Source organism: Oryzias latipes, chromosome 2, assembly GCF_053564925.1.
Source record: "Oryzias latipes strain Hd-rR chromosome 2, Olatipes_Hd-rR_3.1".
NCBI classification, from domain to species: Eukaryota; Metazoa; Chordata; class Actinopteri; order Beloniformes; family Adrianichthyidae; genus Oryzias; species Oryzias latipes.
The window spans coordinates 24,521,396-25,393,546 of record NC_136238.1 but is presented as its reverse complement, the minus strand read 5'-3'; the positions used below and the strand labels follow the sequence as shown (position 1 = coordinate 25,393,546).

The 872,151-nt window shown below is 42.3% G+C and overlaps 15 protein-coding genes, 10 long non-coding RNA genes, 4 other non-coding genes and 1 pseudogene across 60 annotated transcripts in view; 17 read left to right on the top strand and 13 right to left on the bottom strand.

Moving 5' to 3' along the window:
- Positions 1–9,361: 9,361 nt before the first annotated feature.
- On the bottom strand, positions 9,362–10,209 carry LOC144988501 (uncharacterized). The gene is made up of 2 exons (XR_013652427.1): positions 9,942–10,209; positions 9,362–9,811 (listed from the first exon to the last, which is right to left on the bottom strand). It is a non-coding gene; the product is annotated as an uncharacterized LOC144988501 (long non-coding RNA).
- Positions 10,210–10,806: 597 nt separating this feature from the next.
- Positions 10,807–12,179, bottom strand: LOC144988475 (uncharacterized). Its single transcript, XR_013652410.1, has 3 exons — positions 11,345–12,179; positions 11,099–11,254; positions 10,807–11,012 (listed from the first exon to the last, which is right to left on the bottom strand). It is a non-coding gene; the product is annotated as an uncharacterized LOC144988475 (long non-coding RNA).
- A 4,875-nt stretch (positions 12,180–17,054) lies between these two features.
- LOC144988297 (uncharacterized) lies at positions 17,055–21,532 on the bottom strand. Its single transcript, XR_013652156.1, has 3 exons — positions 20,748–21,532; positions 18,535–18,723; positions 17,055–18,456 (listed from the first exon to the last, which is right to left on the bottom strand). It is a non-coding gene; the product is annotated as an uncharacterized LOC144988297 (long non-coding RNA).
- A 302-nt stretch (positions 21,533–21,834) lies between these two features.
- Positions 21,835–24,521, top strand: LOC111946467 (G2/M phase-specific E3 ubiquitin-protein ligase-like). The gene is made up of 7 exons (XM_078937768.1): positions 21,835–21,874; positions 22,029–22,334; positions 22,754–22,932; positions 23,247–23,419; positions 23,519–23,733; positions 23,846–24,095; positions 24,418–24,521. Exons 3-6 carry the CDS (start codon positions 22,789–22,791, stop codon positions 24,091–24,093), a joined length of 780 nt encoding a protein of 259 aa, XP_078793894.1. The 5' UTR covers positions 21,835–21,874; positions 22,029–22,334; positions 22,754–22,788; the 3' UTR covers positions 24,094–24,095; positions 24,418–24,521.
- Positions 24,522–28,923: 4,402 nt separating this feature from the next.
- LOC144990717 (small nucleolar RNA U3) lies at positions 28,924–29,129 on the top strand. The gene has a single exon (XR_013654675.1). It is a non-coding gene; the product is annotated as a small nucleolar RNA U3 (small nucleolar RNA).
- A 645-nt stretch (positions 29,130–29,774) lies between these two features.
- Positions 29,775–526,928, top strand: LOC144986673 (NLR family CARD domain-containing protein 3-like). Of its 7 annotated transcripts, XR_013650529.1 has the most exons (14): positions 30,116–31,133; positions 33,210–33,345; positions 34,262–34,402; positions 34,485–34,589; positions 34,808–34,918; positions 44,254–44,379; positions 51,177–51,255; positions 51,417–51,615; positions 51,755–53,546; positions 53,642–53,815; positions 81,114–81,290; positions 81,905–86,317; positions 86,447–86,543; positions 86,717–88,515. XR_013650529.1 is itself a non-coding variant. In XM_078934406.1 (13 exons), exons 5-13 carry the CDS (start codon positions 34,314–34,316, stop codon positions 526,455–526,457), a joined length of 3,228 nt encoding a protein of 1,075 aa, XP_078790532.1. In that variant the 5' UTR covers positions 29,775–31,133; positions 33,210–33,345; positions 33,650–33,816; positions 33,930–33,980; positions 34,262–34,313; the 3' UTR covers positions 526,458–526,928. The 7 variants fall into 7 exon arrangements, 6 of the variants coding, with proteins under 6 accessions (XP_078790532.1, XP_078790531.1, XP_078790534.1 ...); XM_078934406.1 differs by lacking the exons at positions 81,114–81,290; positions 81,905–86,317; positions 86,447–86,543; positions 86,717–88,515 and adding exons at positions 33,650–33,816; positions 33,930–33,980; positions 525,905–526,928 and having other exon boundaries at positions 29,775–31,133; XM_078934412.1 differs by lacking the exons at positions 81,905–86,317; positions 86,447–86,543; positions 86,717–88,515 and adding exons at positions 90,180–90,353; positions 90,670–91,990 and having other exon boundaries at positions 30,115–31,133.
- LOC144988447 (uncharacterized) lies at positions 53,827–58,236 on the top strand. Its single transcript, XR_013652376.1, has 2 exons — positions 53,827–57,792; positions 57,874–58,236. It is a non-coding gene; the product is annotated as an uncharacterized LOC144988447 (long non-coding RNA).
- Positions 120,849–142,363, bottom strand: LOC144988271 (uncharacterized). Of its 3 annotated transcripts, XR_013652132.1 has the most exons (4): positions 142,141–142,363; positions 140,513–142,052; positions 133,912–134,048; positions 120,849–124,205 (listed from the first exon to the last, which is right to left on the bottom strand). It is a non-coding gene; the product is annotated as an uncharacterized LOC144988271 (long non-coding RNA). The 3 variants fall into 3 exon arrangements; XR_013652129.1 differs by lacking the exon at positions 133,912–134,048 and having other exon boundaries at positions 142,141–142,361; XR_013652131.1 differs by lacking the exon at positions 120,849–124,205 and having other exon boundaries at positions 131,194–134,048; positions 142,141–142,361.
- Positions 152,833–175,791, bottom strand: LOC144987258 (uncharacterized). Its single transcript, XM_078936454.1, has 3 exons — positions 175,327–175,791; positions 174,510–174,932; positions 152,833–154,548 (listed from the first exon to the last, which is right to left on the bottom strand). Exons 1-3 carry the CDS (start codon positions 175,496–175,498, stop codon positions 153,251–153,253), a joined length of 1,893 nt encoding a protein of 630 aa, XP_078792580.1. The 5' UTR covers positions 175,499–175,791; the 3' UTR covers positions 152,833–153,250.
- Positions 182,811–857,532, bottom strand: LOC144986719 (NLR family CARD domain-containing protein 3-like). Of its 8 annotated transcripts, XM_078934618.1 has the most exons (13): positions 853,645–857,532; positions 852,818–853,340; positions 852,589–852,726; positions 852,395–852,506; positions 305,068–305,187; positions 304,577–304,632; positions 302,653–304,489; positions 299,324–299,500; positions 297,228–297,404; positions 195,328–195,504; positions 185,544–185,720; positions 184,291–184,464; positions 182,811–183,974 (listed from the first exon to the last, which is right to left on the bottom strand). In XM_078934618.1, the coding sequence occupies exons 3-13, from the start codon at positions 852,620–852,622 to the stop codon at positions 183,962–183,964; spliced, it is 3,054 nt and encodes a 1,017-aa protein (XP_078790744.1). In that variant the 5' UTR covers positions 852,623–852,726; positions 852,818–853,340; positions 853,645–857,532; the 3' UTR covers positions 182,811–183,961. The 8 variants fall into 8 exon arrangements, with proteins under 8 accessions (XP_078790744.1, XP_078790751.1, XP_078790746.1 ...); XM_078934625.1 differs by lacking the exons at positions 297,228–297,404; positions 299,324–299,500; positions 302,653–304,489; ... (4 more) ...; positions 852,818–853,340; positions 853,645–857,532 and adding exons at positions 229,171–229,347; positions 229,772–231,611; positions 231,702–231,757; ... (2 more) ...; positions 233,812–233,949; positions 234,976–235,116; XM_078934620.1 differs by lacking the exons at positions 297,228–297,404; positions 299,324–299,500; positions 302,653–304,489; ... (4 more) ...; positions 852,818–853,340; positions 853,645–857,532 and adding exons at positions 229,171–229,347; positions 229,772–231,611; positions 231,702–231,757; ... (2 more) ...; positions 233,812–233,949; positions 234,812–234,958.
- LOC144988388 (uncharacterized) lies at positions 206,984–211,644 on the bottom strand. 2 transcript variants are annotated; one of them, XR_013652300.1, is made up of 3 exons: positions 209,050–209,621; positions 207,952–208,907; positions 206,984–207,460 (listed from the first exon to the last, which is right to left on the bottom strand). It is a non-coding gene; the product is annotated as an uncharacterized LOC144988388 (long non-coding RNA). The 2 variants fall into 2 exon arrangements; XR_013652301.1 differs by lacking the exon at positions 206,984–207,460 and adding an exon at positions 209,629–211,644 and having other exon boundaries at positions 207,471–208,907; positions 209,050–209,107.
- Positions 281,140–292,474, top strand: LOC144988518 (uncharacterized). Its single transcript, XR_013652449.1, has 2 exons — positions 281,140–287,389; positions 288,239–292,474. It is a non-coding gene; the product is annotated as an uncharacterized LOC144988518 (long non-coding RNA).
- On the top strand, positions 330,894–349,959 carry LOC144987750 (uncharacterized). Its single transcript, XM_078937080.1, has 3 exons — positions 330,894–331,516; positions 332,895–333,395; positions 348,932–349,959. The coding sequence occupies exons 1-3, from the start codon at positions 331,369–331,371 to the stop codon at positions 349,756–349,758; spliced, it is 1,476 nt and encodes a 491-aa protein (XP_078793206.1). The 5' UTR covers positions 330,894–331,368; the 3' UTR covers positions 349,759–349,959.
- On the bottom strand, positions 364,505–402,794 carry LOC144987413 (uncharacterized). 3 transcript variants are annotated; one of them, XM_078936797.1, is made up of 2 exons: positions 402,357–402,794; positions 364,505–369,653 (listed from the first exon to the last, which is right to left on the bottom strand). In XM_078936797.1, the coding sequence occupies exons 1-2, from the start codon at positions 402,499–402,501 to the stop codon at positions 368,101–368,103; spliced, it is 1,698 nt and encodes a 565-aa protein (XP_078792923.1). In that variant the 5' UTR covers positions 402,502–402,794; the 3' UTR covers positions 364,505–368,100. The 3 variants fall into 3 exon arrangements, with proteins under 3 accessions (XP_078792923.1, XP_078792930.1, XP_078792927.1); XM_078936804.1 differs by lacking the exon at positions 402,357–402,794 and adding an exon at positions 370,394–370,560; XM_078936801.1 differs by lacking the exon at positions 402,357–402,794 and adding an exon at positions 369,831–369,948.
- Positions 403,737–457,650, top strand: LOC144987152 (uncharacterized). 2 transcript variants are annotated; one of them, XM_078936223.1, is made up of 3 exons: positions 403,737–406,316; positions 450,027–450,365; positions 455,556–457,650. In XM_078936223.1, the coding sequence occupies exons 1-3, from the start codon at positions 406,145–406,147 to the stop codon at positions 457,067–457,069; spliced, it is 2,025 nt and encodes a 674-aa protein (XP_078792349.1). In that variant the 5' UTR covers positions 403,737–406,144; the 3' UTR covers positions 457,070–457,650. The 2 variants fall into 2 exon arrangements, with proteins under 2 accessions (XP_078792349.1, XP_078792346.1); XM_078936220.1 differs by having other exon boundaries at positions 450,027–450,401.
- On the top strand, positions 434,185–443,243 carry LOC144987729 (uncharacterized). The gene is made up of 2 exons (XM_078936988.1): positions 434,185–435,538; positions 437,660–443,243. The coding sequence occupies exon 2, from the start codon at positions 437,715–437,717 to the stop codon at positions 438,630–438,632; it is 918 nt and encodes a 305-aa protein (XP_078793114.1). The 5' UTR covers positions 434,185–435,538; positions 437,660–437,714; the 3' UTR covers positions 438,633–443,243.
- Positions 481,469–483,200, top strand: LOC111948774 (uncharacterized). Its single transcript, XR_002874767.2, has 3 exons — positions 481,469–482,192; positions 482,275–482,382; positions 482,918–483,200. It is a non-coding gene; the product is annotated as an uncharacterized LOC111948774 (long non-coding RNA).
- Positions 508,691–510,628, top strand: LOC144990529 (protein NLRC3-like). Its single transcript, XM_078944051.1, has 2 exons — positions 508,691–508,745; positions 508,833–510,628. The coding sequence occupies exon 2, from the start codon at positions 508,853–508,855 to the stop codon at positions 510,626–510,628; it is 1,776 nt and encodes a 591-aa protein (XP_078800177.1). The 5' UTR covers positions 508,691–508,745; positions 508,833–508,852.
- On the top strand, positions 533,792–538,882 carry LOC144986918 (uncharacterized). The gene is made up of 11 exons (XM_078935671.1): positions 533,792–534,074; positions 534,327–534,731; positions 534,814–534,958; positions 535,961–536,262; positions 536,350–536,557; positions 536,635–536,751; positions 536,854–536,999; positions 537,270–537,470; positions 537,554–537,768; positions 537,843–538,067; positions 538,187–538,882. The coding sequence occupies exons 1-11, from the start codon at positions 534,061–534,063 to the stop codon at positions 538,594–538,596; spliced, it is 2,388 nt and encodes a 795-aa protein (XP_078791797.1). The 5' UTR covers positions 533,792–534,060; the 3' UTR covers positions 538,597–538,882.
- Positions 541,257–690,256, top strand: LOC144987779 (uncharacterized). Of its 6 annotated transcripts, XM_078937193.1 has the most exons (4): positions 667,008–667,372; positions 667,618–672,585; positions 679,635–680,102; positions 685,200–690,256. In XM_078937193.1, exons 2-4 carry the CDS (start codon positions 672,441–672,443, stop codon positions 685,895–685,897), a joined length of 1,311 nt encoding a protein of 436 aa, XP_078793319.1. In that variant the 5' UTR covers positions 667,008–667,372; positions 667,618–672,440; the 3' UTR covers positions 685,898–690,256. The 6 variants fall into 6 exon arrangements, 4 of the variants coding, with proteins under 4 accessions (XP_078793315.1, XP_078793323.1, XP_078793306.1 ...); XM_078937189.1 differs by lacking the exons at positions 667,008–667,372; positions 667,618–672,585 and adding an exon at positions 541,257–542,563; XM_078937197.1 differs by lacking the exons at positions 667,008–667,372; positions 667,618–672,585; positions 679,635–680,102; positions 685,200–690,256 and adding exons at positions 541,269–542,563; positions 551,850–552,188; positions 568,226–569,161.
- LOC144986915 (uncharacterized) lies at positions 586,646–639,194 on the bottom strand. Of its 3 annotated transcripts, none has more exons than XM_078935635.1 (3): positions 638,086–639,194; positions 601,585–602,241; positions 586,646–588,665 (listed from the first exon to the last, which is right to left on the bottom strand). In XM_078935635.1, exons 1-3 carry the CDS (start codon positions 638,255–638,257, stop codon positions 587,089–587,091), a joined length of 2,406 nt encoding a protein of 801 aa, XP_078791761.1. In that variant the 5' UTR covers positions 638,258–639,194; the 3' UTR covers positions 586,646–587,088. The 3 variants fall into 3 exon arrangements, with proteins under 3 accessions (XP_078791761.1, XP_078791766.1, XP_078791768.1); XM_078935640.1 differs by lacking the exon at positions 638,086–639,194 and adding an exon at positions 623,470–623,918; XM_078935642.1 differs by lacking the exons at positions 586,646–588,665; positions 601,585–602,241 and adding an exon at positions 634,766–637,191 and having other exon boundaries at positions 638,086–639,193.
- On the bottom strand, positions 640,918–641,122 carry LOC144990733 (small nucleolar RNA U3; annotated as a pseudogene).
- On the top strand, positions 641,643–641,848 carry LOC144990752 (small nucleolar RNA U3). Its single transcript, XR_013654707.1, has one exon. It is a non-coding gene; the product is annotated as a small nucleolar RNA U3 (small nucleolar RNA).
- LOC144988306 (uncharacterized) lies at positions 649,478–664,195 on the top strand. The gene is made up of 4 exons (XR_013652169.1): positions 649,478–652,860; positions 653,237–653,503; positions 658,425–663,525; positions 663,637–664,195. It is a non-coding gene; the product is annotated as an uncharacterized LOC144988306 (long non-coding RNA).
- trnar-ccg (transfer RNA arginine (anticodon CCG)) lies at positions 694,259–694,331 on the bottom strand. The gene has a single exon. It is a non-coding gene; the product is annotated as a tRNA-Arg (tRNA).
- LOC144988052 (uncharacterized) lies at positions 706,352–710,312 on the top strand. Of its 2 annotated transcripts, none has more exons than XR_013651798.1 (2): positions 706,352–706,874; positions 708,781–710,312. It is a non-coding gene; the product is annotated as an uncharacterized LOC144988052 (long non-coding RNA). The 2 variants fall into 2 exon arrangements; XR_013651797.1 differs by having other exon boundaries at positions 708,764–710,312.
- Positions 719,179–814,849, bottom strand: LOC144987033 (uncharacterized). 3 transcript variants are annotated; one of them, XM_078935887.1, is made up of 3 exons: positions 747,811–748,248; positions 739,487–740,077; positions 719,179–721,154 (listed from the first exon to the last, which is right to left on the bottom strand). In XM_078935887.1, exons 1-3 carry the CDS (start codon positions 747,953–747,955, stop codon positions 719,653–719,655), a joined length of 2,238 nt encoding a protein of 745 aa, XP_078792013.1. In that variant the 5' UTR covers positions 747,956–748,248; the 3' UTR covers positions 719,179–719,652. The 3 variants fall into 3 exon arrangements, 2 of the variants coding, with proteins under 2 accessions (XP_078792013.1, XP_078792014.1); XM_078935888.1 differs by lacking the exon at positions 747,811–748,248 and adding an exon at positions 814,354–814,849 and having other exon boundaries at positions 719,267–721,154; XR_013650889.1 differs by lacking the exons at positions 719,179–721,154; positions 739,487–740,077; positions 747,811–748,248 and adding exons at positions 800,734–801,892; positions 803,389–806,778; positions 814,354–814,493.
- trnar-ccg (transfer RNA arginine (anticodon CCG)) lies at positions 750,916–750,988 on the top strand. Its single transcript has one exon. It is a non-coding gene; the product is annotated as a tRNA-Arg (tRNA).
- On the top strand, positions 762,508–786,392 carry LOC144986916 (uncharacterized). Of its 2 annotated transcripts, XM_078935646.1 has the most exons (3): positions 762,508–763,246; positions 764,048–764,464; positions 782,627–786,392. In XM_078935646.1, exons 1-3 carry the CDS (start codon positions 763,075–763,077, stop codon positions 784,438–784,440), a joined length of 2,403 nt encoding a protein of 800 aa, XP_078791772.1. In that variant the 5' UTR covers positions 762,508–763,074; the 3' UTR covers positions 784,441–786,392. The 2 variants fall into 2 exon arrangements, with proteins under 2 accessions (XP_078791772.1, XP_078791777.1); XM_078935651.1 differs by lacking the exon at positions 764,048–764,464 and having other exon boundaries at positions 762,509–763,246.
- An 8,912-nt stretch (positions 857,533–866,444) lies between the features above and the next one.
- LOC144987945 (uncharacterized) overlaps positions 866,445–872,151 on the bottom strand; it is a 13,104-nt gene continuing 7,397 nt past the window's right edge. For both annotated transcript variants that reach the window (XR_013651632.1, XM_078937785.1), the window contains one exon: positions 866,445–867,557. The gene's annotated coding sequence lies outside the window, so the exon portion shown is untranslated. The remainder of the gene's footprint in view (positions 867,558–872,151) is intronic.

Genomic DNA, 872,151 nt, shown 5'->3' with positions numbered 1-872,151 from the left:
ACAGGAGAAAATCCATGGAATTAAATTATTTCAGAATTACTTTATGGATTCAGCTCGAAGCCTCCAAAGTGCTGGGGGGGGGGGGGGGGGGGGGGCAAGTCCCCCTCATTGGTGGACAATTATAAACAGTCCACCAGGGGGCAGCACTCCTTCATTCCAGCTGCAGGAAACCTTGATGTTCTGCAGAATCTGCAGCCGTTCAGACACGCCCTGTTACTGAGGAACACAGACATCCTTCAGGAATGTGGTTCTGCTGCAGAACATTCTTCCAGACTAAAGCAGAGAAAAAGTCCCACAGATCATCTGAAAGATCCACATTTTTTCTGCCAGAGCTGCTCTCAGGCTCAGACTCTTGTTCCAAACAGTCTGAATGTTAAAGTTTCTTTTAGCAGTAAAGAGATCAGAGGTCAGAGCAGAGCTTTCAGTCAACGCTGTGATCAGAAAAGACAGACAATTTCACAGAAAAACTAGGAATGTTCCATAAAATCTGAACAATTTTGATGTCTGCAGATCAATTCCTGTTTCCTGTGATGCAACAACCTGACAGTTGATCTGACAACAAAGGAATAGATGAGAAAGACGGAGTTGAAAGACGACAGGAACAGAAAACAGACTCAGGTGGTTAAAGGAAGATCAGCAGGTGGCGAAGTGAAACCCTTAAAGATCCTGATCCTTTGAGGAAAACAGAGATTTGGATGTTTGGAAAGATCAATGTGACTCTATTTCTGGACTTTTTCTAAATTTCCTGCATTGATCAAAGTGTCAAACTGCAGTGTTTTTCTGCTCCTCACATCTTTCTCACTGTTGGAATCTGTTTTTCCTAGAAGCTCTGACAGATCTGGAAGATCTACATTCTTTCAGTTTGATGTTTTCTTTGTGATCAAATCTCTGCCTCCAACGGCTTTTCTGACTTGTTCACATTCAGACTTCAATCTGCTCAGTTTTTAGATTTTGCAGAGGAGAGTGATCATCAAAATCCTAAAATCATCTAAATCCGAAACAGAATCATAATTCCACTTCATTAAAGAAAGAAAAGCTTCTCAGCTTCACTGTCAGCCATTTTCTTGAGTTGCATGTGAACAAACTCTCTGTTCCTCTGAGTCGACTGATGATCAGAAGGAGCTGTTTCCAGGAAATAGTCAGGCCCCTCCCTTCAGCTCCATCAGAGTTTCTGCTTCAGTGTCAGTAGATGACAGATGAGGGGAGTTCATGCACGTCTGGAAGCAGAAGGTCACATGACCTCACCTTTCTCAGTCACTGAGATCAACAACCTGTCAATCAGCTTGAAGCTCCGCCCCTCCTCTCAGCTGCTGTCAGATGGTGTCAGGTTTCTTCTTGAACCTGGGGCCTGTTTCAGAAAGGAAGTTAAGTGTAAACTCTGAGTGCGTTAACCCTGAAATCAGGGAAACCCTGGGTTTTCCGTTTCAGAATGGGAGGTTTGTTAAACCAGAGAAAGCAGAGTAAGTCAAACCTGTTTCTGAAAGAGAGGTAACTTCTACTCGGAGTCAGTGTCCATGGTTACTTATGCTGTGAACCTAACCTGGTCGGGAGCAGGTTTTATTCTCTAAACTCAAAGTTTCTGCCGGTCCCCTCCCCTTTTTAAAGACGAAGCACTATATTTCGCTTCAACCTTCATTGCCCACATTTCCGTCACGCGATCTAAGTGACAAGAATGGCTTGTCCTTTTTTGGAGGACCCAATAGACGAGGAGGCTGCATTAATTCATAGAGAATTACATTTACCTCGTGCGAGGATTTTGAGAAGACTCGATTTTTTGTCATTGCTCCATACGTTTTTGTTTGAGCTTTACCGTTTTTCGTTGCAGTCAATTACATATATACAAAATGAAAACAACATTAGATATGTATTGCTATGTAGATGTTTCATATGTCAAATATTGTCAACAAAGCCTACATCCATGACATGCTCAAATTTGACCTGATTGAATTATGTTTTTATACTTCATTTTTAGCTGCTGCCATGTTCTTTTAATTCCTGCAGGATTGCATCTACATGAAAATGAAATCAGGGACATTGAATTAGATTAATGTAACAATTACTTTTTGGAAACACAATTTTCTAGCACTGCTTACTTTCTTAATCCCATATAAACCTATACCACTTGATCAATACAAGGGTAGACAAAAGTTCACTTTTAAAAACACAATTGCATGTATTAATATTAAACTGACCAACGTTTGCAAGAGGGGAAGGTTAACAAAAAAGTCCTCTAAACATTACCGACGTTAAATGCATTTTCCCCCCCCAGATTGGTTCTGTACACTATGCAGCATTTCATGCATTTACACCAGGAATAACACTTCAAAAGTACACCTAAATATCACCATTTTTTATTTCACACCGTACGGTATTTAAAAAGTTATTACAGCCAATATTTTATAACAATGATTTAAATGCAAACTTAGGCATTAACTTGAGCAGCTATGTTTTCCCACGCTAACTGTCTCTGTTTTGCAGATGCAGCGGTGTTGCTTTTCTTCTGGAATATGTGCTCATATTCACTGTAACTCTGCAGCAGCACGTCAAGTTCAGCTGGCGAAAAATATGCAGACCTCTTTTTTTCTACTGTTGCCATGGTGACTCGTGATATCTGCGCTCCATTGATAATGGCTTCTTATAGTCGCGGTGCGCACGCTTAACTCCGAATCAGTCCACTTAGAGTTGATTGACCTAACTCCGATCAGCTTCTCTGAAAAAGAAAACTCAGAGTTGTTAATCTCTCAATTGACCAACTCAGAGTTCAAGTTTGAACCTCCTTTCTGAAACAGGCCCCAGGGGGGTATTCCAGGAAGCATGTTTAAACTAGCCTGACTTTAAGCCTGAACTCTGGCTGAAATCCGCCTGCACTCGCTTACTCTGGGTATGTCGGTTCCAGAAGACCGGATATGAGTTGGCGTAATTACGCTCGACTTGGTAACCCTGGGTTAATGCTCGTGCACAGCAGGTACATAAAGACATTCTCAATAGATCGCCGATTTCCGGAGTCACCATGGAAACGCGTGGAGAACCAAAGAGAGCGCAATACTTTAGTGAGACGGAGTCTGAGATTTTAATGACGGCGTATGAAGATTATACGTCCATCAAAAAAGTAACACGGCTGCATCATCAAAAGAAAGAGTTTCTGCTTGTAGTAGAAGAACAGACAAAGTAAACGCACAAGTTTCTGATCTTATTTCCATTTTCCTTGTGACGCATACATATATATGACTTGTCCAATTTTGCCACCTTAAATGAAATACTTCTATTGGTAACAAATAATTGAGTTAAATTTAATCAACCTAATTTCTTACGTCTATAAAACTCAATAATTGTTTATACAACTCAAATTTATGTATTTATCAAACTAAATGTCATATTACTCCAATTCAATTAATATTTTTTCCATCTTAATTAATTATATTTCTTGATCTCTCATATGTCTAAGTATGAGCCGGCAGATATGCTCATTTTTATAACAATAAAAAGGACGGGGAAAAAAAGGCACATTGCGCTCAAATTCATTAAAGAATTCTCCATCTTTGTCATGACGGTAGAGATTGGGAGGGGTGCTATATAAACTCATCATCCTCTCCTTCACTCTCACTCATGGTGCAGAGACATAAGCACAGTACGACAAAATAACTCAGCAAAACATGGCAAAACACAGTAAAACAGCTAAACAACTAAAAAATTTGGTCAAAAACCCACACTTAAACCCAAATCCGTCCAGACTGGCAAAGCATATGGTATCCCACAATCCCTTGCGGTGCCGATCTAACAGCAGCACCAAAGTTACACCTACTTAATTGAATTAATTTGAATGAAAGTAAAATAACTGTCTGATAACTACGTGTTATTTTTAAACTGATTTAACAAAAAAATAATTTATCTTAACTGAAGCAAATAACTAAGTTAGATCAAAGTAAAAAAGTTGAATTTTCCAACATCCGTATGTGGTATTATCACATACGGATGTGGTGTATCAAAGTATTATCTGAGCTTTTTCATCCACTAAATCATCTTCAAATGGACACGCCATGCTGCTTCACCTCTCTGTAAACAAACTAACCTTCAACTAAACCTGCTCCCAGAAAGCAGGTATTCCAGAAAGCAGGTTATGCTAGCTCTCACGGTAATTTTGAGGCTAAGGAAGTTGATAACCTCAGTTTTCGGTTCCAGAAATGGAGGTATGTTTCAGGGTAGGTCAAGTTGCCATGGCAACTTATGCTCTGAACATAACCTGGTCGGCAGCAGGTTTAGTTGAAGGTTAGTTTGTTTACAGAGAGGTGAAGCAGCATGGCGTGTCCATTTGAAGATGATTTAGTGGATGAAGAAGCTCAGATAATACTTTTTCTACCGTGAGAGGGTGATAAGACCACATGTGGATGCTGGAAATATATATATTTTTTACTTTGATCTAACTTAATTATTTGTTTCAGTTAAAATAAATAATTTTTTTGTAAGTCGGTTTAAAAATTACACGTAGTTTTCAGACAGTTGTTTTACTTTCATTCAAAGTAATTCAATTAAGTAGGTGTAACTTTGGTGCTGCTGTTAGAGCGGCATTGCAAAGGATTGTGGGATATCATTCCCTTTGCCTGTCTGGACGGATTTGGGTTTAGGTGTGGGTTTTTGACCAAATGTGTTTAGTTGTTTAGCTGTTTTACTGTGTTTTGCCATGCTTCACCGAGTTATTTTGCCGTACTGAGCTTACGTCTCTGCACCATGAGTGAGAGTGAAGGAGAGAATGATGAGTTTATATAGCACCCCTACGGCTTAGCATTGTAATGACAATCATGGAAAATTCTTTAACAGATTTTTGCACTCCGTGCACTATTCCTCCCGTCTTTTTTATTGTTATAAAAATGAGTATATCTGCCGGCTCAAACTGAGGCATTTGAGAGTTCAAGAAATGTAATTAATTAAGATTAAAAAAAAAAATTAATTGAATTGGAGTAATATGACATTTAGTTAGATAAATACGTAAATTTGAGTTGTATAAACATTTATTGAGTTTTATAGACGTAAGAAATTAGGTTGAATAAATTTAACTCAATTTTTTGTTACCAATAGAAGTAATTCATTTAAGTTGGCAAAATTGGATGAGTTATATATGTATGTGCGTCACAAGGAAAATGGAAATAAGATCAGAAACGCGTGCGTTTACTTTGTCTGCTCTTTTTATACACGCAGAAACTCTTTTTTTTGATCATGCAGCCGTGTTACTTTTTTGATGGTCGTGTAATCTTCATACGCCGTCATTAAAATCTCAGACTCCGCCTCACTGAAGTGTCGCGCTTTCTTTTTTTTCACCACGCGTTTCCATGGTGACTCCAGAAATCGGCGATCCATTGAGAATGTCTTTATGTACCTGCCGTGCACGCCCATTAACCCAGGGTTACCAAGTCGAGCGTAATTACGCCAACTCATATCCGGTCTTTTGGTACCGACATACCCCGGGTAAGCAAGTTCAGGCGGATTTCAGCCAGAGTTCAGGCTTAAAGTCAGGATAGTTTAAACATGCTTCCTGGAATACCCCCCTGGTTATGTTCAGAGCATGAGTTGCTATGGCAACTTGACCTACCCTGAAACATACCTCCATTTCTGGAACCGAAAACTGAGGTTATCAACTTCCTTAGCCTCAAACTTACCGTGGGAGCTAGCATAACCTGCTTCCTGGAATACCCCCCTGTTCTCTGTCTTTAGTTCAGGAAACAAACATCCTGCAGCTCCTGACAGTCATTTCACCTCCACCAAGAAGCCCCGCCCCCTTTTTCATGTCAGGACAAAACCTGATCAGAGCCTGATCCTCTGACTGTGGAGCAGTGGCTGTTAACTACGTAGACAACAGGTAGGTTAAGGGTTTGATTCCAGGAAGACTCACAGTCTGAATCTGACATTAAAATTCCACTACAGCTGCTCCACCTGCTGCCCCGCCCACCTGTGCTGCCCCGCCCACCTGTGCTGCCCCGCCTCCATCCAGGTGGACTCTTCCTGGTTGTGAGTCAGTGATCTGTGCTGCAGCTGCGTTGACACGGTGAGGGAGACTCTTCTTCCTCTTCATCTCTTTGCAGAAACTGAAGTGAGTTTGTTTCTGGAACTTTGTCTTCACTAACTTGACTGTTTGTTTCTGAATGTTTGGAGAAGATCTTTTTCTTTCTCTGCAAACTCTCATCCCTCTGCTGTTTCCAAAGCTTCATCATTGTTGGATCAGCAACATGGAGGACTCTTCTTCATCACGTCAACAACAATCAGTTGATGCTTGTTGGGTTTTTTCAGTTCTGACTCCAAACCTTCCTGTTCTCCTCCATCCAAGTCTGTGTTAGAACAGTGTTGGGAGGAACTCCTAACTAAAGTAATAGATTACAGTTCCAGATAACTGTGTGCTGGAACTCAGAAGAGTCATATTTCGTCATTACATGTTCAGGAACTCTCAGATTCCATCAGACAAACATCCTAGAATAGAAATGTTTGTAACAGAGAGACCATGAGGAGTTAATGGATGAAAACAAAGATTTTCTGCTTTTCTTCACCAACTATAAATTCTAGTTTTTCATCTCATCTTAAATGATTGTGTTCAATCTGTTGTTAGTCTGCATTGACCCTAAACCACAGTTCTTGTGTTTTGTCTGTTTTTTGCACAGAGTTGTCTTTCTAGTTTTTCTGGTCATTTAAATTTGATGACAAAGTATTGGAGCCTCCATCAAAATAAAAGATGAAAACATTAATGCAAGGCAAGTTTATTTGTATAGCACAATTCATACACAAAGTAATTCAAGGTGCTTCACAAAAAAGAAAAATGCATAAAAATCACAATACATCATAGAAATAATCAACGTAAAATTTGCTTTAAAAGAAAAGAAAATTTTTGAAAATTGATTTAAATGAAAAGAAGGAAAGAAAAGAAAAGTGCAGATAGGACCTTTCAGTCATATACACGGCTAAACAGAAATGTTTTAAGTCTAGATTTGAACATGAACACAGAAGAGGCCTGTCTTACGCCTTCAGGGAGGCTGTTCCAGATTTTAGCTGCAGAATATTGAAACGCTGATTCCCCTTGTTTAGTTCTGACTCTGGGAATCAACAGGAGGCCGGTCCCTGAGGTCCTCAGAGTACGAGATGGTTCATATGGCACTAACGTGTCAGTTAAATAGACATGAATAAAGGTGTATTATGAAAATAAAACTCATAGTATTGTGAGTAAAAGAGTTAACATCTTAAGATAATAAAGTTATAATTTCATAAGTTATGAGTCGAGATTGAAATTCTTCCATTTATAAATCAATAGTCTGCTCACTAAGAAAAGTCTAGGTATCAAAAAGGAACAAGTGGTGACAGACATAGAGAACAGTCTTTCATTCAGTATCACTTTCACTTATAACGAAATACTACATCTTTTTGTGAGTCCACATTGATTTATTATAAGTTTAGAAAGTTTAGAAAGAATTTTAGGACATTGGGCCTCTTCAGAAGAAAATTCTTGACGCACAGGAAGTGGATTTCTGGCAGCACCATTTGTGCTGTCTGCAGTGTATTGCAGAGGTCCAAAGGTGTTATACTAGGGTTACACAATCAAATCTATTTTTATAAAAGCATGGCTGTTTCATTGGTAAGTTATGACTTTTTCTCATAATTCTACGACTTTATTTTTGTAGAACTACCACTTTTTCTCGTAAATGTATAGTTTCATTTATAAGCCGGTCTCAGAACTCTTCAATAGAACCAGCTTTAATGAAACTTTTGTTTTCTGAGGATCAAAGTTATGTAGTTCTTTGTTTGCACTTTTTAAGGGAAAAGTCTGTTGGAAGAAGTGTTTTCAGCTCTGCTCTGTTAAAATTAAACAGTTTGACTTTTTTTTTGTCTGATAACACGACAATTGCCGCTTTACATTTGTCTGTGGCTCATCCGTGCTGCTCAGATCCTGATCCTCTGACTGTGAGTGGGTGTTGCTAGTCAACAGGCAGGTTGAGGCTTTGATTCCAGTAACGCTGGCTGTTTCTTATGAGGTTCCATTTGTGCCAAAAATATCAAAATGTGTTTTTGCGTCCACTGCTATGTCTTTGGTCCATTGTCTATGTCTACTGATCGTGTTTTTGTGTCCACTGTCTATGCTTTGGGCTCATTGTCTATGTCTACTGATCGTGTTTTTGCGTCCACTGTCTATGCTTTGGGCTCATTGTCTATGTCTATTGAACGAGTTCATTTTACATCGGTTCATGTCTATGTACTACTAAGCAATATCTTCTGCATGCCCATGATTCTTTGATTATTACTTTGTATTAACTTTGTGATGTATATGCTTGCTTTATCCTTAAACTTTATCTTTGTAATTGTCCTTATCCCATGTCGTTTCACGTGTCGTCAGGAAGATCCTTAGCAACCGTTGCTAGTGTCGTTTGCTATGTCGTTTCACGTGTCGTCAGGAAGATCCTTAGCAACCGTTGCTAGTGTCGTTTGCTACGTCGTCTCACCATGTCGTCAGGAAGATCCTTAGCAACCGTTGCTAGTGTCGTTTGCTACGTCGTCTCACCATGTCGTCAGGAAGATCATTAGCAACCGTTGCTAGTGTCGTTTGCTACGTCGTCTCACCATGTCGTCAGGAAGATCCTTAGCAACCGTTGCTAGTGTCGTTTGCTACGTCGTCTCACCATGTCGTCAGGAAGATCATTAGCAACCGTTGCTAGTGTCGTTTGCTACGTTCTCTCTCCATGTCGTGTCCTTAGATCTTGTTGTATTTCAAATTTTGCAAAGGTCGTCAGAGAAGTCTTTTGTACGGTCGATAAATTGTTTCCCGTATTATCACGGAACAAAACACTTAAAAAAAAAAAACCTTTATTGACAATCCTGCAAACGCGCACTGCCAGAAAGGGGGGGGGGTGCATGCGTACAACGGTTTCACGTAGTATGGCTTTAATTTAATCTTGTGATGAAACTATTATTTCAAATTATTTTGAAAAATGACTGATCTTTATAAAATATGTTGTTACATATCTGATGGATAAACGAGGATCAGACGGGCTAATAAGAGCCTTATACTGGTCCCGAGTGCGCCATCTCATGGTCACATAGATTAAAAAGAAAAGCTCAAAAACCAGTCAGTTTTCGACTGTTATATTCATAATTAGTGACTCGACCCACTAAAATTTGAGAAGGTAACTCATCGAAGATATTTTAAAGGCTTTGAACACTAAAAAGGAATAGATAAATGCAATTGTATTCATTAAACAACACTTTCATTAACAGCATACTCCTAAACCTGTATGACACACAAAAAAGCTCTCCTGGATCTTCATGGCACGCATTGCCATTTATTCTTCAAATGGAATTGAAGAATCTCTGTGGGCACAGATGGACCAAAAAATGATTGTTTCAGTTTCAGTTTATTTTTTTCAAACACAAATGAAAAAGTCAACACAGTTGTTTGAAAAAGACACATAACAATACAGTGTGCTTTAAAAGGAGTGGGTTAAAGAGAAAATTTATTGATGAAGTGTTGCAACATTCCAGGAAAGTATGATCCTGGCTGGAGTCATTCACACCTTAAAAATGTTTATATGTTAAACTCGATATAATTTAAAATCCCCTCCCATCTTTAACTGGATGTATCAAAATGTTCTCTGACAATTTGTAAAGTCTGAAGAAGAATGTCTACTCCAAAGCAAGTGCTGTCGCCTAGTGGAACAATTCTCCCTTGGAGGAACTGCAGAACAATGTCTTTTAAAAGCAGTGGTGCCTCTGGAACATTAACAGTCCCATCGGTGTCTGTAGGTGTTGGTCCTTCCCAGTCAACTCCATAATCTTCTATTGTTGCCTGTATAAGAGTAGCATGTGTTAATTAATAAAAACTTGTAAATAAAAAATCCAAGTATTGATTATCAAACTCAAATGAAATAATGTGCAATAACAGCAGCTGACTTAGTTACAGGTTACCAGTTACTTACAGGTTCAGAGATTGTAGTACTGTTTCGCAACTGGCCTTCAATCCACAGTTGTTGAGGTGATCTGCCTTGTTCAGTGGAAAGGGAGTGGCGATCCCAAGCTTGTTTAAAAAGCATCAAATGTCTGTTGATGCGTGGAAGCATCACATAATGCAGGCAGATCATGTCGAGCTCATTGTCGGGGTTTAAGGCATTCGTATGAACCAAGTGTTGGAGAGCATGATAGTAATTGACAGTAACAGCCCGCCAAACATCTCTCCATAACCTCTCAATCCGCTGATTGCGGACACTTCGGCCTGTAATGAAAGGTCTTCTCTCTGTGTAAAAAAAATACAAATTTCAGTCCAAAAATACAACAATTTTATGTCTAGGGAATTTCGCCTGGCTGTTTTTATAAATCAAAATGAGGGAAAAAGATTTTTTTCTTAAAGTCTATAGGTAAGTTTCTGTTATTTGCAAAGCTCTGTTCAGGGTGGGTTGCTATAAATGTTGAAATTATAGTTTTGTAAAATAAAGTCGGAACAGAAATCAATTTTTGGATTCCTTAAATGTCACTTTACATGTTCAACATCAGTGCTTCTCAATTATTTTTTGCCAGGCCCCCCCTAGGAAAAAGAAAATGTTTCGCGAGCCCCCCTGACCCCCCCCCCCCCCCCTAAACCCCACCCCCCCACTCGCACAGTGACAATATATTAGGTTAGTATCTATCAATCTAGTTACTTTTAAAAAACTGAAAAAAGAATTTTTTTTACTAAATCTGCATGTATACTGAATATCAAATGCATGCATCCATAAAAGTCTTATCAGTCACATCTGGGATCTTTGTGCAAGAAACAATTTTAACAAAAAATTAATAAAATACCTGGTCCACGTAGGGGATGCTCGAGCATAAAGCGAGCCACCTCAACATTTTCACCCCCTTTATCACTGCGGACACGTGTTGGAACTCCAAACTGCTGAATGGCCTCAAGAAAGGCTGAAAAAACAGTGGATGCTCTATTGTTGTCAGCAGCCTGGAGGTACATAATTTTTCTGCTGTAACCATCGATTCCCCCATGAATGACGATCCTCCATCTGCACAGCAAAAGTAGAAAATTACCGGTACTATTAAAGTACTGTTCCAAAATTGGACAAAAAAAAAATACGCAAAGAATGTGTACCGTATCAATTTATGATTCCCATCAATGTGCCAGAGAGCCATGGGTGCTGGTACTGAGTAGACTCTTCTTGGAATAATATTGATGCTTAGACCACGAAAAAAGGTTCCAACTGGATCCACAAGTCTTAGTGTTTCCATTATCCGAGATCTCTGGATTCTAAAAGGTCAAAAAACACAGAATCAATATCATTACTTGTACAGTTGGCATTTCAAATTCATAATTATTAATATTTTTGGTTACACATACCGTAATCCAATGCTGTTGAGATATCCAGAGACAGTTTTAATCCCAGAATTGGGAAATTGGCCAATGAAATGGCTGATTATTTCTCTAAGATCCGGATCTGGTAGGTCACTGTAAGACATCCTTACAGATAAACCATATTCAGACATTCTTCGGCGTATGGTCCTGTAACTGACACCAAAAAGCCGCGCAATTTCCCTCACTGTAAAATGAAAGTCAAGAAGGTACTGCAATTGTTCACTGGAAATTTCCCAAGAGGGGCGTCCTCTGTTTCCAGTCATCAGCAAAGAAGGCCTGAATCCCAAAGAAGGTTCATAATGAGCGTTTAGTAATTGCAGGACTTTTTGTAAATTTTCTATGATGTTGTCCACATCTTGTAAAAGTCCCCTGTCTGCACATATTAGAAGTATTCGATGGAATTCTTCATAGCGAGAATAAAGGAAATCCAAATCCATTACAGAGCCTTGGGATTCCAGTTGGTCACAAAGCTGCTGGGACTCTCTAAAGATGAATTCCAGTAGCTCACGGCAGAGTGGTTCTTCATCAAAACTGCATTGAAAAGACATAAAAGTTGTCATATTATTATATTATTTCATCGTGCCATTGTTTACAGTCTCTCCAACTAGCTTTCAGACACTCACAACCGCAACCTATCATTACCAGTGCAATAGAAATCTCAAGGACCTGGCTACAGACAACAACATGGCGCCTTAGGATGGATTAAACACTGGAGCTAAAGCTTCAGTGTAACAGATTTACAAATCTGTACATTTTAGTCTATGTTAGGGTTGGGCGACATGTGGCCATAAAATAAAAAGACACCGATTTTGTTTTTATTAATTCGAGTCCCCCCCCCCCCACACCCTACTTAAGGAAAGCACTAAGTACAAACGGCAGACAAGTTAAAGCAAATGTTGCTTTCATTTAATCAAACCCACGAAAAATGTAACACCCATTTCTGGTATGAATGATAAAGAAATGAACACGCTCTAGGAATCAAAGTTAAGTATAAGACTTTTCTTCTTCCTCCCTTTTTGGACTTGTGTCTAAATAATTTTTTCTTGTTTTTGTCTAATTTCGTTATTCTACACTTGTTTTCACTTGTCCAAAATAAAAAGGTTACTTCTTTACTTAAAGTCCCAGCTGTGTTTTAAGTCACACTTTGTAGTCTAGACTAAAGGAGACAAACATTCACCTTGACAGTAGCATCATTTTCTAAAGGATTAACAATACAGCTCATATCTGGGCTCTAAGGTTTTAAATTAATTAAGAAACCCCGTCTTCTCAGGCGTTGTAGAATGAGTGAGTGTGTGTCTGTGTGTGAGAGGACTGAGCGCGTGCCACGCGAGTGCGCGTGAGAGCCTTTAACTCTGATGGGCTTGCAAAATGGATGAGCAGACAGCCCTACTGAAAATGTTTGATGAAAGAATTTGATGCCAACTCCGAAGCTATAAAAGGAATAAGAAGTTAGGCCTGGGCGATAAATCGATTAAATTCGAATTTTTTGTTACGGGTGATTTCAAAAATAACTAAATGAAGTTTTTGTGTAATGGCGTGTTTTTGGCTCCCCAGAGCTTCCGTAGCATTACTTTCACGCGGCGGCACGCGACAATCGAAACACGAAGCAGCTAGCGACAGCATGGCTACCGGTGACTGTGGGAAGTTTGTTCCCTAAAAAAGGAATAAATTCATCTGTTGTTTGGAACTGGTCTGGGTTTACTGCCACAGACGTGGGGGGAAAGACCCCCCCCCCCCCCCCCCCCCCAGCACGCTGCCTAGTCGTTTGCATGTCGATTTTCTCGCGGTCACGGCTTCCATAATTCTTTCAAACATACTTTCATCCTGCAAGTTCTGCCCGCTCCCTTTCTTTTGCTTTTTAGGATGAGGCGCTTTGACTGGAGTGTGTGCAAGGTTCACTAACTTTTCTTTGGAACTTTCTCCATCCCCTGTAGTGACTTCAACAGCTTCCTCACTCATGATCTCGTGAATATTGGACTGTGAATAGTCGTGCTCGGCCATTTGCATTCGGTTACTTAGCTGACTTTAGATTTTCAAAAAGGAAGAAAAAATAAGTCTACGGTAGTCCGCTATTCCTATCACAAACTTTAAATAAAAAAAATGAAAAAGCTTGCAGTGTTCTTGGTTATAGAATGCATAAAAACACACAAACAAGGACAGAAAAAAACTATTACACCAGGCAGGGCCCGCAAAGTACGTTCGTTCATTCCGCCATCTTGCCTCCCTATACTCACTTCTAGTGCTACTGGTACTGCTAGTCACTCGTAAAATTTGTGGGGAAATTCCATCAGAGCTTGAACAAGACAAACAAAGACTGATATAGAAAATGAGACTTACCGGTCCATGAAGAAGAATATTTTTCACAAAACGCTGGCGTCTTTTTTTTTAGAATCTTTTCTCGGGTTAGGTGCAACCTAAGCAAGCTGTGAAGCAACGAAAGTTGCGGGAAGTAAAACAGACGAGTCTGAAGCCCTTAGTTTTCAGCGTTTGTTACCCACTATTGCCCCCTGGTGTTTGGGTGTAATATTGTGGTCTCAGGAAATAAGTCGTTCCATTATCACATCATATCTATAGCCTCAGTTCTTCATAACATACCTGTTAGGACTGTTGTGAAATATCTTGGTGTTCATATCACCAAAGACAGTAAAACAATGGAGGAAATGAACTTATGGAAAACTTTAGAAAAATGTAAAGTCAATTTAAACATGTGGTCACAGCGAGACATTTCTATTCTGGGCAGAGTGTTTTTAACTAAATTAGAATGTTTATCCAGATTCATTTATCCAGCATATTCACTCCCAATTCCTAAATCTGCAAGGAAAGCAATAAACCAGGCCAATTTCAACTTCATCTGGAAAAACAAAACCCATTACATAAAAAAAGGAACAATAATTCAGGATTACAGTGCAGGTGGACTTAAAGCCATAGACTTTGAACGTTTGGATGGTATGATTAAAATTAATTGACTTAGGTCTTTTGTGCAAAATGAAAGAAATATTTGGTTTCATATTCCCTCAAACATCTTTTCTCATCTAGGGGGCATTGAATTGCTTCTAAAATGTGACTTTGATTACAGAAAACGTCCTATTAAACTTTCTACTTATCATCAGCAGGTGTTACTGTACTGGAAACTCATATACAAACATAACTTTAGTCCACACAATACTCCCATATGGAACTGTCGGTACATTTTATGTAGAAACAAATCAATATTTTACAAAAATTGGATTGATAACAGCATTTGGTCATTACTACATATTATGAATGATAATGGAAACATTAATTCATTTGAAACTTTTTCCAGTAAGTTTAAATTGAATGATAGAAAACAATATAACAATGTGATCAAAGCAATCCCTCAGACTTCGATCCAAATGTCCTCCAGTTTGGTTCATAATGTTCAAATTCAGCTTCCATCCCTGTTGTTTGATGGTCGACCGGTTAATTCAAAACTTCCAAACTCATGTATACGATCTTTATTTGTAAGAGAACTGTTTCCAACATTTGACAAAAATCATTCTATGTCACAGCATTACACAAGAGAGGAAATAAGCAAGTTGAGGTCTCAGTTTATTAAATATCCAATTTTCCCAAAATACAAAGAAATCCATTTTAAAATAATGAATGCAGTCTATCCGTGCAAAGAACCATTACACACGCGTTATGGTTTTTTTGAAAATAACTGTTCTTTTTGTGATATAAATATTGAAACACTTGATCATTTGTTTTTTGAATGTATGTATGTTCACAGTTTTTGGGAGTCTTTCTTTTGTTGGTGCTCTTTAAAGTTTCCCTTTCCTATTTCTATTACAAAAGCACATTATATTATTTGGAGTAGTTTCTGGTGATAATCTATTTGATTTGACATTTAATACCTTATTAATGTCTGGGAAATTTTTCATTCACAAGTGCAGATTCTCAAAAACCAAACCATTATTCAATACATTTCTTAAAGAAATCAGTTTATATTTTAAATCTCTGACATTGATGAAAAACAAAAATGCAATAAAAATTTACATTTTCATTGAAGATCACATGCTGTATCACAATCCCTAGTATTGTAAACTACAATTCTATATATTTTGTTTTATTTATTTTTTCTTTTTCTCTCTCTTTTTTGTGTGTTGTTACTAGGTGTATGTTTAAAGTTCAATAAAAAAAATCATATCTATAGCCTGCTTAACAATGATTATAAAATACTTGCCTCAACCTCTGCTGAAAGAATCAAAAAGGTTTTGGATGACATTATAGATGAGACTCATTCTGGCTTCATTCAAAATAGACATATCAAATAATCAGATTAGTACTTGATTTAATTAATTATTCAGATTATTGCCCCGACGAACGTTTTATCCTTTTTCTCGATTTTTACATAGCTTTTGTCACAATTGAATACAACTTCATACTCCAGGTGATAGAAAAATTTGGTTTTGGTCCTTTTTTTAGAGCAGCTGTTAAAACCATTTATGCAGGAGGAAATTGTTCTATCAAACTTCATGCTGGGACTTCTCCTCGATTTTTACTAAATAGAGGAGTCAGGCAAGGATGTCCTATTTCCCCTTATTTATTCCTCCTCTGTACCCAGCTCCTCACTGACTCTATAAAGCTCACTCACTAAAAGGTATTTCAATAGCAGACCACACAGTCACTATCAGCCAACTAGCTGATGATACCACCCTGTTTCTAAAAGATCATTCTCAGGTACCTTATAGGTATTAATCTGATCAATAATTTTTCCACTGCATCTGGACTCTGTTGAAACATAAAAAAATGTGTATTATTTTTCTTAAACACTGTGACGTCCTCTCTATCTGTAATATTCCAGTGAAAGAGTCCATCACTTACCTAGGAATTACCTTCTCTAAAGACAAAAAAGCCAGATGGCAATTAAATTTTAACCCTATTATTAATAAAACACAGAAAAAGCTGAACCAGTGGCTCCAGAGAGATTTATCAGTAAGAGCCAGAGTTTTGCCAACTAAAGCTGAGGGAATCGCCCGCCTAACGTACGCAGCTTTATCCCTCAATGTTGACAAAAAAGTTCTGAAATCCATTGACAAAATGCCATTTAACTTTCTTTGGAGGAACAAAAACCATTATATTAAAAAAACTGTTGTAATGAACACTTACGATAAGGGTGGTCTATAACTTTATAGACTTTTGTACATTAAATAATACCTTTAAAAGAAATTGGCTAAGACATTTTATTAAGACTGCAACTTCAATCTTGAATTTCATACCTAATAACATTTTCTCCAAATTAGGAGGCATAAAATTTATTTGATTCTGTAACTATGATGTATAAAAGATCCCAATTAAGCTTTCTTGCTTCCATAAACAAATGTTACTTTCCTGGTGACTTGTTCACAAACACAATTTTTCTACACATATATACTACATATGGAACCATAAAGTCATTACTTATAGACATAAATATTTTTTTTATCCATCTTGGTTTAATCAAAACATCCTTTTGATCCATCAGCTGTTTAATTCAAACAGATCTTTAATGTCACATGAAGAATTCTGCTTCAAATACTCCATCAAAATACCAAAAAATGAGTTTAACTTTGTTTTGAAAGCAATTCCTAAATTTATTATTACGTTATTCAAATGCTCATTATTGCAGAGTCCAACTGTATTACCAATTGATCCAACTAAAATAGAAATAGGCCAAAATTTCTTTCTTTTTTAATGAAACACAAATCGCCGTATACGCTCACTCTTCCAGAAGGATGTTGTTTCCATTCCCTACGTAGTTTCTTATTGGAATAATTTAGTTTATCATTTAGAATGGAAAAAGATCTGGAATTTACCTGCAAAATACTTTTTAACCAATAAAGTGAAAGAAATCTAATTTAAACTAATCCATAGATTCTATCCATCCAAACTATAACTGCAAAGGTTCAAAGAAGATATTTATTTGCCTGCTCTTTTTGTCAAGAACACCGTGAAGATGCTGTACATTTATTCTGGTCGTGTCCCTTTTCCACCACTCTCTGGTCTAAAGTTTGTCATTTCATTTCCGCCCACATTGACCCAGACTTTCGTCTGTACTTAGAAAATGTCATGTTTGGCCACACCCACTGTCCATCTCATAAAAAAGAACAGTTGTACATCATTGACCTTTTATTGTTTTTATGCAAATGGAACATTCATAAATGAAAAGTAACGAATCATACCCCTCATTTCTCAATCTTTGTCCATGAGTTACAACAATACATTAACACAATAAGAAACTCAGACGATAAGAAAGCCTTTAAAAAATTTGATCTGTGTGTCAGTTTCAATATATCTGCGTAAAATGTAATAGTACCCCCCCCCCCTGCTTGTTCCTTCGTTGTTGCTGTTTAACATTGTTTTGTATTGAATTGTTAATTTCAATAAAGTTTGGGATAAAAACATATCGATAAACTTGAAAAAACTCCAATTCTGACCCAAAAACTTTTCAAAAGCACAAAAATGAGACAATTCACGTTGGCCACATGTGCAGCCAAGATGCACACATTGCTCAGAGCGTGAGGTTTCATGTGTCATTTTTGTAACTAATAAATAAATAGGAAGTATTAATTAATAACATAGATAGCTATTATGTTAAGAAAAAATATCTGATCACCACCACCCAAAATACATAAATAAATTCAATGAAATAAAAAGATAGGGAGAGGTAGGGTCTTCTGGTTGACAAATTTCGGTTTGACAAAGATATTTGGAACTGTTGTTTAATTGGTCAAACCAATGTCTCTGTCATGACGGAAGGGACGCGGCAGACCCAGACGCTGTAAACCCCGGAAGGAAACTCAGGCAAGTAGCGATTAACAAAGAGTCTTTAATATCCAGGCAGGAGATAACAGTTCTGGTGTTACTTAGTGCTGGCTTGGATCTCTGGCGAGGAGTCGGCGTGGCTCGTAGGAGCTTGAGGGCTGAGCTGAGAGCGTGGCGTGGCTGGAGCGGAGCGAGACGTGCGGTGCGGATCGCCGCGCACTGTCTGATGTCTTGGGAACCGAGGTGAGCGAGGAACGTGGCGTGACTTCGAGGCGAGGCTGGTGTGGAGCGAGCTGAAGATCTCCCAGGTGGACACTCGTGGATCTGGAAACCTGGAGGCGGGTAGAATAAGCAGGGTAAGTATAGGCCCGAACTTGAATCGGAGTATGTACTGAGGTTCAGACATGCACCGAGGTAGGCAACGGACTGGCGATGACTGCAGGTCTGGATCCCCTTAAGAAGGCGGTGAGGTGATGAGCAGAGTGTCCACAGCTGGTTCCAATCTTCAGGTGCACAGTGAGAGGGGAGGGGGAGGAGCACTGACAGAGGCCACCGTGACAGTCACTCACATTTGAAAGCTTCGTCCACATCTGACTGAGCTATAAATAAAAGAGCGGCAAACACGTTCATTCTCTTTCAGCCTGCTGCAAGACACATCGTTTCCGATTGTTTAACACGCATTTTTGAAAACGTTGGAGAAACGATTATTGGGATGGAAAACCACTACCACACCAATCCTTTGTAAGTTATTTTGATGTTATAGTGTACATGCATGTGTGTATTGTTGTTCAAATGTTAACTTTAGCTTAATATCAAGCTCACAGTACTTTTTAGGGTTTCAATCTAGGTCAGTGACTGTTATTACACATAATCATTTTTTTAAATAGATAGTTATATGCAGGTATTAAACAATGTTCTTTATTTCCATCACATGATGCTGCTTGCAAATGTATATGGGCGCACGGTAAGCACCGTCCTTGGAAGCACCCGCCAAATGCCAGCAGTGTACCTGTGGCGTGCATTTTTCCCCCCACAATTTTAATTATAGCTTCTGCAGTTTATTATGAGCATACAGTGTTGCGAGTTTGGACCAAATTGGCGGTTTCGGTTCGAAATTTGCGGATACAAATGACTTTAGTCGAATTGGAAATATTTGGGTGGGCTTTTGGGTTGTTGGGCGTTTTTTATTTTTACATTCAAATAGCGAACTGTTCGTTGCTAGTGGAGCAAGTTAAAGCCTAATCAATACGATCATTTTACGACAGCTAATTTTTATGAATAAAAACGTTGACTCTGTAACCCTTGTGCTATCCTAGGCACTTTAACATTGGGAGTTGGGTCATCTAGACCCACTAGACAGTGCTCTGAACCTTTTTCTTCAATGATTTGTGATCTTCACTGGTGTCCATGGATTACATGAAATCTTTCCACTAGGGCTGCACGATATGAGGAAAACTTGCAATATGCGATATTAGTGATCAATATTGCGATAACGATAAATTTGCGGTAAATAAACAAATACAAAAATAAACAAAAACATCATTCCCATTTCATTGCAACAGTTTAAAAATTATACTCCAAATGACCCTCATCGACTTAGGAGGAGAACATCTAACATAATAGGCCTCCATCTGATTGGTCAACAATGGGAAGTCCTCCATCTGATTGGTCAAAGTATAAAGGGATTTATTTGATTCGTTAAATGCTTCAAGCTGCTAGAAGATTGTTTTAACACATTTTGGGTTTGCGATTTATTGCGATATTCACCATCTTTTGCGATATGCATATTGCAGAGCTGGATATTGCGATAACGATAAATTTGCGGGATATTGTGCAGGCCTACTTTCCACCTTTATCCACCTTTGTCGTGGTAGGGAGAACACGTCAATGTAAAGGTTTTGGGGGGGGGGGGGGGGGGGGTCACAGGATAGCAGAAGGGTTGAAACCCCTCACAACAATCACTGCTTACTGATATTGTCTGGCTACATGGCAACTTGTGTTTGTCTTAAAAAGGGCGACTTAGTTAGGTTGGAGATGGTAGTTTTTCTGGTGGTGACATACACTCGCTCCAGTTCTCAGATATAACTAGTGTTTTAAATCCAAAGTATTTATATCATTTCAGACTGATGTATTATAGGTTCAAATCCCGTTTACTAAACTGTTCTTAGTTAGAGTCCAGCATTTCATAGTTCTGACAATGTTAAAATAGTTTAATTCACTGGCAACAGCAAATAATTGAATAAAGTGCCTGGATGATTTTCAAACTCATTGTCAGGTCCGATGACGTGAGAATGCTACTTGAGCAAATGAGGAGGAGCACAGCCCTCATTGCCCAGAGGCTGGAAAATGCAGGGTGTCCTGTGTCAGATGGTGCCAGCAATTCCTCTAGCCCGAGTGTTTCTGCTGAGTCAAGTGGATCTGTGGTAGCTGCAAGGTGCTCTCTCAGTGGTGACACTGTTTTTCATTGAGATATTTTTTCATGACTGAAAGTGTATTGTAAAAAGACTTAATGTGTTTACTTTTTCTTCCTCGATGACATCCAGATACACCATGTCTGCACCAGTACCACAACTGCATTGCACCCCAATGATGGCATCTCAGCTTTTACACACCCCAAGTATACCTTCTTCCTCCAGGGTTGATAATGTCCAAAGAGACCTGGCTCGCTTATTTCGACCCTACAATACTTTGAGTTGCAGTGGAAGAGGTCCTGCACAAAGAAGAAAAAAAGAAGTGCCATGGTCACACTTTTTTTTTGTCTGCCAGAACCTGAGACAGTGTCTGTCCCTACCAAGGAGGAGGCCCTTTTCTACGAGGAATGCGGAATTGGGAAGAAACTAGTCACATTTGCCAGAAATACAGGAGATCACAGTTTCTTGTCGGAACATCTTTACTCTGCATTTCCCCTTTTGACAGAGGCTGGGGGGTTTTCTCTGGCGAAAAGTGACAGGAGGAAGCAGTTAAGTCTGCTTCCTATTCCAGCAAGTGGATATTCATTAGAATACCTTCGATGTAGAGTGGAAATAAAAAGGGCTCCACTCTACATTATTCCCCTCCAAAGAGCATTGACATTACAGCCACCACACATCGAGGTAAAAGTGTAGCCCACAAATTTGCTTTCTCTTGTAATACACCAGTGTAATTCCGATAAAATATAATTTGTTTCATATGATTGCAGACCACTGCTGTGATGGAGAGGTGCCTATCATGCCAGGTGAATGTACCACTGTGTGGGCTCGCACAACACATAAAAACATGGTAAGTAAAAAAATCATTAAAAATATTTATCAATTATTATAAAGGAAATGCCAAACTGAAGTAACAGTGAAAATAATTAATTTTTTTATGCAACTTCAAAGTGCCCAAACACAGGAAAGAGCTGAAGAAGCACAGGTGTTGTCGGATGAAAGGTAGTAAATTAATATTGATTTTTGCACATGTTTTAAATTGATTTAGCAATGATGGAATATACATTTTTTTTATTTTTTTACAGAACAGACAATGAAGATGAAGATGCAGACCTTGCTGCTGCAATTTTCGAGTCACTCCAGGCAGATGTGGTAGTCCAAATTGAAGAGTAAGTTAACATTCAATGCTTCAAACAGCATATGTATTGGTCATGAAAAAGCTGGGTCCTTGAAAGTTTGTGGAAAATTAAATCTTCAGCAAAGTTTTGGAAAAGTCATGAAATTTTGCACTTTTTTTTGCAAGGCCGCCTATTGTTCTTGATATTGAGCAAGGTGAACAAGAGTAAGTGACACTTTAGTTTCATTTTATTTCCTACCTTCTGTCATTTAATTAACATTAAATATGCTAAAAGTGTAATATGAATTGCGAAGACATTGTCTTCTAAATTGCAAAGTGTGGGCTAACAAAAATTGTTTTGTTTTTTTTTACATAAAAGATTTGGCGTCTATTTTGAAGGACCTCCAAAGCCAGGTGGATGAGGGACCTGCCCCCCCTCATAACTGCATCCATGTGACAAGGGATTCTGTTTTGGAGAGCGCCTTCAGGGCACTCAGAAGACAGCGCTTTAATCCTCGCCATCGGATTGACATCGTTTTCATTGACGGCGCTGGACAATCTGAGGGTGCTGTTGATGACGGAGGGCCGACCAGGGAATTTTTCAGGCTGTTAGTTGTTGCCATTAAAGACAGCATTTTCTTTAGTGGGAGCGAAGACGGCAAGAACTTAACACTGGTATATCGGGGTATGTAAACTGTAATGCCATTTATAATACTAGTAGTCTTTCTAGTATCTTGATTCAAAGGCCATTTTGTAGTGCTGTCCAAATCTACAATTCCAAAATTGAACACAAACCTTCTAATTTTACAGAAATCTTTTTGAAAAACCAGTGTGCATTGATTATCTCTACATCGGCAAATATAGACCACAACTTTTGAGGAAAAAAATGTGTTCCAATGTAATGTTTTAATAAACCATCAACATTTTTCATCATCAGAACACTGCAGAGTCATAAAGAGTCTCTAAACGATCGTTAATAAGATTTTTGATTGCAACCAGTAGCTAGATGAAGTCATTTCTGCGGTTTGAATCAGTGAAAGCTCACCAAGAGGATGTTTTGAACATTTCAATTCATACCATTGATTTCACTTATTTGTCTTTCAGCTCTGGCTTCTGGGGAATATAGATTGGTGGGGAAAATGATTGCTCTTGCCCTCATTCATGGAGGCACAAAGCCATCATTTTTATCAGAAAGACTGTATACAGAAATATCTGGGCAAGACACATCAGATGTGACCTTGGAGGAAGTGGATGACTGGGACGTAAAAGGCAAACTTCAAAGGGTATTTTCTATAAAGTTTTACCATCTTCTGGCGGTTAGCAGTTTAATGTGTAAGCCAGCATATCCATGCACTTCCTGACTCACATCAGTGTAATGATTCCATTTTCAATCAATCAGATATACTGCCCACAAGAAGTTGAAGTTGTAATTGCCATATGCACATTAAAAAAGAAAAAACATCAGGAAACAAATTATTTTCTCAAATTTAGTACACAGGTCTGTGTTGCTTTGTATGCTAATGAAAGGGACAAAATAAGAATTTGCCCCTTACTTGTTGTAATAGATGGTCATGTAATGAATTATGCTTTTTTGTAGATAATGGACGCAACATCCTTGGAGGAGGCACAGGATGCTGTGGCAGAGGCCTGCGGGTTCCTGTCTTTGCTGGGTTGTGCATCATTTTTATCAACCTTTGAGCAAAGACTCACCCTTGTGAAAGAGGCAGCCAGGGCTTTTGTTGTGGGGCGCACACAAGGTGCCAGAACACAGTAAGTATTTAGGATTTCTTCGCAGCCAATTATTCCCGCTGTTTCTGTATTATAAAATGTATTGACCAAAATTTTAATTCAAGCATGAATATTTTACAGGCTTGTTGAAGGCTTGGAAACCCTGGGTGTTGCGGAAGCAGTGCGAAGTAATCCTGGGACTCTGAAAGCTTTGTTTGTTGGGGGCCAAAAACAGGTTCAGTTGGAAGAGCTCCTGGAGCTCTTCAATGTGTCTTTTTCTGCTCCAGGAAGCAACAGGAGGCAGTTGGAAAACACTGCTTTCATATTTTGGAAGGACTGGCTGCTGGAGGTGGACGGTAATGTGATTTATTTAAATTGTCAAAATCTTTTAAAATTGTCAGCCTTTTGATTAGAGTTTTTAATTGCCTGCAGTGCAAATACATATTACATTTGTGTTTTTCATTTCAGAGGGAAGCAGGCCAGTGACTCTAGGGCAGATTCTTGTGTTTGCTTCAGGGACAGAAACCATTCCACCACTGGGATTTCCCAGTCGCCCAAAACTTGTTTTTTTACATTGGGAAGGGGTTCCAAGAATTTTTCCTGAAGCAAACACATGTGATGTAACCTTACGGCTGCCATTGCACTCCAGCTACTCGGCTTTTGTGGAGCACATGGAGTCGGGGATAATCCAGTCCCCCACTTTCGGCTTTGCCTAGTTGTAGGTAGCGCAACGATGTTTCTTTATTCTTTTTATGAGTTTTTTTTATTTATTTAACCTTTATTTAACCAGGAAAGTCCCATTGAGATTAAAAACCTCTTTTCCTAGGGAGTCCTGGCAGTTATTCTTTTAGTTTATACAAACAATTTTGAAAATTAATTATCTTCTGAATTATGTGAATGTGTATAGCAGTTAAGATAATACTACAGTAAAAGAGGCATAACGATCAAATTGCATCTCACTATTACAAAATCAAATTAAATCTGAATTATAATGAGAGTACCGGGGGAGAAAAAACTAATCTTTCTCTCTCTCTTTTCAGCTTTCCAGAATTGCAAATCCTGAGGGAATATTTTCTTTCATGTTAAAGACAAGTTGCAAGTTTTGTCGAATTCTGTTAATAAATTTTTTTATTGTTTAATCAAATCAATAGCATTTGTCTCTTCATTTCCAATTTTCAAAGGCCTTAGCATTTAGTACAATTTATTGAATCAACTGAGTTGTTTGGGAACTGGAGTGCGGCCCCACGACCCGGTCCTGGACGAGCGGAGGAAGGTGTTTGGTATGAAACTTTGGTATAAGTTTAATGATTGCTTATCTGTCTTTAAAGCTTCTGACAAAATGTTATAGATGACTTACCTTCTCAAATTTTAGTGGTTCGAGTAACTAACATTAATGGAAATAATGCAAATCTTGGACTGGATTTTAATATTTTCTTTGTAATCTGTTATGCATTCATTTGACCACAAGATGGCGCTCTCAGGACCAGTGTAGTGCTCTTTTTAGCCCGTCTGATCCTCGTTTATCCACCCGATTTCTGACATGTTTGATAAATTTCTGTTATTTTTAAAGACTTAAATAATAGTTTCATCTCCATATTTAATTGAAGCCATACCTTGTGCATGAATTATCGCCCTAACCCATATATAGTGCGGTCGCCATTTTGTAGGGTTTTCCGAATCTACAGTTTAAAAATCTTGTGCACTAGAAATTTCCCAGAAGTCTCTACAAAAAACCAGTGTTGCTCGATGCTCACTGGATTGGCGAATATTGACCAGAATGCAACGTGTATGATGAGCCACAATGCATTGCGTTTGAATTATTCGAAAATGGCGGACGGTTGCGCAAGGAAAACAACCGAAACATTTAAGTATATTAAAAAGTATCAAGTATCTGTTGTAAAATATTTTTGTAAATATTTGATATAATGTGTGTAATATGTTATATTCCTCAATCGAGAAAACCTAAATTGTTTTGAAGCTCATCAATTTCGGTAATGCTAACGGTAACGCGAATTAGTGCCGAAGGCTAAAAAACAAATGTAAGATATTACATCAAAAAGCAGTGACTTCTAACCGTAGTCATAAGTTATTAACACATGTTTTAAATGTGTTCATATATGTAGGGACAGACGAGGATGAGGAAAATCTGATCCATCTGTGGATGAAGAAAGATAGCCTGTTTGTTTTCAGGCAACCTTCTGCCGGATGGGAGTAAGAGATCACACTTGATGTTGATCATAATCAGATTTGTCTAAATTAGTTAATAAACGGTTAGTCGTCATATTGGGGTAAAGGTTTTTGTTGAAAGAGCCAGAAGAGAGGAGGAAAAGAGCAAGAAGGGACGAAGAGCGACAGGAGAGTATGTTAAGCTCACTTCAGTTGAAAATATTGTTCAAAAAATGTAATGTTGCCGTTGTTTTTCCAATTTGTTTAATAAATGCATAAACAAAATGAATAATTTACATGTATTATTTAAATCTGAGCCATTTTTAACAATCTCAAAAGGATTTTCATATAAATATCAAATGTACACATTTAAAATTTTGTTTTATATGTTAACATTTATTTTTATACATGTTAATAATAACTGTGGTCCTCCAGAGTCATGTGTGTCACAGTTGGAGCTAAAAGGACGGCAGAGATTTGTTCTCGCAGACGGGCGCCACTTTGCTCGTCCTGCTGGTTCCTGGTGTCATCCTGCTGTGGCTAAACATCTGTGGCTCCAAGCAGTCCCCTTCGCTGATGCACAGATTGTGCAGAATTGGACTGCAGGAAATATTTTCATTGCAAACTTTGGTTTTACTTCCAGTGCCCCCAGAAATATTGCTCTCCTCCTCATCTTTATCATGCCAAATGCTCTCTCCACCACAGAGTGTGTCCTGGTTGTGACGGGCCTCAACCACATTCCTCATGGGTTCCCTGTAGGGTGTCAGCAGCGTGATGGGATGAGCAATGCAGAGATGCCCACCATCGCCCAAAAGGATCCTTCAGGTGGATAATGTTTTATATACATAAATTGGGCTTTTATGTATATACAGTGAATCATGGATTGATCTTTGATTCCCAACAAAAATATCTCTAAATTTGGCTTAGAGTCACATACAGCCTGCATTTGAATGGAATAAAAAAGCTTCCTGTTAAAATAACAAGCTGCATTTTCTTTGGGGCCTTTATTATTATGTGGCAGCCATCAATGCTCCCCACGACCTTTTGGAAGGTGGAAGACTCAGCAAGCTGCTAAAAACCTGAGGTGACTAATGGCAGTTCATTCCCACTGGGAAGCTGGATGACCCTGCTCATCAGCTGGAGGATAAGGTCTGTTGTCCTGTGGACAATGTCACTCACAGTGGACCGTGTCATGTCAAAGGCCCTGGCTACCACACCGTAAGATGTGCCACACGCCAGCCAGAAAAGAAACACCAACATCTCAGCCTCTTGTCCCCCCAGAGTGTGAGGAACCCGAAGCTGCTCCACTAGATGCTTGATGGTCCTGCGGGTCAACCGAAAATCCGGTCTTGTGTCGGACTGACCGTTAGCGTAAAGGGCCAGGACAGAAACCTTTATGTTTGCAAAGCAGTAGAGACGTGGAAGACCCTGGAAAATAGAAAAATAATTATTTCATTGAGGAAATTAAATCTCATTTTTTGAATGTTTCTATTTATTTTTGATGTCTTACATTTTAGTTTAGTATTTTTAAATGCTGAAAAATCTTGTGTTTTTATTATGAGTGAAGAATGAAAGTATTTAAAAAATGAAAGTAATTTTTGTTATAAACAAGTGATATGATTTGACTCTGAATAAAAAGTACTAAACTTTGAACTCACAAGTGTTTCATGTAGTTACACTATACAACTCATAATCCAGTGTTAAAAAAGAATGTTAAACTCTTACCCAGCAGATTGTGTAACCTTGAGCACAATTAGTGACAAATGCTTAAGTTTAAAAAAAAAGCTTTAAGTTTAACTCACAAGTTATTCTGTCTGGCCAGGGCATCCAGAGGAAATCTTCTGAGACGTCTGCTTCTCCTTGCCGCCCTGTGATGCTGCATATCTGCTCGTTTTCGGTTTGATCTCACGAAAAATGGTTGAATTATTGCCAACAGGAACATGGACAGATTCATATTCAAAGCTATATTTCAGTAAAGTAGAAGAGAAAACCAATGAAAAAAAATGCCTCCTTGCAAGGCCCCGTAAATCGTTCAGCGGCAAAAAAATAAATATTGCCATGGACTAATGACTTGAGGGTTTATTTCTGAACAAATACATTAAATCAACACCAATGTGTTTGTAATTTTATTATTAATAAATCAACCACGTTTTTCATGATCAGAACACAGCACATTCATAAATAGTCTTCGTAAAATGTTCATATTTATTATGTCATTCTCCGCGTTAAATAGAAGTAGTTTGCCTCCAGATCAGGTGGTGGCGGTAATGCGCCACTTTGTTTTCGTGTCAAGCGTTGTATGCATGCCCCCCCCCACCCACCCTTTCTGGCAATACGCGTTTGAGGGAATATCAAAATAAAGTTCATCTTAAAAACGTGTTGTCATGGTTAACCCTGACGTCTGCTTTGATAAACATTTCTTTTTCGTTCCGTGGTAGTACAGGAAAAAATTTACCGGCCGTACAAAGGACCTTTCTGACGACTTTGGCAAAATTTGAAAAACGAGAACATCTAACGACAAAACACGGGGAAACGTCGTAGCTAACGACAGTAGCAAACACCGTAGCTAACGACAGTAGCTATCGACAGTAGCTAACGACAGTAGCAAACACCGTAGCTAACGACAGTAGCTATCGACAGTAGCTAACGACAGTAGCTATCGATAGTAGCTAACGACAGTAGCTAACAACAGTAGCTATCGACAGTAGCTAACGACAGTAGCTATCGACAGTAGCAAACACCGTAGCTAACGACAGTAGCTATCGACAGTAGCTAACGACAGTAGCTATCGATAGTAGCTAACGACAGTAGCTATCGACAGTAGCTAACGACAGTAGCTATCGACAGTAGCTAACGACAGTAGCTATCGACAGTAGCTATCGACAGTAGCGGCGGTTGCTAAGTCCTGACGACAAAGTGAGACGACCAAAGACATAGACAGTGGACACAAAAACAGATTTTTGGCACAAATGGAACCTCATAACTTCATGGAGAGGAAAGATGAACATAGGATGAGGCTTAGTGAAGGTTCCTGATATGTCTGATAAGTTTCCAGAAGGACCGATTCCATCTGTGATCAGATAGATGAAGGCTTTAGGATGACTACTAATCTCTGAGACAGCTGAACCCAACAGAGAAGAAGATAGTTTGACACAACTGGACAAAGATGTTGGGGAATACTTGGTGTAGTTTAAGATATTTTAACATTTCACTTATAGGTTACTTTGATGATTGAAAAGAATTAAAATGCTTTTTTTTTTACTCAGAAACAAGCTGCAGTCTGATTGGAGGAGGTGTGAGTCTGTGATCTGCAGGAGGAGACCAGGAGCAGGAGTTCCTGTCTGCAGACAGAAGAGGACAAACAACATCCAGAACTCACTAAGACTCTACTTTCAGGGATCATTTCTTTAGTCTGGAACTAGAGGATTGTGTTTCTACAGAGGTTGGTCTGGCTGTCCATGATGATGAATGAAGATGTTTCCTTCAGAGCAGGAAGCTGGTGAGAAGATGAGAATCTTCTTCACTGATGAAGACTGTTCAGTGTTTCTGGATGTGACACTGAAGGAGGAAACATTGTCTGAGTGGACTGTTAGTTTGTATTAAGATTAAATATTTTTTGTTTCTTTCTATGAAAGCAGAAACTAATAAACAAGCAGAAATGTGTGCTGCAGATGCCATGTTTGCCACTAGAGGGCAGCACAGCAGCTTCAGTCTTTGTCATTGTTGCTGTGTGAAGGCCCGTACACACCGGGACGAATATTCGCCAGGCGTTTTTCGCCACGTTTTTTGTGTTTACACCCAGGCAATTTTCGTTGACGATGAGCCAGGCGAACGTGCAATTTCATTCCCTGACATTAGATGGCGCTTAATGTAAAACAGAAATACTCCTGTACAAAAGGTGGCGCCGCGCAACTTTACGCTTCTTATAGTCGCTTTTTACTCAGAAGAAGAGTGCAAGTATACACGCTTGTCAGAATAATACAAAGAAAACATGAATATTTCAAGTCATCTCAGTCAGACGTTCAGCAGCATCAGAGCCGTGCATGTACTCCTCCTCATGAGTCCTGAAGCTGCACCGTCAGCTGCAGAGCTTCAGAGCTGCTTCCTTCTCAGACTTTCCACTTTCTTTGGCTCTCTGGCTCTGATGCTGCTGCTGCTGCAGAAAAACCAGCAGCTGCAGAAAAACTCTGCAGAGACTCACAGAGAGAGGATGGAGGCAGCAGATGAAGCTGCTGCAGACTGACAGCTGATGGAACTGCAGCACTTTCTACATTCTAGTTCCAAATGTTCTACAGAATCAATCAGAGGTTGAAAGTCTTCCTCAGTACTCGAGTACTTTAGTTCAGCAGCTCCTCTTTTCCTCTAAGGTGAAGCTTCATGTGGACGACTTCTTCTTCTCTCCTCTTTTCTGGAGCTTGGGCTCCATGCAGTCTGATCAGCTCTGATTTGGGCTTCAGTTGATGTTTGTGATCAGGAACTCTGGATTCTTCTTAGAAGGAGACGTTCTGCCTCTTTAGCAGAGAGCAGAACGTTGATCTGATCTGTTGGAAGCCACTCCATCCTGAAGCTGCACTGCTGAGTTCTGTCCACCAGGGGGCAGCACTCCTTCCATGCAGCTGCAGGAAACCTTGATGTTCTGCAGAATCTGCAGCCGTTCAGACACGCCCTGTTACTGAGGAACACAGACGGCCTTCAGGAATGTGGTTCTGCTGCAGAACATTCTTCCAGACGGAAGCAGAGAAAAAGTCCCACAGATCATCTGGAAGATCCACATTCTTTCAGTTTCCCATCAGCTTTGGGATCAAATCTTCCTCCAACTGCTGTTCTGACTTGTTCCCACTCTGACTTCAATCTGCTCCTTTCTCAGCTTCTGCTTCACTTTTAGGATCTTGTGGATTTGAAACGTTGTGATTCTAACAGACACGGAAAGAAAAGCTTCTCAGCTTCACTGTCAGCCATTTTCCTGAGCTGCATGTGAACAAACTCTCTGTTCCTCTGAGTCTGACTGATGATCAGAAGGAGCTGTTTCCAGGAAATAGTCAGGCCCCTCCCTTCAGCTCAATCAGGAGTTTCTGCTTCAGTGTCAGTAGATGACAGATGAGGGGAGTTCATGCACGTCTGGAAGCAGAAGGTCACATGACCTCACCTTTTTCCAGCCTTTCTCAGTCACTGAGATCAACAATCTGTCAATCATCTTGAAGCTCCGCCCCTCCTCTCAGCTGCTGTCAGGTGGTGTCAGGTTTCTTCTTGAACCGGTTCTCTGTCTTTAGTTCAGGAAACAAACATCCTGCAGCTCCTGACAGTCATTTCACCTCAACATGAAGCCCCGCCCCCTTTTTCATGTCAGGGCAAAACATGATCAGATCCTGATCCTCTGACTGTGGAGCAGTGGCTGTTTACTGCATAGACAACAGACAGGTTGAGGGTTTGATTCCAGGAGGGCTGCTTCATCTGCTGCCCCGCCCACCTGTGCTGCCCCGCCTCCATCCAGGTGGACTCTTCCTGGTTGTGAGTCAGTGATCTGTGCTGCAGCTGCGTTGACACGGTCAGGGAGACTCTTCTTCCTCTTCATCTCTTTGCAGAAACTGAAGTGAGTTTGTTTCTGGAACTTTGTCTTCACTAACTTGACTGTTTGTTTCTTTTTTTTTTTTTTTGTCCTGTCCAACAGCTGGGCAGACAGATGAGAGCTGAGGGCCTCTTGTGTTGGACATATTTTACTTTAACAATAGGGGTTATTCATCTTCAGACAAACCAAAGGTATGTCTGAATAAACCCCTTTTGTAATTGAGGCCAAACTTTATTAATTTCAATCATGATTAAATCGATCACGTGGATTTGTGTTTCCAGTCGTGTCCCGACAAAATAAAGGCTAATGTTATTCCCACATGAGCTGTTCTCTCCGTCACGCAGCTGACCAGCTTTTCCAAACCCGTTGGTGATGGTGAATTTTTTCACGCTGCTTTTAACGATTGCTTTTAACTTGAAAGCTGCATCATATTGTAATGGCGATCACGTGCACGTTGGGTCTAATGGCAACAAAGGATTCTGGGATGTGGCCGGGCATGCGTGTTTCGTTTTGTTGAACCATGACTGAAGTGTCTAAGACCTGAAGTGAGGTCCATGCTGTTTGGCTGTTTAGTTTGTTGAAAAATAAATGACTCGTGCTGGGTTTTAAATAAAGAATTCAAACCATTCACCGAGTCTGAAAGTACGTACATGGCAGCCGCCAATTAAATCCATAAATTAGCCGCGTCACTGTAAAAGCTGCAGGGCTGTGGGGGCAGGAAAAAAATAGCGGCTTGAAGTCCGGAAATTACCATAATTAAGTTAGATCAAAGTAAAAATAATATATTTCCAACATCCATATGTGGTCTTATTACCCTCTCACTGTGGAAAAAGTATTATCTGAGCTTCTTCATCCACTAAATCATCTTCAAATGAACACTCCATGCTGCTTCACCTCTCTGTAAACAAACTAATCTTCAACTAAACCTGCTCCAGACCAGGTTATGTTCAGAGCATGAGTTGCCATGGCAACTTGACCTACCCTGAAACATTTCTGGAACTGAAAGCTGAGGTTATCAACTTCCTTAGCCTCAAACTTATCGTGGGAGCTAGCATAACCTGCTTTCTGGAATACCCCCCTGGCCCTGACGGAGCAGCTGAGAGGAAGAGGAGCAGCTGAGGGTTCTGCTCCTGTGAGCGTGTGCAGGGTGAAGCTCCCACACAGACTCTGCTGGGGGGCGGAGCTGCTGCTCAGGTGTCCTGTGGGCGTGTCAGCAGGTGCAGCAGCTAACCTTTGACCTCTGAGCGGCTCTGTTCTGCTATAAGAGAGATTAGATTAGATTCAGCTTTATTGTCGTTACACATAAACAGGTAGAAGGAATGCAGTTTGTGTTTAACCAAGTGCAACAAGCAGAAAAGTGCAGCAGAGAAACATGTCATGAATAGAAGTTCAATATGCTTATAAATATGAGTTAGATGTGAATACAAAATACAAGATAGTTCTACTATAAACAGTTCTGTTCAGACTTCCAGGTTGATTGATCAGAAATTTACAGGAATACTAGATATTTGCATTTAGTTATGAGTGCATTTACAGTGTAATCTATTACATACATGTGCAAAGGTGACAAAACTGTTCCTCAGTCTGCTGTGGGCGGGACCATCTGACGACCTGCTGTTGCCATGGAAACAGACTTTTGAGCAAGGACGCTGCAAATGCAGCTGGTTTCTTCCTGCAGGGTTTGTCTGTCAGACCTTCATCAGGCAGAAAAGTCCAGAACCAGATTCTAAATCCTGAAGGTCTTTTTCACAAACACAAACCCTGATAGAGACTCTTAAACATCAGACTTTCAGAGACGCTTCAGGAATCCTGTTGGAGGAGTTTGGGGTCAAAGAAAAGAAAATGAGAAGAAAAGAGAAATGATGGGAAAGGGAAACAATTGAAACGTCTTGTTTTTCTGATCCAGTTCCCTCAGACTTCCATCATCATGACACAGGAAGAGAAAAAACTCCAAATTCTTTTGATGTTTGACATAAGAAAACAATCAAATCATAAATCCAGTCAATGATTAAACATCAACCAATCATCTATCAACTTCAGAACAGATGAATCCACTTTATGAGCTCCTTCAGGATCAGACCGTGTCCTTCATGTCCAAAGTCCACAGGAATCTGGTCCCTTGCTGCATTCAGAACTGGTTTGAAACTGGAGCCGGTTGGACTTCAGGAAAACAAAGCGGTGCAGAAAATCCAGAGGAAGAAGTCAAAGAAAGAACATAAGCATTTGTGTCAGAGGGGTGAGTTGATGGAACAGCTGGGATGGAAAGAATGTGGATGTTTGCATTTCAAAGACTTTCAGAAGAAGTTGTTGAATGTTTGGACTCAGCTGGGAGCCTCTTTGTTGGAATCTAAAGGATCCTGGATGAGATCAGATCAGATTGATCCAACATTAGTTTGGAGTTCTGGATCATGAAATAATGAAATGATTTGGAGGAGTTGAAAGGAGGATGAATCATCTGAACTTCAGCTTTTTCAATCCCATTTGATCTGGTTGTGATTTTTCTGTCTTTGCTTCTTTCTTCACCTTTAAATCAAACAAAGAAACAAAGTGAAGATCTTCATCTCTGAATCATGAGATCATCTGCAAACAGACGGAGGCTTTTGGGATCTGCAAACACTGCCCTCTGCAGGGTGGAATAGGAAGTGCAGCTTGATGTCTGAATGGAGGAAATGTTTGATCTTCATCAAATGAAATGAGAGGCTCTCATGTGAGGAAGAACATCTGAACAACTTTGATCCTTTTCTGCTGCTTTTCTCTGATGTTGCTTAAATTCTGCTTCAATATGTTTGGATTTCAACTCACTTCATGGATTTTCTTCAGAGCGGCTCGACTGGATTCTGGACATCAAGAAAAACAGGTCAAAGGTCAAATGTCAGTGAGAAAACTCTGAGTTCATCCAGATGTTTAGTTTTAGTCCATAAAAACATCACAAAAGACTATTTGTTTCAGATCCACAGAGTCCTGCAGGGATCAGAGTCCTGATCCTGCTGTAAACAAAACTTCTCAGAACATTTAAATCATCATCGGACTGAAAGAAGAAAGATTTTTTTTTTGCCGCAGCAAACAAATGTTTAATAAAGTTGTTGAAGATTGAAAATTAAGCAACTTGATCCTGATGATGATGATGATGATGAGGAGGGTTTCCTCTGCAGGTGAAGGAGGAAGGTGTGTGTGAGCTGATGTGGATCCAGTGAATCCAGCAGCATGGATCAGTCTCCCACTGAACCACAGGAGGGAGCCCCTCCCTCTAAAAGCAGAGATGGTAACCATGACAACCAGAGCAAAGCTCAGAGGTGAGATGAACATCTCCAACTGTCCATGATCTTCTCCATGTCAGAGTTCAGGACTCACACCAGCAACCTTCATTCTTCACAGGAACAAACCTGGACCTGGATCTGGATCCAGCTGGGGGTCCGACAGGAGTGAGGAGTCAGATAATTATTTAACTAAATTCAAAAACAGTCATTCAAGAGTTAAACAGTAAGTGCATTTGTTAGATACTTGTTATGTTACGAACTGAAAGAACTAACTGAAGTGTCCCACAGTTGTCAGAAGGGGGCATTTTACCAGACTTTCTGACTGTAGATCAGTCTGTTCATGATTTGAATTCAATTGTTCAACATGGAGGATAATCTGATCAACCTCCAGAGCAACAGAAATGAGTTTGTAATAAAAAAAATGTTGTTTTTTTTCTTTAGGATCCAACAGAGACTTGGATCTGAATATGGGTCCAGCTGTAGGTCCTTCAGGAGTGACAAGTCAAAGTATTCAAATCCTGACTTCAAAGCCATCCATTCAGGAGTGGAACAGTGAGTGTTTGTCAGAGTTTGTGGAGGCTGGATTCTAGTTCAGATGATCAACAGTTTTCAGATGAAGGACTTGAGGTCTGGTTCAGTTCTGGATCTCTCTGATCAGACTCACTTGGAGCATCATGTGTGTGATGAGATCTTTTCAGTTGAGTCTTCTGAGAGTCTCTGAGAGACATCAGAGATGTTGGAGAAGAAAACATGTTGACTGCTGACTCTGACTGACAGCAGCTCCAGTCTAATGAGAAGAATCACTGCAGACTCCTAGGATTCAGATTTTCATGTGTAGGAGCTAAAGGCCTAGAAACTATTTAACTAAGTTCTAGCTCCTTTGATACACTGAGATGTGCGACGCCAGAGTTGATTGACGCGCCAAGCGGGCTGTCGTTTCCTTATACGAGGAAGAAAAATGAGTCTTTTACTCCGATCAACTTTGCATTACTTTGTTTCTTTTATTAATTTACACTACTGAACGGATTGGACTACTCTTTTGCTTCATTTCCCGCACAAGCGGTCAAAAACCATTTCTCCATCTGGCTCATGCACACCTGTCTGTGGTCAGATCATCAACCAATTTATAATTGACAGCAAAACATGAAAACAGCGACACCCACAGGACATTTTTCTCAATAGGGCTCCTACACACCGGCCCCTAAATTGTTATACAATTGAATAACAATTTACAAATACCTCTCAAAAGGAGCCAAACATAGTTTACACTTCTTGTAACAAACAAAGTTTTGATATGGGCCTGTCGATTACATTAGATTTAGTTTGTAGTTTCACAGATCGTACAAGTCCCCCTTTTGTCTGAATAAACTTCTAAGACTTTGCCAAGTAACCAGGAACCACGGGGAGCTGATGAGTCCATGATTACAACTATATCCCCGACTAACAAATTCCTCTTCCTTTGATTCCATTTCTGTCTCTCTTGGAGTAAAGGCAAATATTCCCGTATCCACCTTTTCCAGAAAAGATCAGCAAGATATTGTACTTGCTTCCAGCGTTTTCTAACATACTGGTCCTGCGGGTCAAATATTCCAGGGGGTAGAGCAGGTTTCCTCATGAGAAGAAGAAGATGGTTTGGTGTAAGAGGTTCCAAGTCATTTGGATCATCAGACATCTTCGTGAGTGGACGATCATTTAGAATTGCTTCTATTTCACAGAGTACTGTGGACAGTCCATCATCATCCAGTTGCTGCTGCTGTAGAACTGAACAAAGAACCTTACGAATTAGGCGGATTAAAGGCTCCCATACGCCTCCAAAATGTGAAGCTCCTGGTGGGTTAAAACTCCACTGTATTCCGGCTTGTGTCATAACTTTTGCAATTTTGTCTTGGTTTATTGCAGACAACGCTCTTTTTAGTTCTTTATTGGTATGAGGTTCCATTTGTGCCAAAAATATCAAAATGTGTTTTTGCGTCTACTGTTATGTCTTTGGTCCATTGTCTATGTCTACTGATCGTGTTTTTGCGTCCACTGTCTATGCTTTGGGCTCATTGTCTATGTCTATTGAACGAGTTCATTTTACATTGGTTCATGTCTATGTATTACTAAGCAATATCTTCTGCATGCCCATGATTCTTTGATTATTACTTTGTATTAACTTTGTGATGTATATGCTTGCTTTATCCTTAAACTTTATCTTTGTCATTGTCCTTATCCCATGTCGTTAACTACGGCGTCAGGAAGATCCTTAGCAACCGTTGCTAGTGTCGTTTGCTACGTCGTCTCACCATGTCGTCAGGAAGATCCTTAGCAACCGTTGCTAGTGTCGTTTGCTACGTCGTTTCACGTGTTGTCAGGAAGATCCTTAGCAACCGTTGCTAGTGTCGTTTGCAACGTTCTCTCACCATGTCGTGTCCTTAGATCTTGCTGTATTTCAAATTTTGCAAAGGTCGTCAGAGAAGTCTTTTGTACGGTCGATAAATTGTTTCCCGTATTATCACGGAACAAAACACTTTAAAAAAAAAACCTTTATTGACAATCCTGCAAACGCCAGAAAGGGGGGGGGGGTGCAGCGTACAAAGGTTTCACGTTCCCGTTTAAAGTTATTTAGAGTATGGCTTTAATTTAATCTTATGATGAAACTATTATTTCAAATTATTTTGAAAAATGACTGATCTTTATAAAATATGTTGTTACAAATCTGATGGATAAACGAGGATCAGACGGGCTCAAAAACCAGTCAGTTTTCGACTGTTATATTCATAATTAGTGACTCGACCCACTAAAATTTGAGAAGGTAACTCATCAAAGATATTTTAAAGGCCTCCTTGCAAGGCCCCCGTAAATCGTTCAGCGGCAAAAAAATAAATATTGCCATGGACTAATGACTTGAGGGTTTATTTCTGAACAAATACATTAAATCAACACCAATGTGTTTGTAATTTTATTATTAATAAATCAGCCACGTTTTCATGATCAGAACACAGCACATTCATAAATAGTCTTCGTAAAATGTTCATATTTATTATGTGTCATTCTCCGCGTTAAATAGAAGTAGTTCGCCTCCAGATCAGGTGGTGGCGGTAATGCGCCACTTTGTTTTCGTGTCAAGTGTTGTATGCATGCCCCCCCCCCCCCCACCCCCCCACCCTTTCTGGCAATACGCGTTTGAGGGAATATCAAAATAAAGTTCATCTTAAAAACGTGTTGTCATGGTTAACCCTGACGTCTGCTTTGATAAACATTTCTTTTTCGTTCCGTGGTAGTACAGGAAAAAATTTACCGGCCGTACAAAGGACTTTTCTGACGACTTTGGCAAAATTTGAAAAAACGAGAACATCTAACGACAAAACACGGGGAAACGTCGTAGCTAACGACAGTAGAAAACACCCTAGCTAACGACAGTAGCTAACGACAATAGCTATCGACAGTAGCTATCGACAGTAGCAACGGTTGCTAAGTCCTGACGACAAAGTGAGACGACCAAAGACATAGACAGTGGACACAAAAACAGATTTTTGGCACAAATGGAACCTCATATATTGGCACCGATGAAATTTGTGCCATTATCAGATCTTAGTTGCTTCACTTGTCCTCTTCTGCTAATGAAGCGACGCAAAGCATTAATGCATGAATCTGTATCCAGAGACGTTGCAACCTCCAAATGCACGGCTCGGCTAGCCATACAAGTGAAGATGACCCCATAGCGTTTACAGGTTCCTCTTCCTCTTTTCACTTCCACTGGACCAAAGTAATCAACACCTGTGTTGGTGAATGGAGGCAGATCAGGAAGGATTCGTTCTTTTGGAAGATCAGCCATTTTTTGTGTTACTGATCTCCCATGAAACCGTCGACAAAATAGACACTCTGAAATTACTCGCCTGACCGCAGAGTTGGCATTTGTAATCCAAAATCTTTGTCTTACTTTGGAGAGTGTATAAGCCCAACCGCCATGACCAAGACGTTGATGTATGTGTTTCAGAATGAGCATAGAGATATGCTGGTCCTTAGAAAGGATAAGAGGATGCTTGCTTTCTTCGGGCATTGCTCCTTTGCACAGTCTTCCACCTACTCTCAGAAGTCCATTATCCATGATGGGATCTAATTTGTAGATCGAACTTTGTTTACTCACACTTGAGTTTGACATCAATGCATGAATTTCTTTCATAAATCGCTGCTGCTGACAATAGCGTATGATGGCCAATTCAGCTTCCTTCACATAACTCAGTGTTAAGAAGTCAATCAACCTTGCCAAATGTTGCGTCTGTTGCAGGTGTGACATTTTTCTCCTTTGTCCTTGTGGTTTCATCCTGTACAGTTTTCAACTGCTTTCTCTGTCGACCCTTTTCCAAGAGTATGGATTTAAGTCTGAGGATCCAGGCAACCGCAGTCGTTAACTTGCTCCAGTCTGAGAAATATGCAATCAACTTCTCTGTAGGGTTAGAAGCATCACAGCCACTGATTGCATTTACAGTTTCTTCTTTTCTGACCTCTTTGTCATTAGGATCAACTGAAAACTCCGTGAATGATGTTGGCTCTTCACATTCATGTGTCCAAAGAAATTCAGGTCCTTTAAGCCATACACTGTCCTTTAGGAAGCTTGAAGCCTTCATTCCTCTTGAGGCTTTGTCAGCTGGATTATCTTTGGAGCAAACGTGTCTCCATTGTGAGGGTTCAGATGCTTCTCTTATAGCAGAGATTCTGTTTGCTACGAACGTGTGCAAAATGGCTACGTGAATGTGATCATTCTGGTTTACCAGTCTGATGTAGGTTACTGTCCCATATCCACATTCACTGGCATCTGAAAAATGGTGCAATTGTGCACATTTGATTTTTCCAAATCCCACTGGCTTGATGCACCTTCTCACTTCAAATGTGGACAGTAGAGCTAATTCTTCAAGCCATTTTTTCCACTGGGACCGAAGGTCTTGTGGTAAAGTATCATCCCATCCACATTTTCTTCTGCATAACTCCTGTTGAATCATCTTGGCACACAATGTGACTGGTGCAAGAAAACCTAAAGGGTCGTAGATCGAGCAGGTGACTGACAAAACACCACGTCTGGTGAGGGGCTTTTCTTTTATCTCCATTTTAAACATGAACACATCAGTCTCTGCACACCATTGCAGTCCCAAAGCCCTTTCTACTGGAAGTTTATTACGATCTAAATCCAGCTTCTTCAGGTCCTTGGCTCTTTGACTAGAAGTGATAGCTTCCAAAACGGCTCGACTGTTACTGATCCACTTCTCCAAAATGAACCCTCCTTTGGCGCACATAAAAATGAGATCTTTCATCATTTTTACTGCTGTCTCCTCCGTGGGCGAGCTCTTCAAGCAGTCATCAACATAGAAGTTTTTCTTGACTGTTTGACAAACCTCTGATTTGAATTCAGATTTGTTGTCATCTGCTGTTTTCTGGAGAGCGAAGCTTGCACAGCTTGGTGATGAAACGGCACCAAACAGATGCACAGTCATCCTATACTCCTCAGGCTCTTTAGCAAAATCTCCACCTGGCCACCAAAGAAATCGCAGAAAGTCTCTATGTTCTTCAATTACCTTCACTTGGTGGAACATTGCCTGGATATCACCCATGAAAGCCACAGGTTCCTGTCTGAATCTTGTAAGAACTCCCAGCAATGAACTTGGTAGATTGGGGCCTTGCATGAGCTCTCCATTTAATGACACTCCTTTGAAGGTGGCGCCACAATCGAAAACAACTCGCAGGGATTTTTTCCTTGGATGTTGAACACCATGATGAGGGATGTACCAGACCTTTCCTTCCCTCCCCTTTATCTGCTGTTTAGGGACCCTTTCGGCATAAGAATTCTTGAAAAGTTCATTCATGTATCTTGAATACTCCTCTTGCCAAGCTTTATCATGAATAAATCTCTTCTTTAAACTTTGAAGTCTTTGCTTAGCCACACTGTAGTTGTTTGGAAAATGAACCTCAGGATTTCTAAAGGGTAAGTTCATGCAGTACTGTCCGCCAATCAACGTTACTGAACTTTCCAATGTATTTAGAAACTTTACATCTTCTCTTGACATCTCTTTCTCTTTTGAAACCTTTTCATTAAACTCATAGCTGTACTGACTGGACAGCAATTCCTCAAGTTTATTCACAGAGATCCTGTTCACTGTAGCAGAGCGGGGGCACTCCTCCAAAACACCACTGTTTCCATTCAGTGGACCATTGACGACCCATCCCAATACTGTCTTAAAGGCATATGCTCCATTTCCATTGCTGTTAATAACTTCCCAAGGCTCCAGTAGCTGGGGGGCGTTGGTACCTATTAATAGGTCGACTTCTGCATTTATTTTTGGCATGTGAATTTTAGACAAGTGAGGATGTTTCTTCAGATGTTCAGATGTTGCCATGCTCTCAGTTGAAACTGGCATTTTCCTTTGTGTCAATACTTCTGGCAGAGGATAAAAATTATGGTCTTCTACACCAGACACTTCTAGACCAATCAAAGAGTAGGCTGGAACAACAGTCTCCTGTCCCATTGTACGCAAGAGAAATGAAGTTCTTCTACCAGTAACATTCAGCCTTTGCATAAGATGTTCTGAGCAAAAAGTAGCTGAACTCCCAGGGTCCAAAAATGCATGTGTTTTGATGACACAATTTCCCTTTTTTGCCTTGATCTTCACAGGAAGTATAGATAGGGCACAGTAATCCACTCCGGCCCCTGTATGTCCACATGTTGTCTGTAAGGTTGGTTTATTCTCTATGGACTCCTTTGACTGCTCTGCAGCTAGGGGCTGTCTTTTAATGTGGAGCACAGTAGGGTGCATTTGACTACAGGCCTCACATTTTAGCCGCTGCTCGCAGATGCGACTCACGTGACCAGTGCTTAAACATGCAAAACAGAATTGTCTTTCTTTTAGCCACTGAATCTTGTCTTTATGTTTCATTATTGTAAAGGCTTTGCAGTTTTCCAATAGATGGCCTTTTGCACAAAAAACACAGTTAGGAAACTCTTTGTTGTTGCTGGGTTTTTTAAATACACCTGATGTTACTGTAGTGGCCACAGTGTTTCCTTTGAATCCAAACTTAGGAAGTGACTTGGATCTTATAAAGGATTTTGTATGAGCAATGTTTGATAAAGGATCTTGTATGTTGCCAAATAGAGGATCAGAAAGAATTTTTACATGTCGTTCAATGAAAGCGACAAGATCAATGAAATGAGCTCTGTTGTTGGTTCTTTCCATAACTTCATGTGCTGTGACTCTCCAATGTTCTCTCATTTTGTATGGCAACTTTGAGATTATAGCTCTCATGTTTGCAGGCATGTCAAGTTCTTGCATGTGCTGCAGCTCCATCATAACATTACAACAGGAACGAAGGAATAAAGAATATGCTTTTAGAGCTTTAACATCTTCAGCTTTTATTGTTTGCCAAGCCAACGCCTTTTCATTGTAAGCTGTTGGTATTTTATAAGGATTTCCAAAGTGGTACTGAAGAAGATCCTTGGCCACTGCATAGCCATGTTCAGGAGTCATGTGTTGACAGCTACGCACCAGTTCTTGTGGTTGTCCCCTTGTAAACTGTTCCAAATAGTATAAGCAATCGGCTTTTCCTGTTTTTGCTTCCACTCCTTGCTCAAAAGCCTTGATAAAACTTCTATATTCCAGAGGATCCCCTTCGAAGATGGGAATAGTTCGTGGTGGTAGAGATGTTGAAAGCTGCTGTTGCACAAGTGCTGATGTTATTTCATTTTGCTTCTCCATTATGTTAATTATGCGTTCATTTGGTGAGTTCCCAGTCTGTTCTTGTTGGTTATTGCTGGAATAATGGTAGTTAGTTAATTGCCTTGTGTGATCACTTAAAACTAGAACTGATGAATGAGATTGAGTTTGTTGAACCGTTTTTTGCTTGTTGTGCTCCGGTTATAGACTTATGCTGTGTTGATACTTGACAGCTGACTCCATTTGTTTGGTTTCCTTTGGTACTGCATCCATAGGCAGAGTCGGTTGTTGTCCCTTTGAAGTATTTTGATAGGCTAATTTCCATGTTTCTGGTTTGTATTCCTCCGCTGAAGGATTTAATGGTGTTTTAGTCTCCATTTGATGCCTTTGCTTCTCAAAGTAAGAATTCATTCCATCGGCCTTATTTTCATACTCTTCATCTGCAGCTCGCAGTACAGCAAGCTTAGCTCTGTAAGCTGCTAGTTCAGCTTCCAAGTCCAGTTCTTGCTTTTTCCTCTTGATTTGCAGTTCTTGTTCCTCCAGAGCATGTCTTTGTTTTAGTGCAGCCATACGAGCAATCAATGCAGCTTTGTCTGCTTGAGCTTTAATTCTTGAAGAGGATGTTCCGCTTGATTTACTTCTCAGACTAGGCTTACTTTCAACATTAGAAATACTGTCATTTGGACCAATGTCATCTTCAGCATTCTCATTTTTAAACACATTTTCCTCATTCACAGAAATCCATGTTTTACCCTCAGAAATACATTCATTATTGAACAACATTTTGGCTTTAAACCAGGTTTCATGTTTTTCACATTCATCGGATGGCAATAAACCCAACAAAGATTCATGCATACATGTGGCATCATTACAAACCTCAACAAGTTTATCAAGAGCTATTTGAACCTTTGTTTTATCACCTTTAACCATTAAACTTTGCAGTGATTTCCTAATGTTGCTTGCTTTATTTAATTTCAGTTTTCTGTTATTTTGTAGCCTGTCCAGTTTATCAGCGAGAGCTTTTGCTGTCAGTCTAACCACTCGCTTTTCAGCATGTATTTCACTGCCAGTCAAACTATTAGTTCTGTTCGCGGTGCACGCTGCAGTTCCCACTGTTACGTCTGACGTTGCGTCACGCGTCTCCATGCCAACGCCCTCTTTTATTCAACAAGTTTTAAAGCGCTTATTGAGCAGTCTCGTCAATCAGTCAACCAATGCATTGGATTTTATGTTCAGTTATGTGTGCACACTTTTTAAATGGCCACTGAAGGTGTAGCGCTACTCATACCTCTGGGTTTTAAAAGTGTTGGGCGCCGAAGCGAAGGCAGAGCTGAACTTCACGGACTGCTTCAGTTGTCGGCTGTCTTCCTTGTCCAAATCCACGAATTATTCCAAATGTCCACTCCAATATCCCGATCGGATTCCAACAGAATCGTAGTCTGCGCTGGGTCTTGCTGATCTTCTCGCTGTCAGCACTGGGTCCAGCTGGTTCGATCACTCAAACAATCCAGCGATGCTCCGAACTGCCTTCCGAATCCCGAGATTTCCATCAATCCATCCAAAGAAAGGAGGGGTTTTTGACTACTAAGTGTAGGAGCTAAAGGCCTAGAAACTATTTAACTAAGTTTCTAGCTCCTTTGATACACTGAGATGTGCGACGCCAGAGTTGATTGACGCGCCAAGCGGGCTGTCGTTTCCTTATACGACGAAGAAAAATGAGTCTTTTACTCCGATCAACTTTGCATTACTTTGTTTCTTTTATTAATTTACACTACTGAACGGATTGGACTACTCTTTTGCTTCATTTCCCGCACAAGCGGTCAAAAACCATTTCTCCATCTGGCTCATGCACACCTGTGTGTGGTCAGATCATCAACCAATTTATAATTGACAGCAAAACATGAAAACAGCGACACCCACAGGACATTTTTCTCAATAGGGCTCCTACATCATGCTTTCCAAACATCACATTGTTCTAGTTTGACTTTCTGCTCTCAGAATTTCTACATTTCTACATGGAGAATTGGAATAAGCTTTTCTAGAAAAAAGTCTGGATTGACTGACAATGCTGAAACCTGGAAACTGTTGATCCAAACATGTCATGTTATTCCAGACTAAACAGCTCAGTCTGTGTTCATGTCAAAGTCCATCAGCTGTTCATGAAGAAGCAGATCCTCCAACACTCTGATGGTTTGGTGTTTGCAGAGGTCAACAGGTCACACAGAGAGTCCAGTCTGCAGCCTCCAGCTCCAGCTATGGATCCATGAAGAGTGACCGGTCCAAAGGTCAACCTCCAGACTTCAGAACTGAACCAGGACCTTCAGACTCACAGTAAGAAGCAGTTTCTGGTGAACAGTTTCTAGTGAACAGACATAATGAATCTTTTTCCACAGACAGTAGTTAGATGGGATTTGATTGTTGGAGAGAAACCAAAACCCAAACAGAAACTCCAAATTCTAAACAGTCTTTAAAAATGTCAGCCACGATTAGGGTTGTGCCGATGGACGATACCATCGTCCATCGTGATGGGTGACTGACATCCCGATGGAGAGACCACCATCGTGATGCCACGCCCCCGCCACGTTGCGAGTCGACACCATAAGCCGCGGTTACATGTGCAAAATATGTTGACGGGATCAATGGTCGGATTAGAATCCAACCGTGTAGATGGGCCCAGAAAAACATTTTCAGAATATAACAAACGTTCACTAAGGTCACACTTTCGGTCGGAATAAATCATTCGCACATGCGCAGTAGGGTTTGAAAAACCGGAAGTGGATATAACTTCCGCCGAGCGGCTTTTTTTTTTTAAACTTTATTGAATGTAACAATTCAATACAAAACAATGTTAAACAGCGCCGAGCGGCTATATTATATACATTGACATGTCAGCTCGGTAATATACGAGACGATCTTCTAAACGTGCTTTTAATAATGTTACGGTTATTATGAAACACCTGTTCGCTCATCATTTGAATTTTAATCCGTGTGGTCAGTGCTTTTTCTGAACGGAGCCGGAAAGAAGCCAGGATTAGCAGTATGCTAACACGGCTAACAACATTAGCTTTGGGTGGCGCTGCAATCTGCATCTTGGCTGCATGTAAACATGTGGTAATAACATCAGCCTTTATTTTGTCGGGACGCGACTGGAAACACAAATTCACGTGATTTTTTTGAACCGTTTCTAAGGACTGAGCGACATTTCTGCCTCACACCGCCGCTGTGAGTGCTGGGGATCCGAGCTGTGCTCAGACACACACTTTTAGACCCGGTTCTGAGTTCGGTTGCCCGTACCCCTAGAGCTGCGGGACGGATCACAGTCTTAAATCTCCCACACATACCGCTCATGTAACAAAGCACCCCCCCCCCCCCTTCCCCTCAAACACAAAGCTTGAAGTCCGCGGTCCGCCGGTCCACTTCACTAGGTAAGTGCGGGAGCGGACTACTTCTTTTCTATTTTGTTTGTTACTTTTTTTGTTAAAGTCACTTCCCTCAGTTTATACTGGATCATCGCGGATGAGTCATTAGTTGGGAAACAAAATAAATAAATTAATAAAGTAAAATAACAATTATATAAGAACGAAAAATTTAAAAATAGTCCCCCCCCCCACGTCCATCCCGATGGTTGACAGCAAACATCGTAAACGGCCAATTTAGGGGACATCGCCCAACCCTAGCCACGATGTCTTATTTGAAGTATTTCTGATTGACATATTGGCTCCACCCCCATTTCTTCTGCTCCAAAATTGTTTCAAAGACTAAAATCAGAGCAAGTCCAGGTGTCCTCTGGAGCTCAGGAATCCTCAGAGAAAGTTGGTGAAGTAAAGCGACGACTGAGAGTTCAGAATCCCAAACAGAGAGCAGAGCTTTGACCTGAATCTGAAGAAGATCAGAGAAGATCTGAGAGTCTCAGAGAGCAGAGATGTTGGAGAAACATTTTACAAAAATACATCTTTTCATATTTTCTAAAGTGAACAAATGTTTGGATCAGAAAAAAAAACAGTTTAGTCAAAGATTTAAGTGAAAGTCTATCATACAGTTAATCTAAGTTTTTCTTTGTTTCTCATTAACAAACTCAAACATGAAATTCTTCGTTTTCTTCTGGTATAGATGAGAATTTGAATTTGAAATGGTTTATTTCAAGCAATAAAGTAGAAATAATACACAAAAACAATACAACCATCAGTTATACATTCATACAGTAACTAATCAAACTTTGGATGATTAGACCTATTAATAAATATTGCTTGAAAGGGAGTGGAAGGAAGCGAACTTATATAATTCCACCAGTTATACTATAACCATTTTATTACATGATTTATCATTATCCGGTTCCTAGCTTTTATCAGACAGAATTAAGAATCATTAAGTATCAATAAAGCACATGACAAAGATGAATTACTTAATTATTATATAAAAATAACTTTTTAGAAATCAACATAGCAAATGCAGATCAGTTATATAAAATATATGCAGATTATGTTATTTATAAAAGTCATTGACAGGATTAAAAAACATACTATATCAGTGAAATACACAATACTGTTTTAGAAATTTTCATAGCAAAATTTGATCAAGTGTCAAAAGTTAAAAATATGTGCAAAATATGTGTAAATATAATAATATAATATGTTAAAATGTTACATTAGGAAAAATCATGAATCAACCTATCAATTTTTTGGAACAAGTGAAGTAATAAGTAATATCATTAAAAGTCAAACAATTTAAACATTTTCAATAATTGATTAATCATTTGTTTTACTATTTGTTTTTGTAATTTGTATTTGTTTGTATTTGTTTTTTAATTATTTTTTTATTATAAATTAATGCTGTAATGGAAAATAAACATGGTCCATAATCTGTCGATTGTCCAAGGTTGGAATTTCTTCTTCTTCTGATGAACAGCCGTTCTTCTGGGTTTAACAGTTTATAGGTCTCTTCATTGTTATGTCTGCAGACATTAGATTCAGGTCCATATCCTTCTTCAGCTGATATCAGCGGCGGTGAAAGTTGAGGTCAAGTTGTCTGCAGGTCAGAGCTATGTTGAGAATCAGGTTACGTTAGACTTAAAGAGAAAGCGATGAACCAAGGCGTCATATTTCTTGAAATGATTTGGTTCTTTGATTTATTACTCCATGTTGTTTCAGATGACCGTGATAAGACACTTCTCAAAGTCTTTCATGGTCTTCACAACCAGAACCTTGGCCCGGTCCGGTGGACCGAGTGGTTTGACATAAATCCTGCAGCCTTTAACCCAAGTGTTCTCAATCTGCTTCTACTTTCTGTGTAGCCTGACATGTTTGGCGATTTCAGCATTTGTTCTGGTCAGATGGTCATTCAGATAAGCAACCGATTCCTTCAGATTCTTCCTTTGATTGATCAGAGCTAGCTTGTGTTTTTGATTCACAAACCTGATGCATTTAGCTTAGCCCGGGGCTTGATTGGTAATCCAGTGAGAATGATATTATTCATTCTTACTTGTTGTTCCACATCGTCCAGTCTTTTCTCCAGAGTGTCGACCCGGTTATCTCGTTGCTCGTTTTTTTTTTTTGGTTTTTGTATTTTGCGTTGCTCGTTTTTAACGCGGAGCCTTATGAATTCTTCCAATAGCACTGTAAGTGGCGTTAGCTTAGCATTCACTTGTTCCATAAACTGATAAAGCGTTGCTTGAATATCATCAAGAGTCTTTTTAAGGTCTTTGTATTCCTGGCTTTTCTTAGGGGCCATGGTCAGCTCTCTTTTTGGGAGAAAATCAACTTTTTAAGTCGTTTGAAGATAGAAGATAGTTGTATAGCCGCAGAAAGCCACACACTGTGGTGTAACCCGGAACCTCATGTAATCATTATGATCATTGTATTGAATTTAAATAGCGTCTCGTCGCATTTCGGGCAGACACTCTGCAGAATTACAGGTTACTCCCCAAGGCCGGTCAGTCAATTAACTCACCTGCTTAACGTCCTATTTAAGTCAGGTGTACAATTGTTCATTCTCTATTACCTTCAGCGCTCATTCTTTGCCGGTCTCCGTGCCCGCGGGTCTCCTTCTTTTTCGGCGTCTTGCTGTAGTCCCCCCGTCCTTCGGATGGATGATCCTCTTTTTCTGATGTGGGGTTTTCGTTTCGCCGCGTCTGCTCTCCTTTTGCGGCGATCAGCGGGCGGCTGACGGCGCCCAGTGCATTGGTTTCGCCGCGGTCGCGTGCATCTGCAGGGGTGCGTTTTCCGCTGTGTTCGGGTTGTCCGTGGCGCCCGATCAGGAGCTGTCTGGGTCTTCTCGTCTGCCGTGGTCAGCCGAATTTCTACGGTGAGCGGTATGCGTTTTTTTTTCCCATGTTGTTTTTCTAAGGCTAAGTTCTTGCTTCCTGTTTACTTCGGTAATTGGTGACGTCACGCCCCTAAGGAACCTGGGAATTGTAGTTTTGGACTCACGGTCCACTTCATGGTGCACTTCTGATTCCTTTTCTGCTGTGTAGTTCTGCGTCGTCCGGTTATTTTTTCAGGGGTTGTGGGGTCTTTTCTGTGGTTGTGAAGGCTGGCGGTCCTCGTCTGGAAAGGTTTCCCATGATTGCTGAATTTGTTGTGGCTTTTAGCATTTTCTCTGTTGCTCTTTTGTTCTTTGGTAGCTGAATGTGAATCTTGACTATCTTTAATTTGATGCTGGCTTTATTATTATGGCAGTTCTTCTGTTTATTTTCTTCGATGTTGTAGCTGCTGGTTAGTCAGAATGTGAATTGGTCTCTTGGACCCGTCTCTGCTCTGTGGACATTTTCCCTATGATTAGTCTCTCTTATGCAGCGTCTATGGCTCATTTTCTTCACTCGGCGATCCGCGTTCGTTGCCCCCGCACGTTCTGCATCTGGCTCTGCTCCGCCTGTTTTTCCACGCGAACGCGATATAAGGCTGAGGATGACTGTTATCGCTGATGTTCTCACTGTTCTGCCTCTATGCCTCTCAGTGGCGTCTCTTGTCATTCAGTTGGCGCTTGTTTCAGCTGTCGTGGCAGTCTTAATAATATCAACTTTATCAGAAGCCCTGCAATGGATATTTATAGGCGATGGGTCCCCTTCATTTTGCGAGTTATTGATGATTTCTTGGTGGCCAAATTTCCTCTGCATCCCTGGTCTTTTGAATCTCTGTGGAAAAACTTTATTTTCGAATCTGGGTTTCCACGTTTTCTATAATGTATGGTCCTCCACCCATTCGGATTTATTTTTCTTCTATGGATCTGGATGGTTCATTGATGCTTGCCGCTCCCCATTATGTCATCTCTAGCTTTGTGCAGTGTATTGTTTATTCATTCTTTGGTTGAATATGATTTGTCAATGATTGGACCACCTGAAATTTGCAGTGGCTTTGGTCCCACGGTAATCTGTTCATCTTGTGTTCTTGTTCTGGGTAGCTCGATCCTGGGCCACATGTTCCAGTTCTGGATTTTCATGTTTTGCGTTTGATCTTTCCCTCTCTATGCTTGGAGTGGTTTTGTTATGGTAAAGACTGTTGTGTCTTCAGGCTCCCTCCACTTGTTCTTCTGAGGCTGCGCCTTCTGGTTTTGGGGGGAAAGATTTATGAAGAGTGGTTTGTGTTTGTCTGGCTGCCTGAATTCACAGCTCTAATGGTTTGTAAGGGATCATGTGGTTAGATGAGATTTGATTTATTGTTTTTTTTTTTTGTGTGCATAGTACAATTTATGAGAGAGAATTCAGCCATGGAGATTATATTGAGGCTGTTTCTATGTGAAATGATAATCTTATGTGTCATCGGTTGACTGGGTAGTGTTTAATAACACCATGAGCAATTTTAACCCTGACCGGAGAAATTATCCCTTACACTCTCTCAAGCTTAGTTCAAGAGTTAATTGTTGTGTCCATTAGTCTTCTATCTGCCCTGCTTAAGCAGATGACACTCGGCTAGAGGCATCTCCTTTAGATGCTTGTTATTCTTCGCCTCTAAATGCTAAGGTTCAGTCTAGCTAAAATACTTAAACCTACGATCCCTCGTGGATCTGAAGTTCTTCTTTTTGCAGTATCCAGACGCCCTTGGCTAATTAAAACTTCAATAGTCTGTGCTTTGTTGTCCTCGATGACCTTCTGAAGACGTCTGCTCGTCCTGCGGTCTTCCGTCAGACCTTTACACCCTGCACTCCCTGAGAATTGGTGCCGCAACGACTGCTGCTCTTCATGTGCCATCATCTCCGCTAAAAGCAATGGGAAGGTGGTCCTCCTCCGCTTTTCAGAGATATGTTAGATTAAATTCTGATGTAATATTAGCGGCTCAAAGAAAAATAAGTCTGGTTTGAATGATGAATATGTTAAGTCAGGTGGAAGCGGCAAATGATGAGTATCAACTGCATTGGTGTTAAAATTGAATCAGGTTGTGTAATCTTGTTGGCTCCCCTTCATTCTTCCCTCTCTCTTCAGATAGTATGTTCCCCTGGTGAACGGGAGCGGCCCAACGGTCAATGGTGCCGGGTAAATACATAGCAGGTCCACTAGATAGAATCTTCCCTTCATAGAGTGGTTCTCGAACGGGAGCGGCCCAACGGTAAATGATGCCGGGGTAAACACATAGCAGATACACTAGATAGAATCATCCCTTCATAGAGTGGTTCTCGAACGGGCCAACGGTCAATGGTGCCGGGTAAACACATAGCAGTCATACTGGAAAATGAAATGAAGTGAAGTGAAAATGGAATGCCGCCGAAAACACACCTCATCTTATTTACACACTGATTATACATTCACATTTTCTTCTTCTGGATGATCTTGGTGTTGGGGGTTTTGTTACCCGAAAGTCTAAGGAAAAAAGAATTATCTCAAGGATTTGAACGGAGCCTTATGCCAAAACGAAGTTGTGAATCAAATTGTGAAGGCCAACCTAAAGATGTTGTGAAAACCTAAAGATGTTGTGAAATAAATATTCTTCTGCAAGAGTTGTCTGACTGAAATTATCTTCTGGTGCAGAGAGGTGAGCTGTATGTAAACGTTCTTTCTCACAGACATTTCTATATCCATGTGTGCAGCAGGGAGTGTTGGAGCTTCTCCACAAACACAGAATAGATCTAGTAGATTCTACTGAGTGTCTGCAGGACACCAGTGGGTCCAGTAGGATCTGATTGTTGCTGATTCTCCACAGACTGGACCAGCAGAGCTCAGAGACTCCCAGTGGTCCGTCTGTCCAGCAGCATCAAACACAGCTGGACTCCATCTTTGTGGTCTGTACATGAACAACAACTACTTTCCCATCATTCTGTCCACAGTCGTCTCCATGCTGCACTTTGGACACCAGTGGACTGTCAGTGTGTCCAACATGGAGCTGATGTTTGGCTCCATGACTTCACTCTTATTGGCTCATCCATCTGGAATTCTGTTGCAGCTGCTGGAGGACAACATTGTCACTTTTGTCAAGAAGGAGCTGAAGAAGATCCAGAAGCTTCTGAGTCACAGGGAGGAAGAGGAGGAGCTGGAGGCTGAAGACGAAGAGCAGAGGAGCAGCAGAGAGTCACTGATGAAGATCACAGTGAACTTCCTGAGGAGAATGAAGCAGGAGGAGCTGGCTGATGGACTGCAGAGCAGTAAGAGGATTTCTCTGAAGGTTTCAGCTGCTGAGAAATGAAGATTTACTGATGTCTGAACACATGGAACCACAGGGATTCAAACCCTCATCATTCAGGGCTGCAGAGAGTTGATTTACTGTTTGCTGTCTTCATTCAGGTTTGACTGCTGCAGTTTGTCGACATGAAGTCCAATCTGGTCTGAAGAAGAAGTTCCAGTGTTTGTTTGAGGGGATGGCTAAAGCAGGAAACCCAACCCTTCTGAATGAGATCTACACAGAGCTCTTCATCACAGAGGGAGGAAGAGGAGAGCTGAATGAAGAACATGAGGTCAGACAGATTGAAGCAGCATCCAGGAAAACAGACAGAGCAGAAACAAGCATCAGACAAGAAGAACTCTTCCAACTCCCAGCTGGAAGACCAGAACCAATCAGAACCGTGATGACTAAGGGAGTGGCTGGCATCGGGAAAACAGTCTTAACACAGAAGTTCACTCTGGACTGGGCTGAAGGCAAAGCCCACCAGAACCTCCACTTCACATTTCCATTCACTTTCAGAGAGCTGAATGTGCTGAAAGAGGAGAAGTTCAGCTTGGTGGAACTTGTTCATCACTTCTTCCCTGAAACCAAACAAGCAGGAATCTGCAGCTTTGAAGACTTCCAGGTCCTCTTCATCTTTGATGGTCTGGATGAGTGTCGACTTCCTCTGGACTTCCACAAGACTCGGATCCTAAAGGACCCTAGAAAGTCCACCTCGGTGGCTGATCTGCTGACAAACCTCATCAGGGGGAACCTGCTTCCCTCTGCTCTCCTCTGGATAACCACACGACCTGCAGCAGCCAATCAGATCCCTGCTGAGTGTGTTGACATGGTGACAGAGGTCAGAGGGTTCAATGATCCACAGAAGGAGGAGTACTTCAGGAAGAGGTTCAGAGATGAAGAGCAGGCCAGCAGGATCATCTCCCACATCCAGAGATCCCGAAGCCTCCACATCATGTGCCACATCCCAGTCTTCTGCTGGATCACTGCTACAGTTCTGGAGGATCTGCTGAAGAGCCGAGAGGGAGGAGAGCTGCCCAAGAGCCTGACTGAGATGTACATCCACTTCCTGGTGGTTCAGGCCAAAGTCAAGAAGGTCAAGTATGATGGAGGAGCTGAGACAGATCCTCACTGGAGTCCAGAGAGCAGGAAGATGATGGAGTCTCTGGGAAAACTGGCTTTTGAGCAGCTGCAGAAAGGAAACCTGATCTTCTATGAATCCGACCTGACAGTGTGTGGCATCGATATCAGAGCAGCCTCAGTGTACTCAGGAGTGTTCACACAGGTCTTTAGAGAGGAGAGAAGCCTGTACCAGGACAAGGTCTTCTGCTTCATCCATCTGAGTGTTCAGGAGTTTCTGGCTGCTCTTCATGTACACCTGACCTTCAACACCTCTGGACTCAACCTCATGAAGAAAAAATCCTTAAAGATTCTCAAACTGAAACAGAGAAGTCCAGTCCAATTCTACCAGAATGCTGTGGAGAAGGCCTTACAGAGTCCAAACGGACACCTGGACTTGTTCCTCCGCTTCCTCCTGGGTCTTTCACTGCAGACCAATCAGAGTCTCCTACGAGGTCTGCTGACTCAGACAGGAAGTAGCTCACAGACCAATCAGGAAACAGTCCAGTTCATCAGGAAGAAGATCAGTGAGGATCTGCCTGCAGAGAAAAGCATCAACCTGTTCCACTGTCTGAATGAACTGAATGATGGTTCTCTAGTGGAGGAAATCCAACAGTTCCTGAGGTCAGGACGTCTCTCCACAGAGAAACTGTCTCCTGCTCAGTGGTCTGCTCTGGTCTTCTTCTTACTGTCATCAGAAGAAGATCTGGAAGAGTTTGACCTGAAGAAATACTCTCCTTCAGATGAGACTCTTCTGAGGCTGCTGCCAGTGGTCAAAGCCTCCAACAAAGCTCTGTAAGAACTCTCATGAAAATCACCTTCAGTGAACAAATGAATCTGATGGAAACATGAAAGTTTCAATAACTGATGTCTGTCTTTGTTTTCTTCAGACTGAGTGGCTGTAATCTGTCAGAGAGAAGCTGTGCAGCTCTGTCCTCAGTTCTCAGCTCTCAGTCCTCCAGACTCAGAGTTCTGGACCTGAGTAACAACAACCTGCAGGATTCAGGAGTGAAGCTGCTGTCTGCTGGACTGGAGAGTCCAGACTGTAAACTGGAGACTCTCAGGTCAGGTTTCATTCAAATGTTGATTCTCTACAACAAGTTCTGTCTGTTTTTCTTTGATTTATGAGAAAGTGTCAAATAGATGTCAGTGCAGAGGAAACAGCAGAGGACTGTTGTATAGAAGTAAAAAGAAAACAACATTCTGTTTTTCCTTATCTAATAAACAGGAGAACCTAAGTCCATCAGGTGTTCACATCTGGGAGAAGTTCATGTTCTGTGTTCTTTGAAAGAAAACATGAATCAATCCCAGAACTGCAGATTTCTGACCCACAGAGCAGCAGCTCCTTATGAAGAGATATGAGGAGATCAACCTGCAGCAGACTGACAGGTCTTTCCCACAGACCTGGTTGTGGTGATTATTCAGAACAGAGTTTGGATCAGAACCAGGTCTTTCATTTCATATAGTCTTTAGGTTAGCTTCTGGTTCTCAGTCCAGGTGCCTAAACAGACACTAAATCTATGCTTTTCTAGAGTGAAGAACCTCTGCAGGTAGTTTATGTTCAAGGCTGGGGGCGGAGCTACCTGGCATAAGGACTACGGTTAGATCAGCAAACCAAGAAACTGAAGAAGACCCTAAAAGATTTCTGGAATCAGAAATGGGACTTTGGGAGCAAAAGACTCAGTGGACGTCACTAAATGTTATTCTTTGCAGTTCCCACTGCGTATTCATTTACACAATGACACATGAAATAACTAGTAACTGACTTGGACCTGTTTATGTCAAACACATTTTGATGAAGAATGAAGAGAGAAAGGATGTGATGTTTAGCTCTGCTTCATTCTTTTATTGTGGTGAACATCTTTCAGTTTCTGCAGAGAAACTTTATGCTGAACTGGATGACCTCTCCCATCAAATGTGCCGTCAACTTTCTGATCTAGTTCAGCAGTCCTGGTCATGAAGGTCTTTCAAACACAGACTTTCCTTCAGGCAGAGCAGCAACACCAGAGAAATGAAATCCTGACAAAAATGTTCTTCATCCTTCAAAAGACAAACAAATTTCTTTGAATGAGTCTTTAGCAGCATTAAACATTCCTCCATTTCTTCAGATCATCCAGGAAAACATTCCAATCTTGTTTTAGCTACAGTCAGTGACTTGAACTGATGCTGAGACTTTGGACCTTTGCTCAAACTGTCTGCTTCCTGCTGAGTCAGCAACGTTTCAGTTTTCACTTTCAGTGAGTCTTTATGAAAGACCTCAGTTAAGATGGTAAGATGGCTGTGTTTCATAACATGCTCTGTCACAGGCCACTGTTCTCCGTGCCATTAGAGACACACGGTCTTCTTGTCCAAAGCCTGGTGAAGCCTTCCATCAGCCATTCCAAAACGTTGCTCTTCTGGTGGTTGAAAATGTTCTTCTTCTCTGGAAACTTGTTTCCACAGGGTTTCTAAATGTGCTAGCTGTGTCAACCACAGCTTCCACCTCACACCCTCTGATGGAAACAGGAATATTTTAAAGCTTGGGATCTTTAGTTCAACAAGTCTTTGTTGCACAACAGTGACCCCTACTGTACCTTTTTGGAAAGGTTTCCTCTCAAATGTTTTCTTCATGGCTTTTTTCAGAGTTGAATGCACTTTTTGCCAGTATTCTGCTGCCCCCATGCAATCCTTCTCAACTATGGCTCCTATTGTGACAAACTGTGCTGCTGTAGAGACACTTCCTCTGAGACAACCAGTCACTTTTGGAAGGAAAGCCGACATGAATGATGTTTGAATGACGTCCAGTCGGGCTCCAGCTTTTGTGGCTTTCTACCAAGTGAGCGCTGGTCCATTTAGGACTGCAGACAGAGCTCCCAGCCATTCATGGTGGATAGAGGTGGAACATCTAGATCATGTTCAAATTGTTCAATGAAGCTGAGAACATCAGATGAATCTCTGGAGGTTCCAATGTTGGGAAAGTCCATCCTGATAGGCACTTTAGGATCATATGGAGCTGCAGCAGGCTGACTAGAAAAAGAGGAGTGAAGCATGTCAGTTGGAGTTGTGGGACTGTCATCTGTGGAAACAGTTATGGTTCTCTGCACAATGGGAGTGCTGCTGGTTCTGAATGTTTCAAGATGTTTTTTCCATTTTCATCTCTGTGCAGCATACACTTAACCACATCCTATGGTGTCAATATAGAGCCTAAAAAATTGCGCAGCAAAAAAGTAAAACCGTGCATCAAAACCCCAAATCTGAAAATCACAATGCATAAATTGAGAACCAAAACCAATAATTTGCAACCAAAAGCTATAACCCAAAGCAGTCATATTTCTCAGTTCCCGATTTGTTTTCTTGCCATTCTGAAATCCTGTTTTTGAGTTGCAGTTTTATTTTGAATTCGTCTTTTTGAGTTGCGCTTTTATTTTTTGCGGTTTTGATTCTAAAACCTGTCCACGCGTAAAAACAGCGACATGTCAGTCAAGGGGAGGGGACGCGGGACATCCCCACATCCAGAAGCTCATTGGCTAACAAATAACACCGAGTCTTACCTCAACAAACCAGTTTAGAATGTGCCGGTAAGTGTCTCATGTTTTTCAAATCTATACTATATTAAACTATCAAACGTGTACTTTATGTAACCAGAGGACGCCAGCACAGTCAGATGAGGAGCTCCACCAGTAGCTGCCAGTGAAAAAAGATGTTATCCAGTAAGTCGTATGGAAAATGAAGGAATTAATATTTTTGGTAATTTCATTAGGGTTTTCAGTCTTACTTTTTATTACATTGAAGATTAGTCATGTGCTGAAGTGTGTGCTTTAACATCCTTTGAACTTTGAAGAAGCTTCCTGGAGTTGCATATGTGAGAAGGTTTTAGGGCTGCAGCTGTCAGGTCATCCCCCTTCAGGGGAAACAGAGCTTTTGATATTCAGAGGCCATTTGGTTGTAGGTCTGACATGGGCCATAAATTAACTATCTCTGGGACTGATTGTAGCTATGGGAACCACTTCAGGCGTCCGTTCACGTGTGGAGAACAAAACTGTAGGATCGACTTCCTGCGGTGACACTTCCTGCCACCTGTGGTGGACCCATAGGGATTCCGTACCGTGTCCATCTGTGAGGTTGCCCCCAGAGACCAGATGCTGTGATTCCAAGTATGGACTGAAGGAAGTAGGCGGGCTCCTCTGTCAGCCAATCTCTAGCGGCCAGAGGCGGAGATACAGCCCCCATCTTGCTTCCGGGGGAGGAGATTCTGACCACATGTTCAAAAGTCTGCACTCAAGGAAGTTTCTTGGTCTCCAGACAAGCTGCATGTAAATCCGGAATGTAATTTCTTACGTATTGCAGGCCTTGATTTTGGGCACCCAGATCAATCTGTTAGGGACAAATAAAACTTCTTAATTGTATTCCGTTCGCATTTTCTGGTCATTCTCCCGACTTAAGAACATGCATGGAAGAAATCTCAAAGCGACTGATTTCTGTATTCTTCAAAAACTACCACCATTGTTCTCCCGTGTTAGCATGCTAGCTAGCTCAATGCTAGCGGGGTTTCCCTCCCTCTTCATGACTTTAATGGTTTAAACAAAGTCGATTTTTTTACCACAGTGTCAGGATCGGCCATGTCAAACCTGGGAATAATTGCCCGTGAATTGTCACTAGGATTAATAAAATATTTTTTTCAAGAAGTACATTCATGTGTAAGGTTTCTCAATATTTCCTTTAGGGTTTATAGAGGGAATTGAACAGAGCAACATATTACTGTGCCATATTTTCAAAATGTATGCGTTTGCACTATGCAGACTGGCAGAATTCTGGTGAGTGAATCAGAGCAGAGTAAATTGTATCAGACCAGCAAAAACATGCTTTATTCCCCTTAAAATTATTCCAGTATTAAACATCAATAGAATTACAGTATTAGTTTCTCTTTGATTGGTGGTGGTTTTAAAATGGACTATTGCTGTATGTCTGTTGTTTTCTATAAGGGCCATTGTTATACATACCATAACAAAAAAGGCAGAAATACTGAGGCAGCTACAACGTGGATGTCTACAACTTCTTGAAGGTAGAGAAAACAATTTTAATCTTAATTTTTCTCTTCTTTTTTTGGTTAATTAACTTTGCTGTTTTTGTTTGTTCTATGCAGGCCTTAAAGACGTCCCCGTGTGATGCAAAGGCTGTCCAGCAGGCTCACAGACATCTCCTGTTAACTGAAAGAGAAGCATTTAAAATAGTTGTCCATTTTGACCATGATTGCATTGACAACATGCCCAGGCACACTGTCTGCTTCCCATTTCTCAGTGCCTGCACGAAAACAGTGACTTTTTCACCTCAAGTCTTTTGAGGAGTTTTAAAGACAGTTATTTTCATTTCTCTGAATTGTGGTTCAGAATTTCACAGAATCTAATACACTTGACTCTGTGTTTCAAAGATCTTTGCAAAACTATCAGTCTTTTGTACGAAACACATTTAATGGTCAAACATTAAAAAAATGAAGCTTTACAAAATACTAGTGGTGATTATTAGCCATTTATTTTCTTAAGGGGGCAGTATTTTGTAAGGCAGATGAGATCTGTTCACATTGTTAGTTTTTGTTACATCCTGCTGAGATGACATGCATAGATCAGTACATAAATGTTAATGTCTTGGCCATGGTTTTCCGATGTCCCACAAGTGTTGAACAGGTCTGAGAGGAGAGAGGACAAGCCACAGAGGGAACAACAATTCCAACAGTTTCCTGCTCTGCCTGGTTTAAGTTAGTCTGTTGTCCAATGTCCACAGCATCCTGCACACAAAGAAAAATGTATTTAAGACAGTTAAAATGAGAATATATTTATATATTTATACCTTAAATGATATTCAGTAGCTGCATGTTGTGAGAGTTAACTTCCTGTGTGAACCTGCAATCTTTAAGGTTGAGAATAAAATGGTTATGGAATCAGAATCAGAAGGACTTTATTGATCCCACACGTGGGAAATTTGTTCTGGTACCTCAAATAAATAATGTCTTTCTGAATCATAATTTTACTTTTATTTATTTTTTTAAATAGGGATGAACTTGATCCCAAACTAGGAAAAAGGTAGCACTTTCTTACCGCAATATGTTGCTCTGTCCAATTCCCTCTGTAAACCCTGCTAAAGATATATTGAGAAACCTTATAAATTATACATGAATGTACTTCTTGAAAAAAATATTTGATTAACCCTAGTGACAATTCACGGGCAATTATTCCCAGGTTTGACATGGCCGATCCTGACACTGTGGTAAAAAATTGACTTTGTTTAATCCATAAAAGTCATGAAAAGAGCTGGAAACCCCACTAGCATTGAGCTAGCTAGCATGCTAACACGGGAGAACAATGGTGATAGTTTGTCATGCAACATCTAACTTTCTAACATCTTTTTTCACTAGCAGCTACTGGTGGGGCTCCTCATCTTACTGTGCTGGCGTCCCCGGTTATATAAAGTACACATTTGATCATGTAATATAGTAAAAGATTTAAAAAGCATGATGACTCACCCTTTGAAACTGGTCTGTTGACGTAAGACTCTGTGTTATTCGGTAGCCAATGAGCTTCTGGATATCAGGGATGTCCCGCCTCCCCTCCCCTTCACTGACATGTTGCTGTTTTTACGTGTCGACAGGTTTTAGAATCAAGACCTCAAAAAATAAATGCGCAACTCAAAAAATAAATGCGCAACTCAAAAAGACAATTTAAAAAAAAACTGCAACTCAAAGACAGGATTTCAGAATGGCGAGAACACAAATCGGCAACTGAGAAATAGGATTGTGCTTTGGGTATATAGCTTCTGGTCTCAAATTATAGGTTTTAGTTCTCAATTTATGCATTTTGATTTTAAGATTTGGGGTTTTAATGCGCGGTTTTACTGTTTTGCTGCGCAATTCTTTAGGCGCTGTATTGACACCATATCAACAGGTGGGAACAACTATTCCAGACAAACACGTTCTTCTAATCTGACTCCCACTTGTTGAACAGCTGCTCTGTTAGAATGACAGATTCTCCAGAATCTGTTAGAATCTCATGTGGAATTCACCTTCTACCTTTAGGTCCAAGTTGATTGATTTCCAAAATAACTGTGAATGATTCTTTAGCAAATCCAGTTGTAGCTGAATTTACCCCTCCTGAAACGTCTTTTCTATCATCTAAACTTACTAAACACAGTATGGATCTCTCGTTTCAGGACTTTTCTTTACATTTTAATAATTTTTCTTTGCTAAACATCATTTTTATTTAAGTATTTATTTGTATTTATTAAGCACTGAATGATCATGGAGTTAACTTCTGTCATCAATGAGGTTCATCAGATCAGAGGCATTGGTTTTTACCAGCTCCAAAGGGGGGAGGGCTTTAAATTCAACAACCTGTTTAGACCACTGGGGGGGGGGGGGGGGGGGGGGGTTCCACAATATAATCCACCACAGCTTCACCTGATAAAGATATAGAAGTTCAGCCATCATTCTCTGCAAACACAACCTTTACAATCTTTCAACCAAAGGTTGTCCATGATTTTTTGATATTGTGTCTATCACAACTCTAGAGAGAATATCATCCTCATCCACAGAGTCTTTAAACATCCTATGCCACTATTCAAGTAGATAGAAACAGAATCAGCATCAGATGGATAAATTAGTGAAAGGAAGCGGGTAAAAAAAGATCTACATTGTGCCACCAGGGAGAGATTTTAGGGAACAGTCGCATGAGATTACTAGATTACTAAATAGTCAGATTTACTCTCCTAACAGAGTTAAAATTACAGAGTAAAATGTACTCAATCCAGTGCAAATATTTCACTCACATGGATTAAATATTACTCTGCAAGGAGATAAAAAAACTACTCAGTGATTTCACTCTAGTTGGAATATCATTTATTCACTCTGGAGCAATATTTTATTCCACATGTGTGTGTTTTTTACTCTAACAGATAACATTTAACTCATTATAGATCACTTTTTTAAATTAATATTGTGTCAAATTTTGCTCATAGTGGAAATTAATTCTATTCAGAACTATAGTCAGTTTTACTTCTTGTTGGAATTAAAATTAGAATGCACCTTTACTTAGTAGTCACTATGCAAAAGTATAAACATTATACATTTATAGTTTGGTAAAACAGCCACCTTTATTTTATTCCTTTTACAAGAAACAGTATGGTATGATATAATAATTTGCATCACCATCACTGTATGAAATCTGCAAATCAATTTTATTTGTGTAGCCCAAATTCACAAAACAGTCATCTTGATGGGCTTCGTTGACAGAACAGAAACAGAAAAGGTCTTCAACAGAAATCCCATGAGGTCCGTCATTGATACACAGAACTTGAAAAGCATTATTTATTTATTTATTTTTATTTATTTATTTTATTTCATTTTTCCGCAATGTGTCAAAGCAACAAATCCCCTCACAGTACAGAATGTGGAAAAAATGGACATCCCCGAAGCAGCTGCTTATTATTAGGGGTCCAGCATTTTATACAAGCATAAAAGTACAGAAGATGAGTGGCGGAAGGAAAAGGAAAAGAAAATAATTATATTAATAAAATACAATAATAGAATGGGAAAATGATGGCAATATAGTGGAACGTGTTGGACAATAGGGGCAATGAATTTGAACAACATAAATTCAGGCGTGTGGCCATATAAGTGTCAACAGAGAAATCACACACGTTAATAGGTGGTTCCGGTCGGAGCAGCATTTGTACAGTATGTTGAAAGTAATAGCAATTTCGTTTCCTTTTAAACATGTATATTGTATCAGACTGTTTAACGTCATTGTCTAAAATATTCCAAGTTTGTGGACCTCTAGTACAGACAGAGAATCTTGTACATTGAAATGCTCATTCAGACACAGTGTTGCCATTGCAAAGGTGACCAACAGTAACCGGTTATCTTTCATGACAACATCGTACAAGCTGGCATTTCCAAATGAACTTTCAAACAAACCACTAAGCCAGCACGATACACATTTCCATGGTGTTTGGCCCATCTAACATTTAATATCTTGGTGTTTATTGGTAACTGAAGAGTCTCTGCGATATTATCCTTAGTATGCAACAGTGACAGAAGTTGAGGGACAAATAAACATACTAATCCTTCTATGTCCAGGAATCTTGGGAAGTCCAAAAAGATACTAGATGATTTCACTAGATAATGGTTCATTTTTTGGTGGTAGTTGAAGGTCTGCCTCATCTTCCTCTTTCCAGTTCCTTCATCTGCTGTATGTTTCATCAGGGCTATGACCTCAGAACACAAGCTGTCAGTCATTTGGCTGTCTTCCTCTCTGAAACAGCTTCTATCAGCTGTTGGTCCCCCGTTAAAATAAATCCAAAAAGAACAATGAGTAAAGCTCAAGAACTGCCATAAGAAAAAGTGGACAATAAACAAATTTTAACTTGTACAAATGTGCATAACATGACATACAGAAAGTTTTTACAGAAAGCTTGCATATATAGAATGTTAATTAAACGGGTACGTTTTTTGACAAAACAAAAAAAAGTCAAAGGCTCCATCTCTGCCATAGTACCTACATAACCAACTCTGCTCTTAGGATCAGCAAGGTAAGGGAACAAAGCCATGATACCCTTAGCATGATCCTCTTTCACACGCCTTGATGGACTTGTCCTTAAGAGAGACAGTTAGTACAGTTGAAGATGACACATTTTGAAAATATTATGTAGTGAAGAGCATAACAACTTTCAGTATACCCATGTTCAGCTGTCACATGTGCAACCAATATCTGAACCATGTCACGCCGTCTACAGTCTGTTAGGCTTTGTGTCCGAGCATACTCATTGATGAGACTCTCTCTTCCTGGTTTGTTTTTTAGAATATCTTCAATCATCTATGACAGAAAAAACATACATAATCAATATCATGAAAATACATATTCAGACTTAACGTAATTTTTCTCAGTTTAGCTTCAATTTTAATGACAATTATAATCATCAGTACTTTAATTAAAGGGTCTATACCACGCAAAAAACAATATTATTGATCTTTTAAGTGTATCATAATGTTCATTCCTCACGAAAAGACCCCAAAGTGGTATTTGGATCCATTCCTGCATTGCTGAGTATTCCTCTAATAACCTGCACTTTGGGAACCAGCCCCTTCCAATCCAAAAAAAGGAGTAGATCCTCACATAGAGACAGATAAGTGAGAACAGCCCCTTCCAGGAAGAGTCTGTGCTGCCAGCAGCACCCCCAGACTAACACACCACACCCACTTTCTCCACTGAGCCAGCTGTGTTTGGCTAAAACGCTTTCCTTTCAAATGCACAATATGAACATACATCATTGCAAATGACAGGATGTTGTTTGTTTTGGTGGACGAGACACAAACACACTACTGAGGCCAGGGGCCTGTTTCAGAAAGGAGGTTAAGTGTAAACTCTGAGTGCATTAACCCTGAAATCAGGGAAACCCTGGGTTTTCCGTTTCAGAATGGGAGGTTTGTTAAACCAGAGTAAACAGAGTAAGTCAAACCTGTTTCTGAAAGAGAGGTAACTTATACTCGGAGTCAGTGTCCATGGTTACTTTAATTTACTTATGCTGTGAACCTAACCTGGTCGGGAGCAGGTTTTATTCTCTAAACTCAAGGTTTCTGCCGGTCCCCTCCCCTTTTTAAAGACGAAGCGGTATTTTTCGCTTTAACCTTCATTGCCCACATTTCCGTCACACAGAGACGGTCTAAGTGACAAGAATGGCTTGTCCTTTTTTGGAGGACCCAATAGACGAGGAGGCTGCATTAATTCGTAGAGAATTACATTTACCTCGTACGAGGATTTTGAGATGAATTAATTGATTAAGATCAACGTTAAATGCATTTTCCCCCAGATTGGTTCTGTACACTATGCAGCATTTCATGCAATAACACCAGGAATAACACTTCAAAAGTACACCTAAATATCGCCATTTTTTATTTCACACCTTACGCTATTTAAAAAGTTATTACAGCCAATATTTTTACGTTGGTAATGTTTAGAGGACTCTTTTGTTAACCTTCTCCTCTTGCAAACGTTGGTCAGTTTAATATTAATACATGCAATTGTGTTTTTAGAAGTGAACTTTTGTCTACTGTTGAACCTTTCGCTGCGCGAAGACTTCTCCTTTCTTTTCTCTCATCTTTCCGACCGTGGTCAGAAGCGCAGGGGAGATTTCCTTCAGGGCCGAAGGGAATTCTCCTTCGGGGTTCACTTCCCGTTGGAAACCCTCAACCTCCAGAGCGGATTAAGAATGACTCCAAAACAGTTATTCTGGGAATGACACCTTCTCTTTATTTAACTAAGTGCTCCGTCCTCCGAACACACAATATATACCACGCACACACCTCCGCTCCGTGCTCACCCCCCCCCCCCCCCCCCCATCTGCACCTGCACTCGCCCCTCCCCTTGTCTCTCGTGGCTCGCACCCCGCTCAGCACACACACACTGCAACACTACCCTTGTATTGATCAAGTGGTATAGGTTTATATGGGATTAAGAAAGTAAGCAGTACTAGCAAATTGTGTTTCCAAAAAGTAATTGTTACATTAATCTAATTCAATGTCCCTGATTTCATTTTCATGTAGATGCAATCCTGCAGGAATTAAAAGAACATGGCAGCAGCTAAAAATGAAGTATAAAAACATAATTCAATCAGGTCAAATGTGAGCATTTCATGGATGTAGGCTTTGTTGACAATATTTGACATATGAAACATCTACATAGCAATACATATCTATTGTTGTTTTCATTTTGTATATGTAATTGACTGCAACGAAAAACGGTAACGCTCAAGCAAAAACGTATGGGGAAATGTCAAAAAATCGAGTCTAGGTCTCAAAATCCTCGCACGAGGTAAATATAATTCTCTATGAATTAATGCAGCCTCCTCGTCTATTGGGTCCTCCAAAAAAGGACAAGCCATTCTTGTCACTTAGACCGTCTCTGTGTGACGGAAATGTGGGCAATGAAGGTTAAAGCGAAAAATACCGCTTCGTCTTTAAAAAGGGGAGGGGACCGGCAGAAACCTTGAGTTTGGAGAATAAAACCTGCTCCCGACCAGGTTAGGTTCACAGCATAAGTAACCATGGATACTGACTCCGAGTATAAGTTACCTCTCTTTCAGAAACAGGTTTGACTTACTCTGCTTTCTCTGGTTTAACAAACCTCCCATTCTGAAACGGAAAACCCAGGGTTTCCCTGATTTCAGGGTTAACGCACTCAGAGTTTACACTTAACCTCCTTTCTGAAACAGGCCCCAGTTCTAGGTTGACGTCATGAATGGGCGGCACCCACTAGGAGAGAAAGGCAGTGCCACAAAGATCCAGTCATCTTACTTCTGGGTAGAAAATATAACTGGGGAAAATAACAAAAATGTTATATTAAATATATATATATTGTGTGGTAAAGGTAATATGATCTAGTTTACTGTAATAGGCTTAAGAATAACATGGTATAGGCAGGTCCTTTAATGCCTCCCGAGGTTAGGTGAAGAAGCACCAGTAAGCACTAAAAGTTCCACTCCAACATCTTTTGATCTATTTTAAAAGCGTTCCCAGTGGTCTGTGAATTAACATTATGCATTTTCTTAAAAAAAAAAATCTGTGTTGTTTTCTAAGACAGTTTGTGCAGCATAGTTAATCATAAATGAACCTCTGAGTTGTAGGCGGGGCTATTGACACAGTAGTAACCCTCTGCTGATGTCCCATCATCCCTTTGTGTACCCCCTGTCCCGCTACATGAAGCTTTCCATCCGTCCAGTTTAGATCCAGATTCCAGCTCAGACCAGTATAATGAAGATGTTAATGGATCTGTTTGTCTGCGAGTGGACGCATCAGAATGGAGCAGAGCAGTGAGACTCTGGCCCACCTCATTTCATGTGGAGCGTCACAACAGAGAGTTTGTTTTGACTGTTCCTGATTCATCCAGATGTGAGTGAATACTCAGATATGCATTTTGAAACGTGTTCTTTCAAACATCATAAGAAAAATACTGCAACAAGTTAAAAACACCCAAACTTTGATTTTAATGGGGGACCCACTCCAATGAAAGTTATTTTTGAAAATTTAGCATTTTAGTATTGATGACATTGTAATAAGATTTAAGGCTAAAACTGAGTATGATGCTGAACTCTATGGCAGCTGTGAACACACCAAGATTATGTTTAGAATACAGCACAGAAATTAACATTGAATTAAAAAGCAATAAAATCTGTTTGTGGGCGGCTGTGGTGCAGCGGTAGGGCGGTCGACCCATGATTGTTATATTGCAGGTTCGATTCCCGCCTTGCACGCCCATGTGTCTAAGTGTCCTTGGGCAAGACCCTGAACTCCACCTTGCCTTTGGTGGAAGGTTGGCGCCAGTGTTTGGCAGTGGAGCAGCCGCCAGTGTGTGGATGTGTGTGTGACTGTAAAGCGCTTTGGGCCTTGTAGGTAGAAAAGCGCTTTATAAGGATATGCCATTTACCATTTACCAGTTATATTTCTGGCGTTCACCGTGTCTCACACGCACAGCTTGCATCTTTCTTGGAGTGAAAAACAAATTACAATAAAGAGACATTACAACACCAAAAGGTACCAAACACAGACTTTATTCAGATCTTTGCCCTGTTCCAAATAGATTAATAGATTTTAGAATAGTAATGGCAAATATACATGGAAGGACTGTAGGGGGTTGCAAGATAGGTGAATAAATAAGATGAATGAGGATATTAAACGGCGAGGGGAATGATCTGGGAGAGCACACACGCCACCAAAGAGGAGCCAAGATTTTGGCAACAATGACAATTTATTTTCAGCAACAAAAATATGGATGGCCACAGGGTTGCAGTTAAAAACACTAAAAAGAGGATATAGTAGTCACATGGTTGGTTTCTAGCTAGCGGTGGCTGCTACCATTGTTTACAATCATACAGGACCACATGTAACTGAGTTACATGTCTGAGTTACATGAGTTACATATTTGTCCAGATGATGAAGCTAAAGGTTGTTTTAGAGAAGCTGGCGCAGTGATACAAAATATTTAAGCTATGTGACCGGAACTTCTTTTTTCACCGTGCGGTTATCCTGTGGTATATCACTTTTTAACGTACACCCAGCAGCCAATCAGAATCTAGTATTCACCTGGACCGTGGTATAATTCTGTTTAAATAGGATCTGCCACTCGGTTATTAATATTCTATATTTACTATATACCTCTATTCTTCTTGATTCCCGATTCTGTCCTCCTCACTGAACTTGATTAAGGTCAAAATGCAGAATCACTGAAAACATCTGTTTAGCTTTGAATACTGTCTCCATTCTAGTTATTAGTCATGTTTATTTGATCATATGGAAATAAATATAGATTTGACATAAGATTTGTTATTTGTTTCTTGTAGTTCTTTTCACCAGCTTTGGAATGATGCCTCCCTTTCTGGAATCAGACAAGAATAAGAAAGTAGAAAGGAAAATTGTGACGAACCACAAAACATAAAGACAGGATCCCATCATAGGTTTGATCAATTCTGATAGAAAAACTGTCCCAAAGAGTATTTTTCACTAATACTCCCACACCCACAGAGGCTTTAACAACTTTTCTGTTCACCACTCGGTTGTGTCCAATCAGGTAAAGCCGTCCAGCTCCAGTATTAAATTAGATAATGAGTCTCAGGTTCTAACCATATGAGAATATGAGCTCTTAGTTCAGTTATTCAGCGTCCAGCCGTTCACATTCCTGTAAAACACATTCAGTCTTCAGGCTGAGATTGTCTCGTCACACTCCTGCCCCCCCACGCTGCTCTGGACTGTTTGGGAACGTTTCATCAATCTCTCATTTCCAGCCTCACAGTAGTCTTTAGTTATCGGGATCCAAAGGGAGAGCAAGTTTGTCTCTATGAGTCTCTCCGTGTGAGATTTTGCAGATGACCTTTGAACTTTGACTTCAGGTGAAGAATTTTTATTTTTAATTAAACCTTTATTTACCCAGGAATTGTCCCATTGAGATTAAGAATCTCCTTTTCAAGGGAGTCCTGGCTAGGGGGAAACAATAAATTACATTTACAAAAAATGGAACAGGGAGCCGTTTTATTCCTTTCAGGGATAAAACTAGATAATACTAGATGTTAATGAGAAGATGAAAATTGCCGAACCGACCACAAAATCACCTGAATTATGCACACTCGCCCAAAGCCACTTTTATCCGCAAATTTAGAACAAAAACTGCCCAATTTAGTGTAACACTGTGGATGTGTTGAGGTGCATACTCCCCGTAGTGTTGAGGGGTGTGCATTGCGCCGTCCCGTTTGGTGAAGCATCTTCGATCGATGTAGTCAGGGTGCTGCTGCTGTTTGAGTAAAGGAGTAGCCGATCACAAAAGTGTCTCCGCCTTGTCTAGTTTGATTGACAGACAGACCCATTCTCATGAAAAAGCTCTTCATGAAATAAATCAGTCATTGTGAAAAACAGCAACATGAAATAAAAACAAAGCTACTTTGGAAAATATTGATTTTGAAATCCAAGGTTCTGAAAAAAGACGTAGAATTATAATAATATTCCACATGATTAAAAAAGAATATTTTAAAATGCTGTTTTAAGATTCATTTAAAATAATAAACAGGTTTTTAAAGCAAAATTAAATATATTGAATAATATAATGGCTAATTTAAAATCAATGTGCAGGTTTTTGACAATTTCATGATCTTTTTATATATTTATGATAGTTTTATTAGTTGATTGTGTATTTGCATGAGGTCATATTTATTTATTAAATTTTTATTTATTTAATTATGAACAGTATAGGACTCCATATGAGACTGCATGATCTGAAAGGCCAAAACTGATAAATATTTGTTTTAACACGATGTGATCCAAAGTGTGAAAGAGCAGAGAAAGTATAAATAACTTACATTACTTCCGTCTTATTTATTTTGTAATCTGAAAGATGTTTTATTTGGAAAAATTGACAGATTCTGTTACATCTGTCATCACCAGGGGGGTATTCCAGAAAGCAGGTTATGCTAGCTCCCACGATAAGTTTGAGGCTAAGGAAGTTGATAACCTCAGCTTTCGGTTCCAGAAATAGAGGTATGTTTCAGGGTAGGTGAAGTTGCCATGGCAACTCATGCTCTCAACATAACCTGGTCGGGAGCAGGTTTAGTTGAAGGTTAGTTTGTTTACAGAGAGGTGAAGCAGCATGACGTGTCCATTTGATGATGATTTAGTGGATGAAGAAGCTCAAATAATACTTTTTCCACAGTGAGATGGTGATAACACCACATATGGATGTTGGAAAGATATTTTTGTTTTACTTTGATCTAACTTAATTATTTGTTTCAGTTAAGATAAATCATTTTTTTTTCTTTTAGCATTTTCTCTGTTGCTGTTTTGTTCTTTGGGAGCTGAATGTGAATCTTGACCATCTTTAATTCGATGCTGGCTTTATTATTATGGCAGTTCTTCTGTTTATTTTCTTCGTTGTTGTAGCTGCTGGTTAGTCAGAATTTGAATTAGTCTCTCTTGTACCCATCTCTCCTCTGTGGACAATTTCCCTATGATTGGTCTCTCTTATGCAGCGTCTATGGCTCATTTTATTCACTCGGCGATCCTCGTTCGTTGCCCGCACGATCTGCATCTGGTTCTGCTCTCCAGTGTCGGTTTTTGATATGGGCGATGTGGACGGTCGCCCAGGACGGCACTTCATAGGGGGCGGCATTTGCCCCTATAATGTGCTACTATACTCAAAGAAAAATTTGAAATTTGAAAAAATTCAACTTAAATTTGAAATTGCTTCAGCTGCCGACACTTAACGCTTTTAGTTTAACACATCAGATTCTTAAGAATGTCTTCATCTTGTTTCCTCTTCACACTTATGGTGCAAAAAAAAAAAAAAAAAAAAAGATGAAATAACTTTACTGAAACAACGTAAAACAGGCACATGAAAAGAAATTAGGCAGAACAAACACCCGTGCTCAACCCAATTTCGACAAAAGCAGGCAATGGGGATTCTTCCCTTTCGGCTTTTTTCCCATCGGGGGTCGCCACAGCGAACAAGTAAGGGGCATGCTGTTGAATGCTGTTTTCCTGTTTCTCTTTATGCTTTTTATCTATTTTTTTAACCATTGAACTTTTAAAATGTTCAACTCCTTCATCTAATGTAATGCCTGGTATGACTATTAGTCCTTCAAATCCTCCGACTTTTCAAAAGTGAAAACTTTAGTTCGTTTTTTCCACGTAAAAAACAAAACTGGGGCATGAAATTGTTTCAACTCGGCTTCTCCCATAAGACGATACACGAAGAGCGTCATTTATGGAAATAAGGAATCTATTTATTTATACCGGCGGCCGTATTTCATCACTGGAGCGTTAGCTCAGTGGCTTAGTTAGCGGGTTCACAATTCAGAGGTTCTGAGTTTGAACCTGGCTTTAGACTTCTGTTGCATGATCTTTGCCTTTCTTGATAAAATTGAGTTCGACTAACTCGATTATATTTCGTTACATGGAAGAATTTTCTTTGAGGTGGTGTTACTCATATTTATTGGATGGAAATCCTGCCCACAATTAAATTGAGTTCATCCAATGAGTTATTTTTTTGAGTCTGTGAGGCCAGACAGAATTTATTAACTCCCTAATACATGCACATGGAAACTTGTAAAAGGCATAAGAAGACAGGAATCACTGTATAAAATCTCTAATTCAATTAATTTTTTTTTTATTTAGCGCAATGAAAAACAATAAAAAGGGGATCATGAATACAAAGAACGCATTAGGAAAATACATAACTTTAACAAAACAGACCAAACTAAACTGTTATTCGTCTCACCCTCCATGGCGATGCTCTCCATGGTGTAGCAGCGGCTAAGCGTCCCACTTCTGACACAAATGTAACGATCTGGCCGGACCGTCACTTTAGTGGGGTAGCGAAAGCCAACTGCTCATGTAATGTAGAGCTGTCCGTGCCCCATACACCGCACGACCCCAGACAGTCTCAGGTTGCAAGAAACGTAGAGAGAGGCAATATTAACTTTTAAGCAAAAAGCCTGTTTATTCCAGCACATAAACAGCCCAAACAGCATGGAGGGTCACTTCAGCTTCCAGCCCTCTGACTCAAGGTTTCACCTAAGCTCCCCACTTCCCATGAGCCTTAGGGGCTAACCCCCAGGCTACAATACTATGGACCAGCCCAGGGGGGTATTCCAGGAAGCATGTTTAAAATAGCCTGACTTTAAGCCTGAACTCTGGCTGAAATACGCCTGAACTTGCTTACCCGGGGTATGTCGGTTCCAAAAGACCAGATATGAGTTGGCGTAATTACGCTCGACTTGGTAACCCTGGGTTAATGCTCGTGCACAGCAGGTACATAAAGACATTCTCAATAGATCGCCGATTTCTGGAGTCACCATGGAAACGTGTGGAGAAAAAAAGAAAGAAAGCGCGACACTTGAGAAGGAAGTGAGACGGAGTCTGAGATATTAATGACGGCGGTTAAAGATTATAAGTCCATCAAAAAAGTAACACGGATAAAAAATAATTTAAATAATTTAGTTAAATTTATTCAAACTCAATAATTGTTTATACAACTCAAATTTACGTATTTATCTAACTAAATGTCACATTACTCTATTAATCTTTTTTCCATCTTAATTACTTATATTTCTTGAACTTTCATATGTCTAAGTTTGAGCCGGCAGATATGCTAATTTTTATAACAATAAAAAGAACGGGGGGAAAAATGCACGGAGTGCAAAAATTCATTAAAGAATATTCCGCCATTGTCATAACAGAAAGGGGTGGTAGGGGTGCTATATAAACTCATCATCTTCTTCTTTACTCTCACTCATGGTGCAGAGACGTAAGCTTAGTAGGACTAAATAGCTCGGCAAAACACGGTGAAACACAGTAAAACAGCTATACAACTAAACACATTTTGTGAAAAACCCACACTTAAACCCAAATCCGTCCAGACAGGCAAAGGGAATGATATCCCAGAATCCCTTGCGGTGCCGATCTAACAGCAGCATGAAAATTACACCTACTTAATTGAATTAATTTGAACGAAAGGAAAATAATTGTCTGAAAACTACGTGTTATTTTTAAGGTGACCTAACAAAAAAATGATTTATCTTAACTGAAGCAAATAATTAAGTTAGATCAAAGTAAAAAGTTTATCTTTCCAACATCCATATGTGATCTTATCACCCTCTCATGGTGGAAAAAGTATTATCTGAGCTTCTTCATCCACTAAATCACTTCAAATGGACACGTCATGCTGCTTCACCTCTCTGTACACAAACTAAGCTTCAACTAAACCTGCTCCAGACCAGGTTATGTTGAGAGCATGAGTTGCTATGGCAACTTGACCTACCCTGAAACATACCTCCATTTCTGGAACCGAAAGCTGGGGTTATCAACTTCCTTGGCCTCAAACTTACCGTGAGTGCTAGCATAACCTGCTTTCTGGAATACCCCCCAGGAGGAAGGGAATGACAAGACTTAGGCCGGCTTTACACTGCAGGTCTTGATGCTCATATCCGATTTTCTGACTATATCCGATTTGTTTGACGACCCGCTTACATCATCTTTTAAAAGTGACCCATATCTGATTTTTGCATTTACACTATACAATGCTGAAACTATCAAACGTAGACATTCTGAGGACTACGTAGCAGTATTTCCGCATTCCGCGGACCTTTTTCGGACTTTTGTGATTGCGGTTGTCATGGAGACAAGGTGGCGACGGAAGGAGGCGTTGCCTTGGGCGCTCCTGAGGGGATGCATGGGGGAGTAAAAATGAGGGCTGGTCGGCCGTCTTATGTGCTCTCTCTGAGTTTTGAATGAGGAAGTGTTTGCAGACGTGCTGTCCGAACAGTTTGATCCAAGTGTTGAACATTTCCTGCGCGATGACTTCTCTTTTCCGACTGTGGTCAGAAACACACGGTAGATTTCCTCGGGGTTCTCTTTTCCATTCTGAACCCTCAGCCTACAGAGTGGGCTAAGAAAGACTCCAAAACTTTTGGGCGAGACACCTTATTTTTAATTTACCTTTCTCCGACAGTCCCCCGCTCCGCGCTCACACTCCCGCGCTCACAGGAGAGAGGGGGGTCTCTCCTTACACACACACACACACGAAAGCACGCGTGTGCGCGCTCACACACACACATGGTCCCCATCATACACGCCCCCCAAAGAAATAAACAGCTTCTAGCCTGCTGTTCCATAGCAACGGTGTCCCGCTTCATTAGTTACCGTTTGCGTCCGGACCGGGACCGGACCGGACATAACAGCGGTTTCCAACTACGGTCTGAAGCCTGAGGCTGAAAGGTAACACGCTGACAGCAAAACCAGCGCACAAAAAGCACCTTAATAAGTCATGTGATCTCAGTTGGTGGTCTCCTGAGTTGCCGTCACTGACGTCCGACTCGCCTTTACTGGGGAATATCCGATCTGTCTGCTTACATGGCACACGCAAATGCACGTATCCGATTTGTTTCCGATTTATTTCCACATATGAGAGAGGCCTGTATCCGATCTGAGAAAAACGGAATCCATGCACTTTTGTCCTGCTTACACATTCACCGATCATATCCGATCTGTGCCACGTGAGAGGAAAAAATCGGAATTGGGTCACTTGAACCAAGCAGTGTAAAGGCGGCCTTAAATACGTACAGACAACCGAGACACAGGTGAACACAATCAGGAAGGATGGGGAACCAAAGTAAAACTCACAACTAAAAAGAAACAGGAAACCCTACAAAATAAAACAGGAAGTTAAACTCAAAACATGCCAGAACAAAAAGGAAACAAACCACAAGGGCAAAGAAACAGAAACCGTAACAGGGGTGTTGGGCGCAGACCATTTTTCATGGATTGAGTTTTTTTGGAGGATTTCTACTGTTGAGGTTGCACAAATTTAGGGAAATGCCAAATATTTTTGGAGTAATCCCACTGATGAGTTCTATGATTTAGTCTTTAATGTTTTACAAGACCTAAACATGTTAATCACAATAACTTTTATTTTTTAGATCTAATCCCTCTGATATGTTTCACAAAGACACACACAGGACGTCACACTTGTAGAAATTATTGCTAAAAATGAAGCAGGAGTCCAGCTCTAAAAAAATGCTCTAAAAAATGATAAAAGAGCAAAAAAAAAAAAAAAAGGAAATATTTGATTTGTAATTTCTTATTAATATTTCCAGGCTTTCTTTGTTTTGTTCTGCAGCATGTCCATATTTGTATAATTTTTACAGAATATATTTCAATGGAGAGCAACATATTACAAGTTATTTAGGGTTTAAGTTAACTTGTGTTCCTGTTTTTATTCATATTTATGTTAAAAAAGTTCAGTTTAAAAGGTTTAAAAGTTTAGCTTTAGTGTGTTCAGTAAATGTTTATCTTCTTCGGCCCAAAACCTTAAGCGTGTTTTTAACTTAGGCCCCTGTGTGACTGAGTTTGACCCCCCTGGAATATGAGTCTAGAAAATTCATGCATTTTTTGTGTAAAATGGCTAAATAGAAGATAGGGAACACAACAGGATGTTGTCAAATTTTGTATGTGTGCGATGGGGGGGGGGGGGGGGGGGGGGGGGGGGCTGTGGGGTTACTCGCCCAGGGAGTAAGTTGGTGTAGAACCGCCACTGCTGCTCTGCCTGTTTTTCCCCACTCTGTGTACCCCAGTGGGTCGTGCCCTGGCTTCAGGGACTTGCATCGGCTGCATTAGTGAATGTGTCAGTCTCGTTGCGGCCTTGTTTTCTCGGCTGGACAGTTACTTTGTTATTCTCTCTCTGGTTTGGTTTGGAGGTTTGTGGGGGCTATGTGATGGATTCTTCCGGGGCATCGTTTTCAACTCCGCCACTGAGGGTGGCCCCTAGGAAGTGTTCAGGTTGACGTGACTTGATCTGGACCATTAGCGCCTCGCAGTTCATCTTTCTGGGCATCAGTGGCCTGGTTCCCCATGCGCCTTCAGGATTAGTATATATTTTCTTCAGCTCCCCATGCTGTCTCCACGATTTTCCTCCGAACGCGATATAAGGCTGAGGATGACTGTTATCACTGATGTTCTCACTGTTCTGCCTCTATGTCTCTCAGTGGCGTCTCTTGTCATTCAGTTGGCGCTTGTTTCAGCTGTCGTGGCAGTCCTAATAATATCAACTTTATTATCAGTAGCCCTGCACTGGATATTTATAGGCGATGGGTGCCCTTCCTTTTGCGAGTTATTGATGATTTCTCGGTGGCCAAATTTCCTCTGTATCCCTGGTCTTTTGAATCTCTGTGGCAAAAACTTTATTTTCGAAATCTGGGTTTCCACATTGTCTATAATGTATGGTCCTCCACCCGTCCGGATTTATTTTTCTTCTATGGATCTGGATGGTTCATTCATTATTGCCTCTCCCCGTTATGTCATCTCTAGCTTTTGTGCAGTGTATTATTTATTCATTCTTTGGTTGAATATGATTTGTCAATGATTGTGCCACCTGAAATTTGCAGTGGCTTTGGTCCTATGGTCATCCGTTCGTCTTGTGTTCTTGTTCTGGGTAGCTCGATCCTGGGCCACATGTTCCAGTTCTGGATTTTCATGTTTTGCGTCTGATCTTTCCCTCTCTAAGCTTGGAGTGGTTTTGTTATGGTAAAGACTGTTGTGTCTTCAGGCTCCCTCCACTTGTTCTTCTGAGGCTGCGCCTTCTGGTTTTTGGGGGAAAAACTTACGAAGAGTGGTTTGCGTATGTCTGGCTGCCTGAATTCACAGCTCTAATGGTTTGTAAGGGATCGTGTGGTTAGATTAGATTTGCTTTATTGTTTTTTTTTTTTTTGTGCATAGTACAATATATGAGAGAGAATTCAGCCATGGGGATTATATTGAGGCTGTTTCAATGTGAGATGATAATCTTATGTGTCATCGGTTGACTGGGTAGTGTTTAATAACGCCATGAGCAATTTTAACCCTGAACGGAGAAATTATCCCTTACACTCTCTCAAGCTTTTTTCAAGAGTTAAATCATGTGTCCATTAGCCAGTCTTCTATCTGCCCTGCTTAAGCAGATGACACTCGGCTAGAGGCATCTCCTTTAGAGGCTTGTTATTCTTCGCCTCTAAATGTTAAGGTTCAGTCTAGCTAAAATGCTTGAAAACCTACGATCCCTCGTGGATCTGAAGTTCTTCTTTTGCAGTATCCAGACGCCCTTGACTAATTAAAACTTCAATAGTCTGTGCTTTGTTGTCCTCGATGACCTTCTGAAGACGTCTGCTCGTCCTGAGGTCTTCCGTCAGACCTTTACACCCTGCACTCCCTGAGAATTGGCGCCGCAACGACTGCTGCTCTTCATGTGCCATCATCTCCGCTAAAAGCAATGGGAAGGTGGTCCTCCTCCGCTTTTCAGAGATATGTTAGATTAAATTCTGATGTAATATTAGCGGCTCAAAGAAAAATAAGTCTGGTTTGAATGATGAATATGTAATGTCAGGTGGAAGCTGCAAATGATGAGTATCAACTGCATTGGTGTTAAAATTGAATCAGGTTGTGTAATCTTGTTGGCTCCCCTTCATTCTTCCCTCTCTCTTCAGATAGTATGTTCCCCTGGTGAACGGGAGCGGCCCAACGGTCAATGGTGCCGGGTAAATACATAGCAGGTCCACTAGATAGAATCTTCCCTTCATAGAGTGGTTCTCGAACGGGAGCGGCCCAACAGTCAATGGTGCCGGGGTAAACACATAGCAGATACACTAGATAGAATCTTCCCTTCGTAGAGTGGTTCTCGAACGGGAGCGGCCCAACGGTAAATGATGCCGGGGTAAACACATAGCAGATACACTAGATAGAATCTTCCCTTCATAGAGTGGTTCTCGAACGGGAGCGGCCCAACGGTAAATGATGCCGGGGTAAACACATAGCAGATACACTAGATAGCATGTTCCCTTCGTAGAGTGGTTCTCGAACGGGAGCGGCCCAACGGTAAATGATGCCGGGGTAAACACATAGCAGATACACTAGATAGAATCATCCCTTCATAGAGTGGTTCTCGAACGGGCCAACGGTCAATGGTGCCGGGTAAACACATAGCAGTCATACTGGAAAATGAAATGAAGTGAAAATGGAATGCCGCCGAAAACACACCTCATCTTATTTACACACTGATTATACATTCACATTTTCTTCTTCTGGATGATCTTGGTGTTGGGGGTTTTGTTACCCGAAAGTCTAAGGAAAACAGAATTATCTCAAGGAATTGAACGGAGCCTTATGCCAAAACGAAGTTGTGAATCAAATTGTGAAGGCCAACCTAAAGATGTTGTAAAAACCTAAAGCTGTTGTGAAATAAATATTCTTCTGCAAGAGTTGTCTGACTGAAATATCTGTTACTGGAAGCTGAACAGCACATTATTAAACATGAACATGTTCAATCAGTGATTCAGAGACTCATTCAACTTTACTGGACAAAGATCAACAGGAAAAGGCTGACAGCTCCAACTAGGAACTCTGAAAATGGGAAGTTTCTAAAGATGTGTGAAGATATGGCAGCATCCAGGCTAAATCTAAACGTAAATTAGAAGAAGAAATGATCTCTGACATCACTGAACTCTCTAGTTTCACTTTCATTAGCAGGTTTTACTGACATGGACTCTGATCTACAAACATAATTTTTCTCCTCAGTGCTACTAGATTTGGAATAATGCAGATATTCTACACAAAAACCAGAGTAGTATTCTAGAAAAGGTGTTTCTCTAGTGACACAACTGATGGATCCACAAGGTAACCTGATGTCTTCCGTTGAGTTTCTGTCCACCTATAGTCTGCATGTCTCACCTGCAGAGTTTGCATTGGTTACTGGAGCATCCCAATGGTGTTAGACTTCTGTGGAGCAGTTCTCCTTCAAATCCTCCATGTTCTCCTCCAAAGGAACAGAATTGTGGTCGAAAAAGATGTTTTTCAGCTGCAGGAAGAACCAAACTATCCGTTCTCTGTTTCTGAATGAGACAGCAACAAAAGCCCACGTTATCTCTGACTGGAACAGGTTTGATGGAGAATTCAGTGGGAAAAGGTTTGGTCCCTGTCCCAAAACTATTTAATCACCAAGAAAATTAAAGACATTTCTTTCAGAATTCTTCATAAATTTTTTACACTGAAACACTTTTTTTCCAGATTTAAACAGATCTGGACATAAACTGCTCTTTTACTCCAACATTTTGGAAAGATTTGACTCATTTTACAACAACCATCTATGTGACCATGAATTATTCTATGAACATATTATTTATGTTCCCTGTGTTTTAAAATGTTGGAGTAAAAGAGCAAAACCAAAAAGATGAGGCACAGTTTTCTGTTCAAGAACGACAAAACGAACAGTTTATGTTTTGTGTAGAATATCTGCATTATTCCAAATCTAGTAGCTCTGAGGAGAAAAATGATGTTTGTAGATCAGAGTCCATGTCAGTAAAACCTGCTAACTTACGTTACTTAAGGGGTAAGTACCAAGTAATATTCAAGTGAACATACCCAGTATTTAATAATGAAAGTACCATGTAGTTAAGTGGAAATAGGGCTGACTTTCTTTTACAGTACAGTTACATGGTAAATACCATGAAACATGCAGCGAGTGCAGACTTAAAGGTCAAGGTACTTTATTTGTACTTACCTTGTTCTTACATGTGGTAAGTACCATAAAAGACACCTTTGCACAACATGTAAATACCCAGTAAGAATATTATGAATACCCAGTATGTACCACATAGGTATGAACCAAATAGTACCATATAAATTCATGGTAAGTACAGAGTAGACACAAAAATGTACCATGTAAGTACCCAGTAAAGTCCTATAGAAAGTACCATGTAAAAACACTTTAAGTACCCAGTAAATTCCATAAAAAAATACCATGTAAGTACCCTGAAAGTACCCAGTAGTTACACAATAAGTACCATGTAAATACCACTTAAGTACACTGTAAGTACTGTACTGTCAAAGAAAGCGTTACCCAATATTGTTCTAAATTTGCGGGTAGAAATGGCTTTAAGCAGGTATCCATAATTTTCTGGTTTTAAGGTCAGTTCAGGTTTTGTTCTCATGAACATATAGTAGTGGTGTAAGTTAGGATTGGTGGCTGTTGGAGTTCTGCTAATCTTCTATGAATTGGAGCTCCATGAACGCACCATGCCGCATGTGGGAGGAGCCACCATCTAATGTTTTTAGCCTGATAGCCACATATAACTGTGTCTGTGCTTATGTCATTTACAATGCATGGTAGACACGGAGAATGTTGAGAGAGCAGGTTTCTTTATTTTGAAGAGTACTACACGAGTCGATCTCCAGGAATCAGCCAATAAGAGTTTAGATCCCGCCTACTTTCACTGATTGACAGATAGAAAAATTCTGCTGGAAAAGCTCTTCATGAAATAAATAAATCATTATGAAAAACAGCAACATGAAATAAAAACAGAGATACTTTGGAAAATATTGATTTGGAAATCCGAGCTTCTGAAGAAAGACATAGAATTATAATAATATTCAACATGATTAAAATGAATATTTTAAAATGCTGTTTTAAAATAACAAACAGGTTTTTAAATCAAAATGAAATGTATTTGATAATATAATGGCTCATTTAAAGTCAGTGTGCAGGTTTTTCACTATTTCATGATCTTTGTATATATTTATGAGAGATTTAATGGTTGATCGTGTGATTGCAAAAGGTCATATGTATTGAATTATTTATGAACAGTTTGGGACTCCATATATTAGTGATTGAGTCTGTTTTATTTTGTTAAATTGTACAAGAAAAAAATAGGGGGGGGTGATGTAATTTAGTTTTTTCTTTTGTCTGATTCTATTTATTGGTTCATTTGTAAGGCCTTCTATTTAGCCAATTGTGATACGTTCCTGATCAATAGAGAGCGGGAACAGGTGAGGTAGAAAGGAGAGATGGACAGGAAGTTGCAGACAGGGCACATGGTGACTTTTCCCTCCAGAGAGACGGATTCCAGTGTGTTTGTAAGGACAGAAGGTCACATTTGGATCAGAAAATGAGCTGGGATTGGTGAGTGGAGGAACTGTTTTCTGGATGGGAAAGGACGGAGCGGGAGTCGGAGTGGAGGCTGTGGAGCTAAGGTGCATCACGCTGGTCACATGGAAGCAGAGTCGTCGTCTTTCTGTTCTCTCTGGATCTGACTGGATTATTGCAACAAACTCCACGTTTTCCAAGAGCAACAACAGGCCTGCAATGCTTTTTCTTGGCTTGAAGGTGCCGGGACTAAACTGGACTGTGTGTGTGAGCGCGTGCATGAGAAAAGCTCTGAAACGGTTTCAATGTTCTACGGTTTGGACTTCTGTGCTTTACTTTGTTACTTTGATGGAGACATTGATTTGTCATTTGGATGGAAACCAGTGTTTTCTTTAGTTTAGAGACTAAAAGGAGACATTTATGTTTTAGGAGAACTGCTGTCATTTATTTGATACATTTTCACTAAATTGGAGGGTTTCATTGTTTAGGTTGGGTAATTGTTCACACTTTTGTTACAAAAAAAAACATTTAAATGTATTTTTTAAAGTAATCATCCATGTTTTTATCTTCTGAGCTCATTGGATTAATAAATGATCATCACTAAATGCTCATATCAATTAGATTTTCACTTTGTGAAATCAATGACATCATATTCATCGCTTAAATAAAAAGTAGTGATCATGGTGTTAGAATTACTTCTAAAATCCAGGACACTAGATATTCCTGCACTAAAGCAGATTAAATTCTATTTATCATATTATAGGAGTTTATGTTCATAATGACAGACTCAGTTTTATTGTTTTATGGACTTTATTTTATTGACAGCAGGTCAGTTTGTGCTATTTGTGTAGTGATGAGAGGATCTTTAGTTTTTGCAGACAGACTTGGAATATGAATCAGCAACAGAATAAATGTGGAACATCTGCCAAGTGGATCACATCTCTGTCTCCTACTCCCTGTGTCCTGACCGACCCCTCCATCTTGTTTGATGTTAAACTCCTCCCCCAAATCAGTGACACAGTCCTCCATCCTCACAGTCCTCCCTAACAAGAAGTTAAGGAGTAGGGCGGTATTTGGACACAGCCTGTGTCTCTTTGTTTAGTTCTTGGAATCTGACATTTTTGAAATGGAAGCTTTAAATCTATTGGATTGTAAATATTTAGTCATGAATACTTTATGATGATCAATGACATTTCAATTCCTCGTCTGTTTTAACTTCATTTCAAGTCATTTCTAATCTATAGCATGTTCCTTCCTGATCATGTTTTTGGGTCCAAATCCAAAAGAAATGAGCAAACAGTGTAAATGTCATCTGTCAGTCTGTCATCAGGGCGGGTCCCACCTGACTGAATGGACCAAGTTCCTGGACCTCTAGCTGCATCACTGCTCCTGAACACACTTTTCTGTCTCATTGCAGGTTGTGGAGATGCAGTTTGTCAAAGATCAGCTGTGAAGTTCTGGTCTCAGCTCTGAAGAAAAACCTGTCTAATCTGACAGAACTGGACCTGAGCCTGAACCATACCCTGCAGGATTCAGGAGTTCTTCATCTGTGTGGTTTTCTGGAGAGTCCAGACTGCAGACTGCAGACTCTGAGGTCAGTAAAGAAGCTGAACTCCCTGAAAGATGAGAAGAACGTATCAGGTGAAGAAATTTCTGATGTTTCACTGGAAGATTTTCTGTCCACAGCCGTGTTTGAAACAAACTGATGATTGGTTCAGATTTTCTTCATCAATTGAATTGATTGTTCTGATGATTGATAGAAGCTGATCTGTTTCTATCAGGATCTTGTAAATCAGGATCTCCAACCTATTTTAGAACACAGATCCATTTCATGTCAGAAATGGATGTTGAACGTTCAAGTTGGCGTCCAAATTAGTTTCAGCTTCCAGTTTTCAGAAAACCATTCAAAGGATTCTACATCAAATCTATTTGAAGGAAATAGTTTGAAAAGATCTTTAAATATTGAATCTAGAACAGACACTTCCTTTGAATGTCATTAGTACAACAAAAACACACAAAGTGTTCTTTAGTCAGTGTTCACTTCATTCACTGAAAACCAGAAATGACTGCAGATTCATTTACAACTAGAAATGTTCAACTCCAAAGTTTTACATGAAAGAACAATTGTCTGTGAAGAGCATCCAGAATGGAAGTGAAAGAAAACTTTCATGGTCATCACTAGCTTTCTGCTTTTTTGCTGAACTGCAGGTACAAATCGATGGCTGCCCCCACATTCAAGCACTCATCCACTTCCTCAAACACACAAGCCTCCTGATCTGTTCAGAGGAGAGAGAAGCTCTCTTTTTCTGAACCACATGTCCAGAGAGGGACAACCATCTTTCATAAGGCACTGATGGTGCTGCTGTCTCCAGGTACTTGTGTGCAAGGCGGCCCGTTGATGTTTGACCCCCACTTAAGGGGCCAGTCCTCCAAGCTGATTGTGGGCTCTGCCTTGTAGAAATAAAAGGAAATAGTTCTATATTAATAGAAATCAGAACCCCATACGGGCCTCCATATGGAACCATCTGTCTGTGTTCAGAATCCACTGTTGTCTTCAGCATGGTAAGGGCTAGCTTCACAATAACTTGCAGCATCATCAGCTAGTTTGGATTGACGCAGTAAGAGTTCATGTTGGATTACTGTGTCAAATGTTCTCCACTTCATTTGATCTGTCAGAGAGAAATGTGGTTTTGATTCTCACCACTAAGGGGCGCTAGTCGTACAGCAGAGATGCAGATGATGTCATCACGCTGAGCACGTCCAGAAATAGGATTTTCCCTTTTTCCCTCTAGTTTGGTGTTCTGAGTGGTTCTGTGGACTTCTGAATGAACTATTTAGTTAAATAAATGTTCTAGAGCGGCTAAAGATGATCATCACCTCCGTCACATTTTCCTCTGAGTTCCAGGGAAGCTGCACAGCTCAACAGTTCAGCAAGGCAGCTGAAGCAATGTATCATGGGATCTGTAGTTACTAGTGTTACCAGCGCTCACTTTGTCACTTTGTTAATAACAATAATATAAAACGATCAGACATACCAAATCAGGCTGGAAGATACGACCAAAACATAAACCAGGAAGAACAAAAACAGCCTAAAAACATGATAATGGATTGGATTCTATTCACGATGTCAGTAGCCGCGGTTTCAAAATATCTTGATGGGATCAATGGTTGGGTTTAAATTCAACCGTGTACATGGGCCCAGAAAAACTTTTTTCGATTAGAACGTTCACATTGTCACACTTTTGGTCAGAATAAATCATTTGGGCATGCGCAGTAGTGTTGAAAATACCGGAAAAGGATACTTAGTTGCCATATACATTTATGCAGCAGCTCAGTAATCTACGAGACGATCTTCTAATCATGCTTTTATTAATGTTAAGAATATTATGAAGCACCTGTTCGCTCATCATTTTATTTTTAATCTGTGTGGTCAGTGCTTTTTTGCGGAAGAACGGAGCTGGAAGAAGCCAGGAGGCTAATACGCGCTAACAATATTAGCCTTGTTTAGAATCACAAATCCATGTGATTGTTTGAACAGTTTCTAAGGACTGAGGGACATTTCTGAATCCAAAGCCGCTGTGTGAGCCTGAAGTCTGAGCTCTGACACACGGTTCTCCTGAGTCCGGCAGCCGCATACCCAGAGCGGCGGGACGGATCGCAGTCTGAATTTTCCCACGCATTAACAACAAAACACACACGTAACAAAGCATCCTCCCTCCCCTCAAACACAAGTTAATTATCCGGCTGCTCTGCTCAGAGACACAGTTCGCTCCTTCCACCAGCACCCGGACCAGGACCACGCAGGGTCCAGACGTCACAAAGCACTCCTCCCTCGTGAGGGGTGTAAGACAGGGAAGAGGTGAAGACCCAGTGGGGCGAGAGCGGAGCAGCTCTTCGCACCGGGTGGGCCTCCGCAGAGCAGCTGGTCGGTTCTGTTTGAGCTCCAAAGCATCTCTGGAGCGAAACATCGTCTATCCATGACATTAAACCAGAGCAGCAGTGAAACACGATCGGAATGAACAACGATGGGATCAACAATCGGCATAACCACCTATCTCAATCGGAAAGAAATTTAGATCCAAACGAGTCTGATCAGGTCAGAATATTCTGAACGGCGTGTTTACAGGACGCATTTTCTTCAGATCAGGCGTTCTTTCAGATTACTGTTGTCCATGTAATCGCAGCTACTGACAGTAAAGATGCAGTGCTCTCATGGGGGGTGGGGGTCTGGGAGGAGAAAAAGGAACTTTGGGAGCAGCAGAACCAGCTGTAACCAGGGATGGGTACTAGAGGGCTGCATTGGGATTGGGTCCCGCGGGTCCCAACCCAAATCTCGCGGGATTGGGTGGTTTCAATTGTGCTACGGGCGGGAGCGGGCGGCGAAAAAAAAACCCGCGGGATCAGTGCTGCCATGAATATCTCATGAATATATAATAGTGGACTACGTTAGTGTTTTCTCCTGTCGGAATCTTATGTACTGAAGCTCCGTGAAGGCACCAGGTAGAGACGCCCAATGGCCTCTGTCATCTAACCTGTTGTTGTTGGTATGCAACGCCCCGCCCCGCCTCTTAGTGTGTTCTTTAAAGCCCGATACCGCGGTCCCGTGTAGCGAAGCTACCGGCTAGAGGTTCTGGTCTGATCGCTACATGGAGAGATGTGTGCATCAATGCATGATAGACACGAAGAATGTGGAGAGATCAGGTTTATAATTTTGAAGAGTTCTACTTGGTAATCATGTTTCCATGTTTGGGTTTATAAAATCATTCCAGCGAAAGTCTGCTTCAACTCCCGCAGTAAAAGCTGCGTCTGAATCTGACGCCGTGTGTTTCCATCTCTGTGAAATAGTTTGAAGCCAAAGCCCCTCCCCCGCCTCTATACCTGCTTTTCCTCTCTACCTGTTAAACTGTTCATATACTCTGCAGCTGACAGTTGTTTTTCCCCGCGCACCCAGGTTATTCTACACAGAGAGCACAAAATACGGTCATCATAGGTTAACATGATAGTCAGGGCGCTCTAGCGCAGCACACGGATGAAAGAGCTGTCAATCTATCTGGCAACACTGCGCGGATAAGGATGGAGCAGGTCACCTGGCAGGGACATGATGTCAATGGATGAAGCAGAAAAGAACCTCAAACGAGGTTCATCGTGAGACACGCATGGTTCTCAGATCTGCTAATCAGCAAAACTGGAAAAGGCTGAAGTTAAAAGTATTTTTCTGTCAGGAAAAAATTAATTCATAGATTTTCAGCTCCGTTGAACCATCAATGTTTTTTTAATCCATAAATCCAAATGACTTTGACCTGCATCTTTACCAGCTGGTTCAGCGCGCTTCAGGCCGTCTGTCTGCGCGCGGACACACGCACACTTTTAACCGAACAGGATTTGTAAAAATATATTAAATAATTAAGTTGCAAATTTCACAAAAGAGGAATGCATGAAAAGATGAGACTGGAGGAAGGACACGAATCTCTGTAATCTCATCAATACAAAATACGGGTTTTTTCCTGCGGGACGGGAGACGATACAAAATCAATGCATCTCTATTACTGTGCGGGAGAAATTCTCTGAGATTTGCGGGCGGGAGTGGACATACATAATGCGGGAGCGGGCGGGATTGGTCAGAAATTCAGCGGGCGCGGGCGGGATGAAGAAAATAGTCCCGCACAGGAAATACGTAGTCAGCGTGTAAACCTAGTTCCGGTTTGTGCTTCGCTGGCGGAGGAATGGCAGAGCCTCGAGTGTTTTCAAAGAGCCTGAGTTGTGTTGCGAAGTTATCAGCACCGATGTAGTGAAGAGTGTGAAGATGCATTCGTCCACTAAAGGAAACAAATTGGACAAGGGATATAAATTCGTCCACGAAGAGTTTATCCACCATTACCAAGGTAAGCTTCAGCTAGCTTTAGCCGTAGCCGCATCACCGGTAACTGTCTACGTCAACTGTAAATCCTGGTGTTATTAATTTGTAATATAAGATATAACACATCGCAGTGAATATGTTGTGTGTATGTTTAAGTGAAAAGGCATGAGATTAACATAACACCCAAAAATTTGGCGAAGCTGTAAATAAGAAATGTTAAGGTGCCCGAATGCGTCTTCATTCTTTTTGCTGCGGTTGCGGCACTTTCTTCACTTACTATTAGTATTATTTTTCTCAAACTAGGGTGACCAGATGTCCTCTTTTCCTGGACATGTCCTCTTTTTTGATACTTTTATAATAAAATAACATTGAACATAGATGAAATGTAATCATATTTGCTTTATGTATGCAGCTCTGAACACCAATTACTCTAAATGAAATATATCTCACAAACTCACTTCACTCCTCTTTTTTACAAACTCAAATCTGGTCACCCTACTGAAAGTAGTTTCGTGTTACATTGATGTAGCAACATAAGTATGTCTTAATTGTAACCTATTTAATTTATTGTGTCTAGTTATCACTGGATGCTGAAAGTGCCAACCTGAAAGCTTATTCCTGCAGTTGTGCGGCTGATAAAGGATTCTGCAATCACATAGTTGCCATCTTGTTCCAGACCGCACATTATTCACAGCTGGGTCAGCAGGCTGTTTCACCCCCCCTGGCCTGCACGAGTGGCTTGATTGCACAGACCAAGAACACAGGTGGGTTTGTGATCATATTGTCATTATGATTTAAGAACGGATGTGTATCCATAACAACTCTAAATTATTATAAAAACACCCCCAGTAGTGACTACAGACTGTAATTGCTTTCTGCCTTTTACTTATAAGGGAATCCATCCTGAACCGGTTAGTGAGCTGGTGGTGCAAAAGCCCAAAACAGTTGGCAGGGATGGTCAGAGGTCCACACTGTACAAGGCATATACAGGTGATTCATTTAACTTTTTGTTGCTTTGTGACAGCAAGTTAAGTTGTTTTTTCTAATCTTATGACTAACCAAATTATGGTTACAGCAGATATAATGAATTAAATTTAAATGTAGTTATGCACTTATGTCTAACTTTTTTGTGTGACCAATAATCTTGTGTTTCTCTTGTGTAGGACCACAGCCAGATCCATATATGATGGCATCTGGAAGCAGATTATGCCAGGTGCAGCCCCAACCTCTCATGGCTGTGTTGGATGGGTTTCTGAGATGGAATGAAAGAGAACTTGGATATATATTATTATGGCAAATGCATGAATGCATACCTTACACTTATGCATTACACTTATTACACTTATCTTGTCTTTAACAATCAGTTCAGCCTTCTGTCTTACTGTTGATCTGTAATGTTGTTTTTTATTGTAAATGTTTGATGTTATTTGTGTTGTGATTAATCAGTTGTTACGCATACCAAAAAATTAAATGAGGCACAATTTTGACCAAAATTGTTTTATTTGTTCATCTAATTTTTGTGTGAAGTCAAAGTCACATTTCAACAGAAAAATATTACGAATACAACAATTATATTTAATTAGATTTTAAGAATATGTGGGAACACTAAATTTTTCCATTCTATTTGCACATTATACATTATTTACATACCAAACATTAATTCACTCTTCAACACAAAAAAGTCCTTGATAATTTGCCCAAACACGGCAGTTAAGCCAGATCTGACTCACACTGCCCATCAGTGTGAGCGGCACGAGAGAGTCCCTGATGTGAAAGGACTTTATCCTACCGATCACTCTTTCCACCATAATTCTGAGGCGGGGCATGACTGCGTTTGTTCCGTTTCCTCCTTGCTGATGGAGCTGAACGCTTAAAAGGTGGAGTGATGAGCTTAGATCCAATGTCAGTAAGTAAGTCATGGATGTAATCCAAAGCCTCATCCAGAGCACCTGTGAAGATAAAGAAATTAAAAATCAGTATTAAAACATTTGCTACCTTTCACCACAACACAGTAATCATGATTTGAAAAGTATGTTAAGTATTTAATTACAAAAACGTTTCATTTATTTTTGTTAAGGAAAATACAAAATGACAAAATACTCTAAATTAATGAAATACATGTAATTAAAATAGGGAAAAGTATTTCCAAGGGAAAAGGCTCGGGACAACACCACTCTTTGGGCGACGAACAACGCAGCCGCAGCACAATCCGGAGCGAAAATACCGGCAGCAGAGGGTGCCACCTGTGTTTACATTAAACTATGCCCTTCCTCTCTTCGGATCGCCTATATCATTTGGGTTTGAGGTTTGGATCCACAGGAAAATAATGAAATGAAAAGTAGGGCTGTTTTTGGTTGGAAGACGAACAGCCTGGAACACAACAGAAACTGCAACTCTTCCACTCTGCCATTCTTCATATGTGCCGCTATGCTAACAGGAAGTTGTTTTACACGTCATTGACGTATTTCCGGTCAAAAAATGCGGAAGTGTGAAAAAGGTCTATTTTCTGGGTACCGCGCCCCGGTATTGAAGGAGCCCCGGGGCAACATTCTTCAAGATCGGAGTATCGTTGAGTTCTGACTTCAACGGCTCTGCTATCTGTTCTGGAGAATTTTTTTGTGTCCCACAAATTATAAACGTTATCTGCCATATTTAACTCACCAAGTCAGTCAATTGTCAGTTAATAATTGATGATATCAATTTCACTATTCTCGCTGAAGAGGAGAGGTCCGTCTGGCTATTTGTGTGAACGGGGGGGAGGGGGGGTTGTTGTTCAGACAGCACGCGGTGCGTAAAATTAATGAAATCTGTGCCAGAGCGCCCCGACTATCCTGTTGTGTCAACCTGCTGCTATGATGACCGTATTTAGCGCTCTCTGTGAAGAACACTGGAGGAGAGCTGGAAAAAACGACTCTCAGCTGCAGAGGATGTGAACAGGTGAACAGTAGAGAGGAAAAGCAGGTAAAGAGGCGGGGGAGGGGCTTTGGCTTCAAACTGTCAGAGAGATGGAAACACGGATGTCAGATTCAGTTGCAGCTTTCCCTGCAGGAGTTGAAGCAGAGACTTTCTCTGGGAAGATCTTATGAATTCAAACATTTAATAATTTATTTTATATTTCCATCATGACAGCAATATGTCAAAACATTGCTGTTTTTTTCTTCAAATAACTTATTTTTTCATGTATTTTACTTTTCTAGTTGGAAAAATAAAGTAAAATGTTTTGTTAAAAAAACATTGTTGCATAATGAGGAAATAAACACTTTGTGTTAGGACTGCACAATATTCCGCAAATGTATCATTATCTCAAAATCCAGCTCTGCAATACGCAGATCGCAAAAGACTGCGAAAATCGCAATAAATCGTAAACCTTAAATGTTCTAAAGAAGCATTTAACGAATAAAATAAATCCCTTTATGCATTTGACCAATCGGATGGAGGCCTATTGTGTTGGATGTTTGTCACCTATGTCAACGAGGGTCATTTGGAGTAAAATGTTTAAACTGTTGAAATTAAATGGGAATGATGTTTTTGGTTATATTGCTGTTCGTTTATAGACCACAAATTACCGCAAATCTGCAGACTCTGAGGTCAGACTCCATATTTCAGTTGTGTTCAGATCAATATGATGACAAAGTTGTGGTGACCCACAGTGAGCAGAAATGTCCAGATTCTGATCTGCAGCAGCATCTTCCTGCAGCTGCTTGTTCTCTTCAAAGATCTGCAGAAGAACTTCTTCTTTTCTTCCTGCAGCTGCTTGTTTCAAAGCTGTCTGCTGACATTTGTGCTCCACAAAGTTCTGCTTGCAGCCATCAGCTCTTCTTTGAGTCTTTGCTCCAACAGACTCCTTTAAAGCGCGTGCAGAAGAAGCAGCCGTGCACGCTCACATGCACTCTGAGTCCTGCTGCTGTGTTTCAGCAGATGCAGCTGAGAGTCCAGCGGCTGATGTTTGTGAGCAGACAGTGACAGAGTCATGCTGCAGCTGGATGCTGCTCTGACAGACACATCCTCCACAAACATCCTCACCTTTTCATCCACAAACATCATCACATCATCCATCAAAGCTCCCAGCAGCTTCTGACTCTTCATTCAGAGCTGAAGTCATGGATCAGGGACCAATGTCCAACATTTGCTGCTGACTCTTCCTCATCACTTCCTTCTTCTCTCTGCTTTGATCTGTTGGAGCTGAAAGTCTCTGCTTGAAGGGCTGCAGCAGAGAAGGACTGGAAGATCATCTCCTGAAAACTGGGAGGAAGACTTTCCAGCATCATGCTGCTGAAATTCTCCCATGATTCAGTGCTGTTTGGAGAAGAGCTGAGCAGAAAGAGGAAGTGGACTTTTTCTGCTGTTGCTGCAGAAACATCAGTTGGTTTGGATGCAGCCACAGGCTGATGTTTGACTTTCACACATCTGGACTTCTTTCCTGAAGCAGCTGCATGTTGTCCTGAATGTTCCTGAATGTTCTTCTTCTCTGCTTCTGCTGGACTCTTCTGATCTGCTGCTGTTGCTTCACATCTTTGGACTTTTTCTAAACTTTCTGATCTTCTTCAGCTCTGAACTCTTTAGAAGAAGTGAAGGATGAAAAACATGAACTTTGTCTTTAAACTCAACTCTTTGTTCTGGATTCAGGTTAATTAAGTGCAGTTTGTCAAAGACCAGCTGTGCTGCTCTGGTCTCAGCTCTGGAGAAAAACCCGTCCCACCTGACAAAACTGGACCTGAAGAACAACAACCTTCAGTTTTCAGATGTTCAGCAGCTCCAGGATCTGGTGGAGAGTCCAAACTCCAAACTGCAGACTCTGAGGTCAGTAGAGGGTTGGAGTCAGTCCAGCTGCTTCCAGATGTTTGGTCCTAAAGTTAGTCTGAGAGCAAAGATGCAGAGTTTCCTGTGAAGCTGCAGCTTCTCAGTGAAGCTCTGAGGAGAATGATGACAGGCTTCAGGACAACAGTCAGCCAATCAGAGCAGCAGAAGCTCCAACAGGTGAAGATGACAGGAAGCTGCTGCTCTGAACAGGACTGAAGCTCCTGCTGCTCTTTCTGCTGCTGTGCTGCATCACTGACTGACAGACCAGGATCAGGAGACACTCCTTCATCTCTGTCTCTCAACTTTCTCTCTGCAGATGGATGTGGGACTGATGTTCCTCCTGGAGGAGCAGAGAGGAGCAGCAGCAGCAGCTGGTCTGCAGAGATGTTGTGACTGGACGGTGTTCCTGGGAGGTGGAGAGCAGAGTGATGGAGGAATCAGAGGAAGTGGAGATGAGTGTCAGAGCTGCAGCAGGAACTGATCTGAGATCAGCTCCACTGTCTCTCTCAGCATCAAGTGGACAGTTATTGTGCTGCAGCTCCCCCGGTGGACTGATGGAGAACTGCATTTCCTCTTCTCATTCTAACTTGGAGTGTTGATCTGAAACATGGGTTGGATTCAGATGTTCAGCAGCTCCAGGATCTGGAGATAAACAGACCTGCAGACAAACAGATTCTTTCCTAGATCATCACTTTCTCCTTTGATCTACATTTGATGGACAGATGTGAGTTTGGGATGGACCAATCAAGGATTGAGGGAATCATTGATCAGACAGAACATTTCTGGATGACATAGATCTATGTGTGGGTCAGGGGTAAACACAGTCAGGCGTTGGATCCTGGTTCTGTCTCTGGAACAGGGACAGAACCAGAACTCTGGATCACAAGATTCTGGTTCCAGATGTTTCACACTTGATTTCTGTTCTCCAGAAACTCTCATTGACAAACAAACACAGAGTTTCATTCAGAAACCCCCAACATGGTCATGTGACCAGAATGTTCATAGTGGAGACACGGACAAACGCTGTGGTCACATGACTCACTGGTTTGGATTCAAGTCCTTTGAAGTCAGTTTTTGGAGCAGAAATCCCGTCTGATCTCAGTTAGTGAACAAAAGTCTCTCAGTTGAATCATTTTTCTATCATCTCTGTTCTGTTGATGATCAAATATTGACTCATGCAGTTTGAAAGACACAGAGTTTTGGTCTGATTGATGTTTTCCACAGTTTTCTGACTGAACTTCCTTTTTCTTTGGTGTTTTGTTGGTAAAACTCTGTTCTTTTTCATGCTGACAGCATTTTAAGCTGCAGTTTTAAAGAAGTTTCATCTAAATCCAGTAGAATCTCCTCATTTTCTAGAATGTCTAAACTAGTAGAAACTTTCTGAGCATAAAGCCTGTTTTCTCCAGAGGACATGAATGAACAGAGTGGATCTTAGTGAGGAATGACAGCCTCTGGATGCAGAGAATCACTTTAATGCAGCTGCTGCAACACCAACTGCATTGAAGCAGGAGGGAGAAGGGAGACACCTGCTGGCTGTTTGCAGAACTGCATCTTGGTGACAAAAGGCTTCAAACTGAAAGCTGTCTGTAAAATTCCTGCAGCCTGTTTGGATCTAATAAATGCTCTTTTGAATCAAATCTGTGTTTTCTATTGATTTCTGTCTTCATTCTATCTTTGACTCAAACAGACTTGAATCTTTAGCCTTCCCCCTCATCCTGTTCCAGCTGTTCTAATCTTCATGTGTTTGGTTCCTTCTCAGTAGAAATGGGTTGGAAAAGAGCTTTGGAATGTTCAGGTGGTGCTGATGTCTTTCTAGATGGGGGTGGGCAGAACAGATGAGAGCTCCTCCCTCCTGATTCAGAGGGGAACAGTGGGCAGCAGCTGAAAGGAGGGAGTGGAAATGGGAAAAGTTCTCCTTTCCAAGAACAGAGGGACACGACTCCATGAACAGCAGAAGCTGAAGAGTTGGAAAACATGCCCAAAGCTGCAGCACCACCTGCAGAAAGATGCTTCCTCTTCAGGCTCCGCCCCTCCACATCAAGAAAGATCAGAGTTTCTGCTGAGCTGCTATTGGAGCTTTTAGGGGCTCAGATCTTTAGGAACATTTGCTGTCAATGAAACCAGGAAGTAAAGTGTTTTGAAAGATCAGATTGATGACATCATCAGTTGTAGAAACACTGGAAAATGGAAATCCAGTATTTCTCCTCCAATATCTGCTGCTTCCATCACCTGAGAGACTTGTTCTTCCATCCAACATCAGCACCTCTGAAAGAACCACCTACATGTGTGAGCTGGAGGCGGACCCAAATCCCAATGTTTAAGTGCCTAGGATAGCACAAAGGTGCGTTCACAACCCTCCCTCCCTCCAAGACTCTTGATGGTGACGACGATGATGGCGACGGTGATAATGGTGATGATGATGATAATGATGATGATGATGATGATGATGATGATGATGATGGTGGTGATGATGACGATTGGGATGATGATGATGATGATTCTTCCAACATCCCGTCTGTGACGACCGACAAAGTTAAGTGTGACTATGACCACCAAGCAGTGACAGATAGTGAAGTTCTGTCTTCCTCACCACACCGTCTGAAGACAGCCGTCCCACTTTGACCCGGAGACAATGGCTGGAAGGTACCATTACCTGGGGGCGGTCCAAAAGCAGCGTTCTCTCCTTCTGCTGTTTTCCAGACAGTGTTCTCCATAGATTGTAAAATAGATTTATTTCTTTTAAGCTTTTTTTCCTGAAAGTTGAAAAGTTTGAACATTTTCTACCAGAATTGATCCAAATTGTTTTGATTTGGTTTTTTTTTCTTTTCTACATTTGAACAAACCCAAAGTGGGAGGAGTCATCTTTCTGCAGTTCCTCTGAATCATGGACAGAAGTTGTAGATGTTCCACTAGAACAGTGTTTTCTTCTTCTGTGGATGTTCTAGTGTTCTGAGCACATTGGTAAAGTCTGCTGCATTTTCTGTCAGCTTCCATCTTCAGCATTTGGATCCTCAAAGTTCAGGAAGAAACCGGAATCCAAACTGCTTCCAGTTTCCATGTTTGGGATCTTCTGGACCTGTTGAAGGACACAGATTCTTTCCACATCATGAAGCTGTTCTTCTGAACCCAAACGGCCCACAGTTCTATGCTGATGATGCTCTTCTTCACCAACAGCCTCTCAGATCACAGATGCTGCAGTTTGCTTGGTTTGCTGGAAAGCAGCAGCGCTGCCACGCCCACCTGAAAGAGCCTCAGAGCTTCTCCAGCTGATGTCTTCAACACTGGGACTCCATCCCTTCTTCCATTCATCTTTCTGTCCGTTTGCTTTGAGGCCCAGATCCTCACCTGCTGCTGGCTTTGGTTCAGCAGCTGCTGACTGGAACGCTGAATCTCAGAGCGTCCGGCGCTTTGATCTTCTGCACATTCAAGTGTGGAACAGATGCAGAGAAAAGCTCCAAAGTTCTCAGAGGAGCATTGATTCAGCAGATCTTTAGTTTCTGGAGACGACTTCAATGGAAGAATGAAAACCACATGGATTCAAGCTGAAACTCTGTCAGAGTCAATAAAGTTTTTTCAAAGATGAAGTTCTTGAAGGACAAAGCTCTCCTTCACTGTCAACACACACAGATGATCAGAACAGTCCCACATGTGTGTGCATGTTCTGGGAAGTTCTCCGGTTCCTCGGTTCCTCTGATCACGGGTCCAGCAGCGTGTTTCAGGAACACGGATGATCCAGAACATGGGATCAGACTGAAGTCAGCAGCTTTCAGCTCCTTTTGGGCTTCAAGCCCAGAGAGAAGACAGAAATGTGAGGAAGGCAGAGAACATGAAGGGTTCCTGACAGGAAAGAGAAGTTGGAGCCAGAAAGACTAGAACCGGATCAGGACCAACTCTGGACAGTCCTTTTAGTGGTGGAGCACAGACAGAAGCAGCATCATGTTTGTCACAGAGACGTGAGCTTTGAGGAGCCACTCTGCAGCTTGACCCTCTCAGATGTCAGCAGCTGTTTGTGTCCTCAGATCCAGTCAGACACCAACATGTTCCTCAGAGAACAGCATGTCAGCACACACTGCACACGCTTGGATCCATGCAGACGTGTTGGAAGCCAGAGCTTCAGGCCGGCCTTCAGTGGATCTGTCCGTTCATGCTGAATGGGAGCAGAAGAACGTCTGTTTCAGCTCTGCTGCTTCAGCTCCACTCAAACTGCTGGGAACTCCAAACTCTCTCAGAGGAGAAAAACAGCAGAAAGCTTTCTGCAGCTGCTCTCACAGTGGATCTTCCTCTGTCTTCTTCAGCAGCAGATGATGAAGAGTCACTTTCTTCAGGTTCCTCTCAGTCCTGACCTTCATTCCTGATGGACCAAAGCAGACTGACAGCAGCTCTTTAGCTCCACAAAGAAAACTCTGCAGTTTCCCAAAAACCTTCTGAAGCAGAAAAACCAGGAGACTTCCTGTCTGTCTGTCTGTCTGTCAGTGTTGGAGTCTTCCTCCATCTTCAAATGATGAAGGTTTCTGCTTTGGAACATTCCAGAAAGCCTTTTGAAAGCCTCCTGATGATGCTGGAGGACAGGGAGGAGCGCAGGAGGATGCAGGAGCTCCCAGAGGAGGAGAGGCAGGAGGAGCAGAGGGAGCGGCTGCTGGAGCAGAAGCAGCTGCAGACGCACTTTTGGCTCTGGGCTTCAAACTTTGATCAGGAGGAAGAGGAGGAGCTAAAGAGGAGCAGGAATGCTGGGAGTGGGACTGGAATTCAGACTGAATCCAACATTTAGGGACAAAAATGGCGTCTTCCAGAAATAAATCAGAATCAGAGTCTTTATTGTCATTGTAGATGGTGATACAATGAAATTGCAGCAGCCTTGAAGTGATGAAGTTAAATAAAATAAAATAGAATAACTTTATTTACATCTCTAACAAAAAATGAACAATATGTACAGAAACTGTTAAATATTAAATATGTATGGACAAAATAGAATGGAATGAGTCGAGTTGCTGTGAGCGCAGCATAGTAGATATTGTGTTATTGCACAGAAGTCAAGATATTGCACACATGTGTAGTCAGAGATTTAGCATTTGTAAAAAGTCAGAGTGGGTGTAGTTGGTGGAAGTGTGTGTATTCCGTATGGTGATTTCCTGTGGAAAAAAGCTGTTCCTTAGTCTGTTTGTCCTGGTTCTGATGGACCTGTACCTCCTTCCAGAGGGCAGCAGTTCAAACAGAGAGAAAGCAGGATGGGTGGAGTCAGTGATGATGTCAGTCACTCTGATGAGGCAGCATGACTGGTAGATGTCCTTCAGTGAGGGGAGGGGGCAGCCGATGATCCTCTTCTGTCTTTACCACTCTCTGGAGGCTCTGCTGTTCTGCTTCAGTGCAGTGGGAGAACCACACTGTGATGCAGGAGGACAGGATGCTCTCAATGGTTGAGCGGTAGAAGGTTACCAGCAGCTCCTGGTTCACATTGTTCTTCCTGAGTCTTCTCAGGAAGTGCAGGCGCTGCTGGGCCTTCCTGATGGTGTTGTTAGACCCTGTGAGGTCAGCAGAGATGGTGGTGCCCAGGAGGGGGAAGCTGTGGACCCTCTCCACACAGTTTCCATCGATGTAGAGTGGGGGTGGATCTGCTCTGTTCTTCCTGAAGTCCAGGATGATCTCCTTGGTCTTGGTGGTGTTCAGGATGAGGTTGTTAGCCTGACACCACCTGGACAGTTTCAGGACTTTGTCTCTGTGGGCCGTCTCATCGTCCCCAGAGATCAGCCCCACCACAGTAGTGTCGTCTGCAAACTTCATACGGTGTTGCTGGTGTGGGCTGGTCTGCAGTCTGCTGTGTACAGCATGTCCGTCACTGAGGAGTGACGTCACCGAACACCGTCACTGCCTGGACCTCTTTCTGGGTCCTAGTGCCCTAAAGGTTACAGCTCCTGGTTACACTAGAAAAAAGTCCATTCTAGAGGCCACTCTGACATCATCATCATCAAAGACAGCGTTACCTAGCAACCATACCTAGACCATAGCAGCTATAGAGGGAAACACAACAAACCATCAACGGCGGTTAAAGCAGTCAGACGTTTGTTCTGCAGCTCAGCAAAAATCTCTGCTTTAGGTTTTGGGGAGAAAAACAAAGGAAAACACACGGAGAAGGATTCTGCAAAGGAAATCCCAAGTTCTATTGGTAAGTCAGCGTCATGGAAACATGCTTTGTTGGTTCTGAAGTGGCATGAATGCAGACTTAGATTGGTTTGTTTCCTTGGATTCTTCAGATTAAAATAAGCTGTAAATGTTGTCAGCATAAAGCAAGTTTGGACTAAACTAAAGCAGAAAGTGGCTTTGAAGATGGTCAGGAGAAATGAGGGCTTTTTTCAGGAATTCTGGGAAGAGGAGGACTTCTCCAAACAACCAGAATCTAGGAGGAGGTTTTTTCAGCATTGAGATCAGGATTTAGCATGAGCTTCAATCCCATTTTTGTTCAATCCAAATGTTTACCGTCATATTCAGGAGTTCAACTCTGAAAGCCACCATGACATCACAGACATTAAAGACCCTGTTACCTAGCAACTAGGCCTGGGCGATAAATCAATCAAATAAATTAATTTGAATTTTTTGTTAGGGGCGATTTCAAAAATAACTAAATCGAGTTTTATGTGGCGCATTTTTGGCTCCCCAGAGCTTCCATAGCGTTAGTATCACACAGTGACACGCGACAATCAATGCACGACGCAGCTAGCGACAGCATGGCTACCGGTGACAGTGGGAATTTTGTTGTTTGGAACTGGTCTGGGTTTGCTGCCACAGACGTGGAGGAAGAGACCCCCCCCCCCACTCGCTGCCTAAAGCCAATCGAAGTCAAAGGCTCTCGCGCGCACTCGCGTGGCACGCGCTCAGTCCTCTTTAACACGCACGCGCCCTGACACTGAAACATATACTCATTCTACAACGCCTGTATAGTTAGTTCATTAGTTAGTTAGTTATTTGTTACTGTTATTTGTTAATAAAGAATACTGCGTTGTAATTATTACTTGTACCGATATATTCATTTCCGACGTGGCCGCCGTAGGATTTTGTTTTCGGAGGAGGCGGGGGGGGGGGGGGAGGGGTCTGACAGCAACTCCTACTGCTAATCATCTTCTCCGTGGAGAAGACGGGGTTTCTTAAAGAATTACAACCGTAGACCTCAGATATGAGCTGTATTGTTAATCCTTTAGAAAATGCTGCTACTGTCAAGGTGAATGTTTGTCTCCTTTTAGTCTAGACTACAAAGTGTGACTTAAAACACAGCTGGGACATTAAGTAAAGAAGTAACCTTTTTATTTTGGACAGTGAAAACAAGTGTACAATAATGAAATTAGACAAAACAAGACAAAAGTTATATAAAACAAGACACAATTGTTTAAACACAAGTCCAAAAAGGGAGTAAGAAGAAGAAAAATCTTATACTTAACTTTGATTCCAAGAGCGTGCTCATTTATTTATTATTCATTCCAGAAATGGGGGTTACATTTGTCTTGGGTTTGATTAAATAAAAGCAACATTTTTGCTTGAACTTGTCTGCCTTTTGTACTTATTGCTTTCCTTAAGTAGGGTGGGGGGAAAAAAATGGGGGAAAAAATCGGAAATCGAATTAAAAAAATAAAATTGGAGATTTTATTTTTAGGCCATATCGCCCAGCCCTACTAGCAACCATCACAACAAACTGTAGACTATTCAAACTGGACATTTTGGGGCAACAATTCTTTTCTAACTCAAGTTTTGATGAAAAATCCAAATGATGGAAACAGATTGTGTAAAGGAAATGAGGATATATTGGTGAGTCACAGTCCTGGAAACATGAGTTGTGCTCTGATGAAGACGCCTGATCCAAATGTGGATTTTTGAAATGTTCTTCATGAGATTCAAACTGATTGAAGCTTTGAATTAAAGGTGTCAACACATTTCTGCATTGGATTCATTCTGATTCAGTGTCTAAGGTTGGTTTTGTGGCAGAAACCAAGTTTTTGTTGAACAGTAGCGTTTGAAAAAGCAGAAAGTGGCTTTGAAGATGGTCAGGAGAACTTCTTTGAAGAGGAGGACTTCTCCAAACAACCACAACCTTAGAGGAAGGTTTCTGAGCATTCATAGAATGCTTTTACAATGACTCATCATTTTCCACAAGAAGCTAATGAGTTTTTCCAAATGCATGCTGGATATTCTTAGTTCTAGCTTGGAAAGCACTTTGTGGGATTTCCCTGGAAAACCTGCTTTATCAATCATTTTGGTCTCTTTTTCTTCTTCTAAGTTCCAGCTTGGTGAGTGTGCAGGTAGCCATGGCAACCACTGTCCAGGTCAAAGGGAGGACCACGGCCAACCAGTCTCCAGGCTTTTGGATTGATTTGGATTTGAGAAACATTTGTTTCCCACATTTTAATAGTAGAATTCAACACGGGACATATAGTGGATTGTAATAATAGGAACAAAAACAGCAACAACAAAATAATCCTCCTCCCCTTAAAACATGCATTTGACTCTGAACAAGTCTAAAACAAATCCAAGCAAAGACCAGCGCTGGGGCTCCTGCTAGTTTCTTTTAGAAGAGCCTGCCTATTCTATACTATAGTTTTCATTAAACATGTTTCCTTAAAACAAACACAGCTTGTCTGAATAAGATGAGTTGGCATTTTCATAAAAATTTGTAAATTAATAAAAAGGGTAAAAACAAATAAGCAAACAAAAATCCTATGTTGAACTGAACTGTTTCTTTAATGTAGTGAAACATTAATTTGTCGCTTTGTTTATTTCAGTCCAATTTTTTTTAATGGCAATTATTAATAGTAACTTTATCTCTGCTCTAAATAACATTTGGCATTTTTCATTAAATATAGAAATGAATTAAGAGAGTAAAAACAAACGAACAAACAAAAAACCATAGTAATTTTAAAAACAGTTTTTTATTGTAGTGAAATTTTAATTTGTCACTTTTAATTAGTTTAATACAATGTTTTTTACATATGGGATCTATTAGTCGTTACCTTAACTCAAGAATTACAATGCAACATTCTCTCCAGAAAATGGGGTTAGTGTTTAATTTAAAATTTTAGGCACCTCACCTCCCCCTAGCCGCTGTGCAGCTTAGTTTGCTTCTGCTTGCCGATTGGACCAACAAGAGCGCACAGTCTGCCCTCCTGCTGGAACCTTCCATACATGACTGACAGCCACAACAGATGAGACCTGTGGCTGGTAAGCTTTACTGTTCCTTCCAAACTCTATAAAACGCTAATATTTTGATATTTTGCTGAGGTTAACCTCATGTGTTTGTATTTCTAATGCCGTGGACTCATATGGTGTCAATATAGTGCCTAAAGAATTGGGCATCAAAACAGTAAAACAGCGCATCAAAACCTCAAATCTGAGAATCAAAATGCATAAATTGAGAACTAAAACTTGCAACCAAAAGCTATAACCCAAAGCACAATCATATTTCTGAGTGCTCGTTTCTTTTTTTTCGCCATTACGAAATCCTGTTTTTGAGTTGCAGTTTATTTTGAAATCGTATTTTTGAGTTGCGCTTTTATTTTTGCGGTTTTGATACTAAAACCTGTCGAAACGTAAAAACAGTGACATGTCAGTCAAGGCGAGGGGAGGCGGGATATCCCCACATCCAGAAGCTCATTGGCTATAGCAGAAACCCACACTGTGGGAAAGACTCCACACTTCTGACTGATGTTCATGTCTACTTTATTATTCACAGTAAAGATTGGGACAGAACACTGAGAACCAAAAAGAACAGAGGAACAGTTCTAATGTATGCTAGAAAACATGAATCACAAGAACACCAGACACAAACACCAGTCTGTTTCTTTATCTGAATTTTTTTCTTTACAAAATAGTCATTTGCTCACATCTCAACAATGTATGAACTGCAGTCAGTCTTAGTTTAAAACAATAAAATCAAATGTTCGCTGTGTGTTAGAAATGTATACATATTTGACGTGTTGTCATGGTAACACACAGACTTAAAGCAACTTACACATTGTCTCATTATAAACTACGACCACAATGATTAACTAAGCAACTTTAAACCAAATTATTATATCACAAGAAAACTACCAATAAAAATAAACAAATACTGAATATTGTTTTCTGATTGGGGTTTAGCAAAATGTCTTTAAAAATCAAATCAACAAACAATGCCAGTAGAAATGTTAACTTTAATATGTTGAAAGCCAACAACTCTTATGCTACGTACACACCAATGCATGGCACGTTTTTAGAATGCGCTTAATGGGCATTCTTGAACATATTATTCTTTGGCTGCTTGAAATAAATCATTTCAAATCAAATTGTTAAAAAATGCGATGATAGTGCGAGATACTTGGGCATATACCCGCAGTTGGAAGACGCTTGGTGAGAAACATCAAAACAAAAATCTTGTTCCAGACTTTTTCTTTTACAGCTCTATTTCGATTTATGACTTGGTGTCAATGTAGTCGTATGAAATTCCACTTTCAATAAAAAGTCTAAATAAAAGCCTGTAAAACCCCATGTTGCTACGCAGGTTTTTAAGTCAGTTTTCAGGCTCTACGTACAGATCAGACACACTGGCCAGTTGCCAAGGCCAGTGTATAGGGCGCACTTGATTATAGGGTGCAGTTTCCGTCATGGGTGCTTTTTCTGTTTTTAACACATACAAAAGGCGCAACGGATTTTAAGATGCTGATATGTTAACATATACTGGTAAACCATGCATGCTAGTGTGTGTTTAAAAAAAGCAGTGGGAACATAACTGAGTTGGTTGTGATTCATTTTTCAGTCATAAAACAGCATCCAAACCGACTTTTCATGTCCTGTTGTGTTTATTGCTCTTGTTGGTCCTTGTCCCCTTCTTTTTGACAGTGTGACTCACCGAGATGTCAAAAGTAAGTGGCAGCTCGTCTATGTTGGTGATGTGGCACGGCTGAATGAGTTTGTCGGCAATCTTTTTACTCCAGTATGAGTGGAAGATGGACAGCTTTTCCTTGTAATCTGCTGGAAGTTGAATGCCTTCAATTGAATCGTGACTGTAGAGATTTTCTCTGATCGTTAATCCATCGCTCGAGTTGGTTTACCAACTTGGGCCACTTCGCCATATTTTCTGCAGAAATTCTTGACTTGTCGGAGTTCATTTTCCAGCTTCCTCCACCTGCGAACCATTCAACTGATGTTGAATTCTCTCACAGCTGCTCGATTCACATGTTCCTCCGCATGGCTGACGGCTTGCAGTTTAAACTGCGCTTTATAAGCATGTATTTTTGCAGTTGCCATTTTTAGGGTTGAAAAAAATGATGTTCTGCTGAATGGACATACCTGCCCTTTTGGGGTGTGTCTTCTTTCACATCCACATTTCTCTCCCCCGTTTTCATGCTGTTTTCTTTTATGTCCTCTGACGAAGTCCCACAATAACACATTAGGTGCACCACCTCATTGGGCGTCCCCAACATCTTTGGGAAAATCTAAGACTTTTAAGTGCCCCTTGTGGTCGTGAAAATATGGTACATATAGTTATGATTCAAAACAATATTTCCCTATATACAGGTACATCTAAAAGAATGAATTTCATGAACGTTGGGTTGTTTTTTTCAAGATACAATAAAATGATCCAATTAAAGCAAATCTTCACTTTATCTGTTCACGTTCTGTATTAAATTTCAGCTTATTTTTGATTATAGAAAAGAGCTACTTTTTAAATCATATTTTCCACTTTTTATGTCAAGAACTCTGCAGAGTTTTCCTGACTTACCAAAGAAAAGATTAAACAAAACCCCTTGCACAGAATGAGTGCTTATGTGTTTTTGAATTATATATAGCGGGGAAAATAAGTATTGAACACGTCAACATTTCTCTCAAAAAACATTTCTAATCGAGCTATTGACACGAAATTTTCACCAGAGGTCGGCATCAACCCAAGTAATGCACACATAGAAAGAAATCCAAACATTTATGTCCATAAATGAAGTTATGTGTAATAAAGTGAAATGGCACAGGGAAGAAGTATTGAACACATGAAGAAAAGGAGGGGTAAAAAGGTCTGGCAAGCCAACAAAGCAGCTGGAGTTTGTCAGTATTCAGAACGTTAACCTGCCCCCTATTTGTAAGTAATATCAGCTGGTATAGTCCTGATTGATGCCTTTTAAAAAAGGTTTCTCACCAGCAAGGTGTTGGACAAGAAGCATTGCATGATGGGTAAAAGCAAAGAGCTGTCCAAAGACCTACGCAACCTTATTGTTGCAAAACACACTGAAGGCATTGGTTACAGGTGCATTTCTAAACTTCTGAAAGTTCCAGTGAGTACCATTGGGGCCATCATCCGGAAGTGGAAAGCACACGGCATTACCATAAACCTGCCAAACCCAGGTGCTCCTCGCAAGATTTCAGACAGAGGAGTCAGAACAATCATCAGAAGGGTTCTCCAACAGGCCAGGACCACTCGTGGAGAGCTTCAGAAAGACCTGGAATCAGCAGGTACCGTTGTTTCAAAGAAAACAATAAGCAATGCACTCAACTGCCATGGCCTCCATGCACGCACACCACGCAAGACTCCATTTTTGAAGAAGAAGCATATTTGGATAAACCCATGACATTCTGGGAGAAGATACTCTGGTCAGATGAGACCAAAATTGAACTCTTCGGATGTCATAAGACACAACATGTTTGGAGGAAGAATGGCACTGCACATCACCCCCAAAACACCATACCAACAGTCAAGTTTGGAGGTGGGAGCATCATGGCGTGGGGCTGTTTTTCAGCATGTGGTACTGGTAGACTTCATATCATTGAAGGAATAATGACTGGAGAAAAGTATCGAGACATTCTTGATCAGAATCTGCTGTCATCTGCCAGGCTGCTGAAGATGAAAAGAGGGTGGATCTTTCAGCAAGACAACGATCCCAAGCACACAGGCAAGGTAACACTCAACTGGTTGAAGAAAAAGAAAATCAAGCTGCTAGAATGGCCCAGTCAATCACCAGACTTGAATCCAATTGAAAATCTTTGGAAAGAACTGAAGATCCGGGTTCACAGAAGAGACCCCCGGAACCTTGAAGATTTGAAGGCAGTTTGTGTGGATGAATGGGCCAAATCACACCTGAGCAATGTATTCCACTGGTTTCTCCATACAGGAGGCGTCTCGAGGCTGTAATCACCAACAAAGGTTTTTGCACTAAGTATTAAATAAATTTCAGTAAGCGTGTTCAAACCTGTGCCATCTCACTTTATTACACATAACTTCATTTATGGACATAAATGTTTGGATTTCTTTCTATGTGCGCATTACTTGGGTTGATGCCAACATCTGGTGAAAATTTCGTGTCAATAGCTCGATTAGAAAACTGTTTTTTGAGAGAAATGTTGACGTGTTCAATACTTATTTTCCCCACTGTACATCACTGAAACTTTTGTCACATTCAGTTAAGATAAAGGCTTCTCTTCTGTATGGATTCTTTTGTGTGCTTTGAGACGAGATATTTGACTAAAACTTTTGTCACATTCTTTACAAGAAAAAGGCTTTTCTCCTGTGTGAGTTCTCATGTGTGTTTTGAGATGAGATATTTGATTAAAACTTTTTTTACATTCTTTACAAGAAAAAGGCTTTTCTCCTGTATGAGTTCTCATGTGTATTTGAGACTAGATACATGACTAAAACTTTTGTCACATTCTTTACAATCAAAAGGCTTTTCTCCTGTGTGACTTCTCATGTGTCTTTTGAGATAAGATAAGCAATTGAAACTTGTATCACATTTTTTACAAAAAAAAAGGTTTCTCTCCTGTATGAGTTCTCAGGTGTCTCTTTAGGGAAAATAAATGACGAAAACGTTTATCACATTCTCTACAAGAAAAAGGCTTCTCTCCTGTATGAATTCTCATGTGACTTTGGAGATCAGATATACGACTAAAACCTCTGTCACATTCCTTACAAGAAAAAGGCTTTTCTCCTGTATGAGTTCTCATATGTCTTTGGAGATCAGCTACACGAATGAAACCTCGGTTACATTCATTACAAGAAAAAGGCTTTTTTTCTGTGTGATTTCTCATGTGTATTTTAAGATTATATTTCTGACCAAAGCATTTGTCACATTCTTTACAAGAAAAAGGCTTGTCGTCTGAATGAGTTCTCATGTGTCTTTTGAGATTATATATTTGAGTAAAACTTGTATCACAGTCATTACAAGAAAAAGGCTTTTTTTCTGTGTGAGTTCTCATGTGTATTTTAAGATTATATTTTTGACCAAAGCTTTTGTCACATTCTTTACAAGAAAAAGGCATGTCGTCTGAATGAGTTCTCATGTGTCTTTTGAGATTATATATTCGAGTAAAACTTGTATCACATTCTTTACAAGAAAAAGGCTTCTCTCCTTTGTGGGTTTGCATATGTGATTTGAGAGAACTTATTTCACTAAAATTTGTATGACATTTTTTACAAGAAAAAGTCTTCCCCCTTTTATGGATTCTCGTATTAAGTCTAAACTGAGACAAGTTACCAAAACTTGGGATCCTCTGCTGTCTGTTGTGTGGGTCTATCTTTTCATCTGTAATTGAAGTGGCTTTTTCATCCTGACTGTCAGTTACGTTAAAGCTCTGCTGATTGTTTAGATCTGCTTCTCTGTTCTCACCTTCCTCATAAGTAGGAATCTCCATCAAGGTATCAGTCTCCTGCTTCAGATCAAGCTGATCTTCATCCTGACTGATGAAGAGATCATCTGGCTCCTCTTTAATCTTTGAGGGTTCTGGTCCCCCCACTTTCTTTTCAATTTGTAGATTTGTATAGCGTCTTTCATTCCGGTTAAGCACAAAAAGTACCTAACATAAAAGCAATAAAAATAGCCATAAAATATTATAAATACTAATTAAAAGCAGAGAACAAAAGACAATCACACAAGATTTGCACACTTCCCTCACCAGATTCCTCCCTCCACCCCCCAGTTCTCCCAATAGAACCCTGAAAACAAAATAGGAACTGTAGCTCAAAAAAATTCAGCTGGCTTGACACCGACGTGCAGAAACGGTTTTATGTAGAGGTGGTAGAAAAAATTCATTTCGGCAATATATCGTGATAATTCATTTGTTGATCTTGTATCAATTTAAAAAGCTGTCAGGACGATATGTATTTAATTATTTATGAGTGTCCTTCAGTGTCTGCGTCTAGTTTTCCACTTAAACCTCCAACCCCTGGTTGGCAGCAGAGCACACTGAGCCTCTTTGAGCAGCTCTACACACACACAAAACAACAAAATCTCAGTGAGAAGCAGCTTTTTTTGTTTTTACGAGACATGCACTACTTTGATTTTAGTTAGGATGGGTACCGAACTGAATCTCTTTGCCAGGATTAAGTCTTGAAGTATTGGAAAAGCTGCATTAAGCAATATTGGTATAACACTTTATTTCCTCAATCATACTCTTAAAACATTATTGGTTAAGGCATATTCGTTTTTTTATACTTAAAAATCTTTTTTTTGTGGAAATCAGAAAATGTTAAATTTTCCCTTTATATATTTTAAGTTACCAAAATAAAAAGCACAATTTGTTTGGGTAAAAACAACTTATACATGAAATACAGTTGCAGTGCTCAACATTGTGGGGCGGGATGTGGTGCAGCGGTAGGGCGGTCGACCCATGATCGTAACATTGCGGGTTCGATTCCCGCCTTGCACGCCCATGAGTCGAAGTGTCCTTGGGCAAGACACTAAACCCCACCTTGCCTCTGGTGGTAGGCGGGCGCCTGTGTTTGGCAGCGGAGCGACCACCAGTGTGTGAATGTTTGAGTGAATGTGTGTGTGACTGTAAAGCGCTTTGTCCTTGTAGGAAGAAAGGCGCTATATAAGTATACGCCATTTACCATTGTGATCATTCAACTAAAAGAGTTTTACAAATTTATTTCAATGAAAGACATAGTAATATTCAGGTACAGTTTTTTTTCTAAGTCATACTTTGTGTTCCAGTACAATATTGGGATATGTATTGTATTGCCAGACTCTTCCCCCTACACACCCTGAGTATAATGGGGCGGCCGTGGTATAGGGCGGTCAACCCATGATCGTAAGATTACAGGTTCGATTCCCACCTTGCAAGCCCATGTGTCCTTGGGCAAGACACCGAACCCCACCTTGCCTCTGGTTAAAGGCTCGCGCCAGTGTTCGGCAGCGGAGCCACCATCAGTGTGTGTGCATGGGTGAATGTGACTGTGGGCGCTGCAGAATTTCATTGATTTCGTCAAGGTATTCATTATTGACTTCTGCTGTCTCAACATCAAACGTGAATATTATTCTTAACCATGCTGGATATGAGTCTAATGCAGGAAAGTATCCGTCGAGAGACTTTGCAAGCTCATCTAAGTGCGTGACAATTGCTTGTTTCATTTCCCTGGGTACAGACATTTCACCAATTCCAGACACATCTTCGATCTTACTAACACAGTTGTCAAGAAGGGGAAAATTTGCCAAGTGATTGTTCTCCGTTTGTCGTTTCCATAATAGTAGCTTTTTTTTGAAAAGCCATCAGGTTTTCTTTTGCTTCCATAATGTTGACTCCACCTCCCTGCAACTGCTGATTAAGGTGATTGAGAGCTGCGAATATATCAGCCATGTACGCGAAATGAAAATGATTTTTGAAGCACTCTGCATGACAACGTTAATGCAATTCCACAAACAAGACAAAAACACAATTCAGCACCTGTCCCCGGTATAACCATTGCACATTAGAATGGTACAGAAGTACCTCAAATTCAGCGCCCATTTCTCTGCTCAACTCACTGAAGATGCGATGGCTCAGAGCACTATTTCACTCATAGTTCATATATTCCACTAAAGTTTTAAATACTTCTGCCAATTTTGGATTCAAAGCTTTTGTTACCAACGCATGCATGACTGTTCAGAATACAATGCATAACAGTATGTGGTGCAGCGGCTTTTACTAGCCTACCAAAACCAGACTTTCTTCCCAGCATGACTGGACCTTTATCCGTACAAACTGCAGAAAGATGGTGCTCCAAGGGTAAGGGGGTGGAGGGTCTAGCCTGCGATGCGCCTTGGGGGGGGGCTACTTGGCAGCGGCCCCCCTCCTATGGTTGCCGTATGGAGTGGGCCCCCCCTCTTTCGGTTTTATTTGCACCTTAGACATGTAGGGTCCTTGGTAGGGGGGTGCTTGGACATCACTGCCAGCAAGCAGCAGATGTCCTCCTAGCACCCTACCCGCCAATTTTAACAGCACCTTAGACATTTAGGGCCCCTTGGTGGGGAGGGTGAGGGGACATCACTGTGAGTAATCAGGAGATGTCCCCTTAGTGCCCTACTCGCCAATTTTAACTGCACCCCCCTTAGTACACACACCCCTTCCCCTTCAATATATACATTCCAACATAAACACACACACCCTCTCAAACACACATACACGCAGACACATTTTGCAAAGAAGGTGGGAACTGGGTCCATCTGTCCCCTACCCCTCCCCTGGTGGGGGGTGCGGGCCCCTTGGCAGCGGCGACCGTGTCCCCTGGGTGCCGGCTTCCTGGGCCCGGCGATGCTCTCTCCGCGCGGTGGGGGGGTTCACATTACACCTGAGCCGGGGGTGTTCGTGTCCCTGGGGGGTGGGTCCTGGTCCTTGCCCCTGAGCGCTGGGCCCCGCCAAACTTCCAACAGTGGCCGAACCTGGTCGGGCCATATTTACAACACCCCTTGTGGGCCCCCTTTTTTCCCCGGGGTTCCCCCCCTCCTGGGCAGGGGCGGCGGGCCCCTGCCTTGCTCCTCCCTGGACCAACCCTGGGCCGGGTGGGTGGCTGCCTGGAGTGCAGAACGGGTCTCCCCTGGGGGGTCCTGGATCGTACCTGGGGTCGGGGCGGGGGGATCCCCGGAACTCCTGGGTGGTGGTGGGGTGCTCGTCTGGGGCTGTGGGCGTCCTTCTCCGGTGGGGCCCTGCGTTGGGCTCTCCCGGCGCGGCGGGAGGGCTGCTTTTCTGGTTGGGCTGGGGCGGCGCTCTCTATCCCTCCGCGCCTCCCTGCTCTCTGGCTCTGGGGGCCTTGCGGCGGTCCTGCTGGCCCCGGCCTGGGTGGCAGTCTTGGTCGCCCGGGGGGCGGTTGTTCCCTACCTGTTCCCGTGTGGCGTTGGGGGGATTCCGGCTGCTGCTGCGGCGGGGGTCTTGGGGTGGGGATGGCTGGGCACTCTCCCTCCTTCTTTTCACGTTCCACCATCCATTTTAGAAGAATATAAACACTCACCTGAGCACAGGTGTTAGCTCACCTTTGCACTAACAGTTTGCATGATTGAATGACTGAAATATTTCACACTAGTTGGTTTTAAGGCATAAGTATGTGTGTGACACTATCTGTTTTGTGTGCATGTCGACATGTGGACATTTTTGCAGCCAACAGGTGTGTTGATAACATTTGAGTGTGTGTGTGGACAGGCCCCGCCCTTTTTGGTACTACCACTGAACCTTACCGTAATGATAAACAACCAGTAAACTTGTTGCTTTATGCTGCTTCATGGTCTTACCCCCCCTCCCCTCCTACTATCACCCTCCTACCCCCCCCTCTCTAACATCCCTTTCTTCTTCCCTTCTTTCCTTTTCCGTCCGGTCCAACACCCAAGATTTTCAAACATGGTTGAAATTAATAAAGTTTGGCCTCAATTACAAAAGGGGTTTATTCAGAAATACCTTTGGTTTGTCTGAAGATTAATTACCCCTATTGTTAAAGTAAAATATGTCCAACACAAAAGGCCCTCAGCTCTCATCTGCCTGCCCAGCTGTTGGACAGGACAAGTTAAAAAAAATAAATAAATAAAAAAACAAAAAAAGAAAGATGGTGCTCCCACAAAAGATTATTGTCTCTAAAGAAGTCTTCCAACTGCTTCTTCACATCGGCTGCCTTAGTTGTTGTTGTTGTAAGATGCTTACAAAATAAAAACTCTTCTTTTATCATGTCGTCTTTCACGTACCGCACAAAAACAGGAAGCTGGCTTAGATTAGCAATGTCTGTAGTCACGTGGAGTTGAAGGCTGAATTTTGCCGGTCTTGAAATCAGATCTGGATTACTTGAGCCAAGATGTCTTTACTCGTGTCCTCTATTCTGTCACTGATGGTGTCATTTCAAAGAGGAATTTGGGATCATTTACCTTCGGCCGCTGTTCCGAGGATCAGATTCACCATCTTTAACGCAACTGGTTTCACTACTGTTTCACCAATGGAGTGTGGCTTGCTCTGCTTTGCGATCAACTTCATATGATGCAGTGAGGATCGGTTTATTGATGGATACAAATACAAGAGTAGGCAGAGTGGCATTATCATGGAATCTGACTCTCTTCACCTTGAATTCAGCTTTCTTTGTATTCTTATATTCACCGTCTCCATGCAGCTTCTCGAAGTGTTCATTTAGTTTTGCCAGGGGGCGGGGCTAGAGTTGCTCAACTTGGCATTGCAAATCATGCAGATAAGACGCTGACTCCCATCCTGTTCTGTGATACATGAGAATCCAAGTTTTTGGACTAAAGATACACAGAATCAATTTTAGGTCAGTGAATCACAATATTCAAAATGAACCAATATCAACCATGGATCATATCAGTAGCCAAAAATTATGATATAAATCTAATTGTTGATAAATGAATCATTACACCCCTAATGCAGATAAATGCAGGGGAGAATAAATCTTTACTGTAAATAAAAATGCGGACAGGGCTTTGTGGGAAAAAATATTTGAATTAATTACTGTACTAAAGAACTTAAAAAAAAGCAGAAAATGCACATCCTTCATTCTTGTTTTCTTTTCTACTAAACGTAGCTTTTAATTATTCTTTTGTCTAAATAAAAAAAGTAACTTTAACAAAAATGTTTTATTTCTTTTGCCGTTTATAAATAGTTTATTTTTAGTTTAAATGTGTCACTTCACCTTAATGCTGTTTCTTTCATTTTGTTAATTATATTTAAATTTAACTTCAAGTTTCTCAAAAGTGATAAAGTCGCAAATAGAACTTTTCCTTCAAACAGAAATTGTCAAAACCAGCCGTTTCTTTTATAGAGATGAACCAAACACTGAAATCTCTGACTTTAAATCCTTTGTTCTCCAACAAAAACCTTGAAGGAGAAATAAACTGTTAATGAAGATTTTCAAACTGTTAGAACTGATGTTTGTGTTTGTTCTGCTTCATGTTAACAGCAGTGCAGTAAGAGACGCTGTCACATTAACCCGATGCATCATGGGAGTTGTAGTGAAGAGCAGTGGTGCTGATGCCGGACAGTCTCGTCTCCGAGCGTCATTACTTTGTTCACTTGTTACACGGTGACACCAGATCCCACAGGAAGCTAATAGAGCTGAACGGATGATAATTGATCCGAACAGATTAGTCGCCCTGTTTCTGCACAGACGTGTAGCAGCGCGGTAGAGATATGCAGAAGGGTGCAGGAAAAGTTGGCTTTTATTATTGTGCGAGTTACACCACAGTTGTTGAATGGATTGAAGAAGCTTGAGCTAACATGTCTGCTTGGAGCAGCGCAGCAACTAGACAGACTCTGACAATTGCAATTTTGTTGTGCTGTTGTACCGAGCGTGACTGTACAATGACAATAAAGCTTTATCAATGACAAAAGGGAACCTGACGTGTTTGTCAAAAATTTTGTCCGACTGTTGTTTTCAGATACAAATGCTGAGGACTTTGATGGATTTTAGCATGCTGTTTTATGTTAAAATAAATCACAACCATCTCAGATTTGCTCCTGAAGCCTTTTTAAACACACACCGAATGTCTGTGTGTGCTGAGACCGGAGTCTGCGCTTGCGCATGTTCAGTAAGGAGGGAGGGAGACAGTCAGCACACGTGAGTGTGTGAGCATTCAGTTTGTGTTACTCAGTTACGGAGAACAGTCATAATAAGGGTTTCCTCTTAAACAGGGGTGTCAAACTCATTTTGGTCCGGGGGCCACATTCTGATCTCAAGTGGGACGGACCAGTAACGTAAAGGCAAAATAACAGCTTTGTTTTAGTTTTTTTTACTCAGTTGGAAAAAAAAATGCCTCAACCAACATGATAGCCTGATCACTTGGGGCCAATGGATCATGAATAAAATTGAATTCAATTAAAAAAAAGTTGGTCTATTTAATTTTATACAGACTGAATATTTTACATCTGACACTGAAGCAATACAGAAACTTTTCCTTATGGTGAGTCTCTTAGTGCTGAATGTTATATTATTTGAGCATTGCAACCTGTTGATGTCATACCAAGCATGGGGGTTTTGCATTCAGCTTCGTGAAAGAAAAAAAAAAACTGTCCATTTTTCCTGGAAAGCTCTTCCCTCCACTTCACTTTTTGACAACATTTTGGTCATTAGGGTGTCAGTACTGATCATCCTTATAGCAAGATAACAGCGGTAAGGCTCATAGGGAACCAAAGTGCATCTTACCCAGACACAAAGCTGTTAGGTTTCACTTTTGGCACATGCAGAGATATGCTGATTCACCTGTATTGTGTTTCCTTTGCTCCCTCGAGTGGCGGAATTGCGCATTTCGGTTATTTCTTTTAAAAAAAATCATAACTCGCCACAGGAATGGACTAGAAATTTGCTTTCTTTTTTAAATACCCTTATGATTTTTACTCTTCGTGTGTGGGCCGGACTAAACCACCTGGAGGGCCGGATACGGCCCACGGGCCGTATGTTTGACACCCCTGCAGAGACTGGTTCTTTTATTAACCCACTCTGGAGGCTCTGAGGGTCCGAACGGGGCATTAACGTGCCAGCGCCTTAACACCTGGTGGGCCTTTTGCTAGTGTCAAAGACTGAAAAATGCCCCATAAATGAGACCGGGCCCTATAACTCGGTGTGCCCTATGGTCATGAAAATACGGTACTCAAGTTGAAACCAAAACCTTTTTTGATAAACACAGAGATGATATTATGCTGATTTTTTTTTTCTCGCAGCACACCTGACCATCTCTCACAGGACACTAGTGTGCTGAGGAACACTGATTGACAGAGGCTGTTTTATTTTTGGAGTAATCCCAGTGATGTGCAATATGATTAATTTTTTAATGTTTATAAGACTCAAACATGATATTAACAATAACAGGGTTTAAGAAAAATCTACTTCCTCTGATATGTTTCACAAAGACACACTCAGGACGTCACACACCAAGAAATTAACTTATTGTTAAAAATGATGCCAGGAGTCCAGCTCTAAAAAATGGACAAAAGAGCAAAGAAAATGGAATTATTTGATTTATTTCTAATTATAAATATTTTCAGGCTTTGTTGTTTCGTTCTGCAGCATGGTCATATTTGTATAATTTTGACAAAGCTTTTTTATGGAGACTAAAATATTATACATTAATTAAGGTTTAACTTGATTTATTCAGGATTAATATTCCTGTATATTTTTATTCATTTTAATATCGAAAATACAAGTTAAAGGCTTAAATGTTTAGCTTTAGTGTGTTCAGTAAATGTTTATCTTGTTCAGCCCAAAACCTAAAGAGTGTTTTTTATTTTAGCCCTTGGCTGTGCGACTGAGTTTAAATAGCAATCCAGATAGCAGCTCAGACGAAGAAAAACAAAGACGTTAATGGATCTATGTGTCTGCAGGTGGATGCAGCAGTGAACGTACCAACTATGTGTAGCTCAGCTGCAGCTCTGGTTTCCAGCTGCTATAATCCAGCAGAAGGTGACAAACCTATGTGGTGTAGCTGAAGCTGCGGGTTCCAGCTGCTATCCAGCAGTCTGCGCTGACGACAGAGCTCCTCCTCGTTCTGGACGATGGTTCCTTCAGCAGCAGAAAGTTGTTCTCTGACAGAACCTTCCTGAGGTTCTGAAGACATGGTTCCTGCTCCGATCTTCAGCTCCAACTCCCACAAACACCACCGTCCTCTTCACTGCAGCTCCGATCGATCACCTGCTAGTCTCACAATCACAGCAATCCACGTTGTCTTTCCGTTCAACACTTCTTCACTCATTTACGACACTTTGGAAAATGCTGAGAGTTCCCACACGAACCACGTATCGTCCTTTCTGTCCAAAAACCTCACAAACGTCCCAACAAAACACCACCATCCTCTCAAGACAAGCTAACGCTGCTAGCCTGCTAACAAGCAAACAGCCTCGTGCTGTTTACTTCCGGGTCACGTGCAGAAACTTTATTGAAAAAGAAATAACTGCGTGACTGGATCTCAGTATGGCTCAACATGCTTTCAGTATTTTCTAAAACAGTTTTAATTCAGTAAATAATACAGAAAAGAACATTAAAATAATAATAATAATATCACACCGTATCTCATTACAATGTTCAGATTTAACGACAAAACAACGAGTCCATCACCTACCTAGGAATGACCATTTCCAAAGATAAAAAAGCCAGATGCCAATTAAGCTTTGATCCAATTATTAATAAAACACAGACAAAGCTGAACCAGTGGCTCCAGAGAGATTTATCATTGAGAGGCAGAGTTTTACTATCTAAAGCTGAGGGAATCTCCTGCCTAAGGTACACAGCTTTATCCCTCAATGTTGACAACAAAGTTCTGAAAATCATTGACAAAATGCTATTTAATTTTATTTGGAGGGACACAAACCATTATATAAAAAAACAGTTGTAATCAACACTTACGATATGGGTGGTCTTAACTTTCTAGACTTCTGTACATTAAATAATACCTTAAAAATAAATCGGCTAAGACATTTTATTAAGAATGCAACTTAATTCTGAAATTTCACACCAAATTACATTTTTCTCCAAATTAGGAGGCAAGAACTTTCTTTTATTTTGTAACTATAATGTGCAAAAGATCCCAATAAAACTTTCCTACTTCCATAAACAAATGTTAATTTCCTGGTCACTCATTTACAAACACAATTACTCTCCACACAAATACTACATATGGAATAAGAAAGACATTACTTATACCGGTAGACATAAATCTTTATTTTATCCATCTTGGATTACTCAAAACATCCTCCTGGTTCATCAATTGTTTAGATCAAACAGATCTATGTCACATGAAGAATTCTGCTTCAAATATTGCATCAGAATAACTAAAAGCGAGTTTAACATTGTTTTGAAAGCAATTCCTAAGTGTATAACTATGGTATTCAAAAGCTCATCATTGCAGAGTCCAACTTTATTACCAATTGATCCAACTAAAATAGAAATAGGCCAAATTTGTTTTTCTTCTTCATGTAACACAAATCGCCGTATACGCTCACTCTTCCAGAAGGATGTTGTTTCCATTTCCTAGTAGTTCCTTATTGAAATCATTTAGTTTATCATTTAGAATGGAAATAGATCTGGAATCTACCAACAAAATAATTTTTAATTAATAAAGTGAAAGAAATCTCATTTAGACTAATCCATAAATTCTATCCAACCAAACTATATCTACAAAGGTTCAAGGAAGATATTGATGTTGCCTGCTCTTTTTGTCAAGAACACCCTGAAGATGCTGTACATTTATTTTGGTTGTGTCCCTTTTCCACTACTCTCTGGTCTAAAGTTTGTCATTTCATTTCTGCACACATAGACCCAGACTTCTGCTTGTACTTAGAAAATATTATGTTTGGCCTCACACACTGTCCATCTCATACAAAGAACAATTATTCATCATTAACCTTTTATTGTTTTTATGCAAATAGAACATTCATGGATCCAAAGTTAAAAATCATACTCCTCATTTTTCTATCTTTATCAAAGAGTTCAAACAATAAATTAAGACAATAAGAAACTCTGACAGTAAGAAAGAAATTAAAACATTTGACCTGTTTGTCAGTTTGAATGTCTTTGTGTAAAAATGTAATATAACGCCCTGGTTTGTTCTTTTCTTGTTGATGTTTTGAATTGTTTTGTATTGAATTGTTACATTCAATAAAGTTTGCATTAAAAATTGACTACAAAAACACTTCAGAGACTAACTAAACCTGATCACATTCGTTTATTGTATTTCTAAACTATAGTAATGAATAAAGAAATTTCTTAAGTAAACAAAGAAACAACAATTAAAAAAGAAAATTTCAAGCAAAAAGATCCTAAAAAACAGTTTCTAAAGAGAATAACTACGACTATAAATAAACATTTAACTGTATAGTTAATAACAAAGACAAGCAATAATATTGAAATTGTCATTACAGTGAAAAAAAGAATAGAAATTTTACTTAATTTAATTAAAATTAGATTAACAAATTTCTGAAGTATATAACTGAGATGTAACATAATAAAAGAAAAGGGAAAAAAAATTAAGCTCTTTGGAACGCAAACATTTTTCATCAACAATCTGCAAAGATTTTAAAGCTGTTTCTTGTTTCTGTGTCTTCTTCAAAGATTTTTTTCAATAAAAAAAACTGGGAAAGATTTAAATAAATTCACCGATTTTTTTTCGGGTTAAGAAAAAAAAACACTTAAGATTTCTTTTACAGTACAGACCAAAAGTTTGGACACACCTTCTCATTCAGAGTTTTCTTTATTTTCATGACTATGAAAATTGTAGATTCACACTGAAGGCATCAAAACTATGAATGAACACATGTGGAACTCTATACATAACAAAAAAGTGTGAAACAACTGAGAATATGTCATATTGTAGGTTCTTCATAGTAGCCACCTTTAGCTTTGATTACTGCTTTGCACACTTTTGGCATTCTCTGGATGAGCTTCGAAAATGTTGAGAAATGCAGAAATGTGTGCTGCAGATGCCATGTTTGCCACTAGAGGGCAGCACAGCAGCTTCAGTCTTTGTCATTGTTGCTGTGTGAGCCTGAAGGAGCTTCAAAGTGAGCTGCAGCTTGGTTCAGACAAACCTCCACATTCACACACAGATGTGATCCTGAAGAAGTCTGAACAGAACATTTCAGGAGAACTCTTCAGTCCAGAACATGAGCCTGCATTGTTCCTGAAACTGGGATCAGAGTTCTGCTCTCTGCTCCAACAGAACCACCTTCATGAGCTCCTGGTTTCTTCTGGATCCTCCAACATTCAGACGCTCTCTGACTGAGTTCATGTCTGCACAGAAACCTTCAGGATTCTCTTCTTCCACACGTCTTTCACTCTGAAACTCTCTTCTGAATGTGGATCATCTCAGTCAGACGTTCAGCAGCATCAGAGCCGTGCATGTGCTCCTCCTCATGAGTCCTGAAGCTGCACCGTCAGCTGCAGAGCTTCAGAGCTGCTTCCTTCTCAGACTTTCCACTTTCTTTGGCTCTCTGGCTCTGATGCTGCTGCTGCTGCAGAAAAACCAGCAGCTGCAGAAAAACTCTGCAGAGACTCACAGAGAGAGGATGGAGGCAGCAGATGAAGCTGCTGCAGACTGACAGCTGATGGAACTGAAGCACTTTCTACATTCTAGTTCCAAATGTTCTACAGAATCAATCAGAGGTTGAAAGTCTTCCTCAGTACTCGAGTACTTTAGTTCAGCAGCTCCTCTTTTCCTCTGAGGTGAAGCTTCATGTGGACGACTTCTTCTTCTCTCCTCTTTTCTGGAGCTTGGGCTCCATGCAGTCTGATCAGCTCTGATTTGGGCTTCAGTTGATGTTTGTGATCAGGAACTCTGGATTCTTCTTAGAAGGAGACGTTCTGCCTCTTTAGCAGAGAGCAGAACGTTGATCTGATCTGTTGGAAGCCACTCCATCCTGAAGCTGCACTGCTGAGTTCCTGTCCACCAGGGGGCAGTGTTACGGCTTTGCCTGCCTTATTATTCTGCTCATCTGTCAGGTTGGGACTTCCAACACAAAAACATTTGACCTTTTCACTTTATAAAAAAGTTTGTTAAACACTTTGGTGACTTTCAGATTTATAAAAACATTTTTTATCTTTTATTTCTGTAATTATTGGTCTAAACTTTTCTTCCTGAAGGCTGAACTGCAGCTTTCCTCAGGTCTTTCATTTTCTCCATTTTTCCCTCCTTTTCTTGGCTTCCAGCTCACCAGGCATGACCTAGACGGCGCCCTCATGTGGACGGATGAACACATGACAGAGGGGAATGACAGAGCTGCACAGCAGGGACGAGCAGAGACCTTTGGGTCACGTGGAGTAACAATAAAAACAGAAGAAACTCCAATAAAACCAGTAGAACCAGACTGGAAAAGCTCAAAAAGTTCAAAAAACCTCTTGAAAAATGCAAAACTATATGAACTCTGAACACTAATGACAAATAAATGGTAATTAAAAACCTTTATGGATCAGAACCAACAGAAATAACAGGTTGATGCTGGTCAGACGTGCACACACAGGACCCTAGGGGGGTTTGAACACCTGGGGCCTGTTTCAGAAAGGAGGTTCAACCAACTCTGAGGTTGAACTTGAACTCCGAGTTGGTCAATCGGGAGATTAACAACTCTGAGTTTTCTGTTTCAGAGAAGCTGATCCGAGTTAGATCAATCAACTCTGAGTGGACTGATTCTGAGGTAAGCGTGCGCACCGCGACTATAAGAAGCCATTATCAATGGAGCGCAGATATTACGAGTCACCATGGCAACAGTAGAAAAAAAGAGGTCTGCATATTTTTCGCCAGCTGAACTTGACGTGCTGCTGCAGAGTTACAGTGAATATGAGCATATATTCCAGAAGAAAAGCAACACCGCTGCATCTGCAAAACAGAGACAGTTAGCGTGGGAAAACATAGCTGCTCAAGTTAATGCGTAAGTTTGCATTTAAATCATTGTTATAAAATATTGGCTGTAATAATTTTTTAAATAGCGTACGGTGTGAAATAAAAAATGGGGATATTTAGGTGTACTTTTGAAGTGTTATTCCTGGTGTAAATGCATGAAATGCTGCATAGTGTACAGAACCAATCTGGGGGGAAAATGCATTTAACGTCGGTAATGTTTAGAGGACTTTGTTGTTAACCTTCCCCTCTTGCAAACGTTGGTCAGTTTAATTTTAATACATGCAATTGTGTTTTTAAAAGTGAACTTTTGTCTACTGTTGAACCTTTCGCTGCGCGAAGACTTCTCCTTTCTTTTCTCTCGTCTTTCCGACCGTGGTCAGAAGCGCAGCGGAGATTTCCTTCAGGGCCGAAGGGAATTCTCCTTCGGGGTTCACTTCCCGTTGGAAACCCTCAACCTCCAGAGCGGATGAAGAATGACTCCAAAACAGTTATTCTGGGAATGACACCTTCTCTTTATTTAACTAAGTGCTCCGTCCTCCGAACACACAATATATTCCACGCACACACCTCTGCTCCGTGCTCACCCCCCCCCCCCCCATCTGCACCTGCAATCGCCCCTCCCCTTCTCTCTCGTGGCTCGCACCCCGCTCAGCACACACACGCTGCAACACTACCCTTGTATTGATCAAGTGGTATAGGTTTATATGGGATTAAGAAAGTAAGCAGTGCTAGCAAATTGTGTTTCCAAAAAGTCATTTTTACATTAATATAATCCAATGTCCCTGATTTCATTTTCACGTAGATGCAATCCTGCAGGAATTAAAACAACATGGCAGCAGCTGAAAGTGAAAAAAAGAATCGAGTCTTCTCAAAATCCTCGTAAATGTAATTCTGTAGGAATTAATGCAGCCTCCTCGTCTATTGGGTCCTCCAAAAAAGGACAAGCCATTCTTGTCACTTAGACCGTCTCTGTGTGACGGACATTTGGGCAGTGAAGGTTAAAGCGAAAAATACCGCTTCGTCTTTAAAAAGGGGAGGGGACCGGCATAAACTTTGAGTTTGGAGAATAAAACCTGCTCCCGACCAGGTTAGGTTCACAGCATAAGTAACCATGGATACTGACTCCGAGTAAAAGTTACCTCTCTTTCAGAAACGGGTTTGACTTACTCTGCTTTCTCTGGTTTAACAAACCTCCCATTCTGAAACGGAAAACCCAGGGTTTCCCTGATTTCAGGGTTAGCGCACTCAGAGTTTACACTTAACCTCCTTTCTGAAACAGGCCCCAGGTGATCTGTGCAGCGTTGCTCTCCTTCCCCCCATGCTTCCCTTCTCTCTGGCTCTGGGGGCCTCACGGCGGTCCTGCTGGTCCTGGCCTGGGTGGCGGATTTGGTCGCCCGGGGGGCGGTTGTCCCCTGCCTGCTGCTGTGTCGTTGGGGGTCTTGGGGTGGGGATGGCTGGGCACTCTCCCTCCTTCTTTTCACGTTCCACCATCCATTTTAGAAGAACATAAACACTCACCTGAGCACAGGTGTTAGCTCACCTTTGCACTAATAGTTTGCATGATTGAATGAATGAAATATCTCACACTAGTTGGTTTAAAGGCATAAGTATGCGTGTGAACACTATCTGTTTTGTGTACAGGTTGACCTGTGGACATTTTTGCAGCTAGCAGGTGTGTTGATAACATTTGAGTGTGTTTGTGGACAGGCTCCGCCCTTTTTGTACTACATTTGAACCTTACCGTAATGATAAACAACCACTAAACTTGTTGCTTTATGCTGCTTGATTGTCTTATCCCCCTTCCCCTCCTATTATCACTCTCCTAACCCCCCCCCCCCCCCCCCCCAACGTCCCTCTCTCTTCTTCCCCTCTTCCCCTCTTTCCTTTTCCGTCCGGTCCAACACCAAAGATTTTTAAACATGGTTGAAATCAATAAAGTTTGGCCTCAATTACAAAAGGGGTTTATTCAGACATACCTTTGGTTTGTATGAAGTTTAATAACCCCTGTAGTTAAAGTAAAATATGTCCAACACAAGACACCCTCAGCTCTCATCTGTCTGCCCAGCTGTTGGACAGGACAAGTTTTAAAAAAGAATGCGCTTATTGTGCATTGGCTGCACCTATTTGGTGTCACCAAGATGAATTTCCATCCCTTAATGTTTACATACATTTAAGTATTGTTTGTAACTATGAAATGACCGAAAGGTTACTCTGGTAATCACTTTGTTACTAAAAACCTTTTTATGATTCTAAATGTATGGTATTTTCTTTACTATTTGTACTGTCATGACAGCGATGCTGCTGTCAGTTTACCTTGTTGTTGCATCTTCAAAAGTGCAGATTAAAATGTGACACTGAATTTGAAACAGCAATTTCTGCATCTATCATTAAAGTATTTATTAATAGTACAGTGGAAATTAGTAGATCTGGTTAGAATGTTGATTTACGGTATGCGCCCCTTAATTTTCTGGTTGTGCCCCTAAAATTTTCAGTTGGGGGCCACTGTGCTCCTAGTGAAAAAAGTTAGTCTGGAGCCCTGTCAACATTAAATATTTCTCCTCAGCAGATGGTGAACATTAGTCCAATAAAAACAGGAAAAACAGTTGTTCTGGAGGGTGATTCTGATTTTTAGATAAATGTGATATTTTTCACAGATATTTAAAAAGAAAAATGCTTCAGTCTCCATTTGGTCTAAAAGTTTTAACATTTATTCTCCTTAAGTCATTTTATGCTCACGTCTTTGAATAAATACGTGTTTCACAGTGAATGCAGTCCTTCATATTTAAAGTTCCATGCAGATTTGGAACCAAAAGTGTAGAACATCAATTAATTTACCCTTGAACTTTTTTGGAACAGAGTCCAGCTTTGGAACCAGCAGAGAACTAACAAACAGCAGAAACCCACACTGTGGGAAAGACTCCACACTTCTGACTGATGTTCACGTCCACTTTATTCTTCACAGTAAGGACTGGAACAGAACACTGAGAACCAAAAAGAACAGAGGAACAGTTCTAATGTCTACTAGAAAACATGAATCACAAGAACACCAGACACAAACACCAGTCTGGTTCTTTATCCAAATCTTTTTGAATAAATTTTTAGGAAAATTCTTTCCTCACTAAATGGTAGGGATGCGGTTCTACTAAGACTGTGGATCGTTCCTTAGGTGGCGATCCAATTGAATTCATGAATTAAGCTCAACGTTTCACAGACCGAAACACGATTCTTGCTTTTTAATAGAATATGTTTGTACAGTTACTATAGGTGTGTATTTTTACAGGATGTATGAAAAAGTTTAAACTATATGTATTAAATCAGCCTAATTTAGAACCAAAGATCAAAATAAACAAAATTGATACAAACACAAAGATTTATATAGAAAGAAAGAAATGGGGTTTGTTACTTCAAACAAGTTTCCATCAATATTATGGTTACGTTCAGCAGTAACATAAACAAAAAAACATAAACCTGATTGTTGTCGGGTTGCACGGTGGTGCAGTGGTTAGCGCTCTTGTCTCAAAGCAAGAAGGCACTCTGTTCAAGTCCTGGTTGGAGGATCTGAAAACAGTAGAGTTTGCATGTTTGTCCCTGTGCATGTGTGAGTTTCCTCTGGGGACTCCAGCTTCCATCCAAAACGTGCTTCATAGATCGATTGGTTGGTCTAAATGGTCCCTAGATGTGAATGTGAGAGTGCATGGGCCCTGTGACAGACTGGATGCAGGATGTCCCCTGCCTTCGTGACCCCAAAAGGGAACAAACAGCTTAGAAGAGGATTCACATGAAAATGTTCTCCACAGTTTTTCCATATTCAAAGTTCTGCAACACTTTATGTTTTAAATCATTGCATATTGAAGCCGCTTTTCTGAGCTGCAGAATTTGCTGATTCATGGTGATTCCATTAGTTAGTGGATTTAAAAGAAAATCTTTTTTCACTCGATGGTTACTAGCTCACATGCCTTGACAAATTAAAAACTGAAGTCCCTTCTTTTAGTCTAAAACAACAATGAAAATATGACAAAAAATCAAAGATGTTTACAAAACATTTCTCATAATAATGTACACACTTTGACAACATAAACATTGTCTTATCAGAAAATACAACAATGGTCAACTAAATAAGTTTTGTCTAAAATAATAAAAAAAAAAAACAATGGCAGGACAAAATGTAGTTAATGCCTCCTTTGAACTGAATTACTACATCAATGCTCTGTGTCATTGAGGCCACCAGATTGGGGGTAGTCACTGAAAAAGATTTAGGCAATTTTGGCAATATGGGATGGTGCAGAATACAACCAGTCCACCAGTCTGACTGAGATAATTTACCCCTCCAATACCAAAGCACTCGCTGGCAGGAAGGACACAACACACTTTGTAACCCTTGTGCTATCTTAGATGACCCCACCCTTGCATTGACGTGTTCTCCCTACCATAACAAAGGTGGAACATATTCATGTAATCCATAGACACCAGTGAAGATCACAAATCATTGAAGAAAAATTGTTCAGGGCACTGTCTAGTGGGTCTAGATGACCCAACTCCCAATGGTAAAGTGTCTAGGATAGCACAAGGGTTAAACATGATCACTAAATGTTTTTGACATAAACATTTGTTAGAATGTTCTTTTTTCCCATCGTTTTATTTAAACTTATACAATAAATTCACTAAATTAAACTAAGGCTTGAAATATTCCAACATTTTTCTTTTTTGTATATAAACAAAAAAAGTTCTTTCTTTTAAAAACAAAAATAAAAAAAATAAAAAACGACCAAATGGCTTTTTCACAATATTTTCCCATATACTGTACAAGTTTTCTGCTCTATGTTTTTCTGTTTTCGTAGTTGAAATCTTTCTGTAAATCCTTTATAAAAAAATGTTTTCGTTAAAAAAGAAAAGCTTCTCACCTGTGTGAGTTCTAATGTATTTTACTAGATTACATTTATGACTGAGCCATTAATCAGCCATAAAAACTATCTCTCACCTGAATGAGTTTTCATGTGTGTTTTTAGAATAGATATTCGACTAAAACTGGCATCACATTTATTGCAAGGGAAAGGCTTTTCTCCTGTGTGAGTTCTCATGTGTGATTTGAGATGAGATATTTGACTAAAACTTGAATCACATTCTTTACAAGTAAAAGGCTTTTCTCCTGTGTGAGTTCTCATGTGTGATTTGAGACTAGATCTGTGACTAAAACTTTTATCACATTCTTTACAAGTAAAAGGCTTTTCTCCTGTGTGAGTTCTCATGTGTGTTTTGAGACTAGATCTGTGAATAAAACTTGCATCACATTCTTTACAAGTAAAAGGCTTTTCTCCTGTGTGAGTTCTCATGTGTGTTTCTAGACTATATTTGTGACTAAAACTTGCATCACATTCTTTACATGAAAAAGGCTTTTCTCCTGTGTGAGTTCTCATGTGTGATTTGAGACTAGATAATTGACTAAAACTTTTTTTACATTCTTTACAAGAAAAAGGCTTCTCTCCTGTGTGAGTTCTCATGTGTGTTTTGAGATTAAATTTATAACTGAAACTTTTTTCACAGTTTTTACAAGAAAATGTCTTCCTTCCTGTTTGAGTTCTCATGTGAAATTTCAACTGAGGCCGCCCACTAAACTTTTTACCACATTTTTTAGATGCACAATATCTTTCATCAGACCCAGTTTGGACATGACTTCTGTCTCTCTTCTTCCTCTGATCTCTGTTCTGTGGGTCTGTCTCTTCATCTGTAGTTGATGTTGATTCTGTCTCTTCATCTGTAGTTGATGTTGATTCTACATGTTGGTTTCCTCCATCAGGACTATCAGTTACATTAAAGCTCTGTTGATTGTTTAGATCTGCTTCACTGTTCTCATCTTCCTCAAAAGTAGGAATCTCCATCAAGGTATCAGTCTCCTGCTTCAGATCAAGCTGATCTTCATCTTGACTGATGCAGAGTTCCCCTGATTCCTCTTTAATCTGTTGTGGTTCTGGTTCCTCTTTAATCTGTTGAAATTGTTGCTCCCCTTGTTCCTCTTCAGTTTGTGAAGGTTCTGGTTCCTCATGTTCCACTCTGAAGTTCCTCTGCTGATTGTTTAGATCTGCTTCACTGTTCTCATCTTCCTCATAAGTAGGAATCTCCATCAAGGTATCAGTCTCCTGCTTCAGATCAAGCTGATCTTCATCCTGACTGATGAAGACCTCCCCTGATTCCTCTTTAGTCTGTGGATGTTCCGGTTCTTCCTGTTCCACTTTAAAGTTCCTCTGCTGGTTGCATTGATCTTCCTCTTCAGTCATCCAATGCTGGGGGAGTGCTGCAGGAATACAAACATAAGAAAAAGCCCTTTTTATACTTTTAAATGAATTTGTGTATTGGCAAACACCAATAAAAGTCGAAAACTGCTCAGTCATATATTTCACACTAGTTCAGGGGTGGGCAAACTACGGCCCGTGGGCTTAATCCGGCTTGCCCCCATGTTTGGTCAGGCACACTGAACAATATCAGAGGCCCGTGTTTTTTTATCTGCCCACATGATCAAGAAGTGACATTTTATTTCCCCCTTCTGCAGTCTGTGCTCCAACCTGAAACCCTCTAAAATTCCTGTCAAACATAACAGAAGAGAGTCTTCTCTTTCTACGTCGCAGTTCGTCTTTACCGGTTTAGTTTATTTTTTAGAGCGATTATGCTGCATTTTTTAAACAGCACCCTGTTCTGTGTCCTGATTGGCTGGAGACCCTGTCAATCAATCTCCTCAGTCCGTGCCGTGTCTCCTGTACAGAAACGCGGAGCTCTTCAGATCAACAGAAATCTTTGATCCATCAGATCTTTGTTTTTATTCTAAGATCCTGGACTTAATTTCCATGAAAGTTTGAGATTTCAAACAAGAGAAAAGGATGAAAATGTTCATGTCTGTCTGAGAAAAGTATATTTAGTCAGTGAGGAGTTTTACTGCCATAAACTTCTGTAATCAGACTCCTTGGATTTCAGCGATCGTGGTTATTTTTTAGAAAGAAACTCCTGCAATAAAACAAGGGAACTCTGTACTGGTGAAAAGGTAACGCAGATATATGCGTAGCTGCAGCAGAACATGTAGAAATTTTCTTTTTCATAATTCCTAGAAGAGGAACAGATAAACAGGACACAGTGCAGCTGCACAAATCGTGAGAAGTGACGCAGCCCTGAAAGTCAAAGCGGAATTATGACGGGAGAGGATTGACTATCAGAAAACAAGTGGAGGGAGACCAAAGATCCAAACAGTCAGCGTCATAACAAAACCACTCATAGCATCGAGAATTAGAGACCAAAAAAAAAGACAAACATCCAGAACAACAGGAACACGGAGGTAAAGGACTGAGCTACCCAGAACAAGAAAACAAGATGGCCGTGGGGAAAAATGCACATAGCAAAATTCAGGTGGCCCAACAGAGACAAATTCTTAATTATACAACCAAAGATTGAATTAAGGACGTGCTGCACAAACACAAGGGATGACATAGTGGCATGCATCAATAAACCAGAGATCCATGGCAGAAATAATACTAAATGGTCGTAGGACCATATGTCTTACTTAAACAAAGCGGAATTCTAGATTCGAAAACAAGTCGCGACCAGAGAAATGCAAAAGACCGGTGATAATGGAGGAAAATAGAACACAGAGAAAACACCAAGAAGATGCAAAACAAAGGGGAGCCCATAGGATTACACCAAGTCCAGCACAGGACGTCTGAGAAATGTAGTCGAAAACATGACTGATATGACAGGCGAAAGCTAAACTGATACATAACACTTTGAGTGCCACCTAAAGCCAAAAGATGCCACTGGGAGGGATGGTGAGGCCAAACAGTGAGAACATCAGCAATATCAGCAGTATCGTTAAGATCTGACCTCAACGGTTCTGCTATCGGTACTGGAGAAGTCGCTTTTTTTGGGTCCCACAAGATATAAACGTTATCTGCCATAATTAACTCTACAAGTCAGTCAATTTTGCTTTAATTAATGATTATATTAGTTTCGCTATTCTCTCTGAAGAGGAGAGGTCTGTCTGACTATTTGTGTGCACGGGGGGCGGGGCTGTTGTTTAGACAGTATGCGGGGGGCGCGCACAGGAACGCTGCCAAAGTTTTAGGATGGCAGAAAGAGCTAAACGGTCCAAAATGCTGCGGCTCTCTGTGTTTTTGTAAAATAACCACCATGTTCTCAGAGGGTCGTCGTGCCTTTAACACCGTCAGGTAGTACCGAGCAGGCAGAAGGAAGAGAGCATCATAAGCACACTGAGTGAGCGTGTCTGCAGCTGTGAAAGCTGACAGAGTTGGTGGCGATCTCGCAGGGGACACGTGAGCGCCCAAAAAAATAAAAAAATCCTTTCATCCCCTTAGACTAAGATCACCCATTTTCGCTTAAAACGAATTAAATTTGCGTCAGGGCGCCCCCACTGTCAACTTGCTGCTACGATGACCGTATGATTCCAGACCACAACCAACAAACTAACAGCTGCTTCCTATTAAAACATAGTTGACATCCATAAAATTAATGTAATGATTTGGGTTAAATGGATTTCAAGAAAATAAATAAAAAGGAGTCTACATCAAAGTGAATTTGTTTCCATCATCCCACTCATCTTTGCTCTGGTGCTTGACAGACAGAAAAGTCTATTGAAGGTTGTGAAAAATGGACAAAAGATCAAAGGAAAGATCACTCTCATAAAGAATACAAATAATAAAATAAATATCCTGACAGCATTTTGAATCAATACAAGTATTGTCAAATGAACTATCATTATTTATCGGCAAAAACCTTTTTTCTAACACATCTAGTGTTGTGGCTCCCTGTGCTTTCATCTCAGTGGGAAACTGATCCAAATGGCTCTTAGAGAGGTTCAGGTTGCAGACCCCTGGTCTAGCACATCCATGTGCATTCCATGTTTTTATTGGAACATTCTCATGTATAAAGTCAAATGTTTTGTTAAAAAACAATGCTGTTACATAATGACAAAATAAAACACTTTGTGTTCATAATTTGCCATTTTTTATTTATTTGTTTATTTTTCGTCCTCAAAAAGTATCAATAAGACTACCGTTAAAATGCCGGATCGATAAGCAGTATCAATAAGAGTAGTAGTAACCTTAACAATACCCATCCCGAGTCACGAGTAAATCCTGGTGGTCTCTGATTCTGCTACACGGTTCCTAGAAGCTTTTCCCCGGCACACCATTACAGCTCCTGCAGTCATGAGAGCGTTAATTCAGTTTTTCTCCAGGGTAGGAATACCTGATGAAATTCTGACAGACCTGGGAACCAACTTCACTTCCTGGTTGATGAAACTTTTCCATCAGCAGCTTGGCATCAGTAGCCGCGGTTACATGGGCAGAATATCTTGATCGGATCAATGGTCGGGTTAAAATTCACCCGTGCACACGGGCACAGAAAACCTTTTTCCGATTAGAACAAACGTTCCCATGGCTCACACTTACAGTCGGAATGAATCATCTGGGCATGCGCAGTAGTGTAAAATTACCCGGATGCCAAACTAGGTCCCGTTGTAAACAAACCGCTGCCACAGACAGACAGCATGTGCTGCAGCTCCGTAATACGAGACAATCTTCCAAACGTGCTTTTATCAATGTCATGAATATTATGAAGTGTCTGTTCGCTCATCGTTATATTTAATCTATGTGATCAGTGCGTTTTTGTGAATGAAACAGAGCTGGAAGGCTAACACGCGCTAACAACATTAGCCTTTTGATTGACACAAAATCCAGGACCATGCGGGAAAAGCTGTAATCTGCATCTTGGCTGCACGCAAATGTCTGGGAATAACATCAGTCTTTATTTTGTCGGGACACAACTGGAAACACAAATCCTTGTGTTTGTTTCAACGGTTTCTTAGCACCAAGAGGCATTTGTGCTCTGAGCACACACCGCCCCAAAGCCAATGTGTGTGCTGGCGGTCCATGCTCTTCTCAGACGCGGTTCTCCTAAAGCCGGCAGCCGCTAACCCAGAGCGACGGGACGGATCCATGTCTCCCACATATTACATACAACAAAACGCACGCGTAAGAAAGCACCCTCCCCTCAAACACACATTAAAAAATCTGGCTGCTCTGCTCAGACTCTGAGACATGGTTCACTCGGTCCACAGGCACCCGAACCGGGACGCAGAGCTCGGGTGCTGGGTCACGAAGAGCTCCTCCCCCACATCTCCCTCTCCAGCGGGGCGAGAGCAGAGCGGCGCTTTTCACGGGGCCTCCGCAGAGCAGCTGGCCAGTCCCATATGAGCTCCAAAGCTTTCTCTCAGCGAAACACCGTCTATGCATGACGTAACCCAGAGCAGTAGTGACACACGGTCGGAATGAACCGTTTACATGCTCCACGATCGGATAAACAATCGGTATGACCCACCTATCTCCATAGGAAAGAAATTTAGATCTGAACGAGTCTGATCGGGGCAGAGTATTCCGAACGGTGTGTTTACATGACGCATTTTCCTTCCGATCAGGCGTTCATTCCGATTACTTTTGCCCATTTAAACGTGGCTAGTGTTCAGAGACTGAAGCATGTGAGATGTGGAAGACATGGCAGGAATAGATAGGAATATGTTACATGGAGTAATGGGTGGAATTAGTAGTATGGCCAGCAAGATATTTAATGATTGCATTGAAGATGAAACTGTATGCACTAAGCTTTAAGCTGAATGTCAAAGAATCAAAGGCAACTCCAAATACCTGAATCTCAGACTCAAATGCAGTATAATGTCAAACTACTTCATTTTGTTTTTCTTTACAACACTGTAAGAAGTAACTATTTCTAGTTAGCTGAATGATCTCAGTAATTTAATTTTATTTAATTTAATTAAGGATCTAAATAGTAAATGTAACTTTGCAACAGTAACAAAAAGCAGAACCTCAAGGCAGTCAGAGCAGAAAAGTAAATGAAACTTCTTAACTATTGATTAGGAACAAATGTGAAATAGCAGTGATTAGAAGCAGCATGAAAACTTCTTAACTAGTGTTACTACTACACTGTAGTGCTCTCTTCAAAACATCTGAAACAGACTAGAGCATATTTAAGTTCGATATGCTCTATGTTCAGTCAATGAAAAGTGTAGAAATAAGTGCTAGATGTCACCAGAATGCACCAAATTACACCATGTTAAAATTTTCCGGGGGGGGGGCATGCCCCCGGATCCCCCTAAAGTTGCAAGCACCTGCGGAGCGGCGGGTCCCGCTGTGCGCGGTGTCGGGCCAGTAACTTTCAGGCAGGGCCAGTTACTTTCAAAAACTACTGGCCCTGTGGGCCAGTGCAAATTTCTGGGCTATGTCAACCCCTGTATAAGTTATTATTACATTATGTTGTCAATTAAAGTTTTAAATTTGACAATGTAGTGTGGTACATTGCAAACAAAGGTCAGATATTATATTGCATTAAAGTCTAGTTTAAAAAATGACAATCTGGGCTTTAAAAAGAATAAATGTAAAAATCGAGAATCGAATCGAACAGTGACCTTAGAATCGAAAATGCAATCGAATTGAGGATTTGGAAAATCATGACACCCCAATAAATGACAATGCAAAATGTTGTTTTTTTTTGCATTAGAAAATGCACAGTTTTTATCTGAAAATCCTCATGCTATTCTCTCAGAGCTCTTCTCTACTCTGTAGCTAACACAGCTCCGCTGTTTGTGCTCACAGATCCAGTCTGTCGTCACATCTGTTTTCCCGGCTCCAGCCAGCAGACCTGGCCTGCTCCGGACTCCTGAACCTTATGATATTTTTTATTTTCATGGAGACAATAATTAATAATAAACAATAAATCAGGTCCACTGGTTTTATTGTTCCCTCTGGGGTTAAAGCGGGACAGCAAGCTTTCAAACTCAGCCAGAGAGAGATGGAAAAACACACGTCCTGGTGCGTTCACAGAGCTCCAGTACATAGAAGATTAGAGGCATTCCAAACAACGAGTTATATCACTAGAGGAGACATCAAGTGATGGGAGGAGAGCACCGCCATCTTGGTGAGGTCAAGTTACTGCTGCAGTGCATGCCTGTGAACAAATTTTTTGCATAATACCAGTTCATTGTGCGGGTTTCAACTGCCAAAATCAGAGAACTGAGTCCATGAAGGAGGAAGGTATATCCTTTCACAGGTAAGTACTATAATTTTTTTTCTTTTAATGCTGCAGGGGTTTCATTAATCATACACATGTTGACATTCATGATGCTGCAGGGATGTTATCAACATGCTGCATGATGTACGTATAATTTGCTGTCGACATAAATGTACATTTTATTTTGCTAAACTTGTATACAGCATACTAGGCTATTATAGTAATATAGATTTAAACATTCAGAGACTGAACTTTTCTTGCAGGTTTCCAATGGATTCAGACTTAAGGAAAAAGTGGATCTTACATGTCAAAGAGGTCTAAAACTCCTAAATGTTTACAATTTTTTTTAAATTCTTTGTAATATTTTTTTATTTGTTAGAAATCCTGCAACACTGCATTTTCATTGAAGTTTGAGCTTTTAAGGCTGACTGTTTCTCTTCTTTAACAACAACAAATGATGTCTCTATATATATATATTATATATATAAATAGAATATATTTACATATATGTATAAAAATATATGAATTTAAAATATATATATAGTATGTAAAAGCTACTTAGGCCGCCTTTACACTGCATAGTTCAAGTGACCCAATTCCGATTTTTTTCCTCTCTTGTGGCACAGATCGGATATGATCGGTGAACGTGTAAGCAGGACAAAGCGCATGGATTCCGATTTTCTCAGATCGGATACAGGCCTCTCTCATATGTGGAAATAAATCGGAAACAAATCGGATATGTGCATTTGCGTGTGCCATGTAAGCAGACAAATCGGATATTCCCCAGTAAATGCGAGTCGAACGTCAGTGACGTCTATTCAGGACACCACCAACTGAGATCACATGACTTATTAAGGTGCTTTTGTGTGAAAATCTCCCGTGCATTTCTGACCATGGTCGGAAAAGAGAAGTCATCGCGCAGGAAAGGTTCAACACTTGGATCAAACTGTTAGTACATCACGTCTGCAAACACTTTCTCATTCAAAACTCAGAGAGAGCCGAGCAACCCTCCTTCTTTTCCTCCCCCGTGCATCCCCTCAGGAGCGCCCAAGGCAACGCCTCCTTCCGTCGCCGCTTTGCCTCCATGACAACCGCAGTCACAAAAGTCTGAAGTAGGGCTGGGCGATATGGCCTAAAAATCTCCGATTTTATTTTTTTTAATTCGATTTCCGATTCCCCCCCCCCCCCCCCCCCCCCACCCTTCTTAAGGAAAGCAATAAGTACAAAGGGCAGACAAGTTCAAGCAAATGTTGCTTTTATTTAATCAAACCCAAGACAAATGTAACTCCCATTTCTGGGATGAATAATAAATAAATGAACACGCTCTTGGAATCAAAGTTAAGTATAAGATTTTTCTTCTTACTCCCTTTTTGGACTTGTGTTTAAATAATTGTGTCTTGTTTTATATAACTTTTGTCTTGTTTTTGTCTAATTTAGATTTATTCGATTAGATTAAGTCTAGAGTAGCACCGTTTTCTAAAGGATTATCAATACAGCTCATATCTGGGGTCTAAGTTTTTAATTAAATTAATAAACCCCGTCTTATCCACGGAGATGATGATGATCATGAAGCAGCAGGAGTCACGGTCACGGTCAGGATGACGGTAATAGAAGAAGGTTTCCCCCAGATTAAATGCTATGGACTCTTTATTAACCCATTCTGGAGAATCTAAGGATCAGAACAGGGAGGAGGAAGATGATCGCCTCGGGTCCCCCGCGCTTGAGCACGGTCGGAAAGGGGAGAAAGAAAAAAAAGTCATCGCGGGAAAGGTTCAACACCACGCTCTGCCAATTAGCTGGAATTTTTTTCAAAAACCGTCCAGTTGCGATAAGAGCCCCCGAGTTTGGCCTGAAAAGAGCGATCAGCCCAAATATTAATCCAATCGGGGATCTCCCTTCCCTTCCACTGACTGGTCTCAGCAGCATCGTCCACCATGGTTGATGTTTACGTTCTCGTTCCCGCCTACTTCAACGCAAAATGATGACATTTGTTGCGTGTCGATGACGTACTGTTCGGAATCAAGTCGCCTGGCCGGTCAGACGGCGGTCGCAATTGAAAAGAACGGCTACAATTCGGAATCAGGACGGCAAACCCACGGGGCCTGGGTCGCAATTGAAAAGATCGGATCTGTGTCGTTCAGACTGTCATGAAAAGATCGGAATTGGGCCGCTTAGGGGCAAAAAATTCGGAATTGGGTCGTTTCAGCCTGCAGTGTGAACGTAGCCTTTGACTCCGATGGGCTTTAGGCAGGGTGGGGGGTCTATTCCTCCACGTCTGTAACAGTAAACCCAGACCAGTTCTGAACAACAGATGATTTTATTCCTTTGTTGGGAACAAACTTCCCACTGTCACCGGTAGCCCTGCTGTCGCTAGCTGCTTTGTGTGCCGATTGTCGCGTGTCACCGTGTGACACTAACGCTACGGAAGCTCTGGGGAGCCAAAAATGCGCCAATAAAAACTCGATTTAGTTATTTTTGAAATCGCCCGTAACAAAAAATTCGAATTAATTCATTTGATCGATTTATCGACCAGGCCTAGTCTGAAGGATGTCCGCGGAATGCGGAAATGCTGCTACGTAGTCCTCAGAACGTCTACGTTTGATAGTTTCAGCATTGTATAGTGTAAATGCAAAAATCAGATACGGGTCACTTTTAAAAGATGATGTAAGCGAGTCGTCAAAAAAAAAAAAAATCGGATATAGTCAGAAAATCGGATATGAGCATCAAGACCTACAGTGTAAAGGCGGCCTTAGACACCTCTAAAAGCAATAGAAATCATTGTCATGTGGGTGTTGTCGACCTCGCCAACTGATATGACTCTTTGATTCCAACAGCCTCCCAGCCCAACGTAGTCCGCTACTATATTTTCATGAGAAAAAAATAAACGCAGAACCAACCTTAAAACCTTCAATAGCCCATTTTTATCCGCAAATTTAGAACCAAAAATCGACCAAATCTGGTAACACTGTGGATGTGTTGAGGTGCATGCTTTGCACCGTCACGTTCACTGATGCATCTTCCATCGATGTAGTCAGGGTGCTGCTGCTTATGTCTGAGTAAAGAAGTAGCCAATCACAAATGTGTCTCCGCCTTTTCTGGTTTGATTGTCAGACTCATTCTGCTGAAAAGGCTCATTATGAAATAAATAAGTCATTCTGAAAAACAGCAACATGAAATAAAAAAGATACTTAGGAAAATATTGATTTGGAGATCTGAGTTTCTGTAGATTTTTCACAATTTCATGATTTTTTGATATATTGATGAGAGATTTATTGTGATTGTGTATTTGCATGAGGTCATATTTATTTATTCAATTATGAACAGTTTGGGACTCCATACATGATTGGTCCAAAATGCTTAACAGCTCTAAAAGATACCGAAGCCAACAACATAATGCTCTGATATAATCTTTGTTGTCAATAACAACAACAAACCTAATTGCCAATTTGAGCCAGGAAACAGTCATTAGTCAGGCGGTCTGAGTCACGTTTTTAGGGCAACCAGTTGCCAATCATGATAAGCTAGTTCCCATCACTGAAAGCTGCTCAGAAGAAGCTGTCAATCAAACATTCGAGGTGGGGCCAGTGGGCACCACACCTTTTACCGGGGCATCTGATTGGTCAATTTATAACTTGAATAACTAGCACTAGAGAAAAAAAAACTTTATTATATTAAGAAAAATGTTTCACAGCAAGAATGGTAATTCTATTTAGAATGAGTCACAGCTGCATGTTTATTTATAGACAGCAGCTACTTCCTATTTGGAACCCGGGGGGTGAGGGGTGGGATGCTCTACTGTCCAGTGATGATATAGTCTATGCTTTTTAGCATAGACCCCTTTTAGACAGCTCCTCGTGGTTTGACTACTAACTAATAAACAGTGTTGGGTTAATGAATTACATAGTAACAGTACTTACTAACAGTAGTTACTTTGGTCAGTAATGGAGTATTTCAGATCACAGGCTCCGTAGATAAAAGGTCCAGAGTTTTTGAAGTGTGGTGTAAGCATTTGGAATAAGAGCTGTCACTATCAGTGAATCAAGGCATCATTAGGCTGAAAAACAAAGGAAAACCATGAGAGAGATAGCAAAAATATTAGGTGTGACCAAAATGACTGTTTGGAACATTCTTAAAAAGAAAGAACGCACAGGGGAGCTCAGCAACGCCAAACGACCCGGGAGACCACCGAAAACAACTGTGATGGATGAAGGAATAATTCTGTTCCTGGTGAAGAAAACTCCCTAAACAGAAGGTTTACCACAAGATGTAAAACCTTAGTGAGCCTCAAAAACAGGAAGGCCAGACTAGAGTTTGCCAACCAACATCTAAAACCGTCTTCACAGTTCTGAAACAACATTCTATGGACAGATGAGACCAAGATCAACCTGTACCAGAGTCATGGAAAGAGAAGAGAATGGAGAAGGAAAGGAACTGATCATGATCCAAAGCATACAATCTCATCAGTGAAGCATGGTGGTGGTAATGTCATGGCGTGGGCATGTATGGCTGCTAATGGAACTGGTTCTCTTGTATTTAATGATTATGTTGCTGCTGGCAAAAGCAGAAGGATGAGTTCTGAAGTGTTTCGGGCAATATTCTCTATGGAAGCATTTGTGTACAATAATTTAAAAAAAAAATCAAAACTGGAAATGCTTTTTGATTTTCAAAATGAAGCTGCATTTGTTGACTCAAAAGTAACAAGAAAAAGAAATCCACTAAACCACTTCTTGTTCTTCTACACCACTCATTTTGTCACTTAATTAAAATGATAATGAAAATGGTATTTGACATTTAATTTTCAAAAAGTTCTCTTGTAAATGTGTAGCAAAATTTAGTTAGAAATGTCTAACTTGAAAATTATAATAAATTAAGAGAATTGCTTTTTCATTTTCTACTAAAAAATTGCTTCTTCTGTGTCATAATTAAAACACAAATGCAAAGAGGGGATTGCATTTTCGTTTTCACATCCACCCTAAAAAGTTATTGCTAACTCCTAACGAGTATGTTCATAAAAGACAAGTTACTTCAGCACGTCCTGAATATTAATATTCCTGCTCAACCCTAAAGTACAACACCCAATACTGCAGACGCCCTCAGTCTGCCGGCCAGCTGGCCGGATGCCTTCATGACAAACAAAAGAGCTCCAAGGCCAGAGCTTCGGAGCTCGCCCACGGCCAGCTGGACAAACATAGCTCACACCGCGGCCAGCCGGAGCTAGTTTGCTTGGTTTCTGGAATGAAATAGAAATACTTAAATATATTTTCTCAACAACAGCAAGCCTCATCAATGAACCGATAACACCAGAGTGAAATCTCAATCATTTCATTCATTAGATGCTAAATGACTGAGGTAACCAAAAAAACAGCTGTGCAGTCAAAAACATGTGCAACACTCGTTTGCACTCACTCACGGGGTTAGATTAAAAATAGATTCATTAAATTACTTAATAACGGGTAGTGACTGATTATCGCACAAAGAATTTATCTCATGACAGATCTAATAACACTGTCACTGGGCTGCATTTACACTGCAGGTCTTGATGCCCATATCCGAATTTCTGACTATATCCGATTTCTTTGACGACCCACTTACATCATCTTTTAAAATTGACCCGTATCCGATTTTTGCATTTACACTATGCAATGCTGAAACTATCAAACGTAGACGTTCTGAGGACTACATAGCAGAATTTCCACCTTACGCGGACCTCTTTCGGACTTTTGTGACTGCGGTTGTCATGGAGGCAGCGCAGCAACAAAGGAGGCGTTGCCTTGGGCGCTCCAGAAGGGAGAGGAAAAAGTTTGATCAGTTTTGAAATAAGTGTTTGATCCAAGTGATGAACCTTTCCTGCGCGATGACTTCTCTTTTTCCGACCGTGGTCAGAAATGCACGGGAGATTTTCTCCAGGGCCGAAGGCGGATTCTCCTACGGGGTTCACTTTCCCGTTCAGAACCCTCAGCCTCCAGAGTGGGTTAAGAAAGACTCCAAAACTTTTGGGGGAGACACTTTGTTTTTAATTTACGGTTCTCCGACACTCCCCCGCTCCGCGCTCGCGCTCACACCTCCTCTCCTCTCCTCACACCTCCTCTCCTCACACCTCCTCTCCTCACACCTCCTCTCCTCACACCTCCTCTCCTCACACCTCCTCTGCACGCACGCACGCACACACGCAAAGAAATAAACGGCTTCTAGCCTGTTCCATAGCAACGGTGTCCCACTTGATTAGTTACCGTTTGCGTCCCGTCCGGGACCGGACCGGAAATAACATTATTGTCATCCATTACGTTGACAATTTCACCACATTTTACAATAGACCAAACCTTTTCAAAACAGACGGCTTACATCCAAACCATAAAGGCTCCCATCTTCTTGGGATGAACATAGATCTCACCCTCCTCTCCTCCACTGCACCTTCCAGCTGACGGTTCGATCAAAGCACACACATTCCCTCCATATCCTTTATTCCAGTACACATCACGAGCAGAGATCACAAACGTTCACATTTAAAGTCAACCATTCCTTCTGTCAGATGTCTCCGTCCTATTCACATAGCACCAAATACAGAATCAAAATGAACTGCAAAATCACTGGTTTCACCTGTCACACTGAACATGGCTGTTTTTAACATCAGATCTCTTTCTAACAAGTCTTTTATAATTAATTATCTGATTATTGACCGTGATTTGAACTGTTTATTTTTAACTGAAACCTGGCTTGGTACTGATGCTCCAGCTATTCTCACTGAGGCCTCTCCACCTAATTTTAATTTTTTATTTTCTGTAAGGGAAGGTAAAAGAGGTGGTGGAACAGCATCTATTGCTCAACAAGGTTTAAAAACTGAAAACATTATTTTAACTGATTATCCGTCATTTGAGCATCATTCCTTTCTGTTCAGCAATCCACCTATTTTAGCAGTGACTGTTTACAGACCACCAAGTCCTCCCTCTGGTTTTTTACAAGATTTTTCTGAACTTTTATCTGTCATTCTTCTGAGGCACAATAGGATTTTAATAACTGGAGATTTTAACATTCATATTGACAACACGAATGATCCTTTTGCCTCTGAATTTTTAAATCTTTTAAATAGTATGGATTTTACCCAGCATGTGGCACAGCCGACTCACAATAGAGGACACACCCTGGACTTGGTCATCACCTACGGCCTGTCTGCTGGTGTGTCCTCTGTTGTTGACTTGGCTGTGTCAGATCATTATTGTGTGTTTTTTAAGGTGACTGGTTTTATCCAGCAAGAGGCCTCGGTGAGAACTGTGACGAAGCGATATATAACTCCTGAAGTGGCAGAACATTTTATTGACATTTTAAAACAAACTCCTGCTCAGATTTTACCTTTGTCCTGCGATTCTCTGACTGATGATTTTAATGACAGACTTAAGTCTGCCATTGATTCAGCCGCTCCAATGAAAACAAAAATCTTGACACATAAACCGAAGATGCCTTGGAGAAACGGTGATATTTTAAATCTGAAGAGAATTTGTAGGAGAGCAGAGAGAAAATTTAGAAAAACTAATTTAACAGTCGATTATGACTTTTTTAAGGATCAGCTAAAAACCTACAACCACGCTGTTAAACAGGCAAGGACACTTTATTTTTCAAATCTCATCACAAACAATAAACACAACCCCCGGTTTCTTTTTAAGACTATTGATTTTTTACTAAACAAAGATTTTAATAAATCTATCATGCCTCACTCACAAACTGCATGTGAGGACTTTGCTGACCACTTCAGGAGTAAAGTCAATGCTATTAGATCAAACCTTCAACCGGTACATGACAGTAATCCTAGCAGGTCGGTGGCATTGTCTTTACCTGAGGAAACACTGGAGAGTTTTGTCCTGGTTGATGCAGAGATGCTTGGTCGAGTTTTTTCCCAAGCAAACACTACAACCTGCCTTTTAGACCCTATTCCCACTTCTCTTTTTAAAGCATTTTATAAATTCTTTGAGTCAGAGATTTTAAACATAGCTAACTGCTCTCTTCAGACGGGGGTCTTCCCCTCTGCCTGTAAGACGGCGGTGGTGAGGCCCCTTCTTTAATCATTGGTCCTGAAGACAAGAGAGAGATGATTTTACCCAAACTTAGGAATTTTAAGTCTTCTCAGTGTGTGAGAAACCTGGGCGTTCTTTTTGACTCTGAGCTGAATTTTACTCCTCACATCAGAAACATTGTGAAAATAGGATTTTATCATCTTAAGAACATTGCCAGAGTCCGCCCGTTCCTCTCTCTTGCCAGCACAGAGATGCTAATGCATGCTTTTATTTTTAGTCGTTTAGATTACTGTAATGCCCTGCTCTCTGGTTTACCCAAAAAGTCGATCTCAAATCTACAACTTCTACAGAACTCAGCGGCGCGAGTTCTGACGAGAACCAGAGGGCGGGAACATATTACACCGGTTTTAAAATCGCTGTATTGGCTCCCTGTGCGTTTCAGGATTGATTTTAAAGTTCTTTTAATGGTTTACAAATGTTTTTATGGTCTTGGGCCCTCTTATTTAAATGATATTATTTTAAAATACGAACCCTCGCGGACCCTGAGGTCCTCTGGCACTGGCCTCTTAGTTGTCCCTAAGGTAAGGACCAAGACACATGGTGAGGCTTCATTCTGCCATTATGGTCCTCGCCTGTGGAACAGCCTGCCGGAGAACCTCAGGGCTGCAGAGACTGTAGAGGTTTTTAAGAAGAGGCTCAAGACCCACCTTTTTAGTCTGGCTTTTATATGACTTTGATCATTCCTTATGTCTTTTATTATTCATCTATTTATTAATTGAGGTATTTATTTACATATTTATTTGTTTATTTATTTATCTATTTATTTATTTATTTTCTTGTAAGGACTATTATTATCTTTGTTTCTAATATGCAAATCTTTTTATTGTTATTTTACCAATGATACTTAGGTTATGTTTTAATCACTGACGTTTTTTATTTTTTAATTACTAACATTCTTATATCTTATTTTATTTTTTATCTTTTTCTATTTTTATTGTTGTTATTTTATGATCATTTTTATTTTTTATTCTGATGTTTTTTACTCCAGTGTTTCCTCTGGGGGATCCATCGTTCTTGGGCACCACCAGCTTGACCTGTAGGGCGTGCCGTTGCTGTGGTGCCCGTTCTGGTTGGGCGGGCTGGGGTCCCACTCTGTGGTCTAATAGCCATGGATGGGGCCCTGGGCTGCCCTGTGTTGGGCGGGCGCTGCGGTAATGGCCCCTGTGGTCGGGCTTGGCCTTGGAATGAATGGATCCCCATGATATCGTTTCCTCACAGCAGTACCAAGCCAGACCTTCTTCAACTGCAGTTATTTGTTTCTGTTCACTGTTCTACTGGGGTAACTGGGTGGGTGGGGATGGGGGCGGGGGGTGGTGAGGGAGGGGTACCTTCTTTGTGGGATTGTCCTTTGTTTTCTGTTTTGAACAACTTTCATTTTTTATGACTGTTTTATCTGTTTTTATGTTAAGCGCTTTGTGTTTTTAACCAAAATGAAAGGCGCTATATAAATAAATAAAGTTTGAGTTTGAGTTTGAACAGCGGTTTCTGACTACGGTCTGAAGCCTGAGGCTGAACGGTAACATGCTGACAGCAAAATAAGTGCACAAAATCACTTTAATAAGTCATGTGATTAGGGTGAACCGCGGTGTGATGAGGTCATCACCGCATCTTTTTTTTAAACTTTTTTTTTGAAAGTTTTGCATATGGTGCGTGATTGGAACTATAATAAACATGGTAAACACATTCATCTTTGCCGATAATTTACTTTCTCTGCTAGTCCTGTGTTCAGACTTCAACAGACTTCAAGGGTTTCTATGGGAAACCTTTTATCACTCTTCTCCTTCTCTCCTCATTGAACCCACCTGTGCGGCGGCGCTGCTGTCACTGTCTCTTAGCCCTTGTGCTATCTTAGATGACCCCACCCTTACATTGACGTGTTATTCCTACCATGACAAAGGTGGATAAAGGTGGAAAGATTTCATGTAATCCATGGACACCAGTGAAGATCACAATCATTGAAGAAAAAATGTTCAGCGCACTGTCTAGTGGGTCTAGATGACCCAACTCCCAATAAAGTGCCTAGGATAGCACAAGGGTTAGAAGTACGCGGCACGTGCGCACTCTACTTACACACGTGCGCTGTTTCAGAAACACACACACATCCTCATTCTACAAAAGAAGTTTCTGTCTTGCGAGGAAATACGACAAATTTACTGCGTTCTAATTATTAATTTCCATTATAAGCTGCGTGCGTTCTTGAGTGCGTGACACGGCCGCCAGCCGGAGGATTTTGTGTCGGGGGGGGGGGGGGGGGGGGGGTAATATTACTGTTCTCACTCTGTAACACGAAACATGGACTCGCGCTGTTAGATTTCCATGAATATCACAACATTATTTTGTTTGGGAACTATTTTGTGCAACGCACAGCTAGAGAGCAGAAGAATCAACACGCACCACAAACACACGTCACAGCTCAAATGGCTTCTCTCTTCCTTTGTTGAAGGTCACATACCTATGTGGTGTAGCTGCAGCTGTGGTTTCCAGATGACATCCAGCAGTCTGCGCTGACGACAGAGCTCCTGCTCGTACTGGACGATGGTTCCTTCACAGAGTCTGCAGATTTCTTCAGCAGCAGCAGCTAGTCGCTCGCTGATCAACTCTCTCAGAGACTGAAGGGAAGACATGGTTCCTGCTCCGATCTTCAGCTCCAACTCCCACAAACACCGCCGTCCTCTTCACTGCAGCTCCGATCGATCATCTGCTAGTCTCACAATCACAGCAATCCACGTTGTCTTTCCGTTCAACACTTCTTCACTCATTTACGACACTTTGGAAAATGCTGAGAGTTCCCACACGAACCACGTATCGTCCTTTCTGTCCATAAACCTCACAAACGTCCCAACTAAACACAGCTGACCTCTCAACACAAGCTAACGCTGCTAGCCTTCTAACAAGCTAACGCTGCTAGACCTCGTGCTGTTCTTCTTCTTTGTTTGGCTAACAGCGTCATGGTGCTTTAGCGCCACCAGCTGGTCTGGAGTGTTGTCTGTCGCTCACATAATGAAGTCGATGGCGGGGGAAAATTGCTTTTTTTTCAACTTTACTGGCAAATAAAACAGAAAGTGGCAGTTTTCATTAACACAATTATGCTGTGACTAATATTTTTCGATCAGAAAAGGAGCAACCTAAATGGAGAAGGGGGAACGGGACGTGACTTCCGGTTCCGGCTATTGATGTTAGTCGCCAGTTGGTCGTCTGCAGCCAAGGTCTTCTATTTAACCGAAAGAAAACGAAGAGTAATATATTTCCTGGACAACACAGGTCCTCACGAACTGATATATGAAATAATCTGTAAATTACGACATAAACTATTGGTAGGAAAAGTGACGTCAAATCCTTTCAGGGTTTTTGGAAAAAAACAGTTATAATATAAAAAAAAAATAATATATATAAATATATTCAACAAATTTCCCACGAATGGGATCAAATAAAGTAATTCTGATTATCCATCCAATTTACTTTGTTTATTTTTAGTGTCATCAAATTTTGAACAATTTTAAAATTAAAATCCACATTTGGATCAGGCGTCTTCATCAGAGCACAACTCATGTTTCCAGGACTGTGACTCACCAATAGATCCTCATTTCCTTTACACAATCTGTTTCCATCATTTGGATTTTTCATAAAAACTTGAGTTAGAAAAGAATTGTTGCCCCAAAATGTCCAGTTTGAATAGTCTACAGTTTGTTGTGTTTGGTTGCTAGGTAACAGGGTCTTTAATGTCTATGATGTCATGGTGGCTTTCAGAGTTGAACTCCTGAATATGACGGTAAACATTTGGATTGAACAAAAATGGGATTGAAGCTCATGCTAAATCCTGATCTCAATGCTGAAAAAACCTCCTCCTAGATTCTGGTTGTTTGGAGAAGTCCTCCTCTTCCAAGAATTCCTGAAAAAAGCCCTCATTTCTCCTGACCATCTTCAAAGCCACTTTCTGCTTTAGTTTAGTCCAAACTTGCTTTATGCTGACAACATTTACAGCTTGAATCCATCTGAAGAATCCAAGGAAACAAACCAATCTAAGTCTGCATTCATGCCACTTCAGAACCAACAAAGCATGTTTTCAGGACGCTGACTTACCAATAGAACTTGGGATTTCCTTTGCAGAATCCTTCTCCGTGTGTTTTCCTTTGTTTTTCTCCCCAAAACCTAAAGCAGAGATTTTTGCTGAGCTGCAGAACAAACGTCTGACTGCTTTAACCGCCGTTGATGGTTTGTTGTTTCCCTCTATAGCTGCTATGGTCTTGGTATGGTTGCTAGGTAACGCTGTCTTTGATGATGATGACGTCAGAGTGGCCTCTAGAATGGACTTTTGTCTTGTGGAACCAGGAGCTGTAACCTTTAGGGCACTAGGACCCAGAAAGAGGTCCAGGCAGTGACGGTGTTCAGTGACGGACTGCGCAGCCGCACTTCCTCCAAACGCCACTATTCATCAGCGCGTGGAGCGCCAGAGTCCAAACGGGCTTAAGGCGCTTTGATAAAGCGCTCTGGAATCCAGCTATGGTGTGCTAAACGTCAGGTCCAGAACGGAAGATGCCATCAATGAAGTCTGTCTGTCAGCAGCAATCCAACGCTGATGGGGTTTAGCTTGTGGAGGATTTGAATGTTCATTTGCTCTCAGGTTGGTTCTGTGCTGGAAGCCCCAACCCTCAGTTCAGTCAAGTTAGAGAGATGCTAACCAGCTGTTCCCTCTGTCACCATGGAAACACGGAACGCTTTAAAGTGGGACAGGATTTTCACGGAGCGGACTTCTAGACGTGGAGGATAAATACTCCAAGATGAATTCATCAGACATGAATCAAACAGTCTTTTCTACATAGAACAGAATGAAATCCACTGTGTTTTAGCAGCGTCTGTAGCATCACAGAGACGGTGTTCCACCAAAAACTGGGACCTGTCACATGTTGTTTCCTGGTGACAGAGCTGCAGCTTTAATGTCAATGATATAGAAGAAGAAGAATCCAAAACATTGGACTGTTTTCATGTGATCACATGGAAGCAGAATTAGGAAATCTCTAGGAAATCTGTCCTTGTTTTGTCAGCATGTTTGAATTGGAGTTTACAGTTAGACGACAATAAAGACGTGTTCAAACCAAGAAATTACTTTGATTCTGTTTTCTTTAAATAAATCAGAAAAAAGTAAAAAAAAAGTCAAACCTCTAAATATTTCTATGGCTGGTAAAAAATATTTTGTCAAAAATTAAATGTTTTCTCCTGTGTGGAGGTATTTCAGTTCAATAAAACAGACATAAATGAGTAACGTTCACTGCAAACTGTGCAGAAGGCATGTTCTTTCTAAAACTGGAATTAGCACCAACCTATTTTATCACCTGAAGCTGAGTCTCCATTTGATAATTCAATAAAAATAACATTTCATTTCCTCATTATAAAGCAACTTTATTGGAGTTTCATTTGTCATTGGTCTTTTTGAGACAAAATTCTGAAGAAATCAAAACAAAAGGCTTTTCCAACAGAATCAGAACGTTAGCACGTGACATAAGTTTGTTCACTTTGTGCTAAATGTTGATTTCTTTGACTGTTGTGTTAATAATATCAACAGTTCTCTGTCGCCCTCTGGTGGTTCATCAGAGAAGCCAAACTTCCAGAGAAAGTGAATCAATAAACATGAGCTAATTCTTGATGCAGGTTTGAAAACCCAGATGGAAAACAGCATCAATACAAATATTAGTCAATGTTTCCTTGAATGGAACAATTTCAGGATTTGTTGTCATAAAGTTGTGAAAAACTGTCTTGTAAAGTGTGTGGTGACGGTCCACTGTGGAAAATGACTGTTTGTGGAACATTGAGATGTGCTCAGTGATTTTGGTTTAGGACACTTTGGTTTCATTTCAAACGTTGGTTTCTCCTAAATCTACAAACTCTCTCCACAAACTGTCTCCTAACTCTCAGGGATTCCTGCTGCTGGCAAAACTCACGGCTCAAGGAACCACTTCATGAATCAGTCACGCTTTGGAATGAACTTTATTGAACAACATGTCATGGTCTGGAAGAAGCCCCAGTTCCAGCTGACAGAAGTCTGGTTCTGATCCATCAGATCTCACTAGCAACAGAACCAAACCTTCACGTGTTGCAGCAACAGTTTCCATGTTTGGGAGGATCTTCTGAAGAACAGCTCAGTTCCAGATCACATCATGATGTTTGATGTTTTCTTCATTCCAGGAAATCATCTGTGTCTCCTTTGATCTGTGCTGAGTCAGCACTTTGACTTCCTTTTGACTTTAGATCCATCATTTACAATCAAGGATTTATTGATAAATATTATTTATTGACAGAAAATAAAGAGTAAATGTATTTATCATCCAGCAGTGATGGTGGTGTTTGTAAGTCTTTTATTTTGAAATTCCTCAAGGATGATCATCATGGTGGGATTTCTAGATCTGCATGAACTCATCCTGAATCCAAAAGACACTGGAGCATCAAAGAATCCAACCCATCTCTGCCAACATGAGGCTCTTACTTTGAAAAGTCTCAGACTTCCTGCAGGGAAACAGGCTTTCTGCTGCTGCACTGACAGATGTGCACGAGCTTGAAAGAGCTTCCTGACTGAGGAGCTGCAGACTTTCTCCTGCAGAGCAGCAGCTGACTTCAGCATCGTCATGGGAACACAGTCTGCTGCTGCTTTATGGGATTACATGTCTGCCAAAAATTGAAAGGGCGTAAAGACAACTGAGCGGGCGTATTTAGGAACTGAGTGAGTGAACTTTACAACCGCGCAGGTGCAATTCTAACCAAGCGACCCCGTATTTTACAACTGAACGGCTGAAATCCTAACTGAGCAGTGATCCTGCTCGGTCAATTCTCCTTTGCGCCCTCAGTGTTAAGGGGGCGTTTTTGTCACTTGGGGGCGGTATTCACGGGTGTGTTTGTCACTTAGGGGCATGAACCTTTACTGGTTGATCTGATTGGCTGAAATTTGCATGTCAAGCAGGACTTTCATTTTTGGGCTTTAACAGAAAAGGAACGGCGGCTGCAACGTGGATTAAAAGCGTTAAAACGGTAACAAATGCAGTGAATTTCACAGGAGAAAAACTTACAGCACAAAAAAACCCGCCGCCCTTTCTTACCTTAGTTCTGGGTCGTTGGTTAATGTTTTAATCCACGTTACATCCGCGTTTTTTTTCTATGAATGCCTCTCACGGGGGGGGGGGGAGGGGGGGCAAGTTTGACACAAGGAGCCGACATTTCTAACTGTGATAGTCAAAGAGCCACACCACACACTGACCTGCCAGACAAACACACAATTAAAGCCATATTATTTTATAACCCCCTCCTCCCCTTACAATACAACAGCACTGGATTAAACGGCGCCGTTTCAATTTTGAGTGTTTTTTTCTTTATTTAACGTTAACACACATACCGCTGAAACGTGCACGCTGGTGCGTTTTAAAAAGGCAGCGAGTGCAAAAGTGAGTTGGTTGTGATTTATTTTTTCAGTCATCAATCTGCTTTAAAATCCATCAAAGTCCTCATCTTCTGCATCTGAAACAGCTGGGCTACATTTCTATCAGACACGCCGGCTTCCCTTTCCTCATCATCAGAGTCCGTCTCTTTGCCAAAGAACAGATAAAGCAGACAGCTCTGGCCAGTTACTCGCCGGCGAGTTACGCCACGCTTGTAACTCGCCAGCACTGCATCCCAGCAGAAGGAGCTGAGGACGGACAGCTTTTCACGGTCATCTGCTGATAGCAGCGCTGAGCCTCGAGTCGTTCTTCCAACACAGGCCTTTCCTTTTCCGCGGAAACTCAGCTGCTGCTGCGTCTTCTTGTCTTGTCTGAGTTTGTTTTCCAGCGTTCTCACTTGTGAACCACGGCATCATTTTAAATTCTCTTGCAGCAGAGGTTCGATAAGTGTTACGACCCGTGGTAGTTGTCTGCTTGTCTTGTGTGTGCGTGTGTGTATGCATATGTGTTCTCAGCTCCTGTAGAAGTCCAGCTCCTGCACAGCTGCGGCCTCCGCCCCTCTGCAGAGCTGATTGAGGCTGCTACCTATCGCCTGGCTTGGAGGGAAGCTTAAAAGCTCCGAGGATCCTCTGCTCCAGTGGCGGCTGCATTCCTGAGTGGGAATTCGTTCTTCAGCCTGCCCCTGCTGTCTACCTGGCCTTAGCTTGTGAAAACTTCTGGTTTCCCCCTTAGCTTTGATTCTGGTTTTGTCCTTTTGTTACATTTACTGACTTGTGGTCTTTTGTTTGCATTTTGAGTAATTTGGTGCCTTGCTTTAAAGCCTGAGAATTTAAGTTATCCCATTATTTATTGCACCTTTGGTGTTGAGTTGATTATTTTTCTTTTAGTCCCCTATGACTGTTATTTGTCACTGAATAAACGGCTGTGTGGCCAACTTCAACCCCGCCCGGTTATCATAATTTTCTTTATGTTACACATTTCTCCCTCCTCTCTGAAGAGGGACGTAACAATAAGTTAGAAAGATCTTCACAGATACGGACTTCCTGCTTCAATAACTCTTCTGATAAACTTTCAAATATGTCAGCAAGTATCTCAATCATTTTGTATTAACACAGAGAGTGAACTACAAAAGCATTTTTTAAAGAAAAAAGGTTGTTTTTATTGCCTTTTAATCGGAATTGTTCGCTTCAAGCTGTGAATGCAAACAGAGCAGGGAGCCGGCTGCCAAGGGACCGTCAACAAAGTGCAACCTCTGTGAACTGTGAAACACCCCTGTGTAAAAATAAAAAATCTCACCAAAATAAATTCATAAAATGATTAAAAAGCATATTCGTGTTAAATTAAATATTTTGTAGGAAAGTCCATCTTGATTGTATTTTGTTGCATATAATTTTTCAAATGTCAATAGATATGAATCATGACTAAAGTTATCAGTAGTTATGAAGATACTGAAGCTACTGTCACCAAACCTTCTGTACAGACTAACAATGACCTTATTCTCATACTAAAATAAAGAATGTCAATAGTTCACTTTGGTTTTTTTTAGGAATTTTTCATATTTACAAATTGATCCAATTTGGTCAAAAATCCTGAATAGGTCTGAAGATGCTAGAACCTTTTTGCATAATCTTTATTGCAGTAGGACAATAAGGTCATGATTAGTCAGTACAGGAAGTTTAGTGACAAAAGCTTTAGTATCTTCAGAGCTATTGAGCATTTATGTTATGATTTATATCTATATTAAATTTTAAAAACTATAAGCAATAAAGCAGAGGTTGACTTTCTAACAAAATTTAGTATAATAATAATAATAATATAGCATGACTATGCTGACGAGTCTTCATTACCAGATCATATAAATATAGACATGTATTCGCTTTTATAAGTTTACTGATTTTTACAGAATGGTGTTATACGCACTTTCTTCACGGTCCCTTGGCAGCCGGCTCGCTGCATGTCTGCATTCACAGCTTAAAACGAACAATTCTGATTAAAAGGCAATAAAAACAACCTTTTTTCTTTAAAAAATGCTTTTGAGAGTGGGCAGCCCTGTCTGCTTGCTATATTCATTGAGCCTTAAGCTGCAGCAATAAGACAGAATGAGAGCATTATAGGAATAAAAACCAAACACAGCCATCATAAAATTAGTCTTTATGCGGATGACATATTACTGTTTTTAAGGAATTTACATTCTGTAAATGAAACAGCAATGATCATAAAAGAATTCTCCTCCATATCAGACTATTCCATTAATTGGAATAAGTCTGTTTTATTACCACTCAACAGGAATATGGAACAAAGACTCACAATTCCAGTTAAAACAGGAAATATCAAATATCTGGGTATCTACTTTTCCCCCAAACTATCAGAACTGGTGCAGCTAAACCACACGCCATTACTGAAAAGCATACAGGACGATCTAACACGCTGGACCAACCTGCCTCTGTCACTTATGGGCAAGGTAGCCACGGTTAAAATGAAAATCTTACCCAAAGTTAATTATCTCTTCTCAATGATTCCCACACAACCGCCACTAAAATGGTTCAAAACATTAGACTCATCCATATCAAGCTTTTTATGGAACAACAAACCTGCAAGAATTAGTCTAAAAACTTTAAAATCTGCAAAAAGCTGTGGAGGATTAGAATTACCTAACTTCCACAAATACTTTCTTGCAAATAGATTGCAATACATCTTAAAATGGTTAAAAAATAATCCAGAAACCAACTCATGGTTAGACTTGGAACAGGCGTTATGTGGAAAGATCAACCTGTCACAGCTACCATGTATTAGCCAAACAGTTAAAAAACAGGATTGTTTCAAAAGCATTAATATAAATGCCACTTTAACAGCCTGGTGGGAATTTCTCAAAATATCAAAATCATCAATTCAACCGTGCAAAATGACACCCATCTGGAACAACCCAGACATCCTTATTAACAAAAAAATGATTCACTTCCCAGCTTGGCAAGCAGGGGGCATAAAACAACTGGAGCACGTAATTATTGATAGAAGATTCATAACTCCCCAGGAACTTCAAGACAAACATGGAATAAATAACTTCTTGGAATATCAGCAACTTAAATCAAGTATTACTAAAAAGTATAAATTTAAAGACGACGATTTAAAGCTACCAGATGTAGTTACCACTCTGATTAATTTTTCAATGAATAGAACTCTCTCCAAAATATACAAACTTTTATGTAATTTAGATAACTATATTGCCCTTCCAACAACAAAATGGGATGCAGATTTGAGCATCAGCACAGATGAAAGCTTCTGGTCAGAACTCTGTCTAAACACCTTTAAACTGACAAAAAGTCCAAATCTGCAGCTAATCCATCTCAAAACTCTTCACAGAATTTACTACACTGGACACAGGATGTTCAAGATGGGTCTCAGTAACTCAGACATTTGCGAGCACTGTGATAATAATCTACCCGACAGCTACATGCACGCACTGTGGTTCTGCACTCCTGTCCAGGCTCTCTGGCAGCAGGTATGTGCCGATCTATCAGTTTGGGTTAAGGTTTCAATCACTGCCTCACCGTCACTTTGTGTGCTTGGTGACATGAGTGCCATCGATATAGGAGAAGGATTAGCATCTATCATTTTCACAACTCTTTGTATTGCCAAAAAAACTATTTTAATAAATTGGAAAAACATGAAAAATATAAACATAAGTCAACACAGAAATCAGCTGTTTGATCATATCAGCTTGGAAAAAATGTCAGCCCAAAGCTCAAGTAACTTTGAAAGAATTCAGTCTCTCTGGTCTCCTGTGGTTGACTCCATGACTTAGGGGGTGGGGGGCTTGGTCGTCGCTGCTCCTTGCCCTTCTGCCGTGGCTTGGGGTGGGGGTCGGGGCCTCCGGTGCCTGGCGGGGGCGGTGGGGGCTCCGTTGGTCGGGTGGTCGGGTCCGGTGCCTGGGTGGGGCGGGCTGGGGCGCTGCGTGGTCCTCTGGGCTTGGGTGTGGGGGTGCATGGTGGGGGTGCGGGGTGGTGGTCTGGCTAGGCTTGGGGGGGTGGTCCCTTTGCCTGCGCTGGGGGGGGTTGGCGGGGGCCCTGCTCGGGGGGGGGGGGTCAGCGGCGCCGGATGGGCTGCCCATCTGCACCTGGGGCTGGGATCGGCCCTTCCCTGGCTCTGGGATGGGACGGGACAACCCTCTCGGGGCCCCCGGTTGCTCTGGGTGTCATCCGCTTCGGCTGCGGGGTCTGGGGTGGGGTGGGGTGCTTGTCGGCCCTGTCCTGTGGGGGGGCGTTCTGGGGGGGAGGGGGGGGCCCATTATTGGTACGGGTCAGGGGGCTAACGGGTCAGGGTCTCCGCTGAGGCAATCGGTGGTTGCCTCGGCCGGTTGGCCGCCTCGGTCCCGTCAAGGCCTGACCAGAGCTCCTCTAGGGCCGGCGTCTGGGGGTGGGGGCCTGGGCTTGCTCCGGGGGGGGGGGGGGGGGGGGGGACGCTTTCTGGCTCCTCTCTCTCTGTGTGGGGTGGGTGGTGCCGGGCCTGGGGTGTCGGCGCCTCGGGGGGTGGGGCCCCTGGGCTGGGTGGCCCTGGCCCCTTTGCTGGGGGGGGCTGGGGGACAGCTGTTTGACCACCGGGGGACAGTCTACCAGCTGTCCCCAACTTACCCCCTTCCTCATATAACCTCATATTAGGGTGAGGGGGTGGGGGGTCTAGCCTGCGATGCGCCTTGGGGGGGGGGCTACTTGGCAGTGGCCCCCCTCCTATGGTTGCCGTATGGAGTGGGCCCCCCCTCTTTCGGTTTTATTTGCACCTTAGACATGTAGGGTCCTTGGTAAGGGGGGTGCTTGGACATCACTGCAAGCAAGCAGCAGATGTCCTCCTGGCACCCTACCCGCCAATTTTAACCGCACCTTAGACATTTAGGGCCCCTTGGTGGGGAGGGTGAGGGGACATCACTGTGAGTAATCAGGAGACGTCCCCTTAGTGCCCTACTCGCCAATTTTAACTGCACCCCCCTTAATACACACACCCCTCCCCCTTCAATATATACATTCCAACATAAACACACACACATGCACACACACACCCTCTCAAACACACATACACGCACACACATTTTGCAAGGAAGGTGGGACCTGGGTCCATCTGTCCCCTACCCCTTCCCTGGTGGGGGGTGCGGGCCCCTTGGCGATGGCGGCCGTGTCCCTTGGGTGCCGGCTCCCTGGGCCCGGCGGTGCTCTCTCCGCACGGTGGGGGGGGTTCATATTACACCTGAGCCGGGGGTGTTCGTGTCCCTGGAGGGTGGGTCCTGGTCCTTGCCCCTGAGCGCTGGGCCCCGCCAAACTTCCAACATGGCCGAGCCTGGTCGGGCCATATTTACAACACCCCTTGTGGGCCACCCTTTTTTCCCCGGGGTTCCCCCCTCCTGGGCGGGGGCGGCGGGCCCCTGCCTTGCTCCTCCCTGGACCAACCGTGGGCCGGGTGGGTGGCTGCCTGGAGGGCGGAGCGGGTCTCCCTTGGGGGGTCCTGGCTCGTACCTGGGGTTGGGGCGGGGGGATGCCCGGAACTCCTGGGTGGTGGTGGGGTGCTCGTCTGGGGCTGTGGGCGTCCTTCTCCGGTGGGGCCCTGCGTTGGGCTCTTCCGGCGCGGCGGGGGGGCTGCTTTCCTGGCTGGGGCGGGACTCTCTTTCCCTCCGCGCCTCCCTGCTCTCTGGCTCTGGGGGCCTCGCGGCGGTCCTGCTGGCCCTGGCCTGGGTGGCGGTCTTGGTCGCCCGGGGGGCGGTTGTTCCCTGCCTGTTCCCGTGTGGCGTTGGGGGGATTCCGGCTGCCGCTGCGGCGGGGTCTGGGTGTGGGGGTGGCTGGGCGCTCCTCCTCCTTCTTTTCACATTCCACCATCCATTTTAGAAGAACATAAACACTCACCTGAGCACAGGTGTTAGCTCACCTTTGCACTTATAGTTTGCATGATTGAATGAATGAAAGATTTCACACTAGTTGGTTCGAAGGCATAGGTATGCGTTCGTGAACACTATCTGTTTTGTGTACATGTTGACATGTGAACATTTTTTGCTGCTAGCAGGTGTGTTGATAATATTTGAGTGTGTGTGAACAGGCCCCGCCCTTTTTGTACTACATTTGAACTGTACCGTAACGATAAACAACCAGTAAACCTGTCTGCTCTATGCTGCTTCATGGTCTTACCCCCCCCTTTCACTATCACACACCCCCCCCCCCCCCTGACATCCCTCCCTCTTCTTCCCTTCTTTCCTTTTCCGTCCGGTCCAACACCAAAGATTTTCAATCATGGTTGAAATTAATAAAGTTTGGCCTCAATTACAAAAGGGGTTTGTTCAGTCACACCTTTGGTTTGTCTGAAGATTAATAACCCCTCTTGTTAAAGTAAAATATGTCCAACACAAGAGGCCCTCAGCTCTCATCTGCCTGCCTAGCTGTTGGACAGGACAAGTTAAAATAAAAAAAAAATAAAAAGAAAATGCTTTTGTAGTTCACTCTCTGTGCTAATGCAAAATGATTGTGATACTTGCTGACACATTTGAACGTTCATCAGAAGAGTTATTGAAGCAGGAAGTCCGAATCTGTGAAGATCTAATTTAACCGAACTGCAGCTGCTCTATTCCCGTATTCCTCCGCGTAGCTGATAGCTTGCAGTTTAAACTATGCCTCATAATTTTGTTTCTTCGCACTTCCAGGGTTTCCCAAACTAAGTTGTTATGCATTGTGCTCAACTGTGCACCTTTGCACTATGGGGGGGGTCTTCTTTTATGTCCTCACCTCTCTCCGTACCGTTTTCATACTGTTCTCTCCTAGCTCCTCTTTACTGAAGTCACACAATAACACATTAGGGCCGCTCTGTACATTTTGGAGAAAATGTAAGACTTTTATGTTCACCTTATGGTTGTGAAAGTACCGAATATAGAAAATATGATAAAAGGCAGTGAGGCGCAAGAACTTCAAGAGTTGCCTGTTAGCCCCCCCCTGCTCTGAAAAATGAAAGTGCCTCACCAATAAGACATGCAAATTTCGGCCAATCATATCAACCAGTAAGGTTCCTGCCAACAAGTGACAAAAACGCCCCCTTAACACTGAGCATAAATCCAGGTGAGGGCGCAAAAAGGATCTGACCGAGCAAGATCAATGCTCAGTTAGGATTGCAGCCGTGCAATTTTAAAATACGGGGTCTCTGTCAGCTGTGTGCACCCCCCCCCCCCCCCGCGCGCTCCCGCGTCTCCTTACAAAAAAAGGTGTGTCGCCCTGTCACCTGGCTGTCACCTGTCAGCTGGTACCGTTCAACCAATGGGGTGACAACAAATACAACACATGACGAGAAAGATCACTAAATGTTTTTGACATAAACATTTGTTAGAATGTTCTTTTTTTCCTGGACAAAGAATATTGTTTTATTTAAACGTATACATTAAATTCACTAAATTAAACTTAGGCTCGAAATATTCCTACATTTTCCTTTTTTTGTGTAAAAAGGTTCTTTCTTTGAAAAACAAAACAAAAAAATGACTAAATGGCATTTAAACAATATTTTCCCATATACTGTACAAGTTTTCTGCTCTAAGTTTTTCTGTTTTCGAAGTTGAGATTTTTCTCTAAATCCTTTATAAACAAAATGTTTTCGTTTCAAAAGAAAAGCTTCTCACCTGTGTGTGTTCTAATGTATTTTACTAAATTACATTTATGACTGAGCCATTTATCAGCCATAAAAACTATCTCTCACCTGAATGAGTTTTCATGTGTGTTTTTAGAATAGATATTCGACTAAAACTGGCATCACATTTATTGCAAGGGGAAAGGCTTTTCTCCTGTGTGAGTTCTCATGTGTATTTTGAGACTAGATCTGTGACTAAAACTTGTATCACATTTATTGCAAGGGAAAGGCTTTTCTCCTGTGTGAGTTCTCATGTGTGATTTGAGATGAGATATTTGATAAAAACTTATTTTGCATTCTTTACAAGTAAAAGGCTTTTCTCCTGTGTGAGTTCTCATGTGTGTTTTGAGATTAGATATTTGACTAAAACCTTTATCACATTCTTTACAAGAAAAAGGCTTCTCTCCTGTGTGAGTTCTCATGTGTATTTTGAGACTAGATCTGTGACTAAAACTTGTATCACATTCTTTACAAGTAAAAGGCTTTTCTTCTGTATGAGTTCTCATGTGTGTTTTGAGATTAGATATTTGACTAAAAACTTTATCACATACTTTACAAGTAAAAGGCTTTTCTCCTGTGTGAGTTCTCATGTGTCTTTTGAGATGAGATTTTTGACTAAAACCTTTATCACATTCTTTACAAGAAAAAGGCTTCTCTCCTGTGTGACTTCTCATGTGTATTTTGAGACTAGATCTGTGACTAAAACTTGTATCACATTCTTTACAAGTAAAAGGCTTTTCTTCTGTGTGAGTTCTCATGTGTGTTTTGAGATTAGATATTTGACTAAAAACTTTATCACATACTTTACAAGTAAAAGGCTTTTCTCCTGTGTGAGTTCTCATGTGTCTTTTGAGATGAGATTTTTGACTAAAACATTTTTTACATTCTTTACAAGTAACAGGCTTTTCTCCTGTGTGAGTTTTCATGCGAAATGTCAACTGAGGCCGCCCACTAAACTTATTACCAGATTTTTTAGATGCACTATATCTTTCATCAGACCCATTTTGGACATAACTTCTGTCCCTCTTCTTCCTCTGATCTCTGTTCTGTGGGTCTGTCTCTTCATCTGTAGTTGATGTTGATTCTTTCTCTTCATCTGTAGGTGATGTTGATTCTTCATGTTGGTTTCCTCCATCATGACTATCAGTTACATTAAAGCTCTGCTGATTACTTAGATCTGCTTCACTGTTCTCATCTTCCTCATAAGTAGGAATCTCCATCAAGGTATCAGTCTCCTGCTTCAGATCAAGGTGATCTTCATCCTGATTGATGCAGAGTTCCCCTGGTTCCTCTTTAATCTGTGGAGGTTCTGGTTCCTCCTGTGCCTCTTTAATCAGTGAAGGATCTTGTTTCTTCTGTTCCACTCTAAAGTTCCTCTGCTGGTTGCAGAGATCTTCCTCTTCAGTCATCCAATGCTGGGGGAGACCTGCAGGAATACAAACACAAGAAAAAGCCCTTTTATACTTTTAAATTAGTTTGTGTATTGACAAACACCAATAAAAGTCAAAATCTGCTCAGTCAGGAACCTTGTAGTTGAAATTTTTAAATGTAAACTATGAAAAACTGTTCATTCCTGCGACGCTGGATGGGATGCCCATCCGCACCTGGGGCTGGGATCAGTCTTTCCCTGGCCCTGGGACAGGGCATGGCAATCCTCTTGGTGGTCACGGTCACTCTGGGTGACATCCACCAGGTCTGCGGGGTCTGGGGGGGGGGGGGGGGGGGGGGGCTTTGTTGGCCCTGTCCTGTGGGGGGCTGTCTGGAAGAGGGGGAGGGCCCACTATAGGTGCGGGACCTTGAAGGTTTGACGGGTCGGGGTCTCCACTGATGCAATCGGGGGCCCCCCCGGCTGGCTGCCTCGGTCCCGTCGAGGCCTGACCAGAGTTCTCCCAGGGGCGCGGACCTGGACTTGCTCCGGGGGGCGGCGCTTTCTGGCTTCTTTCTCTCTCTGTGTGGGGTGGGTGGTGGCGGCGCCTTTTGGGCTGAAGGGACCTGGGCCCCATACTGGGAGGGGGTGTATTAGGGTGATGGGGGTCAGCCTGCATTGCACCTTGGGGGAAGGAGCTACTTGGCAGTGGTCCCCCTCCAGTTGTTGCCGTATGTAATAGTCCCCCCCCCCCCTCTCGGTTTTATTTGCACCGAAGACATGTAAGGCCCTTAGTAAGGGGCATGCTTGGACATCACTGCCAGCAAGCAGCAGATGTCCTTTAGCGCCCTACCTGCCAATTCTAACTGCACTGTAGACATTTAGGGCCCCTTGGTGGGGAGGGTGATGGGACATCACTGAGTAATCAGGAGATGTCCCCTCAGTGCCCTACCCACCAATTTTAACTGCACCCCCAAATATACATTCCAACATAAACACACACACATGCACACACCCTCACAAACACAAACGCACACATTTGGTTTGGTTTGATTTGGTTTGAAATGGTTTCATAAGGAAGGTGGGACCTTGGACCATCTGTCCCCTACCCCATCCCTGGTAGGGGGTACTGGGCCCTTGGCGACAGCGGCCGTGTTCCCTGGGTGCTGGTTTCCTGGGCCCGGCGGTCTTCACTCTATGCAGGGAGAGGGATCCCTGAGCTTTCTGGCAAGGCCAAGAGCTGGGGATCACATCACAGCTAAGCCGGGGGGTGTCCGTGTCCCTGTGTTGTGGGGTCTGGTCCTTGCCCCCGGGCGTTGGGCCTCGCCAAATTTCCAAATGTGGATGACCCTGCTCTTGCCGTGTTTGCAAGACCCTTTGTGTGGACCCCCTCTTCTCCTGGATGTCTTCATCCTGGGCAGGAGTGGCTGGCGCCTTGCCTTGCTCCTTCATAGACCAACCGTGGGCCGGGTGGGTGGCTGCATGGCGCGCGGGCCGGGTCTCCCTTGGGGGGCTCTGGCTCGTACCTGGGGTTCAGGCGGTGGGGTGCCCAGAACTCCTGGGTGGTGATGAGGTGCTCATCTGGGGCTGTGGGCACTCTTCTGGGGCGGGGCCCTGCGTTGGGCCCTCGCTGCGTGGCGGGGGGCTGCTCTCCTGGTTGAGCTGGAGCTGCACTCTCTGTCCCCTGCCCCCATGCCTCCTTGCTCGTTGGCTCTGGTGGCCCCGTGGGCGGTCCTGTGGGTGCCTTTGGCTGCCGCAGCTGCTGTGGCAGGGGTCTTGGTGTAGGGAAGGCTCGGCGCTTCCCCTCCTACTTCTCACCTTCCCTCATGCATTTTTTAGAGGAACATAAACTCTCACTTGAGCACAGGTGTTAGTTCACCTTTGCACTAATATTTTGCGTGGTTTAATGAAATATTTCACACTAGTTCAGGGGTGGGCAAACTACGGCCCGCGGGCTGGATCCAGCCCGCCCCAATGTTTGGTCAGGCCCACTGAACAATATCAGAGACCCATGTTTTTTTTTTTTTTTAATCTGCCCACATGATCAAGAAGTGACATTTTCTTCCCCCTTCCACAGTCTGTGCTCCAACCTGAGTTCTTCTAAAATTCCTGTCAAATAGAACAGAAGACAGTCTTCCCTTTATACGTTGCAGTTCATCTTTACCGGTTCAGCTCATTTTCTTAGAGCGATTATGCTGCATTTTTTAAAACAGAACCCTGTTCTGTGTCCTGAGTGGCAGGAGACCCTGTCAATCAATGTCCTTAGTCCGTGCCGTGTCTCCTGTACGTGGAGCTCTTCATATCCACGTGATATTTCTGCCACCGCTTTCAAAAACGTTTTTTGCATTTGCAAAACACATTTTTTCGTGTGCGTTGTGTCAAATCTCGCTTTTGTCCTATCTTTGATTTTGCTGACTACTTTCAGCGAGACTTAGCGTGATATGACTGCCACTGGCATCGCCAAAAAGAAATTTGCATGCGTTGTGTGTCATCTCACTTTTTTCCTATCTTTGCTGAGTTAAGTTTCGGTTTGACGTGACCAAGCTGCCATCAAACAGCTGCTGATTGGTCCAGATTCTAACCAATCAAGTGTCTCTGTCTCATATTGACGGTACTCCGAGGCAGACATGGACTTTGTGTCGGTTCTGTTTGTTCGGCGTTCTGCCGTTTTCAACCATTCTGACTCGTTTCTCTCAGAGTAAAACCCAGAAGGAGCAGCAAAGCAGCTAAAATCAAACAGACTTTAGTATTTATTCATGTCAGTGTAGTGATGAACGTGTTTAAAATGTCTGCAGCAGAAAAAACATGTCTAAACTCCGACACTGTCCAGCTGGGGAGCAACACTTTTTAAGATTTGTATCTGAACTATTGTTTTATTTTAGTCAAAAAATGTTGAAATATTAAGAGGAAAATAGCATTTTTATGACTAATATATTTTAACTCTGGACAAAAGCTCACAAGTTCTAAAACATAAATGACAATAAAGGTCAAAAAATGCCTCTTCTGTGTTATTTACATTGAGTTTACTGTAGTGAGCCATCATTCTTCTGCTTATTATTGCTGTTCATCTGATCCCAAACACGTGTGCAGCATTAAATAATATGTGCTTTGAATCTTTTATTGTTTTGTTTTAACAAACAGACCTTAAAGAAAATCATACATTTAACTGATAATTTGCTCTGCAGGATTCACATATCCCACACAGGCCTGTTGATTTAATGTCAGCAGATAAACTTTACAGTTTCAGAAGATCCTCAGCCATAAATTCACAATATCTGACTAAATAAAAATGAGCGAATGCTAAAAAAACAAAGTATGAATTTTTCTTAAAATTATATTTAAAAAAATGAAAACGTATTCATCCAAAAATGAGGGTAAATAGAGCTGGTTCAGCCTCTGAGCCTCGGCAGCAGACACCATGTTAGATTCATATGGCAATGTGATTGGTTAGAATCTGGACCAATCAGCAGCTGTTTGATGGCAGCTTGGTCACGTCAAACCGAAACTTAACTCAGCAAAGATAGGAAAAAAGTGTGATGACACACAACGCATGCGAATTTCTTTTTGGCGATGTCAGTGGCAGTCATATTGTAACACTGACATGCTTTGCAGCTTTGCCCCATCCACAGGTATGACATGAAGGACTCGCGAGAGTTTGCGCGATTCTCGCACTATGCTTTATAAAGGGGCATGCGCAGTAAGTTTTGTTGACGGAAGTCGGACAAAGGGGCTGTCACTGCATGCATGAGACGCAGGCGGGTGATGAGAAGCGCTATGCGAGCGAGTAGCGTGCTAACTGGTGAGTGTTTTGTATATATCAGGGTGTCATTCTTATTAAACACTCTCGGTTGTGTGCCCAGGCGGATCAGCTGATGCTGGCGTTAGCTGAGTTCGTCTTGTTGAACGGGTTATGTGGTTTTGAAATGCTGACGTGTTGTTGTCACTGATGTTTGGGATTTGATACACTCTTTATTGGTTTGTATTCACTGAATTTATTGATTATGTTTGATTTGGAGTACTCTTTTTGAACTTTAGTTGTTTATTTGCTGGAATTTGTGTTTTACTTTAATGTCCTCTTCCATTACAAACAAGTTAGATATTGCTGGTTCTGTGCAGGCCAGGTTCCACCGAGGATGGAGGCTGTTCGGCCTTGAATTCAGGCCTTTCCAAGCTGGAAACATTGAACTGGGCGGTAGGAAGCATCTACACCTACACCCCCATATGTGGATATGATGGATTATGCGATGAACTTTGCTAACATTGAACTTCTTGGACTGGATTTATGAACATTATTGGAGGATGGACAGCAGATGCACTGCAGTGAACTGATTTATCTTTTTTTGCTTGTTTATTTTCTGTTGTAAATCAAATATGAATACATATATACACTTTGTGCATCTTAATGTTGCTTGTCATCATTAGCACTTCCTCTGAAACGAACTTTGGCCTTTATTACTAGTTTTAACTAGAGTCTGGTGGATTTTAGTTAACTGGCTACATAAATTGGCGAGCTAGTTAGGAGGAAGTGCATGGTGTTTAGTGTTGTAAATTTGTTTGTATTTTCTTCTCTCTCTCTTTCTGAGTATCAAGAATAACTGTGAATGTGTTTTTGGATCTTGGTATTAAGTTGCCAAATGCTATTTTAGTTGAAGGCATTATAAAACCTGCATATTATGAACTGATTGATTTTGTGCGACCCTATGGCTCTATTAACGGGATAGAGACCATTAGTGATGCAGATTCTGAGTTTAATGATGCGCTTGTTGTAGAATTTAACAATGGGAATGCTGTTAGTGCACTGCGTCCTATATTACCATATACATTTCTTTCAAACGAACATGAACTAACATTTTATATACCGTAGTTTCCGGACTATAAGCCGCTACTTTTTTCCAGCGCTTACAGCCGTGCGGCTTATTCAGAGACGCGGCTAATTTATGGATTTAATTGGCGGCCGCCATGTACGTATTTTCGGACACAGTGAATGGTTTGAATTCTCTATCTAACACCAAGCACAAGTCATTTATTTTTCAACACACCTCTAAGCAGCCAAACAGCATGGACTTGACTTCAGGTCTTAGACACTTCAGTCATGGTTCAACAAAACGAAACACGCATGCCCAGCCGCATCCCAGAATCCTTTGGTGCCATTAGACCCAACGTGCACGTGATCGCCATTACAATATGATGAAGCTTTCAAGTTAAAAGCAATCTTAAAAGGAGCGTGAAAAAATCCACCATCACCAACGGGTTTGGAAAAGCCGGTCAGCTGCGTGACAGAGTGAATTTACCTATGGGTCATAGTGACTCGGCTGGCTGCAAGTATGTGGGAATAACATCAGCCTTTATTTTGTCGGGACACGACTGGAAACACAAATTGACGTGGTCGTTTTAACGGTTTCTAAGAGAAGAAAGAAGAGGATAAACCTCATCTCCAATTGGTTCTGCCACCAGATTTGCGCCCTGTTGTTCTTGAAAGCCTCCATAATGATATGGGTCACATGGGGATTGAGCGGACATTGGACTTAGTACGGCAAAGGTTTTTCTGGCCCAAAATGGCAGCTGCAGTGGAGCATTATGTCAAGACTTGCAATTGCTGTGTAAGGCGTAAATCTTTACCTGAGAAAGCAGCACCCGTTGTTAACATTCACACTACCAGACCATTGGAACTCCTGTGCATGGACTTTCTATCTCTAGAGCCAGATAGCAGTAATACGAAGGACCTCTTAGTATTACTGACCATTTCACCAAATTTGCTGTCGCTATTCCAACTCCGAATCAGAAAGCCAGGACTGTCGCAAAGTGTTTGTGGAATGATTTCATAGTGCATTATGGCATCCCAGAACGTCTGCATTCTGACCAAGGCTCAGATTTCGAGTCTAGGTTAGTTGGAGAGATTTGTGACATGACTGGCATCAAGAAATCCAGAACAACTCCCTATCATCCCAGAGGGAATCCGGTAGAGCGGTTTAACCAGACGTTGTTAAACATGCTAGGCACGCTCGATAATGAACAATAGGTTAAGTGGAAGGAGCATGTCAAGCCTCTGGTTCATGCATATAATTGCACACGGAATGATGTAACTGGGTACACGCCATACAAACTCCTTTTTGGGCGGTTACCTCGCTTACCTGTAGACTTAGCATTTGGGTTACCGATAAAGGAACCTCCAACTGTAGCACATACAGACTATGTAAAGAACTTAAAAGCCAGACTTGAAGAGAGTTCTAAGCTTGCTTCAAAGAATGCATGGAGGTCTGCAGATAAGAATAAAAGTTCTTTTGACAAGTATGTGAAACCTGCTAGTCTGCAAGTGGGAGACCGTGTGTTAGTTCGTAATGTTAAAATCCGTGGGAAACATAAGCTTGCAGACAGATGGGAGCACCATGTGTATGTGGTTGTTAGTCGTGCCGGTGACCTACCAGTATATGTGGTACAACCTGAATCTGGAGGGGGACCAACTCGCACGCTTAACCGGGATTTGCTTCTCCCTTGTGGATTTTTACCTCCTTGTTATTCAGACAATGCCCCAAACTGTACTATCCTTGGGAGGCCGCATACTCGTAGCCAGAGTCGACTTCAGTCTTCCCCTGATTTAACGGAAGATCAGGAGCAAGAGGATGATGAAGTGATCATTCCCAGGGGACGGACTGTCCTTCCGATAAGATTCAGTATAAAACATGTGACTGATCATGACCAGCAAGCTGAGGTCTCTACTACTGGAGACGTCATTCCATCCACCACATCTGGCTGTGTTAGTCTTCCTCAGGAAACTCTGGTTGTGGGACCTGCTGTGTCTAGTAATCCTCCTTGTTCAGATGCAGCACAGATTCATAATGCGTCCGAGGACGGACATGGGGATGAAGAGGATTTGGATATGGTTCTAGGACCACAAGTCACTGCAGAGGACGATGAGCTGCCTGCCCCTGTTCACCCTCTAGATGTCGCGGGCCCTTCCAGTGATGACCGTGAGCAGTCAGCCCAGTCTGTGTCACATGTGCGTCCAGTTCCGAGCCCTGTTACTTGTTCAGATGATGCTGATGCACTTCTGAGAAGGTCGAGTCGCATGCGCAAGCCGCCTAGTCGTTTTTTAGTATTCTGCGTTGGGTAATCCCCTGGTGTCAGTTGTGCAGGGCTTGTTTCAGAGTCTTTCTGATGTTTACACAGACGCTCTTGCACTCAGCGATGACCCCATTATCGCTGACCCTTAGCTCAGGTGCGACTGGGACAGTCGTGGTCCAGCTGGGGGGGGTGTAACCCTGACATGCTTTGCAGCTTCGCCCCATCCACAGGTATGAAATGAAGGTCTCACGAGAGTTGGCTGGATCAGCTGATGCTGAAAACGCAAAAAACGTTTTTGAAAGCAAAAAAAAAAAGTCTTTGAAAGCAAAAAAAACAATTTTGAGCAAAAAAACTTAGAAAGTTTTGTGTTCAACTTAGAAAGTTTTGTGTGCAACGTGGTGGCAGAAATATCACTCCATACATATCTACAGAAATCTTTGATCCATCAGATCTTTGTTTTTATTCTAAGATCCTGGACTTAATTTCCATGAAAGTTTGAGATATCAAACAAGAGAAAAGGATGAAAATGTTCATGTCTGAGAAAAGTGTATGTAGGCAGTGAGGAGTTTTACTGCCATAAACTTCTGTAATCAGACTCCTTGGATTTCAGGAACTAGGGTTGGGCGATGTCCCTTAAATTGGCCGTTGACGATGTTTGCTGTCAACCATCGGCGGGATGGACGATGATATCGTCGTGGGGGGGGGGGGCTATTTCTTTAATTTTTCATTCTTATATAATTACTATTCGTTATTTTACTTTATTTTATTTCCCAACTAATAACTCATCCGCGATGATCCAGTATAAACTGAAGCAAGTGACTTTAACAAAAAAGTAACAAACAAAATAGAAAAGAAGTAGTCCGCTCCTGCACTTAATCAGTCAAGTGGACCGGCGGAGCGCGGATTTACAGCTTTGTGTTTGAGGGGAAGGGGGTGGGGGGTGCTTTGTTACATGAGCGGTATGTGTGGGAGATTTAGGACTGCGATCCGTCCTGCAGCTCTAGGGGAACAAGCTACGGAACTCGGGTCTAAAAGAGTGTGTATGAGCACAGCAGAGCTGGGATCGTGAGCAAACACAGCGGTTTGAGCTTTAAAGCAGAAATGTCGCTCAGTCCTTAGAAACCGTTCAATCACGTGGATTTGTGTTTCCAGTCGTGTCCCGACTAATTAAAGGCTTATGTTATTCCCACATGTTTACGTGCAGCCAGGATGAACATTGCAGCACCACCCAAAGCTAATGTTGGTAGCCCGTGTTAGCATACTGCTAATCCTGGCTTCATTTCCGGCTCCGTTCTTCAACAGACAAAGCTCTGACCACACGGATTAAAAATAAAATGATGAGCGAAGACAGGCACTTAATAATAATCGTAACATTATTAAAAGCACATTTAGAAGATCGTCCCGTATATTACCGAGCTGACATGTCAGTGTAAATAGCCGCTCGGCGGAACTGATATCCGCTTCTGGTTTTTCAAACCCTACTGCGCATGTGCGAATGATTTATTACGACCGAAAGTGAGACCCATGTGAATGTTTGTTATATTCCGAAAACGTTTTTCTGGGCCCATGTACACGGTTGGATTCTAATCCGACCATTGATCCAATCAAGATATTTTGCACATGTAACCGCGGCTTATGGTGTCTACTCGAAGCTTGGCTGGGGCGTGGCATCACGATGGTGTCTCTCCATCGGGATGTCAGTCACCCATCACGATGGAAGATGGTATCGTCCATCGGCACAACCCTACTAAGAACCGTGTAGCATAATCACAAACCACCATGATGTACTCGTGACCACTGCTGGTCTTAGGTAAAGGTCCAACAATGTCCATGGCTATTCTCCTGAATGGTGTGGAAATTATAGGAAGTGGGTGCAGTAATGCTCTGTTTGACTTATGTATAATGGCAGTTTTCTGGCAGGTAGCACATGTTGCACAGTACGTCTGAATATCAGTGTACATAGATGGCCAGAAAAAACATGAACTAACACGATATGTTTTGCAACGACCCAGGTGACCCGCCCATGGGAGTGCGTGTGCTAAGAGCATGATGCCTGAGGTGGTTAGAACAACTAACCATAGGTGTTCACCTTCACCTGCACACAGAACATCATCAACAACAATAAACTGCATATTTCCCAAACATTTGTCACTTTCCGTCGTCACTTTGGCAAATGAAAGTTTTAAAGTTTGGTCTTCATTTTGTAAAGCTAAAATGTCAGCTGGTATTTCAAATGTTTCTGCTGCGGTTGGGATCTCAGGATCCGGCAACTTAATTTTTTTTTTCAAACCGTCTCTGGACTTTTTTGCATTTCTTTGCTCCCATCAAAGAAACTGTCATCCATGTGTGGAAGACTTTGCTTCCCAGCTTTAGCCTGAGCCCTAGTAAGCACGGGTGCTGACACACTAACAGCTAGCTCAGCTTAGCTTTAGCTGTTTCAGTAGCCTCATTTAATAAGTCCCTCAACGTAAGTAAATCACACCCCAAAATCAAATCAACAAGGCAGGTTCTCTACCACTCCAGCAGTCAAAAGACATGATTGTACATTTATAATCACAGTTACATCCGCTTTTGTGTACGAATGTTTGTCGCCATGTATACACACAACGTTTATTTGCCTGCCATAATCAAGTCCACCAAAAAGTATTAAACTCTGTTTGACCATTCATTCATTTTCTTAGCCGTTTTTCCCTTTCGGGGTCACGGGGATGCCGGAGCCTGTCCCGGCCACTTGTGGGGGAAGGCAGGGGACAACCTGGACAGGTTGCCAGTCTGTCACAGGGTAGAATGTCCACAATCACACATCCATTCACTCTCACAGTCATACCTAGGGACAATTAAGAATTGCCAATTAACCTATGAAGCATGTTTTGGGAGGAAGCCGGAGACCCCGGAGAAAACCCACGCATGCACGGGGAGAACATGCAAACTCCACACAGAAAGGCCCCCCGTTGATGTTTTTCACGTCCCCCAGCCGGGACTTGAACCAGAGGCCTTCTTGCTGTGAGGCAAGAGCGCTAACCACTGCGCCACCGTGCAGCCCTGTTTGACCAAAGAAACAAAACTGCCAGTGTCCAGCATAGCAGTAACCTGCTGTCCATTCACAGTCACAAATTTAAGTGGCTGGAAAATGTCTTTGTCCGTGTGAACAGGCCTGCTCCTGCGACAGTCTCTGGCCTGGGTGCGTAGCAAGCACCTGTGAATTTAGTCTTGCGAATTGGGCATACGGAGGTTTTGTGACCAATCTGCTGGCAATAGTAACACACAAGGTCCTTACTAGGGGTATCACGATTTCGACTTTAAATCGAAAACGATCCAAATTAAGTCACAGTCTCGAACTCCGAATTAAAAAATGGAATCGTTGATGCTGCCACGCCCCCATGTTGCGTCCGGTTACTTGCCAAGCGGAAAAAAACATCTCTGCAGGCACCACAAAAACAGATTTATTTATTTATCTGTTAAACCAGTGCTTCTAAAATAGCGGGTCCCGCCCAGATACGATGCCGGGGGGGCGCGCCCAGCAGCAGCGGTCTCAGGCAAAGGTGCGAAAATTTAACGGGGGTCGGCGGTGACAGCAGCTCAGTGCTTGGTAAAAATCTGTGCCACTGTTTGTTTCTTCTTATCTCTTTTATCACAGAGTTTTTAACAGCCTGAAACAGTGAACTGCCGTCCCTGCAGGTGCGTGCTCCCGTCACACGCGGCTCCCATGTGTGAGAGAATGAAAGGGGAGGGGTGGTGGGATCCAGCGGAGAGTCGAAAGGTGCCTTTAGATTACTCAACTAATGCTAATAATGTCTTTCTATGAAAAATTGTAGACATTTTGGTGACGTGTCTTTATTTTCCATATTCTTTGTCTGCCTGTTGTTTAGTTGGTGTCCGTATTTGACATAAAGACAGCAGGTAACGCAGGAAAACATCTGCACTTTATGAGATCAGAAATAAACAATCATTTAGAATCAGCACAATGTTTTTTACCTGTTTCTTCAGACTAAAAACGTTAAATATATTGGTGCTGCTGTGTTAATGTTTCAGATCAATTTACGTTTAATATTATTTATTGATTGAATTATTTTTCTCTGCATCAAATGGTTCAGTTGGTCAAAATTTTTCTAGTTTAATTAATGACTGACAGATATATTTATTTTAAGCTTTTCTTTTATTTTAGACTATAACAAGGTTTCTGTGTGGCAAAAGAAATGTAATATTTGTTGAAAGTGGATTTATATTGCTTTTTTTCTTTTTTTATTGTTAAAAAATACAATTTTAGGTATACTTACACAATGTTTATAGATATTAACCTAATACATTGTCTTCGCGGCGAGTGTGTGTCTGTGTGTGTGTGTGAGGGGGGGGGGGGGGGGGGTGTGAAATATTTTCTTTTTCCTAGGGGGGGCCTTGCAAAAAATAATTGAGAAGCACTGTGTTAAAACAAAAACTACACAAACTACTCTTCCTTCTTTGTTTGAAATTAAACTTCTGAGCAACTCAACTCGTGCAAATGCGATTACGCCTGCGGTAGGAGTATTCATAGTGGTGGACATGCAACCTTATTCAGTGGTGGAAAACTCGGGTTTTAGGCATTTAATTAGCGTGCTACAGCCACACTACGAATACCCAAGTAGAAAGCATCTCACAGCTACGGTGATTCCCTCCATGCGCATGTAAAACAGATAGTTATTGAATTTTTCTTTCCATATTCCTCTTTAAGAAGAACTTAAAACTGCAAAACTGTTACAGTTGTCTTGTGTTGTTCTATTATAAAAAATGTTTTTGACAACTCAAAGAGAACCTCTAAATAACATATCCATCTTTAGGAAGAGGATGAAAGAATGAAAAAATACAGTCATCACTCTTAGGGAATAAAGTAGTTATCAGTGTGGTTTATGTTCATCTGTTCAGAAATAGTTTAAGACACTTAATTGTTCAGAGACTATGGACATTTCTGTTTTATTGTTTTTCTTTGTTTTGTTGTGAACTTGAATGTCATCTTTTGTGAAGAAGACTGCACTTACAAAAGAAAACTGGATGGCAGTTAATTTTAAGTTTTAATATGACTAAAGATATAAGTTATTGTTACTTTATGTTGTTAATAAACGTTTTAAATTTGACAATGTAGTGTGGTACATTGCAAACAAAGGTCAGATATTATATTGCATTAAAGTATAGTTTAAAAAATGACAATCTGGGCTTTAAAAAGAATAAATGTAAAAATCGAGACTCGAATCGAACCGTGACCTTAGAATCGAAAATGCAATCGAATCGAGGATTTGAAAAATCGTGACACCCCTATAAATGAAAATGCAAAATGTTGGTTTTTTTTTTGCATTGGAAAATGCACAGTTTTTATCTGAAAATCCTCATGCTATTCTCTCAGAGCTCATCTCTACTCTGTAGCTAACACAGCTCCGCTGTTTGTGCTCAGAGATCCAGTCTGTCGTCACATCTGTTTCCCTTACACGCCATCACTGTCGCGGCTCCCGGGAAGCGAGCTAACAGCCAGCAGAGCCAGCCTGCTCGGGACTCCTGAACCTTAAGATGTTTTTTATTTTGATGGAGACAATAATTATTTTGATACCATATACCATCACGATCGTCCATCGGCACAACCCTATGCTGGACCCCCATGGGGACACAGTTGGGGGTAGGACACATCCGTCTGTCAGATAACCCCCTGGATATTTTCGGCGGGAACCGGATGCTGTGATTTCAAATATGGACTGGGCAGACCTTCCGACCGGCCAATCTGAGCGGCCAGAGGCGGAGATACAGCAGCCATCTTGCTTCCGGAGGAGGAGATTCTGACCACCTGTTTAAAAGTCTGCACTCAAGGAACTTTCCTTTGTTCTCAACAGGCTGACATGTTAAGACGCTGGTAATTTGGCGCTGTGCAAGCTCTGAAACTTTGGGAATCCAGACGTCTGTTTTATTTTGTTTTACTCTGTTTTAGAAATATTGTTAGGGAAACAAATTTGTTAAACTTAATCCGGTTGAATCTAGTGGTTTCCTTCTTCTCGACTTTTTTGAACACGCAAGGAAAGTATTCTCAAAGCGACAGATTATTTCCTACAATAGTAACAGTACTTACTAACAGTAGTTACTTTGGTCAGTAATGGAGTATTTCAGATCACAGGGTCCATAGTAATACATTACTACTTATATATACGAAATAATTAATTCCAACAAAATAATAATCTGATATACAGTCAGGTCCATAAATATTGAGACAGGAACAATTCCAACATTTTTGGCTCTATAAATCACCACAATGGCTTTGAAATGAAACCAACAAGCCTTGCGTTAACTGCTGACTGTCAGTTTTAATTTGAGGGTATTTACATCCAGATCAGGTGAGCGGTGTACGAATTAAAACTGTTTGCATATTTGCCTCCCACTTGTTTAGGAACCAAAAGTAATGGGCCAATTGCCTTCTCAGTTTTTCCATGGTCAGGAGGGTTTTATTCCCTCATTAACACAAGTACAGTGAGCAGATAAAAGGTCCAGAGTTTTTGAAGTGTGGTGTAAGCATTTGGAATAAGAGCTGTCACCATCAGTGAACCAAGGCATCATTAGGCTGAAAAACAAATGAAAACCATCAGAGACATAGCAAAAATATTAGGTGTGACCAAAATGACTGTTTGGAACATTCTTAAAAAGAAGGAACGCACAGGGGAGCTCAGCAACGCCAAATGACCCGGGAGACCACCGAAAACAATTGTGATGGATGAAGGAAGAATTCTGTTCCTGGTGAAGAAAACTCCCTGAACAGAGGGTTTATCACTAGATGTAAAACTTTAGTGAGCCTCAAAAACAGGAAGGCCAGACTACAGTTTGCCAAACAACATCTTAAACAGTCTTCACAGTTCTGAAACAACATCCTATGGACATATGAGACCAAGATCAACTTGTATCAGAGTCATGTAAAGAGAATAGTATTAGAATGAAAGGAACTGCTCATCAGTGAAGCTTGGTGGTGGTAATGTCATGGCGTGGGCATGTATGGCTGCTAATGGAACTGGTTCTCTTTTACTGATGATGTTACTGCTGGCAAAAGCAGAAGGTTGAGTTCTGAAGTGTTTCGGGCAATGTTCTTTATGGAAGCATTTGTGTACCATAATTTAAAAAAATCAATACCGGAAATGCTTTTTTATTTTCGGAATTAAGCTGCATTTGTTGACTCAAAATTAACAAGAAAAAGAAATCCACTAAACCGCTTCTTCTTGTTCTTCTTCTACACCACTAATTTTGTCACTCAATTAAAATGATAATGAAAATGGTATTTGACATTATATTTTCAAACATGTCTCTTGTAAATGTGTAGCAAAATTCAGTTAGAAATGTCTAACTTGAAAATTATAATGAATTAAGAGAAATGCTTTTTCATTTTCTACTCAAAAATATTTGAGTAGATATTCATAATTAAAACACAAATGGAAAAAGTTTGTTTGCTTGGTTTCTGGAATGAAATAGAAATACTTAAATCTATTTTCTCAACTGCAAGAAACATCAATGAACCGATAACACCAGAGTGAAATCTCAATCATTTCATTCATTAGATGCTAAATGACTCACATGACCAAAAAAACAGCTGTGCAGTCATAAACATGTGCAACACTCGTGTGCACTCGCTCACATTTCATCCACAGATGAGCCCATATCGCTGCACCTTTCATCTCACCGGCAACAGAGATAAAACAAAAATAATAATCCTTGTTGGTGTACATGTAGAGGTTGGAAGTCTGATATGCTAATTTTTTTTTAAGTTGCTTTTTTTAGTTTTAACTCGAGCTCTTTCTGCACCAACATTTCACAGATTTCAATAAAGGTACCTCAAAAATCAGGCTTTTCACAGCGATTATTAGGTTAGATTATAAATAGATTCTAGGGCTGCAGCTATCGATTCTTTTTGTAATCGATTAATCTAGCACTTAATCGATCGATTAATCGAGTAATCGGATAAAACGACTTGTGTGTGTTTTTGAACGACCACAACAAATAATGCATAACAAAAATGATGTGGTTGTAAAATGAACAAGCATTTGATTTTAAAGATCCGCTCTGATGCAAATGTTAATTTGGTGTTTTTACGTTGGTCTTGAGAAGTGGCGGAGCTAGAACATTTTGTATGGGGGGGGACAGAAGACTATGAAAGGGTGGCACAACACAGGGCTCCAGACTGCGACCATTTGGTCGCATTTTGCGACCAAAATTTGAGAGTGTGCGACTGAATTTTACATCCAGTCGCACATGTGCGACCAGTAAATTTGCCTCCCCCACCCTCCGTATTTTTTAGACATTAAAAGTGGAAGGGGAACGTCAATGATCATTGAAATGAGCAATGAAATCATCAATGAGACGCGAGCGCACACGCACGCACGCAGACAGACACACACACTCGCGCGAATACTCATGAGACTGGAGCACACGCGAGCGCACACTCGCGTGTCATTGAGTGATGCCTGAGGCGGCCAATGCGTGTGAGAAGAATAGGGAAGGTCACTGCGAGTGGCTAAAATATGTGGAGGGGCGGGGCCCATAGATAATCGAGTGCGCGTAAACATCGGTGGGAAGGAAACGGAGACAAATATCATCACAAATATGTGCGTCTGAGCTATGAGCAAGCGAACTATTGATTCGTTCTTCCGACCTGCAGCTAGTGTACCAGTGCCAGAGTCTACAGCAGGGGTCTCAAACTCGCGAAGCAAACCACGGCTCTCATCATGCACGGCTGTTACGGCAGCACACCTCTCCCGCGGGAGATGGTCAGCTGAGGAACATAAATGTCATGCGTGACAGCTAACGGGGCTCTAACATTAAACACGTGTGAGCGACAACACGATTTAAAACAGGCGGGGAAAATGCAACGATAGACGTGTTTAAAATGAACCAGCGCCCGGGGGTGGGGGGTGGGGGGGGCATGAAGGCGAAGCTGCAGCGAGACTGAAGGAGAACAGGAATTAGGAGTTGTCCTTAACACTCAATTTAGTTTTAATACGCCTCTCCCCCTAAGTATGATCTGTGATTTGTGATATTATATCTTTTATAATTATTTTACTGTTTTGTAATGTATGTAGCCTTTTGTTAATCAGTTGGTATTTTAAATTATTTTAATTGATCAGTGAACTACAAAAAACCCATCAGGACACATGTCCCATAATGCATTGTTTTGTAGTCTGTAGGGCAGCTTTCAGTCAGTTCAGTACTAAATTTCCAGCTGCGTTCGCTCAGGTTGGGATCTTGCTTCCGCCCCTTTCTGGTGATATTTCTGATTTGATTGACAGGTGATGTTAGAGCAAAAACAAAAATATGTCTCACACCAGGTGATCTGTGCAGCGTTGCGTCCATCTGTGTGATCTCAAATTTTTGTGCATCTTGGCTGCACCTGTTTGGTGTCGCCAACATGAATTTCCATCCCCTAATATTTTCATACATTTAAGTATTCTTTGAAACTGTGAAATGACCGAAAGGTTACTACGGTAATCACTTGTTACTAAAAACCTTTTTTATTCTAAATTTATGGTATTTTGTTTACTTATTTGTACTGTCATGACAGCGATGGTGCCGTCAGTTTACCTTCTTGTTTCATCTTCAAAAGTGCAGAATAAAATGTGACACTGAATTAGAAATAGCACATTGTAATTTCTGCATCTATTATTAAAGTATTTATTCGTAATACAGTGAGAATTAGTAGATCTGGTTAGAATGCTGATTTACGGTATGCGCCCCTAAATTTTCTGGTTGTGCCCCTAAAATTTTCAGTTGGGGGCCACTGTGCTCCTAGTGAAAAAAGTTAGTCTGGAGCCCTGCAACACCAAAGTGGAAGGCCATTAAAAATAAAAGAATCAGAAAAACATATTTGATCATTATCATTGTTTATATTTCGTGTCAAAATAATGCTTTTGTTATTTTTGCAATGCTTAAAGAAGCCTTGCGGTCCGCCGAAAGGCGAGCTACCGCCTGTCCCAGCCCCTGCCTCTCGGCGCCCCTCGATGCTCTTAGCTGAGTGTCCCGCGGGGTCCGAAGCGTTTACTTTGAAAATTGTTCAAAGCAGGCCCGGACACCTGAATACCGCAGCTAGGGGCTCTCGCCGCCCGCCGAGGCGGCCCGCGCTGGTCGCCGCGGAAGGGGCGCGGTGCGGCTGACGCCGCCCCTCGCTCGCTGATGGCGGCACGCGCGGGTTCCGCGCCTAGAGGCATCGGGGTTCCAGCGCTCGCGCAGACGTCTTCTGTTCAGATGCTGAATCATGGAAGATGTGCTGTTGTGTATGCCAGCTCTATTTTGCAGTAGAGACACTGCACCTTGTTCTCTTCTTTATTAAGATCCCACACTTTAGACAATTCCTGCCGTTTATTTATAGATCTATTCTCCGCCATCGCGCCAACTAAATTCAAAAGGTCCGTGTGAATAAACGGTCCGTGTGACACAATCAAATTCCTGCGCCGCGCATATAATGCGCGTCATAGGAATTTAACGAGGCTTCGAGGCAGAGTTTTTGCCTCGAGGAATTTTTGTAATCGAGTAACTCGAATAACTCGAGGAATCGTTTCAGCCTAATAGATTCATTAAATTACTTAATAATAGTTAATGATTGATTAATCGCACAAAGAATTGATCTCATGACAGTTCTGATAAAACTGTCATAATTCCAAATTTTTTAATTTTAAAAGCTATATTATATAAATAATTGTCTTAACAGCCAGAAAAACAGAAATAAAAAGTATTTTGTTAAACAGTGAAGTGGAACTTTGTGGTTCTTGTTGGGTTTTGGTCTGGAAGAAACTGGATCAAATGGTTCTTTTAGTGTTAAAGGTTCCAGACTCTTGATCTCCACTGAAGCTCTGAGTATGAAATGTCATTCCACAGACAAACCATCAACAAAATGATCCTGATGCTGCTGAGGTTCTTATGGAAGTGAAGGAAATCTCAGCAGAGATGCAGTTTTTCTAAACTGAAATCACTGACATTAAACAGCCTGAACATTCATGGAGCTGAACTGGACACAGAAAAACCTCCCTGTTGTGTTTCCACCCACCAATGAGGAGCAGTTTGATGAAGATGAAGCTGCACTGGAGGAAGAATACGTCCAGAAAAAGATGGAGAACAATTCTGACACTAAGCAGTTTTTCACTGATGTGTTCAGGTTTGAATCTTTTCTGTCTGCAGATCCATGAGCAGGACCCTGTCTTTGGGTTTTAGCTTGAAATGTAGTTTTGGAAATAGAATCTGTCTGAATGTGTGGAATTGGAGACATGGGCTGCATTACACTGCAGGACTATATCCGATTTTTTTTGACGACCCGCTTACATCATCTTTTATTGTATTTATTTATTTATTTTTATACACTGTCTTTATCCCACGAAGGGAAATTCTTTCTCCGCATTTGACCCATCCCCTTGGGGAGCGGTGAACTGCAGCCGAAACCATGCTTGGGAGGCGGTAGCGTTAAGGGTCTTGCCTAAGGACCCTCACTGGGTGATGTTAATTGCTCGCCATTGATATGGTAATTGCCCCCAGTACCATTGCTCATTCCCCTCCAGAAATTAAACTCTGGTTTCCTGCATGGTTACCCGTATCCGATTTTTGCATTTACACTATACAATGCTGAAACTATCAAACATAGATGTTCTGAGGACTACGTAGCACAATTTCCGCCTTCCGCGGACCTCTTTCGGACTTTTGTGACTGCGGTTGTCATGTAGGCAACGCAGCGACGAAGGAGGCGTTGCCTTGAGCGCTCCAGAGGGGAAAGGAAAAAGTTTGATCAGTTTTTAAATAAGTGTTTGATCCAAGTGATGAACCTTTCCTGCGCGATGACTTCTCTTTTTCCGACCGTGGTCAGAAACGCACGGGAGATTTTCTCCAGGGCCAAAGGCGGATTCTCCTTCGGGGGTTCACTTTCCCGTTCGGAACCCTCAGCCTCCAGAGTTGGTTATGAAAGACTCCAAAACTTTTGGGGGAGACAGCTCATTTTTAATTTAAGGTTCCCCGACACTCCCCCGCTCCGCGCTCACACCTCCTCTGCACACACACACACACACACACCGTCCCCATCACATACACACTCCCACTCCGCAACACAAGGAAAGAAATAAACGGCTTCTAGCCTGTTCCAGAGCAACGGTGTCCCGCTTCATTAGTTACCGTTTGCGTCCCGACCGGGACGGGACCGGGAATAACAGCGGTTTCCGACTACGGTCTGAAGCCTGAGGCTGAAAGGTAACAGGCTGACAGCAAAATCAGCGCACAAAAGCACTTTAATGAGTCATGTAATCTCAGTTGGTGGTGTCCTGAGTTGACGTCACTGACGTACGACTCGCATTTAATGGGGAATATCCGATTTGTCTGCTTACGTGGCACACGCAAATGCACGTATCCGATTCATTTCCGATTTATTTCCACATATGAGTGAGGCCTGTATCCGATCTGAGAAAAACGGAATCCATGCGCTTTTTTCCTGCTTACACGCTCACCGGTCATATCCGATCTGTGCCACATGAGAGGAAAAAAATCGGAATTGGGTCATTTGAACCATCCACTGTAAATAGGGCCATGGAGACATCAAAGAGGTTTAGATGGATTTTGGGTTTGACAGAGAAATCTGGTGAAAAGAACTGAACTAAAAACTTAACAGACCGGATTCCCAAAGTTTCAAAACTAACAACAGACGACAAAACAGACTGTACTTTTTTTTTATCTTGCTAACAATTTTCTGTTTTTTTCTGTTAAGGTTTCCTGTTTGTCGTTAGCTGGAGGGACTAACTAAGATCATATGATTTGAAGAATGTTGTCGGCTGCACTGACCAACAGTGTCTTTTGTCTTTTCAACTGGAAGAGACAGAAGAGACTCTTCCAGGACACGCTGTTGATGGACTGAATGTTTGGAGAGCTTGAAGCTCAAGATAGAACCGTTGTTGAAGTGAACATACCGATAGTGTGGAGATGAAGATCAGAGTCACACTGACCTGCTGACATGTGAGAGCTGTCCACACTTTGGACATGTCGTCTGTCCCTCCTCTTCCTCTGATCTCTGTTCTGTGGGTCTGTCTCTTCATCTGTAGTTGATGTTGATTCTTCATGTTGGTTTCCTTCTTCATCCTGACTATCAGTTACATTAAAGCTCTGCTGATTGTTTAGATCTGCTTCACTGTTCTCATCTTCCTCATAAGTAGGAATCTCCATCAAGGTATCAGTCTCCTGCTTCAGATCAAGCAGATCTTCACCCTGACTGGTGCAGAGTTCCTCTGGTTCTTCTTTAATCTGAGGAGGTTCTGGTTCCTCCTGTTCCTCTTCAATCTGTGGAGGTTCTGGATCCTCCTGTTCCACTCTGAAGTTCCTCTGCTGGTTGCAAAGATCTTCATCTTCAGTCATCCAATGCTGGGGCAGAACTGCAGGAACACAAACACAACAAGGAGCCTTTTATATGTTTCCAGGACTTTATTTTTTTAAGCATCAATAAACTCTGTGATCATTGGAGAAAATGTCTGAAGTGTCTGGAGGACCAGAAGAGACTAATTGAAATAAATATATATGCAGAGGTGAGTAGTAACGTGTTACATTTACTTAAGTAACTTTTTGTTGAGATGTTCTTGTCAGAGTAAGACAAGGCAATTTTATTTGTATAGCAAAATTCGTACACGAAGTAAAACAGGAAAATGATTGGTTTATCGCCCTGGGAGTAAGTTAGTGCAGTAGAACCACCACTGAGTGACAGACGGGTCCCCAAAAAGAAAAACATGAAGCTCAAAGGGCTTCTCTGTTTCTTTGATGAAGGTGACATACCTATGTGGTGTAGCTGCAGCTGTGGTTTCCAGATGACATCCAGCAGTCTGCGCTGACGACAGAGCTCCTGCTCGTACTGGACGATGGTTCCTTCACAGAGTCTGCAGATTTCTTCAGCAGCAGCAGCTAGTCGCTCGCTGATCAACTCTCTCAGAGACTGAAGGGAAGACATGGTTGCTGCTCCGATCTTCAGCTCCAACTCCCACAAACACCGCCGTCCTCTTCACTGCAGCTCCAATCGATCATCTGCTAGTCTCACAATCACAGCAATCCACGTTGTCTTTCAGTTAAACACTTCTTCACTCATTTACGACACTTTGGAAAATGCTGAGAGTTCCCACACGAACCACGTATCGTCCTTTCTGTCCAAAAACCTCACAAACGTCCCAACAAAACACCACCGACCTCTCAACACAAGCTAACGCTGCTAGCCTGCTAACAAGCTAACGCTGCCAGCGCCTCGTGCTGTTCTTCTTCTTTTTTTGGCTAACAGCGTCATGGTGCTTTAGCGCCACCAGCTGGTCCGGAGTGTTGTCTGTCGCTCATGTTATGATGACGATGGCGGGGGGAAACAAATTTAGATTAATAAATAATAATAATGATAATAACAACAATATAATAAAACGTCAGAGCCAAAGAAAGTGGTCTGAGAAGAAGCAGCTCTGAAGCTCTGCAGCTGACGGTGCAGCTTCAGGACTCATGAGGAGGAGCACACTGCAGCGCCTCCTGCTGAAGCATCAGAGAGTCTGCAGACAGAAGATCCTTCCAACAGCAAAGAGGTCTGCAGGAGCTCTTTCCACCACCAGCAACAACCTGAACCAAGCAGGACCTTTGGAACATTCCAGAAAGCCTTTTGAAAGCCTCCTGATGATGCTGGAGGACAGGGAGGAGCGCAGGAGGATGCAGGAGCTCCCAGAGGAGGAGAGGCAGGAGGAGCAGAGGGAGCGGCTGCTGGAGCAGAAGCAGCTGCAGACGCACTTTTGGCTCTGGGCTTCAAACTTTGATCAGGAGGAAGAGGAGGAGCTAAAGAGGAGCAGGAATGCTGGGAGTGGGACTGGAATTCAGACTGAATCCAACATTTAGGGACAAAAATGGCGTCTTCCAGAAATAAATCAGAATTCTTTATTGTCATTGTAGATGGTGATACAATGAACTTGCAGCAGCCTTGAAGTGATGAAGTTAAATAAAAATAAAATAGAATAACTGTATTTACATCTCTAACAAAAAATGAACAATATGTACAGAAACTGTTGAATATTAAATATGTCTGGACAAAATAGAATGGAATGAGTGGAGTTGCTGTGAGCGCAGCATAGTAGATATTGTGTTATTGCACAGAAGTCAAGATATTGCACACATGTGTAGTCAGAGATTTAGCATTTGTAAAAAGTCAGAGTGGGTGTGGTTGGTGGAAGTGTGTGTATTCCGTATGGTGATTTCCTGTGGAAAAAAGCTGTTCCTTAGTCTGTTTGTCCTGGTTCTGATGGACCTGTACCTCCTTCCAGAGGGCAGCAGTTCAAACAGAGAGAAAGCAGGATGGGTGGAGTCAGTGATGATGTCAGTCACTCTGCTGAGGCAGCATGACTGGTAGATGTCCTTCAGTGAGGGGAGGGGGCAGCCGATGATCCTCTTCTGTCTTTACCACTCTCTGGAGGCTCTGCTGTTCTGCTTCAGTGCAGTGGGAGAACCACACTGTGATGCAGGAGGACAGGATGCTCTCAATGGTTGAGCGGTAGAAGGTTACCAGCAGCTCCTGGTTCACATTGTTCTTCCTGAGTCTTCTCAGGAAGTGCAGGTGCTGCTGAGCCTTCCTGATGGTGTTGTTAGACCCTGTGAGGTCAGCAGAGATGGTGGTGCCCAGGAGGGTGAAGCTGTGGACCCTCTCCACACAGTTTCCATCGATGTAGAGTGGGGGTGGATCTGCTCTGTTCTTCCTGAAGTCCAGGATGATGTCCTTGGTCTTGGTGGTGTTCAGGATGAGGTTGTTAGCCTGACACCACCTGGACAGTTTCAGGACTTTGTCTCTGTGGGCCGTCTCGTCGTCCCCAGAGATCAGCCCCACCACAGTAGTGTCGTCTGCAAACTTCACTATGGTGTTGCTGGTGTGGGCTGGTCTGCAGTCTGCTGTGTACAGCATGTCCGTCACTGAGGAGTGACGTCACTGAACACCGTCACTGCCTGGACCTCTTTCTGGGTCCTAGTGCCCTAAAGGTTACAGCTCCTGGTTACACAAGAAAAAAGTCCATTCTAGAGGCCACTCTGACGTCATCATCATCAGCGTCATCATCAGCGTTACCTAGCAACCATACCAAGACCATAGCAGCTATAGAGGGAAACACAACAAACCATCAACGGCGGTTAAAGCAGTCAGACGTTTGTTCTGCAGCTCAGCAAAAATCTCTGCTTTAGGTTTTGGGGAGAAAAACAAAGGAAAACACACGGAGAAGGATTCTGCAAAGGAAATCCCAAGTTCTATTGGTAAGTCAGCGTCCTGGAAACATGCTTTGTTGGTTCTGAAGTGGCATGAATGCAGACTTAGATTGGTTTGTTTCCTTGGATTCTTCAGATGGATTCAAGCTGTAAATGTTGTCAGCATAAAGCAAGTTTGGACTAAACTAAAGCAGAAAGTGGCTTTGAAGATGGTCAGGAGAAATGAGGGCTTTTTTCAGGAATTCTTGGAAGAGGAGGACTTCTCCAAACAACCAGAATCTAGGAGGAGGTTTTTTCAGCATTGAGATCAGGATTTAGCATGAGCTTCAATCCCATTTTTGTTCAATCCAAATGTTTACCGTCATATTCAGGAGTTCAACTCTGAAAGCCACCATGACATCATAGACATTAAAGACCCTGTTACCTAGCAACCAAACACAACAAACTGTAGACTATTCAAACTGGACATTTTGGGGCAACAATTCTTTTCTAACTCAAGTTTTTATGAAAAATCCAAATGATGGAAACAGATTGTGTAAAGGAAATGAGGATATATTGGTGAGTCACAGTCCTGGAAACATGAGTTGTGCTCTGATGAAGACGCCTGATCCAAATGTGGATTTTTGAAATGTTCTTCATGAGATTCAAACTGATTGAAGCTTTGAATTAAAGGTGTCAACACATTTCTGCATTGGATTCATTCTGTTTCAGTGTCTAAGGTTGGTTTTGTGGCAGAAACCAAGTTTTTGTTGAACAGTAGCGTTTGAAAAAGCAGAAAGTGGCTTTGAAGATGGTCAGGAGAACTTCTTTGAAGAGGAGGACTTCTCCAAACAACCACAACCTTAGAGGAAGTTTTCTGAGCATTCATAGAATGCTTTTACAATGACTCATCATTTTCCACAAGAAGCTATGGAGTTTTTCCAAATGCATGCTGGATATTCTTAGTTCTAGCTTGGAAAGCACTTTGTGGGATTTCCCTGGAAAGCCTGCTTTATCAATCATTTTGGTCTCTTTTTCTTCTTCTATCTTCTTCTATCCTTCAATCCATTTTCGTCCCCCATAATTCTGTCACCAGAACGTTTGAAGGGACGACGTAAAACCCCACCCTCTCCTGTGCAACATCATATCCTGTCCCTGCAGTCAGATGTTTGATGTGTTGAGGGTCCAGGCTGTGAAAATACCAACAGTCATGATGCTCGCCAGAAAAACCTGGGACCCTGTTCTCTAGAAACACACACCATTTCTGTAATTGTCACTAACAGGAGGAATGTAATCTGGCCAAAACGCAAACGAAGGACTTTAAAAGAGATAAACATCTCCTCTGCACTTTTCCAGAAACAGAAGGTAAATGAAAATATTATTGCTCCTAGACCTCTTAAGTTAGCACTTTTAAATGTCAGGTCTTTAGCAGGAAAAACATTTTTAATTAATTATTTTATCACTGAGAACAAAGTTGATTTTATGTTCTTAGTTGAAACCTGGTTAGATGAGAACAGCAGTGGAGCTGTTCTCACAGAGTCAGCACCTCCCAACTATGGTGTTATTAGTAAAGAAAGAACAAGCAGAAAGGGAGGGGGGGGGGGTTGCAGTTTTGTTTAATGAAATGTTTCAGTGTAAAAAGTTATCTTTTGGAAGCTTTTCATGTTTTGAATATGTAGCCAAACAGCTGAAGGCCTCACTCAAAACCATATTTATAAATATCTACCGCCCCCCCTACATACTGTGCAGAATTTAACACAGAGTTTAGTGAACTGCTGTCCATAGTTTGTCTTGATTTTGACTGTATAATCATGGCTGGAGATTTTAACATCCATTATGGAAATCCTGAGAACAAAGGGACTAAGGACTTGATAAACACTTTGGACAATTTCGGATTGACTCAACATGTAACAGAGCCCACACACAACAGGGGGAATATTCTTGATTTATTAATCTCCAAAGGTCTGAACATCACTAAGGTTACTGTATATGACTTAGGTCTGTCTGATCACAGCTGTGTTTCCTGTGAGAGCATTATTCCAGTATACACAAATGTTTTAAGGGAGGAGATCACAAAACGGTATATAACTGAAAACACTAGTGAGATGTTCAATCAGATGTTCTCCCTGACTCCTCCCCTCTCAGGGAATTCAGTCAACGAACTTGTTAACAGCTTTAATTCCAACATGTCAAATATCATGGATAATATTGCTCCTAGTAAGGTGAAGGTGATCTCTGGTAGGAAAAAATCTCCATGGAGAAATTCCATTATTGTAAACAATGGAAAAAGAGAATGTCAGAAATTTGAACGCAAATGGAGAAAATTTAAACTACAGGTAGATTATGAAATTTATAAAGAGAAACTTCACTTATATAATTTACAACTGTGCAATGCAAGAAAGTCCTATTTTTCGGAAATTATTAACAAAAACTCCCATAATGCTCGGGTCCTATTTAATATAGTCGACAGGTTGACAAAACCCCCTGTGTCAGTGGCACCAGAATTTTACTCCATCAAAGGCTGTAATGACTTTGCCAAATTCTTCAGGGACAAAATCAAAAACATTAGACAAACAATAGTTTCACCAACTACAAGTTCAAGATATGAACCCTATCCACTAGAAACCAGTATTAATCCAATGGCTCAGTTTCAACCCATAAACAGTAAAAAACTGCTGGAAATTCTATCGCAACTAAACTCCTCCTCTTGCTGTCTGGATATTCTACCCACAAGCTTTTTCAAAAAAGTCTCAAAGACATTGGAACCAGACCTGCTCCAGACTGTCAACTTGTCGTTAACATCTGGCGTTTTCCCAGATCCACTGAAAACAGCTGTAATTAAACCTCTTCTAAAAATGGAGAGTCTAGACAAAGCTCAAATGAACAACTATAGGCCGATATCAAACCTGCCATTTTTAAGCAAGATCATTGAAAAAGCTGTTTTCTATCAGCTAAATGAATTTCTAATAAAAAACAACTGCTATGATGTCTTCCAGTCCGGCTTCAGACAGAATCACAGCACTGAAACTGCCCTGATCAAAGTGATTAATGACATACGTTTGAATACAGACAGTGGGAATATGTCAGTGCTAGTTCTACTGGACCTCAGTGCTGCGTTTGATACAGTCGACCACGCAATACTACTCAGACGACTGGAAAGCTGGGTGGGTCTCACTGTAACACATTAGGCCCACTGCACCATAGGACGCACTGCATTATAGGACACGTCATACATTTTGGAGAAAATACAGTTGTGAAAATATGGTAATCAAAGAAACTCTCTACATTTTCACAAAAGGTAACCCACTTATTTTAAACTATGCATTTTAGTAAACACACACCCGACACACTACATACACTCATCTTTTATAATAATAAGGTGGTGACCATTGATCTTCTGTTCCCTACCCCATCTCCTCTGGGGGGGAGTAAGACCCTCAGTAGTGGTGATAGTTGTGTCTCTTAGGCCAGGATTCTAGACTCAATCTTTGCACCGTGTTAAACTGTTGAGTTCAATGTAATGTGGTTGAGAAAGTCAGTCCATCAAACTTTTGTGCTGGTGCACCCGCACAAAGGTTTGGTGCACCGACTTTCTCATCTACATTACATTGAACTCAACAGGTTTACATGGTCACTTTCTTTTTTAATAGTGTAACCAGCAGCTCTGCCTTTGACAGGTGCATGCCTGTTTGATTGGGGATTTGGTCCAGCTGTGTCTGTCCTTATATAAGGAACAGGGAGTGAGTGGATAGACAGTGGCTGCCTGCCTGCATGGTGGCATGTATGGCTGAAGCTCCTCTTGTTGGGAGGATGTAGATCACCTTTTACTCATATTCTGCTCTTTTAACTAGATGCTGTAAGTGGCTGGAGGTGTTGCAGATGTCATGAGCCACTGCGTGTTCTGTACCCACCCTCTTAATACATTTTAATGTGTTTTTAGACCGACGTTGTATTTATTGTAGGGATGGGAATAGAAGCCCCATGAAGCTTCCCTTGGGGTTCATGTAATTGTGCCGGAAAAATGAACCACCCATTCAGGGCTTTGCAACCACACAGAACAGCGGCATCTGGTGGCGGACTGGATATATATCATATGCTTCATCTAAGCTCCTTGTAACACTTCAATGTGGAAATGATGATGAAAAAACGTAAAACAAAACAATGTTGTTAATGATTAATAAAAAGAACAATCTAAAACAACACAACATGTGACGTTTTCTGTGAGAAGTGCTTGACAGCAAAACACACATCACATGAAGGAAAAAAAACACAAAGCAAAAAATAAATAAAACAAAATTGTAAGATGCTGGCCTTGAACCCAAGACCTCTGGATGTGACTCCCAGCAACCATTTCACTGAGCTATCTCTACTGATGTTATATTTTGTCCGTATTCTCAGATTTCATCTGAGAATACGGACAACTCCCAGACCAATGCTGTTCCTGTCTCCAACAGTCTAGAACAGTTTGTCCTGCAGGAAGTTCCTGATGTTTACTTCTCTGCTGGATTTCCATTTTCCAGTGTTTCCACAACTGATGATGTCATCAATCTGATCTTTCAAAACACTTTACTTCCTGGTTTGATTGACAGCAAATGTTCCTAAAGATCTGACCCCCTAAAAGCTCCAATAGCAGCTCAGCAGAAACTCTGATCTTTCTTGATGTGGAGGGGTGGAGCCTGAAGAGGAAGCATCTTTCTGCAGGTGGTGCTGCAGCTTTGGGCATGTTTTCCAACTCTTTAGCTTCTGCTGTTCATGGAGTCGTGTCCCTCTGTTCTTGGAAAGGAGAAACGTGCAGAGAACTTTTCCCATTTCCACTCCCTCCTTTCAGCTGCTGCCCACTGTTCCCCTCTGAATCAGGAGGGAGGAGCTCTCATCTGTTCTGCCCACCCCCATCTAGAAAGACATCAGCACCACCTGAACATTCCAAAGCTCTTTTCCAACCCATTTCTACTGAGAAGGAACCAAACACATGAAGATTAGAACAGCTGGAACAGGATGAGGGGGAAGGCTAAAGATTCAAGTCTGTTTGTGAGTCAAAGATGGAATGAAAGCAAACATCAATAGAAAACACAGAGTTGATTCAAAAGAGCATTTATTAGATCCAAACAGGCTGCAGGAATTTTACAGACAGCTTTCAGTTTGAAGCCTTTTGACACTAAGATGCAGTTCTGCAAACAGCCAGCAGGTGTCTCCCTTCTCCCTCCTGCTTCAATGCAGTTGGTGTTGTTGCAGCAGCTGCATCAAAGTGATTCTCTGCATCCAGAGGCTGTCATTCCTCACTAAGATCCACTCTGTTCATTCATGGCCTCTGGAGAAAACAGGCTTTATGCTCAGAACGTTTCTACTAGTTTAGACATTCTAGAAAATGAGGAGATTCTACTGGATTTAGATGAAACTTCTTTAAAACTGGAGCTAAAAATGCTGTCAGCATGAAAAAGAACAGAGTTTTACCCACAAAAACCAAAGAAAAAGGAAGTTCAGTCAGAAAACTGTGGAAAACATCAATCAAAGCAAAACTCTGAGTCTTTCAAACTGCATGAGTCAATATTTGATCATCAACAGAACAGAGATGATAGAAAAATGATTCAACTGAGAGACTTTTGTTCACTAACTGAGATCAGACGGGATTTATGCTCCAAAAACTGACTTCAAAGGACTTGAATCCAAACCAGTGAGTCATGTGACCACAGCGTTTGTCCGTGTCTCCACTATGAACATTCTGGTCACATGACCATGTTGGAGGTTTCTGAATGAAACTCTGTGTTTGTTTGTCAATGAGAGTTTCTGGAGAACAGAAATCAAGTGTGAAACATCTGGAACCAGAATTTTGTGATCCACAGTTCTGGTTCTGTCCCTGTTCCAGAGACAGAACCAGGATCCAACGCCTGACTGTGTTTTCCCCTCACCCACACATAGATCTCTGACATCCAGAAATGTTCTGTCTTATCAATGATTCCCTCAATCCTTGATTGGTCCATCCCAAACTCACATCTGTCCATCAAATGTAGATCAAAGGAGAAAGTGGTGATCTAGAAAAGAATCTGTTTGTCTGCAGGTCTGTTTTTCTCCAGATCCTGGAGCTGCTGAACATCTGAATCCAACCCATGTTTCAGATCAACAGTGATTGATCTGAAACATGATCCACCTCCCAGGAACATCGTCCAGTCACAACATCTCTGCCGACTAGCTGCTGCTGCTGCTCCTCTCTGCTCCTCCAGGAGGAACATCAGTCCCATAGCCTGCAGAGAGAAAGTGTAGAGACAGAGATGAAGGAGTGTGTCCTGATCCTGGTCTGTCAGTCAGTGATGCAGCACAGCAGCAGAAAGAGCAGCAGGAGCTTCAGTCCTGTTCAGAGCAGCAGCTTCCTGTCATCTTCACCTGTTGGAGCTTCTGCTGCTCTGATTGGCTGACTGTTGTCCTGCAGCCTGTCATCATTCTCCTCAGAGCTTCACTGAGAAGCTGCAGCTTCACAGGAAACTCTGCATCTTTGCTCTCAGACTAACTTTAGGACCAAACATCTGGAAGCAGCTGGACTGACTCCAACCCTCTACTGACCTCAGAGTCTGCAGTTTGGAGTTTGGACTCTCCACCAGATCCTGGAGCTGCTGAACATCTGAAGACTGAAGCTTGTTGTATCTCAGGTCCAGTTCTGTCAGGTGGGACGGGTTGGACTTCAGAGCTGAGACCAGAGCAGCACAGCTGGTCTTTGACAAACTGCAGTCCATCAACCTGAATTCAGAACAAAGAGTTGAGTTTAAAGACAAAGTTCATGTTTTTCATCCTTCACTTCTTCTAAAGAGTTCAGAGCTGAAGAAGATCAGAAAGTTTAGAAAAAGTCCAAAGATGTGAAGCAACAGCAGCAGATCAGAAGAGTCCAGCAGAAGCAGAGAAGAACATTCAGAAACATTCAGGACAACATGCAGCTGCTTCAGAAAAGAAGTCCAGATGTGTGAAAGTCAAACATCAGCCTGTGGCTGCATCCAAACCAACTGATGTTTCTGCAGCAACAGCAGAAAAAGTCCACTTCCTCTTTCTGCTCAGCTCTTCTCCAAACAGCACTGAATCATGGGAGAATTTCAGCAGCATGATGCTGGAAAGTCTTCATCCCAGTTTTCAGGAGATGATCTTCCAGTCCTTCTCTGCTGCAGCCCTTCAAGCAGAGACTTTCAGCTCCAACAGATCAAAGCAGAGAGAAGAAGGAAGTGATGAGGAAGAGTCAGCAGCAAATGTTGGACATTGATCCCTGATCCATGACTTCAGCTCTGAATGAAGAGTCAGAAGCTGCTGGGAGCTTTGATGGATGATGTGATGATGTTTGTGGATGAAAAGGTGAGGATGTTTGTGGAGGATGTGTCTGTCAGAGCAGCATCCAGCTGCAGCATGACTCTGTCACTGTCTGCTCACAAAAATCAGGAGCTGGACTCTCAGCTGCATCTGCTGAAACACAGCAGCAGGACTCAGAGTGCATGTGAGCGTGCACGGCTGCTTCTTCTGCAAGTAGTCTTTTGGAGCAAAGGCACAAAGAAGAGCTGATGGCTGCAAGCAGAACTTTGTGGAGCACAAATGTCAGCAGACATCTTTGAAACAAGCAGCTGCAGGAAGAAAATAAGAAGTTCTTCTGCAGATCTTTGAGGAGAACAAGCAGCTGCAGGAAGAAAAGAAGAAGTTCTTCTGCAGATCTTTGAGGAGAACAAGCAGCTGCAGGAAGATGCTGCTGCAGATCAGAATCTGGACATTTCTGCTCACTGTGGGTCAACACAACTTTGTCATCATATTGATGTGAACACAACTGAAACATGGAGTCTGACCTCAGAGTCCGCAGTTTGCAGTCTGGACTCTCCAGAAAACCACACAAATGAAGAACTCCTGAATCCTGCAGGTTCCAGTTCACGCCCAGGTCCAGTTCTGTCAGATTAGATGGGTTTTTCTTCAGAGCTGAGACCAGAACTTCACAGCTGATCTCTGACAAACAGCAGTCCTCCAATCTGCAATCAGACAGAAAAGTGTGTTCAGGAGCACTGATGCAGCTGGAGGTCCAGGAACTTGGTCCATTCAGTCAGGTGGGACCCGCCCTGATGACAGACTGACAGATGACATTTTCCCTGTTTGCTCATTTCTTTTGGATTTGGACCCAAAAACATGATCAGGAATAAAAATGCCATAGATTAGAAATGACTTGAAATGAAGTTAAAACAGACGTGGAATTGAAATGTCATTGATCATCAGGAACTATTCATGACTAAAAATTTTAATCCAATAGATTTGCTTTGATTTAAAACTTAAACCTAAAATTGTATTTCTTCATCTCGAATCCTGAATTGTAAAATGCATTTTCAAATGACCACATTGCAGAAAAACATCTGAAAAAGTCTTTAGTTCTCCTCTGAAAGCATTTCCTGTCATCTCTAAACTGTAGAGGGGCCTTGAAAACCATGAGGATCCACGGGGCCCAAAATGTCTGAATGTGGCCCTGAAGAGGAGCTGCTGATGGTTCTGCTGGTAATCTAAACCAGGGGTCACCAACATGGTGTCTGTGGGCACCAGGTTGCCTCCAAGGGCCACATAAGTGGCCTGCAGGCCTGTTCTAAACATAGTACAAGTGACCATTGAGCTGCTTCTGAAGTTTAATTTCATTGGGTTGCTATTCTGTTTGAATCAAATTTGCATTTATATAGATTTAAAATTGACAATATCTTAAAAATATGGTCATTATACAGTGTACATATTATTTGAGTATACAGTAATACAGTAATATTCACATCATTCACATAACCTGATTGAGATGCTGCCTTCATTTCTAAGGAAGGTGGTTAAATATGAAAAACATTCTGGTCTGTCTGCTTCCAACAGCTGCTTCCAGCTGTTCCTGAATCCTATCACAGAAGTTTGTGTCTGCATGGAGAAATGACATCAGGTGACTCAGAAACTGCTGGAAAATATCCTGAAACGCTGAAGAAGATAATAGTGGAGAATAATTATCATCTGGATGAATGAATGATGGATGAAACCTGCTGCTGCTGGACTGAGGCGCCGTGCTCAACGCTTAACTCACTGCAGCATCTGTGGTTCTTAACTGAAGGAGGAACCATGGACTCCTGGTTTCAGACACAGAGAGACTCTCGTACTACGGTTCAGTCAGTTGTTCTGAATAAATAAATAAAACTCTTTATGCTGATCAATCAACTGTTCTGTAGATTTTCATAAATGTTTCTCAAAGCATCAGAAATGTTTCAGAAGGTTTTTGATGAGGAAGGATCAATTATGGACATTCTTCAGCCGCGTGAACGTTCAAACATCACTAAAGCTGAGCCAGGCATCCCATAATGTCTGCATTACCACTGCATCATTCATCACAGCGTTCTGTGCTAAAGTGATGGCTTTGAGCACGTGATGACTCCCACTGTGGAACCATCAGCAACATTTTCTCTGGATCTACAGAGACTTTCCCTCTGAGCAGTTGCTGCTGAAAGACATTGTTTCTGCATCTGAGACAAAGTGGAAGAAAAGTGACGTCACAAACAGACTTGGACAAAAAAATAACAAAAAAAGATACCAAACGCTGTCAGTGAAACATGGCAGTCATGGAAAAGAGGAATTAAAACATGGAAGAAATGTGTTCAATCATACATGTAGCAGTTAGAATTTGATTAAAAAATCTGCAGGTTTGGTTCAAATATATGCATGTTGATTTTCTTTAACACGACTTCCTTGATAATCATGGTGCGGCATAGTGAAAATGGGACATTTTTCTATGAAATGTAGAGATGTGAGGATCATCTGAAAATGTAACCATTACTGAGATAATAAAGGACTGAATATTGATTTTTGTTTACCACCTTGATGTTATTGTTGATAATTATTGTGAGAAATGATCAAAGTGATGAATCTTGTCACTTTAATGAGTATAATCAATCATTATTAATAAATAACTATGTATGACTTAGTATCCATGAAGTACGTCTCAGTGTAGAAAAGGTTGGTGAACCCTGGTCTTAGGGTTAAAGGTAGGGATGGGTATCGTTAAGGTTTTAACGGTACTACTACTCCTATTGATACTGCTTATCGATCCTGTATTTTAATGATAATCATATCGAATTGTATTTTCTTTTTTTTAACTTGTCCTGTCCAACAGCTGGGCAGACAGATGAGAGCTGAGGGCCTCTTGTGTTGGACATATTTTACTTTAACAAGAGGGGTTATTAATCTTCAGACAAACCAAAGGTATGTCTGAATAAACCCCTTTTGTAATTGAGGCCAAACTTTATTAATTTCAATCATGTTTGAAAATCTTTGGTGTTGGACCGGACGGAAAAGGAAAGAGGGGAAGAAGAGAGAGGGATGTTAGAGAGGGGGGGGGGGGGGGTAGGAAAGTGATAATAGGAGGGGAGGGGGGATAAGACCATGAAGCAGCATAAAGCAACGAGTTTACTGGTTGTTAATCATTATGGTAAGGTTCAAATGTAGTACAAAAACGGCGGGGCTTGTCCACACACACACTCAAATGTTATAAACACACCTGCTAGCTGAAAAAATGTCCACCTGTCGACATGTACACAAAACAGATAGTGTTCACACGCATACTTATGCCTTAAAACCAACTAGTGTGAAATATTTCAGTCATTCAATCATGCAAACTGTTAGTGCAAAGGTGAGCTAACACCTGTGCTCAGGTGAGTGTTTATGTTCTTCTAAAATGGATGGTGGAACGTGAAAAGAAGGAGGGAGAGTGCCCAGCCATCCCCACCCCAAGACCCCCACCGCGGCGGCAGCGGCAGCCGGAACCCCCCCCAACGCCACACGGGAACCGGCAGGGAACAACCGCCGCCCGGGCGACCAAGCCCGCCACCCAGGCCAGGGCCAGCAGGACCGCCGCAAGGCCCCCAGAGCCAGAGAGCAGGGAGGCACGGAGGGAAAGAGAGCGCCGCCCCAGCCCAACCAGGAGGGCAGCCCCCCCGCCGCGCCGGGAGAGCCCAACGCAGGGCCCCACCGGATAAGGACGCCCACAGCCCCAGACGAGCACCCCACCACCACCCAGGAGTTCCGGGCATCTTCCCGCCCCAACCCCAGGTATGAGCCAGGACCCCCCAAGGGAGACCGGCTCTGCACTCCAGGCAGCCATCCGCCCGGCCCACGGTTGATCCATTCAGGGAAGAGCAAGGCAGGGGCCCGCCGCCCCTGCCCCGGTGGGGAGCACCCCGGGGAAAAAGGGGGGCCACAAGGGGTGTTGTAAATATGGCCCGACCAGGCTCGGCCACTGTTGGAAATTTGGCAGGGCCCAGCGCTCAGGAGCAAGGACCAGAACCCATCCCCCAGGGACACGAACACCCCCGGCTCAGATGTAATGTGAACCCCCCCACCGCGCGGAGAGAGCACCGCGGGGCCCAGGAAGCCGGCACCCCGGGGACACGGCCGCCGTCGCAAAGGGGCCCGTACCCCCCACCAGGGAAGAGGCAGGGGACAGATGGTCCTAGGTCCCACCTTCCTTGCAAAATGTGTGTGCGTGTATGTGTGTTTGAGAGGGTGTGTGTGTGCATGTGTGTGTGTTTATGTTGGGATGTATTTATTGAGGGGGGAGGGGTGTGTGTACTAAGGGGGGTGCAGTTAAAATTGGCGGGTAGGGCACTAAGGGGACATCTCCTGATTACTAACAGTGACGTCCCCTCACCCTCCCCACCAAGGGGCCCTGAATGTCTAAGGTGCGGTTAAAATTGGCGGGTAGGGTGCTAGGAGGACATCTGCTGCTTGCTGGCAGTGATGTCCAAGCACCCCCCCTACCAAGGGCCCTACATGTCTAAGGTGCAAATAAAACCGAAAGAGGGGGGGCCCACTCCATACGGCAACCATAGGAGGGGGGTCGCTGCCTTGTAACCCCCCCCCCCCAGACTCATCGCAGGCTAAGCCCCCCACCCCCTCACCCTAATATGAGGTTATATGAGGAAGGGGTAAGTTAGGGACAGCTGGTAGACTGTCCCCCGGTGGTCAAACAGCTGTCCCCCGCCCCCCCCCCCAGCAAGGGGGCCAGGTCCACCCAGCCCAGGGGCCCCACCCCCGGAGGCGCCGACACCCCAGGCCCAGCACCACCCGCCCCACACAGAGAGAGAGGAGCCAGAAAGCGCCGCCCCCCCCCCCCCGAAGCAAGCCCAGGCCCCCACCCCCAAACGCCGGCCCTAGAAGAGCTCTGGTCAGGCCTCGACGGGACCGAGGCAGCCAACCGGCCGGGGAAACCGCCGATGGCCTCAGCGGAGACCCCGACCCGTCAACCCCCCCCTGCCCCGTACCAATAGTGGCCCCCCCCCTCCCCCAGAATGCCCCCCCACAGGACAGGAATTGTATTTATTTATAATATAGCGCTTCTCATGCATTTGTGCAGCTCGAAGCGCTTTAACATTAAAAACAGAAAACACACAATATTACAGTAAAAACCCAACCCACCCTTCACCCTTCCCTCTGTTAACCCTTGTGCTATCTTATATGACCCCACCCTTACTTTGACGTGTTATTCCTACCATGACAAAGGTGGATAAAGGTGGAAAGATTTCATGTAATCCATGGACACCAGTGAAGATCACAAATCATTGAAGAAAAAAGGTTCAGGGCGCTGTCTAGTGGGTCTAGATGACCCAACTCCCAATGTTAAAGTGCCTAGGATAGCACAAGGGTTAAAACATATGACCCATGGCCCCCATGTACAATGAATAATGACTATGTAACTGTAAAAATAAATAAATAAACAAATAAAGAAATAAAAAACAAGTAAGGCTTGGCTCTGCTGTGAGGAAACAGTATTTGGGAATCTCTTCATAGCAGGAGCCAGCCTGGCCATGGGTGCATCACCACAGTGCCCCCCCCAGACCAGGACAACACTGGGGTCCACTTCACAGCTGTGAGGCTGCAAAGTTAAACTCCAGCTGCCCCAGCAAGGAAGACAACTGCAGCAACAACCACCGACCAAGCCGGCAAGCCCTGGAGGAAAAGATCCCCACAAGAAACACTGGGGCTAAAATCATGATAAGATACTAAAATTAAAGACATAATATGTATATAAAACATAAATTTAAGAAAAAGATGCATAAAAGGAAATAGAATACACAAAATAGCCTATACTAAAACTAATAGAATAAATTAGCATTTAAAATCAACTAAAAGCTAAATTAAAAAGGTGGGTCTTGAGCATCTTCTTAAAAACCTCTACAGTCTCTGCGGCCCTGAGGCTCTCCGGCAGGCTGTTCTACAGGCGAGGACCGTAATGGCAGAACGAAGCCTCACCATAAGTTTTGGTCCTCGCCTTAGAAACAACTAAGAGGCCAGCACCGGAGGACCTCAGGGTACACGAGGGCTCATACTTTAAAAGAATGTCATTTAAATAAGAAGGCCCAAGACCATAAAAACATTTAAAAACCACTAAAAGAATTTTAAATGTAATCCTGAAACGCACAGGGAGCCGATGCAAACATTTTATAATCGGTGTAATGTGTTCCCGCCCTCTGGTCCTGTCAGAACTCGTACCCCAGAGTTCTGCAATAGTTGTAGATTTAAAAAGAGACTTTTTGGGTAAACTAGAGAGCAGGGCATTACAGTAATCTAAACGACTGAAAATAAAAGCATCAGCACCTCTGTGCTGGCAAGAGAGAGGAACGGGCGGACTCTGGCAATGTTCTTAAGATGGTAAAATCCTGACATTTTTGATGTTTGGGATAAAATTTAGCTCAGAGTCAAAAAGTACGCCCAGGTTTCTAATACAGTTTTAAAAGAGTGTTAACAAGTTCAAGGTCATCAGGAGACATGGCAATGTAAAGCTGAGTATCATCAGGATAGCTGTGAAAGTCAACGCTGTGTCTCTGTTATCGATACGTTTTGAGAACGAAAAATAAATAAATAACAAATTAAGAACATGAAGTAGGGCTGCACGAGATGAGGAAAACTCGCAATACGTGATATTAGAGATTACTATTGCGATAATGATATAATTTGTGGTATATAAACGAACAGCAACATAACAAAAAACATAATTCCCATTTCATTGCAACAGTTTAATAAATATACTCCAAATGACCCTCGTCAACATAGGTGACAAACATCTAACATAATAGGTCTCCATCCGATTGGTCAACAACGTGAAGGCGTCCGTGCGAATGGTCAAACGCATAAACGGATATAATTGATTCGTTAAATGCTTTAAGCTGCCATAAGGTTGTTTTAAACACATTTAAGGTTTAAGATTTATTGCGATTTTCGCCGTCTTTTGCGATATGCGTATTGCAGAGCTGGATATTGCGATAACGATACATTTGCGGTGTATTGTGCAAGCCTAACATAAAGTGTTTTATTTTTGTCACTATGCAACAATGTTTTTTTAACAAAAAATTTTACTTTATACATTTTTCCAACTAGAAAAGTAAAATACATGAAAAAAAGAAGTTATTTATAGAAAAATAAACAGCAATGTTTTGACATATTTCTGTCATGATGTAAATATAAAACAAATCAAATAAATGTTTGAGTTCATAAGATCGTCCCAGAGAAAGTCTCTGCTTCAACTCCCGCAGTGAAAGCTGCGTCTAAATCTGACGCCCGTGTTTCCATCTCTGACAGTTTGAAGCCAAAGGCCCGCCTCTCTACACCTGCTTTTCCTCTCTACTTGTTCATACCCTCTGCAGCAGTGAGTCGTTTTTTTCTCGCGCCCCTCCAGCGTGTTCTACACAGAGAGCACAAAACACGGTCATCATAGCAGCAGGTTGACACCATAGTCGTGGCGCTCTAGTGCAGATTTCATTAATTTTACGTGCGCCGCGTACTGTCTGAACAACAGCCCCGCCCCCTTGCACACAAGTTGCCAGACAGACCTCTCCTCTTCAGCTAGAATAGCGAATTTAATATCATCATCAATTACCAGAAAATTGACTGACTTGTAGAGTTAAATATGGCAGATAATGTTTATATCCTGTGGGACACAAAAAAAATGCGACTTGTCCAGTACCGATAGCAGAACCGTTGAGGTCAGATCATAACGATACTGCAGTCTTAAAGAATGTTGCCCAGGGGCTCGTTCAATGTCGGGGCTCGGTTCCCCTCCCTAGTTTCAGCTGGTTCTGCTTCTCCGGAAGTTCCTTTTTCTCACCCCCCCCCCATGAGAGTGCTGCTTCTTTACTGTGAATGACATCATGAATAGAATCCAACCCCTTATCATGTTTTTAGGCTGTTTTTGTTCCTTCTGGTTTATGTTTTGGTCGTATCGTCCAGCCTGATCTGGTCTGTCAGATCATTTTATATTATTGTTATTAACGGCCTGGCAAAATGAGCGCTGGTAACACTAGGAACTACAGATCCCATGATGCAACGCTTCAGCTGCCTTGCTGAACTGTTGAGCTGTGCAACTTCCCTGGAACTCAGAGTAAAATGTGACGGAGGTGATGATCATCTGAAATATTGATTTCACTGAACAGTCCATTCAGAAGTCCACAGAACCACTCAGAACACCAAACTGGACGTAAAAAGGAAAATCCTGTTTCTGGATGTACTCAGCATGATGACGTCATCTGCTTCTCTGCTTTATGACTAGCGCCCCTTAGTGGTGAAAATCAGAACCACATTTACTATGACAGATCAAATGAACTGGAGAACATTTGACACAGTAATCCAACATGAACTCTTACTGTGTCAATCCAAACTAGCTGATGATCCTGCAAATTATTGTGAAGCTCTCCCTCACCATGCTGAAGGCAACAGTTTCATTTCTAGTGGTAAATGAATCTGCAGTCATTTCTGGTTTTCAGTGACTGAATGATGCTGTGACCAAAGAACTCTTTGTGTGTTTTTTGTACTAGTGACATTCAAAGGAAGTGTCTGTTCTAGATTCAATATTTAAAGATCTTTTCAAACTATTTTCTTCAAATAGATTTTCTGTAGAATCCTTTGAATGGTTTTCTGAAAACTGGAAGCTGAAACTAATTTGGACGCCAACTTGAACTTTCTGCAGGACGATCTGTGAACATTTTTCTGACATGAAATGGATCCGTGTTCTAGAATAGTTTGGAGATCCTGATTGAAACAGATCAGTTTTCTATCAATCATCAGAACAATCAATTCAATTGATGAAGATAATCTGAACCAATCATCATTTTACTGCGTATTTAATTTATTTTTTATGAGACACTGGTTTGTTTTGTAATGTAAAACGTACCGACATGTTTTGGTGGAATGTCTTTCACCTTCATCAGGGTCGTCATCAGGTGGTGGTGTGTGACGTCTTTAAAAAACAGCTGATTGTGACTGAGGCGGAGTCACCTGTCAAACTTTGACAAGTGACTCCACCCCTTGATGTCCGTTTTTTGCTGGAGGATGTTGCTCCAGGTGTGGGAGAGCAGGAAGGCCCCCTCATCCCTGTTCATGGAAGTATGGGCTCGCTTTCTTATCTCCACCGCCTCCATGATCCATCTGCGGTGTCTGTTGTCTTCAGTGCGGAGGACTTTGGCCTTTTCCCAGTCCATGATGTGGTTTTCCTGCTTGCAGTTCGTTGATCGTGCAGAACTGGTAATGGACGGGGAAGACAAAACGGAGGAGAAAAAACACATACAAAATGCACTAACCAGGTGTCAATATCCTCAATGGGCCATAAAAAAGGGACAAACACAGGTGGAGCAGAGGAAATACAAGGAAGCAGAGAAGAAAAATCTAACGAAGAAATCAGAAAACAAAGGCATGGTTACATTGCCGTACATCAGAGGAAAAACAGAATGCATCCAAAGGGCCATGAAAAAAATATCACATCAGCACCCCAGTGAAACCGTATAAAAAACTCAGGCAACTACTGGTTCACCCAAAAGACAAGATCGAACAAAATAAGAAATGCAACGTCATTTATGAAATCCCATGTCACACCTGCAATAAAACGTACACAGAAACAGTACGCACCTTCATCACAAGAAAAACAGAACATCAAAAAGAATGCGAAAAGGAAACAAACAAAATACTAACAAGAGCCAGACGACAACAGGCAGTTCAAGAAAATATGAAATCAGCCATAACGGACCACTGCAAGCAGGAAAACCACATCATGGACAGGGAAAAGGCCAAAGTCCTCCGCACTGAAGACAACAGACACCGCAGATGGATCATGGAGGCGGTGGAAATAAGAAAGTGAGCCCTTAATTCCATGAACAGGGATGAGGGGGCCTTCCTGCTCTCCCACACCTGGAGCAACATCCTCCAGCAAAAAACGGACATCAAGGGGTGGAGTCACTTGTCAAAGTTTGACAGGTGACTCTGCCTCAGTCACAATCAGCTGTTTTTTAAAGACGTCACACACCACCACCTGATGACGACCCTGATGAAGGTGGAAGACATTCCACCAAAACATGTTGGTACGTTTTACATTACAAAACAAACCAGTGTCTGATAAAAAATAAATTAAAAATGCAGTATAATTCTATAGACACAATGAACCTCTTTGAATCAATCATCAGTTTGTTCCAAACACGGCTGTAGACAGAAAATCTTTCAGTGAAACATCAGAAAGTTCTTCACCTGATCCTTTCTTCTCATCCTTCTGATCCTTTCTTCTCATCCTTCAGGGAGTTCAGCTTCTTTACTGACCTCAGAGTCTGCAGTCTGCAGTCTGGACTCTCCAGAAAACCACACAGATGAAGAACTCCTGAATCCTGCAGGTTCCAGTTCCAGCTCAGGTCCAGTTCTGTCAGATTAGACGGGTTTTTCTTCAGAGCTGAGACCAGAACTTCACAGCTGATCTCTGACAAACTGCAGTTCTCCAACCTGCAATCAGACAGAAAAGTGTGTTCAGGAGCAGTGATGCAGCTGGAGGTCCAGGAACTTGGTCCATTCAGTCAGGTGGGACCCGCCCTGATGACAGAATGATAGATGACATTTTCACTGTTTGCTCATTTCTTTTGGATTTGGACCCAAAAACATGATCATGAGATTTCTATTGCGCCTGCGCGAGGCTGCACATCCGTTACTCTGTGTGTGAATGTTTGTACGTTTTAGACTGTTCGGTCTAATGCAAGCCAGCATTAGTAGAATTGTTTATCTTAGGAATGAACTACTGATGCTCAGGAAACATAAAAACCTTGGTATCCGTCATGTTATTCCATCGGAGCTTAGGCGGAAATACCGAGGATGCCGAGCTGGTCGTAAACACAAGGCAAAGCTGAAGGCCAAAGCGGCTAACCGGCGGCGTTTCAAACCATTCATCCCCTCCGTCATTATGGGAAACGTTAACGCCCTGTCCAACAAGACAGACGAGCTGACTGGACTGATAAGGACACAACCAGCTACATGGAGAGCAGTCTCCTCATTTTCACCGAGACATGGCTATCCAGCTATGTGCCGGATTTTAACGCGGATCTGCCCGGCTTTACCACCGTAAGAGCAGGCCGCCACCCAGACTCCAGCGGGAAAAGCAGGGGGGGTGGCCTCTTCCTGTATGCTAAAAGATGATGGTGTCACCCGAATCATCTGACCGTCAAAAAGGTGATCTGCGACCGTAATCTGGAGCTGTTAGCGGTGGGCATCAGACCCTATTACATCCCACGTGAGTTTTCCCACGTCATCGCACTCTGTGTTTACATTCCTCCGAGAGCGGAAGCACAGGCTGGAGACAACATACAACACAACCACAGAACTGCAGTCCAAGCACCCAGGGGCGTTCATGATCATTTCTGGTGATTTTAACCACGTATCCCTGGAAACTACTCTGCCCACCTTTCACCAGTATGTCAATTGCCCCACTCGAAATAACAGAACTATTGACCTTCTGTATGCAAACACTCTGGACACATACTCAGCTGCCCCTCCCCCCCCCCCCCTTGAAAAATCGGACCACAACCTCATACACCTGCAGCCTAGCTACACCCCTCTTGTGAAGAGGCAGGCAGCTACCACCAGACAGGTCAGGAGATGGTCTGCTGGAGCTGAGGAGGCCCTCAGAGACTGCTTCGAGTGCACGGACTGGAGTGAACTGATTGGGTCTCATGGAGATGACATTGAAGGAGCTGTGGGCTGCATGACGGACTATATGAACTTCTGTGTGGACTTGGTGGTGCCTGTCAGAACTGTCAGGAGTTTCTCAAATAACAGACCCTGGGTTACCAGGGAAGGTAAGGCAGTACTGAACAGGAAGAAGAGGGCTTTCAGGAGCAAAGATCGGGAGGAGATGAGAAGGGTCCAACAGGAACTAAAAGTCTGCATGAGGGAGGCCAAGGAAGCACACGGGAGGAAACTAGAGCAGAAGTTGAAGGATAACAACCTGCATGAGGTCTAAGACACCAGGAAGACCAGGACTGGATGCAGCAAAAAAGGGGGCGGTGCGGCAAGTGGGAGTCAGGAGAGGGCAGATGAACTCAATATTTTCTATGACTGACGTTCTCGGATGACACAGCAATTGTGGCATGTTTCAAAGAGGGTGAGGAGGGGGAGTACAGATAGCTGGTGGAGGACTTTGTGCACTGGAGCCAACGAAACTGCCTCCACCTGAACACATCCAAGACAAGGGAGATGGTGCTGGCCTTCCGACGAACACCTGCTGAGGTTCAGCCCATCCTCATTGGTGGAGCAGAGGTGGAGGTAGTGGACAACTACAAATACCTTGGAGTCCTCCTGGACAAAAAGCTGAACTGTTCGGTAAACATTGACTCCATACACAGGAAGGGGCAGAGCAGGTTGTACTTTGTAAAAAGACTCGCCTCTTTTAATGTCTGCTCAGATCTCCTTTTGATATTTTATCAATCTATTGTTTTAAGTGCCCTGTCCTATGCAGTGGTGTGTTGGGGGGGTGCGCAAACAAAAAGGACATAAGTAAACTGAATCGTCTGACCAGGAGGGCAGGCTGTGTGGTGGGGCAGAGCCTGGAGACAGTGGAGGTGGTGGCAGAGCGGAGGATGCTGTCCAAACTCGACAGCATCATGAAGAACACTGGTCATCCCTTACATGGACTCTTCAGTGACCAGAGGAGCGTATTCAGCGACCGCCTTCGCTCTCTGCCATGCTCCACAGAAAGACTCAGGAAGTCCTTTGCACCGAGTGCAATTAGACTGTTCAATGATGCTGGGAGGGGAGGGGGCATGAGGAGGAGTCACTAAACGGGCATCTACTTTTTACCACTTTTATGGTTTTGCTTTTACTTCTTTTAATTTGTTTTTATTGCTCTTATATTTTTATTCCTTTTATTCTGTTTTTAGTGGGTGTGACTTTTTTATGATTTCATGACTATTTATTACTCAACTACTTTAAATTTCTATTGAATGTTTGTGTATTTGAGCAGCATCGGATGGATATGCAAGTTCCCTCGGGATTAATAAAGTACTCTATCTATCTATCTATCTATCTATCTATCTATCTATCTATCTATCTATCTATCTATCTATCTATCTATCTATCTATCTATCTATCTATCTATCTATCTATCTATCTATCTATCTATCTATCTATCTATCTATCTATCTATCTATCTATCTATCTATCTATCTATCTATCTATCTATCTATCTATCTATCTATCTATCTATCTATCTATCTATCTATCTATGAATGAAAATGCAATAGATTAGAAATGACTTGAAATGAAGTTAAAACAGATGAGGAATTGAAATGTCATTGATCATCAGGAATTATTCATGACTAAATATTTAAATCCAATAGATTTGCTTTGATTTAAAACTTTGATTTAAAAAATGTCAGATAAAATTGTATTTTCTTTATTTTCAATCCTAAATTGTAAAATGCATTTTCAAACGATTATTAATGACTACATATTTACAATCCAATAGATTAAAAGCTTTCATTTCAAAAATGTCAGATTTCAAAAAATTAATAAAGAGACAGGCTGTGTCCAAATTCCCGCCCTACTCCCTAACTCCTTGTTAGGAGGACTGTGAAGACGGAGGACTGTGTCACTGATTCGGGGGAGGAGTTTAACAGGAAACAAGATGGGGTGGTCGGTCAGGACACAGGGAGGAGGGGAAAGAGATGTGACTCCACTTGGCAGATGTTTCACATTTATTCTGTTGATGATTCATATTCCAAGTCAGTCTGCAAACAACTAAAGATCCTCTCATCACTACACAAATAGCACAAACTGACCTGCTGTCAATAAAATAAAGTCCATAAAAAAAGAAAACTGAATATGTCATTATGAACATAAACTCCTATAATATGCTAAATAGAATTCAATGTGCTTTAGTGCAGGAATATCTAGTGTCCTGGATTTTAGAAGTAATTCTAACACCAGGATCACTACTTTTTATTTCAACGGTGAATATGACGTCATCGATTTCACAAAGTGAAAATCTACTTGAAATGAGCGTTTAGTGATGATCATTTATTAATCCATTGAGTTCAGAAGATAAAAACCTGGATGGTTTGTCTTCTTTTATGGACCACACACACATGAGTCTGAAATAAAATGAATGATTATTATTATGAAAAAAATACATTTAAATACTTATTTGGGGCAAAAATGTGTATAATTCCTTAACCTAAAATATAGAACCCTCCAATTAAGTGAAAATGTATCAAATAAATGACAGCAGTGATCCTAAAACATAAATATCTCCTTTTTGTCTCTATCTAGACCAGGGGTCTCAACCTCAATTTACCTGGGGGCCACTGAAGGCAGGGTCTAGCTGAGGGAGGGCCGCAACTTCAACACACGCAACTTGTGAGTGTTTGAGAGCCAATACATTTGTATGGAACATACTATTAACTATACTCTATTATTATTTATAAACCAGTAATACATTTCTGTTTATTCAGTCTTCTATATCTACTGTTTTCTTATTTAAACATCCCTGTTAACACAGTTTGGTTGACACTGTTGAATTATAACTAATAAACACTAAAGAAGACTCCGATTCTACAGTTCTGTAAATCCATCAATGGTTCTTCTATTGTCTTTTTCTTACTGCTGGACACTTGGCAGCACTTCTTCCCAAACAGCTGAGACCCTCAGTGTGGATGAAGATGATTGACAGGAAATCTGTACTGGACTTGAACTTATTGAAATTGAAGGATGATGAGAGAGGATGTGCACCCAATTTTGGGTCTGTGTTGCAGCCCCTGATTTCTAGACTAAAGAAAACTCCCGTTTCCATCCAAATGAAAAATAAATGTCTCCATCAAAGTTTCCCACATATTACCACCTTTACTTTCTAACAAAGTAAAGCACAGAAGACCAACTGTAAAACATTGAAACCGTTTCAGAGCTTTTCTCATGCACGCACTCACACACACAGTCCAGTTTAGTCCCGGTACCTGCACCTTAAAGCCAAGAAAAAGCCTTGCAGGCCTGTTGTTGCTCTGTGAAAACATGGAATTTGTTGCAATAATCCAGTCAGATCCAGAGAGAACAGAAAGACGACGACTCCACTTCCACCATTTGACCAGCGTGATTTACGTTACTCCACAGCCTCCACTCCGACTCCCGCTCCGTCCTTTCCCATCCAGAAAACAGCTATTCACCCGCAGTTCCTCCACTCACCAATCCCAGCTCATTTTCTGATCCAAATGTGTCCTGGAAGACACTGGAAGCCGCCTCTCTGGAGGGAAAAGTCACCATGTGCTCTGTCTGCAACTTCCTGTCTTTAAATAAAAGTTATTAACAAATATTGAACATACAAAATACCACACATGAACACTCTGTGCAAAAGACAACATGTTCACATTTGCCAGGGAAATGAACAAAAATGACAAAAAGCCATAATAATATTGTAAAAAATAAATAAAAATATATTAATGAAGGCAAAAAATCTGTTAAAGTTTAAAAAGACCATGTTTTCTATGGAGGCCTGTACTGTTCATAATTAAATAAATAAATTTAATGAACTTACCCCCTTCCTCATATAACCTCATATTAGGGTGAGGGGGTGGGGGGTTTAGCCTGCGATGCGCCTTGGGGGGGGCTACTTGGCAGTGGCCCCCCTCCTATGGTTGCCGTATGGAGTGGGCCCCCCTTCTTTCGGTTTTATTTGCACCTTAGACATGTAGGGCCCTTGGTAGGGAGGGTAAGGGGACATCATTGTGAGTAATCAGGAGATGTCCCCTTAGTGCCCTACCTGCCAATTTTAACTGCTCTCATCTGCCTGCCCAGCTGTTGGACAGGACAAGTTAAAAAAAAAAATATGACCTCATGCAAATAATCAACCAATAAATCTCTCATAAATATATCAAAAGATCATGAAATTGTGAAAAACTGGCACACAGATTTTAAATTAGCCATTATATTTTTAAATATATTTCATTTTGCTTTAAAAACCTGCTTATTATTTTATAACAGCATTTTAAAATATTCCTTTTAACCATGTTCAATATTATTATAATTCTGTCTTTTTTTTTAAATTCAGATTTCTAAGTATTTTCCAAAGTAGCTTTGTTTTTATTTCACATTGCTGTTTTTCAGAATGACTTATTTATTTCATGATGAGCTCTTCCAGCAGAATGATTCTGTCTGTCAATCAGTGAAAGTGGGTGGGATCTAAATGCTCATTGGCTGTTTTCTGAAAATTGACTCATATTCCTGGATACCCGCTCTGTGGTGTTCCAGTTAGAAAGATGACATATCTCTGCGATATCTGCTGCTTTGCTGACATTAGAGGATCACATAGAGACAAACAATCTGTGTGCTGCAGAAGATGCAAACATGGACGACTCTGTTTTTCTAGTTTGAGGGTTCCTGTGAACGACAGAGGAGCTTTCTTTAAGCGCCGGTCATCCATGTCTTGAAGTTCCCGTTGAAATACACCCAATTCTCGTTCTTTGGGCAGGATTCCTAGATAGTGTCCCAGTTTTCCAGCCCAAAAGTCACCTGAAAACCGTCAGACCCAACAAAAAAACCGCCCGACCCTTCTATGACTGCGGACCATGGGGAGGTTATCTAACACAGCTCAGCTGTCTGTGCTTACAGATTCATACTTTCGTCACATCAAGGTCTCCTTTACACGCCATCACTGTGGCGGCTCCCGGGAGGCGAGCTTACGGCCAGACAGAGACCCGCTGCGGAAAGCAGAACCAGCTTGTTCGGGCCTCCTGAACCTTCATTTTTTTTTTTTTTTTCCATGGATTTGATTTGATTTGAAATGGTTTATTTCAAGCAATCAAATAGAAGTTATACACAAAAGCAATATAAACATCAGTTATACATTCATACGGTAACTAATCAAACTTAGGATGAAAGGGAGTGGAAGGAAGCGAACTTATATAATTCCACCCCGTTATACTATAACCATTATATTACATGATTTATCAATATCCGGTTCCTAGGTTTTATCAGACAGAATTAAGAATAAGGTATCAATAAGGCACATGCCAAAGATGAATTACTTAAGTACTATGTCAAAAATAACTATTCTAGAAATTAACATGGCAAATGCAGCATCTGAAATATATGCAAATTATGTTACTTTTAAAAGTCATTCATATGCTTTAAAACATAATACTATATCAGTAAAATAGACACAACACTGTTTCAGGAATTTTCAAAGCAAAATTTCATCAAGTATCAAAAGTTAAAACATGTGCAAAGTTATGCTACATTAGGAAAGATTTTTGAATCAATTTATCAATTTTAGGAGCTAGTGAAGTAATATCATCAAAAGTCAATCAATTTAACAATTTTCAAAAGTGATTAATCATTTGTTTTACTCTTTTTATATATTTTTTTATTTTATTTTTTTTTTTTTTTATATAATAAAGTAATGCTGTTGGGGAAAAATAAAAAGGGTCCATAACTGTCGATTGTCCAAGGTTGGTATTTCTTCTTTTACTGATAACAGCTGATCTCCTGGGTTCAAAACAGAGTTAATAGTTCTCTTCGATGTTATGTCTGCAGACATTAGATTCAGGTCCATATCCTTCTTCAGCTGAAATCAGCTGCGGTGAAAGTTGAGGTCAAGTTGTCTGCAGGTCAGAACTCTGCTGTTATTCAGGTGACGTCAGATGATGGAGAAAGTGATGATTCCTGGTGTCATATTTCTTGAAATTATTTGGCTCTTTGGTTTATTACTCCACGTTGTTTCAGACAACCGTAATCAAGCACTTCTCAAAGTCCTTCATGGTGTTCACCACCAGAACCTTGGATCGGTCCTCTGGACCGAGTGGTTTGACGTAAATCCTGCAGCCTTTGACCCAAGTGTTCTCAATCTGCTTACGTTTCCTGAGAAGCCGTGCATGTTTTGAGATTTCAGCATTTCTTCTGGTCAGATGGTCGTTCAGATAAACAGCAGACCCTCTGAGATTTTTGCGTTGATTCATCAGAGCTAGCTTGTGTTTGAGATTCACAAACCTAATGAGGATCGCTGGTTTATCCGTCTCCTTTCTCCTGGGGAGCAGGTGGCAGGTCTCGATGGTATTGAGATCCAGGGAAATCCCTTTAGATTTGAGAAATGAATGTATTTGCTGTTCCAGAGACTCTCCACCGAACTCCGTATTAGTAGCACTGCCAGCTACACTAGCGCTAGCATTAGTAGTGCTAGCTCGAGGCTTGATTGGTACTCCAGTGAGAATGACATTATTCATCCTTACTTGCTGTTCCACATCGTCCAGTCTTTTCTCCAGAATCTCGACCCGGTTTTCTCGCTGCTCGTTTTGAGCCCGAAATCTTCGGAACTCTTCCATCATCTCCCATAGTGGCGTTAGCTTAGCCGACACTTGATCCATAAAACTTTTCAGCGTTTCTTAAATAATGTCAAGAGACTTCTTGAGTTCTTCATATTCCTGGGGTTTCTTCGGGGGCATGGTCAGCTCTCTTTTTTGGAGAAAAATCAACTTTTTAAGTAATTTGAAGATAGTTGTAATCGCAGAGAGGCACGCCACGCGTCCTGCTGCTGTAACCCGGAACCGGAAAATGGAGACAATATTTATACATCAGGTTCTCTGGTTTTGTTTTTTACCTCTTGTGTCAACGCGGGACAGCAAGCTTCCAAACTCAGTCAAAGAAAGAGAAAGAAATTACCAGGATTACCATGTAGCAGGGTTGTCCCGCTGACTGACTGCCACTGTTACCTGTGCAAAATATTTTTATCGCATCAATGGTCAGATTAGAATGCAACGGTGTACATGGGCCCAGAAAAACTTCTTCCGATTACAATCATCATGAAGAGCTTCGAATGGCTAGTCATGCGGCACATCAAGTCTGCCCTGCCCCCCTCCCTGGACCCATTTCAGTTTTCCTATCGGTCCAACCGTTCAACAGAGGATGCCATCTCAACTGCTCTTAACTCTTCACTCACCCACCTGGAGAATAAGGACTCATATGTCAGGATGCTGTTCATATGTCAGCTCAGCATTCAACACCATCATCCCCCAGCAGCTCACTCACAAACGGGCTTAGCTGGGGCTCAACACACCTCTGTGCAACTGGCTGCTAGACTTCCTGACGGGGAGACCGCAAGCAGTGCGAGTCGGCAGCAACACATCCAGCACCATCATCTTGAACACGGGGGCTCCCCAGGGATGTGTGCTGTGCCCCCTCCTCTTTACCCTGTTGACCCATGACTGCGCTCCGACACACAGCTCCAACATTTACGTTACGTTTGCTGACGACACCACAGTGATGGGTCTCATCAGGAGCGGCGATGAGACAAACTACAGGAGCGAGGTGAGCCGGTTGGTGCAGAGACAATAATCTCCTCCTGAACGTGGAGAAGACGAAGGAGATGGTGGTGGATTTCAGGAGAGCGCACACTCAGCATGCTCCTCTGACCATCAACAACACTACGTGGAAAGAATGAGCAGCACTAAGTTCCTGGGTGTGCACATCACAGACAACCTCTCCTGGTCCGAGAACATCGCATCACTAGCTGGGAAATCACAGCAGCGTCTCTACTTCCTCCGTAAACTCAAGAAAGCAAAAGTCCCTCCCCCCATCATGCACACGTGTGGAGAGCATCCTCACCAGCTGAATCACGGTGTGGTATGGCGCCTGGAACGTGTCCTGCCGTAAGTCCCTCCAACGCATCGTGAGGGCAGCTGAGAGGATCATCGGTGCCCCCCTCCCCTCCATCCAGGACATCTACAAAACCCGCCTCACCCGGAAAGCCCTCTGCATTGCAGTTGACTATGAGGGGCCGTATAAGACATTATTTATTCTGAACCATTCACATTCATACATTCTTGCTCTCACAGTCATATATACTCTCTTTCGCATACATATATTCTCTTACGCATCCATATATTCTCTCTCTCACATTCATACATTCTTGCTCTCACAGTCATATATACTCTCTTTCGCATACATATATTCTCACTTGCACATCCATATATTCTCTCTCTCGCATGCATATATATTACTTTACACATACATACATTCTCACTCTCATTGTCACTCTTAAAAAAGAATGTATGTATGTGAAAGACAAGTATATATGTACGTGTGAGGAAGAGTTTATATGTGTGTGTGAGAGAGGAGTATGCATGAAACGGAAGTGACTTTGCATGAAAAGGAAGGCACTTTGAATGAAAAGGAAGGCACTTTGCATGAAACGGAAGGCAGATGATTTCTCGTGCTCTGATTGGACGAGAGGCCGCCACCTTCCATTTTGAACAGACGCTAACATGAACCAATAAGAAGGCCATCGGAACCTTAAGAAATATTTTATCTTCACCTCAAGTGGTCACAAATCTGTCTGCATCTCTAGAGACACAAAGGAATGTCTCAAATACCAATAATGGTAATAGAAGTGCCACCGAAACAGAAAATCCGTATCCACCTTATTCCTAGCCCCCATGAGCCTTTGCGTGAATTATTGGCGACACTTCCTGTAGACGCCGGAACACGCATTTACATTAAAACAAATTCCTCTTGTTTTCGATCCATAACTACATATAAATGTGGGAAAACCAGCTGTCATTTCTTAAAAAAGGCAACGGTGAGGTGGAGATGAAATATTTGTTAAGGTTCCGATGGCAGCAGGACCCCCGTGGCTACTTCTTGCCGGTTCGTTTTTTTTTTAAAATAAACTTTATTAACAATATCTTGCACATACAAAATACCAAACACAAAACTCCACTGTGTGCAATATACAATCTTCACGTTCGCCATGAGAATGAACAAAAAAAACATAATGATAACCATGTAAAACAGGTTATGCAAAAAGAAAACAAAAATAATAAGGCAAAGGAATCTGTTAAAGTTTCAGGAGAGACCATGTTTCAACTGTTCTGACAGCTTTTTTGTTAGTGGAAGATTTAATACTGTTCACATACAAAACCATTTCTTTCTGAAAAACATAAAACACATTTTTTTTGTTGGCATATTTACATTTGTGTATAAAGTATTTAGCCATAATTATAAGTAAATTAACTACATATATTTTTTCTGCATTAAGTCTTCCTTGTGTAAAATATCCAAAAATAATATGCTCGTAAAATAATCTATAATCTTCACATAGATGAGTTCTTATAAAATGTATCACATCTTTCCAAAATAGTTGAGTGAAATAGCAAAACCAAATAAGATGAGGCACAGTTTCTGGTGAGGAATGACAGAATGAACAGTTTATGTCCAGATCTTTTTTAAACTTAGTAAAGAAATGTTTCACTGGATAAAATTTGTGAAGAATTTTGAAAGAAATTTCTCTGATTTTATTGGTGATGAAATACTTTTGTGGCAGGGTCCAAACCTTTTCCCACTGAATTCTACATCCAAAGCTGTTCCAGTATGAGATAACATACGGTTTTGTGGCAATCTCATTTTGAAACAGAGAACGGATACTTTGATTATTCCTGCTATCTGAAAAACATACCTTTCCACACCACAAGTCTGTTAATTTGGGATTTCTTGCTGGTTCATGTTAGCGTCTGCACTGTAATCCCTAGCGAGTTGACTGAATTTAAAAATTATTGTGTAACAGATTACGCAACAGTTAAGTTATATTATTAAAACTTTTAAGTTAACATTTATTAAAATTCATATTGTCAGTTGGCTTACATTTGTATTATTTCATATAAAAAATATTAAGATTCCTCAATTTATAAAAGAGAGATTATTTACTTAAAGTTTTTAATATTTTCCAACTAAAAAACGCTTTAACTAACTATATTTTTATATTATTCAACTCATAAAATATGTAAAATTCACTCAAATGCTTTATAAATTCTTTAACTCATTAAATGTATAGCATTGAAAATATTTAAAATTCTTCAGCTTAAAATGTATTCTAAACAGAGATATTGATACTGCCCCACTACATTTTAAAGGCTAACATTGATAAAAACCAACAAAAGTGAAAGCCACACAATAGTGATTGCTTAATACACTTTTTTTAATTGCTCTTTAAAAAAAAAGCACAAATATCAAGAGGATGAAGAAACAATAAGTGCAATAAAACTGCATTATAAGAGTGCCACACAACATATTGACAAAAAGAGTTGGTTTTGTATTGTACGGCAGAAAAAGCAAATGATCACAACAAAACACATTAGTTACATAACACTTAAACCAACAAATAGTCCATTCTGGAAGACTCACACAACGAAACATTCTTCAGCGTCAATAAATGTCCTTTCAGTGGTTTGCTGTCCTCAAGGCTCAAGACAGCATTCTGAATAAATATGAAGGCAGGTTCAAATTTTTTGGGGTGCTGTAGGTCCAGAGCATAGATGTCCCCGAAGAGTAGAAGAGATTAGTCAGCCAGATGTGTGGGACCACTGACGGCAGCATCAGGAGCATCACCACGACAACTGAGAAGATATCCACAGAAGTGTCTGTGAGGTCTGGTATTCTGGAAAATACAAAACAAAAAACACAGATGAGTTCAGACCCTCAAAGATATTCATCACACTAATGTCCAAAACTGACATTCCTGCCATCTGTCAATGGGAATCTTTTCATGCTAGCATTGTTAGCTTTTAATCAACTGGCTATGATGTTTTAAGGACCAACTCCAATTAAAATTGTGTTTTTAAAAAGTTCTTTAGCATTTTTCTGAAGGAGGACATTTATAAAATAATTTAAGACTAAAGCTTCATTTTTCTTTATTCATATAATGATGGATCAGGAGCAGAAAAGGTAAACGAAAAGGTTCCCACTCCTTCCAATCAGGAGTCCCTGATGTTCGCCTTTCATCTTCCGTCTCATTTTTAAAACCATTTAAAAATATCACTCAGTTTACAAACTACAAACAATTGCCCTATTTATTATGTCACTCAATAAAATCTCAATCAATATTAAAGGATTAGTGAAAACCATTGACAGGGAGTCGTGTGCACTTACTGTACAGGTCTTGAAGAAGTTGGAGGCATCTTCATGCAGATAAACAGGAAGTGCAAGGAGGACAAGTGCCCGTCTCATGTTCACGTCACGCTGGTCCATAAAAAGAAATATCCATTACCATTGAAGCAAATGCAGAGCAAACACTTCCAATATTTACTTAAGGAACTTTAAGAAATGATAAAATGATACCTTTTCTAGATGTCTATTTCTAGTGAGAGGACAATACAGTGTTCATGGCATGATCCACCTCAGGTTAAAAACCCAAAGTCATTTTTTAAGGCAAGTTACACCTTGGCTTCTTACAGCTGTTTACAAATGATTTGTTATCCGTTTTTGAATTATGTACATTAGAAATTCACCTGGAGGTCATAAATCCTAACCAAGCTGGCCAGTTCCTGTCTGTTTTGGTGGACTTAGTCTCAGAAAAGGGCAGCTTTAAGTTACACAAACATGTAAAAACTGCACAATTTCCTCTGACTGCATCTACTCTACATAAATCCATTTCAGATCTTGACAGATGAGTTTTCATGGTTTCAAATGATGGAATGGTGCTAATGCAACATCATTTTATTATTGTAATATACTGTCATAAAGACATGACAATATTCCAAAGTGTCTCCACATACATGGCAGTGGAAACACTTTGGCTATGTAGTACTGCAGTATTATATGTAGTACTGCATAGTGCCAAAGTAACAGAACACAACTTGCACCTCCATTCCATTGTGCCACCTTCAGCCTGCAATCTAAATATGTTTAGTTAAATTGTAAATAATTTCAACTCTATTTAGACCTTTGGCTAGTTAAAATGTGCATAAATGTTTCCATGCTGCCGTATAAATCTAATAATGGTAATAGTTCAGGATGAATGCATTAAATAAGTATAAAACTCACCCACTGACACCTCTTTTCTGGTGAAATGGTGACTTTCTGGTGAACTTTCTGAAGTTCAGTATCTGAAAAAGTCCAAAAGAGATTTTTCAATGTTAAAAAATGTTTCAATTATATTCTGATCAAAAAACATTTATTGCACTACACAACCTATTGCATTTTTTGTTTTTTTTAAATAGCTCTAGACAAATAACTGAGACAATTTACCTCACTGGCCTTGGCGTCTACCTGGAGGTGAAACACTGAACACTCTGTAGTTCGGTACCTGAACACAACACGAGCACGTTGATTAATTTATTTTTACAAAAACCTTTTTTATAATGGAGATCAGTGATTTATAAAAGCTTAAAACTGCATTAAAAACCCAATGCTTCCATGTAGCAACCAGGCTTAAAACTGTTGGCGGTAGCTCCTCCCACACAACCGTTAGAGGCTTTGAGTGACATTTTTAGACAAATGTCCAGCAGCAAACTTTAGCCACAGACAGAGGCCTCCAACGCGAATTTCACACGCGGATCACGTTTAGTGTGATTGCAGCATAACAGATCATTTCTACCTCTGAAAAAAAAAAAATCATCACTGTCGTAACTTACGGGCAGAAATGCATTTTGGGTTTGGCTCGCCATACGTCTGTTATGACAAACTAATCATGTATACATTTCCACATTAATTTCTAAAACAATCATAACCCACATATGTTTAAAAAACAGTAAACCACATTTACGGTAGTATAACTAAGAGCATTTTTAAAGCATTCATTCAAAATAAACCATGAACAATACTTACCAAATTAAATCAGGGCTGAAGACAAGACGGCACCATCAGCGATGAGGCGGATGGAAAAAAAAACCCGAGGTTGGGGCGTCTTGAAGCGGGACGAAATCGCAACGCTTTGCAGAAAAATAAAATGCTTGACTTTCAATTTCAAACGTAGCATACTCGCATTCGGCAAATCCAACATGGCCACCTGAGCTAACGTAGAGAAAACGAAAGACCCTCCCACCAGTACGTGATGACGTCATGACGCTACTTCAGGGATCTTAAAATTTTTGAGTGCTAGATACAAATAAGCTTTAAAATATTTAGCTCTGTTAAGTTAAATTTGAAAAAATCTTGATAGAGCTTAATACTTTATAGTTGAATCAACTATAAAATGACATTTAAGTTGTGTAATCTTAATAGTTATGAGTCAGTACAAGTGATAGGGTTTGGAGTGTGTTCAAAATGGGAGGTGGCGGCCTCTCGTCCAATCAGAGCACGAGAAATCATCTGCCTTCCGTTTCATTCAAAGTGCCTTCCTTTTCATTCAAAGTGCCTTCCTTGTCATGCAAAGTCACTTCCGTTTCATGCATACTCCTCTCTCACACACACATATAAACTCTTCCTCACACGTACATATATACTTGTCTTTCACATACATACATTCTTTTTTAAGAGTGACAATGAGAGTGAGAATGTATGTATGTGTAAAGTAATATATATGCATGCGAGAGAGAGAATATATGGATGTGCAAGTGAGAATATATGTATGCGAAAGAGAGTATATATGACTGTGAGAGCAAGAATGTATGAATGTGAATGGTTCAGAATAAATAATGTCTTATACGGCCCCTCATAGTTGACCCCACCCATCCATCCCACAGCTCCTTCAGTCTGCTGCCACCTGGGAGAAGACTACGCAGTCTTCAGGCCAGGACCAGCAGACTCAGAGACAGTTTTCTCCTCCAGGCTGTCAGGAAGCTGAACTCTCTCCCAGCCCTGCCCCCCCTCCCCTCCTGCTGCCCCGTTGCCCTCCTGCTCTGCTGAACTCTGACACACACACGTCACCTACCTCATCAGCACTGACTGCACCTTCCACCAGTCATCCAGTGCCGTTAAAAATTTAAGTAACTGTACTTCAGTCACTTTATTCTCTAGTCACTTTATTCTCTCCTCATTTTTTACTTTTATTTTTTATACTATTTATATTTAAGCCTCTTCTATTTATAGTTTGTTTATTGTGCAATTTGAAGGTGTCTCCCCGTTTAACTGAAGATGAAGAGAAAACGCAATTTCAATTTCTATGTATGTGTCAACATTGTAGATCTTGACAAATAAAGTTACTTTGACTTGACGTTGACTTTGACTATGAATAAATATTCACATGGGTCACATTTTCAGTCAGAATAAATCATTTGCAAATGCGCAGTAGTGCTGAAAATACTGGAAGAGGAAATGAGTTCCGCTGAGTGGCGACATACATAGATATCTGGCAGCTCGGTAATCAAATCAAATCAAATCAAATTTTATTTATAAAGCACTTTTCATATAAAAATATAACACAAAGTGCTTTACATTAAAACACAACAAAATATAAAAACAAGCATTGACGAATTAAAAATAACTAAAATAAAAATAAATAAATAAATAGGGCCCCCTCCCCGTACCCAGCCCCCCACTCCTTTCACACCTCCCACCCCTTAAGTGATGGCACAGGACAATGAGAAATTGGCTGAGCACAAAAACAGGATGCAGGAAGCGCTAATAATTGGAACCTCCCCCTCCGTGAACAGCTGCATAGACAGCCAAATGCAGCATCACAGGCGGGGACCGCTCCACCACAGCTAAGCGGTGATGCAGGTCCCCATCTAGAGCCGCTGTGGCTGAACAGCAGCCGACCCAGAGGAAAAGGTTCCAGCTGAGGAAGCACCGGAAATAAAATTGAATAAAAATGAGAATAAACAAGTAAACATATTGATAAAAACAAGTAAACATTAAAATAAGGTTAATTAAAATACTGCGTTAAAAATCAGGTTCAAGTTCATAAAACGAGATAAAATGGATGAATAAATAAATAAAATAAAAATAAAAAGTACACATAAATAAATAACTGAATAAATAAAAGTAGTAAAAAATTAGCTAAAAGCCAGGTTAAAAAGATGGGTCTTGAGCCTTTTCTTAAAAGCATTAATTTTCTCTGCGGCTCTCAGGTCCTCTGGCAGACTGTTCCATAAACGGGGGCCATAGTGTTGAAAAGATGCCTCTCCATAGGTTTTAGTTTTTACAGTTGGAATGGTCAACAGACCAGTGCCAGAGGATCTCAGGGTCCGCGAGGGTTCATATCTTACTAAAAGATCTGATAAATAAGAAGGCGCAAGACCGTTAAGACATTTAAAAACTGTTAAAAGTATCTTAAAATCAATCCTGAAGCATATGAGGAGCCAATGCAGGGATTTTAAAATTGGGGTGATGTGAGCTCGCCACCTGGTCTTTGTAAGAACTCGTGCAGCAGAGTTCTGGAGTAGCTGAAGGTTCCTAATGTTTGTTTTTGGAAGACCGGCAAGCAGGGCGTTACAATAATCAACTTTACTCATGATAAAAGCATGCATTAGCATCTCCATCTTCGCAAGAGAGAGTAGTGGGCGGACTCTAGCCAAATTTCTAAGATGATAAAAACCAGTTTTAACCACCTGTTTTATATGGGGGATAAAAGTCAGCTTAGAGTCGAAGATAACGCCCAGGTTTCTGACTGTTTCTGAATGACTTAATGAAAGTTGCTGCAGCTTCAGAAACTGCTTCTCCCTCTTGGCTTCAGGACCGATAACTAAAATTTCCGTTTTGTCCTGGTTGAGCTGCAGAAAATTATTTGCCATCCATAATTTCACATCTAAAATACAGTTAAAAAGTGCTTCTATTGGTCTTGTGTCATCAGGAGACATGGCTATATACAGCTGGGTATCATCAGCATAGCTATGAAAGCTGATGTTGTGGCTCCTGATGACATTCCCCAGAGGAAGCATGTAAATGTTAAAAAGCAAGGGGCCAAGGATGGAACCTTGAGGCACACCACAATTAATTTCATGGACCCCAGAAAAGTGTGTGTCCATGCTTACCATAAAGTTTCTCTCCATGAGATACGATTCGAACCACATGAGAACAGTCCCTGAAAGGCCAAGACTTTTAAGTCTGTTTACAAGGATCAGGTGATCAACAGTATCAAAAGCTGCACTTAGATCTAACAGAACTAGTACTGAGATCTGACCTGAATCCAAGGCACACCTGAGATCATTAACAATTTTTAACAAGGCCGTCTCTGTGCTGTGGTTCGTCCTAAAACCAGACTGGTTTATCTCAAAAATGTTGTTTTGTAAGAGAAACTCATTCAGCTGAATAAAAACAAGTTTTTCTAAAACCTTACTTAAAAATGGCAAGTTGGACACAGGTCTGTAGTTATTAAAAACTGAAGGGTCTAAGTTAGTTTTTTTGAGTAACGGTTTCACCACTGCCGTTTTAAAGGCAGCAGGAAAAATACCCGTCTGTAGAGAGGAGTTCATGATATTTAAAATCTCACTCTCAAAAGACCCGTAAAATGATCTTCCTTCTACGGCAGAAATCCTCCGTAGAAGGAAGATCCTGTTCCCGCTGAGGAGGAAGCATCTTGCTGCTGGTTCGAGAGCGATTGTGGCCGTTGACAAACTTTACGTGGACGGCCGGCTGTTCCGGGACCCGGAGATCACCCCCTGGCTGTGCTGAAGGCTTTCAGATCCGCGCTGAGAACATCTGCGCTGCCCAGAAGAAACCCGCTAAACTAACTTCAATGAATGGAAAACCGGATCATCAATAATCCACACCTCGATCTCAGGAAAACAGTCTTTTTTTTTCTTCGTCACCTCAGTCCCACTCATGTGTCTATTGTTGTTTTGTTGCTGTTTTCGTTTTCCCTTCTATCTCTTTTTTTCTTTCCTTTACTCCCCCCCCCCTCTCCCCCTTCATCATATGTAAATCACCTGGAAGCAACTCATCCTCGGTAAGTATTTATTTATGCACGGAACGGGCGCGCGCGCACATAAGCGCACACAGGGGCGTGCACATGCGATCCCGCACACACACGCCGACATACTGCAATCACCTCACACAGGCTCTCATAGGACGCACGCGACACGCAGCTCACATAGCCAGAAAACGTTCACGCGCACAGCGCTTCTCAATGCGGGCACGCGCACACGGACTGGTACACAAGCACTACTTAGCTTTACACCTTTTCAGTCAGAGCAGTTATGAACAGTCTTAACATCGTTAGCTGGAATGTGCGTGGACTTGGCTCTGAGCCAAAGAGACTGAAAGTGTTAAATCACCTGGATAGTCTAAAAGCAGATATAGCTCTACTACAGGAGACCCATGTATCAAATTCTTTGAATCACCTTATGTGCTGCTTACAATTTCCAGTTATATACTCTGCCAGTTACAACTCCAAACAACAAGGAGTTGCTGTTTTAATTAATAAAAATCTTAATTTTACTCATAAGGATACAGTTACTGACCCAGAAGGCAGATTTGTAATCGTTAATATATCCATTCAGAATAAGGACTTTTGTATAGCGAGTGTTTACGGCCCTAATGTTGACGACTCTTCCTTCTTTCACAGATTCTTCACCTCACTCTCAGCTCACTCTGACTCCACAATCATTATAGGAGGAGACTTCAACCTTGTTTTGGACCCTGAACTTGACAGACTCAGCACAGCAGCAAATCAGCGTACATGGCGGTCTGCAAGTATTCTAAAGCAGTACATGAATGATCTGGGTCTCTGCGACGCGTGGCACTCATGTCACCCAAGCACTAAAGGGTTCACCTTTTTTTCTCCAGTTCACCACTCACACTCCCGTTTAGACTATTTATTAATCAGTAACTCTCTTTTAAAAAATATTCAAAGCTCCAATATCCATCCAATTATTATCAGTGATCATGCACCAGTCTCTGTAAATATTTCTAGGGAAATATCCACACCCTCTGGTACAACCTGGAGGTTTAATACGTCTCTGTTAAAGGACCAGGAATTTCTTGAATTCTTTAAAAAAGAGTGGGCAACCTTCTTAGACTTCAACAATACTCCAGACATCCCACCGTGCATTCTTTGGGAAACAGCAAAGGCAGTCATGAGAGGGAAAATCATTTCTTATTCAACGCACAAAAAACGCAAAGAGAAAGCAGATTTATTAGAATTAGAAAATAAAATCAAAACCCTGGAGACTGCTTCTGCTGCTTCTGCACAGGAACACATTCTGGGAGATCTGAAAATTTTAAAGCTGCAGTTAAATGACATCATTAATAAACGAACACAATTTCAAATACAAAGGCTACGACTTGAAAGATTTGAAAACTCTAATAAATCTGGCAAATTTCTGGCTAATCAGCTTAAAATTAATAGAGAAAAATCAACAATCACCTCTATTACGGACCAGACAGGAAATGTCACTCATGACCCGGTCAAGATTAATAACGCATTTGAAAACTTTTATAAAAACCTGTACACACCGCAGATCAATCCGTCAGAGCAAAGTATTGACTCATTTCTTAATAATGTAAACCAGGCTAAATGAGGATCAAATCACAAACTTAGATTCTCCGCTCTCGCTGTCTGAACTTCATGAAGCTCTGTTACTTATGCCCAATGGTAAAGCACCAGGGCCTGACGGCTTTCCTGCTGAGTTTTATAAAGAATTCTGGGAACAACTGGCACCAACATTTTATAAAACGGTCACATCTATTAATGAGAGCCAGTCAATGCCACCTAACATGAACTCAGCCAACATAATTCTTCTTCTAAAACCAGACAAAGATCCCACTAGTCCTTCAAGCTATCGCCCTATTTCTTTAATCAATGCAGATGTAAAAATTATCTGCAAAGCATTAGCACAGAGAATAGAAAAAGTCACTCCTCACATAATTCACTTCGACCAGACTGGATCAAAGGCAGACACTCGGATGATAATGTCCGTAGACTAGTTAATATAATAGACTTTGCCACCATTGAAAACCAGGAAATGACGGTACTATCGCTGGATGCTGAAAAAGCCTTTGACAGAGTAAATTGGAAGTTCCTTATTGCCGCCCTCCATAAGTTTGGTTTTGGAGAAGCATTCATCAATTGGATCAAAATATTATATCACAACCCCAATGCATCAGTTAGAACTAATAAACAGACTTCAAACAGGTTTTTTCTTGGAAGAGGAACCAGACAGGGCTGCCCACTCTCTCCTTCTCTTTTTGCTATATTCATTGAGCCTTTAGCTGCAGCAATAAGACAGAATGAGAGCATTATAGGAATAAAAACCAAACACAGCCATCATAAAATTAGTCTTTATGCGGATGACATATTACTGTTTTTAAGGAATTTACATTCTGTAAATGAAACAGCAATGATCATAAATGAATTCTCCTCCATATCAGACTATTCCATTAATTGGAATAAGTCTGTTTTATTACCACTCAACAGGAATATGGAACAAAGACTCACAATTCCAGTTAAAACATAATACAAATATCAAATATCTGGGTATCTACTTTTCCCCCAAACTATCAGAACTGGTGCAGCTAAACCACACCCCATTACTGAAAAGCATACAGGACGATCTAACACGCTGGACCAACCTGCCTCTGTCCCTTATGGGCAAGGTAGCAACGGTTAAAATGAAAATCTTACCCAAGGTTAATTATCTCTTCTCAATGATTCCCACACAACCGCCATTAAAATGGTTCAAAACATTAGACTCATCCATATCAAGCTTTCTATGGAACAACAAACCTGCAAGAATTAGTCTAAAAACTTTAAAATCTGCAAAAAGCTGTGGAGGATTAGAATTACCTAACTTCCACAAATACTTTCTTGCAAATAGATTACAATATATCTTAAAATGGTTAAAAAATAATCCAGAAACCAACTCATGGTTAGACTTGGAACAGGCGTTATGTGGGAAGATCAACCTGTCACAGCTACCATTTATTAGCCAAACAGTTAAAAAACAGGATTGTTTCAAACGCATTAATATAAATGCCACTTTAACAGCCTGGTGGGAATTTCTCAAAATATCAAAATCATCAATTCAACCGTGCAAAATGACACCCATCTGGAACAACCCGGGCATCCTTATTAACAAAAAAATGATTTACTTCCCAGCTTGGCAAGCAGGGGGCATAAAACAACTAGAGCACGTAATTATTGATAGAAGATTCATAACTCCCCAGGAACTTCAAGACAAATATGGAATAAATAACTTCTTGGAATATCAGCAACTTAAATCAAGTATTACTAAAAAGTATAAATTTAAAGACGACGATTTAAAGCTACCAGATGTAGTTACCACTCTGATTAATTTTTCAATGAATAGAACTCTCTCCAAAATATACAAACTTTTATGTAATTTAGATAACAATATTGCCCTTCCAACAAAAAATGGGATGCAGATTTGAGCATCAGCACAGATGAAAGCTTCTGGTCAGAACTCTGTCTAAACACCTTTAAACTGACAAAAAGTCCAAATCTGCAGCTAATCCATCTCAAAACTCTTCACAGAATTTACTACACTGGACAGAGGATGTTCAAGATGGGTCTCAGTAACTCAGACATTTGCGAGCACTGTGATAATAATCTACCCGACAGCTACATGCACGCACTGTGGTTCTGCAGTCCTGTCCAGGCTCTCTGGCAGCAGGTATGTGCCCATCTATCAGTCTGGCTTAAGGTTTCAATCACGGCCTCACCGTCACTTTGTGTGCTTGGTGACATGAGTGCCATCGATATGGAAGACGGATTAGCATCAATCATTTTCATAACTCTTTGTATTGCCAAAAAAACTATTTTAATAAATTGGAAAAACAAGAAAAATATAAACATAAGTCAACACAGAAATCTGCTGTTTGATCATATCATATCTGAATTCTTTCAAGTAACTTTGAAAGAATTCAGTTTCTCTGGTCTCCCGTGGTTGACTCCATGACTTAGGGGGTGGGGGGCTTGGTCGTCGCTGCTCCTTGCCCTTCTGCCGTGGTTTGGGGTGGGGGTCGGGGCTTCCGGTGCCTGGCGGGGGCGGTGGGGGGCTCCGTTGGTCGGGGGTCGGGTCCGGTGCCTGGGTGGGGCGGGCTGGGGCGCTGCGTGGTCCTCTGGGCTTGGGTGTGGGGGTGCGTGGTGGGGGGGTGGGGTGGTGGTCTGGCTTGGCTTGGGGGGGTGGTCCCTTTGCCTGTGCTGGGGGGGGGTTGGCGGGGGGCCCTGCTCGGGGGGGGGGCCCAGCGGCGCCGGGTGGGCTGCCCATCTGCACCTGGGGCTGGGATCGGCCCTTCCCTGGCTCTGGGACGGGACGGGACAACCCTCTCGGGGCCCCCGGTCGCTCTGGGAGTCACCCGCTTCGGCTGCGGGGTCTGGGGTGGGGTGGGGTGGGGGGCTTGTCGGCCCTGTCCTGTGGGGGGGGGGGGCGTTCTGGGGGGGGAGGGGGGCCCATTATTGGTACGGGTCGGGGGGGCTAGCGGGTCGGGGTCTCCGCTGAGGCAATCAGTGGTTGCCTTGGCCGGTTGGCCTCCTCGGTCCCGTCAAGGCCTGACCAGAGCTCCTCTAGGGCCGGCGTCTGGGGGTGGGGGCCTGGGCTTGCTCCGGGGGGGGCGACGCTTTCTGGCTCCTCTCTCTGCGTGTGGGGTGGGTGGTGCCGGGCCTGGGGTGTCGGCGCCTCCGGGGGTGGGGCCCCTGGGCTGGGTGGCCCTGGCCCCTTTGCTGGGGGGGGGCTGGGGGACGGCTGTTTGACCACCGGGGGATAGTCTACCAGCTGTCCCCAACTTACCCCCTTCCTCATATAACCTCATATTAGGGTGAGGGGTCTAGCCTGCGATGCGCCTTGGGGGGGGGGGGGGGGGGCTACTTGGCAGTGGCCCCCCTCCTATGGTTGCCATATGGAGTGGGCCCCCCCTCTTTCGGTTTTATTTGCACCTTAGACATGTAGGGTCCTTGGTAGGGGGGGTGCTTGGACATCACTGCAAGCAAGCAGCAGATGTCCTCCTGGCACCCTACCCGCCAATTTTAACCGCACCTTAGACATTTAGGGCCCCTTGGTGGGGAGGGTGAGGGGACATCACTGTGAGTAATCAGGAGATGTCCCCTTAATGCCCTACCCGCCAATTTTAACTGCACCCCCCTTAGTACACACACCCCTCCCCCCTCAATATATACATCCCAACATAAACACACACACATGCACACACACACCCTCTTAAACACACATACACGCACACACATTTTGCAAGGAAGGTGGGACCTAGGACCATCTGTCCCCTGCCTCTTCCCTGGTGGGGGTACGGGCCCCTTTGCAACGGCGGCCGTGTCCCCGGGGTGCCGGCTTCCTGGGCCCGGCGGTGCTCTCTCCGCGTGGTGGGGGGGTTCACATTACATCTGAGCCGGGGGTGTTGGTGTCCCTGGGGGGTGGGTTCTGGTCCTTGCTCCTGAGCGCTGGGCCCCGCCAAATTTCCAACTGTGGCCGAGCCTGGTCGGGCCATATTTACAACACCCCTTGTGGGCCCTCTTTTTTCCCCGGGGTTCCCCCCTCCTGGGCGGGGGCGGCGGGCCCCTGCCTTGCTCCTACCTGGACCAACCGTGGGCCGGGCGGATGGCTGCCTGGAGTGCGGAGCGGGTCTCCCTTGGGGGGTCCTGGCTCGTACCTGGGGTTGGGGCGGGGGGATGCCCGGAACTCCTGGGTGGTGGTGGGGTGCTCGTCTGGGGCTGTGGGCGTCCCTCTCCGGTGGGGCCCTGCGTTGGGTTCTCCCGGCGCGGCGGTGGGGCTGTTCTCCTGGTTGGGCTGGGGCGGCCCTCTCTTTCCCTCCGTGCCTCCCTGCTCTCTGGCTCTGGGGGCCTTGCGGCGGTCCTGCTGGCCCTGGCCTGGGTGGCGGGCTTGGTCGCCCGGGCGGCGGTTGTTTCCTGCCGGTTTCCGTGTGGCGTGGGGGGGATTCCGGCTGCCGCTGCTGCTGCGGTGGGGGTCTTGGGGTGGGGATGGCTGGGCGCTCTCCCTCCTTCTTTACACATTCCACCATCCATTTTAGAAGAACATGAGCACTCACCTGAGCACGGGTGTTGGCTCACCTTTGCACTGGCGGTTTGCGTGACTGAATGACTGAAATGTTTCACACTAGTTGGTTTTAAGGCATAAGTATGCGTGTGAGCACTATCTGTTTTGTGTACATGTCGACAGGTGGACATTTTTGCAGCTAGCAGGTGTGTTTATAACATTTGAGTGTGTGTGTGGACGGGCCCCATCCTTTTTGTACTGCATTTGAACCTTACCATAATGATTAACAACCAGTAAACTTGTTGCTGTATGCTGCTTCATGGTCTTATCCCCCTTCCCCTCCTATTATCACCCCCTACCCCCCTCTCTCTAGCGTCCCTCTCTCTTCTTCCCCTCTTTCCTTTTCCGTCCGGTCCAACACCAAAGATTTTCAGACATGATTGAAATTAATAAAGTTTGGCCTCAATTACAAAAGGGGTTTATTCAGACATACCTTTGGTTTGTCTGAAGATTAATAACCCCTCTTGTTAAAGCAAAATATGTCCAACACAAGAGGCCCTCAGCTCTCGTCTGTCTGCCCAGCTGTTGGACAGGACAAGTTAGAAAAAAAAAAAAAAAAAACAAAAAAAAAACAGTAATGGTCAGATACAGCCAGATCCACAACAGCGGACACACTGGTAGGTAAACCATGACTGATGACGAGGTCAAGAGAGTGCCCCCTGTTGTGAGTCGGCTGCATGACGTGTTGTTTAAAATCAAGAGAGGAGAGCAAGTCCAAGAACTGAGTGGTGCAATAATCCAACTTCCTGTCTATATGCAGGTTAAAATCACCTGTTATTAAAATCATGTTAAAGGAAGTGTGGACAGATGCTAAAAACTCAGAAAACTCCTCAATAAAACAGAGCTTGCTTTGGGTGGTCTGTAAACTGTGATGCATAAAACTGGAGGGCTGTTAAAAACAAAGGCATGATGTTCAAAGCTGGGGTACTCATCCAATGTAATCTGCTTTACTGCAAAGGAGTTGGACATAAAAGATGCAGTACCCCCACCCTTTTTGCCCTCCCTGGTTGAAAGGTTAAACATGCATGGAAAAGAACTGCAAAGCGACCAGATTCTTTTCCTACAATTTTAGTGACCCCGAACAAGTAGTCGAGGAACGGACCCGAACGCGGACCGAACGCGGATTGAACGGACCGGATTATTGTGGTGTATATTATGAGACTGTCGTCGTACAGTCGGGGACGTTTCTCCCACGTGGTCGAATTCTTCTGAGGCCTCAATAGAGTACGGTAAGCAGGAACCTGTTATGAATTCTGCATATTGAATAACTTAAATTAAGGAGAAGTCGAGTGAGTGGGCGGCTAGTCGTACCCCAGTAAGTAAGGTTTACCCATTTCCTTGGACATTTCCTTGGAGAGGAAGTCCAAAAAGAGGGAGGGTTATTACTGTTAGGCCTGGGACATTTAAATGTACGAAAACAGTAGAAATAGAGGTCATTAGGTTCACCTGTAGTCATTGAATATAGTATTCAAAATACAGAGGGTTTTGCGACTATTTTGGCCTGGACGCCTAAAGGCGGAAGAAAAAACAGTGTTAGTATAGGAACTAATTTTGCGCGATAGGATAATTTGAAATCACGAAGGAGGCGTCGACATCTACAAATTATTATTTAATATACGGGGAGAAACCAAAGAAGGATTCAAAATAAACATGAACGGTGAATTTGATAGAGGAAATAAGGAAAATGGTGCATTTTGTCCGGACAACAATGACAAAGAAAAAAACAAACGACTCGACTATGATGACAAAGACTTAACTGCTGATGATGGGCTTCGAAGTAAAACATGAACTCAAAAGGATCACGAATACAAAGAGTTCAATAGGAAAATACTAAAATCAACTAACAAACTGACTAAGCTATACTGGCATCCCTGCCCTTAGACCCCCCCTTTGTGGTAAGGAAAAACTCCTAAAAAACCGGATTCCGGAAAAAACGAAGAAACCTCAGGGGTGCCCACATGAAGGAGGGATCCTCCCCCAGGACTGACAGGCGATTTACCAGAACTCTTAGAGAAGAATTGACTTATCTAACGCTACAACTACATATACAAAGTCCAGCAGACGAGCTTCATCCAGTCGTGGTTGTGGGGACAGTCAAAGGCGCGAGTCGAGCCGGAGACAGGAACCACAGCCAGGTGTAGGAGCAGGAGCAAAGACGAGGTACACGGTCAGAAACAGGAGCACTGATGAGCCAACTGGAGTCTGGAAGCACTCCCACTCCCCAGGAGGGGAGAGACAAAGAGGGACAATACATGAATCGCATTGTACCAAACAGAGGCATGGAGAACTAAATGATAAATGATGATCAAAAATAGAGAAGAGAGGAAGGGTAGAAGTAGATGAGAAAAGAGGACAAAACCCCAGAGCACCATAGTTACCCCAGCTTCAACTTCTAGCAGCCTTTTAAAACAAATAGTTATTGTTATTAAGTTTAATTTAAAGACATTAACATTAAGTTAAATAATCTCTGAATACTAACTAGTCTGATAATAAGCCTGTCCAAAGAGGAATGTTTTCAGTCTAACTTTGAATGTAGAAACTGAGTCGGCCTCTCTTACATGAGCTGGGAGTTTATTCCATAAGACAGGGGCTTGGTGGCTAAACGCTCTACCTCCAACCGTTCTTTTACTAATTCTAGGAACACCAAGCAGTCCTGCATTTTGCAAGCGAAATGTTCTTATTGGATGGTAAGGGACTATGAGGTCCTTAATATAGGACGGGACCAGTCCATGTAAGGCCTTATAGGTTAACAGGAGGATCTTGAACTTGATTCTGGAATCAACTGGGAGCCAATGGAGTGAAACTAACACAGGAGTGATGTGATCTCTTCTGCTAGTTCCTGTTAACAATCTAGCTGCTGCGTTCTGAACAAGCTGGAGACTTCTTAAGGAACTCTTAGGACACGCTGCTAACAAAGAGTTACAGTAATCCAGCCTCGACGTAACAAATGCATGGATGAGTTTTTCAACATCACTCTTAGAAAGTATATTTCTGAACTTAGCAATATTCCGCAGGTGAAAAAAATGAAGTTCTACACGCCTGAGATATGTGAGCCTTAAATGATAAATCCTGGTCACAGGAATCCTTATCACGAGTGTACCATGGGTCGCAGTCCACCATCCTCGCTCCTTATTTTCATTCACAGATTCAGGCGAAGTCTCACTCTCTGGTTCATCCTGGCGCAAACCTCCAGTCAGCCACCACGCCACATCAAGAACCCTGCTCTTTACTTACCTACTGTAAATTAAACCTTCTAATACTTACCTTTCCTCTCCAAGCGTCCTTCTGGGTTCCAGCATCTGGGTCTGTCTGAAATCCCGCGAGATCATGTCAGTTATTGAGTGTTGTAGTGATGAATTTTTGAACTCATTTTGATCTCTCAAGACTTATTCTCCTGTGACATTCCTTTATGCTTTATGGTTGCAGCAGCAAACTTTCCCCTGCAAACTTCTGTGAAAGAAATAGGACGTTCTTTCTGCTAATATGGGAGTTTTGTTGAGGAGCAATAAATATGCCATGGACTACATCTGTACCATCTGGGTTGAAGGTCTTTCCCCTGGGAACCTGTCTAGATTCATGTTCTCATGTGGAGGTCGCCCTAATGCCGGTAATAGGGTTTTTTGGTTATCCAGGAATTATTTATTTTGGACCTAAAGGGGACTCTTTTCATCGGTGAACTTAGTGCACTTTCGTATCTGGTCCGACATCAGGGAGGAGCGAATCCATAGGCTGCCACTCCAACTATTGGCCGGTGAAAGCAGGCGGCTATCTGCTCACAAATCAGAGCGACCAGGAGCGGGGTTTGGCCGCCATGATGTGTCCAGGAGGAGGAGATTCGAACCGCTATTGATAAGACCATGCACTGGAAGAATCCTTTGTTCTCAGCGTGTTTGCGGACTAAATCGCATGTAACTCTTTGCCTTCTGCAGGCTTCGAAACTCTGAGAACCTAGATGATCTGTTTTGCTTTTTTCTAGAACTTTCTGTTAAGGAAATAAACATTTCTATTGTTATCCGTTCGAATTCTGGTTTTCTTCTCCCGACTCCGAACACGCATGGAAAAGAACTGCAAAGCGACCAGATTCTTTTCCTACACTGCAAGTGACTTTGTTCACCTAGATCCGCCCTCTTCTCAGTGACCGGTATGTTAAGCTGGCCTTCCTCCTGCACGTACAGTTAAGGCTCCTACAAACTATTTCCTTTTTCTTCAGGAACGTGTTTTGGCTGCACGCCCTTCTCATCTCCCCCAAATAAGGGATTAAAGTATCTCATTCACATAGAGCTGCGGGACGAATCACAGTCCAAAGTCTCCCACACATCTCCGCGTCATCCATACATTGTAAATGACCTAAGCACAGACATCGCTCCATGTAGCAACCAGGCAGAAAACATGAGCTGGTGGCTCCTCCCACACATGGCCTGATGCCTTTATGTAATTCCCATACATAGAAGCTTAACTCCAACAGCCTCCCATCCTAACTTAGACCACTACTATATGTTCATGAAAAAAAAAAACATCGAACCAAACCTAAAACTGCCAAATTATGCATACCCGCCAAGAGCCATTTTACTCACAAATTTAGAACCAAAACCATCCAGTTTCTGGCAGCACTGTGGATGTGTTGAGGTGCATACTCCCCCTAGTGTTGAGGGGTGTGCATTGCGCTGTCACGTTTGCTGAAGCATCTTGATCAATGTAGTTAGGGTGAATCACCTGGAAGCAGAATCAGGAAAAAAGTGTTTTTCTGTCAGTCTGCCCCCCCAGTAAATCTTTGTTTTCTCAGCAGGTCTTCAGTTTACAGTCAGATGACATTAAAGAGGTCTTCATGGCTGTTCATTTTCTTTTTACATTTCAGAAAAGACTTGTTCTGATCTTCAGCTGGTTCAGACTTCAGATGACTGACTGACAGCCCTCTCCTCGTGGGGGGGAGTGGGGGCTTTTAGCTGTGCTACAGAGGGCAAAACTACTACATTTTCATGACCATAGGGGACACTGGATTATAGGGCACAGTTTCAGTTATGGCTGATTTTTCTGTATTTGACACAAAAGAAGCACTGGGTGTCATGGTTACGGCTGGGCTGCAGCCTACCCCCCTCCTCCTCCTCTGCACTCACCTGGGGCCTCATTTATAAACGTTGCGTACGCACAAAAGAAGGCGTACGCCACTCTCTACGCAATAGTTGAGATTTATAAAAAGCAAACTTGACGGGAAAATGTGCGGTCCTTCACGCAAGCTCTGACCCAGGCGTACGCACAAAAACGGGTGAAATGAGAAACGGCGACACCGTCGGCAGATGGAAGAAACACATGAAAGTGAAAATGACAATACTGCCTCTCATAAATAACATGAAGACTTCACAAAGCAAGACTTACAATTAACAGCTACACAAACACCCGTTGGACCGATCAGCAGTGAAACAAACAAAAAAATCAAACCAAAATTACAACAGAAATTCAAATGAACACATATTTGCAAAAAGAAAAGTGAAATATTTTCTGCAATATTGGCATGTTGTGCAATTCATCCTCATAAATAATATATTTAACAGAACGAAATAATGTACAAAACTGACATTCCCGTCAATGTGTCCGTCTGGCGGAGCAGATATAGGTGCAATCAGACAGACAGATGGATAGATAGAGAGAGATGCATTAATTGTCCACTGGGGAAAGTTGTTTACATAGTAAAACATTTCTTCATAAGCTAAAGAATAATGGTATTCATGCATACGCCTTTAGTTTGTTTTATTTTTGATAAAACCATGTATGGCGTATGTCTCGACCATTCAGAAAGCAACAAGAAATTACATTTGCTGATCAATTTCCCATTTCCACGTCGATTATTCCCGACATCTGCAGCTTGTCAGATGTAATTAAATGGAGGGAAATAAAATGCCCCATCACAATGCGTAATGACGCACAATGGCTGATCTTGCGCTCTTAGAAGATGTGGCAAATGGAAGAATTCGGAGTGAACGCATCTTTAGACAGCAAAAAGACTTGCTGGCAAATGAGGACGAGTGGCTTATGAGCCGGTTCCGACTTCCTCTGCGGGCTTTTGGGGGTGTGTCACCCCGTGCATCTGGCGCGTCGGTGTCCCCCTGCGCCTCAGTCACCACTCCACTTAAAAGGGATTCCCCAATTATTGCCGCCAGTCTCTCATCAGGAGGGGTCAGCTCCGGTGTCCCCCCCCCCCCCACACACACCTATGGCAGACACGGGTGTGTGTGTGTGTGTGGGGGGGGGGTGGTCAGCGCTAGACGTTTTTATGCTTTGACTTTGATGTCCGACCTTTTCTTTTTTATTTCGGCCACGGTCCGAGGTTGTGAGGCTACAGCATTTACAGCGTCTGCCGCCGTCTGCCACTCACGTGCCTTTTTGGCATTATTAATGCCCACACTGTGCCCTCCAAACAACATTATTCTCCTCTTTTCCACCTCGCCAACGATAACTTCTACTTCACATTGAGAGAAGTTACGTTTTTTTGATTTTCTCTCCGTGTTTGGCATGGTTTCGCAATCAATGAATATTCATTTGTGGGCGTTTCACGGACTATTTATGGGCAACTATAGGCGTGTCATGAAGCCGCAAAAGCTGCGCAGCATTTAGAATTGGTTGTGATTTATTAAGAGAAAGATGCGTAGGATGTGCGTGCGCACGGTTTTATAACTCCGAATATTTCTGTGCGTACGCACGTCCTATGTTTCATCCGTACGCCACTTCTGACGCAAATCCTACGCAAAGTTTTATAAATGAGGCCCCTGGTCTCACAGCTGTTTTCAGTTTCCCATTAGTGTGGTTGGGTCTTTAGGTTTCTGTCTTTGTGGTTTTTTTTGTCGCAGTGTCCTGTTTCATCCAGACGTTATATGTCAGGATGAATAAACCCCTTTAGTAATTGAGGCCATACTTTATTAATTTCAATCATGTTTGAAAATCTTTGTTGTTGGACTGGACGGAAAAGGAAAGAAGGGAAGAAGAGAAAGGGATGTTAGAGAGAGGGGGGGGTGTAAGAGGGTGATAATAGGAGGGGGGGATAAGACATGAAGCAGCATAGAGCAGCAAGTTTACTGGTTGTTTATCATTATGGTAAGGTTCAAATGTAGTACAAAAAGGGAGGGGCCTGTCCACACACACACTCAAATGTTATCAACACACCTGCTGGCTGAAAAAATGTCCACATGTCAACATGTAGACAAAACAGATAGTGTTCACACACGCATACTTATGCCTTTAAACCAACTAGTGTGAGATATTTCAGTCATTCAATCATGCAAACTATTAGTGCAAAGGTGAGCTAACACCTGTGCTCAGGTGAGTGTTTATGTTTTTCTAAAATGGATGGTGGAACGTGAAAAGAAGGAAGGAGAGTGCCCAGCCATCCCCACACCAAGACCCCCGCCGCAGCAGCAGCGGCAGCCAGAACCCCCAACGCCACACGGCAGCAGGCAGGGAACAACCGCCGCCCCGGGCGACCAAATCCGCCACCCAGGCCAGGGCCAGCAGGACCGCCGCGAGGCCCCCAGAGCCAGAGAGCAGGGAGGCACAGGGGGAAAGAGAGCGCCGCCCCAGCCCAACCAGGAAAACAGCCCCTCCCCCCCCCCCCCGTGCCGGGAGAGCCCAACGCAGGGCCCCACTGGAGAAAGACGCCCACAGCCCCAGACAAGCAGCCCATCACCACCTAGGAGTTCCGGGCATCCCCCCGCCCCAACCCCAGGTACGAGCCAGGACCCCCCAAGGGAGACCCGCTCCGCACTCCAGGTAGCCACCCATACGGCCCACGGTTGGTCCAGGGAGGAGCAAGGCAGGGGCCAGCCGCCCCCGCCCAGGAGGGGAGCACCCCGGGGAAAAAAGGGGGCCCACCAGGGGTGTTGTAAACTTGGCCCGACCAAGCTCGGCCACAGTTGGAGATTTGCCGGGGCCCAGCACTCAGGGGCAAGGACCAGAACCCACCCCCCAAGGACACGGACACCCCCGGCTCAGGTGTAATGTGGACCCCCCCCCCCCGCGCGGAGAGAGCACCGCCGCGCCCAGGAAACCGGCACCCAGGGGACACGGCCGCCGTTGCCAAGGGCCCCATACCCCCCACCAAGGAAGGGGTAGGGGACAGATGGTCCTAGGTCCCACCTCCCTTGCTCCCATGTTGTGCTTCTGGGTTCTTTCTGATTACGAGCCATAACACTGGGTTTTAGAGCACGGGCACATTAACAAATAACGGTAAAACATGCATGCTAGTGTGAGTTTTAAGAAGGCAGCGCGAGCAAAACTGAGTCGGTTGTGAATTGTTTTTCATTTTTCAATCGGTATCCAGAAATCCATCAATGTCCTCATCTTCTCCATCTGAAACGAACAGCTGGGCTAAATTTCAATCAAACACGCCAGTTTCCCTTTCATCCTCGTCAGAGTCCATCTCTTTGCCGTGCAGCTCCTCATGAATGAAGCCGAAGAAAAGTGAAAGCAGACACGTGGTAACCTCGGCTAACCAAGCAACATTAGTCTGAACTAAACGCGCCATTGTGGAAACAGCTGGTGACAGAAAACTTAAAAAGAGAACGACAAGAACCAACTTCTTCCTGGGAACCATTTTAACTGTCCTTCACTATTTTTCACTTCTTTTTCTCTTCAAGCTGCTCATAATTGGTCATAATTGTGCTGAGCGGGGGAGGGGCAGTGAAAGCTGCAACAAAAGACTAGAAGAAATAACATCAACACAGAAACCTACAGAATTGAGAGACACTGGAAAAAGAAGCTAAATCCAGGACCACTTCACATTAACTGATAAGAAATGATCCAGAACCAACCTGGACCTGAGAGAATCTTCTCCTGAACAGAGCAGATCATTACTGACTGAAGAAACCAGATCAGCTTCTCAAAGATGAGACACTTAGTGTTTCTGAATGTCAACTTTTACTGTGACCATAAATCACACACAGTGGGCGTTACTCAACGCGTTTCCCATGTTAAGGAACGCCTCAGTCTGCAGACTGCAGCCAGGGGCTTCCTGTCTACGTTCATGACCACGCCAAAGATCTCCCCATCGCGTGGTGGCAGTTTTCTCTGTGACCGTAGCTTGAATGTTTCCTGACAGTGAAGCTGCTGTGAAAGTGAGTTTATTGTGGCGGAGGAGATCGACACTTCCACCAGACCATTTAACCCCACTGCCTGCTTTCATGCTTTCAGGTTTGATCAGGATGACTAGTCTATCATTAGTTTGAGTTCTTGTTTGTTTTCTGACTCTTTAAACTCAGAAATCTGTCAAATGTTTCAACAGCTGAACCTTCTGTTACCATGGAAACATCTTTGTTCTAAAGAAAATCTAAGCAGCTGTTTTTTCCACTGCAGACTCTTCAAAGAATCAAAGATGTTCAATTTATCGAAAAGCCGGAAAATCTTTGAATCCAAACATTTCAGCTTCAGTGTAGAACTACAAATGTAGAAATGAACCAACCAGCAGCTTCAATGTTCTGACCTCAGAGTCTGCAGTCTGCAGTTTGGACTCTCCAGTCCAGAACACAGAACCTCCATGGATGAATCCTCCAGGCTGTTGTCGCTCAGCTTCAGTTCTGTCAGGTGGGACGGGTTGGACTTCAGAGCTGAGGCCACAATTTCCCAGTGAGTCTCTGAGAGTTCACATCGGTCTGGAAGTCTGTGAAGAGAAAGAAAGACAGAAACAGGTGATCTATGAGGAATTCAGGCTGTGATGAAGTTCCAGTTGGACATTTCTCTCTTTATCAGAGCTTTATCTTAATCATGAAACAGTCCTCCTCATCAGTCTCTCTCAGACCTTCATCTTTCTTTCATCTGCAGCTGGAGGAGAGAAGGTGGAGCTCCATGAAGCTTCATGCTGCCCTTCTGCTTTGGGTTCTAACTTTTCAGAAGGTTCTGGATTGGATTTCATTTGGACAAATATGATCATTCTTTGCTCTTTAGCTAAAAGATAATATGAGTGTTAAAACAAACTGATTTTCTTCTTTCATGCTTTTATTTCTAATCATTTTCAATCCTTTCATTCTTTGTAAATCAATCTGAACACTGATCTGATTTATCATCACAATCACTTCTGGACTCACATGAACTTTCTGCAGTTCCTCACAGCTGGGATCAGTCTCCGTTTACCCTCAGCTGATGTCTTGTACTGGTCCAGGTCCAGCTCATCTAGAACCTCCTCTGACATCTGCAGAGTGTAGGCCAGAGCTGAGCAGTGGATCTCTGAGAGTTTCTTCTTTGATTTGTTCTCTGACTTCAGGAACTCTTGGATCTCCTCATGAACTGAGAGGTCCTTCATCTCCATCAGACAGTGATAGATGTTGATGTTTCTGTCAGGAGAGACTCCTTCACTGTTGATCTTCTTCAGGTTGTTGATGGCTCTCTGAATGCCACTTGGATTTTTCTTTCTCTGACCGAGCAGGCCTAAGAGTCTCTGGATGGTTCCTGGATTCTTCTCTGTCTGACCCAGCAGGCCTCCTAAGAGTCTCTGGTTGGACTCCACAGAGAGACCATGAAGGAAGCGAACCAGCAGGTCCAGGTGTCCAGTTTGACTCTGCAGGGATTTCTCCATGACTCTACTCAGAAACTCATCCAGGGATGGGTTCTCCATGTTGTTCTTCAGGAAGTCCTCAATGATCTTTACCTTCCTGTTGGAGTAACAGTGGAACATGTAGACAGCAGCCAGAAACTCCTGAACGCTCAGATGAACAAAGCTGTAGACTGGTTTCTGGAAGATCTCACACTCTCTTCTGAAGATCTCAGTACAAACTCCAGAGTACACTGAGGCCTCTGTGACATCCAGACCACACTGCTGCAGGTCTTCTTGGTAGAACATGATGTTTCCTTTCTCCAGATGTTCAAATGCCAGCCTCCCCAGCTTCAGAAGAACTTCCCTGTCAGTCTCTGTCAGCTCTTGTGGACTTGTCTGATGTTCCTGCTTGTACTTGTTCTTCTTCCTCTTTGTCTGGACCATCAGGAAGTGGGAGTACATGTCAGTCAGGGTGGTGGGCAGCTCTCCTCTCTGCTCTGTGGTCAGCAGGTTCTCCAGAACCACAGCAGTGATCCAGCAGAAGACTGGAACTTCACACATGATGTAGAGGGACATGGAGCCCTTGATGTGGGAGATGATTCTGCTGGACAGCTCTCCATCTGGGAACCTCCTCCTGAAGTACTCCTCCTTCTGAGCATCATTGAAGCCTCGGACTTCTGTCAGTCTGTCCACACATGAAGGAGGGATCTGATTGGCTGCTGCAGGTCTGGAAGTGATCCAGACCAGAGCTGAGGGCAGCAGACGTCCCTGGATGAGGTTAGTGAGCAGCACGTTGACTGAGGACTTGTGTGTGACATCAGACACCAGCGGACTCTTCTTGAAGTCCAGAGAAAGTCTGCTTTCATCCAGACCATCAAAGATGAACAGAAGTTTGCAGACAGACAGCTGTTCTGCTGGGATCTTCTGGAGTGTTGGATGGAACAGCTGGATCAGAGTGAGAAGACTGTGCTGCTCATCTCTGATCAAGTTCATCTCCCTGAAGGACAGAGGCACCACAGCACTGATGTCTTGGTTCTCCAAGCCCTCGGCCCAGTCCAGAGTGAACTTCTGCACTGAGAAGCTTTTTCCAGCTCCAGCAACTCCGCTGGTCAGAACCACTCTGATGGATCTTGGTTGGTCAGAGAAGACTTTGAAGATGTCTGGGTTCTTGATTGCAGTGTCATGGAGCTGGTTGGTCTTGGTGGTGGTCTCCAGCTGCATCACCTCATGTTGGGTGTGAGCCTCTGGTCTCAGTCCCTCTGTGATGTAGAGCTCAGTGTAGACCCTGTTGAGGAGCGTTTCTCTTCCTGCTTCTTCAGTTCCTTCAGCCACATGTTCACTTCTGCTCCTCAGACTGATCTGATGTTCTCCAAACATCTCTTGCAGACCAACATCTGCTGACAGAGCAGAGAAGAAAGCTCCTTCATGAGTGTTCCACATGTTTCCAGAAGAATCCATCAGCAGATGATCAGGCTCTGACTCACCAGCTCTGGGTCTTTCTGCAGACTGGGGTCCGCTCCTCTTCTTCTCTCTGTGGACACTAAGGAGAACAACAATCAAAGCAGTCAGTGGGAAGTTCCAGACTAACTCTGATCATGGAGCAGATCCTCTCTGATCTTTAGACTCAGAGATTGTGATCCAGACTGTGCTGAATGTGAGCAAATGCGTTTCCAGGTGGAAACCAGAGCAGATCTAGTCCATCTGAAGGTCTAAATCAGGGGTGTCAAACATACGGCCCGCGGGCCTTATCCGGCCCGCCAGGTGGTTTACTCCGGCCCACTCATGAAGAGTAAAAATCATAAGGATGATTAAAAAAGAAAACAAGTTTCTTCCTGTGGAGAGTTATGATTTTTTAAAGAAATAACCGTAATGCGCAATTCCGCCACTAGGGGGAGCAAAGGAAAGGAAAAACAGTTGAAACAGCATATCTCTGCACATGCCAAAAGCGAAACATAACAACTCTGCATCTGGGTAGGATGCACCTTGGTTCCCTATGAGCCTTACCGCTGTTATCTTGCTTTAAGGATGATCATTAGCGACACCCTAATGACCAAAATGTTGTCAAATGTGAAGTGGAGTGAAGAGCCTTCCAGGAAAAATGGACAGTTTTTTCTTTCTTTCGCAAAGCTTAATGCAAAACCCAAATGCTTTGTATGTCATCAACATCGCAGTGCTCAAAGAATATGACATTCAGCACCATTAAGAGACTTGCCATAAAGAAAAGTTTCTGGATTGCTTCAGTGTCAGATGTAAAATATTCAGTCTGTATTAATTTGAATAGACCAACTTTTCTTTAATTGAAATTACTTTTATTTGAGATCCATTGGCCCCAAGTGATTAGGCTACTATGTTGGTTGAGGCATTTTTTCCAACTGAGTAAAAAACTAAAACAAAGCTGTTATTTTGCTTTTATGTTACTGGTCCGGCCCACTTGAGATCAGACGGGCTGAATGTGGCCCCCGGACCAAAATGAGTTTGACACCCCTGGTCTAAATGATGCCTTAGCTGTGTTTGGAGCTCATGTCTGGACTGAGGTCAGAGAAAAGTTCAGCTGTTTGCTTCATCCTCACAGACTGAGCTTTGTGTCCTCAAGAGTTGTCCAACTCTTTTCTTTCCTCTCAGACCTAAAGCATCACAGCAGATGGTTGACCTTCCTGGATGGATCAGCTGATGTTCCTGATTGAAAACATTGTTGTTCCTGCTGAGAGCTGAACTCTGCTTTGTTCACTAGAAACTGCTTCTTACTGTGAGTCTGAAGGTCCTGGTTCAGATCTGAAGTCTGGAGGAAGACCATTGGACCGGTCACTCTTCATGGAGCCACAGCTGGAGGCTGCAGACTGGACTCTCTGTGTGACCTGTTGACCTCTGCAAACACCAAACCATCAGAGTGTTGGAGGATCTGCTTCTTCATGAACAGCTGATGGACTTTGACATGAACACAGACTGAGCTGTTTAGTCTGGAATAACATGACATGTTTGGATCAACAGTTTCCAGCTTTCAGCATTTTCTGTCAGTCAATCCAGACTTTTTTCTAGAAAAGCTGATTCCAATTCTCCATGTAGAAATGGAGAAATTCTGAGAGCAGAAAGTCAAACTAGAACAATGTGATGTTTGGAAAGCATGAAAAGCTGAATCCTAGGAGTCTGCAGTGATTCTTCTCATTAGACTGGAGCTGCTGTCAGTCAGAGTCAGCAGTCAACATGTTTTCTTCTCCAACATCTCTGATGTCTCTCAGAGACTCTCAGAAGACTCAACTGAAAAGATCTCATCACACACATGATGCTCCAGGTGAGTCTGATCAGAGAGATCCAGAACTGAACCAGACCTCAAGTCCTTCATCTGAAAACTGTTGATCATCTGAACTAGAATCCAGCCTCCAAAAACTCTGACAAACACTCACTGTTCCACTAATGGATGTACGTCTTTGAAGTCTGGATTATTATCCCTTGACTTGTCACTCCTGAAGGACACACAGCTGGATCCAGATCCAGATCCAGGTCCAGGTTGGTTCCTGTGAAGAATGAAGGTTGCTGGTGTGAGTCCTGAGCTCTGACATGGAGAAGATCATGGACAGTTGGAAATGTTCATCTCACCTCTGAGCTTTGCTCTGGTTGTCATGGTTACCATCTCTGCTTTTAGAGGGAGGGGCTTCCTCCTGTGGCTCCTCCCACTGATCCATGCTGCTGGATTCTCTGGATCCACATCAGCTCACACACACCTTCCACCTTCACCTGCAGAGGAAACCCTCCTCATCATCAGCTCTGATCCTCCTTCACCAACAGATCAGCTGATCCTCCACTGATTGGCTCTTCTCTTGTGTTTCCTCTCAGGTTCAGGTGAATGCAGTCAGACAGCAGTGGGAGGCAGAGGAAGCTGCCATCAGCTGCTGCACTTCTGCTCTCCCTCCACCAGGTAGAGACATGGAGCTGCAGCAGCAACATTTCCATTCAGTCACTTTGACAAAGAAACAACAAACTTCCTGTTTCTACACTTCAGGAAACATGAAGTATCAAGAAAAACAGATAGAAATCAAAGAAGGAGGAGAAAAGAAAGAAAGACATGAATTCTTCCTCTCAAAGCTCCAACAGAGACTTTCTCATGACCTTTGACCTCCACACAAGTTTGGATGGAGGAGAACAGGAAGGTTTGGAGTCAGAACTGAAACCTTTGACCTCAAGAGCTTCATGATGGTTTGTGTTTCTGACATAAACTCTTTCTTCTGTCTGGGTTCTGGAAAGTTCTAACAGGAAGCAGCAGTCAGCTGATCTGAACCCCTTTGATGAGTCAGCATTTTCACTTCTGTAAACATCAACACTTTATTCTGTGAAAATCTACAAAAAAACATTAATTTATTTCCATTTTCTTCATAAATCAGTGAAACAGAAACTGATTAGTACGTGAGAATTGATCCTCAGTTGTTGATCAGTAATGAGATCAAATCTTTAAACAGCAGAGAGATGAGAGTTTGCAGAGAAAAAAGAAGATCTTCTCTAAACATTGAGAGACAAACAGTCGAGTTAGAGAAGACAAAGTTCAACAAACAAAGATAAAAGTAGATTTTCCTGAAAGATCTGAAGAGTCGTCTCCTCTCACCGTGTGATGCAGCTGCAGCTAAGATCAGCTTGACGACAAACAACAACACTCAGCAGAATCAACACAACATGAGGAAGCGATGTGTTCTTAAGGCAAACCAGAAGAGGAAGAAGCAGAATCTCTGTTTCTTCAGATCAGCTGTTCAGAAAAAATGGAAAGAAAACCTCTTTTTCTTCTGGTCTCTTCAGAGTCTTTTCTTTCAGTCATTCTTCTGCTTTTGAACAATCAGCTTCAGCCTTTCTCCTGAATCCTTCAGCTGCAGATGCTGTTTTTCACAGGGTTCCTGTTGGAACCTGCAGCTCCTCCTGCTCTGGAACAGGCTCCTCCTCAGTGGGCGTGGCCTTCCTGTCAGCATTTATTCTGCTGGTTGAAATATAGAGGACACCGCTCAGAAGACAGCCCTGCTTCTCTCCTCTCTCCCCCTCAAAGCTCTCCGTTAGAGCGCCTTCAACCTTCACGCACAAACTGGATTGAACGTGCACGCATGTGAGCGTGTGCATGAAGGTCTGTCATTGCAGCCACAGATCATCTGCAGACAGAATCAAAGAGCTTCATCTGAGCAGAACATCCTTCACTTTTAAAGCTTCTTCTTTCAGTTTTCTCTAAGGTTAAAGGTTACTTCACATCCTGCCTCCCTCAAAGATTCTTTGGTGTTTCTTCCACCTCAGGGCGCCTCCTAGTGTTTGGCGGTGGAATAGCTCTGCTGTAGCTTTGTTTTTCCCAGATGTACAGAAAACACAGGAGACACTGATCCAGATGTTTGTTTGTCTTCTGCAGTTCTTCCAATGTGGTCTGAAGGAGAAATTCCAGTGCTTGTTTGAGGGGATGGCTAAAGCAGGAAACCCAACCCTTCTGAATGAGATTTACACAGAGCTCTTCATCACAGAGGGAGGAAGAGGAGAGCTGAAGAACATGAGGTCAGACAGATTGAAGCAGCATCCAGGAAAGCAGACAGAGCAGAAACACGCATCAGACAAGAAGAACTCTTCCAACTCCCAGCTGGAAGACCAGAACCAATCAGAACTGTACTATTATGTCTGGCACGGTGTAACCAAGGATTCAGGAGTCCGTCGTAGCTGTTCAACTGAAGCTTTATTAACACTCTCTTAGCTCATTACATGCAGCTCACTCTCAGTCCGTCCTTCTATATTGTCCCCCTGGATGTCCACCACCATCACATCAGTTCCTACACAAATGCCCTCATTACATCTCCTTCCTTTTAGCTTAGAATCTGTTTCTTTTTAATCTTTTAACTTTAAACCATTCTTGAGATGCATTACTTAAGTGTAAACAATTTTTTCAATAAACTACACAGTTCTTTAAACAATGCAATATTATTTCCATCCTTCAACATCTTCAACATCATTTCTCCTTTTTTTCTTTTCTTTTTTTTTCTTCTTTTTTTCTGTCTAGGGGTGACAACCTGAGTCCCCCAAAACTGTGCAGGGATTATTGTGCCCTGTGAACCACAGTTTCCTAAACTGAACAGTGACTATAAGTTTAGTCTCTGCAGGGGGCGAACAACCCTCCCCGACCTCGTAACTTTGGAGCTCTCTGGAATCACTCTGATCTGGGATCTGTTTCTCCTGAGGCGTCCAGATGGCATGTTTATGTTATAGGAACGCGGGGTGTTGGCTGGGCCGCTGACCGTGCCGGGACTATTGGTGTTCTTCACCCAGACCTGTTGTCCTGGTCTGAGCTCTTGTTTTGTTTGAACTTTGTGTCTTTGTTGAACCAGAAAGCTTGTTTCTGTTTGTGGTCCTGGTCTTTGCTCCGGAAAAGTAGAAGGTTTGGCCACTTTGGTTGAAGTCTCTCTTTACTAACAGGCAACAGTGTCCTGATGTTACGACCCATCAGCAGCTGTGCAGGTGAGGAGCCGTGCGCCACAGGTGTGGCTCTGTATGCCATTAGAGCTTTGTGTGGATCTTCCCCCTTCTTCAGGAGGACTTTGATGGTCCTCACAGCCCTTTCTGCCTCCCCGTTGCTTTGAGGGTAGTGGGGGCACATGGCTGAAATCATAGACTGTTGCAAATGCTGCAAACTCTGCTGCCGAAAACTGAGGGCCGTTATCTGTAATCAGGATTTCAGGAACCCCGTGCCGCGCAAAAATTGCCTTCAGTTTGTTAATCACTGGTAGTGCAGTAGTAGTGGTAAGGCTTGGCACTTCGATGTATCGGGAAAAATAATCCACTACTACCAGATACATGGCGCGATTCCACTGGAAAAGATCGGCTGCAACACGCCATGGTCTACTAGGAAGTGGCGTTGTCATGAGAGGTTCTGGAGCCACATGAACCTCCTGCGCGCACACTGTGCAGTATTGTTTTTGATTTGTTTGGTCAAACCGGGCCACCATATGGACTGTTGTGCTCTGGCAATGCATTTTGTCATGCCCTGGTGACCTTCATGCACTCTTTAAAGCATTTCCTCTTGAATATTGACTGGAATGACAAGTCTTTCATTTTTCATTAATAGTCCATCCGCAATAAGCAGGTTTTGGTTGTACTGCCAGTACACTGAAGCTCTTTTTGGCATGTAGAGTCCATTTCCTGTGCTCTTCTGATTTGTGTTAGTTTACTTTCAGATGCTGGAAACTGTTGCAAAATTTGGTTGGTAGAGACACACACATCTTCTTCCAACTGCTTATCCTGCATTGTGGGTGGAGCTTGGATGGGTGCCCTAGACAATGCGTCTGCCGTGATCAAATTTTTCCCTGGAACGTGTTCAATTTTGTATGCAAAACGGAGTAGTCGTAACCTGATCTTAGAATACGAGCTGGCAAGTCATCAAGAGCTCTGCTGCCTAGTAAGGAAATGAGAGGCTTATGATCAGTTTGGATCAAAAAGTCCATTCCTACCAGGTAAGACTGAAATCGCTCACATGCCCATGTCAGTGCGAGTGCCTCTTTTTCGATTTGGGCATATCTGCACTCTGCATTTGTCATGCTGCGTGAAATGAAGGCCACAGGACGCCATTCACCCGTTGGTTGTTTTTGGGATAAGACTCCCCCCAATCAAAATGAGGATGCATCTGCTGCAACTTTGGTCTCTCTGTTTAGACAGTACTGGGCGAGAACTGTGGGTGAACTCAGTTCCTGGCGTAGCTGGTCAAAAGCCTGCTGTTGTGCTGTTCCCCACTCCCAGCTGGAGTCTGCTCTAAAGAGCTCTCTTAATGGCTGTGTGAGTTCAGCGAAACGTGGGGAGAAATTTCCAGCATAGTTCACCATGCCCTCAAATCTTTTCACATCAGCAGCATCTTTGGGTGTCGGCATCTCCGTGATCGCTCGGATTTTCCCCAGCCGCCGAGGAAAGAAGAAGCGAGGATTCTGCTGACCAACGGCTGGGTCAGGCATTAGTGGCATGGTTCTTTATTTACCTGTCAAGTTAAGTTTTTCTTCTAGTATTTTTGAAGGTAAAGCCCTTATTGACTCTGGAGCTGAGCAGACTTTCATTGATGACTGTCTTGTTTCTGAGCTTAACCTCCCCACAGAACCTTTGGATATCCCTGTCAGGGCGGCCGGATTGGGTGGTCAGGTCCTCACTCACATAACCCACCGTACTAAGGCCGTTCGTCTCATCACGTCTGGTAATCATCACGAACTCATTCAGTTTTATATTACCAAAACCCCCCAGTCTCCCATCATTCTAGGGTTTCCCTGGCTTCGCGCTCATAACCCCCAGTTCGATTGGGTTAATCTCCACGTTACCAACTGGAGCACTACCTGCATGGCTAATTGTCTTCGTTCCGCCATACCCTCGGTTTCTCCTTGTTGTGATCCAGATCCTGAGGAGATCGATCTTTCTAAAGTACCTCCGTGCTATCACGATCATAGGACCGTTTTCAGTAAGACCAGGGCTGGTTCTCTTCCTCCCCACAGGCCGTACGATTGAACTAGTAAAAGGCGCTACGCTGCCTAAGAGGAGGCTATTTAACTTATCAGGTCCTGAAAAATTGTCCATGGAGAAATACATCCAGGGAGCCCTCTCGGCTGGTCATATTCGCCCCTCATCTTCTCCGGTCGGCGCCGGGTTCTTCTTGGTCCAGAAGAAGGACAAAACTTTGCGCCCGTGCATCGATTACCGCGACCTCAATCAAATTACCGTTAAGAATAAATATTCCCTTCCGCTCATTGATTCTGCTCTAAATTCTGTTCAAGAAGCTCAGGTTTTTTCCAAGTTGGACCTCCGTAACGCTTATTATTTGGTTCGCATGAGGGAGGGGGACGAGTGGAAAACCGCTTTTAACACCCCACTCGGTCATTTCGAGTATTTAGTGATGCCTTTCGGGCTCACCAACGCCCCTGCCATTTTCCAGAATCTTGTTAATGACGTTCTTCGTGATTTTTTGAACCGTTTCGTCTTTGTGTACCTTGACGACATCCTTATTTATTCACGCGATCTGGATGAACACACCCACCATGTCCGTCAGGTTCTCTCACGGCTTTTAGAGAACCGACTGTATGTTAAAACCGAGAAGTGCGAATTTCACGTACCCACCATTTCATTTCTAGGTTTCATCATAGATTCAGGAAACATTCGTCCCGATCCAGCCAAAATCACGGCCGTCACCAGTTGGGAACCTCCAACTTCCCGAAAACAGCTTCAAAGGTTCCTCGGCTTCGCGAATTTCTACCGTCGCTTCATACGTAGCTATAGCAGCATAGCCGCCCCATTGACTCAGCTCACCTCCGTTAATAAACCCTTCATCTGGACCCCCGAGGCTCAATCCGCTTTCACTGAGCTCAAGCGCCTCTTTACTTCCGCTCCCATCCTTATACAGCCTGACCCCCTCCGGCAGTTCGTCGTTGAGGTCGACTCGTCTGATTCAGGTGTGGGAGCGGTTCTCTCCCAACGAGAGGAAGCCTCGGGAAAGCTAAAACCCTGCGCTTTCTTTTCTAGGAAGCTCTCCACGGCGGAGAGAAATTATGACGTCGGTAACCGGGAACTCCTCGCCATTAAACTCGCCCTAGAGGAGTGGCGTCACTGGCTCGAGGGGGCTGAGCATCCGTTCATCGTTTTTACGGATCATAAAAACCTCGCCTACCTACGTATGGCCAAACGCCTAAACTCGCGTCAGGCCCGTTGGTGCCTCTTTTTTGATAGGTTCAGGTTCTCGATCACCTACAGACCGGGCAGCAGAAACATTAAGCCTGACGCCCTTTCCCGCATATACAGTTCTGAAAGCGATCGGGACAGCTCCTACATTATTCCCCCCACGTGTATCGTGGGAGATTTGACGTGGGACATCGAGAGCAGGGTCATCCAAGCCCAGGGAGAGGAACCTGACCATCCTCCGGCGCCGCCCGGCACCCTATACGTCCCCTCCTCTCTTCGCTCGGACGTCCTGGTCTGGGGTCATACTTCACGTATGGCTTGTCATGGTGGTATCCAAAGGACCCTTAAACTCCTGCAGCGCCGTTTTTTCTGGCCCTCCATGAATAGGGACGTTAGGGAATTCGTGGCGGCCTGCGACGTCTGCGCCCGTTCCAAGTCGTCCAACTCGCCACCTGCAGGTCTCCTTCATCCCTTGCCTGTTCCTCAACGCCCCTGGTCTCACCTAGCTATGGAATTCGTCACTGGGTTGCCGGCCTCTCAGGGACACACCATCATTCTCACCGTTATCGACCGTTTTTCCAAGGCCGCCCATTTCATTCCCCTTCCCAAGCTGCCCACTGCCACCGAAATGGCGGACATTCTGGTTAGAGAGGTTTTCAGACACCACGGCATTCCCAGTGACATCGTCTCTGATCACGGACCCCAGTTTATTTCCCAGGTCTGGCGGGCCTTCTGCTCTGCTCTGGGTGCCACGGTTAGCCTTACGTCCGGTCCCCATCCTCAATCTAACGGACAGGCGGAGCCAGCCAACCAAGAGCTCGAGGCCGCTCTTCGTTGTTTGGCCGCCCAGAACCCTTCCAACTGGTCATCCTTTCTCGTATGGATCGAATACGCTCACAACAGTCACCCGTCCTCTGCTACCGGTATGTCCCCGTTTGAAGCCTCCCTCGGATACTCCCCACCCTTATTTCCTTCTCGGGAGCTGGATTTGGCGGTTCCCTCTGTCCAGCATCACCTTCGGCACGTCCAGCGCGTTTGGACTCAGGATAAGGCTGCCCTCCTTCGCACCAAAGAGAGGAACCGCCTTATCGCAAATCGCCACAGGGTGGAGAGTCCCCCCTATCAACCGGGACAGCGGGTTTGGCTCTCCTCTCGGGACATTCCCCTCCATGCCACTTCCCGCAAGCTAGCGCCGCGCTACATTGGACCTTACCCCATCGAGAGGGTCATTAACCCCTCCTGTGTGCGGCTGCGGCTCCCTGCGGCACTTAAGGTACAACCCACTTTTCATGTCTCACAACTTAAGCCCGTCCGGGAGTGTCCATTGTGCCCGCCGGCCGCTTCCCCACCGCCCGCCCGGGTCATCGACGGCGCACCTGCTTACACCGGCAGGAAGGTGTTGGACGTCCGTCGTCGGGGGCACGGCTTCCAGTTTCTGGTGGACTGGGAGGGTTACGGTCCGGAGGAGCGCTCGTGGATCTCCCGCTCCCTCATTCTGGACCGGGCCCTCATTGATGATTTCTATCGGGCCCACCCGGATCGTCGTCCCGGACCGCCTGGAGGCGGTCGTTGAGGGGGGGGTACTGTCACGGTGCCTCCGGCTGCTACCCCTCCCCTCCCTGCTCCTACATTGGAACCAGCTGACCTGCATCATCTCATCACCTGGCAGACCTTCTTAAGGAGATCCATCCCAGCATACTACGCCAGTCCGTTATACTCACTCCAGTGCTTACGTCTGGCCTCAGGTCTAGTAACTTTGCTCTAGCAAATTCGAAGCCTTGTACTTACCCTTGTCTCATGCCTTCAGGTCTTCTCACCACTGGTCACGCTGGTTCCTCGTCTTGTTCCTGTTTCACCGTCCTCGGCTCCACCTCACGCTCCAAGCTGTGCTCGCCGTCCTCGGCGATCCACCTCATCACAGGCCTTCTATGCCGTCCTCGGCTCCACCTCTCACTCCAAGCTGTGCTCGCCATCCTCGGCGCTTCACCTCGTCACAGGCTGTCTACTCCGTCCTCGGCTCCACCACTCGCTCCAGACTGTGTACGCCGTCCTCGGCGCTCCTCTTCGTCCACGACTCTCATCCCTTCTCAGATTAAAACTTCTGACTCTGCCTCGTCTCCTGAGTTTCTTCCGGGTTCCAGCATCTGGGTCTCCATAGGGTTCGATCATGACACCTATACTGTTCATAACTAAATAAATATTTAATCAAAATAAATAAATATGACCTCATGCAAATACACAATCAACCAATAAATCTCTCAAATATATAAAAAGATCATGAAATGGTGAAAAAGCTCCACACAGATTTTAAATTAGCCATTATATAATTCAATACATTTCATTTTGCTTTAAAAACCTGTTCAATATTTTAAAACAGCATTTTAAAATATTCATTTTATTCATGTGGAATATTATCATAATTCTACGTCTTTTTTCAGAACCTTGGATTTCAAAATCAATATTTTCCTAAGTAGCTTTGTTTTTATTTCATGTTGCTGTTTTTCACAATGGCGTATTTATTTCATGAAGAGCTTTTTGAGGAGAATGTCTCTGTCTGTCAATCAAACCAGACAAGGCGGAGACACTTTTGTGATTGGCTACTCCTTTACTCAGACATGAGCAGCAGCACCCTGACTACATCGATCGAATATGCTTCAGCAAACGTGACGGCTCGATGCCCACTCCTCAACAGTAGGGGGAGTATGCACCTTAACACATCCACAGTGTTACCAGATATTGGGCAGTTTTGGTTCTAAATTTGCGGATAAAAGTGGCTTTGGGCGAGTGTGAATAATTCGGGTGATCTTGTGGTCGGTTCGGCAATTTTCCTCTTCTCATGAACATTTAGTAGTGGTCTAAATTAGGCTGGGTGGCTGTTGGAGTTCCACAAAACTTCTATGAACTGGAGTTCAATAAACACACCATGCCGCGTGTGGGAGGAGCTAGCAGCTAATGTTTTTAGCCTGATAGCCACTTGGAGCTGTGGCTGTGTTAATCTCATTTAAAATGCATGGATGCACATGGAGTGTTAAAAGATCAGGTTTATTTATTTTGAATAGTTCTACATGATAACAATGTTTCCATGTTTGAGTTCATGAGATCATCCCAGAGAGTCTTTGCTTCAGGTCCTGCAGTCAAACGTCTTAAATTCTCCGCTGCGTTTTACAACCAGAAAGAGAAACTTTTGCAGGAAAGGTTCAACATTTTCCCCGAGAGGGAAAAATAAAACCAGAGGACCTAATTTATAATCATTGTCTCAATGAAAACAGAAAACATATCACAAGGTTCAGGAGGCCCGAGCAGGCTTGTTCCGCTGCTGCCTGGTCTGACTCTCTGTCGGTCCACCAGCTCGCCTCCTCCTGCGAGCCGGCACAGTGTAAAGCACGATGACGTCAGACTGGATCTGTGAGCTCAGACAGCAGAGCTGTTAGCTGCATTGCAAAGGAGAGCTGAGTGAATGGCGTAAGAGTCAGGAGTGTTTCACGGGGGACTTTGAGAGGTGGACGACCGGAGCTCCTTTGGTCCACACAAAACCTCAAACTACAAAAACAGAGTCGTCCATGTTTGCATATTTTGCTGCAGACAGATAGTTTGTATCAAATGTCAGCAAAGCCGCACGGATATCGCTGAAATATGTCATCTCTCTGACTGGCACACCGCTGAGTGGGTATCGAGGAATATGAGTCGATTTCCATGGATCAGCAAATGAGCGTTTAGATCCCGCCCACTTTCACTGATTGACAGATGGAGTCATTCTCCTGAAAAAGCTCTTCATGAAATAAATATGCCTTGTGAAAACAGCAACATGAAATAAAAACAAAGCTACTTTGGAAAATATTGATTTTGAAATCCAAGGTTCTGAAAAAAGAAGTAGAATTATAATAATATTCCACATGATTAAAAATGAATATTTTAAAATGCTGTTTTAAAATAATGAACATGTTTTAAAGCAAAATGAAATATATTGCATAATATATTGGCTAATTTAAAATTTGTGTGCAGCTTTTTCACCATTTCATGATCTTTTTATATATTTATGAGAGATTTATTGGTTGATTGTGTATTTGCATGAGGTCATATTTATTTATTGAATTAAATATTTATTTATTTAATTATGAACAGTATAGGACTCCATAGGTATGACTCTGGGTCCTTCAAATCCTTCGACTTTTCAAAAGTGAAAACTTTCGTTCGTTTTTTCCACGTAAAAAACGAACTGTGGCATGAAATCGTTTCAACTCGGCTTCTCCCAATAAGACGATACACGATGAGCCTCATCTATGTAAATAATGAATCTATTTGTCTATACCGGCGGCTTTTGGTGTCACAAAAGTATTAGCTCAGTGGATTAGTTAGCGGGTTTGACACAGAAATTCTGAGTTCGAGGCTGGTTTTAGACTGCTGTTGTATGTTTTTTTTCCCTTGCCTTTCTTGATAAAATTGAGTTCGACTAACTCAATTATATTTCGTTACATGGAAGAATTTTCTTTGAGGTGGGTTTACTTATATTTATTGGATGGAAATCCTGCCCACGATCAAATTGAGTTCATCCAATGAGTTATTATTCCCTAATACATGCACATGGAAACTTGTAAAAACCATAAGAAGACACCAATCACTGTATAAATTCTCTAATTCAATTATATATATTTTTTTATTTAGCGCAAATTTGAACTACAGACGTCTCAATGGGCTGCATACCGGTAATTGTAAGGTAAACATACAATGAAAAAGGGATCATGAATACAAAGAATGCATTAGGATAATACAAATCTTTAACAAAACAGACTAAACTAAACTGATATTTCTGCCCTTAGATCCCCCCTTCACGGTAATGAAAAACTCCTTAAAAACCGGTAGGTGGCAATATTGCACATGGAAACTAGTAAAACCAAAGAAGAAGACGGGCTCAGCATGGGCGGGGTTAACATTCCACAGCGTGTTAACCTTCCTCAGCGTTTCAGCATTCCACTATGTTGTGCAATTCTGCAGGCTGCAGCCAGGGGTAGTTGGAAGTTTCTTGCAAGGAATGTGTCAGAAGTCAGAGCGCAGTTGTAGCGCACTTGTGATTTGCGCCAGCAGATTCGAGCACACGCAGAAGCACATTTGAGCAGTTGTAATCACAGATTTGAGGTTGTAACTCTAAATCAGGGGTGTCAAACATACGGCCCGCGGGCCATGTCCTGCCCGCCAGATGGTTCAATCCGGCCCAGTCATTAAGAGTAAAAATTATAAGAATGTTTAAAAAAAAAACAAGCACGTTTCTAGTCCATTCCTGTAGCGAGTTGTGATTTTTTAAAGAAATAACCGAAATGCGCAATTCCGCCACTAGGGGGAGCAAAAGCTAACCAAAACGGGTGAAAATGCATATCTTTGCACCTGCCAAAAGTGAAACCTAATGGCTCTGTGTCTGAATAAGATGTAGTTTGGTTCCCCGCAAGCCCCACTGCTGTTACATTGTTATAAGAATGATCAATAGTGACCCCCTAATGACCAAGATGTTGTCAAAAAGAAAAAAAGGGTTGAAGTGAAGTGCTGAGCTTTCTAGGAAAAATAGACAAAGTTTTATTTTTTTACGGAGTTGAATGCAAAACCTGTGTGCTTGTTATGTCATCAACAGGTGACAGTGCTCAAAGAAGGAGACAATGAGGAAAGTTTCACCATTTGCAGTTAAGAAAAGAGAGGATTTACCAACTTAAAGCTGGACTGAAAAAACAAAAAACCTCTGTATTTACTGCAGCGTGACGTCAGTGATGGAGCAGTGATGGACATCTGATTGCAGACAAGTTGGAGCAAACATCCAAACCATTTTCAGATGCTGAACATATTGAAAAATACTGAAGGCTGCAGAAGTCTTGTTCCCAGAAAGCAGTCTGTCAAGGATTATGATTACAGATACAACATCTCTGAGGAGACTTGGGCGCCATATTAAGGAATCCAGTCATTTATAGTATTTTCGGTTACTATTAATGAAAGCACAGATACAGATATTGCACAACTGTGCACATTTCTTAGAGGTGCTGAAGAGACCGTCACAGCTGAGTTTCTTGAGTTGATGGATACAACAACAGCTGATGACATAGTCAGTTCTGTTGTTACAGTGCTGGACTATGTTGGAGTGAACTGTTCACGTGACGTCAGTCTGGTCTCTGATGGTGCCCATCAAAGGTCAGGAAGTAGGCAGGTGTTACCACAAAATTCAGGCAGAAACCAGGAAAAGATTCTCAGACATTTCATGTGTTTTTGCACACTTGAATAACTGTAAATATGTTTCTGCACAGGATCTGAATCCTGATATTGATGGCTGGCTGAAGTTTGAGGAGAGAAAGGAGGTTAACTCCAAATTCTTGTTATGTTCATAAATGTTTGCAAGTTTAATTTAGTTTAATTATTGATTGATTTGCACATTTACATTTTAGGCAGGTGTTACTTTTTTTTTTCTGTAGCCCCTCTAGAGTTTATTATAAGGATTGATTCAGTTGCAGATGTAAAATATTCAGTCTGAATAAAATTTAATAAACCAATTGTTTTAAGTGAAATGCATTTTATTTTACATCCATTGGCCTCTGTGAATGAATGTGTAATAATAAGTGATTAGGCTACCATGTTGGCTGAGACATTTTTTCCAACTGAGTAAAAAACAAACAAAAAAAAAAACTGTTTTTGGCTTTTATGTTACTGGTCCGGCCCACTTGGGATCAGACGCCTTGAATGCGGCCCCCGAACCAAAATGAGTTTGACACCCCATCTCTAAATATACACATGCAAATGGAAATTTGTCAGTTCACAGCAGAATATTTTTACACACAAATGCAGATTGTTTGATGCACAAGTATTAACATTCTATTTTAAAAGATCTCAAATCAAATCTACAAGTGCGTTCTTTTTGGAGCAGTTTTACCTTCATATCTTCAGTCTTCATCTGAATCTGTGTTGAACCTCATGGAAACTAGCAGTTCAAATGAAAATATTGATGCTGTCACAGCTGTAGAAATATGCTCTCTAACTTAAGATTCCAACTTCAAGCCAGAATGTTCTGTTGACTTTGATTCTTCAGACCCTTGTTGTGTCTGTGAACTTCAGACACACTCAAATATCTTATTGCTCTGTAATTTCTCTTCCAAGAAATGTGACGTTAACTATCTGATCTAGTTCAGCAGCAGTCCTGGTCATGGGTTCTTTAGGGCCAAACTGGAAATCCCAGTTCTTTTTTAAAATCTGGACTCATTTCTCTTAAACACAGAGGTGAATCTTCTGTGGAAAAGGTTCTTAACAGGGTTCTGTCTAATTTAGCTTTGCTGTTGGAAAAATGTCAGTGTCTTTTTTTCATATTTTAATGAATCAGCAATTTTCTCGAATATTCATGTCATTTAAAAACGCATTTTACAATTCAAGATTTTCTGTCTGATTTCAGGTTGATGAACTGCAGTTTGTCAAAGATCAGTGGAAGTTCTGATCTCAGCTCTGAAGAAAAACTTGTCCAATCTGACATAACTGGACCTGAGTGACAACAATCTGCAAGATTCAGGAGTTGTTCATCTGTGGGGTTTTCTGGAGAGTCCAGACTGCAGACTGCAGACTCTGAGGTCAGACTCCATGTTTCAGTTGTGTTCAGATCAATATGATGACAAAGTTGTGTTGACCCACAGTGGAGCAGAAATGTCCAGATTCTGCTCTGCAGCAGCATCTTCCTGCAGCTGCTTGTTCTCCTCAAAGATCTGCAGAAGAACTTCTTCTTTTCTTCCTGCAGCTGCTTGTTTCAAAGCTGTCTGCTGACATTTGTGCTTCACAAAGTTCTGCTTGCAGCCATCAGCTCTTCTTTACGACGGAGTTTTAGGGCCACGGTGAGGAAAATAAATTCTGGCCAACGTGACGAGATTAAAGTCGTCATGTCGACTTTAATCTCGCCATGACGAGAAAAAACTCGACACAAAGTTTCGAGAAAAAACTCGTCTTGTCGAGATAAAAGTCGAAATAAAGTTTCGAGATTAAAGTAGCAATGTTGCTCGCGAGAGAAAAAAACTCGTAAATTTACGAGATTATTGTGGAAGTGAGCATGCAGAGCAGCAGGTGAACACCGTGCAGCAGCAGAGAAGACCGACTAAACTTTGTTGAACAGGTGAGCTGAATGTTTATTGATAATGTTCCAAATGTCTGGAGGCTCATTTGATTGATTTACGATTCATTAAAGTTATATTTATTGATGGTTGGTTTGCAGGATCCCTGCAGCCCGATGATGAAGCCATCGGTATCCCTGCAGCTGTTCACTTGAATCCTTTCTTCCTCCACCAAGGACCAGATCTCTATGTTTGTGTGACGCTTCCGTCTGAGGAGCAGCACTTTTTTGCCTATTTCAACGTTGTAATGCTAATATAACAGACTATTTTCATTCATCTTTGTTTTTGAATGATCAAACGGGTCGCTTCATCTGCAGCAGTGGGCGTATGTAACACTGTTTACTTCCGCATTGGTGATCGGATGACAGATTCATGACGTAATGTGACAGATGAACTTCAGGGTGTGTGAATGAAAAGGAGAATAAAGGCTGCAGCGATCCTCTACACCCAAACGTGTCTCTGAGCTCCTTATTTTACAAATGAAACTCCGCTTTACTGACACTGAACAATACACCGAACCCCGGAAAGGCGGCTCCACTGACAATAATCTGATTTTGAGCCGCCAAAAGGTTCAGAATCTCTTTGTTTTACACCTATAATCCGGAAATAAAGCTTCACAAAAGGCTCCACATATTTCATCTTCAAACTAGGCTCCGATAAACAGACAACTTCGGTGTTTTCTCCTTGTTAATCTATGACTTTTTTCCCGTAAATTTACGAGTTTTTATCTCCTAATAAAATTACTTTTTTTTGGTGGCCATAAAACTGTCGTAAACTCTTAAATAAGCCACTAGCTCACTAACATTAGCCATAACACTGAATACTCCTTAAAGACTCAGCTTCACTGCTCTCGCGCAACATTGCGACTTTAATCTCGAAATTTTATTTCGACTTTTATCTCGACACGACGAGTTTTTCCTCGAAACTTTGTGCCGAGTTTTTTCTCGTCATGACGAGATTAAAGTCGACATGACGACTTTAATCTTGTCACGTTGGCCAGAATTTTTTTTCCTCACCGTGGCCCTAAAACTCCGTCGTAGAAGAAGCAGCCGTGCACGCTCACATGCACTCTGACTCCTGCTGCTGTGTTTGAGCAGATGCAGCTGAGAGTCCAGCGGCTGATGTTTGTGAGCAGACAGTGACAGAGTCATGCTGCAGCTGGATGCTGCTCTGACAGACACATCCTCCACAAACATCCTCACCTTTTCATCCACAAACATCATCACATCATCCATCAAAGCTCCCAGCAGCTTCTGACTCTTCATTCAGAGCTGAAGTCATGGATCAGGGATCAATGTCCAACATTTGCTGCTGACTCTTCCTCATCACTTCCTTCTTCTCTCTGCTTTGATCTGTTGGAGCTGAAAGTCTCTGCTTGAAGGGCTGCAGCAGAGAAGGACTGGAAGATCATCTCCTGGAAACTGGAATGAAGACTTTCCAGCATCATGCTGCTGAAATTCTCCCATGATTCAGTGCTGTTTGGAGAAGAGCTGAGCAGAAAGAGGAAGTAGACTTTTCCTGCTGTTGCTGCAGAAACATCAGTTGGTTTGGATGCAGCCACAGGCTGATGTTTGACTTTCACACATCTGGACTTCTTTCCTGAAGCAGCTGCATGTTGTCCTGAATGTTCCTGAATGTTCTTCTTCTCTGCTTCTGCTGGACTCTTCTGATCTGCTGCTGTTGCTTCACATCTTTGGACTTTTTCTAAACTTTCTGATCTTCTTCAGCTCTGAACTCTTTAGAAGAAGTGAAGGATGAAAAACATGAACTTTGTCTTTAAACTCAACTCTTTTTTCTGGATTCAGGTTGAAGTTATGCAGTTTGTCAAAGACCAGCTGTGCTGCTCTGGTCTCAGCTCTGAAGTCCAACCCGTCCCACCTAACACAACTGGACCTGAGCTACAACAACCTTCAGTCTTCAGATGTTCAGCAGCTCCAGGTTCTGGTGGAGAGTCCAAACTCCAAACTGCAGACTCTGAGGTCAGTAGAGGGTTGGAGTCAGTCCAGCTGCTTCCAGATGTTTGGTCCTAAAGTTAGTCTGAGAGCAAAGATGCAGAGTTTCCTGTGAAGCTGCAGCTTCTCAGTGAAGCTCTGAGGAGACTGATGACAGGCTTCAGGACAACAGTCAGCCAATCAGAGCAGCAGAAGCTCCAACAGGTGAAGATTTGATTTTGATTTGATTTGAAATGGTTTATTTCAAGCAATCAAATAAAAATAATACACAAAAGCAATACAATCATCAGTTATACATTCATACAGTAACCAATCAAACTTAGGATAATTAGACATATAAATAAATATTGCTTGAAAGGGAGTGGAAGGAAGCGAACTTATATAATCCCACCCCGTTATACTATAACCATTTTATTACATGATTTATCAATATCCGGTTACTAGGTTTTATCAGACAGAATTAAGAATCATAAGGTATCAATAAAGATCATGACAAAGATGAATTACTTAATTATTATGCAAAAATAATTATTTCAGAAATAAACATGGCAAATGCAGATCAGTTATGTAAAATATATGCAGATTATGTAATTTATAAAAGACATTCATATGATTAAAATATAATACTATATCAGTAAAGTAGACACAACACTGTTTCAGGAATTTTCATAGCAAAATTTCATCAAGTATCAAAAGTCAAAAACGTGTGCAAAATTATGTTACATTAGGAAAGATTTTTGAATCATTTTATCAATTTTTGGAGCAAGTGAAGTAATATTCATTAAATGTCGATCAATTTAACCAAGTGATTAATCATTTGTTCTTATTTTTATATTTTGTATTTTTTTTATATAATAAAGTAATGCTGTAAGGGAAAAAATAAAAGGGTCCATGATCTGTCGATTGCCCAAGGCTGGCATTTCTTCTTCTGCTGAATAACAGCTGATCTTCTGGGTTCAAAACAGTTAATAGTTTTCTTCCATGTTATGTCTGCAGACATTAGATTCAGGTCCATATCCTTCTTCAGCTGATATCAGCGACGGTGAAAGTTGAGGTCAAGTTGTCTACAGGTCAAAGCTTTGCTGAGAATCAGGTTATGTCAGACTTTTGGAGAAAGCGATGAATCTAGGCGTCATATTTCTTGAAATTATTTGGCTCTTTGAATTATTACTGCATGTTGTTTCAGACGACTGTTGTCAAACACTTCTCAAAGTCCTTCATGGTGTTGTTGGGTTCAAACAACCTGCAACATCATAACAATTCAAAAAGGAAAGAAAGACCAACGGACAAAGGTACCTTTACGAGGAGAGCAGACAGAGATCTACCCAGTAAACAATCTCTCTCCACTCTGGCGCAAATTCTGCTGCCTCCTCTTTTAATAAGTTGATTTGGGTTGTCCCTAAGTTACACATGCGCTGAGCTCTAAGGAGGGGAAACAGATAAAAACACAGCTGCAGCGCTATCAGAAAGCATTTATTACAACATGTCCATCCTTCCACAGTCTTCTCAAATCATCTCTGGACCTGCAAAGCCGTTTCTCACAGATAAACTAACACAGAGCGTCCTTCGATTCATTTTAGACACAGCTAACACAGGTTCTCAGGAGAATGCTGAAAAGATACAAAGATAAACATTTTCTCCCAAGGGTGTCACCTCCACCTTCCTGTCAAACAGATTTGGACACAGACACTTCTGCAAACATGATTAAATCACCTATACATATATAGCAAGGTGATGCATAAAATAAGCAAATATGAGATAACCTATATACATTATTCCAACATAACTCCCCCCTGTTTATCCATATCTGCGCAAACCTAACATCACTATTAGTCAGCCACTTCACAAGATTTCTAACTGTAAGATCATGTTTACGAGCACAAACACATTTACACTTGGAGGGTGTGTGTTGGAGACACTTACACAGATGGGACGCAGCTGGGTCTCTTCAGGTCTAATAGCTGTGGAGATGAGACAACACAACACAAAGAACGCAGGCAAGGAATACAACAGCATCCACACAAGGTCAAGATGGCCATAAATATAGCTATGGACACCAAAAGGGGAAGCTACCAATGAGTGGTACTTCCCAAACACATCCAGCCAGGAGTCCCACATGGTGGTATCAACACCGGAATGGTCCTTCATCTCACCATTGAGAGTGCGAAGGCCCTCTTTGGCCTTGGTCAGACTGCTGTCTGCAGCTGTGTTGTTAGGAATGAACGTGCAACACTGTTCACTGAACATGGTGCACACGCCACCCTTTTCAGCCATCAGGATGTTGAGAGTGATCCTGTTCCTGAATGCCATTATAGATGTAACAGAAAGCTGTTCATGCACAGCTTCAAACCCTTCTCGTGTCCAGTCACCTAATTTTTTGGACGTTGTAGTGGATGTAGTTGATCCTGTCCACGCCTTTGTAAATCGTACACCACCAACAGAGTGAAGATCCCCCGCCGGCAGCCACCTGATTAATCAATGTACATTCATCTGGGACTCCACAAGGAACCCCTATGGCGTCTATGTAAGTAGGGTCAGTGTCTGTCAGCCACACTTCCCGCTTATGGCGAGGTCTCCATCTGTGAGGATAAATACCAGACATTTCAGCAACCAAAACGTAAACTGTTATAGGATACACAGAAAAAGGTAACAGAATTTAGTTTCAAGAGTTGCAAGTTAAAAAATAGTAGCAGTATTCTCTGGGTTTAGTGGATTTCCTTTAGCCATTAGTCGTCTTGGGCAAACATTAGTGGGTGGACTTACAGTCCTCCTCTCTGTCATGAGGCATCTGTCAGATCCCCCCCCCCCCCCCCCCCTCCAGCTCCTCTCCACTCTGCTCCTGATTTCCACCAGCTGTCGTCACTCAGCTCATCAACCTCCTCTGCTCTTAAGGAGAATCAACTCAATCATTCAACGCCAGTTCGTTACCCCTTATGGAGAATCATCCCACGAGTGACGCCAGTTGGATCATCCATCAAGCTCTCTGAGAAGTAGAAGATCTCTTGGCTTATGCTGACCGCGCTTAACACCTCCAGCCACGCCACAGCCAAGCGCTCCAGCCACGCCACAGCCAAGCGCTCCAGCCACGCCACAGCCAAGCGCTCCAGCCACGCCACAGCCAAGCGCTCCAGCCACGCCACAGCCAAGCGCTCCAGCCACGCCACAGCCAAACGCTCCAGCCACGCCACAGCCAAGCGCTCCAGCCACGCCACAGCCAAGCGCTCCAGCCACGCCACAGCCAAACGCTCCAGCCACGCCACAAGCCTCTCTCCTGTTCAGACCTCCGCCACCACAAAATTCAAAAGTTCCTGGAAAGAAATAAACCATTTCTTACCCGCCACTTACCTTTTGTATTTCTGGGTTCCAGCGCCTGGGTTCGCCACTCTCCGAGATTCATGACACTCTCAGTCGAAAGGGTTGTTCCATTTTCATACCCAGGGGGGCGCAAGTACTGCCAGGTATGCCACACTATAACAATGGTTATGATCACAACAACAATACATTTCACACAAATTTGAAAACCTTGGTTTACCATCTCGACCAACTGTTTTTTCTTATTTCGTTGTCTATATGGGTTGGTGGCTTTACAGGAGGCTTTACTGACTTTCGGGTCTACCCAGACTCTAAACGTCTGAGTCCACCCTATTATCAGACTTTAGCTCACCTTCCACCTTTGAGTTTCCAGTCGAGATTACCTTTTTACAATATAAACAATATGTCAGGTGAACACAGGTGGATCTTCCAGCGAATTTGACTGCAGTAGGAGTGGCCAGCAGTGCCTGGTATGGCCCCTCCCACTTGGGTGAATACCAGTGTTATTTCTTGATGCTTCTTATCAGAACCCAATCACCTGGTTCTAAAAGCTGGTTTTCCTGCTGAGGGGCAAAAGGTTTTTCATTAGTCAAGATGTCTCTTTGTTTTACTAAAATGGCCCTCATATAGTCAGCCAGGTTTGCTTCTTTATTAGTCTCCCATTGGTTTTTAAACTGTGGTAACCTGTAAGGTCTTCCAAAAAGGGTCTCGGCCTTATTGCACTGGTAATGTTAATTTTATGCACAGTTTCACTAAATCTAGACACTGAGTCCAGTGTCCACAATACATTCTTTCAGCCTATTGTTAATTGTACCAGTCATTATGTCTACTAATCCAGCACTTTGCAGGTGGTAGGCACAGTGATTCTTTAAGACAATGTCAAGTCAAGCCAAGTCAACTTTATTTATAAAGCGCTTTTATAACAGCAGGAGCTGACCAAAAGGCTTAAGAATGCAGAATAAAACAAAACAACAAACTAAAACAAATGGTATAAAATCAAGAAGTTAAATAAAAATAAATAAAACCAATAAAAACATCAACTCACACCGAGTTAAACGCCAGAGAGAAAAAGTGAGTTTTTAACTTGGATTTAAAATCATTCAACGAACGGGCCTTCCTAACCTGCATAGGGAGTGCATTCTACAAGCTGGGGCCAGCAACGGCAAATGCCTTATCCCCACTTAATTTCTGCCGTGTCCTTGGCACATCCAGAAGCAGCTGGTCAACTGATCAAAGAGAGCGGGAAGGGGAATGCAGACGTAGCAGCTCAGAGAGGTAGGGTGGAGCCAGACCAATGTCCATCTTCACTCCTAAGTTTGTCAGAGTAGATTTAACGGATTGAGTGAGAGAGCCCAGAGCTATTGGGTGTGACTCACTGTTGACACTGGGACCGAAGACAATCACCTCTGTGTTTTCGTCATTGAGGTGGAGAAAATTTAAGAGCCATCCAGATTTGTAATTTCTTCAAGCACTTAATTAAAGGGCTGATGGAGTGGGCATCCTGCTTTGTTATTGTATTAATGTGAAACATAGTTCCTATCCTTTTCATAATTCGATTAACAAAATGAGACCCATTGTCACTATAAATAATAATATATATATATATATTTTTTCCAGGTATACCATACTGAGGAATTATATCTTTGCATAATGCTTTGGCTACTGTTATTGCATCAGGATGTTTTGTTGGGAACAATTCAATCCATTTAGAGAATGCATTATCATGACCAGACAGAATTTTGCGTTTTAATTCTATCAAGTCCATGTGTATAACCTGAAACGGATATTGGGGAGTTGGAAACTTCCCTCGTGTTGGTCTAAGATTTCCCTGAGCATTGTGCTTACATGCTCCTATAAAATTTTTTTTGAATAAGAATTAAATCCAATATTTGTAAATCCAATATTTGTTTACCTGTCCCATCATTCCCCCCATTGACCCATTTAAAAAGAGTTTTTTTTTTATAAAGTAGGTTTGTTTTCTGGTCATACATATATACTATTTAGGAGTTTAGCATTATGTTTGTTCCAGAGCTCTTTTTCAGGTTCCAATCTCCGTTGTTGCATTTCTTTAAGTATTTCTTTGTCAACCTCCTCATTTTTCTTTGAAGAACCATCTACATAAAGTATTACACCTTTCGTCAGTGGTTGATCTATTAGGTCATTTCTGCTCTGTGCTGGTTTTTCTGCTAATTCTTGGCAATCATGCACACTTCCACCATAAGGAAGTGGCAACATTGTAGCAGGGTCCAACTGGGTGCACCATTCTATCGTGAGATGCGGTTGGAACAGTAATGCGGCCATGCAGGATAAGTGTCGCACAGGCGACAAAAAAAAAAGTTAAGTTCATCTGTAAAAGTAATGCTAAAACTGCATGTGAAACCTTAAGGGTCAGTGGGAGGAATAGTACTATTGTTGCACTTACTTCTACTGCCATTGATGCTGCAATTGGTGTCCTAACGCAATGCGGCAGTACACATGCCACACCATTTAATTTTGAAGAGAAATAAGCTACAGGTTTCATTTTGTCTCCATGTTGTTGGACTAAAACTGAGGTCAATAAATTACCTTTTTTTTGCCATGCTCGCTATCATTTCGCACTAACCTTGGGGTAGTCTGGTGTAAGTGCACCTTTGGCCGTCATATGTGAACGCAAACCAGTACTGGCTATCCATGTGGACAGGCACAGGAAAGAATGCATTACTGATGTCTACCACTGTGAAGACGGCTGCATCCGATCCTGACGAGTTCAGTAATGTATAGGGGTCAGGCACACAGGGTGCTCTTTGAATAACTGCATTGTTTACTGCTTGTAAGTCTCATACCATCCTCCAACCAGTGGAGGGCGCCTGTTTTTTCACTGGAAATATAGGAGTATTGCATGGTGAGTCATTGCACTTTATAATTACTCCTGCAGCTATTAAATCTGAAATTACTGGTTTAATACATTCTTGTGCATCTGGTCTTAAAGGGTATTGTCGAACACATGGTCTATATTCTGTTTTTGGTTTAATCTGAACTGGTAAAGCGCCTTTAATTAACCCTACTTCTGTGGGTCCTTTAGACCACAGAGTGTCAGGGAGATCCTTTAACAGATCTTCCTCCTCCTCAGTTAATGCTAATAATCATATGGCCCAATCCTTTAGTTCTTCTTCCAAATGCATACCCATTTTAACAGAAGTTGTCCAAAACAAAGCCACTCGAGTCAGTCCAGTTGAGGGACTTCCCTGGATGTGGGGTGATAGTGTTGGAATCCCGTCATCAGCACTTTCCCCCATCCTAACCATATCTCCCAGATCCTGCCACTGCTGATTGTGCCCATTCAGCATAAAGACGTGCCAAAGGTGATTTAAAATTCAACATGTTTCCCCCATTTTTGCAGCTACAGCTGCACTGCATACAATTATGTAAAAGTGATTTTAGTTGCACTAACTGTAACTGAGAAATACACACGATTTCACCATTTGAGCTTTCACTGAAACTCGCATGGCTGCAGGCTTTGCTCCTGGAATTTGTTCTTTGATAGCTGTCCTACATGCACCATCGTCATACAAAAAAAAATCATCACATTCCCATTTATCCTTAATTTAATTTCTGATTTCACATCTGCATAAGCCAATAAATCCTAGAACTTCATCAACACCTCATCATCTCCATCTGACTCATCATTCTGCTTTTCAGGGAGTCCTGTATTAAAAAAAGCAAAGCCCCCTGTCCCATGGCCTCGTCATGCTTGTTCCTTCTCTTCCACAGGTCCAACACCCTGAAAAGGGGTAACCATAAGCTCCTCTCTGACATCCTCACTACATCTCAAACCTCTTCTGTCATGTCCTCTCTGGAACCTCTCCTTCTTCGGCTGCCTCCACCATGATAAAACACTTCCACTCAAGTTTTCCATGTCCTGCACAAACTGATTCACTTCTGCTTTGTAAGAAATCACACCTTCTATAGCTTTCTTAACATCTTCCATTGTCCATGTCCTATACACTAAAATAGTCGGAGTTGATCATCTCCTGCCTGGGGGTTTGCAACCTAGATCATTGGAAATGATTCTGTCATTGCTGAAGTTTCTTCAGGTTCAGAGGGGAGAGGAGAAAGTCCCTTTCCCATCGTTTTTGACCACTGTAATTTCTGCCCTGTCTGTGATCTAGTCAACATTCCTTTTTGAGAGGATTCCCCATCATTAGGTGGGGGATCCTTTAATAACTGGGGGTAAAGAGAGCTGTTAACATCTGCTCCGTATGGAGCAGGCGCTCCTCCTTCCTGCAGGTTCTCGTCCTCCTTCCTGCAGGCTCGTGCACGCGCCCCCTCCCTCTGCTCTCTCCTGTTCTCTGAAGCCCCACTGCCCTTTTTTTCCTTCTTTCCGCCTCTCTCAACCAAAATTCCGTAGACTCAAATCCTGCTTTCTGCATTTTCTTCTGATCTTTTCATGTCTTTTCTTTAATTGCATCCTGTAATGCAATTATTTTCTGAATGTTTAACCTTCCATTAAATCCATAGTCTTTTACCCATTTATCCAAATGCTCGTTTTTTGCAGGATCCAGACTTTCCACATACTTCCAATCCTTGCTCTGCAAACTTTCTTTTGGACTTTCCTTACTCTGTGCCTTTCTCATTTTTAAAAAACAAAACAAAACAAAAAACACTTGTTTAGCAGTTCAAAAAACACAATCTGCAAATTCAGCGATTTGCTAAACACAACAACAACAAAACACAGCAACAAGAAACAAACAGCAAATACGGCGATTTGCACACAAAATCACATTAACATTCACACACTCTGTCATGACTGGCTAGGCAGACCCAGATGCTGGAACCCGGAATGATGACAGGAGGTGAGTTATGGCAAGAAGTGGGTTTATTGATTCAGCTGGTGATGTAATCTTGGTACGGCAGGGAGGCGACATGGCTGGAGGGAGTCCGGGGATCTGAACACCAGACGAGGACAGGAGGTACCGCTTGAGAAACCGGACCGTGGCGTGAGACGTGGCTTGATGTTCGACCAAAGGCTCCACTGAGAAGGTGAGTTTCAGGAGGGTTTCTGCTCGGCGAATCAGCTTTGCCGTCCACTCGTGGGAGTAGGTATTCCTGGAACAGGACAAGAGGTTCGTGAGACGAAGACGAGGGATTCTTAAAATGAGACGAACAGAAGCCAGACTAAGCACCATTAGAGGCAACGAACTCGCGTTGAATACTGGTCCTGGAGCTCCTTATGAAGATCTGGCAGGCTGATGAGTAGAGTGGCGGCAGCTGCGGTGAATTAGGCCAAGCAGAGGGGAGAGGGGGAGGAGTCTGACAGAGGCACCATGACAGTACCCCCCCCTCAACGACCGCCTCCAGGCGGTCCAGGACGGCGATCAGGATGGGCCCGGAAGAAATCCTCGATGAGGGACGGGTCCAGGATGAGAGAGCGGGAGATCCACGACCGTTCTTCAGGACCGTAGCCCTCCCAATCAACCAGGAACTGGTGTCCGCGACCCCGACGACGGATGTCCAGGATCCGGCTCACCGTATAGGCGGGGGCGCCGTCGATGACCCGGGCGGGTGGTGGGCAAGCGGACGGCGGGCACAGAGGACTGTCCTGAACGGGTTTGATCTGCGAGATATGAAAGGAGGGGTGTACCTTGAGAGCTCGAGGGAGGCGTAGACGGACACAGGTAGGATTGATGATCTTGTCAATGGTGTATGGTCCGATGAATCGAGGAGCCAACTTGCGGGAGTGAGCATGTATGGGAATGTTGCGAGCGGAAAGCCAAACCCTCTGACCAGGCTGGTACGTGGGTCCCACCACCCTGTGACGATTGGCGATGCGACAGTTGCTCTCCTTGGTGCGGAGGAGAGCCTCTGTGGTCTGGCGCCAGATGCGTTGGCAACGCTGGAGATGTTCCTGGACCGAAGGCACCGCCAAATCGAGTTCCTGGGACGAAAACAGAGGTGGTGAGTACCCGAGGGCGGCTTCGAAAGGTGACATCCCAGTGGCAGAGGACGTGTGAGTATTGTGGGCATACTCAATCCAAACGAGATACTGGGACCAGTCCTTGTCGTTCTGTGCCGCCAGGCAACGTAGTGCCGCCTCCAGTTCCTGGTTGGTCCTCTCTGCTTGACCATTGGACTGAGGGTGATAACCGGAGGTGAGGCTGACCGTGGCCCCTAAGGCAGAGCAGAATGCCTTCCAGACATGGGAAATAAACTGGGGGCCACGGTCAGATACTATGTCCATGGGGATGCCGTGATGCCGAAACACCTGATCGACCAGGACTTGGGCCGTTTCAGTGGCTGAAGGTAGCTGGGCTAAAGGGATAAAGTGAGCCATTTTGGTGAACCGATCTATGACCGTGAGGATGACGGAGTTACCCTGAGAGGGAGGCAGTCCGGTGATAAAGTCCAGAGCAATATGCGACCAGGGACGGCTGGGAGTGGGTAATGGGTGGAGCAGACCAGCAGGGGGAGTATTGGCGGATTTTGAGCGGGCGCAGGTGGAGCAGGCAGCCACGAATTCTCGTACGTCCTTCTCCATAGACGGCCAGAAGAACCGATGCTTGAGCAGGTTCAAAGTACGTTGGACCCCCCCGTGGCATGAGATTTTGGAGGTGTGGCCCCAGGACAAAACTTCGGATCTGAGGGAAGTGGGGACGAACAGAGTTCCATTAGGACAAGGGGCGTGACCAGGTTCCTCACCTTGAGCTTGGATGACACGAGTCTCTATATCCCAGGTAAGGGCTCCCACAATGCAGGTGGGAGAAATGATGGTGGCGGTGGTTGGTTCGGAGGAGCTGTACTTGCGCGACAGGGCATCAGGTTTGACGTTACGGCTTCCGGGTCTGTATGTAATAGTGAAACGGAAACGGTCAAAAAACAAGCACCACCTTGCCTGTCTGGAGTTGAGTCTTTTCGCTGTCCTCAAGTATGCCAGGTTCTTATGGTCTGTCCAAACCACAAAAGGATGTTCTGCCCCCTCCAGCCAGTGCCTCCATTCTTCTAGGGCCAGCTTGATGGCCAACAGCTCCCTGTTCCCCACATCGTAATTTTGTTCTGCAGGTGATAGCTTCTTAGAGAAAAAGGCACATGGTTTGAGCTTACCGGTTTGGGGCTCTTTCTGAGAAAGTACAGCCCCAACTCCCGAATCCGAGGCGTCCACTTCAACCACGAATTGACGAGAGGGTCTGGTTGAATCAGGATGGGAGCAGAGACGAATAGTTTTTTGAGTTGATCAAAGGCTTCTTGAGCTTCCTGAGTCCAAGTGAACTTCTGTGAAGTGGACGTGAGACGAGTGAGGGGTGCAGCGATACTACTGAAGTTCCTGATGAACCGCCTATAAAAATTAGCGAAACCAAGGAACTGCTGTAGTTTCTTACGACTATTGGGGGGTTCCCAATTGGCAACGGCATCAATCTTTGCGGGATCGGGTCGAATATGGCCTGGTTCAATAATATACCCCAAAAATTGGACATGGTCAACATGGAATTCGCATTTCTCTGACTTGACAAACAGTTGATTTTCGAGTAGACGAGTGAGAACTTGACGGACATGCTGTTCGTGTTGGATCTGGTTCTTGGAGTAGATGAGTATATCGTCCAGATACACAAAGACAAAACGATTAAGAAAGTCCCGTAGGACGTCATTTACGAGTCTCTGAAAAACGGCGGGGGCGTTGGTCAGCCCAAAGGGCATGACCAGGTATTCATAATGTCCGAGTGGGGTGGTAAAAGCCGTCTTCCACTCGTCCCCCTCCTTCATCCTGACCAGGTGATACGCGTTGCGTAGGTCCAGCTTCGTGAAGATTTGGGCCTCCTGCACAGAGTCAAAAATAGTGGATATGAGAGGAAGAGCGTACTTATCTTTCACCGTGATCTGATTGAGCTCTCTGTAATCAATGCAGGGGCGTAAGGTCTTGTCCTTTTTCTCCACGAAGAAGAATCCTGCTCCAACAGGTGATGATGAAGGTCGAATGTGACCCAGGGATAGGGCCTCCTGAATGTAGCTCTCCATTGCGAGTTTTTCCGGTCCAGATAGATTGAATAGCCTCCCCTTGGGGAGGGTGGAGCCAGGCTGTAAAATTATTTCACAATCATAGGGGCGGTGAGACGGTAGAGCGCAGGCCTTGGTTTTGCTGAAAACATCGTGAAGATCATGATAGCAGGCAGGGATTTTGTCCAGATTAACATCATTAGAGTGTTCAGGAGACAACTGAGGAATGGAGGGGATAGCAGAGGCAAGACAGTTTGCCAGACAGTAAGAGCTCCAATTGGTGATTTGACCCAGACTCCAATTGAATTGAGGATTGTGGAGTTTTAACCAGGAGAAACCCAGGATTATGGGAGTATGAGAAGATTGTGTGACGAAGAACTGGATGTTTTCTCTATGATTGCCGGAAGTGAGTATTTGAACGGGTTTGGTGCGATGGGTAATACGGGAAAGGTGTTGTCCACCTAAACCAGAAGCTTGTACGGGAGTGTCCAGGGGTTCTGTGGGGAGGTGTAATCTAGTGACGAGATCACGGTCTATGAGACTTTGCTCTGCCCCGGAGTCAATGAGGGCCTTGGTGATATGAATTTCGGACGTAGTAAAGAGTTTGACAGGGATGTAGAGAAAGTTAGCCGTAGAGTCAGCAGAGGAGTTTTCCCTCCGCGGCCTGTCGCCCGACGGGGGGATTTGGGAGCTTAACCGCAATCTACATTGTGACACTAAATGACCCTGAGCGCCGCAATAATAACATGAGCCCTCCTTGCGACGTCGCTGACGCTCCTCTGCCGACAATTTTGAGTGTCCCACCTGCATGGGCTCTTCCGATGTCTTGGGGTCAGGGAGTGAGCCTATTTTAGGTTGTATCCTGCCGGGGAAATTAAGAAAGGAGTTATTATTTAAGGTTTTGCAGTGGTTCACGTGGCGGTCATTCTGTCTTTCCCGGAGCCGAGTGTCTGACCTGAGCGCGGCAGATACCAAATCCTCAAATGTTTTAGCCTCCGGCTGGGTGCCTAAATGATCCTTAATTGGTTCGTTCAAGGACTGATAAAACACACCCTTAAGTGCTATGTCCGGCCAGCCGGCTTCTACAGCCAAAATGCGAAAATCGATAACATGGTCGCTAACTGACCGATCATGCTGCTTTAAATGTAAGAGGTGCCGGGTGGCTTCTTCTTGTCTGCGTGGCTGATCAAAAATAAGACGAAATTCCTTAATGAAAAGTTCGTATGGAAGATGAGAAATCGGGTTGGAGGCAATGAAGGCTTGGGCCCATTTGAGAGCTTTGTTGCGAGGTGAATTGATGATAAGGGTAATTTTACTGAGATCAGAATGATAATACCTGGGGGCTTGATGAAATATTAGCTGACACTGTAGAAGGAAACCGCCGCAGGCTTCTACGTCACCGAAGAATGGTTCCGGTTGGAGCCGGAAGTTTTCGGTAGTCTGGATAGCACCGGAAGCGGAAGCGGGGATGTTGCCGGAAACCGACGGGAGCGGTCCTGTAGCAGAGTTAGCATAATGCCCGGTTAGCTCAGTGAGGGTTTACGTGATACCTTGGAAACGGCAGATCAGGTCCTCTTGAACAGCAGTTATACGGGACATGGAGCTGTAGAGGAGTTCTAGAAATACTCCTTGCTGGGAGATCGTGTGACGCAGATCCTCCGGGTCAGCTGGGTCGGGGTTTTGGCGAGTTCGTTCTGTCATGACTGGCTAGGCAGACCCAGATGCTGGAACCCGGAATGATGACAGGAGGTGAGTTATGGCAAGAAGTGGGTTTATTGATTCAGCTGGTGATGTAATCTTGGTACGGCAGGGAGGCGACGTGGCTGGAGGGAGTCCGGGGATCTGAACACCAGACGAGGACAGGAGGTACCGCTTGAGGAACCGGACCGTGGCGTGAGACGTGGCTTGATGTTCGACTAAAGGCTCCACTGAGAAGGTGAGTTTCAGGAGGGTTTCTGCTCGGCGAATCAGCTTTGCCGTCCACTCGTGGGAGTAGGTATTCCTGGAACAGGACAAGAGGTTCGTGAGACGAAGACGAGGGATTCTTAACATGAGACGAACAGAAGCCAGACTAAGCACCATTAGAGGCAATGAACTCGCGTTGAATACTGGTCCTGGAGCTCCTTATGAAGATCTGGCAGGCTGATGAGTAGAGTGGCGGCAGCTGCGGTGAATTAGGCCAAGCAGAGGGGAGAGGGGGAGGAGTCTGACAGAGGCACCATGACACACTCTTTACTTTACTAATTTATAAATGCTGGCTTTTTAATTATCTTTCATTCCTACATCTGAAGGTTATGGTACTGGGATTTTGTATATCATATCTATTCATACATATATGTATTCTTTTCATTATTTTATTTAACACGGAATTTCACGGACTCCGCCGTCCGTACTTACGGAATTTCACAGGACTCCGTCGTCCTTTCCGTTGTCTTTCTCCTTCGGTATACCGTCAACCTTTTGGACTCCAGCCAACGGGATGGGCACCTGCTCACATGCGCTGAGCTCTAAGGAGGGGAAACAGATAAAAACACAGCTGCAGCGCTATCAGAAAGCATTTATTACAACATGTCCATCCTTCCACAGTCTTCTCAAATCATCTCTGGACCTGCAAAGCCGTTTCTCACAGATAAACTAACACAGAGCGTCCTTCGATTCATTTTAGACACAGCTAACAAAGGTTCTCAGGAGAATGCTGAAAAGATACAAAGATAAACATTTCTCCCAAGGGTGTCACCTCCACCTTCCTGTGAAACAGATTTGGACACACACAGACACTTCTGCAAACATGATTAAATCACCTATACATATATAGCAAGGTGATGCATAAAATAAGCAAATATGAGAAAACCTATATACATTATTCCAACAGGTGTTCACAACCAGAACCTTGAGTGGTGTGTATTTGCTGTGTGTGTGTCTACAGAGGAAGTAAAACACTGTTGTGACTTTGACTAAACAGCGGTTTTAGATTTATGAGGTTAAGATGTACTTTGATTTCATGATCGGACATCAAAGCAGAATCCAAGCAGCACCTTCATCCTGATGAAGCCCCACCCTCTGACCTTCATCAGTCATCTCTAGGCTCTGCCCCCAGTCTGCAGCAGCATCTGCTTCCTCAGAGAACAGCATGTCAGCACACACTGCACACGCTTGGATCCATGCAGACGTGTTGGAAGCCAGAGCTTCAGGCCGGCCTTCAGTGGATCTGTCCGTTCATGCTGAATGGGAGCAGAAGAACGTCTGTTTCAGCTCTGCTGCTTCAGCTCCACTCAAACTGCTGGGAACTCCAAACTCTCTCAGAGGAGAAAAACAGCAGAAAGCTTTCTGCAGCTGCTCTCACAGTGGATCTTCCTCTGTCTTCTTCAGCAGCAGATGATGAAGAGTCACTTTCTTCAGGTTCCTCTCAGTCCTGACCTTCATTCCTGATGGACCAAAGCAGACTGACAGCAGCTCTTTAGCTCCACAAAGAAAGCTCTGCAGTTTCCCAAAAACCTTCTGAAGCAGAAAAACCAGGAGACTTCCTGTCTGTCTGTCTGTCTGTCAGTGTTGGAGTCTTCCTCCATCTTCAAATGATGAAGGTTTCTGCTTTGGAACATTCCACAAAGCCTTTTGAAAGCCTCCTGATGATGCTGGAGGACAGGGAGGAGCGCAGGAGGATGCAGGAGCTCCCAGAGGAGGAGAGGCAGGAGGAGCAGAGGGAGCGGCTGCTGGAGCAGAAGCAGCTGCAGACGCACTTTTGGCTCTGGGCTTCAAACTTTGATCAGGAGGAAGAGGAGGAGCTAAAGAGGAGCAGGAATGCTGGGAGTGGGGCTGGAATTCAGACTGAATCCAACATTTAGGGACAAAAATGGCGTCTTCCAGAAATAAATCCATGTTTCAGAAACGGGAACATTCTTGAAAGTCTACCCGGCAACAACTGGGGTTTGGATGAGGAGAAGAAGAAATGTTCCCATTTAGAGAGAAACCAGTTTCTACTCCATCCAGACTCTCAGCTCCGTTTAGCTCCTGGATCCACTTTGAAAACGGTTTTTCACAATAAAAGTACACATTTTAGGATCAGAGGTAAAAACTAACAACTAACCTTAAATTTGTTCTTTTCTTATTGAAATAAAGCAGAAATCTGTTCTCTCAAACTCCTTCAATGTCCTTTTTTGATAATTTCTAAACATTATTCTGAGTGTTAGAACGTTGGAATCACTTAGAAACATCATTATGGACATTTTTTGATTCATTGACTCATTTTTGTCCAATAAAAATAGAACATTTGAAAAAAATCAAATGATTCCTCCTGTTTCTGACCGTTTTCATGGTCTGCAGGTCTGACACCAACAATCTCAAATGTTGGACTGAACCATTTAATTTTAATCCTGGAGAAAAGACCACTGAACATTTCTGAAACCAGATTCAAATCTATTTAGTCTTTGAGTTTCATGGATTTCACCTTCATCTGTTCTGGTTCCAGAATTATGACTTTTTTTTATCATCAGCTGAGTGAACAGATCAGGGCTGAGGCCCTCTAGTGGTGGACAGATGTTACTTTTCCAACAGGAGGTGGATGACTAGGAGGGGGCAGGACAGGCCTGGGGTCAGAGGGCGGGCCCATCCAGGAATCAGACTCCCCGGGGAAAGGCACTACCACGCGGTTTAATTTCATGAATGATTGCTAAAAATGGACTTTAGGACTTTGCTGAAACAGGAATGACATCAATCCAATGATTCCAGCAAAGCAGATTTAGCACTTAGGCTCTGCCTCTCCTCTCTGCTGTTTATGATTGTCCACTGCTGAGGGGGGGAGGGGGACTTGGGGCCCCCAGCACTTTGGAGGCTTCGAGCTGAATACATAAAATAATTCTGAAATAATTTAATGACCATTTTTAGTTAAGTCTGGAAATGAAATAAAAAAACACTGAAATGACATCAAATTGTCGAGTTAAAAGGGTTTTACCCCCCCTCCTCCTCCTCAAAAGCAAGTTCAAAGCCTCATTTTAAGGTCTTTTCATTGACATTTGTGTCATCTGTGGTGCAGTAAAAGATCCAAATCCAACTACAAATAGATTTCTTCCCATAATGCATCAGTATCTCTATTTCTATAGAAGTATATAGGTGTCTATTGGGAGACAGCCTCCTCTCCTCAGAGGCCTTAAAAGTTGAAGTCAAGTCAACAAACTGGATTAGTTGTGTTCACGTGACCTTTTGTTGGATGAAATGAAAAGATCTTGTTGAACCAAAGTTCTGGTGTTTGATTCTGATAGAGATTTGAAAGAACAAAAACTTTTTTTAGTTTTGTTCAAACTTCAATCATTTTTCTCAAACTTCGATTGTGTTCAGCAGGGGCTGTCAATCAAATGAAACAGCAAATATGATGAAAAGAACTCCCATATTTCTCTGACTAGACCTAAAGAAGACTATTTCAGAATGAAAAAGTCAAACAATTGAAGACCAACATTCCTCCATCCATCCATCCATTTTCTGAACCTCTAAGTCTAAACTGCCCCTGTTGGATGAAGACAACACACACGCACGTGCACACACACACACACACACACACACACCAGGGGGCATTCAGAGGAACCATCAACGTATGAAGCATGTTTTTGGCGTGTGGGAGGAAACACGGGGTGGAATGAACAGACTAACTCCACACAGAAAGGTCACAGCTGGGATATGAACCTTCTCACTCAGGGCGCTGACCACTGCTCCACCGTGCACGGAGTCTGACCTTCAAGAAGGCTTGGTGAGGCTTCTTCTTCTGGGCAAACAGTGAAGCTTTTCCCGCTTGGCGCCCTCTACTGGTTGCAGATTGGAAGCAGATTGAAGTTGTAATGTGAAACAGCTGAAGGTCAAATTTGCTGTGAAGAAGTTTGGTTTAGTCCAGACGTGTTCGACTTTAAACTGTCATTTCCACCAACAACACCATCAAGAGCTTGTTCAGCTGGACGACAACAACACATGACAACAACACACATGTCTACATGGAAGTGATAGTGTGGCGGCGCTGCTCAGATCAAGTCTGACCTTTGACCTCACAATGAAAGTGGCCTCTGGCCTCTGCCGCCACGGCGACTGAGTGGAGCGGCTCCACGGCTGCTGGTGGTGTTCCAGGTGATGGACGATGTTTTCCAGGTGTCTGCTCCTGCAGAGGTCTGGATGGATCTGAGCTGATCTGAATGTGCTGACAGGCCTCTGAGGAGAAGAGACTGACAGAGGAACCATGAGCTGAAGGAGGCTAAAGGCCCAGGATCCAGAAGCAGCTGCAGAGAGACCACCAGCATCAGGATCAGGATTCCAGAGGGGCGGGGCTCAAAGTGGGAAAAGACTTTTTGCTCCTTGAAAGCAGACGACCAGAGATGAAGTCACCTGGAGACAACAACTCCTTTCTGATTCCTGGAGCTGAAAGTCATCCAATTGTCATTTGGATGTCAGCAAACTCTAGTCAACATGAGTTTGTTCACTTGATCCCAGACTTGGAAGAATCAAACACTGGAGGCTCTTGATGTCGATGTGCACAATGTACTGCAGGCTGAATCAACAGGAATCCAGTTGAATCCAGATGTTGGAAACACAGACGTCCTACAGCAGGGCTGCTCCTTCCTGCTCCTGGAGATCTACCACCTGCCTGTTCTCCAGCTCTCCCTGCACTCCTTCCTGCTGATCACCTGGACCAGGTGTGTTCATCCAGTCACAATCTGGAGACATCTGATTGAGCCAATCAGCAGCTGGCAGGGCTTGGAGATCTGGAAAACAGGCAGGTTGGTAGATCTCTAGGACCAGGATTAAGCAGCCCTGTCTTCCAGCTTTCATTCCCAGAATGCAACAGTTTGACTGAGAATGAATGTTCTCCTGCTGTTGCTGTGAGGATTCTGCAGGTCCGTTCTTCAGTGGTTCTGGTGGTGTTCTGTCTGTCAGTCCCTCCAGGTTCCTGTCAATCATCCACATGTCTTGATTTCTGTTGTCTTCAGTCAGTACAAGTCTCTGTAAAGGTGGCTACTATGAAGAACCTACAATATGACTCAGTTGTTTCACACTTTTTTGTTGTGTATATAATTCCACATGTGTTCATTCATAGTTTTGATGCCTTCAGTGTGAATCTACAATTTCCATAGTCATGATAATAAAGAAAACTCCTTGGATGAGAAGGTGTGTCCAAACTTTTGGCTTGTACTGTAAATAAAAATGTTTAGGAGGGCACCCAGGAGAAAAGGGGGTCCACAAGAAGTGTTGTAAACATGGCCCGACCAGGCTCGGCCACAGCTGGAAATTAGGGAAAGGCCCAGCGCTCAGGGGCAAGGACCAAATGTGATGTGATTCCCGGCTCTTGGTCTTGCCAGATAGCTCAGGGATCCCCTTCCCTGCGTGGAGAGAGGGCTGCCCAGGAAGCCAGCACCCAGGGAACATTGCCGCCGTTGCCAAGGGCCCAGTACCCCCTACCAGAGACAGGGACAGATGGTCCTAGTGTTGGAGCGTATATTTTGAGGAGTAAAGGGTGTGTTTACTAAGGGTGTGCAGTTAAAATTGGCGGGTAGGGCACTGAGAGGACGGTGGCTCCTCCACCCAAGGTGCTTCGAAGGCTGACTTTGAGGAAGGGGGTAAGTCGGGGACAGCTGGTAGACTGTCCCTCGGTGGTCAAACAGCCGTAGCCCCCCCCCCCCCCCCCCCCCCCCCCCCCAGCACAGGCAAAAACACCACCCCCCAAGCCAAGCCAGAGCACCACTCAACCTCCCCCACCACAACCCCCCCACAACGGAGCGCGGAAGCCCGCGCAGCACCCCAGCCCGCCCCACCCAGGCACCGGACCCGACCACCCATCTAACAGAGTTCCCACCGCCCCCCACCGGGCACAGAGTTTTAGGAAATAAGTTACATATTTGTAAAAAATACATGTTTTGTCAGCAGTGAAACTCATTGTCTGGTATCATTACACATAGATTGAAACTTATTGTTCTTTTTCTTTTTTGTTTTTGATAATTGTGGCTCAGAGAAGATAAAAACCTAAAAAAGCTGTCCTAGAAAGTCAGGATAAGACAAGACTTTATTGATCCCCTGAGAGAAATTCAGTTGTTACAGCAGCTAAACAAGAAATATAGCAGTTAGAAAAACAAATGGTCAGTAAAAATTAAAATGGTAATAAAAAGTGGAAGTAAAAGTACACTTTAAAAATAAATAAGTAACTACAGCAGCAGTTTCAGCAGTCCTGAAACTGTCATTCTATAGTCTACCTGTTGTTGGGACAAAGGACCTCCTGTGGCAAATAATATATCAAAATAAGTTTTTTTATTTTTATTTTTTAGAAAAAGTCATTTTTACACATTCAATACTCACTTGTGCTTCCCTCTAGTGAAGTTTCTACATCAATATGGTATGGAGACCATCAGCCTGTGGCTCTGTGTACATGAAATGAAAGCTCAGGTTGCTATGGAGTTCATTAGAACATTGGGGTTTCAACCCAGAAGTTTTAAGCATTAAAAACTTATTTTAAAATATTTAATTTTTCTGAGATACAGAACTTTTCCCCTGTAAAATAAAGTCTTCTGCTGTGGTACAGAGGTTGAGAAGTTGACCTATTATCAGAAATGTTCAGAATTTAGAGTTTACACTAAATCCTTAAATTGTCAAGAAAAATTCTTACAAATTCTCGTGTGTCTTTTGAGATTAGATACATCTCGAAAACTTTTTTTACATTCTTTACAAGAAAAAGGCTTTTCTCCTGTGTGAGTTCTCATGTGTCTTTTGAGATTAGCTATTTGATTAAAACTTTCTTTACATTCTTTACAAGAAAAAGGCTTCTCTCCTGTGTGAGTTCTCATGTGTCTTTTGAAACGAGATCTGTGACTAAAACTTTTATCACATTTTTTACCAGAAAATCTCTTATCTTTTGCATGGATTCTTATGTAAATTCTGAACAGAGATATGTTACAAAAGCTCTTATCACATTCTTGACAGATATAACATTTTTCATCAGACCCAGTTTCCATGTAGTCAGACGGGTTACTAATTATTCTTATGTTTTTACCAGACTTGATAGAGGAAAGTCTATCTTCTTTAGGAGAATGTTTGTATTTCTTACCAAGATTTGTCTTCTTGGGATTTTTTCCAACACCAGAGTCACACTGACCTGCTGACATGTGAGAGCTGTCCACACTTTGGACATTACTTCTGTCTCTTCTCTTCCTCTGATCTCTGTTCTGTGGGTCTGTCTCTTCATCTGTAGTTGATGTCAATTCTGTCTTTTCATCTGTAGTTGATGTTGATTTTTCATGTTGGTTTCCTTCTTGATCCTGACTATCAGTTACATTAAAGCTCTGCTGATTAATTATGTCTGCTTCACTGTTCCCATCTTCCTCATAAGTAGGAATCTCCATCGAGGTATCAGTCTCCTGCTTCAGATCACGCTGATCTTTATCCTGACAGATGAAGAGTTCCCCTGGTTCTTCTTTCATCTGTAGAGGTTCTGGTTCCTGCATTTCCTCTTTAATGTGTGAAAGTTCTGGTTCCTCCTGTTCCACTCTGAAGTTCCTCTGTTGGATGCAGAGATCTTTATCTTTAGTCATCCAACACTGGGGGAGGTCTGCAAGGACACAAGAAGAGGCCCTTTTATATATTATGGTAACTTTACGTATTGTTAAGTACCAATATAATTTTAAATATGTCATTCAGAATATGCACAATTTCCTTTTCATTTTTAAAATAAGTTTCTTGTTTTCTTTAGCACAACAGTATAAAACTGCGCTGGAAAAAGCCCCCCTACACCTCCCCCCTATCAGGAGAGATTTTTCAGTCAATAATCTGTAGTCTGAAGCAGTTAAAGATAGAAAATAATATTTTCTTTGTTTCTTTAAGGAAATGAAATTGCAGATAAATAATTCATAAATGGTACAAACAGGTCTTTAATGTCATCTAACTGTATACTCAAATTCAAGATTCAAGTTTTTTTTGCCGTTTGCACATGCGGTACATCGGAACTTTTCTTTGGCATCTCTCATGTCAGGGTAAATAAAAAAGGACAAAAAAATTAGAAAAATAAATAGCAGAAAGTTAAAAGTTAAAATTAGACAACAAAAGTACAAGGTATATAAAAAATATAAATATGAGTAAATATGAATATTGCAGCGTCCCAGTTTGTTCAAAGAATTATTGCACATTTGGAATTATTGTTTATTGCACTTAGTGATGCAGTCAATTCAATTCAATTTTATTTGTATAGCCCAAATTCACAACAAAAGTCGTCTCGATGGGCTTCGTATCGGTAGTTGAAAAAGTTAAACATAAGATCAAAAGGATCATGAATACATAGAATTCAATAGGAAAATACTGAAATGAACTAACAAACAACAAACTAAGCCCTTAGACCCCTCTTCGCGGTAAGAAAAACTCCTAAAAAAACAGATTCCGGCAAAAACGAGGAGACCTCAGGGGTGCCCACATGAAGGAGGGATCCTCCCCCAGGACCAGGGCTCCAGACTGCGACCAATCGCATTTTGCGACCAAAATTTGAGAGTGTGCGACTGAATTTTACATCCAGTCGCACATGTGCGACCAGTAAATTTGCCTCCCCCACCCTCCGTATTTTTTTATACATTAAACGTAGAAGGGGCACGTCAATGATCAATGAAATAATCAATGAGACGCGAGCGCACACGCACGCAGGCAGACACACACATTCGTGCACATACTCATGAAACGCGAGCACGTACACTCTCGCGTGATGCCCGTCTGTGAGGCGGCCACTGCGTGTGAGAAGAATAGGGAAAGTCACTGTCAGTGGCTAAAATGCGTGGAGGGGGAGGGGTAGTGAAAGCAGGTGGAGAAACACCTAAAGAGGTGGATGGAGATGAATGAAGGTCAGCCATAGCAAGACAAGAGTATCTGTGTGCAAAAAAGAGGAACTCAAGTGGAACAGTGAGGTACAAGCAGCATTGGTGAAGAAAGAGGAGGACTGAAGTACTTTGAGTCAACACTCCAGAACAACACAAACTTACTGTCAAAAATCCGTCACATGGTCACAGGCATATACAGCCCCAAAACATTGATACAACAAAGTGAACATGTGTATTGAGGCTCATTTAAGAAACTAAAAAAGAATCAAACTGTTTAGTATATTGGATCCCATATTAGGAAAATGATCTTCTTAACATAGTTCTGTTAAATAAAAAACAGCTAAAAATTACGGCGAGCTCCAGGCGCAATTTGTTGTTGCCAGACGACAAAAGCTGATCATGTAAACAATCTAACAAAGGGACAGCCACCGCTCTCCCATCTGCTCGCTAGCAAGCCTCCCGAGGCAGGCGTCCCCCAACCCAACCTTCGCCCATCAGTAGCCGAGACTCAAACAGGGAGTAGTGGGCGCATGAAAATAGATGGACAATGTAAAAAACAAGAATGCTAACTCAGAGCTAAAGTAGGCTTACTAGAAACCGACAATAGCGGCAGTTTAAAGGAAGAAAAAAAAAACTAACACAACCAAACTCAGCAGTATAATACTGCTGAGGACAAAAGGAGAAACAATCCAGCACTGTGTCTGGATCTCGTCAACTCATACCCTGCTGAGCTTCCTGGTAAGACTCGGTTCAGGCTTGGTCCATGTCAACAGTCCCACCCACCACTAAGAAACAAATTTGTTGTGAAATTCTGCTGCTCTAGATACTTGTTGTTGGCCTCCGTCGGTCAGTGTTGACCATGGATGACATAACCTAGCTGTATTTATAAAGGTGGGCGGGGTCACAGTAACAGCGAACCCTTATGACTGTTGTTGAAGTGAACATACCGGTAGCGTGGAGCTGAAGCTCAGAGTCACACTGACCTGCTGACATGTGAGAGCTGTCCACACTTTGGACATGACTTCTGTCCCTCCTCTTCCTCTTATTTCTGTTCTGTGGGTCTGTCTCTTCATCTGTAGTTGATGTTGATTCTTCATGTTGGTTTCCTTCGTCATCCTGACTGATGCAGAGTTCCCCTGTTTCCTCTTTAATCTGTGGAGGTTCTGGTTCTCCTTTTTCCTCTTGAATCTCTTGAAACCTTTTAGGTTTTGTCAAGAAAATGAGTGTGGAGGACATGAAGAGACTCATTGAAATAAATATATATGCCATCACATTATTCAATAAATGTGTCAATCATTATTTAAAATGGTAATTTAATAAATAATATTTAAAAAATGGTTTAATATGATAAAATAGCCATTAAAGCTTACTAAAGATTTACATATTCAATGATTTGATTGTCCAGTGTGAGCTGGAAGATTGCAAAAATGAGTCTCCTAAAGCCCACACACACAAAAATACACACCTAGAATTAGCTACGGCCCATGCCGAAAAAAATGAGACTACTGGGACTCAAAACTCTGGAGTGACGAGACAAAAATTGCCTTTTTTTGGGAACTAATGATTTTAAAACCGTATGGTGTCGTAAAGCTGAGGATTTCAAAGATAAATGCATGGTGCCTACAGTGAAACATGGTGGTGGCTGTGTCCTGGTATGGGGCTGCATGAGTGCTGCTGGTGTGGGGGAGCTGCATTTCATTGATGGGATCATGAGCTCAACAATGTAGTGCTCTATACTAAAGACGAAGAAGATGCTGCCATTACTTCATCGGTCATTGAGCACTTTTCCAACACGACAATGATCCAAAACACACTTCTAAAGCTACTGCTGTATTTTCTGAGGAAGAACAGGGTGAAGGTGATTGAACGGCCAAGTATGTCTCCTGATCTGAACCCAATGTGGGGAATTCTGTAGAACAAGTTGAGCATCACTCTCCATCCAGGCTCTAAAATAGGTTCTTCTTGAAGAATAGAAAAATATAGATGTTGCAATATGTCTGTAAGTTCCAGACATATTGCATTCCATGTCTAGAAGACTTGGTGCTATTCTTAAAAATCACTGTGCTCATACAAAATAATAGATGTAGTAGTTTTTGCAGCGTGTATTCATTTTTGCTTTAACTTAGGCCTGCACGATTAACCACAAATTTATCATCATCATGGTATCAGGTCAATGCGGTATGCTAACCGCAAAAGGAGGCATAAATGGCGATAAGTGTTCTCCTAATATGGTGTAGGAAATAATCTGTCGCTTTGAGATTACTTTCCTTGTTGCATGTTCAAAAAAGTCGAGAAGGAGAAACCACGTGACTCGGCCGGATTAAAGATTAACAAATTTATTTCCCTAACAATATTTCTAAAAACAGAGTAGAACAAAATATAACAGATATCCGGATTCTCAAAGTTTCAGAGCTTGCACAGCGCCAAAATTACCAACGTCTTAACATGCCAGCCTGTTGAGAACAAAGGAAGCTTCTCCATCCAGCTGTTTTAACATCTCGGTTTCAGCCTCCTCCTTCGTAACACAGCATGGTGTCCAGACTCCTCCTCTGGACGCTCGGATTGGCTGAAAGGGAGCCTGCCTACTTTTGTCAGTCCATGTTAGGAGTCAGCATCCGTTTCCCGCGTCGGAAGTCACCTCCCAGACTGACATGGTCCCGCAACCAAATGGCTCCCCAGGTGGCCCCCCACATGTGGCCGGATCTTCTTAACATACAGTAGACAATACACCTTTGTTCCCCACATGTGAGCAGATGCCTGTGGCGGTTCCCAGGGATGGAATCAGTCTCAGAGATGATTGATTTATGATCCAAGTCAGACCTACAGCCAAGTCTCCCAGATGGCCTTTAGAAGATCAAAGACTGCTTCTTCTGAAGGGAGGATGAGTTCGAAACTCCAGCATCACAACCTCTTTACATATGCAATGTTCAGGAAGCCCCTTTGAAATTCAAAGTATGGGAACCTCACACAGTAAACCTGTAAGAAAACCTTCAATGTAATAAAGATAAGATAAAAGCCTAGGAGAAATGAGGACCACAAAAAATATAAAATGCCTTCAATGGTTACACAAATACTAAACTATCTCTTTGTAGATTGAAGTAAAAAATAACGGATTGTGTTTAAAAGATGCTTAAGTTTTTCACATTTTTATGCAATCTTTTTGTTCAACCCATGGAGTAAAATATTTTTGCCAAATATTTTGGATTAATCCCACTAATGAGTTCTATGAGTTAGTTTTTTTATGTTTTATAATACCTATAAGTGCTATTCACAATATAAAAGGTTTTTAAAAAGAAAAAAAGGTAACTCGCCCGGGAGTAAGTTAGTGTAGAACCACCACTGAGTGACAGACGGGTCCCCAAAATGAAAAGCATGAAGCTCAAAGGGCTTCTCTGTTTCTTTGATGAAGGTCACATACCTATGTGGTGTAGCTGCAGCTGTGGTTTCCAGATGACATCCAGCAGTCTGCGCTGACGACAGAGCTCCTGCTCGTACTGGACGATGGTTCCTTCACAGAGTCTGCAGATTTCTTCAGCAGCAGCAGCTAGTCGCTCGCTGATCAACTCTCTCAGAGACTGAAGGGAAGACATGGTTCCTGCTTCGATCTTCAGCTCCAACTCCCACAAACACCGCCGTCCTCTTCACTGCAGCTCCGATCGATCATCTGCTAGTCTCACAATCACAGCAATCCACGTTGTCTTTCCGTTCAACACTTCTTCACTCATTTACGACACTTTGGAAAATGCTGAGAGTTCCACACGAACCACGTATCGTCCTTTCTGTCCAAAAACCTCACAAACGTCCCAACAAAACACCACCGTCCTCTCAACACAAGCTGCTAGCCTCCTAACAAGCCAACGCTGCTAGCGCCCTGTGCTGTTTACTTCCGGGTCACGTGCAGAAACTTTATTAATAAAGAGACATAAGAAATGCTTTACTGGACCTTAATATGGTTCAAAACGCATTCAGTATTTTTAAAAACAGTTTTAATTCATGAACTAACAAAGAAAAGTAAATCTACAAGGAAAAAAAAACGTTTTGATAAACTACATGAGAGCTGGTGTGACGTCATCACACTGTAACTAGTTATACTCTTAAGATTTGACTTCAAAACGGATCTCAGACTAACTTCTAAACACATTTGTTTAAACTTTTCCTAAACTAAAGTAATGGATAACGGAATCTTTAAAGTGAACAAAAAAGTCAATAACAAAGAAAAGCAATAATTGCTGAGTAATGAATAAAGCGGAAAAAACAAGAGAGGTCTCCTCGATTTCAATATTTAAACGACATTTAACAAAATAAATGCAAACAGTTTTCACTGTTTCTGTTTCTTCTATAAAGACTTTTTCAATAAAAAGAAAAAAAAATAGCAGTTTACATATTGTTGAGAAGAAATAAACACAGAATTTATCATTTTTGGTTTTCTGCCTGAATATATATTACATATATATATATATATATATATATATATATATATATATATATATATATATATATATATATATATATATATATATATATATATATATATATATATATATATATATATATATATATATATATATATTACATCAAGTTTACATCAAAAGATCAATTGTACCTGTTTTTATCAGATCAATGTCTTTTTAGATTTTAGTAGATTTTAGAATTGTAATGTCTAATATTATGTAATATTAAATTTGATATTATATAATAATACACTTATGATTTATTTGTTGTTTTGTCCTTGCAGGAATGGCTGTAATGTTGGAGCTACAAAAACGCACTCATAGGTTTATTAGTATGAGGCTGAAGGCTGAAAATAATGAGTTATTTGTTAGTTATGTGAAAAATAAAATAAAAACAAATACCAAATGCTTCTGTGAGTCTGGTGTTTGTTAAACTGAACCAAGAAAGTGTCTGGAGTTTCCTTTCATTTGTTTTTACTTTATGTTTCTATTGAGTCCATTTATCTAGAAAGAAAACCTTCAAAAACTTGATCAACCAAATATTAAATCCACAGTTCCAACTTTGTGTCTGGTTAGTCTTTCCAAGAAAACCGGGAAGTTTCTGACTTGATGATCAAATGTTTGTCACCAACTGCTTTAGTGAGTCTGGAGAATAAAGTTGATCTGTTGGGATTTTCTGCTGCTCTAGTCTGGACATTCAAGCAAACATTTCATTATCATTAGAAACATTTTCTAACATAAATAGTTTCTACTTTATTGAATAAACCGTGGTTTAGAATCAAGGTTTTTCATTTTTAGTCAACACAATCTTTAGATGTTCTTCGTGTTCAAAGTCACAACTGAGCTCTTTCTTTTTCATGGAGCTGCTATATTTTTAATCTTGAAACTGTGTTAAACACCAAATGTCCTCATTCTTCATGCTGATCAGGCAGAAATGCAGAAATGTGTGCTGCAGATCCCATGTTTGCCACTAGAGGGCAGCACAGCAGCTTCAATCTTTGTCATTGTTGCTGTGTGAGCCTGAAGGAGCTTCAAAGTGAGCTGCAGCTTGGTTCAGACAAACCTCCACATTCACACACAGATGTGATCCTGAAGAAGTCTGAACAGAACATTTCAGGAGAACTCTTCAGTCCAGAACATGAGCCTGCATTGTTCCTGAAACTGGGATCAGAGTTCTGCTCTCTGCTCCAACAGAACCACCTTCATGAGCTCCTGGTTTCTTCTGGATCCTCCAACATTCAGACGCTCTCTGACTGAGTTCATGTCTGCACAGAAACCTTCAGGATTCTCTTCTTCCACACGTCTTTCACTCTGAAACTCTCTTCTGAATGTGGATCATCTCAGTCAGACGTTCAGCAGCATCAGAGCCGTGCATGTGCTCCTCCTCATGAGTCCTGAAGCTGCACCGTCAGCTGCAGAGCTTCAGAGCTGCTTCCTTCTCAGACTTTCCACTTTCTTTGGCTCTCTGGCTCTGATGCTGCTGCTGCTGCAGAAAAACTTTGCAGAGACTCAGAGAGAGGATGGAGGCAGCAGATGAAGCTGCTGCAGACTGGGGGCGGAGCCAGGAAATGACTGATGAAGATCAGAGGGCGGAGCTTCATCAGGATGAAGGAGCTGCTTGGATTCTGGCTGGTTGATCCTAAAATCAAGAGACTCAAACAGGAAGTTCCTGATGTTTACTTCTCTGCTGGATTTCTGTTTTCAAGTGTTTCCACAACTGATGATGTCATCAATCTGATCTTTCAAAACACTATACTTCCTGGTTTCATTGACAGCAAATGTTCCTAAAGATCTGACCCCCTAAAAGCTCCAATAGCAGCTCAGCAGAAACTCTGATCTTTCTTGATGTGGAGGGGCGGAGCCTGAAGAGGAAGCATCTTTTTGCAGGTGGTGCTGCAGCTTTGGGCATGTTTTCCAACTCTTTAGCTTCTGCTGTTCATGGAGTCGTGTCCCTCTGTTCTTGGAAAGGAGAAACGTGCAGAGAACTTTTCCCATTTCCACTCCCTCCTTTCAGCTGCTGCCCACTGTTCCCCTCTGAATCAGGAGCTCTCATCTGTTCTGCCCACCCCCATCTAGAAAGACATCAGCACCACCTGAACATTCCAAAGCTCTTTTCCAACCCATTTCTACTGAGAATGAACCAAACCCATGAAGATTAGAACAGCTGGAACAGGAGGAGGGGGAAGGCTAAAGATTCAACTCTGTTTGTGAGTCAAAGATAGAATGAAGACAGAAATCAATAGAAAACACAGAGTTGATTCAAAAGAGCATTTATTAGATCCAAACAGGCTGCAGGAATTTTACAGACAGCTTTCAGTTTGAAGCCTTTTGACACTAAGATGCAGTTCTGCAAACAGCCAGCAGGTGTCTCCCTTCTCCCTCCTGCTTCAATGCAGTTGGTGTTGTTGCAGCAGCTGCATCAAAGTGATTCTCTGCATCCAGAGGCTGTCATTCCTCACTAAGATCCACTCTGTTCATTCATGTCCTCTGGAGAAAACAGGCTTTATGCTCAGAAAGTTTCTACTAGTTTAGACATTCTAAAAAATTAGGAGATTCTACTGGATTTAGATGAAACTTCTTTAAAACTGCAGCTAAAAATGCTGTCAGCATGAAATAGAACAGTTTTACCCACAAAACACCAAAGAAAAAGGAAGTTCAGTCAGAAAACTGTGGAAAACATCAATCAAAGCAAATTTCTGAGTCTTTCAAACTGCATGAGTCAATATTTGATCATCAACAGAACAGAGATGATAGAAAAATGATTCAACTGAGAGACTTTTGTTCTCTAACTGAGATCAGACGGGATTTCTGCTCCATAAACTGACTTCAAAGGACTTGAATCCAAACCAGTGAGTCATGTGACCACAGCGTTTGTTCATGTCTCCACTATGAACATTCTGGTCACATGACCATGTTGGAGGTTTCTGAATGAAACTATGTGTTTTTTGTCAATGAGAGTTTCTGGAGAACAGAAATCAAGTGTGAAACATCTGGAACCAGAATCTTGTGATCCAGAGTTCTGGTTCTGTCCCTGTTCCAGAGACAGAACCAGGATCCAACGCCGGACTGTGTTTTCCCCTGACCTACACATAGATCTATGTCATCCAGAACTGTTCTGTCTGATCAATGATTCCCTCAATCCCTGATTGGTCCATCCCAAAGTCACATCTGTCCATCAAATGTAGATCAAAGAAGAAAGTGATGATCTAGAAAAGAATCTGTTTGTCTGCAGGTCTGTTTTTCTCCAGATCCTGGTGCTGCTGAACATCTGAATCCAACCCACGTTTCAGATCAACACTCCAAGTTCGAATGAGATGAGGAAGTGCAGTTCTCCATCAGTCCACCGGGGGAGCTGCAGCACAATAACTGTCCACTTGACGCTGAGAGAGACAGTGGAGCTGATCTCAGATCAGTTCCTGTTGCAGCTCTGACACTCATCTCCACCTCCTCTGATTCCTCCATCACTCTGCTCTCCACCTCCCAGGAACACCGTCCAGTCACAACATCTCTGCAGACCAGCTGCTGCTGCTGCTCCTCTCTGCTCCTCCAGGAGGAACATCAGTCCCACCTCCACCTGCAGAGAGAAAGTAGAGAGACAGAGATGAAGGAGTGTCTCCTGTTCCTGGTCTGTCAGTCAGTGATGCAGCACAGCAGCAGAAAGAGCAGCAGGAGCTTCAGTCCTGTTCAGAGCAGCAGCTTCCTGTCATCTTCACCTGTTGGAGCTTCTGCTGCTCTGATTGGCTGACTGTTGTCCTGAAGCCTGTCATCATTCTCCTCAGAGATTCACTGAGAAGCTGCAGCTTCACAGGAAACTCTGCATCTTTGCTCTCAGACTAACTTTAGGACCAAACATCTGGAAGCAGCTGGACTGACTCCAATTCAATTCAATTCAATTTTATTTGTATAGCCCAAAATCACAACAACAGTCGTCTTGATGGGCTTCGAAGTAAACATGAACTCAAAAGGATCATGAATACAAAGAGTTCAATAGGAAAATACTAAAATGAACTAACAAACTGACTAAGCTATACTGGCATCCCTGCCCTTAGACCCCCCTTACCCGCGGTAAGGAAAAACTCCCAAAAAAAACGGATTCCGGAAAAAACGAAGAAACCTCAGGGGTGCCCACATGAAGGAGGGATCCTCCCCCAGGACGGACAGGCGATTTACCAGAACTCTTAGAGAAGAATTAACTTATCTAAATCTACAACTACATATATAAAAGTCCAGCAGACGAGCTTCATCCAGCCGTGGTTGGGGGGGACAGTAAGGGGCGCGAGTCGAGCCGGAGACAGGAACCACAGCCAGGTGTAGGAGCGGGAGCAAAGGCAAGGTAAACGGTCAGGAACAGGAGCACGGATGAGCCAACTGGAGTCTGGAAGCACTCCCACTCCCCAGGAGGGGAGAGGGAAAGAGTGACAATACATGAATCGCACTGTACCAGACAGAGGCATGGAGAACAAAATGATAAATTATGATCAGGAATAGAGGAGAGGAAGGGTAGAAGTAGATGAGAAAAGAGGACAGAACCCCAGTGCACCATAGTTACCCCAGCTTCAACTTCTAGCTGCCTTTTAAAACAAAAAGTTATTGTTATTAAGTTTCATTTAAACACATTAACATTAAGTTAAATGATCTCTGAATACTAACTAGTCTGACAATAAGCCTGTCCAAAGAGGAATGTTTTCAGTCTAACTTTGAATGTAGAAACTGAGTCGGCCTCTCCTACATGAGCTGGGAGCTTATTCTATAAGACAGGGGCTTGGTGACTAAACGCTGAAGGAATTTATTTTTTGTGGTTCTTATTTCTCCTAGGTTTTTATCTTATCTTTATTTCTTTGAAGGTTTTCTTTCAGGTTTACTGTGTGTGGGTTTCAGTCATTTCAATTAAAAGGGACTTCCTGATAATTGCATATGTAAAGAGGTTTTGATGCTGCAGCGCCAGACTAATCCCCCTCCAGGAGAAAACAGTCTTTGATCTTCTAAGACCATCTGGAAGCCTTAACTGTAGATCTGACATGGACCAGAATTAAATTGTCTCTAGGATTCATTTTAAATCGTGGGAAACCCTGGAGGTGTCAACTCGCATGACAAGGACAAAGGGTTGAGACTGACTGCCTGCGGAGAGGGATCCGGGCGGCTGTGCTGGACCCCCATGGGGACACCGTTGGTGGTCGGACAGCGGTCCGTCTTTGAAATAACCCCCCTGGACGTTTGAAACAGGAAGCCAGGACCAAATGTGGTAACTCCTAATATGGACGGCAGGTGGTAGGCAGGCTCCCTGCCAGCCAATCCGAGCGTCCGGAGGAGGAGTCTGGACACCATGCTGTGCTACGAAGGAGGAGGCTGAAACCGAGATGTTAAAACAGCTGGACGGAGGAACTTTCCTTTGTTCCCAACAGGCTGACACGTTAAGACGTTTGTAATTTGGCGCTGTGCTAGCTCTGAAACTTTGGGAAACCGGATATCTGTTTTATTTTGTTTTACTCTGTTTTAGAAATATTGTTAGGGAAATAAATGTGTTAATCTTTAATCCGGCCGAGTTCCGTGGTTTCTCCTTCTCGACTTTATTGAACATGCAACAAGGAAAAGTAATCTCAAAGCGACAGATTATACTTTTCCAACATTAATTGGTGACCCTGACCGTGAAAAGTTGGGGAAGGAACGCGGATCGCAACGCGGATTAGACCGGTCGAACCGGAACATAGTGGTTTGTAACGAGATCTCTGAGACTTTTGGCGAAAAGTCGGTGACGCTTCCCCCTCACGTGGTCGATTTCCCTCGGGGCCCCATCATCAACAAGGTAAGCAGGAACCTGTTCATAAATTCTGCATATTGACAAGGTTATTCTCTTAGTGAATAACTAAAATTGTGGGGAAGTGGATTGTGTGAGCGGCATAGCGCACCTATAAGTTTTGTGGTTCACCCTCCTGAAACAGCGAATTGGACTGAGGAAATTTATGAAATTGAATCTGAGGAAATTGTGCAGGTTTTGTGTCTGTTCAGCCTGTCAAAATTGAATAAACACTAAATTGGGAGCGTGTGATATTTGGATTACGTTTAAATTTAGTAGGTTTTGCGTCTGTTTGAGCCTGTACGAAATCCTGTACGAAAACAACAGTATTACTATAGGAACTAATTTTGCGCGTTTTAGGATTTTCGGAAACACCAGGAAGGCGGCGAACCTTCACAAATTATTTTTATGCGGAGAGAAACCACAGAGAGATTCACAATAAAAATGGAAGGTGCACTAGACAGAAAAAATGAGGAAACCGGTGTATTTTGTTTTGACGACAGACCACGTGACGAGGACAATAGCGGTGACGGTGACTTGAATGATGCTGAATGGGCGAGAATGTATGAGATTTTGGAAAGCCAGGTGTTGGGTGGAATAGAGAAGAGTAAGAGAGAGAAGGAGAGAGTGAAATTGCGTGATGTGTGGGTTCAGATGGATTCGAAACGGACTGAAAGTTGGTTGACGTTTAGTCAGCAGTTACGAAAGAATGAGGATTGTGTGATGAAACAGGTTCGGGAGTTGGAGGTGAAGGTAAAAGAAGGATCATGGATGGAAAGGATAGGACATAAACGGAGACACAAGGAAGCTGATGAAATTAGACGCGTGCTTCATCAGTTAACTCTTGCTGCTACAGCATTAGCTGTGGTAAAGGCGGAGCGGGAGAGTCATGAATCTCCTGTGAGGCCATCTTCCCCCAAAGCCCCCCTCCCTCTTTACCCTCCCCTTCCAGTAGGGACAGAAACCCCTCCTGTTGCTTTTCCCCCTCCTTATGCTTCACAAAACATGTACCCAATGTTGAAAATTTGTGGTGAAGTTGCTTGTGACATGGATGAAGATTTAACCCCTGAGGAAAAACAGCATGTAGCCCTCATGCTGCGGGAGAGACGATCCAAAAGGGGTGACAAAGGAACAGACCTCCCCCGAGATCTCATGAATCCTCAGCCAGAAACCCCCCCTGGGCCATGGGTAAGTTATGCAGGCGCATGCGCTTATCCTGACTCTAACAGTCCTCCAGTCTCACAGGTAGAAGCTGAGACACCAGTGATTGACCCTCAGGTCCAACAGATCCTGCAAGCATATGAGAACCGCACTGTGCATCTTGAGAATGCATTGCAGCGCCTGGCAGGTCAGTATCAATCACCAGCTGAATTAAAAAAATGTCAAAGGTTGATATTTCCAGAACAAAAAGGCGACAAATCTGAGGAGGAGGAGGAGGAGGATGAAGACTCTCCATGCAGACCACGTGTCCCTGTCACCAATCAGGATTTGACGCAGGTAAGTAGACTACAATACAACTTAAGACCCAGAAAAGGTAAGGAAGGTGGGGTCTCAAAACATATGTTTCCTATGATAGCGACGGGAGCTGGTGTGCCTATTTATCAGCCCCTTCCGCTTAAGGATGTGTCGACACTTGGTGAACGTTTACCACGTGTGGCGAATGGTGGACGTAACTTCCTCCAGCAATTATGTATAGTTATGCAGGGTCATGTTCCCTGTATGGGTGATTTGAGACAGATTTTGGGCATAACAGCAACAAATACTGAGATCCAGTCTATAGAACAGCGTGCGGATGTGCAGGACCTTCCGGACTCCACTCTTTTAGTGGAGGTTCAAGGTCCAGTTTTTAATACCATCAGAGAACTTTTTCCAGATCCACAGACTGCAGCTCCATCCTGTTTCCCCTTCACAGGTAAGGACCCCAACACATTTTACTCAGAGTGCGTCCAGAAATGGACAGACAGCACGGGCAGAGATCCCAGCCTGTCACCTCCTGAGACAGTCATGTTTAGGACTGCAATCCTGGCAGGATTGCCTCAGGATGTGCAGGATTCATTAAAAGCAGACCCAGACTTGATGGCGAGTGATGAGGGTCGTTTCAAAAGGCATTTGGGTTATCATTGCAAAGCACATTTGGACAAAAAGGACAAAGCGGAGGGAGAGATTGAACAGCTAAAAACACAGTTGTTAAAACTCCAACTAGCACAGGCTCGTAAAGAATCCACTCAGGATAAACAAGATAAAAAGGAGGTTAAAAAAGAAAATAACATGATGAGTCAAATATCCCCAGAACCAGCAGCGATTATGTGGCAGGCGCCGGTTTACGGAGACCGAGGCAGGAGAAGAGGTGCATATCCTGGAAGACGTGGACCACCCAGGGGACCCCCGCCTGCAGCAGCTAGAGATGAATGCTTCATCTGTGGTGATCTGGATCATTGGGCAAAGGTCTGTCCACTCAGAGGTACCCAACAGCGGCAGCATGCACACTCCAGAGGCAGGGGGCGTGGCGGACACTCACGGCCGCTCCAAGCCCCTCCTCCACCTTGGCAGGGACCACAGGAGTGGCAAACCGGACAATACCACTAGGGGTGCCCAGGAGCCTTGGGACCACTTGGTGATGCAGGAGCCATGGTCCCTTTCAAACTCAGAGGTAATCATATGATGGGATTAGTGGATACTGGAGCGACTTGTTCCTCTATAAACTGTCAGTTACCTACATCTGCTCTGACAAATGAACATATGAACTTTGTTGGCTTCTCTGGGACACCTCAAAACCTGCAAAAGACCATCCCACTCACTTTTGAACTGGCTGGTCAGAAGGTGAAACATTCATTTGTGCATTCACCACATACACCTGTGAATCTGTTGGGAAGGGACATTCTTGTCAAAACAGGTGCCAGCATCCTGTGTTCTCCAGATGGGATACAGATCACCTTCCCGAATGGACATGTTCTGACTGGATGCCATGCCACACAATATGAGGGACAGTGGTTGCTGCAGCCTCAAGCACAGCCAACCCCCACTGCTGACATCTACTGGGCCCTGTTGGATCCGGAGACCCCTGAAACACCAGGTGTTTTTTATGAATTTCAGGTGTGGAAATCCTGGATCTTGTCTTTAAAGCCATATTTCCCGCCTCCAGATGAGCTGCACTGCACACTTTATTATGACAGAGAGGATGATCAACTATATCAGGAAGCATTTCATCAGGTTGAAGGCAACACATGGCATTTAACCTCCACTGATATATATATTGGTCCGGAGGGTGTAGCGGCTCATTGTGTATTAACACACACACAAATGCAATGGTATCGGATGTCAGACACAGCGGTGCCACACATATCATTAGCATTATCCCCTGGTCATGAAGCTCGACAACTCGGACCCATGACTAAGAGGGGCGTGAACAACACAGACTGGCAGGATTGTGCTCATTCAGGTGTCCAATTTTCTCCATCTTCAAAAATGTACAGAATAACTTTGCCTTTGACTACTAACTCCTCAATACTGGAGCATGTATGCATTGCCAGACATCATGGAAGGCAGAAGACGGATCATGAAGATGCAGAGGGGTTATTACAAACGCTCCCTGAGTCTTTATGGTCTGTCGGTCCATTTGATGTTGGTTCATGCTCCACCATTCCCCCGGTGGAGATTCAGGTAACTGCAGGAGCCAAGGTGTTCAGACCACAATACCGCTGGGTGAAGGATGCAGATGAAGGGATGGAGGACACTTTGACTGGTTTGTGGAAATCTGGTGTTATTGAGCATTCGCAGTCGTCATGGTGTACTCCTTTGCGACCGGTTTTGAAAGCAGATGGTGAAACATATCGAATGGCACATGACTTAAGGGCTGTGAATGATGTCACCATTACTCCAGTCCTTCCTGTGCCTGATCCACATCGCATGCTGTCAACTTTAACCCCACAATGTGTGTGGTTCACTGCTATTGATTTAGCAAATGCTTTCTTTTGTATTCCGTTACATGAGAACAGCAGACATCTATTTGCATTTCAATATAAGGGCGTCCGCTTGCAGTACACTCGCTTGCCACAAGGCTTTAAAAACTCTCCTGGCATTTTCAATCAGTGTTTGAAATCTTGTCTACAGGATCTTGAGCTGCCAGAAGGTTGTGTTTTGCTGATGTATGTTGATGATCTCTTGCTAGCAGCTCCCACTGCGGAAACCTGCCTTCAGGCGACGAAGGATCTTCTCCTGAAGTTGTGTAATTTAGGTTTTAAAGTGTCTAAAAAGAAATTGCAATGTTGCAGACGAGAGGTTACATTTCTTGGCAGAATTGTTTCTAGCACGGGATCATCAATGTCTACGGAGCATAGAATGTCTATTTTGCAGCATAAACGTCCAGAGACAGTCAGAGACATGTTGGCTTTCTTAGGTCTTTGTGGTTACAGTAGACATTTTCTTCCTTGTTTTGTAGAACGCACTGCCCCCTTGAGGTCAATAATTAAAGAACAGGGTGTAACTAACCTCACAGCCGTGTTAAACTGGACAGCAGAAACTGATGAGATTTTTGTCACATTAGTGCAGGACATGGCATGCGCGGCTGCTCTCGCACCACCAGATTATACTCAGCCGTTTTATCTTGATGCTTCTATGACACCCACAGTTGTTAATGCTGTTCTTTTTCAGAAGAATCAGGGTAGACGGGATGTGCTGATGTATTGTAGCATCTCCCTGGATGCTGTTGAATCCCGCGCACCGCTTTGTACTCGCTATGCTGCAGGATTAGCAAAAGTCATTCTAAAAACAGCACACATTGTGATGTCGCATCCTTTGATAATTTTGACAGAACATTCAGTCACATCGTATGTTGCGTCATCTTCTTTTACACTGTCATCTTTGAGACAGACGAGGCTCATGAAAACTCTGACAGCTCCAAATATTCAATATCAACACACGGGGATTAACATGTCAGAGGGAATTTCCGTGGACCCCCACTCTTGCTCTGTAGCTGTGGCGAAGGAGCTGCGAACTAGGCCTGACTTGGAGACAAAGCCTCTTCCAGCAGGAAGAATTTTCTTTACAGATGGTTGCTGTTTCCGCTCCAAAGCTGGACCCCTTCAGGCAGCAGCTGCTGTGGTTGAGTTTTCTGGAGGTAAGTTCATCACTTTGACTGCACAAACTTTGACAGTTAAGCCGTCAGCACAGGCAGCAGAAGTTCTGGCCCTGTGCCTGGCCCTTGAAGCTGCATCTGGAGAGCAGGTAACAGTAAATTCGGATTCTGCTTATGCTGTGTCAGCTGCATTGTTGGATCTCGCTGCATGGAAAAGGAACTCTTATCTTACAGCAAGAGGTGAGCCCATAGCTCATAAGGATCTGATGCAGCGACTGGATCATGCGCTGCAAATGCCTTCCAGAGTGGCGGTGGTCAAAGTTCCGGGTCACAGTAAAGGTAATTCTTTAACAACAAAGGGAAATAATGCTGCTGATGCGGCTGCGAAGGCAGCAGCAGGGTACAACCCCACACTTCAAATGGTAAGTGTTTACACACCACCTGAGCTGTTGGAGAGTCCCACGCATGATGACCTGGTGACCTTGCAATCCAAAACCTCGCCAGGGCAGAGATCCTATTGGCTTCAAAGAGGTGCAGTGAAAACCTCGGATGGATTGTGGGTTGGTCCGTATGGCCAGCCTGTGGCACCAGACGGGCCTCTTCTCCAGCAAGTCCTTAAGGAGAGCCATGGCCCGGCGCATTTAGGTCCATCTGTCATGATGACAAAGCTGTGCATGTGGTGGCATCCCAGGTTACGTGATGTATGTCATGCTTATGTGCAAAACTGTACGATTTGTCAGTCCTACAATGTTAGGCCCACCCTCAAACCTTTGCCAGGCACTTTTGATCCTGCCCCCTGGCCAGGAGCTGAGATTGTGATGGATTTCACTGACATGATCAACCCCGTGCAAGGTAAGCGGTATTTGCTGGTTATCGTTGATTCCTTTTCAGGATGGCCGGAAGCCTATCCTTGCAAAAAAGAGGACTCCCTCTCCGTGATCAAAGCACTGGTAAATCATTACATACCCACACACGGTTTCCCTGCAAAAATTAGGTCTGACAATGGGACCCATTTCAATGGTAAGCACCTACAGCAAGTTGAAGCATCTTTTGGTTTGCAACATAAGTTTGGCTGTGTTTACCATCCTTCTTCGCAGGGCTCTGTGGAACGTATGAATCGCACGTTGAAAGAAAAGTTGGCAAAAATATGCACCTCCACTAATTTAGATTGGGTGACTGCTCTTCCATTAGCTTTGTTGGCTGTCAGACAATCAGTGAATCGCAGAACAGGTTTCTCTCCGTTCGAACTTTTGACCGGTAGATTGATGCCAGGTCCCTCGTCGACTATTAGACCTTTAGACGACGCACACTCCCCCAACAGGTCCTTAGTCACATATTGGAAAATGTTGCATGCTTTCTCATCCGCTTTTTCTGCGCAGGTTCGAAAGAAAGAAGTGCCCCCAGCTGACCCACCAGGTGCAGACCTAGCTGACTGGACGCACGTTTACGTGAAAGCCTACAAGAGGAAGTGGTCAGAGCCTAGGTGGACGGGTCCCTATCGTGTTACTGCTCGAACGACGTCTGCTGTGCAGCTGCAAGGCAGACACAACAAGTGGTACCATTACTCCATGTTAAGACCTTGCCTTTCACAGGAACGTGGACGGGACGCCAGTTAAATCTGAACGGGACACTGAACTGTTTGTTGTTCAAAATTTTTGCATTCAATTTCTAATTTTTCATTTATATTTTTCCATTCATTTCTATTTTTTCGTTTATACTTTTACATTTTAATTTCTATTTTTTCATTTATATTTTTACATTTATCTTTTTATATTCAATTTCTATTTTTTCCGTTTGTATTTTCTATTTTGATTTTACTTTTTGCATTCCATTTCCATTTTAACTTTCTACATATATTTTACTATCGTTTTATATTTCTGTGTTGTGTGCTTTGCCCATGTCTGTGTCTAATATGTTTTCTTCCGCTAGTGGACTGGGATTTTCCCAGTCCAAGAGAGGGAGATGGACATTAGCAGGTATTAGTTTTGTTGTATTTTTAATATTTCTTGTATGGTTCACCTTTTCTGATGTACAAACCCACAGGCAGACAACTACAGGACATGACAGAACCAGGCGCAATGCATTTTATGATATCTGGACTTATACCAGGGAAGCTGAACAATTAATGTGTGGCTCTCTGGCGCCCCCTGTAGCATTCCCTTATTTTTGCTACAATTCTAATCAGACCATGGATGTGTTGATTATAGCACCAAAGGGGAATTTTAAACATAATCACTGGGGAACAGCAAGTGAGTGGCAGGGTTATCATTGGTACATCCGAGGATTGTCAGGGGATGAAGGATGGGGATCTATATTTAGATCCACAGCAGAATCATCTTGGGAGAAAGGTACCTTTGGTTGGACACACCAGGCTCAACAATGGTCCACAATCATTTCTAATTTTACAGTTTCAGATTCATTTTTTACTTTCCGTGTTAACACTACTGGTCAACTTTTTCCTACACCAACAAAGGGCTACATCACTTTTTGCTCACGATTATTTATTTGTGCATGGGCAAATGGTAAGGATCCGTGTTGGCAGTTCATGTTCTGCCCAGACTTCAATGCCACCACCCCCACCCCCGTAAGGACAGTGTCAGGTGTCGGTCCGGCCAGACAGGTTAAAATCATAGAAGGTACTCCTTCTCCAGACAATTGGTTCCAAGCTATAACAGGTATTAGTGCAGACGCTAATAACTGGTTGTTAATGGTAGAACAGGCAGCTAACACAACCAACGCTGATTGTCTGGTTTGTATGGGCCCCAGACCTTTACTTAAGGTGGTGCCTGCCACTGTTACATCACAATGTATTGCAGACATCATGGTCAATTCAATTCCTAACAAATTACAATGTAATGACTTGAATCAGTATTATCCAGTGGTCCCCAGTGAGAAAGGTAAGCCCATTTTTGACAGGAAAGTAGCCAAACAAAATTTCTCATGTTTTGAATTTTCAGAGGATAAAGGTATTATGTCTTTGGGAAAAATTGATTATGACTGGTGTAATAATATTCAAACCTTCAGTAACTTCAAACCTATTTCCAGAGCTGACCTCTGGATTTGGTGCGGGACGGATCAGATTTTTGACAGGTTACCTATGAATGTATCAGGACGTTGTGCTTTAATATCGCTATTACTCCCTGTGTATGTTCAACCTGTTGCTTTATCAGATTTCTTAGCTGTGGTGGAACAAAAACACGACTCAAAGCCATCCTGGAGGAAGCGATCAACTCATTGGAATGATGCGGATCCAACTTATATTGACGCATTAGGTGTGCCCCGTGGTGTGCCTGATGAATATAAATTAGTCAATCAGGTGGCAGCCGGTTTTGAAAGTATTTTTCTATGGGTAACTCTGAATAAAAATGTTGATAGAATTAATTACATCCATTATAATGTTCAAAAATTAGGAAACTACACTATTGCAGGGTTTGAAGCAGTTCATGAACAGTTAAAGGCCACATCACTAATGGCATTCCAAAACAGAATTGCGTTAGACATGTTATTGGCGGAGAAATCTGGAGTTTGTGGTATTTTTGGGGATCAATGTTGTTCTTTTATCCCCAACAATACACAGTCAGATGGAAAATTGACAGTGGCGATTGAAGGTATGCGCACATTGAATAACAAAATGAAGGAACATGCAGGCATAGATACATCTATGTGGGGTGACTGGCTCAAAATGTTTGGTCCATGGAAAACTTTAGTCTCATCCGTTCTCGTTGCAGGAGCAGTTTTTTCAGCGATTCTCACACTCTGTGGTTGTTGTTGTATTCCCTGCCTTAGGACCCTTATGACACGCCTCATAGAGCAGGCTCTGGGAGAAAAGGTTCGGGAGTACGGACAGTATGCAATGTTACCTGTTAGTGATCCCTTTTCACCACCCTGGGTGGGAAATCAATCTGTGTGAGTTTGTTCTGTTTAACCTATCTCCATTTTTTTCCCTTAATTCTAGGTGTTTTCTTTTCTTTATAGGAAGTGTTATCTTTGTTGTATTTTTTACCTTTTTACTTTTATATTTTGACTTTTTTTAAATTTAAATTTGACTACTATTTCATGTATTGTTCTTCGTAAATGCCAATGTGCCAAATATCTAGTGAAGCATAAGTATCCTTAGGGATGGTCGCTGATGGGGCACAGGACCGTAGCGAGAATTTTCCCTGTCCAACTGAACATTTCTTAAAGATGGTTAATGCAAGCTCTGACAGGTTTTCGCTCCTACACTTATGAACAAATCATTCACACCTTTGAAGGGCACATTGGTTATGATAAAGATTGTGAGGGCGAGAGACCACAGCTGTTTTGATTGCATGATGTGATGTGTTTTTATTTTTTGTGTGACCTCACTTCGTGAGGTCAAGAGAGGGAAACTGAAGGAATTTATTTTTTGTGGTTCTTATTTCTCCTAGGTTTTTATCTTATCTTTATTTCTTTGAAGGTTTTCTTTCAGGTTTACTGTGTGTGGGTTTCAGTCATTTCAATTAAAAGGGACTTCCTGATAATTGCATATGTAAAGAGGTTTTGATGCTGCAGCGCCAGACTAATCCCCCTCCAGGAGAAAACAGTCTTTGATCTTCTAAGACCATCTGGAAGCCTTAACTGTAGATCTGACATGGACCAGAATTAAATTGTCTCTAGGATTCATTTTAAATCGTGGGAAACCCTGGAGGTGTCAACTCGCATGACAAGGACAAAGGGTTGAGACTGACTGCCTGCGGAGAGGGATCCGGGCGGCTGTGCTGGACCCCCATGGGGACACCGTTGGTGGTCGGACAGCGGTCCGTCTTTGAAATAACCCCCCTGGACGTTTGAAACAGGAAGCCAGGACCAAATGTGGTAACTCCTAATATGGACGGCAGGTGGTAGGCAGGCTCCCTGCCAGCCAATCCGAGCGTCCGGAGGAGGAGTCTGGACACCATGCTGTGCTACGAAGGAGGAGGCTGAAACCGAGATGTTAAAACAGCTGGACGGAGGAACTTTCCTTTGTTCCCAACAGGCTGACACGTTAAGACGTTTGTAATTTGGCGCTGTGCTAGCTCTGAAACTTTGGGAAACCGGATATCTGTTTTATTTTGTTTTACTCTGTTTTAGAAATATTGTTAGGGAAATAAATGTGTTAATCTTTAATCCGGCCGAGTTCCGTGGTTTCTCCTTCTCGACTTTATTGAACATGCAACAAGGAAAAGTAATCTCAAAGCGACAGATTATACTTTTCCAACAACGCTCTACCTCCAACTGTACTTTTACTAATTCTAGGAACCACAAGCAGTCCTGCGTTTTGCGAGCGAAGTGTTCTCATTGGATGGTAAGGGACTATGAGGTCCTTAATATAGGACGGAGCCATACCATGTAAGGCCTTATAGGTCAACAGGAGGAACTCCTGAACTTGATTCTAGAATCAACTGGGAGCCAATGGAGCGAAACTAACACAGGAGTGATGTGATCTCTTCTGCTAGTTCCAGCTAACAATCTAGCTGCTGCGTTCTGAACAAGCTGGAGACTTCTTAAGGAACTCTTAGGACACGAAGCCAACAAGGAGTTACAGTAATCCAGCCTCGACGTAACAAATGCATGGATGAGTTTTTCAGCATCACTCTTAGAAAGTATATTTCTGATCTTAGCAATATTCCGCAGGTGAAAAAAGGCAGTTCTACACGCCTGAGATATGTGAGCCTTAAATGATAAATCCTTGTCAAATAAAACCCCAAGGTTTCAAACTGTGGAATTGGAGGCTATACTTATGCCATCCAGGGAGACTATCTGAGCAGACAGAGCATCTCTGAGGTTTTTAGGACCTAGTATAATGACATCAGTTTTTTCTGGGTTCAAGAGGAGGTAATTAATTGTCATCCATGTCTTTATGTCTTTCATGCTGGCGTTCAGTTTCTCTATATCCTCATTGTGGTCAGGTTTCATGGATAAATACAACTGCGTATCGTCGGCATAACAATGAAAATTAATGCTGTGTTTCCTGATTATGTTTCCTAGGGGTAGCATATAAAGCGTAAACAGGATCGGTCCCAAGACTGAGCCCTGTGGGACTCCATAGTTGACTCGAGTGCACTGAGAGGAATGGCCATTTACATTAACGAACTGATACCTATCGGACAGATAGGATTTAAACCACAGGAGAGCAGATCCTCTGATCCCTATGTCCTTCTCTAGTCTATGGAGTAAAATACCGTGGTCGATAGTGTCAAAGGCTGCACTGAGGTCTAACAGGACCAGAATAGAAAGTAGTTCCTTTTCTGAGGCCAATAACAAGTCATTAGAGACTCTAACTAGTGCAGTTTCTGTACTGTGGTGAGGTCTAAACCCCGACTGAAAGTCTTCAAAGTGGCTGTTGTCCTGTAGGTGGCAGTAAAGCTGCTTAACTACAACTCTTTCTAGGATTTTAGAAATAAAGGGGAGGTTTGATATTGGTCTATAGTTGGCCAAGATGCTAGGATCCAAACTGGGCTTTTTCAGAAGAGGTTTAACAACTGCATATTTAAAAGACTGTGGCACGTAACCCGTTTCCAGAGAGGTATTTATCATTGTTAATATGGGATAATTAATTAGGGGAAACGTTTCTTTAAAAAGTCTAGTGGGAATTGGTTCTAACAGACACGTTGAGGATTTGGAGGACGTAATAATTGATGCTATTTCTACTTGATCCACAGCAGTGAAGCAATCTAATGTTACAGAGGTTTCTATGGATGCCTCCATTTTTACCACTTCAGCCTGTTCTGGGCTGATAGTAGGAATAACTTGATTTAACTTATGTCTAATATTTGAGATTTTACTATCGAAAAATGTAAGAAAATCATCAGAGCTGAGAGAAACAGGAACATGTGGTTCTACTGAGCTCTGACTGCGAGTTAATTTAGCAATAGTGCTAAAAAGAAATCTTGGGTTGTTTCCATTCTCTGATATTAAGGTTGAATAGTACTGGCTTCTAGCTCTACGCAGAGCTTTTTTATAATTGAATAGGCTATGTTTCCAGGTATTCAGAGACTGCTCTGAACCGGAGCGGCGCCATTCCCTTTCCAACTTACGGGTTTCTTGTTTAAGAGAACGTGTATGAGCGTTAAACCACTGTGCTACTCGGTTTTGTCTAACGAACTTAGGTTTCAGGGGGGCAACAACATCAAGTGTACTCCTGAGAGCTTGTAAGGCATCTTTAACCATCTGGTCATTTATACAAGGACTGATACTATGGGAGCTGGATTCTCAGAATATCACTAAGTACTGGCTGAACTGAGTGTTTAAACTCAGGCACAGAACCCTCAATTAAGGTTCTTCTAAGCTGTTTCTTATTCACTGGGGCGGTAGCATGTTCTAATGTAACTGGAAGGTAATCAGAAAGTGATCAGAAATGATGGGGTTAAGAGGAAGGACACTCAGCTGGCTGATCTCTATCCCATGGGTTAGAACAAGATCCAGGGTATGCTTATGACAGTGAGTGGGTTCATTCACACTTTGGGTGAAACCAACATCATCTAATAAAGCTGCAAAAGCCTTTCCTAGGCAGTCACTGGGGTCATCAACATGAATATTAAAATCCCCTAATATTATAATTTGATCATAATCTTAGACAATATTCGATAAGAAGTCGGAAAACTTAGTTAAAAATTCTGAATATGGGCCGGGGGGGGGGGGGGGATAAATAATTATGAATAAAACAGGTTTTCGAGTTTTCCTGTTTGGGTGATTTATAGACAATATGATGCTTTCAAATGAATTATAAGCATTTTTAACTTTAGGGCTGAGAAGTAAGCTAGACTGTGATATTACTGCCAAACCACCTCCTTTCCCTGAAATCCTGGATTTCTGATAGTTAGCATAAGTGGGGGGGGTTGCTTCATTGAATCTATCATAGTCATCCTGATGGAGCCAAGTTTCTGTTAAGGCTAGAAGACTGAGGTTGTTATCATTAATTAACTCATTGACTAAGAGGGACTTAGAGGAAATGGATCAAATGTTTAATAAACCGCATTAATTACATCATAATTCTGCTTGTGAGAACTGCTGTCTGTCACTGTAAGGTTTCCATGATGGACTCCCTTCATTTGTCTTTCAGCACATAAGCTAAAGCTAGGACCTGCTTGACTTTCCCTGCATGGGTTTTGCACCGGCACTAACCCTAAGGGAGGCTCAGAGGAGCATTTTCCACTGCTGCTCTGCGCCCGGGTCTCGTCTCTGGGTTGTCAGATTGACAGACTAAGGCTAGCAGAAATGTTTCTAAAGAAGAAAGAAGAGCGGCACCGTCCAGAGTAGGATGGACGCCATCTCTCCACAGGAGACCGGGCTACCCCAAAACGCGTCCAGTTATCCACAAAACCAACGCCGTTTTCTGGGCACCATCTAGAAAGCCAGCGGTTAAATGATGAAAAGCGGCTGTACATTTCATCATTGACTAAGTTTGGGAGGGGACCAGAGAAAATTACAGTGTCGGACATCGTCTTAGCCAGTTTACACACCGAAGCTACGTTTAACTTAACCACCTCTGACTGTCTCCGTCGGGCATCATTACCGCCTGCGTGAATCACGACTCGACGGAACCTGGACTTACTCTGAGCTAACATCCTAAGGTTCCCCTCGATGTCACCAACTCTGGCCCCCGGATAACACCTGACTGTAGCCGCTGGGAGCTCCACGTTTCTAACTTCAGAAGAGCCTATAACCAGAGTTGAGTGTTCAGCGGGTGTGTCGCTCTACTGACCTCAGAGTCTGCAGTTTGGAGTTTGGACTCTCCACCAGATCTTGGAGCTGCTGAACATCTGAATCCTGAAGGTTGTTGTATCTAAGGTCCAGTTCTGTCAGGTGGGACAGGTTAGACTTCAGAGCTGAGACCAGAGCAGCACAGCTGGTCTTTGACAATCTGCAGTTCCTCAACCTGAATCCAGAACAAAGAGTTGAGTTTAAAGACAAAGTTCATGTTTTTCATCCTTCACTTCTTCTAAAGAGTTCAGAGCTGAAGAAGATCAGGAAGTTTAGAAAAAGTCCAAAGATGTGAAGCAACAGCAGCAGATCAGAAGAGTCCAGCAGAAGCAGAGAAGAAGAACATTCAGGAACATTCAGGACAACATGCAGCTGCTTCAGGAAAGAAGTCCAGATGTGTGAAAGTCAAACATCAGCCTGTGGCTGCATCCAAACCAACTGATGTTTCTGCAGCAACAGCAGAAAAAGTCCACTTCCTCTTTCTGCTCAGCTCTTCTCCAAACAGCACTGAATCATGGGAGAATTTCAGCAGCTTGATGCTGGAAAGTCTTCATCCCAGTTTTCAGGAGATGATCTTCCAGTCCTTCTCTGCTGCAGCCCTTCAAGCAGAGACTTTCAGCTCCAACAGATCAAAGCAGAGAGAAGAAGGAAGTGATGAGGAAGAGTCAGCAGCAAATGTTGGACATTGATCCCTGATCCATGACTTCAGCTCTGAATGAAGAGTCAGAAGCTGCTGGGAGCTTTGATGGATGATGTGATGATGTTTGTGGATGAAAAGGTGAGGATGTTTGTGGAGGATGTGTCTGTCAGAGCAGCATCCAGCTGCAGCATGACTCTGTCACTGTCTGCTCACAAACATCAGCCGCTGGACTCTCAGCTGCATCTGCTGAAACACAGCAGGACTCAGAGTGCATGTGAGCGTGCACGGCTGCTTCTTCTGCACGCGCTTTAAAGGAGTCTGTTGGAGCAAAGACACAAAGAAGAGCTGACAGCAGACAGCTTTGAAACAAGCAGCTGCAGGAAGAAAAGAAGAAGTTCTTCTGCAGATCTTTGAGGAGAACAAGCAGCCGCAGGAAGATGCTGCTGCAGATCAGGATGAGGACATTTCTGCTCACTGTTGGTGAACACAACTTTGTCATCATATTTATCTGAACACAACTGAAACATGGAGTCTGACCTCAGAGTCTGCAGTCTGCAGTCTGGACTCTCCAGAAAACCACACAGATGAACAACTCCTGAATCCTGCAGGTTCTGGTTGTAGCTCAGGTCCAGTTCTGTCAGATTAGACAGGTTTTTCTTCAGAGCTGAGACCAGAACTTCACAGCTGATCTCTGACAAACAGCAGCCCTCCAACCTGAAATCAGACAGAAAAGTGTGTTCAGGAGCAGTGATGCAGCTGGAGGTCCAGGAACTTGGTCCATTCAGTCAGGTGGGACCCGCCCTGATGACAGACTGACAGATGACATTTTCACTGTTTGCTCATTTCTTTTTTATTTGGACTCAAGAACATGATCAGGAATGAAAATGCAATAGATTATAAATGACTTGAAATGAAGTTAAAACAGACGAGGAATTGAAATGTCATTTATCATTATGAATTATTTATTAATAAATACATTTTCAAAATACATGGCAGAAATGCAGATTGAGCTGACAGTTAAAAAATACATTTTCATTTCATTTTGTTACCCGCTAAAGTGACGGTCCGGCTGGATCGTTACAATATTTTGCAGAGGATGAAGATCCAAGAAAACAAAGTTGCTGATTCATGGAAAAGAGACATTGAAGAATTTTCCAACAACAAAGCTAAATTAGACAGAACCCTGTTTGGAAACTTTTAACGCAGTAAAACCTCCTCTGTGCTAGCGAAAATACACATACAGCACTGTTGTTAGAAACTGATGCTAATGATGCTATGCTGACGAGTTGTTCACGTGTTGTCAGTATAAAACTGCTATAAGTATAACAATTTAAAGGAGAAGACAAAGAAAATTCACCAAAGGGATGACTGATAAACATGAAAAATTTCACTCAACATTTACTTGCCACTTGGCGACTAACTTTTACTCGTCAAAGAAGAAAAAATGCTCTAACTAGCGAATGTTGATTTCGAATCCTTCAAATTCTATCGAGAAAAAGTTGTAGTGTGATGTATATTGTTATCGTTACCCGGGCCGGGCTTCTCTCTCGCTGACTTTTTTAATAAATATATTGTAATGGCTGCAAAGAAGCTCCTTAGGCGGGCGGTTGTCAAACAGCTCCTTATTACTCCTGTATGTCAGAACGGTTACCGCACGAACTGAAAGGTACAGCCAGCGTCTTCTTACTCAGAGGGAGATTGTTCACCGAACGCACACACACACACACACACACAGGTAGACCCCTCCCACCAGTCACCAGCCCACCGTTGATTGACACACACTGTGGTCCAGCAACTGGCAGAAAGAGGGGGGCGCCGGCCACCCGCAGCTCTGCGCACGTGTCGTGAATGTCATCTTCCCTCCGCAAGTCTGCATCTATTTTGTTTAGGTATCCCCGATATGGAGCAGCAAGAAGTAAAGGATAAACTCAAGACAGGGGAACTGAAAAGGCAAACACGCACCGTGCAGCTGCAGTATTTCTCTGCTTAATGAAGCAAGTGCGCATCAAGATCTCTCTTTCACTCTCTTTGTCTGGCCTCTTATTCTGTGTTCCAGCGTTATTTCATTGTGCAAATGTATTTATCATGATCATAAAAATATGTAGATTATTTTAACCTTAAATCTTGCTTTTTTTTTCTGCCAAAAATACTATGGGATAATTTGAAATTTCGTGTTTGCTCCGGGCTCGGGCCTGCAAGTCAAGTTAATTGCTCGGGTTCTGGCCGGGTTCGGCTTTAATGCCCGCGGGCCTGTATCGGGTCGGTCTGGATTTTTTTTAGGCCCGATCTTACCTATAGTGCACGTGTCTGATTTGAACTTTGACCTCGGTCAGCTTTCAGGCAGCTTTGCTCAGGATGACTAGTCTGTCATTAGTTTCAATTCTTGTTTTTTTTCGGACTCTTTAAACTCATAAATCTGACAAATGTTCAACAGCTGAACCTGTTGTTGCCATGGAAACATATTTGTTCTCAAGAAACTCTTAGCAACTGTTTTCTTCCACTGCAAAGTCTTCAAAGAGTCAAAAACATTAAATTTCTGGAAAATACAGAAAATCTTTGAATCCAAACCCTTCAACTTCAGTGAAGAACTACAAATGTAGAAATGAACCAACCAGCAGCTTCAATGCTCTGACCTCAGAGTCTGCAGTCTGCAGTTTGGACTCTCCACTCCAGAATACAGAACCTTCATCATGGATGAATCATCCAGACTGTTGCTGCTCAGGTCCAGTTCTGTCAGGTGGGACGGGTTGGACTTCAGAGCTGAGGCCACAATTTCACAGTGAGTCTCTAAGAGTCCACATCCTGAAAGTCTGTGAAGAGAAAGAAAGACAGAAACAGGTGATCTATGATGAATTCAGGCTGTGATGAAGTTCCAGTTGGACATTTCTCTCTTCTTTAGAGCGTCAGCTTCATCCTGAAACAGTCCTCCTCATCAGTCTCTCTCAGACCTTCATCTTTCTTTCATGTGCAGCTGGAGGAGAGAAGGTGGAGCTCCATGGAGCTTCATGCTGCCCTCAGTCTGTCAGTGATCTGAGGTCTGAAGTTCACAGTAGAACATCTGGATCACAAAGACTGACAGCTGTCACTCTGACCATGATGATGATGATGATGATGATGGTTGAATGTTGACAGTTTTTAAATGTTGGTTATCATCCAGTTTTCTGCTTTCTTTTACAAAAGAAGAAGAGAACTTTGACTCCAGTCCAACCAATCCAACAGAACCATAACAGCAACAACCTTCAGGCAGAACTTTCCCAAAGGTTCTTCTTGGTAGAAAGAGGCTAAAGTGACTGTTTCTATTTTCAAAGAGCTTTTGTAAATCTGTACTTGATGCTTTCTTGAAGCTGGTAATGTTGTCATGGAAACAGCACATGGGGGCGGGTCTGTTATCAGCTGACTGACAAAGTGAAAGTGTTTCTTCACTTCTCTGCTCCTCTGAACTCTCTGTGGAAGGATGACTCAACATTGTTGTTCTTTTACAATCAAACTCTGCAGACAGCAGACCCATTTTCCAGAACAACATCTGCATCATCTCCTGTCTAATCCTGAAGATGAGCTTCTTCCAGCTATGAGAAACCTGTTTCAATGCCAACATGTCCTTCAGGATCAGTTGGAGCATGGCTGTGAACATGAGAGCAGTCACTGACTAACATGCAGCTCTCTGTGCTAATAGATCCATGAACAACTGTCTGCATCCACAGCTGCTGCTGATACCTGCTCCTTTCCTATTTAAATTTCAATTCAATTTCAATGTATTATTTGTATAGCACTTTTTAAGCAGAGACAGTAAAATCAGAGACAATATGATACAATAAAGAAACAATAAAAGCAATAAAACAATAAAACAGTAAAAGAATAAAATTAACAAGCTGACCCACTAAATCCGCTCACTGGAGTTAAAAGCCTGACTAAAAAGATGAGTTTTTAAAAGTGACTTCAAATCACTGACGGTTCTGGCAGACCTCACAGAGAAGGGGAGAACATTCCAGAGTTTAGGACTTGCAACTGAAAAGGCTCTGTCTCCCTGAGTCACAAGCCGACTCCTGGGAACCATTAAAAGCATTTGATCTTCAGACCTTAGGACTCGACGTGGACGATACACATGGAACAGCTCAGAGAGATACAGCAGTGCCAGAGCATTCAAACATTTAAAAACCAAAAGTAAAATCTTAAAAGGGATCCTAAAAGACACAGACAGCCAGTGAAGAGAGCGTAAAAGTGGATTGATATGCTCACACCGTCTGGTCCCCGTTAACATGCAGCTGCATGTGGTGGAAGTATCATGGTCTGCCTCTGGTGGGGACCTTCAGAAACAGCCACAGCTTCAGTCTGTGTGTTTTTGATGACCAGTCCTCAGGTCCACCATCTTGAAGGCTTTTTCTGCTTCTTTGCATCAACACACCTGCCTCCAGTGACTCATCACCGGGCCTCTATAGAACTCCATGATGAGCTCAGTCAGGTGTGTTTCAGCAGCTAAGATGGAAACCATGCAGGTTGGTGGTTCTAGGGACTGGAGTTCAGAAAGCCTGTTCTAAAGCAGAACTGCAGGATCTTCAGCCTTTCAGAGTGGATGAAAGAACCTCCTTCAGGTTCCTCTCTGTCATTTCTGCCTCACAGCTTCTTTGACTCCTTCACTCCCTTTAGAACATGCGGCTTAACATTCAGGCTTTTGTAAAGTGTTCAGAGGGAGAGCTCTGTTTGTTTAAGCGCTGTGTTCACAGACTGTCTGGAAAAGGGTAACAGCAGAGAAAGAGGCCAAGGGGCGGAGCTTCAACAGGAAACAGAGAAGTGTCTTACTACAATAAAAGCAGGTGGATTCTTTGGTGTCTCATTCAAAGCCAGGAATCTTCTCCACAGGAGCCTCAGGAGACCATGCTGACATCACTCTGACCTTTGACCCATCATACTCCTCACACACAAAAAACTCATCAAATAATGAGGATGTTTCACGGACAGAAGAAGCTGAATCCAGACTGCTGATGGCTAGCCAGCTTTGATCAGGGACATCATGGTTCTCATGGTTCTACAGCCACACTATGACAAAACAGCAAGAGTCGTTTCAAAGGCACCTGCTGAATCCATGCAGGTGAGTCAAAGTCTTTCTTCACGGAATTCCAGAACCTCTGTACGGAAGAACAAGAACCTCTGTCACCAGGTTTACAAGTTAGCTGTGATGCTAGGCTTTATTCTACTGTCCAAACTGCTATTTTAGAATTTCCAATAAGGACTTTCACTTTAAACCTTTAATAACAACAGAAATTGCACTTTCAGATTCCAAAAGCCCGGATTGATCCAGAAGATATTCTGCTGAACTTGTACTCACATTCTGGGATTTTTCTAGAAGCTTCAGAGAAATAAGAATCCAGAAAAAATAGAATAAAGACGTCTAAAACATTAATCCTTGTAATGGAACTGGATAAACAAATCAAGACAAGCTCATTAAAAAGCAGATTTCAGACAGATTTCCCTGATTTGCTGTCTGCTTTCCTGTGTGTTGGACTCAGATCTTCAACAGAGACTGTATGTATGCAGATGATGTTGGACTGAACCAAAGGAACCAAAAGGCTCAGAAGAAGGAATCAGTTTCTGCTTCAGTTTCTTCTTTCAGTCATCAAACTGTTTCATTCACAGATCAATGATTTCTCTAGAAAGAAGATGATGAACAGAAGAAAGAGCATTTTAGAAATGTGCTTCTAGAATGACTGACATTGTGGAAATGAAGACATCCTTTCATTCTGGACCATCTGCTTTGGGTTCAAACCTTTCAGAAGGTTCTGGATTGGATTTCATTTGGACAATATGATCCTTCTTTGCTCTTTAGCTAAAAGATCATATGAGTGTTAAAAACAAACGGATTTTCTTCTTTCATGTTTTTATTTCTAATTATTTTCAATCCTTTCATTCTTTGTAAATCAATCTGAACACTGATCTGATTTATCACCACAATCACTTCTGGACTCACATGAACTTTCTGCAGTTCCTCACAGCTGGGATCAGTCTCCGTTTACCCTCATCTGATGTGTTGTACTGGCTCAGGTTCAGCTCATCCAGAACCTCCTCTGACATCTGCAGAGTGTAGGCCAGAGCTGAGCAGTGGATCTCTGAGAGTTTCTTCTTTGATTTGTTCTCTGACTTCAGGAACTCTTGGATCTCCTGATGAACTGAGAGGTCCTTCATCTCCAGCAGACAGTGATAGATGTTGATGCATCTGTCAGGAGAGACTCCTTCACTTTTGATCTTCTTCAGGTTGTTGATGGCTCTCTGGATGGTTTCTGGATTCTTCTCTGTCTGACCCAGCAGGCCTCCTAAGAGTCTCTGGTTGGACTCCACAGAGAGACCATGAAGGAAGCGAACCAGCAGGTCCAGGTGTCCAGTTTGACTCTGCAGGGATTTCTCCATGACTCTACTCAGAAACTCATCCAGGGATGGGTTCTCCATGTTGTTCTCCAGGAAGTCCTCAATGACCTTTAATGGGTTCTCCATGTTGTTCTTTAGGAAGTCTTCAATGACCTCTACCTTCCTGTTGGAGTAACAGTGGAACATGTAGACTGCAGCCAGAAACTCCTGAACGCTCAGATGAACAAAGCTGTAGACCGGTTTCTGGAAGATCTCACACTCTCTTCTGAAGATCTCAGTACAAACTCCAGAGTACACTGAGGCCTCTGTGACATCCAGACCACACTGCTGCAGGTCTTCTTGGTAGAACATGATGTTTCCTTTCTCCAGATGTTCAAATGCCAGCCTCCCCAGCTTCAGAAGAACTTCCCTGTCAGTCTCTGTCAGCTCTTGTGGACTTGTCTGATGTTCCTGCTGGTACTTGTTCTTCTTCCTCTTTGTCTGGACCATCAGGAAGTGGGAGTACATGTCAGTCAGGGTGGTGGGCAGCTCTCCTCTCTGCTCTGTGGTCAGCAGGTTCTCCAGAACCACAGCAGTGATCCAGCAGAAGACTGGAACTTCACACATGATGTAGAGGGACATGGAGCCCTTGATGTGGGAGGTGATTCTGCTGGACAGCTCTCCATCTGGGAACCTCGTCCTGAAGTACTCCTCCTTCTGAGCATCATTGAAGCCTCGGACTTCTGTCAGTCTGTCCACACATGAAGGAGGGATCTGATTGGCTGCTGCAGGTCTGGAAGTGATCCAGACCAGAGCTGAGGGCAGCAGACGTCCCTGGATGAGGTTAGTGAGCAGCACGTTGACTGAGGACTTGTGTGAGACATCAGACACCACCGGACTGTTGTTGAAGTCCAGAGAAAGTCTGCTTTCATCCAGACCATCAAAGATGAACAGAAGTTTGCAGACAGACAGCTGTTCTGCTGGGATCTTCTGGAGTGTTGGATGGAACAGCTGGATCAGAGTGAGAAGACTGTGCTGCTCATCTCTGATCAAGTTCATCTCCCTAAAGGACAGAGGAACCACAGCACTGATGTCTTGGTTCTCCAAGCCCTCGGCCCAGTCCAGAGTGAACTTCTGCACTGAGAAGCTTTTTCCAGCTCCAGCAACTCCGCTGGTCAGAACCACTCTGATGGATCTGTGTTGGTCAGGGAGGACTTTGAAGATGTCTGGGTTCTTGATTGCAGTGTCATGGAGCTGGTTGGTCTTGGTGGTGGTCTCCAGCTGCATCACCTCATGTTGGGTGTGACCCTCTGGTCTCAGTCCCTCTGTGATGTAGAGCTCAGTGTAGACCCTGTTGAGGAGCGTTTCTCTTCCTGCTTCTTCAGTTCCTTCAGCCACATGTTCACTTCTGCTCCTCAGACTGATCTGATGTTCTCCAAACATCTCCTGCAGACCAACATCTGCTGAAAGAGCAGAGAAGAAAGCTCCTTCATGAGTGTTCCACATGTTTCCAGAAGAATCCATCAGCAGATGATCAGGCTCTGACTCACCAGCTCTGGGTCTTTCTGCAGACTGGGGTCCGCTCCTCTTCTTCTCTCTGTGGACACTAAGGAGAAACGTTAGTGAACAACAATCAAAGCAGTCAGTGGGAAGTTCCAGACTAACTCTGATCATGGAGCAGATCCTCTCTGATCTTCAGACTCAGATATTGGGATCCAGACTGTGCTGAAACTGAGCAAATGTGTTTCCAGGTTGAACCAGAGCAGATCTAGTCCATCTGAAGGTCTAAATGATGCGTTAGCTGTGTTTGGAGCTCATGTCTGGACTGAGCTCAGAGAAAAGTTCAGCTGTTTGCTTCATCCTCACAGACTGAGCTTTGTGTCCTCAAGAGTTGTCCAACTCTTTTCTTTCCTCTCAGACCTAAAGCGCTCACAGCAGATGGTTGACCTTCCTGGATGGATCAGCTGATGTTCTCGATGAGAACATTGTTGTTCCTGCTGAGAGCTGAACTCTGCATTGTTCACTAGAAACTGCTTCTTACTGTGAGTCTGAAGGTCCTGGTTCAGTTCTGAAGAATAGAGGTTCATCTTTGGACCGGTCACTCTTCATGGAGCCACAGCTGGAGGCTGCAGACTGGACTCTCTGTGTGACCTGTTGACCTCTGCAAACACCAAACCATCAGAGTGTTGGAGGATCTGCTTCTTCATGAACAGCTGATGGACTTTGACATGAACACAGACTGAGCTGTTTAGTCTGGAATAACATGACATGTTTGGATCAACAGTTTCCAGTTGGAGGGAAAAGGTTTCAGCATTTTCTGTCAGTCAATCCAGACTTTTTTCTAGAAAAACTGATTCCAATTCTCCATGTAGAAATGTAGAAATTCTGAGAGCAGAAAGTCAAACTAGAACAATGTGATGTTTGGAAAGCATGAAAATCTGAATCCTAGGAGTCTGCAGTGATTCTTCTCATTAGACTGGAGCTGCTGTCAGTCAGAGTCAGCAGTCAACATGTTTTCTTCTCCAACATCTCTGATGTCTCTCAGAGACTCTCAGAAGACTCAACTGAAAAGATCTCATCACACACATGATGCTCCAAGTGAGTCTGATCAGAGAGATCCAGAATTGAACCAGACCTCAAGTCCTTCATCTGAAAACTGTTGATCATCTGAACTAGAATCCAGCCTCCAAAAACTCTGACAAACACTCACTGTTCCAGTTATTCATCTCACCTCTGAGCTTTGCTCTGGTTGTCATGGTTACCCTCTCTGCTTCTAGAAGGAGAGGCTCCCTCCTGTGGTTCCTCCCACTGATCCATGCTGCTGGATTCACTGGATCCACATCAGCTCACACACACCTTCCTCCTTCACCTGCAGAGGAAACCCTCCTCATCATCAGCTCTGCTCCTCCTTCACCAACAGATCAGCTGCTCCTCCACTGATTGGCTCTTATCTTGTGTTTCCTCTCAGGTTCAGGTGAATGCAGTCAGACAGCAGAGGGAGGCAGAGGAAGCTGCCATCAGCTGCTGCACTTCTGCTCTCCCTCCACCAGGTGGAGACTTGGAGCTGCAGCAGCAACATTTCCATTCAGTCACTTTCACAAATAAATAACAAACTTCCTGTTTCTACACTTCAGGGGGGTATTCCAGAAAGCAGGTTATGCTAGCTCCCACGGTAAGTTTGAGGCTAAGGAAGTTGATAACCTCAACTTTCGGTTCCAGAAATGGAGGTATTTTTCAGGATATGTCAAGTTGCCATGGCAACTCATGCTCTCAACATAACCTGGTCTGGAGCAGGTTTAGTTGAAGGTTGGTTTGTTTTCAGAGAGGTGAAGCAGCATGGCGTGTCCATTTGAAGATGATTTAGTGGAAGAAGAAGCTCAGATAATACTTTTTCTACCGTGAGAGGATGATAAGACCACATATGGATGCTGGAAAAATATTTTTTTTACTTTGATCTAACTTAATTATTTGCTTCAGTTAAGATAAATCATTTTTTTGTTAAGTCAGCTTAAAAATAACACGTAGTTTTCAGACAGTTATTTTACTTTCATTCAAATTAATTCAAGGAAGTAGGTGTAACTTTGGTGCTGCTGTTAGATCGGCACCGCAAGGGATTGTGGGATACTATTCCCTTTGGCTGTCTGGACGGATTTTGGTTTAAGTGTGGGTTTTTGACCAAATGTGTTTAGTTGTTTAACTGTTTTACTGTGTTTTGCCGAGTTATTTTGTCTTACTATGCTTATCTCTGCACCATGAGTGAGTAAAGGAGAGGATGATGAGTTTATATAGCACCCCTACTACTCTGTACTGTAATGACAATGACGGAAAATTATTTAATTAATTTATGCACACCGCGCATTTTTCCACCGTCCTTTTTATTGTTATAAAAATGAGCATATCTGCCGGCTCAAACTAAGAAGTATGAGAGTTCAAGAAATATAATTAATAAAGATGGAAAAAATATTAATTGAATTGGAGTAATATGACATTTAATTAGATAAATATGTAAATTTGAGTTGTATAAACAATTATTGAGTTTTATAGACGTAAGAAATTAGGTTGATTAAATTTAACTCAATTACTTGTTACCAATAGATGAAGAAGTAATTGGGGTGGGTTAGGCTGGGGAACAGCCCCCAAGTTCTGGTCAAAAGCCACAAGAAGAGAGAGGAAAGAACTGGTGATTGAAGAGGTGACCAGGAGCAAGGAAAACCAGTACAAGATCAAAGCACTCAGCCAGCCACAACAAGGGTGTTGGACAACATGGGAAGGTGTGGTCAATAGGACCATTGGGTGGTCTGACATATGGAAGATGCCTCACGCAAGGCTGAGCTTCCTAATCCGGGCCACCTATGACACCCTACCCAGCCCCAGCAATCTGAGCCTATGGTTTGGCTCAGAGGAAAACTGCCATCTCTGCAAGACTCCAAACCCTACGTTACAGCACATCCTGTCCAGTAGCAAAGCAGCTCTGGCCCAGGGTAGGTACAGATGGCGGCATGACCTGGGGCCTCATTTATAAACGTTGCGTACGCACAAAAGAAGGCGTACGCCACTCTCTACGCAATAGTTGAGATTTATAAAAAGCAAACTTGACGGGAAAATGTGCGGTCCTTCACGCAAGCTCTGACCCAGGCGTACGCACAAAAACGGGTGAAATGAGAAACGGCGACGCCGTCGGCAGATGGAAGAAACACGTGAAAGTGAAAATGACAATACTGCCTCTCAGAAATAACATGAAGACTTCACAAAGCTAGTCTTACAATTAACAGCCTACACGAACACCCGTTTGATCGATCAGCAGTGAAACAAACAAAAAAGATCAAACGAAAATTACAACAGAAATTCAAATGAACACATATTTGCAGAAAGAAAAGTGAAAAATGTTCTGCAGTATTGGCATGTTGTGCAATTCATCCTCATAGATAATATAGTTAACAGAACGAAATAATGTACAAAACTGATATTCTTGTCAATGTGTCCGTCTGGCGGAGCAGATAGGTGCGGGCGTGCGGACGGACGGACAGACGTACTAATTGTCCACTGGGGAAAGTTGTCTTCATATTAAAACATTTCTTCATAAGCTACGGAATTATGGTATTCATGCATATATCTTTAGTTTGTTTTATTTTTGAAAAACAATGTATGGCGTATGTCTCATTCAGAAAGCAACAAGAAATTACATTTGCGCTGAACAATTTCCCATTTCCACGTGGATTATTACCGACATCTGTAGCTTGTCAGATGTAATTAAATGGAGGGAAATAAAATGCCCCATCACAATGCGTAATGACGCACAATGGCTGATCTTGCGCTCTTAATAGAAGATGTGGCAAATGGAAGAATTCGGAGTGAACGCATCTTTAGACAGCAACAAGACTTGCTGGCAAACGAGGACGAGTGGCTTATGAGCCGGTTCCGACTTCATCGAGCCGTCCTTTTGGACCTCTGCGGGCTTTTGGGCCCGGCGTTACAGAGGAGCACTCGGAGGAACCACGCGTGTCACCCGGTGCATCTGGCGCTCCGGTCCCCCCGGCGCATGCATCTGGCGCTCTGCCTCGACTTTGATGTCCGACCATTTCTTTTTTATTTCGGCCACGGTCCGAGTTTGTGAGGCTACAGCATTACGGCGTCTGCCACCGTTTGCCGCTCACGTGCCTTTTTGGCATTAGTAATGCCCACACTGTGCCCTCCAAACACTTTTCTCCTCTTTTCCACCTCGCCAACGATAACTTCTACTTCACATTGAGTGAAGTTACGTTTTTTTGATTTCCTCTCTGTGTTTGCCAAGATTTAGCAAGCCATGAATATTCATTTGTGGGCGTTTCACGGACTATTTATGGGCAACTATGGGCGTGTCATGTAACCGCTAAAGCTGCGCTGCATTTAGAATCGGTTGTGATTTATAAAGGGAAAGATACGTAGGATGTGCGTGCGCACGGTTTTATAAATCCGAATATTTCTGTGCGTACGCACGTCCTATGTTTCATCCGTACGCCACTTCTGACGCAAATCCTACGCAAAGTTTTATAAATGAGGCCCCAGGTCTTGAGGAAACTGGCAGAAGTCCTGGAAGTACGGAGGATGGAGGATGCTAAAGAGCATCCCACGAAGACACCGTCTTTGATTCACTTTGTTGGAGAAGGGGCTGGAGCACAGAACACCAACCAGAGACGGACACCGTCACTGCTAACACCAGGATGCGACTGGAACTTAAGGGTGGACCTCGACCTCAGCTCAAGTTCCCACCAGAAATAACTACCACCTCTCTGCGACCAGACATCATCCTGTGGTCCTCTGCAGCCAAGGCAGTAATCCTGGCAGAGCTCACAATCCCTTGGGAGGGAGGAATGGATGCTGCACATGAAAGGAAGAAGGAAAAATACATGGAAAAGATGGGTCCTAAGGGCAGCTGTGGGGGGCGGCAGGGAGACATCTCTGCCGTTGCTCCACCACCGTGAGATGTTCCGGGATCAATGGAGCGAAACATCAATGAAGGGTGGCTCCCGGCTGATGACCCTGCAGCTGCCTTACTGGCACCATCGGAGGTGCGTCAGGCGGAAACGCCATGCAGGTAGCTTTTACCTGTGCTCACATCTAAAAGTAATTCATTTAAGTTGGCAAAATTGGATAAGATTTTTATATATGCGTCACAAGGAAAATGGAAACAAGATCAGAAACTCGTGCGTATACTTTGTCTGCTCTTTTTCTACACGCAGAAACTTTCTTTTACTGATGATGCAGCCGTGTTACTTTTTTGATGGACGTGTAATCTTCATACGCCGTCATTAAAATCTCATACTCCGTCTCACTGAAGTATAGCACTTTCTTTTCTTTATCTCCATGCGTTTCCATGGTGACTCCATAAATCGTCAATCTATTGAGAATGTCTTTATGTACGTGCCGTGCACGTGCATTAACCCAGGGTTACCAAGTCGAGCGTCATTACGCCAACTCATATCTGGTCTTTTGGAACCGACATACCCAGAGTAAGCAAGTTCAGGCGGATTTCAGCCAGAGTTCAGGGTTAAAGTCAGGCTAGTTTAAACATGCTTCCTGGAATACCCCCCTGGTTTACATGAAGCCATCAACAAAAACAGACAGAAATCAAAGAATGAGGAGAAAAGAAACAAAGACAGACATGAATTCTTCCTCTCAAAGCTCCAACAAAGACTTTCTCTTGAACTTTGACCTCCACATAGGTTTGGATGGAGGAGAACAGGAAGGTTTGGAGTCAGAACTGAAAGCTTTGACCTCCAGAGCTTCATGATGGTTTAGGTTTCTGACAGAAACTCTTTCTTCAGTCTGGATTCTGGAAAGTTCTGACAGGAAGCAGCAGTCAGCTGATCTGAACCCCTTTGATGAGTCAGCATTTTCACTTCTGTAAACATCAACACTTTATTCTGTTAAAATCTAAAATAAAAACATCAATTGTTTCCATTTTCTTCATAAATCAGTTAAAAACAGAAACTGATCAATAAGTGAGAATTATTCTGCAGTTGTTGATCAGTAATGAGATCAAATCATCAAACATCAAAGAGATGAGAGTTTGCAGAGAAAGAAGAAGATCTTCTCTAAACATTCAGAGACAAACAGTCGAGTTAGAGAAGAATAAGTTCAACAAAGACAGTAGATTTTCCTCAAAGGTCTGAAGTCGTCTCTTCTCACCGTGTGAAGCCGCTGCAGCTCAGATCAGAGATTCTGCTTCTTCCTCTTCTGCTTTGCTTTAAGAACTCATCACTTCCTCATCTTGTGTTGATTCTGCTGAGTGTTCTATGTTGGACCAATCAGCTTCAGCCTTTCTCCTGAAAGCTTCTGCATGCTTTGATGACATGACCCCTGACCCGTTGGCTCCTCTTTCTCACACTGAGCTGCTGTTTGTGAGGAAGATGCAGAGAAGATGAAGCTTCATGTTGAACTTTCCTCTTTAGTCTTCACATCTCAGCTCCTGGTCTCTGTTCTGGATCCAAACAGGTTCTGGTTTCAAACTTTTCTCTCATTTTTCTGAACTGAAAAAGTGAATTCACTAAAACTCTGATCCAATCATTTCATCTGAATTGAAGATGTAGATGATCTCCCAGAATGCTTTGGGCTCTGAGGGTTTGATCAGGATTCATCTATGATTTCTAAACACAGCAGATGTGATGGAAGGGGGCGCGGCATCAGAGTGATTGACAGGATGATGCAGACGTCTTCTTGGAGGTGATCTGCCTCTCAGACGCTGCAGGATGTTTGTGGATCGTCCTGCAGACTCTGGATCCATTAGGACAGGATGAAGATCAGGGTGGATCCTGGTCTTCATCCTGATGCAGTGGGAGTTCTGCTCTGACAGGAAGTGAAACAGAAACTGAAGGAAGCTGCAGAACCAGCAGTTCTAGGAAGAAAGCAGAGGATTCTGGGTCTGAAGGTTCTGACCAATCAGAAAGAAACAGATCAGAACCTGCAGAAGGTTGAAGTACAAACATGGACACTTGGAGGCGGAGCTTCATCTGTGATGAAGAGGAGGATCCTCCCATAGGAGATGACAGAGCAACACTTCAGTGACAGAAAACACTGTTTGCTTTCTTTCAGCTGCACATTCTGTTTCTCACAAGGTTCTTGTCGTAACCTGTGGCTCCTCCTGCTGTGGAACAGGCTCCTCCTCAGTGGGCGTGGCCTCACATCTTCCTGACAGAGAACTGTCAGAATTTATTCTGCTAGCTGGAACATAGAGGACGCCGTTCAGAGAACAGTCCTGCTTCACTCCTCTCTCAACCTCAAAGCTCTGCATTAGAACGCAGTCAACCTTTACGCACACGCTGGATTGAACGTGCACGCGTGTGAGCGTGTGCATGAAGGCCTGTCATTGCAGCCCAGATCATCTGCTTCTCTAAACAGGAAGTTGTTGTGACTGGAAGGATTTGGATCCAGAAAGATGGAGAACCTGAAGGATCCAGAGTTGAAAGAAGGCTAAACCAATCAGAAAACATTCTGTTCAACAGAAACATTTAGTGTCAGACCCGGAATGAGGAAATACTGTTCCTTTATTTTGAAAATCCCCTGCTGTTTGATTTTGTACTTAGTAGCAGGTTCCTGTCCCTGCAGGATCTGCTCTGTGTTGAATTCAGACGTCTGGCTAAAGTCCAAAGTGACTCCTGGGGGGTATTCCAGGAAGCATGTTTAAACTAGCCTGACTTTCACCCTGAACTCTGGCTGAAATCCGCCTGAACTTGCTTACTCTGGGGATGTCGGATCCAAAAGACCGGATATGAGTTGGCGTAATTACACTCGACTTGGTAAACCTGGGTTAATGCTCGTGCACGGAAAGTACATAAAGACATTCTCAATAGATCGACAATTTCCGGAGTCACCATGGAACGAGTGGAAAACCAAAGAGAGCGCTATACTTTAGTGAGACGGAGTCTGAGGTTTTAATGACGCCGTATGAAGATTATACGTCCATTAAAAAAGTAACACGGCTGCATCATCAAAAGAAAGAGTTTCTGCTTGTAGTAGAAGAACAGACAAAGTAAACGCAAGAGTTTCTGATCTTATTTCCATTTTCCTTGTGACGCATATATATATATATAACTTATCCAATTTTGCCACCTTAAATGAAATACTTCTATTGGTAACAAATAATTGAGTTAAATTTAATCAACCTAATTTCTTACGTCTAAACTCAATAATTGTTTATACAACTCAAATTTATGTATTTATCCAACTAAATGTCATATTACTCCAATTCAGTTAATATTTTTTCCATTTTAATTAATTATATTTCTTGATCTCTCATATGTCTAAGTATGAGCCGACAGATATGCTCATTTTTATAACAATAAGAAGGACGGGGAAAGAAATGCACTTTGCGCTCAAATTCATTAAAGAATTCTCCATCTTTGTCATGACCCTAATAATCGGTGGGGGTGCTATATAAACTCATCATCCTCTCCTTCACTCTTACTCATGGTGCAGAGACATAAGCATAGTAGGACAAGATAACTCAGCAAAACATGGCAAAACACAGTAAAACAGCTAAACAACTAAAAAAATTTGGTCAAAAACCCACACTTAAACCAAAATCCGTCCAGACAGGCAAAGGAAATGGTATCCCACAATCCCTTGCGGTGCCGATCTAACAGCAGCACCAAAGTTACACCTACTTCCTTGAATTAATTTGAATGAAAGTAAAATAACTGTCTGAAAACTACGTGTTATTTTTAAGCTGACTTAAGAAAAAATTGATTTATCTTAACGGAAGCAAATAATTAAGTTAGATCAAAGTGAAAAAGTTTCTCTTTCCAACATCCATATGTGGTCTTATCACCGTCTCATGGTGGAAAAAGTATTATCTGAGCTTCTTCATCCACTAAATCATCTTCAAATGGACACGCCGTGCTGCTTCACCTCTATGTAAACAAACTAACCAACTAAACCTGCTCCAGACCAGGTTATGTTGAGAGCATGAGTTGCTATGGCAACTTGACATACCCTGAAACTTACCTCCATATCTGGAACCGAAAGCTGAGGTTATCAAATTCCTTAGCCTCAAACTTACCGTGGGAGCTAGCAGAATCTGCTTTCTGGAATACCCCCCTGGAGTGATTTAGAGCGTTTTTCTGAAACCTGAACGTCTGGAGGCTCTGAGTCCGAGCGGAGCTGCAAAGACACGAGCTGCAGCTCAGAAGAAAATGGTTTGATACCAAACTGCAGGTTTGGTGACACTTTTGGATTCATCTTTAAAGCTGCTTCACACCCAACGGGATTCAGGCGGTGGGTGTGGCCACTTTCAATGTTAAGTCAATGGTCCAGACGCCATCTGAGGTCCTGCAATGGTCCCATTTGAGCGGTGGGCGGCGTGAAGGTCTGGCAGCAGCGTGACGGTTTGAGTGACAGCAGGTAGAAAACACATCAATCTAGTGAATGGATCCATGGTTCTCCTGAACTTCCATTCATTCTCTTCACCTGCTGGTTCCCTTTGGGGGCAGCGGGTTTTCAGGAAGCGTCCTGCCTGCTGTTGGCCAAGAGAGGCGGTCAGTGTGGACGCAGCTGAACAGAAATGTATTCATGTTCATTAAAAACAAAGAGGACGGAGGGAGGGTCACGTCATGCGAAGTGAGTAGGAGTGCGTGAGCGGAGCTCCCCGAATTAAAGAACATTTTTTGGACTTAAAGATAACGAATTGTGGCAGAAAAGGTCTTTACAGGAGTGTGATGTCTCTTCGGGAAATTTGGGCCAAGACGCCAGAAAATAAAAGAGTCTTACGCCAGAAACCTCGAAAAACGCAGACGGAGGCAGAGGAACAGGGCCTGAACAACATGGCGGAGAGCGACATCGAAAGCCTTGTGATGAAGATAAGTGATGGGCTGTATGCTAAACTCAGCGCAAGCATGGATACTAAGCTAGACCAGATTGTTAAATCGGTCAGTGCTGTGTGTGAGAACGTGAAAGTATTGGAGAGAAGAATGGAAAATGCGGAGCAAAGAATCTCCGACACAGAGGACTCCGCCACCCAGCTGTTGGCGAGACTCGAGGGCGCCGAAACCCGCCTGAACGAAGCCCTCGCCCGGCTGGAGGATCAGGAAAACAGGTCCCGGCGCAACAACATAAAGATAATTAATCTGCCGGAGCGCACCGAGGGGGATAACCCTAAAGAGTTTTTCGAAACATGGATACCCAAAGTTTTGAATATGAAGGTGAAAAAAGACCGGATTAAAGTGGACAGATGTCACCGAAGCCCGGGCCAACTCCGACCCGACGCGACCAGACCGAGAGCGGTTTACGTCCGCCTCCATCACTATGAGGATAAACAGCTAATCATGCAGAGCGCCCGGAATCGGGGGGAGATCTCGCTCGGTGGGAGCCGAATCCACTACTTTGAGGACTTTTCACCGGCGCTGGAGAAGAAAAGGCGTGATTTCACGGAGGTGAAAAAAACCCTGCGTTCACTGGGGATTCCCTACAGGATGCTTTTCCCAGCGGTGCTGCGGGTTAACCATAAGGAGAAGGTCCATGTCTTCAAGTCCCCAGCAGAGGCACAGCAGTTCACCATGGCAGTGCAGAAAGACAGCACATAGTGGACCGCAGCATAAACAGCCACGGTATTTTACACCTGACTGTTCTTTTCTTTCTTCTTAATTCTTTTTTTTCATAAATGGGGCAAATACTTATGTTATTATATTATTTTAAGTTAATGGACACGACCCCTTTAAATATATACACATTTTCTCTTCTTTTCATAGACCATATTAAAGTTCATTTTATGATCAGGCAAGCTGATCCATATTGATTTTGTTTTTATATCTGGAAGTGCAGCCAGAGTACGGTATTTCTGTTGGACATAAGTCAAAGTAGTAAGGTTTGGGGAGCTCCACTTCTTCCTACTAATGTTAATGTGGGTGTTATTGAGAAAGTGGCAGAGAGTTATGTATCACATGAGCCCTACAAAGGAGCTGGAGTTGCAGCAGTTGCAAGATTTTTGTTTGTCTTTCACGTTTTGAGATTTTTTTTCTTTTCTTTTTCTTTTCATCTCATCACCAGCAAACCTAATGTGTATATTTGGTTTTATAACTTGAATGAACAGGGTCATACTTAAGATGAACACACACAAAAAAAATGCCAGGAGTAAATTCCATTAAATTCTGCTCGTTCAATGTAAAAGGCATTCATCATCCTATTAAACGCAAAAAGATCTTGAGCTCCCTAAAAAAAGACAAAGTTCAGATAGCTTTCCTGCAGGAAACACATTTAGTGGATAAGGAACATATGAAGCTGAAGAGGGATTGGGTAGGCCAAGTACATTACTCCTCCTTCTCCTCCAACAGCAGGGGAGTAGCTGTTCTGATACATAAACCTGTTCCCTTTGTTCTGGAGACCTGTAAGAAAGATCCAGAGGGCAGATATATATTGCTACATGGAACCATTCAGGATGTACATTTAACCATGATGAATATATATGCACCAAGTCCACCACTGTCTTCTTTTTTGACAAAAATTGCATCAGAACTTGCAGAATATAAATGCGGTCTGACACTGTTGGGGGGAGATTTTAACTGCGTTTTAGACAATAATCTAGACAGATCACCGATACCCACTGATGGGCGATGCAACTTGGGGGCCACACTGGCCAAAATGTTGGAAGAGCTTAATCTGGTGGATGCATGGAGGTCCATTAATCCTTCTTCCAAAGATTTTACATTTTATTCCAATCCACACAATTCATATTGTCGGATTGATCTTGTCTTCTTACCACCTGAGTCTTTGGGACAAGTAAATACATGTGAAATAGGTTCTATTTACTTAAGCGACCACGCCCCAGTCTATTTAGACTTGAACATAAAAGAAACCACACCCACAACAACGAGGTGGCGTTTTCCATCACATATTATTATTGACAAAGACTACAAGAAAAGGATGGAAGAAGAGTTAAAATTATATTTTGATGAAAACGATAATAGTGACACAAATCCTGAATTTTTATGGGAGGCAGCAAAGGCTTATATCCGTGGATCCACCATTTCATATATAGCAAATAGAAAGAAAAAATTGCTGCTGAAACAAAATCAGCTGGAAAAAGACTTAAAGGCAGCAGAGATGGCACACAAATCTAACCCTACAAAAAATAATTTGATTAAAGCACAAGCCGTTAGAGCAGCTCTGAACTCTGTCCTCAATGAGAAAGCCTCTAGATCATTGTTTTCTCAAAAACAGCGTTTATATGAATACGGCAACAAACCTAGTAAATATTTAGCACGTATACTTAATCAGAAAGACACTCAAAACACCATAGGGGCAATCAGAGATTCTAAAGGAACAAGACACTATGACAGACACAGTATTAGCTCTGTTTTTGTCTCCTTTTACAAGTCCCTGTACAAATCAGAGAACATAAGCACTAAGGAAGACATGGATAGATACTTTTCACAAATTAAACTGCCAACATTATCAGAAGAGCAACAGGAGATCCTAGGAAGACCTATTGAAGAAAAAGAAATTTTTAAGGCCATCTCACTGATGCACAGTGGAAAATCTCCTGGTCCAGATGGATTCCCTGTGGAATGGTTCAAAGCTTTTAAGGACAGGATTGTTCCCTATCTGCTCAGAACATATAATTACAGCTTCAACACAGCCCATCGCTTGCCAGAAACAATGACACAGGCAAATATCTGTCTGATCTTAAAGAAGGGAAAAGATGCTGAAGACCCAGCCTCTTATAGACCAATCTCCCTTATCGATGTAGATGTCAAAATTTTAGCAAAAATATTAAGCTTAAGACTTGAATCCTTCATAACTCTCGTAATCAAACCTGATCAAACAGGGTTTATAAAAGGAAGAAATTAATTTCATAATATCCGCAGACTTCTGAACATTATACAGCAAGCTCAAGATAAAAAAAATGAAGGGCTTACTTGTGTCTTTGGACTCTCTGAAAGCATTCAACAGAGTTGAATGGTCATATCTCTTTCAGACCATGGATATGTTTAAATTGGGCGCTAACTTTGTCGACTGGGTGAAGCTGTTGTATTCTTCACCTAAAGCAGCTGTTATTACCAATTCTCACTGTTCTAACTACTTCTCCTTAGAAACGTGGAACACGGCAGGGATATCCCCTGAGCCCTCTTTTGTTTGCGCTGGCTATCGAACCTTTTGCAGAGCTCATCAGAACTTCTTTGAGTATAAAGGGATTCCTCATCGATGGTAAAGAACATAAAATCTCATTATATGCAGATGATGTCTTACTGTATCTAGTCGAAACAGACAGCACCATCCCACACTTACTCAACCTCTTGAAACAGTTTGGCCATATCTCAGGTTTTAAAGTAAACTTATCGAAGTCAGAAGCTATGCCTATTGGCACAATGACTGGATCTGCTCCCCCAACGGGGTTTCCCTTCCAATGGTCCCCGAAAATAATAACATATCTCGGAATACAAGTGAGCCCCTCTCTTAATAAATTGCTCAGATTGAATCTAAAACCAACAATTAAACGTATTAGAGAGGACTTAGAACGGTGGAAAAGCCTATCCGTTTCCTGGCTTGGAAGAATAAGTCTGCTGAAAATGAATATTCTCCCTAGACTCATGTATCCATTACAGATGCTGCCAAACTCAATTCCAAATAGCTGGTTCTCGGATTTGGATAAAATATTTACGCATTATCTTTGGCAGGGGAAGAAAGTAAGAATGAAACTAAGCAAATTACAGAGAAGTAAAGATCAAGCGGGTCTAGCTGTCCCAAATATCCGTTTCTACTACTGGGCTGCGCAAATGCGATATATACATGAATGGGTGAACCCAACTGTCTCAAATTCATGGATTGATATGGAATCTAGCAATTGTGGAATTGTAACATTAAAGTATTGTCCCTTTATATTTTACAATAAGGTTAAATTAGAAGTACAAAACAACTTTATAGTCTTCAACACTTTGAATACATGGTACAAAATGTTACTTTTCTTTAAACTAAAAAAAGACTTTTCTGTATTAGCCCCCACATTTAGGAACCCAGATTTCATCCCATCATGTCAAGACATTGGCTTCAAACTCTGGCATGAAAAGGGATTAGACCAACTTGCCAGACTCTATGGTGGGAATGCATGGGAATCCTTCGAAGCCTTAAAGAATAAATATTCTCTGCCCCAGTCCCACTTCTTTCGGTACTTGCAGATCAGACATTACATACCCAAACCAAACATCCCCCCAAACTAACATTTTTAGAACGCATTCTTACACAGCCCCAACCTACAAGATTTATCTCCCACATTTACAGAAACTTTTCTTCGAACATTACACATTCTACAGATTACCTCAAAAGACAGTGGCAGACTGACTTAGGAGAAGAAATAAGTGACAATGAGTGGACCCATCTGATAGAGAACACGCTAAAACTCCTAACTTCAAACTCACATAGAGAAACACAATTTAAAATATTACACAGACTCCATTTTACACCATTGTTGAGGAGCAAGCTGGGCTTAGACTCTCCCTACTGCTGCAAGTGTAACAGTGAAATAGGTACATAGGCACACATGCTGTGGAAATGTAGTGGGATACAAAAATACTGGATTGAAATTAAGAAGGAGGTGAAAATACTGTTGGGATATGGTGTGGAACTCTCAACCTTTCAGTGTGTTCTTGGCACAAATTCACAAAAATTCTTCTGTTTGTAGCAAGAAAAACCATTCTGAAATTCTGGATTTCCAAGGACATTCTGACCATGGAGGACTGGTACACAGAGGTACTGAGGATTCTTTCTCTGGAAAGATTAACGCATACCCTTCATGACAACATTGAGGAGTTCAACAAAGTCTGGCAACCAGTTCTGGATAAGACTAATCTTTCTTTGGATTGAACTCTGTTCTGGTGAAATGTGAAAAAAATACAAAAAAAATACCCTGTAATAGTCTTTTGCCGCTGGTGATGAAGGTTGATTGGTGATTTGTTCTTTTTATTTATTTATTTTTTTTAAACTGCTGCCTGTTTATGTTAGGTTGTGATGTTAAAAAGAAAATATGGGTTTGTAAACATCTTGATGTTCTATTTTTCATGTTTGACTGTTTTCACTACCCAAACAAAAAGAAAAAAAAAATCATGACAAATTGATGACCGTAAAAATGATCTTTTATATATATAATTATCTCCGTTCTGCAAAACGACTCAACTCCCGCTAAGCTCGTTGTGTCTGTTTTTTGACCGTTTCAAATTCATTATTACTTATAGACCTGGAATGTTAAACCCGACGCTCTCTCCCAAAAATTCTGCTCCTCTGAAACATCTCCTACCACCAACATTCTTCCATACTCCTGTATTGTAGGGAATTTAACCTGGGACATTGAAACCAAAGTCCTCTAAGCTCAAGGTGAGGAACCCAATCATGAAACTCTTTCTAATGGGACCCTCTATGTCCCTCCCTCTCTCAGATCTGTTGTCATCACCTGGGCCCACTCCTCTAGCATCGCTTGACATGGAGGTATCCACCGTATACTTAACCTCATCCGCAGGCGTTTTTTCTGGCCCTCCATGAACAAAGACGTTAGGGAGTACATTGCTACTTGCCCCATGTGTGCTTGCTCCAAATCTTCTCATTCACCTCCATCTGGTTACCTCCATACTCTGCCAATGCCCAGCCGCCCATGGTCCCAAATCGCCGTAGATTTTGTTACTGGACTACCTCCTTCCCAAGGGAACGCCGTCATATTCACTGTTGTTGATCGTTTTTCCAAGTTTGCTCATTTTATTTCACTTCCCCAGTTACTTACCGCCACAGAAACTGCTGACATCCTGGTTCATCACATCTTCCGTCACCATGGCATGCCTGCTGATTTGTTTTAGATCGTGGTCCACAATTCATATTTCAAGTCTGGAAATCATTCTGTTTTGCCCTGGGAGCCACGGTCAGTCTCACATCAGGTTTCCACCCTGTCAAACGGTCAAGCAGAAAAGGCAAACCAGGAGCTGGAAATATCCCTCCATTAATTAGCTGCCCATAATAAGACTGGTCCAAGTGTTGGATCGAATACGCTCATATCTCTCACCCTTCCTCTGCCAAAGGGATATCTCCGTTTGAAGCCTACCTCGGGTACTCACCAACTCTGTTTCCGTCTCAGGAACTTGACTTGGCAATGCCCTCGGTTCAGGACCATCTCCAATGGTGTATTTGGCACCAAACCAGGGCTGTTCTCCTCCGCACCAAGGAGAGCAACAGCCGTAATGCCAACCATCACAGGGTGGTGGGGCCCACCTACCAACCTGGTCAGAGGGTTTGGCTCTCATCCCAGAACATGTCTATCCAAGCCACTTCTCGCAAGTTCACTCCCCACTTCATCGGTCCCTACACCGTCGAAAAAGGTCATCAACCCCTCCTATGTCCGTCTCGCCCTCAAGGTACACCCCTCATTTCACGTCTCTCAGATCAAGCTGGTTCAGGACAGTTCTTTCTGCCCGCCTTCCCCTTCCCTGCCTCCCGACCGTATCATTGATGGCAATGCGGCCACTCCGTTCACAGTCAGCCGTATCTTGGACGTCCGGCGTTGAGGTCATGGCCACCAGTTCCTGGTCGACTGAAAGGGTTATGATCCCGGGGAACGCTCCTGGGTCTCCCATTCCCTATTCCTGGACCCGGCCCTCATCAGTGCCTATGTATCGGGCCCACCCAGATTGGCATCCTGGACTGCCAGGCGGTGGTCATTGAGGGAGGAGGTACTGTCATGGTGCCTCTGTCAGATATTCCCCCTCTCCCCTCTTTGCTCTGCCTCTCTCTCCTGACTCAACCAGCTGTGACCACTCTACTCATCAAGCCTCTGTTCTACATAAGGAGACCCAGCTCCAGTATTCAATGCCAGTTCGTTGCCCTTCATGGTGACTAAGCCTGGTCTATAGTTAAGCTTACCTTGTATTTGTGCTTCGCTAACCTTGTTCTCCTGCTTCAGGATTCATTACCCACGAGTGTCACCTGTGTTGGATGTCTACACGAGCAGTTCCAGTGTTCCAGTAGAAAAACCTGTTAATGCTTACCGCGCTACTACCTCGAGTCACGCCACGTCAAAATCTCCATCCACGCAGTGTCAGTCCAAGTCAAGATCTTCGAGCCTCTTTCAAGTTCGGACCTGTCTCTCGCCATCCACCCCCACGACTAACCGGAAAATAAATTCTTTACTTACCACTCCACCTACCTGTGTCTTCCTTCTGGGTTCCAGCATTTGGGTCTGTCTCGCATCCGAAACATGACACCTTGTCTGTTTTAACTTCATTTCAAGTAATTTCTAATCTATTGCACTATCAGTCATGATCATGTTTTTGGGTCAAAATCCAAAAGAAATTACCAAACGGTGAAAAGGTCATCTGTCAGTCCCACCTGACTGAATGGACCAAGTTCCTGGACCTCCATCTGGATCACTGCTCCTAAACACACTTTTCTGTCTGATTGCAGGTTGGTGAGATGCAGTTTGTCAGAGATAAGCTGTGAAGTTCTGGTCTCAGCTCTGAAGAAAAACCCGTCTAAGCTGATGGAACTGGACCTGAGCTGGAACAAGAACCTGCAGGATTCTGGAGTTCTTCATCTGTGTGGTTTTCTGGAGAGTCCAGGCTGCAGACTGCAGACTCTGAGGTCAGACTCCATGTTTCAGTTGTGTTCAGATCAATATGATGACAAAGTTGTTGACCCACAGTGAGCAGAAATGTCCAGATTCTGATCTCCAGCAGCATCTTCCTGCAGCTGCTTGTTCTCTTAAAAGATCTGCAGAAGAACTTTCAGCAGATGCAGCTGAGAGTCCAGCGGCTGATGTTTGTGAGCACACAGTGACAGTCAGGAATCAGACACATCCTCCACAAACATCCTCACCTTTTCATCCACAAACATCATCACATCATCCATCAAAGCTCCCAGCAGCTTCTGACTCTTCATTCAGAGCTGAAGTCATGGATCAGGGATCAATGTCCAACATTTGCTGCTGACTCTTCCTCATCACTTTCTTCTTCTCTCTGCTTTGATCTGTTGGAGCTGAAAGTCTCTGCTTGAAGGGCTGCAGCAGAGAAGGACTGGAAGATCATCTCCTGAAAACTGGGAGGAAGACTTTCCAGCATCCTGCTGCTGAAATTCTCCCATGATTCAGTGCTGTTTGGAGAAGAGCTGAGCAGAAAGAGGAAGTGGACTTTTTCTGCTGTTGCTGCAGAAACAGCAGTTGGTTTGGATGCAGCCACAGGCTGATGTTTGACTTTCACACATCTGGACTTCTTTCCTGAAGCAGCTGCATGTTGTCCTGAATGTTCCTGAATGTTCTTCTTCTCTGCTTCTGCTGGACTCTTCTGATCTGCTGCTGTTGCTTCACATCTTTGGACTTTTTCTAAACTTTCTGATCTTCTTCATCTCTGAAATCTTTAGAAGAAGTGAAGGATGAAAAACTTGAACTTTGTCTTTAAACTCAACTCTTTGTTCTGGATTCAGGTTGTGGTTCTGCAGATTGTCAAAGTCCAGCTGTGCTGCTCTGGTCTCAGCTCTGAAGTCCAACCCGTCCCACCTGACAGAACTGGACCTCAGGAGCAACAGCCTTGAGTATTCAGATGGTCAGCAGCTCCGGGATCTGGTGGAGAGTCCAAACTCCAAACTGCAGACTCTGAGGTCAGTAGAGGGTTGGAGTCAGTCCAGCTGCTTCCAGATGTTTGGTCCTAAAGTTAGTCTGAGAGCAAAGATGCAGAGTTTCCTGTGAAGCTGCAGCTTCTCAGTGAAGCTCTGAGGAGAATGATGACAGGCTTCAGGACAACAGTCAGCCAATCAGAGCAGCAGAAGCTCCAACAGGTGAAGATGACAGGAAGCTGCTGCTCTGAACAGGACTGAAGCTCCTGCTGCTCTTTCTGCTGCTGTGCTGCATCACTGACTGACAGACCAGGATCAGGAGACACTCCTTCATCTCTGTCTCTCTACTTTCTCTCTGCAGGTGGAGGTGGGACTGATGTTCCTCCTGGAGGAGCAGAGAGGAGCAGCAGCAGCAGCTGGTCTGCAGAGATGTTGTGACTGGACGGTGTTCCTGGGAGGTGGAGAGCAGAGTGATGGAGGAATCAGAGGAAGTGGAGATGAGTGTCAGAGCTGCAGCATGAACTGACCTGAGATCAGCTCCACTGTCTCTCTCAGCATCAAGTGGACAGTTATTGTGCTGCAGCTCCCCCCGGTGGACTGATGGAGAACTGCATTTCCTCTTCTCATTCTAATTTGGAGTGTTGATCTGAAACATGGGTTGGATTCAGATGTTCAGCAGCTCCTTTTTCTTTGGTGTTTTGTGGGTAAAACTCTGTTCTTTTTCATGCTGACAGCATTTTTAGTTGCAGTTTTAAAGAAGTTTCATCTAAATCCAGTTGAATCTCCTCATTTTGTAGAATGTCTAAACTAGTAGAAACTTTCTGAGCATAAAGCCTGTTTTCTCCAGAGGACATGAATGAACAGAGTGGATCTTAGTGAGGAATGACAGCCTCTGGATGCAGAGAATCACTTTGATGCAGCTGCTGCAACAACACCAACTGCATTGAAGCAGGAGGGAGAAGGGAGACACCTGCTGGCTGTTTGCAGAACTGCATCTTAGTGTCAAAAGGCTACAAACTGAAAGCTGTCTGTAAAATTCCTGCAGCCTGTTTGGATCTAATAAATGCTCTTTTGAATCAACTCTGTGTTTTCTATTGATTTCTGTCTTCATTCTATCTTTGACTCACAAACAGACTTGAATCTTTAGTCTTCCCCCTCATCCTGTTCCAGCTGTTCTAATCTTCATGTGTTTGGTTCCTTCTCAGTAGAAATGGGTTGGAAAAGAGCTTTGGAATGTTCAGGTGGTGCTGATGTCTTTCTAGATGGGGGTGGGCAGAACAGATGAGAGCTCCTCCCCCCTGATTCAGAGGGGAACAGTGGGCAGCAGCTGAAAGGAGGGAGTGGAAATGGGAAAAGTTCTCTGCAGGTTTCTCCTTTCCAAGAACAGAGGGACACGACTCCATGAAGAGCAGAAGCTAAAGAGTTGGAAAACATGCCCAAAGCTGCAGCACCACCTGCAGAAAGATGCTTCCTCTTCAGGCTCCGCCCCTCCACATCAAGAAAGATCAGGGTTTCTGCTGAGCTGCTATTGGAGCTTTTAGGGGGTCGGATCTTTAGATTGCGCTTTTCTACCTTTAAGGACAAAGCGCTTTACATTCACACACTGGTGGCGCCTGCCTACCACCAGAGACAAGGTTTAGTGTCTTGCCCAAGGACACTTCGATTCATGGGCGTGCAAGGCGAGAATTGAACCTGCAATATTATGATCGTGGGTCGACTGCCCTACTGCTACACACCCACGCCCACCTGAAAGAGCCTCAGAGCTTCTCCAGCTGATGTCTTCAACACTGGGACTCCATCCCTTCTTCCATTCATCTTTCTGTCTGTTTGCTTTGAGGCCCAGATCCTCACCTGCTGCTGGCTTTGGTTCAGCAGCTGCTGACTGGAACGCTGAATCTCAGAGCGTCCGGCGCTTTGATCTTCTGCACATTCAAGTGTGGAACAGATGCAGAGAAAAGCTCCAAAGTTCTCAGAGGAGCATTGATTCAGCAGATCTTTAGTTTCTGGAGACGACTTCAATGGAAGAATGAAAACCACATGGATTCAAACTGAAACTCTGTCAGAGTCAATAAAGTTTTTTCAAAGATGAAGTCCTTGAAGGACAAAGCTCTCCTTCACTGTCAACACACACAGATGATCAGAACAGTTCCACATGTGTGTGCATGTTCTGGGAAGTTCTCCAGTTCCTGGGTTCCTCTGATCACGGGTCCAGCAGCGTGTTTCAGGAACACGGATGATCCAGAACATGGGATCAGACTGAAGTCAGCAGCTTTCAGCTCCTTTTGGGCTTCAAGCCCAGAGAGAAGACAGAAATGTGAGGAAGGCAGAGAACATGAAGGGTTCCTGACAGGAAAGAGAAGTTGGAGCCAGAAAGACTAGAACCGGATCAGGACCAACTCTGGACAGTCCTTTTAGTGGTGGAGCACAGACAGAAGCAGCATCATGTTTGTCACAGAGACGTGAGCTTTGAGGAGCCACTCTGCAGCTTGACCCTCTCAGATGTCAGCAGCTGTTTGTGTCCTCAGATCCAGTCAGACACCAACATGTTCCTCAGAGAACAGCATGTCAGCACACACTGCACACGCTTGGATCCATGCAGACGTGTTGGAAGCCAGAGCTTCAGGCCGGCCTTCAGTGGATCTGTCCGTTCATGCTGAATGGGAGCAGAAGAACGTCTGTTTCAGCTCTGCTGCTTCAGCTCCACTCAAACTGCTGGGAACTCCAAACTCTCTCAGAGGAGAAAAACAGCAGAAAGCTTTCTGCAGCTGCTCTCACAGTGGATCTTCCTCTGTCTTCTTCAGCAGCAGATGATGAAGAGTCACTTTCTTCAGGTTCCTCTCAGTCCTGACCTTCATTCCTGATGGACCAAAGCAGACTGACAGCAGCTCTTTAGCTCCACAAAGAAAACTCTGCAGTTTCCCAAAAACCTTCTGAAGCAGAAAAACCAGGAGACTTCCTGTCTGTCTGTCTGTCTGTCAGTGTTGGAGTCTTCCTCCATCTTCAAATGATGAAGGTTTCTGCTTTGGAACATTCCAGAAAGCCTTTTGAAAGCCTCCTGATGATGCTGGAGGACAGGGAGGAGCGCAGGAGGATGCAGGAGCTCCCAGAGGAGGAGAGGCAGGAGGAGCAGAGGGAGCGGCTGCTGGAGCAGAAGCAGCTGCAGACGCACTTTTGGCTCTGGGCTTCAAACTTTGATCAGGAGGAAGAGGAGGAGCTAAAGAGGAGCAGGAATGCTGGGAGTGGGACTGGAATTCAGACTGAATCCAACATTTAGGGACAAAAATGGCGTCTTCCAGAAATAAATCAGTCTTTATTGTCATTGTAGATGGGGATACAATGAAATTGCAGCAGCCTTGAAGTGATGAAGTTAAATAAAATAAAATAGAATAACTGTATTTACATCTCTAACAAAAAATGAACAATATGTACAGAAACTGTTGAATATTAAATATGTATGGACAAAATAGAATGGAATGAGTCGAGTTGCTGTGAGCGCAGCATAGTAGATATTGTGTTATTGCACAGAAGTCAAGATATTGCACACATGTGTAGTCAGAGATTTAGCATTTGTAAAAAGTCAGAGTGGGTGTAGTTGGTGGAAGTGTGTGTATTCCGTATGGTGATTTCCTGTGGAAAAAAGCTGTTCCTTAGTCTGTTTGTCCTGGTTCTGATGGACCTGTACCTCCTTCCAGAGGGCAGCAGTTCAAACAGAGAGAAAGCAGGATGGGTGGAGTCAGTGATGATGTCAGTCACTCTGATGAGGCAGCATGACTGGTAGATGTCCTTCAGTGAGGGGAGGGGGCAGCCGATGATCCTCTTCTGTCTTTACCACTCTCTGGAGACTCTGCTGTTCTGCTTCAGTGCAGTGGGAGAACCACACTGTGATGCAGGAGGACAGGATGCTCTCAATGGTTGAGCGGTAGAAGGTTACCAGCAGCTCCTGGTTCACATTGTTCTTCCTGAGTCTTCCCAGGAAGTGCAGACACTGCTGAGCCTTCCTGATGGTGTTGTTAGACCCTGTGAGGTCAGCAGAGATGGTGGCGCCCAGGAGGGTGAAGCTGTGGACCCTCTCCACACAGTTTCCGTTGATGTAGAGTGGGGGTGGATCTGCTCTGTTCTTCCTGAAGTCCAGGATGATCTCCTTGGTCTTGGTGGTGTTCAGGATGAGGTTATTAGCCTGACACCACCTGGACAGTTTCAGGACTTTGTCTCTGTGGGCCGTCTCGTCGTCCCCAGAGATCAGCCCCACCACAGTAGTGTCGTCTGCAAACTTCACTATGGTGTTGCTGGTGTGGGCTGGTCTGCAGTCTGCTGTGTACAGCATGTCCGTCACTGAGGAGTGACGTCACTGAACACCGTCACTGCCTGGACCTCTTTCTGGGTCCTAGTGCCCTAAAGGTTACAGCTCCTGGTTACACAAGAAAAAAGTCCATTCTAGAGGCCACTCTGACGTCATCATCATCAAAGACAGCGTTACCTAGCAACCATACCAAGACCATAGCAGCTATAGAGGGAAACACAACAAACCATCAACGGCGGTTAAAGCAGTCAGACGTTTGTTCTGCAGCTCAGCAAAAATCTCTGCTTTAGGTTTTGGGGAGAAAAACAAAGGAAAACACACGGAGAAGGATTCTGCAAAGGAAATCCCAAGTTCTATTGGTAAGTCAGCGTCCTGAAAACATGCTTTGTTGGTTCTGAAGTGGCATGAATGCAGACTTAGATTGGTTTGTTTCCTTGGATTCTTCAGATGGATTCAAGCTGTAAATGTTGTCAGCATAAAGCAAGTTTGGACTAAACTAAAGCAGAAAGTGGCTTTGAAGATGGTCAGGAGAAATGAGGGCTTTTTTCAGGAATTCTTGGAAGAGGAGGACTTCTCCAAACAACCAGAATCTAGGAGGAGGTTTTTTCAGCATTGAGATCAGGATTTAGCATGAGCTTCAATCCCATTTTTGTTCAATCCAAATGTTTACCGTCATATTCAGGAGTTCAACTCTGAAAGCCACCATGACATCATAGACATTAAAGACCCTGTTACCTAGCAACCAAACACAACAAACTGGAGACTATTCAAACTGGACATTTTGGGGCAACAATTCTTTTCTAACTCAAGTTTTGATGAAAAATCCAAATGATGGAAACAGATTGTGTAAAGGAAATGAGGATCTATTGGTGAGTCACAGTCCTGGAAACATGAGTTGTGCTCTGATGAAGACGCCTGATCCAAATGTGGATTTTGAAATGTTCTTCATGAGATTCAAACTGATTGAAGCTTTGAATTAAAGGTGTCAACACATTTCTGCATTGGATTCATTCTGTTTCAGTGTCTAAGGTTGGTTTTGTGGCAGAAACCAAGTTTTTGTTGAACAGTAGCGTTTGAAAAAGCAGAAAGTGGCTTTGAAGATGGTCAGGAGAACTTCTTTGAAGAGGAGGACTTCTCCAAACAACCACAACCTTAGAGGAAGTTTTCTGAGCATTCATAGAATGCTTTTCCAATGACTCATCATTTTCCACAAGAAGCTAATGAGTTTTTCCAAATGCATGCTGGATATTCTTAGTTCTAGCTTGGAAAGCACTTTGTGGGATTTCCCTGGAAAACCTGCTTTATCAATCATTTTGGTCTCTTTTTCTTCTTCTAAGTTCCAGCTTGGTGAGTTTGCAGGTCGCCATGGCAACCACTGTCCAGGTCAAAGGGAGGACCACGGCCATCCAGTCTCCAGGCTCTTGGATTGATATGACAGAAGGAAACAACAACCGCTCCACAATCCCTGAATCCCCTACAGCCTTTATCTAAACATTTACATTGACCATTATCACACATTTGAATGCATTTTCTCAGAACAACAAGCACAACTTTCCGTTTGTTTGTGTGTGAAATGATTCCAAAAAGCCATGTGTCATCTTGGAGGGACTGGTTTCTCATCAATGCAGACCACCAAGTTTCTCTGGTTTCTGACTATTTGGTGGCTGGTAGGCCTTTTGGGATTTTTGTCAGGGAAAGAAGTGAACCTGGGCTCCAAATATTGGAAGACACTGATCTAAAAGTACTAGGACATCTGGAGAAAGCTCTAGTTCTGCTCCAACTCAGTCCAAAGCACTGAAGATAGATGGAGTTGGATTTGGGAGAGGACTGAGCTCATTCAGATGAAGAAAGAAAAAGTCAACAGATGAAGAAGATTTCAGGAAGTTTCCCATTCAACAAGTTCAAGTTTCCAGAGAGCTAGTTTAGCATCTTCATGAGATGCTGCTGGGGGCGGAGCTTGAACACACACCGCTTCCTGGAACCCAAACTCAGGCTAAGTGGAGGAAAAGTTGGGATTTCTGGTGTTTGTAAAGATCTGGAATGGTTTCCTCCCACAAAAAGGCCTTTTTCTAGTTTCCTGCAGATGAATTCTTTTCCTGCTGGGAGTTCTCATCTGGGTTTGCAGATTCTTAGTTGGAGGAAAACTTGGAGCAAATTCTTCCCAGAAAAAGGATTTTCTCTGGAGTGAATTGACATGAACAGAGTGAGTTTGGACTGAAAGCAGCAACAGGGAGGAGATGTTAGAGCTTCATCAGAAAACAGCTTTCTGGAGGAGTTGGAAGACGTCAATAGTCACAGTGATGGTGAGGAGGAGGAGCTAAGACTTCCAAAGTCATGTGACTGTGGGAGCTGCAGCAGCTGCAAACATCTGGATTTCCTGCTGCAGCTGCAGACCTTCATGTGACTGTGGGAGCTGCAGCAGCTGCAAACATCTGGACTTCCTGCTGCAGCTGCAGACCTTCATGTGACTGTGGGAGCTGCAGCAGCTGCAAACATCTGGACTCCCTGCTGCAGCTGCAGACCTTCATGTGACTGTGGGAGCTGCAGCAGCTGCAAACATCTGGACTTCCTGCTGCTGCTGCAGACCTTCATGTGACTGTGGGAGCTGCAGCAGCTGAGGAGCTCAGCATCTCTGCAGACTCAGACGGAGCTCAGAGCTTCTGAGTTGTGGAAGTTTAGTGGCTGAACTTCTTGTAGGTCCTGCTTGGTTCAGGTTGTTGCTGGTGGTGGAAAGAGCTCCTGCAGACCTCTTTGCTGTTGGAAGGATCTTCTGTCTGCAGACTCTCTGATGCTTCAGCAGGAGGCGCTGCAGTGTGGTCCTCCTCATGAGTCCTGAAGCTGCACCGTCAGCTGCAGAGCTTCAGAGCTGCTTCTTCTCAGACCAGTTTCTTTGGCTCTGATGTTTTATTATATTATTTTCTAATTATTATTTATCCTAATTAGTTTTCCTCTTTCACATGTGAGCATTTATGGTGTTTACATGTATAAAGGGTACATCTGATTAAATTGATGTACTGATTTAAAAGGGGACAAACTTTGTGGCTTATACAAACTAAATAATATTTTAATAAATATCCTTAATCAAAACTTATAATAATAATAGTAAAACATTTTTGGTAGTAGGATCAAACTATTTTAGTATTGTTAAATAAGGCAATAACTAGATTGTGAACTATTTCAAACTTTTGTTTGTTTGTGTGTTTTTGCACAACAAACTGACTGGAAATTATATAGTTACAGTACAAAACTTTATTTTTTAATTGTTGTTAGGTTCTGTCATCAAAGTTTGAATCGTTTTATATTAAAAAAACAAAATATATTTCATCTGGACTATACAGCATTTACTCTTTTTTTCTGTTAAATATGCCCAGGAAGACCAGCCTGCAGATGATAAAATTATGCCCTATCATCATTAGCTGTAACCAGAAGTTCATGTCCTGTTCCCCTTTCTCCATTTTGGTAAAAAAAAAAAAAAAACTTTTTCTTGTTGACAAGACTTTTTCTTGTCTTGTCAAGTCACACCGAACTATCATTGATGAAAAAAAAAATACCCGTTTATACATTTATTTGCCAGTAAAGGTTAAAAAATTGTTGTTTTCACCCGCCATCGACATCATAATATGAGCGACAGATAACACTCCAGACCAGCTGGTGGCGCTAAAGCACCATGACGCTGTTAGCCAAACAACGAAGAACAGCACGAGGCGCTAGCAGCGTTAGCTTGATAGCAGGCTAGCAGCGTTAGCTTGTGTTGAGAGGTCGGTGGTGTTTTGTTGGGACGTTTGTGAGGTTTTTGGACAGGAAGGACGATACGTGGTTCGTGTGGAACTCTCAGCATTTTCCAAAGTGTCGTAAATGAGTGAAGAAGTGTTGAACGGAAAGACAACGTGGATTGCTGTGATCATTGTGAGACTAGCAGATGATCGACCGGAGCTGCAGTGAAGAGGACGGCGGTGTTTGTGGGAGTTGGAGCTGAAGATCGGAGCAGGAACCATGTCTTCAGAACCTCAGGAAGGTTCTGTCAGAGAACAACTTTCTGCTGCTGAAGGAACCATGATCGTCCAGAACGAGGAGGAGCTCTGTCGTCAGCGCAGACTGCTGGATAGCAGCTGGAACCCGCAGCTTCAGCTACACATAGTTGGTACGTGATTAAAAATTTAAAATCCTTCTTTGGTTGCCCTGATCTTTATGTCACTGGAAGGGATTGTTTCCGTCTCTTCCGGCCTTCACAGATTCAGATGGTTCAGGACGTCAAAAAGTGGAATGTGCAGAAATAAAAAGACACACAAGAGTCTGCATGAAATTTCAAACCTTTTCCAAAAGGGGAGAGGTGGAGAAACGCTCTAGTTGTTTCGCGCGGTGTTGTGGCTCCATAAACACTCCAGTACAGAAAGAAAACAGAGACCAAAAGTCAAAAACAGGCCTACTGGTGACCTTGGTACTGTAGAACATGTATGTTTTAATATCTTATTCTTTATTATGTTACAGCTTTATCCTTAGTGTGAAGTGAACTTATTTTGAACTATCCAGATTTATGGTCGTGTGACATTCCTTTTTACTTTATGGTTGCAGCATCCTGTGAAGAAATGGGATGTTCTTTGTGCAAAGTTAGGTGTTTTCCATAGGTGCAATAAATATGCGATGGACTATATATGTACCATCTGGGTTGAAGATTCTTCCCCTGGGAAAGTGTGAAGATTCGTGTTCTCATGTGGAGGTTGGAGCTGACCTTTGCTCTGGATACCGGTAAAAGGAACCTTGAGTTGTCCAGGAATGATTTACTCTGACCAGATGGGGACTCTTTTGATCATCGGACTGTGTGCGCCGGTGAAACGGGCCCCTGGGAGGCGGAGCAGATCCGAAGTTGGCAAACCATCAGCTATTGGCCAGAGGAAGCAGACGGGCTATCAGTTGACGAATCAGAGCGACCAGGGGCGGAGATCCAGCGACCATGATCTTTCCGGAAGGCAGGGATTCAAACACATCTTAAAAAGACTGGTTTTAAAGTTTTCCATTGTTCTTGGGAAAATCTACGAATTATTCGCATGTAACTTGTGCGTCAGTAGATCTTTACTTGAGAATCCAGATATATCTGCATTAATTTTTTAATCTGTGCTTTAGAACTATTGTCAGGGAAATAAACTCTGTGTATTTTAAAACCGGTTGAATCCTTGTTTGTTTTACCACTCTCGACTATCGAACACGCATGGATGGAAAGAACTGAAAAGCGGACGATTTCTTTCCTTCAGTACCTATTATCTGTTACTGAAGGCAGGAACTATGGAGTGATATTTCTGCTACCACGTTGCACACAAAACCTTCTAAGTTGCAGGTGAAAATATTAAATATTTGCTTTTCTATAATTTATTATTCTGCTTTGATATATGTTTTTTTTTGGGGGGTGGGGCTGCAGTTAACAGCAACACTGTGCCTCCTGCTGGTCTATCTCCGCGTGACAGCGCTATCCAAAAGTCTTGGAAATGTATAAAAGGCTCCTTATTGTGTTTGTGTCCCTGCAGTCCTCCCCCAGCATTGGATGACTGAAGAGGAAGATCTCTGCAACCAGCAGAGGAACTTCAGAGTGGAACAGGAGGAACCAGAACCTCCACAGATTCAAGAGGAACAGGAGGAACCAGAACTTCCACAGATTAAAGAGGAACAGGAGGAACCAGAACCTCCACAGATTAAAGAGGAACCAGAACTTCCACAGATTAAAGAGGAAATGCAGGAACCAGAACATCCACACATTAAAGAGGAAAAGCAGGAACCAGCACCTCCACAGATTAAAGAGGAACAAGAGGAACCAGCACCTCCACAGATTAAAGAGGAACCAGAACTTCCTCAGATTAAAGAGGAACAGCAGAGCTTTAATGTAACTAATAGTCAGGATGAAGAAGGAAACCAACATGAAGAATCAACATCAACTAAAGATGAAGAGACAGACCCACAGAACAGAGATCAGAGGAAGAGGAGGGACAGAAGTCATGTCCAAAGTGTGGACAGCTCTTGCATGTCAGCAGGTCAGTGTGACTCTGATGTTAGAAAAAATCACAAGACAAATCTGGGTAAGAAATACAAAAAATCTCCAAAAGAAGACACATTTTCCTCTATCAAGTCTGGTAAAAACTCAAGAATAATTACTAACCCGTCTGACTACATAGAAACTGGGTCTGATGAAAGATGTTATATCTGTAAAGAATGTGGTAAAAGCTTTAGTAACATATCTCTGTTCAGAATTCATGTAAGAATCCATGCAAAAGATAAGCAATTTTCTTGTAAAGACTGTGAGAAAAGATTTTGTCACAGATCTCATCTCAATAGACACATGAGAACTCACACTGGAGAAAAGTCTTTTTCTTGTAGAGAATCTAATACAAGTTTTTGTGATGGTTCTCATCTCAAAAGACACATGAGAACTCACACAGGAGAAAAGCCTTTTTCTTGTAAAGAATGTAGTAAGAGTTTTAATCAAATATCTAATCTCAATAGACACATGATGACTCACACAGGAGAAAAGCCTTTTTCTTGTAAAGAATGTAATACAAGTTTTTGTGATGGTTCTGATCTCAAAACACACATGAGAACTCACACAGGAGAAAAGCCTTTTTCATGTAAAGATTGTAAAAAAAGTTTTAGTCGTTTATTTAGTCTCAACAAACACATGAGAACTTGTAAGACTTTTTCTTGACAATTTAAGGATCTATTGTAAACTCTAAATTCAAAACTTTTCTGATAAGAAACCTCAACCTCTGTACCACAGCAGAATAGTTCATTTTACAAAAGGGAAAAAGTTCTGTATCTCAAAAAAATGCAATATGTTAAAATAATTTTTAATGCTCAAAACATCTGGGGGGAAACCCATATGTTCTAATGAACTCCATAGCAATCTGAGCTTTCATTTCACGTACGCAGAGCCACAGGCTGATGGGTTCCATACCATATTGATGAAGTAACTTCATTAGAGGGAGGAACAAGTAAGTATTGAATGTGTAGAAATGAATTTTTCTAAAAAAAAAAAGAAACAAGAAAAACTTTGGTTGTTTTGATATATGATTTGCTTCCAGGAGGTCCTTTGTACCAACAGCAGTTAGACTATAGAATGACACAGTTTAGGACTGATGAAACTGCTGCTGTGTTTACTTATTTAGTTATGACGTGTACTTTTACTTCCACATTTTATTACTATTTCAATTGTTTACTAACTATTTGTTTTTCTAACTGCTATATTTCTTGTTTGGCTGCTGTAACAACTGAATTTCCCTCCGGGGATCAATAAAGTCTTGTCTCGTCTTATCCTGACCTTTTTGGACAGCTTTATTAGGTTATCATCTTCTCTAAGCCACAATTATCAAAAGCAAAAAAGTAAAGGATCAATACATTTCAATCTGTGTGTAATGATACTAGACAATGAGTTTCTTTTTTCACAAAATGAATTATTTTAGATATTAGAAATTAGTTGTTTTTGAATTATTAGAGCTACCGACAGTAGAGCTAACGTCTAGTAGAGATATGTAAGGGTTAATGGCCGACGAAGTGGGCGGTTATTACTTTTTAACACACGCCGTGGAAGCCTGAGCTGTCTGACGCGAAGCGGAGGTTGCTTCCGCGAAGTGCGTTAAAAAGTAATTACTGCACACTTTAAAGGCCAATAACCCGCTTATACCATGGTCACTTACAAAAGCAATCCATATTAACCTGGTTTTAGTCCTTAATTGTTGTTTTTTTTTTCCCCGATTTGGATCGCTTTTCTCACAGAGAGAGAGAGAGAGAGAGAGAGAGAGAGCGCTTCTAAGGCCATTTGGAAGGCTGGGCTGTAGGGCTTACAGGGACTATAAATTAACTATCTCTGGGACTGATTGTAGCTATGGGAACCACTTCAGTCGTCCGTTTACGTGTGAAGAACAAAGCTGTAGGATCGACTTCCTGCGGTGACAGATCCTGCCACCTGTGTTGGACCCCACGGGTGTTCCGTACCGTGTCCATCTGTGAGATTGCTCCCCAGAGACCAGATTCCAAGGATGGGCTGAAGGAAGTAGGCGGGCTCCTCTGTTAGCCAATCTCTAGCGACCAGAGGCGGAGATTCAGCGGCCATCATGCTGCAGGAGGAGGGACTCTGACCACATGTTTAAAAGGGCCATGCTTTGGCAAAAGCGTGTCTCCAGACAAGCTGCATGTGATTCGGATTGTAATGTCTTACGTATTGCAGGCCTTGATTTTGGACACCCAGATCGATCTGTTTTATTTTGTTTAGAGCTCTTTGTTAGGGACAATAAAACCTCTTAATTTTATTCCGTTCGCATTTTCTGGTCATTCTCCCGACTTAAGAACAGGCATGGAAGCAATCTAAAAGCGACTGATTTCTCATTTTCTTCACTCCTCGTCCCCTAAAGTTAAAAATGCTTATAACTCATTTGAAAGCATCATATTGTCTATAAATCACCCAAACAGGAAGACTCGAAAACCTGTTTTATTCATAATTATTTACCCCCCCCCCCCGGCCCGTATTCAGAATTTTTAACTGAGTTTTCTGACTTCCTATCGACTATTGTCTTAGATTCTGATCAAATTATAATATTAGGGGATTTTAATATTCATGTTGATGACCCCAGTGACTGTCTAGGAAAGGCTTTTGCAGCTTTATTAGATGATGTTGGTTTCACCCAAAGTGTGAATGGACACACTCACTGTCATAAGCACACCCTGGACCTTGTTTTAATCCATGGTATAGAGATCAGCCAGCTGAGTGTCTTTCCTCTTAACCCCTTCATTTTTGATCACTTTCTGATTACCTTCCAGTTTACATTAGAACATGCTACTGCCCCAGTGAATAAGAAACAGCTTAGAAGAACCTTAACTGACCGTTCTGTGTCTGAGTTTAAACACACAGTTCAGCCAGTACTTAGTGATATTCTGAGAAAATACTCTGAGACAAGCTCCCATAGCATCCTAGTATAAATGACCACTTTGTTAATGATGCCTTACAAGCCTTCAGGAGTACACTTGATAATGTTGCCCCCCTGAAACCTAAGTTCGTTAGACAAAACCAAGTAGCACCGTGGTTTAACGCTGATACACGTTCTCTTAAACAAGTAACCCGTAAGAGAGTTAGGAGACAATTTGTGGAGAGAGTTTGTAGATTTAGGAGAAACCAACGTTTGAAATGAAACCAAAGTGTCCTAAACCAAAATCACTGAGCACATCTCAATGTTCCACAAACAGTCATTTTCCACAGTGGACCGTCAACTGGTCACATGAAGTAATTTTGATCACTGATGGTGCTCCATCAAAGGTCAGGAAGAAGGCAGGTGTTGCCACAAAATTCAGGCAGAAACCAGGAAAAGATTTTTATAATAATGAATAATAATAATAATGGACATTTCATTGTGTTTTGCACACTTGAATGACAGTAAATGTGTTTCTGCACAGGATTTGAATCCTGATATTGATGGTCTTGTGAAGTTTCAGGAGAGAAAGGAGGTTAACTCCAAGCTCTTATGTTCACAAATGTTTGCAAGTTGAATTTAGTGTAATTTTGTCATCGTTTGGACATTTACATTTTAGGAAGATGTTTCATTTTTTTCTGTAGCCCCTCTTGAATTTATTATCAGGATTGCTTCAGTGTCAGATTTAAAATATTCAGGCTGTCTAGAATTGAATAAACCAATATTTTTTAAAGTGAAATTAATTTTATTTAAGATCCATTGGCCTCTGTGAATGAATGTGTAATAAGAAATGATTAGGCTACCATGTTGGTTGAGGCATGTTTTCCAATTGGGTAAAAAAAAAGAATAAAGCTGTTATTTTGCCTTTACGCTACTGGTCCGGCCCACTTGAGATCAGACGGGTTGAATGTGGCCCCCGAACCAAAATGAGTTTGCACCCCTGGTCTAATGGCACCAAAGGATTCTGGGATGCGGGTGGGCATGCATGTTTCTTTTTGTTGAACCATGACTGAAGTGTCTAAGACCTGAAGTCAGGTCCATGCTGTTTGGCTGCTCACAGGTGTGTTGAATAATGGGTGGCTTGCTGCTCGGAGTTGGATTACGACTCAACCCATGCTCTGAGACCAAAGAAACGTTCAAGGCGGCCACCAAATAAAACCACAAATTAGCCGCGTCACTGAATAAGTCGCAGGGCTGTAAGTGCATGACAAAAGTAGTGGCTTATTGTCCGGAAATTACGGCATTTCATATATATAAGTAGTAATGTATTACTACGGAGCCTATGATCTGAAATACTCCATTACTGACCAAAGTAACTACTGTTAGTCATTACTGTTACTATGTAATTCATTACCCCAACACCGTTTATTAGTTAGTAGTCAAACCATGAAGAGCTGTCTTAAAATTAGCCATTATATTATTAAATATTTTTCATTTTGCTTTAGAAACCTGTTCATTATTTTAAAACAGCTTTTTAAAATACGAATTTTAATCATGGTGAATATTATTATAATTCTATGGCTTTTTTCAGAAACTCAGATCTCCAAATCAATATTTTCCTAAGTATCTTTGTTTTTATTTCATGTTGCTGTTTTTCAGAATGACTTATTTGTTTCATAATGAACTTTTTCAGAAGAATGAGTCTGTCAATCAAACCAGAAAGGCGGAGACACATTTGTGATTGGCTACTTCTTTACTCAGACATAAGCAGCAGCACCCTGACTACATTGATGGAAGATGCATCAGTGAACGTGCATGCACCTCAACACTAGGGGGGAGTATGCACCTCAACACATCCACAGTGTTACCAGATCTGGCGGTTTTGGTTCTAAATTTGCAGATACAAATTGGCTATTGAAGGTTTTAGGGTTGGTTCTGCATTTATTTTTTTTCTCGTGAAAATATAGTAGCGGACTACATTGGGCTTGGAGGCTGTTGGAATGCCTCTAATCTTTTATGTACTGGAGCTCTGTGAACGCACCAGGATGTGTGTGGGAGGAGCTACTAGCTAATGTTTGTAGCCTGGTCGCTACATGGAGCGGTGTCTGTGTTTATGTCACTTTGCATGGTAGACACGGAGAATGTTCAGAGATCAGGTTTTAATTTTGAAGAGTTCTACATGGTAATCATGTTTCCAAGTTTGAGTTCATGACATCATCCCAGCTTCAGCTCCCTTGATGACAGCCGCTTCAGCGGTTTTTCCATCTCTCTCTGGCTGAGTTTGAAAGCTTGCTGTCCCGCTTTAACCCTAAAGGGAACAATAAAACCAGATGACCTGATTTATAATTATTGTCTCCATGAAAATAAAAATATCATAAGGTTCAGAAGTCCCGAGCAGGCTGGCTCTGCTGGCCGTTATCTCGCTTCCCGGGAGCCGCCACAGTGATGGCATGTAAGGGAAACAGATGTGACGACAGACTGGATCTGTGAGCACAACAGCGGAGTTGTTTGGCCGTGTTAGCCATTTTGCATTTTCATTTAAGGACCTTGTGTGTTACTATTGCCAGCAGATTTGTCACAAAGCCTCCGTATGCCCAATTCGCAAGACTAAATTCACAGGTGTTTGCTACGCACCCAGGCCAGAGACTGTCGCAGGAGCAGGGCCTGTTCACACGGACAAAGACATTTTCCAGCTACTTAAATCTGTGACTGTGAATGGACAGCAGGTTACTGCTATGCTGGACACTCGTAGTTTTGTTTCTTTGGTCAAACAGAGTTTAATCCCTTTTGGTGGACTTGATTATGGTAGGCAAACAAATGTTGTGTGTGTACATGGTGACAAACATTTGTACACAAAAGCGGATGTAACTGTGACCATAAATGAACAATCATGTCTTTTGACTGCTGGAGTGGTAGAGAACCTGCCTTGTTGATTTGATTTTGGGGTTTTATTTACCTATGTTGAGGGACTTATTAAATGAGGCTACTGAAACAGCTAAAGCTAAGCTGAGCTACCTGTTAGTGTGTCCGCACCCATGCTTACTAGGGCTCAGGCTAAAGCTGGGAGGCAAAGTCTTCCACACATGAATGACAGATTCTTTGATGGGAGCAAAGAAATGTCAAAAAAAGTCCAGAGAAAGTTTGAAAAAAAAATTAAGTTGCCGGATCCTGAGATCCAATTGCAACAGAAACATTTGAAATACCAGCTGACATTTTAGCTTTACAAAAGAAGACCAAACTTTAAAACCTTTGTTGGCCAAAGTGACAACGGAAAGTGACAAATGTTTGGGAAATGTGAAGTTTATTGTTGTTGATGATGTTCTGTATGCAGCTGAAGGTGAACACCTACGGTTAGTTGTTCCAACCACCTCAGGCATCATGCTCTTAGCACAGGCACTCCCATGGGTGGGTCACCTGGGTCGTCGCAAAACATATCGTGTTAGTTCATGTTTCTTCTGGCCATCTATGTACACTGATATTCAGACGTACTGTGCAACATGTCCTACCTGCCAGAAAACTGCCATCACACATAAGTCAGACAGAGCATTACTGCACCCACTTCCTATCATTTCCACACCATTCAGGAGAATAGCCATGGACATTGTTGGACCTTTACCTAAGAGCAGCAGTGGTCACGAGTACATCCTGGTGGTCTGTGATTATGCTACACGGTTCCTAGAAGCCTTTCCCTGCACACCATTACAGCTCCTGCAGTCATGAGAGCGTTAATTCAGTTTTTCTCCAGGGTAGGAATACCTGATGAAATTCTGAAAGACCTGGGAACCAACTTTACCTCCCGGGTGATGAAACTTTTCCAACAGCAGCTTGTCATCACTGCCATCAAGGCGACTGTATGTGAGAACTGTTGGTGCCTCGCGGTTCATCCATTTTATGCATCATTTTTTTGTTTTTGCACTTGGCTGACCAGGCCATCTCCATGATTAATTCCACCAGACGCAATGCATGGCTGGGGGAGGCTGATATTGCTGATGTTCTCACTGTTTGGCCTCACCATCCCTCCCAGTGGCGTCTTTTGGCTTTAGGTGGCACTCAAAGTGTTATGTATCAGTTTAGCTTTCGGCTGTCATATCAGTCATGTTTTCGACTACATTTCTCAGAAGTCCTGTGGTGGACCTGGTGTAATCCTATGGGCTTCCCTTTGTTTAGCATCTTCTTGGTGTTTTCTCGGTGTTCTATTTTCTTCCATTATCACCGGTGTTTTGCATTTCTGTGGTCGCGACCCGTTTTCGAATCTAGGAGTCCGCTTTGTTTAAGTAAGACGTATGGTCCTCTGCCCATCTGGAATCATTTCTGCCATGGAGCTCTGGTTTATTGATGGATGCCTCTCTGCCACTATGTCATCCCTCGTGTTTGTGCAGCACATCCTTAATTCAATCTTGGTTTTATAATTAAGAATTTGTCTCTGTTGGGCCACCTGAATTTTGCTATGTGCATTTTTCCTCACGGCCATCTTGTTTTCTTGTTTTGGGTAGCTCAGTCCTGGACCTCCGCGTTCCTGTTGTTCTGGATGTTTCTGTCTTGTTTTTGGTCTCTAATTCTCGATGCTTTGAGTGGTTTTGTTATGACGATAACTGTTTGGATCTTTGGTTTCCCTCCACTTGTTTTCTGATGGTCCATCCTCTCCCGTCATAATTCCGCTGAGACTGCGCTGTCCAGAGTCCTGTGTTCCTCATCCAGTAATTATGAAAAAGAAAATTTCTACTTGTTCTGCTGCAGCTAATCATATATCTGCGTTACCTTTTCACCAGTACAGAGTTCCCTCGTTTTATTGCAGGACTTTCGTTCTAAAAATAACCATGATCGCTGAAATCCAAGGACTCTGATTACAGAAGTTTATGGCAGTAAAACTCCTCACTGCCTACATACACTTTTCTCAGACAGACATGAACATTTTCATCCTTGTCTCTTGTTAGAAGTCTCAAATTTTCATGGAAATTAAGTCCAGGATCTTAGAATGAAAACAAAGATCTGATGGATCAAAGATTTCTGATCTGAAGAGCTCCGCGTTTCTGTACAGGAGACACTGCACGGACTGAGGAGATTGATTGACATGGTTTCCAGCCAATCAGGACACAGAACAGGGTGCTGTATAAAAAAAGCAGCATAATTGATCTAAAAGAATGAGCTAAACCGGTAAAGATGAACTGCGATGTAGAAAGGGAAGACTGCCTTATGTTCTGTTTGACTGGAATTTTAGAGGGTTTCAGGTTGGAGCACAGACTGCAGAAGGGGGGATAAAATATCACTTCTTGATCATGTGAGCAGATAAAAAACAAAACAAAACATGGGTCTCTGATATTGTTCAGTGGGCCTGACCAAACATGGGGGCGAGCCAGATCAAGCCCGCGGGCCGTAGTTTGCCCACCCCTGAATTAGTGTGAAATATTTAATTAAACCGCGCAATATTAGTGCAAAGGTGAGCTAACACCTGTGCTCGAGTGAATGTTTATGTTCCTCTAAAAAATGCATGATGGAAGGTGAAAAGTAGGAGGGGGAGCGCCCAGCCATCCCTATACCAAGACCCCTGCCACAGCAGCTGCGGCAGCCAGAGCCCCCACGGCTGCAGATGGAGAGCAACTGCCCCCCAGGCGATTGCATCCGCGACCCAGGCCAGGGCCAGCAGGACCGCCCACGGGGCCCCCAAAGCCAGAAAGCAGGGAGGCATGGGGGCGGGGGACAGAGAGTGCAGCTCCAGCTCAACCAGGAGAGCAGCCCTCCGCCATGCAGCGAGGGCCCAATGCAGGGTACCGCCCCAGAAGAGTGCCCACAGCCCCAGATGAGGACTTCATAACCACCCAGGAGTTCTAGGCATTCGCCCGCCTGAACCCCAGGTACGAGCCAGGGCCCTTCAAGGGAGACCCGCCCCGCGCTCCATGCATCCAGCCACCTGGCCCACGGTTGGTCCATGAAGGAGCAAGGCAACGGGCAGGCCGCCCCCGCCCAGGAGGAAGACATCCAGGAGAAGAGGGGGTCCACACAAGGGGTGTTGTAAACATGGCCCGAACAAGCTCGTCCACACTGGAAATTTGGCGAGGCCCAATGCTCGGGGGGCAAGGACCAAAACCCACAAGACAGGGACACAGACACCCCCAGCTCAGGTGTAATGTCTTGCTATTGGTCTTGCCTGAGAGCTCAGGAATCCTTCTCCCCGTGTGGAGAGAGGACCGCCGGGCCCAGGAAGCCAACACCCTGGGAATACGGCCGCTGTCGCCAAGGGCCCAGTACCCCCTACCAGGGATGGGGTAGGGGACAGATGGTCCAAGGTCCCACTTTCCTTGTGAAACCTTTTAAAACCAAATCAAACCAAACCAAATGCGTGCATGTGTGTTTGTGAGGGTGTGTGCATGTGTGTGTGTTTATGTTGGAATGTATATTTGGAGGAGTATATTTGGGGGTGTATATTTGGGGGTGCAGTTAAAATTGGAGTGTAGGGCACTGAGGGGACCTCTCCTGATTACTCAGTGATGTCCCATCACTCTCCCCACCAAGGGGCCCTAAATGTCTACCGTGCAGTTAAAATTGGCAGGTAGGGCGCTAAAGCACATCAGCTGCTTGCTTACAGTGATATTCAAGCACCCCCCCCCCCCCTACCATGGGCCCTACATGCCTATGGTGCAAATAAAAGAGAGAGGGGGGGGGACTATTAGATACATCAACCACAAGAGGGGGACCACTGCCAAGTAGCTCCTCCCCCCAAGGTGTAAGCGCAGGCTGACTCCCCCCCCCCCCCCATCACCCTATCCAGCATAGGGCCCAGGTCCCCTCAGCCCAGGGGCCCCATCCTACGAGGCGCCGCCACCACCCACCTCAGAAATAAATACACTCCACAGATCAATCCATCAGAACAAAGCATCAACTCATTTCTCAACAATATAAACCTGCCCAAGTTAAACGAAGATCAAATCACAAATTTAGACTCTCCGCTCTCGTTGTCTGAGCTTCATGAAGCTCTGTTACTTATGCCTAATGGTAAAGCACCAGGGCCTGACGGCTTTCCTGCAGAGTTTTATAAGGAATTCTGGGAACAACTGGCACCAACGTTTTATAAAACGGTAAAATTTATCAATGAAAGCCAATCTCTACCACCTAACATGAACTCTGCCAACATTATCCTTCTTCTAAAACCAGACAAAGACCCCACGAGTCCTTCAAGCTATCGCCCCATTTCTTTAATTAATGCAGATGTAAAAATTATCTGCAAAGCACTAGCACAGAGAATAGAAAAAGTCACTCCTGCCATAATTGACTTTGATCAAACTGGATTCATCAAAGGCAGACACTCGGATGACAATGTCCGCAGACTCGTTAACATAATAGACTTTGCCACCATCAAAAACCAGGAAATGACTATACTATCACTGGATGCTGAAAAAGCCTTTGATAGAGTAAATTGGAAGTTCCTCATTGCTGCCCTCCATAAGTTTGGGTTTGGAGAATCATTCATCAATTGGATCAAAATATTATATCACAACCCCAATGCATCAGTTAGAACTAATAAACAGACTTCCAACAGGTTTTTTCTTGGAAGAGGAACTAGACAGGGTTGCCCACTCTCCCCCTCGCTTTTTGCAATATTTATCGAGCCTCTAGCTGCAGCAATAAGACAGAATGAGAGTATTAAAGGAATTAAAACCAAACACAGCCATCATAAAATTAGTCTCTATGCAGATGACATATTACTGTTTTTAAGTAATATACATTCTGTAAATGAAACGGCAACAATCATTAATGAATTCTCTTCTATATCAGACTATTCCATTAATTGGAATAAATCTGTTTTATTACCACTGAACAGTAATGCGGAGCAAGGACTCACAATACCAGTTAAATCAGGCAATATAAAATATCTAGGTATTTATTTTTCCCCCAAAATATCAGAACTGGTGCTGCTAAACTACACCCCATTACTGAAAAACATACAGGACGACCTAACACGCTGGACCAACCTGCCTTTGTCCCTTATGGGCAAGGTAGCCACGGTTAAAATGAAAATCTTACCCAAAGTTAATTATCTCTTCTCAATGATTCCCACACAACCGCCATTAAAATGGTTCAAAACATTAGACTCATCCATATCAAGCTTTCTATGGAACAATAAACCTGCAAGAATTATTCTAAAAACTTTAAAATCTGCAAAAAGCTGTGGAGGATTAGAATTACCTAACTTCCACAATTACTTTCTTGCAAATAGATTACAATACATCTTAAAATGGTTAAAAAATAATCCAGAAACCAACTCATGGTTAGATTTGGAACAGGCGTTATGTGGAAAGATCAACCTGTCAGATCTTCCATTTATTAGTCAAATAGTTAAAAAACAGGATTGTTTCAAAAGTATTAATATAAATGCCACTTTAACAGCCTGGTGGGAATTTCTCAAAATATCAAAATCATCAATTCAACCGTGCAAAATGACACCCATCTGGAACAACCCAGACATCCTCATAAACAAAAAAATTATCCACTTCCCAGCTTGGCAAGCAGGGGGCATAAAACAACTAGAGCACATAATTATTGATAGAAGATTCATAACTCCCCAGGAACTTCAAGACAAACATAGAATATATAACTTCTTGGAATATCAGCAACTTAAATCAATTATTACTAAAAAGTTTAAATACAGAGACAACGATTTAAAGCTACCAGATGTAGTTACCACTCTGATCAATTTCTCAATGAATAAAACTCTCTCCAAAATATACAAACTTTTATGTAATTTAGATAACAATATTTCACTTCCGACAACAAAATGGGATGCGGATTTGAGCATCAGCACAGATGAAAGTTTTTGGTCAGAACTTTGTCTAAACACCTTTAAAATGACAAAAAATCCAAATCTGCAGCTAATCCATTTCAAAACTCTTCACAGAATTTACTACACTGGACAGAGGATGTTCAAGATGGGTCTCAGTAACTCAGACATTTGTCAGCACTGTGACAGTAATCTACCCGACAATTACATGCATGCACTATGGTTCTGCACGCCTGTCCAGGCTCTCTGGCAGCAGGTATGTGCCGATCTATCAGTCTGGCTTAAGGTTTCAATCACAGCTTCACCGTCACTTTGTGTGCTTGGTGACATGAGTGCCATCGATGTAGAAGGAGGATTAGGCTCTATCATTTTCATAACTCTTTGCATTGCTAAAAAAACTATTTTAATAAATTGGAAAAGCAAAAAAAATATAAATATAAGTCAACACAGAAATCTGCTGCTTGATCATATCAGCTTGGAAAAAATGTCAGCCCAAAGTTCAAGTAACTTTGAAAGAATTCGGTCTCTCTGGTCTCCCATAGCTAACTCCGTGACTTAGGGGGTGGGGGGGGTATGGTCGTCGCTGCTCCTTGCCCTTCTGCCGTGGGCCGGGGTGGGGGTCGGGGCCTCCGGTGCCTGGCCGGGGGTGGTGGGGGCTCCGTTGGTCGGGGGGTCGGGTCCGGCGCCTGGGTGGGGCGGCCTGGGGCGCTGCGTGGTCCTCTGGGCTTGGGTGTGGGGGTGCGTGGTGGGGGGGGTGGGGTGGTGGTCTGGCTTGGCTTGGGGGGGTGGTCCCTTTGCCTGTGCTGGGGGGGGTTGGCGGGGGGCGCTGCTCGGGGGGGGGGGCCCAGCGGCGCTGGATGGGCTTCCCGTCTACACCTGGGGCTGGGATCGGCCCTTCCCTGGCTCTGGGGCGGGACGGGACAACCCTCTTGGGGCCCCCGGTCGCTCTGGGTGTCATCCGCTTCGGCTGCGGGGTCTGGGGGTGGGGTGGGGTGGGGGTCTTGTCGGCCCTGTCCTGTGGGGGGGCATTCCGGGGGAGGGGGGGGGGGCCACTATTGGTACGGGGCAGGGGGGGTTGACGGGTCGGGGTCTCCGCTGAGGCCATCGGCGGTTTCCCCGGCCGGTTGGCTGCCTCGGTCCCGTCGAGGCCTGACCAGAGCTCTTCTAGGGCCGGCGTTTGGGGGTGGGGGCCTGGGCTTGCTCCGGGGGGGGCCGGCGCTTTCTGGCTCCCCTCTCTCTGTGTGGGGGTGGTGGTGATGGGCCTGGGGTGTCTGCGCCTCCGGGGGTGGGGCCCCGGGGCTGGGTGGGCCTGGCCCCCTTGCTGGAGGGGGGGGGGCGGGGGGGGGCTGTTTGACCACCGGGGGACAGTCTATCATCTGTCCCCAACTTACCCCCTTCCTCATATAACCTCATAATAGGGTGAAGGGGTGGGGGGCTTAGCCTGCGATGAGCCTTGGGGGGGGGGGGGTTACTAGGCAGTGACCCCCCTCCTGTGGTTGCCGTATGGAGTGGGCCCCCCCTCTTTCGGTTTTATTTGCACCTTAGACATGTAGGGCCCTTGGTAGGGGGGGTGCTTGGACATCACTGCCAGCAAGCAGCGGATGTCCTCCTAGCACCCTACCCGCCAATTTTAACCGCACCTTAGACATTTAGGGCCCCTTGGTGGGGAGGGTGAGGGGACGTCACTGGGAGTAATCAGGAGACGTCCCCTTAGTGCCCTACCCGCCAATTTTAACCGCACCCCCCTTAGTACACACACCCCTCCCCCCTCAATATATACATCCCAACATAAACACACACACATGCACACACACACTCTCTCAAACACACATACACGCACACACATTTTGCAAGGAAGGTGGGACCTAGGACCATCTGTCCCCTGCCTCTTCCCTGGTGGGGGGTACGGGCCCCTTTGCAACGGCGGCTGTGTCCCCGGGGTGCTGGCTTCCTGGGCCCGGCGGTGCTCTCTCCGCGCGGTGGGGGGGTTCACATTACATCTGAGCCGGGGGTGTTCGTGTCCCTGGGGGGTGGGTTCTGGTCCTTGCTCCTGAGTGCTGGGCCCCGCCAAATTTCCAACTGTGGCCGAGCCTGGTCGGGCCATATTTACAACACCCCTTGTGGGCCCTCTTTTTTCCCCGGGGTTCCCCCCTCCTGGGCGGGGGCGGCGGGCCCCTGCCTCGCTCCTCCCTGGACCAACCGTTGGCCGGGCGGATGGCTGCCTGGAGTGCGGAGTGGGTCTCCCTTGGGGGGTCCTGGCCCGTACCTGGGGTTGGGGCGGGGGGATGCCCGGAACTCCTGGGTGGTGGTGGGGTGCTCGTCTGGGGCTGTGGGCGTCCTTCTCCGGTGGGGCCCTGCGTTGGGTTCTCCCGGCGCGGCGGGGGGGCTGCTCTCCTGGTTGGGCTGGGGCGGCGCCCTCTTTCCCTCCGTGCCTCCCTGCTCTCTGGCTCTGGGGGCCTTGCGGCGGCCCTGCTGGCCCTGGCCTGGGTGGCGGGCTTGGTCGCCCGGGCGGCGGTTGTTCCCTGCCGGTTCCCGTGTGGTGTTGGGGGGAATCCGGCTGCCGCTGCTGGTGCGGTGGGGGTCTTGGGGTGGGGATGGCTGGGCACTCTCCCTCCTTCTTTTCACGTTCCACCATCCATTTTAGAAGAACATAAACACTCACCTGAGCACAGGTGTCAGCTCAACAGACTGAATGACTGAAATATTTCACACTAGTTGGTTTTAAGGCATAAGTATGCGTGTGAACACTATCTGTTTTGTGTACATGTCGACAGGTGGACATTTTTGCAACTAACAGGTGTGTTTATAACATTTGAGTGTGTGTGTGGACAGGCTCCGCCCTCTTTTTTTGTTTTTTTTTTTACATTTGAACCTTACCATAATGATTAACAACCAGTAAACTTGTTGCTTTATGCTGCTTCATGGTCTTATCCCCCTTCCCCTCCTATTATCACCCCCTACCCCCCCTCTCTCTAACGTCCCTCTTTCTTCTTCCCCTCTTTCCTTTTCCGTCCGGTCCAACACCAAAGATTTTCAGACGTGTTTGAAATTAATAAAGTTTGGCCTCAATTACAAAAGGGGTTTGTTCAGACATACCTTTGGTTTGTCTGAAGATTAATAACCCCTCTTGTTAAAGTAAAATATGTCCAACCCAAGAGGCCCTCAGCTCTCATCTGTCTGCCTAGCTGTTGGACAGGACAAGTTAGAAAAAAAAAAAAAAAAAAAAAAAAAAAAAAAAGAAATAAATACGGCATTGTGAAAAACAGCAACATGAAATAAAAACAAAGCTACTTTGGAAAATATTGATTTTGAAATCCGAGGTTCTGAAAAAAGAAGTAGAATTATAATAATATTTCACATGATTAAAAATGAATATTTATTTTTCTCACAGTTTATTCTCATACTCCCTTTTTTCTGTGCATGTGTGATCTGCTGAGCAGGCCTCAGAGTTATCTTCACTTTAGCCTTGAAGCGTCTTTCCAGCAGCAACCGGTGGGCGTGATTTTCACACGAGGTCTATCGGACGATCTTCTGAATATGCAAATGCAGGGTTTTTATACCAAGCCCATCTCTGAGCTCGTTGGTTCGGACTTTGAATGCATCATGTTCATCTGTCTGTCCCCTTCGTGCTTGTACAAAGTAAAACCTCCATAAAAGATAACTGTCTCTGAGTCATTATTCAATCATTTCTGTGTGCAGAACCTAATCTACCTATTTTACAGTCTTGTTGAGAAAATCTCCAGTTTCCTCACATTTATTTAATCAAATATTTATTTATTTAATTATAAACAGTATAGGACTCCATACAATAGAGCAGATTTTGACTTTTATTGGTGTTTGTTAATACACAAACTCATTTAAATGTATAAAATGGCTTTTTCTTGTGTTTGCATTCCTGCAGGTCTCCCCCAGCATTGGATAACTGAAGAGGAAGATCTCTGCAACCAGCAGAGGAACTTAAGAGTGCAACAGAAGGTACCAGAACCTCCACAGATTAAAGAGGAACCAGGGGAAGTCTTTATCAGTCAGGATGAAGAGCAGCTTGATCTGAAGCAGGAGACTGATACCTTGATGGAGATTCCTACTTATGAGGAAGATGAGAACAGTGATGCAGATCTAAACAATCAGCAAAGGAATTTCAGAGTGGATCATGAGGAACCAGAACCTCCACAAACTGAAGAAGAGCAAGGGGAGCAACAACTTCAACAGATTAAAGAGGAACCAGAACCACCACAGATTAAGGATGAACCAGGGGAACTCTGCATCAGTCGGGATAAAGATCAGCTTGATCTGAAGCAGGAGACTGATACCTTGATGGAGATTCTTACTTATGAGGAAGTTGAGAACATTGAAGCAGATCTAAACAATCAGCAGAGCTTTAATGTAACTGATAGTCAGGTTGAAGCAGAAAACCAACATGAAGAATCAACATCAGCTACAGATGAAGTGACAGACCCACAGAACAGAGATCAGAGGAAGAGAAGAGACAGAAGTCATATCCAAAATGGGTCTGATGAAATATATTATGCATCTAAAAAATTTAGTAATAAGTTTAGTGGGCGGCCTCAGTTGAAATTTCACATGAGAACTCACACAGGAGAAAAGCCTTTTACTTGTAAAGAATGTGATACAAGTTTTAGTCGTATATCTAATCTCAAAACACACATGAGAACTCACACAGGAGAAAAGCCTTTTACTTGTAAAGAATGTGATACAAGTTTTAGGTGATATATAATCTCAAAACACACATGAGAACTCACACAGGAGAAAAGCCTTTCCCTTGCAATGAATGTGATACAAGTTTTATTGATTTATCTACTCTCAAAACACACATGAGAACTCACACAGGAGACAAGCCTTTTACTTGTAAAGAATGTGATAAAAGTTTTAGTAATTCATATAATCTCAAAATACACATGAGAACTCACACAGGAGAGCAGCCTTTTTCTTGTAAAGAATGTGATAAAAGTTTTAAACAAAAATCAAAACTCAAAATACACATGAGAACTCACACAGGAGAAAAGCCTTTTTATTGTAAAGAATGTGATACAAGTTTTAGTCGTATATCTAATCTCAAAACACACATGAGAACTCACACAGGAGAAGAGCCTTTCCCTTGCAATAAATGTGATACAAGTTTTAGTCGAATATCCATTTTAAAAACACACATGAAAACTCATACAGGTAGAAGATAGTTTTTATGGCTGATTAAGGTCTTAGTCATAAATGTAATTTAGTATAATACATTAGAACACACACACAGGTGAGAAGCTTTTCTTTTAAAACAAAAACATTTTTTTTATAAAAGATTTAGAGAAAAATCTCAATCTGCACTGTGGCGCAGTGGTTAGTGCTCTTGCCTCACAGCAAGAAGGCCCCGGTTGGGGGACATGAAAAACTACATCAACGGGGGACCTTTCTGTGTGGAGTTTGCATGTTCTCCCCGTGCATGCGTGGGTTCTCTCCGGGGTCTCCGGCTTCCTCCCACCGTCCAAAAAAAAAAAAAAACATGCTTCATAGGTTAATTGGCAACTCTAAATTGAACATAGGTGTGAGTGTGAAAGTGAATGGGTGTGTTTGTGGACATTATACCCTGTGACAGACTGGCGACCTGTCCAGGGCTTCCCCTGCCTTCGCCCACAAGTGGCCGGGATAGGCTCCGGCAGCCCAGTGACCCCGAAAGGGAAAAACGGTATGGAAAATGAATGAATCTCAACTTCGAAAACAGAAAAACTTAGAACAGAAAACTTTTTATCCACCTTTGTCATGGTAGGGAGAACACGTCAATCAAAGTAAGGGTGGGGTCATAGGATAGCACAAGGGTTACAAAGTGTGTTGTGTGCTTCCTGCCAGCGACTGCTTTGGTATTGGAGGGGTAAATTATCTCAGTCATACTGGTGGACTGGTTGTATTCTGCACCTTCCCACATTGCCAAAATTGCCTAAATCTTTTTCAGTGACTATGATGTTACTGTTTGATCAACCAGTAAAGTTCCCTGAGCTGAATCCAATGAATAAAATCTATGATCTGTTAACAAGAGGAAGATGAAACACCAGGCCTAATGATAAAGATGACTTGAAGTCTGCTGTTTAATCTCCCTGAGCTTTCATTACATGTGCACCCCCCCAATCTGGTGGCCTCAATGACACAGAGCATTGATGTAGTAATTCAGTCCAAAGGAGGAATTAACTACATTTTGTCCTTTTTATTATTTTTTTAACTTATTTAGTTGACCGTTGTTGAAATCTGATTTCTTTATTACATTTCTTTAATTTTATCAAAGCAATGAAACATAATTCATTGATATTGTAATAAAGTTAAACTTGCACAACAGAGCAGTCACGTGACGCATCGTTCTCCGCAGAATGCACCGCAGGGCAAATAAACATTTAATTGTTAATAATGCTCATTATGTAATTGTAGCAACTTAGTCATTTTGATAACAGGCTAATATAGCTAATATAGATACATATCGCATGTGTTGCCTTCATTATAAGGCTTAAGTAGGGCTTTTAATATTTTGCGGCTCCAGACATGTTTGTTTTTTGTTTTTTTCGTCCAATTTGGCTCTTTCAACATTTTGGGTTGCCGACCCCTGGCCTACACCTTGGGTCTTGTCTAGTGTGGTAGATCTGAGCGTCTATCGCTCTGGTGCTCAGGGCTTGTTCCTGAGCTGCCAGGATGAGCGCTTCAGTGCTGTCCTGTTGACCAGCCCTTTCTAGCCATTGGTGGGACTTCTTGATATCAGCCACTTCAGTTATGGTCCGGTGGTACATCCCATGCAGGGGTTTGTCCTCCCATGAGGATCTGTCCTCCAGCACTGTATCCTCTGCTCTCCATTGCCTGAGACATTCACTGAGCACACTGTCAGTTGGGGCCTTGAGCTTGATGTAGTCATCCATCTTGGATGTTTCATCCTGGATAGTGGCTTCTATACTCACTAGTCCTCGGCCTCCTTCCTTGCGGCTAGCATACAGTCTCAGGGTGCTGGATTTGGGATGGAACCCTCCATGCATGGTGAGGAGCTTTCGTGTTTTAAAATCTGTGGTCTGTATCTCTTCCTTTGGCCATCTTATTATTCCTGCAGGGTATCTGATAACTGGCAGTGCGTAGCTGTTTATTGCCCGGGTCTTATTCTTGCCATTGAGCTGCCTTCTCAGGGCTTGCCTTACTCGTTGGAGGTATTTAGCTGTTGCAGCATTCCTTGTTGCCTGCTCCAGGTTGCAATTTGCCTGCGGAATCCCAAGGTACTTGTAACTGTCCTCGATGTCTGCTATTGTTCCTTCTGGGAGTGAGACCCCTCCTGTGTGGACTACCTTGCCTCTCTTTATCACCATCCGGCTGCATTTCTCGAGCCCGAATGACATCCCAATTTCAGTACTGTAGATCCTGGTGGTGTGGATCAGGGAGTCAATGTCACGCTCGCTCTAACTATATAGCTTGATGTCATCCATGTAGAGGAAGTGACTGATGTTGGCCCCATTTCTGAGTCGGTATCCGTAGCCAGTCTTGTTTATTATTTGGCTGAGGGGGTTCAGACCTATGCAGAACAGCTGTGAGGACAGAGCATCACCTTGGTATATCCCACATTTGATCGACACTTGTGGAAGTGGCTTCCCATTGACTTCAAGGGTGGTTTTCCACAGCTTCATTGAGTTCCCTATGAAGGCTCTTAGATTCCTGTTGATGTTGTACAGCTCCAAGCATTCAATGATCCATGTGTGTCGTATTGAGTCATAGGCCTTCTTGTAATCAATCCAGGCTGTGCACAGGTTGGTGTGTCGTGATTTACAGTCTTGAGCGACTGTTCTGTCATCCAGGAGTTGGTGTTTGGCTCCTCTGGAGTCTCTACCAATGCCCTTCTGTGTGTTGCTCATGTATTGATCCATGTGCCTATTTATCTTGGTTGCAATGATGCCTGACATGAGCTTCCATGTTGTGGAGAGGTAGGTTATTGGCCGGTAGTTGGATGGGACTGCACCCTTTGAGGGATCCTTCTGGATCAGGATTGTTCGCCCTTCCGTTAGCCATTCAGGGTGAGTCCTATCTCTTATCAGCTGGTTCATTTGTGCTGCCAGGCGCTCGTGAGGTGCGGTAAGCTTCTTTAGCCAGTAGGCATGTATCATGTCAGGGCCCGGTGCTGTCCAGTTCTTCATACCTGAGACTCTTTCTTGGATGTCTGCCACTGTGATGGTTACTGGATTCTGTTCAGGGAGGTTGCTATGTTCTTTTCTCAGAGAGAACAGCCACTGGGCATTGCTGTTATGTGCAGTCTCTTTCTCCCATATACTTTTCCAGTACTGTTCAGTTTCCAGCCTTGGTGGGTCTGCTCGGTTTTTTTTACCCTGCCACTGAGCGTACACTTTCGCGGGTTGAGTTGCGAACAGCCTGTTTATTCGTCTGGCTTCATTGTCTCTTGTGTACCTCTTAAGGCGGCTGCTCAAGGCTAGGAGCCTTTGTTTGGCAGTTTCCAATGCTTCAGGTATGGACATCTGGCTGTATCTCTTAGGTACTTGCTTTCTCATTGTACCTTTTTTAGCCTCTGTCAGCTTACTCACGTCTTTCCGAGTTGCCTTGATTTTGGCCTCTAACCGTTGCTTCCATGGTGAGTATTGTTTTCTCCCATGGTTGCTCTTATAGCCAAGCATCTCAAGGATCACTGCTGCTGAAGTGTAAACCAGTTCATTGGTTTCTGTGATTGTTGTGGTAGGAATTGCCCTCAATGCTTCATTCACAGTTTCCAGTAGACTTAACCGTTGTAGCTGGTGTCGGGGTTGCCTAGTGTTCATTCTAGATCTGATCTTGTCTTTCAGGTCAGTTGCTGCCTCGCTCAGCGTATCTGTGGTTGTTGGGGCTGTGTACCCAATATTAGGGTTGGAGTGTCGTATAGCCTCCCCTCTGACCTGTTGTTCTGGCTCTCCCGTGGTATTGCCATTGTATTGTAGTGCTTCAATCTCAAGTTGTGACAGGAGTTGCCACTTGTGGATGTTCGAGCATTGGGCTACCAGTTGTTTGGCAGTTAGCTTTGATTGTGGGTTTCGAAGCATCCATTCATTCCACATTCTCTGCATGTATCCCTTCTGGGTGGGATCACTTGAGTAGTAGCATTCTAACAGAGCCTTGTTCTCACATCTAGTCCATTTCCGTCTTGTTCCAGTAGCCCACTTTCCATCAGGGTGCTCTGGTCCCCCAGCACCTGACGCAGGTGCTGGGGGACCGGGCCAAACAAGGTATATATATATATATATATATATATATATATATATATATATTATTTTTTTGCACCAAATTCACGCTTGAATTTCATTCTCAGTCTGTGTTGATGTTGACATTGTTTTTCTTGAAACTGATTTGTACTGAACATGTTAAAACATGAATGTAAATCCTTTTTCTTTATATAATTTAATCAGCGTTGAGTGTGTTATTGTGGTGTCGGGACAGTAGTGACTGTAATGGTAAATCGTAAATGGCGTATACTTATATATAGCGCTTTCCTACCTTCTTCAAGGCCCAAATCTTTCTTTCCATCTTTCAGCCTATTGATATGATATGATCATTGTGTTTTACAGTGCTGATAGTCCTGTTCATTTTTTCTCCTTTTTTATTTGCAACATCTAAGATGGCTGACTTGCAATCTTTATAAATATAGCAGTGTAGTAAAAATGCACTTGGGAGCAATGTTGTATTGCTCTGGAATGCAGAATAATGTTGGATTTTAAGTTTTCTAACCAAAATAAAGTCTAAAGCTTACTGACATAAGTTCTGAAAAACAAACAAAAAAAACATGTGCTTTGACACAGAGGCTTTATCTCCAGTGTTTACATTCTTTTTATTCCAGTAACTATTCAAGAGTTAAGAGTATTTAATTTTTACTATTTATTTACTATTTATTTACTATTTAAGAGTTATTCAAGAGTACCATGTCCCTGTAACCAAGGTGTAACAACAAGACCAATGATTGGGCGCAAAGCATGTTGGGAAACGTGACATACTGCTATTGTTGTTATGCTACGAGCTAAAGGTAAGTGCATTAGGCGAAGCAGCCAGCTTAATATATTTTTCAGATTTTCATCGAGACAATAACAGATCGACCATTCTTGCTTTGATTTTTACCCCTATTGAATGCTCACAGAGACACGGAAGTAGCGGCAGGAAGCGGCTTTTGCAGCAAGATGGCGGAGGGCATACCAAATGTGAATGAACGTGAATACGATGGATGCTTTTGTGCTTTTTAAAATAAATAAATCTGTTCTCTAAATATCCTCTGTGTCTTCAATGCAATGTAATGAGACACAGACAGAAATGTCAAGGTATCTGCTGTAAATCTATGACGTAAATTAATAACAGGATTAATGATCGGCTAGTCAGTTAGCATGTAGCCTAATAGCCTTCGAATGTAAAGCAACTGACTGCTAAAGTTAATAAAGACAAGTCCTGAATATTATTATTCCTATTCGACCCTAAACTACAATATCAGCTGTCTGACAACAGACAGGTATCGTATGACAAAGCAGCCTAGTTATCATAAATCTTTTGATATTTTTCTTGTATTCATTGAACCAGTAATCAAGTGATCATTTTTGTTCTTCATGTTCCTTTTTTGAACGAATGTGGGTCACAGAGACACGGAAGTTACCGCTGAAAGTGGCTTTTGCCGGCATACAGAGAGCATATCCGCGTGAATGACTTATGACGTGAATAATTATTGCATTCGCACGAGTTAATCATTTCGAGGGAACGCAATAGTATCTTGTGGGAACGCAATACTATTTCGTGCGAACGAGATATTAATCTGTGGGAACAAGATATATTTTAATATCTTAATGTCAGGACACGGGCTCCGTTTGAAACAACTGAGAATATGTCATATTGTAGGTTCTTCATAGTAGCCACCTTTTGCTTTGATTACTGCTTTGCACACTTTTGGCATTCTCTTGATGAGCTTCAAAAATCTTGAGAAATGCAGAAATGTGTGTTGCAGATGCCATGTTTGCCACTAGAGGGCAGCACAGCAGCTTCAGTCTTTGTCATTGTTGCTGTGTGAGCCTGAAGGAGCTTCAAAGTGAGCTGCAGCTTGGTTCAGACAAACCTCCACATTCACACACAGATGTGATCCTGAAGAAGTCTGAACAGAACATTTCAGGAGAACTCTTCAGTCCAGAACATGAGCCTGCATTGTTCCTGAAACTGGGATCAGAGTTCTGCTCTCTGCTCCAACAGAACCACCTTCATGAGCTCCTGGTTTCTTCTGGATCCTCCAACATTCAGACGCTCTCTGACTGAGTTCATGTCTGCACAGAAACCTTCAGGATTCTCTTCTTCCACACGTCTTTCACTCTGAAACTCTCTTCTGAATGTGGATCATCTCAGTCAGACGTTCAGCAGCATCAGAGCCGTGCATGTGCTCCTCCTCATGAGTCCTGAAGCTGCACCGTCAGCTGCAGAGCTTCAGAGCTGCTTCCTTCTCAGACTTTCCACTTTCTTTGGCTCTCTGGCTCTGATGATGCTGCTGCAGAAAAACCAGCAGCTGCAGAAAAACTCTGCAGAGACTCACAGAGAGAGGATGGAGGCAGCAGATGAAGCTGCTGCAGACTGACAGCTGATGGAACTGAAGCACTTTCTACATTCTAGTTCCAAATGTTCTACAGAATCAATCAGAGGTTGAAAGTCTTCCTCAGTACTCGATTACTTTAGTTCAGCAGCTCCTCTTTTCCTCTAAGGTGAAGCTTCATGTGGACGACTTCTTCTTCTCTCCTCTTTTCTGGAGCTTGGGCTCCATGCAGTCTGATCAGCTCTGATTTGGGCTTCAGTTGATGTTTGTGATCAGGAACTCTGGATTCTTCTTAGAAGGAGACGTTCTGTCCACCAGGGGGCAGTGTTACGGCTTTGCCTGCCTTATTATTCTGCTCATATGTCAGGTTGGGACTTCCAACACACAAACATTTGATCTTTTCACTTTATGAAAAAGTTTGTTAAACACTTTGGTGACTTTCAGATTTATAAAAAACATTTTTTATCTTTTATTTCTGTAATTATTGGTCTAAACTTTTCTTCCTGAAGGCTGAACTGCAGCTTTCCTCAGGTCTTTCATTTTCTCCATTTTTCCCTCCTTTTCTTGGCTTCCAGCTCACCAGGCATGACCTAGACGGCGCCCTCATGTGGACGGATGAACACATGACAGAGGGGAAGGACAGAGCTGCACAGCAGGGACGAGCAGAGACCTTTGGGTCACGTGGAGGAACAATAAAAACAGTAGAAACTCCAATAAAACCAGTAGAACCAGACTGGAAAAACTCAAAAAGTTCAAAAAACCTCTTGAAAAATGCAAAACTATATGAACTCTGAACACTAATGACAAATAAATGGTAATAAAAACCTTCCTGAATCAGAACCAACAGAAATAACAGGTTGATGCTGGTCAGACGTGCACACACAGGACCCTAGGGGGGTTTGAACACCTGCCCTTTCTGCCTCCTATTCAAAAGTGTCCTCTTTGTTTTGAATGAACATGAATACATTTCTGTTCAGCTGCGTCCACACTGACCGCCTCTCTTTCACCGTGTGGATAATTCTCTGCTCGCCGTCTGTCCACAAATGTGTTCCTGAGCTTGACGCCGCCTGTGGGCGGAGCTTCCAGCTAATGTTTTCAGCCTGATGGCGACATGGAGCGGTGTCTGTGTTTCTGTCATTTCCACTGCATGAAGACACGGATGATGCTGAGAGGTCAGGTTTCTGGATGATGAAGAGTTCTCCGGAATCATGGGGAATCACGTCTCCATGTCTGGATCCTTCAGATTCTCTCCGTTCAGTGATCTTCTCTCCTGATGAGTCTGAAAGACGGACGCTTCCACCGTCTTTCCGTCTCTATGAGCGACTTTGAAGGCTTGCTGTCCCATGTTAACCCCAGAGGAAAACTACAAACCAGAATCAAATCAGGGAGCTTTTTCTGATGGTCTCCATGGAAACCAGAAAGCTAAAGTTCAGGAGATGATCAGGCTGTCTTTCCATCAGCAGCAGCTCTCTGTCTGGCCGCCAGCTCTCCTCCTGGAGCCGCATAGCCAGATCAATGCTCCAGCTCCATGGGCCCTGCAGCAGACTGAAGGGTGAAGCCGCCTTTGGCCAACAGCAGGCAGGACGCTTCCTGAAACCCCGCTGCCCCCAAAGGGAACCAGCAGGTGAAGAGAATGAATGGAAGTTCAGGAGAACCATGGATCCATTCACTAGATTGATGTGTTTTCTACCCGCTGTCACTCAAACCGTCACGCTGCTGCCAGACCTTCACGCCACGCCCACCGCTAAAATGGCACTGCAGGACCTCAGATGGCGTCTGTACCATTGACTTTACATTGAAAGTGGCCACGCCCACCGCGTGAATCCCGTTGGGTGTCAAGCAGCTTTCCAGATGAATCCAAAAGTGTCTCCAACCCCCCAGTTTGGTATCAAACCATTTTCTTCTGAGCTGCAGCTCGTGTCTTTGCAGCTCCGCTCGGACTCAGAGCCTCCAGACGTTCAGGTTTCAGAAAAACGCTCTAAATGAGTCCAGGAGTCACTTTGGACTTTAGCCAGACGTCTGAATTCAACACAGAGCAGATGTGACTGGATGAACACACCTGGTCCAGGTGATCAGCAGGAAGGAGTGCAGGGAGAGCTGGAGAACAGGCAGGTGGTAGATCTCCAGGAGCAGGAAGGAGCAGCCCTGCTGTAGGACGTCTGTGTTTCCAACATCTGGATTCAACTGGATTCCTGTTGATTCTGATCCTGTTGAAGCAGCTGCATCACAGTGTGGTACAGCAGCTCTACCGCCATGGACCGCAAACGCCTGCAGAGAGTGGTGAAGACGGCGTCCAAAATCCCCAGGACTCCTCTTCCCTCGCTGAAGAGCATCTACAAACGCAGGATCCACAGTAGAGCTGCCTCCATCATCAAGGACCCCACCCACCCCCAACCAGGTCTGTTCACTCTCCTCCCCTCAGGAACTCTTTCTTTCCCTCTGCCATCAGACTCCGTGACAGGAGTAACAACAAACTGCACCTTGCACATCCTCATCGTTCGCTACTGTTTATTATCAGTTTTAGCACATTTGCACATTTAGAATTTGCACAACATCTAGTGCTTTTTGGGTGAATGGATGGGTGTCTGGACCTTCAGAGGGACAGTGGTTTGGTCCAGAACACGGATGCTAAACTAGCTCTCTGGAAACTTGAACCTGTTGAATGGGAAACTTCCTGAAATCTTCTTCATCTGTTGACTTGTTCTTTCTTCATTTGAATGAGCTCAGTCCTCTCCCAAATCCAACTCCATCTATCTTCAGTGCTTTGGACTGAGTTGGAGCAGAACTAGAGCTTTCTCCAGATGTCCTAGTACTTTTAGATCAGTGTCTTCCAATATTTGGAGCCCAGGTTCACTTCTTTCCCTGACAAAAATCCCAAAAGGCCTACCAGCCACCAAATAGTCAGAAACCAGAGAAACTTGGTGGTCTGCATTGATGAGAAACCAGTCCCTCCAGGATGACACATGGCTTTTTGGAATCATTTCACACACAAACAAACGGGAAGTTGTGCTTATTTTTCTGAGAAAATGCAATCAAATGTGTGATAATGGTCAATGTAAATGTTTCGATAAAGGCTGTAGTGGATTTAGGGATTGTGGAGCGGTTGTTGTTTCCTTCTGGGTTAAAGTGCAGTTTTGTGTAACCTCCCAAAGAGGAGAAACCCAAAAAAGAAAGGAAAAGCAAAGAGACAGGTGGAAGCCATCATGAGATTCCTTTAGAACAGGAAGTTCTTTGTCATTTCATGCTCTAGTTTCATTTAGCTCTAGTTGTTGAACATTCTAGAAACTCCTAAAAACCTTTTCTGTCCACTTTGAAACCATCTGGGGCTGACTTGGCCCTGCTCGCTGGGATACGGCCAACATCCAGAAATCTACCAACAGACATTTTTAGCTCTAGTTGTTGAACATTCTATGTTTTGAAGAGGCAGGCTCTTCTAGAAGAAACTAGCAGGAGCCCCAGCGCTGGTCTTTGCTTGGATTTGTTCTAGACTTGTTCAGAGTCAAATGCATGTTTTAAGGGGAGGAGGATTATTTTGTTGTTGCTGTTTTTGTTCCTATTCTTACAATCCACTATATGTCCCGTGTTGAATTCTACTATTAAAATGTGGGAAACAAATGTTTATCAAATCCAAATCAATCCAAAAGCCTGGAGACTGGATGGCCGTGGTCCTCCCTTTGACCTGGACAGTGGTTGCCATGGCGACCTGCACACTCACCAAGCTGGAACTTAGAAGAAAAAGAGACCAAAATGATTGATAAAGCAGGTTTTCCAGGGAAATCCCACAAAGTGCTTTCCAAGCTAGAACTAAGAATATCCAGCATGCATTTGGAAAAACTCATTAGCTTCTTGTGGAAAATGATGAGTCATTGGAAAAGCATTCTATGAATGCTCAGAAAACTTCCTCTAAGGTTGTGGTTGTTTGGAGAAGTCCTCCTCTTCAAAGAAGTTCTCCTGACCATCTTCAAAGTCCAGAGCCAGAGCCTGCATTTGCAGCAGGTTCCAACCCACTGACCACTGATCCACACAGGGGGACGTCCTAAGGGGCGGAGTCAGCCACTGGAGAGAGCAAAAAGGAGAAATGGGGGTCACTCTGGGCCTCTCTGTGTCTGGACCTTCAGAGGAGCCCCAGCGCTGGTCTTTGCTTGGATTTGTTTTAGACTTGTTCAGAGTCAAATGCATGTTTTAAGGGGAGGAGGATTATTTTGTTGTTGCTGTTTTTGTTCCTATTCTTACAATCCACTATATGTCCCGTGTTGAATTCTACTATTTATCACTTATCACTTATCACTTATCATTATTTATCATTTATCATTTACTTTATCAAAGCGCCTTAAGCCCGTTTGGACTCTGGCGCTCCACGCGCTGATGAATAGTGGCGTTTGGAGGAAGTGCGGCTGCGCAGTCCGTCACTGAACACCGTCACTGCCTGGACCTCTTTCTGGGTCCTAGTGCCCTAAAGGTTACAGCTCCTGGTTACACAAGAAAAAGTCCATTCTAGAGGCCACCATTCCAGGTTTTCCAGGGAGATACCACAAAGTGCTTTCCAAGCTAGAACTAAGAATATCCAGCATGCATTTGGAAAAACTCATTAGCTTCTAGTGGAAAATGATGAGTCATTGTAAAAGCATTCTATGAATGCTCAGAAAACTTCCTCTAAGGTTGTGGTTGTTTGGAGAAGTCCTCCTCTTCAAAGAAGTTCTCCTGACCATCTTCAAAGCCACTTTCTGCTTTTTCAAACGCTACTGTTCAACAAAAACTTGGTTTCTGCCACAAAACCAACCTTAGACACTGAAACAGAATGAATCCAATGCAGAAATGTGTTGACACCTTTAATTCAAAGCTTCAATCAGTTTGAATCTCATGAAGAACATTTCAAAAATCCACATTTGGATCAGGCGTCTTCATCAGAGCACAACTCATGTTTCCAGGACTGTGACTCACCAATAGATCCTCATTTCCTTTACACAATCTGTTTCCATCATTTGGATTTTTCATAAAAACTTGAGTTAGAAAAGAATTGTTGCCCCAAAATGTCCAGTTTGAATAGTCTACAGTTTGTTGTGTTTGGTTGCTAGGTAACAGGGTCTTTAATGTCTATGATGTCATGGTGGCTTTCAGAGTTGAACTCCTGAATATGACGGTAAACATTTGGATTGAACCTAAATGGGATTGAAGCTCATGCTAAATCCTGATCTCAATGCTGAAAAAACCTCCTCCTAGATTCTGGTTGTTTGGAGAAGTCCTCCTCTTCCAAGAATTCCTGAAAAAAGCCCTCATTTCTCCTGACCATCTTCAAAGCCACTTTCTGCTTTAGTTTAGTCCAAACTTGCTTTATGCTGACAACATTTACAGCTTGAATCCATCTGAAGAATCCAAGGAAACAAACCAATCTAAGTCTGCATTCATGCCACTTCAGAACCAACAAAGCATGTTTCCAGGACGCTGACTTACCAATAGAACTTGGGATTTCCTTTGCAGAATCCTTCTCCGTGTGTTTTCCTTTGTTTTTCTCCCCAAAACCTAAAGCAGAGATTTTTGCTGATCTGCAGAACAAACTTCTGACTGCTTTAACCGCCGTTGATGGTTTGTTGTGTTTCCCTCTAGAGCTGCTATGGTCTTGGTATGGTTGCTAGGTAACGCTGTCTTTGATGATGATGACGTCAGAGTGGCCTCTAGAATGGACTTTTTTCTTGTGGAACCAGGAGCTGTAACCTTTAGGGCACTAGGACCCAGAAAGAGGTCCAGGCAGTGACGGTGTTCAGTGACGGACTGCGCAGCCGCACTTCCTCCAAACGCCACTATTCATCAGCGCGTGGAGCGCCAGAGTCCAAACGGGCTTAAGGCGCTTTGATAAAGCGCTCTGGAATCCAGCTATGGTGTGCTAAACGTCAGGTCCAGAACGGAAGATGCCATCAATGAAGTCTGTCTGTCAGCAGCAATCCAACGCTGATGGGGTTTAGCTTGTGGAGGATTTGAATGTTCATTTGCTCTCAGGTTGGTTCTGTGCTGGAAGCCCCAACCCTCAGTTCAGTCAAGTTAGAAAGATGCTAACCAGCTGTTCCCTCTGTCACCATGGAAACACGGACCGCTTTAAAGTTGGACAGGATTTTCACGGAGCGGACTTCTAGACGTGGAGGATAAATACTCCAAGATGAATTCATCAGACATGAATCAAACAGTCTTTTCTACATAGAACAGAATGAAATCCACTGTGTTTTAGCAGCGTCTGTAGCATCACAGAGACGGTGTTCCACCAAAAACTGGGACCTGTCACATGTTGTTTCCTGGTGACAGAGCTGCAGCTTTAATGTCAATGATATAGAAGAAGAAGAATCCAAAACATTGGACTGTTTTCATGTGATCACATGGAAGCAGAATTAGGAAATCTCTAGGAAATCTATCCTTGTTTTGTCAGCATGTTTGAATTGGAGTTTACAGTTAGATGACAATAAAGACGTGTTCACACCAAGAAATTACTTTGATATTTTCTTTACAATAATAGAAAAAAAACTTCAAAAAGTAAAAGACCTAAGGTATTTCTATGGAGAGAAATTAGACTCAGTCGGATTTGTGCGTGCGCAATTCTTGATTTGTGCGTAAATTAGGATTTGTGTATGCATATTCTTGCTTTGTGCGTGCGTAAATTAGGATTTGTGATAAATTTGGATTTGTGCGTGATTTGTTACTGACATAATACGTTTTGTGTATAAATTAGAAAAATATAAAATGAAAAAAATACAAAATGCAATTTACGTATGCACAAATTAAGATTACAACAGTTTGAAACTACTTACACACACACATCTTTAAAAAACACGCACGAATCCCTTGTTACGCACACACGAAGCCAAAGTTACGCACGGAACTTCCGTGAGACTGTTTTCTCGTCTCACAAATTTGTCCGTAAGTGCTGCGTTTAAATACCAAAGGAATGCTCGGTCATTAGAATTTTCGCTATCAGCCTTCCCTTCTAAACGTATCCAGACAATGACTCAATCAATACATGAAGACAGTGGATGTTAGTGTTGAACATAGAGGCTACTTACTTCGGGGCGCTGACCCCCGGGATGGGCCGCCATTTTTCCCGTGACTCTCTCAGTCTGACTGCCTTTGATTTTTCCGGAAGGAAAAAAACAGTGCCCCCTACTGGTCGTTCCTGTTACGCATTTTGTATCAATTCGGAGTCTCTGAGAATAATATACTTTTAATATATATATTAGCGTTTAAAAGTGAACGTCATATTCTCAGATAATAATTTTTATTTTCCTTTAAAGTTTTTTTAAGCCCTGCTACACCCACTGAAGGAAATACGTTTAGAAATCACGTACAAATCCAAATTTATGCACAAATCCTAATTTACGCACGCACAAAGCAAGAATATGCATACACAAATCCTAATTTACGCACAAATCAAGAATTACGCACTCACAAATCCGACTGAGTCTAATTTCTCTCCATATATTTCTGTGTAAGATAGATAGAATAGAAATATTTGACTGTTGTGTTAATAATATCAACATTTCTCTGTCGCCCTCTGGTGGTTCATTAGAGAAGCCAAACTTCCAAAGAAAGTGAATCAATAAACATGAGCTAATTCTTGATGCAGGTTTGAAAACACAGATGGAAAACAGCATCAATACAAATATTAGTCAATGTTTCCTTGAATGGAACAATTTCAGGATTTGTTGTCATAAAGTTGTGAAAAACTGTCTTGTAAAGTGTGTGGTGACGGTCCACTGTGGAAAATGACTGTTTGTGGAACATTGAGATGTGCTCAGTGATTTTGGTTTAGGACACTTTGGTTTCATTTCAAACGTTGGTTTCTCCTAAATCTACAAACTCTCTCCACAAACTGTCTCCTAACTCTCAGGGATTCCTGCTGCTGGCAAAACGCACGGCTCAAGGAACCACTTCATGAATCAGTCACGCTTTGGAATGAACTTTATTGAACAACATGTCATGGTCTGGAAGAAGCCCCAGTTCCAGCTGACAGAAGTCTGGTTCTGATCCATCAGATCTCACTAGCAACAGAACCAAACCTTCACGTGTTGCAGCAACAGTTTCCATGTTTGGGAGGATCTTCTGAAGAACAGCTCAGTTCCAGATCACATCATGATGTTTGATGTTTTCTTCATTCCAGGAAATCATCTGTGTCTCCTTTGATCTGTGCTGAGTCAGCACTTTGACTTCTTTTCAACTTTAGATCCATCATTTACAATCAAGGATTTATTGATAAATATTATTTATTGACAGAAAATAAAGAGTAAATGTATTTATCATCCAGCAGTGATGGTGGTGTTTGTAAGTCTTTTATTTTGAAATTCCTCAAGGATGATCATCATGGTGGGATTTCTAGATCTGCATGAACTCATCCTGAATCCAAAAGACACTGGAGCATCAAAGAATCCAACCCATCTCTGCCAACATGAGGCTCTTACTTTGAAAAGTCTCAGACTTCCTGCAGGGAAACAGGCTTTCTGCTGCTGCACTGACAGATGTGCACGAGCTTGAAAGAGCTTCCTGACTGAGGAGCTGCAGACTTTCTCCTGCAGAGCAGCAGCTGACTTCAGCGTCGTCATGGGAACACAGTCTGCTGCTGCTTCTGGAAACGTCTTCAAGGCTGTGGTGGGACTTGTTGGTCTGGAGGACAGATTCTCTGAGCAAATGCTGCTTCAGCTTCAAGCTTCAGCTCTTTTCTTCTGGCAGAGCTTAGAAGAAATGGAAACCTCCTTTGTTCTGACTGTTTGCTCCAAATCCCAGATTCAGGAATTCCTCCAAGAAGTTCAGCTCAGAGATCATCAGCAGAGAAAAGCCTGAAGTTCTGATGGAAAATGACAACAGAACATGATCAATATTATTGATCCACATGGAATCCAGAAGAAACTCTGAGGTGAAGACATGAAGACACAAGCTTCAGAGACATGAGAAGTCAGAGTGGATTCATTCTGGACTTTCTTCTGACATCTTCTCTTCAGAACATCTTTGTCTTTGATCCTTCAAATCTTCTGAAATCTGATCATCCATGGATTGTTTTTGTGGGATCAGATCCAGAGTTGCTGAAAGTTCTGCTGCCCTCTGCTGGTCAAAGTGTCCAAACAGCAGAGAGGAGATTCTCTCATCATTCTATCTTTCAGTCACAAACACACTGGTTATATTTTATACCAATAAACCTGTTATAAGATATATAAAGCTTTATAACGGCTGTCTTTACTGCACACAAATTGTGTTTTGTGAACAAACTCGTGAAAAAAAATAAACAGTTCAGTTCAACATTAGATTTCTCTGTTCAGCAGATGGTGAACATTAGTCCAATAAAAACAGGAAAAACAGTTGTTCTGGAGTGGACTTCTGATTTTTAGATAAATGTGATATTTTTCGCAGATATTAAACAGAAAAATGCTTCGGTCTCCATGTAGTCTTAAAGTTTAAACATTTATTCTCCTTAACACTTGTACTATCCTAGGCACTTTACCATTGGGAGTTGGGTCATCTAGACCCACTAGACAGTGCGCTGAACCTTTTTTTTTCAATGATTTGTGATCTTTACTGGTTCAATGGATTACATGAAATTTCTCCACCTTTATCCACCTTTGTCAAGATAGGGAGAACACGTCAAAGTAAGGGTGGGGTCGTCTAAGATAGCCCAAGGGTTAAAAGTCCTTTAATTCTCACGTCTTTGAATAAATACGTGTTTCACAGTGAATGCAGTACTTCGTATTTAAAGTTCCATGCAGATTTGGAACCAAAAGTGTAGAACATCAATTAATTTACCTTTGAACTTACCCCGGTAACGTCAAATACTCTGCTTTTTGGAACAGAGTCCAGCTTTGGAACCAGCAGAGAAGCAACAAACAGCAGAAACCCACACTGTGGGAAAGACTCCACACTTTTGACTGATTTTCACGTTCACTTTATTCTGCACGGTAAAGATTGGAACAGAACAATGAGAACCAAAAAGAACAGAGGAACAGTTCTAATGTCTACTAGAAAACAGGAATCACAAGAACACCAGACACAAACACCAGTCTGGTTCTTTATCCGCCTATTCCTTCATGTGTTTTTAGGAAAATCTTTTCCTCACTAAATGGTAGGAATGCGGTTCTACTAAGACTGGATCGTTCCTTAGGTGGCGATCCGATTCAATTCATGAATCAAGCTCAATGGCTCACAGATCGAAACACGATTCTTGCTTTTTAACAGAATATGTTTGTGCAGTTACTATAGGTATGTATTTTTACAGGATGTATAAAAAAGTTTAACTTATATGAAATAAATCAGCATCATTTAGAACCGAAGATCAAAATCAACAAAAGTGATACAAACACAAAGATTTATATAGAAAGAAAGAAATGGGGTTTGTTACTTCAAACAAGTTTCCATCAATATTCTGGTTACGTTCAGCAGTAACATAAACAAAAAAACATAAACCTGATTGTTGTCGGGTTGCACGGTGGTGCAGTGGTTAGCGCTCTTGTCTCAAAGCAAGAAGGCCCTCGGTTCAAGTCCTGGTTGGAGGATCTGAAAACAGTAGAGTTTGCATGTTTGCCCCTGTGCATGTGTGAGTTTCCTCTGGGGACTCCAGCTTCCATCCCAAACATGCTTCATAGATCAATTGGTTGGTCTAAATTGTCCCTAGATGTGAATGTGAGAGTGCATGGGCCCTGTGACAGACTGGATGCAGGATGTCCCCTGCCTTCGTGACCCCAAAAGAGAACAAACAGCTTAGAAGATGATTCACATGAAAATGTTCTCCACAGATTTTCCATCCTAAAAGTTCTGTAACACTTTATGTTTTAAAACATTGCATATTCAAGCCGCTTTTCTGCGCTGCAGAATTTGCTGATTCATGGTGACTCCATTAGTTAGTGGATTTAAAAGAAAATCATTAGGCCTGGTGTTTCATCTTCCTCTTCTTAACAGATCATAGATTTATTCATTGGATTCAGCTCAGGGAACTTTACTGGTTGATCAAACAGTAACATCATAGTCACTGAAAAAGATTTAGGCAATGTTGGCAATGTGGGATGGTGCCGAATACAATCAGTCCACCAGTCTGACTGAGATAATTTACCCCTCCAATACCAAAGCAGTCGCTGGCAGGAAGGACACAACCCAATTTGTAAACATGATCACTAAATGTTTTTGACATAAACATTTGTTATAATGTTTTATTTTCCTGGACAAAGAACATTGTTCTATTGAAATTTATACAATAAATTCACTAAATTAAACTAAGGCTTGAAATATTCCAACAGTTTTCCTTTTTATTATAAAAAAATAAAGTTCTTCCTTTTAAAAACGAAAAAAAACCCCGAACAAATGGCATTTACACAATATTTTCCCATATGCTGTACAAGTTTTCTGCTCTAAGTTTTTCTGTTTTTGAAGTTGAGATTTTTCTCTAAATCCTTTATATATTTTTTTTCGTTACAAAAGAAAAGCTTCTCCACTGTGTTTTCTAATGTCTTTTACCAAATTACATTTATGACTGAGCCATTTATCAGCCAAAAAAACTATCCCTAACCTGTATGAGTTTTCATGTGTGTTTTTAGAATAGGTATTTGACTAAAACTGGCATCACATTTATTGCAAGGGAAAGGCTTTTCTCCTGTGTGAGTTCTCATGTGTATTTTGAGATGAGATATTTGACTAAAACTTGAATCACATTCTTTACAAGTAAAAGGCTTTTCTCCTGTGTGAGTTCTCATGTGTCTTTTGAAATTTGATTTTTCACTAAAACTTTTATCACATTCTTTACAAGTAAAAGGTTTTTCTCCTGTGTGAGTTCTCATGTGTGTTTTGAGATCATATATTTGACTAAAACTTTTTTTACATTCTTTACAAGTAAAAGGTTTTTCTCCTGTGTGAGTTCTCATGTGTGTTTTGAGATCATATATTTGACTAAAACTTTTTTTACATTCTTTACAAGTAAAAGGTTTTTCTCCTGTGTGAGTTCTCATGTGTGCTTTGAGATTAGATGTTTTACCAAAATATTTTTTACATTCTTGACAAGAAAAAGGCTTTTCTCCTGTGTGAATTCTCATGTGTGCTTTAAGATTAGATATTTGACTAAAACTTTTTTTACATTCTTTACAAGAAAAAGGCTTCTCCCCTGTGTGAGTTCTCATGTGTGTTTTGAGATGATCTATACGACTAAAACTTGAATCACATTCTTTACACGTAAAGGGCTTTTCGCCTGTATGAGTTGTCCTGTGTTTTTTGAGATTAGATTTATAACTAAAACTTTTTTCACAGTTTTTACAAGAAAATTTTTTCTTTCCTGTATGAGTTTTCATGTGACATTTCAACTGAGGCCGCCCACTAAACTTTTTACCACATTTTTTACATGCACAATATCTTTCATCAGACCCATTTTGGACATAACTTCTGACTCTTCTCTTCCTCTGTTCTCTGTTCTGTGGGTCTGTCTCTTCATCTGTAGTTGATGTTGATTCTGTCTCTTCATCTGTAGTTGATGTTGATTCTGTCTCTTCATCTGTATTTGATGTTGATTCTTCATGTTGGTTTCCTTCTTCATCCTGACTATCAGTTACATTAAAGCTCTGTGGATTGTTTAGATCTCCTTCACTGTTCTCATCTTCCTCATAAGTAGGAATCTCCATCAAGGTATCAGTCTCCTGCTTCAGATCAAGCTGATCTCCATCCTGACTGATACAGAGTTCCCCTGGTTCCTCTTTAATCTGTGGAGGTTCTGGTTCCTCTTTAATCTGTTGAAGTTGTTTCTTTCCTTGTTCCTCTTCAGTTTGTGGAGGATCTGGTTCCTCATGATCCACTCTGAAGTTCTTCTGCTGATTTTTTATATCTGCTTCACTTTTCTCATCTTCTTCATAAGTAGGAAACTCCATCAAGGTATAAGTCTCCTGCTTCAGATCAAGCTGATCTTCATCCTGACTGATGAAGACGTTCCCTGGTTCCTCTTTAATCAGTGAAGGATCTGGTTCCTTCTGTTGCTCTTCACTTTGAGCAGGTTCTGGTACCTTCTGTTGCATTCTTAAGTTCCTCTGCTGGTTGCAGAGATCTTCCTCTTCAGTCATCCAATGATGGGGGAGAACTGTAGGAATACAAACACAAGAAAAGGCCTGTTTATACTTTTAAATTAGTTTGTGTATTGACAAACACCAATAAAAGTCAAAATCTGCTTAGTCAGGAACCTTGTAGTTGAAATTTTTAAATGTAAACTATGAAAAATGTTCATTCCAGCGACGCTGGATGGGATACCCATCTGCACCTGGGGCTGGGATCAGTCCTTCCCTGGCTCTGGGACAGGGCGGGGCAACCCTCTTGGGAGCCACGGTCACTGTGGGTGACATCCACCAGGTCTGCGGGGTGGGGGGGCTTTGTTGGCCCTGTCCTGTGGGGGGGGGGGGGGGGGCTGTCTGGAGGAGGGGGGGGATCTACCAGCTGTCCCCAATTTACACTTGTCTTCATATATAATCCCTTATTAGGGTGATGGGGGGGGGGGGGTGTTCAGTCTGCGTTGCACCTTGGGGGGAGGATCTACTTGGCAGTGGTCCCCCTCCCTGGTTGCCATATGGAATTGCCCCCCCCCCCCCTCTCGGTTTTATTTGCACTGTAGACATGTAGGGCCCTTAGTGAGGGTGATGGGACATGACTGTGAGTAAATGTGGACGAGCTTGGTTGGGCCATGTTTACAACATGTTTACAACACCCCTCGGGTGAACCCTCTCTACTCCTGGATGTAGACCATGTAGCCACCCACCCAACCGTGGGCCGGGTGGGTGGCTGCATGGAGCACGGGGCGGGTCTCCCTTGGGGGGCCCTGGCTCGTACCTGGGGTTCGGGCGGGAGGATGACCAGAACTCTTGGGGTGATGATGACGTGCTCGTCTGGGGCTGTGGGCACTCTTCTGGGACGGGGCCCTGCGTTGGGCCCTCGCTGCGTGGCGGGGGGCTGCTCTCCTGGTTGAGCTGGAGCTGCACTCTCTGTCTCCCCCCCCCCCCCCCCCCCCCCCCCCCCCCCATGCCTCCCTGCTCTCTGGCTTTGGGGGCCCCTTGGGCTATGGTGTCAAATTAGCACCTAAAGTATTGCGCATCAAAACAGAAAAACCGTGCATCAAAACCCCAAATCTGCGAATCAAAATGCATAAATTGAGAACCAAAACCCACAATTTGCAACCAAAAGCCATTCCCCAAAGCACAATCATATTTCTCAGCTGCCGATTTGTTTTTTGGTCATTCTGAAATCCTGTTTTTGAGGTGCAGTTTTATTTTGAAATTATCTTTTTGAGTTGCGCTTTTATTTTTTGAGTTGCGCTTTTATTTTTTGCGGTTTTGATTCTAATACCTGTCGACACGTAAAAACAGCGACATGTCAGTCAAGGGGAGGGGAGGCGGGACATCCCCGATATCCAGAAGCTCATTGGCTGCCGAATAACACCGAGTCTTACGTCAATATACCAGTTTAGAATGTGCCGGTAAGTTTTTCATGTTTTTCATATCTTTTACTATATTAAACGATCAAACGTGTACTTTATTTAACCAGAGGACGCCAGCACAGTCAGATGAGGAGCTCCAACAGTAGCTGCTAGTGAAAAAAGATGTTAGAAAGTTAGATGTTGCATGACAAACTATCACCATTGTTCTCCTGTGTTAGCATGCTAGCTAGCTCAATGCTAGCGGGGTTTCCAGCCCTTTCCATGACTTTTATGGATTAAACAAAGTCGATTTTTTTACCACAGTGTCAGGATCGGTCATGTAAACCTGGGAATAATTGCCCGTGAATTGTCACTAGGGTTAATTAAATATGTTATAACCTATAAGGTTTCTCAATATTTTTCAGGGTTTACAGACAGACGGAATTAACAGAGCAACAATATTGCTGTGCCATATTTGCAAAATGTATGCGTTTGCACTATGCAGACTGGCAGAATTCTGGTATGAGTGAATCAGAGCAGAGTAAATTGTAGCAGACCAGCAAAACGTGCTTTATTCCCCTTAAAATTATTCCAGTATTAGACATCAATAGAATTATTAGTTTCTTTTTAATTAGGTGGTGATTTTAAAATGGACTATTCCTGTATGTCTGTTGTTTTCTATAAGGACCGTTGTTATGCATGCCATAACAAAAAAGGCAGGAATTCTGAGGCAGCTACGACGTGGATGTCTACAACTTCTTGAAGGTAAAGAAAACAATTTTAATCTTAATTTTTCTCTTCTTTTTTGGGTTAATTAACTTTGCTGTTTTTGTTTCTTTCCAGATGCAGGCCCCAAAGACGTCCCTGGTGTGATGCAAAGGCTGTCCAGCAGGCTCAAAGACATCTCCTGTTAACTGAAAGAGAAGCATTTAAAATAGTTGTCCATTTTGACCATGATTGGATTGACAACATGCCCAGGCACACTGTCTGCTTCCCATTTCTCAGTGCCTGCACGAAAACAGTGACTTTTCCACCTCAAGTCTTTTGAGGAGTTTTAAAAACATTTATTTTAATTTCTCGGAATTGTGGTTCAGAATTTTACAGAATCTAATACACTTGACTCTGTGTTTCGAAGATATTTGCAAAACCATCAATCAGTCTTCTGTACAAAACACATTTAATGGTCAAACATTAAAAAGTGAAGCATTACAAAATACCAGTGGTGATTATTAGCCATTTATTTTCTTAAGGGGGGCAGTATTTTGTAAGGCAGATGAGATCTGTTCACATTGTTAGTTTTTGTTACATCCTGCTGAGATGGCATGCATAGATCAGTACATAAATGTTAATGTCTTGGCCATAGTTTTCCGATGTCCCACAAGGGTTGAACAGGTCTGAGAGGAGAGGACAAGCCACAGAGGGAACAACAACTCCAACAGTTTCCTGGGGGGTATTCCAGAAAGCAGGTTATGCTAGCTCCCACTGTAAGTTTGAGGCTAAGGAAGTTGATAACCTCAGCTTTCGGTTCCAGAAACAGAGGTATGTTTCAGGGTAGGTCAAGTTGCCATGGCAACTCATGCTCTGAACATAACCTGGTCAAGCAGGTTTAGTTGAAGCTTAGTTTGTTTTCAGAGAGGCGAAGCAGCATGGCGTGTCCATTTAAAGATGATTAAGTGGATGAAGAAGCTCAGATAATACTTTTCACCGTGAGAGGGTGATAGGACAACATATGGATGTTGGAAAGAGAAACTTTTTTACTTTGATCTAACTTAATTATTTGCTTCAGTTAAGATAAATAATTTTTTGTTATGGTCACCTTAAAAATAACACGTAGTTTTCAGACAATTATTTTCCTTTCATTCAAATTAATTCAATATGTTTTAATTGAATTTAAAACGTATTAGTTTTAATTAATTCAATAAGTAGGTATAAGTTGGTGCTGCTGTTAGATTGGCGCCGCAAGGGATTGTGGGATATCATTCCCTTTGCCTGTCTGGATGGATTTGGGTTTAAGTGTGGGTTTTTGACAAAATGTGTTTAGTTGTTTAGCTGTTTTACTGTGTTTTGCCGAGTTTTGCTAAGTTATTTTGTCCTACTATGCTTACATCTCCGCACCATGAGTGAGAGTGAAGGAGAGGATGATGAGTTTTTATAGCACCCCCAAAACTTGCGACTGTAATGACAATGACGGAAAGTTCTTTAAAGATTTTTTGCACTCCATGCATTTTTTTCTGTCCTTTTTATTGTTATACAAATTAGCATATCTACCGGCTTAAACCCTGTGGTTAGGGGTCAAAAAGAATACTACCAACGTATTCCCTGCGTGTCGTAAAAGGCGACTAAAAGGGACGGAGCGAGAGGACTGGCAATCCTCTCCTTTGTAACTAGATTACTAAATACTAGATTCCTAAATTAATAGGGTAGTGGAGGGGACTGAGCGTATGTTAGGTGAAGAGCAGTGTGGTTTCAGGAGAGGTAGAGGGTGTGTGGATCAGGTGTTTGTTGTGAGACAGGTGTGTGAAAAGTTTTTGGCTAAGGGGAGGGAGGTGTTTTGGGCATTCATGGATTTAGAGAAGGCGTATGATAGGATTGATAGAGAGGCGTTGTGGGTTGTGTTGAGTATGTATGGTATTGATGGTAAATTGTTGGAAGGTGTGAAGAGTTTTTATAGAAACAGTAGAGCGTGTGTGAGAGTGGGAAATAGCATGAGTGAGTGGTTTCCTGTGAGGGTTGGTCTGCGTCAGGGATGCGTGATGTCTCCGTGGTTGTTTAACGTGTATATGGATGGTGTGGTAAAAGAGGTGAATAAGGGTGTTAGGTACGGGTGCGAGCATGGTGAATACTGACGGCAGCGAATGGAGCGTGAATCAGTTGCTGTTTGCGGATGATACTGCACTAGTGGCTGACTCAGAAGAGAGCTTGGCACGTCTGGTTGAGGAGTTTGGAAGGGTGTGCGACAGAAGGAAGTTGAGAGTGAATGTGGAAAAGAGTAAAGTGATGAGGTGTACAAGGTTAAAGGGTGAACGTAGATTGAATGTGGCATTAAATGGGGAGTTGTTGGAAGAGGTAGAGTGTTTTCAGTATTTGGGGTCGTGGGTCTGTATGGATGGTGGAATGGGAGGAGAAGTGGAGTTTAGAATGAACGAAGTACGAAAGATATGGGGGGGAATGAAGAGAGTGTTTGAATGTAGGTCACTGGGAAAGGATACGAAAAGGAGATTGTATGAGGATGTGGTGGTGCCTGCAGCGTTATATGGGTGGATGGGTGTGGTAGAGGTCTGGTGTTGGTATGAAGCGGCAAGGGGAAACCAGCCTTGGCTGAGGCCCTGCTGTGGAGGTGCCCACACTGGACTGTACAGCTGACCCTGGTGCAGTGTGGTGTGGCTTAGACCAGGCCTTAGACCAGTCACACACACACTGAAGGAGGAGGGTTTGGGGAAGAGAAGGAGGGAGTTAAAATTGTGTGCCCTGTCTAGGCTACCCCACCTTGGTGGGACACAGCCGAGAGCGAGAGCGAGAGCGAGAGCGAGAGAGAGAGAGAGAGAGAGAGAGAGAGAGAGAGAGATAGAGAGATAGAGAGATAGAGAGATAGATAGATAGATCGGCTCAAATTTAGACATATGAGAGTTCAAAAAAATAAGTAATTAAACGGAAAAAGGATTAATGGAGTAATGTGACATTTAGTTAGATAAATACGTAAATTTGAGTTGTATAAACAATTATTGAGTTTGAATAAATTTAACTAAATTATTTGTTACCAATAGAAGTAATTCATCTAAGTTTACAAGGGAAATGGAAACAAGATCAGAAACTCGTGCGTTTACTTTATTTTTCTCAAAGCAGAAACTCTTTTTTTGATGATGCAGCCGTGTTACTTTTTTGATGGTGTATAGTCTTTATACGTCGTCATTAAAATCTCAGACTCCGTCTCACTTCCGTCTCAAGTGTCGCGCTTTTTTTTTTTTTTCCTCCACGCGTTTCCATGGTGACTCCAGAAATCGGCGATCCATTGAGTGTACTCGACGTGCATTATAACCCAGGGTTATCAAGTCGAGCGTAATTACGCTAACTCATATCCGGTCTTTTGGAACTGACATACCCAGAGTAAGCAAGTTCAGGCGGATTTCAGCCAGAGTTCAGGGTGAAAGTCAGGCTAGTTTAAACACGCTTCCTGGAATACCCCCCTGCTCTACCTGGTTTAAGTTAGACTGTCGTCCAATGTCCACAGCATCCTGCACACAAAGAAAAATGTATTTAAGGAAGTTAAAATGAGAATATATAATATATTAAAAAAAAACTTGCCCCTTTCACCCTCCACGGGTGGTTTATCCTGTGAGCTCGGGTCCTCTACCAGAGGCCTGGGAGCTTGAGGGTTCTGCGCAGTATCTTAGCTGTTCCTAGCACTGCGCTTTTCTGGATTGAGATGTCTGAGATCTTTCCAGGTATCTGCTGTAGCCACTCCTCAAGCTTGGGGGTTACTGCACCGAGTGCTCCAATTACCACAGGCACCACCGTCACCTTCACTTTCCAGGCTTTCTCCAGTTCTCTGAGTCCCTGGTATTTCTCCAATTTCTCATGTTCCTTCTTCCTGATGTTCCCATCACTTGGCAGTGCCACATCCACCACAACAGCTTTCCTCTGTTCTTTGTCCACCACTACAATGTCTGGTTGGTTCGCCATTATCATCCATCATCAGTCTGGATCTGGAAGTCCCACAGGATCTTTGCCCTCTCATTCTCTACCACCTTCGGGGGTGTTTCCCATTTTGACCTTGGGGTTTCCAGTCCATATTCTGCACACATGTTCCTGTATTATATTCCAGCCACTTGATTGTGGCGCTCCATGTATGCTTTACCTGCCAGCCTCTTACACCCTGCAGTTATGTGCTGGATTGTTTCAGCCTACACCTTGGGTCTTGTCTGGTGTGGTAGATCTGAGCCTCTATCGCTCTGGTGTTCAGGGCTTGTTCCTGAGCTGCCAGGATGAGCGCTTCAGTGCTGTCTTGTAGGCCAGCCCTTTCTAGCCATTGGTAGGACTTCTTGATATCAGCCACTTCAGTTATGATCAGGTGGTACATCCCATGCAGGGGTTTGTCCTCCCATGAGGATCTGTCCTCAAGCACTGTATCCTCTGTTCTCCATTGCCTGAGACATTCACTGAGCACACAGTCAGTTGGGGCCTTGAGCTTGATGTACTCACGCTATATATATATATATATATATATATATATATATATATATATATATATATATATATATATATATATATATATATATATATATATATATATATATATATATATATATATATATATATATATATATATATATATATATATATATATATATATATATATATGACACTGTGGTAAAAAAAAAATCGCAATACTTTAGGCGCTAATTTGACACCCCTGCTGGCCCTGGCCTGGGTGTCGGATGCAATCGCCCGGGGGGCGGTTGCTCTTCATCTGCTGCTGTGCTGGCTCTGGGGGGCTCTGGCTGCTGCAGCTGCTGTGGCAGGGGTATTGGTGTAGGGATGGCTGGGCACTCCCCCTCCTTCTTTTCACCTTCCATAATGGATTTTTAGAGGAACATAAACACTCACTTGAGCACAGGTGTTAGCTCACCTTTGCAGTACTATTTTGCGTGGTTGAATTAAATATTTCACACAAGTTCGGGGGGGGGGGGGGGGTCAAACTATGGCCCGCCTCCATGTTTGGTCAGGCCCACTGAACAATATCAGAGACCTGTGTGTTTTTTTTTTATCTGCCCACATGATCAAGAAGTGTTATTTTCTTCCCCCCTTCTGCAGTTTGTGCTCCAACCTGAAACCCTCTAAAATCTCTAAAACAGAACAGAAGACAGTCTTCTCTTTCTACGTCGCAGTTCATCTTTACCGGTTTAGCTCATTCTTTTAGAGCGATTATGCTGCTTTTTTTAAACAGCACCCTGTTCTGTGTCCTGATTGGCTGGAGACCCTGTCACTCAATCTCCTCAGTCCGTGCCGTGTCTCCTGTACAGAAACGCAGAGCTCTTCAGATCTACAGAAATCTTTGATCCATCAGATCTTTGTTTTCATTCTAAGATCCTGGACTTAATTTTCATGAAAGTTTGAGATTTCAAACAAGAGAAAAGGATGAAAATGTTTATGTCTGTCTGAGAAAAGGGTATGTAGGCAGTGAGGAGTTTTACTGCCATAAACTTCTGTAATCAGACTCCTTGGATTTTAGCGATCATGGTTATTTTTAGAACGAAACTCCTAATTACTGGATGAGGAACAGACGCACAGGACACAGCGCAGCTGCGCAAATCGTGAGAAGTGACGCAGCCCTGAAAGTCTCAGCGGAATTATGACGGGAGAGGATTGACTATCAGAAAACAAGTGAAGGGAGACCGAAGATCCAAACAGTCAGGCTGCTGATGCCCAAAATGGATGAAGGTGACGAGGTGCCAACAGTTCTCACATACAGCCGCCTTGATGGCAGTGATGCCAAGCTGCTGTTGGAAGAGTTTCATCAACCGGGAGGTGAAGTTGGTTCGCTGGTCTGTCAGAATTTCATCAGGTATTCCTACCCTGGAGAAAAACTGAATTAACGCTCTCATGACTGCAGGAGCTGTAATGGTGAGCAGGGAAAAGCTTCTAGGAACCGTGTAGCAGATTCACAAACCACCAGGATGTACTCGTGACTAGGGATGGGTTTCGTTAAGGTTTTAACGGTACTACTACTTTTATTGATACTGCTTATCGATCCGGCATTTTAACGGCACTCTTATCGATACTTTATGAGGATGAAAAATAAACAAATAAATAACAAATTAAGAGCATAAACGGTTTTATTTCCTCATTATGCAACAGCATTGTTTTTTCACAAAACATTTTACTTTATGCATGACAGTGTTCCAATAAAAACATGGAATGCACGTTGATGTGCTAGACCAGAGTCGGCAACCTGAACCTCTCCAAGAGCCATTTGGATCAGTTTCCCACTGAGATGAAAGCGCAGGGAGCAACTACACTAGGGGTGTTAGAAAGTTAGAAAAAGGTTTTTGCCTATATATAGTGATAGTTAATTTGGCCATACTTGTATTGATTAAAAATGCTGTCATGATATTTATTTAATTATCTGTATTCTTTATGAGTGTGATGTTTTCTTGATTTTTTGTCCATTTTCCACAACCTTGAATAGACTTTTCTGTCTGTCAAACACCAGAGTTAGGATTGAGTGAGATGATAGAAACAAATTCACTTTGATGCAGACTCCTTTCTATTTATTTATTTTTGTTTAAATCCAGTAAACCCAATAAATTATATTCATTTTACGGATAACAACTATCATTAGTCATTAATTATTATTAAGTATTAGGAAGCAGCTGATAGTTTGTCGCGGTCTGGAATCATAAGGGGTGAATCCAAGCCCCGCCTCTCTACCTGTTTGTTTTGGTAAGAACACGCCGCCCCAGCGTGTTATACACAAACAGTGCAACATACGGTCATCGTAGCAGCAAGGTGACAGCATGGTAGGGGATTCTTGACGCAAACTTGATTAATTTTACGTAGAAACGTTAGTTCTTAGTCTAGGGCGCTCACGTGTCCCTACGAGATCACCACGGACTGTGTGTGCGCTGCCTTGTCTTGTGTGTGTGCGCGCGCGGCTCGTGCTGTCTCAACAACAGCCCCGCCCCCCGTGCACACAAAAGACAGACAGAGCTCTCCTCTTCAACAAGAATACCGAAATTATTATCATCATTAATTAACGGAAAATTGACTGACTTGGTGAGTTAAATATGGCAGATAACGTTTGTGGGACACACACAAAAAAAAGAAAAAGTAACTTCTCCAGTACCGATAGCAGAACCGTTCAGGTCAGATCTTAACGATACTGCGGTCTTGAAGAATGTGGCCCCGGGGCTGGTTCAATACCGGGGCACGGTACCCAACCCTAGTCTGTAACCCTTCGTACAACCTGATTTGTGCTGCTTGTACGGAGTAAACTTCCACTGAAGATGAGTTTTTTCTATGAGTCATTATTAATTCATTTTTGTGTGCAAGGAAACTGTAGGGTACAAACCTAACCTTTCTTATTTACAGTCATATTTAGAATAACCACTTTCCTCACATTGGTAGACTCCAAAATTAAGCACACAAGGAAAAGAACACTGTCCCTACTGTGAAACATGGAGGAGGCTCAGTTCTGTTTTGGGGCTGCTTTGCTGCATCTGGCACAGGGTGTCTTGAAGTTGTGTAACGTCAAATGAAATCTCAACATTATCAAGGCATTCTGAATAGAATTGTGCTGCCTAGTGTCAGAAAGCTTGGTCTTGATCGCAGGTCATGGGTCTTCCAACAGGATAACGATCCAAAACACACAGCCAAAAACCCCCAAGAATGGCTCAGAGAAAAGCCTTGGACTATTCTGAAGTGGCCTTCTATGAGCCCAGATCTGAATCCCATTGAACATCTGTGGAAGGAGCTGAAACATGCCATTTGGAGAAGACACCCATCAAACCTGAGACAACTAGAGCAGTTTGCTCATGAGGAGTGGGCCAAAATACCTTTGGACAGGTGCAGAAGGCTCATTGACAAATACAGAAACCGTTTCATTGCAGTGATTGCCTCAAAAAGTTGTGCAACAAAATATTAAGTTATGGTCCCATCATTTTTGTCCAGCCCTATTTCATTAGTTTGTTTTATATAATTCTGTTAATCAATAACGCAAAACGCTGATTTTGAAGATTACATTTTCAATTCATTTTAATTTATTGTTACTTTTGAAAGTTTCAAGTCATTTCAGTGAGCATTGAGGACTTTCTTTCTGAGGGGTACCAACAATTTTGTCTACCACTGTAAAGGCCCGTACACACCGGGACGAATATTCGCCAGGCGTTATTCGCCAGCGATTTTCGCCACGTTTTTTGTGTTCACACCCAGGCGATTTTCGCTGACGATGAGTGGAGTGAACATGCAATTTCATTCCCTGACATTAGATGGCGCTTAATGTAAAACAGAAATACTCCTGTACACAAGGTGGCGCTGCGCAACTTTACGCTTCTTAAAGTCGCTTTTCACTCAGAAGAAGAGAGCAAGTATTTACACGCTTGTCAGAATCAAAAAAAGAAAACATGAATATTTCAAGCACCAGTAGCTCCAACTGGTGCTTGGTTCGGGGATATTTTAGAATGTCCGTCATTATTGCTTCGCGGCTGTGTAGACGCTACTTGGCGTCTATCTTCTTCGCTGGTATGTGTGCTCAGCAAGGCAGTTTTGTGTTTGAGCGCCCCCAAGTTGTGTTTTACTGTAACTTCAGAAGCTCCAGACACGTGAGCAAAAGCGCCATTCTCATTGGTCGAGTAGATTTCGACGCGACGCGTCGAAAAAAAAAAAACGTCTTGTCCCCCCCCCTTCCCATGTCCTCATATGTGAATCAGGTAAAGTCAACGCAACCACGGTGAGTATTTATTTATGCACGGAACGGGCGCGCGCGCATACTAGCGCGCATAAGAGCATGCACACGCGATCCCGCACACACACGTTGATAAACTGCAAAAACCTCACTTAGGCTCACACAGGACGCACGCAACATGCAGCTCACAGCCAAGACATGTTCACCCACAACGCACAGCGCTTGTCAGTGTAGCAGGAACGCACAGCGGGCACGCGCACACGGACGGGCACACGCACTATTTAGCCTTGCACTCTCCCGGTTAGAACAGCTATGAACAGTCTTAACATCGTTAGCTGGAATGTGCGTGGACTTGGTTCTGGGCCAAAGAGATTGAAAGTGTTAAATCACCTGAATGATCTTAAAGCAGATATAGCTCTGCTGCAGGAGACCCATTTATCTTTATCAGCTGGTCAACTCCTGTGCTGTTCCCAGTATCCAGCTATGTATTCTGCCAGTTTCAACTCCAAACAAAGAGGGGTTGCAGTTTTGATTAATAAAAATGTTACATTTACTCATAAGGATACAGTTACTGACCCAGAAGGCAGATTTGTAATCATTAATATATCCATTCAGAATAAAGACTTTTGCATCGCCAGTATCTATGGCCCGAATGTTGACGACTCTTCCTTCTTTCACAGATTTTTCACCTCACTCTCAGTTCACTCTGACTCCACAATCATTATAGGAGGAGACGTCAACCTTGTTTTGGACCCTGAACTTGACAGACTCAGCACAGCAGCAAACCAGCGTAAATGGCAGTCTGCAAGTATTCTAAAGCAGTACATGAATGATCTGGGTCTCTGCGACGCTTGGCGCTCATGTCATCCAAGCACTAAGGGGTTCACCTTTTTTTCTCCAGTTCACCATTCACAATCTCGTTTAGATTATTTATTAGTCAGTAACTCCCTTTTGAAAGAAATTAAAAGTTCCAACATTCATCCAATTATTATCAGTGACCATGCACCAGTTTCTGTTACTATCTCAAGGGAAGTACCCAGACCCTCGGGTTCAACCTGGAGGTTTAATACGTCTCTGTTAAAAGACCAGGAATTTATTGAATTCTTTAAAAAAGAGTGGGCAACCTTCTTAGAATTCAACGATACTTCTGAAATATCACCAAGTATTCTTTGGGAAGCAGCAAAAGCAGTCATGAGAGGGAAAATCATCTCTTATTCAACGCATAAAAAACGCAAGGAGAAAGCAGATTTATTAGAATTAGGAAATAAAATAAAAACTCTGGAGACTGCTTATGCTGCTTCTGCACAGGAACACATACTGGGGGACCTGAAAAATTTAAAGCTGCAGTTAAATGACATCATCAATAAACAAACACAATTCCAGATACAAAGGCTTCGACTGGAAAGATATGAAAACTCAAATAAATCTGGCAAATTTCTAGCTAATCAGCTTAAAATTAATAAAGAAAAATCAACAATCACTTCGATTATGGACCAAACAGGGAATGTCACCCATGACCCGGTAAAAATTAATAATGCGTTTAAAGACTTTTATCAAAACTTATACACTCCACAGATCAATCCATCAGAACAAAGCATCAACTCATTTCTCAACAATATAAACCTGCCCAAGTTAAACGAAGATCAAATCACAAATTTAGACTCTCCGCTCTCGTTGTCTGAGCTTCATGAAGCTCTGTCACTTATGCCTAATGGTAAAGCACCAGGGCCTGACGGCTTTCCTGCAGAGTTTTATAAGGAATTCTGGGAACAACTGGCACCAACGTTTTATAAAACGGTAAAATTTATCAATGAAAGCCAATCTCTACCACCTAACATGAACTCTGCCAACATTATCCTTCTTCTAAAACCAGACAAAGACCCCACGAGTCCTTCAAGCTATCGCCCCATTTCTTTAATTAATGCAGATGTAAAAATTATCTGCAAAGCACTAGCACAGAGAATAGAAAAAGTCACTCCTCACATAATTGACTTTGATCAAACTGGATTCATCAAAGGCAGACACTCGGATGACAATGTCCGCAGACTCGTTAACATAATAGACTTTGCCACCATTAAAAACCAGGAAATGACTATACTATCACTGGACGCTGAAAAAGCCTTTGATAGAGTAAACTGGAAGTTCCTCATTGCTGCCCTCCATAAGTTTGGGTTTGGAGAATCATTCATCAATTGGATCAAAATATTATATCACAACCCCAATGCATCAGTTAGAACTAATAAACAGACTTCCAACAGGTTTTTTCTTGGAAGAGGAACTAGACAGGGTTGCCCACTCTCCCCCTCTCTTTTTGCAATATTTATCGAGCCTCTAGCTGCAGCAATAAGACAGAATGAGAGTATTAAAGGAATTAAAACCAAACACAGCCATCATAAAATTAGTCTCTATGCAGATGACATATTACTGTTTTTAAGTAATATACATTCTGTAAATGAAACGGCAACAATCATTAATGAATTCTCTTCTATATCAGACTATTCCATTAATTGGAATAAATCTGTTTTATTACCACTGAACAGTAATGCGGAGCAAGGACTCACAATACCAGTTAAATCAGGCAATATAAAATATCTAGGTATTTATTTTTCCCCCAAAATATCAGAACTGGTGCTGCTAAACTACACCCCATTACTGAAAAACATACAGGACGATCTAACACGCTGGACCAACCTGCCTTTGTCCCTTATGGGCAAGGTAGCCACGGTTAAAATGAAAATCTTACCCAAAGTTAATTATCTCTTCTCAATGATTCCCACACAACCGCCATTAAAATGGTTCAAAACATTAGACTCATCCATATCAAGCTTTCTATGGAACAATAAACCTGCAAGAATTAGTCTAAAAACTTTAAAATCTGCAAAAAGCTGTGGAGGATTAGAATTACCTAACTTCCACAATTACTTTCTTGCAAATAGATTACAATACATCTTAAAATGGTTAAAAAATAATCCAGAAACCAACTCATGGTTAGACTTGGAACAGGCGTTATGTGGAAAGATCAACCTGTCAGATCTTCCATTTATTAGTCAAATAGTTAAAAGACAGGATTGTTTCAAAAGTATTAATATAAATGCCACTTTAACAGCCTGGTGGGAATTTCTCAAAATATCAAAATCATCAATTCAACCGTGCAAAATGACACCCATCTGGAACAACCCAGACATCCTCATAAACAAAAAAATTATCCACTTCCCAGCTTGGCAAGCAGGGGGCATAAAACAACTAGAGCACATAATTATTAATAGAAGATTCATAACTCCCCAGGAACTTCAAGACAAACACGGAATATATAACTTCTTGGAATATCAGCAACTTAAATCAATTATTACTAAAAAGTTTAAATACAGAGACAACGATTTAAAGCTACCAGATGTAGTTACCACTCTGATCAATTTCTCAATGAATAAAACTCTCTCCAAAATATACAAACTTTTATGTAATTTAGATAACAATATTTCACTTCCGACAACAAAATGGGATGCGGATTTGAGCATCAGCACAGATGAAAGTTTTTGGTCAGAACTTTGTCTAAACACCTTTAAAATGACAAAAAATCCAAATCTGCAGCTAATCCATTTCAAAACTCTTCACAGAATTTACTACACTGGACGGAGGATGTTCAAGATGGGTCTCAGTAACTCAGACATTTGTCAGCACTGTGACAGTAATCTACCCGACAATTACATGCATGCACTATGGTTCTGCACGCCTGTCCAGGCTCTCTGGCAGCAGGTATGTGCCGATCTATCAGTCTGGCTTAAGGTTTCAATCACAGCTTCACCGTCACTTTGTGTGCTTGGTGACATGAGTGCCATCGATGTAGAAGGAGGATTAGCATCTATCATTTTCATAACTCTTTGCATTGCTAAAAAAACTATTTTAATAAACTGGAAAAGCAAAAAAAATATAAATATAAGTCAACACAGAAATCTGCTGCTTGATCATATCAGCTTGGAAAAAATGTCAGCCCAAAGTTCAAGTAACTTTGAAAGAATTCGGTCTCTCTGGTCTCCCATAGCTAACTCCGTGACTTAGGGGGTGGGGGGGGCATGGTCGTCGCTGCTCCTTGCCCTTCTGCCGTGGGCCGGGGTGGGGGTCGGGGCCTCCGGTGCCTGGCCGGGGGTGGTGGGGGCTCCGTTGGTCGGGGGGTCGGGTCCGGCGCCTGGGTGGGGCGGCCTGGGGCGCTGCGTGGTCCTCTGGGCTTGGGTGTGGGGGTGCGTGGTGGGGGGTGGGGTGGTGGTCTGGCTTGGCTTGGGGGGGTGGTCCCTTTGCCTGTGCTGGGGGGGGTTGGCGGGGGGCGCTGCTCGGGGGGGGGGGGGGCCCAGCGGCGCTGGATGGGCTTCCCGTCTACGCCTGGGGCTGGGATCGGCCCTTCCCTGGCTCTGGGGCGGGACGGGACAACCCTCTTGGGGCCCCCGGTCGCTCTGGGTGTCATCCGCTTCGGCTGCGGGGTCTGGGGGTGGGGTGGGGTGGGGGTCTTGTCGGCCCTGTCCTGTGGGGGAGCATTCTGGGGGAGGGGGGGGGGGGGCACTATTGGTACGGGGCAGGGGGGGTTGACGGGTCGGGGTCTCCGCTGAGGCCATCGGCGGTTTCCCTGGCCGGTTGGCTGCCTCGGTCCCGTCGAGGCCTGACCAGAGCTCTTCTAGGGCCGGCGTTTGGGGGTGGGGGCCTGGGCTTGCTCCGGGGGGGGGCGGCGCTTTCTGGCTCCCCTCTCTCTGTGTGGGGGTGGTGGTGCTGGGCCTGGGGTGTCTGCGCCTCCGGGGGTGGGGCCCCGGGGCTGGGTGGGCCTGGCCCCCTTGCTGGGGGGGGGGGCGGGGGACAGCTGTTTGACCACCGGGGGACAGTCTATCATCTGTCCCCAACTTACCCCCTTCCTCATATAACCTCATAATAGGGTGAGGGGGTGGGGGGCTTAGCCTGCGATGAGCCTTGGGGGGGGGGTTTACTAGGCAGTGACCCCCCTCCTGTGGTTGCCGTATGGAGTGGGCCCCCCCTCTTTCGGTTTTATTTGCACCTTAGACATGTAGGGCCCTTGGTAGGGGGGGTGCTTGGACATCACTGCCAGCAAGCAGCGGATTTCCTCCTAGCACCCTACCCGCCAATTTTAACCGCACCTTAGACATTTAGGGCCCCTTGGTGGGGAGGGTGAGGGGACGTCACTGTGAGTAATCAGGAGACGTCCCCTTAGTGCCCTACCCGCCAATTTTAACCGCACCCCCCTTAGTACACACACCCCTCCCCCCTCAATATATACATCCCAACATAAACACACACACATGCACACACACACTCTCTCAAACACACATACACGCACACACATTTTGCAAGGAAGGTGGGACCTAGGACCTTCTGTCCCCTGCCTCTTCCCTGGTGGGGGGTACGGGCCCCTTTGCAACGGCGGCTGTGTCCCCGGGGTGCTGGCCTCCTGGGCCCGGCGGTGCTCTCTCCGCGCGGTGGGGGGGTTCACATTACATCTGAGCTGGGGGTGTTCGTGTCCCTGGGGGGTGGGTTCTGGTCCTTGCTCCTGAGTGCTGGGCCCCGCCAAATTTCCAACTGTGGCCGAGCCTGGTCGGGCCATATTTACAACACCCCTTGTGGGCCCTCTTTTTTCCCCGGGGTTCCCCCCTTCTGGGCGGGGGCGGCGGGCCCCTGCCTCGCTCCTCCCTGGACCAACCGTGGGCCGGGCGGGTGGCTGCCTGGAGTGCAGAGTGGGTCTCCCTTGGGGGGTCCTGGCTCGTACCTGGGGTTGGGGCGGGGGGATGCCCGGAACTCCTGGGTGGTGGTGGGGTGCTCGTCTGGGGCTGTGGGCGTCCTTCTCCGGTGGGGCCCTGCGTTGGGTTCTCCCGGCGCGGCGGGGGGGCTGCTCTCCTGGTTGGGCTGGGGCGGCGCCCTCTTTCCCTCCGTGCCTCCCTGCTCTCTGGCTCTGGGGGCCTTGCGGCGGCCCTGCTGGCCCTGGCCTGGGTGGCGGGCTTGGTCGCCCGGGCGGCGGTTGTTCCCTGCCGGTTCCCGTGTGGCGTTGGGGGGATTCCGGCTGCCGCTGCTGGTGCGGTGGGGGTCTTGGGGTGGGGATGGCTGGGCACTCTCCCTCCTTCTTTTCACGTTCCACCATCCATTTTAGAAGAACATAAACACTCACCTGAGCACAGGTGTTAGCTCAACAGACTGAATGACTGAAATTTTTCACACTAGTTGGTTTTAAGGCATAAGTATGCGTGTGAACACTATCTGTTTTGTGTACATGTCGACAGGTGGACATTTTTGCAACTAACAGGTGTGTTTATAACATTTGAGTGTGTGTGTGGACAGGCTCCGCCCTTTTTTTTTTTTTTGTTTGTTTTTTCATTTGAACCTTACCATAATGATTAACAACCAGTAAACTTGCTGCTTTATGCTGCTTCATGGTCTTATCCCCCTTCCCCTCCTATTATCACCCCCTACCCCCCCTCTCTCTAACGTCCCTCTCTCTTCTTCCCCTCTTTCCTTTTCCGTCCGGTCCAACACCAAAGATTTTCAGACATGTTTGAAATTAATAAAGTTTGGCCTCAATTACAAAAGGGGTTTATTCAGACATACCTTTGGTTTGTCTGAAGATTAATAACCCCTCTTGTTAAAGTAAAATATGTCCAACCCAAGAGGCCCTCAGCTCTCATCTGTCTGCCTAGTTGTTGGACAGGACAAGTTAAAAAAAAAAAAAAAAAAAAAAAAAAAAAAAAAAAAACGAACCCGAGGCGCTTTATTTTTTTTGACGCTTTAACGCGTGGCGTTTTTTCGCGTCGGTGTGCACACTCTCGTTGGTGCCCTTTGTTTAGTCACGAGGCGTTAAACGTCGGCGAAAATCGCCGGCGAAATTCGTCCCGGTGTGAACAGGCCTTAACTGCGTCAAACGTGAAAACGTCCGAGTGGCCACTCGAAAACGTTAAAAAAAAAGGTGCCCTGGAAATAGCCCACCACAAAGCCCCCACAAACCAGCCATAAACCCCCAAATCAACCAGAAAGAGAGAACAACTAAATATCTGTTAGATTGAAAAGACGAGGCCGCGAACAAAGCTGACACATTCACAAGGGATTCTGATGTTACTTCCCTGAAGGTTAGGGCTGCACTCTCTGGGGAACATAGAGCGGGGTGGCCGTCCACACTCCAGCTGGCACCAACGGAGGAAGGGTGGAGCAAAACCAGACAGCTGAGCATGCAGTGGAGACGACACTAGGATCGCCGTTTCCTGATCAGCGAATCAAAATGAGAAAATGAGCCAAAGACGCTGCATAAAAAATGACAACTAAAATCTCCATAGATGAGGAGAGACAGGTGCAACGAAGAAAAAAAAATACAATTTGATTTGATTTGAAATGGTTTATTTTAAGCAATCAAATAGAAATAATACACAAAAACAAACAATACAATCATCAGTTATAGATTCATACAATAACTAATTAAACTTAGGATAATTAGACATAGTAATAAATATTGCTTTAAAGGGAGTGGAAGGAAGGGAACTTATATAATCCCACCCCTGTTCTACGGTAACAAGTTTTTTTACATGATTTATCATTATCCGGTTCCTAGCTTTTATCAGACAGTATTAAGCAGGGCTGGACATACCCATTTGTCCGCTGGCCCGGTCCAGCTCTCTCGAGCAGTACGGACCACAAGATTTTATTTTACACTTGTCCGCTCGAGCCACTAAAATATCTAACGGGTAATATATTTTTCACCTTTTTCAATAAAGTATATTTTGCGAAAACGTGTATCAGGGGTGGTCATTACGTCTATCGCGATCGACCAGTCGATCTTCAAGGACATGAGTGTAGATCGCGGGCCAGAAAAGATAAAAAATAAATCAATAAAAAGTACTTCTTAAAAATCCACCACCCAATCAAAATCCTCACTGAGAAGTACGGGACTTGATCGACATGTAGATTGGCCAATCGGACATTCTTTGATACTGCAGACGCGTGTTTAAAAACACTGAGCGCAAACTCTTGGCCCGGCCCCTCAATTTCCTGGCAGAAGACCACTCCGGACAACCGGAGTGTTTAATGAAGCATAACTAACAAACATTTACTAACAGTATTTAATATATATATATATATATATATATATATATATATATATATATATATATATATATATATATATATATATATATATATATATATATATATATATATATATATATATTACAGGTAGATCTTCAAGACATTGTCGATTCAAAAGTAGCTCACACGCCAAAAAAGTGTGAGCACCCCTGCACTAAGCTTTAAGCTGAATTTCAAAGAATCAAAGGCAACTCCAAAACCTGAATCTCAGACTCAAATGCAGTATAATGTCTAACTACTTCATTTTGTTTTTCTTTACAACACTGTAAGCAGCAAGTATTTGTAGTCAAAAGCTAAATGATCTCAGTAATTTAGTTTTTCAATTATTTAATTTAATTAAGTAACTAAAGTAACTAAAAAGTAAATGTAACTTTGCAACTTTAAACAAGTAACTGCAAATTTGAACATAACAGTAATTAAGGATCTAAAAAGTAAATTTAACTTTGCAACAGTAACATAAAGCAGAACCTCAAGGCAGTCAGAGCAAAAAAGTAAATAAAACTTCTTAACTATTGATTAGGAACAAATGTGAAATAGCAGAGATTAGAAGCAGCATGAAAACTTCTTAACTAGTGTTACCTACTACACGGCAGTGCTGTCTTCAAAACATCTGAAACAGACTAGAGCAGATTTAAGTTTGATATGCTCTATTTTCAGTAATTGAAAAGTGGATAAATAAGTGCTAGATGTCACCAGAATGCACCAAATTGCACCATGTTAAAATTTTCCGGGGGGGCATGCGGGGCTTGCTGCTAGAGCTGTGACGTGTCGGAATTTTTCATAACCGCTGTTATGAACCACCAGGGGGCGCGGTGTTGCGGTTAACCGCAGCAGCCCCCCCCCCCCCCCCAAAAAAAAAAACACACACACACAAAAAAAAAATCCCCCGGCAGTCGCATCAGAAATAAATATAACGTAGTATTCTTTATTAACAAATAACAGTAACAACTAACTACTACCTATCTAACTAATGCACTAACTATAAAGCCTATAGGTGTTGTGGATTGACTGTGACTGTGTGGGTCAGCGCTGTGTGTAGGAGGATGTGCGTGTTGATTCCTCTGCAGCGGACCGCTCTCTAGCTGCGCGTGAGCCTTCACCTGTGCTCTCTGGTACAGACATCTTTTGAGAATATGACATATTGCCCAGTAATAAACAGACTGCAGACACTGTCACCTTTCCGCTGGCCATGAAGCCTGACACCCATGAAGAACGCGGGGCAAGAGGCCTTTATTCATGGAAATCTAACAGTGCGCGTTCATGTGTGTTACAGAGTGAAGGAGAACAGTAATAAGCCGCCCCTAACACAAAATCATGCAGCTTATAACGGAAATGAATACAATGGAAATTAATAATTAGAACGCTTGTCGTATTTTTCTCACAAGACGGAAACTTCGGTTTTAGAATGAGGATGTGTGCTTCTGAAAGCGCGCGCCTGTGTGTCTGTAAATGGAGCCGCGTGTCACGTGCAGCACAGAGCGCACGCCAACAACAGAGAGTGACAGGCACTGTGGGAGAGAAGGAGAGAGTAGTCTGAAGGAAAGAAGGAAAGTCTGAACACAAGACTAGTAGAAAAAGTAAATTATCAGCAAAGATGAATGTGTTTAATGTGTTTATTATAGTTCCAATCACCCAACATATGCTGAACTTTCAAAAAAAAAAACAAAAAAAAAAACGAAAAAAAGAAAAGAAAAAGAAAAAAAAAGAAAAAAGTGTGGTGATGCGGTCATCACCGCGGTGATGCGGTCATGATGAGGTTATCGTCACAGCCCTCCTTGCTGCGTCCGTCGCTTGGATACCAGTTAAAGTCTTTGTTTGATCGCTACATGGAGTGGTGTCAATGAATATCTCACATACAGTGCATGGAATACACAGAGAATGTTGAGTGATCAGGTTTATTATTTAGAAGAGTTCTGCATGGTAATCATGTTCAGAAAAGAAAACACAGGGAGCCGCATCACCCTCTGCAATCTTAGGGGTTAGAGGTGAGTTAAAGCCCCTCCCCCACCTCTACCTGCTTTGCCCTCTACCTGTTCACATCCTGCAGCTGAGAGTTGTTTTCCCCCGCGCTCCTTCAGTGTATTCAACACAGAGAGCGCAAAACACGGTCATCATAGCAGCAGGTGGACACCAAAGTCGGAGCGCCACCGCAGATTTCAGCAGTTAGACGTGGAAATCCAGAAACCATAAAAAAGGATAAAGCGAGTTAAGAAAATGAATGGAAGGCTGGTCGGAAATATTTATACTTTACTCATTTTGTTTTGAAAATTATCTTATTTGTGGCCGGATCTTTCATAGATAAGAAAGAAAGAAAGAAAGAAAGAAAGAAAGAAAGAAAGAAAGAAAGAAAGAAAGAAAGAAAGAAAGAAAGACAGACAGACAGACAGACAGACAGACAGACAGAAAGAAAGAAAGAAACAGCAGTTTCAGTACACACGTACACGTACGCACACAAACCGAGCTAGCACTGGTTTTCAGCACTGTTGGAAAAGACCTTTCGCTTTGAAGCTTTTCCACGCGCATTCAAAAAGTCGAGAGTAGAAACCACAGAATTCAGCCGGGTAAAGTTACATGATATTTATTGCCCTAACAATAGTTCTAAAACAAAAGTCAAACAGATCTGGGTTCTCAATGTAAAGGCCTTCAAAACGTAAGAAGTTTACATGCGCTTTACATGAAGGCAACAGGAGAACAACAAAATAGTCCTCTGCTCCAGTTTTTAAAGATGTTCTGGGCTTCTTCCCCCCGTGGACAACATGACGTCGAATCTCCGCCCTGGAATCACTTGGATTGGGTGACCGATGATCCGCCTTCGTCCATCAGCCAATAGTCGACGGTCACTCTCCGGACCCAATCCATCTCCCCAGGGGATGACTTCAAAGATACGCCTGGTGCTGTGATAAACTCAGACTCTTCCTGTCCGTAACAAATCAGATTGACAGCAAGAAATCCATGGAGAGCCTAGGTTAAAGATCAACCTTTTTGTTCTTCCCTGGAACCGGACATCTGGAGAAGTTCTCACAGCTATAATCTATTCCTCGTGGTTTAGATTAGACATTTCTGCTGACTGCTGTTGACCAATGCCCGAGAGGTCAACATCCCCCTCCTCTGTAGGGGAATGACTGACAGCTGTTGTCCGTGAAACATCCTAAGGAATGTGAGGTCAATGAAGTCAGGATACACACAGTTCTACACACTTAATCTATGAAACTAAAACTTCAAGTAATATAGGCAAAACAGAAAACGTAATAAAAATAAGACTACTAATACAAATTCCTTCAGTTCCCTCTCTTGGCCTCATGAAGTGAGGCCACACAAAAATAATAACACATTATCACATTACACAATAACAAAACATATCAGCAGGTCCACATGACCTGAGAGCTGTGGACTCAAACCCGCACAATCTAAAACAATATATGAACAATGAGTATTTCAAAGGTGATATTTTCAAGCCATGTGCGTGCAAGTAAAAAACCTGCCAGAACATTGCTCAATCCAGTTTTGTGAAACATTCAGTATACATTCAGACAGGAAAAATTCTTGCCTTTGGCAGCCATCCCTCGGGATACTCATGAATCACCAAATCTCAGCAGCATATCGGCAATACAAATTACATAAAACAAGTAATAAGGGAACAAAATAAAGAAACTACAAAAATGCAAATTGTAATTATTAACCTTATTTCAAAAGTATAAAAGTATAAAAAAGAGAGCAAAGACAATCAAAACAACACTTCCTGTAAGAGAAGGGACACCTGAGTTTAAGGGGAAAATAGGGAGATGTTAAGGCAGAACAAAATCACACAAAATGATTCACAGCTTGGGCGGTGTAAAGGGATCACTGACAGGCAACATGGCATATTGGCCATGCCCCCGGGCCTTGTCCCCCACCGCCTTCTCTATGAGGCGTGTCACGAGTGACCTAAAACAAGGAATGAAACAGCAACCACATAAAGTGAGAATAGTTGTAAAAACTACAAGTGCAACAAGAAGGGAAGAAAGCAAAGTTTTCCATGGGCCAAACACCTTCAGCCAATCATCCCACATGGATGTGTCTACTCCTGAGTGTTTCTTCATTTTCTTAGTGAATGCGTGCAGACCTTCAATCACCCGGGTTAATTTTTCATCAGCCTGCGTTTTATTAGGGATAACAGAACAACATTGATCTCCAATATAACCACAAACACCAGATTTCTCTGCCAAAAGCATATCTAAAGCTATTCTGTTTTGGAATGTCACTAGGGACGTGGCTTTCAACTGTTCATGCACCGCTTCAAAACCTGCAAGAGTGTAATTACCCAACCTCTGAACATTGTAATGAATGTAGTTAATTCTGTCAACATTTTTATTAGGAGTTACCCATATTAAAATACTCTCAAAACCTGCTGCCACCTGATTCACTAACTTATATTCATCGGGCACACCACGAGGTACTCCTAATGCATCAATATAAGTCGGATCTGCATCATTCCAATTAACTGACCGCTTTGTCCAGGTTGACCTTGAACCTAATTCTTGTTCCACGACATCTAACACATCTGACAAATCAACAGGTCGGACATACACCGGGAGAATCAATGATATCAAAGCACAACGTCCTGATGCATCCATGGGTAACCTATCAAATATCTGATCTTTCCCGCACCAAATCCAGACATCAGCTCTGGAAACAGGTTTAAAGTCCCTAAAGGATCGAATACCATTACACCATGTAGAATCAATATGTCCCAAAAACTCAGTGCCTGTTCCTTCTGAAAATTCAAAACATGAAAAGTTTTGCTTAGCCACCCTCCTGTCAAAAATGGGCTTACTTTTCTCACTTGGAACCACAGGATGATACTGATTTACTTCCTCACATTCTATTTTGTAAAGGATGGAATTGATCATGTTATCTGCAATACATTGTGGCATAACAGTGGCAGGTACTACCTTCAACAAAGGTCTAGGGCCCATACAGACCAGACAATCAGTTTTAGTCATGTTAGCCGCCTGTTCTACCATTAACAACCAGTTATTAGCATCTCCACTAATACCTGTTATAACCTGAAACCAATTATCTGGAGTAGGTGTTCCTTCTATAATTTTCACCTGTCTGGCCGGACCGAAACCTAATACTGTTCGTATTGGGGTAGTGGTGGTAGCGTTGAAGTCTGGACAAAACATAACCTGCCAGCACGGATCTTTGCCATTTGCCCATGCACAGACAAGCAATCGTGAACAAAAAGTAATATACCCCTTTGTAGGGGTAGGAAAAGGTTGAGCAGTAGTATTAACACGGAAAGTGAAAAATGAATCTGAAACAGTAAAATTGGAAATTATTGTAGACCACTGTCGAGCCTGAGGTGTCCAACCATAAGTACCTTTCTTCCAAGATGATTCTGCTGTGGATCTAAATATAGATCCCCATCCTCCATCCCCCAACAATCCTCGAATGTACCAATGATAACCTCGCCAGTCACTCGCTGTACCCCAGTGGTTATGTTTAAAATTACTTCTTGGTGCTATGATTAACACATCCAATGTCTGATTGGGATTGTAACAAAAATAGGGAAATCCTAAAGGGGGCGCCATGGAGCCACACATCAATTGTTCCGCTTCTCTAGTATAGGTCCAGATCTCATATAACGCATTTCGCCTTGTTCTGTTCTGTCCTAGAGCCATCTGCCTGTGGGTTTGAGTGAGGTTAAATTTAGCACGAGTAGCTACAATCTCAGGGTAATCAAGGAAGATAAACCACAAAAGAAATAATACACAGAAAACAAAACCGATACTTCCTAATGTCCATCTCCCTCTCTTGGACTGGGACAATCCCAGTACACTAATGGAAGAAAACATAACAAAGGCAGACAGAACACAAAGCACAAAAATGACAGTAAAAATATAAAGTGGAAGAAAAATCAAAAGGATATGTAAAAAATATAAAATGAATACAAAAGCACAAAAAGAGTATTAACAATATAAATGGAAGTTATAAAAAGAGAAATCGCATATAAAAGTATAAAACAACAAAAAGTCTGTTACGGTTTAGATCAACAGGCGTCCTGTCCACGGTCCTGTGAAGGGCAAGGTCGCAACATGGAATAATGATACCACTTATTGCCTTTGCCTTGCAACTGCACAGCAGACGTCGTCCGAGCTGTGACACGATAAGGGCCCAACCACCTAGGCTCAGACCACTTCCGTTTGAACGCCTTCAGATAAACGTGCGTCCAGTCAGCCAGATCAGCACCTGGCGGGTCAGCTAGGGGCCCGTCCGTATCCGTAAGCTGCGCAGAAAAAGCAAAAGAGAAAGCATGCAACATCTTCCAATAGGTGGCTAAAGACCTATTGGGTGAGTGGGCGTCGTCTAAAGGTCTAACAGTCGACGAGGGGCCTGGCATCAATCTACCGGTCAAAAGTTCAAATGGAGAGAAACCTGTTCTGCGATTCACAGATTGTCTGACAGCCAACAAAGCTATAGGAAGAGCAGTAACCCAATCTAAATTCGTTGACGTACATATCTTCGCCAATTTTTCTTTCAGCGTGCGATTCATGCGTTCCACAGAGCCCTGTGAAGAAGGATGGTAAACACAGCCAAACTTATGTTGAAGCCCAAAAGATGCTTCAACCTGCTGTAGATGCTTACCATTAAAATGAGTCCCATTGTCCGACCTGATTTTTGCAGGGAAACCATGTGTGGGTATATAGTGATTTACCAGTGCTTTGATAACAGAGAGGGAATCCTCTCTTTTGCAGGGATAGGCCTCCGGCCATCCTGAAAAGGAATCAACGATAACCAGCAAATACCGCTTACCTTGCACCGGGTTGATCATGTCTGTGAAATCCATCACAATCTCAGCCCCTGGCCAGGGGGCAGGATCAAAAGTCCCTGGCATAGGTTTGAGGGTGGGCCTAACATTATAGGACTGACAAACCGTACAATTTTGCACATAATCACGACATACATCACGCAACCTGGGATGCCACCACATGTGCAGCTTTGTCATCATGACAGATGGCCCCAGATGCGCTGGACCATGTGTTTCCTTGAGGATTTGCCGAAGTAGAGGTCCGTCGGGTACCACAGGCTGGCCATGCGGACCAACCCACAGTCCATCTGATGTTTTTACTGCACCTGTTTGAAGCCAATAGGACTTCTGTTCCGGTGAGGTCGTGGATTGCAAGGTTACCAGATCATCGTGCGTAGGGCTGTCCAACAATTCAGGGGGTGTGTAAACACTTACCATCTGATGAGCGGGGTCATACCCTGCTGCTGCCTTCGCAGCCGCGTCAGCAGCGTTATTGCCCAGTGATGTGAAAGACTTACCCTTACTGTGACCTGGCACTTTGATCACAGCCACTCTGGAAGGCAGCTGCAGCGCATGATCCAACCGCTGCATCAGGTCCTTATGAGCTATGGGCTCCCCTCTCGCTGTAAGATAAGAATTTCTTTTCCATGCAGCGAGATCCAACAGTGCAGCCGACACTGCATAAGCAGAGTCAGAATATACTGTTACCTGTTCTCCAGGTGCAGCTTCGAGGGCCAGACACAGGGCCAGAACTTCTGCTGCCTGAGCTGATGGCTTAACTGTTAAAGCTTGTGTGGTCAAAGTGATAAACTCACCTCCGGAGGACTCCACAACAGCAGCCGCTGCCTGAAGAATTCCAGATGTGGAGCGGAAACAACAACCATCTGTAAAGAAAATTCTCCCTTCCGAAAGAGGCTTTGTCTCCAAATCTGGCCGAGTCCTCAATTCCTTCGCCACAGCTACAGCGCAAGAGTGAGGGTCCACAGAAATGCCCTCTGACATGTTAATCCCTGTGTGCTGATACTGAATGTTCGGAGCTGTCAAAGTTTTCAACAGCCTGGTCTGTCTCAAAGATGACAGTGTGAAGGAAGAAGACGCAACATATGATGTAACCGAATGCTCAGTCAGAATTATCAAAGGATGTGACATCACAACGTGCGCCGTTTTGAGAATGACTTTTGCTAACCCTGCAGCATAACGAGTACATAGCGGTGAACGGGCTTCAACGGCGTCCAGGGAGATGCTACAATACATGAGTACGTCTCGTCTGCCCTGGTTTTTCTGGAAAAGAACAGCATTAACGATTGTGGGCGTCATAGAAGCGTCAAGATAAAATGGTTGAGCATAATCCGGTGGTGCGAGAGCGGCAGCGCATGCCATGTCTTGCACTAATTTCACAAAGATCTGATCAGCCTCTGGGGTCCAGTCTAACATAGCTGTAAGGTTAGTTACACCCTGCTCTTTAATCATTAACCTCAAGGGGGCAGTGCGTTCCACAAAACAAGGAAGAAAATGTCTGCTGTAACCACAAAGACCCAAAAATGCCAACATCTCTCTAACTGTTTCTGGGCGTTTATGCTGCAAAATTGACATCCTATGCTCAGTAGACATGGATGATCCTGTGCTAGAAACAGTTCTGCCTAGAAATGTGACTTCCCTTCTGCAACATTGCAGCTTCTTCTGAGACACTTTAAATCCCAAATCATGCAATCTGAGAAGAAGATCTTTCGTCGCCTGAAGGCAGATTTCAGCAGTTGGAGCCGCCAGCAGGAGATCGTCCACATACATCAACAAAACACAACCCTGTGGCAGCACCATATCCTGTAAGAGAGACTTCAAACATTGGTTGAAAATGCCAGGAGAATTCTTAAATCCTTGTGGCAAACGTGTGTACTGCAAACGAACTCCTTTGTACTGAAATGCAAATAGATGTCTACTATTTTCATGCAATGGAATGCAAAAGAAAGCGTTCGCTAAATCAATGGCAGTGAACCATACACATTGTGGGGTTAAAGTTGACAGCATGCGATGTGGATCAGGCACAGGAAGAACTGGAGTAATGGTGACATCATTCACAGCCCTTAAATCATGTGCCATGCGATAAGTTTTACCATCTGCTTTTAAAACTGGTCTCAAAGGGGTACACCACGATGAATGCGAATGCTCAATAACACCAGAGTTCCACAAACCAGTCAGAGTCTCCTCCATCCCCTCATCCGCATCTGTCACCCAGCGGTACTGTGGTCTAAAAACCTGTGATCCTGCAATTACCTGGACCTCCACCGGGGGAACGGCGGAGCATGAACCAACATCAAATGGACCTGTGGACCACAAAGAGGCTGGGAGTGTTTTTAACATCACCTCTGCATCTTCATGATCCGTTTGCTCTCTGCCATGATGTCGGGCAATGCAGACATGCTCCAAAACTGAGGAGTTGGTCATCGGAGGCAAAATGATCCTGTACATCTTAGTGGAGGGAGAAAATTGAACTCCTGAAATAGCACAATTCTGCCAGTCTGTGTTGTTAGCGCCCCGTTTAGTCATAGGCCCGAGTTGGCGAGCCTCATGACCCGGGGAGAGTGCTAATGAGATGTGTGGTACTGCTGTATCTGACATCCGATACCACTGCATTTGTGAATGTGTGAGTGCACAATGAGCCGCTACACCCTCAGGGCCTATATATATATCAGTGGAGGTTAAATGCCACGTGTGGCCTTCTACCTGATGAAATGCTTCCTGATATAATTGATCATCCTCTCTGTCATAATAGAGTGTGCAGTGCAGGTCATCCAGAGGCGGAAAATAAGGCTTCAACGACAGAATCCACGGTTTCCATAACTGAAATTCATGGTACACACCTGGCATGTCAGAGGCCTCTGGATCCAACAGGGCCCAGTATATGTCGGCAGTGGGAGTTGGCTGTGGGTGAGGCTGCAACAACCACTGTCCCTCATAGTGCGTGGCATGGCATCCAGTCAGAACATGTCCATTTGGAAAGGTGATCCTTATCCCATCTGGGGAACAGAGGATGCTGGCTCCTGTTTTGACAAGAATGTCCCGCCCCAACAAATTCACGGGTGTGTGGGGTGAATGCACAAATGAATGTTCCACCTTCTGACCAGCCAGTTCAAAAGTCAGTGGAATGGTCTTTTGCAGGGTTTGAGGTGTCCCAGAGAAGCCCACAAAGTTCATGTGTTCATTTGTCAGAGCAGATGGAGGTAACTGACAGTTTATAGAAGAACATGTCGCTCCTGTATCGATTAATCCCATCATTTGATTACCTCTGAGTTTGAAAGGGACCATGGCTCCTGCATCACCAAGTGATCCCTGAGCTCCTGGGCACCCCTAGTGGTACTGTCCGTTTTGCCACCCCTGGGGTTCCTGCCAGGGTGGAGGAGGGGCCTGGAGTGGTCGTGGGCACTGTCCATTTCTTCCACGCCCTCTGCCCCTAGTCGGTGCATTCTGCGGTTGGGTACCTTGGTATGGGCATGCTCTTGCCCAATGGTCTGGAGCGGCGCAGATGAAACAGCCGTCACCAGTTGCTGCTGGAGGAGGTCCTCTGGGTGGTCCACGTCTTCCAGAATATCCACCTCGTCCCCTGCCGCGACCTCTGAATGCCTGCGCCTGCCACATCATTACTGTCGGCTCTAGGGGTGTCAAACTCATCACGTTATTGTCTTTTTTTACATCTTTTTTATCTTGTTTGTCCTGAGTGGACTCTTTCCGAGCCTGTGCTAGTTGTAGTTTCAGCAACTGTGTTTTCAACTGCTCAACTTCTCCCTCCGCTTTCTCCTTTTTTACCAAGTATGCTCTGCAATGATACACCAAATGCCTCTTAAACCGACGCTCATCACATGCCATCAAATCTGGGTCTGCATTCAATAAATCCTGCACTTCCTGAGGCACTCCGGCCAGAATCGCAGTTCTGAACATGACTGTCTCAGGAGGTGTCAGGCTGGGATCTCTACCCGTGCTGTCAGTCCATTTCTGGACACACTCTGAATAATATGTGCTGGGTTCCTTACCATCAAAGGGGAAGCAGGATGGAGCTGCAGTCTGTGGATCTGGAAAAAGTTCTCTAATTGCCAAAAAAACTGGATCCTGAACATCCACTAAAAGAGTGGAGTCCGGAAGGTCCTGCACACCCGCACGCTGTTCAATAGACTGGACCTCAGTGACTGTGGCTGTTACGCCTAGCATCTGTCTCAAATCCCCGATACAGGGTATATGACCCTGCATAACTGTGCATAATTTCTGAAGAAAGTTGCGTCCGCCATTGGACACACGTGGTAAACGTTCAGCAAGTGTTGACACATCCTTAAGCTGGAGTGGCTGATAAATAGGCACACCCGCTCCTGTTGCTAACATAGGATACATAGGTGCTGTGGCCCCTTTCTGTTTTGTTTCACTTCTTAAAGTCATAATGTGTTTCATTCTTCTGACCTTATCCAAATCCTGATTTGAGGCAAGGACACGTGGCCTGTGCGGAGGACATTCCTTGTCATCCCCCTTCTCCTCCTCCTTCTCCTCTCTTTCGTTACCTTCCCATTCTGGAAATACTAGTCTGTTATTTGTTTTAAATTCAGCTGGCGATTTATAATTACCTGTCAGACTCTCCAATGTGTTCTCAAAATGCGAAGGCCGCAGGAGCTGGTTGACCTGAGGGTCACTCACCCCTGAGTCAATTCTTTGCTGTGAAACTGGAGAGCTGTGAGAGGGGGTTTCCGGCTGAGGATTTATGACCCCTCGGGAGGGGTCTGCTGTTTCTCCACCCGCTTTGGATCGCCTTTCTCGCAACATGGAAGCTATATGCTGTTTCTCTGCTGGAGTCAAACCTTCATCAAAATCACAAGCAACTTCACCACATATTTTCAACATTGGATACATCTGTTGGGAAGGATAAGGAGGGGGAGGATGAACGACAGGGGAATCTGTCCCTACGGGAAGGGAGGGGTAAATGCCAGAAAGGGGGGCTTCGGGGGAAGATGGTGTCACAGTACATTCAGAACTCTCCTGCTCTGTCTTCACCATAGCCAGAGCTGTAGCAGCAAGTGTTAATTGGTGAACTGCACGCCGAATTTCATCAGTCTCCTTGTGTTTCCGTTTATTTTCCCTCTTCTTTTTCCATGTTCCTTCTTTCACCTTCTCATCCAACTCCTGAATCTGCTTCAGCACGTCATCCTCATTCTTTCGCAACTGCTGGCTAAATGTCATCCAACTTCTAGTCCGTTTTAAAGCCATCAAAACCCATGCTTTCCGCAGTCTCTCCTTCTCCTTTTCTCTCTGTCTCTTCTCAATTCCACCAAGCACCTGACTTTCCAAAATCTCATACATTCTCTCCCATTCAGCATCATTCAAGTCACAGTCATCGCTGTTGTCGTCATCTTGTCGTCTGTCGTCCACGTCAAGTCGTTTGTCAGTCAGAGCAAATGCACCATTTTTCTCATCATTTTTATCAAATACACCTCTCATGTTTAATATTAGAATTCTTTATTTGGTTTCTCTCTGTATATAAAAAAATAATTTGTCGAGGTCACTGCCCCGTTAATATCTTCCAAATTACCTAAACGCGCAAAAATTAGTTCCTAAACTACACTGTTTTTTCGCCTTGGGCGTCTCTCTAGGGCAAACAGACGGAAACCATGTATTTTGAATACATTACCTCAAACACAACCGATAAACCTAGGATACCTTTTCTGTACTGTTGTTGCACACTAGGTGTCACAAACTAACAGTCAACCATCCCTTTAAAGTTTGGGTCAACTTTTATTTATTTATTTATTTATTTATTTATTTATTTATCTATTTATTTTTATTTATTTATTTATTATTTATTTTATTTTATTTATTTATTTATTTATTATTTATTTTATTTATTCTTTCGGGGGAAAGCTCTACCGCCCACTCACTCGAGATCTCGTTCAATTTGAGTTATTCCACTATTAGATAACTTAATCAATATGCAGAATTTTGCAGCAGGCTTCTGCTTACCTGTTTTGTATGCGGCCGCGTGAGAAGTCGACCAGGTGGACGGGAGGAAGCGTGCCCAGACTTTACACTGAAAGTCTCAAAAATACGAAAAATACGTCACCGGCTCGATCCGTGATCCCCGACTTCACGTCGGGGTCACCAAGTTGTTGGAAAAGACCTTTCGCTTTGAAGCTTTTCCACGCGCATTCAAAAAGTCGAGAGTAGAAACCACAGAATTCAGCCGGGTAAAGTTACATGATATTTATTGCCCTAACAATAGTTCTAAAACAAAAGTCAAACAGATCTGGGTTCTCAATGTAAAGGCCTTCAAAACGTAAGAAGTTTACATGCGCTTTACATGAAGGCAACAGGAGAACAACAAAATAGTCCTCTGCTCCAGTTTTTAAAGATGTTCTGGGCTTCTTCCCCCCCGTGGACAACATGACGTCGAATCTCCGCCCTGGAATCACTTGGATTGGGTGACCGATGATCCGCCTTCGTCCATCAGCCAATAGTCGACGGTCACTCTCCGGACCCAATCCATCTCCCCAGGGGATGACTTCAAAGATACGCCTGGTGCTGTGATAAACTCAGACTCTTCCTGTCCGTAACAAATCAGATTGACAGCAAGAAATCCATGGAGAGCCTAGGTTAAAGATCAACCTTTTTGTTCTTCCCTGGAACCGGACATCTGGAGAAGTTCTCACAGCTATAATCTATTCCTCGTGGTTTAGATTAGACATTTCTGCTGACTGCTGTTGACCAATGCCCGAGAGGTCAACATCCCCCTCCTCTGTAGGGGAATGACTGACAGCTGTTGTCCGTGAAACATCCTAAGGAATGTGAGGTCAATGAAGTCAGGATACACACAGTTCTACACACTTAATCTATGAAACTAAAACTTCAAGTAATATAGGCAAAACAGAAAACGTAATAAAAATAAGACTACTAATACAAATTCCTTCAGCACCCACATAGTATATACACCCTCCTGGACAGTATGTTAGTGTAGAACCGCCACTAAGTGACAGACGGGTCACCAAACAGAAGGAAAGCATGAAGCTCAAAGGGCTTCTCTGTTTCTTCGATGAAAGTAACATACCTATGTGGTGTAGCTGCAGCTGCGGGTTCCAGCTGCTATCCAGCAGTCTGCGCTGACGACAGAGCTCCTCCTCGTTCTGGACGATGGTTCCTTCAGCAGCAGAAAGTTGTTCTCTGACAGAACCTTCCTGAGGTTCTGAAGACATGGTTCCTGCTCCGATCTTCAGCTCCAACTCCCACAAACACCGCCGTCCTCACTGCAGCTCCGATCGATCATCTGTTACTAGTCTCACAATCACAGCAATCCACGTTGTCTTTCCGTTCAACACTTCTTCACTCATTTACGACACTTTGGAAAATGCTGAGAGTTCCCACACGAACCACGTATCGTCCTTTCTGTCCAAAAACCTCACAAACGTCCCAACAAAACACCACCGACCTCTCAACACAAGAGAACGCTGCTAGCTTGCTAACAAGCTAACGTTGCTAGCGCCTCGTGCTGTTTACTTCCGGGTCACGTGCAGAAGCTGTATTTAAAAAGAAACGTATAAACTGCTTAACTGAACCTCAACATGGTTAAAAAAAAACCTAAAATAGTTAGAAAATAATCAGGAGATAATAAGAAAAGAAAATCAAAATAGAAAAAAATGTATCGAGGATACTTTTTGAGAGCTGTTGTGACGTCATCACACTGGGTTGTTCTCAATTCAATGTTCAGAGTTGACTGCAAAACGCATCAGGTAATAAATTAACCTTAATCACATTTGTTTATTGTATTCCTGAAGTAGAGTAAACGATAAAGAAATGTTTTCAATGAACAAAGAAAAATTATTGAAAAAGAAATTTAACAGCAATAAATCTTAAATAACTGTTTTTAAAGAGAATAATTACGAGTATAAATAAACATTAAACTGTAGTCAAAAACAAAGACAAATGATATTTTAGAAATGCTTTCGGTGAAAAAACAACACAGAGGTTTTCTAGATTTCAGTTAAATTCAATTAACACATTTATGAGGTATATAACTGAGATATAACAAAAATTAAAGCTGACAGATGGAATGATGGGAAATGAAGTTCATGTTGAAGTGTGGTCGAGGCAGAACAGAAAGGTCTGACCTCAAAGTCAGGACTTGGATCAGCTGCTGTTCTCTGGGAGCGTGCACGTGCTGCTGCATGTGCTTCTGTCATGGCGTTCTGGATGAGCTGCTGAGGTCTGTTTGCATCAAGACTCTCAGCTGCTTTAGTCAAACTGCTGAGCGATGGAACAATGGAGCCGTTTCTGAAGGAAGAGGATCAAACATGATGCTCTGCATCCGTTTGCTTCAGGAAGTGGAGGTTTTTTAGAGTCTCCAGACTGTTTCTGAACGGCCAAAGAAAAACAGCTGATGTGCTTCTGTCTCCTACCAGCAGGGAGCGCTCTCAGCCGGACAGAACAGATCCTCAATGCTGCTCTGAGAAGGACTCTTCTGTTCCAGAAGCAGAGACTGTTCACATCCAGGAGAATCTGGACTCCAATGAATCCCAGAGAATCTCCTCTCTGCTGTTTGGACACTTTGACCAGCAGAGGGCAGCAGAACTTTCAGCAATTCTGGATCTGATCCCACAAAAACAATCCATGGATGATCAGATTTCAGAAGATTTGAAGGATCAAAGACAAAGATGTTCTGAAGAGAAGATGTGAGAAGAAAGTCCAGAATGAATCCACTCTGACTTCTCCTCATGTCTCTGAAGCTTGTGTCTTCATGTCTTCACCTCAGAGTTTCTTCTGGATTCCATGTGGATCAATAATATTGATCATGTTCTGTTGTCATTTTCCATCAGAACTTCAGGATTTTCTCTGCTGATGATCTCTGAGCTGAACTTCTTGGAGGAATTCCTGAATCTGGGATTTGGAGCAAACAGTCAGAACAAAGGAGGTTTCCATTTCTTCTAAGCTCTGCCAGAAGAAAAGAGCTGAAGCTTGAAGCTGAAGCAGCATTTGCTCAGAGAATCTGTCCTCCAGACCAACAAGTCCCACCACAGCCTTGAAGACGTTTCCAGAAGCAGCAGCAGACTGTGTTCCCATGACGGCGCTGAAGTCAGCTGCTGCTCTGCAGGAGAAAGTCTGCAGCTCCTCAGTCAGGAAGCTCTTTCAAGCTCGTGCACATCTGTCAGTGCACTGTCAGTGCACAGTGAACTGTCAGGAAGATGACTCCTCCCACTTTGGGTTTAGTCAAATGTAGAAAAGAAAAAAAGACCAAATCAAAACAATTTAGATCAATTGTGGCAGAAAATGTTCAAACTTTTCAACTTTCAGGAAAAAGAGATTTAAAGAAATAAATCTATTTTAGAAGAACACTGACTGGAAAACAGCGCCAGGCCAGAACGCTGCTTTTTTGAAGGTCCCGCTGGTAATGGGACCTTCCAGCCGTTGTCTCTGAGGACACTCTCTGTTACTGCTTGGTGGTCAGATTCACACTTCACTTTGTCGTCACAGACGGGATCATCATCATCATCATCATCATCATCATCATCATCATCATCATCATCCCCATCAATATCATTACATCATCATCATCATCATCATCATCCCCATCAATATCATTACATCATCATCATCATCATCATCATCATCATCATCCCCATCAATATCATTACATCATCATCATCATCATCATCATCATCATCATCCCCATCAATATCATTACATCATCATCAAGAGTCTTTGAGTGAAGGAAGGGATGTGGACGCACCCTTGTGCTACTTGAACATTGGGAGATAAGTCAGAGTGAGGTCCGCCTCCAGCTCGCACATGTAGGGGGTTCTTTCAGAGGCGCTGATGTTGAATGGAAGAACAAGTCTCTGAGGTGACTGGAAAACAGCACCAGACTGCTGCACACCTGCTGCAGACCTTCATGTGACTGTGGGAGCTGCAGCAGCTGCAAACATCTGGACTTCCTGCTGCAGCTGCAGACCTTCATGTGACTGTGGGAGTTGCAGCAGCTGCAAACATCTGGACTTCCTGCTGCAGCTGCAGACCTTCATGTGACTGTGGGAGTTGCAGCAGCTGCAAACATCTGGACTTCCTGCTGCAGCTGCAGACCTTCATGTGACTGTGGGAGCTGCAGCAGCTGAGGAGCTCAGCATCTCTGCAGACTCAGACGGAGCTCAGAGCTTCTGAGTTGTGGAAGTTTAGTGGCTGAACTTCTTGTAGGTCCTGCTTGGTTCAGGTTGTTGCTGGTGGTGGAAAGAGCTCCTGCAGACCTCTTTGCTGTTGGAAGGATCTTCTGTCTGCAGACTCTCTGATGCTTCAGCAGGAGGCGCTGCAGTCTGCTCCTCCTCATGAGTCCTGAAGCTGCACCGTCAGCTGCAGAGCTTCAGAGCTGCTTCTTCTCAGACCACTTTCTTTGGCTCTGACGTTTTATTACATTGTTGTTATTATCATTATTATTATTTATTTATCTTAATTTCTTTTCCCCCGCCATCGACATCATAATATGAGCGACAGACAACACTCCAGACCAGATGGTGGCGCTAAAGCACCATGACGCTGTTAGCAAAACGAAGAAGAACAGCACGAGGCGCTAGCAGCGTTAGCTTGTTAGCAGGCTAGCAGCGTTAGCTTGTGTTGAGAGGTCGGTGGTGTTTTGTTGGGACGTTTGTGAGGTTTTTGGACAGAACGGACGATACGTGGTTCGTGTGGGAACTCTTAGCATTTTCCAAAGTGTCGTAAATGAGTGAAGAAGTGTTGAACGGCAAGACAACGTGGATTGCTGTGATTGTGAGACTAGCAGATGATCGATCGGAGCTGCAGTGAAGAGGACGGCGGTGTTTGTGGGAGTTGGAGCTGAAGATCGGAGCAGCAACCATGTCTTCCCTTCAGTCTCTGAGAGAGTTGATCAGCGAGCGACTAGCTGCTGCTGCTGAAGAAATCTGCAGACTCTGTGAAGGAACCATCGTCCAGTACGAGCAGGAGCTCTGTCGTCAGCGCAGACTGCTGGATGTCATCTGGAAACCACAGCTGCAGCTCCACCACATAGGTATGTGACCATCAACAAAGAAACAGAGAAGACCTTCTTCTCTCACTGATTTCTCCTTCATCAGATTTGGGTCTTGAGTCTTTTTCACCTTCAGCTGCTGATTCTCTCTGGTTTAATAGTAATAGTCTAACTGTTGTTTTTGATTTTGTTTTTATGGGTCTGTGTACAGCCCACCAACCCCCTCCTGCTTTATTGAAGATGTTTCTTCATTTTTTGGTTTCACTTCACATCAGGTATAATAGGATTACAATCAATAGCCGCGTTTATGGGCAAAATATCTTGATGGGATCAATAGTCGGGCCCGGACAGAAATCACAGCAAAAACAATAAAAGCAAAGCAGCAGTTTTAACCCCCTATTTGCGGGGAGAGAAGGGAGTGAAGCCAAAACACTTTCCTGAAAGAAAAAAAAAAAGAAAAATAGTTTGCAGGAAACTTAACTGTACATGCAGCAGGAAGGCCAGCTTAACATACCGGTCACTGAGAGGAGGGCGGATCTAGGGCCGCCTTTACACTGCATGGTTCAAGTGACCCAATTCCGATTTTTTTCCTCTCATTTGGCACAGATCGGATATGATCGGTGAACGTGTAAGCAGGACAAAAGCGCATGGATTCTGTTTTTCTCAGATCGAATACAGGCCTCTCTCATATGTGGAAATAAATCGGAAACAAATCGGATACGTGCATTTCTGTGTGCCATGTAAGCAGACAAATCGGATATTCCCCAGTAAATGCGAGTCGTACCTCAGTGACGTCAACTCAGGACACCACCAACTGAGATCACATGACTTATTAAGGTGCTTTTTGTGCTGATTTTGCTGTCAGCGTGTTACCTTTCAGCCTCAGGCTTCAGACCGTAGTTGGAAACCACTGTTGTCCGGTCCGGACGCAAACAGTAACTAATGAAGCGGGACTCCGTTGCTATGGACCAGGCTAGAAGCCGTTAATTTCTTTGGGGGGCGTGTATGATCGGGACTGTGTGTGTGCGAGCGAGCGCGCGCGCGCGTGCTTGCGTGTGTGTGTAAGGAGAGAGGGAGGTGTGAGCGCGGAGCGGGGGATTGTCGGAGAACCAGTAATTAAAAATAAGGTGTCTCGCCCAAAAGTTTTGGAATCTTTCTTAGCCCACTCTGCAGGCTGAGGGTTCAGAACGGAAAAGTGAACCCCGAGGAAATCTCCCGTGTGTTTCTGACTACGGTCATAAAAGAGAAGTCATCGCGCAGGAAAGGTTCAGCACTTGGATCAAACTGTTAGTACAGCACAACGTCTGCAAACACTTCCTCATTCAAAACTCAGAGAGAGCCGAGCACCCCTCCTTTTTCCTCTACCGCACATCCCCTCAGGAGCGCCCAAGGCAACGCCTCCTTCCGTCGCCGCCTTGCCTCCATGACAACCACAATCACAAAAGTCCAAAGGATGTCCGTGGAAGGCGGAAATACTGCTACGTAGTCCTCAGAACGTCTACGTTTGATAGTTTCAGCATTGTATAGTTTAAATGCAAAAATCAGATACGGGTCACTTTTAAAAGATGATGTAAGCGGGTCGTCAAAAAAATCGGATATGAGCATCAAGACCTGGAGTGTAAATGCGGCCAAAGTGAACAAAGTCACGTCACGCTTGCAGATTATTGCCGCCAAAGTCTGGTCGATTTCTCGTCTACAGGGAGCTGTGAACGAGTCTGCTCGTAAACTCCCAATCCCTGTTCTGTTCAGAGAAGTCAAGACCCTGTTTACCTGCCTGCCACCCCCGTTCCACTTCCTGATGCCTTGATGTATGGCAACAGCACGAGTTCATGGAAGAACGAAGAGAAGGAGAGCTTTTAAAGCACCGCCACCAACTGAACACAAGCGAGGTACTGCTGCCTCATAATTAGTGGGCGTGTCCTACTTGCCACACGCACATAACAAAACATCAAAACGCTCTTCTCCTCCGCATCTCCCTCGTGAGGGGTGATAGAGAGGGGAGAGCGGAGCAGAGAGAGAGCTGGTCGGTCCCGTATGCGCTCCAAAGCTTTCTCACAGCCAAACACCGTCTATGCATGACGTAACCCAGAGCAGCAGTGACACACGATCGGAATGACCGTTTACATGCTCCACGATCGGATAAACGATCTGTATAACCCACCTATCTCGATCGGAAAGAATTCTGATCCGAACAAGTCCGATAAGGGGCAGAGTATTCCGAACGGCGCGTTTACATGATGCATTTTCTTTCCGATCAGGTGTTCATTCTGATTAATCTTTTCCATGAAAACGCGGCTAATGGTGATTTTGATTACCCCATTTGTCTGAATTAGTTTGTAAATGTATTTATTTAGTATTTATTTATTATAAAGGATTATTCACTTTTGACATGTCTCTGCAAGGATTTTTTTCTCAAATGTTTCCCAGACAACAGAGCTCAATAGGACTGGCTGAGAGATCCATTTAACGCAGCAGCAGCTGGTTTAAGATCTGCCGAAGTGAAATTATGTCAGAGTCCACCCTGATGATGAGGTTTACAAAACAGACACTGAATTCTTTCTGGGGCAGAAGGCTGCTGGCATTCTGCTTCTATTCTACATCCTATCTTTGGGAGGTTTTCTGCTGTTGGCACTTTAAAAACAAAGAACAGAGCTAGGTTCAATATTGAACAGGACTTGAGAGTTACAGTAACAATCCTATAACTTCATTTTGAAAGAATGTGTAGCACAAAGCAGACACATTGCAGCCTTTAACACAACTTTTTGTTTCCTTTTTGCTCATAGGTTCAATGTTTTTGTTCTTACAAAGCGAATGATCCTGTGTTTCATGTTTTTTAGTCTCCAGCAGGAATGTTTAATATTTTGATATGGTATTAAAGTTAAACATTTTTGTGTTTAAGACTGTTGTGTATGTAAAAAAGCCCCCCCCCCCCCCCCCCCCCCCGCTCCTTGCTTTTTTTCCCCTGTTCACAGAGTGAAAATCGTATTTCTCAAGCTAAAGTGTAAGCCATTTTCTGCCTGTAACCTGGGGCCTCATTTATAAACGTTGCGTACGCACAAAAGAAGGCGTACGCCACTCTCTACGCAATAGTTGAGATTTATAAAAAGCAAACTTGACGGGAAAATGTGCGGTCCTTCACGCAAGCTCTGACCCAGGCGTACGCACAAAAACGGGTGAAATGAGAAACGGCGACACCGTCGGCAGATGGAAGAAACACGTGAAAGTGAAAATGACAATACTGCCTCTCATAAATAACATGAAGACTTCACAAAGCAAGTCTTACAATTAACAGCCTACACGAACACCCGTTTGATCGATCAGCAGTGAAACAAACAAAAAAAATCAAACGGAAATTACAACAGAAATTCAAATGAACACATATTTGGAAAAAGAAAAGTGAAATATGTTCTGCAATATTGGCATGTTGTGCAATTCATCCTCATAAATAATATAGTTAACAGAACGAAATAATGTACAAAACTGATATTCTCGTCAATGTGTCCGTCTGGCGGAGCAGATATAGGTGCGGGTGTGTGGACGGACGGACGGACAGATGTACTAATTGTCCACTGGGGAAAGTTGTTTTCATAATAAAACATTTCTTCATAAGCTACGGAATTATGGTATTCATGCATATGCCTTTAGTTTGTTTTATTTTTGACAAAACAATGTATGGCGTATGTCTCAACCATTCAGAAAGCAACAAGAAATTACATTTGCGCTGATCAATTTCCCATTTCCACGTCGATTATTAGTAGCTTATACCATGGTCCGGTTGAATACTCGATTCTGATTGGCTGCTGGGTATGCGTTAAAACCTGATAACCGCACGGTGAAAAAAGAAGTTCCGGTCGGCTAGCTTAAATGATTTGTATCACTGCGCCAGCTTCTGTAAAACAACCTTTTGCTTCATCATCTGGGCAAAAACAAGCGGTAAGCGATTAACTTTCCCTCTGAATTGATGCTTTATTCAACCCATCGGGACGATCAGCATATATATATCGCCGAATCTTGACTGCAGCGGTGGTGCTGCGCGACGCGGACTATATGTTACGTGATGCGTAGTAACCGCACACTTCGAAGGCTAGGCGTCGGACGGTTCAGGCTTCCACGGCGTGCGTTAAAAAGTAGTAACCGCACACTTCGTCGGCCATTAACCCTTACTTGTCAGATGTAATTAAATGGATGGAAATAAAATGCCCCATCACAATGCGTAATGACGCACAATGGCTGATCTTGCGCTCTTAGAAGATGTGGCAAATGGAAGAATTCGGAGTGAACGCATCTTTAGACAGCAAGAAGACTTGCTGACAAACGAGGACGAGTGGCTTATGACCCGGTTCCGACTTCCTCGAGCCGTCCTTTTGGACCTCTGCGGGCTTTTGGGCCCGGCGTTACAGAGGAGCACTCGGAGGAACCACGCGTGTCACCCGGTGCATCTGGCGCTCCGGTCCCCCCGGCGCATGCATCTGGCGCTCCGGCCCCCCCCCCCCCCCCCCCCCCCAATGGAGCGCTGTAGCCTCACAACCTCGGACCGGCCACGGTCGCATTTACGGCGTCTGCCACCGTTTGCCACTCACGTGCCTTTTGGGCATTAGTAATGCCCACACTGTGCCCTCCAAACAACACTTTTCTCTTCTTTTCCACCTCGCCAACGGTAACTTCTACTTCACATTGAGTGAACTTACGTTTTGTTGATTTCCTCTCGGTGTGTGCCATGGTTTCGCAATCAATGAATATTCATTTGTGGGCGTTTCAAGGACTATTTATGGGCAACTATGGGCGTGTCATGACGCCGCAAAAGCTGCGCTGCATTTAGAATTGGTTGTGATTTATTAAGGGAAAGACGCGTAGGATGTGCGTGCGCACGGTTTTATAAATCCGAATATTTCTGTGCGTACGCACGTCCTATGTTTCATCCGTACGCCACTTCTGACGCACATCCTACGCAAAGTTTTATAAATGAGGCCCCTGGTCTCTGATATAGCAATTATTTTGAAAGGTTTTGTGGCAACACGAGTGGTTCAGGCTAACAAATGAACCACTTGAGTACCAGTCAGTCAATGTTGCAGGTAGCTAGGGAGGGGTAGAGGCCACAAGGCCTCCAAGTCCCAGGTGCACCTGCACAGCCACGTGATTGGCAGTCCCCGGCAGAAGACCACTCCGCCCCACTGGAGTGTTTATTGAGGCCCGGATCACCCTGCGTGCCTCCGCAGTTCCCGCCTGATGGATCCAAGCTCATTAAGGCAGCAGTTTTTTCCTCTAGCAGCACTTCTCAAGCGCTGCCCAAGGAGCCATCAGCGAAATGCCGTGCTACCCTCTTGAACAGTTTAGAGCAGAGCATGAGATACTATAGTCACTGCTTTTGTAATAAAACACCTCATCTTTTAAAAGCAAAGCATCTCCTTGCATATATTCATGTACTCTTTTTAGTTTTTGAATTATGTGTGTTTGTGTGTGTGTTGGAGAGTATTTTTTTGAGGGGTAAAGAGTGTATTAAAGGGGTGCAGTGGGTAGGGCACTAAGAGGAGATCTGCTGCTTGCTGGCAGTGATGTCCAAGGACCCCCCCTCCCCACACACACACACACACACCCCAAGGGTCCCAAATGGTCCTACAGTCCCAGGCAAGCAAACTGAACCAGTTCTCCCCAAGTCCAGCTGAGAACAAAGGACTCCTAAAGACCTGAAACCCTTTAGTCTAGGCCAGGGGTCGGCAACCCAAAATGTTGAAAGAGCCAAATTAGACAAAAACAAAAAGGAAATATGTTTGGAGCTGCAAAATATGAAAAGCCCTATTTGTGCCTCATTATACTGCATATTTAAATTCTTTTTTATCAGAAACTGGTTTGTTTTATAAAACGTACCGACATGTTTCGGCGGAATACCTTCCGCCTTCGTCAGGGTCGTCATCAGGTGGTGGTGGGTGACGTCTTTAAAAACAGATGATTGTGACTGAGGCGGAGTCACCTGTCAAACTTTGACAAGTGACTGTGACTCCACCCCTTGATGTCCGTTTTTTGCTGGAGGATGTTGCTCCAGGTGTGGGAGAGCAGGAAGGCCCCCTCATCCCGGTTCATGGAATTATGGCTCTTTTTGATGTTCCATTTTTCTTGTGATGAAGGTGCGTCCTGTTTCTCCAATGTATGTTTTACTGCAGGTGTGACATGGAATTTAATAAGTGACATTGCATCTCTTATTTTGCTTGATTTTGTCTTTTGGGTGAACAAGTATTTGCCTGAGTTTTTTTACAGTTTAACTGGGGTGCTGATGTGATGTTTTTTCGTGGCCCTCTGGATGCGTTTTGTTATTCCTCTGATGTACGGCAATGTGACCATTCCTTTGTTTTCTGATTTCTTCGTTAGTTTTTTCTTCTCTGCTTGCTTGTATTTCCTCTGCTCCATCTGTGTTTGTCCCTTTTTTATGGCCCATTGAGAATACTGACACCTGGTTAGTGCTTTACGTATGTGTTTCTTCTCTTCCGTTTTGTCCTCCCTGTCCGTTACCAGTTCTGCACGATCAAATAAGGTTCTTACGACGGATATTTTGTGAGATGTAGGATAATCTGAGGTCCATGATAAATTTTGGTCTGTGTGAGTTGGTATCCTGTATACTTTTATTTTTATGTCCCTGTTTTCGGTGTGCGTGATGTTTATGTCCAGAAAGTTGATGGGGTTGTCTTTTTCCTCTTCATGTGTGAATTTGATTTGTCCCATATCGTCCATGGTGTTCAGGTGGTCTGTGAACCAGCTGTTTTGCATTTTCACAATGGTAGTCTGTGTTTCTTTATATGTTCTCCTAGGAAACACAGACTACCATTGTGAAAATGCCAAACAGCTGGCAGAAGAACTCATAGACACAAAAATGGAAACAAACGAAATATTCATTTCACATGACGTAATATCATTAATCACCAGGACTCCAGTAGAAGCCACACTACAAATAGTGCGTGAAACAGCAGACAAATCGCTAAGGAAACGCACAAATCTCACAGTTAATGACTTTACACAACTTCTCCGTTTAATTACTACATCCACGTATTTCCAATTCCGTAACACAATTTACAGACAAAAGGAAGGCTTTCCCATGGGCGACCCACTATCAGCCACAATGTGCAGCTTTTTCATGAAGGACTTGGAAAAGAAAGCAATAACATCTGCACCAGAGCACTGCCATCCAACCCTGTGGAAATTCTAAGTCGATGACATTCTGGACAAGATCAAAGCAGAGATCACAGACGCAGTACAAGAAAATATGAAATCAGCCGTAACGGACCACTGCAAGCAGAAACCACATCTTGGACTGGGAAAAGGCCAAAGTCCTCCAACTGAAGACAACAGACACTGCAGATGGACCATGGAGGTGGTGGAGATAAGAAAGCAAGCCCTTACTTCCATGAACAGGGATGAGGGGGCCTTCCTGCTCTCCCACACCTGGAGCAACATCCTCCAGCAAAAAACAGACATCAAGGGGCGGAGTCACTTGCAATATGTATCTATATTAGCTATATTAGCCTACTATCAAAATGACTAAGTTGCTACAAATACATAATGAGCATTAGTAACGATTAAATGTTTATTTACCCTGCAGTGCATTCTGCGAAGAAAAACGCATCACGTGACTGCTCAGTTGTGCAAGTTTAACTTCATTACAATATCAATGAATTATGTTTCATTGCTTTAATACAAAAAATTGTAATAAAGAAATCCGATAATTTATGTCATTTTTATTTTGAGGATTCGAACAAAAAACAATAAAATGGAACGTGCGTGACGACGTTCCCCATGACAGCCAGCTGCGCTCGAATGACGAAACAGCTCCAAGCATTTGCTGCGCCTGCAGACTTTCATTTAGCTCGTTTAGGTGGCTTGTCACAGTCATATCCACCAAAAAGTGCAGCTATTCCAGCCACTCAGTATCTTCCAGTTGCGGGTAGTTCAGGTCTTTGCTTTTAGGAAAGTTTTCACGCGTTCGTAACAGACGACAAAGTGACACAAAACGTCACCCCTGGACAACCACAGCCATCCGACTGTGTTGTGTAGCAGAAGATCAGAATATTCGCTTTCAACTTCATCAAGCAATGCGCTGAACTGACGGTGGTTCATTTACATCAGCCACCTGCCTAGCGGTCCGCTAAAAGTTACAAAAACAAAACAAAAAAAGAAAGCCCTGCTGGTAAAAACGTGTGTGCAGGCTATGACGCAAATCTTCGTTGACAGAAATGTTGGAATCCAATATTGTTGTGGCGGTCATGTGCATTTTAGGTCTGTTAGCAGCAGGGGATTGTGGGATGTGTGACGATGATCTAATAAGGGGTCAGCATGAGCGTTTCTGTTTGCCCACGTTTCTTTTCATATGGCAGTTTTGTTATTCCACCTTAGTTTATTTTTCCTGTTATGTTGTTTCTTTATGTTGCACCATTAGTGTGGGAGGGGGAGAGGTTGATGTGCAATGCTCAATGTGGTGTGTTTAAAATAAATGGGCTTGTTCTGCGGGAAAGGAGACTGTTCTCTCAGCTTCTCTTCCTGCCTCCTCCTCTCTGGGGCTGTTCGGAATTGTGCGGAATTGGGACACGGACAGTTCTCCAGCGCAGCCAGTTTACTGACAGCTCAACTTGTTGACAACTTGGCTCCCGTCCTGCAAGTAACGTACCTGCTGAGGGTTACAATATTCTTACACATTCTTACAGCATTGGAAAATGTTAAGAATGTTTGTGTCTTGTTTTTCCTCCTACAGAAACCATATTATAACAAAAAATATATTTCTCTCCCCCATCTTTTTACATGTTTAAACATTTTTGAAAATGCTCCAGGGAGCCACTAGGGCAGCGCTAAAGCCCTAGCCAACCCTGCCAACCCCCGGTCTAGGTAAACAATACTATCCAGTTTCAGGTCTGACTCCTCCCCCAGGAACACATATAAACCAGCTCTTTCAGCAGCCTTGTCAAAACTGACAATTTGGATAAGAGGTGAAATGTTTTCAATTTTTAAAATGATAATGTCCAGATGACATTTCTTAAACCTACTACTGTGATGGAAACAAACTGGATGATTGAGAGTCTTGTTTTTAGATAAGCATTTAATTGTTTATCAACAACACATAAAGTCTTCAAAACATTAAAAATGGTCTCTTTTTGTGTCCCTGCAGTCCTCCCCCAGCATTGGGTGACTGAAGATGAAGATCTCTGCAACCGACAAAAAAACTTCAGAGTTGAACTGGAGAAACCAGACCCTCCGCATAATAAAGAGGAACCGAAGGAACCAGAACCATCTCCAATTAAAAAGGAGCAAGAAGGGTTCTACAACAGTCAGCTTGATCTGAAGCAGGAGACTGATACCTTGATGGAGATTCCTACTTATGAGGAAGATGAGAGCAGTGAAGCAGATCTAAACAACCAGCAGAATAACTTCAGAGTGGAACCTGAGGAAGCAGAACCTCCACAGATTAAAAAGGAGTCTGAAGAACCAGAACCTCCACAGATTAAAGAGGAACCAGGGGAACTATGCATTGGTCAGGATGAAGATCATCTTAATCTGAAGCAGGAGACTGATACCTTGATGGAGATTCCTACTAATGAGGAAAATGAGAACAGTGAAGCAGATCTAAACAATCAGCAGAGCTTTAATGTAACTGATTGTCAGGATGAAGAAGAAAACCAACATGAAGAATCAACATCAGCTGCAGATGAAGAGACAGAATCAACATCAACTACAGATGAAGAGACAGACCCACAGAACAGAGATCAGAGGAAGAGAAAAGGCAGAAGTCTTGTCCAAAATTTGGACAGCTCTCACATGTCAGAAAGTGAGCGTTACTCTGATGGTAGTAGAAAAGATGATTTGGTTAAGAAATGCAAAGAATCTTCAAAACAGAAAACACTTTCCTCTTTCAAGGCTGGCGAAAACTCAAGAATAGCTAAGAAACCCCAAAATGTAAGATTTCATACAGTAGAGAAGCGATTTTCATGTAACGAATGTGATAAAAGTTATGGTCAGCTATGTCATCTCCAAAGACACATGAGAATTCACACAAGAGAAAATCTCTTTTCTTGTAAAGAATGTGACAAAAGTTTTATTCAATTATATGATCTCCAAAAACACATGAGAACTCACACAGGAGAGAAGCCTTTTTCTTGTCCAGAATGCGCTGAACGTTTTAGTCAAATATCTAGTCTCAAAAAACACATGAGAATTCATACAGGAGAGAAGCCTTTTTCTTGTAAAGAATGTAATAAAGGTTTTAGTGATTCATCTGATCTAAAACAACACATGAGAACTCACACAGGAGAAAAGCCTTTTTCTTGTAAAGAATGTAACAAAAGTTTTAATCGTACATTTCACCTTAAAACACACATGAGAACTCACACAGGAGAAAAGCCTTTTTCTTGTAAAGAATGTGACCAAAGCTTTAGTCAAACATCTCATCTCAAAATACACATGAGAACTCACACAGGAGAGAAACCTTTTTCGTGTAAAGAATGTGACAAAAGCTTTAGTCAGAGCAATTGTCTTAAAACACACATGAGAACTCACAACAGAGAAAAACAATTTAAAACATTTTAACAAAGGATTCATAAAAAACTTTAAACACAGGAAAATTTAGAGCACAGAACTTGTGCAGTAAAAAACATATTCTTTAAGCAACAATTATCAAAACCAAAGGAAAAAGTACCAATATATTTAAATCTATGTGCAAAGAGACTAAACAATAAGAGTTTTGCTGCTTTCATGGACAAAAATGTAATTATTATACTTACATCTTGAATGGATTCAATGTGGTTAGTTTATGCTGAGATGATGAGTATGTTGTTCATGTGTGTGTTACCATGACAACACGAGAAAGATTTTGTAGATGTCTTAAATTCTGACACTTTATGTGATCAGTGAATATTTGATTATTATTTCAAACATAAAGTAGTAACTGCCGTTTATATTTTGTGAGACCAAGTTAGGTGAGGAAAAGATTTTTCTAAAAATGTATTCAGGAATAGGCGGATAAAGAACCAGACTGGTGTTTGTGTCTGGTGTTCTTGTGATTCATGTTTTCTAGTAGACATTAGACCTGTTCCTCTGTTCTTTTTGGTTCTCAGTGTTTTGTGTTCCAATCTGTACTGTGAAGAATAAAGTGGACATGAACATCAGTCAGAAGTGTGGAGTCTTTCCCATAGTCTGGGTTTCTGCTGTTCGTTGGTTCTCTGCAGGTTCCAAAGCTGGACTCTGTTCCAAAAGGCAGGCTATGTGACGTACCTGGGTGAGTTTAAGGGTAAATGAGTTGATGTTCTTCATTTTTAGTGCCAAATCTGTATGGAACTTTGAATACGAAGGACTGCGTTCACAATAAAACACGTATTTTCAATAATCCATCCATCCATCTTTCTCCGCTTATCTGGGACCGGGTTGCGGGGTCAGCAGTCTAAGTAAAGATGCCCAGACTTCCCTTGCCCTGGCCACTTCCTCTAGCTCAGGGGTCGGGAACCTATGGCTCGCGAGCCATATATGGCTCTTTTGATGGTCACATGTGGCTCGCAGACAAATCTTTACTTATACTTTTTTTTTCATTAGACCAGTCCTTCTCGGGCGCGATGCGATGCCAGAGGCGCGCAGTAGTAGCAGTGCTTAGAGAGAGAAATCTGCGCCAGCATTATCAGTTTACTATTATCTATTATTTCACAGAGTTTGTACCAGCTGGAAACCTGTGAATTGACGTGCCTAAAACTGCGCGCTCCCGTCTCTGAGAAAGAGCGCGCAGATGCGGGGACGGGATGTGTGAGGGAGAAAGCAGAGGGTGGGGGGTTGTGGGGACCGGCAGCAGGTGAATCGCGCAGGGATTGTAAAAACGTAAAACCCGCTGTCCGTCACTCACTGCAGCGTGTGAGTATATGTTTGGCTCCCCGTCTGCATGTGAGCAGTCTGTCTCACATCTACAGAACATTCAGACCTACGATCACGTTTAAAGTCTCAACGCCTGCATGAAGCAGAAACTCACCACGTATAAACCAGACTAGACCATCAGCAGAACTACCACGAGAAATACTCATCATTTATTAGCAACAGCATAACAATGTTATTAAAAAGAATCCACAGACTTATTGTACTTTAAAAATGTTGAAATTAAATCAAATGCACACATTCACTTGTATATTTAGTTTTAAACAAATTGTCGCGGACTGAGTTGGATGGCTGTTGGGTCGCGTTAAAAGTTCTGGAGTTCATTGAACGCGTCAAGCAGAGATCTGATTGGCTCTCAGTTCTGTCGCTCAGCCTGTTGTTAGGTAGTTTGGACCAATGGGGTTCAGCTATGGGCCGAATAAGGGAAATGGGAGGGCTGCAGCGGGAGCAGGGGAATATAAAGTTGGGAGAAGCGCTCTCGTCTCGGCGGGAGAGATTCAGGAGTTGCTGAATTAATTGAACGGCGTTTGTTGCGGTCTGCAGTCACCAGAATAAAGAACTTTAAAAGAGGTTAAGTCTCCGTGCCTCAGTGTGGGGAAGGGACACTACATTATTGTATGGCTCTTTCGAAATTACATTTCAAAATATGTGGCATTTATGGCTCTCTTGGCCAAAAAGGTTCCCGACCCCTGCTCTAGCTCCTCTATGTTATTCCCAGGTCAGCCGGGAGTCGTAGTGTTGTAGTATCTTGCTGGTCCTGGGCCTTCCCCGGGGCCTCCGCCCAGTGGGACATGCCTCCCCAGACTAGATGCCTGAGCCATCTCAGCTGGCTCTTTTAGATGTGGAGGAGAAGCGGTTCTACTGCAAGCTTTCCGTGGGTGACCAAGCTTTTGACCCACTCTCTAAGGGAGGGCCTAGCCACCCTAAAGAGGGAAGCTCATTTCAGCTGCTTGTATTTGGGACCTCGTTCTTTCAGTCATGACCCATAGCTCATGACCATAGGTGAGTATTGGAACAAAGATCGGCCGGTAAATTGAGAGCTTTGCTTTTTGGCTCAGCTCTCAATAGACCAATAAAGCAACAGCACAACTTAAGACGCTGCTCCAATATGCCTGTCAATCTCACGCTCGGGTCTTCCCCCATTCGTGAACAAGACCCCACGCTATTTAAATTCCTCCACCTGGGGCAGGAACACTCCCCCCACGAGAGATGGCAAACTACCTTTCTCCGGTCGAGAACTATGGCCTCATCCCAGCCGCTTCACACTCTGTAGCAAATTATACCAATGCAAACTGGAGGTCCAGGCTAGATGAGGCCAACAGGACAAAATCATCTGCAAAGAGCAGAGAGGAAACCTAATGGTCCCCAAACCAGACGGCCTCCGGCCCCTGCTGAGCATAAAATGACTTTTTAGGAGAATTAAATCTTGCTTCAATTTTTAAAATTAGATGGAGACTGAATCATTAACAGGTTTAATAGTATGAATAGTTAAGCTAAAATATAACCAGTGTGTTTGTGACTGAAAGATAGAATGAAGTAGACATAAATCTGAAGGAGAAATCAATAGAATCTGCTGTTTTGATCAATTTCTATTGAAAAAGGCTGCATAAATATGACAGACAGCTTTCAGGTTCAGATGCAGTTCTGAAAAACAGCAGAAACATGATCTGATGGAGGCTCTCATTTATCCTCATTATTCTTCCAAACAGCCCAATCAAGTTGGCCCAAAGGCACATTGGCAGAGCAACATGTTGTCTATGAAGAACCTACTCAGCTGTGCTACAAATAACAACAAACATCCAAACCACAACGGTAACAATCAAGACCAACACAACTGTCAACATCCAGAATCCAGCAAATATCCCAAAGAGAACAGTATTACCCACAATGCACCTGCACAGGTCCTGCAGCAGACAGGGTCTTTCCAATAACTTTATTAGTCTCATCTTTTTAAAACTGGAAAGATTTTTCTTCAACATTTTAAAAATAAAACAGGAAATGAAAATATTTGACAATCCAGTTGATGAGAAGCTGCAGAAAGACTGAAATCCATCAGATTGTAAAAACGTAGAGGTGGTCCTTTGATGATGATGATGATGTGATGAAGATCAGATGCTGATGTCACTGATGTTCTGGCTGTTGATGGGCTGGATGTGGGTCCTGGTGGTGCTGAAGAATGAAAGATCCTTCTACCTGCAGTCATTCCTGAAGGAAGCTGATTTCAGCTGTTCTCTCCTGACAGATGGAATGATGGGAAATGAAGTTCATGTTGAAGTGTGCTCCAAGCAGAACAGAAAGGTCTCACCTCAAAGTCAGGACTTGGATCAGCTGCTGTTCTCTGGGAGCGTGCACGTGCTGCTGCATGTGCTTCTGTCATGGCGTTCTGGATGAGCTGCTGAGGTCTGTTTGCATCAAGACTCTCAGCTGCTTTAGTCAAACTGCTGAGCGATGGAACAATGGAGCCGTTTCTGAAGAAAGAGGATCAAACATGATGCTCTGCATCCGTTTGCTTCAGGAAGTGGAGGTTTTTTAGAGTCTCCAGACTGTTTCTGAACGGCCAAAGAAAAGCAGCTGATGTGGTTCTGTCTCCTACCAGCAGGGAGCGCTCTCAGCCGGACAGAACAGATCCTCAATGCTGCTCTGAGAAGGACTCTTCTGTTCCAGAAGCAGAGACTGTTCACATCCAGGAGAATCTGGACTCCAATGAATCCCAGAGAATCTCCTCTCTGCTGTTTGGACACTTTGACCAGCAGAGGGCAGCAGAACTTTCAGCAACTCTGGATCTGATCCCACAAAAACAATCCATGGATGATCAGATTTCAGAAGATTTGAAGGATCAAAGACAAAGATGTTCTGAAGAGAAGATGTGAGAAGAAAGTCCAGAATGAATCCACTCTGACTTCTCCTCATGTCTCTGAAGCTTGTGTCTTCATGTCTTCACCTCAGAGTTTCTTCTGGATTCCATGTGGATCAATAATATTGATCATGTTCTGTTGTCATTTTCCATCAGAACTTCAGGCTTTTCTCTGCTGATGATCTCTGAGCTGAACTTCTTGGAGGAATTCCTGAATCTGGGATTTGGAGCAAACAGTCAGAACAAAGGAGGTTTCCATTTCTTCTAAGCTCTGCCAGAAGAAAAGAGCTGAAGCAGCATTTGCTTAGAGAATCTGTCCTCCAGACCAACAAGTCCCACCACAGCCTTGAAGACGTTTCCAGAAGCAGCAGCAGACTGTGTTCCCATGACGATGCTGAAGTCAGCTGCTGCTCTGCAGGAGAAAGTCTGCAGCTCCTCAGTCAGGAAGCTCTTTCAAGCTCGTGCACATCTGTCAGTGCAGCAGCAGAAAGCCTGTTTCCCTGCAGGAAGTCTGAGACTTTTCAAAGTAAGAGCCTCATGTTGGCAGAGATGGGTTGGATTCTTTGATGCTCCAGTGTCTTTTGGATTCAGGATGAGTTCATGCAGATCTAGAAATCCCACCATGATGATCATCCTTGAGGAATTTCAAAATAAAAGACTTACAAACACCACAATCACTGCTGGATGATAAATACATTTACTCTTTATTTTCTGTCAATAAATAATATTTATCAATAAATCCTTGATTGTAAATGATGGATCTAAAGTTGAAAATAAGTCAAAGTGCTGACTCAGCACAGATCAAAGGAGACACAGAGGATTTCCTGGAATGAAGAAAACATCAAACATCATGATGTGATCTGGAACTGAGCTGTTCTTCAGAAGATCCTCCCAAACATGGAAACTGTTGCTGCAACACGTGAAGGTTTGGTTCTGTTGCTAGTGAGATCTGATGGATCAGAACCAGACTTCTGTCAGCTGGAACTGGGGCTTCTTCCAGACCATGTGACCTCATGGACAAAGTTCCAACATGGTTTCAATGAAATGTGGAGGATTTCCAGGAAACGTTGCTGCAGTTCCTCCGTCTCATCAAATGAGAGATTTCTCTGCACTAAAGAAGAAAATCTTCCAGAAAAGCTTCAAGCTGCAGAAAAACTGTTTCCATCATTCTGAGAACATTTCTTTAGGCTTCATGTGAAGAAAACAAACTGTTTGAAAAGATGATAACAGAAACAAAGACGTTTCTAGAAGCTGCAGATGCAGTTACAAAGAACAGCCAGCAGGTGTCTCACTGTGGGAGTCTCTGGAGTTGAAAATGACTTTTCTTTGGTGAAATTCAGTCATTTGGATGAAAGACAAACAGGAAGACAAATCCTTGTTCTTCTAATATTGGATCCAAATGTTGGTAGAAAATAAAGCAGCAACAATCAAATGAGCAGCAGGTCTTTTTAGTTAATCTCACTAGAATGAGATCCAGACTGAAGCTTTTGGAAACTTGGATCATTCCAGCTGAAACTCACTTGGATTACATTAATAATAATTTTACACGGGCAACTTTTCAGTTTTTAATTTGTTAATAAAGTTTGAATATACAATAAACGTCATGATCTCATGAGCAGTGGCGGTTCTACCCTGAATTACTCCCCGGACATTTCACTCAAAATTAACCCAAAAAGCAGAATATATTTTTTATACCTTTATTAAAATGTAGGTTATATAATGTCACCTTATCTCTGACTTATAAAAAGGTTTTATAAAGTAGATTCAAACCCCCGCCCTTGTCCCCACCTAGCCACTTAATTTGGAAGCGTCCCACAATTGAACTGATTCCCCGCATGGGGAAAACAACCAACCAGCACAGCTCCAACTCAAACCCACTGCTCCTCAGCCTCCTGCTCTGCTCTCTCTGCATGCCTCTCCCTTTGGTTGTGGCCTCCTATGACTTAAATACCTGGCAGGTGCTGATCAAGATCATTGGCCACACCTGCCAGGTGAGCAGAAAAGGTATGCAGCAAAGCAGAAGCAGCAAGACATAACAGACTCCACACAGAGCGTCAGGAGAAACAGCAGCCGTGTTCATGTTTGGAACAGAGATCTGCACTAAATGTCCAAATGTTGAAAGAGAAGATTGGACCTCTGACAGAAAAGAAGAAAACAACAGATGTAAGAAAGCATAATCACGGTAAGTTTGAGGCTAAGGAAGTTGATAACCTCAGCTTTCGGTTCCAGAAATGGAGGTATGTTTCAGGGTAGGTCAAGTTGCCATGGCAACTCATGCTCTGAACATAACCAGGTCGGGAGCAGGTTTAGTTGAAGGTTAGTTTTGTTTTCAGAGAGGTGAAGCAGCATGGCGTGTCCATTTGAAGATGATTTAGTGGATGAAGAAGCTCAGATAATACTTTTTCCACCATGAGACGGTGATAAGACCACATATGGATGTTGGAAAGATAAACTTTTTTACTTTGATCTAACTTAGTTATTTGTTTCAGTTAGAATAAATCATTTTTTATGTAAGTCGGTTTAAAAATTACACGTAGTTTTCAGACAGTTATTTTACTTTCATTCAAATTAATTCAATTAAGTAGGTGTAACTTTGGTGCTGCTGTTAGAGCGGCACCGCAAAGGATTGTGGGATATCATTCCCTTTCCCTGTCTGGACGGATTTGGGTTTAAGTGTGGGTATTTTTACAAAATGTGTTTAGTTGTATAGCTGTTTTACTGTGTTTCACCGTGTTTTGCCGAGCTATTTTGTCCTAGTATGCTTACGTCTTTGCACCATGAGTAAGAGTAAAGGAGAGGATGATGAGTTTATATAGCACCCCTACCAGATGCAGATGTTATGATAGAGATGCATTGTTTTGTAATGAGTTTTTGCACTCCGTGCATTTTTATCCATCCTTTTTATCGTTATAAAAATGAGCATATCTGCCGGCTCAAACTTAGACATATGAAAGTTCAAGAAATATAAGTAATTAAGATGGAAAAAAGATTGATGGAGTAATGTGACATTTAGTTAGATAAATACGTAAATTCGAGTTGTATAAACAATTATTGAGTTTGAATAAATTTAACTAAATTATTTAAATGATTTTTCAGCCGTGTTACTTTTTTGATGGACTTATAATTTTTATCCGCCGTAATTAAAATCTCCGACTCCGTCTCACTTCCGTCTCAAGTGTCGCGCTTTCTTTTTTTTCTCCACGCGTTTCCATGGTGACTCCAGAAATCGGCAATCTATTGAGAATGTCTTTATGTACCGTGCGTTAACCCAGGGTTACCAAGTCGAGCGTAATTACGCCAACTCATATCCGGTCTTATGGAATCGACGTACCCAGAGTAACAAGTTCAGGCGGATTTCAGCCAGAGTTCAGGGTTAAAGTCAGGCTAGTTTAAACATGCTTCCTGGAATACCCCCCTGAACATTGGAATGAGACACAGTGTAATGACGTCACAACAGCTCTCAAAAAGTTTCCTCGATACCTTTTTTTCTATTTTGATTTTCTTTTTCTTTATTATATCCAGAATTAAAACTGTTTCAAAATATTAAAAGCCTTTTGAACCATAATGAGGTTCAGTTAAGCAGTTTATACGTTTCTTTTAAAAAAAAAAGATCTGTACTTGACCCGGAAGTAAACAGCACAAGGCGCTAGCAGCGTTAGCTTGTTAGCAGGCTAGCAGCGTTAGCTTGTGTTGAGAGGTCGGTGGTGTTTTGTTGGGACGTTTGTGAGGTTTTTGGACAGAAAGGACGATACGTGGTTCGTGTGGGAACTCTCAGCATTTTCCAAAGTGTCGCAAATGAGTGAAGAAGTGTTGAACGGAAAGACAACGTGGATTGCTGTGATTGTGAGACTAGCAGATGATCGATCGGAGCTGCAGTGAAGAGGACGGCGGTGTTTGTGGGAGTTGGAGCTGAAGATCGGAGCAGGAACCATGTCTTCAGAACCTCAGGAAGGTTCTGTCAGAGAACAACTTTCTGCTGCTGAAGGAACCATCGTCCAGAACGAGGAGGAGCTCTGTCGTCAGCGCAGACTGCTGGATAGCAGCTGGAACCCGCAGCTGCAGCTACACATAGTCGGTACGTGACCAAAAATTCAACATTGGATTGATGTCACTGCAACGGGCTTAAATAAAGATTTCCAAATGGGGTAAAGACATTTCAGATAAAGTGATTTTATTTTACTTGATCACTAATTTTATATTCCTGAAAAGCAAAGCAATAATATAACCAGAATCAATGATAAGAGAGTTGTAGTTTAGTGTCAGAACTTTCTCATTACTGTCCGATCCAAGAAAGGGAGGTATCATTGCAGAAATAGCCAAAAGAACTACAAGAACTAGAGTTGATATCAAATCAATTTTTGTTTCCTTATTATCAAATAATAATTAATTAAAGCATAATAAAAATGGTCCAGTTTAATTTAAAGTTACTCAGTTGCTGTGAAGCAGAGTAATTAAACAATGATATATTCAGCATGACATGATAATGTTTATAGAATGATTAAGCATAAAGAACATAATTCAAAGCAGACAAAACTGACTGTAGAGAAAAAATAAGTATAAAAATCCAGGTGGCAGACCACATTTTCTTAAAAAAAAAAAGTTAAAGCACATGAAAGATCGCTGCATTGGCTCCCTGTGCAATTCAGAATTGATTTTAAAGTTCTTTTATTGGTTTACAAATGTTTTTATGGTCTCGGGCCTTCATATTTATCTGACATGATTTTAAAGTATGAGCCCTCGTGGACCCTGAGGTCCTCTGATACCAGCCTTTTGGTTATTCCAAAAGTTAGAACAAAGACATACGACGAGGCCTCATTCAGTTTTTACGGACCTCGCCTGTGGAACAGCCTCCCAGAGAGCCTCAGGGCCGCAGAGACTGTTCATGTTTTTAAAGGAGGGCTTAAGACCTACCTTTTTAATTTAGCTTTTAGTTGAATTTTAGGATTTTTAATTTTTTAATTTTTTTTTATTATTATTATTATTTTAATTTATTATTATTTTTTTTAATTATTTTAATTATTTATTTATCTTCCTTTTAACTAGTTTTATATGTGTATGTAAATACATTTATTTATTTATTCTATTAATTTTTAAGTCGCTCTTACTATTTCATATGCCTATTAACGTTTATGTTAGGGCTGCACGATATGAGGAAAACTCGCGATATGCAATATTGGTGATTAATATTGCGATAACAATAAAATTCGCGGTATATAAAGTAGGGTTGTGCCGATGGACGATATCATCGTCCATCGGGATGGGTGACTGACATCCCGATGGAGAGACCACCATCGTGATGCCACGCCCCCGCCACGTTGCGCGTCGACACCATAAGCCGCGGTTACATGTACAAAATATCTTGATGGGATCAATGGTCGGATTAGAATCCAACCGTGTAGATGGGCCCAGAAAAATGTTTTCAGAATATAAAAACGTTCACTAAGGTCACAATTTCGGTCGGAATAAATCATTCGCACATGCGCAGTTTGAAAACCGGAAAAGGAATACAACTTCCACCGAGCGGCTTTTTTTCCAAACTTTATTGAATGTAAGAATTCAATACAAAACGATAACAGCGCCGAGCGGCTATATATATTGACATGTCAGCTCGGTAAAATACGAGATGATCTTCTAAACGTGTTTTCAATAATGTTACGGTTATTATGAAACACCTGTTCGCTCATCATTTGAATTTTAATCCGTGTGGTCAGTGCTTTTTCTGAACGGAGCCAGGATTAGGAGTATGCTAACACGGGCTAACAACATTATTTTTGGGTGGCGCTGCATCCTGTGAATAACATCAGCCTTTATTTAGTCGGGACACGACTGGAAACACAAATCCACGTGATTGATGGAATGTTTTCTAAGGACTGAGCGACATTTCTGCTTTGATGCTCAAACCTCTGTGTGTGCTGACGATCCGTGCTGTGCTCAGACACACACTTAGACCCGGTTCTGAGTTCGGTGGCTAGTAGTACCCCTAGAGGTGCGGGACGGATCGCAGTCTTAAATCTCCCACACATACCGCTCATGTACCCCCCCCCCCCCCCCTTCCGCTCAAACACAAAGCTGTAAATCCGCGCTCCGCCGGTCCACTCCGCTAAGTGCGGGAGTGGACTACTTCTTTTCTATTTTGTTTGTTACTTTTTCTGTTAAAGTCACTTCCCTCAGTTTATACTGGATCATCGCGGATTAACCATTAGTTGGGAAATAAAATGAAAAAAGCAAAATAACGAATAGCAGTTATATAAGAACGAAAAATGTAAAAAATACCCCCCCCCCCCGACGATGTCATCGTCCATCCCGATGGTTGACAGCAGACATCGTCAATGGCCAAATTAGGGGACATCGCCCAACCCTAATATAAAGAAACAGCAAAACAACCAAAAACATAATTTCCATTTCACTGCAACAGTTTAAAAATTACCGTATACTCCAAATGACCCTCGACGACGTAGGAGGCAAACATCAAACATAAATGGTAAATGGCGTATACTTATATAGCGCCTTTCTTCCTACAAGGACAAAGCGCTTTACAGTCACAGACCCATTCACCCAGTCACACACACATTCACTCACACATTCACACACTGGTGGCGGCTCCGCTGCCAAACACAGGCGCCTGCCTACCACCAGAGGCAAGGTGGGGTTCAGTGTCTTGCCCAAAGACACTTCGACTCATGGGCGTGCAAGGCGGGAATTGAACCTGCAACCTTACGATCATGGGACGACCGCCCTACCGCTGCACCACGGCCCCCCCAAAGGGCTCATCTGATTGATGAACAAAGGAAATGGGTCCTTCCGATTGGTCAAATGCATAAAGGGATTTATTTCATTTGTTCAATATTTTAAGCTGCCATGAGATTGTTTTAGCACATTTAAAGGTAACCATTTATTGCGATTTTTGCCGTCTTTTGCGGTATGCATATTGCACAGGTTAATGTCGCGATAACGATAAATTTGCGGTATATTGTGCAGGCCTAGTTTATGTAATTATTTGTTTTTTGTCCATGTTTTATATATATTTAAATTTTATTCCTTTTACATTTTATTACACTCCAGTGTTTTCCTCTGAGGGATCCTCCACATGGGTGACTGACCCTTCTCAGTGAGCGGGGTCGCTGCAGTGGGATCTCCTGGGTCTGACTCTTTTGATCGGATCTGGGGGGTTCTGTGGTAGTGTTCTCCGTGAACTTGAGTTGGGGGGTCGCTGGTGTGGACATGTCCCCACAATATCGTTTCCCCACCTCAGGACAAAGCCAGGTCTCTACATTCTATCATTTTATCACTTTTTTTATTTATTTATTCATTTATTTATTTATTTATTGATGGTGTGTGTGTGGGTGTGTGTGTCTGTGTGTGTTTTTGCGGGGGGGGGTTGTCGCACGGTTTGTCTTGTCATCATGTTTTTAAATTTTAATATATTTTATGCACAGCACTTTGAGTGACATATGTTGTTGAAAAAGTGCTATATAAATAAAGGTTGATTTGATAGTGAAAAAAATGTCTAGGAAGTCGTTCAAAATGTTAAACTAAAAGGTAAAAATGTAATGAAAAAGATTTTTTTTAGAATTAATAAAACAATAATAAATTAATTATTTATAAATACATTCTGAAAGAATTTCATCAAGCAACATCTGCGATTGTATGTTTGTGGACATTGGTTGCAGCCAATCAGCTTACCGAAATCGGTCACATGACCTCATGTCATGAATTCACTGCTCCATGTTAGTTCAGAGAATTGCATCTTTCAAAATGAAACAAGATTGGCTTTAAATCATAACATCAACAACAAATTATGATATGAATCGAGTTGTTAAAACGAATCGTTACAGCCCGATGAATAACAATCTTTGTGATTTTCACTGAAAAAAAGGGCAGGAAATACTAGGACTTGCTTGATGAAACTGGGCGTGTGGTTACAGTCTAAAGGCCCGTACACACTGGGACGAATATTCGCCAGGCGTTATTCGCCAGCGTTTTTCGCCACGTTTTTTGTGTTCACAACAGGGCGATTTTCGCTGACGATGAGCCGAGTGAACATGCAATTTCATTCCCTGACGTTAGATGGCGCTTAATGTAAAACAGAAATACTCCTGTACAGAATGTGGCGCTGCGCAACTTTACGCTTCTTAAATTTGCTTTTCACTTAGAAGAAGAGAGCCAGTATTTACGTGCTTGTCAGAATCATACAAAGAAAACATGAATATTTCAAGCACCAGTAGCTCCAACTGGTGCTTGGTTCGGGGATATTTTAGAATGTCCGTCATTATTTCTTCGTGGCTGTGTAGACGTTACTTGGCGTCTATCTTCTTCGCTAGTATGTGTGCTCAGAAAGGCAGTTTGATGTTTGAGCGCCCCCAAGTTGTGTTTTACTGTAACTCCAGGAGCTCCAGACACGTGTGCAAAAGCGCCATTCTCATTGGTCGTATAGTTTTCAACGCGGCGCGTCAAACCAATAAAAACGAACCTGAGGCATTTTTTAAAAAGTGACACTTTGACGCGTGGTGTTTTTTCGCGTCGGTGCCCCTTTGTTTAGGTCACGAGGCGTTAAACGTCTGCGAATATCGCAGGCGAAATTCGTCCCGGTGGGTACGTGCCTTAAGTTTTAAGCAGCAGCAAACATTTGACATAGGAGGAAGATTCAGTCAAATAAAGTTGTCAACTTGGAGATGTTTCTGGTTTGAGGAAACTTGTAAAAGGGAGACTAATGGTAAATTAGGCATCTGGTAAGAAACTTTAGCACAGACAGTGTTCCTCTGTTAAAATAAATATTCAATAAATCAGGATTTATGTAAAAACAAAGTATGAATAATCCTTTTGTTCTGAAAGTTGATGTGAGACTTGGTTGAGTGTTGTAGTACTCTTCTAAGAGAAAAAAATCTGGAATGTTGCTATTATTGAATTTTTACAAATGAGAAACAACTTTTACAAATCAAGTTTCATTCACCAAATCTTCGTCATCTGCAAAAAAAATGACAACAACCTACAAATCTTTTAATTTTAGGCTAAATTTCTTGTAGAAGCACTTTAATGTGAAAAATATTTTTTCCGAAACTAGAAGCTAAAAATGATCAGACCGGTCCAAAGACATGTACAAAAGTAATCGGAATAAACGCCTGATCGGAAGAAAAATGTGTGATGTAAATGGACCGTTCGTAATACTTTGCACCGATCAGACTCGTTTAGATCAAAATATCTTTCCGATCAAGATAGGCGGGTTATGCCTATTGTTGATTCGATAGTGATGCATATAAACAGTTCATTCCAATCGTGGGTCTCATGGTTTTACGTCATGCACAGATGGTGTTTCTCTCCAGGAGGCTTTGGAGGCAAACCTAACAGTGCCTGTGGCAGTAACACGGCAGCAAAATGGTAGTAACAGGGCTGTTAAGGAAAAACATACCGGTAGGCCTGGGCGAAAAATCGATTGAATTAATTTGAATTTTTTTGTTACGGCCGATTTAAAAAATTACTAAATCGAGTTTTTGTGTAATTGCGCATTTTTTGCTCCCCAGAGCTTCCGTAGCGTTAGTTTCTCACGGCAGTATGGCAAGCGACAAACAACAACATCATAGCACACTTGAAACAGCAAGCAACAGCATGGCTACCGGTGAGAGTGGGAAGTTTGTTCCCAAGAAAGGAATAAAATTATCGGTTGTCTGGAACTGGTATGAGTCTACTGCCACAGACGTGGAGGTTGACACACATACACGTACTGATTCTACAAAACTTATATAGTTAGTTCATTAGTTAGATGGTTAGTAGCTAGTTTTTAATGTAAAACATCAATGTAAACAGAATGCTTCAAATTGCGGAGATTAGCCTTGCCCACCGCAACCCGAGTAATTGATTTAACGGGAGAAAATTTAAAATGACTATGAAAAAAATACAGTCGGACAAATAGTGACTCAGGTGTATTTCACTGCTCTTCAGACTGAGCCGCTGCATCCTGACTCCTCTCTGCAGTGTTTTCTTCTTTTGAATCCCGCGGTTCAGGTGTGTTTGTTCAGGAGAAGAACATAGTGATTAGCAGTTGTTGTCGCTCTTTTTTCTATGGGTTTTAGAGAAACTCCAAATTGCAAGATGATTTGCACATACGTAATGTTAATTTGGCATGCTGTTTTACGTAAGTGTACATATTAAACTGCAACGTTTTTGACGCACAGGTAGAGAAGAAGCGGAGTGACTTTTTAGCCAATCAGAATGCAGAACACAATGCACAATGCAAATCTGTGAATTAGCAAAACCATGAAAAGTAAACCGCATTATATTGAGGGATCACTCTACCTTATTACGGTCTCAAAGTGCTTTCTTGATAAAATAAAATTTGATTTTAGCCAACTGCCTTAACTGAAAGAAGCTGGATCTCACCACTGAACTGATCTGCTCATTTAAATTAAAACCAAAATGTCGCAAACCTGCGCTTGAAACATGACCAAGCATAGGTTGCCCTGACATTTGTAATACAACTGCTCATGTAATTCACCAGGAAAAGCAAACATTATTTTATTATCTCTGTAATGACTAATATGTCATGTGAGGGAGGCTCGAGAGCCGGTAGGACCCAGACGCAGAGGCGGGAGGCAAACGGTTTCAGGGCAAGATGTTTTAGTGCAAACAAAAGCGCTGCCGAGCAGGATGACAAAACTAAACAAAAACTTACTGTGGCGTGGCGAGGGACAAGAAACAAGGACGCTAAGACACGAAGACATTAACAACATGAGCAGAAGTTAATGGACCAGCACAAGAGGAAGGCAGAGACAAGACTTATATACAGACAGTGCAGACAAGACACAGGTGAACATAATCAGGGCAGATGGAGACCAAAGGAAGTACAACTCAAGACATGACAAGACAGGAACCCTTTCAAAATAAAACAGGGAACAGAACCAAACAAGACAGAACAAGAACTAAAGCAAAAACCAAGACAAAACAAACTCAAACCATGACATAATAATTAGATTGGTAATGAATTCATCTTCAAAACAGTGGCATCTACAAGTTACAAACGTGAATTGAGTAGAAGTCTCACACACATCAAGCCACATTGGTACTTACTTTTGATATTTGTTGGCCTTTGAATAGTACACTTTCTTCTAGTAGGATTTTTTAACGGAGGCTGGGAAAATTTGATGTAGAAGTCATCCATGTTTCTCACGAAGAACCTTTTTAGCGCTCACAAAGAACTGTATTAGCGTGTAAACAAGTTTCTAATGAAGAACTGTATTGGCATGTAAACAAATTTACTACTAATAACTTTATTAGCTCCCACGGGGAGCTTTTCACCAGGAACTGTATTGTTGTGTAAACAATTGTACCGTAATTTGTCCAGACCAATCACTATCTTACATGTCATCAGTCCAGACCAATTGCTATCTTACATGTCATCAGACCAACGTATAGCCTATGAAATTGAGTGACATCATCATTAGTCGCAGGCCCCTGAGCATTTGTAGGCACCTCCACCGGTACTGAAACAAGTTACATCAACATAAATCAACATAAATGGATTTGGTTTTTAAACTAGAGTTTTAAATTATGCATAGTCTGACTGAGACTATTCAAATTTTTATTGGTGCTTACCAATATACAAAGTCCTCAAAACATATAAAAGGGCTTCTTCTTTCGTTTTTTGCAGTCCTCCCACAGCATTGGATGAATGAAGAGAAGGATTTCTGCAACCACCAAAGGAACTTCAGAGTGGAACGGGAGGAACCAGAACTTCCACAAATTGAACAGGGGGTACCAGAGCCATCACAGATTAAAGAGGAGCCAGATGAGCTCTTCATCAATCAGGATGAAGAGCAGCTTGATCTGAAGCAAGAGACTGATACCTTGATGGAGATTCCTACTTATGAAGAAAATGAAAAAAGTGAAGCAGATCCAAACAATCAGCAGAGCTTTAATGTAACTAATAGTCGGGATAAAGAAGGAAACCAACATGAAGAATCAATATCAACTACAGATGGAGAGACCGACCCACAGAACAGAGATCAGAGGAAGAGAAGAGGCAGAGGGCATGTCCAAAATGTGGACAGTTCTCACATGTCGGAGGGTCAGTGTGACTCTGATGTTAGAAAAAGTCTCAAGAAGGCAACTTTGGTTAAGATACAGAAACAATCTCCAAAAGACAAGAAACTTCCCATTTTTAAGTCTGGTGAAAGCTCAAAAATAATTGGTAAGCTCTCTGACGTGGGAACTAGGCCTGATGAAATATTTTATATCTGTAAAGAATGTGGTAAAAACTTTTGTAACATATCTCTGTTCAGAATTCACATCAGAATCCATACAGAAGATAAGCGATTTTCTTGCAAAGAATGTGATAAAAGTTTTAGTCGTATGTATAATTTTCAAAGACACATGAAAACTCACACAGGAGAGAAGCCCTTTTCTTGTAAAGAATGTGATAAATGTCTTACTGACGCATCTAGTCTCAAAACGCACATGAGAATTCATACAGGAGAGAAGCCTTTTACTTGTACAGAATGTGATAAAAGTTTTTGTCATGTATCTAGCCTCCAAGCACACATAAGAACTCGTACAGGAGAGAGGTTGTTTGCTTGTAAAGAATGTGATACAAGTTTTCGTCATTTATCTAATCTCAAAAGACACATGAGAATTCATACAGGGGAGAATCCTTTTGCTTGTAAAGAATGTGGTACACGTTTTAGTGATGTGTCTAATTTTAAAACGCACATGAGAATTCACACAGGAGAAAAGCCTTTTTCTTGTAAAGAGTGTGATACAAGTTTTAATCAAATATCTCATCTCAAAACACACATGAGAACTCACACAGGAGAAAAGCCTTTTTCTTGTAAAGAATGTGATGCAAGTTTTAGTCGTATATGTAATTTTCAAAGACACATGAGAATTCATACAGGTGAAAAGCCCTTTTCTTGTAAAGAATGTGATAAATGTTTTAGTGATTTATCTACTCTCAAAACCCACATGAGAACTCATACAGGAGAGAAGCCATTTCCTTGTATAGAATGTGATAAAAGTTTTCGTCATGGATCTAGCCTCCAAGCACACATGAGAACTCATACAGGAGGTACGCCTTTTGCCTGTAAAGAATGTAAAAAAAAAGTAATAAATAAGACCAGCATAACAAATTCCCACTCTGATACTGATACAAAATACACACAACAAAACAATGAAGTCCCACTTTGATAGAAAATAATACACAATACTCAGAACAAACAAAACTGGATACGGCCACGGCCATAACATCTGAGGCCGACCTCTTTGCACCACAGCTGAAGATTTCATTTACAGGGGGAAAAGTTCTGTGTCTCAGGTAATACGAATATTTTAAAATACATTTTTAATGTTTAAAACTCTTGAGGTCAAACCCCAATGTTCCAATGAACTCCACAGTTATCTACGCTTTCATTACAAGTACACAGATCCACAGGATTATGGCATCCACATTGATCCAGTAACATCATTACAGGGTGGCACAAGTGAGTGTAGAATGTGTAGAAATTAAGTTTTCTAAAGACTTTGATTGTTGAAGCATGATATTCTCTTTTTCTAGGACTGTTTTTTTTAGGTTTTCTACTTGTCAAGCCACAATTATCAAAAGGTAAAAAACTAAAGGATCAATACATTTCAAACTATGTGTAAAGATACTAGGCAATGAATTTTACTGTTGACAAAATATGTAACCTTTTTCACAAAATGAATTATTTTAGATGTACCTGCAAATAGAAATGAATTGTTTTGATTTATTAGTGCTACATCTTGAATGGATTCACTATGGTTGGAGCTTTTGCTAAGACGATGTACATTATGTGTGTGTTACCATGTGTTGGAATAATTGTACATAAATTATGTCATATTTACCGTATTTTCACAACCATAGGGCGCACTGGGTAATAGGGCACTGTCTCAGTTAAAAAGGGGCACCGGGTGTTAAGGCACAGGCACGTTAAAACATACCGGTAAAACATGCATGCTAATGTTGAACCTTTCTGTGATGACAATCTCTCTGCGGGGGAGACCATTTGAATAATTTTTTCTTTTCTTTACTTGTTCTGTCCAACAACTGAGTAAACAGATTAGAGCTGAAGGCTTTCTGCGTTGGACAGGTTTTACTATCACAAAAGGAAGTTCTATATCTTCGAAAACCAGAGTGTAAATTTGTATAAACCCCTTTTTGTTTTTTATTATTTTTTTATTAATGTGTTACATTTAGTGTGTGTGGGGAGGGAGAGAGAAAGAATATGGGGGGGGATTAAAGGAAGAAAGGTGGAGAGAATGGGGGGTATAAGCACTGATTTGATAATTTATTATTTTAAGCTGTGTAACAATGATACCAGATCTGCTGTAAAGACAAATATGTTTCTACTGTCAGAAGCTAAACAAAGAAGAGACTCAGTGTTTTCCAGCAGCTTCATCCTGCAGAAACATCAGCAGAAGAGAAACAGCAGCCATGAAGGGACTGAGGACAGACGGACATCCAGCCAGAATCCAAGCAGCACCTTCATCCTGATGAAGCTCCGCCCTCTGACCTTGATCAGTCAGTAGATTCTTTAATACAAACATTTGGATCCAATATTAAAAGAACAAGTATTTATCTTCCTGTTTGTCTTTCATCAAAATAACTGAATTTTGGCTGAAAGTCATTTTTCAACTCCAGAGACTCCCACAGTGAGACACCTGCTGGCTGTTCTTTGTAACTGCATCTGCAGCTTATAGAAACGTCTTTGTTTCTGTTTTCATCTTTTCAAACAGTTTGTTTTCTTCACATGAAGCCTAAAGAAATGTCCTCAGAATGATGGAAACAGTTTTTCTGCAGCTTGAAGCTGTTCTGGAAGATTTTCTTCTTTAGTGCAGAGAAATCTCTCATTTGATGAGACGGAGGAACTGCAGCAACGTTTCCTGGAAAACCTCCACATTTCATTGAAACCATGTTGGAACTTTGTCCATGAGGTCACATGGTCTGGAAGAAGCCCCAGTTCCAGCTGACAGAAGTCTGGTTCTGATCCATCAGATCTCACTAGCAACAGAACCAAACCTTCACGTGTTGCAGCAACAGTTTCCATGTTTGGGAGGATCTTCTGAAGAACAGCTCAGTTCCAGATCACATCATGATGTTTGATGTTTTCTTCATTCCAGGAAATCATCTGTGTCTCCTTTGATCTGTGCTGAGTCAGCACTTTGACTTCTTTTCAACTTTAGATCCATCATTTACAATCAAGGATTTATTGATAAATATTTAAGGATGTATAGATATATATGATCTAGAACTTCTTTCTAGGATTCTGATGGACTTCACAAAGATGACTCTTCCCACTTTGGTTTGTGTCAAATGTAGAAAATCTAAACGAACCAAAATCAATCCAGTTTGGATCAATTCTGTCTTTCAGATCTTTGGAAAAACTGAAGGAATCTCTGCATCCCAGATTTCTTCTTGGGTTTTGGTTTCTGCAGGTTTTCAATCTCCTCTTTGATTTGATTGAATGTGTCCATCAAGGTCTTTGAAAGCATCATTTTCTCCTCCTCCTCCTTCTTGAGGGTCTCTGTGAGTGAGGAGATCTCCCCCAAAAGGGAGGACTGTTCTTGCTGCCGTTCACTGCTGCCGTTCTCCTTCCAGATTCTTGTGGTTTCCATCAGAGCTGGTCTCCATGGGACTGTTGCCTCCCTCTGTGGTGTCAGTAGGTCAGGAGGTGGGAGGGAGGGAGGAGTCTTTGTCCTTCTGGACATGTTCTTGGATTGGGAGCAGATCAGCTTGGAGTCCAGAGGACTCCTTCAGCTGTTGGGCTGAGAGTCTGGGAGCTTCAGCTGTCCTGCTTTTCTCTGCACTGACAGCAGCTTCCAGCTCTCTCTCTCTCTCTCTATCTCCCTCCCTCTCTCTCTCTATCTCCCTCCCTCTCTCTCTCTCTCTCTCTCTCTCTCTCTCTCCTGGGTGTCTTTTTGCTGCAGCTGAGCGCTGCAGGAGTCTTGACTTGGTCTCAGCCACAGACTGCTGACATGTTAGCTGATGTTTCAGCTGAGTCAGCTCTTCTTTCCAAGCTGATGTTTCCTGCAGAGATTCCTGCAGGAGTTCCTCCTGCTCCTTCTTTCCCAGAGTTCCTGCAACCAGACGGAGTCTTTGTGCTTTGGAGCTGCTTCTCTTGGATGAAGCGCTTGGTTAGCTCACTTTGATCTCTTTCATGTGGGACTTTGTCTTGAAGCGGATCAAAGTGAAGGTGGGGCTCCCAAAGCAAACGTTCTGGGATGTTTGCTTCAGCTCTGTGCTTCTGTTCTCTGGTTGCTTCTTTGCTTTGGTTGCAGAGACTTGGAGCTCTCTCTCTCTCCATGCAGATCAGCAGCTTCTTTGGAGGCAGAGGCAGCTGTGTGGGAAGTCTCTGCAGGTCCAGAATCTTCTGATGGATCAGCAGCTGCTGCAGGTTCCTCTGGGTGGAAACACATTTCTGCCAAACAGAACATCTGTTTGTCTTTGTTTGGATGGAAAACGGAGGAAAAAACTTCTTTGGAGAGAAATCTGCTTTGTTTCTTGTTGCTATGAGGTTGTTGAACAAATGTGGTCACTTTCACAGCTTCACTTCAAATGACTTCCAATAGACAGAAATTATACATTTTAGTTTATTAAAATAAGTTTGTGAAACATTTCTGATGTTTTTTTCTGTAATTCTAGGTCTGATGTCTTCATACATGATGACTACGGATTACGTTGACAGCAGGCGGGCAAGATGGCTGACGCGCCGGGAGCTCTCGTATGTGAAGACTGCAAGTCAGATCACTGCCACCTTCCAGCCACTATTCAAAGGCTAAGATCTGAGCTTAAGGAAAAATACAACCTGATTGATAAAATACTCTCAGTTTCCGCCTCACAGTCAAACTATATTACATACCTCCAGCAATCAGTCATCGTGGACCAAGCCAGTCGCTCCCTGTCACAGACTCTTCCATGGTCTGGAGGAAAGCCTGCTGAGGCGGACGCTCATTCCACCTGCTCCGACAGCAATATTGTTCAGCTCCGTGGCGTGACAGACGGATTGGAGCCGACCGATGAGATCCGAGGCCCAGGCAACCCCAACTCTGGAGAGTCAGGTCGGTTTCCAGCTGACCTCGAGCAGGAGAAGGCCGATGCGGGTCTCAGGGACCCGGCTCTCAGCTCCACACCCAAGCTGTCATGGGCGGAGGTGACACGCCGCAGCCGGAGGAGCCACGGGCCGAAAACCGATCCTTCCTGCTCGGCTAAATTGGCGCTCTCCAACCGCTATGCCCCGCTGGCTGAAGATCCGGGACCCACTGTTTCACCAACAAACCAACAGGATCCACCGGGTTTGGGGTTGTGTCAGCGTCGTCCTCCTGCACTCCCATCTCCCACGGCTGGTGCCGGATGTGTTCGGAGGGAGCCTCCTGTCTCTCATCCCTCGGCTACGACCAGGGTTCGGAATCGGGGAGCGAAGTCCACTGCGGCCTCCGGGCCTGCTTCGAATGAGTCTGACCGGTCCACTGCCTCCGGGCACGCCTCGCGGGAGCCACGCCAGAGCACATTCTCTCCAGGAGCTGCAGCACCGGTCCCGTCGCCTGACGCCGCCGCTATCCCTTCCTTCTCCGCCGCAGGAGTGAAGCGCCGCCGGCTGCTACGTGACGCGGTGTAGTGTATAGCAACAGACGGGCTATTGGTGATGACGTCATGAAGGGGGTTGGAAAAAGGGCGAGAGGGAAATAAAAGCATGGTGACTGCTATCCAGAGTCCGGTGAATAATTCAGAGTGAATTTAAAGGAGAAACACTACAAATGGCGACGAGGATGGGATCCTGCTTGTGGTGAAAACGGAAATAAAGTTTCAAGATAGAAGTAACGATCCCAAGAAGACGGATAAGTGAGTGAAATGGCGCTAAACTTACCCGCGGTCGCTCCCTTTGATGTGCTCAGCGATTCAGCTAACGTCGGCGTTCGCTGGCAGAAATGGCTAAGTAGTTTTAAACTCTATTTAGCTGCGTCAGGAGTCCGTGAGGATGCGCGGAAAAGAGCTTTACTGCTTCACTTGTCGGGAGCGGAAGTTCAAGACATCTTCTTTACTCTGGATGATGCTGGGAATGACGACAGCTATGAAGCTGCGGTTAACAAGTTGAATGCCTATTTCACACCACAAAAGAATATTCCTTACGAGAGGCATGTGTTCAGACAAGCAGAGCAGTCACAAGGAGAGTCAATGGACAGTTTTGTGAGCAGATTAAAAAAGCTGGCAGCAACTTGTGAATTTGGAGACAACAGAGATGATTTCATTCGTGATCAAGTGATTGACAAGTGCACATCAAACACCTTGCGCAGAAGGTTGTTACGTGAGAAAGATTTAAAACTTGCAGGACTATTAGAAATTGCAAGAACTATGGAAACAGCAGATCAACAGGCTGCAAGAATGGAAAAACTAACAGTAAATGCAGTGGAGAGGAAAAGTTACAAAAAAGCAGACCAAATGAGTAAACCCAAAATGCCCACCACTCAAAGGCAGGAAGGTGGTGAACACAGAATAAAATGTTTCAGGTGTGGAAGATCAGGGCATTTAAGTCGAGAGTGCACTATAACAAAAAACAAAAAGTGTAACAACTGTGGAAAAGAAGGACATTTTGCAAAAATGTGTAAAACAAAGATGACACATAAAGTTAACAGAGTTGTCACCATTGAAACTCAGAGGGAACACAGTGATAGTGAAGAGGATCATGTGTTTACAATCAAAGACTGTGACGCAGAAGGAACTTTGACAGTATTAATAAATGAACAACCAGTAAAAATGCTCATAGATTCTGGAGCTTCATGTAATATTGTCACAAAATGCATTTTTCAACTGTTAAAATCAAAAAGCAATATTGAGCTGCAGAACCCAGTGAAGAAAGTTTATCCTTTTGGATCAAAGAAAGCGCTCCATGTTAAAGGTGTTTTTTCTGCTACATTCAGAGCTAATGAGATGTCAGAAGCCGTCACTGCACTGATCCAAGTTGTGCAAGAAGCACAAATTTGTGTATTAGGCAGACAAACTGCTATGAAGTTGGGACTTCTACACATTGGCCCATTTGAACAGGTGAACTCAGTTCAGCAAAAAGATGTTGCAATTTTCACTTCGGAGCTTGAGCACAAGTACAAAGACTGTTTTCAGGGTTTGGGGAAGCTCAAAGACTTCCAACTGAAACTGCATATAAATAAAAGTGTGCAGCCAGTTGCTCAGCCTGTTCGGAGAGTTCCTTTTAGCTTAAGGAAGCAAGTGGAGGAAAAGCTAAAACAACTTGAAGATGCTGATGTAATTGAGAGAGTAAATGGACCGACCCCATGGGTCTCACCCTTGGTTGTTGTGCATGGAAAAAAGGAGCCCAGACTTTGTGTGGATATGCGCAGGGCAAATGAGGCCATAATACGAGAAAGACACCCCATCCCCATTATAGATGAAATCTTGGAGAATATGACAGGAGCCACAATGTTTTCTAAGTTAGACCTGAAATGGGGATATCATCAAATAGAGCTGGAACCAGAATCCAGGTCTATAACCACTTTTGTCACACACACAGGGCTGTGGCGCTATAAAAGACTGATGTTTGGCATTTCATCTGCACCTGAGATATACCAACACATCATTGGACAGGTACTCCAAGGCATTCCTGGAGTACACAACATATCGGATGACATCATTGTCTCAGGGGAAACCATGCAGCAACATGACGAGAGATTACACCAAGTGCTGCAGCGACTCAAAGAGAATCACCTGACAGTCAACAGAAAGAAATGTCAATTTCAAATGACACAGCTGGAATTCATGGGTCACGTCTTATCCAAAAACGGAATTGGAGCAGCCCAGTCAAAGATTGAAGCGGTAGAAAACACACGACGACCAACAAATGCTGCAGAAGTCAGAAGTTTCTTAGGACTTGTGAACTATTGTGGCAGATTCATTCCTGGTCTAGCAACAACCTCAGAGCCACTAAGAAAACTCACAAGGCAATCTTACAAGTGGACATGGGGTTCTGAGCAGGAAAGTGCATTTGTTGAGTTAAAAAGGCAGTTGACCAGTTCTCATGTAATGGCATATTTCAGACAAGAGGCAGAAACGCATGTGATTGTTGATGCTAGCCCTGTTGGATTAGGAGCAATTTTGAGTCAACAGCAAAGAGATGGAACATTCAGACCTGTTTATTATGCGAGTCGAGCTTTGTCTGATGTGGAGCGGCGCTACTCCCAAACTGAAAAAGAAGCTCTGGCTATTGTGTGGGCATGTGAGAAATTTCACGTGTTTCTATACGGAAAGGACTTTGTCTTGGTCACCGACCATAAACCCCTGGAAACCATTTACTCACCAAAATCCAAACCACCAGCAAGGATTGAAAGATGGGCTCTGCGGCTGCAACCCTACAGTTTTAAAGTTCTGTATAAACCAGGACCACAGAATTCTGCTGATTCATTGTCACGGCTAACAGTCAACCAGCCTGTGCAACGTGGAACTATGGAGGACCATGTATACTGGGTGGCTCACCATGCAGTGCCGCACGCTTTCACTCCACAACAAATGGAGGATTTGTCAGCAGCCGACCCCACGTTGAATATTGTGCGCAGCTGTATAGAAAGTGGTGACTGGAAGAAATGTGACCCAGCCTACCAAACTGTTAAAACGGAACTGTGCACGGTTGGCAAAATAGTGATGAGAGGGTCTCGAATTGTGATTCCTTTAGCAGCACAAAGACAGACGTTGATGCTAGCACACGAAGGACATCAAGGGATAGTGAAGACAAAGCAAAGACTGAGAACCAAAGTTTGGTGGCCTGGAATTGATCGAGAAGTAGAAGACCTGGTGAGATCATGTCATGCTTGTCAAATCAATACTTCTACTTCGCAGGATGTCCCTACTGTTAGGACGGAGCTTCCAGCAAAACCGTGGCAGATGCTTGCTATGGACATGTGTGGACCATTTCCATCAGGACATTACCTGCTGGTAGTAACAGACTACTACTCCAGATGGGTGAGTGCGGACATTCTTCAGAACCCTACGTCTATGAACATAACCAACTGTATGAAACATTTATTTGCCACTCATGGTCTCCCTGAAAGTATTGTAACAGACAATGGCACGCCATTCATCTCAAAAGAATTTAAGCTGTATCTACAGGAAAATGGAATCTCACATCGCCGCATCACTCCATATTGGCCTCAAGCTAATGGAGAGGTCGAGAGACAGAACAAAACACTTTGTAAGGCTATACGTGCTGCTCATGCTGAAGGAAAGGATTGGCGGGCCGAGCTGGATGTTTTTCTGTTGGCCTATCGTAGCACTCCTCATTGCGTCACAGGCCGCAGCCCAGCTGAACTCCTGTTCAACCGTAAAATCAAGACCAAACTTCCAGAACTCTCACATCTCCAACAAACTCCAACGACAGATGATGCTGCTGTTCGGAGGACCGATGCTCTGAGGAAGGAGAAAGGACGTTCGGACGCAGACAAACACAGAAAAGCTAAAGAAAGTTCAGTGAAACAAGGGGACAGAGTACTGTTACGTCAGCAAAAGCAGAACAAACTGTCAACACCGTTTGAACCTGAACCCTACACTGTCATCAGCCGAAAAGGTCCATCAGTATGGCTGGAGAAAGACGGGAAAAAGAAGATGAGACATGTATCACACGTGAAGTTATGGATTGAGCCTGAACAGGACACTTCTATGCTTTATGATGGGGCTGAACCTATTACATCAATGCCTGATCCACCGCAGCAGCAGGAAGGTCGACCTCAAAGAGTCAAGAAAGCTCCGACACATCTTAAGGACTTTGTCACATAAACAAACAAAGCCACAAAAGGGGCAGAATAAACCCCGGCGTTGTTGAATGGAAGGGTAGTCCACCCCTCTCCATTTATAAAAAGAAAGAGAAAAAAAATTGTTTAAGCAGATTGTTTTAAGTAGAATGTGCATTGTTCTGGATGGAAGTTAAGTGGTGAAGCATATTTTAAGTTAAGTACTAAAGATTGCATTTCAGATGTAAAACGGAACTTATTTTGTGAAGTCAGTTAAACTTGAGACAAGATATGTTTATTGGGAGTATTTCATTTCATGTTATGACCGATGTTTACAAGTTTAGTATAAGAGGCTAACTCATTTTCTGTTACTGTTTGTAGCACAAGTCATCTGAGAAAAGGAGGGATGTAGTGTATAGCAACAGACGGGCTATTGGTGATGACGTCATGAAGGGGGTTGGAAAAAGGGCGAGAGGGAAATAAAAGCATGGTGACTGCTATCCAGAGTCCGGTGAATAATTCAGAGTGAATTTAAAGGAGAAACACTACACGCGGTAACCCGGCGCTCGGGCGGGCCCTTCCGGGGTTTGGAGAACATCCTGCCCGATCAGCCTCTGCCAGATCTTCCTGCTAAGCTTCACCCGGGATCGCTGTCTGTCGGGCATTCTGCGGCCTCGCAAAACCCGGCTGTCAGTGATGGGAGCCCCGCACCGGATCCGGGATCAGCGCCCCGTCCAGTTCTCATCCTGGGAGACTCTATGATCCGGCAAGTCGGCATCAAGAGGTGCCACACACACTCCATCTCAGGGGCATCAGTAAAGGACATCCACAATCATCTCACCAGTAAACCCCCCTCGGCCTCAACCATCATAATCCACGCAGGTACCAATGACATTAAATTCCAGCAATCTGAGACTTTGAAAGCGGACTTCATCCACCTTATTCATCACATCCAGCAGTTAAATTTACAATGCATTATATCTGGACCCAGGGGTTGACATAGCCCAGAAATTTGCACTGGCCCACAGGGCCAGTAGTTTTTGAAACTTACTGGCCCTGCCTGAAAGTTACTGGCCCGACACCGCGCATAGCGGGACCCGCCGCTCCGCAGGTGCTTGCAACTTTAGGGGGGTCTGGGGGCATGCCCCCCCTGGAAACTTTTAATATGGTGCAATTTGGTGCATTCTGGTGACATCACTTATTTCTACACTTTTCAATGACTGAAAATAGACCATATCAAACTTAAATCTGCTCTAGTCTGTTTCAGATGTTTTGAAGAGAGCACTGCAGTGTAGTAGGTAACACTAGTTCAGAAGTTTTCATGGTGCTTCTAACGGCAAATATCGCAATAAATCATAAACCTTAAATGTGTTAAAACAATCTAATGGCAGCTTGAACCATTTAACGAAACAAATAAATCCCTTAATGCATTTGACCAATCGGATGGACGCCTTCACATTGTTGACCAATCAGATGGAGCCCTGTTATGTTAGATGTTTGTAACCTATGTCAACGTGGGTCATTTGGAGTATAATTTTTAAACTGGGAATGGTTATTTGGTTATTTTGCTGTTTGTTTATATACCGCAAATTATATCGTTATCGCAATTTTAATCTCTGATATCGCATATCGCGAGTTTTCCTCATATTGTGCAGGTCTAACTGAGATCATTCAGCTAACTAGAAATACTTACTGCTTACAGTGTTGTAAAGAAAAACAAAATTAAGTAGTTTAACATTCTACTGCATTTGAGTCTGAGATTCAGGTATTTGGAGTTGCCTTTGATTCTTTGACATTCAGCTTAAAGCTTAGTGGATACAGTTTCATCTTCAATGCATTCATTAAATATCTTGCTGTCCATACTACTAATTATACCCACTACTCCATCCAACATATTCCTATCTATTCCTGCCATGTCTTCCACATCTCTGACATGCTTCAGTCTCTCTTCAGTGACGGTGTCGGATTTATAATCAAATGTAATAATAACCCACTGGCTTGTTCCTTCGTTGTTGCTGTTTAACATTGTTTTGTATTGAATTGTTACATTCAATAAAGTTTGAAAAAAAAAAAGTAGTGAGCGCGTGCCGCGTGGTGCTCGGCAGTGAAAGCCGAGCGCGCGCAGGCGGGAGAGAAGGAGAAGTGATCAAAGGTTTCCCATAGAAACCCTTGAAGTCTGAACACAGGACTAGCAGAAAAACTAAATTATGAAGACGAGGTAAATCTACACGTTTTCGCAAAATTTACTTTATTGAAAAAGGTGAAGAATATATAAACCGTTAAATATTTTAGTGGCCCGAGCGGACAAGTGAAAAGTAAAGTCTTGTGGTCCGCACTGCTCGAAAAACAGGACCGGGCCAGCGGACAAATGGCTATGTCGAGCCCTGTGGACCACTACCTTCACCCCGTTACAGAGACACAAAATTCTCTCGAATCCGTCAGCTCCATATCTGGTTAAAAAGTTACTGTCACTCCCTAAATATCCATTACGTTGACAATTTCACCACATTTTACAATAGACCAAACCTTTTCAAACCAGACGGCTTACACCCAAACCATAAAGGCTCCCATCTTCTGGGGATGAACATAGAAATCACCCTCCTCTCCTGCACTGCTCCTTCCAGCTGACGGTTCGATCAAACCACACACATTCCCTCCATATCCTTTATTCCAGTACACATCACGAGCAGAGATCACAAACGTTCACATTCAAAGTCAACCATTCCTTCTGTCAGATGTCTCCGTCCTATTCACATAGCACCAAATACAGAACCAAAATTAACTGCAAAATCACTGGTTTCACCTGCCACACTGAATATGGCTGTTTTTAACATCAGATCTCTTTCTAACAAGTCTTTTATAATTAATGATCTGATTGTTGACCATGATTTAAAATGCTTGCTTTTAACTGAAACCTGGCTTGGTACTGATGCTCCAGCTACTCTCACTGAGGCCTCTCCACCTAATTTTAATTTTTTATTTTCTGTAAGGGAAGGTAAAAGAGGTGGTGGAACAGCATCAATTGCTCAACAAGGTTTAAAAATGGAAACCATTATTTTAACTGATTATCCTTCATTTGAGCATCATTCCTTCCTGTTCAGCAATCCACCTATTTTAGCAGTGACTGTTTACAGACCACCAAGTCCTCCCTCTGGTTTTTTACAAGATTTTTCTGAACTTTTATCTGTCATTCTTCTGAGGCACAATAGGATTTTAATAACTGGAGATTTTAACATTCATATTGACAACACGAATGATCCTTTTGCCTCTGAATTTTTAAATCTTTTAAATAGTATGGATTTTACCCAGCATGTGGCACAGCCGCCTCACAACAGAGGACACACCCTGGACTTGGTCGTCACCTACGGCCTGTCTGCTGGTGTGTCCTCTGTTGTTGACTTGGCTGTGTCAGATCATTATTGTGTGTTTTTTAAGGTGACTGGTTTTATCCAGCAAGAGGCCTCGGTGAGAACTGTGATGAAGCGATATATAACTCCTGAAGTGGCAGAACATTTTATTGACATTTTAAAACAAACTCCTGCTCAGATTTTACCTTTGTCCTGCGATTCTCTGACTGATGATTTTAACGACAGACTTAAGTCTGCCATTGATTCAGCCGCTCCAATGAAAACAAAAATCTTGACACATAAACCGAAGATGCCTTGGAGAAACGGTGATATTTTAAATCTGAAGAGAATTTGTAGGAGAGCAGAGAGAAAATTTAGAAAAACTAATTTAACAGTCGATTATGACTTTTTTAAGGATCAGCTAAAAACCTACAACCACGCTGTTAAACAGGCAAGGACACTTTATTTTTCAAATCTCATCTCAAACAATGAACACAACCCCCGGTTTCTTTTTAAGACTATTGATTTTTTATTAAACAAAGATTTTAATAAATCTATCATGCCTCACTCACAAACTGCATGTGAGGACTTTGCTGACCACTTCAGGAGTAAAGTCAATGCTATTAGATCAAACCTTCAACCGGTACATGACAGTAATCCTAGCAGGTCAGTGGCATTGTCTTTACCTGAGGAAACACTGGAGAGTTTTGTCCTGGTTGATGCAGAGATGCTTGGTCGAGTTTTTTCCCAAGCAAACACTACAACCTGCCTTTTAGACCCTATTCCTACTTCTCTTTTTAAAGCATTTTATAAATTCTTTGAGTCAGAGATTTTAAACATAGCTAACTGCTCTCTTCAGACGGGGGTCTTCCCCTCTGCCTGTAAGACGGCGGTGGTGAGGCCCCTTCTGAAGAAGAGTAACTTGGACCCAAAGATCATGGACAATTACAGACCTGTATCCAACTTACCATTTTTAGGAAAAATTATTGAGAAACTTGTTTTTATTCAATTACATGATTTTTTAAGTGAACATAATGTTCTTGAAAAGTGTCAGTCTGGTTTTAGGACAAATCACAGTACTGAGACGGCCCTTTTAAAAATTTTAAATGATCTCAGACATAATTATGACTCGCAGAAACTTTCTGTTCTGGTGCTGCTGGATCTGAGTGCCGCCTTTGATACAGTGGATCACCAGATTTTAATTGACAGACTTAGGAGTCGGGTCGGCCTCTCAGGAACTGCTCTTAACTGGTTTCGCTCCTATCTCACAGATAGACACTTTTTTGTAAGTATGGATACTCGTTCCTCAGGAGTCCATGAAATAAGTTGTGGGGTTCCCCAGGGTTCAATCTTGGGTCCAATACTTTTTAACTTGTATATGTTGCCTCTTGGGGATGTCATCAGGAGACACGGCGTTGACTTTCACAGCTATGCTGATGATACACAGCTTTACATCGCCGTGTCTCCTGATGACCTTGAACCTGTCAACACTCTTTTAAACTGCATTTTAGATATAAAGCTGTGGATGGCAGAAAACTTCTTGCAGCTCAACCAGGACAAAACTGAAGTTTTAATCATTGGTCCTGAAGACAAGAGAGAGATGATTTTACCCAAACTTAGGAATTTTAAGTCTTCTCAGTGTGTGAGAAACCTGGGCGTTCTTTTTGACTCTGAGCTGAATTTTACTCCTCACATCAGAAACATTGTGAAAATAGGATTTTATCATCTCAAGAACATTGCCAGAGTCCGCCCGTTCCTCTCTCTTGCCAGCACAGAGGTGCTAATGCATGCTTTTATTTTTAGTCGTTTAGATTACTGTAATGCCCTGCTCTCTGGTTTACCCCAAAAGTCGATCTCAAATCTACAACTTCTACAGAACTCAGCGGCACGAGTTCTGACGAGGACCAGGGGGCAGGAACACATTACACCGGTTTTAAAATCGCTGCATTGGCTCCCTGTGCGTTTCAGGATTGATTTTAAAGTTCTTTTAATGGTTTACAAATGTTTTTATGGTCTTGGGCCCTCTTATTTAAATGATATTATTTTAAAATACGAACCCTCGCGGACCCTGAGGTCCTCTGGCACTGGCCTCTTAGTTGTCCCTAAGGTAAGGACCAAGACACATGGTGAGGCTTCGTTCTGCCATTACGGTCCTCGCCTGTGGAACAGCCTGCCGGAGAGCCTCAGGGCCGCAGAGACTGTAGAGGTTTTTAAGAAGAGGCTCAAGACCCACCTTTTTAGTCTGGCTTTTATATGACTTTGATCATTCCTTATGTCTTTTATTATTCATCTATTTATTAATTGAGGTATTTATTTACATATTTAATTATTTATTTTCTTGTAAGGACTATTATTATCTTTGTTTCTAATATGCAATTCTTTTTATTGTTATTTTACCAATGATTCTTAGGTTATGCACCGGTTGTGAGAAGACGATAAAAAACAAATTGAAGTGGTCTTGGCTGGAAAAAAAAAAAGATTTTTAAGGTAGTGTAGGTCAAATATTTTTTTGTGTAAAATAATCTCAAAACCACATTTTGAAATAATTTCAATTTTAGTTTTGAGTTTCAGTTTTTATTTTGAATACATTTCTCTATCTAATTTATTTGTATTTCCTAATTACCATGATTTAGTTCAGTATAGTTAACATTAATTATAAGTATTTGATGGTTTGGACCCGCACTCCCTTAAAAAATAATGTTTACAATGTTTTGTTTAGTTTGTATGTTTGTTTTGATATTTCCCAGATTACTTAGTATTGGTGTTAAAGAATTGATGTATTATGTTATAGAATTATAGTTTAAAGCAGATCCCATATTTTGATGTAATTATAGTTTGAGAAAACAGTGCAAGTGGATGTTGTACATCAGTCATTTCTAAAGCAGAAATAATGTATAAATAACTGAGGTATTTTCATAGAATATCATAGTTACTGGTGTTCTTTTTGCCATTTGGGGCTTTGATGTTACTATATTTTAGCAATTGTATGTTTTGCAGCTTTAAGGAAAAGCGTAGATTGTAGGATTGTGTTACTTTGAGCAATTTTCCAAATTCTTTTTTAGGACCAGCAAGTCCTTAATGGAGAGTCAAACTAGGGGTTTGAATGACAAATCATGATGCTCCAATTAGTCTTAGTTTCTTGATAAAGAAGTGAATAACTAGCTGCCAGAATGCACCAGAATGCATCTAAGACCACGTATTTTTCCAAAATTTCGCTCTGTGTCCGCCATATCGCTCAAAGAAAAGTTCAGGGATTTTTTCCTTGCCTGACTTTCATCACTGATAGTATGTGAGACATATCACAACATGAAGAATAAAAAAAGCGCACGTCAAAATGAAACATTCACTCATGAAACCTCATTCCAACCAGGCAGTTCAGAACGGGTTTATTGAGCAGCTGAAGCCAGCAGATCTTTACATACGTAGCCGTTAGTGTGGTTGACTGGCAGAGTGCACGATTTTGTAGATTATAAAGAGTCGACTGTTTTCTCAGAAAAGTAGACCAAAGAAAAGGGCTTATGGGAGACCAACAAGGACAACTTTAACATTAAACGCACACAATTTAAAAAGCTTCATTTTACAATTACACTCTGTGACAAAATATGCAGCTTAGAACAAAAAAATAGAATAGAATAGAATAGAGAATATTAGAGGAACTTGTAAGTGTGACCGGTGTAAATCATTTAGCATTGAATTTTAATTAAATATTGACACTTTTAATGACACTTTTGATTATTTATCTCCAATTTTAAGAAATTAATGACACATTTATTAAATAAATTAATGGCATCTATATTTATTGTTTCCATTAGTTTCTTCTGGTCCTCCAGACTCCTCAGACATTTTCTCCAATGATCAGAGTTTTTTGACGCTTGAACAAACCCCAAAGTCCTGGAAACGTATAAAAGGCTCCTTGTTGTGTTTGTGTCCCTGCAGTCCTCCCCCAACATTGGATGACTGAAGAGGAAGATCTCTGCAACCAGCAGAGGAACCTCAGAGTGGAACAGGAGGAACCAGAACCTCCACAGATTCAAGAGGAACAGGAGGAACCAGAACCTCCACAGATGAAAGAGGAAGAGGAGGAACCAGAACCTTCTCAGATTAAAGAGGAAGAGGAGAGCTTTAATGTAACTGATAGTCAGGATGAAGAAGGAAACCATCATGAAGAACCAACATCAACTACAGATGAAGAGACAGACCCACAGAACAGAGATCAGAGGAAGAGGAGGGACAGAAGTCATGTCCAAAGTGTGGACAGCTCTCACATGTCAGCAGGTCAGCGTGACTCTGATCTTCATCTCCACACCATCGGTATGTTCACTTCAACAACGGTTCTATCTTGAGCTTCAAGCTCTCCAAACATGCAGTCCATCAACGGCGTGTCCTGGAAGAGTCTCTTCTGTCTCTTCCAGTTGAAAAGACAGAAGACATTGTTGGTCAGTGCAGCCGACAACATTCTTCAAATCATATGATCTTAGTTAGTCCCTCCAGCAAACAGGAAACCTTAACAGATCAAAGAGAAAATTGTTAGCAGATAAAAAAGTACAATCTGTCTTGTCGTCTGTGGTTCTAAGTTTGTAGTTCAGTTCTTTTCAGCAGATTTCTCTGTCAAACCCAAAATCCATCTAAACCTCTTTGATGTCTCCATGTCTCCAATTCCAGACATTCAGACAGATTCTATTTCCAAAACTACATTTCAAGCTAAAACCCAAAGACAAGGTCCTGCTCATGGATCTGCAGACAGAAAAGATTCAAACCTGAACACATCAGTGAAAAACTGCTTAGTGTCAGAATTGTTCTCCATCTTTTCTGGACTGATTCTTCCTCCAGTGCAGCTTCATCTTCATCAAACTGCTCCTCATTGGTGGGTGGAAACACAACAGGGAGGTTTTTCTGTGTCCAGTTCAGCTCCATGAATGTTCAGGCTGTTTAATGTCAGTGATTTCAGTTTAGAAAAACTGCATCTCTGCTGAGATTTGCTTCACTTCCATGAGAACCTCAGCAGCATCAGGATCATTTTGTTGATGGTTTGTCTGTGGAATGACATTTCACAGTCATAGCTTCAGTGGAGATCAAGAGTCTGGATCCTTTAACACTAAAAGAACCATTTGATCTGTCGTCTGTTTGTATTTTTAGACTTGACTTTTCCCCCCTATGGGGTCATAAGGGGTCCATTCACTCTGTGTTGTTACTACCTATAGGCTATTGAGCTTCTTTATTATGAGTCATTTCTCTATTAAAATTTGATAAAATATAGGGTTGTACGATATGAGGAAAACTTGCGATATTGGTGATTAATATTGCGATAATGATATAATTTGCGCTATATAAATTATTAGTAAAATAACCAAAAACATCATTCCCATTTCATTGTTTTAAAATTATACTCCAAATGACCCTTGTCGGCATGGGAGGCAAACATCAAACATAAAAGGGCTTATATCTGATTGGTCAACAACGTAAAAGGGTCCATCCAGTTGGTTAAATGCAAAAATGGGTTCATTTGATTTGTTAAATATTTCAAGCTGCCATAAGATTGTTTTAGCATATTTAAGTTAACCATTTATAGCAATTTTCACAGTCTTTTGCGGTATGCATATTGCACAGTTTGATGTCGCGATAACGATAAATTTGCGGTATATTGTGCAGGCCTAATAAAATATATACAATAAAATAAATATTGACTTTCTCACAAAATATTGATTGTAGCATAAATATGCTGACGAGTCTTCATTACCATATTAATGTAGAAATGCTTTTCTTTTTTTTTAGAGATTGATTTTTACAGAATGGTCTTTCCTCAGATATTGCACTTTGTTGACAACAGTCTCTTTGCAGCCGTCTCGCTGCCGTTTCTCCATTTACACCTCAAGAGATCACTTCTCATTAAAAGTCAGGAAAAAAAACATATTTTTTTCTTTTGAAACGTATTTGTAGTTCACTCAGTTGTAGTGTGCTGCATGATATCTTTGAAGTGGTTTTTGACCATAGTTTTTTTAGATCAGTGGATTTCCCATTTTCGCCAACCATCTTGGGTTTTGCATGGATGGACGTTTTATCCCCCCCTCACAAGGAGGATTGCAATGAACCCCATTAGTTCAGGGAGGGCCATGAACCAGCTGTCATCTTCTGTCTGACGTTCATGCTGAACAGTACAGTCAGTGGCGGTTCTACCCTGAATTACTCCCCGGGCGAGACCCTCCCCAGCCCCCCCCCCCCCCCCCCCCCCCCCCCCCCATAGTCACAACAGAACTTTGTTTGTCTTTGTCAACTGACATGTTATATTGTCATTGAAATTAAGAAGTGGATACAAAAGATGTCAGAATTCTGAACAGCATTATAATAGTTATCAGAACACAAAAAATAAAAGACCATAAGCATGGCAAAAATACAGTTAGCTAAGAAATATTAAATCAATATTAAATAAATAATATAAAATAAATATTTTAAAAACATTTATGAATTGGAAATTTAAATTGTCATGTTCTATATCGATCTCTACTTCAGAGAAGAAAAATTAGCTCATGTTTTCCGTCTTCAATCCTTTGATTGGAAAATTTTCAGTTATGACCTGTTGAATTATGTTTTGTCCCCATAGATTTGCAGTAAATGGTAAATATTCATTTTTAAAACTACCTACAGATTTATGGAAATTCTATTGGCTAAAAATATAATCCCACATTTGTAAAACAAATAAAAAATAAACTTCATATGCAGGCTCAAAATTAACCCCTAAATCCCCAGTTAAATGTCAAAAAAACATTGGGAAAACGTTTAGGCTGCCACAAACGATTATTAAATTTAAGACCAATCTCAAATTATTTGCCCCATTAGCATCTTATGGCAGCAGCAGCATGCTGTGTAACCATCACAGCTTTTTTAACATTATGAACTAGTATACAACAGCAAAACCCAACAAAACCTTTGTGTTACAGCAGAGCAGACAGACACATGAATCATAACTAATGTTACAAGTTAAGGCAGAACAAATTTTTAAGAATAAAATCTAAAAAAAAAAAAAATGACGCTATTTGCAACATTTGGGCCTACTTCAGTGTTGGTCATCGACCAAAATAAAGTTTTCATCGGCAACGTTGTTGTAGGGCAGGTAGCATTAGAATTTAGAAAAGACATGCATCAAGCTGTGAGGACTTACCCTTTTCTTTATCTCTTTTCTCCTCTTCTTCTTTTCTTTTCTTTCTAAATTGGGCACCAGATGGCTTTGACCTTTTTTTCTCCATATTTTAGATGTTTTTGGCGTTTGTTTGGCATAAATGTCCTCACGTCACGAAGAAGACATCAAGTCCGTCGACTGAACCAACTGTCACCTTAGTGACAGCATTGTTTTGTGTTGCCATTTTTTCATCTGGGCATTTCACACAAAATTAACCCAAAAAAAGCAGAATATATTTTCTATACCTTTATTAAAGTGTAGGTTATAGAATGTCACCTTATGACTGACTTATAAAAAGGTTTTATGAAGTAGATTCAAACCCCCGCCCTTGTCCCCACCTAGCCACTTAATTTGGAAGCGTCCCACAATTGAACTGATTCCCCGCAGCCCCCCCCCCCCCCCCCCCCCCTTTCTTCACACATTTCCAGCAGGAGCGCGTGCAGCTATAGCCAGGGGCGCTGATTCGCTACATGACGGCGCAGTCGCAGTTTTTACTTTTATTTTTTTCATCAAGCCCGCGACCGTCGCCTCCCCTGAAAGATGAGCCCGCCAGGTTTTGCGCATGCGCAAACGCGGTGGTGCTCCGTGCTCCCCCCGCGCCCCCTCCCTTCTTCTTCACACACATTTGTGTCTACTTCTCAAAGACAGGAGAGCGCACAGCTGCGGGGCGAGGGCGGCGGCGCGGCCAGGTTCAGGCTGTTACAAACTCACAAACTGTGACATAAGTAAACCAATAGTGGTGCATATAATATTTTACAAGGGCTGAGCCGCCGGTGCCGCCCCCCTTCAGTTTTCCGCCCCAGGCCACCGCCCGGACGGCCCGTGCCTAGAACCGCTACTGAGTACAGTCCCGAATAGTCTGAAGCATGTTCAGAGTGAGGAAACACAGAAAACTCTGTAAGCGAGTCGACACCGTACTTCTGACCAAAGCAGTAGGCTCTTCCTCAGCAGTGTAACATTCAATTGTGCTGTGATGGAGAGGCCTCCCAACCTTTTCTGAATGCCACATCGTGCCATCTTTTGCTATTTCTGTTGGCACAGTGTGTCTCCTCTCTGTCGTCCTCTCTTTTCTGATGGCAATGAAATCTCCTCATCTGTGATCTGATTTCTGAGATCTGAGCAATGAAAACCTTCAGCAATGTAAAGATATATGTTGTTTCACTTGTTTTTTTTTTGTTTGTTTTTTGTTGAATTCTAGTTGAAACTATAAATTCCAAAACATGTCAAATTGGCCTCCTTTGCCTCCCCAGTCCAAGAAACATGTGGTTAAATTAAATGACTAAATTTCTCTTAGGTGTGTATGTAAGTGTGCCTGGTTATTTATCTATGTGGCGCTGCAATGGACTGGTGACCCATCCAGGGTGTACCCCTCCCCAGTTGCTTGTGACTAGCTGGGATGTGCTCCAGCAGACCCCTGTGATCCTGACCAGGATGAGCAGGCACAGAAAATAAATGGATAGACAACTGCTAGAATCAGCAAATGAGAACAAGATGTTCATGAAATCTTATCAAAAGAAAGATCAGTCTGAGTCCAGCTGAAGGACTATCTCTTCTCCCTCAGAGTCAAATGGGTTGACTTGCTCCAGGATAATTTTCAATGTCTGCTCAGGGTAGTAAAAATAAAGCATCTTGGTTTTTCAGTTGACAAACTGTGAGTCAAAGTTTGTCAGAGCTTGGAGGCTCTTTGAAGCAGAAAAACCTCCCCCACCCTGATCTGAGTAAAGAATATGGTTAGCTAGGACATGTCTTCATCCAGATGATCAGGTAGTTGGTGCTGCATTTACAACTGAAAGGTGGCTAATTGAAGGCTGTTGAATTAGTCATTTTGAGCCACCCAGCCATTTGGCTGTGCTCTGGACGCTGCAGGGGGAGTGACAAATCCTGGGCGTTCTAGTGTTAAATGTCCATAATAAGAGGCAGTTGATATTAGATGTATAGAAGAAATAAAGATGTAAGTACTGACATCTGAGTAGGTTTCGTTGCTGTTGAATATTGGTATCGAAGGAAAACCAAAAATTGGGGAGGACAACCCAGTTTACTTGCCTTTTCCTTATTTCTAACACTGCTATATAACTGGGCCAGAAGTTATTGACTGAAACGGCTCTCCTTATAGGGAGCAGGTCTAGAGGACAGTTTTATACTGTTTTGCTAAAGAAAACAAGATTATTTTAAAACATTAAAAGTTTTTCATTGTGCATATTCTGAATGATTCTATTTAAAATTGTATTGATACTTAACAATACATATAGTCACCATAACATATAAAAGGGTCTCTACTTGTGTTTTTGCAGCCTTCCCCCAGTGTTTGATGACTGAAGAGGAAGATCTCTGCATCCAGCAGAGGAACTTCAGAGTGGAACTGGATGAAGCAGAGCCTCTACAGATTAAAGAGGAGCAGGAGGAACCAGAAGCTCCACAGATGAAAGAGGAACCAGGGGAACTCTGCATCAGTCAGGATGAAGATCAGCTTGATCTGAAGCAGGAGACTGATACCTTGATGGAGATTCCTACTTATGAGGAAGATGAGTACAATGAAGCAGATCTAATCAATCAGCGGAGCTTTAATGTAACTGATAGTCAGGATGAAGAAGGAAACCAACATGAAGAATCAACATCAACTACAGATGAAGAGACAGAATCAACATCAACTACAGATGAAGACAGGGAATCAACATCAACTACAGATGAAGAGACAGAATCAACATCAACTACAGATGAAGAGACAGGCCCACAGAACAAAGATCAGAGGAAGAAAAGAGACAGAAGTCATGTCCAAAGTGTGGACAGCTCTCACTTGTCAGCAGGTCAGTGTGATTCTGATGATAGAAAAAATCCCAAGAAGGCAAATCTTGGTAAAAAATACAAAAAATCTCAAAAAGAAGAGAAACTTTCATCTATCAGGTCTGGTAAAAACTTAAGAATAATTACTAACCCGTCTGACTACATGGAAACTGGGCCTGATAAAAGATGTGTAAAGATCTGTAAAGAATGTGATAAAAGATTTAGTAACATATCTCTGTTCAGAATTCACGCAAGAATCCATGCAGAAGATAAGAGATTTTCTTGTAAAGACTGTGAGAAAAGATTTAGTCACAGATCTGGTATCAAAACACACATGAGAATTCACACAGGAGAAAAGCCTTTTTCTTGTGAAGAATGTAAAAAAAGTTTTTGTGTTGTATCTACTCTCAAACAACACATGAGAATTCACACAGGAGAAAGGCCTTTTTCTTGTAAAGAATGTAAAAAAAGTTTTAGTCGTGTATCTAATCTCAAAACACACATGAGAACTCACACAGGAGAAAAGCCTTTTTCTTGTAAAGAATGTAACAAAAGGTTTAGTGATGTATCTACTTTGAAAACACACATGATAACTCACACAGGAGAAAGGCCTTTTTCTTGTAAACAATGTAAAAAAAGTTTTAGTCGTGTATGTAATCTCAAATTACACATGAGAACTCACACAGGAGAAAAGCCTTTTTCTTGTAAAGAATGTAAAAAAAGTTTTAGTCGTGTATCTAATCTCAAAACACACATGAGAACTCACACAGGAGAAAAGCCTTTTTCTTGTAAAGAATGTAACAAAAGTTTTAGTGATGTATCTACTTTGAAAACACACATGAGAACTCACACAGGAGAAAAGCCTTTTTCTTGTAAACAATGTAAAAAAAGTTTTAGTCGTGTATGTAATCTCAAAATACACATGAGAACTCACACAGGAGAAAAGCCTTTTTCTTGTAAAGAATGTAAAAAGAGTTTTAGTCATGTATCTGGTGTCAACACACACATGAGAACTTTTTCTTAATAATGTAAGGATTTAGTGTAAACTCTAAATTCTAAACTTTTCTGATAAGAGGTCGACCTCTCAACCTCTGTTCCACAGTCAAAGACTTTATTTTACAGGAGGGAAAAGTTCTGTATCTCAGAAAAATTAAATATGTTAAACTAAGTTTTTAATGCTCAAAACTTCTGGGGGGAAACCCCAATGTTCTAATGAACTCCATAGCAACCTGAGCTTTCATTTCATGTACACAGAGCCACAGGCTGATGGCCTCCATACCATATTGATGCAGTAACTAAATTAGAGGGAGGCACAAGGGAGTTTTGAATGTGTAGAAATGAAGGTTTCACAAAAAAACTGGTTCTTTTAATATATGATTCGCTACAGGAGGTCCTTTGTCCCAACAGCAGTTAGACTATAAAATGACACAGTTTAGGACTGTTGAAACTGCTGCTTGTTTTACTTATTTAGTTATGACGTGTACTTTTACTTCAACTTTTATTACTATTTTAATTTTTACTGACTATTTGTCTCTCTAACTGCTATATTTCTTGTTTGGCTGCTGTAACAATTGAATTTCCCTCATGGGTTCAATAAAGTCTTGTCTTGTCTTATCCTGACCTTCTTGGACAGCTTTTTTAGGTTTTCTTGTTCTCTAAGCCACAATTATCAAAAGCAAAAAAGCAAAGGATCAATACATTTCAATCTCAGGGCTCCAGGACTAACTTTTTTCACTAGGAGCACTGTGGCCCCCAACTGAAAATTTTAGGGGCACAACCAGGAAATTTAGGGGCGCATACCGTAAATCAACATGCTAACCAAATCTACTTATTTCCATTGTATTTCTAATAAATACTTTAATAATAGATGCAGAAATTACAATGTGCCGTTTCAAATTCAGTGTCACATTCTATTCTGCACTTTTGAAAATGCAACAAGAAGGTAAACTGACAGCACCATCACTGTCATGACAGTACAAATAGTAAACGAAACGGATGGAAATTCATCTTGGTGGCACCAAATAAGTGCAGCCAAGACGCACAATAAGCGTGTTTGAGATCACCCAGGTGGATTCAACGCAGATCACCTGGTTTAAGACATATATTTTTGTTTTTGCTCATACATCACCTGTCAATCGTCACAAAAATATCACGAGAAAGGGGTGGGAGCAAGACCCCAACCTGAGCGAACATAGCTGGAAATTTTGTACTGAACTGACTGAAAGCTGCCTTACAAACTACAAAACAATGCATTATGGGACATGTGTCCTGATGATTTTTGTTGTTGAGTGATCAATTAAAATAATTTAAAATACCTATTGATTAAAAAAAGGCTGCATACATTACAAAACATTCAAATAAAAAAAATATATATAATAACAGATCATACTAAGGGGGTAGAGGCATAGTAAAGGACAACTCCAACTTCCTGTTCTCCTTCAGCTTCGCTGCAGATTCGTCTTCACCCCCCGCCGCCTGGTCTCGCTAACGATTCAGGCGAGGCGCTGGTTCATCTCAAACACGTCTATCGTTGCATTTTCCCCACGTGCTTTAAGTGAGTCTAAGACTAAATCGCACATGTTTAATGTTAAAGCCCCGTTAGCTGTCACACATGTAGGTGGGGGACATTTATTCTCCTCAGCTGACCCGACTCCCGCGGGAGCGGTGTGCTGCAGTAACCAATGAGTTATATCACTAGAGGAGACACGCCCGCCTTAGAAGACTGGCCGACGGTGGCTGAGCGCGACGCCATCTTGGTGAGTTCGACAACGCCCACATGACAATGATTTCTATTGATTTTTAGTGGTGTCTAAGTAGCTTTTATATACTAAATATAATTTTACATTCATATATATTTATACATCTATGTAAATATATTATATTTATATATATAATATATATATATATATATATATATATATATATATATATATATATATATATATATATATATATATATATATATATAGATACATCATTTGTTGTTATTAAAGAAGAGAAACAGTCAGCCTTAAAAGCTCAAACGTTAATGAAAATGCATTGTTGCAGGAATTCTTACAAAATAAAATTATTACAAAGAATTTTTAAATTTTAGACCTCTTTGACATGTAATTTAAATTATTTAGAAAAACCCAACAATAAGCTAATAATAATAATAAATCAATAGTAAGTCAATACAAACAATAAATAATAACAATAAATAAATAATAAGTCAGTAAATAATAAAAAATAAGCCTATACAGTGATCCCTCGCTATATCACGGTTTACTTTTCATGGTTTCGCTACTTCACGGATTTGCATCGTGCATTGTGTTCTGCATTCTGGTTGGCTAAAAAATCACTCCGCTTCTTCTCTACCTGTGCATCAATAACGTTGCAGTTTAATATGTACAGGTACGTAAAACAGCTTGCCAAATTTACATTACGTTTGTGCAAATTCTCTTGCAATTTCGAGTTTCTCTAAAACCCATAGAAAAAAGAGCGACAACAACTGCCAATCACCATGTTCTTCTCCCGATCAAACACAGCTGCACCGCGGGCTTCAGAAGAAGAAAACACTGCAGAGTGGAGTCAGGATGCAGCGGCTCAGTCTGAAGAGCAGTGAAATACACTTGAGTCACTATTTGTTCGACTGTACTTTGTATTTTTTTTATAATCATTTTAAATTTTCTCCCGTTTGATCCAATACTCGGGTTGCGGTGGGCGGGGCTAATCTCCACGATTTGAAGCCTTCTGTTCACATTGATGATTAAAATAATTATTTGACAGTACAGTACAGAAGTTATTTGTTGAAAAAACTTTTCTAAAGTACTTTTATTTGTGAAACAAATGCTTGAGCCTGTAAAATGTTTTTTTCTTTCTTTTCAATGTATAATACGGTTTTAATTGTATAATAATTGTTAAAAAAATAGAGGTTTCTACTTCACGGATTTGGCCTATCTCTGGTTCTTTTTGGAACGTAACCCCCGCGAAAAACAAGGGTTTACTGTATAATAATAATAATAAAATAAATATTCAAAAGTCCAAAAGTGAACAATAGGTTTACCCTAAAAAAAACAAAGAAAAGCAATAGATTTATACTGATTCATGTGAGTGATCAGTTTGTGTAACACAGATGTGTTATCTAAATGTGTTTCCACAAAATGTTTCTAACATAGTCAGACTGTATTCTAGTTGGTACCACAGTGATCCATCTGGGTTAGCTCTTTTGATAGCTAAGATCCACTTTTTCCTTAAGTCTGAATCCATGCATGGAAACCTGCAAGAAAAGTTCAGTCACTGAGTCAGAAATGATTATTTCATTGATCATTGACGTGCCCCTTCCACGTTTAATGTATAAAAATATACGGAGGGTGGGGAGGCAAATTTACCGGTAGCACATGTGCAACTGGATGTAAAATTCAGTCGCATACTCTCAAATTTTGGTCGCAAAATGGCACCATTTGGTCGCAGTCTGGAGCCCTGAATCTATGTGTAATGAAACTAGACAAGGAGTTTCACTTTTTTTCACTGTCAGGAGCAAAGACTAGGACCTCAGTTTTTGCTTCATGCAATTATTATTCATTCAACTCTTGACTGAATCCAGACACCTGCGTAAAAAATGTATTGTGCTCAAGTCCATTAGCAGTAGCACAGAGCATTTTCCTGCATCACTCTGCATCAGGATGACATTAGTGACTCTGAGAAGGGCTGTTTCAGTGGAGAGAGCTCTGCCAAAACCTGACTGAAACTGCTCAAAAATGCAATGACTGTTGAGAGCAGTTATAAGCTGGGTAACAACGACCTTGTGAGAAAACTGATTTTCTAAACAGGACTGTAAAATAATAAAAGGTTAGGTTCGTACCCTTCAGTTTCCTGCACACAGAAACGAATGAAAAATGACTCAGAGACAGTTACTTATCTTTTGTGGATGTTTTACTTCGTACAAACTGAAGGGGGCAGACAGATGAACATGGTGCATCCAAAGTCTGAACAACGGAGGCAGGGAGATTGGCTTGGTATAAGAACCCTGCATTTGCATATTCAGAAGATCATACACTGGACATTGGTGGGAAAATCACACCCACATGTTGTCACTGGAGAGGCGCTCCAAGGTCAAGATGTTTCCAGTCTCAGATCTCTTTGAAGCTCTCACGGACATTTACCAGAGCACAAACACCAGCACACACTAAAAGGGAAAAGGGAGGATGAAGGAATGTTATGGGAAAATAGTTTTATGTTGTGCTGTCTTCAAATGTAATATAATTTTGAGATGATAACCATGATGACCAGTAGTGTAATAAAAGTTAAAGGCAGTTTCTAACTATTCTTAACAAACCTTTCTGAAATTTTGGCCATGAATGGGGGATTAGAAATAGGGTTGTAACTGTTCAAGAGGGAGGAGTCAAGCTTTTAGAAATGAGATTAGTGAAGTAAGCAGCCCTCACATCTCTAACAGCATTGTTAAAAGAAACTAAAAGATCCTTCAGGTTAAGTAGATGAACATGTAAATGAGTTCTTTTCCATAACCGTTTGATTTTCTTCAAGATCGTTTCAGACATTCAGTCATTTATCCAAGGGGAAACCTTAGTGACGGGGGCCAGTTTAGTTTTAATGGGACAGACTCCATCTAAAATAGAAAGACAGTAACTATTAAAAGTGTGCATTAACATCTGTGCACAGAGAGAGGACCAGATTAAAAGCGTTTGAAAAGGTCTCAGCCAAGGAGGAGTTAAGCATGTGAGAGCTAACTTCTCTATGTGCAGGAAAGAGTGACGGTCAGAACTAAAAATGTCCTCAGAAAAAATAGAGTCAAAATGCACACCTAATGAAAAACAAGGTTGAGTGTTCCACCTTTAACATGTGTGGACCCAGACACATGCTGAATAGAATTAAGAGTCCATGAGACTCTGAAACCTCTGGCAAAGAGGTCAGAGTCATCATTAATGTCTATGTTAAAATCACCAACCATGATCAGGTTAGACAGCTTCATAGTGGAGGATAAAAAGTCACACCATGCATAACAATATAATAATAGTTCATAAAATAGTTCATATCAGGCAGATTTGTTAAACAGCCGTACCGAATCGAAATGTATGGAACCGAGCCCTATGAGACTTTGAATTTAACCGAATAGAGATTTTAGCGTATCGTTACACCCCTAGACATAAATGTGATGGAGAAATCAATAGAATCTGCAGTTTTGATCAATTTCTACTGAAAAAGAATGCATAAATATGACAGACAGCTTTCAGGTTCAGATGCAGTTCTGAAAAACAGCAGAAACATGATCTGATGGAGGCTCTCATTTATCCTCATTATTCTTCCAAACAGCCCAATCAAGTTGGCCCAAAGGCACATTGGCAGAGCAACATGTTGTCTATGAAGAACCTACTCAGCTGTGCTACAAATAACAACAAACATCCAAACCACAACGGTAAACAATCAAGACCAACACAACTGTAAACATCCAGAATCCAGCAAATATCCCAAACAGAACATTATTACCCACAATGCACCTGCACAGGTCCTGCAGCAGACAGGGTCTTTCCAAGAACTTTATTTGATGATGATGATGTGATGAAGATCAGACGCTGATGTCACTGATGTTCTGGCTGTTGATGGAATGGATGTGGGTCCTGGGGCCTGTTTCAGAAAGGAGGTTAAGTGTAAACTCTGAGTGCATTAACCCTGAAATCAGGGAAACCCTGGGTTTTCCGTTTTAGAATGGGAGGTTTGTTAAACCAGAGAAAGCAGAGTAAGTCAAACTCATTTCTGAAAGATAGGTAACTTATACTCCTAGTCAGTGTCCATGGTTACTTATGCTGTGAACCTAACCTGGTCGGGAGCAGGTTTTATTCTCTAAACTCAAGGTTTCTGCCGGTCCCCTCCCCTTTTTAAAGACGAGGCGGTATTTTTCGCTTTAACCTTCATTGCCCACATTTCCATCACACGATCTAAGTGACAAGAATGGCTTGTCCTTTTTTGGAGGACCCAATAGACGAGGAGGCTGCATTAATTCGTGGAGAATTACATTTACGTCGTGCGAGGATTTTGAGACCTAGACTCGATTTTTTGTCATTTCCAAATTCGTTTTTGTTTGAGCGTTACCGTTTTTCGTTGCAGTCAATTACATATACAAAATGAAAACGACATTAGATATTGCTATGTAGATGTTTCATATGTCAAATATTGTCAACAAAGCCTACATCCATGACATGCTCAAATTTGACCTAATTGAATTATGTTTTTAGACTTCATTTTTAGCTGCTGCCATGTTCTTTTAATTCCTGCAGGATAGCATCTACATGAAAATGAAATCAGGGACATTGAATTAAATTAATGTAACAATTACTTTTTGGAAACACAATTTTCTAGCTCTGCTTACTTTCTTAATCCCATATAAACCTATACCACTTGATCAATACAAGGGTAGACAAAGGTTCACTTTGAAAAACACAATTGCATGTATTAATATTAAACTGACCAACGTTTGCAAGAGGGGAAGGTTAACAAAAAAGTCCTCTAAACATTACCGACGTTAAATGCATTTTCCCCCAGATTGGTTCTGTACACTATGCAGCATTTCATGCAATTACACCAGGAATGACACTTCAAAAGTACACCTAAATATTGCCATTTTTTATTTCACACCTTACGCTATTTAAAAAGTTATTACAGTCAATATTTTATAACAATGATTTAAATGCAAACTTAGGCATTAACTTGAACAGCTATGTTTTCCCACGCTAACTGTCTCTTTTTTGCAGATGCAGCGGTGTTGCTTTTCTTCTGGAATATGTGCTCAAATTCACTGTAACTCTGCAGCAGCACGTCAAGTTCAGCTGGCGAAAAATACGCAGACCTCTTTTTTCACGGTTGCCATGGTGACTCGTAATATCTGCGCTCCATTGATAATGGCTTCTTATAGTTGCGGTGCGCACGCTCACCTCCGAATCAGTCCACTCAGAGTTGATTGATCTAACTCGGATCAGCTTCTCTGAAACAGAAAACTCAGAGTTGTTAATCTTCCGATTGACCAACTCAGAGTTCAAGTTTAACCTCAGAGTTGGTTGAACCTCCTTTCTGAAACAGGCCCCAGGAAGCGGTGTGTGTTCAAGCTCGCCCCCAGCAGCATCTCATGAAGCCCCTCCTCCAACAGGAGTCCACTGGGGAATTCTGAATGAACCTTTACATTTCAACAGAAATTTCAAGCTAAAAACAGGAAAAAAAACTCTCTTCATGTTTGAAAACAATCAAACATTCAAACAGGAAGAGAAAACAACGTTTGTCAGGAAATCAACAGATTTGATTGATTGTAAATCTTCTTCCTGTTGGAGTTTGATGAATGGAAATAGAATCTGTAGAAAGTCAGTTGATGTTTTCCATTTCAGTAAATGAAGGTTTGATCTGCAGATTTCCTGATGACTTTCTGACTGGGATCCAGACCTGATCTAGACGTGACTCATGAGGAAGCAAACAGCACAGAAACTTCAATATTTCAAAAATCCACATTTGGATCAGGCGTCTTCATCAGAGCACAACTCATGTTTCCAGGACTGTGACTCACCAATAGATCCTCATTTCCTTTACACAATCTGTTTCCATCATTTGGATTTTTCATAAAAACTTGAGTTAGAAAAGAATTGTTGCCCCAAAATGTCCAGTTTGAATAGTCTACAGCTTGTTGTGTTTGGTTGCTAGGTAACAGGGTCTTTAATGTCTATGATGTCATGGTGGCTTTCAGAGTTGAACTCCTGAATATGACGGTAAACATTTGGATTGAACAAAAATGGGATTGAAGCTCATGCTAAATCCTGATCTCAATGCTGAAAAAACCTCCTCCTAGATTCTGGTTGTTTGGAGAAGTCCTCCTCTTCCCAGAATTCCTGAAAAAAGCCCTCATTTCTCCTGACCATCTTCAAAGCCACTTTCTGCTTTAGTTTAGTCCAAACTTGCTTTATGCTGACAACATTTACAGCTTAAATCCATCTGAAGAATCCAAGGAAACAAACCAATCTAAGTCTGCATTCATGCCACTTCAGAACCAACAAAGCATGTTTCCAGGACGCTGACTTACCAATAGAACTTGGGATTTCCTTTGCAGAATCCTTCTCCGTGTGTTTTCCTTTGTTTTTCTCCCCAAAACCTAAAGCAGAGGTTTTTGCTGAGCTGCAGAACAAACGTCTGACTGCTTTAACCGCCGTTGATGGTTTGTTGTGTTTCCCTCTATAGCTGCTATGGTCTTGGTATGGTTGCTAGGTAACGCTGTCTTTGATGATGATGACGTCAGAGTGGCCTCTAGAATTGACTTTTTTCTTGTGGAACCAGGAGCTGTAACCTTTAGGGCACTAGGACCCAGAAAGAGCTCCAGGCAGTGACGGTGTTCAGTGACGGACTGCGTAGCCGCACTTCCTCCAAACGCCACTTTTTTTTTTTTTTTTTTTTTTTTTTTTTTTTTTTTTATAAACATATGTTTATTAAAGATTTTGTCATAGAACAACATACATTTGAACAACAACTGAAAGGGAAAACAAACAGAAAAAAAACCCAGACACAAAAAACCAGGGCAAGAAATGAGAGACTACGAACTTAATATTACACTGCAATTTGAGAAAATCTTTTCCAAGCAATAAAGAAAAAGTGGCACAATAAAATCTGTTGTGGGCAGGTTGTAACTTTTTATACTTGGTCAAATGATCCAAAAAGGGCTTTTTTTAATATACTTTTTATGTCATGGTTCCCGTCTTAAAAAATGACGTCACCACGCATATTTGTGTAGAAAAAAGCTAATTTGCGCCCATAAAATGCTAATTTTTTGCACCTAAAGTACTAATTTGTGGCCCGTAGTCCCACGTACTTTAGACAAAAACATGATACTGAAGCTGTGAATTTTAAAGTCTTGCTTTCTGCACAGACATGTTTGGGGTTCCGTTTGTGGCAAAGACATGACAGTGGACGCCAAAACATCTTTTTGGCCTAAACGGAACTCCGTAGACAGGAGCAGTTTGTGCATTTATTTTTTATTTTTTTTTATTTTTTTTTTTTAATTGAACTTTTAAAATACAAAACATACAAACTCCAGCAGAGGATGAATACACCACAAAATACAAAAACACTAATGGGGGTAAAAAATACTCTCAGTCATAAACATTAAGTGTTGAAACACTTACAAAAAATACAAATAAAAAATAACAGGAGCCAAATGATAGCACAGGACAGACACTAGAATAAAAGCCACAAAGAAATTTGTTTAAATATTTTTTTAACACCTACTGAGGATTGTAATCTTTTCAGTGAGGAATAATATAATTTAAAATCGTTAATAAAACCTGGGAAGGAGGGCTTGGAACCTCTCCACTTGCAACAGTGGATATGGTATTTTCCTAAAAGTAAGATGATATTAATGAAATTTGAGAAAGAATCATCAATATTTTCCATAAACAGCATGACATCAGAAATACCAAAAGGGGGAATATTCAGTTTTAAATTAATCCAATTCCTTATTTGAGTCCAGAACTCTTTGGAGTAATCGCATGAAAAAAACAAATGTTCCAGTGTTTCCTCATTGGAGTTACAAAAAATGCAAGATTCCACGTCAAATTTAAATCTGCTTTGAAGAAAATCGGAGACAGGATAATATTTATTTATTATTTTAAAATGAGTTTCTTTTACTTTGGGCAGAACAGGCCATTTAATATACTTTGAGTGTGCTTTAACTAACAGAGATTGGCTGTTGAAATAAGAGAAAGATCTAAAAGAGGCTCGATTATGGACATGATAAATTCTTTCTTTTAAACAGTTGTTCAAAAGATTGTTATTTAGTTTAAAATCTAAGAAATTACATCCATTTATCTGTAATTTTGGTAATGAGATAATTGTTCTATGAGGAGTAAAAACAGTGTTCTTTATTAAATGAATCAAAGCAGCAGGAATAGCTCGACATACTTTTTTAAATTCTTTAAGGCTGCAGGTGAGACTGTATTTATCTATAAATGAAGAAAAAGTCAATAAATTACCGTCACTGTCAGTTAAATCTGTAACAAAAAGAATGTTTCTGTCAAACCAATCCTGTTTAAATATAGATTTCCTACCAACTAATACTGTTCTGTTATTCCATAATGTTGATCCATGAGGGGTAAAATTGTGAATAAATATCATTTTCCAAAACTGAAGAACCTGTTTATGGAAGTTGGACAAAATGAATGGAATCTTGTTGACTTCAAAATCACATTTCAAAAGGAAGTCTATGCCTCCTAAATGTTTAAAAATGGATCTTGGGATATGAAACCACATGGAGTTACTATCAACCAGAAGAGCTTTTAAAAAATTAATCCTGAAAGTACCGACCATAGCTTCAAAATCTAGAGCATTGATGCCACCATTATCATAACTTTTGACCAGTTGGGAACGTTTGATATAATGTGTTTTGTTTTTCCATATGAATTGAAAAATAATAGAGTTAACTTTCTTAATGTTTGGAGGGGATATGTATAAGGAATAGCAGGGATAAATAATCTTAGAGACGCCTTCTGCTTTGGTTAACAGATTTCTTTCAAAAACAGTTAAATCTCTTGTCAACCAGCGACTTAAACTTTTCTTTATATCAAACAATCGATTTGTAATGTTGACTTCTTCCCTCCTTAATGTGTTTTTAGACAATAACACACCCAGATATTTCACTTCATGAACAACCCTAATGGCTTCAATAGTTTGGTGCTGACACGAGTGAACGGGGAGGATTTCACATTTGGAAATATTTAACTTCAAGCCTGATGCTTTGGAAAATAACTGAAGCCTACTTAGAGCTTTAACAACCTCTGCAACGTTTTTTAGAAGTAAAGCAGTATCATCTGCAAACTGACTAATTTTGTATTGCTTTTCAAAAATAGAAATACCTTGAATATCATGACTATGTTTTATGAGGATGGTTAATAACTGAGTGGCTAATATAAACAGTTTGGGCGAGATGGGACAACCTTGTCGGATACCCCTTTTAATTACAAATCGGGGAGTAATTCCTGGATTTAAGGAAACTGAACTATAAATATCATTATAAAACATTTTAATAATATTACAAAATTTATCACCAAATCCTAAAAATTTCAGGGCTTTAATTAAAAAGGAATGCTCCAATGTGTCAAATGCTTTATAAAAATCTAGAAATAATATTAAACTATCTGGGTCAACAAAGTCACAATAATCCAATAAATCTACTACCAACCTGATGTGATTATGGATATTTCTTCCTTTAATAAATGCTGACTGACACTCATCCACTAAATCCTTCAGTTCTCTGTTTAGACGTTCTGCAAAAACATGAGCCAAAATTTTATAGTCATTGCATAACAAAGTAATTGGTCTCCAATTATCCAAATATAAAGTATTTTTATTAGGTTTGGGGATTAAAGTGATTAACCCCTGTCTCATTGTGTTAGAAAGGCTACCTGCTGAGATACATTCTAGAAAAGCTTCATGTAACAAACGTCTAATATCAGTCCAAAAGAATTTATAAAATTCTGCTGTTAAACCATCCAGGAGATTTCCCAGAGGACATCTTAAGAACAGCAGCATCCATTTCCTCAATGTCTAAATCGTTTTCCATAAAATGTTTAAATTCTAAGTCAATGTTTTGGTTCAATCCTTCAATGCTTTCGAATAAAATTTCACAGTCAGCTTCGGAATGATAGGACTTATATAAATTGGAGTAAAATGTGTGTATTTCTTTGTTAATTTCCCTTTGGTCTTCATAAACAAAATTATTTACTGATAGTTTGTTAATTTGCTTTTTTAATTGCCTTTGTTTTTCAAGATTAAAAAAATATGTGGTATTTTTTTCTCCCTCTTCAATCCAGCGAGCTCGGGATCTTACAAATGCACCTCTAGCTTTTTCAATATACAAAATGTCTAACTCGCTTTGTAATTTATTTAATTCTAATAATTCCTCAGTCGACAAATCCATCTTTTTACATAGGTCATTAATATTTCTTAAAATATTTTGTTGTTTTAGACGTTTCAATCTTAAAGCACTTTTACTAAATTCAATTGCAAGACTTCTAATTTTAAACTTAAACCATTCCCATTTACTCACAGGTGACATGTCCAAGACATTCACTTCTGTTATTAATTCTCTAACCTTGTTGCAAAAACAGGAATCTTCCAAAAGCATATTGTTGAATTTCCAAATTTGAATTAAATCAGTTACTGACCGATTACATTGAAGGGATAAAGAAACAGCACAGTGGTCTGTTAAGGGGGAAGCAGAAATGGAACATTTATCAATATATTTTACTAATGATGAAGATATTAACCAATAATCTAACCTTGAAGATTGTCCATTTCCTGCAGCATTAAACCATGTATATTGCCTGGTCACTGGGTTCAGAATTCTCCAATAATCAACTAAATTGACAACATTCATAAATTCAACCACCAGATCATCAAACTTGTGACATTGTGCTCTAGGTGGATGTCTGTCTAACCAAAGGTCTGGCGCCAGGTTAAAGTCACCTCCAACTATGACATTATCAGTTAAATGAGCGTGTTTAAGGTCTAGAATTTGTTTACATAAGTCTGAGAGGAGTGTTTTGTTTTTAGCTCTTTCATTATAACCATATACACAAACCAAAATAAACATTTCACCGTTAAACTCAAATATTAATATCAACCAATGGCCATAAGTGTCCCCAAAATGGTTAATAACTTTTCCCGGGAATTTGTTTAAAAGTATCATAACACCAGCTGAATGAGAGGTCCCATGACTGACATAAATAGAATCACCCCACTGTAATTTCCAGAAGTTTACATCTTCTTTAACTGAATGGGTTTCCTGCAAAAAAACACATTTTGCTTTCTGCTCCTTGCAAAATAAAAAAATAGCTTTTCGCTTAACATTGTTTTTAAGCCCCCTAGTGTTTAAAGAAATGAAAGAAAACATTTAAGAATTATCAATAGAACAGCAACCGCAGAAGATGTGCAGGAATGAACAATATTGTCCTTACCAGACAATTCAATGAGCATTCTTCACCAAGAACATGAACTGACAGAACACTAACTCTCACTGACTGTAATCTATTGAGGGTCCACTCTTCGATTGTCGATCAGTGCGTACCCCTCCTTCAGGAATGCTCTCTGACCCCTCTTCCTCGCCTCTTGGACCAGCGGCCACTGCTCGGCTCTCGCCTCCCTGTCCTCCTTAGAGAAATCTTCTTTGAAGTGGATGTGCATTTCCTTGCAGACTCTCGCCTCTCTTGACCGTTTCCACACGTCATCCCGGACCACTCTGGACACAAACTGCAGGATTATCGACCGCGGCATATTGTTGGAAGTCGCCGCGTTCCCCTTTCTTCCCAACCGATGGACCGTGTCAACTGCCTCTCGCAGGCGGTCCGCGCCGATGGGAACCACCCTGGTCAAGATGCCGATGACGGTTTCTCTGATGTCTTCTCCATCCTTCTCAGCCAAACCATTCAGCCGCAGATTCCACCTCCGTTTGTAGCGAGCATGCTCAGCCACCGCTTCCCTTAGCCGCTTGTTGTCTCCTTGAAGTTCAGCCACTCTTTTCTCCAGGTGTTCTAGAACTCCTTTATTCCTTTTTATAGCTTCTGAGTTGGCATCAATTCTTTCGTCAAACTTTTTCAGTAGGGCTGTCTGCTCATCCATTTTGGTCGTTTGCATGTCGACCTTCTCCGTCAGGGCGGCCACGGCTTCCATAATTCTTTCGAACATACTTTCATCCTGCAAGTTCTGTCCGCTTCCTTTCATTTGCTTTTTAGGATGAGGTGATTTGACTGGAGTATATGCAAGGTTCACTAACTTTTCTTTGGACCTTTCTTCATCCCCTGTAGTGACTTCAACAGCTTCCTAGAAGTATAAATGCTTCTATTTCCATTTATACTCAAATTAGTTTTCACATTTATTATTTATAAATGGGTACATTAATTTCTTATTTGTATTTTGCAGTTTTGGTTTTACATAATGGTGATGTTTTGCACAGTTCCGTCTCAGCCGACAGTTTCTTCTGCTCTCAAAACGTATTGGAGGAGGTGCAGCGTCCACATCCCAAGATGTTCCTGACATCACTAAGGATGTAATCTCAGGTAATTTTATAGCATGTAAAGTAATAAAAAAAACAGTGTCTGCATAACCCCTTATATTTATAAACAGCAGCTGAAGAGAATGGAGTCCCAAGTTCTTCATAATTAAATTAATAAATATCACCTCATGCAAATAATCTAGCCACAGGGGTTGCAAGCCAGTTGCCTCTGTGCCGGTCCCAAGCCCGGATAAATAGAGAGGGTTGCGTCAGGAAGGGCATCCGGCGTAAAAATTGCCAAAATAACCATGCGAATCATCCACAACACTTTCCTTATCCTGTCTAACCTGGTCACTCCTAAGGAGAACCTCAACATCTTCAGGTAGCGGAGATGAAGATGTTGAGGTTCTCCTTAGGAGTGACCAGGTTAGACAGGATAAGGAACGAGTACATCAGAGGGACGGCTCATGTTGCCTGTGTCAGCGACAAAGTCAGAGAAGCCAGACTGAGATGGTTTGGACATGTTCAGAGGAGGGATAGTGGATATATTGGGAGAAGGATGTTGGAGATGGAGCTGCCTGGCAGGAGGGCAAGAGGACGGCCAAAGAGGAGATACATGGATGTCTTAACAGAGGACATGAAGTTGGCTAATGTTAGGGTAGAAGATGTTCATGATAGAGTGAGGTGGAAAAGGATGATTCGCTGTGGCGACCCCTGATGGGAAAAGCCGAAAGAGAAAGAAGATCACCTCATGCAAATAATCAAACAATAAATCTCTCATAAATGTATAAAAGATCATGAAATTGTGAAAAACCTGCACACAGATTTTAAATGAGCCATTATTAATATTCTGCTATAGATATTTTATTGGCTTTATCAGTGATTATTCTATAATAATAATTCTTGTTTTTTAGCTGCAGAAGAAACTGCTGTCACCACATCTACTGTTGAAAGGGAAACATTAGACTGTTTTACTTTTCACTGTTTGCCTTTATTGAAGTTCTGTATCTCATGTTCCAGAGGCTCCAAGAGAGGCGTGTATGAAAGAGGAGCCGACTTGATCCAAAATTCCACCTACCAGTACCTCAAATCCAGTTGGTCCAGCTGAATGACCAACCACACTCTCTGATCCAGAAAGAATGGATTTGGTGCAAAGAGGTCCTTTTCGGACTGATAAAGACTCTGACTTTCCAAAATGCCCTCATTGAGCTGTTGTTCTTTATGTTGGATTGCATTATTGTTATTTGATTTTCTGTTAAGTTGCTGTTTTTAAAAGTTGGAGTTTTGTGAATGTAATTTGTTGAGTGCCTAATGTTACATAAAAAAATATATATTTATATATCTATATACATTTGTCATTCATATTTATTTCTTTGCATTTAAAATTTGTTCGGCACCACAATATGTGCATCCAACATGCAGGCAATAAACTGTATTCAATTCTTCGGCAGCAACAATAATTCACAAATGTATTAATAGAGATATCTCATTTATATTACAACAACAGTTGTGTTTTTTTTGGTGCTGCTGATCAGTTAGATAGCCCACAAATAAAATCTCGCTTAGGGCCCCCAGAAGACCAGGGCCGGCCCTGCTGCACATGTCGGTGCTACCAGAGAGGATTTCCAAAGTTTGCCCCTCCTCTCTTTCTAATGCCCTGACCCACCGGGCCTGAAGTACTGGCTCCTTTGGAAAGCTGTGGAAACTCATGTGAGGCACTTTTTGTTTGTTGTTGGAACAAAAAGGAATGCTACAGCGACACCTGCTGGTGGATTGTGAGTCGGATCTGCAGGAAGATAAAGGGAATAAAGGATCAAATGAACAGTAAACTGTAAAAAAAAGAAACTAATGGACAGAATAATATCTGCTCCAATGAAAGGTGGATATTTTCAACAGAACACAGTGAAACATAAATATTGGAAATGTACTTCAACGATCTAAGAAAGGAAAACAAATACAGTGAATGACCTTGTTTAATTGACGTAGAACAGCGTTAAACAGTGTTCAGGTGTCAACTCTGCCTAACTGGACCTGTAAACCAGGAGAACAATTATAAAGTGGTGGAGATGTCGCCATTTTGTCTGACGTCAGCGTGAAAAAGGTCTATTGGCAGCGACAGTCCACGAGGCGTCTACCTATTTTATGTTTCATTTCACTCCTCATGAAAGTCCACTTTGGAACAACAGAGATGAGCTTTCTAAGATCTCTCTGGTGGAGAAAGAGATTTGGTCTTTGCTCCACCTTATGGACCATCAGGGTCATTGATTTTCATTTGAAAACTTTTGTTCTACTGAGAATAGAAGAGGAGAAAAAGTTAGCGCTTTTGCTTCCATCATTCTCATTTTTCCACCATTTTAGAAATTTTATTTACATCTTGATCTTCAAAAAGGTATGTGAGACATTTATTCTAATAGACACACCCACATTTCATTTGCGTGGAGCATTTCATCATTGGAATCTTCCAAAGTTATGTACCAGTTACTTCTGCTGTTTCTGTCCTTCCAGGCCGCCGAGCCACAACTGTACAAACTTCTGGCTGCAGTGCTTTTATTTCTGCCGTGGCTCTCTTTAATCTGTTTTTATAAAATTTTCATTTACGTCCATTTTTAGGCCGTTCTTGCATAAATTGAACTGCTATAACGGCTTTCCAGGTTTAGTTTTCCCCTGAAATGTCTCTAATCGGTCCATTGACCTTCTGTTTCTTGTTTCTCTCTGATCCTGGTCCAATAAGTTCATCCTCCTCTGTGGTAAAGTCTGCTTCAATGCCATTTCTGTCAGACTAAAGTAGAGTCTGAGCATCAGGCTTTAGGGTTTTTACTCTGAGGACTTGGAGCATTGAGGTCGGTGAGGGAGAGTCCAGTCTGGTCAGGATTGGATCTTCAGGAAAGTGTTGCTGCTGCTCCTGAAAGACCCTAATGAAGAATTGTAGGTCTGTAGTTTGAAGGCTGTTCTCTGCCCAGCAGCTGCTCACAGGACTAGCAAAGGTTGTTGTTGGTCTGGAGCTGAATTGGTGAAGGAGTTCTTGTTTTGTGAAAGGACTCTGTGATTTTGAGGTCTAACGCTGAGAGAATCTGTCTTTTTCTGCCTCTTCTTGTTGGTCTTAACAGCATGGTTGGAATACTCAATTGTGGTTGGATCAGTTTGTGCACAGATTCTTTTCCAGGTGAAGCTGCAACAGGTAAGAACCATTTTCATTTCTGGGTTGGTGCTGGTCTTTCCAGCTGTGGTTGTTCCTTTTTGACTGTGCTGGTTTGTCAAATCCAGATTTCTGGGATGTCCAGTCTGCTTGAGGCTCTTTGAAAGGGATTTAGCTGGGATGGAAATAGTTTTGGCTTAGTCTGGTTCTGGTTTTCTTGGGTTTTCTGGTTCAACTGTGACGGTGAGAGTGATTGAATACTGATTTAGAGCAAATGCTTGTTGGTAGATTTGTTCACAGGAAGTGGTGTTCTGAAATGGTTTGGATGCTTTTGAAACAAGATGTTAATTATTCTACCCAGCTTTAAAAACAGAGTCACTGCTCACTTTGTGGTAAGTCAAACCATTTTATTAAAATGTTCCATAATGAGATGAAGGAGATCAGCTGTCATGTGATTTGAAATAATCATTCCTGGAAGAATGTGATAATTAAGTTTAATGATAATGTGCAGATAATGTTTACACTTAATCTGTGATACTAGAATGATTTCTGGAGTAAATATATTGATTTTTATTAATTTTAATAATCTGCACTCATGATGGTAAACTATAAATAACTGATCTGAATTGAACAACCGGATAATTCTGGAAAAATAAGAAGTTTAGTAAAGCATGATGGGGATGGGATAATATAGGTTCTACTTCTTCCTACTTTAGTGACAGACAGATGTAGCCCGGTCTTAAAAGAAGAAAAAAACATTAGTTGTTCATTTAAGTAGTATTTGTCATAAAAAAATATCTATATTTGTTTAAGTTCTCTTTAGATAAACAGTTAATTTATCTATGTAAAGTTAAACTGTTGGTATGGAATTTAACTGAGGTATTATCAGTGTTTTATTATTTTTCTTAAGTTACTGTGAGTGTATAAAGTGTGCTCAATGTGTAGACTGACCTAATTGGATGTCAGATTGTCTATCAACGGATTCTGTGAGTGTTATTGGTTGGTTTTTGGATTTTAATCCAATCACAACATCTGAGGGCGAGACAATTGGAAAAAGAGTGTGCGTGTCGAAGAGACTACGTACAGAAGCTTGGGGGTATTCCAGGAAGCATGTTTAAACTAGCCTGACTTTAAGCCTGAACTCTGGCTGAAATCCGCCTGAACTTGCTTACTCGGGGTATGTCGGTTCCAAAAGACCGGATATGAGTTGGCGTAATTACGCTCGACTTGGTAACCCTGGGTTAATGCACGTGCACAGCAGGTACATAAAGACATTCTCAATGGATCGCCGATTTCTGGAGTCACCATGGAAACGCGTGGTGAAAAAAAAGAAAACGCTATACTTCAGTGAGACGGAGTCTGAGGTTTTAATGACGGCGTATGAAGATTACACGCCCATCAAAAAAGTAACACGGCTGCATCATCAAAAGAAAGAGTTTCTGCTTGTAGTAGAAGAACAGACAAAGTAAACGCACAAGTTTCTGATCTTATTTCCATTTACCTTGTGATGCACATATATATAACTTATCCAATTTTGCCAACTTAAATGAATTACTTCTATTGGTAACAAAAAATTGAGTTAAATTTATTCAACCTCATTTCTTACGTCTATAAAACTCAATAATTGTTTATACAACTCAAATTTACGTATTTATCTAACTAAATGTCATATTACTCCAATTCAATTAATATTTTTTTCCATCTTAATTAATTACATTTCTTGATCTCTCAAATGCCTCAGTTTGAGCCGGCAAATATACTCATTTTTATAACAATAAAAAAGACGGGGGGAATAATGCACGGAGTGCAAAAATTCGTTAAAGAAATTACCTCGATTGTCATTATAGTGCCAAGCCGTAGGGGTGCTATATAAACTCATCATCCTCTCCTTCACTCTCACTCATGGTGCAGAGACGTAAGCTCAGTACGGCAAAATAACTCGGCGAAGCATGGCAAAACACAGTAAAACAGCTAAACAACTAAACACATTTGGTCAAAAACCCACACCTAAACCCAAATCCGTCCAGACAGGCAAAGGGAATGATATCCCACAATCCTTTGCAGTGCCGATCTAACAGTAGCACCAAAGTTACACCTTCTTAATTGAAATACTTTGAATGTAAGTAAAATAACTGTTTGAAAACTACGTGTAATTTTTAAACCGACTTACGAAAAAATGATTTATTTTAACTGAAACAAATAATAAAGTTAGATCCAAGTAAAAAAAAATATTTTTCCAGCATCCATATGTGGTCTTATCACCCTCTCACGGTGGAAAAAGTATTATCTGAGCTTCTTCATCCACTAAATCATCTTAAAATGGACACGCCATGCTGCTTCACCTCTCTGTAAACAAACTAAGCTTCAACTAAACCTGCTCCCGACCAGGTTATGTTCAGAGCATGAGTTGCCATGGCAACTTGACCTACCCTGAAACATACCTCCATTTCTGGAACCGAAAACTGAGGTTATCAACTTCCTTAGCCTCAAACTTACCGTGAGAGCTAGCATAACCTGCTTTCTGGAATACACCCCTGGAAGCGTGGTTCAAGTTTCGGCTTGATTTATATTCTCTGACAGTGGTGGATGCAGAGTTCGCCAAAGAAGTTCAGAGCATATGAAATACTGCTGAAGGTAAAACAGTTGACAACATTTGTGTATGTAATTGCGCTGAGCTTTTTACGAAGCACATGTTGTATGAGAGGAATTTTATATGTGACTAGCATGTAACTTGTTAGCAGCGGTTATTCTGTGACCCAACGTTACGGTAAAAAAAAGTAAACGGTGCTAATGTTGTAAAGTATAACAGTTATTAAACACACTCAAACTGAGAGTTTGTGTGAGGATATTAACGAGGCATGTATGTGCATTGACTGAAGGAGCAGGACCAGGACGCGCTCTTGGAGTATTCCTGTGGGCATCAGATGGAGATCCAGAAAGTTCCCGCTGGGACCCGGGTTGTGTTCAGTCAACATTAAACAAGAGTCCAGTTCCAGTCTGGGTCAAGTTCCTTTCCCCTCACTCATTACCAAGACAATACACCAGAATCCGCAATGACTGAACCAGGAGGTTGTGAGTACAAAAAACACTGCACGTGCTTATTTTGTTTTGCTTTCTAAGTGAAGCGGTCAATAAGTTTTTGACCTCAACGCTCCCGAGCGACGACACAGGCCTGCAACGGGTATTTTGTTTATTTAAAAAGGGACATTTTTTGAGTTTGTAAGTGTCTTTATTTTCCCATTTTCTTGTGGATTTGTGAACTAAGATTCATCCTTTGTATTGATTTTTATATTTGTTTTAATAACTAAATTTACCGTTTTTAAACGACACTTCTGGTCTGGAGTTTTTGAAGGTGTTTTTTCTTGAAGCTTGGAGACAGTAAACTAGGAAAAGTTTTAAGTTATTAGATTTGAAGTATGTTTTGAAATTATTTAATTTTGACAATAATCAACTACAAAACACCTAGAAGTTAAAGGGATTTGTGACGGCACCAAACCATAAAAATCACACCCAGGGCCCCGCCCATAGTATTACAGTATTTGAGTTTTACCGTTTAGTTTATTATATGGGACGGGCGCTACACAAATATCTGGATCAGTGTGTCCCATTTATTCTGCACATCTGGATCCTCCATGAAGAAAATCGAAACTGCAGCAGAGCTGTTCCACCACCAAACACTAGGAGGAGCACTAAACTGAAAGAAAAATCACCCAAGAGTCTCTGAGGGAGGGAGTTTGTGGAGCGACTTTTGACCTTAGAGAGAACTGAAAGAATAAGCTTTGAAAGTGGAGGATGTTCTGCTCAAATGAAGCTCTTTGATTCTGTCTGCAGATGATCTGTGGCTGCAATCACAGACCTTCATGCACACGCTCAAACGCGTGCACGTTCAATCCAGCGTATGCGTGAAGGTTGATGGCGCTCTAACAGAGAGCTTTGAGGGGGAGGGAGTCAAGCAGGGCTTACTCTGGCTGCCAGCAGAATGCATGCTGACAGGAAAATGTGAGGCCACGCCCACTGAGAAGGAGCCTGTTGCAGGTTCCAACAGGAAGCCTGTGAGAAAAAGCATCTGCAGCTGAAGGAAAGCAAACAGTGTTTTCTGTCACTGAATTGTTGCTCTGTCATCTCCTCTGTGAGGACCCTCCTTTACATCAGTGTTTTTCAACCTTTTTTGAGCCACGGCACACTTCAACCTTGACAAAAATCCCGCGGCACACCAGCATCCAAAAAAAAAAGCAGAAACTCATAATCTTTATTGATCTACAGTCCCTCCATGATCTCACATGCATTTTTGTGATAATTGTGGCAGCAAAAGCAGGAAGTTGCAGCTAGGACTGTGACGATAACCTCATCATCGCATCACCGCAATTTTTTACGCCCTTTTTTTTTTTTTACATTTTGCATATGGTACGTGTTTGGAACTATAATAAACACATTAAACACATCCATCTTTGCTGATAATTTCCTTTTTTCGCTAGTCCTGTGTTCAGAAACTTTCCTTCTTTCTTTCAGACTGTTGTCTCCTTTTCTCCCACCGCGCGCAGCTCTCTCACTGTCTGTCTCTGCGCTGCACGTGACACGCGGCTCCCTTTACACACAAACAGGCGAGCACTTTCAGAAGCACACACACATTCTACAACAGAAGTTTCCGTCTCGCAAGGAAATACGACAAATTTACTGCTTTCTAATTATTAATTTCTATTGTATTCATTTCCATTACAAGCTGCCTGCGTTCTTAAGTGCGCGACACGGCCGCCCACCGGAGGATTTTGTGTTGGAGAGGGGGGGGGGGGGGGTGTAACTGTCCTCCTTCACTCCTTAACACCAAAATGAACGTGCGCTTTTAGATTTCCATGAATATCACTACATGTTTTGTTTGGGAACTATTTTTTGCAGCGCAATGTTACGTGTCTGTATAAACAAAGGCGGAGCCTCCTGCCCCGTGTTCTTCATTTTATCTCTGCATTGAACTGGGAATTAGAAGTCCACCTTTGACCTTTTGGCCCTGGCCCTGAAGCCACAGCAGCTGACTGATGACCTTTGATCTGCAGAAAGGACCCTACTCTCCTAGGGGCATTAGCAATGTCCTGGGAATGGATGTCTCTCTGTTTTATGGCCATTGTGGGCTGTGTGTGTGTGTGTGTGTATGTGTGTGTGTTTACAACCACCTCCTTGTGAGTAGTTCTCATATGCCGTATTTTAGGTAACGCCCTGATTTTGTATAAAAGTGAGGAGGCAGACCTTTGTAAACTCAGAGCACACGTAGAATGGCTTGAGTCTGTTCCTGTCTGCTCTCCTCGAAAAGATTTAAAGCGAGTCCGTGTCTGTTCTTCCAGCTCAAATATAGTTGAGAAATGTTGATCCAGTTTAGACCCAACAGATGTGTGTTCATTGTGGTTTCAAGACGTTTAACAAGGACGACTCATTGTGCGCTGCGGCGCTGTAACTTTAACCCAATGCATTATGGGAGATGTAGTGGGAAAACTGCAGCAAAAGAGCAGAAAGACTAACGTCTCTGAGCTTCACTGTTTTTTCACTTGTTCCATGGTCTGATCCCGGATACTGTGGAAAGCTACACCGCTAAAGACAAGCTTTAGCTGGTATTTTTGTTGGAACTGAGCGACTTTTTGAGCTAAATTGGAACAAGGAAGTGAAGACTTTAACCTCTTCTGATTGGTCAGACTGATGACATGTGATTAAGCCTCCAAAAATGATTGGCGGAGACAGTTAAAGGGGCGGGACTTTTCCGCAAACAGCTTTACTTGCAACTAAATCGTGGTACCGTCATTCTTATTCAATTTCCTGGAGATGGAAAATGGTTTTAGATCAGTTAATGATTATGAGGGCAATTTCCCACGGCGCACTTGACCATCTCCCATGGCATACTAGTCTGTACTTCAACCTTCTGCAGGTTCTGATCTGCTTCTTTATGATTGGTCAGAACCTTCAGACCCAGAAACCTCTACTTTCTTCCCCGAACTGCTGGTTCTGAAGCTTCCTTCAGTTTCTGCTTCACTTCCTGTCAGAGCAGCACTCCCACTGCATCAGAATGAAGAACAGGAACCACCCTCATATTCATCCTGTCTTCATGGATCCAGAGTCTGCAGGACGATCCACAAACATCCTGCAGTAACTGAGAGGCAGATGACCTCCAAGAAGACATCTGCATCAACCTGTCAATCACTCTGAAGCTCCGCCCCCTTCCATAACATCTGCTGTGTTCAGGAATAAGAGATTATTCCTGATCAAACCCTCAGAGCCCAGAGCATTCTGGGAGATCATCTACACCTTCACTTCAGATGAAATAATTGGATCAGAGTTTTTGTGAAACCACTTTGTTTCAGTTCAGAAAAATTAGAGAAAATTTTGAAACCAGAACCTGTTTGGATCCAGAACCAAGACGAGGAGCTGAGATCTGGAGATTAAAGAGGAAAGATCAACATTAATCTTCATCTTCTCTGCAACTTCTTCACAAACAGCAGCTCAGTGTGAGGAAGAGAAGCCACCAGGTCAGAGGTCATCTGATCAATTCTAGCAGAACCATTCAGGAGAAAAGCTGATTGGTCCAAAGCAGAAGCCTGACTGAAAGGAAATAGTCTGCAGAGACCAGAAGAAGAAGAGGTTTTCTTTCCATTTCTCTGATCAGCTGATCTGAAGACTCAAATTTAAACAGTGATGACAAACAACAACACTCAGCAGAATCAACACATGAGGAAGTGATCTGTTCTTAAAGCAAAGCAGAAGAGAAAGAAGCAGAATCACTGATCTGAGCTGCAGCTGCTTCACACGGTGAGAAGAGACGACTCGTCAAATTTTTCAGAAAATTATAGTCTTTGTTCATTTGTTTCTTTGTTTCTGGAACTTTGTTTTCACTAACTTGACTGTTTATCTCAGTGTTCAGAGAAGACCTCCTTCCTCTGCAAACTCTCATCACTCTGCTGTTTAACCGTGGTGCTATCCTTGGCACTTTAACATTGGGAGTTGGGTCATCTAGACCCACTAGACAGTGCTCTGAACCTTTTTTTCTTCAATGATTTGTGATCTTCACTGGTGTCCATGGATTACATGAAATCTTTCCACCTTTATCCACCTTTGTCATGGTAGGGAGAACACGTAAATGTAAGGGGGGGTCATCTAAGATAGCACAAGGGTTAAAGATTTGATCGCATAATTAATCAACAACTGAGGATCAATTCTCACTCATTGATCAGTTTCTGTTTCACTGATTGAAGAAAATGGAAACAAATTATATTTTTATTGTAGATTTTCACAGAATAAACTGTTGATGTTTACAGAAGTGAAAATGCTGACTCATCAAAGTGGTTCAGATCAGTTGACTGCTGCTTCCTGTCAGAACTTTCCAGAACCCAGACAGAAGAAAGAGTTTCTGTCAGAAACACAAACCACCATGAAGCTCTGGAGGTCAAAGGTTTCATTTCTGACTCCAAACCTTCCTGTTCTCCTCCATCCAAACCTGTGTGGAGGTCAAAGTTCATGAGAAAGTCTCTGTTGGAGCTTTGAGAGGAAGAATTCATGTCTTTCTTTCTTTTCTCCTCATTCTTTGATTTCTGTCTGTTTTTCTTGATGCTTCATGTTTCCTTAAGTGTAGAAACAGGAAGTTTGTTGTTTCTTTGTCAAAGTGACTGAATGGAAATGTTGCTGCTGCAGCTCCATGTCTCCACCTGGTGGAGGGAGAGCAGAACTGCAGCAGCTGATGGCAGCTTCCTCTGCCTCCCACTGCTGTCTGACTGCATTCACCTGAACCTGAGAGGAAACACAAGAGAAGAGCCAATCAGTGGAGGAGCAGCTGATCTGTTGGTGAAGGAGGATCAGAGCTGATGATGAGGAGGGTTTCCTCTGCAGGTGAAGGAGGAAGGTGTGTGTGAGCTGATGTGGATCCAGTGAATCCAGCAGCATGGATCAGTGGGAGGAACCACAGGAGGGAGCCCCTCCCTCTAGAAGCAGAGATGGTAACCATGACAACCAGAGCAAAGCTCAGAGGTGAGATGAAGATCTCCAACTGTCCATGATCTTCTTCATGTCAGAGCTCAGGACTCACACCAGCAACCTTCATTCTACACAGGAACCAACCTGGATCTGGACCTGGATCCAGCTGGGGGTCCAACAGGAGTGACACATCAAATAGTTTTCTTCATCCTAACTTCAAAGACATCCATCCAGGAGTGGACCAGTGAGTGTTTGTCAGAGTTTTTGGAGGCTGGATTCTAGTTCAGATGATCAACAGTTTTCAGATGAAGGACTTGAGGTCTGGTTCAGTTCTGGATCTCTCTGATCAGACTCACTTGGAGCATCATGTGTGTGATGAGATCTTTTCAGTTGAGTCTTCTGAGAGTCTCTGAGAGACATCAGAGATGTTGGAGAAGAAAACATGTTGACTGCTGACTCTGACTGACAGCAGCTCCAGTCTAATGAGAAGAATCACTGCAGACTCCTAGGATTCAGATTTTCATGCTTTCCAAACATCACATTGTTCTAGTTTGACTTTCTGCTCTCAGAATTTCTACATTTCTACATGGAGAATTGGAATCAGCTTTTCTAGAAAAAGTCTGGATTGACTGACAGAAAATGCTGAAAGCTGGAAACTGTTGATCCAAACATGTCATGTTATTCCAGACTAAACAGCTCAGTCTGTGTTCATGTCAAAGTCCATCAGCTGTTCATGAAGAAGCAGATCCTCCAACACTCTGATGGTTTGGTGTTTGCAGAGGTCAACAGGTCACACAGAGAGTCCAGTCTGCAGCCTCCAGCTGTGGCTCCATGAAGAGTGACCGGTCCAAAGAAGATCCTCCATCCTTCAGAACTGAACCAGGACCTTCAGACTCACAGTAAGAAGCAGTTTCTAGTGAACAAAGCAGAGTTCAGCTCTCAGCAGGAACAACAATGTTCTCACCAAGAACATCAGCTGATCCATCCAGGAAGGTCAACCATCTGCTGTGACGCTTTAGGTCTGAGAGGAAAGAAAAGAGTTGGACAACTCTGGAGGACACAAAGCTCAGTCTGTGAGGATGAAGCAAACAGCTGAACTTTTGTAGCCGGTTAACTAGAATGCCACAAGACTCTAGTTAAAGCTAGTTATAAGGACCAAAGTTAGTCTCAGAGGAAGTGCTGAATGATGACAAGCGACATTAAGATGCAGAAAATGTTTATATATTCATATTTGGTTTACAACAGAAAATAAACAAACAAAAACCAATCAGTTCAATGCAGTGCATCTGCTGTCCATCCTCCAGTAATGTTCATAAATCCAGTCCAAGAAGTTCAGTGCAAGCAAAGTTTATAGCATAAATCCATCACATCCACATATGGGGGTGTAGGTGTAAATGCCTTCTACCGCCAGGATGTCAGCTTGGGAAGGCCTGAAATTAAAGCCGAACAGCCTCCATCCTCGGTGGAACCTGGCCTGCACAGAACCAGGAATATCTAACTTGTTTGTAATGGAAGAGGACATTAAAGTAAAACACAAATTCCAGCAAATAAACAACTAAAGTTCAAAAAGAGTACTCCAAATCAAGTATAACCAATAAATTCAGTGAATACAAGCCAATAAAGAGTGAATCCAATCCCAACCATCAGTGACAAAACGTCAGCATTTCAAAACCACCGTGAGCACAAAACAACAAAACACCACATAACTCGTTCAACAAGACGAGCTCAGCTAACGCCAGCACCAGCTGATCCGCCTGGGAACACAACTGAGAGTGTTTAATAAGAATGACACCACAATATATACAAAATACTCACCAGTTCCCACGTTACTCATTCACATAGCGCTTCTCGTCACCCACCCGCGTCTCATGCATGCAGTGATAGTTCTCTTCGCCTGACTTCCATCAACAGAGCTGACTGCGCATGCCCCTTTATAAAGCCTATGGCCTGCGACAATCGCACAAACTCTCACGAGAGCTTTAAATCTTTACATCATAGCAGTGGATGGGGCGACGCTGCAAAGCATGTCAGGGTTACACCTTTCTCTGACCTTAGTCCAGACATAGGCTCCAAACACAGCTAACGCATCATTTAGACCTTCAGATGTACTAGATCTGCTCTGGTTTAACCTGGGAACACATTTGCTCACATTCAGCACAGCCTGGAGCACACAATAGAACTACCATTTTAATAATGTAACTAGGGTTGTGCCGATGGACGATATCATCGTCCATCGTGATGGGTGACTGACATCCCGATGGAGAGACACCATTGTGATGCCACGCCCCCGCCACGTTGCGAGTCAACACCATAAGCCGCGGTTACATGTACAAAATATCTTGATGGGATCAATGGTCGGATTAGAATCCAACCGTGTTCATGGGCCCAGAAAAATGTTTTCAGAATATAAAAACGTTCACTAAGGTCACTTTCCGTCGGAATAAATCATTCGCACATGCGCAGTAGGGTTTGAAAACCGGAAGGATATAAACTCCGCCGAGCGGCTTTTTTTTTTTTTCAAACTTTATTGAATGTAACAATTCAATACAAAACAATGTTAAACAGCGCCGAGAGGCTATATACATTGACATGTCAGCTCGGTAAAATACAAGATGATCTTCTAAACGTGCTTTTAATAATGTTACGGTTATTATGAAACACCTGTTCGCTCATCATTTGAATTTTAATCCGTGTGGTCAGTGCTTTTTCTGAACGAAGCTAGGATTAGCAGTATGCTAACACGGGCTAACAACATTAGCTTTGGGTGGTGCTGCTTGCTGGCTGCACGTAAACATGTAAGAATAACATCAGCCTTTATTTAGTCGGGACACGACTGGAAACACAAATCCGCGTGATTGTTTGAATGTTTTCTAAGGACTGAGCGACATTTCTGCTTTGAAGCTCAGACCGCTGTGTGTGTGCTGACGATCCGAGCTGTGCTCAGACACACACTTTTAGACCCGGTTCTGAGTTCGGTAGCTAGTACCCCTAGAGCTGCGGGACGGATCGCAGTCTTAAATCTCCCACACATACCGCTCATGTACCCCCCCCCCTTCCCATCAAACACAAAGCTGTAAATCCGCACTCCGCCGGTCCACTTCACTAGTTAAGTGCGGGAGCGGACTACTTCTTTTCTATTTTGTTTGTCACTTTTTTTATTAAAGTCACTTCCCTCAGTTTCTACTGGATCATCGCGGATTAGTCAGTAGTTGGGAAATAACATGAAAAAAGCAAAATAACGAATAGCAGTTGTATAAGAACGAAAAATGTAAAAAATACCCCCCCCCCCCCCCCCCCGACGATGTCATCGCCCATCCCGATGGTTGACAGCAAACATCGTCAACGGCCAATTTAAGGATTTAAGGGACATCGCCCAACCCTAGATGTAACCCACTCCATGCAGGATCCACACCTCTCTACCCTGAAGACTCTGCGTTGTGTTATTTGTTGTTGATTAGGGGAACCCAGTGAGGCAGGAGTCAGACACACGGTGATCAAGGTCGTGGCTCAGAGTTTATTTGGTGTTGATGCTGACAATTCCACCTTCCAAACCATAAACGAACACTCACTCTCAGTTAAGGTCATTTACAAAACCGTAGATGCAAATTTAAGATAAGGCATTAAACAGAACTAAAAAAGAGGTAAGTGCTGTGTTTCATTAGTTGGTAAGCATAGAAATAAAGTGCATAGATAACTACATAGCAAACAATAAAAATCTGACAAGCTCTTTTTAAAACAATGAAATAAACTCCAAAAAAACCTTTCTAGTGGCAACTGAACATATCAAGACAAATATATTTTTTCAAAAACCTCATAACAATTACTTATGGTCAAGTTATTTAACTAGGTTGCAGAGGGTGCAATCTACAGTGCTTACCTTCCAAATCATAAACGAACACTGAGTGAATTCGCGCCACACAGAGTATTACAGACCTCCAAATACGGTGTCCCTTGTTCTATCCCCTGTCTTGTTACTTCATTGGGCTGTTCGATCATGTCCTCTACATCCTCCATCTCATCCCCTCCAGTGGCTGGTTCTGGCTCCTCGCTTGTCGCCTCATTAGTTGGTTTCATGGGGAAAAACATGCACTGCGTAAGCAGATTTTGGTGGACCACTCTTTCTTTCTCGCCATTTTCTGATCGCACTACATACACAAATCTTTGGGCTGCTTCTTTATTACAGTGTGTTGCTGGGGCTCCCGTTTGTCTCTTAGTTTCTGCCGTCCATCCACATGTCACACTTTAAAAAGAACTCTGTCGCCTGGCATAAAGACTTGGTCCGTTGCCCTCTGGTCATAGTATTTTTTTTGTCGACCCTTGGCATGGTGAGAGGTCTGATTAGCCTGGGTATATATGCCTGTGACACACAGTCATGCAGAGTCTGGACATACTCACTATATTCACTTGTCTCATTTGTTGTCTGGGACCCAAAGATCAGATCAATAGGGAGTCTGGGATGCCGGCCAAACATTGGGTAATATGGTGTGTATCGAGTAGAGTCATGTCGTGTGCAATTGTAGGCATGCGTCATTGCATCCAAATACTCATGCCACCTTGGTTTCAGGTGAGGCTCTAATGTCCCCAGCATGTCCAAGAGAGTGCGGTTGAACCTTTCCGTGACACCATTGCCCTGAGGGTGGTAGGGGGTTGTATGGGTCGTAGTGATGCCCATACATTTACACAGCTCCGTCACCAAAGCACTTTCAAAATTGCGCCCTTGGTCTGTGTGCAATTTTACAGGGAAACCAAACCTACAGAAGAAGTTTCTCCACAGTACTCTGGCCACAGTGGTGGTCTTTTGATCTTTGGTTGGATGTGCTTGTGCATAGTGTGAGAAGTGGTCTGTCACAATGAGGACATTTTCTAGGCCCCCCTTTGACTTTTCTAGAGCCAAAAAATCTATGCATATGAGCTCCATTGGGGAACTGCTGAGACTGCTGACTAAGGGGGCCCAGCTCCTGTAGTTGGTGTCTTTCGAAGGCAGCACCTCTCACACTTCTCACACCAAGCCTTGATTTCTTGAAACATCTGTGGCCAGTGAAATCTTTCTCTGACCATCTGCACCATCCTCTCAAGTTCTAGATGTCTAGAGTTGTTATGGAGAGCCTTCTTAATGAATTCACGAAGCCTCTCTGGCAATACTAATTGCTCCACAACTCCCCTTTGGTGGTCCCGGATGTGGCGGTACATAATACCATCTCTTATAACTAGTCTCTTCCACTCTTTTAAGAGAAGACACACCTGTCCACCACCACTGAGCCTCTCATTGCGGCTTGGTTTCTGGTTCAGGCTCTTATAGTGCAGAACAGGACCAATAACAGGATCCTCCTTCTGCCCTGCACGGATCTCTTGTCTTGTAATGGTAGGCAATGACTCCATCCCCACGTCTCCGTAGGCCTCATTAGGTTCACGAGATTCACATTTATGTTTCTCCGAGACCGGCATACTCTGATGTGTGGGGTCACCTGGGTCCTGTGTGGGTTCTTCCATGCCATGTCTGGGGTCACTAGGTCTCACCTGGTGGTGTCATGTTTGTAGAGCCTGAGTGACCTCCCGGTTGGACATCCGAGAGAGGGCATCAGCATTGGTATTGTTCTGTCCCCGCCTGTACTGGACATCAAAGTCAAGGCAGCCAGTTGAGACACCCACCACCGGCCAGCTTTGCACTCGACATGACATATTTCAGAGGGTTACTGTCTGTCCGGACTGAGAATCTAGGTCCATAGAGGTGGTCATGGAATTTGTCTGTGATCGCCCATTTCAGCGCAAGGAACTCTAGTTTGTGTGCAGGATATCTCGTCTCAGCTGGACTTAATCCTCTGCTTGCAAAGGCTATGACCCTCTCAGTGCCACCTTGGACCTGAACCAACACAGCGCCAAGCCCCTCCCTTGAGGCATCTGTCTGAAGGACAAATGGTAAACTGTAATCTGGATAGCCAAGTACTGGAGCAGTTGTGAGATTTTCTTTCAGGGCCTGAAATGCCTCCTCACACTCATCAGTCCATATGAATGGTGGGTCAGGTGCCAGGCTTTTCTTACTTCTTCGTTTTTCTCATTCTGGGATCCCCGGATGTGAGGCTATATAAGGGCACAGCCAGAGCAGAGTATCCACATACAGCGGAGAAAATAAGTATTGAACACCTCAACATTTCTCTCAAAAAACATATTTCTAATCGAGCTATTGATACGAAATTTTCACCAGATGTCGGCATCAACCCAAGTAATGCACACATAGAAAGAAATCCAAACATTTATGTCCATAAATGAAGTTATATGTAATAAAGTGAATTGGCACAGGGAATAAGTATTGAACACATGAAGAAAAGGAGGGGTAAAAAGGTCTGGAAAGCCAAGAAAGCAGTTGGAGTTTGTCAGTATTCAGAAGGTTAACCTGCCCCCTATTAGTGCAAAGTAATATCAGCTGGTATAGTCCTGGTTGATGCCTTTTAACCCTTGTGCTATCCTAGGCACTTTAACATTGGGAGTTGGGTCTTCTAGACCCACTAGACAGTGCTCCGAACCTTTTTTCTTCAATGATTTGTGATCTTCACTGGTGTCCATGGATTACATGAAATCTTTCCACCTTTATTCACCTTTGTCATGGCAGGGAGAACATGTCAAAGTAAGGGTGGGGTCGTCTAAGATAGCACAAGGGTTAAAAAGGTTTCTCACCAGCAAGGTGTTAGACAAGAAGCATTGCATGATGGTTAACAGCAAAGAGCTGTCCAAAGACCTACGCAACCTTATTGTTGCAAAACACACTGAAGGCATTGGTTACAGGTGCATTTCTAAACTTCTGAAAGTTCCAGTTAGTACCATTGGGGCCATCATCCGGAAGTGGAAAGAACACGGCATTACCATAAACCTGCCACGGCCAGGTGCTCTTCGCAAGATTTCAGTCAGAGGAGTCAGAACAATCATCAGAAGGGTTCTCCAACAGCCCAGGACCACTCGTGGAGAGCTTCAGAAAGACCTGGAATCAGCAAGTACCGTTGTTTCAAAGAAAACAATAAGTAATGCACTCAACCGCCATGGCCTCCATGCACGCACACCACGCAAGACTCCATTTTTGAAGAAGCATGTTGAAGCTCGTTTGGAGTTTGCCACACAACATTTGGATAAACCCATGACATTCTGGGAGAAGATACTCTGGTCAGATGAGTCCAAAATTGAACTCTTCGGATGTCATAAGACACAACATGTTTGGAGGAAAAATGGCACCACACATCACCCCCAAAACATCCTACCAACAGTCAAGTTTGGAGGTGGGAGCATCATGGCGTGGGGCTGTTTTTCAGCATGTGGTACTGGTAGACTTCATATCATTGAAGGAATAATGACTGGAGAAAAGTATCGAGACATTCTTGATCCGAATCTGCTGTCATCTGCCAGGCTGCTGAAGATGAAAAGAGGGTGGATCTTTCAGCAAGACAACGATCCCAAGCACACAGCCAAGGTAACACTCAACTGGTTGAAGAAAAAGAAAATAAAGCTGCTAGAATGGCCCAGTCAATCACCAGACTTGAATCCAATTGAAAATCTTTGGAAAGAACTGAAGATCCGGGTTCACAGAAGAGACCCCCGGAACCTTGAAGATTTGAAGGCAGTTTGTGTGGATGAATGGGCCAAAATCACACCTGAGCAATGTATTCGACTGGTTTCTCCATACAGGAGGCGTTTTGAGGCTGTAATCACCAACAAAGGTTTTTGCACTAAGTATTAAATACATTTCAGTAAGCGTGTTCAATACTTATTCCCTGTGCCATTTCACTTTATTAGACATAACTTCATTTATGGACATAAATGTTTGGATTTCTTTCTATGTGTGCATTACTAGGGTTGATGCCGACATCTAGTGAAAATTTCATGTCAATAGCTCGATTAAAAATATGTTTTTTGAGAGAAATGTTGACGTGTTCAATACTTATTTTCCCCGCTGTACATATCGCCTATAATAGCCAGCAAAGCCAAGGAATTGCAGCACCTCTTTGCGGTTTGTTGGCGTTACCCAGTCCTTAACGCGGTTAATCTTTCCTGGGTCTGTCCGGACCCCTTCAGAAGACACCAAGTGACCCAAATAGTGCACTTCCTTTCTCATGAGCTGGTATTTTGAGGGTTTAAGCTTAAGGCCATGCTCTAGGAGCTGACTGAACACCAGCTGCAGCCATTCCAGATGCTCCTCAAATGTTATAGAAAATATGATGACGTCATAGAGATAAATCAAGAGATGAGTAAAATTCAGATCTCCAAAGCAGCAGGTCATCAGTCTCTGGAAGGTGGAGGGGGCATTCCTCAACCCAAACGGCATTCGGTTGGCTTCAAACAGCCCCATAGGGTGTCTTGTGTTTGGAAAAGAATTTTGCCTGTCCCAGAGCTTCCAAAGCCTCCTCTATTCTAGGCAACGGGAATGCGTCCATTGTGCTGTAGGAATTTAGTTTCCGGTAATCAAAACATAATCTCAGAGAGCCATCTTTCTTGGTCACCACCACCACTGGTGAAGCATATGGACTCTTACTAGGCCTGATGACTCCTACTGGCTCCCTGTCTACCAACAACTTTCTTACATCTTGCCACTGGGATGGAGGAATTTTACGATAGGGAAGTCGAAAAGGCTTAGGATCAACCAGTGGGATATTGTGTTGCGCAGTTTTTGTATGGCCATAGTCCATAGGATGCTGGGAGAACACACCAACATTCCTCTCTAGCAGCTCTCTGAGGAGGGCACGCTGGTTTTCATTCTCAACTGCTGCTTTGCTTAGGTCTACTGCACAGCTTGACACCACCTGGTCCAGATACAGGCATGTTTCTTTGCACCCATCCTTGCATTTTTTTTTAAAAAGTCTACAACACTGGCCGCCAGGGAGACATTGGCCAGGTGTGTATGGGATTTGATGGTGATGGGATGTGAGGATAGGTTCATCACTCTGACAGGGACACATCCCCTCTTTACATCTGCAAGAACTTTGGCAACCAAGAGGTCTTGGGGAAGCTGTATAGAGGAGTGGCAGTCAATCAGGGCTGTGTAGGTTTTTCTTTGTGGGCCTCTTTTGATCATGCATTTAAGATCCATTTCTTTTCCCCCAGGAATGTGTATTTTACGGCAGGGGTATATGGCATACTCCACCAGGTCATCAATATCACAGCGCTCAGTGTTTCCAATCTCCAACAGGGATATGCACCACTCTGGGTGGCTCTCTTTCACCTAGTAAATGAACTGCTGGCCATAAGTTGCTTGGAGATGGCTTCTGGAGGCACGGAGAACATTGGTACCCACAAGCAGAGGAACAGAGGCGCGATACTCAGAATCACTGACAACAAAAGCTGGCACTTTCTCAAATTATTTTCCCAACACCTTCAAGTTAAGGTGTATGACACCATGGTAGGTTACATTCTGACCAGTTGCGCCTTCTATGAGTATCTTAGAGGGCTGCAGCTTCTGTTTCTGAAGGGTGGGGTGGTTGCACCAGTAGTTGTGGGTTATGCTAGTTATTTGGGAGCCAGAATCAATGAGCACCCTGCACTTCATTCCATTGACTTCTACCTTCCCCTCATTTCTTGGGCCAACCAGGGGGGTGGTCTCTCCTGCAGCACCAGCCCGGTTCACCTGCAGAAGGGGGTCTTTTGGCTTGCCCATAGTCGCCCCTGTGACGATGGGCTCTACTCGTTTAAACTATTAGCTGAGTGAGATGTGCTCTCCTCTGCATGAGTTATGAGCTTAGGGTGGTGAGCCCATGTCCGATTGTGGTCTTGTAGCACTGCTATGCAAACTCGGGCAATGTGTCCTTGTTTTCCACATCGGTAGCATGTGACAATTGGGGCCTGGGTTGTTGATACTGGAGGTGGTTGGACTCTTGGCAAGGTGACACAGGGTGGAGGAGTAATTCTTGCTTCAAGGTTGGTCAATCTGGTCATCTGTTCCTCTTGACAGAGAGCTAGTTTCTTTATCATCTCTGTTATCTCTGACCACTCTGATGTTGGATTAGTCTTTCCTTTCATCAGTTTTGAAGTACAGTCGGGTGTCACCTGGACCTGAGTGAAGTTCGTCTTTGACTTGTGTAGTGACTGGAATTTTTTTGTTGCTTTGGTCAGATTTCTGAGCTTAGCTTGCAGCTCCCGGAAGCTCAAAAGCCTCCATAAGACGGGTGCAAATGGACTGGAGTTTGGATGTGGGGAGAGCCAAATCCATGAGTCACATTCAGAGAATTGGGCATAGCTGCAGTGGGCCCCTGTGCATTCTTGGCAAAAGAATACGGGGGAACTTGGGGGTTGTGGCCTGCTGCTTGGGACATGTGAAACTGGGGTTTTTTTTCCCCAGCTCTGCACCTTGGTATGTCAGCTCAGCTCGAAGGAAGTCATCAGTTGCACTCTTTAATTTTGGCACTGGAAAACTTGACATGAGGGCTTGAGGCCCCGAAGAGACGTCACCATTGCTAGTGGGTACCTGGGATCTGGGCTGATAAACTTGTGTTGGGAAAGGATAGATTGTTGAGTGGTTCCTGGTGGGCTGCTGCATACTATGTGAGTCTGGGAAGTTAAGACATGGGGAGCCCAGAGTTGGAAGGAAAGCTGTGCATGCTGGAAAGCTATGCACGCTGATCTGGGGCACTGGGTGTGTTGCATTTGAGGTTACAGCCGGTGTCATGGTGGACCCCTGAGCTGAAGCTGCACCCAGATCAGTATAGGGTGACAAAATGGAGGTTGCTGGGGTGAACTGTGTACAAAGTGTGGATCCTGTGGGCTGCTGAACTGGAGTTTGGAACTGCAACGGCTGGGTAGGGGGGAATTTGGTGGTTAGCTTTGACCGCACCGATGGCTGTTGGTTGTTGGTGCCCACCTTTGCTCCTTCACTGAGGGGCGGGTGTGTGTTGTCCTTGGTGAGCTGTAACTGTGATTTATCACCTGCCCTGGAATGGGTAGGGAGCCTGATATCGCTGCCGGAGAACCCTTTTCCCGTGGGGAGACTACACGGTCACTCATCATCTTCAAGTTTCTCTCCCTTTGATTTGGTTAGCAGAATAAAAATATATGTACCTTCAACTATGGGTAGCCTAACGTACCCCAAGCTGTGTGCCAGCACAATATTCAAAAAATTAGATAAATGTGTGATGATTGTTACATAATAATTCCCTCAAAAAGATATTTCACTCAAAATGTTATTACACAGCTGTATGTTTAGCACAAAAAAGAGAGATTGGTTATGTTAGTTATGTTACACAGGAAAATAATAAAAAAATAAAAGTGTACCATTCAATTTACAACTAGAAGGAGCTGCATTTCCAGAAGAAAATGCAGGGTTGAATGCTGTATTGCTGAATGAAAGCAGAAATATGATGAAAAAGCTGAACATTGTAAAAGTATAATGTCTAAAATAGGTCAAACATTGTAGAAGGAGTTAAGCGTGAAAGCTGAAATTGTTGAAAATATGGATGTACTGTTGAAAATTTGAAGATGATGCTAAAATGGCTAAAAGGGCTAGCATTGGAATCAGCATCATCAACTGACTCAAAAAAACACATTGTTTAAGAGTGTCATGTTGGTAAAAGCTACATGTTCTAAGTTGAAGGAAAAATCCACTTTTTTCAAAATGGCGGCTTTTCTATTAATTTTATCTCCATAGCAACCATTTTATGTTTGGGTCGCTTGGGGATGACGAACAGATTGACGTCAGTTTCAGACAAATCGGAAAAAGTAAACCTTTGGACGTCCTTAGCAACGAAGTTTGTTTGCTAACCACGCCCACATTCCATATATGTCCAGATCCAGTGAATTTCAATATGTTCAGTTCCAGCCATGGATGAAGTTTATTGCAATATTTGCTTCAGATTTTGTCATAAAATGGCCACCAAACAGTAGTTTGTGTCGACATCCCATAATGATTTCTAAACGTATTTTATAGTCCAAAGCCTTGTGATCATTTTAATGTTTGAACGGTGTCTCTAGCTACAAGTATGTTAAAGTTATATTGGTTGAAAGAAACAAAGGTTTGCAAGGATTTTTTTTCAATGTATTTCAATGAAGCAAAAAATCCTGAAATATCCTAAAATATCTTAAAAAGTACAAGGATTTGAAAAACCAAAAGTCATAGCAGTAATAAGATGAAAGAGCTGAACATTTTAAAAGTTGAACGGTTCAAATAGGTTAAAAATTGTAGGAGGAGTTAAGTGCCGAAAAACGGCGGAAGATAGCATAAGAGGAAAACAAATGTAACACTAGAAGGAGCTGCATTTCCAGAAGAAAATGCAGGGTTGAATGCTGTATTGCTGAAAGAAAGCTTAATGTGTAAAATAAATGGCTGAACTGAGCTGAAAGAGCTCAACATTTTAAAAGTAAAATGGTTAAAAAAAGTAAAAACCTGTAAAAGAGGTTAAGCACAAGAATTCCCTATGCATTTTAATGGGGCAAAAATCCTGGAAAATCTTGGAATATCTTGAAAAGTTCAAAGATTTGAAAGACTAAAAGTCGTAGCTGAAAGGAATAAGATGAAAGGGTTGAACATTGTAATAGTAGAATGGTAAAAATAGGTGAAAGTTTGAAGAAGTTTAAAATTGCCTCACATTTTGGCACAAAATGGCCGCCAAACTGTAGGTGGTGTTGCCATCCCATAATAATCTTGAACCTTATGTTGAAGTCCAAAACCTTGTGAACATTTCAATATTCGAACGGTGTCTCTAGCCAAAAGAATGTTAAAGTTACAATTGTTTAAAGAAGCAAAGGTGTGGCCAATGGAGCAAAAAGATTGGAAAATCTGGGAATATCCGGGAATATCTGGAAAAGTTCAAGGATTTGAAGGACCAAAAGTCATAGCTGAAAGGAATAAGCTGAAAGGGTTGAACATTGTAATAGTAGAATGGTAAAAATAGGTGAAAGTTTGAAGAAGTTTAAAATTGCCTCACATTTTGGCACAAAATGGCCGCCAAACTGTAGGTGGTGTTGCCATCCCATAATAATTTTGAACCTTATGTTGAAGTCCAAAACCTTGTGAACATTTCAATATTTGAACGGTGTCTCTAGCCAAAAGAATGTTAAAGTTACAGTTGTTTAATGAAGCAAAGGTGTGGCCAATGGAGCAAAATAATTGGAAAATCCGGGAATATCCGGGAATATCTGGAAAAGTTCAAGGATTTGAAGGACAAAATGTCATAGCTAGAATAAGATGAAAGAGCTGAACATTTTCATAGTCAAACGGTTAAAATAGGTGAAAAATTGTAGAAGGAGTTTAGCTGTGAACTTCTGCACGAAAAATTCTCCATGTATTTCAATGGAGCAAAAATTCCCGGAAAACCTGGAATATCTTAAAAAGTAAAAGGATTTGAAAAACCAAAAGTCATAGCACAAATAAGCAGAAAGAGCTGAACATTTTAAAAGTTGAATGGTTACAATCGGTTAAAAATTGTAGAAGGAGTTAAGCGGCGAAAAACGGCGGAAGATAGGCGTAAAGAATAATAAATAAAGAGAAACAGGAAAACAAAGGGTTGAATGCTTTACAGCATTCAACCAAACTAGAAGGAGCTGCATTTCCAGAAGAAAATGCAGGGTTGAATGCTGTATTGCTGAATGAAAGCAGAAATATGATGAAAAAGCTGAACATTGTAAAAGTAGAATGTCTAAAATAGGTCAAACATTGTAGAAGGAGTTAAGCATGAAAGCTGAAATTGTTCAGAAAAATGGCTGAATTGTCCTGCAAAATCCTGAAATATTTTGAAAAGTTAAAGGACCACAAGTCAAAGGTGAACATTGTAAAAGTAGAATGACCAAAACAGGTAAAAATTTGTAGACGGAGTTAAGCATGAAAGCTGGAAATGTTGAAAAAATGGATGTTCTGTTGAAAATTTGAAGATGATGCTAAAATGGCTAAAAGTGCTAGCATCAGCATCATCAACTGACTCAAAAAAAACAATTTTTTTTGAGAATATCATATTGGTAAAAGCTACCTGTCTAAGTTGACAGAAAATCCACTTTTTTCAAAATGGCGGCTTTTCTACTAATTCTATCTCCATAGCAACCATTTTACGTTTGAGTCGGCATGGGATGACGAACAAATCGACGTCAGTTTCAGACAAATCGGAAAAAGTAAACCTTTGGACGTCCTTAGCAACGAAGTTTGTTGGCTAACCACGCCCACATTCCTTATATGTCCAGATCCAGTGAATTTCAATCTGTTCAGTTCCAGCCATGGATTAAGTTTATTGCAATATTTGCTTCAGATTTTGTCATAAAAAGGCCACCAACATTAGGTTGTGTCGACATCCCATAATGATTTCTAAACGTATTTAATAGTCCATAGCCTTGTGATCATTTTAATGTTTGAACGGTGTCTCTAGCTGCAAGTATTTTGAAGTTATATTCGTTTAAAGAAACAAAGGCTTTCAGATTTGAAAAACACAAAATGGCTGCCAAACAGTCTCCATCCCATAATGCCTTCAAACCTTGATGTTATAATCCAAAGCACTAATCATTTGACAGTAAAAGTGGAGCCACATCATGCAACAGGAGACGTTGTGGCAAAAGCAGAACTTCAAGATCAAATCTCTCAACTATGCATGTGTCATTTGTTTTTGCACACACATCCATTTATAATGGAGAGATATATTGATCATCAGCTAGTTAGCTAACTGAATGATACAGCATTATATTTCATTGAACCACTAACTTATGTGGTGCAAAAACATCATAGTCACTTCTCGTAACAGCCACCTAACTCATGGTTTGGGAATCAACACTTTCCCATGAGCCTTCACTTTTGAAAAGTCACAGGATTTGAAGGTCCAAAAGTGGTGGTAAAAAAAAATTTTGGAGGTAAAAAAATTGTAAAAGGAGTTAAACAAGGCATGAAATTATTAAAAAATGGCTGAATTAATGAAAATTTGAAGATTTGAAGGAAAGGAATGAGCTGAACTGTTTCATACAATGGTTAAAATAAGTAAAAACCTGTAAAAGAAGTTTAGCACAAGGATTCTCTATGTATTTTAATGGAGCAAAAAATCCTGGAAAATCCTGGAATATTTTAAAAAGTTCAATGATTTGAATGACCAAAAGTAATAACTGTAATAAGTTGAAAGAGTTGAACATTTTAAAAGTAAAATGGTAAAAAAATTTGAAGCGTCCGAACCGGGTGTCGAACCGGTCGCTTCGTGCATCATAACTTCCCAATGCATTTTAATAGGGCAAAAATTCCCGGAAAAACTGGAATATCTTAAAAAGTACAAGGATTAGAAGTACCAAAAGTCATAGCAATAATAAGCTGAAAAAGCTGAACATTTTAAAAGTTGAATGGTTACAATCGGTTAAAAATTGTAGAAGTAGTTAAGTGTCAAAAAACGGCGGAAGATAGTATAAATAATAACTATGGCTGAAATAGGTCAAAGTTTGTAGAAGGAGTTAGGCATTAAAGCTGAAATTGTTGAAAAAATGGCTAAACTTTCGAAAATGTGAAGATGTTGCTAATATGGCTAAAAGTGCTAGCACTAAAATCAGCATCATCAACTGACTCAAAAAAACACATTGTTTAAGAGTATCATATTGGTAAAACTACATGTTCTACGTTGACAGAAAATCCACTTTTTTCAAAATGGCGGCTTTTCTATTGATTTTATCTCCTTAGCAACCATTTTATGTTTGGGTCACCGGGGCATGACGAACAGATTGACGTCAGTTTCAGACAAATCGGAAAAAGTAAACCTTTGGACGTCCTTAGCAACGAAGTTTGTTTGCTAACCACGCCCACATTCCTTATATGTCCAGATCCAGTGAATTTCAATATGTTCAGTACCAGCCATGGATGAAGTTTATTGCAACATTTGCTTCAGATTTTGTCAAAAAATGGCCACCAAACAGTAGTTTGTGTCGACATCCCATAATGATTTCTGAACGTATTTTATAGTCCAAAGCCTTGTGATCATTTTAATGTTTGAACGGTGTCTCTAGCTACAAGTATGTTGAAGTTATAATGGTTGAAAGAAACAAAGGTTTGCAAGGATTTTTTTTCAATGTATTTCAATGAAGCAAAAAATCCTGAAATATCCTAAAATATCTTAAAAAGTACAAGGATTTGAAAAACCAAAAGTCATAGCAGTAATAAGATGAAAGAGCTGAACATTTTAAAAGTTGAACGGTTCAAATAGGTTAAAAATTGTAGGAGGAGTTAAGTGCCGAAAAACGGCGGAAGATAGCATGAGAAGAAAACAAATGTAACACTAGAAGGAGCTGCATTTCCAGAAGAAAATGCAGGGTTGAATGCTGTATTGCTGAATGAAAGCAGAAATATGATGAAAAAGCTGAACATTGTAAAAGTAGAATGTCTAAAATAGGTCAAACATTGTAGAAGGAGTTAAGCATGAAAGCTGAAATTGTTGAAAAATAGCTGAACTGTCCTGGAAAATCCTGGAATATTTTGAAAAATTAAAGGACCAAAAGTCAAAGGTGAACATTGTAAAAGTAGAATGACCAAAACAGGTCAAAATTTGTAGACGGAGTTAAGCATGAAAGCTGAAATTGTTGATAAAAATGGATGTACTGTTGAAAATTTGAAGATGATGCTAAAATGGCTAAAAGTGCTAGCATCAACATCATCAACTGACTCAAAAAAACACATTGTTTAAGAGTGTCATGTTGGTAAAAGCTACATGTTCTAAGTTGACAGAAAATCCACTTTTTTCAAAATGGCGGCTTTTCTATTAATTTTATCTCCATAGCAACCATTTTATGTTTGGGTCGCCTGGAGATGAGGAACAAATCAACGTCGGTTTCAGATGAATCGGAAAAAGTAAACTTTTGGACGTCCTTAGCAACGAGCTTTGTTTGCTAACCACGCCCACATTCCTTATATGTCCAGATCCAGTGAATTTCAATATGTTCAGTTCCAGCCATGGATGAAGTTTATTGCAACATTTGCTTCAGATTTTGTCAAAAAATGCCCACCAAACAGTAGGTTGTGTTGCCATCCCATAATAATTTCAAAACGTATGTTGAAGTCCAAAGCCTTGTGAGCATTTCAATGTTTGAACGGTGCCTCTAGCTGAAAGCATGTTAAAGTTATAATGCTTGTAAGCAACAAAGGTTTTCAAGGATTCTCCATGTATTTAAATGAAGCAAAAATCTTGGAAAATCCTGGAAAATCTTGGAATATCTTGAAAAGTTCAAAGATTTGAAAGACTAAAAGTCGTAGCTGAAAGGAATAAGCTGAAAGGGTTGAACATTGTAATAGTAGAAGGATTAAAATACGTGAAAGTTTGAAGAAGTTTAAAATTGCCTCACATTTTGGCACAAAATGGCCGCCAAACTGTAGGTGGTGTTGCCATCCCATAATAATTTTTAAACCTTATGTTGAAGTCCAAAACCTTGTGAACATTTCAATATTTGAACGGTGTCTCTAGCCAAAAGAATGTTAAAGTTACAATTGTTTAAAGAAGCAAAGGTGTGGCCAATGGAGCAAAAAGATTGGAAAATCTGGGAATATCCGGGAATATCTGGAAAAGTTCAAGGATTTGAAGGACCAAAAGTCATAGCTGAAAGGAATAAGATGAAAGGGTTGAACATTGTAATAGCAGAATGGTAAAAATAGGTGAAAGTTTGAAGAAGTTTAAAATTGCCTCACATTTTGGCACAAAATGGCCGCCAAACTGTAGGTGGTGTTGCCATCCCATAATAATTTTGAACCTTATGTTGAAGTCCAAAACCTTGTGAACATTTCAATATTTGAACGGTGTCTCTAGCCAAAAGAATGTTAAAGTTACAATTGTTTAAAGAAGCAAAGGTGTGGCCAATGGAGCAAAAACATTGGAAAATCTGGGAATATCCGGGAATATCTGGAAAAGTTCAAAGATTTGAAGGACCAAAATGTCATAGCTAGAATAAGATGAAAGAGCTGAACATTTTCATAGTCGAACGGTTAAAATAGGTGAAAAATTGTAGAAGGAGTTTAACTGTGAACTTCTGAACGAAAAATTCTCCATGTATTTCAATGGAGCAAAAATTCCCGGAAAACCTGGAATATCTTAAAAAGTAAAAGGATTTGAAAAACCAAAAGTCATAGCAGAAATAAGATGAAAGAGATGAACATTTTAAAAGTAGAATGGTTAAAATAGGTTAAAAATTGTAGAAGTAGTTAAACGCCAAAAAACGGCGGAAGATACTATAATAACTAGAAGGAGCTGCATTTCCAGAAGAAAATGCAGGGTTGAATGCTGTACTGCTGAATGAAAGCTGAATTAGCTGAAGAAATGGCTTAACTGTACTGGGAAAACCTTGAAAAGTTAAATGTGCAAAAGTCCTAGCAGGAATAAGATGAAAAAGTTGAACATTGTAATAGTAGAATGGCTGAAATAGGTCAAAGTTTGTAGAAGGAGTTAAGCATTAAAGCTGAAATTGTTGAAAAAATGGATGTACTGTTGAAAATTTGAAGATGATGCTAAAATGGCTAAAAGTGCTAGCATTGGAATCAGCATCATCAACTGACTCCAAAAAACACATTGTTTGAGAGTATCATATTGGTAAAAGCTACATGTTCTAAGTTGACAGAAAATCCACTTTTTTCAAAATGGCGGCTTTTCTATTAATTTTATCTCCATAGCAACCATTTTACGTTTGGGTCGGCATGGGATGACGAACAAATCGACGTCAGTTTCAGACAAATCGGAAAAAGTAAACCTTTGGAAGTCCTTAGCAACGAGCTTTGTTTGCTAACCACGCCCACATTCCTTATATGTCCAGATCCAGTGAATTTCAATATGTTCAGTTCCAGCCATGGATGAAGTTTATTGCAATATTTGCTTCAGATTTTGTCATAAAAAGGCCACCAACATTAGGTTGTGTCGACATCCCATAATAATTTCAAAACGTATGTTGAAGTCCAAAGCCTTGTGAGCATTTCAATGTTTGAACGGTGCCTCTAGCTGAAAGCTTGTTAAAGTTATAATGCTTGAAAGCAACAAAGGTTTTCAAGGATTCTCCATGTATTTAAATGAAGCAAAAATCTTGGAAAATCCTGGAAAATCTTGGAATATCTTGAAAAGTTCAAAGACTTGAAAGACTAAAAGTCGTAGCTGAAAGGAATAAGCTGAAAGGGTTGAACATTGTAATAGTAGAAGGATTAAAATAGGTGAAAGTTTGAAGAAGTTTAAAATTGCCTCACATTTTGGCACAAATGGCCACCAAACTGTAGGTGGTGTTGCCATCCCATAATAATTTTTAAACCTTATGTTGAAGTCCAAAACCTTGTGAACATTTCAATATTTGAACGGTGTCTCTAGCCAAAAGAATGTTAAAGTTACAATTGTTTAAAGAAGCAAAGGTGTGGCCAATGGAGCAAAAAGATTGGAAAATCTGGGAATATCCGGGAATATCTGGAAAAGTTCAAGGATTTGAAGGACCAAAAGTTATAGCTGAAAGGAATAAGCTGAAAAGGTTGAACATTGTAATAGTAGAATGGTAAAAATAGGTGAAAGTTTGAAGAAGTTTAAAATTGCCTCACATTTTGGCACAAAATGGCCGCCAAACTGTAGGTGGTGTTGCCATCCCATAATAATTTTGAACCTTATGTTGAAGTCCAAAACCTTGTGAACATTTCAATATTTGAACGGTGTCTCTAGCCAAAAGAATGTTAAAGTTACAATTGTTTAAAGAAGCAAAGGTGTGGCCAATGGAGCAAAAACATTGGAAAATCTGGGAATATCCGGGAATATCTGGAAAAGATCAAAGATTTGAAGGACCAAAATGTCATAGCTAGAATAAGATGAAAGAGCTGAACATTTTCATAGTCGAACGGTTAAAATAGGTGAAAAATTGTAGAAGGAGTTTAACTGTGAACTTCTGAACGAAAAATTCTCCATGTATTTCAATGGAGCAAAAATTCCCGGAAAACCTGGAATATCTTAAAAAGTAAAAGGATTTGAAAAACCAAAAGTCATAGCAGAAATAAGATGAAAGAGATGAACATTTTAATAGTAGAATGGTTAAAATAGGTTAAAAATTGTAGAAGTAGTTAAACGCCAAAAAACGGCGGAAGATACTATAATAAATAAAGAGAAACAGAAAAACAAAGGGTTGAATGCTTTACAGCATTCAACCAACTAGAAGGAGCTGCATTTCCAGAAGAAAATGCAGGGTTGAATGCTATAATGCTGAATGAAAGCTGAATTTGCTGAAGAAATGGCTGAACAGAGCTGAAAGACCTCAACATTTTAAAAGTAGAATGGTTAAAGTAGGTAAAAAACTGTAAAAGAAGTTAAAAAAAAGATTTCCTATGTATTTTAATGAAGCAAAAATCCTGGGAAATCCCGGAATATCTTTAAAAGTTAAAAGATTTAAAAAAAAATCATAGCAGGAAAAAGTTGAAAAAGTTGAACATTGTAATAGTAGAATGGCTAAAATAGGTCAAAAAATGTAGAAGGAGTTAAGCATGAAAGCTTAAGTTGATACAAAAATGACTGGACTGTTGAAAATTTGAAGATGTTGCTAAAATGGTTAAAAGTGCTAGCATTGGAATCAGCATCATCAACTGACTCAAAAAAACACTTTGTTTGAGAGTATCATATTGTTAAAAGCTACATGTTCTAAGTTGACAGAAAATCCACTTTTTCCAAAATGGCGGCTTTCCTATTGATTTTATCTCCATAGCAACCATTTTATGTTTCGGTCGCCTGGGGATGACGAACAAATCGACGTCAGTTTCAGACAAATCGGAAAAAGTAAACCTTTGGACGTCCTTAGCAAAAAAGTTTGTTTGCTAACCACGCCCACATTCCTTATATGTCCAGATCCAGTGAATTTCAATATGCTCAGTTCCAGCCATGGATGAAGTTTATTGCAACATTTGCTTCAGATTTTGTCAAAAAATGCCCACCAAACAGTAGGTTGTGTTGCCATCCCATAATAATTTCAAAACGTATGTTGAAGTCCAAAGCCTTGTGAGCATTTCAATGTTTGAACAGTGCCTCTAGCTGAAAGCTTGTTAAAGTTATAATGCTTGAAAGCAACAAAGGTTTTCAAGGATTCTCCATGTATTTAAATGAAGCAAAAATCTTGGAAAATCCTGGAAAATCTTGGAATATCTTGAAAAGTTCAAAGATTTGAAAGACTAAAAGTCGTAGCTGAAAGGAATAAGCTGAAAGGGTTGAACATTGTAATAGTAGAAGGATTAAAATACGTGAAAGTTTGAAGAAGTTTAAAATTGCCTCACATTTTGGCACAAAATGGCCGCCAAACTGTAGGTGGTGTTGCCATCCCATAATAATTTTGAACTTTATGTTGAAGTCCAAAACCTTGTGAACATTTCAATATTTGAACGGTGTCTCTAGCCAAAAGAATGTTAAAGTTACAATTGTTTAAAGAAGCAAAGGTGTGGCCAATGGAGCAAAAAGATTGGAAAATCTGGGAATATCCGGGAATATCTGGAAAAGTTCAAAGATTTGAGGACCAAAAGTCATAGCTGAAAGGAATAAGATGAAAGGGTTGAACATTGTAATAGTAGAATGGTAAAAATAGGTGAAAGTTTGAAGAAGTTTAAAACTGCCTCACATTTTGGCACAAAATGGCCGCCAAACTGTAGGTGGTGTTGCCATCCCATAATAATTTTTAAACCTTATGTTGAAGTCCAAAACCTTGTGAACATTTCAATATTTGAACGGTGTCTCTAGCCAAAAGAATGTTAAAGTTACAATTGTTTAAAGAAGCAAAGGTGTGGCCAATGGAGCAAAAAGATTGGAAAATCTGGGAATATCCGGGAATATCTGGAAAAGTTCAAGGATTTGAAGGACCAAAAGTCATAGCTGAAAGGAATAAGCTGAAAAGGTTGAACATTGTAATAGTAGAATGGTAAAAATAGGTGAAAGTTTGAAGAAGTTTAAAATTGCCTCACATTTTGGCACAAAATGGCCGCCAAACTGTAGGTGGTGTTGCCATCCCATAATAATTTTGAACTTTATGTTGAAGTCCAAAACCTTGTGAACATTTCAATATTTGAACGGTGTCTCTAGCCAAAAGAATGTTAAAGTTACAATTGTTTAAAGAAGCAAAGGTGTGGCCAATGGAGCAAAACCATTGGAAAATCTGGGAATATCCGGGAATATCTGGAAAAGTTCAAAGATTTGAAGGACCAAAATGTCATAGCTAGAATAAGATGAAAGAGCTGAACATTTTCATAGTCGAACGGTTAAAATAGGTGAAAAATTGTAGAAGGAGTTTAACTGTGAACTTCTGAACGAAAAATTCTCCATGTATTTCAATGGAGCAAAAATTCCCGGAAAACCTGGAATATCTTAAAAAGTAAAAGGATTTGAAAAACCAAAAGTCATAGCAGAAATAAGATGAAAGAGATGAACATTTTAATAGTAGAATGGTTAAAATAGGTTAAAAATTGTAGAAGTAGTTAAACGCCAAAAAACGGCGGAAGATACTATAAGATACGATAATAATAAACTAGAAGGAGCTGCATTTCCAGAAGAAAATGCAGGGTTGAATGCTGTACTGCTGAATGAAAGCTGAATTAGCTGAAGAAATGGCTGAACTGTACTGGAAAAACCTTGAAAAGGTAAAGGTACAAAAGTCCTAGCAGGAATAAGCTGAAAAAGTTGAACATTGTAATAGTAGAATGGCTAAAATAGGTCAAAGTTTGTAGAAGGAGTTAAGCATTAAAGCTGAAATTGTTGAAAAAATGGCTAAACTTTTGAAAATGTGAAGATGTTGCTAATATGGCTAAAAGTGCTAGCACTGAAATCAGCATCATCAACTGACTCAAAAAAACACATTGTTTAAGAGTATCATATTGGTAAAACTACATGTTCTAAGTTGACAGAAAATCCACTTTTTTGAAAATGGCGGCTTTTCTATTAATTTTATCTCCATAGCAACCATTTTATGTTTCGGTCGCCTGGGGATGACGAACAAATCGACATTAGTTTCAGACAAATTGGAAAAAGTAAACCTTTGGACGTCCTTAGCAACAAAGTTTGTTTGCTAACCACGCCCACATTCCTTATATGTCCAGATCCAGTGAATTTCAATATGTTCGGTTCTAGCCATGGATGAAATTTATTGCAATATTTGCTTCAGATTTTGTAATGAAATTGCCACCAAACAGTAGGTTGTGTCGACATCCCATAATCATTTATAAACGTATTTTATATTCCAAAGCCTTGTGATCAATTTAATGTTTGAACAGTGTCTGTAGCTAAAGGCATGTTGAAGTTATGATGGTTGAAAGAACCAAAGGTTTTCAAGGATTCTCAATGTATTTTAATGGAGGAAAAATCTTGGAAAATCCTGGAAAACCTTGAAAGGTTCAAGGATTTGAAAGACCAAAAGTAATAGCTGAAAGGATTAGGCTGAAAGATCTTAACATAGCAACAGTAAAATGGTTAAAATAGGTTTAAAAAAACAGTTTAAAATCGCCTCACATTTAGGCACAAAATGGCCGCAAAACCGTAGTTGGTGTTGCCATCCCATAATAATTTCAAAACTTATATTGAAATACAAAGTCTTATGAGCAGTTTAATGTTTGAACGGTGTTTCTAGCTAAAGGCATGTCAAAGGTAGGATAGTTAAAAGCAACAAAGGTATCAAATTTGAAAACACAAAACGGCTGCTAAACCCTCCCTATCTCTTAATGATATCAAACCTAGATGTTACAGTCCAATACATTGATCTTTTAAAACTGAAGTAGACATACAGTAATCTCATCCAGTAGGGGGCACCATGTACAATTCTGTGCCACATGATTTAATTTCCCGACTGTGCATGTGTCATCAATCACAGCACAGTCATCCATGTATAATAGAAAGACATATTGATCATCAGCTAGCTAGCTGAATGACACAGTATTATACTGTCATTTTACCAGTAACATATGTGGAGTAACAACATGATAGTCACTTCTCGTAACAGCCGCCTAACTCATGGTGTCGGAATCAACACTTCCCATGAGCCTTAGCGGCCGTGGGCGGGGCTAAGGCCAGGGTCCTGACGTTTGTTCACAAGATGGCTGGAGCACATGTTTGAACTGCAGCTTCCAGCTACGAGGAGGAAAATAAAAAATACATAAAAACTAACTTAGATTCGCTCCCACTGTTTTTTCTAACATACATCGAGTGTTTGTGTGTGTGCTTTAAGCTGCTCTGATCATTTTAACGTTTGAATGGTGTCTCTAGCTAAAATTGTGTGGAAGTTGTAAGGGTTGGAAGAATCAAAGGTTGTCAAAGATTGAATGCTGTACTGCTTAATGAAAGCTGAACTTGCTGATGAAATGGCTGAACTGTCCTGGAAAATCCTGGAAAATCCCTAAAAGTTAAAGGATAAAAAGTCAAAACTTATGAGTAATACCACCTGAAAGAAAATTCTTCCATGTAACGAAATATATTTAAGTGAGTGGAACTGAAATTCATCAAGAAAGGCAAGGTAAAAAACCATGCAGAAAAAGTCGTATGCCAGAATCGAACTCAGAACCTCAGTATGATAATCCGTTCACCTTAGCCACTGAGCTAACACTTTGGTTACAATACATTGCAGCCGGTATAAATAAATAAGGCTTGTCGTGTACCGTTCTAGTGGGCGAAGCCGAGTTGAAACGGTTTCATGCCACAGTTCGTATTTTACGTGGAAAAACGAACGAAAGTTTTCCCTTTTGAAAAGTCGAAGGATTTGAAGGACCAAAAGTGGTGGTAAAAAAATTGTGGACGTAAAAAAATTGTAGAAGGAGATGCATTTCCAGAAGAAAATACAGGATTCAATGCTGTATTGCTAGAAGAAAGTTTAATTTGTTAAAGACATGGCTGAACTGAGCTGGAAGAGCTCAAAATTTTAAAAGTAAAATGGTTAAAAAGGGTAAAAACCTGTAAAAGAGGTTAAGCACAAGAATTCCCTATGCATTTTAATGGAGCAAAAATCCTGGAATATCTTAAAAAGTTCAATGATTTGAATGACCAAAAGTAATAACTGTAATAGGTAGAAAGAGTTGAACATTTTAAAAGTTGGTTGGAAGAAAATTCTAAGGGTCCGAACCGGGTGTCGAACAGGGCGCCTCGTGCACCATAACTTCCCAATGCATTTTAATAGGGCAAAAATTCCCGGAAAAACTGGAATATCTTAAAAAGTACAAGGATTAGAAGTACCAAAAGTCATAGCAATAATGAGCTGAAAGAGCTGAACATTTTAAAAGTTGAATGGTAAAAATCGGTTAAAAATTGTAGAAGGAGTTAAGTGTCAAAAAACGGCGGAAGATAGTATAAATAAATAAAGAGAAACAGGAAAACAAAGGGTTGAATGCTTTACAGCATTCAACCAATAAAGAGAAACAGGAAAACAAAGGGTTGAATGCTTTACAGCATTCAACCAATAATAATAATAAATAAAGAGAAACAGGAAAACAAAGGGTTGAATGCTTTACAGCATTCAACCAATAAAACTGCTGATAAATCTACGCTCGTACAACAAAACAGAAATTAATTTATCACAGAACACAATGTTCAATACCGTGGCGTTGTTAAAGCGTACACTTCTCCGGTCTTGAAACACCACGATCCGGGTCACGGCACCAAAGATGTAACCCACTCCATGCAGGATCCACACCTCTCTACCCTGAAGACTCTGCGTTGTGTTATTTGTTGTTGATTAGGGGTACCCAGTGAGGCAGGAGTCAGACACACGGTGATCAAGGTCGTGGCTCAGACCGCGCCGTTTATTTGGTGTTGATGCTGACAATTCCACCTTCCAAACCATAAACAAACACTCACTCTCAGTTAATGTCATTTACAAAACCATAGATGCAAATTTAAAATAAGGCATTAAACAGAACTAAAAAAGAGGTAAGTGCTGTGTTTCATTAGCTGCTAAGCATAGAAATAAAGTGCATAGATAACTACATAGCAAACAATAAAAAGCTGACAAGCTCATATTAAACAATGAAATAAACTCCAAAAAACCTTTCAGGTGGCAACTGAACATGTCAAGACAAATATATTTTTTCATAAACCTCATAACAATTACTTATGTTCAAGTTATTTAACTAGGTTGCAGAGGGTGCAATCTACAGTGCTTACCTTCCAAACCATAAACGAACACTGAGTGAATTCGCGCCACACAGAGTATTACAGACCTCCAAATACGGTGTCCTGTGAGGGATAAAATAGAGAACAAACCTCAACCCAGAGAGCTCATACAGCACAATAGCACACCCTGCTGACTCATTTAGGCTACTGCTTTACACTCACATTTAGCACACAGTAGAACTACCATTTTAATGATGTGAGCTTATTAAAATAGACAGAAAATGACTCCTAAAAACAAGACCAACTGTTAGAAGCACAATTCTTCTCAGTTTGGAGACCAATTCCAGTTGATGCAGAAAAAGTCCAGTCGGTGCAAGAGGAAGTTAAGAACATCTGCAGTTGTTCAATGAAAACAGTTTGGAAAAAGAAACGTCTTCAAGCATCACTACATTTCACCAAAATCAACGAAGCAGGTTTGGATTCAATGGGCACATTTGAAATAGGATCTTAAAGCAAATCTGACATGATTTCTGTTTGGATCCAAATTAGAACTTTTTAAATACATTTCTCCTTAACGTCCACAGAGAGAAGAAGAGGAGCGGACCCCAGTCTGGAGAAAGACCCAGAGCTGGTGAGTCAGAGCCTGATCATCTGCTGATGGATTCTTCTGGAAACATGTGGAACACTCATGAAGGAGCTTTCTTCTCTGCTCTTTCAGCAGATGTTGGTCTGCAGGAGATGTTTGGAGAACATCAGATCAGTCTGAGGAGCAGAAGTGAACATGTGGCTGAAGGAACTGAAGAAGCAGGAAGAGAAACGCTCCTCAACAGGGTCTACACTGAGCTCTACATCACAGAGGGACTGAGACCAGAGGCTCACACCCAACATGAGGTGATGCAGCTGGAGACCACCACCAAGACCAACCAGCTCCATGACACTGCAATCAAGAACCCAGACATCTTCAAAGTCTTCCCTGACCAACACAGATCCATCAGAGTGGTTCTGACCAGCGGAGTTGCTGGAGCTGGAAAAAGCTTCTCAGTGCAGAAGTTCACTCTGGACTGGGCCGAGGGCTTGGAGAACCAAGACATCAGTGCTGTGGTTCCTCTGTCCTTCAGGGAGATGAACTTGATCAGAGATGAGCAGCACAGTCTTCTCACTCTGATCCAGCTGTTCCATCCAACACTCCAGAAGATCCCAGCAGAACAGCTGTCTGTCTGCAAACTTCTGTTCATCTTTGATGGTCTGGATGAAAGCAGACTTTCTCTGGACTTCAACAACAGTCCGCTGGTGTCTGATGTCACACACAGGTCCTCAGTCAACGTGCTGCTCACTAACCTCATCCAGGGACGTCTGCTGCCCTCAGCTCTGGTCTGGATCACTTCCAGACCTGCAGCAGCCAATCAGATCCCTCCTTCATGTGTGGACAGACTGACAGAAGTCCGAGGCTTCAATGATGCTCAGAAGGAGGAGTACTTCAGGAGGAGGTTCCCATATGAAGAGCTGTCCAGCAGAATCATCTCCCACATCAAGGGCTCCATGTCCCTCTACATCATGTGTGAAGTTCCAGTCTTCTGCTGGATCACTGCTGTGGTTCTGGAGAACCTGCTGACCACAGAGCAGAGAGGAGAGCTGCCCACCACCCTGACTGACATGTACTCCCACTTCCTGATGGTCCAGACAAAGAGGAAGAAGAACAAGTACCAGCAGGAACATCAGACAAGTCCACCAGAGCTGACAGAGACTGACAGGGAAGTTCTTCTGAAGCTGGGGAGGCTGGCATTTGAACATCTGGAGAAAGGAAACATCATGTTCTACCAAGAAGACCTGCAGCAGTGTGGTCTGGATGTCACAGAGGCCTCAGTGTACTCTGGAGTTTGTACTGAGATCTTCAGAAGAGAGTGTGAGATCTTCCAGAAACCGGTCTACAGCTTTGTTCATCTGAGCGTTCAGGAGTTTCTGGCTGCAGTCTACATGTTCCACTGTTACTCCAACAAGAAGGTAAAGGTCATTGAGGACTTCCTGAAGAACAACATGGAGAATCCATCCCTGGATAAGTTTCTGAGTAGAGTCATGGAGAAATCCCTGCAGAGTCAAACTGGACACCTGGACCTGTTGGTTCGCTTCCTTCATGGTCTCTCTGTGGAGTCCAACCAGAGACTCTTAGGAGGCCTGTTGGTTCAGACAGAGAAGAATCCAGAAATCATCCAGAGAGCCATCAACAACCTGAAGGAGATCCAAAGTAAAGGAGTTTCTCCTGACAGAAGCATCAACATCTATCACTGTCTGATGGAGATGAAGGATCTCTCAGTTCATCAGGAGATCCAAGAGTTCCTGAAGTCAGAGAACAAATCAGAGAAGAAACTCTCAGAGATCCACTGCGCAGCTCTGGCCTACACTCTGCTGATGTCAGAGGAGGTTCTGGATGAGCTGGACCTGAGCCAATACAAGACATCAGTCGAAGGTAAAAGGAGACTGATCCCGGCTATGAGGAACTGCAGAAAGATCATGTAAGTCCAGAACTGATTGTTACGATAAATCAGATCAGTGTTCAGATTGATTGACAAAGAATGAAAGGTTTGAAAATGATTAGAAATAAAAAAAAACAAGAAATAAGAAAAAAGTTTGTTTTTAACACTCATATGGTCTTTTAGCTAAAGAGCAAAGAAGGATCATATTTGTCTAAATGAAATCCAGACGGTCCAGAATGAAAGGATGTCTTCATTTCCACAATGTCAGTCATTCTAGAAGCACATTTCTAGAATGCTCTTTCTTCTGTTCATCATCTTCTTTCTAGATAAATCACTGATCTGTGAATGAAACAGTTTGATGTCTAAAAGAGGAAACTGAAGCAGAAACTGATTCTTTCTTCTGATCCTTTTAGTTCCTTTAGTTCAGTCAACCATCATCTGCATACACACAGTCTCTGTTGAAGATCTTCTGAGTCCCACACACAGCAGTGCAGACAGAAAATCAGGAAAATCTGTCTGAAATCTGCTTTTTCATGAGCTTGTATTGATTTGTTTATCCAGTTCCATTGAAAGGATTCATGTTTTAGATGTCTTTCTTATTTTGTTTCTTCTTATTTCTCTGATGCTTTTAGCAAAATCCCAGAGTGTGAGTACAAGTTCACCAGAAAATTCTCTATCAATTCCAGGCTTTTGAAATCTCAAAATGCAGTTTGTTTTGTTAATAAAGGTTTATTGTGAAAGTCCTTATTGATCAGACCAAAATACCACTGCAGACTGCAGAACGAAGCCTGCATCACAGCTAACTTGTAAACCTGCACAGGTTCACACCGAGGTTGTGGAATCTAGTCGTGCTTTGATACACCTGCATGGATTCAGCAGGTTCCTTTAAAACGACTCTGGCTGTTTTGTCATAGTGTGTCTCTAGAACCATGAGAACCATGATGTTCCTGATCAAAGCTAGCTATCCATCAGCAGTCTGGATTCAGCTTCTTCTGTCCATGGAACATCAACAGTCTCATTGTTTGATGTGTGTGTGAACTGTGAGGAGCATGATGGGTTAAAGGTCAGAGGGATGTCAGCATGGTATCCTGACATCCTGGCTTTTAATGAGACACTGAAGAATTCACCTGGTTTTATTGTAGTAAGACACTTCTCTGTTTCCTGTTGAAACTCTGCCTCCTGGCATCTTTCTCTGCTGTTTCCTTTTTCCAGAAAGTCTGTGAACACAACCCTTAAACAAGCAGAGCTCTCCCTCTGATCATATGACCAAAGCCTGAATGTTGACCTCCATGTTCTAAAGGGAATGAACGAGTCAAAAGAAGCTGTGAGGCAGAAATGACAGAGAGGAACCTGAAGGAGGTTCTTTCTATCCACTCTGAAAGGCTGAAGCTCCAGCCGATCTAATTTAGAACAGACTTTATGATCTCCAGTCCACAGAACTACCAACCTGCATGGTTTCCATCTTACCTGCTGAAACACATCTGACTGAACTCATCATGGAGTTCTACAGAGGCCGGATGATGAGTCACTGGAGGCAAGTGTGTTTACGCAGAGAACCAGATAAAGCCTTCAAGATGGTGGACCTAAGGAATGGAGTTCAGAAATCAAGCTTTAGAAAACACAGACTGAACCTGTGGCTGTTTCTGAAGGTCCCCACCAGAGGCAGACCATGATACTCCCACCGCATGCAGCTGCAGTGACAGGGAGAGGAGCAGGTATCAGCAGCAGCTGTGGAGGCAGACAGTTGTTCATGGATCTGTCATCACAGAGAGCTGCATGTTAGTCAGTGACTGCACTCATGTTCACAGCCATGCTCCAGCTGGTCCTGAAGGAGACGTTGTCATGGAAACAGGTTTCTCATAGCTTAAAGAAGCTCATCTTCAGGATCAGACAGGAGAAGATGCAGATGTTGTTCTTGAAAATGGGTCTGCAGAGTTTGATTGTAAAAGAACAATGCACATTCATCATTCCACAGAGAGTTCAGAGGAGCAGAGAAGTGAAGAAAGACGTTTATGTCAGTCAGCTGGTAACAAACCCCGCCCCCAGAATGTGCTGTTTCCATGACAACATAAAAAGCTTCAAGAAACCATGCACCATTTGAGAACAGAAACTTTAGCCGCTTTAGTCACTTTAGCCTCTTCCAAGAAGACCAGTAGTACCTACTCAGTGTACCTGAGGAGGAAACTGAATTCAAAGTTCTGCAACAGAACAGGAAGATGAACTGTTGTTCTTTACAGCTTCAGAGATGTAAATGGAAACAAGAAAAACTTTAAAACATCATTTTGGAAATGAAAACAGAAAACTCTCAAAAAACTGGATCAGAACCAACATTTAAAAACTGTCAGCATTCAATGTTCTTAATAATCATCATGATTAGAGTGACAGCTGTCAGTCTCTGTGATCCAGATGTTCTACTGTGAACTTTGGGGTTCAGACCTCAGATCACTGACAGACTGAGGGCAGCATGAAGCTCCATGGAGCTCCACCTTCTCTCCTCCAGCTGCAGATGAAAGAAAGATGAAGGTCTGAGAGAGACTGATGAGGAGGACTGTTTCATGATGAAGCTCTGAGGAAGAGATAAAAGTCCAACTGGAACTTCATCACAGCCTGAATTCATCATAAGATAATGTGTTTCTGTCTTTGTTTCTCTTCTCAGACTTCCCTGTAAATGTGGACTCTCAGAGACTCACTGTGAAATTGTGGCCTCAGCTCTGAAGTCCAACCCGTCACACCTGACAGAACTGGACCTGAGCAACAACAGCCTGAAGGGTTCCTCCATGAAGGTTCTGTGTTCTGGACTGGAGAGTCCAAACTGCAGACTGCAGACTTTGAGGTCAGAACATTGAAGCTGCTGGTTGGTTCATTTCTACATTTGTAGTTCTTCACTGAAGCTGAAAGGTTTGGATTCAAAGATTTTCTGAATTTTCCACAAATTGAATATCTTTGATTCCTTGAAGAGTCTTCAGTGGAAGAAAACAGCTGCTTAGATTTTCTTTAGAAGAAAGATGTTTCAGTAGCAACAAAAGGTTCAGCTGTTGAAACATTTGACAGATTTCTGAGTTTAAAGAGTCAGAAAACAAACAAGAACTCAAACTAATGACAGACTAGTCATCCTGATCAAACCAGCATGGAAGCTGACCAAGGTCAAAGTTCAAATCAGACACAGCAGAGCACGTGAGCATCCACGTGCACACACACACAGACAGAAGTGTGAGTCCAGAAAAATCAGAGACAGAAGGAGAGTTTTGGTGCAGAAATGAAAGAATTGAGTAAACCTGGAGAGGTAGATCTGTAGCTGCATATCAGTTTAATGTTAGAAAATATTTTCAAGGACCAGAGTCTACCAGGTTGATGTTTATGTCTGAGGTTTTTTTATTTCCCAGTTCCTGTTAAATCTATTTTTCACAATAAAAAGGTTCTAATAATTCTTCAGACCTCTGGGCCAATTTGATGAAATATTAGCATATTTTCCAAATATTTCAATTAAAATGGTTGTGTTTTGTTTTTGTTTTTATTCAGGAAAAGATCAACAAAGTTAAGAGTAAAGAGAGTATAAATTTAACAATATTTTATAAAGGATTTAATGCAAAATCTAAAGAGAATGAGTTTAGCGTCAGATGCCGCCCCACAGCAACACTTCTGTCAGAGGTCAGTGGTCCAGAGTGTCAGAATCTCTCAGCCTTCTGTTCTCTCTAATGGTTAATTAGACTCCTTCTGAGGGTGTTCCTCTGTGCGGATCAGTTTCCAAGTGAACCAGAGTCTGGGAGTTCACATTCCTTTAAGTTAGCATTTCAGATACTTCTAAGTTAGCATTTCAAATTCCTCTTAATTCACATTCCTCTTAGTTGGCATTTCACGTTCCACTTAGTTCACATTCCTTTATAATTGCTATTTCACATTCTTTTAGTTTTGGCATAAGACTCTGTGCAATTCCATGAGACAAATTTCCATAAACTGTTGTGTAATAACTACCCCCAACACCAATTTCATCAAGGTTGGATAGAAATTAAATATATATATCAGTGTGTAATCAGATGGAGTGTGATTCAGAGGCATTCCATATTCAGACTTACAAGTATGACTGCTATGTGTGACACGGCACCTTTGTCCGTTGGCCCGCTCCCGTTCGAGTACAGCGCCACGAAGGAAACACACTATCTAGTGCAGTGTTTTTCAACCAGTGTGCCACGGCACACTAGTGTGCCGTGGGAAATGGTCAAGTGTGCCGTGGGAAATTGCCCTCATTAATTGATCTAAAAACATTTTCCATCTTCAGGAAATCAGCTCTTTGTTCATCCAAACAGGCTCTGATAAAACACTAAGTAGTTAAGAATATGAAAGATCGTAAAATACTTTTTTCTTTGTGTTTATTTGATTCTATTAAAGACATTTTGATAAGAATGACGATACTGCGATTTAGCCGCAGCTTAAACCCTGTTTGAGGAAAAGTCCCGCCCCTTTAACTGTCTCCACCAATCATTCTTGAAGGCTTAATCACATGTCATTAGTCTGACCAATCAGAAGTGGTTAAAGTCTTCACTTCCTCGTTTCGATTTAACTCATAAAGTCTCTCAGTTCTAACAAAAATGCCAGCTAAAGCTTGTCTTTAGCGGTGTAGCTTTCCACAGAAACCGGTGTCAGACAGTGGAACAAGTGAACAAAACAATGAAGCTCAGAGACGCTTGTCTGTCTGCGGTCGGCGGATTTTTCCACTACATCTCTCATGATGCATTGGGTTAAAAGGACAGCGCACAATGAGTTTCTCCTCTTAAAGTCTTAAAACAACAACAAACACACATCAAATCGTTTTTTAATCTTTTAACTTAACTTTTATTACATCTTTTAGAAAGAACAACTGCAGCTTCCACCTTTTACAGCCACAGTTATCACAAAAAAGCATGTGAGATTGTGGAGGGAGTGTAGATCAATACAGACTGAGCTTTTCCTTTTTTTTTTAATTTATGGATGCTGGTGTGCCGCGGGATTTTTGTCAAGGTTAAAGTGTGCCGTGGCTCAAAAAAGGTTGAAAAACACTGATCTAGTGGATCTGCTTTGTGTGACCCGGCCATTGACCGTTGGGCCGCTCCCGTTCGAGTACAGCGCCAAGAAGGGAACACACTATCAAGTGGATCTGCTATTTGTGACCCGGCACCATGGACCATTTGGCCACTCCCATTCGAGTACAGCGCCACAAAGGAAACACATTATTTACTGGATCTACTCTGTGTGACCCGGCACCATTGACCGTTGCGCCACTCCATTTCAAGTACAGGGGCAAGTAGACGACACAACTTAACATACAAATCCGAAGCTTCCACTGGCATAATATGATGAAAGCTTAAGTGACATTCATAATTCAAAAGTTTCCATCTGAGAACTATGAACGATCTTAACGCTATAATTTCAATGCTTCCATCCGGCACATTATGATACGAGCCCAAGTAACCTCAAACTTCGAGCTACATGCATATCTTAACACAGTTTAAGAACGTCCTAATTTTGAGGCTTCCGCCTGGCAATATAGTTTTTCATTAAAATGTAATCTGAGATTTTTGTATGCCATTCTGATGCTAACATATTGGTGGTTTCATGTAAGAAAACTCATTGAAACTCGGAGGAGGTTTACCACCCCATCACTTTCAGTGCAGAGTAGGTACGTTGAGTGCGGTCGTCGTTGCAGCTCCAGATCCAGGTGCAGGGACAACGATCTGCAGGGAAGCTGTAGGTTGAGCAGAAACTGTGGAACTTGGAAGCCATCCAACTTTGTTGAGGGTTTGACATCATCCTCCAAAAACTGAATTGCTGACCGGGGAGTATGGGTCGCAGGCTCAGGAAGTGATGCATAGATAGAGACAAAACAGTATTAGTCTTGGCAATGAATATATAAATAATTTAGAACTGATTAGTTTAGAATGCTTAAGATAGAAAGGAATAAAGTGCTTTTCAGAACAACTCTGAGAAAGTGAAATAAAGCAGTGAGTTTAAAGAGACGGTTCTATTTGTGTATTCATCGCACCATAGAAAACCATCAGAGCACAGATTCCATCAAGAAACGACAGTTAATATGGAACCTGCCATAATATTAACACCAAAAAATACGTTTTACATACACCAATGGTAAGAGAGAAGTAACCTTTCGTCATTTCCGGAGGGACGCACCTTAGGAAGGCCACCGAGGAGCAGGCAAATAGAAGGATAACCAAGGAAATTACGAAGATGAGGAAGGTCGCCATCCCATGTAGCAATGGACGCCAGCTCGGCTCGATTTCTATATTTATGTGCTTGATACCATCGGTTCTCAATAGGTGGACAACAAGAGCACAGATAACTTTAATATTAATTGGCAAAGGGGTGTCTGGATACTGCAATGAAGAACAATTTGAGATTGATGAGGGATCATAGTTTCTGATAGTATTTAAACTGGCTGAACCCTCAGGCATTTAGAGGCGGATGACAATCAGTCTCTAAAAGGAGATACTCTTAATCGAGTGTCATATGCTTAAAAGCAGGGCATACTGAGGATTGGTTTGCGACACAAAGTTTTTTACTCTTGAAACTGAAGCAGAGAGCATCAGTGATAAATTCTATAGCCAGGAAATTAGCATGTAATGTAAGTTATTTAAACACTAAACCATGTTAAATGATGGCACACTACTCTTTATCATCGCACTCTTAAAATAACCTTTGTAATAATCTTCACGGCTGAATTCTCTCAGAACCACATGAGCCGTTAATGGACCATTAGAGCTATAGATTTGGGTTAACGACCATAAAAATTATTTTACAAGTCTTCATACATATTTTCTCAACCCCAAACCAAAGGAGGGCACATCCTCAGTAAACAAGTGGAGGGAGACCGAAGACCTGAAACAAACATCGGTATAACAAAACCACACAAATTTAGTAGGTTTAGGGGATGTCATCTGGACTTGGTTTTAAAGTTGGAAGACGTTTCGCCTCTTATCCAAGAGGCTTTGTCAATCTGAAATAGCTGGTCTAAGAGCTGGTATATATGCGCTCATGGGGGAGGAGTCAGACCTGAAACTGGAGGTGTTGTCCACTTAGCCTACATGGTTTCGGGTCATTAATAGTCCTTTGTCCTCAGCTGGGGGTTGGGGAGTCAGTGACTCCCTCTCCACATTGGTCATCTCTTTCAGCGGTTAACGACTCAGGTTTGGTTTGTTTAGGTTTCAAAACAGTACCGTAGATGGATGGAAGAATAAACCTGAGACCACCATTCTTATTAAGAGAAGGTTTATCCTTCTTGACAAAGATGGCTTCTTTCACTCCTTGCTCAAACCATCCTTTCTCTCTGGCTAGAATTCGGACTTCCGAAAAACGAGTCGCGACCACAGAGTCGCAAAAGACCGTTGACGAGGAGGAAAGCAGAACACCGAGAAAAACATCAAGAGGATGCAAAACAAAGGGGGGCCCATATGATTACACCTGGGGCCTGTTTCTGAAAGGAGGTTCAACCAACTCTGAGGTTGAACTTGAACTCTGAGTTGGTCAATCGGGAGATTAACAACTCTGAGTTTTCTGTTTCAGAGAAGCTGATCCGCGTTAGATCAATCAACTCTGAGTGGACTGATTCGGAGCTAAGCGTCCGCACCGCGACTATAAGAAGCCATTATCAATGGAGCGCAGATATCACGAGTCACCATGGCAACCGTGAAAAAAAGAGGTCTGCGTATTTTTCGCCAGCTGAACTTGCCGTGCTGCTGCAGAGTTACAGTGAATATGAGAACATATTACAGAAGAAAAGCAACACCGCTCCATCTGCAAAACAGAGACAGTTAGCGTGGGAAAACATAGCTGCTCAAGTTAATGCGGAAGTTTGCATTTAAATCATTGTTATAAAATATTGGCTGTAATAACTTTTTAAATAGCGTAAGGAGTGAAATAAAAAATGGCGATATTTAGGTGTACTTTTGAAGTGTTATTCCTGGTTTAAATGCATGAAATGCTGCATAGTGTACAAAACCAATCGGGGGGGAAATGCATTTAACGTCGGTAATGTTTAGAGGACTTTTTTGTTAACCTTCCCCTCTTGCAAACGTTGGTCAGTTTAATATTAATACATGCAATTGTGTTTTTAAAAGTGAACTTTTGTCTACTGTTGAACCTTTCGCTGCGCGAGGACTTCTTTCTTTTCTCTCGTCTTTCCAACCGTGGTCAGAAGCGCAGGGGAGATTTCCTTCAGGGCCGAAGGGAATTCTCCTTCGGGGTTCACTTCCCGTTCGAAACCCTCAACCTCCAGAGCGGATTAAGAATGACTCCAAAACAGTCATTCTGGGAATGACACCTTCTCTTTATTTAACTAAGTGCTCCGTCCTCCGAACACACAATATATTCCACGCACACACCTCCGCTCCATGCTCACACACACCCCCCATCTGCACCTGCACTCGCCCCTCCCCTTGTCTCTCGTGGATCGCACCCCGCTCAGCACACACACGCTGCAACACTACCCTTGTATCGATCAAGTGGTATAGGTTTATATGGGATTAAGAAAGTAAGCAGTTCTAGCAAATTGTGTTTCCAAAAAGTAATTGTTACATTAATCTAATTCAATGTCCCTGATTTCATTTTCATGTAGATGCAATCCTGCAGGAATTAAAAGAACATGGCAGCAGCTAAAAATGAAGTATAAAAACATAATTCAATTAGGTCAAATTTGAGCATGTCATGGATGTAGGCTTTGTTGACAATATTTGACATATGAAACATCTACATAGCAATATCTAATGTTGTTTTCATTGTATATATGTAATTGACTGCAACGAAAAACGGTAACGCTAAAACAAAAACGTATGGGGAAATGACAAAAAATCGAGTCATCTCAAAATCCTCGTGCAAGGTAAATATAATTCTCTATGAATTAATGCAGCCTCCGCGTCTATTGGGTCCTCCAAAAAAGGACAAGCCATTCTTGTCACTTAGACCGTCTCTGTGTGACGGAAATTTGGGCAATGAAGGTTAAAGCGAAACATACCGCTTCGTCTTTAAAAAGGGGAGGGGACCGGCAGAAACTTTGAGTTTGGAGAATAAAACCTGCTCCCGACCAGGTTAGGTTCACAGCGTAAGTAACCATGGACACTGACTCGGAGTAGAAGTTACCTCTCTTTCAGAAACGGGTTTGACTTACTCTGAAACGGAAAACCCAGGGTTTCCCTGATTTCAGGGTTAATGCACTCAGAGTTTACACTTAACCTCCTTTCTGAAACAGGCCCCTGGTCCAGCACAGGGCTTCTGAGAAATAAAGTCAAAAAAATGACAGATACACCAGCCGAAATGTAAACTGATACATAACACTTCAAACCCCACCTAGGTAAGAAGATGCCACTGGGAGGAATGGAGAGGCAGAACAGGGAGAACATCAGCAATATCAGCGTCCCCAGCCATGTACTGCGTCCGGTGGAATAAATCATAGAGACGGCAGGTCAGCCAAAGTGCAAAACAAAAACTGGAAGGATCACAAGGAACAAGCTGCTGAAGTCCAAAAAACATAAATAAAAAGAGGTCTCGCAAAATCTCGTCAAACCTGAAAATGTCCGAGAGGCACCTTAGGGGTGACTAAAAAACTGAAAAATGGGGCTCTGGAAAGAGCCCATCACAAGATCCCCACAAACCAACCATAAATCCCTAAATCAACCAGAGAAAAAAAAAACATCAGGGAGGTTGAGAAGACGGGGCCACGTAAAAAAACTGACATACACAACGGGGCAGAATCTAGGACCCTGAAGGCCAGGGGAACGCTGTACTTCTCATTTTCCTTTCTTTCTCTCACAGAAGAGACAAGTCCATAAACTGACCAATCCAAATGGAGGTTAAACTATTAAATGCACACGCTTCAACAGAAAAGAAACGAAACAAGGAGCCACCACAACAAAGCCATCACCGAATGACGGCCCACACAGCAGAAACCTAACCAGATTTTGAAAAAAAATGCACTGTGTATTCATAAAGAACTGCAAGTCCCAGGGTCCTTAGGGGTGTGACGTCACCTAAATAATATGAATACCACCATTATTAATTTAATTGTGAAACCTGGCTAAGATTCCACATCACCATCCAGCTATCGACCTATATCCCTTATTATTGCAGATCTGAAAAATAATCTGCAAAGCTTTGGCAGGAAGGCTGTTCTGCCAGCCCACTGCTGGCAGAACCCTGACTTTGCCATGCCGTTGCCTGACCCGCCAGCCAACTCCATGCCTCACCCGCCAGCCAACTGCTGGCAGAACTCAGACTTGGCCACACTCGCCCCAGACTTTATGCCAGACCCGCCTCGTCTGCCATGCCGGACTGCACAGCCTCCTAGCTGTCCCCTGGACCTGTCAGGCTGGACAGTGCGGTCTCGTGGCCGTCCTCCGGACCTGCCATGCCAGACAGCATGGCCTCCTGGTCGTCCTCCAGACTCATATTCTCGGCCACGCTGGTGTACCCAGCCCGGCCTCCTAGGACTCTGTTGCTCGGCGAGGTTTGTCCTCCGGGCCCCCTCCTCCTTGGTTGACTTTTGGAAACTCAATGCAGTTCCTTGAGTGGGGGTACCGTTATGGTTTGGGTTTCTTTCTATTGGTTTTTGCTTACGGTCTTGTTTGTCATGTTTGAGTTCTGTTTCCTGTTTTATTTTGAAAGGTTTCCTGTTTTGTAATTCTTTCGAGTTTTACTTCCCTGGTCCCAATCTCTTCTGATCATGTTCACCTGTGTCTTGTCAGTCCTGTTTGTATTTAATTCTTGTCTCGGCCTTCCTCTTGTGCTGGTGCATTAACATCTCTTCCCTGACTGTTTAGTCCATGTCTGTCTCCTGCCATGTTGTCAAGTTTTGCCCACAGTGAGTCTTGTTTTGTTTTACCCTGCTCCGCAGCGCCTTATGTTAATTAAACCCCTTACCCTGGAACCGTTTGCCTCCCACCTATGCATTCTGGGTCCTTCCTGCTCACCAGTCTTCCCCACCTGACAGAATGGACCAGCCATATTTTTTCCTGGACCCAGCAGAGCGGGACAGTGCGGTTTCTGGAGGCCTACTGCTTGGAAGCAGACCGGACCAGGACATACTGGGAATTTGACCAGACCCAGTTCTCCACGTTTGCCCCCCTTGCCATGAGGGGGGGGGGTCGTTGCTGCCGCCGCCGTCCCCTTCAACGTCCCATTCCTGTTCCGGAGGTGGTCCGGCACGCACCACAACCCGTTCCAGTGGTGGTCCCGGATGCACCCCAGCCCCTTCCTGTTCCAGTGATGGTCCCGGACGCACCACAGACGGTACCGGTGGTGGTCCTGGATGCACCCCGACCCGTCCCTGCTCCCCGGGGGGTTCCGGCTGCACCCCGACTCGTCCCTGCTCCCAAGGGGGTGCCGGCTGCACCCCGACCCGTCCCTGCTCCCAGGGGGGTGCCGACTCCATGCCTGACATTCCAGTCGACTCCATGCCTGACCCCCCGGCTGACTCCATGCCTTACCCGCCGTCTTACTCCATGCCTGAGCCGCCGGCTGACTCCATGCCTGAGCCGCCGGCTGACTCCATGCCTGAACCGCCGGCTGACTCCACTCCAACACCGGCTTTGGACTTCCACCGGTACCTGAACGACCAACGCATCCTGACTTAGCCACACTGGCCCCAGAATTTATACCGGACCCGTCTCATCTGCCACGCCGAACTGCGTGGCCTCCCGGCCGCCCTACGGACCTGCCACGCTTGACTGCGCTGTCTCCCGGCCGTCCACTGGACCTTCTTCGCCGGACAGCTCAGCCTCCCGGCCGTCCTTAGGACCTGCTTCGCCGAACAGTTCGGCCTCCCAGCTGTCCTCCGGACCTGCCTCACCGGACAGCTCGGCCTCCCGGCCGTCCTCCGGACCTGCCTCGCCGGACAGCTCGGCCTCCTGGCCGTCCTCCGGACCTGCCTCGCCGGACAGCTCGGCCTCCCGGCCGTCCTCTGGACCAAGGTTATTATAGTTAACGAAAACGAACGAAAAAACTAAAACTAGAACTGAAAAAACATTTTCGTTAACTGAAATAAAAATAAAAACGACAGTTTAAAAAAAAAAAAAACTAACTAAAACTGTTTGTTGTGTGTATAAAACGAACTGAAACTAACTAATATTAACCCCAAAAAATACTTAGTTTTCGTCTTTGTTAATACATAAGTCTTTTGGGTTGAAATAAATCTTACTGTGTATTTGGCCCCTACGGCATCACGTTGTCTGTGACGTTACATGATGTCTGTCAGACACTGCCGGCTAGCGTGGTCGTAGACATTTACATGAGCGTGATGGCTGCATTAAAAGTTGGGAGAAAGCGGGAGTGTCCTATTTGAGACTTTTTTGAATATAACAGCGTCGAAAACAAAAGTAAGTGCCTTGTAGTCGAAGCAGGAGACAAAATTTGTGGAACGCTCTTCAAAGGGAAAAACCCTACGAATCTAAAAGTACATTTAAAAAGCGCACACAAAAACGCAAATCAACAGTACCTAGACAAACTAGCCTGTCGCCGCCCTCCCCCGAAAAAGAAGCGAGATCAGATAACGTAATGCTGTTATCGGCTGTTGTTTTTTTTAGTTTAAGGATGGTTGTCCTTGTGTCCTCTGAATAATAAGTGTTTCAAAATGTATCTTTGAGTTTTTATCATACAATACTTATTCTGGTGATTTTGAATCATGCACCTGACAAATATCCTAATTTACAAAAAAAGAAAAAACTAAAACTAATAAAAACTAAACTAAAACGAAGCAATTTCAAAAAATAAAAACTAGTAAAGCTGCCTCTAAAAACTAATTAAAACTAAATAAATTTAAAGACAAAAATTCAAAACGAAATAAAAACTAAAACTAATAAAAAATCCGAAACTATTAAAACCTTGCTCTGGACCTGCCTCGCCGGGCAGCTCTGCCTCCTGGTCGTCCTCCGGACTCATCTTCTATGCCTCGCTGGTGTGCCAGGCCCGGCCTTCTAGGACTCTGTTGCCTGTCACAGTTTGTCCTACAGGCCCCCTCCTCTTTGGTTAATTTTTGGAACCTCAGTGCGGTTCCTTGAGGGGGGGTACTGTCATGGTTTGGGTTTTTGTATTGGTTTTTCCTTTATATCTTGTTCTGTCATGTTTGAGTTCTGTTTCCTGTTTTATTTTGAAAGGTTTCCTGTTTTGTCATGTTTTTGAGTTTTACTTCCTTTGTCCCAATCTGTACTGATCATGTTCACCTGTGTCTTGTCTGCCCTGTCTGTATATAAGTCTTGTCCCTGCCTTCCTCTTGTGCTGGTCCATTAACGGCTCTTCCCTGACTGTCTAGTCCATGTCTGTCTCCTGCCACGTTTGTCTCCTGCCACGTTTTCAAGTTTTGCCCACAGTGAGTCTTGTTTTGTTTTACCCTGCTCTGCAGCGCCTTATGTTAATTAAACCCCTTGCCCTGGAACAGTTTGCCTCCCGCCTCTACATTCTGGGTCCTTCCTGCTCACCAGCCTTCCCCACCTAACAGAACAGTGTGCCTCCGTTTCTGCAATTTGGGTCTTTCATGACCACACCCTCCCTACCTGACAATTTATCATTATCCGGTTCCTAGCTTTTATCAAACAGAATTAAGAATCATTAAGTATCAATAAAGCACATGACAAAGAGGAATTACTTAATTATTATGTAAAAAATAACTATTTTAGAAATCAACATGGCAAATGCAGATCATGTATTCAAAATATCTGCAGAATACGTTAATTATAAAAGTAATCAGAAGAACTGCTTGCAAAGCTAGCGCTATTAGCATTAGCAATGCTAACTCCAGCTGCATTTGGCATTGCCCGAAGTTTGATCGCTACTCCAGTGAGAATGACATCATTCATCCTTGCTTGTTGTTCCACATCGTCCAGTCTTTTCTCCAAAATGTCGACCCAGTTTTCTCTTTCCTCGTTTAGAGCCTTGAGCCTCCAGAACTCTTTCATTAGCTCCAAGAGAGGAGTTAGCTTAGCAGTCACTTGTTCCATAAAGGGATACAACGCAGCTTGAATATCAAGAGTCTTTTTAAGGTCTTCGTAGTCATAATTTTTCTTAGGGGCCATGGTCAGCTCTCTTTTTTTGGAAAATATCAAGTTTTAAGTTACTTGCAGATAGTTGTGTAGCCACCGTGAGCCACACGCGTCCGTGCTGTAACCCGGAACCAAAAAAAAAAAAACTTCACAGTGGATCTATGTTCATTTTTCAATCTGAAGAAAAGGGATTAAAGATTTATTTTCTTTTGCTTAAGAATGTAGATTTTTATTGGATCGTTGGATTTATGAGGAAAGCTACAAGTGCGTCAAAACTGAGGACTTAACACTGGAACTATACAGTACTGTTTTGTTTCTGTTCTCTTTTGAAACTAAAGCTTTTTGCTTAAATTTTCAGTTTATTTTGTATTTTAAATGCCTTTTCTTAGTTATCTGAAAAAACTCCTGCATCTTGATCCTTCAGTGCAACTGTTATGATTAAGTATGATAGGAAATAAATATTTAAATCCAAGCAACCGCCTGATGATTACACATTTCTCTTATGAGCAGAGTATTCAAATTTAACAAATATAGTTATTTGGATTGTAGCGTGATAAAAATCTCTGTTTTATAAAGACGGTTCATTAGCATAGCATCATTAGCATCTTTACTATCATAGCATCAGTGTCTAACAGTGCTGTCTGTGTATTTCTCTTGTACACAGAAGAGGATTTTCTGTGCTAAAGTTTCTTAACACAGTTCTGTCTAATTTAGATATACTGTTGGATAATTCTTTAATGTCTCTTCTCCAAGCTTTCATGAATCAGCAACTTTGTTTTCTTGAATCTACATCCATTTTTTTGTTTTTTTAAACCCATAATTCATAGTACTCTTCAATCCTCAATGGAAAATTCACTTTGAAATATGATGCCAATTGAAAATGTGTTTTACAATTTTGGATTCTAGATAAAGAAATACAATTTATTTAGTCATTTTTTTAATACAAAAGCTTTAAGTCAAAGCTGACAAAACTTGTCAAGTATTTTGGCTCCATAATTCAAATTAAAATTCATTTTCCAACTGTCAGTTCAATGTGCCATTCAGCCATGCATTTTGAAAATGTATTTAGTCATGATGATGAATTACATTTCAATTTCTCATCATTTTGAACTTCATTTCAAGTCATTTCTAATCTATTGCATTTTCATTCCTGATCGTTTTTGGATTCAAATCCAAAAGAAATTAGCAAACAGTGAAAATGTCATCTGTCAGTCTGTCATCAGGGCGGGTCCCACCTGACTGAATGGACCAAGTTCCTGGACCTCCAGCTGCATCACTGCTCCTGAACACATTTTTCTGTCTGATTGCAGGTTGGAGAACTGCAGTTTGTCAAAGATCAGCTGTAAAGCTCTGGTCTCAGCTCTGAAGAAAAACCCATCTAATCTGACAGAACTGGACCTGAGCTGGAACCAGAACCTGCAGGATTCGGGAATTCTTCATCTGTGTGGTTTTCTGGAGAGTCCTGACTGCAGACTGCAGACTCTGAGGTCAGACTCCATGTTTCTGTTGTGTTCAGATCAAAATGATGACAAAGTTGTGTTGACCCACAGTGAGCAGAAATGTCCAGATTCTGATCTGCAGCAGCATCTTCCTGCAGCTGCTTGTTCTCCTCAAAGATCTGCAGAAGAACTTCTACTTTTCTTCCTGCAGCTGCTTGTTTCAAAGCTGTCTGCTGACATTTGTGCTCCACAAAGTTCTGCTTGCAGCCATCAGCTCTTCTTTGTGTCTTTGCTCCAACAGACTCCTTTAAAGCGCGTGCAGAAGAAGCAGCCGTGCACGCTCACATGCACTCTGAGTCCTGCTGCTGTGTTTCAGCAGATGCAGCTGAGAGTCCAGCGGCTGATGTTTGTGAGCAGACAGTGACAGAGTCATGCTGCAGCTGGATGCTGCTCTGACAGACACATCCTCCACAAACATCCTCACCTTTTCATCCACAAACATCATCACATCATCCATCAAAGCTCCCAGCAGCTTCTGACTCTTCATTCAGAGCTGAAGTCATGGATCAGGGATCAATGTCCAACATTTGCTGCTGACTCTTCCTCATCACTTCCTTCTTCTCTCTGCTTTGATCTGTTGGAGCTGAAAGTCTCTGCTTGAAGGGCTGCAGCAGAGAAGGACTGGAAGATCATCTCCTGAAAACTGGGAGGAAGACTTTCCAGCATCCTGCTGCTGAAATTCTCCCATGATTCAGTGCTGTTTGGAGAAGAGCTGAGCAGAAAGAGGAAGTGGACTTTTTCTGCTGTTGCTGCAGAAACATCAGTTGGTTTGGATGCAGCCACAGGCTGATGTTTGACTTTCACACATCTGGACTTCTTTCCTGAAGCAGCTGCATGTTGTCCTGAATGTTCCTGAATGTTCGTCTTCTGCTGGACTCTTCTGATCTGCTGCTGTTGCTTCACATCTTTGGACTTTTTCTAAACTTTCTGATCTTCTTCAGCTCTGAACTCTTTAGAAGAAGTAAAGGATGAAAAACATGAACTTTGTCTTTAAACTCAACTCTCTGTTCTGGATTCAGGTTGTTTAACTGCAGATTGTCAAAGACCAGCTGTGATGCTCTGGTCTCAGCTCTGAAGTCCAACCCGTCCCACCTGACAGAACTGGACTTGAACTGCAACAACTTTCATGATTCAGATGTTCAGCAGCTCCAGGATCTGGTGGAGAGTCCAAACTCCAAACTGCAGACTCTGAGGTCAGTAGAGGGTTGGAGTCAGTCCAGCTGCTTCCAGATGTTTGGTCCTAAAGTTAGTCTGAGAGCAAAGATGCAGAGTTTCCTGTGAAGCTGCAGCTTCTCAGTGAAGCTCTGAGGAGAATGATGACAGGCTTCAGGACAATAGTCAGCCAATCAGAGCAGCAGAAGCTCCAACAGTGAAGATGACAGGAAGCTGCTGCTCTGAACAGGACTGAAGCTCCTGCTGCTCTTTCTGCTGCTGTGCTGCATCACTAGCCGCGTTTACATGGGCAAAAGTAATCGGAATGAATGCCTGATTGGAAAGAAAATGCGTGAAAAATGCGCCGTTCGGAATACTCTGCCCCGATCAGACTCATTCGGATCAAAATTTCTTTCCGATCGAGATAGGTGGGTTATACCGATTGTTTATCCGATCGTGGAGCATGTAAACGGTCATTCCGATCGTGTGTCACTGCTGCTCTGGGTTACGTCATGCATAGATGGTGTTTTCGCTGAGAGAAAGCATTTGGAGCTCATACAGGACTGATCAGCTGATCTGCGGAGGCCCCGCATAAAGCGCAGCTCCGCTTTCGCCCCGCTGGCTCTCCCCTCTCTTTCACCCCTCACGAGGGAGATGCAGGGGGGGATACGTCTGGACTTGGCACCCGAGCTCTGCATTCGGGCTCCGGTGCCAGTGGACAGAGTGAACCTCTCTGAGCAGAGCAGCCGGATTTATTAATGTGTTTGAGGGGAGGGTGCTTTGTTACGTGTGAGAATTCGGACTGCGAGCTGACCCGCCGCTCTGGGTTAGCGGCTGCCGGACTCACGAGAACCGAGCAGAGCTCGTGCCGCAAGCTTACACAGCTGCCCTGGGCCAGTGTGTGAGCTTTTTAGAGCAGAAATGCAGCTCAGTCCTTAGAAACTGTTTAAACAATCACGTGGATTTGTGTTTCCAGTTGTGTCCCGACAAAATAAAGGCTGATGTTATTCCCACACATTTACGTGCAGCCAAGCTGCAGATTGCAGCGTTTCCTCGCATGGTCCTGGATTTGTGTCCATCAAAACGCTAATGATGTTAGCGCGTGTTGTTAGCCTAACACTGAGTTCTAGTACCAGCTCTGTTCTTCCACAAAAAAAGCACTGACCACACGGATTAAATATAAAACGATGAGCGAACAGGCGATGAGCGAACAGGCGATGAGCGAACAGGCGCTTCATAATATTCATTACATTAATGAAAGCCCGTTTGGAAGATTGCCTCGTATATAACCAAGCTGCTAAATGAATATATGTGACAACAAAGGTTTGTTTACAACAGGACACACTTTCCTTACGGTATATTCGACACTGCTGCGCATGGCCAAAGGATTTATTCCGACCGAAAGTGTGACCCATGGGAACGTTTCTTCTAATCAGAAAAAGGTTTTCTGTGCCCATGTGCACGGGTGAATTTTAACCCGACCATTGATCCGATCAAGATATTTTGCCCATGTAACCGCGGTTAATGACTGACAGACCAGGATCAGAAGACACTCCTTCATCTCTGTCTTTCTTATTTCTCTCTGCAGGTGGAAGGGAATGGGTTGGTGAGTCTGATGTTTCTCCAGATGGAGCAGAGAGGATCATCAGCAGCAGCTGATTTGCAAATATGTTGCGACCAATAGACCGTTAATAGATGGACACTTCCAGGCGTGATGCCACCCACAGAAAAGGTTTTACCTCGAGCTGCAGGGAAATTAAGCCAATTCAGATGCCATTTTCCCGTGAGACGGTTGCTACTATTTGAAGCCAGACGACCTTGATTGCTCTAAGTCAGTCTGAGTCACGTTTCTAGGGCAACTACTATCCCCAATCAGGAATAAGCTTGTTTGAAGCCCAGACCCCTTCCACTGAAAGTGGTTCAGGAGAATCTGTCAATCAAATGTCATTTTGCAAATGCTGTAGTTTTCTTTTAGCCTTTTTTGATCTTGTTTTTATTGTTATTGTTACTTTGCTATACATATTTTTTCTATTGTTTTAGGCACTTTAAATATTCTTAATGTCTTTTTTAGAACACAAGAAAATGCCTTTGGTTCTCGAGCTGAGGCAAACACTTCTACCTGATAAGTGTTTCTCCTTTCAGTTCTTGTCTTTAAATATGCCATTGTGTGAACATACCTAAACTTAAAAAAACAAAGCCAGCAAACATTCCCACCAAAGGTATTGGGATTTTTACTAGGGCTCAGTGGATTTGACTATGAAATTGTTTTGAAGAGGTGGTCTCTATGCTTGACACTAATTAAGTTTGTATGTTGGATTTTGAAACTAGAAAACTGTGTTTCTGCATGTCATCAGGCTTGAGAACTCTGCTAGTACAGGAGCATCAGGATCTCTGCAATTTCTGGTATTTTTTTTTTTCTTATTCCAACTCTTACTATGGGTTGTACTCAAAGATTTGTGTTTTTATTGGTTCCTAATGGGAAGTAGCTTTTTGATGTATTTTACTATCTTTATTAGTGCCTTTCTGGGAGTTTTACATGAACTACAGCTATTTCAACCTAACCTTGGAGACAGTGCTTCAGGAGTTAACCATTAGTTCAAGATAACACAGATTGCTCTCGATCAGCCTTGAAGAGTTAGCCAGCTCAGGCAACCTCAGCAGAGCTGAAAATATTATCGAGGAATCCTGCCATCTTCACAGTCACCTATTTTGATTATTACAGGTCAGCTCTATAGACGATACAAGGGGCAAAGAAGCAGATTTAACGATAATTTAATTCCTTGTGCCATTAAAGTTTTAGTAAGTAACATTTAACTCAGTTTTAATTTTTATTTCAGATTTTAAATCACAAGTTATTTAGATATTTTTTGATGTTGTTATACTAATCAAATTTGTTTTACCACTTAATTGTTTCTTAGTATTTATTTACTTGTTTATTTATTTATTTTAATCCTGTGCATGAGCGTATGTGCATTAAATAATAGACAGCTACCAATTTTATTATTGGAGAAATCAGAGACAAACAATTGTTTTTCCTAACAGTTTCTCAGTTCAACTTCAGCTGTTCACCCCCCTTCTTGTACTTTTGAGGTACTCATGTGTCACATGGGCCTTGCTGTGTGGCAGCAGCAGGGATAATTAGCAATTACAGCGGTAAACAAAGTTGTTTTCGGCAAAAAAATTCTAGAAATTGCACAGAAAAATGGTCGAGGTTGTGTTTTCTGCTTAAGACAAGCTGCTGTTAGAACAAGATGGGAATCATTTCAAGCACCCAATGAGCTGTTTCAGCATCTCAACGTGGATTATATTGAGCTAAACAAAGCAAGCAACAAATGAAGAATGAGCTTTTTGATGCAGTTTGGTGTCCACAGAGTGCAAGACAGAATGGAACCATGCAACAGCAGTTAGCTAAAGCTATGGAAAACACTGGCAAACCCTGACCTGCATGTTAAGATATGGTGAGACTGACAGCAAACATAACTCAGAATTCCACAACTGGGTTGACACCGACCAACGTGTTTTTCACAAACCGTTCATATTTCCTGTGCTCTCCTATTTGATGTAAGGCTCTAATGATAAAGGAAAATTGCATGAATATTTGCACAAATCAGTGAGACCAAAGAACTGTTGAATCTGTCATGGCTCTTTTCACTTGGCAGCAGGTGTCAATGAAAAGCTATAAACTGGAGAACTGGTGTTCCTGAAGGAGATCCAGAGAGCTGAGTGGTCAGTACCCAGATGGACAGGCCCTTACAATGTTCTCTTGGCCACAAAAACACTGCCTGCAGTCCACAATGCTGAGAGACCCTCTTGGATTCATGTGAGCCACTGGAGACTCATGAGACACCAACAGTGCGGTTTGCATCCTGTCCGTGGAACAGTGGACCAGCTCTACACCCTCTTTAGGGTGCTGGAGGGATTGTGGGAGTTCGCTTAACCAGTCCATATGTGTTTTGTGGATTTGGAGAAAGCGTTCGACCGCATCTACTTTGATATCCTGTGGGGGGTGCTCTGGGAGCATGGGGTCCGGGGAGCCTTACTGAGGGCTGTCCGATCTCTGTATGACTGGAGTAGGAGCTTGGTTTGCCTAGCCGGAAGAGAGTCGGACTTGTTTCTGGTGCATGTTGGACTCCGGCAGCGCTGGCTTTTATCACCGGTTCAGTTCATAATTTTTATGGACAGAATTTCTAGGCGCAGCCAGGGGCTGGAGGGGGTCTGTTTTGGGGACCATAGGGTTTCCTCTCTGCTCTTTGCAGTTGATATTGTCCTGTTGGCTTCATCAAGCCAGGACCTCCAGCATGCATTTGGGTGGTTTGCGGCCGAGTGTGAAGCGGCTGGGATGAGGGTCAGCGCTGCTAAATCTGAGGCCATGGTTCCCGACTGGAGAAAGGTAGTTTGCCATCTCTTGGTGGGTGGAGTCTCCCTGCCCCAGGTGGAGGAGTTTAAATAACTTGGGGTCTTGTTCACGAGTGAGGGAAGACCGGAGCATGAGATCTACAGGCAGATCAGAGCGGCGTCCGTAGTTATGCGGTCGCTGTATCGGTCCGTTGTGAAGAGAGAGCTGAGCCGAAAAGCAAAGCTCTCAATTTACCGGTTGATCGTTGTTCCAATACTCATATATGGTCATGAGCTGTGGGTCATGACCGAAAAGAACGAAGTCCCTGATACAAGTGACTGAAATGAGCTTCCTCCATAGGGTGGCTGGGCGCTCCCTTAGAGATAGGGTGATAAGCTCGGCCACCCGCGGAGAGCTCGGAGTAGAACTGCTTCTCCTCTACATCGAAAGGAGCTAGTTGAGTTGGCTCCGGATGCCTCCTGGACGCCTCCCTGGAGAGGTGTTCCGGGCATGTCCCACTGGGCGGAGGCCCCGGGGAAGACCCAGGACACGCTGGAGAGAATACATCTCTCGGTTGGCCTGGGAACACCTCGGGGTTCCCCAAGAGGAGCTGGAGGAAGTGGCCGGGTTGTGGGAGGTCTAGGCAGCTTTACTGAGACTGCTGCCCCCACGACGCGATCCAGGATAAGTGGAGGAAGATGAATGGATGGATGTTTTGTTTCTGTTGATTTGACATGATAAACAGCAGGGCAAGTTGAGAAAATGTATATATACAGTTATTCAAAGTTATTGAGTTTGTTGGACTGAAACATATCAAACCAACTCATTTCTCAAGGAAATGCAGTTTCTGATTTTTTTTTAACTTGTTTTATCATGGTTTTTTATTGATAGAATTGTTAGACACTATCTTGTCTGTTTGTTGAGTATGAGGCAAATTTGTTGTTTCTGATGTGCAGACATTTGTCTGCGTCTAGATCAGGGGTGGACATACTACAGTCTGGGGGCCATATGTGATTCCAGGAGTCAAACTGGAATTAATTATGCTAGTAATACATATTAATGTTTTGTTTTTCCAGGTATCTTCCCATATATGGTGCGCTGCAAATGATTTTTGAATGCGCTTTCATTGTGCTTAATAAATGTAACAATGTTCTGTTTTTGACTTTTGAGTCTTATTGAATCTTTTATTGTGTCTGGAGAACTGGATATGAACTAATAGCATTTTTTACAGTCCCTTTTCAGAAAAAGTTTTCTGACAAACCTATTGGACCAAACAGATATACATCTAAGTTAAATATGGATAGACCATGTTGTAACAGAACAAAGCCTTGTCTACCACATGTAAAACTAGCAGCACTGAATAAAGTTCTCCCTATTCTTTGCTTCTGCTCTCCCCGTAGTCAATGACTTTTGGATTTGGATTTTGGATTTGGAGATTGTTTATTTCAATCAAATAACAATAATACACAAAAACAATACAATCATCAGTTATACATTCATACAATGACCTATCAAACCGAGGATAATTAGACATATTAATAAATATTGCTTGAAAGGGAGTGGAAGGAAGATAATTTATATAATCTCACTCCTGTTCTACCGTAACCATTTTATTACAGGATTTATCAATATCCGGTTCCTGGATTTTATCAGACAGAATTAAGAAACATTAAGTATCAATAAAGCACATGACAAAGATGAATTACTTAAATTATTATGTAATAACTATTTATTTTAGAAATCAACATGGCAAATGCAGATAATTTATTCAAAATATATGCAGATTATGTTACTTGTGAAAGTCATTTATATGATTAAAAAATAATATTTGTATTATTATACATTGGTAAAATAGACATAACACTGTTTCAAAAATCTTCATAGCAATAAATGCTCAAGTATCAAAGTTAAAATATGTGCAAAATAACATTAAGAAAAATCATGAATCAATTTTTCAATTTTTGGAGCAAGTGAAGTAACATAATTGGAAAATAAATCAATTTAACAATTTTCAATAATTAATTAAGCATTTTTTGTGTAGTAAGATAATGTGTAAATGTGTAAAGTGTTGAGCCTTTTACACTAATATTGAGTTGTTTTTTTACTCTGTCAGTGCAAAGAATTCCTAGAGATTTACACGAGCTATAGGCCAGACAAAGAAGTTGACCTTTCAGATGAACAGAAGAAGTTCACTTTTCATTGGTGGGTTCAGTCTTGACCACTTCTACCTTAGATTTACATCACATTGAACCTGACTAGCCAGGTTTTGAGCATAAAAGACGCTAGTTTTCTCCTGCTGTCTCATTCTTCCATCCATGGTTGACTCTACCAGACCTTTCTGCTGACTACAGACAAGATCTTTCTCCTTGACGGCTTTTTCATTGATTTGATTGCTGATTTTACAGCACTGCTGTGTCTGCTCAAAGATTCTTATAAAAAGCTCATCTTTTGCAGAAAAGATCCTGATTTTGAGAACAAGATGTCTGCCAACAAGTAAGTAACTTTAAAAGACATTTAGAGCTTTTTTTCCTGTCTTAAATTTGAGTTTTATCCTGGTTTAACAGTAAAAGACCAAGTTTAAAAAGTTTGGTCCACATTTAGTCCTGTTTGGTCCACTTTCAGTCCTGTCTGTTGGTTCAGCACGTTAGCCACCTCTGCATGTTTTCCTCAGGAAAGGAGAAGTGTTGCTCTGTATTTGAACGTTTTAGCCCTTGTTATTTTTTAAATGTTTCACCTCTGCTACAGGAAGCCCGACCGTCGCATCCTCCACTGCCCGCTCTGTGTTAAGCCCACGGAAACCCTTGCAACACACCTTGCTCGAGTCTACATGAAGGACAAGTCCCCAGAAGAGCGTCAGGCTGAGCTTCAACGAGCCAAAGACTCAACCAAGCTCTGGACTCTGCAGGGCAGAGTCTGGGACTACAGGGAGCTGTTCAGACTGTGTCCACACGCGCCATCAAGACGAGCTCTCGTCCAGCAGATGATGAAGAGGGAGTTCCTCATCCAAAACCTCCCTCCAGACTTTGATGAGGCCGAAGATGTGGCGACAGTGGTCCAGGCAGGAGCTGAGCAGCCATCTACTTCTGCTGAGGACTCCTCCAGTGACGTCCCATCACAGCCTGAAGATGAGAGAGATCCCACCTGGCAAAGGTTAGAACATTTGATGACAAACAAACAAACAAAGTGCTTTCCTCTGTTTGTATGTTTAAACTAAATGTAATTTACTTTTCAGGCCACCCCCCCAATCCTCCACCACATTGAGAGAACGCATGCAGCAGGAAAATCTGTATGCCAAATTCCCCCCAGAGACCCCCCTGCTGCTGGAGTTCAAGCATCACCTCTCATCCATCCTGCAGATCCCAAACTGCCAGCAAGAGGTAAGATTCCCCCCAAAAACATCATTTTGTTCGTTGTTTAGAAGATTCCAGGTTTGATTGTCGTTTGCACATGCGGTACATTGGAACTTTTCTTTGGCATCCCTCATGTCAGGATAAATAAGAAAGGCCAAAAAAATGAGGAAAAATAGAATAAAGTTAAAATTAGACAACAAGACTACAAGGTATATAAAAAATATAAATATGAGTAAATATGAATATTGCTGCATCCCAGTCTGTTCAGAAGAATTATTGCACATTTGGAGTTATTGTTTATTAGGATTCAGTCCAGTCTTCCCTCTCTGGTGTCCTTTGCCAGCATTCTGATTGCTGTTGGGAAAAAGCTGTCGTGGAAGCGTGTGGTGTGTGCGTGGATGCTTTCAGGCCTGCAACGTCTGAGGTTGTGGCCTGAGTCCACACACTGGATCAGTGCGTGAGCGGGGTGGTGTCTGTCTCTGATGATCTTAGAGACTCTCCTCCTGCAGCGCTGTTCATAGATGGTGTCCATGGATGGAAGGTTGCAGCCTATAATTTTGACAGCTGTGTTGATGACCCTCTGCAGCATCTTTCTATCTTTAATGGTGGTGTTTCCAAACCAGGCTGTTAGTCCGCTGGTGAGGATGCTTTCCAGAAGCCCCCTGTAGGCTTGGGTGAGGGTCCGGCGCTTGACACCAGCCTTCTTCAGCAGCCTGATGAAGTACGGCCTCTGCTGGGCTTTCTTCACTGTGGCAACAGTGTTTCTTTCCCAGCTGAGGCTGTTAGTGATCTGCAGACTGGTCCACCACAGTCCTGTTGATGATGAGCGGCTGATGTGGCGGTGCTTTCCTGAGAACAAGGTCGTTGTCCTCTCCGTAGATGGTGATCCTGTGCACCAGGTCTCGAGGACGGTTGTATATACCTGCTGATAATGTTGTTGGAGTCAGGGGAGGTGCAGTCGTAGGTATAGAGTGAGAATAGCCTTTTTTCATTGTTTTAGAACCATAATTCACCCTTCTGTGTCCACAGGTGGACAATGTCTCTAGAGTACTACGGTACGTCCAGCCCACTGGGGATGACATCAAACTGACTTTCATGGACAACACTACTCTGGTTGGAGAATACTTCATTAAATTAAAGAACGTTGGACAGTCTCCAGCAACAAGGATCAACTACATCAAGAGCCTGATCCAGTTCATAAAGTTCCTGAGACTGTCCCGTGGTGCCACAGATGCAGCCATCATTCCAAAGTGCATTTATTTTATGGATTACTTGACTGTTCTAAGGAAGCCCATCTCAAAGAGCCACAGCGAGGACCTCTGTGGTAAAAGGTCAGCTTTTGGCCGTAAATAAATACCCATTTCTATCCTCTTTTCAAAGCTATGTCAGTAATAACAACTCTCATTTGGTCTTTTCAGACATGGCTACTTTGTTGGCCCCAAAAAAAGAGTTCATGAGCTCTGCCTGGTCCTGCGTGTAGCAAAAAAGGACACCCTGAGGATGTTGGGTCGTCTGTTGAGGGGGGAAGATGTGACAGACGAAGAGAAGACACGCTATCGTTACTATTGCGAGGCCATCCTCATATTTGGCCACTACCAGTGGCCTGGGGTTGTGGAGGGACTAGCAGTGAGTCATTTCTTATTATCTTCTTTAGAGAGAAGTGACTGCTCAGTTTGCTAATGTCTTCAATGGTTTTGTCTCAGGTCTCAGAATGGGTCCAGAGGCAGAGCGTGAATGGGCGTGTCGTTGTGGCTGTTAAGTCCCATAGGACGGCCAACAGCCAGGTCGCTCAGTTTGCCCTGACTGAGGAAGAAGCCGCAGTAAGTAACCATATATAAGTAACTGACTATAAATGAGGAACTGTATGCATACCTGTTTTTCTATGTCCTTTCTTTCATTTCTTCCAATTCTTCTCCCTGCAGTTCATCAATCAGTACTACGTGTCCATCCGTCCTGACTACATCAGGGATGACATGGACGAAGACACTGGTGAAGAGAAGCTCTTCCTGGCTAAAAATGGAAAGGCCATCAGCAGCGCCACAAATGATATGAGACGTCTACATGAGTTGTAAGTATATTTTAATAAAATCTCTCTTTTTAATAAATGCTCTAAAATGACTGTTGGGCCTTTTTTTGGGATATATTTTCTTAAGCTTCATGAATCATTGATTCTTGTTCATCTAGATTTATTTTTTGTTTTTAAATTGGTACTCTAATTTAACCACAACTAGTTAAATTAGCATCATCAGGATTTCATCTTTTAGGATAGAGATTTGTAAGGGGGGGGTTGGCTGTATACTGTTGAGCTAAAACAAATGTCAATTTCTTTACATTGCAGTTATAAATGCCCAAACGTGACCAGCCAGGAAATACGCCGTGCGATGGAGACAGAATGTGCCGCGAATCTCACGGATGAACAAAAGAGTGGTAAAGCCCATTACCTGGGCCACACGGACAAAGTAGCACAGGCCCACTACCGCATGCGAGGTCCGGTTAGCTTTGTCAACATGGCTAACGTCTTGCAGCTGGGGACTGAGGGGTAAGGGGTAGTGACATATATGAAACCATCAATTCATTTTGTAGATTTGTTGGCAGTTTTTCAAATTCATGTCCTTTTTTTAGGACGTCCGATGAGTCAGAGGAAGATCGTTGGGCGTCACGGAAGCGACCTCGTCCGGCAGAAAACTTCGGCAGCTTTGAGCAGAGCTTCCCCGTCACCTTGAATGGAAAGCCACCAAACAAGGTTTCCAGACAGGAAGCTGGCTTTAGTGAGGACAGGTCTCTGTACGACAGGTGGAGAGCTCAGCAGTTTAAGATGAGGGAGACTCATCTGCTGGGTAAGTGAATATGAGCATTACATATGAGGATTGTAATAATAATCATTGATTATAATAATTGATCTGCTTTACAGGTCAATGGACAAGGCGCCCGCCTACCAAAGGCAAGGTACAGAGACTTATTGAAAAGGAGCAGTGGCACTCCAACTGCCCCTCAGCAAAGTCCATCATTGAGAAGTGGCAACCTCCAAAAAAAGAAGGAGTGGAGTCCAATCCAAAAATGAAGAGACTGGTAGAAACACAAAAGTGGAAATACCTGGTGGTGGTGGAACCATCTCCCAAGGCTGGCAAAGGCAAAGGTAAGGAGAGGTGTTGGACTAAGGCAAAGACATAATTTTGGCTTTTAGCTTTTGATAAATCATGCAAGAAAATCCAATAGAACAGGGCTGACAATTCTATGTTCATCTTTAATCTGCAGGAGTGGTGATCACAAAAAACTTTCCTAAAAACGCCATCCTTTGCGATTACCATGGAGAAGTCATCTCTGCTGCTGAAGGGAGGAAAAGAATGGCTGCAAAGACGGACGGGATGGGCTACGTATTTTTTTTCAAAGACAGAAACGAGGACCTCTGTGTTGATGCCAGCAACACTTCATGTCCTTGCCACCCAGACATGGAAACCTTTGGGCGTCTCATCAATCATTCCAAAAAGAGGCCCAATGTCAGACCGGTGGCATGCAGAATGGACTTTCCTGAAGGGGCAAGGATTGTAATTTTCTTCAGGGCCATGAGGGATCTGGCTGTAAATGAGGAACTTCTATTCGACTATGGGGTGCCCAGAGACTCTTTTGGGGGTGAGGGGAGAGAGTTGACGTGGCTGGATGACTGAGGACCCATCTTTGACCTGACCCGACCTGACTTTTGCAGCACACACACTTCAAGGGATTTGATCCCATTGCCACCACACAAATAGTCTGAAGAAGTAGAACCACACAGTGGAAGGGGGGCGTGTCATGGTCTCCTACATGCAGAGATGTAGAGAGCTGACTGGATGAGTCAATGCCACAAAAGGGACATGTTCATACACAAGAAGCTTGTGCCAAAGATGGGAAGAGACCAATTGTATTTCAGAAATGATGATTCTTTTTTGACATTAAAGATTTTAATGCTGTAAAGTGACTGTGGGGCCTTTTTTTAATGTATTTTGAAGCCTCTATTCTTTTGGATTGTTTTTAAATTAAATTCAATTTTTTAATTAAATCCCATTTTTAACCACTAGTTAACTTAGCATTATCTTTCTGTCTGTCAGTCATCTTTTTATTTTTTACAGCTTTCTCAATTTCTAAACAAATGAGGAATATTAATTTAAGTAAAACTTTGTCTTTAAAAGTACAATGTCGGAAGTTCTTGTGACCAACTTCTGCTGGAATGTCTAAACTCTCTGGTACCCCACCCCCATGAATAACAGTTCTTTGAGTTGGTGACCAAAGAGGTTGCAGTTTTTAACTGAAATTTTAAATTTCACAATGTTTAAAATGTGGTGTTTAAACATTTAAAATGTAACATTTTAAATGAACAGAAAAGGTTCACTCCTTAGACAACAATGTGAAGAGTTTCAGCTTTGTTGTCATCTTGACCCACCCAGTGACTTAGATTTACATCACATTGGTCATGGCTAGCCAGCTTTAGGAGCACAAAATAAGCTAGATTTCTCATTCTTTCCTCCACACTGCCTGTTCCAAACATTTCTGCTGAATTCAGACAATATCTTTTTACTTCATTGTGATTTAACCTCTGGTTTTACAGCACTACTGTGTGTGCTGGAAGATTGTTCCAAAGAGCTCTTCTTCTGCAGAAAAGTTCCTGATTTTGAAAACTAAATGCCCAACAAAGGACAGGCAAAGGACATTTAGAGCATTTTTTCTGGTTTAAATTTGAGTTTGACTCATTTTTTTAATTATTAGGATGAGTTTTTTTAAATAAATGTTAATCTTCTTGAATTTTTGCTGATTTCCATTTTTGCACTTTTATTATATTGTTTTAATCTGTTACTGTTAACCACTGTTGTTTTAGGTAATGCTGAGACAATGTTGTCTGTTTGTTACTATAACAACACTAGAATAATTTTTACACATCTCTAATATAGTTTAAAAAATAAAATAATTACAGTTCATATTTTGTTGAGTCATGTTGGCAAATAACAGTTTTATAAAGAAAAGATTTAGTAAAAATTGTACTAAGGAAGAGGCGGATAAAGAAAAAGACTTGTGTTTCTGTCTGGTGTTCTTGAGAAGTATGTTTTCTAGTAGAGATTAGAACTGTTTATCTGTTATTTTTAGTTCTCAGTGTTCTGCTCCAATCTAATTTGTGAAGAATAAAGTGGACGTGAACATCACTGACAGATGTGCACGAGCTTGAAAGAGCTTCCTGACTGAGGAGCTTTAGACTTTCTCCTGCAGAGCAGCAGCTGACTTCAGCGTCGTCATGGGAACACAGTCTGCTGCTGCTTCTGGAAACGTCTTCAAGGCTGTGGTGGGACTTGTTGGTCTGGAGGACAGATTCTCTGAGCAAATGCTGCTTCAGCTTCAAGCTTCAGCTCTTTTCTTCTGGCAGAGCTTAGAAGAAATGGAAACCTCCTTTGTTCTGACTGTTTGCTCCAAATCCCAGATTCAGGAATTCCTCCAAGAAGTTCAGCTCAGAGATCATCAGCAGAGAAAAGCCTGAAGTTCTGATGGAAAATGACAACAGAACATGATCAATATTATTGATCCACATGGAATCCAGAAGAAACTCTGAGGTGAAGACATGAAGACACAAGCTTCAGAGACATGAGGAGAAGTCAGAGTGGATTCATTCTGGACTTTCTTCTCACATCTTCTCTTCACAACATCTTTGTCTTTGATCCTTCAAATCTTCTGAAATCTGATCATCCATGGACTGTTTTTGTGGGATCAGATCCAGAGTTGCTGAAAGTTCTGCTGCCCTCTGCTGGTCAAAGTGTCCAAACAGCAGAGAGGAGATTCTCTGGGATTCATTGGAGTCCAGATTCTCCTGGATGTGAACAGTCTCTGCTTCCTTCTCAGAGCAGCATTGAGGATCTGTTCTGTCCGGCTGAGAGCGCTCCCTGCTGGTAGGAGACAGAACCACATCAGCTGCTTTTCTTCGGCCGTTCAGAAACAGTCTGGAGACTCTAAAAAACCTCCACTTCCTGAAGCAAACGGATGCAGAGCATCATGTTTGATCCTCTTCCTTCAGAAACGGCTCCATTGTTCCATCGCTCAGCAGTTTGACTAAAGCAGCTGAGAGTCTTGATGCAACCAGACCTCAGCAGCTCATCCAGAACGCCATGACAGAAGCACATGCAGCAGCACGTGCACGCTCCCAGAGAACAGCAGCTGATCCAAGTCCTGACTTTGAGGTGAGACCTTTCTGTTCTGCTTGTTGGACCACACTTCAACATGAACTTCATTTCCCATCATTCCATCTGTCAGGAGAGAACAGCTGCAATCAGCTTCCTTCAGGAACTGACTGCAGGTAGAAGGATCTTTCATTCTTCAGCACCACCAGGACCCACATCCAGCCCATCAACAGCCAGAACATCAGTGACATCAGCGTCTGATCTTCATCACATCATCATCATCAGCATCAAAGGACCACCTCTACGTTTTTACAATCTGATGGATTTCAGTCTTTCTGCAGCTTCTCATCAACTGGATTGTCAAATATTTTCATTTTCGTTAACACTCTCAGACCTGGAAAAAGCTGAAAGGGTTCAAATAAAACCAGCAAGAAGTAATATTTTATAGAAAGTACATGTGATATTTAAATAGTTATTAAGAAGGGAAAAAAATCCTTAAGTGTTTATTTTGTGTGAAATAATAAAAAAAAATTCCATTTTTTTTATTAAACAAGTCTTTGTAGACGACACAGAAACAAGACACAGAATGTCGGTGAAAAAGGGTTAGCATTCTAAAAACATTTTATTTGTTCATTTGTTCATTCATTTTTTCACTTTTCTTTCATTATGTTATATCTCAGTTATAAATCTCATTAACGTGTTAATCTAAGTTAACTGAAATCTAGGAAACCTCTGTTTTGTTTTTTCACCGAAAGCATTACTAAAATATTATTTGTCTTTGTTTTCGACTAGAGTTGAATGTTTATTTATACTCCTAATTATTCTCTTTAAAAACAGTTATTTAAGATTTTTTGCTGTTAAATTTCTTTTTTTTTTCAAATTTGTTTCTTTGTTTCCTGAAGAAATTTCTTTATCGTTTACTGTAGTTCAGGCATACACTAAACAAATGTGAACAAGGTTAATTTAACCTCTCATGCCTGTTTTTGTAAAATGAACATTGGATTGAGAACGGAACAGTGTGATGACGTCACAACGGCTCTCATAAAGTTTCCCCAAAAATGATTTTTTTTTCTATTATGATTTTATTTTACTTATCATTTGCAGAATTAAAACTTTTTTTTTAATCCTGAAAATATCTTGAACCATATTGCAGTTCAGCGAAGCAATTTATGCGTTTTTGTTTCAGCCAAATGTCTGCACGTGACCCGGAAGTACACAGCACGAGGCGCTAGCAGCGTTAGCTTGTTAGCAGGCTAGCAGCGTTAGATTGTGTTGAGAGGACGGTGGTGTTTGTGGGAGTTGGAGCTGAAGATCGGAGCAGGAACCATGTCTTCCCTTCAGTCTCTGAGAGAGTTGATCAGCGAGCGACTAGCTGCTGCTGCTGAAGAAATCTGCAGACTCTGTGAAGGAACCATCGTCCAGTACGAGCAGGAGCTCTGTCGTCAGCGCAGACTACTGGATGTCATCTGGAAACCACAGCTGCAGCTACACCACATAGGTATGTGACCTTCAGAGAAACAGAGAAGCCATTTGAGCTTCATGCTTTTCTGTTTGGTGACCCGTCTGTTAGTTGACCGCGGTCAAGTGAGCCGACATCTGCGGAAGTGCGGTCACGCCAGCCGTCACTGACTTTTAGCATGCGGTTAGTTTACGGTACACACGCCCAGCGAGCTGGAAAGACAGCATAATGCGCAGACATCACCGATGTCACTGTTACCCATTATAGAAATGACATGTACTGTACTCTGAAATTAATGAGAGTTATTGCATGCCCTGTATCGTTATTTGATGTACAAATGTATTCATTTGGATTGCATGTCTGTTCATTCCATAATAAACTACCAGAAATAACGTGTTTTGTCTGAAATATAATCAATCAGACAGATTCTAAAAGTGAGATTTAACACCGACAAGAGTGTTTTGTGGGTTGTTGAGCATGACATGGAATGGAATCAAGCAGAAATGAAGAAACTCCAAGTAAAATCACATCTGGTCCTGTCAACTCTTTCTAAAGTTGCTTCATTTAAGGTGACGCAAAACTTTCACTGGATTATTGTTGGTAATGATGTTCACTAATATCATAGCAAGTTTGAAGAAAAATGACTGGATAATATTAGAGATATTAAAGTTATAGAACAATTTGGGTCTCCTCATTTACAGACACTGTGTAATATGTAAACCTTACAAAATGCTACTTCTTTCAAAAGGTGACGCAAAACCTTCCCTGGATTATAGTTGGGAATAATGTTCACTAACATCACAGTAAATTTGAAGAAATTTGACTGGAAAAAATAAGAGATTTAGACATTATAGTACACCTAAGCATCCTGCTTGTATAGTTTAAAATAAAACTTGTGAACCCTTCAAAAGGGCACTTTATCAAAAGGTGACGCAAAACTTTCACTGGATTATGGTTGGTAATAATGTTCATGATCATCGCAGCAAATTTGAAGGAATATGACTGGAGAAAATGAAAGATATTGCCATTATAGTCTAATACAGGCTGTCATATGTAGGGCTTTTTATCAAAAGGTGATGCAAAAATTTCACTGGATTATTGTTGGGAATGATGTTCACTAACATCACAGCAAATTTGAAGAAAAATGACTGGAGAATATTAGAGATATTAAAGTTATAAAACAATTTGGGTCTCCACATTCACAGACTGTGTGTAATCTGTAAACCTTACAAAATGCCACTTCTGTCAAAGGTGACGCAAAACTTTCACTGGAATATGGTTGGTAATGATGTTCACGATCAGATCAGCAAGTTTGATGAAAATTGACTGCAGAACAACAGTAAAGATATTAACATATTAGACCAATTCAGGCTTCCTCTTACATAGTCATATTAGAACATGTGAACCATCCAAAATACTCCTTTATCAAAGGTGACGCAAAACTTTCACTGGAATATGGCAGTAATGATGTTCACTAACATCACAGCAGGTTTGAAGAAAAATTATTGCAAAAAAATGTATTTACCTAATATGGAGGTTTATAAACATGTTATACTCCGACTATGAATGAGGAGGCCAGAATTGGTATACAATGTCAATATCTGTATTTTTCTACAGTCAAATTTCTTCAAATTTGCTGTGATGGTCATGAACATCAATACCAACAACATTCCAGTGAAATTTTTGCGTCACCTTTTGATGAAAGGAGTATTTTGGATGGTTCAAATGTTTTACTTTAACTATAAAGGCAGGATGCTTAGGAGAACTATAACTTTAATTTCTCTAATATTCTGCAGTCATTCTTCTTCAAACTTGCTGTGATGATCATAAACATTATTACCAACCATAATCCAGTGAAATTTTTGCGTCACCTTTGAAAAAAGTGGTATTTTGGATGGTTCAAATGTTATACTATGACTATGTATGAGGAAGCCTGAATTGGTCTAATATGTTAATATCTATGACTGTTCTACAGTCAATTTTCATCAAACTTGCTGATCTGATCGTGAACATCATTACCAACCATATTCCAGTGAAAGTTTTGCGTCACCTTTGACAGAAGTGGCATTTTGTAAGGTTTACATATTACACACTGTCTGTGAATGAGGAGTCCCAAATTGTTCTATAACTTTAATATCTCTAATTTCCTCCAGTCATATTCCTTCAAATTTGCTGCGATGATCATGAACATTATTACCAACCATAATCCAGTGAAAGTTTTGCGTCACCTTTTGATAAAGTGCCCTTTTGAAGGGTTCACAAGTTTTATTTTAACTATACAAGCAGGATGCTTAGGTGTACTATAATGTCTAAATCTCTTATTTTTTCCAGTCAAATTTCTTCAAATTTACTGTGATGTTAGTGAACATTATTCCCAACTATAATCCAGTGAAGGTTTTGCGTCACCTTTTGAAAGAAGTAGCATTTTGTAAGGTTTACATATTACACAGTGTCTGTAAATGAGGAGACCCAAATTGTTCTATAACTTTAATATCTCTAATATTATCCAGTCATTTTTCTTCAAACTTGCTATGATATTAGTGAACATCATTACCAACAATAATCCAGTGAAAGTTTTGCGTCACCTTAAATGAAGCAACTTTAGAAAGAGTTGACAGGACCAGATGTGATTTTACTTGGAGTTTCTTCATTTCTGCTTGATTCCATTCCATGTCATGCTCAACAACCCACAAAACACTCTTGTCAGTGTTAAATCTCACTTTTAGAATCTGTCTGATTGATTATATTTCAGACAAAACACGTTATTTCTGGTAGTTTATTATGGAATGAACAGACATGCAATCCAAATGAATACATTTGTACATCAAATAACGATACAGGGCATGCAATAACTCTCATTTATTTCAGAGTACAGTACATGTCATTTCTATAATGGGTAACAGTGACATCGGTGATGTCCGCGCTTTATGCCGTCTTTCCAGCTCGCTGGGTGTGTGTACCGTAAACTATGATGTAAACGCGCATGCTAAAAGTCAGTGACGGCTGGCGTGACCGCACTTCCGCAGATGTCGGCTCACTTGACCGCGGTGTTAGTTGGTGGTTTTTCACCAGGGGTGTCAAACTCATTTTCACTGAGGGCCACATCAGCATAGTGTCTGTCCTCAAAAAAGGCCAGATATAACTTATACATCTAACTAAATGTAATGAATGAATGAATGAATGTTAAACAGTGATGAAAGTCTTCCGGGAATTCCCGGAAATCCGGGTTTTTGAGCAAACCGAACGTACTTTCCGGGAAATAAAGACCTGATCTCTACGGACAAATCGCTTTCCGGATTAGAAAATGGTCTGAAATCAGCTAATTTTAGCTTTATTTTCTATATTTCTCCGCAGATCGCTTCCTCTATGGTCGTGGCCATCTTTCGTCTTCCCGGCCTAATTGACCAATGACGGGACGTTTTAGTTGCTTTCGGATGCGTCGACGGGTCTGATTGGCTCTGTCTGCACCACGTGGTCAGGGTGACTCGCTTCCCTAGAGACCAAAACTGGCGGACCCACGCTAAACTTTCACAAACACATCTGAAGAGTTTGCGATCAAATTTGTGTTAAAATAATGGCAGGCATCGTCATTATTGAGCGTGGTCACGACCTCAGTTGTGAGAAGACGATAAAAAACAAATTGAAGTGGTCTTGGCTGGAAAAAAAAAAAAGATTTTTAAGGTAGTGTAGGTCAAATACTTTTTTGTGTAAAATAATCTCAAAACCACATTTTGAAATAATTTCAATTTTAGTTTTGAGTTTTGAGTTTCAGTTTTTATTTTGAATACATTTCTCTATCTAATTTATTTGTATTTCCTAATTACCATGATTTAGTTCAGTATAGTTAACATTAATTATAAGTATTTGATGGTTTGGACCCGCACTCCCTTAAAAAATAATGTTTACAATGTTTAGTTTAGTTTGTATGTTTGTTTTGATATTTCCCAGATTACTTAGTATTGGTGTTAAAGAATTGATGTATTATGTTATAGAATTATAGTTTAAAGCAGATCCCATATTTTGATGTAATTATAGTTTGAGAAAACAGTGCAAGTGGATGTTGTACATCAGTCATTTCTAAAGCAGAAATAATGTATAAATAACTGAGGTATTTTCATAGAATATCATAGTTACTGGTGTTCTTTTTGCCATTTGGGGCTTTGATGTTACTATATTTTAGCAATTGTATGTTTTGCAGCTTTAAGGAAAAGCGTAGATTGTAGGATTGTGTTACTTTGAGCAATTTTCCAAATTCTTTTTTAGGACCAGCAAGTCCTTAATGGAGAGTCAAACTAGGGGTTTGAATGACAAATCATGATGCTCCAATTAGTCTTAGTTTCTTGATAAAGAAGTGAATAACTAGCTGCCAGAATGCACCAGAATGCATCTAAGACCACGTATTTTTCCAAAATTTCGCTCTGTGCCTGCCATATCGCTCAAAGAAAAGTTCAGGGATTTTTTCCTTGCCTGACTTTCATCACTGGTTAAATAACCTTTTTTAGACAGAGGGCTATTTCATGGGCACTAAGCGGTTTGAAGGGCGCCACTAAAAACCTCCCAGCGCCCCCCCCCAAAAAAAACAAAAACAAAGAAAAAACCCACACAGTTTGCGGACATCCTTGTGTGTGCCCTATTTTACACACAAAAACATGCGTGAATTTTCTAGACTTGTATTATGGGGGGGGGGTTCAGGTTGCGGGCCGAACAAGAATAAACATTTATTGAACAGACCAAAGCTAAACTTTTAAACTTTTAAAACTTTAACTTACTTTTAACCTTTTAAACATAAATGTAAATAAAAACAAACAGGAATATTAATCCGGAATAATAAATACATTCTGTGAAATTAAGCAAATATGAACAAACAAAGCCAGGGAATATTAATAATTAGAAATAATAAATCAAATTATTCCGTTTTATTTGCTCTTTTGTCCTTTTCTTAGAGCTGAACTCCTGACATCATTTTTAGCAATAAGTTCATTTCTGCTTGGTTTGTGAAGTTCTGTGTGTGTCTTTGGTCCTGTGTGTGTCTTTGGTCCTCTGTGTGTCTTTGGTCCTGTGTGTGTCTTTGGTCCTCTGTGTGTCTTTGGTCCTGTGTGTGTCTTTGGTCCTTTGTGTGTCTTTGGTCATGTGTGTGTCTTTGGTCCTGTGTGTGTCTTTGGTCATGTGTGTGTCTTTGGTCCTGTGTGTGTCTTTGGTCCTGTGTGTGTCTTTGGTCCTGTGTGTGTCATTGGTCCTGTGTGTGTCTTTGGTTCTTTGTGTGTCTTTGGTCCTGTGTGTGTCTTTGGTCCTGTGTGTGTCTTTGGTCATGTGTGTGTCTTTGGTCCCGTGTGTGTCTTTGGTCATGTGTGTGTCTTTGGTCCTGTGTGTGTCTTTGGTCCTGTGTCTTTGGTCCTGTGTGTGTCTTTGGTCCTGTGTGTGTGTGTTTGGTCCTGTGTGTGTGTGTTTGGTCCTGTGTCTTTGGTCCTGTGTGTGTCTTTGGTCCTGTGTGTGTCTTTTGTCCTGTGTCTTTGGTCCTCTGTGTGTCTTTGGTCCTGTGTGTGTGTTTGGTACTGTGTCTTTGGTCCTGTGTGTGTGTGTTTGGTCCTGTGTCTGTGTGTTTGGTCCTGTGTCTTTGGTCCTGTGTGTGTCTTTGGTCCTGTGTGTGTCTTTTGTCCTGTGTCTTTGGTCCTCTGTGTGTCTTTGGTCCTGTGTGTGTGTTTGGTACTGTGTCTTTGGTCCTGTGTGTGTGTGTTTGGTCCTGTGTATTTGGTCCTGTGTGTGTGTGTTTGGTCCTGTGTCTGTGTGTTTGGTCCTGTGTCTTTGGTCCTGTGTGTGTGTTTGGTCCTGTATCTTTGGTCCTGTATGTGTGTTTGGTCATGTGTCTTTGGTCCTGTGTGTGTCTTTGGTCCTGTGTGTGTGTTTGGTCCTGTGTCTTTGGTTCTGTGTGTGTGTGTTTGGTCCTGTGTCTTTGGTTCTGTGTGTGTGTCTTCGGTCCTATGTCTGTGTCATTGGTCCTGTTTGTGTCTTTGGTCCTGTGTCTGTGTATTTGGTCCTGTGTGTGATGTCCTGTGTGTGTCTTTGGTCATGTGTGTGTGTCTCTGGTAGGGCTGGGCGATATGGCCTAAAAATAAAAAATTAACAATACAGCTCATATCTGGGGTCTAAGGCTTTAAAGAAATTAATAAACCCCGTCTTCTCCACGGAAAAGATGATGAAGCAGCAGGAGTCCCCCCCGCGGCCGACTCCTCCAAAAACAAAATCCTACAGCGGCCGCGTCTCAAATGAATATATCGGTACAAGTAATAATTACAACGCAGTGTTTTTTATTAACAAATAACAGTAACAACCAACTATCTAACTAATGAACCAATTATACAGGCGTTGTAGTATGAGTATGTGTGTGTGTCAGGGCGCGTGCGTGTGTAAGAGGACTGGGCGCGTGCGAGCCTTTGACTCCGATGGGAATTAGGCAGCGTGGGGGGGGGGGTCTCTTCCTCCACATCTGTGGCAGTAAACCCAGACCAGTTCCATCAACAGATGATTTGATTCCTTTCTTGGGAACAAACTTCCAACTCTCGCCGGTAGCCATGCTGTCGCTTGCTGCTTCGTGTGTCGATTGTCATGTGCCATACCGCCGTGTGAAACTAATGCTACGGAAGCTCTGGGGAGCCAAAAATGCGCCACATAAAAACTCGATTTAGTTATTTTTGAAATCGCCCGTAACAAAAAATTCGAATTAATTCATTTAATCGATTTATCGCCCAGGCCTAGTCTCTGGTGCTGTGTGTGTGTCTTTGGTCCTGTGTGTGTGTCTTTGGTCCTGTGTGTGTGTCTTTGGTCCTGTGTGTGTGTCTTTGTGAAACATATCAGAGGGATTTGATTATTTAAAAACCTGTTATTGTGAAAATCATGTTTAGGTCTCATAAAACATTAAAAACTTAATTACAGAACTCCTCAGTGGGATTACTCCAAAATATTTGCCATTTTCCTAATTTTTTACAACACCAACATTAAAATCCTCCAAAATTCTCAATACTTTCATAAACAAATGATCTATTGTTTATTTATGGTCTGAAAAAGTGCAGCTGTTTTCCAGCCAGCATTACCTGCTGTCTTTATTTATACGTTACTATCACCAACTAAACAACCGTAAAAATAAATGGATATGGAAAATACAGACAAGTATTAAAAATGTCTGCAATAGTTAGTGAAGAATGACATTATTAGAATGAGCTGAGTAATTTAAGCCACCCGCTGATCCAGGTGTTCCACAATGGTCTCCGTGTGCCGTTTCACCTCGCAACCTGCACCCACTACCCCTCCCCTTCTCCTCCTCACACACACGCACCTCTTTCTCAAAGGCGGGAACACCGATTCACAAGTTTCAGGCCGTTCCATCCTCTGCCATATATTTCATGACAGCAGAACTGAAGTGCATTAATTACTAAATAGCAAGCACTGAATCACCACCCTTTACTATCCAGGTAAGTACCGTTGTGCCCAAGTCTAAATTAAATATCCTCTTACTTAGTAGCGGCTCCACTTGACATGTCCGAATCTGCTCCCCGTGCCCCATGCTAAGCACAACCCCAGTTTGTCGAAAACGACACTCACATATGTTGGCAGTCTGTTATGTCTGTTAATTTTGAACACGCCCACCAACATCCAAACAGCATTAAACTCACTTCTGCTCACAGCTCCCTCACTTCTGGTGAGCAATTGAACACACCCCAGATTCCCCACTTCCCATGAGTCTTAAAAGCTGAAGGCGGGGCTAAACCCCAGATCGCCACAATATATTGATTTGCTATATGAGCAGTGCTATTTTTGGGGCACTCCCGTTAAATGATATTTACCCTTCCAATCATTTTTACATTCTCTCTTTAACTGGGATAGTGATCTTTTTGTCTTTTGTGGAAATTATGTAGAAACTGTGGAAAGTCTTTTCTTGGAATGTTTTCATGTAAAAGAGTTTTGGTCTTCTTTTCATAATTGGCTCAAATACAAAAATATCATCATTAGCCCTTTAAATTGGAATACAATTAAAATTCGATTACAATTTATTCACAAAAATCTGGACTTTCTGATTAATGCACTGATTGTAATTTCAAAGCATTTTATTGGGTGAAATCTCACATTAATGGATTACTCAACCGTCTCAACCTATTCTCTAAATCTTTACATTACATGAATCATAAGAATGCCCAGACATTGTGTAATTTATTTGATCTATTTCAACTTTTGTAATGGACCCTTATTTTTATGGATTATTTTTTTTAAGTTATATTTATTTTCAATTTTTTTTTGTCTACCCAATTGATAGTGATAGCTGTGGAAAACATTGATGATGTCATGATTGTGAGTTTTCCACAGATTTCAAAAATGTCCCACAGCTGCTCACAACAGAGGACACACTTTGGACTTGGTTATACCTACAGCAGGGGTGGGCAATTCCAGGCCTCGAGGGCCGGTGTGTCTGCATGATTTCCAGATAGTCTTGCCCTACTCATGGCTGATTACCTGGTTCAGGTGTGTCCAGCCAATTAGAACATGCCAGAGCAGGGTATGCTGGAAAACATGCAGGAATGCAGACCTCAGTGCCCACCTCTGACCTACAGCCTGTCTGCTGGAGGGTCCAGTCTGTCCAGTTGTGTATTTTTGTGTACATCTTTCCAAAATTGTCCAGAAGCCACTTGTGTACACATTCCAATGTACACATCTGGAGCAGCTGCTTGTGCTGGTGGAACCACACCCCGGTGTGTTCAAGTCCCGGCTGTGCGCCATAAATGCAGATGCCAGTAACATGTGTCACACATGATCCATGAGTGTTCATTGATGTTTTTTTATCAGACACTACTGTGTGTTTGTTTCTGTCACCAGTGGAATCATCACTTTCCTTCTCTAGAACCAGAAGAACAAACTGGAAGAACAAAGTTTCAAGTTTTCTTCCCATCTGTTTGCACAAGGCAGAAAAAAGGCGGGAGTTCAACCATCACCCTGAAACAAAGTTCACCTTTAAACTGTGTCAATGTCAGATGGAGAAATAGAATAGAATGTAGAAGATTAGAAGAACTTAGAAATGGAACCTGTGTAAATCACTTAGCATTGAATTTTGATTAAATAATGACAATTTTGATTATTTTTTTTAAATTTTAAATTAATGACACGTTTATTAAATAATATAATGGCATCTATATTTATTGCTTCCATTAGTCTCTTGTTGTCCTCCAGACTCCTCAGACATATTCATATTCCAATGATCACAGAGTTTATTGAAGCTTGACAAAACCCAAAAGTCCTGAAAATGTATAAAATGCTCCTTGTTGTGTTTGTGTCCCTGCAGTCCTCCCCCAGCATTGGATGACTGAAGAGGCAGATCAATGCAACCAGCAGAGGAACTTTAGAGTGGAACAGGAGGAACCAGAACCTCCACAGATTCAAGAGGAACAGGAGGAACCAGAACCTCCACAAATTAAAGAGGAACAGGAGGAAACAGAACCTCCACAGATTAAAGAGGAACTGCAGAGCTTTAATGTAACTGATAGTCAGGATGAAGAAGAAAACCAAAATGAAGAATCAACATCAACTACAGATGAAGAGACAGACCCACAGAACAGAGATCAGAGGAAGAGGAGGGACAGAAGTCATGTCCAAAGTGTGGACAGCTCTCACATGTCAGCAGGTCAGTGTGACTCTGATCTTCATCTCCACACTATCGGTATGTTCACTTCAACAACGGTTCTATCTTGAGCTTCAAGCTCTCCAAACATGCAGTCCATCAACAGCGTGTCCTGGAAGAGTCTCTTCTGTCCCTTCCAGTTGAAAAGACAGAAGACATTGTTGGTCAGTGCAGCCGACAACATTCTTCAAATCATATGATCTTAGTTAGTCCCTCCAGCTAACGACAAACAGGAAACCTTAACAGATCAAAGAGAAAATTGTTAGCAGATAAAAAAGTACAATCTGTTTTGTCGTCTGTGGTTCTAAGTTTGTAGTTCAGTTCTTTTCAGCAGATTTCTCTGTCAAACCCAAAATCCCATCTGAACCTCTTTGATGTCTCCATGTCTCCAATTCCAGACATTCAGACAGATTCTATTTCCAAAACTACATTTCAAGCTAAAACCCAAAGACAGGGTCCTGCTCATGGATCTGCAGACAGAAAAGATTCAAACCTGAACACATCAGTGAAAAACTGCTTAGTGTCAGAATTGTTCTCCATCTTTTCTGGACTGATTCTTCCTCCAGTGCAGCTTCATCTTCATCAAACTGCTCCTCATTGGTGGGTGGAAACACAACAGGGAGGTTTTTCTGTGTCCAGTTCAGCTCCATGAATGTTCAGGCTGTTTAATGTCAGTGATTTCAGTTTAGAAAACTTCATCTCTGCTGAGATTTGCTTCACTTCCATAAGAACCTCAGCAGCATCAGGATCATTTTGTTGATGCTTTGTCTGTGGAATGACATTTCATACTCATAGCTTCAGTGGAAATCAAGAGTCTGGAACCTTTAACACATAAAGAACCATTTGATCCAGTTTCTTCCAGACCAAAACCCAAAGAGAGCCACAAAGTTCCTCTTGACTGGTTAACAAAATACTTTTTATTTAATTTTTTTCTGGCTGTTAAGACAATCATTTATTAAATGTAGCTTTTAAAAATTTCCCAAAAATTAAATTATGACAGTGTTTTCAGAACTGTCATGAGATGAATTCTTTGTGTGATTAATGAATCATTAACTATTAAGTCATTTCATAAATCTATTTTTAATCTAACCTAATAATTGCTGTAAAAAGCCTGATTGAAAAGAGCTATTTATCTGAGGGCTACATGCTATGTATCCCATCATGCATCAGACTTGTCCCATAATGCAAGTCAGGTCCATAAATATTGGGACAGAGACTCATTGTCAGCATTTTTGAATTGGAATCTAAACGAACAAGATGTGTTCCTCCACGACTAATGTTTTTAGCACGTATTAGCTTAATGCTAAACCTTCTTCCAGCCAAGAAAGAAGCACTGGCCGCACAAATTTAAAAATTATGAGCGAGCAGGCCCTTAATAATAATCAGAACAGTAATAAAAGCACATTTAGAAGATCTTCTCCTGCAACTTCACGCTGATTTTGCTGTTCCAGGACAGCTATAGCCCCATGAACAGCTCTAGCAGATTTCACCATGCTAAACTTTTGCCGTTTGCTGGTTGGGCTAACACCCACTGACATCATCACCCCACATCCCTCCTGGAAATGCAAACTGGAATTGAGTTTTGAAACACTATTCGCAGAGTGGATGTGAAAACGAAAATCCCCTCTTTGCATTTTGGTTTTAATTATGACACAGAATAAGCGGTTTTAATGTAGAAAAAGAAAATGTATTTTGAACGATTGATTTTTATTTTTATTTTAATTTTGAGTCATTTGATTCAGTTACATTGTGAAAATGAAAAAGCATTTCTGTTAACCGATTATAATTGGTAACGCTTTCTTTTAGAGTACTTACAGTGTACTTAAGTGGTATTTACGTGGTACTTATTGTGTAACTACTGGGTACTTTCAGGGTACTTACATGGTTCTTTTTATGGAATTTACTGGGTACTTACATGGTACTTCAATAGGAAAATACTAAAATGAACTAACAAACTGACTAAGCTATACTGGCATCCCTGCCCTTAGACCCCCTTCGCGGTAAGGAAAAACTCCTAAAAAAACAGATTCCGGAAAAAACGAAGAAACCTCAGGGGTGCCCACATGAAGGAGGGATTCTCCCCCAGGAAGGACAGGCGATTTACCAGAACTCTTAGAGAATAATTAAATTATCTAACACAACAACTACATAGATAAAGTCCAGCAGACGAGCTTCATCCAGCCGTGTTTGGGGGGGACAGTCAAAGGCGCGAGTCGAGCCGGAGACAGGAACCAGTGGCTGAGGTGGTTGAGCGGGTCGTCCAATGATTGAAGGGTTGGCGGTTCGATCCCCGCTCCCACCAGCCAAAATATCGTTGTGTCCTTGGGCAAGACACTTCACCCTCCTTGCCTCCATTGTGGCTCCACTGGTGTGTTTATGTGCGAGAATGATCCCGGTGATGGTCAGAGGGGCCGTAGACAGGATCTGGCAGCCATGCCTCTGTCAGTCTGCCCCAGACATTCAGAGTGAATGAATAATGGACACAATGTAAGCGCTTTGAGTGTCTTGAAAAGCGCAGATAAATCCAATCCATTATTATTATTACAGCCAGGTGTAGGAGCAGGAGCAGAGGCGAGGTACTCGGTCAGGTACAGAGCAGAGACGAGCCAGAGATGAGCCAGTACTCATCAGAGGCAGGATCCACAGCCAGGTGTAGGAACAGGAGCAAAGGCGAGGTAGACGGTCAGGAACTGGAGCACGGATGAGCCAACTGGAGTCTGGAAGCACTCCCACTCCCCAGGAGGGAAGAGGAAAAGAGGGACAGTACATGAATCGCACTGCACCAAACAGAGGCATGGAGAACTAAATGATAAATGATGATCGAAAATAGAGAAGAGAGGAAGGGTAGAAGTAGATGAGAAAAGAGGACAATTTAAGTCTGCACTCACATGTTTCATGGTATTTACCATAAATTTACCACAGAAACTACCCCTTAAGTACACTGAAACTGGACTGTAAAAGAAAGTCAGCCCTATTTCTACTCAACTACATGGTAATTTCAGTACTAAATACTGGGTATGTTCACTTGAATATTACTTGGTACTTACCATTTAAGTACACTAAAACTGGACTGTAAAAGCAATGGCGTTCGGGCCGCTGGCCGGCCAGTAGACAGAGACAGCCAGCTGATATTGTAGTTTGGGGTCGAATAGGAATAATAATATTCAGGGCTTGTCTTTTATTAACATACTCTTTAGCAGTCGCTTAACATTTGAAGGCTATTGGGCTACATGCTAACTACTACTGGATCATTTTTCCTGTTATTCATAGACACAGATGTGAGTAGTAGTTGGATTTACAGTAGATACCTTCACATTTCTGTGTGTGTCTCATTACACTGCATTCAAGACAAGGAGGATGTTTAGAGATCAGATTTACTTATTTTAAAAAGCACAAAAGAATCGGTAATCACGTTCATTCACATCCTGGTATTCTCTCCGTCCATCTTGCTGCAAAAGCTGCTTTCTGCCGCTACTTCCGTGTCTCTGTGAGCATTCAATAGGGGTAAAAATAAAAGAATGATCGATCTATTATTGTCTCGATGAAAATCAGAAAAAATATCATAAGATTAGGCTGGCTGCTACCGGACTGGCTGTGAGCAATATCCTGTCATGCATCACGCATACCCAAGATGCATTTCGACCAATCACCGTGTCCCTGTAACTGAAGTGTAACAACAAGACCAATGATTGCAAACCAGACAAGGCAGAGACACTTTTGTGATTGGCTACCCTTTTACTCAGACATAAGCAGCAGCACCTTAACTACATTGATCAAAGTCGCTTCAGCAAACATGACGAAGCAATGCACACCCTCAACACTAGGGGGAAGTATGCACCTCAACACATCCACAGTGTTACCAGAACTGGCGGTGTTGCAGGTAAAAATGGCTTTGGGCTGTTTTAGGGTCGGTTCTGCGTTAATTTGACACATGAACCCTCAAACTAGAAAAACAGAGTAGTCCATGTTTGCATCTTCTGCAGCAGACAGATTGTTTGTCTCTATGTGATCCTCTAATGTCAGCAAAGCTATGCAGATATCGCTGAAATTGATGTGGTTCCGTGGGCTCACCTGCTGGCCTGTTCTCCTCCCCTCCATTCCATTCATCCCCTCTGCCATATAATAAAACCTAGTTCGCCACTCCATTTTTGTGTCCGCGCTTGGATTCTACAAAGCTCCTCCGGTTTCACAACAGAAATATGTCATCTCTCTGACTGGAACACCACAGAGCGGGTATCTAGGAACACAAGTCGATTTCCAGGGATCAGCCAATGTTTAGATCCCACCCACTTTCACTGATTGACAGACAGACTCATTCTGCTGAAAAAACTCTTCATGAAGTAAATAAGTCATTCTGAAAAACAGCAACATAAAAAAAGCTACTTTGGAAAATATTGATTTAGAAATCAGTTTCTGAAAAAAAGAGATACAATTATAATAATATTCAACATGATTAATATTAACATTTAAAATTCTGTTTTAAAACAATGAACAGGTTTTCAAAGCAAAATGAAATATATTTAATAATAAAATGGCTAATTTAAATTGAGCCATTTTTGTCAAATTGTTTCTGTCCATTTTTGACACATTTTTATCGTCTGCGCTGCCAGCAGCACCTCCAGGCTAACACGCACACATAAACACACCCACCAACGCCACCACAGGCAAGTTTCTGACCCCGATTGATGGGGCCCCAGACCTCGGTCCTGGAGGTGATTTCTAAATAAAATGAATACAATAACAGACATGTGAATGTAACTTTATTAGCAGAATATTCCTAACATAACACAGCTGGTGTGCTGAAAGAAGCCTCAGAGACTGTCAAACATTTATTTTAGATGCCTGCATCTTTACAGTCAATAATGACAAGAATCTAAAACATTCTATTTGTTTTCAAACTGTTTTCCTTTTTGTAATTTCATATCAAAATAATTGGAGACAGAATCGGGTTAAAAGTACATTTTCTGTTAATCCCTCTGTCCCCTTTCTAGTAAATCTGACCTATTTATCTCAGCATGATTTAATTTGGGTATACAGTTATATAACATTAAAGACCTGTTTGTACCTTTTATGAATTACTTATCTGTAATTTCATTTCCTTAAAAAAAACAAAGAAAAAATATATTCTATCTTTAACTGGTTCAGACTTTTTATTGACTGAAACAGCTCTCCTCATAGGGGGGAGGTGTAGGGGGGGCTTTTTCAGCACAGTTTTATACTGTTGTGTTAAAGAAAACAAAACCCTTTTTTTATTAAAAGTTTTTTAATGTGCATATACTGAATGATACTGCAATCATTTGTATTGATACTTAAGAATAAATAAAGTCACCATAGTATCTGTTCTTGTGTCCCTGCAGTCCTCCACCAGTGTTGGATGAATAAAGAGGAAGATCTCTGCATCCAGCAGAGGAACTTCAGTGTGGAACATGAAGAACCGGAACCTTCACAGATTAAAGAGGAACCAGGGGAACTCTGCAACCGTCAGGATGAAGAGCAGCTTGATCTGAAGCAGGAGACTGATACCTTGATGGAGATTCCTACTTATGAGGAAGATGAGAACAGTGAAGCAGATCTAAACAATCAGCAGAGCTTTAATGTAACTGGTAGTCAGGATGAAGAAGGAAACCAACATGAAGAATCAACATCAACTACAGATGAAGAGACAGACTCACAGAACAGAGATCAGAGGAAGAGAAGAGACAGAAGACATGTCCAAAGTGTGGACAGGTCTCACATGTCAGCAGGTCAGTGTGACTCTGATGTTAGAAAAAATCCCAAGAAGACAAATCTTGGTAAGAAATACAAACAATCTGCAAAAGAAGAAAGACTTTCCTCTATCAGGTCTGGTGAAAACTCAAGAATAAAAACGAACACGTCTGACTACATGGAAACTGGGTCTGATGAAAGATGTTATATCTGTAAAGAATGTGGTGATAGCTTTGGTAACATATCTCTGTTCAGAATTCATATAAGAATCCATGCAGAAGGTAAGAGATTTTCTTGTAAAGAATGTGAGAAAAGCTTTAGTCGTATATTTACTCTCAAAACACACATGAGAACTCACACAGGAGAAAAGCCTTTTTCATGTGAAGAATGTAAAAAAAGTTTTAATCAAATACATCATCTCAAAACACACATGAGAACTCACACAGGAGAAAAGCCTTTTACTTGTAAAAAATGTGATAAAAGTTTTCGTCAAGTATCTTGTGTCAACAAACACATGAGAACTTGTAAGACTTTTTCTTGACAATGTAAGGATTTAGTGTAAACTCTAAATTCTAAACTTTTTGATAAAAGGTCGACCTCTCAACCTCTGTACCACAGCAGAAGACTTTATTTTACAGGGGAAAAGTTCTGTATCTCAGAAAAATTAAATATTTTAAAATAAGCTTTTAATGCTTAAAACTTCTGGGGTGAAACCCCAGTGTTCTAATGAAGCTTTTAGTTCATGTACACAGAGCCACAGGCTGATGGCCTCCATACCATGTTGATGCAGTAACTTCATTAGAGGGAGACACAAGTGAATATTAAATGTGTAGAAATGAACTTTTCAAAAAAAAATAAAAAAAAATCTTGGTTGTTTTGATATATGATCCGCTACAGGAGGTTCTTTGTCCCAATGATTTGCTTCCCAGCAGCAGTTAGACTATAGAATGACACAATTTAGGACTGTTGAAACTGCTGCTGGATTTACTTATTCATTTATGATGTGTACTTTTACTTCCACTTTTTGTTACTATTTTAATTTTTACTAACTATTTGTTTTTTTTAACTGCTATATTTGTTGTTTGGCTGCTGTAACAACTGAATTTCCCTCCAGGGATCAATAAAGTTTTGTCTTGTCTTATCCTGACAGCTTTTTTAGGTTTTCATCCTGACAGCTTTTTAGGTTTTCATCTTCTCCAAGCCACCACTATCAAAAGCAAAAAAGGATCAATACATTTCAATCTAATGATACTAGACAATACGTTTCACTGCTGACAAAATATGTAAAAAAAATTCACAAAATGAATTATTTTAGAATAGAAATTAGTTGTTTGAATTATTAGAGTTAACATCTAGCAAAGTTAACATCTAGTAAAGGTAGGTATCGTTTTGATCTATTAACTCCTTTTAATCTGCTGCTTTTCACTCTGGTACCTTATTAGTATTTTTATGGATATTTTCTGGTGTAAGTTTACACTAAAATAAAATGATAAATAAATACTGTTAAGATTTGGCTATCCTGCCTTTATTTTTGCTCCTGAACATTGATTTGGAGGATTGTTCCAGGTAGGATCAACTCCATAGCTTCAGGGGGCAGTATAAGGGAAATGTGAATCCTAATCTACCAGGTAGGTAGATGGGAACAATGAGTTATATCACTACAGGAGACATCGGGGGGCGACCAAGATGGCGGAGTGAGTAGACGCTCTTTACCGAGTTCTGCACAAAAAGTTATTGAAATACGGTAATACCCTGACTTTATTCTTTAAAACACCAACAAATCTCTTTATAAACAAGAATACATTGACCTCTAAGAGATAAGAAGCAGAATGCCGACTTCAAAAGGTGCAAAGAGAGGTTTAGATATATCAAAATCCAAGCTAGCATCTGGAGAGGCTGTCGAAGCTATCGCTACCTCAGGCAACATACTTGTGGACAACTGCCACAACTACGCCTCATCCCAGTCATCAGTTGCTCCAAATGTTGAAGATATGGATGACTTTCCATCCCTCCCTGCTACACCTCTCAAATCTCCAGCATAAAAAAAAGTGATGTACGACTCCGGCAGCAACGATCCACCCACTTCAAACGAGATCATATCCCATCTTTCAGCATTGATAAACAGAAGATCGGACAGTCTGGAAATCATGGTGAAAGAGAATGCTCTGAAGAATGAAGGTCTCAAAAAATCGATTGACTTTATGCATGCTGAAATGAAAGATGTAAAGGAAAAAGTGAATGACCTTGAAAGAAAAGTAAAAAGAGGCGAAGACCAACTGGATAACCACCAGCTGAGACTGTCTAATCTGGAAAGATACTCCAGAAGATGGAACCTCAAACTACACGGTGCCATGGAAACTGAGAAAGAAGACACACGAAGAAAGGTGATAGAAATTTGCCAATCGGTTTTACCTGAACAGAAACAGAAGCTACCTGACGTCATCAACACCGTGCATCGACTGGGACCCAGGAAGCAAGGCAATGCCAATCCGAGAGGCATCATCATACAATTCACCTCACGTGTCTCCAGGGATGCTGTCTGGAAAACAGCCAAAACATCCTCTTACCTAAGAGAGAATCACTTGAAATTCGCTGAAGATTTATCCCAGGAAGACAGAAGTCGTCGTGCCAAATTGTGGCCATTAATAGACAAAGCACGCAAGGAGGGGAAGTCGGCATACTTCGTTGGAGCCCGTGGCTTCATCAATGGAACAGAAGTGCTCCCTCCTTCACAGAAACGCTCATCCTACATTTAAAAGCTGACTGCTTCGGTGAAACTATTAACACCATTTCTTAATTACAAATTGGTTGATGTTTACTGTCCATACATCATTTTCTGAATAGGGCCATAACCTTATTTTAAACCTTAATTTCTTAGAAGAAGAGAGGAAGAAGGAAAGAAAGGAAAGAAGAAAAAAAAAAAGGAAAAAATTATAGCCCTCTTCTTATTTTGGCTGCACTTTTTTTTGATTTTTTTTTTTTTTTTCTAAACCAAAACGGGTTGGATGTTATTCTATCTTTATTTAGTTAGTCAGGATTATTACATTATTTTTGTAAGAATCGTGCAGTGCTCGGTCCCCTTCTCTTCTGTAAATCTATTCTTTCTTTGTTAGATCAGTTCATTAAACGTGTCTTTTTCACTCGTTTCTCTCAATGCCAGGGGACTAAGGCAAACATGCAAGCGCAAAGCTCTATTTTTATTTCTTAAACAATTTAAAACAAATTTCTGTTTTTTGCAAGAGAGTCATTCCACATCTACTGATGCAAATTTTTGGAAATCACAATGGGGCAACGATATTTGGTTATCTCATGGTTCTGAACGTTCATCTGGTGTCACCACACTTAAGAACAACTTTTCTGGTTACATATTAGACTCTGATTGTGACACTCTTGGCCACTACATCTGTATGGCAGTTAAAAATGATATTTACAATTTTGTCATTGTTAATATATATGGTTACAACAATAAAAGTGACAACGACAAACTACTGGACTCCTTAGAAGAAAAAATAAGCTTATGGTTATCCAGATACCCAGACTCCATACTTTTTGTTGGGGGGGACTTTAATATTGCTATCAATAATACACTTGATAGATGGCCTCCAAGACGGGAAACTTCATATAGCACCAATCTCAAAAGATTTATGAATAAGTTCGATATTGTGGATGTTTGGAGAGAGAAATTTCCCAATGACAAACGTTTCACCTGGAGTAATAAAACCGCTTCCAAACAATCTCGCATTGATTTCTGGCTTGTTTCAAGCTGTATAAATAAAGATAACATCACTGTGAATATTTTGCCAACCCCTCTGACGGATCATAGAGCTATTTATATTAATATCCAAATTATTACTCCTGACAGTACTACTCGGAAATTCAATTACTGGAAGCTAAATAATTCTTTACTGAGGCATGAAGCAGTCAAAATTGAAATTACAAAATTGATTAATTTTTATTGGAATAAGGCCAATAAAGAAAAATCTTTTTGCACCAATTGGGAACTTTTTAAATTTGAAACTTGTAAATTCTTAAGAAAATATGGAATTCAAAATGCCAAATTAAGAAAAGCTGAAGAGGAAGAAGTGGTAAGCAAAATTATGTCTTATTATCAAAAAAGACCAGAAGAGGTTGAGGAGGAGGATAAATTAACTTTAATGGACCTTCAAAACAAATTAGACCAAATATATCAACACAAAGCTGAAGGTGCCTTTGTTAGATCCAGGAAAAAATGGCTGGAGGAGGGAGAGCAAAACTCTGCCTACTTCTTTAGACTGGAAAAAAACAGATCAACAAACAACTTTATTAACCGCTTAAGTATCAATGGCACTATTTCCAACAATCCAATACATCTTTCAAAATTTTGTGCTAATTTCCATTCTAATCTATACAGCTCAAGATACAATGAGGACATTTCCTCGTTATTTTTTAACAATATTCAAAACCTCCGAACTATTGACGAGGAGGACAGGAGTCTGTGCGACAGCCCTCTAACTCTGGAGGAAGTACTTAATTCCATATTCGCGCTGAAGTCCAACAAATCTCCCGGCACAGATGGTTTATCTGCAGAGTTTTACCAGGCATTCTCTAATAATTTAGCTCCGTTCTTACAACAAACTTTTTTAGAAAGTATAGAAAAAAATGCTCTCCCTCCGACACTTTCTCAAGGTCTAATAACTCTAATTCCAAAACCAAACAAAGACATACTCTTAATTGAAAACTGGAGACCCATTTGCTTGCTTAATTGTGATTATAAAATTATGGCTTTAATATTTGCTAATAGAATCAAAAAAGTTTTAGAGTTAATCATCGATGAAACGCAGTCAGGTTTCATGAAAAATAGGCATATCTCTAATAATATCAGATTGGTGCTAGATCTACTTGATTACTCTGATTTGGTGTCTGATGACAGCTTTATTCTTTTCCTAGACTTTTATAAAGCATTTGACACGATCAAACACCAATTTATTTTCAACTCATTAAAATTATTCGGCTTTGGAGATTTTTTCTGTAATGCTGTTAGAACTTTATATTGGAATGGTAACAGCTCTATAAAAATGAGACATGGCTCCACCCCTAGATTTGACCTAAAACGAGGCATTCGCCAAGGTTGCCCAATCTCACCATATCTGTTTCTTCTCTGGACTCAAATCCTAACAAACCACATTTGTTCTAGTAATGTGCAGGGCATTACCATAGCTGGCAAAGAGCTTATCATTAGCCAATTGGCTGATGACACTACACTCTTTTTAAAAAACTCAAGCCAGATTCCTCTAATCTTAGACGTAATTAATATTTTTTCTCAAACTTCTGGTTTAACATTAAACGTAAACAAATGTGAATTACTAGCTATTAAAGACTGCTCAGTTGATGTTATCTGCACGATCCCTGTTAAACAAGAAATTAAGTACTTGGGTATTTTAATTAATAAAAATCAAAAACAAAGATGTTCATCTAACTTTACTCCAATCATACAGAAAACCAAAAAGAAGCTTAATCAATGGCTACAAAGGGACTTATCCTTAAGAGGTAGAGTACTGCTAACCAAAGCAGAAGGAATCTCCCGTCTAACTTATGTTGCCATCTGCTTACACCTTGACAACATTTGTAAAGAAATTGATCGCACACTTCTTAATTTTATCTGGAAAAATCGAACACATTACATAAGAAAATCTGTCTTTATGAATGACTATGAATCAGGTGGACTTAACTTTTTAGACTTTAACTCTCTCAATAATACTTTTAAAATTAATTGGGCCAAAAATTTTTTGAAGAACCCCACCTCTATCTGGAACATCATACCATTTCAGATTTTCTCCCGTTTTGGAGGCTTTAAATTTATTTTAAATTGTCACTATAATGTTGAGAAACTCCCCACAAAACTCTCATCCTTCCATAAGCAGGTTCTCTTAGCATGGAACCTTATTTACAAACATAATTTTTCTCCACACAAGTACATCATCTGGAACAACAGAGATATTTTATACAAAAATACATCGCTCTATTTAGAGACCTGGATCCAGAATGGGATCCTACTGGTGGCTCAACTATTTAATAAGGAGGGGCAGCTGTTAAACTATAACGAATTCCTATCACAGTATAATTTACCTATTACTTTACAAGAGTTTTCAATGGTGCAGAAGGCTATCCCCAATATCCAACGCGGATGAGTCACCGGTAGGAAAAATATGCTTCTCTTATGGGCGTACTACTAATATAAAAATACGCAGATTATTTCAAAAGATTTATACCTCTCCCCCGTATATTTTAAATTATTGGAATCAATTTGTTCCAAATATCAACTGGAAAGCAGTCTGGACGATCCCTCATAAGTATTTAATAATAAATAAGGTAAAAGAAGTATCCTTTAAAATTCTCCATAAAATTTACCCTGCCAAACATTACATGATAAAATTTAAAAAAGATATTAATACTGATTGTAGTTTCTGTGGAGATCACCCAGAAACAGTAACTCATCTTTTCTGGCACTGTTTGTCCACACGGAGATTTTGGAAGGAGTTCAGTAGTTTCATCTTTATTCATGTCTTCAAAGATTTCTCTCTGAAATGGGAAAATGTATTACTTTGTTTTTTCAGGACCCCCAAAAAACAAAAGTTTTTTTTTATAATTAATTTATTAATTCTTCTGGCAAAATTCTACATACATAAATGTAAATTTACTAATAAAACACCATACTTCCCACAATTCATTAAAGATGTAACTTTTTACATAAAATCAATATCCTTTTCCTCCAACAAAAAGGCTCTCAGAACTATTGAAATTTGTAACTCTCTGCAAATATTTAATGAATCGACTCCCCTGGCTGTTTAACATTATTTGTGTTGTATATTGATTGTATGTTGTATACTGCATTGATTGTTCTTCATGTTGTATACTTGCATTTGTTCAATAAAGTTATATATAAAAAAATAAATAAATAAAATAAAATCAACACGAACACCATTGCTCCTGCACTGGATTATATTATTCCAAAAAGAAAAATACTTTTTAATCATACTTTTGGTTATATAGTGTTTGAAGTCTGAAGAAATAAACATTAAATGTCATCATGAAACAGAAATAATTTGAACAGTGAATAAAAAACGTCCATGTTTAAAAAAAAAAAAAAATTCCACTTCAGCTGCTCCACCTGCTGCCCCGCCCACCTGCTCTGCCACGCCCACCTGTGCTGCCCCGCCTCCTACCAGGTGGACTCTTCCTGGTTGTGAGTCAGTGATCTGTGCTGCAGCTGCGTTGACACGGTGAGGGAGACTCTTCTTCCTCTTCATCTCTTTGCAGAAACTGAAGTGAGTTTGTTTCTGGAACTTTGTCTTCACTAACTTGACTGTTTGTTTCTGAATGTTTGGAGAAGATCTTCTTCTTTCTCTGCAAACTCTCATCACTCTGCTGTTTCCAAAGCTTCATCATTGTTGGATCAACAACATGGAGGACTCTTCTTCATCAAGTCAACAACAAGCAGCTGATGCTTGTTGGGTTTTTTCATTTCTGACTCCAAACCTTCCTGTTCTCCTCCAACCAAGTCTGTGTGTGAACTCATTACTAAAGTAATAGATTACAGTTTCTATTCTTCAAGAAGAACCTATTTTAGAGCCTGGATGGAGAGTGAGACTGAGCTTGTTCTTCAGAATTCCCCACAGATGTTGGATAGTGTTCAGATCAGGAGACAAACTTGGCCGTTCAATCACCTTCACCCTGTTCTTCCTCAGAAAATACAACAGAAGCCTTAGAAGTGATTTTTGGATCATTGTCGTGTTGGAAAAGTGCTCAATGACCAATGAAGTAATGGCAGCATCTTCTTCTTCTTCAGTATAGAGCACTACATTGTTGAGTTCATGATCCCATCAATGAAATGCAGCTCCCCCACACCAGCAGCACTCATGCAGCCCCACATCAGGACACTGCCACCACCATGTTTCACTGTAGGCACCATGCATTTATCTTTGAAATCCTCACCTAGTTTTGAGAATGGTGATCTTTGTCTCATTACTCCAGAGTATTGAGTCTCAGTAGTCTTAATCTGTTTCAGCATGAGCCCTAGTAAATCTAGGCATGCTTTTTTGTGTACAAGCTAGGGTTTTGCTGATGGACGATACCATCGTCCATCGTGATGGGTGACTGACATCCCAATGGAGAGACACCATCATGATGCCACGCCCCGCCACGCTGCGAGTCGACACCATAAGCCGCGGTTACATGTGCAAAATATCTTGATCGGATCAATGGTCGGATTAGAATCCAACAGTGTACATGGGCCCAGAAAAATGTTTTCAGGATATAACAAACGTTCACATGGGTCACACTTTCGGTCGGAATAAATCATTCGCACATGCGCAGTAGGGTTTGAAAACCGGAAGCGGATATCAGATCCTCCGAGCGGCTATATATATTCATATGTTAGCTCGGTAATATACGAGACGATCTTCTAAACGTGCTTTTAATAATGTTACGATTATTATGAAGCACCTGTTCGCTCATCATTTTAATTTTAATCCGTGTGGTCAGTGCTTTTTCTGTTGTAGAACAGAGCCAGAAAGAAGCCAGGATTAGCAGTATGCTAACACGGGCTAACAACATTAGCTTTGGGTGGCGCTGCAATCTGCATCCTGGCTGCACGTAAACATGTGGGAATAACATCAGCCTTTATTTAGTCGGGACACGACTGGAAACACAAATCCACGTGATTGTTTGAATGTTTTCGATAGACTGAGCGACATTTCTGCTTTGAAGCTCACACACCGCTGCTGTGTGTGTGCTGACGATCCAAGCTGTGCTCACACACACACTTTTAGATCCGGTTCTGAGTTCGGTAGCTAGTTCCCCTTGAGCTGCGGGACGGATCGCAGTCTTAAATTTCCCACACATACCGATCATGTAACAAAGCACCCCCCCCCCCCCCCCCCGCCCCTCAAACACAAAGCTGTAAGTCCGCGCTCCGCCGGTCCACTTGACTAGTTAAGTACGGGAGCGGACTACTTCTTTTCTATTTTGTTTGTTACTTTTTTTTGTTAAAGTCACTACCCTCAGTTTATACTGGATCATCGCGGATGGGTCATTAGTTGGGAAATAAAATAAATACAGTAATAAAGTAAAATGACGAATAGCAATTATATAAGACCGAAAAATTAAAAATAGCCCCCCCCCCACGACGATATCATCGTCCATCCCGATGGTTGACAGCAAACATCGTCAACGGCCAATTTAAGGGACATCGCACAACCCTATTACAGGCTTTAGGAGAGGCTTCCTTCCTGGATGATAACCAAGCATGCCATTTCCTCTGCAGTGTGCGCCGTATGGCATCATGGGAAACGGTGTCTCCAGTTTAGATTTCTACTGCTTTAGCTAACTGCAGTGAACTTTCATGGTGGTTTTCTTCAACCTTTCTCATCAGAAGACCCTCCTGTCGAGATGTTAGCTTGCATGGACGACCTGGACGTCTCTGTATGATGTTGACACTTCCATCTTTCTTTAATTTTTGGATCACTTTTGCAGTAGTAAATTTGACTGATATGTAAAGCTTTGCTGATCTTGCAGCCCTCACCTTTTTTGTGCATAGAAAGGATTTACTTTCTCAGATTTGGTGACATTTCTTTTCCACGGGGAGCCATTGCTGACAGCATGAAATGGGAAGGGCTGTTCTTTGTTAAGAAATGTCCTTTGATGGTCACCTGTGTGCTGGACACCTCTTAAATAAGTCATCAGACTCAACTGTGGTTGGATGCCTGTTAATTAGAAATTTGTAGTCTTCAATTTGTCTTTTGTCATAAGACTATGACTGAGGTGTACTCTATTTTGCAAAATGTGTTTGAATTAATTTGTTAGGAAATAATTTTTTGTGTGTAAATTAACAGATCCTTTTTGCAATCAATGGCCCACCTTTGAAGGAGTATTTTGTAATCCAGTATTTCACAGAAAATGTAGATTCTGAAAGGACGTTAAAAGTTTTCTGACACATTTAGTGAGGTGTATTCATTTATACTGAGTATTGTATTTATTTTGATTTGTCCCACACTGGACCATAAAATTATTTTTAAGGTGCTTTTTAATAACTATTCTATATATATTTAAGCATTTATGTTTTGATTTCAAATTTTATTTATTTATTGGCAATTTTAAATGAATGAATGACACATTTATTCAATTATTTTATATTCAATTTATTTATTTCCATGAGTCTCTTCTGGACCTCCAGACTCCTCAGACATTTTCTCCAATGATCACAGCGTTTATTGATGCTTGAAAGAAAAACTAAAAGTCCTGGAAACGTATAAAAGGTATAAAGAAAATGTTTAAATGTTGTTTTTGTGTCCCTGCAGTCCTCCCCCAGCATTGGACGACTGAAGAGGAAGATCTCTGCAACCAGCAGAGGAACTTCAGAGTGGAACAGGAGGAACCAAAACCTCCACAGATTCAAGAGGAACAGAAGAGCTTTAATGTAACTAATAGTCAGTATGAAGAAGGAAACCAACATGAAGAATCAACATCAACTACAGATGAAGAGACAGACCCACAGAACAGAGATCAGAGGAAGAGGAGGGACAGAAGTCATGTCCAAAGTGTGGACAGCTCTCATATGTCAGAAGATCAGTGTGACTCTGATGTTAGAAAAAATCCCAAGAAAAGAAATCTGGGTAAGAAATACAAACATTCTCCAAAAAGAGAGAAACTTTCCTCTATCAGGTCTGGTAAAAACTCAAGAATAATTACTAACCCGTCTGACTACATGGAAAATGGGTCTGATGAAAGATGTTATATCTGTAAAGGATGTGGTAAAAGCTTTTGTAACATATGTCTGTTCAGAATTCATGTAAGAATCCATGCAGAAGATAAGCTATTTTCTTGCAAAGATTGTAAAAAAAGTTTTAGTCGTTTATTTAGTCTCAACAAACACATGAGAACTTGTAAGACTTTTTCTTGACAATGTAAGGATCTATTGTAAACTCTAAATTCAAAGCTTTTCTGATAAGAGGTCAACCTCTCAACCTCTGTACCACAGCAGAATACTTCAATTTACAGACGGGAAAACACTGTATCTCAAAAAAATGTAATATGTTAAAATAATTTTTAATGCTCAAAACTTCTGGGGGGAAACCCCAATGTTCTAATGAACTCCATAGCAATCTGAGCTTTCATTTCATGTACACAGAGCCACAGGCTGATGGCCTCTATACCATATTGATGGAGTAACTTCATTAGAGGGAGGCACAAGTGAATATTGAATATGTTGAAATGAATTTTTCTAAAAAATAAAATTTTGGTTCTTTTGATATATGATTTGCTACAGGAGGTCCTTTGTCCCAACAGCAGTTAGACTATAGAATGACACAGTTTAGGACTGATGAAACTGCTGCTGTGTTTACTTATTTAGTTATGATGTGTACTTTTACTTCCACTTTTATTACTATTTTAAATGTTTACTGACTATTTGTTTTTCTAACTGCTATATTTCTTGTTTGGCTGCTGTAACAACTGAATTTCCCTCCGGGTGATCAATAAAGTCTTGTCTCGTCTTATCCTGACCTTTTTGGACAGCTTTATTAGGTTATCATCTTCTCTAAGCCACAATTATCAAAAGCAAAAAAGTAATGGATCAATACATTTCAATCTGTGTAATGATACTAGACAATGAGTTTATTTTTTTCACAAAATGAATTATTTTAGATAATAGAAATGATTTGTTAGAATTATTAGAGCTAACGTCTAGTAGAGATATGTAAGGATTAATGGCCGACGAAGTGTGCGGTTATTAGTTTTTAACGCACGCCGTGGAAGCCTGAGCTGTCCGACGGGAAGCGGAGGTTGCTTAAGCGAATGCGTTAAAAAGTAATAACCGCACACTTCGAAGGCCAATAACCCGCTTATACCATGGTCACTTACAAAAGCAATACATATTAACCAGGTTTTAGTCCTTAATTCTTGTTTTTTTTTCCGATTTGGATCGCTTTTCTCACTAAAAGCGGACTACATGTTACGTGACAAATAGTCCGCGTCGCGTCACACCACCACTGCAGTCAAGATTCTGCGGTATATATATATATATATATATATATATATATATATATACATATATATATATATATGCTGATTGTCCCAATGGGTTGAATAAAGCATCAGTTTAGAGAGAAAGTTCACCTCTTACCGCTTGTTTTTGTCCAAATGATGAAGCAAAAGGTTGTTTTCTTTTTTTTTTTTCTTTTTTTTTTTTTTCTTTTTTTCTTTTCTTTTTTTAACTTGTCCTGTTCAACAACTGGGCAGTCAGATGAGAGCTGAGGGCCTCTTGGGTTGGACATATTTTACTTTAACAAGAGGGGTTATTAATCTTCAGACAAACCAAAGGTATGCCTGAATAAACCCCTTTCAGTCAGACAACTCTTGCAGAAGAATATTTATTTCACAACATCTTTAGGTTGACATTCACAATTTGATTCACAACTTCGTTTTGGCATAAGGCTCCGTTCAATTCCTTGAGACACTTATTTTTTCCATACACTTTCGGGTAACAACCCCCGTAACAGAGCCCACAGGTGGAAGCCGGGGAGGAGGGAGGGGCAAAGAATGAGCGCTGAAGGTAAGAGAGAATGAACAATTGTACACCTGACTTAAATAGGACGCTAAGCAGGTGGGTTAATTAACTGACCCGCCCTAGGGGAGTAACCTGCAATTCTGCCGAGTGTCTGCCCGAAATGCGACGAGTCGCTATTTCAGTCAGACAACTCTTGCAGAAGAATATTTATTTCACAACATCTTTAGGTTGACATTCACAATTTGATTCACAACTTCGTTTTGGCATAAGGCTCCGTTCAATTCCTTGAGACACTTATTTTTTCCATACACTTTCGGGTAACAACCCCCAACACCAAGATCATCCAGAAGAAGAAAATGTAAATGTGAATGTATAATCAGTGTGTAAATAAGATGAGGTGTGTTTTCGGCATCATTCCATTTTCACTTCATTTCATTTCATTTACCTGTATGACTGCTATGTGTTTACCCGGCACCATTGACCGTTTGGCCGATCCCTTCGAGAACCACTCTACGAAGGGAACATTCTATCTAGTGTACCTGCTATGTGTTTACCCGGCACCATTGACCGTTTGGCCGATCCCTTCGAGAACCACTCTACAAAGGGAACATGCTATCTAGTGTATCTGCTATGATACGTTCACCCTCCTGCTGCTCAGCCGTACTCCCTCTGGAGGTCGCTCTTCTTCTCTGTCTGTTGCTTCTCCCCACAGCTGGTTCTCATTTTACTTTGATTTGGTTCCTTTTTAAGGTCTCTGTCCCTGCATATGTTTGTCGCAGCGTCTTGTTTGGATGTTCTCTGTTTGGTTTAACGCTTTGGCATTAAATAGCCTTCAGAGTTCATTAGTCTCCTGGTTCTTCCTGCATCTGGGTTAACCCCCTTGGTTTCTCGTAACATTACGCTGCGACCATGTCCAACCCAGCAGGAGATTCGTCTCGACGAAACTTACCCGGATCCTCCGCCGGTGATGGTTCCGTTACCGGTACGGAACGGGCAGACCTGGCTCAGGAGATGCGAGGATTCATGTCAGGTATGCAGCAGCTCCACGAACGCCTCTCCCACCTGGAACGTGCGCCCTCGTCTTCTTCTCGGCAGACCAGACTGGGCCACCCTGAACCGTTTGATGGGACTGCTGCAGACTGCCGGGCGTTTCGTACTTCCTGCCGGTTGCAGTTTGACTTTAATCCTGACGATTTCCCCTCCGAGCAGAGCAAGGTGCCGTTTGCTCTGAGCTACCTAACCGGAAGAGCCAAACGATGGGGACTGGCGGAGTGGGAGCGCGGATCGGAGCTGTGTCGCTCCTTTCGGGTCTTCTCCGCTCGGCTTCTCACGGTATTCGATCCCACCACGCCTCATCGTGCTGCTGCGTCTGAGCTTCTTCGCCTTCAGCAGGGATCCCGCTGTGTCTCGGACTACGCGGTGGAGTTCCGGACCTTGGCTGCCAGCACCCGCTGGCCAGATGAAGCACTGCTCGACGTCTTCCTGCGGGGCCTGTCTGACGCTCTCAAGGACGAGCTGGCAGCGAGAGAACTTCCAGACGACCTCGAGGAGCTTATCGACCTGGCGGTTCGTATCGACCGGAGGATGAGGGAACGGGGTAACGAGCAACGCAGCCTTCCTGGTTACCGCCCACCGCGCCCCGCTGAGGTTCCTCCACCTCATTCAAACTCCTCCCCGGAGCCCATGCAGCTTGGATCGGGCCGTCTCTCTCCAGCTGAACGGCAGCGCCGCATGCGGGAGGGACTTTGCCTTTATTGTGGACGTTCGGGACGCGTTGTGCGCAACTGTTCCGGGAAACGCCAGGGCTCCCCAGCAGTGAGGAAACTGGTGAGTCGCAACCATTCTTTTTCCTCTCCTTCTCGTCCCTCCACCACGGTTTTGGTGGCATATGCTGGAGCCCAGGTGGAATTTGACACTCTTATTGACTCGGGGTCTGATGGGGATCTGATCTCCCAGGAGGTGGTGGACAGACTGAAAATCCCCACCGAACCTCTGTCTCCAGCACTGGACATTCATGCCATTAATGGGACTCTCATACACAAGGTTTCTACTCGTACTGTTAAAATTTCTGTGTTGATCTCTGGAAACCACTCTGAAACCATGTCGTTTTATGTTGTTGAATCCCTTAAACCTCCTGTTATTTTAGGGTTTCCCTGGTTGAGCAGACACAAACCTCACATCGAGTGGGCCTCGGGGCGGTTTCTGTCATGGAGTCCTTTTTGTCTGCTTAATTGCCTTTCCTCTGCCTCTGTTCGTAAGGTTGTGGAGGCCCAAAAGTCTCCGGAGCCTCCAGATCTCTGTAAAGTTCCGTCTGTCTATCATGATTTGGGCTCTGTGTTTTGTAAAGTACGTGCTAGTTCTCTTCCTCCCCATCGCCCTTATGACTGTGCCATCGACCTCCTGCCAGGGACTCAACCACCGAGGGGTCACATTTACCCCCTGTCGCCACCTGAACGAGAGGCTATAGACTCGTATCTGCAGGAGAGCTTACAGGCGGGGCTCATTCGTCCATCCTCCTCTCCGGCAGGAGCAGGTTTCTTTTTTGTGGGGAAAAAAGATGGGGGTCTGCGTCCTTGCATTGATTACAGGGGTTTGAACACTATTACTGTCCGTAATACTTACCCCTTGCCACTGCTGCACTCCGCTTTTGACCTGCTAAGCGGGGCTCGTATCTTTTCGAAGTTGGACCTCAGGAATGCTTATCACCTGGTTCGAGTGAGAGAGGGTGACGAGTGGAAGACTGCGTTTAACACGCCTAGCGGGCACTTTGAGTACCTAGTAATGCCTTTTGGTCTAACTAATGCCCCAGCAGTGTTCCAGAGACTAATCAATGATGTACTGAAGGATATGCTTAACCAATTTGTGTTTGTCTATCTGGATGACATTTTGATTTTCTCTCCTGACCCAGAGTCCCACGTGCAGCACGTCAGAGCCGTACTCCAGCGCCTCCTGGAGAACCACCTTTACTGCAAGGCCGAGAAGTGCGAATTCCACTCTACGCAGACTCGGTTCTTGGGGTATGTGGTTTCTCCTGGGAGGATCCAGATGGATAACTCCAAGGTTAAGGCTGTGTTGGAGTGGCCGGTTCCCTCTGGTCGGAAGCAACTACAGCGCTTCCTGGGATTCGCCAATTTCTACAGGCGTTTCATCAGAGGTTTCAGTGGCGTTGCTGCACCCCTTCATAAGATCACTTCAGCTAAGGTGCGCTTTGTTTGGGATAAGGAGGCGGAGAGGGCATTTTGCGAGCTGAAGAGACGTTTCTCTACAGCTCCTATTCTGACTCAGCCTGATCCCTCCAAACAATTCATTGTGGAGGTGGACGCGTCTGAGTCTGGGGTAGGGGCTGTGTTGTCACAGAGAGCGTCTGATAATAAAACCCATCCCTGCGCGTATTTCTCCCGCAAGCTCACTCCTGCGGAGAGGAACTACGATATAGGGAACAGAGAGCTGCTGGCGGTGAAGGTGGCTTTGGAGGAGTGGCGCCACTGGTTGGAGGGGGCTGAGCGGGCATTTCTAGTTTGGACTGATCACAAAAATCTCGAGTACATTCGTTCAGCCAAGCGCCTCAATCCTCGCCAAGCGAGGTGGACTCTGTTTTTTGACCGGTTTAACTTCTCCCTGTCCTATCGGCCAGGGAGCAAGAACATCAAGCCCGACGCCCTTTCTCGCCAATTCCAACAGGAGGAGGTGGAGGAGAACCCCACAGAGGCCACACCCATCATCCCTGGCCACCTGGTGCTTGGAACCACCCGTTGGTCCCTGGAACGGAGGGTACAGGCTTCTGCTCCTGATCCGGCCTCCATTCCCTCAGGTTGTCCTGAGGGCCGGTTGTTTGTACCATCTGACCTACGCACCATGGTTTTGAAGTGGGGGCACTCCTCTCGGCTAGCTTGCCATCCCGGAGTAACGAGGACGGGGTTTCTTATAGCCCAGCGCTTTTGGTGGCCTACTATGTCCTCCGACATAAGGGCCTTTGTGTCTGCCTGTTCCGTTTTTGCCAGTGTGAAGACCCCCAGGACCCTTCCCGCCGGCCTGCTTCACCCTCTACCTGTGCCGTCCAGACCTTGGTCCCACGTTGCAATGGACTTCATCACTGGACTGCCAAACTCAAGGGGTAAAACTGTCATTCTCACTATCATCGACCGTTTTTCCAAGTTAGCCCATGCTATTCCCCTGCAGAAACTTCCTTCGGCCAAGGAACAAGCTGCATTGATTTCACAGCATCTGTTTCGTCTTCATGGACTTCCCCTCAATATTGTCTCGGATCGGGGTCCCCAATTCATCGCGGCTTTCTGGAGGGAGTTCTGCAACCTCCTCGGGATCAAGGTCAGTCTGAGTTCGGGATTCCATCCTCAGACCAACGGCCAGGTAGAGAGGTACAATCAAGATCTGGAGACTTCCCTGCGGGCAATGTGCAGTAAGAATCCTAAGACCTGGGCTGCACAGCTTCCCTGGGTAGAGTACTCCCACAATTCTCTAGTTAACTCCACAGGATTCTCACCATTCCAGGCCGCGTACGGATTCCAGCCCCCCTTGCTCCCGCACCAAGAACAATTGGCCTCCTCTTCGGGTCCGGCGGCTTTCGTGAGGAGGTGTCGCCGTACCTGGAGCAGGTTCCGCCAAGAACTCCTGCGGAACCAGGAGCGGCTCACTGTGGTGGCTAACCGTCGGAGGACCCCTGCCCCGGAGTACAAGGTGGGAGACAAGGTGTGGTTATCTGCTACCGATGTTCCTTTGAAGGGTGGTTCCAGGAAGCTGCAGCCCCGGTACATCGGCCCATTCTCCATCACCCGAATTATCAACCCGGTGGCTGTACGACTGGAGCTGCCTTCCTCTCTGAAGATCCACCCAGTGTTCCACGTGTGCAAGTTGAAGCCTGCTAAGGTCTCTAGTCTCCAGCCTGCTCCAGCTCCTCCTCCTGCTCCTCGGATGGTGGACGGAGGACCTGTTTACACCATTCGGGAGCTTCTCGCCTCTAGGAGAGTGGGACGGGGCGTCCAATACTTGGTGGACTGGGAGGGTTACGGCCCTGCGGATCGGCAGTGGGTTCCAGAGCGCCACATCTGTGACCCCGGGCTGATCACCCGTTTCCATCGCCTCCACCCGGATCAGCCCCGTCGGGGTCCGTCTGGTAGCCGGACTTCGGGGAGGGGGTTATGATACGTTCACCCTCCTGCTGCTCAGCCGTACTCCCTCTGGAGGTCACTCTTCTTCTCTGTCTGTTGCTTCTCCCCACAGCTGGTTCTCATTTTACTTTGATTTGGTTCCTTTTTAAGGTCTCTGTCCCTGCATATGTTTGTCGCAGCGTCTTGTTTGGATGTTCTCTGTTTGGTTTAACGCTTTGGCATTAAATAGCCTTCAGAGTTCATTAGTCTCCTGGTTCTTCCTGCATCTGGGTTAACCCCCTTGGTTTCTCGTAACATGCTATGTGTTTACCCGGCACCATTGACCGTTTGGCCGCTCCCTTCGAGAACCACTCTACGAAGGGAACATGCTATCTAGTGTATCTGCTATGTGTTTACCCGGCACCATTGACCGTTTGGCCGCTCCCTTCGAGAACCACTCTACGAAGGGAACATGCTATCTAGTGTATCTGCTATGTGTTTACCCGGCACCATAGACCGTTTGGCCGCTCCCTTCGAGAACCACTCTACGAAGGGAACATGCTATCTAGTGTATCTGCTATGTGTTTACCCGGCACCATTGACCGTTTGGCCGCTCCCTTCGAGAACCACTCTACGAAGGGAACATGCTATCTAGTGTATCTGCTATGTGTTTACCCCGGCACCATTGACCGTTGGGCCGCTCCCGTTCACCAGGGGAGTATACTATCTGAAGAGAGAGAGAGAAGACTGGAGGGGAGCAAACGAGATTACACAACCTGATTCAATTTAAACACCATGCATTTTAAACTCATCATTCGCGGCTTCCACTTGAGGAAGGACTTCTCTTAAGATAATTATTTTCCTTACGCTTTAGGGTAACAAACCCCCAACCCAAGATCATCCAGAAGAAGAAAATGTGAATGTATAATCAGTGTGTAAATAAGATGAGGTGTGTTTTCGACGGCATTCCATTTTCACTTCATTTCATTTCATTTTCCAGTATGACTGCTATGTGTTTACCCGGCACCATTGACCGTTTGGCCGCTCCCTTCGAGAACCACTCTACGAAGGGAACATTCTATCTAGTGTATCTGCTATGTGTTTACCCGGCACCATTGACCGTTTGGCCGATCCCTTCGAGAACCACTCCACGAAGGGAACATGCTATCTAGTGTATCTGCTATGTGTTTACCCGGCACCATTGACCGTTTGGCCGCTCCCTTCGAGAACCACTCTACGAAGGGAACATGCTATCTAGTGTATCTGCTATGTGTTTACCCGGCACCATTGACCGTTTGGGCCGCTCCCATACGAGAACCACTCTACGAAGGGAACATGCTATCTAGTGTATCTGCTATGTGTTTACCCGGCACCATTGACCGTTTGGGCCGCTCCCATTCGATAACCACTCTACGAAGGGAACATGCTATCTAGTGTATCTGCTATGTGTTTACCCCGGCACCATTGACCGTTGGGCCGCTCCCGTTCACCAGGGGAGCATACTACCTAAAAGAGAAAGGGAAAGAAATGAAATGGGAGCCGACAGAAGAAGTACTCATACCTGATTTTAGAACGTAAAGCCCACGTCCGCAAAACGCTGTGCGGAACTACAATTTTAGCCGCCATGAACGACCCTAGGATGACACAAACTTACATCCAATACATGACATTCTATGCCATGCTGAAATAACCCCATATACGAAGCTTCCATCTCATACTATGACGGGGTTAACGGCCATAAACATTTCATCTGGCATAATATTCACACAAGCTCAGTAACATCCATTAATCTAAGCTGCCATCACACTATGACGGGCTCGACGCCACAACATCCATTAGGCATGCTACTCACGCAGGCTTAGTAACTTCCATTATTACGAACTCCCAACGACAATTCCACAACGAGCCTAACGGCCACAAAGTTCTCCCATTTGGCATACCAATTAAACGCCCTCAAACCTCCATGAAGTCGAGTTCCATTACACTAACATATAAATGAACTTACGAACCAATTTTGTAGCTCCATCGCATACCAATACAAACCCAGAACGTCCTTAATTTTTTTAGGCTTCCACCTGACAATTTTCTTTCAACATTTATAATCCAAGAATTTCACACTCATTCCGCCGCTGACATAGATTGATTCAAGCCAGAAATGTCCTTGGAACGCAGAGGAGGTCCACCACCTCTTCACTTTCAGTGCAGCAATAGGTGCGTTGAGCAGTCATCGTTGCAGCACCAGACCAGGGAATGCAGGGGTGACAATCGGCAGAAATGGAGCAGCTGACCGGGGAGTAGGCGTTCGCAGGCTCAGGATGCGATGCATAGATAAAGACAAAACCAGTATTAGTCTTGGCAAAGAACATACAAATAACCCAGAAACTGATCAGTTTTAAAATGCTTGAGACAAAATGGAATAACACTGCTTTTAAAAGAACAATACTGAGAAGCGAAATTCGGTAGAAGTTAAGAAAAAGTCCCATTGTGGAGTCATCGCACAATGGAAACCACCATAATCAAAAATTCCAACAGAGAAGTGACAGTGAAATACAGAACCTGCACAAAATCTTAACACCAAATTTTATGTACACCAGTGGTAAGAGAAGTAACCTTCAAAAGTTCCAAAGGGACGCACCTGCGGAAGGTCACGGAGGAGCAGGCACTGGGAAGTATAACCGAGAACCAAAGAGATTGTAGATGAGGAAGGTCAACATCGCACGTAGCAACGGAGTGCGGCTCGGCCGGATTTGATTCTTGCATCCGATAATAGAGGTGCTGGAATAGGTGGAAACAAAGCACAGACCACTGAAATGAAGTAACCAAGGACGTCCGGATACTCCAAAGACAGGATGAACGACGTGCAGCATAACACGAAGATTACATAGGGACAGAGAGGCGCGCATCAAAACCAAGATCCGAGCAGAAACAAATGATCCGGATGGCGGAGACCCATCCGTCTTCCTTGAATAAAGCGGAACCGAAATCCAAAACGAGTGTCTGACAGAACAACTTATAGAGATGGCATAGTCAGCCGAGCGAAAAAGAAAATCAGAAGGAACACGAGGAAAAAAGCCGCCGATGCCAAAATCAAAGCGGAGGAACCGAGGCGCGACAGTTCCCACACAATCGCGTCGACATGAACGTCCGGGTGTCACCTTAGTGCCGATCCAAAACAGAAACGGCCCCTGGGAAAAGCCCATCATGAACCCCCACGACAAATCCCCAAACAACCAAAGAAGACACAACCAGAACGCCAAAAAAACAAAAAACAAAACAAAACACCAGTGTGCGTGAGTGGACAGGCCACGCGCAAACTGACAGACGCACACACAACAGGGCAGAATTTAGTTCCGCCGAAAGCCAGGGGAACACTCGCCACTTTACCTCCTCTCCCCCTCACACTAAAGAGACCTACCAATAAACCAACCCATCCAAATACAGGTCAACTAGCAATTGTACACAGCTTCAAAGAAAGCAAAACAAATAGCCGCCACTGAATAATGGCCCAGACAGCAGAAACCGGACCAGAGTCTGAAAACGCACTGTGCCTTATAGAGAACTGCAAGTCCCAGGGTCCTTAGGAGCGTGACGTCACAGACGACAGCGACAGCAGGAAAACCCGGAAGAAAACACAGCACAGAAGCCGAAGCCAACGCACGCCGCTCACCAAGCATTCCGGCGACTACGGCACCCAAAAACGCCGAGACATCTCCCGATCGAACGCCACAGACTGAGGCAGGACACTGCTCCGTAGACACGCAACGCGACACGCAGGCACGCGACACGAGAGCCGCGGATCCGAAGACGAGCCACGAGCCGGAAGCCGAAACACAGGGGCATACGCGGGGAGACGGATGTCCCCCCCCCCCCCCCGTAAGAAGGGGGGAACCAACAAACAGAAGAATGGGGGAGGACACCAAGACGCAGAAGGAGAACAACGAACACGGAGAATCGGCGAAGAGGAACGCAGCGCCGCTGCGAAAAGGATGAAGATCCAAACAAGATCCGACAAGGACCGGTGGGACAGTGAAAAGAGAACAGCGAGCACAGGGAACTGCAAAGAATGAGCGCTGAAGGTAAGAGAGAATGAACAATTGTACACCTGACTTAAATAGGACGCTAAGCAGGTGGGTTAATTAACTGACCCGCCCTAGGGGAGTAACCTGCAATTCTGCCGAGTGTCTGCCCAAAATGCGATGAGTCGCTATTTTGTAATTGAGGCCAAACTTTATTAATTTCAAACATGTCTGAAAATCTTTGGTGTTGGACCGGACGGAAAAGGAAAGAGGGGAAGAAGAGAGAGGGACGTTAGAGAGAGGGGGGGTAGGGGGTGATAATAGGAGGGGAAGGGGGGTAAGACCATGAAGCAGCGTAAAGCAACAAGTTTACTGGTTGTTAATCATTACGGTAAGGTTCAAATGTAGAACAAAAAGGGCGGAGCCTGTCCACACACACACTCAAATGTTATAAACACACCTGTTAGTTGCAAAAATGTCCACCTGTCGACATGTACACAAAACAGATAGTGTTCACACGCATACTTATGCCATAAATCCAACTAATGTGAAATATTTCAGTCATTCAGTCATGCAAACTGTTAGTGCAAAGGTGAGCTAACACCTGTGCCCAGGTGAGTGTTTATGTTCTTCTAAAATGGATGGTGGAACGTGAAAAGAAGGAGGGAGAGTGCCCAGCCATCCCCACCCCAAGACCCCCACCGCACCAGCAGCGGCAGCCGGAATCCCCCCAACGCCACACGGGAACCGGCAGGGAACAACCGCCGCCCGGGCGACCAAGCCCGCCACCCAGGCCAGGGCCAGCAGGGCCGCCGCAAGGCCCCCAGAGCCAGAGAGCAGGGAGGCACGGAGGGAAAGAGAGCGCCGCCCCAGCCCAACCAGGAGAGCAGCCCCCCCGCCGCGCCGGGAGAACCCAACGCAGGGCCCCACCGGAGAAGGACGCCCACAGCCCCAGACGAGCACCCCACCACCACCCAGGAGTTCCGGGCATTCCCCCGCCCCAACCCCAGGTACGAGCCAGGACCCCCCAAGGGAGACCCGCTCCGCACTCCAGGCAGCCATCCGCCCGGCCCACGGTTGGTCCAGGGAGGAGCGAGGCAGGGGCCCGCCGCCCCCGCCCAGGAGGGGGGAACCCCGGGGAAAAAAGAGGGCCCACAAGGGGTGTTGTAAATATGGCCCGACCAGGCTCGGCCACAGTTGGAAATTTGGCGGGGCCCAGCACTCAGGAGCAAGGACCAGAACCCACCCCCCAGGGACATGAACACCCCCGGCTCAGATGTAATGTGAACCCCCCCACCGCGCGGAGAGAGCACCGCCGGGCCCAGGAAGCCGGCACCCCGGGGACACGGCCGCCGTTGCAAAGGGGCCCGCACCCCCCACCAGGGAAGAGGCAGGGGACAGATGGTCCCAGGTCCCACCTTCCTTGCAAAATGTGTGTGCGTGTATGTGTGTTTGAGAGAGTGTGTGTGTGCATGTGTGTGTGTTTATGTTGGGATGTATATATTGAGGGGGGAGGGGTGTATGTACTAAGGGGGGTGCAGTTAAAATTGGCGGGTAGGGCACTAAGGGGACATCTCCTGATTACTCACAGTGACGTCCCCTCACCCTCCCCACCAAGGGGCCCTAAATGTCTAAGGTGCGGTTAAAATTGGCGGGTAGGGTGCTAGGAGGACATCTGCTGCTTGCTGGCAGTGATGTCCAAGCACCCCCCTACCAAGGGCCCTACATGTTTAAGGTAGAAATAAAACCAAAAGAGGGGGGGCCCACTCCATACGGCAACCATAGGAGGGGGGCCACTGCCTAGTAAACCCCCCCCCCAAGGCTCATCGCAGGCTAAGACCCCCACCCCTTCACCCTGTTATGAGGTTATATGAGGAAGGGGGTAAGTTGGGGACAGCTGATAGACTGTCCCCCGGTGGTCAAACAGCTGTCCCCCCCCCCCCCCCCCCCCAACAAGGGGGCCAGGCCCACCCAGCCCAGGGGCCCCACCCCCGGAGGCGCCGACACCCCAGGCCCAGCACCACCCCCCCCACACAGAGAGAGAGGAGCCAGAAAGCGTTGGCCCCCCCCGGAGCAAGCCCAGGCCCCCACCCCCAAACGCCAGCCCTAGAAGAGCTCTGGTCAGGCCTCGACGGGACCGAGGCAGCCAACCGGCCGGGGAAACCGCCGATGGCAAAAGGTTGTTTTCAAGAAGCCGGCGCAGTGATCCAAAGCATTTATGCTAGGTGACCGGAACTTCTTTTTTCACCGTGCAGTTATCAGGTTTTAACTCATACCCAGCCGCCAATCAGAATATGGTATTCACCCGGACCATGGTATAAGTATCGTTAAGATTTGATCTATTAACTCTTCTTAATCTGCTGCTTTTCACTCTGGTACCTTATTGGTTTTCTTATTGATATTTTCTGGTGTAAGTTTACCCTAAAATAAAATGATCAACAAATACCAATGTGTAACAAATCAGATAAACAGTGCAGTTAATAACCAAAATGCAGAAAATATCAAATGGCCTCTTCACCGCCGAGAAATAAAACAATGTTGTATTTTAATTATTTTCACATTGTGTGTTGGATAATATATTATAACCTCCATAATTTTCTAGACATTCTCACCCCACTCAAAACAAGGTCTTTTTCATTAAACGTTTCTGCACCCTGGTTTACTCAAATCGTCAGATAACTCAAAGCTAAAGGTTGTCAACTATAACGACTCTACAAGAAAACTGGGCTCAATATTCACAAGGACATGTATTATAACCATATCATCCAATACAAAGACTCTATCTCCAAGACCAAAACAAAATATTTCTCCGGTTTGATAAATTCCACTAAAGGCAACTCAAAGGCCCTATTTTCCATCCTTTCATGTGCAACAACCTGCTAGAATTCACTTCCTCCTCATTTGTACTCCTCTGATTTCTGTAACACCCGAGGGCTGGCAACTTGTTGGTTTTCTACAAACCCTGCCTCATCTGCTGTTGAGCAGTTACTGTTACTTGGATCAGGTGTGTTTAGCTAATAAGGAGATTCAACGGCAGGTTGATTGGAAAACATAGGACACCGGCCCTTGATTCCTGGAATTGGACACCCCTGCCCTAACATCTTACTTCTCTTCAAAAATCCATGATATTCAACAACTTCAATCCAATTCAAGTCAAAATGAAACTGCACCAGCTCTTCTATTCTCATCATTTTATCTACCATCAGTTGAGCAAATCACTAAACTCATTAGAAAAACCAAAACCTCCTCATGCTAACTTGACCCAATTCCCACTGCTCTGGCCAAGGCTACTCTCCGTCTTTATCCCCCTCATTACTTGTATCATTCACGCTTCCCTTAAGACTGGAACTGTTCCTTACTGTTCTCAAAACAGCAGCAGTCACCCCCATACTGAAAATAACAGGTTCTGATCCCACAAATCTCAATGACTTCCGCCTAATCTCTAATGTTCCATTTATTACAAAAATCCTTGAAAAAACTGTCGCCTCACAACTCCACACCCACTTCTCTTCCAGTAATTTATTTGAACAACTCCAGTCTGGCTCCCATCAATTCCACAGTACAGAAACAGCCCTCCTTAAAATTAACAGCAACCTTCGACCCGCTGCTGACTCTGGTTTAGCTTCCATCCTCCTTCTACTCAATCAGACTACAGCCTTTGAGACAATCTCTCACCCCATCTTTCTGAAAAGACTTTCAACCATGGGCATCACTGACTTTCCCCTCAGCGGGTTCCATTCCTATCTTTCAGGCCGCACGCAATTCATCCAATTAAAGTAATTCACCTCTCCCACAGTTCCAATTACCACAGGTATGCCCCAAGACTCTGTCCTAGGGCCCCTGCTATTCATCATTTACCTTCTCCCTCCCTTAGTTGTATCTTTCATAAACACAATCCGCTTTCACTGCTATGCATTCATCGGGGGACTTACGAATTTCCTGTGACGTAATTTCCGGGTGAGCGTACTCCAGTGCTGGTCATGTTTGACTGCTGTCCTCTTGTTTGGCCTTAGCCTGACTACTATTGCTTACTTTAAGTGTTATCTGGATTAATATTCACATCTAGCACCTTTTAATAGTGAATACACTACTGTTAAACCGCTTGCTGTTCACTTTTCTCAGTTTGCTAAATAAACCACTTCTCTTTAGCTAAACACCGCTAGCCTTAGCTTAGAGCCAAGCATGGCCACCACTCCTTCCACCTTTCCCCCTCTCTCCTGCTCCATGTGCCATATGTTTAGTGAGGATCCTGCCTCTTTTAGTAAAGTTACCGGTAGGTGTGTTAAGTGTAGTCTTGTGTTATACTTGGAGGCCTGGCTGGAGTAGTTAGAAGCGCGGCTTCACACAGTGGAAGCTAAGCCAGCAAGCAGCAACAGGGAGGACATGTTAGAGCTTCATCAGAAAACAGCTTTCTGGAGGAGTTGGAAGACGTCAACAGTCACAGTGATGGTGAGGAGGAGGAGCTAAGACTTCCAAAGTCAGAGCTAAAGATGAAGGAGCAGCAGGAGGAGGTTCTTCACTGAAGGAGAGCACAAGTCCAGCTTGTCAGTGCTTTGCTGATTGGCTAGTTGGATGTGTTCTTTGATGAGCTTTTCAATCTGACGTCTGCTTGGAGGACTGTTTTCATCCTTTTGGATGATTCCACTATTTGTCATCAGGGTGTCACTACTGATCATCCTTCAGTGGTGAAGATCACAGGGAACCAAACTACTGCCTACCCAAACACAGAGCTGTTAGGTTTCGTTTTTGGCACATGCAGAGTTATGTTGTTTCAACAGTTAAGCTTTTCCCTTGCTCCCCCCCAGGTTGCGCATTTAGGTTATTTCTTTAAAAAATCATAACTCGCCAGCAGGAATGGACTAGAAACTTGCTTTCTTTTTTAAACATCCTTATGATTTTTTCTCTGCATGTGTGGGTCGGACTAAACCACCTAGTGGGCCGGATACGGCCCGCGGGCCGTATGTTTGAAACCCCTGGTTTATAATCTTCATATGCCGTCATTAAAATCTCAGACTCCATCTCAATGAGACGGAGCGCTCTCTTTCATTTTCCAGAAATCTGCGATCCATTGAGAATGTCTTTATGTACATGACGTGCACGTGCATTAACCCAGGGTTACCAAGTCCAGCGTAATTTACGCTAACTCATATCCGGTCTTTTGGAGCCGACATACCCAGAGTAAGCAAGTTCAGGTGGATTTCAGCCAGAGTTCAGGGTTAAAGTCAGGCTAGTTTAAACATGCTTCCTGGAATACCCACTTGGTTATTTTAGTGGAGTTTTAACCACCAAATATGGTGTTTTTTTAATTAAAAGAGTTCTGGATCTTCCCTCAACGTTGGAGTCTGGTCCTTCATTTGGGTCATCCTGATATACTGTAACAAAGCCTCTTTTCTGTGCTGCAGAATCAGCTGATTCAAGGTGATTACGTAATCACGTCCCTACTGTGCAGCGCTGCATCTCAGTGTGAGGCTGCTTTCTCCACATTAGAATCTGCTGGGATTGTGTCAACTCTTGAATAGTTACTGGAAAACAAGAATGTAAACACTGGAGATAAAGCCCCTGTGTCAAAGCACGTGTTTTTTTTTTCTTAGAATTTATGTCAGTAAGCTTTAGACTTTATTTTGGTTAGAAAACTTAAAATCCAACATTGTTCTGCATTTCAGAGCAATACAACATTGCTCCCAAGTGCATTTTTACCACACTCTGCTATATTTGTAAAGATTTAGAATCAGCCATCTTAGACGTTGCAAATAAAAAAGGAGATAAAAATAACAGGACTACAAACACTGTAAAACACAATGATAATATCATATCAATAGGCTGAAAGATCATATTTCACCACAATAATAAAGTAATTACAGAAACATAAGCAACCTTTCTCCTCTTGGCTTCATCATGAGCTAGCACGCTAGCTTGTTAGCTTGCTAACTCGTCCAACTTTTGGTTACCTTTTTCACCGGCATCTGAAAGACTTTGCAAAACAGTTTGTGATGGTGTGGCACCGTCAGGTGGTAATGGGGCCCACACCGTATAGGTTAAAAGGAAGTGTCACAGGAAGTGAAAAGGTGGAGCGTGATGGAGGTGTCGTGTGCTGATGTGGCACTGCGTTGAGCAATTGTGGCAATATCGTGCGGTCAGGTGAGGCAGAGCGTGGATCGGCGTGGTACCAGCATGGTGGCGGACGGCTGGACTGGATTGCAGCACATCGTCAATCTCTCAGAGGAGGGGGATGATGTGACGGTGTGGCACTGTCATATGCCGATGGGGCCCACATCAAGTATTTATTTTATATTTAAAACTGATTCATGTGGTGCCACCTGGAAGCTGATGAAGAGCCACGCCCAATCGGAGGGGCTCTTCATTTAAAAGGAGCATCACAGGAAGTAAAAACGTGGAGTGAGACGGAGGTGACACGACCTCTTGTGGCCCTGCGTGGAGCTAGTGAAGAGCTCAAAGTTCTTGAATTAAGAAAGAACCCACTCACCTTGGTGCCTCTGCATTACTTCCCGGCGGGACCACCCGACACAGTTCAGTCATTACTAATTACAGACAATCCGGTGATGCCGTCTTAAGTGCGTTAGCAGATTAGATGTTTTACAGCAGCGTACGCGATCTTGGTGAAACAATGTCGGCAGACGGTGTTCGACTTATCCAACTGTCTTTTCCCTTCATGGATGCTCACAACAAATCAAAAGTGTTCCCACAAAGGAGAGCGTAAGGAGATGGGTGGGTCCTCAAGTTCTGTCTCGCGTCTGCATTAGCCATAGTGCTATGGTTGACATGCTAACTGTCACCTAATGGCGTCTCGGCGAAAACTCGCGGTTAACATTAGTTCTGTCTTGGCGCAAAGTTAACACATTGGGGGAAACAAAATAAATAAAATGTAAAAACCGAAATGGTACAAAGATGAACCGAACCAAAAGTGCCATACCACTGTTTGGTACAACTACCTGTACTGTTACACCCCTATTACTTGACCTAACAAAGTATATAATGTAGTCACTCCTTTATGTTTAAATATATATTTATTAAATGTTCACTGATCACATTAAAACTGTTAGAATTAAAGATGTATAAAAAATGTTTCAACCATTATGAAGACATTCAAGAATTTGCCTTTAATGACTCAAAGAAAACAACTCATTTTTATTTGCAGGTACATCTAAAACAATTCATTTTGTGAAAAAGTTGTACATATTTTGTGAGCAGTAAAACTCTTTGTCGAATATCATTACACAAAGATTCAAATGTATTGATCCATTACTTTTTTGCTTTTGATGTAAAGATGAAAACCTAAAAAGAATTCCTGGAAAGTAAGAATATCATATTATAACAATACATTTGTATAAAACTTCATTTCTACATTTAAATAGTTACTTGTGTCTCCCTCTAATGAAGTTACTTCATCAATATGGTATGGAGGCCATCAGATTTTTCCCTCGTGTAAAATAAAGTCTTTGACTGTGGTTCAGAGGTTGAGGTGTCGACCTCTTATCAGAAAAGTTTAGAATTAAGAGTTTACACTAACTCCTTTATTACATTGTTTGTAAAGAGAAAGTTTTGTGAGTTCTCATGTGTCTTTTGAGATTAGATAAATCATTAAAACCTTTTTTACATTCTTTACAAAAAAAAGGCTTTTCTCCTGTGTGAGTTCTCATGTGTACGTTGAGATGAGATAGTTGACTAAAACTTTTTTTACATTCTTTACAAGAAAAAGGCTTTTCTCCTGTGTGAGTTCTCATGTGTTTGTTGAGAGAAGATACATCATAAAAACCTTTTTTACATTCTTTACAAGAAAAAGGCTTTTCTCCTGTGTGAGTTCTCATGTGTTCGTTGAGATGAGATAGTTGACTAAAACTTTTTTTACATTCTTTACAAGAAAAAGACCTTTCTCCTGTGTGAGTTCTTATGTGTTTGTTGAGAGTAGATGTGTAATTAAAACATTTTTTACATTCGTTACAAGAAAAAGGTCTTTCTCCTGTGTGAGTTCTCATGTGTACGTTGAGATGAGATAGTTGACTAAAACTTTTTTTACATTCTTTACAAGAAAAAGGCCTTTCTCCTGTGTGAGTTCTCATGTGTTTGTTGAGAGAAGATACATCACAAAAACTTTTTTTACATTCTTTACAAGAAACAGGCTTTTCTCCTGTGTGTGTTCTCATGTGTATTTTGAGAGCAGATTTGTAATTAAAACTTTTTTTACATTCTTTACAAGAAAAAGGCCTTTCTCCTGTGTGAATTCTCATGTGTGTTTTGAGATGAGATGTGAAATTAAAACATTTTTTACATTCTTTACAAGAAAAAGGCCTTTCTCCTGTGTGACTTCTCATGTGTACGTTGAGATGAGATATTTGACTATAACGTTTTTTACATTCTTTACAAGAAAAAGGCCTTTCTCCTGTGTGACTTCTCATGTGTACGTTGAGATGAGATATTTGACTATAACTTTTTTTACATTCTTTACAAGAAAAAGGCTTTTCTCCTGTGTGAATTCTCATATGTCTTTTGAGATAAGATCTGCGACAAAAGCTTTTATCACATTCTTTACAAGAAAATCTCTTATCTTCTGCATGGATTATTATATGAATTCTGAACAGGGATTTGTTGCAAAAGCTTTTACCACATTCTTTACAGATATAACATCTTTCATCAGACCCAGTTTCCATGTAGTCAGACGGGTTAGTAATTATTCTTGAGTTTTTACCAGACCTGATAGAGGAAAGTTTCTCTTTTTTTGGAGATTGTTTGTATTTCTTTCCAAGATTTGTCTTCTTGGGATTTTTTCTAGCATCGGAGTCACACTGACCTGCTGACATGTGAGAGCTGTCCACACTTTGGACATGACTTTTGTGTCTTCTCTTCCTCTGATCTCTGTTCTGTGGGTCTGTCTTTTCATCTGTAGTTGATGTTGATTCTTCATGTTGGTTTCCTTCTTCATCCTGACCATCAGTTACATTAAAGCTCTGGTGATTCTTTAGATCTGCTTCACTGTTCTCATCTTCCTCATAAGTAGGAATCTCCATCAAGGTATCAGTCTCCTGCTTCAGATCAAGCTGATCTTCCTCCTGATTGATGCAGAGTTCCACTGGTTCCTCTTGAATCTGTGGAGGTTCTGGAAAAGATAGAAAATAAATAAAAACGTCACTTAAATCACATTTGCTTGATTAAATACATACTTAATACTTAATTAAATAATTAATTAAATACTTAATTAAACAGTTATCATTAACTAAAGTATAAGTAGAGTTTGATTTATTGCTTGAAAAGGAGTGGCAAGAGGCAATCTTATATAATCCTACCCCTACTGATTTAATTAATTTCATAGTTTTACAGTGTTTTAAATACAGTGATTTTCTTTTTTTTTAAAGGAAATTAAATTGCAGAGAAGTAATTCATATATGGTACAAACAGGTCTTTAATGTTATATAACTGTATACTCAAATTAAATCATGCTGAGATAAATAAGACAGATTTACTAGAAAGGGGACGGTGAGATTGACAGAAAATGTACTTTTAACCTGATTCTGTCTCCAGGCAATTAATTGTTATATGAAATTATAAAAAGGAAAACAGTCTGAAAACAAATAGAAAGTTTTGGATTCTTGCCATTATTGACAGTAAAGATGCAGGCATCTATAGTAAATGTTTGACACAGTCTTTGAGGCTTTTTTCAGCACAACACCAGCTGTGTAATATTAGGAATATGCTGCTCATAAAGTTATATTCACATGTCTGTTATTGTACTTATTTTATTTAGAAATCACCTCCAGGACCATCAATCGGGTTCAGAAACTTGCCTGTGGTGGTGTTGGTGGGTGTGTTTATGTGTGTGTGTTAACCTGGAGGTGATGCTGGCAGCACAGGCGGTAAAAATGTGTCAAAATGGACGAGCTTAAAGATTTGATGTGAGAACTTGTAAAATAGAATGTGGCAAACCAAATGTCTGCATCTGTGTGTAGAATTCTTCAGCTGTAAAGTATGACAAATAAAATCACAACTGACAAATTACCATTTGCATGTGTTCACTATAGTTACAACCTCAAATCAGCAGCCGCGGTTACATGGGAAAATATCTTGATCGGATCAATGGTCGGGTTAAAATTCACCCGTGCACATGGGCAAAGAAAACCTTTTCCGATTAGAACTAACGTTGTTAAAAAATTCCCGGAAAAGGAGATGCGTCCTGTTGTAAACAAACTGCTGCCACATACATTTATACAGCAGCTCCGTAATATACGAGATGATCTTCCAAACGGGCTTTTTATTAATGTTATGAATATTATGAAGCACCTGTTCGCTCATCGTTATATTTAATCCGTGTGGTCAGTGCTTTTTTGTGGAAGAATTAAGCTGGAAGAAGGGTTAAGACAGGTTATAAACACAGGCTAACAACATTAGCCTGATGATGGACACAAAATCCAGGACCATGCAGGAAAACTCTGCTATCTGCATCTTGGCTGCACGTAAATGTTTGGGAATAACATCAGTCTTTTTTTTGTCGGGACACAGCTGGAAACACAAATCCTCGTGATTGTTTGAACAGTTTCTAAGGAGTCGGACTGAACGACATTTATTTTGGTTTTGAAAAGTTCACACACCGCCCCAAAGCCGCTCTGTGAGCCAGCGACTTGAGCTCTGTTTTTTTTTTATGTGTGATTTATTTATAAATTTTTCAAAATAAGAAAACACAAACAAACAAACAATTCAAAACCACAATTACAAAGAAGAAAAAAAAAAGTACACAAATGAATAAACAAAATCTTACAAACCATAAAACAATATACTGTGCTACCAATCTGGAAACAGCAGAGACACTGCACAACTCACAACTATTAATGTACCCAAAAGTTCACTGGGTCGTTTCCAAGGTCAAGGACATCACATGCTCCAAGAAAGGTGACCAAATTTCAGAGAATCTACATGTAGTACCATTTAAACAATGTCTGATTTTTTCCAGCTTAATAAAAGAAAGAGAGTCTTTTTTCCACTTTGAGTGAGTGGGTGGGCGAAGGTCTTTCCAGTGCATCAAGATAGTCCGACGGGCAAGTAATGTCAGAAAGGCAATAAGGTCCTCTAACCAAGGAGGGAGAGAGTGATTGTCCGGAAGTATACCAAAAAGGGCTGTCATTGGGGAACGGTGTACTTTGACGTTACAGACAGAGGATAAAGAATCAAATACAGAGTCCCAGAAGTCAGAAAGCGACGGGCATGTCAAAAACATATGAGTAAGATTTGCAGGGCCTAGATTACATTTTACACAGTTAGGATCAGTGCCTGGAAAAACTCTGGCAAGTCTGCTTCTAGACCAATGAGCTCTATGAACCACCTTATATTGAATGATACAGTGCCGGGCGCATATTGATGAGGAGTGAATTCGCCCTAGCACAGATCTCCACTGATCATCATTTATGTCTACATGAAGCTCTTCTGACCAAGTCGCACGTAGCTGGTCAGATGACGAAGCAAGGGTGGAGAGTAAAAAGTTATAAATTTTTGATATTGTACCCTTCAGAGAGGGGTTGATCCCCATGAGAGTGTCAATCATAGTGGCTGTTGGGGTACTGGAAGGGTCAGGGAAATGACGACAGATAAAATGACGAGCCTGCAGATACCTAAAGAAATGAGTGTTGGGCAGATTAAAGTTTTTAGCTAATAACTCAAACGGAGCTAAAGTTCCATCTATGTAAACTGAAACTAAGCCACGACTTCTCCACAGGGCAAAAGTCTTATCTGTAGATGATGGAGGAAACAAAGGGTTAAGATGGAGTGGGGACATGAGAGAGATTTTTTGAATTCCAAGGTGCTGTTTAAGTTGAGTCCATATCTTTAAACAATGCTTAACTATGATGTTATCGGTATAAGATGTGAGAGAAAAACAGGCAGACACAGAAGAGAGAATAAAGTAGCAGAGGCAAAAGTACAAGATGATTCCTCTATTAGTGACCAGACTGGCTTAACAATGTGACTATGACACCAAAATAATATTGTTCTGATATTTGCAGCCCAATAATAAAATAAAAAGTTTGGTAAGGAGAGGCCACCATTATCTTTGCTTTTCTGTAATATGGTTTTTCTCATCCTTGGAGGCTTTTTTCCCCATAGAAATTGGGCAATAGAGTTGTCAAGGGACCTAAAAAATTGATTTGGGATAAATACTGGTAGGCATTGAAAAAAATAAAGAAATTTAGGCAGCACATTCATTTTAATGCAGCTTATTCTGCCTGCAAGGGATAATGGCAGCATAGACCAGCGCTGTAAGTCACAATTAATTTGATCCAGTAATGGGATAAAGTTGGTTTTGAAAAGATCAGAAAATTCCTTAGTCACTTGAACGCCTAGATACCTAATGACAGATGGAGAGATTTTAAAAGGTAAGTCTGAGGGGGGGTAGGCCATGGCCTCCGGATTGATGGGAAAAAGTTCACTTTTATTTAAGTTTAATTTGTAACCAGAGATCTGACCAAACTCCCGCAGCAGAGCTAAAACTGATGGCATGGAGACAGTTGGATCTGAAATAAATAATAAAAGGTCATCTGCATATAAGGCTACTTTATGATCTACACCGCCCCTCAAGATACCACACATAGAGCTAGTTCTAATGGCCGCCGCAAGTGGTTCAATGGCTAGCGCAAATAAAAGAGGAGAAAGAGGACAGCCCTGTCTAGTTCCACGGCCCAAGGGGAAGTATTCTGAGTAGTCGTTATTAGTGCGAACACGTGCCATAGGCGATGTGTACAGTAATTTGATCCATGACAGGAATTTAGAGCCAAAGCCAAAGCGTCTCAGAGTATAAAACAAGTAAGACCACTCAACCCGATCAAAAGCCTTTTCAGCATCCATAGAGATGACCATTTCAGGGGTGCCAGTTGAAGAGGTGCAGTATAAAATATTCATAAGCCGCCTAATGTTGTGATATGAATGTCTGGTTTTAATAAAGCCAGTTTGGTCAGGACTGATTAATGTGGGCATTATCGGCTCTAAGCGTTTTGCTAGCAGTTTTGCTAAAATTTTAACATCTGCACACAGCAGAGATATAGGCCTATAACTGCTGCAGCATCTGGGATCTTTATCCTTCTTTAGGATAAGCGAGATTGTGGCCTGTCGCAAAGTTGCCGGTAAAGCACCAATATCAGCTGAAGTCTGTAACATGTTTAGCATTAGAGGGGATAATTTATCCAAAAAAACCTTAAAAAATTCAGATGGGAACCCATCCGGTCCGGGGCTTTTCCCACTCTGCATAGACATGACAGCGTTCTTTAGTTCTTCAGCAGTGAAAGGCTTATCCAATTGAGCAGCTACATCTGCTTCAACTGTCGGAATATTAAGATGTGAAAAGAAATCTTCATAACATTTTTCATCAGGAAAACATTCAGAAGTGTATAGAGCAGAATAAAAAATCCCTAAATGTGTCATTGATAGTTTGAGGATTAAGTATGAGTCCATCAGAGGTAGAGAGTTCGGTAATATTTTGAGCTGCTGTTGACTGTCTAATCTGGTGTGAGAGTATTTTATTAGGCTTATCCCCAAACTCTTAATAGCTATAACGGGTCCTGAGTATTAATTGGACTGCCTCGTCGGTGGCTATCGAGTCAAATTCTGCCTTTTTTTATAAGCAATTTCTTAGATAGATCAGCACTGGGGGATTCTGCACATTTATTTTGCAGTTCTGATATGACAGAATAAAGATCACGGCTCTTTTGTGAGGCTATCTTATTTTTATAGGCACTGTATGATATTATTTCCCCTCTCAGAAATGCTTTACATGCTTCCCAAATTGAAATTGCAGATGCATCTGGTGTATTGTTAGTAAAAATGTAAAGGTCTATACTTTCACTAATAAACTGAACAAAGTCTGTGTCTTTGAGAAGCAGTGGGTTAAAGCGCCATGGAGACCGTGACAAAGAGTTGCCTGGGGGGGAAATATCAAGGGTAACAGGTGAATGGTCTGATATTACTATGGGGGTGTATTCGCAGTAATTGACAGCAGAGAGCAAATTATTATCAATGAGGAAAAAATCTATTCTAGAGAAAAAACTGTGCACCGGCGAGAAAAAGGAGAAATGCTTAACATTTGGATTAAAATGACGCCAGACATCTGTGACACCATATTGTGACATGAACAGTTGTATGGCTTTAGAGGATTTGGACACAGAATAGGGCTTAGATGAGGAACGATCCAGTGTTGGGTTAAGGCAACAGTTAAAATCACCTCCCATTACAAGCTGACTGTTGTTTAAATTAGGAATGGAAAGGAAAAGTTTCTTAAAAATTCCTCACTGTCAAAGTTTGGACCGTAGACATTCACTAATGTGAGACTCTTACCACAAATTCTGCCTGAAACTATAATGTAACGGCCATTGGGGTCTGATATTACCTCAGTAACAGAAAATGGAACTGATTTATGGACAAGAACAGCCACACCTCTGGCTTTACTGTTAAATGATGAGTGATAAAGTTGCCCAACCCACCCAAATCGCATCTTCAAGTGATCAGCTGCTTTCAGATGAGTTTCCTGCAAGAATGCAATCTTTGTGTTTAGCTGTTTTAAATGACTGATGACCTTCTTTCTTTTAATTGGAGAATTCAATCCCTTCACATTCCAACTAACAAACCGTAAGGCTCCTCCAGGAGCTGGTGGGGCATTAGGACCCAGCATATCCTATGTTTGAGTGAAGTGATTCTGGCCCCAATACTCTGATATTAATAAACTTTACAGAAGAAGTAGCACAGAAAAAATAATAACAACAAAAATGACAAAAACACAACAAAACTGAAAAAGAAAAAACAAAAGGTAACAACCAACCCTCTGATATAATTATCAGCATATTTTAATACTTCCTGTGAGCCAGCGACTTGAGCTCTGTTTGAACACGGTTCCTCCTGAGTCCTGCAGCCGCTAACCCAGAGCGGCGGGACAGCTCGCAGTCTGAATTCTCCCACACATAACAAAACAACAAAATGCACAACACGTAACAACGCATCCTCCTTCACCCACATACAAAGTTATCCGGCTGCTCTGATCACTTGGTCCACTGGCATCCGAGCCCGGAGCTCGGGTGCCAGTGGACCGAAGCGCTCTTGCCCCGCATCTCCCTCGTGAGGGGTGTAAGAGAAGGGAGAGGCAGAGAACCAGCCAGGCGAGAGCGGAGCAGCGCTTTTCACAGGGCCTCCGCAGAGCAGCTTGTCGGTCCCGTATGCGCTCCAAAGCTTTCTCTCAGTAGCCGCGTTTACATGGGCAAAAGTAATCGGAATGAACGCCTGATCGGAAAGAAAATGCATCATGTAAACGTACCGTTGGGAATGCTCTGCCCCGATCAGACTCGTTCGGATCAAAATTTCTTTCCGATCGAGATAGGTGGGTTATACCGATCGTATATCCGATCGTTGTTCATGTAAACGGTCATTTCGATCGTGTGTCACTACTGCTCTGGTTTACATCACGCATAGATGGTGTTTCGCTGAGAGAAAGCTTTGGAGCTCATATGGGACCAACCAGCTGCTCTGCTGACGCCCTGTGAAAAGCGCCGCTCCGGTCTCGCCCTGCTGGCTCTCCCCTCTCTTTCACCCCTCACGAGGGAGATGCGGAGGCGGTTGCCCCGGCCAGTTGGCTGCCTCGGTCCTGTCGAGGCCTAACCAGAGCTCTTCTAGGGCCGGCGCTTGGGGGGGTGGGGGGGCTGGGCTTGCTCCGGGGTGGTGTCGCTTTCTGGCTCCTCTCTCTCTGTGTGGGGTGGGTGGTGCTGGGCCTGGGGTGTCGGCGCCTCGGGGGATGGGGTCCCTGGGGTGGGGTGGCCTGGCCCCTCTGCTGGGGGGAGGCTTGGGGACGGCTGTTAAACCACCGGGGAGACAGTCTACCAGCTGTCCCCAACCTACCCCCTTCCTCATATAACCTTATATTAGGGTGAAGGGGTGGGGGGTTTAGCCTGCGATGCGCCTTGAGGGGGGGGGGGGGGGGGGGGGGGGGGGCTACTTGGCAGTGGTACCCCTCCCATGGTTGCCGTATGGAGTAGGCCCCCCCTCTTTCGGTTTTATTTGCACCTTAAACATGTAGGGCCCTTGGTGGTGGTGGTGGTGGGGGGGGGGGTGCTTGGACATCACTGCCAGCAAGCAGCGGATGTCCTCCTAGCACCCTACCTGCCAATTTTAATCGCACCTTAGACATTTAGGGCCCGTTGGTGGGGAGGGTGAGGGGACATCACTGTGAGTAATCAGGAGATGTCCCCTCAGTGCCCTACCCGCCAATTTTAACTGCACCCCCCTTAGTACACACACCCCTCCCCCCTCAAAATATACACTCCAACATAAAACACACACACATGCACACATACAACCTCACAAACACACATACATGCACACACATTTTGCAAGGAAGGTGGGACATAGGACCATCTGTCCCCTACCCCTTCCCTGGTGGGGGGTACGGGTCCCTTGGCGACGGCTGCCCCCTGGGTGCCGGTCTCCTGGGCTACGGTACTATCTCTACTCGGGGGTTGGGGGGCGGGTGTTCACATAGCACCTGAGCTGGGGGTGTCCGTGTCCCTGGGGGTGGGTTCTGGTCCTTGCCCCTGGGCCCCGCCAAACTTCCCACAGTGGCCGAGCCTGGTCGGGCCATGTTTACAACACCCCTTGTGGGCCCCTCTTTTTCCCCGGGGTGCTCCCCTCCGGGGTGGGGGTGGCTGGCCCCTGCTGGGTGGCTGCCTGGAGTGCGGAGCGGTTCTCTCTTGGGGGGTCCTGGCTCGTACCTGGGGTTGGGGCGGGGGGATGCCCGGAACTCCTGGGTGGTGATGTGGTGCTCGTCTGGAGCTGTGGGTGCCCTTCCGGCGCGGCGGGGGGGCTGCTCTCCTGGTTGGGCTGGGGCGGCGCTCTCTTTCCCTCGTGCTTCCCTGCTCTCTGGCTCTGGGGGCCTCGCGGCGGTCCTGCTGGTCCTGGCCTGGGTGGCAGGTTTGGTCGGCCGGGGGGCGGTTGTCCCCTGCCTGCTGCCGTGTGGCGTTGGGGGGTTCCGGCTGCCACTGCTGCTGCGGCGGGGGTCTGGGTGTGGGGGTGGCTGGGCGCTCCTCCTTCTTTTCACATTCCACCATCCATTTTAAAAGAACATAAACACTCACCTGAGCACAGGTGTTAGCTCACCTTTGCACCAATAGTTTGCATGATTGAATGAATGAAAGATTTCACACTAGTTGGTTTAAAGTCATAGGTATGCGTGTGTAAACACTATCTGTTCTGTGTACATGTTGACATGTGGACATTTTTGCAGCTAGCAAGTGTTTTGATAACATTTCAGTGTGTGTGTGGACAGGCTCTGCCCTTGTTGTACTACATTTGAATCTTACCGTAATGATAAACAACCAGTAAACCTGTCTGTTCTATGCTGCTTCATGGTCTTATCCCTCCCCCCCTCCCACTGTCAACCCCCCCTCTCTGACATCCCTCTCTCTTCTTCCCTCCTTTCCTTTTCCGTCCGGTCCAACACCAAGGATTTTCAAACATGATTGAAATTAATAAAGTTTGGCCTCGATTACAAAAGGGGTTTATTCAGACATACCTTTGGTTTGTCTGAAGATTAATAACCCCTCTTGTTAAAGTAAAATATGTCCAACACAAGAGGCCCTCAGCTCTCATCTGTCTGCCCAGCTGTTGGACAGGACAAGTTAAAAAAAAAAAAAAAAAGATGCGGAGGGGGAGCGCTTCGTGTCCCCCGACGCTCACTCGGTCCACTGGCACCCGAGTGAGCATAGCAGCCGGATTAATAATTTTGTATCTGAGGGGGGGGAGGATGCTTTTTTACGTGTGCGTTTTGTTATGTGTGGGAGAATTCAGACTGCGAGCCGTCCCGCCGCTCTGGGTTAGCGGCTGCAGGACTCAGGAGGAACCGTGTTCAAACAGAGCTCGGGCCGCTAGCTCACAGAGCGGCTTTGGGGCGGTGTGTGAACTTTTCAGAGCAGAAATAAATGTTGCGCAGTCCTTAGAAACTGTTCAAACAATCATGTGGATTTGTGTTTCCAGTTGTGTCCCGACAAAATAAAGGCTGATGTTATTTCCATACATTTATGTGCAGCCAAGATGCAGATTGCTGCGTTTCTCGCACGGTCCTGGATATTGTGTCCATCAAGGCTAATGTTGTTAGCCTGTGTTTATAACCTGTCCTAACCCTTCGTCCAGCTTAATTCTTCCACAAAAAAGCACTGACCACACGGATTAAATATAACGATGAGCGAACAGGCACTTCATAACATTCATAACATTAATAAAAAGCCCGTTTGGAAGATCGTCTTGTATTACGGAGCTGCTGCACATGCTGGCTGTTTTTTTTTTTTTTTTTACTTATTTATTTAATATAGGGGACAGCGCACATTAATAAAGCTTGCTGTCAATATGCCAGAGTTAGCCAAAGGGCTATTTTTCATCTGCAGTTCCTGGGAAGATGTTAAAATCACCCTAAAAGATCAAAGTAAAATTACTTACATGTATTTACATAAAATTACATATATATATTAAACAATGCATTCAATAAAATAAGCAGTTAACCTAAAAACAAATTAGTGATAAAACAATCTAAAATCAGACAAATGTAAGAACATACACACATATAAAAGACTTGACAGTAGCGAGGATCAGTGAGAGGAAAGGTACTCAGTGTTGACAGCTCTGATTGTCAATGAGCCATTTCTTTAATTGTGTCTTGAATAAATGATATGTGTTTTGATTTCTGATACTAACAGGTGTGAAGTTCCACTCAGTAGCAGCTCTAACAGAAAAAGCAGTCTGACCAAAAACGCTTTTTCTGAAGGGAATGATACCGTCTCCTCTGACTGCACTCCAAGTCCTGCTGTCCGGATGTTAATTAACTGGTGAAGAGGAGGGAATGATAAGCCATGAAGGATTTTGTACACGAGACAGAGATTTGAATATTTGACCATGTTGTCCCAATTCAGTAAACCATGTTTTTGTAATATTGTACAATGGTGAAATATGTTGGGTTTTTTATCCAAAGTTTTAACAGTTTGTATAATGTTTGGAGAGGTTTTAAAGATGTATTGCAAGTCTGTGACCAGACAGGCAAACAGTAAATGATATGAGATAAAATCATAGAGTGCATGTACATTTTTGCTGACTATGTGGACATCTGGTGGCGAATGTGTCTAAAATTAATGAGGTTGAATTTGATTCTGTTGCAGACCCTTTTGATGTGTGATTTGAAAGACAGCTTTGAATCCAGTATGACACCCAGATATTTGTGTTCTGATACAATCTGTAGCCTTTCTCCTGAAACAAAAACATCTGGTTCAGCAGTGAGATTATTATTGGACTTGGTGAAAAACATTGCAAATGTTTTAGACATGTTTAGCTGTAAACAAGAATATTTCAACCAAGCTGTGATGTTAACCATGGCATTGGTGAGCTTCTCAGCCACCTGAGAAGAATTACTGCCATGAACACAGACTACAGTGTCATCAGCATACATCTCCACAGAAACATCAGGACAACTAGATGGAAAGTCTTTAATGTACAGTGAAAATAGCAAAGGTCCCAAAATTGATCCTTGGGAATACCAGCTGGTAGACTGAGAGCTGCAGATTCAAATGACTGGACTTTGACAAGTTTGGAGCGGTCAGTGAAGTAAGAATCAATCCATTGCAGTGCATCAAAAGAAAAGTTAAAATTGCATAATTTTGACTGTAAGATTTTCTGATTAACAGTGTCAAAAGCCTTCTTAAGATTTCATTTTCAAAATGAAAAAGCATTTTTTGACTCAGAAATATAATGAAAAAGCAATCCACCAAAATGCTTTTTCATTTCCTTCCTCAACACAGCTAATTCTGTCACTTAATTAAAATGATAAATAAAATGGTATTTGACATTTCATTTTCAAAAAGGTCACTGGTAAATGTGTAGCATAATTCATTTAGAAATGTCTAATTTGACAATTAAAATGGATTAACAGAAATGCTTTTTAATTTTCAAAATGTAGCTGCATTTTTTGACTCAAAATTAAAAAGAAAAAGCAATATTTCAAAATGCCTTTTCATTTTATACTTAAAACCGCTTATTCTGTGTCATAATTAAAATGAAAATGCAAAGAGGGGATTGCATTTGCTTTTTCACATCCACCCCGCGCACATTGTCGCAATATTCATTTAGAAAAAGCATTAGCAGAGGGGAGGCGGGGCGATGACGTCACTGCTTTCTCTGTGTGTCCGGCCGCTGACTGACACACACACACGCACCAGGAGCAGACTGTGTTAGCGGCAGAGACGAGGGTTTTGTGTTGGTTGTGAACTTCTGATGAGTTTCCACAGCTTCTCAGGACTACATAGCAGCATGTCCGCCTTCTGCGGTCCTCCTCCTGACGCACCGCGGACAAGCTTTGGTTCTTCGGACCGCCAGCTGCCTTCGCATTGCGGAGCGCGAAGCTCCAGATCGCTGAAGGTGGAAATGCTGCTGCGATCTGAGAAACCATCATATGAATTTGTGTTTCCAGTGGTGTCCAGAACAAAATAAAGACTGATGTAATTCCCACAAACAAATTTATCTGGAGCTTCGCGCTGAATTTGCTGTTTGATTTATTAAGATCCAGGTTTGAGCAGGCCAGGTCCAGCGGTTTGTGAACAGGACCCGGTTTTACGTGATCTTAATGTGAAAAATGCAGCAGAATGTTCCTTTAGTGCCCTCGCGAATCAGAAGCTGTGAATCGTAAGCCAACTTTAGCGTCGTCTGACCTCACGGATTTAAAAACATATGATCGAGCAGAGCAGGCCCTAAAATATAATCATAACTGTAATAAAATCACATTATGAAGATAGTCTCCTGCAGCTTCGCGCTGAGTGTTGGTCCACCAGCAACGTTTAGCACGGAGCACGGAGAAATCTGCTATCTGTTGATGGGGCTCCAGCTGTCAAACAGCAAATTCAGCGCGAAGGTGCAGATACGCTTGTATGTGGGAATTACATCAGTCTTTATTTTGTTCTGGACACCACTGGAAACACAAATTCATATGATTGTTTCTCAGATCGTAGCAGCATTTCCGCCTTCAGCGATCTGGAGCTTCGCGCTCCGCTGTGCGAAGGTATTACTGCTGAACGACAATAAAAATTAAAGGCCACCAACAGTCATAAATAATTTCCGCTCAGTCCATTCGTTTACATACTTAGGTTTAAGCATTTTTCCAAACATAGCAGTAACAGTTCAAAATAATTATGACTTTATAACAAAAGAAATAAATGACAGTATTAATAGATGGATGCAGCGTCCTACATCACTGATCGGTCGAATTAATGTATACAAAACGAACATTTTACCAAAATTACTGTATGTTTTTCGAAATATCCCCCTGCCACCGCTTGACGGCTGGTTCAAAACTATAAAACAAATGATTATTTGACAGTTTGACAGAGAAATCTGCTGAAAAAAACTGAACAACAGTGGCTCAGGCGGTTGAGCGGGTCGTCCAATGATTAAAGAGTCAGCGGTTCGAACCCCGCTCCCACCAGCCAAATGTTGTTGTGTCCTTGGGCAAGACACTTCACCCTCCTTGCCTCCAGTGTGGCTCCACTGGTGTGTGAATGTGCATGAATGATCCCGGTGATGGTCAGAGGGGCTGTAGGCCCAAACTGGCAGTCACGCCTCTCTGAGTCTGCCCCAGGGCAGCTGTGGCTACATCAGTAGCTTACCATCACCAAGTATGAATGAGAAGCGAATGAATAAGGAACACACTGTAAGCGCTTTGGGCGTCTTGAAAATCCAATCGATTATTATTACAGACTTCTTTATCTGCTAACAATTTTCTCTTTGATCCGTTAAGGTTTCCTGTTTGTCGTTAGCTGGAGGGACTAACTAATACCATATGATTTGAAGAATGTTGTCGGCTGCACTGACCAACAATGTCTTCTGTTTTTTCAACTGGAAGGGACAGAAGAGACTCTTCCAAGACACGCTGTTGATGGACTGCATGTTTGGAGAGCTTGAAGCTCAAGATAGAACCGTTGTTGAAGTGAACATACCGATAGTGTGAAGATGAAGATCAGAGTCACACTGACCTGCTGACATGTGAGAGCTGTCCACACTTTGGACAGGACTTCTGTCCCTCCTCTTCCTCTTATCTCTGTTCTGTGGGTCTGTCTCTTCATCGGTAGTTGATGTTGATTCTGTCTCTTCATCTTTAGTTGATGTTGATTCAGTCTCTTCATCTGTAGTTGATGATGATTCTGTCTCTTCATCTGTAGTTGATGTTGATTCTTCATGTTGGTTTCCTTCTTCATCCTGACTATCAGTTACATTAAAGCTCTGGTGATTGTTTAGATCTGCTTCACTGTTCTCATCTTCCTCATAAGTAGGAATCTCCATCAAGGTATCAGTCTCCTGCTTCAGATCAATCTGATCTTCATCCTGACTGATGCAGAGCTCCCCTGGTTCCTCTTTCATCTTTGGAGGTTCTGGTTCCTCCTGTTCTTCTTTAATCTGAGGAGGTTCTGGTTCCTCCTGTTCTTCTTTAACCTGTGGAGGTTCTGGGTCCTCCTGTTCCTCTCGAATCTGTGGAGGTTCTGGTTCCTCCCGTTCTTCTTTAATCTGTGGAGGTTCTGGTTCCTCCTGTTCTTCTTTAACCTGTGGAGGTTCTGGGTCCTCCTGTTCCACCCTGAAGTTAATCTGCTGGTTGCATTGATCTTCCTCTTCAGTCATCCAATGCTGGGGGAGGACTGCAGGGACACAAACACAACAAGGAGAATTTTATACGTTTCCAGGACTTTTGGGTTTTTTCAAGCATCAATAAACTCTGTAATCATTGGAAAAAATGTCTGAGGAGTCTGGAGGACCAGAAGAGACTCATTGAAATAAATAAATTGAATATAAAATAATTGAATAAATTCATTCATTCATTTAAAATGTCAATAAAAAAATAAAATAAATTAAAAAAATCATGACACTTTATGGTCCAGTGTGGGACAAATTAAAATAAATACAATGCTCAGCTGCACGGTGGAGCAGTGGTTAGCGCTCGTGCCTCACAGCAAGAAGGCCCCCGTTTCACCTGAAACAGAACATCGATGGGGGACCTTTCTGTGTGGAGTTTGCATGTTCTCCCAGTGCACGCGTGGGTTCTCCTAGGGATCTCCGGCTTCCTCCCACCGTCCAAAAACATGCTTCATAGGTTAAATGGCAACTCTGAATTGTCCCTAGGTGTGAGTGTGAGAATGAATGGATGTGTGTGTGGATTGTGGACATTTACCCTCCAGCGCCCCCTCCTTATCCTTAACCCAAAGTCCCTCCAACACGGCCTTCATCCAAACCCCCTCCAACACGCCCCCTCCGTCGTTGACCCAAATCCCGTCCAGCTCCCACTCCTCCCGGTCCATCACCCAAACTACCCTCAACTCAACCTCTCCTGCGCGCCTCTAGAGGTGCTATTCCCCGGAGCTAGGATGAAACGGGCCCCCAGTGTCCTAGGAAAGGTTATGTCAAACTGGGGCCCTGTGATGAACAGCTTCCTTCTGGTGCTATACCTGTAGTTGCACCACGTAGAATGCAAAAAAGGGCAGTTAGATTGTCCAATCAAAGAAATCTAGTTCACATCCCTTGCAAGAAGGTTTTGACCAGTCCCAAGGAAACTAAGCTCAAACTTGCTGCACTCAATGTCAGATCTTTATGCAACAAATCATTTTTAATCAATAATCTTATCTCTTCTTTTAATCTTGATTTTATGTTATTAACTGAAACATGGCTTGACAAAAACACAGGAAACATAGTTCTAGTCGAATCAACTCCCCCCAACTACAAACATGAATCGGAAATAAGAGAAAATAGGGTGGAGGCGTTTCTGCACTGTTTAGAGAAAATATTGCAACCCGCAGACTATCATTTGGTGTGTTTTCATCATTTGAGTATGTGTCCTTTAAGATTGAGCTAAATCAAACTCCTCCCTTACTCTGCATAGTCATGTACAAACCTCCTCAGCACAGCCAAAGTTTTATTGATGATTTCACTGAAATGCTCTCAGTTGTGTGCACAGACTTTGATGGTCTAGTCATTACAGGTGATTTTAATGTTCATGTTGATAATGTCAATGACAGAAATGCAAAAGAGCTCAATGCTGTCCTTGAAACCTTTGGTCTAATTCAGCATGTGAGTTGCCCCACCCACAGCAGAGGGCACACTCTGGACCTGCTCATCACAAGGGGGTTTATTATTTACAATGTCAGTGTGGTTGATGTCGCCCTCTCTGATCATTTCTGTGTATTCTTTGACCTGTCTGTTGCTCCCAAACCACCGCCTGGCCCTGCAGTTGTCCAAAGGAGACAAATAAATGAGAGCACTAGGGCACAGTTTGTAGAAATGATAAACCCTGAAAACGTCTCTGGTGCCAATGTTGATGAAATACTGAATTCTGTTACTTCTAGCATCTTGAATGTTCTGGATGCCATTGCCCTTATGAAAGTTAAATTGAGAAAACATAGACAGAAAGCTCCCTGGAGGAATGATGATCTAGTCAGGGCACAGAAACAACAGTGCCGCAGAGCCGAGCGAAAGTGGCGCAAGTCAAAACACCAGGTTCCTTATGGAATATATAAGGCGGAGTTGTACGCTTACAACCAGATCTTATGCAGAACAAGGGAAAGGTACTTCTCTGAAATAATTGGAAGTTGCAGCAGCAACTCTCGTACCCTGTTCACAACAGTTAACAGATTAACTAACCCTCCAACCCAGCTACCAATAGAACTGGTTTGTACACCTAAATGTAATGAGTTTGCTGTATTTTTCAATGACAAGGTTCAGGGCATTAAAAAAGCCATCAATTCCACAACACATAACTATCCAACGGCCACCTACTCACTCTAAGCTGACTCACTTTGTACCTGTCACTGACCAAATTGTCCAAGAGACCATCACCCGTCTGAGCTCGTCTACATGCTGCCTTGATGTGTTACCCACTAGATTTCTAAAGTCTGTCTTGAACAGTGTGTTGCCATCAATTACTAAAATAGTTAACATGTCTCTTCAATCTGGAATATTTCCAGAGGCCTTAAAAACTGCAGTCATTAAACCCCTCCTGAAAAAGAGCGGTCTTGATCCCACTGTACTGAATAATTACAGACCTATCTCTAATCTGCCATTTTTAGGAAAAGTCCTTGAAAAAGTTGTCTACCAACAGCTCACTGACTTTCTCTTATTAAACAATTCGTTTGATGTTTTCCAGTCAGGTTTTAGACCCCATCATAGCACAGAAACTGCTCTTATCAAGGTAACCAATGACATCCGCCTGAACACTGATGATGGAAAAATCTCTGTCTTAATCCTGCTAGACCTGAGCGCTCCCTTTGATACTGTTAATCATGGGATCGTTTTGCACAGACTCCAAGACTGGGTTGGCATCTCTGGATCTGCCCTAAGTTGGCTCAAGTCTTATCTAGAAGACAGGAAATATATTGTTGAAATTGGGAGTTGTGTCTCAGACTAGGGTTGGGCGATGTCCCTTAAATTGGCCGTTGACGATGTTTGCTGTCAACCATCGGGATGGACGATGACATCGTCGGGGGGGGGGGGGGGGGGGGGTGTATTTTTACATTTTTCGTTCTTATATAACTGCTATTCGTTTTTTTGCTTTTTTCATTTTATTTCCCAATCCGCGATGATCCAGTATAAACTGAGGGAGGTGACTTTAACAAAAAAAGTAACAAACAAAATAGAAGAGAAGTAGTCCGCTCCCGCACTTCCGGGGGAGTGCGGATTTACAGCTTTGTGTTTGATGGGAAGGGGGGGGGGGTACATGAGCGATATGTGTGGGAGATTTAAGACTGCGATCCGTCCCGCAGCTCTAGGGGTACAAGCAACCGAACTCAGAACCGGGTCTAAAAGTGTGTGTCTGTGCACAGCTCGGATCGTCAGCAGACACAGCGGTTTGAGCTTCAAAGCAGAAATGTCGCTCAGTCCTTAGAAAACATTCAAACAATCACGCGGATTTGTTTTTCCAGTCGTGTCCCGACTAAATAAAGGCTGATGTTATTCTTACATGTTTACGAGCAGCCAGCAAGCAGCACCACCCAGCTAATGCTGTTAGCCCGTGTTAGCATACTGCTAATCCTGGCTTCGTTCAGAAAAAGCACTGACCACACGGATTAAAATTCAAATGATGAGCGAACAGGTGTTTCATAATAACCGTAACATTATTAAAAGCACGTTTAGAAGATCATCTCGTATTTTACCGAGCTGACATGTCAATGTATATAGCCGCTCGGCGCTATTTAACATTGTTTTGTATTGAATTGTTACATACAATAAAGTTTGAAGAAAAAAAGCCGCTCGGCGGAGTTTATATCCTTCCGTTTTTCAAACCCTACTGCGCATGGGCGAATGATTTATTCCGACGGAAAGTGTGACCTTAGTGAACGTTTTTATATTTTAAAAACATTTTTCTGGGCCCATGTACACGGTTGGATTCTAATCCGACCATTGATCCCATCAAGATATTTTGTACATGTAACCGCGGCTTATGGTGTCGACGCGCAACGTGGCGGGGGCGTGGCATCACGATGGTGGTCTCTCCATCGGGATGTCAGTCACCCATCACGATGGACGATGATATCGTCCATCGGTACAACCCTATCTCAGACTACATGGGCTTGAATTGTGGTGTGCCCCAGGGATCGATCCTGGGACCCCTTCTGTTCAACCTCTACATGCTGCCACTAGGGCAGTTAATACGCAGTAATAACATTTCTTATCACAACTATGCAGATTATACTCAGATCTATGTGTCACTGACAACAGGTGAATATGGGCCAGTGGATTCACTCAACCACTGCCTCCAACAGATCAGCGCGTGGATGCAGAACAACTTTCTCCAGCTAAACTCAGACAAGACCGAAGTTATTGTTTTTGGCCCACAGAAACAAAGAGAAATTGCCAGCAGCTACCTTCATTCTCTGTCTCTTAAACCCTCAAATCAAGTCAGAAATCTAGGGGTAATCATGGACTCTGACCTGAACTTTAACAGCCATATCAAGTCAGTAACATCAGCGGCATTTTACCACCTGAAAAACATTGCCAAAATCAAAAACATAATCTCAAAGCGAGACCTGGAGATACTTATCCATGCATTTGTCTCCAGTAGGTTAGACTACTGTAACGGCCTGCTCACCGGCCTCTCCAAACGAGCTGTAAAACAGCTTCAGTACATCCAGAATGCTGCTGCCCGAGTCCTGACCAAAACCAGGAAGTATGATCACATTAGTCCTGTGCTCAGGTCTTTGCACTGGCTCCCTGTACCTCAAAGAATAGACTTCAAAGCAGCTCTGCTTGTGTACAAGTCTCTCCATGGCCACGCACCAAAGTAAAATCTCTGACATGTTAGTGCCATATGAACCATCTCGTACTCTGAGGACCTCAGGGACCGGCCTCCTGTTGATTCCCAGAGTCAGAACTAAACAAGGGGAATCATCGTTTCAATATTCTGCAGCTAAAATCTGGAACAGCCTCCCTGAAGGCGTAAGACAGGCCTCTTCTTTGTTCATGTTCAAATCTAGACTTAAAACATTTCTGTTTAGCCGTGTATATGACTGAAATGTCCTATCTGCACTTTTCTTTCCTTCCGTTCTTTTTAAATGTTTTTTTTCCTTTTCTTTTAAAGTAAATTTTATGTTGATTATTTCTATGATGTATTGTGATTTTAATGCATTTTTCTGTTTTGTGAAGCACCTTGAATTACTTTGTGTACGAATTGTGCTATACAAATAAACTTGCCTTGCCTTGCCTTGCCTTACCCTGCGACAGACTGGAGACCTGTCCAGGGTGCCCCCTGCATTCGCCCACAAGTGGCCGGGATAGGCTCCGGCAGCCCAGTGACCCCGAAAGGGGAAAACGGAATAGAAAAAGGAATGAATGAATGAATGAATGAATGAATGAATGAATGAATGAATGAATGAATGAATGAATGAATGAATGAAAACAATGCTCAGCATAAATGAATACACCTTACTAAATGTGTCAGAAAACCTTTAACTTCCTTTCAGAATAAACATTTTCTGTGAAATATTAAATTACAAAATACTCCTACAAAGGTGGGTCATTGATTGCAAACAGGATCTCTTAATTTACATACAAAAAATTGATTTCCTAACAAATTAAATCAAACCCATGTTGCAAAAATGAGTACACCTCAGTCATAGTCTTATGACAAAAGACAAACTCAAGACTACAAATTTCTAATTAACAGGCATCCAACCACAGTTGAGTCTGATGACTTATTTAAGAGGTGTCCAGCACACAGGTGACCATAAAAGGGCATTTCTTAAAGAACAGCCCTTCCCATTTCATGCTGTCAGCAATGGCTCCCCATGGAAAAGAAATGTCACCAAATCTGAGAAAGGAAATCCTTTCTTTGCACAAAAAAGGTGAGGGCTACAAGATCAGCAAAGCTTTACATATCAGTCAAATTTACTACTGCAAAAGTGATCCAGAAATTAGAGAAAGATGGAAGTGTCAACATCATACAGAGACGTCCAGGCTGTCCGTGCAAGCCAACATCTCGACAGGAGGGTCTTCTGATGAGAAGGGTTGAAGAAAACCACCATGAAAGTTCACTGCAGCAGTAGAAATCTAAACTGGAGACACTGTTTCCCGTGACGCCATACGGCGCACACTGCAGAGGACATGGCATGCTTGGTTATCGTCCAGGAAGGAAGCCTCTCCTAAAGCCCGTCCACAAAAAAGCATGCCTAGAATTTACTAGGGCTCATCTGAAACAGATGAAGACTACTGAGACTCAATACTCTGGAGTAATGAGACAAAGATCACCATTGTCAAAACCAGTGGTTCTTAACCTGGGTTCGATCGAACCCTAGGGGTTCGGTGAGTTGGTCTCAAGGGTTCAGTGGAGCTCCTGTCACGGAGGCCAAGACACACAGACTCATCATGTCTGTACGCGATGGTATGCCCCGCTTGGCCATCACTGGCTGCAAATGATCACGTGACATTGCTTGGCCAATCAGTGCTGCGAGCACTCATGATTGATCCAACGTGTGAATGTTGTTGTGGTACGTCGTGTAATTACTTTTTTATATATTTTAATCCATACCAATAATGTTGAGCAAAAAAAAGTAAGTGGTTGGACAAATATGTACAATATGGATTCTCATGTATCACGGAACGGGATGGGAGTTAGGGTCCTATCTGTATAATTTGCAATGCCAAGTTGAGCAACTCTAGCCTCACACCGGCAAAACTAAAGGAACACTTTGAGAAGCTGCATGGAGATAGAGAATATAAGAACACAACACTTGCTGAATTCAAGGTTCAGAGAGCCAGATTTGATGATAAGGCCACTCTGCCTGCTCTTGGATTTGTTCCCATTAAAAAAACGATCCTCACAACATCATATAAAGTTGCGTACCTGAACGCAAAGCAGGGCAAGCCACACACCATTGGTGCAACACTTGTAAAACCAGATGTGTTAAAAATGGCGAATCTGATACTCGGAACAGCGGCCGAAGGGAAATAATCCCAAATTACTCTTTCAAATGACACCATCAGTGACAGGATAGAAGGCATGAGTAAAGACATCTGTTTGTTCTGCACAGTTCAAATTGTGCACCAGTAGAAAAACTATATGTCTTACATTTGAAAAGAAAATCATATTTTATTTTACACCAAAGTAGGGTTCGGTTAATGCGCATATGAAACTGGTGGGGTTAAGAACCACTGGTCAAAACTAATGGTTTTAAAACTGTACAGCAGGGGTGCTCACACTTTTTTGGCGTGTGAACTACTTTTGAATCGACAATGTCTTGAAGATCTACCTATATATATATATATAAACTATATATATATATATATATATATATATATATATATATATATATATATATATATATATATATATATATATATATATATATAGATATAGATATAGATATATATATATAAACTCTCTGATGACAGAGTTTGCGCTCAGTGAATTTAAACAAATGTCTGCAGCGACATATGCATCAGAGGATGTCCGTTCTGCATGTCAATATATAGCCAGATGTCCATACCTGAAGCACTGGAAACTGCCAAACAAAGGCTCCTAGCCTTGAGCAGCCGCCTAAAGAGTTACACAAGAGACAATGAAGCCAGACGAATAAACAGGCTCTTCGCAACTCAACCTGCAAAAGTGTACGCTCAGTGACAGGGTCAAAACAGCCGAGCAGACCCACCAAGGCTGGAAACTGAACAGTACTGGAAAAGTATATGGGAGAGAGAGACAGCACATAACAGCAATGCCCAGTGGCTGGTCTCTCTGAGAAAAGAAAAAGAACATAGCAACCTCCCTGAACAGAATCCAGTAACCATCACAGTGGCAGACATCCAAGGAAGAGTCTCAGGTATGAAAAACTGGACAGTACCTTGCCCTGACAAGATACATGCCTACTGGCTAAAGAAGCTTACCGCACTCCACGAGCGCCTGGCAGCACAAATGAACCAGCTGCTAAGAGATGGGACTCACCCCGAATGGCTAACAGAAGGGCGAACGATCCTGATCCAGAAGGATCCCTCAAAGGGTGCAGTCCCATCCAACTACCGGCCAATAACCTGTCTCTCCACAACATGGAAGCTCATGTCTGGCATCATTGCAACCAAGATAAATAGGCACATGGATCAATTCATGAGCAACACACAGAAGGGCATTGGTAGAGACTCCAGAGGAGCCAAACACCAATTCCTGGTCGACAGAACAGTCGCTCAAGACTGCAAGTCACGACATACCAACCTGTGCACAGCCTGGATTGATTACAAGAAGGCCTATGACTCAATGCCACACACATGGATCACTGAATGCTTGAAGCTGTACAACATCAACAGGACTCTAAGAGCCTTCATAGCAAACTCAATGAAGCTGTGGAAAACCACCCTTGAAGCCAATGGGAAGCCACTTGCACAAGTGTCCATCAAATGTGGGATATACCAAGGTGATGCTCTGTCCCCACTGCTGTTCTGCATAGGTCTGAACCCCCTCAGCCAAATAATCAACAAGACTGGCTATGGATACCGACTCAGAAATGGGGCCAACATCAGTCACCTCCTCTACATGGATGACATCAAGCTATATGCTAAGAGCGAGCGTGACATTGACTCCCTGATCCACACCACCAGGATCTGCAGTACTAACATTGGAATGCCATTCGGGCTCGAGAAATGCAGCCGGATGGTGACAAAGAGAGGCAAGGTAGTCCACACAGGAGGGGTCTCACTCCCAGAAGGAACAATAGCATCGAGGACAGTTACAAGTACCTTGGAATTCTGCAGGCAAATGGCAACCTCGAGCAGGCAACAAGGAAAGCTGCAACAGCTAAATACCTCCAACGGGTGAGGCAAGTCCTGAGAAGCCAGCTCAATGGCAAAAATAAACAGCTACGCACTGCCAGTAATCAGATACCCTGCAGGAATAATAAGATGGCCAAAGGAAGAGATACAGATCACAGATATTAAAACACGAAAGCTCCTCACCATGCATGGAGGGTTCCACCCCAAATCCAGCACCCATAGACTTTATGCTAGCCGCAAGGAAGGAGGCCGAGGACTAGTGAGCGTAGAAGCCACTATCCAGGATGAAACATCCAAGATGCATGAGTACATCAAGCTCAAGGCCCCAACTGACAGTGTGCTCAGTGAATGTCTCAGGCAATGGAGAGCAGAGGATACAGTGCTGGAGGACAGATCCTCATGGGAGGACAAACCCCTGCATGGGATGTACCACCAGACCATAACTGAAGTGGCTGAGATCAAGAAGTCCTACCAATGGCTAGAAAGGGCTGGCCTACAGGACAGAACTGAAGCGCTCATCCTGGCTGCTCAGGAACAAGCCCTGAGCACCAGAGCGATAGAGGCTCAGATCTACCACACCAGACAAGACCCAAGGTGTAGGCTGTGCAAAGAGGCGCCTGAAACAATCCAGCACATAACTGCAGGATGTAAGATGCTGGCAGGTAAAGCATGCATGGAGCGCCACAATCAAGTGGCTGGAATAATATACAGGAACATGTGTGCAGAATATGGACTGGAAACACCTCCGAAGGTGGTAGAGAATGAGAGGGTAAAAATCCTGTGGGGCTTCCAGATCCAGACTGATAGGATGGTAATGGCGAACCAACCAGACATTGTAGTGGTGGATAAAGAACAGAGGAAAGCCGTTGTGGTGGATGTGGCAGTGCCAAACGATGGGAACATCAGGAAGAAGGAACATGAGAAACGGGAGAAATACCAGGGACTCAGAGAAGAACTGGAGAAAGCCTGGAAAGTCAAGGTGACAGTGGTGCCTGTGGTAATTGGAGCACTCGGGGCAGTAACCCCCAAGCTGTAGGGGTGGCTACAACAGATACCTGAAAAGACCTCAGACCTCTCAGTCAGGAAATGCGCAGTGCTAGGAACAGCTAAGATACTGCGCAGGATCCTCAAGCTCCCAGGCCCCTCTGGTAGAGGACCCGAGCTTGGAGGAGAAACCACCCGCAGAGGGTGAGAGGGGCGTTTTAATATATATATATATATATATATATATATATATATATATATATATATATATATATATATATATATATATATATATATAAAATACTATTAGTAAATGTTTGTTAGTTATGTTTATTATAACATTATTGTTTATGTACTGATGATTAAGAACACAGTAAGATTAGACAAAGATACTATTGTATTAACAGATGAGGCGTTTTATTACAAAGACAGAAAGCAGCAACCATCATATGTCATGCTCTGCTGTAAACCGTGCAATGGGGGGAGCATCATGGCGTTTCAAAGGCGCTGCTGGCTCTCTACGAAGCGCGTGTCTTGGACATAACAGCTTCCTTATGAGCTCGTATTTATCGGGCGAGAACTGCAGAGCTGATAGCAGGAGGAGAAACGCGGGGCGGCTTCAATAAACACTCCACTTGTGCGAAGCGGCCTTCTGCCGGGAACTTGACGTGCTGCGGGGCAGAGAGCAACTCTCTGATGACAGAGTTTGCGCTCAGTGAATTTAAACAAATGTCTGCAGCGACGTATGCATCAGAGGATGACCGATTGGCCGTTCTGCATGTCAATCAACTCCCGTACTTCTCGGTGAAGATTTTGATTGGCTGTGGATTTTTAAGAAGTACTTTTTTTTTAATCTTCTCGACGTAATGAGCACCCCTGCTGTACGGCATTGCAAAGGTGAGGATTTTAAAGATAAATGCATGGTGCCTACAGTGAAACATGGTGGTGGTAGTCTCCTGATGTGGGGCTGCATGAGTGCTGCTGGTGTGGGGGGGCTGCATTTCATTGATGGGATCATGAACTCAACAATGTAGTGCTCTACACTGAAGAAGAAGATGCTGCCATTACTTCATTGGTCAATGAACACTTTTCCAACATGACAATGATCCAAAACACACTTCTAAAGGCCCGTACACACCGGGACGAATTTCGCCCGCGATTTTTGCCGCCGTTTAACGCTTCGTAACTATACAAAGGGCACCAATGTGAGTGTGCACACCGACACAAAAAAACGCCACGCATCAAAGCGTCAGTTTTTTAAAAACGCCGCGGGTTTGTTTTTTTGGTTTTACGCGCCGCGTCAAAAACTATTCAACCAATGAGAATGGCGCTTTTGCACACATGTCTAGAGCTTCTGAAGTTACAGTAAAACAGAACTTGGGGGCGCTCAAACACAAAACTGCCTTTCTGAGCACTACCAGCGAAGAAGATAGACACCAAGTAACGTCTACAATGCCGCGAAGAAATAATGACGGACATTCTAAAATATCCCTGAACCAAGCACCAGTTGGAGCAACTGGTGCTTGAAATATTCATTGTACAGTTCCGGGTTACACAGCAGGACGCGTGGCGTGCCTCTCTGCGAATACAACTATCTTCAAATTACTTAAAAAGTTGATTTCCTCCAAAAAAGAGAGCCGACCATGCCCCCGAAGAAAACCCAGGAATACAAAAAGACCTCAAAAAGACTCTTGACATTATTCAAGAAACGCTGAAAAGTTTTATGGAACAAGTGTCCGCTAAGCTAACGCCACTTTGGGAAATGATGGAAGAGTTCCGAAGATTTCAGGCTCAAAACGAGCAGCGAGAAAACCGGGTCGAGATTCTGGAGAAAAGACTGGACGATGTGGAACAGCAAGTAAGGATGAATAATGTCATTCTCACTGGAGTACCAATCATGCCTCGAGCGAAACTGACAGCAGGAGCAAGCACTGCTAATGCTAGCGCTAGCGTAGCTAGCAGTGCTAATACGGAGATCGGTGCAGAGTCGCTGATACGCCAAATGGAAACATTTCTCACATCTAAAGGGATTTCCCTGGATCTCAATACCATCGAGACCTGCCACCTGCTCCCCAGGAGAAAGGAGACGGATAAACCAGCGATCCTCATCAGGTTTGTGAATCACAAACACAAGCTAGCTTTGATGACCCAAAGGAAACACCTGAAAGGTTCGGCTGCTTATCTGAACAACCATCTGACCAGAAGGAATGCTGAAATCTCAAAACATGCACGGCTTCTCAGGAAGCGTAAGCAGATTGAGAACACTTGGGTTAAAGGCTGCAGGATTTACGTCACACCGCTCGTTCCAGAGGACCGGTCCAAGGTTCAGGTTGTGAACACCATGAAAGACTTTGAAAAGTATTTGATCACGGTCGTCTGAAACAACATGGAGTAATAAACCAAAGAGCCAAATAATTTCAAGAAATATGACACCTGGATTCCTCACTTTCTCTGTATGTCTGACGTCACCTGAATAACAGCAGAGTTCTGACCTGCAGACAACTTGACCTCAACTTTCACCGCAGCTGATATCAGCTGAAGAACGATATGGACCTGAATCTAATGTCTGCAGACATAACATCAAAGAGAACAATTAACTGTTTTAAACCCAGAAGAACGGCTGTTATCAGTAAAAGAAGAAATGCCAACCTCGGACAATCGACAGTTTATGGACCCTTTTTATTTTCCCTTACAATATTACTTTATTATTAAAAAAAAATAAAAAAAATATTTAAAAAGGAAAACAAATGGTTAATCACTTATTGAAAATTGTTAAATTGATTGGCTTTTAATGATATTACTTCACTTGCTCCAAAAATTGATAAATTGATTCAAAAATCTTTCCTAATGTAGCATAATTTTGCACGTTTTTAACTTTTGATACTTGATGAAATTTTGCTATGAAAATTCCTGAAACAATGTTGTGTCTGCTTTACTGATATAGTATTATGTTTTATTCATATGAATGACTTTTATAAGTAACATAATCTGCATATATTTTAGATGACTGATCTGCATTTGCCATGTTGATTTCTAAAATAGTTATTTGTGACGTAATACTTAAGTAATTCATCTTTGGCATGTGCTTTATCGATATCTTATAATTTTTAATTCTGTCTGATAAAACCTAGGAACCAGATATTGATAAATCATGTAATAAAATGGTTATAGTATAACAGGGTAGGATTATATAAGTTTGCTTCCTTCCACTCACTTTCAAGCAATATTTATTACTATGTCTACTTATCCTAAGTTTGATTAGTTACTGTATGAATGTATAACTGATGATTATATTGCTTTTGTGTATTATTTTATACTTAATTGCTTGAAATAAACCATTTCAAATCAAATCAAAATGTTTTCTTTGTATGATTCTGACAGGCGCATAAATACTTGCTCTCTTCTTCTGAGTGAAAAGCAACTTTAAGAAGCGTAAAGTTGCGCAGCGCCACCTTGTGTACAGGCGTATTTCTGTTTTACATTAAGCGCCATCTAATGTCAGGGAATGAAATTGCATGTTCGCCTGGCTCAAAGTCAACGAAAATCGCCTGGGTGTGAACACAAAAAACGTGGCGAAAAACGCTGGCGAATAACGCCTGGCAAATATTCATCCCGGTGTGTACGGGCCTTAAAGCTACTGCTGTATTTTCTGAGGAAGAACAGGGTGAAGGTGATCTGAACCCTATCCAACACCTGTGGGGAATTCTGAAGAACATGTTGAGCCTCACTCTCCATCCAGGCTCTAAAATAGGTTTTTCTTGAAGAATGGAAAAAGATAGATGTTGTAATATGTCAGCCTCATTACAAATTACTAGAGGTAGTAGTTTTTGTTTCAGGGTGGATTCAATTTTGCTTACAGGGCTCCAGACTAACTTTTTTCACTAGGAGCACAGTGGCCCCTAACTGAAAATTTTAGGGGCACAACCAGAAAATTTAGGGGCGCATACCAGAAATCAACATTCTAACGAAATCTACTAATTTCCACTGTATTATGAATAAATACTTTAATAATAGATGCAGAAATTACAATGCGCTCTTTGAAATTTAGTGTCACATTTTAATCTGCACTTTTGAAGATGCAACAAGAAGGTAAACTGACAGAAGAAGGTAAACTGTAAAAGAACGGGCGATGTTCAATGGAGATCAGAACAATCGATACAGATACCTGAGATCAGAGAGAGGCTCAAAAACTGATGGAAATTTATCTTGGTGACACCAAATAAGTGCAGCCAAGACGCACAATAAGCGTGTTTGAGATCACCCAGGTGGACGCAACGCTGTTCTGATCACCTGGTGTGTGACATATATTTTTGTTTTTGCTCCAACATCACCTGTCAATCATCACAAAAATATCAGGAGAAAGGGGCAGGAGCAGCAAGGCCCCAACCTACCGAACGCAGCTGGAAATTTAGTACTGAACTGACTGAAAGCTGCCTTATGACTACAAAACAATGCATTATGGGACATGTGTCCTGATGGTTTTTGTAGTTAAGTGAGAAATTGAAACAATTTAAAATACCAATTGATTAAAACAGGCTACATCAATTACAAAACATTCAAATAAATATAAAATATATTATAACAAAGATCATACTAAGGGGGAGAGGAATATTAAAACTAAATTGAACAGAACCCAATGATCCAGCCAAGCCACTGGTTCATCTCAAACACGTCTATCGTTGCATTTTCCCCAACGTGTTTTCAGTGTGTCTAAGACTAAATCTTGTCACTCGCACATATTTAAAGTTCAAGCCCCGTTAGCTGTCACGCATGTAGGTGTGGGACATTTATTCTCCTCAGCTGACCCGACTCCCGCAGGAGCGGTGAGCTGCCCTACAGCCGTGCATAAACCGTTTGGTTGGGGGGATGCGACGCTGCGCGCTTAACCGTAACCCCCGTAACCTCCGGGTCTGTGCGACCCAGAGAAAAGTTCAGCACGGACTGCATGCATTTAGAAAATTACGAGTGAATAGATACGTTCTAAAAAGGAAAGTAAGGAACTCCTTCATGTGGTCCGGGGAGGGGGCTGTCAGGTTTCCTGCTTTCAAGCCCGGTCATTTTCACGCCCCCAATAGTCATTTACTCCACTGTGATTGGTTGGTTCGTCAGCTCCGCACACGACAATGTAAAGGTGTCATTCATTCAAACTGGCAGGACGCATTAAAATTAAACTTTCATTTCAAGGTGGGGGCCACAAATAGCCCGCGGGCCGCGAGTCTGAGACCCCTGCTGTAGACTCTGGCACTGGTACACTAGCCGAAGGTCGGAAGAATGAATCAATGGTTCGCTTGCTCATAGCTCAGACGCACATATCAGGTTGTAATGATATTTGTCTCCGTTTCATTCCCACAGATGTTTATGCGCGCTCGATTATCTCTATGCCCCTCCCCCTACACGCATTTTAGCTACTTGCGTGAGTGTGTGCTCTCGTCTCATGAGTATGAGTACGAGTTTGTGTGTGTGTTTGCATGCGTGTGCGCTCGCGTCTCATTGATTATTTCATTGATCATTGACGTGCCGTTTCCACGTTTAATGTATAAAAATACGGAGGGTGGGGGGGTCGCAGTCTGGAGCCCTGGCTTAAACCAACTGAAGTAAAATGGAAGATTATGCAATCTAAGATAGATCATTAAACTTTATTTCATGTTATAGACTTAAGTAAGTGTTCAATAAAAGTCAAATTTGTGGAAAGTTTGGAAATTGAGTACTTTTTAAAGGGGTTGTTGTACTCATTTATGCTGTACTTTGTTTTTGGGAATTTATTCTTTTGGGAATTTATACAAAACAAATCAGCAATGCCAGAATTCGTCTCCCGACAAGGGAAAAAAATTCTAGAACTACATGGTCCGATATTAAAGTGATCATATTGGCTCAGGTGTAGTCACGCCCCTCTGTCTCCAGCATTGATCAGACTGGTTCTGTAAACCACGCCTTCAGTCCTCTGCATGTCACCATACTAGTCCATAGGGAGGGGAATAGAAGCCACTGGAAGCTTTCCTTGGGGTTCATGTAATTGTGCCAGAAAAATGTACCAATCATTCAGAACTTTGAAACCACACAAAACAGCGACATCTGGTGGTGGTCTGGACGTATTTCATCTGCTTCAGCTAAGCTCCTTGTAACACTTCAATGTGGAAATGATGATGAAAAAACATAAAACAAAACAATGTTGTTAATAATGATTAAAAAAAACAACGTAACACAACACAATGAGTTATGTTCTCTGTGAGAAGCTCTTTACACAGCAAAATACACACCACATGAAGAAAATAAACGCAAGGCAAAATAGGAAACAAAAAAAGGAAAACTGGTGTTGAACCCAGAATCTCTCGACACAGAAGCTATGACTTTATCTCTGAGCCATCTCTACAACAACAGTACAGCCTTGCCATTGTTTATTTGTAGAAGTATTTTTTTCATCACTGATAACGTTCATAGTGTATTGTCTTAATTGTAGAAACCGAGTTGAAACGATCCTGAGCAGCAGTACATTTTTTTTATCCAGGAAACATTGTAAAGTGCAGTGAACTGACGCTGATTCCAATACAGGAGAAACAATAGAACTGGTCGGGAAACGTTCGCGATTCATTTGTTTTTTTAAGAGAATAGCGCGCCCAACTGTTCAAACACAAGTGACATCTGAACCGTGGTTCAACCAAACGATGCATTTGGTGCTTCATACATCATCAACCACGTGATCTGCACTAGTTGACACACGCCCCGAAACATTATGCCAAACCACTCTGTTTCATGAAGGTGAAACAAGCGGCGGAGCGTCTGTGTCAAACGGGCCATCCCTACTAGTCCATTAAAGGTGTTCAAGAAAATGTCTGTTAGCGCTGTTAATTCTTTGTGTGTGTTTCTCTTTATTGAAGCAATTATTTAACAAACAATCATGGCATTTCTGTCAATGACATCAATATCAATTAGATGAAGGTAGCCAAAAACAAACATGACAACAAATATAAGCAAATTTATAGTTGACCAAAGCTTAAATAGATCAAATAAATTACACGTCTTGTGATTCATAAAATGAGAAGATTTATAGAATAGTTTGAGATGGTTTAGTAATCCATTAATGAGAAGTTTCAGATTTGAAATCACAATCAGTACATTAATCAGAAAGTCCAGATTCTTATTGATTAATATTAATAAAATATTAATGGTATTCAAATTTAAAGGGTTTATGATAATAGTAACATCTGCTTGGAAGAGATTCGGACAGTACAGCACGTTTCTGAGAGATCAAAAAATGCCCAGGTGTCTCAAGAGGAAGATCATGAACACTGTCGTACTGCCATCAATGACGTATGGAGCTGAGACATGGTCACTTACCAACCGCCAAAGAGAGAAACTGGCAGTGACAGGCTGATGATGATGATGATGATAATATTTTGTGTTATCAACCAATTGGGAAAATAAGACTAAAACTCTTTTACATGCAAACATTCAAAGAATAGATGTTCCACATTTTCTACATCATTTCCACAAAATTCACAAAGACCGTTATCCCAATTAAAGTGAATATGTAAAAATGATTGGAAGGGTAAATATCATTCAATATTTTAAAAGGTCACTTCTTTTGCTTTTTGAGGTACAGGATATGTTAGATATAATGTTCATATATTTGTAGTTTCTGTGGTGCTGTAATTCTGCAAAATATATTTTCTTTTTAATTGAGAAGGGTAATATAAACATTTTAAAATCTCTCGAAAAAATGGCTGTTATTTTTTTGTCTCCCAAACAAGAGTGGTCTCATTTCTGAATAATGTTGTTGCATCATTATATGCTGGGCTAGATTTCTAGTGGGAATTGGAATGGATTTAATTATCATATTCTTTCAATGGGCAGACCAAATTATATTTTCCACAGAAAGTGTTGTGATCAAGATAATTACCAAGTTTGTCCATGAAATGAAAATAGCCCAAATTCCTTTATCCAACCAATTGTTTAAAATCAAAGACTTTCGTTTATGTTAGCGCCGTTAATGGATCTTTAAAACATGAATGTTGGTCCTTCCAAAACTGAGATAAAAACAGCACGGACATCAGGGGGGTATTCCAGGAAGCATGTTTAAACTAGCCTGACTTTCACCCTGAACTCTGGCTGAAATCTGCCTGAACTTGCTTACCATGGTCAGAAACGCACGGGAGATTTTCTCCAGGGGCCGAAGGCGGATTCTCCTTCGTGGTTTACCTACCCGTTCGAAACCCTCAGCCTCCAGAGCGAGTTACGAAAGACTCCAAAACAGTTCTTTTGGGGAAACACCTTTTTATTACAGTTCTCTGACACTCTCCCGCTCCGCGCTCACACCCCCTCTCCTCTCCTTACACCAGTGCTTCTCAAATAGTGGGGCGCACCCCCAATGCCAAGTGGGGCGCGCGGTGGTGGCGGTTTTATGCACAGGTAATACGGGCAGTTGTCCGATGCGCAAATCTAACGTGGGGCGGAGGTGACAGCGGTGCTTGGAAAAAAATCTGGTCCACTATTCGGTTCCTATTATTTGTTCTATCAGAGTTTGTAACAGCCTGAAACCTTTGAATCCCCGTCCCTGCAGCTGCTCCTGTCTGTGTCACACGCAGCTGCGTGGGTAAGAAAGAAAGGGGAGGAGTGTTGTGGGCTCTGTCTGCCAGGTGGAACGGGGCACGCGGAGGAGAGCTGCCTGTTGCGCAACACCAGGATCATCGCTGCCTTTAGATTCTTCAGCTCATGCTAATAATGTCATTCTTTATGAACTGTTGTAGACATTTTAATGACGTCTTTATTTTCCATAAATATTTTCTTTGTCTGCCTGTGGTTTAGTTGGTGTCACACAGACAGAAAGACAGCAGGTAATGCAGGAAAACAATCCATCATTTAGAAAAAACATTAGCACTATGTTTTTATCTATTTCTTCAGACTAAAAACGTAAAATATATCGGTGCTGTTTATGTTTCAAATCAATTTACATTCAGTATTATTTATTGATTTAATTATTTTTATCTGCCTCAAATGGTTCAGTTGGTCAAAATGTTTCTAGTTTAAATAAGGACTGACAGATTTTTTTTAATTTCAGGCACTTTAAAGTTAATATTTGTCTATAGTGGATTTTCATTGCTTATTTCTTTTGTGAAAAGATAAAATTTTAGGTATACTTACACAATTTTTATAGATACTTACCTAATATATTGTCACCGCGCGGGTTTGTGTGTGGGGGGTGGGGGGTTATGGGGGGGGGGGGGGGGGGCCGCGAAACATTTTCTTTTTCTTAGGGGGGGCAAGGCAAAAAATAATTGAGAAGCACTGCCTTACACACAGACACACAGCACGTGCGGTCCCCATCATACATGCCCACACTCTGCAACACAAGCAAAGAAATAAACGGCTTCTAGCCTGTTCCATAGCAATGGTGTCCCGCTTCATTGGTTACCGTTTGCGTCCCGACCGGGACCGGCCCTGAAGACTACGGTCTGAAGCCTGAGGCTGAAAGGTAACACGCTGAGAGCAAAATCAGCGCACAAAAAGCACCTTAATAAGTCATGTGATCTCAGTTGGTGGTCTCCTGAGTCTATGTCACTGAGGTATGACTCGCATTTACTGGGGAATATCCGATTTGTCTGCTTACATGGCACACGCAAATGCACGTATCCAATTCGTTTCCGATTTATTTCCACTTATGAATTAGGCCTGTATCCGATCTGAGGAAAACGGAATCCATGCGCTTTTGTCCTGCTTACACGTTCACCAGTCTTATCCGATCTGTGCCAAATGAGAGGAAAAAAATCGGAATTGGGTCACTTGAACCACGCAGTGTAAAGGCGGCCTTAAATAGGCTGAGGGTAATTAACTCAACTGAAAACAGCTGTGGATAATGAACCTGAAAGTGGAGTGACTGACAAAAAGAAAAGTAAAAACATGACCAACAACAAAGCCACTGAATCCTTACAGTACCCTTCCCCAGAAGGGCAGATCCCAGATGCCCAAACAAACCCAGAGAAGGGGACCAGGGAGGTATTCCAGGAAGCATGTTTAAACTAGCGTGACTTTAAGCCTGAACTCTGGCTGAAATCCGCCTGAACTTGCTTACTCTGGGTATGTCGGTTCCAAAAGACCGGATATGAGTTGGCGTAATTACGCTCGACTTGGTAACCCTGGGTTAATGCACGTGCGCGGCATGTACATAAAGACATTCTCAATGGATCGCCGATTTACGGAGTCACCATGGAAACGCGTGGTGAAAAAAAAGAAAACGCTGTACTTCAGTGAGACGAAGTCTGAGATTTTAATGACGGCGTATGAAGATTACACGTCCATCAAAAAGTAATCTGGCTGCATCAGCAAAAGAAAGAGTTTCTGCTTGTAGTAGAAGAACAGACAAAGTAAACGGACGAGTTTCAGATCTTATTTCCATTTTCCTTGTGACGCATATATATAACTCCAATTTTGCCAACTTAAACGAATTACTTCTATTGGTAACAAGTAATTGAGTTAAATTTATTCAACCTCATTTCACATTTATAAAACTCATTAATTTTTTGTACAACTCATATTTACATATTTATCTAACTAAATGTCATATTATTCCAATTCAATTAATCTTTTTTCCATCTTAATTAATTATGATTCTTGACCTCTCAAATGTCTACGTTTGAGCCAGCAGATATGCTCATTTTTATAAAAATTAGAATGACGGATAAAAATCGGATGGAGTGCATAATGTCAACAAAGAATTCTCTGTCATTACAATCAAATGTTGCGAAGGGTAGGAGTGCTATATAAACTCATCATCCTCTTCTTTACTCTCACTTATGGTGCAGAGAAATAAGCATAGTAGGACAAAATAACGCGGCAAAACACAGTAAAACAGCTAAAACAGTTAAACAACTAAACACATTTTGTCAAAAACCCACACTTAAACCCAAATCCGTACAGACAGGCAAAGGGAATGGTATCCCAAAATCCCTTGCGGTGCCGATCGAACAGCAGCACCAAAGTTACACCTACTTAATTGAATTAATTTGAATGAAAGGAAAACAATTGTCTGAAAACTACGTTTTATTTCAAGGTGACCTAACAAAAAATGATTTATCTTAACTGAAACAAATAATTAAGTTAGATCAAAGTAAAAAAGTTTATCTTTCCAACATCCATATGTGGTCTTATCACCCTCTCATGGTGGAAAAAGTATTATCTGAGCTTCTTCATCCACTAAATCATCTTCAAATGGACACGCCATGCTGCTTCACCTCTCTGTAAACAAACTAAGCTTCAACTAAACCTGCTCCAGACCAGGTTATGTTCAGGGCATGAGTTGCCATGGTAACTTGACCTACCCTGAAACATACCTCCATTTCTGGAACCGAAAGCTGAGGTTATCAACCTCCTTAGCCTCAAACTTACCGTGGGAGCTAGCATGACCTGCTTTCTGGAATACCACCCAGAGCTGCCTGGCGGGAATAACTGCCCACCGATTTCCCATCATGCCTTTGTTTAAGCTTTGTTTATCAACTAACAACTCCAAGCTAATTTAGCGGTGAAGCTATGACGGCAGCACCATTGGAGCTATAATCCAGCCACACAGTTTGATTCAGATAGCAGCTCAGACGAGGAAAACAAAGACGTTCATGGATCTATTTGTCTGCAGGTGGATGCAGCAGTGAACGTACCGACTATGTGTAGCTGCAGCTGCGGGTTCCAGCTGCTATCTAGCAGTCTGCGCTGACGACAGAGCTCCTCCTCGTTCTGGACGATGGTTCCTTCAGCAGCAGAAAGTTGTTCTCTGACAGAACCTTCCTGAGGTTCTGAAGACATGGTTCCTGCTCCGATCTTCAGCTCCAACTCCCACAAACACCGCCGTCCTCTTCACTGCAGCTCCGATCGATCATCTGCTAGTCTCACAATCACAGCAATCCACGTTGTCTTTCCGTTCAACACTTCTTCACTCATTTACGACACTTTGGAAAATGCTGAGAGTTCCACACGAACCACGTATCGTCCTTTGTGTCCAAAAACCTCACAAACGTCCCAACAAAACACCACCGACCTCTCAACACAAGCTAACGCTGCTAGCCTGCTAACAAGCTAACGCTCCTAGCTTTTTTTTTTTTTTTAACAAACTTTATTGTACATTTTTCAATTTACAGACATTCACAGTCACTTACTTGCACAATAAACAATTGTTAATATCAAACACACATATAAGACTGAAAAAACGAAAAATAGTAATATTTTTAACAATGTGTGTGCCTTTTTTTTTTTTTTTTTTTTTTTTTTTTTTTTTATAGATGCTCATATACAAACCAAATCAGGGTGAACAAACGTTATAAATGCACATATAGAAACAAAAAGAAACAAAAATGAAATAATAGGCAAAGGCAAGGCCAAAACAATTCAAAATAATAATACTTTTGATATATTTTGATAAATGACTGTAGTTTTCTTGTTTTTGTTAGGAATGCATTTAAGACTAACGCTCCTAGCGCCTCGTGCTCTTTACTTCCGGGTCACGTGGAGACATTTGATTGGAAAAAAACGTATGAAGTGCTTCGGTGAACAACAACATGGTGCAAAACGCTTCCAAGATTTTTAAAACCGTTTTAATTCAGTAGATAATAAAATCATAATAGAAAAAAAAATCATTTTTGGGGAAACTTTATGAGGGCCGTTGTGACGTCATCACACGGGGTCGTTCTCAATCCAATGTTCAGGTTTGACTACAAAACTTATCAGATGTTAAATTAACCTTAATCACATTTGTTTATTGTATTCCTGAACTAAAGTAATTGATAAAAATGTCTTAAGAGAACAAAGAAACAAAATTGAAAAAATAAATTTAACAGCAAAAAACTTTAACTTTTTTAAAGAGAATAATTACGAGTATAAATAAACATTAAACTGTAGTTAAAAAAAAAGACAAATAATATTTTAGAAATGCTTTCGGTGAAAAGAAAATACAGGGATTTCCTAGACTTCAGTTAAATTAGATTAACGCATTTATGAGGTATTTAATTGAGATATAAAATAATGAAAGAAAAGTGGAAAAATGAATGAACAAATTAAATATTTTTATCGTCTTCAAATACTTGTGTAATAAAAAACTGGACTTTTTTTTGTAAATCACAGATTATTTTAGGTTGACACAAAATAAACACTTAAGGATTTTTTCCCTTCTTAATAACTAGTTAAATATAACATGTAGTTTCTATAAAATATTAATTCTTGCTGTTTTTATTTGAACCCTTTCAGCTTTTTCCAGGTCTGAGAGTGTTACAGAAATAAAAAAATCTTTGACAATCCAGTTGATGAGAAGCTGCAGAAAGACTGAAATCCATCAGATTGTAAAAACGTAGAGGTGGTCCTTTGATGATGATGATGTGATGAAGATCAGACACTGATGTCACTGATGTTCTGGCTGTTGATGGGCTGGATGTGGGTCCTGGTGGTGCTGAAGAATGAAAGATCCTTCTACCTGCAGTCATTCCTGAAGGAAGCTGATTGCAGCTGTTCTCTCCTGACAGATGGAATGATGGGAAATGAAGTTCATGTTGAAGTGTGGTCCAAGCAGAACAGAAAGGTCTCACCTCAAAGTCAGGACTTGGATCAGCTGCTGTTCTCTGGGAGCGTGCACGTGCTGCTGCATGTGCTTCTGTCATGGCGTTCTGGATGAGCTGCTGAGGTCTGTTTGCATCAAGACTCTCAGCTGCTTTAGTCAAACTGCTGAGCGATGGAACAATGGAGCCGTTTCTGAAGGAAGAGGATCAAACATGATGCTCTGCATCCGTTTGCTTCAGGAAGTGGAGGTTTTTTAGAGTCTCCAGACTGTTTCTGAACGGCCAAAGAAAAGCAGCTGATGTGGTTCTGCCTCCTACCAGCAGGGAGCGCTCTCAGCCGGACAGAACAGATCCTCAATGCTGCTCTGAGAAGGACTCTTCTGTTCCAGAAGCAGAGACTGTTCACATCCAGGAGAATCTGGACTCCAATGAATCCCAGAGAATCTCCTCTCTGCTGATTGGACACTTTGACCAGCAGAGGGCAGCAGAACTTTCAGCAACTCTGGATCTGATCCCACAAAAACAATCCATGGATGATCAGATTTCAGAAGATTTGAAGGATCAAAGACAAAGATGTTCTGAAGAGAAGATGTGAGAAGAAAGTCCAGAATGAATCCACTCTGACTTCTCCTCATGTCTCTGAAGCTTGTGTCTTCATGTCTTCACCTCAGAGTTTCTTCTGGATTCCATGTGGATCAATAATATTGATCATGTTCTGTTGTCATTTTCCACCAGAACTTCAGGCTTTTCTCTGCTGATGATCTCTGAGCTGAACTTCTTGGAGGAATTCCTGAATCTGGGATTTGGAGCAAACAGTCAGAACAAAGGAGGTTTCCATTTCTTCTAAGCTCTGCCAGAAGAAAAGAGCTGAAGCTTGAAGCTGAAGCAGCATTTGCTCAGAGAATCTGTCCTCCAGACCAACAAGTCCCACCACAGCCTTGAAGACGTTTCCAGAAGCAGCAGCAGACTGTGTTCCCATGACGATGCTGAAGTCAGCTGCTGCTCTGCAGGAGAAAGTCTGCAGCTCCTCAGTCAGGAAGCTCTTTCAAGCTCGTGCACATCTGTCAGTGCAGCAGCAGAAAGCCTGTTTCCCTGCAGGAAGTCTGAGACTTTTCAAAGTAAGAGCCTCATGTTGGCAGAGATGGGTTGGATTCTTTGATGCTCCAGTGTCTTTTGGATTCGGGATGAGTTCATGCAGATCTAGAAATCCCACCATGATGATCATCCTTGAGGAATTTCAAAATAAAAGACTTACAAACACCACAATCACTGCTGGATGATAAATACATTTACTCTTTATTTTCTGTCAATAAATCATATTTATCAATAAATCTTTGATTTTAAATGATGGATCTAAAGTTGAAAAGAAGTCAAAGTGCTGACTCAGCACAGATCAAAGGAGACACAGATGATTTCCTGGAATGAAGAAAACATCAAACATCATGATGTGATCTGGAACTGAGCTGTTCTTCAGAAGATCCTCCCAAACATGGAAACTGTTGCTGCAACACGTGAAGGTTTGGTTCTGTTGCTAGTGAGATCTGATGGATCAGTTGAATTGTTCCATTCAAGGAAACATTGACTAATATTTGTATTGATGCTGTTTTCCATCTGTGTTTTCAAACCTGCATCAAGAATTAGCTCATGTTTATTGATTCACTTTCTTTGGAAGTTTGGCTTCTCTGATGAACCACCAGAGGGCGAAAGAGAACTGTTGATATTATTAACACAACAGTCAAATAAATCAACATGAAACAAGAAAATAGTCCATTCTAGAGGCCACTCTGACATCATCATCATCAAAGACAGCGTTACCTAGCAACCATACCAAGACCATAGCAGCTATAGAGGGAAACACAACAAACCATCAACGGCGGTTAAAGCAGTCAGACGTTTGTTCTGCAGCTCAGCAAAAATCTCTGCTTTAGGTTTTGGGGAGAAAAACAAAGGAAAACACACGGAGAAGGATTCTGCAAAGGAAATCCCAAGTTCTATTGGTAAGTCAGCGTCCTGGAAACATGCTTTGTTGGTTCTGAAGTGGCATGAATGCAGACTTAGATTGGTTTGTTTCCTTGGATTCTTCAGATGGATTCAAGCTGTAAATGTTGTCAGCATAAAGCAAGTTTGGACTAAACTAAAGCAGAAAGTGGCTTTGAAGATGGTCAGGAGAAATGAGGGCTTTTTTCAGGAATTCTTGGAAGAGGAGGACTTCTCCAAACAACCAGAATCTAGGAGGAGGTTTTTTCAGCATTGAGATCAGGATTTAGCATGAGCTTCAATCCCATTTTTGTTCAATCCAAATGTTTACCGTCATATTCAGGAGTTCAACTCTGAAAGCCACCATGACATCATAGACATTAAAGACCCTGTTACCTAGCAACCAAACACAACAAACTGTAGACTATTCAAACTGGACATTTTGGGGCAACAATTCTTTTCTAACTCAAGTTTTGATGAAAAATCCAAATGATGGAAACAGATTGTGTAAAGGAAATGAGGATCTATTGGTGAGTCACAGTCCTGGAAACATGAGTTGTGCTCTGATGAAGACGCCTGATCCAAATGTGGATTTTTGAAATGTTCTTCATGAGATTCAAACTGATTGAAGCTTTGAATTAAAGGTGTCAACACATTTCTGCATTGGATTCATTCTGTTTCAGTGTCTAAGGTTGGTTTTGTGGCAGAAACCAAGTTTTTGTTGAACAGTAGCGTTTAAAAAGCAGAAAGTGGCTTTGAAGATGGTCAGGAGAACTTCTTTGAAGAGGAGGACTTCTCCAAACAACCACAACCTTAGAGGAAGTTTTCTGAGCATTCAGAGAATGCTTTTACAATGACTCATCATTTTCCACAAGAAGCTAATGAGTTTTTCCAAATGCATGCTGGATATTCTTAGTTCTAGCTTGGAAAGAACTTTGTGGGATTTCCCTGGAAAACCTGCTTTATCAATCATTTTGGTCTCTTTTTCTTCTTCTAACTTCCAGCTTGGTGAATGTGCAGGTCGCCATGGCAACCACTGTCCAGGTCAAAGGGAGGACCACGGCCATCCAGTCTCCAGGCTTTTGGATTGATTTGGATTTGATAAACATTTGTTTCCCACATTTTAATAGTAGAATTCAACACGGGACATAAAGTGGATTGTAAGAATAGGAACAAAAACAGCAACAACAAAATAATCCTCCTCCCCTTAAAACATGCATTTGACTCTGAACAAGTCTAAAACAAATCCAAGCAAAGACCAGCGCTGGGGCTCCTGCTAGTTTCTTTTAGAAGAGCCTGCCTCTTCAAAACATAGAATGTTCAACAACTAGAGCTAAAAATGTCTGTTGGTAGATTTCTGGATGTTGGCCGTATCCCAGCGAGCAAGGCCAAGTCAGCCCCATATGGTTTCAAAGTGGACAGAAAATGTTTTTAGGAGTTTCTAGAATGTTCAACAACTAGAGCTAAATGAAACTAGTGCATGAAATGACAAAGAACTTCCTGTTTGAAAGGAATCTCATGATGGCTTCCACCTGTGTCTTTGCTTTTCCTTTCTTTTTTGGGTTTCTCCTCTTTGGGAGGTTACACAAAACTGCACTTTAACCCAGAAGGAAACAACAACCGCTCCACAATCCCTGAATCCCCTACAGCCTTTATCGAAACATTTACATTGACCATTATCACACATTTGATTGCATTTTCTCAGAACAACAAGCACAACTTCCCGTTTGTTTGTGTTTGAAATGATTCCAAAAAGCCATGTGTCATCCTGGAGGGACTGGTTTCTCATCAATGCAGACCACCAAGTTTCTCTGGTTTCTGACTATTTGGTGGCTGGTAGGCCTTTTGGGATTTTTGTCAGGGAAAGAAGTGAACCTGGGCTCCAAATATTGGAAGACACTGATCTAAAAGTACTAGGACATCTGGAGAAAGCTCTAGTTCTGCTCCAACTCAGTCCAAAGCACTGAAGATAGATGGAGTTGGATTTGGGAGAGGACTGAGCTCATTCAGATGAAGAAAGAACAAGTCAACAGATGAAGAAGATTTCAGGAAGTTTCCCATTCAACAAGTTCAAGTTTCCAGAGAGCTAGTTTAGCATCCGTGTTCTGGACCAAACCACTGTCCCTCTGAAGGTCCAGACACAGAGAGGCCCAGAGTGACCCCCATTTCTCCTTCTTGCTCTCTCCAGTGGCTGACTCCGCCCCTTAGGACGTCCCCCTGTGTGGATCAGTGGTCAGTGGGTTGGAACCTGCTGCAAATGCAGGCTCTGGTTCTAACTGCTGGATCAGAAGTGGAATGTGAGCTGTAGTGGTGTGTCTGCAGCTGGATGTGGAACACATGAGGGAGGGGTCAAAGGTCAATCTTTCTTCCAAACAAATGTTGTCAGTCTATTCTCCAACAATGCTCCAACATCTTCAAAGGTTTTTGGTCCCAAATCCAGAGTGGAGCTGGTAGGACGTGATCATTTCAGCCTCAGATTTGGGATCTGTCATCTCTCTGCCACCGTGACACCGAGTGATGAGTTCATGCTCCAAAGCGGCCCGATCGCTGGCTTTAGGGACTATTCCAAAAGCTTTCAATGATGGCGGGGAATGAACATTAGGAACAGATGACGGCTTGAAATGTCTGCTGTTGGTTTCTGATCCAGACAGAAATTCAATCAAATGTCTGTGAATCCATGATTTCCTTAGAATCTTTGACTCTAGATTCAGATCCATCTGGTTCAAAGGATGAAACTGCAGCTAAAAGTCTTTCAAAAGTCCAAATCCTCAAAGATGAAACAGAAAGTTCCTAGAAAGTCAAATGAAAAACAATCAGATTGTCTTAGATAAACCCGTTTGGAAGTTAAAGCATAGAAACAAAGAAAGTTCCAAAAGCTAAAAGCCTGAAATAAAGAAAAGTCCAAAGAAAAACAGAAATCCCACATTTGGATCAGTAAAGACATGAATTCTCCAGAAACATCCAGAAACAGCTCTGAGCAGCAGCCATGAAGGGACTGAGAACAGACGGACATCAAAGCAGAATCCAAGCAGCACCTTCATCCTGATGAAGCTCCGCCCTCTGACCTTCAGCAGTCATCTCCAGGCTCCGCCCCCAGTCTGTGACGGCTGGATGATGCTGTCCTCCACCTGCAGCTGGACCTGGATGTTCTCTCAGACCATGTGGCCTCATGGATCAGAAGGTTGAGGGAGCAGAAAACTGTGCCTGTAGGCTGGAAGCAGGCAAAGGCAACAACAGCAACACTTCCTCACCTGCACCTGTTGTTGTTTGTGTGTTGATCCACAAACACATGCTGTGAAGAGGAACCTGCAGTGAAGGCAGCCATGTTGGAGCCTCACACATGTTCTCATTAGGATCAAATGAACCAGTGTGTTTGAGACTAAAAGTAAGACTGAAGGACAAAGAAATATGAAGATTCATTAAGGATCAAATCCAGACTTTATTCATGTCTTCAGACAAAAAAGCTGCAGACATCTTACAGACACAATTGAGGTTTTTCAACACTTTTCTGACCACAAGATGCAGTTCTGGATACAGCCAGAAGGTGTCGCCCTTCTCATTTCTAATCCAAATTCAAACTACAGACCTGACTGATTTGGTTTGGTTTTTGTTATTTTAGCCATCATGTATGAAGACATCAGACCTAGAATTACAGAAAAAACATCAAAAATGTTTCACAATCTTATTTTAATAAACTGAAAATGTATAATTTCTGTCTATTGGAAGTCATTTGAAGTGAAGCTGTGAAAGTGACCACATTTGTTCAACAACCTCATAGCAACAAGAAACAAAGCAGATTTCTCTCCAAAGAAGTTTTTTCCTCCGTTTTCCATCCAAACAAAGACAAACAGATGTTCTGTTTGGCAGAAATGTGTTTCCACCCAGAGGAACCTGCAGCAGCTGCTGATCCATCAGAAGATTCTGGACCTGCAGAGACTTCCCACACAGCTGCCTCTGCCTCCAAAGAAGCTGCTGATCTCTAATCTGATAGATTTAAGTTGTTCTATGGCCTTTTGTACTTCCTCAAGTGTAATCATGCTTTCACATGGCTCCTTTTCACTTTCAGTGATGGTCATCTGTTGAAACTTGACTAAATTTAGAACTACTGTATAAAATTTCTGGTAAAATTCACAACAATAGTTAGAAATGACTTCATGGTCTTCTGAAATAGTTCCATCTATATTAATTCTGTGAATGCTACTACCTTTAGAATGGTGTCTCTCCAGATTAAAGAAGTCATGTGAATTTTGTTCACCGTTTTCAAGCCTTCTTGATGGAGATCTCACAAAAGCTCCCTTGGCTTTTTGAAGAAAGTGTTTCCACTAAACAATTTACATGATCAGACATTCATAAACATAGATTTGAGCAATACTTGGATTTACAGCAGAGACTTTCACATTTCTGTCTGTTTATCTCATTACAATGCCTGGAAGACACGGATGATGTTTAACCATCAGATTGATTTATTTGAAAAAGCTGAACAGAAGCAAAGCTAATCACGTCTCCATGTCTGGGTTCACTTACATCCTCGTACGACTCCGTCCACATATTGAATATATTTAAGATATGTGAGGCTATAACTGTAATCTATACAACTACAGAAAAAGAGAGTTCTATATGCATGGACATTCTTTATTCAACATCAGTTCTACCATACTTCAAATGCATTTGTGTCATTTTGGGGGATTTATGCAAAACAATTATTTGGATTAAACTCCACAAAAGAGTAATACAAATACAAAGTGGGATTTGGAAATCTACTAATGCATTCATGAAAAAACATCACATAAACATTTGTGGACAGTGTTCATGCAAGAATGTTGGAAATGTTGTATTGTGTAGATTTTTAAAGAACAAATGAACATTTATGATTTAAGAGAAATGTTTATGTTTGAGTCATGCTGAGTTCCCAATAACTGCTGGTGAATGATAACCTTTTTTCTTCTTTTTCATTCTTTTCTGCTACTACAACTTAATTTCCCTACAGGGATTAATAAAGTTCATCTTCATCTTAAAAAACAACATCCAAACTCTTGCAAAGATGGATGTGCATGTTGAGCATATAAAAGGAAACCATTTAGTCGATCACGGCGAACTCCACAGAGGAAGTGGGGCTGTGTCCGAATTCCCCCCCCCGAACCCCTAAATACCGACAAACTATATAGTGCGGCACTAAATATTCAGCCTTTCTCTTAGGGCACTATAGCTGTGAATTGAAAAGCAATTCGGACACTATGCTCACTACATTTTTTTATGGTGGATACGACGCCATCGATTTCACGAAGTTAAATGAGTTTTTCACTGATTTACTGAGCAGCGATGCACACTTCTGTTTCGCAGATACTTCTGGGAAATTTCTATGGTACTTAATATTGGAACTGTAGGTTGTGTCTGAATTCCTTCCCTGCTCACTATATAGTGCGTTCACCATTTTGTAGTGCATTCCAAAATCCAGTGCCCTAGAAACTTCCCAGAAGACTCTGCAAAGAACCAGTGTGCATCGATGTTCACTTGATCGGCGAATATAGACCACAATGCATTCCGTCAGAACAATTTTTGCCAAAAATCTTTATTTATTTAATTAATTATTTTTATTTGTTTTGCTTTTTTGTTATTATTTTTGTTTAGAGTCAGCAGCATGTCTTCATTTCGATTTCCAGCAAGCTTACTTCTGATTGGCCACAGTAGTTGCCCTAGAAACGTGACTCAGACCAACTCGACCAATCCCGGTTGTCTGGCTCCAACGGGGACCCGTTTTGTGGAAAAATGGCAACGGAATTGGCTTCATTTCCCTGTAGCCGGGGGTAAGGCCCTTTCTCTGGGTGAGGTCACAGTCCTCTATGTACAGTGAATTTCAGGGCCGAATCTGTGTGGAAGTGAGCCCAAATATATCTAGCTGCTACCTTCTAACATCTCACACAAGCTCAGGCTCCTTCCCTCTCAGAGAGGTGACCCGACTGCAAGCTTTGTGTTGTAACTGGACCTTGTTCTTTCTGACTCACTTTAGGGGTTCTGAACCGCTCTTAGTCTGACTCGTCACCTAGAGCCGGTCTGCGTGGGACACCATGCCATCAGCTTAAGCCCTGGACAGATGACCTTCTAGGATCACTCGAGTGCTCAAACCCCTCCACCACGTTAAGGTGGCGGTTCACAGAGGGGATCCATTTAGTGTGTTGCAATTCTTTCTGTTTCTACTTTTTAATGTCACTTCATTTTTTTCTGAATAAAATGAATTTAATTAAAAATAAATGATCAACTTATCCATTTTTTTTACAGGAACCTTTTTTTGGTTGGGTGGGGGGATCTGAAGTCCTCAGAGAAAACCCACACAAACACTAAATGGTGTGTTGCCCTTTTTTTCTGTTTGGCCAGATTTTAAAGAATTAATAAATCAGTTCACATTTTTTTATTGCCTTTGTTATTTTTGTACAACTAGAAGAGAGAATTGCAACAATGTTTTTGTTTCTTCAATTCACATTTTTTTTTCTCTCTCACTTTTTCTGTCCAACAACTGAGCAAACAGATTAGAGCTGAAGGCCTTTTGTGTTGGACAGGTTTTACTATCACAACAAGAGGTTATAGAACTTTAGAAGCCAGAGTGTAGATTTGTATAAAACCCCTTTTTGTTGTATTGTTTTTTAGTGTGTGTGGGGAGGGGGAGGGAAAGAATGTGTGGGGGGTGGAAGAGAGTAAAAGGAAGAAAGGTGAAAAAGTGGGGGATACAAGTACCGCTGATGTCTAATGATGTCATCACTCTGCATACTTTTCTTCCCTTTTTAAAAAAATATTTGGTTCTTTCCAGCAGCTGGAACAGACATTAAAGGAGGAGTCTGTTTTTTCAAACAGGCTTTGTTTGTAACTAACATATTAATAACTAATGACGTTCTGCTGTGCGAAGGTTACAATAATCTATAACAATGATTTAACGTGGTAGAAAACATGCATTTATCTAAACGCCACTCTTTATTTCCATAAATTAAATCACTTCTACAGTATTTTCATCAGTCATTAAGAATTTTGAACACATTTTTTACTACTTATTTGTGCAGATAAAGTATATAACATTGGAAAATACTTTTGCTGATCACATTACCAACCTACTATGAAGGGATTTCTGAGCCATTGTTCCATGTGCAACACTTACAAAAAATTCTTTTGTACCTGAAACTCAAAAACAAGTGCAAACAAAACCAGGAGCTGGAGAAAGTGGTCAGGGTTAGGGAAGTCTGCGAATCTCTACTTAGACTGCTGCCCCCGCAACCCGGTCCCGGATAAGCGGAGGGAGATGGATGGATGGATTATTGAAAAAATGTGTTTTATAGTGAACGCAGTCCTTCGTATTTAAAGTGGCAGATGTGGCACAAAAAATGAATAACATCAACTAATCAACAAACAGCAGAAACCCACACTGTGAGAAAGAATCCACCCTTCTGACTGATGTTCACGTCCACTTTATTCTTCACAGTAAAGATTGGAACAGAACAATGAGAACCAAAATAAAAAACAGAGGAACAGTTCTAATGTCCACTAGAAAACATGAATAACAAGAACACCAGACATAAACCCCAGTCTGGTTCTTTATCAGCCTCTTCCTTCATACATTTTTAGGAAAATCTTTTCCTCACTAAACTTGGTCTAAAAAAAAATATAAACTCAGTGACTACTTTTTGTTTAAATTAATAATCAAATGTTCACTGACTACATAAAAAGTGTCAGAATTAAAGTCGTTTACAAAATCTTTCTTGTGTTGTCATGGTAACACACACATGAACAAACTAAAAATTAATTAAAATATTTTTAAAAATTAAAATATTTAAATTATCTGAAATACGAAAACCAAAGTGATTGGATGTGCTGCAGAGGTAGAGTGGTTGACCTCTGATCAGAATATCACAGGTTCAATTACCACTTTGCCCATCCATGTGTCAAAGTGTCATTGAATAAAACTTAACCCCACATTGATCCTGGGGGTTATAGGTTAGTGCCAGTGTGAGACAGCACAGCTGGCATCAGTGTGTGAATGTGTGTGTGTGGGGGTGAATGGGACTCAATGTTTAGTAGTTTGGGCTTTCAAAGAAGGTACATTAGCGGTATATTCCATACGTATATGGCAACATAAAAACAAGGCTTGAAATATTTCATTCTAAAAAATCATAATTTCAAATAAAATACTAGTTTCTGTCTTTATGGAAGAAAATTTGTACTTTTTCCAAATCTCTTCCTCTGCTCATGAAAACCCCATGTTTTTACTGCACAAGTTCTCTGCTCCAAGTTTTCTTGCGCTTAAAGTTTTTAATGAATCCTGTATTAAACTGTTTTAAAATGTTTTTCTCTTGTGAGTTATCATATGTGTTTTGAGATTAGATATAAGTTTAAAACTTTTGTCACATTCTTTACAAGAAAAAGGCTTCTCTCCTGTGTGAGTTCTCATGTGTGTTTTAAGATGAGATATTTGACTGAAACTTTTGTCACATTCTTTACATGAGAAAGGCTTTTCTCCTGTATGAGTTCTTGTGTGTTTTTTTAGACTAGACAAATCACTAAAACCTTTATCACATTCTATACAAGAAAAGGGCCTTTCTCCTGTGTGAGTTCTCATGTGTGACTTGAGATGAGATATTTGAATGAAACTTTGTTTACATTCTTCACATGAAAAAGGCTTTTCTCCTGTGTGAGTTCTCATGTGTCTTATGAGATGAGATATTTGACTGAAACTTTTGTCACATTCTTTACAAGAAAAAGGCTTTTCTCCTGTGTGAGATCTCATGTGTGTTTTAAGATGAGATATTTGACTGAAACTTTTGTCACATTCTTTACAAGAAAAAGGCTTTTCTCCTGTGTGAATTCTCATGTGTATTTTGAGACTGGATATTTGACTAAAACTTCCACCGCATTCTTTACATGAAAATTGTTTCTCTCCTGTATGAAATCCTATGTGAAAAGGTTTGTTAGTGATTCTTGAGCTTTCACCAGACTTGAAAAAAGAAACATTTTTCTGCACTGGAGATTCTTTGTGTTTCTTAACCAAATCATCCTTCTTTAATTTTTTACTACCATCAGAGTCACACTGACTTTCTGGCATCTGAGAGCTGTCCACACTTTGGACATGACTCCTGTCTCTTCTCTTCCTCTCATCTCTGTTCTGTGGGTCTGTTTCTTCATCTGTAGTTGATGTTGATTCTGTCTCTTCATCTGTAGTTGATGTTGATTCTGTCTCTTCATCTGTAGTTGATGTTGAGTCTTCATGTTGGTTTTCTTCTTCATCCTGACTATCAGTTACATTAAAGCTCTGCTGAGTGTTTAGATCTGCTTCACTGTTCTCATCATCCTCATTAGTAGGAATCTCCATCAAGGTATCAGTCTCCTGCTTCAGATCAAGCTGCTCTTCATCCTGACTGATGCAGAGGTCCTCTGGCTCCTCTTTAATCTGCGGTGGTTCTGGTTCTTCCTGTTCCACTTTGAAGTTCCACTTTTGGTTGTTTAGATCTGCTTTACTTTTCTCATCTTCCTCATAAGTAGTAATCTCCATCAAGGTATCAGTCTCCTGCTTCAGATCAAGCTGCTCTTCATCCTGATTGATGCAGAGTTCCTCTGGCTCCTCTTTAATCTGTGGTGGTTCTGGTTCTTCCTGTTCCACTCTGAAGTTCCACTGTTGGTTGTTTAGATCTGCTTCACTGTTCTCATCTTCCTCATAAGTAGGTATCTCCATCAAGGTATCAATCTCCTCGTTAATCGTTGATGGTTGTGGTTCCTCCGGTTCCTTTTTATAAAGCGGAGGGTCTGGTTTCTCCAGTTCAACTCTGAAGTTCCTTTGCTGGTTGCAGAGATCTTCATCTTCAGTCACCCAATGCTGGGGGAGGACTGCAGAAACACAAAAAGACACATTTTTTTGTTTTAGGTCTTTGTGTGTTGTTAATAAACACTATTAACTGATTATCTTAAAACACCAATTGTCTGTGAAGACTCTAATTCATCCAGTTTGTTTCCATCACAGAAGTAGGATTAAAAATGCCATCTGTACATTATCATTTTCGAAATTGAAAACATTTCACCTCTTATCCAAATTGTCAATTCTGAAATACCTGGTGAAAGAGCTAGTTTATATGTGCTCCTGGAGGAGGAATCAGTGGCTGCCCTCCCTAACCTGGTCATCTCTTTCAGCTGTTAATGAGTGGAACTGGTTTGTTTGTCTGGGACTGATTTAAACCTGAGACCACCATTCTTATTAAGATAATGTTTATCTTTCTTGAAGAAGATCGCATCTTTCACGCCTCGTTCAAACCATGCTTTCTCTCTGGCTAAAACTCAAACCTTGCTATCCTGGAAGGAGTAGTTTGTGGCCCTCAGGTGGAGGTGTACCGCAGACTCTGGTCCACTTGAGTTGGTTCTGTGATGTTGGTAATGCAGCTAGGGAAGCAACCTCTGCACAAGCGGCTTTACCAACATGACAGAACCAACTCAAGTGGACCTGTATTGGCTCGAGCAGGGGAACCAACCAGCCAGGTGAGGGGGCCCCCCTTCCGGCATCCGGGAGCAAGGGGGAACCCCGCCATTAGGGCCCCGAGCCACAGGACAGGCACTGCGCTGTACTGGAGGGTAGCCCTTGGGGCCACCGGGCACCAAGACCCGGGCCATGACGGAGCCAGGACCCAGGAGCCGCCCACCAACCAGCCGGGGCTCGTCACTCCAGGCCAGCCCCGGCGCCCGACCCAAGCAGCTTCAGAGAGCTTCACTGGTTTGTAGAAGGTCACATACCTATGTGGTGGAGCTGCAGCTGTGGTTTCCAGATGACATCCAGCAGTCTGCGCTGACGACAGAGCTCCTCCTCGTACTGGACGATGGTTCCTTCACAGAGTCTGCAGATTTCTTCAGCAGCAGCAGCTAGTCGCTCGCTGATCAACTCTCTCAGAGACTGAAGGGAAGACATGGTTCCTGCTCCGATCTTCAGCTCCAACTCCCACAAACACCGCCGTCCTCTTCACTGCAGCTCCTATCGATCATCTGCTAGTCTCACAATCCCAGAAAAAAGGTCCAAACAGAAACTTTTCTCCTGGTTGGAGATTTTCCTGAAAGTTCCTGCAGGAGTCAGTTCTGCTCAGCCTGCAGACCAAACAGAAAAGACTCTGGAAGCTTCCACATGTGAAACTTCAAGACAAAGAATCCAAACAACAACATCTGATTGGTTGACTTTTGGAGGGAAAGCTGCAACAGTCTTCTGTGATTGGTTCAGCCGTCCCTGCCCCCACTAGTCCACTGCACAGGGGGCAACATTCCAGGGGGGGTTGGTAATCTCCTCCTTCTATTGTTTCTGCCCCACTGGCTCTTTCAAAATAAAGGCTTGTTGTAGCAGAAACCTGAATGGAACATCAGAATGGACTCAAACTGCTGCTGGTTTCAAAGCCTCGTTCTCAACTTCCAGCTGAACTCTTCATGAGTTTGAGCGTCTGTGACAAACTCTACAGTTGAACAACAGCAGTGGAAATCTCCATGGATGTCAACTGGGAGAGAATCAACATGAGATTTCCAAGAGTTTCTGCAGGAACTCATCACAAAGTAAGGAGCTGCAAGGCCTGATGGGAGATCTGTGATCCTATTGTGACATGAAGGAAACTCCTTCAAACAGGAAAGATTTCATCTGACACGATCACTTTGATGATAACATGAAGATGGATCCCAGTGATTCAGCTGAAAAACATCCCATAATACTGTTCTGGATGGTTCTAGAGTGGTGTGGAGATTTCCTGTTTCTTTTTCCTGTTTCTCCAGAAACTAGAAGTCAAACCTGAAAGCAGAAGCTGCAAACTGAGTCTGTGAGGCAGATTTTCCAGCAGCACATCCTCCTCATTGCTGCTGAGATGGAATGATGAAGATCAGCTGAGGAACAGCAGGTTTCCTCTCACATGTTCCTGCTGCAGAAAACACTTTTTCATATCAACTCATCCACATCATGAAGGATCAACATGTTTGACTGAATTTACATGAAGAGAAAAGACGTCAAAGAAATCTGTCCATACGGGAAAGACTGAATGAATCCAAGTTTTTACCAGATAGATAGAACTTTGTTTGATTTTCTAGCTCTGCTTTTCTCCAAAGATGAAGAACATCAAGAAATAACCAATAAATGCTGATCTGGAACATTCTTTCTGGGAGTCTGACTGACACTTTGACCCTTTCTACATTCTGCTTTGATCCGGCTTTGAACCTGCTTTCCTGCCACCACAACACATCCAATCCCAGCCCAGAACCTGAAGCTGGTTCTGAACATGAAGCCGGTCTTCAGGGACAGCAGGACTGACGAGTTAGTGATCTTCTCAGATGGACTTCAGACCCCTTAGAGCTGAAACTCTCACTTTTCTCTAGGAATCAGCTTCTTGTTGACGACACACTGCTGCAGTCAGGGGAACACACAAGAAACACACACACAAAGACACACAAAGGGGGAGGAGCTTAGCTCAGGCATTGAAGTCATGGTTGAACTCTTCTGGGACTGATTTTAGACACAGAAAGCGCTCGTGTTGTAATCAATAAGATGATTGGTCAGCTTTAGCATCAATGGAAACATCACATGGTCTTTCATTAAAGTCCATTTAGATCATAGTTACAGAAATAAGAACTGATCAGAAGTCATGAATCAATGGAGATTCAGAAACATTCAGAATATTTCACTAGTCTGATTGGAATCACTCTATTCAATAGAAACCAGCAAGAAAATGTAGATTTCCTCTCATGACCTCATTATTCATGTGAATTTATCAGCTGTAACCCATAATTCAGACATATGGAGCCAGTAATTCCAGAATAATCCTCACATAGATGTTGTGTGTGGAGCCCGTTTTCCTTTAGATGATCCAGCTCTTGGTCCACTGAACCTCCAACCTTCTTCCATTTGTTCAGCTGCTGGACAGAACAAAGAAAAACAAACAGATGTTTTTGCTGAGTCAGGAAAATGCCTGTTGGAGCTCCAACATGATTGTTGACGGTGTTCCTCCTCTTTCTGCTCTGCTGACGTCCTCATTTTCAGTTTCCTGATCAGACAAACTAAACTCTTTTCCAGGTTTGAATCATCAGAAGAAGAAGAAACTTCCACCTTTGTGCCACATGCTCAGAGAATCCTGTTGCAGTTCTTCAAATGACCACCGGGGGCCAGCTTCAGACAGGAACAACTTCCATGTCAAAACAATCCAGAGTTAAAGAAAAGTCCTGTTCTTCTTTCTACACTCAGTACCGTTTTAATCTAGAGACAAGGATCGTTTTCTGTGGTTTTTCCACGGTCAGTCCCAGGTCAGCAAGGTCTGAGTCCTCTCTGTGAAACTGTCAGCTTCTGTTGATGAATCTGAACTGATGACAGTAGATGAGGAATGTGTCTTCCTCTCAGTCTGTTTGCTGGTTTTTCTGGAGGCAGCAATGAAGGTTTGATGTTTTTATCCAAAAATGTCATGGAAGTAAAATCTCACATTCAGATTCAAGTGGACTGTCAGAGTTTAATAATAACCTCAGGACAGAGATAACCTGATCTGATTCATTCACACGTGTTTTTACTTCATGACTCGTTACAAAAATCCATTTCAGGTTCCAACAAACTAACAGTCCACTCAGACAATGTTTCCTCCTTCAGTGTCACATCCAGAAACACTGAACAGTCTTCATCAGTGAAGAAGATTCTCATCTTCTCACCAGCTTCCTGCTCTGAAGGAAACATCTTCATCATCATCATGGACAGCCAGACCAACCTCTGTAGAAACACAATCCTCTAGTTCCAGACTAAAGAAATGATCCCTGAAAGTAGAGTCTTAGTGAGTTCTGGATGTTGTTTGTCCTCTTCTGTCTGCAGACAGGAACTCCTGCTCCTGGTCTCCTCCTGCAGATCACAGACTGCTATGTTAACAGTTTGGTCTCACAATTCCTGCTGCAGTCACTTCATGGAGAGTAAAGATGAACATAGGATGAGGCTTAGTGAAGGTTCCTGATATGTCTGATAAGGTTCCAGAAGGACCGATTCCATCTGTGATCAGATAGATGAAGGCTTTAGGAAGACTACTAATCTCTGAGACAGCTGAACCCAACAGAGAAGAAGATAGTTTGACACAACTGGACAAAGATGTTGGGGAATACTTGGTGTAGTTGAAGCTATTTTAACATTTCACTTATAGGTTGCTTTGATGATTGAAAAGAACTAAAATGCTTTTTTTTAAATTCAGAAACAAGCTGCAGTCTGATTGGAGGAGGTGTGAGTCTGTGATCTGCAGGAGGAGACCAGGAGCAGGAGTTCCTGTCTGCAGACAGAAGAGGACAAACAACATCCAGAACTCACTAAGACTCTACTTTCAGGGATCATTTCTTTAGTCTGGAACTAGAGGATTGTGTTTCTACAGAGGTTGGTCTGGCTGTCCATGATGATGAATGAAGATGTTTCCTTCAGAGCAGGAAGCTGGTGAGAAGATGAGAATCTTCTTCACTGATTAAGACTATTCAGTGTTTCTGGATGTGACACTGAAGGAGGAAACATTGTCTGAGTGGACTGTTAGTTTGTATTAAGATTAAATATTTTTGTTTCTTTCAATGAAAGCAGAAACCAAAAACCAAGCAGAAATGTGTGCTGCAGATGCCATGTTTGCCACTAGAGGGCAGCACAGCAGCTTCAGTCTTTGTCATTGTTGCTGTGTGAGCCTGAAGGAGCTTCAAAGTGAGCTGCAGCTTGGTTCAGACAAACCTCCACATTCACACACAGATGTGATCCTGAAGAAGTCTGAACAGAACATTTCAGGAGAACTCTTCAGTCCAGAACATGAGCCTGCATTGTTCCTGAAACTGGGATCAGAGTTCTGCTCTCTGCTCCAACAGAACCACCTTCATGAGCTCCTGGTTTCTTCTGGATCCTCCAACATTCAGACGCTCTCTGACTGAGTTCATGTCTGCATAGAAGAATTTTCTACATTCTAGTTCCAAATGTTCTACAGAGTCAATCAGAGGTTGAAAGTCTTCCTCAGTACTCGAGTACTTTAGTTCAGCAGCTCCTCTTTTCCTCTAAGGTGAAGCTTCATGTGGACGACTTCTTCTTCTCTCCTCTTTTCTGGAGCTTGGGCTCCATGCAGTCTGATCAGCTCTGATTTGGGCTTCAGTTGATGTTTGTGATCAGGAACTCTGGATTCTTCTTAGAAGGAGACGTTCTGCCTCTTTAGCAGAGAGCAGAACGTTGATCTGATCTGTTGGAAGCCACTCCATCCTGAAGCTTCACTGCTGAGTTCCTGTCCACCAGGGGGCAGTGTTACGGCTTTGCCTGCCTTATTATTCTGCTCATATGTCAGGTTGGGACTTCCAACACACAAACATTTGACCTTTTCACTTCATAAAAAAGTTTGTTAAAAACTTTGGTGACTTTCAGATTCATAAAAAACACATTTTATCTTTTATTTCTGTAATTATTGGTCTAAACTTTTCTTCCTGAAGGCTGAACTGCAGCTTTCCTCAGGTCTTTCATTTTCTCCATTTTTCCCTTCTTTTCTTGGCTTCCAGCTCACCAGGCATGACCTAGACGGCGCCCTCATGTGGACGGATGAACACATGACAGAGGGGAAGGACAGAGCTGCACAGCAGGGACGAGCAGAGACCTTTGGGTCACGTGGAGTAACAATAAAAACAGTAGAAACTCCAAGAAAACCAGTAGAACCAGACTGGAAAAGCTCAAAAAGTTCATAAAACCTCTTGAAAAATGCAAAACTATATGAACTCTAAACACTAATGACAAATAAATGGTGATTAAAAACCTTTATGGATCAGAACCAACAGAAATAACAGGTTGATGCTGGTCAGACGTGCACACACAGGACCCTAGGGGGGTTTGAACACCTGCCCTTTCTGCCTCCTATTCAAAAGTGTCCTCTTTGTTTTTAATGAACATGAATACATTTCTGTTCAGCTGCGTCCACACTGACCGCCTCTCTTTCACCGTGTGGATAATTCTCTGCTCGCCGTCTGTCCACAAATGTGTTCCTGAGCTTGACGCCGCCTGTGGGCGGAGCTTCCAGCTAATGTTTTCAGCCTGATGGCCACATGGAGCGGTGTCTGTGTTTCTGTCATTTCCACTGCATGAAGACACGGATGATGCTGAGAGGTCAGGTTTCTGGATGATGAAGAGTTCTCCAGAATCATGGGGAATCACGTCTCCATGTCTGGATCCTTCAGATTCTCTCCGTTCAGTGATCTTCTCTCCTGATGAGTCTGAAAGACGGACGCTTCCGCCGTCTTTCCGTCTCTCTGACCGACTTTGAAGGCTTGCTGTCCCATGTTAACCCCAGAGGAAAACTACAAACCAGAATCAAATCAGGGACCTTTTTCTGATGGTCTCCATGGAAACCAGAAAGCTAAAGTTCAGGAGATGATCAGGCTGTCTTTCCATCAGCAGCAGCTCTCTGTCTGGCCGCCAGCTCTCCTCCTGGAGCCGCATAGCCAGATCAATGCTCCAGCTCCATGGGCCCTGCAGCAGACTGAAGGGTGAAGCCGCCTTTGGCCAACAGCAGGCAGGACGCTTCCTGAAACCCCGCTGCCCCCAAAGGGAACCAGCAGGTGAAGAGAATGAATGGAAGTTCAGGAGAACCATGGATCCATTCGCTAGATTGATGTGTTTTCTACCCGCTGTCACTCAAACCGTCACGCTGCTGCCAGACCTTCACGCCGCCCACCGCTCAAATGGCGCCGCAGGACCTCAGATGGCGTCTGGACCATAGACTTAACATTGAAAGTGGCCACACCCACCGCTCAAATGGCGCCGCAGGACCTCAGATGGCGTCTGTACCATTGACTTAACATTGAAAGTGGCCACACCCACCGCTCAAATGGCGCCGCAGGACCTCAGATGGCGTCTGTACCATTGACTTAACATTGAAAGTGGCCACGCCCACCGCTCAAATGGCGCCATAGGACCTCAGATGGCAGATCCTGCAGGGACAGGAAGCTACTAAGTACAGAATCAAACAGCAGGGGATTTTCAAAATAAAAGAACAGTATTTGTGGTGAGGTCACAGCTTCCTCATTCCGGGTCTGACACTAAATGTTTCTGTTGAACAGAATGTTTTCTGATTGGTTTAGCCTTCTTTACACTCTGGATCCTTCAGGTTCTCCATCTTTCTGGATCCAAATCCTTCCAGTCACAACAACTTCCTGTGTTTAGAGGTTTAGATGCAGAAGAGAATCCAACATAGAACCGGAGTCACACTGGATCCAGCTGTCAGGAAGGGGAGGAGCCAAAATGCAGAAACTGGACTCAGAGGCAGAAACGTCAAGATTTGATCAATAAACAGAAACAGGAGAAAATCCATGGAGAAACCAAAAACTGATGATCTGACAATGTAGAGCTGAAAACAGAGACTTCTACTGACGGAAGACAACAGAGATGAAGACATGTGGATGATTGACAGGAACCTGGAGGGACTGACAGACAGAACACCACCAGAACCACTGAAGAACGGACCTGCAGAATCCTCACAGCAACAGCAGGAGAACATTCATTCTCAGTCAAACTGTTGCATTCTGGGAAGGAAAGCTTGAAGACAGGGCTGCTCAATCCTGGTCCTAGAGATCTACCAACCTGCCTGTTTTCCAGATCTCCAAGCCCTGCTAGCTACTGATTGGCTCAATCAGATGTCTCCAGATTGTGACTGGATGAACACACCTGGTCCAGGTGATCAGCAGGAAGGAGTGCAGGGAGAGCTGGAGAACAGGCAGGTGGTAGATCTCCAGGAGCAGGAAGGAGCAGCCCTGCTGTAGGACGTTTGTGTTTCCAACATCTGGATTCAACTGGATTCCTGTTGATTCTGCCTGCAGCACATTGTGCCGACATCAAGAGCCTCCAGTGTTTGATTCTCCCATGTCTGGGATCAAGTGAACAAACTCATGTTGACTAGAGTTTGCTGATATCCAAATGACAATTGGATGACTTTCAGCTCCAGGGATCAGAAAGGAGTCGTTGTCTCCAGGTGACTTCATCTCTGGTCGTCTGCTTTCAAGGAGCAAAAAGTCTTTTCCCACTTTGAGCCCCGCCCCTCTGGAATCCTGATCCTGATGCTGGTGGTCTCTCTGCAGCTGCTTCTGGATCCTGGGCCTTTGGGCCGCATTTACCGATTTTCTGACTACATCTGAGTTTTTTGACAACCAGCTTACATCATCTTTTAAAAGTGACCCATATCTGATTTTTGCATTTACACTATACAATGCTGAAACTATCAAACGTAGACGTTCTGAGGACTACGTAGCAGTATTTCCGCACTCCGCGGACCTCTTTCGGACTTTTGTGACTGCGGTTGTCAAGGAGGCAACGCAGTGACGGAAGGAGGCGTTGCCTTGGGCGCTCCAGAGGGGAGAGGAAAAAGGAAGGCTGCTCGGCTCTCTCTGAGTTTTGAATGAGGAAGTGTTTGCAGATGTGCTGTACTAACAGTTTGATCCAAGTGTTGAACCTTTCCTACGCAATGACTTCTCTTTTCTGACCGTAGTCAGAAACGCGAGGGGGATTTCCTCGGGGTTCTCTTTTCCGTTCTGAACCCTCAGCCTCCAGAGTGGGCTAAGAAAGACTCCAAAACTTTTGGGGGAGACACCTTATTTTTAATTTACAGTTCTCCGACACTCCCCCGCTCCGCGCTCAGAGGGGAGAGGGGGGCTCTCTCCTTACACACAGACACACAGGCAAGCACGCGCGCACACACACACACACACACGGTCCCCATCATACACGCCCCCCAAAGAAATAAACGGCTTCTAGCCTGTTTCAGAGCAACGGTGTCCCGCTTCATTAGTCACCGTTTGCGTCCGGACCGGGACCGGACCGGGAATAACAGCGGTTTCCGACTACGGTCTGAAGCCTGAGGCTGAAAGGTAACACGCTGACAGCAAAATCAGCGCACAAAAGCACTTTAATAAGTCATGGGATCTCAGTTGGTGGTCTCCTGAACTGATGTCACTGACCTACGACTCACATTTACTTGGGAATATCTGATTTGTCTGCTTACATGGCACACGCAAATGCACGTATCCGATTCGTTTCCGATTTTTTTCCACATATGAGAGAGGCCTGTATCCGATCTGAGAAAAACAGAATCCATGCGCTTTTGTCCTGCTTACACATTCACCGATCATATCCGATCTGTGCCAAATGAGAGGAAAAAATCGGAATTGGGTCACTTGAACCATGCAGTGTAAAGGCGGCCTTAGCCTCCTTCAGCTCATGGTTCCTCTGTCAGTCTCTTCTCCTCAGAGGCCTGTCAGCACATTCAGATCAGCTCAGATCCATCCAGACCTCTGCAGGAGCAGACACCTGGAAAACATCCTCCATCACCTGGAACACCACCAGCAGCCGTGGAGCCGCTCCACTCAGTCGCCGTGGCGGCAGAGGCCAGAGGCCACTTTCAGTGGGAGGTCAAAGGTCAGACATGATCTGAGCAGCGCCGCCACACTGTCACTTCCATGTAGACATGTGTGTTGTTGTGGTCCAGCTGAACAAGCTCTTGGTGGTGTTGTTGGTGGAAATGACAGTTTGAAGTCCAACACGTCTGGACTAAACCAAACTTCTTCACAGCAGATTTGACCTTCAGCTGTTTCACATTACAACTTCAATCTGCTTCCAATCTGAAACCAGTAGAGGGCGCTAAGCGGGAAAAGCTTCACTGTTTGCCCAGAAGAAGAAGCCTCACCAAGCCTTCATGAAGGTCAGACTCTGTGCACGGTGGAGCAGTGGTTAGCGCTCTCAGTGAGAAGGTTCAAATTCCAGCTGTGACCTTTCTGTGTGGAGTTTGTCTATTCTTTCCACCCGTGTTTCCTCTTACACGCCAAAAACATGCTTCATACACTGATGGTTCCTCTGAATGCCCCTAGATGTGTGTGTGTGTGGGTGTGTGCGCGCATGAAACCAGATCTCGCACGTTGCAGGAAGGGAGGGGTGTGGTGTGAGGAGCGCAGTCAGGCGCTGTTTTAGGAGTGAAAAACTTGAAAAAGTAACAAAGAAAGTTCATCTTAAAGAACTGAGACAGCTTGTTTTTACAGCCTTCGGGCCTGGAGATGACCACAGTCAGAAAACGTAAACCCCCCCTAAAAAAGGAGGATTGCCCCACAGTTTGAGAACATACAAGTGAAGGATCTTTTATTTAAAGTTTTTATATTTTATAAAGGATTTTTCACTTTGTACATTTCTTTTCTGCATGATTCTGTGGAGGTGAACAGGAGTTCTATTATATTTTCTATCATCTTTTCTTTATGCATTTAAAGAATTCTATTTTTTAAAAACTTTTCCAACAGCTGAGAGAGCAGATCAGACAGATTTATTGTTATAATTGGGGTTTATGGATCTTCAGACAGACTGAGAGTATATTTGAATAAACCCCTTCTGGATTTGAGGCTAAACTTTATTTCTGAAAATGATATTTGGAAGCATTCCTTGTTGGACAGAAAAAAGAAACAAAAGAGGAAAGAAAAAAACAGAGTGGGATGTCAGAGATGGGGGAGAAGGGGTTAGAGTGGGGGGGGCAGTCAATATTACAAAGTTAAAACATAAAAGTTTCGTCAGTAAATTACATAAAATAATCAGAACACAACTATTTGCAGGTTAGAAGTATAATCATACATCAATGTTTAAAGATTTATCTCCCAGGATTTCTGCACTCAGACAGGAACACACAATATTCACATTACCAATATTCATGAAGGGGGGGGGGGTAGAAAAGAGAAAACACCAACACCCATGTCTGTCTTAGTGTGGAGGTGAACAATCAGGTGTGTTGAATGAATGTGAGTCTCTCAGAGTGAACCTTGATCACACTGAACGCTGCAGCAGAGGCAGGAGGCCCCCCAGACCCCAGAGCTAAGGGCAGACATAGGAGCAACCCGATCGATCCAGGCATCCAAGAGCCCCCCAGTCTGACAAAGATCCAGGAGCAACACCCCCCCCCCCCCCCCCCCCCCCATGCACCTGACCCCCACCACAGAAACAGAGACGTGCTTTTGTGCTTTTTAAAATAAATACATTGATTTTGTGGAGGTGAACAGAGGTTCTGTTATATTTTCTCTGTTCTTGGTATTCTGCATTTAATGGATTCTATATATGCATGTATATTGTATTGCAAAAATCTGCTTGAATAGGTACCAAGGTCACCAGTAGGCCTGTTTTTGACTTTGGTCTCTGTTTTCTTTCTGTACTGGAGTGTTTATGGAGCCACAACACCTGCAATGCAGACTAGACACAAACACACCATTCTAATGACGTATCTAGTATGTTTACATCTTCCCTTACTGAATAATAAAAAAGCCTTTTAGCCTTGAGGACAGAGAGAGAGGACAGCCACAGAGCCTAACAGGTCGTGTTTCTCCACCTCTCCCCTTTTGACTCTAGTGTGTCTTTTCATTTCTGCACATTTCATTTTTGGACGTCCTGAACCATCTGAATCTGTGAAGGCCGGACAGGAGGCCAACAACTTGGAGACACAGACGGGGGGTTGAGGACGGTTTTTCCTGAGGAATTTGGCCTGGATGAAGGGTTTCTCACGAGTGGACTGACGACACGGGTGAACCCTACAAAGGTAAGCAGAAACCTGTCAATCAAATTCTGCATTGGGCGTAGCCAAATCAAGAGTCTGATGTCCACAAAGTGAGTAACTCAGTAAATTGTAGAATTGTACATTTGGGAAAATTATATTATTTAAGAAAAGTGACAATAAGGTTTACAGAATAAGAGAAAAAAAGAAAAATTGATGAAGTGTCCTAGAGTTTGGAAACTCCAACAGTTCTCTGACGGGAGGCTGGTTCACTGGGTTTGTTGTCCCGGGAAGGTGAGGACCCCCCAAGTACAGAATGGTTGTTGTTGTCCAATGTTGTTGAGGAATTCTAAATCAGAATAGAAATATTTGTAATATTATTCTGTAAATGAGGATTGAGGTTTAACACAGAGAGGAAGGTGCAGGTGTGTGTGTGTGTGTGTGTGTGTGTGTGTGTGACAGAAAGACAGAAAAAAATGGGGGGGGGGACATGAGGGTTAATGCTACTTACATACTAAATATATATATAATATAATAATAATAATATAATAATATAATAGAACTACATACTCACTGGGCAATAATTTTAACTGGGGGAGGGGGGGGGGGGGCATTAGGTTCTATAATTGGATAGAAGGGCCGGACCAGGAGCAGATGTGTGGAGTGAGAATGATATAACATTGAATGTAGATGAAAACATTTGGATTGAAAATTATATTCTAAAAGAGAATATTCTAGAGTCTTTGGTTTAAAACCTTTGTTCCCATTTTAGATCATGTTTTGATTGTGAAGTCCTTTGGCACCTTCAAGGAGATGTAAACCTCTACATGAATAAAGTTTAATTCCTTCATGATCTTTTTAATAAAAGAAAAAAAAAAGAAATAAATTATTTATGAAATAAGACAAACATTCAGGAAAAGTATACTAATACATTTAAAAAAACAAAACAAACAAAAAAACAAAAAATAGTGGATCCTCTCCCGTCATAATCCTAACTTTAAGGGCTGCAGCTCATCACGTCTCACGGTTTGTGTAGCTGCGTTGTGTCCTGTACGTCTGTTTCTCATCCAGAAATTCCAGAAGTTTATGGCAGTAAAACTCACTTTCTACACTTTGTTGTGTACTTTGTGCTTTTGTGTAAAGGTTTTGATTGTCTTAAAAGTTATGGACTGTATAATTCTTTGCTTTGTCTGCATTTTAACAAACCATTTGTAGTTGTGTGTGTGAATTGTGTTTGTGTTTAGTTGGAGTTGTGTGTGTTTAGTTGGAGTTGTGTTGGTGACATGGCTAAAGGGAGATAAAGAGCAGCAGGGGCTCTGGGGACAGCAGGAGGTCAGAGGTCATTGGGGAACAGCGTATGCAGAAGCAAATGAAACACAGCAAGGAGGATCTGATGACGTCTGACAGGACAGAGCAGTGAAGAAAGACAACGTCTTCCCTCTGGGGGGGTCAGAACAAACAGGAGGATGAGATGATTTGATTTTTTGATTTGATTTGATTTGAAATGGTTTATTTCAAGCAATTAAGTAGAAATAATACACAACAGCAATATAAACATCAGTTATACATTCATACAGTAACTGATCAAACTTAGGATAATTAGACATACTAATAAATATTGCTTGAAAGGGAGTGGAAGGAAGTGAACTTATATAATCCCACCCCGTTATACTATAACCATTTTATTACATGATTTATCAATATCCGGTTCCCATCTTTTATCAGACAGAATTAAAAATCATAAGATATCGATAAAGCACATGACAAAGATGAATTACTTAAGTATTATGCAAAAATAACTATTTTAGAAATCAACATGGCAAATGCAGTATCTGAGATATATGCAGATTATGTTACTTATAAAAGTCATTCATATGATTATAACATAATACTATATCAGTAAAGCAGACAACATTGTTTCAGGAATTTTCATAGCAAAATTTCATCAAGTATCAAAAGTTAAAAACATGTGCAAAATTATGCTACATTAGGAAAGATTTTTGAATCATTTTATCAAGTTTTGGAGAAAGTGAAGTAATATCATTAAAAGTCAATCAATTTAACAATTTTCAATAAGTGATTAATCATTTGTTTTAGCTCCTGCTGTCAGCTTTGTTCGAGGTTTGATCTGTACTCCAGTGAGAATGACATTATTCATCCTTACCTGCTGTTCCACATCGTCCAGTCTTTTCTCCAGAATCTCGACCCGGTTATCTTAGATGCTCGTTTTGAGCCCGAAATCTTCGGAACTCTTCCATCATTGGTCCATAAAGGATTTCAGCGTGGCTTGATTATCATCAAGAGTCTGTTTTAGGTCTCGTATTCCTGGGTTTTCTTCGGGGGCATGGTCAGCTCTGTTTTTTGGAGAAAATCAACTTTTTAAGTAATTTAAAGATAGTTGTATTGGCAGAGAGGCACGCCACGCGTCCTGCTGTGTGACCCGGAACCAGAATCCTAAGATGCACCTAAGATACACTGTGACAAAGCAGGTTGGTCTGGGGACTGCTTATCCAACAGGATGATGGACGTACAGCACACACATATATACTAAATAAAAAATAAAAACTATTTTGGATAAACGGAAGGTTGCAGTATTAGGGGCTCCTAAATCTTTAATAAAACAACAGGTGATGTAATTTCTATAGATGGATGTTTGTTAGTAAACTTTTTCTGGAATCACACTGCATAGAAATGTTGTTAGTTCAATCCAGCTTTTCCAAACACACAAATAGATATAATAAGACTTAATATAAATAAATAAAATAAAAAAGGGAAGAAGATTTTGAGGTTTGAACAGACAATGCTTACATTCATTCTGTCCACTGACGGTGCTGTAGATAAATTCTAATCAGTGATACTGTTTGGACCCACATCCTAGAGATTCAGCCTCTCCTCACAGCTGCAGGTCTGCAGCCTTGAGTTTCCCAGGGAGATGCAGTCAGAGTGCTTTGTTTGGAATTAGCTGCAAATGGTGTAGAGGCGTTACCCAGTCCTTGCCTGAGACAGACTTCTATTTCCAGTGGCTTGACGTAGCTTTTGAAATCAGGAAAGAAAGCCACTTAGATGTCTGTGCATGCTGGTGTCATTCAATAAAAACAGAGGATACGGTGTCTGCACAGTGTTAACTAAACAACTAATGTTTCCTCAGACTAGGAGTTGGTATGATGATATGATTCAAACCAACAAATTCACACTAACAGACCCAAACTATAACAAATGCACCTGAAAGAGAGAAACAATTATGGATTAAATGTTTAATGTCAAAAAGACAATAAATAGGAAGAAGTCAATAAACAGTTAATTGAATTGCAGCTGGTAGAGGCTAGACAGAAAGCAAATAAAGAAATACACAAATAAATAAATGAATAAAAAAATAAAATTAAATATAGAAATACAATGTCTTAGGCTCACAACTGAGGCTCAGTAAGTCGCATTTGTCTGGTGCATTTCCGCTAAGTCTGGCCTAGTTTCATTTTACAAACTATAACTCACCTATGAACAGTTTTATCTAGTATGTTTTCATCTTCCCTTACTGAATGATAAAAATCATTTTAGCCTTGAGGACAGAGAGAGGACAGCCACAGAGCCTAACAGGTCGTGTTTCTCCACCTCTCCCCTTTTGGAAAAGGTTGGACAATCTATGCAGACTCTTGTGTGTCTTTTCATTTCTGCTCATTTCATTTTTGGACGTCCTGAACCATCAGAATCTGTGAAGGCCGGACAGGAGGCCAACAAAAGACAACGTGGATTGCTGTGATTGTGAGACTAGCAGATGATCGATCGGAGCTGCAGTGAAGAGGACGGCGGTGTTTGTGGGAGTTGGAGCTGAAGATCGGAGCAGGAACCATGTCTTCCCTTCAGTCTCTGAGAGAGTTGATCAGCGAGCGACTAGCTGCTGCTGCTGAAGAAATCTGCAGACTCTGTGAAGGAACCATCGTCCAGTACGAGGAGGAGCTCTGTCGTCAGCGCAGACTGCTGGATGTCATCTGGAAACCACAGCTGCAGCTACACCACGTAGGTAAGTCTCCTTCATCAGAGAAACTTTGAGCTTCATGCTTTTCTTTTTGGGGACCCGTCTGTCACTCAGTGGTGGTTCTACACTAACTTACCCCCCGGGGGATAAACCAATCATTTTCCTGTTTTACTTTGTGTACTAATTGTGCTACAAATAAATTGCCTTGTCTTACTCTCACAAGTACAATTCACCAAAAAGTTACTTAAGTAAATGTAACTTGTCACTACCCACCTCTGCATATATATTTATTTCCATTAGTCTCTTCTGGTCCTCCAGACTCCTCAGGCATTTTCTCCAATGATCACAGAGTTTATTGATGCTTGAAAAAACCCAAAAGGAGACATATAAAAGGCTCCTTGTTGTGTTTTTGTCCCTGCAGGCCTCCCCCAGCATTGGATGACTGAAGAGGAAGATCTCTGCAACCAGCAGAGGAATTTCAGAGTGGAACAGGAGGAACCAGAACCTCCACAGATTAAAGAAGAACTGCAGAGCTTTAATGTAACTGATAGTCAGGATGAAGAAGAAAACCAAAATGAAGAATCAACATCAACTACAGATGAAGAGACAGACCCACATAACAGAGATCAGAGGAAGAGGAGGGACAGAAGTCATGTCCAAAGTGTGGACAGCTCTCACATGTCAGCAGGTCAGTGTGACTCTGATTTTCATCTCCACACTATTGGTATGTTCACTTCAACAACGGTTCTATCTTGAGCTTCAAGCTCTCCAAACATGCAGTCCATCAACAGCGTGTCCTGGAAGAGTCTCTTCTGTCCCTTCCAGTTGAAAAGACAGAAGACATTGTTGGTCAGTGCAGCCGACAAAATTATTCAAATCAGATGATCTTAGTTAGTCCCTCCAGCTAACGACAAACAGGAAACCTTAACAGATCAAAGAGAAAATTGTTAGCAGATAAAAAAAGTACAATCTGTTTTGTCGTCTGTGGTTCTAAGTTTGTAGTTCAGTTCTTTTCAGCAGATTTCTCTCTCAAACCCAAAATCCATCTAAACCTCTTTGATGTCTCCATGTCTCCAATTCCAGACATTCAGACAGATTCTATTTCCAAAACTACATTTCAAGCTAAAACCCAAAGACAGGGTCCTGCTCATGGATCTGCAGACAGAAAAGATTCAAACCTGAACACATCAGTGAAAAACTGCTTAGTGTCAGAATTGTTCTCCATCTTTTTCTGGACTGATTCTTCCTCCAGTGCAGCTTCATCTTCATCAAACTGCTCCTCATTGGTGGGTGGAAACACAACAGGGAGGTTTTTCTGTGTCCAGTTCAGCTCCATGAATGTTCAGGCTGTTTAATGTCAGTGATTTCAGTTTAGAAAAACTGCATCTCTGCTGAGATTTGCTTCACTTCCATAAGAACCTCAGCAGCATCAGGATCATTTTGTTGATGGTTTGTCTGTGGAATGACATTTCATACTCATAGCTTCAGTGAAGATCAAGAGTCTGGAACCTTTAACACTAAAAGAACCATCTGATCCAGTTTCTTCCAGACCAAAACCCAACAAGAGCCACAAAGTCCACTTCACTGTTTAACAAAATACTTTTTATTTCTGTTTTTCTGGCTGTTAAGACAATCATTTATAAAATGTGGCTTTCAAAATGTAAAAAAAGTATTATGACAGTTTTATTACAGCTGTCATGAGATGATTTTTTTGTGTGATTAATTCAAGATTCAAGATTCAAGAATCAAGAAGTGTTTATTGCCATATTCGGTGAAGTTTCCCAGAATAGGAATTTGCTTTGGTGCAAGTGTGCAAAATAAAACAGAAGAACAGTAAGCAACAAAAATTAATAAAAAAAAATTACACAATGGTCAGAACAATAAATAAATAGAGTAAGTAGTGCAAACAGTGCCAAAAACAGTGCAAACTGAGGATGATCAAGGTGCAGGTAGTGGGCTGGTGACTGACTGGACATTGAAGTGAAGTTTAAGGGGGGGAGAAGTTAAAGGGTGTTGAAGAGTCTGACTGCAGAGGGAAAGAAACTGTTCTTGTGTCTTGAGGTTCTGGTCCTGATGGACCTTAGCCTCCTGCCTGAAGGGAGGAGTTCCAGTAGGTCATGTCCAGGGTAAGAAGGGTCGGCAGCTATCCGGCCTGCACGTCCCTGGTATCTGGAGACATATAGTTCCTGGACAGATGGGAGGCTGCAGCCGATCACTTTCTCTGCAATACGCTGCAGTCTGCTTATGTCCCTGGCTGTGGCTCCAGCGTACCACACAGTGATGGAGGAGGTGAGGATGGACTAAATGATGGCCGTGTAGAACTGCACCATCATCTGGGCCGGCAGCCGGGACTTCTTCAACTGCCGCAGGAAGTACATCCTCTGCTGGGCCTTTTTGAGCAGAGAGCTGATGGAAGGCTCCCACTTAAGGTCCTGAGTGATGGTGGAACCGAGGAAACGGACAGAGTCCACAACGGTGATGGTAGAGTCTGTCACGGTGAGAGGGGATGAGGGGGCTGTGACTTTCCTGAAGTCCACTATCATCTCCACTGTCTTCTGGGTGTTCAGCTCCAGGTTATTGATGCTGCACCACGACACCAGCCGGTCCAACTCCCTCCTATAGGCAGACTCATCATCATTAGAGATGAGTCCGATGAGGGTGGTGTCATCTGCAAACATGATCAGTTTAACAGAGTCATGGCTGGAGGTGCAGCAGTTGGTGTACAGGGAGAAGAGCAGAGGGGAAAGTACACAGCCCTGTGGAGTTCCTATGCTGATGAATTGGGTGGGCACACACTGCCTCCGGTCCGTTAGGAAGTCAGTGATCCACCTGCAGGTGCAGTCAGGCACGTTGAGCTGGAGGAGCTTTTCCTGGAGCAGAGAGGGGAGGATGGTGTTGAACGCAGAGCTGAAGTCCACGAACAGGATCCTAGCATAGGTTCCCGGGGAGTCCAGGTGCTGCAGGATGAAGTGGAGGGCCAGGTTGATAGCGTCGTCTACAGACCTGTTGGCTCTATAGGCGAACCGCAGTGGGTCCAGGAGGGGGTAGGTGAGGGATTTGAGGTGGGAGAGGACCAGACGCTCGAATGACTTGATGACTACAGACGTAAGTACCACAGGCCTGTAGTCATTGAGGCCAGTTATGCAGGGCTTTTTGGGGACAGGGACAATGGTGGACAGTTTGAAGCAGGCCAGGAGGTGGCAGGACTCCAGGGAGGTGTTGACGATGTCTGTGAAGACTGCTGCCAGTTCGCCTGCACAGTGTTTCAAGGTGGCAGGGGAGATGCCATCCGGGCCAGGAGCCTTCCGTAAGTTTTGCTTCCGGAAAAGCTTGAGCACCTCCTCTTCTGTCACTGAGAGGACAGTGGTGGGGAAGAGGTGGTCCGGGGGAGTCATAGGCTACGTTCACACTGCAGGGCTTAATAGTCAATTCGGATTTTTTGAAAAAATCCGATTTTTTTGCAAGACCGTTCACATTTCCTAGTAAATCCGAATTTTTGTGATCTCCAGTGTGACTGTGACAAGATCCAAACGAGACCCGCATGCGCAGAAGAATACTCAACGGTGAACGACGTCACTCGTTGTTTGCGGAAGTTGCTAACGTAGATGTCAACAGCAGTTTTTTTCAAGAGCAGTGTTGTCAACAGCGGAGCTCTTTTGCATTATTACATTTATTTTCACAAAGGAGCAGCAATCTTCTCATTTTAAGAAGGCATTGGAGCCGGTGCGCACGTGTGTCTGTGCGCACGGCCCGTTGTTGCGTGTCGATTACATATGATTCGGAATTAGGTGGCCTGGCCGGTCAGCCTGCGGTCGCAATTGATTGGAATCAGGACACCATACCCAAGTGGCCCGGGTCCCATTTGAAAAGATCGGATCTGTGTCGTTCAGACTGTCATGAAAAGATCGGAATTGGGTCGCAAAGGGGCAAAAAAATTGGAATTGGGTCATTTCAGCCTGCAGTGTGAACATAGCCATACTGTCCTCAGTGATAGTGGGGGAGGAATGTGGCTCCAAAGTTGCTGAGGAAACCTGTTCAGTGAGGGGGGAGGGGGTGGGACTTCAAATCTGGCATAAAAGGTGTTAAGCCTCTCAGCCAGTTGAAGGTCGTCAGCAGCATGTTGGGCTCTGGGCTAGTTGGTGATTTGCCTAAGCCCTCTCCAAACAGAGGTGACATTGTTGACCGAGAATTGCTCTTCCAGGCGTTTATTGTACCGATAGTCTCTTTGGATTTTTAGACTTGGAAAGAAAATGATCATTTCTTCTCACAATGACCTTTCTCCCCCAGTGGGGTCATCAGGGGTCCATTCACTCAGTGGTGTTACTGCCCACCTATATAAATGCTGCCACTTCCTTTCAATAAAACTTTAACATTTTGCACAACATACATTACTTGTTTGATGTACGACAGCAGCTACTTCCTGTTCCAAATAGCTGCTGTCACCAAACTCCAATAGACCTATATAGAAAAATAGGCAGCTGTTACTCAGTCATTCTAAATAGACAGAATTACCATTCTTGCTGTGAAACATTTTTTCTTAATATCTTGTTGCTAATCATAGTTTTACAATACATACAGTGGGGGTGTAACGATACGCTAAAAACTAATTTCGGTTCGGTTCAGAGTTTCATAGGGCTCGGTTCGATACGTTTTGGTTCAGTACGGCTGTTTAACAAATCTGCCTGATATGAACTGCTATTTTATGAGCTAGTAAGTTATTGATATTTATTGTTTGTGTTTTGCTGTCAGACACCTGAATTTCTCCCTTGGGAGATTAATAAAGCTTTAATCTATCTATTTTCTGTATTTTTTATGTACAAAAAGCCAGAAAATAATTACTTGCAAAATGTATTTATTGGTTTTATATAACAATAAATAAAATTGACCTCTGTAGGTGATCTGCTTAATAAAATAAGAAACAACTATTAGCTGCCAGGAACAAAAAAATTTGGATAATTAACACTGGCCTGAAAAATTAACTTGCACCTTTATTTTCTTGTATACCCGATTTTTTCAATCGGGTCATGCCGTTTTAAGAGCATTAACAGATCTATTCTGTGGCATACACTATCTTTGTGTAACGATGTCAACACAACAGCATTCCCCACAGGAGAGCGTAGGCTAAGCATTACCCATGCTGATCCTGTGGACATGCGCACTGTCACCTCCATCACCTGATAGCTGTTGAAGCTGAAGTGCAAAGATGTTTCTGACCATGGAAGGCGGATCTTCCTTCAGGGTTCACCTCCCCCTGTGGACTTATTGCTGTTCTCCATAACTGAGCTACACAAACTGAACGGGCGCTCACACACAGTCTTACGCTGCGCGCGACACGTTCTGCCCCCACCCCCCCCTTCCTACAGGCACGCAATTGCAGAAACCGGTGAGAGTCTCGGCGGAATACCGCGAGTAACAGTAGTTCCGCCTCAACGCAAAGTTAATACATTTGCAGGTAAAAAATAAACAAACCGAAAAACCAAAACGGTACGAACGTGAACCGATCCGAAAGTGCTGTACCGAAACGGTTCGGTCCAACTACGTGTACCGTTACAACCCTAGCATACAGTCACTATAACAAATAAAAAAGGCCTCTACTTGTGTTTCTGCAGGCCTCCCCCAGCGTTTGATGACTGAAGAGGAAGATCTCTGCATCCAGCAGAGGAACTTCAGAGTGGAACAGCAAGAACCGGAACCTCCACAGATTAAAGAGGAATCAGGGGAAATCTGCATCATTCAGGATGAAGATCAGCTTGATCTGAAGCAGGAGACTGATACCTTGATGGAGATTCCTACTTATGAGGAAAATGAGAACAGTGAAGCAGATCTAAACAATCAGCAGAGCTTTAATGTAACTGATAGTCAGGATGAAGAAGGAAACCAACATGAAGAATCAACATCAATTACAGATGAAGAGACAGACCAACAGAACAGAGATCAGAGGAAGAAAAGAGACAGAAGTCATGTCCAAAGTGTGGACAGCTCTCACATGTCAGCAGGTCCGTGTGACTCTGATGTTAGAAAAAATCCCAAGAAGACAAATCTTGGTAAGAAATACAAAAAATCTCAAAAAGAAGAGAAACTTTCCTCTATCAAGTCTGGTAAAAACTCAGGAATAATTACTAACCCATCTGACCATATGGAAACTGGGTCTGATGAAAGATGTTATATCTGTAAAGAATGTGGTAAAAGCTTTTGTAACATATCTCTGTTCAGAATTCACGCAAGAATCCATGCAGAAGATGAGAGATTTTCTTGTAAAGAATGTGAGAAAAGTTTTAGTCACAGATCTAGTCTCAAAACACACATGAGAACTCATACAGGAGAAATGCCTTTTTCTTGTAAAGAATGTGATACAAGTTTTCGTCATGGGGCTAGTCTCAAAAGACACATGATGACTCACACAGGAGAAAAGCCTTTTTTTTGTAAAGAATGTAAAAAAAGTTTTAATCAAATATCTACTCTCAAAACACACATGAGAACTCACACAGGAGAAAAGCCTTTTTCTTGTAAAGAATGTAAAAAAAGTTTTAGTCGAATATATCATCTCAAAACACACATGAGAACTCACACAGGAGAAAAGCCTTTTTTTTGTAAAGAATGTAAAAAAAGTTTTCAGCAAATAGCTACTCTCAAAACACACATGAGAACTCACACAGGAGAAAAGCCTTTTTCTTGTAAAGAATGTAAAAAAAGTTTTAATCAAATATCTACTCTCAAAACACACATGAGAACTCACACAGGAGAAAAGCCTTTTTCTTGTAAAGAATGTAAAAAAAGTTTTAGTCGAATATATAATCTCAAAACACACATGAGAACTCACACAGGAGAAAAGCCTTTTTCTTGTAAAGAATGTGATTCAAGTTTTAGTTGCAGATCTAGTCTTCAGACACACATGAGAACTCACAAGACTTTCTCTTCACAAACGATGTAATAAAGGAGTTAATGTAAACTCTAAATTCTAAACTTTTCTGATAAGAGGTCGACACCTCAACCTTTGCACCACAGTCAAAGACTTTATTTTACAGGAGGGAAAAATCTGATGGCCTCCATACCATATTGATGAAGTAACTTCATTAGAGGGAGGCACAAGTGAGTTTTTAATGTGTAGAAATGAAGTTTTCTACTAATTTATTGTTATAATATGATACTTTTACTTTCTATTAGTTTTGTTTTAGGTTTTCATTTTCTCTATATAAAAAGCAAAAAAAAGTAATGGATCAATACATTTGAATCTTTGTGTAATGATATTAGACGAAGAGTTTTACTGCTGACAAAATATGTACAACCTTTTCATAAAATGAATTGTTTTAGATGTACCTGCAAATAGAAATGAGTTGTTTGTTTTGAGTCATTAGAGCTAATTCTTGAATGTCTTCATTATGGTTGAAATGTTTTTTTATACATCTTTAATTTTAGGCAAGGCAAGGCAAGTTTATTTGTATAGCAGAATTCGTACACAAAGTAATTCAAGGTGCTTCACAAAACAGAAAAATGCATTCAAATCACAATACATCATAGAAATAATCAACGCAAAATTTTCTTCAAAAGCAAAGATAAAATTAGAAAATTGATTTAAAAAGAAAGGAAAACTTTTTCGGCACTGGCAGTCATATCACGCTAAGTCGCGGTCAAAGTCGTCAGCAAAATCAAAGATAAGACAAAAGCAAGATTTGACACAACGCATGCAAAAACATGCATTTTGCAAATGCAAAAAAAAAAAAAAAAGTTAAAGCAAAAAAGGTAAAGCAGAATAAAAAATTATTAAAAAGCAAATATTTAATATTTTCTCTTGCAACTTAGAAAGTTTTGTGTGCAACGTGATGGCAGAAATATCACTCCATATTTCTCAAGGTTTTTTTCCATCTGTGACGACACGGTGAGATGAGAGGACATCAGTGTGCTTCTGGAACACATACAGAAATAGTAACTTGGCACAAATCGACACTGAAGGAGTATTGTAAAGATTTTCAGAGTTGTGTTTAAAGAGATATCCTGGTGAGTTGAAGATTGTTTTTCAGTTTTTTTAATAAGCTAACCACAAGCGCATGATGAAGCCAATAGGAGAAAGGTTGCTTATATGTTTCTGTAATTACTTTATTATTGAGGTGAAATATGATCTTTCAGCCTATTGATATGATCATTGTGTTTTACAGTGCTGGTAGTCCTGTTCATTTTCTCTCCTTTTTTATTTGCAATGTCTAAGATGGCTGACTCGTAATCTTTATAAATACAGCAGTGTGTGGTAAAAATGCACTTGGGAGCAATGATGTATTGCTCTGAATGCAGAATAATCTTGGATTTTAAGTTTTCTAACCAAAATAAAGTCTAAAGCTTACTGACATACGTTCTGAAAAAACACATGTGCTTTGACACAGGGGCTTTATCTCTTTATCTTCTTGTTTACATTCTTTTTATTCCAGAAACTATTCAAGAGTTGACACAATTCCAGTGGATTCTTTTGTGGAGAAAGCAGCCTCACACTGAGATGCAGCGCTGCACAGTAGGGACGTGATTACGTAATCACCTTGAATCAGCTGATTCTGCAGCGCAGAGAAGAGGCTTTGTTACAGTATATCAGGATGACCCAAATGCAGGACCAGACTCCAACGTTGAGGGAAGATCCAGAACTCTTTTCATAAAAAACACCACATTCGTTGGTTAAAACTCCACCAAAATAACCAGGGGGGTATTCCAGGAAGCTTGTTTAAACTAGCCTGACTTTAACCCTGAACTCTCGCTGAAATCCCCCTGAACTTGCTTACTCTGGGTTAGGCCTGGGGGATAAATCGATCAAATGAATTAATTCGAATTTTTTGTTACGGGCGATTTCAAAAATAACTAAATCGAGTTTTTATGTGGCGCAGTTTTGGCTCCCCAGAGCTTCCGTAGCGTTAGTTTCACGTGGCGACAATCGACACACGAAGCAGCTAGCGACAGCATGGCTACCGGTGACAGTGGGAAGTTTGTTCCCAAGAAAGGAATAAAATCATCTGTTGTTTGGAACTGGTCTGGGTTTACTGCCACAGACCTGGAGGAAGAGACCCCCCCCCCCCCCACGCTGCCTAAAGCCCATCGGAGTCAAAGGCTCTCACGGTCGCTCGCGTAGCACGCGCCCAGTCCTCTTAAACACGCACGCGCCCTGACACACACACACATATACTCATGCTACAACGCCTGTATAGTTAGTTCATTAGTTAGTTAGTTAGTTAGTTGTTACTGTTATTTGTTAATAAAGAATACTGCGTTGTAATTATTAATTGTACCGGTAGATTCATTTGCGATGCGGCCGCCGTAGGATTTTGTTTTCTGAGGAGGCGGCCGCGAGGGGGGAGGGGGGGTTGACCGTGACTCCTGCTGCTTCATCATCTTCTCCGTGGAAAAGACGAGGTTTCTGAATTTAATTTAAACCTTAGAGCCCAGATGTGAGCTGTATTGTTAATCCTTTAGAAAATGGTGCTACTGTCAAGGTAAATGTTTGTGTCCTTTTAGTGGGACTTTGAGTAAGGAAGTAACCTTTATATTTTGGACAAGTGAAAACAAGTTTAGAATAACGAAATTAGACAAAAACAAGACAAAAAATTATATAAAACAGGTTAAAATTATTTAAACACAAGTCCAAAAAGAAAAAGAAGAAAAATCTCATACTTAACTTTGATTCCAAGAGCGTGTTCATTTATTTATTATTCATCCCAGAAATGGGGGTTACATTTGTCTTGGGTTTGATTAAATAAAAGCAACATTTGCTTGAACTTGTCTGCCGTTTGTACTTATTGCTTTCCTTAAGTAGGGTGGGGGGTGGGGGTGGGGGGGGAATCGGGAAATAATCAGAAATCGAATTAAAAAATCGAATTTATTTTTAGGCCATATCGCCCAGCCCTACACTGGGTATGTCGGTTTCAAAAGACCGGATATGATTTGGTGTAATAACGCTAGACTTGGTAATCCTGGGTTAATGCACGTGCAAGTCATGTACATAAAGACATTCTCAATGGATCGCCGATTTCTGGAGTCACCATGGAAATGCGTGGTGGAAAAACTAGAGAAAGCTACACTTCAGTGAGACGGAGTCTGAGATTTTAATGACAGCGTATGAAGATTATAAAACCATCAAAAATTCTGATGGATTCTGATTATGATGGACTTCATAAAGATGAGTCCTCCCACTTTGGTTTGTGTCAAATGTAGAAAAACTCAAAGAACCAAAATCAATCCAGTTTGGATCAATTCTGCCTTTCAGATCTTTGGAAAAACTGAAGGAATCTCTGCATCCCAGATTTCTGCAGGTTTTCAATCTCCTCTTTGATCTGATTGAATGTGTCCATCAAGGTCTTTGAAAGCATCATTTTCTCCTCCTCCTCCTTCTTCTTGAGGGTCTCTCTGAGTGAGGAGATCTCCCCCAAAAGGGAGGACTGTTCTTGCTGCCGTTCACTGCTGCCGTTCTGCTTCCAGGTTCTTGTGGTTCTCCATCAGAGCTGGTCTCCATGGGACTGTTGCCTCCCTCTGTGGTGTCAGTCAGTCAGGAGGTGGGAGGGAGGGATGGAGGAGTCTTTGTCCTTCTGGACATGTTCCTCCTGCTCCTTCTTTCCCAGAGTTCCTGCAACCAGACAGAGTCTTTGTGCTTTGGAGCTGCTTCTCTTGGATGAAGCGCTTGGTTAGCTCACTTTGATCTCTTTCATGTGGGACTTTGTCTTGAAGCGGATCAAACTGAAGGTGGGACTCCCAAAGCAAACGTTCTGGGATGTTTGCTTCAGCTCTGTGCTTCTGTTCTCTGGTTGCTTCTTTGCTTTGGTTGCAGAGACCTGGAGCTCTCTCTCCATGCAGATCAGCAGCTTCTTTGGAGGCAGAGGCAGCTGTGTGGGAAGTCTCTGCAGGTCCAGAATCTTCTGATGGATCAGCAGCTGCTGCAGGTTCCTCTGGGTGGAAACACATTTCTGCCAAACAGAACATCTGTTTGTCTTTGTTTGGATGGAAAACGGAGGAAAAAAACTTCTTTGGAGAGAAATCTGCTTTGTTTCTTGTTGCTATGAGGTTGTTGAACAAATGTGGTCACTTTCACAGCTTCACTTCAAATGACTTCCAATAGACAGAAATTATACATTTACAGTTTATTAAAATAAGTTCGTGAAATATTTTTGATGTTTTTTCTGTAATTCTAGGTCTGATGTCTTCATACATGATGGCTAAAAGAACAAAAACCAAACCAAATCAGTCAGGTCTGTAGTTTGAACTTGTATTAGAAATGAGAAGGGCGACACCTTCTGGCTGTATCCAGAACTGCATCTTTTGGTCAGAAAAGTGTTGAAAAACCTCAATTGTGTCTCTAAAATGTCTGCAGTTTTTTTGTCTGAAGACATGAATAAAGTCTGGATTTGATCCTGAATGAATCTTCATATTTCTTTGTTCTTCAGTCTTTTTTTCAGTCTCAAACACACTGGTTCATTTGATCCTAATGAGAACATGTGTGAGGCTCCAACATGGCTGCCTTCACTGCAGGGGCCTGTTTCACAAAGGAGGTTCAACCAACTCTGAGGTCAAACCTGAACTCTGAGTTGGTCAATCGAGAGATTAACAACTCTGAGTTTTCAGTTTCAGAGCAGCTGATCTGAGTTAGATCAATCAACTCTGAGTGGACTGATTCGGAGGTGAGCGTGCGCACCGCGTCTATAAGAAGCCATTATCAATGGAGCGCAGATATCACGAGTCACCATGGCAACCGTGAAAAAAAGAGGTCTGCGTATTTTTCGCCAGCTGAACTTGACGTGCTGCTGCAGAGTTACAGTGAATATGAGCACATATTCCGGAAGAAAAGCAACACCGCTGCATCTGCAAAACAGAGACAGTTAGCGTGGGAAAACATAGCTGCTCAAGTTAATGCGTAAGTTTGCATTTAAATCATTGTTATAAAATATTGGCTGTAATAACTTTTTAAATAGCGTAAGGAGTGAAATAAAAAATGGGGATATTTAGGAGTACTTTTGAAGTGTTATTCCTGGTGTAAATGCATGAAATGCTGCATAGTGTACAGAACCAATCTGGGGGAAAATGCATTTAATGTCGGTAATGTTTAGAGGACTTTTTTGTTAACCTTCCCCTCTAGCAAACGTTGGTCATTTTAATATTAATACATGCAATTGTGTTTTTAAAAGTGAACTTTTGTCTACTGTTGAACCTTTCGCTGCGCGAAGACTTCTCCTTTCTTTTCTCTCGTCTTTCCGACGCGCAGGGGAGATTTCCTTCAGGGCCGAAGGGAATTCTCCTTCGGGGTTCACTTCCTGTTGGAAACCCTCAACCTCCAGAGCACACACCTCTGCTCCGTCCTCCCCCCCCCCCCCATCTGCACCTGCAATCGCCCCTCCCCTTGTCTCTCGTGGATCGCACCCCGCTCAGCACACACACGCTGCAACACTACCCTTGTATTGATCAAGTGGTATAGGTTTATATGGGATTAAGAAAGTAAGCAGTACTAGCAAATTGTGTTTCCATAAAATAATTGTTACATTAATCTAATTCAATGTCCCTGATTTCATTTTCACGTAGATGCAATCCTGCAGGAATTAAAAGAACATAGCAGCAGTTAAAAGTGAAAAAGAAATTGAGTCTTCTCAAAATCCTCGTACGAGGTAAATATAATTCTCTATGAATTAATGCAGCCTCCTCGTCTATTGGGTCCTCCAAAAAAGAACAAGCCATTCTTGTCACTTAGACCGTCTCTGTGTGACGGAAATGTGGGCAATGAAGGTTAAAGCGAAAAATATGTCGTTCGTCTTTAAAAAGGGGAGGGGACCGGCAGAAACTTTGAGTTTGGAGAATAAAACCTGCTCCCGACCAGGTTAGGTTCACAGCATAAGTAACCATGGACACTGACTCCGAGTATAAGTTACCTCTCTTTCAGAAACGGGTTTGACTTACTCTGCTTTCTCTGGTTTAACAAACCTCCCATTCTGAAACGGAAAACCCAGGGTTTCCCTGATTTCAGGGTTTATGAACTCAGAGTTTACACTTAACCTCCTTTCTGAAACAGGCCCCAGGTTCCTCTTCACAGCATGTGTTTGTGGATCAACACACAAACAACAACAGGTGCAGGTGAGGAAGTGTTGCTGTTGTTGCCTTTGCCTGCTTCCAGCCTACAGGCACAGTTTTCTGCTCCATATGAGGTGGAAAAGAAAATGAATGACACCAATTTTAGGATCCCAACTCCTGACAAAGAGAAGAAATGTGGAGTTTGTCACGTCAACATGCTCAAGCCTTCTTTTTCCAGAGGGGAGTCCAACTGTCCTTCTAGTGATGCTCCGGTAGATTCATGGATCAGAAGGTTGAGGGTTCAAGTCCATTCATGGTTTAAGTCAGACAGAAGAAGAGTTTGGTTTGGATCCTTTCTTGTCTTTCTGTTCTCATTGAGTCTCTTCTAGTTCCAGGTCTGGTTCAAATAGTGGAATCATCCAAAAGGATGAAAACAGTCCTCCAAGCAGACGTCAGATTGAAAAGCTCATCAAAGAACACATCCAACTAGCCAATCAGCAAAGCACTGACAAGCTGGACTTGTGCTCTCCTTCAGTGAAGAACCTCCTCCTGCTGCTCCTCCATCTTTAGCTCTGACTTTGGAAGTCTTAGCTCCTCCTCCTCACCATCACTGTGACTGTTGACGTCTTCCAACTCCTCCAGAAAGCTGTTTTCTGATGAAGCTCTAACATCTCCTCCCTGTTGCAGCTTTCAGTCCAAACTCAACCTGTTCATGTCAATTCACTCCAGAGAAAATCCTTTTTCTGGGAAGAATTTGCTCCAAGTTTTCCTCCAACTAAGAATCTGCAAACCCAGATGAGAACTCCCAGCAGGAAAAGAATTCATCTGCAGGAAACTAGAAAAAGGCCTTTTTGTGGGAGGAAACCATTCCAGATCTTTACAAACACCAGAAATCCCAACTTTTCCTCCACTTAGCCTGAGTTTGGGTTCCAGGAAGCGGTGTGTGTTCAAGCTCCGCCCCCAGCAGCATCTCATGAAGCCCCTCCTCCAACATGAGGCCACTGGGGAATTCTGAATGAACCTTTACATTTCAACAGAAATTTCAAGCTAAAAACAGGAAAAAAACTCTCTTCATGTTTGAAAACAATCAAACATTCAAACAGGAAGAGAAAACAACGTTTGTCAGGAAATCAACAGATTTGATTGATTGTAAATCTTCTTCCTGTCGGAGTTTGATGAATGGAAGTAGAATCTGTAGAAAGTCAGTTGATGTTTTCCATTTCAGTAAATGAAGGTTTGATCTGCAGATTTCCTGATCACTTTCTGACTGGGATCCAGACCTGAACTAGACGTGACTCATGAGGAAGCAAACAGCACAGAAACTGCTCTGAATGTTCCCTCTTCTTCACTTTCTGTCTGACTTCAACCATGAAGGGACTTGAACCCTCAACCTTCTGATCCATGAGGCCACATGGTCTGAGAGAACATCCAGGTCCAGCTGCAGGTGGAGGACAGCATCATCCAGCCGTCACAGACTGGGGGCGGAGCCTGGAGATGACTGCTGAAGGTCAGAGGGCGGAGCTTCATCAGGATGAAGGTGCTGCTTGGATTCTGCTTTGATGTCCGTCTGTTCTCAGTCCCTTCATGGCTGCTGCTCAGAGCTGTTTCTGGATGTTTCTGGAGAATTCATGTCTTTACTGATCCAAATGTGGGATTTCTGTTTTTCTTTGGACTTTTCTTTATTTAAGGCTTTTAGCTTTTGGAACTTTCTTTGTTTCTATGCTTTAACTTCCAAACGGGTTTATCTAAGACAATCTGATTGTTTTTCATTTGACTTTCTAGGAACTTTCTGTTTCATCTTTGAGGATTTGGACTTTTGAAAGACTTTTAGCTGCAGTTTCATCCTTTGAACCAGATGGATCTGAATCTAGGGTCAAAGATTCTAAGGAAATCATGGATTCACAGACATTTGATTGAATTTCTGTCTGGATCAGAAACCAACAGCAGACATTTCAAGCCGTCATCTGTTCCTAATGTTCATTCCCCGCCATCATTGAAAGCTTTTGGAATAGTCCCTAAAGCCAGCGATCGGGCCGCTTTGGAGCATGAACTCATCACTCGGTGTCACGGTGGCAGAGAGATGACAGATCCCAAATCTGAGGCTGAAATGATCACGTCCTACCAGCTCCACTCTGGATTTGGGACCAAAAACCTTTGAAGATGTTGGAGCATTGTTGGAGAATAGACTGACAACATTTGTTTGGAAGAAAGATTGACCTTTGACCCCTCCCTCATGTGTTCCACATCCAGCTGCAGACACACCACTACAGCTCACATTCCACTTCTGATCCAGCAGTTAGAACCAGAGCCTGCATTTGCAGCAGGTTCCAACCCACTGACCACTGATCCACACAGGGGGACGTCCTAAGGGGCGGAGTCAGCCACTGGAGAGAGCAAAAAGGAGAAAGGGGGGTCACTCTGGGCCTCTCTGTGTCTGGACCTTCAGAGGGACAGTGGTTTGGTCCAGAACACGGATGCTAAACTAGCTCTCTGGAAACTTGAACTTGTTGAATGGGAAACTTCCTGAAATCTTCTTCATCTGTTGACTTGTTCTTTCTTCATCTGAATGAGCTCAGTCCTCTCCCAAATCCAACTCCATCTATCTTCAGTGCTTTGGACTGAGTTGGAGCAGAACTAGAGCTTTCTCCAGATGTCCTAGTACTTTTAGATCAGTGTCTTCCAATATTTGGAGCCCAGGTTCACTTCTTTCCCTGACAAAAATCCCAAAAGGCCTACCAGCCACCAAATAGTCAGAAACCAGAGAAACTTGGTGGTCTGCATTGATGAGAAACCAGTCCCTCCAGGATGACTCATGGCTTTTTGGAATCATTTCACACACAAACAAACGGGAAGTTGTGCTTGTTTTTCTGAGAAAATGCAATCAAATGTGTGATAATGGTCAATGTAAATGTTTAGATAAAGGCTGTAGGGGATTCAGGGATTGTGGAGCGGTTGTTGGACAGTGGTTGCCATGGCGACCTGCACACTCACCAAGCTGGAACTTAGAAGAAGAAAAAGAGACCAAAATGATTGATAAAGCAGGTTTTCCAGGGAAATCCCACAAAGTGCTTACCAAGCTAGAACTAAGAATATCCAGCATGTTTTGGAAAAACTCATTAGCTTCTTGTGGAAAATGATGAGTCATTGTAAAAGCATTCTATGAATGCTCAGAAAACTTCCTCTAAGGTTGTGGTTGTTTGGAGAAGTCCTCCTCTTCAAAGAAGTTCTCCTGACCATCTTCAAAGCCACTTTCTGCTTTTTCAAACGCTACTGTTCAACAAAAACTTGGTTTCTGCCACAAAACCAACCTTAGACACTGAAACAGAATGAATCCAATGCAGAAATGTGTTGACACCTTTAATTCAAAGCTTCAATCAGTTTGAATCTCATGAAGAACATTTCAAAAATCCACATTTGGATCAGGCGTCTTCATCAGAGCACAACTCATGTTTCCAGGACTGTGACTCACCAATAGATCCTCATTTCCTTTACACAATCTGTTTCCATCATTTGGATTTTTCATCAAAACTTGAGTTAGAAAAGAATTGTTGCCCCAAAATGTCCAGTTTGAATAGTCTACAGTTTGTTGTGTTTGGTTGCTAGGTAACAGGGTCTTTAATGTCTATGATGTCATGGTGGCTTTCAGAGTTGAACTCCTGAATATGACGGTAAACATTTGGATTGAACAAAAATGGGATTGAAGCTCATGCTAAATCCTGATCTCAATGCTGAAAAAACCTCCTCCTAGATTCTGGTTGTTTGGAGAAGTCCTCCTCTTCCAAGAATTCCTGAAAAAAGCCCTCATTTCTCCTGACCATCTTCAAAGCCACTTTCTGCTTTAGTTTAGTCCAAACTTGCTATATGCTGACAACATTTACAGCTTGAATCAATCTGAAGAATCCAAGGAAACAAACCAATCTAAGTCTGCATTCATGCCACTTCAGAACCAACAAAGCATGTTTCCAGGACGCTGACTTACCAATAGAACTTGGGATTTCCTTTGCAGTATCCTTCTCCGTGTGTTTTCCTTTGTTTTTCTCCCCAAAACCTAAAGCAGAGATTTTTGCTGAGCTGCAGAACAAACGTCTGACTGCTTTAACCGCCGTTGATGGTTTGTTGTGTTTCCCTCTATAGCTGCTATGGTCTTGGTATGGTTGCTAGGTAACGCTGTCTTTGATGATGATGACGTCAGAGTGGCCTCTAGAATGGACTTTTTTCTTGTGGAACCAGGAGCTGTAACCTTTAGGGCACTAGGACCCAGAAAGAGGTCCAGGCAGTGACGGTGTTCAGTGACGGACTGCGCAGCCGCACTTCCTCCAAACGCCACTATTCATCCAGCGCGTGGAGCGCCAGAGTCCAAACGGGCTTAAGGCGCTTTGATAAAGCGCTCTGGAATCCAGCTATGGTGTGCTAAACGTCAGGTCCAGAACGGAAGATGCCATCAATGAAGTCTGTCTGTCAGCAGCAATCCAACGCTGATGGGGTTTAGCTTGTGGAGGATTTGAATGTTCATTTGCTCTCAGGTTGGTTCTGTGCTGGAAGCCCCAACCCTCAGTTCAGTCAAGTTAGAAAGATGCTAACCAGCTGTTCCCTCTGTCACCATGGAAACACGGACCGCTTTAAAGTGGGACAGGATTTTCACGGAGCGGACTTCTAGACGTGGAGGATAAATACTCCAAGATGAATTCATCAGACATGAATCAAACAGTCTTTTCTACATAGAACAGAATGAAATCCACTGTGTTTTAGCAGCGTCTGTAGCATCACAGAGACGGTGTTCCACCAAAAACTGGGACCTGTCACATGTTGTTTCCTGGTGACAGAGCTGCAGCTTTAATGTCAATGATATAGAAGAAGAAGAATCCAAAACATTGGACTGTTTTCATGTGATCACATGGAAGCAGAATTAGGAAATCTCTAGGAAATCTGTCTTTGTTTTGTCAGCATGTTTGAATTGGAGTTTACAGTTAGATGACAATAAAGACGTTTTCACACCAAGAAATTACTTTGATGCAGTTTTCATTAAATAAATCAAAGAAAAGTTCAAATAGTAAAACCTCTAAATATTTCTGTGGTCTGTAAAAAATGTTTTCAAAAATTAAATGTTGTCTCCTGTGTGGAGGTATTTCAGTTCATTAAAACTGACATAAATGAGTAACGTTCACTGCAAACTGTGCAGAAGGCATGTTCTGTCTAAAACTGGAAATAGCACCAACCTTTTTTATCACCTGAAGCTGAGTCTCTATTTGATAATTCAATAAAAATAACATTTCATTTCCTCATTATAAAGCAACTTTATTGGAGTTTCATTTGTCATTGGTCTTTTTGAGCCAAAATTCTGAAGAAATCAAAACAAAAGGCTTTTCCAACAGAATCAGAACGTTAGCACGTGACCTAAGTTTGTTCACTTAAATGTTGATTTCTTTGACTGTTGTGTTAATAATATCAACAGTTCTCTGTCGCCCTCTGGTGGTTCATCAGAGAAGCCAAACTTCCAAAGAAAGTGAATCAATAAACATGAGCTAATTCTTGATGCAGGTTTGAAAACACAGATGGAAAACAGCATCAATACAAATATTAGTCAATGTTTCCTTGAATGGAACAATTTCAGTATTTGTTGTCAGAAACGTTGTGAAAAACTGTCTTGTAAAGTGTGTGGTGACGGTCCACTGTGGAAAATGACTGTTTGTGGAACATTGAGATGTGCTCAGTGATTTTGGTTTAGGACACTTTGGTTTCATTTCAAACGTTGGTTTCTCCTAAATCTACAAACTCTCTCCACAAACTGTCTCCTAACTCTCAGGGATTCCTGCTGCTGGCAAAACTCACGGCTCAAGGAACCACTTCATGAATCAGTCTCAATTAATTGTACTTCTTGAACTCTCATATGTCTAAGTTTGAGCCTGCAGATATTTTTAAAACAATAAAATGGAAGGATCGATCTAGATTCTCATCATGGATTCATTTACCATTTATCTATAGATGACATATCACTTTCTGGCAGTAGGGCTGCTAAATAAACTCATCATCCTCTCACTCCCTCTCACTCATGGTGCAGAAAGAATAAAAAAAGCAGAAAGAATGAAACATAACGGGACAGTTCAGCTGGAAGTTGAGAACGAGGCTTTGAAACCAGCAGCAGTTTGAGTCCATTCTGATGTTCCATTCAGGTTTCTGCTACAACAAGCCTTTATTTTGAAAGAGCCAGTGGGGCAGAAACAATAGAAGGAGGAGATTACCAACCCCCCCTGGAATGTTGCCCCCTGTGCAGTGGACTAGTGGGGGCAGGGACGGCTGAACCAATCACAGAAGACTGTTGCAGCTTTCCCTCCAAAAGTCAACCAATCAGATGTTGTTGTTTGGATTCTTTGTCTTGAAGTTTCACATGTGGAAGCTTCCAGAGTCTTTTCTGTTTGGTCTGCAGGCTGAGCAGAACTGACTCCTGCAGGATCACAGGAACTTTCAGGAAAATCTCCAAACAGGAGAAAAGTTTCTGTTTGGACCTTTTTTCTGTGATTGTGAGACTAGCAGATGATCGATCGGAGCTGCAGTGAAGAGGACGGCGGTGTTTGTGGGAGTTGGAGCTGAAGATCGGAGCAGGAACCATGTCTTCAGAACCTCAGGAAGGTTCTGTCAGAGAACAACTTTCTGCTGCTGAAGGAACCATCGTCCAGAACGAGGAGGAGCTCTGTCGTCAGCGCAGACTGCTGGATAGCAGCTGGAACCCGCAGCTTCAGCTACACCACATAGGTATTTTAGCTTCATCAAAGAAACCGAGAAGCCCTTTGAGCTTCATGCTTTTCTCTTTGGGGACCCGTCTGTCACTCAGTGGTGGTTCTACACTAACTTACTCCCCGGGCGATAAACCCCGGGGTACTCTCACAAGTACAATTCCCCAAAAAGTTACTAAGTAAAGATTAAGTAAATGTAACGCGTTACTACCCACCTCTGCGTATATATATTTATTTCAATCAGTCTCTTGTGGTCCTCCAGACTCCTCAGATATTTTCTCCAATGATCATTGATTTTACTGGTGCTTGACAAAATCCAAACGTTTTTTTTTTTTAGGTTCTGCATATGGTGCGTGATTGGAACTTTAGTAAACACATAAAATACATTCGTCTTTGCTGATCTTTTTCTGCTAGTCCTGTGTTCAGACTTGTCACCTTTTGGGCTGGGAGGGGCTCTCACTGCCTCTGAGCTGCACGTGCGTGCTCCCTGTACTTACACACACGCGCAGTTTCAGAACCACAAAGTGAAAGAGGTTTCATTCAAGATCATTCATAGGTTTTATCCAACAAATCAGTATATGCAAAGGCTAAAAAGGGATATTGATGAAAACTGTTCTTTCTGTTCTCAATCTGAGGAAACGTTGGTGCATATTTTTTGGACCTGCAAGTACACGGAAAAAATATGGGACAAAATTGACAAACTTGATAAAAACTCAAATTTATACACATTTTACTTTAACATGGAAAAATATCTTATTTGGTTACGTTAATTATGATAATACACGTGTATCTCAATTTTATTTAATAAATCTTCTGATTCTATTATTATTATATTATATTTACAAATCAAAATTCAGCAATAAAGTTCCTAATTTTCTTGATTTACTAGCCCAAGTTAGATGTTACTTACATTCCATTTCCCCCAGTACAAACAAAGAAGAAATTAAAACGTTATCACCTTGCTCAGTTGTATAATTAAATATAAGTTTATTTTTTTGCTTGTATATCCCCTGGCGTTTATTTTGAACATTTGATGTACAGTTTACTGTTCCTTGTTCTTTTGCTGTATGTCACTTTCGTTCTGTATCAATTAAAAAAGTTTTAGAACCACACATCTTCATTTTACAACAGAAGTTTCCATCTTGTGAGAAAATAAGACACAGCCGCCCGCCGGGGGATTTCATGTTGGGGGGGTTATTACTGTTCTCTTTCACTCCGTAACACCAAACATGAACTGTTAGAGTTCGATGGAGACAACTACATGTTTTTTTGGGAACAATTTTGTGCAGCGCAAAGTTGTATATGGTGTCAATTCAGCGCCTAAAAAAATTGCGCATCAAAACAGTAAAACCGCGCATCAAAACCCCAATCTGTGAATCAAAATGCATAAGCTATAATTTTCAACCAAAAACTATAACCCAAAGCAGATATTTTTCAGTTGCCGATTTGTTTTCTCGCCATTCTGAAATCCTGTTTTTGAGGTGCAGTTTTATTTTGAAATCCTCTTTTTAAGTAGCGCTTTTATTTTTTGCGGTTTTGATTCTAAAACCTTTCGACATGTAAAAATAGCGACATATCAGTCAAGAGGAGGGGAGGCGGGACATCCCCATCATCCAGAAGCTCATTGGCTACCGAATAACACAGAGTCTCACTTCAACATATCAGTTTCAAAGGTGAGTGTCTCATGTTTTTCAAATCTTTTACGATATTAAATGATCAAACTTGTACTTTATGTAACCAGAGGACGCCAGCACAGTCAGATGAGGAGCTCCACCAGTAGCTGCTAGTGAAAAAAGATGCTGGAAAGTAAGATGTTGCATGAAAAACTATCACCAATGTTCTCCTGTGTTAGCATGCTAGCTAGCTCAATGCTAGCGGGGTTTCCAGCTCTCTTCATGACTTTAATGGATTAAACAAAGTCCATGCTTTTACGGCAGTTTCAGGATAAGCCATGTCAAACCTGGGAATAATTGCCCGTGAATCTTCACTAAGATTAATCCAATATTTTTTTCAAGACATACATTCATGTATAACCTATAAGGTTTCTCATTGTTTCTTTTAGGGATTACAGAGGGAATTGAACAACAAAGCAACATATTGGTGTGCCGTATTTACAAAATGTATGCGTCTGCACTATGCAGACTGGCAGAATGAGTGAATCAGAGCAGAGTAAATTGTAGCAGACCAACAAAAACCTGCTTTATTCCCCTTAAAATTATCCCAGTATTAAACATTTATAGAATTAGTAGTTATTTTTAAAATAAGGTGGTGGTTTTAAAATGGACTATTCCTGTATGTCTGTTGTTTTCTATAAGGGCCATTGTTATGCATGCCATAACAAAAAAGGCAGAAATACTGAGTCAGCTACGACGTGGTTGTCTACAACTTCTTGAAGGTCATGGAAACAATTTTAATCTTAATTTTTCTCTTCTTTTTTTGGTTAATTGACTTTGCCGTTTTCCGGACCCAAAGATGCGAAGGTATGATGCAATGGCTGTCTGGCAGGCTCACGGACATCTCCTGTTAACTAAAAGGGGAGCATTTAACAAAGTTGTCCGTTTTGACCATGATTGCATTGACAACATGCCCAGGAACACTGTCTGCTTCCCATTTCTCAGTGCCGCCTGCACAAAACAGTGACTTTTCCATAAGCTCACCTAAAGTCTTATGAGGAGTTTTAAAAAGTTATTTTAATTTCTCGGAATTGTGGTTCAGATTTTCACAGAATCCAATGCACTTGACTCTGTGTCTCAAAGATCTTTGCAAAACCATCAGTCTTTTGTACAAAACACATTTAATGGTCAAACATTAAAAAGTGAAGCTTTACAAAATACCAGTGGTGATTAGTAGCCATTTATTTTCATAAAGGGGGGGGCAGTATTTTGTAAGGCAGATGAGATCTGTTAATATTGTTAGTTTTGTTACATCCTGCGATGACATTCATAGATCAGTTCAGAAATGTAAAAGATGGAGAACAATTCTGACACTAAGAGAGAGAGGACAAACCACAGAGCGAACAACAACTCAAAAAGTTTCCTTCTCTGCCTGGTTTAAGTGAGACTGTCATCCAATGTCAGCATCCTGCACACAAAGAAAAATGTATTTAAGAAAGTAAAAATGAAAAAAAAAAAATAATATAGCTCGGGTCCTCTACCAGAGGCCTGGGAGCTTGAGGGTCCTGCGCAATATCTTAACTGTTCCTAGCACTGCGCTTTTCTGGACTGAGAGGTCTGAGGTCTTTCCAGGTATCTGTTGTAGCCACTCCTCCAGCTTGGGGGTTACTGCCCCGAGTGCTCCAATTACCACAGGCACCACTGTCACCTTCACTTTCCAGGCTTTCTCCAGTTCTTCTGAGTCCCTGGTATTTCTCTAGTTTCTCATGTTCCTTCTTCCTGATGTTCCCATTGCTTGGCACTGCCACATCCACCACAACGGCTTTCCTCTGTTCTTTATCCACCACTACAATGTCTGGTTGGTTCGCCATTACCATGCTATCAGTCTGGATCTGGAAGTCCCACAGGATCTTTGCCCCACAGGATCTTTGCCCTCTCATTCTCTACCACCTTCGGAGGTGTTTCCCATTTTGACCTTGGGGTTTCCAGTCAATATTCTGCACACATGTTCCTGTATATTATTCCAGCCACTTGATTGTGGCGCTCCATGTATGCTTTACCTGCCAGCATCTTACATCCTGCAGTTATGTGCTGGATTGTTTGATTAAATGATACTCAGTACCTGTATATTGTGAGAGGTAACATCCTGTGTGAACCTGCAATCATTAAGGTTGAGGAAAAAAAGGGTTTTGGAATACAGTTCAGAATCAGAAGGACTTTATTGAATTTGTTCTGGTACCTCAAAAAATGTGTTTCTGAATCATAATTTTTTTTACTTCTTTTATTTTATTTATTTATTTTTGTAATAGAGTTGAACTTGATCCCAAACTAGAAAAGGTGTCATTTAGCTTTCACTTTCTTACAGCAATATGTTGCTTTGTTGTTCAATTCCCTCTGTAATTCCTAAAGGGACTTTTGAGAAACCTTATAGGTTATACATTAATATAGGTCTTGAAAAAAATATTTGATTATTTCTAGAGACAATTCACGGGCAATTATTCCCAGGTTCACATGGCCAATCCTGACACTGTCGTAAAAAAGACATAAAATCCATAAAAGTCACAAAGAGAGCCAGAAACCCCGCTAGCATTGAGCTAGCTAGCATGCTAATGTAGCATGTATGTCTTACATAAACTTTACAAAGTTGGTTTTAATTAATTTGGTCTAGTTTGGTTCGACTCATGGAGGAATGTGAATGTTTAAAAACCACAGACAAGACTTGAGTTGCTAATGTGAATGTATTTACAATATACAGTGAATACAAAAATCACAATATATACAACAAAGGAATTTGTTTTAGTTCAGAGGATGTTTTCTGTTGTTTTGTCTTTATAGTTCTTAAGGCGTCCATTAGGCCTTATGAAAGAGTTTTTATAGTTCTCTTTTGGGAAAACGAAAAGAAAGAAACACTCCAGCTGATTTGCTGGATGAGAAGGGGGTTAGTTCCTACCGCACTGGCAGTGAAGAGGGCAGAATCCAAGTCAGGATTGGGGCTCCTTTTTAGCTCGCCATCTGCAGAGGATTTATCCTCCTTTTTTTTCTTCTGGGAGTGGTAAAAAACTCCCTGATAAACAATTCTGTCCAGTGCTCAGGTTGAGCATCCAGTAAATTGGTCTGCAAGACGACCAGTCTTGCGACCTGGCCTGTTAAAACAGGGTCAATAAATAAACAATAATTTCCTTTGATCAAAAGAAAGCATATTCCCACAACCTCCTTAATTAACATAATAAACAAATGCATATGCAATTCATAATCAGGAGGAAACTACAAAAAATATCTTAAGTGCATAATCGATAGTTGTACAACATTTCAAAATTCTATTTCAATGTAGATGATCATCAATTTCATTTCAACGAGTACTCACAATTTATATTTCAACATTAATTATCAAGCAAAAAAATAGTTTTTTTTAACCACATCCAATTATAAAAAAAACAATTCATTTAAGCTGGCGCCCGCGCCAGCGGTCTCAATCATGGCTGCACTCACCAGTTCACTTTTTGCTCAACTGTGCAGATTTAAATCCCGGCTTCAGATAATTAATGCCGATCTGCAGCAGCGGTACACAGCCCAGCTCCCTCGTACTTGCAACCTGTCAGTGCTTTGACAGGTCTCCCAAAAACGAAAGCCACGTCACTATAGAACTTATAGTCTCGCGGTATTTGCACAGCGCAAGGGAACCTGCAAATTTAAAGTGACAGTGCAGAATTTCACTAGGATCGACAGCGCAGTATCATTTAAAGTGATAGCACAGAATTTCATCGGGGCTACACTAACACAGGAGAACAATGGTGATAGTTTTTCATGCAACATCTTACTGTCTAACACAGGGGTCGGGAACCTTTTTGGCCAAGAGAGCCATAAACGCCACATATTTTTAAATGTAATTTCGAAAGAGCCATAATGTTGTGTCCTTTTCCCACACTGAGGCACGGAGACTTAACCTCTTTTAAGGTTCTTTATTCTGGTTACTGTAGACCGCAAGAAACGCCGTTCAATTAATTCAGCAACTCCTGAATCTCTCCCGCCGAGACGAGAGCGCTTCTCCCAACTTTATATTTCCCTGCTCCCGCTCCGCCCTCCCATTTCCTTTATTCGGCCCATAGCTGAACCCCATTGGTCCAAACTCCCTAACAACAGGCTGAGCGACAGAACTGAGAGCCAATCAGATCTCTGCCTGATCGATGCGTTCCATGAACTCCAGAACTTTTAACGCGGCCCAACAGCCAAGTTAAACTCAGTCCGCGACAATATGTTTAAAACTAAATATACAAGTGAATGTGTGCATTTGATGTAATTTCAACACTTTTAAAGTACAATAGGTCTGTGGATTCTTTTTAAAAACTTCATTATGCTGTTGCTAATAAATGATGAGTATTTCTCGTGGTAGTTTTGCTGATGGTCTAGTCTAGTTGATACGTGGTGAGTTTCTGCTTCATGCAGGCGTTGAGACTTTAAACGGAATCTTAGGTCTGAATGTTCTTTAGATGTGGACAAGGAACCAAACACTCACTCACACGCTGCAGTGAGTGACGGGCAGCGGGTTTACGTTTTTACAATCCCTGCGCGATTCACCTGCTGCCGGTCCCCCCCCTCCCCCCCGGCTTTCTTCCTCACACATCCCGTCCCCGAAACTATTCGCTCTTCCTCAGAGACGGGAGCGCGCAGCTTTAGGCACGGCAATTCACAGGTTTCCGGGTGGTACAAACTCTGTGAAATAATAGATAATAGTAAAGGATTTTCAAGGATTTGTCTGCGAGCCACATGTGACCATCAAAAGAGCCATATATGGCTCGCGAGCCATAGGTTCCCGACCCCTGGTCTAACATCTTTTTTTAGTAGCAGCTACTGGTGGAGCTCCTTATCTGACTGTGCTGGCGTCCTCCGGTTACATAAAGTACACGTTTGATAGTTTAATATAGTGAAATATATGAAAAAACATGAGAGACTCACCCTTTGAAAGTGGTCTGGTGACGTAAGACTCTGTGTTATTCGGTAGCCAATGAGCTTCTGGATGTTGGGGATGTCCCGCCTCTCCTCCCCATGACTGATATGTCGCTGTTTTTCATGTCGAAAGGTTTTAGAATCAAAACCGCAAAAAATAAAAGTGCAACTCAAAAAGACGATTTCAAAATAAACTGCAACTCAAAAAGAGGATTTCAGAATGGTGAGAAAACAAATCGGCAACTGAGAAATATGATTGTGCTTTGGGTCAAAGCTTTGGTGGCAAATTATAGCTTTTGGTTTCTTAATTTATGCATTTTGATTCTCAGATTTGGGGTTTTGATGCGCGGTTTTGCTGTTTTGATGCGCAATTTTTTAGGCACTGACTTGACAACACCATAGTTATGTGTCTGTATAAACAAAGGCGTAGCCTCCTTCTCCGCGTTCTTCATGGATGTCTGGCTCATGGCTACCGGAATAAAATTCTCCTTGTTGTGTTTTGTCCCTGCAGTCCTCCCCCAGCATTGGATGACTGAAGAGGAAGATCTCAGCAACCAACAGAGGAACTTCAGAGTGGAACAGGAGGAACCAGAACCTCCACAGATTAAAGAGGAACAGGAGGAACCAGAACCTCCACAGATTAAAGAGGAAGCAGAACCTCCACAGATTAAAGAGGAACAAGAGGAAGCAGAACCTCCACAGATTAAAGAGGAAGCAGAACCTCCACAGATTAAAGAGGAACCAGGGGAACACTGCATCTGTCAGGATGAAGATCAGATTGATCTGAAGCAGGAGACTGATACCTTGATGGAGATTCCTACTTATGAGGAAGATGAGAACATTGAAGCAGATCTAAACAATCAGCAGAGCTTTAATGTAACTGATAGTCAGGATGAAGAAGGAAACCAACATGAAGAATCAACATCAACTTCAGATGAAGAGACAGACCCACAGAACAGAGATCATCTCCACACTATCGGTATGTTCACTTCAACAACGGTTCTATCTTGAGCTTCAAGCTCTCCAAACATGCAGTCCATCAACAGTGTGTCCTGGAAGAGTCTCTTCTGTCCCTTCCAGTTGAAAAGACAGAAGACATTGTTGGTCAGTGCAGCCGACAACATTCTTCAAATCATATGATCTTAGTTAGTCCCTCCAGCTAACGACAAACAGGAAACCTTAACAGATCAAAGAGAAAATTGTTAGCAGATAAAAAAGAACAATCTGTTTTGTCGTCTGTGGTTCTAAGTTTGTAGTTCAGTTCTTTTCAGCAGATTTCTCTGTCAAACCCAAAATCCATCTAAACCTCTTTGATGTCTCCATGTCTCCAATTCCAGACATTCAGACAGATTCTATTTCCAAAACAACATTTCAAGCTAAAACCCAAAGACAGGGTCCTGCTCATGGATCTGCAGACAGAAAAGATTCAGACCTGAACACATCAGTGAAAAACTGCTTGGTGTCAGAATTGTTCTCCATCTTTTCTGGGCTGATTCTTCCTCCAGTGCAGCTTCATCTTCATCAAACTGCTCCTCATTGGTGGGTGGAAACACAACAGGGAGGTTTTTCTGTGTCCAGTTCAGCTCCATGAATTTTCAGGTTGTTTAATGTCAGTGATTTCAGTTTAGAAAAACTGCCTCTATGCTGAGATTTGCTTCACTTCCATTAGACAAAAAGAAGCACTTGATCTGTCTTCTGTTTGTAGTATTTAGACTTGGAAAAAAAATAATGTTTGAATGATTATTTCTTCTCAAAATGACTTTTTCCCCCAATGGGGTCATAAGGGGTCCATTCACTCAGTGCTGTTACTCTGACCCCGCCCACCTATATAAATACTGCCACTTCTTTTCAATAAAACGTTAAAGTTTTACACAATGTACATTACTTTCCATGTCAGCCTTTAGGAACGGGCGATTTAAATGATAGAATAAAAAGCGTTTCCCTCTGTGACATGAAAACGTCATAATGATCCTGTGTTTTGAAACTGTTGCCGGTGAGATGACAGGCGCAGAGATGTGGGCTCATCTGTGGACGAAATGTGATTGCATGAGTGGGAAAAGCACAAAGCAGATCTGCAAGTTGTTGCACATGTTTATGACTGCACAGCTGTTTTTTTGGTCATGTCAGTAATTTTGCATCTAGTTAATGAAATGATTGAGATTGGACTCTGGTGTTTTTGGTTCATTGACGTGTCTGGCAGTTAATAAAATTGATTCAAGTATTTCTATTTCCTTCCAGAACTAAGGAAGCGAGCCTTGGAGCTCTTTTACTCGTCATGAAGGCCAGTATGGGGTGTTGTACTTTAGGGTTTACCGCGACTCCTGCAGGTTCATCATCCTCTCCGTGGAGAAGACGGGGTTTATTAATTGAATACACTCTTAGATCCCAGTTATAAGATGCATTGTTAATCCTTTAGAAAATGCTGCTACTCTCCAGCTGAGTGTTTGTCTCCTTTTAGTCTAGACTACAAAGTGTGACTTAAAACACAGCTTGGACTTTGAGTAAGTAAGTAACCTTTTCATTTTGGACAAGTGAAAACAAGTGTAGAATAACGAAATTAGACAAAAACAAGACAAATTTATTTAAACACAAGTCCAAAAAAGGAGTAAGAAGAAAAATCGTATACTTAACATGATTACAAGAGTGTGTTCATTTATTTATAATTCATCCCAGTAATGGGGGTTACATTTGGCTTGCGTTTGATTAAATAAAAGTAACATTTGCTTTAAGTTGTCTGCCGTTTGTACTTATTCCTTTCCTTAAGTAGGGTGAGGGGAAAAAAAATCGGATAAAAAAATAAAATCTGGGATTTTATCTGGGATTTTATTATAGCACAACGTCTCCAAACACCTTCTCATTCAAACTGACACATGCAGCAGAACTGCCTCTACTTTCTCCTCTCCTGCGCATTTTTCCCTCTCGTGCGCCTGCGTCATCGCTGAGTGCCCCAAGGCAACGCCTCCTTCCGTCGATGCGTCACCTCCCTGACGACCGCAGTCACACCACAGAAACATAGCAAAAAGGGGGAGACAAGCTAAGCTGCTAACAGTGTACATTTTTATAAACATATATTTATTAAAAAAGTCAGCAAGAGAGAAGCCCGGCCCAACCTGACCCGAAAGTAATGATCGTCATTTTAGTCCCCGACCCGACTCGGGCATAAGATCTTACCTCTACTTCACACTAATTTTGCTGTTCCGGGACAGCTACAGATCCATGAACAACACTAACAGATTTCACCATGCTAAACTTTTGGCGTTTGCTGGTTGGATCAACAGGCACTGATGTCATCCCCCCACCTCTCCCCTAGAAATGCTAACTTGAATTGTGTTATGCGAAACTATTCGCAGGGTGAATGTGAAAATGAAACGCAATCCCCTCTTTGCACTTTTTTTTTTAATTATGACAGAGAATAAGCGTTTTTTAGGTAGAAAATGAAAAAGTATTTAAAAGTTTTTATTATTTTAATTTATGAGTCATATCATGCAGTTACATTTTTAAAATGAAAAAGCATTTCTGTTCCATTTTAATTGTCAAATTAGATATATCTAACTGAATTTTGCTACACATTTAATAAACAACTTTTTGAAAATGAAATGTCAAATACTATTTTCTTTATCATTTTAATTAAGTGACAGAATAAGCAGTGTTGAGGAAGAAAATGAAAAAGCGGTTTGGTGGATTGTTTTTTCTTTTTAATTTTGAGTAAACAAATGCAGCTTCATTTTGAAAATGAAAAAGCATTGCTGGTATTGTCTTTTATTTTTAATTATGCTACACAAATGCTCCCAAAGATAATATTGTCAGAAACATTTCAGAATTTATCCTACAGCTTTTGTCAGCAGTCACATCATCAATAAATACAAGAGAACTCTAGTCTAGCCTTCCTGTTTTTGAGGCTCACTAAGGTTTTACATCTTGTGGTAAACCCTCTGTTTAGGGAGTTTTCTTCACCAGGGACAGAAGTATTCCTTCATCCACCTCAGTTGTTTTCCGTGATCTCTCGGGTCGTTTGCCGTTGCTGAGTTCCCAAGTGCATTTCTCCTTTTTAAGAATGTTGTAATTCTGATAATGAGGGAATAACACACACCTGACCATGGAACAGCTGAGAAGCCAATTGGCCAATTATTTTTGGTTCCTTAACAAGTGGGAGGCACATATGCAAACAGTTGTGATTCGTACACTGCCTACCTGAACTTTATGTAAATACCCTCAAATTAAAGCTGAAAGTCTAATCCATTGTGGTGGTTTATAGGGCCAAAATTGTTTGAATTTTTCCTGTCCCAACAGGGCTCGACATAGCTGTTTGTCCGCTGGTCCGGTCCTGTTTTTCGAGCAGTATGGACCACAAGATTTTATTTTTCACTTGTCCGCTCAGGCCACTAGAATATCTAACAGTTAATATATTTTTCACCTTTTTTAATGACGAATATTTTGTGAAAACGTGTAGATTTACCTTGTCTTCAACGCTTTGAAAGTTTGACATCCGCTATGATTGTTTTGGTCACGTGCCACGTGCCGGTGGTGCGCACGTAGCTCTGCAACAGCGAACAGTGTTCAGAGACTGAAGCATGTCAGAGATGTGGAAGACATGGCAGGAATAGATAGGAATATATTAGATGGAGTAATGGGTGGAATTAGTAGTATGGACAGCAAGATATTTAATGAATGCATTGAAGATGAAACTGTATGCACTAAGCTTTAAGCTGAATGTTAAAGAATCAAAGGCAACTCCAAATACCTGAATCTCAGAGTCAAATGCAGAATAATGTCAAAGTACTTCATTTTGTTTTTCTTTACAACACTGTTAGCAGTAAGTATTTCTAGTCAAAAGCTGAATGATCTCAGTAATTTAATTTAATTTAATTTTTCAATTATTTAATTAAATTAAATAACTAAAGTAACTAAAAAGTAAATGTAACTTTGCAACAATAATAAAAAGCAGAACCTCAAGGCAGTCCTAGCAAAAAAGTAAATAAAACTTCTTAACTATTGATTAGGAACAAATGTGAAATAGCAGTGATTAGAAGCAACATGAAAACGTCTTAACTAGTGTTAACTACTACACTGCAGCGCTCTCTTCAAAACATCTGAAACAGACTAGAGCAGATTTAAGTTTGATATGGTCTATTTTCAGTTATTGAAAAGTGAATAAATAAGTGCTAGATGTCACCAGAATGCACCAAATTGCACCATATTTTGAAAATTACACACAGATGCAGACTTTTGGTTTGCCACATTCTATTTTACAAGTTCTCACATCAAGTCTTAAAGCTCGTCCATTTTGACACATTTTTACAGTCTGTGCTGCCAGCAGCACCTCTAGGCTAACGCGCACACATAAACACACCCACCAACACCTCCACAAGTAAGTTTCTGACCCCGATTGAGGGGGCCCCAGACCTCGGTCCTGGAGGTGATCTATAAATAAAGTAAATACAATAACAGACAAGTGAATGTAACTTTATCAGCATATTCCTAACATTACACAGATGGTGTTGGGCTGACATAAGCATCAAAGACTGTGTCAAAAATTTACTATAGATGCTTGCATCTTTCCTGTCAATAATGACAAGAATCCCAAACATTACATTTGTTGTTTTCCTTGTTATAATTTCTTATAAAAAATAATTGGAGACAGAATCAGGTTAAAAGTACATTTTCTTTCAATCCCTCTGTCCCCTTTCTAATAAATCTCTCCTATTTATTTCAGCATGATTTAATTTGAGTATACAGTTAGATGACATTAAAGACCTGTTTATACCATTTATGAATTATTTATCTGCAAATTAATTTCCCTAAAAAAACAAAGAAAATATTATTTTCTATCTATAACTGGTTCAGACTACAAGTTATTGACTGAAAAAGCTCTCCTCATAGGTGGGAGATGTAGGGGGGGGCTTTTTCAGCACAGTTTTATACTGTTGTGCTAAAGAAAACAAAAAAAACTTTTTTCTTTTAAATTAAGTTTTTTAATGTGCATATACTGAATGATACTGCAATCATTTGTATTGATACTTAGCGATAAATAAAGTCACCATAGCATATAAAAGGACCTTTTCTTGTGCCCCTGCAGTCCTCCCCCAATGTTGGATGACGAAAGAGGAAGATCTCTGCATCCAGCAGAGGAACTTCAGAGTGGAACAGGAAGAACCAGAACCTCAGCAGATTAAAGAGGAGCAGGAGGAACAAGAACCTCCACAGATTCAAGAGGAACCAGGGGAACTTTGCATCAGTCAGGATGAAGAGCAGCTTGATCTGAAGCAGGAGACTGATACCCTGATGGAAATTCCTACTTATGAGGAAGATGAAAACAGTGAAGCAGATCTAAACAATCAACAGAGCTTTAATGTAACTGATAGTCAGGATGAAGAAGGAAACCAACATGAAGAATCAACATCAACTACAGATGAAGAGACAGAATCAACACCAACTTCAGATGAAGAGACAGACCCACAGAACAGAGATCAGAGGAATAGAAGAGACAGAAGTCATGTCCAAAGTGTGGACAGCTCTCACATTTCAGAAAGTCAGTGTGACTCTGATGTTAGAAAAAATCCCAAGAAGACTAATCTGGGTAAGAAATATAAAAAATCTCAAAAAGAAAAGAGACTTTCCTCTATCAAGTCTGGTAAAAACTCAAGAATAATTACTAACCCGTCTGACTACATGGAAACTGGGTCTGATAAAAGATGTTATATCTGTAAAGAATGTGGTAAAAGCTTTGGTAACAAATCTCTGTTCAAAATTCGAAAGAATCCATGCAAACGATAAGAGATTTTCTTGTAAAGAATGTGAGAAAAGCTTTAGTCACAGATCTGATCTCAAAAGACACATGAGAACTCACACAGGAGAAAAGCCTTTTTCTTGTAAAGAATGTAAAAAAAGTTATGGTCAAATATCTCATCTCAAAGTACACATGATAAGTCACACAGGACAAAAGCCTTTTTCTTGTAAAGAATGTAATAAAAAATTTAGTCGTCTATGTAACCTCAAATCACACATGAGAACTCACACAGGAGAAAAGCCTTTTTCTTGTAAAGAATGTAAAAAAAGTTATGGTCAAATATGTCATCTCAAAGTACACATGAGAACTCACACAGGAGAAAAGCCTTTTTCTTGTAAAGAATGTAAAAAAAGTTTTAGTGATGTATCTAGTCTCAAAACACACATGAGAACTCACACAGGAGAAAAGCCTTTTTCATGTAAAGAATGTAAAAAAAGTTTTTGTGATGTATCTTATCTCAAAACACACATGAGAACTCACACAGGAGAAAAGCCTTTTTCATGTAAAGAATGTAAGAAAAGCTTTAGTCGTATATCTCATCTCAAAACACACATGAGAATTCACACAGGAGAAAAGCCTTTTTCGTGTAATGAATGTAAAAAAAGTTTTCGTGATGTATCTTATCTCAAAACACACATGAGAATTCACACAGGAGAAAAGCCTTTTTCGTGTAAAGAATGTAAAAAAAGTTTTCGTGATATATCTTATCTCAAATCACACATGAGAACTCACACAGGAGAGAAGCCTTTTTCGTGTAAAGAATGTAAAAAAAGTTTTCGTGATATATCTTATCTCAAAAAACACATGAGAACTCACACAGGAGAAAAGCCTTTTTCATGTAAAGAATGTAAGAAAAGCTTTAGTCGTATATCTAATCTCAAAACACACATGAGAATTCACACAGGAGAAAAGCCTTTTTCGTGTAAAGAATGTAAAAAAAGTTTTCGTGATGTATCTTATCTCAAAACACACGTGAGAACTCACACAGGAGAAAAGCCTTTTTCGTGTAAAGAATGTAAGAAAAGCTTTAGTCGTATATCTCATCTCAAAACACACATGAGAACTCACACAGGAGAAAAGCCTTTTTCATGTAAAGAATGTAAAAAATGTTTTCGTGATGTATCTTATCTCAAAACACACATGAGAACTCACACAGGAGAAAAGCCTTTTTCGTGTAAAGAATGTAAAAAAAGTTTTTGTGATGTATCTTATCTCAAAAAACACATGATAACTCATACAGGAGAAAAGCCTTTTTCATGTAAAGAATGTAAAAAAAGTTTTAATCAATTATCTCATCTCAAAAGACACATGAGAACTCATACAGGAGAAAAGCCTTTTTCTTGTAAAGAATGTAAAAAAAGTTTTAGTGATGTATCTAGTCTCAAAAGACACGAGAACTCACACAGAAGAAAAGCCTTTTTCTTGTAAATAATGTAAAAAAGGTTTTCGTCAAGTATCTAATCTAAACGCACACATGACAACTTGTAAGACTTTGTTGACAATGTAAGGATTTAGTTTAAACTCTAAATTCTAAACTTTCCAATAAGAGGTCGACCTCTAACCTCTGTACCACAGCAGAAGACATTATTTTACAGGGGGAAAAGTTCTGTATCTCAGAAAAATTAAATATTTTAAAATAAGCTTTTAATGCCTAAAACTTCTGGGGTGAAACCCCAATGTTCTAATGAACTCCATAGCATCCTGATCTTACATTTCATGTACACAGAGCCACAGCCTGATGGCTTCCATACCATATTGATGTAGTAACTTCATTAGAGGGAGGCATAAGTGAGTATTGAATGTGTAAAAATGACTTTTTCTAAAAATAAAAAAACTTGTTGTTTTGATATATGAATCAATACAGGAGGGTCTTTGTCCCAACAGCAGTTAGACTATAGAACAGGGGTCACCAACCCTGTGCCCGCGGGCGCACTGGCGCCCGCGAGCACCCCTTGTGGCGCCCGCAGGGAATGCACCCCCCAAAAAATCTTTTTTTTTAATTGAAGCAAATATTCAACAAACAACCACGGCACGTCTATAAATGACAACAATATCAATTCTGAGATAAAGGTAGACAAAAAAAACAAATATAACTTAAAAAATAATAAAATAAGGGTCTATTACAAAAGTTTAAATAGATCAAATAAATGACACAATGTCTGGGCGTTCTTATGATTCATGTAATGAAAAGATTTAGAGATTAGGTTGAGACGGTTGAGTAATCCATTAATGTAAGGTTTTACCTTTAAGATTTTACAAGTATGAATAAAATGCTTTGAAATTACAACCAGTGCATTAATCAGAAAGTCCTGATTTTTGTCAATTAATTGTTATCAAATTTTAAATGTATTCCAATTTAAAGGGTTAATGATGATATTTTTGGATTTGAGCCAAATATGAAAAGAAGACCAAAACTCTTTTCCATGAAAGCATTCAAAGAAAAGATGTTCCACAGTTTCTACATCATTTCCACAAAAGACACAAAGATCACTATCCCAGTTAAAGCGAGAATGTAAAAAAATGATTGGAAGGGTAAATATCATTTAACAAAAATAGCACCGCTCATATAGCAAATAAATATATTGGGGGGGATCTGGGGGTTAGCCCCACCTTCAGCTTTTAAGACTGATGGGGAAGTGGGGAATCTTGGTGTGTTAAATCGCTCACCATAAGTGAGGGAGCTGTGAGCAGAAGTGAGGTTAATGCTGTTTGGCTGGTGGTGGGTATGTTCAAAGTAAACAGACAGATATAATTGTCGGTTAACTTATGTGAGTGTCGTTTTCGACAAACCGGGGTTGTGCTTTGCATGAGGCTAGGGTAGCAGATTCGGACATGTCCAGTGGAGCTGGAGTAAGAGGATAGTGAATCAAGACTTGAGCGCAACAGTACCGGCCTGGATATTAGAGGGTGGTGATTCAGTGCTTTCTATTGGTAATTGATGCACTTTAGTTCTGCTATCGTGAAATATATGGCAGAGTATGGAACTGCCTAAAACTTGCGAATTGGCATTTCCGCCTTTGAGAAAAAGGCGCGCGTGTGTGTGTGAGGAGAGGGGTAGTGGCCGCAGGTTGCGAGGTGAAATGTCGCATAGAGACCATTGCGCAACACCTGGATCATGGGGTGGCTTAAATGACTCAGCTGATTCTAATAATGTCATTCTTTACTAATTATTGCGGACATTTTCAATACTTGTCTGTAGGCTTGTCTTGTCTGTCACATATAAATTTATTTTTACGGTTGTTTAGTTGGTGATAGTAACGTCTAAATAAAGACAGCAGGTAATGCAGGCTGGAAAACAGCTGCACTTTTTTAGACCATAAATAAACAATAGATCATTTGTTTATGAAAGTATTGAGGATTTTGGAGGATTTTTACTGTTGGTGTTGCAGAAAATAAGGAAAATGCCAAATATTTTGGAGTAATCCCAGTGATGAGCTCTGTGATTTAGTTTTTAATGTTTTATGAGACCTAAACATGATTTTCACAATAACATGTTTTTAAATAATCAAATCCCTCTAAGTTTCACAAAGAAACACACAGGACCACAGACACACACAAGACCAGACACTCTCACAGATCATCACACACCAAGCAGAAATGAACTTATTGCTAAAAATGATGTCAGGGGTTGAGCTCTAAGAAAATGACAAAAGAGCAAAGAAATCAGAATAATTTGATTTATTATTTCTAATTATTAATGTTTCCTGGCTTTGTTTGTTCATATTTGCATCATTTGACAGAATATATTTATTATTCTGTCTGTTTTTATTCACATTTATGTTTAAAAAGTTAAAATTAAGTTGAAGTTTTAAAGGTTTAAAGTTTAGCTTTAGTGTGTTCAATAAATGTTTATCTTGTTTGGCTGCAACCTAAAGTGTGTTTTGGATTTAGGCCCCTTCTGCAACTGACTTTGACCCCCCCTGTAATACGAGTCTGGAAAATTCATGCATGTTTTTGTGTGTAAAATGAGCAAATAAGGGCCCACAAAGGAAGTCCTCAAATTGTGTTTTGTTTTTGTTGTTGTTTTTTTGGGGGGGGGTGGGTGGGTGTGGGGGGGGCTAGGAGGTTTTTAGTGGCGCCCTTCATACCACTTACTGCCCATGAAATAGCCCTCGGTCTCAAAAAGGTTGGTGACTCCTGCTATAGAATGACACAGTTTAGAACTGCTGAAACTGCTGTTGGATTTACTTATTTAGTCATGACGTGTACTTTTATTTCCACTTTTTATTACTATTTTAATTTTTACAGACTATTTGTTTTTTGAACTGCTATATTTCTTGTTTGGCTGCTGTAACAACTGAAATTCCCTCCGGGGATTAATAAAGTCTTGTCTTGTCGTATCCTAACTTTCTTGGACAGATTTTTTAGGTTTTCATCTTCTCTAAGCCACAATTATCAAAAGCAACAAAGTAAATGATCAATACATTTCAATCTATCTGTAATGAAACTACATAAAGGAAAATGTTCATAAAATGAATTATTTGAGATGTATCTGTTAATAGAAATGAGTTGTTTTGAATTATTAGAGATAACATAAAGTAGAGTTAATATCTAGTAGAGTTAATATCTAGTAGAGATAGGTATCGTTAAGATTTTATATAGTAACTCCTCTTAATCTGCTGCTTTTCACTCTGTTACCTTATTGGTATTCTAATCAATATTTTCTGGTGTAAGTTTACACTAAAATAAAATGATCAATATATACCAATGTGTATTTGTAGGTAACAACTCAGATAAACAGTGCCAAAATGCAGAGTATATCAAATGGCCTCCTCACTGCAGAGAAATATAACAATATTGTATTTTATTTATTTTCAGGCACAATATGATCTTTCAGCCTACTAATATTTTAATCCCTGTTTTAAATCGCACATTAGAAGAACTGTTATTCCTGTTTTTATTTGACTATTTTAAGAATAAAAATAATAAACTTAATTTGTATAGCACCTTTCAAGATAAAACTCACAAAGTGCGTCACAGTAAAACATGGTAAAACACAGAATATAATACAAAAAAATAAATAAGAAAAAGCTTTTTTAAACAGTTTTTAGTTGTTTTTTAAAAGAAAATGCTGAGGCTGAGAGGAAGGGAGTTCCAGAGGGATGGAGTCATTGCTGCAAAGGCTCTGTCACCTTTAGTCTTTAACCGGGTTCTCTTAACAACCAGCAGACTCTGGTCACATGATCTCAGAGACCTGCTGGGAGTGTACGGCTGCAAAAAGTCTTTTAAGTAGAACGATGCTTGGTTATTGTGTATAACGTATAGAGTCAGTGCAGCTGGAATAATAATGGGGTGAAAGATAAGTTAAAAAAAATACAATGATGATCAGAAATAAAAATGTCAACAGAAATATGCATACCTAATGTAAAAACAAGGTTGGGTGTTCCACCTTTAACATGTGTGAACCCAGACACATGCTGAATAGAATTAAAAGAGTCCATGAGACTGAAACCTCTGGCAAAGAGGTCAGAGTCATCATTAATGTGTATGTTAAAATCACCAACCATGATCAGGTTAGACAGCTTCATAGTGGAAGATAAAAAGTCACACAAAGACACACCATACATAACAATAAAATAATAGTTCATAAAATAGAAGTTCATATCAGACAGATTTGTTAAACAGCCGTACCAAACCGAAGCGGATGGAACCGAGCCCTATGAGACTCTGAATGGAACCGATTTGAGATGTTAGCGTATCGTTACACCCCTAGACATAAATCTGATGGAGAAATCAATAGAATCTGCAGTTTGGATCAGTTTCTCTTGAAAAAGGCTGCATAAATATGACAGACAGCTTTCAGGTTCAGATGCAGTTCTGAAAAACAGCAGAAACATGATCTGATGGAGGCTCTCATTTATCCTCATTATTCTTCCAAACAGCCCAATCAAGTTGGCCCAAAGGCACATTGGCAGAGCAACATGTTGTCTATGAAGAACCTACTCAACTGTGCTACAAATAACAAACATCCAAACCACAACGCTAAACAATCAAGACCAACACAACTGTCAACATCCAGAATCCAGCAAATATCCCAAACAGAACATTATTACCCACAATGCACCTGAACAGGTCCTGCAGTAGACAGCCTCTTTCCAATAACTTTATTAGTCTCAACTTTTTAAAACTGGAAAGATTTTTCTTCATCATTTAAAAAATAAAACAGGAAATGAAAATATTTGACAATCCACTTGATGAGAAGCTGCAGAAAGACTGAAATCCATCAGATTGTAAAAACGTAGAGGTGGTCCTTTGATGATGATGATGATGTGATGAAGATCAGACGCTGATGTCACTGATGTTCTGGCTGTTGATGGGCTGGATGTGGGTCCTGGTGGTGCTGAATGAAAGATCCTTCTACCTGCAGTCATTCCTGAAGGAAGCTGATTGCAGCTGTTCTCTCCTGACAGATGGAATGATGGGAAATGAAGTTCATGTTGAAGTGTGCTCCAAGCAGAACAGAAAGGTCTGACCTCAAAGTCAGGACTTGGATCAGCTGCTGTTCTCTGGGAGCGTGCACGTGCTGCTGCTTGTGCTTCTGTCATGGCGTTCTGGATGAGCTGCTGAGGTCTGTTTGCATCAAGACTCTCAGCTGCTTTAGTCAAACTGCTGAGCGATGGAACAATGGAGCCGTTTCTGAAGGAAGAGGATCAAACATGATGCTCTGCATCCGTTTGCTTCAGGAAGTGGAGGTTTTTTAGAGTCTCCAGACTGTTTCTGAACGGCCAAAGAAAAGCAGCTGATGTGGTTCTGTCTCCTACCAGCAGGGAGCGCTCTCAGCCGGACAGAACAGATCCTCAATGCTGCTCTGAGAAGGACTCTTCTGTTCCAGAAGCAGAGACTGTTCACATCCAGGAGAATCTGGACTCCAATGAATCCCAGAGAATCTCCTCTCTGCTGTTTGGACACTTTGACCAGCAGAGGGCAGCAGAACTTTCAGCAACTCTGGATCTGATCCCACAAAAACAATCCATGGATGATCAGATTTCAGAAGATTTGAAGGATCAAAGACAAAGATGTTCTGAAGAGAAGATGTGAGAAGAAAGTCCAGAATGAATCCACTCTGACTTCTCCTCATGTCTCTGAAGCTTGTGTCTTCATGTCTTCACCTCAGAGTTTCTTCTGGATTCCATGTGGATCAATAATATTGATCATGTTCTGTTGTCATTTTCCATCAGAACTTCAGGCTTTTCTCTGCTGATGATCTCTGAGCTGAACTTCTTGGAGGAATTCCTGAATCTGGGATTTGGAGCAAACAGTCAGAACAAAGGAGGTTTCCATTTCTTCTAAGCTCTGCCAGAAGAAAAGAGCTGAAGCTTGAAGCTGAAGCAGCATTTGCTCAGAGAATCTGTCCTCCAGACCAACAAGTCCCACCACAGCCTTGAAGACGTTTCCAGAAGCAGCAGCAGACTGTGTTCCCATGACGATGCTGAAGTCAGCTGCTGCTCTGCAGGAGAAAGTCTGCAGCTCCTCAGTCAGGAAGCTCTTTCAAGCTCGTGCACATCTGTCAGTGCAGCAGCAGAAAGCCTGTTTCCCTGCAGGAAGTCTGAGACTTTTCAAAGTAAGAGCCTCATGTTGGCAGAGATGGGTTGGATTCTTTGATGCTCCAGTGTCTGTTGGATTCAGGATGAGTTCATGCAGATCTAGAAATCCCGCCATGATGATCATCCTTGAGGAATTTCAAAATAAAAGACTTACAAACACCACCATCACTGCTGGATGATAAATACATTTACTCTTTATTTTCTGTCAATAAATCATATTTATCAATAAATCCTTGATTGTAAATGATGGATCTAAAGTTGAAAAGAACTCAAAGTGCTGACTCAGCACAGATCAAAGGTGACACAGATGATTTTCTGGAATGAAGAAAACATCAAACATCATGATGTGATCTGGAACTGAGCTGTTCTTCAGAAGATCCTCCCAAACATGGAAACTGTTGCTGCAACACGTGAAGGTTTGGTTCTGTTGCTAGGTAGATCTGATGGATCAGAACCAGACTTCTGTCAGCTAGAACTGGGGCTTCTTCCAGACCATGTGACCTCATGGACAAAGTTCCAACATGGTTTCAATGAAATGTGGAGGTTTTCCAGGAAACGTTGCTGCAGTTCCTCCGTCTCATCAAATGAAAGATTTCTCTGCACTAAAGAAGAAAATCTTCCAGAACAGCTTCAAGCTGCAGAAAAACTGTTTCCATCATTCTGAGGACATTTCTTTAGGCTTCATGTGAAGAAAACAAACTGTTTGAAAAGATGAAAACAAAAACAAAGAGGTTTCTAGAAGCTGCAGTTACAAAGAACGGCCAGCAGGTGTCTCACTGTGGGAGTCTCTGAAAGTTCTGCCTCCAACCATGAAGGGATTTGAACCATCAACCTTCTGATCCGGAGTCAGACGCCTTGTCCATTAGGCCACATGGTCTGTGAGAACAGCCAGGTCCAGCTGGAGGTCGAAGAAGTTGAAGAAGAGGAGGAAATTCAGCAGAGGAAAGGTGGAGGAGGAGGAGCCTAATATTTGTATTGATGCTGTTTTCCATCTGTGTTTTCAAACCTGCATCAAGAATTAGCTCATGTTTATTGATTCACTTTCTTTGGAAGTTTGGGTTCTCTGATGAACCACCAGAGGGCGACAGAGAACTGTTGATATTATTAACACAACAGTCAAATAAATCAACATTTAGCACAAGGTGAACAAACTTAGGTCACGTGCTAACGTTCTGATTCTGTTGGAAAAACCTTTTAATTTTATTTCTTCAGAATTTTGGCTCAAAAAGACCAATGACAAATTAAACTCCAATAAAGTTGCTTTATAATGAGGAAATAAATGTTATTTTCTATTGAATTATCAAATGGAGACTCAGCTTCAGGTGATAAAAAAGGTTGGTGCTATTTCCAGTTTTAGAAAGAACATGCCTTCTGCACAGTTTGCAGTGAACGTTACTCATTTATGTCAGTTTTTAATGAACTGAAATACCTCCACACAGGAGACAACAATTAATTTTTGACAACACATTAACACTATTTTACACAGAAATACTTTAGATGATTTACTTTTTGAACTTTTCTGTGATTTGTTTAATGAAAATAGCATCACATCACCTTCACTGCCTGGACCTCTTTCTGGGTCCTAGTGCCCTAAAGGTTACAGCTCCTGGTTCCACAAGAAAAAAGTCCATTCTAGAGGCCACTCTGACGTCATCATCATCAAAGACAGCGTTACCTAGCAACCATACCAAGACCATAGCAGCTATAGAGGGAAACACAACAAACCATCGACGGCGGTTAAAGCAGTCAGACGTTTGTTCTGCAGCTCAGCAACCAGAATCTAGGAGGAGGTTTTTTCAGCATTGAGATCAGGATTTAGCATGAGCTTCAATCCCATTTTTGTTCAATCCAAATGTTTACCGTCATATTCAGGAGTTCAACTCTGAAAGCCACCATGACATCATAGACATTAAAGACCCTGTTACCTAGCAACCAAACACAACAAACTGTAGACTATTCAAACTGGACATTTTGGGGCAACAATTCTTTTCTAACTCAAGTTTTTATGAAAAATCCAAATGATGGAAACAGATTGTGTAAAGGAAATGAGGATATATTGGTGAGTCACAGTCCTGGAAACATGAGTTGTGCTCTGATGAAGACGCCTGATCCAAATGTGGATTTTTGAAATGTTCTTCATGAGATTCAAACTGATTGAAGCTTTGAATTAAAGGTGTCAACACATTTCTGCATTGGATTCATTCTGTTTCAGTGTCTAAGGTTGGTTTTGTGGCAGAAACCAAGTTTTTGTTGAACAGTAGCGTTTAAAAAGCAGAAAGTGGCTTTGAAGATGGTCAGGAGAACTTCTTTGAAGAGGAGGACTTCTCCAAACAACCACAACCATAGAGGAAGTTTTCTGAGCATTCATAGAATGCTTTTACAATGACTCATCATTTTCCACAAGAAGCTAATGAGTTTTTCCAAATGCATGCTGGGTATTCTTAGTTCTAGCTTGGAAAGCACTTTGTGGGATTTCCCTGGAAAACCTGCTTTATCAATCATTTTGGTCTCTTTTTCTTCTTCTAAGTTCCAGCTTGGTGAGTGTGCAGGTCGCCATGGCAACCACTGTCCAGGTCAAAGGGAGGACCACGGCCATCCAGTCTCCAGGCTTTTGGATTGATTTGGATTTGATAAACATTTGTTTCCCACATTTTAATAGTAGAATTCAACACGGGACATAAAGTGGATTGTAAGAATAGGAACAAAAACAGCAACAACAAAATAATCCTCCTCCCCTTAAAACATGCATTTGACTCTGAACAAGTCTAAAACAAATCCAAGCAAAGACCAGCGCTGGGGCTCCTGCTAGTTTCTTTTAGAAGAGCCTGCCTCTTCAAAACATAGAATGTTCAACAACTAGAGCTAAAAATGTCTGTTGGTAGATTTCTGGATGTTGGCCGTATCCCAGCGAGCAAGGCCAAGTCAGCCCCAGATGGTTTCAAAGTGGACAGAAAAGGTTTTTAGGAGTTTCTAGAATGTTCAACAACTAGAGCTAAATGAAACTAGTGCATGAAATGACAAAGAACTTCCTGTTTGAAAGGAATCTCATGATGGCTTCCACCTGTCTCTTTGCTTTTCCTTTCTTTTTTGGGTTTCTCCTCTTTGGGAGGTTACACAAAACTGCACTTTAACCCAGAAGGAAACAACAACCGCTCCACAATCCCTGAATCCCCTACAGCCTTTATCTAAACATTTACATTGACCATTATCACACATTTGATTGCCTTTTCTCAGAACAACAAGCACAACTTCCCGTTTGTTTGTGTGTGAAATGATTCCAAAAAGCCATGTGTCATCCTGGAGGGACTGGTTTCTCATCAATGCAGACCACCAAGTTTCTCTGCTTTCTGACTATTTGGTGGCTGGTAGGCCTTTTGGGATTTTTGTCAGGGAAAGAAGTGAACCTGGGCTCCAAATATTGGAAGACACTGATCTAAAAGTACTAGGACATCTGGAGAAAGCTCTAGTTCTGCTCCAACTCAGTCCAAAGCACTGAAGATAGATGGAGTTGGATTTGGGAGAGGACTGAGCTCATTCAGATGAAGAAAGAACAAGTCAACAGATGAAGAAGATTTCAGGAAGTTTCCCATTCAACAAGTTCAAGTTTCCAGAGAGCTAGTTTAGCATCCGTGTTCTGGACCAAACCACTGTCCCTCTGAAGGTCCAGACACAGAGAGGCCCAGAGTGACCCCCATTTCTCCTTTTTGCTCTCTCCAGTGGCTGACTCCGCCCCTTAGGACGTCCCCCTGTGTGGATCAGTGGTCAGTGGGTTGGAACCTGCTGCAAATGCAGGCTCTGGTTCTAACTGCTGGATCAGAAGTGGAATGTGAGCTGTAGTGGTGTGTCTGCAGCTGGATGTGGAACACATGAGGGAGGGGTCAAAGGTCAATCTTTCTTCCAAACAAATGTTGTCAGTCTATTCTCCAACAATGCTCCAACATCTTCAAAGGTTTTTGGTCCCAAATCCAGAGTGTAGCTGGTAGGACGTGATCATTTCAGCCTCAGATTTGGGATCTGTCATCTCTCTGCCACCGTGACACCGAGTGATGAGTTCATGCTCCAAAGCGGCCCGATCGCTGGCTTTAGGGACTATTCCAAAAGCTTTCAATGATGGCGGGGAATGAACATTAGGAACAGATGACGGCTTGAAATGTCTGCTGTTGGTTTCTGATCCAGACAGAAATTCAATCAAATGTCTGTGAATCCATGATTTCCTTAGAATCTTTGACTCTAGATTCAGATCCATCTGGTTCAAAGGATGAAACTGCAGCTAAAAGTCTTTCAAAAGTCCAAATCCTCAAAGATGAAACAGAAAGTTCCTAGAAAGTCAAATGAAAAACAATCAGATTGTCTTAGATAAACCCGTTTGGAAGTTAAAGCATAGAAACAAAGAAAGTTCCAAAAGCTAAAAGCCTGAAATAAAGAAAAGTCCAAAGAAAAACAGAAATCCCACATTTGGATCAGTAAAGACATGAATTCTCCAGAAACATCCAGAAACAGCTCTGAGCAGCAGCCATGAAGGGACTGACAGATGCAGTTACAAAGAACAGCCAGCAGGTGTCTCACTGTGGGAGTCTCTGAAGCTTCACCAACTGCTGATTTAGAAACAAAGTTCTGCCTCCAACCATGAAGGGACTTGAACCCTCAACCTTCTGATCCATGAGGACTTTCCACTTTCTTTGGCTCTCTGGCTCTGATGCTGCTGCAGAAAAACCAGCAGCTGCAGAAAAACTCTGCAGAGACTCATAGAGAGAGGATGGAGGCAGCAGATGAAGCTGCTGCAGACTGGGGGCGGAGCCTGGAGATGACTGCTGAAGGTCAGAGGGCGGAGCTTCATCAGGATGAAGGTGCTGCTTGGCTTCTGACTGGATGTCCGTCTGTCCTCAGTCTCTTCATGGCTGCTGCTTCTCTTCTGCTGATGTTTCTGCAGGACGAAGCTGCTGGAAAACGATGAGTCAATGTTCCAGTCTCACTCCACATAGACTCCTGTTCTTCATCAGATGTTGCCATGGAAACCAGCTGACTCCAGCAGCCTCAGAGGCTCCTATTTGACAGTATAAAGCAGGAGAGAAGTTTTGGGGAAAAGCATTTCTTCTTCATCCCTGAAACCTGAAGAAGATGAGGAGTTCTGAGCGTCTTTTCTGAGTCTTTCATGAGGATCTGTCAGCTCACTGACTTTACTGACTGAAACAGTCGGTTCAGTTTGCATTGAAACAGTGAATTTTCCTCCTGACTCTCCTGCTGATCTGGAGGTGAATTTCAGACGAATGACTCTCATGGTTCAGTAGAAACACGTTGGTTTGAACTCCAAACCTTCAGAGGAAACATTTGATCCAGTCAAAGCAGAAACCAGCCTGTGGCAGAAATCTCTGTCAGAATAAACGTCTTCAGGATGATGGAAAGCAGAGGATTCCTGCTGCTGAAACTCATGGAAAGCCGTTCTTCAGAACAGGACGTTTTCCAGTGGGAACATGACGTTCCATGTAGAACCCTTTGGGTGTCAAAGTCAATGAGGGTGAGAGGCTCAGAATAGATCCACTGCTCCTCCACATCCAGAGGATCCAGCATCTGGTTCAGACGTCTCTGGACACCTCAGTAGATTCCAGATTCAAAGGGTTTACGGTCATCTGCACAGTAAGAAACGGGTTTCCCTGCACAATGAAATTCTAACTTTGCTGTCTGCTCTGAATGCCAAAAAGTATGCAGGAACTGAAAAATCACACAGAACATCCACCCAAAAAGCACTAGATGTGCAAAAACTGATAATAAACAGTAGTGAACGATGAGGATGTGCAAGGTGCAGTTTGTTGTTACTCCTGTCACGGAGTCTGATGGCAGAGGAAAGAAAGAGTTCCTGAGGGGAGGAGAGTGAACAGACCTGGTTGGGGGTGGGTGGGGTCCTTGATGATGGAGGCAGCTCCACTGTGGATCCTGTGTTTGTAGATGCTCTGCAGCGAGGGAAGAGGAGTCCTGGTGATTTTGGACGCCGTCTTCACCACTCTCTGCAGGCGTTTGCGGTCCATGGCGGTAGAGCTGCCGTACCACACTGTGATGCAGCTGCTTCAACAGGATCAGAATCAACAGGAATCCAGTTGAATCCAGATGTTGGAAACACAGACGTCCTACAGCAGGGCTGCTCCTTCCTGCTCCTGGAGATCTACCACCTGCCTGTTCTCCAGCTCTCCCTGCACTCCTTCCTGCTGATCACCTGGACCAGGTGTGTTCATCCAGTCACAATCTGGAGACATCTGATGGAGCCAATCAGCAGCTAGCAGGGCTTGGAGATCTGGAAAACAGGCAGGTTGGTAGATCTCTAGGACCAGGGTTGAGCAGCCCTGTCTTCCAGCTTTCCTTCCCAGAATGCAACAGTTTGAATGAGAATGAATGTCTTCCTGCTGTTGCTGTGAGGATTCTGCAGGTCCGTTCTTCAGTGGTTCTGGTGGTGTTCTGTCTGTCAGTCACTCCAGGTTCCTGTCAATCATCCACATGTCTTCATGTCTGTTGTCTTCAGTCAGTAGAAGTCTCTGTTTTCAGCTCTACATTGTCAGATCATCAGTTTTTGGTTTCTCCATGGATTTTCTCCTGTTTCTGTTTATTGATCAAATCTTGACGTTTCTGCCTCTGAGTCCAGTTTCTGCATTTTGGCTCCTCCCCTTCCTGGCGGCTGGATCCAGTGTGACTCCGGTTCTATGTTGGATTCTCTTCTGCATCTAAACCTCTAAACACAGGAAGTTGTTGTGACTGGAAGGATTTGGATCCAGAAAGATGGAGAACCTGAAGGATCCAGAGTGGAAAGAAGGCTAAACCAATCAGAAAACATTCTGTTCAACAGAAACATTTAGTGTCAGACCCGGAATGAGGAAGCTGTGACCTCACCACAAATACTCTTCCTTTATTTTGAAAATCCCCTGCTGTTTGATTTTGTACTTAGTAGCAGCTTCCTGTCCCTGCAGGATCTGCTCTGTGTTGAATTCAGACGTCTGGCTAAAGTCCAAAGTGACTCCTGGACTCATTTAGAGCGTTTTTCTGAAACCTGAACGTCTGGAGGCTCTGAGTCCGAGCGGAGCTGCAAAGACACGAGCTGCAACTCAGAAGAAAATGGTTTGATACCAAACTGGGGGGTTGGAGACACTTTTGGATTCATCTGGAAAGCTGCTTCACACCCAACGGGATTCACGCGGTGGGCGTGGCCACTTTCAATGTTAAGTCAATGGTACAGACGCCATCTGAGGTCCTGCGCCATTTGAGCGGTGGGCGTGGAGGCAGAAAGGGCAGGTGTTCAAACCCCCCTAGGGTCCTGTGTGTGCACGTCTGAACCTGTTATTTCTGTTGGTTCTGATCCAGAAAGGTTTTTAATTACCATTTATTTGTCATTAGTGTTCAGAGTTCATATAGTTTTGCATTTTTCAAGAGGTTTTCTGAACTTTTTGAGCTTTTCCAGTCTGGTTCTACTGGTTTTATTGGAGTTTCTACTGTTTTTATTGTTACTCCACGTGACCCAAAGGTCTCTGCTCGTCCCTGCTGTGCAGCTCTGTCCTTCCCCTCTGTCATGTGTTCATCCGTCCACATGAGGGCGCCGTCTAGGTCATGCCTGGTGAGCTGGAAGCCAAGAAAAGGAGGGAAAAATGGAGAAAATGAAAGACCTGAGGAAAGCTGCAGTTCAGCCTTCAGGGAGAAAAGTTTAGACCAATAATTACAGAAATAAAAGATAAAAAATGTTTTTTATAAATATGAAAGTCACCAAAGTGTTTAACAAACTTTTTTATAAAGTGAAAAGGTCAAATGTTTGTGTGTTGGAAGTCCCAACCTGACAGATGAGCAGAATAATAAGGCAGGCAAAGCTGTAACACTGCCCCCTGGTGGACAGGAACTCAGCAGTGCAGCTTCAGGATGGAGTGGCTTCCAACAGATCAGATCAACGTTCTGCTCTCTGCTAAAGAGGCAGAACGTCTCCTTCTAAGAAGAATCCAGAGTTCCTGATCACAAACATCAACTGAAGCCCAAATCAGAGCTGATCAGACTGCATGGAGCCCAAGCTCCAGAAAAGAGGAGAAAAGAAGAAGTCGTCCACATGAAGCTTCACCTTAGAGGAAAAGAGGAGCTGCTGAACTAAAGTACTCGAGTACTGAGGAAGACTTTCAAGCTCTGATTGATTCTGTAGAACATTTGGAACTAGAATGTAGAAAGTGCTTCAGTTCCATCAGCTGTCAGTCTGCAGCAGCTTCATCTGCTGCCTCCATCCTCTCTCTGTGAGTCTCTGCAGAGTTTTTCTGCAGCTGCTGGTTTTTCTGCAGCAGCAGCAGCATCAGAGCCAGAGAGCCAAAGAAAGTGGAAAGTCTGAGAAGGAAGCAGCTCTGAAGCTCTGCAGCTGACGGTGCAGCTTCAGGACTCATGAGGAGGAGCACATGCACGGCTCTGATGCTGCTGAACGTCTGACTGAGATGATCCACATTCAGAAGAGAGTTTCAGAGTGAAAGACGTGTGGAAGAAGAGAATCCTGAAGGTTTCTGTGCAGACATGAACTCAGTCAGAGAGCGTCTGAATGTTGGAGGATCCAGAAGAAACCAGGAGCTCCTGAAGGTGGTTCTGTTGGAGCAGAGAGCAGAACTCTGATCCCAGTTTCAGGAACAATGCAGGCTCATGTTCTGGACTGAAGAGTTCTCCTGAAATGTTCTGTTCAGACTTCTTCAGGATCACATCTGTGTGTGAATGTGGAGGTTTGTCTGAACCAAGCTGCAGCTCACTTTGAAGCTTCTTCAGGCTCACACAGCAACAATGACAAAGACTGAAGCTGCTGTGCTGCCCTCTAGTGGCAAACATGGCATCTGCAGCACACATTTCTGCATTTCTCAACATTTTTGAAGCTCATCCAGAGAATGCCAAAAGTGTGCAAAGCAGTAATCAAAGCAAAAGGTGGCTACTATGAAGAACCTACAATATGACATATTCTCAGTTGTTTCACACTTTTTTGTTATGTATAGAATTCCACATCTGTTCATTCATAGTTTTGATGCCTTCAGTGTGAATCTACAATTTTCATAGTCATGAAAATAAAGAAAACTCTTTGAATGAGAAGGTGTTTCCAAACTTTTAGTCTGTGCTGTAAATAAAAATATTATGTGTTTTTTTTTGTCTTAACCTGAAAAAATCTGTGAATTTATTTAAATATTTCCCAGTTTTTTATTGAAAAAATCTTTGAAGAAGACACAGAAACTAGAAACAGCATTAAAATCTTTGCAGATTGTTGATGAAAAATGTTTGCATTCCAAATCAAATCAAATCAAACTTTATTTATAAAATAGCGCTTATCATGCATTTCGTGCAGCTCGAAGCGCTTTAACATTAAAAACAAAAAACACACAACATTACAGTAAAAACCCAATCCACCCTACACCCTTCCCACTCCCCTCCATTAAAACACATGACCCACGACAATGAATATTGACTACCAATGCAAGTTAAAATAAATAAATAAATAAATAAATAAATAAATAAATAAATAAATAAATAAATAAATAAATAAATAAATAAAAAAGCAAGCAAGCAAACAAGCAAACAAACAAACAAACAAACAAGGCTTGGCTCTGCTGTGAGGAAACGGCATTTGGGAATACTTTCATACCAGGAGCCAGCCCGGCCACTGGAGCATCGCCACAGCGCCAACCTAGACCGGGACAACACCGGGGTCCACTTCACAGCCGTGAGACTGCAAAATTAAACCCCAGCCGCCCCAGCAAGGGCAAGAACTGCAGCAACAGCCACCGGGCAAGCCGGCAACCCTGGCAGAAAAGACTCCCACAAGAAACACTGGGGCTAAAATCACAATAAGATACTAAAATTATAAGATTTATTAAAAAAATAAAATAAAATAAAATAAAATAAAATAAAATAAAATAAAATAAAATAAAATAAATAAATAAAAAACTGAGAATAAGATGCATAAAATGAAATGAAATATAGTATAGAATATAGCCTATAATAAAACTAATAGAATAAATTAGCAGTTAAAATCAACTAAAAGCTAAATTAAAAAGGTGGGTCTTGAGCCTCTTCTTAAAAACCTCTACAGTCTCTGCGGCCCTGAGGTTCTCCGGCAGGCTGTTCCACAGGCGAGGACCGTAATGGCAGAACGAAGCCTCACCATAAGTTTTGGTCCTCACTTTAGGAACAACTAAGAGGCCAGCACTGGAGGACCCCAGGGTCCGCGAGGGCTCATATTTTAAAAGAATATCATTCAAATAAGAAGGCCCAAGACCATAAAAACATTTATAAACCATTAAAAGAATTTTAAAATCAATCCTGAAACGCACAGGGAGCCAATGCAGCGATTTTAAAATCGGTGTAATGTGTTCCCGCCCTCTGGTCCTCGTCAGAACTCGTGCCGCTGAGTTCTAAGTTGTAGATTTGAAATAGACTTTTTGGGTAAACCAGAGAGCAGGGCATTACAATAATCTAAACGCATAAAAATAAAAGCATGCATTAGGACCTCTGTGCTGGCAAGAGAGAGGAACGGGCGGACTCTGGCAATGTTTTTGAGATGATAAAATCCTGTCTTAACGACATTTTTAATGTGTGGGATAAAATTTAGCTCAGAGTCAAAAAGTACACCCAGGTTTCTCACACATTGAGAAGGTTTAAAATTATGAAGATGTGGTAAAATCATCTCTCTGTTGTCTTCAGAACCGATGATTAAAACTTCAGTTTTGTCCTGGTTGAGCTGCAAGAAGTTTTCTGCCATCCATGACTTAATATCTAAAATACAATTTAAAAGAGTGTTAATAGGTTCAAGGTCATCAGGAGAAACGGCGATGTAAAGTTGTGTATCATCAGCATAGCTGTGAAAGTCAACGCCATGTCTCCTGATGACATCCCCAAGAGGCAACATATACAAATTAAAAAGTATTGGCCCTAAAATCGACCCTTGGGGAACCCCACAACTTATTTCGTGGATTCTTGAAGAGCACGTATCCATACTTACATAAAAGTGTCGATCTGTAAGGTAAGAGTAAAACCACTTAAGAACATTTCCAGAGAGGCCCACTAGACTCCTAAGTCTGTTTAATAGAATCTGGTGATCTACTGTATCAAAAGCGGCACTAAGATCCAGCAGCACCAGAACAGAAAGTTTCTGTGAGTCATAGTTTAATCTAAGATCATTAATGATCTTTAAAAGAGCCGTTTCTGTACTATGGTTTGTCCTAAAACCAGACTGATATTTTTCTAAAATATTTTGGGCATTTAAAATCTCATGCAGTTGAGTAGCGACACTTTTTTCTATTATTTTACTTAAAAATGGTAAGTTGGATACGGGTCTATAGTTATCCAGATTTTTTGGATCTAATTGACTCTTCTTCAGAAGGGGCCTCACCACCGCCGTCTTACAGGCAGAGGGGAAGACCCCCGTCTGAAGAGAGCAGTTTACTATATTTAAAAGCTCTGACTCAAAGAATCCATAAAATGTTTTAAAAAGTGAAGTGGGAATGGGATCTAAAAGGCAGGTTGTAATGTTTACTTGGGAAAGAACTCGACCAAGCATCTCCACATCAACCAGGACAAAACTCCCCAGTGTTTCTTCTGGCAAAAACAATGCTGGAGGTCTGTTAAGATCAATGTACTGCATGGATGAAATGTTTGATCTTATAGCATTGATTTGACCCATGAAGTGGTCTGCAAAGTCCTCACATGCAGCATTAGATGATGACATGGAGGACTTGTTGAAGTCAGAAGATAAGCTATTTTCTTGTAAAGAATGTGAGAAAAGATTTAGTCACAGATCTAGTCTCAATAGACACATGAGAACTCACACAGGAGAAAAGCCTTTTTCTTGTAAAGATTGTAAAAAAAGTCGTTTATTTAGTCTCAACAAACACATGAGAACTTGTAAGACTCTTTCTTGACAATGTAAGGATCTATTGTAAACTCTAAATTCGAAGCTTTTCTGATAAGAGGTCTACCTCTCAACCTCTGTACCACAGCAGAATACTTCAATTTACAGAAGGGAAAAAGGTCTGTATCTCAAAAAAATGTAATATGTTAAAATAATTTTTAATGCTCAAAACTTCTGGGGGGAAACCCCAATGTTCTAATGAACTCCATAGCAACCTGAGCTTTCATTTCATGTACACAGAGCCACAGGCTGATGGCCTCTATACCATATTGATGGAGTAACTTCATTAGAGGGAGGCACAAGTGAATATTGAATATGTTGAAATGAATTTTTCTAAAAAATAAAATTTTGGTACTTTTGATATATGATTTGCTACAGGAGGTCCTTTGTCCCAACAGCAGTTAGACTATAGAATGACACAGTTTAGGACTGATGAAACTGCTGCTGTGTTTACTTATTTAGTTATGACGTGTACTTTTACTTCCACTTTTATTACTATTTTAATTGTTTACTGACTATTTGTTTTTCTAACTGCTATATTTCTTGTTTGGCTGCAGTAACAACTGAATTTCCCTCCAGGGGATCAATAAAGTCTTGTCTTGTGTTATCCTGACTTTCTTGGACAGCTTTTTTAGGTTTTCATCTTCTCTAAGCCACAATTATCAAAAGCAAAAAAGTAAATGATCAATACATTTCAATCTGTGTAATGATACTAGACAATGAGTTTCTTTTTTCACAAAATGAATTATTTTAGATAGTAGAAATGAGTTGTTTTGAATTATTAGAGCTAAAGTCTAGTAGAGATATGTGAAGAATAGTTAGAAACTGCCTTTAACTTTTATTACACTAATGGTTTAAACTTAATTCACTGAGCATGTATTGTCATCTCAAAATTATATTACATTTGAAGAAAGCACTATATTGTTCTAACAGTTTCTTCTCATACTCCCTCTTTTCTGTGCATGTGTGATCTGCTGAGCAGGGCTCAGACTTATCTTCACTTTAGCCTTGAAGCTTCTCTCCAGCAGTAACCTGTGGGCGTGATTTTCACACGAGGCCCATTGGACGATCTTCTGAATATGCAAATGCAGGGTTTTTATACCAACCCCATCCCTGAGCTCGTTGGTTCAGACTTTGAATGCACCATGTTCATCTGTCTGTCCCCTTCGTGTTTGGACGAAGTAAAACCTCCACAAAAGCTAAGTATCTGTCTCTGAGTCGTTATTCATTTATTTCTGTGTGCTGGAAACTGAAAAGGGATCGAACCAACCTAATACTATATTTAATACAGTCCTTTCTAGAAAATCCATTTTCCTCATATTTGGTCCTTCTGAGCCGGCCGGCGCACGCCTTGGACATCGCTGGAGCCCCTGGGGGGGGGGGGGGGTTGCCCGAAAACCATGCATGGTCTGAGATCACAGTCTCGGCATTGACACATCCGCCTTCAGGATCGGCGGCCCTCGCCCTTTGGATCCGGCGGTGCCCCCGACGTCGTGTTGGACCCTCATCAAATAACGGGGTTATTTGATCGAAGTGAGTATGCAACACAGAAAGTCTGTCCTCTCTTTATTTGCTAGGGTTTTATGTTGACTGTGTCTGTGTCTTGTGTGTGGGTGCATCATCTCTTGGGGAAGAACAGAGAGAGAGCTGGGTGCAGTCACAGTGCTGCGCGTGCACGCTGACCACAGGAGCGCCTGCAGTCAGCCTGCTGCGGGTGCATGTCTCCTCCTTCACGGGAGATGACAGGGAGAAGTGTGTAGCTTAAGAGAAAAACCCGTCGGTGGCTGTGTGCCCGACGTAGGGACATATTCGGTTGAAACGTGCTGTCGGCTGTGTGGACGGCTTAGGGACAGATTCGGTTAAGGCGCGTCGTGCACGGCATTTGGGAATAAACGGAGCTCCGGGGAATTCATGTGTGTGTAACGTTTTTTATGTCTCTGTCTGTGTCTGACTGTGCTTTCTGCGACGGCTTCTGTGATGTATGCTCGCTTTGATTAATGCCTCATGATTGCTTTGATTAATGCCTCGTTCTAAAACAAAATAGTGACTCAGTTGACAAATAATTAGGTTTCTTTTCTGATTCTCCAAGCTTTTTCTGCTGATTAGATTCAGCGCTGGAGAATCCATAAAAAGGGTTACTTGGGTGGGAGCTCTGGTTTCTGATTGAAACTGAGAACGTTGTAGCTGATCGTCGATCAAAAACCTCAAAAAGATGGGTGGGGCTCATTCACAAAATCTAACAAAGACAGTAAGACGGCACATTGCTCAGGTCCAGAAAGCTTTTCATAAAGTTTGGAAGTATGTGGAAAGTCAGGATCAGACATTAATCAAGTATTTGGATCAATGGGTTAAAGATTATGGATTTCATAGAACGTTAAGCAGCCTCAGAGTGCAGGACAGAGTAGAAGGAGGGGGAGTAGCTTCACAGATCAGAGTGCGCGTGCCCGAGCCTGCAGACAGGCTGATGAGAACTCTCAGAAAGGAGGGGTGATTTCTCCCTTGTAAGCAGATATAACGGCTTTCTATGCTCTCAGAATAATGATAGGACGTGTTTTAGTGTGTATTTTAGTGTTTAGGACATGGACAAGGGTAGATGTTCAGAAAAAGCTATAAAAAGTATCATTTCTTACAAAGCAGACGTGGATCAGTTTGTGCATGACACACCTCCCTCTTGAATAAACATGATCAGACTCAGATGGCTGGTGCAGCCTTTCCCTTTTTTAGTTCACTCTCCCTGCTCATAAAAAGTTTGATTGCAGCCTTCTGATCCCACTTCTCAGGTCCCTGCATTTCTGCTTGTAAATCAGGATTGACCCCTTAAAAGCATTCCTGAGGATCTCTGGTTCACTAACTCGCCTTGCATTTTTTTTAATGGACATGTCTGCTAATCTTTCTAAGTTTCAACTCTCAGGGCAATAAGTGCGGTAAGACTAAACTCCAGCTGGCCCAAGCACAGGTTAAATTTTTTGGGACATTTAGTTTCTGTTTCTAGAAAAATTATTTCTCTCCTTGGACCTCACCACCTTATCTGATCAGCCCCCCACCTTCACTCACTGGCTGTAAGCTGCAGCTGCTACGCGACTGATAGTTGAAACAATGTCACCTGTGATTCTCTTGTGCGAATTCTCCAGAATCGCATGCAGTGTGCTCCACTCCCTTCCGTTCAGACTTTCCCATTAGTCAAATTGTTATCAGCCTGCTCATGGTGCTGTTAGAATGAGACACAGTTCTTGTCTGTTTCACATTCAATGTGTTTTTTCACTATTTTTATTTTTTTTTTAAAAATTTTTATTTTATTTTTATTTATTTATTTTTCCTGATTTTTTCTACTCTCATGCCTGGCTCTACTGACACCATTGATGATTTACATGATTGTTTGAAGAAAGCTGTGAGAACAAAGGAAACATTGAGTCTGCCTCCAGCTCTCTCCTCCCCACAGACTCTGAATCCTGACCAGAAGGCCTCTGTCGGTGACCTGCTTTACCTGAAGGCCATTTAACGGACTGATTGGTCACACCTGAGGTGGACGGGACCCTTCAAGGTTCTCCTCACCATGCCAACTGCAGTACACATTGCTGACTGACCCTCCTGGATTCACGTAAGCCACTGTAAATTGCTGAGAGCCTATGAGACTGACATTTTGAGACACATCCCTGGTTGAAGTCCAACTACGAAGTGTGACACTACTCCTGACGAGGGGCGCTCCCTGGTGTGTTTCCTCTAGCGCTGCTCTCTTCCAGCTACAGTGAGCTTCAAACCACCTAACATGGGTCCAGCTGTTCCTCATGGTTTCATCTTGTACTTTTATTCCCTCTTCCTCTGGAAATCTCACTCACATCATCAGTGAGGTCAAGGCCCTTAAATCACAAATTTCTTCTCAGATGACTGACACCTACTGGTCTGGGTCCCCACTTTATTGGTTTACTTCTGGTGGAGTGTACTGATAAAACTAGCCACTCCGGTCCTCTGTGTGTTGTTTTTCTTTTTTCTTTTCGTCACCTGTTTGATTCCATGTGTCACATGAATGATCACTGTCAGGCCGACTCTATCAGTACTATGCCAACAATTAACCTAATTCGCATCTGCTCGTGGTTGAAACTGGTCTTTACAGATTTATTTTATCGTTTTTCTTTTGTTTGATTTGATTTTTTTTATTTTCTTCATTTTTTAATTTGTTTCTTGTTCTATGTAAATTTAATTAATGATTTTGTGCCGAGGTCTGGACTGGTGATGCATGCGTATCCTTAGTGATGGCTGCTGAGGGGCGCAGAGCCGTTGATGAGTTTTGCCCTCCCTGACTGCTCAATGAATGTTTCACACAGATGGTATAAGTTTAGCCCTGGAGGTTTTCGCATCAACACTCATGTATCACCTACCACCTCTGATATGCTCATTTATTCACGTTGATTTTATATTTTCTTTTGAATTTACCTGTACCTCTACACTTGTTTTCGATGCAGAGCCAATATGCTGCCTATACTGAAAATCTTTGTGAAATGGTATTTGGTTGATGATGACAGGAGTTCTGCTGACTTTACATATATAATTTTGATATGACAAACAGGGGGGTATGTGAAGAATAGTTAGAAACTGCCTTTAACTTTTATTACACTAATGGTTTAAACTTAATTCACTAAGCATGTATTGTCATCTCAAAATTATATTACATTTGAAGACAGCACAGCCAAACTATTGTTCTAACAGTTTATTCTCATCCTCCCTTTTTCTCTGCATGTGTGATCTGCTGAGCAGGCCTCAGACTTATCTTCACTTTAGCCTTGGAGCTCCTCTTCAGCAGCAACCTGTGGGCGTGATTTTCACACGAGGCCCATCGGACGATCTTCTGAATATGCAAATGTAGGGTTTTTATACCAAGCCCATCCCTGAGCTCGTTGGTTCGGACTTTGAATGCACCATGTTCATGTCTGTCCCCTTCGTGTTTGGACGAAGTAAAACCTCCACAAAAGCTAAGTATCTGTCTCTGAGTCGTTATTCATTTATTTCTGTGTGCTGGAAACTGAAAAGGGATCGAACCAACCTAATACTATATTTAATACAGTCCTTTCTAAAAAAATCCAGTTTCCTCACATGATATGTAAGGGTTAATGGCCGACGAAGTGTGCGGTTATTAGTTTTTAACGCACGCCGTGGAAGCCTGAGCTGTCCGACGGGAAGCGGAGGTTGCTTACGCGAAGTGCGTTAAAATGTAAAAAGTAATAACCGCACACTTCGAAGGCCAATAACCCGCTTATACCATGGTCACTTACAAAAGCAATACATATTAACCAGGTTTTAGACCTTAATTCTTGTTTTTTTTTCCGATTTGGATCGCTTTTCTCACTAAAAGCGGACTACATGTTACGTGACAAATAGTCCGCGTCGCGCCGCACCACCGCTGCAGTCAAGATTCTGCGATATATATATATACATATATATATATATATATATATATATGCTGATCGTCCCGATGGGTTGAATAAAGTATCAGTTTAGAGAGAAAGCTCACCTCTTACCGCTTGTTTCTGTCCAAATGATGAAGCAAAAGGTTGTTTTCAAGAAGCCGGCGCAGTGATCCAAAACATTTATGCTAGGTGACCGGAACTTCTTTTTTCACCGTGCAGTTATCAGGTTTTAACTCATACCAAGCAGCCAATCAGAATATGGTATTCACCCGGACCATGGTATAAGTATCGTTAAGATTTGATCTATTAACTCTTCTTAATCTGCTGCTTTTCACTCTGGTACCTTATTGGTTTTCTTATTGATATTTTCTGGTGTAAGTTTACCCTAAAATAAAATGATCAACAAATACCAATGTGTAACAAATCAGATAAACAGTGCAGTTAATAACCAAAATGCAGAGAATATCAAATGGCCTCTTCACCGCCGAGAAATAAAACAATGTTGTATTTTAATTATTTTCACATTGTATGTTGGATAATGTATTATAACCTCCATAATTTTCTAGACATTCTCACCCCACTCAAAACAAGGTCTTTTTCATTAAACGTTTCTGCACCCTAGTTTACTCAAATCGTCAGATAACTCAAAGCTAAAGGTTGTCAACTATAACGACTCTACAAGAAAACTGGGCTCAATATTCACAAGGACATGTATTATAACCATATCATCCAATACAAAGACTCTATCTCCAAGACCAAAACAAAATATCTGTCCGGTTTGATAAATTCCGCTAAAGGCAACTCAAAGGCCCTATTTTCCATCCTTTCATGTACAACAACCTGCTAGAATTCACTTCCTCCTCATTTGTACTCCTATGATTTCTGTAACACCGAGGGCTGGCAACCTGTTGGTTTTCTACAAACCCTGCCTCATCTGCTGTTGAGCAGTTACTGTTACTTGGATCAGGTGTGTTTAGCTAATAAGGAGATTCAACGGCAGGTTGATTGGAAAACATAGGACACCGGCCCTTGATTCCTGGAATTGGACACCCCTGCCCTAACATCTTACTTCTCTTCAAAAATCCATGATATTCACCAACAACTTCAATCCAATTCAAGTCAAAATGAAACTGCACCAGCTCTTCTATTCTCATCATTTTATCTACCTTCAGTTGAGCAAATCACTAAACTCATTAAAAAATCCACAACCTTCTCATGCTAACTTGACCCAATTCCCACTGCTCTGGCCAAGGCTCCGTCTTTATCCCCCTCATTACTTGTATCATTCACGCCTCCCTTAAGACTGGAACTGTTCGTTACTGTTCTCAAAACAGCAGCAGTCACCCCCATACTGAAAATAACAGGTTCTGATCCCACAAATCTCAATGACTTCCGCCTAATCTCTAATGTTCCATTCATTACAAAAATCCTTGAAAAAACTGTTGCCTCACAACTCCACACCCACTTCTCTTCCAGTAATTTATATGAACAACTCCAGTCTGGCTCCCATCAATTCCACAGTACAGAAACAGCCCTCCTTAAAATTAACAGCAACCTTCGATCCGCTGCTGACTCTGGTTTAGATTCCATCCTTCTACTCAATCAGACTGCGGCCTTTGAGACAATCTCTCACCCCATCTTTCTGAAAAGTCTTTCAACCATGGGCATCACTGACTTTCCCCTCAGCGGGTTCCAGTCCTATCTTTCAGGCCGCACGCAATTCATCCAATTAAAGTAATTCACCTCTCCCACAGTTCCAATTACCACAGGTATGCCCCAAGACTCTGTCCTAGGGCCCCTGCTATTCATCATTTACCTTCTCCCTCCCTTAGTTGTATCTTTCATAAACACAATCCGCTTTCACTGCTATGCATTCATCGGGGGACTGACGAATTTCCTGTGACGTAATTTCCGGGTGAGCGTACTCCAGTGCTGATCATGTTTGACTGCTGTCCTCTTGTTTGGCCTTAGCCTGACTACTATTGCTTACTTTAAGTGTTATCTGGATTAATATTCACATCTAGCACCTTTTAATAGTGAATACACTACTGTTAAACCGCTTGCTGTTCACTTTTCTCAGTTTGCTAAATAAACCACTTCTCTTTAGCTAAACACCGCTAGCCTTAGCTTAGAGCCAAGCATGGCCACCACTTCTTCCACCTTTCCCCCTATCTCCTGCTCCATGTGCCATATGTTTAGTGAGGATCCTGCCTCTTTTAGTGAAGTTACCGGTAGGTGTGTTAAGTGTAGTCTTGTGTTATACTTGGAGGCCTGGCTGGAGTAGTTAGAAGCGCGGCTTCACACAGTGGAAGCTAAGCCAGCAAGCAGCAACAGAGAGGACATGTTAGAGCTTCATCAGAAAACAGCTTTCTGGAGGAGTTGGAAGACGTCAACAGTCACAGTGATGGTGAGGAGGAGGAGCTAAGACTTTCAAAGTCAGAGCTAAAGATGGAGGAGCAGCAGGAGGAGGTTCTTCACTGAAGGAGAGCACAAGTCCAGCTTGTCAGTGCTTTGCTGATTGGCTAGTTGGATGTGTTCTTTGATGAGCTTTTCAATCTGACGTCTGCTTGGAGGAATGTTTTCATCCTTTTGGATGATTCCACTATTTGAAGGCTTGAACATGTTGACGTGACAAACTCCACATTTCTTCTCTTTGTCATGAGTCGGGGTCCTAATTTTCATCTCATATGGAACAGAAAACTGTGCCTGTATGCTGGAACCAGGCAAAGGCAACAACAGCAACACTTCCTCACCTGCACACAACCACAAGAACCTGGAAGGAGAACGGCAGCAGTGAACGGCAGCAAGAACAGTCCTCCCTTTTGGGGGAGATCTCCTCACTCACAGAGACCCTCAAGAAGGAGGAGGAGAAAATGATGCTTTCAAAGAACTTGATGGACACATTCAATCAGATCGAAGACGAGATTGCAAACCTGCAGAAACCAAAGCCCAAGAAGAGATTCCTTCAGTTTTTCCAAAGATTTGAAAGACAGAATTGATCCAAACTGGATTGATTTTGGTTCTTTGAGTTTTTCTACATTTGACACAAACCAAAGTGGGAGGACTCATCTTTATGAAGTCCATCAGAATCAGAATCCATCAGAATTTTTGATGGGTTTATAACAGGGGTGTCAAACTCATTTTGGTTCGGGGGCCACATTCAACCGGTCTGATCTCAAGTGGGCCGGACCAGTAGCGTAAAGGCAAAATAACAGCTTTATTCTTTTTTTTTACCCAATTGGAAAACATGCCTCAACCAACATAGTAGTCTAATCATTTCTTAATACACATTCATTCACAGAGGCCATTGGATCTTAAATAAAATTAATTTCACCTTAAAAATATTGGTTTATTCAATTTTATACAGCCTGAAAATTTTAAATCTGACACTGAAGCAATCCTGATAATAAATTCAAGAGGGGCTACAGGAAAAAATGAAACATCTTCCTAAAATGTAAACGTGCAAATGATGACAAAATTACACTAAATTAAACTGCAAACATAAGAGGTTGGAGTTAACCTCCTTTCTCTCCTGAAACTTCTCAAGACCGCCAATATTAGGATTCAAATCCTGTGCAGAAACACATTTACTGTCATTCAAGTGTGCAAAACACAATGAAATGTCCATTTTTATTATTATCATTCATTATTATAAGAATCTTTTCCTCGTTTACTGCCTGGATTTTGTGGTAACACCTGCCTTCTTCCTGACCTTTGATGGCGCCATCAGTGACCAAAATTACTTCATGTGACGAGTTCACTCCAACATCATCCAGTGCAGTAACTACAGAGATAACTATGTCATCAGTTGTTCTTGTGTCCATCAATTCAAGAAACTCCACTCTTATGGTCTCTTCATCACCTCTAATAAATATGCACAGCTGTACATATCTGTGATGTTGGTGCTTTCATCAATAGTGACTGAAAATACAATAGAAGACTGGATTCCTTCATATGGCTGCCCATGTTTCCTCAGAGATGTTGGATCTGGTGTCGTAATTCTTGACAGACTCATGTTTAAGGTTGACTGCTTTTTCTTCTGCAGCCTTCAGCATTTTTCAATAAGTTCACCATCAGAAAATGGTTTGGATGTTTGCTCCAACTTGTTTTTTTTTTTTTTTTTTTTTTTTTTTTTTTTTAACTTGTCCTGTCCAACAGCTAGGCAGACAGATGAGAGCTGAGGGCCTCTTGGGTTGGACATATTTTACTTTAACAAGAGGGGTTATTAATCTTCAGACAAACCAAAGGTATGTCTGAATAAACCCCTTTTGTAATTGAGGCCAAACTTTATTAATTTCAAACATGTCTGAAAATCTTTGGTGTTGGACCGGACGGAAAAGGAAAGAGGGGAAGAAGAAAGAGGGACGTTAGAGAGAGGGGGGGTAGGGGGTGATAATAGGAGGGGAAGGGGGATAAGACCATGAAGCAGCATAAAGCAACAAGTTTACTGGTTGTTAATCATTATGGTAAGGTTCAAATGTAAAAAAAAAACAAACAAAAAAAAAAAGGGCGGAGCCTGTCCACACACACACTCAAATGTTATAAACACACCTGTTAGTTGCAAAAATGTCCACCTGTCGACATGTACACAAAACAGATAGTGTTCACACGCATACTTATGCCTTAAAACCAACTAGTGTGAAATATTTCAGTCATTCAGTCTGTTGAGCTGACACCTGTGCTCAGGTGAGTGTTTATGTTCTTCTAAAATGGATGGTGGAACGTGAAAAGAAGGAGGGAGAGTGCCCAGCCATCCCCACCCCAAGACCCCCACCGCACCAGCAGCGGCAGCCGGATTCCCCCCAACACCACACGGGAACCGGCAGGGAACAACCGCCGCCCGGGCGACCAAGCCCGCCACCCAGGCCAGGGCCAGCAGGGCCGCCGCAAGGCCCCCAGAGCCAGAGAGCAGGGAGGCACGGAGGGAAAGAGGGCGCCGCCCCAGCCCAACCAGGAGAGCAGCCCCCCCGCCGCGCCGGGAGAACCCAACGCAGGGCCCCACCGGAGAAGGACGCCCACAGCCCCAGACGAGCACCCCACCACCACCCAGGAGTTCCGGGCATCCCCCCGCCCCAACCCCAGGTACGGGCCAGGACCCCCCAAGGGAGACCCACTCCGCACTCCAGGCAGCCATCCGCCCGGCCAACGGTTGGTCCAGGGAGGAGCGAGGCAGGGGCCCGCCGCCCCCGCCCAGGAGGGGGGAACCCCGGGGAAAAAAGAGGGCCCACAAGGGGTGTTGTAAATATGGCCCGACCAGGCTCGGCCACAGTTGGAAATTTGGCGGGGCCCAGCACTCAGGAGCAAGGACCAGAACCCACCCCCCAGGGACACGAACACCCCCGGCTCAGATGTAATGTGAACCCCCCCACCGCGCGGAGAGAGCACCGCCGGGCCCAGGAAGCCAGCACCCCGGGGACACAGCCGCCGTTGCAAAGGGGCCCGTACCCCCCACCAGGGAAGAGGCAGGGGACAGATGGTCCTAGGTCCCACCTTCCTTGCAAAATGTGTGTGCGTGTATGTGTGTTTGAGAGAGTGTGTGTGTGCATGTGTGTGTGTTTATGTTGGGATGTATATATTGAGGGGGGAGGGGTGTGTGTACTAAGGGGGGTGCGGTTAAAATTGGCGGGTAGGGCTCCAACTTGTTTGCAATAAGATAGCTAGGTGTCACTGCTCCATCACTGACGTCACGGCTGCAGTAAATCCAGATGGTTATTTATCGGTCCAGCTAATAGTTGCTGAATCTTTTTTTTCTTAACTGCAAATGGTGAAACTTTTCTTTGTGGAGAGTCTCATAGTGGTGCTGAATGTTATATTTTTGGAGAACCTGTTGATCACATACCAAGCATGCAGGTTTGCATTCAGCTCAGTGAACAAATAAAATGCTTTCCATTTTCCTGGAAAGCTCAGGACTTCACTTCAACCTTTTTTTCCTTTTGACAACATTTTGGTCATCAGGGTGTCACTACTGATCATCCTTCAGTGGTGAAGATCACAGGGAACCAAACTACTGCCTACCCAAACACAGAGCTGTTAGGTTTCGTTTTTGGCACATGCAGAGTTATGTTGTTTCAACAGTTAAGCTTTTCCCTTGCTCCCCCAGGTTGCGCATTTAGGTTATTTCTTTAAAAAATCATAACTCGCCAGCAGGAATGGACTAGAAACGTGCTTTCTTTTTTAAACATCCTTATGATTTTTACTCTGCATGTGTGGGTCGGACTAAACCGCCTGGCGGGCCGGACACGGCCCGCGGGCCGTATGTTTGAAACCCCTGGTTTATAATCTTTATACGCCGTCATTAAAATCTCAGACTCCATCTCAATGAGACGGAGCGCTCTCTTTCATTTTCCGGAAATCTGCGATCCATTGAGAATGTCTTTATGTACATGACGTGCACGTGCATTAACCCAAGGTTACCAAGTCCGGCGTAATTTACGCTAACTCATATCCGGTCTTTTGGAGCCGACATACCCAGAGTAAGCATGTTCAGGTGGATTTCAGCCAGAGTTCAGGGTAAAAGTCAGGCTAGTTTAAACATGCTTCCTGGAATACCCACTTGGTTATTTTAGTGGAGTTTTAACCACCAAATATGGTGTTTTTTTTAATTAAAAGAGTTCTGGATCTTCCCTCAACGTGGGAGTCTGGTCCTGCATTTGGGTCATCCTGACATACCGTAACAAAGCCTTATTTCTGTGCTGCAGAATCAGCTGATTCAAGGTGATTACGTAATCACGTCCCTACTGTGCAGCGCTGCATCTCAGTGTGAGGCTGCTTTCTCCACATAAGAATCCACTGGGATTGTGTCAACTCTTGAATAGTTACTGGAAAACAAGAATGTAAACACTGGAGATAAAGCCCCTGTGTCAAAGCACGTGTGTTTTTTCTTTTTCTTAGAATTTATGTCAGTAAGCTTTAGACTTTATTTTGGTTAGAAAACTTAAAATCCAACATTGTTCTGCATTTCAGAGCAATACAACATTGCTCCCAAGTGCATTTTTACCACACTCTGCTATATTTGTAAAGATTTAGAATCAGCCATCTTAGACGTTGCAAATAAAAAAGGAGATAAAAATGAACAGGACTACAAACACTGTAAAACACAATGATCATATCATATCAATAGGCTGAAAGATCATATTTCACCACAATAATAAAGTAATTACAGAAACATAAGCAACCTTTCTCCTCTTGGCTTCATCATGAGCTAGCATGCTAGCTTGTTAGCTTGCTAACTCGTCCAACTTGTGGTTACCTTTTTCACCGGCATCTGAAAGACTTTGCAAAACAGTTTGTGACGGTGTGGCACCGTCAGGTGGTAATGGGGCCCACACGTATATATGATTTATGTTTAATTGTGTTTCCTGTGACCTTCCTGTGGCCTAATGGAGAGCACCGCCCCGTAGGAGGGGTTTATGGGTTAAAAGGAAGTGTCACAGGAAGTGAAAAGGTGGAGAGTGATGGAGGTGTCGTGTGCTGATGTGGCACTGCGTTGAGCAATTGTGGCAATATCGTGCGGTCAGGTGAGGCAGAGCGTGGATCGGCGTGGTACCAGCATGGTGGCGGACGGCTGGACTGGATTGCAGCACATCGTCAATCTCTCAGAGGAGGGGGATGATGTGACGGTGTGGCACTGTCAGATGCCGATGGGGCCCACATCAAGTATTTATTTTATATTTAAAACTGATTCATGTGGTGCCACCTGGAAGCTGATGAAGAGCCACGCCCAATCGGAGGGGCTATTCATTTAAAAGGAGCATCACAGGAAGTAAAAACGTGGAGTGAGACGGAGGTGACACGACCTGTTGTGGCCCTGCGTGGAGCTAGTGAAGAGCTCAAAGTTCTTGAATTAAGAAAGAACCCACTCACCTTGGTGCCTCTGCCTTACTTCCCGGCGGGACCACCCGACACAGTTCAGTCATTACTAATTACAGACAATCCGGTGATGCTGTCTTAAGTGCGTTAGCAGATTAGATGTTTTACAGCGGCGTACGCGATCTTGGTGAAACAATGTCGGCACACGGTGTTCGACTTATCCAACTGTCTTTTCCCTTCATGGATGCTCACAACAAATCAAAAGTGTTCCCACAAAGGAGAGCGTAAGGAGATGGGTGGGTCCTCAAGTTCTGGTCTTGCGTCTGCATTAGTCATAGTGCTATGATTGACATGCTAACTGTCACCTAATGGCGTCTCGGCGAAAACTCGCGGTTAACATTAGTTCTGACTTGGTGCAAAGTTACACATTGGGGGAAACAAAATAAATAAAATGTAAAAACCGAAATGGTACAAAGATGAACCGAACCAAAAGTGCCATACCAAAACGGTTTGGTACAACTACGTGTACTGTTACACCCCTATTACTTGACCTAACAAAGTATATAATGTAGTCACTGCTTTATGTTTAAATATATATTTATTAAATATTCACTGATCACATTAAAACTGTTAGAATTAAAGATGTATAATAAAACGTTTCAACCATTATGAAGACATTCAAGAATTAGCTTTAATGACTCAAAAAAAACAACAACTCATTTTTATTTGCAGGTACATCTAAAACAATTAATTTTGTGAAAAAGTTGTACATATTTTGTCAGCAGTAAAACTCTTTGTCGAATATCATTACACAAAGATTCAAATGTATTGATCCATTACTTTTTTGCTTTTGATGTAAAGATGAAAACCTAAAAAGAATTCCTAGAAATTAAGAATATCATATTATAACAATACATTTGTAGAAAACTTCATTTCTACACTTTAAATAGTCACTTGTGTCTCCCTCTAATGAAGTTACTTCATCAATATGGTATGGAGGCCATCAAATTTTTCCCTCCTGTAAAATAATGGTTCAGAGGTTGAGGTGTCGACCTCTTATCAGAAAAGTTTAGAATTTAGAGTTTACACTAACTCCTTTATTACATTGTTTGTAAAGAGAAAGTCTTTTCTCCTGTGTGAGTTCTCATGTGTCTTTTGAAATTAGATGTGTAATTAAAACTTTTTTTACATTCTTCACAAGAAAAAGGCCTTTCCCCTGTTTGAGTTCTCATGTGTACGTTGAGATGAGATAGTTGACTATAACTTTTTTTACATTCTTTACAAGAAAAAGGCTTTTCTCCTGTGTGAGTTCTCATGTGTTTGTTGAGAGAAGATACATCATAAAAACCTTTTTTACATTCTTTACAAGAAAAAGGCTTTTCTCCTGTGTGAGTTCTTAAGTGTTTGTTGAGAGTAGATGTATAATTAAAACTTTTTTTACATTCTTCACAAGAAAAAGGCCTTTCCCCTGTGTGAGTTCTCATGTGTACGTTGAGATGAGATAGTTGACTAAAACTTTTTTTACATTCTTTACAAGAAAAAGGCTTTTCTCCTGTGTGAGTTCTCATGTGTTTGTTGAGAGAAGATACATCACAAAAACTTTTTTTACATTCTTTACAAGAAAAAGGCTTTTCTCCTGTGTGTGTTCTCATGTGTGTTTTGAGAGCAGATTTGTAATTAAAACTTTTTTTACATTCTTTACAAGAAAAAGGCTTTTCTCCTGTGTGTGTTCTCATGTGTGTTTTGAGAGCAGATTTGTAATTAAAACTTTTTTTACATTCTTTACAAGAAAAAGGCCTTTCTCCTGTGTGAATTCTCATGTGTGTTTTGAGAGTAGATGTGAAATTAAAACATTTTTTACATTCTTTACAAGAAAAAGGCCTTTCTCCTGTGTGACTTCTCATGTGTACGTTGAGATGAGATATTTGACTATAACTTTTTTTACAGTCTTTACAAGAAAAAGGCTTTTCTCCTGTGTGAGTTCTCATATGTCTTTTGAGATAAGATCTGCGACAAAAGCTTTTATCACATTCTTTACAAGAAAATCTCTTATCTTCTGCATGGATTATTATATGAATTCTGAACAGAGATATGTTACAAAAGCTTTTACCACATTCTTTACAGATATAACATCTTTCATCAGACCCAGTTTCCATGTAGTCAGACGGGTTAGTAATTATTCTTGAGTTTTTACCAGACCTGATAGAGGAAAGTTTCTCTTCTTTTGGAGATTGTTTGTATTTCTTTCCAAGATTTGTCTTCTTGGGATTTGTTCTAACATCAGAGTCACACTGACCTGCTGACATGTGAGAGCTGTCCACACTTTGGACATGACTTCTGTCTCTTCTCTTCCTCTGATCTCTGTTCTGTGGGTCTGTCTCTTCATCTGTAGTTGATGACGATTCTTCATGTTGGTTTCTTTCTTCATCCTGACTATCAGTTACATCAAAGCTCTGCTGATTATTTAGATCTGCTTCACTGTTCTCATCTTCCTCATAAGTAGGAATCTCCATAAAGGTATCAGTCTCCTGCTTCAGATCAAGCTGATCTTCCTCCTGATTGATGCAGAGTTCCACTGGTTCCTCTTGAATCTGTGGAGGTTCTGGAAAAGACAGAAAATAAATAAAAACGTCACTTAAATCCCATTTGCTTAATTAAATACATACTTAATACTTAATTAAATAATTAATTAAATACTTAATCAAACAGTTATCATTAACTAAAGTATAAGTAGAGTTTGATTTATTGCTTGAAAAGGAGTGGGAAGAGGCAATCTTATATAATCCTACCCCTACTGATTTAATTAATTTGATAGTTTTACAGTGTTTTAAATACAGTGATTTTCTTTTTTTTTTTTTAAGGAAATGAAATTGCAGAGAAGTAATTCATATACGGTACAAACAGGTCTTTAATGTTATATAAGTGTATACTCAAATTAAATCATGCTGAGATAAATAAGACAGATTTACTAGAAAGGGGACGGTGAGATCGACAGAAAATGTACTTTTAACCTGATTCTGTCTCCAGGCAATTAATTGTTATATGAAATTATAAAAAGGAAAACAGCGAAAACAAATAGAACGTTTTGGATTCTTGCCATTATTGACAGTAAAGATGCAGGCATCTATAGTACATGTTTGACACAGTCTTTGAGGCTTTTTTCAGCACAACACCAGCTGTGTAATATTAGGAATATGCTGCTAATAAAGTTATATTCACATGTCTGTTATTGTACTTATTTTATTTAGAAATCACCTCCAGGACCATCAATCGGGTTCAGAAACTTGCCTGTGGTGGTGTTGGTGGGTGTGTTTATGTGTGTGTGTGTTAACCTGGAGGTGATGCTGGCAGCACAGGCGGTAAAAATGTGTCAAAATGGACGAGCTTAAAGATTTGATGTGAGAACTTGTAAAATAGAATGTGGCAAACCAAAAGTCTGCATCTGTGTGTAAAAATCTTCAGCTGTAAAGTATGACAAATAAAATCACAACTGACAAATTACCATTTGCATGTGTTCATTATAGTTACAACCTCAAATCAGTAGCCGCGGTTACATGGGCAAAATATCTTGATCGGATCAATGGTCGGGTTAAAATTCACCCGTGCACATGGGCAAAGCAAACCTTTTCCGATTAGAACTAACGTTCCCATGGCTCACACTTTCGGTTGGAATAAATCATTTGGGCATGCGCAGTAGTGTTAAAAAATTCCCGGAAAAGGAGATGTGTCCTGTTGTAAACAAAGTGCTGCCACATACATTTATACAGCAGCTCCGTAATATACGAGACGATCTTCCAAACGGGCTTTTTATTAATGTTATGAATATTATGAAGCGCCTGTTCGCTCATCGTTATATTTAATCCGTGTGGTCAGTGCTTTTTTGTGGAAGAATTAAGTTGGAAGAAGGGTTAAGACAGGTTATAAACACAGGCTAACATCATTAGCCTGATGATGGACACAAAATCCAGGACCATGTGGGAAAACTCTGCTATCTGCATCTTGGCTGCACGTAAATGTGTGGGAATAACATCAGTCTTTCTTTTGTCGGGACACAGCTGGAAACACAAATCCTCGTGATTGTTTGAACAGTTTCTAAGAAGTCGGACTGAACGACATTTATTTTTGTTTTGAAAAGTTCACACACCGCCCCAAAGCTGCTCTGTGAGCCAGCGAGTTGAGCTCTGTTTGAACACGGTTCCTCCTGAGTCCTGCAGCCGCTAACCCAGAGCGGCGGGACGGCTCGCAGTCTGAATTCTCCCACACATAACAAAACAACAAAACGCACACGTAACAACGCATCCTCCTTCCCCCACATACAAAGTTATCTGGCTGCTCTGCTCACTTGGTCCACTGGCATCCGAGCCCGTAGCTCGGGTGCCAGTGGACCGAAGCGCTCCTGCCCCACATCTCCCTCGTGAGGGGTGTAAGAGGGGAGAGGCAGAGAGTCAGCCGGGCGAGAGCGGAGCGGCGCTTTTCACAGGGCCTCCGCAGACCAGCTTGTCGGTCCCGTATGCGCTCCAAAGCTTTCTCTCAGTAGCCGCGTTTACATGGGCAAAAGTAATCGGAATGAACGCCTGATAGGAAAGAAAATGCATGATGTAAACGTGCCGTTCGGAATGCTCTGCCCCGATCAGACTCGTTCGGATCAAAATTTCTTTCCGATCGAGATAGGTGGGTCATACCGATCGTTTATCCGATCGTTGTTCATGTAAACGGTCATTTCGATCGTGTGTTACTACTGCTCTGGTTTACGTCACGCATAGATGGTGTTTCGCTGAGAGAAAGCTTTGGAGCTCATACGGGACCAACCAGCTGCTCTGCGGACGCCCTGTGAAAAGCGCCGCTCCGGTCACGCCCCGCTGGCTCTCCCCTCTCTTTCACCCCTCACGAGGGAGATGTGGAGGCGGTTGCCCCGGCCAGTTGGCTGCCTCGGTCCTTTCGAGGCCTGACCAGAGCTCTTCTAGGGCTGGCGCTTGGGGGGTGGGGGGGTGGGCTGGGCTTGCTCCAGGGGGGTGGCGCTTTCTGGCTCCTCTCTCTCTGTGTGGGGTGGGTGGTGCTGGGCCTGGGGTGTCGGCGCCTCGGGGGATGGGGTCCCTGGGGTGGGGTGGCCTGGTCCCTCTGCTGGGGGGAGGCTGGGGGACGGCTGTTAAACCACCGGGGGGACAGTCTACCAGCTGTCCCCAACCTACCCCCTTCCTCATATAACCTTATATTAGGGTGAAGGGGTGGGAGGTTTAGCCTGCGATGCGCCTTGGGGGGGCGGGGGCGCTACTTGGCAGTGGTACCCCTCCCACGGTTGCCGTATGGAGTAGGCCCCCCCTCTTTCGGTTTTATTTGCACCTTAAACATGTAGGGCCCTTGGTAGGGGGGGGGGGGGGGGTGCTTGGACATCACTGCCAGCAAGCAGCGGATGTCCTCCTAGCACCCTACCTGCCAATTTTAATCGCACCTTAGACATTTAGGGCCCGTTGGTGGGGAGGGTGAGGGGAAATCACTGTGAGTAGTGATCAGGAGAAGTTCCCTCAGTGCCCTAACCGCCAATTTTAACTGCACCCCCCTTAGTACACACACCCCTCCCCCCTCAAAATATACACTCCAACATAAAACACACACACATGCACACATACACCCTCACAAACACACATACACGCACACACATTTTGCAAGGGAGGTGGGACCTAGGACCATCTGTCCCCTACCCCTTCCCTGGTGGGGGGTACGGGTCCCTTGGCGACGGCTGCCGTGTCCCCTGGGTGCCGGTCTCCTGAGCCGGGGGTGTCCGTGTCCCTGGGGGTGGGTTCTGGTCCTTGCCCCTCGGCCCCGCCAAACTTCCCCCAGTGGCCGAGCCTGGTCGGGCCATGTTTACAACACCCCTTGTGGGCCCCTCTTTTTCCCCGGTGTGCTCCCCTCCGGGGTGGGGGTGGCTGGCCCCCGCCTTGCTCCTCCCTGGACCAACCGTGGGCCGGGTGGGTGGCTGCCTGGAGTGCGGAGCGGGTCTCTCTCGGGGGGTCCTGGCTCGTACCTGGGGTTGGGGCGGGGGGATGCCCGGAACTCCTGGGTGGTGATGGGGTGCTCGTCTAGAGCTGTGGGTGCCCTTCTCGGGCGGGGCCCTGCGTTGGGCTCTTCCAGCGCGGCGGGGGGCTGCTCTTCTGGTTGGGCTGGGGCGGCGCTCTCTTTCCCTCGTACTTCCCTGCTCTCTGGCTCTGGGGGCCTCGCGGCGGTCCTGCTGGTCTTGGCCTGGGTGGCAGGTTTGGTCGCCCGGGGGGCGGTTGTCCCCTGCCTGCTGCCGTGTGGCGTTGGGGGGTTCCGGCTGCCACTGCTGCTGCGGCGGGGGTCTGGGTGTGGGGGTGGCTGGGCGCTCCTCCTCCTTCTTTTCACATTCCACCATCCATTTTAGAAGAACAGAAACACTCACCTGAGCACAGGTGTTAGCTCACCTTTGCACCAATAGCTTGCATGATTGAATGAATGAAAGATTTCACACTAGTTGGTTTAAAGGGATAGGTATGCGTGTGTGAACACTATCTGTTCTGTGTACATGTCGACATGTGGACATTTTTGCAGCTAGCAAGTGTTTTGATAACATTTTAGTGTGTGTGTGGACAGGCTCCGCCCTTTTTGTACTACATTTGAATCTTACCGTAATGATAAACAACCAGTAAACCTGTCTGTTCTATGCTGCTTCATGGTCTTATCCCCCCCTCCCACTGTCAACCCCCCCCCCCCCCCCCCCCCCCCTCTCTCTGACATCCCTCTCTCTTCTTCCCTCCTTTCCTTTTCCGTCCGGTCCAACACCAAGGATTTTCAAACATGGTTGAAATTAATAAAGTTTGGCCTCAATTACATAAGGGGTTTATTCAGACATAACTTTGGTTTGTCTGAAGATTAATAACCCCTCTTGTTAAATTAAAATATGTCCAACACAAGAGGCCCTCAGCTTTCATCTGTCTGCCCAGCTGTTGGACAGGACAAGTTTAAAAAAAAAAAAGATGCGGAGGGGGAGCGCTTCGTGTCCCCCGACGCTCATTCGGTCCACTGGCACCCGAGTGAGCAGAGCAGCCGGATTAATAATTTTGTATCTGAGGGGGGGGGGGGTGCTTTTTTACGTGTGCGTTTTGTTGTTTTGTTATGTGTGGGAGAATTCAGACTGTGAGCCGTCCCGCCGCTCTGGGTTAGCGGCTGCAGGACTCAGGAGGAACCGTGTTCGAACACAGCTCGGGCCGCTAGCTCACAGAGCGGCTTTGAGGCGGTGTGTGAACTTTTCAGAGCAGAAATAAATGTTGCGCAGTCCTTAGAAACTGTTCAAACAATCACGTGGATTTGTGTTTCCAGTTGTGTCCCAACAAAATAAAGGCTGATGTTATTCCCAAACATTTACGTGCAGCCAAGATGCAGATTGCTGCGTTTCTCGCACGGTCCTGGATTTTGTGTCCATCAAGGCTAATGTCCTAACCCTTCTTCCAGCTTAATTCTTCCACCAAAAAGCACTGACCACACGGATTAAATATAACGATGAGCGAACAGGCACTTCATAATATTCATAACATTAATAAAAGCGCGTTTGGAAGATCGTCTCGTATTACGGAGCTGCTGCACATGGTGTCTGTCTTTTTTTTTTTTTACTTATTTATTTAATATAGGGGACAGCGCACATTAATAAAGCTTGCTGTCAATATGCCAGAGTTAGCCAAAGGGCTATTTTTCATCTGGCAAGGCAAGGCAAGTTTATTTGTATAGCACAATTCGTACACAAAGTAATTCAAGGTGCTTCACAAAACAGAAAAATGCATTAAAATCACAATACATCATAGAAATAATCAACATAAAATTTACTTTAAAAGAAAAGAAAAAAAAAAAAGATTTAAAAAGAAAGGACGGAAAGAAAAGTGCAGATAGGACCTTTCGGTCATATACACGGCTAAACAGAAATGTTTTAAGTCTAGATTTGAACATGAACACAGAAGAGGCCTGTCTTACGCCTTCAGGGAGGCTGTTCCAGATTTTAGCTGCAGAATATTGAAACGCTGATTCCCCTTGTTTAGTTCTGACTCTGGGTATCAACAGGAGGCCGGCCCCTGAGGTCCTCAGAGTACGAGATGGTTCATATGGCACTAACATGTCAGAGATGTACTTTGGTGCGTGGCCATGGAGAGACTTGTACACAAGCAGAGCTGCTTTGAAGTCTATTCTTTGAGGTACAGGGAGCCAGTGCAAAGACCTGAGCACAGGACTAATGTGATCATACTTCCTGGTTTTGGTCAGGACTCGAGCAGCAGCATTCTGGATGTACTGAAGCTGTTTTACAGCTCGTTTGGAGAGGCCGGTGAGCAGGCCGTTACAGTAGTCTAACCTACTGGAGACAAATGCATGAATAAGTATCTCCAGGTCTGGCTTTGACACTATGTTTTTGATTTTGGCAATGTTTTTCAGGTGGTAAAATGCCGCTGATGTTACTGACTTGATATGGCTGTTAAAGTTCAGGTCAGAGTCCATGATTACCCCTAGATTTCTGACTTGATTTGAGGGTTTAAGAGACAGAGAATGAAGGTAGCTGCTGACAATTTCTCTTTGTTTCTGTGGGCCAAAAACAATAACTTCGGTCTTGTCTGAGTTTAGCTGGAGAAAGTTGTTCTGCATCCACGCACTGATCTGTTGGAGGCAGTGGCTGAGTGAATCCACCGGCCCATATTCACCTGTTGTCAGTGACACATAGATCTGAGTATCATCTGCATAGTTGTGATAAGAAATGTTATTACTGCGTATTATCTGCCCTAGTGGCAGCATGTAGAGGTTGAACAGAAGGGGTCCCAGGATCGATCCCTGGGGCACACCACAATTCAAGCCCATGTAGTCTGAGACACAACTCCCAATTTCAACAAAATATTTCCTGTCTTCCAGATAAGACTTGAGCCAACTTAGGGCAGATCCAGAGATGCCAACCCAGTCTTGGAGTCTGTGCAAAAGGATCCCATGATCAACAGTATCAAAGGCAGCGCTCAGGTCTAGCAGGATTAAGACAGAGACTTTTCCATCATCAGTGTTCAGGCGGATGTCATTGGTTACCTTGATAAGAGCAGTTTCTGTGCTATGATGGGGTCTAAAACCTGACTGGAAAACATCAAACGAATTGTTTAATAAGAGAAAGTCAGTGAGCTGTTGGTAGACAACTTTTTCAAGGACTTTTCCTAAAAATGGCAGATTAGAGATAGGTCTGTAATTATTCAGTACAGTGGGATCAAGACCGCTCTTTTTCAGGAGGGGTTTAATGACTGCAGTTTTTAAGGCCTCTGGAAATATTCCAGATTGAAGAGACATGTTAACTATTTGAGTAATTGATGGCAACACACTGTTCAAGACAGACTTTAGAAATCTAGTGGGTAACACATCAAGGCAGCACGTAGACGAGCTCAGACGGGTGATGGTCTCTTGGACAATTTGGTCAGTGACAGGTACAAAGTGAGTCAGCTTAGAGTGAGTAGGTGGCCGTTGGATAGTTATATGTGTTGTGGAGTTGATGGCTTTTTTAATGCCCTGAACCTTGTCATTGAAAAATACAGCAAACTCATTACATTTGGGTGTACAAACCAGTTCTATTGGTAGCTGGGTTGGAGGGTTAGTTAATCTGTTAACTGTTGTGAACAGGATACGAGAGTTGCTGCTGCAACTTCCAATTATTTCAGAGAAGTACCTTTCCCTTGTTCTGCATAAGATCTGGTTGTAAGCGTACAACTCCGCCTTATATATTCCATAATGAACCTCGAGTTTTGACTTGCGCCACTTTCGCTCGGCTCTGCGGCACTGTTGTTTCTGTGCCCTGACTAGATCATCATTCCTCCAGGGAGCTTTCTGTCTATGTTTTCTCAATTTAACTTTCATAGGGGCAATGGCATCCAGAACATTCAAGATGCTAGAAGTAACAGAATTCAGCATTTCATCAACATTGACACCAGAGACGTTTTCAGGGTTTATCATTTCTACAAACTGTGCCCTAGTGCTCTCATTTATTTGTCTCCCCTGGACAACTGCAGGGCCAGGCGGTGGTTTGGGAGCAACAGACAGGTCAAAAAATACACAGAAATGATCAGAGAGGGCGACATCAACCACACTGACATTGTAAATAATAACCCCCCTTGTGATGAGCAGGTCCAGAGTGTGCCCTCTGCTGTGGGTGGGGCAGCTCACATGCTGAATTAGACCAAAGGTTTCAAGGACAGCATTGAGCTCTTTTGCATTTCTGTCATTGACATTATCAACATGAACATTAAAATCACCTGTAATGACTAGACCATCAAAGTCTGTGCACACAACTGAGAGCATTTCAGTGAAATCATCAATAAAACTTTGGCTGTGCTGAGGAGGTTTGTACATAACTATGCAGAGTAAGGGAGGAGTTTGTTTTAACTCAATCTTAAAGGACACATACTCAAATGATGAAAACACACCAAATGATAGTCTGCGGGTTGCAATATTATCTCTAAACAGTGCAGAAACGCCTCCACCCTTTTTATTTTCTCGTATTTCCGATTCATGTTTGTAGTTGGGGGGAGTTGATTCGACTAGAACTATGTTTCCTGTGTTTTTGTCAAGCCATGTTTCAGTTAATAACATAAAATCAAGATTAAAAGAAGAGATAAGATTATTGATTAAAAATGATTTGTTGCATAAAGATCTGACATTGAGTGCAGCAAGTTTGAGCTTAGTTTCCTTGGGACTGGTCAAAACCTTCTTGCAAGGGATGTGAACTAGATTTCTTTGATTGGACAATCTAACTGCCCTTTTTATCTATCTGCAGTCCCTGGGAAGATGTTAAAATCACCCTAAAAGATCAAAGTAAAATTACATATTTACATAACATGACATATATATATTAAACAATGCATTCAATAAAACAAGCAGTTAACCTAAATACAAATTAGTGATAAAACAATCTAAAATCAGACAAATGTAAGAACATACACACATATAAAAGACTTGACAGTAGCGAGGATCAGTGAGAGGAAAGGTACTCAGTGTTGACAGCTCTGATTGTCAATGAGCCATTTCTTTAATTGTGTCTTGAATAAATGATATGTGTTTTGATTTCTGATACTAACAGGTGTGAAGTTCCACTCAATAGCAGCTCTAACAGAGAAAGCAGTCTGACCAAAAACGCTTTTTCCGAAGGGAATGATACCGTCTCCTCTGACTGCACTCCAAGTCCTGCTGTCCGGATGTTAATAAAATGGTGAAGAGGAGGGGATGATAAGCCATGAAGGATTTTGTACACGAGACAGAGATTTGAATATTTGACCATGTTGTCCCAATTCAGTAAACCATGTTTTTGTAATATTGTACAATGGTGAAATATGTTGGGTTTTTTATCCAAAGTTTTAACAGTTTGTTTGTATAATGTTTGGACAGGTTTTAAAGATGTATTGCAAGTCTGTGACCAGACAAGCAAACAGTAAATGATATGAGATAAAATCATAGAGTGCATGTACATTTTTGCTGACCGTGTGGACATCTGGTGGCGAATGTGTCTAAAATTAATGAGGTTGAATTTGATTCTGTTGCAGACCCTTTTGATGTGTGATTTGAAAGACAGCTTTGAATCCAGTATGACACCCAGATATTTGTGTTCTGATACAATCTGTAGCCTTTCTCCTGAAACAAAAACATCTGGTTCAGCAGTGAGATTATTATTGGACTTGGTGAAAAACATTGCAAATGTTTTAGACATGTTTAGCTGTAAACAAGAATATTTCAACCAAGCTGTGATGTTAACCATGGCATTGGTGAGCTTCTCAGCCACCTGAGAAGAATTACTGCCATGAACACAGACTACAGTGTCATCAGCATACATCTCCACAGAAACATCAGGACAACTAGATGGAAAGTCTTTAATGTACAGTGAAAATAGCAAAGGTCCCAAAATTGATCCTTGGGAATACCAGCTGGTAGACTGAGAGCTGCAGGTTTAAATGACTGGACTTTGACAAGTTGGGAGCGGTCAGTGAGGTAAGAATCAATCCATTGCAGTGCATCAAAAGAAAAGTTAAAATTGCATAATTTTGACAGTAAGATTTTCTGATTAACAGTGTCAAAAGCCTTCTTGAGATCCAGGAAAACAACACCTACAACCCCCCCTCGGTCCAGCAAAATCCTGATATTTTCAGTGAAAAAACTTAGCGTATTTAAGCAATTCTGTAGCATAAATAAAAAGCAAAGTCAAAACCAGAAATGCTTTTTCATTTTCAAAATGAAGCTGCATTTTTTGACTCAAAAATATAATGAAAAAGCAATCGACCAAAATGCTTTTTCATTTCCTTCCTCAACACAGCTTATTCTGTCACTTAAGTAAAATTAAAATGAAAATGGTATTTGACGTTTCATTTTCAAAAAGGTCCATGGTAAATGTGTAGCATAATTCATTTAGAAATGTCTAATTTGACAATTAAAATGGATTAACAGAAATGCTTTTTAATTTTCAAAATGTAGCTGCATTTTTTGACTCAAAATTAAAAAGAAAAAGCAATATTTCAAAATGCTTTTTCATTTTATACTTAAAACCGCTTATTCTGTGTCATTATTAAAACCAAAATGCAAAGGGGGGATTGAATTTGCATTTTCACATCCACCCTGCGCACCTTGTCGCAATATTCATTTAGAAAAAGCATTAGCAGAGGGGAGGCGGGGCGATGACGTCACTGCTTTCTCCTGCTGACTGACACACACACACGCACCAGGAGCAGACTGTGTTAGCGGCAGAGACGAGGGTTTTGTGATGGTTGTGAACTTCTGATGAGTTTCCACAGCTTCTCATATAACATAACAGCATGTCCGCCTTCTGTGGTCCACCTCCTGATGCACCGCGGACAAGCTTTGTTCTTCGGACCGCCAGCTGCCTTCGCATAGCGGAGAGCGAAACTCCAGATCGCTGAAGGCGGAAATGCTGCTGCGATCTGAGAAACCATCATATTAATTTGTGTTTCCAGTGGTGTCCAGAACAAAAATAAAGACTGATATAATTCCCAGATATTTACACATTTATCTGCAGCTTTGCGGTGAATTTGCTGTTTGATTTATTAAGATCCAGGAATCCAGGTTTGAGCAGGCCAGGTCCAGCGGTTTTTGAACAGGACCCGGTTTTACGTAATCTTAATGTGAAAAATGCAGCAGAATGTTCCTTTAGTGCCCTCGCGAATCAGAAGCTGTGAATCGTAAGTCAACTTCAGCATCGTCTGACCTCACGGATTTAAAAACATATGATCGAGCAGAGCAGGCCCTAAAATATTAGCATAACTGTAATAAAATCACATTATGAAGATAGTCTCCTGCAGCTTCGCGCTGAGTGAGTGTTTTTGGTCCAACCAGTAACGTTTAGCATGGAGCACGGAGAAATCTGCTATCTGTTGATGGGGCTCCAGCTGTCAAACAGCAAATTCACCGCGAAGCTGCAGATAAATTTGTATGTGGGAATTACATCAGTCTTTATTTTGTTCTGGACACCACTGGAAACACAAACTCATATGAAGGTTTCTCAGATCGCAGCAGCATTTCCGCCTCAGCGATCTGGAGTTTCGCTCTCCGCTATGCGAAGGCAGCTGGCGGTCCGAAGAACAAAGCTTGTCCGCGGTGCGTCCGGAGGAGGACCGCAGAAGGCGGACATGCTGTTATGTAGTCCTGAGAAGCTGTGGAAACTCATCAGAAGTTCACAACCATCACAAAACCCTCGTCTCTGCCGCTAACACAGTCTGCTCCTGGTGCATGTGTGTGCGTCAGTCAGCAGCCGGACACACGGAGAAAGCAGTGACGTCATCGCCCCGCCTCCCCTCTGCTAATGCTTTTAAGAAATGAATATTGCGACAAGGTGCGCGGGGTGGATGTGAAAATGCAAATGTAATCCCCTCTTTTCATTTTGGTTTTAATAATGACACAGAATTAGCGGTTTTAAGTATAAAATGAAAAAGCATTTTGAAATATTGCTTTTTCTTTTTAATTTTGAGTCAAAAAATGCAGCTACATTTTGAAAATTAAAAAGCATTTTTGTTAATCCATTTTAATTGTCAAATTAGACATTTCTAAATGAATTTTGCTACACATTTACCAGGGACCTTTTTGAAAATGAAACGTCAAATACCATTTTCATTTTAATTTTAATTAAGTGACAGAATAAGCTGTGTTGAGGAAGAAAATGAAAAAGCATTTTGGTGGATTGCTTTTTCATTTTATTTTTGAGTCAAAAAATGCAGCTTCATTTTGAAAATGAAAAAGCATTTCTGGTTTTGACTTTGCTTTTTATTTATGCTACAGAATTGCTTCCATAGTAGCGGTCTCCGTGGAGTATTTGGCTCTCAAGCCAAACTGCATAGGATGGAGAGAATAGAGTGTGGTGTCGAGGTGGTTTATAATTTGTTTAGCTACCAGTTCTCTGCAATCTTTGACACTGCCGGAAGAATGCTAATGGGTCTGTAGTTGGACATGGAATGAAGGTCTCCACTCTTAAAAATGGGAGAGACAATGGCTGGTTTCCAAGTGCTCGGGAATGTTTTTTGTGAGAGGGATAGAGTGGCAGTGGTTTGTTTACAATGGGACCTATTTCCTCATCCGGGTGATTTTACACTACTGCGCATGCCCAAATGATTCATTCCAACCGAAAGTGTGAGCCATGGGAACGTTTGTTCGAATCGGAAAAAGGTTTTCTGTGCCCATGTGCACGGGTGAATTTTAACCCGACCATTGATCCGATCAAGATATTCTGCCCATGTAACCGCGGCTAGTGAAACACTGTCTATGCGTGACGTAAACCAGAGCAGTAGTAACACACGATAGGAATGAACTGTTTACATGAACAACGATCGGATAAACGATCGGTATAACCCACCTATCTCCATCGGAAAGAAATTTTGATCCGAACGAGTCTATTCCGAACGGTGTGTTTACATGATGCATTGTCTTTCCGATCAGGCGTTCTTTCAGATTACTTTTGCCCATGTAAACACAGCTAGTGATTTCAACTGCTTGAATCTGCTGCTGTGAATCACAGCACACTACAACTGAATGAACTACAAATACATTTCAGAAGAAAAAAAGATGTTTTTTTCCCCTGACTTTTAATGAGAAGTGATCTCTTGAGGTGTAAATGGACACACGGCAGGGAGACGACTGCCAAGAGACCGTTGTCAACAAAGTGCAATATCTGAGGAAAGACCATTCTGTGACAATCAAATTCAAATTCAAAATTCAAATTAATTTTATTTATAAAGCACCTTTCATGTCACACAGACAGCTCAAGGTGCTTTCCATAAAAAACAAACAAGAATACAATAAAAACAAACCCCACACATGAAGTAAAATAATTAAATAAGCCCCTCATAATAAAACGCAGAAAAACAAGCACAAGTAAAAGAGAAATAATAGAGCTTAAGAAAAGAGAACCCAGAAAGCTCCGTCCGCCCTGTCCTCCTGTTGGCCGGGGCATCAGCATCTAAGCAACACAAGCACAACTCATCCCCAGCACCCCCCGCCCCAGAGACCACCAGGCCCAGAGCACCAAACATGGGCGCACCAGGCCCGGCAGCACGGGGAGTCGGAACAAGAGATGCCAGAGGGCAAGTATGGACAGAATCTCTTCGAGCCCGAACATTAACACCCCGGCCAAGCGTGAGAAAACACTCAGTCTAAAATGTAAAAGTAATAAAATAAGAAAGTTAAAATATAAAAACAGGTAAAATATGCAAATACTGATTAAAATAAGATAAGATGATTTAGTGCCTAAAAAAGTCAAAAATATAAATTAGAATAAGTTAGAATATAAAAAGACTAAAAGAGATTAAACAAATAAATATTTGATAAAATGGCATATAAAATATAAGAGTAAAAATACCATATATAAGATCTAATTAAAAGCTAAGTTAAATAGATAAGTCTTTAGTTTCTTCTAAAAAACCTCTACAGAGGATGAGGCCCTCACATCCTCAGACAGGCTGTTCCACAGATGAGGTCCATAGTGTCTAAACGAGGCCTCGCCATGGTTTTTTGTCTTGACTCTAGGGACCATAAGCAGGCCCGCGCCTGAGGATCTAAGGACTCTGGGAGGTTCATAAGCTAAAAGCAAATCTGATATAAAAGAAGGACCAATGCCATGGACAGTCTTAAAAACTATTAAAAGAATCTTAAAATCAATTCTGAAGCTGACAGGGAGCCAGTGCAAAGATTTTAAGATCGGTGTAATGTGCTCCCTCTTCCTGGTTCTCGTTAAAAGGCGTGCAGCAGAGTTCTGGACTAGCTGCAGGTGATTGAGAGTGGTTTTCTTTACCCCAGAAAAGAGGGCATTACAGTAATCTAATCTTGATGAAATAAAAGCATGGATTAAGATTTCAGCACTGGCTCTAGAGAGAAAGGGTCAATCATCTCTCTAAAACAAATTAATTTCTAAATTTATAAGGCTGAAGTAATGAAACTGGTGAAAAATAACAAGTTTTTTAAGGAGAAAATAATCGACTTGGAAACTTTATGGAAATCTTGCTTCACATGGTAAAAACAGAGTAAGACTTTAATACACAGGACATGTTCATTTTTATGTTGTGTTTAATTTTATGACCCACCCTTAACAAAAGGGTAAAGGAAACAGCAGGTTGCAGTAATAATAAATACAGTTTGGCATCTTGGAACTGCAGGGGCTTGAACAGAACAGAAAATAAATAAACAGGTTATGAATAAGAAAAAAGATATTGCGTCTAAAATAGTTTTCCTCCAGGTGACTCACACTCTGGAAAAAAGATAATGCCAAAATAAGCAGAAGATGGCAGGGGCCTTTATATTAAGCATCTCATATCTCAAGAGCACGTGGCGTGATCACACTCATTCATAAATCTGTTCCCTGTCAAGTCCTAAAGGTCATTAAAGATACATTTGGCAGATTTCTGATTCTTCAAGGTTCCATTCTAAAAGAGTCCATCAACCTAGTAAATGTCTATGGGCCTAACATAGATGATGACCAATTTTTAACAAACCTCTTTTTAACCATTTCTTCACTACCAGGTAATAGTATCATATGAGGAGACTGGAATTGTGTCTTGGATCCCTCTTTGGATAGATCGTCTGGATCTGACCAAACTCACCAAAAAAGTAGGAATGCTATACAGAATTTCATGAAGGAATTAAAAATGGTAGATATCTAGCACCACACAAGACCCATATTCTTGTTATTCTAAAACGTATGGTTCATACTCTGGCATAGATTACTTTTTAATTTCAGCAGAGCTACTATCCAATATAAAACAATGTTTTTATGACAGTAAAACAATCTCGGACCATGCCCCATGTAGCATTTTGCACTCGCATATTAATCATAAAATGGATCCATCCAGGTGGCGTCTGCATCTAAAATGGCTTAAGAATGAAAATTTTGTTGAATTTGTAGGGAATAAAAAAGATGAATATTTTACTATGAACACTACTCAAACTTCAGCCAGTGTAAGATGGGAGGCATTTAAAGCTGTTTTAAGAAGACATATAATGTCCTATACTTCATCAAAATCAAGAGAATTGTGAAAAAGAAGAATATATTTAGAAGACAGAGAAAGTGTATAAAAATAAAGATCAGCAAGCTGAAAAAGAATTAGAAATTTTGAGAACTGAGTATAATAAGGAATCAACATATCTTGCAGCCTCAGATATCTTGAGGTTAAATCAAACTTTCTATTAACAAGGAGACAAACCTGGAAAGATCTTAGCCTGGCAAATATAACAGTTGGAGGCCCCAAAAAACATAACTTCAATAATTAACAAAAATGGAACGACTATAGTGGACCCAAAGGAAATAAATACTGAATTTAAAAACGTATTCTGCAATTTTTATAACTCTTTTGAAAATGTAAACCATGAAGCTCAAAAAGCATTTCTTGACAGATTGCATATACCTGTCATCCCAGAGGATTTCAAACCGCACGCCATAGAAAATACACGAAAGAGAGCTGGACCTGACGGGTTTCCGTTAGACTTTTATAACAAAATTTCAACATAAAATCCTAAAAACAATGTCAGACATGCTTCAAAAATCATTTCACAAGGAGCCCTTCTTAAATCTATGACCGGTGCCCTAATCATTCTACTACCTAAGCCAGGAAAGCCAAGTAATAAATGTGAAAACATGAGACCTATAAGTTTACTAAACTCTGACGTTAAAATACTATGTGACATTTTGGCTATGCATCTGCAGAATACTCTCCCTCATGTTGTTCATAGAAATCAGAATGGTTTCGTTTTAGGTCGCCACGGCTTGCACAATCTTCGTAGAGTGTTAAATATCATCCATGGGGTGGAAGACACTGCGGATCAGGCCCTGCTTTCTTTGGATGGAGAGAAGGTCCTTTTATTAGGTCGAATGGCGTTTTCTTTTCAGCGTTTTAGCAAGATTTGGCTTTGGTGAAACATTTCGCAAATGGCTTCAGTTACTTTACACAAATCCAACTGCTGAAATTTTAACAAATGAAAATGTCTCTGCTCCTATTGGAATTAAACGTGGGTGTCGGCAGAGATGCTCTTTGTTCCCTCTGCTGTTCACCCTGGCAATAGAGCCACTTGCCATAGCAGTACATGCTCATCCAACCATCTCTGGGATTATGATTAATCACGTAGAACATAGACTGTCATTGTACGCAGATGATATTATTTTTTTATCTCTCCAACTTAGACTCATCTGTACCTGCTCTTCTGCAATTAATTGAAGAATATGGTCACACATCTGGCTACACCATAAATAAATCTAAATTGTCCATTTTACTGCTGAACAACAATAAAAATGAAAGGCCACCAACAGTCATAAAAAAATTTTCACTCAGTCTATTCGTTTACATACTTAGGTTTAAACATTTTTCCAAACATAGCAGTAACAGTTCAAAATAATTATGACTTTATAACAAAAGAAATAAATGACAGTATTAATAGATGGATGCAGCGTCCTACATCACTGATCGGTCGAATTAATGTCTACAAAACGAACATTTTACCAAAATTACTGTATGTTTTTCAAAATATCCCCCTGCCACCGCTTGACGGCTGGTTCAAAACTGTGAAGAATAGTTAGAAACTGCCTTTAACTTTTATTACACTAAAGGCCTGTTCACACCGGGACGATTTTCGCCGACGTTTAACGCCTCGTGACTAAACAAAGGGCACCAATGAGAGTGTGCACACCGACGCGAAAAAACGCCACGCGTCAAAGCGTCAAAAAAAAACAACGCCTCGGGTTCGTTTTTTTTTTTCCGACGCGTCGCGTCGAGATCTACTCGACCAATGAGAATGGCGCTTTTGCCCACGTGTCTGGAGCTTCTGAAGTTACAGTAAAACACAACTTGGGGGCGCTCAAACACAAAACTGCCTTGCTGAGCACACATACCAGCGAAGAAGATAGACGCCAAGTAGCGTCTACACTGCCGCGAAGCAATAATGACGGACATTCTAAAATATCCCCGAACCAAGCACCAGTTGGAGCTACTGGTGCTTGAAATATTCATGTTTTCTTTGTTTGATTCTGACAATCGCGTAAATACTTGCTCTCTTCTTCTGAGTGAAAAGCGATTTTAAGAAGCGTAAAGTTGCGCAACGCCACCTTGTGTACAGGAGCATTTCTGATTACATTAAGCGCCATCTAATGTCAGGGAATGAAATTGCATGTTCACTCGGCTCATCGTCAGCGAAAATCGCCTGGGTGTGAACACAAAAAACGTGGCGAAAAACGCTGGCGAATAACGCCTGGCGAATATTCGTCCCGGTGTGTACGGTCCTTAATGGTTTAAACTTAATTCACTAAGCATGTATTGTCATCCCAAAATTATATTACATTTGAAGACAGCACAGCCAAACTATTGTTCTAACAGTTTATTCTCATCCTCCCTTTTTCTCTGCATGTGTGTTCTGCTGAGCAGGCCTCAGACTTATCTTCACTTTAGCCTTGGAGCTCCTCTCCAGCAGCAACCTGTGGGCGTGATTTTCACACAAGGTCCATCGGACGATCTTCTGAATATGTAAATGCAGGGTTTTTATACCAAAGCCCATCCCTGAGCTCGTTGGTTCGGACTTTGAATGTACCATGTTCATCTGTCTGTCCCCTTCGTGTTTGTGCGAAGTAAAACCTCCACAAAAGCTAAGTAACTGTCTCTGAGTCGTTATTCGTTATTTCTGTGTGTAAGAAACTGACGGGGTTACGAACTAACACAAATACAGTCCTTTCTAGAAAATCCAGTTTCTTCACAAAAACTATAAACAAATTTGACAGTTTGACAGAAAATCTGCTGAAAAAAACTGAACTACAAACTTAGAACCACAGGGGCGACAGTGGCTCAGGCGGTTGAGCGGGTCGTCCAATGATCGAAGAGTCAGCGGTTCGAACCCCGCTCCCACCAGCCAAATGTCGTTGTGTCCTTGGGCAAGACACTTCACCCTCCTTGCCTCCAGTGTGGCTCCATTGGTGTGTGAACGTGCATGAATGATCCCGGTGATGATCAGAGGGGCTGTAGGCCCAAACTGGCAGCCACGCCTCTGTGAGTCTGCCCCAGGGCAGCTGTGGCTACGTCAGTAGCTTACCATCACCAAGTATGAATGAGGAGCGAATGAATAATGAACACACTGTAAGCGCTTTGGGCGTCTGGAAAATCCAATCGATTATTATTACAGACTTCTTTATCTGCTAACAATTTTCTCTTTGATCTGTTAAGGTTTCCTGTTTGTCGTTAGCTGGAGGGACTAACTAAGATCATATGATTTGAAGAATGTTGTCGGCTGCACTGACCAACGATGTCTTCTGTCTTTTCAACTGGAAGGGACAGAAGAGACTCTTCCAGGACTCGCTGTTGATGGACTGCATGTTTGGAGAGCTTGAAGCTCAAGATAGAACCATTGTTGAAGTGAACATACCGATAGTGTGGAGATGAAGATCAGAGTCACACTGACCTGCTGACATGTGGGAGCTGTCCACACTTTGGACATGACTTCTGTCCTTCCTCTTCCTCTGGTCTATGTTCTGTGGGTCTGTCTCTTCATCTGTAGTTGATGTTGATTCTGTCTCTTCATCTGTAGTTGATGATGATTCAGTCTCTTCATCTGTAGTTGATGTTGATTCTTCATGTTGGTTTCCTTCTTCATCCTGACTATCAGTTACATTAAAACTCTGCTGATTGTTTAGATCTGCTACACTGTTCTCATCTTCCTCATAAGTAGGAATCTCCATCAAGGTATCAGTCTCCTGCTTCAGATCAATCTGATCTTCATCCTGACTGATGCAGAGCTCCCCTGGTTCCTCTTTCATCTTTGGAGGTTCTGGTTCCTCCTGTTCTTCTTTAACCTGTGGAGGTTCTGGGTCCTCCTGTTCCTCTTGAATCTGTGGAGGTTCTGGTTCCTCCTGTTCCTCTTTAATCTGTGGAGGTTCTGGTTCTTCCTCATCTTCTTTAACCTGTGGAGGTTCTGGGTCCTCCTGTTCCACCCTGAAGTTAATCTGCTGGTTGCATTGATCTTCCTCTTCAGTCATCCAATGCTGGGGGAGGACTGCGGGGACACAAACACAACAAGGAGAATTTTATACGTTTCCAGGACTTTTGGGTTTTTTTCAAGCATCAATAAACTCTGATCAAATCATTGGAAAAAATGTCTGAGGAGTCTGGAGGACCAGAAGAGAGTCATTGAAATAAATAAATTGAATATAAAATAATTGAATAAATTCATTCATTCATTTAAAATTTCAATAAAAAAAAAATAAAAAAATAAAAATCATGACACTTTATGGTCCAGTGTGGGACAAATTAAAATAAATACAATGCTCAGCTGCACGGTGGAGCAGTGGTTAGCGTTCGTGCCTCACAGCAAGAAGGCCCCCGTTTCACCTGAAACAGAACATCGATGGGGGACCTTTCTGTGTGGAGTTTGCATGTTCTCCCAGTGCATGCGTGGGTTCTCCTAGGGATTTCCGGCTTCCTCCCACCGTCCAAAAAAATGCTTCATAGGTTAATTGGCAACTCTGAATTGTCCCTAGGTGTGAGTGTGAGAATGAATGGATGTGTGATTGTGGACATTCTACCCTGCGACAGATTGGAGACCTGTCCAGGGTGCCCCCTGCATTCGCCCACAAGTGGCCGGGATAGGCTCCGGCAGCCCAGTGACCCCGAAAGGGAAAAACGGAATAGAAAATGAATGAATGAATGAATGAATGAATGAATGAATGAATGAATGAATGAATGAATGAATGAATGAATGAAAACAATGCTCAGCATAAATTAATACACCTCACTAAATGTGTCAGAAAACCTTTAGCCTCCTTTCAGAATCAACATTTTCTGTGAAATACTAGATTACAAAATACTCCTACAAAGGTGGGTCATTGATTGCAAACAGGATCTCTTAATTTACATACAAAAAATTGATTTCCTAACAAATTAATTCAAACCCATGTTGCAAAAATGAGTACACCTTAGTCATAGTCTTATGACAAAAGACAAACTCATGACTGCAAATTTCTAATTAACAGGCATCTAACCACAGTTGAGTCTGATGACTTATTTAAGAGGTGTCCAGCACACAGGTGACCATAAAAGGGCATTTCTTAACAAAGAACAGCCTTCCCATTTCATGCTGTCAGCAATGGCTCCCAGTGGAAAAGAAATGTCACCAAATCTGAGCAAGTAAATCCTTTCTTTGCACAAAAAAGGTGAGGGCTACAAGATCAGCAAAGCTTTACATATCAGTCAAATTTACTACTGCAAAAGTGATCCAAAAATTAAAGAAAGATGGGAGTGTCAACATCATACAGAGACGTCCAGGCTGTCCGTGCAAGCCAACATCTCGACAGGAGGGTCTTCTGATGAGAAGGGTTGAAGAAAACCACCATGAAAGTTCAATGCAGCAGTAGAAATCTAAACTGGAGACACTGTTTCCCGTGACGCCATACGGCGCACACTGCAGAGGACATGGCATGCTTGGTTATCGTCCAGGAAGGAAGCCTCTCCTAAAGCCCGTCCACAAAAAAGCATGCCTAGAATTTACTAGGGCTCATCTGAAACAGATGAAGACTACTGAGACTCAATACTCTGGAGTAATGAGACAAAGATCACCATTGTCAAAACCAGTGGTTCTTAACCTGGGTTCGATCGAACCCTAGGGGTTCGGTGAGTTGGTCTCAGGGGTTCAGTGGAGCCTCTGTCGCGGAGGCCAAGACACACAGACTCATCATGTCTGTACACGATGGTATGCCCCGCTTGGCCATCACTGGCTGCAAATGATCACGTGACATTGCTTGGCCAATCAGTGCTGCGAGCACTCATGATTGATCCAACGTGTGAATGTTGTCGTGGTACGTCGTGTAATTACTTTTTTTTATATTTTAATCCATACCAATAATGTTGAGCAAAAAAAAGTAAGTGGTTGGACAAATATGTACAATATGGATTCTCATGTATCACGGAACGGGATGGGAGTTAGGGTCCTATCTGTATAATTTGCAATGCCAAATTGAGCAACTCTAGCCTCGCACCGGCAAAACTAAAGGAACACTTTGAAAAGCTGCATGGAGATAGAGAATATAAGAACACAACACTTGCTGAATTCAAGGTTCAGAGAGCCAGATTTGATGATAAGGCCACTCTGCCTGCTCTTGGATTTGTTCCCATTAAAAAAAAGATCCTCACAACATCATAAAAAGTTGCGTACCTGATCGCAAAGCATGGCAAGCCACACACCATTGGTGAAACACTTGTAAAATCAGATGTGTTAAAAATGGCGAATCTGATACTCGGAACAGCGGCCGAAGGGAAATAATCCCAAATTACTCTTTCAAATGACACCATCAGTGACAGAATAGAAGGCATGAGTAAAGACATCTGTTTGTTCTGCACGGTTCAAATTGTGCACCAGTAGAAAAACTATATGTCTTGAATTTGAAAAGAAAAATCATATTTTATTTTACACCAGAGTAGGGTTCGGTTAATGCGCATATGAAAGTGGTGGGGTTCGGTAGCTCCAACAAGGTTAAGAACCACTGGTCAAGACTAATGGTTTTAAAACTGTACAGCAGGGGTGCTCACACTTTTTTGGCGTGTGAACTACTTTTGAATCGACAATGTCTTGAAGATATACCTCTATATATATATATATATATATATATATATATATATATATATATATATATATATATATATATATATATACAATACTATTAATAATATTTAATACTATTAGTAAATGTTTGTTAGTTATGTTTATTATAACATTATTGTTTATGTACTGATGATTAAGAACTACACAGTAAGATTAGACAAAGATAATATTGTATTAACAGATGAGGCGTTTTATTATAAAGACAGAAAGCAGCAACCATCATATGTCATGCTCTGCTGTAAACCGTGCAATGGGGGGAGCATCATGGCGTTTCAAAGGCGCTGCTGGCTCTGTACGACGCGCGTGTCTTGGACATAACAGCTTCCTTATGAGCTCGTATTTATCGGGCGAGAACTGCAGAGCTGATAGCAGGAGGAGAAACGCGGGGCGGCTTCAATAAACACTCCGCTTGTGCGGAGCGGTCTTCTGCCGGGAACTTGACGTGCTGCGGGGCAGAGAGCAACTCTCTGATGACAGAGTTTGCGCTCAGTGAATTTAAACAAATGTCTGCAGCGACGTATGCATCAGAAGATGTCCGATTGGCCGTTCTGCATGTCAATCAACTCCTGTACTTCTCGGTGAGGATTTTGATTGGCTGTGGATTTTTAAGAAGTATTTTTTTTTTTTATCTTCTCTGTCCCGCGATCTACCCTCATGTCCTTGACGATCGACCGGTTGATCGCGATCGACGTAATGAGCACCCCTGCTGTACGGCATTGCAAAGGTGAGGATTTCAAAGATAAATGCATGGTGCCTACAGTGAAACATGGTGGTGGTAGTCTCCTGATGTGGGGCTGCATGAGTGCTGCTGGTGTGGGGGAGCTGCATTTCATTGATGGGATCATGAACTCAACAATGTGTGCTCTATACTGAAGAAGAAGATGCTGCCATTACTTCATTGGTCATTGAACACTTTTCCAACACGACAATGATCCAAAACATACTTCTAAAGGCCCATACACACCGGGACGAATTTTGCCCGCAATTTTTGCCACCGTTTAACGCCTCATAACTATACAAAGGGCACCAATGTGAGTGTGCACACCGACGCAAAAAACGCCACGCATCAAAGCGTCAGTTTTTTTAAAACGCCTCGGGTTTGTTTTTTTGGTTTTACACGCCGCGTCAAAAACTATTCAACCAATGAGAATGGTGCTTTTGCACACGTGTCAGGAGCTTCTGAAGTTCAGGAAAACACAACTTGAGGGCGCTCAAACACAAAACTGCCTTTCTGAGCACACATACCAGCGAAGAAGATAGACGCCAAGTAGCGTCTGCACTGCCGCGAAGAAATAATTACGGACATTCTATAATATCCCCGAACCAAGCACCAGTTGGAGCAACTGGTGCTTGAAATATTCATTGTACAGTTCCGGGTTACACAGCAGGACGCGTGGCGTGCCTCTCTGCGAATACAACTATCTTCAAATTACTTAAAAAGTTGATTTTCTCCAAAAAAGAGAGCTGACCATGCCCCCGAAGAAAAGCCAGGAATACGAAGACCTCAAAAAGACTCTTGACATTATTCAAGAAACGCTGAAAAGTAGGGCTGGGCGATATGGCCTAAAAATAAAATCTCTGATTTTATTTTTTTTAATTCGATTTCCGATTTTTCCCGACCCCCCCCCCCACCCACCCACCCACCCCCACCCTACTTAAGGAAAGCAATAAGTACAAACGGCAGACAAGTTCAAGCAAATGTTGCTTTTATTTAATCAAACCCAAGACAAATGTAACGCCCATTTATGGGATGAATAATAAATAAATGAAAACACTCTTTGAATCAAAGTTAAGTATAAGATTTTTCTTCTTACTCCCTTTTTGGACTTGTGTTTAAATAATTGTGTCTTGTTTTATATAATTTTTGTCTTGTTTTTGTCTAATTTCGTTATTCTAAACTTGTTTTCACTTATCCAAAATAAAAAGGCTACTTCCTTACTTAAAGTCCCAGCTGTGTTTTAAATCACACTTTTTAGACTAGACTAAAAGGAGACAAACATTCACCTTGAGAATAGCACCATTTTCTAAAGGATTAACAATATAGCTCATATCTGGGGTCTAAGGTTTTAATTAGATTAATAAACCCCATCTTCTCCACGGAGGAAATGTTGATCATGAAGCAGCAGGAGTCACGGTCACGGTTTTATGGAACAAGTGTCGGCTAAGCTAACGCCACTTTGGGAAATGATGGAAGAGTTCCGAAGATTTCGGGCTCAAAACGAGCAGCGAGAAAACCGGGTCGAGATTCTGGAGAAAAGACTGGACGATGTGGAACAGCAAGTAAGGATGAATAATGTCATTCTCACTGGAGTACCATTCAAGCCTCGAGCGAAGCTGAATGCAGCTGGAGCAAGCACTGCTAATGCTAGCGCTAGCGTAGCTGGCAGTGCTAATACGGAGATCGGTGCAGAGTCTTTGGAGCAGCAAATACATTCATTTCTCACATCTAAAGGGATTTCCCTGGATCTCAATACCATTGAGACCTGCCACCTGCTCCCCAGGAGAAAGGAGACTGATAAACCAGCAATCCTCATCAGGTTTGTGAATCACAAACACAAGCTAGCTCTGATGAATCAACGTAAAAATCTCAGAGGATCCGCTGTTTATCTGAACGACCATCTGACCAGAAGGAATGCTGAAATCTCAAAACATGCACGGCTTCTCAGGAAGCGTAAGCAGATCGAGAACACTTGGGTTAAAGGCAGACTTTACGAAGACATGAGATCAAGAACAGGGGTGAAGGATGTCATCGAGAAAGTGATTGAAGCCAAAGGCAAGTGGGCAGGACATGTAGCCCGAATGAAGAACCACGAATGGGCTAAGAAAACCAAAGAATGGACTCCGTGGGACAGGAAGAGAGGAAGGGGAAGACCGAAGAAAAGATGGAGAGATGACATCGAGCAGAAGGCAGGCAGCACGTGGACTGAGAGTGCCCAAAACCGTGATGAGTGGAGTAAGATGTGGAGGCCATCTGCCAGCAGTGGCGTGACAGGCTGATGATGATGATGATGATGATGATGATGATAATATTTTGTGTTATCAACCAATTGGGAAAATAATAAATTTTTAAAGAATAGATGTTCCACATTTTCTACATTATTTCCACAAAATTCACAAAGACCATTATCCCAATTTAAGTCGATATGTAAAAATGATTGGAAGGGTGAATATCATTCAATATTTTAAAAGGTCACTTCTTTTGCTTTGTGAGGTACAGGATATGTTAGATATAATGTTCATATATTTGTAGTTTCTGTGGTGCTGTAATTCTGCAAAGTATATTTTCTTTTTAATGGAGAAGGGTAATATAAACATTTTAAAATCTCTCGGAAAAATGGCTGTTATTTTTTTGTCTCCCAAACAAGAGTGGTCTCATTTCTGAATAATGTTGTTGCATCATTATATGCTGGGCTAGATTTCTAGTGGGAATTGGAATGGATTTAATTATCATATTCTTTCAATGGGCAGACCAAATTATATTTTGCACAGAAAGTGTTGTGATCAAGATAATTACCATGTTTTTCCATGAAATGAAAATAGCCAAAATTCCTTTATCCAACCAATTGTTTAAAATCAAAGACTTTCGTTTCTGTTGGCTCTTTAAAACATGAATGTTGGTCCTTCCAAAACTGAGATAAAAACAGCACGAACATCAGAGCTGCCTGGGGGGTATTCCAGAAAGCAGGTTATGCAAGCTCCCACGGTAAGTTTGAGGCTAAGGAAGTTGATAACCTCAGTTTTCGGTTCCAGAAATGGAGGTATGTTTCAGGGTAGGTCAAGTTACCATGGCAACTCATGCTCTGAACATAACCTGGTCCGGAGCAGGTTTAGTTGAAGCTTAGTTTGGCATGGCGTGTCCATTTGAAGATGATTTAGTGGATGAAAAAGCTCAGATAATACTTTTTCCACCGTGAGAGGGTGATAAGACCACATATGGATGTTGGAAAGAAACTTTTTTACTTTGATCTAACTTAATTATTTGCTTCAGTTAAGATGAATCATTTTTTTGTTAGGTCACCTTAAAAATAACATGTAGTTTTCAGACAGTTATTTTCCTTTCGTTCAAATTAATTCAATTAAGTAGGTTTAACTTTGATGCCGCTGTTAGATCGGCACCGCAAGGGATTCTGGGATATCATTCCCTTTGCCTGTCTGGACGGATTTGGGTTTAAGTGTGAGTTTTTTACAAAATGTGTTTAGTTGTATAGCTGTTTTACTGTGTTTCACCGTGTTTTGCCGAACTATTTTGTCCTACTGTGCTTACGTCTCTGCACCATGAGTGAGAGTAAAGGAGAGGATGATGAGTTTATATAGCACCCCTACCGCATAAGTATAATATGATAGCGACGGAAAATTCTTTAATAAGTTTTTGCACTCCGTGCATTTTTCTCCCGCCCTTTTTATTGTTATAAAAATGAGCATATCTGCCGTCTCAAATTTAGACATATGAAAGTTCAAGAAATATAAATAATTAAGATGGAAAAAAGATTAATGGAGTAATGTGACATTTAGTTAGATAAATACGTAAATTTGAGTTGTATAAACAATTATTGAGTTTGAATAAATGTAACTCAATTATTTAAATTATTTTTCAGCCGTGTTACTTTTTTGATGGACTTATAATCTTTATCCGCCGTCATTAAAATCTCAGACTCCGTCTCACTTCCGTCTCAAGTGTCGCGCTTTCTTTTTTTTCCTCCACGCGTTTCCATGGTGACTCCAGAAATCGGCGATCTATTGAGAATGTCTTTATGTACCGTGCGTTAACCCAGGGTTACCAAGTCGAGCGTAATTACGCCAACTCATATCCGGTCTTTTGGAACCGACATACGCAGAGTAAGCGAGTTCAGGTGGATTTCAGCCAGAGTTCAGGCTCAAAGTCAGGCTAGTTTAAACATGCTTCCTGGAATACCCCCCTGGCGGGAATAACTGCCCACTGATTTCCCACCTTTCCTTTGTTTACGCTTTGTTTATCAACTAACAACAACTCCAAGCTAATTTAGCGGTGAAGCTATGACGGCAGAACCATTGGAGCTATAATCCAGCCACACAGTTTGATTCAGACAGCAGCTCAGACGAGGAAAACAAAAACGTATCGGATCTAATCTATTTGTCTGCAGCAGTGAACGTACCAACTATGTGGAGCTGAAGCTGCGGGTTCCAGATGACATCCAGCAGTCTGCGCTGACAACAGAGCTCCTCCTCGTTCTGGACGATGGTTCCTTCAGCAGCAGAAAGTTGTTCTCTGACAGAACCTTCCTGAGGTTCTGAAGACATGGTTCCTGCTCCGATCTTCAGCTCCAACTCCCACAAACACCGCCGTCCTCTTCACTGCAGCTCCGATCGATCATCTGCTAGTCTCACAATCACAGCAATCCACGTTGTCTTTCCGTTCAACACTTCTTCACTCATTTACGACACTTTGGAAAATGCTGAGAGTTCCCACACGAACCACGTATCGTCCTTTCTGTCCAAAAACCTCACAAACGTCCCAACAAAACACCACCGTCCTCTCAACACAAGCTAACGCTGCTAGCCTGCTAACAAGCTAACGCTGCCAGCGCCTCGTGCTGTTTACTTCCGGGTCACGTGGAGACATTTGATTGGAAAAAAACGAATGAAGTGCTTCTTTCAACAACAAAATGGTTCAAAATGCTTCCAAGATTTTTAAAACCGTTTTAATTCAGTAGATAATAAAATCATAATAGGAAAAAAATCATTTTTGGGGAAATTTTATGAGGGCCATTGTGACGTCATCACACGGGGTCGTTCTCAATCCAATGTTCAGGTTTGACTACAAAATTTATCAGAGGTTGAATTAACCTTAATCACATTTGTTTATTGTATTCCTGAACTAAAGTAATTGATAAAAAAATTTATTAAGAGAACAAAGAAACAAAATTGAAAGAAGAAATTTAACAGCAAAAAACTTTAATAACTTTTTAAAGAGAATAATTACGAGTATAAATAAACATTAAACTGTAGTAAAAAAAAGACAAATAATATTTTAGAAATGCATTCGGTGAAAAAAAATACAGGGATAGACTTTAGTTAAATTAGATTAACCCATTTATGAGGTATTCAACTGAGATATAACATAATGAAAGAAAAGTGAAAAAATGAATGAACAAATGAAATATTTTTATCATCTTCAAATACTTGTGTAAAAAAAAACTGGACTTTTTTTTGGCTTTTTTGACTTGGCTTGGCTTTTTCTTTTTTCTTTTTTTTTTTTCTTTTAGGTTGACACAATATAAACACTTAAGGATTTTTTCCCCTCCTTAATAACTAGTTAAATATAACATGTAGTTTCTACAACATATTAATTCTTGCTGGTTTTATTTGAACCCTTTTAGCTTTTTTCTGAGTGTTACGGCAATGAAAATATTTGACAATCCAGTTGATGAGAAGCTGCAGAAAGACTGAAATCCATCAGATTGTAAAAACGTAGAGGTGGTCCTTTGATGATGATGATGACGTGATGAAGATCAGACGCTGATGTCACTGATGTTCTGGCTGTTGATGGGCTGGATGTGGGTCCTGGTGGTGCTGAAGAATGAAAGATCCTTCTACCTGCAGTCATTCCTGAAGGAAGCTGATTGCAGCTGTTCTCTCCTGACAGATGGAATGATGGGAAATGAAGTTCATGTTGAAGTGTGGTCCAAGCAGAATAGAAAGGTCTCACCTCAAAGTCAGGACTTGGATCAGCTGCTGTTCTCTGGGAGCGTGCACGTGCTGCTGCATGTGCTTCTGTCATGGCGTTCTGGATGAGCTGCTGAGGTCTGTTTGCATCAAGACTCTCAGCTGCTTTAGTCAAACTGCTGAGCGATGGAACAATGGAGCCGTTTCTGAAGGAAGAGGATCAAACATGATGCTCTGCATCCGTTTGTTTCAGGAAGTGGAGGTTTTTTAGAGTCTCCAGACTGTTTCTGAACGGCCAAAGAAAAGCAGCTGATGTGGTTCTGTCTCCTACCAGCAGGGAGCGCTCTCAGCCGGACAGAACAGATCCTCAATGCTGCTCTGAGAAGGACTCTTCTGTTCCAGAAGCAGAGACTGTTCACATCCAGGAGAATCTGGACTCCAATGAATCCCAGAGAATCTCCTCTCTGCTGATTGGACACTTTGACCAGCAGAGGGCAGCAGAACTTTCAGCAACTCTGGATCTGATCCCACAAAAACAATCCATGGATGATCAGATTTCAGAAGATTTGAAGGATTAAAGACAAAGATGTTCTGAAGAGAAGATGTGAGAAGAAAGTCCAGAATGAATCCACTCTGACTTCTCCTCATGTCTCTGAAGCTTGTGTCTTCATGTCTTCACCTCAGAGTTTCTTCTGGATTCCATGTGGATCAATAATATTGATCATGTTCTGTTGTCATTTCCATCAGAACTTTAGGCTTTTCTCTGCTGATGATCTCTGAGCTGAACTTCTTGGAGGAATTCCTGAATCTGGGATTTGGAGCAAACAGTCAGAACAAAGGAGGTTTCCATTTCTTCTAAGCTCTGCCAGAAGAAAAGAGCTGAAGCTTGAAGCTGAAGCAGCATTTGCTCAGAGAATCTGTCCTCCAGACCAACAAGTCCCACCACAGCCTTGAAGACGTTTCCAGAAGCAGCAGCAGACTGTGTTCCCATGACGATGCGGAAGTCAGCTGCTGCTCTGCAGGAGAAAGTCTGCAGCTCCTCAGTCAGGAAGCTCTTTCAAGCTCGTGCACATCTGTCAGTGCAGCAGCAGAAAGCCTGTTTCCCTGCAGGAAGTCTGAGACTTTTCAAAGTAAGAGCCTCATGTTGGCAGAGATGGGTTGGATTCTTTGATGCTCCAGTGTCTTTTGGATTCAGGATGAGTTCATGCAGATCTAGAAATCCCACCATGATGATCAGAATTTCAAAATAAAAGACTTACAGACACCACAATCACTGCTGGATGATAAATACATTTACTCTTTATTTTCTGTCAATAAATAATATTTATCTATACATCCTTGATTGTAAATGATGGATCTAAAGTTGAAAAGAAGTCAAAGTGCTGACTCAGCACAGATCAAAGGACACACAGATGATTTCCTGGAATGAAGAAAACATCAAACATCCTGATGTGATCTGGAACTGAGCTGTTCTTCAGAAGATCCTCCCAAACATGGAAACTGTTGCTGCAACACGTGAAGGTTTGGTTCTGTTGCTAGTGAGATCTGATGGATCAGAACCAGACTTCTGTCAGCTGGAACTGGGGCTTCTTCCAGACCATGTGGCCTAATGGACAAGGCGTCTGAGTCCGGATCAGAAGATTGAGGGTTCAAGTCCCTTCATGGTTGGATTTAGATAATGTTTTTTACCAGAGAACTTGGCATTTAGCAGTCAGAGGGAGAGAGGAACTTCCTGACAGGAAACATAGTCAATTATCTGACATCCAGGATTCATTTCTTTCTTTGTTGTCCTTTCAGACTCACTGGAATCCAGCTGCTGTGGTAGAGTATCCTTGTTGAAGCTTCATGTCTTGTTTGTCTCTTTCATGTTGGTTGATCTCTATGGTTTTCTCTGTGTGGTCAGAAGGTGACGATAAAGGAAACATCCAGTTTCTGCACACGTTACTTTTAGGCTAATGCTGAGTAAACAGAGAAAACATCTCTGATCTGATTGGACCAAAGCATGTTAGTGAAGTCCACAGTGGTTCCTGCTGTGAAGATCTTTTTTTCTGTTTGTGGATGAAGAGAACAAACGTAGCAGTTCTGCTGTTCCTGAAGTTCTACTGTGTTCCCACATCAGGGTCACAGAGACCAGGGGCCTCATTTATAAAGGTTGCGTGCCGATTTATCAGTCTGGCTTAAGGTTTCAATCACTGCTTCACCGTCACTTTGTGTGCTTGGTGACATGAGTGCCATCGATGTAGAAGGAGGATTAGGCTCTATCATTTTCATAACTCTTTGTATTGCTAAAAAAAAATATTTTAATGAATTGGAAAAACAAGAAAAATATAAATATAAGTCAACACAGAAATCTGCTGCTTGATCATATCAGCTTGGAAAAAATGTCAGCCCAAAGTTCAAGTAACTTTGAAAGAATTCAGTCTCTCTGGTCTCCCATAGCTAACTCCATGACTTAAGGGGTGGGGGGCCTGGTCGTCGCTGCTCCTTGCCCTTCTGCCATGGTTCGGGGTGGGGGTCGGGGCCTCCGGTGCCCGGCGGGGGGTGGTGGGGGCTCTGTTGGTCGGGGGGTCGGGTCCGGTGCCTGGGTGGGGCGGGCTGGGGCGTTGCGTGGTCCTCTGGGCTTGGGTGTGGGGGTGCGTGGTGGGGGGGTGGGGTGGTGGTCTGGCTTGGCTTGGGGGGGTGGTCCCTTTGCCTGTTCTGGGGGGGGTTGGCGGGGGGCCCTGCTCGGGGGGGGGGGGGGGGGGGGGGGCGGCGGCGCTGGATGGGCTGCCCATCTGCACCTAAGGCTGGGATCGGCCCTTCCCTGGCTCTGGGGCGGGACGGGACAACCCTCTTGGGGCCCCCGGTCGCTCTGGGTGTCATCCGCTTCGGCTGCGGGGTCTGGGGTGGGGTGGGGTGGGGGGTCTTGTCGGCCCTGTCCTGTGGGGGGGGCATTCTGGGGGAGGGGGGGGGGGGGCACTATTGGTACGGGGCAGGGGGGGTTGACGGGTCGGGATCTCCACTGAGGCCATCGGCGGTTTCCACGGCCGGTTGGCTGCCTCGGTCCCGTTGAGGCCTGACCAGAGCTCTTCTGGGGCCGGCGTTTGGGGGTGGGGGCCTGGGCTTGCTCCGGGGGGGGGATTGGGGCGACCCTTTCTGGCTCCTCTCTCTCTGTGTGGGGTGGGTGGTGCTGGGCCTGGGGTGTCGGCGCCTCCGGGGGTGGGGCCCCTGGGCCGGGGATGGCCTGGCCCCTTTGCTGGGGGGGGGGGGGGGGGACATTTGTTTGACCACCGGGGAAGTCTACCAGCTGTCCCCAACTTACCCCCTTCCTCATATAACCTCATATTAGGGTGAGGGGGGCTTAGCCTGCGATGAGCCTTGGGGGGGGGGGTTACTTGGCGGTGGCCCCCCTCCTATGGTTGCCGTATGGAGTGGGCCCCCCCTCGTTCGGTTTTATTTGCACCTTAGACATGTAGGGCCCTTGGTAGGGGGGGTGCTTGGACATCACTGCCAGCAAGCAGCAGATGTCCTCCTAGCACCCTACCCGCCAATTTTAACCGCACCTTAGACATTTAGGGCCCCTTGGTGGGGAGGGTGAGGGGACGTCACTGTGAGTAATCAGGAGATGTCCCCTTAGTGCTCTACCCGCCAATTTTAACTGTACACACAACCATCCCCTCTCAATATATACATCCCAACATAAACACACACACATGCACACACACACCCGCTCAAACACACATACACGCACACACATTTTGCAAGGAAGGTGGGACCTAGGACCATCTGTCCCCTACTTCTTCCCTGGTGAGGGGTACGGACCCCTTTGCAACGGCGGCCGTTTCCCCGGGGTGCCGGCTTCCTGGGCCCGGCGGTGCTCTCTCTGCGCGGTGGGGGGGTTCACATTACATCTGAGCCGGGGGTGTTCGTGTCCCTGGGGGGTTGGGTTATTGTCTTTGCTCCCGAGCGCTGGGCCCCGCCAAATTTCCAACTGTGGCCGAGCCTGGTCGGGCCATATTTACAACACCCCTTGTGGGCCCTCTTTTTTCCCCGGGGTTCCCCCCTCCTGGGCGGGGGCGGCAGGCCCCTGCCTTGCTCCTCCCTGGACCAACCGTGGGCCGGGCGGATGGCTGCCTGGAGTGCGGAGCGGGTCTCCCTTGGGGGGTCCTGGCCTGTACCTGGGGTTGGGGCGGGGGGATGCCCGGAACTCCTGGGTGGTGGTGGGGCTCTCGTCTGGGGCTGTGGGCGTCCTTCTCCGGTGGGGCCCTGCGTTGGGCTCCCCCAGCGCGGCGGGGGGGCTGCTCTCCTGGTTGGGCTGGGGCGGCGCTCTTTTCCCCTCCGTGCCTCCCTGCTCTCTGGCTCTGGGGGCCTTGCGGCGGTCCTGCTGGCCCTGGCCTGGGTGGCGGGCTTGGTCGCCCGGGCGGCGGTTGTTCCCTGTCGGTTCCCGTGTGGCGTTGGGGGGATTCCGGCTGCCGCTGCTGCTGCGGTGGGTGTCTTGGGGTGGGGATGGCTGGGCACTCTCCCTCCTTCTCACGTTCCACCATCCATTTTAGTAGAACATAAACACTCACCTGAGCACAAGTGTTAGCTCACCTTTGCACTAATAGTTTGCATGATTGAACGAGTTAAATATTTCACACTAGTTGGTTTGAAGACATAAGTATGCGTGTGTGAACATTATCTGTTTTGTGTACATGTCGACAGGTGGACATTTTTGCAGCTAGCAGGTGTGTTTATAACATTTGAGTGTGTGTGGACAGGCCCCGCCCTTTTTGTACTACATTTGAACCTTACCATAATGATTAACAACCAGTAAACTTGTTGCTTTATGCTGCTTCATGGTCTTATCCCCCTTCCCCTCCTATTATCACCCCCTACCCCCCCTCTCTCTAACGTCCCTCTCTCTTCTTCCCCTCTTTCCTTTTCCGTCCGGTCCAACACCAAAGATTTTCAAACATGATTGAAATGAATAAAGTTTGGCCTCAATTACAAAAGGGGTTTATTCAGACATACCTCTGATTTGTCTGAAGATTAATAACCCCTATTGTTAAAGTAAAATATGTCCAACACAAGAGGCCCTCAGCTCTGATCTGTCTGCCCAGCTGTTGGACAGGACAAGTTAAATAAATAAATAAATAAAGGTTGCGTACGCACAAAAGAAGGCGTACGCCACTCTCTACGCAATAATTGATATTTATAAAAAGCAAACTTGACGGGAAAATGTGCGGTCCTTCACGCAAGCTCTGACTCAGGCGTACGCACAAAAACGGATGAAATGAGAAACGGCGACACCGTCGGCAGATGGAAGAAACACGTGAAAGTGAAAATGACAATACTGCCTTTCATAACTAACATGAAGACTTCACAAAGCAAGTCTTACAATTAACAGCTACACAAACACCCGTTTGATCGATCAGCAGTATTCATGCATGTGCCTTTAGTTTGTTTTATTCTTGATAAAACAATGTATGGCGTATGTCTCAACCATTCAGAAAGCAACAAGAAATTACATTTGCGCTGAACAATTTCCCATTTCCACGTGGATTATTACCGACATCTGTAGCTTGTCAGATGTAATTAAATGGATGGAAATAAAATGCCCCATCACAATGCGTAATGACGCACAATGGCTGATCTTACGCTCTTAGAAGATGTGGCAAATGGAAGAATTTGGAGTGAACGCATCTTTAGACAGCAAGAAGACTTGCTGGCAAACGAGGACGAGTGGCTTATGAGCCGGTTCCGACTTCCTGGAGCCGTCCTGTTGGACCTCTGCGGGCTTTTGGGCCCGGCGTTACAGAGGAGCACTCGGAGGAACGACGCGTGTCACCCAGTGCATCTGGCGCTCCGGTGCCCCCCCCCCGGCAGCAGAGACACTCTGGCGATGGAGCGCTTGATGTTTTTTTTGCCTCGACTTTGATGTCCGACCTTTTCTTTTTTATTTCGGCCACGGTCCGAGGTTGTGAGGCTACAGCATTTACGGCGTCTGCCACCGTTTGCCACTCACGTGCCTTTTTGGCATTAGTAATGGCCACACTGTGCCCTCCAAACAACACTTTTCTCCTCTTTTCCACCTCGCCAACGATAACTTCTACTTCACATTGAGTGAAGTTACGTTTTTTTGATTTCCTATCGGTGTTTGCCATGGTTTCGCAATCAATGAATATTAATTTGTGGGCGTTTCACGGACTATTTATAGGCAACTATGGGCGTGTCATGAAGCCGCAAAAGCTGCGTTGCATTTAGAATTGGTTGTGATTTATTAAGGGAAAGATGCGTAGGATGTGCGTGCGCACGGTTTTATAAATCCGAATATTTCTGTGCGTACGCACATCCTGTGTTTCATCCGTACGCCACTTCTGACGCAAATCCTACGCAAAGTTTTATAAATGAGGCCCCAGATCTTTGTACAGTCCAGGTTCAGGACTGTGATCCATTAGAGGTCTGTACTCTGCGTTGTGGCTGCAGGAACCTCGGTTCAAATCTGGGTCACAGCAAGAATGGCTTTGTGTTTGTAGGTGTTGGACTTCTGGCATTCTGCTGGTTTTTAGAAATCCTCCCTAAGCTGCTGCTGATCACCAGCATCAGGTGTGTTTAGTCAATTAGGAGCTTCAATCAAAGGTTTGTTGGAAAACATGTAGAACACCGGACCACTGGTCCTGGACCTTGACATTTGTGGTTTAATTAAATTCATTTCTTAATCAAACCAGAGCAAAAATATAAACCAAAAAAACCTGTTTAGACAGAAAAATCAATAGTTTCTGTTAATTCTTTTGTATAGTCGCTGTTCCAAATCTTGATGTTTTTCTTTTCTCTGTAAATGTGAGGAAAATAGACTTTTTTGTTGTTCATTTGGTTAGTTTTTGTAAAACTGTGTTTTTGCAGTTGGAACATCATGCAGAACTAAACCGTTTCTCCAGAGAAGTTGATAAATTGATCAGAGCAGGAGATGGTGATGATGATGATGATGATGATGATGATGATGATGATGATGATGATGATGATGATGATGATGATGATGGAAAAAGCTTCAGGACAGCCTTCAACAGAAGACCATCTCCAGTCCAGGATGATGGAGGAGCTGATCCAGACACTCAGCTTTATGGTAGGAAAACTCCACAAAGACAGAAATCAAATCACAGCTAGAATTTCCCTCACATGGAACTCTAGTTTGGTGTTTAGTTTGTTTTTATTGGGTCTCAAGCTGAAAACAATCCTGCTAAACAGCAATGATAAAGTCTGAACTGACCCAGAATCAAGATCTGCTCCACCTTTAGGTCTCCAACCTTCCAGTGATGGAAGTTCAGCTCTGATAACAGATTCAGTTCTTTTAGCTCGACTCCTTTAGTAGTGCTGACTGTTGTGGCTCCAAAGAACCTCCACCTTGGTTACACAGCACAACACACACACACAGTGCTACTTCTCTCAGTAGAGTGGGGGAGGAGCTTGGTCACCCAGAGAGAGTTCGGGTAAACCCGCTGCTCCTCCACATTCAGAGGAGCCAGTTAAGGCAGCTCTGGCATCTAGTCTGGATCCCTCTGTAGGAAATAATCTGTCGCTTTGAGATTATTTTCCTTGTTGCATGTTCAAAAAAGTTGAGAAGAAGAAAACCACGGGATTCCACCGGATTAAGTTTAACAAATTTATTCCCTAACAATATTTCTAAAAACAGAGTAAAACAAAATAAAAACAGATCGATCTGGGTGTCCAAAATCAAGGTCTGCAATACGCAAGAGGTTACATTCCGAAATCACATGCAGCTTGTCTGGAGACACAGAAAAGTTCCTTGAGTTCAGACTTTTAAACGTGTGGTCAGAACATCCTCCCCCGGGAGCAAGATGGCGGCTGAATCTCCGCTTCTGGTCGCTAGAGATTGGCTGACAGAGGAGCCCGCCTACTTCCTTCAGTCCATCACAGCAATGGGTCCGCTTCCTGCTTCAAACGTCCATGGGGGTTAGTTTCAAAGACAGACATCGGTCCGACCACTAACTGTGTCCCCATGGGGGTCCAGCACAGTCGCCCGGATCCTTCTCCACAGGCAGTCAGTCCCAACTGTTTGTCCTTCTCATGCAAGTTGGCACCTTTAGGGTTTCCCATGATTAGAATTGAATCCTGGAGATAATTTAATTCTGGTCCATGTCAGATCTGCAGTTAAGCTTCCAGATGGTCTTAAAAGATCAAAGACTGTTTTCTCCTGAAGGGGGTTGGAGGTTGGAGCTGCATTCCTGAAACCTCTCACATATGCAACTTAAGGAAGCTTCTTCAAGGTTCAAAGGATGTAAAAGCACACACTTCAGCAAATGACTTATCTTGAATGTAATAAAATTTAAGACTGACAACCCTAATGAAATTACCAAAAATATAAATTCCTTCACCTCCTTAATGCCTCCCTGGGGAGGTGTTCAAGGCATGTCGCCTTAGGGTCCCCCCATGAGAGCATTTATTCATTGTATATATCAATAAATTCTTGATTCTAAAGGATGGATCTAAAGTTTAAAGGAAAAGAACTAAAAGTGCTGACTCAGCGCAGATCAAAGAAGACACTAAAGAAGAAAATCTTCCAGAACAGCTTCAAGCTGCAGAAAAACTGTTTCCATCATTCTGAGGACATTTCTTTAGGCTTCATGTGAAGAAAACAAACTGTTTGAAAAGATGAAAACAGAAACAAAGACGTTTCTAGAAGCTGCAGATGCAGTTACAAAGAACAGCCAGCAGGTGTCTCACTGTGGGAGACTCAAAAGCTTCACCAACTGTTAGGAATCAAGTTCTGCCTCCAACCACGAAGGGACTTGAACCCTCAACCTTCTGATCCATGAGGCCACATGGTCTGTGAGAACATCCAGGTCCAGCTGCAGGTGGAGCCAGGGGTAGTTGTCAGGATCAGGATTCCAGAGGGGCGGGGCTCAAAGTGGGAAAAGACTTTTTGCTCCTTGAAAACAGACGACCAGAGATGAAGTCACCTGGAGACAACGACTCCTTTCTGATCCCTGGAGCTGAAAGTCATCCAATTGTCATTTGGACTATTGGATTCATCTGGAAAGCTGCTTCACTCCCAATGGGATTCACGTGGTGGGCTTGGCCTCTTTCAATGTTAAGTCAATGGTACAGACGCCATCTGAGGTCCTGCAGCGCCATTTGATTGGTGGGCGTGGCCACTTTCAATGTTATGCCAATGGTGCAGACGCCATCTGAGGTCCTGCGGCGCCATTTGAGCGGTGGGCGGCGTGAAGGTCTGGCAGCAGCGTGACGGTTTGAATGACAGTGGGTAGAAAACACATCAATCTAGTGAATGGATCCGTGGTTCTCCTGAACTTCCATTCATTTTCTTCACCTGCTGTGTCCCTTTGGGGGCAGCGGGGTTTCTGATGGTTTCCATGGAGACCATCAGAAAAAGGTCCCTGATTTGATTCTGGTTTGTAGTTTTCCTCTGGGGTTAACATGGGACAGCAAGCCTTCAAAGTCGGTCAGAGAGACGGAAAGACGGCGGAAGCGTCCGTCTTCCAGACTCATCAGGAGAGAAGATCACTGAACGGAGAGAATCTGAAGGATCCAGACATGGAGACGTGATTCCCCATGATTCTGGAGAACTCTTCATCATCCAGAAACCTGACCTCTCAGCATCATCCGTGTCTTCATGCAGTGGAAATGACAGAAACACAGACACCGCTCCATGTGGCCATCAGGCTGAAAACATTAGCTGGAAGCTCCGCCCACAGGCGGCGTCCAGCTCAGGAACACATTTGTGGACAGACGGCGAGCAGAGAATTATCCACGCGGTGAAAGAGAGGCGGTCAGTGTGGACGCAGCTGAACAGAAATGTATTCATGTTCATTCAAAACAAAGAGGACACTTTTGAATAGGAGGCAGAAAGGGCAGGTGTTCAAACCCCCCTAGGGTCCTGTGTGTGCACGTCTGACCAGCATCAACCTGTTATTTCTGTTGGTTCTGATCCATAAAGGTTTTTAATTACCATTTATTTGTCATTAGTGTTCAGAGTTCATATAGTTTTGCATTTTTCAAGAAGTTTTATGAACTTTTTGAGCTTTTCCAGTCTGGTTCTACTGGTTTTCTTGGAGTTTCTACTGTTTTTATTGTTCCTCCACGTGACCCAAAGGTCTCTGCTCGTCCCTGCTGTGCAGCTCTGTCCTTCCCCTCTGTCATGTGTTCATCCGTCCACATGAGGGCGCCGTCTAGGTCATGCCTGGTGAGCTGGAAGCCAAGAAAAGGAGAGAAAAATGAAAAATATGAAAGACCTGAGGAAAGCTGCAGTTCAGCCTTCAGGGAGAAAAGTTTAGACCAATAATTATAGAAATAAAAGATAAAAAACGTTTTTTATAAATCTGAAAGTCACCAAAGTGTTTAACTAACTTTTTTATAAAGTGAAAAGGTCAAATGTTTCTGTGTTGGAAGTCCCAACCTGACAGATGAGCAGAATAATAAGGCAGGCAAAGCCGTAACACTGCCCCCTGGTGGACAGGAACTCAGCAGTGCAGCTTCAGGATGGAGTGGCTTCCAACAGATCAGATCAACGTTCTGCTCTCTGCTTAAGAGGCAGAACATCTCCTTCTAAGAAGAATCCAGAGTTCCTGATCACAAACATCAACTGAAGCCCAAATCAGAGCTGATCAGACTGCATGGAGCCCAAGCTCCAGAAAAGAGGAGAGAAGAAGAAGTCGTCCACATGAAGCTTCACCTTAGAGGAAAAGAGGAGCTGCTGAACTAAAGTACTCGAGTACTGAGGAAGACTTTCAACCTCTGATGGATTCTGTAGAACATTTGGAACTAGAATGTAGAAAGTGCTTCAGTTCCATCAGCTGTCAGTCTGCAGCAGCTTCATCTGCTGCCTCCATCCTCTCTCTGTGAGTCTCTGCAGAGTTTTTCTGCAGCTGCTGGTTTTTCTGCAGCAGCAGCAGCATCAGAGCCAGAGAGCCAAAGAAAGTGGAAAGTCTGAGAAGGAAGCAGCTCTGAAGCTCTGAAGCTGACGGTGCAGCTTCAGGACTCATGAGGAGGAGCACATGCACGGCTCTGATGCTGCTGAACGTCTGACTGAGATGATCCACATTCAGAAGAGAGTTTCAGAGTGAAAGACGTGTGGAAGAAGAGAATCCTGAAGGTTTCTGTGCAGACATGAACTCAGTCAGAGAGCGTCTGAATGTTGGAGGATCCAGAAGAAACCAGGAGCTCATGAAGGTGGTTCTGTTGGAGCAGAGAGCAGAACTCTGATCCCAGTTTCAGGAACAATGCAGGCTCATGTTCTGGACTGAAGAGTTCAGAACTTCAGGCTCACACAGCAACAATGACAAAGACTGAAGCTGCTGCAGAACGTCTCCTTCTAGTGGCAAACATGGGATCTGCAGCACACATTTCTGCATTTCTCAACATTTTTGAAGCTCATCCAGAGAATGCCAAAAGTGTGCAAAGCAGTAATCAAAGCAAAAGGTGGCTACTATGAAGAACCTACAATGTGACATATTCTCAGTTGTTTCACACTTTTTTGTTATGTATAGAATTCCACATGTGTTCATTCATAGTTTTGATGCCTTCAGTGTGAATCTACAATTTTCATAGTCATGAAAATAAAGAAAACTCTTTGAATGAGAAGGTGTGTCCAAACTTTTGGTCTGTACTGTAAATAAAAATGTTAAGTGTTTTTTTTTGTCTTAAACTGAAAAAATCTGTGAATTTATTTAAATCTTTCCCAGTTTTTTATTGAAAACATCTTTGCAGAAGACACAGAAACAAGAAACAGCATTAAAATCTTTGCAGATTGTCGGTGAAAAATGTTTGCATTCCAAAGATCTTTAATTTTTTTCACTTTTCTTTTATTATCTTACATCTCAGTTATATAATCAGGAGCCCATTCTTCCATCATCAGTTTAGTGCGAGAGGTCATTTTCTTCCAGAAGAGGCTGGGTTCATTCATATTAAACACCTGCTTTGGATGATCATTATTCTCCCCGATTATCTTCCTCAGAATAATTTCTCTGCTTCATCTGAAACAGCTGATGCCATTTCTCCATGCAGGGGCACAAACATGGGTTAAGATTAAGGAAACGCTGGCAGCAGCTGTAAAATATTCTTTAGCATCCGGCGAGGACGCCTACGAGCCGGTGTAGGTACCGGATCGACTCGGGCTGCCGGATGTTCTCGGGGTCCTTCGGGGTCCTTCGACCAACGATGACGTCACACTATTTGATTGGCTGTAAGTTGCCACGACCAATGAGTTAACGTTGCTAAGTTTTTTTTTAAACTTTATTGACAGTTGAGGTATCATACATTGAATAACGAACAATAACAATGTAATCAACATTACCTCGAAGATCAGTCACCATTGCCAAGCATAACATATTAACATAGAAAATAAAGAATAGAGGGGGAAAAAAAGAAAAAATGAACATAACACACAAATAAATAAAAACATAAGTAAAATAAAAATAAAATAAAGGAACATAGAACCAATCTAAATAGTCTAATACTAGTTAGGGGTACTCGTGAAGTTTGTATTTCTGAACAAAACTAAGCAATTTCAAGCCATTCTTCTTTTTCATATAATGAAGTGATTGAAAGTAAAAACAGAGCTCTTTATGAAATGTTATAAAAAAGTGGTTTGGTCTTCAAAAACTTATTTTTGTTTATATAAAACTTTCCTTGCAATATCAGGATATTAAGAACTGTATTTTCTGGTCTATTATATGATACCAAACCCAATAGAACATTTTTTGAGTGTAAATGAACTGGCATTGCAATTTTGGAAGAATACCAAAAGCACAACTCATCCCAGAATAATTTTATAATTCCACAGTTAAAGAATAAATGATCCACCGTCTCAATGTCATTCAAACAAAAACTGCAGTCATTCTCTTCAAACCCAAAACGAATCCTCAAAAATTCCTTAGATGGGTACGACGTCGCTAAGTAAAAATTCCATACAATAAGAATTTCAAAATTAGTGTTTGTCTTTGTTAATAACTGTACAGTTTAATGTTTATTAATAGTCGTAATTATTCTCTTTAGAAACAGGTTTCTTGGGATCTTTTTGCTTGAAATTTTCTGGTTTTTTTTTTTTGTTTACTTTTTTACCTAAGAAATTTCTTTATTCATGACTGTATTTTAGAAATGCAATAAACGAATGTGATCGGGTTTAGTTAGTATCTGATGTGTTTTGTAGTCAAATCTGAACATTGGAGACACAGTGTGATGACAACACGACAGCTCTTAAAAAGTTTCCTTGATACATTTTTTTTCTATTTTGATTTTCTCTTTTTATTATCTCCTGAAAATAAACTGTTTACTTTATACTTTATTTGCCAGTCAAGTTAAAAGGGCTTTTTTTTGCAACCATCGACATCATAATATGAGCTACAGACAACACTCCAGACCAGCTGGTGGCGCTAAAGCACCATGACGCTGTTAGCCAAACAAAGAAGAACAGCACGAGGCGCTAGCAGCGTTAGCTTGTTAGCAGGCTAGCAGCGTTAGCTTGTTAGCAGGCTAGCAGCGTTAGCTTGTTAGCAGGCTAGCAGCGTTAGCTTGTGTTGAGAGGTCGTTGGTGTTTTGTTGGGACGTTTGTGAGGTTTTTGGACAGAAAGGACGATACGTGGTTCGTGTGGGAACTCTCAGCATTTTCCAAAGTGTCGTAAATGAGTGAAGAAGTGTTGAACGGAAAGACAACGTGGATTGCTGTGATTGTGAGACTAGCAGATGATCGATCGGAGCTGCAGTGAAGAGGACGGCGGTGTTTGTGGGAGTTGGAGCTGAAGATCGGAGCAGGAACCATGTCTTCCCTTCAGTCTCTGAGAGAGTTGATCGGCGAGCGACTAGCTGCTGCTGCTGAAGAAATCTGCAGACTCTGTGAAGGAACCATCGTCCAGTACGAGCAGGAGCTCTGTCGTCAGCGCAGACTGCTGGATGTCATCTGGAAACCACAGCTGCAGCTACACCACATAGGTATGTTAGCTTTATCAAAGAATCAGAGAAGAAGCCCTTTGAGCTTCATGCTCTTAGTTTTCTGTTTTACTTTGTGTACTACTTTGTGTTATGCAAATGAAATTGCCTTGTCTTACTCTCATAAGTACAATTCACTTGAGGTAATTGTAACGCATTACTACCCACTTCTGCATATAAATATATGAAGGAGCTAAGCCTACAACTCAGCTACTGAGATTGTTTTGACCCAGGGTGAGGTTGTCTGTTTGCTCCAGACATTAAAATGTCCACTCCCATTTTGTATGTCGACACATTGACATTTATTTGCTGTCATTTTGCATACATACTTGCGTGTGACATTGACCAGCCTGCGTTCTTGTGCTCGTGCGGTACTGCGGTCAAAACCCTTTGCCCTTCCGGGCCAAAACACCTAACAAAAACTGTGACGTCTTCCCTTACATACAGAATCTCCCTACTCGCAGTAAGGTGAACTACAATCACATTTATGGCTCCTATAATATATATATATATATATATATATATATATATATATATATATATATATATATATATATATATATATATATATATATATATATATATATATATATATATATTCATTTCCATTAGTCTCTTTTGGTTTAGTTTGGTTTTGGTTTAATAACCACCTCTGTGTATATATTCATTTCAATGAGGCTCTTCTGGTTCTCCAGACTCCTCAGACATTTTCTCCAATGATCACAGAGTTTATTGATGCTTGAAACAACCCAAAGGTCCGGACACATATAAAAGGCTCCTTGTTTTGTTTGTTTTTCCTTGCAGTCCTCCCCCAGCATTGGATGAACGAAGAGGAAGATCTCTGCAACCAGCAGAGGAACTTCAGAGTGGAACAGGAGGAACCAGAACCTCCACAGTTTAAAGAGGAACCAGGGGAACTCTGCATCAGTCAGGATGAAGATCAGTTTGATCTGAAGCAGGAGACTGATACCTTGATGGAGGTTCCTACTTATGAGGAAGATGAGAACAGTGAGGCAGATCTAAACAATCAGCAGAGCTTTAATGTAACTGATAGTCAGGATGAAGAAGGAAACCAACATGAAGAATCAACATCAACTACAGATGAAGAGACAGAATCAACATCAACTACAGATGAAGAGACAGACTTACAGAACAGAGATCAGAGGAAGAGGAGGGACAGAAGTCATGTCCAAAGTGTGGACAGCTCTGACATGTCAGCAGGTCAGTGTGACTCTGATCTTCATCTCCACACTATCGGTATGTTCACTTCAACAATGGTTCTATCTTGAGCTTCAAGCTCTCCAAACATGCAGTCCATCAACAGCGTGTCCTGGAAGAGTCTCTTCTGTCCCTTCCAGTTGAAAAGACAGAAGACATTGTTGGTCAGTGCAGCCGACAACATTCTTCAAATCATATGATCTTAGTTAGTCCCTCCAGCTAACGACAAACAGGAAACCTTAACAGATCAAAGAGAAAATTGTTAGCAGATAAAAAAGTACAATCTGTTTTGTCGTCTGTGGTTCTAAGTTTGTAGTTCAGTTCTTTTCAGCAGATTTCTCTGTCAAACCCAAAATCCATCTAAGCCTCTTTGATGTCTCCATGTCTCCAATTCCAGACATTCAGACAGATTCTATTTCCAAAACTACATTTCAAGCTAAAACCCAAAGACAGGGTCCTGCTCATGGATCTGCAGACAGAAAAGATTCAAACCTGAACACATCAGTGAAAACTGCTTAGTGTCAGAATTGTTCTCCATCTTTTCTGGACTGATTCTTCCTCCAGTGCAGCTTCATTTTCATCAAACTGCTCCTCATTTTATTGATGTCCTATTAATTTATTGGCTTTCTGCCTAGCCTCTGCCAGCTGCAACTCAATTAACTGTTTATTGAAACCACAGCTGCAGTTACACCACATACAAGGTATGTCACCTTCATCAAACAAACAGAGAAGCCCTTTGAGCTTCATGCTCTTCTCTTTGGTGACCCGTCTGTCACCCAGTGGCGGTTCCACACTAAACTTACTCTCCGGGCGGGGGTATGTATGTACTATGTATGTGGGTGCTGAAACCGGTGTCAGCTCGATGCGGGTGGGGTGTATGGAGTCCTATACTGTTCATAATTAAATAAATAAATATTTAATTAAATAAATAAATGAGTAATTATATATATATATATATATATATATATATATATATATATATATATATATATATATATAAAGGCTTATAAATAAAAAGGTTTTTCACAATTTCATGATCTTTTTATATATTTACAAGAGATTTATTGGTTGATTGTGTATTTGCATGAGGTCATATTTATTTAATTAATTAAATATTTATTTATTTAATTATGAACAGTATAGGACTCCATAGGGGTGAGGTTTTGTGTGTGTGTACTGAAACAGCTGTTTCTGATATTAATTTAGCACCCAGATCCGGCCATAAATAAAATAATTTCAAAAGAGACAAAGACAAAAAGAAACAAAATGAGTAAAGTATAAATATTCAGACCGGCCTTCCATTCATTTTCTTAACTCGTTTGATTCCTTGTCTCAAGGGGTCTCAAACTCGCCGCCTGCTGGCTATTTGCGGCCCCCAAGATGATATTTTGCGGCCCCCGCCTTAATTTGAAAGTTTAATGTTAATGCGACCTGCCATTCTGTATGAATGACACCTCTTCAATTTTGTATGCGGAGCTGAAGAATCAACCAATCACAGTGAAGTATATGACTCTTGGGGGCGGGGCTTTGACTGGGCTTGAAAGCACAGTAGAATATTTAAGGTAGGAAACCTGACCGCCCCCTCCCCGGACCAGGAGGAGTTCCTTACTTTACTTTACTTATCTAAATACATGCAGTCAATGCTGAACCTTTCTCTGGGTCGCACAGACCCGGAGGAGGGCTGAGGTTATGGTTAGGGTTAGGCGCGCGGCGCCGACCCATCTCCCGGTCCTGCAGGAGGTGGGTTGCTTCGGAGAATAAATGTCCCACACCTACATCCGTGACAACTAACGGGGCTCTAACATTAAACACGTGCTAGAGACAACATAATGTACACATTGAAAATACGTGGGGAAAATGCAACGATAGACGTGAGATGAACCAGCGCCGCCCCTGGATCCGCCCCCGGGGGGGTGGTATTTTAAATTATTTTAATTGATCATTCAACTGCAAAAACCGTCAGGACACATTTCCCATAATGCATTGTTTTGTAGTCGTTGGGCAGCTTGCAGTTAGTGCAGTACTAAGTTTCCAGCTGCGTTCGCTCAGGTTGGGGCCTTGATCCCGCCTCTTTCTGGTGATATTTTTGTGATGATTGACAGGTGATGTTGGAGCAAAAACAAAATCATACGTCACTCACAAGGTGATCTGCGCAGCGTTTTGTCCACCTGGGTGATCTCAAACACGCTTATTGTGCATCTTGGCTACACATGTTTGGTGTTGCCAACATGAATTTCCATCTTTTTTTTATAAAAAATATAGGAGTGGATGACCGGCTGCTCTACAATAACTTGTGACCGGGGTTTGTATGTGCAAAAAGTCATAAGAAAGAAAATCCAACAGTGGTTACTGAATTTTGTTTCTCCTTTACCAATTTGTTGTTTAAAGGGCAAACATTCAACACAGACTCAGCATCGGGGGCACAAACTCTCTGACTGCTTCATTTTCTATGTCAATAAGTCCAAGTTCAGTCCAGATATACTGACAATCATCTTCATCCACACTGAGGGTCTTAGCTGTTTCGGAGGAAGTGCTGCCAAGTTTCCAGCAGTAAGAAGTAGACAAGAGAAGCCATGTTCAGAAGAACCATTGATAGAGGTTACAGAACTGTAGAATTTAAGTCTTCTTTTGTGTTTAATAGTTATGATTCAACAGTGTTAACTGAACTGTGTTAGTAGGGACATTTAAATTAGAAAACAGCAGATATAGAAGATTAATTAAACAGAAATGTATTAATGATTTATTTACTTATTGATTTTTTTATTTACGTATTTTTTTTGAATGAGAATTTTATGAGTACATTTTGTACATAAAATGGTTAATAATAGAGTACAGTAATAGTATAGTACATGTCCTCTCTGACAAAATGGTGGACGGTGAGATAGCAGTGGTGAGTCCAGACCAGACCTCAGCAAAAAAAAAAAAAAACAGCAAAAAACCCAAATCCAATCTACGATATGGACTCACAGTCTCAAAGTACAGCTTCGGGGGTCATTACTGACCTCAAAGAAGACATCTGTCGTCCGAGGGTTGAACTACAACTGAATGACGCTCTCCTGTCCAAGTTCATGGACGGCTCCTTCGCCCATTTGGCGGCTAAGCTGCCTCAGTGCTGCACTCCAGCTCCATGGGATCCGTCCACCTGCGCATGCCCTTCTTCAACTTCAACTCCTAAGCAACGATCGCTGGATGAAGAAGTGGTTGTCCGAAGGCCCAGAAGGAGTTCTGATGAGACCTGGAAGCCTCCTCTCCTGAGTCTGTCCAACCGCTTCGCTGGTCTGACCACAGATTCTCCCGCTCCTTCCTCAGCGACTACAGCGACACAGACTCCACCAGATTTGGGCTCAACTCTCGATTTCCCCTCTCTCCGGAGAGACGCCACGGTGATCCCGGAGGAAGAAGGAAAAATCGCGGCATGCAGAAACCCGGTTCGGGCCCCCAGGATTACAACTAAAGGCTCATCAGGATCAGGCGAGCGTCTGCAGTTGGATTTCCCCGCGTCCTCGCGGGCTCCAGCATCTTCCTCCCGCCGTCGAATCCTGAAGGAAGCCGTCCACTTCCATTCCAGCAAGGCTCGGGCCTCGCCGCTGCTGACGGACCACCGGCCGCAAGGTGAGGCCGCAGCTGCCGCTGTCGTCATTTGCCTGTCGGCGCTACACCTCAGCCCGCGTCTTTTGCTCCCCTGTTTGCCCCGTCAACAGCGATAATCGGGGATTCTATAATAAGGAAGGTCCGCTTCTTCAACGCTGTCACTCACTGATTTCCGGGAGCCACGGTTCTGGATATTCTAGAGAAACTCCCAGACCTGCTGCGATCTCTCCCTTCCACAGTCAGGACGCTGATTTTACATGCCGGTTTTAATGACACCTCCTATAGAGAGTCTGAAACTACTAAAAAGGCGTTCATCAGACTTTTTAATTTTTTAAACTCCTGCCCATCGACTGTTTTTATTTCGGGACCCCTCCCCTCCCTCTCCCGCGGCCAGGGCCGCTTCAGCAGGCTGCTGAGTCTGAGCACCTGGCTCCAGTCTGTTGCCAACCTGAACAAGTTTGTTTTTATTGACAATTTTAATCTGTTTTGGAACAGAACTTCATTCTATAAATCTGATGGTATTCACCCCAGTCCACTGGGCAGCAATGTTTTAGCAGCCAACATCAGACACTCTGTCCAGACTTCCCCTGTCCCCATCATGCCCACACCTGTCCAAACCTCCTCTTCATCCGTACAGACATCGGTCTGTGGAAGTGACTGACTAGATTTGGTTTCCTCCAACCTCCCCCAACAAACCATCATCACTGCTTTCGTTCCAAGACCTGCTGCCCACCCAGTCTATCCTATTAGGACTATTATTACAGTCAGGTCTTCTGTGAAGGGACATGCGGAGAGAAAAACAAACACTGTTTTCCAGAGGCGCCGGCCAGAGGCGCTGACCACAGTGTGCTCTCCTTTCTCCCCCGCTCTACTCCAGATCCTCTCTGTTCCACTAACTCTACTACAGTCATCCTTGGTCTCCTCAACATCCGCTCGCTCACCAATAAAGGCCAGCTGGTCCAGGACATTCTTGCTGACCGAAAGCTGGACTTTCTATGCCTCACAGAGACTTGGCAGCAACCTGGGGACTTCACTGCAGTCAATGAGGCAACTCCATCTGGATTTGTGTACACCAGTGAGCCACGCACACATGCACGAGGTGGTGGTGTCCTGATGATCTATCGTGAGTCCTGGAAAGTCCTTCCTGTCTCTGTTCCTACTTACTGCTCATTTGAATATACTGCATTACTCCTTTCTGGTCCTGCCCCCCACCATAGTTGCTACAGTCTACCGTCCACCCAAATACAACAAGGATTTTCTAAATGACCATTTACATCTCCTGACCCATTTCACTTCACAGTCTCAGAACATTGTTACTCTTGGTGATTTTAATTTCCACATAGATAACTGTAATAATCCTCTTATCAAAGACTTCTTATCCTGTTTAGATAGCCTTGGATTGCAGCAATTTATTCATTTTCCCACTCACTGCAAAGAACACACGCTGGACTTAGTGTGCTGCTCTGGACTTACTCCATCTGATTGCAAACCTCACACACTTCCGTTCACTGACCATAAGCTCATCACCTTTAATCTCCTGCTCACCGTATCCAAACTCAAATGCCCACGCATCATATCATTCCATAAGACACAAGCCATCAACACTGCTAGTTTTTCAGCTGATATCAACAACCTTCCCAGAGTAAATGGGCGACACGGGGCGACAGTGGCTCAGGTGGTTGAGCGGGTCGTCCAATGACCGCAGGGTTGGCGGTTCGATCCCCGCTCCCACCAGCCAAAATGTCGTTGTGTCCTTGGGCAAGACACTTCACCCTCCTTGCCTCCAGTGTGGCTCCACTGGTGTGTGAATGTGCATGAATGTCCTGGTGATGGTCAGAGGGGCTGTAGGTGCAAACTGGCAGCCACGCCTCTGTCAGTCTGCCCCAGGGCAGCTGTGGCTACAACAGTAGCTACCATCACCAAGTATGAATGAGGAGTGAATGAATAATGGACACAATGTAAGCGCTTTGAGTGACTTGAAAAGCACAGATAAATCCAATCCATTATTATTATTATTATAAATCCTGATGCCACACCTGACGAGCTGGTTTTGCAGCGTAACAATGACTTGCAGTCACTTCTAAAAAGTCATGCACTCCTCAAAACAACATCAGTTTCCTTCACCCATGGTTCACACCTGCACTATGTCAGCTCAAAGCTAAAGGCAGACAACTGGAAAGACTTCAAAATAAAACTGGAGTCACAATTCATAAGGACATGTACAAAAACCACATTCTACATACAGAGGATATCTACAATCCATCAACAGCTCACAAGCCAAGCTGCAGTCTCTGGAGTGGACACCTTCACTCCTCCCTCGGTTCTGACAACCTTTTCAAGATTTTCCCTTCCTTCTGTCCAAACCATTTCTGACCTCATCACCAACTCTAAACCTTCCACCTGTCAACTGGATCCTATTCCTACAGCTCTTGTTAAATTCTTTCTCCTTTCTCTTCTCCCATCAGTAACCAACATTATTCACTCCTCTCTCATGTCTGGTATTGTAGCACTTCTGTATCGTTTCGGTACATAACCTGAAGTGTATTTTTACTGCTTTCCTTTCATAGACATTTATTTAACTGGACGGATCAACTCTAATGTCACCCATAGACCTCTACAGGCTGTTACCTAAATTGTCAGCTGACATTGAACTCTGCCATACTGGATTAAGTAGTTTTTTTACCCTCTTGTTTTTGTTCACACCCGCGGTTTAATAAATGTTAATAAATAAACAAGTAAAAAGTTTTTTTTGTCTAATGTTAATGAAGCTGTTGGCTTATGACCACATATGATGTTGTGATTGCATTGTAAGAGCTTTTCTGTTTTTCCCCTTAGTTGAGTTGAACATAACTGTTGTTAACTTCCTAAAACTCAAACCAATCTGTGGAATATGTATCTATTTGCCTCTCATCTCCTGTCTTTAGAAGGTCCGGTAATGTGTTGCTGATGAGGCCAATTACTGTTTTGTCACCTGCAAGCTTAAGGATGTTCTTAGGTCCATGCATGGGTTTGCAGTTGTGATTGATTGGGGTTAGAAGATGCTGGGCAGAGGGAGCTGGTGTTGAGTTAGCCTTGGCTTAGCTCTGAGACCTCACGCCATCTTCACCCACTTCCTCCCGACCAGGTGGAGTTATCAGCCTGTTCTTGTGTCAGTTCTTGTATCAGTTGTTCTTGTCTTTTCAGGGACTGTTCGAAGACTTTCAATAAAACCTTTAAAGATGGAAAAAAAGAAAGGAATTGTTAAAGATATTGGATCTGGGTCAGTGTCTACATCCATTGTTGTGTATTTTTTCATTTTTGGTAAGGATGTGCTGACTAAAACATTATTTTCTATTAAAATTTGTGCAGTTCTTCACTTTCTTTGATTGTGATGACCTTTGCCTGTTCAGGTGGGCCATTTGATTTAATGAAGACTTTGCAGTGTATTGTCCACTTCAATTGTATTATTTTTTTTTTTTTTTTGGAGAAACTGCTTTCCGTGCAATTTCCATTCAGGTAGACTTGTTGCTGGCTCTATTAGGCTGGCTCTCTGTTTTTTTTTTCTTTCCATTAAAGCTGCTGTGTACATTCGATAGTTTAACCAGCATTTGGATTGGTTCTTTGTAGGACCTGCCTCTCATCTATGGATGTTTTACTTGTCATTTTTATGCAGCATCTTTGGCTCATTTTCTCATTTTGATTCGCTGGTCTGGAAACGGCGATCCTCGTTAGAGGTAAGATCGGGCCTAAAAAATCCAGCCCGACCCGACACAGGCCCGCGGGCATTAAAGCCGAACTCGCCCGAACCCGACCAATTAACTTGATTTGCAGGCCCGAGCCCGAAGCAAACCCGAAATTTCAATTCATCCCATAGTATTTTTGGCAGAAAAAACCCCCGCCAGATTTCTTGAAGGTAAAATAATCTACATATTTTTATGATCATGAAAGTTATTTTCTTTCGAACAGAGAGTGGTCGCTGCAGCTGCGCGCGTATAAGCTCGCTGTTGTGGCATAGAGTTCCGCTGGAAGCGCTGCGCATAGGTTCCTCCCTACATGATAAATGCATTTGCACAACGAAATAACGCTGGAACACAGAATAAGAGGCCAGACAAAGAGAGTGAAAGAGAGATCTTGATGCGGACTCGCTTCATTACGCGGGAAATACTGCAGCCGCGGCGGTGCGTGTTTGCCTTTTCAGTTCCCCTGTCTTAAGTTTATCCTTGTCTTCTTGCTACTCCATATCGGGGATACCTAAACAAAATGGATGCGGGCGACACGTGCACAGAGCTGCGGGTGGCCAGCGCCCCCCTCTTTCTGCCAGTTGCTGGACCGCAGTGTATGTCAATTAATGGTGGGCTGGTGACTGGTGGGAGGGGGCGGGGTCTACCTGTGTGTGTGTGGGGGAGGGGGTTTGCTGAACGTTCTCCCTCTGAGTAAGAAGCTGGCTGTGCCTTTCGGTTCATGCCGTAACCGTTCTGACATACAGGATTAATAAAGAGCTGTTTGACAACCGCCCGCCTAAGGAGCTTCTTTGCAGCCATTACAATATGTTTATTAGAAAAGTCAGCGAGAGAGAAGCCCGACCCGAGCATAATGACTGGCATTTACCCGAATTTCGGGTCGGGTCGGGCACTAAAACACTAAAACACAGGCACTAAAACACGGGTCGGGCACTAAAACACGCTACGAATACCCAAGTAGAACGCATCTCTCAGCTACGGTGATTCCCTCCATGTGCAATAATGTAAAAGAGAAAGTTATTGAAGGTCTGAGCAGATCTTGAAAAAAATGTGAAAAACATACATTACAAAAAAATACAATATATCAGTGTGGTGTATGTTCACCTGTTCAGAATGCAGCTAGAGAGCGGTCCGCTGCAGAAGAATCAACACGCACCCCAACACACGTGTACGCTCCTTCCTAGCCCTACACAAGACGCTCCGCGCTCACACACACAGTCAATCTACAACACCTACAGAGTTAGTTCATTAGTTAGATAGGTAGTAGTTAGTTGTTACTGTTATTTGTTAATAAAGAATAGTACGTTGTAATTAGGGATGGGTACAGAGCCCCGGTATTGAACAAGCCCCGGTGCCACATTCAGAATCAGAATCGGAATCTTTTATTATCATTCTGCAGTGCACAATGAAATTTTTTCCAGCAACTCTCGTCCAACAATATGAAAAGGTAGAATAAAATAAAATAAGAATAAGGAGCTATATAAGGCATAAATACATAAATACTGTACAGTAGAGTGGGGTGAATATTGCACATGAGTGGGTATTCCACATTAGAATGGATATTGCACATGCAGCATGAATATTGCATACATAGTTTAAAATACAGTCAGAGCATTGTCAGCTGTGTGCTGACAGGGGTTAGTGGGTTATGTTAAGTCTGGGGGGAGGGGGCGGTTTCGTTGACCCAGTTGTGTGATGTGGGGGGGGGGGGGGGGGGGACCTCACTGCTCTTGGGAAGAAGCTGTTCCTCAGTCTGTTTGTGTGAGTTCTGATGCTCCTGTATCTCTTCCCAGAGGGAAGAGGTACAAACAGGTTATGTCCTGGGTGGGTGGGGTCTGCAGCAATACGACCAGCCTTCCGTTGGACCCGGCTGTCGTACACTGAGTTGAGTTGTGGGAGGGGTCCTCCCACAATCTCCTGTGCGGTTTTCACCACCCGGGCCAAGTCCTTCCTGTCTTGAGCGGTGCAGCTCCCGTACCACACCGTAGCACTCAGACAGAGGATGCTCTCAATGGTTGCCCTGTAGAAGTTCCCCAGAAGTTGTGATGAAAGTCCAGTCCTTTTAAGCTTCCTTAGAAAGAAGAGTCTCTGCTGAGCCTTCTTCACCAGGTGGGATGAGTGCAGCGACCAGGTGAGGTCAGATGTAATGTGGATCCCCAGGAACTTGATGTGGTCCACTCGCTCCACCTCCTCCCCGTTAATGAGGAGGGGGGGGTGTGCCACCTTTCTAGTCCTTCTAAAATCCACAATGAACTCTTTGGTCTTGGAGGTGTTCAGGATGAGGTTGTTGTCAGCACACCATCCTGTCAGGTGCTGAACTTCCTCTCTGTAGTGAGTCTCATCATTGTTGGATATGAGACCCACTACGGTGGTGTCGTCGGCGAACTTTAAAACCAGGTTTGTGGAATGAATAGCGGAGCAGTCATGGGTGAACACACCCCTGTGGTGTTCCTGTGCTCAGGATCAGAGTGGATGATGTTGAGTCCCCGATTCTCACCACTTGGGGCCTGTTGGTGAGAGTCTTTGATCCAGAGGCACAGGGAGGCAGGCAGACCCAGGTTGTGGAGCTTCAGTATCAGCTTGTCCGGGATCACCGTGTTAAAGGCTGAACTGAAGTCCACAAATAACATCCTGACATAGGTGTCAGGATGCTCCAGGTGGGACAGGGTAGCATGCAGGGCTAATGAAACTGCGTCCTCTGTCGATCGGTTCTCCCTGTAAGCGAACTGATAACTGTCCAGAGTAACAGGGATGATGTCATTCATGATCACCGGTGTCAGAGCGACCGGCCGGTAATCATTGAGGCACGAGACAGAGGATTTTTTTGGCACCGGCACGATGATGGAGGACTTGAGGCACACAGGAACTGAGGTGAGCTGCAGGGACCAATTGAAGATGTCCAGGAAAACTCCAGCCAGTTGATGTCCGCACAGCTTCAGAACCCGACCTGACACCTTATCTGGTCCTGCGGCTTTGCTGGTGTCGATCCTCCTCAGAGTGGAGCTCACCTGACGTAGCTGCAGGACGAGAGGCTGGGACTGTTCCTCCAGCTGTAATAGAGGACCAGAGTCCCTGCTGCTGCCGGGCGTCTCGAAGCGTGCAAAGAAGGTGTTTAGAGTGTCAGGCAGGGTGGGGTCATGAGTGGTCTGCTGCATGCTGCTCCTGTGGTCTGTGATGGTTCTGATGCCTCTCCACATCTCCCGCGGGTTGTTATTAGCAAAGTGCTGTTCCACCCGTTGTCTGTGTCTGCGTTTGGCCTGGTTGATGCCCCTCCTCAGCTCTGTCCGGGCTCTGCTGTAGGCCAGCCTGTCACCTGACCTGTAGGCTGCATCCCGAGCTTTGAGCAAAGACCGTACTGTTCCATCAAACCATGGTTTCTGGTTTGGGTAGACTATTCTTCAAGACTGCAGTATCGTTAAGATCTGACCTCAACGGTTCTGCTATCGGTATTGTAGAAGACGCATTTTTTTTTGTGTCCCACAAAATATAAACATTATCTGTCATTGTTAACTCATCAAGTCAGACAATTGTCCGTTAATTAATGATGACATTAATTTCGCAATTCTCGCTGGAGAGGTCTGTCTGGCTATTTGCGTGCGGGGGGGGGGGGGGGGGGGGGGGGGTTGGGGCTGTTGTTCAGACAGTACGCGCCGCGTGCACACACACAAGACAAGGCAGCGCACACACAGTCAGTGGTGATCTTGTAGGGGACACGTGAGCGCCTCCCCAAAAAAATCCTTTTATCCCCCTATATACCCATTTCCGTGTAAATTTAATGAAGTTTGCGTCAAGGAGCCCCTACCATCCTGTCACCTTGCTGCTACGATGACCGTATGTTGTGCTGTCTGTGGTGGTGGTGGTGGTGGGTGCTCGCGGAGCAAACAATGAACAGGTAGAAAGGCGGGCCTTAGACTCGCCGCTTATGGTTCCAGATCCGCAACAAGCTGACAGCTGCTTCCTAAAACTTAAAAATAATTATTACCTAACAATAGTTGTCATCCATAAAATTGATATAATTAATTGGGTTCACTGGATTTAAAGAAAAATAAATAAATTGAAATGAGTCTGCACTAAAGTGAATTTATTTCCATAATCTCACTTAACTTAGCTCTGGGTGTTTGACAGACAGAAAAGTCTATTCAAGGTTGAGGAAAATAGACAAAAGATCAAGGAAACATCACGCTCATAAAGAATAAAAATAATTCAATAAATATCCTGTCTGGAACATTCTCATGTATAAAGTAAAATGTTTAGTAAAAAAAACAATGTTAATGTGATTAACAGATAATAAGAAAACAACAGTGGACCAGATTTTTTTCCAAGCACTGAGCCGCTGTCACCGCAGACCCCCGTTAAATTTACGCACCCTTTGCCTAAGACTGCTGCTACGGCCCCCCCCCGGCATCGCATCTGGGCGCGCCCCACTATTTAGAAAGCACTGGTTTAACAGATACATCTATGTTTTTGTGGCGCCTGCGGAGATGACCTGTCATGTTAGTCGTGCTGCCAGTGAGAGAATATAGTACACGCACATAGCACAGCTGGCAAACAGTTGTTTTTGGGGTTTTTCGGACAAACGTTGTCAACATAACTCACTGGAAATCCAAAATACTTCCACACCAGCGTCTTCCGTGAAAGGGGAGGGGATTAAAGTTCTGTTGATGGGTCTCTTGCATCTGCAGGTGCCATGCTATCTTTTGAGCGGCTGTTAGAGGAGGTTGACTCGCAGCACTTCAACACAAGTGTTTTTTTACGCTTGGCAAGTAACCGGACGCAACATGGGGGCATGGTAGCATCGACGATTCCATTTTTTAATCCGAAGTTCGAGACTGTGACTTAATTTCGATCGATTTTGATTTAAAGTCAAAATCGTGACACCCCTAGTACACTGATATTCAGACGTACTATGCAACATGTCCTACTTGCCAGAAAACTGCCATCACACATAAGACAGAGCATTACTGCACCCACTTCCTATCATTTCCACACTGTTCAGGAGAATAGCCATGGACATTGTTGGACTTTTATCTGAGAGCAGCAGTGGTCACGAGTAGGGATGGGTACCGTGCCCCAGTATTGAGCGAGCCCCGGGGCAACATTCTTCAAGACTGCAGTATCGTTAAGATCTGACCTTAACGGTTCTGCTATCGGTACTGGAGAAGTCGCTTTTTTTGTGTCCCACAAGATATAAACATTATCTGCCATTAGGGTTGTGCCGATGGACGATATCATCGTCCATCGGCACAGGCGAGTCGACGCCATAAGCCGCGGTTACATGTACAAAATATCTTGATGGGATCAATGGTCGGATTAGAATCCAACCGTGTAGATGGGCCCAGAAATTTTTTTTCAGAATATAAAAACGTCCACTAAGGTCATTTCGGTCGGAATAAATCATTCGCACATGCGCAGTATTCGCACATGCGCAGTTTGAAAACCGGAAAGGGATACAACTTCCTCCGATGTCATGACGACGATGTTTGACAGCAAACATCGTCAACGGCCAAATTAGGGGACATCGCCCAACCCTATCTGCCATAATTAACTCAACAAGTCAGTCAATTTTCCTTTAATTAATGATTATATTAATCTTGCTATTCTCTCTGAAGAAGAGAGGTCTGTCTGACTATTTGTGTGCACGGGGAGCAGGGCTGTTGTTCAAACAGTACGTGGCATGCGCGCAAAGGAATGCTACCAAAGTTATAGGATGGAAGAAAGAGCTAACGGTCCGAAATACGGCGGCTCTCTGTGTTTTTGTAAAATAACCACCATGTTCTCACAGGGTCGTGGTGCCTTTAACACTGTCAGGTAGTACCGAGCAGGTAGAAAGAAGAAAGCAGCAAAAGCACATGGAGGGAGCGTGTCTGTGTCTGTGAATGCCGGCAGAGTCAGTTGCGATAGTGGCGATCTCGCAGTGAGTGCCCAAAAAAATAGAAAATCCTTTTATCCCCCTAGACTAAGACCACCCATTTCCGCGTAAAATGAGTTAAATTTGCGTCAGGGCGCCCCCACTATCCTGTCACCTTGCTGCTACAATGACCATATGATGCGGGAGACAGGCGGGGGCGGGGCTTAGACTCATCCGCTTATGATTCCAGACCCGCAATAAACTAACAGCTGCTTCCTATTAAAACATAGTTGTCATCCATAAAATTAATATAATGTATTGGGTTTTCTGGATTTAAAGAAAATAAAGACAAAGGAGTCTGCATGAAAGTGAATTTGTTTCCATCATCTCACTCATCTTAACTCTGTGTGTTTGACAGACAGAAAGGTCTATTCAATGTTATGGAAAATGGACAAAAGATCTAAGGAAACATCACTCTCATAAAGAATACAAATAATTAAATAAATATCTTGAGAGCATTTTTAATAAATACAAGTATTGCCAAATTAACTATCACTATATATCGGCAAAAACCTTTTTTCTAACACCCCTAGTGTAGCGGCTCCCTGTGCTTTCATCTCAGTGGGAAACTGATCCAAATGGCTCTTAGAGAGGTTCAGGTTGCCGACTCTGGTCTAGCACATCAACGTTGCATTCCATGTTTTTATTGGAACATTGTCATGTATAAAGTAAGTGTAAAGTTAAAAAAACAATGCTGTTGCATAATGAGGAAATAAAACCATTTGTTCTTAATTTATTTATTTTTTTATTTTTCATCCTCAAAGAGTATCGATAAGAGTACCGTTAAAATGCCGGATCGATAAGCATTATCAATAAGAGTAGTAGTACCGTTAAAACTTTAACGATACCCATCCCTAGTCACGGTTCCTAGAAGCTTTTCCCCTGCACACCATTACAGCTCCTGCAGTCATGAGAGCGTTAATTCAGTTTTTCTCCAGGGTAGGAATACCTGATGAAATTCTGACAGACCTGGGAACCAACTTCACCTCCCGGTTGATGAAACTTTTCCAACAGCAGCTTGGCATCACTGCCATCAAGGCGACTGTATGTGAGAACTGTTGGCGCCTCGCGGTTCCTCCATTTTATGCATCAGCAGCCTGATTCCTCGTGATCTTTCTGGTTTTTTGTTTTTGCACTTGGCTGACCAGGCCATCTCCATGATTAATTCCAACAGACACAGACGCAATGCCTGGCTGGGGGAGGCTAATATTGCTGATGTTCTCACTGTTTGGCCTCACCATCCCTCCCAGTGGCATCTTTTGGCTTTAGTGATACAAAAAGTGTTTTGTATCAGTTTAGTTTTCGGCTGTCATATCAGTCATGTTTTCGACTACATTTGTCAGACGCTGCTGGGTTGGTGTAATCCTATGGGCTCCCCTTTGTTTTGCATATTCTTGATGGGCCTCCGTGTTCCTGTTGTTCTGGATGTTTCTGTCTTGTTTTTGGTCTCTAATTCTCGATGCTTTGAGTGGTTTTGTTATGACGATGACTGTTTGGATTTTTGGTCTCCCTTCACTTGTTTTCTGATAGTCAATCCTCTCCCGTCATAATTCCGCTGAGACTTTGAGGGCTGCGTCACTTCTCACGGTTTGCGCAGCTGCGCTGTGTCCTGCGCGTCTGTTCCTCATCCAGTAATTATGAAAAAGAAAGTTTTTACGTGTCTGCTGCAGCTAATCATATATCGGCGTGAGATGGATAATGCACTGTAGGCAGGGGGGGGGGGCCTTCTGCCCTGCATTGAAGATGTGTTCTATAAAATGTTCTGTGGCTGACCATCCAAAAAAGGAATACTTATGCAAACTCTTTTGTAATGTTATGTAAACTCTTAAATAAGGTTCTATAGCTAACACCAAAAAAGGAGAATATCGTAACATGTTTATGGTGTTTGTATGACTGGCCCCCAGAAGGAATGTTTAATATAAAGTTTCTCTCCGTAAAAGGGAGTGCTCTGTAGAAGGCATTCTGACATGTTTATGATTAGCCTACATCCAGGGTGAGCTTGCGGGGAGGGACTGGCCATCCATCCCTGCGGGCTGACCTTTGCATCAAAGAATATATAAGATAGGTAATCCTAATTTGAGTCAGAGTCTGCTCAGGGTTACGTACGAACGCCCAGCCGGAGTTTGTTTCAAGCCACTCTATCGGGACTGTTGGCTCTCCAGTCCGTGTGTCACGGTAGGGGCAGATGAATCTTTTCTGTTGAAACTGCATGGCTTAAACTCCTGTGTTATGTTGTATGACTGTTTTGAAGCGGGGAATAAAAAGACACATTTTATTCTAGCTTGCAGTCTTTGAGTCATTTGTTTCTGCTCAGTGCCCACCTCCCTCGAACCTGCAAAAAACGCGGCGTTACCTTTTCACCAGTACAGAGTTCCCTCGTTTATTGCAGGAGTTTCGTTCTAAAAATAACCATGATTGCTGAAATCCAAGGAGTCTGATTCCAGAAGTTTATGGCAGTAAAACTCCTCACTGCCTAAATACACTTTTCTCAGACATACATGAACATTTTTTTCCTTTTTTTCTTGTTTGAAATCTCAAACTTTTATGGATCTGATGGATCATAGATTTCTGTAGATCTTAAGAGCTCCGCGTTTCTGTACAGTAGACACGGCACGGACTGAGGAGATTGATTGACGTGGTCTCCAGCCAACCAAGACAGAGAGCAGGGTGCTGTATAAAAAAAGCGGCATAATTGATCTTTAAGAATGAGCTAAACTGGTAAAGATGAACTGCGTCGTAGAAAGGGAAGACTGTCTTCTGTTATGTTTGACAGAGATTTTAGAGGGTTTCAGGTTGGAGCGCAGACTGCAGAAGGGGGGGATAAAATCTCACGTCTTGATCATGTGGGCAGATAAAAAAAAAAAAAACACGGGTCTCTGATATTGTTCAGTGGGCCTTACCAAACATGGAGGCGGGGTGGATCCAGATCGCGGGTCATAGTTTGCCCACCCCTTAACTAGTGTGAAATATTTCATTCAAACGCAAAATATTAGTGCAAAGGTGAGTTAACACCTGTGCTCAAGTGAGTGTTTATGTTCCTCTAAAAATCTATAATGGAAGGTGAAAAGAAGGAGGGAGAGTGCCCTGCCATCCCTACACCAAGACCCCTGGCACAGCAGCTGTGGCAACCAGAGCTCCCCAGAGCCCGCACGGCAGAAGATGGAGAGCAACCGCCCCCCAGGCGATTGCATCCGCCACCCAGGCCAGGGCCAGCAGGACCACCCACGGAGCCCCCAAAGCCAGAGAGGCATGGGGGGGGTGCAGAGAGTGCAGCTCCAGCTCAACCAGGAGAGCAGCCCCCCGCCACGCAGCGAGGACCGAACGCAGGGCCCCGCCCCAGAAGATTGCCCACAGCCCCAGACGAGCACGTCATCATCACCCCAAGAGTTCTGGGCATCCCCCTGCCCGAACCCCAGGTACGAGCCAGGGCCCCCCAAGGGAGACCCGCCCCATGCTCCATGCAGCCACCCACCCGGCCCACGGTTGGCCCATGAAGGAGCAAGGCAAGGGGCCAGCTGCCCCCTCCCAGGAGGAAGACATCCAGGAGAAGAGGGGGTCAACACTAGGGGTGTTGTAAACATGGCTCGTCCACATTTGGAAATTTGGCGAGGCCCAACGCTTGGGGGCAAGGACCAGAACCCACAACACAGGGATGCAGACACCCCCCCCCCGGCTCAGCTGTGATGTGATCCCTTGCCCTGAGCTTTCTTGGCCTTACTCTTGAGATTCCTCTTGGCCTTGCCAAAAAGCTCAGGGATCCCTCTCCCTGCGTGAAGAGAGGGCCGCCGGGCTCAGGAAGCCAGCACCCAGGGAACATGGCCGCCATCGCCAAGGGCCCAGTACCCCTTACCAGGGATGGGGTAGGGGACAGATGGTCCAAGGTCCCACCTTCCTTGTGAAATGCGTGCATGTGTGTGCGTTTATGTTGGAATGTATATTTGGAGGAGTAAAGTGTGTGTGTACTAAGGGGGTGCAGTCAAAATTGGCGGGTAGGGCACTGAGGGGACGTCTCCTGATTACTCACAGTGATGTCCCATCACCCTCCCCACCAAGGGCCCTAAATGTCTACAGTGCAGTTACAATTGGCAGGTAGGGCGCTAAAGGACATCTGCTGCTTGATGGCAGTGATGTCCAAGCACCCTCCTTACTAAGGGCCCTACATGTCTACGGTGCAAATAAAACCGAGAGGGGGAGGGGGGGGGGCTATTACATACGGCAACCACGGTAGGGGGACCACTGCCAAGTAGATCCTCCCCCAAGGTGCAAGGCAGGCTAACCCCCCCCCCATCACCCTGATAAGAGATTATATAAGGAAGAGAGTAAGTTGGGGACAGTTGGTAGACTCCCCCACCCCCAAAAGCATAGCACCCAGGGCCCCATCCCACCAGGCGCCGACCCCCCAGGCCCGCCACCACCCACCCCAAGAGGAGCCGGAAAGCGCGGCCCACACACACACACAAAACATCCACCCCCCCACCCCCCCCCGGAGCAAGTCCAGGTTCCAGCCCCTGGGAGAACTCAGGTCAGGCCTCGACAGGACCGAGACAGCCACAACCAGCCGGTCAACGGAGACACCGACCTGTCAAACCTCCAAGGTCCCTTACTGACGCTCTACCCTCTACCTCCTCCAGAAGTCCCCCCCAGGACAGGGCCAACAAAGCCCCCCCAGCCCCCGCAGACCTGGTGGATGTCACCCAGAGCAATCACGGGCCCCGAGAGGGTTGCCCCGCCCCGTCCCAGAGCCAGGGAAGGAGTGATCCCAGCCCCAGGTGCGGATGGGCAGCCCATCCAGCGCCCCTGGAATGAACAGTTTTTCATATTTTATATTTAAAGATTTAAACTATAAGGTTTCTGACTGAGCAGATTTTGACTTACATTGGTGTTTGTCAATGCACAAACTAGTTTAAAAGTATAAAAGGGCTTTTTCTTGTGTTTGTATTCTTGCAGTTCTCCCCCAGCATTGGATGAATGAAGAGGAAGATCTCTGCAACCAGCAGAGGAACTTAAGAGTGCAACAGAAGGTACCAGAACCTGCTCAAAGTGAAGAGCAACAGAAGGAACCAGATCCTTCACTGATTAAGGTACAGGAGAAACCAGAACCTCCACAGATTAAAGAGGAACCAGGGAAAGTCTTCATCAGTCAGGATGAAGATCAGCTTGATCTGAAGCAGGAGACTGATACCTTGATGGAGATTCCTACTTATGAGGAAAATGAGAAAAGTGAAGCAGATCTAAAAAATCAGCAGAAGAACTTCAGAGTGGATCATGAGGAACCAGAACCTCCACAAACCAAAGAGGAACAAGGGGAGCAACAACTTCAACAGGTTAAAGAGGAACCAGAACCACCACAGATTAAAGAGGAGCCAGGGGAACTCTGCATCAGTCAGGATGAGGATCAGCTTGATCTGAAGCAGGAGACTGATACCTTGATGGAGATTCCTACTTATGAGGACAATGACAACATTGAAGCAGATCTAAACAATCAGCAGAGCTTTAATGTAACTAATAATCAGGATGAAGAAGGAAACCAACATGAAGAATCAACATCAACTACAGATGAAGAGACAGAATCCACATCAACTACAAATGAAGAGACAGACCCGAAGAACAGAGATCAGAGGAAGAGAAGAGACAGAAGTCATGTCCAAAATGGGTATGATGAAAGATATTGTGCATGTAAAAAATGTGGTAAAAGGTTTAGTGGGCAGTCTCAGTTGAAATTTCACATGAAAACTCATACAGGAAAGAAAACATTTTCTTGTAAAAACTGTGAAAAAAGTTTTAGTTATAAATCTAATCTCAAAAAACACAGGACAACTCATACAGGCGAAAAGCCCTTTATGTGTAAAGAATGTGATTCAAGTTTTGGTCAAATGTCTAGTCTAAAAACACACATGAGCATGCACACAGGAAAAAGGCCTTTTTCATGCGAAGAATGTGATTCAAGTTTTCGTCATGTGGCTAGTCTTAAAATACACATGAGAACACACACAGGGGAGAAGCCTTTTTCTTGTAAAGTATGTACAAAAAGTTTTGGTCAAATGTCTCATCTCAAAGCACACATGAGAACTCACACAGGAGAAAAGCCTTTTTTTTGTAAAGAATGTGATAAAAGTTTTGGTCAATTATCTCATCTCAAAGCACACATGAGAACTCACACAGGAGAAAAGCCTTTTTCTTGTAAAGAATGTGATACAAGTTTTAGTCGTATAGATTATCTCAAAACACACATGAGAACTCACACAGGAGAAAAGCCTTTTACTTGTAAAGAATGTGATAAAAGTTTTAGTCAAATATCTCATCTCAAAGCACACATGAGAACTCACACAGGAGAAAAGCCTTTTTCTTGTAAAGGATGTGATACAAGTTTTAGTCGTATAGATTATCTCAAAACACACATGAGAACTCACACAGGAGAAAAACCTTTTACTTGTAAAGAATGTGATACAAGTTTTCGTCATGTGGCTAGTCTTAAAATACATATGAGAACTCACACAGGAGAAAAGCCTTTTACTTGTAAAGAATGTGATAAAAGTTTTAGTCAAATATCTAATCTCAAAACACACATGAGAACTCATACAGGAGAAAAGCCTTTTTTTTGTAAAGAATGTGATAAAAGTTTTAATGATTCATCTAATCTCAAAAAACACATGAGAACTCACACAGGAGAAAAGCCTTTCCCTTGCAAGAATTGTGATGCCAGTTTTAGTCGAATATCTATTCTAAATACACACATGAAAACTCATATAAGTGAGAGATAGTTTTTATGGCTGATAAATGGCGGTCATAAATGCCATTTAGTAAAATACATTAGAAAACAGAAGAGAAGAAGAAGAAGAGAATGAGAAGCTTTTCTTTTGTAACAAAAAAAAAGTAGATAAAGGATTTATAGAAAAATCTCAACTTCAAAAACAGAAAAACATAGAGCAGAAAACTTGTACAGTATATGGGAAAATATTGTGAAAATGCCATTTAGTCTTTTTTTTTCTTTTTCGTTTTTAGAAGAAAGAACTTTTTTTTTATATACTAAAAAGGAAATGTTGGAATATTTCAAGCCTTAGTTTAATTTAGTGAATTTATTGTATTGGTTTAAATAAAACAATGTTCTTTGTCCGGGAAAAAAAAGAACATTATAACAAATGTTTATGTCAAAAACATTTAGTGATCATGTTTAACCCTTGTGCTATCTTAGGCATTTTGCCGTTGGGAGTTGGGTCATCTAGACCCACTAGACAGTGCGCTAAACCATTTTTCTTCAATGATTTGTGATCTTCCCTGGTGTCCATGGATTACATGAAATCTTTCCACCTTTATCCACCTTTGTCATGGTAGGGAGAACACGTCAATGTAAGGGTGGGGTCATCTAAGATAGCACAAGCAATACATCTTTTTCAATGACTATGATGTTACTGTTTGATCAACCAGTAAAGTTCCCTGAGCTGAATCCAGTAAATAAAATCTATGATCTGTTAAGAAGAGGAAGATGAAACACCAGGCCTAATGATAAAGACGACTTGAAGTCTGCTGTTAAATCAGCCTGAGCTTTCATTACATGTGCACCCCCCCAAGCTGGTGGCCTCAATGACACAGAGCATTGATGTAGTAATTCAGTTCAAAGGAGGCATTAACTACATTTTGTCCTGTCATTGTTTTTTATTATTTTAGACAAAACTTATTTAGTTGACCATTGTTGTATTTTCTGCTAAGACAATGTTTATGTTGTCAAAGTGTGTACATTATTATGAAAATGTATTGTAAACGTCTTTGATTTTTTGTCATAATTTCATTGTTGTTTTAGGCTAAAAGAAGGGACTTCAGTTTTTAATTTGTCAAGGCATGTGAGCTAGTAACCATTGAGTGAAAACAGATTTTCTTTTAAATCCACTAACTAATGGAATCACCATGAATCAGCAAATTCTGCAGCGCAGAATTCAAGCGCTGCTTCAATATGCAATGTTTTGAAACATAAAGTGTTGCAGAACATTTAGGATGGAAAAACTGTGGAGAACATTTTCATGTGAATCATCTTCTAAGCTGTTTGTTCCCTTTTGGGGTCACTAAGGCAGGGGACATCCTGCATCCAGTCTGTCACAGGGCCCATGCACTCTCACATTCACATCTAGGGACCATTTAGACCAACCTAACCACTGCACCACCGTGCAACGTGACAACAATTATGTTTATGTTTTGTTGTTTATGTTACTGCTGAACGTAACCAGAATGTTGATGGAAACTTGTTTGAAGTTACAAACCCCATTTCTTTCTTTCTATATAAATCTTTGTGTTTGTATCACTTTTGTTGATTTTGATCTTTGGTTCTAAATGATGCTGATTTAATTCATATAATTTCAACTTTTTTATACATCCAGTAAAAATACACACCTATAGTGAATGTACAAATATATTCTATTAAAAACCAAGAATCGTGGTTCGATCTGTGAGCCATTGAGCTTGATTCATGAATTGAATTGGATCGCCACCTAAGGAACGATCCACAGTCTTAGTAGAACCGCATCTCTACCATTTAGTGAGGAAAAGATTTTCCTAAAAATGTATGAAGGAAGATGCGAATAAAGAACCAGACTGGTGTTTATGTCTGGTGTTCTTGTGATTCATGTTTTCTAGTAGACATTAGAACTGTTCCTCTGTTCTTTTTTGTTCTCAGTGTTCTGTTCCAATCTTACTGTGAAGAATAAAGTGGACGTGAACATCAGTCAGAAGTGTGGAGTCTTTCCCACAGTGTGGGTTTCTGCTGTTTGTTGCTTCTCTGCTGGTTCCAAAGCTGGACTCTGTTCCAAAAAAGTTCAAGGGTAAATTAATTGATGTTCCACACTATTGGAATTTGCATGGAACTTTAAATATGAAGGACTGCATTCACTGTGAAACACGTATTTATTCAAAGACGTGAGCATAAAATGACTTTTAAGGAGAATAAATGTTTAAACTTCTAGACTAGATGGAGACTGAAGCATTTTTCTTTTTTAAAATCTGTGAAAAATATCACATTTATCTAAAAATCAGAATCACACTTTAGAACAACTGTTTTTCCTGTTTTTATTGGACTAATGTTCATCTGCTGAGCAGAAAAATCTGATGTTGAAGTGAACTGTTTACTTTTTTTCACGAGTTTGTTCATAAAACCCAATTTGTGTGCAGTAGAGACAGCCGTTATAAAGCCTTATATATCTTATAACAGGTTTAATAGTATAAAATATAACCAGTGTGTTTGTGACTGAAAGATAGAATGAGAGAATCTCCTCTCTGCTGTTTGGACACTTTGACCAGCAGAGGGCAGCAGAACTTTCAGCAACTCTGGATCTGATCCCACAAAAACAATCCATGGATGATCAGATTTCAGAAGATTTGAAGGATCAAAGACAAAGATGTTCTGAAGAGAAGATGTGAGAAGAAAGTCCAGAATGAATCCACTCTGACTTCTCCTCATGTCTCTGAAGCTTGTGTCTTCATGTCTTCACCTCAGAGTTTCTTCTGGATTCCATGTGGATCAATAATATTGATCATGTTCTGTTGTCATTTTCCATCAGAACTTCAGGCTTTTCTCTGCTGATGATCTCTGAGCTGAACTTCTTGGAGGAATTCCTGAATCTGGGATTTGGAGCAAACAGTCAGAACAAAGGAGGTTTCCATTTCTTCTAAGCTCTGCCAGAAGAAAAGAGCTGAAGCTTGAAGCTGAAGCAGCATTTGCTCAGAGAATCTGTCCTCCAGACCAACAAGTCCCACCACAGCCTTGAAGACGTTTCCAGAAGCAGCAGCAGACTGTGTTCCCATGACGATGCGGAAGTCAGCTGCTGCTCTGCAGGAGAAAGTCTGCAGCTCCTCAGTCAGGAAGCTCTTTCAAGCTCGTGCACATCTGTCAGTGCAGCAGCAGAAAGCCTGTTTCCCTGCAGGAAGTCTGAGACTTTTCAAAGTAAGAGCCTCATGTTGGCAGAGATGGGTTGGATTCTTTGATGCTCCAGTGTCTTTTGGATTCAGGATGAGTTCATGCAGATCTAGAAATCCCACCATGATGATCATCTTTGAGGAATTTCAAAATAAAAGACTTACAAACACCACAATCACTGCTGGATGATAAATACATTTACTCTTTATTTTCTGTCAATAAGTAATATTTATCAATGAATCCTTGATTGTAAACGATGGATCTAAAGTTGAAAAGAAGTCAAAGTGCTGACTCAGCACAGATCAAAGGAGACACAGATGATTTCCTGGAATGAAGAAACCATCAAACATCATGATGTGATCTGGAACTGAGCTGTTCTCCAGAAGATCCTCCCAAACATGGAAACTGTTGCTGCAACACGTGAAGGTTTGGTTCTGTTGCTAGTGAGATCTGATGGATCAGAACCAGACTTCTGTCAGCTGGAACTGGGGCTTCTTCCAGACCATGTGGCCTAATGGACAAGGTGTCTGAGTCCGGATCAGAAGATTGAGGGTTCAAGTCCCTTCATGGTTGGATTTAGATAATGTTCTTTACCAGAGAACTTGGCATTTAGCAGTCAGGGGGAGAGAAGTATGGAAGCGATTATGTAGCATAAATAAAAAGCAAAGTCAAAACCAGAAATGCTTTTTCATTTTCAAAATGAAGCTGCATTTTTTGACTCAAAAATATAATGAAAAAGCAATACTTCAAAATGCTTTTTCATTTCCTTCCTCAACACAGCTTATTCTGTCACTTAATTAAAATTAAAATGAAAATGGTATTTGACATTTCATTTTCAAGACGTTCCATGGTAAATGTGTAGCATAATTCATTTAGAAATGTCTAATTTGACATTTTAAATGAATTAACAGAAATGCTTTTTAAGTTTCAAAATGAAGCTGCATTTTTTGACTCAAAATTAAAAAGAAAAAGCAATATTTCAAAATGCTTTTTCATTTTATACCTAAAACCGCTTATTCTGTGTCATTATTAAAACCAAAATGCAAAGGGGGGATTGAATTTGCATTTTCACATCCACCCTGCGCACCTTGTCGCAATATTCATTTAGAAAAAGCATTAGCAGAGGGGAGGCGGGGCGATGACGTCACTGCTTTCTCCTGCTGACTGACACACACACACGCACCAGGAGCAGACTGTGTTAGCGGCAGAGACGAGGGTTTTGTGATGGTTGTGAACTTCTGATGAGTTTCCACAGCTTCTCAGGACTACATAGCAGCATGTCCGCCTTCTGCGGTCCTCCTCTGACGCACCGCGGACAAGCTTTGTTCTTCGGACCGCCAGCTGCCTTCGCACAGCGGAGCGCGAAGCTCCGATGATCGCTGAAGGCGAAAATGCTGCTGCGATCTGAGAAACCATCATATGAATTTGTGTTTCCAGTGGTGTCCAGAACAAAATAAAGACTGATGTCATTCACAGATATTTACACCTTGATCTGCAGCTTCGCGTTGAATTTGCTGTTTGATGACAGCTGGAGCTCCATCAACAGATAGCAGATTTCTCGATGCTAAACGTTGCCGGTTGGACCAAAAACACTAACTCAGCGCGAAGCTGCAGGAGACTATCTTCATCATGTGCTTTTACTACAGTTATGATTATATTTTACGGCCTGCTCCGCTCGATCATATGTTTTTAAATCCGTGCGGTCAGACGACGCTAAAGTTGGCTTACGATTCACAGCTTCTGATTCGCGAGGGAGCTGAAGGAACATTCTGCTGCATTTTTTACATTAAGATCACCTAAAACCGGGTCCTGTTCAAAAACCGCTGGACCTGGCCAGCTCAAACCTGGATTCCTGGATCTTAATAAATCAAACAGCAAATTCACCGCAAAGCTGCAGATAAATTTGTATGTGGGAATTACATCAGTCTTTATTTTGTTCTGGACACCACTGGAAACACAAATTCATATGAAGGTTTCTCAGATCGCAGCAGCATTTCCGCCTTCAGCGATCATCGGAGCTTCGCGCTCCGCTGTGCGAAGGCAGCTGGCGGTCCGAAGAACAAAGCTTGTCCGCGATGTGTCAGGAGGAGGACCGCAGAAGGCGGACATGCTGCTATGTAGTCCTGAGAAGCTGTGGAAACTCATCAGAAGTTCACAACCATCACAAAACCCTCGTCTCTGCCGCTAACACAGTCTGCTCTTGGTGCGTGTGTGTGCGTCAGTCAGCAGCCGGACACACAGAGAGAGCAGTGACGTCATCGCCCCGCCTCCCCTCTGCTAATGCTTTTTCGAATTGAATATTGTGACAACTTGCGCGGGGTGGATGTTAAAATGCAAATGCAATCCCCTCTTTGCATTTTCGTTTTAATTATGACACAGAATGAGCGGTTTTAAGTATAAAATGAAAAAGCATTTTGAAATATTGCTTTTTCTTTTTAATTTTGAGTCAAAAAATGCAGCTACATTTTGAAAATTAAAAAGCATTTCTGTTAATCCATTTTAATTGTCAAATTAGACATTTCTAAATGAATTATGCTACACATTTACCATGGACCTTTTTGAAAATGAAATGTCAAATACCATTTTATTTATCATTTTAATTAAGTGACAGAATAAGCTGTGTTGAGGAAGGAAATGAAAAAGCATTTTGGTGGATTGCTTTTTCATTATATTTCTGAGTAAAAAAATGCAGCTTCATTTTGAAACTTAAAAAGCATTTCTGTTAATTCATTTAAAATGTCAAATTAGACATTTCTAAATGAATTATGCTACACATTTACCAGAGAACTGTTTAAAAATGAAATGTCAAATACCATTTTAATTTTAATTTTAATTAAGTGACAGAATAAGCTGTGTTGAGGAAGGAAATGAAAAAGCATTTTGGTGGATTGCTTTTTCATTATATTTTTGAGTAAAAAAATGCAGCTTCATTCTGAAAATGAAAAAGCATTTCTGGTTTTGACTTTGCTTTTTATTTATGCTACATAATCGCTTCCATAGAGAAGAACTTTCTGACAGGAAACATAGTCAATTATCTGACATCCAGGATTCATTTCTTTCTTTGTTGTCCTTTCAGACTCACTGGAATCCAGCTGCTGTGGTAGAGTATCCTTGTTGAAGCTTAATGTCTTGTTTGTCTCTTTCATGTTGGTTGATCTCTATGGTTTTCTCTGTGTGGTCAGAAGGTGACGATAAAGGAAACATCCAGTTTCTGCACACGTTACTTTTAGGCTAATGCTGAGTAAACAGAGAAAACATCTCTGATCTGATTGGACCAAAGCATGTTAGTGACGTCCACAGTGGTTCCTGCTGTGAAGATCTGTTTTCCTGTTTGTGGATGAAGAGAACAAACGTAGCAGTTCTGTAGCAGGTCAGTACTCTGCGTTGTGGCCGCAGGAACCTCGGTTCAAATCCGGGTCACAGCAATATGTTCAGACCAGGAGTCTCACTGATGCAGACTGATTGATAGAATGACTCATGAGGTCATTTGAGTTCATCTGCTGCTGATTACCTGGATCAGGTGTGTTTAGCCAATAAGGAGCTTTAATGGTAGGTTAGATTGGGGGGGGGGGCAAATATTTTAACTCGGGGGGGCACATTGGGTTCTTAAATGAAATAGAAGGGCCGGACCAGAAGCAGATGCGTGGAGTGAGAATGATATAACATGGAATGTAGATGAAAACATTTGGATTGAAAATTATATATTTTAAAACAGAATATTCTAGATGTTTTAGTTTAGAAATAATATAATAATAAACTTTTGTTCCAATTTTAGATCTCTTTTTTATTGTGAAGCCCTTTGGTACCTTGAGGGAGTTGTAAAGTTCTATATGAATACAGTTTCATTCATTCATGATCCTTTTAATAAAATACATAACATTATTTATGAAATAAAACAATGACCAAATAACACTATGATTTTCAAAGACAAAAATTCAGGAAAAATATACATTAAAAAATAAAATCAATAAATCATCTGACTTGAATCCTCAACCTTCCAAACCCTTAACTTCCAAACGGGTTTATCTAAGACAATCTGATTGTTTTTCATTTGACTTTCTATGAACTTTCTGTTTCATCTTTGAGGATTTGGACTTTTGAAAGACTTTTAGCTGCAGTTTCATCCTTTGAACCAGATGGATCTGAATCTAGAGTCAAAGATTCTAAGGAAATCATGGATTCACAGACATTTGATTGAATTGACAACACTGACAACATTTGTTTGGAAGAAAGAGTGACCTTTGACCCCTCCCTCATGTGTTCCACATCCAGCTGCAGACACACCACTACAGCTCACATTCCACTTCTGATCCAGCAGTTAGAACCAGAGCCTGCATTTGCAGCAGGTTCCAACCCACTGACCACTGATCCACACAGGGGGACGTCCTAAGGGGCGGAGTCAGCCACTGGAGAGAGCAAAAAGGAGAAATGGGGGTCACTCTGGGCCTCTCTGTGTCTGGACCTTCAGAGGGACAGTGGTTTGGTCCAGAACACGGATGCTAAACTAGCTCTCTGGAAACTTGAACTTGTTGAATGGGAAACTTCCTGAAATCTTCTTCATCTGTTGACTTGTTCTTTCTTCATCTGAATGAGCTCAGTCCTCTCCCAAATCCAACTCCATCTATCTTCAGTGCTTTGGACTGAGTTGGAGCAGAACTAGAGCTTTTTCCAGATGTCCTAGTACTTTTATATCAGTGTCTTCCAATATTTGGAGCCCAGGTTCACTTCTTTCCCTGACAAAAATCCCAAAAGGCCTACCAGCCACCAAATAGTCAGAAACCAGAGAAACTTGGTGGTCTGCATTGATGAGAAACCAGTCCCTCCAGGATGACACATGGCTTTTTGGAATCATTTCACACACAAACAAACGGGAAGTTGTGCTTGTTTTTCTGAGAAAATGCAATCAAATGTGTGATAGTGGTCAATGTAAATGTTTAGATAAAGGCTGTAGGGGATTCAGGGATTGTGGAGCGGTTGTTGTTTCCTTCTGGGTTAAAGTGCAGTTTTGTGGAACCTCCCAAAGAGGAGAAACCCAAAAAAGAAAGGAAAAGCAAAGAGACAGGTGGAAGCCATCATGATATTCCTTTCAAACAGGAAGTTCTTTGTCATTTCATGCACTAGTTTCATTTAGCTCTAGTTGTTGAACATTCTAGAAACTCCTAAAAACATTTTCTGTCCACTTTGAAACCATATGGGGCTGACTTGGCCTTGCTCGCTGGGATACGGCCAACATCCAGAAATCTACCAACAGACATTTTTAGCTCTAGTTGTTAAACATTCTATGTTTTGAAGAGGCAGGCTCTTCTAAAAGAAACTAGCAGGAGCCCCAGCGCTGGTCTTTGCTTGGATTTGTTTTAGACTTGTTCAGAGTCAAATGCATGTTTTAAGGGGAGGAGGATTATTTTGTTGTTGCTGTTTTTGTTCCTATTCTTACAATCCACTATATGTCCCGTGTTGAATTCTACTATTAAAATGTGGGAAACAAATGTTTATCAAATCCAAATCAATCCAAAAGCCTGGAGACTGGATGGCCGTGGTCCTCCCTTTGACCTGGACAGTGGTTGCCATGGCTACCTGCACACTCACCAAGCTGGAACTTAGAAGAAGAAAAAGAGACCAAAATGATTGATAAAGCAGGTTTTCCAGGGAAATCCCACAAAGTGCTTTCCAAGCTAGAACTAAGAATATCCAGCATGCATTTGGAAAAACTCATTAGCTTCTTGTGGAAAATGATGAGTCATTGTAAAAGCATTCTATGAATGCTCAGAAAACTTCCTCTAAGGTTGTGGTTGTTTGGAGAAGTCCTCCTCTTCAAAGAAGTTCTCCTGACCATCTTCAAAGCCACTTTCTGCTTTTTCAAACGCTACTGTTCAACAAAAACTTGGTTTCTGCCACAAAACCAACCTTAGACACTGAAACAGAATGAATCCAATGCAGAAATGTGTTGACACCTTTAATTCAAAGCTTCAATCAGTTTGAATCTCATGAAGAACATTTCAAAAATCCACATTTGGATCAGGCGTCTTCATCAGAGCACAACTCATGTTTCCAGGACTGTGACTCACCAATAGATCCTCATTTCCTTTACACAATCTGTTTCCATCATTTGGATTTTTCATAAAAACTTGAGTTAAAAAGAATTGTTGCCCCAAAATGTCCAGTTTGAATAGTCTCCAGTTTGTTGTGTTTGGTTGCTAGGTAACAGGGTCTTTAATGTCTATGATGTCATGGTGGCTTTCAGAGTTGAACTCCTGAATATGACGGTAAACATTTGGATTGAACAAAAATGGGATTGAAGCTCATGCTAAATCCTGGTCTCAATGCTGAAAAAACCTCCTCCTAGATTCTGGTTGTTTGGAGAAGTTCTCCTCTTCCAAGAATTCCTGAAAAAAGCCCTCATTTCTCCTGACCATCTTCAAAGCCACTTTCTGTTTTAGTTTAGTCCAAACTTGCTTTATGCTGACAACATTTACAGCTTGAATCCATCTGAAGAATCCAAGGAAACAAACCAATCTAAGTCTGCATTCATGCCACTTCAGAACCAACAAAGCATGTTTCCAGGACGCTGACTTACCAATAGAACTTGGGATTTCCTTTGCAGAATCCTTCTCCGTGTGTTTTCCTTTGTTTTTCTCCCCAAAACCTAAAGCTGAGATTTTTGCTGAGCTGCAGAACAAACGTCTGACTGCTTTAACCGCCGTTGATGGTTTGTTGTGTTTCCCTCTATAGCTGCTATGGTCTTGCTATGGTTGCTAGGTAACGCTGTCTTTGATGATGATGACGTCAGAGTGGCCTCTAGAATGGACTTTTTTCTTGTGGAACCAGGAGCTGTAACCTTTAGGGCACTAGGACCCAGAAAGAGGTCCAGGCAGTGACGGTGTTCAGTGATGGACTGCGCAGCCGCACTTCCTCCAAACGCCACTATTCATCCAGCGCGTGGAGCGCCAGAGTCCAAACAGGCTTAAGGCGCTTTGATAAAGCGCTCTGGAATCCAGCTATGGTGTGCTAAATGTCAGGTCCAGAACGGAAGATGCCATCAATGAAGTCTGTCTGTCAGCAGCAATCCAACGCTGATGGGGTTTAGCTTGTGGAGGATTTGAATGTTCATTTGCTCTCAGGTTGGTTCTGTGCTGGAAGCCCCAACCCTCAGTTCAGTCAAGTTAGAAAGATGCTAACCAGCTGTTCCCTCTGTCACCATGGAAACACGGACCGCTTTAAAGTCGGACAGGATTTTCACGGAGCGGACTTCTAGACGTGGAGGATAAATACTCCAAGATGAATTCATCAGACATGAATAAAACAGTCTTTTCTACATAGAACAGAATGAAATCCACTGTGTTTTAGCAGCGTCTGTAGCATCACAGAGACGGTGTTCCACCAAAAACTGGGACCTGTCACATGTTGTTTCCTCGTGACAGAGCTGCAGCTTTAATGTCAATGATATAGAAGAAGAAGAATCCAAAACATTGGACTGTTTTCATGTGATCACATGGAAGCAGAATTAGGAAATCTCTAGGAAATCTGTCCTTGTTTTGTCAGCATGTTTGAATTGGAGTTTACAGTTAGACGACAATAAAGACGTGTTCAGACCAAGAAATTGCTTTGATGATATTTTATTTAAATAAATCAGAGAGAAGTTCAAAAAGCAAAACTCCTTAAGTATTTCTGTGTAAAATAGTGTTATCATTTGGCCCGATAAAAAATATATTGTCAAAAATTAAATGTTGGCCCCTTTATGGAGGTACAGCGGGGAAAATAAGTATTGAACATGTCAACATTTCTCTCAAAAAACATATTTCTAATCGAGCTTTTGACACGAAATTTTCACCAGATGTAGGCATCAACCCAAGTAATGCACACATAGAAAGAAATCCAAACATTTATGTCCATAAATGAAGTTATGTGTAATAAAGTGAAATGGCACAGGGAATAAGTATTGAACACGCTTACTGAAATTTATTTAATACTTAGTGCAAAAACCTCTGTTGGTGATTACAGCCTCAAGACGCCTCCTGTATGGAGAAACCAGTCGAATCCATTGCTCAGGTGTGATTTTGGCCCATTCATTCACACAAACTGCCTTCAAATCTTCAAGGTTCCGGGGGTCTCTTCTGTGAACCCGGACCTTCAGTTCTTTCCTTTCTTTGATTTTGATTTGATTTATTGATTTATTTCAAGCATTGTAGTCAAAACAATAAAGAATTTACACATATTTATCAAACTCATTACAGAAATGCTGAAATGCATAGATTAAAAAGACAGAAAACAAAACAAAAATGTCACTTAAATCACATTTGCTTAATTAAATACAGTGATCATTAACTGAAGTATAAGTAGAGTTTGATTTATTGCTTGAAAAGGAGTGGGAAGAAGCAAGCTTATATAATCCCACCCCTGCTGAGTCCATTCATTTGATAGTTTTACAGTGTTTTAAATCTGGTTCTGATCAGATAGATTCTCTTCAAGTAACAAAATCCAGTGCCTAGAAATGAATGATCTTCAGAAAACATTCATTCATGATTTCAGTAAGCAGTAACAATACCGATATGTAATAATCATTGATTATCATTAGAACACTTGATAACATTAAACCAGTAATTATTGCTACACATTGCAGATCAAGTAAACAAAATCAATAGCTTATTGATTTTTTTTAATGATGTTATTTAATATTTCCCAAACTCGCTTCACGTATTTATTTTCATTCAGTAGATTATTGAAGTACACTTTTTTACTGTAACGTGTTATTTCAGTTAGTTTATTTTTATATGACTTATATCTTTGTTCAGTTTCTCTTGTCCTCTGTTTTAAGAATTTTTTATACAGATTATTTTTCTTTTTACAAGCATTTTGTAGACCGGTGGTTAACCAAGGGCATTTGGCAAATTTGTTCTTGAATATATAAATTGGAGAGTTCTTATTGTAAAGTGAGCTAAATATTTCTAAAAAACATTTATAAGCAATATCGATATCTTTCTCTCTGTACACAGAGTTCCAGTTTTGTCTGGATAAGTCATTATTTAGAGCATTAATGGTTTTTTCATTTCTTAACATTTTGTAGACTGGTTCTTTTATAATTTTCTTTGTCTTCACCTTGATGTCAAATAGTGCAAAAACTGGTAAATGATCAGTTATGCCACATATCATTAGTCCACTCATATTAGTGTATTCTATATTATTTGTAAAAATATCAATAAGAGTAACACTTTGAGTAGTGATTCTGCTGGGTCTTGTTATGGTTGGATATAAACTCATTCCATACATTCTGCTAATAAAGTCGTCGGTCACTTTATGTTTGCTGGGGTTTATCAGATCGATATTGAAGTCCCCACAGATGTATAATATTTCAGTCAGACAACTCTTGCAGTAAGAAATATTTATTTGACATACTTAATTTCCACATTCTTTAAGTTGGCATTCACATCTTTTTCGTTTGGCATAAGGCTCCGTTCAATTCCATGAGAAATTTCCATAAAACTTTCGGGTAACAAAACCCCCCTTTACGGAGCCCACAGGTGGAAGCCGGGGAGGAGGGAGGGGCGAAGAATGAGCGCTGAAGGTAAGAAAGAGAATGAACAACTGCGCACCTGGGCTTAAATAGGACGCTGAGCAGGTGAGTTAATTGACTGAACCGCCCTAGGGCAGCCACCTGCAAAACACTGCTGCGAGTATCTGCCTGAAATACGACAAGTCGTAATTTTGTTATTTAGAGAGGTAAACATCTTTTCCATCCAGTTACTGAACACTTCTAAGCTTGACCCTGGCAACCTATAAACACGGCTTATAATGACATTTTTCCCTGAATCGTTACACATTTCAATTGTAAGACATTCCAGTATTCCATCCACTGTGACAGACAATTTATCAATTATCGTTAACTTCATATTTTTTTCCACATATATTGCGACTCCGCCAGCTTTTTTGTTTACTCTGTTCACATAGTTAAGTTCATAGTTTTCCGATTCAAAGTCAGCGTCCTTGTCGCAGCTGAACCAAGTCTCAGATATGGTTATGATATCAAAGGAATGCCTGATGTTCTGTAAATATTCCTTGATGTCTTTAAAGTTGGTATACATGCTTCTGCTGTTAAAGTGAATGATTGACAGTTTTTCTTCTGGGTTAACAGAGTTTTTAAAGTCATCTATGCTGTAATATTTGCAGTCCATATTAACAGTGAATAAAGAATTGATCAGGGTCGATGTCTTGAAGGTTGTTGTCATTATCACTGAATATTTGAAGGTCAGTTTGCTCACCATTCAGATCTCTCTGATAGTTGTAGTTGCAGGTGACTGTTGTAGAAAAAGTGTTGTTGTTTTTTAGAAGTCATTGATAGTAGAGTTTGTCTCCTCATCTCATAAGACCAACATCTTCACGTATCTCTTGTTTAGACTGTAGTGCGTAAATATTTTTCCAAATCTTGCAGGCTCCTGATAAGAACAACCTTGGACTGCTCAGGGGAGCCACAGAGTTTGGCATAAATTCTACAGTCTTTCACCCAGGTTCCTTGAATTTTCCCCTGCTTTGTCAAGTAACATACTCTTCTTGCGATGTCGGCATTCTTTTTCGTGAGGTTGTCATTCATGGTTCCCCTCAGATTTCTTCCTTGCTTCAATAAAGCTGCTTTGTGTTTCCAATTGACAAACTTTAAGACATTAATTCAATACATTCTTCAGCACCACCAGGACCCACATCCAGCCCATCAACAGCCAGAACATCAGTGACATCAGCGTCTGATCTTCATCACATCATCAACAAAGGACGACCTCTACGTTTTTACAATCTGATGGATTTCAGTCTTTCTGCAGCTTTTCTTTTGTAACCCTTGAGCTATCCTAGGCACTTTAACATTGGGAGTTGGGTCATCTAGACCCACTAGACAGTGCGCTGAACCTTTTTTCTTCAATGATTTGTGAACCTCACCGGTGTCCATGGATTACATGAAATCTTTCCACCTTCATCCACCTTTGTCATGGTAGGGAGAACACGTCAATGTATAGTGCAGCAGATAACTGCAGATTTCATAAGAATACTTCACTTAGGTATGCAAGCATGAAATTTTCCACACATATGCTAAAAAGTCCACTCTTTTCAAAAATACCGCTGGCCACGCAAAAATCCAAGATGGCGACCATGAAATTCAAGATGGCGTTCCGATGTTTTTGTTTTTTTGCAATATCATTAAAACTATTGGTTTTAGACCCCATAAATGAGTGAAACTTGAATATAAAGGTGGATATTGCGGACATTTTGATGCATAAATTGGGTCTATAGCTCTATTGGTTCTCGAGATACTGTCTATTGATATTCTTTAAAATTGACGTGTGTGACAAACGACGTGCGTTACATCTCCAGAAGTAGTAATTTTCTGATATAAAAATAAACGATATTGATAGTAAGCCTAAACAAGAATGATTTGATCAATTGTCATACCAACAGCATGTTATTTTGCTAGTATATTGCCCTGAAATCAATTGTGAATTTGTGTTCATGCAGAGGTTATGCTAGCTGTTAACTATCCTTCGAAAACAATAGGGAATCACATCTACAGATGTTTTATATGCTCAACGATTGTAGAATCACAATTCACATTTACATGTGCACAGTGCTGTGCATGGGAGGCAAGCATTGTAGCACTTGCATCGACCAGTACAACCAGCCTTCCCAGTGCAGCCACATTTCACGAGTTGTTGGCAGCTCTTGAAGATCGGGTCCTTGGTTGTCCAGAAGATCTGCCATTCTGAACCAACCTTCTTCCATCCCCACTCTGAGGGGTCCTCTGTCACTAGCTGGCACTGGGTTGCCTGGCCCCACACACAACCAGTTTGGTATGCAGCACGCCTTGTGTGTTGGAGCAAAGCTGCACTGGTGGGAGGGATGGCTTCATACGACCTTTGTTTTCGGGCAAACAATTCAAGCCTGGCATCATCTACAGATTCAGCAGAGCTAGACCTGTCATACATCAGTATGACAAACTTCTTCAAGACTTGCAGGTCACCATCATTCACACGAACAGGGTATTGACTGAGCTTTGAGAATACAGGTGATACTTCTGGGTAGATGTTCCATGTCTGCCAAGCAGTTACTTTGCCCTTGCCACGGAACGCAGCCACAGTATCACAACCTGTGAAAGCATGAAAGAATGACATGCCTGTGGACTTCTCTTGACCCCAAAAATTGGCAGAGGTCATGGACACTGATCCATCTCAGGTTCTGACCTTGTCCAAATGCCACCCACAGCTCTACCAAACCCAAGCTTTGGAGGATGGGGAAGGTGCTGATTGCAATGACTATGATGTCTGTGTCATTTGCTTTAACCATAACAGTCTTGCTACCTTGTAAGACTGCATATTTGGCATGCACAAATATGCGGCTATCAGCTTCCTCGTGACAGCACTTGTCAAGTCCTTCAAGGGGAATTTCATTTGTGCTCAAAACAGAAGGTCCAGTTGTGACAATCACCGGATCCACCCTGCTTGCAAGGAACTCAAACAACTCTGTTTTGTTCTGGTTGTGTTTTAGGAAATTGCTCCAACAAGATGGAAGACTGTTAATTTAATGTTATATATGATCTTTCACAGCTTTGTAAAAGACGGTTTATTACTACGATTAGTAGTCAAGCGTGCTCTGTCGCGATTTTGTGAAAATGCTGACATATCATATCTTGAGAACCATAATAGCTACAGCCATAAAAATGGTACCAAAATGTCCGCAATACCCACATTTATAGCCATGTTTCACTTATATATAGAGTCTAAAGTCAATAGTTTTGATGGTATTTCAGAAAAACCAAAGATTCTGGACGCCATCTTGAATTTTTTGGCCGCCATCTTGGAAATCTGTGTGGCCAGCGGTATTTTTTGAAAAGACTGTATATTTTAGCACATATATGGAAAATTTCATGCTTGCATACCTAAGTGAAGTATTTTTTCAGTTGTCTGCTGCACTAGTAAGAGTGGGGTCATCTAAGATAGCAGAAGGGTTAAATAAATCTCATGGCCAAATTATGACATTTTACAAAGAAAAACCATTTGGTTTCAAATGATTTAAATTGCCCGTTCACAAAGGCTTTAAAAAGATGAGACTTATAAAGTTTTTGTAAAGAACCTGTCTGCTGCAGGACCTGTACTGGTGCATTGTGGGTAATAATGTTCTGTTTGGGATATTTGCTGGATTCTGGACGTCGACAGTTGCGTTGGTCTTGATTGTTTACCGTTGTGGTTTGGATGTTTTTTGTTATTTGTAGCACAGCTGAGTAGGTCTCATAGACATGTTGTACTGCCAATGTGCCTTTGGGCCAACTTGATTGGGCTGTTTGGAAGAATAATGAGGATAAATGAGAGCCTCCATCAGATCATGACCATTTTGATAGCCTCATTAAGTCAGGAATTAAGATGGCTCCCCTAACACCTGTGAGCCTCACACCACACAGGAGCTCTCCTACCCCTCCAGCACTCCCTCCTTATCCTTCACCCAAAGTCCCTCCAACACGTCCTTCATCCAAAGCCCCTCCAACGCGCCCCCTCCATCGTTCATCCAAATCCCGTCCAGCTCCCGCTCCTCCTGGTCCAACACCCAAACTACCCTCAACTCGACCTCCCCTGCGCGCCTCTAGACGTGCTATCCCCCAGAGCTAGGATGAAACGGGCCCCCAGTGTCCTAGGAAAGGTTATGTCAAACTGGGGCCCTGTGATGAACAGCTTCCTTCTGGTGCTATACCTGTAGTTGCACCACGTAGAATGCAAAAAAGGGCAGTTAGACTGTCCAATCAAAGAAATCTAGTTCATATCCCCAGCAAGAAGGTTTCGACCAGTCCCAAGGAAACTAATCTCAAACTTGCTGCACTCAATGTCAGATCTTTATGCAACAAATCATTTTTAATCAATAATCTTATCTCTTCTTTTAATCTTGATTTTATGTTTTTAACTGAAACATGGCTTGACAAAAACACAGGAAACATAGTTCTAGTCGAATCAACTCCCCCCAACTACAAACATGTATCAGAAATACGAGAAAATAAAAAGGGTGGAGGCGTTTCTGCACTGTTTAGAGATAATATTGCAACCCGCAGACTATCATTTGGTGTGTTTTCATCATTTGAGTATGTGTCCTTTAAGATTGAGTTAAAACAAACTCCTCCCTTACTCTGCATAGTCATGTACAAACCTCCTCAGCACAGCCAAAGTTTCATTGATGATTTCACTGAAATGCTCTCAGTTGTGTGCACAGACTTTGATGGTCTAGTCATTACAGGTGATTTTAATGTTCATGTTGATAATGTCAATGACAGAAATGCAAAAGAGCTCAATGCTGTCCTTGAAACCTTTGATCTAATTCAGCATGTAAGTTGCCCCACCCACAGCAGAGGGCACACTCCAGGTTCATTATGAAATGTATAAGGGGGAGTTGTACGCTTACAACCAGATCTAATGCAGAACAAGGGAAAGGTACTTCTCTGAAATCATTGGAAGTTGCAGCAACAACTCTCGTGTCCTGTTCACAACAGTAAACAGATTAACTAACCCTCCAACCCAGCTACCAATAGAACTGATTTGCACACCTAAATGTAATGAGTTTGCTGTATTTTTTAATGACAAGGTTCAGGGCAGTAAAAAAGCCATCAACTCCACAACACATATAACTATCGAAAGGCCACCTACTCACTCTAAGCTGACACACTTTGTACCTGTCACTGACCAAACTGTCCAAGAGACCATCACCCGTCTGAGCTCGTCTACATGCTGCCTTGATGTGTTACCCACTAGATTTCTAAAGTCTGTCCTGAACAGTGTGTTGCCATCAATTACTCAAATAGTTAACATGTCTCTTCAATCTGGAATATTTCCAGAGGCCTTAAAAACTGCAGTCATTAAACCTCTCCTGAAGAAAAACGGTCTTGATCCCACTGTACTGAATAATTACAGACCTATCTCTAATCTGCCATTTTTAGGAAAAGTCCTTGAAAAAGTTGTCTACCAACAGCTCACTGATTTTCTCTTATTAAACAATTCATTTGATGTTTTCCAGTCAGGTTTTAGACCCCATCATAGCACAGAAACTGCTCTTATCAAGGTAACCAACGACATCCGCCTGAACACTGATGATGGCAAAGTCACTGTCTTAATCCTGCTAGACCTGAGTGCTGCCTTTGATACTGTTGATCATGGGATCCTTTTGCACAGACTCCAAGACTGGGTTGGCATCTCTGGATCTGCCCTAAGTTGGCTCAAGTCTTATCTAGAAGACAGGAAATATTTTGTTGAAATTGGGAGTTGTGTCTCAGACTACATGGCCTTGACTTGTGGTGTGCCCCAGGGATCGATCCTGGGACCCCTTCTGTTCAACCTCTACATGCTGCCACTAGGGCAGTTAATACGCAGTAATAACATATCTTATCACAACTATGCAGATGATACTCAGATCTATGTGTCACTGACAACAGGTGAATATGGGCCAGTGGTTCACTCAGCCACTGCCTCCAACAGATCAGTGCGTGGATGCAGAACAACTTTCTCCAGCTAAACTCAAACAAGACCGAAGTTATTATTTTTGGCCCACAGAAACAAAGAGAAAGTCTCAGCAGCTACCTTCATTCTCTGTCTCTTAAACCCTCAAATCAAGTCAGAAATCTAGGGGTAATCATGGACTCTGACCTGAACTTTAACAGCCATATCAAGTCAGTAACATCAGCGGCATTTTACCATCTGAAAAACATTGCCAAAATCAAAAATATAGTGTCAAAGCCAGACCTGGAGATACTTATTCATGCATTTGTCTCCAGTAGGTTAGACTACTGTAACGGCCTGCTCACCGGCCTCTCCAAACGAGCTGTAAAACAGCTTCAGTACATCCAGAATGCTGCTGCTCGAGTCCTGACCAGAACCAGGAAGTATGATCACATTAGTCCTGTGCTCAGGTCTCTGCACTGGCTCCCTGTACCTCAAAGAATAGACTTCAAAGCAGCTCTGCTTGTGTACAAGTCTCTCCATGGCCGATCACCAAAGTACATCTCTGACATGTTAGTGCCATATGAACCATCTCGTACTCTGAGGACCTCAGGGGCCGGCCTCCTGTTGATTCCCAGAGTCAGAACTAAACAAGGGGAATCAGCGTTTCAATATTCTGCAGCTAAAATCTGGAACAGCCTCCCTGAAGTCGTAAGACAGGCCTCTTCTGTGTTCATGTTCAAATCTAGACTTAAAACATTTCTGTTTAGCCGTGTATATGACTGAAAGGTCCTATCTGCACTTTTCTTTCCTTTCCTTTCTTTATTTTTAAATCAGTTTTCAAATTTTTTTTTTCTTTTCTTTTAAAGTAAATTTTATGTTGATTATTTCTATGATGTATTGTGATTTTAATGCATTCTTCTGTTTTGTGAAGCACCTTGAATTACTTTGTGTATGAATTGTGCTATACAAATAAACTTGCCTTGCCTTGCCTTACAGACTAAAAATGAACATCACCAACTAATTTACCCTTAAACTTACCCGGGTACGTCCAGCTTTGGAACCTGCAGAGAAGCAACAAACAGCAGAAACCCGAACTGTCCAAACTTCTGACTGATGTTCACGTCCACTTTATTCTTCAGAGATAAGATTGGTACAGAACACTGAGAACCAAACATAACAGAGGAACAGTTCTTATGTCTACTAGAAAACATGAATCATAAGAACACAGAGACACAACACCAGTCTGGTTCTTCATCTGACTCTTCCTTCATACATTTTTAGGAACATCTTTTTCTTTTTCTCACTAAACTTGGTCTAACAAAACATAAACCACAGTTACAACTTTTTGTTTAAAATAATAATCAAATATTTACTCATCACAAAAAAAGTGTCAGAATTAAAGACATCTACAAAATCTTTTTTTGTGTTGTCATGGTAACACACACATGAACAACATAATCATCTCAGCATAAACAACTGCCACATTGAATCCGTTCAAGATTTCACTCTAATAATACAAAACAACACATTTCTATTAACTGATACATCTGAAATAATTCATTTTTCGGAAAATTTTACAATTTTGTCAATAAAAGCAATAAAACTCAGTCATCAGCTGTGCTGCAGAGGTAGAGTGGTTGACCTCTGATAAGAAGATTGCAGGTTGAACTACCACTTTGCCTGTCCATGTGTCAAAGTGTCATTGGACAAAAATGAACCCCACATTGATCCTGGCGGTTATAGGTTGGTGCCAATGTGAGACAGCACAGCTGCCATCGGTGTGTGAATGGGTGTGTGTGTGTGGCAGTGAATGTGACTGTTAGGTACTTCTGGCTTTCAAAGATGGTACATAACTGTTATATCCCATTCGTATATGGCAACATAAAACCAAGGTTCAAAATATTTCAATATAAAAATCATAATTTTGCATAAAATGCTAGTTTCTGTTTTTAAGGCAGAAAATATGTAGTTTTTCCAAATCTTTCCCTCTTCTGATGTAAACCCTGTGTACAAGTTTTCTGCTCCACGTTTTCCTGAATTTAAAGTTTTTTTCTAAATTTCTTAGAGTGTTTTTAAATGTTTTTCTGGTGAGTGAGTTATCATGTGTGTTTTGAGAAGACACATTCGATTAAAACGTTTGTCACATTCTACACAAGAAAAAGGCTTTTCTCCTGTATGAGTTCTCGTGTGTGTTTTGAGACTAGATGAATCACTAAAACCTTTATTACATTTTTTACAAGAAAAAGGCTTTTCTCCTGTGTGGGTTCTCATGTGTATTTTCAGACTAGATGGTTCACCACAACTTTTATTACATTCTCCTCAAGACAAAGGCTTTTCTCCTGTATGAGTTCTCATGTGTGTTTTAAGATGAGAGGTTTGACTAAAGCTTTTGTCACATTCTTTACAAGAAAAAGGCTTTTCTCCTGTGTGAGTTTGCATGTGTGTTTTGAGATTAGATATTTGATTAAAACTCTCATTACATTCTTTACAAGAAAAAGGCTTTTCTCCTGTGTGAGTTCTCATGTGTGTTTTGAGACTAGATGAATCACTAAAACCTTTACTACATTCTTTACAAGAAAAAGGCTTTTCTCCTGTGTGAGTTCTCATGTGTATTTTCAGACTAGATGGTTCACTGAAGCTTTTATTACATTTTATACAAGAAAAAGGCTTTTCTCCTGTATGAGTTCTCATGTGTGTTTTAAGATGAGATATTTGACTAAAGCTTTTGTCACATTCTATACAAGAAAAAGGCTTTTCTCCTGTGTGAGTTTTCATGTGTTTTTGGAGATCATATAATTGACTAAAACATTTTTTACATTCTTTAAAAGAAAAAGGCTTTTCCCCTGTATGAATTCTCATGTGTCTTTTGAGATTAGATATTTGACTAAAACTTTTATCACATTCTTTACATGATAAACGCTTCTCTCCTGTATGAAATCTTACATCAAAAGGTTTGTTAGCAATTCTTGAGTTTTCACCAGACTTGAAAAAGTAAAGTCTTTCCTGGTTTGAACATACTTTGCGTTTCTTAACCAAATCATCTTTTCTACTACAATCAGAGTCACACTGACTTTCTGACAAGTGAGAGCTGTCCACACTTTGGACATGACTATTGTGTCTTCTCTTCCTCTGATCTCTGTTCTTTGGGTCTGTCTCTTCATCTGTAGTTGATGTTGATTCTTCATGTTGGTTTCCTTCTTCATCCTGACTATCAGTTACATTAAAGCTCTGCTGATTGTTTAGATCTGCTTCACTGTTCTCATCTTCCTCATAAGTAGGAATCTCCATCAAGGTATTAGTCTGCTGCTTCAGATCAAGCTGATCTCCATCCTGACTCATACAGAGTTCCCCTGGTTCCTCTTTAATGTGTGGTGGTTCTGGTTCTTCCTGCTCCTCTTTAATCTGTGGAGGTATTAGTTCCTCTTTAATCTGTGGAAGTTGTTGTCCCCCTTGTTCCTCTTCAGTTTGAAGAGGTTCTGGTTCCTCATGTTTCACTCTGAAGTTCCTCTGCCGTTTGTTTAGATCTGCTTCACTTTTTTCATCTTCCTCATTTGTAGGGATACCCATCAAGGTATCAGTCTCCTGCTTCAGATCAAGCTGAATGTTGTAGAACCCTTCTTGCTTCGGTGATGGTTCGGGTTCCTCCAGTTCCTCTTTATAATGCGGAGGGTCCGGTTTCTCCAGTTCAACGCTGAAGTTCCTATGTTGGTTGCAGCGATCTTCATCTTCAGTCACCCAATGCTGGGGGAGGACTGCAGAAATACAAAAACAGACCCTTTTTTATGTTTTGAGGATTTTGTGTGTTGTTAATATATACCATTAACTCATTTTGTGATCTGCTTCACACTCAAAAGTAGAGCAGATCTAAAGGCCCATTTGCATTTTATACCCAAAACAGCAAGAAACATCAGGTTTGCACATCATTTAAATTGCTAGTGTATTATTCAAGCCGCAAGCGGCGTTGTATGGCCCGCAGGCTATTAACGCCCCCACCGCCCGCCTGTACGCACCACTGCTACCCACCTCTACGCAGCACCGCCGCCGCCCTTACTGCTCACCTTTATCAAGGCTTGTCAAAGCTGCATATGCTAATTATGCAAACAATGCTGGTCACCTGAGGATAACGAACAGATTGACATCAGTTACAGACAAATCGGAAAAACTAAACATTTTGATGTCCTTAGCAACAGAGGCTTTTTGATAACCCAAATTCCTTATATGTCCATATCCAGTGTTTTTCAAGATGTTCAGTACCAGCCATGGATGCATGTATTGAAATTTTCACATCATTCCAATGAGAAACATAAGAGTTATAACAGTGAGCAAGTTTTGCAAGCTTTCCACGCGCACGGTGTTCAAAATCTACAACTTGTAACTGCAACTTTTTTTTCACAGTAGCTTGCCCTTGATGCCCAAGAATATACAAAACGGCCGCTAAAAATTTGTCAAATTTGGTACTGGAGCAACTTTGTGTTCTAAAGTGCTTTTTTTGAAAATTCAAGATGGCGGCCTCTCCTCGAGGTCAAAGTGCAACAAAACTTCAGAGGTAGATATAGACTTAGGCTAGGGGCACGTTTCTCAAATTTTGTGAAAATTGCTCGAAAAAAAATGTCTTCTTCCTAGTTGTAGAAAAAAAAATGTGAAAATGACGAAATTGCAAATTTTGGCACAAAATGGCTGCCATCCTGTAATGATTTCAAAACATACTCTGGATATCGCCAACAAAGATATATTGGTTTCTTTAGTCACTTCTCCAAAAATATTCATTTTTTCTTTTGTTTTTGCCGAGGCATCACATTTTTAGTGACGTTTTTTTGCTCATCATGCGCACATTCCTTAATCAATCTTGTTTTATGTTACATCATTTCGTTCAGCGTGGGCCAGGGAATCGGATTTTTCATTTTCTTTCGACATTCCAATAAACCATGTCCAAGCTAGCTAAGATCGTCTGCTTGATTCTGTTGACATTTTCACTGTCACATCCGTCACCTAATAGCTGTTGAACCTCATGCAATGTTTCTGACCGTGATCCGGACCGAAACCATTTGGTTCAACTGCGTGTGCGGTTACACCACTAGTTTTTGAAGATTTTCTTAATGTTTGTGCCAGAACTTCTGTAATTTTTGAACAAATATATAATCACAGCATGTTTGATACATTTAAGACAAACAAGACCAACATTATATTAATCTTTAAGTTTAATTGTAACTAAACACTGAAACTTTATTTTTCTTTTGTCTAAAACAAAAAAGCAACTTTAACAAAAATGCTGTATTTCTTTTTGGGAGAATAAATTGTTTCTTTTTAGTTAAAATGTGTCGCTTCACCTTAATGCTGTTTCTTTAATTTTCTTAGTATTTATGTATAAACTTAACTTCAAGTATCTCAAAAGTGAATAAATGGAATCAAATTGAATTCAAATTGAATTTGTCCTTCAATCAGACATTATTAACCCTTGTGCTATCTTAGATGACCCCACCCTTACATTGACGTGTTCTCTCTACCATGACAAAGGTGGATAAAGGTGGAAAGATTTCATGTAATCCATGGACACCAGTGAAGATCATAAATCATTGAAGAAAAAGGTTCAGTGCACTGTCTAGTGGGTCTAGATGACCCAACTCCCAATGTTAAAGTGGCTAGGATAGCAAAAGGGTTACAACCAGCCCAGTTTCTCGGTCCGGCAGTGAGTTAGTGTAGAACTGCCACTATGCTGGTTGGCTGCGCTGCTGTGGCTGTTAATTTATACGCGTTAACACAAATGAGTTTGAACGCCGTTAGTGGCGTTGAAACGTGAATGGTGGTTCGTTCAAAACTGATTTCCCATCATGCCTTTGTTTACATACAATCCTAAAATAGCAGCGACATCAGGGGGGTATTACAGAAAGCAGGTTATGCTAGCTCCCACTGTAAGTTTGGGGCTAAGGAAGTTGATAACCTCAGTTTTCGGTTCCAGACATGGAGGTATGTTTCAGGGTATGTCAAGTTGCCATAGCAACTCATGCTCTGAACATAACCTGGTCTGAAGCAGGTTTAGTTGAATTAGGCCTGGGCGATAAATCGATCAAATGAATTGATTCAAATTTTTTGTTACGGGCGATTTCAAAAATAACTAAATCGAGTTTTTATTGGCGCATTTTTTGGCTCCCCAGAGCTTCCGTAGCGTTAGTGTCACACGGCGACACGCAACAATCAACACACGAAGCAGCTAGCGACAGCATGGCTACCGGGGACAGTGGGAAGTTTGTTCCTAAGAATGGAATAAAATCATCTGTTGTTTGGAACTGGTATTGGTTTGCTGCTACAGTGGAGGAAGAGACCCCCCCCCCACGCTGCCTAAAGCCCATCGGAGTCAAAGGCTCTCACGCGCTCTTTCCTCTTAAACACGCACGTGCCCTGACACACACACATACTGATTCTACAACGCCTGTATAGTTAGTTCATTAGTTAGTTAGTTGTTACTGTTATTTGTTAATAAAGAATACTGCGTTGTAATTATTACTTGTACTGATATATATTCATTTGCGATGCGGCCGCCGGAGGATTTTGTTTTCGGAGGACGCGGACGCGGGGGGGGGGGGGGGGGGGGGGGTGACTCCTGCTGCTTCATGATTATCATTTTCTCCGTGGAAAAGACGGGGTTTCTTAATTCAATTAAAACCTTAGACCCCAGATATGAGCTATATTGTTAATCCTTTAGAAAATGGTGCTACTTTCAAGGTGAATGTTTGTCTCCTTTTAGTCTCCTTTTAGTTCTAACCTTTTTATTTTGGATAAGTGAAAACAAGTTTAGAATAACGAAATTAGACAAAAACAAGACAAAAATTATATAAAACAAGACAATTATTTAAACACAAGTCCAAAAAGGAAGTAAGAAGAAAAATCTTATACTTAACTTTGATTCCAAGAGTGATTTCATTTATTTATAATTGATCCCAGAAATGGGGGTTACATTTGTCTTGGGTTTGATTAAATAAAAGCAACATTTGCTTGAACTTGTCTGCCGTTTGTACTTATTGCTTTCCTTAAGTAGGGTGGGGAAAAAAAAAAAAAATCGGAAATCGAATTAAAAAAAATTAAATCGGAGATTTTATTTTTAGGCCATATCGCCCTGCCTTAAATTGAATGTTAGTTTGTTTTCAGAGAGGTGAAGCAGCATGGCATGTCCGTTTGAAGATGATTTAGTGGATGAAGAAGTTCAGATAATACTTTTTCCACAGTGAGAGGCTGATAAGACCACAAATGGATGTTGGAAAGAGAAACTTTTTTACTTTGATCTAACTTAATTATTTGCTTCAGTTAAGATAGATCATTTTTTTAGTTGACTCATTGACTCACTCCGGAAAAAGGCTCAGCAGAGGTTGTACTTCCTGCGACAACTCAAGAAGTTCAACCTGCCTCAGGAGCTGCTGACCATTTTCTACACTGCAATAATCCAGTCTGTCCTGACCACATCCATCACGGTCTGGTTTGGTTCAGCTACCAGACACGACAGAAACAGACTTCAGAGAATCATCAGATCTGCTGAGAGGATTATTGGTACCAGCCTTCTCCCCATTCAGGACCTGTACCGATCCCGTGCCAGGAAGCGGGCTGGCAGGATCGTAAAAGACCCCTCTCATCCTGGACACTGCCTGTTTAGCCTCCTCCCGTCAGGGCGACGCTTTAGGACACTGCGAACCAAAACCACTCGCCACAAAGACAGCTTCTTCCCCAGAGCTGTCACTCTAATGAACACCTGACTCCAGACTACTCAAGGACACTGTACAATCACATAAACTGTCCAACTGGAATTACTGCTGCTGCATTTTTCATTTTTTATCTTTTTGTCTTGTTATTTCAATCTATTTCCTTATTCAGTTATGTTTATTTATTCATACAGCTACCTTACACTTACCTTCTTTTATATTATTTATCCCTTTATTATTTATCGTTCTACCTTGCTAGTTTGCACGAGAGCACAAGTAACCGAAGTCAAATTCCCTGTACATGCGCTGTACTTGGCAAATAAAGTGATTCTGATTCTGATTAAGTCAGCTTAAAAATAACACGTAATTTTCAGACAGTTATTTTACTTTCATTCAAATTAATTCAATTAAGTAGGTGTAACTTTGGTGCTGCTGTTAGATAAGCACCGCAAGGGATTCTGGGATACCATTCCCTTTTCCTGTCTGGACGGATTTTGGTTTAAGTGTGGGTTTTTGACAAAATGTGTTTAGTTGTTTAGCTGTTTTACTGTGTTTTGCCAAGTTATTTTTTCCTACTAAGCACATGTCTCTGCACCATGAGTGAGAGGGAGAGAGAGGATGATGAGTTTATATAGCACCTCTACCACACAATAACAACAGTGACGGAAAACTCCTAAACAAATTTAAGCACTTTGTGCATTTTATTCCGTTATTTTTATTGTTATACAAATGAGTATATCTGCCGGCTCAAAGACATATGAGAGATCAAGAATTATAATAAATTAAGATGGAAAAAATATTGAGGGAATAACCCTTTTAATCATTAAAATGTTCAATATGTGAGACAAACATGTAAACATTTGGACATCAATTTTCATGAAAGGAATAAATAAGTAAATGAAATGAAAAGGAAAATTGGAGTAATATGACATTTAGTTAGATAAAAATTTAAATTTGAGTTGCATAAACAATTATTGAGTTTTATAGACGTAAGAAATTAGGTTGAATAAATTTAACTCAATTATTTGTTACCAATAGAAGTAATTCATTTAAAGTGGCAAAATTGGATACGTTATGCGTCACAAGGAAAATGGAAATAAGATCAGAAACTAACTTGTGCTTTTACTTTGTCCTTTCTTTTTCTCCAAGCAGAAAAACTTTTTTTTGATGATGATGATGATGATGATGATGATGATGATGCAGCCGTTTTACTTTTTTGATGGACGTATAATTTTCATACGCAGTCATTAAAATCTCAGATTGCATCTCACTAAAGTGTAGCGCTCTCTTTTTTTCTTCACGCGTTTCCATGGTGACTCTGGATATATCCATTTAGAATGTCTTTGTGTACCTGCTGTGCACGCCCATTAACCCAGGGTTACCATGTCGAGCGTAATTACGCCAACTCATATCCGGTCTTCTTGAACCAACATACCAAGAGTAAGCAAGTTCAGATGGATTTCAGCCAGAGTTCAGGCTTAAAGTCAGGCTAGTCATGCTTCCTGGGGCCTGTTTCAGAAAGGAGGTTCAACCAACTCTGAGGTTGAACTTGAACTCTGAGTTGGTCAATCGGGAGATTAACAACTCTGAGTTTTCTGTTTCAGAGAAGCTGATCCGAGTTAGGTCAATCAACTCTGAGTGGACTGATTCGGAGGTGAGCGTGCGCACCGCGACTATAAGAAGCCATTATCAATGGAGCGCAGATATCACGAGTCACCATGGCAACCGTGAAAAAAAGAGGTCTGCGTATTTTTCGCCAGCTGAACTTGACGTGCTGCTGCAGAGTTACAGTGAATATGAGCAGATATTCCAGAAGAAAAGCAACACCGCTGCATCTGCAAAACAGAGACAGTTAGCGTGGGAAAACATAGCTGCTCAAGTTAATGCCTAAGTTTGCATTTAAATCATTGTTATAAAATATTGGCTGTAATAACTTTTTAAATAGCGTAAGGTGTGAAATAAAAAATGGCGATATTTAGGTGTATTTTGAAGTGTTATTCCTGGTGTAAATGCATGAAATGCTGCATAGTGTACAGAACCAATCTGGGGGAAAATGCATTTAACGTCGGTAATGTTTAGAGGACTTTTTTGTTAACCTTCCCCTCTTGCAAACGTTGGTCATTTTAATATTAATACATGCAATTGTGTTTTTAAAAGTGAACTTTTGTCTACTGTTGAACCTTTCGCTGCGCGAAGACTTCTCCTTTCTTTTCTCTCGTCTTTCCGACCGTGGTCAGAAGCGCAGGGGAGATTTCCTTCAGGGCCGAAGGGAATTCTCCTTCGGGGTTCACCTCCCGTTGGAAACCCTCAACCTCCAGAGCGGATTAAGAATGACTCCAAAACAGTTATTGGGAATGACACCTTCTCTTTATTTAACTAAGTGCTCCGTCCTCCGAACACACAATATATTCCACGCACACACCTCCGCTCCTTGCTCACCCCCCCCCCCATCTGCACCTGCACTCGCCCCTCCCTTTCTCTCTCGTGGATCGCACCCCGCTCAGCACACACACACTGCAACACTACCCTTGTATTGATCAAGTGGTATAGGTTTATATGGGATTAAGAAAGTAAGCAGTGCTAGCAAATTGTGTTTCCAAAAAGTAATTGTTACATTAATCTAATTCAATGTCCCTGATTTCATTTTCATGTAGATGCTATCCTGCAGGAATTAAAAGAACATGGCAGCAGCTAAAAATGCAGTATAAAAACATAATTCAATCAGGTCAAATTTGAGCATGTTATGGATGTAGGCTTTGTTGACAATATTTGACATATGAAACATCTAAATAGCAATACATATCTAATGTTGTTTTCATTGTATATATGTAATTGACTGCAACAACAAACGGTAACGCTCAGACAAAAACGTATGGGGAAATGACAAAAAATTGAGTCTTCTCAAAATCCTCGAACGAGGTAAATGTAATTCTTTATGAATTAATGCAGCCTCCTTGTCTATTGGGTCCTCCAAAAAAGGACAAGCCATTCTTGTCACTTAGACCGTCTCTGTGTGACGGAAATTTGGGCAATGAAGGTTAAAGCGAAAAATACCGCTTTGTCTTTAAAAAGGGGAGGGGACCGGCAGAAACCTTGAGTTTAGAGAATAAAACCTGCTCCCGACCAGGTTAGGTTCACAGCGTAAGTAACCATGGACACTGACTCCGAGTATAAGTTACCTCTCTTTCAGAAACGGGTTTGACTTACTCTGTTTACTCTGGTTTAACAAACCTCCCATTCTGAAACGGAAAACCCAGGGTTTCCCTGATTTCAGGGTTAACATACTCAGAGTTTACACTTAACCTCCTTTCTGAAACAGGCCCCTGGTTGGTCTGAATTGGATCAGAAGAAGTTTTCACAAATCAGAAACTGGATTTAATGTGTTCTTTAGTCGCTAAATTATAATTTAATTCAGGTTTGAGGAGTCCAGGTCCTGTGGTTTTTGAACAGGACCCGGTTTTAGGTGATCTTAGTGCAAAAATGCAGAGGAATGTTCCTCGCGAATCGGAAGCTGTGAATCGGAAGCCAACTGCAGCGTCGTGCGAGACGCACAGTTTGGTTCCAGATGCAGTTCAGACGAAGTAAACAAAGACGTTCATGGATCTATTTGTCTGCAGGCGAACGCAGCAGTGAACGTACCAACTATGTTGAGCTGCAGCTGCGGGTTCCAGCTGCTATCCAGCAGTCTGCGCTGACGACAGAGCTCCTCCTCGTTCTGGACGATGGTTCCTTCAGCAGCAGAAAGTTGTTCTCTGACAGAACCTTCCTGAGGTTCTGAAGACATGGTTCCTGCTCCGATCTTCAGCTCCAACTCCCACAAACACCGCCGTCCTCTTCACTGCAGCTCCGATCATCTGCTGCTAGTCTCACAATCACAGCGATCCACGTTGTCTTTCCGTTCAACACTTCTTCACTCATTTACGACACTTTGGAAAATGCTGAGAGTTCCCACACGAACCACGTATCGTCCTTTCTGTCCAAAAACCTCACAAACGTCCCAACAAAACAACACCGTCCTCTCAACACAGGCTAACGCTGCTAGCCTGCTAACAAGCTAACGCTGCTAGCGCCTCGTGCTGTTCTTCTTTGTTTGGCTAACAGCGTCGTGGTGCTTTAGCGCCACCAGCTGGTCTGGAGTGTTGTCTGTCGCTCATATTATGATGTCGATGGCGGGGGAAAAGAAATTAAGATAAATAAATAGTAATAATGATAATAACAACAATATAATAAAACGTCAGAACCAAAAAAAGTGGTCTGAGAAGAAGCAGCTCTGAAGCTCTGCAGCTGACGGTGCAGCTTCAGGACTCATGAGGAGGACCACACTGCAGCGCCTCCTGCTGAAGCATCAGAGAGTCTGCAGACAGAAGATCCTTCCAACAGCAAAGAGGTCTGCAGGAGCTCTTTCCACCACCAGCAACAACCTGAACCAAGCAGGACCTACAAGAAGTTCAGCCACTAAACTTCCACAACTCAGAAGCTCTGAGCTCCGTCTGAGTCTGCAGAGATGCTGAGCTCCTCAGCTGCTGCAGCTCCCACAGTCACATGAAGGTCTGCAGCTGATGCAGGAAGTCCAGATGTTTGCAGCTGCTGCAGCTCCCACAGTCACATGACTTTGGAAGTCTTAGCTCCTCCTCCTCACCATCACTGTGACTGTTGACGTCTTCCAACTCCTCCAGAAAGCTGTTTTCTGATGAAGCTCTAACATCTCCTCCCTGTTGCTGCTTTCAGTCCAAACTCACTCTGTTCATGTCAATTCACTCCAGAGAAAATCCTTTTTCTGGGAAGAATTTGCTCCAAGTTTTCCTCCAACTAAGAATCTGCAAACCCAGATGAGAACTCCCAGCAGGAAAAGAATTCATCTGCAGGAAACTAGAAAAAGGCCTTTTTGTGGGAGGAAACCATTCCAGATCTTTACAAACACCAGAAATCCCAACTTTTCCTCCACTTAGCCTGAGTTTGGGTTCCAGGAAGCGGTGTGTGTTCAAGCTCCGCCCCCAGCAGCATCTCATGAAGCCCCTCCTCCAACATGAGGCCACTGGGGAATTCTGAATGAACCTTTACATTTCAACAGAAATTTCAAGCTAAAAACAGAAAAAAACTCTCTTCATGTTTGAAAACAATCAAAGATTCAAACAGGAAGAGAAAACAATGTTTGTCAGGAAATCAACAGATTTGATTGATTGTAAATCTTCTTCCTGTTGGAGTTTGATGAATGGAAGTAGAATCTGTAGAAAGTCAGTTGATGTTTTCCATTTCAGTAAATGAAGGTTTGATCTGCAGATTTCCTGATCACTTTCTGACTGGGATCCAGACCTGAACTAGACGTGACTCATGAGGAAGCAAACAGCACAGAAACTGCTCTGAATGTTCCCTCTTCTTCACTTTCTGTCTGACTTCAACCATGAAGGGACTTGAACCCTCAACCTTCTGATCCATGAGGCCACATGGTCTGAGAGAACATCCAGGTCCAGCTGCAGGTGGAGGACAGCATCATCCAGCCGTCACAGACTGGGGGCGGAGCCTGGAGATGACTGCTGAAGGTCAGAGGGCGGAGCTTCATCAGGATGAAGGTGCTGCTTGGATTCTGCTTTGATGTCCGTCTGTTCTCAGTCCCTTCATGGCTGCTGCTCAGAGCTGTTTCTGGATGTTTCTGGAGAATTCATGTCTTTACTGATCCAAATGTGGGATTTCTGTTTTTCTTTGGACTTTTCTTTATTTCAGGCTTTTAGCTTTTGGAACTTTCTTTGTTTCTATGCTTTAACTTCCAAACGGGTTTATCTAAGACAATCTGATTGTTTTTCATTTGACTTTCTAGGAACTTTCTGTTTCATCTTTGAGGATTTGGACTTTTGAAAGACTTTTAGCTGCAGTTTCATCCTTTGAACCAGATGGATCTGAATCTAGAGTCAAAGATTCTAAGGAAATCATGGATTCACAGACATTTGATTGAATTTCTGTCTGGATCAGAAACCAACAGCAGACATTTCAAGCCGTCATCTGTTCCTAATGTTCATTCCCCGCCATCATTGAAAGCTTTTGGAATAGTCCCTAAAGCCAGCGATCGGGCCGCTTTGGAGCATGAACTCATCACTCGGTGTCACGGTGGCAGAGAGATGACAGATCCCAAATCTGAGGCTGAAATGATCACGTCCTACCAGCTACACTCTGGATTTGGGACCAAAAACCTTTGAAGATGTTGGAGCATTGTTGGAGAATAGACTGACAACATTTGTTTGGAAGAAAGATTGACCTTTGACCCCTCCCTCATGTGTTCCACATCCAGCTGCAGACACACCACTACAGCTCACATTCCACTTCTGATCCAGCAGTTAGAACCAGAGCCTGCATTTGCAGCAGGTTCCAACCCACTGACCACTGATCCACACAGGGGGACGTCCTAAGGGGCGGAGTCAGCCACTGGAGAGAGCAAAAAGGAGAAATGGGGGTCACTCTGGGCCTCTCTGTGTCTGGACCTTCAGAGGGACAGTGGTTCGGTCCAGAACACGGATGCTAAACTAGCTCTCTGGAAACTTGAACTTGTTGAATGGGAAACTTCCTGAAATCTTCTTCATCTGTTGACTTGTTCTTTCTTCATCTGAATGAGCTCAGTCCTCTCCCAAATCCAACTCCATCTATCTTCAGTGCTTTGGACTGAGTTGGAGCAGAACTAGAGCTTTTTCCAGATGTCCTAGTACTTTTATATCAGTGTCTTCCAATATTTGGAGCCCAGGTTCACTTCTTTCCCTGACAAAAATCCCAAAAGGCCTACCAGCCACCAAATAGTCAGAAACCAGAGAAACTTGGTGGTCTGCATTGATGAGAAACCAGTCCCTCCAGGATGACACATGGCTTTTTGGAATCATTTCACACACAAACAAACGGGAAGTTGTGCTTGTTTTTCTGAGAAAATGCAATCAAATGTGTGATAGTGGTCAATGTAAATGTTTAGATAAAGGCTGTAGGGGATTCAGGGATTGTGGAGCGGTTGTTGTTTCCTTCTGGGTTAAAGTGCAGTTTTGTGGAACCTCCCAAAGAGGAGAAACCCAAAAAAGAAAGGAAAAGCAAAGAGACAGGTGGAAGCCATCATGATATTCCTTTCAAACAGGAAGTTCTTTGTCATTTCATGCACTAGTTTCATTTAGCTCTAGTTGTTGAACATTCTAGAAACTCCTAAAAACATTTTCTGTCCACTTTGAAACCATATGGGGCTGACTTGGCCTTGCTCGCTGGGATACGGCCAACATCCAGAAATCTACCAACAGACATTTTTAGCTCTAGTTGTTAAACATTCTATGTTTTGAAGAGGCAGGCTCTTCTAAAAGAAACTAGCAGGAGCCCCAGCGCTGGTCTTTGCTTGGATTTGTTTTAGACTTGTTCAGAGTCAAATGCATGTTTTAAGGGGAGGAGGATTATTTTGTTGTTGCTGTTTTTGTTCCTATTCTTACAATCCACTATATGTCCTGTGTTGAATTCTACTATTAAAATGTGGGAAACAAATGTTTATCAAATCCAAATCAATCCAAAAGCCTGGAGACTGGATGGCCGTGGTCCTCCCTTTGACCTGGACAGTGGTTGCCATGGCGACCTGCACACTCACCAAGCTGGAACTTAGAAGAAGAAAAAAAGACCAAAATGATTGATAAAGCAGGTTTTCCAGGGAAATCCCACAAAGTGCTTTCCAAGCTAGAACTAAGAATATTCAGCATGCATTTGGAAAAACTCATTAGCTTCTTGTGGAAAATGATGAGTCATTGTAAAAGCATTCTATGAATGCTCAGAAAACTTCCTCTAAGGTTGTGGTTGTTTGGAGAAGTCCTCCTCTTCAAAGAAGTTCTCCTGACCATCTTCAAAGCCACTTTCTGCTTTTTCAAACGCTACTGTTCAACAAAAACTTGGTTTCTGCCACAAAATCAACCTTAGACACTGAAACAGAATGAATCCAATGCAGAAATGTGTTGACACCTTTAATTCAAAGCTTCAATCAGTTTGAATCTCATGAAGAACATTTCAAAAATCCACATTTGGATCAGGCGTCTTCATCAGAGCACAACTCATGTTTCCAGGACTGTGACTCACCAATATATCCTCATTTCCTTTACACAATCTGTTTCCATCATTTGGATTTTTCATAAAAACTTGAGTTAGAAAAGAATTGTTGCCCCAAAATGTCCAGTTTGAATAGTCTACAGTTTGTTGTGTTTGGTTGCTAGGTAACAGGGTCTTTAATGTCTATGATGTCATGGTGGCTTTCAGAGTTGAACTCCTGAATATGAAGGTAAACATTTGGATTGAACAAAACTGGGATTGAAGCTCATGCTAAATCCTGATCTCAATGCTGAAAAAACCTCCTCCTAGATTCTGGTTGTTTGGAGAAGTCCTCCTCTTCCAAGAATTCCTGAAAAAAGCCCTCATTTCTCCTGACCATCTTCAAAGACACTTTCTGCTTTAGTTTAGTCCAAACTTGCTTTATGCTGACAACATTTACAGCTTGAATCAATCTGAAGAATCCAAGGAAACAAACCAATCTAAGTCTGCATTCATGCCACTTCAGAACCAACAAAGCATGTTTCCAGGACGCTGACTTACCAATAGAACTTGGGATTTCCTTTGCAGAATCCTTCTCCGTGTGTTTTCCTTTGTTTTTCTCCCCAAAACCTAAAGCAGAGATTTTTGCTGATCTGCAGAACAAACGTCTGACTGCTTTAACCGCCGTTGATGGTTTGTTGTGTTTCCCTCTATAGCTGCTATGGTCTTGGTATGGTTGCTAGGTAACGCTGTCTTTGATGATGATGACGTCAGAGTGGCCTCTAGAATGGACTTTTTTCTTGTGTAACCAGGAGCTGTAACCTTTAGGGCACTAGGACCCAGAAAGAGGTCCAGGCAGTGACAGTGTTCAGTGACGGACTGCGCAGCCGCACTTCCTCCAAACGCCACTATTCACCGAGCGCGTGGAGCGCCAGAGTCCAAACGGGCTTAAGGCGCTTTGATAAAGCGCTCTGGAATCCAGCTATGGTGTGCTAAACGTCAGGTCCAGAACGGAAGATGCCATCAATGAAGTCTGTCTGTCAGCAGCAATCCAACGCTGATGGGGTTTAGCTTGTGGAGGATTTGAATGTTCATTTGCTCTCAGGTTGGTTCTGTGCTGGAAGCCCCAACCCTCAGTTCAGTCAAGTTAGAAAGATGCTAACCAGCTGTTCCCTCTGTCACCATGGAAACACGGACCGCTTTAAAGTCGGACAGGATTTTCACGGAGCGGACTTCTAGACGTGGAGGATAAATACTCCAAGATGAATTCATCAGACATGAATAAAACAGTCTTTTCTACATAGAACAGAATGAAATCCACTGTGTTTTAGCAGCGTCTGTAGCATCACAGAGACGGTGTTCCACCAAAAACTGGGACCTGTCACATGTTGTTTCCTCGTGACAGAGCTGCAGCTTTAATGTCAATGATATAGAAGAAGAAGAAGAATCCAAAACATTGGACTGTTTTCATGTGATCACATGGAAGCAGAATTAGGAAATCTCTAGTAAATCTGTCCTTGTTTTGTCAGCATTTTTGAATTGGAGTTTACAGTTAGACGACAAAGACGTGTTCAGACCAAGAAATTACTTTGATGCTATTTTCTTGAAATAATAGAAAAAAATTCAAAAAGTAAAAGACCTAAGATCATTCTGTGTAAAATAGATAGAATAGTATAGAAATATTTGACTGTTCTGTTAATAACATCAACAGTTCTCTGTCGCCCTCTGGTGGTTCATCAGAGAAGCTAAACTTCCACAGAAAGTGAATCAATAAACATGAGCTAATTCTTGATGCAGGTTTGAAAACACAGATGGAAAACAGCATCAATACAAATATTAGTCAATGTTTCCTTGAATGGAACAATTTCAGGATTTGTTGTCATAAAGTTGTGAAAAACTGTCTTGTAAAGTGTGTGGTGACGGTCCACTGTGGAAAATGACTGTTTGTGGAACATTGAGATGTGCTCAGTGCAGTGATGAAAGTCTTCCGGGAATTCCCGGAAATCCGGGTTTTTGAGCAAACCGAACGTACTTTCCGGGAAATAAAGACCTGATCTCTACGGACAAATCGCTTTCCGGATTAAAAAATGGTCTGAAATCAGCTAATTTTAGCTTTATTTTCTATATTTCTCCGCAGATCGCTTCCTCTATGGTCGTGGCCATCTCTCGTCTTCCCGGCCTAATTGACCAATGATGGGACGTTTTAGTTGCTTTCGGATGCGTCGACGGGTCTGATTGGCTCTGTCTGCACCACGTGGTCAGCGTGACTCGCTTCCCTAGAGACCAAAACTGGCGGACCCACGCTAAACTTTCACAAACACATCTGAAGAGTTTGCGATCAAATTTGTGTTAAAATAATGGCAGGCATCGTCATTATTGAGCGTGGTCACGACCTCAGTTGTGAGAAGACGATAAAAAACAAATTGAAGTGGTCTTGGCTGGAAAAAGAAGATTTTTAAGGTAGTGTAGGTCAAATACTTTTTTGTGTAAAATAATCTCAAAACCACATTTTGAAATAATTTCAATTTTAGTTTTGAGTTTCAGTTTTTATTTTGAATACATTTCTTTATTTAATTTATTTGTATTTCCTAATTACCATGATTTAGTTCAGTATAGTTGACATTAATTATAAGTATTTGATGGTTTGGACCCACACTCCCTTAAAAAATAATGTTTACAATGTTTAGCTTAGTTTGTATGTTTGTTTTGATATTTCCCAGATTACTTAGTATTGGTGTTAAAGAATTGATGTATTATGTTATAGAATTATAGTTTAAAGCAGATCCCATATTTTGATGTAATTATAGTTTGAGAAAACAGTGCAAGTGGATGTTGTACATCAGTCATTTCTAAAGCAGAAATAATGTATAAATAACTGAGGTATTTTCATAGAATATCATAGTAACTGGTGTTCTTTTTGCCATTTGGGGCTTTGATGCTACTATATTTTAGCAATTGTATGTTTTGCAGCTTTAAGGAAAAGCGTAGATTGTAGGATTGTGTTACTTTGAGCAATTTTCCAAATTCTTTTTTAGGACCAGCAAGTCCTTAATGGAGAGTCAAACTAGGGGTTTGAATGACAAATCATGATGCTCCAATTAGTCTTAGTTTCTTGATAAAGAAGTGAATAACTAACTGCCAGAATGCACCAGAATGCATCTAAGACCACGTATTTTTCCAAAATTTCGCTCTGTGCCCGCCATATCGCTCAAAGAAAAGTTCAGGGATTTTTTCCTTACCTGACTTTCATCACTGTCAGTGATTTGGGTTTAGGACACTTTGGCTTCATTTCAAACGTTGGTTTCTCCTAAATCTACAAACTCTCTCCACAAACTGTCTCCTAACTCTCAGGGATTCCTGCTGCTGGCAAAACTCACGGCTCAAGGAACCACTTCATGAATCAGTCACGCTTTGGAATGAACTTTATTGAACAACATGTCATGGTCTGGAAGAAGCCCCAGTTCCAGCTGACAGAAGTCTGGTTCTGATCCATCAGATCTCACTAGCAACAGAACCAAACCTTCACGTGATGCAGCAACAGTTTCCATGTTTGGGAGGATCTTCTGAAGAACAGCTCAGTTCCAGATCACATCATGATGTTTGATGTTTTCTTCATTCCAGGAAATCATCTGTGTCTCCTTTGATCTGTGCTGAGTCAGCACTTTGACTTCTTTTCAACTTTAGATCCATCATTTACAATCAGGGATTTATTGATAAATATTATTAATTGACAGAAAATAAAGAGTAAATGTATTTATCATCCAGCAGTGATTGTGGTGTTTGTACGTCTTTTATTTTGAAATTCCTCAAGGATGCTCATCATGGTGGGATTTCTAGATCTGCATCTGAGTACATTTTTATGAAAGAAAAACTCTTCACTAAACTTGGTCTAAGAAAATATAAACTGCAGATACTACTTTAAAAAAATAATAATCAAATACTCACTGATCATACAAAAACTGTTAGAAAAAAAGACAAATACAAAATCCTTCAGGTGTTGTCATGGTAGCACACAAACAATATGCTAAGCATCTCAGCATAAACTACATACACATTTCATCAGTTCAAGATTTAACTCTGATAATACAAAACAAATTTTTAATTGGTACATCTGAAAGAATTCATTTTGTGAAAGTTTTCAACATTTTTGTCCATGAAAGCAGGAAAACTCATTTTGTCTAGTATCTTTACACATAGTTTTAAATATATTGGTTCGTTTTTTCTCTGGTTTTGATCATTTTTAGTCACAGAATATAAAATAAAACGACTGTTGGAAAAAAAATAGAATATCACATCAAACCCATTAAAAAGAATGTTTTCAGCTCATGTCAGACTTTAGAAAACTGTTCATTGATATTTGTTCAATACTAACTTGTGTCTCCTTTTAACTGAAAGACTGCATCTACACTGACCAAAAATATAAACGCAACACTTTTGTTATTGCTCCCATTTTTTATGGTATGAACTCAAAGATGTGAAACATTTTCCACATACACAAAATAACCAGTTCTCTGAAATATTGTTCCCAAATCTGTCTAAATCTGTGATAGTGAGCACTTCTCCTTTGCCAAGACAATCCATCCCACCTCACAGGTGTGCCATATCAAGATGCTGATTAGACAGCATGATTATTGCACAGGTGTGCCTTAGAATGGCCACAAGAAAAGGCCACTCTGAAATCTTCAGTTGTATCACACAGCACAATGCCACAGATGTCGGAAGTTTTGAGGGAGCGTGCAATTGGCATGCTGATAGCAGGAATGTCCACCAGAGCTGTTGCTAGGGAATTGAATGTCCATTTCTCCACCATAAGCCGTCTCCAAAGGCGTTTCCGAGAATTTGGCAGCACATCCAACCGGCCTCACAACCGCAGACCACGTGTAACCACACCAGCCCAAGACCTCCACATCCAGAAGTCCACCTCCAAGATCGTCTGAGACCAGCCACTCGGACAGGTGCTGAAACAATCGGTTTCCATAACCACTGAATTTCTGCACAAACTGTCAGAAACCGTCTCAAGGAAACTCATCTGCAAGCTCATCATCCTCATTGAGGTCTCGACCTCACTCCAGTTCGTCACTGTAACCGACTTGAGTGGGCAAATGCTCACATGCGATGGCGTCTGGCATGTTGGAGAGGTGTTCTCTTCACGGATGGATCCCGGTTTACACTGTTCAGGGCAGATTGCAGACAGGGTGTGTGGCGTCGTGTGGGTGAGCGGTTTTCTGATGTCAATGTTGTGGATCGAGTAGCCCATGGTGGTGGTGGGGTTATGGTATGGGCAGGCATATGTTATGGGCGAAGAACACAGGTGCATTTCATTGATGGAATTTTTAATGCACAGAGATACCGTGACAGGATCCTGGGGCCCATGTTGGATGTACAGGTGCCGTACATCCAACAACATCACCTCATGTTGCAGCATGATAATGCACGGCTCCATGTTGCAAGGATCTGTACATAATTCTTGGAAGCTGAAAACATCCCAGTTTTGCATGGCCAGAATACTCACTGGACATGTCACCCATTGAGCATGTTTGGGATGCTCTGGACTGGCGTATACGACTGCCAATATCCAGCATCTTTGCACAGCCATTGAAGGAGAGTGGACCAACATTCCACAGGCCACAATAGACAACCTGATAAACTCTATGCGAAGGAAATGTGTCGCAATTCATGAGGCAAATGGTGGTCACACCAGATACTGACTGGTTGTCCGAGTCCCCTGACCCCCTCAATAAAACAAAACTGAAGATATAAGGGTGGCCTTTTCTTGTGGCCAGTCTAAGGCACACCTGTGCAATAATCATGCTGTCTAATCAGCATCTTAATTTGGCACACCTGTGAGGTGGGATGGATTCTCTTGGCAAAGGAGAAGTGCTTACTATCACAGATTTAGACAGATTTGGGAACAATATTTCAGAGAACTGGTTAATTTGTGTATGTGGAAAATGTTTCACATCTTTGAGTTCATACCATAAAAAATGGGAGCAATAACAAAAGTGTTGTGTTTATATTTTTGGTCAGTATATTTGTTATGGAGGCCAACAGTCTGTGGCTCTGCGTTCATGTAAGGAAAGCTCAGGCTGCTTTGGAGTAAGTGAGTACATTAGGGTTTGATCCCAAGAGTTTTAAAGATCACAAATGTATATTAAAATATTAACATATTCTGAAATTCAAAAAGTAAAGTCATGAGCTGTGGTGTAGAGTTAGAATATTCATTGGACAAAACTGAACCCCACATTGATCCTGGTGGTTATAGGTTGAGACGGCACAGCTGCCATCGGTGTGTGAGTGGGACTGACTGTTAAGTACTTTGAGATTTCAAAGGATGAATAAAAAGTGGTATATCCAATACGTAAATTGCAACATAAAACCAAGGCTTAAAATATTTCAAACTAAAAATCATACTTTTGAATAGAATACTAGTTCTACTAGTATTCTAGTACTAGCTATTCTGGTATTCTAGCACTTTATGGAAGCAAATGTGTACTTTTTTCAATTCTTTCCCTCTACTGATGAAAACCCTGTGTCGTTTAAGTTCTCTGCTCTAAGTTTCCATTAGTTTTTTTAAAGTTTTTAATAAATCCTTTACAAAACTGTTTAAAATGTTTTTCACTTGTGTGAGTTCTCATTAGGGTTGGGCGATGTCCCTTAAATTGGCCGTTGACGATGTTTGCTGTCAACCATCGGGATGGATGATGATGTCATCGTGGGGGGGGCTATTTTTAATTTTTCGGTCTTATATAATTGCTATTCTTTATTTTATTTTATTACTTTAATTAATTTTATTTCCCAACTAATGACTCATCCACGATGATCCAGTATAAAATGAGGGAAGTGACTTTAACAAAAAAAGTAACAAACAAAATAGACAAGAAGTAGTCCGCTCAGCACTTAACTAGTCAAGTGGACCGGCGGAGCGCAGACTTACAGCTTTGTGTTTGAGGGGAAGGGGGGGGGGGGGGTGCTTTGTTACATGAGCGGTATGTGTGGAAGATTTAAGACTGCGATCCGTTCCGCAGCTCTAGGGGAACGAGCTACCGAACTCAGAGCCGGGTCTAAAAGTGTGTGAGCACAGCTCGGATCGTGAGCACACACACAACGCTGTGGGGCGGTGTGTGAGCTTCAAAGCAGAGAAATGTCGCTCAGTCCTTAGAAACCGTTTAAACAATCACGTGGATTTATGTTTCCAGTCGTGTCCCGACTAAATAAAGGCTGATGTTATTCCCACATGTTTACGTTTACGTGCAGCCAGGATGAAGATTGCAGCACCAACCAAAGCTAATGTTGTTAGCCCGTGTTAGCATACTACTAATCCTGCCTTCTGAATCTTTCCGGCTCCGTTCTTCAACAGACAAAGCACTGAACACATGGATTAAAATTAAAATGATGAGCGAACAGGCGCTTCATAATAATCGTAACATTATTAAAAGCACGTTTAGAAGCTCGTCTCGTATATTACCGAGCTGACATATGAATTTATAAAGCCGCTCGGCGGAACTGATATCCACTTCCGGTTTTTCAAACCCTACTGCGAATGTGCGAATGATTTATTCCGACCGAAAGTGTGACCCATGTGAATGTTTGTTATATTCGGAAAACATTTTTCTGGGCCCATGTACACGGTTGGATTCTAATCCGACCATTGATCCCATCAACATATTTTGCACATGTAACCGCGGTTTATGATGTCGACTCGCGGCGTGGCGGGGGCGTGGCATCACAATGGTGTCTCTCCATCGGTATGTCAGTTAGATGTACTATTAAAACTATTAAACTATTAAAACTTTTGTCACATTCTTTAGAAAGAAAAAGGCTTTTCTCCTGTATGAGTTCTCGTGTGTGCTTTCAGATTAGATAAATCACTAAAACCTTTATGACAATAAATACAAGAAAAAGGCTTTTCTCCTGTATGAGTTCTCGTGTGTGTTTTGAGATTAGATAAATCACTAAAACCTTTATGACAATAAATACAAGAAAAAGGCTTCTCTCCTGTGTGAGTTCTCATATGTGTTTGGAGACTTGATATTTGCCTAAACCTTTTATCACATTCCTTACAAGAAAAAGGCTTTTCTCCTGTGTGAGTTCTCATGTGTGTTTTGAGATTAGATATTTGATTAAAACGTTTATCACATTCTTTACATGAAAAAGGCTTTTCCCCTGTGTGAGTTCTCATGTGTTTGTTGAGAGAAGATATGTGACTAAAACTTTTATCACATTCTTTACATGAAAAAGGCTTTTCAACTGTATGAAATCTTCCATGAAAAAGTTTGGTAGCTATTTTTGAGCTTTCACCAGACTTGAAAGAGGAAAGTTTTTTCTGTTTTGAAGATTCTTTGTGTTTCTTTACTAAATCATCCTTCTTTGATTTTTTTCTAACATCAGAGTCACACTGACCTTCTGACATGTGAGAGCTGTCCACACTTTGGACATGACTTCTGTCCCTCCTCTTCCTCTGATCTCTGTTCTGTTGGTCTGTCTCTTTATCTGTAGTTGATGTTGATTTTTCATGTCGGTTTCTTTCTTCACCCTGAATATCAGTTACATTAAAGCTCTGCTGATTGTTTAAATCTGCTTCACTGTTCTCATCTTCCTCATAAATAGGAATCTCCATCAAGGTATCAGTCTCCTGCTTCAGATCAAGCTGATCTTCATCCTGACTGATGCAGAGCTCTCCTTGTTCCTCTTTAATCTGTGGAGGTTCTGGTTCCTCCTGTTCTTCTTTAATCTGTGGACATTCTGGTTCCTCCTGTTCCTCTTTAATCTGTGGAGGTTCTGGTTCCTCCTGTTCCTCTTGAATCTGTGGTGGTTCTGGTTCATCCTGTTCCTCTTTATTCTGTGGAGGTTCTGGTTCCACCTGTTCCACTCTGAAGTTCCTCTGCTGGTTGCACAGACCATCCTCTTGAGTCACCCAATGCTGGGGAAGGACTGCAGAAACACAAGAAGAGGCCCCTTTATACTTAATAATGATAGCACAATTTAAAAATTAAATTAAAAAAATGAAATAGCTTCCAAGGCTAAACGCCAGATGAAAATGACAGTTTTTTTAATTATCCACCAATGTTAACTACACACACCCACCCACACCCACACACACACACACCCACGCACCCACACACACACACACACACTGATCTTCTATCACCTACTCACTCGGGGTGGAAACTGTAATGAAGACAGTCCTGATCAGTGTACCCTAAGGGATCACTTCATTTCTAGTAGTTGTTTTCCAATGATTTCTTTTATTAATTATTACAGCTGGTAATAGTGGATGGTTGTGTCCTTTGGGCTTTAGCTTCCTGGGCCTGGTAATCCTTTTCTCCCACATATTTTGTTAGTGTAATTTTAATTATTGCTTTGTGCTTTAAAACAGGTTAAGGAAAACATGGGGATGGGCAATAAAATGATCATTAAATATATGGCAATAGTCTACCACGAGAGACTTTTATTTTGAAGGATTTAATATTAAACTTGCCAGTTGCAAGTGTGGCAGGATAAGCTAATTGGGGCACAGCAGGGATAGAAATAAGGGGGGAAAAATGGTTGTCCAAGTAAACTTGGTTGTCCGCCACAATTTTTGGTTGTCGTTCGATACCAATATTCAACAGCAACGAAACCTACTCAGATGTCAGTACTTACAAGTTTCTTTCTTCTATACATCTAATATCAAATGCCTCTTATGATGGACATTTAAAAAACTCTTTAAATATTAAAAACAAACATTTTACTAAATATTGAAGCATCTGGTTACACAAAGTATTGCCAAAAACTTGAAACTAATACCTTTACACAGATTTAAATATATTGTTTCTTTTTTTTTTCTTTGTTTTTGATAATTGTTGCTTAAAAAATTTAAAATACAAAGACTGTTGTAAAAATTTAGAATATCATATGAATCCCATGGAAAAAGTTTTTTTTTCCAGCTCATGTCAGTCTGTTCTGCTATGAGTGTAAGGTATAGTGTTTTATGAATGTGTTTTCAATCTTTTTGCGTGTTTTTGGAGACGTCTAGCAGTTGCGCCAGGTACTGTTGTTCACACTTTGAATAATCTTTATTGAAAAGTGTACATGTAGAAACAGCAAGGATTCGCTAGCATGCACGCACTTTGTTTGTCGGTGGAAAGAATTTGCTGTATACCTCTCAATTCAGAGGTTGCCAAAAACTAACCCTTGAAACTTGTGTACATGTAGAAACAGCAAGGATTCGCTAGCATGCACGCATTTCGTTTGTCGGTGGAAAGAATTTGCTGCATACCTCTCAATTCAGAGGTTGCCAAAAACTAACCCTTGAAACTTGAAAAATACCAAAATGTTGAATAAAAGACCAGGTTGTCACACGGACAACCATCAGGTTCATTTTGGTTGTCCTCCATGAAATCTGGTTGTCTTGGACAACCGCTTACGTCGAACGCTGCACCGGTATAGTCACTCATCCTGGTGCTGCTGAGGAGCACCTGGCCACCTATGAAATAGAACTGAGCTGGCTCTCCCTCGTTTCCTGGCTGAGACTGCCTCCTGTTCTGGGTTTCTGCTCATCTGTCAGTTCAGGTATCCTGCTGCCTGTACATTCTCCCTGTGTCTATTGCTGCATTCGTGGTGTCCTTTTTGTTTTTAGTGATTTAGTGATTGTCATTGCCATAACTCATTGGCACTTCTCACTCAGCGAATCTGCGTGTGACGGGAAAAGGCGAAGTGGAACGGAGCACATCGCTCCCTCCATCCCTTTAGGTGAAATCAGTGCTGATCGGTATGTGTATGATGTGCGCCTCTTCGCCCTGCATGTCCTCTGGTTGCTGAGGTAAAACCCTGCTGCCCGTCATTCTGGTTTGCCTCCGCAGGGTGTTTGGTGGAACCTGCAGCTGCTTGGATGGGTTTTTTTTTGGCCATTGTTGGGAGTATTTTAACATGTTCTTCACAGTTTCCTTTTATCCGATCCACCGGGTCAGCCACTGAACACAGCACCTCCTCTCCCATCTCCCTCGTGGCCAACCTCGTGACTGCGCAGGCGCTCCTGGGACTTGGAGGCCAGTTGGGACTCATGACCACCTACCCCTCCCTGGCTACCTGCAACAGTGATTGACTGGTACACAAGTGGGAGTTCACTTGTTTGTGATTCTCTTCTTTTTTTTTTTTACTTTTTTTTTTTTTTACTTTGGTTTTCACAATGGGAGTGGGGTGTTAACCAATCAGATTGCCACACAAGCATTTTCTCCTGTTTGGCAAGTAACCCTTAACCCTTACCAGAACGAAAAGCTGGGGAACACCGTGAACCGTGAAATGACCTAGTAGTAACCTGAATGCGTAGAAGAGTACTCAACGGTAAACCACGTCACTTGTTTTCCGGAAGTAGCTAACGTTAACAATGGATGTCAAAGGTGTTGTCAACAGTAGAGCTCTTTTTGCATTATTACGTTTATTTTCACAAAAGGCTTCACAAAGGGCTTTCACGCTGTGCTTATCCCCCAAAATGCGGTAAAGCTCTTCGTAAAATGGACAGGTGATATGTTGCTCTCTGTACTTGTACTGCTGCTGCAACAAGGAAATTTCCCCATCGTGGGACTAATAAAGGAATATCTTAACTTGACGGCCGCAGATCATCTGTACCCACGCTCGACCATTTCACTGGAAATCTTTTCAAGAGCCGCCCGGTAGCCCTCGAGTTTGGCATGAATAGAGCTGTCACCCCAAATATTAATCAAATCGGTGACCTTGCTTCCCTTCCACTGAGTGGTCTCAGAAGCATCGTCCGCCATGGTTGATGTTTATGTTCTCATTCCCACCTATTTCAACACAGAATTATGACGTTTGTGGTGCATCATTGATGTATGGGTCAGATACATGTGGCCTGGCCGTCCAGACGGACATTTCAAAAGATTGGATATGTATCGGATTCAGGACCACATACCCAAGTGACCTGGGTCACATTTGAAAAGATCGGATCTGTGTCGTTCAGACTGTCGTGAAAAGATCAGTTACAGGTCGCATAGTGGCAACAAAAAAAACCGAATGGAGTCGTTTCAGCCTGCAGTGTAAATGTAGCCTTACATTTGGTTAAGGATCCTCTCTCTGGCTCGTCTTGTACCCCAGTCATCCCCCTTCTCATCTGGACAAAGCTCATCTGCTGGACAATTTAAATATGTAATTGTAGAGTTTAATAAGCCAAGTCTTTTCTAAGAGTTCTGGTACATCCACTGTCTTTCCTGGGGGAGTATCCCTCCTTCAAGGAGCTGTTGAATGTGACGTCATTTCCGGGTGAGCTATTCCCAGTGCTAGTTGTGTGACTGCTGTCCTCTTGTTTGGCATTAGCCTTACTACTATTGCTTACTCTAAGGGTTATCTGGGTTAATATTCACATCTAGTACCTTTTATTAGCGAATTCACCACTGTTAAACCGCTTGCTGTTCACTTTTCTCATTTCTCATTTTGCTAAATAAACCACTTCTCTTTACTTAAACACCGCTAGCCTTAGCTTAGAACCTAGTATGGCCACCACCACTCCTTCCGCCTCTCCTCCTCTCTCCTGCCCCATGTGCCATATGTTTAGTGATGACCCTGCCTCCTTTAGTGAAGATAGCGGTAGGTGTGTTAAGTGTAGTCTTGTGTTAGACTTGGAGGCCAGGCTGGAGCAGTTAGAAGCGCGGCTCCGCACAGTGGAAGCTAAGCCGGCTAGCCAGGTCGTTACTCGTAGCGCGGGCCGCGCTACCAGGGCTAACTTAGCTAGCACCCCAGCGCCCTCCCAACAGCCGGGAGACAGTAAGGGGTTTGTACCGGTTGGGAGGAAACATAGTGCTAAACGCAAAAACTTAGAGCACCCGAGACTCCACGTTAGTAATAGGTTCTCCCCCCTCGGCGACACACCCGCTGAACACTCAACTCTGGTTATAGGCTCTTCTGAAGTTAGAAACGTGGAGCTCCCAGCGGCTACTGTCAGGTGTTATCCGGGGGCCAGAGTTGGTGACATCGAGGGGAACCTTAGGATGTTAGATCAGAGTAAGTCCAGGTTCCGTCGAGTCGTGATTCACGCAGGCGGTAATGATGCCCGACGGAGACAGTCAGAGGTGGTTAAGTTAAACGTAACTTCGGTGTGTAAACTGGCTAAGACGATGTCCGACACTGTAATTTTCTCTGGTCCCCTGCCGAACTTAGTCAGTGATGAAATGTACAGCCGCTTTTCATCATTTAACCGCTGGCTTTCTAGATGGTGCCCAGAAAACGGCGTTGGTTTTGTGGATAACTGGAGCGCGTTTTGGGGGAAGCCCGGTCTCATGCGGAGAGACGGCGTCCATCCCACCCGGGACGGTGCCGCTCTTCTTTCTAGAAACATTTCTGCTAGCCTTAGTCTGTTAACCTGACAATCCAGAGACGAGACCCGGGCGCAGAGCAGCAGTGTAAAACGCTCCTCTGAGCCTCCCTTAGGGTTAGTGCCGGTGCAAAACCCATGCAGGGAAAGTCAAGCAGGTCCGAGCTTTAGCTTATGTGCTGAAAGACAAATGAAAGGAGCGCGTCATAGAAACCTTAAAGTGACAGACAGCAGTTCTCACAAGCAGAATTATGATGTAATTAAATGCGGTTTATTAAACATTAGATCCATTTCCTCCAAGTCCCTCTTAGTCAATGAGTTAATTACTGATAACAATCTTAGTCTTTTAGCCTTAACAGAAACTTGGCTCCATCAGGATGACTATGTTAGATTGAATGAAGCAACCCCCCCCACTTATGCTAACTATCAGAAATCCAGGATTTCAGGGAAAGGAGGGGGTTTGGCAGTAATATCACAGTCTAGCTTACTTCTCAGCCCTAAAGTTAAAAATGCTTATAATTCATTTGAAAGCATCATATTGTCTTTAAGTCACCCAAACAGGAAAACTCGAAAACCTGTTTTACTCATAATTATTTATCGCCCCCCCGGCCCATATTCAGAATTTTTAACTGAGTTTTCCGACTTCCTATCGACTATTGTCTTAGATTCTGATCAAACTATAATATTAGGGGATTTTAATATTCATGTTGATGACCCCAGTGACTGCCTAGGAACGGCTTTTGCAGCTTTATTAGATGATGTTTGTTTCACCCAAAGTGTGAATGAACCCACTCACTGTCATAAGCACACCCTGGATCTTGTTCTAACCCATGGGATAGAGATCAGCCAGCTAAGTGTCCTTCCTCTTAACCCCATCATTTCTGATCACTTTATGATTACCTTCCAGCTTACACTGGAACATCCTTCTGCCCCAGTGAATAAGAAACAACTTAGAAGAACCTTAACTGACCGTTCTGTGTCTGAGTTTAAACACACAGTTCAGCCAGTACTTAGTGATATTCTGAGAAAATACTCTGAGACCAGCTCCCATAGTATCAGTCCTAGTATAAATGACCACTTTGTTAATGATGCCTTACAAGCCCTCAGGAGTACACTCGATTATGTTGCCCCCTTGAAACCTAAGTTCGTCAGACAAAACCGAGTAGCACCGTGGTTTAACGCTGAAACTCGTTCTCTTAAACGAGAAACCCGTAAGTTGGAAAGAGAATGGCGCCGCTCCGGTTCAGAGCAGTCTCTGAATACCTGGAAACATAGCCTATTAAATTATAAAAAAGCTCTGCGTAGAGCTAGAAGCCAGTACTATTCAACCTTAATAACAGAGAATGGAAACAATCCAAGATTTCTTTTTAGCACTATAGCTAAATTAACTCGCAGTCAGAGCTCAGTAGAACCACATGTTCCTGTTTCTCTCAGCTCTGATGATTTTCTTACATTTTTCGATAGTAAAATCTCAAATATTAGACATAAGTTAAATCAAGTTATTCCTACTATCAGCCCAGAACAGGCTGAAGCGGTAGAAATGGAGGCATCCATAGAAACCTCTGTAACATTAGACTGCTTCACTGCTGTGGATCAAGCGGAAATAACATCAATTATTACGTCCTCCAAATCCTCAACGTGTCTGTTAGACCCAATTCCCACTAGACTTTTTAAAGAAACTTTTCCCCTAATTAATGATCCCATATTAACAATGATAAATGCCTCTCTGGAAACGGGTTACGTGCCACAGTCTTTTAAATATGCAGTTGTTAAACCTCTTCTGAAAAAGCCCAGTTTGGATCCTAGCATCTTGGCCAACTATAGACCGATATCAAACCTGCCCTTTATTTCTAAAATCCTAGAAAGAGTTGTAGTTAAGCAGCTTTACTGCCACCTACAGGACAACAGCCACTTTGAAGACTTTCAGTCGGGGTTTAGACCTCATCACAGTACGGAAACTGCACTAGTTAGAGTCTCTAATGACTTGTTATTGGCCTCAGAAAAGGGACTACTTTCTATTCTGGTCCTGTTGGACCTCAGTGCAGCCTTTGACACTATCGACCACGGTATTTTACTCCATAGATTAGAGCAGGACATAGGGATCAGAGGATCTGCTCTCCAGTGGTTTAAATCCTATCTGTCTGATAGGTATCAGTTCGTTAATGCAAATGGCCATTCCTCTCAGTGCACTCGAGTCAACTATGGAGTCCCACAGGGCTCAGTCTTGGGACCGATCCTGTTTACGCTTTATATGTTACCCCTAGGAAACATAATCAGGAAACACAGCATTCATTTTCATTGTTATGCCGACGATACGCAGTTGTATTTATCCATGAAGCCTGACCAGAATGACCAGATAGAGAAACTGAACGCCTGCATCAGTGACATCAAGACCTGGATGACAATTAATTACCTCCTCTTGAACCCAGAAAAAACTGAGGTCATTATACTTGGTCCTAAAAACCTCAGAGATGCTCTGTCTGCTCAGATAGTCTCCCTGGATGGCATAAGTATAGCCCCCAATTCCACAGTTAGAAACCTTGGGGTTTTACTTGACCAGGATTTATCATTTAAGGCTCACATATCTCAGGCGTGTAGAACTGCCTTTTTTCACCTGCGGAATATTGCTAAGATCAGAAATATACTTTCTAAGAGTGATGCTGAAAAACTCATCCATGCATTTGTTACGTCGAGGCTGGATTACTGTAACTCCTTGTTAGCAGCGTGTCCTAAGAGTTCCTTAAGAAGTCTCCAGCTTGTTCAGAACGCAGCAGCTAGATTGTTAGCTGGAACCAGCAGAAGAGATCACATCACTCCTGTGTTAGTTTCGCTCCATTGGCTCCCAGTTGATTCTAGAATTAAGTTCAAGATCCTCCTGTTAACCTATAAGGCCTTACATGGAATGGCCCCGTCCTATATTAAGGACCTCATAGTCCCTTACCAACCAATCAGAACACTTCGCTCGCAAAATGCAGGACTGCTTGTGGTTCCTAGAATTAGTAAAAGTACGGTTGGAGGTAGAGCGTTTAGCCACCAAGCCCCTGTCTTATGGAATAAACTCCCAGCTCATGTAAGAGAGGCCGACTCAGTTTCTACATTCAAAGCTAGACTGAAAACATTCCTCTTTGGACAGGCTTATTGTCAGACTAGTTAGTATTCAGAGATTATTTAACTTAATGTTAGTTTGTTTAAATTAAACTTAATAATAACTATTTCTTTTAAAAGGCTGCTAGAAGTTGAAGCTGGGGTAACTATGGTGCACTGGGGTTCTGTCCTCTTTCCTTTTTTACTTCTACCCTTCCTCTCCTCTATTCTTGATCATAATTTATCATTTAGCTCTCCATGCCTCTGTTTGGTGCAGTGCGATTCATGTATTGTCCCTCTTTTCCTCTCCCCTCCTGGGGAGTGGGAGTGCTTCCAGACTCCAGTTGGCTCATCCGTGCTCCAGTTCCTGACCGTTTACCTCGCCTTTGCTCCTGCTCCTACACCTGGCTGTGGATCCTGCCTCTGGCTCATCTCTGGCTCGTCTCTGCTCTGTGCCTGACCGAGTACCTCGTCTCTGCTCCTGCTCCTACACCTGGCTGTGGTTCCTGTCTCCGGCTCGACCTTTGACTGTCCCCACAACCACGGCTGGATGAAGCTCGTCTGCTGGACTTTTATATATGTAGTTGTAGATTTAGATAAGTTAATTCTTCTCTAAGAGTTCTGGTAAATCGCCTGTCCGTCCTGGGGGAGGATCCCTCCTTCATGTGGGCACCCCTGAGGTTTCTTCGTTTTTTCCGGAATCCGGTTTTTTTGGGAGTTTTTCCTTACCGCGAAGGGGGGTCTAAGGGCAGGGATGCCAGTATAGCTTAGTCAGTTTGTTAGTTCATTTTAGTATTTTTCTATTGAACTCTTTGTATTCGTGATCCTTTTGATTTCATGTTTTACTTCGAAGCCCATCGAGACGACTGTTGTTGTGATTTTGGGCTATACAAATAAAATTGAATTGAATTGAATTGAATTCAAGAGTACACCCCTGAGGTTTATTTTTATTTCTGGACTCCATTTTGTTAGTAATCAGCTATTGAATTCTTTTACTTTATGTTCTTTATGATCCATTTTTATGCTTTTAGGGGTGTTTTGTGGTTTGCTTTCCTTTTGTACCATTTGGGAGGGGGGGGGGGGGCAACCCAAATGTATTAACTTGCACTTTGAGCCTGATCGTTTTTATGTTCCACTTAATCAAACCTACCGTGTCTCAGTCCATATCTTATACATCCGTATTTTCCCCCTCCTTTTACTTTCTATAACAAAAATTACAATTGACAGAATATGTTTAACAAAAAGCTTTTTCAAGTGAAAGTTCTGTGTGTGTCCCTGTAACTATTGCAATGCATTGATGGCTGATTCCATCAGAGAGACGAGCTAGTTCTCCTCTGATGCAGCGAGAACAGAGAGACTAGCAGCGGGAAGATGAAGCACAAAAAAGGAAAAAGAAAAGGCAAGGAGAAAAAAAGGAAATATGTGGCTGTTACGGCTCTGGCCATATTTGGTTTTGTTTAGTTCTGTTTATTCTGTGTTTTCTGTATTTGATTTTGTGGATCTTTGTGTTTTTTATGTTTATGGAGACCAAGAGCATTTTCAAAGAGCAGTTGTCTGAGCAGGGAATGTAGGCGACAGTGTAGTAGTGGAGGCTGCTGCAGATGTTGCCAATGCTACTAACCTAATCGGTAGGAGGCAGGTGCGTAAGTTCCCTGCAGCCGTAACCGGTGCAAGGGCAGACCCAACTCTATTGTTCCAGACTGGGGTTGCCACAGAGGACGTCCACTGCTCATCAGATGTGAGTAAACACATCGCTCTTGTTTAAGTTACTGAATTTGTAACAACTTTGAGCGTTTTGTAGCCTGTGTGGCCTGGCCAAAACATTTGAAGTCGGTGCTTTTCTTTTAGGCTGCTGGGTAGCTCCGTTGGTATGTTGAGAGGCTACCATGTAGGAATCAAGGGTTTGATTGAACAATTACCATATCAATGGCGAGCAATTAACAACACCCAGTGAGGGCCTTTAGGCATGACCCTTAACTGTCTCCCGAGCGCAGTTTGGCTGCAGCTCACAACTCCCCTAAGGGGTTGGATCAACTGCGGAAAAGAATTTCCCCGTTATGGGATAAATAAAATGTCAATTATTATTATTAATATTATTATTAAGCACACTACTAAGTTGTAAGGGAGAAAACAGTTAACCAAACTTATGGGATTACATGTCTGCCATAAATTGAAAAGGCGTATTTAGGAACTGAGTGAGTGAACCTTACAACCGTGCTAGTGCAATCCTAACCAAGCGACCCCGTATTTTACAACTGAACGGCTGAAATCCTAACCGAGCAGTGATCCTGTTCGGTCAATTCTCTTTTGCGCGCTCACCTGGATTTACGCTCAGTGTTGAGGGGGTGTGTTTGTCACTTGGGGGCAGGAACCTTTCTGGCGGATCTGATTGGCTAAAATTTGCATGTCAAGCAGCGGGGCGGGACTTTCATTTTGGGGCTTTAATAGAAAAGAAACAGCGGCTGTAACTTGGATTAAAAGCATTAACGGTAACAAATGCAGTGAATTTGACATGAGAAAAACTTACAGCACAAAAAACCTGCTGCACTTTCTCACCTTGGTTTTGGGTCGTTGGTTAATGTTTGAATCCACGTTACATCCGCCGTTTTTTTCTATGAATGCCTCTAACACTGGGGGGCGCGAACAAGTTTGACACAAAGAGCCGAAATTTCTAACTGTGATAGTCAAAGAGCCACACCCACAGACCCAACCCCAGATCAGTTCTAATAGGAGTGGAGGAGGTGGAGGACGTGCAGATCTATAAATATCTTGGGCTGTGGCTGGACAACAAGCTGGACTGGACGAGCAACACGAGGCAGCTGTACAAGAAGGCCCAGAGCAGGATGTACTTCTTGAGGAGGTTAAGATCCTTCAACATCTGCAAGAAGCTCCTGGGGATCTTCTACCAGTCTGTGGTCGCCAGCGCTCTAACCTACGCTGTGGTGTGCTGGGGGGGGAGCACCTCAAAGACAGACTTCTCCAGGCTGGAGAAGCTGATCAGGCGGGCTGGCTCTGTGGTTGGCACAAGGCTGGACCCTCTGGCTACTGTGGCAGAGAGGACACTCAAAAAACTAACGTGTGTCCTGGACAATGCCACCCACCCTCTGCACACGACCATCAGTAGCCAAAGAAGCACCTTCAGCAAGAGGCTGCTCCTCCCAAGGTGCAGGACTAATAGACTGAGGAACTCCTTTGTCCCCCGGGCCATCAAACTCTTTAACCACCACTTAGGAGGGGTGAGGGGGACAGAAAAGGAAAGGGAAAGGGCCTGAATGACTTTTTTTCTCTATATGCTGCTTTGCAGATATTTAAACTGTTTCAAACTATATGTATGTCAAGCAGTGCTGTATGCGATGGAGATGTCAATTTCCATGCGGGAACCTCCCAAATGGATAAATAAAGTTGTCTATCTACACCACACACTGACCTGCCAGACATACACACACAATTAAAGCCATGTTATTTCCCATAACCCCCCTCCTCTCCTTACAATACAACAGCGCTGAATTAAACTGCGCCGCTTCGAGGTTTTTTTCTGTATTTAACGTTAACACACATACCGGGGAAACATGCATGCTGGTGTGTGTTTAGAAAAGGCAGCGAGTGCAAAACTGAGTTGGTTGTCATTTCTTTTTTCAGTCATCAATCAGCATTTCTAATCCATCAAAGTCCTCATCTTCTGCATCTGAAACAGCTGGACTACATTTCTATCAAACACGCCGGCTTCCCTTTCCTCATCAGAGTCCGTCTCTTTGCCGTCCGGCTCCAAAGAACAGTGAAAGCAGACACCTCAGGCCAAGTTTAAGTCCTGCACTCCCAAAGTGTGGCGTAACTCGCCGGCGCTGCATCCCAGTAAAAGGGGGAGGATGGACAGCTTTTTACGGTCATCTGCTGGAAGTAGCAGCGCTGAGCCTCGAGTCGATCTTCCAACACAGGCCTTTCCTTTTCCGCGGAAACTCAGCTGCTGCTCCGTCTTCTTGTCTTGTCGGAGTTGGTTTGCCAGCGTCCTCAATTGTGAACCATGACTTCATTATTTTAAATTCTCTGGAAGCTGAAGTTTGATAAGTTAGAAAGATCTTCACAGATTCGGACTTCCTGCTTCAATAACTCTTCTGATCAACGTTCAAATGTTTCAGCAAGTATCTCAATCATTTTGTATTAACACAGAGAGTGAACCACAAATACATTTCTGAAGAAAAAAGATCGTTTTTTTCCCCTTTTAATCAGAATTGTTTGCTTCAAGCTGTCAATGCAGACATGGGCCATGCTGCCAAGGGGCCGTCAACAAAGTGTAACCTCTGTGAACTGATAAACACCACTGTAAAAAATCAATAATCTCACAAAAATAATTCATAAAATTATTATTAGGCATATTCTTGCTACAATAAATATTTCGTAGGAAAGTCCATCTTTATTTTATCTCGTATTTACTTTTTCAAATTTTAATAGATATGAATCATGACAAAAAGTTATCAGTAATTATGAAGACACTGAAGCTCCTGTCGCCAAACTTTCTGTACGGACTAATAATGAACTTGTTGTGATACTAAAATAAAGAATGTCAATAGTTCACTTTGTTTATTTTTAGGAATTTTTAATATTATTTTTATATATTCTTTCACGTCCTCTCCTCTCTCCCTACCGTTCTCATGCTGTTCTCTCCTAGATCCTCTTTACCAAAGTCACACAACAACACATTAGGGCTGCTCTGTACATTTTGGAGAAAATGTAAAACTTTCACCTTATGGTTCTGAAAGTACTGAAGACAGAAAATATCATAAAAGGCAGAGAGCCGCATGCAGCTCAAGAGCCGCCTATTAGCCCCCCCGCTCTGAAAAATGAAAGTCCCGCCCCTCTGCCTCACGATAAGACATGCAAATTTTAGCCAATCGGATCAACCAGAAAGGTTCCTGCCCACAAGTGACAAAAACGCCCCCTGAACACTGAGCGTAAATCCTGGTGAGCGCACAAAAGAGAATTGACCGCGCAAGATCACTGCTCAGTTAGGATTTCAGCCGTTCAGTTGGTCACTTGGTTAGAATTGCGCCAGCAAAAAAGGTGTATGGTTACAGTAAATTTATACAAAAACATTTCAGAAGAGAAACCTTTATTCATACATTTTTTATAGAAACATTGCAATTTATGATTTATAAAATAGCAACCATATGTCATTGTTAAGTTATCTATGTTATAATAGGGAAGGGATTAAATAAGTTTGCTTCCTCCCTTCCCATTTCAAGCATTAAGTGTTTAGTTTGTATTATGTAAAGTAAGATAAAAGGATTTAAACTCACAAATTGTGACAAATTTTTTCTTTACAGATGTGCTGTTCCTGTGTTGAAGGAAGCATGTCCCAATTGACCATGCTTGAAACAATAAACTCATATTAATATGGTTTCTAATAATTGCTTTAAACTTAGAATGGAACTTAGAATATCAAATCGATAAGCAGTGTAGAGAAGAATTGATCAAATCTTAATGATACCTATCCCTAGTCAAGATGCTTTCATTAATAATAATAATAATATTTCATTTTATTTCAAGCGCCTTTCAGGTCACCCAAGGTCACTGTAAAAGGTTAAAATAAGAAAAAACAGAATAAAACATCAATAAAAAATTATCAGAGTAAAACATGGGTAAACATAAAGACATAAAAAAAATTTAAAATAAATACATCAATAAATAAAAAAGGATAGAAAACAGACAGACAAACAGACAAATGGGGTTGCGTTAACTGAATGGATTAACTGTATGATTGTTTGAATAGATGAGTCTTGAGTTTAGATTTGAACAGTAATAGTGTGTCGGTATTGCGTAGATATGGAGGAAGAGAATTCCATAGCTGGGGGGCGGAGCGACTGAAAGCTCTGCCCCCCATGGTGGCAAGATGGGCAGGTGGGACATGGAGTTGGAGAGAGGAAGTGGAGCGGAGAGATCGGGAGGGAATGGAAATGTGAAGAAGATCAGAAATGTAGGGTGGAGCCAGGTTATGAAGTGCTTTGAAGGTGATGAGGAGAATGTTGAAACTAACCCTTTGTTTTATGGGAAGCTAGTGTAAATTTTGGAGAACTGGTGTGATGTGGTGGGATAACGGGGTCCTCGTGATGATGCGGGCTGCAGAATTTTGGAGAAGCTGCAGTTTTTTGAGTGTTTTATGGGGCAAACCAAACAGGAGGGAATTACAATAATCGATCAGAGAAGTGACAAGACTGTGAACCAGTACAGCAGTCGCATGAGGAGTGAGAGAAGGGCGGAGAGGAGAAACATTGCGGAGATGAAAGTAAGCAGAATGGGTGATGTTGTTAATATGAGATTGGAAAGAAAGTGAGCTGTCGAGGATGACACCCAGACTCTTTACCTGGGGGGAGGGAAGAACAGAGAAGTCGTTGATAGAGATGGAGAAGCTATTGGATTTGGAAATACAAGGAGGACTTCAGTTTTGGAACTGTTGAGTTTGAGAAAATTGGAAGAGAACCAAAAATGGATTTCTTGCAGACAGAGGGTAATGGAGGAAGGAGGAAGTGATGAGGAGGGTTTAGTAGAAATGTAGAGCTGGGTGTCGTCCGCATAGCAATGGAAATTAATGTTGTGTTTATGGAAGACAGAACCAAGAGGGAGGATGTAAATGATGAAGAGAAATGATGTATAAATGATGTTCGTCTTGCACAATCACACATACATGGTTACACTTCTACATTAACATGTACACAACTAGATTGACACAGTTGTGTTTTTGAGCCTTACAGGCAGAAAACAGGATGTGTTGTACATTTTAGGCTGGTAATGAGCAGTCAGTATTTTGAGTTCAATAAGGAGACAAATAATCTTGATGGAATTATAGTGTACAGTTGATTTTTTAACAGTCCATCTATTGAGTTTTCATAGTTAATATTACATTTAATCATTAAAGTATGAAGAAAACATAAATATCAAGTTAAGGGAATTTAAACATTTATAATGAACTTAAACTGTAGAGAAAGTTGACTGAACACATTAAGAAGAAAAGTCAAACTCAAACATTTTATCAGTATCATTTAAATGTTCTAGTGGAATCAGTTAAAATTAAAATATTCCGTTTTTGTAACTTGTTCAGACTTACAGTGACCTTTTTTGTCTTAAATCATGACCAATTGTGTATTCTTTTTGACACCGGAGTATTTTCTGGGATAAAATTCTAAACATATGTCTGCACCATTTAGCTTTGTAGGATTTTTCTTAGACGTCTCTTTCTAAAGTTTCAACAAATCAGAAAACATTTCTACTAATGTTTCTACTTTTTTACTATCCTGTTTTATTCATAGAGGATCAAAGAACAGAACCCGGAAAAACAAAAAGTACAAAGATGAAACAATGACAGCTTCTGCTGCTATATTTAGGTCATCCAATGTTAGGGTTTATGTAATTATCATTTGCTTACACGCAATTACACCATATGTCTACCATGTCTCAGTTCTACGTTTCAGTAAGAAACCAATGATGTTAAAAGTTTCGACTATACAAGATATGATGCTCCTTTTACTGCCTGAATGATCCACTTTTATGTTATCAACCCTGACCAACAATAAACCAGACTGGATACATTGAGAAGGCAGAACTCCTCTGTGACAACTTTGTGCTGTGACAGACGGGCTTTCTCCTTCTGGAGTATAACACAAAATCTCATCTCCTGTGTGTGATTCTTTTCTTTGTTAGGGAAAAGTCTAAACCCTGACATCCACTAGTCAATAAACCTGAGAGAACCAGCTTCTGAAAAAGACTCAATAAACCCCAATTTGATGAAAGAGAAAACAGTGAGTGATGAACTAAGGGCTTCTCTGTTTCTTTGATGAAGGTCACATACCTATGTGGTGTAGCTGCAGCTGTGGTTTCCAGATGACATCCAGCAGTCTGCGCTGACGACAGAGCTCCTGCTCGTACTGGACGATGGTTCCTTCACAGAGTCTGCAGATTTCTTCAGCAGCAGCAGCTAGTCGCTCGCTGATCAACTCTCTCAGAGACTGAAGGGAAGACATGGTTCCTGCTCCGATCTTCAGCTCCAACTCCCACAAACACCGCCGTCCTCTTCACTGCAGCTCCGATCGATCATCTGCTGGTCTCACAATCACAGCAATCCACGTTGTCTTTCCGTTCAACACTTCTTCACTCATTTACGACACTTTGGAAAATGCTGAGAGTTCCCACACGAACCACGTACCGTCCTTTCTGTCCAAAAACCTCACAAACGTCCCAACAAAACACCTCGGTCCTCTCAACACAAGCTAACGCTGCTAGCCTGCTAACAAGCTAACGCTGCTAGCACCTCGTGCTGTTTACTTCCGGGTCACGTGCAGAAACTTTATTTAAAAAGAAACGTATAAACTGTTTAACGTAACCTCAATATGGTCAATAAGGCTTCCAATATTTTTAAACAGTTTTAATTCAGGGGATAATAAAGAAAAGAAAATCAAAATAAAAAAGATGTATCGAGGAAACTTTTTGAGAGCTGTTGTGACGTCATTACACTGCGTCTCATTCCAATGTTCAGAATGACTACAAAACGCATCAGAAACTAATTAAACGTGATCACATTCGTTTATTGTATTTCTAAACTACAGTAATGAATGAAAAAATTTATTAAGTAAAGAAAGAAACCAAAAAAGAAAATTTCAAGCAAAAAGATCCTAAAAATCTGTTTCTAAAGAGAATAATTTCGACTATAAATAAACATTAAACTGTATAGTTATTAAAAAAAGACAAGCAATCATTTTGAATTTCTCATTACAGTGAAAAAACAAAAGAGAAATTTAGTTAATTTAATTAAAATTAGATTAACAAATTTATGAAGTATATAACTGAGATGTAACATAATAAAAGTGAAAAAACTAAAGATCTTTGGAATGCAAACATTTTTCACCGACAATCTGCAAAGATTTTAATGCTGTTTCTAGTTTCTGTGTCTTCTTCAAAGATTTTTTCAATAAAAAACTGGGAAAGATTTAGAATCAGAATCAGAAATACTTTAATGATCCCACACGTGGGAAATTTGTTTGTCACCATAAAAACTGACAGCATAGGGAAAAAAGACTTAGAATGAAAAAAATAAAAAAAAAATTAAAAAAATTAACCAGAGCAAAGAAAATGTAGCATAACTGCAAACTTCAAAGTAGTCGTATAATTTAAAAAGCTATTTAAATGACAGTGCAGGTAAAAAGATGTGCAAAAGAAATGTGCAAAATAGAAAAAAAAACTAAATAAATTGATAATAAAAATGTGCAAAGGTTATCTTTTGCAATGTGTGTTGTTGTACAGGGTTAATCTAGCCACAGGGGTTGCAAGCCAGTAACTTCTGTGCCGGTCCCAAGCCCGGATAAATAGAGAGGGTTGCGTCAGGAAGGGCATCCGGCGTAAAAATTGCCAAAATAACCATGCGAATCATCCACAACACTTTAGACATACCGGATCGGTCGAGGCCCGGGTTAACAACGACCGCCACCGATGCTGTTAACCTACAGGGTGTCGGTGGAAATTTGACTACTGTTGGTCGAAGAAAGAGGGGAGGCAGAAGGGTCCGTTGCCAGAGAGAGAAGGGAAAAGGCAGGAACATAGGTTTGAGAATAGGGACTCTTAACGTTGGCACAATGACAGGGAAAGGCAGAGAGCTGGCAGACATGATGGAGAGAAGGAAGGTAGATGTACTGTGTGTGCAGGAGACAAGGTGGAAGGGCAGCAAGGCACGTAGTATTGGAGGAGGATACAAACTTTTCTATCATGGTGTTGATAGGAAGAGAAACGGGGTAGGAGTGATTCTGAAGGGGGAGTTTGTAAACAGTGTTCTAGAGGTGAAAAGAGTCTCAGACAGGATGATGAGCCTAAAGTTAGAAATTGAAGGGGTGATGGTGAATGTAGTCAGTGGGTATGCGCCACAGGTTGGCTGTGAGTTAGAAGTGAAGGAGAGATTCTGGAGTGAGTTGGATGAGGTCATAGAGAGTTTCCCCAGAGGAGAGAGAGTTGTTATTGGAGCAGACTTTAATGGGCATGTTGGTGAGGGCAACAGAGGTGATGAGGAGGTGATGGGCAGGTTTGGTGTGAAGGAAAGGAATCTGGAGGGACAGATGGTGGTGGACTTTGCGAAGAGGATGGAAATGGCTGTAGTCAACACTTACTTCCAGAAGAGAGAGGAACATAGAGTGACATACAGAAGTGGAGGTAGGAGTACTCAGGTGGACTACATCCTATGTAGACGAGGTCATTTGAGAGAGGTTAATGACTGCAAAGTGGTGGTAGGAGAGAGTGTAGCCAGACAGCACCGCATGGTGGTGTGTAAGATGACTCTGGAGGTCAGGAGGAAGAAGAGAGGGAAAACAGAAAAGAAGACCAAGTGGTGGAAGCTACAGAATGAAGAAACTTGTGAGGAATTTAGGCAGAAGTTGAGGCAGGTCCTGGGTGGTCAGGATGAACTTCCAGATGACTGGGAAACTACAGCAGAGATTATCAGGGAAACAGGTAGGAAGGTGCTAGGTGTGTCATCTGGAAAGAGGAAAGACGGTAAAGAGACTTGGTGGTGGAATGAGGAAGTACAGGAATGCGTCCAGAGGAAGAGGTTGGCTAAAAGGAAGTGGGATGTAGAAAGGACTGAGGAAGGTAGACAGGAGTACAAGGAAGCGCAGCGTAGAGTGAAGAGAGAGGTGGCAAAGGCCAAACAGAAAGCTTACGATGAGCTATATGACAGGTTAGACACAAAGGAAGGAGAGAAGGACTTGTACAGGCTAGCCAGACAGAGAGACAGAGATGGGAAGGACGTGCAACAGATAAGGGTGATTAAGGACAGAGATGGAAAGGTGCTAACAACCCAAGAGAGTGTACAGAAAAGATGGAAGGAGTATTTTGAGGAGCTGATGAACGTGGAAAATGACAGGGAAAGAAGGGAGGAAGATGTGGTTGTTGTGGAGCAGGAAGTAGCAGAGATTGGAAAGGATGAGGTTAGGAAGGCTCTGAAAAGGATGAAGAGCGGAAAGGCCGTTGGTCCTGATGACGTACCTGTGGAGGTATGGAAGTGCTTAGGAGAGACAGCAGTGGAATTTCTAACAAGGTTGTTCAATAGGATTTTAGAGAGTGAGAAGATGCCTGAGGAATGGAGGAGAAGCGTTCTGGTCCCGATCTTTAAAAACAAGGGTGACATGCAGAACTGCAGCAACTATAGAGGAATAAAGTTGATGAGCCACACAATGAAGCTGTGGGAAAGAGTAGTGGAAGCCAGGCTTAGGAAGAAGGTGGAGATTTGTGAGCAGCAGTATGGTTTCATGCCCCGTAAGAGCACCACTGATGCCATTTTTGCTTTGAGAATGTTGATGGAAAAGTACAGAGAAGGTCAGAAGGAGCTGCATTGTGTGTTCGTAGATTTAGAGAAGGCGTATGACAGGGTGCCAAGGGAGGAGCTGTGGTACTGTATGAGGTCGTCTGGAGTGGCAGAGAAGTATGTCAGAGTAGTTCAGGACATGTATGAGAGAAGTATGACGGTGGTGAGATGTGCTGTAGGTCAGACAGAGGAGTTCAAGGTGGAGGTGGGACTACACCAAGGATCAGCTTTGAGTCCTTTTTTGTTTGCTATGCTGATGGACAGGCTGACAGACGAGGTAAGACAGGAATCTCCCTGGACAATGATGTTTGCGGATGACATTATAATTTGCAGTGAGAGTAGAGAGCAGGTGGAGGAACAGCTAGAGAGGTGGAGGTTTGCTCTGGAAAGAAGAGGTATGAAGGTCAGTCGTAGTAAGACAGAATACATGTGTCTGAACGAGAGGGATCAAGGTAGAAGCGTTAGGTTACAGGGGACTGAGGTGAAGAAGGTGCAGGAGTTTAAGTACTTGGGGTCAACAGTTCAGTGTGATGGGGATTGTGGAAAAGAGGTGAAGAGGCGAGTGCAGGCAGGTTGGAGCGGTTGGAGGAAAGTGTCAGGAGTGTTGTGTGACAGAAGAGTGCCAGCAAGACTCAAAGGAAAGGTGTACAAGACAGTGGTGAGACCAGCTCTGCTCTATGGGTTAGAGACGGTAGCAGTGAGACAGAGACAAGAGGCTGAGATGGAGGTAGCAGAGATGAAGATGTTGAGGTTCTCCTTAGGAGTGACCAGGTTAGACAGGATAAGGAACGAGTACATCAGAGGGACGGCTCATGTTGCCTGTGTTAGCGACAAAGTCAGAGAAGCCAGACTGAGATGGTTTGGACATGTTCAGAGGAGGGATAGTGGATATATTGGTAGAAGGATGTTGGAGATGGAGCTGCCTGGCCGGAGGGCAAGAGGACGGCCAAAGAGGAGATATATGGATGTCTTAACAGAGGATATGAAGTTGGCTAACGTTAGGGTAGAAGATGTTCATGATAGAGTGAGGTGGAAAAGGATGATTCGCTGTGGCGACCCCTGATGGGAAAAGCCGAAAGAGAAAGAAGAAGTTGTTGTACAGGGTTATTTCATTGTGTGTGAATGATTTCTGGTACCGGGCAGTTTTGGAGCGGAGCTGTCTGAGCCTCCTAGAGAAGGAGCTCCGCTGTTTGTCCAGAAGAGGGTGGAGAGGATGCTCTGGGTTGTCCATGATTGAAAGGAGTCTGTTCAGTGACCTCCTCTCCATCACTGTTTCAAATGTGTCCATTTTGCAGCCAATGACAGAACCTGCCTTCCTGATCAGCTTGTTCAGTCTGTTGGTGTCACTGACTGCAATGCTGCTTCCCCAGCAGACCACGGAGGAGAACAAGGTGCTGGCTACCACAGACTGGTAGAAGATCCCCAGCATCTTGCTGCACACATTGAAAGACCACAGCTTCCTTAGGAAGTAGAGTCTGCTGCAGGCCTTCTTGTACAGAGCAGTGCTGTGGCTCCTCCAGCTCAGTCTGCTGTCGATAGTCACACCCAGATATTTATACTCCTCCACCGCTTCCACATCCTTGCCCAGGATGCAGAGGGGCTGTAAGACAGTCCTTTTCCTCCGGAAGTCGATCACCATCTCCCTGGTCTTGTCCACATTGAGCAGCAGGTGATTCTCTACAGCCCACTCCACAAATCCGTCCACCAGCCTCCTGTACTCCTCCTCCCGTCCACCGCTTATACACCCCACAACCACAGAGTCATCAGAGAATTTCTGTAGGTGACATTACTCTGAGTTGTGCTGAAAATCTGAGGTGTATAAGGCAACAGAAATGGGGAGAGCACAGTGCTCTGTGGGGCTCCCACACCACTCAACACCACGTCAGACAGGACGCCGCCCAGTCGGACAAACTGTGGCCTGTCTGTCAGGTAGTCAGTGATCCAGGAGACGGTGGACGCACCAGCACCCATCAGCCACCAGCTGATGTTGATTTATTTAAATAAATTCACAGTTTTCTTTCATGTTAAGACAAAAAAAATCACTTAAAATTTTTATTTACAGTACAGACTAAAAGTTTGGACACACCTTCTCATTCAAAGAGTTTTTTTTATTTTCATGACTATGAAAATTGTAGATTCACACTGAAGGCATCAAAACTATGAATGAACACATGTGGAATTCTATACATAACAAAAAAGTGAAACAACGGAGAATATGTCATATTGTAGGTTCTTCATAGTAGCCACCTTTTGCTTTGATTACTGCTTTGCACACTTTTGGCATTCTCTGGATGAGCTTCAAAAATGTTGAGAAATGCAGAAATGTGTGCTGCAGATGCCATGTTTGCCACTAGAGGGCAGCACAGCAGCTCCAGTCTTTGTCATTGTTGCTGTGTGAGCCTGAAGGAGCTTCAAAGTGAGCTGCAGCTTGATTCAGACAAACCTCACACAGATGTGATCCTGAAGAAGTCTGAACAGAACATTTCAGGAGAACTCTTCAGTCCAGAACATGAGCCTGCATTGTTCCTGAAACTGGGATCAGAGTTCTGCTCTCTGCTCCAACAGAACCACCTTCATGAGCTCCTGGTTTCTTCTGGATCCTCCAACATTCAGACGCTCTCTGACTGAGTTCATGTCTGCACAGAAACCTTCAGGATTCTCTTCTTCCACACGTCTTTCACTCTGAAACTCTCTTCTGAATGTGGATCATCTCAGTCAGACGTTCAGCAGCATCAGAGCCGTGCATGTGCTCCTCCTCATGAGTCCTGAAGCTGCACCGTTAGCTTCAGAGCTTCAGAGCTGCTTCCTTCTCAGACTTTCCACTTTCTGCAAAGTAAAACAAGAAGAGAAAGGAAAGGAGAAACATGCAGAGAACTTTTCCCATTTCCACTCCGTCCTTTCAGCTGCTGCCCACTGTTCCCCTCTGAATCAGGAGGGAGGAGCATCATCTGTTCTGCCCACCCCCATCTAGAAAGACATCAGCACCACCTGAACATTCCAAAGCTCTTTTCCAACCCATTTCTACTGAGAAGGAACCAAACATGTGAAGATTAGAACAGCTGGAACAGGATGAGGGGGAAGGCTAAAGATTCAAGTCTGTTTGTGAGTCAAAGATAGAATGAAGACAGAAATCAATAGAAAACACAGAGTTGATTCAAAAGAGCATTTATTAGATCCAAACAGGCTGCAGGAATTTTACAGACAGCTTTCAGTTTGAAGCCTTTTGACACTAAGATGCAGTTCTGCAAACAGCCAGCAGGTGTCTCCCTTCTCCCTCCTGCTTCAATGCAGTTGGTGTTGTTGCAGCAGCTGCATCAAAGTGATTCTCTGCATCCAGAGGCTGTCATTCCTCACTAAGATCCACTCTGTTCATTCATGTCCTCTGGAGAAAACAGGCTTTATGCTCAGAAAGTTTCTACTAGTTTAGACATTCTAGAAAAAGAGGAGATTCTACTGGATTTAGATGAAACTTCTTTAAAACTGCAGCTAAAAATGCTGTCAGCATGAAAAATAACAGAGATTTACCCACAAAACACCAAAGAAAAAGGAAGTTCAGTCAGAAAACTGTGGAAAACATCAATCAAAGCAAAACTCTGAGTCTTTCAAACTGCATGAGTCAATATTTGATCATCAACAGAACAGAGATGATAGAAAAATGATTCAACTGAGAGACTTTTGTTCACTAACTGAGATCAGACAGGATTTCAGTTCCAAAAACTGACTTCAAAGGACTTGAATCCAAACCAGTGAGTCATGTGACCACAGCGTTTGTCCGTGTCTCCACTATGAACATTCTGGTCACATGACCATGTTGGAGGTTTCTGAATGAAACTCTGTGTTTGTTTGTCAATGAGAGTTTCTGGAGAACAGAAATCAAGTGTGAAACATCTGGAACCACAATCTTGTGAATCAGAGTTCTGGTTCTGTCCCTGTTCCAGAGACAGAACCAGGATCCAACGCCTGACTGTGTTTTCCCCTGACCCACACATAGATACATGTCATCCAGAAATGTTCTGTCTGATCGATGATTCCCTCAATCCTTGATTGGTCCATCCCAAACTCACATCTGTCCATCAAATGTAGATCAAAGAAGAAAGTGATGATCTAGAAAATAATCTGTTTGTCTGCATCTCCAAGCCCTCGGCCCAGTCCAGAGTGAACTTCTGCACTGAGAAGCTTTTTCCAGCTCCAGCAACTCCGCTGGTCAGAACCACTCTGATGGATCTCTGTTGGTCAGGGAGGACTTTGAAGATGTCTGGGTTCTTGATTGCAGTGTCATGGAGCTGGTTGGTCTTGGTGGTGGTCTCCAGCTGCATCACCTCATGTTGGGTGTGACCCTCTGGTCTCAGTCCCTCTGTGATGTAGAGCTCAGTGTAGACCCTGTTGAGGAGCGTTTCTCTTCCTGCTTCTTCAGATCCTTCAGCCACATGTTCACTTCTGCTCCTCAGACTGATCTGATGTTCTCCAAACATCTCCTGCAGACCAACATCTGCTGAAAGAGCAGAGAAGAAAGCTCCTTCATGAGTGTTCCACATGTTTCCAGAAGAATCCATCAGCAGATGATCAGGCTCTGACTCACCAGCTCTGGCTCTTTCTGCAGACTGGGGTCCGCTCCTCTTCTTCTCTCTGTGGACACTAAGGAGAAACGTTAGTGAACAACAATCAAAGCAGTCAGTGGGAAGTTCCAGACTAACGCTGATCATGGAGCAGATCCTCTCTGATCTTCAAACTCAGATATTGTGTGATCCAGATTGTGCTGAATGTGAGCAAATGTGTTTCCAGGTTAAACCAGAGCAGATCTAGTCCATCTGAAGGTCTAAATGATGCGTTAGCTGTGTTTGGAGCTCATGTCTGGACTGAGCTCAGAGAAAAGTTCAGCTGTTTGCTTCATCCTCACAGACTGAGCTTTGTGTCCTCCAGAGTTGTCCAACTCTTCTCTTTCCTCTCAGACCTAAAGCGCTCACAGCAGATGGTTGACCTTCCTGGATGGATCAGCTGATGTTCTTGATGAGAACATTGTTGTTCCTGCTGAGAGCTGAACTCTGCTTTGTTCACTAGAAAAACTGCTTCTTACTGTGAGTCTGAAGGTCCTGGTTCAGTTCTGAAGTCTGGAGGATGACCTTTGGACCGGTCACTCTTCATGGATCCACAGCTGGAGGCTGCAGACTGGACTCTTTGTGTGACCTGTTGACCTCTGCAAACACCAAACCATCAGAGTGTTGGAGGATCTGCTTCTTCATGAACAGCTGATGGACTTTGACATGAACACAGACTGAGCTGTTTAGTCTGGAATAACATGACATGTTTGGATCAACAGTTTCCAGCTTTCAGCATTTTCTGTCAGTCAATCCAGACTTTTTTTCTAGAAAAGCTGATTCCAATTCTCCATGTAGAAATGTAGAAATTCTGAGAGCAGAAAGTCAAACTAGAACAATGTGATGTTTGGAAAGCATGAAAATCTGAATCCTAGGAGTCTGCAGTGATTCTTCTCATTAGACTGGAGCTGCTGTCAGTCAGAGTCAGCAGTCAACATGTTTTCTTCTCCAACATCTCTGATGTCTCTCAGAGACTCTCAGAAGACTCAACTGAAAAGATCTCATCACACACATGATGCTCCAAGTGAGTCTGATCAGAGAGATCCAGAACTGAACCAGACCTCAAGTCCTTCATCTGAAAACTGTTGATCGTCTGAACTAGAATCCTTTAACCCTTGTGCTATCTTAGATGACCCCACCCTTACATTGACGTGTTCTCCCTACCATGACAAAGGTGGATAAAGGTGGAAAGATTTCATGTAATCCATGGACACCAGTGAAGATCACAAATCATTGGAGAAAAAAGGTTCAGAGCACTGTCTAGTGGGTCTAGATGACCCAACTCCCAATGTTAAAGTGCCTAGGATAGCACAAAGGTTACCTCTGACAGACACTCACTGTTCCACTCCTGAACTGACTATTTTGAAGTTAGGATTGTAATCCTTTGACTTGTCACTCCTGTTGGACCCCCCAGCTGGATCCAGATCCATTTCCAGGTCCAGGTTGGTTCCTGTGAAGAATGAAGGTTGCTGGTGTGAGTCCTGAGCTCTGACATGGAGAAGATCATGGACACTTGGAGATGTTCAACTCACCTCTGAGCTTAGCTCTGGTTGTCATGGTTACCATCTCTGCTTTTAGAGGGAGGGGCTCCCTCCTGTGGTTCCTCTCTCTGATCCATGCTGCTGGATTCTCTGGATCCACATCAGCTCACACACACCTTCCTCCTTCACCTGCAGAGGAAACCCTCCTCCTCATCATCATCATCTGCTCATCAGGATCAAGTTTCTGCTTTGGAGCTTCATTTTCAATCCTTCATCAAACCTTTGTTTGCTGAAGCAGACAAGTTTTTCTTCTTTCATTCAGATGATGATTCAAATGTTCTGAGAAGTTCTGTCTGCAGCAGCATCAGAACTCTGATCCCTGCAGGACTCTGTGGATCTGAACCAACTTCTCTTTCTGATGTTTTTCTGGACTAAACTAAACATCTGGATGAGCTCAGTGTTCCCTCAATGACATTTGACCTTTGACCTGTTTTCCTTCATTTCCAGAATCCAAGAGCTGCTCTGAAGAAAATGCATGAAATGAGTTGAAATCCAAACGTATTAAAGCAGAATTGAAGCAACATCAGAGCAAAAGCAGCAGAAAATGATCAAAGCTGTTCAGATGTTCTTCCTCACATGAAAATCTCTTATTTCATCTGATGAAGATAAAACATTTCCTCCATTCAGACATCAAGCTGCACTTCCTATTCCGCCCTGCAGAGGTCAGTGTTTGCAGATCCCAAAAGCCTCCGGCTGTTTGCAGATGATCTCATCATCTGCACCTCCAGAGATGAAGATCTTCACTTTGTTTGGTTGAAGGATAAATACAGAAGTAAAGACAGAAAAATCACAACCAGATCAAATAGGATTGAAAAAGCTGAAGCTCAGATGATTGATCCTCCTTTCAAATCCTCCAAATCATTTCATCTCTTCATGATCCAGAACTACAAACTAATGCTGGATCAGTGGAATCTGATCTTAGCCAGGATCATTTAGATTCCAACAAAGAGGCTCCCAGCTGAGTCCTAACATTCAAGAACTTCTTCTGAAAGCCTTTGAAATGCAAACATCCACATTCTTTCCATCCCAGATGTTCCATCAACTCACCCCTCTGACACAAATGCAGCTGTTCTTTCTTTGACTTCTTCCTCTGGATTTTTGGAACAGCTTTGTGTTCCTGAAGTCCAACCGGCTCCAGTTTCAAACCGGTTCTGAATGCAGCCAGGGAGCAGATTCCTGTGGACTTTGGACCTGAAGGACATGGTCTGATCCTGAAGCAGATCATAAAGTTGGTTGATGTGTAATCATTGACTGAATTTATGATTTCATTGTTTTCTTCTGTAAAACATCAACAGAGTTGGAGTTTTTTCTCTTCCTGTTTTTCCAAACATTAGTCTGAGGAAACTGGATCAGAAAAAAAATCTTTTCAACTGTTTCCATTTACCTTCATTTTCTTTTCTTCTCATTTTCTTTTCTTTGACCCAAAACTCCTCAAACAGGATTCCTGAAGCGTCTCTGAAAGTCAGATGTTTGAGATTCTCTATCAGGGTTTGTGTTTGTGAAAAAGACCTTCAGGATTTCAAATCTGGTTCTGGACTCTTCTGCCTGATGAAAGTCTGACAGAAAAACCCTGCAGGAAGAAACCAGCTGCATGTGCAGCTTCTTTGTTCCAAAGTCTGTTTCCATGGCAACAGCAGGTCATTGGTTGGTCTCCCCACAGCAGACTGAGGAACAGTTTTTTTCCAAAGTTGTCTCCTTTGCACATGTACATAATAGACTACACTGTAAATACACTCATCCCTAAATGCAAATATATTGTTCTGTTTATAGTGGTAATATATTGTTTAACAGTTTATAGTAGTACTATCTTGTATATTGTATTCTTATCTAACTCCTATTTATATGAACATTTAACTTATATTTATGACATGTTTCTATCCTGCACTTTTCTGCTTGTTACACTTTGGTTAAACACGAACTGCATTTCGTTTCCTTGCACTTGTTTATGTGTAACGACAATAAAACTGAATCTAATCTAATCTCTGTTAGAGCAGAACAGAGCTGCTCAGAGGTCAAAGGTCAGCTGCTCACGCCCACAGGACACCTGATCAGCAGCAGGAGGAGGCGTCACCTCCAGACAGCTGGGGCCTGTTTCAGAAAGGAGGTTAAGTGTAAACTCTGAGTGCGTTAACCCTGAAATCAGGGAAACCCTGGGTTTTCCGTTTCAGAATGGGAGGTTTGTTAAACCAGAGAAAGCAGAGTAAGTCAAACCTGTTTCTGAAAGAGAGGTAACTTATACTCGGAGTCAGTGTCCATGGTTACTTATGCTGTGAACCTAACCTGGTCGGGAGCAGGTTTTATTCTCCAAACTCAAAGTTTCTGCCGGTCCCCTCCCCTTTTTAAAGACGAAGCGGTATTTTTCGCTTTAACCTTTATTGCCCACATTTCCGTCACACAGAGACGGTCTAAGTGACAAGAATGGCTTGTTCTTTTTTGGAGGACCCAATAGATGAGGAGGCTGCATTAATTCCTAGAGAATTACATTTACGTCGTGCGAGGATTTTGAGAAGACTCGATTTTTTTGTCATTTCCCCATACGTTTTTGTTTGAGCGTTACCGTTTTTCGTTGCAGTCAATTACATATATACAATGAAAACAACATTAGATATGTATTGCTATGTAGATGTTTCATATGTCAAATATTGTCAACAAAGTCTACATCCATGACATGCTCAAATTTTACCTGATTGAATTATGTTTTTATACTTCATTTTTAGCTGCTGCCATGTTCTTTTAATTCCTGCAGGATTGAATCTACATGAAAATGAAATCAGGGACATTGAATTAGATTAATGTAACAATTACTTTTTGGAAAACAATTTGCTAGTACTGCATTATTTTCTTAATCCCATATAAACCTATACCACTTGATCAATACAAGGGTAGACAAAAGTTCACTTTTAAAAACACAATTGCATGTATTAATATTAAACTGACCAAGAGGGGAAGGTTAACAAAAAAGTCCTCTAAACATTACCGACGTTAAATGCATTTTTCCCCAGATTGGTTCTGTACACTATGCAGCATTTCATGCAATTACACCAGGAATAACACTTCAAAAGTACACCGAAATATCGCCATTTTTTATTTCACACCTTACGCTATTTAAAAAGTTATTACAGCCAATATTTTCTAACAATGATTTAAATGCAAACTTACGCATTAACTTGAGCAGCTATGTTTTCCCACGCTAACTGTCTCTGTTTTGCAGATGCAGCGGTGTTGCTTTTCTTCTGGAATATGTGCTCATATTCACTGTAACTCTGCAGCAGCACGTCAAGTTCAGCTGGCGAAAAATATGCAGACCTCTTTGTTTTCACGGTTGCCATGGTGACTCGTGATATCTGCGCTCCATTGCGCACGCTTAACTCCGAATCAGTTGATTGACCTAACTCCGATCAGCTTCTCTGAAACAGAAAACTCAGAGTTGTTAATCTCTCGATTGACCAACTCAGAGTTCAAGTTTAACCTCAGAGTTGGTTGAACCTCCTTTCTGAAACAGGCCCCAGGAGGGTATTCCAGAAAGCAGGTTATGCTATCTCCCACGGTAAGTTTGAGGCTAAGGAAGTGGATAACCTCAGCTTTCGGTTCCAGAAACGGAGGTATGTTTCAGAGTATGTCAAGTTGCCATAGCAACTCAAGCTCTGAACATAACCTGTCTAGAAAGATGGAGAACCTGAAGGATCCAGAGTTGAAAGAAGGCTAAACCAATCAGAAAACATTCTGTTCAACAAAAACATTTAGTGTCAGACCCGGAATGAGGAAGCTGTGACCTCACCACCACTACTGTTCCTTTATTTTGAAAATCCCCTGCTGTTTGATTGTATACTTAGTAGCAGCTTCCTGTCCCTGCAGGATCTGCTCTGTGTTGAATTCAGACGTCTGGCTAAAGTCCAAAGTGACTCCTGGACTCATTTAGAGCGTTTTTCTGAAACCTGAACGTCTGGAGGCTCTGAGTCCGAGCGGAGCTGCAAAGACACGAGCTGCAGCTCAGAAGAAAATGCTTTGATACCAAACTGGGGGATTGGAGACACTTTTGGATTCATCTGGAAAGCTGCTTCACACCCAACGGGATTCACGCGGTGGGCGTGGCCACTTTCAATGTTAAATCAATGGTACAGACGCCATCTGAGGTCCTGCAGTGCGATTTGAGCGGTGGGCGTGGCCACTTTCAATGTTGAGTCTATGGTCCAGACGCCATCTGAGGTCCTGCTGCGCCATTTGAGCGGTGGGCGTGGCCTCTTTCAATGTTAAGTCTATGGTCCAGACGCCATCTGAGGTCCTGCTGCGCCATTTGAGCGGTGGGCGGCGTGAAGGTCTGGCAGCAGCGTGACGGTTTGAGTGACAGCGGGTAGAAAACACATCAATCTAGCGAATGGATCCATGGTTCTCCTGAACTTCCATTCATTCTCTTCACCTGCTTGTTCCTTTGGGGGCAGCGGGGTTTCAGGAAGCGTCCTGCCTGCTGTTGGCCAAAGGCGGCTTCACCCTTCAGTCTGCTGCAGGGCCCATGGAGCTGGAGCATTGATCTGGCTATGCGGCTCCAGGAGGAGAGCTGGCGGCCAGACAGAGAGCTGCTGCTGATGGAAAGACAGCCTGATCATCTCCTGAACTTTAGCTTTCTGGTTTCCATGGAGACCATCAGAAAAAGCTCCCTGATTTGATTCTGGTTTGTAGTTTTCCTCTGGGGTTAACATGGGACAGCAAGCCTTCAAAGTCGCTCAGAGAGACGGAAAGACGACGGAAGCGTCCGTCTTTCAGACTCATCAGGAGAGAAGATCACTGAACGGAGAGAATCTGAAGGATCCAGACATGGAGACGTGATTCCCCATGATTCTGGAGAACTCTTCATCATCCAGAAACCTGACCTCTCAGCATCATCCGTGTCTTCATGCAGTGGAAATGACAGAAACACAGACACTGCTCCATGTCGCCATCAGGCTGAAAACATTAGCTGGAAGCTCCGCCCACAGGTGGCGTCAAGCTCAGGAACACATTTGTGGACAGACGGCGAGCAGAGAATTATCCACGCGGTGAAAGAGAGGCGGTCAGTGTGGACGCAGCTGAACAGAAATGTATTCATGTTCATTCAAAACAAAGAGGACACTTTTGAATATTTTGAAACCCCCCTAGGGTCCTGTGTGTGCACGTCTGACCAGCATCAACCTGTTATTTCTGTTGGTTCTGATCCAGAAAGGTTTTTAATTACCATTTATTTGTCATTAGTGTTCAGAGTTTATATAGTTTTGCATTTTTCAAGAGGTTTTTTAAACTTTTTTAGCTTTTCCAGTCTGGTTCTACTGGTTTTATTGGAGTTTCTACTGTTTTTATTGTTACTCCACGTGACCCAAAGGTCTCTGCTCTTCCCTGCTGTGCAGCTCTGTCCTTCCCCTCTGTCATGTGTTCATCCGTCCACATGAGGGCGCCGTCTAGGTCATGCCTGGTGAGCTGGAAGCCAAGAAAAGGAGGGAAAATGGAGCGTTTGGAGAAAATGAAAGACCTGAGGAAAGCTGCAGTTCAGCATTCAGGAAGAAAAGTTTAGACCAATAATTACAGAAATAAAAGATAAAAAACGTTTTTCATAAGTCTGAAAGTCACCAAAGTTTTTAACAAACTTTTTTATAAAGTGAAAAGGTCAAATGTTTGTGTGTTGGTGTGTCTGGGCTTGGGTGTGGGGGTGCGTGGTGGGGGGGTGGGGTGGTGGTCTGGCTTGGCTTGGGGGGGTGGTCCCTTTGCCTGTGCTGGGGGGGGTTGGCGGGGGGCGCTGCTCGGGGGGGGGGCCCAGCGGCGCTGGATGGGCTTCCCGTCTACACCTGGGGCTGGGATCGGCCCTTCCCTGGCTCTGGGGCGGGACGGGACAACCCTCTTGGGGCCCCCGGTCGCTCTGGGTGTCATCCGCTTCGGCTGCGGGGTCTGGGGGTGGGGTGGGGGTCTTGTCGGCCCTGTCCTGTGGGGGGGCATTCTGGGGGAGGGGGGGGGCACTATTGGTACGGGCCAGGGGGGGTTGACGGGTCGGGGTCTCCGCTGAGGCCATCGGCGGTTTCCCCGGCCGGTTGGCTGCCTCGGTCCCGTCGAGGCCTGACCAGAGCTCTTCTAGGGCCGGCGTTTGGGGGTGGGGGCCTGGGCTTGCTCCGGGGGGGGCCGGCGCTTTCTGGCTCCCCTCTCTCTGTGTGGGGGTGGTGGTGCTGGGCCTGGGGTGTCTGCGCCTCCGGGGGTGGGGCCCCGGGGCTGGGTGGGCCTGGCCCCCTTGCTGGGGGGGGGGGCGGGGGACGGCTGTTTGACCACCGGCGGGACAGTCTATCATCTGTCCCCAACTTACCCCCTTCCTCATATAACCTCATAATAGGGTGAGGGGGTGGGGGACTTAGCCTGCGATGAGCCTTGGGGGGGGGGGTTTACTAGGCAGTGACCCCCCTCCTGTGGTTGCCGTATGGAGTGGGCCCCCCCTCTTTCGGTTTTATTTGCACCTTAGACATGTAGGGCCCTTGGTAGGGGGGGGTGCTTGGACATCACTGCCAGCAAGCAGCGGATGTCCTCCTAGCACCCTACCCGCCAATTTTAACCGCACCTTAGACATTTAGGGCCCCTTGGTGGGGAGGGTGAGGGGACGTCACTGTGAGTAATCAGGAGACGTCCCCTTAGTGCCCTACCCGCCAATTTTAACCGCACCCCCCTTAGTACACACACCCCTCCCCCCTCAATATATACATCCCAACATAAACACACACACATGCACACACACACTCTCTCAAACACACATACACGCACACACATTTTGCAAGGAAGGTGGGACCTAGGACCATCTGTCCCCTGCCTCTTCCCTGGTGGGGGGTACGGGCCCCTTTGCAACGGCGGCTGTGTCCCCGGGGTGCCGGCTTCCTGGGCCCGCCGGTGCTCTCTCCGCGCGGTGGGGGGGTTCACATTACATCTGAGCCGGGGGTGTTCGTGTCCCTGGGGGGTGGGTTCTGGTCCTTGCTCCTGAGTGCTGGGCCCCGCCAAATTTCCAACTGTGGCCGAGCCTGGTCGGGCCATATTTACAACACCCCTTGTGGGCCCTCTTTTTTCCCCGGGGTTCCCCCCTTCTGGGCGGGGGCGGCGGGCCCCTGCCTCGCTCCTCCCTGGACCAACCGTGCGCCGGGCGGATGGCTGCCTGGAGTGCGGAGTGTGTCTCCCTTGGGGGGTCCTGGCTCGTACCTGGGGTTGGGGCGGGGGGATGCCCGGAACTCCTGGGTGGTGGTGGGGTGCTCGTCTGGGGCTGTGGGCGTCCTTCTCCGGTGGGGCCCTGCGTTGGGTTCTCCCGGCGCGGCGGGGGGGCTGCTCTCCTGGTTGGGCTGGGGCGGCGCCCTCTTTCCCTCCATGCCTCCCTGCTCTCTGGCTCTGGGGGCCTTGCGGCGGCCCTGGCCTGGGTGGCGGGCTTGGTCGCCCGGGCGGCGGTTGTTCCCTGCCGGTTCCTGTGTGGCGTTGGGGGGATTCCGGCTGCCGCTGCTGGTGCGGTGGGGGTCTTGGGGTGGGGATGGCTGGGCACTCTCCCTCCTTCTTTTCACGTTCCACCATCCATTTTAGAAGAACATAAACACTCACCTGAGCACAGGTGTTAGCTCAACAGACTGAATGACTGAAATATTTCACACTAGTTGGTTTTAAGGCATAAGTATGCGTGTGAACACTATCTGTTTTGTGTACATGTCGACAGGTGGACATTTTTGCAACTAACAGGTGTGTTTATAACATTTGAGTGTGTGTGGACAGGCTCCGCCCTTTTTTTTGTTTTTATTTACATTTGAACCTTACCATAATGATTAACAACCAGTAAACTTGTTGCTTTATGCTGCTTCATGGTCTTATCCCCCTTCCCCTCCTATTATCACCCCCTACCCCCCTCTCTCTAACGTCCCTCTCTCTTCTTCCCCTCTTTCCTTTTCCGTCCGGTCCAACACCAAAGATTTTCAGAGATGTTTGAAATTAATAAAGTTTGGCCTCAATTACAAAAGGGGTTTATTCAGACATACCTTTGGTTTGTCTGAAGATTAATAACCCCTCTTGTTAAAGTAAAATATGTCCAACCCAAGAGGCCCTCAGCTCTCATTTGTCTGCCTAGCTGTTGGACAGGACAAGTTAAAAAAAAAAAAAAATGTTTGTGTGTTGGAAGTCCCAACCTGACAGATGAGCAGAATAATAAGGCATGCAAAGCCGTAACACTGCCCCCTGGTGGACAGGAACTCAGCAGTGCAGCTTCAGGATGGAGTGGCTTCCAACAGATCAGATCAACGTTCTGCTCTCTGCTAAAGAGGCAGAACGTCTCCTTCTAAGAAGAATCCAGAGTTCCTGATCACAAACATCAACTGAAGCCCAAATCAGAGCTGATCAGACTGCATGGAGCCCAAGCTCCAGAAAAGAGGAGAAAAGAAGAAGTCGTCCACATGAAGCTTCACCTCAGAGGAAAAGAGGAGCTGCTGAACTAAAGTACTCGAGTACTGAGGAAGACTTTCAACCTCTGATTGATTCTGTAGAACATTTGGAACTAGAATGTAGAAAGTGCTTCAGTTCCATCAGCTGTCAGTCTGCAGCAGCTTCATCTGCTGCCTCCATCCTCTCTCTGTGAGTCTCTGCAGAGTTTTTCTGCAGCTGCTGGTTTTTCTGCAGCAGCAGCATCAGAGCCAGAGAGCCAAAGAAAGTGGAAAGTCTGAGAAGGAAGCAGCTCTGAAGCTCTGCAGCTGACGGTGCAGCTTCAGGACTCATGAGGAGGAGCACATGCACGGCTCTGATGCTGCTGAACGTCTGACTGAGATGATCCACATTCAGAAGAGAGTTTCAGAGTGAAAGACGTGTGGAAGAAGAGAATCCTGAAGGTTTCTGTGCAGACATGAACTCAGTCAGAGAGCGTCTGAATGTTGGAGGATCCAGAAGAAACCAGGAGCTCATGAAGGTGGTTCTGTTGGAGCAGAGAGCAGAACTCTGATCCCAGTTTCAGGAACAATGCAGGCTCATGTAAAAATATATTAAGCTGGCTGCTTCACCTAATGCACTTAGCTCGTAGCATAACAACAATAGCAGTATGTCACGTTTCCCAACATGCTTTGCGCCCAATCATTGGTCTTGTTGTTACACCTTGGTTACAGGGACACGGTACTCTTGAATAACTCTTAAATAGTAAATAAATAGTAAATAAATAGTAAAAATTAAATACTCTTAACTCTTGAATAGTTACTGGAATAAAAAGAATGTAAACACTGGAGATAAAGCCTCTGTGTCAAAGCACATGTTTTTTTTGTTTGTTTTTCAGAACTTATGTCAGTAAGCTTTAGACTTTATTTTGGTTAGAAAACTTAAAATCCAACATTATTCTGCATTCCAGAGAGATACAACATTGCTCCCAAGTGCATTTTTACTACACTGCTATATTTATAAAGATTGCAAGTCAGCCATCTTAGACGTTGCAAATAAAAAAGGAGAAAAAATGAACAGGACTACCAGCACTGTAAAACACAATGATCATATCATATCAATAGGCTGAAAGATCATATTTTACCTCAATAATAAATTACACAACACAAAGTGTAAAATTCATTAAAACACAACATTGTGCATTTTTTTCCCACTGTTTTTGTTATTTGCAGTGAGGAGGCCATTTGATATATTTGGTTCTTTACTGCAGTTGTTACCTTAAAGTGAGTGAAATTATTACAAAGACGCACAAGTATTTTTTTAACATTTAATTTCAGTGTTCAAAATAACGCTACATGAATGTGTAACCCTGCCTGCCTAGATAACCCTAGATGGGAGGTCAACTTAACTCTCAATGTGAACTTATTTCGTTCTACACAAGATTCGTACAGGAAGAATGCTGTAGTGATTTCTACTAGGGCGGCCATGGTGCAGTGATAGGGCGGTAGACCTATGATCGTAAGATAGCAGGTTTGATTCCCACCTTGCCTGCCCTTGAGCCGAAGTGTCCTTGGGCGAGACACTGAACCCCACCTAGCCTCTGGTGGGAGGTTGGCGCCAGTGTTACGCAGCGGAGCGGCCACCAGTGTGTGAATGTGTGTGTGACTGTAAAGCCCTTTGGGCCTTGAAGAAGGTAGGAAAGCGCTATATATAAGTATACGCCATTTACGATTTACCATTACAGTCACTACTGTCCCGACACCACAATAACACACTCAACGCTGATTAAATTATATAAAGAAAAATGATTTACATTCATGTTTTAACATGTTCAGTACAAATCAGTTTCAAGAAAAACAATGTCAACATCAACACAGACTGAGAATGAAATTCAAGCGTGAATTTGGTGCAAAAAAAAAAAAAAAAATATATATATATATATATATATATATATATATATATATATATATATATATATATATATATATATATATATATATATATATATATATATATATACACACACACACACACACACCTTGTTTGGCCCGGCCAAACAAGGTCTGCGTCAGGTGATGGGGGACCAGAGCACCCTGATGGAAAGTGGGCTACTGGAACAAGACGGAAATGGACTAGATGTGAGAACAAGGCTCTGTTAGAATGCTACTACTCAAGTGATCCCACCCAGAAGGGATACATGCAGAGAATGTGGAATGAATGGATGCTTCGAAACCCACAATCAAAGCTAACTGCCAAACAACTGGTAGCCCAATGCTCGAACATCCACAAGTGGCAACTCCTGTCACAACTTGAGATTGAAGCACTACAATACAATGGCAATACCACGGGAGAGCCAGAACAACAGGTCAGAGGGGAGGCTATACGACACTCCAACCCTGATATTGGGTACACAGCCCCAACAACCACAGATACGCTGAGCGAGGCAGCAACTGACCTGAAAGACAAGATCAGATCTAGAATGAACACTAGGCAACCCCGACACCAGCTACAACGGTTAAGTCTACTGGAAACTGTGAATGAAGCATTGAGGGCAATTCCTACCACAACAATCACAGAAACCAATGAACTGGTTTACACTTCAGCAGCAGTGATCCTTGAGATGCTTGGCTATAAGAGCAACCATGGGAGAAAACAATACTCACCATGGAAGCAACGGTTAGAGGCCAAAATCAAGGTAACTCGGAAAGACGTGAGTAAGCTGACAGAGGCTAAAAAAGGTACAATGAGAAAGCAAGTACCTAAGAGATACAGCCAGATGTCCATACCTGAAGCATTGGAAACTGCCAAACAAAGGCTCCTAGCCTTGAGCAGCCGCCTTAAGAGGTACACAAGAGACAATGAAGCCAGACGAATAAACAGGCTGTTCGCAACTCAACCCGCGAAAGTGTGCGCTCAGTGGCAGGGTAAAAAAAACCGAGCAGACCCACCAAGGCTGGAAACTGAACAGTACTGGAAAAGTATATGGGAGAAAGAGACTGCACATAACAGCAATGGCCAGTGGCTGTTCTCTCTGAGAAAAGAACATAACAACCTCCCTGAACAGAATCCAGTAACCATCACAGTGGCAGACATCCAGACATTGGGATGTCATTCGGGCTCGAGAAATGCAGCCGGATGGTGATAAAGAGAGGCAAGGTAGTCCACACAGGAGGGGTCTCACTCCCAGGAGGAACAATAGCAGACATCGAGGACAGTTACAAGTACCTTGGGATTCCGCAGGCAAATTGCAACCTGGAGCAGGCAACAAGGAATGCTGCAACAGCTAAATACCTCCAACGAGTAAGGCAAGCCCTGAGAAGGCAGCTCAATGGCAAAAATAAGCCCCGGGCAATAAACAGCTACGCACTGCCAGTTATCAGATACCCTGCAGGAATAATAAGATGGCCAAAGGAAGAGATAAAGACCACAGATTTTAAAACACCAAAGCTCCTCACCATGCATGGAGGGTTCCATCCCAAATCCAGCACCCTGAGACTGTATGCTAGCCGCAAGGAAGGAGGCCGAGGACTAGTGAGCATAGAAGCCACTATCCAGGATGAAACATCCAAGATGGATGACTACATCAAGCTCAAGGCCCCAACTGACAGTGTGCTCAGTGAATGTCTCAGGCAATGGAGAGCAGAGGATACAGTGCTGGAGGACAGATCCTCATGGGAGGACAAACCCCTGCATGGGATGTACCACCGGACCATAACTGAAGTGGCTGATATCAAGAAGTCCCACCAATGGCTAGGAAGGGCTGGTCAACAGGACAGCACTGAAGCGCTCATCCTGGCAGCTCAGGAACAAGCCCTGAGCACCAGAGCAATAGACGCTCAGATCTACCACACCAGACAAGACCCAAGGTGTAGGCCAGGGGTCGGCAACCCAAAATGTTGAAAGAGCCAAATTGGACGAAAAAAACAAAAAACAAACATGTCTGGAGCCGCAAAATATTAAAAGCCCTACTTAAGCCTTATAATGAAGGCAACACATGCGATATGTATCTATATTAGCTATATTAGCCTCCTATCAAAATGACTAAGTTGCTACAATTACATAATGAGCATTATTAACAATTAAATGTTTATTTGCCCTGCGGAGAACGATGCGTCACGTGACTGCTCTGTTGTGCAAGTTTAACTTCATTACAATATCAATGAATTATGTTTCATTGCTTTGATAAAATTAAAGAAATGTAATAAAGAAATCAGATTTCAACAATGGTCAACTAAATAAGTTTAAAAAATAATAAAAAGCAATGGCAGGACAAAATGTAGTTAATTCCTCCTTTGGACTGAATTACTACATCAATGCTCTGTGTTACTGAGGCCACCAGATTGGGGGGGGTGCACATGTAATGAAAGCTCAGGGAGATTAAACAGCAGACTTCAAGTCGTCTTTATCATTAGGCCTGGTGTTTCATCTTCCTCTTGTTAACAGATCATAGATTTTATTCATTGGATTCAGCTCAGGGAACTTTACTGGTTGATCAAACAGTAACATCATAATCTTTGAAAAATATTTAGGCAATTTTGGCAATGTGGGAAGGTGCCGAATACAACCAGTAAACCAGTATGACTGAGATAATTTACCCCTCCAATACCAAAGCAGTCGCTGGCAGGAAGCACACAACACACTTTGTAACCCTTGTGCTATCCTATGACCCCACCCTTACTTTGATTGACGTGTTCTCCCTACCATGACAAAGGTGGATAAAAAGTTTTCTGCTCTAAGTTTTTCTGTTTTCGAAGTTGAGATTCATTCATTTTCCATACCGTTTTTCCCTTTCGGGGTCACGGGGCTGCCGGAGCCTATCCCGGCCACTTGTGGGCGAAGGCAGGGGAAGCCCTGGACAGGTCGCCAGTCTGTCACAGGGTATAATGTCCACAAACACACACCCATTCACTTTCACACTCACACCTATGTTCAATTTAGAGTTGCCAATTAACCTATGAAGCATGTTTTTTTTTTTTTTTTTTGGACGGTGGGAGGAAGCCGGAGACCCCGGAGAGAACCCACGCATGCACGGGGAGAACATGCAAACTCCACACAGAAAGGTCCCCCGTTGATGTAGTTTTTCATGTCCCCCAACCGGGGCCTTCTTGCTGTGAGGCAAGAGCACTAACCACTGCGCCACAGTGCAGATTGAGATTTTTCTCTAAATCCTTTATAAAAAAAATATTTTTGTTTTAAAAGAAAAGCTTCTCACCTGTGTGTGTGTTCTAATGTATTATACTAAATTACATTTATGACTAAGACCTTTATCAGCCATAAAAACTATCTTCTACCTGTATGAGTTTTCATGTGTGTTTTTAAAATGGATATTCGACTAAAACTTGTATCACATTTATTGCAAGGGAAAGGCTCTTCTCCTGTGTGAGTTCTCATGTGTGTTTTGAGTTTTGATTTGTGTTTAAAACTTTTATCACATTCTTTACAAGAAAAAGGCTGCTCTCCTGTGTGAGTTCTCATGTGTATTTTGAGATTATATGAATTACTAAAACTTTTATCACATTCTTTACAAGTAAAAGGCTTGTCTCCTGTGTGAGTTCTCATGTGTGTTTTGAGAGTAGATAAATCAATAAAACTTTTATCACATTCATTGCAAGGGAAAGGCTTTTCTCCTGTGTGAGTTCTCATGTGTGTTTTGAGAGTAGATATACGACTAAAACTTTTATCACATTCTTTACAAGAATAAGGCTTTTCTCCTGTGTGAGTTCTCATGTGTGTTTTGAGATTATATATACGACTAAAACTTTTATCACATTCTTTACAAGTAAAAGGCTTTTCTCCTGTGTGAGTTCTCATGTGTGTTTTGAGATTAGATATACGACTAAAACTTGTATCACATTCTTTACAAGTAAAAGGCTTTTCTCCTGTGTGAGTTCTCATGTGAAATTTCAACTGAGGCCGCCCACTAAACTTATTACTAAATTTTTTAGATGCATAATATATTTCATCAGACCCATTTTGGATATGACTTCTGTCTCTTCTCTTCCTCTGATCTCTGTTCTGTGGGTCTGTCACTTCATCTGTAGCTGATGTTGATTCTTCATGTTGGTTTTCTTCTTCAACCTGACTATCAGTTACATTAAAGCTCTGCTGATTGTTTAGATCTGCTTCAATGTTCTCAACTTCCTCATAAGTAAGAATCTCCATCAAGGTATCAGTCTCCTGCTTCAGATCAAGCTGATCTTTATCCTGACTGATGCAGAGTTCCCCTGGTTCATCCTTAATCTGTGGTGGTTCTGGTTCCTCTTTAATCTGTTGAAGTTGTTGCTCCCCTTGCTCTTCTTCAGTTTGTGGAGGTTCTGGTTCCTCATGATCCACTCTGAAATTCCTCTGCTGATTGTTTAGATCTGCATCACTGTTCTCATCTTCCTCATAAGTAGGAATCTCCATCAAGGTATCAGTCTCCTGCTTCAGATCAAGCTGCTCTTCATCCTGACTGATAAAGACTTCCCCTGGTTCCTCTTTAATCTGTGGAGGTTCTGGTACCTTCTGTTGCACTCTTAAGTTCCTCTGCTGGTTGCAGAGATCTTCCTCTTCAGTTATCCAATGCTGGGGGAGACCTGCAGGAATGCAAACACAAGAAAAAGCCATTTTATACATTTAAATGAGTTTGTGTATTAACAAACACCAATAAAAGTCAAAATTTGCTCTATTGTATGGAGTCCTATACTGTTCATAATTAAATAAATAAATATTTGATTAAATAAATGTGAGGAAACTGGAGATTTTCTCAACAAGACTGTAAAATAGGTAAGTTAGGTTTGTTCCCCTTCCGCTTCCTGCACACAGAAATGATTGAATAATGACTCAGAGACAGTTATCTTTTATGGAGGTTTTACTTTGTACAAGCACGAAGGGGACAGACAGATGAACATGATGCATTCAAAGTCCGAACCAACGAGCTCAGAGATGGGCTTGGTATAAAAATCCTGCATTTGCATATTCAGAAGATCGTCCGATAGACCTCGTGTGAAAATCACGCCCACCGGTTGCTGCTGGAAAGACGCTTCAAGGCTAAAGTGAAGATAACTCTGAGGCCTGCTCAGCAGATCACACATGCACAGAATAAAGGGAGTATGAGAATAAACTGTGAGAAAAATAAATATTCATTTTTAATCATGTGAAATATTATTATAATTCTACTTCTTTTTTCAGAACCTCGGATTTCAAAATCAATATTTTCCAAAGTAGCTTTGTTTTTATTTCATGTTGCTGTTTTTCACAATGGCGTATTTATTTCTGAGGTGGGTGGTGGCGGCGCCTCGTAGGATGGGGCCCCTGGGCTGAGGGGACCTGGGCCCTATGCTGGATAGGGTGATGGGGGGGGGGGGGGGGGGTCAGTCCCCCTCTTGTGGTTGATGTATCTAATAGTCCCCCCCCCTCTCTCTTTTATTTGCACCATAGGCATGTAGGGCCCATGGTAAGGGGGGGGGGGGGGGGGGTGCTTGAACATCACTGTAAGCAAGCAGCTGATGTGCTTTAGCGCCCTACCTGCCAATTTTAACTGCACGGTAGACATTTAGGGCCCCTTGGTGGGGAGAGTGATGGGACATCACTGAGTAATCAGGAGAGGTCCCCTCAGTGCCCTACACTCCAATTTTAACTGCACCCCCAAATATACACCCCCAAATATACTCCTCCAAATATACATTCCAACATAAACACACACACATGCACACACCCTCACAAACACACACGCACGCATTTGGTTTGGTTTGATTTGGTTTTAAAAGGTTTCACAAGGAAAGTGGGACCTTGGACCATCTGTCCCCTACCCCATCCCTGGTAGGGGTACTGGGCCCTTGGGGACAGCGGCCGTGTTCCCAGGGTGTTGGCTTCCTGGGCCCGGCGGTCCTCTCTCCACACGGGGAGAAGGATTCCTGAGCTCTCAGGCAAGACCAATAGCCGGGGATCACATTACACCTGAGCTGGGGGTGTCTGTGTCAATGTCTTGTGGGTTTTGGTCCTTGCCCCCCGAGCATTGGGCCTCGCCAAATTTCCAGTGTGGACGAGCTTGCTCGGGCCATGTTTACAACACCCCTTGTGTGGACCCCCTCTTCTCCTGGATGTCTTCCTCCTGGGCGGGGGCGGCCTGCCCGTTGCCTTGCTCCTTCATGGACCAACCGTGGGCCAGGTGGCTGGATGCATGGAGCGCGGGGCGGGTCTCCCTTGAAGGGCCCTGGCTCGTACCTGGGGTTCAGGCGGGCGAATGCCTAGAACTCCTGGGTGGTTATGAAGTCCTCATCTGGGGCTGTGGGGCACTCTTCTGGGGCGGGACCCTGCATTGGGCCCTCGCTGCATGGCGGAGGGCTGCTCTCCTGGTTGAGCTGGAGCTGCACTCTCTGTCCCCCGCCCCCATGCCTCCCTGCTTTCTAGCTCTGGGGGCCCCGTGGGCGGTCCTGCTGGCCCTGGCCTGGGTCGCGGATGCAATCGCCTGGGGGGCAGTTGCTCTACATCTGCAGCCGTGGGGGCTCTGGCTGCCGCAGCTGCTGTGGCAGGGGTCTTGGTATAGGGATGGCTGGGCGCTCCCCCTCCTACTTTTCACCTTCCATCATGCATTTTTTAGAGGAACATAAACATTCACTCGAGCACAGGTGTTAGCTCACCTTTGCACTAATATTGCGCGGTTTAATTAAATATTTCACACTAATTCAGGGGTGGGCAAACTACGGCCCGCGGGCTTGATCCGGCTCGCCCCCATGTTTGGTCAGGCCCACTGAACAATATCAGAGACCCATGTTTTGTTTTGTTTTTTATCTGCCCACATGATCAAGAAGTGATATTTTATCCCCCCTTCTGCAGTCTGTGCTCCAACCTGAAACCCTCTAAAATTCCAGTCAAACAGAACATAAGGCAGTCTTCCCTTTCTACATCGCAGTTCATCTTTACCGGTTTAGCTCATTCTTTAAGATCAATTATGCTGCTTTTTTTATACAGGACCCTGAAACCATGTCAATCAATCTCCTCAGTCCGTGCAGTGTCTCCTGTACAGAAACGCGGAGCTCTTCAGATCAGAAATCTTTGATCCATCAGATCTTTGTTTTCATTCTAAGATACTGGACTTAATTTCCATGAAAATTTGAGACTTCTAACAAGAGACAAGGATGAAAATGTTCATGTCTGTCTGAGAAAAGTGTATGTAGGCTGTGAGGAGTTTTACTGCCATAAACTTCTGTAATCAGAGTCCTTGGATTTCAGCGATCATGGTTATTTTTAGAACGAAAGTCCTGCAATAAAACGAGGGAACTCTGTACTGGTGAAAAGGTAACGCAGATATATGATTAGCTGCAGCAGAACAAGTAGAAATTTTCTTTTTCATAATTACTGGATGAGGAACAGACGCGCAGGACACAGCGCAGTCTCAGCGGAATTATGACGGGAGAGGATGGACCATCAGAAAACAAGTGGAGGGAGACCAAAGATCCAAACAGTTATCGTCATAACAAAACCACTCAAAGCATCGAGAATTAGAGACCAAAAACAAGACAGAAACATCCAGAACAACAGGAACGCGGAGGTCCAGGACTGAGCTACCCAAAACAAGAAAACAAGATGGCCGTGGGGAAAAATGCACATAGCAAAATTCAGGTGGCCCAACAGAGACAAATTCTTAATTATAAAACCAAGATTGAATTAAGGATGTGTTGCACAAACACGAGGGATGACATAGTGGCAGAGAGGCATCCATCAATAAACCAGAGCTCCATGGCAGAAATGATTCCAGATGGGCAGAGGACCATACGTCTTACTTAAACAAAGCGGACTCCTAGATCCGAAAACGGGTCGCGACCACAGAAATGCAAAACACCGGTGATAATGGAAGAAAATAGAACACCGAGAAAACACCAAGAAGATGCTAAACAAAGGGAAGCAGAACATAGGATTACACCAAGTCCACCACAGGACTTCTGAGAGATGTAGTCGAAAACATGACTGATACGACAGCCGAAAGCTAAACTGATACATAACACTTTAAGTGCCACCTAAAGCCAAAAGACGCCACTGGGAGGGATGGTGAGGCCAAACAGTGAGAACATCAGCAATATCAGCCTCCCCCAGCCATGCACTGCGTCCGCTGGAATTAATCATGGAGATGGCCTGGTCAGCCAAGTGCAAAAACAAAAAAATGATGCATAAAATGGATGAACCGCGAGGCACCAACAGTTCTCACATACAGTCGCCTTGATGGCAGTGATGACAAGCTGCTGTTGGAAAAGTTTCATCAACCGGGAGGTAAAGTTGGTTCCCAGGGGCCTCATTTATAAAGGTTGCGTACGCACAAAAGAAGGCGTACGCCACTCTCTACGCAATAGTTGAGATTTATAAAAAGCAAACTTGACGGGAAAAAGTGCGGTCCTTCACGCAAGCTCCGACCCATGTGTACGCACAAAAACGGGTGAAATAAGAAACGGCGACACCGTCGGCAGATGGAAGAAACACGTGAAAGTGACAGTGTGTGCCAAATCGTGCCGGCATGTGCTGTGCTACACAATGTGGCACAGCTTAAAAACGTGCCTCTACCCCCTTGCGCCGATTGCTGTGTTGGCCCTGACCCTGAACCCCATCCCCACGCATTTGAGCCAAATGCTGCTGCTGTGCGCCAGCGTTTGGAAGTGATGCGTCGCTTGTAAAGAACAACAAGAGGTGTGGAAAATATTATTTATTCAAAAATTCCCTCATCGTGCAGTTTATTTCAGTCAGTCTTGATTTCGCCCAACTCCTTGGTCACCTCTCTGAACTAATGACTTCCCTCTGCATTTCAAGGACGGCATCAGTGAGGACACATCCACTGCTGGAAAGTTGAGAGCCGCGTGCCGTGGAGACGCTGGGTCCAGACGGCTGCTCAGCTGCAGCATCCACTGGCCCCGCTGGAAAACCCAGCAGCTAAAATAAAATTGTTCTATATTAATAAACTGTAATTGTGTAGACTGCATACATGTGACTTGACTGCATTCATTTTAATTATTTCTTTTACCCGTGTCAGCCGGTGCATCTGGCGCGTCTGTCCCCCTCCGCCTCGGTCACCACTCCACTAAAGGGATTCCCCAAATAATAGTCGCCAGTTTCTTATCAAGAGGGCTCAGCTCCGGTGTCCCCTGTCCCCCACCCGTGGCAGACACACTCTGGCGCTAGACGTCTTTTCGCCTCGACTTT

Bases quoted from the DNA above. Each gene is read 5' to 3' on its own strand.
- LOC144986673 (XM_078934405.1), top strand. From the start codon at position 34,314: ATGGATCAGTCTCCCACTGAACCACAGGAGGGAGCCCCTCCCTCTAAA. The intron at 34,403-34,484 runs GTGAGATGAACA...CATTCTTCACAG, and splicing joins AACCAGAGCAAAGCTCAGAG to GAACAAACCTGGACCTGGAT. The intron at 53,547-53,641 runs GTAAGAACTCTC...TGTTTTCTTCAG, and splicing joins AAAGCCTCCAACAAAGCTCT to ACTGAGTGGCTGTAATCTGT.
- LOC144987729 (XM_078936988.1), top strand. From the start codon at position 437,715: ATGGCTGACGCGCCGGGAGCTCTCGTATGTGAAGACTGCAAGTCAGAT.
- LOC144990529 (XM_078944051.1), top strand. From the start codon at position 508,853: ATGTTTGGAGAACATCAGATCAGTCTGAGGAGCAGAAGTGAACATGTG.
- LOC144987750 (XM_078937080.1), top strand. From the start codon at position 331,369: ATGTCTTCAGAACCTCAGGAAGGTTCTGTCAGAGAACAACTTTCTGCT. The intron at 331,517-332,894 runs GTACGTGATTAA...GTGTCCCTGCAG, and splicing joins GCTTCAGCTACACATAGTTG to TCCTCCCCCAGCATTGGATG. The intron at 333,396-348,931 runs GTCAGTGTGACT...GCATTCCTGCAG, and splicing joins CAGCTCTTGCATGTCAGCAG to GTCTCCCCCAGCATTGGATA.
- LOC144987413 (XM_078936797.1), bottom strand. From the start codon at position 402,501: ATGTCTTCAGAACCTCAGGAAGGTTCTGTCAGAGAACAACTTTCTGCT. The intron at 369,654-402,356 runs GTATGTTACTTT...GTATTCCTACAG, and splicing joins GCTGCAGCTACACCACATAG to TTCTCCCCCATCATTGGATG.
- LOC144987258 (XM_078936454.1), bottom strand. From the start codon at position 175,498: ATGTCTTCCCTTCAGTCTCTGAGAGAGTTGATCAGCGAGCGACTAGCT. The intron at 174,933-175,326 runs GTATGTCACCTT...GTGTTCCTGCAG, and splicing joins GCTGCAGCTACACCACATAG to TTCTGCCCCAGCATTGGATG. The intron at 154,549-174,509 runs GTCAGTGTGACT...GTATTCCTGCAG, and splicing joins CAGCTCTCACATGTCAGCAG to GTCTCCCCCAGCATTGGATG.
- LOC111946467 (XM_078937768.1), top strand. From the start codon at position 22,789: ATGATTGCTCTTGCCCTCATTCATGGAGGCACAAAGCCATCATTTTTA. The intron at 23,420-23,518 runs GTAAGTATTTAG...AATATTTTACAG, and splicing joins ACACAAGGTGCCAGAACACA to GCTTGTTGAAGGCTTGGAAA. The intron at 23,734-23,845 runs GTAATGTGATTT...TTTTCATTTCAG, and splicing joins CTGGCTGCTGGAGGTGGACG to AGGGAAGCAGGCCAGTGACT.
- LOC144986915 (XM_078935635.1), bottom strand. From the start codon at position 638,257: ATGTCTTCCCTTCAGTCTCTGAGAGAGTTGATCAGCGAGCGACTAGCT. The intron at 602,242-638,085 runs GTATGTGACCTT...GTGTCCCTGCAG, and splicing joins GCTGCAGCTCCACCACATAG to TCCTCCCCCAGCATTGGATG. The intron at 588,666-601,584 runs GTCAGTGTGACT...TATCTTTTCCAG, and splicing joins CAGCTCTCACATGTCAGCAG to AACCTCCACAGATTCAAGAG.
- LOC144986916 (XM_078935646.1), top strand. From the start codon at position 763,075: ATGTCTTCCCTTCAGTCTCTGAGAGAGTTGATCGGCGAGCGACTAGCT. The intron at 763,247-764,047 runs GTATGTTAGCTT...TTTTCCTTGCAG, and splicing joins GCTGCAGCTACACCACATAG to TCCTCCCCCAGCATTGGATG. The intron at 764,465-782,626 runs GTCAGTGTGACT...GTATTCTTGCAG, and splicing joins CAGCTCTGACATGTCAGCAG to TTCTCCCCCAGCATTGGATG.
- LOC144986918 (XM_078935671.1), top strand. The intron at 536,263-536,349 runs GTCAGCTTTTGG...TGGTCTTTTCAG, and splicing joins GAGGACCTCTGTGGTAAAAG to ACATGGCTACTTTGTTGGCC. The intron at 537,000-537,269 runs GTAAGTATATTT...TTTACATTGCAG, and splicing joins ATGAGACGTCTACATGAGTT to TTATAAATGCCCAAACGTGA.
- LOC144987033 (XM_078935888.1), bottom strand. From the start codon at position 814,498: ATGTCTTCAGAACCTCAGGAAGGTTCTGTCAGAGAACAACTTTCTGCT. The intron at 740,078-814,353 runs GTACGTTCACTG...GTGTCCCCGCAG, and splicing joins GCTGCAGCTCAACATAGTTG to TCCTCCCCCAGCATTGGATG. The intron at 721,155-739,486 runs GTCAGTGTGACT...TGTCTTTTCCAG, and splicing joins CAGCTCCCACATGTCAGCAG to AACCTCCACAGATTCAAGAG.
- LOC144987152 (XM_078936220.1), top strand. From the start codon at position 406,145: ATGTCTTCCCTTCAGTCTCTGAGAGAGTTGATCAGCGAGCGACTAGCT. The intron at 406,317-450,026 runs GTATGTGACCAT...GTGTCCCTGCAG, and splicing joins GCTGCAGCTCCACCACATAG to TCCTCCCCCAACATTGGATG. The intron at 450,402-455,555 runs GTATGTTCACTT...GTGTTTTTGCAG, and splicing joins TCTTCATCTCCACACCATCG to CCTTCCCCCAGTGTTTGATG.
- LOC144986719 (XM_078934618.1), bottom strand. From the start codon at position 852,622: ATGGTAACCATGACAACCAGAGCTAAGCTCAGAG. The intron at 304,490-304,576 runs GTGAGTCAGAGC...CTGCTCTTTCAG, and splicing joins TGCAGAAAGACCCAGAGCTG to CAGATGTTGGTCTGCAGGAG. The intron at 184,465-185,543 runs GTCAGACTCCAT...TTCTGAATTCAG, and splicing joins TGCAAACTGCGGACTCTGAG to GTTGATGGACTGCAGTTTGT.
- LOC144987779 (XM_078937180.1), top strand. From the start codon at position 542,392: ATGTCTTCCCTTCAGTCTCTGAGAGAGTTGATCAGCGAGCGACTAGCT. The intron at 542,564-551,849 runs GTATGTGACCTT...GTGTCCCTGCAG, and splicing joins GCTGCAGCTACACCACATAG to TCCTCCCCCAGCATTGGATG. The intron at 552,189-557,542 runs GTCAGTGTGACT...GTGTCCCTGCAG, and splicing joins CAGCTCTCACATGTCAGCAG to TCCTCCACCAGTGTTGGATG.